Here is a 1,153,433-nt window from a genome sequence, read left to right on the forward strand (position 1 = left end):
CAACCATACCAACTCTGCACATGGTGGGCTCGTACCTGTGCTAGGAGCAGCTCAGCATCGCCTCTCGGGTTCCTTAATAAGTATATTTTCTTTTCACAGAGGGTAGAAAATATCATCAAGCTAAATTTTCCCTCCTCCAACAAGTTAGGGATAATGTGCACCACGTGGCTCAAGCTGATCACATAAATTAAGGACTTAAAGCACAGTATCTGAGCATCTCCCAACTGAACAGTATTTTTCTGTATAAATTAAAAATGTCTAAAAGGGGGTTTATTAGAAGGAGACTATCAAAGCTTTTTATGAACATGCTTTCTCTTTTGATCTATATAATTTTCAGAAAGTGTTAGACATATCATGATTTCTAGCACAACTGGAATTTTAAATCTAAGAATCAGAAGGAAAAAATGCAAATAGAAAAGACATGATTTTGAAGCCATGTCTATTTTGCCGCAATTAGTCATTAAGCAGAGGAAATGAATTTCAGTAAAAAGCCTATATTATCTAACACTTTATCAACGAGAAACCTTCAGAAAAAAGCATTTCTAATATCCCCCAATGCAAGTCTTCAATCTATTAACCACAGGACTACAAGAAGGTTGTTATTTGCTTTCTTACTGGTTTGGGAGGAGAGAGAAAATTACATCTTTGCATCAGTGAGCTTTTTCAAACAATAGCGATTTACATGTCAATCTCCTGATTATTAAATATTATCTATGTGATTTTCAACCACATCCAATAGAAAAAATATTTTAATCACAGATGATATTTTAGAAATACTAACTACTTTGAATTTATATAAAGCCTTGGAGATGATCAAAGTCCTTTCAAGGTATGCTTGTGGATCACTGAGCCAGAACAGATCTGAAGTGGTCATTTATTTCCAAGCACTCTCTTCAAGCATGTCAATATTAAAATATCAAATATTGGGAGACTTTTCCGGTTCTGTTCTTAAAAAACTCAATCCATGTGAGACAAAGTACATAGCGCCTCCTCGAACTTGGGAAATCACCAAAGAGTAAATATAATGTTCATTATGTGTCCAGTTTGGTGACCATAAAAAGTGTTGGAAGAATAATCCAAGCCCCTTTTCTTGTCTGAATGGCAAATAGGGAGAGGTAAGGTTCTTCTCTTTTGAAAGGTTAGTCCATCAAGTTACTGAACCACCTTTACTCAAAAGATGTAAAGGCAAGTATATTAGTTTGCTAGGACTGCCATAACAAATTACCACAGACTGGGTGGCTGAAACAACAGAAATTTATCTTCTCACAGTTCTGGAGGCTGGAAGTCCAAGATCAAGGTTCTGGCAGGGTTGGTTTCCTCTGATGGCCGTTAAGGGAATGATCTGCTCCAAGCTTTTCCCTTTGGCTTGCAGATGGCCACCTTCTTGCTGTGTCCTCATATGGCTGTTACTCTGCACATGCATACCCTGGTGTCTCTCTCTGTGTCCTAATCTCCTCTTATAAGGACACTAGTCAGATTGAAAAAGGCCCACCCTAACACTCTCATTTTAATTTAATTATGTCTTTAAAGGCCTTATCTCCAAATAAAGTCACATTCTGAGATACAGGGGGCTAGTACCTCAATATGTGAATTATGGGGGGACACAATTCAGCCCATAAGAGCAAGCAAAGTGGGAATCATCTACTGGGCTCAGTGATCATGACTCCCCCGTTCATAAAGTTTTTCACCTTCTTTCTGCTTGAAAGATGAACATAGGCATCGTCTTATTCAACTGTACAAGCTACAACTCTATGATCTGCCTGAATGGAGGAAAAATGAGCAAAACATGGGCTGCTAAGACAACATAACTCCCTTCAACACTTGAACGTGGCCAGCCTCTCCCTTCTGCTCTTGAAATAAGGAAGAAATGGCTATATAAATCAATGCAGTGTGGATCAGGAGAGTCAAAGCTTTAGAAACCTCAAACTAGAATATGGGATCCTGTAGATTTCAAAGCCTTGCCTAGCACTGTGTCTGGTACAATTAGGAGCTGTCTAAATACTGTATCTCTAAACAGGTTGGCAGCCATCATCCTCCTTCTTGTTTGTATCTCTCAGCAGACAGTGACCTCCTATAAAAGCAGAGATTTACCACATTCATTAGATTTCTCTAATTCCCAGTATGGTAGTAGATACATAGTAATTAGAACCTGTTGAACAAGCGAATGTACCTTCTCCTTTAGAAGCAGCTCTATAGCTAGTACAGTCAGAGGTGAGGCAAGTTGTACACTTCCAAAATCACTGCCTTGGGCTTTTCTGGTCATCTGATTCAGATTTTCTGCCCTTTCTAGCTAGGAGAAAGGCAGTTTGATCTTATCATAAATCATGAGTATTTCACTTTGTTTTCACATTGCTCTATAGAGTCTAGCTACAACGCTCTTATCTAGCTAAAGGAGACAACTCTAAACATGATTGACTTTCCATTGATTAAATTTGCTTCTGGCTGTATTAGTCTGAATCCCAATCAGGGAAGGGCCCTCACAAGAGACCAGCTGGCAGTGTGAGCACATGTGATTTTATATTTAACATAGTACAGGGTGATTTTTGTTTCTTCTAATTAAATATCTGACATTATCCATTTAATTAAATTTCTCAGTAAAGTGACCCAAACACAAAGTGTCCTCCTAATTGGTGGGTCAACATGTGCTCACTTAACATTGTGTGACTGAAAGGAGACTGTGTCTATGTGTATTTTTATGATGGTCTATGCAAAGAAAGGTCTGTAAACCTGCAGGGTCCTAGTTCTTAATGTAGGGACTCCTCTCCTCCCCTCATTTGCCAAGATTCCCAGGAAAGGAGAATGAACAAGTGTTAGAGACGTCTCCCAACTACAAGAGGAATCTCAGTACCAGCACTGCTTCCCCTCTGTCTCTCCTCTCCAGCTTCCTAGAAGCGAAGGTCATTCCTCTTTGCTAGAAGACTCAGGGCCCCTGACCTGTGCAGTAGCAGGGTAGAGAAGGCAGAATAAGCAGCACAATGAAAGACTGGATGCTGTTTCCAAAAGTTTCACCCTCATTCTCAGATTATAGATTATCTAAAGGGAAAATTTAACTCAACCAAGAAATTTGTCCAGCTCCACGAAGCTCCAGATGTTATAAACTGACTCTTTCCTAAAGAGCACCAAACCTTGAACTTTTCCTGCTCACAAGGAGCTGATCTTCATGGTTATCTGTGTATTATTAGACATTAAGAAGGAAGGTGAACTCTGTCCTCTCCCCATAAAACACATTTTTTGCCTTTCCTCTACTCTTCCACTGAACTCACTATGTTTACAAGAACAAGCTATGACTCTGGAGATGGAAAATCTGATACCGTCAGCACAAGTTGAACAAAATGAAAAGGGGAAAAAAACCTACACCCATCTGGACTTCCATATGCTCTGTAGCCAAGAGGCTAATATAATTCCTTGAATGTTGGTTATAAAGCAATGTGATATGGATAACTGCTATGCACCGAGCTTATTTAGACAAGTGTTCTTTCTACTCAATAAACCTTTGAAACTATTAAAGTACAATCACTTCCAATTATCTGCCCGTAAGTTCTTCCCTTCCTATCTGAGTTCTGACCATACCCTACAATTGGTCCCTGTTTTTACTCCAGTCTGATTCCCTGTCCACTGGACCAAGTGACACGAGTGTAACGAGAAGACATGACATTCAGGGCATGTTGAGAAGTTTAAGAGTGCTGGGTGCACGGCCAGGCAGGGAGCTGCTGAGGGATCTGCCTAAAGAGATAGGAGCCAGATTGTGAACGGCCTTACATGCTGTGGTGTGGATTTTATCCCTGAGCATTGGGAAGCCTTTGGAGTAATGAGATAATTTTTGTTCTAAAGAAATAATTCTGGTGATAGTCTGGACAGTGTGCATGAGAAGGGAAAAAAAGATGACGGTCAATTCGGTGAAATTGCCACGGTTCAAAAGAGAAATGATGAAGGTCAAACCAAGGCAACTCCAGGAGGGATGGAGAGGAAGAAGCAGGTTCGATATTGTGGTCAAATTTATACACTGGGAAAACTTACTCCCTTCTCTTCAAAGAAACAAAGCAAACGTAAATTCCCTAAGAAATCCTTCTCGGGATTTTTGCAGCCCCTAGTATAGAAGGAACAACATTAGGGAGACCTTTAGTGCGCTTGTTGAAGAATACTGTAAAAAAGTAAAAAACAGGGGGAGGGGATCTTAAAATTATACACCCTATTTCTTTATCTTATAGGAGTAACAGTCATTAATGTTCTAATTTCTTATCTTAATATGTAAATTGCTTGCTTATTATCTTTAAAAGCCAGTTTTCTGTATCTTAATTTAGTCTTTTACGCAAAATATAAGAACGCCCTTGATTTTTGTTCCCTTTCATTTTTTTCTAATGATGCTCAGATTTCCACCTCTGAAACCTCCAGTAACAGCCTTGACCACTGGCTCTTTAGTGCATTTTGTAACAAAATTAAAACTAAGTGGATTGCAACAATCTAGCTTAAATGTTTCCAAGTCCTCTTTTATAGACACCCTTTAAAGTTGGAGACCACACAATGGTCTTTCTGCCAATTACTAAAAGAAGGGGGGGAGGGAAGGGAGATTTTGCAAGATACTTTTTTCTCCTAAAAATTTAGCCCTTATCCTAAAATCTAGTCAAAACAACTGTTACATGAAAGAATTGAAAAGACCCGTGACTTAGCATGCAGCATTAGTAAATGAATACTACCATAACATAATTTACGAAGATTGCCTTATGCTAACAAAAACTCTTTGTTGTTCTACACTTGGAACAATTGTGTATTCCAAAGATTTTCACCTGTTAGAATGGCTTGGCCAGCTCAGCTGAACACTGTTTTGCAGGTCAGCAGGTTCAAGGTCACCCTTCAGAAGCAGCTTCAGAAAAGCCCCAGGGTGTGATGTGAATTAGATAACCTTACCGACAGCAGCAGAGCTTGCCACACTGATGCTGAGGGACCCCACAGCCTGGGATCCAGGAGGGTCCAAATCGTAGACATTAGAGGTAGGTGGGAAGAGTGGATTGTGAGACATGTTTTAAAAGAATTAACAATTCTGAAAGGGAGGAGGGAAATCACCTAATATCCGTAGTGAAGCTTTTGGGGAAGACTGGACATAAACTCACTTCATCATAGAAGCAGACATTCCTGATTTCTAGTTGCTTTTCTCTTTGTTATGAAACTGAGCACAGGTTAAAAGAGAACTGCGTTTGTTGAGCCACAATTTGCAGCACGCATCCCGCAGTCTGGGAGGGACGGCATCAGAAACCCTCACCTGTTTTCATGATGGGCTGCACAGAGAGACAAGTTCTCAGGAAGTAAACAAGCTTGTCAGTTCACTAAGAAAGCAGCAGACCAGCTGTCACTCTATTGCACAACACTTAGTATTTAATTTTATCCCGAAGACATGAAAACAGTTGAAAACAGTCGTCCGATACCACCTCTCATTTCTCTTAAGTAACACAATAGAGCTGAGATTCTCCAAGTCACAGAGAAAAATGTAATCAGAGTAACTGAAATAGAGAGAGAAAAAAAAAAGGGAGAAGTATGCAACAGACGCTCACTCAGGACCAGGTTTTCAATGGGCCTTTTTAATTGTGTCTGCAGTCTTTAACGGCAGTTTCCATTTTCACCAGCATAAGCCCACATTTCAAAAGCAAATTGGATACCTGCATGAACAAGCAGGCAGTTAGGCAGCTAATTACTGTTTGCAATTCAATTACCTAATTACTGTGGGCTAGTGTAGGTGCAAGCAAACAGTCCCACCCACAAATATCGCAGATTTGATTAAGAAGGCTTAGGTGCAAAGATCCATGTTTACTGTTAGTGCCTAATAGGCTCAATGATTTTCCCTCTGGGCCCAGGAAGGTCCTGGTTAAACACTTCTGGGAATGGAATGGAGAAAAGCCTGCCGGAGCAGACCTCACAAGACTCTCCCCAAGTCAAGCTAAGGCTAACCTGGAACATTGTCTTGCTACTCAAAGTGTGGTCCGTGGATCAGCAGCATCAGCATCTTCTGGGAGTTTGTTTGAAAGGCAGAATCTTGGGCCCCATCCCAGACCTACTGAATTAGAATTTGCATTATAACAAGATGCCCAAATGATTCATATGCACCTTTGTGTTTGAGCAGCACCTTCCTGGATGCCTGTTCAAGAAACAAGGCTGCCCTTGGCTCCCAGTTACGCAGATATGGGTCTGTGTGGAGGTTGTCCTTAAAGGCCTTCCTTTAAAATGAGAGCAAGGTGGTTGGAAGGAGATGACTAACAGTTATTCAGCCACAATGAGCAAGCTTGATGCTTCAAGAGAAACCTCAAATAGGAGATCTTTCAGGGACAAATTCTAAAAATGCTAATACTAAAAGTAAGCAGTATGTGCCCTAGGAGAGAGCAAAGATGAAGTAGGTGGCTACCTCCCTAAAGACTCCACAGATACACTTTCACACATCATTCCAGGAATATTCTCCATTCATCCAGGATCCATTTGACTGGTGATATTTGTCTTCATCTGGGACAACATGTTTAGCAGCAAAATCATTCTGTGAATGTCCTCAACCAGGACTTTGAGTCCTGTTAATCAGTACAATCCGCCTCCATAGAAACAATGTAAGAGGATTCTATTTTGTGGTCTCTGCCAATCTCTATAGAGACAGACACACTGATGCATTTACCCAAACATTACTGAAAGGATGACTGTGCAGCCTCCGGGAGAGGCATTTTCTACTCCCAAATAGACTGCTTCAACCACCTCATCAATCTCGCTCACTTTGCATGGTGCTGGAATCTGAGAGCAGTGCCATTTTAGGCAAAATTGTGTAGTTTGTCTTCATGATATAGAGGAAAAGCACTGCACAGGAATCAGGCACTTGACCCCACCACTAACCAGCTATGTGACCTTGGGCAAGGCACTTAAGGCTTAGTCTCCTCATCCATAAAATGAGGGGATTGAATTGGATGGTTTCCTAATTCCCTTCTGGTCCTACAGTAATTTGTCATCATCCTTACACACTTGGGCTCACAGCCTCTAAGTCCACCTCTAGCTGCCAAGATACCCCCACATAGTACATTAGGCCTTCTGATTCCAAGCAGTTCCCCAGCGTGGGATCTCTCCACTCTTCTACTTACACTTTCCTACTGTGAGTGTCATCCAATCCAGAGCTTCCTTCAGCTAACTATTCCATTGGCAACCTTCCCAAAAGCTGTACTCTACAGTATTAGCAGCTAATTTAAATGTATTAACTTTCCTATGGAGGATTTGGATTTGAGTAGGAAACTCTTAGCACAGAGGACTCAATTTCTAATGATGAAATTTTAGGGGGCTGGCCTAGTGGTATAGCAGTTAAATGAGCACGCTCCGCTTCCGCGGCCCGGGGTCAGCAGGTTCAGATCCCAGGTGTGGACCCACACACTGCTTGTCAAGCCATGCTGTGGCGGCGTCCCATATAAAGTAGAAGAAGATGGGCACGGATGTTAGCTCAGGGCCAATCTTCGTCAGCAAAAAAGAGGAGGATTGGCATCAGATGTTAGCTCAGGGTTAATCTTCCTCACAAAGAAAAAAAAATTTTAAGCTTTCCCTAATAAGGAAAATAGGACATCTCTCTAAATAGCCAAAGAACTGATCATGAGGCCATAAAATGCAATCTGTCTTTTTTATTTCAGCAACTGAGGCCCAGAGAGAGTAACTCGCTTGCCCAAGGAGATGCTGCAAGAATTAGAACTAACATTTTCTGAAACTCAACACTGTTAAGGAGGTTCATCTTTTTTATTGTTATTATTATAAAGGCAACTGCAATTTGAGGTAAGTGCTGACCAATCAGAATGATCATTAACTTTGTCTCCCAAAAGGTCAAGGGCAGACAGATTTCAGACAGGGAATGGATATCATTTCAGGACTTCTTCTGTAAAGGAAAAGAGAAAGTATCTTTCACATTAATGCTTTACAGGAGTTATCGACACTAAAGTTAGTGGCTGTTAAAATCAACTATTCAATAACCTAAAGGCAAAGTCAGTATTGCTGAGAGCATAGATTATTACAAGAGACAAAGGACCAAGAGAGGGAAGAGGATGCAAGGAAACCTCAGGAGCTCTCACTCTGTCACTCACTAAGGTCAATGACTTTACATCTTTGGCTGGGATTGGACTAGATGATCTCTAAGTTTCTCTCATATTCTGAAAGTTCTTTGAAAAAAGGTGATAAGTAGAAATAATAAATCAAACCTAAAATGAAGTTTAGTAGAAATAAACATAAGCTCCAACACGTGGATCCATATAAACAATTGTATAAGAACAGGATGGAGTAAAGACATTGTTTAGCAGCTATATGATTAAGAAAAAAGTCACTTATTCCAATCAAAATCTCATATGACTTTCAAAGGGTTGAGTTCAAGCAGCATTAATATATGTTCATTTTAATGTAGATTAAGGAAAATTATAGTCCTGTTCTGCTTGGTTAGGCCACACCGAGTGTGTTGCATTCCGTGTTGATACCGCACTTAAGAAGCATGTGGACAACCAGAAGAAAGTGGCCAGAATGGTGAAGAGACTCTGAAGTTTGTCATGTGAGGAATGATAGAAGAATGCAGAAGGTTTAGTCTGAGGGGGAAAGAAGGCCCCATGTGACCTGCTGGATCCTTGAAGGACTGTCATTTTCAGGAGGGGTTGGCACTATTCTGTGGAGTGCCAGCGAGCAGAGCCAGGGCCAGTGTGAAGGAGATGCAGAAAGGAAAGACTTCTGAACATCAGGGGCATCCAAGGGCCAAATGGGTCACCTCAGGAGGTCACTTGCTAGAGCAGTTGAAGCCCTTCTTCTGTTTATTCTTCTTCGGAAAAGATCCAGGCGTCAGATTGTTACAGGACACGAACACAGGTTCTTTACCTGCCACACAAGATGGGCCAAATAAAACTGGAATGTCAGGCTTATGGCAAGGAAAGTGTTTTTATTTCGGGTGACGTCAGCCAGGAGACGAGAGTGAGCCCTCAAATTCGTCCAATCTCCCCAAAAGATGGGAGGCAAGGAGTTTTAAAGGTTGCAAGGAACATAGGTGCTTGTAGGGAGGGGGAGCTGTGGCCTTGCTGGTTGGCACTTTCTCACCTGCCTGCGTTTGGCCTTGTGAGGCTGCTTGCAGGGAGGAGGATAGTGAGATAAGGGAATCCACAGGTGGGTGTCCTTGGTTGTCTGCCTCCGTGATGGGTGGTGGATCCTGGTGCCAGGAGCCCAAGGAGTTGGGGTCTGGGAAGCTTCAGTGTGTTGATATTCTCTGGTTATCAGTGTCCCTGTCATAAAACTTAAAAAGACCCATAAATAGCCAAAACTTCGGTGTAAGCCCAGTGTGAGGCCACCTGGGATTTTAACAGTTTGTAACTTCTATTTGCTTTGTGAAGTTCAGGGATACAAAGATATAAAAAAACCAATATTTACATATGAATGTAACTTACAGAAGCAGGGAAAGGGGATGAGTGCTTTTGGTTTTACCCTATATATGCTGGGTTTAATGTAGGGGAACTGATGTCAGGGCTGGCATCAAGATGAGTGGATGAACAAGGTGACCCTTACCATTCCTTCCCAACTAAGAGTCTATGAAATGGAGAGAGAAGTTGGACAGAAAGAGAAAGCAGAGACGAGCAAATGCCAGGTGTTTATTACTGCTTTAAATGAAACCATTCCTTTCTAGGGAATAGCGATAAATCATTCATTTTCATGGGGGGATATTTTTAGTCTATTTGCTAACATACATAGAAGTCACTTCTACAGAATTATGACAATTAAGCCATTCTCGATGTCACTGATATAACCAGGCTATCACCTATTAGTAAGTTTTATTTTTCGCTAATGAAATACAAATATCTTTTGTTTGTAACTAGAAAACTATTTTTTTTCTGTACCTAATATGTGAATTCTCTCCACGTGCCTTATTTAAGGTTGTCATATCTCATTAGCAAATTTTATTTTTACCTGACTGGCTGAAAATACATCATGTTAATGGCAACTCTATTACTAAACTTCATGAAGAAGCATGATACCTTCGCTTTGTATTCATTCTTGGTTTTTTCTGCTGCTGCCAGTGTAACTATAATTTATTAGGATGTGATTGTCTTCAGTAGCAAAACAAAATCTGCTCCTTTTATCTTACTTCCTCCACTGCACCCCCCATCCAAAGATCATCTTATTTTGACTTGTCCAAGAAGCATGAACTGTTTCCTGATTTTAAGAATCTCCATTGTGAGAATGTTTGAAGTTCACCTTTTCTCTATAGACGCAAGAGAAATCACCAAAACTCTGACAAAACACGTCATAATCAAATGTGCAGATGTCTAAAACTATTAATTAGCAAAGATATTGAAATTATCAGAGAAAAATATTCCTTTACAGTTTGCATCACTGTAGCCTGTTTTGAAATTTTACTCTATTACCCCCAATAAAAGCCTGGAGTCACAGAGAAGAAAGATACATCAATCCACAAAGGAGTGATCATTTTTCATAATTAGAACAGTAAGCTACTAATTACTTTCTATTGTTTGGGGAAAGGCAAAAAAGGAACAGTGCTATTTGGACAGCTAAGGGGCAAAAATGAGGCCCCTACAAGCTAGAAGGTAAGGGCAAGAGCCTGTAAGAATGCTGGGGAATATGCATCAGGGATATGTGAAGACACCATTTTTGCCTGCTGTTTAGTTTTGTCTGGATTATAGTGAACCCAAATGCCAAAGAAAATTGTTATGCCAACTCATACCTGATGAGGAGGGAGAAACAGCTCAACTAAGAGGAGCCCTGGGCCATCCTGGACCAATAAGAATCTCTTCCCTCCGAAAGGCCTCTGAAGGGCCACAATGTCCCTCAGTAACTCTCCAGAGCCTCCCAAGAATTGTTCATTGATTGAACGATTATTCTTAGGGAGTTCAGTCCATTAACTGACTTAGAATTTCAAACTCATGTCTTCCTCTTGATCGCCATTATTTTTACCAAGTGTCTGGTACGTGTTAGAAGCCTAGGAAAGGACAGGAAAGCCCACAACCAACAAAGCACACAACAAAGTTCATTCCCCCAAGTTTCAGAAGCCACTGGCCTCCACTGGGCCTCCTCCCCATCAAACGTGGGTGTCAGAGAAACAAAGCTTCAGTCCTAGTTAGCCTGTTCTAACAGCCTAGCATCAGAGAGTTACCAACCTCTGAAGATATAAGGACAGCATTAATGAAAATAAATAACATTGTTCTATGCTCTCTCGGGGCAGAGGGGTGTCATTTTTATATTTTTTATTTCATTTGATTCTCAAGACTCACCTGTGAGTTAGCAAGGGTGGATATCACATTCACCAATTAGCAAATGAAGAAATCAAGGCAAGAATAAATTCAGACTCTCCAAATTATCAGTGTAACTCAGTTCTGACCAGTCACTAAAAATTTTGTAAGGTCATATGGAGGTGAACAAAACTGGAGTTAGAATCCAGGTGCCCAAACCTGCAATTTAGTGCTCTTTGGCCAAATCAATTATTCTCTTCCCAATTCTATTCAATTTTCTTCAAAAACAAAAGCTATTAATTCCACGTTCATTCCAGAAACTGTTCTAGGTTCTGATGAAATCAGTCACATCCACAGAAACTAAAAATTAAAAAGTTAGAAAAGTCAATAATTACATTATTTGCACTGTGGATTATAATAAAAGTTCATAAAAGATGCTGTGGGAACACAATAGAAAGAACTCTTAATTTTGCCTGAGGATGTCAAAGGTAGTAATGTTTGAGCTAGTTCTTAAAATGTGAATAGGAGTGCCCAAAGCAGAAAAGAGGCCAGAAAAGTCCTTGCAGAAAGAAAAGAGTAAAGAAAGGCACAGATGGGCCGGCCCGGTGGTGCAGGCGGTTAAGTGTGCGCGCTCCGCTGCAGCGGCCCGGGGTTCACCGGTTCGGATCCCAGGCGCACACTGACGCACTGCTTGTCAAGTCATGCTGTGGTGGCGTCCCATATAAAGTGGAGGAAGATGGGCATGAATGTTAGCCCAGGGCCAATCTTCCTCTGCAAACAGAGGAGGATTGGCAGATGTTAGCTCAGGGCCGATCTTCCTCACACACACACACAAAAAAAGTAAAAAAGAAAGGCACAGAAATACACAAGCAAGTGGCATTCTAAAGGAATGGTCAATGGTTTAGAGACACTAAGTTGGGGCTGGGTTGGGAAGGGATCTATATGCTAGCTTAATGAAGTAGGGCTTAGCCCTGTGGGCCAAGGGGAACTATGGAAGAGTCTTTAAATACAGTGAGTAAAGGCTGTTATCAATAACCTATTAAAAGCAGAGTGCCAGGATGCAGCATCATTCTATTGGCATACTGGCTAAAATCCAGAACAGCAAGGTTCTTTTTGCTTGTTCTAACTTGTCCTCCCCCAAGCTGACATCACCATTTCACCTCCCCTTCTACTCTATCCAGGAGGCATCTAATGTAATTGAACGTCCATAGCAAGTTCTGTGTTTGCAGTGAATGGAGTCATTCATCCTGGCTACAGGATCTTCATTATAATTGCATGAAGCTTTCACTGTGGGTCATATTATGAGTATACTCAGTGCTGGCCCAAGGAAAACTGCCTGGGAGAGCCAGCTACAAATGTCATGTCCAGCTTTTACGCACAAAGCAAGTGGGAGCTTTAAAAAAAATGTAACACCCATTATCACTGTGATTCATCTTTTTCCTGTCAGCACCAGGATATCTCAGATTACATTGTCTGGCTTTCAGGGAAGAGATCTAGGACAAGGTTGAAGGGAAAGGGTTGTCACTGTGGAGTCAAGGGCTCTCCTCTGAGGCTCTAGCTGCAGACAGCCATGCTCCATGCTGACAGTCGAACCAAGGTCTTCCCGAATGATGGTTGAAAAAGCCTATAAAACAGAATATGAACCCTGGAGCCTACTGCTCCCAGCAGGAGGAGAAGCGGGGAACAGTAGGTGCTGACTGTAACGTTCTTTTTCTGTGGTGGCAGAGAAAGGAGAAGTGTCACAAACACGAGGGAGAGGATGATGGGAGATCTTTATGCTGAGCCACTAAATTCACTGAAGGCTGAAAACCACAAGAGGTAAGTTCATAGAATCATCGTTTGGCATTTCACCTGGTCTGTTCAAGAACCTCGGGTGCAAGGATTTTTAAAATACAGCAGTCTCATCTGTAGACAAGGAGAGATTATCTTGTCTGAAACCTTGGGACAAAACTGTGGGGCCCTGAGTAACTGAATCTGTGAGGGTCCAATGAGAAGCAATTTATTATAGAGATTTGACTTTATAAAATTGAGGGAGCTGGATAATAGTCTCTGCACTGCTGCTGTCTTGCATCTGATGTTGGAGCCTGATGTCTGCAGGGCAGGCAGCCCAGAAGGGAAGATGAACCTAAATGGAGAAAGAGAGGACAAACTAGAACCCATGCAGAGTCTCTCACCATCTCCTGCAAGAGAAGATGGATGCCTCACCACAGAGATAAACACACACTTGGCCCAGGAGTCAGAGAAGCTGAAGGAGGATCCAGGGGAAGGTGGAGGAATTGTAGGCCTGGCTGCTGCCTCGCACCAGTGAGGTGGGTGAGCAGATGAGCACCAACGTATATGAAGGCACCTGGTGACCCTGCCCTGACCTTCAAAGCGTAAAAACAATATGACTGCTGCTGTTACAGTTGTGCCCCCCAAAGCTTGCACAAAATGTTTCTTGTGGCACACCTTAATCAAAACGTACAGGGAAGGCAATTGTGGAAACGGAGCCCAGCCTAGTCAAGTCAACATGTTGCAAAGCCATCATGTGCCCTTATAATTAGCTTCCTGACTCCAACTGGAAAGTGGATGACTCCAAGTGGAATGTGGATGGCATATAAACGTTATGTTAGTTTCTTAGGGCTGCTGTAACAAAGTACCACAAATTGGGTACCTTAAAACAACAGAAACTTATTCTCTTACAGTACTAGAGGCTAGAAATCCAAAATCAAAGTGTCGGCCTGGCCATGCTTCCTCCAAAGACCCTTCAGAGCCCAGGGAAGAATCTGTCCTTGCCTTTTCTAGTTTCTAATGGTTGTCAGCAATCCTCAGTGTTCCTTGGCTTGTAGCAGGATAACTCCAATCTCTGCCTCTGTCTTTATATGGCTTTCTTCCTTGTGTCTCCACATGTCTTCTCTTGTTACAGGGACACCAGTCATACTGAATTGAGGGCCCACCCTAATTCAGTATGACTTCACAGTAATATAACTAATTATATCTGCAAAGAACTTGTTTCTAAATAAAGACACATTCTGAGGTTCTGCATGGACATGAAATTTGTGGGGAACACTATTCCCCCAATACAAGTGTCATATGGTAAAATCTAGACCAGAAAATGAATGGAAATCTTAGAACAGAGAATTCGACCAAAGAATGAGGCACTTATAAAAGGAGCAGCCTCATTCCAAAGAATTATGTCTTTAGGAATGTAGTTAGGATCCCAATTAGACCCTAAGCCTGTTGACATTGGAATAGAGGCGTATCTAGAAGACTGCAAGGCATGCATTTACTGTTTTCTCATTTATCTCATTTATTTCCTCATAGGACATACCATACTGTTATGCAAAAGAGAAAATCTAGGCTCAAAGAGATTAAATAATATGCCCAAGACTATACAATCAGGAAGCAGTGGGGCTGGGATTTGAACTTAGGCCTGTTAGCTTCCATAGGCCATCTTCTTTTATTACCCATATAACATAACAATAAATAATACTTGCCAAAATGAATATTAACAAACTTCTTCAGGCCATCTCTTACTCATCCTTCAATGCTTATATTAAATACTATGTCTTCTCTGAAGACTCCCCTAACTTTCCTGGACAAAGTGAGTTCCTCCTCTGACCTTCCACATTTTGATCACAATTCCACTATTGTACTCAATCCATTGTATTATACTTATCTATTTGCACATCTGTTTCCTGTCTTATGTGCAGGAACCATACCTTATCATTGCAGTATCCCCAGTACCCAGCCCAGTGCCTGACACTTAATAGAAACTCAAATCTTAACTGATGAAAGTTCTTCAGAGAAGAAGCATCACTTTCTAAAAATTTCTGGTGATGTTATGTCTATATCCTCTCCCAATATACTATTTTCAGACTTTAGAGACTCTGAACTTCTTTCTTATGCCAAATGAAATACTTCTACTTCAGTGCAGGATCTTATTTCTTTTCTCTTTTCTGAAGAGGTATAAAACAACTAGTCTTAAAATTTTCAGGAAAAGCAAATACTTTTGTGTGTCCATTTTTCTTTCCCTGGTTCAATAATCTCAATTTCACAACCTGATTTTATGATATTTTTTGAAACTCTGTTAACTATACTTAATGAACACACATAAATGTTTTTCATTTCATTTTTGTTTTTAGGTCATTTCATAACCTAAAAAAATCCACATTAATGCCAGCCATGCTTTCTGTTCTATTTCTTCCCATGCATCTTCTCCATTTTCTGCTACTTTGTACATATCTCTAGGAACAAGCATCTGCTTTCATCAGATTCACTCAATAGATTCCCAGGGAAACAGATCACCATGAAAACTGTACCAAAGAGGAAAAAAAAGACAAGGCAAGGTTTACTCGGGGCCACTACCTGATTTTAGGTTCACTGATCTTCCTGGGTCTTTTAGCAACTGAGTTTTGTTCTTATTTATCTAGTAGCCTTCCATTTGCTCAATCCTGTGTTATCCACAGTAGAGACTACAAAGTCAGAAAGGGCCAATTTATTTTAGCTCATGGCCAGCTCTCATTTCCTTAAATGCTTCAATCCATGCCCAGTGACGTCCTAGATCCTGGCTACTCAAAGTGTGGTCCACAGACCAGCAGCAGCAGCATCACCCAGGGGCTTGGGTAGAAATGTAGAAATGCAGGAGCCTATTAGAAATGCAGAATCTCTGGCCCCTCCTCAGACCTACTGTATCAGAATCTACATTTTGACAAGCTTTCAAGTTAATTCACGTATACATTAATTGTTGAGATACACATCCCTAGATAATTAGAGGCAACTGTGAGTTAGAGGAAATAACCATGGATTGGCTTAAAAAACCTAGGCTGGAATCCTGGCTCTGCTATATTTTTACCCATGTGACCTTTGGAAAATCACTTGGCATTTCTGACCCTCAATTTCCTCAATTGTGTATGAAAACTGAAAAAGTGATCGAAGAGCCTCTTGCATCAGATTCTTAAGTCCTACCCCATAACTACTGAATCGGAATTTCTCAGAGAATTACATTTTTAACAAGCTTCCCAGGTGATTCTTACACTTTTTAATTTAAGAGTCACTGTGGTCAATCAATATAGAGAACAATCTTTTCTATCTTGACATCAATGCTAGTGACATGAGGGTCAGTGCCAGCAAAGCAGAAAAGGGAAGTGGTGATTTGAATAATTCTCTTACCAAGTTGGCATCTGTACCGTATTTTGTCTTCCTTCCTTAGTCTCCATCATAGATGAAGAAGTGATAGGCTTCACTTAAACTAAATCATAGCAGGAGGGTTGCTTTATGAGAATAACTACCAAGACTAGCAATCATTCTAAAATATTCTGCCAACACAAAGCAGCATGGTGCCTAGTGAGTTATCATTATTATTGGTGGCTTTTCATTGCTCTTCTGATTTGTCTAATACCAAAAAAGTTTCCAGGGAGATGTGGCTTCCCACTTTCTACTTCACAAGATTGTTTCTACACCTGGCAGTTAAATACAATGCTGAAAGCCAAATGCTTCCTTCTCACTACTGTGCAAGCTTTCTAGATCAAAGAAATCTCTTCAGCAGTCCTGTCCAATTAAGTTAGGGAGCAAAATGATGGAAATCAACATTTGGTGAACCTCTCCTAGATGCCAGGCACTGTTCTAGCTGTTCTACAGCTGCTGATTCAGAAAATCCCACTGTAATCCTAGGAGCCAGGAGTCTATTTGCTGCATTTTACAGATGCTGATGAGAATGAGCCCTGGACACATTACTTACTGTTTTAATGAACAGGCTTTATTCTGAGCTTAGTTAGCTCATTAGCGTCTCAAACATACTCACACACACAAACCTAAGAACTAATACTCCAAGAGTACTTAATTTATAATTCATTGACCATCTAATCCCATTCACGATTCTCAATCTGACAGTATCACGCAACTTAATTCATGAAATATTGCTTAGTGCTTGCTCTGTCTCTGGGCCCCTGATATGCAGGGTGAGGGTGGGTTACACAAGTACTAAATGATGATAAGCCTGTGAAGACTGCCTCACATTCTGCTTTCGAATGGAGTTGGTACAAATAAATGTGTTGATACCACATGAGACGGAATAAAAAACATGCTGTCAGGAAAGAGCTCTGGGAATTTCCAAAGAAGGGAACACTGGGATCTGGCTAAGGAGGACAAACAAGGCCTGGGAAGGATCTTAATGTGCTGAGATGGAGGGTTGAGCATTGCAGGAGAAAGATCAGATAAGTAAAGATCAGAGGCAGGGAAGTTCAGGGTCTATTCAAGCAAATGGGAGTAGCCTCATTTGGTTGCAGCCCAGCAGATATGCTGGGGAGACCTAGGAAGGGGGGTGATATCATGGAAAGCCTTGAATGTCAAGCCAAAGATCATGTCATATATCCAGAAGGTTTTGGAACAGGGGAGCATTTGATTAGAGCTGTACTTTAAAAATCACTCTGGGAGCTGACCCTCTGGTGTAGTGGTTGGGTTCACACACTCCGCGTCAGCGGCCCAGAGTTCATGGGTTTGGATCCCGGGTGTGGACCTACACACTGCTCATTAAGCCATGCTGTGGCAGTGTCCCATATACAAAGTAGAGGAAGATTGGCATCGATCTTAGCTCAGGGACCATTGCCCTCAAGCAAAAAGTAAAAGAGGAAAATTGGCAAAAGATGTTAGCTTAGCCCAATCTTCCTCACCAAAAGAAATAAGTAAATTAAAAAAAATTTTTAAAAATCACTCTGGTTGGGCTGGCCCTGTGGCTTGGCGGTTAAGTGCGCGCGCTCTGCTGTTGACGGCCTGGGTTCGGATCCCAGGCGCTCACCGACGCACCGCTTCTCTGGCCATGCTGAGGCCACGTCCCACATACAGCAACTAGAAGGATGTGCAACTATGACATACAACTATCTACTGGGGCTTTGGGGGAAAAGAAAAAAAAAAAAATCACTCTGGCAGCACTGTGTAGGGTGCTTGGAGGAGAAAAAGAGACTGCGAGGCAGGGAAGGGGGCTGTAGCCAAATCAAAGCCCCTGGAGAAGTGAAAGTGGAAAGGGCAGCTAGTGTGAGAAACCTCCGTGGAGCAGAATGTATGCACCTCGCTGAGGACTGGATGTCAGGAGGAAGGAGGGTAGCACACATTAACAACAAGAGGCAGCACGAAGAGGAGGCCACCTGTGATCCCCAATGTCACCCAGAACCGCATTCATACTCCAGCTTGGTTTGGTTACCTAACCTCTCTGAGTCTGAAATCTTATTTGTAATGAGGGAAAAGTGACCTTACAGGGCTGTTGTGAGGAGTGACCGAGCAAATCTGTAAAATGTTTCATCCAGAATGTTCTTTATCCCATGGCTTCCTCCTCTCCCTAAGTTCTTGTTACTCAAAATGCAGTACATGGACCAGCAGCAGCAGCACGACCCAGAAACATGTTAGAAATGTAGACCCTCAGGCCCCACCCTGGACCTACTGAATCAGAATCAGCATTTTGACATGATCCCCAAAGATTTCTACACACATGAAAGTTTGAGAAGCACTACCCTATGTAATCCTCCTGGAATGCTCCCCATCCAGGTTGCCCTAGCTTCTCTCCGACTCCTTGGCCTCGACTCCCCAATTCTTTCCCCCACTTCCCATCCTTGAAGAAGAAATGGAGGAAAGAGAGAAAAAATGAAGGGGAAAAGTACAATAGAGCCTAGAAGAATATCCTATGACTATAACATAACACTAATTCTTTGCTTTTGTTAAAACTGTCACTAGAAGGCGTTTTAAAGATTTTATTTATTTATTTTTTCCCCCCAAAGCCCCAGTAGATAGTTGTGTGTCATAGCTGCACATCCTTCTAGTTGCTGTATGTGGGACGCGGCCTCAGCATGGCCAGAGAAGCAGCGCGTCGGTGCGAGCCCGGGATCTGAACCCGGGTCGCCAGCAGTGGACCGCGCTCACTTAACCACTAAGCCACGGGGCCGACCCTAGAAGGCATTTTAAAAACAGTTCTAGAAAGTGAGTTTCAAAAATATTTGAAGAAAAATGACTTCCAAAGATAAATTCAATTGGCAATTTTTCTGCTATGTTTGTGGGTAGTGGGGGTTGTCTCCTTATTTTATTGGCACATCTGTAGTCAAGCTTTTAGAATGGCTGATAAAAGGAAAAGGCAGTGCTCTAGTGACGGTAGTAATCCAGTTTTATAAGGCAACAGAAGGACCTGTGGCTGACAGAGAGGAACCTTTGATTTTGTGGATTAAGGATCAAACTCAGTCCTGCATGCCTGTGTGTTTGGCCACTATTCAAACCAAATCTTTTAGGCTCTTGACATCATGAAGAAACAACATGGTAAAGGATCAAAGGATGGAGAATTCTCCGCAAGTAGCATTAGTTCAAGCTCTGCCAACACAGGTATTCTCTGCATAACACTCTCAAGCACGAGGAAGCTGCTAAGTTGGTGAGCCAGTGGCATAAGGCAGCAAAAACAGATATTCTGATTCAAAGGAGAGTCGCTAGCACCATGATCTCCAAGGCTCATGCTTGCAAAGGTGCACTCATGAGGAGACAACAAGAGCCACAAAACAAACAGCCCTGGATCAACATCTCAAAAATGCATCCAACGTGGACCTAGGTCTCCCCACCAGAACAGTCCTCAGCATGATTTTCAAAATCTGCCTGGTAATACCTTCCTGAATCTCCTGACCTAGGTGAGAATTGGCAACTGACAGAACATCCTCTGCTTTTATTTCAGTATAAATAAGTGAGGTATACATGGATTTAAAAGTATAACACAGTTGACTGGATCATCTATCACGTTTAAGAATTTCACATTATCGGTGACAACACCATTGTGATAGAGAACAAAGAACTAGGATGGTGACATTCTTTGTCACTTCCCAGCTGAGTTCTTGAACAAGTTAAAAGCTACCTTTTGAGAGCCTATGATGCTGTCAATAATGATAATGATTAATTTCCATTTATTGAGCAATTACTCTCTGCCACAGACTGTTCTTACATAATGTTACTGTAAGGATGGTAAATAATTCCCATCTTACAGATGTTGAAACTGAGGCACAGAGAGGTTAATATCTTGTCCAAGGATACACAGCTGATAAAAGATGAACCAGACCATCATATTCATATCTTTCGGACTCCAAAATCCTATCCACTAATTCACATTGCCTGCACTAAGTCACTCCACCCCACTGCACCTCAGTTTCCTCATCTGTAAAATGAAAACCTTAGCTAGATGGTCTCCCATGTCCTTTCCTGCCCTCAAAATCTCTGTAACCTTAGGTTAGTCAACTTATATAATGTAGAGTATTGTGATAGTTAATTTTATGTGTCAGCTTAACTAGGCTATGGTGTCCAGTTTTTGGTCAAAACTATTCTAGATGATGTTATGAAGATATTTTTTAGATGTGATTAACATTTACCGTCAGATGACTTTAAGTAAAGATTATCCTTGATAATGCGGATGGGCCTTATTCAATCAGTTGAAGGTCTTAAAATCAAAACTGATGTTTCACAGAGAAAAAGATTGCAAAAGTTCCTATTACAATCTTGCCTCAAGTTTCCTGAGTTTCCAGTACACCAGGCTGCCCTAAAGATTTCAGACTTACCATATCCCACCAACCGTAAGACAGTTCCTTAAAAGAAAAAAAGGAAAAAAATATATATATAAATAAATATATTTTATATATTCTATTTATCTGGAAAACCCTGACGTAAGTATCATGGGAAATCATTTGAAGATTTTGAATAGTGTTTTGCAATAATTTGGCCTAGATGAGAGCACTAAACACCATCAAAAGTAGGTACTCAGAAGAGTGACATGAGAATCAGCAACACAGCAGAATAGATCTGCTGGCAGCTTGATCTTGGACTTTCCAGCCTTCAGAACTGTGAGAAATCAATTTTTATTGTTTATAAGCCACATAGTTCATAGTATTTTATTATAGCAGCTTGAATAGACTAAGATACGGAACAAAAGAACTACAAGACAGACAGAAAACAATTAACAAAATACCATTAGTAACCTATCAATGATTGCTTTAAATGGATTAAACTCCCCAATCAAAGGACATAGAGTGGCTGAATGGATTAAAAAACAAAAAGCAAAGTCTAACTATGTGCCTTCTACAAGAGACTCATTCTAGATTTAAGGACACGCATAGGCTGAAAGTGAAAGGATGGAAACATATATACCATGCAAATGGTGACCAAAAGAGAGCAAGGGTGGCCATACTTATATCAGACAAAATAGACTTTAAGTCAAAAACTGTCAAAAGACACAAAGATATGATATTATATAATGATAAAGTGGCTGATTCATAAGATGTAATAATTATAAATATATATATATAAATATATAACAAAAATAAATATAAATATCAGAGCACCTAAATATATCAAGCAAACATTGACAGAACTGAAAAGAGAAATAGACAGCAACACAATAATAGTAGGATATGTTAATACCTCACTTTCAATAATGGATAGAATATCCAAACAGAAGATCAATAAGGAAAGAGAAGACTTGAACAACAATAAAGACCAAATGGACCTAACAGAGGTATACAGAACATTCCACTCAACAGAAGCAGAATACACATTCTTCTCAAGTATACATGGAATATTTCCAAGATAGATCACATGTTAGGTCACAAAACAAGGCTTAAATAACTGAAGAAGATAGAAATCATACTGAGTATCTTTCCAGCAACAGTGGGATAAAACTAGAAATCAATAACAGAGGGAAAACTGGAAAACTCATAAATATGCAGGAATTAAACACTACACTTTTGCACAACCAACGGAACAAAGAAGAAATCAAAAGGGAAATTAGAAAATATCTTGAGACAGATGAAAACAAAAACACAACATACCAAAACTATGGGATGCAGCAAAGATAGTACTAAGAGGCAAGTCTATAGTGCTACAGGCCAACATTAAAAAAGAAGAAATATCTCAGGTAAACAACCTACCTTAACAACTCAAGGAACTAGAAAAAGAAGAACAAACTAAGCCCAAAGATAGCAGAAGGAAGAAAATAGTAAAGATTAAAGCAGAAATAGAGAATAGAAAAAAAATCAACAAAACTAAGAGTTAGTTTTTGGAAAAGATCAACAAAATTGACAAACCTTTAGTTAGCCTAGCTGAGAAAAAGATAGAGATACAAAGATACAAAATCAGAAATGAAAGAAAAGACATTGATAACTGATGCCACAGAAATAAAAAGGATTATGAGACAACTATAAACAATTATATAATAACAAATTGGATAACCTTGAAGAAATGGGTAAATTCCTAGAAACATAAAGCCTACCAAGACTAACTCATGAAGAAATAAAAAATCTAAACAGACCGATAACTAGTAAAGAGATTGAATCAGTAAATCAAAACACTCCCAACAAAGAAAAGCCCAGGACCAGATGGCTTCACTGGTAAATTCTACCAAACATTTCAAGAAGAATTAATGCCAATACTTCTCAAACTCTACTAAAATATTGAGGAGAAGGGAACACTTCCAGACTCATTATATGAGGGCAGCATTACCCTGATGACAAAGCCAGAAAAAGACACTGTAAGAAAAGAAAACTACAGGCCAATATCCCTAATGAATATAGATGAAAAAAGTCCTCAACAAAATACTGGTAAACCAAATTCAACACACATTAAAAGAATCATACACCATGGACAAGTGGGATTTATCCCTAGGATACAAGTATAGTTCAACATATGAAAACAATCAAAGTGATACAACACATTAACAGAACAAAGAATAAAAATAACATAATCATCTTAACAGATGCAGAAAAAGCATTTGATAAAATTCAACACCCTTTCATCATAAAAACACTCAACAAACTAGGCACTGAAGGAATGTACCTCAACATAATAAAGGCCCCATATGAAAAGCCCACAGCTAACATCACACTCAACGGTGGAAAACTGAAAGCGTTTCCTCTAAGTTCGGGAACAAGACAAGGATGCCCACTTTCACTTCTATTCAACACAGTACTACAAGTCCTAGCCAGAGAAATTAGAGAAGAAAAGACAAATAAAGGCATCCAAATCAGAAAGGAAGAAGTAAAATTATCTCTCTTCACAGATGACATGATCTTCTATGTAGAAAACCCTAAAGATTACACACACACACACACACACACACACACACACACACACACACGCAAGGTTAGAACTAATAACCGAATTCAGCAAAGCATAAGCTACAAAATCAACATATAAAAGTCAACTAAGGGGGCTGGCCCAGTGGTGTAGCGGTTAAGTGCTGGCTCTCCACTTTGGTGGCCCGGGGTTTGCAGGTTCGGATACCAGGTGCACACTGATGCGCTGCTTATCCAGCCATACTGTGGTGACGTCCCATATAAAATAGAGGAAGATGGGCATGGATGTTAGCTCAGGGCCAGTCTTCCTCAGAAAAAAGAGGAGGATTGGCATCAGATGTTAGCTCAGGCCTAATCTTCCTCACACACACAAAAAAAGTCCGTTAAGTTTCTATACGCTAACAATGAATAATCCAATTCCATTTATAATAGCATCAAAATGGATAAAACACTTAGGAATAAACTTAACCAAGGAGGTGAAAAGCTTGTATGCTGAAAACTACAAAATATTGCTGACAGAAATTAAAGAGGACACAAATAAATGGAAATATATCCCATGTTCATAGATTGGATGACTTAATACTGTTAAAATGTTCATACTACCCAAAGCAATCTACAGATTCTGTGCAATAATGGTAGTTTTTATAGAAATAGAAAAAAACAATCCTGAAATTCATGTGGAACTGCAAAGGTCTCCAAATAATCAAAACAATCTTGAAAGAGAACAAAACAGGAAAAATAAAAGAACAAAGCTGGAGGCTTCACACTTTTTAATTTCAAAACATATTACAAAGCGACAGTAATTAAAACAGTATGGTACCAGCATAAAGACAGACATATAGACCAATGGGACAGAATAGAGAGCCCAGAAGTAAACCCATGCATATACGGTCGACTGATCTTCATCAAGGGTGCCAAGAATACACAAGGGAGAATGTATAATCTCTTCATTGTGTAGTGTTGAGAAAATTGGATATCCACATGCAAAAGAATGAACCCTTATCTTACACCATACACAAAAATCAACTCAAAATGGATTAAAGACTGAAACGTAAGACCTGAAACTGTAAAACTCCTAGAAGAAAACATAGGAGAAAATCTTCATGACATTGCTCTTGGCAGTGATTTATTGGATTTGACACCAAAAGCACAGGCAACAAAAGCAAAAGTAAATAAGTGGGACTATATCAAACAAACAAGTTCTGCACCATGAAGGAAACAATCAACAGAGTGAAAAGGCAACCTATGGAATGGGAGAAACTATTTGCAAACTGTATATCTGATAAGAGATTAATATCCAAAATATTTGAAGAACTCTTACAACTCAGTAGCAAGAAACAACCTGATTTAAAAATGGGCAAAAGACCTGAACAGACATTTCTCCAAAGAAGACATACAAATGGGCAACAGGTACATGAAAAGATACTCGACATTACTAATCACTAGAGAAATGCAAATCAAAACCGCAATGAGATATCACCTCACACCTATTAGGATGGCCATTATAAAAATAAATAAATAAATAAAACAGAAAATAACAAGTGTTGGTAAGGATGTGGAGAAATTGGAAACTTAAGGCATTGTTAATGGGAATGTAAAATGGAGAACGGTATGGAGGCTCCTCAAAAAAGTAAAAATAGAACTATTATATGATCCAGCAATCCCACTTCTGGGTATTTATCCAAAAAAAAAAAAAAAAAGAAATCAGGATCTCCAAGAGATATCTGCACTCCCGTGTTCATTACAGCATTGTTTACAATAGCCAAGAGGTGGAAACAACCTAAGTGTCCATTGACTGATGAATGGATAAAGATAATATGTTATACACATACAATGGAATGTTACTCAACCTTAAAAAAGGAAGTAAATTCTGTCATATGCTACAACATGGATGAACCTTGAGGACTTTATACTAATTGAAATAAGCAAGTTCCAGAAGGGTAAATACTGCATGATTCCATTTATATGAGTTATCTCAAAGAGTCAAACTCATCACAGCAGAAAGTGGAATTGTGGTTGCCAAGGGCAGCGGGGAGGGGGAAATTGAGAGTTGCTGTTCAATGGGTATAAAGTTTCAGTCATGCAAGATGAAAAAGTTCTGGTGATCTGCTATACAACATTGTGCTTATAGTTACCAATACTGTAATGTACACTTAAGAATTTTTTAAGAAGTTAGGTCTCATGTGCTTTTTACTATAATTTTTTTAAAGTAGATATGTTAAAATTGAAAGTAAAACCAAATTAGAAAGAATTATAAGAAGTATAAATTTTGCTTCTCGACCTATGGCTAGCCATAGTCAAAACCACTCTGGATTTTGTTTTCCAAAATATATTCCACAGTTTTGCATGGTAACTCCCTCCATTCTCCCTCAGGAATTTTTCTTTAAAGTTGTGCTAACTCTATCATGAGATATGGCATTTGTTTCTTGTCCTACGTCTAAGCATTTTATTTGGTACTTGTCCATGCATCTTAGGATTCTCTGTGTTCCTTTTCTTCCCTGTACTAGAAAATTTTTTAAATGGCTCTGAGATTTTATCGTGCTATAAACTACTAGAATTCCTTGGTATTGAGCAGCAGATTGATGACCCTTAAATTTCATTATGAAATAACCACTTCAGTCAGCGAGGTAGTTATCTCATCAGATTTTATTCTCTTGGCTATACCTTTCACTTTGTTAGCTAGTTCTTGCCTTTCAAAATGCCTGAAATTAGGTTTAATTTACCTATGCTATCCACATGTGGCTACTTATATTTAAAATTAATTAAAATTATATAAAATTGAGAATTTAGTTTCCCACTCACACTAGCTATATTTCAAGTGCTCAGTAGCCACATGTGGCTAGTGGCTACTGTAATGAACTGTGCGGATATAGAACATTTTTATCATTGCAGAAAGTTCTATTGGACAGTGCTGTTCTAGATCCTTCCCTCACCGTCCAAAAGCCCCATCCCTAGTTGGCATATTAGCCGAACACTTAGCCTCTAAATAAGTTTCACTTGTCTCACCTGAAAAGTGAGAAGGACACTTTTCTGACTCAAGAAAGAGGACCGCTCCAGATTACCTTTGAGGTTCCTTACTAGTATGATACCTCATTTCTGTGAATCCACTAAGACTTGACCCATGGTTAGGAAGATAGCTCCATTATAATAATGTTTTTCTGGAAAAAATAAAATTTGAATTACATCATCTCAACTCATAGCCTCTTTGCCAAGAATATAACCTACTTAAATGTAGAAACTTCATTCCAACTTCACAAATTCCTTATTGAGTCCAATATGGCAGGTGGTACTTAAACCATATTTTCTCACACCCCAAGAAGCCTTGAAAACACTGTGATAAGAGAACCAGCCTCTCTAAGAAGGGTCATAGCGTCCCTATAAGAAGACATCTGGGAAGCAGAAAATTCATTTAAAAATGCAAACTACGTAGTCCTGTAAGTAATTAATTAGGGAACATAAGTTGTATTTGAACTAAAACGAAACCTTTGATTACACTTAATGTCTGGTGGATGATTAATGTGTAAAGTGTTTGCTGTTTACTAAACAAGGAATTTGTCTTTTCTTTACCATCTGAAAAATCTTGTTTAAAACACTTAGTTTCAGAGATGTGATCATTTCTTCGGCACTTACTGGACTGTTAAATTGAATTCATGCTGTCCTTCCACATTTCCCAGCCTACTTAGGAAGTATGAAAATGGGAACTGATGGGCAAGGCCTAGACATGTTTCCACATCCACTATGTTAATGTTTATTAACGCAAGTCAGCCCTGTACACAGATCTACCATCTGGACCAAGATAGATGGTGAACAGTATACTTTACTGCTCGGGCAAGTTCCTTTCCATGTCTAAAACTAAAGTTTCCTACCTTGGGATATTATTCACTTTCATTGCAGATTATTGAGATCATCTTTTTATATTAGAAACTCTGTAATGACATGTTTGAATGACAATAATTCTCAGCACAAGATATAATAGGACAGGTTATCAAACTACCCTCCCCTCCCCCTTCAAGTAGCCATCTTTGCTCAAAGTTTTCCCTGAGCAGGGAAAATGACTTGGGTAGGTTAAGCGGATTCTCTCCATCCTTTCACTAAACTTACTGGTCTTGTGTTGTGCTGACTCAACTTTGTTGTGTCATTCTTGTCTTGTTGCTTCTTGAAGAACCAGAAAGTTTATAAACAGATCCAGGATTGGGGGATTTGTATCCTGGGATTCATCAACCCCCAGGAGATAAAAGCAAAATTGAATGAATACATGCATTTTTCTCCTAGGAGAAAGTTAACAGCATTCATGAAATTTTGAAATGAGTCCATTATCTAGAGGAGATTAAAAGTCCCGGTTTTGGCGGACTTCGGATGCAATCAAGTTGCCAATGAACTTGTTGCTTCTGCCATTAGTAGGGGCCAGTGAGCACAATACAGTGGCCAGAGTTCTGCAAAAAGAAGCAGAACTTGGGGCCTGCCTGGTGGTGCAGTGGTTAAGTTTGGCATGCTCTGCTTCGGCATCCCAGGTTTGCAGGTTCAGATCCCAGACGTAGACCTACACCACTTGTCAGCCATGCTATGGCGGCATCCCACGTACAAAATAGAGGAAGATGGGCACAGATGTTAGATCAGGGCCACTCTTCTTCAAGCAAAAAGAGGAAGATTGGCAACACTTGTTAGGTCAGGGCCGGTCTTCCTCACCAAAAAAAAAAAAAAAAAAAGGCAGAACTTGAATGATTAAGTCAAGAGTCCTTCTCTCAGCCCCAGCTTTTAGTAGTTGAGATGTGATCAATAAACATGGATGATGGACTTGAAGTGCTGAAAGACTGACTGATGATATACCAGAATGCTGATTGTAATAACACCTACCACTATTTGTTACACCCCTGTGTGCCAAGCAATTGACGCACATTCTTCCCTTTAATCTCAATAATCCTTCAAGGTGAGTATGATTTACCCCATTATGAGACGGGAAAACTGAGGCTCAAATTGGCTAAATAATTTGTTCAAGATAAGAAAACTAACGCATTGCGGTACCAAAATTAGAGTCCAGGTCACTTTGATTCAAAAAGCTTATTCATTAATAATGCCCAGCTAGGAATGTCCTTCCAGAGTCTAGGCATGGACCATCAATTCTCCTATCATCCCAGCTAAAAGTATAAAGGTGGCACATCTCATGATTCTTCAGGCAGGGCAAAATAATGCTAATTTTAGAAGTCTAATGAGAAAGGATTAAGGTACTTCCTGTTAGACAGTCAACACAAGTGGCTCTCATTAGCAACAATGAAAAACCAGCTTGTATGGTCTGCGAAGGAAGCAGCCTCAGCTTTCTTTTGTGATTCTCAGCTGGGTTGCCCCTTTAAGAAGCTTACCCCACGTAGTCACATTCATAGATCCTCTAAATCAAAACCTTTTTTAAAAACACCCAGGAGTGATTCCTAACTACCAGGGAGTAAGACATATCTTCTCAGGAAGGAACGTTGAAGAGGTTTACCTGAATGCCAGTGAGTTTCAGCTATTCAAGAGAAAGCCATCTAGGGAAGTGATTTTATACAATTTGTGAATTTTATTCAATTCCAGCAAACTTTTACTGACACCTGCTCTACGCAGGAATTGTACAAAATGCTGCAGAAGAGGCAAAGATGTATAGAATGAGATTGCTGTCCTGGTGGTTCACAGTTCATTGGGAGAGACAGATACACACCCAATATGTATAGTCTGGCAGACAGTAGTAAGTTGCAAAATCGATTTCTAACCAAAGTGCAGGAGGAGAGCAGGATGGGGAAAGAGTGATTCTAATGAACGGGCGGGGTAGAGACTAGTCTGAGAAGGGCCTGTGGAGAATGTGCGCTCTCTGGATTAAGAAAGGCAAATAAACCATTGATGAGGACTAACATCCCCAAAGCATAGAAGCAGAAGAAGGTGTGTATGTAACTGGAAAATCAATAATGGCCTGGGAAGGCCAGAGAGTAGAGTGACTGTGGACAATCAAGAATACAATGGGAAATGAGCCTAGGAAAGTGGTTGGAAGCAAAGTGTCCATTGCCATCGTTGTCTAACTTGAAGATCCTCGCTACCCAAAGTATGGTCAAAGGAAGAGCAGCCTCAGAATCTTCTCAGACATGCAGAAGCCCAGGCCCCGCCCTAGACCGACTGCATCAGATTCTGCATTTTTACAAATCCCCAGGTGATTTCTACACACATTATGGTTTGAGAAAGACTGCTGAGGACAATGGGGCCCATTGAAGGTTTCTAGGGGAGAGGATTAGTCTGGTCTTGGCTGTGCTTGGGAAATACAACTTTGTGAAGCAGTATAGAGGGAACACAAAACAGCCATTCAATGAGCAGTTATTCAATGACCACATTCTTTATAAAAATATGACAAGCTCCCTTCTAGAATGATGATCATTAAATGATACTCCTGTAATCATAGATCCATCATATTTGATTTTGAGGTAACTCAGATATTAATTTTTTTAATGCAATTTATTCATTTGATGGGAGAGTGAAGAAGGGAAACCTGGTTGCGGTCAAAAATAGACTTATTTTTCACTTTCATTTGCTATCTGGAATCTATGTAACCATGCTGTTTGATTTTAGATGGTTCAAATTTTGTAATACTATCTGAAATCTGATAGCCAAGGGCCCTGTAATATGAGATAAGATTAATCAGGCAGGCTCAGTGCCCTAATTCCGGAATAGTCTATAGCAACTCTTACACCCTCCTCCATTCCCCAAACACTCATTTTGAGATAGCCAGGATAATTTTCTTCATTTCCTGCCCAGACAGCTGTGGAGTGTTATAATTCATTGTTAGACAGCTGCAGCATTCCTCCTCAGAAAAGGATACATCTTGTCAAGGATGCGGTTATTCTCAAATTTTTAGTTTATTTTTTAAGCAGTGATGTACTCACCAGATGTAGAAACAGCCCAGCCTTAGAAACCTCAAAGCGAGGCTGCATCTAACATGCACATCCCTGCTTGGAGGTCGGCACTACAAATACCCTCCCCAGGTTGCTCATAATCTCCGCTGCTTCAGCAAACAGTCCAACCCACTCCTGTTGGAAAATCCTCTGGACTCCTGAAAATAACTCCTTACTGGCTGAGTAAACCTTAACTCTCTTCTACAGGCAGATAAGAAAATGCCAGGCATCTAGAAGGTGAGGAGTCGCCAATTTTAATCCTCAATTATCTCCTCCCTCCACATCCACAAAACAGCCCTGCTATCTTCTGATCTTTACTATAAAACTGTGGAGAGGAAAGGAAGAGCTAAAAGAAGATAAAATCTCTCCACTGTGTGTGTGTGTGTGTGTGTGTGTGTGTGTGTGTGTGTGTGTAGTCATATGGGAGAGAGACAGACACAACCACACAAAAATGGAAAACTACCTCAGATGACAGTAAGGGAAACAGGACTTGGAAGACTCCAGGGAGCAGAGATGATTAGAGTGAGTAGGAGTGTCGGGTGAGGGCTAAGAGGTTAGAATACTTAGACTATCTGGGAAATGTTGAACCTTAGGTCGGGAGAGGTTTGTTACTTGGCTACGTCCTATAATTTAGATATCACAAATCTCAAACAAGACAAATATGAAGGAAGATTTTTTACTCTTAAATGACTTCTTGTACTTTCAAAATAACCTATTATTTGCCACTATTCTAATTTTTTAAGGCACCTTAGAGTTGGCAAAATGGGTCCAGAGGCAATTAAAGTCCCTCTAGTTTCTTCTGTGAAATTGGTGTTTAATAGCTATTTGGGGAGTTTCGCCAAATAAAAATCTCGTTTTTCCCCATTTCTATTTCAGAATCTCTAATAATCATTAAATTTTGTTTGACAAGTAATGCTGGAAGTAAAGCTACCTCCTAGCTGTAAAATCAGTCACAAACTCTATTCCCTGAGTTAGAAAGGAGACTGTCTTTGTTCATTGGCACAGCATGCAAGTCCACAGAAACCAGGCAGCAAAGCTCAACTGGCCCAGTGTAGTGAACAAACCTCTTTGAGTAGCCTTGAGTGCCTCCTACAAATCACGCACTTTGGCTAGGCAGAGGCTGCAAAAAGACAGATATGGCTAAACCCTGTCTCACAAAGTTCACATATTATGAGGGAGACTATCAAGGAAATGGCAATTATAACACAGGTTTATCAATATAACAGTGGCAGCCACCCACTGGGGGTCAGGAAAAGCTTCCTGACCAGTTGGAAAAAAATGCCCCCCAAGATTTAGTTGTTCTAAGTTGATTCTGATGAAGGTTTTTGGTAGACCCGGAGATGCTCCATCAGGGTTAACCAGCTCTGAGAGCTTGACTAAAAAATTTAAAGTACAACCATCATGGACATGCACCAATAAATTATCCCAGCCCCGCATTCCAAACTCAAAAAGGATTAAATCCTGTAGTCAGGATGTCCCCTGTGGCATCCTTAGGACATCCTTATGCACCAAGAATGTGGTAGGCAGTCTGTGGTTGGTTTAGCGGGAAGAGCCAGTTAGTCAGGAGTGCACCACCATTAAGCAGTTTAGAATGAGCAAGGATTCCAGAGCTAGCCTGCCTGTGTTTGAATCCTGTCCCTCCCATTTAGTAGATATTTGACCTTTGGCTCAACCATTCTGTGCCATGGTTTCCTCGTCTGGGAAATGGGGATAATAATAGCACCTACTTCACAAGGTTGTTATGAGGAGTGAGTGAGTTAGTATTTGTATAGTCTTTAGAATAGTGCTTGACCCTTAGTAAGTGCGTTGAAAGGGTTACGTTAAATGAAAGTCAGTATCGTGAGCCCCCCACCCACCCAATTCAATATCTAGCAAGAGAGGGTGACTGAACCATAATTTATTCCAGATATCTCTTTTTTCTATGGATGAGATGACCTTTCTGTGGAGGAAAGAGACCATCTGCCTGAAGCAGCCTCCCTCTCTACCAAAAAAGATCCACTAGGATTATATTCAAATAAAATAGCTCCAAGGTCCCCTTCCCCCCAGCTATGGCATAATGAATGGGATACATTTTCCCAAGAGACTCTTGCCATGGTGAGGTCATCATCTCCCCTCTCGTATAATATAGACATTCAATCAAAAGTAAGAAGCGGTCTCACATTAAGAAATAGAGATCCCAAGATCTATAACAAATTAGCATTAAACTCTAGTCATATTCTTTTATAGATCTCTTCTCTAATTTAACATTGGATTTAATTACATTGACTGGGTTTTTTTGTCTTATCTCAGGTTATAAAATTAATTTTTGTAAATCTTCTGCTTTCCCTATTGTTCTCCACAAAAGTTAGCAAACCACCCTCCTTCTCTAGGCCATTTATAAAAAAAAAAAAAAAAGAAGAAGAAGAAAGAAAAAAAAAACACTTAGGCATACACATTACCCCTAGACTGACAGACTTCTACACAACTAATTTCCTCATCCTCTTATCAGAGGTCTGTACTGAAGCAGCAGCCACATGGAAACTGTTTATAAGCTGCACAGGGCAAGTAAATGCCAGGAAGGAAAACTGGCTGCCTTTAAGATTTTACAGAGACATCCCAAAACCCAGAGCTATTTCTTTTCCAAAATTTTAATAATTAGTCATTTTCTTAAGCTGTGACCAAAAAAAAAAAAGGAAAGGGCAAAAGTTTCCTTAGGAAGACATTAGGATTGTATTACCCTACTTTGTCAGGCAGTTTAATAAGTGTCCCACTGAGAGGGTCAGGCGCTGCAGCCTCTCCCAGCATCACTGCAGATAAAAACTCCACTGATAGGCACAAGTCCCTGACCTGCAAGTTAACATTCCCTGTTCTTCTAGACGTCTGTTCTCCCAAGTGCAGACTGACAACCATGTCAAACAGGGCGAGGACCTGACCACCAGCCTTATTTTCAATTGTGAGTAAAACCAGGATTTGAAGCCAGGTCTCTGAAGATCAGGCGCTATGACATGAACTTGGCACCCTAATAAATCACGGCTGAAGCTAGCGTTCAGGAGAGCAAATGCTAGATGATGCTGCTGGAAAGATGAATTCCATTACAGTCTTACGTGTCCCCTCTTGCCTTGGTTTAAAACTTTCAAAGAAGTTTAATCAGTTTCCAAAACTCCACGTTTAGCCTTTGTTTAAAGCAAGTTTTTTTGTTCTTTTGGGAAATCATCTTACAGATGACCTCAGGGGAAAAATTATATATTTTATATTTATTCCGAGGGCTGTGGGCTCTTACAGGAGCGAAGTTTAGAGCAAAAATCATATGTGTATGTAGTAATTCTGAGTGAAGAAAGAACAAAAATTACATATCAAGCCTTTTGAAAGAACAAAAATTACATATCACGTCATTTTGAAGTATTTTTAACCATTTTATATTTTCCATCTAGAAATGCTGAAAATATATAATAATGCCTAAAATTACAATTTACCTTCTGAATTCAGCCTCAGTGGAGCAGGTGATACTTCAGAAAGCATCACCAGTAAATATCAAAACATCACAGAAATATTGATGTTTTACCTCTACATTCTTCTTAGCAATTTTTAAATAGGCCAAATGGTAAAAATTCAGCATTTAAACCTACAAAGTAGAAATATTTTTTTTTATTCTTAATGCAAAGATGTGTACTCACAAAGAAAAATCAATTTGTCAACCTTGCGTGTACATGACATTTTTCATTTCCCCACTTGCCGAGGAGAAACACAGACAATGCACTGTTGAATGAAGTGACATTTACAGAATTGTGATTTTTTTTTTCCATTTACCACCTTAGTCACATTTAAAATTCTTATTTTAAATATTACACAAATAAGCCTTCCCTCTATACTTGAAGTCAAACCAGTATAATTCCTTGCAAGGAAGCAAAATTTTCACCTATTCATATCTCCCTTTTATGCCTGTTGTCAAAATGATGCATATAATGGCATAAAAAGGCTGAACAAGTAGAAAACTCAGGCTTTTTGGGCAATATTTTACAAATTTATCCAAGTTTTCACTTGCCCTAAACTGACTTCTTTTAACACTAGACTCGTGCCTTCAGGACCTAGCCCATCCTAGTTTCATGACCACATTATTCTAACTGCTGAACTAGAACTAGTTAATTTACAGTTTCAACCTGATCATAAAAGAATCAGGTTCACCTCTTGAAAGAGACAGTTGGTCATTGATGGTTATGTCTTCTATATTTAGAGTATTCTCTTAGTCATATCCTACAATTTGAAAAGTGGGTTTTGTGGAAATAGACTGCCCTCCCTATTTTGCAAGCAGACCACTTTTTCCTAAGGAAGCCTCATTATGCTGAGTTAAGCCATTGCTCAGCTCCCCTGATGGGGGATGACAACAAATACCCCAACCCATTCTGGCTTCTCATGTTTTATACTCTGGGAAATGGGAGTCTTGTTCAACACCAGGCCTATTTATCATCCATACCAGACCCTGATCGTTATTTCATCTGTTTCTTGAAAAAAGCCCTGCAGGATTCGTCATGTTATCACTATTTTCTGGTTGAAGAAACTGAGACTCAGAGAGATTGAAGAGTTAAGTTCACTTAGCTTTCAGGAATTTGAATCTAAACTGTCTGCATCCAAAACCTGCTTTCCAGTAACTGAATCACCTTGCTTCTGTTTCTGGCCACCAGAAAAATATAAAGGTTGAGATCTGAGGGCTGGATTCAAATTCTGCCTCTGCTCCTTCCCAGCTGTGGCACTGTGGAGTGTTTAACCACTGAGTAAAATGAGGCTAGAGAAGGTTGGCCCAGTGGTCTAGGGGTTAAGTACGTTTGCTCTGCTTCGGTGGCCTGGAGTTTGCAGGTTCAGATCTCAGGTGTGGACCTACACATCGCTTATCAAGCCACACTGTGGCAGGCATCCCACATATAAAGTAGAGAAAAATGGGCACAGATGTTAGCTCAGGGATAATCTTCCTCACCAAAAAAAAAAAAAAAAAAATGAGGCTAGAGTTGGGCATGTCTCAAAAGATATTTGTGAAGATTAAAAAGCATGCGGAAAGCACTCTGCCCAGTGTTCCCATGTAGCAAAGTGTTCAATGAGTGAGGGGCTGTCAGAGCATGGCTGGTCCCGAACTGGTTTAAGATACTCCAAGTCACAGTGAGTGTCTTCAAGGCATTTGTTGAGTTAAAATGCAATAGCCTCAGCCAGTTTTTTAGTCATCCAGGGCTTAAATAATCTTTAATGAAAATATCTTTTATTAAAAGCTTACCCCCACTGCCAGGTGCTGTGGTGAAGACTCTATATACACCATCTCCATTGATTCCTACAACCACACAATGAGCTGGAAATTAAACCTGTTTTATAGTTGATGAGCCAAGGATTAGTAGTGGTTATATATTCAGCCAGCTAGTTCTGTAGAGGAGTGGAGATGTAAACACAGGCAGACACCAGAGCCTAAGCTTTTACTAGAGATCTGTGAACTACTGTTTGACTATCTCTGTGGCAGGATATGTAGTGACTTGTCTGAATTCAACTGTTTTGTTGTTCTTTTTCTTTGCTACATTAAAAGGATGGAATGTAAACATTTCTACTCACCTCCTAGAAATTTGAGGATTGAGACCTCCCTGCCCTCCAAGAAAGGGAAATTAGCTTATCAGTTGCTAACAATTTGGGTCCCAAGGGTACTGAACCCAACAGTGAGGCATCCACTCTGCAAAAATGAAAGGAAAACAGGGTTTTGGGAGAGTAGAGGTCCCTCTAAGAGAGAAGGAGGGATTCCCCCAGAATGAAAGTAAGTTAGAAGGAAGTGACTTGGAAGGAGGTGAATAAGGAAAGAGTCAAGGGGACAAAAGCCTCATCCCAAAAGGTCAGCTTCTCAAAGGACGACTCTGAAGGGCCTGGGTGAAAGGCAATAAGCAAAAGTGGTCAAGAGCAATGGCTTTATGGCAGCCTGCTGCGGGTCAAACCCCAGTTCTACTGCTTACTAGTTTTGTGACCTTTGACAAGTGAGTTAACCTTTGTGCTACTCAACTGCTACTTCAGATTTTTCTTCTGTAAAATAGGAATAATATTAGCATCTACCTTATAGGGTTCTGAAGGTTAAATGAGTTGATGCCTGTTAAGCCATTAGAACAGTGTCTGACCAAGAGTATGTGCTTAGTAAGTGTCAGTCCTTGTTATTATACGATATTTGAGAGCTCTGGAGTGGGCGGAGCTATGTCATCATAGGCTCAAAGCTAAAGCCTTTGCCATGTCTGGCACCCACACCTGTGCTTGCACCAGCACCAGCTCCTATTGGGGCTCAGAAACAATTCATTCTGGAAGGATCCAGCAGTGCACTTGTGGTCTCCCAGTGGGAGCAGCTCCTGACTGTGCTACAAAGCTCTGCTCTGCCTCTTCCAAATGCCACGTGGGGACCACTGTAATTCCCAGATCAGAAAGTGTATTCAAGTCAGAACTCAGATGATTAACAACCAAAATGTCAGTTCTTTTTCTTCTGCTCCCTGCTTCTGTTTTGCTCTTTCCCTCATCTAGGAAATAAAACTCCACCCACCTCACAGGATCATTATGAGTATTAAATGAGACAACAAATGAAAAGCAGCTAGCACTATGCCTGACACACAGTAGGTCATTAAAGAAATATTTATTTCCTTCCTTCTTTCCTTCAGCTAAAGAGAGCACTTACTAAACACTGTTAAGGGACTAATGATTTAAGATAAAAAGCCTGAGAAGCAGGGAATTGGTTCTATCATTAGACACTGCAGCCTGTACCATATCTACTGATTTATTCCTTCCCCAAATGCTTGTTTTTCACAATGCAGATGGCTCAGAAAGAATGACTTCAATATAGGAATCAAATGAGGATAATAATAGTAATGATTATTAGTAATATCTAACTTCAGATATATAAGAAAATTGGCTTTTGTTTCTTTAATAAAAACATCTATGATTTTCTCCTTCGGTCCCTAGAAAACTAAATCGTAATTTATTCCTGCGTGTTGGGAAGAGATCTGCTCTGCTGTTAGTCATTAAATTCATTCAAGCTCACACAACAGAAGGAGACGTTCTGGAAGTCCTTTTTCATTGTTAAATGAGCACCTATGTGAAGTTGCCAGAAGTGAAAGAGATAAAGACACTTTGAGGAATAAAAGAGAAAAAGTGCTAGCCTAAAAATTAATCAGATTAAGCATATTAGTAGATAGAGACTCGCTCTCTTTCCTACATACCCTGTGTGACAATATGACGAAGGTAGTGAGAGAAACTACTGGAAAGTGCCCATGGTTTAAAGAGCAATATACTAGAAACAAAGGCTCCCTTGAAGTACCATTTATGATGCTACACCTAACTCTCAGCAGGACAGCTCATTTCTCACACCAATCAGTCCTTTGCTAGAAATGCTGAGGAGGAAAAAAAATTCCTGCTGCATACTTTCTGTCTTTCGCCAGATTCTAAATCTTCACACAGAAATAATTTGCAAGCATGGGCATCTCTGGGATTCAATGAATTTTCCCTACCACCTCCCTTTTTTCCTTCAATCCTAGAGGGATGCTCCAAGCAGACAGGAAATGTGACCCAGAAGTGTGGCGGCATATTTGTGTCTTGTTTCAGAAAGATGAGAGTTTCTCAGTCTCCTCCAGTTGAACTCACATATTCCATCTTTGAAGAAAATTTTAAACAGTCCTGGCTTCTTCAGAGCCCTTGTTCTCAGGACGAGTTTAGGAAACAGTCCTTGGGGACACAAGGACAGTAAACTGCTTGGTGGTATGCACGGTGCTCTGAATATATATCTTCAGGGATCAGGATATACTAGTGATATTTTCCTATTATGAGTTTTTAGGCAGGATTCCTTGTTACTAACCAGTAATATCAGTCCTGATCTAGGTTACACTTCAAGAATCTGCCCTCAGCAGCATCTCAGTGATCACATCCTGGTTAATAGAGTGAATATAATATATGCACATAGCCTTCAAATTAGTTCTAATTTTCTCCTTGAGTATAAAATGTCATTGAAAATATTCTTAAAGAAATAAATGAGAAATACGTGGATATTCCATACAAATATCTATATGCGGCTGGACTTGACCTAAATGAACTCAGACAGAGAAAATGCATCTATATTAACCAATAATAACAATCATTCATTTACTTTCTTATTGAGATAGGATTTAAAGCTAGGGAAGTCAGGGATGATTAAAGTAGAGGGTCTTGGGTTCAAACAGACACCAAGAAGCACAAACATGCTCAGAGCTGTCACTAGCCAATATGCAAAATGTGGACACATCTCCACCCCAACTCTGAATAGACGCAGCCCTGTGCACCCTGAGTTTGTTGAGCAGAAGGGAGGTCTGAATTTCAGACCCCATCTGTCACCTCAGCTGGGTGCTGTGTGTTTCAGAAACAGCACGAGCACAGAAGGCTGCAGCCTTCGTGTGCCCAGGGCGTACTCCACAGCAGAGTGAAAGAGGGCATCAGTGATGGGTTCTTGCTTAATGATAGGGACCATCCTACAGGTGAATCTTTGAAAAGGTAGCCTCTGCCTCATCCTTATGGGTATTCAAGTGGAAGTGAAAGGTTTTCCCATCGTGGCATAAAATGAAACAAAAAATAATCACCGTATCTCTTGTCTCCTTGACTAGGAGAGATTTTGAATGCAGAGGGAGTGCTCACTTGGCTCCTTGCATCAGTAGCAAACCAGCCTCTACTTCACTGTTGGATTAATGCTTTAGCATACCTATTACTGACATGAAAAGCTCTAGCACACCAAATACCCTGATACATAAGCGGTTTGTATAGGAATGACTAGTTTATAATCAAATGTAACATAGGGACAGTTATATTCTTTATACTTTATAGAAATGGCTTTAGTTTATAATCAAATGTAATATATGAACGGTTGCATTCTTTAAATATATAGGATAAATTTTATCTTTTCAAATGAAAATTCCAACACATTACCCTTCATAAACGAAACAAACAAAAAAGTCATAATCAGGAAAGAAATTAGAACCCACCCAAATAATTTCTTCTGAATCATCTCTTTATCTGATTCATTTCTCTTTTCTCCCACCCTCCCACAGTCTGTTGTTGCCAGCAAGTAAACATGAATGCTGAAGCAGGAACAAAAGGAAAACAGAAACATATATTTACGTAAACTTGTATTGATTCAACTAGGAAGAAACGCACAGCTTTCAAGGTCTGAGTCACAAATCAGTATGATCAGAAATGCTAATGTGCTAGGAATACACCACTACTTTTGCGTGTTGTCATGGCTCAGGCCTGTTGCAGAGCTAGAGTTAAGCTGAAAAACATTAAATATAGTTTTAAGCCTCTATTTATCAGGCGATATTTTGGGAAAGGGAGGAGACAGTGGCCATGAGTCCAGGCTTGTGTATTCAGCTCCACGCGCAGTCACTGACAGATCCACATTTGGGAAAATCAGAGGGAGGTCGCATCACCTTTCCAAACATCAGAAAACTCTGTTCTTCCCAAGATGACCCGAAATGTTCTAATTATTGGTTATTCCCTCTGGTTGGTGATGCAGCCAACAAGCACGTAGAGTTCAGTGAACCCACAAGCACACAGCTGTTATCTTTGACTTGTGGCCAAAACAAAAATTGGAACAGAATTTACCCAGACAAGTGTAAAGGCTTCTGTTTAAAGCAGCTATTTTCTAAGCCAGACAAACAGCTTTGAAATGGAGAAGAAATGAATCCTTTTCTAGACTGTCTGAATCAAAGTGAGGTCAAAGTCTTGAAGACAAGATGTTAACATAGGTTACCCACACAGGCTGCACATGTCTCCCAAAGAGGCAGCCGCCACGCCTCCAGGCTGCCTGTAGTTCTACCTGTTTTGTCAACTTGTTTTTGTGTTTTGGAAACAACTTTATGCATTCGGGAAAGGTGGCCATGTTTATTTACTTAGCTTGTGATATAAAACATCAAAGGACAGCAAACTGCTGTGCTGGAAGCTTCCACTAGCCAGCAGTGGCTAGACCAGTGACCACTTGGGCCAGTGGCATCAGACTCTCTTATCTGGCAGTTTGAGGGCAGTAAGAAAGTAGCTTCACTTTGGGCTTGAGTCAGTGATTCTGCCCTTTGGAATTTCCACTAAGAAATGACATTAACAGGGGCCGGCCCCCGTGGCATAGCGGTTAAGTGTGTGAGCTCCGTTGCTGACGGCCTAGGTTCGGAACCCCGGGCGCGCACCCGACGCACCGCTTGTCAGGCCATGCTGTGGCCTGGGACGTGGCGTCCCACATAAAGTGGAGGAAGATCGGCACGGATGTTAGCCCAGCACCAGTCTTTCTCAGCAAAAAGAGGAGGATTGGCATGGATGTTAGCTCAGGGCTGATCTTCCTCACCGAAAAAAAAAAAAAAAATTCATTAAACAAATACCTCACTTTTTAAAGGAAGCAAAGGGACTGGTACAAAATAGCTGGTAGGAGAAGCAGGGAAAAATCCCCCTCCCTGTTCCTTACACAAACACCATGTGCCTGTGCTAATCTGGCAATCCGTCTTGCAATCACCAAACAGCACAGAGCAAGGAAGCAATTTGCACTGCAGTAGTGCTCCTCAGAGCTTTCCATAGCTTGATGCCTATTGCCGCTGCTTATATTGTACCAGCAGGTGGGTATAAAATAGCAGATTCCGAGCCTACAGAAGCCGTGTCCCAGGGTAGAAGAAGAGATGATTTTTTTTCCAGTAGAGTGAATATGCATATCAATGTACCTGAATGGAATGCTGGGTCCTGGTGAGCTGTCATCAGCAGCAAATCCACCTGTATTTCCACCTCAAGTGGTCTATTTCAGCGATAACAAGGCTTATGTAGCAAGAGTTTGAAAAGTCTGCTTCTCTTGATTCCAACGGGGTTACAGACCAAGTCTGCAGTGCAGACAGCCCTCAGCCTATGATCAGCTTTCATTCATTCCCAAACTCTCCCTGCACTCTTCACCTGCAGCAATAGTAAAATCGCACCAGTTTCGAAGGCCTTTAAGTGCCATGTATCCAGACGTGGTAAGAACTATAAGGCATTGTGGCCTGTTCTAAAATACTCGATCGTTAAGGCAGTCAGCTGCATAGTTGGTGTCAACTTCATACCCAATGGGCAAGGGTAGTTATCAGAAGCCTATTGAACAAATGGATGGGATGTTTCAAACCTATGAGCATCAAGCTTCTCCAAAAATAACAAGAAGTGACAGCAGAGGTCATGCTTAACAGAATTGGTTTTAAATTGTGAAATGGGTTTTAAAAGCAGCACTGCCTTCATATTGGGTGTGAATGATGCTTAGTATGAAATATCATAGGAGGAGAAATCCCTATCAAAGCTGAGACTTACTTTGTTCTCTGTGTATGACAATTGGATACCTCTAGATAATACTTGAAAGGACTACGATGCGTTGGCAGCAGATGGGTGGGTGGCCAAGCCTGTGTGAAACAGTGCTCTAAGCAAGAATTAGGGTGAACTTCATAAGCGGCACATTAGGACCAATCTTTGTAACAATTCCAGAGCTGTTGTTTATCTGGTAATTTATTTACCAGAAGTAAGCAAGAGAAATTGTGCCTGCCACTTTCCTTTCCACCCCTGGACCATATGTGTCCTGCTGGTTGTCTGGTTATTTTATCTTCCTCCACCCAATTCATGACTTTCTTACAATTCTCTAACACTGAGGTCAACAAGCTTTTTCTATAAAAGGTCAAGTAGTGAATAGGTTAAAAGTTTGCAAGCCATACAGTCTCTGTCACAACTACTTAACTCTGTCCTGGTGGCAGGAAGCCAGCCACAGACAATACACAAAGAAATAGGTGTGGCTGGGTTCCAATAAAACTTTATTTACAAAAATAGATTGGGGGCCAGATTTAGCCCACAGCCATAGTTTGTGGCCCCCCTCTCTAAGACACTGCATCTTGAACAAAGCCAACCCTGAGAAATACTGTGAATTTTCAGTTCCTTTCCCACATTTTGATAACCTTCTGTGGTAAATTGTTAGAGACATGGCTTCCCAACTTATTCATGACTTCCACTAACATGCCTTCGGGTAGTCTCCTCCCATATTGATTATTGTGTCCCTCCAAAATTCATGTGTTAAAATCCCAACACCCAGTACCTCAGAATGTAACTGTATTTGGAGATTACTTATTTTTTCCCCCCCAAAGCCCCAGTAGATAGTTGTATGTCATAGCTGCACATCCTTCTAGTTGCTGTATGTGGGACGCGGCCTCAGCATGGTCGGAGAAGCTGTGCGTCGGTGCACACCCGGGATCCAAACCCAGGTCGCCAGCAGCGGAGTGCGCGCACTTAACCGCTAAGCCACGGGGCCGGCCCTGGAGATTACTTATTTAAAGAGGTGATTGTGTTAAAATGAGGTCATTAGGGTGGAGCCCTAATCCAATATGACTGGTGTCCTCATAAGAAGAGACACCAGGGATGCACATACAGAGAAAAGACCATGTGAAGAGGCAGCAACAGGGAAGCCAACTGCAAGCCAAGGAGAGAGACCTCAGAAGAAATCAAACCTACCAACACCTTGATCTTGAACTTCCAGCCTCCAGAACTGTGAAAAAATAAAATTCTGTCATTTAAGCCACCCAGTCTGTGGTATTTTGTTGTGGCAGCCCTAGCCAACTAATTCACTGACTCTGGCCCAAATGTGTGGCTTGCTTTGGCCAACGAGGTAGTAGCAAATATGACACAAGCAGAGCTTGAAAAGTATCTTGTGCTGCCCTTGAGACCCCTGCCAGCAACCTTGTGAACAAGTCTGGGCTAATCTGCTGGGTGGTGAGAAACACGTGACCAGTCACCTCTTCACCCCAGCTAGCAAGTCAAACCCCAGGAGCAGCTGCCAAGCTGACCGGCAGCTGACCACAAATGCATGAGAGAGCCCAACCGAGCTCAGCAGAAGAACCGAAGAGTGGAGACCAGTCCAAATTGCTGGCCCACAGGAAATTGTTGTTGTTTAAAGCCACTAAGTTTTGGAGTAGTTTGTTACGTAGAATAGATAACTGCTATGTCTCCTAACCACTTTCCATGTCTTCTCCACACCAACACTCAGACAACCCTTTCTCTGCTGCTTACTTGGGCCACTTCAAAGCTGCCCTCCATTTTTCAAGCCTTCCCTACTCCCTCCACCCCATCCACTAGTTCAGTCCAGCACGTCATCCACTCAGGACGCAGCTTTCTACTAGGTGGGTATATTCATTTCTACTGTTGGGATAACAAATTACCACAAACTTAGCAGCTTACAAGAACACACATTTATTATCTCACAGTTCTGTAGGTTAGAAGTGCAACATGGGTCTCCAGGTTAACATCAAGGTGTTGGCAGAGCTGTGATCCTTTATTGGAGCCTCTAGGGGAAAACCTGTTTCCTTGCTCGTTCAGATTGTTGGCAGAATTCAGTTCCTTGCTGCTATAGAACTGACATCCTTGTTTCCTTGCTTGCTGTCAGCTAAGAGTCACTCCCAGCTTCCAGGGGCCACCCACATGTCTTAGCTTGCAGTTTCCTTCCTCCATCTTCAAAGTTAGCAAACGTGGGTTGAGTCCTTCTCACACTTAGAATCTCTCCTACATCTTCATCACATTTCTCTGACTCCAGTCAGGAAAAATTTCCTGCTTTTAAGTGTTCATGTGATTAAATTGGGCTCACCCTGATAATCCAGGATAACCTTCCCATATCAAGATCCATAACATTTATCATGTCTGCAAAGTCCCTTTTGCCATATAACATAGCATATTCACAGGTTCGGAGGATTAGGATGTGGACATCTTGGAAGAAGTAGGGTCCATTACTCTGCCTACCACGGTTGGCAACTTGTGGCAATGAAATCAGAGACTGTGGTCCTTAGCAGCTGTCAGTTACAATGAGAACTTTTTAAGGGCTAACTGCAAACCCTCAGTGTGGCCAACTCCTCACCACAACCACCATGACAGCCACTCCAGTGCTTCTACATCATCTAGAACCACCATTCTTACTTAGTATAGAGTAGTCTTCACCCACAACTATGTACCCTTCTACCTGCACAGCTCTTTTCCATACTTAGTTGTAAATTAGGTTATGTGGATCATGATTCCCTGAATACGAGGTTTTCAAGAATGGTGTTGGGAATCCCTTATCTCAATGTCTTGGGCAAATAAACTCTAACAGGCAGTTGTTTTTCTATCCTAACCTCCTCAAGCTTGAAGTTGCTAAGTTTACACCTAAGGTCGTGTACAGGAAAAATGCCAGTGTTATAACCAATGTCGTAAGTTCCTATCCTGTCTACTTAGAATTTTGCAAACTAGTTTATTGCAGTCTATTAAAGGTACTAGGACCTGTTCTATATCAGTTAGGATGCCTTCAGCTGCACGTAAAAGAAACCTTGATTTAAACTGCCATACACGATATGAAAAATTACTATTTCACATTACAAGAAGCACAGACACAGATCAGACTTCAAGGTTAGTTAATTCTGTGGCTCAGAGAAATAATCAAGGTCCAAATTTGGTTCTCTCTCTCTCCACCCGGCCACTCTTGGTGTGATCAAGCTGGTAGCAAAGTGTCTGCAGCTCTTCCTGGCATCACATCCAGTTATAACAACATCCAGAGGAAGAATAGAGATTATCTCTTCCTACATCTATCCTTGTTGTGAGGAAACACTTTCCTACAAGTTCCCCGATAGACTTCCCATCTGGTTTCATTGACAGAATTGACCTAATTTTTTTTTCTTCTTCTTTTTTTTTTTTTTTGGTGAGGAAGATTGGCCACGAGCTAACATCTGTGCCCATCTTCCTCCATTTCGTATATGGGATGCCACCACAGCATGGCTTGATAAGCAGTGCGTAGGTCCACGCCCAGGATCCAAACCTGCAAACCCTGGGCTGCCAAAGCGGAGCATGCGAACTTAACCATTATGCCACTGTGCTGGCCCCAGAATTGACCTAATTTTAAAGCAAGACAAGGGAAAGAGAACATGTCACTTCATCAAGCCCTTCCTTGACCACCCTTTTAAAGTAGCAATTGCTCCTCAACCCTGTCTCCCAGCATTCCCTTCTGGCCCTGCCGAGGCCTTGTTTTCCTCCTTACATTTTATCACTGTATGTTTTGCCTTGTTATTTGTACAGTTTATTTCCAAACACACTATAATGTCAGCTTCATTGTGTTAGGGATTTGGAACTTTTTTATTTACCTAAAACAATGCCTGGCACATGAGAGAGTTCTCTCAATATTTGTTAAATAGATGAACAAGTGATACCCCTTGAACCAATCAGGCCCTTGGAGCTGGAGATAAGATCCACTTCCTCATTTGGCTGCAGCAGGGATGGTGGGTTACTGAAAAAAACTGTTTGTGTTAAGAGTAGATGGGGGGAGTGAGTGCTAGATAGGCAACCAACAGCCTCACTCTTAACCCCATTCCCCCCACCACCACCATCACCAATATTAACCTGGGGTAACTTTGAGAAGACGGAGACGTGGTCATATTGAATCTTAGAGAGGTTTATTGGTCTCAGGTAATCTTCCAAGGAGTCTTGGTCCAAGGACCAGACTCGTAGAAACTTCTCTTCACGGATCCATTCATCCTGTCATCCTTTGGGTTAGAAGGAAGTTACTGATGCTGACAAATTCAGTGGCTTTATTTAATCCTTTGCTATTCCTATATTTGTAATGCTTTATATAATTTACCCTTATAATTCTGAGGAAGCAATTTACCTAAAGTTTACACGGCAATAAGAAGAGGGTTTGTCCTGGAAATAATCAGGATAATCTGAAGCAATTAGTTGAAGCAATAAAAGGAACTAAGGAAAGCCATTAAACTGATGTCTGGCTATTCAGACTACCCCACCTAGGGGAGCCTGAGCAGAACTTGGAGAAAAGCAGCAGGTGACCGTATACCTCCTAATTAACATCAGATTTCTGAAAGCATAGTTCATAATAGTCCTCATCATGTTCTGCTCTCAGAGTTCTTGAGAGTCCCATGGTAAGGGAGCGCCAGGTCTCTCAGGCCTCCTTCTGGACGCCCCTCCCTCAAAGAGGAGCCAATGTATTCACTGCAAAGAGGTACTGATCAGGCACCCCATTTATGCCAGTCCTGGAAACTCCTTCTCACTCTCCTTCCAAAAGACCTTTCTTTGTCCTTGGGAAGAAAACAATGAGACCTTGTTGGTCTGTTCATCCCAAATCATGAGAATGGGACAATCCTGCTACAGCCACTATGACCCAACCTAACCCAGGCTCGAGAGTCTTCTTCCCATTTGAACCTATTCTGCCTAATTGATGCTGGGCTCTCCTCAAAGCTCAAGAGTCTCTTATCCTACTTGCCGTTGCCATCACCGTCCCTCCCAGGTTCTGCTACTTCCCTCCCCACTTCCCAACAGAACCAAAGACAACTTCTGCCCAGTTTCCTGCTCTGGGTCCCCAAGCTCCTTCTTGGGATTCCTTATGGTCTCTAGGGCAAGCTCCTCTCAAAGAAGCCTGACCCTTTGTAGGTACTCTCTAAGGAAACCTCAATTACAACCCAATGTTTTCTTTCTTTACTTTCTTGCTCAAATTGTTCCAGCTTTGGCCATTAAGAGTTCGTTCAGGTTGACTCTGTGTCCTTACAGCAAGCACCCTCTCTTTTGAGTGCTTCCTTATACCACAAGATGATCCAGGTTACTTGTATTTCCCCTGACCCACCCCAGGAATCCATCACTTCTTTATGAAGCCCTGGTTCCTTTTATTGAAGAATGGTGTTCAGAAACCAAGATCTGGGCACCAAGTATATTCATTGCCATTGTAGTGTCATTGCTTCTAGGCTCTCTCAGCAGACAGAGCTAGGAAATACCTGTCTGTATACTAACCCATGCATACATACATATCTATGTTGTTGGATCTATCTATCCATATATATATCAAAGTCCATGAGTTTATACTGATACCTCTGATTCCAGGCCAACACCACAGTTTCATTTTAGCCTTCTCCTTTCCCTTATCTGTAATGTCTTTCTCCAATAGTGAGAAATCTGGCTGATTATCTACTTTACTATTTTTATTATATAAGTGAATATATGATCTCATTTGTTCAACTCTAGTATATATATAAAATGTTTCAGAATTTCTAACCCTTGCCCCCATAAGAAACACAGTTACTGGCATTTGTATACAGTTATTTTTGTCTTTAACATTGTAGTATTCAGCCAAAATACTGTTTTCCAAAGTTACTTAGGTTCATTCTTTTCTGGCAATATGTTCTTGATCTGAAGACTTCTTACAGCAACTTGTGTCCCTCCTCATAGTCATGGGACCAGTTTTTCCATATGCTAATGACAATAGAGCATTGGGTTTTAATATCATAATCTCTTCTGGCGGGCAGGCATATGTAAACACACTTTTAAGGTCCTGCTTTTAGATTCTTAACCTAAATGAGTGTCAAATATATAGTGTGCCAGATCTTTAAATGCCTTCTTTACAAGATTAAACCCCTTAATTAAAGAATGAGAATGGGCTTGACTCTTGTGTATATTGTATTTATGCTTTATTATTTTTCTATACAATACTTTGAATGCCTGAGATAATCATTATAAATTTCTTTTTATTATTCTAAATTTGTATTATCTCCTTAAGTGGTGTATTGGATTGCTATAGTTCACAACCTCCAGCCATAAAATACAAAGTAATAAAATCTTCTAATTAATGCACACATATGCAAAGTTTGTAATTAAATGCAAAGCTATAATTGGACCCAGTGCCCCATCTAACACAAAACAGTAATAGCAATGAACTAGGGGGAAAAAAGAGAGCTGGAATACTCAGCATTGAAGTTGAATGGTTATTTACAGTAACTTGAAGAAAAAACATTATTCCGGATTTTAGGGAGAAGAAATATCCATAAAACCAATGAGGAGAAAATCTGTCTCAATTTATCATTACACAGGAGGATAAAGTCTACTATACCCATGACACACTAAGGTGGGGGAAGACTGTAGAAAATTTATGGATGTGGTAGCTAAGGGAATAAGCTCATCTACTGAGTATAATCTTCCCACATATACTCCTCCATACAGCCAAAAAATACACACACACACACACACACACACACACACACACACGTACCCGCACACACACATCCCTCCATTATCGGTGGCCTTAAATTCCCACTTCTTTTAGGGTTTTTGTTCTACACATTTCTATATAAATATTATGTCTCTTGCTGCGAAAGCAGCTGTTCTGTCTTTGACTATAAGTATTTCCAACGATGTTGTCAAATGACCTACAAATATACTTTTCATGAATAGCTTGTTTCCAAATTTTAAAAAATTAATAATAATTTAAGAGTTCTGAATTTTACATGAAATGGGGAAACAATCCACATTATTGTATTATATTAATTTTAAGATCTAACCAAAGTTGCTTCTCCCCCAGTCTTCTGATGGAACACTGTTACCACCATCCACACAGTCACCCAAACCAGAGCCTAGAAATCATTCATCATTCCTCACTTTCTCTCTGCCCTGGGGTACGTTAATCTATTAGTAAGTCCTATTAGTTCTGTCTCCAAAATGTGCTATGAATTCATCTATGCATTTCAGTCTCTACTGCCACAACCTAATCCAGCCTACTATCATCAATTAGCTGGACCACTGCAGATCTCCCAATATCCATTTTTCCTACTGTGAATCCATCCTCCATACTGCAGCCAAAGTGAGTGATCTTTCACAAATATCAATCTAATCATAGTATTCCTTTGTTTAAAGAATGTTAAATGTTTTCCATTACCTTATGGATGAAAGACCATGCTGGAATGTTCCCTTTTGGGGACTCGTCTTGTCCCACACTTCACCTTTCTGAACTCAAGCCTGCAACCATCCTTCAGTTCCTGGAATGTCTCCTTCCTGCTTTGCTACAACTGGTTAATTCCTACTCTTCATTCATATATCAACTCAAATGTCACTTCCTGTAAGAAATCCCCCCTAACCCCACCTAATAAGGCAGGGTACCTTTCCTATATTCTCAAAACACAATAGTACTTTTTCTTTACAGCACTGATTATAGTTAAAATTCAACATTTATTTCAAAAATTATTTAATGACTGTCTTTCTACTCCCACTGGACCATAAAGAATTATGTCTATTTGGATTCTCTATAGTATCCTTAGCACCAAGGAGAGAAAGTGCCTGGCACTTAGTAGGCGATCAATAAATATTTATTGAATGAACACTGAATAGAAAAAGAATAGTCTGAATATGTGAAATTTTCTCTTTTGTCTTTTTTATCAAACATCAACAGCAAGTGGAATAAAAATCCTGTCAGTGCACGTGCATCTCCTGTTGCGATCCCTGAAGTTCTGCTGAGCTCAAGACAGATGGAAACCCTGCAGCAGCTTCACAGAATGGCTCTCAGATATGACCTGCATACAAAGCAGAGAGCAGAACACTCCAGGCAGAGAGCCAGGAGCCTGTTGACATCCGTAAAATACAAGGCCAGCTCTGGCTTTGACCCTCTCAGGTCCAGTAAAACATGGTAAAGATGTAGAGGAGGGATGGGCTAATTTCTTGGAGTTATTCCAGAAAATTTGAATATATGACCAATATTTGAATATGTGACCATTTATCAGCCACTCTGTATTACCTGATAATATGCTATCATCTTCTCAATCACAAAGAGCAGGAGACTAAATGCTTCGCCTTGATTTTTCTTCTTTCTGCCATTTCCAGGTGACATATTTAGTGAGATAAAAATAAGGATAATACTTTCTGACCCTCTCTTTTCTAGCTCCTACAGAAATATCACATCCCAACCATGTGGAACATGGGTGGCAGGAGAGTGACCCACCTGGAGAGGAGACATACCGCCTCCAGGAAGGAGCCAAGAGGCCAAACACTGGGCACAGAGTGTGCAGTAAACGCTTGCCTGCTCTGGAATGGAGTCAATATGCAGGGATCTAGTCCCAGGGGGCTGGCTGAGCACCACAAGGGATTTCCAGCTGGCAGAAGTTCTGGGCATCAGGTGGTGCCTGAGGCGTGGACTGTGAAAGATGCTGGAAGCAGGATCCAATGCTAAAAAAAGGGGTAGCAGGAACTATGCCGGTGGAATCAAGGTGCATGGCCAAGTAAATGGCTTGTGAATTGGGGGAGGAGGAGAATCGAGAAACAGAGAGGATAGAAAGTTGACCAGGCAGACTCTCCCCCTCCTTTATCACGCTCACTTGTCCTTGAATCTTACTGAGGTTCTGTAAGTCTGCGGGCTCTGAATGGGTCATTTTCCAATTTTTGTCCCTCTGATGAACCTGCTGGGAAAATCCCCAATCCTGAGTCATTTCAACCACCCACATTTCTATTCATATACCTGGTCTAGGGATCAGGTAACTCATGAGAAAATTCTCCTAACTGTGCAAAATGACATGATTGCTAATTAATGACCTCCCCTCATCTGAGATCCCAGTGTACCCAGCCACATTTCTCAAGATCCTGTTCAAAAATGTTAACATCATCTCGGCAGATGTCTCTGCTCTCATCAAGTCCCATTCCCACCTTGACTTTCAGCCAATTGCACCTTCTATTTTACGAAGAAAATAAAAGCCATAGAGCAAGAAATATCTCAACCTCCTGCCCCTACCATTTGATCTGAAAAGGTGTCTGGATCTTTGCTTTCTTCCCTTCTACCTCAGAGGAAGGGGTGGCTCTGCTTACAGCTAAGCCCGCCGCTGCGCTCAGGATCATATCCTGTCCAAGTCCTCAGAGAACTTGCTGCGTCACTGCAACCTCCCTTCCTTTCCTCTAGCTTCATCTTCTCCTTTGCTGCTTACTCTTAGCAAATAAGTCTCTCCCTATTCAAAAGAATTAAGTTATTCCTTTAATTCTTTCCTTCCCCACTTTCACAGGTAACTTAAAGGGCTCTTTTATACTTAAAGATTTCTACTTTGTCAACTCCTATTCACCTGGCACGACCGAAACAGCTCTCACCAAATCAACAACAACTCAACAGACACTCTTCTGTCTTTATTTCACTCACTGTGTTTAACATTGTTGGCCACTTTCTCTTCTCTGGGCTTCAGGGACAGCAATCCCTCCTCTCTCCATTCCTTCATAGTCTCTTTTGCTAACTTCTCTTCTGCTGCTGCTTTTCTCTTCTCGTAGTCACACATCACTTATAAAATCTCACCCACACTGACCATCACCAACCACTTATATTCAGAGGGCTTTCAAATAGCAACCCTGGTCTCCTTAGTTCCAGACTACTCTGTCCAAGAGTCTGCTAAAAGTTTCTGTTTGGACGTCCCAGAACTATCTCTAACTCATCACATCCCAAATTGAATGAATGTGCTTCCTCACAAAAATGCTTTCTTTGATACATCTTGTCGCCAGTAGCTTCTCAGTTCACTCCTAGTCATCTAAATCAGGAGCCTGAGAATCCATCTAGATTCTTGCTTATCCTTTGCCCTTCACACCCAATTGGTCACCAAATACTATTGATTCTCTCTCTTAAATACTTCTTAACAGCTCTACTCATGTGTATCTCCAGTTCCACTGCCATGGTTAGGTTCTCATCATTACTTTCCTGAAATGTAGCACTGGACTCCTAATTTATCTCATTGTCTCTACTCTGCTCTCCCTTAAGTATATCCTCCAGAGTTCTTCTCTGCTTTTGTTCTTTAAAAGACACACTATAGGGAAAATAACAAAACTTTCTAGTATGTCATACAAATGATTCACAATCTGAAGACTTAATTACTTCCCCTAATAGTAAGTATGTTATTTGGATATTAATAATACCTACTGCATAAGGTTTTTGTTAGGCATAAATGAGTTAATACTTATAAAATGTTTAGAAGAGTGTCTTATACCAAGAAAGTGTTCAGAAAAATTAGATAATATCCTAGTGAGAATTCAATAAATAAATAAATGATAACTGAGATATTTAGCAGAGGATTTGATGATTTGCATCCTAGTGTTATGCAGGTGAACAGAAAACTAAGTATGGGCACAGGAGGCTTCAGATTCCAGGCTACGGTGGAAGGAACTGCTAACATGACGCCAGTTAGGGCCCTCAATGGTTCAAAGGCCACACTCCTGTTTTTGCAACCCTGTATCTGGGTAGGCAGAGCATTTTGGGATAAAAAGCCCATTAACAAGGAGATGTCTTTCTTTGTTACTTATTGTTGTTTCTGTTGAGAATGATTCATTTGCATATTCTTCTTTGCTTTTTCACTTTTTTGAAATCTTTAGGCATAGACACTTATAGGATAAGGACTGTATTGCACACAGTGGAAACTCAAGTTCTAACTGACATTCTCTGGGTAATTGATGACGAGAAGATGGTCAAATGGTGACAATGCAGATGTCCCTTCTCCTACCATCTATATTGCCAAGGGAGGCTTCTAACCCTTATAACTTTAAGGAAGATTTTATATGAAAATACAGTTGTCTGGCAGAGTCACAGGTGGCAGATCTTGTCTGTCAGAGGCACTGAAATTTATGCTGCAAAAGGACATCTCTGTGCTCTTTCACATCATCCTCCAAAACATGCCTGAACTTCCATTAATGATCTGTCATTGTTATTTATCTAAACTAGGCCTAAAAGCTGCTTATGCCATTAGTCTCCTCCCCTATTTGTGGGCAATGAGCTTCTCAGGTTCCAGACTTATCTCTTTCGTATTGAAAGGGGTCACTTTGGTATACCTGGATCTGGGGAAAAACAATGAAGAGCTGAAGAGGAAACTTCGTTTGTACAACTCTAAGATATAACGGCAAAATACTTAATGTTCCCCAAAATCTTTCACTGGGGCAGGATATAGCCACAACTTTCAACATGAAGACCACAAACCACTGCGATAATGGAGAAACATATTTTACTTCAGTAATTATGGCCAGAAAACTACATGATTTTAAAAAGAGAAACTAGCTATTATATTTTAGATGTTTTTAGTCTTCTTACTCTTTACTTTCCTAGGATTCAGAAAGGATCACGTCATACAATTAAATTCTCTATAAAAACATATAAAGCAAATATAAGATGTTTAATATAGTGCCTGGCACCGAGTAAATACAATAAGTGATCATCATTGATGTTGTTATTATCACCATTTTGATTATCATGTCCCATAGTCCATTGAACGTATGACCAGAGAACAGAGCCAGCCATAGGTCTGTCTTCTATTTAGATGATATTGATATAGCTAGATATAGATGAAGGACTTTTGCATTTATCACAACATCACATTCACTTAGGAGCCCTGTGAGTTAGGAAAGGTAATATAATTTTTATGCTAATATTACATATACGGAAGCTGACACCAAAAGAAGCGGATCAACTCCCCCCACAACAGTCAATGGAAGATTTGAGCCTGCAAGCCTGCAGCTTCTTATTCTTTCTCTTTGAGGTTGAGGGAAGGGTGCAAAGGAGTCGGAGGACAGGAATGCAAGGGAGGTCAGGTGATGAGAGATAGTATTATAAGAAGCTGTTTTCCAGGTTGTCTGTATCCTTCAAACTATGCAAGGTGTAAAGCTGTCAAACAATTGATTTTGTTTGGGGGTGTGGCTTATTAAATTTGTCTCTTTACATTGTTATTATCCCCTTAAACTAATTGTAAATAGGCATTCACCTACATTCATGATTTAATGTTTATTGCACCAACATAAAAAGCCAAAACATAGCACCATGGCTCAAATTTTCCTTTGAGTTTATAATACTTGTTCTAAAGGAGAGGGGAGATTCTGACAAGCATACGTTGATTTTCCCTTATGTTCCTTAGCTTCTTGGCTCAATAAGCTAGACTTTCAACAGCGCCAAGCATACGTTGACCGCCCTGGATCACCTAAGGTATGCTGGAGGTCTTAGGAGACCATATGTTAGGCATCTGACATATGTTTAAAAAAAAAGCTAGTCATATTTCTGAAGTGGATTTCCATAATGTAGCTTTGGCGGTACAAGAATTAGCCCTGTAGCTCATCATGTTTAATTCATGCTTAATTACATTTGAATCTGCGAACTTTTCCATGAAGTCTTCACAATTGCACTTCCTTTGTAGTAGTTATACTTGCTGAATTTTTCTGTGCTTTAAACACAAATGTCAGTGCCTTGTGAAATTTCACAATTATGCTATTCACTGTCATTTTTCATCCAGCCATGAATCAACATAATTTGATGATAGCTGTACAATTATGAAAATACTGTCGAGTAGCTATCACCCATGTGAACCTAGTGCTAAGCATTATTGTAATGAAGTCAGGGAAAAGTCATGAAATTCCTAGCCAGCCTGAACTTAACAGAACATGAAGTCATTTAACTTAATTGAAAGCGTTAGCACTGTGTTTTTCTACTTCAGCAATGAAAGTTCCATACAAATTAGATGTGCTTAGGAAAGGACTGCCTCCATAGTTGCCTTTTACACAGAGTTGACAAAACTACCAGATTTACAATGGCATTTCATAGCCACTCAACCTTCCTTTGTAAGTACCATTTGATTATCTCCTACTGCCATGTTTCATTCAAGTCCTATGAAGCCCCGTATCAGCAAGTCATAGAATCAGAGCTGAAAGGAACTTTGCAGATTACCTAATCCCCCACATTCATTTTACAGGTGAGAAACTCAGACCCAGACTTTCCTGATATCACAGCTATATAGCAGTAGACTGGAACAGGAACTCAGGTTTCCTGGTGCCTCAGCCAGGAAATAGTTTTCAGCATGTACTAGAGCACATCTCAGTAATGGTAGCTGAGCATTACGAGTAAAACCTGAAGCTTTGCTCCTACCTCAGAAATTGAACACCAAAGGCTCAAGCTTTGTCTCCTTCCCCACCCAGATAGACCATCCCTGCTAGTCTGGCTTGATGCCTGAAAACCTCACCATTAGAAGTTCTTCTTTGTATTTAAACTGTTGGGTTCCTACAAGAATCTTGTTAAAGTGGAAATAATGTGTTATACAGCAGAGAATCTCCCCCAAAATGGCCCAAGGAATCTTTTGCAACGATTTCAAGTCAGCAATCAGGGCCTGAATGAATGAGACAGGAGACAGATAATATTTGATGGAGGTAACTGACGCAATGGGATGAGGGAGGAGATATCGGGCATGGTGGGGAAACATGGTGGGTACCTGGAATCTGAAGGTCTGGGTAATAAACAAGCTTCAGAGGGGCAGAATTGAGTGAAATGGAGGAGAAGAGACTCTGCTAAAGAGCATTGGAGTGAGTGACTGATGCCCATACACTAGAACCCATGAATTATTACCATTGACCTTGTATTATATCTTTTCAGGAGAAGAATTATATCTCCATGCAGCATTTTCCTTTTTCCTCCCTTTCTTACTCAGAAAAGAGAAGAAAATTTGTGCACCTATCTTAAGCACTCTTGCATAAGGTTTTCTCTGAGCGTGTATTACCTGCAAGGGGTCAATCCCTTAGCCAGAAAGTCCATGGTTTTAGAAAATCTTTGGAGTTCAGGCAGCAGATAGAAAGCTCCCAAACAAACTATCCTCCTTTCATCCTTTTGCCTCAAAGCTTCCTCAAGAAGGCCTTAGTCAGTTTTGAAGTCCATAAAATACAGGAAAAGAGCTGCAGCTATCTCCTGACAACACCTCTGCCTCCCTCCCTTTTTCTCCACCTTCATATATTATGAAGGGCTTATGCTGGGCTGGACAAGGTGATTATGGTGATGCTTAGGGCCTCTGGGCTCAGTGTCCTGACCTGCTTTTAACTGGGTGAAAAAATAGTGGGGTAGGCAATTCCCACTGAGACATAACCTCCCCTTGGGATAAGATGTTATATTTACAGATCACTTTCTGGTGTGTCTAAGTCAATCCACCAGTGAAGCACTTTGCTAGTCAATGAGAATAGAGGGAAAAACCCAGAAACACAGGTCCTATTCTCAAGAGCTTCCAACCCAACGGAGGAGAGAGGGCATCTGTGTAGAGAGACAGGCAACAATAATATCAGGATCAATCAACGAAAGGAAAAGGGAGAGGAAGGGAATGCAGGAGAGACGTGAGTAGAAAAGGAAGAAGTAAATGGATGAAAGAGAAGGGATAGGATATGCGTCTTTAAGTAGATGATGATAGTTAAGTGAGTACTGTATTCCCAGCATAGTGCTGTGATTTATATACATTGTCTTATTTGATGGTATTTGTGACTTTACATCTCCAGGAAGAAACTGTAATAATTAGTGGATTAGTACCTGTCTCCAAAGACTTACCTCTAGGAAAACAACTGACCAAACATGCATCACTTACGGATGACAAAGCAAAGCTTGTGCCTGAGGTTTGATAACAGTGAGTCAATGGCAGAAACTCCTTCCTCTGGGAAACATTATCTGCCATTTTATCAACTTGGCTTTGAGTGTCCCCTAGTATCTGGCACAGAACCCTGGACAGAGCTCATATCCACTATTTATTTGTTGGTTTACCTTGGATTATAGCTTCTTGCATCCTGAGCGTCCCCACTTTGTTGTCATTAGTGAGTGACCAAATCCTTACCCTTCAGTTTGTCAGTGATCAAGTTTCCAAAGTCCCTAACTGAACAAGACCAGCTGTGGACTTTTGGCTGATATGTCCTAAACATGTACAGCGTAAAAACTCTCCCTCCTTTCCTCCACACACCCACGAGTTCCTCCAAGTGTGAAGTCACCCTAAAGTGCAAAGGGCGCAAGTGGACTTCAGAGATTAGCATTGAAGAGGTAGTCGGAAAATGGTAGAGAATAAGGGTACAGCAGCACTTGTCATGCTGAAGACATGCCAAACCTTTGTCTGCCAGCTTTGAAAATGCTGGCCACAATGTGCCCTGGGTTTGCCAGGATAAAAGAGATTCTATTGTGGAACTCTCTCTAGGCTCAGGGAAGTAATTATTAACTGTGGCTTCCACAGGCTAGGATTATGCCAGGTGGAAAAAACCATGGGCTTTAATCTGCTTGATCTGAAATGTCAAATTGGGCCGAAACACTTCCTAGTGCTCTAAGTGCTGCTGGGAGAGCCAAGCTCTTGATGCCTTAGACCTTCTGTTCTCAACTCAGCCTTTTCTTTTACACTTCCACATTAATTAGAATTCTTTGCAAGGGAGAGAATAATTGTTCTGGCTATTATGTACTATCAACAGGCCATTTTCAAGCTTTTACCCAAAAATTCAGTGATTAGACCTCAGTCGGCGTGCCTTCTGGTTACTCTCTCTTAGCCCATCACCCTTGCTGAGTAGACAATAGTCAATCCTGTGGTTCTGAGATTGGAAAAATATGAGGCCTCCTTCCACCTTTAATCTGTGTGCCTACAGAGCTCTGAGGGAGGGAAGACCAAAGATGAGTCCTTCTCCTGGGACCAAAGCAGATATAATTCAGTTCCAGAAAAGAGACAAAGAAAGCCTTGCAGAGGCATATGGAAAACAGGCCTGAAGCAACACAGGCCATATTAGAAAGCTGGGCACAGCCAGGCTGGCAACACTCACTGTCAGGAACAAGGTGGGTTGGTTTGCACAAAGCAGTAAAATGAGACCAGAGCCACAGGAGCGAGAGGGCATCGCCCTGTCCAGATGGAGACCCTCAATGGTGCTGTATGCTGCTGTGCGTGCCGGCTTGACGGCGGCTTGTCACTGCCATTCATTTGCCATCAGGAGCACGGCCATCATGCATGGGAAGTTACTAAACCAACAAAATACACAGATTCATTACCTTAGTCTGTCACTTAGCTCTATCTACTTTTGTGAAATCGTAAGGATTATTTTCCGAGGGTAAAGAGGATCTGTGTAACTAGGCTCTCAAGGAATAGCAAACACTGTGTAATAAAGAGTCCAACTCCATATTTGACGTTTGACTGCCGACAGCTTTCAAGGCCACCACTTCGCCTTCCCCCTGCCCCAAGTCTGAGCAAGCTAATAAGAAAGCCCGGCACTCCCTCTTTTGGCCCCAGCAGCAAGTTTAAACCACATAAGCCACAGTCCAGGCGTGGGAAACCTTTCCTTGGCCACAGTCCCCTAACCAACATAAGATCTCCTTTCTCTGCTTTCTCAAGCCATTTTCAGACCAGCTTGGGAGCCCGCCTTATTCTCCCCAGAGAGCCTCATTATGTGAGCAATAAACATTTTCCACGCTCTTGATGCGTTTGTAATGTCATCATGACCAAATTTGAGGTGAGGATCCACTCCACTTCCATGGATCAAGCACAACACATTATTTAAAATGCATAAGAGCAAATATTGTTTAAAAAACTTGACCTGGGGAGAGTTCCAAGATCTATTCTTAACTGTGGAAAGCAATTTACAAAACAACATGGGTTGTATGATTCCATTTATATAAAAATAAGTGTTTGTATATAAATATGTATATATATTTGTGTATATATTATATATATTTGTGTACGTATTATATTTGTATAAATATTGTATATATATTTGTATATAGATAGTACATATTTGTGTATATATAGTCTATGTATTTGTATATATATGGTGTATATTGTATGTGTATATATATATATATATATATATACACATATACATAAATGTAAAGAAAATAAACTGAAACCCATTAAGCCTGGTCACTCCCATTAAGCCTAATCCTGGGCGAGGGAACGGAGAATAGAAAGAGGTTGAAAGGTTACCTTCTTGTTTTAATCTTTGTACTTATATAAGGCATGAATCATTTACCATAGATGTATTATTATATTGTTTGTCTAAGGCACTACCAAAAATTAAAATAAAACAAAATAAAATGTTGAGCCTAAAATAATTTTAAAAACTAATTTAAAAATAGTTTTACTCATCAGACAGGCAAAAACTTTTTCAGTGGGGGAACCCCCACTGGTGGGGATGTGAGGAAACGGGAACTCTTTGCACTGCCAGTGAGCTGTGAAGAAAACGGATATATATATTCATGTATATAAGTAGCCTCAAAAGTGATCAAAACCTTTAACCCAGTAATTCCACTTGTAATGATCAACCCTAAGGAAAAAATTAGAGCTACGCACAGAAATTTATATAAAAGAACCCCTATCACATTATTTTTAAGGTTAATTTTTATTTCTATCAATAGAAATAACTATCCCTGGTGGTCTGGTGACTAAGATTCAGCTCTGTTATCCCTGCAGCCTGGGTTCATTTCCTGGTCAGGGAACCACACCACCCGTCTATCGGTCGTCACACTGTGGCAGCTGCGTGTTGCTGTGATGCTCAAAGTCATGCCACTGGTATTTCAAATACCAGCAGGGCCACCCATGGTGGATAGACTAAGACAGACTAGGAAGAAGGACCTGGCCACCCACTTCCAAAAGAATTGGCCATGAAAACTCTCTGAATAGCAGCAGAGCATTGTCTGATTTAGTGCCAGAAGGTAAGAGGATGGTGCAAAAAGACCTGGCAGGGTTCCGCTTTGCTGTACACAGGGTCGCTAGGAGTCAGAATCAGCTTGATGGCACTAACAACAACGAAATCAATGGAATATGTGCACGTAGTTTAAACATGAAGTAGGTTACAAGACTTATGGTAGACACAGCAGCCCCTGCCCCAATATTTCCCAACCCCCTAAGCCCGTGGCTCACATTCCACCTCTTTTCACTCTTTGGTAGGTTTCTTCTAATGTGTAACTCCATATTTTTAAATAATATGCTTATCCTGCTACCTCTTGATTCATAAATTTTGGACATAATATATTGATCTTATTATGGTGGCTGAGACTTCAACTCTCCTGTATCATCATCCCCGCTCATCTTTACTTCTTGTCCCCTCTTCCTCCCAATATTGTTATATCACAATCTTTATTTTCTATTATTATAGCTATGTAAATACTGTATTGGGTCAAGAAGTGTGCTAAGATTACATTGCCTTTCTTGTACAATGTTTTTCCTAAGGTTAATAATTGCTTCTTCTTTTCTATGTAACTCTCTCTAATAGTTTCCCCATGTTTCCAAATGTTTAACTATATCAAATAGGCAGCCCCTCCTCCAACATCGTAGCACTTCCCTTTCTTCCTTCTCTCGTGTTCGATAGACCCCCATTTTTCTTGGTCTTCTTTATTTACTCCCTACTTTGCTTGAGCGCATCAGCAGCAGCCTCCCAAGGAGGGAAACAAGGAAGCTCTTTTTTTATTTTTTAAATATTCGCATGTCTGGAAAATCTTTCATTATTTCCCTTATAATTTCCTCATCTTTGTTTTTTATGTCGCTCTTATTAGTTTAACGTTAGATTTTCTGGGTTGATCGTCCAATTTCCTTTTCTTTCTTCCCTTTTCTGTCTCCTTTTGTTCTATTTTCTGAGAGTTCCTCAACTTCATCCTCCAATTCTTCTTCTTTTTTTTTTTTTTTTTTTGGTGAGGGAGACTAGCCCTGAGCTAACATCCATTGCCTATCCTCCTCTTTTTGCTGAGGAAGATTGGTCCTGGGCTAACATCCATGCCCATCTTCCTCTACTTTATATGGGGGATGCCTGCCACAGTAAGGCATGATAAGCGGTGCACAGGTCCACACCCAGTGTCTGAACCCGCAAACCCCGGGCCGTGGAAGCACAGCTGGCAAACTTAACCACTACACCACTGGGCCAGCCCCCTCTAATCCTTCTTTTGAATTGCACATTCCATTACCATATTTCTAATGTTAAGCGCTCTTTCTAATCCCTTGATTTTTGTTTTTATAGCCTCTTGTGTTTGTTTTATAGATGCAGTATCTTTTATTGCTCTGAAGATATTAAATATAGATTTCTGCATTGTCTCTGTTTTTTATGGGCCCTTTTTTATTTGTTTGTTTGTTTTTCTCTTTAATATTAGATGAGTTCCTCAAATATATAGTGATCCTTGGCTGGACATTCACGTTTAAGGTTGGCAATTCCAAAGTTGCTGATTAGAAGGTCAGTGTTTGTGACTGTAACTTGTCTACCAGTGGAAGTGTGGCACACGTGGGCGTGACTTGTCCACCTATGAGCTAAACTGGATACTATTTAGCTCTGAAGTAAACAGACTTTTGGTCAGAGATAAATGTTAGTAACTGGAGATTTCTTCTCTGGAAGAGTTATGTTTCTCTAAAAATTCTCTAATCCTCCACTGGGGTTGAGAGAATTTGGTGAAGAGGCATCATACAACTGGCTATTAGCATTCTAGAAAAGTAGGAAGGGGGATACCACTGAGGATTTCAAAGATAGTGCAATTTAATGGCCTGCTTTCAGCTCTGTGCTCCACCCACCCATCCCTCCTGCCTTCTGAGGTACCACTGCAAGGACTATGATTCCTAGTGTTACTGTGAGGGGGGAGACAGACAGATTGACAGAAGCGGCAGGTAAACTGTAGAGCCTGAGGGAACTGCTATGTTATTGGGATGGTGTGCTATACTCCTCATGCACGGGGCGGGAGCCTTCTGCAAGACCAGCGTAGTTTATTGACACGTAAGTTTCCCTAAAGATGAATCCTACTCTTAGGACTAACTCCTACCAACATAAGGAGATAAAATGTTGTAAGCTGGATAAAAAGTACCAGGCAGCAGCCTCCATAGAGTTATATTGCTAAAATAAATCTTCCTGCTAGCTGGTCTGAAGCTCGCTGTTTCTGTGTATTGAATCTTAGCCTATTTTTATAGTCATGCGTTCCTATAAAGACACTTATTACAGACTGCAAAGCCCTGATTATGAAGAGTAGCTACAGAAAATGAATTATGCAAAGGAAAGATCTTGCATTCTTAATAAATATACTTGTTAACAAATATGGAGCAAAGAAACAACAGGCTAAGAGCCACTACCCTAGAAATAAATGCTTATTATTCTAAGGAGAGTAACATTTAGAAATAAACCGTATCATTTAGCAGACTTATGTAAACAGCATCCTGCAACTCAAGCAGATGAAAAGCGTTTAGCCCATGAGGGCTTTACCTTGTGCCACCACTGTGAGGGAACAAAAAAGCTCTCTGCCCTCTTACTAAACTCTTGGTTCAAGTTAGTCTCATGTCAGGATCAAAAAGAAGCACTTCTACAGCTTCCTTGGTACCTTGCTCAAAGAGATAAGGAGAAGCATCCAGAAGGTAAGTTCAGAGATGGCTTTGGCATGATCCAGAGGACTTGGGTTCCCTGTTACTAGTCTTTCCCAACTTGAGAGCAGTGATTTCTTTCTATGGATAGCGGAAACACAGCTTCACTGAACTTCTCTGTATATGTGAGAAGTTTTATAATGTACAACCCCAGGGAGATAGGCTTAGTACAAACTCCAGTGGGCGCTATATAGCAATTCAAATATTTATTAGATATAATGCCCCATATCTACCCATGCCTAAATCTACCCATGTCTACCAATGCCTGTATATTATGGTTATCATAAGTGGTTAAATTATCCTATGAAATGTCCTCGAATCCTCAAGCTATGAATACATACCCCTACTGTATACTGACATGTACACTTATTCAATCTTTGCACTGCTATAATTGCCTACTTATACATCTGTCTCCCTTCCAAACTCATAGTTATGAAGGCATGGATGGGGCGTCATCCACCATTATATACTCTGCCCAATACCTAGCACAGAGCTGGATACATAACAGATGCTCCATAAATACTTGTTGCATGAAGGAGTGGCTTACAATGCCTTTATTAAAAACTCCTCATAAAGCTTGTGTCACTTCTCATTCCAGCTTCTAAATAATCTAGGGGGAAATATGGAGGTATAAAGGGAGAGAGAGTGTGAATAAGGATCAGATTGTCAAATGAATTTGACTCTTTTCACGTACCTAAACCTCTTTTTGGAACTTGAAAATTGAAAACCACAACTCCACTTATTTAAATGTTTTGGAAGAAATGTAAGTTGATACAATTACCTTAGCAAACAGTTTAGCACTATCTTTTAAAGTTAAATTAACATAGTCTACAAACTAGCAATTCCATTCCTATACTTTTGAGGACCTCTCGCATATGTTCCTCGAATGTTTATTGCAGCTTTGTTCATAACACCAGAGAAACGGACACACCTAAGTGTCAATTGACGAGAGAATGTGGAAATAATAGAATGGTGAGTGAGCTGAAATGAGCTAAAGCTACACACGAAAATAAGGATGAATCTTAAAAACATGTGATGATGAATTTTACACGTCAACTTGACTAAGCTATAGTGCTCAGTTGTTTGGTCAAACATTAGTCTAGATGCTGCTGTGGAGATACTTTTTAGATGTGATTAAAATTTATAATTAGTAGACTTTAGGTAGTGGTGACCTAGTGGTTAAAATTCAGTGCTCTCACTGCCACGGTCTGGGTTCATTTCCTGGTCAGGGAACCACACCACCTGTCTGTCAGTTGTCATACTGTTGTGACTGCATATTGCTGTCATGCCGAAAGCTGTGCCACTGCTATTTCAAATACCAGCAGGGTCGCCCATCATGGACAGGTTTCAGTGGAGCTTCCAGACTAGGAAGAAAGACCTGGCCACCCACTTCCAAAAATTGGCCATGAAAACTCCATGAATAGCAGTGGAGCATTGTCTGGTATACCACTGGAAGGTGAGAGGACGGTGCAAAAATCTGAGCAGGGTTCTGCTCTGCTGTCATAGGGTCACCAGGAGTTGAAATCAACTTGACAGTACTAACAACAGGACTTTAAGGAAAGCAGATTACCCTCCATAATGTGAGTGGGCCTTATCCAATCAGTTGAAGGTCTTAAGAGCAAAGATTGAGGTTTCTTTTTTTTTTAATTTTTATTTATTTATTTATTTATTTATTTATTCACTTATTTATTTATTTTTACCCCCAAAGCCCCAGTAGATAGTTGTATGTCATAGCTGCACATCCTTCTAGTTGCTGTACGTGGGACGCGGCCTCAGCACAGCCAGAGAAGCAGTGCATCAGTGCACACCCAAGATCCAAACCTGGGCCGCCAGCAGCGGAGCGCGTGCACTTAACCGCTAAGCCACAGGGCCGGCCCAGATTGAGGTTTCTTGAAGAAAGAATTCTGCCTCAAGACTGCAACGTAGAAACCCTGCCTAAGTTTCCTTTTTCAGCCTGCCAGCCTGGCCTACAAATTTCAGACTTGCCAGCACCCACTCTTATATGAATCAATTCCTTAAAATAAATGAATATATATGTCTGCTATTGGACCTGCCTCTGTGGAGAAACTTGACTAATACAAAACATAAACATCAGTGTCAAAAGCTTATAAAACTGCATACAGTGGTACTGTAGTACCATATTTATAAAGCTCAAAAGGAAAGAAAACTAACCTATATAGTGTTTAGGGATGTATACATATATAGAAAAAAATATTTTTAAAAAGGAAAAGATAAGCCCCACACACATGACTTCACATTATCTCTGTTCAGGGAGTCAGGAGAAGGAGCTAAGTCTTCCCTTTTATGGGGTGTTGGTAATGTTCCACTTCTTAGGTAGGGTGGTAGGTTTATGAGTATTCATTTTATTATTACGCCTTATATTTTACATGTATGTTAAATGTAGTTTTTTTATGAAGCAAATATTTTATGATTAAAACTTTTTTTAATAACAAATCTCATAGGCACCTATAAAAGAACACTGTGCTGAGCTCCTTTTGTTGGCTTAGCCACTGTTTTTAACATAAAATATTTCTTTCTGGAAGCCTCTCTCTGTTCCTATCTCTTTAGTAACGCTCTTTCCTCTTTCATCTTTGTCCCACTTGTACTTTCTACAGCTTCTAATCCATTAACCACTCTGACATATGGATTTAAACGCCCTTCTTATTACACTCTGTTGGATTCAAGTTCTCCAGGTCCGATTTTCCCAACTCTGTTCATAATCGGTAGCTTTGCATGTAACCTTTATTTTCAACCCCCTCATCTGGCTGTACTGCCGTCCCCCTTACACTCAGTTTGTCCAGACTCTGAACCACGACCTGGGAGAGTACAATATTCCCTGTTGACTCCTCGGGCCTTGATCACTTCTCCTCCTAACCTTGTTCTTTTGGTTAAGTCATTCTTCCCAGTCAAAAGTTCGCACCCGTTCCCCTAAGTTTCTTTCCTTCAATTCTCTCTTTGACCTTCTCTAATCTGGCTTTTACCCACTTCACTCCATTGAAACACAAAGCTACCAATTACCTCCTCCTCAGAGGCTAAGCCTCCCAGGCTCCGTGCCAGCCTCAGCCCCTTGACCTCACAGCTGCCTTTGATCTTGTAGAACACTCTCTCCTTGGGTCAATTGATAACTCCTACAAGGGCCAGGCAGAATGTGTTCCTTGTCTAGAATGTAGAGGAGTCAGCATGCAGCTGGCTGCCCTGAGTATTGCACATGCTGCAAAGCAGCTCGCAGCTAAAAGAGGGGAGCCTTTCAGCCTTGAAAGCTGAATAAATGAGTAATCGTGCAGGCTGAAGCAACTTGAGGGAACAAAAGAGCTGCCAATGATTAGAAAATAATTTTTCAGCAATTTAAGAAATAGTTGTATAAGGTGAAAATTTTAAGGGAATTTGAATTGAGTCCACAGTTCACTGTAATAACTTGTCTCCGTCTTTTGTTTGTTTTTTTAAAATTATCTGAGCAGCATATTTGGAGTTTAGTTTTATAACTAAATATATGAGTAGCGTAGCATATTTGGACTTTTTTATTGGATTAGTTTTTACGTAGATTTAGAAAGCACTAGAAATAATATTTTCTTCTCTGAAAGCATACTTTAAAAAAATCTTTCTTCATGATTCATATTGTAATTTATCATATATTAAGATAGGAGATGTTATTTATAATATAGTTGTTTGAATTTGACTGGATAATCTGCACTTGGACATAAGATAGGCTCTCACAATATATCACCAAACTACCATTCTTGATTTCTCTCTATAATTTCATACACTTTACCTAAACAGGACTCTTTTCTCCTTTATGCCTTTACTCTCCCTCCTCCATATCTCTGCTCCTGAAAAGTTTTTTGAGTTTTTTGGTTTGTTTGTTGGTTTCCTGACTTAAAGACCTCCTTGCCCTCTCATTTCCACTGGTCAAAATTCCTCCCATTATTTGACCAGCAGTGGTTCTCAGCTTGTACCCTCTCTGACCTTATTTTCTTTTATGTATTTGCTATATTATTTCTTTCACTTTTTATTTGGAAATAATTTCAAACTCACAGAAAAGTTGCAAAAATAATACAGAGCATAATAGCCGTTATACAGATACACAAATTTTAACATTTGCAATATCTGTTGTATCTTTTCCTTTCTCTGTATTCATGTATTATGTATAATAGTTCCCTCCAGAACTTCTTTAGAATAGGTGGCATTTATCATGCTGCTTTATCACTTCACATTTCAGTATGTATTTCCTAAGAATAAAGCTATGATTTTATGCATCCATGGTAGAGTTATCAAACTTCAGAAGATTTCACATTGGAAAGATACTTTTTATCTAAGCAGTCCATATTCCAATTTTGTCAATTGTTTTAATAAAGTTCTTTATAACTTTTTTTTTTCTCCAGTGCAGGATTCAGTCTAAGATTACATATTGCATTTAGATTGCATTTAATCTAAGTCATGTCATTAGTTTGAGTTTATCATTGCAACTAATAAGCAATCTGGAGGTAGTCATATTAAGAACGTATAAATATATATCCTGCTCTTCATCACACTGTTCCCCTTGATTTAGCACCCATTGATGATTCTTGCCCAAATCAATCTTTATTATGATAATTGAAAAATTATGGATTTCTAACTCCACTACTCCATCCACATTTATCTGTCTGAATTATCCTCTTAAGGAAGAGCCCTCCTTTTTCCCAATCTTTTTTTACCATCTAATCATTATCAGTATAGACTCATAGATTCCTGTTTTACGCAATGGGTTACTCTTCTTATTTATTTTGATGCTTAAAATTGTCCTAGATTTGGCCAGTGAAAGCCTTTTCAAGCTGGCTTCTCTAAGCTTTTGTTATGTCCATGCATTTTTTGATCACTTTCATAGTTTCTGGAATAACAAGATGGTCCAGGCTCATCATGTACCTTCTCTATCCCAGCTCTACAATCAACCATTAGTCATTCATATCACAAACACTGTTTTAGTACTTGCCATGTGCCAGGCACTCTTCTAGACTTCAAAGATATGGTGACAAGCAAAACTAGGCATCAACCTTTTCCTAATAGAACTTACAGCTAACTAGACGAGATGGACGTTAATCCTTTTCTTTCCTCGTTTCTCACATTCATTCATCCTATCCCTGTGTGGTGAAGTACATGAATTTCTCACAAATTGGCTTGCATGTTTACTGAATGAGTAAAGTTACTTTCTGGTTATCTCCAAATTTCTCTTATCTGAATCTGGGGCAAGATGACCCTGCAGGCCTGTAAGAGGTAATTCTGAGTCTAAGGTTGGCTTCAGCCAGCAGGGAATGTCGTTTCAGGGCACTCTGTCCTGGGATCAGATCACACCTCAGCGTGCCCTGCTCACCAGCTCTGGTGCAGACTTACTGGGCAGAAAGCTGGGTGGGAAGAGACATGTGGCATTGGCTGTTAGGAACCCAGGGCATTGGATCGACACTTTAAGGAGGAGTCAATAATGCCCAAGTCAGAGATCCGGGTTAGTTAAGAAGAGTATTGTTGAAAAGCCACAACTTCTCCAATCCCACATTGTATGAATCTCCATCTTGCTCCCTGAGTTTCAGCCACAGTGGCTTTCTTTTTATTCCTTGAAAAAGCCAAGCTCCATCCCTTCACAGGCTCTCTGTGCTCTTCTCCACACTACCCTCATCTTTCAGGTGAGAGAGGCCATCTCTGACCATCCCTCAAGACCCTCACTAACCCTGTTCATTCCTTTAACATTACCTTTACAGTCTGCAATACAGAACCTTGAAGAACATGGCAGGGAGCTTGGATTTTTATTCAAGGGCAATAGACTCTGAAAAAAAAAAAAGAAAAGAAAAACCATCATGACATTTAAGGTAATTGACTATAGATGTACCCTCTTACTTGAGCTAAGAAATGTAACAACCTATAATCTAGAAGACTTTCTTGCAATCTGAAAACCCAGAAGTGAACAAATCATTGCACACAGATTCAAAATAAATGAAATGTCCCATGGTGAGGCTTTAAGCAGAGCCTCCTGTCTCATTTAGGGATGCAACTTCCTGTTCTGGTCATGCTGTTTGAAAGTATTAGTGTGACTGTTAGGTACACCTCAGGGAGTTTTGAGAATGTAATTTACAACATTTAATACAGATGAAACGTGAATGTTTTTCATACCCAGTTGTGCAAAGCTGAATGCATAAGGGCGAGTGACTAAAAAGTGTATTTCTGCTAGTCATGCTTAATTTTAAAGACTTTCCTCTCTGTAACCCCACCACTTTCTCTTATTTATCTGGAAAGCGGTGGGAGGCAGCAAAATGTCTCTGAAGAAATGGTATCAACTTTTAAGCATCTAAATTTTGGGAATTTGAGGCCTTGAAAATATATGTAATCAATCAATCTGGTAATTGGACTGTAAAATAATCAAATTGTAATTGCTTTACTCACCAACAGATAAAAATATCTATAGTCAGGTTTGGAGAGATTTGCTCTCCAAAAAATTAGATATGAAGAAATATTGACATTTAATATAAATAATTTTTTAAATTATTTTCTATGATTATAAAAGTAACATTAAAAAAGCTGAATGGCTTGAAATAAATGAAATAAAGCAAATTTGCTGTAATCTCATCATCCAAATACTGACAACTATTATTATTTTGATATGTGAGTGAGAGAATTGAGGTCAGACTGTAAAGAGAATTGTATATTCTGACTTTTGCAGTCATTTTCCATTCTGAGCATTTCTCCTTGTCATTAAATAATCTTCAAAACCATGATTTTTAGTGCCTACCTGTTCTTTCGGCATATACATACACTTGATTTATTCAACAACTTCCTTATTTTTGGAAATGTAGGTTGTCTCCAATTTTTATATTTCCAATGTTATAGATTTCTGGTTTGAAAAATGGCAAATTGACAGCACACTCTTTAGCCCTCTGCTCCCCTAAACCCAGCTAAAATATCAGTAAAAGGGCGTTAATCTGCAAGGAGAAAGAGAATGCAAGAAGAGACCTCAGCAAATTCGAGATTTCAATACATTTTTGGAAGCTAGAAAGAAGGTAGAGGAGAGCAACCGGCTTAGTAAAGAAGACAAAGTGATGGCCCAAGGCTTGCAGAGGAGGTTCCAATGAAAAGCCAACCAATTGACCTAGCAAATGCTGAGAGACTCAGCCCTTGGAAATATCTTGCTATTTCTTCGCTATAGATAACCTTTCTTAAACATCTCTCTCTGCAATACCCAGTCAAGAATGACAACACGTTTTTAACCTTGGCCAATTTGAGAATCAATAAGCTCTCCAAGGGCCACCTGCAAAGAGGGCTGGGTCAAGTAGAACTCTCAGTTGGAGAGAGAATACACTGACTCCTTGCTGGATATTTGGGAAGGACCTTTATTTTTCACATGAAGTAGGAAATAGGGAGTAGGCATATCCTTATTGTGATCTTCCCCTCCTCCCTCAACTCCCACTCCCCATCCTGCTGTCCCGTTTCACCTGAGTTCTCATTATGATTTATAAAGCAACAACTTGCTTTTTCAGGGTATTTAAATACCTATTTTAGTCTACCACTCTCTGATATTTCATTTCACTAGACCTCACCTCTAAGCCCACTGCCCTTTTCTTCCGTGCAATGTAGATTATATATATATATATATATATATATATCTCATTTTATTCAGTACAGATGTTGAAAATCTTTAAACACACAATTTATTGAATCACTGCAGGAAATATATCTATTTATGTGACTTTGAAAGTAGCCCAGCTTGAACCAGGTAGCTTAATAAAGTCTTCTGATGATAGAATAAGTGGTTCTTATTATGTTCAAATCTGAGTGCTTGGTTTTTGACCCTTTTCTTTGCTGTAGGTAACACCACCCATGAAGGCTTTCCATGTCCATGTTATCAAAGCTCTTCTATTACTGCGTTTATCACTTCACATTGTAACTATTTGTTCACAGAACTCTCTCACACACTAGCCCATGAGCTCACTGAGGTCAGGAACCATATTTTCATTCCTTCAACACATATTTTTTGAGCACCTGCTACATGTCACACAGTGTGATAGGAACAGGAAATACAATGATGAACAAGTAAACATGGTTTATTTAGGTAGATACAGTGTGGTCTGAACCCCAGGCTGGTATATTAGTTAGCTGTTACCACAGTGATACTGTGTGACGAATCACCCCAAAACTCAGTGGCTTACAACAACAAGCGTGTATTCTCATGCCCATGGGTCTGCAGGTCTTCTGAAGTTTGCATGAGCTCCTGTGGGAGGTTCTGCTTCAGACGGAAGGTTGGCTGGGCCTGGCTCCTTGCTGTGAGTTAGGTTCAGGTCTAAGATGCTTGTGTTCATTCTGGGGCACAGGCTTCTCAGAGCATGTTCTCCTCATGGTATAGATCACTGGAACACAAAAGGTCAAATATACTAAAATCCTCTGCTCCGTGATATCCATTAAACTTTCCACTGGCCAAGCAAGTCACATGACCAAGCTCAACATCAATGCCTCAGGAAAGCGACCATTGCAGGAGGGCACTGCAAAGTTACATAGTAAGCGTGTAGATTTATATTTATAATAGGGTGGGTGTCAAGAATTACAAAATATGATTCAATCTACTACATCAGATTCCTTTTTTTATTACAGTGCACCATCATACCTTCACCGCTGCTGCTCTTCTTTAATCACTCATTGTACTTAGATAAATAACTTGTTCAGTATTTGTCTCCCTGCTCTTCTCTAAGCTCCATAAAAGTAGAGGTCCTGCCTGTTTTACTCACTGATTATTCACCACATTATCCTGTACACATAGCAGATGCTCAATAAATTGGTATTGAATTAAATTGAATCGGTACATGTCGTGATAAGGAAGTTCAGAGAGGTAATAGATCACATGGAACAGAGTTTTGTAACATTACCTGCTTATTAGTATCACCCGAGGAACTTTAAAAACTCTCGATGCCTGTGCCTCTCCCAAACCAATTAAGTAGAACCCTCTAGTTTTATTCTCTGACAGTGGAGACCAGGCCTTGGCATGTTTCAGTTGAGTACCAGGTGATTCTAATATGTAGCCAGGGATAAGAATCACTGATCTGGGGACACCTAACTTGAGTTCGAGCAGTCAGAGAAGAGTTCGTGAAGGAGGTGGCATTTAAGCAGAGGCTACCCTTGGACTGATAAGTAGGTTTGGGCCTAGTGTGGGGTTGGGGTGAGGGGGTAAGAGTGAGGGTGGGGGTGAGGGGGTGGAGGGGTGAAGTGGGGGATTGAAGGGGGTGAAGGGGGTGGGGGTGGAGGTGGGAGTGGAGGTGAGAGTAGGGGTGGGGGTGGCAGGAAGTGGAAGTTTTTATCACGGGGAGCTGTATACGCCGAGGCACTGAGATAAAAGAGAGCTATTTTGCCTGGTGTCTGGATCAGGGTGAGGTGAGTGATGTGGAGCCTAACAAATGTAGCTCTGGGCAGAATTCTTAGACAAAATGTCCAGAAAAGCTTAGGATTTGGGGGGAAAGCCTTCCCACCAGGAAGCAGAGGTTTCTCAGGAAGCCTTCTGCCCATTCTGAGTAACTTCCCTTGGCTGCTTGCCAGGGTGAGGCTTTTGTTTAGGGCAGCTTTTGCCTGCTTCGATTTCTGTTGCTGCTGTTGTTATGCTGAACTCTTTCCAGCTCTTCTTTGTTTATGTAACTCTCTGGGCAGCCATCTAATTTCTAGGATATGACAATCTTTCCACGCAACATTTTTGTTCATGATGACTGCTGAGTTACATTTTAATAGTAGGCAAGCAGATTTTTTTTCAAGTACCAACATAAAAAATAATCATATCAAGAACATTTCTGCTTTTTTTAAACAAAATCCTCTGTAAGATAGACTTCATGTAGCTCAATATTCTCCATATACAGAGCCATATGATGAATCCATTTCAGATTTTTTTTGTCAGTAAAAGCTTGTTGCTCTTGTCAAAATGATTTAGTTTCTTGCATGCAATGATGAGAAATATTTATCCATCATGTTTTATTTCTTGTCTTAGGAAGCTTTGAGCTAAAATTGCAGAATTCAATATTATCCTGGTATGGATTATAATACTCTTCCCGCCTATCAAATTTTAATTCTTTACTTTTATCTTTAGCAATTCTACTCTACATGTGTCTTCAGTGATAATCTACCTTAAATACTTTTTTGAAGCAAGCAGATTACAGATTTCCAGGTAAAGTACTCACAATTCTTACTAGATGTTGTGGCAAGTATAAAGGCATATAAGACTCATTCACTGTCCAGGAATATTCAATCTACTAAATATTCGGAGATGAATTTCTCTGCAAATATGTATGTTAATGAAAGGCTTATTATTTATTAGGCTTCAAATTATCTCAACAATAGGTCTAAAATTAAAAATGTATTTCCTTGCATTCTATCTTAAAATCAAAGTTATAATCATTTTTTAATTAAAATTCTTCCAACTGTATACAGAATATTCTTTTCTGGAAGGACATATATATATGCATATACACACATATGCAAAGGTAGCAGTAGTTAATATTACCAAGTGTAGCGTTGTGAAGGTTGGCAAATATGAAATGTTTTTCTGTAGCACTTCCAGTTGGAAGGTATACGGGTACTAACAATGAAATAGTAAAAGCATAAATAATTGCTGCCTACTGCCTTTTTTGCAGCTTTCCAGAGAAAATAATATCAATTGAAATCAAGTAATTTTGAGCCCTGTCATTTTGCAACAGAGAGGAAAATCTAAGAAAACTGAGCATCCTGCTCCAAGGAAATTATGAATACAGAATTCAATAAACCAACAAGTGGAAACTTTCCAAAGAAAATTAGGCCATTCCCGATCCCAACACTAGGGCTGTCCTCCAATCTACCTCCTTTGAATAAAAAGAGTAATATTTTTAAAACCCTCTAAAAAATATTCCTTGCCACAGTTCTACCCTCTGAATCCAATTAGCAATTTTACTACCTCATTTTATTAACATCCATTAATCTTGAAAAACGTATTACTGGCATTCTATTGATCTCTTTCTAGTCTGTATTTATAAGCAAGAAAGCTTCTTATTTCTATTTACTAACATGAAAGAAAAAGAGATTTAAGGCAAGACACTTAGCATAGAAAACTCATAAACTTCTACCTAAATAAGCAGTTACAGGAGAGCAGATGCGTCTAGATTGCATTTATAAATGGTGCTGTGTTATAGACCAATCAATACAGTTAATGCTAATTGTAATGTACTTTTGTGAAAATTGTACTTTATCTTAAACTTAATTTCTGATTCATGTCATTTTCCATAAAGTAATTCTGAAAACCTAAAGCTTATTGCATTCAGTTCCTGCTAATGAGAGACTGACATGATTTGAATTCATTCTACCCCGAGTATTCGAATTTCAGGTTCAATATTCCTGTTGGTTCAGAATGGACTGATGTTTACGAAGTCATCCCCCACCCACCCCAGACTTCCGGTAACATAGCTCACGGCACCAGTGAATCAAGATTGACAGGTCTTGACCTGAGCCGTATTTATAGAAAACATCACAAGCATTTGTCTCCAGGGGCAATATCCTGTACAACTGCCTATAGAAATATTTATAATACATTGTGGAGTGCCTTGATCATTTTGTTCAATAAGTGGTTCGTCTCCAAAATGGGAAAAGAATGAAAATTCCATTTTTTTTATTTGATTACAAGTCTCCAGTGAACTGTTTTGTGGTTGTTCCTTACACACCAGTTCCTATCCTCGGGACAAATACAGAAACTGCAGGAGCCGTATCCATCACATGTTTTTCTAAAGAAGCCGGAAAGCTTCAGAGCTTCCTGCTTCTACGGATGTAGAAAGATTCTGCCTGATCCATCTACTAGGCAGTATCATGTCAGACAATTGCATAACACAGACTTGTGCTGAGCACTGCTTTTTCTTTCTCGGGTCAATCTCCTTCTTGCTTTCTCTTTCTCTCTCTTCTCCCTCCCCCACTTGCTTCCTTTCTTACACTATTCATAACTATCTCATTCACATTTAGCTTTATAGAAATTTTTAGCTAGATCATTCACACCCTTTGGGGGGAAAAGAAACTTAGCAAAATGCCAGGTTCTATACTAAGACATTTACAGAGGACAATCCAAAGATTTCCTGTAGTTATTCTTCCCAGCACGGTATGGAAATGCATTCAGTAGTTTAATTTTCTTCTCCTTCTCATTGGCAGAATTATTTATTACTAAAAATTGAGGAGTTGTATTATAGTTATTATTTCTTTTGATTTAAAAATTCAGTTTGATAGGAATCTTAGAGAAAAAAAAAATCCCACAAAGTTTAAATGTGGTTTGGAAAGGCAGCAGAGGGATTTAAAGAGAACAGATGTGATGAAAAAGAAAAATGTGCTAGCATTTTCAACCGAGCAGAGTAGAATCAGTGAAAAACTGGAAGTCTCAGAAGAAGATTGCAACAAAGTAAAAAGAATTTATAAAAGAATACATAGCCATTTTGAGAGTTGTGTTGGAAAGGATAAGGCGATATTTTTTTATCTGAGACTGTAATGAAAAGACCAGAATTACAGATTTGATGCCTCTACGGGAATCAAACTTTTCCATGACAACAAACTAGACTTTCATCCCTCGCTAAACATCTTGAAAAGATGTGGAAATATGGACCTGATCATATAGAGTTGATTTCATCACAATTTGTGGAAAAACAATGCATAATAAAGGGTCAGTGTGATCATGTTTATCGAGAACAGTCCCCACAAACTAATCTGAATGATTATGAGAGCTGAAGGTTCCTAGGCTATGACTATCTATAGATATGAAAGGAACAGATCTATTCATTGTCACTGTCTGTGGAGATTGTTCTGCAATCAGTTCTGCAGCCATGATTATTGTCAACAGCCAAAGTGAATGAGAGTAAACAGTCTGGTGCACTGGGGGGAAAACACATAGAGAATAGAAGTGAGCCTTTATCCTCTTTACTCTTCCACTAACCAGCCATCTGATGTCCTACATAGGGGAGCCCTATAAACTTCTGATCTCTTAGTTTCTTCACATTTTCAAATAGGAACAATCATACTCACTTCTCTACTACCTTGCTGGGTTGTTATGAATATCAAATGATATGAAAGGAGTAAAAGAACTTTAGGAAAGATTTCAAGTTCCAAACATGAGGCACTGATAGTATTTGTTGATCAACGGTGGCAGAGATCATTCTTGCACCTGCTCAAGGCTCAGCTTTCATAGCAATTTATGGCATTGGTATTAGTTTTATTGTTTTCCAAACCTCATCTTAACACACTCCTACTTAAAAAATAGTGGATGAGATGGTTTTTGTGAAGGGGGCTTGTCTTTTGTTCTCGTTTTGCTGTAAGTGGAAAAGTCCTATTACAGAGAGTGTCATTTTTAGTGTTTGGAAGACTTTGGAAAGAAGTTCAAATTCAGAGGCAAGTTTTAAATCCCCTTCACAAGTATTTTGATGGTGATGTTAACAACAATATTAATATTATCTGTATTGATAAAGGCCTTGATTTCCCCTTGTGGTTATGTCAAAAGTTTGAAAAAGACAGAGCAATACTTCTTGGGAATAGCCAGCTGGCCTCCGATGGGTTCCCACCACAGAGAGAGAGAACCTTGGTGTGGTCACCAAGGGTCTAGGTCATGGATAAGAGGTTGGAAATTCCGTGGTCAGTACGTCCAGAGGTAACTGAGCTCAAGGACGCAACTCACACCAACCCAACTCTCAAGTCTGATGTTAAGAATCCAAAATGCCAATTTATTCACTTACAATCAAAACTATGACAAACAGATAGATACAGAGAACAGATCGGTTCTCTGTATTTTCCCCCTCTTTACCAGGGAGGAAGTGGGGTGGGGGAAGGGCAAAATGGATAAAGGGGATCATTTGTATGGTGACAGATGGAAACTAGACTTTTGGTGGTAAACACAATATAGTGTATACACAAGTCGAATTAAAATGACAGACACTTGAAATCTATATAATGTTATAAACCAATGTTACTTCAATAAAAATAAATAACAAACCAATATCAACACATTATTATAAAAAAAAAAAAAGAAACTATAATTCTCCGTGGTTAGATCTGTGCAGGACAGGCTCATCAGAAGATTGCTTGCTGGATATGAAATCAGAAGCTTACTGCCTAACCTGAATGGCTGCTGTGGTCAAGTCACCAGAATTCTGTGGGCTATCTGTGCTGCACAGGCCAGGTCCTTGGGCTCACAGTTCAGGAAACCCAATCTTCTGGATAGGGCTAGAGATGGAAAGTCCATCTTTGCCCCCTTTGCCCTGCCCTATTGTTGACCAATCAGCTTTCAAATTAAGACATTTTTTCCTTTTGCCATTTGAATACTTTCCCTTCACGTTTAGCTTGGGGGGCATTCTGCCTCTTTGAGGTAATCATCTATCTTTGCTCTGATATATTAAACGTCTCATAGAAACACTTACAGGGTAATTTTTCCAGGTTCTTGGGCTACACCTCACTGTTGCCCCAAGTAACATATCACCAACAATTCTTCCTCACATTTGCCCAAACTTGCTCTATATTCTTAAACTTCCAGGCCTTTGAGCACGGTTTGGTCTGGAATGCTCACCATACCCAATAAACTCTTATGAAACTCAGTACCACTTTAAAATTCCATTCCTCTGTGCCAAACGGGTAGGCATGGGCTAGTGTTCACTTACAGAGCTACATCACCAAGCTTAGTTGTACTGTAGGGCTTAATTCACTTTGCTGGCATAGTCCTTCCCTCCAAAGGAGAAAAGTAGAGAAAGAGCATCCTCCTCGTTTTATAAGAGTGACAATGTTGAAATCAATCATCAAGGAACCATTCTAGTTCCACGGCTCCACGATAGCTATGGGGCCTCCTCCTGGCTAGGAGGATTTTATTTCATCAAATAAAAAAATCATATTTTATCAAATAAAAGAGTCATGTTACTAATCACTGTAATACCTTGAGATTCAAGAAATAGCCGCACCCCAATGGGCTATATCTGTAATCACAGCAAACATTTTTTTTTTTTTTTTTTTTTGTGAGGAGATCAGCCCTGAGCTAACATCCGCCAATCCTCCTCTTTTTTTTGCTGAGGAAGACGGCCCTGGGCTAACATCGGTGCCCATCTTCCTCCACTTTATATGGGACGCCGCCACAGCATGGCTTACCAAGCAGTGCGTCGGTGCGCGCCCGGGATCCGAACCAGCGAACCCCGGGCCGCCGCAGCGGAGCGCGCGCACTTAACCGCTTGCGCCACCGGGCTGGCCCCTCACAGCAAACATTTTTTGAGTGCTTAGTATGTGCTAGGCAGAGTATTAAGCATTTTGCATGGATTATTTTATTTAATCCTCACAACGACCCTATGACACAGGTGGTTTAGTTATCCCCATTCTACAGATGGGGAAACTGACAATAAGAACAAACAGATGGTCAAAGGTAGAGCCAGGACATAAACCTGCTGGTGAAGTCCGAAATAGTGTAGTGACAAAGGAGTGTTCCATTACTAAAAGCCTTTGTTTTTCCCATGATACTTGTCCCTGTGGTATGCCTGATCCCTACTGCAAAGATGGATCTAGGCGTTCCGCAATTGCTAAGCATCTTGGCAAGATCTAGGCAAATAAAAAGTTGGGAAGTGAAGAAATTTAGATTTTGTTGATACAGGAATTGTGCCAGGTACTCCCCAGATCAGCTGTGGTTCCCAACAGACAACTTTCTCAGCTGCCAGAGAGCCATAAACACAGCTCTGGGATCTACTGATCAACACCCTGAGCTGTCCAGGAGAATGTCACATGACTGGGAAATAGTAAGATTTGAACTAAAAAAAAGGTGTTTTTGCCTTATGAAGACATAATTTTTTAAAAATTACCAAATATTTTTAGAAGGACTCATAGTTTTCTCATAATTTAGTTTTCTCACAGCTTTCTCATAGTATTAGATATCTGCTGGTTGTATATATGCATGTTTTTCTACTTCCACGCCTATGTGGTGTTACAATTGTACCCCTGAGAGGTCCACAAAGAGCAACTTCTGCCTCACCCAATACTCATAGGGTTAGAGACAACAATTTTTTTTTCCTTCTAGAAAACTAATAAAGGGCTTCCATCATGAATGGACCACAGTCCCTGGATGTATTACGGTATCTTCAACCACACTGTTTGCTCATCCAGAGGAAGCTATTGTGTAGCTCATTGCCAGCTCCCAAGGGGACTCAGCCGGCTGTCGTATTTAAACACAACCATTGCTCTCAGAGCCCTTCTGTTCATTCAAAAACATGTATTTAGTACCTACCACGTGCTGGCCACTTTGCTATCAACCCTCAGGGTTTTAAGTTTTATAAATGTACCCAAGCACTGAAAATCATTTGGTCAGTGTAAAAATAGGTCCATGCTTAATATGTAGTATAGGAAATGTCACCTTAGTCAAATGAATACTCCGTTGTATAATTTGGACAGGGCAAGAATGCCTTTCAGAATCAGAGGGCACTCAACCTTTGAAACTGGTTGTTACCTCTCCCTTCCTCATCTGTCTTTCCCCCAAATCCATCTCCGAGTCACCTTCTCTCATCCCCTACATGCAAACACACAGTTAATCAAAACAAATCTGTAGAGCAGCTACTCGCATGGCTACTCCATCATTAAGATCTATCACTTCACAGCACCTCATGGTTATAATAGGATTTCCTCCCCCTTTGATTAATACTTGTTCAACATTTCTCACTCACACTTGCCTACCCAAGAAACTCTTTCCTGGGGGAGGAAACAAAATTACACCTTCCTTTACAATGATCCAGCAGAGAAAATGAGATTGCCCAACACATTACAGCTTCTATTCAGCGGAGCCACATGCTCCCTCTTGAGAAAGGATGGAAAATGAACTGCCAGCTAAAAACTCCTAACAAGTGTCACAATTACAACTTTTCATTGGTGCTCCTAGTGACAGCGCTTCTGACCTAAGACAACTGAGACACACAGATGTACTCCTGAGTCTGCTCATTAGCCTAATGAGGATGGAGTCAGGCAAAGAGTTAATTTGACTAATTTAATCAGCATGCCCTTCGATGTGTCTACCGGGAGAACACCAAAGTGACGGAGACAAACACAGAAACACACAGGAGAGGAATTTACTGAGCTGTGCTTGTGATTAGGCAGAGCCACGGTTTGAAAATATAATAGAATCAAAGCTGGAAAGAAACTTAACGATTGCTTAACCCAGTCACGTTATTTTATAAGGTCTAATGAGGTTAAGATATCATTATAAAAATAAAATTTATTGTAAAATGAGTAATACATGGGAAAACATTTTATAAACTATAAACTGCTATGTGTGTGCATTTTTTAAATATTATTAAATTGTTTTCTCAAAACAACATAGAGGGAGAAACAGTGGATACATTGTTATATATGTTCATAGAACAAATACTGTAAATAAATTTCTTCCTCCCCCACTATCCCCACAAAAACCCTGATTCTTTAGCTGTGTGGACACACTTCAGACTCGGTTATCTGGTAAGGATATAGTTTGAAATTACTACAAAACTTTTCCTCCAAACTTTTTCTGCTCTTGAAGACTCTACAAAACAAAGCATTAATGAGTGTTATTTGATGATGAATATAAATTTTAGTTTTACCAGATTAGGGATTTTCAGTTAATACTTGGTGTGGATGATTTATGTTTTTGATTAATGGTTTTTGATTTCTTTAAAGTTCCACCTTAAAATGAGCACCATAAAATGTCTATTTAATGTTGGCAGTACTTCTGACAGCATGCCTTGATCTTACAATTAGAGATTAAGCCACAATTACTCATCAGATTCAGTAATTCTAAGAGAGTTGATTGAGGGTTTTTTCTGGACAATGGAATGTCATTTGCACTGATTATTTCATTATATTAATTTTCTCATCACTTTTCTTTTTTCTTTTTTTTTCATTTGAACACTGTTAAGGAAGTTTTTTCAACAGGCTCAAGCCTAAGGGGATGAAAAAGAAAATGAATGGATTTCTTCAGTTAAAAAAAGGAAAGGAAGAAAAAAAAGGGCTTGTGGGATACTAAGCCTCATAGCCTATAAATTGGTCCTGTTCTCTTTTTCTTTTGATAATAGTCTGTGGAATTAAAACAGGATGGGGAAATTTATATTTGGAGGGTGAGTCTTTTACAAAATTGATCCTTTGTAATGTCTCTTCCATTTGAATGACATTGTTACTATTCCAGCAGTCATACCAGGTAATACATAATGTTCTCTTTCTGTAAGTTTTCTTAAAAATAGGTTTTCTCTATTTATTCAGTTATTGATGGAGATCCCTTTATGTATACTAAGTATAAAGTTTATACTCTTGTAAGAGAGATATACGTTAAATAAATAAATATAAACTATAATACAATAAAGGAAAAGAATTATGTTCTATGAGAAAAAAAGGAGATAACATAATTTATATACAAGTGTGGTCAGGGACGGCATCTCTGAGACATGTAAAGAAGAAGTGCAAGTTTATACTTGTAGAGGAGGGGGAAGAGGGACCAGGCAAAAGTAACAGCATATGCAAAAGATCCTGAAGCAGGAAAGACCTTGGTAGGTTCAAGGACTGTCACCCAGATCCGTGTAACTGGAATAAGGGAGAAAATATTACAAGATGAGCCTGGAGAGGAGGCCAGGGTCCAGACTGGAGCTGGTTGAGGAGTGATTGGAGCTGGATGAGGAGTTGAGATAGACTGGTGATGGACTGAATGCATGACTGAATTCCTCTGCTTCCTCCCAAAAACCCATTATAAAATGACATACAAAATTTTTTATAAACCCCCAAGAACAAAAAGAGATGCAGAGGAGACAATGGCATCAAAATTTTAGAATCTGAAAAGCATGTGAGCAAGTGGTTATTGATTTATCAAATCTGGCAAAGTCTACAGTGGGGAAAGCTGAGAAGTTGCCCAGTTTACTAAGTTACCTCTAGAAGTGGGGCAAAGGTGAGGCTAAAAACAGAAGGATTGGTTGAAAGTCCATTCAAGAATCACATAGACTCTGTAGCAGTCAAGAAGGGATTCAATACAGAGAACTGGCTGCTCATAAAATGTTGGAAGAACTAGAGAAGTGCAGGTCAGAGAAAGCCACGGCTACTTCTCAGATTTGCTGTCAATTTTCAGAGAATCAAGAAGTTGCAGAAACTTCAGGAAACTGCCAAAGATGATCACAGCTATCTGAAGCATCATAGCAGGTGATTTGCAAAGAAATTCTCTGAGGCTGCTTTAAAATCACATATTTACTGAAGTCCACAGAATTGCCTACAGCTGCTGGAGGGTAATAACATGGTTTCTACCTTTCTTCTACCTTCCAATCTTGTAAATGTGTCTCCCATTGGCTTGAATCCAGAACTTGGCCTGCAAGTAATTCCTAGGAATGTAGTTCCTGGGCTTCTAGCTCCCTCAATGCAAGTAAGAGCTTAGAAGAATCATGACGGCAGGAGGAGCGGAAGGAGTATTAGAGCTGAGTCACCATCCATCGGTTCAGCATAGAGCCCCTCTCAGATTCCATTCCCCATTGGTGCAACTGGGCAATCGCCCTTCCCACACACAAGCAGAAGATGAGGTGTAGGACAGATGTTCTCTAGATTGGAACACTAGACTCAGCTGATGGCAGGGAGGCAGTTCTTAAAACAGAGGGATTAACAGAAAGTGAACATACTAAATGTTGAGACCACGAGACCTCTTCTCTCATTTAACTCTGGGTTTAAACCTCCTAGGCCACAGACTGGAAGAGCCTTACCTAGAAAACCTGACCAGCCCAAAAGAAAAGACCGCGGAGATACTGATATCAGCAGTGTCTCCAGAAAATGTCCCTGTCAGATCACCTTATAGAGAAGCCCATAGTGGCAAGACCACTCCTGGGCATAAAGCTTTAAACAACTATTTAACGTCCCCTATTATATATGAGCCAAGGATCACCAGCATTTGAGGAAGGCAACAAATATGAAAATCAAAGCCCAAAATAAACAAAAAGGAAAAATAACATGGAAGACAGAGGCTATAAAGGAAAGAAGGAAAATGTCAAAAAAGAAAACTATGTGTTACTTCAAAACATAAAAATAAAAAATAAAATACAATACGATTAACTACCCTCAGAAAGAAAGAAGAATATGTTGAAGCTGTTTTGGGGTGTGGGTGAATTAAAATATGATAGCAGAACCAAAAACTTTAATAGAAACTTTATAAAACAGTTACAAAAATATCCCAGAAATTAGACTAAAAAGACAAAGATTTTGAAAAGATAGAGGACGTTCAAATAATAGAAACTCCAAAAATAAAGAACTGAAAAAATTATAAAAGGTGGAGAAGAAATTATAGTGGGAATAATTCAAGAGAATATACTGGAAATGAAGGACACTGTGCTCAACACGATTACTGAACATGGACCAAGATATGGTAAAACACTAGGGACAAAATCTTACACACTTTTAAAGAGGAAGCAAACCCAGGACTTATATCAGGTGTTGGCAAACTTTTTCTATAAAGAGCCAGATCATTATTGTTTTAGATTTTGCAGGCCATACAATCTCTGTCAAAACTACCCATCTCTGCTGTTGTAGTGTGAAAGCAACCATAGACAATATGCAACTAAATGAGCATGGATGTGTTCCAATAAAACTTTATTAACCAAAACAAACAGTGTGCTAGATTTGTCCCACAGCCATAGTTTGCTAACTCCTGGCATATATAAATATCAAAAATCAAAATGGCATCAGACTTGCAATAAATAGACTGAAGACTAGATGACAATTGCTCAGTGTTGGTAAAATTCTGAAGAAAAATTATTTTTAACCTAATATTCTATTCCCAGTCAAATTATCAAGTAATTGAGAGGGATGAATAAGGTCTCAAAAATTTTACCTCCCACAGACCTTTTTTCAGGAAGCTGACAGTGGGCTTCATCAAAATAAGAAAGAAAATCAAGAAAGAAAAAGACATGGAATTCTGAAACCAGAAATTGGCTTTCATTTTTTGGATCCTAAGATTATAGATCTCTAGACTGGAGTAGATCACAAGGTTGGGGTAGAAACTGCTTCAAGAAGATAAAACTGAGAGAATATCAACTGTGTTTGTATGGGTTCGCAGGATATTTACACAACTCGGAGGGGTGCGGGGTGTGCATTAATTATAAGCACACAGAAAACTATCCAAATAAACAAAATGATTATTATTAACTCCAAAGGAAACAAAAAGATGTACAGGAAAAAAAATTAATCATTGATCACTGTATGACTGAACTCTGATAGTGGTCTCAGAGTCATAATAAACACTATACATTGATCTAATCAAAATTATGATAGAAGGAATGACAGTACGTGGTAGAGGTGAGTGTTTGTGGGAAAGAGAGCTAAAACTTTGTCTCCCATAGTGGGAAATAAAAAAATAATAAATAAAGCCTGAATTGTAAAAATAACTAGTGCTACACTTACTTAATTTAGAGTTTTAGAGGCAAATAGCAAACAAATCCGCTACAAAAGTTGAATATGGTTCTCTCTGGGTATTCTGGACTAGGGGCGGCAAGAGTCGTTTAACAAGCCTTATAAAGCTATTTGAGTCTTTTAAACTATATATATAAAATTTGATTTAAAAAAACAATTTTTAAGAATAATGGATAGTTTTCTGTCAACAGGAAAATAACCAAATGGTATATTTAACCAATGGATTTTGTCTGGCTCTTAAAGTAATCAATGGAGCTTTTATGTTTTAAAATGTATAAAGCTCAGTAACAATGTTGAGCAAAAAAACAAAACAAAGCAAATTGCAGAAAGAGACATATAGTATAGTAGACTTATAAAAAGCTTAAAAAACATGAAAATCCACAGTATATTTTATTTATGCATACATACATATGTACTAAAGAATAAAAACTCACGTGGGAAAAATAGACAACCAGTTCAAAATGTGTTGCCTCTTGGAGGGAAGACAATGAGATCAGCAAGCAGTCTAGGAAGTTCTTCCACTCTGGAATGTTTTATTTGTCTAAACATTTCCCCTAAGCAAATGAGGTGAAGTAATACAGTTAGAGCAGGAGGAAGTTAAAGATTCAAGAAAGAGAAAGATAAACATGATGAGCAATAATAACTTTAAGATCAGAAATATATTCCTCTTTTGGACAACTCTTGATCCCTCCATATAGGCTCTTTCTTCCACTTTTTTTCTCTGTTTTGTTTTTGTTGTTTTGTGTGTTGTGTTTGTTCTGTTTTTCCATCAGCATTCCAATATGCTCTTGTGGTGCCTATATCCCCCTCCAGTTAATGGTGCTGCTCTGTCAAGCTTCCTGAGAGGGTTTGTTACACATGGAGTCTCCATTTTCTAATCTCCCATCCACTTTTTCTTTTAAAGTTTGTGGTTTTTTGTTTTGTTTTGTTTTTTAAGTAACAAAGCCTCAGTAGGAGTAATCTGAGTAAAATATGGCATTATCAATTAAAATTGTTTCCTACCTCAGCCCACGATGCAGTCATGTCTTTGGAGGAGAGGAGCTATAACTAAAAGCACGGTGAGATTTGAAGCACAATTTTTTATCGTTAAACGTAATGAGAAATCAGGAAGTAGCTATTTCTGGGATTGGTTCAATCATGCAACGACATTAGCAGGAGCCAGGGTCTTTCTACACTGGCATCTTCAGAGAATTGACTCAGTCCTCAGATTTGCCCCTGAGCAGTCCCATTGGGATTGCCATAGTCTCAATATCTGCTTGAAAAAAAAAAGAGTTGTTTCCTCCCATACATTCCTGTTTTATTACAGAGAAAACCCTTCTTAGCAACAAAAGCAGACATTCCTTCAGGTTGCATTCACCAGGGTTGGGCCACATGCTCGTGTCGTTAAGTGCAAAGTCGATGGAAAAACAAGAATCTGAGATTTTCAGTGTCTAGACGCGGAGGCAGGGTCTGCTAGCAAACAAGTGGAGATATGGCATGGCTTTGCATAGGCAATCAACAGTGCTTACCAATCACGTTGGGTGTCTCAGAACACCCACTACCATACCCAGCAGAGGGCACCAGAGTGCCCAGTGGACAGAGCCATATCCAGCATAAGTGGCGGCAATGCCTACCAGAGGCAGGACTACCCAGAAGGAAAAGCAGTACCAAATGGAAGCCTCAGTGGCGCCGGTGGACACACTGGTGCTCAACAGATAGAGCCGAGTCCAGCAGAGGGAGGGACTACAGTTGAACTGCTTAATGGTAGCCGTTATCCACATGTGGCTCGTTAAACTAAAATTAAATAAAACATAAAATTCAATTTCTCAGTCACATTAGCCACATTTCAAGCATGCGATAGCCAGCAGTTGCTACAGCTAGTTGCTACCATATTGGACATCGCAGATCAAGACCACTTCCATCTTCACAGAAAGTTTATTAGACAATGTTGGGTTAGAGCAAGGGAAGAACTTCTTAAATGACAAATCCACATATGTAGGAATGAGATTAAATTATAGCTCGTCTTCAGGCATCTCCAGGGATGCCTGGAGCCGAGGTACAGACCCTTGGCCAAGATAGGAATGGAATGTCCTAACTAATGATTTATAATGTGCTGTTTCAAGCCCGAAATTCCCCTGGAGGCACGTGGTGCCAGCTTGTCTGCATTGCTTAGTGAAAATGTGTAGATTGATGGTCCCCACCTGGTTTACCTGGTCACTTAGCCTGCTTCCGCCTGTGTGATCAGTGAGGTATAAAAGACCTCCAAGCAAACTTGTGCCTCACCTTCCCTCAGACACATACCTCATTCTTGTGTTGGTGGATCATGATCCCGAGAGGGAGCATATTCTGTGCAACTGAGAGAGGAAGCTGTGCCCAGGTGCTCCGGGCCTCTGTAATGTTGCTTTGTGCTTTCTCGCTCTTGGTGCTGTGTATCCTTTGCTTGTAATAAATCTTTCATGAGCATACCTTGTTAGAGTCCTGTGAGTCCTTTCAATTATCTGACCCCGAGTAATTGCTGCACCCCATGGTGGCCAATCAGATTTGGTCATTAGCACATATAAAACACCGTCTGGACACTGCTAGAAATAACTAGGTTGAACTTTACAAGGCTCTGGAGGTCCCACACTAGCAGGTGTGAGCAAAAAATACCATGATATTGTAAGATTTTGTTGTTGTCTTCACTCTTACACGTCAAAAAAGAGTCATAATTAAAGTGATATGGTTTGACATGAATATGTCGGAGAGATTGTTTGTGTTCAAATCCTTGGAAAGATAATTATATTCTCTAAACCTCAATTTTCCCTTCTGTAAAATGGAAAATATTACAGAATTCACATCATAGGACTGTTTGAGGGTTGATTTATATAATACATGTAATAAGTCAGCACAACACTGAGCGTAGAGTAAGAACTCCGTAAACAGCTCTTATCATCACTCTCCTCAAATAAAAATATCCGTTAAATATGAACATTTATAACAAACTAGGTAATGCATTACCTTAAAGATCTCATTATCTTAGATTTTTTTTAATCCAATAACGTTGTCTCAATTACCTTCCAATTTTACATCTATTTTGTTTTCCTTTAAATGATATTTTATATAAACAAACACTGTATCTGAATAGAGTGCTACATCCTCCAACCCCAAATAGAGTAATATTTTCGTATGTTCTATTGATGTGCTTAGCTTTCATTAAAAATTCTGTATTTTTATTCTACGCATGGCACTTGCTCAGTGGGAAAATTATGAACGTAATTGTTAGGCCACTAACTCAAATTTCTTCCCCTGGTGGTTAATCACGGTTTCTAATCCCAATGGTGAAAACGGCTTTCTAGCAGTCTACTGGTATAATCCTCTCACTTTATAGTGAGATCTCACAGCTAGTAAATGATAGAATTGGGACTCAAATCCAATCAGACCCATATAAATGTTGAAGTTGTAAGAATATATAGATGATATGGTACATTTTTGGAGAGGATATCATTTATAATAGAAATAAGAGATTGTGAAGAGACAAAAAAATTTTAAGAAATTAAACCAATTTATAGGGCAATTCTGCAGGAGAGGCAACGAAGTATACAATATTCTTCCTTCCAGTAAAGAACTTGGACCCCTAGTTTGACTTGTCCTATTCAAGGTTCTTTAAATCACATGAAACAGAAACCCATTGAAGATAACTCAAATAAAATAGTGATTTATTGTAAGGCTATCTCAAAAAAGAAAAGGAAATATGGCTGAGCCTCACATAAACTAGAATTGGAAATCAGAAGGGTGTTAGGAATTGAGGCAGACACTTAATCTCTCGCTCTCATGATGACAAATTCCCTAATCTCTGCCTTTCTTGAATTCTTTGCTCTGAATTTCTTTCTGTCTTGCCTGGTTTTCTCTGCTTGCATATCTGAACATGGCCCGGCACAGCCTGACTCTTAACTCGAGGGTCCATTACTTTGTGATGACCAGCACTGTGTCTCTCATTTCTGTTGGACAGCATTCTCTTCACCATTACAGTCACTCTGCATTGTTTGCCTTTAGCTCAGAAGTTCATCTGTCGTTAATTGGTTTGGCTGGAGATTTGTGAGCATTTGTAGTCTAGCTGTATGGGGCTGTGGGAAGGTAAACATATCCTTTACACATATACATACATGAGTAAAAGTTCAAGAATCATGCAAGTGTAGTCATGTAGGGCTATTTTAGAGGTGTCGTGTGAGGTGTATGCCATACGTGTAGTAAAAACAGAAGTGCTCCAACAGTTCCATGGTAACAAATACCCACGTGGACTGATGCTCCAGGAGGTCTGTGTAGAGGAGGTGAATGTTAAGTGCTATTTTGAAAAATGGTTAGGGTACGACTATGTGGAAAGAAGATAAAAGGGTGTTCCATTTAGGCAAAAGGGCACGAAGGTAGGAAATGTTAAGTTCATTTAAGGAGTCAAGTATTTGAACTGGAGCCAAGTGTCATATACAGGTGTAATAAAATACAAGCTTGTAAAAGTAAAATTGTGAGCTAATGACAAGGGTCCTATCATCCATGTTATAGAGGATGGATTTGATTCTAGAGGCAAATTTGGTAAAACTTAGTTTTAAAAGGTTTTCTTTTTTAGGCACATAGGGGGAAGTTTTGGTATTGGGGCTGTCTGAAGATGGGTTTTGGGTGGTCCAAATTTGGAAAAAAGAGTAAAAGTGATGTAGCATATTCTACTTCTAAGACATCATCCTTAGGAAATTATAAAAGATAGAGACCAAGATTTATGTGCCAAAATATTCATGGCAGTGCTACAAATAACACAAAAACCTGGAAATGATTTAAATACCTAGAACATGAGACTCATTAATAAATTATGTATATCCAGATGTTATATCATTAAAAAGAATGTTTCCAAAGAATATTTAGTGATATGGCGAGAGAGGATGTGAAGCTGCTCATTATGTATTAAATGTAAAATTTAAAGACGAAGCTAATGTTTGTGCATATGGTATTGCCTGACACCTAAACATCAAATCTTTCTTTCAAAATTTTTGTAATTCGCTCTCTACTTCTTAAACAGAGGATATTAACATTGTTGTTTACATTTTTGACAAAGATTTATTATAGCAAACAAATATTGGTAGCTGCTATATATGTTAAGGTAAATGCTAAATTGCTGCAACAAAAAGACACCAAAAATATAATGGCTTCAATAAGACAGAGGTTTATTTCTCTCTCGTGTAATTGTCTTGGCTGGTGTAGGCTTGTCCGATTGGCAAGGTCATTCAGGGAACCAGGTTTCTTTTATCCTGGTTCTCCACTTTCCTCTGCGTTATTTTTCTTTCCTGCATGATCAAAGCCAGGTTGGTGCCATGTCCCCGTTCCAGCCTACAGGGAGCAGGAAAGAGAGCATCAAGTTCAAGCAACTTTATTTTTGAGAATGTGGAGCAAAAGTTGCTCATATCACTTCTGTTCATATCCCATTAGCCAAAATTTAGTCACATGGTCACACCTAGCTGCAAGGGAGGCTAGGAAATATAGTGGGAGGGGATGTGCTCTATAACCTAAAGGAAAAAGGAGAGAAGGGATACTTGGGGACAATAATCTCTTCCACATCTGATAGAACATAATGGGTACTCAGGGATCCTTTATTAACTGGTACAAAAAAAAAAAACTAAGGATTTTTTTGTCCTTATGCCAGTAGTGGAAATGCTCTGTGACTGTGAGTAAACTGGTTACCCACTTTAGTTTACTGTTAATTGAGCAACTGGATAATCAGATATAGAGAGGATAAATCTCAGACCACAAACTGAGTGGGAAAAAGTAAACGTATTCCCTTATTATCTTTAAATCTATTTAATCTAACCCTAAGCCCCCTGCCATCTGGCTGGCAAGAAATTCACTCTTGGACATGACTAAACTCTTCTTCCAGGGTTGTGGCAAAGTCTTCTGCAGAACCCCTGTGGTCATCAGCTGTCCACGCACATTAGGTGCATGTTTCCCCCAAGTCCCAACTCTGCACAGAGCACAGGAGTATTTCTGAGACCACCACAGGCACATGACACAAGCCTTACCTCCGGGATCTTTCTGCCATCACTTCCCACCCCCACCCTAGCACTGCCAAGGAACAGGTCCCAGAACCCCTACAGGCAGGGCCTCCTGATCTATTTTGACCTTCCCAGTATTATGTAAGCCTTTCTTCTCTCCCTCAGTAATGTTCAGGGAGATATTGTGAAGCCTGATGTCCAGGCTAACATTAGAGATGACAGAAAATGCTTTACCCCTTAAGCAGGTTCTACTTTCTACCCTGAAAATTTCTACCTGCTAAAAATGGGAGAGAAGTGGAAAATACAGCAAACAAACTACAAATAATCACCTGCAAAAATTATCCTGCCACCAATTTGCTGGAATTGCATGTAAAATCAGAACAAATGTGCTTCAGGACGTGGAATATCTATTTTGAATGCACAGAGATTTTTCTTTGCTGCTTGGTTCTTAGTTATCGGTCAGATTTTGGAGAGTTGAAAAGGTCAGATAATCTGCACCTAAGAGATATATCTGTGTCTGAGTTTCTCAGGGATAAAAAAGGTGAGCAACAAGAAGAAAACATAAAGAGAAAAACATTACTTATTTAACTGCTGTACCTACAAAGTTTGCCCATGGTTTAAAATAAAGAATCTGGAGGTTGCCATCAAGCTTGGAGAGCATTTATTTATTACCCAAACCTAGGCCACCAGATGGATATAGAATAATGTAGGAAGCCCTGAGCAGAACAGATATGAAGAGAAAAAGAGAGAAAAATATAAATTTCACCCAAATCACAACCAGGGCAGGTAAATGAGTTCCTTCCTTTTTTCAGGCAGCTTTCTACCCACACCCACCTCCTGAGAGAATAAAATTCTCTCTCTCTCAAAATCAGTTTTTTGAGAAGCAAATCTCTTATTCCTCAGTTCTTTGCCTATCTGACTTCCAAACATCAACATTTCAAATTTTTAGAAATATTTGACATTTTTCCTGTCAATTTAACACAACCCAGAATATATATATATATTTTTTATTTAAGAACACTCATTTTAACATAGTGAAAACATGACAAGAAGCAGCATGCAGCCAAGTTTCTGCTAAAGGTGAGGGCTGCCTCCCAGCAGACACTTGGGAGGGCCTCGCAAGTCAAGCAAACAAGGAAAGTATCTCAATATTTTAAGTCAGGGAAAACTTTCTCTACATCTCCACTTTTTCCTGAAGATGAAGAAGTGTTGTAGCAACTTTCCAAGACGCTATGGTTGACATCTTTATTAATGATCTTGCAGAGACAGCAAATGGTACTTAAATGAAGTTTGCAGATGACACTAAATTAAGAGCTGTTGCTAATACCAGTAAAGACAACATAGTAATAAATAAATCCATGATGGTTAAAAATACAGGGAAGAGAAAAGGAGAAAAGATAGAAAACATCTAAAAGTGATTCAGAATATGCGTGCTTTATGATGTTATATGAAAGCTACCATGCCTTCCAAAAAGGAGACCTGTTGTAGGGTAAATATGAAGACATTGCCTTATGGAGAGAAGAAATTCCATGTTCCTTCTTCTTAACTCTATGGAAATGAACTTAGAACAGCAAGTCTAGTTTGGAGCCCTGTATTCAACCTGAAAAAGTCTGAGAATAGAGAACAAAGCTGAAGGGAGAATCACAAAGTGAGATGCAAATAAAAAGGTTAATAGAGATACATATTTATAATTTCAGGACTAAATAAAAGTCTGCAATTATTTGAAAGGTACAAACACTGCAAAGACGAGCAATTATTTAGCCTGGGGAAAGGCTTGTAACTAGAAATAATGAAGCTAAGTATGGCATTATTTCAGAAATATCAGGAAACTTTTTTCCCCAGAGACAAAAGGTATTAGATCTAAGCAATAGGTGCAAAGAACATTCTTCCCAGAACCTTCCATTCTATGGGGAAGAGGAGAAGTAATGGGAAGGATTGTAAGGTAGTTTAAGAGAAAGCATTAGCCCAACAGTGAGCAAAGAGCAGGGAAAGCAGAGACCTGGGGCTTGTTAGCACCAGCAAAGTCCTCTGGGGGCCTTGAGTGGAGGAGCTCTAGGCCCCGGCTTACACAGCTAGAGGAATGTATTACAAGCAGGAAGGAAGACTCATGATTTCCAGAACTCCTCCCTCCAGTCTTGGAAAGGATTAGCAGAAAAGACTCCATTCGTACGTTACAGGAACTGCTTAGAAGAGATCTCTGACCCATGTTCCTAGTGTCCTCTAAGAATTAATTCTCCTGTGATGGCAAGTAGTTTGTTCATCATAGCAGCAAGTGTACTGAGAACAGACAAATCTTTTCAGTGAATATTGATACATTCTGATGACAATGAACTTACAATGCAGTTGTGACATACTTAGATTTGACAATTTCTCCTCCCACCTCTTCTGGATCTAAGAGAATTACACCATAGAGCAACACGGCATTATTGGGAAGCCTCAGCTCTGCTACACAGTAGTATGATCCCTTGATTAAGTGACCTGACCTTTGTGAGCCTCAGTTTCCCTTAGTATAAAAATGGGCATCATACTAATATTTGGAAGCGGCCATTTTCCTACAATTCCTAAGATCCAGGAATCTTCTTGATCACATAAATAAATTAGTTTCATCTATTAGCTTCATAAATAAATCAGTTTTCATAAGGTAGGAGGTGGGCAACGGATGGCACATCAGGCAGAGTTCTTGATTACGTGTAACAAAAGCCAGCTCTGGTGATGAAACAAGGAGTTTCTAAAAGGGCTATTTAAAAGGGACAGACATGGTGCTGGGAAAAATGGATATTCACATGCAAAAGAATGAAACTAGATGCCTGTCTTACACCACTCACAAAAATTAACTTGAAATGGAAAACCTGAAACCATAAAAATCCTGGAAGAAAATGTAGAGAAAAGCTCCTTAACACTGGTCTTGGCAATGATTTTTTGGATATGACACAAATCACAAGCAACAAAAACAAACAAACGGGACGACATCAAACTAACATCTTTCACAATTCTATCTGGACAGTCTTTAAGCTATGTGCTATTTGACAAACTTTATTCTCTCTAAACAAAATACAGAAGAGAACAGGAGAGGAGTAAAAGTTAGTGAAAATGTACAAATATATGTGTGAAATAGTGAGGAAGAAAATATAAGTACAACAGCCCTTATTTCTGAACTGGTCACAAGGTTATAGCGGTATTTTTTATTCCTTTCTCTTCTATTCATCCCATGTTCCCATTGTTATCAGCTAGTATTTCAGCTGTTCAGGATCCTTTGCTTAGTGGAATAACCCAAATTTTATTCCTAAAATAGGTAAGCCCTTGGTAATCTTGCCTGCAGAGTGTTGTTGCAGTTTTCTTATCTTTACACTGGATAAGGAAAAACTAGGAGACATCACAGAGAATTCCCTGAGTTCCCTGTAGTGTCCTGCCTGTCCCCATCATACAATAGCAACCCTATTTCCCATTGATCATAAGGATCAACCATCTCAGTTAACATGGAACCCTTATTTTTACCTGTTTTCCAGAAGCAAGAAGAATGCTAGACGGCCAAGTAACAATCTCAGCTTCCAAAGTTGTTGCATCTCTTGCAACATATCTTGCAATGGAAACGTTGCTCTGTTGGTTACTAATACCCTTAAACCACTGTTGCTCTTTGGTTACTAATACCCTTAAACCACGAGATGCTAAAGATACAAAGAGAGGAATCAAAGGCTGTTGAAGCGATTTGGTATAACAGTGACATGTGCCATGCCCGCTTCCACTTCCCCTCCTTGCTTTCAGGACCCCTGTGTTCTGGCTTTGGAGGAAATAGCACCAGATTTTAGTCACTGGTTCAGGTCAAACTCACGTCTTGTAGAATAGCACATGAGCTAGACAAGGAGCTGTTATTCAGAGTGATAACCCAGTCTTCAAGCGACCATTCCACTGAGCTATCAGGCCAGCTGCTTCTGGATGGTGGGGTCCAGAGCAGGACCAGTGAATCCTGTAGGCATGAACACATTGGCTCATGTCTTTTGCTCTGAAATAAATTCTCTGGTCTATAAATTCTGGCCCCAGTTCAGACCTTAGAAGAAGATAATCATCTTACATTTCTCAAATGGGTAGCCATTGGGATCTTGCCTCCACATAGTTCTTTCTTTATGTTTTCCAGACAGTTTAGGGGGTCAGAGAACATGATTCTCAAGATTCCTTCAGAATCACACAGCAATCACAAGTAAGGTATTCCAGCCCACCAACAGGGTTCTGAAAGGCCAAGTTTACAGCAGTCTCCAATCTCCTTTCTCCCTGTTCCCCCTCCCTCTCTCTCTCATGCCCCTCCTTTCTCCCCCTCCCTCTCGCTCTCCCTCTCTCTTTTTCCTTTTTGCCCCTTTTTTCCTGTTCTTTCTTTTTTCTTTTTTTTTTTTTTGTGAGGAAGATCAGCCCTGAGCTAACATCCATGCCAATCCTCCTCTTTTTGCTGAGGAAGACCGGCTCTGAGCTAACGTCTATTGCCAATCCTCCTCCTTTTTCTCCCCAAAGCCCCAGTAGATAGGTGTATGTCATAGTTGCACATCCTTCTAGTTGCTGTATGTGGGACACCGCATCAGCATGGCTGGCTGAGCAGTGCGGCTGTGCGCGCCCGGGATCCCAACCGGGCCACCAGTAGCAGGGAGCGCTCACTCAACCGCTAAGCTGTGGGGCCGGCCCTTTCCTGTTCTTTCTTAACTCTCACTCTCACTTTTCCTCTTCCTCCCCCTTGTCCTAATTCTTCTCCTTCTTCATTTTGCACTCTCTACCTCATTTTTGTAGTTTCATCCATCTATTGACTATTCAAACTGAGAGAAGCCCAATCCCTATTTAAATTTCCCAGAGCTATCTTTATCCCACTTGACACCCAGGTGTTAATATGTCATAGAAAACTTAGCACATACAGAAGACAAAAAAAAGACCTTGAGACTATTATAGTAAATTATCCTTCCTAGCCTAAAAACATCAATCTTTCTCAATTGTCTTTATTTTTAAAGTTCAAGCTTTTTTTCTTTCGCTGCAAAAATTTATGCATTTACATATCAGGGGAAGTGTTTGCAAATTCCTTCATACAATCTTTACAAATTTTCTCCAGTTTCAACTTCTATCGAAGATAACTTTTCTTTCAAAATAAAAATTCTCTTTCACATCCATAGTCTTATTAGATAATTGTGTTTTAACTGAGTGTTTGATAGGCTTTTAACCTGTCTGCCTACCTCTATGTTTGTTTTCTCATGTCAGATTTAAGTACAAATTTTCAAGAACTTTTAACCCTTTTGGATATTTTCTCATATCTGTGTTGCTGTTGTTATTGTCATTTTACCCTTTTCTAGCTTGTGTTGACAAATTTTATTTTGTGACTTTGATCTTTAGTAATAGATCTATGATAAAAGCAATCATTATTTCCGTAATCTGACATCTTTCAAAAACTTTGAAGCCCAGGCTTAAATGTTATTTATTGACTGTCAAACATCTTTTTTTTACCAATAATATGGTTTTACAGAAAAGGTAAAATTTCAGTGAGGATTTTTTCAGTTGAGTCATAAATGGGAATGTACAAAAGAAAAAGCAATTTATTGCAAATAGCATGTGAGTAGAAATGGTCTAAAATGGAAGGAAATTTTCTGAGGATGAAAAAAGGAGTAGTTGTAACATATAGACACACACACACACACACACACACAAACACATAATTTTCTCTAGGATTGTGGTTCTTCATCTTTTCAGATCTTAGATCCCTTTGAGAATCTAAATAAAGCTATAGATATTCTCCTCAGAAAGAAACACACTGACATACAAGGTCCATGGACTCCAAGTTAAGAACCCATCTCTACAGAATAATATTAGACAATTAATCCAAGTCAAAATACCCTTTTGTTTCCCTTTGGCCCCAAAGCCCTGCTTGTTGAAACTTAGTATTCATCCTGAAGTGGAAGTAGAAGTAAGGTCAGTACCCCCTGTGGTTTAACCTTCTATCCATTACAACAGAGCAGAGAAAGAAAGAATGAATGAGTACATGAGTGTATGAATGCAAGCACAATTCCTCATTGGTGTGACTACATAAAAATACTGTGGGCCTACCCGAATAGCTAAAGAAATCCTAAAGAAAAAGAACAAAGCAGGAGGCATCACAATTCCTGACTTCAAAACATACTACAAAGCAATAGTAATCAAAACAGCATGGTACTGGTACAAAAACAGACACACAGATCAATGGAACAGAATTGAAAGCCCAGAAATAAAACCACACATATACGGACAGCTAATTTTCGACAAAGGTGCTAAGAACATGCAATGGAGAAAGGAAAGTCTCTTCAATAAATGGTGTTGGGAAAACTGGACAGCCACATGCAAAAGAATGAAAGTGGACCATGTGCTATCGCCATTCACAAAAATTAACTCAAAATGGATCAAAGACCTGAAGGTGAGACCTGAAACTATAAAACTCATAGAAGAAAATATAGGCAACACACTATTTGACATTGGTTTTAAAGGAATCTTTTCGGATGACATGCCTACCCAGACTAGGGAAACTAAAGAAAAAATAAACAAGTGGGACTTTATCAGACTAAAGAGCTTTTATAAGACAAATGAAACCAGAATCAAGATGAACAAACAACCAACCAGCTGGGAGAGAATATTTGCAAAACATACATCTGACAAGGGGTTGATCTCCATAATATATAAAGAACTCACACAATTGAACAACAAAAAAACAAACAACCCAATCAAAAAATGGGCAGAGGAAATGAACAGACACTTCTCCAAGGAAGATATACAGATGGCCAATAGGCACATGAAAAGATGCTCAACATCACTAATCATCAGGGAAATGCAAATCAAAACAACACTAAGATACCACCTCACGCCCGTTAGAATGGCTATAATCACCAAGACAAAAAACAACAAATGTTGGAGAGGATGTGGAGAAACAGGAACCCTCATACACAGCTGGTGGGAATGCAAATTGGTGCAGCCTCTATGGAAAACGGTATGGAGATTCCTCAAAGAATTAAAAATAGAGATGCCCTATGATCCAGCCATCCCACTACTGGGAATCTATCCAACGCACCTGAAATCAACAATCCAAAGAGGCTTATGCACCCCTATGTTCATTGCAGCATTATTCACCATAGCCAAGAAGTGGAAGCAACCTAAGTGTCCCTCGACTGACGATTGGATTAAGAAAATGTGGTATATATATACAATGGAATACTACTCAGCCATAAAAAAAGACAAAATCGTCCCATTTGCAACAACATGGATGGGCCTGGAGCGTATTATGTTAAGTGAAATAAGCCAGAAAGAGAAAGACAAACACTGTATGATCTCACTCATATGTGGAATATAAACCAACACATGGACAGAGAAAACTGGACTGTGGTTACCCGGGAAGTGGGGGTGGGGGGTGGGCACAAGGGGTGAAGGGAGTCATATATGGGGTGATGGACAAACAAAAATGTACAACCCAAAATTTCACAATGTTAGAAACCATTAAAACATCAATAAAAAAAAAAAAAAAAATACTGTGGGCCTAGACTTGGAAAAAGTCATTCTGGGCCTGAGCAAAGGGAGGAAGTGTGAAGCCCTGTGCTGTATGTGGCAAATTACCAGTGTGAAGGGGCAGTGCAAGAAATGAGATCATTCCATGGGGAGTGGGGAGGGGACCACTGTATATAATGATTGACACTTAGACTTTACCCTATGGAGAAAGGGTTTTGAACAGTAGAGCGACTGGTCAGCTTGGAATGCTAGAGAGATCACCCTGGCCAAAACGTGGAGAGTGCATTTGAGGAGGGCAAGACCAGAATGCTGGAGGCAGAGACACCACTGGGAGGTGATTGCAAAAGTCCAAGACAAAGGTGATGAGAGACTGAACCAAGGCAGTGATAGTAAACATAGCAAGGAGAGAAAAAACTTGAAAAACGTATATGGAATTAAGAATAGGTGGACTTGGTAATGGAGTGGAGATTGGAGATAATGGAAATGAAAAAGGCAATGTGCCATCCTTCCTAGGGGTACTTATGTTTTACAGAGGATTTAAATTGTAGAATGAACAGCTTTAACATCCTGGGACCACCCCTCTGGTCTTATGCTGAAGACACAGTACCATCATGTGACATTTTCCTTCTACTAAGTGACATCCAAGACTGAAGTTAGGAAGCAGAAAAATTAGAGGGACGGAATAAAGAAAAGAGACTCACAAAGAAGTTAATATGCCTATAAACATCCTTGTGGTCTCTAAGTCACACACCCATACACACTGAGCCCTAGAAACAGAGAGTGACTTTCACTACCATGCACATACAGTCTGTTTGGCCAGGATTCGTGAGCTACATAGAATGCACACACACTCTGTGCACATGCACACTCTGCCATTGAGTGCTTAAAGTATGTTTTCTTTGATTTATAAAATACATTATTGCATATTGAAAAATTGCTCCTGTAAGTGCTTACACTAGTAAAATCACAGCTTGTGATTCGTATGCCTGATTCTGCTTCATTGAAATTTGACTCTATTTATAGCTGATATATTTGGGGGCTATTTTCTACTTCCTGGTGAATTTCCTCTTTCTCTCTTCTTCAGGTCACTGGCAAATGAAAGACAAAAAGAACCAAAAAGGAAAAGAGTATGTGTATGAAAGTAAAATGAACCAGTGTTGACTATTGCTGATTATATCAAGGCACTTCACTCACCTGCCTTCTCTCCATCAAGCCCAGAACAGGTGGTGGTGTCAAGGGGTGGCTACTGAGAAGATTCCTCCCCCAGTAATCCCCATTAGTGCTTCCCCTAAGCAATCCAGATAAATATACAAGAAAAAAATATAGCATATATACTTTTTTGCAATCCCAATTACATGTCTCCCAAGTCCCCACCTCCAACCAACTTGCTGTTTCTAAGCCCCTTCTATTAACCAACACTTTTTATGTGTCAAGAATGGTTGAATGTCAGCAATTTCACGTTTCAACTTAATATGTAGAAATTCTGAAGCCTCTAATGATCAGAATGTGTCCCTTTCTGAGATCATAGGGAAGAAAAATATTCTAAGCCATGCTTTCTGCCAGTGTCACCTGTTGCACACCTCTGTGAATCCCATTCCTCTTACTGCACTTGAGGATTCTCCTTCCTATAAAGTTTATGTTGGGTTGGAGGATAAATGGCAAGGAATTCTGAAAAACTTAGGGATTTTCTTGGAAAAGACCAAAGAAAAGCCATCTGCAGTCTAGCTTGTGTCAGAATCAGCACCGTGGTATGGAATCCCTCTCTAGCTTCCCAGGACCACCCCACCAAGGGCCATGGCAGTCTTGTGCCAAGGATGCAGTGCTAGAACATGGCAGTATGAGGGGAGAACACATTTACCTCTCGCTAGACCTTGAGCTGACATCCAAAGCACTGTCACGGCCTCCTAAGAAAGATCCTTCCCTCCTGCGTACAGCTGGGAAATATGTGGATTTTACAAAATGTGGCCAACAAGAAAAAACTAGAGTTCAAACTTTAAAGACACTGCTGGAAAAATTCATATCTGACTTTAATAATCAATAGCTATGCTGGCATGCCAGCTATCATCACACACACTGTACCCTGCAGACTGTGATACAATCAAGCTTTCATTTATATTTATGTGACCAGGAGGACTTTGTATTTGATGATTTTAAAAGATGCATGGACTCAGCTCTGTTTAATTCTGATATATTGGTCTATTATCTATAAGAGGCCATTGGCTAAATTGTGCTATTCACATGAGTGTCCATGATGAAAATTTATCAGAATGATAGAGAAATATTCAGATTTTAGTTCTCTTCAACAGTAAAATTTGAGAGGATAAGCATATTGTTCTTCCAAACGGCCATGAGAACTAGATTTAAGAGGACCTCATTGGACAACAAATGCATTATTAAAATACTTTGTTATGCTGCGTTAAAAGAGAAGCAGCTTGACAACTGATGGAGCAGGAGAGATTGGATCCACAGAATTGCAGCAGACAAAACTGCAGTCTTGAATCAAATTCAGCAAACCCCCTACCAGTGATAGAAACACATTTCTTAAATAAGCAGAGTTAGTTAAGTTTTTATTTTGTTTTAATAAAACATTACTTATTTAACTTCCTCACTGCTAATTCAATCCAGACAAGTCATTTCAGTTCTCTAGGTCCTTGCATTCAGCATCTTTGGATTGAGTGTCTCCATGTGATAGTTACTGTAATAGACGTGGATTTTCAAAGAGAATACTCATGGTCACTGCCCTAAGGAACCTGAGAGTCTAGAGGGAAAACAGACAATATACTGATTGACAGAACACACTAGTTTGGTGTTCCCCTTGAAGGAGGTAAGGAGAGGCAGGAAATTCCTGGTTTGCAGTGGGAATTTCAACAGTATCAAAGAAAGGTGTTGCGTGGACTATGAGTCTCAGTTAGCATGTTCCCCTCTTAACATCGTCATTGTTTATAATGCCTTTTAAGGGGCAGGGTATCTGTCTGCTATTGTTTAAAGCAATAGTGATGGGTTTGCAGTAAATCATTCGTGTGTGTGATCAGTGACATGCACATTCAGGGTGCTAGTCTTGGTGAGCCAAGGTAATCAGCTTATTGAATGCAACATGGAGGATTAAAAATGCATTAAACTTAGGGTCAGAAGGCCTGGCACTGAGTTCCAGCTCTGCCATTCCTTGTCTATGGGATCCTAGAAAAATCACTCCAGGATCTCAGACTTCCTCAGCTGTGCAGTGTCATTGGAATACTGAAAGTCACTAGAGGCCTAAGTTTCCATGGCTTAATGTGGAACTGAGATTTTGCCCACCAGCCATAACTAGAGATCTTTAAATGAAGGCAGCTACGGAGCATTTCAACTTTGTCTCAGAGCCAGGTGTAGAATCTTGCCTGTACAAGGTCACATGATGATGCTGATGAAATAGATTCTGTTGTCTTTGTACATTGAATAATGGGAACTAAAGACTAGATATCCATCTGTTCAATGGATGTATATCGAGTATGTACCATAGGTCCCAGAAAACAATGGGATTAAGAGAGAGTCTTTGCCCTCCCTGCAGCAATCAGCAAGAAAATCTCCTGGGATTTAGGTCAAGGAGGTCAAATATCTTCCAGTAGGATGCATAGCTTGCAGCTAGTATCCTAGAACCCTACATCTGAACTGATCTTAGAGCTCATATGGGATCATATGGGATCATATCCTTATTTTTCATTAGGAGAAACTGAGACCTGGACACATTTCCAAGTCACTCAGGGAACTAGTAACATTCTTCACTTATTCAGCAAATATTTGAGCTCCAGACATTTTGCTAGATACTGAGAAAACAGCAGTGAAAAAGGACTCACAAATTTTATAGTCTAATGGGAGACAGATAAGCAAACGTGATTTGATAAGCATTATGATCTGGAAATCCATTTTAAGAGGGGTGTCAGAAAAGGTTTTCTTGAGGGAATCAAGTCTAGGATGAGCTTTAAAGGATGGGTAGGAGACATAGACCTAGAACTGTGAATCTTAATTTAGAGTTTAACCCTTTTCTACAGGCCAGGACTATGGGAAACAACTGGGACTCACTGCTTAGTGGGGAGTGGGCAATGCTCCTGGAGGAGATTTGCCTACTCTCTCTGACATAAAACGCCAGCTAGCCCCTGGGAACCTTTGTCTGGGTTCATTCTGCCCCTTGCTTTGATGGTGGATGGAATAATACAGTAGAAAAACACGTCCAGCTGAGTTGAGCAGACCTGGGTTCAATCCTAACTCTGACAGTTACCACAGCTATGACCCATGGACAAACCAGCTCTGAACCTCACACTTCCCAGCAGCAAAATGAGGACAATATCCCCTTAATAAAGCTCTTGAGTCTTTAATCAAATAATGAATATAAAACAGCCAGAGCCTCCAGCAGCCAGGCCAGATAAAGAGCCCATGGAGAGTAGCTTTGAAGGGTCATGCAACTGCAAATACCTGAAATTGCAGGCTTCTTGTCAGGAGTGACTAATAGACTTTGCAAAAGAAACAATAAATTCAAGGTCTCTAAACGTTAAGAAACTATCCTCTGTTCTGCTACTCTGCTTCCTCATCAATTAAAATTATTATAAACTTTCTTGGTGCTTTACATCAAGTCCTTTAAAAGATATTTCTATGAACCCTCCAACCCAAGCTCATCACTACTGTGGGCTTACTGAGAAAAGCAGAGAACTAAAATTCAAATGTACAGATTTACTGATTAGAATCAATTCACTCAGCCATAACATGTGAAAAGAAGCACAATTTCTATTGTCTTGTTCTTCCGGCATAAATTAATTATAGTTTATTCAACGGAATTTTTAACGAAGGACATAACAAAATTGTAAAGGTAGGCCTAGACATGTTTTAAACAAAAGCATTAAGTACTCTATCCTACTTCCTGCTTCAGAGGAGTTCATCCAAGATGGATAGAAATACTGTTCCCTAAAAGTGATTCTCCTTGATTGGATACAGAACAAAGAGGGTGAATAGATGACATTCAGACATGCAGATCATGCACCCCAATGCATAATTTCTCTTCAGGAAGCTGAGAGTTCCGTCTCTGTTAACAGTTGCCATCTTTAGTGATGGCCACCATTGCTCTTGGCTTCCTGGTTTTTACTCCATATAACTTCTTTCTTATATGTCCTTCAAATGTTTTGATAAGCTTCTCATAAAACTTGGCAAAGAAGAGAAAAGACAAGTTGCAAATGAACCACACCGGGCCTGGTCCAAGCTAATGAGTGGGGATTTGGAGGATGGGAAGGGCAATAAAATACCTGTGGTTTCTGACATATAAAATTTCTGCTCTGGCTTCTCAGAAACAATAATGACATCAATTCATTCTTTCCTACTCAAGGATGTTATACACCATCAGCTTCCAGTCTCTGAATGTTACAATTTTAATGAGCCCTAGCCAATATATCCTAATTCCAGCTGCAAAAATCCTAAGGATTTCTCTAATTGCTGGACAAGCAACCTGCAATTTCTTTTGTCTCCTTTCTTCACAAATGCCAATGTTATCAATAAAAGTCAAACTCGTTACATGAGAAAGAGAGCCTAGTGCAGTATTTTTAGCCCTGAGAGAGCTTCATCATTTGATTTAATTAATCCAATTAGTGACCCTTGTACCCTTCCAGCTAACTTTAAAACCTCTATCAATGGGTGTTTACTCCGTATAACTTTAATGAAGAGAGTCAAAATTTCAGAAATAAGCAAGAGTGTACAAAAAGGGAATATATGGTTGTTCTAACCAACATGAAAAAAGGCAAGTCTAAAAGTTTTCAAACTCAGCATGTATTCTGGTGTCTCTCACAACTTCTGTGTTAGTGTTATCACCAAACACACTGATAATCTAACAGTTATTGAAAGAGGCACTCTTCCTAGGTTCTTAATATCATCTCAGTTCTCTTGTTCCCTCTCACATCGCAAGGTCCATACACCAGAGCAGTGATCTGTGCAGGAATGGTAAAAACTGGGGTACTCACAGCCCTGAGAATATACAAAGGCTTTCCAAGGGGTATAGGAATCCCTACAGTTTTGTGGGGTTTTTTTAGCATTTTTTTCATTGAGGTATAATTGACATGACATTAGTTTCAGGTGTACAAGGTAATGATTTGATATTTGTATATATTGCAAAATGATCACCACAAGTCCATTAATACCTATCATCACACATAGTTACAAATTTTCTTTTCTTGTGATGAGAACTTTCAAGTCCACTTTCCTAGCTACTTTCAAAGATGCAATACAGTATTATTAACTGTAGCCACTGTGCCAGGGTGTGGTTTATGGCTGAATTGTGTCCCAGCCTCTCCTACCCACTTCGATGTGGACCTTCTCTTGTTTGTTCAATGCGTAGGAGGTGGTCAGCCAGTTTTTAGGTTTTTTTCAGAAGTGGTTGTTCCATATGTAACTGGAGATTTGGTGTGTTCACGGGAGGAGGTGAGTTCAGGATCCTCTTATGTCAACATCTTGAACCGGAACCTCCCTATAGTTTTAAGAAAATCAATTTCCAGTTTCTCAAACTCCACTTATACCCTTTCCTAAAAATGATTTGCCCAAGCATGCACCTGTGTTCACCAATAGCCCCTTTTTCTCACTTTACCAAAAATGAGCCATGGCCTCATTCCCCAGCCCAGTGTAAACATTGTCAGGGTGCCAAAAAAGGTGAGAATACTTCCTTTCATGACTACTGAAGACACTGTAAGTTCTTAGGGCTTCCAGTCGTTCCTTCTCTTTTATGTACTCCTGATAAGACTGAAGGTGGACATTCAAAATGAAAAATGTGGGTCACTGTTTGGATGTTCTAAATGCGTATATACAATAAAGTGGGGCTAATGATAAAAATAAAAGTGAAACAAAGTGGGAGTAACGATAATTTTTATTTAATGACTTTACTTCTTCTATCTCCTGACTATTATCAAAGAATTCATTATTCATGGGGGAGAATCTGTTGAGAGCAAGGCAAAAAGAGCATCTGTGGGAAATATTGAACGCTAAAAATGGTCCCTGTTTTTATGCATTTAAATGTAAGCACTTCTTTTCAGCTATTCTCAATGCTCATCTCTAAGACATGTTATTAGCTGGGAAAAAAACAGCTTTCATCAGCCAAAAAAAAAAGCACCTTCCATCAGCCAAAACAGTATGGGTTAGCGATGCAGATCTTTTAAATGTAAATGGAATGTTTTCTGGGATTCCAAATTTTTCAAGATAGATCAGATAAAACCCATAGATAAACTTCTGTATGATTTCTTTCAGGATTTGGTGTGTGTTATTAAACAAGGTAGTTAAAACTATTTCATCTAGTCAAACCTTGAAATATTTATTCTGATCTTCATCTTATGAAAAGTTTAATATTTCTACCTCTATTAATAAAATATAAAATTATGCTAGCTGCCAGACTGATTCATTTTTAGCAGTTTATATACCTTTCTCTTGTTTCAGACACAGGAACTTTGATCATAGTGTCAAACTAAAATAATGGTGTTATTTCTTGTGTTCATACCTAAATATTATTTAATTATACCTAACAGCCAAACACCAAAATGTGATACACACACACACACACACACATACCCCACGTATGCACATGCACATGCACACACATTTACCTAAGGAATGCCATGACTTCTATTATAATCTCTACTTTTTTCGTAAGTTATAATTTTACCTACACATTATACTACATTGTTATAAATTAAGTAATGAGAAACTACATATTGAATTATTTTGTTTTTATACCTTATACAAAAGGGATAAATTAGTTATAATATTAGATCTGAAACATTTAAATATTGATTTAACTGTTTTAGTAATCACTTTTGTAAGATGCGTTCCATAATTTCTTTCTTCAGAGTTTCTATTGTATACCTCAAAATGCACTTATTGACACATTTATTTAATTTAAAAATGAAGTCAGAGAGTTCTCCAATTCTAGGAGAAGGTGGAATAGACACACTTCTCTATATTCCTTCTACTAGGTACAACTAAAAACTCTGGACATTATACTAAAAACAAACAAAAAGATTCTGAAAGGTGGCGAGAAGAAGGCAGACCAGTGAGGGACCTTAGGACCCATGGAACAACATATGACGAGTTCCATGGTTTTTCTGTTTGCCTGGTATACCCCGGACTGGGCACTAGAGAAGCCAGAAATCTAGAAACACCAACGGATGCAGGAAATAGTCCCCCCTAAAAGCTTGCTTTCTCTTGCCAAAGGACCAGGAAAGGGCTGCCCAGCAAGATAAAGCTTTTAGACAGTAACTGCCCTACTCCAGACACACATCATAGAAAAAACTGAGGCCACACCCCAACTCCCTCACCAGCAAAGGCTAAATGGGGAGCTTAGACTTCCATCTTATCAGCCCATAACAAGGTGTGCCTCCCTATTGCCAGGGGGATGTCAGAGAAGGCCAAGTAGGGAGCCAGGATTTTCACCACCATCCAGTGGTAAGGAGAGCTCCCTTTCTCATGGTGTCAGTGGAGGCCACATGGGGGCCTAAACATCCACCCTTGCCTAGTAGTAATGAGACAGTCTCTCCCAGAGTGTTAATGGAACCTGGATATCTACCCCCACTGACAGCAACTGAGTGGTGTCTACCTTGGCCCACCAGCATAATGTCAGAGGAGTTCTGCTAAAACAAAAGGTTTAAACAAAATCCAAGAGTCTCATAACATAATACTCAAAATGTCCAGGATATAATAAAAAATCACTCCTCATGCCAAGAACCAGGAAAATCTTAATCCAAATGAGTTAAGATAATCAACATACCCCAACACTGAGATGACACAAATGGTAGCATTATCTGACAAGGATTCTAAAGCAGTCATGATAAAAGTGTTTCAATGAGTGATTATAAACATGATTTAAACAAATGAAAACAATAGGAAGTCTCAGCAAAGAAACAGAAAGTCTCAGCAACAGATTGGTTGTTGCCAGAGGTAGGCAGTGGGTGAAATGGGCAAAGGTGTTCAAAAGGTACAGACTTTCAGTTATGAAATAAATAAGTCCTGGGAATGTAATGTATAGCATGGTGACTGTAGTTAATAACACTGTATTATATATTTTAAAGTTGCTAAGAGAGTAGGTCTAGAAGTTCTCATCACAAGGAAAAAAACTTTCAACTATTGGATGTTAACTAGACTTATTGTGGTGAGCATTTCACAATATATATAGATATCAAGTAATTATGTTTTACACCTGAAACTAATATAATGTTATATGCCAATTATACCTCAATTTAAAAAAAGTCTCAGCAAAGAAATAGAAATATAAAAAAAGAACCAAATGGAAATTTTAGAACTTAAAAATATGATAGATGAAATAACTCAGAGGATGAGCTCAATAGCAGAATGGAGATGACAGAGGAAAGAATCAATGAACTGGAAGAAAGAACAATAGAAATTACCCCTCTGAACAACAGACAGAAAAACAACTGAAAAAAATTAAGATCCTTAGGGATTTATGACTAAAACAAAAAAATCTAATATTCATATCATCAGAACCCCAGAAGGAGAGAAGAAAGAGAATAGTCTTGAAAAAGCAGTCAAAGAAATAATGGCTGAAAATTTCCCCAATCTGGCAACAGTTATAAATCTAAACATCCAAAAAGCTGAGCAAACCCCAAACAGAATAAACCCACAGACATTCATCCCAGGACACATCAAAACCAAACTTCTGAAAACTAAAGACAAATAAATAATTTTGGAAGCAGCAAAAAACAAACACTTTACCTGTAAGGGAGGAAAAATCCTAATGATAGCAAATTTCTTATCAGAAAACATGGAGGCCAGAAATAAATGGTGAAATATTTTTCAAGGGCTGAGAGGAAAGAACTGACAACCCAGAATCTTATATCCAGCAAAAGTATCCTTCAGGAATGAAAGAGAAATTAAGACATTTTCTGAAGAAGGAAAACTAAGAGAATTTGTTACCAGGAGAACTACCCTAGAAGAATAGTTAAAGGAATTTATTGAAACAGAAAGGAAATGATTGAAGAAGAAATCTTGGAACATTATTAAAAAAGAAAGAACAATGGAAAGAATAGAAATATGAGTAAACACAATAGACTTCCCTTGTCCTCTGAGTTTTCTAAATTTTGGTTGAAGCCAAAATTATAATATTCTCTAATGTAGTTCTCAATGTATGTACAGGAAATATTTAAGACAATTATACTACAACTGGGAAGGGTAAAGGGACTTAAAGAGAAGTAAGTTTTCTAACTCAAACTGATAAAATGTTGATACCAGTAGACCGTGATAAGTTATGTATGTATAATGTAATACCTAGAGTAACCACTAAAAAAAATCTACACAAAGATATACACTCAAAAGCACTATAGATAAATCAAAATGAAATTCTAAAATATGTTTAAGTAACCTACAACAAGGCAGGAGAAAAACAAGGAAAGGAAACAAAAAACAGAGGGATCAAACAGAAAACAACAAAATAAAATGACAGATGTTAAGGATGGTGGTAGGATGTTAAGCCAGAGTTGTTAAAGATGGTGGTAGGAAGAAGGGTGGGTGTGACCACAAAAGGATAGCATGAGGAAGGTCTTTGTGGTGATAGAACTGTTTTGTATCTTGATTGTGGTGGTGGGTATATGAACATATACATCTGATAAATGGCAGGGAACTATATACACACATTGCACCAATGTCAGTTTCCTGGTTTTGATATGTAAGATGTAACCCTGGGGGAAACTGGTGAAGCATACATGAGATCTCTCTCTCTACTGGTTTTGAAATTTTCTGTGAATCTATAATGATCTCACAATAAGTTTTAAATTTTTTTCAAAAAATAATGAAGTCAGACATCTTCTGAGATGAAATAAGTCTGACTTTGTTGATCAATTTGACAATGTGTCCTTGCTTTCTAAGTAGGCTCTATGTTGATCATTAAGGAGCCAAATTTTCTGCTCTAAGCTTTAGATGAAAAACTAAGCCACATGATAAAATTAGTAGCATTTTATCAAACACACAAAAGTGTAATAAAATTAACAATATTTTTAGTTTCCTGTCCTTTCTGAGTGTATGTTGGGTTTGCGTAAACAGAGTGCCTCTAAATTAAAAAATAATAGGTATAATTAATTGTCATTTGATAAGTCTGATAGAGTCTTTTTGGCATACTGTACTTTCCTGGAATTGAAAACTTAAGTTCAAGGAGATAAAGGAAAGTTGTAAAAGTTTCCAAGTTTAAAGAAGAGCTTAATCATATATGTTTAAACTGGATGATAGTGGATATTAAATCATTATGGTATTTAGATCCCGTTGGATACACTTAAAAGAGTGATGTAGCAGTTTCATATTTAAATGTCAGTACTACAAAATACCAGAAATTACATCTTTTGCAATTATTTAAATTTATGATGAAAAATCTTTGAGGTCAATTTAAAACGTTTGGGAGGGCAAATAAGCAAAAAATGTTTAAAGATCATGTACATAAGCCCAACATCTCTCAGAACTGCCCTTCTTCCCCACTGATCCCAGACCACTCTGGGTGCTGACCGTCTACGACCACCACGCAGCTACATAGCCGCTCACACTGGATGCCTAGGATTCAACTCCTCTTCTATTTGCACTCTGTCATGGTCACTGTTAGACCCTTCCTAGAGCCAGTCTTAGAGTAAGGTGTTCTGGGCGTGGGGACAATAGATTCTCAATGCCAATCTGAACAGAGTGAATGGGAGGGGTTAGCCAAGGAGGTTTTGTGCCTGGAACACATTTGACCTAGGACTGCTTCTGACCCATTTTATCTTTTTAATGCTGACTTTGTCAGCTCTTGATCTCCTTTACAAATTTCATTTAGTTTATTTTTTAAAAAATCTTCTGTATACCAGACACTGTGCTTAGTGCTGGGAGATTTTGTATAAATAAATATATATATAACATCACTTGGCTTTTATGAAACCTACAACTGATAGATTTCAAACAAATCAATGAAATACTGAAGGAAAGGTGCAATAATAGAATATAAAGAAATACTTTATTTTCTCAAATCTCACATTTGATAGATTATGAAATCTACCACTAAGGAAAACTATTGCCACTTAAATTATGACACAGTGCTTTATTATTACTTAGAATCATTATTTTATTCTTATTGAAAGAACCTTTTAAACTTATTTAGATGCAGATTTTTGTCATATCGTACATACATTAAAAGGAAAATGTAAGTGAAACAAATTAAGGTGTTCTTGAAATTTCTTCAAATTCAAAGTTTGTCTTTTTAATCTCCCTTTTTCCGTCCGAGTTTTTCATGTCTATGTCTTTCACCACAGTAAAGGATTCTCTTTCAAGTTGTTGATATTCCTTCTGCAAGTATCTGCAAGTTTTCACGATGACCTTCATTTTGATGATGACCCTTGACCTTATGGAAAAATTGTCAACAAAAGATTTTCAAACAATTAAGATTCATGATCTTTCTTTGAAAGTCTTCTTTAAATAGTCTGTTGACAAAAAAGGTTTGCAGTTGTTCAGTCAAGCTTCCATAAATAATAACCAACTTTTAGTATGTGCATGAAACAACCACCATGTTATGACTGCTGCCTGGCCGCCAGTGATTGTAAAATACTACCAAAGATAAAGGCATACTGATTTCAGAAATGATAACATGTAGGGGGAAAATAGTGTGTTTTAGATCTGACTTAATATGGTATTATGAAGGAAAGAATTGTTAATTTTCTCTGGGATGGTCTGGGATAATTCTCAGAGAAGATCATACCTAAACTGTTTTTTGTTTCTTGTTTTTTTTTATTGCTGGATAGGTCTTCATCAGGCAGATAAGGGAAGGAGGGGAGAAAACATGGAGATAGGAAGCAACAGGGAGCTCTGGATATAAATTAGTTGGTGAGAGCTTAAGATGAGCCTGGAAATCTACACAAATACAAGTCACAAGAAGACTGGGTCTCAAAATAAGAAGCTTAAACTACATTGGGCAGGCTACCACGAGCTGCTGAAATTTTAAAGCAGTGTTAAGATTTGACTCAAGAAAAACCATTCTAGTTGCCCAATAAAGGAGAAATTTAAGGGACGTATTGCCAGAGAGTAAAGAAAACAGGAAAGAAAGCTACTGGCAGCAATAGACCAGAGATGATGTGAGTGGGTGCTAAGACAACTGTGAGCCTCCCAGCAGTCCTATACAGAACTAAAGCAGCATCTATAGCATCTACATCCATGATGCCATGAAGCCCAGGCTCCAGTGCAATTCTGAGTGGACAGAAGTGGTGGAGAGAATCTGGTGCTGGAGTGAATCTCCAGTGGTGGTCCTTTGTCTTTGACCTTTCAGATCTCAACTAAGTCTATCAGGCAAGAGAAAAATATCGCTGAAGCAGAGTCCCCCAATTCAACCCAAGCATGTATTGAGAATTTATAGCCAAGCAAAGAGCTTTCTAGGTACTTTCCAGTGGGAGGCTAGCAATAGGAACTAAATAAAGTTCTTTTTCTTAAGAAAATATAGTAGGAACACAAATATTTGTTGACAGGAAGAAAGGGAGGAAGAAGAAGGATGAGGAGGAGGAGGACTGGGAGAAAGGGAGGGAAGGAAGGAAGGAACTTAAAAAAGAATCAACACTTCAAATAGAAGATGCTATTTAGAAGGGTTTTAATAGACGATGCAGGAAGGCGTCTAAAAGAACTTCTTCCCACAGTGTGTAGTTCTGATAAATTTCTCCATGCCTCCTTCTATTCTTTACCCTGTCTTTATTCACTTACATGAGGATTAGAATTAGGATTTATTCCGTTTTCTCCTCTGCTTCTGAGACTCCAATTTTACATATGTTAGACCTTTTTACATCATTTCATAGGTCCCTGATGATCCATTCAATTTTTTCAATCTTTTTTCCTCTCTGTTATTCAGATTGGATAATTTTTATTGATTATATTCAAGTTTACTGATTTTCCTTTGTCATCTACATTCTGCTGTTAAGCCCATTCAGTGACTTTTTAAATTTCAGATGTTGTATTTTTAGTTCTAGAATGTCCAAATGCGTCTTCTTTATAGTTTTGCTTTGCTGAGATTTCCTATATTTTCATTTATCGCACATATTTTTCTTTATGTTCTTAAGTATAGTTAAATAGTTGCTTTAAAATATTTGTCTGCTAATTCTAACTTCTTAATCACCTCTAGGTTTGTCTTTTCTCTTGAGAATGAGTCATATTTTCCTGGTTCTTTGAATGTTAAATTATTTGGGACTGTATCCTCAACATTGTGAATACTGTATTTTAGACTTTGAATTCTCTTATATTGCTCTGAAGAGTATAGATTTTCTGCTTTAGCAAGGAGTTATTTGGTTAGACTAAAACTGAAAACACTGCCTCTTGGGCAACACCTTAAAGCTAAGTTCAGTTCTTTGATCTTTAGCTGGAGTCTGTCCCATGCTTGTATTGTTTGGCAGTTAGCCAGAAATTTAGGCAGAATTTGTAACAGAACTTGGAGCTCTCCCTAGTGAGCTCTCTGGGATTTCCCCTTTGCTTGCCAATAGCTGTGGTTGCCCCCAACTCTGTCCACTAGTTCCTCAGGCCAGAAAAACTGAGAATTTTCTTCAAGAGTTTTAGTGACATCTTGACGCTGACTTTGGCCTGCCTTCAGACTAAATACTGTTAAAAAATAGGTAACTCATCCATACAGTTCCCTTTTGCAAATTGTCAACTCCTCTCCAGAATCTGCCTGCATTTGTTCACTCTCCAGTGCCTTCAGGTCATTGGTTTTTCAGTTTTGCCTGGAATTTATAGTTGTTGTCAGCAGGAGGGTGAGGTTTAGTAGGAGTTACTCAGCCATACTGGAAGAAGTCTGATTGTGACTCATCCTAATTATGATTTGTAATTACTTACAGAGCCTTTGCTCTATACAAGAACTGGTTTTTGTTTGTTGTTTGTTGTTTTTTTTTTGTTAGATTGTTTTCTTTAATGCCAGGGGAAGGAACTTATCGTTTACATTTTAGAGCAACACGGAAGTTGAGAAAGGCTGGAGGTCACACTCCAGTAACAGATTCAAACCCAAGTGTTTTGGAGTCCAAAGTCCATACTCTTAACCTACTGCTTTAAGAAAGAAAATTAGCTCTCACTACCAAAAAGTGCCCTGAGGCACCAAAGACTGCCCTAGGCAGGTTTCTCAATCAGAAGCCAACTTGAAACTAGTTGATCGCAGGTGCTTAGAAATGTATTTCCTTATTCGTTTAAAGCAGTGTTTCCCCAACTTGGCTTATCATAAGGATCACCTGAGGGGAATCTCTGCTACAGATCACAGTCTTGGTGAATCAGTCTCCATGGGCAGGGGCGGAAAATCCAAATATTTAACAGGCACTCCAGATAATTCAATGTTCTTCCCAGTTTGAAAACACTTACTTAGAGAAATGAGCACCTGGTGCCCAAACACTTTATTCACAACTCTGTGTTTCCTGGTATAAATAATGATGGTAATAAGAAATGCTAATTATCACCTAGAGCCTACCTCAGGCCTGGCAGGCTCTCTTCTAAGTATTTTACATGTATTGTCTCCTTTAATCTTCCCAACAAATCTATAAATCATCACTGTTTTTATGAGGAAACTGAGGCACCAGCTTGCCCAAAATCATACCAGTAAGTGGAGGACCCCAGTTTACCTAGACTGTTTGATACAGTCTAGGGGGAAGAGGGAGAATCTCCCTCTGCCCTTTCCCTTAAGGTTCTTCTGGCTGGCCAAATAATCAACAAGACAGGTTAGCAGGAGAAAATAATACCAAGTTTAATAACATGTATACATGGGAGAAACTCAGAAATGAGCAACTCGTCCCTCTGTCTAAGCTGCTTGCTTAAGTATTGCAGCTAAAGGCGAGGAGCGTGTTGGGGGTGGGTAGTGGCCTGGGACTTCAGAGGGCAGGAGGACAATTCTTTTCGGGGTCATCTATAGATAATGCGGTCAGGGAGAGACAGAGTTTTTGATAAAAGGGGCTTGGTGCCTTTCCTATTATAACCTCTATCCTACATTATCTTTACAGCCATCATGATAGAAGATCTGTTCCAGGAAGGAGCCACCATGTCAAATTCTTTAGGCAGTTAGTGGGGGAGGTCAAATGTCCCTCAGAGAAAACAATCAAGGTAAAGAGATATATTTTAAGATGGCCAAATCTTGATCTCCCACAATACTATGACCACTCTTTTTTTTTTTTGGTGAGGAAGGGTAGCTCCGAGCTAACGTCTGTTGCCAATCTTCCTCTTTTTTTGCTTGAGGTGAGGAAGATTAGCCCTGAGCTAACATCTGTGCCAATCTTCCTCTATCTTGTATGTGAGTCGCTGCCACAGCATAGCTTGATGAGTGGTGTAGGTCTGCGCCTGGGATCCAAACCCACATACCTAGGCCGCTGAAGTGGAGCGTACTGGACTTAAGCACTACGCCACAGGGCCGGCCCCCATGACCACTCTTTTTATCACTGCACTATTTCATTTCCACTTGTCCAGTCTGCCTCAACCACTCCTGAAAAGAAGCTTGGGTAAACATGTGGCTTTGATGCACTCTTTCCCAAGGGCCTGAGAATAAAATTCTTAACTTGGCGTGGAAAGAGCCCCTCTTCTGTGTCAGAACCCATTGAAGCTTTGGGTTGTGCTCTGGGAAGCTCCAAAAGGTCCTGCTACTTTGATTACTTTCAGCAGGAAGATTGGAGAAGAGGAGGAAGGAGCACTGGAGAGCTCAGCTGACTGATTCATAACGTGCACCTCATTATTTCCACACATTTATCATAGCAGTCTCTGTGCCAGGTGCCAGTGTATGAACCAGCTGAGGAGTTTACAGTCTAAGAAAGGAGGAAGACAATAAACAAAAATACCAACTATTGCAAACTGACCTGTTAAACATATGCACAACTCTTAAGGTTTTTTATAGATTATGGTAGCCTCCAAAGAAGTTTGAAGTGGAGAAAGTCAGCTATTTCCTTACAACAGCTTAGGTTAAAAACAAGTCTCAGACCAACAGGTGTTTATTAACTAAAGTTTTATTAACAAAGTGAGTGTTAAAGAAACAATTCATACAACTTCTGTAGACTGGAGAAGGCCTCGGCTCTCTTTCCTTTCAGATGTTTGCATGTGAAACTTTGCATGAAAGGCTCTTTCTAGGACAATGCCAAGTTTCCAAAGGCAGGATTCTGTCATTCTGATGGCCTGACAGAATCTAGAGTTCATGACTACAAACCAGACCTTTTAAGTGCAATCCCTAAGGGTACAGTCACAGGTCTTTCTGGATTCTTATACCTTGTTCATGCTATTTATTAAACATTCAATGTATGTTAATACCTTAATTTCACAACTGACAGCTCATTTCTAATATTCCCCACATTAATCAACAGGATACATTTTACACAAATAGAAATCTATTTGTGACATCAAATATGCTATTTAGAAAGACTTTGTTGTTGATGGAGATGTGGATAAGAGGAGGGCCTGTGATAGGACCACACTCCAGAGGTAGCTATCAGATAGAATGTTATCTGACCCCTTAGCTGCACTTAATTAGATTAATCCCTGGGTATTGGCTTAACCTAAGTTTTACAGCCTACCATATCATATTGTAATGCTAAAGAACTTTAAAGATAACTGAAGACACATAACAACAACAAATAAGAAACTAGACCCCGTGGTAAGTGCTAGAAAGACTGGAGGAGGAGGAGAGACTCAGGAGTCAAGAATCAACCTTCCTACTTTTCCTTCTCCCAGTCTTACTGCCTTAGCTGTCCAGAAGTACAAGCAGGGCAGAGCAGAGACTGTTCAGGGAGATGTAGAAAATAGAAATCATTAAAGTTAGTCAGAAAAAACAGATAACTTTAGTGCCAAGAATCAACAGGAAAGCTTCCTGGCATCACCCTAACTTAGACCTTCCCCAATCACCAGCGGAGCTACTATGGTAGTCTCTGTGGTCCTTAGACACATAGATTCCTTCTTCTCAGGGTGCATATAATTCTAGATTCTCAAAGCCCATTTCCTCCCACTCAACTGGAGTTGTTTACACTGTGTTGTATCTACTGCCTCCACCATTTCTCCTTAACAATGCCTTCCTTTGCGTTCAGCCAGATCTAATACTTTCCTAGAAAAGCAATATCTGGTCATCCATACTTTCCAATGCAGCTTTTCCTCTGCTTCCTACTCCCTAAATGATGACAACTAGTGGATTTTGTTCATTTTTCTACTTACAATGATGGGACATTTTTTTAAATTAAAAAAAAATGTCATATGTTTTGTTTTGCATGCTCATTATAAAAAGAAATCAAACAATATGTAAAAGAATAAGGAATAAAGCAAAAATCACCTTAAATCCTACAACCCAAAGAGACCAACTGTTAGCAAACTAACTTTGAAATATTTTATTACCAATAAATACACATAAGTTTGTATAATTTTACATAAATAGGACCTTACTATACATGTTAGTTTTTTTTTTTTTTCTCATCCCTCATTGTAATGGGATTTCTTCTAATAATATGGGAGTAGGAGGGGGTATCGGGCATTATCACCAAATATGGATATTGCCATTACTCTTAGAAGCATCTTTGTATTCTCTATTACTTGGACATCACCTGTCTTTTTTTTGTGTGTGTGAGGAAGATTAGCCGTGAGCTAACATCCATGCCAATCCATCTCTTTTTGCTGAGGAAGACTGGCCCTGAGCTAACATCCATGCAGATCTTCCTCCACTTTATGTGGGACGCTGCCACAGCATGGCCTGAAGGATTGTGGTTGTAGCCTTCTAAATCTTTCTAGCAGAGTGTGAGAAGACTTATTTTACAGCACCCTCCCTAGTATGGAGTATTCTTATACTCATTTCTTCATTAACTCTGCTTCATAAGAGCATCTCTAATCATAATCATCATTATGTGTATCCCCATCTCTGGCTAGATCCTGAAAATTTTGACATTGGCTGATGATTTACTTTTTTTTTAAGGTGGCACTCTTTGTGGAGTATCTTCAATAACTTTTGGAGCAAAAGGAGTTTCCTTTTACTTTGGGGCAGTTTTGGCTTCTGATAATTACAAACTATATACCCCAATACAGCCACTAACTTTATCTTCCAAGGTAGACAGATTTTATCCCTTAAGGTTTATAAGCACTAATGGATATAAACTACATTGACGGGGGTGTCTTCTGGACAAAAGACAGACAATATGAAGCTGGAAGATGCTTAACATCTTTACTTCAAGACGCTGCTTCACGAGAATCTGGAAACTAAACTTTCACAAGGATTTATCTTCCTCAATGATTCTCAAATCTAACGTCCATCGGAATCACCAAAATGGCTTGTTAAAAGACCTACTGCTGCGAGTCAACCCCAGAATTTCTGATTTGGTAGGTCTGGGTCAGTGTTCAAGAATTTAAATTTCTAACAAGTTTTCAGGTAATGCTGCTGATGCTAATCCGTTAGCAACACTTGAGAACCACTGGTCTATCCTGTCGTCCACCTGTTTTGGGAATAGAGCCTAGTATTTAATAGACCTCACCATAAAGTTCTATTACTTCTCGATAAAGTGTCCCTCTTTTTATTAGTTCTGTCCTCTGTGGCAGTAAAGAACAGCTGGTCAGCATTTTCCTCATTATAACCTTTCATATCCTTGAAGAAAAATATTAAGTTTTCCTCATTCTCCTTTTCACCTATCTAAAGTCCTGATTCCTCAGCCTTTCCTCATAACCATATATCCAACCTGCTCATCATTTTTATTGCTCTTCCCTGAAGCCTATTTTGAATTTCCCCCACCCCCTCCCCCACGCCACTTCTGTCCCCATCTCGGTTAATAAGAAGATATGAGGGGAAGGGAATGTGCTAACATAAACCTTGAATGCATAACTCTTTGGGCTACTCCTACCAAGGTCTCTGACCATGATATTTTATTTGTAGCTTAGTAGACATCGGTGATTTTTTTCCTCAGTTCTTTATTTCAAAGATTATAGCATTACCCAAATGGGTAAAAAATATTGGTCAATTCCTCATACTTATTCAAACATAATCAGCTACATCTTTTGGTACAAGAAATATCTGTTTGTTTATTTGGTCTACAAATATTTATTGAACATCTAGAATGTGCCAGGCACGGTGAATACCATATCGAGTGGATGTGGCATTAACTTTTGGTCAGGTCAACTTGCTTAGCAGATCATCATAGCCTGAGAATATCAGAAATGTTTCCACAACCTCACTCACAGTATGGCTGAAAAGATAAAGTTTAGCAACTGAAACTTTGTTTTAGCCCCTTCCAAATCCACTGTGTTCATATAGAAATGGACCTAGATTATAGTTAACTTTACATTATCTACAGGGAATTAATAATATTTTCTATAATTCAGGTTGGCATATTATTAAAAATAATCACCTCTGTTTGTCTTTGTGGCGTGTTCTGAAACATGCATATTCAGGTTAATGCCGTCTCAAGTAGCAATGATTAGTCACGAAACTGTGTCTACAACTATCTTAGTCCTCAAACAGTGGAAGGAGAGAGGGAGCTCTGTGGGGTCTCTACAAGAGCACTCATCCTTTCATGAGGGCTCCACCCTCGTGACTCAAGCACTTGACAAAGGACCCCCATCGTAATACCATTACATTGGGCATTAGGATTTCAACATATGGGGGAGGTGCGCAGGGCACCAACATTCAGCCTATAGCAGAAACATTTTTTAAAAAAAGGTTACTAGATGATTTTCCCCACGCTCTGAACACTATTCTGTAATCTAAGGCAGCAAAACTTTGCACGGTAGACTGCAGTCTGCATTCTTGGTACTATGCATTCTTGGCACTATGCTTGTGCTATTAGGACACAGGATGGTTAACAGTCAGCCAGGTAGCACTCTTCTCAGGTTACCCTGTGTGCTTGTGCTCTGCATATGAATTGTTTAATCTTCTTTCTACCAGTTATTCTGACTTCTCATGAATGGATTTTGACTTCTAATGCCCTACAAAGTGTATGCAAATAATAGCTATCTCAAGTAAATAACAACAATAAAACCGTCCCGTGAAATGGGAAAATGCAAGATAGCTCGAGTCTCCTTCAAGGAAATGACCATGGAAAAGAGAAGAAAAATCTGCAGGCAATTAAGGATTGGTGGAATTGCTTTGACCTAAAATAGGCATCAGACATCACTGTAGCTGATGCCAGTTTGTGGCTTCCGAGAATTTGAAGAAAGTGAGGATTGATTTCCAATGTGCAATACCAGGGCCCTATTTCCTTAGGGGCTGTGCTAACACTATCCTTTCTGGTATCAGTTCCATTCCTTCCAGGAACACATGGGCCACACCTGGTGGGGAGTGAGGCAGGAAGTGAGCTCAGTGGCAAGCATTTGAAGTTCACATCCTCCAAACAAATTTTGAAATTTGTATGTGAAAATTCCAAATAAACTACTAGTGAATTGAATTCAACAGTACATTAACATAACAATCCACCACCACCGGGCATAATTTGCTACAGGAAATTTGTTAATGTACCACTTAAAAAATCAAAATAAGTAGGAAATATTATAGGATAATCTCAGTACATTCTGAAGAGGCATTTGATAAAAATTTATTCCCATTCTTAGTTTTAAGGTCTGTAAAAATTAGGACTAGAAGACTATTTTCCCATAATGATGAATACCTATCTCAAACCAAAAGGTAATTTCATACTCGAGGGTAAAATACTGTAAGCACTTCTATTAAAATCTGAATGAAGCAAGAATATCTACTACAATAATTATTATGCAAAATCCATTTCTTCATTCCAAAATATATATTAAGCCCATACATTTTTTCAGTCACTGGGGGTATAAAAATGAATAAAATAAAGTCTATTGTCTTGAAAGTTCTCACCAAACAAAAGATATGAGGATAGAGCTGTTGGAAAAGAGAAAGAAAATTATTGTTACTTACAAATCAGGTAAGTTTATGTAGACAGTAGTTTATGTAGAAAATATCAGATAACAAATTGAAAATGTACTAGAATTAATAAGTGAGATTAAAAGCATAAATGTCTCCAAATTAATAGTGGGAGGAGATGTTACTCATAAAGTAACAAAAACATAAAATAGCTAGCCACCTTACCCATGCAACACCAGTATGACTGTGAAGGGTACTAGACTATGACACTCCAAAATATGCCTCTGCGGAATATGGATTATTTTGAGTTTAGGACAATTGAGAACCAGCAAAGGCAGGAAAACCTATTTACCTGTCCCTAACTCCCTAAAAATAGAGTATAAATGTCCCCTTTTGTAAAGGAAATTTCCATTTGTAAAGGCATCTCCACACCTGGATGAAAACTACTCCTGAGATAACTCTGATCACCTGAGAGGCTCTTATCTGCATAAGACATCCCTTACGTGCCATCCATTTTCTCCCCTCCCCTTCATATAACTTGCCTCCTCCACTCTGTAGCCCCAAATCCCTTTTCCTCTGTTTAGCGTAAGATGGTATATAAGCCTCAATCATCTGGCCACCTCCTTGAGTCTCATTTCTTTATCAAACTCCAGTCACCAGTCACCGTAAGTAACTAAAATTGTGTTTTCTCTTGTTAATCTGTCTTTTATCAGTGTAATTCTTGGGCCCCAGCCACTGAATTGAGGAAGGGTAGAGGAAAAGTTTTTTTTTCCGCCCCTAAAAATGAAACTATAAAGTTTATAGAAAGATCCCCCCCAAAATGTGACTAAATGGAGAGGAATACTAACTAAACAGCATACAATGTCAGTTTCTTCCAAAATAACATATATATAGCTTGAATACGATGTCAATTAAAACAGCAATGAAATTTTTTTTTACCTTGACAGAAGTGATTCTAAATTTAATCTGAAAAAAAAAGAGGCAAGACTAGCCAAGAAAATTTTGAAAAAGATGAATGATAATGGAGATCTTTCTTTACCAGATATTTCAAATCTTCAGAGCTACACTTGTTTTTTTAAGTGTCTGATTCTAGAAGAAGATTCAGGCAAAACAATAGAACCACAGATTTATAGGATAAGGAATAAATTAGTCAATAAATGCTTTTGATGAAATTGACAACTTGGAATCCATTTAGAACCTAACTTTACAGATGAATTAAAAAAAATTTAAACATAAAACTATAAAGAAGATCCTCAAAGTTAAAATGGAATTATCCTAAGACCAAGAAACTACACTCCTGGGTATAAACCCAAAATAATTAAAAGCAGATATTCAAACAAATACTTGTACTCAAATGTTCATGACAGCACTATTCACAATAGCCAAAAGGTGTAAACAACCCAAATATCCATCAATGGATGAATAAACAAAATGTGGTATATCATAGAATGAAATATAATTCATATAAAGGATTGAAGTAGTACATGCTCCAAGGTGGGTGAACATTATACTACGTGAAAGAAGTCAGACAGAAAAGGTCACATATTGTGTGGTTCCATTTGTATGAAATATCCGGAATAAGTAAATCCATAGAGACAAAAAGCAAATTAGTGACTGCCAGGGGCTAGGGGGAGTAGGAAATGGGGAGTGATTGCTTAATGGGTTTAAAGTCTCCTTTGGGGGTGATGAAATGTTTTGGAACTAGATAAAAGTGATGGTGGTACAACATTGTGAATATACTAAATGTCACTTTCACATTGTTAATTTAGTTATGTGAATTTCACCTCAATCAAAATGTAAATAAATTACAGAAGAAAATATGGGTGTACAGTCTCTAAAATCTGGATTTGAAGAGCTTTCTAAACATAAAATCATGAAAGAAATCAGAGGAAAAGATGAATACACTTGATGGGTGAAAATACTTAAAATTTGGTGAGTCAAACTAAACAATAAAACAGTGCTATATAGACATGATTCTCGAGAAATACAAGAGTCATTATGTCCCCAAGCGTGCCCTGCTCCATTCATAACTCTTCCCTGCTTCTCTAACCACTGCTTCAAAAAATCAGCACCTCTTATTAATCTGATCTAGAGCAACAGCTGAAAGAATATTATTCATATACATAAAATTGGTTTCACACCTTGCCAACAGCATAAAATGAGCCTTAGTATAGGGTTTATGAAGACACGATTTATGCCCACAAAGTGTTGAATTTAAAAAGAGGCAGATGATAGCAAGATTTGTCATAAGTCTCAGTTTGGTTAATCTACAAACAGATTTTATTAGATATTTGTTTAGATGCTCTGTACAGATTGCTTTGTTTAATTTTGAAATTATATTTCCAGGTTGGCAGTGGAGTTTTAAATACTTGAATTCTAGAAAGGCAGCAGCTTTTAACCTTTGTACTTCTCTTTTAAAAGCTAATTAGGAAATTAAATCCAAAAGGACTGAATCCATAAAATGTTAGCTTTGTAATGTTGATGGAACAATGCAAGTCACCTGCCATTTTGGTGTCATCTCCTGATTAGTCACTGGAATGGGATATTCAAAGAAATTAAAAAAGATTTTAAAAAATAATTTAGGAGTTCCAACACCTTTGTTCATATCAGAAACTTTATTGCTTGGAAAATTAAATCTGAACAGAGAAGTATTTTAGATTCTCTTATCACTCCTGGCTAAAGGTTTTCTTAATTTATTATGCACTTGATCAGTCGGTAAACTTTGGGGATAATTCCTAGTGTGGTGTCAGCTGGGGCTCCAGAGCCTGCCCATTATCTCTGTAGGTGCCCTGGCGTCTTGTGGGCACTCACCACGAGCAGCTGGAGTCCACTGAGAAAAAAAAAGAAAAGCACTAAAGCTTTTTCTACCTCCAAAGGCGTTTCCAGCTTACCAGCACTTGAAATGCTCAGCGACATTCAAAATTCCCCTTTCCTTCAGCAGAAGGTTCCATTTACAGCTGTGACCCTCAACCTCTTCACATGAGTTTAAAATGCCTCCTGACACTGAGGTAATTTTTTTCTTTTTTGCCTTCAGTATGCCCAGGATCCTATGAAATCCCACCAATACGTAGGGAGACCCAGGTGTGTCAGGTATGAGCTTCCTAGGACGCACCGTCAGCATCTCCATTTGAACCTCCTTCTCTCAAATACCAATTGCGTGAAGCATATTTCTGGTTAATTTAACCCTCAAAGACAGATTTTTTTTTCATTCAACAAATGTTTTTAAGGGCATACCTTGTATGTGGCACTTTCTTAGGCATAGATAAAAAATATAGACTCAGGTCCTGACATGTTTAGGAGAGGCAGAAGTGTAAACAAATAATGGAAATAATATGACGTAGATGTCGTAGAGAAGTCCACAAGAAGAAGAGTACGGTGGGCTTACTTCTGCCTTGAGATGTGGAGTCAGGGATGAAGTCAGTCTTGAAAGGTAAATGGTGTGTTGCTTGTCGGAGTGGAGTGGAAGAGAAGAAAGCATTCTTGACTCCGGTAACTAGTTTCCCAAGACATCACCATCAATTTCTTCCCTCCTTGTACATGCATGATGCTCCTCTCATCAACAGTTGGAGTCTAATTCCCCTACCCTTGAAGATGGGCTGATCTTAGGACTAAACTTAGTGACTCCTTCTAACTAGTAGAATGTGGCAGAAGTACCCTGTGTGACTTCCAGAGCTAGATTAGAAAAGGCCATGCCGCTTCTACCTAGTCTGTTTGGGATGCTTGCTCTTGAAACCCAGGCAGCATATTGTAAGGAAGCCCAGGCCACACAGAGGCCCACGCCGAGAGGAACCAAGGGCCCCCAGCTCTCGGTTCTGACTGAGCTCCCAGCCCACAGCCACTATGTATTGCCACACAGGTGAAATCTTTTAGGTAATTCCAGCCCAGCCACCATCTGACTGTAACCTCATAAGGGAACACAAGCAAGAATCGCCTAGCTAAGCCCAGTCAATCTCTACCACTGTGAAAGATCATAATAGTAAATAATTGTTTTTGTTTTAAGCCACAACCTTTTGGGGGTGGTTTCTTACATAGCAATTGATAACTACAATACAGACAAAGGAGGAATCCTAACTGATGGCATAGACACACTAAACAACAGCCTGACTTTGGGCATCACAGGTTGACTGAGATTGAGGGAAGGGGATAGAAGGAAAGCATGGCATAAAGCTGCAGGTTCAAGGCGGAATACGGACGATTGCTGATGCCACATCAAGGGGTGAGGATTCCATCCTACAGGTGATGGGGAAGCCACTGAAGACGTATTAGAGGGAGAGGGGAGGTTAATATGATCACAACTGAGAAAACCCTTCTGCCAGCAGTGTGCAGAGGGGTTGGGAATGTAGAGAATACCACATTCACCCAAGCAGGAGAGGGTGAGGGCCCTGAACTAAGGCAAGAGCAGAGGAGATGGAGGGGAGAGGGCAAATTTAAACATGCCAAGAAAGATAATCTATAGGATTTGGAGATTGCCTGGATTTGAGGTTGAGGGGGAGAAGAAATTCAAGAAAACTCATTCATTCATTTAATTCTGATTGAGAGCCTACATAGTACCAAGCGCATGTCTGGGCCCTGAGGATAAAGCAGTGAATTAGACATTCTGGGCCACCGTGAGTTCAGATTCTAGTGAGAAAGAGAAACAAACGGGTTTAAGTCAGTTTAAGACTGAAATTCCAGATAATACTCTTCCTGTTAATCCGTCTTCTCATTTACCATGTAGTGTATAGGAGAAATGCACAATTTTCCAGAAAGTAAAATGAACTCTTGAATATTCTGAAGATCATCCACAAGGGAGATTATTTGGGTGCTGGAGAGAGTTCAGGATACTGTTCTTTGATACTGTTAGACTGTGCATGGAAATCCAGATACATGGGGTCAGAGGAATCCCTTGAGCTGTCTATTGTGGTCTTTGGTCCCAGTGCCACATAGCGAAAAGGAAACATGAAGGATATGCTTCAGCCAGGTAGAAGTGATTCTCATTTATTTTTCTACAATCATTTTTCTACAATCTACACGTTTGCTAATTCAACAACTATCCACCATTCTGGCTGCTGAGCATATCATGGTGAAAACGAGAAAGAACACCTCTCAATTTATGGGGTTTATGCTGTATTAGGGAAGACAGATAATAAATAGGTAAAGAAACAACATGTCAGTGTATTAGCTTCCTATTGCTGCTGTAACAAGATACCAAAAACTTAGTGGCTTAAAACACCGTAGATTTATTGTCTTATAGTTCTGGAGGTTAGAAGTCTGAAAATGCATCTTCTGGGTTACAATCAAGGTGTCAACAAGACTGTGTTCCTTCTGAGAATCCATTTTCTTGCCTTTTCCAGCTTCTTGAAGCCACTTGCATTCCTCAGCTCATGGTCTCCTTCACTCAGTGGCATCACTCTGACTTCTGCTTCCACTGTCACATCTCCTTCTCTGACTCTGATCTTCCTGCCTCCCTCTTAGAGGGACTCTTGTCCTGCCCACATAATCCAGGATGATCTCCTCAACTCAGTATCCTTAACTTAATCACATCTGCAAAGTCCTTTTTGCCCTGTAAGGTAACAAACATATTGGCAGGTTCTGGGGATTAAGACGTGGACATCTTTGGGGACCATTACTTGGCCAACCACAGTCGAATACTGATTGATTGCTATGAAGAAAAATAAAACAGGGTAAGCAGATAGAAAGTGTGACTGGGGAGAAAATTAGGTCAAATAGGCAGTCTGATTATGTAAGGTCTAGAAACAATGGTAAGACTCAGGATTTTATTTTCAGTGAGTTGAGAAAACTCTGGAGGATTGACTAGTTGGGTGTGGCACGATTTGACTTACAGTCTTGAAGTTTCACTTTTGATGCTGTGTGGAGAACATTTTTAAGGAATTTTATTTCAAAGAGGAATCAAAAAAAGGGACTAAAGGGCAATGTCTGGTCAAGGGAGGTGTTTTTGAATGTGTTTATTGTTTTGATTCATTTTTTCACATTGGAGATATTTCAGCAAGCTTGGGTGCTGATGAGAATAGTAAAGAGGGGAAATGGATGAAACAGGAAAAGAACAGGTTAATAGCAGAGGCAAAGTCCTTGACTGGGCAAGAAGGCAATAGGATCCAGGCACAAGTGGAGAGGTTGATCTTTGATAGGAACAGAGATCACTCTTCCTTTGCTAAAAAGGGGGAAGGTGGAACATGAGAGAAGGGAAAGATGCAAGGAGACCAGTACATTGCACCTATTTCTCTGGTGGAACAAAAAAACAAGGCCATTGCCTGTGTGTGTGTGTGTTGGGGGGATGTTTATAAGAGAGAGGAGTAAGTGTGAAATATTTGTTTAAGAGAGTGGGAGAATGCACTGACAAGGGAAATGTAGATTTCCTGGGCAATGTTGAGGTCCCCTTGAGGACTGTAGTTACTCATTTAAGGCCAGCAGGGTTGTGTGCATGTTTTTTCTCAGCCATGATCAGCTGCTTGGGAGCAGTAATGGAGAATGTGAAAAGTTGGACTTAATCAGGCTTGGAGCTTTGAATGTGAACACACTGGAGAGAGAAGGGGAGAAGGGATTTGAGGGTGATGCAAGGAAGCAATTATAAATATAGGCCATGGCATCTAAGTTGAGTAAACGAGGGAAGTAAAGACATGGGGCAGTGATGGACAGTAGAAAGAGGGAGGGTCAATGGATAGAGCGTTCCAGTTGTTAGTGCTATTGAGTCGATTCTGACTCCTAGTGACCCTGTGTACAGCAGAGCTGAACTCCACCCAACCTTTTTGCACCATCCTCTCACCTTCTGGCACCATATCAGACAATGCTTTGTTGCTGTTCATAGGGTTTTCATGTCCAATTTTTTCAGAAGTAGGTGGCCGGGTCCTTCTTCCTAGTATGTCTTAGTCTGGAAGCTCTGCTGAAACCTGTCCACCATGGGTGGCCCTGCTGGTATTTGAAATACCAGTGGCATAGCTTTCAGCATCATAGCAACATGCAGCCTCCATTGTATGACAACCAACAGATAGGTGGTGTGGTTCCCTGAGAAGGATATGAACCCAGGCCACACTGGTGAGAGTGCTGAATCTTAACAACTGGATAGCCTGGGCTAGTTAGTTAGAAGGTCCCAGTGGGATAAAAAAAATCATTGGTATAGGGAGGGGTATTAGAGTAAGTGAGCTGGAAACATAGGTAGTGATCAGAATGGGATGCCTCAAATTGAGATATATGTATGGAGCAAAGGATAGCATGGTTTTGGATAACTGAGGTGCAATGGAAGATAAAATCATTGAAGGCAATTATCTTGGTCTTGGACAAATTATCCACATAAATATTAAAAACACAAATGACGATAACAGTGGTGGTAGAGGAACTTCTGGTAATCAAGGGCCTAAATACTTCAACTAGTCAAGGCAAAAGATTGGAAGGATGGTAAGTGATTACTAAAAGGAAAGGTATCAAATAGTATAGTCCAAGATATTTCAGGGGGTGGGGCAGGGAGAATAATGGTCTGGAAGTGGTAATGAAGAGCATTACTCCTCTAAGCACAGTGGTACATGGAATGGCAGGAAAGAAAACAGCCATCATTTCAAAGAGCCACAGGGAAAGCACTGGGCTCAAGGGACAGCCAGATTTCTGTAAGAGCAAGAAGATGAAAGGAACTTTGAGGCTGAAGATTTAGGCAATTTTGCCTATGACACACCGTGAGTTCTAGAGAACACAGAGGCAAAGTTTACAGGCTCAGAGTAGTAGGAGCTTGGGTCAGGAGAGAGCTGCACAGAGCCATGATGGGCAGAAGGCCCTGGGAGGCTCGGGCTTTTCGTGGGGTCTGAGGTCACAAGGGTGTAGGAATCATGGGATTCATCTGATGTTCTCTTAGGGAAGGGGTCAGCAAACATTTTCTGTAAAGAGCCAAAGAGCAAACACTTTCAGCTTTGAGAAACATAAGCTCGATGTCATGACCACTCAGCTCTACTGTAGAGCAATAAAATATTGTTCTTGTATTGCTATTGTAGAGCAAAAGTGGCCGTAGACAATGCATAAATGAATCGGGGTAGCTAAGTCCCAATAAAACTTCATTGGAAAAAACAAGTAGTTAGTGGACCCCTGCCTTAGGTGGAGCTGGTTGAGTTCTGGAGAATGTCATTTAGGTAGTTGCAGGGAAAAAGCAGGTAGAGGTTGGAGGAGGGTGATGGGAATAGCACTCTCACTGGAAATTCATGTTAGTCTAAGGCCCTCCATCCTGCCAGCAGAGTGAGAGCCAGGTAGTCTCCTCTGTGGCATTTGGATCTCTAGGAGCCCTCTCCGATACTGCTGTGGCCTCCCAGGTTTCAGCTAGAATAACAAGTGAATGGTGTGGTCATCCTCCAAGACTCAAGTGATGAAGAAGAGCCATCTTTGAGAGAAAGATGATGAATTTCATTTATGATGTTGACTTTGAAGAGTCCCTGAGACATCCAAGTAGAGATGACCAGGAGCCAGTTGGACTGGGATCTGGAGCTCAGGAGATATCTGGATGGGACATAGAGATGAAGGCATCATCCTTGTGGAGGGGATAAATTGAAGTCTTACCAAGGCTCCAGTTGGAGGCCATCTCCCTGGGAACATTTAAGGGCAGACAGAGATATTCAGATACAGAAATCCCCTCCTAGTCTTGAGGGTTCCAGTTTTGTATATTGATAAAAATCAAGCCCATATTTTCCAAATCCCACCCTCATTTTGTGTTGGGTGGGCACCGAGATTCTGAAAAGTATGAAATGGAAAGTTTCTACCACACACAGATTAGATAAATGCACTACTTGCTTGAGGTTGTATAACCAACAAATGAGTGCATGAAAAAAGTCTTGAATCTTCTGCAGTTTTTCAGTAAAGCAGGACTGATTCATGAGTTGGGGGTTGAAATTCTCTCTCCCTTTCGATGGCTCATTTTTCCTTCCATCATCACCTCTAGAAGAGGACAAAGAAATGAAATAAGGAGGTCATATGTAAATCATTTGACATTATAACCAATTAACAGCCTCTGTGGACGGAAGTAGTGGAAACTGTTGCATAAATGGATGTTTTCAGGTTATCTCTTTCTGTGCCCTGAGAACCCAGAAAGTCGGTATGATGTAGTGGAAGGGTGGTTCACACTGGGAATCTGAAGACCTGAATTTGAGGTGGTTTTGGCACAAACAGGACAGTTGACCTTGGGCTCCTCACTTAACCTCTCTGCACCCCAGTGTTCTCACTTGTAAAGTGCCAACTATGTGCCAAGCATATGCCAGACGTATTATACGCTTTTTGTTTCGTTTAATAATTCCTGCCTAAAACAGGGTTGCTGTGAGAGCCACATAGAAAATGGATATAAAAGCACTTTGTAAACCATAAAGCAATCTACCAACATAAGGCACTGGATAACATGAATCATTTGTTTTCAGTGGCTCTAATTGCCATAAAAATAACAATAGGTTTACCCTTGCCCGAAAGCCTCATTTTTTGGTTCGGTTTTCTTTTTGTGTTGCTGTTTTTGTTATTGTTTTTAAGTTAAGGGACCAAATCACTCATTTAGAGTTTACATTTTACACTAAAATTGCCAAACAGAAAAGGGAAGGTGAAGTTACAAAATTCTTAGGTGACCTGGGTCCCAATCCTCTTACTAAATTGGCTGTGACTTATAAACCCACGGTCTGCAGCCCTTTCTAAAGCTCCCCTAAGCAAAGTGAAGAGTTTGGAAAGGGACTCCATGGGGGTGCTCTTTCCTGAACTGAGGAGGCACTGTCATTAGAATATGATGGCATTCTTGCATTATAATTTACACCTGCATTTCATGCATTTTATTCACTGCCAATAATTATTGAATAATTACTGTGTTCTCCCACTGCGGCCTCTCTTTGTACTCCCACTTCTTCCTAGGGTTTCAGCTAGATTGTTGCCTTTTGAAAGTTTCTTTCCTTCTGAAAAGGAGGCAGGTGGTTTGTAATTCTTATTTTTGAGCCAAGTATTTAAATAGGCGAAGTTTTTACCCAGTAGCCTGTCCTGTCTCCCTGGTTTCCGTGTGCCCTGTTTACTGGGAAGATAACAGGAAGTAGTTTGTTCTAAGAAGTCACTTTTGCTTAAAGACCTTAAAATTCATGTGTTTGTGACTCCCATGTTACCTATTTTCACGGAGCAGCTTCCAAATTTGCTAAGCTGATTTGAATTGAGATAAATTAGGTCATTTGCAGCCCAACTTGCCTGCCAAGTTCAAATTGGCACTTGAAGCACTTTATCTGTGTTTGGGGGTTTGTTGGAAGACAAAATCAAGACTTTGCTACACTGAAGGAGTTTGTTTTGTTTTCCTGTATGGGAAAACAAGTTAACTCCAGTTTTTTTTGTTGTTTTTTTCCTACTTTTGCTGTAAAAAATAATTCCCCAATCACCCAGTTAGTCTGTCTTGGTATCCATTCTCTAACTCAGAGGAGAGTCTTGTCTTCTTTCCAGGATGCAAATAAAAACTTCAGAAATGATAGATAAATCTAAAGCACTAGATATAATCTGATTGCTTTACCTACATGATCTTTTAGTCATTCTAGTGTCACTGCTCCCAGGGAAAATTTTATTAAAGACTGGAATATTTACTCATCATTCCTTTCTGTTAAAAACCTATAATTACTCTCGGAAGGGACTTAAACTTCTGTCACTCCCAGAAGAGTGTTTATTCTACATCCTAAAGTGTGTATTGGGTTTTTGTCACATATTTTATAACCACAACAGACCTCAGCATATGATGGTTTAATAACCAAGTCTTTCTTGAGCCTGATTGTTGAAATGGAGACAAGCTGTTCCGGAGTCCAGGCCTTGCCCACAGTATGAGGCTGCTCTGTGTATTTACTCAACCTCAGAACTTGCAACCAAAATGACTCGAGCCCTGGCATTACAGAATAATTGCATGCTTATTATTAGAAGGCAACCTTCATTGGATAAATATGGATGGTGCTCAAATTGGCAGTATTATGTAACACTCACACTTGCTAAGGCAAAGGTGTTTACACTCATTTCTCAGTTAATCCTCACATCAAGGTCTCATGAAGTAGGTGGGAGAAAGGGAGGAAATAACGATCCTTTGCTTTATAGCAGAGGAATTGAGCTGCTTGTAGTTGGTTCGGAAATCTAAGCTTGGGACATTCAGAACATCATTTTGTTCCCCGGGGTCCTCCTCAGGATGAGAAGTTTCCAAGTGATTTTTCCCATAAAAAAAGAGATAATGATAAATAGAGTCATAGGAATGTTGGAAGCTTCATTTTGTTTTGTTGCAAATAATACATTCCTTTAAATAATATCCCTTTATAAACATATATGTCACCTCACCTAGCCATCTCTCTTGTGAAAAACCAAATTTGAGAGATGAGAGATTATTGGCATCCTCAGTGCCCCAATTGTTATGAAATTTTTGATAAAGCTGAAGTCTGCCTCCATGTATTTTGTAGGCATTGGTCAATTTATTCATTTAATAAATTATTACTGAACATCTGCTACATGCTAGATACGGCATTAGGTGCTGATGATAGAACAAATAAAGCATAGCCCCTGCCTCCATAGTACCCTCAGCGGCTGCTACAAGTAAAGTTAGAATCAGAATCTAGGAGATGAGGTTAGTTAGACAAAAAAAATGACCTCAAGAAATAATCTGTACATGGCCAAGATGTTAAAACACATAACCAATAAACAATCACACTTGTGTTGAGTCAGAGCTGGTATGTAACCCAGATACAGGGAATAGAAGTTGAATAATTAACTGAATGCATTTATTGACATATCAGATATTTATTGTTTGCATACTTTTCCCTGACCTCACAGAAATTATAGCACTTTTTTACCAGCTTCTCCCTCAGTTTTTCTCAGCTGTGAAAATATCACTACATCCATTCGGTTGCCTATATCAAATTGTAGGAGTCATCCTCAATTCTTCTCTTTCCTTCAACCTCAAAGATCCCTCGACCTCTCACCCCCAACATGTTCCAGAAACAAACTTTGCCAACTCCAAACACACCGTGAATCTCTACCTTTTCTCACAGTCTCCACAAGCACTGTCCTCCTCCAGCCCCATCACATCTCACCTGGCCCACTACAGTGGAGTCCTCACTGGTATCCCTTCTTTTCTACCCTTCCCTTCCAACCCAACACATACACCATCCATGCCCAACTCAGCAGCCAGAGTGAACTGTTTAAAATGGAAACTAGTTATATGTCAATTATCTCAATTAAAAAAAAAAGAAACCAGATTGTGCCACTTACCAGTGTGAAGTGGCTTCCCCTTGTATAGAGTAAAATCCAATCTCTTCTTTTGGGCTATAAAGGCACCTATAACATAGCTCCTGTCTTTCTCTCCAAGTTCAACTCTCCTATTATGGCCTGCTCCCAGCCATACTGGCCTTTCTGTGCCTCAAATTTACCAACTTTCTTCCAAACTTTGAGCGTTTGAATGGGATCTTCCTTCTAATCTTTACACAGCTGGTTTCCTCATCATTCGGATAACAGCATAGAGTCACACCCTCAGAAGTCTTCACCATCACATCACCACCACTTTAATTCTCTACATACCACTTATCATAATCTGGAGAGTTCCCTCTCTATTGGCTTATTTGATTCTTTGTTGTCTACCACCGCTAAAATGGACGCTCATGTCTATCTTGTCTGTTCTGTAACTATAATGCCTAGAATGGTGCCTGATAATTTATTGGATGCTCAATAAATATTTGTGGAATGAATGGATGAATGACGTCAGCTAGGAAAGTAGGGGAGGGAGAGAAGATGAGGAGACAAAAGGAGAGATTGAAAGATAGAAAGATATGGAGAGACGTTGACGGAGCAGGAGGAAGAGTAAGAGCCAGAGAGATAGTGAGAGAAATTACCTGAGTTTGAGACTGAGATTTCAAGGATGGAAAAAAGTTAAATATGGCAGGAGTATAAAGTGGTGTGGGGAAGAGGGTGGAGAGGTGAGGATGAGGAGGTGAGCCGCAGACAGACCATCAAGGAGTCTGAAATCAAAGGTGTTTGTGCTTTATCCTATGGAACCCAATTAAAGGTTTTAAGCAAGGGAGTGACAGGATCAGATTTGTGTTTTCGAAAGATCACTATGGCTGCAGTGTAAAGAATGAATTAGAAGAGAGAAGACAGAAGAAAAATTATGTTAACAGAAAAGAATGGTCAATGTGACAGCTTAAACAAAGGGGAGTCAGAAAGTAAGGATTTGGCAGTGTTTTTCCAACACCATCAGGGAAGAGGCAGTAAATCTGAGCATCTGAGCATTCCAGTGAGTGCAGAGGAAGTATATAATGGTGGTTAAGAGTCTGGGCTTGGAGTCAGAGAGACCTGGGTTTAACCTCAAATCTATCACTCAGTAGTGTATGTGATCTAGCACAAGCTATCAATTCTAAGCCACGATTTCCTCTTCTGTAAAGTAGGAATAATAATCGTGAGCATGTAAAAGGCTCACAATAAAATATTAGTTTTATTATATTATTAGGTAAACTGTTATGAGCTTGGATAATTCTAAGTCACCCCACAACCTGGATGAACTACACTTCAATATCCTCCACCTCTTTTGATAGGATTTTCTGCAAATCAAGAAACCCTCTGATTATTAACTTGACTTCCTACATAGCTGCTTTATGAGTATCCTGGCTGCCAATAAAAGCATATTTCCCAACGAATGTTAATAAGATAACCCTGTGTTTACGTTTAGTGTCTTTTGAGTTTGGTTAGCTTGAGTCAGTCCCCTGAACTTATTCATCTCTGGGAAAAGCCAAATGCTGATGCGGGGCCTCCGAGGCTGAAGTTCAGGCCCTGGCCCAGTGACTGCCTCAAGGAGGCTCGCCCCTGGGAGAGTGACCCATGGGCTACCCCAGACAGCAGTTCTCAGTTGTGCCGTGTGGAATCGTATGCTTTGAATCTAATCACTCTTCTACATGGTAACTCTTCCCATACTTAATTTCCTATTTTTTTTGACCTCCTTCCCCCAAAATCTTCCCTTGAAGATGGATATCCACATAGAATAAGAAATAGCTAGGGCTGTTTTACAGTTCTGAGCTTCAAACGGATCAGGGGTGATGCCTGCCTATGCATTTGATGTGGTTTTTCTTTTAATCTGTCTTTGGAGGAAAGAGCTATATCTATTAGAGAATAAATATTTTTTGAAATTTAATAGGCTCATTTAGAGGTAAATATTTTAAACGGGCCACCCATGCATTGCATTAACTGGACCTTACTGTGACATTATCACAAAGACTTCAAACCTTAGGGACTGAGAAACCTTTTAACACTCTGTTTAGTAAATGGGAAACCCTTGGTGGATGATCTGAGTTCACTTTCCCTTAGTGTAGATCAGGCTGCTGAGATGGGTGATATTTCAGTCATTTGAATGTCAGTCTAAAAGCATGAACATCTCTGCTGCACATCATTGGAGCCCCGGGTCATTTACACTTGTGGTTGTTTTACTTCACAGCCCAGAGCCTTCCCCGAGCTGCTGTCATTCTGACCCTCAGGCCGCCCTTCACAGCCTCCTGACTCCACTCCCAACATCCTCTTTCAAGCTGACACAGAGCAGAGGCTGACCTTGTCCCATCAACCACTTATCTACACAGACCCAATTAATCTTTGGTTGCCAGTCAGTATAACTCACTTCCCTCCTAGAATACTATAGGATCTCACAGAGGGGTGCTTTTGGCTTCATTTGCTTCCATATGGGATGAGCTGCGCCTGAAACAGACAGCTGCCCTATGGAATGGTTTAAGGACCCCTGACGACCAAAGGTGCTTCCTGTCAGAGTGTCAGAGTGTGGGGACTCTCCCCTACTCCTTTTCATTGCTCCTTAGGGCTTCTTTCCAAGGATAAGGCAATCCTAGAATAGTTAACCAATTGCTTCCAACCAAGGAGCCTGACCTAAGACAGATTCCATATAAGGATAAGGGGAAAAGGATGAGAAAGTTCACTGAAGAAGGGATTCTGAGTGTCCTGAGATGTATGAGGGCAGTGGGTGCCTGCAAGTAGTGGACGCCTAAGTGAGGGCACAACGTGATTCTAGAGTCAAAGTAATCTGGGTTTGTTCTAGGTGATGAAACTGTGTGACCTGGATAAGATATTTCACCTCTCTGAGGATATATACATCTGAAAGATTAAATGGTATCTTGTATGAAAAGAACTTACTGTAGTCCCTACTTGCTACGTAGATGTGTCGTAATACAGGCAAATACCACTCATTGTTGAGTTTAACCTTGGCCAGACTTGACTTCAGTAAGGAACACAAAAACACAAATCAGTTGATATTTCAACAAGTGTAGGGCAGAGGTCTAGAATGAGGACTCAGCTTCAGCAATCAGTGTTCAGAACATTTGAAATGCATTCAGATCACCTGTAGGGAGATACTGTCTACATGAGATGCTCATGTCAGCACTGACCTGAGTTTGATGAGCTTTTCACCCATAAATAGAGTGAAGGTGGAATTTGAGGTGCAAGGCCTGATAAGAAAGAAGGCATTGCCTGTGGAATGAGAAACTTGAGAGGTGGGGAAGGTCAGTGGTCCAGTACACCTTCCAACACCAAGAACAACATCCCATTGCACCAACCCTGGAGTTTGTGGGACCCCTGCTGTCCACTGTAGCAAGAGTTGGGGAATATATTTGAGTCCTGTGGTAGGCAGAACAATAGCCCCTGCCCCCAAAGATGTCCACGTCCTAATCCCCAGAAACTGTGAACATGTTAAATGACACGGTAAAGGAGAATTAGGGTTGCAGATGGAATTAAAGTCACAATCAGCTTACCTAGAGATGGTCAAGATTATCCTGAATTATCTAGGTAGGCCAAATGTAATCACAAAGGTCTTTAAAAGTAGAAGAGGGAAGCAGAAGAGGAGTTCAGAGTGATGACATAAGAAGGACTTGATCTGCTATTGCTGCCTTTGAAGATGGAGGAAGGGGGCTGTGAGGCAAGAAATACAGACAGCCAGGAAACTCAAGGATGGATTCTCCCCTAGAGCCTACAGAAGGAACACAAGCCTGCTGATATCTTGATTTAGCCCAGTCTCAGACCCATGTTGGATTTATAATCTACAGAGCTGTAAGATAATGAATCTGTTTTGTTTTAAGCCATTAAGTTTGTGATAATTTGTTATAGCAGCCATAGAAAGCTAATACAGGTCTCTGCCGAGGTGGAGATCCAGATGCCCTCCCACCAAGGATAATTTGTCCAAAGCAGTGAATCATTTTTCAGTCCCTGAAGAGACCACCTTCTCATCTTTAACCAAAAGCTAAAACCTTCCCAATTCTACTTCCTTTTATGGCATGTACAGTTTAAACCAGCTCCTCTGTGACCACAGGTGTTCAGAAGTTCCAGGTGGGCTGCGGCATGCTAAGGGAAGAGCAGCCATTATTGGAAGTCAACATGAAACTTACCTCGGAACTTTTTAGGCCACTACACTTCAAAAGAAGAGATAGACATGAAGAGCGTTGTCAGGGATCTGACTAGGCAGCTTTAGGAAAAAAATTTCGGAGACAAAATGTGTCCTTTATCAAGTTTACCTTTACTGTTCCAAAGAATAATGGGGATCTTAGAAGACTGTCATCTTAAAGTGTGATGTGTCGAGTTAAAGATGGAGTGGCAGTATCAATGGAATTGCCTTGCTTTAGTAGGTTTAAGGCAAATCCTTAACATTATTTTCCTGCCGTTTTCTAAATTAAATTTATAAGAAATATTATGTATCCTGCTGTGCAGAGTGAAAGCTGTATTCTTGTAAAGGGCTTATAATCATATTAAAAAGCTGGAGGGTGAAGTTTGTTCAAGCCATCAAAGTCACAAAGTAAAAAATAGTCGTACATTGTGCATTTTCATAATGGTAATACCTTTTGGGGTATATAATGCCACAAAGTGCTTCACTGATATTGTTTCGTTAATCCTCAGAACATCCCCAGTGGGGAGGTATATTTTTATCTCCACTTTGCATATGGGAAAACTGAGGCACAGCAAGTAGCAGCAATTTGCCTTGGCCTGCCAGTGGGTTGGCAGCACAGCTTGCACCAAAACTCCAGGATCTTAGCCCAAAGACAAGTCATACCGTTCATCAGACAACAGTCATCCTTCTAATCTACCTTTCTGCAGGTACAGAAATAGCTCCAGGAGGACTTCTGCCTTGCTCAAATTTTATCTTCAAGTTCCTCAAGAAAAAGTCCTATAAATAGATTTTATGTTAATTCCACTATATCTGCTTAAAATACTATGAACAGTTGGTGAGTCGGAGGGTTCAAAGTGGGGGCATTTTTGCAAAGTTAGTGGGAAATGTGGATGATCTGGGGAAAGCCAATAGGGATACAGTTTGGGGAGCTGGAACAAGATTATCTGGTAAGCTGGAAGCTCCCCACAGGAGCCTGCCTATCAAAAAGCACACATTTTCCCTCAAATCAGGGAATTCCAGGCCTTTCAAGAAGTTATGTTCATGGGTTTACTCCCCTTTTTCTGCAGACTCTGATTTTTTGTCCTGGCCCTTGGCCTCTGCTTGACATGCTTTACACCAACTGGTACGCTCCAGGTTTGAGCATCTTGATAGAAACCTACAGTCACTTCAAATCTTTATCCCTGCCCTGTGCCTTTGGAGGAGTCATAGGTTCAAAATCTCATTCTCTCTGCTATTCCCTTGGTTGTGTGTCCCTGAGTGACCAAAGAAACCAAAGGCTTAAGCATCTTACAAACAACATAGGTGAATAAAATGATATTTTGAGCACTCGCTAAGTGTAGGCACTAGTCTCAGTGTGTCACTCTTGTGGCCTCATTGGAATTAGGCTGCCCCTGTGTTACACAAGAGGAAAAATCACTTGCTTAAGGCCACACAACTAGCAAGTGGTGGGGCTGGGATTCAGTCCCAGGTCTAATAGGACTTAACTACCCACTTTTAACCACAAGACTATGCTCCCTCTGATATTCTGGGCTGTATGAGCTCTCGACGTGTCCTGTGACACATGGACTCAGCCAGAAACTGCCCTCCTGGCACAGTGATACGCTCAGAGTTGTTTGCTGTTTATGTCTTTCCCAAAGATACCACACTTATGAGTATGCCCCTATCTCTTAATTTAAGGGCTTCTTATCCTTAACATCCTTCAATAAAAATATTAGGGACATCATTTCTGGTTCTTCATCCTGGGAACTTGGATCAGCCAACTTTCCATAAAGATTTGAATAGTAAATGTTTTAAGCTTTGTGGGCCATATGGTCTCTGCAGCAACTGTTTAACTCTGCCTTTATACTGTGAAAGCTGACACAGACAGCATGTGAACAAGTGGGTGTGGTTGTGTTCTAACAAAACTTTATTTACAGAAACAGGTGATGGCCCAAATTTGGCTCATGGGTTGCAGTTTGCTGGCCCCTATTCCAGGGAATAATGAGAGAGCTAGAATTAACCGGAGGCTGTTGCAGCTCCCTTCATGCTAAGCTGCGGAGTCAATAACTTACCAGATAGGTAATAGGGAGCCACAGCAAGTTTTTGGAACAAGAAGGTATGTGGTTTTTTAGTATGATTAACCTAGCAGCATCCTCTGATGAACTGAATCAGAAGAGATTAGAGGCATGGAGAGGAGCAGTTAGGAATCTATTGCAATAATATAGATAAGAGATGATAAGAATCTCACATGAAGAGATCGAATGTGGAGAAATGAGGGAAATTGCAAAATTAACTCTGATGTTTTCATCCTAGTATTAGAAAATAGTATAGGATTAGTAGAGAAGAAACAGGGATGTTGGGAGAAGGAACAGCTTTGCTGTTGAGGAGAAATGGCCAACTGAGTTCCCACATGTGCTGTTGAAGGTATCAGAAGGACATACAGTGGGGTGTCCAACAGATAAGAGAAAATTTAGGGCTCAAGGGAGGGATTTCTGCTGTGGATGCAGACTTGGGTGAAAGGCTGAGAGAGTAGAGAGAGGGAAGGCGTGGTACCCAAGGGCAGACCTTGGAGATGACCTTCATTTAGACACCGAGAGGAGGAAGAAGGTATTCGTAAGTGACCCAGGATAGCAGAGGGCCACAGGAGGCAAACAGGGGCGGAGCTCGAGGGGGTGGCATGAGTAGTTTCAAGAAGGAAAGGTGAAATCCATCTCCAGAAAACAAACAAAAAACAAATTTCTTTATGGAGTTATTAAAACATATATCCACACCAGGGTGCATTAACCAGAAGTGATGTACTAAAATTAGCCAGAGAGAGCCTGGCCTTAGAGTTGGCACCTCCCTGTTCTATTCAAAAGCCCTCATTACAAAGACCGTGACACAGAAAAGAGACAGACCTATTTGCTTTCTTTATGCTAGGCAGGCTAGCATACTTCAAATGACCTGAAAAAATTCAATAATCTGTTCATTTGCTAGAGTTTCTCTCTGAGACTCCATTGATGGGTGATTTATCAGAGCAGCCAGGGCCAGCGCAGGGGCATTCTCTGCGTTTGCTTTGATGACCTGATGCCAAGGCACATTATCAGTACTGAAGGCCGTTATTTCCATGGAAAACAATGGCTCGTGCTTAATACTACCCTGTAGGCACATAATAAGAGAGATGACTGGTGATAACGTGAGGGCTGAGAGTTCACTGCAACTCATGTCTGTCCTTCAGCTAAAGCTGATCTGCTCTGTGTCCTCACGCTGCTCTGGACTTCCCAGGAAGAGCGGGATGTGTCTGTTATTTAGAACAAAGGCTTGGAATCCTCCTTGTCCCTAGGTAGAATCTGGAGGGAAAGTGTCCATGTTGCAGAGGACTGACAGAGGCTGATTCCACTGGGTTTTTTACTTCCTACTCTGAGTCAGAGGCATTTGACCGCAGATTCACGTGGTTAGGTCAACAGAGAAATTAGCGGAAGGAGGAGAGTGGTGATCCCAAATAACCTTTCCTGGAAAGGGCCCAATTTGTTCTCACCTGCTGATTTCTGTACTCTTTCCAGGTGCTGTTGAATTTAAACTACTGCTTTTTAGTTTCTGTGGATTCTCTTTGTGGAAAGATTTACCGTTCTGCATTTCTTGGAAGAAAAAAATAAAAACTTCTGAGGTATCTTTGGGGATTTTACAATCAGGAAGTAGAAAATTGTGTTTCAAAGTTGAAGCTAATGAGAGATCACCCTATAATAGATGGGATATGAGGCTCTGTGTCTGTGGAGGGAAGGGATGGAGGAAACAGGCAATCTGCCCGCTGCTGTTCTCTGTCACCAGAAAAATGTCAACTTTACCATCTGACAAGGAAGGTTTGCAGCCTAGAACATCATAGCTCAAGTGAAAAACAACTGTTACCAATTCAAGTAACAATGCATCTGATTTTCACAAAGTCATAATGAGTCCGTTATTTCTCCAGAATGACTTTCAATACAGTTTCTCTGTGAATACATTTCGAATTTTAACAACACTGCAGTGTTGCAAGTGTAAAAGCCACCAGGCTGTAAATTGAGCTGTGCTCGGCATTCGTCCCTCCAGGTGCTGCAGGAGGCTGACCTTTATAAACCATTTCACTGAAGCTCCTTATTCTCTGGTCTCCAATTGAGTTTGTCCAATAGAAGGCACCAGCAGGAAATCAGAGGACAGGATGTATGAGGTCAGGGTACCTATTCCCCTGTCCCCTTTCTACCCGCTCCGTTCGTTGCCGAGGTCCTGGCAGTGGCTGTGCTCAGTCACAGGGTCTCTCCCTTTGCCCCTGCAGGCTCAGGGGTGCTAATGACTTCCCACTGCTCATCTCTGGCTGCTTCCCCATCCCACTGCTTCCCTCATACCTGCCCACACCTCTGGAAGTAGTCCTTTTATTAACCTGTCTTCAATAAAACCTTTTAAGGGTGCCATCTGTTTCCTGACTGCTCCCTGAAGGAAGCAACAGCCATATTTTAATGATACCATTTGTAAAATAATATAAAGGGGGATATGAAAATAACCATGTATGTCCTGGTCAAAAATTTAACAGGCATATTGGGAAACTTAACAGAATAATTCTAAATTTCATCTGGAAGAAAAAATATTCAAGAATATAGTTAGGAAAGCTCTGGAAAAAAAGATAAGCAAAAGCCATAGAAGAGTTCTCAATTTATCAGATGTTACAATTGATTATAAAACTTTCCTAATTGAAACAAACTAACACTAGTTAGTTTCAAGAATTGTTGCAAGAATATAAGACAGATCAATTAAAGAGAACAGGAAGGTAGAAATCCACAAGAAGATCCGGGGACACTTTTCAGGAATATAGTTTATGAAAATGGTAGTATTTCTAATCGTTAGGGGAAAATATTGATTATTTAATTAAAGGTGTTACGGTAACTGGCCAGCTATTTGTAAGAAATAAAAAGCTGGATTCTCAACCTCGTTACTCACATCACAACAAATTACAGAGGAATCAAAGATTTTAATGGGAAAAAAAGTTAAACACTAAAAATACTAGAAGGACACATATTTGAATATTTTTATAATCTTGCAGCAAGTGTGTATGGGTGTTTCGAAGTATGTCAAGAAAATATGAAATAATACAGGACGCATTGATACTTGTTATGTAAAATACAAAATTCTGTGTGCTTTTTAAAAAGAAGTCATATATGAGGAAAAAATACTGGCAAACCTTTAGTTACTGGCAGTATTGTGGAATAGAGAGCCTGAAATTTTTTTCTGCTGAAAACAAGCTGGATAAAAAATTTTAAGCTCTTTAAATATATTGCTGAGCTGGGGGAAAATTAAGGAGTTTGCAGAGGTCAAAAGTGAAATTAAAGTGAGACCCCATGAGATGTGAGGATTGAAAGAGTTTTCATTCTAAGGGTGTCTGCCAACCCTGATGACACACATTTTGTCTTTTGATGGTTGTACGAGGAGAGGGAGACAAGATATAGCAAGGGCCTGCACTGGGACTCCAAAGGCTATGCCTTCATTGTAAGGCTGAATGAGCACTAACCCTGTTGTATGGAAGGGAAGAGCAAGGAAACTTGCCTGTGACCCCCACCTTGGCACTGAATGGACAGGTCCATTTCCACTGAATGGACAAATCCTCCCCTGATGATTTTCCAGCCTTGTGGGGCTCTGCAGCCAGAGTTCACATCATCAAATGTAGTTATTCTAAGAAGTTCAAGCTGGCAGTGGCCCCAGGCAACTGGCAGAAGCAAGGGCAGATTTTCTCTGAGGGTGTACAAATTCAACCCAGGCCTCAAAGAGCTCTCAGAGATAATGTTCCAAAGAAAATGAGCTTGCAGTCACAACTAAAGGAAACAAGGCACCAGAAGCAAAAGGCAGCAGACGTACACTGGCAAAGTGTTTAGATATCAGAATTATCAGACACAGACTATAAAATAACATTTTTAATATGTGTAGGTAAATACAAGAAAAGCTTAGAAATATGAGAAAGGAACAAGAGGCTATTAGAAGCAACCAAGCAGACTTGGAAAGAAGCAAAGGAATTTCTAAAATGAACCATATAATACTTAATATTAAAAACTCAGTGGGTGGGTTTAAGTGGAAGATTAGACACAGCTGGAGAGAAATTAGTGTCCTGGAAGATAGATTGGAAAAAATTATCCAGAGCACCACATAGAGTGTCAAATAGAACATTTAAAGGCACGGTGAAGAGACATAGAAGATAGACAAACTCTTGTTCATATCTAATAGGAGTTCCAAAAGATTATAGAGCAGAAAAGAAGCAACACTCAATGAGAAAATGGCCAAAATTTTTCAGAAATATGGAGAAACACCAAAGCTCAAATTCAGGAAAATCAATGAACCTTCGGGAGAATAAATCAAAACAACGCCATACTTCGGTCATAGTGAAACTGCAGAACCCCAAAGATAAAGAAATTTAAAAGCAGTCAGCGAAAAAAGCCAGATTACCTCTAAAGAACAGCAGTTAGACTGCCAACCAATGTCTCAACAGCAGCAATGCAACTTGTGGAATAATATCATCATTGTGCTAAAAGAAAACATGCAAACATAAAATCTATATTTCAAGAATGAGAGTGAAATAAAGAGAACTTCTCAATTAAACAAAAACTGAACGAGTTTACCACCAATAGACTCTTACTAAAGGAAATTCTGAAGGTAGAGTTGCAAAATGATTCCAGAAAAGTTTGAGATAAAGAAGAAATGATAAGCAAAGATACTGGTAAATATAGGATAAATGAAGAAAAAAAATTGTGTAAAACAGTGATAACAATGTCTAATTTATGGAGTTATAAAAAGATTACAGTAAAATATTGGACAACCTAAGTATGTAGTTTTAAAGGGTCTAGTTGATGTTAAAGTATTTAAGGAGCTTGTATTATATGGAAGAAGAGTATGAAATAATAGAAAATATATATGTTGGTCTCTACCCCCAGTTCCTGACACAGTGCTCCTAAAACCCTTGCAATTTCCTAAGTGATAAGAGCACTAGAAGCATCTCTTGTTCTAATATTTGGTATTTGACCCCATCCCTGACACAGGGCTCCTGAAACTCTTGTACATTTCTGAGTGATAAGAGCACTAGAAGCATCTTTTGTTCTAATGAGGTGACTCTGAGTGGCCTTCTCGATGGCTCCTGCATGGGGGCTGGTCACTAAAAAGACTAAGCCATGATTAGAAGCTTGGAATTTTCAGCCTCACTTCCCATCCTCCAGAGGTGGGAGAGGGGCTAGAAACGGAGTTAATAATCGATCATGCCTACATGAGGAAGCCTCCATAAAGTCCCAGTAGTAGGGGGTTTGGAGAGCCTTCCAGGTTAGCGAATACATCCACACTGGGAGGGTGACACACCCAATTCCACAGGGACAAGGTTCTGTGCTCAGAACCCTCCCAGACCTCGCCCTATGTATCTCTTCATTTGGCTGTTCATCTATATCCTTTATCAAATTCTTTAATAAACTGGTAAACATAAGTGTTTCCCTGAGTTCTGTGACCCATGTTAGCAAATTAACTGAACCAGAAGAGGGAGTTGTTGGAACCTCCAATCTATTGTGAGTTGGTCAGAAGCACAGATGATAACCTGGGCTTATAACTGGCATCTAAAGTGTATGGGTGTGTAGGGGGGCAGTTTTGGGGGACTGAGCTCTTAATCTGTGGGATCTGATGCCGTCTCTGGGTAAATAGTGTCAGAATTGAGTTAAATTGTAGGACACCCAGCTGGCGTCTGAGACTTGCTTGTTTTTATGGGAAAAACTGCCCATTTGGTGACCAGAAGTGTCAGAAGTGACGTGTTTGGTGTGAGTAGTATGGGAGACTCACATGCAGAAACACGGAAGGGGAGAACTGGGTTTTTCCCTAGATAGAAAGGAAAAAAACTGAGTATTTCAATTATAAAACGTAACAAAAGTAGTTAATTAACTTTAGACTTTTAAAGTTAAACTATCAAAATAGCTAGGGAAACTACTAAAAGAATAGAGTGTAACTTCCAGACTTAGAGAGGAAAGAAATGAATAGAGAAAAGTTGGGGGTGGAGTGGGACCAAAATGCATTGTTTAGGAACATGTATATATATACACACACACACACTCATATACATAAGTGTGTATATATACACACTTATGTATATATACACATGCATATATATGTATACACATGCATATATACATTTGTATACACAGATATATGTGTATATGTACACACACATACATTTTTATACATACACACACATATACATACGCATACACATATGTATATATACACAGACACGTATATATACACAGACATATATATGTATATATATACACATACACATACGTATATAAGTATATATACACAACACACATATATGTATATATACACAGACATATATATGTGTATATATATATATACGTATATATATGGAAAAACCACAAGGAAAAGTGAGGGGACAGTGAACACAAAATTCAGAAAGCCTGTGGAGGCTGGACACAAAGTGTGGCCACTCTGCGTGGTCTCAGCTAGTCTGGGGTCAGTGTAGTTGCCAGCAGGATGGAGTCAGATGGGCACCTCTGACTGTTGAGAGCAGAGTGCTCAGAAAGTCAGAGGATACTCGAGGCCCAGTTCTCGGCAGCATATTCGGGAGCTGAAGGATCAGAGGTGAAGATGGATTAAGAGCTCAGAGCCTCTCCCTGGCTTCTCTGGCACCATTTTAGCCTGGGAATCTTGCATCTCATGGAGGAGTGAGAAGAGGTCCCCAGATGTGACTGTTATGGAAGTTCCACTGGCCAGAGAGGTGATGACTTAGATCACAACGTCTGACACACAGGAATAAAGGAACAGTATATTTCTCTGTCTGAAAACAGACAGAGAAAACCCACTTGATTCCCAAAATGTTAGTAGTGATGGTCTTGAGTGAAATTCCAAGTATTTTTCAGTTTCTTTATATTTGTATTCATAATATTTACATTAAAAAACAAGATATGTATAAAACTAAATTTGTCTGACTGCAGGACGTAACAAAGTGAGTTTTCTGTGATTTGAAAAGGCCAATGTTTGTAATTCCCTAGAAGTTGCCCTGAAAATTTTTTGGGGGTAGTTTCTAGTGTTCTAACTGAATTTCCAAAAGTAGGCTGTGCTTTATAAACTATAAAGCCCCATCTACACTATCTTATCGTTATCTTTCCTACATGTAAGTTAGTATTTAGCAATCATTATTCCCTCAAGAGATCATTTTAGTAAAAACACATCTGTAATACATGTTGTCATGTAATACTGTGTCACCTTATAACAGAGGACACCTGCATTGTGGGCCTTCTGTAATTATTAATACATGTAAATAATATATTCTTTTTATCATTTTACCTGTTCTAACTACTATCCTATATTATTTTCCCCTCATTGCCAAAACTCCTCTACCCTCCATCCTTCTCATCCCTCCTTCCCAGTGCGCACACACACATATATACACTTCCTAGTTTTTTCATTTTCCTCAATGGCACCATCATTTTTCCAATTACTTGGATTGGGAGCCATAATTTTTTCCCCTTCCTTTATGCATATAACTAGCTGTTCAATATTTTAAAAAAATTTCTCCGGTAAATAATATTCCTAAAGGCAGAAAATAGGATCAGAGAAGTGGCTGTGGTGGAGATCAGCAGTTTTTCCATTGTTCTCCCCTCCTTTGGGCACACAGCTAGACTACAGTCCTCAGCTTGGCAAGGTGACTAAGTTCTCATCAATGGAACATGGGCAGAAATGGTGCCTGCTACTCCCAGCCCTGGCCAGGAAAACCTTCCTTATCCCCTCCTCCACATTCTTTTTTCCTTAAGGCTTCCCGCCTCCCACTCTCCCCACCTCCCCATCCACAGCAACCGCAAAGCCACGTGCTGAAACGGCAAAACTACCATCAGCCTGGGCTCTGAATGACTGTGTGCAGCATTCTACCCCCATGCCAACCTCAAACCTCTCTAGTTTGTTGGTGAGCGAGAAGTTAACTGCTATCATCTTGAGCGAGCCTTGAGTCTTTGGGTCTATTTGTTTCCACTGTCTGGCCTACCCTAACTAAAATAGTGGCAAATCCTCAAGAGTTGCTCATAATGGTCCGAGAATGAGATGTTTTTCTCTAATGACTTTTCGTAAAGTCCTTTTCAGATGAATCCTTAAACACTGTGGTATTTCACCCACGAATGTCAGATTTACCTCATTGGTTAATGTGATCTCCTGGGTGCGAAACTGTTCGTCTTCTCACTCAGTACGATACAGAGGCACACTCTGTGGGGTACATCTCAGATGCCAAAAGTTAAGCAGAGCAGTATTTTCCACCAGAACCATTTGGTTTGTTACAATTACGGATGGTAATGTGATTTGGAAGCTGAATACAGTTTTGAAAGAGCAAAAATAGCAGCAAAAAGTCTTATATTTAGAGGAAACAAAAGGTTTAAAATGACAGTTATAGCAACTAAATAACATGTGCTGTTCTGGAATACGCTGCAGAAACTTCGGAAGAGTTGTCTCCTTCTAGAACAAGCTTTCTATTTTGATTGCTCTCCTTGAGCCTGTCTCAGATGTTACCCGAGTATAGCTGGGCCATTTATACATGTTCCACAAATCTGACTCCAGAAGCTTTAAGAAATAATATGGATATTTCCTAAAGGTTTTCTGGAAGGAATTCTGCAGGGCTTCATACACAGTACATATAGAAAAACGTCTTCAGGTTTCTCTTCACCCATCCATCTCCACCAAATCCTTACAGTGGTTGTAAAAACACTTCTCTCCATGGTAATTACTTTACATTTTCCTCCTCTTCCTCTCCCTCCTTTTGCTAGTCTCTCTCTGTTCTTTTCATTGTAAATCCTGCTACCGTAGTCTGTGGTTTCCCCAGCTATTCCACTCCTCACTTAATACCCCGACCTCCATGGAGAGATCCAGGGAATAAGATGTGGGTTAGAAAGAAAGAGGTGGTGAATTCTTCTGTATTAATTTTTTTTTGTCCCTGTCGTAATGATATGCAAGCTTTATGAGATTGTATTGATCATGTGATTCTTTTCTGTGCTCTTTCCACTTTTTAGGAAGAAGGTCTTAGTTCTCCAGCAGCTCCACAGCTTTTAACTAAATGAAGTGTGAAGGCTTTAGGGAAGGGCAAGGCCTAGAAATTGGGGGCGAGACTTTGGGCTCTACCGATAGCCACTGTAATTCTTAGTTACTGGTTTTGGGTGGCTAATGCCCTAATCTGTTGACATAAATGGTTGAGAATTTTTCAGTGTCTTCCATCTTACCAAGGACTCTAATTCTGTGGAGTACATGAAAAAGCGGTTCTGTAAGGCTTGCATGTCTTTCTTTACATGATCTTTAAGGACAGGTACTTCTTCAGGCTGTTTGCCTGGAGCTTTCCCTGAAGCAAATCAATGGGAGCACCTGCCCCAGCCTTACAATGGCTGAGGTTCTGTCCACATCCTTGCTCTACAGTATGGCGTGCTGGTGATTACCTAGCGCTGCTACTTCTATGTCTCAGTAGACCCAGAGACTTGTGTCAGGGCGACATCCATGAGCCAGTGAGAGTAGGAGAATATGAGATATCTGACTTTTCTGTTTGGTCCCAGCCTAACGATAGCGATGTTCTCAGCTAAGAATGCCCAGAGCACTTGCCTGGCCCATATTACTTGTGATGAACCCCCACAGACCTTCCCCTCTGTCTGCCACCAGGGCCAGTATTGTAGCTGGGCTGGCCCTTGTGGTTCTTATGATTACAGAAAGTAATTCAGTAAAAAGAACCATCAGGGAACTTTGAGGAACAAGATTTATTGCTCACCTTTATTAGGGTCTGAGGATGGGTTAACTAAGGTTTCACCAATTCGCTTTGTATTGGGGAGTTTAATGCATAGGGGCAGGAATTAGGGTGTGGGAAGGGAGAAACAGGGTCACCCAAGTGGTCAGTTATCTAGGTTACCCAGGACTTTCTAAAAGGGGAACTTCATGGGTGGGGCAGCCCAGCTCTTTACGTGGTAGTGTAGTGGGCCATGTGTTTATTTGAGATGGATGTCTCTGCCGTCACAAGCATAATGTCAGGCGCTAGACTACACTGACCATAGTGAAGACCTAAAGGCCTCTGAGCTGGGAGCTGAGAATCTGAGTGCCAGATAATCTGCTTCATTTCACTTATGGGGTAAGAGGGCCCTAGAATTTGGGGTTCTAGGGGCTCATGCTTCTGTTGCCCTTTTCATTTGGCCTGAATCGTCGGATGGCTAGCAGCTCACTCCTGGAGCCTCTGCCACACATTTCTGAGTCCTGAGTCTCTGGCCTCCTGACAACTTCACGTTACCTACCATCATTTCCTTTGTGACCTTTACAGTTGTCAAATGAGCTTATCATCTTTTTCCCTCTAGTACTTTACCCCTGAAGTGAAATAAGCCTACACGTTAATCACCTTGGGTTCTCAGACACTTTGCTTTGAACGTCTTTTGTAGTTCTTTGCTGTCTAAGAGAACATGCATTTAGCGGCTTGGGTGCCCTGCTCTTTCAGAGTACATTGTGTTCTCAAAGGCTGCGTGACATAAGCTTGTACAGATGAAAGGGCCACACTGGTTTTGGTAGCTTCTGTTTGGCTTATTTGACTTTGGTGATGTCATATTAAAGTTGCATGCTTTCTGGTGTGTAGAATTGATGTAGCATAAATTAGTTGGCTGATCTATGCATTTTTGCTCTATTGTTTGAAAATTACTGTCTCCAGGAAGCTCCCTAGTGGGTACAACTTTGCCTCCATGGATCCTAGACAAAACACCACTATTAGTATTTGTCAGAAAAATATGTATCTATAAGGGGAAAAAAAAATTCTCTGGAAAAAATCAGACAAATGGTTATTTTTACACATTCTTATTTTTCTCTGTATCATTTCGAAAGAATGCACATCCCACAGTGATGTGGATGATCTAATGGCATTTTGTACCAGTAGTGTTAAAAATTAGAGTGACAGACAGAATCTCAAACTCTATGGTTATTTTCTGAAATAAACACATGAGAGCATATACTGAAAATGTATCAAGTAGGAAAGTGATGTGCTTGCCTTAAATACCAAGATAATTTAGTGCAGACTAATTTTTGCAATAATTAATATAATAACAGATGTTCACCTTGGAATACCATAAATATAGAAATCTTGATGCATGTAAGATTAATAAAAATTTGAAGCCTCCTAATTTAATTATATTTTATTTTTATGAAGATGAAACAAAACTTAAGGATGTTTGATACCATGAGTAATTGTTAGCTATTTTCCTTTTGTAGTTGGCTCAGCAAAATTTAGACAACCCTTTATCAAATTTTTAAAAAATTGCCAATGTTTTGAGAAAAATATATGAGTCTGTGTGTTACAGAGGAAGCAGGATGCTGGCTTGATGAGCTTTCCTGCATCTCAGACCTATTTTGTGCCCCCCAAATGAAAATTTCATGCTGTTTCCGTCTTCAAAGCCTCTGTAAATGTTGTTCCCTCTACCTGACACTCTCTCTGCCTGCCTAGTTTTGCCCATCCTTTTCACTTCAACTTAAGTCACTACCCAGCAGAGCTTCCCTGATCCCCCCATCAGCTCAGCTAGTCTTCCATTATATTCTCCTCCTAAAGCCTGTACTTCCTATACCAAGCACACTTACGTGTTTATCTTCTCTGGTGGATTATATACCCCTCTAGGGCAGGGCCTATATTTGTTGAGCTTTCTATCCTGGGTATTTAGCACAGTCTTTGGCATTATTGAATGAAAGAGTTTATGGTAAGGATTGGCACCTGAACAGCTTATGACGGGCTCTTGCATCTAATTGCTATTTTACGTACACGGACTTTAGCAAAAGGGTAAGAGTTGTCCGAAATTAAACCAAGATCATTCTCTAATGGATCCCTTGGACTTCTTTCATTAGACAGATTGTTCATTAATTATTTTCAACACAGTTGAAATAAATTTTATTGAGCTTTGTGCCAGGTATCATACAAGACACTGAAGATATGGTGATTAACAAAACATAGCCCTTGTTTTCCCTAAACAAATCAGATAATGGATACATATGCCCTAGATCTGTGTGTGAAGATAATGATGTTAGCAACTTTTAACTTTAGAAGGATTGAACTGTGGGAACAAAAAGGATGGACAGATAGAAACCTGTACTGGACTGCTTTAGCAGTAACAGGCAAATTTGCTTTTTATTTAAGTCATTTTAAAAAATTCGGGTTATTTTTTTGTCAGTATTGCTAGTTATGGAGCAGAAAAAGCATACCTATGGGAGGCCAATACCAAGTTCAGTTCACCCACGATAAATCTCTTACCTTCAATATGATTGGAACATAAATTATCTCTTATCCAAATGATGACACTCAGAAATCTCTCAAAATATGTTATTCCAAAATGCACAGCTTACTACTAATCAAAGGTGTGAGAAATACCTTGATGAGTGGACTAGTCTCCTAAAAACTTCACACATTCTGAATTTAAGAAAAAATCTCAAAACTCGAGTGCATTGAAATTTCTAGATATTGTTAAAAGGCCTATTTAAAACGAAGTGATTTTTTTGGCAAAAAATAAGCCTTGTTGAAGTTATGACTTAGTTACGTATTGTGCTTCTATTTCCCTTTAAATTCAGAAAGAAAGGAGGGAAAGAAAAAAGAAGCCAAGGGAAAAACAAAAATGATGAACGTTGTTATTTTGCAGGGAGGCTAACAGTTTGGGAAGAACTCGTCTCTTGTACATACCATACTTACAGAAATCTCATGAGTCTTCAAAACACAGAGGGCTTGACAAGCTGTTCATCTGTGCAGGGAAAGCATTCCTAGTGGGAGCAGTGTATGGAAAGTTGGCCAATCTCAGAGGACCCGAAATTCCTGTCAACTGTTGGTCATTTTGAACAACTCCGGCAGCAAACATTCATGTTTAAATTTATTCACCTTAAATTTATATGTGTGATTATTTGACAATCCCATACTCAAAGAGAAGCAGTGATGACAGGAGTTCAAATGAGGAGATATTTTGTAAAATTTATCCATTTTCATCTTTGGTGCGTAGGTAGTAGATTCTGGGACATCATGGCACTTGGGAATGAAATAATGAAGCTGAGTGGTGGGTTATCTATAAAGGCAACTACAAAACTGCCTGCAAGGTTTGCAAGGGAGGCAAAGTGTGTAATTCTTATCCCAAAGGATAAGAAAGGATAAAGATAGGGGCCAGCCTGGTTGCGTAGCAGTTAAGTTCACACGCTCTGCTTCGGTGGCCCGGGGTGGGGTTCGCAGGTTCGGATCTCGCTTGTCAAGCCATGCTGTGGCGGCGTCCCATATAAGGTAGAGGAAGATGGGAACCGATGTTAGCCCAGGGACAATCTTTGTCAGCAAAAAGAGGAGGATTGGCATCGGATGTTAGCTCAGGACTAATCTTCCTCGCAAAAAAAAAAAAAAAAAAAGGAAAGAAAAGATAAGGATAAACTGCCTCCTGGAAAATGTGTTTTTCCAGGAAGCAGTTTAGAATCATGCAGGAAGACAGTATAGCTTAAGACTGTGGGGTCTGGAGTTTGGGAATGCCTAGATTTTGATCTTGAGTTCACTCCTTACTAGCTATGTGACCATGGATAAGTTACTTAACTTCTCTACTCAGTTTCTTCACTGGTAAAATAGGCTCCAATAGCCATTTCTCTTCATGAGGTTGTTATACACATAAAGTGAGCTAAGACACATAACATGCTTACAACGGTGCCTGGCATATAAGTGCATAACCCACGTTAATTAATGTTTTCATTACTCACTATGTTTCCACATGCTGGGAGTGAGCTGCTTTATCACTCAGACTGAGGCAGCACACTAGCCCAGAGCCTCATCAGGTGCTCTTTCCCACCAGGCTTTTTGCCTTGCCAGACCATTTCTTTCTAGGGTAGGGTTGATTTATTTTACTTGCAAGACCTGGTACAGGCGCATGAATAAACCAAGACAGTTATTATGTCTCTCAAAGAGATAAGCCAGCAGAATATGTGATGGCATGAAGGTGATAATTGCCAAGGCTAGGGTGCCCACTTATGACTCCATAAAATCACAGAACAGATTCTAAGAGTGATAAAGTCCTTCTGTGCTCATATATGCCAACCTTCTACCTGAGTAATAGATTCCTTTATTATCTCCTAATCAAACAGACACTGGCCTCTGCTTGCTGAAGTAACTTGGTGAGAGAGGCTGTGCGATGAGGGAGGCAAGGAGACGTGAGAGCCAGTGGTGGGCAAGTCACTTCACCCTTCAGATGGAGAATAAGGGGTTCAAATTAGATGACCTTCAATGTCCCTCTTAAGTCTTGTATTCTAAGACTCAATGACTTCATAACCTTGAAGGACAGCCTGTCATCATTGAGCATCTCTACAGTTAAAATGCTTTTCCATATAAACTTTTGGCCCTAGCTCTATTCTCTGGAGGCACACGAATAACTTCATTATCTTTTCCATATGAATCTTTTAAGGATTTGAAGACAGCTATTCAGTCCTCTGAGTCTTCTCTCCTTCTGAACATAGACACACTTGTGCATCTGTATTGCTTCCAGCCCTCACCGGGAAGGAATTCCTTTTTGCACCACTCAGCAAACCTCTTCTCATCTCATGCTTCTTATTCTGCCCTTCTCCTAACCTCTTGTATGTGTGCATAGTCTGTCCCCACCCACACCCTCCAGTCTGTGTGCTGTTGGCCCAACGGTGAGTGTGGTTTCTTGTGAAGGCGGTTGCTGTTTAGCATCATGCGGCTCATAGCAAAGGAACCACATGCCCAAATCAACAAAGACATCAAACCCAGGGTCCAAGTGACTCTTGTATGATGTTGGCTGACAACACTTTACAGTTCAGGCAAAGCCTGGTGTTTAGTTTCTGAGGTTTAGGAAAGGCCAACATGCCCAGACAATCCGCATGGATATGTGGGATATAATTCTGGGATTGAATCAATGGTTGCCATTCTGTAGGGTACCTGAAACTGTAAGAGGACTGAGTTGTTCCTCAAGAACTCACTATTAGATCTCTTCATCATCTGCTCGCCTACAGAACACTGTACTCACCAACTTCTCAAAATGGGAGAGGCGTGTTCGCTGTGGAGGATAAGAACCATGGTTTATTAGCTTGGATGTCTTTGTATTTCTTGCTGCTTCCATCAATCTCTCTACTTTTCTACTCAGAGCTTTGTACAGTCTTCTGAAAGTCCCATCTTGTCTCAACTCCACAAAGGAGAATGGAGGAAAGGGACTTTTGTCCATTCTTTGACCTCAACATTAAAAGGGAAGCAGCCCCCCTTGAAGATAGGGTGGTGGTAACAAGGGTATTTAGACTGAAAGAATTCCAATCAGAAGGTGCGATTGATTCAGGGTTGTTTGGTAAGTGAGCGTAGATTTCCTCAGTTTGTTGCTTCTCAATTCTCCATTAGTAGACTTTCAACTCTTATAGGTCAGATGTAAGTTAAAATGTAAATATTCTCACGGAAGGGTAACTCTTTGCTGTTACCATCTACCTAAAGAATTCAAAGGTGGCTGAGGTATAGAGGAAGAGAAGCCATAAGGATAGCAAAAGCCCAGCTTCTCAGGAAGACTGGGGCTTATCAAAGTCAAACTTTGCTTTCCTCATGCTGTACTTGGGACATGCTCAAAGAACGGTCCTCCCAAATGAGGTTACCCTATGTGAACAGGGCATCTGGTCCCCACAGGCGTGCCTGCCATTCCATGTGCCACTAATTCTACCACGCTTCACAGTGTCGTTGAAGTGTTCCTGTTCTTATGTAAGTGTGCTCTCCTTTGGCTCATCAGACAGAAGCTGTTAAGCTTCCCTGGAGAGTAGGAGAAAAGCTATTACAACATATCAAAAAACTCCCTTTCTAGGCAGATTCATGAGGAAGTGCCTGAGAGGCAACTCTTCCCAAAGACCACCAGGATAAAGGAACTAATCACTGAAAAAATGGGTGGTAAATTGGTGAACTTGGTGACTACAAAATGTTTCCTGTAACATCCTGGGACTCCAGAAGTTATTAAGGAATGAAGCTGGACTCTTCTTGATGAGGTCCTTTAAGAGACTTGCAGTATTCATTTCATAAAGTGAGACATAACATTTCATCTAATGGAGGCAGTAAATGTTCTGCAGAAAACATATGGAGTGACTTCCAGGACATTTTAACTGACTTTCTCATAGAGATTGAAAAAAAAAAGAGTCAGATTTGTTTTCTTCAGGTCAGCAATCCTTTATTTTGGGGGGAGGCTGTGGAAGGAGGCGAGGGTAAGGGATACAAGCTATAATTCAGGAGGGTGATACAAGGAAGGTCAGGCAGGACAGGATGATGTGTGAGATCACGTTAGAAATATCACCAGATTCCTTGGGGAGTTATAAAGCTGCCTTAATTCTTGTCCTTGCCAAACATCCTGTAATAGTATGACAAGATTTTATTTATTATCACAGTCAAATTGGACTCTTACGCTCTGGGTAGGCCACAGGTGCCGGATGTCAGTCATGGCTCTTACAATCATCAGAATGGCTCTTGTTAGGTCATTAAGGAAAGGAAAGGAGTCAAGAGGAGACCCTCCAAAGAAAATGTCATTTTTTTCTGGCTGGAGAGGCACTTGTTTGCTTTTATTAGGCAACTAGTTGGTTTTACACTGAAAGGGCTAAGTATTTGTGCCTGATACAAGGGAAGGAAAGAAATATCTAATTTAAAATCAAGCTTCCCTCAGAGGTTGGGTACTGTAATTATGAGGTCTAAACCTTTATTGCCTAATTCTGATGTATTTTAATAGAGAATGCTTTATGCATACTGAGCCTTAATTATTACAAAGGATGTAAACAGACATTTCCATATTACTAATATGTATCCGTACCTAACTATATTTGCCTTTATACATGTTAAGTGTATTAAATATACATGTTATTAAATATTTATGGTTAATCTACTGTTTTTTGATGCAAAGATAGACTTGTTGCAGCAGAACCAGCCATGTCTGTGAAAACAGACACTTTGGGGAGAAATTAACTGGAATATATCTATCTGAGGGCTTGGTCCTGCTCTCACGAAATAATTCACCAGAACACTTGTTTCAATCTGTTTAATTATTTTATTATACTTTCCTATCATACACCTCATGTTTGACCATCATTCATGTCTAGTCAGATTATACACAAGATATTAAGATTAGAATGATTCTCCTTGGAGATTCATCTTCAAAATAAATTTTTAGTAACCCATAGTTAGAAATCAAGAAGAAAAGAGAAATTTTTAGAAATAGGTTTATAATCCAAATAACATGGATATAAAATAACATGGAATAAAAATGCCAAGAGAAATATGGAAAGTCTCAAACTTTAGATGCAATTAAAAAAAAAGTGAGGTTGCATAATAGAGACGTACTGAACTACTTTAAAAGGCTGTTGTTAAAAAAAAAAAAAAAAAAAAAGAATGCCCTGAAGAGACAGTCCAGAAATCTGGCTTCCAATTACATCATCAGAATGCCTTTAAAAAATTTAGATTTCAAATACAAAATGACTAATAACGTAGATCTGCAGGCACATGGAGAATGTTTGTGATACTTGTTGTAAGGAGACAATATCTGGAACATTTAAAACATTTTTTGTCCAATGGTTGGAGTTTCAAAATGGACAGTAGAGGGAAAAAAAAAAATCTATCACTTTTGTTTTCCGGAAGACACCAAGATTCCTTTTAAGTTCTTGTCTCTTGGAGATGCGTGAAGGGAGAATATTGTTGAAGTCAAATATGACACTCAAATCTAATTAGGTGAATAGGATACAAAGAGGCCTCTATAGTCAAACCCTAATTAGAGGGCACAGCTAACCTTCCTTCTACCTCAAACCCCATCCCCCAACCTAGTTGTAACCTTCTCTTTATACCCATTTTAAAAGGCAAAGGTCTGTTTCGAAATAATAAACTTTTATGGTTTAAGGTTCCATTATTTTCATTTTATGGGGAGATTTGGATTCAATTCTGAAAAGCCATCCAGTCTCTGTGGTTCTTTGGCAACTCCAGGTGTTTTGCTAAACAGTAGCTCTTAGAGCAAAATGGTTTAACAATTTGGCCCTTGGATGTGTTTTAAGAACACTCACGCCTGGCAAGGGCATCTAACAGCTAAGTTTTAACAGTTCACCAGACAAAATTATAGCTGGGTCACTGCCAGCTACAATTCCTGGATCTCAAAATTTTTAATAATTAATATGAAGAAAAAGAATATGAATGCCACCTTTTTTGATTTGCAAATTAACAGTTTATATATTAGGACCTATTACTTTCCAAAAGTTACACAGTTTGTACAAAAGGTTGCCACAAAACAAATCACTAAAGGTGCTCCCAGTTCACCTGTACTTCCCTATAAAAGAGTTCAATAAAATATAGCACAGATATATATTATAGCCTAAAGGATTTAGTTTCTGACTAGTAAACTCAGGTCTACATTGGACTGTGATACTTTAAGAATGAATCAACCCAGAAATAATCGTTTGTGGGTAAACTAACACTTTAAATTATTAATAACTCCTGTTTTGAATAAATAGTATGGTAACAACTAAAGAGTTTTGGAGCAATTGGTATAAATGTGTTTTCTAGGTTTACTAGAAAATTTTGATGTGAATTATTGAAATGTCCACTTCCTCACGTAAACACTAGGTGTTTTTGATGTATTTTGTTTAAATACGTGAATATTAAAAAAAAGGACCTACATGCATATATGGTTGGATTGCTTCCCTTATTTTTAAATTAAATATTTTATTGGGAGAACTTGTTAGCAGCAAGCCTCGGCTTTTGGACAACTCAATGATCACTTAGTTTCTGTGGGTTCTTGCCAAACTCTCTACCTTGATTTGAGAGAAAGGGGAGGAGAGTCTATTTGGGGTTTGTCACTGGCCTGGATGGAACATCCTCATCAAGGGCACTGAGCTGTGTCAGATGGTTTCGAGTTGGCCTTTTATCTGCTAATTCAAATGAACATTTGCTCAGAAACATGAAATTGTATCTCACTGTCTGTCCTCAAATTAAAGGTTATCGCTATAGTTTTCATCTATAGTTGGCTAAAGGAATATTATGAATTTTAAAACCTAATTATATCCTCTTGCCCACTGTTGAAGGGGCATTTACCAAGGAAATATCCGCAACAGAAAATGATCTTCTTGTTGGCCCTTACCTCCGTCAACTCTTTGTTTTGTGGTCCCCTCTCCACAGCTATAGTCCTACTATTCAGGTCTGCTCAGAACAGGCTCCTGTCAGTGAGGAGGAGGGAGGGAGTGAGCGAGCAGGAGGGAGGGAGGGAGGGAGGGCAGGCCACTGACCTGCAGGAGGCCAGCCCTCCTGGTGCTCTGCTAGCCTGTGGCTCCTGGCTCTCCTGCTAGAAGGTTGTCCATCAGCTCCTACAGACAGATGCTCTGGGGGCTGACTGCTCGGTTCCAGGACTTGCCTGCCTTCCTCCGCCCCTGGGAGTCATCTTCACTTCCCTTTACTTGCCAGGCTGCTTCTCCCCTGTGGCTGCTCTCTGGCCCCAAGTTTCCAGAGTGTTCACCTGCTACCTGGTGTGTCCAAACTATCTGGTTGAATTTCAGTTTTGTTTCTGAAAAGCCTAAGTCTTTGCAAAATCACGTTAAGAGCCGATAGTCAGATTCTTTCGTTTAACTTCTTTCCTTGCTGCTAGGGCTCCTGTCTGCTTAAATGTGTAAATACCCTTCACCTTTCTTGATTTTTAAGATTTGTTTTCAGGAAAATAGAAATTGCAACTGGAGGACAAAATGCACATTTCAGCAATACATACAAGAACAATTTATTCCCATATTGGCCGTGGATCACACTCTGTTCCCCAATGTCTATAAACAGGGCCTGGTTCATAGTTCTAATTAATTAACTTTATTAACTTGGAGCTGAAAGGAGGTGGCAACTTAAACAAGGAAATAAAAAGCAGTGGGCCTTGCCAGACTAGTTCCATATAACTGCTTTTTAACTGGAGGTAAAAGAGCAGTCACTTACTTATTGCACGTAATAAAGCAAAATAGACGCTTAGATAGACTGCAGAGCACAGTCTATTTCCCACTTATCCACAGAATATGCCAACTACAAAAGAAAAGAAGCGATTTTTTTCATTTAGTGCAAGTAGCAAGTTTATTTTCTTTGATATAGAATTAACAGTTAATTTGCCCCAAATGAGGTAAAATTCCAACATTTGCACAGGAAAACTTTCCTTGAAACACTTCAGTTCTTTGTTAAAGTTATTGATTGTCAGATCAAAGACACTGCAATTTCAAGTTTGTTCACAGAAATAAAAAAAATTCGTTACTTGGGAAGTTTCAAAATGGCAGTTTTATCCCAGAGTCATAATCACCAGGGGAAAAGGTGGCTAAGAATTTCCGCAACACTGTAACATTGTATACATCCACTTTGTACAAAAGCATGTACATTTTGCAGAGTGTATACATTCCTATCACATGATTTTTGGAAATGTGCTCAATTGCCTTATAGTCTCCTACCGGGTCTGATTAATATGAATTCAACAGTGATGATAATGAGCTTACCACTCATTTCCTCACAGCTCTGTTATACTCAGTTTTATGTTTCTGATGCTACATTGATAGCATGTGGATCCCAATTAAGGAGAAACCTGGGACTAAATAAATAACATGCATGGAATAGACATGGATATGTAGCAAGACCTGAGGTTGATGATTTGACATTCATTAATGTTGAAAACAGAAAAGTAAAAATTACAGTGACTTAGAAAGATGGTATTTTCTTAAGGACACATTGCTGAACACATGGCCACCGACCCGCTCTCTGAAGCATTATGTAGAATTTAACCACCTAATATAGAACACATGAACACCAGGAGACAAAACAAAAAAAGCATTAAACCTATTACAACCTTGAATAAGCCAAAACCTCAAGTACAGAGAAAAAGCATTGCAATCATGCATTTAGCTTTATTTTTCTAATATATATCATAATTTAAAACTATATAAAGTCATTTATATAAAAAGCAATTTTTTCAAGTGTTAGAGCATGGCTTTATATTTGGCTTAATCATTTTTTACCGGTTTAATTTATAAAGCTCGTAACCTTGCCAGCAGGGCTTCAACTTCGGGAATGGATTCGTTTTTAGAAACAGAGCCAAGAAGTTCCATTTCCTTTTTCCTGTTGCTTTCTACATTGCAGGCTTCCTTCTTCTCGACTGCCTTGATCCTCCCTGTAGACGTATGTGTGTCTAGATTATAATTAAGCTCCTTGGCGACTGGAGTCCTTGTTGAGTTGCAATTGCTATTGTAGTGTGAACGTGACCCTTCTGTCAACTGTGCTTGCTGGTTTTCTACGGTAAGGAAGAAAGAAACATAAAACTTATCACTGTGATTAGGAAGCACTACGCACATTATGAAACATAAATTTAAAATAATTATTCTCAATAAACAAGTCCTCTTAGGTAGACTAAATGAAAAAATATTCAACAGAGTAAACTAGATTTAAAATAAACACACAGAGGTTAAGAATAAACTAAAACATAAATAGACAATCATTTCATTAGTCCTAATGCTTATTTCCTTCTTCCTTTATGCCTGAAATGCCCATCACTCAGTTATTAGCAAGGTTTGGGTCCTGTATTTCATTCAGGTCTCTGCTCAAACGCTTTCTAAACAGAGAGAGGCCTTCTCTGACCAACCATCTAAAATAGCCCTCACTCTTTTCATCACCATCTCTTTACCCCTCATTTTTTCCTTCACAGAACTAATAACCACTGGACACATCATATACTTGTTTACTAGTCCTTTGTCTTTTTACCAGGATGTAAGCTCCAAGAGAGCAGGGACATTGTTTTAAATACTCCTGTAACATTGGTGCCTAGAATGGCCATGGAGTAATGTAGGTGCTCAATAAATATGCATGGGGGTCACAAACTGACACCACAGAAATACAAAGGATCATAAGAGACTATTATGAGCAATTATACGCCAAACAAATTGGAAAACCTAGAAGAAATGGGTAAGTTCTTAGATACACACAACCTGCCCAGACTGAATTACGAAGACATAGAAAATCTGACTAGACTGATGACAAGTAATGAAATTGAATCAGTAATTAAATTCCCAAAAAACAAAAGTCTGGGACCAGATGGCTTCACAGGTGAATTCTACCGAACATTTAAAGAAAAGTTAAAACCCCTATCCTTCTCAATTTATTCCAAAAAATTGAAGAGGAAGGAACACTTCCTTCCAGCATTTTCTGATACCAAAATCAAAGACACCACACACACACACACAATTACAGGCCAATATCCCTGCTGAACATAGATGCAAAAATCCTCAACAAAATATTAGCAAATTGAATTCAACAATACATTAAAAGGATCATACACCACAATCAAGGGAGATTTATTCCAGGGATGCAGGGATGGTTCAACATCTGCAAATCAATAAATGTGATATACCACATTAACAAAATGAAGGATAAAAATCATATGATCATCTCACTAGATGCAGAAAAAGCATCTGACAAAATTCAACATTTATAATAAAAACGTAACAAAGTGGATATAGAAGGAATGTACCTCAACATAATAAAGGCCATATATAACAAACCCACAGCTAACATCATACTCTACTGTGAAACAGTAGTTTCCTCTAATTTCCTCTAAGATCAGGAACAAGACAAGGATGCCCACTCTCACTACTCTTATTCAACATAATATTGGAAGTCCTAGTCATAGCAATTATATAATCAAAAAAAATAAAAGGCATCCAAATAGGAAAAGAAGTAAAACTGTCACTATTTACAGATGACATGAAAACCCTAAAGACTGAAAACCCTAAAGACTCTACCAAAAAAATATTAGAATTAATAAATTAATTCACTAAAGTTGCAGGGTACAAAATTAATATTCAGAAATTGGTTGCATTTTTTTTTTTTTTTGGTGAGGAAGATTATCCCTGAGCTAACGCCTGTGCCAATCTTCCTCTATTATGTACGTGGGATGCCTCTACAGCATGGCTTGATGAGTGGTGTGTAGGTCCACACCTGGGATCCGAACCCTCAAACCCCGGGCTGTCAAAGCAGAGCACACGAATTTGACCAGTATGCCACCGGGCTGGCCCCTCAGTTGCATTTCTATACGCTAATAATGAGCTATGAGAAAGAAAAATTAAGATAACAATCCCATTTATAATTGGATCAAAAAGAATAAAATACCTAGAAATAAATTAAACCAAGGAGGTGAAAGACCTGTACTGTGAAAACTATGACAATGTTGAAAGAAATTGCAGATGACACAAATAAATGGAAAGATATACTGTGCACCTGAATTGGAAGAATTAATACTGTTAAAATGTCCATATTACCCAAAGCAATCTACAGATTCAATGCAATTACCAAAGTACCAATGGCATTTTTCACTGAACTGGAACAAAAAAATCCCAAAATTTGTATGGAACCACAAAAAAACTCTGAAGAGCAAATATAATTTTTTTTTTTTCCCTTTTTTCTCCCCAAGGCCCCAGTAGATAGTTGTATGTCATAGTTGCATATCCTTTCTAGTTGCTGTATGTGGGATGCCGCTTCAGCATGGCGGGACAAGTGGTGTGTTGGTGCACGCCTGGGATCCGAACCTGGGCCGCCAGCAGCGGAGCGTGCGCACCTAACTGCTAAGCCACGGGGCCAGCCCCAGAGCAAATATAAGCTTAAGAAGAAAGCTGGAGGTATCATGCTCTCTGATTTCAAACTACATTACAAAGCTATAGTAGTGAAAACAGAATGCTACTGGCATGAAAACAGACACATAGATCAATGGAATAGAATAGACAGCCCAGAAGTCAACCCACGCATACATGGTCAATTAACCTATAACAAAAAAGTCAAGAATATACAATGGGGAAAGGACAGTCTCTTCAATAAATGGTGTTGGGAAAACTAGACAGCTACATGCAGAAGAATGAAATTGGACCACTATTTTACACCACATACAAAAATAAATTCAAAATGGATTAAAGACTTGAATGTAAGACTTAAAACCATAAAACTCCTAGAAGAAACCATAGGCAATTAGTTCTTTGACACTGATCCTAGCAATATTTTTTTGGACCAGTCTGAGGCAAGGGCAACAAAAGCAAAAATAAATAAATGGGATTACAACAAACTAAAAAGCTTTTGCACAGCAAAGGAAACCATCAACAAAACGAAAAGGCAACCTACTGAATGGGAGAATATATTTGCAAATCATACATCGATAAGGGGTTAATATCTAAAATATATAAAGAACTTACACAACTCAATATCAAAAACACAATCCAATTAAAAATTGGGCAGAGTAGTTGAATAGACATTTTTCCAAAGAAGACATACAGATGGCCAACAGGCACATGAAAAAATGCTCGACATCACTAATCATCAGAGAAATGAAAATCAAAACCACAATGAGCTACCACCTCACACCTGTATATTAGAATGGCTATTATCAAAAAGACCGGAAATAACGAGTGTTGGCGAAGATGTGGAGAAAGGGAACTAGCATACGCTGTTGGTGGGAATATAAGTTGGTGTAGCCACTATGGAAAACAGTATGGAGGTTCCTCAAAAAATTAATAAGAGAACTGCCATACGATCCAGCAATTCCACTTCTGGTTTTTTAGCCAAAGAAAACAAAAACACTAATTTGAAGAGATGTATGCCCCCTTATGTTCACTGCAGCATTGTTCACAATAGCCAGGATATGGGAGCAACTTAAGTGTCCATCAATAGACGAATGGGTAAAGAAGACATGGTGTGTGTGTGTGTGTGTACGTACGCACAGAATGTCACTCAGCCATAAAAAAGAATGAAATTTTGCCATTTGTGACAATGTGGATGGACCTAGAGACTATTATGCTAAGTGAAATAAGTCAGATAGAGAAAGACAATTAATTTCCATATGATTTCACTTATATGTAGAATCTAAAAACAAAGCAAATCAACAAAACCAAACTGAAACAGACTCATAGATACAGGAAACCAACTAGTGGATACTAGAGCAGGAAGGGGTTGGCGGGCGGGCAAAATAGATGAAGGGGATTAAGAGGTACAAACTTCTGGTTATAAAATAAATAAGTCATGGGGATGTAATGTACAGCATAGAGAATATGGTCAATAGTATTGTAATAACTTTGTATGGTGACAGATGGTTACCAGACTTACTGTGATGATCATTTCATAATGTATATAAATATTGAATCACGATGATGTCCATCCGAAATAGTATACTGTATGTCAATTATACTTCAATAAAAAAATAAAAAGAAATAAATATGCATTGGGTAAAGAAATTATTTCCATACTCTATGACTCAAGGTAAGCATTAGTTTGAATAATAATGAGATTAACTTCCTTTTTGAACAAAACCATGGAGGAAAGTTTCTAACAGGAATTTTAAAAGTTAATGATTTCCCTTAAAAGAAATATTGAATTTGGCAGGCTAATTGTTAAAACTTCCTAGCAAATCAAAAGTATGTCATAATTTGTCAAATATATACACATATATTCATACAGACGTGTACATATATGCACACACGTATTCTTTTATGGGTGACAGTGATCCTGACCCATCAAGGCTGTGAGGAGACAGTTGCACCAGCTAATGACTAAATGGCTCTGGCTGATTGACTTTCCCAAAGAACACTCGATTTTCTTTTAATTAACTGACTCACATTGCTCAACCTCATGAGTGATGTCTCTCATAGATCTCAAACTTTTAAAAAACAGACAACCCTCAAATATTCATGTAACCTTGAACGGGGCTTGAAAATGGCTTCAACAAACTTGACATGACATTTAAAGTTTTTTGGTTATTCGCTGAGAGATGTTCCATTATCCCAATAGTAATGACTTTGGAGCACAAGCAGTCACTCATGACAGTGTGTTTTATGTGAGTGCTGAAAATTCCAACCGAAAACAGCTTGTACGTTAAAAGGTGGCTGCTGAAGATATTTACTGCACTGTCATCTCCCGACTAGGGGCTCCCAGTGATGGATGAGTATTTTACACACTTTCTTGGACAATCTCAACAAATTTTAGAAGTCTGATCACCTTTTAGCTGTTGGAAGAAAATAAATACACTTTTCCTATCACCTTCTCTATCAGGTAGGCAATTGTTACTCAAAATTCAAAATCTAACAGAGCAGCGATTTTCTCTTAGAGCTGTTTATGCTCTACAGTTTATAATGTACATATTATGTTTGCAGTAAAGGGCACAGCAGACGTGGTATTCCTGCAGTTCCCATGACCGCACAATTTTTTTTTCTAGCATCCACCCTCCTGCCCCAAAGAGTGTTTGAAAACTGCATTCGTAGCTAAGTGCAAATTTTTCGTCGGCTTACTGCTCCTTCCCCTGGATGTTCCTATCTTTTCTCGCCATTTGATTTCTTTGAAACGATTCCAACATGATGACATTGGCAACAAACCAGTTTATTCTGCTACTGGGCAACTCTAGTTAAATTTTTGATGGCAGAGAAGAGATTAAATTGGCTAAAATATGAGTCTATAATAAACATAGAGTATTCCAGACCTTCACTGGCTATAATGTATAAAGCTCAATTCCATATATGGCAAAGTGAAAAGAGCATGGGATTTTAAGAAAAATCTGGGTTGAAATCCAGGCTCCCCCACTTGGCTTTAACAGGTTACTTTACCTCTTTGAGTCTCAGGTTCTAATAATCAACCTCAAAGAGTAGTTGTGAGAATTAAATAATGTGGGTGACACCTACTTCAAGACACTTGTCTTCCTCTTCCTCTTTCAAAGCTTTCTAAGGGAGGCATCTACCATCCAAGGCATATTCAGATGCTCAGACCTTTCTGACTTGCTGGTGACCGTACCAGTGAGGGCTGAAATACCATTTTATTAATAGCTTGTCTTTATATAGCACCTTTATTTATAAAGCATTTATTGCACTTTAAACATTACCTCCCTCATTTTATAGATTGAGAGGTAAAAGTAGGAGGAGGTCAAGTCATCTGCTTAGGCTTAGTTACTGAGCAAAGCAGTGGCAGAAGCCTAATGCTGTCTGTAGAGATACTAAGGCTGTCTTAAAGAAATTTGAAAAGCTTTTTGCCAAGGACAAGTGCTAAGTAATTCAAAGCTAAGTTTCATAGTAACGATATCCTGTACTCATACTTCGAAACGCTTTCTGATACATTTAATTCTCCCAAAAACTGTGTAAAGCAGATAGTATACCTGTGTAAACTACCTTAGCACAGTATGTCCAAGGTCACACGTGGACTCCTTTTCTTTCCAGGTCTAACTTAAATTCATGACCATGAACTTCAAGTATGACCTTAATCCCACTATAATTTCCTAGTCCATTCATTCTTCCATTCTCCTAGACAACTATTTCACACCTTTTCCTCTCTTATCAAATGTTCAATATGTTCTCCTTCACTCTCTCTCATTTAAGTCATTTGTAGAAGCAATTGGAAGAGAACTCCCACAAGTTTCCTCCCGCCCCCAACATCCATCTACTCATTGCATGATCTTATACTCTTGCCCTTCTTAGAATCTTCTGGGCTCCCCTCAGAGGACAACTACTCCAAGGGAGCACCACAAGCTACTCTAGCTTGTCTATTCAAGGACATCCCTGTGGCAACTGTGTCTTCTCCCCACTGAGTTGTAAAAGTTTCCTTCTTCACGTGATCATTCCCCTCAGCATACAAGTATGTTGTAATAACCCCAATCTTTAGAGAAAAAACATCTCTATTTGACTCCACATCCTGCTCCATTTACTACCTTAATTGTTGACTGCCTTTACAGCAAAATATCTCAGAGGACTTGCGCATTCCTACTGTCTCAATTCCTCTCTTCCCATTTTTCTCTGGAACACACTCCAATCATGCTTTTGACCCTTTACTCTTCTGAAACAGCACTTGTCAAGGTTACTAATAAACTGTGTGTTGCTAAAAACAAGGATTGTATACCTACTTGGATATTTTAGTCCTTCTTTAATTGACCTATACCAGATCCAAGGATGAAATGCCCAGAAGAGTCTGGGTTTTTCTTTTACTGTTTGCTCTTTGAACTTCTTTGGAGGCTTAGGTGGATAACAATGCACCAGCCAATGCAGACAAGAGCGTTTCTACCCTTTGAGAAAACTCCAAATAGCAGCGGGCGTGCTTTAGGGACAAAACGATACGAGAAAAACTAAGCTGGTATTTAACTCCTCTGTGGTTTCAAGTGGAGAATCTTTCATGAGAAGCAATGAACAAGACAACAGAAAAAGGAAACAGGCCATCCCTGAGACCACTGAAGAAATAAAACAGGAAGGAAACAGGCCATCCCTGAGACCACTGAAGAAATAAAACAGGAAGTGCACAAGGGCTTCTTTAAGAACGAGCTGATAGCTCTGTTAGAAATTCCTAGATAACTCCTCCTTCAGCCCTCACAGTCTCTCTCAGCATCCCAACAGCTCCCATTCAGGTCCTCAGCTTCTTTCTTTTTGCTTTGTCCGTAGCCACGAGAGACCCAAACTGTGGAACTGAGGGAGTCGCATCTTAAATTGCAAAGCAGATAAATGAAGTTGGGCTGGAGGAGTCTCCTGCCCCACTGCAACTAGAGAAAACATTTACAGGTAGAAGAAGCTCCCAAGTTGGAAGTTCACTTTTATATAGAAATTTTATTATAATGTTGGTTCAAAGCCAGGTGTCTTTTGCCATTACTATTATTTTAAAAGTCTGCTATTGGTGGTTTCATGTGGGCTGAACTGGAGCCCCAAATTCCATGTACTTACTGCACTTAAAACACGCACTTAGTTTCTAAATGGTTCACCTCAATCAGGCGGATGCCACAACCCTGTAAGTTGGAGAGAACTCTATATAGGTGCTCAGAGGCATGACCTAAATTGTAATACCAGACTAGTGGGCTCATCCTTTTCATATGAAATTAGACAGTTCCAAATATAAGATGACACACTCGGACACATGGACTCTTTCAATGAAAGACAAGGCTGGGGTATTTTTCTATTTCCCATCACTCAAATCCTTACTAATGCACATTTTTAAATGGAATCTAAAAACATTAAGACGAAGTAGAATGACTGCTTAGCTCTCCAAAGAGAGGATACTTGTGCTATTATTTTATGAATTGAATGCAAGGCTGCTACTTATTATTATTTTTTCCTTTAAAACACTACAATTGATGTCTGTGAAGAGAAGTGGACCTATCTAGGACTACTGCCAATATTCAGGGTCGTTGGTGATTGTAGCACAGACTGGCAAGGAACAGCTGCTGTGCTTAGTACCAGGTCAGTAAGAGAATCCAATCCACACATCTTGTATCTAGGTTTCTGTGGAAATAAACAGGGTGAAAATACATGCTATTTTCCTTTAAGATAGATTGAAATAAGTGCGTTTTCCTAATTCCTCATATGATTCTTACTATAAAAATTGATTCTGGAGTCCCACCACAGCTTTTTTTCTGAAAGTGAATGAAAAATTGAAAGTTGTTGAAAAGTTGAATGGCTCTTAAATATAGAGAACCCAATGGACTTAAAAATGAGGATAAAAGCCTTAAACTACGTCAGTGGATGTAGTTTGGATCCCACATGATCTTTGTCAGTCGACAGGTTTGGATGACAAAGAAAGCTGAAAAAAAATCCCACAAAAACCGCTATCTTGAGGTAACATTACCATTGTTTCTTGAGTAACACAAAGGACAGAGGAAACTGGGAAAGTTGCTGCCGAAAAAGGCAATATAAATATATGCAACTTGGCACCCAAATGGGGAAAGATTACAGCCAGCATAGTTATGGTTCTTGAGCTAAGAAGGCACGGCTAAGGCTCTGGCTGATGGCCCTTGGGGAAAACCCTCTGTGCTGCAGGAAATATGAGTTATGGTTCAGAAAGAGGCATTATTCCTTTTAAGTCAGTATTGATCCCCCATCACATTGTGGTTCTAATGGGCACTGGCTTCTTAGAAGTGCCAAATCTCAGATGAAGTATAAAATTGAGTTCCTGCCTTTTGTGGTCAATGATGAGCCTGTGGCAGCTATGACAGGAGAAAGAATATAGAACTCTGGTGTCCTAAATTGACTGCATCTATTCAGTCTTTCTAAAATTTGGTCTTCCCTTACAATTCTTTACTTTTTGCTCTTAACTATTACTTTGACCTTCTAAGTAGCTGTTTGTTTCACCCTAGCAATGGCTTTACTTTGGTGAGAGAAAAAAATGACCCATAAATATAATTTTTAAAGCACTACTGGGTCTACATGATAGTAAAGTGTGTGACAAATATATGTTTTTAATCTATGCAATAATCGAAGGTAGCGCTAGCCACCAGCAGCCCATATCCCTGTGGTTTTCCTTACTGTTGATTTACTGATGCTATAAATAATTGTCTTCCCTTGGTTTCACTTTGCTGTTTATTTTACGTTTTGTATTGAAAATGTATAAAAGTGATAAAAAGAGCAAAAGGTATTTTGTATATAGTTCAAATCTTTTAGGAGTGTTAAGAAACTCTTATTGAAACCAATTATGTAAAAACAACAGCAACAAAATAAAACAATTATTCCCCCAACTCAAACAAAACAGACAAAGCAGAGGATGATAAAAGATCTCTCTGAATAGAGGAGATAATTGACAATTAAACTAGAACTTTTTCTGCAGAAACTCATCATATTTACACTACTTCTCTTCAGTCTTGTTCTATATCACTGCCCTTTAAATAAAAATTCAAAGACAGCATTGCCATTGTGCAGTTTCCAATGCTGGGCCTTCCTAATTGATCACAGAGCTGGAAGGTATGAGAGATGATGCAGGCTCCTGAGCACAGGACTTCCAGGATAAGGCCAGCCTCTTTCCTCCAAAGAGAAGAGTAATGTAAACCCTCTGTTCAACTGCTGATCTTTCTCATTGATAATATATTACTTGAGTTGAATGCCCCTCTCTCTGTTTGCTTCCCTCTTTCTCACCTTTCTACACAATTCTTACCAAATATGGGTTTCATCCATACCTCTCTATAGAAACTGTTCCCTACGAGATCACCAGAAGCCTCAACATTCCTCAACTCAACAGAATTTTCTCACGAATTTCCTCTTACAATTGCAACACTTTGGAATTTGGGTAATAAAGAATTTGGTTAGCCTTTGTCCTGGTTCGGGGAGGGAGCCTCTACACCCTTGAAATTAACAAGGTGATAGGAGTCTCATTGTTATTCATGGTGAGTCCCTCAGGTCACACCTGATAATTTATGCTAATGAGGTGACTCATGGTGGGCGCCTAGATAGTTTATGGTCATGAGTGATTCAGGATGGGGGATGGCCACATCAGAAAGACCAATCACATGATTAGAGGGTTTGGGGAGGTGGATATTGAGTTCAATCCTGTCCATCATGCCTAAATAATGAAGCCTCAGTACAAATTCTGGACACTGAAGATCAGGTGAGTTTTCCTGGTTGGCAATATGTATTGTCACACATTGACGTGCTGGGGTTGGGGGGTAATGTATCCCTGAGGACAACTGAAGCTTCATGTTTGAGACCCTCCCAGACCTCACCATATGTGTGGTCTCTGTTTGGCTGGTTCTGACTTGTGTCCTTTTACTATAATAAAGCTGTAATAGTAAGGATAGTGCTTTCCTGAATTCCAGGAGTCATTCTAGTGAATTATTGAACCTGAGGGCATAGTAAAAACCCCTGAATTTGTAGCCAGCAGGTCAGAAGTGAGGGTGGACTGGGAACCCCTGAACTTGAAGCTGGTGTCTGAGGTGAGGGCAGTCTTTTAGAGGACTGTGACCTGTGAAGTTTGGCCTAACTCCAGGTAGCTAGTGTCATAAGCCATTACAGAATGTTATTCATTACTTTGAGTATTATTATATAATTAATATCAATGTCATCACATTACCTTTATATGTGGCTATTCCATAGTTTGCAAATACTGTCCCCATACATCCACTCATTTGATTCTTATAACACTTCTGTGAGAGAGGCAACATGGGTAGATTTACCTTGTTTTACATAAAGTTGAAGAAGCAGACATAACTTTCAGGCAGAGCCAGAGACAAAACTCAAGTCCTCAGACACCTGGTTAGCACGTTCTATTACAATAAGGCCCTTTACCAAGCTTACTGTTCTACTTTTTGATGATTCATTTTTAGTCTTCTTTAATAATTTATTCTACCTTCCCAACCCCTCCCAAACACAATGATATCTCTCTCCATTTGGCCATTTCTCATGGCTAGATCCTTGGCCCACTTTTCTGTCTTTTCTCCATTTTCTTCACCAAGATCTCACAGCTTCAACCATCTCCTCTAGGAAGGAAACTCCCACATCTGCATCTCCAGCCCTAATGGGAGAGGTTCAATATGGTGCCCCCCTGAGTCTCCCAAAGCATTTCTACCTAAATGCCCTACCATGACTTCAAACAACACATTTTCAAACTAAACTTTCATGTCTAAAGCAGCTTCCTCTTCATACTAACATGCTGAAACCAACCATAGCATCTGTTTACCAGTATTGCTATCTGTTACTGCCAGCTGTCTCAGGCTACTACTCACTTGTGGTCACCAGTGTGTGGCTTCCCAGCTATTAAGTTCACATTTCTAAAGTATGCAATTGCTGGTCAGCTAATATATACCAGATAGTAAATAACTTGATCAGATGATCTGGTGGTTTATAAGGAAGAGGGTGGGGAAATAAGACAGGGATATGGTTTGATATCATAGTTACTGAACACATACTATATATATCTCATAAACCCTTTACATGTTATTTTTAAAATTTTTCCAACAACCTTAAAAGATAGGGATTAACAACTCTGTTTTATAAATGAGGACATTGAGGTTTAGAGGGGTCCATGAACCGTTAAGGCCACACAGACTTTGCTATTTGCCTCTGGCAAACCCAATCCAATCTTACACTCCCGTGGCTCTGGGGGCACATGATTAATATATGGAAAATAGACATATTGTGAAATGTAAAGAGCACTTCACATTTGGGGATTTGAGGACAGGCCGATTCCCAGTGCTAATGACTAGGAAGCTCTATTGGAAAAGAATCAGCTAACTAAACACTATAAGATCTAAACATTTTCCTGAATCCATGTCTAAGTAGTATCTTATAGTGTGCTTTCAAGTATTTTCCTTTATTTTTTATATTTCCTAATTCAACATTTATTAGATATTTCTAAAAGACAGATGTTTCTTCTGAATGAGTAATTTATGCTATTTCAACTCCATTTCACTTCAATTCATAGAATCATGTAATCTCAGGATTGGAAAGACCCTTAGTTACTTGGTAGAACCATGTATCCAATGCTTGAATTCCATTTATTTAGCATCCTGTCAAGTGGTTTTCTAGCCTAAGTTTGAAGACCTCCAGTCATATCCTCACAATCTCACAAGGCAATATATTCCTCCTTTGGACAGCTCTAATAATTAAATGTTTTACCTTATATTTATTTAGTGTTTGTTCCCCTGAAATCTTAGTCACTGGCCCTACTGATTTTTCCCTTTAGGGCTGTATTAAGTGAGTCTAATTCCTCTTCCACTCATCAGCCCTTCAACTATTCAAAGACAGATATTACATTCCCCAAATCTTCTCTTTGCCAAGCCAAACAGCCACAATTTCTGCAGCTATTCCTCCAGAGAGCATGAATTGAAGTTATGGTTAAGTCAATTCATTAATTAATTCAATGACTATTTAGCCACCATGCTAGGTGCTGAGTCCTTGAAACATTTAGGATCCTGTCATTTCTATTATGAACATGCAAAATCATATTCACTTAGTAGTTCTAAATTCTGGGAAAAACCAAACTCAACTAGAGTATCTAGTACTACAAAACAATAGAATTTTATGCTCATAGAGTCCTTTTGAATATAACCCTTAAAAAACTTCCACATAGACTTAATACTTGAGGTTGATGTTCAGTATATGACTAATAAAAACCTGCTTAAAACAATCTATTCATTAGAGAATTCAATCCTGGGATACATTTGTGATGAAGACTATTTTAAATTCAAATAATTTTATGTATGACTGTATACATAGAAATGTTCCTTTACTTCTCCCCAGCCTGTCACTAAATATACATTTCATTAGGCATATCTAAAAGATAGTAATATGTTCAAGGAGTAAGAAAAACAAACTCATATCCGTCTAACTCGGATCTAACTTGCTAGGACGTAAACTCCACGAGGGCAGAGATCTTCACCTGTTTTATTCACTGGTTACCCCCAAGTACTTAGAATAGTGCCTGCCTTATAATGAGTGTTTAAATACATTATTTCTTGAGCGACTGAACCTAAGCATGGCATAATTTTACCACCTTGTTTTACTTCATGTTTTATATTAATCCTTTTCAAAGAAAACACTTCAGAATAACATTACCTGAATAACAATTGAAACTGATGACATATTTTTGTTTAATGTATATTTTTGTCCTTTCTGGTCTCTTGAGGACCTTGCACTGAGTCTAGAACAGCACTGTCCAATAGAAACATAATGAGTCACGAAAGTGGGCTACATATACAACTTAACATTTTCTAGAAGTCACATTAAATATTGGGAAAAAAAATCAGGTGAAATTAATTTTAAATTTTTTCCCCCCAAAGTGCCAGTAGATAGTTGTATGTCATAGTTGCACATCCTTCTAGTTGCTGTATGTGGGACACCGCCTCAGCATGGCTGGAGAAGCAGTGCATCAGTGCGTGGGCAGGATCGGAACGGGGCTGCCAGTAGTGGAGTGTGCGCACTTAACCGCTAAGCCGTGGGGCCGGCCCTGAAATTAATTTTAATAATGTATTTTACTTAACAAAATGTCAGCTATTATCATTTCAACATGTAAGCAAAATAAAAAATATATTAATGAAATCTTTAACATTCTTTTTTTGGTACCAAGTCTTTGAAATCAAATATGCATTTTACACTCACAGTACATCTCAATTCAGACTAGTCACATGTCAAGAGCTCAAGAGCCTCATATGGCTGTTGGCTACTGTGTCGGACAGCACAGGTCTAGAACCTGGAGTTTCTATTAGTGCTATAATGCATACATTTTTCAGTTAGATATCTTTATAGAAAATTTCAGTGAAGAGTAACTTCATCTCAATTTGGATTTGTACTATTAGAAAGCTAATAATTATTATTAAAAAGAATTTAGGAATTATGACAAAAATAATTTTTAAACTTTTGTTAAAAGTTAAAACTCAAATTGGAATAATGCATAGCCTAATAAAAATTAATATTGTTCATTTCTCCATATTTACTAAAATACTTCTATAATTTATTATAAGTCACCGTATAGGGATGTGTAGTTCACTTTGCTAGAGCAAAAGTCATAAAACCAAGATCACAAGCTCATTGTTGTATGGGTATGTATTTGGGATTTTTTCCCTCTGTATTAGGGATGTATTTATGTCTGCATTTATGTCTCCATGTAATTTGGACTAGTAAATGTGGCTTTGTTCCACGGTCACAGATTGTACACTAATCACGGTTAGTTATCAAATAACTATGTGATATTTCAATTACATAGGGAAATAAATTGCAGATATAAATATATCCCTAATATTGAGGAAAAAAATCCCAAAATACATACCTCATTGAGATTAGGTCAATAAACGAATGATAACCTATTAACAAAATCAGTTATTACAGAAGGAAAATGCTTTTCCAATATATTTTCCTTTTTAGCGCCTTGAAAAATAATCAAGTGAAAGAATACAATGTTCCAAAATTTAGCATTTCCTTGTGATTTTGTTTTATATAAAGAGGAAGGAACAGTTGTACGTTCCTAGGTAATTTGGACTTAGTAACATCTATGAATGGTGAAATAGACAATGGCTAAAGATTAAAATTACAATCATGAAACTTGAGGGCTAATAATGTCATGCCTTCTGTTGGTACTGTCAATCTTTTGACATATGTTTATCCTGCCACCTAAGCATAGAGACCAGGTTACCAGAGACTCTTCTACTTTTACTTCATAGTTCTGTACACATTTTAGTAAATCAATGAAAATTAGAAGGATCTAACTTATTAAATGTGACTTTCTTTCTTTCCAAAATGAGATTGACCTTTATTTCTTGCCATTCTCCTATTCTTACTGGAATAGGACCTATATGGGGTTGAGGTGCACAGAGTTGTCACTGCTAGGAGCTGAGAGACTTGCCTTTTTTGATTATTCTATTCATAGCCCAGCAGCATTATCTTGTATTGGATTGATGGTACCAAGTTTCATTATGAAATCTGAAACTACTTCTAAGATTTTGGTTTCACGCATTTCTAGAAAATGATTAAAAAAAAGAAATCTGGCATGAGTCATAGATAGTACTTGAAGGAGAGCAGCTGAGGCTAGTACACTACTGACTCCTACTGTCAGTCTGAGGAAAGTGAGCGCCTCAGAGGACCTTCCTCAACCTCATTCTGTTTACAGATTTACAGATCGCTGGCCTTCTTCCTCCAAAGTACAATTTTGAATACTATGCCCTTGAACCCATAACTGGGAAGATATGTTGATGTTTTCTGAATTTCTCTGAATTCTTTCCCTGCTTAGACTATTAGATCTGTGACAAAATTCCAGCAAACAGCCTGAGTATGGATTTTATCCACTCAAAAAAAAAAAAAAATAGGTTTAAAGATAATTCACAAAATAACATTTGTTCTTTTAAAATTCTATTTCGCATTATTTTGTTCTTAAGTTTTTCTTTTTTCTCTTCCTCCTTTCCCTACAAAGCCTTACACATATATATTTGTAAGGAGAAGGCAAGAAAAAAAAATCTATATTATTTAAAAATCTTTCAGCAGCTTTCTTCTAAAATAATAATTATTAACAAGTATGAGTTAAAATAATATAGTAGGAAATATAACAATTCATTAAATCAGAGAAATGTTTAAAAGCTTTAAGTTATGCATCTAAAATATGGAAGGAGTATATAATAATTTAGGGTAAATATAAACTACTCATTTCTAGAACTAGCATATTTGGATCAATGATTTGGGTGCTGGTTGTAGAGTTCCTTGTGCTCAAACTACAATTTGACTTCTCATGGTTTCGGCTGGGTCAAAGCATATCGATCTGCATTTTAAAGGTCAGATTTTTGATCGGCAAAATAAGTCAGGCAAAGAGGACCTTTCTGTGAAGCTGCTCCCTTTTAATGAGAAAACAGTAAAAGGAATAGGTCAATGTCACTCCAGTTATTGTCTTGCAAATAGAACACTCAATTTGATTCCTATGAAACTCCAGGCTGTGCTGAGATCTCTGAAAAATTGGTTTCTGTAAACAACTCATTTTGAACACAGCACTGGCTGGGCCTGTGCTTCCTAAGACCCTATGGACACTGTAGGATCTGACCACACAATTCCCTCTTTCCATTTACAACTATAGATTCCCGCCTCAGGCTTCTCCAGCCAGAAGGGACCATTTCCTCAAAGACCTGCTTCCACTGTCTTCCCAGGGCTTTGGACCACCTCCTGTCTCTATGGTAACATGAAACAAAAAGCACTAGAGATGTACCATACAGCAGGCAGAAAAGAAAGGAATTAGAGTGCAGTACTTCTGGTAAGCTAAAGAGGTGCTGACTGCAGGAAAACGGACAGGGGACAAGATGTAGCAATTGTTAGTTGCTCCATTTCTTGTATATTCTCTTAAAAGAGCTACAAGTGTTAGCACAGAAGAAGCCTTAAAGTATATGGAACTTTAGAATCCACGTGCTATTTGAAATGTAAAAAAATTACTGGAGATCCACATTAGCCATAAATGTCTAGCAATTTATGGTTTATTAAACTATTGAGATGAAAGTTCTCAGTTAACTGAGATATAAAGTATGAAAAGAAAAAATTAAATATTTCAGTGTGGTTTATGTTAAAGACAAAGGAAAATATGTTACTATCACATGGCAGAATGTTCTTTTTTTTTTAATTCAATCTTAAGACAATATAAATTTTCTTAGTCTTTTTCAATCTGGGGCATCATATTAAATGTAGTGTCTAAGTCTATTTAGTTCAGTGGTTCAGTATAATCAGAGGTTTATGTCCCCAAACTGTTGGTCAATTCCAATCTGTTTCCTGTTTCAAACAGCATCTTTAACTCATGATGGAGTATAAGAGGAAAAGTAATGCTGTTCAATTTGAATCTGAAAATATTGAATATAAACCCATAACATCTATACATTATCAAAGACATATTATTCATATAGACATTTAATACATAGCTATTCTGTCGATATTTTAAAAATATTTCATGCAAGCCTATAAAATAATGCTGAACATTGAATGCTGGAAGCTTGCTATGAACTTCAGAACGTCTACAAAAAATGCTGTTCAGAATGCTTGGCTCCTGGGCCTCAGGGCAAGATCTGTGACACATTTCAAGCACCGGAACTTACAGGTTAACAAAGTTGCTTCTGAACTCTGTTCTTTGAGGTAGTACCCCAACAATTAGACTAGCAGAAATTCAGGGAAGCTAATCATACTCACAACAATAGAACTCTATAGGATCTGAGAAGCTTTCTTTCCATAGTCAGTTTTTTTTAGCCTATCAACTGAGATGCAACTATAAGCTATACCACTAGAGGTCAGACAGTTACACCTGTCACCAATCACTCAATTTAAGTGGGCATTATAGTACCTTGAATAACTTTTAGTGACTTAAATAATATGGAACATAATACACTCTTTTACAACTACTACAGTATAATAATATGTTTGCTGATTAATTATTCTGTTTCTAAAGGTCTTAGATTTTGCACTGATACTACCTTTCTATACTGGCTCTCATTTAACTGGAGGAAGAAAGAAATCATTGTAATTAATGGAGTCTAGAAACCTTTGTAATTGATGAAATCCCACCACATGAAAAGGCCTCTTCTGGAGCAGAACAGAGAAGTTATGTGTTCTGCAGCTTTACCAAGTCCATTTGGTAACTCTAACATTCATGAACCTTCCAATATGAATCATTTTATTTGCATAATGTAATATCTTGTGTCTATTTTCTCCTGGAATATACAAAATCTTATTATCTTACATGTTCATAGCCCTACTTATCAGACTAAAGAATTAATTATCATGGGGGGGTGTCACTCCTCATCTGTCCAATGAGGTTTACTATGTGACAAACCAAAAATACTTTGTTAAAAAACAAAAATTTCAACTATAACACGATCTGCAAAGATGAACTCAGATATAGTTCTAAAAAAAATATGTCCAGTTTCTCACCATCTTATTATTACAATTAATAAAATAATTGTAAGGTTTTTTTCCCATTTCAGGTTTTTACAAAAGACTAATAATAAAAAGAGTACTAATGTGTTTGAGCACTTATTAAGTGCCTGTCTGCACGAGGTGTTTTACGCGAATCATCATACAGCCTAATGGAGTATGATTTTTATTTTCTGCATTTCACAGATGAGGGGTTAAGAAACTTGCCCCAAGTCAGACGGCAAGTTACGGTGGAGTTCGGATTCAAGCCCAAGTCCCCCGATTCAGCTCCGGACTCCCAACTGTAGCCCTGTTACCTAACTTTAAAAAAATAAACCACAAATGCTGAAGGAGAAGCAGACAGTATTCCTATATTAGCTCAAGGAACCAAAGGGAACTATGAGACACTTCATTTTTACCAATATCGTTTCTCACAAATACCTTAAAAATCTATTGGGCTCTTAGTTAAACAGAACCAGGAATATTTTTTTCCCCAGGGTTTTTGCTTGTATGGTATAAAGTACTGCCTATACTTAAAATTGCAATATAACTAGTTATTCATGGAAGAAGCAAAATCTAAGGCCCACATTCACTGATAAATTAGAAATTATGCAAAGCTAGTTATTTTGACATTATTACACATAAAAAGTTTATATTTTAATTAATACTACCCAATTTGTACCAAGTAGAGCCCAGAGTTATAAAATTTTCTAGTTTTTTTTTAAATAAAATGAACTAATCACAAATGCCTTAATCTATTTTAAATTTTAAAATTTTTGCATATAGTTTTCTCTCATTAGTAATTCATGCTTGAGGAAACTACCATTCTTTTAGGAAATGGACCAATTCCTTAAACTAGGACACGAGTTTTAACTTTTTTAGCTGTACTTAAGCAGCGAACTCTATAAGTAATACTATCCCCTTGCTATTCCTCTGTCCTAATTATTGTCTATGATAACCTATGATCCCTCAAATTTCATTGAATGTCACCTCCTGAGTTCTCAAAAGGTTGTGACATCACTTGCCGTTGAGCTTCCATTGTACTTCTCTCATATGTTGCATATCCTCGTCCACTTGGTGTTATAGTTTTTTGAGTCTCTGCTACACTCAAGAGCCAAGTAACAAGACCATAAACTATCTGGAGTGAAGTCTGTGTTCTTCTCATCCCTTGTGGTGTTAAAAGCAGTACTTTACATGCAGATATGACGTATTTCATCATAAGATTCTACATTCGAGAGGGCAGAGATTATGTTTCATAATTCTTTGGCATACTTTAGGATACAAGATGGACAACATGCTTTCACTCAATTAGTCAAAAAATGCTGTGTAGGGGCCGGCCCGGTGGCGCAAGCGGTTAAGTGCGCGCGCTCCGCTGCGGCGGCCCGGGGTTCGCTGGTTCGGATCCCGGGTGCGCACAGACGCACTGCTTGGCAAGCCATGCTGTGGCGGCATCCCATATAAAGTGGAGGAAGATGGGCACAGATGTTAGCCCAGGGCCGTCTTCCTCAGCAAAAAAAGAGGAGGATTGGCGGATGTTAGCACAGGGCTGATCTCCTCACAAAAAAAAAAAAAAAAAAATGCTGTGTATGTACAGTGGGCCATGCTGTGCTAAGTGTCAGGGATATAGCAGAAAATGAGTAGACATGGTTCCTGCCTTCAGGAAGCTTATAATCTAATCATATCTATATATCTATATCTACAGAGATATTTGCTTATTATCTTCCCTATATAATAAGGAGAAATGGCAAGAACCACACACAGTGTTTTGGGTAGTCAATTATGCCTCACTTCTTTTTAATGCGTTATTGGATCCGGTATCTGTTATGGCTTTTACCAAAATTAGGATCCATGCCTCTTAAATACTAAACACACGTTTAAGTCCTGTGGATGTGTTGGATTTCAAAAGAAAATACTTAGGGCTGGGGGTGGGGGATGTGGGGGGTGGTATCAAATGAATGGAAAGAATATGAGCAATGTTGAAGGAAACAGGGCCTAATTAGAGGAACTCTTCTAAGGAGAACTAATGAACGAGGCTATTTGGGGGACTGATTGAAAGGCAGGAGACAGGAAGAGAAAAAAGGAGGCTATGTAGAAATGCAGGTATGGAGTTGATAAAACCAGAAATAGTTCAAGAAGGATGAGTTGGGCAGGATTTGAAGAATAACATATGAAGAAAGATTTGTAATCAGAAGTCCTGGGGCCGGCCCCATGGCTTAGCGGTTAAGTGCGCGCACTCCGCTGCTGGCAGCCCAGGTTTGGATCTCGGGCGCGCACCAACGCACCGCTTCTCCGGCCATGCTGAGGCTGTGTCCCACATACAGCAACTAGAAGGCTGTGCAACTATGACATACAACTATCTACTGGTGCTTTGGGGGAAAATAAATAAATAAATAAAAATTTATAAAAAAAAGAAGTCCTGAGTGCGAGACACTTTGGCTCCAGAGGTAGCTGAGAATGGTGGCTGCCTCCACTGTTCTTTCATTGTGGTTAATGTCTTATTATTCACCTTGTCAATGCTGTACTGTTAAAGGGAGAAGAATGATCTGAATTCATCACTCTACCCGGGCCTCTCTTAAGAGACTGGTGTTCCAGTTTCTGATTTTATCCACGGTCAGTCTGAAACCAGGTCAAAAGTGCTTTGGCACAAGAAGTTACTTCAGGGAACCCTCCTTCACCCCCACCTCTAAACCTCCTGTTGTTCATTCTCATAGAACTCTGTTCTTTTCCTTCATCACACCATAAGCATAATGTGTTTGTGTAATTATATATTTAATATCTGTCTCCTCTACCACATTCTACAAAAGAAATCTTTCACCAAGTCTTATCCGAATGTTGAGGGTGATAATGCTACCATTTATTGTGCCTTTGTGTGTGCCAGACATGACAAGAAGCTTTAATAACATTTCCCCAATTAATCCGCACACACTCTATGAAGTTGTTGCTAATATCCTCATTATACAGGAAAAAAATCAAGACCAAGAGGTCAGCTCCTATCTGTCAGAACCTGACAATGCTCTTGGTTTTGTTGTAACTCTCTTCCAGGTCTCCTGGAGAGGGCTGTGATGATCTCCTCAGGCAAATTAAAGACCTTTTTGTGGGAGGCAAGTTTAGCTTGACTCCCTTCCCTGCTGTCTCTACAGATTTGGCTTTAACCGAGCTTCCTGCCACGGAACAACCTTCTCATTGATCAAGCTGTACGCACATTGATTTGTTTGGTCTTTGGATTTACGTGAAAGAGAACCAAAACCAATTTTCCCTAGCTCATCTGGTGATTTGCAAACTCTACATTTATGACTACTTAGATCAGAGGGCGCTCTATTATGGGGTTAGTTTATATCTAAAAGGAAAAATTGTAAGAGTTTCTTCTTAGCTCTCTCATTCACTTGTATCCTGGAATGATTCTCTTAATCTCTGCAGACTTCAGCACATTTCTTTGTTTACTGGGGATGATTAAATAAGTCAAACCTACAAAAGATTTTTACGACAGAAACAATATATATGAAAGCTCTTTAGTAAGAACAGATTATCATACAAATGTAAGGCATTGTAAGGTACCCTCTCATCACACATTTTCAATAGGCCTCTCTTCTGATGGTTACAGCAAATAGATTAGTAACAGACACTCCTGAAGTCATATAACTCTGGGGGAAAACAGAGCCATAGATGCTTTTGAATATTTGATCAAGATATATCTTTTAACGTAAAAAAGAAAAAAATTCATTTCTAATACTTTTAATGTAATGCATCTTATCAGCAAACTGGCTTACGCTTACATATAGTGTTATTACATTCAAGGTTAAACAGATAAATCTTGTGATGCATATTTAGGTGTTAATTTGCTGGGGATAAGGTGGGTGGAGATCCAAATTCCGAATATATCCGAGGAGAATGGCAGCTGTAATACTTATGAATTACAGCCCTTTGTCATTTAAAATAATCTGACAGCTTCCTTCTAAAGTGTAATAACAGCAATACATTTAAAATCAAATTTGAGGATTTCAGTGCAATAGAGTTGTTAAGAAAGAAATTATGAAAAGCTTTTCTTTTGGGGAGGGTGCGGTTGGGATAGGAAGCAGAATTTTTCTTTCTGAGAGCCAGAGAAACATTTCACATTTTCCTAAAATGCTAGTGCTTTTCTAAGTGACTTCCTTCCACTCTCACCTTCAAATATCTGGAAAGAGACACATCTGTGACTTTTCTTTTTTGAGTATGAACTAACGCATTATGCTCATGAATAAACGGGGAATGAGGAAACAGACTAGGAGCAAGCACTGAAATTTCTTGTGTAATAAGTATATGGCCTCTTGATCTTGTATTCTAGCCTTTTCCAAGTGTCTTCCTAGGTCTGGTTGGCTTCCTAGGTCTCAAAGAAGCAGGTGTGTTGACACATCAGCACACATAGCTAATCCTATGTGAGGTTAATCCTCCTGTGAGGTGGTCATCATTTATCTCCATTTACTGACAAGGAAATTGAGCCCAGAAGTTAAATGGATTATTCCAGTCAAAGAGCTGAGAAAAGGCAGATGCAGAATGAAAACTTAAGTCTTCCTGTTTTACGCGGCATACTGCCATTGTCTTCTGGGTTGCAGATTAGCTGTTTTGTCAAAGGGAGTGCTCTCTATCGTAGAAGTGGTTGGCTAATATAAAGAGATGATGAACAGAGATGGAAAGTGGTATTGCTAGTGGTTGTGTGGGGAAAAAAAGAATATACTGAGCTGCAGGAGATCTAAGCAGCTACAAGCCTAAAGCGTTTGTAGTAACAGAGTTTGAGTAAGAAAAAACAAAGTTTTGTTGATCATAACAAATAGATTCCACATAAAAGGGCTGACACATTTATTTTGCAATTTCCATGTTTCTCTTTTATTTGGTTTTAATCTGAGATAAATTAAAATCTATATTCAAATTTAACACTTCAGTAGTTAAGAGTTGGAAATCCCCAAACTAAATGTACCACTACCTGTGGCTTTACATTATTTAGGCTCAGCTTTGTCAGTCACAAGATGAACACTTTTCTGAGATCCTTTTCCATTCTAATGCTCTTTGATTCTATGAAGAAAATAAAATGATACTAAAAATAATGTGGTAAATATTTGCTACTAGAATCTCCTATAGGAGAAAAAAGTAGATAAGCCGCAGAAAATGAGAAGCTCAGCGATTTATCCTTTCTTTTGAAACAGAGGAAACAGGCAGAATCCTAATTTCAGATAATATGATTACAGAGCAGTTCTAAGCTATAAATTTGCGGGTTACTACTGACCTGATTTAGTACCTTAGAGATGTCATGTATACTTTTTATCTTATACTGTAAGAATAACATCACAAAGGATATCTATTCACATCAATGTTCTACTTGAAAAAGAAATAAAAAAGTCAACTCACAGTTGGTTACCAGGCAGGAGTTCTCATAGGTTCTAAAAGGATAAATAGGAAAACGATGAAGCATTTTGGGCTCTTCAGAAAAAAGGTACTGCTATTTAACAAATTCAAGGATCTTTTCCCATTGAAATAATGTAAAAAATACTTTCGCTGACAAAACAAGGCATTCATTTTTAGCATACTTATGTTTTATATACATTTACTTTGTTGTGGCAAACCAGTGTCTGATTTACTTTGGGCTAGAGGGACAGAAAGTTTTGCAGAAGAACAGGAAGCCTTTGCCTGGTCCACGCCATACATTTATCACAGTTTACACACCCAGGGTAAGCACATTCTAAAGCAGATCCTATCATCACACATCCTCAGGCAAAACCATGTGCACCAAAGCGTTGCAGAAACAGCCTTCAGAAGTAGAACAGAGCAGGGGCACAACAATGAAAAACATTGCAAAGACCAGAACCTTTCATGATCTTTGACAAGCGATGGTATATAAAAAGCAACAACTTCAAAGCCATGGAGGTGCTGGGGGTTCATGTAAAAGCACCACCCATTTCTCTTTGTCTGCTCTTAGTTGAGCTTCCCCGTAAAGAGTGAGTCTAGACCAAGAGGCAATATTAAAAACAAAAGGTTAGAGATCATCATGGGACATTAATTATGCAAGAGAAGGCAAACTGAATTTAATCAGAAGCAGCAGCCTCAGTGCAGGAAGAATCTTCTCTTTTTGACAGAAGCAGTTAGGAAAACATTTATGGTAATACCACAGCATCTGCTGATTACAGTCAAAGCTGCAGGACACCAATGTTAAATCACTGAGCCATCCTGACAGCTCCTGGGTACTCGAGTCACATCACACAGCAATTTACAGTCAAATTCACCCAGGTCTAAAAATTAGCCAAGATGCTTAAACCAGAGAGAAATAACTTAGTTTGGACTTTTAAAAAATAATCATAAAAGGGAATTATAGCAGACAAAACTTTTGATCTAATATAAGTATCTGTCCTCAACAAGTACATTTTTTAAAGAACATATGAATTTTCAGGTCTATTAATGTACTTTGTGATCAATAAGGTTTTGAAATTGATAGGAAGAAAGGCTTTTTATAAGGTCAAAAATATAGGAAGTAGAGTTTTAACTCTTTTTACAACAAGTCAGGACAAAATCTGACATCTCAGTGCTTTGAAAAGATATATCTAAAGGATTCAGAGCATAATTAATTAGAATATTAATTTCTAAACAAGTAACTTGGTTGCTAAGCAAATATGGGTAAAATAAAAAGCTCAGAGACATAATGAACTACAAAGTAGTGTAACATTAGGATGATTATTCTATGAACTGCCTGTAGGACAGACAGGACAACCAAATGCATTATTACCCATCTGGAAATTGCTAAAATGGTAATTCATTAAAAGAATGATGAAATTCTATAGATATTAACAACTAAAACTTTCACACTTAGGTGTTTGAGTGGGCTTTCTCGTGAACAAAAATACACCAGTGTTCAAATTTAAATCTTTGAATGACACAAGAGCCCAGAGAAAAAACTGTGTTCAAGTCTTCCGAGATTTAAAATTCACAAAAGTAAATGTCTCATATTTTATCCAAAATCAACACCAAAGATTTTCTTCCCCTAGTTGCTCTGGGAGTTCAACTAAATATTATTCATCACATGAGAGATTAAAGGGAAAGAAAACAAAAACTTTAAAATGACTATTTTTGAAGAAAGCCATTGAAACTCTAGACACAGGGGATGGCTCTATTGTTGTCTTTTTCTCAGCTAGATAAACTGTTTCAAAATATGTTTGCTACAGTTAATCACTAACACAATACTCATCTGCAATTTTAGAGTCTGAACTTCTTTATTCAATTTCTTTTCCCAAACACATTAAAAATGTCTCTAGACTTCTATTTATAGACATATAACCTATTGATGGTAAAAATGCAACTGGGTAATCGAAAACATTGACAAAAAAATAATAACAGAAAAGGTCAAAAAACAGATCAGTTGAAAACTTCAACTTATATAGGTCAATACGTAATTGAATAATGAATCAATGAAGGTTTATTGAGCACCTATATGTATAAGCTACAGAGCTAGATGCCACCAAGAAGTTTAAGGTACCGTTGCTGGCCTGAAAGGGACTGTGGACCAAAGAAGATCTTATGTTGGCTCATTTTTAATATTACTGAAGTGCCAAATGAGTTGTGCACACAATAAATGCAGTAGGATTTCAGAGGAGTGAGGTCTCCCCAGGGATAGGTTAAGTGGAGGCAGGCTTCAAAAGGGCAGGGTCTCAGTTGAGCTTTGCAGTAACAACAGGACTTATGCTACATCAGAAATGATTTGCAGGGAACCCTACCTAAGAGGAAATCTACTAAAAATGCTACAAAGGTCCCACCTAGTAGATATTATGATTCAGGACAAGTGACACTCCTGCAGATAAACATATGAAGACAATGAAGAAAAGACATAACATGGATCATCTAATACTAACATTTTTAGAATCAAATTGTGTTGGAAATTTCACACAGAAAATGTTTTTGTAATGGATTTTGACCCAATTACAATTGTTTACATAGAAGGGGTTACACGTTTATTATGTACTAGTCAACCATGAGGCACAGAAGACAAGCAATTATTGAGGGAGAGACAAGTGTGAATCTCTGGTTACAGAAAGTTCAAGATTCCAAAAATTTACTCACTTCTTTCTTTTGTTCCAGGAAAGCCTCCTCAAAGGCCACAAATTTTATGGGGACACTTAAATATGGGGCAGAAAATAAAGAGAGCTTGGACAGCCCGAGAAAGGAGGCATTCCAGTCAGTCAGAGAGAAGAGGCTGAGTTTGTTGTTTGGAGCATTTTGTTTGAAGGACAGCAAGACCCCTGCTGGCCACATGCTGTCTGCTCCCTCACCCACCCAGAAGAAAAGAAGGAAGGAATGAGCTGGGAAAGTGGGAAGTGCAGGTGGTATGGTCAAAACAGATGAAGGAATTAAAATGGATTGCACTAAAATAAAAAATAGAGTAGTCATCAACTAACAGATGGCTCCTAATAGAGAATGAAGTTTGATATGACAGTTAGCTGGAGCATATATCTACTGCAGCAGAATCAACTGAGAAACTCTTAAACAGATCATGAAGGGCAACTTCCCTCTTCATTGGGAGAAACCAGAATTCTGAGTTAAGGAACAAGATCGCTATTCTGCAAGTTTGGATGGAGATGCTATGGGACAGAAGTGAGTCTCTACATAGATTTTGATGGTAGAAGTTGGCGAACAAGCTGATTTCAAGGTGGGCATATTCAGCAGATGAAGGAAAAAATCTTATCAAGCAGTAGATATAATGAACGCAAGTGGTACTTGAAGCAAACTACTCATAGAAGAGAAAATTGAAGAAATTCAGACCATATTTATTACCCCTCTAGGACATTTTTGATTCCACCAAAGTTACCACTCTGTCCAAATAATGTTAAGTACAGACATTCAGATTAAAAGAACTGGAAGGTCATCTAATCCAAATGTCACTTTGCCCAAGAGGAAACTAAAGTCCAGCAAGAGTAACTCAGGTGTCTTAGAGCTAGTCATTGTGGAGGAAGGGTAACATGGTGGTCATCCAGCTCCCAGGTTTTGGGGTCAGGCCAAGTGAGGTTTAAACCCCAACTCTATTTTCGACTCCATTAAATGTTCATAATTCAGTTTAATTTGTCTTTGGGTACTTTAGACCATGATACACATTGCATTTGTATCGCACTCTACATGTTTCAATGGGCACTTGTATACACTACCTTGCTTTTCCTTCAGGGGGAGCAGGCAAGAAATACCAAGTTGTGGCAACAGATGTAGAAATTCAGGCATAGAAAAGTTAAATTATTTATAAGGCAAGTTAGTAAAAAAGCTTGGCCTATATTCAGCAATCCTGCTCTTGTTGCTAGGTCATGTTATGCCTGCCCATTGATATAATTTGCCCAGGACTGCAGTTTTTACACAGAAGAGGAATTGTATTTACTTAACGCAATGAAAACACTGCACATTTGTAACAGTGTTGCTTTCTGCTGTTTTTCATTACAACTGCATAGTGGGTTAGCTACATTACGGGCTAAATAGACTCTTGAGGGCTAGCCTAGGAACCTAACCACCATTTATAACATTGTTTCTGTGGGAAATTGCTTTGTGAGTTCCAAAACAACTGATTTGAAAATTAACTTTGGGAATACAACTGGTTTCAAAGTAGAAGACTGCCTGTCAGACATTTCATGTAATTGGTTACTTAATTCATGCATTGAAGCAATAATAATGGATTGCCTTCCATGGACTTACCAGTCATTGTGCTGGGGCTGGGAATGCAAAGATGAAGAAGGTGTTAGACCTGGAGGCACTCATATCTAGCAGGGAGGATAGTATTAAAATAAATAAATTATAAATAAGTGCTAAAACAGAGCTATGGAAAAAAAATGCTGCAGAAGCAAAGAGGACAGAGGAACTCAACTCCAAAGGATTGACTGTGGAAGTAACATTTGTGTTGAGTCTTGACAAGTGAGTAGAAGTCGATTATCAAATAAAGAAGGGGAGACGGGCATCTCAGGAGGAGGAGGAGCAGATACAAAATACTAGGGTGTGAAAGGGTCTGCTGGATATGGGGAAATGGTGACAGGAATACTGAGGGAGGGAGTTGAGCTGTGAACTGTCAGATGCTTTTTAGTCATAAAAAATTCAAGTTATTGCTGGAGAAAGGACTAACAAGGAAAGGATCAAAATTAGTGTATAAGCAAAGTCAGTCCACATTGGGGCATCTTAGACTATCTTATTTTCTTAGATTTTCCAAAGGAAAGAGGATGACTAGATCAAGAAAGTTATATAGACCTCTGCCCTCCACGAAAGACAGGAATTTCTGCTTACTCAATTCATTAATATTGTTTTTATCTCCACATGTCTCATTATCAACCTTCACCAATCTTTTGCTGAACCGTATCAAATCTCAGCTTATAAAAGCTTGCCTAGTGACATTTAGTGTTTTAGGAATTATGATAAAGGATCAGCATTTAAAATAAAAACAGGAACATTTCAATCGTTTCCTTACGCTTGCTTCTGTTAAACTAATGTGCTTTACATTAACAAAAATTGTAATCTTTTTGACTATAAGTAAGAAACCGTCTCACCGTTAACATAAGCTTCAGGAAAATTCAGAATTAAAGTTCCTCTGACCTATCAGTTTGTATACAGATCAATTTTAGTTAAAGCATGTAGAATTAGTCACCTAAGCAAAAGAAGGAAGCAAAGCTAGAGAAAGAGAAAGAAGGAAATAGGAAAGAATATTTCAGCTCAAGTACATTTTAAATTTATGTGGAGGAACTTTTTTATATTCAAGTATATAATCCATTTGCAGATGGCTGACTGAAGGTGTTTAGGACTAAGTAAACTGTATTTCTTTCATGTGTAACATAAACAAAAGGATACAGTCCACTGATCCTCTGTAAACATGAGTTAAAAATAATCCTGACCCTTCCTGTAAAGTTAATACAACATACACGTTAGGACTAAAATACTTCATTCAGCCTAAGACAAGTTAAAAAGGATTTTTAAAAGCCAAGTATAGAATTTAGAACGTAGAATACCCCAGCTGTAGTTGATAGTGTTCTCTGTTCTACACTTTTGATAACTAAAAATAGAATGAAATTTTATTTTTTTCCAATCTTACTTGGTCCAGCTTCCTCATAGCTTTGAGAAATTTGTGGTTGGTTCTTCTTTTTTTGACAAAAATATCAGCTTTCATACTTGAATTCTTAGCTATTTTTCTGAATCCTGAGAATTTATCTATGAAATTTGGTTAGAAAAAAGAAGGTTGAGGTTTAGGACTAAGGAGCTAAGAGGGGGTGTGAATGGTAAATAACTAATTGTGAATTTGGAGCCAAAGAAGTCACTTAAGTTAATCATTTCTAGTTGTACCCTCCTCCAGTCCTTCTATACCTGCCCCCCAGGCCCCACCCCAAGCTCTACATTCTTGGCTGTGTCTGGAATCCTTGGCATGGTTCACAATCATAACCTACCTTCTGGAGACCAAAGACACTGGAGCCCAAGGCTCACTCTATTCTGTTTGAGGCTGACAATATTATAGTCATGGAACTTCAGGTTTCCTTTTACTAACAAGGAAATTGAGGCCCAGAGAGGTCAAGAGACATGTCCAAAATGCACAGTCAGGGTACACTCTTTCCACGTAAAACCAATTCCCCCCCAATCACCACCCTCCAACTCCATGAGGCCTCTGAGTATCAGTCTGTGCCCCTCCTGTATCATACCACATAGGTTCTCCTTGATTTCATGGTTTTCAGGCTGTGTTGCTCCCTGGGAGTTATTTTGGTCTAATTTACCTGTCAAACGTGTGAAATATTGATTTTAATAAAGTCCTTCCTCTGACTCCAATTCTTTCTTTAATCATAGAGCTTACACTCTATTGGGAGAGGCAGGCATTAAACAAATAATCAAACAAATATGTAATTATAACTTGTAAGTGCAATGAAGGAAAAGTAAAGGATGCATTTATTAAGTGTAATGGGGGACCTGATTTAAGTTTTAGAGGCAAGGCAGTTATAAAAAACTTCTATGAGAAAATAATATTTGAGACCAGAAAGATAATTAAAGAGTTAGCAAGACAGGTCTAGCAGGAGAACAGCATTCCAGGCAGAAGGAACAGCATGAAGCCCTTGAGTGTAAGACTCTTGTGTTTGGAATGTAGTGACCAAAGGTAAGAGGGACTCGACTGAGACTGGAGAGGTCTGAAATTTTATTCCAAGAACCATGGAAAGCCACTAACATGTTAAGCAGGAGCATGTCCTGGCCAGATATGCATCTCTCTGATGGTCCTCATCATAGACCTCAGTTTTAAAAGTGTATGTCACTAGTCCAGGGGCCAGCCCAGTGGCGTAGCGGTTAAGTTCGCTGCACTCTGCTTCGGCGGCCTGGGGTTCGCAGGTTTGGAACCCGAGGGGCAGACTGATGCACTGCTTGTCGAGCCATGCTGTGGTGCCATCCCATATAAAGTAGAGCAAGATGGGCATGGATGTTAGCCCAGGGCCAATCTTCCTCAGCAAAAAGAGGAGGATTGGTATCAGATGTTAGCTCAGGGCTAATCTTCCTCTCCCACCCCCACCAAAAAAGTATATGTCATTAGTCCAAAGAATGAAGAGAATTATCAGTGCAAATCCTTCCCTCCTACTTGTAAACACAATTCAAAGCAAAATGCTCTTTTGACAGTCTTTGTGTAGTATCATGGTATCATTTAATATACAGTATCCTAGTATTGCAATGTAACATAAAAAAAAATTGCAGAACAAAAATCGCACACCACCCAAACTTAGAAAAAAGTAACAAAGTTTGTGCAAAATTCAGGAAGCATGTGATATGTTCAAAAAAGTGAAAACAATATAGTGTTTTTAATAAAAATACAAAATGGTCACAAAATTACATGATAAATTTGAGTTTCTTACTTGCAAAATGAACTTGGAGCCATAATATATATTGGGGATTATATTTTCTAATCTGAATTTTAAATGATCTTTATAATCCTCATTTTATATAATTTTATTTATTTATTTATTTTTTTCCCCAAAGCCCCAGTAGAAAGTTGTATGTCATAGCTGCACGTCCTTCTAGTTGCTGTATGTGGGACGTGGCCTCAGCATGGCCGGAGAAGCAGTGCGTCAGTGTGCGCCCAGGATCCGAACCTGGGCCGCCAGCAGCGGAGTGCACGCACTTAACTGCTAAGCCACGGGGCTGGCTCTATAATCCTCATTTTAAAACTTAGGCCAAAAGTGAATTTTCAAGGAAATAGTTTCTGAAATAAATTATGAAATGACATTCTATTTAGTATATAACATTCTAAATTCATCATGAAGAAAAATCCTTAGTAACATCCTGAACTGTGATTTTTCAAATAGGTGACTTTATTTTTGTGATCTTGAATTACTCTTGCAGTGCTATATATAAACCAAAGTCTCCAAATACTCCACCCTCAATTTGCCCCCCATTACACAGAAAGCACAGATGTGAGAGCCGATTCAATTTTTTGGCATTAAAATTAATAACCAATAATCAACCTCAATAATACTAAGAAAAGTAATTCTTGAAATGGATCTAATCAAGGTAAAATGAAAGAGGAGACTTGAAAAAACTCAGAGAATTGTATCTGACCCCCAACCTCCACAGGATACTCAAGATTTTATTTGCTATAGGAATCAAGAATCTCCTCTCAGGTCAGGGTTTATTCCAAGAATAAGTGTATGAGGTTGATACACTTTGATTTTGGTCTAGCTTACTAGAAAGGAAGATATGTCATTCTTCATTTGTAGCACAATTCTTAAAAGAAAAACTTAAAGCTGTATGTCAAAAGTTAGATAATACACTGTGGAAAGCATATTTTCATAGTTTCTAAAGGTAAATTTCTTAGTTGGGTACTTTAACAACCTAAGAAGAAAAGTAACTGAAAACACGATAAAACAGCTAATTTTTATACCTTCTAAAATAAATAATGCTCTTCAGATGCCGACATTTCTGCTTAATAAAGTAAATTAACCTTAACATAGCTTCTCAGTGAACACAAAAGTTTAGTAAATACTTGCTTTGTTCCTGATTCTTGGGCAAATGTTATTAAAAAAAACAGAGTAAAAAAATGTTACAGTTCTAGAATGAAACAAAGTTTTTTAGTCATTTGGAACATCTGGTACTGAATGTGGATTTCTTAATTATTGAGAGGGCCCCGAAATATAAATATTCACAGGTTCAAAAGAGTGCTGCCAAATAGGTTATCAAGCAAAAAATACCCAACCACCTGGAGAACAAAATCCATCTGTCTGACTGAATTTAGTTGAAAATAAGTTTTTAGACTTGTTAGTAAAACCTTCATGTAAAATTTATCTGATTGAATAATTTACTAAGAATATTTCCATAAGCATCATAAAGTGCTACAGTTGATAAAAATGAATATACTAATCATCTTTCTAACTTTGAACCACTGCCACAGCTTCTGGTGAACGTATTTTGTAGGTTACTAGTTAGGCTTCATCGTGCCTATGGTCTCAACTTAAAAAAAAAAGGATTCCCATAGATAAAATGTGGCTAGTTCCATTAAAAACCCCATTTATATGGAAAATGGGGTGAGAGTAAATATTCCTGGGTGTAGCTGATACACAGTTGAAGGCAAGCACAAATGTCTTTCCCTCAGAGATGTGCACTGTGGTACTTTCTTATCTTCCCTGATACCGGAACTCAGATGATGGCTAGAGTTAGGACAAGAAAAGCCAGGGGGAGTAATACTAATCCTATATTCTCTCTCTTGGAACTTGCTTTTGCAAATAAACTACGTATTTTGAAAGAACCCACTGTTTGCAATACATCCAGAAGATTCCCTCCTTCAAATATTTACATGCTAAACGGAGAATGTATTAAATGAGCTAATACAATGTGTGTAAAGCACAAAGCACAGTATGGATATTCCTCAATTTATGATGCGGTTACATCCTGATAAACTCATCATAAATTGAAAATATAGTAAATCGAAAATGCATTTAGTACACTTAACCTACCAAACATCTTAGCTTAGCCTAACCTACCTTAAACGTGATCAGGACACTTACGTTAGCCTACAGTTGGGCAAAGGCATCTAACACAAAGCCTATTTTATAATAAAGTGTTGATACCTCATGTAATTTATTGAATACTGTACTGACAATGCAAAAGTGAATGGTGGTATGGGGACAGAACGGTTGTTAAGTGTATGGGTTGTTTACCCTCATGATCGCGTGGCTGACAGGGAGCTGCGGCTCGCTGCCGCTGGCCAGCATCACGAGAAAGTATTGCATCGCATATTGGTAGCCTAGGAAAAGATCAAAATTCATATTTTGAAGTATGGTTTCTACTGAACGTGTATCTCTTTCGCACCATCGTAAAGTCGAAAAATTGCACGTCAAACCGTCTTAAATTGGGGACCGTATGTATGTCACGTGTACAAGTCTCTAAACAAATATTAGCTCCGTCAGGTCACCACTTGCCCCTGCGCCTAAGCATCAGAAAAGTATTAACAGCAAAGTTCCTAACAAAGAAGAGAGGTCGACAATCAGGTGAATCATTTGCTAATACGAGAACTGGCACGACTCAATTTGATTCATGGTTTTGATACTAAAATGTGCATTTACTCTTTCTCAAGACTCAAAGATGTACTTAAGAAGTTAGTACTAAACTTCTACCAGAATAAGAGTATTTCAATAAAAGGATATTAAGTAGAAGAATAAAATGACCCTTATCTAAAAAAGAATGACAATTCAAGCTGAATCAAGCAATTAAAAAGATATGCACTGGTACCCTTTCTTCTAATCTAATAGTATGAAAAAATGTCTTTTAAAAAAATTCTGTTTCACCACCAAAACCTCTCAATGTGGTTATCTTTAAAAAACAAAACCAAAATCAGAAAGATATACACTCTCATCTTCCAAACAGAAAAAAACAGCAGCTTACTAAGTCCTTACTGAAGAAGCTTAGAAGGTAAAGATACAGTTCTTGTCTTTCCTTCAAAATAATTTCCATCTTAACTGTACCCAATTCCATTCACTAGTTTCTATTCAGATGAGATGGTTACTTGATCTTATGTTTTTAGGCAGAAATCAATCAAGATAATCTACTAAAAATCAAAATGACATATTATTTAAATTAATAATCACTTTTTAGAAATAGCTCAACGGATTTCACATCATCTGGATTGATTTTTTCACATTAAACAACAGATGGTTATTAATGGTACAATATTAGAATATAAAATGTAGGGCAATCTGAAAACATGTCAGTTGATGCAATTACCATTTGAGAACATGTGGAGTTATTTCTTGGAGACAATGCCATGTTCCCTTATGTTACAAACCTGTTACCATGACAGGAAGGACATATAGTGCCATATAGTGCTATGCAGCCCATTACAATGGGTTCATTCATATTTATAATACAATTTGTGATGTCAACACAATCACTTTAGATCTCACTGTTATTTCAAACAAATCCATAACTGAGCAAAAGGCAGGATGTTGACAGGAGTTAATGTGGGTTTTATGCTGTTTACAATTGCTTTCTAATCTACTAAATGGCTGTGAAAATTGATGCACCGTTAAGAGTGCTTTTATATACAAGTACAGATAAAGAGCTGTTGTGTGGAAGTAATCTCTGTAATGCTAAATTGAATTTTCGACAGTGCTTTATGTTTTCTCTTTGTATATTATTAGGCTCCCGAATTTATGTAAACCATTAATAAAGAAACCAAAAACATCTTCTCATTAATTGACATGTATATGCTTTTACCTCAAGAAAGTCAAAGTAAACTTTTAATTCTGTCCTAGTCATAAAATAAACTTTTAATTGTACTTCAAAGGAATTAAGGAATCACGTTCCCAAGAGATTTGGATTATCTCATTCCAAACCTCAGAATCATTTAACTTGACTAGTAGCTTGACTAGCACGTGATATATTGAGGGCTGTATAATCCAATGATAGTTGTAAAATTTCAGACACATCAATATGAAATAATAATAATACCTCCTCAAAGTACCCTCTGTGCTGACAATAAGAAAGGTAAGAGGGCAGAAAGGTTTTTGAAAGAAGGAATTGAGGCTCATGTGGCAACATCTATAATTATTTCATATATATGTATCTAGTTTATTTAAATATCACTACAAACAGACCGTGTGTGAATCCCCATTAGTCATCACAGCTACCAGGAGACTGTATTGCCTCTTTGAAGGTGACAGACTTATGACTGTAAGTGTGTGACAGGTCTAAGAATCTTTCCTCGCTTTAGTGAATGTGACTCCTGCTCACCATTGGAACAACCTGGAATCTGAGGACTGGAAGCAGAGTTTTCACTTCTACACAGGCTATGAATAAAGACTACCCATTGATAAAAGCAAAGAACAAGCGTCCACAATGTTTAAAGACAACTTTAAATCATCCAACTAATTATCAACTACTTATTTATTGTGCTAGTGTTTTTATATTTCCGAGAAAGGGGTTAGAAATCGTGGATAATAATTATGCTTTCATTCTAAGATATTAATTGTGCTTATAAACAATGCTTGCTTCTACATAAAATTTTGTTTAGAAATAAATAATGCTCCTGGGCTTCTTTCTTTTTTACTAATATTTTAAATTCTGGTAGTCAAAGAAAGGAGAACTCTGTTATGTATTGGTAAGAATTAAACACTCAGGAAAGTCCAATAAAACACATATGCCTAGATGTGCATAAACCGAAGAATGCTTATTTTATGGCTTTTGAAATAGGGGCAGCATCCTTTCAAAGATCTATCTTCTTCCTTTTTATACTTATCAATACATTTCATGCTTTTATTATTTTTCTCCCTACAACAAGTTGTTGCATTGACATTTATAAAATGCATTGTTAAGGAAATTATATAGGTTATCTGATTACAATTCCATTTTGAGATTAATATGGGGTTTTAAAGTCTTTTCCTGTCTGCTGTCTCTCATTCCCTGTGGTAAATTGGTCTTCTCAAGGACTTAAAATAACTTAAAATGATGTCTTTCTAATGAAGGAACACAAGACTATTTTACTGCCTCAAAACAACTAATAAAAGGAGAAAAAAATAAAAAGTAACAACAAACCTTCTATGACAATCTGCTACATCTGGAAACTTTAGAACACAGCAGTTGCTGAGGCAACTTGAAAATGGAAATAATATTTAATGATACTAAAGATAACAAAGCACCAGCAAAGATCTCTTCATCTATTTTTTTAGAATCTCTACTGTACAAACATTATGGAGCAAATGTGCAAAGAAACAAGTGTAGCTAAATTAGTGCATGAAAAGGTATTGTCATTGTATATGTATCCTGACAAAAGGAACAGTGCGATGAGCCATGTTCTTGCTTTGTTAAAAAATAGGAAGTAAGCAATATTCTTATTTCCTTAAATCGGCTTGAAGGAATTTATTTCCTATGAACAACACAAATACAAAGATGGCAAAGATGAATGGATCTAAGAGAATTAGGATGGCATGGTGTAGTGGTCCCCAACAGCTGCCCTCAAGTGTTCACTGAAGAAAAAGGAGTAAAATAATGATTCCTGAAGATAAATTTATACAAATTTAAAATTAACATTATGTTTTTTTGGCATTAAAATATACTTATTAAAAATGAAATATAGGTGACTGCAAAGGATTATGTTTTTTTTCCATTCGTTCAACAATTAGTTACTGAACTCTTATTATGGGTCAAGCTCTGTTCTAGGTTGAGCAGAGAGCAAAACTGAAAAGGTCCCTGCCCCCATGGAGTTTGCCTTCTGGGGGTAAGGCAGAAGGCTCACAAGGGAGAAACAGGTGAATACATCGTCTGACAGAGGGTGGCCAGCGTGACGGAGAGGCAGGGTAAGTGTGCTGAGGGTAGGTTGGGGTTGCTACTTGACAAAGGATGGTCAGAATAGGCCTCTTTGACAAAGCGAAAATGAAGCAGAGATCTGCAGGAATAGATGGAGCGAGCATGCATAAATTTTGGAAGGAAAAATGTTCCAGGCAGAAGGAACAGCAAGGACAAAGACTAATATGTTCTAGGAACAGCAAGGAGGCTGGGACAAAGAAGTAAGCCAGGGCAGGCACAGCAGATATGAGGTCAGAGAGAAGAGGACAGATGTTTGGCCTTGTAAGTCTCTTATCTCACTGGAGGGTATTGAGAAGACCCTCACTGACCTACACTTGGACAAGCTCACCCTGGCTGCTGTGCTCAGAACAGACCAGAGGATGACAGGGTGGGAGCAAGGAGGCTGGTTAAGAGGCAATTCCAGCAATCCCCGTGAGAGAGGACGTGACTAGATTTGTTCTCCGACTTAAGAGATCCAGAGAAAACATGAGATGTTGATTCACCAGCAAGCATTTTTTTTTTCTTTTGAGGAAGATTACCCTGAGCTAACATCTGCTGCCAATCCTCCTCTTTTTTGCTGAGGAAGATTGGCCCTGGGCTAACATCCGTGCCCATCTTCCTCTACTTTATATGGGACGCCCCCACAACATGGCTTGATGAGCAGTGCGTAGGTCCTCAGCCAGGATCTGGACCTGTGAACCCCCGGCCGCAGCGGCAGAGCGTGTGAAATTAACCACTATGCCACCGGTCTGGCCCCAACAGCAAGCATTTTAATATTGACTTCCTAATTTACTTCCCAGTGTCCCACTCGTTTCAGAAACACTTTTAGGTAGACTGGTCTCGATTCTAGGTTTTTATTAGAAAGTGATTTCAGTCATTCACTCCATCTTAATTTGGAGCTGGACTTTCTCCAGGACTTCCTTACGGCTCAGGGGGCTTTGGTCAGATTGGCATTTGGAAGCAGAGCCCGATGGGAAAGGGCTGGCAGTTAGTGACCTTGCACGGCCGGTTGGAGCAGAATTAGAATGATGGCCTTACTCGCATTTTCTAATCTCTAAGTCAGGTGGAAAGAGCTATTCTTTTTCTTCCTTTCCCTTCCAAACTTCTTGGTCTTTTCTTGCTGCCCCTAAAGTCATACTGCTCATTCACTTCTTATACCTCTGTGATCGTCTTACTCCTCCAGTCTCACATTTTGTCAACTTAAAATGTAGGCACTCTCCCCTAGAGAGCTCACCTGTCTCCATGGCTTCAACCTTAGGCTTTTGGCTCCACGTTACACTTCTATGCTAAACACTTGTCTGAGTTGCAGATCTCAGTTTTTATCTGTGTATAGGATGTCACCTTCTCCTTCTTCAAATTGCTCATGTCTGAATGCAGACTTATTTTGCCCTAGGGAGAAGAACCTGCTCTGCTTCCTTATATTCTCTATTTTGTTCCATGGTACCACCATTTTCCCACTTAGCCCATTATTTCTATCCTGGGGAAAGATAAAGGGGAGGAAATAGCAATTCTAATAACAGTGTGTCTCTCTACAGTATAACAACAAATTATCTCCTTCCCTTTTATCTCGCAATCACTCAGCCAGAAATCTTTGTAATGGTAGCCAAATATTTGTCTGGTGGGAACTTGTTTTGGAGAACCCTGGAAAAGAGGGATGCATGTATGCATACAGGGCTGCATATACAGGTACACACGAATTCCTTTGTTAAGTAAGCCACAGTGATATTTTTGCTGATAAGTGTCCCCAAAGAATGTAATGTTGGAGGGTGTGGCAGACACAGTGTTCACCAAATATTCCACGTGCCTTCCTACATTTCCCAGACTGCTCTGCCATTAGGTTGGGATCATGTGACTAGTTCTGGTCTCTGAGTACGAGTTGAAGTGACGTGTGTCACATTTAGGATGAGGAAGTTAAGAGTCAAAATGTCTCCTCCATCTCCCACTTTCTCTTCAGCAGAGACTGTGGTCTTCCACAGGATGTAGCTACATGATGCAGGGAGGTTGCCTGACCTATACTGGACCTCATGTGGGAGAGAAACAAATCTTTATTGTGTTAAGTCAATGCGATTCCAGGGTTCATCTGCTATGACAGTAAGTCATCACTACTCTAATAAAGACTCTTGGTTATCCTTGTGAAATCAACCTTAAATGTTAAATAGATTATTTTAGTACTTCAGTCACTCTAAAATTTGTCAAAAATATTAATCTCCATTAATATTTCCTTCTAGTATTATCTTTAGGATGATGAGTCCAGAAATTTATTTTCTTAGTAAAGGACGTTACTCAGATCAAGTTTCAAGGACATATATCTTTTATTCTAGTATTGGGAGATTTGGTAAATAAGTCTCTGCTAACACAACATTGACTCCCTCTCTATAAAAAAAAAAAAAGAATATATCTATAATTTATATTTATGTGTATCTATGTATATATACATACATATATATACGTAGGTCTATTTTATCGTGCTCTCTCTCAGCCTCTGTCTTCTAATCCAAAAAATCATACATTTAAAAATTGCTCTTATAGAAGGAAAGTACCTCAACATAATAAAGACCATATATGAGAAACCCACAGGTAATATCATCCTCAATGGTGAAAAACTGAAAGCTATCCCTCTAAGAACAGGAACCAGACAAGGATGCCCACTGTCACCACTCCTATTTAACATAGGACTGGAAGTCCTAGCCAGAGCAATCAGGCAAGAGAAAGAAAGAAAAGGGATCCAAATTGGAAAGGAAGAAGTGAAACTGTCACTATTTGCAGATGACATGATTTTATATATAGAAAACCCTAAAGAATCCACCAGAAAACTTTTAGAAGTAATAAACGAATATGGTAAAGTTGCAGGATACAAAATCAATATACAAAAATCAGTTGCATTTCTGTACACTAACAACGAAGTAGCAGAAAGAGAAATTAAGAATACCATCCCATTTACAATTGCAACAAAAAGAATAAAATACCTAGGAATAAACTTAACCAAAGAGGTGAAAGATCTATACACCAAAAACTATAAAACATTTCTGAAAGAAATTGAAGAAGACACAAAGAAATGGAAAGATATTCCGTGCTCTTGGATTGGAAGAATTAACATAGTTAAGATGTCCATACTTCCTAAAGCCATCTATAGATTCAATGCAATCCCTATCAAAGTTCCAACAACATTTTTCACAGAACTAGAACAAAGAATCCTAAAATTTATACGGAACAACAAAAAACCCCGAATAGCTAAAGGAATCCTGAGAAAAAAGAACAAAGCTGGAGGTATCACACTCCCTGATTTCAAAATATACTACAAAGCTATAGTAAACAAAACAGCATGGTACTGGCACAAAAACAGACACACAGATCAATGGAATAGAATCGAAAGCCCAGAAATAAACCCACACATCTATGGACAGCTAATCTTTGACAAAGGAGCCAAGAACATACAATGGGGAAAAGAAAGTCTCTTCAACAAATGGTGTTGGGAAAACTGGATAGCCACATGCAAAAAAATGAAAGTAGACCCTTACCTTACACCATACACAAAAATTAACTCCAAATGGATTAAAGACTTGAATGTAAGACCTGAAACTATGAAACTTCTAGAAGAAAACATAGGCAGTACGCTCTTCGACATCGGTCTTAGCAACATCTTTTCAAACACCACATCCGACCGGGCAAGAGAAACAATAGAAAAAATAAACAAATGGGACTACATCAAACTAAAAAGCTTCTGCACAGCAAAGGAAACCATCAACAAAACGAAAAGACAACCTAACAATTGGGAGAAGATATTTGCAAACCATACATCTGATAAGGGTTTAATCTCCAAAATGTATAAAGAACTCATGCATCTCAACAACAACAAAACTAACAACCCAATTAAAAAATGGGCAAAAGACCTGAACAGACATTTCTCCAAAGAAGATATACAGATGGCCAACAGACACATGAAAAGATGTTCAAAATCACTAACTATCAGGGAAATGCAAATCAAAACTACAATGAGATATCACCTCACGCCCGTCAGAATGGCTATAATTAACAAGACAGGAAACAACATGTGTTGGAGAGGATGTGGAGAGAAGGGAACTCTCATACACTGCTGGTGGGAGTGCAAACTGGTGCAGCCACTATGGAAAACAGTATGGAGATTCCTCAAAAAAGCAAGGATAGAACTACCATATGATCCAGCTATTCCACTGTTGGGTATTTATCCAAAGAACTTGAAAACACCAATTTGCAAAGGTACATGCATCCCTGTGTTCATTGCAGCATTATTCACAATAGCCAAGACTTGGAAGCAACCTAAGTGCCCATCAAGGGATGAATGGATAAAGAAGCTGTGGTATATATACACAGTGGAATACTACTCAGCCATAAGAAACGATGAAATCCAGCCATTTGTGACAACGTGGATGGACATTGAGGGTATAATGCAAAGTGAAATAAGTCAGAGGGAGAAGGTCAAATACCGTATGATTTCCTTCATTAAGTAGTAGGTAATAACAACAATAAACAAACACATAGGGACAGAGATTGGATTGGTGGTTACCAGAGGGGAAGGGGGGAGGGAGGAGGGTGAAAGGGATAATTCGGTACATATGTATGGTTATGGGTTGTAATTAGTATTTTGGTGGTGAATATGATGTAATCTATGCAGGAATAGAAGTACAATGATGTACACCTGAAATTTTTACAATGTTATAAACCAATGTTACTGCAATAAACAAAAAATTTAAAAAAAAAAAATTGCTCTTGTCCTTCTGTTCATATTGGTTGCTTTATTCCATTGTACCCGTCTTAAAGTATATCAGATACACAGATACTAAATGTTCGCAATATAGACATAATACAGTTCTGTGTCTGGAATTTTTTTGATAAAATTTTGACTGAAGGTAACCATCGTAGGTCAGTCAGATGTCCCCTCACAGCCATCTCTGAAATCCCTGTTTCCCCCTGCAGTCTGAATTAGGTGGCCCTCCAGAGTCTTCAACAGCACTTTAGCATGGAGGTGAGAACAGTTATCACATTACAGCACAAATGCTTGATTATCTATCTCCTTCCCAAATTGTAACCTATGTGAGGTGAGGTCAGATGTCAAATTTGTCTTGGTTTCTACGTATTTCCAGTCCTTAATATAGGACTGAGTTTATTATTGAAGCTCAATAAATATTTGTTCACTCATTGAATGAATGGATTGAGAAAAATTATTTCTGAACTTTTTAGCTAATTCAACACCACCACCATGAAACATGACTTCTTATTGTGGGGATTATGAGCTTTTTCCTCAGGAAATGTTCTTAATTTTAATCAGATTTTCAAAGGAATCTGGATACCCTTCAAAAAGGGAAAAAGCCACTGCTTTAAAGTCATACACACACACACACATACACACACACACACTGGATTTTCATATATGCATATATGGTTGCATTTGCCCATTTCAACACTCAATTGCCCACCTGCACAGAGCTGCATGGTCTTCCCTGAGGATGCTCACCAATTTACTGACTCTTTCCTACCAGAAAGTTTTGCGTTGTCTAAAACCTTTGATATTTGACCAAGTACTGCCTTTCTCCAGATTATTTGTAAAAGTGTTAAGTAAGCCTAGAGCTAATATCAATCCCTGAAGAAATCCAGTCCTTAAACTTCTCAACCTTTGCTTCTTACCATTTGTTTTCCTTTTCTAAGACAGTTCCTTTAACATAATGAATCCTCTCTTCCACCCTCCAAAAATAAAGATTCATATTTATTTTTCCACCTTGGCTACAGGAATTACATTTTTATATACCTTTGAACAGGAAGATAAAATATATAAAACTCAGGCATCCTTAGTTTTAAAATCTTCATTTGTCAGATGAGGAAATGCCTTATCTTTCTAACTACAGTCAGGCATTGCTTAACGATGGAGATATATTCTGAGAAATGTGTTGTTAGGCAATTCTGTTGCTGTGCAAACATCATAAAGGGGACTTACACAAACCCAGAAGGTATAGCCTACTATACACACCTAGGCTATATGGTACCAATCTTATGGGACCATCATTGTATATGCAGTCTGTCATTGATGGAAATGTTGTTATATGGCACACGACTGCAGATATCTTCCTGTCTCCTAACATATAATATACTGAAGAATGAGCTATTTATAATTAAAAAAAATCCATGTTTAACTCACTAACTGAATGTGGTTATTTTCAATCTTTAAAAAGAAAACAAAATGTAAGAAATTTGAAAATGAATAACTGTATTGATTTTCTTGCTAGATATTATATTCACAATGTGGAAAAGTTATTTAAAAAATTTATGCTAACAGAGATTGATCATATCCTAGGGACTAAGGGAAAAGGACTTCTGAAAACCAACCTCAAAACACACACCTTCACCAACTCTTCACACTGCATGTTTAGTGGCACTTAGGAAGGCCTTAGCATTACTTTACCAGCCAGTCACTCTTAGGAGGTATTATTTTTTTGTTAATGACAGTGGAAAAGCCAACGCTAATTTTTTAAGCCTTGAGATTTTTCCCCCTAATATAAAGTGACTAAACAAAACATGGAAATACACAGATATATTCTTTATCTCTAGATAAACTTTAAGAAGTCTATCAAGTCTATAAGGACTCTGACCTAAACTTCTAGTCTCCCAGTTAATCCCTCCATCACACACCAACCTCCTTGATGTTTTTAAAAAATACCAGCATACTCCTGCCTCAGGGCCCTGTCTTCAACCTTCTTCCCTCATCCATCTTCAAGGCTCACTTACTCCGCCATCTCCTTCATGTTTATCCTCGGATATTGCCCTGTGGGGAGGCCTTCCTTCATTTCTTTCTTTAAAACTGTATACCTCCTCATGCCCCCCACTACCAATATTTACCATTCTCTATTCCCTTTCTTCTCTTCCTTCTTGGATTCTAATTACATCCAGGTACATCCGAGCTGTCCAGTATGGTAGCCATAGCCACATGTGACTATGGATGACTTGAAATGGAGAATCTAAATTGAGATATAGTGAAATATAAAACATACATCGATTTCAAAGACATTGCATGAATAAAAGAAAGTATCTGATTAATAATCTTTTCATATTGGGGCTGGCCCCGTGGCATAGTGGTTGAGTTTGGTATGCTCTGCTTCGGTGGCCCGGGTTCATGGGTTAGGATCCTGAGCACGGACCTACACCACTCGTCAGCCATGCTGTGGTGGCAACCCACATATAAAATAGAGGCAGATTGGGACAGATGTTAGCGCGAGGCGAATCTTCCTCAGCAAAATAAAAACTTTTTTCATATTAATACGTGTTGAAATAATACTTTGAACACGTTGGGTTAAATAAAATGTATTGAAATTAGTTTCAGCTATTTAAGTTACATATGTGTCCCATCATGTCTATTGGACAGCACTGTTAAACCTTTTCATGTGTCTCATGTCTGCTATACTTTTTTCCATGTTTCCTTTTTTCCCCTCTTTGTGCTTCTGATTGGATATTTTCTAATGACCTGCCTTCCAGTTCACCAATCCTGTTTTCTGTTTGTCTAAATTGACATTTTAATCAACTTAATCTCATATTCTGTATTTTTCAATTCTAAAATTTCCATTTGATTCTTTTTATAGATTCTAATTATCTAGTAAAACACTCAATCTTCTCATCTATTTCACTCTTCTGTGACTTTATTTTCTTGAATATTTTAATTTCAGTTCAAGTCCTTGTCTAATAACTAATGTCTGGACCATCTGCATATGTGTTTCTAGTGTGTGTGTGTGTGTTCATATGTCCTATCTTTTGACATTCCTAAACATGTCTTATTGACATCTGGACTTTCTGTATATACTGAACAAAACAAAATAAAACATAGGCTGCCCCCAGATGATATTGTCTTCTACCTGAGGGTTCATGCTTTCCTCTCCTAGAAGGAGTGTGTACCTTAATCCAATCAGAGACTGAGCTGGCCCTAGGCTAAGTTGCACTTTTCACTAAGACTCAGTCTACCCTGATTTGCCCCAGTCCCAGGGCATAGCTCTCTAGAGTTTTCAAATGATTGACTGGTAGGTTGTTATTTTTTCAACAAGATGTTTTCTGCGTGGACTTTTAGTCTTATGCAACTCCTCACAGCAGTCCACAGCTTCAGAATACAGTAAACACCGTAAAGGGGGAACTGACTCTGTGTTGAGGTCCTGCCAGTCTCCCTTTCTGCCAGTCCAGCCCCACACAACTGCTGAAACTTGGCTGGTTTCACTGCTTTGAAGTAGCCGCCATCTTTCTGGGGCCAACGCCAGATTCCCAGGCTCCAGCCTTAGCTGCTGCAGGTACCATCTGACAGGTGCAGGTACACCTTTCAGCGGCAGGTATCAGTGCCAGGTAGACTCTTCTCCAAAACGTTAGTTCCTTTGGTCCTCAGTGCTTCCATAGCTCTTGGAAGATTTGTGTTTTATCTGGCATTCTCGTTATTTCGGGCAGGGATAACTACCAGCTCCACCCCCACCCAGAAGCACTAGTTTGCTTTATTATTTTTTTCATAGCATACTTCACCATCTAACACACTATGTATTTTATTTACTTAGTTTATCATCTTCTTTTTTCAGTAGAATGTATCCTCCAGGAAGGCTGGGGGTTTTGTTAATTTTTTCACATCTGCATCCTCAGTTCTCAAAAAATATGTAAAAAATGAAAGAATTTTCTGAATTTATGACCATGGCATTGGTAAGATAAGAGAAACCCGAATAAAAATGATTCTTAAGATGAACTGATGTGCCCTCCCACAAAATAGATATTTTTTCTACCATCACTTACTGGGCTTTACTCTGTGCCAAATAGTATGTTAAGACTTAGGCATTCAAAAATATATGCACCCAACATAGGAGCACCAATGTACATAAAGCAACTATTAACAAACCTAAAAGGAGAAATCAACAACAACACAATAATAGTAGGGGATCTTAACACCCCACTTACAGCAATGGATAGATCATCCAGACAAAAAGTTAATAAAGAAATATTAGACTTAAATGAAAAACTGGATGAGATGGACCTAGTAGACATATACAGAGCACTCCATCCAAAAACAGCTGACTACACATTCTTCTCAAGCGCACATGGAACATTCTCTAGGATAGACCATATGTTGGGAAACAAAGCAAGCCTCAATAAATTTAAGAAGATTGAAATCATAACAAGCATCTTTTCAGACCATAAGGCTATGAAACTGGAAACGAACCATGAAAAAAAAACTGGGAAAGTGACAAAAATGTGGAGATTAAACAACATGCTACTGAACAACCAATGGATCATTGATGAAATTAAAGGAGACATCAAAAACTATCTGGAAACAAACGAAAATGATAACATGCCATATCAAACCATATGGGATGCAGCAAAAGCGGTCCTGAGAGGGAAACTCATAGCGATACAAGCCCACCTTAACAAACAAGAAAAAGCCCTAATAGGCAACCTTAAATTACACCTAACAGAACTAGAAAAAGAAGAACAAACAAAGCCCAAAGCCAGCAGAAGGAGAGAAATAATAAAAATCAGAGCAGAAATAAATGATATTGAGACCAAAAAAACAGTAGAAAGGATTAATGAAACAAAGAGTTGGTTCTTCGAGAAGATAAACAAAATAGACAAACCCTTAGCCAGGCTTACTAAGAAAAAAAGAGAAAAGGCTCAAGTAAATAAAATTAGAAATGAAAGAGGAGAAATTACAACGGATACCATGGAAATACAGAGGACTATAAGAGAATACTATGAGAAATTATATGCCAACAAATTGGACAATCTAGAAGAAATGGATAAATTCTTAGACTTATACAACCTCCCAAAATTGAACCAAGAAGAAATGGAGAATCTGAATAGACCAATAACAAGTAAAGAGATTGAAACAGTAATCAAAAACCTCCCAAAAAATAAAAGTCCAGGACCAGATGGCTTCTCCAGTGAATTTTACCAAACATTCAAAGAAGATTTAATACCCATCCTCCTCAAACTATTCCAAAAAATAGAGGAAGATGGAACACTTCCTAAATCATTCTATGAGGCCAACATCACCCTGATACCAAAACCAGAAAAAGACAATACAAAGAAAGAAAATTACAGGCCAATATCGCTGATGAACATTGATGCAAAAATCCTCAACAAAATATTGGCAAACTGAATACAACAATACATTAAAAAGATCATACACCATGATCAAGTGGGATTTATACCAGAGACGCAGGGATGGTTCAACATCCGCAAATCAATCAACGTGATACACCACATCAACAAAACAAAGAATAAAAACCACATGATCGTCTCAATAGACGCAGAGAAGGCAATTGACAAGATACAACATCCATTTATGATAAAAACTCTCAATAAAATGGGAATAGAAGGAAAGTACCTCAACATAATAAAGGCCATATATGACAAACGCACAGCTAACATCATACTCAACGGGGAAAGACTGAAAGCCATTCCTCTGAGAACAGGAACGAGGCAGGGCTGCCCACTCTCACCACTCCTGTTCAACATAGTACTGAAGGTTTTGGCCAGAGCAATTAGGCAAGAAAAAGGAATAAAAGGAATCCAAATAGGTAACAAAGAAGTGAAACTCTCACTATTTGCAGATGACATGATTGTATATATAGAAAACCCTAAAGAATCTGTTGGAAAACTATTAGAAACAATCAACAACTACAGCAAAGTTGCAGGGTACAAAATCAATCTACAAAAATCAGTTGCATTTCTATATGCTAATAATGAACTAACAGAAAGAGAGCTCAAAAAGATAATACCATTTACAATTGCATCAAGAAGAATAAAATACCTAGGAATAAATCTTACCAAGGAGGTGAAGGACCTATACAATGAGAACTACAAGACATTATTGAGGGAAATCCATGATGACATAAAGAAATGGAAAGATATCCCATGCACGTGGATTGGAAGAATAAACATAGTTAAAATGTCTATATTACCTAAAGCAATCTACAGATTCAATGCAATCCCAATCAGAATCCCAATGACATTCTTCACAGAAATAGAAAAAAGAATACTAAAATTTATATGGGGCAACAAAAGACCCCGAATAGCTAAAGAAATCCTAAAGAAAAAGAACAAAGCAGGAGGCATCACAATTCCTGACTTCAAAACATACTACAAAGCAATAGTAATCAAAACAGCATGGTACTGGTACAAAAACAGACACACAGATCAATGGAACAGAATTGAAAGCCCAGAAATAAAACCACATATATACGGACAACTAATTTTCAACAAAGGTGCTAAGAACATGCAATGGAGAAAGGAAAGTTTCTTCAATAAATGGCGTTGGGAAAACTGGACAGCCACATGCAAAAGAATGAAAGTGGACCATGTGCTATCGCCATTCACAAAAATTAAGTCAAAATGGATCAAAGACCTGAAGGTGAGACCTGAAACTATAAAACTCATAGAAGAAAATATAGGCAACACACTATTTGACATTGGTTTTAAAGGAATCTTTTCGGATGACATGCCTACCCAGACTAGGGAAACTAAAGAAAAAATAAACAAGTGGGACTTTATTAGATTAAAGAGCTTTTATAAGACAAATGAAACCAGAATCAAGATGAACAAACAACCAACCAGCTGGGAGAGAATATTTGCAAAACATACATCTGACAAGGGGTTGATCTCCATAATATATAAAGAACTCACACAATTGAACAACAAAAAAACAAACAACCCAATCAAAAAATGGGCAGAGGAAATGAACAGACACTTCTCCAAGGAAGATATACAGATGGCCAAAAGGCACATGAAAAGATGCTCAACATCACTAATCATCAGGGAAATGCAAATCAAAACAACACTAAGATACCACCTCACGCCTGTTAGAATGGCTATAATCACCAAGACAAAAAACAACAAATGTTGGAGAGGATGTGGAGAAACAGGAACCCTCATACACAGCTGGTGGGAATGCAAATTGGTGCAGCCTCTATGGAAAACGGTATGGAGATTCCTCAAAGAATTAAAAATAGAGATGCCCTATGATCCAGCCATCCCACTACTGGGAATCTATCCAACGCACCTGAAATCAACAATCCAAAGAGGCTTATGCACCCCTATGTTCATTGCAGCATTATTCACCATAGCCAAGAAGTGGAAGCAACCTAAGTGTCCCTCGACTGACGATTGGATTAAGAAAATGTGGTATATATATACAATGGAATACTACTCAGCCATAAAAAAAGACAAAATCGTCCCATTTGCAACAACATGGATGGGCCTGGAGTGTATTATGTTAAGTGAAATAAGCCAGAAAGAGAAAGACAAACACTGTATGATCTCACTCATATGTGGAATATAAACCAACACATGGACAGAGAAAACTGGACTGTGGTTACCAGGGCAGTGGGGGTGGGGGGTGGGCAAAAGGGGTGAAGGGAGTCATATATGTGATGATGGACAAACAAAAATGTACAACCCAAAATTTCACAATGTTAGAAACCATTAAAACATCAATAAAAAAAAAAAATGAATACAGCATATTCCCTACCCCAAAAGAAACAGACCAGTAAAAATAGAGATTAAACAACAACAAAAAACCCAAAATCTACTTTCTTTACTCATGACAGGAGAGAAACAATGGATTTTTACACATATGAGGGCCCTATTTAACAACAAACCCCTTCAAAAGTTTCTGTGGGAGGTTATACACTTATTCCCTTGATGTCCCTCAGATTCTGCTCAGAACAATCTGTCAATTTTTCTATAATTGCCTTCAGGGCCTGCAGCATCTTTGTGTTCAATGGTGGCAAAAAATTTTCCCCTTGAAAGTAGATTTGACTTTAGAAGAAACCAGAAGCCCTTTGGAGTGAGGTTTGATAAAAAAGGAAACTCCTAAAATCATTTCTGATCAATGAAGGAAGACTCTGAAGTAAATGGGACTTCTTTTCTTGTGTGGTTTGTAAACTGGCTCTGACGGCAATTTCAAGAAACCCGAAAATTCATAAGAGTGAAAATCTTGTTGAAATAAGTATTTCAGTGTTTTGTTTCATTATTTTAGTCTTATAGTTAAACATAATTTGGTTCTATAGTTAAACAATGTCCACTGAAAGGTAAGAATTAAAGAATCCACAGAAGAACAATTAGTATATTAAGAATACAGAGAAGTATCTTAGGAATTGTTATGATAAATGCAATTAGATTTCACAAAGCCTGTATTTCACAGCTTAGAATGCAACACTTTCCCATGTTAATATTACTAAGCACATCGGTAACAATTCTATTTTACATTTCATGATACTGAACCGTGTCCATTATGGGGGATCAAAATTGGCCACACCAAAATGTGTCTCTCTGCCTTGATTATTTTTAAGGACAAAAAGACTCTGAAAGAAACTTTGACCTTCCTCCTACAACTGCCTAAAAGAATTTAAGATAGAAGGCCTGTTCCAGGAAGGAGCTAATACAGTAAGATAACTGTTATGTAATGTGAAATGTGTCTCTCCAGTTGGCCCAGCAAACAGTTGTTTAACAAATATTTGCATTTCCAGCTTCATGTGAATTGCCTTCCTCCCCGCTTTGAAGCCCCAAACCACTACCCCAACATCCTCCTTTGTCTTTAGCTGAAAATGATATTTAGGGTGGCGGCTGTGGCCATTCTGGCAAGTTACTCAGCTTTCCTGCGTTTCTCCCATGTATATATGCTATTAAACTGCGTTTGATTTTTCTCCTGTATTCTGTCTCATGTCAATTCAATTCTTAGATCAGCCAGAAGGATCTAGAGGGTAGAGGAATTGTCTTCCTCCCCTACACCATAAAGCTTCATAGTTTTCCTCATATATTGTTGTCATTCACTTAAGATACATGCATGTGTATATTTTTTACATCTTGCAATTCTGAATCACCCTCAAACTTAATAATACACATAATAAGAAACCACGGTAAAGAAAAAAGCCACCTTTCCCCATTGTCAGTTGAGTAGTTACTAGGTTAAACAGGGAAGAAGAAAGAAAGGGGAAACATTAAGAACACAAGGGACCGGCCCAGTGGCGAAAGCGGTTAAGTGCGCGTGCTCCACTGTGGTGGCCTGGGGTTCACTGGTTTGGATCCCAGGCGCGTACCGACGCACTGCTTGGCGAGCCATGCTGTGGCGGCATCCCATATAAAGTAGACGAAGATGGGCACAGATGTTAGCTCAGGGCTAGGCTTCCTCAGAAAAAAGAGGAAGATTGGCATCAGATGTTAGCTCAGGGCTGATCTTCCTCACAAAAAAAAAAAAAAAAAGAACACGAATAAAATACAAATTACGAAACTGAAAGTTGGCTGCAAATAATGGTGAATAACTTACTTCAATATATTTTCTTAATATACTTTGTAAAATGTTCTGACATTTTTATTTACAAACTATTAGAGGACCCAAAATGAAGAGACACTCAAAAGTGTCCATAAGCCACCACTTTAAGAGGCTCTTTCTTTTGTGATCCAGATTCCTGAACAAAGTAAGCTTCAACTAGGAGATATGTTACTAGTAACAGGAAATAAAGTAGCCCCCGGGAGGTCTCCTTTTTCTCTCTCCTGTTAGTCATTCTCAGACAGTTATTGATAACTTAGTTATAATACCATTTTTGTACAATAAAGAGAGTTAAATTGATTTCTTCAAATTGAAACTACCAACGAAAATATGTTAATATTTTATATTAATAACACATATTTTCTATGGGAATATTTTGATTGAGTAGAATTGACACATATATATAAATGCAAGGAAGTAATTACGATTATATTATTAGCAGTTATTGTGGCAATAATTTCAGAAAGGTTATATCCATCTGTCTGAAAACACAGACTTTCACACAAAATGAAGTCATATTCATTATGTGAAAGAAGTGACTAGAACCTAGTAGTAAAGCCAGCTAAATGTGTTTCTACCAAGCTCCAAGTGTAAGTTTTAATGCATTTTTAAATGTTTCTGGTCTCAAAACATTGAACAGCTGACAATTTCCCCCAAGAGAACAATACCTTGAGGGGAAAAGCAATTAGAATATGGATTGACCAGCAATCAGTAATCATTACTTGGTACATTACATGTAGTACGCTGGCACCTGGTTAAGTAATTTAGAAACTGGTTAAATATCTGGAAAACAGGCCTTTCTCAAGTTAAATGTGAAAGCTCAGGGAAATAAAATGGACTTTCTCACAGTTACAAGATATCAGGAAGAAAACTGCAGAACAAGGTTTTAGAAAGTTAAAATTGGGTGAACATATTAAAGGCAAGTGGAATCAAAGGGATTGAAGTAGAAAATCTGGTATTTCTGGAAAGTTTAAATTCCTCAAAGTTTATAACTTAGGAGAGCTGATGACACATTTCATATCAAGGTTTACTATTTCTGTGAGGGTGGTTTAAATAAACTGTAAATTTGAAAAAAGCTTTTTATAAAATTCTTAAACTGGAAGAGAAGAAATGGAAATTACTAAAGTAGTGAGAGAAGAACTTCCACAAACTCCCTTCACTGGTGACATCTTTCACCTCACTGTGGCCACATACTCTCCCTTCCCTCCTGTTTCTACCAATGAACTGTCCAAGCTCCGACAGGGTCAAACTCACAACCCATACCTCATAACCTCTCATTCAAGGACAATGCTCCAGCAATCCACCCATCTTTTTCCAACATCATCAATTTCTCCCCACATCATTGGATTGCTCTCTTGAGCAAACAAATATGTTACTATTCCTCTCGTCTTAAACAAATGTCCTTTTCTTGACCCTAATTCCTCCTCAAACTACTGATCCATTTTTTCTCCTTCCTTTTATAGCCAACTTCCTTGAAAGAGTTATCTATAATCTCAGTTTCTAATTTCTCTTACTCCCTCTGGAACTCATTTCAATCAGGTATTTATTCTACCCATTGCACCAAACTCTCCTCCTTCTCAAGGTCACCAGTCATCTCCATGGTAATAAATCCAATGGTCATTTCTCAGTTCTTGCCTTACTTCACCTCTCAAGTAGTATTGGACACAGTTGTCACTCTCTCCTTCCTGAAATTTCCTTCCTTTGGCTTCCAGGACATCAGCTTTGCTTTGTTTTCCTTTTCAGTCTAACGATTTATCCTTATCATTCTGAGCCCTAAATGTTAGCAAGTCCCAGGGCTCAGTCCTTGAATATTCTCTCTTTTCTATCCACACTTATTTCCAAAGTAGTCTACACCAGTCTCATTGTTTCAACACCATTTGCCTACTGAGAATTCCTAAATGTATATCTCCACAGCCCTGATCTGTTTCTGGAATGCATTTTCTGAATATTTTAAATAATAATAATAATAAATAATTATTTTAAAATAATTTTTAATTATTGTTAAATAATAAAAAATACATGTTTTTATAATCCAGCCCCCCCAAAAAAAACCAAACCCCCAAAAACTGCCTTTCTTCTGGGTTAAAAAAAAGAATATATTCATTGTGCACAAACATTAATTTAAAAGTGCATTTATTGAAAAAATTTTTATTCACTTGTATGATTTTTCTTAATTGCTCAGTAGGAGGGATATGAAGATGAATATGAAAACTTAAAAATCACCTGCCCTCCCATAACCTAGAGATAACTGCATTCAGACACACATAAACATCAAAATCTATGAAAAAATGCAGAAGATCTATACCTATTTGAAATAAATTAGTACCTGATGAAAAGCTTTTAAATGGGCACACATCTTTGGAGTTCTTTCAGATATTTAATGAATAACTTTTATTTGAGTGAGCCTGTAGTTTTATAGAATCATTAGTTTAGTAAGATTTACTTTTATTAAGTTGGTCTTTTTGAAAAATAACATATTCATGACAGCTAAGGTGGAAAAGTTGTCTAAAAAAATCATGGTTAATCTGCAAACGTCTTATTACAGACTTCAAGTAAAGAAAAAAATGCTTTATTATTGTTATTTCAAATGTAGTCTCTACATTTAAAGTTAGTTTAAAAATGACACAACAAAAGATAATCAAAACTGCAATTTGAAAGAGGAATGTAATTTAAAATATGGGAGAAGATTAGCAATATGTTAATAAAATGGTGATTCAACTCTCAAAAAAGTATAGAATCCAACTTTCATTGAATTTGAACTCAACCCTTACTTATCCAATTGTTGCTAAACAATCAAGAAAGAAGGAATAATAACGGGCCGGCCCCATGGCTTAGTGGTTAAGTGTGCGCGCTCCTCTGCTGGCGGCCCGGGTTCGGATCCCAGGCGTGCACTGACGCACCGCGTCTCCGGCCATGCTGAGGCCGCGTCCCACTCACAGCAACTAGAAGGATGTGCAGCTATGACATACAACTATCTACTGGGGCTTTGGGGGAATGAATGAATGAATGAATAAATAAATAAATAAATAAATAAATAAATAAATAAGAAGGAATAATAATTAACTTGTTCAATTAACAATGTGGTTAAAAGCATGAGGCGTGCATTTTGTGTGGGGAAGTCTAAGTTTTAGTTTCTTTATCTGTAAAATGAAGATAATATTCGTGCCCATCTCACGATGGTTGTGATTACTGAGATAATATATGTAAATATCTTAGGAAGTGCCTGATCTATAAACTGAGAGCTTAACAAATGTTAGCTATTATTATCATTATATTTAATTTCTTAAACTTGTTTACTCCCTCATTTTTTCCAAAGAAGTTTTTTTCACCAAAGCTATTCAAGTGAACAAGTAACAAATATAATTAAAACAAAGAGAATATTCACACTGGGTTCTGAATTCTGCCTGAAAGTTTTTATACAACACAGTTTATCACAGAGAACAAAGCTATACTTTGAAATCAGTTTTTCTGTCAGAAAGACAAAAAAGCTCAGAGGATGTAACTGAATGACTATAATGCACCCTGGCCAAGAAGCAAGGCTTTCACTTGCTCTTTAAAATAGATGCAAGTGAGCATTGTCCCTTCCATTTTAACATAGACTTTCCACCCCTAAATTGACTTTCTGAAATAGTTAGATAATTGTACACTTTTAAGTCACTTTGTCAGTGCTCTTGAACTGTGAAAGTAATTCAGTGTTGAACTCATAAAATACACTCTCCAAGGTCCAAGTTTAAGTGAGCATAGTGATTTGTTTCGTAACAATAGAGCCCAACTAAATTTAAAAACTCCTTTGTACTGGACAGTCCTTGAAGCTTTGAGCTGCCTTTCTTATCCATATCCCTTCTGAGCAAAGCAGCCAAGGGTGGTTTTTTGTGTGTATAATCTGCGATCACCACCCTACAACTGTCACGATCAAAACTCTCTGCTATTACCGCCATTCCTACCACACTGCTGCCATTGGCTCAATGATTCCCTCTATTGCTATCACAACCACCATCACTCTTACTACTATCATCACCATCACCGGCCTCTTACCATCACCACTAATGATAGATACGAATAAACCAAGCCCTTTACTTGTATTACTCCATTTAACCCTCAGAGCAACTCTAGATGTATCTATTTTAGAGACGGGGAAATCAAGGCACAGAGAACTGAAGAATAATTTTCGGCCTACGTTCATATATTTGGTGAATGGGAAAGCCAGAATGTAGATCAAAGTTTTAATAACTACAAGGCATGTGTTCTTTCCATGGCCAAATGCACTGTTTGGCACACAGTCAACGCTAAAAAAAAATATTTGTAGCATGAATGGATAAATAAAGTTGTCATGCTTTGGGTCATGCAACAACGGCAACAGCTCATGGGACAACTGGCGGGAGATGCTGCCCTACAGGACATTCTATACTTGATATTATCTAATTCATTCTGTAAATTCCTCTTGTGAGACAATGAGGCACATGGAGAGGGACACAAACAGTACAGGAACACTAAAATCAAGGTCCAGAAAGAAGGCAGTGGGTTAGAGCCATAAAGTCAAGAAAACCAGCGTAAACATAAGCCAAGAAGGTAAAAGCATTATATCTGCTAGCAATGACAACAGAAACAGGTAGAGGCAGAGACAGACAGAGGATACATCATTAGGATGGCACAGCACCCTTGATGCAATGGCAATATCCTGAACAGCAGTCTAGTTCTCCAAGTGGTTGACTGCGTAGCTACTGACACGCTTTCAAACCTTTTCTAGCTCCTCTTTCTCTAACCAAGAAGTGATCCTTTCCTTAGGAAACAATAGCCTTATCCATCTGGTCAAGATAGTAACTCATGAGTTGGATGTTTATTCCCCACATACAACCCCTTACCATGTTTGGTATTTTCTCTCTATCTTCAACTGCTTCAATTCTGGTCAAAGCCACCACCATCTCTTGTCTGGGTCGCTGCAGTTTCCTCCCAACTAGTCTCCAGCCAATCTACTCTCGCCTCTCCCAATCCATTCTCCACATAGCTGGCTCCCACCTAGCACCTAGCTCAGACTTACCAGTTCTCACTTAAAACCACTTCTTTGGGGAAGCTCACCTTCAGAGCAGGGCTGGTCCTCCTATTATTATGTCTTTTGTCACCCTCTACTTTTCTTTCTTAACACTTAGCACACTCACAATTACTTGTAAGTCTTTTTTCCTAGACTATCGGCTCCTTGACGACAATACTGTGTTTGTTTTGTTTAATCCTATACACCAAGTACAGTGCCTGGAACATAAGAAGTGTACAATAAATATTTGCTTAATAAACACTGCTGACTATTTCTTCACATAATACACCATCTGCAGTAACTGGAAGATCTCTGTTTTCTAAACCTAAAAAACTCTCAATATGTGAGCTGAAATGTGTTTACAAATATTTCACAATTAATAGAACTAGAATCCAGCCCACCTCCATCGAGGACTGACATGATTTATGCACTGTGCAGAGTGATCTGGGATGGGGAAGAGGTGGGAGTAGAGAGTTCATTCAGTATGCAAAGGGAAGCCACCAACAATTGTGAAGCAGTGGAATGACCTGATCAGATGTGTGTCTTAGGTAGAAAAATTGGGTGGCAGTGGATAGATTAAAGAGTGCTAAGACTCGAGGAAGGAAGAGCAGTTGGGGACATGTTCAAATACTATAGGCGAGAGGCTTTTTGATGGCAGAGCTAGCCACCCACACGGTCCCCTGACCTAGTTCTGGCTACTAAGACTTAAAAAGTCTGTTAAAGAACTTCTGAGAAAGATTTTCCTTCCTGAAAACAGAAACTCAAGAGAAGAACGCCCTTCCCCAGACCCAGATGTCTTTGGACATGGCTGTGCGCGGGTGTGATGCCAGTTATCTTGTAAGCTTGAGTCTGTGAGCCCAAGAACAGTAGCCATGGAAAGCAAAGAGGAAGGCTAAAAAGAATCCAAATCTTTGATGACATCATTACGCCCTGAATGAAAACTAGAAATAAGTTTTACTAAAAGAAAATACATATCAAAACCTTAAACCTCTGTTTATAACTTTACCTTTTTTCTTGTTCCTCTTCCTCTAATAAGATGTGACATCCTCAACTTTACTTTCGTAGTGCTTCTTCCACTCATCCATCTATATCAGTTAGGATGCTCCAACTTCAAGTGACAGATTGCTTATTAAAATGCCTTAAAGAAGAGGTGTATTTATTATCTAACTTATCAGGAAATCTAAGCATTTTTGTCTTTTTGAGGTGGCTGACTGGGGCCCTCAAGGAGCTGGCTGGGATTATGGAGAGCATGCAGTATCATTTTCTAGTATGTAACATACAGCTCAATTTTATAAGAAAGCTGTTTCTGGTGAACAAAAATAAGTATTCTACCCATCCAAAATAAAAATATTCCCAGCCAACTTCTGCATCTCGCAAATATAAGGAAGTAGGGAAACGAATGATGAGGGGGTAGTGCTGTAATAATTGTTTTTCTTTTAACCAAAACTTCTTATGAATTGAGATACTTACTATTCGTTAGCACGCAGAATGGATCCTATTTTTCCCCTTTATCTATCTACATGTGGCATATGGTTGTCTTCCTTTCTTTAATTCATCCAACATTTGTTACAGTTTTTACACAACCATCTATTATCTAGATGTTAATGAGAGCACAGCATTTTCTCTGCCCTCAAAGAATTATTCAGAATTCACCTCAAGAAGAAGTCACAAATTATCTGCTCAGCAAAGTTCCCAGCACATGGTAGGCAATCAAATATTTGTTTAATGCATCTGTTCTATAGCATTATATTTTTGAGGGTTCTAAAGAAACCTTGTGATGGTAAAACCTTCCAGATATGGCAGCTAATTAGAGGAGGGGATGAGGAAACAAATTACTAGAAGGCATAATTTTGGCCTTTGGAAGGTTCTTACTAAACACAAATCTCAGTCATTCATGTAAACCTCAATTACTTCATAATATTCCTGCTAAGCAACAAATCCACCTGTGCTTGAATCTTACGACCAATAAGGAGGTCATTCTGTCATAAGGGAAGTCAGCCTATCATTGTACTGTCCCGACTGTTAGAGTGTTCTTTAGAGTGAGACAAAAATCTGTTTCCCAGGGGCCCGGCCCTGTGGTGCAGCGGTTAAGTGTGCGCGCTCTGCTGCTGGCGGCCCGGGTTCGGGTCCCGGGCACACACTGACGCACCGCTTGTCAGGTCATGCTGTGGCGGCATCCCATATAAAGCAGAGGAAGATGGGCACAGATGTTAGCGCAGGGCCAGTCTTCCTTGGCAAAAAGAGGAGGAATGGCATGGATGTTAGCTCAGGGCGATCTTCCTCACAAAAAAAAAAAAAAAAATTCTGTTTCCCAGTTAACAGAGGAGAGGAAATTCCCATAGTTTGTCCCAATGATAGCACTTTAAGAAAGTAGTGGTGGTTTAATGGCATTAATAGTGACCTGGTGACGCCAGACCAGGTGTATCTTTGAACAAGTCCTATAAGCTCTCTGAAACTCATCTTCTCTTTCTCTAAGATGAGGATGATAATCTTCACCTGCCACATTTACTGTGCGAAGTAAATGAGACATGTAAGTAAAAGCACACAGTGCTTGCTTGCACATAAACATTTTTAAAAGTGTGCAAGATAATGACACCACCGAACACTTCTAAAGATTACCCTTTGCAAAAGGATGAGAATAAGTTTTAAAAAACATTTTAAAGTGGACCAGCCATATTAATGTCAATTACATTTAAAACCTTAATGCACCAATATGTCATTTAACAGATATCTTCAGTTATATATTAGAAACAGTTGGTTATGGACATATTAATCTTTTGATGAAAATTTTTATATTAAAATGCATAAATATTCATGATTCTATCTTTCTTACATTCCCAGGAATAATACTGGGCTTGGGCATCTAGGAAATGTTCATTCAAAAGAGATGATAATGAAGATGATGTCGACAACAAAAATACAGGTACCTTTCCTGAAGATGTGCTGTATGCCAGGCAACATACTAAACTCTTTACATCTGAATAGCTTCGAGTGCTCACAAAAACCATTACCATCTCCACTTACAAATATGAAACTGAACCTAAGCTAGCTTAAGTAACTCAAGAAAGGTCACACTATAAGTGGCTGAGGCTGGATTTGAAACCTGTTTATGTTTATACTCCCTCTATTAGGTTCCTTAATACATGAAATGAGTGGGTCTGATAGCGTTATTATAAAATATATTCATTCATTAAATTCTGTTTTAAATAAGATTAGATATCTACCAAGAGGGGAATACTTGACTATTTCACAGAGCACAATATCACATCAGCTCACCTTTATGATTACTGTGACTTCAGTGACAGGTGTCCATTAAAAAAATAAAAAGTAATAATAATAAAAAAATTCTAAATTTAATTTTTTCTTTAAAATTTTGTACACTGTGGCAACTATCAAAAAATGCGGCAGAAGCACAGAATGGTATATATCAAGGACGTATATTCTACCTTCAAAACATTGACAAAATGTGCTGAAAAGATCTGCAATGTAACAGCCTAGCAGAGTTATTTTAAATAGGAATCAAAATGTGGGACTGACAATGGCTAGTATAATTTTAGAAAAAAATAGAAAACCCAGTAAGTCAGCAATTACCTTAGAACTACTCTGAGTTTATGAAACAATTAAAAGAAATCTTATCATCATTAAAATGTTAAGAATTTATAATATATTGGTACAATGTTTTAATTTTCAATTTTTAATCTATATGCACTGACTTAAGCTGTAAGTACTTTAAGCATTTTTAAGTACTTTCTCAGGGGCCTACTTAACAGTCTGCACAGAGGGTGGCGACTGCATGGTACAGTTGCCTTCAGTGCCATCCAACGATCCACGGTGGCAGGAACTTGTAGCCTCTATCACTTTGTCTAGTTCCAAGTCTTGCCTTAATTTGTTACCCAACAGTCCACTCTTCCTGGTCCAACCAAGGCCAAGTGTGCAGTCTGACCATTTACCCAGACCCTTTGGGAAAAATCTTACTTTCTGACCATATGCCTATTATTAGGTTACAAATGAATATTATACGATAAAAATATTGTATTTATAGAACCAAAAAATCCCATGATTAGATGTTTTCAGTTACCTTCGTGAGACAACCATTGGTGACTTTTCCATGTAACCATAAACCCACCTCAACATTGCCACCATTAATTTGGTAGCAACCAAGAAAACTGTAGGTATAGGAGGATAAATCTTCCAAAGTGCTAGCTTTGGAGTTCCAAATGTGAAAAAAAAAAAACACTTATTAAAATGGGAAATCCTGTATGTCACTAATCATACTGAACTTTTTCTCTCTAATCATCTCTAAAGAGATTACTTAACACACGACATGGAATTTTAACAACAGAAAGAAAATCAATAGTTACGGAACTGGTATGGCCCAGGCACTAGCCAGGTCCTTTTATATATTAATTCATTTTTAGACTCATAATAACATTTCCTGGTTGGAACTGTTACTCCAGTTTACAGTGAGGAAATGGGCTAAAAGGTCAAGGTCATGCTGTTGACCACCTTCCTGACACGACGCTGCCTGAGATGAGGAAAAACTTATACTGAAATTTCCTCCCTTTAAAAAGAATATCAGAGAACATAAGCAAGACTAATAAGGTCCTAAACCTTTAGAGAAGGTACTATGGGACGTCCTTGTAATTACAAAGCTAAATTCTTCTTGTTTTGAAATCTATTTGAATAGCTCAAAAAGACAATCAAATCTGTTCAGCACTTGACAATCCATTCAAATTTTCAGAAACAATGATAGTGTTTTATTCCAGCAAAGGCATTATAAGTTATAAATACCAAAGTGTTACTGGCCTAAATAAAACAGACTACCTAATCCTACTCATAGCTACTGAATGTGAACTGTTTAATGAATTAGCTTACCGTGATGTGCCTGCTAAGATGATCCTAGGCAGAAAGGGGATTGCCATAAGCAAGTTTCCAAAGTCAAATGATAATGTCTTCTAATAACATCTCAAAAACAAACACTTACAGGGGCTGGCCCCGTGGCATAGTGGTTAAGTGCACACGCTCTGCTGCTGGTGGTCCGGGTTCGGATCCCAGGCGTGCACCGACGTACCGCTCATCAGGCCATGCTGTGGCGGCATCCCATATAAAGTAGAGGAAGATGGGCACAGATGTTAGCTCAGGGCCAGTCTTCCTCACACACACAAAAAAACCAAACACTTACATTAATGCACATACTGTATAGTATGTGTAACTGAGACATTTTTGATAGTGAAATGCTGAGCAAGGCAGAAAAAAGTAATACTTTTTATTTTTTTAATTAATTAAATTTTTTTTGAGGAAGAATAGCCCTGAGCTAACATCCGATGCCAATCCTCCTCTTTTTGCTGAGGAAGATTGGCCCTGGGCTAACATCTGTGCCCATCTTCCTCTACTTTATATGGTATGCTGCCACAGCATGGCTTGACAAGCAGTGCATCGGTGTGCGCCCGGGATCCGAACCTGCAAACCCTGGGCCTCCGAAGCCGAGCACGCACACTTAACTGCTGCTCCACCAGGCCAGCCCCCCCAAAAGTAATACTTTTTTTAAAAAAGTAATTATTATTTGTTAAATCCTTTTGGTAGGCTGTATTCCAACACAGTAATATTTTGAGTTGGTTTTCAATTATCAAAAAGATTAGAGAAGAAATGAAACCGTTATAGTGAAGAGATATCTGCACTCCTATGTTTCACTACAGCATTATTCACAATAGCCAAGGTATGGAAACAATATAAGTGTCCATCAATAGACCAACGTATCAAGAAAATAATGTGATATACATATATATGTGTATATATGTAATGGAATATTATTCAGCCTTAAAAAAGAGGGAAATCCTGCCATTTGTGACAACATGGATGAACCTGGAGGACATCTGCTAAGTGAAATAAGCCAGACAGACAAAGACAAATACTGCATGTTAACACTTATATGTGGGATCTAAAAACAAAGAAAGAAAAGAAATCAAACTCATAAAAACAGAGAGTAGAAAAGTGATTGCCAGGGTCTGGGGGGTGAGGGAAATAAGGAGATGTTGGTGAAAGGTTACAAACTTTCAGCTATAAGATGAATAAGGTCTGAGGATCTAATGTATAACATGGTGACTATATAGTTGATAACATTGTATTGTATAATTGAAATTTGCTAAGAGACTAAATCTTAAATGTTCTTGGCAAAAAAAAAGGGTTAATATGTGAGGAGATGGATGTACTAATTAACTTAATAGGAGCAATTCTGTCACAATGTATACGTATATCAAATCATCATGCTGTACACTTTAAATATCTTACAATTTTGTCAATTAAACCTCAATAAAGCTGAAAAAAGATTAGAAAATAGTTTTTCATATATTTTATTAAGGTTTCTGTGAGAAGTAAAAGATACTTCACATTCATATATTTCAGTGACAGTGCCACCTAAAAAAAAAGCTTTTTTCCCCTCAACTCTACTGGTAATTCATAGAAAATATATTCAGAATCCAACCCTGAAATAAGTAGACTGTAATGACTACTGAGAGTCCATTTCTCTCCTTGAGATTTAGTTCAAAGTCTGCTTCTGATAAGGAAATGCATCTTTCTAAAAAGCCCTCACAATTTTCTTTAGCACAAAAAAACAGACTGCTCTTTTTCTGTGACACCTCATATAATGCCTGCCTTCCAGAATATTTCTTTCCCTTGAAATTAAGCCATAAAATAAAATGTCTTGCTTGAAAAACAGTGTATTAGTGAAGTGAGACATGTACTTGTATAATTTGAGCTGAATTGCAGCATGTATAAAGAACCACATTTTTACTCAGGGAAGATATCTATCAAATACGATATTTAATATCGGTTCTGTTTCATATTTCCAGGTAAAACTTTAGTTAACAAATAAGACATTATGATTTAACGAAGACTCAATTAACTTGCAAGCTATGATACATAAAGTTATGAAGAAAGGTTGGCCCTAGGCAAAAAGGTGAAATAAGTGAACTGCCTTTGGCTGCTGTTGGCCCTGGTGACATTCCATTCCAGGCAATACTTTCTCTCAAGCTGCTCATGGCCTATCTACTCCAGGCATTTCTTTCACATGAAGTTCCCTGTGATCTGTACTTTTCTCTAAATCTCCTCTTCTTGGTGTCGGAGAAAACTCTTTATAGAGCCATGCCTTTCAGCTCTTGTTGACTTCTTTCTCTCCTCAAAATATAGAAATGACAGATGGCACTCTAGTAGCCAAATTGGACCAAGAGGCAGCCGTAAGATTAGAAGCTAAAGAATAAAGATGGTAGCATAAAGACAGAAGGAGACAATCGCTCATCTTCATCTTTTCCAACCTGGGCCTGGCAGAATGGCTCCCACAAAGAAGGATGATGGGAAGAAGTCTGCCATCAATGAGGTGGTGACCAGAGAATACATCATCAACATTCACAAGCACATCCATGGAATGGGCTTCAAAAACCATGCCCCACAGGCACTCAAAGAGATTGGAAATTTGCCATGAAGAAGATGGGAACTCTAGAAGCAGGCATTGACACCAGGCTCAACAAGGATGTCTGGGCCAAAGGAATAAGGAATGCCCCATACCATATCCATATGTGGTTGTCCAGAAAATGTAATGAGGATGAAGATTCACCAAACAAGCTCTTTATGTTGGTTACCTACGTACCTGTCAACACCTTCAAAAAATCTACAGTCAGTGTGGATGAGAACTAACCACTGATTTTCAAATAAAGTTATAAACTGCAAACAAAAAAGACAGAAAGAGGCCAAGTCCCTGATGACACGGTGGAACTTCCATATGAGCATCAGACTGACATCTTCAAACGTCTCTGGTTAAGTGAAGTATTTAAGTCAATGAGACTTGACTTTTCTCCTTTATGCACTTGAAGTAATCCTAGCCAATATGCATTTTTCCTGGGGAAGAGAAACTGGCTGGTTGGAGCGATTTTTCACTGTATTTTCTTTTGAAATGCTCAATTTGAACCACGTGAATGTACTACTTAGTCAAAATTAAATTAAAATCTAAAAATTCTAAAAAATTAACAAAATACTATGTTTGAAATATTAGAAATTGCTATTGTTCAAAAAGAAATATTAGAAATTGCTATTTAAGCTTATTTTATGAAAAAAATTCCCAAAATATGGCCCTAAAATATTTATTTTAATAAATATAGGGAATGGGATAAAACGTCAATCGTTTGTTCCGCAGAACTTTGAAGTACATCAGGGCAAGAACCATTGTGTTCACTTTTGTAACAAGAGCAACTAGTCAGGGGTTCCGCAGGTGGTCCGTGCTTGAAAAAGTTGGCTGAATGAATAAAATGCCATAAAATACATCACCTTTGCAAGTGCTCTCCTCTGTATGTGCCTAACAGTTATCTACAAAATTGAATATATGAGGAAGACTTTAGGCAAACACAGAGGAAAAAGATTATCCTTTTTGAGTAGAAGCTTAGCAGAACACACTTATTGATAGTTATTTAAGCTAGGAAGCAAACATTATAAGCCCATTTATTTATCTGCCCCAATAACTCATTTTCCTCTGCACGTAATCACTGACTGTCTAGCATATGTAATAATCTGCAAGTGAAATGTAAAAAAGAATTTATGTGGGGTGGGGCATAGAATTGCTATTAAAAAAGTATTGCAGGAACTTAGCCCTAATTCTCATGATTTTTATTTTTCTAATATATTTATTTTATTAATGCAATCCAAAAGAACACAACCTGCTAAATGTACACTTGACTAAATTTTATACTGAAAAATTCCACAAATAACTCTCTAAACATTACATAAATCAAGAATTTTGATTTATATTTTACATTTCTAACACATCTTTTTTTGGTTCTATTAAAAAAAAAAAAAATCACCCATCTTCCCAAAAGGGATTGTTAACAATTATAACCAGCTTATGTGAAAATTTGAGTAGAGAAGCTCAAATGGAAATTGCAAGTAAGGCCTTTTTACTGAGCAAATCCATGAAATTTTCAAAAGATTGATAGGAATGTGTAACTTACTTTGTCAGTTTCATTTTTCATGTCTCAGTAATAAATGTTATTTTGATAAATAAAGATGATTTTTATTGAATTTATTGCACTGTGATTTTTATACAACTATGGTTCCTCAAGTAATATAAAAGGAGGAACCATACTTCAGTACTCAAGCTGTTAACTCATGTTTCTTTTAAATTTATTTGTCAATATTTCCACATCTGTATAAGAACTAGGTGAATTGATGATGTGGGTTTCTCCATGTCCTACAAAATGAAAATCCCAAGGAATGATTGGGTGTAATAGCCCTATAAATATTTCTGGACTATCACTAATTCTACCCTATTTGCCTCTCCCCATTGCCCTATGAACTTTTTCACTTTGCATCCATCTGACAAAACAATGGTAATGACAGTGGAAAAAAAGGCTGTGCCATAAACGAAACTTGAGTGGATTTGAGTACGCCCCACTTGGCATCAATCCAGACATAATAGTAGGTCAAAGAGGGAAGGAATTCCAGTCCCATCAGGTTTGCTTGTGTCTGGAGGAACCAAAGCAGAACCAACCAAGGTAGATTAGATCCGAGATCAGTTTTGAGCACCATCAAAGGAAGGGCCAGAATGATCCTGGCTGCTTGTGTCGTTTCCGGAGTCGGGCTTCATCTGACAGCAAAAGGTTCTGAATAAAGATACAGTCATAAAAAGAAGCTTTCACATTTGATATAAAACTATTGTCAAAACGTTGTCGATAAGACATCTAATTATCCCTGTCAGAGATTCTATGTTCAAAGCCCTAGGAATTCAAGGCCAGAAAAAAAGCTTTCCATTGTTCAAGAATTGGTATATTGACCTTATGGATGGAAATAATAATGATCTAACTTACAGAAGGTCCTCAGAAACATTTTCCAAAGGGGTCTGAGATCCTTATGACATGGCCTTTATTGATTTTTCCCTTTTGTTGGGGGCAGACAAATTAATAAGATGTGACTATTACTTGTAAACGAGGTTATGTGTCCTGGTTACAGTGGAGCGACAGTCAACACCCATTTTAACCACCTACTAGAATGCCTTGCTGTATTGTACTGGCTGGAAAGCTAAAAACCACATCAAAGATCCTCTTGCAGTTGGATGTGATTGGGTTTGGCCAGTCTCCAAATCGCTCAAGGTTAGAAAGTGGGAAGTAAGGTAGAGGCCATGCTGGTTTTGCTCACAAATGTGACCCTGCAAGTATTTGGCTTTCTCTTGTAGCATCAGCTGAGTTTCCAATGTCTGGTCACTAGCTTTGTGGATGTCGAAAGGCAGGAAGATGGGTATCTGTTGTGCTAGCGTAGCCTCTAACAGGCGCTGCACGGTTTTGTAGCTGGCAGGAATGGCGGTAGCTTCCTGATCATGGGGTCTTCCTGTCAGGGAGTGGCAGTGAGGTTCTGGGGCCAGCAGCTGAAGCAGCAGTTTCCCAATTCAGCAGGCAGTTTTTGTTTCATAGAGGAGGGAGCAATCGCCTTCGTGACCTGTGTCACAGCTTCTGATGTTCATCAAAGCTCAATCTAGATGGTTCCTTCAACCCTCTCAATGATACTGTAATCCATTTTAATGTGCCTTACAAATACTTCCTGCTTAAACTGGATTCTAGTCTTTGCAGCTGACCCCTAATCTATACATATGCCAGCACATACATACATACCTCCTCCAAGAAGAGGGTTTCCAATTCGTAGCGGAGAGGAAGATCAACACAGGGTTTAAAGGTCCACAGGGAACAGAGCACTCCAAAATACTGCTCAGGGACTAATGGTTGCTAACTCTGCTTTCCCTCACTCAGAATGAAGATTTGTTCTTGGTGACGCTGAGATGTGTTTACAGAGCAGGCGAGACCAATGTTTAAATTATTCCCTTGACTCTAAGTGTCCAGATTATAAGTACTTCCAAAATAATATCCAAGATTTAAAACTCTAAGTATAAAAGAACTGCAGTCTTAAGAACTAAGCTTCTCCAAGTCAATGAGACCCTACTTTCTGGGAACAGTGTCTTGGCAGCTGCAGGCCGCCAATAGTTCCTGGAGGCAATGGGGTTCTGAGATGCTACATCCACTCCTGCTGTGCAGCCATCTACCTTCCCATAAAATGCTATGTCTCTGGCAATTTCAACTGGAAACTTAATTGAACTATACTGTGCGTGTGTGTGTGTGTGTGTGTGTGTGTGTGTGTGTGTGTGTGGTCTTTTCTCACCAATCCATAGTTCACTTGAAATATCTTGATAAAAGTTTTTTTTGTTGTTGTTATTATGTGCTGTCTAAAGATTCTTTGGTTAAGTGTCTCTTTGCCAGAAAATAATGGTCTATCTATCCTCATCAATGTCTCAACAAAAGTTAGAAGAAAAAAAAGACGATGATTGTCACTGTGGGCCTTCAGTTTTTGTGATAAAAGGGCAGTCTCCTCTTAGGGTTCATGAGGCTTACCTGCAGGCTGTGGGTAGGGTTGCCAGATTTAGCACAACAAAATAAAAAATAAGGACACTTAGTTAAATTTGAATTTCAGATAAATAATGAATAATTTTTTAGTATAAGTATGTCCCATGCAATATTGAGGACATATTTAAATTTAAAAAGTATTTATGGGATATCCTGACATTAAAAAAGTATAGATTGTTTATCTGGAAATCAAATTGAACAAACCATCCTATGTTTCATGTGGCAGTCCTAGTTGTGGAAAGCCTCTTGTATGCACGACCACTGCAGAGTGATCCTACTCTACAGAAGCTTAGGGGTCCGACATTGTCTAAGGATTTAAGACACCTATCTTCAGACAGCAGGAAAGAGCTAACTGTGGGCAATTTACGGCATTTTAAATAATGGTGAATAAAGGGTAATAGAAACTCCTAATTGCCCTCAGACTCTTGGTATTTCCTGGGTTTTGTTTCCTTGAACCTAGATTCACGTATGTTCTTGCCCAGGAGAAGCAGCCCAAGTTTTGGCATTTTGTACCCTTGGCTGTCAGGAAGCTCAAAAATAAATCACAGTATTGACTTTTCAGTTTCTCTTCGTCCTTTAAATAGACAAGCCACCTCAAATTCTTTTAGAAAAGAGATGGGCAAACAAATATTTGTTGAATGAAATGAGCTGGCTTCCTCTATGGTAGTCATGAATAGTCAGGGAAAGAAACAGTTCTAGAAATTACACACAATAGAAGTCACCTTCCTAACTTTTCCACCTGTGAGGAATAAGATATTATTATTGTGTTTATTTTAACAGTTATATAAATTAGAAATTTGGCTATACAAGTTTAAAAACAGTGTAGTACCCTGCGCTATTGTTGCTGTGACGAATCTATGGCCCAGAGCAGAAAAGCTATTCTGGAGTTTCAACTTTTATTTACTAAGGCATGTCCTCTTTAACACAGAGGAGAGAGCAGTATCAAGCAATTTAGCATTTTTATTTGTTAAAAGTGTTTTATTGCTCAAGTATGAAGAGTGAAAATGTAGCTAAACTTTGAAATGTAATATATATCTGGAAAATAAAATAATTTGCAGCACAGTTAAGTTTTGCTCAAGTCTGGAGAGAGAACATGAAAAATTCTCAGACTAGCAATTTGCTGACTAGAAAATCACTATATTTTCAATCAGCCTAATACGGCAGTTGTTTTTCATATGCAAAGAAAGGCTAAGGAAGACTTAGAGTATGTAGATATTTGGCATAGCTTGGCAAAATTTAGCTGCTAGTTTCTTCTTATCTTTGTTATATGTGTTCCATATGGGACTTATTATTACCAACGAGAAGAAATAATAGAACAAACAGAAGCAAAAGGAAAAGTCCAGACTGGCATGCATTAACTGCTTGTCAACTGTGGTTTTCCTAATGAATTGCCCTGTTGCTCTGTATCTCACTGATTACAGTACAACAGCTTTCATTAGTCACTGCAAATAAGACTTAGTGCCACCTTATTTACATTCTATTGCAAATAATTAGCATTTCATATTAGAATCGTCCAAGGCACTTCTGAACTTACAGCAAGACTATTTGACATCATCCAATACTTGATTCCATCCTGAACAAGCTTGGAAACAGATTCTGTGCTTTTTAGTTACAACAGGGTCACCAATGAATTCTACTATGGCTTAAATTTCTGCCAATACTGAAGCTGGGGATATCAAAACGCTGCAGTAATTAGACCTTGCAAGCCTGACTTCCCTGGTGGTAGAAGTGTCACAGAAGGGGAGAAATTGATATTCAAAGTTTATAATAACTCAAACCTCTACAATTATTGCTAGAAGATGAACGCTACCATTTTAGACGGCAGAAAGCAACTTAAGAAAAAGACTTATTACGAAGGTAAAAGACGGGAAGAAAAATAGCATCATATGCCTTGATGACCAATGCCTTTTCTCTGCTAAAAATTTATAATTACTTATTAAAACTCAAACTTGATTATTAAATTGGTGAGAAAGTATTTCTTTTGAAAATGTAGCTGCCATATTTAACAGATTGTAAAGCCTATTCTATTACATAAAATAGAACTTCACTTTACAAGCATATTATTCTAGAACTAAAGATATAGATTTGCATATATTATTGCATATAACCAAATTTATAGAAAGCATTTTGTACAAAACCAGTTATTTCCATCCGTATATAAATAATATGTGTATGTATACCTACACATGTATAAACATATGCAATTCTTTTTTTTTATTGATGTTTTAATGGTTTCTAACATTGTGAAATTTTGGGTTGTACATTTTTGTTTGTCCATCACCCCATATATGACTCCCTTCACCCCTTGTGCCCACCCCCCACCCCCCCACCCCCACTGCCCGGGTAACCACAGTCCAGTTTTCTCTGTCCATGTGTTGGTTTATATTCCACATATGAGTGAGATCATACAGTGTTTGTCTTTCTCTTTCTGGCTTATTTCACTTAACATAATACGCTCCAGGCCCATCCATGTTGTTGCAAATGGGACGATTTTGTCTTTTTTTATGGCTGAGTAGTATTCCATTGTATATATATACCACATTTTCTTAATCCAATCGTCAGTCGAGGGACACTTAGGTTGCTTCCACTTCTTGGCTATGGTGAATAATGCTGCAATGAACATAGGGGTGCATAAGCCTCTTTGGATTGTTGATTTCAGGTGCGTTGGATAGATTCCCAGTAGTGGGATGGCTGGATCATAGGGCATCTCTATTTTTAATTCTTTGAGGAATCTCCATACCGTTTTCCATAGAGGCTGCACCAATTTAACATATGCAATTCTTTATATGTAACTGATGTTTTCTCCAGTATGCACACACAGTAAAACAGGAATCAATGAATCAAATAATTCTGAATTTGTGTGAATGTTATTCAGAGATAGAACTAGTTAATCTGAACACAACACCTCGTGATAGGGTAACCATCAGCCCCAAGCAACGGCTGGGTCCACATACCTGCTCTCATTTCTCTGACCTTTCCATCGCTGGCTCTGTGTGACGTGTATAGCTCCTGATACCTACTTCAGGGTCTCAGGAGATAACTGAGCTTCCTGGTCCAGTTAACCAACTCAGAAATACCCAACCCTTCACATATTTCTTCCCTTTCCATTAAGTCACAGGTCCAGCCTGAGAGGCTCCAGGTGGCTGATTTAGCGGCCCCTCACTCATAAGAGGGGTGATCTGCTGGACTCTTCCTGTCTCAGTATTTCAGTTTTCAACTAATGATCTAACTGTCCTCAGCAGACATTTGAGAAAACAGGCAAGTGAGTGTTAAAATGCAATATTATAAACCGGCAAATGGGTGTTAAAGTGCAATATAATAATAAAAAAATTATCCCTAGTTGCAAAGAAGTAAATATAAACACATTAAAAGTAACTCTCTAAGATTGTTGGCTAAAAGCTCCCAGTGAATGTAGGAGAGATTAGAGGTTAGAAGTCAATGATGAGGGCCGACCCCATGGCCTAGCGGTTAAGTGCGCGCGCTCTGCTGCTGGTGGCCCGGATTCGGATCCCACGCGCGCACCGACGCACCGCTTCTCCGGCCATGCTGAGGCTGCGTCCCATGCACAGCAACTGGAAGGATGTGCATCTATGACACACAACTATCTACTGGGGCTTTGGGGGGAAAAAATAAATAAATAAAATTAAAAAAAAAAATCAATGATGATAAAATATACTCAGTTGATAAAGGCCTCTCGCACAAACTACCTTTTCTATAAAAAGATTGAAGACTGTCAAAGAAATAGAGTCTCTTTTTTACATTAAATGTTTTATTTCTTACCATGTCTCTCAATGCGGGCAGTGAATTAGTTCTATCTGAAGAAACCTCTTCAAAAACAAAGCAAATCTCTGTGGATTTCTTGCAAGGTCACTGTGATCTGCAGTAACAGAGAGGAGTTTATTTTCCCCTGGCAACAGCTGGCGGTCAAATTCAGAATATAGTTCCCAAGGGATATAGATTATTGTTTAGGAAACTGGGATGATAATTAGGTCCTAGGTCCATGAGGTCACGTAAAGCATAGTAAACAATTATTTGATATCCAGGGAAGAAATCTGTTAGAACTTGTCTGTGCTGATACAGTCTGCCTCCTTCCCAAATGTCTGCCTAAAATGAATCAGGGAATTTGGAAACTCTCTCCCCCAGGAGTCCTTACCGTCATCCATTCATCTTTCTCAAGTAAAGAATACATGAGGACAAATGCATGAGTTTGAATCCCACCTCTGCCATTTACTAGCTATTTAACCTTGAGCAAATTATTGAAACTTTCTGTGCCTAAAGTTTCTCATCTATGTATATATAGGTAGGTATAAATGGCATTTAGGTTTTATATATAAAGGTTATATACATACCTATTAATTACGGGATTTTTGTGATGAAAGCATGAGTTAGTACAGAGAAGGGCAAAACACTGCCTAGCTATAGTAGGACCTACATTAATGATGGCTGTTATTTCTATTGTTAGGAAGATGTGATGTAGAGAAAATAAACCATTGTGAACTTGTGAATTTAAAAAAGGAATTTCTTGTCTAGTCTGTTATTCAAGAGGCCTTGTGTGGCCTTACCAGCCAGCCTTGCACCATACATATAATCTGACATGCAGCCCTAATGCCCGCATTGTGGTCTCCCATACTCTTCTCCATTAAAGAAAGCGAGTGTCTGTGGAGGGTAATTGATTCCAAGTTCTGCAGCAGGGGAAAAAATAGTCAAAATGAGCCTGGGACATCTTGTTACCAAACTGTAAGGACATATTAGAAAATATTTGAGGTGGTTTTTAAAGGACCCAGAAACCTGAAGAGAGTTCTTACTGGACAAGTCTGATAATCTGGCCATCAAAAATAGAAGAGAAATTAGTTCTCGTGAGTTGAAATATACTCTCCCACTTTCTTGTTTGTCACTTCATATTTTAATATCTGGTAACAGCTAGATCCTCACTGGTTTTTCTTATGTTTTATACTTTTCCTAATTTTTGCTTGTTTGTTACCCTATTTGAATTTTAGAATTTGCTTATCTATTTCTAAGAAAAATTCTGTAGGTAATTTTATTGTAAATGACAATGTTGACTGATAACTTTATGAATAAAGATTTCCTAGAAATAATTAAGAAAAAGACAAATAACACAATAAAAATGGGAAAAGGATATAAAGAGATATATATAAAAAAGAAGAACTTAGAATAAAATGTGAGCTCTGGAACCTGACTATTGGGATTTGAGGCCATTCCTCCTCATACTAGCTGTTGTCACATTGGCAAGTTACTTAATCTCTTTGAACCTTACTTTTGCCATTTATAAGTCATAGATATTACCACCTACTTCACAGGGATGTTATGATGATCAAATGAGATACACATATAAAACACTTTGCACAGTTCCCCATGCCTAGTAAGTGCTCAATAAAAATTAGATAGTGTTATTGCTGTCAGCATAAAATCTAAACTCCTTACCTTACCCACAAAGACCACTGTCTTCCATCCCACCCTACCTAACTTCTCCATTCACTCACCTTTGCCATTCATTCATCACTTTCTCATCAACATCACTCTTCTGTTGGTTCCTCTAACAAGCCCAGATCTTTACTGACCCTGTGCTTTCACTATTGCTTCTTCCTAGCTCTTTTATTAGCAAGGACCTCTTAGGGCCCCCCCTTCACTTTGTAGCTCAAATGTCACTGTCTAAGAAAGGCTTCCGACAATTATCACATCTTCTCCTTTATTTCCTTCACAGCATTTATAATAAGCTGTTATTTCATTTATTTATTTACTTGTGGTGCAAGAGAAGGTGGACCTTGTAAGGAATCGCTAGAGTCCCAGCATCTCCAATAGATGTTCCTGGGAGCTGCACAATGAACATCTATTGAGTGAATGTCTCAGCATTAAACTATAAAACACAGATGAAGAAACTGTAGGTTTTACGTCCAACAGCAAATCATATTTTGAGCTTAAATGTTTAACTCTGATAAATGTCTCACAAAGTTCAAAAGAAAATCAAATCATACAATTATAGCAAGAAAGAATATTTGGAATGCTGAGACAAGCAACAGTACAACAAAAAAAGTGAATGCCATTTTGATAAATATTAAGCAATCTAATTAGACAGCCACCATACCTACTTCTGGATAACATGTTTGACCTGCAAATTGTGCCTTCACACAGTAGAGGCAGCTCTGTAATTACACCAATCACCACTGTTAAAAAGCTTAGAAAGAGAATGAACCAGTAAATTAACGTAAAAGACATAATTGCCATATTCGAAGATCAGTCAAGGCTGCTTGTTATCAATAGGCCAATACAGTTACTAAAAAAAAAAAAAAAGGAAAACAGCAAGAAGAACCAAAAAGTCAGGTTATTTAGCTTCTCATAGCTAAAGTGAAAATGTTTGTACGTAAATTTAGACAGATTTCTAGCTTATTTTCCGCTGGTTTCACTTGAATTTGAAGATATTTAACATCTAGATGTTCTCTACTGATCATCTGTCACAATCCTGGTGTCTGTGTCACTGAAAATATTTAAAAGCCTGTTATTATGAGAACCAAGGCACTGTGCTAAACTATGTTGAACCTTTGTGGGAGATTAGTTTAATTCAGAACCATAACATCATAATGTTCTTTATACAGCCAAAGTGAGTTAACAAACTCCAACTTGGACCATCATTGTTCTGTAAAATTTGATTTGTCATGTTTTCTTATCTGTACAGAACGCTATTAAAACATCTTCTCCAAAAGGTCCTTTTCTGAAAATAGTTTACTTTTCTCCACTCCTTCAAAATACAGTTCAAATAATATTTTGTTCATAAAGTCTTTTTAGTCTATCCATATTCTTATTACTATAATCTAAGTATTTATTTACAATTCTATTTATTATCAGTTGGTATTAAGGGGGTTGGTTGTTAATGATGTAATATATTTAATTGTTTGTCCTCTTTACATTTCAGTCTGTAAACTCCTTGAAGGCCTTGAAGGAGCTTAATTTTTGTTACTTGTTAATAGGAGACTGTGGTGTTTGCAGTAACTTTTTCTTTCTTTTTTTTTTTTTTGACGAGTGTACCTCTCAGTTTTGGCTTTAGTTTCTTAATCAGTAAAATGAGAGAATTAGAGTAGCACAGCATTGTCTAAATTTCAGGTCTTGATCTCCATGAAGACTGGCATTATACACTCTTTTTGTAATGGAATATAGATTAGAACAGATTGAATTAGAAAAGAAAATAGACTACATCACATGAAGTAAAGGTAAAAATTGTGTATTGTTTGTTTTTAGGTTTTTAGGTAGTTATGTGTGCAGATATATGTAGTAGGTCTTAGTGTATTACGTTTTTCTAAACGTGGGTCGAAGTCAAAAATTTTGAAAGCCACTAGGGATAGATCCTTAGTTCCTTCAATATCTAGATTCTGTAATTTCTAAGACACTCAGATATTAACCTTCCTTCTTATATCATTGCTCATTAAGAACTATTTGAATTACCTGCAATTTTATCCAAAGGAGACTATTAAGAAAAATTCTAATAGATAAGCACTTTAATGAATAAGAAAATGTTCATTACTGAGTAAAACTTGTAAGAAATAGATTTATAGCAATTTATTTTTCTCAAAACAAACAACAAAGCCAGAATTTAATTTCCATAAAAATTTTCAATTTGAAACACCATAATCTAAGTATAACTACTACAAAGATAATAATAAAATATCCTATTGAAAAAGTAGTGTATAATTAGTGTGTCCCATCATCTTATTCTAAAGCTTGAAATAAAAATATCCCAGGGGCCAGCCTGGTGGCATAGTGGTTAAGTTCACACACTCCACTTTGGTGGCCTGGGGTTCGCAGGTTTGGATCCCGGGCATGGACCAAAGCACTGCTCATTAAGCCATGCTGTGGCAGTGCCCCACATACAAAATAGAGAAAAATGGGCACAAATGTTATCTTAGGGCTAACCTTCCTCAGCAAGAAGAAGAAGATGGGCAACAGATGTTAGCTTATGGTCAATCTTCCTCAGCCCCCCCAAAAAAAAAAATCCTAGAAGCTGTCTTTATAAAAGAAAAATATATAACCTTTGATGAATTCATTACAGATAAAATTTGAAGAATGATATCCAAGATATGAGAGTTTAATTATATTTAAGTCTCTGTATCTTCAATGTCATGCCCGTTAGGTTTCTGATATGTTTGCTTAGGAAAAGAAAACCCAAGCACATAATCACCCCAGTCTCTTTCCGCTATCAACCTCAACAGGTTAAAGTACTATTCAGAGGGCAAATGTGTGGTATGTAATACATCACTTCCCTATTCAGCACCCATCACAGACATCACTAAGTGAGCACAATGTTCTTTCCAACTGAACCTTTCTCAACCCAGTACTCCGGGAAGCGAATGCCAGTCAAAGTTATTGAGAAGAAACACTTTCCTTATTTGGCCCAGATCCGAATCCATTTATGTTTGAAAACTTTGGCATGGAAACCAAGTTGCCATTACACACACACAAACACATACACCTGTATATTTGCCCAACTGATTGATTCACATGTGCACTCAGAAATCTGGTTTGATTTAAATAGCAATGAGGCATGATATCGTGAGTAACTCTAAACTTTTATTGTGTTTATTTCCTGAAGTTGCTTGATTTAATGAAACTCAGCTTATTCATATTATTCAAACTCAGAAATCAAGATCATATATGAAGGTAGCTATCTGGTTCTTATGATCTCCCTTTCTTTGCCCCCCTCCCCCCCTGCCCCTGACTTAAAAGTCATATTCCCATCAAATGGCTTAGTAATGGAAATGACACATGATATGTGATGTTCTGCATTAAAACAAATATAAGTATTATTTATGGATAATAGAGTCTTGGGAGTGAAAAAGAAAACATGAAAGGCTAGTCTAATCCAACAAAAACCACCATTAAAGCCTGACTGTTAAAAACGAAAACCTAATTTTCTCTTTTTGCTCATCAACATCATCTCATATCAAAAGTTAAAGTTTATGAATTATTGAATTGGTAAGTAAATTTGCCTCTTTAAGTCATTTGACTGCCTCTGAGGAGTCATGTCACTTCCTCTTCATGTCAAAGTCTTGCATGGCTGAGTTGCCACAATCTGCTTTGGCCACTAAAGCTCAAGTCATTCGGAGCCATCTAATCAATTATACCAGCCGCTGCTGTCTTACACCGACAACCAGTGATTGATAACAAAACCTGTCTGCTTCCAGTTCTCATCTGACAGCAACAAACCAATCCCTGCCTGCTCTTACCGGCATTTGTCATAAATCAATAGCAATTCCACCACGCAGAAAGGTGCTGGTGACTCTCTTAGTCGATCTGGTCTCATTTTATTTTTAAATTTAAAAAATATAACTATTAAGCAAGATGAATGCCAAACGTTTATTTCTTGAAGTGTCTAATATTACCTGTAAGTAATCTCATAACTCGACACCACATAATGTTCCTATTCTTTAATTTGATTTCTGAAGTAAATGACTAAAAGACCACTAAAACTTTGGAAGAGAAAATTTTATACTCTGAAATTCTGTGATTTTATATTTAGAAGAGAAAAATGACATTTCCTTTCAGATTATTTTAGATCTGATGTCATGTTTTTAATTGACTGTATAAAAAAATATTTCAACAAAACTTCTCAAAAAAAGTTTGTTTTCTTTTTACTATTCAGCAGTGTCATTATAAAAATGAAGTAAAAACTTAATCCAATATTATAAGCAAATATTAGTCAACAAGCATTGAATATTAAGTGCATGTACAAGACTGTAGTTTGTAGATATCAAAATATGAAATTTTCTGAAAAAGTTATTACTTATTGACTGAGACCAGTGCATGTTAAATATTTTATGGAGTTGAATAACACCTAGTCATTTACAGGAAAAGAAAACAATACTGAACTAATTTGCACAATTTGGAGAACAATTTGAGAATTTGTAACACCTTACTATGCAATTTTCAACATCAGAAAATAATAAAAAATCTGGATACATTTGACAACGTATTAGGTAGCATGCTAATTCAAGCAAGAATGAATGATTCTTGCAGAGATCTTGCACAATAGCAGTAAAATAAAGATAATTCATAATAACATAAAACATTTATGTAGGGGGAGAGGAGAAGAAAAGAGAGGAAATATCTTTTTTTTGTGTGTGTGAGGAACATCAGCCCTGAGCTAACATCCGTGCTAATCCTCCTCTTTCTGCTGAGGAAGACTGGCTCTGAGCTAACATCTATTGCCAATCCTCCTCCTTTTTTTCTCCAAAGCCCCAGTAGATAGTATGTCATAGCTGCACATCCTTCTAGTTGCTGTATGTGGGACGCGGCCTCAGCATGGCCAGAGAAGTGGTGCGGCGGTGCGTGCCGGGATCCGAACTCGGGCCGCCAGTAGCGGAGCGCGCGCACTTAACCACTAAGCCACGGGGCCAGCTCAGAGAGGAAATATCTTAAGCACGTATACTTTACATCAGACACTGATAAGTCCTTTATATACATGACTTCATTGGCTCCTCAAACCTCTAAGGTAGGCATTTTTATTCCCAATTTACAAAAAAAGGACATAGGGTCATGTCAAAATGAATTTGAAGTCAGTTCTGCTTGATTTCAAACCCTATATTCTTTGTGTGTTCATTTATCATTTACTCACCATTTACTGAGAACTTACTATATGTTCTATGCTAAACTAAGCATCAGACATAGAAAAACAAATAAAACTCAGGCACTGGGACCACAGGCAAACAAAATAGACACAAAGCCAAGGAGGTAGTACCAGCCATGGAATATAAAGAAGAACATCACAGCATCTAAGGCACTAATGGTTCTACCAGCTCCAAACCCCAAAATGTCTGTGCTTATAAAGCTTCACTTAAACCTCAGCTCAGCTAACTAGTTGTAGCTCCTTGGGTAAGTTACTCTCTTACCCTCACCTTTTTTTCATCTGTAAAAATGGATTTACCTCAAAAAAGTTGATTTGAGTTCAAAATGAATTAACTTATACAAGAAAACACTGGGCTTATGGTAGCTGCTCATTAAATATTAGTTTCACTTTCCTTTTATACATAAATCCTCACCTTCCAACACCTTCCAAGTTTAGTTGCCACCATCAGAAATATACAAGACCTATCTTCTTCATTTAAATGTAAAATTACCTGATTTATAGAATTCCCCGACCAGAACTGGTACCCATGGTAACAATGGCCTGGGGTCATTTTAAAGATCCTAGTCTAGAAGGTGGCCTGCAACAGTGAGGGGACCACAGCAGCAAGAGGGTGTGGGTGAATGGGTTGGGAGGATCTGGAGTAGCCACTGAAGGAGGAGGAAGGGCTCAGCAGAGCAGCGTCCAGAAAGACTGAGCTCTCTGCCTTGGCCAGACCCAGAACATGCTGACTTGCCAAAGCAGTACCTAAGTTGCTTAAGAATTGTCATATTCTGGGGCCAGCCCAGTGGCGTAGTGGTTAAGTTTGCACACTTCGCTTTGGCAGCCTGGGTTCACAGTTTTGGATCCCGGGTGCAGACCTATGCACCACTCATCAAGCCACGCTGTGGCAGGCGTTCCACATATAAAGTAGAGGAAGATGGGCAGGGATGTTAGCCCAGGGCCAATCCTCCTCAGCAAAAAGAGGAGGGTTGGCAACAGATGTTAGCTCAGGGCTAAACTTCCTCACAAAAAAAAAAAAAAAGAATTGTCATATTCCCTTTAGCTCACTTCCTCCCTCCTTGTGATGGGGAGGGAAGGAGCTGTTACACTAGGCAGGCCCCAGCTGAGATAGATTTGACCTACTGTCAAATACTAAGACTACTAAGAAGAAAATATGCACAAGAGAATACACTCAGCATTATATGATTAACATCTATAATTTCAGTAATCCATGAAGATATTTTTAAGTGGCACCACTTTAAAAATCTACTCCTTCACATAATATCTTGCAGCACCCATAAGGGAATTCTGTAGATCAAGTCAGTTCTCCATCTGTTCCAAAAGCAGTTACAGATTGACGTGAAATGTATCTTCCTAAATTTTGGATAGTTTGACCACTGTACATATTATCTAGATGCCTCTTTGTATACTGAGATATTTTCACCAACACATCAATTGTCCACAAAAACTTGACTGTGTTTATAACCAATGGCTTTCCCACTGCTGGGATACAGCAGTAAAGCAATACAATTTCATGTATTAAGAACACTTCAGGGGTGAAGTTCAAACTCTCTCCTTACTGGCCTCCCATCTCTCCCGACCATGCTGTAAGGATGGATCTATCCCTCATGCTTAAGTCTAAAGTATTAAAATTAACAACTGTTAGTAGAGGGATTAGTAAAGGGATTTGAAGTTTTGAATTTGCATTTCGTTAAAAATGTGATCCTCTAGAAAAATGTGCCGTCTAAAATGAACCACGTTTCATCTACTGAATTGTAATTTGGATCTTGAATGTATTTAGCATTCTAATACTGAACTGTTGGAGGATTCATGGTATAGCAGAAAAACCTTATCAGATACAAGAATTAGAAATTCTTTACTCCGTATGTATCGATGTGAGTTGGTCAGTTAATTACACTCAAGTACCTATTTTCTCATTTGTTATTTGGGAATGCTAACATCAACATGTGTACCTCACAGTGCTCTTCTGGGGATCAATGACAACACCACCAGCACTAGTAGCATCAGAAGTATAATATAGTAGTGCCCCCTTATCCTCAGGGGGATACATTCTAAGACCCACGGTGGATGCCTGAAACCGTGGATAGTACCGAACTCTACATATACTATGTTTTGCCCTATACATACATACCTATGATAAAGTTTAATTTATAAATTAGGCACAGTAAGAGATTAACAACAATAACTAATAATAAAATAGAACAATTATAACAATATACTGTAATAAAAGTTACTGTAGATCTTAGCAACCTCAGTATATCATTTTTTTTTCTTTCCTTATTAAGTCAAGAACTTGCACCTTTTCATTTAAAGGAAGCACTTTAGGGCTTCTCTCTGGCCAGCATCACTACGTTTGAGCTTTGGGGCCATTACTAAGTAAAATAAGGGTTACTTCAACATGAGCGCTGTGATACTGCCACAGTCGATCTGAACGGAGATGGCTAAGTGACTAATGAGCTAATAGGCAGGTAGCATATACACGGAACAATGGGATGATTTACATCCCTGGCTGGATGGAGCTAGACTGTTCAAGATTTCATCATGCTACTTACAACAGCACACAATTTAAAACTCATGAGTTGTTTATTTCTGGAAATTTCCATTTAATATTTTCAGACTGGGTTTGACTGAGGGTAACTGAAACCATGGAAAGTGAAACTGTGGATAAAGGAGGACTACTCTAGCTTCTATGGTCTTTCATGTCTGTAAGCATTACTCTGGGCCAGGCATTCTGTGAAAAGCTGAACTTAGTACCTGCAGCAATCTACAAAGTACACCTATTTTATGGATTTTAAAGAAGAGGAAACAGGTATAGAGAGAATAAACATTAAGTAATACCAAAGCTGAGATGTGAACTTGGGTCTGCTTATCCCAATGTATATCCTCTTACCACAGTGCTATGCTGACTCCTGCTAAGCAATGTAAAAAGGCAATGGAGGACACAAGAGTATACTTACATGCCAATCATAAAAATTTAGCAGACATGCACCATTCACATTTTTGATACCATGTATACACCCACTTTACCTTCTTATTCAAGGGTAGGTTGCAGAACCATTTCAGAATATTCTTTCCTTGGAAAATATACTTTTGTCTAAGAACAATTAAGGAACGTGTTAAGCATAGAACTTAAGAGATATCTATTTTGGAGTCAGAAAAATCTGAGTTCCAATCCACCTCTACCATACTCTGTATATAAGACCATATACAAATGATTTTACCTCTCTTTACCTTGGAAATAGGAATAGTCTGACTTGGTTCACAGGACCATTGTAAGAGTTGAGATAAGTACACAGTGCCTGTCACATAGACAGGGCTCAGTAAATGGTATTTGCTAACATTAATTACAATGATAGCACTGATGACATTTAATTAGCTTGTGTGCTGGGATTTCCTATATGCTAAGTCTAACACTATATACTAAGGCCTTCTATAATCTGTAAAACTAGCAAACAATGGACATTTAAACAGTAAATAAAAATGCCATGGAAGAAAGTAAAAGCAAGTTAAATTCTAGCTTAAGTATCTTGAGAAAAACTTAAAGTTGTAGGTAAAGGGTCAAGAAACTTATAAAAAGATAGAATTAGATAATTTATCTACCTTTCTTTTACAAGTTAGAATCATTTCATCCATGTTACAGTAACAATATATTTACTCCCCTCCTCATATTTTTTACACTATAAGGGGACAAGGAGCAGGGGATGAGGGAACAAGAAGATGAATGGAGAAGGTGTAGCCCAAAAGCATGGACGGCATTTTCTCAGAGTTGGTGAACACTGGACTAGCTACAGGAATCCATACCCAAGGCTGGGAAGGGAAAAGAGACAATGGGGATGGTGACAATAGAGTTGAGGTTAGGTGATGACCTCAAATTGTAGGAAAGCAAGGTGACTAGTTATTTCCTGTGCCCTCTCTAGCCATTATAGGTCATTTTTACAGTTTAACCAGCTGGCATCCCTGACAAGACAAACATGATCAACTTAAAGGAAACTTTAAAATTAAACAGATGCAACTTAAAAGGGAGAGAATTGGGTTTAAGGGATGGGGTAGTTAGGAAAGAAGAAATACACAGGGAAGGTTTTTTTTTTTTAATTTCCTTTCATTATAGGAATATTTTGGGGAGTGTATGCATGGGACACAGATACACAAAGAGAAAACGTGAGTAAATATAAAGGGGAAAGAAAAAAACACTCTGATAGCATTTATGCTATTGTACTACTTATTTGAATTTCTCATATCTACATAATGAAAATATTACAGATTTAAGTATTTCAGAGGGAAGAATACTTATAGAAGGCAAAGCTATAAGTATTGCTACCAATAAGAGAAAAGGTTGCAAAATGCTACTTTTTAAGAGATATATTCTACTTTATAACGTTAAATTATTTAAATAATCTTAAATTAAAATGACTAGGCAGACTGATAATAAAGATTTCATGCAAAAATAAAATCGATAGCCCAATTCAAATATAGCTAATATATCTACAGTAAAAGTTTATGAAATAAAGTCTCTTAAACTCCAGATTTTTACTTATCTGAATATTATTCAACATAACATGATTTCAAAATAGAAAAAAAGAAGTCTGGAAATTCCTTGCATCCCAATCACATTCATAGTTTCTTATTTGATTTTTTATGAGTATTGCTTTAAATTGACATAAGAATATTTTTCTGCCTCCTCTATGTCATTTCAACATAATAGTGCAAAATTAAAATTATGTAAAGTGAATTAAAAATATACAAAACAGAGTAAAACATTTTCAAATATTTAAGCTATATTCTTTTTTGACAGTTTGTACTTTAAAGTTAGGAATTAGAGATTGTAAAAATTAGGAATTAAGGACTTAAAATAGGAATTAGGGATTGTAAAAATTAGGAATTAAGGACTTAAAATATGTTTTTGAATGCATATCTGGTATTGTTAACTTTGTTACAAGAAAAGTGGAAAGCATTAAAAGTATTATCTTTTAAAAATATATAAGTAAGATGGGGAGTTTAGTGTTAAATGAGTACAGAATTTCAGCTGGGGAAGATGAATAAGTTCTGGAGATGGATACTGGTGATGGTTGTACAACAATACAAATATAGGGGCCAGCTCCATGGCGTAGCGGTTAAGTGCACATGCTCCGCTGCTGGTGGCCCGGGTTCGGATGCCGGGCGTGCACTGATGCACTGTTTGTCCAGCCATGCTGTGGCGGCATCCCACATAAAGTGGAGGAAGATGGGCACAGATGTTAGCTCAGGGCCAGTCTTCCTCAGCAAAAAAGAGGAGGATTGGCATGGATGTTAGCTCAGGGCTGATCTTCCTCGCAAAAAAAAAAAAAAAAAAAAAAACCAACACAAATGTATTTAATACCATAAAACTGTACACTTAAAAATGGTTAAAATGATAAATTTTATGTTATGTATATTATACCACAATAAAAAATATGTAAGAAAAAGGGTGAAAAACACAGGATAAAGATGTAAATAAAAATAAAAAATAGAAGATTAAAAATTCCATATTCTAGATGGTAGCACTATACAAAAGCTTAAAAAAAAAAGCTTTTAGAAGAAAACAGAATATATTCATGACCTTGAGGTAGGCAAAGTTTTCTTAAATAGGACACTAAAAGTGTTAATACATAGGAAAAAGTTAATTAATTGGACTACATTAAAATCAAGGTCCTTGTTCATAAAAACACCTCTGAAAAAGTCAAAAGGCAAGCTATAGGATAGAAGAAGATATTTACATTACATATATTCACCAAAGAACTTGGATCCAGAATACATGAAGAACTCCTCATGTTAATAAGAAAATGACAACTCAATAGAAAGCTGGACAAAAGATTCGATTAGGCACTTCATAAAAGAGGTTACAGATTAATGGAAATACAAATTAAAGCCTCTGTGTACAGCCATGCATAGCACAACAACATGACATTTCAGTCAACAATGGACTGCATATACAATGGTGGTCCCATAAGATTAGTATATAGCCTAGGTGTGTAGTAGGCTATACCACCTAAGTCTAAATACTGTAGGGGAGGAAGAAATTTTCTACTCTTCTAGGTTCTTCTGGCTGTTCTAAGAATTAAATTGACATGAGAAAAACAAAAGTTTAATAGCATGTATACATGAGAGAAACCCATGAAAACCGAATAACTCACCCAAATGGCTGAAGCCCTCACCTTAAACATCTTCCTTAGCTAAAGACGAAACAAGATGTTGTAGCTGGGGAGAGTCAGGCACTTCAAAGGGAAGGAAATCAATTCACAGGTAGATGAAAAGGAGCAAACCATTTGGAAAACAAATTTGTTTGGCTACACAGAAACAGAAGAACATAGAAGAGAACCCAAAAAACAGGCTTTTCTGGGTTCTTCTCTACCACCAAGTTCATGGTATGCTAAGGTGATTGCTCACTTCCTGAAACAGGATTTTTTTATCTGATTTCTTTTAGGCAGTTAAAGGGGAGGTAACAAGAAAAACTTTCTGAGTCTCTTGTTTCTTAAAAATAATCAGCCTAGGGGCCGGCTCGGTGGTATAGTGGTTAAGTTTGCATGCTCTGCTTCAGCGGCCTGGGGTTTGTGGGTTCAAATCCCAGGCGTGGACCTAGGCACCACTAATCAAGCCATGCTGTGGCAGGTATCTCATATATAAAGTTGAGGAAGATGGGCATAGATGTTAGCCTAGGGCCAATCTTCCTCAGCAAAAAGAGGAGGATTGGCAATAGATGCTAGCTCAGGGCTAATCTTCCTCACAAACACAAAAAAAATTTAGCCTAAAATAATCCTCACGTTAAAGAGACACATTTTGGAGTAGCAAATTTGGTTTTCCTTCAGTACACTCTATGATGTTTGCACAACGGTGAGATCATTTAATGATGCATTTCTCAGAAGGTATCCCCCTCGCTAAGTGATGCATGACTATGATACCAATACACACCAGAAGAATGGTTAAAATAAAAAAGCATTTAAGAAGACTAGCAAAACCAAGTGTTGCTGAGAATATGAAGTAACTGTAATTTCACTCACTGCTGATGGACGTATAAATTGGTAAGATTTCTTTGACAAATCTTCTAGAAGTACAGTCATGCGTTGCTTAACAACAGGGATATGCTCTGAGAAAAGAGTCGTTAGGTGATTTTGTCACTGTTAAAACATCATAGAGTATACTTACACAAACCTAGATGATACAGCCTACCACACACCTAGGCTCTATGGTACTAAGCTAATGGGATCACCATCGTGTATGTGATCCGTCATTGACCGAAATGTTGTTGTGAGTCACATGACTGTATTCGTAAAAGCTAAACATAAGCATATGCTATGATCCAGCAATTCCACTCCTAAGTGTATACTCGATAGAAATGCACACACATGTGTACCAAAAGACATGTCTGAGAATGTTCACAGTAGCACTATTCAGAATAGCTCCAAAGTGGAAACAAACCAAATGCACTAAAACAGCAGATTGCACAAATTATATACTATTCAAATAATGGAATATTAGACAGCAATAAGAATAAGCAAACAATTGTTATGTGCAACATCATGATTGAATCTAACAGTTGTGTTGAGTGAAGGAAGGTAAATTACAAAGAGAACAGACTGTGATATTCCATTTATATGAAGTTCAAAAACAAGCAAAAGTAACTGATAGAAGGCACAGAATGGTTATCCTTGGGAGGTGGGGGACAGGGAAAAAGAGGACTCAGGGACTGGAAGGGGACAGAAAATGGGGCTTTGGGGCATAGTGGTGATGTTCTGTTCCTTGGTGTGGGTGGGGTTACATAGTCTGTTCATTTTGAGAAAATATATTGAGCTATATACTTTTACGATTTGTGCCTTTCCTACAAGTATCTAATACTTCATTAAAAAGTTCAAAAATGAAATACAATTGTTAAAATTGAAAACAGAAAAAAAAGATCAAATGAAAATGTAAAAAACCCCTCAATTTTCAATGAAAAATGGAAAGGATCCTAACTACTGAGAGCCATATCTGCCAAACACTGAAATGGAGGATGCTAACTGCTGAATATACCCCTGTGGATTTTCAACAAAATACAGATTGTCTAAAAATAAGTTCAGAGTCTGAAAGGTATTTGATTAGAGGGAATGGCTGGGGCAAGGAAGAGATGGACCCAGACACTGCACTATAGTACAGGATGTGGGGTTGAAGGCAATAATAGTGACATATTACCCTCGTAGCCAAGGGAGATAGCTAGAGGTAAAGTGAGACCACTAGGCTCCATCACAAAAAGCCTATGACTAAGAGGCACTACCAAGTGCCACAATTACTTGGACACTGAAAAGCAAGAGAAAATCCAGGGCAATGAAAAGAAAATATTTGGAGAAACCTGAATCTCCACTAGAGACTATACAAACTCACTCACACCACTCATCCATCTCAATCCCTCCCCATATTATTTTCAGAATCCACAAATGAGTAGTAATCTAAGAAGACCAGCATGTGATCTAAGCATAAATGTACTAAAAGGAAGAAAAAAAAAAGGGAAGGAATGTATAAAAAGAACAGATCAAGGTATGTCAACTCTACACATAAACTATGTTTTTACTTTATTCTATCATATTTTATGTTTATATATAAGCAGCTTTGATTACCCTTCATAAATGATAATAAGACTCAACAGAATTGAAGAAATGGTAGATTTTTGGGGTGGGCATTCTCAAAGAGCGCTTTCACATTTTTAACCTTAATGAAATGTTGGAATGTAAAATACAGAAGCAACATTCCTGGAAGATGAAAGAATTGTACAAGTTGAAAATTGTGGGTCACACTGGAAACTGTAAATGGCTCAAGGCTAGTGGTGAGACAAGGTGGAACCTGGTGATGAAGTGTAAAGAGATGAGCTTGGGGAGGTACATACAGGATCATGTGGGCAGTTTACATTTTATTTACTTATTTATTTATTTTTTGTGTGTGTGTGAGGAGATCAGCCCTGTGCTAACATCCGCCAATCCTCCTCTTTTTTTGCTGAGGAAGACGGCCCTGGACTAACATCTGTGCCCATCTTCCTCCACTTTATATGGGACGCCGCCACAGCATGGCTTGCCAAGCAGTGCGTCGGTGCGTGCCCGGGATCCGAACCAGCGAACCCCGGGCCGCCGCAGCGGAGCGCGCGCACTTAACCGCTTGCGCCACCGGGCCGGCCCCAGTTTACATTTTAAAGTACTAGAATTTACACAGAACTTGAAACTATTTGTATTTTTGGATGATCTCTTTAGTAGTAGTAGTACGAAGGAAGGAATTGGAGGGGAGGAAAACAGAAGGGAGAGTGAAAGGGATACTACTGCAATAAAACAGTCTAGAAATGACAATGGACAGAAAGAAGACAATGGCACTCCAAGAGAAGAAGGCTGGGTTTGAGTGACCTTATGCAGGAGACACGATACATTGTACTTGGTGACGAATGTGCTGTGTATGCGGTAGTGGTGGTGATGAGATGAGGCAGGAGGTTTCCGGTGTGGGGAAGGGAATACAGAGCGGGTTGGGCTGTAGTTAGGAGGTGGGATAAGAGGATCCAGATGCACCCTGTCAGGAGTGCCCCAGATGACCACGCAGGGAGCATATGCTCTCACCCTCGCCTCACCCCTCATGGGTCTGCATGACCGCCCACAGAGGACTGCCATGAAAAAGTATGAAGTTTCCTTTTCTGAACATTTTAAACAAAAAGTGGCCAATTATCTTTCTGTAGTGGCTATTCATGGATCTATTGAAGGGTCTCTTTTAGCCTTCTGATTCTATGACAACTGCCTTTTTCAGAGTCATATAGGGATGCTTGGCGAATTAATGGGATATTTGTAAAGCATTTTCATTTGATTTAAAGTTTTTATTTACAAGCCATTTACATACATTTAAATGCAGCTAGAAGAGCATATTTAAATTCAATTTCCTTTGAAATTGCCAGGGGACCGCAACAGGGAGAATAAAAAACCACTTTAATAGGGGAAAAAAGTCTACATGCCACAGGCATCACTGTCACTTCCCTGTCTCAAAACACACACACACACACACACACACACACATACAGTCAAGTAAAATGGTGGCAGACCATGCTATTCTTACATTGTTTATGTTAGGATCAATTCTTTATTTTCTCTAGTAAACGTCTATATTGCTAAAAAACCACATGGGTGCTGGTTACATGGTGAATTCATTTTGAGAAAAAACATCGAGCTATATATACTCTTACGATTTGTGCATTTTTTGAATGTATGTAATAAATCATTAAAAAAAATAAGAGCAACAACCAAAAATAAAGCCCCAACTTTTACAGATGATTACGCTGTAAGTCTGATACCAGATGAAGATATACTATCTAATATTTGGACTGATGATACCAGTCAACTATCTGAAAAAAACATGATCTTGAGCCAGATGCCACTACGGGTAGAAATAATCATCATCACTAAGCTCACTTAATACATACTATCTGCCAGGCACTCTGCTAGGCATCAGCGAATCCAAGATGAAGAAGGTGGTCCCTGCCCTCCAGGAGTTCATATTCCATTAAGAGAGACAACCACATCAAAACTAACCAAGTAATAATAGAGGCAGAACATACTATTGCAGCACAGAGCAGCAGGGATTATTCTTCTTTGACCAGGACTGGGGCGGGGGTGGGCCTGGAAGGTGACATCTAAAAGAAAGCTTTGAAACTACGAGTGCGCCTGGACAAGGGAAAAAAAGAATTTCAAATAGAGGGAATGACCCAAGATGTGGAGTGACTACAGCATTTTAGTTAGGAATGACTAGAGTGGAGTTTATGGGCAACTTGTAAGACTCAGAGCCTTTTTGTTCCAGAAAGGTTTCTTGCCATAGCTGCTTTCATAAGAGCTGACAACTTTAGCCTGCCAGGAAGGAAGTATTTTAAAACTTAGTTACTTTTTTGTCTTTCTTTCTCCTCTAGCTTTAACACACAGCCTGAGGTTTGTCAGCATGTTTAACAAGAGCAAAGCAAGAAAATGAAAGAGAAGGCGAAACAGAAGGGAGACAGGACCAAAAGCCAGCATGGCAGGGGCCAACACTATTTCAAGCATGAATATAGTTTAACCTAGGGGTTAACTATCTTTTAAAAACAGAATGCCAAAGGTTTAGCAATTTCTTCTGGTCTTTCTGGGGAACAATACTTTCAACAGTGGGGGAACAAAATCTCTTGGAAGAGGTATTGCGGGCAAGGGGGTCAAGGGTGTTGAGCTCTCTCATGATTTTAGTGGGTCGAGAGAAAAAACAGGTTCACTAAGGGCTGATGTGTGCAACAGAGATATTTCTTCCCCAACTGAGAATTAACTGCAAGCCACTGGTTACCAGTTCCCAAGTATATGTAACATACGAGGTAAAACAAGGTTGCACACATAAATATAGGTTAAATTAAGTTGTCATTCATTATACTCCAGTTAACCAGCAGCCCAGACTTTATTAAAACAATGAGCTGCTATTATTTAACGAACAGCAGACTGGACCTAGAGTTGTTCTCAGCTCTAGGTGAACTGTCAATAGCAAACTGATTACAAATGAATGCATACAATCAATGCATACTTTAGGGTTTTCTAAGAATTACTTTTCAAACAAAGAAATTTTCTAATTAAGTTTCAGCCAATTATATCTGCTTTGCTTATTTGGCAGTTTTTGCTAACGTCGAAATATTTTCAAGCTCTAAGTAAATAGTCTGGAAGGATATGGATTGAAATGAATCTTTCCAATTGCTGGTTCTTGCAGTCATAATTTATATTTTTTTGCGCTCTGAGGTCTCCTTTTTAACAACTTTTTATACATTAAAAACAGCAATTCTGTCCATGTTCTACATTACTTTGAATTTATTTTGTCAGTAACAATTACAGTACCTATTTAACATCATTTTTATTATATATATCTTTTATATTCAAATATTTGAAATATTTTCCTTTTAGAAAAAAACAAACATCAAAAAAAAAAAAGAGGGGCGGAGTCAAGATGGCGGCGTAGGCAGACTCTGAACTCACCTCCTCCCGTGGCCACAGCCAATTTACAACTACTCGTGGAAAAATTACCCCTGAGACAGAACTGAAAACTGGATAAGAGGAACTCCTGCAACAACGGACAATCCTAACTGAGGTAGAAGAGGCAGAGACTCCCTTCCGGAGATGAAAAACGCCGCCTTCACAAGCCGCCAGCTTCACGGCCGCCGGGAGCAGCTCACAGGTACGCACCGTCCCTGGAGGGGCGGGGCCCTGAGCCAGGGAGCGCCCCCGCTGTGGGCATTTTGTGGACCCAGCACAATCGACACCAGCGGCATAACATCTGACTGTGCCTGCTACTAAAGCAGTGGGGAGCACCCCCAGAAAACCCGGTTCACAAAGAAACTCAAACTGGCTCTTAAAGGGCCCGCACACAAACTCACCCGTTCCAGAAAGCATCCTAAAATCACCAGAAAGAAAGGTGCATAGTGCTTTGGTGACAAGAGACTCACCTAATAGGCCCTGAGTGCATCTCGGTGAGGGGTGAGACCTCTCCAGGGACTGGGACATTGGCGGTGGCCATTGTTGTGGCCTGGTGTGGGCGTGCTGACACAGACGCCATTGGAGTTCTCCCTGAGGCCTGCTAGCCCAGGGTCTGCCCCACCCGCTAGAGCACCGATTTAATCCAGCTCAGCCAGGGCAGGCAGCCCACCCTAGAGACTGGCCCCACCCAACAACAAGCCCTCAGGCAACGTGTGGGCCTGCATAGATTGGTGATTGGATTGTCTGCAGCCTGGCAACTGAGCCAACTTGAGCAGGGCAGGGTGTGCACAAGGAGCGGGTGGAGAGTGTGGGGCCGTGGCGGAGTGTGTGGGGCTCCCGCCGTGGAGAGACTGGGTCCGCTTGGGGAGGTCGGGGCACCCACACGGGGCAGGACTGTGTTGACTGTGTGTGTGGACCTGTGAGCAACAGGGCTTGTCAGCTGCAGAAGACTTGTGCTTCTCAAAGACCCACATAGGAGGTTTGCCCCACCTTCCAAAGCCTGAAACGATTGGGTGCTCCTGTGCCTGAGGCCAGCCCCACCCAGCTGCAATCCTCAGAGAGCTGACAAGAGACCTAATAGGCTAGAGGCTTACAGCAATTGTAAGGCCCTGAGCCTAACAACCTGCCACGCTGGGGGCCTACTCACTTAAAAGAAATACTGCAACATAAATGTGGTATTAGAGCTTACAGCCAACTGTGCTGGGGCTCCCCATACCTGATAAAGAGACTGAAGGGCCCACAACAACTACAAGCAGCTGAGCATTACAACAGCTGGCCAGGAGCCTAACTCAGCCTCCCTGGGCGCCTATAGGGAGAGCTAACAGGCCACAATAGAAGGACACACGTAGCCCACATAGGGGCCACCCCTGGAACATTGAGAACTGAGGGACGCACACTGGAAGCCTCCTAAGGCATCACTTACATAAGGTCACCTATCCAAGAGCAGGAGACGTAGCTGACCTACCTAATACGTAGACACAAGCACAGGGAAAGAGGCAAAATGAGGAGGCAAAAGAATACATTCCAAGTAAGGGAACAGGACAAAACCCCAGAAAAGGAACTAAGTGAAACAGAAATGAGCAACCTACCCAACAGAGAGTTCAAACTAAGAGTGTTAAGGATGCTCACTGATCTGGGAAGAAGAATAGATGAACTCAGTGAGAATGTCAACAAAGAAATGGAAGATATAAAAAAGAACCAATCAGAAATGACGAATACAATACTGGAAATGAAAAATTCATTAGAGGGACTCAAAAGCAGAGTAGAGGATACAGAAGAACGGATCTGTGAGCTGGAAGAAAGACTAGAAGAAATTACCCAAGGTGAACAGGTAAAAGAGAAAAGAATTAAAAAGAGTGAGGACAGTCTAAGGGACCTCTGGGACAACATCAAGTGCACTAACATCCGTGTTATAGGTGTCCCGGAAGGAGAAGAGCGAGACAAGGGGGCAGAGAATCTATTTCAAGAAATAATAGATGAAAACTTCCCTAACCTAAGGAAGAAACAGACATCCAGGTACAGGAAGCACAGAGAGCCCCAAACAAGATAAACCCAAAGAGGCCCACACCAAGACACATCATAATCAAAATGTCCAGAATTAAAGATAAAGAGAGAATCCTAAAAGCCACAAGAGAATGTCAAGTTACATACAAAGGAAACCCCATAAGGCTATCAGCTGACTTCTCAGCAGAAACCTTACAGGCTAGAAGAGAATGGCATGATATATCTAAAGTGCTAAAAGGAAAAAACTTACAGCCAAGAATACTCTACCCAGCAAGGTTATCATTCAAAATGGAAGGAGAGATCAAAATTTTCCCAGATAAGCAAAAATTAAAGGAGTTTGTCACCAAGAAACCAGTGCTACAAGAAATGTTAAAGAGACTGATTTAAGGGGAAAAGAGAAGACCACAAATAGGAAAAATTATCTATTTCCATGATGAGAGGGAAATGGATACAAATGCACAAAATAGAGGTTAGATATGATATCAAAAACATAAAAGGAGGGAGGAGGGGAGTTAAAGAGTACAGCTTTCAGACAGAGGTCAAACTAAAGTGACCATCAATTCTGTATAGAAGAAGTAAGGAACAGAGAAGGACTACTAAAACACTGAGGAAAAAAAAAAAATTAAAAAATGGCAGTAAGTACATACTTATCAATAGCTACTTTAAACGTCAATGGACTAAATGCTCCAATTAAAAGGCATAGGGTGGCTGACTGGATAAAAAAACAAGACCCATATATATGCTGCATACAAGAGACACACTTCAGACCTAAAGACACTCACAAACTGAAAGTGAAGGGATGGAAAAAGATACTCCAGACAAATGGCAATGAAAAGAAAGCTGGGGTAGCAGTATTCATATCAGACAAAATAGACTTTAAAACAAAAGCTGTAAAAAGACACAAAGAAGGGCATTGCATAATGATCAAGGGAACAATCCAACAAGAGGATATAACACTTGTAAATATCTACGCACCCAATGTAGGTGCACCTAAATATATAAAGCAATTATTAACAGACATAAAAACAGAAATAGACAGTAACACAATAATAGTAGGGGACTTTAACACTCCACTTACACCAACGGATAGATCATCCAAACAGAAGATCAATAAGGAAACATTGGCCTTAAACGACACACTAGAACAGATGGACCTAGTAGACATATACAGAGCATTCCATCCAAAAACCGAAGAATACACGTTCTTTTCAAATGCACATGGAACATTCTCCAGGATTGATCACATATTAGGCCACAAAACAAGTCTCCATAAATGTAAGAAGATTGAAATAATACCAAGCATCTTTTCTGACCACAATGGTATGAAACTAGAAATCAACTATAGGAAGAAAATCAGAAAAGCCACAAATACATGGAGATTAAACAAAATGCTACTGAACAACGACTGGGTTAACGAAGAAATCAAAGAAGAAATCAAAAAATACCTGGAGACAAATGAAAATGAAAATACGACACGCCAGAATTTATGGGATACAGCAAAAGCGGTTCTAAGAGGGAAGTTTATAGCAATACAGGCCTATCTCAACAAAAAAGAAAAATCTCAAACAATCTAACAATGCACCTAAAGGAAATAGAAAAAGAAGAACAAACAAAGCCCCAAATCAGTAGAAGAAGGGAAATAATAAAAATCAGAGCAGAAATAAATGAAATAGAGACCAAAAAAACAATAGAAAAAATTAATAAAACCAAGAGCTGGTTCTTTGAAAAGATCAACAAAATAGACAAACCTTTAGCTAGACTCACCAAGAAAAAAAGAGAGAAGGCACAAATAAGTAAAATCAGAAATGAAAGAGGAGAGGTTACAACAGACACCTCAGAAATACAAAAGATTATAAGAGAATACTATGAAAAGCTATATGCCAACCAATTTGACAATCTGGAAGAAATGGATAAATTCTTAGAATCATACAACCTTCCAAAACTGGATCAAGAAGAAGTAGAGAATTTGAATAGACCAATCACCAGTAAGGAGATCGAAACAGTAATCACAAACCTCCCCAAAAATAAAAGACCAGGACCAGACGGCTTCCCTGGTGAATTCTACCAAACATTCAAAGAAGACTTAATACCTATCCTTCTCAAACTCTTCCAAAAAATTGAGGAGGGGAGGAAGCTCCCTAACTCATTCTACCAAGCTGACATTACCCTGATACCAAAACCAGACAAGGACAACAAAAAAAAGAAAATTACAGGCCAATATCACTGATGAACATCGATGCGAAAATCCTCAACAAAATACTAGCAAATCCCATACAACAATACGTTAAAAAGATTATACACCATGGTCAAGTGGGATTTATTCCAGGTATGCAGGGATGGTTTAACATTCGCAAATCAATCAACGTAATACACCACATTAATAAAATGAAGAACAAAAATCACATGATCATCTCAATAGATGCAGAGAAAGCATTTGACAAGATACAGCATCCATTTATGATAAAAACTCTGAATAAAATGGGTATAGAAGGAAAGTACCTCAACATAATAAAGACCATATATGAGAAACCCACAGCTAATATCATCCTCAATGGTGAAAAACTGAAAGCTATCTCTCTAAGAACAGGAACCAGACAAGGATGCCCACTGTCACCACTCCTATTTAACATAGTATTGGAAGTCCTAGCCAGAGCAATCAGGCAAGAGAAAGAAATAAAAGGGATCCAAATTGGAAAGGAAGAAGTGAAACTGTCACTATTTGCAGATGACATGATTTTATATATAGAAAACCCTAAAGAATCCACCAGAAAACTTTTAGAAGTAATAAACGAATATGGTAAAGTTGCAGGATACAAAATCAACATACAAAAATCAGTTGCATTTCTGTACACTAACAACGAAGTAGCAGAAAGAGAAATTAAGAATACCATCCCATTTACAATTGCAACAAAAAGAATAAAATACCTAGGAATAAACTTAACCAAAGAGGTGAAAGATCTGTACACCAAAAACTATAAAACATTTCTGAAAGAAATTGAAGAAGACACAAAGAAATGGAAAGATATTCCGTGCTCTTGGATTGGAAGAATTAACATAGTTAAGATGTCCATACTTCCTAAAGCCATCTATAGATTCAATGCAATCCCTATCAAAGTTCCAACAACATTTTTCACAGAACTAGAACAAAGAATCCTAAAATTTATATGGAATAACAAAAGACCCCAAATAGCTAAAGGAATCCTGAGAAAAAAGAACAAAGCTGGAGGTATCACACTCCCTGATTTCAAAATATACTACAAAGCTATAGTAAACAAAACAGCATGGTACTGGCACAAAAACAGACACACAGATCAATGGAATAGAATCGAAAGCCCAGAAATAAACCCACACATCTATGGACAGCTAATCTTTGACAAAGGAGCCAAGAACATACAATGGGGAAAAGAAAGTCTCTTCAACAAATGGTGTTGGGAAAACTGGATAGCCACATGCAAAAAAATGAAAGTAGACCCTTACCTTACACCATACACAAAAATTAACTCCAAATGGATTAAAGACTTGAATGTAAGACCTGAAACTATGAAACTTCTAGAAGAAAACATAGGCAGTTCGCTCTTCGACATTGGTCTTAGCAACATCTTTTCAAACACCACATCTGACCGGGGAAGAGAAACAATAGAAAAAATAAACAAATGGGACTACATCAAACTAAAAAGCTTCTGCACAGCAAAGGAAACCATCAACAAAACAAAAAGACAACCTAACAATTGGGAGAAGATATTTGCAAACCATACATCTGATAAGGGCTTAATCTCCAAAATACATAAAGAACTCATGCATCTCAACAACAAAAAAACTACCAACCCAATTAAAAAATGGGCAAAAGACCTGAACAGACATTTCTCCAAAGAAGATATACAGATGGCCAACAGACACATGAAAAGATGTTCAAAATCACTAACTATCAGGGAAATGCAAATCAAAACTACAATGAGATATCACCTCACGCCCGTCAGAATGGCTATAATTAACAAGACAGGAAACAATATGTGTTGGAGAGGATGTGGAGAAAAGGGAACTCTCATACATTGCTGGTGGGAGTGCAAACTGGTGCAGCCACTATGGAAAACAGTATGGAGATTCCTCAAAAAAGCAAGGATAGAACTACCATATGATCCAGCTATTCCACTGTTGGGTATTTATCCAAAGAACTTGAAAACACCAATTTGCAAAGGTACATGCACCCCTGTGTTCATTGCAGCATTATTCACAATAGCCAAGACTTGGAAGCAACCTAAGTGCCCATCAAGGGACGAATGGATAAAGAAGCTGTGGTATATATACACAATGGAATACTACTCAGCCATAAGAAACGATGAAATCCAGCCATTTGTGAGAACATGGATGGACATTGAGGGTATAATGCAAAGTGAAATAAGTCAGAGGGAGAAGGTCAAATACTGTATGAGTTCCTTCATTAAGTAGTAGATAATAACAACAATAAACAGACACATAGGGACAGAGAGTGGATTGGTGGTTACTAGAGGGGAAGGGGGGAGGGAGGAGGGTGAAAGGGATAATTCGGCACATGTGTGTGGTGATGGGTTGTAATTAGTATTTTGGTGGTGAACATGATGTAGTCCATGCAGAAATAGAAGTACAATGATGTACACCTGAAATTTTTACAATGTTATAAACCAATGTTACTGCAATCAACAAAAAATTAAAAAAAAAAAAAAAAACAGAAAGAAAAATATAAGCCAGCTGCTTTGGAATATTCCTGGAACTGACATCAAGATTTAAAGCCTTGTTTTCACACTGAAACCTGATATTAAAAAGTGAGAAATATTACTCTAGATCATTGTTTCCAAAATGCTCCTTTTCCAACCAGGGACACCTCAGGTACACAATAATCTTTTAAGGAATTTGTCAAAAAAACAGTTCCTGAGCACCTACTCCCAGAAGTTCTGATTCTATAGCTCTGGAATGAGGCACATAAAACTACTTTTTAAAGAACCTGCCCAGCTGATTATGACACACAGTAAGGTTTGGAACCACTGATAAGAGTTTTTCTCATTACGTATAATTTATAATTTAAAGAGTGCTGGTTTCTGGCTTGACTAATCATTTTCATGTAACAAATGACAAAGAGAAAAATGAATCTCAGTTTTAAAAACTAAAAACTTGAACTATCATCACCCAAAAGTTATAAAATCATGCTGAGATGTAAAAAAATACGAATATATAATTAGTAGTTGGAAACATTCATTTTTGACCAGTTTTCTTAGGAGCAAATTGCTTAATGCTGGGCACAATTAAAAATAATTCAGATAACATTGCTAAACCGTGAATGAGACATGTTTGGCTGAAAATGATTGAGAATATAACCGTAAAAGCCAGCCAAACTGTAAAACACACAATTACCAAAAAATATCTAACAGGCTACCAAGGTGACCCATATTTATACTGTCAATGAAGCATACATACCTAGGGAGGGATTTCCAGATAATGTCCTGGGAAAGCTTGACTGTGGCAAAGATCAAGAGGGACTGAATCTCCTCATAAATATCCACATGAGGTAGAGATTTTGCAGCTAGATTTTTAAATCAGCCTGCTTTCATCCATGCACTGCTAGAACAGTGTATCAACCTTCCTGGGAGAATCATAGCGGGACATAACTCCTTCAAGCTTCCTTTATTCAAAAGGAGGGAAAGGAGTGAGCGGTTTGAGGAGGGGTTAAAACAGAATTTTAAAATTCAGGTCACTCCTTCTCTCATTTTCCCAACAGAGTGGTTCTTTTAAGCCATCTTGGCCACTGGGGCCTGCTACAGAAGAAATCTCAACTTGAAACGGATGGCCGTCTAACTTCATAAGCACTCAGATAACATCACCTGTTGGGTTTCTTGAGTTACACCCTACCGTGGTCACGCTCTCTCTTCAAGAGGGCAATGTCTCACATTTGAACGATATATGACTGTGTTCTTCTTATTTCAGGAAGTCATTATCCTGCCATCCACACCAGAGCAAGGGTAGGAGGACCAGTATGGCCCCTGGATTCCTTTTCCTCATATTCAACTCTTCCTTCCCGGGTCCTTGTATAAGCCCCACTCTAATCAAGTGACCTGATTCCAAAAGCCTGTGGACTGTCATTGTCCACTAGAAATTGTTTGGGTATGCTTTGGTTTGTCTTGGCCCAAATAAACTTAGCTAGCCAGATGTCAGGCATGTTGTATCACTAAAAACAAAGGCCTACAAACCATCCAATAGGACAAATTGGGCTTCAGGTTTTTACACTGGAAGGCTATGGAACACCATCAGCAATGGTGATGATTCTGCCCCTGGAAGAGAATTGGTGGGTGCTCTAGGTACCACAAAGAGCTGAATTTCCTGATGAGGTTGAGTATTAATATTAGGTGCTTTCAGAACACTCTTTGATATTAGAGCACGCCTCATCCCATATTCAGGGTTTAGGCCTTTCATCTCTCTGGCCATTAAGGAAAGGAACTTTGGCAGTGTCAAGATGGACTGTCTACTCTCATTTCTCCAGAGGGCTCCGGTGGTCAGATCATGATGGAAATCTGTCCTGCCAGATGGAAATCCAGTCCACTGCTAAGTTTTGTGTTAACACAAATTCTCCCTGCCAGGGAAAAATGGATGTGTAGCCTCATGGTAAGGACATTTTAGACTCTATTTCTTCTCAGAACTCTATGGGAGACCTAATCATTTGAGGGGGCTGGAAGCTGGCCAAACTGGACTGGTGGTAATTGACAGTAACTTGATCTCTGTTGATTGAGGAATTGAGTATTTCTTACCTTTTAGAGCTTTTTTCTCATTTATTATGCTGGGAATATAGCATTTTAGAAGTACAGTGAAATATTTTCAAGTTGATGATTTAATAAAAATAACCTTTATTTAATATTCCATAGGGCTCATTAAGGAATATCTGAGATATCTTGCATATAAAATTCACAAATAAGATGTACATATTTTAAAAATAGTATTTGTTATATTGTTTATAGGTAGTTTATCTTAATTAAAAATTACAAAAAGAAGAAAAGAGGTCTTAGAAAATTTCAACAAATTTCAAGTCTTTTCTCCTTGGAATTTATGGAATGAGTACCTATTTTATTTTATTTTATTTATTTATTTATTATTATTATTATTTTTTTTTTTTGTGGGGAAGATCAGCCTTGAGCTAACATCTGTGCTAATCCTCCTCTTTTTGCTGTGGGAGACCGGCTCTGAGCTAACATCTATTGCCAATCCTCCTCCTTTTTTTCCCCCAAAGCCCCAGTAGATAGTTGTATGTTGTAGTTGCACATCCTGCTAGTTGCTGTACGTGGGACGTGGCCTCGGCATGGCCGGAGAAGCGGTGCATCGGTACGCGCCCAGGATCCGAACCCGGGCCGCCAGCAGCGGAGCGTGCGCACTTAACCGCTAAGCCACGGGGCCAGCCCTGAGTACCTATTTTAATCAATGAGATGGGACTAATTTGTTTAGTGTTTGAAACACACAAATGACTTATTATGATCACTATCATCAGAAACTAATTTCTTTCAGGGCACTGAATGATACTCTGGTAGCTGTCTCCCTGAAAAGAGCAAGACAACTCATAAAAATATTAAATATACATGGAGTCCTTTCAAGGAAAAAAAAAATCACATTGAATTGAAAGGTCTTCTTTCCCTGCTCTCTAGTAAAAAGAGGTATCTGTAATTATGATTGGGCCATCTTTACACCAATTTTGACTATCTCAATACAAACAAATATAAAGTTATAGTGAGAAATAGCTTGATAGAACAAGCCTATGATATTAGTTCCTTTGAATTTTAAGAACATATCACCCAGGATGCACCTTTAGTCTATTCAATTAGGAGGCATATACATTAAATTTATACTTAAAAAACTACCTTGAAATTTATTACTATGTTTACATAGTAGCTGGTTTTAAAAACCTCATGAACTTGACGATTTTTATGGGTCAATACAGTTTTAAAGGGAAGATATAACAGTACCTCACATGTTTTCTCTTACCATTTTTATAATATTTTTTCTTCCCCAAGTACCTACAACAATTAGGTTTTACAGTGCATTACTACTTGTCAGGTTTAAGAACATTTTCTCAAATTAAACTAGTATGAAAGACCATGCAATTGGTAGATATTACTTTGTCATTCATTTTTCAAAAGGAGCCTGTTCTCATTTACGTTGAGTTGATTTTCAGTTTCAACTCAGTTCTGGCAGTTAAATCATAAGTCTCTAAAAATAAAGGTTTATATATATAAGTCTCTAAATAATAAGGGATTATAAAGAGAGGAGGGAGTTACCAATACAAACTGAATATAATACCTATGTGAATTAAAATTGGTTGGTTCCAACCAAATAAATATTTTTACCTTAGGCCACAGTGAAGCAGTTTCAGATGGAAATAAAAGGAAGCACCATTGGTCTGTCTCCTACAGCCTCTGGGCATTTCAGTATTGAGTTTAGCCTGGAGAAACAGTTGTTATGATATGCCTCGCACCTACCTCTGAGGGACTGGTGTCAAATTAATCTCCATGTCATCAGTACCTTCTCAACAGGTTTTAAACAGTCTTCTCTTTCCCTCTAAGTCCCAGATCAACAGTTGTCAGGGTCTGAGTCAAGCTGTGCTTCTGCCCACATAGTGGCACTGTCAGCACTGTCGGCTGCTCAAATGATTTTTTAAGCAGAGCAGCCGGTTGCCTTCAGCAGCAATGCTTGTGGGGGCACTCCGTGCTGTTCACTCAGAGTTTCTGGCTGCTCTACAACTGTGCTAGTTAAGGGATCGACAGAAGGAACAACAAATGGCTACAATTAGCATTCGCCCTGCTCCCGCAAAAGAATTTCATTGCTATGGTAACGGGAGTTGCCCAGACAACGTAGGGCTTTGGCTGAGAACAGCGTACTGCATTATACCAAGTACGGAACAAAATAGCCCGAGATCAGGCTCTCGCTTCACGGCACAAAGATCTCTGCCATCATATTTAAGTTTAATTAACAAGAACTGATTTCCTAATTTTGGAAGCCAAGTTTCTGGCTGTTAAGAGCCTGAAACAAAATATCATTATTGATCCATTCTTTTAAAATTCCAGTAAAATAACTGGAGTGATTAAATTAGATTCCTAACTTGATTTTCCTATTTCCTACCTTAAGAGGCAGCTCTTACTTTCATTGCTGCAACAGTATTATTTACCAACCCATTTTTTTCCTCAATCAGTTGCTATGATATAAAGGTATACAACCCGTGAAAAATTAGCATGGACTTCCTTCCTAGATAGTCAGTCAAGCTCTAGATGTTTATAATTGTATGAAGGAAGGAGCAACAATATCTAAGCAATTTATATCAAGAACTAGAATCTTGCAGGTCTTCTAAATCATTTAAAATCAAACAGGGGCATATCTATCACACTGTTTTTGAAGTAAACTTTTAAAGCAGAAAACTGAAAATATCTTGAAATTGGTTTAGTAGTACTACAAGGAAAATGGAAAAAATAATCCAAATGACATAAAAATAAGCTCTTGGCTACCATTAAATGGCTCTGCAGCCAAGCTACAGAATGGGATCAGTGCCACTCATAGTCATGTAAACCATTCCATGGTTCTGATCCAGGAGCACTTCTTAATGAGCCAAGAAGGGGGATATGTTCAGGCAACACAGGACAATGAGGCTAGTTGGTATAATTTGGCAGATGAAGATCTTCTTTTGTAAAATTTTCCAAATTTAAATATTTCCAGAATCCAGTCTCCTTCCCAGCCCACATCCTTGTCAGTGCAGGACCAAATATTACTATCAATAACAATAGTTCACGTTTATTGAGTGTATAGTGCTTTGCATAGCTTATTTAACTCAGTTTTCACAAATACCCCTATAAGGTGGGTAAAATTTCTGCTCATTGACAGATGAAGAAACCAAGGTGCAAAGAGATTCAGTAACTGCCAGCATATAAACAGCAAAGCTGGAATTCAAAACTAAGTCTATCCTAGAGTATTTTTTTTTACTTCAGCTATATTGTAAGTGTTACACCACAACTAGTAATAATGTAGTAATTTTAAAGCTTCAGTCTCCTTTCAGAGTAACAGTAAGTACAAATTCTATAATGGAAAAAGTCTAAATGAAAAATAGTAGTAGTATATATGACAAGCATAATGATGCTCAATTTGATCAAATTTCTTAAATAATTATCTGGGGATGTGGGGGAGTGGGGAGTGAAGAGAGAGAGAAAGAGAACTGAACTCTCACTGAGCATATTAGCTAGTACTAGTTTTGGCATAAAATGTCTGAAAACAAACATAAAAACAGTCTGACCAGAAATTGTATCCCTTAACTTATGTAGAAATTTATTTTCATGTTGTAAAAAATTATTTTAAAAAGTAAACACTTTATAAGTAGTAAGTAACCTTTAATGAAAGGTAAGAATATTTTTCTGTCTGGCAGAAATAATCTTGCTTTATAGCTTTTTAAATGCTATCTGCATAGTTTAGATCATACTGTATTACTTAGCTCCTAGGCTAATGCCAATCAAGCTACATCAAAGAACAAAAACAGAAATAATTTTAGAGTTAAAAAAACTGTTTTTAAAAAAAGACAAAGTTGACTAAATCTAATTTTAGTCCAATCTAACAGTAAAGGGAAAATATTAGAAGACATTCCAGGAAATCCAACATCTGAGGTTTCTACTTTCATGAATCACTAGATATTTATTTATCTAACTCTAATTTATGAAAACAAGAGTTTTTGTAAACCCTCAAACTTCAGACAAAATGCAGGACAAAGCTTTTTTATGACTCCAAATGCTACAGGAATGTAAGCCTGAAAAATATAGTTTTTTATCAAACTGATATTTTAGGACTCAAAACTGCATTACACGGGGAAAATTACTTCATTTCGAACATGTTTGAGCAGTGGCAGTATTGAGATTTTTGAGATAGAAAAAGAAGGTGTAAAATGAGAGGGAAGAAAAGCAAAGATCCTCCATAACACTGCCTGATGGCTAGTATTTTCCTAATAATACCTACATTTTAATTTTTGATCATAATTAAACTTGTCATTTGTAAGGAAATAAACATATTAAAAAGTTTTATGCAAAGAAACTCCAGCACAGTTGTGGCGTCTATCCAACTTGGTATAAATATGTTTCTTGTACTTATGGATATTTTAGGATAATAGAAGCAAAATTGTAAAAGTGTGCACCTGTTCATGAAGATCAAACAAAATAAAGTATGTGAAAGGACTCTGACAACTGTAAAGTGCCATAAAAATGTATGTTTCACCAAAAAAGTGTTAGCTTTTATGGGCTCAATGAGATCAGCCTCGATGTTTACTTATTTTAAGCAAATCAATGGAGAAGAGAAGATAAAGTGTATAAATTGCCTACTTTCTAACCCACCCTTTCCAATCTATCTCTATTTTTAAAACTCTCACCTAGACCATCTCCAGTCTCCTTCTCCTGGGACACCTTTATTTTTTAGCTATTTAACCATTTTAAATACACGCTAAACTCCAGAGAAAATCCCTCATTTGATTTTCCCCATTTACGCTGTCACAGAACAGCGAGGAAGTAAACACAACTTCCACCTCTACCTTATCTTTTTGCACTCTGATTCATATTTGTCAGTGCATCTTCTGTCCCAGAAAAAGTAATCTCCTGATTCCATTCAAAGATAGGCAATTTATTGAAGTGATTTAGAGAATGGAATTTGCTGTCACAGATCTGGGTGCAATTCCTGGCTCTGTCATTTATCAGCTTTATGATTTTGGGCAAGGGACTTAACCTTTCCAAGCCTCAGTTTGAGACAATGAAAATAATGCACTCAACAATGTCTAACAAATACTAACTGGTCAAATACTGGCTACTTTATTCCTTTTGGAATTTTATTTTTCTAAGAAAGAACTCCCTTCACTCCTTGTATCTAGGGCAGTCTATTCCCTCTGTTTTTACTATTTAGCAATTATCAACTTGTAGACAGAAGTCCTGAGTTTGAATCCTGGCTCTGCCACTTAATAGCTATAATTATCTGCAAAAGCACACTTTCCAATAATAAACATAGCACACTGAGAATGAAAATTTAAACTCTGTTTGCTTACAGAAAAAAATGCTTAAACTTGTAGAAACCAAAGGTTCCATTTTAGCCTCATTAGTCAGTGAAGAAGGAAGATGCCAGACCAATCATCCTTGCGTCACTTGGATTATTAATTATCGGTCCTGTCAAACCAAATCTAAAATACTTTCTATCAATTCCGCAACTGACTCTTAATTGTTACTATTTATTTGAACTTTTGCTATGCGTTAGGCTCTGTTGAGAATTTTCCGTGCATTATCTGATTTAAATCCTTACGACAAACCAAGGCAAAAATGATTAGGATCCCATTTTACGGATGACAAAACTGAGGCACAAGGAGCAATAACTTGCTCAAGGTTACACAGCTAGTAAGTAGAAGCTGGTACTCTTAACCTCTCCTCTACACAGCCATAGTTAGGATCATTACGTCCAACTGACCTATGAACTATATTTTCAATGTTCAATTTTTGTGTTTAAATGTTCTGTGTTGTTCATGCAGCTCATATTATATACATATTTTCCTTAGAGTTAATACTACATGGAGTCAGATTCAGCACTTATTTTCAACGATTTAGAAGTCACAGAATTTGATTCAATACCACACAACTTCTAAGCATGAAATAAATGTTCATTGATAATGAAGAAAATGTGCACAGCCAAGGCAAAGTCAAGGTAGCATCACCCACATGGTAGAAATAATTTGCAACAAAATTATAAAATATTAAAACTTAATGAGCACAGTCTCAATTAGGAAATTGAAAATCTGCTCATTAAACTCGCAGATGATACTTAGCTGGGCAGGGGTTAAACACTTTAGAAGAAAGAAATAGAATTTAAAATGACCTTGATAGATTAGAGAAATGGTTCATCAAAAACAGGATGAAGTTCAATTAAGAGAAGAACAAAATGGCATACTTAAGAACCAAAAACATACCACACGGATAAAAAATGGGAATGAGTGGCTAGACACATGATGGAAAAAAAAAACCAAGCCACAAATGAAACAACCTGATTATCCGTTGGCAATGTGGGCTATTTTTCTACCTATCCATGGCTTATAATTCTGGCTGCACATTGGAATCACAAGAGGCGTTTTAAAAAATATAGTGTCTAAGCCCCAAGCTGGACCAATTAAATTAGAATATGTGGAGATAGGCTCCATATTGGCATTATTTAAAAACTTTCTAGGTATTTCTAATGTGGCCAAGGTTCAGAACCACTGGACATATAACCAATCATATCCTTTATATCCATATGAAGAGCTTTATGAAAATAATAACATAGTTTTTATTATGTATGATCAGAGGGTGGGATATAGGGTTCACAAAAGAAACTAATAAAAATCTAGTATTAATCAATGATGATTCCAAATACTCAAAAAAGAAACAAGATGATCTAGATCTGTGATTCTCCAAGTATGGCGCCCGGATGAACAGCATCTGGGAATTTGTAACAAATGCAAATTCTCATGCCCACCACAAACCTACTGACTCAGTAGCTCTGGGTTGGGCCCAGCAACCTGTGTTTTGATAAGCTCCCCCGAGTGATTCTGATAGATGCTGACGTTGAGAACCAAGGCTCTAAGCTAAGGAACCAACTGTCTTTTGTTTTCTTATAGTGTCTATTTTCTCTTGTAATTACAGGATTATTATATGCCTTCTTTTGTAAGTCATCTCAAATTCTTCTGAGAGGTAAACAGGGTATAGTAATAATAAATTTAAAAAAAAATCCCGGGGCCGGCCCCATGGCTTAGCGGTTAAGTGCGCGCGCTCCGCTGCTGGAGGCCCCGGTTCGGATCCCGGGTGCACACCCACGCACCGCTTCTCCGGCCATGCTGAGGCCGCGTCCCACATACAACAACTAGAAGGATGTGCAGCTATGACATACAACTATCTACTGGGGCTTTGGGGGGGGGGGAAAAATTAAAAAAAATCCCATTTTAGCAAAGTGATCATAATATACAATTACCTTCATTGTTGAAATATCAAATGGATTCATGTGGTGAATTCAGTGAAAAAATCTGTTAAAATTGGTGTTAAAGTAGTCTGGAAGAAAACTTAGTTGGTTGGCTCGGTTTCTTTACCTTTCAACTGACTCTGATGGCATCAAGTGGACTAAGTTTAGTCACAAGCATCTTTACAGATTATTAAGCTGTTGCCTAATGACCCAAACCTCTGGAGAATGCGGTGAGAGTCAGTCTGAGATCCCAGCCATCCCTTAACCAGTTATGTGTCACCGGGATTTAGGTCTATCTCTCATTTCCATCCCCAATCTCTATCTCATTACTCCAATAAGTCAAGAGTTGATTGTATTATTACTATTAACAGTCAAAATGTATAAATAAAGCCTACACCTGGACTGGCAGCATTGAAAAATCAGCACAAATAAACAGTAATAATAATTGCTCCTAGTGGAGAAATAAGACAGAGAAGATAACAACATTAAAGTTTATGATTTTCCTTAATGCATGACATAGTTTGATAAGAAATACTGAGCAAGTATCTCTCCCCTCCTCTGTTTCTGGTCTTCCTGCCTCTCACATTTTGTCAGTTATAATAAAAGAAAAAAATACAATTTCACTGCTAATAGAAAAATGCAAAGCAACAATGAGACATCATTTTGTCTAAATGGTAAAAATTTTGAAACACATCTAGTGCTGTTGAGAATTTAAAAATGGACACTGCCATTGGCTGCTGGGTGGGAGTACAATTTAGTATAATCCCTTCACCCTATCCAGGGTAGTGTGGTAATATGTATAAAAAGCCTTAAATTGTTTATATCTGTTAACTTTTCCTGAAGAAATAGTGCTATTTATTATAACGGTAAAAATTTTAAAACCATTTAAAGGTCAAACCCTAGGGAAGCTGGTTAAGTAATGTATGGATATTTTTATTACAGGATACTATACAGCTATTAAAACAATGTTAAAAGAGGAATTCAAGTTATATGGAAAATACTCATAACATAACTTATTATGCACGGCATGTCTGAATTTAAAAATGTGTATACGTTAAGAATTAGAAAGATGAATATCAATAATGTTTATATATGAGTATCATTATGCGCTGCATACTAATGTTTCGGTAAATGACAGGCTGCACATACGACAGCGGTCTCATAAGATTAGTACCATATAGCCTAGGTGTGTAGTAGGCTATACCATCTAGATTTGTGTAAGTACACTCTATGATGTTTGCACAAAGGTGAAATCGCCTAACGATGCATTTCTCAGAATGTATTCCTCTCGTTAAGCAATGCGTAACCGTAGTTAGGTTATGGGTAAACTTTATTTTCTCCTTTATGCTTTTCTGTATTTTTAAAATATTCTACTCTTAATAGATGTTTCAATCAGAAAATTAAGATACGGTGATTTCTAAACAAACTCAACGTCTGCTTTACTTTTAAAAGGCAGCTCAATTGGTTCAAATGTAGCATCAAAATAGACTAGATACTGAACTGCCATATTTTAGATCTTGACTATAAATGTTAATCAAAATGGATATTCAGTCTAAAAAAAGAAAGAGAGATCTAAATTGTAAAAGAATAATAACTGTTTATTTTACAGGGGAAGAAACATGGTAAGGGATGGACTTAGAAACACATACTTAGGAAACCACATAACTTTTTCTGCTTGCATAGAATAGCATCAACATTTTAAAAATAAAAGTAGGTTCTTCTTCATATTAACTCTTTCTCAATTTAAAACTACCAGAATTAATATGTTTCAAATTTGACTGTGGAAGACATTATAGATTTTTTTTGAGGCAAATAAATGAAAGCAACCTTCTAGGAGAAACTTATACATTTATTCACTTAATCTGGATCTTATTCATCAACAGTAGAATTATGTGTTTGGGGGTAAATATGAAGGATTTTTTCCTCTGGTAATTAGTCTGTGTATTTTAAAGAAGCCACTCAAGTTTTATCATAAAATTTGATCTAAATGTGTTATAAGTTTGTTACCTTGAGAGTTCACCCAATTCATGTTTGTGAGCTACAAGTTGAGGACAAGATTTTATGACAATAGTTCACCACACTCAAGTAATATTTCCTGATTAATAGTAAATATTGGGGCATAATGGAATGTACATCAGACCTAGAGGGGAGGCCCAACTTAAAGACCCAGTTATGCAGTCATTTGTGTATTCTTTCCTCCATGTCTTCACATATTCACTCATTCATGCATTCATTCATTTAACAAGTGATTTTCTGAAGTCTTACCATGACATGGTCAGCTTTTCTAGAGTAACATTCTTGGAGTGTCTGCAGTTCAGTCAGAGAAGCTAGAGGGGCCCTGGATTGCTATCACATGACAAGGAGGAAAAGACAATGGGCAGGTGCACCAAAGGGAATTTAACAGAAGAGGGTAAGCAGGCAGCAGAATCTACAACATGCTTGCTCTAATAATGTATAATACTGACCAGACCTGTCATTCTAAGGTCTCTTACTAGATGATCTGAGCCATGTGGAGTATTATATTACTACAAAGTGATATAGTCTTTCCTTTAACGGGCAGTTTGACATAAGTGTTATGATGGAATTCTAAATTGTGTCAAAATCTACTTATAAAAAACACCTGTGAGCCAACAGACTATTGGGAAAAGATTTGAACAGGATTGACTTGAACTTCAAAAGACTTGAACTTCACATAACAGGATTCCAAAAAGCTAATAAGCATATTAAAAGGTACTCAACTTACTCATAGGGAAAGGCAAACCAAAACCACAATGAGATATTCTACCAGAATTGTTGAAATCAAACTCTCATACATTGCTGACGGAACTATAAACTGGTACAATCATTTTGGAAAACTATTTGGCTGTATCTATTAAAGCTGAACATACGCATACTCAAGGAAACAGCAATTACACTTCCAGGTATATACCTGACAGAACCAAAAGACATTTATAAGAATGTTCTTAGCAGCACTATTTGTAATAGCCAAAATCTGGAAACAAAATAAATATCCACCAACAAAAGAAACAAAGTTGTGATATATTCATAGTGTGAAATACTAAATAACAATAAAAAGGAACAAATCACAACTTCACACAACAACACTGATCACAACTGTATGATTCTATTTATAAAAAGGACAAAGTAAGACCAGTTTATGCTGTTGCAGTCAGGATAATGTGGGATGTGAGCTTATGAACGGGAGGAGCCTGGAGTGGCCTCTGCATTTCTACTAATATTGTTTCTTGATCTGGGTACTGGTTACATAGGTAAGTTCACTTTATAAGCATTCATCAAGCCACATACTTAGGAATTATGTACTTTTTTATATTTATGTTATTCTTCAATATAAAGTTTACATTTAAAATGAGGGAAGAAGCAAAAGAGTATAAGGAAAGTTCAAACAAAACAAAACCAAGCCACCCTGTGCAGTACAATACACAGTGCCAAGTAACTGAGTGAAACAGAGACGCTTTGATGAGGCAATAGTTTGTACACTTACAGGCTGTTATTCCTGATTCTGAAAGACAAATAATGTTTGGTATATGTTGAAAGAGGATAGTAACAGGGTTAAAGAAGATCTTAGTGAAAACCTACAAAGAGATTCTATCTAGATAAGACTGGAGATCTGTTTAGAAGAGGGACATGTGATGAACCATATGGGGCTACAACACGGAAAAAATAAATTACACTTTTTAAAACAGATAGAGAGATGGGCACAGGGACATGCAAACTACCACAAGGAGAGTATACCAGCAGGATATGGAAACTCATAACAAAATAATAACTTAAAAAATTACTCTAAAACCCTCCAGTTTCCCGGCTTTAAAACAAATATGTAGAAGACACAGAGTTAATTTCTAAGCAATGTTACAAGTTTCTACAGGATAGTGCCTAGAGTTACTGACTTTCCTTACTTTATTCCATCACAGAATATATTTATTTCACCCTGAGTGGATCATGTCCGGTGAGGAAAGGGAATGGGGATCAGTGAATGAGGAGAAAGGAAGTTAACAAAATGGCGAGTAACAGGCCACGTGCAGTTTCCTGCAAGTGAGGAGCACACAGAAAGAGCAGTGTTTAAGAAGGGATGAAGACTTGAGACTTATTAGAGAGGATGCTACTGCCCAAGGCTGCAAGTGGAGCACAGATCCCAGGAGCTCTCTCTGGCAGTGCTTCTCTCTGCCCGGTAGGGCTGTACAGGATATCTCTTCACGCATGATGCCCTTCACTTATATCTGTTGGCACATTCAGAAATAAAGCATCAGGCCGGCCCGGTAGCATAGTGGTTAAGTTCATGCACTTCGCTTCAGCGTCCCGGGGGGTTCAAGGGTTCAGATCTCAAGTGAGGACCTATACATGCCTCATTAAGCCATACTGTGGCGGCGTCCCACATACAAAAAAATGGAGGAAGATTGGCACAGATGTTAGCTCAGGGCCAATCTTCCTTATCAAAAAAAAAAAAAAATACACACACACAAAAAGCATCATCATCGTTATTTGAGAAGTTACCTGATGAGAACACAATGAATTTTAAAAGGTCATTTTCTCTGTCTTTTTTCTCCTCTTTTGGGACATGGGGAAGACTAAGAAAAAGGTATGAAAATATGCTTTTCATCCAGTGATAAAATAGCCTTTTGATTAAATAAAACCCTGTTCGTGGTTTATCAAACATCAGCTTAAGAACTCCTCAGGCTAACTATATTAAGAAGAAATAAGTAATAAAAGGACTGATAAAAGTTTCTTAGTTGTGTCTCATTTTTGTAGCTGTGAAGTTCTATAGATTTTGAGTTACTGGCTTGTCAGAACTAAAATACAAGATGTTATTAACATTTTTAATGCTAAATCTAAGCAGTATTTATTGGTTCATCTTTCAATATGGATATGTTGGTAAATGAGAAATTTGTTTTTATTTGCATATCATATTAGCACTTTCTGCTGCATAAGTGCTTTAATGGGAAAAGTATGCATATATAATTTAATAGGCTAAATCATCATATTTCAAAATTTAAAACATTGCCAGACTCTTTTAACTTTGAGGCTGCTATAATGGACTAGGTGAAGGTAAATAAAGTCGATATATGAGGTAAATGGTCAGGACTACCGTTTTCTTGAGCATATTTCAATATTCCTTTATTTCATGATTCCTCTAGAAATCAGGATTAGATGGCTCCTCTGATTAATTAAACAAAAGAGGTCTGACTAATAAAGGAGATTGCAAGCATGATTAGTTAAATGATAATGTACATAGCACTTAATGATCATTATCATTTATTCTAATATCAGCGCTAATAAATGGTGAAACTGTTTAAGCCACATGCTGTCACATCACAATAACGTACATGATGGCTAACACTAATAATTCCTAATTTACTTGGGAATCAATGGGACATGCAGCTTTCTGAATGCATGTCAATGCTTTCTTCAATAATTTTATGGACCTTTTTAAAATAAAAATTATGGACCTCTGTAGAAAAATATTTGTCGCCTTACCTAGACTACATAACAAGTAGTCATACCACATTTCCCTCCAAAGCACAAACAGTTCTAGCTATACTAGCTACATCCTGGGCTTTCGTGAGGCCAGTGTAATGTACTAAGACACTTACTCACAAAGAGCCAATGATTATCACTAATACTAATGTTTCAAAATGCTAATTTCATCCCATTCTCTTGCTTTCTAAGGATTCAGTGGATACAGATTAGCCATCAAGTTCTTATTCAGCATTGTAAGGCTACTTTTGCTCTAAAAGGCAAAAAAAGAAAAAAAAAGTGGAGTACTTGATTTTCTCTATTACTCATTTCCGTCATTATTTTCTCTCACATTAACAATTACAAAGGAAGAAAAGTATTCAGATCTGTGCTGCAAAATCACTGGCCAATGTTATCTACAGCACACACACACACACAGAAGGGTTGGAAGACTGTCCATTTTATATGAAAAAGCATATTTATTATCCTGAGCTAGAGGCACTACCATCATTGACTCTTATCATCCCCTATCACTCTTAGGAATGTACAATAAAAAGCACTTCAGTTTCTGGATGACATAAAAATGATAAGCTGAGAGTTAGAACAGAGAGAAGTCTCCTTTAGAGTCATATACGGTATTGGGAGAGAAAGGAAAAATGAAGCGCAATCAGTGTATCGTAGGAGAAAAGGAGATAATGAACGAATGAAAGAAGAGATCTTGGCTCTGGTTGTATTTTAATAGGGATAAACTAAGTTACTCTCAGAGATTCTTACTATCCCGATTGCCCGCCTGTTGCTCATTAAGACCTATAATATTTCTAAACTTTAATTTTCTTTAGAGTTAATGGTTATGTTACAAAGAAATCCAAAAGGCCTCCAATGAAATATAGCAGTCCCTTGCTCCTGACTCTCTGCCTTTTTATGTTTCTCCTGCTATCTCTTGATTAATCAATTTTAGACCTTATTTACTCATTTCCTATTCTGATAGACTGAAGCTTAATTTCCTCACAATTTGGGTCTCTCTAAAGGGCTGCTTACAACATGGTCTACCCCAGAACCAAGACAGAGGGACAGAGCAAGACAGAGCGGCCAAGATGAAAGCCACAATATCTTTTGTAACCTAATCTCAGATGTGACGTACCATCATTTCTGCTATATTCAACTGGTTACAGACTAACCTTGGAAAATGTTTAGGGAGTACATTACAGGATGTGGACACCAGGAGGCAGTGATCACTGGAGGCCAACCTGGAGTCTGACTACCACAGTATTTATGTTATCATGACTATAAAGTAGCATACGAGGCTATGTAAAATTACAAGTGTACTACGATTGCATATATTTCTTTTTGCTAGAGGTAATAATTGCCTATTTCCCTAGTACCTATCACTCTTTCCATACTTTTCCCCAAACCTTTATAATACAATCATACAATTGTACACAATTATACAAATATAATGGTATACAACTGTATGCACAGTAGAATATACTGGATTATCTGTAAGTCCCAATTATTTCCTCTGATCTTCCCCTAGAACTCTCTCTGTTTGTTTTTCCCTCTATTTTTTTTTGCTACCATATTTTTCATGTCCAAAAGATTTTTTAGTTCTTAATACATACATCTTTTATATCTACATATATCACCCTATTCTTTTCATCATTGAAATCTTTGATATCTTTGCAATTATTACGTTATTCTCCACATTTTCTGTTTACCAAGAAATGGTTTGTTTTTCCTTCATTTTTCATGTTGATGTTTTTCCTCAAATGTCAGCTGATAGATCCTTAGCCCAAATTAATATTTAAGAGTAAAAATTTCATGTGAGTAGTTTTTGTTAATAATGGGCTTCTCTGTGGGCTACTCTTGAAGTTAGCTAGCATTTTTTTGAGCGGCGGGGGCCCATGTCAGTATCTGAAGTCCTTTTCTCTAGACTGTTATCTCCAGAGGAACATTGTGTCATCCGCTTGGAGTATAAGCTTGGCTCCTATGTACCAGGGACTAAGTGACAGGAGGGGGCCAGAAAAGGTTTCTGCCATTCATTTTTCCTAAAGACCTTCCTCTGTATTCATGTAATCCCTATCTGCATTGGAACACCTCACCTCTGGCTCGTATTCCAGAGTCTCTAGGACAATTTTTCCAAACAGTATATGTCTCCTCTCCGGACGGAGGAGAGGGGAGGGAGGAGCGAAGTGCAGTATAATGGTTACGAGTCTGGACTTGGCAGCCACACTACCTGGAGGGAGGTGCTCCTCTACCATCCCCCCATTTCAGCTGTGTCCCTCCTTCTTCCTGCCAGTGGTTCCTGGCACCTGTGATTCCTGAGCCCTAATGTGGTGTCGTGAGAACTAAATCAGTCTGTTTCTCATTGGGGCCACCTGCTGTTGTGGGTTGAATTGTGTCACCCAAAATTTATATTGAAGTCCTAACACCTGGTACCTGTGAATGTGACCTTATTTGGAAATAAGGTCTTCGCAGATGTAATCAAGAGGAGGTATACTAGATTAGAGTGGGACCTAGCCAAATGATTAGTGTCCTTATAAGAGGGCCATGTGAAGACACACACACAGGGACAGTGCCATGTGAAAATGGAGTCAGAGATCAGGGTGATGCAGCTGCAAGTCAAGGAATACCGAGGACTGCTGGCAACCACAGAAGAGAGGAGAAAGGGAACAGATTCTCCCTCAAAGCCTCCAGAAAGAACTAACCTTGCCAACACCTTGATTTCAGAATTCTAGCCTCCAGAAATATAAAAGAATAATTTCTTGTTGTTTTAAGGCCCCCAGTTTGAGGTAATTTGTTATGGTGGCCTTGGAGGCTAATACACCTGGATTCCAGCTTTCTCTTTCCTGCATCGTCTTCTTCTCTAGTCTGTCTTTATATGTTGTTGTTCCAGCTTAAAGATGTCTTGATTTCACAGGAGTTGAAACTGTTTTTTGTTACTCCTTCTCCCGGTGGCTTTGTGGTGCCTCCCAAGAGGAAAACGGGATACAAACATCTTTACTTTAAAACCAAAAGTCTCTATAGTCTTCTAATTTTTCATCTTTTTTCCTTCTAAACTAATTCATACCAATTAATGCACTTTAAGTGCAATACAGGAACTACTCACAGTAAGAAAATTAATTTCAATCTAATTAGTACACTCGTTCTGCAAAGTACTGTCACTTTGCTCAAGAATTTATAACTTTCTATTGACAAATGCATCATGGAAGGCAGATGGAGAAGGGGAAAGAACGAGGGGGAATTAATATATATTGAATTTATTGAATATCTAACTCAATTCTAGGTACTGTAGTAGGGTACTTTCACATAATCTTCCAAATAGTCTGTGAAGCATGTAGTGTAACTTCTCTTTTTACGGCTGAGGAAAAGGAAATTCAAAGGTTAAATAACCTGCTACAGTCACCATGTTAGGAAGTCAAGAAGTCAAATCAAGACCTGTCTGCCTCTAAATCCCCAGCCTGACTCTGTGCTGCTTTTCAAGGTCAGACGGATTTGCTAGATCATTCAAGTCTTCTATAAACAGGATTCAAAAATCTGGCTAGTTTTATGCTTTCACAAATAGTGAATAAGGACAACTACTGCTATTTTTTAAGTACCTACTACGTGCCAGGTAGGCAGTTTGCAAAACATTTACTTTTAATACTGACAACAATCTTGAAAAGTGGTTTCTATATCTGTGGCTACTCCACATTGACCTTTAACGAGGGCAAATAAAATATAAACATAAATCTAATGGTACCTTAGAAATAGTGAATTTAGTAACAAGTGTCGTTTTTGTAGGAAAAGATCTGAGACACGTAATGTAGTTGGCACAGGCCTGTTGCACCGGGATCACCACCCTCCCTGCTAGAAGGCCTTCCTCATAGGTAACACACACCCAAACAATGTTGAGACTCACATCATGTAAGATGTTCCAACAGTTTCCATTATTTTCTCAAATAACTACTGCACTGTTTTAAAATATGAAATACGTTCTCCTCTAAAAAATGGAATGACTCCACTTGGCTGGTGCTCTAAAGTGCATTCAGCCTGCCCCCTGCCAAGCTGAGCACTATGGTTACATTCGGAGATTAACTTTAGAACCTTTAGGCTATTGGAGAACCAACTGCCTTTTGCCACAGGGCCTGGGAAGCACCTTGGCTACTTTTCCTCCCCTCAGACTTTACAGACTATTATTACACGAGTAATAGTCTCCCTTTCTGGCTGGGTCATTAGCTTTTGCATCTCCCTGAGCAGTTACCCCCCACAATCCCTATGGGAGATGGCCATCCTTCGTTGCCCTTGCTTCTCTTCCTCACCCAGAGACTGCCCCTTTCAGGAGGAGACCTTATATCCTAGTTCTCAGAGAAAACAGATATTAGCAGGTGAGATCTGCAAACTCTCCCTTACTCAATATTTGTGTCCACTTCTCTCCATACATCCTTCCCTTTTACTGTCTAGCTTCTCCACACCTGTGCTCTCTTCCATCCCATCCCCCAGGAACCTCATCCTAACTACTGCCCCACTAAACTCTCATCCCTCCCTTCCAGAGCTCCTTCCCTTCAGAATACAAAGACAGTAAAGCCAATGTCACACAACAGGCAAAGAAACATAACCCACTCATTAAACCACAACCCGTTCTAGTTCCAGCTATTTCCCTTCTGTTTCTTTCTTTCATATCCAGATTTTCAGAAAGAACAGCCTCCACTCCTCCTCCAACCCATGTTGTCTCGCTTCAGTTTCTACTAGTCTACCGCAACTGCTCTTCCTGACTAGAATAACGACAGCTATGTTCTTCAGTCCAATCTGTGCCCAGGTGCTCCCCCATCCTTTCCTACCTGGCCTTTCTGAAGCCCATGGCTTTGTGAATTGCTTCTTCTCACGCTCCTCCTTCCCTCGTAGCTCAGATAAGCCCTGCACACCTTCCTGCCCAGGAGATCCAATAAGACTAATGACCATCTCAGTACAGATGATGCCTTCACCTCCCTGTATTCTGAGTGAACCTTAACTTCACTGGATCTTAATGGTTTATCCTAAACAATTTGTCGTTAAAATCTTAGACCTGTCAACAATTTGACATGTTTTCCACATCTGTGATTATCTCAATGAAAGTTTGTCATTTGAGAACGAAACTTTCACTGAGATAATCACAGATGTGGAAAACGTCATGTATATACACGTAAAAATAGAGAAAATTTGTAACAAACTAGTAATCAAACAATAAAAATCAATAATTATTCTTTAATCTTTTCTTGTTTTGGAGAATTTGATAAAAATCAACAAATCCTTTCACCTGGAAAAAAAAATATGCCCGAACACAAAATCTAAAACCAAAGTACAGAGAGTTCAAGGAGCTTCTAAAGTCTATCCATTGACTCCTTAATAAACCTGGATTCTGAATCTATGCCCAAAGAAAAGGAGATATTTAGAGTGGGCTGAAAATTTTAAAAGACCATAATAATTATAGTCCACCATGGAACACAAACAGAACAAGAGACATATTAATCATAATAACTATTTCAGGAAAGTCAAGGACTTTACTTTCCTTATACAATAGCTCTTTATCTCCTTTTCACTCAATTCAGTACTAGCCTTCAGCATACATTTGCGAATGCTCATTAAATGAAAGGCACTTGCTATTTCTTGTGTAAATGTCCTTTTAAAACAACTTGAAGTCCTCACTACTTGAGAATTTTCTAACCTGTTCATGCTTAAGAGCGTGTTTGATAATGACTAAGCCAAAAGGTTGTCCTGCCCTGACTATAAATTAGAAAGGCCTTTCACGCCTACCCACAGGGCATCCTTACCTAGGCAGGAGCCCTGCTGAGTTCATTCTTCCTTTTGCTTGACTACATAGTAAATACAAGAGACTCATGTTTGAATAAAATATGAAATCACCCAAATTGTTCTACATTCCTGGCCTAGAAAAGTCTCCTTAAAAAATATTTAAGAGTTTTGACAGTTACAGGTAGCATTTGATTCTGCTTGAAAGCCCAAGAGTAAGGGTGTCATAAACAATTAGTATTTTAATAGCTCCCTTTCTTAGGTTATTTGGCAGGTACAGGTTCATCACAGCGAGAACAAAAAAATATTTCAAGAAAATAAGCCAATGACATTTAGTAAAATCATATATTTTTACTACATTATTCCTTATGCTCTTTCTACTTTAAAATAGGATACAGTTGAAAGAAACGGAAATGGTAGTTGTCAACATTTATGACTTTGATAGAGAAAGTTTTCTAGACAAGGACTGGTTTGGTGTTGTCCTCATTGTTTTCAAAGAAGCCTTAAGGCAGCTAGTGCTGAGTAGACACCACTGAAAACTTGAGCAATTTTGTAATTCTGCCTCAAGACAAATTCTTGCTGCTTGGGGAGAAGGTAGGTCAAGAAATAAGGGGACCCAAGACTGAGTGGATTAGGGAGGAGGGATGATTATGTGTGAAGTTTTGATACATCGACAACAAAGCCTGTCTTATATGCCTCCCTTAGAGTTATTTTGTGGAGAAATATGCTAATTCAAAGATATCTAACTAGCTTCACATTTAATTCTGACTTCAAATCTAAGAGTGGCAGAGCAGCTGTGCCTGGAGGCAATACAATCTTATTTCTATAAAAATCTCTCAAAGCCCCATATATAAGTGGAAGAGTAAAAATAGATAATCAAATCCAAATTAAGGCTATTAAGAATTGATTTAGTGTAAAGATAATATAGCAAGATTTTGTTTAGGTTATGGATGTTCACTAAAAATGTGTTTGCCTAAAATTTTGATTATGTTTTATCTTATTTTGTCACAGTTAAATAGTTTTATCATTAGAGATTTTAATTGCATATAGTTTATAGAATTCTTTCTGATTACTCTATATCCATTTAACTGCGAAAAAAAAAATCCCACTGTACTCCTTAATGAAAAGAGAACCATCTAATGAAGATGCAGTCAAATTGCAGGCAGATGCACCATAACGTGTGGCTAAACAGTTCTATTTGTAAAACCTTTGTTCCAAATGTTTTACACAGTCTGTATAGTGTACAGGGGAGGAGAAGTCCTTGAAGAGAGTAGAAATTAATGTACCCTGAAACACACTAGTCACTCAGTGGTATACCACTGAGTTGTATAAAGAAAGAAACAAACAAATAACAAAAGAAAAAGAAATGAGGAAACCAAGTTCTTGCAAGTCTTTTTTCAACTTTCATAATGTAGGTGCCACTATTATGCTATCTCCCCCTATTTTTTCATCTTGTTTCTGCTTCTCACTCACTTCATTTACTCACCTGTGTCCACTCCTAAGGTTCAGTGTTTGACTTGCCATTCCCTGGATTTAAAGATTTTTCTTTAGATAACTCATTTGCTTGCACAGCATTAAACAATTGTCTGTGAGGGTCTCTTAACACAGAGCTCTAGACCTGGCTTCTTTCCTCAAATCTTGATAAGCTCTGACTCTTTCTCCATCCCTTGCAGCCAATCCATGTTGGCATCAAGGTGGCTATGAAGTCCTTTCTACCTGTCTATTCTTTCCTCTCTCATATATTTTTCACTTCAGTTTTATACACACTGCTGAGACTTGTCATTTTCCTGCTCAAAAATCTCAATAGTTCAAATTCTCGGTTTGGCATCAGACTCTCAATGTAATTCCTTCCCTCTCTGGTCTTTTATTTTCAACCAGCTCAGTTGATTCACTAACACCCAAATATGGTTATGATCTTTACCAAAAATGCATTAATAAATATTTTGATGATCTTTTCTTAAAAGAGGAAGTTTTACTATTTTCTATAGACTATAGAAAATCTTTAGGTTTGGAGTGCACTGTGTGAAGAAATGAGATAAGGCCCTGTACTCATTAGCAGATGCTCTTTCTTCCGTTTTATTTACTCTTGTGAAATTTTGCTTGATTAAGCAAGCAAAAGAAATCTAATTAATAAGTAACACTCCACTTCTAAGGAGTGAATGATCCAATCAAGATTGAACCACACCCTCCACGTCTGATCCAACAACCTTTTGAAGCATTGAACAGTGATGATCAAATATCACCTTCTGATGACAGATGACCTGTTGAGGAGCAGATGAGAGGGGGTTAACTGTGTTCACAGATGGAGCTTTAGCACTTGGCATCTCAATTATTTGGGTGACATCCAGAGACCTGATTTTGCTCAATACATTAATTGTTCCATTCAAGCCTAAACATAAATATGCCCGTTCATTCAACAGATTCTCACCAAACATCCATGTGTCAGGCACCAACCAAGCAAAGCACTGGGGTTACACCAGTAAAAAGGACAGATCTCCTCCTTTATTGCCTTGTCCCCATCCTGATGGGACTCAGGAGTAGTGTGGCAGACATTGAAACAAGACACAATAAGGGAAATGAGCATTGCAAAATGGGAAAAACCAGAGTGCTAATAAGAGTATATTGGGGCTACTAAGAGCATTATATTAGCTAACAGTATATGCTAATAAGAACTATATGCTAATAAGAGCATATAGTTTTACAGTGTTCAGACTGCGGTTCAGAAAGGACCTCCTGAGAAAGTGGGCACATGCTGCTGCTACTTCTTAGCTCACCCTTGCTCTTGGGAAATTGTCAGTCTCTCTGAGTTTCCATTTATTCATCTATAAAATAAAATAATCTTTGAGGTCCAGGATAGCTCTATCCTCTACACTTGTTGCCATTATTTAGTATGTCACAATGACTCTAAATCATAACCCAAAGTTAGAGATTAATTATCCACAACGAATTTCTCTGACTTATTACAATTCTTTTTTCCTATTGTTAGAGTAGGAAAAGGCAACACAATAATAAAAACATACTTTGAAAAGAGTCAAAAGATCTATTTAAAATTTTGCTGCAGATTTTTACCTTTCCTCTCATTTATTAAGCATCTACTGTAAATACTTTATCTTGAGCAGTAAGGATCCACAGCTATTAAGAGATCATTACATCCATTTTACCTCATCATTTTTTTAGTCCATCCTAGAAATTTGACATAAGTTTCTCTAACTCAGTCACGCATTAATACTTCTAGAACTTGAAACTCAGCCGCACCCAAAACAACCTTTGAATGAAATCTGTCAAGTACTTTTCCATTTATAAATCTGGCAATCTTTGGTGACAATCTCACTCTGAAAAAATGGCAATCACAATGGATGAATTTGTTTTTGACTATGGAAGATTAAGCAGAAGCCCATAATACATAACAGTGAGGGGAAGGGAACCAAAGCAAATAAAACCCAATCAATAAGAACTGGCATCTTAAAGAGAGGAAGAGGGGTCCATGAAGGTGAGTGTGCAGGAGTTAGAGATTTTCGAAAGGCGTCAATCTCAGATATATATCAGAGACTATGTTAACTCACCTTTTTAGTGATTCTAGCACATCCTTCTACAATAATACCACATGAAGCTCATTTGTATTAATGATTTTGCTAAAATGCTGGTCACAGTATTTCAAACTGTACTGACAAATATGGTAGAGTCAACAAGGTAACAGATTCAATATTGCAAATTTTATCCTGACGTAAAGTAAATCCACCATTCAAAATAGTATTACGAAAGGACACTGCTTTCGAAAGGATGCACTGGACAACACTCCTCAGAAATGTGTGAGTTTAACTTCAAATAATAATGGTAAAAATAATTCAACTTGAGACCTGAAAGAACCCCAGACACGACCTCAAGGCAATAATGTAGGAATGGAAAATACGAGTAAAAAGCTCATAGCAAATATGTACATCCACACATTTTTACTATTTTCGTCATATTGAAACTTGAGAACTTCACAGCAACCTACTAAAATCACAGATCAACAGGATAAAAGTAGATAAGAAGAATGTGCAATTTATGAATACGATTTATTACCATGGTTACAAACTTTCAGAATAGGCCTCTGAGACATTGGACTGAGACTTTGCCGAATATCTGTTAAAAAAAAGAAAAAATTAACAGAAACTTAATATAGAGGTCTGTTCATCTCAAGAAGTATAACAGGACTTTTTTCCAAGGTTAAATATTTCTGGAAGCAAAGCAATGCTTCAATACCCTGAAATACTTGAAGCAATAATGTTATGACTTTTACTTCCCATTTAATTATGCTACTGTAAACTCCACTGGGATAAGGTACATATGGTTCTTTAGATGAGGCTTGTCACACTAATCAGGATTTTCTAGGTTCAGTGCATTGATTTGTTAATGCGCTACTGACATTGGCCAACTGGAATGCTTCTCTCTCTGACATTTGTCATTGCAAGGGAAGAATTATGCAAACTTATGAAACTTCTGAAGAACTGTTGCCCACAGCATTACATTCTTGACGCATGACTTTAAAAGAATTTTACAAAAAAAGGGATTGTTCTTTGTGATAATTCCCCAGAAAGTAACAAGAAACAAGTATAATGTTCACCTTTCGGCTTCGGTGTCCTTTTTCTTCGGTCGCGGAAGGCAGCCCCCGACTGCAAGGCCTCCAGCAGACTATCCATCACTCCTGTCTCATCACCCTCTGTGAAGAGAGATGCAGAGAATTCCATCAGCCCTCAGGGTTACCATAGCAATGTCAAAGCATACACAGAAACTGGTGATGGTGATGGTAGGGGGAAAAAAGATCAGATGCCAGGACTAAGCCAGCAATTTCAAAATAAGATAGGACTTTAACTCTCTCATAAATCAAATATCTTTTAGTGAAATCTGTGTCATCAGTGCCCATGTTACTGTGCACCAAAGAGAACTGAGTTCCATTGATTCACTTTAGAGCACTGCTTTTATAGTGTGGTGGCACAATAACTTTAAATGGAATGTGGTTCTAGTCATATCTGTGTCTCAGGTTATCATAAATCACATTTCCCTTGTAGAAATGGGTTATTTTCAAAGGATCAGCTTCTATTCTAAAATCGACCAGGTGTGGGAGAGTGTTCTTGTTGTTGTTACTGAGATTCTGCCGTCTAAACTTATTGTACAAAATTATATTTCCAGGCTAACTTTTGTGAACATGCTCCCAAAAACTGATGCTTCATATCAGAGGATAATCATCCCCCGACTTTAGGTGACACAGAACAATCACTACAAACTTTTACAGAATGTATCAAAAGTTTGTCTTCTATAATAAAAAATAAACCAAAAGAGGCTCTCAAAAATCTAAAGGACTGTATCACATTATGATTCGTTTAAATTGACATTCTGTATATAATTAATGGAGATGTGATTACAGAGCCAATTCTTTCAACAAATATTGCATTATCTTTCACATCTATTTATAGTTGTCAGTGCTAAATATTATTTTTAAAAAGTGGGGAAAAAAAGCTTCAAAGAAACTGCTGGCCCAACCTAAATTCAAGGAAAAGCCAAAGACTTTTTTGTCCCTTAGAGAAAGGTGATTTGCAGGCATTCTCTATGAAATTGTATAGCTGGTATACAGTTATGTCTAAAGTAACAGCAAACTATTTTCCTCTGGCTTTTTCATATTTTTTTTTTTTTGAGACAATCCCTTTATAGGGAACAGATGACAAATGAATGCAGTAAAGTACAAATAACACACTCATTTACAGTTTACAAACAGATATATAAATATAAATGTGTATCGACCCTTTTCCATCTGGTTCTATTTCATATTTTTAGAAAAGTATTAAACCTTGTAGGTGTAATCAAAAACAAGGTGGGTGAGAAATAGAGTATGTGGAGGTTGTTAATTTACATGTAAATTTAATTCTAAAGTGGCTCGATGGCTATTTTAATTAAAATACATTAAATATTTCAGACACTTTAATTAGTAACTACCCGGCTATCTTTAGAAATTTACACTCAAACCCAACTACAGTTTTCCTAAAAAGAACTGCAGGTAATGCCAAATATTTAAGGTTGTGAATATACTTGATTAGTAAAAGGAAACATTTAAAAAAATCTAAAGAAAAAAGAACTACAAAGAAAATTTGAACTTTCCTTAGTAAGTTTGCTGTTGGTGGTGGTATAGACATAGTGATTCTGAAACTATTATATGTGTATTATAAGACTGAGCACATGGGTAAATACAATGATGTTGCTGATGACAGGGATGCTCACTTTGGGAAAGGAAATGCAAATATGGAATGGGAGAAGGAAAGGAAGAACCATAAAGAGCTGGATTAAATTTACAGGTATCAATATAAGCTCAAGGTTTAAAAAAAAATACTTTTCCTAGCTTTGTGCCCCAAAGAGCCCAGAAGTAATGACACGGCTGTACCAATGAGCACACCCTGCCCTCAGATCTTGGTTTCTAAATATCATTACTCACTAACAGGAACCGGAGTACTTAGAGAAATGGCTGATTCTAGGTCTGAGACCAAGAAGATGTGAAATGATCCAGAACATATTGTTGTGTCAGAAAATCAGACTATGCTCAAAGACAGAGATGTATCAAAAGAGCAGAGGAGCCAGACTGGAGGGTAGCTTGGCCAAATTTAGGACAGCTTGAGCACTGATGGTAATGATGGGAATGGATTATTACACAATGGAAAAAAAGACAAGAATCGTGCATCCATACTGATAGTGAAAAATTAAAAATAAATATGGGGGAAGAGAAAGCTCTTCTTTACAGAAGAATGTTAACCAATAGATGTCAAAGATATAAGGGAAATAGAAAATTCACCATATTACAACTCACTAGTAAGAACTGATTCAGGCAGAAATCATCAATGGCTACAAAACCCATTGTATATAAGGCTGTGGGGGAACAGGATATGGAGAAATCTGGCAAATATCACCTTATCCAAGTAATCAAATTTGACATCACCAATAATGGGATACACTGACATCAATTGCCTCCTGAAGCGATGCACTGAGATGGATGCAACATAACCTGTGTAGTACTGTGCACAAAAATATTTAACCTGAATCTAAGGGTGAGGAAACAATCATAGAAATCCAAACGGAGGGGCTTTCTGCTAAACAACTGGCCGGGGTTCTTAAAAACCATAAATACCATCAAAGATCAAGAGACATAACAACTAAATGCAACACCCAATCTTTGATTAGCTCTTTGATTGTAAAAAAGTTATAAATGACATTATTGGGATAATTGGGGAAATTTTTAAATGAACTGGATATTAAATAATTAAATAACTATATTGCACCAACTTAAGTTACTTGAGTGTGATAATTACATTATGGTTGGGTAGGATATCCCATTGTTCTTAGGAGATAGATGCTGACACGTTTGACTCACTAAACGACTTACACCACAGCTCCAAGTTCTCCACTTCATGCCTTCGAAGATGCTGTTCTCTCTAAATAGAACATCTTTCCCACTTTCTTCACCAAGCCAACTCCTCCATCAAGATAAAGAACTGAGAATGCTTCCCTGACTCACGTGGGCTGAACTGGGTGCCCTTCTGTGTCCTAATGGCCCATGGTACCTATAGCAATAAATCCTTTACAATATTGTTTACTTGACAGTTTCTACCACTGGACTATGAGTTCATTGAAGGCAGTGGCTTTCATCTATCTTTAATACCTAGCAAAATGATAGTATTACACAGAAAGTGTTCATTAATATATGTTGACTAAATTAAAAAATGAGGCACTAATATGGTCAGCTGAAAGGAGGAATCATGCAGGAGAATAAAGGTCATGGATGGAGAGGGGGCCTGGGAAGTGGTGGGAGTGCATTCCCACCACCATTATAAACAACAAAGCTTTGTTTCTTCCTTTTTGTCTCATATACCCATTCAGTTGCCAGATCTTGTTCATGCATACTCCCCAATATTTTAAGAATTGATCCATTGTTTCTTCTTCTCACTAAACTTTATGCTGGTGGTCCAGAAGTGAATTATTTTTCACCTGAAATATCGCATGAGTGGCCTGGAGTCACGTTGCTTCTGGTTTCTCCCTAGTTCATCCCATGCAGTACTAAGTCCTAAAGCAGAATTATGATCTTCAATCCTCCAGTCGCAAATTTTCAGTATCTCTCACTTCCCACAATATAAAGTCCCAATTCATTCATTTGCCCCGACACCGATTCCAATCAATTTTCTAATCTTACCTCTTACTTCCAAAATCACAACCTATTCTTCAGCTAAAGGCAACTGCCTGTGATTCTCCACAAACATTCTCTCTCTCGTCCATCACTCTCCACCTGGAATCTCTATCCCTGCTATTGTTTCCCAGAGCTGATGGCTTTTCTTGGCCTTCCCTCCCACATGCATAATGGAAAGAATACAGTACCAAAGAAAGAAGACCTGCATTCTATCTGAGCTCTCAACTAACTTCCTGTGTGACACGGACTAGTTACATAATCATCTGTGACATGTGTAATAGAGATAATACCTGTCTAGGGTTAATGAGAGGATCAAGTGAGATAATACAAATGAAAGCACTTGGTAAATTGCTAAGTGAAATAAAAATGTAGGGAAATAAATTCATAAATGAACTCTATAGTGCAGTATGAGAAGTTCATGAAACACCTGCTTTTTATTCTGTTTCTAGCATTGTTTTAGATACACTACAAATTAAATAAACTCTTTTAGAGTGTATTTGATTATGTCCTTGAATAACACCATTTCTAAGGGAAGCTCTGATCAGAAGTACAAGTAGACTATTAAAATAATCCAATGTGTAAGATGGAGACATATAATGAAGAAGTTATTCCAAATGTTAAAAATGCATTTAGACTATTCATTCAGCACATGTTTACTGAGGGCCTACTATGCACCAGGACATTATTAGGCACCAAGGATACCTAGGCCCCAAGAGTTAACAAGAAATATTTTCTGTTCTCAAGAGGCAGAAAAGTGTGAGTTATGGGAGGGACCGATCTGAACTCCTGGAGATGTAGGGCTTCCTGGTGAATTAGGACCTGATGAATAAGCAAGAGCTGGCCACGGCAGGGACTTGGGGAGGGAATGACATACCTGGCAGAAGGAATAATAGGTACAAAGAAGGCAAAATATATGAATAAAAATAAAAGTGAGGTATCATAAAGTATTTAAATGACTCATATTTACATTATTCTAATACAAACCAGAGAAATAAAAATTAGCCATTTTTTACTGTAGACTAGAATTCAGTTTCTCTAACTACAAGTCAATTTATACTCAAAATATTTATAGCCTCTCTCCTGCTGTGAAAACTCTTCTAAATAAATAGACTAACAGCCACAGTCAAAGCTTTGCTCTGTCTGAATAACATTTCACTGTGTTTCATTTGTAAATGGTATTTTAAAAAATTGCACAGTGTCAAGGGAAATGGAAAAAGAAGAGTTAAGGGCCGGCCCCTGTGGCTTAGCGGTTAAGTGTGCACGCTCCGCTGCTGGCAGTCCGGGTTCGGATCCCGGGCGCGCACCGACACACCGCTTCTCCGGCCGTGCTGAGGCCGCGTCCCACATACGGCAACTAGAAGGATGTGCAACTATGACATACAACTATCTACTGGGGCTTTGGGGGGAAAATAAATGAATAAATAAAATCTTAAAAAATAAAAATAAAAAAGAGTTAAGGGTATTTCTGAAGCAGAATCAAGAGGACATGGGGACAAGCAGAGAGGGAGGAGCTGCTACGGAGTGAGTCAGACATGTCTGAGGTCTCTAGGGCCTATGACTGGAAGAATAGAAAATACGAAAAATTTTTAATAATATTGAGTTTAGTGAGGAATAAATGTTGAAGAAAATAATGTTTCCTTTGGGACATCTGAGTGCACAGTGCTAGCAGAGACTTTCAGATAACTTCTGGAAGTAAGCTGGAAATTCTGGCCTCAAATGCAGACAAAAATTTGGGTGATATTTTTGGAACTCATTTCCATATCACGAAAAATATTCATTCAGCACTATGGGCCAGACCCTGAGAAAGGCCCTGGAAATATCCGAGTACGACTTTAGTTTTTCCTCATAGGTGCTAGTGGCACTCTGAAAGCGCATATGACCTCATCGGGAGCGGCGCATCTGAAGAACCACCTCAATATAAAGAGCAGGAGAAAAAAGACAAGGCAGTGATACGGCAGGAATGTTCTTTCCTTTATTCCATTTTCCCCAAGCCAAAATACAACACTGAAATTGCAGATAACTAAGAAGATAAAGAAGATCCTAAAAGGTTCTAGAACATTAAAAACAAACCAAAATAGGTTACATACAAAGGGAAGGAATCAGAATGGAAATGGATTTCTCAATAGCAACACTGAATTCCAGAAGACAGGAAAGATATGGATTTCAAATTCTGAAGAGAAATTATTTCCAATGAAGACAGAGTTACATTGCCAACAAGATGAGGATTCAAAATGGACACTTTCAGAAATGCAAATCTCTATGCACTCTTCCTTAGAAAGCTACTGGACGGTGTGCCTTTGCAAAACAAGGGAGAAAAGCAAGAAAAAGAAAAACACGAGATCCAGGAAAAGGGAGGGGACAAAAGAGCAAAGTGGGAAAAAGAATTCCCAGGATGACACTTGCATCTCAGGCCCAGAACAGCCAGTTGAGATCATATGGGAGAAAACTGGGCCATAGGAGAGAACAGCGGCCAAGGAACTGAAAGCAAGTCTGCTGTGTTGGGCTGTTTGCAAAAATGACTGCTGCTTATTTCACAGACCTGTCAGAGAGTTTGGATAAAACAGTGACAGGTATGCATAAATACTAAGTAAATAAAAAAAAAACATTGTTAGTACAAGCCTAAAAATAACATTGTTGTCCAACAGGAAACAATTATGAAATACTAACTGGAGGGGAGAGGAACATTTACACAGTTGCAATATTATAAACTTTGGCTATTCTTGTGACAATCAATTGTGACAATTATAATGTGAAGACAGCAGGGGTAAAGGAGAGGGGTATATGAGGCAATTGTAAGTCAGGAGAGGGCATAAGGGAACTAAATCTTCAACCACTTGCAGTAACTCAGTAATGTCTAAAATGAATAAATTGACAAATAATAGTCTAAGCATATTATCTAGAAATAGGGAAGTGGTAAATACCAGGGAAAAACCCCTAAGAATGAAAAGTGATTGCCTCTGGTATGTGGGATGGAGTTGAGAGGAGAAAGGGAGAAGAAATTTTATTGTGTTATGAGCCTATTATATTTCATTTAATTTTGCAGGCATTATGTTGATCGATACAAAGGAAGTAAAAAAAAAATTCTTGACAGGAAGAGATGACTGAGAAGGAGAAGATGAAGAAAGAGTTTGATTCTTGGCCTAAATGTGCTTTCCTCTGATAAGGGGACTCAGAGGGGTAACAAATGGTACAACACAACATGAGGAGCTCGATGATGGAGTTCTCCAGCCCAGGAAGGATGCCTGGTGTGGGACGGAGGGAGAAGGGACAGCAGACACAGAAGGCCTCCTGGATACCTAAGACTTAAAGAAGAGATTTACATTTGCTAGAGCTTCCTGAAGGGGGAAGGCCCTGCAAGAGCTCACAGAACAGCTGTACAAGGCAGGGGTCTGGAGGGACGTGAACCACCTGGGAGAACTCAGATATTGCAGGAATGAAGAGCAGGGCACCTGTGGGGGCGTGCTGAGAGGTAATGCTGAGGAGGCAGTTATGGGCACTAACTATGTCAGGCTATGTATGGAGTTTGGGTTTTATTTTTAAGGGAGCCATTAACTCGTTTTAAGCTAGGAAGAAATAGTCAAATTTCTACTTCGGAAAGATCACTCTGAGAAGAGACAGGTTTAGTGATTTAAATCTAGGCAAAATGTGATTGCAAGGCCCAGGTAAGGAACAGAAGTGGTGAAAATGGAAAAGAGAAAGGAGGAAGAACAGAAAAATCTCGGTGTGCACGGAGTATTAAAGCATAAAGTTGAGGCTAATTTCCAGGTATCCACGTTGGCCAACTGGATATATGTAGATATTATTCACCAAGAACTGAATTATTTTGTTTGGTGGTAGAACGGGGCTGAGCATAGAGATGAATTCAGTTTTGGATAACACTGAGATGTTTATAAGATCCAACTGTAGGTGATTCAAGGTGTCTAGGAGGCTGATGGTTTCATAGGTTTAAAACTTGAGGAAGACGAATTGGTTATGGGTTTAACTTAGAAGCATACTGGTCATACTTGAAGTTATGGAAAAGAGTGTTACCATTGTGAAACGGTAGAGAACACAAGTCTTGAGTTCAAACAACTTGGATTTAAATACTGGCTTTCCAATTAGCAATCAGTGTGACTCTGGGCAAATTACTTAACCTTACTAACCTTCATTTTTTTTCCCCTTGACTTTAATGTGGGAATAAGAACAGCATCTACTTCACAAGGTATTGGGAGGATTAAAGGAGATAAATCATGTGCAATGCTCAGCAGAGTGCCTGGCACATGGTAAGCACTTGATAACAGTTCATCTTTGTTGTGGTAGTTATTGATATTATGGTAGAGCATGAGCTCTCTTAAGAAGAGTGTGTACAGTGATAAGAAAAGAGGGCTGAGGAAAAGCCACAGGCAAACTGATATGCAAAAGGGGATTTTAAGAAGAAACGGCTCTTCTCAACCTGTGACCACTTCCCATTGTGTTTACTTTGCATGGGCTTTTCAAGTTCCTTTTTTACTGCCATCGTCTACTGACATACATTTTACATGATTTCAGCAGTAATAATTTCAGCAGTAATAAGAGATCTAAGGAAACCACCTGGAATTTGGAGTGGGAATAGGGAAGGAAAGCTCAGTTTCCTCAAAAGAATTGTTTCGAGTGTGTAGCTGATGCACAAAATTCATAGGCTCCTAGTTTAACCCAACTCTTTCTAAAAGAAACACGAGACAGCTGCCCTAACAAAATTTCATGAATGATTATTGTTCTGTGCTGCTGGGTACACACCTTCTGGGAACCAGATCATATTTGCTTTACTTCATAAACTAGTTCAGTCTTTAACCTTCTAGAACAAAATTCAAATATTACTTAAACCAGACAGCAAAAAGACAGGAATAACTTAAAGTATTTGACCTTGTCTTAATCTAGATGTGAAACTGAAAATTTATTTGCATGAAGGGAGTTAGAAAGCCAATTTTCATTGGGATTTAACTGATAAAATGATGATTAGAACAGTTCTCTTTTACACTGTAATTAAATGACTGGCTTAACCATAAGAAGTGGAATTTCCCACAGAAAAAATGAATTGTTCAATATTTCTTTTTTTCTCCACTATGCTTCAGTATTTGTGCAACTTGGACTAAATATATTTCCTATTATAAATTAGAAGGAAAAAAATAGAATCTTTTACCAAGAAGAAGTTTTTTGTTTTCTTAAAATAGAACAATTAGGAGCAAAGTCAAGGAGTCAAAGTGCTGGGCTTGAATCTTGGCTCTTACTCTTACTAGCTGTGAGCCCCTCAAAGACCATCTGTGCCTCCCCATTTCACCATCTATAAGATGGAGATAATAATAGTATATACCTCAAAACGTTGCTGTGAGGACTAAGTGAGCTAATATATGTAAAGAGCTTAGAATAGTGCCTTAATAGATGTTACCTATTATTTTTAATATTATGATGATTATTCTTATTCACTAACATGGCACACACTTCTGACTGGCAATGCAACACATCCATTCCTTACCCACTCCTTCCCTTCCTGCTTCCACTACAGAGCCTGGAAAAGTTAATACCTCACTTTCCAAGGTTCCCTTGTAGCAAAGCTAGAGGTGGCCGTGTGATGCATTTCTGGCCAATAAAATATAAGTGAACATCTATCCGCTATGAGGTTTCTAGGAATAGAAGACGCATATGCTGATAACTTCTCTTCCTCTTCTTCCCATCTTGAATATCTACTGGAGCTGTGACAGCTGTGGCTGCCATCACATGCTGCTCCCCACTTCCTGCTATCTTGAATATGCTTGGATCTGTAGTAGTCATCTTGTAACTCTCAGCACAGACATGGGGCCATTCTTTTAGCTACTTTGGATAAAATACAGCTATATTTTCAAAGCTTGAGTGAAAAATATTTTACAGATACATTTGAATGTATAAACCATAATTATTATACAATTTATTACATTGTATCCAAATTGGAATCTAAACAAGTTCATGTCTTATAGTAAATAGCGTTATAGAGATATTTATAAAATAAAGGATTTTTCTGATATGAACTCTCCAGTATTAGAAAAATCCATTATGGGATGTCATATACAAAGCTTGGTTGTAGTTTAATTGTATAGATAACCAGAAAAAGTGGTAATACAAATACACTGTAACAAATCATATTGTATTGTTATTAATTTTTAATTTCCAAATTTCTTATGATTTAGATTGTGTTGTAAGAAAATGGTTTCGGCATCGTAGTCATTTAGTTTAACTCATGAAGATACCTAATTCACCTTCTGGAATCTTTTATTAAAAGTTCTTTCATTTCTAAAGCTAATGTAAACAATTGGCAAAATTCCAGAAAAATAAGTTACTTGTCTGCTCATTTAATTCTCCTCTCAAATAAAAAGGGCACAACCATTTTTGGAATGTAAACATACCTAAGGCACAAGATTTAAAAGTAACTAGAAATCAATGAATGAGTTTCTCATCACAAAACATTATAGCAAAAACTTAGTTGGGTTATATGAAATACACATCCCACACACACACACAAAAAAAACCCCCAAAACTTTAATAAGATAGACTTTCCCCAAATGTGTACCACAAAATGCTAGTCCCACAGGAAGGTGTGTGTGTGTGTGTGTGTGTGTGTGTGTGTGTGTGGTTCTGTGAATAAATAAGTTTGGAAAATAATGTATAGTATACACTGCTCTTGGCAATTCATATCTACTAGACATGAAAACTCAATTCATGATTCATGATAAATGTGGCATTTCAAACCAGTAAAGGATAAGAAAATACTCAATAACTACTGTGGTGATGGTAGTTTATTTGGATCTCACTTTGCTACTTACACAGAAGTAAATTCCAAGTGAATCAAACATTTCAACATAAAAATGTTAAATTGCAAAGTACAGCAGACAATATGGAAAAGTATATTTTTCATTAGTTCTGGAATGGAAAGATCTAAGAAAAATACTAATCTAAATACTCAAATCTAATCTAAATACTCAATGTCTAAATCTAAATACTCAAATGTCATACAGATTGTACTATACTAAATGTCTACAAATCAAAAAAATAGTAAGAACAAAGTCTACACATAAACAATGAAAGGAGAAACTAGAACAAAAATTTGAAACACAGATATTCCCTGACTGATTTTCTTGAAATAAAAGAATATTAGGACTCAATAAAAAAAAAAAAGGTCAATAATTTAATGAAACAACAACAATAACAAAAACAGGCAAATGATATGTTCAGGAAACTCATCATAAAAATAAATAAATGAGGCTTTTATACAGAGGATATAATCCTCAACCTCACTCATAATTAAGATATTCCAAATACATCAATGAGAGATCATTTTTCACCTAACAGCATGGCAATAAAAAATAATGAGGATAACTGGTAAAGGTTGGAAAAGAGGTCATGCCACACATTGTTGGCGGAAATATAAAACTAACCCAACTTCCTTGGAATAGAATAGAGCAATCTATGTCAGAAATAAAATTGCACACACCATTTGATGAGATAATTTTTTCTAAGAAAATTTTCCTATTTATAACTCACGTGTGCAAGGGCATAAGTACAAGGATGTTCATTACAATGTTGTTCATAAAAATAGGAGATTGGATGGGCTGGCCCCGTGGCTTAGCGGTTAAGCGTGCGCGCTCCGCTACTGGCAGCCCGGGTTCGGATTCCGAGCGTGCGCCGACGCACCACTTCTCGGGCCATGCTGAGGCCGCATCCCACATACAGCAACTAGGATGTGCATCTATGACATACAACTATCTACTGGGGCTTTGGGGAAAAAAAAAAAGGAGGAGGATTGGCAACAGATGTTAGCTCAGAGCCGGTCTTCCTCAGCAAAAAGAGGAGGATTAGTGTGGATGTTAGCTCAGGGTTGATCTTCCTCACAAAAAAAAAAAAAAAAAAAGGAGATTGGAAACAACCTAAATGCCCATCTGCAAGAGATAGACTAAATAAACTATGACATTCATCTACTGAAATATGTTAAGATGTGAAAAAATAATGAAGCATATTTAAAACTGTTGATATGGACCATCTCCAAAACACAGTATGTGAAAAAAGCCAATCACTTATCAATGAGGACATTGGATACAGACTTTTCTATGACCACTCACAGCTATTCGCTACAAAGCAGAGGATAAGTTTTCTGACTTCCTGGTTAGCTATTACTCCACCACAAGGCGCTGAAGAAAGGCAGTACTTAACCATCCTTCCTGCGATCAATGTTTGTTAAAATGTCTCCCATGTAAGTATTCAAGTGCCCAACTCTGATTAGCTTGTTCACAGTGACCTATTCTAACAATTACTAAAGAAAGCAAAATTTAAAAACCAGTGTTGACTCCCTGGCAAAAAGAATGTTGCCAAAGTTGTTCTTGTGTGTTACACAGGGTCTAGGGTGCTGAACAGAGGCCTTCAGTTGCAAAAACCACAGAATGTCAGGGGAAAAATGATGTATCTATTTAACTATACATGTAGATGTGAAATGATAATGACATTTAACAAGATGTGACTCTCACACACAGTGAACACCCATGACCCTTTAATCACAGAGTAACCCAGAGAGGAAAAGGTTAATTACATGGCATAACACCACCACTGCTGAGTAGAAGCCTCACTTGTCACCCACGAGAGCTTCATTTTACTCTGAGAAATATGCCTGACAGTGCTTAAGCTTGGCAATTGCTTACTTCTTGGTGAAAATATATCAGGATATGTTTTAGATTTGTTTTAATATTTTCTTCTATTAGTGAAGAATTTTGAAAAAGACTTTGATGGCTTTGCTCCTTATAAAGTCTTTGAACAAAGAATGAAATGATTTCAGACAAAGAAAACGAAAATGCTTAATTCAATACCAAGAGTCAAAAAAAAAAAAAAAGGAAGGTAAGCTAGGGAATAGCAGTGATTTCACAGGAATTTTCTTTCAGGTGAAGCTGCGATAAATGGACTTGAGGCCGTGAGGGGCCACTCTCAGCAAGTGGTACCTGGATCATTGAATGAGGCCCGGAGGGACCCCAACAGTGAAGCTCTGACAGCAGCATATGGTGCACAGTGGAAGGAGGGGACAAGAAGGTCAGGAGGGGAGGCTGACGGAGCTTGGCTTCAAGGCTGAAGAACTGCCACAGAATGTTTTTGAAAGGTGTGAAATAATCAAAATTGTACTTCACCATGATTAAAGCTGGCATAGTGTGAAGGTGTCAAGCCTGGGTGACTGGGGAAATGGTGGCATCATTAACCCAAAATGAGAACATGAAAATCACGTTTTATGTGGAAGATGAAAAGTTAGGTTTTAGATGAATTGATTTGGAGGCGCTGGCAGAAGAGTCAAACTGTTTTGTCCAAGAAGGAGTGGGAAATGTAAAACGATAAAGCCTGTAGTTCAATTCCATCCTACAAATATGCACTAAGGAATATGTGGCAGGCACGGAAATCGGCCCCAGTCCTTACTCTCATGGGACTTACAGTCTAAGGGCGATTTCAACACATAATTCATGACTCGTGCATAACGAATGTTTCAAAAAAGAAAGCCCATCCATTGCGGCGGGCCGGGGTTCGCTGGTTCGGATCCCGGGCGTGCACCGACGCACCGCTTGGCAAGCCATGCTGTGGCAGCGTCCCATATAAAGTAGAGGAAGATGGGCACGGATGTTAGTCCAGGGCCAGTGTTCCTCAGCAAAAAGAGGAGGATTGGCATTGGATGTTAGCACAGGGCTGGTCCTCTTCCCAAAAAAAAAAAACAAAAACAAAAAAAGAAAGAAAGTCCACTGCTATGAAATTGCTTAATACAGAGACAGTAGGTTAGAGATATAGCTATGGCTGCCCAGTGATGATCTCAGGGGTTATTCTTTGATACCTGTATTTGCACTTAAATTTCTGAAGACATGATTCATTTGCACTTTAAAACACAGAACCCTACACGTGACACAGTAAACAGTGGAAATTGGTGTATTAGCGTTTCGGGTGCCAAGAATCTTTTTAAACATCCCCTTGCTGCTGCCAACCTTACCCAAAGTAATTTTACTAGAGTCAAGTTCTAGGTTCATTTCTAATATGAATTTGTGGTTCAAAGTTTTATTAAGTATTATTTTTCCAGTTCATTTCAAAGGAGAGATACAGACTTATTCTGCACAAATATGGTATTCCCTCCCCATCCCTTCCCCAATCAGATGCAGAAACTGTGGCAATGTTAAAAAACTGAATAAATTTAAAAATCCTAATCAGAGTAACAGCAACATATTTGAAAGAAAGGACAATAAGCAAAGACAACAAGGCAAATCTGAATGAGCGGAAAGCGGGGGGAAAAGGAATTGACACATGCTTCGGGAGAAAGCAAATAACACAGAAAAGAAATGAAAATGGGAGACAACTGAACTTTCAATGAACTCGTTAACAATTGCAAAGAAACTGGAGGCAAAAATGTGCTAAACACTCTCAAGAGAACAATGGAAGATTTTCCCCTCAACTGCAAAAAGCTGACAAAACGAATACAGAAGCCCCCAAATGAAAACTGATATCAGATAAGTCTGAGAATAATTTTATTTAGAAAAGAAGGAATGCATGAGAAAAAGGACAAAAATCTAAATGGGAATTAAGATATGTGAGGAATCATCGCTTTGATTGAATGTTTGCTAGGGTCTGTGTGGAGCACTTTACTTAGATTTTCTAGTCTAATTCTCACTGTAATCCTGCAAAGTAGCTATTATCAGATCCGTTTTAAAGCCAGGGAACCTGGAGCTCAAGGAGGTAATGTGCCCAAAGCCCTACAATGGGTAGGTAGCAGAGGGGAGACCTGAATCAGTATCTTTCTGAGTCTAAAGCTCACATTCTATTATAGACTTGATATAGAGGTGTTACATGGTAAATGAGAAGTACTCAGATCCTTAGCTTTGTTGACTTGTAAAAGTATTTTAGGAAATGTCTCAAGGCACAAAAAGACAGTGGCTTTCTTAGCTGGGAGCTCAACCAACAAGCACAGATTTGGCTTCCCCAAATTCACCAGGAGCCAGATTCCTTTCCCCAGAACCTGGCAATAAATGAGATTCAAGTCAAAGATGACTCCTTCCTCACAGAGAAAGGCCAGAGACATCACCCCCCCTTCTTCTAGGACCAGGAGTATCTGGAAATACTAGAATCAGTCTAGTCTGCAGTGGTCTACTGGTCCCTCCCTATAACCCACCAACTGGGCAATTGCTATAGCTGTTTAAAACCTTGAAACCAGCCAAAGCACTATAACTATCATTCTGGGTCACTGCTGCCCAAGAGGTAAGTCTTTCCTGATCTTTAGTTCCTCCAGCATTTATTAGCATAAACAACTTCTCTACTACCTCAATGTCTTCAGTGAACATTCCTTTCATGTTTTTATCTTAATTGGAAATGGGTTCTACCTGGAAACTGGAGAGATGCTCTCCCCTGCCCCCTTCTAGTACATATTGCTCATCCTCTCACACATTATGTGCCTAAAGTCTGTGGGGTGTAGGTGGAGGAGAGGGGAGTGTCTGTTTTCTCCCTGATCTTTACTGTTACATCAGGCTATCACCTCCTCCCCCTCATGTAAAAAGCACTCTCCTTTGAGACACATGTCATTCAGTTATACCACTGCCATTCCTCTGGGTCCATGTCATCTGATCACGCACTAGTCTCCCCTCTCATTCAAAATAGACTTTGTCATCTGATTCAGTCTTCCTCTTCAAGCCAAGTCCAGCCATCATCCTGCACGAATTCAATTCCATGCGAACAACAATTCCAACAACAAATCCTCTGAGTTCTTTGACCTCCCTCATCTCCAGGGACCAATGCTTTCTCTCTACTTTCCATTACCCACTCTCATATCCATAATCTGAACTTTGCCACCACCCGCAGCTGTTTTATTTCACTTCTAACAACTTAAATTCACACAAGCCATTCTCTGACTCCTGTCCTTCTTGTTCCTCTCTCTCTCTCTCCCTCTCTCTCTCTCACTAGTCCTGTCATCTGTTCATGGAAATCTCCAATGCCCTGGCCCCATTGTCCTCATTTCCTTGCTTATATAGCTTATACTATGTGGTTCATCACTTTGAACATAGTTCACCAGCCAGTATCTTACTTCCCTCCTCCCTGGGTGTCCTTTCTCAGCCTTCTGGTAATACTTAAATGAACTCCAAATTCCATCTTCTTGTCCCTATGCACCAGTTGCTAAGTAATCATGGTAAAAAATAATAATGTAGGATGAGGACCAGTACATAATCACAGTTGCCAAACCCAACTTGATTCTTAATACTATCTAACACTCCTTCTATATTTCACCAGGAGGCTCTGGCTCCCACTCCCTGATAGGGGCTGTTTCAGGGCTTCCACACTTCCCTCAAGCCTCTCAACCAACCACTGCCCTTCCACAGCAGAGAACTTCCTCTATTTCGGCTAGAAAATAGAAACCACTTGATGAAAACAGCCTTAACTTCCTACCATCAAATCTGTAAATCAGCCTTTCCTCCTTCCATCCACAACAATAGCAGAGCGTGTCACTGTCCAGATAATTCCCTTCACTTGTGCTGGTGCCGCATCCTCTGCACGCTGTCCTGCCACCCTCAGGACCTTGCTCTGCCGAGTGGCATTCTCTCCCAACACCCTTTTTCTCATTCCCCCCAATCTACCTTTAAACAAATTCAAACACCTGCTTTGCCCTCCCTTGACCCCCAAATGCCCTCTAGTTACCAGCCTTTCTTACATCTATCTTACTTCCCAAATTCATTTATCAACCCTCTACCCTCTACTTTGAGCTGAAGTCCATGGGATAATTGTCAGTCTATTTATTCTATGATCTCTTGGCAGCATTTGACAATGTTGACTACTCCTTCTCCTTCCCTGGGCTTCATAATATCAGAATGTCTTGGTTTCCCTACGACCTCCATGGTGTTCCTTCTCAAGCTCTTGTCCTGGTTCCTCTTCCTCTGCTGATACTTAGACCATTCCTCACATTCTCCATTGGCAATTTACTAATTCTCAAAGCTTTGTGTACTGAGAACTTCCAACTTTTTATCACCAGCACAAGCTCTTCGCCTGAGCCCTGATTAGAGTGACTAAGAACCTCTATTTGGGGGGGCCGGCCCCGTGGCTTAGTGGTTAAGTGCGCGCGCTCCGCTGCTGGCGGCCCAGGTTCGGATCCCGGGCACGCACCGACACACCGCTTCTCCAGCCATGCTGAGGCCGCGTCCCACATACAGCAACTGGAAGGATGTGCAACTATGACATACAACTATCTACTGGGGCTTTGGGGGAAAAATAAATAAAAAAATAAATGAATAAAATAAAATTATAAAAAAAAAAAAAAAAGAATCTCTATTTGGGGACCGGCCTGGTGGCGTAGCAGTTAAGTTTGTGCCTTCCACTTCGGCGGCCCGGGTTCACCAGTTCAGATCCTGGGCGTGGACCTACTCACCACTCATCAAGCCATGCTGATGCGGCATCCCACATGGAGGAACCAGAAGGACCTACAACTAGGATATACAACTATGTACTGGGGCTTTGGGGAGAAAAAAGAAAAAGAGGAAGATCTCAGTTTAAAAAAAAAAACAAAAACAAAAAACAGAGCCTAGCCTGGTGGCATAGTGGTTAAGTTTGCGTGCTCCGCTTCTGGCAGCCCAGGGTTTGCAGGCTCGGATCCATGGGGCAGACTTATGCACCGCTTGTCAAGCCACACTGTGGCAGGTGTCCCACATAAAGTAGAGGAAGATGGGCACAGATGTTAGCCCAGGGCCAATCTTCCTCAGCAAAAAAGAGGAGAATTGGCAACAGGTGTTAGCTCAGGGCTACTCTTCCTCACACACACACACAAAAAAAGAATCCCTATTTGCCAAGGCCTAAAAGGCTTCCTGGAACACAAGACTTTCAGTGCTAAAACTGTGAAAATCTCAGGCAAAGTGGGATGAATTGATCACCCTAGCCTCTACCCAATCGCTCACTAGACATGGTACTCAGGAGTCCTACGGATACCTCAAACATAACATCTACAAAATTAAATTCATCACCATTCTCCCCAAACTTCCACCTCCTTCTATGTTCCTTATCTCAGCGAATGGCACCACCTGTTCAAGCCAGAAGGTGAGTGTTGAAGGCAAATATACATGAAGGATCTCCATATCTCAAAGCACTGTGTTCTCAGTCACTTTTCTTACTGGGAAAATATCCAACAGGATTATTATATATCCTGTTAGCACTTACAAATCCTCCTCAATGAAAAACAATAAAAAAAAATGCATCATTTATCTTAAAAGTTACAGATCTATTGGATAGCTGTAGTGGTACAAGATTTCTTTCTTCAGTGCCACATTCTTCTACTGTTGAAGTTCTTAACCCTAATTTTGACCACCATCTAAACCATTATAAATTTTCTTTAAACACCTTGGAATATTTCTAATATGTTATGGAATAATTAATTTTCCTCTCCAATAAGCTGAAAGAAAAATATGTTCCTAAATAAGGAATCTCTGGAAAACAACTTATATTAACTTGTGACTGCCTCAGCCTGAAGACATAGCACACATTCTGTAGGTCACTGGGAAACAAAATGGTTGCCCTTCACAGTTCATTCTGTAAATGGTGTGTGGACCTCAGTTATCGCCACATGGCTCCTAGCTCTGGGTGCTCTCTATCAAATACAACATTTAAACTTGCCTGGACAGGTGAAATACAGCCCAGGAGAATGAAAGAAAGTTTTAGATTAAGAACCTACAGGAGAAGAGCAAGACTCAAGACTCTTTAGGCCAAAGAAAATAAGGCAAAGAAGTAACTTCACGGCACTCGGGTTATTATATTTACATCTCTTCATCTGCATTCAGCAAGAGACAATAGAAAGGCTGACATTACAAAGAAAAATTGAGACTCGATTACAGAAATAATATCTGAAAAGGAATGATTGTTAACAGGACCTGACTGCCAAGGGAAATGGTGTCCTTTCCTTTAAGATGTTCTTTTCTGTTCCTGGGTGTTCAGATATAACATTGTTCAAGTGGGTGGCTTGCTGTGGTTTCACGACTTGAAACTTGTTACTAGACGCACAGCTACAAATGTTCATGAACAATTCTCCATTGCTCAATAGATTTATCTAAGCTGGTGCTTCCCATTTTCACCCTCTTGCCAGCCACCTCGTGACCGCATTTGTACATATTAGTGCTTTCACCAGTGGGTACGTGCATCAATAAGAGGAGAAGTTGAAATCAGTTAATTGGCTACTTCATTAACAGCTGTGGTAAAAAGTCCAACGAGAAAGGAGATTGAAACTAGCTAAAATGAGGGGTTTGTATTGTAAGTGAATCTAAATTATCTATGGCCCCTATTCCTGCGGATAACTGAGAGTCAGCTGTGCACACATCTGTGGGTGTTTATAAACATTTACCATCTGTGAGAAGCTTATGGGTTGTAAATGGTAGGCTAATTAGTGAAATGCTAGTCATTCCTAATGACAGTTGTTATGGATAAAGGTTTTATCCAGGTTAAATTGATCTCAGAACTTTGTTGATCACTGGAGGTCACTCTACCGTTTATTACAAGACTAAGGAGCTACACTACGTTGTATAAGTCACACATTAAAGATGCATTATAACTAGATCAGGCTGCTAGTTTATGCATGTTAATGAGCTCTGCTCTTAATAGACTGAAGTGCTGATTTAGCATTTGTCAGAGTAAGTGAAAAGTTGTCAATCTATAAAACGGTCAATCGATTCTGTAATATATGACATTTTCACTTCTGTTCTACATACATACTAAACGCCTTCCATTCAGAAAATTAAGAAAGCAACGATAGCAAACTAAGTAATTGACACGAGACAATTCATTAATGAAAAGATCTGTCCATCTACCCACATACATACCTGCACACATATGTATTTCCTTAAATTCCCCATATCAGGGGTTTTTCTAAACCCATGTATCTCTTCTACTGATCAAAAATATGGAAAAGACTTTCTAGACAGATTAACTTTAAAATAAACCCTATAACCAAATAGAAAGCAAAAAACCATACTGTACATGGAGAGAGACTCATATTTACCACCAAATGAAAGGAGTCTTATGATAGTTTGTATTTTAATAGAGAACCGTGTTATAGAATGAGTAAGTGGAGGCCTAAGCAAATTTTGCTTGCTTGGGCTGTAACACAGTATGTTTTTTATTTAAAAATTAATTTACAGAATATAGATGGAATTTTCAGAGTTAGAGGGAATCTTATTTTACAGATGAGGAGACATGCTCTGGGAAGCTAACTGGTCTGCTCACTGTCACTTAGCTACTGGTAGAGCTGGGGCTGGAACACTGAACACTCCACCCCTAGGCTGGAGCACTCATCACTACACAACACTGCTGGTATTCCAAGAGAGCAGCAACACTGGCCATAACATCAAGAATTGAGGCAAATGAAAAAAGCTACCCTATCTAAAATGTCACTCCTTCCCACGCTTCCTATCCCCCAACCCCTGCTTTATTTTATTCTCCTTAGAACTTACTGATTCTAACACTACATATTTATCTTAAATGTTGTCTCTCTTTTCTGCCACGATATAAGCCCACAAAAGCTGTGAATTTTGCTTGTTTTGTTTCCTGCTATATCCCAGGGCCTAGGATAGTTCCACAATATAACATGGGCTCAATAAATATTTGTTGAATGAAGGAAACATTTTGATAAGAAGGATTTTTTTTCACCATGACAGTAGTAATTCTATTAATGAAGAAGGTATTCCAATGTCAATTTGTATAATTTTTTTTGTCAGAAATTTAATAACCACAAGAGCAAATCATACAGGAGCTCTGTGCAAGTCTTTTGGAATGCTTGATAAAGTATGCTTAACGCTTTAAAAAACAAACACACACAAAATATTTACTAAAACAACATCACATATGCCAGGAAAATAATCATGAAAGCAAACTTCGATAATGAGAATCCCAGAGCCTTGAACCTGAATAGCTGAGCTGATTTCAGCTGAAGTGGAAGGAGTGGGTCTTCCTTCATGGGGATAGTGGGACACACTCTCTGTCTTATCTTACTGCATCCCAGACTCTCCAGGAGAGGGCCAGCCCAGCTTATCCTCATGAGCTAACGTGATCTGTTTTCAAACGTTCTTGGTTAGTAGTTTAAAAAAATGCCTAAACTGTCTTCATTAACAAAGAAGTTTGTTTTTTTCCTCTAAGAAAGAAGCTAACATTTATATGCAGTTTTTTGTTTCATACCCTATGCCAGGCCCTTTCAGGTAAAATTATTTCCCAATAAGAAGGCTTTAAATTGGAGGTGCAAAATCAACATGTCCCAAAGCTGGTATACATGTCATCCACCTAGTCATGAAAATTTCTCCCTATCTCCCACACCCAATCAGCTACAAAGCCCTATTGGTACTACCTCTAAACTGTCTTTCAAACCCATCCTGTCTTCTCTTTCTCCTAGTATATCCTAGTATATCCTAGTTCAGGCCTTCGGCATTTATCTCCTGCAAAATTCCAACAGTCTCGTAATTGGTCTCACTCTTTCTACTCCTCCCACATCCTCTAATCCATCTGCATCTTTGCCATCAGAGCCATCTCTCTACAAGAAGACCCTATCACTGCTCTGCTCAATGCCTGTGGAGTGTGCCTACAGGATGAAGCAAAAATCCAAAGCATAGGACACTCTCCCGACTTCCAATTTAGCCTCATCTCCTCCCACAGCTCTACCCCAAGATCATTTCAGGCCTGCTACATTATTTGTTGCTGTCCAAATAAGAATTTCATGCCTCTGTGTCTTAATTTACTCACCTCAATAGACTCCCAGGTTTGGAAACCCTGGCTCATTTCACTCTCTGTTCATTTGTTATATACCTAATTCAAGATTCTACATTTCGAAGGACCAGTAGAGGTCTGAACACTACTGCTCAGATGCCACTCTAATGTGGAAGCCAAAAGGACTATTCACAATACAGGAACTATCCACATAGCAGAGAATGCACACCACATTCTCGGGTTGTGAATGGAAAAGATGCCCCATCTGCTGGGAGAGACACTGGGAAGGGAGGAAATTCCACGCAGCGTAGGAGCCTTGCACACTGCTCTTCATTCCAGGAGGAAATAGGACTTACAGGATAGAATTTCCCATGGAGTTACAGGGGGTAGCATCCAAGAGTGGAAGCATCTTGTGTCCAACATGCAGAATTGGGAGAGTGGCAGATCCACAGATACATAGTGCAAATGCATCAGGTGCTTCTGAGAGGTGAACAGGGAACAAGTCTAAGCACCAGAAGGCTGCAGAAGCCCCCACAGCCGTTGAGTGCTTTGGGAGAAACACAGTAACGTCTTATAGGCATTGGCCGGGGAGAAAAAGAAGTTACCAGAGGGAATGCGCAAGTTCAAGCAAAGAACATGGAGACATTTCTGAGAATCACTAAAGACAGGGAGCAGAAGAGGTATCCAAGAGAAATCCAACAAATCTCCTGGGTTACCATTCAAGAGCAAAATGGATATTACCTTTACCAAAAGTAGACAGGAGAAATTACATCAAAACAGGGAGGCTGTTTCAGGCCCAGACAAAATTGAACCAAGAAGAATGCACACCGTTAGAAGTGTGCCCCAAGCTGACTTTCAAGCTTGGGGTCCATTTTAGGGAGAAAGAAAATAAAAGAGAGCATGGAAGGGAATTTCAAACATGACTAACAATTGTACACTGGAATTACTGAGCTAAAACACACACAGCAAGAGAGAAAGACAGAAACAGAGAGAGAATGACTAAGTTGTTTACCATTACACAGGCTGGTGGTTCAGAGTTAGAAGTTAAACTGCATTTATAGAAATAGTTACATATTTGCACACCTGATTTTGTTCTCATGACTATGACATACCTATTTGTTACCAATACTACATGAGCACATAAAATAAACTTGACAGATGTTATATCTTGCCCTAAGACTGGGCCAATTTACTTTTAAGGGAGTCTACTCAAATAGAATATGTACAATTGAGGAATTTTTGTCCCACAGACAAGAATTCTACCAATATTCTAAAAGAGCTTATTGGAACACCTGCAATGGAAAGATACTATATTAGAAACAGCAACTGACTTAAAAGGTTTATTTTTTTAAACATGGCTAATTTTGTATAAAAGAATTTTATTTTTGTAAGATTTATTGAGAAATACTAGCATGCTGGATTTTCATGTATAAAGAAGCAAATTTTTATAGCCAAATCAGAATATTAATTGAAGCATCATTTAAAATAACTATAGTAAATGTTTCATGTCATTTTCCTCTTTTTTTGTATTTTATAAAAGATAAATATCATCTAATTAATAAAATGAGATAAATTTTTACTTCAAAAAGGCCTCTGATAAGTTTCTAGGAGGAATACACCAAATTCTCAAAACTTTTGATTTCTGTTTTCAAACTTAACTGACCTCAAATTGGAACAGGCTAAAAGCATGCAGGCAACACACAAGCCTCCTTTAGCTAAGCTATAATACTCAGATGGACATTTTTATATCTCTAAGAGTCCCTCAGATTCTAACAATGATTAACACCATTGGAGATATTTCTCCCTTCTCTTCTTACCTTTCCCTTTTTAGAGTTGATGAACGGCGATTAAGTTACTATTCTATTTCTATTACATCAAAGTGCAACGCTTTAGGAATAAGATGGTGCCAAACATAAAATGGGAATTTTCTCAAGGGGGAGAGGAAAGATTTGAATAATAACATTCATTCCCAAGCTTTCCCCCACCACAGGAGTGCAGCGGTTCAAAACAAAACTTGATAGCATTTGGGCTCTTCTAATTTTCCAGGCAGAGAAGAAACAGGTCTTCATCTCCCCACTATGCCTCCAAATATAACATTAAGACGTTTTATGTTCAATCTCAACAGATACAATGATTTGAGAAACAGCACTTCCTCAGACTGCAATGCGGTGCACTTTAAAGTGTTGAAATGGAAAAGTCAATTAGAGCACAGAATAACCCAAACCCCATGTTTCCTTGGACTAAGTTCCTTTAGCATCCCATGGAAAAGCTCTCTAATGGCTACAATCTATGGGGAAAGCGGGAAGCATTGGGATGTTTTTGTAAGGATGAAAGGTGTTCCCAACCATCACAAATGATATTTTCACCTATCAAAGCCGAAATCCGAGTATAATCAACAGAGGCACAGCAAAATGGTAGGATAGTCTAGTAAAATAAATTTAACAGATTTATCGACTGATTTAATATTTATCTAATAAAAATACTCCATGCATTCAAGAAATAATGTGACTACTATCAAAAGGCACCACACTTTTTTGAGACAAGATCAACATTGTTCCATAAGAAACATTAAAATAAATAATAGATGGCAAAGTAAGAAAAAAAAAGTACTTCTATTAACATGTGAATCCAATGGAAAACGCAATCTAATTAGCAATGAGAATATCCATTGGAAACAAGAGATCATAACTGCAATTCAGCACCAATAGAATCAACACGTATAAAATACATCAGAAGTGCAATAGCAAGACTGCCTTTTGCTTAATTCTTGGCTTTTGAATTAAGAGAGTCCCTTTTACTCACCAATCTTCTTGACTTTACGACATTTGAAGGCTCCTCAGCAGTTAAGTGAAAAAGAGGAACTGTCTGTCACACATTTAGAATCTTAGAACTAACGGCAAGTCAGAATCAGAGTTGGAATGACTTTGGAGAGAAACTATCCAGTTTCTTAATGCAATGATTCTTTACACAACACTCTTGAAAATTAGTGATGGAGCTTCTGAATCAACACTAATTTGACAAAAAATGTTTCTACTTTGCAAGAGTTCCCACGTGAATAGCACTCACAGTTCAAAAATAAATATTCAAAGGATTATATTGAACTAAAATTACTGTCACTTTTATCCATTAATGTAATTATTGGTGGAAGTTCTATGGTGACAGTTCACTCTAGCCAGGAAATGGTCTCCCTAGAATCGCTTGTTCCAAAAACAGTCGGTCATCTACTTTCTGTTATTACACTAGTCTGTCAAATTCTTCCTGAGCCTTGGGGCACCCTAACCTGTGTTAAGGCTGCCCTTGATGTTAACGCCATTAATATTATGCTGCTTCTAATTTTCTTGAAGAACATTGAATATCTGAGGAAGGAAGCTATTCAGGAAACAATATTTTAAAATCCTATTACAAAATAATGTCTAATTTCATCTAAACACTAATATCTATTTATACTATTTTCATGTAACAGATAAATATTCGATTTCTCTGCTTAATTTTCCCAGTCTGCCCTAGGGTATATTTATTCATCATCAAAAGCCAAATACTACTACCGAGTTCCTTTTTTACTTGGCAAGATAATCACTTTACACTTTGAGCAACCTTGAAGTTCAGCACCATTGAATGGGTTTCCTTCCACTTTAAGGATTTAATGTCAAATGACCAAAAATAGGAAGAGAAAAGAGACAGCCTGTTAATAAAAAAATAAAAACCTGGCTCCCCCTATGACCTTTTGACACATTGATATTTTCATCTCAAAAGATACACAAACAATAGTACAGAAATACTGGGGACTATAAGCTGGGATAAAAGGATAAGAGCATAATGGTTGTGCTAGATTGGTTACTGGAACAATTGGAAGCCCAGGCGCTTGCTAGCATTTCAAAAGTTCAACTGCACAACTTTCCATTTCAAATTAATAGAATCTAAAAATCAGACAATTCTCTGCTGTTACAAATGTGCTGAAAGGTTAAGTTTTCCCTAACAATCACTATTATTTTTGTCAATATTTTTACTTAACTACTAGATCCTCGTTTTCCAACACATATTGGCCATTTTGCAAATGCATGCTTTGGCTACAGGAAGACAAGAAAAAAGTTAACAGAACAGTTTTTTTAAATTTTATGTCATAAAAATCAAAGAATAGTCTTTATAGATTATTGATCTACATCAGGAGTTGGCAAACTTTTCTCTAAAGGGGCAGATAGCTCTCTATAAAATATTAAAATATTTTAGGCTTAGTGGGACATACGGTCTGTGTCCCAATTACTCAACTCTGCACTTGTAGCACCAAGGCAACCGCAGACAATATATGTAAAGGTATGGGTGTGGCTTTATTTTCCAGTAAAACTTTATTTACAAAAACAGGTGCAGGCTGATTTGGCTTGAGGGCTGTAGTGTGATCTACATTTTTATTTTTCACATAAATAGCAATATGCTAAACTGAAAACAAAATGGAAGAGATGTCTTTTGACTAGTTAAATTTTTATCAATTGTTTAGCAAATCTTGAGTGACTTCTGCAGTATGTGCACTACGGGCACACAGTATGCTGGGTCCTATGAGATAAAGAATGCATAAGGCCACGTTCTTGAAAAACGTACAATCTATTAGAAGCATAAGACTGAAGGAAATAAAATGAGCATAACGAAATACCGCATGCATGAGTTATATGGCAAGACTATAATAGTTTATAAAAAAGGGATTGTCCATTATCAAGGACAAATATTCAGAGAAGACATTTTAGAGAATGCAAGAATTGAACTAAATCATACTTTGTTAGATTCAGTCAGTTAAGAATTAGAGGAAAGATATTTATGGCAAAGACAACACCAGAAATAAATGCCGAGAAGTAGGAATGACTGTGCTGAGGTAGAAAGTGGATGGTGTAACCAGTTCAATAGAGTCGGAGGGCAGTCACGGAGTAGTACAAGTTCATGGCCACTTATCTGCAACCATTGCAGTCAGACATTTCAGAATCGGAGTTTTTCAGACTGTAGGAAGGTCAAAAAGGTGGATATGCTATAAAATCATAACTTACCCGGAGCAACCTAGGGCAGCATCCTCTAATTAAACTTGTTATTATTTCTGCAGCATGAATATTCACGTTGGATGGGACCTCCTATCAGTTCAAGTCAGGTTTGGCATCAAAGGAGTTTGGGCACTAAAGTTACTTCAGAACTTTTGGTTTTCAGAGCATTTTGCATTTTTGAATTGCAAAAGGAACTGTAGACATATAGTGGATTTGGCTGCCCTGAAGCCCCAAGCAATCCCGTTTTTGTTGTAATTTTGCCTGATTGGTTGTTATTGTTTTTTGCCTGGCATCAATATATATTAGGCTTTAGGGATGGTATAAATTTCACCTCTTTTTCAAACGTAATATTTATTTTTTCGTTTTTGAAATTGTTGGCCTGGACTCTATAAAAGTACCAACCAGGTTCAAAAGTCTATCTTTTTATGGGTCTAAAATAATTGGAGGGCCGGCTCCGTGGCTTGGCGGTTGAGTGCGCGCGCTCTGATGCTGGCGGCCCGGGTTCGCATCCCGCGCACGCCCCGAGGCACCACTTCTCCGACCAACCCGAGGCCGAGTCCCACGTACAGCAACTAGAAGGATGTGAACCTATGACATACAACTATCTACTGGGGCTTTGGGGGGAAAAAAATGAATAAATAAAATCTTTAAAATAATTGGAGGTCTGTGGAGGCCTCTGTTTCTTATGGTAGAGGCTAACAACAGAGATTTGTGTAATGTTTAAAGAATATGCATTAGATAATAGAAATGAGATACATTTCTTAAAAGTTGGAGAGATTTATGGTTATATCTGAAAATAAGACAATACTCATTGTCTATCTCTGAAATAAAAAGAATAACTTCCCATCAAATACAAATAATAATTTCATTCAGAATTGCCAATCTGACATGGAAGAGGTCATCGTGACAATAATCCACTGGTTTGGGAAGTGTACAGCACATAAATAACTATTGACTGGGGGGACAATTACGTAAGGAGTATTCAATGTTACACACAAAGAAGATGCCCCTGTGATTGAGTTCTCAATTATAATACAATAAATGTAGCTGATGTTATTAAAGTTATAGCATTCTCCACATTGTAATAAAATAAAAATAATTGATTGGCATGATTTCTGCCCTAGAATGTGGACAAGGTGAATCTGTGCTTGGTAACAGAAAAGTTATGAATAAGCAATGTTAATATAAAGATGTCTTTGGTAAAATTCTTAGAAGTAATCCACGCTACACCATAAAGATTTAAATTATTTTTCTCTAAATAAAGTTTATGATTAGTGGGATTTAATCTTTCACTCCAAAACAAATTTAAAACAAAAATTGCAATCTATTTTCTACTCAGCATATAATTAATTTTATATAATACTCATAAGAAGGGCAATGAAAAACCATTTTGAAACCAACCATTTGGTGGTGAACACAATGTAGTCTATATGGAAGACCAAATGATGAAATTTATATAATGTTATAAACCAATATTACTTCAATAAAAAATAAATTTAAAAAAAGAATGGTTTTTAAATATTGGATGAGCAGCAAACCAATTAGTATGAAGATATACACCATAAAGACGTTTAATAAAGAGGGACACACACAACTCAACAAAGTTAAAAAAAAAGAAAAAATAATCACAGTTTCAAGATATGTTGTGCTGGAGAAGTCTGAGAACCTCCTCTCCTAATTTCTCAGAAATCTGGGACTTTTTGGAAGGAGACAGAGGATGGTGTGTAAGCCTTGTACAGCTACACAGAGAAGACATATATTAGTGCACACAAAGGTTGGACTCTGAATGAGTTTTCACAGTTCAAGCTGTGTTATTCCAGAGAAAGGGATTCCTGCACACAAATGAAAACCTGTATAACCATTAGCGAGACTCTTAGAAAAATTTTCCACCAGACACCCCTTGATACTACTCATGGAGTCTAAGTCTCTTAATACCATCAGGAAAAAAAATTGTTACATAGTAGTGTTAATGATAGGGGTAGGGGTGTCTCAGGGCACTTATTCTAGAGCAAAGCACAATAAGGGGTTTGTGCTCCTTCCAAAAACTACTATACTGCAAATTGCCTGGTTCCTTAAATTCTAATCTGGGTCAAACAATGAAAATACTAAAGATATTTCCGCCCTTTCGGATCTGTTGAGCTCTGTTAGGCCCAGAACTATTCAGACCACTGAAAAATTCCTCCTTCAAGAGGAGAAGGGTAGTGCCAATTTATCCTTCTAGCTCTGGGCACTGGGATAAACAAATCTTTAGATAAGCAGAAGAATCAAAGTGGAATCTAAACCAGAGTAGGGAAGCATTCCTAATTTGGCGATCCTCCCCAAACTTCCCAACACAAAGGAAGATGCTATCTAGTTTAGAACCATTGATTATGGTACCAAAGAAATAGTTGTTCCTCTCAAAGTTTTCCAGGGAAGATAATTCTCAACCTCCATACATAGCTATAATCTAGTGCCAATTACAAATTACTAAAATTCATTTTCGTCCCTTTTTCCTGCACTATGATTAAATCACCAGTAGTAAAGGAATAATAGCACAATGAAAATATGACCTCTGGTCAGAAAACTTGAGTATTGGCTTCACTGCTTGCTAAATCTGTGACCATGTCCAAAGAAACTAAACAACTCTTTGGTAAAAACAGTCTCATATGTTTGTTGTAAGCATTACATGCAATAATGAACACATACAGAGCCTGGTAAATAATATGTGATCAATAAATGGTAGTAGTAGTGGGTGCTGTGGGGCTATTATTATTATTATTATTACTGTTCCTTAAAAGATGAGGGTAAGAAAAGAGAAATATATCAAAGCCAATGTAATGTAATTTGTTGTATTCTTCTAAATAGAGAAATGATTAAAACTACTGGCCTACTTACATGCATCAATTGCCAATAATGCTAGAAAACTGGAAGCACTATTGCACAAAACTAGAATATATGCAATTATAGAAAATAAGCTAAGTTTTATGATATCTGTAGAGGACAGGGTAATCGTCAAAGCCTTTATGAAAGCAAGTACACACATTAATTGCATATCTGTTGAGATTGGCAGACATTCCCAAGTAGCATTTATGTAATATGCATTTCCTCTAAAATGGAGGCCTAACTGCCTAGTTATTCCAAATTGCAGAATGGAAAACAAAGGAGCAGTTTTGGCCATGTGGGTAAACAACAGATTTCTAAAAGCTAATTATCTCTTTATTTAATAGACTGAAGTTGCACCAAATGAGACATTTAAATCTAATAAATAATAAACAAATTGTAACCTAAAGACTAAAATATAGGAGCAGCTCATATAGCTTTTATTGCTCCATTAAATAAGCTTTTATTTACTTCCCCCACAAAACATAATTATACAACACTGGGTCCATTTCAAGGCCATTCTGACGTGCTATTTAAAAATTATGTGAACGAACTTAACATTCTCAGGAAGTCTTAAAGCATAATATTTGAATTCTATTATCAAATGCTCTATTCGTTTCCATTATTAAGAAACAGAAATGCAGTTTCAAAAACTTGTACATAATCACATAAAATCGCTATTACTATTTGTCTTACTAGAAATGATTACACATAAGGATAGCTATGCAATTTAAACAAATACTAGTGTCTATGCTTACTAGTTTCTACATCAGATGTTTAATACTTTGGGTATCTTCTAAATTAAAATAATTCAAATTTAAACATCAACCTCAGAAAATACATTCAAAATTCACATACTAATTAAATAAAGACATTGTGAAAATGTAGTTAATTTGCTTGTTTGCTTAATGTAATACCAAATCATTCAACAGAAATAACCAAAATTGCCTACGTGAATATTTAAGAGACCTCTAGGCTCATCATTTTTAAAGAAAACAAAGATGAGAAAAATAACCTTTTAAAGTTATAACATGATAATACAAGATGCTAGGTTTTTTGTTTTTTGTTTTTTTAATAATTTTATTTATTTATTTTTTCCCCCAAAGGCCCGGTAGATAGTTGTATGTCATAGTTGCACATCCTTCTAGTTGCTGTATGTGGGACGCGGCCCCAGCAGGGCGGGACAAGGGGTGCGTCGGTGCGTGCCCGGGCTCCGAACCCGGGCCGCCAGTAGCTGAGCGCGCGCACTTAACCGCTAAGCCACGGGGCCGGTCCCGATGCTATGTTTTCTTAATTTTGCTGCTCAAAAGAATTTTTAATGCTTCATTTTTCTTCTTAGGAAAATTTAGCCCACTACTCTTTATTTTCATTCTATTAACAAAAATCACATTCTGAAATGATAGTGATAATAAATAGTAGACTTAAAAATAGTTGCCTGCTCTCTTGCCAAGATCAAGTAATGATTTATGATGGATAAGAAAGAGCAGGGATTTAATTTAACGCTACTACTTCCGGTGCCGATACAAGAATTTGTACATCTGTGAAATAACATAGTTCTTATTTGCATGGTGAAAATACTCAAGTCATGAAAATATATGGAAGAAAGCTCCCTGTGGGTTTATGGTGGGATTATGTGAAGGTTTTTCTCTTCTTCTATCATTCAGGGATGTGTGTCTTACATACAAAAATAAGATAAAACAAAAAGTTCTTGGTCCAGAGAGGTGACAAAACACTAACGTAAATTCAACAATTCACCCTTCTACATTTTTTTAAGAACAGGAAAGCCAGGCTGACAACTTCTGCAAAGATTAGAGCAGTACTATGTTCTGCACTAAATATAACATCTACAAAGAAAAATAATACTGTTTTAGCTGATCCTCACAATAAGATATTAAAAAAATACACTATATTACCACATATGGTACAGCACATAAACATGAGCCTGGTTATCTTATCAATTTCTAAGGAGTTTTATAACCAATATTTTAAATTACTAAGTTTGATATACATTAATATTCTCCTCAGTTCTCTAAGACCAAATTTTGTCACTCCCGTCCATCTCCAGTCTCCATCTCCATTTTATTATCCTTTCTTACTTTATTTCATATAACTCTTCATAATCTGAAATTACCTTATATATGTGATTATCTGATTCACTCATTAGAATTTTAAATTTCATTACAGCAGGGATCTTATTTATCCTTATTATCACTGTAATCTCAGCATACAGAAAAGAACTATTTGTTGATGAATAAAAAAAAATCAAAGAGGCCTAGCTATTAAGTTTCTTTTCTATACCAATAAAATAATAATGGAAGATCATAGCACTTAAATTTTTCATAACACAATGTCTTTATTAAATATAGGATTTGTCAAATATCAAAAATGCATAAAATTCAGTATATCCATTAAAAGTGTCAAAAGCTGATATTTTGCATAAGAATATTTTCAGTAATTAAGTGCTAATTAGACATATCGCTTTAGTAACTTCTACTTCATAAAGCCTCTAAATGTTATGAAAAATCATGATTTGACAAAAAGTATATTCTATATCCAATATGGAAAGGAAAAAGTGAATGCATACTTGTACTATTTTTAAATATGAGAAAAATTATCAACAAATAAGAAATAATATATTGGATACTTATATGACTTACTTGGCTGTAGCAGCTACGTTAATATTAAAAGACTGAATACTTTCCTCTTCTATATTGATAGTCATGTTTACAGGAAAACTAAAGACTATCCAGAATAATCATTTATTGGGGTTTTAGAAGAGGTCTGTCACTTTGGTGAAAAAATTATATGTTTAGGTGCTATGAAATTGGGGATACGTCCTTTGATTCTTTAAAATTCCATAGTCTACAGGAAAAAAAAATCAAAGTTGATTTCCAAAATTTTCAAATGTTTTTAAAAGAGATAATGTTTCAAAAGTAGCTTTCTATGTTATAGCTCTCTGTTCTATCAAATGTTGTATCATCTTGTATCAAATGACGTCCTTACTAAATCTATTAAAATATTCACACAGGTATGTAGTATTTACTTTAAAGGTGTATTATTTTAAAGTATTTATTTAATATCATTTATATAAAACAATGTTACCCAGACTATCCTTTGAAGAACACTCTTGGAAAAATGTCCAAATGTATGGCACATATGGACCTCAGCATACTAAAGGCTTTGGAAACTCCTGTCAAGTGAGAGCCTTATATTTATTTGAGACTCTTCTATGATAATTTGCATACCATGTTTGGGAAGAGATAGTATAGAAAAAGTCTTATAAAATAATCAAATAATCAAATTGATTATCAATCAAATGAGCTCTATGATTAACAAAACATGCAATAGAAAACTTTCCTTAAATTTACTTTAAAAATCAAAAGTATTCAAATCTTGGGGCCAGCCCGGTGGCACAAGTGGTTAAGTGCGCATGCTCTGCTGCAGCGGCCTGGGGTTCACCAGTTCGGATGCCGGGCATGCACCGACGCACCGCTTGTCAAGCCATGCTGTGGCAGTGTCCCATATAAAGTGGAGGAAGATGGGCATGGATGTTAGCCCAGGGCCAGTCTACCTCAGCCAAAAGAGGAGGATTGGCAGATGTTAGCTCAGGGCCAATCTTCCTCAAAAAAAAAAAAAAAGCATTCAAATCTATTTTAATACTTAAGAATAGAAAATGTCTTCAACACAAAATTACCTATCTGAAACCAACATAAACCAATTATTAACCATAATTGATGGTTAAATATTAGAACAGTCTTGGTAAAATTCACAAACAGATCTTAGTATATTAAAATTTATATGTCAAATATATGAATGATTAAGAAAGAATTACAAATAATTGGAGCAGAACAGTATTATGAATACAGTAGTCTCCCTTATCTGTGGTTTTGCTTTCTGTGATTTCAGTTACCTGCAGTCAACCACAATCTGAAAATATTAAATGGAATATTCCAGAAATAAACAATTCAAAGTTTTAAATTGTGCATCATTCTGAGCAGCGTGATGAAATCTCGTGCTGTGCTGCTTCATCCTGCCCAGGGTGTGAATCATCCCTTTATCCAGCATATCCACGCTATATAAGCTACCTACCCATTAGGCACTTAGTAGCCATCTCAGTTATCACTGTCTCAGTATTACAGTTCTTGTGTTCAAGTAACCCTTATTTTACTTAATAATGGCCCCAAAGCACAAGAGTAGTGATCCTGGCAATTCAGATATGCCAAAGAGAAGCCATAATGTGCTTCCTTTAAGTAAAAAGGTGAAAGTTCTTGACTTAATAAGAAAAAAAGTCACATGCTAAAGTGCTAAGATCTACTTTTATTCAAGTAACTTTTTTATTAGAGTAACTTTTATTACAGTCTATTTTTATAATTGTTCTATTTTATTATTAGTTATTGCTGATAATCTCTCACTCTGCCTAATTAAACTTTATCATAAGTAACTAAGTATAGGGAAAAACAGTATATACAGGGCTCAGTACTATGTGTGGTTTCAGGCATCCACTGGGGGTCTTCGAACACATCCCATAAGGATAATGGGGGACTACTGTAACTGAAAACTAGAAAAAAATTGAAGTGGACATGAAATTGCTGAAAAGATGACTTTCTAAACTTAAAGATGGTAGAAAAAAATCACAAAAGCAAAGATTATAATAAAGCATTACATAATAAAATTGAAACTGTAGGGGAGGAAAACTTGTCTCTTCTTCCCTTCTAGGTTCTTTGACTGGTCTAATAATTAAATTGATGTAAGACACATTAACAAGAGAAAAACAAATTTAATTTTGTATGTATGGGAGCTCATAAAAATATGAGGCTCAAAGAAGTAACCAAAGCCAGCAGTTTTTATACCTTTTAGACAAAGAAACAATAAATTTGTGAAGAATTGACAAGACAAAAAAGTTTGGGCTTGGAGTAGCAAATTAGCGAGGAACTAACAAGGTTTGTTTATACAGCCTTCTTGGCCCTAAATTCCCTATCTCTGGTGATAAGGATGCCTCTCTTTCTCCTGGTGCAAGGAGGGTACTTTTCACACTGGACATTTGTTTCCGGCTTTCAGGAAGACAAAGGGTTAAATTGTCCTTGTTGGATCAGGCTATTTCTCAAGTAACTTTCATTCAAAATAATCAATATGCCAAAGTGGCATATTTTGAGGTGGCATATTCTGCTCCCCCTCAAAACACTTTTATATGTCAAGATGTAAAAATAAAAGCCAAATTGAAAAAATATATTTAAAAGGTAAATACTGAAACATAATGAGCTAACTTGTGTAAATCAACAAGAAAAAGACTAAGACAACACAATTCACAAAGGAGGAAATACAAATGGAGTATAAATACTTGAAAAAATGTCTAACCTCAGTAGTACTCAAAGAAATGCAAACTAAGATAATAGAACACAACTTCCTAATCTATTAGATTAACAAAAATCTTAAAAAATGAGAATGTTCAACCAAGGCACATTCATAAACTAATGTTAAAAGTTGGTGAAATTAGAACACTACTTTGGCAACAGGCATCAAAAGTCTTAAAAATATTTATCCTTTTCTATTCCACATCCTAAGTACAAAGATTCTTCAATTATTTATGCATAAATGTATTTATCACATTGAAAAGTAGCTCTTGTTCTATGGCTTCATTACTGACTACTGCAAGTTAAATTAGATATGGCATATCCAGTGGATGCAGGACATAGATATTTAAAATTACAAATTAAGAATTACAAGTTAAGAATAACATGAAACGTTCAGAAAGTTCAGCAAGATAAAGTGAGACACTAAACTGCATATTCTCTAGGATCATATAGCTATTATTAAAAGGTAGAAAATTTTAAAACTGAAAGAAAAATGCGCCAAAATATTAACAATGATTCTTTGGATAGGAGGATTATGTCCTCCTGATATTAGTGTTTTGATCTATCTACTACTTTTTTAGGTGTTTTCTATTGCACTAAAGTATTATTTTTAAATTGAAAAATAAAATAAACTTATTTATTCTTAAAAATGGAACTTTCTTTAAGGAGAAACATATATTTAAATGAAAACATTATTAAGATTAGACTGGATTTGAAGTTTCACTAAAATTTTTGCTTCCTATCAGGTTCTAACTTTCCAGATTGATAGAATAGAGAATTGCTGAGTGGCTCTGTGTGATAGACCTTCGGGGAAAACCCACAAAGAACACATCCCATCTGTCATCAGGTAACTCATCTAGATGATTCTTTAACCACCACTAAATGAGCTAATGCTCAAATACCAGAATGTTTGGTAAATTAGGCAGTAATAGATTATTTTAAAAATGATTTCCAGAAGCATATTTTTAAAGTCATTGCTAAACCTTCTGATCTCCATTTCCGTTACCATTTTAAGATATTTCTGAGAACACTTCTGAATTTCAAGTGTACTCTTATAAACAAGAAATTGTGCTTAGATGACTCTTTTCCCCTGCAAGAAACATGTGTGATACGTTAAGGTACTCAGTTTGCTTTATTAGAGATAAAATATGTCTGTAAAAATGAAAGCAAAGAGGGTATCTCGCGAAGTCTACCCCTGGGGAAACCTTAGGTGAATTTGCAGCCCTGAGCTGTAAACTATGGTAATTTAGCAGTGAAGTTGATGGATTTTAATTAAAGCCTTCTGCAATCCTTAGTGACTTGGAGTGAAAGAGCCAGAATTTTAAAGGGGTGAAAATATAACTACAATTTACTTAATTCTTTTGCTTCTAAGTTAGTGGTATCTTTTAGCTTTGGAAAATATACATATATATCTCTGTAAAACTACTTTTTCTATTTCTTAAAAAATTTCTTCCAAGAACGTTATATTAAAAAATTTTTTTTAAATACACAAAAGTAGAGAAAATGGTATAGTAAACGCATCTTTCCCTCCAAGTACCCATCACCCAACTTTAGCAATTATTATTTACAGCCAATTCTGTTTTATCTATACGCCCACCTACTTCTCAGTCACGCTAGACTATTTTGACTGAAATCCCAGACATCATATCTTTTCATCTATAACATTTCAGTATGAGTCTCTAAAAGATACTTTAAAACACCTTCACAACAACATTGTCATGTCTATAAGAAAAAAAGATATTCAAATTTTTCAGACTTTTTTGTGCATTTGTTTGGATTGGAATATACATAAGTTCCATTTATTGCAATTGATTGATATATCTCTTAAGTCTCTTTTAATAAATGTTTTCCCTCTATCACTTTTTCCCCTCCTTTAGCGTATCTTGTTGAAGAAATCAGTTTACTCGTCCTGTAGCATTTCCCACAGTTTCCTACAGTTGTTAAGCTATTAACTGACATAAATTATTACAGATTGGTTATCAAAGTAGTGGTCAAAGAAATATGAATATTCTGGAACTGCAAGAGTGTGCTAGAGGACTCAAATAACCTACACCCAACATCAGAATGAAAACAATATTTGTTAGTAAACTAAAGGGGAGAAAGCCCATAAAAAAAAAACACAATTGCTCTAGGGTTTCACTATACACATAAGTGATCATGTCTTCCTTTTATCACCAAAGTGTATTAAACTCTTAAAAAGTAACCAGTATAAATCTTCACTGTACACAGTATAAAGAGCAAATTTGATAGTACTCACCAGTCTTCATTTCTAATAAGCGCTTTTTCTTTTGTTGGCGTTCAAGTCTTTCTTTCTCTGCCAATTCTTTGGCTATTCTGGCACGTTTTTCTTTTTCCTCGGCTTCCCTTTTTTTGACATTCTCCTTTATTGCTTGCTATTACAAATAAATTTTGAAAAATGATCAATTTTAACCACAGTGATTCCACAAAGAAAATAGAAAATTATAAACTGTAGAACTGTGATTAAATATCTTTTAGATAACAGCTACTTCTTATATTAGTAACACAGTCTTCTAAAAGATTAGCACAGAACTCTTGTTAAATATGTTACATACCTATAAATATAACTGTTATATTTAAAGCACCTGCATCTTAGTGGAATCACCTAAAAGAAGGGAGACAGAAACTAAAAATAAAAAAGCATTTAATTTACAAATCAAAACTGTTTTCCTATACATATTTCCAAAAGAGTGTCTAGCAAATGTATCAGTCTCCCATAGCTCCTCTGCTAAGTAAATACTGAGTATAAGAAAGAGAGTTGAAGAAATGATAGATAAGAGCTGACATTTTGTAATGGCTACTTTGTACTACAAACGATCATTTAACAATTTCTCTCATACAGAGAGAACTGTCATAAGGATGACTAAAGAAATATTTGAGATTTCAAAGCCGGGCCCTCTGACTGTTCATCAAAACCAATAATAATAACATGTGAAACATAAGAAGATCTCAATAGATATGTGATTAGTTAATTTCTTATTTTCTAAGTTTTATACAAATCCACAAATGCCTCTCGTGGCATTAGTGGGAATTAGCAGGTAAACATGGATTTTTCTAAGTGCCAACAAACAGCATGGCATCGTACTACAATCTCCTACAGAGACTGTATTCTCAGTACCAGGGAATCCAAACAGGTTATCTAATTGCTAGTTTATCTCTAATAGGATTAAATAGAAAAGTGCATAATTAAACTTTAACAAGTAAGTGGCTTATATTATTTTGGAGGGGGCTTTAATTTCTTCTTTACTGTAATATTCTTATTTTTTTTAAACTCTAGAGACAGTACAAGTTCTTCATTTGGAAATCAAATAATAAAGTTTAATATTATTGACCAAAACAATGAAAGGAAAAGTACAAGGAAAAAAAGCATAGAGTAGAAGGAATATTAAGTCATCCATTCATTCAATACATACTTACTGAGAGACTAAGTAGTAAATGATACTTCTAAAGGCTTGAGACATAATATATACATGTAGCTCTAAAACAAGTTTACATTCTGTGTGATGGGGTGGGGCAAGAGGCAAAGACAGACAATAAACAATAAAAAAAAGTTTGATATAGTACTATGAAAAAAAAATAAAACAGAAGGATGTGATAGAATGCCAGGGGAGTTACTTTACATCAGGTGGTCAGATAAGGCCTTACTCGTTGATCTGATTCAAACTGAATCTTGAATGTCAAGGAGCTAGCTAGGTGATATCTGCAGGAAGAACGAAGGGCAAAGGCTGTAGGTGGGTTTGAGAGAGAGAAAGGTGGCCAATATGGTGGTATAAGATGGGGTCAGGAGATATGCTGAGGACTGATCATTTAGGGACTTCTAGACCAACATGGGGGGTTGGATTTTCTCGTAAGAGGACTGGAAAACAACTGGAGATTTCAAGCAAGAGAGTGCAATACTAAGCGCTCTAAGATACAAGTGCTAATCAAGCACCTTTGTTCCAAACTATCTTTTCAAAGATATTTGTATAACAGTCTTGGAAGATAGAGGTAGTGTCTCCTCTTAAGCAAATGGATTTGTTTACTGTCCAGTATGACAAACTGGGGCAAAGGTGGGGCAGCCTTACTACATCTTAAAAAAGATTGAGTTCCCTCAGTTCAGGATTCCCCTCCAGTAATACAAACCACTATGTATATAGGGATTAAACCTGGCCCTCTTCACATTGCCCTGTGGGAATTTGGCCTCAGGAATCTACAAAATTGTTTACCCTGGCTACTGCTATTGCTGTGAGTAATAAACTGTTCTTTGTCTCTGACCCCACATTCTTGTGTCTTCTGTCAACATCCATGAAACTACAGCAGGCTGACAAGGTAAATTCTCATACTCGTCATAGTTCAGGACATACATTAGCACTAATGATTATTGCTAAGCTATGAGATACTAGCTGCAATAATAGATGCTTTAATAGGCAATCTCTCCAAATCCTCCAAATAGATTCTGCATTCTTCATTCTGGCACAGAATGGTTAAGTACTCGTTCACTAGAATGAAAGTAGTAAGAGGTAGAGGCAAGAGTTGAAAGCTAGTTTTGTCTATGTTTTTTCCACCATGTTGCTTCATACTATGGTAGTATATGTTAAGCACTAGCTATAAGACAACAGATGCTATAAAAATCAACATGAGTTAGGAAGGTAGGAGAAGGCAACATAAAAGTAGAAAGTAAGCATGATTTCAAAGACAAGTGTGTATATTAGTATGGGTGTGTGCATGTGCACCAATGTATTTATGTGTAAGGGAGTTGGGGTAGGAAAAGTGGATTGTGGTGGAGAAAAAGATAAGTAAATATTCAGGAATCAAAACTGTATTTCTTGCTTGAGGGAAATGAGTAAGAGGAACCCACAATAGATAAAAAAAAAAGAAATATCATGTAGCTTATTTATGAAACTTATTAAAGTATAAAATTTTCTGATGTGAATTTTCAACTTTAATTATTGGATTTCAATGAGAACATGTAATAGACCACCTATTACAAGATAAAATTGCCACACCCTTTAAGTATTCCACTGGGCAATAAAAAGTTAAAATTACTTCCCAGGACCTATAAAAATAATGTTTACACTTAGCAATAAGGTCTGAAGTAGTTCTTAAAGCTATTTTGTTTTATGGAAAATGCACTATTGATTTTCATTTAAAAGCCTATTTCATTTAAAACATATCTTATTCTGACATTATAAGGAGAAGAATTTTGCTGGAAAAATACCAACAGACAGCATAGAAATAGGTATTTGGTCTGAAACTAATATCCCGGTTCAAACAGTCATTTGAGATTTTCTTTTATTCTAAATGCTGAAAAGTAAAAGTAGGCTAAAACAGAAAAGCTGAATAGAGAACCACATTATTCTAGATACAATTGCCTCTTAGTTACTTCAATTCTAAATTCAAAGCCAGAAAGGAAAGTTAGGGGTGAGCCATACATAAAGACAGTTAGCTATAAGACGTTGATTTTTTTTTAATCATTTTATTCTTGACCTAGTTTTTTATTTAGTCAATTGGCAAATAAATTGCACTGCCACCAACAACTTTCAGCTAAGCAATGCCAAAAGAAATTCTTTGAGTGCTTGCAGAACTTCCCAGATATAGCCCGGTGCACGTGCTTGTCTGAAAGATCGCTGGGCTCACAAGTCTACAGCAATGACAACAGATGGTTTTAAAATTTCTGTCACATGTTTGACTGTTCACTCAAAGACAAAATCAATAAGTCACCTGAGTTCCCAAGGCTCACGTGCTTTTTATGGCGAGTGCAGATTCTAAAATACTTATATAAAAATACATAGGTACATTAATAAATATATATATACAAAAATAGAGAGAGAGATGTTAAATATATGCATGTGTGTGTATTCTGGAAGAAAATAAAATACATGAGCTCACCATTATTTCCCACCTATAATTTATGTTTTCTACATAACTAACGCGATAACAAGAACTTTGCGAAAACTGGTTTAAATATACGTTATAGCATTATACAACATATTCTCTCTCAGAGGAACCAAAATGACCAAAAGCCAGTAAATTTAAATGAGAGTGTGTGTGTGTGTGAATGTAAAATTTAGATGAGTCTAGCAGAGGGTAATCCTCCATAAGTTGTGGCTATTATCATAAACATTATCTTTGAGTTTTTTGAAAACTGCATCATCTTTATTATAAACTTCTATGACTTGCTTTTTTCACTCAACATTAAGTTTTTAAGATTCATCCATATTCTTATGTATAAAATGCACTTCATTTTCATTGCTTATAACGTTAAATTGTGTTTTATTATTTACTCTCATAACGGCCTGATTTGTTTCTAATTTTTGGCTATGATGAACAATGCAGATACAAACATTTTGTACATGTCTCCCTGCGTATAAGAGTGTTTTAACAGTAGGTCCCATTGGTTGGTTTTTAAATCTGTTTAGAAACTGTTGATAGCCACTCTTAAGCAAAGAGAACAGAAGATTTTAGAACAACGTAACAGGCAGTAAGGTATTTGTTTGTTGACTCGTTTCTGTTCTAAAAATACATATACATAAGAGTGCTGGGTCCAGTTATAAAATATTATTTTACAATGTGGGTTATGGTCAAAACAGCTTGAAAGCTACTACTCTCTAGGATAGGAATGGAGTTGTTAAAGAAAAGGAGAGGTTCATCTTCAATCTTGCTAGACGATGTCAAAGTGTTTTCAGAGTGGTTTTGCCAATGCGTACCCCTACCCTCAGTGTATGATCATAGCCTACATACTCACCAAAACTGTTATCTTCAGTCCTCTACCCATTCGGCATATATATAACGGTATCACATCATGTTTTAAACTTGTATTTCTATAGTTATTAATTAATTCAAGTAGCTTCTCACACCTTTATAAACCATTTGTATTTCCTATTCTGTTCATATCTCTCACCAATTTTCCCATTAGATTATCATTTTCTTAATGATTTGTAGTTTTTAAATATTCTGGATACGAATCTTTTGTCAGCTTAATGTTTTATAAAAATATCCTGGTTTCTGTCATTGTACTTTATGCTGTCTTTCAGTAACCAGAAGTTATTCCATCTGTGTAGTCAAAGTCTCTTTCCTCTTACTGCTGGACCTTTTATATCTTATTTAAGAAATCCTTCCCTAATTCAAAGACAAAGAAATACTTCCACATTTTCTTCTTAAATTTTTAATGATGCTGTCCACATTTTAGTATCTACTTTATCTGGAATCAATGTTGTTGAATGGTATGAGGTGGGGATCGAATTTACTTTTTTCATATGGAAAGCGAGTTGATTCATAACCATTTCACAACTAGCCTATCCTTTCCCCATTGATCTGCAGAGCCACCTCTTCTGGACTTCAAGTGGCCATATATGTATTGACGTTGGGGGCTGTTTTAGTCCGCTTGGTCAATGTATCCATGTTTGCACTAGTAACCCTCTGTCTTAATTATTCTAGCCTATGTCTTATTTTTCTTCTCTAGAAAAGTCTTTACTATTCTTGGGCCTTCGCTCTGTCATGTATTTTTCAGAACAGATTGTTAAGGTTTTGGAAAAGCCTATTAGGCTTTTGAAAAGAATTGCTCTGATTCTGCAGATTGATTGAGAGAACTGGTGTCTGTACAATACTGAGTCTTTCTATTGACGAGTGTGATGTGTTCTCCGTTAACCTGGGTCTTTTGAAAAGTTTTCTGAAAAAAAGTTGTAATTTTCTCCACTCAGTTCTTAGACATCTTATGTTAGATTTATTCTCTATGTTTTCTATCGCTCTTGTAAATGGTGCCTTTAAAAAAAATTATGATTTCTAATATTTCTAATATTTTATAATGTTTTCATATATTCCATTGATAAAATTTCTCATTTCTGATAATTTTCCTATAGGTTTCTTTTTGTATTATTCATTGTCAACCAGAATGAATAGTTTCTTCCTTTTTAATTTTTATACTTTTCATCTTTCTTATCTTACACTGTACACCAGCTAGGAGCTAAATTCCCATTATTAGGTTAAGAGGGCTTCCTTTGTCCCTCGCTTCCTACTTAGGCATAGAGTGTTCAAATAGTTTATTGTTCTTGTTTAACATATGAACACGGGTTGATTTTTATCAAATGTTTTTCTCAATCTATTGATACTCAATATGTCAAATTATATTTATAGATATTTTAATATCAAACCACACTTTCATTTCTGGGGTAAACTCGACTTGGACACGAATTTATCATTTTGAACATTTGGTCATAACTTATTTTTTTACACTCAGTTTGGAATAATTATTTCATTAAAATTTGGTAAAACTCATCTGTAAAACTTTCTGGGCAAAGTATTTAATTTGTTGGAAGATTCAAAATAAGTCATTAAATTAAAAATCAGTTATCGACTTATCCAAGCTTTCTTAAGTCAGTTTCAATACATAATTTTTTTTCTGGGAACTTGTCTATTTCATCATCTTTTCCAATTCTGGCCTACAAATTTTTACAGATTGTGTTTTTCGTTTTACTATCGTTTGTATTTATAGTTATATTCCTTGTTGTATTCTCAATATTATTTCTTTTTTCTTGATTAATCTTTTCAGAAATTTATCTAATTAACTTGTCTTTTCAAAATAACCAAATTTTGGCTTTTAAAAATTCTCTCAAATCATATTTTCCTTCATTTATTCTTCTACTTCCCTCCTATTTACTCTAGGATTATACAATTCCTTTTTAATTTCTGAAGTTAGATGCTCACGTTGTTAATTTTCAGTCTTTCTAATTTTTTAATATAAGCTCTTACGGTATATATTTCTTGACACTAGTATTATCGTGTCCTGATGTGGAGTATTTTCAATATTGTTCAGGTCTGATTTTTTTCCTATGATTTCTTCCTTGACACATGAGAATGTGTTTTTAGAATTTTGAAAATAGAGGTTTTAAATATTTATCCTTTTTTAATTTCTAACTTCATCTTATTGTGGTCAATGAATGAAGCTGAAACTTAGAAATTTATCAATTTCTTGGATTTCTTTCATGGTCTCTAGTACATAATCTAATAAAAGTTTTACTTGTAATTGAGAAGAATATGTATTCTTTAATTATTGAGTTGGATTCTATATATATTAATCAAACCAAGTCTGTTAATCAAATTAAAGCTCCCATGTCTTTAATATTTTTTTGCTTGACTTATCAAAAAGTTAGAGAACTTTGTTGAAGTTTCCCAGTGTAATGCTAAATCTGTCAACTTATTTCCAAAGTTTATCAATTTTTACTTGTTTATTTTGGTGCTATGTTATTATGTACATGCCCTTTTTTGAATTGTATCTTTCTGGTGAGTCAAGCTTTTTATCATTGTGAAGTAATATTCCCTTACGTCTATTTTAACTGTTAGTAACATAGTTTCCCTCTTTTTTTTGATTAACATTTGTCTTGTAGTTAACTATCTGTTCTGTTATTTCAAACTTTTCCATACCATTGGGTTATAGCAAACAGCATGAGCCCAGATGTTTTTTATCCAATCTTACAGTCTTTTAAAATTTTTAAGATTTGTAAAATATTCGTTTCCAGTACCTCCCATTATTCCTTCTATTTGTCTTGCCTTTAGCTATGCTCATTTTTTAATTTGTATGTCTGTCTTGGCCCATTTTTCCCAGTACAGTTTGGAATTTATACTAAATACATCTATCCTTTTACATTATCTTTGTAATTTCATCACACAAATTAACAACTTAACAAGGCCTAACGTTCATTGATATCCTTACCTCTCTTCCTCCCCTTTGAACAGAAAATAAGACAACTGAAATCCAAACATCTCTTTCAATTTATATACAACATTGTCGTCCAATAGTTAAGCTCTATTTCCCCTTTTCTACAAAACTAACTATACACTGTCTTATTGTATACTTTATTTACATTTAGTTTCATGGTGGGTATGTCTGCTTGTCTCACAAACCTTCCTTTTTGAAAAAAATAACTGCTGCTTCATTAAATACATCCTTTAGAGCAGAGGTCAGCAAACTACAATTCTTGGACTGGACAGTCACTTATTTTTGTAAGCAGGTTTTTACTGGAACATAGCCACACCCATTCATTTACATACTGCCTATGGCTGCTTTTGCACTGCTACAAAGAGCTGAGTAGCTACAACAGAGACTGCATGCATTATTATCGGGCCAGTTAAAAAGTTAGCCAATCCCTCCTTTGGCAGATCCTTTAACAGAGGAATGTTCATGGAATATACCCTCATTATCTGTTTACTCACAAATAGTTTAGTTCTGTCCTTGTTCTATAAAGAGCTTTTGCTGAGTATCCCAAATTGGAAGAACAGCTTTTTTCTCAACACTTGAAGATATCTCACTTTCTCCTGGCTTACATTTTTGCTGATGAGAAGTCATCTTTATTTAAGTTTTGTTGCATTGGTGGTCCTACCTTTTCTCTTTGGCTGCTTTTAAGATTTTGCCTTTAGTGTTCTATAGTTTCACTATGACATTTTTTCAAGTGAATTTTGTTTCGTTTATCTGGCTTGGTATAGGTTATACCTCCTATTCTGTGGATTCTTGATCTGGAAAATTCTCAGCCATCATTGTGAATATTGTCTTGCTTTTGTTCTTTTGAGTCTATCCTTCTGAGACTTTCATTACACAAATGATAGGCCTTCTCATCCTGTCCTCTACGTTTCTTAACAAGTCTTTCATATTTCTAATCATATTGTCTCTAGATTGCATTCTGGACAACTTCTTTAGATCTACTGTTCAACTCACCATTTCTTTCTTTAGCTGAGTATAATCTGCTATTTAATTCATTGAATGTTTCATTTCAACCACCATGCTTCTACTTCCTTAAGTTCTATTTGGTTCTTTTTCAAATCTGCTTGGTCATCTTAGGTAGTCCCCTATTTCTTTCTCTCTCTTTAATCTCATCTGTTATTTCCTTAAACATTTGACATCTTGTTATTCCATATCTGGAGTTTCTGGGTTTCTGTCTATTGTTTTGTTTTTCTTCCTGATCATTTCACCACATAACCTCTTGTTTCTTTGTGTGTTTGTTGATTGGGGTTAGGTGCTCTTATTTCATTAAACTTAATTTGTAAGAATCTTAGGGACTTAAATTGTAATTGCCTCCTGCACAGAGCCTTGAATTTGCTTCTATAAATAATCAGGGATCATTTCTAATCTGGACAAGTTTAATTTCCGTTTGTCCTAGGCTTGTCTTTTTCAGTGTACTCACCCTGCACTAAGTCCTGGTCTTGGTCTTGGCATCCTAGGGCAAGGCTGGCTTTCCCCTATGTGTATCTATACTCAAGATGCAAGTTTCAGGTTTGCTCTTTTCTCTTTAACTCTTTTTGCCCTTGGAGACTTCCCTAACTTTCTCACAAGACAGCCATATTTTAAAATAGTTTGTTGTATTGTGGTGGGATGGATATCAGTCCTTATTACCATATTGTGATAAGCAAAGTCCTCAAAACTATGTTCTTGTTGAAGGCTGACCAACACTGAGATCTTTATTTCTTAAATAATTTGTACAATGTGGCAGTTGTTACACACTATATATTTTTCTGGGTACCTTATACATGTGTGTTTTAGGATCCAAAAGTCAACAATTTAACACTGGACAGCCATATAAAATCAGTCCTGGGTAGGCACTCAAAAAAACTTTGTTGAATTGACAATTAAGAATGTCTTCAAATTCCAATAAGTATGACATTTCGCTACTTTCAGAAATTACTTTTTAAAAAACCTATCTGATCTTATTATCCCATGTTAGAAAGACAGTATAGGAGGAGGAAATCTGAAGTCATATTATCTTTGAATTTCCATTTGGCACTAAATAGCTGTGTGACTTGTGTCTCAGTCTCCTCTTCTGCAAAATGGGCAAAATAATACCTACTTTATGGAGATGTTGTAAAAATTAAATGAATTTAATAATGTAAATGGCTTACAAAAGTGCCTGGCACATAGTGAGCCCTACATAAATGTTAGTAATTATTAATATTATTTTCATTATTATTACTAATTTATAATAGTATTATTTTCATTATCACTACAATATCATTAATCAAGTGCCTCAAACACACAATTATTTATCCAGCAATGAATCAAGGAAGAGTCACTTTCTAGTTTACATTAATTATATTTGCGTCTATTATATTGGAGGAGTACCAATTTTCACAGTTCCTATGAGAATATAAATATATCCTTCCCATTCAGAGATGTTGGAATATGATTGTACATTGAGTTGATAGGAAGTACCACCAAAGCATGCATCCAATACAGGTAGATTACTTGGCAGGGAAGGTATAGAGGTGAACTAGATATGGAAGGCAAGATGTACTCAACATTAAGTCTAGGTATTTACTTTTAAAGATTTAATTTACATGTATATATAGAAACATTGTTTTTAATACTTCTAAATCTAATATGCTTTTTAAGATTTTACTCTGCAAAAGAGAGTTAGTTTAGTTTCCTGTGTTTTTTCCCCCAAAGTATTGCTTGCACTTGAAATTAGACATCCCTGATAAATTAACTTAAAACATTGCCCAATGATACAATTAATTAATAGTTGTTTTGTTTTTTCCCCAAAAGTAAAATTTAAAAAATCAATGTGCATATTACTTCCCTTCCAAAAAAGCTTACGAAGTATATATTCCACATATGCCTACTTGACAAAGACATTAGTCTTATTTTATAATATTGTAATAAAATATAAAAATGAGAGTATAAAACACAAGTAGACTTCCACAGATCCTGACTTTTTGATTGTACTTCATCTCTTAGTCTTAGCCTATTTAAATAGTTTCATCTACTCAACTAAACATTTTTCAACATGTGATAATAGTGTGTATATTTTTGTAACTAAGAAAACTACTAGAGATTTTGTTAGATGGAAAAAATTGTTGAAAAGCTTATAAATGTCTTCTTTTCAGAGTTTTATTTCTTTCAACATTAATGAATATTTAATCTATGTAAGCCAGGGGTCTCTTTAGTACAGTTTTCACTAAACTCAAAAATCTTTTCTTCTTGACTAAAGTATTCAATTTTTGTCTCAAGTCCCTAAAATGAGATTACACAAACTGAATTTAAATCCGCTTCCCAGAGGGATGCGTGTTAGGGACTTTGAAAACACAGGCTAATTTTCTCAAAGTAAACCACCACAAAAGAGTTGAACACATTTCCACTAAACTCTTTGCTAGGAGTTCACCTAACCTTGAGAAGAGGCAACACTCAACCATATTGAGTGACTGCTTTCTAGAAATTCCTGATGACTACCTTTTCAGGAAGGAATGGAAAATATTTTAACTTAAAAAACCATAAAGGGGGCCACCCGGTGGCATAGTGGTGAAGTGTGCGTGCTCTGCTTCAGCGGCCCGGGGTCTGCAGGTTCGGATCCCGGGCGCCCACCGACGCACCGCTTGTCAAGCCATGCTGTGGTGGCGTCCCATATAAAGTGGAGGAAGATGGGCACAGATGTTAGCCCAGAGCCAGTCTTCCTCTGTAAAAAAAGAGGAGGATTGGCATGGATGTTAGCTCAGGGCTGATCTTCCTCACACACACACACAAAAAAAACATAAAAATGCACTCCTGTATATATTCCTATACAGAATCATGAAAGAAAACAATACTTTTGTGTGTGTGTGTGTGTGTGTGTGTGTGTGTGAGGAAGACTGGCCCGGAGCTAACATCTGTGCCCATCTTCCTCTATTTTATATGTGGGACGCCTGCCACAGCATGGCTTCATAAGCAGTGCATAGGTCCACGCCCGGGATCCAGGCCTGCAAACCCCAGGCTGCCAAAGTGGAGCATGTGAACTTAACCACTATGCCACCAGGCTGGCCCCTGAAACACGAAAGAAAACCATACTTTTATAATTAATACCAGTCAAAAAAGGCTTTAAGAATATAAAAAGTATGTGGTCTACTTGCCAGTTTTCCATCAAAATTATTTTCTTTTGTTACTAAACATAAAATTTCCCTCCACATGCAAAAAATAAACAACGGGTTATAACTACCTCATGGAAAATAAGTTTACTCTTAGAAACCCCTATCTGCAAGAATTACAAAGTAGATGCTTTAGAAAGGAATCTAGAATGACAGTAAAACTTGATCAAGTTAACTTCTCTGGTATTACCAAATCCAATGAAAAATGCTATCAATGAAAATAGGAGAGCATGATATACTATACACTGGCACAAACAATTCATCATCTTAACATTCTATACAAGGTGTTATTAGTTGAACTTTTTGTGACCGTGAAACTTATGAAAATGGGAAACAATCCTTTGAGAATGTCCCAAAGGATGTGCGGGGGCTGATGATTAAACTGTTTCAGCTTCAAGTTGCTCTTTACTGTAAAGTCGATCTCAGATGAAACAACAAATTACTTATTAGCCCACCAGGGACTTAACATGACTGACCCTTCATAACTATGCTATGAGTTTATTTGTAATTCCTTCAAACATTTTGTAAAATTCACAAATAAATGAGATATTTCAACTTAGTCAACAACTTACTCAGTAGATAAAGTACAAAATGTTCATTAAGGTTTTCCCCAAGTAGTACTTGATTTTCCTTTAAATATGTTCTCTTCTCTGGTGTTCTGAAGTGATACTCTATAAAAACATTCTTTTTATCTTCCAATTGTGAGGCTAAATAAAGGCACGGCTAGGTGCAGGATGGTAGCCGTGAAGAACAGTGCTTACAGGTAGGCTTGGCGATAGGGCTGTATTTTTTTTTTTTTTTTTTGAGCTACTGCTAATCGTCTCTTCAAGGAAAACATCCAAGCAAAGCCCCACAATATTTCATGTGAACCTGATAGTGTTTAAAACATAACATAAATAGTAGCCTTTAGCTAATGGTGTCATCTCTCTCTCTCACTTGCTCAGAATGTGGAAGACACCAGTATATTTAATGTACAGAGAATATGCCATTTACTTTTTTTGTGTGAGTAAGATCGGCCCTGAGCTAACATCTGCCAATTCTCCTCTTTTTGCTAAGGAAGACTGGCTCTGGGCTAACGTCCATGTCCATCTTCCTTCACTTTATATGGGATGCCGCCACAGCGTGGCTTGACAAGCGGTGCGTTGGTGTGCGCCCAGGATCCGAACCAGCGAACCCCGGGCTGCTGTAGCAGAGCACGTGCACTTAACCACTTGCGCCACTGGGCCAGCCCCGAGAATATGCCATTTTATTTATTTTTGTTTGTGGTATCCTAGTTTAGTGTTGTCTTTTCAATTGTATGGGTTCATATATTTATTATTACATATTAATTATTTAGTTGATTTCTTTTCCCTCCATTATCAATCGTTGTTCTCATTATTATATTAAAATAATTCAGTCTTTACCTTTTGCTATATTATTTCAGTGAACACAATGCTTAAAACATAAAAGGAAAATAAAAATTACTAGCCATTTAATCATACAGAATCTGTCAGTCAAATGCATTTACTATACCACTGAGCAATGCATAGTAAGAATAAATCTTATCGGTAAAGAGAAAAATTAAGCCAATTAGTCTAGGTGTGGTTTTTTTTTTCTTTCTTTCTTTTTTTTTTTTGTGAGGAAGATTAGCCCTGAGCTAACATCCAATGTCAATCCTCCTCTTTTTGCTGAGGAAGATTGGCCCTGGCCTAACATCCGTGCCCATCTTCCTATACTTTATATGGGACACCACCACAGCATGGCTTGACAAGTGGTGCATCGGTCCGCGCCTAGGATCCCAACCTGCGAACCCCGTGCCGCTGAAGCGGAACGTGAAAACTTAACCGCTACACCACCCAGCCTGCCCCAGTCTAGGTGTGTTTCTATTGTCAAAAGCCTAAAGAATTAAGATTAGAAGAATCGATCAGAATTAATTTTCAAGATTGCAAACCCAAAATATTCAGCACCTAGAACTGATCTAATTCTTTAAATACACAGATACTAAAGGATACGAGGAAAACAAGATCCTATAGGTAGAATATTTATTTTGCTCTAGGTTTGGAGCTTTATACCTCCAATTATAATCTCAGAATAACAATGGTGCCAATGAAGATAATTTCAAGTCATAAGCTCACCCAAATAAGCAAGGATAGAAGATATTTCCTATTATAATTACATAAGCTGGCTCAACATCCAGCTACAGGACTTTTACAGGATTTTCTTTTCTCTGAGAACATATGAGTCAATCTACTAGATATAAGGAACATACAGAAAATGCTTAGTGCCTTGGAATTTCGGTTAGTCACCTCGTTGGTCTATATAGTAGCCATCAGAAATGACATTTAGAGTTGACAAGCATCAAATTTGTATAATTTAAATGGTTTGGCAAAATGAGTTTTGTTCTGGCTGTCCTCTGTATCAAAAATACTTTACACTAAAAATACCCTCTCACTGGATGATTTCATTTTTGTTTGGCAGACTGCTACTTTAGTCTGACTATTCAGTAGAATTGATCAACACAAGCAGCAAGATTAAATGAATTATAATTGATTTTATATTTGTTCACTACACAGTGTATTTTAATTGCAGGAACCGAAATTCAACTTAAAGTCTGAAAATAGCATGAATGACAAATCTTTAACTGGATGAAACATAAGTCTAACAAAATTGTAGAAATAATCTAAAGACAGAGCTATCAATGAAAAATAGGTGCTATTTATTTAGTTCAAAGTATCCTATATGAAAGCATAAAATAAAAAAGGGATAAAATATTTAAAATATCAATCTTGTTATAATGAAACGAGAAAGGTGAAAATTACTATACTTCTTTTCCTTGTAGATAGCTAACTTGTTTTGAGGGTATATGTACATTATGTCATACAAATGTACATTTGAGCTTCAAAATGCAATGTCCCTAGGAAACACATGCTGTTATTAACAGGGCACTGAGGCTCCACAAGGTTAAGTGCCTCTCTGATGCCAGAACCTGCACTCTCAGCCATTGCTGTCTTCCCGATAGTGAGGCGGACAGCAAATCATCACTATTAAAAACAAACACACAGGGGACGGCCCGGTGGCGTAGTGGTTAAGTTCACGTGCTCTGCTTCAGTGGCCTGGGGTTTGCCAGTTCGGCTCCCAGGCACGGACCCATGCACCGCTTGTCAAGCCATGCTGTGGCGGTGTCCTATATAAAGTAGAGGAAGATGGGCATAGATGTTAGCCCAGGGCCAATCTTGCTCAGCAAAAATAAAAGAGGATTGGCAATGGATGTTAGCTCAGGGCTAATCTTCTTCACACACACACAAAGAAACCACACAAATAAAGAGGATGAGGCTTATTGTAGGCAGAATTTATAAATCACTTAAGATTTTAAGAAATCAGAGAGAATCCATTCTCTTTGACATCACACATAATTCAGCTTGGAGGTATATAGGTGGGAAACAAAGTTGAGGGAGGAAGAGACTGGACTTTATGGACCAGAAAATAACAACTTGGAAGTTCAGCACTTTTATGTATCTAAACCCAGTGTATAAAAAAGAAAAAAAAGACACAATACAAGGCTCCCCACTGTTTGTGTGTGCAATAGTAATCCCTTTTAAGGCAGAAATTGCTTTCTGCTGCCCTCAAAATCCTAACACTGAAGTGGGGTATCCAGATAAGCAGGGTCTTAGAAATTGTTCATAAAGAAAGATGTCTAGTGCTCATTTTCAGTATTTTAAAACGCCAACAGAAAATGCTCATGTGCTCTGGAAAAAAGGTATGTGAACCCAAAAATATGACTTCTTTAAGTGTAATCACATCAATTCTATATGGGAATGTATGAAATTGTAAACTCAGAGGGTCTACACAGCTGTTACATATGTCTAATTAAAATAGAAAAATGACATTTTTTTTTTTTGAGGAAGATTGGCCATGAGCTAACATCTGTTGCCAATCTTCATTTCTTTCTTTTTTCTCCCCAAAGCCCCAGTTCCTAGTTGTATATCCTAGTTGTGGGTCCTTCTAGCTCTTCTATGTGGGATGCTGCCTCAGCATGGCTTGATGAGCAGAGAGTAGGTCCGCACCCTGGATCTGAACCTGCGAACCTTGGGCCGCCGAAGTGGAATGTGCTAACTTAACTGCTACACCATCGGGCCGGCCCCCAAAATGAGGGATTCTTAATAAGTGCAATTTGGTAAAAAAAAATCATTTTCAAACATGGTATCTATAAGGGGACAAATAACAAAGGAGTCCTAAGAGGTGAAAGCATGCGAAAGTATTTCTTTAAGATAAGATGTTAAGAAAAATAAACAAGGTGTCAGATGCAAATTGCTTAAGGGGTTCAGAGTACTGTTGTACTGTGCTAACATTCTTGTTAAAGAAAGAGAATAGCAAAAGAACTTTCAATGATGAAAAAGGGAAGTGTCATCAGGAAAAGAGATTGTTAAAGGAGAAACCACGAAATTCAGGCTTATGTGAGTAAGACCGGTTTGAGCAAAATTCTCTAATATGAATATGAATGAGAAGTGGGACCAGGACATACATTATGTTTCTAGGCCACAGTGACTAATGAGAGACACGAAAATTAGGTTTAAATTCAAAAGACAAACATAGAATGCTACAGCTGTTGGATAAGATAAAGGGGGACAGGGAGGTCCTAGCAAGATTCAAGAAAAATTCCATAATGAGCTGAATTTATCCCGTGGAAGCATGATATCACCTATTAACAACAGGTACATTGGTAATAGCATGTAACAATGAATCTAAAACCAGTCACAAGTGCAAAACGATGATTATTGTTATACAACACTATACGACTAAAGGCATGAACTTCATTTGGCAAAGCTGGATGTCTGGTGGGCCACCAATTTACTCAGCCTATAGTGCGAGGTCATACATATCCACCCAGTACCTCCAATTTGACCTTTATGCTTCTCATGAGTCCTAGAGGAAATAAAAATCTATTATAGAGAGGTGCTGACTCTCTACCTCTCACCTAAACCCTCACTCCAGCCACAAGGCTTTACATGAACAGGCCTCTAATTTTAAACGAGAACCTTTTATGCTTTGAAATAGAACCAGACCTGCAAACATTCTTCTATCATGAACCCATCAATGTAAATAGAAAGTTATTGTATCAAGGAGGGAGGAAATAAAGTATATCTTGTGATTTCCTCTAGTAAGTTATCAAAAACATTCTCAAAAAATTATGTTTTGACTCTTCTTACAAACTCGCTGAGCTGCAGTGTACTTGAAAATGTTAAAAAAAAAAAAAAAAAAGTACAAGTTTTGGAGTCGGGCAGACCTCCATTCAAATCCTCGCTATCAATTCTGAAGCGCCTCTGCAAAGGCACTGAGTTTCTCGACCTTGCAGCTACCTCATGGGTACCATTCTGTACCTCACAAAAACTCTGTGAAGACTAAGTGGCGGACACAGCTAAAGCATCTAGCACAGGGTCTTGGCAACTCAATCAGTGGCTGTTGGTTGTGGTTTTGTCCTGTTGAAGCTGGTAAAAATAAAGCTAAATAAAATTACAATGTAAACTTACTTCCTATTTCTTGGAAGTTGATCATAGTTCTAAATAGAAACCATTCCCAACGAGCATACTATCTATAGTAGATTGTTAAAACAACAACACGTTAATTCCCAGTTGAGAATCCCCAACTAGAAAGGGAGTGAGTTGAATTGCTGTTACGATGAACAGCTGTTCCTCAGAGGATGCTACCAGATCATGAAACTTCTCCCCTTGGTCTACATGGCTTGAGGCAGCAGACTGAACAGATGTTCCTTCTTTAGCTATTGGAAAAAGGCTCTGAGAGAGCAACAACAAGAAAAAAGAAGCAGAACAGATAGACCTATGCAAATTAGTTGTAAGATCCTAGTAACACTGGTGAGAGACTGTACAAGTTAGTCAAAGGTATAGTAAAGGGCTTTGAATAAAAGTGAGCCACTCTTTAATTGCTTAAGTTTCAATTCTAGCGCCAGCCTAAAACACAAATATTTTTAGATAAATTATTCACAAACTAAATTACTATTAAAAATAAAAGTAGCTACATTTTTTTATTTTGGGGGAGTTAAGTTTCAAGTTAGTCCTGTTAGTCCTATGAAGTGTAATTCCTTCATTTAATAGGATTTACTACAGTTCAGCCATATATGGCACAGACTCTGGAGCCAGACTCCCTGGGTTAGCATCTCAGTTCAGTCACTTGTTAGCTGTGTAAGAACAAGCAAGTCACAATCTCTCTAAGCCTCAGTTTCCTCATCTGTAAAATGGGAATAATCATAGTACACATACCACATCTGGCTGTTGTTGTGAGAATTAAATGAATGAATACAGCGTCTGGCACTTGGTTGGCAGTACACGTGTTAGCTATTAGAGAATGTCACTCATTGTAGATAGGAACATTTGCTACTAGAAAAAGCGAAGTCTGAGCAGAGATCAGAAGGGTGAGTACAATAATTTAGTCAGGTAAATTTGGAGGGTGTCAGAACAGCAAGTAGAGTGGCCTGAACTTTCGAGAAAACATTCCATAGAAAACCGCCACAGTGGCGGGCAGGTGTAGGACGAGGACAGTGGTAACAGTTCCATACATGTGATACAACATGGACCTCCACTTTATGGTAAAACTTGCTGCTCATTCAAGATCAGGAATCACAAATGCCAGTGGATGAACTAACAATGTAAACATATTTTAACAGTATTTTCTTAAAAAGAAAATATATATTTTTGCCCACTGGATTAATGTGGTGTTCCAGAACAGACCTTCAACACATTAAAGTTCCACATCTATCACTAATATTTCCATACTGACTCATTGAAGTTAACCTGGTTTCCAAAGTTGAATATCATGGAATTAAACAGTAAACTAAGAGGTAAACTAAAAGTGTTCACCATAAATCAAGTTTTTAGCATAAACTATCCAGCTTGGCCCAAGGCCCCAGGTTTACAAAGACACCCTTATCAGGTAGGCTATTCCAAGGGCTTAGAGGTGCTCTCCCAAGACCCAGTCAAGGGCCAATATTTTGAAATTTGCAGGGTTTGAGTACCTCAAGCCCACTGAGTTAACTCTTTACTGCAACAATTTATCAAGCAACTACCATGTGCCAGGAGCTATGATAAATAGTTAATACATATTATCTCATTTAATATTTAAACACTCTTATGAGAAAGGAATTAACATCTCCTTTTACAAATATGGAAACTGAGGCTCAGGAAGGCTAAATAGTGTTTATTGTCACATAACTAGTGTGGAATCCATACCTAGCTCTCTCAGACAGCAAAGCCTTTGCTACTTCCACTAAGCCATGTTGCCTCATAAAACATTATAAAAATTAAAATAACGTATATCACACATTTAGGCACACAATAAATGTATTTAATAATCAAATTCATTTCTGGTAACGAAAAAATAATTTTAAGAATCACTTTGAATTTGTGGAGGAAATCAACTAGAGCCGTGAGCAAATGTGCATTTATTGTAGACTAGTTTCCCTTTAAAACATTGCATTTTTATTACAAGGTTATCTAATCATAACCAAGAGATTATAACCAAGTCCAAGAAATTCAGCAATAAAGTTTTCCTGAGATTAAAAAGAACCAGCTCTTTAAATTCAACCTTCTTTTTCTTTATACTTCAGAACTCTTTAATCCCCACAAACATTTGCTGAAATACAGAAATGACTTACCCATCTATTAAGAATAACATAATTTTTCGTTGTAGAAATGTATCACCAGTTTCCCTAGGGAGGCAACAATACTTTCTCACTTTAATATGTGTGTGGTTTTTTTTTTTCCCTCCATCTAATCAGCTAATACTTTTCAAAAGATCTTTTTAATGCCTAAATGAAAGGATTCCACATCAAAGACCTGACCTCCCTATTAAAGTATCTAAAGGAAACCCTAGGAATGTAAAATCCATTCAAAGGCAAATCACAGGTAGCTTATTGTACAATGCATTAAGAAAAGAAAAGGAAAAAAAAGCTTCATAAGAGCTGCACGGAATTTGGTAAAATTATACCACAAAAATACAAATTGATCTTAAGTATAAAGAAACAAATTCATAGCAAAAAACTTATTACAAAAGTGCTCTGTAATCAGCCAGGAGGGGAGCCTTTATGAAAAACTTCAGAATTTGTCACTTTTTCAATCAAAATTTCTGATTGTAGCTTAATGTTAGGAAGGCCAAAAAAGAGAACAAACCACACATTTTTCAATAGATTTGAAATCTGAAATTTTTAAAGCTAACTTTCAACATCAGAAAAGGTAGCTTTCACCACAGACAACAGGAGTGGAATGAAGTAATGAAATAAAAGTAATAAAAAATGAGATAGATACAAATACTTTTTTAAAAACAAATTAATTTTTTTAACATACCATGAATGTAGTTCTGAAATTATTCAAGTCAGTCAAAAAGTCCTCCACAGACACCTTCTTCACATCAATGGCATAGTATTCCATTATACTCTGGTATAACTTTTCCATGTTTTCATGTAACTTTGCAAGTTTCTCATATTGTTCTTTTGCACTGATAACAAAGCTGTATGTCATAGTTAAGGTATTCTGAAATTTACAAAGCAATGTCTTAGGGGAAAAATAAATCTTTAAGACCAATGTTTTCATTTACTTGTGCCACTATTACACATCTCCAAAATGCCAAAATTATCTCTAATAGTTAACCATTGTTAAAATTCAATCTATATTTTACAGCGATGAAATCTTAAATTCAGTTTCTAATTAATTCTGGTAAAATTATCAGAAAAGTTAAATATTTACATATTTAAGATTTTTCTTTTACAATTGAATTCAAGGAAATTTTTCTTCCTATTTACCTACCTATATTATTCAGATGATGCAATATGATTTAAAATTACAGTTCAGTAGCTGCAGTTGAGTAATCGCAATGATATTGAAATCAATAACACAGGCATTAAGCATAGCAGTTAAATTGGACAACCTAGGGTCAATTTCTAGCTCCTACACTTGGTGGTATCATGCCTGTGGGCAAATGTCTTCATCTCCCTGGCCACAATTTCCTCACCTGTAAAGTGGGAATAATAATAATATCACTATCTTACAGGGCTATTGTGAGGACTCAGTGAGTTAATACACACAAAGTTCTTAGAAAAATGAATGGCATTTAGCAGTACATATAAATACTTGGTATTATTATTGCCCACTTATTCATTTTAAGCTTTAAGGTTCTAAAAGCAATCAAAAATAAATTTAAGAGTTACATAAAAAACTTCTTATATGATGTAAGTAAATTCATGTCTTAACTTCTCCTGGGAAAATGGTACACAATTTCCTCTGTGCATTACATGATTTAAAATTATGATTACACACACGTACATGCACATACAGAAATGTTCTTCTCCCATTTATGACAACTTAGTTCAAAGCACACCGAGTTGAGAAGAATAACTTAATGTGAATGTGGTGGTGGCATTAGAACACATTTTCTGAACAAATTATAGAATTTCCTTTGTGGTGTGACAAAGGAAATCAACACACCACATTCTGAAATGTGATGCAGTCAGATATAAAATCAACACACCACATTCTCAAAAGATGACTCTGTTAGAGCATCAGTCATAATTGTCTATGGCTCCTCTAAATTGGGACATTTAAAGAAATGAAACAGATAGAATTAAACTTCCTGAAGCCATCTTATTGTCTCTAATGCAAAAGCATAAACAAACATTAGCAAAATTTTTTTTAAGTCAGTAACAAAATAACAACTAGATTCGGACCAAGAGAAAGAAACCAAAAATGGAATGTTTATATCTAAAAAGAAAAATTTTACACAATTTCAAAAAGATATGGTTCCTCTAGTCAGAGCATTCCCCAGAGGAGGATGAAATAAGGAAACTGATCCAGGCTCTTTTGAGAAAAAGAATGAACGATGAAAGAAGAGGCAGAACTGCTGCCAGATAGATGGTGAGTCCAGGGGCACAGAGGAATTCTACTAATTAACACCCAACCTGCCCACAAGGAAGCAAGGTATCGCAGTCAATCACAACTCACCTGTACCCTCGTCTATGGCCAGTTCAGATTACCTCCTGCCCTTCTATGCCTGTGTTTTTCTTCATACTACGTCCTTAGTTACCTATCTATCTATCTATCTATCTATCTATCTATCTATCTATCTATCTATAATACTTTAGAAGAAAGAATAGAGTAGAAAGTAAGGAGTCTGGATTCTAATGCAAGAGCTGTTATTTTTTTAATGAAGAAAATATATAGATCTTTGTGTGGCTCAGTTTATATTCATCTCAATAGCAAAATGCCTCCTTATACTTCCTAGAATCTAGATCCTAAAGTTTCAGTGGTTGATGCATTTATATGTGGTAGTATTTTTTAATTCTTGGATGAGCAACAAAAGATTTTGCATAATTAGTCAAATCACAAGAAATTATAGCAATACAGTCACATGCAACAGGTTTCCACACTTTGTCTTGTGAAATATCCATATTCATGAAATTTTGTAGGTAAAGTGAATTTATGTAAATAAAAATCACATTTGAAATGCATTCAGAAACGATCATTAGATGGAACATATGGTGATTCATTTGTAATGTGAAATAATCATCCCTTCATTTACCTAGTAAGTTCAGAAATCAACATTGGTTTACCTATACAATCTATCAACGCTTACCTGCAACTATCTCTGTCCCAGATAGAGACTATAGCCAGAGGGATTATTTATATATTCTTAACTCCTGTCTAAAATAGAAATTGTTTTCTGCCTTTACTTGTCCAAACCTATCATTCAAGTCTTTGTTCAACACTTCCTCTTCCACGAAGCCTTCTTCTCTAATGGCTACAGCTATGAGTGACCATTTGTTCCACTGAATACACAACATTTGTAGTCCAATGTACTCATGTGTAATGAAGTTGTGAGTTTTCCCTTCTAGCCCAATTCCCTAGTAGTGTTTTGTTCTTGCCTCTTTTCCTGGGGGTGGTCACCTCTGATTGTCAGTCCCTTCTCTAGATGCTGTGTTCCACTTTCTTAGCTGTATTAAATCTAATCATCTGCAACTACATTGGTGCCAATTACTTATTTCACCCTACAGTCATTCTTAAACTTTGCTGGGAAGGGCAACAGCCCCCCTCAAAGGTCTGATGAAAGTCATGGAACTTCTTTTCATAAAATTGCACATATTCACATTCACACACACACACACGATTTGGATGTAATGTTAAGAGCTAATAGAGGCTCTGAAAAGTAGTTATCCTGGATAACAGGACAAGGACACTACTTTGGTGGGTGTGTACGGTTCTATAGCTACTCCTTGTCTGCCCCTCCCACTGCTTGTGATGCTTTGAGTTTTAATAATAGGCACTTCACAAATACTAGTAATTTTATTCTAATACTTGGGAATATGTCCATTCTCCAGAATCAATTTGGTAAACAGGTTAAAATAAAGCTTTAAGTATTATTCAATAACATTTTAAATTTCCAGCTAATAATCAAAAGTTAATGAAACATCAGAAATATGCTTGGGCATACTTAACAAAAACAGTACAATGCCATTAAAAGATGTGATGGGAAAGAAGACCAAGAGTCAAAACCATGGAAATTACATGGTCTTGTTCTAACAGCTAGAGAACTTTATAAGTTAATTTTCTTATCATTGTTATCTGTAAAACAATTTGCTCCCAAAGGAAATGCAGTGGAGCTTTGAATAACTGGAATTACCCACAAGAATGGCAAAATTGTGATTGAACGGAAACAATTTTGGAAATAGCCAAATTAATTCTCAGAATTTTAAAATGATTGTCTGATAGGATGGAATAAATGGTTACATTAATGAGGAATTCTACATCATTACTGATGGGCTACTCTCTCATTAAGGGACAGTGAAACATTCAGATAAAATAAATCATCATCATCCAAAAGAAAAAACAAATGTAGGTGTTCTTGTGCCAATTGCTAAACTCCGGATAAAAGTAATGCTCATGTCAGCGGTAGTAGGCTTTATTTTTTTCCCAGCATCAAGTTCTTTATTTGTAAAGAGCTTTAGAGAAATGGGTGAGCTACTCAACAAAATAAACATTTGATAAAATTCATTACAAAAATATTGATATATATCCAATTACTTGATGTTTTTACGAAATGTATTTTCTTTTCCTTTACCAGGACAAACTAAGGGCAAATTCTCATGAATTTCTACCTGAACCACTGTAATCCTCCCATTTGAAAGGTATATGACAACCAGATCTGTGTTCACATGCACTGAACCACAAATATTTATTGTTGGCCAACTAAGTAGCCAGACTAAGATTTGGGATTCAACTTCTGGTCATTCCCAAACCACCCAGCACAAAAATATTCCACATTTATTCTTATGTCTTGCCCTCATTATTGCACTTCCTCCATCAAGGATGTCTCTTACTTGCAATAACACATCTTACAAAGACCAGCTTCAATCAGTCCTACATGTCTAATGCCTTTTATAGATCTTCTTAAGTCCCCAGGATCCAGTCAGCCAGGCAGCCGATCTATAAGTATTCACTGAACTCCACTGCACTCCCCTCTTCTACGCTCTAGGGAAAACAGCAGTTAACAGGAAAAGCAAAGTCCCTGCTTTCATGAAACATTCATTCTCGAGTGTGGTGACAGATAATGAAGTAAATGAATGAGATATTCAGAAAGAGATAAGCATGAAGCAGAAAGTAAAAGCTTGTGATGTTACAGAGTGAAAGAGGCTAACTTACAGTGGGTAGTCAGGGAAGTCCTGGCTAAGAAAGTGACAGTGACTGAAACAACTGGGGCATGACTGTAAAGCAGCAGTGAGCACTATGTTGTGTAGCACCCTCTGTGACTGTGATAAGACTTCAGAGAAGGAAAAGATCATTATACATTTGAGGATCCACAGAGGAAGAGGAGCAGGATAGTTTAACCTGAGTCTTAAAAGTTTGTTAAGAATGGGTTAAATGGAAGATAGATAAGAGAGAAAGAAGAAGAAAGGGAGGAGAGAGAAGAGTAACTCAAGACAAGAAAAATCTGCTCTTACAAATCACCCAACTACCCAACTTCCCAACCTTGCAAATGGGGCATGTACTACACAATTCACATGTCACCCATTCCAGTCTTGTATGTTACTTCCTAAGCACAGTTCAATTAAATAAAAATGTATTGAATTCCTTTACCTGAAAAATACTGTGCTTTACGTAGCGTAGAATATAGATATAAGGAAGATGTAAGTCTTTCTCTCATGGAATTTACTGGGATGGTTTTAGCATCTACATAGTAATTTCAGAAGTGCCTAAAATATCGCTATCTAGTGGAACAACAAACAGAAAGAGTAAAAATAAAGTGGGATTGCAATGAAGAAATTTAAAGACTATAACATGGGAAAGAGTCAAGTAAATTGTCATATAAGTTGTGATAAACACAAAAATACATAAATGTCTGCAAAATCATTTTTTCTAAGAGCCTTAGGAGAGGGGGTAGAAAAAGAAGAAAATAGAAAGGTAAATTCTTGTGTGAGGAGAACTTCAAGAGCAACGCTTTAGAATCTATTTGTTATTTTCCTTAAAATAAGAAATAGTCCAGAATTTAAAGATCAAAAGTAAGGAACAGGCACTGGATGACACAAATCCTGGCATTTTCCTAATTTTCTCACCAATAAGAATGTAATAAGCATGTATACCTCGCATATAATAGTTTGCATATGACAATATTAGTGACCCTACCTTGAATTCATGTTACACATTTTTCAAGCAAATATTTACAGTGGAACTATTCAACTCTAATTATATTTCTAACCAGACTTAGCAAATGGAAAGAAACATTATTACTAAAAAGTCAATGTGATATGTATGAAATAATTGTGCATGCCTTTTAAGTTCACATTTTTTTTATACTAAGAAGTATGTAAAGAAGAAACGTGCACTGGAAGAATAAAAATATACTATCATTGCATGTTAATAGTGAAATTTCATATTAAAACAAAATTGTATCATTATAATTTAAAACAATGCAATTAATAGGTTATTTAATAATTCACTACATCATGAATATTTAAACTAAATATCTACTTGTAAAAATGCATCCTTAACAACTTAGCTAATACACATATTCTTTCAGAATTGATGAAACAAACGTTTGATATATGCTTCAACTAATAAGCACTAAAACTTAAAAACATAAAGTTTGAGCATTAATAACCCAAACTTCAGTTAAATACATTTTTATTCATTGTGCATTTTAGTTTCCAAATTCTTCCATTTCCTAAGATCTGAGAAACTCACAATTTGCCATTTTAATAAGATCTGTATAAATGCATTTAATATTCAAAATCTGACTTCTTGTCAGTCCTAATTAAAGTAAACAAAGCTTCGCAATGAATGAATTTACTTCGAAACTAGTATGTCTAACTAAGACGAAAAGAGAGTGCAATCTAATCTCAGCAAAGAATATTTATGATTATAGGCTTTGTCAATAGCAAAGTGCACCAACTGTTCATATATCTGACTTCCAAGAGATACATGAATGCTAATCAGTTCATTAGAGGCTTCTAGGTTGTGATATTTAGCGACAGGATGTAGCTGCTTTCTTGTCCGTGGAGTATAATTGTACTCAGAAGGAAAAATTGTTTCCAACAAAGCATCATCCTTCCTGTTTCTGATTTCCTGCTGGTTGCTTTTTATGAGCTGCATACCTTTCAAGAAGCCGACATCATTCAGCTTCCTGTGTCATATGAATACAAGTATGGGTAGGTCCTGAGATCCTCTGCTGAGCAGGATTCTACAACATTTACTCTAAGCTCAGGAATTTATCTTCGGTTATATGTTCCAGAAACCTGAGCTTCATAATTAACACACTCATAATATATTACCACAAACTGTATGGAAGCAAAATCTTTTCTAAAATGCTTTCTTTCTGTAGGGAACAGTAATAAGTACTTCAATTAACAGGACTTAATGATTAAAATAAACTGTTACATACAAATATTTTAACATGATAAAATGATTGAGGGAAAAAACTAAGAATGATAAAACATGTAACTCTGCAATAACAAATTTAGTTTGGAAATGAGAAAGTGCTACAAAAATATATTTTTGATGGATAAATATAGACTTCATCTTTAGTTTTAAAAAAATAACCATCTCCAGTGTAGTGATGAAGTCTTCCTGCCTAATAAAAGAAGAAACTCCATGGGTAGGAAAGATATGAAAGGAAACAAACACATTAGCCTGAATTGATTGTTGCTGGAGTGCATTTTTATAATATTTCCCAAAAGAGACAGTGAAGAAAGCTAAAACTGAACTAATTCACAATTAAGCTGAAAGCATATGCAACAAAATCCATGACAAGCCAAATAATAATTTTGTGATTCACCAAATCTCAGAGGATAGGAGATAGAAAGAGGAAAAGTAGTTATTTTCTTTCAAGTATCCCAGTTTAAAATAAAATATTAGGACTACCTATAAGAGCTCATTTTAGAAGTGGGTTATCTTTTCATATAGAATCCTGAAGTCCATATGGGATTTTAATGATGCATAGTAGTAATACTTTATTATAACACAAAAGATATCAGTCTTTAATTTCACAGAATAGTTTGCAAAGTAACTCAACATTAGTTTCAGGAAATAAAATGAAGTTTATTATTTCAATTACTCATTAGAGATTAAGCCACGAAGTTAGTGAAACCAAAGACAACTGAATTCAAAAGAAACCTTAAATTAAGCAGGACACAAGCCTCATGATATTAATTTTATACACGCCCACACATATTTGTCACTTTTATTTTGGGTTTGGAGAATACCTACACAGGTAGTGATTGGGACAAACTCAGTTTTGCTTTTGGAACTATGTAGTATTTCTAAAGGAAATATTAAAGTTTTTGGACCATGAGTTAATTTTTAACATATACCAACCCTTGAAATTAAGCTGACTAGTCACACCAGTTCTTAAAGTCTTTATTTGCTTCCAGGAACATTTCAAAATATCTAAATCACATCATGATGTTAGATTCAAACTTCCTCAAACTGAGTTTTCATATCTTTTCAATGTACCATGAAAATCAGAAGAAAATAGGGCATATGGAAGGGAAAAGATGAGAGAAAATATTATCCAAGTTGATAAAAAGAAAAAAGAATTGAAATCAATAGAATACATTTCTGCATTATCCATAATAGGTAAACACTTTGATAAATTTCCCTGCAAGGAGCCGAAGGTTAAACCTTCTACCGTTTGGCACTATAGAATGACCTTGGTTATACAAGTATACTTATAACATTAAATAAATTGTAATTCTAGTTGACTAGTGACTTAAGTTACTTAGATATCAAAAGGATATGGACATCTTTGTCACAAACTTATCATGCAAGTCCTCAGGAGGGGGAAAGGTTTCCAAATCTTTCTCAAGCTGTTGAAGCTGCCTTCCCATCTGCTTCAGACTCTTTTCCAGCGTTTCTACAGAGACTTAAAAGAGTGTATATTAAATGACTTGAAAGGACAAAATTACAATATATAAAAGGTATAACACTCTAGAAACAAAACATTTATAAAAACCTTACAATAATAAAGAAAATCCACTATAATAAAGATAAACTTCACTAACATTTTTTTAAACTTTTCGATTTTTAAATCCAGGAATAAAGGAAATTGAATAAGAGTCTTTAAAACATAAGATGAATTCAGGAAATGGTCACATGAACAAACCACACTTAAGAAATAAGTTTTGTTTAAAATTAGAGCTCTTGACCTCTATAAATACTACAAAATAGTCAATCTATTCAGATAAAGAGAGGCAAAGAATATGTTTTTAAAATTAAACCTATTTCAGTATAATTTTAACATTTTTTAAAATCTTGATCTCTTGAGAGGGAATAGTGAATCATGGAAAACATGGAGAAAAGTGCACTCTGTTGTGCAAGCTGACCTACAATAGGAATGAAAAGGTATCAGAGGCTATTCAAATAACACGTGGAACAAATGTATGCCTACAACCTTCATTCAATACAATGGAATAGAAGAGAGGCATGAAAAATAACCTTGCTTCAGAACATGGAGATTATTTGCTCTTGGTTTTGTTTTTTTTTTTCCTTTGGTTAGGAAGATTAGCCCTGAGCTAACATCCGATGCCAATCCTCCTCTTTTTGCTGAGGAAGACTAGCCCTGGGCTAACATCCGTGCCCAGCTTCCTCTACTTTTTATATGGGACGCCACCACAGCATGGCTTGACAAGCAGTACGTTGGTCTGCACCCAGGATCCGAACCTGCGAACTCTAGGCTGCCAAAGCGGAATGTGCAAACTTAACCGCTGCGCCCTTTGCTTTTGTTTTTTAAACTAGCTGTACACAAAATAACATTTGCTATTCTCACATATTAATAGCTGTTAATAAAACCTTAAAATATTCTGTTGTAAACACAGTTAGCAAGCTAATTCTCAGATATAATGTTTAATGAATCCAATGATCAAACTCTTCAGAGAGCCATATATAATAGCTGTTTGTGCCCAAAGAGTGATGATACTTGAACCTTTGGCTCCCACTGCAGTGAAGGCGTTCTGAAGTTATACTGGTGCATATTTTCTCCATAGTTTTTGCTGCTCATGTTTCCCCTGTGATCCTTAAATTTGAGACAATAACTCAGACAATAGAGTGCATAAAATATTTCTATCATGATAGCCTTTAGTGTATTAATTAATTCAACCTATTTAACTCACGTGCCCAATATCCTGCTATACACCGCTCATGGTGGTAACACATATTTCCTATGTCATGCTTTTTCATTTTTATGTCTGCTTGTCAATTATTCACAACCAAGACATCTATTTGATTAGGCCTATGGTGTTTCATTTACTCTTCTCATTTCTAAATGGTGTTTTGCCTCTTTCAAAGTTCTCTATCTGCATTACAAGAAGAGATTCCTTTTTTTTTTTTTTTTTTGTGAGGAGATCAGCCCTGTGCTAACATCTGCCAATCCTCCTCTTTTTTTGCTGAGGAAGACAGCCCTGGGCTAACATCCGTGCCCATCTTCCTCCACTTTATATGGGATGCCGCCACAGCATGCCTTGCCAAGCAGTGCGTCGGTGCGCGCCCGGGATCCGAACCAGCGAACCCCGGGCCGCCGCAGCGCAGCGCGCGCACTTAACCGCTTGCGCCACCGGGCCGGCCCCAAGAAGAGATTCCTTTTGCTACTCTATTTGGTCTCTCCTCTAATGTCTCATTAGCATTTCCTCTAACACTTCTCAAAAAATCTTACACGTGGTTCAGTTACTTTTAAACTTTCTTAAACTTTGAAATTTCTCATTAAACAAAGGTTCAAAAACACAAAAAATAGTTTTATTAAGTAAATATGTGCTCAAAAGTTTATAAGCCATATAACCACTTTATGCTATGAATTGGGTTAAAAACAAAAGTTTTAGTAGTACAATAATAGTAGTAGTAACTGTCATAATGGTAATAGCAGTGATAATAATAGTAATAGTAATAATAGCAGCTAAAATTTACTGAGTGTTTATGCACGTAAGGTATTATCTTAAGTGTTTTCCATTAATAATTTTTTTTAACCCTCACAATATCATGAAATAAGTATTGTTATTATCCCCATTTTACAGATGATGAAACTGGAGTTTAGCGGGTGAAGTAAAAGTCAAACAACGAAAAAGTAGTGAAGCCAGAATTTGAACTCAGGCAGTTTAATCCGAGACTTTATCTTGAACCATTTTGCTGTACAGAAATTATTAACTACAGAAATTATTTCATTTTTTACAACCCTACCTACCTGGTCAGTAACATTTAAGTACACAGATGCAGTTTCCACATAATGACTGTGTTTTTGGTACATTCTTGACTAGTGCAATCACAAGTAATCCACATACGGCTAAACCCAGGGGAATATACTTAAACATTCTGGATGGATGATAGATAGATATGCTACCATATTTTTTTTTTTTTTGAGGAAGATCAGCCCTGAGCTAACATCCATGCCAATCTTCCTCTTTTTGCTGAGGAAGAGTGGCCCTGAGCTAACATCTGTGCCCATCTTTCTCCACTTTATGTGGGACGCCGCCACAGCATGGGTGCGTCCACGTGGTCTCGGGATCCGAACCCAGGCCCCAGCAGCAGAGCGTGTGCACTTAACGGCTACGCCACAGGACCGGCCTGCTACCATATTTTTTAATGAATATTTAAATTTAATGTGTTAACACACCATTGAACAAAACCACATACTTAGAATATTATGATTTAGTCTGCTGATCAAATTTTACTATACACACACATCAAATTTGGGAAATATCTAGAGAAAAGACAAATTAAAGTCTGAGGAACTCCCATGTAACAAAAAGCACAAGGCAAACACTGGAAGTGAACATAGTTGGATTTGTTTTTTTCTGACACCTAATACGTCATTCCAATACCTACCAATTCTTCTACACCAAGTGGGTGTCTTGCAACCCAATTCAATTCTGATACTAACTACCTGGAGTGAGCACAGACCCCACAGATTTAAGGACTCAGTCCCACGAGACTTCTCTCACTTCAGAGGACAGTCACAAGTCCCAGGGACCACTCATAGTTCTGGCCAATTGCCTATAAATTTAGGGGTTCCCACGCCCTACCTCCACCCCCTCTGCTTATTGTTCATAATTTGCTAGGATGACTCACAGAACTCAGGAAAATACTCTGCTTGCTATTATAGTTTTTATTCTAAAGGATACAACTCAGAATAGCCAAATGGAAGACACGCATAGGGCAATGAATGGGGGAGGCAGGAGGCGGCACAGAGCTTCCATGCCCTCTCCAAGTGCACTACCCTCCCAGCAGATAGATGTATTTACCAAACAGAAGCTCCCTTAACCCACTGTTTCAGAGTTCTTACTGAAGCTTCATTACATAGGCTTGATTGATTAAATCATTGGCCATTGATGAATGAACTCAATCTCCAGCCTTCTCCCTTCTCTGGAGGTCAGAAGGTGGGCTGACAGTTCTACTTCTAATCATATGGTTGATACCTCTGGCAACCAGCACCGCCATCCTGAAGCTATTTAGGGTCCCCCTCCCCTTCATCTGCCTCGAGTCATCTCATTAGCATACATAATGCACTCTTAACATTTAAGATACTCCAAAGGTTTTAGGAGCTCTATGCCAGGAACCAGGAAAAAGACCAAATACACATTTTTTACTATACCACAAGGATATAGAAGTGCATGTCTGGTCAGAGGGCAGAACTCCAGTACCTGTGAGGAGGTCTAAGAGAAGTATATTTTTGATTGATGAGTTGTCATTCTCAGAGCTGCCTAACAGCCTAGGCTGCCCTCAGAGGAAGCCAGCTGATTGTATTTGAACATAGAGCCATCCTAGTGAGTGAGCGCTTCTCAGTGGGATGAGAGAAGGGTTTAAGGTTCAGATGAAAGGCTTATTAGATGATCCTTTGAGTCTTTTCCAACTTACTGGTAGCCAGTGGGTCAGGAACTACATTCTATTATTAGATTCGAAACAACTTCTCACTGGCTCAATTTCCACATCAGCGAAATGGGAAGAACCCCACATCGTATTTTTATTTCACAGATATTTTATAAAAGATCAAATGCTATAATATAGGATGAAGAATTTTTTAAAAAGAGAGTGCATTATGTGATGTTACTCATATTCTAAGAACTCAAGAAGAAATGAAGTGCTTAAAGATTGAAATAAGTAATATTAACATTAAAGGAAAGTAAAAAAAAAAAAATCATCCTTACTATCATCGTCATCATCACCATCATGCCAGGAACAATGTTGAGGAAGTCAGGCTAAGAAGAAAATCTTGCTAATTTCAAGAGTAAAATATTAGGAATGTTTGGGGCATATTCAAACATTTACGGTTGACATCGTAAGGAGTAAGAAGGCTGCCTTAAAAAATGGTTCTGTGGCTACTCTACAGATGGAAATCCCACTAAGCCATTACTTATGCTTCATCAGCACTCTCTGATTAGACATTACTTGTACATTACAGTTAAGAGAATTTAAGTGTAATTGACCAACTTTTCACTGTTGGCTTTTAAATAAAGGCCAAAGCACACTTGGAAGAGAGAAAGGCACATGCAAATTCCAGGCTGATAAAACACAGTCCGCCCTCCGTACCCTGGGTTCCGCATCCACAGATACAAAGGGCTGAGTAAGGGACTTTAGTATCTGCGGGGGTTCTGGAACCTATCCCCTCCCCACCACCCCTCATGGATACTGAGGGATGACAGTATAATGTAATGCCTGAGGCTGTCTGATAGATAAAACTAAAGAGCATTTAAGAATTTCCTTTGTGTTTTTCTTTTTCAGCAACGGTATTTACAAAGGTAGTTCCTTTATACATTTAAAAACAATTTTAGCCATACTTTCATACAGGTCAAGCTCTTTAAGGTCAGTGACTATATTTTTTTTTGTATTAGAAATCTCAACTAGAGCAAAGAGTTTTAAAATTGTACACCCTCAAAGAAGTGTTAATTTACTAGTGTCTCTGTATGCGACCTGTGTATGACTTTTATCTTTCAACTTTGTCACATTCCTTGGAGAAGAAATTAATCTTATTTTTTTATTCCCTTTCATTATTTAGAAGTAACAAAACATAGCTATCATCAAAAAGATTTGACTAGATTACTGTAAGGCAATTTCAACTTTTGCATTTTAGTCAAGTTAATATTTGGTCTGATGAGATGTCTCCCAGTCACCTTAGACAGCATGTGTCTCCACCTGCAATCAACTACCCGTCTGTAATCTCCACATCTCAGGGGGCGGCAGAACTATGAATTCTATTTCCTGTGCAAGAAACCACTAGTCTTAACCCTTCCCTCTCATACAACCCTCAGATCCAAACAATTATGACATCCCTCACATTTATCAACAAATAGTATGGAATTCCTTGCTCGCCTGAACACTATTCAAGCCATCTGGAACCCTTATCTCTTCTCTGATCTCATCTCCTATTGTTTTTCTCCAATGCCTTCTCCACACTGCATATAGGGGTTTCCAGACAAACACTAATTTAAAGATGTTCCTTCCCTGCTTAAAACCGGCATACATGACAACATCTCAGTTCCACCCACAACCTGGCTTGGCTCTACTTCATGTTCAACCATACTTTACTCCCCAAACAACACCCTGCTTGTGGTTGCCCTCTCCCAACCCCTCTTCATCCATTCTGCACCGGATGCTAGAAATAATGTGTCTCTTTGCCTTGTCCACCCCACTCCTATCCATACTTTATAACAGGAGTGAAAAAACTCCAGGAAGGCCGCAGGTGAGGTGCCCTCCCTACCCATCATACCTAGCAATTATCTCTAACTTTGCAATTACTACACTCTTTATCTTTTATTACTACACTTTTATCTTTTTATGTGCCTTCCTTTCCCAACTGGAAATTCCTTTAAGAAGACTACATATTTTATTCATCTTTGTATCTTCAGGTACATAACATTGAGTGCAGAACTCAAATGTTTGTTGAAGGAATAGATCTTGGGTTTAACTTTAACCTCTCGAGATAAAAGCATTACAAATGGAATGGGAAAATACAACAGATTAAATATCTAAAACCTTAAAATCTAAAACACAGACTTGTCTCCAATGCCTTGTCATTATGATAATTATACACTAGAGGTGTTAAAGAAGCTTTGAATAAAAGTTAAAATCATGACTATAAATATTTAAGTTTAAAGTGATCATGAATATAGGCTTTCTGCAATACGATGGCCTCTATGATTTAGTAAGATTTCAAATAAGAAAAGAGAGTGGAAATTACATACATTTAAGTAATCTTTGTAATTAAATAATAATCCTCTGTGAATATCTCCTGGAGATGTTGGTCATTATTTCATAACAAGCTTCCAAAGAAATGTCACATTCATTCTTATGTCTCATGATACATTTTAGGGAAATTGATTTCTTTAAAGAATGCTTAAACAACAACTTATTACCATAAAACAATGTAAACATTCAAACTCAATTAACCCTCCTACACTCCTAGACACAACTGTTTTGTGAGGGGAAACTAGAGATTATATCATTTCAGGCTCCCAACAAAATAATTTTTCCTCAATGATTGCAATAACAAAGATATTTGATAAAGCTATAAGAATATTTTATAAATGCACTTTAGAAATAATAAATTGGATGAACAAGATGGGCAAAATCCTCAGTAGCATTCAAAAGAATCCTTCAACATTAAATAGGCCTATAACAAAATCTAAGTTCTAGAATATCATTATAAAACCATTATTTTGAAAAGGTACAAAGTGAAACATTATGGTAGAAAAGGACAATCTCAAAATAAATTGCAGCTTGGTTCGTAACAGGCAAAAGCAAATTCAAAGAAGCAGTGCTAAGCGAGTGGCCAGTTACCCTCACCAAGTGGCTTGCCTTCCCCTGCTCAGCTTTTCTTTCTCCCATTGTTCTGATTCTTGATGGGAGCCCATACAACAATACATTACAATTTGCATTCCCTGATTAATTTACTATATTAAATACAATGAGAATTTTGTTGTACTGTTTTTTTTTTTTTTTTTAACATCACACTGCAAGAGAACTGCCTATGTTTGCTCTGGAAGCTGGAAAGAGGAAAAGTAGAAGGCAAGCAGAGGAAATAATGAGCACAGCCAAGCAAAGGGTGCCAGTCAGTTCTGTTGACCCATTTCATCCTCTCTAGGGAGAAAGAAGCAGCCTTGTCCTCTACGACTATGAAGAGGATGTTAAAAGCAAAACAGCTTTTTATAAGAGAAAGCAGTATTAGCGGGAGAAGCCTCTCTAAAAGATCATGTTCACACATAAGAATTTGAAAATTCCTTTCTACAAATAAGATGTTCAAGAACATGGTATATATTAAAAAAGAAGTCCATAATAGAGATGTTTGTAACAATATTCAGAATGTTTCCTCAAGATAATGGTATTGTGTGCACGTGTGTGGGAGGGAGTGTTATTGCTTTTAATGTTATTGCTTTTAATTGCTTTTAGTGTCCCGTGGTAAATATTAAGGATAGATTGACTGACTTGCAAATTCTGAGAGGAGTTTTCACGTATGGCTATTGGGGACCACGCAGCCTAACAAGTTCTGGACTGCATATCTCTGGACTTCAAAAATTCCAAACTTTTCCTCCTGCCTAGATCTTTTCTTTGAACTCCAACTGCTTATTGGACATCTCTCCTTGATCTTTAACCGGCATCTTAAACCCACATTTTCAAATTGGAACCTCTTATTTTACTCCTTGACTCTGTTTCTACATCTCAGTAAACAATTGGTGTCACGACTCCTCTTTCTTTCGTACCCCACACACCCAATCATAGAGAAAATCCTGTTGGTTCTACCTTCAAAAGTAGATTCATTGTCTAAATATTTCTTACCACCCTCGCTATCTCTTTCTGGTCCAAGTCAACATTATCTCTCCCCTGGATAATTATTACAGCATCTGAGTGGTTTCACTGCTTCAGCCATTGTTCCTCTAACATTTTTTTTCCCAACCTAGCAGCCAAAGACATCCTTTGAAAATGAATATCAAAAGTCAGATGTCACTCTTCCGCTCAAAACTCTTCCAGTGGCTTCCCATCTCAGAGTACAGTCATGCGTCACTTAATGACAGGGATACATTCTGAGAAATGCGTCATTAGGCAATTTCCTAGTTGTTCTTGTGAGAACATCATAGCATGTTCTCACACTAACCTAGATGGTGTAGCCTACAACACACTTAGGCTATATGCTACTAATCTTATGGAACCACCATTGTATACGCAGCCTGACGTTGACCGAAACGTGTTTATGCAGCTCATGACTGTCAAGTCAAAATCCTTACAATGGCCAATAATGTTCTATACCATCTGTTATCTTTCTGATGTTTTCTTCTATTATTCCACCCCCCCCATCTGTTCCAGTCTCACTTCTATATCTTGAGGCCTGTACACTTGTTCTTCCCTCTGCCTAGAGTGCTTTCTCAAACACCCAAATGCCTTGCCTCCTCACACCTCCTTCAGCTTTTTGCTCAAAGGCTGCCTTCATTGTGAGGTCTCAACCTAAATTGCAAAAGAAACCAGACCTCGGAATTCCAGAGCTAAGCAGCTGACATATACATTGACTTCTTTCTTAGCTTTATGTTCTGTACCCACTAGTTAAAATGTAAACTTGAAGAGAGCAGAGACTTTTCTTTTGTGTTCACGGCTCTAGCCTGTATCCAAAATGCTGCCTGGGACAGAAGAGGCACTCAGTAAACAACTTGTGAAATAACGAATGAATCTTATTTAAGCCCTGTTGTGTTTTTTTCCCCTGTCACTCAAAGTCAAGTCTAATCCTTACTAATACAAGTGTCTAGCACAGTGCATGTTATGTGCGAGTTTCAATAAACTTTTTGCGAAGAGTTCTTTCCTCATAGGGGCAAAACATATCACAAACTATTAATGAGAACTAGTTCTCTTTTCCATAAAATACGTAGTTTGACAGCTTTTGTGTGAGACAAAGTAAGAAAGTGCCATCACAGTGATAGACATATTTACATGACAAAAGTGTCTCCCTGCTGATCAATTTCAAATCTATACTTAAAGATGACCTCTTCTGAGGGGAGAGGGGAAGATTATCTAAGAACATATTTTCTTTAAGTTTTCCTATGAAGGTGAGTAAACATCTTTTTAGATGTTTCTACCACTTATATCATTTATTATAAGTGTTAGTTCATATTTCCATATGGCATTCCTTAATAATTCTGGGCTGGTAAATTTGTTTCTTAAATAACATGCAAACACCTCCAGAAAAAAATAACCTCCAAGCTGTTGAAGACTTGCTGGACTTTAGCTGTTTTTAAAGGTTTTTAGTAGCAGAAACTCTCTTTCAAAGGAAATTTTATGTCAAAGTTCAAAATATGAAATAAAAACAGTGACCCAGTCTGACGCAGAGGAAGGAAAATAGAACTCATTTCCCAAATTCCATTCCCTATGCTAGTATGTCCAACTGGTGAAAATGAATTGAGCTGTGTATTTATGATTTGTGTAATTTCCTACATGTATATTCTTTAATTTTTAGAAAAGTGTAAAAATTTATCAATATCATAAATCTACAAAATTCTTGGCTTTGTATTCTAAAGCTTGCATAAGTTTCAGGTAAGACACAGTTGGAATCTCTTCAAATAACTTTTGAGAATATATATCAAAATTATATAGTAATATATTATTCACAGACTCATGTTTATCTGCATCATTAATGACAGTATAGGCAGATATGTATTAACAAAAAATAATCAATGCATAAAAATTCCTTAAATTCAGAGGCATATTATAAATTTTAGTTTTAACTGCTTTAGTAGTCGCATATGATGATAGAAGAAAAGGGTATTTCACAAGCTCATCAACAATAACCTTTAAACACCAAAACATTTCATAACATAATGATAAATGCTTTCCATATATACTTATCGGTGTAATTGCCCTTCACAGTTTCATAATACTCAAAGATGACGGTGCTACCTCCATGCAGTTATGGGAGTGACAAAAAGGACAACTGTAGTGGGTTGAATAGTGTCCTCCCAGCACCTCAGAACATGACTTATTTGGAAACAGGATCTTTGCAGAGGAAATTAAGTTAAGGATTTCAAGATGAAATCATCTTGGATTTAGGGTGGGCTCTAAATCAAATGACTGGTGTCCTCATAAGCAGAGGTGTGGATACAGAGACACAGAGAAGAAGGCAGTATGAAAATGGAGGCAGAGAGGAACACCAAGGACTACTGGCAGCCACTATGAGAGAAGCATTGGATGGTTTCTCCCTGAGACCTTCCAGAAGGAACCAGTTCTACGAACACCTTGATTTTAAACTTGTGTACTCCTGAAGAGTTAGAGAATAAATTTCTTTTGTTTAAAGCGACCTAGTGTGTGGTGATGGGTTATGGCAGCCCTAGGAAAATAATGCTACTACCAGTTCAAGATTTTGCAGGCTGCATAAGCACGATCTGGTTTCTGGGTAGCGGTTGGCAATTCCACCTGCAGCGTCTCATCAACTCCATGCCTCTTCCCTCTACCAGCTACATGTCAACCTTGTGAGCAATGAGATTCAGCAGATTGCCATAAATGTGTTTGTTCCATCCACTGCTTAGGTTTCTTTATACTATAGAGACTTGCTATGTTAAGCTGTCCTTCAGAATGCTCTCTTTCTGAAATTTTCTTTCATCTGCCTTGTTTGTAATTTCCCACCTCACGTTGCAAAACTGAGGTGCAGTAAATACTGCTTCACAGCCAGCAGTCTAAGAGCGCTCCAAGACCTTGGTCGTCACTGTTGATCGTGTCCTGTTACTTGATGTCAGCTATGGCTCATAGGTGACACTGATAGAACTGTTCGAGTAGCTATTTCAAATCTGTAGCCGGCCAAAAATCTGCAAACACTGTAAACTGTTAGTTTCTCGAAAAGATTAATGCTGTATTGATGCCACTTTCAGTCTGCTAACCTCCAAAAAGATAGAGAGGTCTTCCTGATGTGGTTTTCTTCATCATCATCATCTATCAACCCAAGCAGCAGCCAATTCAGGAAATGTTCCCAGCTCAGTATCTCAAAAAGCAATCTTTAGTTGCAAGTATAGTTCCTCCATGCCCAGTGTTCTTCAATGTCAGTCTACAGAATCCTTAATCCTTCTGGGGATTTTGGCCATGTTCTTTCTATATTCCATTCTGCTGCTTTTCAAAATAGTTTATATTTTCGCTATAAAATAATGCAACACAACCTCACATGCAAGTCTCCAATTCAAATTTTTGATGCCATCTCTATACAGATAATCCCCAAAATAAACCAGCAGGATTTAAATAAAATGCTGTTCATCAGACAGCTTGGACCTGTGGGCCCTTACCAGCACACCGTGCTCACAGTGCACTATAAATGTTTTTCATAAATCCTGTAATTACCTGGTGAATGGCCCAGTTATATTTCATTGTACTTTTTTATGTTAAAAGTGCTAATTTGTCTAATGTAAAATTTTATATATACTGCCCTTTTAGTAAGCATAGGTAAACCTATATGTGAATTACGTTTTAAACATAAATTTACCTTTTATTTGGCTTGTAGTAATATTAAAATTATTTTACAACTTATATTTATTAGATGGCTCCAGATCATCAAATCAGATAATTGAAACCCAACTACATAGGAGTCATAGACTAGCTTCCCAGACATAGCTTGTCACTCTACCATCTATCTGTAGAGCCAGTGCTACATGGCCAGGAGACACCAAGTGTTTTCACTCTTTCTATAGGATAATGGAGAAAAGAAGGTAAAACCATCTATCCATACCTCCCTCTTGCAAAAGTGTCAACAGATAATTTAGAGTGTTATTAGCCTTTCAGCTATTTGCTTATAAGAAAATTAAAGCTAGTACAGTAGCAAAACAGAGATAAGTGGTAAAGAAATATACATAGAGATACAGTGAGTAAAAGAAAAGACAAAAACTTATGGTACACTCCAGTGTAAATGAATGCATTCTAAAACAAAATCTATAGATAAATAAATAATCTATAGAGAGAATTCCATACATCTAACCCTGAAATTAAATGTGAATCTTTGTAAATATATTTATATAGAATGCCTCAATATGGAAATACATATACTAATACATGTACTAATTTATGTGTCATATCTATTCAAAAAAGGAATTGAGGCATACTTGTAATTATTTAAAATCATGTGATAATTCATGGTTTGTACAAGAACCTTTGATATTCCTAAAATGATTACTAGTGAACATCCAACACAGCAGGTCTATGACTGTTCATCTGATCTGATCAAGAAAAACATCATTCAGTCTAGGCTACTCTACTCTACAGCCAAAAAAAAAACCCTAAGCAAGAAAAATGTCTGAAGTTAGTATACTAGTTTGCTAGGGCCGCCATCATAAAATACCACAGAGTGGCTTAGACAACAAAAATCTATTTTTTCACAGTTCTAGAGTCCAAGATCAAGACGTCAATAGGTCTGATTTCTTCCGAAGCCTCTCTTCTTGGCTTGCAGATGGCCACCTTCTCGCTGTGTCCTCATATGGTCTCCCTCTGTGTCCAAATTTCTTCTTCTTATAAGGACATCAGTCAGATTGGATTATGGCTTATCCTTTGGGCCTCATTTTAACTTAATCACCTCTCTAAAGGTCCTATCTCCACATACAGTCACATTCTGAGGTACCACAGGTTAGGGCTTCAACATATGGGGACAGAATTCATCCCATAACAGAATATATTTTTGTGCTTTTTATGGACAATTCAATTAAAGCACTATCCTACATAGTTGTCTTCTCTAACTAAATTATTTTAATTTAAATGCCCCCCCCACATATCCTGTCGAATTATTTCATTGCATTGGCAGAAATGTACACTAATGGGTACTTTCATAAAACTCTAATATCCTACAATTGATTTGAAACACCAAATGAATTATTTATCTCATAAAATTATGAGGCTCCAACCTATAATCTCCATGCCATAATAGCTCCAACTAACACAATGTTAGTTAATTCTGTTGCACAATAAATGTTTTTATGGATTTACAACATACACTTAAAATATAAAATGCAATTGAATTAATAACTAACATGGAATATTCAAAATATATATCAAACTCGCTACTAAATTTTAATTGGCATTTTTGGAAGGCTATAGCATAAGGAGGTTAATGGGAGCCTTTGAAAAGCCTTTCTGCTTGTTAAAGCAAATGAATTTGAAATTTTCAAACACTATGCCGTTTCCAGGTGGCAGCCACCTGGAAATTAAGTGTTCTAAGTGCTCACAGTAGGTGAATAATAGATAAACATTTGGGATTTAGTAAGGCATTTATCATAAAATGTTGGAAAGTCACAAGGAATTGGAAACCAAGAGATGTATTTGAGTAGATAAATATTTGGGTCCGACAAAGGAATTACTAGCTAAAAGCAACCAAATCACCTTAAAAACAAAGAGGTCTGTGAAACGGAGAAAACAAGAATCAAATTTAAGATATCAAGGAATGTTCCTGAAAGCTAACAATGTGGAAGTGAAAAAAAGTGAAAAAAATTATAAACGAGCACTCATTAAACCCACTCTGATAATAACCTGAATATTGCCCTTTCTCTAGAAACTAATTTCATTCCCAGCAGTTCCAGGAATAGTCTCTAGTCTGAAGTAAGTAGTTCTTAAATAGCGGTTTAAGATTTTCTGGAAAACTTATGAATTTATTCTTAAGGAAAGAATGGAATACACAGCAACTTAGGTGAGGCTCCCCATAAGCACCAGGAAAAAGCCCCAAAGGGAAGGTGACATTTGCTTTATGTTACTTAATGAAGGAGAGAACCAGACAGCTTTCTAGGCCACAGTTGCCACTTCCCATAGATTTAACTTAGAATCTACCACACAGCTCTCAGTTGAGGTGCAGAGGCTATAAAGAGGCCGGGAAAATGAGAAAGAGGAAATCAGAAGAAAGTGGGCCAAAAAGGATTTTCTCAAGTAAGTAAAATTTGGGGAGGAGAGGTTAAGGGTATAGGAATCAAGAGCCACATGTCATGACATATTGTTATCTACGCATTGCAATGTAGCTGGAGATGGCAAGTAAGCTGTTGGATATACAAGAGTTGAGTCAGACGGGAAGTCTAGGGTATAAATTTGTAAGCCATTAATGTAATGATGGAACTTAAGCCCTTGGGAACTGAAGAGGTCACTTAAAGAGAAGCTATAGGGAGGAAAAAGGAAAAGGGCTCAATTCTAGGCTAATAACAGCAACACCCAGAGGTTGCATAGGAGAGGAGAAAGTAAAAGATACTGAGAGTAACAGGGAGGAGCCAGTTGGGACAGAAGCCAGATGAGAGTGAGGTAGCCTGGCCTCCACTAGGACACAGAAATTATATCCTGGGCCAGCAGCAAGACAAGAACACAGTTTCTGACACAGAGTAACCTCACAACACATACTTGTTAAATGAATGAGCGAATAAGTGAGTTACAGACAACTAAGCATGGCATTTCCAGAACTCAGAGTTGACTATCTAGGGAAGAATGGAAATATATGGTAGAGCTACGATAACTCTGAATGATACAGGGCTGAACAGTGTGATGCTATAAACTGAATTTGGTTTTATTTTAATATACCCCCAAAACTCCCACAGTTGGTCATTTTTTCTACTCATCAATAAAATACCATTCCAATTTAATAATGAAACAGGCTACTGTGAAATAATCAATAAAACCTTCATAGATTAAAGTTCATTCATTTCAACTGTTTAGACAAGGGAAAAATGTATTCAACCTTCAGAAGTCCATAAAAGAAAGAAATATTACAATGGTATACAGAAATACAATAATGACCCAAAATATTTTCACTGAAATACAACAGAAAAGCTGTAAGCCATTATTTCTTAGAATAGCAGCAGCCCTAATGAAGTAGATTTTTGAAAATTGTCATACAGTTAAGCTCATTAGTTGCAATGAAAGTTCCCCCTGCTGATCCAGGAGTACCTAATGACCAGGATTTGTTATGTCTCAAAAACAAAGGTACTTTTTAATTCATGTGATAGCTCACTGAGGAGATTTCAAATCTGGAAACTTTTAAATGATGATATATAATAAGAGCACCGAAATTCTCCAAAGCAAACACAGACTTATTTCATCCAAAACATTACAATTATTCCTCTAAAATCTCATTTATTAATAGGGTAATATAATCATAAAAAGAAATTATGCTCAACAATCACCTATACTATAAAAAAATAGTGACGGCTTTTCCATTTCAAATATGGAGTAGTCTGCTCCCTTTGAAACACATTAACTGTATCTGCTGACCCAAACACGTCTGCGTGCCTCCGCTGTAACAGATGGAAACTAAAAACCCCTAAGGCCCGGGAATGTCCCATGGAAACACCAAAAAAGAAAACAGAAGAATCTAATTACCAAGTTACATCTCTGTAAGCCGTTATGGAAACTAAATATTTTTCAAAAGCAAAATATTGTAATATTCATACAGAATTTTAAGTACAATCAAATGAGTCAAAATAGATAAACGATATTGTTAAAAATCCATAGCAAAAACTGCTAGAAAATAAATTCTATAATAAAAAATACATCTGAGGGGCCGGCCCCGTGGCTTAGCGGTTAAGCGAGTGCGCTCTGCTACTGGCGGCCCGGGTTCGGATCCCGGGCGCACACCGACACACCGCTTCTCCGGCCATGCTGAGGCCGCGTCCCACATACAGCAACTAGAAGGATGTGCAACTATGACATACAACTATCTACTGGGGATTTGGGGAAAAAAAAGGAGGAGGACTGGCAATAGATGTTAGCTCAGAGCCGGTCTTCCTCAGCAAAAAAAAAAAGAGGAGGATTAGCGTGGATGTTAGCTCAGGGCTGATCTTCCTCACAAAAAAAAAAAAAAATACATCTGAAAGAGAAGTATGTTCCAGTTTACTGTTAAGCTTTAGAACTAGAAGAAATGATGGTAAGGGGATCATAAATGCAAACTGCTTTTATCAGAAAATACTTGCACTGATTTTTTTTTTTTTTAAAGATTTTTTATTTATTTATTTTTCCCCCAAAGCCCCAGCAGATAGTTGTCTGTCATAGCTGCACATCCTTCTAGTTGCCGTATGTGGGACGCAGCCCCAGCATGGCCAGAGGAGCGGTGCGTCGGTGCGCACCCGGGATCCGAACCCGGGCCGCCGGCAGCACACTGCGCGCACCTAACCCCCAAGCCACGGGGCCGGCCCCTTGCACTGATTGAATTCTTGCTCAAGACCTAGTGCTGATATAAGCTATTAACGACTCAACTCTCTTTTCCCCAGAAAAAGAACTTCCTCTGTATTTCAAGGGACTTTGCATCACTTTTTCATCTACTGCTCTATTACTTATCAAGCCTGGGGTTCATCAAGAACACCTACTTTCAATTCTTTTTCATGCCATTTACTCAAATTTTACTCCAAAATTTCAGAAATCTCATTTTAGGAAAGTCATCATCCTTGAGTTAATGAACCAATCACTAAAAAGCTATTTTGTGTATCACTGAGTTATTTTTAATGCTTTTTTTCTTTGTGCCCTTTTGCCCTATCTCACATCATTTAATATGAGAAAATAATTACAATTATTTTCCCTTCTTACATTCCATTAAAACACTTGCACCTATATATGGACATTATCTTCTTATACCAAGGACATTTTAAGGTAGCATAAGGGCAAAGTAAGTAATTCCAATATCATTAGAACATTGGGATGCAGGAGTGAAAAGTAAAGAAAAAAGTTTATTTTTGGTCTTAAAAATCCAGATTAATTATTCCCAACTTTTTTTTTCCCAACAGGCTATATGAGATATATGCTTCAAAGAAACATACATCTCAGGAGAAAGGGTCAAAGAACATCTCTCTTGATCTCTGCCTCTCTGCAGAAAAAGTGCTACAACCCCCATTTTATAGAAGAAGAAACAATTTAAAGGAGGTAAGGAATGATAAAAGTGATTTAGCTTTTTAATTGAAGAAGGAATATTCACTATAATAGAGAAAAAAGGAACCCTTCTTTAAGTTGACAAATTCTAATTTTAATAAGGAAATAAACAGATTATAAAAATAGCTTGACACGGGCCCTGCCCGGTGGCGCAAGCCCTTAGGTGCGCGCGCTCTGCTGCAGCAGCCCGGGGTTCCCCGGTTCGGATCCCAGGCGCGCACCGACGCACTGCTTGGCAAGCCATGCTGTGGCGGCGTCTCATATAAAGTGGAGGAAGATGGGCATGGATGTTAGCCCAGGGCCAGTCTTCCTTAGTAAAAAAAACAGAGGAGGATTGGCAGATGCTAGCTCAGGGCCAATCCTCCTCATCAAAAAAAAAAAAAAAATAGCTTGACATTGTTAATGATCAGTGGTTAACATAAAAAGAATACAGGTACACCATTTCACAGGACTTGTCTTCCAAACTGTATAGCCATACAAGTATATATTCATTCAAACATATATAGTTTTTGTATGTACATACAAACATTGTGTATATACATACAAGTAAAATTTTTTCCATAGAATCCATGTGATATATAAATGAAAACGGGACTCTTCAGGCGGTCAAAAAATTGCATTTAAATCATATTATAACCAACTATTAATAATAGGTCCTATCCTTTCTATAAGCCTTCATAACCTGATTTAAGCCCACAGCAGGGGCTAGAAGCAGGCTATAAAGTTGGGCATTAGGAAGGAATGAATGGAACCTCTGGCAGTTTGGTCTCTACTAGGACAAAGAAAGCAGGCTCCATCTATAAGGTGGGCAGAGATAGATTTAGAACTCAGGCGAAAGGGGGTCACTGATTACAGGTGCTTGGCTTAGAGATGGAATAGTCCCCAAGTGCTTGTGACACAAAATCAAGGGAGTATCGCACTGGCTGCAGTGGGGGAGGCTTAGCGGCAGAGGGTGGGGCTGGCAGGTATTCACAAGGTTTAAAGCGCAACACGACGCATTTTTGAATCCAGGGCTTCATTTAATCAAACAAATCAAACTCATAGCTCCAATAATGACAACTCATAAATGTCCTACAGGCTTCTAATTTTAAAATGACCTTCAGTACGAAAACTTTGTGACCAAGTGGCAACTATGTTAAAATAAAAGACATTATTTTCTTCCTTTAAGTACTAACTGAAGACTCAGAGCAATGAAATATATTCTATAAAAATACAAACCTTTACTAGCTTTGTCCAAATGCTCCAAATCAGCCACAAAATTCAGGATATCAGGGTACTTTTCTTCACATACTTCCACCAGAAAATGAAGCAGTGTTGTTTTCTGATCTGCTGATTTCGTATCCTTTAGCTAAATAGGATGAGAGAGAGAAAAAATGCAGAGTCAAAAATATTTTGATAATCTGCCTACTTACATAACATTAACACCGTATTTTGTAGATAAGAAATAAATGAGTGTAAACTTAGTTAATTATATTTTTGAAAAGCAAATATTTAAACACTTTAAAAGCTACTCTTTATGTATTGCTGTTTGGTCAAAGTCATTAATATCTACTGTAAAGAAGGAGTAAGTTTAATCCAATTGAGTATGCCATTTTTTAAGGGAAAAAAATATATGGCGAAATGCCTAGGAAAACAGAATAATCTTAAAGTCTATACAACAGTGGTAATTAAAAGAACCCTGGGCACCCACTCACTTTTTCATTTGGCACATATTTATAGAATGTCTACTAGATACTGTAGGAATTGGAGAGACAATAACAAATAAGACACAGAGTCATTCATCAAAAAGCTATTAGGTAAAAAAAAAACAGAAAAGAAAATATGTACATATGTACCCTGGTGTGACAAACAGTATGGTAAAAATAATCATAAAGTACACCTAGGAGGACGTGACATCTGAACTGAAGGTTGGAAGACAGGAAGTTGTATGGGGTTAGGGAAGGGAAGGAGAGAATTCAAAGGTGCAGTATCACAGGCAGATGGAGCAGCATTTGAAAAAGGCCATGGATGAGGAAGAAAATAGCACACTTGAGGAATCTGAGTGACTCCAAAATGAAAGTGCGTGTTGGGGAGGGCAAGTAGGGAGGGTAGAAAGACAGAAATCTGGGGAGACAGGAAAAGCCCAGAAACTAAAAGGAAAGGTATGCCATGAAATGGAAATAGGATTTTGATCCCTAAGAATTGGGAATTTTTAAACCAGATGAGAGACGATCAGGTGTACATTTTAGAAAGCTCCCTCTAGCAGAGTGTGGATAAAAGATTAGAGCAAGTGTAAGAACAGAAGCAGGAAGAATAATTTAAAAAACTGCAGCAATAGTCCAGGCAGGGAGAGAAGATAGCCTGAGCTAAGTAATGCCTTGGGAACAGAGATAATGAGACAGAGGGGGCATGGAAACCCAGGGGATGCCATTGAGACTGGACAGAAAGGATGAGAAACAGATTTGAGTGGAGTGGGCAAAGACGATGATTGTTTCAGTTTTGGATAAGTTGAGTTTGAAGCTTTTAAGTAACATCCAAGTGGAAATGTCTGGGAGGGAAGGTAGATTTACATAGGTGTAGAACAGTGTTTCTCAACCTTCTTTTGCCAGCTAAGGAGCTTTTTCAGGCATCTTTTTCCTAATCGCTTAGTTCTATGAAATTTTAAAACCATAGGTATACTGTGTATCTGTTTATGTACTGTATGTATATCTGTGCTTTACATAGAAAAACAGTAAGATGAGATATTTTTGCTCCCCAAGAACCAACCTTCCATTCTTTGGGGGTGATAAACGGTTGAGAATCCTTCTTGGGTTAGAACTTAAGAGGAATAAAATGGTCTAGGAACTGGTTTGTGAGCTTTTAGCCCCCAAAGCTAAAACGTTAATCAAATAAACCCAAACAAGTATTTAGAATGAAAGGAAGGACAGGACTTGAAAAGAAGACCAGCATGGACCAATCCTAATCTGCAACAGCCAAGAAATGCAATCAGAAGGGAGAGGTGGTGAAGCTAAAACCTAAAAATGCATAGGGGGCTTTTGTGTAGTGATTAGGGGTTGGGGGTGTTGGGTGGAAACACAAGGAAAAGACTTAATCTGATAGTGTTTCCCACAGGTGAGTAATCACTCCGAGCAGATACACATATAAGGGAAGAAAAAAATCACTCTTTTCATACCAGGATTTAATTTAGAGCTCAAAATTCTTGGCATACCTAACTGTCACAGCCCTATTGATTTGCTTCCTTTCCAACAATTTCCCACTTTAAAATAGGTGTATGTGTGTATGTATATAAATATATATCTCCATATGTAATATTTTTTCAAATTCTACACCACTAAATATTACATCACTATCGGAAAAATACCAAGTAACAGATAATATACAATAGCAGAAGAATGGGAGCGACTCCATGCCATCATAAATATCAACAGACACTACTTATTAACAGAAAAACTATTAACTCTCTGGAAACATACAGCTATCCTCCCAGACAGCCTGACTTTCACATGATTACTCATGTAGCAAGCTGAAATGCTAAGCTGACCTATTCAACACGCAAAGCAAAAGCATGGTTCCAGGCACTTGAAATACTGACTGATGACAACACTTAATCTGTTATTTGATGCCTTTTTAAAGGAACATAGATCACGACATCCAGCTGAGCGTTTTGAAAGCGTGTACTTTAAAAAATGACTCTATTACTAGCTAGATTAAGTGCCACTAACATGCATGGATGACCTAGTCATGCTAAAACATGCCCTTAATTAGTTATATAGCCTTGGGCAAGTTACTGGACCTTGGTTTTCATACAGGCAAAATAAAAATATGGACTAGACAGAAAGGGAATTCTAAATTCATTTTCTACTCCAAAAATATTAAGCATACATTATAATGGACTTAGTGTTACTAGACATAGCAAATTCTAATTTAAAAAAATACTAGAATAAAAATGAAGACATCTAGTTATAATCTCAGTTCAGAAGTTATTTTTGTGTGCTTGGGTCAGTTAGAGTCTTTCTATGAGGTTCAGTTTTTACATACACCGAGAATGTTAATCCAATTTATAAAAGTTACCTTTCAACTACATAATTGCATTCATGAGATCATCTTAAATGGCTAAGGCCAGATAAAAGTAGCAAATTTTTCAAATATAATCATTTTCTCTCATACAATCAAGAATTAGCATAAAAGCTGCCTTCTGGGTTTTTTTTCCTAAGCATCCTAGCAGTGAAGCTCCTTTATATTCCCTCCTCTTCTCAGCAATGACTACCTGGGGAATACTGTCCTTGCTGTGGACTCTCAGGTCTTCACTGTCACTAGTTCACACCCATCCTTACCATGCTCCTTTCATGCGACACTAGATACACAGCTTGCGTGGAATGCTGATTAGGACAGGCACCATCTACCTCCATAATTTGTAAAGCCGGGAAAGAGCTTTCCAGTAGTATTTGTGATATAGCTCAACAGCCACCAACTACTAGGATTAATATATCAAGAAATCTCTATGACCCAACAACAACCAACTGGATCAATCTTGATCTTTATTCATGAGCAATAAGAATTCAGAATTAGAATTCTGGAAATACTATAGTTTATCGCATCTACCAGTTTAATAAATGTTAAGTATGCAGATTCAAGTATTCAGAGACAATCATAAAACTAAACACTAATTTATGGAGGAGGGTGCTATCCTGGCTGTATTACTGAAAACATTAACTGATTAGCAAGCAGTATATTGGTAACAGTCTAATGTTAAAAAGTACACTCACTGAATAGTAAATGGAAGAATTCTCCTATCCTTCAAAATCTGTATTTAACAATTGTGGCACTAAAAAAAAATCAAATTTCAAAAAAATCAGTTTGAAATTAAACCTAATAAATAAGAAGTTCAGATAAGAAACACAGATAGCAACCATTTGTTGATAATGTATGGCGTCTCATTTACAAACTACTATGCAGCTCTAAATTCCAGGGTGGACAGTCTTCATTCAGGTCCTAACATTCTCAGGAAAAACTGCACAATGCTGCCCAAGTATTCTTCCTGCCTCCATTACTCTATTCCCACATTTCTTCCCCCAAATCACTTAAAGAAAAAAAAAAAAAGCCTTCCAAAATCATGAAAGCACAACAAAATATATTTATCAAATTCTTTATCTACTTGTTCAATATGTTTTTCACTTTTTTGATAAACATTAACAACTAAAAAGGGCATATTCTACTAATTTCTCATATCAGACATAATCAGTGATTGAGCTAGAACAAGTAAAACTTGGAAGATAGTGCTGATTTTGTTGAAGAGAAAGAACAACTTGAGCATCCTTCATAATGCTAACTCTTGGAAAGAAAATGAAGGTAAAATATTTGCTTTAAAAATTCATTTAGGTTTAAAAAATATTCTTTGTTTAAATGGTAACAGACATTGTTTGACAGGATTCCTTTTGGATTATTGTCAAGAGATTTATCTTACTGATGAGTAATCATCACTGTTAAGTAGAATTTCTTATGTATTGTGTCTTTAAGGTACATTTAATGCGGCATAGATGTCAAATAAACAAAAAGATGGATGGAGTTTCTTCAACTGCTCTGTTCATTCTAGACAAAATAATGTTAAAAGCTGATCCTGTAATAAATCATGGCCAAGTTGTCATCTGGAGAAGAACTCCTTTGTAGCTACAATGCAAGGTTTCAGGATATTTTTAAGACATTCAGCACAAATTTGAATGACATTTAAAGAATATTCCATTGTTTTAGTTACAATGATGAAAATTCCTAAAATGTAACTTAGTATCTTCTTGGTTATCTTCAGAATTCAGAGACTGGGACCCTTTACTCTTTGAATAATGAAATATATCTTAAGAATATTGCCAAAATAGGACCTCTGCCCCCCATTGTTATGTTCTTATAATCTAAATACGTATCAAAACAGCACTGACTTTTTAGATATTCTAGACATTGCTGAACACCAGAAAAAAGACAAAATTAACAGAATCTGTAATGGCCCCATGAACATTCTAGAAGATCCTAATTTGTGAATAATACTAATCCTGAGGATGATAGTAGCAGCTCTTACTCTGTGGCACTTACTATAAGACAAGGACTAACCAAAAAATAGGTTTAGTGCTTAAAGCACACAACATCCCTATGAGGCACAACTAATGGCGGAGAAAAGAGAAATTTGCGAGATCACATAGCATACCCCAGAACACACAGTGAGTATCTGGTAGAGCCAAGATGTGAATCCTCGTCTGTGTAAATCCAAAACTCTTAACCACTAAAATGTTCCTCTACAAAAACTTTATCTAGTGTAGTTTATTATTATGGTCAAGAGAAACAAAATTCTCAAACATAATGGATAAAAAATGGTAGTAAGATAAGAGCACTAATGCAATTTAAAATACTGAAGCCCTATAACTTGATAATTCTAGCCTAGAAATCTTCTAAAAACAGATACCCTCAACCCTGAGGTCATTTCTAGTTCTGAGAGCATGACATTCTTTCTATTGTTTTATCTAGAAAATTAATAAAATACCACCCGAATCCTATCACTCAAACAGCAACTCTTTCCATATTGTTAAAATATTAGTGATCACAAAATATTATATGAATATGGTTGAAGAGATATCTGTAAAATTTAACCTTTAACAGACTTAAGTATATTTATTAACATCATATTCCATCTTAAATCCTTTGCAGAATAAAGCAATTTGTATATCTATGAAATATGTCTCTAAATATAAGCTAAAGGTATCTATATGAAAGTGGATGTGTGAATACAAACTGCCAAAGAATACATCATATTTGCTGACATTTGAAGCTCAAAAAGTCAACGTGCAGTGCAGATTCACTAGTAAAACCAACCACAATTATAGAATGGATAATGTTTTCTGATATGTATTTACATTTAAAAAAGTAATCACTGTACTGATTAAATTTTAGACTGTATCCCTCCAAAATGAGTGGAAATAAAAATCTTAATATAAATAAAACAAGATACTTAGCATCATTTGTTACTGCCATAACAATTAATATCTATAACAAAACTTTTATAATAATTTTAAGGATAGCTAGAGATCAACTGATATTAGGTAAAATAGATAAACTTCTGGCATTTGTAAATAAAAATTTATATTTATTGCTAAATTTTCATTTTAAAATGATAATGAGTTGAAACATTAAATAAGAAAACACTTTAAATAATGTGGGTTTCTATAATTAAAATAAGCTAATTTCTACTATATCCCCGCAGACACTTTTTCTCTGAATTATATTTTTAACGTATTTCTCTTAGATTTTAGTAAGCAAAGAAACTTCAATATGAAAAGCATTTTTGCATTTTAGTAAAATTTTAGCTTATTAGGTTATCTGTAGTATTTTTCACTGTTCTGTTTATTTATACTGCCCCTTATTTCACAAGAGATTTAAAACAGCTCAGTGTCCTTTAGTTAGCATAAATGGATGAAATACATTAATTTTTAATTAAATGGGTTTTTTTACCTTTTAATTTTTTTAAGTAACAGACTTTTGTTTGTTTGTTTGTTTGTTAAGGAAGATTGGCCCTGAGCTAACATCTGTTGCCAATCTTCCTCTTTTTGCCTGAGGAAGATTGTCCCTTAGTTAACATTTGTGCCAATCTTCTATTTCGTATGTGGGACGCCACCATAGCATGGCTTAATGAGGAGTGTGTAGGTCTGTGCCCAGGATCCAAACCAGTGAACCCCGGGCCGCCAAAGCAAAGCACACAAACTCAACCACTATGCCACCAGGCTAGACCCCTAGACTTTATTTTTTAGAGCAATTTCAGCTTTATAGAAAAAAACCAGCAGAAAATAGGGTTCTCATATACTCTCCCCTCCACACACACACCAATTCCCTTATTAGTAACATTTTGCTTTAGTGTGGTAGATTTGTTACAGATGATATACCCATATTGATACAATATTATTAACTAAGATTCCCAGTTTATTACTTTAGGGTTTGCTGTTTGTGTTCTATAGTTGTATGGGTTTTAACAAATGTGTAATGCCATGTATCTACCATTACGGTATCATACATAATAGTTTCACCACTGTAAGAAATTCCAGATGTTCTACCTAATTCATCTCTTCCTTCTTCCCACCCTCTACAACCCCTGGCAACCACTGATCTTTTTACCGTCTCTAAAATTTTGTCTTTTCCAGAATGTCATACAGTTGGAATCAGAGAATACAGCCTTTTCAGGTTGGCTTCTTTAACTTAGTAATATGCGTTTAAGGTTCTTCCATATCTTTTCTTGGCTTGAGAGATCACCTCTTTTTATTGCTGAATAATCTATCATACGGATGTATCAGTTTGTTTGTACATTTACCTACTGAAGGATACGTCAGTTGCTTCCAAATTTTGGCAAATATGAATCAAGTTGCTATAAACATTTGTATGCAGGTTTTCAACTCCTTTGGGTATACAGGAGTGTGATTACTGAATACCATGTTAAATCTATGTTTAGTTTTGTAACTGCCAGTCTTCCAAAGTGGCTGTACCATTTTGCATTCCCTTCAGCAATGAATGCCAGTTCCTGTTGCACCACCTCCTCACTAGCATTTGGTGTTGTCAGTGTTTTGGATTTTAGCCATTCGAAATAGGTATGTAGTGGTGTCTTTTTGTTTTACTTTGCAGTTCCCTAATGACATATGATGTTGAGTATCTTTTCATACATTCATTTGCTATTTGTGAATCTTCTTTGGTGAGGTGTCTACTCAGATCTTTTGACCATTTTTTAATTGGATTGTTTGCTTATTGTTAAGAGTTCTTTGTATATTTTGGATACAAGTCTCTTATCAGATATGTGTTGTGCAAAGCTTTTCTCTGTAGCTTGTCTTTTCACTCTCTTAACGTATCTTTCGCAGAGCAGAAGTTTTTAATTTATGAAGTCCATCTTACCAATTTTTTTCTTTCATGGACCATGCTTTTGGCATTGTACCTTAAAAAAAAAAGTCATTGCTAAACCCAAGATCACCTAGATTTTCTCTTATGTTATCTTCTATCAGTGGTTCAGTCTTGTGTTTTATATTTAGGTCGGTGATGTATTTTGAGCTCATTTTTGTGAACAGTATGAGGTCTGCGTCTAGATACATTTTTTTTTTGCATTGCATGCGGATGTCTAGTTGCTCCAGCATCATTTCTTTAAAGGATTATTCTTTCTCCATTGAATTATCTTTGCTCCTTTGTCCAAGATCAGTTGACTATATCTGTGTGGGTCTATTTTTGGGCTCTAAATTTTGTTGCAATAATATGTCTATTTTTTTTCACAATGTTTTGATTACTGTAGCTTTATAGGAAGTCTTGAAGTGGGTTAACGTTAGCCCTCTGATTTTGCACGTCTTTATTTATTTATTTTTTTTTGTGAGGATATCAGCCCTGTGCTAACATCTGCCAATCCTCCTCTCTTTGCTGAGGAAGACTGGCCCTGGGCTAACATCCGTGCCTGTCTTCTTCCACTTTATATGGGATGCTGCCACAGCATGGCCTGCCAAGCAGTGCGTCGGTGCACAACCGGGATCCGAACCGGCAAACCCCGGGCAACCGCAGCGGAGCCCAGGCCCCTAACCGCTTGCGCCACCGGCCAGCCCCTGACTTTGCACTTCTTCAGTATTGTGTTGGCTACTCTGGGTCTTTTACATATTCATATAAACTTTAGATCAGTTTGTCAATATCCACAAAATAACCTGCTGGGATTTTGATTGGGATTGCCTTTGACCTATAGATCAAGCGGGGAACAACTGACATCTTAACAATATTGAATATTCCTTTCCAAGAACGTGGAATACTTATTAGATTTTTTTTTTCACTTCTTTCATCAAAGTTTTGTAGTTTTCTTTATATAGATCTTGTTCATATTTTGCTAGACTAATACCTAAGTATTTTTGGGGGGGAGGTAATGTAAATGATATTATCTTTAATTTCAAATCCCAATTGTTCATTGCTGGCATTAGGAAAATGATTGACTTTTATGTTAACCTCATATCCTGGAAAATTGCTATACACTTATTGGTTCTAAGAAGTTTTTTTTTTGTCAATTTTTTTGGATTTTCTACATAGGCTACCATTTCACTTACGAACAAAGACAGAATTATGTATTCCTTCCCAATCTATATACCTTTTACTTTCTTTTTCTGTCTTATTGCATTAGCTAGGACTTCCAGCACAATGTTGAGCCAGGAATGGTGAGAGGGAACATCCATGCATTGTTCTCAATCTTAGGCGAAAAATATTGATTTTTACCATAAAGTATGATGCTATCTGTGGCTCTTGTAGATGTTCTTTATCGACTTGAAAAAGTTTCCCTGTTTCTAGTTTGTTGAGTTTTTTTTTTAAATCATGAATGAGTGTTAGATTTTATCAAATGCCTTTTTTGCGTATATGGATATGATCAAATGACTTTTCTTCTTTAGTCTGTTGATGTGACGGATTACATTAGTTAATTTTCAAATGTTAAACCAACCAGCCTTCCATATTTGAAATAAATCCCACTTAGTCATGGTATATAATTCATTTTATATATTGTTAGTTTTAATTTATAATATTTTATTGAGGATTTTTATATCTATGTTTTTGAGAGATATTGGTCTATAATTTTCCTCTCTTGCAATGTCTTTGTTTGGTTTAGGTGTACACCCACTTTATCATCATACTCTCTCCCCCCCACCTAAGAATAAATATTCATTACACCATTGGCTAAGTATTACTGTATAAATAATAATGCAGGTTTTGCCTCTGATTTCAAAAATGTAAAAACAATGCAGTCCCTTGATAAAGGAGAGGTAAACAGTAAGCTTCATAGAATATCAGAACTGAGCTGTCTTAATTTTTCATTTTTCATTTATAAAATATAAAACAAAAAAACAGGAGACTGGAATAAATCAGAGATGGTTCGTAAGATTCATCTTGGGTGCTACCTCTGATGGGTAGTAGCTATCTCTAAGTATGCGGTTGAGGAGGATTCTGAGGCTGCTGTTTGGGGTAAAGGGAGTTTGAGAGATTAGCAATGTTTGCTATGAAAGCAGTGAGATGACAGCACACAAGCAGTATTTTGCTGTTCTTAAGAAAAGCCACTCTGTCTCTTATAATTCTATTAAAAGAATAATTCCAGGGGCTGGCCGTGGCACAGCCGTTAAGTGTGCGCGCTCTGCTGCTGGAGGCCCGGGTTCGGATCCCAGGCACTCACCGAGCACCGCTTGTCAGGCTATGCTGTGGTGGCATCCCACGTAACGTGGAAGAAGATCAGCACGGATGTTAGCTCAGGGCCAGTCTTCCTCAGCAAAAAGAGGATGATTGGCATGGATGTTAGCTCAGGCCTGATCTTCCTCACAAAAAAAAAAAGAGTAATTCTAATTCACAACGTTTAATTGCAATTGAAAAAACAAATGAAGGTAATGTGAATAAAATTGATCAAAAAAACTACTCGGTAAATCCAACTAAGTATTTCTTGGAAAATGCTATAGATTAAATGTTTTAATGAATGAGTCAAAGAGGGTTAAGAATTCTAAATAGTTTCAACATTGCCTTTGGAAGTCAATATTTCAGAGATTTAATTGGCTGGAGGTAAAATAAGAATGGCATTTGTTATTTGCAAGTCTTTGGCCAAAAACTGCTTTACTTTCAAAGAGCGCCAAAATCTACTGCTATGATTTTGCCAATCCGATAAAGAATAAAAATCCCTGTAAAACACAGAATGCAGATAGAACAATGGATTCGTTTGGCAGAGGTCTTTCTTAAAAATAACTTCATAGAATAAAAGTAAAGTTGATATGAGAATCAAAATTTCACAAAAAGATTCACAGTATTTCTTGTATGACTGTGACAGGCAGAGGTATTTGTCTCCTGCTTTTTATCATCACTGCCACTCTACCTGTACAAGGTAGAGCATGCAAAATCACTGAGGACACTGGCCATCTACTTATTCCAGGTCCACCGTGTGCCTGCATTCACACTCTTTTCACTCCTTTTCTTCATTTTCAGAATAGTGCTCAGGTTGGCACTAAAGAAAAGCAGCAGTTTTTGGAGCTATTTTCACCACTCACCCTTAAGTAAAGAAGTAGCGTTGTTTCTTTTTTGTTTTTGTTTTTCTGTTTGTTAGGTTTTGCTTTTGTATGTTTGGTTGGTTGCAGACCACCAATCGGGGATTTTCCATTCTGGGATAAGTAAGTAGGGCAGAGGACAAAGTGATTCTCAGTTCACCTTGTGCCTTAAAATTGCCCGGAGGAGCTTGATAAAAAATGCCACTAATCGGGATCCACATCCATACATGCAGAAGTAACCTGCTGTGCGGCTGACACACCAGTGTTTCTTAAAGGGTACTCCGGGTTAAGAATCAATTTCCTACAAGAAAAGCTGTTCACAGTTTCAAGAAGTCACTCACTAGAGTTGGTGGAAGCATCAAAGAAAAGATAAACTTTTTTTTTTTTCCCTACAAATCTTCCCCTCATCACAGCTTTGGTGAAGTTATTATACTTTTGGTTAGCCTATAACTTGTAAAAAGAACATACAGGAGATCAGATACAAATTTCATGGACTAGAAAAGAGAACTTGAACAGAAATCAATCTTACCTGTTACCTCCCACCCTTTGAACACCTAACTCCCAACCCCACAGCCCCATTACTATGTATCTTTGATGACTTCATCTTTGAGAAGAACTCACTGTATGTTCTTCTGCCACAGAGAAGAGAAAGTTTTCTACAAAGTTATAATATGGATAAATTTATAGCAGAATCAATAGTTACTTGTTTCTGCAATTTCCCCAAAAAATAACAGCATAAATACTCATAAAAATTACCATTGGAAAACTCTTCTGAAATATATATCTACTATCCCAATATAGGTAGTTAGTTTATTTAATTACCTAGACCAAAGAGCTACATTTTACAACTACATCATCCAGTTGTATTGATTGGGATGATTTGTTATTCAGAAATCACACATCTCACTAGACATTAGGAAACATTATTAAACTCATGTCATAGCTATCGCACATGGATTGACAACATCTGCTTTCATATATAAGTTAAAATCATCTTATGTATTTTAATATGGTGTTTGACTTTGATGGGGGTTGGGTCAACTCATTCTTTTGCTAGAACGCAGATCTAGGTGGACAAAAAAAGATCTTGGCCCTACCAAGAGGCTCTCTAAGAGAACTAACTTCAGCACTAACCACATACAAATTTTTCTAGGTAGGCAGTTTGGTCAGGCAAGCACCTACCATTTGCTGATTGGATCTCTAAGGATATGGATTTGCATGTTAAAAACAAAAGTTCTGAAAAAAGAATATAATCTCAGACTGCCTGTTATCCAATTTTTATCTAAAGTTTAGTAATATCTTGGGATGACTTTTATAAGTGACAAGTAGTCCATCTATTCTTCTATATCATAATTCTAATGTTCATCCTTTTAAAAAGTCAAGCCATCAGAAAGCAAGGTACTTACACTATTTTACTTAAACTAGGAGTAGCATTACTATAACTAAAAAGAACATGTATATATTACTATGAGGGCTCTCTTGGAGCATCCGATCCTAAGAGGCCCCGAATACATATTTGTAGAGAAAGGGGAGGAGGAGTGAGGAGAGGGAGAGATGGTTCTCACGAAACTGAATTTTTCATTTGCTATTTAGAAGAACACTGCTCAACCCACATTTTTCCTTTTAACAACACACATGCAAAATTTCTTGTGAAGTTCAGCTTTGGCTAATCAGAGAAACTGCTCTTTTTAGCTGATGAAAACTTCTGTGAGCATGTTTGCATTACACTTTCACCACCAGAAAGCCTCAAACATATACATCTACTTTAATGTTAATTTACATCTTAATAGATTCTAGTTTGTTTTCCTTATCTTGTATTTTGTATTTATCATAAGCCGTATCAAATCTTTAGAATAAAAGAAAGTAGACAAACTTTTTCTCTCCGAACTCAGTTATTATAATTAGCCATGTCAATTACAAATGTATACAAAGATATAATACAGCCCCTAAAATTAAACTATAATGTATATGGAATTCACAGTTCATGTAATTATCTCTAAACAATGCAACATTAACAATTTAATATGAATTTGCATGCACTTCTCATACTTGAGCTAAATTTATAAAGGGCATTTAAAAGTAAAGATTTTGGGTATAGAACATTAAATGTCATATAATTACCCAGCATGTTTTAACAGATTAAAATAGTACCCTGTCTTTCTACTGTCAAATAAATATGGAATTCCTTGTGTGGGGGCTTATCATCAAACCAAATACTTTATACTGTGTGAAAATTCCATCACAATTGTCAAAGATCAAGCTGCTCCTTCTGATAACAAACGTGAGATATCATCTTGTTCAATATATGCTTTCAACTTGACATGTAGGCTAATAAAAAATATAAAGTTGTAGTATTTATTTTGTTTCTTGCACAATAGAAGGTTCCTAAAAGGGATGATCAAAATATTCAGTATCATTGCCTGAAAATACAGTCGATTCTATTATCCGGAGACAGATTAACTGGTTCGCAGATTAACCATAGTAAAATAATAACACCATGCACTGCATTTGTAAAAGATTTTAAAATTACTATGCTATCTCTGACTGTATATCAATATGAGAGGATATCTATTTTCAACTACATAATAACTGAGAGACACAACATTGTGTCTATTGCATTTTGTCTATTGCATTGTCATTCACTCAATAGTTACTTATTGAGTATTTACTATGTACAAGCGCTGTATTAGGCTATTCCATCTCATTAATCAGACGTAATCTTGTCAACAGCTCTCGTTCAAGGAAGGCACGAGGGAGAGCATGAGGTCAACTTTTTGAGAGTCGACTGAGACGCAAAATCTGAAGAGGAACAGACACTTGCACTATGAAACAAACTCCAGTAGACTTGTAAGTGTGGACTTACCTTCTCCCCCATCTTGCTCCTCATCCTGTTTCTTCCTTTGTTTCTCTTCTCAGGGAACGCCTGAACCTGGCAGTCTTGCTTGCCTCCTTGTCCTTCATCCTCCAAGTTCATAGTCACCACACCCTGACAATTCCCTAGATGTTCCTGAATTGTGTACACTTCCCTCCATCCCCTCTCCCATTCTACCTTAACCCCCTTTGCCACTACTTTCGCTCAGACCTCCATCATCTCAAAGCACAGCGAATGTTTCATAGTGGACACTCCAATATTTGCTAAATAATTGAATAAGGCAGCTTCAGTCAGATGCCCTTTAAAGACACTGAGGTAAACAAAGGGAAGGAAACACCAACAACAGTCTGAATTCATTCTCTTTTGAGCAACCCCTTCAAATATGTCGGTAGCAAGGAGTTACTTCTGACCCCTCTCTTTTTTCCTTCATCTCCCACACTGTCTTCTCCATCTTCTCAGCTCGATTTCCTCTATCTCTCCCTAGGTTACATGCTACATGTCAACCATATAGTGGGGAGAGTATCTCTCCCCACTATAACCCTCCAACCCAGTGCTGTCCAACAGAACTTTTTGCAATGATGGAAATGTGCTGTATTTATGCTACCAGCATGTATGGACACTAATTCACTTGAAACATGGCAAGTGTGACTTAGGAATTAAATTTTTTATTTTATTTAAATTTTAATTAATTTAGATTTAAATAGCTACATGTGGCTAATAGCAACAGTACTGGACAGTGCAGCTTAACTTTCTTCCATACTGCTGTTAGAATTATCTTCCTACAGGACATCTTTTAACATCACTTGCCTTATAGAACTAACATATCTCCATAAAACCTTCACCATAAGGCATGCCATTCAAGGCTCTTCACGATCTAGACCAATTTACTATCTCATTCCCATTTTCTCCACTCCTCTCTCATATAGGTGCCAACTGTATTGGATCACCTGGTGTACCCACACATAATATATCCCTTTATGCAAACTGTTGATTCTTGCTTAGAAAGCCTTTTCCTCTTAGGGAACATCCACTCATTCTTCCAGATCCAGCACAAATTCCTGTTCCTCTCTGAACGCTTAACTGCCCTTCCTTAGCAGAGCTAGCCCCTCTCTCTCAACGTTGCTGCCATAACTTTTTGTATATAGCTCCATTAAAACATTTAATCAAAGGGGCCAGCCCAGTGGCATAGTGGTTAAGTTCTCCTGCTCCACTTCAGCAGCCCAGGGTTCGCAGGTTCAGATGCCGGGTGCGGACCTACACACCACTCATTAAGCCATGCTGTGGCGGCATTACTCAGGGACAATCTTCCTCAGCAAAAAAAACCCAAAAATGAACAAAAAAAATTTAATCATAATTAATGATTTACATGTGAAAATATGTGTTCCATGTATGCCAGGTAAATGTTAATCACATATATTAAATGAGATGATCAGGTCAAGCATTCGCCACAGAAGTAAGTAAACACTCTATCAATGTGCAATTCATGTATTATGAATTGTATCACCCTTGCTAGGGATCTTAACTGAACACAGTAGCTAAGAAAACAAAGAGAGACAAATAAAAAGATGGAGATGGGAGAGGGGAAAAGCTCACAAGGCACTGACACCAAGTGGAGGTTTAGGTCAAGGAAATCATGTAAGAAAAGTCATGGAAGCAGAGAGATGGACGAATCAGTAAATCCATAGCTAAATATCAACTTGTTTCTCACCTTCTCTATCTAACTGGCAATAGCAATAATCAAATTCCGCAATCAGGGAGTGTAGATGTTACCTACCAGGTCAAGAACAAGAGGAAGCTTTTCTTGTGATGTGTAACTGAGAAGAATTTGTTGTAAGCAGATCAATAAAGCACTATTACCATGGCCCACTTCTTAAGAAAGAGCTCTGTTATACAGAACATTGAATATATTTGCTGTAAGCAAATTTAATCTGCGCAATTACCTGGGAGAAAAAAAATCTCTCAACTTCCTCAATTTTCATATCCTCTAAAATTATATTTAGATAGAAACATTTCAAAATCATCAATGGCATCTGAGGTATGTTTATTCCTAATATAATGATATACCCTTTACATAAAGCAGTCTCACTTTTCTCTCCTTTTAGTCAGCTTGTAAAAAAAAATGCAAAGAAATATTTAAATAGTTAAATGTAAAAATTTTAGTGGCAATTTTTAGCAATTCTCAATATATATACCTTCATAGGTAAGTAACTGAACAGAAAGAATATTAGGTTTAAATAATATTTTGATGTGCCATTTCATTAGTTTGAGAAAGCATAGGTTTATGACATAATTTTGTTATTAAACAAAATTCTTCAGTTGGATTTTCAGATCAGAGAAAATTAATATTTGGATCTAGTTCAGAGGTTGAGTAAATTAGCTCGGTTCACTCTGGGTTTGGGTTCATGGTTCAGTTCAAGTTCTTGATAATGATCCCATCAAAATAGAAATATTTAAATAATGTAATCAGGACTGATATTTAAGAATAAATGTTCAGGCAAATATGTGTTTTAAAAAAACAAACTCACTTTACAGAGGGAGCTAAGGTTAAAGCCAAAAGTTTGAGCGTTCCGGGAGCCAGCATTCATGTAGTTTCCCATTAGCAATACAAGTTCCAGCAACTTGCTAAAGCTTCTGCTCTTCTTTATCTCTTCGCAGGCAGTACTGACAGCCATGATGTCAGGTTTGATGTTGTTCACCTGCTCTTCAAACTGAAGCTTAAAGAGAATAGCACTGAGCCGTGGCCGTAGTCTCTTCACATTGCTCATCTGATGGAAAAGAAAATAGCAGATTTCCTTTAAAATGCATGGTATACTTTAGTACTGTATGACAGCAAATAATATGGGATGATTTATTGGTATGACAGTACCGAAAAAGCAATATGTCCCCTAAAACTGAGAGCAGGGAGAGAAAAAAGCCCTGCTTGTTTCTGTGAGGAATCCAGAGTCATCCCTCAAAGAAAAGATTAATAATTTAGATGCTCAATGAAAAGGAAGCTTTCATTAAGTTACAAAGTTTAAGTAATAAAGTATAATTTTTTTCATATAATATAAAAAATTAAATTTTAAAAAGGTAACAGGATACAGAAGCAACAAATTATACAGCATTCTTATTAATTTTTGTTCAATACGGAAATATGTTGGGTCATGTTTGAAACATGTTCAGAAAGGTCTAAAGAGGGTTTGTTTTCTTCAAATAGCTATTGCTGTCCTCAGAAGCCCTGCTGAGTAACAGTATGTGTTGGACAGAGGGAGAGTAAATAGGTCCCAATTTGTACTAAATTGACTTTCTTCAGAAACACAGGAAAGGAATGACTCCTGACACATACTAAATTAACAGAGTCCGAGTTAGGAGACGCGGGCGGAGCAGGAGACAGAGGTGTTACAAAGCCACAGGTCTACCACATGCCCAATTAACCCTGTTGGGAATGTGGGGGGTTGCAGGTGTCAAAAAACGCCAGAAGGGTCAGCAAGTTCTTGCCTTAAATTTACATCTCCATGTTTCATAAACACATGTGAGGGGAACAGCCACTGACCTGAAGGCTGCAGACATACTACGCTTAAGCTATATATGATTTCTTCAACCATTAGGGATTCAATCATTAAGGATTTGAGACTTAAAACACATTGATGGTGCAGTAATTGTAAAACTGTTGAACTTCAACTACTATTGTAAATATCAAAAGCAGTTGGAGGCAAGGTCAGGAAAAAAAACAGTGACAGAACACGATAGCGTTAAAATAGGGATTGGTTCTGTAAATCACAGACCCTAAAGGAAAGGGTAAAAAACAATGTCATAGGAAGCTTATAGAATTTCTGTTCAGAAGACAGAAAGCTGTCTGCTCATAATATAATGACTGTTATTTAAAATAAAATATATCATACAAAAGCCTGAACTTATTAGATCTCATAGGATAATACAGATACTGCCTTAATAATGTAACAATATAACCCAGCATACTCATCTAACAAGAACTGAGCAATAAAGTTAGCTCCCAGCACACACCTCTGAGACAATATCTTCAGATGGACTAAATCCTTAGTGACTGAAAAGTTTCTTAGCAAATAATATCTAATTTACATCTAGTACTCTCCCCAGCCATTTGACAGGTTAAATGTTTACGTGTATACAACCAAGATTCTAAGAGTTCAACTAATGTAATTAATAAGAAGTACCCTCTACAAAGAACTTCAAGAAATGTCTTCAAATTCTTCTGTCTAGAGGAAATTTTTTTTCTCTCCTAGGAGAGAGTAAAAAGCTATAAGCTCAAAAAAGATATTAAAAAAAAAAAGTTACTAATAACAGTTTCATACAGTAAATTTAAGTAATACAAAATTTTAGAAAGACAAAGTGAGGCCCTATTAGAATATCAGCTCTTAGTGGGATGAATCTTTCTGTTTGGACATTGTCTAGCACACAAAGTAGACTTAAGCACTGATTACTACTCATCAAGTCATTTCATATGTCTTAACAATGCTCCTAAATGGACTCACTTCCCTGGAATTTTTATCCTCAAACATCACAAATGGTAGACATTCATATTATATTGGCCCAATTCTGTACAATGCTCTATTACATTTAATATATCCTTTAGAATAATGAGATGTCACATGAGTACATATAGTTACGGCCATTCAAAAGGTATATAATGTGCCCACAGCATCTCTCTTTTCAGCCTGTGCCATTATTCATGATCATGAAGTCAGGTATTTGGCCCTTTGCAATAAACATGAGAAGGAATTCTCCAGAATTCCATGCAAAACCTTAGTATTACAAAATGTATTAATTTTAACATATATTACTATACTACTTCATGCACAAAAAGCAAAAAAAAAGACTCTTTAAATGCCTGTATGATACCACCCCAAAATATGTTACAGGTTTCCTGCTGACAAGCTAACCATATGTAGCCAGCATAAAGTAATTAATTTTCCTAGAAAAATATAACCTAGATTTGTATGAGTAATGAGCCTACCTGGCACTAGGGACAGGTACCTTGAAAAGATAGAGTAAGTCTATGATGTAATGCAGAACACGATGCTATGCGGTAGTGAAAATCTCTGACAAAGCAAAGTCAGGAAAGGTAACCTAAAAACAGGTCTTTGAACAACATGTTTTTAAATTAGATGTCCTTTTCATATTGTTCTTTCTTCCACATTTAGAAAAGTTAGTCTTTTGACTGATAGGAAGTTTTAGTGAACAAAATTACTGAGCTGGAAAGGAACTTGAGAGATCGCCTGGAGCCAGTTCCTGTCTTTAGTCTATTAAGTAGCCCACCCTAGGTCAAATGGTTGCCCCTTTTTAAAAAAAAACCTCGATGAAAGCTAATGTTCTGAGACCTAAATCTTGGGATCCACGATAATTACAGCAGGGTTTTTTTCCTTAGTCAAATCAAAGTTTGTTCAGATGGGATCAAAGAAAAAAGGTTAAAAAAATGGGAAAATACTTTTTAAAAACCTTGAAGAATGTTTCCTCATCAGTTCATATATTCTATCAACACTGGGGATTTGCATTCCATTTGCTAAGGAACCTAGAACCCTGACTTGTCTGCCAAAGATTAGGCTGAATGCAGAAATGGAGAGCTATGGCGCTCAAATAATACTCTCAATAGTAACAGAGTCATTAAAAAAAAGGAGGGGACTGGCCCAGGGGCGTAGCAGTTAAGTTCACGCTTCCACTTCGGCAGCCCGGGATTTGCAGATTTGGATCCTGAGTGCAGACCTACTGACCACTCATCAAGCCATGCTGAGGCGGTGTAACACTTAGAAGAACTAGGAGGACCTACAAGTGGATATACAGCTATGTACTGGGGCTTTGGGGAGAAAACGAAAATTAAAAAAAAAAAAAGAAGAAAGGAAGGGTTACAGTAAAAATAACTTTAAGATACTTAGTAATTAGAATGTTAGAGGAAACTAGAATTTCATTTTCACAGAGGTATCCTTTAAATTTATTGTTACAGAAGCTTAGCAATGTTAACACACGACACCAAAATTGGACAATGATGAGTTATAATCTGAAGATCAATCTAAAGGCATAAAAAGAAAAGTAAAAATACTTTGATTTCACTACTATTTTTTGAAGGCAGGGTGTACTCTTGCAATCTTCCCCACCCTACCACCATAGACGTCACATGCCAGAATGAAAAGAACCTTAAAAATAGTGACTGGTGAAAATCAAACAAGCAGCAACATACAGAACCCTAAGGGTAATTTTTATTTCAAAATTTTGTTGGTTGGCAACATATGTGTTGTTGCAGCAGGAACAAAATAAGATGAAGAAACCTTTAGAAAATCAGTGAACCAACAAGTATTGACTGGGTGCCCACTCAGTGTGATGAAAGGCGCAGAAGTCTTGATTGCTGCCCTTATAGCAAAGATCATCTAATTCTTCCCATCTGTCTTAAAGGGTAAAAAGTAGAAAAAGTCCCCAGGGCGATGTAATCTCCCATAATCTCATTATGGTTATGTTTTTCACATGTGATTTTAATTTTATCCATTATTCTATGGGGGAAAAAACCGGAATCGCTTTGACATTTTTTATACCAACTCTGTTTAACACCATATCTGGTTCTCTTTATGCAGTTTCTCTTATAAACAAGGGATTTTCAGGAGCCAACTTACTCAAGCTTTGTTGGGTCCCTCCTCTCTTCTTGCCTGCAGACTTATGTAGGCTCACCTCAAAAGAAATTTTAGTACAAGCTCCATATCTCTATTATTCTACCCTAAAGTCGTTATAAATCTAGTTAACCACTCATTTAACTTTCTAACACTACAAGTAACCTACTGATTGAAAAGCTACTAGCTTCAGTTTTACTTGACTGACTATTCTAATCTTTTACTTCATACACTTTGTAAATACATAATTATAAGGAATAATGAACAGCATTTCAGGAAGGTTAAATGACTCCTTCAAGGTCACGTGGCCAGTAGGACATGGACCTAGAGCAAACTTGCTGCCAATCAAGTATGTGCCACTAAGAGCCATACAATGTGGAAATTAATAACCACGACTTAAAAACCATCTGATACACAAACTACTTCTACTGTTTTCCTATGAGTAGCAATGGATTTTAATTTCTCCACAGCAGTTATTCGATAAAACACTATGGAGATGACCCTGCTGTGAGCTCTGCCTGCTTCTGCTTCACATTTCTTTCCTTTCTCCTTATATCCAGCTACTCCCTGTTGTGCTGAATTTTTAATATTTTCTCCAGATGCACTTTTGTCGTCCCCTCCACGCTGCATTCTCCACTCATATTTCCATATTAGCTAATTCTTCTGCTCTGTGGGAGAGGTGTGATAAGCAAGGAGAATGTGAAAAAACAAATGCATCTTTGTGAAAAACAAGACTAGAGAAAATGACAGAAGGTTGAGGGAAGAAAGTGGCATCTGAGAAAGGAATGTGATCTAATAACAGAATTAAGACACTTAGGAAAAAATTTTAAACTTGATTTTTCTAATTAAACAATATGAAAAGTACCTATCCTTTACTGTTAGCTGACATTTTCATGATCTCAAGAATTCTCAAAAAAAAAGAAAAGTTCATTTCACTTTAAGAAAGGCATCAAAAACACAGCTATTCAAGCGTCGTATGCCTGGGTAGTGCTCAGAATATCAAAAATGTTTTTAAAATAAGTGTGCCCTTATGATATTAAAACTCCTAAGCTAAAATTATTGTTTAAAACTACACAACAGCAAAGTACATATGGTACATTTTTTACATATTTTCATAGGAGCAAGGTAAAGCCAAAAACTATACAAAAAATATTATAAGGATAAAATATATATTCCTCCAGTTAGTCAAGAAATAGACAATTGGCTATAGACGTCAGATATTGCTCTATCTTTGTTTACAAACGCTTATCAATTCTGGACCACTAAGGATTTCACCAGAGGTCCAAATGAGTTCTGTAGATACTCAGGATCTGCAACCGGTAAAGTTAGAGAGCGAGAGACTTCTTACTTATTTTGGCAGTCTTAGCATACTCTTAACACATAAGTTTCATATCTGATGAATTAAAAAGCTGGCATAAAACCCAGAACAATTCTGCGGTCTTAAATTCATTCATGTCTGCTTCCAGACAATCCTCACCCTACCACAAGAAACCAATGTTTTGATTTCCATCACTATAACTTAGTTTTGCCTGTTCTTGAAATTTATATTAATGAAACTTTCAGTAAATACTTTCTGTGTCTGGCTTCTTTCACTCAACAAAATGACTTGAGATTCATACACACGTATGTGTTGTAATTCAGGACTTAGTTCCTTTTTATTAACTTGCAATATTTCCTTGCAAGAATATATCAGAATTTGTTTAGCCACTTGCCTGTTGATGAACTTTTGGGTTCTTTCCCCCAGTTTGGGGCTATGTAGTGGGTTGGATTGAATAGGGACTTGAAAAACGATGTATCTAAGTCCTAACCCCAGGTACTTGTGAATGTGACCATATTTAGAAATACAGTCTTGGCAGATGTAAATAAGTTAAAGATTTCCAGATGTGATCATATAAATATCACAATATTTAAGTGGGCCCTAAATCCAATGCTATGTCATTTTAATACAAAAGGGAGAGAAAGACACACACAGGAGAAGGTGAAGTGAAGAGGGAAGCAGAGATTGAAGTAATGCAATAAGTAAAGAAATGCCAAGGATTACAAGCAGCCTCCAGAAGCTAGGAGAGAGGCATGGAACAGATTCCTCCTCAGAGTCTCCAGAAGGAACCAACCCTGCCAACATCTTGATTTAGGACTTTTGGCCTCCAGAAATGTGAAAGAATAAATTACTGTTGTTTTAAGCCACTAAGTTTGCAGACATTTGTTAAGGCAGCCCACAGAAACTAATACAGGATATTATGAATATTCTTGTACGTGTCTTTTCATTTCTATGACATAACCAAAAGATATAGGGTAAATCTATACTTAACTTTATAAGAAATTGTTAAACTGTTTTACAAAGTGGCTTATACCACTTCACATCCCCTTTACCAATATCATGTTTTATTATGGAAGCTTTACATTTTATCTTTGCATGTTTCGGTCTATTCTCCATCCCTCATTAATTGTTCTGTGTGGTGTGAGATCCAGGAGCTGAGATTCATTTTAGTCCATTGGATATCCAAGTTTTGCAGCATCATTTGATACAAAGAAGTTCCTTTCTCTGCTCATGAGCCTTAAAGTCTTTGTTGAAAATCAATTGATGACATCTTTGTGACTCTATTTCTAAACTTTCTAGAAAAAAGTATATTTGTATATCCTTAAGCCAAAACCTTACTGTCTTGGTATCAAATCAGTGGTCTAAGTCCTCCAAGTTTGTCCTTCTGCAAAATTAATTTTGTCTATTCTAGGTCCTTTGCATGCCATATGAATTTTTGTAATTTGTTGTTAATTATTATAATAAAACCTGCTGGGATTAATTGGGCATGTGAATATGTGTATCAGGAATCTATAGATCATCTGAGGGAAAAAATGAAATGAAATCTTAACAATATTGAGTCTTCCACACTATGAGCATGGTAAATATCTCATTTACAATTTAAATTCTCTCAGCAATATCTTGTAGTTTTCAGTGTAGAAAATTTGCACGTTTAGTGAAATGTATCCTTAAGTACTTTATGTTCTTTAATGCTATTGTAAATAGTACTATTTTTGTTTGTTTTCCAATATATCATTGCTTGTAGAGAAAAACACAACTGATTTTGGTATACTGACTATTCTGCGGCCTTACTAAATTCACTGGTTACTCCTAACAAGTTTATTATAGATTCCTTATAAAGTCACATAAACCACCAGGACACTTAAAAATAAAGATGGTTCACTTCCTCATTTCCAACGTATAGGTCTTTTATCTCTTTTCTTTTTCTTATTACACAGGTTGGAACATGCATTATAAAGCTGAAAAGTGGTAAGATAGATATCCTTGCCTGGTTTCCAATCATAAAAGACAAAGCATTTTAATCTTTCACAATTAAGTATGAGGATAGCTCCATGTTTTCCATAGATGTCTTTATCAGGTTGAAGAAATTTCTTTCTATTTCTAGTTGGTAGAATTCTGTCAAATCTTTTTTTATTTTGCATCTAGATAATTATATGATTTTTCTCCCTATTTTCTGGTAACATGGTCAACTACATTAATTATTTTTTGAATGTTAAACCAACCTTGGTCACAGTATACTTCCTTTTCATGCATTGTAATATTTGATACAAAAATATTTTACTGATAATTTTTGCATATGCATTAATATATGATATGAGTCTTTAACGTTCTGTAGTGAATTCCTTTCTTTGATTCCTGATATCTGTAATTTGAGATTTTGGTTTTCTTTTTCAGTGTTTTCCCATTCATTAGGTTCAAAATAATTTCTTCTTTGACCCACAAGTAATCAAAAGCCATGTTATGCAATTTTCAAACAGTGAGAGATGTTCTATTATTATTATTGTCCAATTTAACTTTGTTTTAGAGAGAAAACATACAAGGCTTCAATCTTTTGAAAATTACTGAGACTTATGTTCCCATATGGTCTACCTTGGTGAATGTCTGGCGGGGGTGGGGGGGGGCGGGAGGGGGTCTACTTTTTCTCGTATTTACTGAAAGAGAAGCATTAAAGTCACATTATAATTGAAGTGTTATCTATTTCTCCATTTAATTCTGCCAGTTCTTGCTTCATGAATTTTAATGCTCTTTTATTAGGTGCATACACATTTAAGACGATTATTTCTAGTAAATTACTCCTTGTAGCATTGTGTAATGGCACAATTTCCTGTAATATGCTTTGCCTTGGAATATACATTCTCTGAAATATACGTAGCTATGCTCCTCTTCCTATAGTTTACTATCTATTTTCCATTTGTTCTTTCTGATCTTTATCTCTCTTTTACCCCTCTCCTGCTTTTGTGTTAACTAAGTGATTTTTAGTATTCCATTTTATTTCTTCTACTGGCTTCTTAACTATGTCCCTTTTTACGTTTTTCCTAGTTGTTCTAGGACTAACAACATGCATCTTTATTTATTTTAGTCTATTTAGAGTTATTGCTAAGTTAATATTGTACCTGTTCCTATTTTTCATTTCCTACCTCACCCTTCCAACATTTCACTCTCATTTCACATCTTCTGATTCATTCCATGTATGTAATGTTACAACAGCACAATTCCATTTGTCCTACCCCATCATTTGTGGATTACTATCATATCTTTTACCTCTATGTACATATAAATTCCATTCTGAGTGTTATTTTTTTTAATTATTAGTTTTCTTTTAAGTAAATTATGAGAAGAAAGAAAAAATAGTTTATTTACTATTTCAGGAGCTCTTCACTCCTTTTTGTGGATCTGAGTTTTCATCTGATATCATTTCCCTTTGGTCTGAAGGACAATCTTTAGCATTTCTTGTAGAGCAGGTCTGATGGCCACAAACTGTTTTCACATCACCAAAAATGTCTTTTTTTACCCTACTTTTGGAAGGGTATCTACTAAATAGAAAATTCTGAGTTTTCAGGGTTTTTTTATTTCAACACTTTAAATACACTCTTCTGTTGACTTCGCTTTCCATTTTTTCTGTTAAATCAGCAAAATCTCTCATCCTAGTTTTCCTATATGTAATGTATCTTTTTTTCCCCCTCAAGTTACTTTCATGATTTTCTCTTTATCTTTGGCTTTCAGTAGTTTGACTAGAATGTGCCAAAGCGTTTTTCTTTATATTTGTCCTGGTTGTGGTTTGCTGAGCTTCTTGAATCATAAGTTTGTTTTTCACGCAATTTGGCATTTCTTGGCCATTATTTCTTCAAATATTTGTCAGTCCCAATCTTACTCTCCTCTCCTTTTTGGACTCCAATTACAAGTGTTTTACACTGTCTGACTACCTCCCATATACTACTAAACCCATACACTAAATATTTCAATGAAGTTGTTGAATTTTGAGAATTTCCATACGGTAAATTTTAATAGTTTTCATTTCCGTGCAAAGATTTCTTAATTAAGACCGTGTTGTCTTTGATTTCTTGAATATAATTTCCTTCAGTTCTTTGAACATATTTATAATATCCAGATTAAAGTCTTTGCATGTGAAATCCAAAATCTGGGCCATCGTGCCTCTTTGGCTGTTTTTTCTTTGACAATACAGACCATTTTATTATTCTTTACTTTTTAATTAAATATTGAAATGTTGTAACAACTCTTGAGTTGTAATATTCCTTTTAAAAAGGAATGTTTGCTCTTGTTTTAGCAGACAAATCAATCATGAGGTGATGACCTGAAATTGTACAGGCTCGAGTTTACACTGTTAGGGCAGCTCTGTGGAAAGTAAGAGGTGCCTCCCCAGCCCTCTGTCTTGGTGGGACTCAATCTCCAAACTGTCTTCCCAGAGGAGTCTGTAAGACTTGATTATAGGTTCTGTTAGGGTAGGTGAAGAGTAGGTACTCCTTTAGGGTGTCGTCCTCATTCCTAAAGTGCAATCTTTCCAGTTGTTCGAGTGAATGCAAACTAAGTTAATGAGGTGTTAAGTAGATTTCTCTACCCTGGCAGGACCAGAACTCCAATGCTTCCCAGTAATGCTGGACCTCTAGCATCTCTGTTCCACTCTCCCCTTGCAGCAGTTCCTGTCTGGCAATCTTGTTCAGCGTAGGAACAGTCCAGTCTCCAGGCAGAGACTCAAAGGAGATCCCCACCTGAACTACTGGAGTCCCTTTTTGTACAATTCCTTCCCCTAAAATGCCCTGCCCTGCAGATTCCAGCTGTTTCAGCTGCTATGAATTCTGATCTCTGCCTCCTCAGCTCAGAGAAAACCACACCTTCTGCTCCAACTCTAACTCTCTGTTTTATATTTGGAAAACTTTCACCAGGCCAAAAGCTGGACATTCATGAAATTCATCAGTTTCTGCTCTCTCAAGGTTTGCAGTTTCTCTTTACTGGTTGTCTACTGTCTTAAAACAGATGACTTGTATAGTTTGTCCAGTTTTATCATTTTTAGTAGTTTATACAGCTTTTGTTAAATTTATTCCTAAGTATATTATGGTTTTTTATGTTATTGTAAATGGAATTTTAACAACTTTTTCCTATAATTTCAGTTTTAAGCATACAAAAAACACTCTTTACCCAGATTAACCAATCATTTCCATTTTACCCCATTTGCTTTATCATAGTCTCTCTATCTTCCTCTCCATACATGTGTATCAATTTTAAAGGAAAAAAGTATATAAATATTATACATACATATTTGGTTAAGGTGATGTCCACCAGTTTTTCCAATGTAAGGTTACTATATTTTTCTTTTATAATTAATAAGTAATTTACAGGGAGATGCTTTGGGATATGTAAATAGTATGTATATAATCTATTTTCATCAAATTTTCACCTGTGGCAACAGCTGCTAGGTAAAATATCCATTATAGTATTTGCTCAAGTTTATTAAAAATGCACTTTACAAATCTTCCAGATGGCTTCAAGAATGAGACATAAAATAAATCAGCCTATATCTACAACAATTACACTTTAAGTCACAAGTGTGATAAAACTGCCTAACTCCATAGTAACTTACAGTTCCATAAGTCCAGCCTCTCCTTTCCCATTTTTTTTTTTTAATTTTTTTCCCCCAAAGCCCCAACAGATAGTTGTATGTCACAGCTGTGCACATCCTTCTAGTTGCTGTATGTGGGATGCGGCCTCAGCATGGCCGGACAAGCGGTGCGTTGGTGCGCGCGCAGGATCCGAACCCAGGCCGCCACAGCGGAACGCGCGCACTTAACCACTAAGCCACGGGGCCGGCCCTCTCCTTTTCCATTATATTTCCAAAATAGTCTTAGAAGAGAATATGTAGATCTATATAATGAGATTTGTAGAATACAGAAAATGCTTCCCAGGCACTAGATGATACGCGGATCTAAAAAGCAATCTTAAAACAATGTTGTTTGCAAAGTGATGAATCATAAGAGACCTTTTTGCTTATAACTACAAAATGCTTTAGGCTTTATTTCAAATGAATGATGCATGGCTAGTAATTAGTATGTGACTGTAATGATGTTGTTTTGTTTTCACAAATGAAACAAATTAAGCAGATTGTGCCATAAAATTTCAACACTACATAGACAGTCTGACTAGAAAGCATCATATTTCCATATCAAATAACAACAACAACAAAAAACTCCCCCAATTCCTATTACGGACTTAAACGTCCCACTTTTTAGTTATCTATATAGAAGATTTAAAATCCAATGAAAATAAAGGGAAACTAAGAAAATTTCCAAAAACGTAATTTCAAGTTCAACAATTCAAGTTCTTACATAAACATTCCAAGTAATTTATATCTAATATTAACTCAAAGTTAATCTTTATTAAAAATAAATTGTTCCAGTAATGAAACATACAGAAAGCACTGCTAAAAGCAACTTCAAGTAACGTGGGCACCTATAGTAAACAGAAATACAAGAGTGACTGCCACCATTAGAAATGGAGTATGTCCTTCAGTGTCATAAAACCATGATTCACAGCTGAGCTGTAATACTTACTGGTTGAGTGAAAAAGTTGCCTCATCTATGGAATGGTAATGCCCATTTCTTTTTTTTTTAATTATTTTCCTTTTTTCCCCCAAAGCACCAGTAGATAGTTGTATGTCATAGCTGCATATCCTTCTAGTTGCTGTATGTGGGACGCGGCCTCAGCATGGCCAGAGAAGTGGTGCATCGGTGTGCACCCCAGATCCGAACCCGGGCCGCCAGCAGTGGAGCGTGCGCACTTAACCGCTAAGCCACAGGGCCGGCCCTAATGCCCATTTCTGAGTTATATTTTTGGAGTTATATATATCTGAGGATCAGATATAATTTTTCATTTATGTATCAAATATTTACTGAAACTTATTACATGCTAAACACTGTTTTAGGCCTTAAAGATTCATATTGAAAATAAGACAATAAGGACCTGGTCCAAATGGAGTGTACTATAAGCAAGCAGAAAAAGAAAGGGAGAGCGAGAGATAGAGAAACAATAATAACAGACAAGATCCATATGATAATGATAAGTGCTATGAATAAGTGGAAAATAGGGTAAAGTAGATAGAGAATGATGGGGCTATATCATTATGAGTGCTTCTGTGAGGGAGCGGCATTTGAGCTGAAGCAGACGGAACAGCAAGAGTAAAGGGAAATCTGAGGTGGGAACAGAAAATGAACATCCCTAAACAGAGCGGACAAGGAGGAGAGTGGTAAAATAGGAGGTTGAAGAAATAGAGACTAGATCATCTTACAAATTACAATGAAATTAAAAATCACCAGAAGATCCAAAGGGAAATTCCCCTTCTGGTCAAAGATGGAATAACAGGGACTGGCCTTACCCCCTCTGTCTGAAACAACAGTTTTCACACATTGGACACCTGGCAGTGTGGCACAGTGGTGCCTGAGAAAGGGGAAACAAACAAGGTGAGCCCTATGACTGCCCCAGCTTACTGTTTGGAAAGAGTTTCCAAACAGCGGCACTTGGAGAAGGAACCCAGGTGGAGCCAGGAGGTCTCCATGAGTTGAGAAGAGCGAGGTGAGAGTCTGAGAACGCCAGGGCAGCTAGAGTTCTCAGAACAGAGTACCAGAAAGGACTACCACAGACAGAAAGTTCTGGAGATCTCAAGAAGATCCCCCCAAGTCTTTAGCTGTGGTACTCAACAGAACATGCGTGTGGGAAAACTACTAGAGGCTGCAGAAAAAATCAGCAAAAAAGACTCAAAGTAACAGTGCCTGATTCTCACAGAGGGTTGGGAATAGTACCTGTTCTCATCAGCCAGAGGGGAAAAAATCTCATAATTCATGGGACAGTGAGCAGAGTACTCAGAAGGGTACTTCCTCAACAGTGGGAAAAATAAGTTCTAGAGTCAAGGCTACTCTGATTCCAAGTAACAAAGCTTTAAATCAAGCCATAATAGAATAAAACTCTTTCTGAGTAATTTGCTTCCTAAAACAAAGCTCAAGAATATTTAAAAGAATACAAAAGCATTTAGAGTACAGCAAGGTAAAATTTTTGTTTGGCCCCTCACCAAAATTTACTAGGCATGCAAAGAATCATGAAAATACAGCCAACGAGGAGAAAATTTAATAAATACAGATCAAGAAATGCATAGATGACAGAATTACTAGATAGGGAAGTTAAAACAGTTATTACAACTATGTTTCATATGTTTGAGAAGGTTGAGGAAAGATTGAGGATTTTAAGTAGAGCCATGAAAGATTTAAAAAAATCCCAACTGAACTTCTAGAGAAGAAAAACATGATACCTGAGATGACCAAAAAGGAAAAACAGCAGATTAGACACAATAAAAGAAAATATTAGTGAATTGGAATACATAGCAATGGAAATAATCCAAAATGAAAAAGAAAACAAAAAGAGCATCAGTGAGCTATGAAACAACTTCAAGAGGCCTAATATATGCATAACAAAAAAATATGTGTAATTGAAGTCCCTGAAATAGAGAGAAGGGAGGTATAGAAAAAAATTTTTGAAAAAATGGCTAAAAATTTCCAAATTTGACAAGAATTAAAAACCCACAGATTAAAGAAATTCAATGAACCCCAAAGATAAAAAAAACAAGAAGAAAACCCAAAGTACATCATAACCAAATTGTATAAAACTAGCAATAATGATAAAATCTTCAAAACAACTAAAGACAGAAAGATACTCACACAGAGGAATAAAGTTATAATGATAGCAGATTCCTGTCTGAAATAATGAGAAGACAGTAGAGTAACATGTTTAAAGTACTCAAAGAAAAAACTGTCAACCTGGAATTCCTCACCCAGGAAAACACTCTTCAAAATGAAAGTGAAAAAGGACTTCCTCAGACATACAAAAACTGAGAGAATTCATTAGCATTGGAAGAAATGTTACGGGTAATTCTTCTGGCAGAAGGAAGACAATTCCAGAGAAAAGTCAAGATTTAACAAATGAGTGAAGAACCCTGGAAATGGTATATATGTGTGTAGATATAAAAGACAACTGATTGTTGAAAGTAAAAATAATAACAATGCGTAAAGAGTTTTAAACACACACCTAGGCAAAACCTATAATAACAGCACAAAGACCAAGAGGAAGAAAATAGGAGTATCTTGTTGTAAGGATTTACACCACACATAAAGTGGTATAATATCACTTGAAGGTAGTTAAAAATAGATATTATAAATTCTAAGGCAACCACTAATAAAACAAAGAGTAATAACTAATAAACCAAAAAAAAAAAGATAGTCATTAAAATACTCAACCCAAGAGAAAAAGAGTACCAAAGAATAGATAAGATAAATAAAAAATATATAGTAAGATGGTAGATTCAAACCCCACCACATTAATAATCACATTAAAAGAAAATGGCCAAACATTCCAGTTAAAAGGCAGGTCACCAGACTTGATTTAAAAAAAGAAAAAAGCAATACTCAACTAATACGCTGCCTATAACAATAGTAGGTTAAAAGAAAAAGGACTAAAAAGATATACCACGTTATCACTAATCAAAATAAAGCTGGAACAGCTATATTAACATAACACAAAGTAAATTTCAAAACCATTAGAATATTTTAAGTTTGGAAGTGAAATAATCTCATTTAGTTTTATAGTAAGAGGTCACTAGGTGCTATGTGGAAAATGACACATGCATTCAAAACACGAGGCATAGGGCCTGAAACACAGTAGGTAATCAACAAACAGCAAACACAAATATATATGCAGTTATGATGGACTGGCCCAGCATCACCATCCTGGATATTCTATCTTTTCTCAACAATGTTATTCTAAAATTAATACCCACACTTTATTCTACTTTAAATTTGGCTTCCCACTGCCATTCATTAACACATGTGAAACAAATCACTACAGGCATGGCAATCCCTGCCTGTTTTTCAGAATTTCATTTAAAAGAGGGATTATGAGAAATCATTAAAATACCATAAACATGATATTTTCGTTCAAGAGTTACTCTGGCTAAATCCTCTAAATTTGCAAGTGGTTAATTAGTTACATGTTCCAGATTGATCAGTGGACCAGGTAAAGGTTAGCTAGTCATAGAGTGAAAGGGAAAGTTGGAGCTGGATGTAGAGGTAGTGGAGGTAAGAGAGAGTGACACAGAAAAACTCTCTATGTTGTAGATTAGTTTATTTAAAAGTAATAAAGAATAAGAGGGCCTTTACCCATTAACACTTGCTAACTAGCTCATATTTTAAAACAACTCTCCCCCAAATACTCTTACATGACCAATTCCTTGACTTGACTTTAATTTCTCCTATGCCATTTTTGCAAATTCTTGCTCTTTCTCCGATACCAGAATATTAATGGCAAAAGTGTTTCTGTATTCATTCCAAACATAAACCCATTAAGAATGACACCTTGCTGTGTTTCTTAGTATTGATTGTTCACAGTTTTTGTTCTCTGTTTCTACATTAGGACAAATAAAATTCATTCAGGGACTTCTAAAAATAAATCAATGGCCTTTCAGAAATTCATTCGGTGTTTGGGTTCATGTTTCAGTTCAAGCCAATGATTTGGTGGGTGCGTTTTGGGAGCATTCAAATCAAATCACTGTGATACATTTTCAGGCAACTCCTCTGCCCTTCAGTAATAAAGCGTGTCTATTGCTCTGTCCGAAGATGTCAGAGGGGCCAGGTCTGTGGTCTGCATTTCAAACAGAATGGAGAACTATGGGGATACTGACTACGGTGTGGTAAGACAAAGGAAAGTCTGAAGGTAGGATTCAGACAAGGAACCTAACTAGGTAGAAACCTGTATTTTGGGGAGGATGAAGTTGGGCAAAAGGTAGTCTTTAACTGGCAAGAGATAAAATTACTAAAGCCAACAGTCAGTATCATGAATAGTTCCAAAGGAAGTTATAAGAATCCAATAAGAAATAAGGGGCTAAGATGACAGCAGACATAGCCTCTCCTAATCAAAAAACTGAGAAGAGCAAACAAGGAAAAAAACAAAAGGTGTCAGTAATAGAATGAGAGGAGAACAGCAGACAGACAATTAAGCAATAAAGCAAAGGATTGTCATGAAGCTAACTGAACTAGTTTTCTCTTAATTACATACAAAATATAGAATGCTTTAAAAAATTCTGGGTCAAAACTTAAGAAAAGCATAAATAAAGATAGTGTCAAAGAGACCTATAATACAAAAGCTGCTGACCCTTAAATCCTTTCAGAACATACTGGCATTCAATTGATCAGAATGATTTAGGTGCTTTACTGTGGCTAGTGGTTCCAAAGGGAGTTACTTACAAAGGAAACATTGATAAAATAGGATAGAAAGACTCTACTTGCCCATAGCATAAAATTTCAGTAATGCCACATAGTTACTATAGGAAGAAACACATAATGCAACATCAACGAACAGGACATCGCCGGTATAAATACCAGTCCAATCACAGTTTCAGCATAAAGCCACAAACTATGAAAACTCTTAAACATATTAAAATTTATACTAAATCGTAACTATTTAATGTATAAACGTAAGTCAATGCACTATATGTGGTACAGTACATATACATATACACATATATAAAAAGAATTAGATTTTCCTAGCAGATAGGTATTTGAAAAAATATTATAATAAGTCAAATGAATTGGTGGGGGTGATGCTGGTGATACATAAATTAACAATAGCTTTTCACTAAAGGAGGAAAAAAAAATCACATTAACTGTTTCCTCACCCATCTGTTAAACAAATATAATATGTGGACTTGGATAAAAAATTGGCATCCTCGGTAAAGAAAGAAAAATAACAATAATAATGGATAATAGCTGAGTTGCAGGACAGGAAACTTGACCCAATGTTAGAGGGAAGAAAACAAACAAATTTATCCTTTCAAAAGAGCCAAGTCTGGTATGTAAGATAAGGATGTTTAATGAAATAAACAATTCAACACAAAATAAATATATAAGCTAAGAGGGAAAAGGAAAAAAAAAAAAAAAAAAAAAAAAAAAAACTCAGACAAGTACTATAATAAACCAAATAAATATAGGACCAAAACACGGCCACCCTCTGTCCCAGGAGGCACAATACAAATTAAGTTAAATAAAACTTGATACAATTGATTATGGGTATCTCAGAAGTTTTCAAGGGCTCTTACTCTTAGCACCAGAGTGCCAGTTCCCTGTCAACCAGGGGACAAAAAATGAGGGAAAGTCTTCTCAAGTGAAGTCAGTGGTCAGGCACAAAGAGAAATGAGCCAGACTAGGCAGTCCACTTTCCAGAAACATCTACACTCACCAGGCTTTTCAAGGAAAGACAGAGGATGTCCCTCCCATGGGGCCCTGAGTGTCTGAAGATAAAAAATGGTTAGTATTCAGCTTTGGTAAAAAAAAAAAAAAAAACAACGCAGAGACAGGCCTGGTCCTCAGCAAAAACACAAGGTAGGCCAAAGTCTATCTTTAAAAACCTCTCTCTTTGCATTCATTTGCCTTTTTCCCACCTCCTGTATCCATCCACTTCTTTGCCAATAGATCAAGCCCTGTGCCTAGAAACCAGACAATATGGTGGAAACAAAATACAACACAGAAATGTGGAGTCAGAAATCCTGCGTTTGAATCCTTCTCTTCTGTTTATGAGGTGTGGGGCTTCTTGGTTAAGTCACCTATTCTATACGAGTTTCAGTTCTTGTAACCCTAAGGGGCAGTGGTAAGGGATGTATCAGATAAATGTATATAAACATACTTTGTGAACATCACTTTTGTTACATCACTGCATAAAACGTGGAATCATGTAATTGTCATGTAATTACTTGGCTATTCTAGGTTGCTCAACTGGTGCAATACCTATGTCATTGACCTGAAACTCCAAAATTAACCTCCCTCCCTGCTCCTGTTATCCAAACCCTCATTTTCTAAGTGTAACAAGTCTCAGATACCATATTAAGAAAATAATCAGACTAAACTAACATAGAGTAAGATTTTAATCTCCTCTAGCTTTCTCATTGCATGAGATGATTTACAAGCAGAAGGCTAACCTGCCGTTTTATAATATCTCATATAGTTAACATGAATTTGTAGTATTTTTTTTTTTTTGTCCTTGAGCACACTTTCTATAAAAACCATCAAGTTGTTATTGAATGCAACTGGATGATTTCAATTTCAGGGGATTCCTAAAGTTTAGGTCCTCAGTTGGATATACCTAGTCAGAGAACTAGAAGTAGAAAGCTTTTAGCTCATATTTCTGGCTCCAAAACATGCTCTCATACCAGAAGGGAAGCTTATCCTAATCAGTTTTTCAGTAATTTGAATTCTACCCTTGAAGGCTGTTCTGATGAAACGAAAAGAAATACTCCAGAACCGTGTCTCAACATGAAATCTGGGAGTCATGATATTTCAGTCAGCATAACTGAAATGTTCATCACTCAGTACTTACCTTTATGTCACACTCTTTACTTATCCACTTTGCTGCTTTGTGAGACATTAAATTGTGTATATGTAAAAGCCAAAGTACCAAAAGTCTGGAAGAACTAAAAATTGTTCAAAAGGAGTTATTAATAAGTAACTTAGGGGTGGATAAAATCATTGAGAAAGAGGAAGATATGAAAATAAAAGAGAACACAGGACAGAAAGTGAGTTAGACACTGATTTAAGTTAGAAGCAATGGGAAAAGAGCCAGGGAAAGAGTCATACAAGAAGCACAGGAGAGCCAGAAGAAAGAACAACAAGAAAGTAGATAAAACTAACAGGTTGAAATGCTGCCCACAGGTAGAAAGCATACAAGATGAGAGATGAAAGGACATGTGTTGGATCTGGAATTATGAGGCTATTCATAACACTAAGAGAGTAACTCTTAAGACAGTGATGGGAGCAAAAACACATACATAAAATATGCTAGAGGCTCCCAGAACAATGAGAAAGAAAATTCTAACTGTAAAGTAGGAAACGGCTCTAAAGAAAGAAAGTGGGTCCTGAATTTGATCACAACAGATGAGAAGAAAAACATTCAAAATAAAAATATGATGATAATAATAGTAGTTAACATAATTGGGCACTTCTGATTGACTACACACATGCATGCTCGCCTTTAAATCTCACCACAACCTAATGAGATAGGTTCTAAATTCACACACATTTTATAAAGAAAGAAAATTAAATTGAGGAGTGTTGAGAAACTTGTTCAAAGTTTCATAGCTAGTATGTGGTAAATTAAGAATTCAAACCCAGATCTGTCTAATTAGACTAGAAGTGCAACAAAGGATATTTGAAGCAATTTGGAATACCAAGATGAAGTTGTTTTAACCCAGATTCATGTTTCAATACTAGGAACATGTTGCATGGCAAGCCTCAGTTCACCAAGAGCTAAATGGTTCTAGTTTTTCAGTGTTTAAAATAAATCATAAAGTACCTCAGGGAAAGTTATTTATTCATCACATATTTATTGAGCACTTATTAAACGCCAGATATTATTCAAGACATTAGGAATTCACCAACAGCTACCTGAGAGAATGATTCCTGCTCTCATGGACATTGTTATGATAGACTAACAGGTAGGTTACGGACAGAATATAATACAGTAAACGAGAAGATGAGTACTTGGGAGAAAAATAAAGCAGGGAAGAGAGGAAGACATGCTATGGGCAACTAGGCATGCAGTTTTAAATAAAGTTCTCGGAGAGGACCTCCAGGAGTTGACATAGGAAGAAAAGCCAAAAGGACATGAAGGATATTGAGCCATTTGGTTATCTGGAGGAAGCAAGGTCCAAGGAGAGTAAATAGCAAATATAAAACCCCCAACGGCAAGTGTAAAACTCCCAAGAATGTGATTGGCACATTTGAAGGACAGCATAGAGGCCATGTGGTTACAGCTGAGTTAGCCAGGAGACAGTGGTAGAAGAAAAGGCAAGAAACACCAAGGCAGTGGCAGATTCTGAAGAGCCTTGTTGACCATGGCAAGGATTTAGGATTCTCCTGAGGTAGGAAGCCATTATACAGTTACAGGTAGAGACAGAATATTACCTGACTTATGTCACTAGCTGTTATGTTAAGAACAGACTGTGCTAAAGATAAACTGAGGAAGGTATTATTTCTTAATATTATCAAATTCTTTCACACATTTTACATTTATCTGATATAAAACACAAGCAAAATTTTGTACCTTTTACCTCAAAGTGAAAAACATGGGGAAGATCAAAATAAATCACAGTTGAAAATTGAAACTTTCTGAGAAACTCACTAGAGTTAGCAACTCAATGAAATAGCATATTATTCTGATCATGCTGTGTTTTTATTAGTTCTAATAAATTAAGGGATTGCAGAGTTATTTAATATAGCTGACATTCTACTAATTTCAAGGGAACAAGGGCAACAAAAGCCCATAAGAGAATTCATTCCGAGTTCAATTCCACTCATCCTCCCACACCACTGAGAACACAATTGGTACTATGTGAGTGATTTTTCCCCTTAATGGCAGGATTTGATATTACTATTTTGATGTAGATTTGAACTAAATGAACTCAATCTCTTGATTAAACGAGAGTTATTTTATCAAGAAATATGCTTGCACACTTTTGGCATTTTAACTTTATCTTAGTTCATAATATAGGCATTATGCATTTATTATTATGATGTATTAGGGATAACTCCATTTTCTTTCCTATGATAGCAAAAGTAGTTTTTTCTTTCATTGCACAGACACATATTCTCATGGCAACTAGCTTCTTTCCAAAGATCCCTGATGAATTATATCCTACAAATGCCAAATAGCCCTCTCACCCTGGTTCATGCTTAGTTTTTGAAACAAACTGCAATAGTGTCATATTATAAAATCACCTTGTACAATTCCCTAGACCAGGGATTGCAATTTTCCTCAGAGAGGTGGTAAGCATCAAAAAACAAAACCGTGCTGCTGATGAGTCCCTCTCTAGGGAGAAGATAGAGAAAAACAGTAAGGTTTGCATATTTTGCCTTGCCCTTCACTGCCTCCTGTGTTACATTTCTACTTCGCTCCCTAGGGTGATCTCATCCAGTTCTATAGCTTTAAATGCCACCTGTTGTGACAGACTCCCAAATTTATTCCTCCAGCCCTGAACTCCCAGCTCACATCCCAATTGCATACTTCATTAGTGCACTTGGATGTCTACAGACATTTTAAGTGATCTTCCTTCCCACAAGCTGATTCTCTTTCAAGTCTTTTCCTCGTCTCTGTAAACGGAAACTCCTATCTCGCTAATTGCACAGGCCAACTTCGGAATCATCCTTGACTCCTCTGGTACCCTAAATCCAATCTATCAGAAACACTGTCTTTCCTACTTTCAAAATATATCCAGAATCTGACCACTTCTCACCAGTGACACTGCCATCAAGCCTGTCAAGCCACCACAATTTCTCACCTTAATAATTAGATCACTGTAATAGCATGTTAACCGGCCATTGGCTTCAATTTATGCCCCCACCCCACAACCTGTTCCTCACACAGCCGCCAGAATAATAAATCTGATCTAAATCTATAGCATCAATCTGATTATTTCACTTCTTTGTTTAAAATTCTCGATAGCTTTCCTGGAGTAGAGTCCACAGTCCTGATGCCATGGCTGCATGTTCCTGGTGGCCTCTCTAATGTCACCTCTACTCTCAATCCCCCTCGTTCACTCTGCCACAGCCACTGGCCTCAACTGTGCCAAACTCACTTGTGCCTCAAAGCCTTGGTGCTTGTGGTCTCCTCTGTCAAGAACATGTTTCCCCAAGATAGCCACACAGCTGACTAAAGTCACTCAGGCTTCTGCTCCAAAGTACCTCTTCAGAGAGGCCCTCCCTAGCCATATTAATGACACACACATATACCACCCTCACCCCACCTCTTGCTGGGGAGCATTTATTATTACTTAATATTACATTATGTTTTTTTTTATGTGTATATTGTTACTAAACTCAACTCAAAGGTAAAACCAAGGAGTAAGAGACATGTTCACTGCAATAACTCAGAGCCTAGAGCAATGCCCAGCACACAGTAGGTATTCAATAAATATTTGTTGAATAAATGAATGAATGAGTGAATCATTGCCGAACCAAGGCAACAAGGTATTCAAATAAAACGTATCAGACAGTGGTGTACTTACCAATATAATCTCAAGGTCTCAATTCATCCATAAAATATCTGGGAATCCAAGCCCCTATAATACCAAAAGACTGAGGCCTACACTAATCGAACAGTTGCTACCTGGAGCCATTTCCCTCAGAATCATCTAATGAGAGTCAAGTCAATATTAGAAAGGTTCTTAAATATACTCAATCTATCAGCAGTGAAGCCATGTTAAGTTCAACCATAAAAAAGCCTCTAATCTTCTGTGAATTTCAGTATATTTAGTTAAATCGATAAATCTGTTACACATTATTTTATACTACTTGTTAAACATGTAAAGGAAAGATGTAAACGGCCTCTTAAGAGTTTTGTCAACACAACGGCCTCCATTGTGTCATGTGCAGGAAGAATTAAGAAGAAATCCGTGAGAAAAAAGATCTTCAGAGAAAATAATAGGATAGGCCAGGTAAAGATAGCTTTCAGCTGACAAGTGATTTTAACTACTTAAACCAATAAAATTTCTATAAGTTTAATTAAAAATTCAAATGGCATTGTGACTATTTTGACTTAGGCTGCTGAAGGAGATAGAAGACAGAAATCACATCATAAGAAAAATTATAGAAGTATTAAATGTCTGAAGAATTTTAGGCTACAAATGAAGGATAATTGAAAGCAGGCTATATTAATAAGCCCCGAACTAGGTGAAAGAAAAACCATCTGTGCTAGTGAGCCTATATTAAGTCCTCGATCCTGGTAAAAGCATGTCAAGAAGGTTGCAAAGCAAAGTGACAAGAATAACTGAACAACAACTGAATGTTTATGATCTTAAGAGGAGCAGAACCTCTAAGAATTAAATAACTCTGAATATAGTTATAATAGTTTATTATTCTAAACAAATGTCTTCCCTGGGTAGTGAAAGATTTGCAGATAAGTTAGCCAAAGTGCTGTCTCAAGTATCATGAAATTTGAGAGACCTAGGACAACCAGACAGGTACCAAAAAGCAACAGAAGACAAATAGGACTTCTATTTTCCAGGAGGAGAGACTGGCAAGATTTCTCTCATTGACAGACAAGAGCAAAGATGAATTATTAATGAGATTAGGAAGTAGTAATTACTAGAAGCCAAAATGGGTCCTGGGAGAACAAATTATATCATACTAACTCAATGTCTTTTGTTAAGTTTTCAAGTGATAACTCTGTGAAACATGATTGATTTTGTATCTGGACATGTGCAAAGCATTTGAAATAATCAACACCTAAGGAATAAAAGAGACTTGGAGACATTTAGTCTGGGAAAGTGATGGCTCAGTGGAGATATTCTTTCAGGTTCCTCAACTATCTTCTTCAGTCTTTTCTGAAGGTGTTTCAATGAGCCATGATTCTTACACCAAATCACAATTTCTTCAACATCTTTTAGAAAATGAAACCACTGAGTACCAAAAGTAGTATTGGATAGGGAACTTTGAGTATTCACAGACATAAACAACATGGCCTTCTGAGTTAAAGAAGGATCAAGGAAAAAGTCCAATGTGGGCGTAGTATCAGGAGAGCAGTCGAATATTGTGACAGGTGTACAGATTAAGTTGTAGAATCACATAGGATGGTTACATTCTATTTTTTTTTTTAAAGCGAGATTTCAGACTTTAATGCTCAGAAGTGTTGGTTACTTGTTCTACTTTTGAATTAACTCATCCTCACCTATAGAGAAGTCATTATCTAGAGATTCATTTTAACAAAAATTAAAATAATTATCTCAGAAATACTCAACATTTTTATTTTAAAAAGTGATTTTAAAAAAACATTTGTTTTATGGCAATGCAAATATTCTGTATGATGCCATAATGATGGATACATGTCATTATTCATTTGTCCAAATCCATAGAATGTACAATATCAAGAGTGAACCCTAATGTAAACTATAGATTTGGGGTAATTATGACACTTCAGTGTAGGATCATCAATGGTAATAAATGTACCACTCTGGTGAGGAATATTGATAATGGGGAGGCTATGCATGTATGGGAAATCTCTGTACCATCCCCCCAATTTTGCTATGAACCTTAAACTGCTCTAAAAAAATCTTAAAATTTTTCAAACTTTGTTTTTATTGTTCTTGCTATATATTTTCCCTCCTTTCTGTTCATCTCTTCCTCATTTCATATATTCATTTAGCCAGTATCACGTGGCCACCATGTGCTGGAAGCTGTGCTTTGTGTTGGGAATATAAAGATGAGCATGACATATTCCAGCCCGTCAAAACGTTCTGAGCATAAATGAAGACTGACGTGTAAAATAACACTATATTTCGAGGTAATAAGAGCCATTTAGAGATATGTGCAGGGCATTATGGGAACAAAGAGGAAGGATACTGAATTTTGTAGGGAATAACAGGAGTGTTAGGGAAAGCATTCCAGAGAAGTCTTTCTCAAAGCAAAAGAAAGGGGAAAGGAAGCATATTGACAGGCCTGAGGTTGGCGCCTTCAGAGCACAGCAAGTTGTTGAGGAAAGATGAAGAACAGGGGAAAAAGTAAGAGTAGAGGTCAGGGGGGATGGCAGGAATTGCTTTATTAAAGACATAATGCTGGGTGAGTGAGGGGGTAGGAGGGACGGGATTATGGAGAGGCCTGAGGAAAAGGAAATATTTGGAGGTGATGGGTACGTTCATTATCTTGATTATAGTGATGGTTTCACGGGTGTAGTCATACGTCAAAATTAATCAAACTCTACATTTTAAATATGTGCATTTTATTGTATGTCAATTATACCTCAATGAAGTTAGGCCTAATGCTAGTCTAAGAATTTGGACATCCATGTAAAAGTTATGGGGAGCAACTGAACGATTTTAGGGAGTCAATGAAGGATATTCAGTGGCATTTCACTCTTCATTTTACATCTTTACAAGATGTTCCTTGTAACTAAGGATTTAATCAATCAATCTTGATTTACCATGCGCCTATTATGTACCAAGGACTAAGCTTGTCCCTATAAACAGAACACATTCCAATCTGTGAGGAACATGGGTTTTCTGTATCTCAATTCACTTTTAAACCCAAACTTGAAAAGCATAAGGTATAGCAGACATCATAAATAAAAGCTGAAAGACAAATGAGAGGCAAACGAGAAAAATTGCAAATATTTACAAAGGAGTAACATATAGATTATATAAGAAGCTCCTACAAACTACAAGGAAAAATATATATTAGGAAAATGAAAGATATTAATAGGCAATACTAAGAAATATAAACAACCAATAAATATATAATAACTAATTCAATCTCATTTAATAATCAGGAAATATAAAGTAAAAAAAAAAAATCACCAACTGAAAAAAGAAAGGTAATATTAAGTATTGGTGATAGTGCAAGAAAAAGAATCCTCATGCATATTGTTCATAAAAGTGTAAATTGACATGCCTCCTGGAAAGACAACTTGGTAGTAACTATCAAGAATAAAAATACCTTCTGATACAGCAATTCAAATTCTGGGACTCTTTCCTAAAGAAACAATAATATTAAAAACAAAAGATAACCTTTATAGAGAGTTTATGATTATAAGATGATTTACACATATTCATTATATCAATTTATTTAATACTCAGAACAATGCAACGGAGGTAGGCACTGTTATTGTCCCTGTGGTTGGCAGAATAATGATTCTCAAACATGGCCACAAACTAATCCCTGAAACTTCTGAATATGTTATCTTACATGGCAAAAGGGACTTTGCAGATGTGATTAAACTAAGGATCTTGAGATGGGGAGATTATCCAGGTAAGCCCAATATAATCACAGGGTCCTTAGAAGAAAAGAGAAGAGGGTTAGAGAAGGAGATGTGATGACAAAAGCGAAGTCAAAGGCTGGACAATGAACCAAGGAATATGGGCAGCCCCTAGAAACTAGAAAAAGGAAATAAATTCCCCCTTATAGCCTTCAGATGGAATACAGCACTGATGACCCATTTTGGACTTCTGACCTCCAGAATTATAAGATAATAAACTTCTGTTGTTTTAAGCCACTAAGTTTGTGGTAATTTGTTACAGCAGCAACAGGAAACTAATACAGTCCCATTTCATAAATAAGGAAATTGATGTACATAAAAATGAATAACTACCCCAAACCACACAGCTAGCAAGGCTGATCTAGGATTCAAACTCAAAGTGCATGCTCATAACCTCTATATACATTGCCTTCAAATACATATAGAAAGATGAGTGCAGAATTATTTTTTTAAAACCCTGGGCAAAACAAGAACTAACCATCCTTAAGGGCATGGTTAAAAGAAAAAGTCATAGTACAGACCATGAAACAGCACATAAGAGTTTAAAAACAGTTCATCATGAAAAAAAATTTCCAAAATACATTTTATGGTGAAAAGTTTCAGAATAATGTATTTTTTAAATGTGCATATGAAACATGCATACATTTGTAAATACTAAGATATAGATTTGGGAGTTCAAGATAATGTTAAAAATGATCGTTTGTATAGAATGCAGTGAGGTAGTGGGGTAGAAGGAACTTCCACATTGTAGTCAATATTTTTATATGTTATTTGAATGTTTTATAACAAGAATATTAGGGTGTATTTTAAAATGAGGCATTTTTAATGCATGGAAATATACATGAAATTCCTATATTTTTTGTTTAAAAAAAAAATGGAGTCCTCTACTGCACAAAGTTTAAAAGGCCTGCCCTACAGTGACACCAAATGGTGGCAGATCAAAATACAGTACACAAGAAGGACATTTGTTCAGTTCAATCTTCCTATAAACGTTTTGATTCCTTTGAAGAATAGGCAGCTTAACAGAATTAAATAATAGGGAGACAAATACTCAAAAACCTAGAATTTTTAATCAAAGAAAGTTTAGTGCACCAAGTTTCAAATGCAAATTTTCCGGCCTCTTTTCAAACTTGAGCTAATCTTCTGATCCCATTGAGTATTTACATATCTTATTTCTCACACAGTTAAACCATGCCAGTGATTTTAGCACAGTTAAACCAGCACAGTGATTTTACCTAATGGCTTATTGATCAAGGAAACACTGCAAATGTAAGAGATGCAGTCATACCATTAAAATCAGCTTCTACTCAATAGGAACCAACCTTCGGGAAACAGGCAACAGTTTGAGGGGATGAAAGAGGTGGTGCTGGGGCTGAAGAGGGAAGGAAGGTATCTGAGAAAAGAGATAGGCAATGACTGAGAGTTTCTAGGACGTATATTTTCATTTTTTAATCTTATTTACAGAAAATTAAGTTGAATAAAGCATGAAGCTAGGCATGCCAAATATATATCAATTTCTCAACAAAAAAGTTTTATTCTGGACTGTGCAGGGAAAAGAATATTTCAAATTAAGCATGTCGGTCAGTACTCAGTGTCCTCCGCCCAGAACCTAAACCAACAAATAAAATCAGCATGTAAAGTAGCTCATCCATTTCAAGTCACACAAAATGATACAGAAATGGACCACCTCCCAGAGCACTCCTCTAAAATACCATTTGACCAGAATCCTTAGTCTCTCAGCATTAAATGACAGCTTGTTCAGATTTATTGATGGGTTATTTTTCATATGCCAAAATTTCCCAAAAAACAGAGGACACATCAGCTATAAAAACAAGTCAATAATATCATTAAACTATTAGGCCTTGAATTCATAACACTGGATATCAATTCTAAAAGGTACAGCCCACCCACCACCACCAAGTCACCATCACAACTAGATTACAATGCACAGACAGGGCCAGCTCTACAACACTTTGAGAACTCTCCTGCTCAAATCAGCTAATGTCCAAATCATAAGGACTACAAAGAGAATTACTTCAGGAAGGTACCTTAAGATTCTGAATTACCAGAAATGAAAGATCACTGACTAAACCCTTAGTACCATAAAGTACCCATATCCAGTACTCATGCATTTAAGACTATTTTTTTAGGAACAGAGATAGTATCAGCACTAAAGAATTCTGCTTCCAATTTCAAGGGAGAAATGAATAAACGTGGATATGAAATTCTATTCCAGCAAACCTGGAGAAAATATAGACATATCAAATGGTTTAGTGGTTGAAAGAAAGCTTTAAGGACATAAGATTTCATGGATATTGACATAATATTTCTGAATATTATATTTGTATGCCACACTCTACAGGACATAGAGCTCTGGAAAGTTGTATGTAAACAATATATGATAAAGCATTTTTAATTTACATGTTATATCTTATATATTCTAATTGCTCTATAATTGACATTGGTTACTAAAATTTTGGATGTATTACTTTTGCACATTGACATTCTATCAAAGAGATAATAACATAAACTAACACCAATGTCCTGGTAGAGCTGCTTTTTATTTATTGTTTAACATAATTCTTGTGTAGAATTAAGTTGATATATAATGCAAACAACTGTGGTGAATTTAGCCATTGTATCAAATTTGGGTGTTTGTTTAAATAGAACACACCTTTCTGAGAAATCTGTAATTCACATGAACCAAATTAATGAATTTACATAATTGGATAAAAGAAAATTAAACTGATTGGCAAGTAACATAACTGTCGAGTTTTAACTGATTGTTGTTAAAATAAAAACAATGCCAGAAATCACAATATCAGTCTACAGAGCCTGAAGATGAAACAGAGCTAAGAGCAAGTCTATCTATGGTGAAAATCAAATGAAAAGGGCAACTTTGGCCCTACTTCAGGATTGGGGAGGAGCGAAGGCTATCCCAACCCCAACTATTCCTGTGTGGACTCTGATGATTTTTCAGGTAGAAATGATTAGTACTTTAAAGGTAGGATTAGTCAAAAAGTAAATGATTTTCTGTGAGATAAAAGTCTTGAAGGAATCTGCAGTTTAGTTTACCTCAAGTTAATGGCCCATCTTTGATACAAACATAACTTCATTAAAAACTTAGCATTATGGAAATCTTATAGAAATATGTGCAGCAATTACAATCAATTTCCTAAAACCACCAAATTATTTATTATTTATACCGTGTTGATAAATTGAAAACATATCACTCTTTAATGAATTAGCAAACTTAAAATTGAGCTTTTACTCCAGAAAGGAGAACAAAAAATTTCAGGCATTCCAAACTGTTCCACCTTCTTTGTTCAACCTTTTTTCTGGTAATTCTCAAGTATTGTTTGGAACTTTAAGCAGATTTCCCCTCTTTTTCAGAGGGAGGGAGTGAGACGTAGGGGGAGCCAGACTGAGAATGGTGAAAAGTTGAAATGAAAAAGGTAAAGCTGAACAACATTACTATTTGACAAACAAAAGAATATAAAAAGTTCTCATTTTCCCCTCAAATTTCTTTCTCTTTTCTTCACCAATGCAATTATATTTTAAAATGTTAGTACCACACAAACCAGAACTTAAAATAATGTGTGCAAGAATAATCATAATCAACAGAGGGTAAAGCACTGTTCATATTGTCCATAGCAGATGTTTTTCAACAGCATTACTCTTTCCACATTATATTCCATTTGCAGTCAAGTATGACCTGGCATCGAATGTGTGGATTCAAGGTCAAGTCTGAGTTGACATGTCCTGAAACGGAAGTGTTCTATCTCTATCTTAAAATGAAAACTATAACCTCTAGCACTGGTATCTGAAAATACAGTTGTTTTAACTTTCTGACCCCTACAAGTACACTGTTTATAAATGACAGCTCTTTGATGTAAACTCTAGATTTTCAATGGAGGGCATAACCTGGCTATTTTAAATAAACCTGAAATATCTGCAAGTTGAAGCTCATTCTTCTGTGACAATCACTAGAACATGGGAATAGTTTTAAATCTTTTCTGTGATGATACACAACATAAAAAGTTACTTGTTAAATAGACATTTTCGTATAAGCTTGTGTTTCAGATTTAATGTGCATGGGAAACATTTCAAAATTATAATTTTACATTTTATGACTTTCATTCAAGACTCAAAAAAGATGAGCAAAAACCAAAACTCTAAGTAGTCTGTGGTTAAAAACTATGCAAATTATCCCTTATTCACTTACTCTCATATGGAAGACATTGCAAATAGAGCATAAAATGGGGATCAAGAGAAAGACAAAGTGATCAGGTAACAGAAAATAAAGGAAGCAAGGAAATACAGAGAAAAGCGGGGAAAAAAACAAGAAGAGAAAAGAGTGTCCTGGAGAATTGGGTAAAAAAAATGTAAAACATTTTTGTAAAGGCAGTAATTTAAAAAGTTTTATAATAAAAATTATAAGACTGTGAATAGGAAACACTGCTTTTTTATCTTCTGTGTTCTATTCAGAGTTTTGTGAACTTGGGGGCAGGGAGAGGGGAAGGCACTGCAGGGAGGGCTGAGTAGAATGGGTTAACAAAGAGACAGGAAGGAGGTTAAGAGCAAATGCCTACAACATGCAAAATACGGTGTGCAGACATAGTCCTTCAGTTAGCCAACCGAAATTTTCAAAATTATACCCAATACAATTCCATCACCCTCCTGGAGGTTGGTAATTATATAACTGAAGATGAAAGGAAAATATAATAATCTTATATAAAAAAAAATGAAACACTACTTTAAAGTATAGTCATGATGACTGAGTATAACCAACCTCAAAATGATAATTTAATGATAGGAGAAAAGAGCAGGAGAAAGAAAGCTTGATAAAAATCTTAATTTTAAGTTGCAACACAGCTAACATATAACATTGGCAAGTCTTTTCACCTCTTCAGACCCCAACTTCAATAAACCAGGAGGTTGGAACAAGATGATTATCAAGGTGTCTTGAAGATTTTTTAAAACGTATTCATTTTTCTCCCTCATTGCCAAGAAAGAAACTATATTTCTAATTTCAGCGTCTAAAATATGAGACGAACTGAAGTGAGTGATTAGAATGAGAAACTGAAGCTATTCTTGCAGTGTTGGAATACAGAGCTCTAGAATAAATCATAAATATATTCTCTAGTCACAAGGAGTACAGTTTTCATTTTACATTTTGACATTAAACAGAGAACATAAAAAATCATGTTTATACTTTGTAAAAGCCCCTTGGACTTCATTTAAGACTAGAGTTTCAATATATATTTTAAATCAAGATAATTTCCCATAAATACCCTTAGGTTTAAAAAAAAGCAAGATGGACATTAAAGGTTTGTAACAGTGATGTGAAAAGGCTTGACGTTTTCCTTCCCCTACTTTGCAGAATACAAAAATCCCCTCAAGAGAGAGTTTATCCTGAGAGGCAGTACTTACCACAACAGCAAACTGTTCAGGTTCACATAAGTTGTTATAGTCACTCTTGAACTGAGACAATGAATTTAACTGTTCTTGATCAGGAAGATGCTTTATTAAGTTCTAAAAATTAAAACCAAAAGAAAAAATCTTCACTAAATGTGTTTCTTGAGTTCTAGGAAAATTTATTAATAGACTATGGGAAGGAAACCAGTGAAGAAGTTAATGTTGAGTTCTATTTCTAGGTGTAAGGTCCCTTATACTAAGCCATAAGCTAGCTACATTCCCTGCATCTTCAAAGCAATTTTCCTCTTCTCTATCCAGAGTTATTATATATTCAAATCAAGCACTACTGAATGTTTATTTGATTAGCTGTATAATTGAGAAAGAAGAACTCAACCTATACCAAAGGAACAGCTTTCTCACCTGGATAAATGTGATCAATTAGATTTCAGCTTGAGGGAATTAAATGTCAGAAATTTCAGGCAAAGCCAAACATATTTTAACACTTCACTCAGGGGGATAAAAGAAATCATCATATTGCTACTGAAAAGGCAAGGGAAAGAATAGAAAAGAAATCAAGGGAATTTTAATGACAATGCTGGCAAGACTTGATCATGGTTTTAATAACGAAAATGAAGATCTCTCTAAAACAAAGACAAAGTAACTTTTATGATTTGAAAGAAAATTTGAAAAGGCATTGAAGACACCGAGTGATATACTTTGCAGATAAAAGCATATAAAGAGATCCTTTGGGAACTCAAGTACCCACGCTGTAACGGCCCTGTGCTTGTATCACCTGCAGTCCGGAAACCACAGGTTCATTTGGTTGTTCTGGCTCCTTTGTCCATGCATAGCCTTTCCCAAGCCACACATTTAGGCAGGAAAAATACTCCCAATGGAGAAAGACCAAGCGAATACACAGAATTATGCTTTTCTGTGAAACAAATGATTAAACCACCCCTTGCATAAAGTCTCTATAGATCCTCTGTATCAAAATATAATTGACTATAATAGTGTTATAACAAGTTAGTGTACTGATATTAAAATTAAGAAAAAAAGAGTGTTTGGTGCTCACAATCCCAAATTATAGCATCTGTATATTCTCTACAAGCCCAAAGGCAAATACAAATTATAATTAACCCTACATCATGCTATATAAATTTATAGGGAAAAAAAATCCCCCACAGGTGCAAATTAGTTAAAAATACTGTTAGAGAATGTTATATATCAAAGTAGTTAGATCAAAGAACAAGTTTTTGACTCACTGTGTACCTTTGGACAAAAACTTGGGTGACTGGCCAAAAACAAACAAACAAAAAAAGTGGCAATTTAAGATCATCCCTAAAAAAAGTATTCACTATTAATACTACTAACTGAATAAAAACAATACAGCTATATGACTTTCCCATATAAACAGAAGTTTCTCTTAGAATTGTCTGAGACTAAAAGACCTGATTGTTTATATTTTCTTTTAACCATTCTAGTTGACAGCTGGATTATTTGAGTTATTTATGGCAGTGGGCTTCCAAATTTCTCCAGCATCCCTTTAGATGACCAACAAATCCCCTTGAACATTTTTAGTTAATATATAATTTTAATCTCTCAAGAGAAATCTATTAATTTTTCACTTTATTATTTTTGCTTCCTAAAGTACTAAAACTATTGTGATTTGTAAGAGTACAGGCCCAACTTTCCTCTGTCTCTTCCTTTACACAAATGCTAAGGTCCTATCAAACTAAACTCGTCACAGTTGCCCACACACACCCAGCTTTTCCCTCACAGCTCAGGGTTTTATTACTGCCAGAATAACTGCCCCTCACTATTACCCACACTGCCCTTTTTTACATCCACAGTGTATTCAGTCTTTACGTACCTCTCCTTCCACATCTACACACATCTACCACATTATCTAGTTCTAAAACAACCTTAATACAGCCATATTTGTCTTATATTATAATTCTATAGGTAAATGTCATCTCCTGTGCCAAACTATAAATTCCAACAAGGTAAAGTCTATGTCCAATTGAGCCTAATACAATGCCCTGCACATGGTGGGCACAAGAAAATATTTGCTAAATGAATGAATTAATAGAAGACTGATGTGACAAAGCTAAATGAGAAAAGAGTGAGTTGGGAAAATGACATCAAAAATGACATACTACTGGGGCCGGCCTGGTGGCGCAAGCGGTTAAGTGCGCACGCTCCGCTGCAGCGGCCCGGGGTTCGCTGGTTCGGATCCCAGGCGCGCACCGACACACCACTTGTCAAGCCACGCTGTGGCGGCATCCCATATAAAGTAGAGGAAGATGGCATGGATGTTAGCCCAGGGCCAGACTTCCTCAGCAAAAAGAGGAGGATTGGCAGATGTTAGCTCAGGGCCGATATTCCTCACAAAAAAAAAAAAAAAAAAAAAATGAGATACTACTGACATCTTGTTATATATGAAGAAATAACTAGATAGGCCAAAATAAAACCATGACCGTGAACAAAGACAAATCACCAAAATGATGATTATTACAAAGTAAAACTTTTTCTACGCACTATTCAAAAATAGGCAGTTCTTCACTTTATAATTAGGAACATATTTTTAAAATTAAAAATAAGACTTCAAATAGCATGAAATTCTTATTTTTTAGTGAATATATGAAGACTTTGCAGATATCCAAACTAAAGTTTTAGATTTTATATTCATAAAACTGATTTACTATTTATTAACTGTTGTAGGCAGAATAATCACGCAACCTCTCTCAAGATATCCACATCTAATCCCCAGAACCTGTGAAAATATTAGGGTAGGTGGCAAAGAGAATTAAGGTTACAGACCAGATTAAAGTTTGTATCAGCTGACCTTAAAATAGGGAGATTATCCTGGAGCATCTGGATGTACCCAATGTAATCACAAAGGTCCTTAAAAATGGAAGAGGAAGACAGAGCAATAGAGTGAGGGAGAGAGACGACTATGAAAGAAAGGAACAGAGAGATCCAACATGGATGGCTTGGAAGATGAAGGAAGGCGCCCACAAGCCAACGAATGTGGGCAACCATGAGGAGCTGAAAAAGAGAAAGAAACAAACTCTTCTCTAAAGCCTATGGAAAGGAAGGCAAGGCTGCCAACACCCTCACTTCAGCACAGTAAGGCCCCTGCCAGACTTCCATTGCACAGAAATGTGAGATAATAAATTTGTGTTATTTTAAGGCAATAAATTTGCAGTAAATTGTTATAGCAGTAATAGAAAACTAATATATTAATAAATTACATAGAACTGAATGCTCTTTGGACAGAAACTTTAAAATGCAAATACTTTTTTTTCCATCTCTGTACAACAAAAGCCACAGGATCCAAAACATTCATGTATTAATTAAAGTCACTCTGTAAATATTTAACAAATGTACTATAAAAAATACAAATGTGAATTAAATAGAAAAGTTTTCTGTAAGGAATTTGGAATCTACTCACAACAACAAGGCACATATACAATCAACAATAATAAAGACAAAAATCTAGTAAAAAGAAACTGCTAAAGAAAAAAATGCTTAAGAGTTGTTGAATTACGTGGTTTATGAGTCTCAGAGACTCACAGCACAAATCACTAATGGGATTATATCACCACCATATCTAGAAGAAAAGATAGGAGAGGCAAAACCAAGAACTTCTAAGGATACCATTTATTAATGGGTTAAAATGTCTAGAATAATTTAATTGCTTGTTGACACTAACAATCTTTGGTTTCTTTTTATTGCTAAAAAATCATTTTTCTAAGTACATCTACTATAAGAATAAAAGATAGTAAACTGAAGAAATATTATTCTCTCACTATATAATTTGTGGTTTGATTCTCCAACTTTAAATTTTATCAAAATATGCATTATTGACACCTTATGTAGAATACAGCAAGTAACTTTTTGGCACCAAACTAGCATTCCTTAAATAATACTGTGAGTAGAAACCATTTAAGAAGTCTACCAGCCTTCCGAATGAATTCAGAATACTATGCAAACAATTTTTAGTATTTATAGGAACACAACCGACTCAAATAAAGGTTGTTAATAAAGGTAATTCTAAATGAAGAGAAAACTCCCTCAATTTTCTATACCAAATAATAATACAACTTTATATGACATAAGCCTAAGAAAAACATTTCTAAGATTATACAAATAAATTTAACTTAACATATTACTAGTCTTAACTGTAACAAAAACTAAAACATACATGTAAAATTAAACAATTTGTCAGAAACAGTCATTTAAAATAATTGAAATGTAATCATTTTGATAGCATTATATTTAGTTTGTAGTTAAGAGAAGATGCCGAGTCTCATCTCCTGGCAATGCAGAATTTATGCTAAAACTAATTATGCAGCAGTGATTTTCCAGTTGAATGATTTGGTTTAAGAATTTTGCTTCACTTACAGATTTCTATTTAATGAGAAGCTTGCAATGAAATATTGGAATTTAAGCTCTCTGCCTGTTTGTTTACCTGAATCATAGACTCTGCCAACTGTGTTTCATCCACTTCCAATATCATCATTTTGATTTCCTCATATGGCACCCGAAAAGAGCCCAGGAAAATTGCTACGAGGGGGGAAAAAGGGGTTCATGATCAAAAAAGTAAGAAAAGAATTTGAGATATAGTGCTATAAGTAAAATCAAAAATAATTCATAAAATGAGAGATTTTAAACATATAATTACTGTGTGGTAAATTTTCAGTAGCACATTTTATACTCTTCTCCAGTTTTAGAACTAGTGTTTAAACAGCAGACTTATATTATTACGCTGGTTCCAAGGTTGATTTTTAATGTTTAGCTATTAGCCTATCATAGGAATGGTGCCAATTTTCATGTGATTAAAAAAAAGAAGTATGTTTGGTATACCATAAAAATATCACATTGTAATGAAAAGAATCATAAAGCCCCAATATATGTATGTAATATTTGTCTAAACGTGTGTTGTTAGCTTGTAGAATATCTCCCAGCCCTACTAAACAGTTCAGAAAAAAAATCTTAAGAAAACTGCTAAGCAGTACATTAATACGATCACAAGTTACAATAGCACTTCACTGTTCAGAAATATCGTAGACAATATGCCAGAGAAATAGCATTTGCATGTAACTCAAATTTAAATATCAAATATGAGAATACAAATTTTCATGGAAAACTATCCAAATGGATTAGATGGGATAATATACTATTACTGAGAATTCCAACATTATTTACATTTTCTTTTTGGTACTTCACATACCTAATGTTAAAACATAATTATCTTCTCAAAAATTACTGAGGTATATAAGGGTATTTTCATAGCGTTAGATCTAATGCTTTTGCTGTTTCCCCCAAATTCTGCTATTATTACGTTTCTTCTCTCCAGTGACAGATATCACTTCTCAAACATACTCAGAACTTGCTACCAATCGCTGACTAACCTATTTTATATACTGAACTTATGTCATTTTGTCTGTAGAAATTTTCATATAAAGACATTATGTTTCATAAGACTCAGAAAACACGATCTGCTTTTTTCTTGGAGTACGGCTGTCTTCCCGATTCCTGAGGATACCACATCTCATCTACAGATGAATAACAAGGGCACCGTCTGTGTTCTTATCACCAGCTTCATTCACACATTTCTGAACTCAAATGGTCACAAACGTGGGATAACAGTTCTAGAAATTATAGATGTGTATAATCTTTAATATCCTAAGAACCAGAAGAAATTAAGGATCTAAATGAGATTGTAATAGAGAGAGATTAATGGAACTATAAAAGGATAACCTTGTAGTAAACACTAGAAAGCATAAAAATATAATAACTCTATGATCAAGATAATCAATGAGTAACTGATGGGGAGGGAATAAAATCAAAATCTGTATATCATGTACAAAACAAGTTGCATGTGATTGTAGAATTAAATGTAAACATTAACAAAAATGAACACTAAAAGAAATGTAACATGGCAAATTAGCTCATTGATGAGTAGAGAAGAACTTCTTAATCATAAAAATCATTGGAAAACGCAAAAATATTGATATCTGACAACATAAAAGGAAAACCACTCAAGTCAAAGCACTTAAAACAATTAAAAAGCAGGAAGCTTGGAGGATAAACTTGTCTCAAAATTCAGAGCATTTTTTTCCCTTCATTTATATATTACCATGAGGTCCAAATAGGAAAATGAGCAAAATGTATGTAAATTCAATAAAAAGAATAAGGAAACAAAAAGACAAAAAATAATGTAATATGTTCAACCTCAGGAGTAAGCAAATTGAGAAGGCAAATTGCTAAGATGTATCTGGATTACAAACTTAGTAAGATTAGTAAGATTAATCAGAATCCTTGAAATTTTGATTCCCTTTGAGAAATAACAAATCGCACTCAAGAAACTGAGTCTATGGATACAACAACAAAATACAGAAAATAGAAAGGTCAAAAAGAATCACTCTGAGGCATAATATAGTAATTAGGAAAGAAATGACAGCTTTATATTTCAGGCAGTATGGAAAAGTGGAGAGATATTCTTGAAATATATATATATATATATATATATTTTTTTTTTTTTTTGTGAGGAGATCAGCCCTGAGCTAACATCCGCCAATCCTCCTCTTTTTTTTTTGCTGAGGAAGACGGCCCTGGGCTAACATCGGTGCCCATCTTCCTCCACTTTACATGGGACGCCGCCACAGCATGACCTACCAAGCAGTGCGTCGGCGCGCGCCCGGGATCCGAACCAGCGAACCCCGGGCCGCCGCAGCGGAGCGCGCGCACCCAACCGCTTGCGCCACCGGGCCGGCCCCTTGAAATATATTTTTAAAAAAAGATATTTATAATCTTAAATGCATTCCGGAGCTGTCCTGAAAGAGAAGAAAGCAGAAATCCTGGGAGAAAATAAAATAATTATTTTAAAAAATGAAAGAAAAGTTTGAAATATTGGGCAGGGGAAAAAAGACATTATTAAAAAGAAACAAGATTTGAAGGAGAAAAAAGATCTTTTAGAAAAATATATATATATTAAACTACTGAAACTGAAAATTCAGCATACGGATTAGACATTAAATAAAGAGAAAATTGATGATGTGAAAGACATAGGCAAAGAAGGTATCCAAAACACAAACACAAGGAGATGGAAAAATAATAGGTTAAGAGACACAGAAGATGAGTAAGGATACCTAAAAAATGTCTACTTGAAGTTCCAAAAGGCAATCATAATAAGAACAGGAAAGAAGCATATTTAAAGAGTAAATGTCAGGGGCCGGCCCCGTGGCTTAGCGGTTAAGTGCGCGCGCTCCGCTACTGGCAGCCCGGGTGCGGATCCCAGGCGCGCACCGACGCACCGCTTCTCCGGCCATGCTGAGGCTGCGTCCCACGTACAGCAACTAGAAGGATGTGCAACTATGACATACAACTATCTACTGGGGCTTTGGGGGGAAAAAAAGGAGGAGGATTGGCAATAGATGTTAGCTCAGAGCCAGTCTTCCTCAGCAAAAAAAAAAAAAAAAAAAGAGGAGGATTAGCATGGATGTTAGCTCGGGGCTGATCTTCCTCGCAAAAAAAAAAAGACAAGGAAGGAAATATTTAACCCAAGATTCAGGACAAGGTTAATTCTCACAAGAAAGGGGATAAGATTGCAGAAGGTCATATATAAGTCTCTAAAGTATAAGTAATGTTCCATTTCTTTGCCTATGGGTGTTTGATTAATACTATTAAACTGTATCATGCATTTTATATATTCTCTCATAGGTGTAATATATATCATAACAACATAATTAAAATAATTTTAGACGAATAATATGAAAACAATATGCATGGGGAAAAATAGGTGGCATGCTCTGTGGTAAAGGATTAAGTTTACCCAAGTGACGTCTGGCTCCTATGAGGTACTCTCTAAGCCCTTGGAATGTCCTGCCTGACAAGAGCATCTTTGTTTACTGGGGGCACTGGGCCACCCGAAGCAGTCTGTGCTAATGATGTGATTTATATGGTGGGGGCGTTGGGTCACACAGTATTAGCTCGACCTGTGGAGGGGTTGGAAACTGAGGTCAGGCAAGCAGGGATTCAATCATAACCAAGACCCCGTAAAAACTCTGGACACCAAGGCTTCGATAAGTTTCTCTGATTGGCAATAATCTGTGAGTATGGTCACACATCATTGCTGAGAGGAGCTAGTGCTGGTCCTGGCTCCGTCGGGAGGGGACACCTGCCGACTTCATGCTTGGAACTCTCCTGGACTCTGCCTCATGTGCCTCTTCCCGTGCCTGAGTTTAATCTGTATCATTTTGCTTTAATAAACCATAACGAGGAGTAAAATAGCTTTCAGTCATTTCTGTGAGTCCTAACAAATTAGCAAACTTAAGAGTGGTCCTGAGTGTCAGAAGTAAAGGGGGTATGGGGAACCCCTAACTCAGCAGATAAAAAAAAAACTATTCATCTCGATACAATTATGCAAATAAATATTATGAATACACAGAAATAACATGTATAATTAATATAGTAACAAATAACATGAAAAAGAAAAGATAAAATGTTAATGGAAGAATTTACTTTGCAGATGGACACAATTTATCCCTTTTCTTTCTTCTATTTGTAATTTATCCAGTACTTTCAGGTATTATTCCGTAATTAAAATAACATACACATTAAACACATATTTATAAAAATTGAACTACGATTTTTTATAGTTTAAGTTTTTTAGAAAACATTTGACATAACTAGGGGCAAAAAATTTACAAAATAGTTGAAAATGGCCTAATGTACAACACACAATTCAGAACACAAGCAAAGATCCTTTAAAAAAAAAAAAAAATTCAAAAGTTACTGAGAATAATATGAAATACTCCTTCAAAGCCTCCAAAAGACCCATTAAAGTGAATCCTTTTACTAACATGCATCTTATACCTTCAAAATGTGATTATACAGATCCCAGTGGGAAGCTTGGAGTTCAGTGAAGGAGTGCAGATTTTGGAACCACTCACACATGTTTTCTGCAAGGGAACTTATAAATATTTAAACCTTTCCATTAATTCATAGATTCCAGAGTTCCTCCCTTTACAGCTCTAATATCCACTCCAAAAACTCTGGTAAATCATATGAGCCTTGTAAAACTCCCGAGCCATCTCTTGATCCTAGAATGGCTGGAATTCTGTCTTTTATGCTGACTCCAGAGTCTTTGCCAGAAGCTCTATGTATTCAAAATATAGGCAACCTAACCCACCTTTAAATAGGTAAATAAGTGAATCTTAGATCCTTTCCTCAAAATTCTATAGACCATTTCAGTTAAGAGAAAGTAAGATTTCTAAGTGACGAGATAGTCAGTATATGAGATGTATTCAGTATATCTCAAAAGACTCTGAATTTCACAGACAAAAACCAGCCATGAATCAGACTATAATTACAGTAAAGATTATAGGCTGCTAAAGCTTCTTAAAGCTTAAATTATAACACTTCTACAATCAGAGAGGGCAAGAATAATTCTAGAATGGATTACATCATAATATGGCAGGGTATAAATTCTGGACCTTTTGATCTTATACTTTAAAACGTGTTTAGCAATTAAATGAACGGATATATATCCTCTAGCTAAAACAAACAAGACAAACAGCATTGTTCTCAATGATAATATGACTTTGTTATCTCTAAACAGGAGTAGATATATCCTATAGCTATTGGCCATTTTCAAAATGAGCAACGTTATTCAAGTCCCTGAATTGCTACACCCACCAGATTCCCTACCTATGTCAGTGCTACAACCTACGTGGTGCAGTATAGAAAAGACTAAAGAGCCAAATACAGAACTAGCACAAAAAGGTAATCAGTAATTATCAACTATTACAATTAAATTTGAAATCCTATTTAGTACATATTCTGTAATATATAAATAAAACTAAAGAACCCAGTCCAACATGCCAATTCTTCAACTTTGAGATGGATATTTAGACAGTAACTTACCATGGCTGACCCATCTGAAAAGAATTCTATACAAATGACATTTCTTCAGGACTCCTAATGAGGCTGTTTAGATTCAAGACTAGCAACTTGTAATGCAGGTCATGTACATTGTAATTCATGCACTACTTTCAGGTATTTTTTCAAGAAAAAAATCAAATCATCTCTTCAGATCACAGAGTATAGAACTTTTTGACATTATCTAAACTAATACTGCTTTGAACTGAAACAATGTTCCTTTAGGGGGGAAAATTCCCTGAAATATCTGTATCATGTAACAATCCTCCAAATTCCAGAGGACTGAGCAAAAAAATAATAATAAAAATTTATTTCCAATTCAGACTACATACCCATCACACAGGGAAAAAATCATCTCTTTCAGATCACAGAGTATAGAACTTTTTGATATTATCTAAGTTGATAATGCTTTGAACTGAGACAATGTTCCTTTAGGGGGGAAAATTCCCTGAAATATCTGTATTATGTAACAATCCTCCAAATTTCAATGGTTTGAGCACAAAAAAAATTAAAAATTATTTCCAATTCAGACTACATGTCCATCACACATCAGAAAGACAGGGCTCAGTTACTTATGATCCCCACATCAGGATGACGGACACAGTCCAACTGCCATTCTGGGTGCAGGGGAATGAGCACTGGAGCTTCTCACACCAGCAATTAAACGCTTCCACACAAAAGTTATCTCATTTCCACTTACATTGTCATTGGCCCTGGCAAGTCACCTGGTGACACCTAGCTAAAAAAGAGGCAGGAAGGTGCAACCAACTTTTGCTCAGAAATAAAGAATTGTATGATGGTCATAGCATTAACATCTGCACATTATCCATGGAGATCTCAGCAGGCCTACACTGCAGAAAAGGGATGGCCCTCTTGTCATAGTGAGTATGAAAGGAAGGAGCTTCCAAAACTTACACGAAAGGAACGACAACTCTGCCTTTTGCACACATTGCCTCTAACTTCCTCTTTCATCAATAGCCTGGATCTTTATCCTCTCGCTAAAGAACTGTTTTGTTGCAATACTTGCTAAAAGCTCACTCGAAGCATATAATAATTGAAGGGCAGACTGAAAGCCATGTTAACTCTTCAAGCCTCTAGATTCTCCACACTATATCCCTCTTGCTCCATCAGAAAGTAATATATACAGATCATATTATCTCAGTTCCAAGCAGAACTATCTTTGACGCATTTAAGACGCAGTTAGAAATGAGTTAGAAGTAAAACTATTTGCCCTCTTCTCCCACAGTAATTCAGTCAGGAAGATAATTCAACGCTAAGTATTTAGCTCCTGTAACAGTAATTAAATCTAAAATATTTCCAGTCAGTACTTTTGAGGAAAGGCTTTGAACTGCTCAGATGGGATAATGGAATTCATTTTATTCATCATCCTTATTTCCATTAATATTCCAACCTCCTTTCTGTGTGATCAAGTATTACAAGTAACAGAGACTCAGAGGTATAAAAGAAATAATCCATTATCATTTTTTTCAAAATATGATGTCATCATCTAAATTCTTAATTCTTTATTTTTATACTTAAAAGAGAGACTAGAAAGGGCAGCTTTCTTTTCAGCTATGGGAGATATATTTTCATTCTAAGTCCTTTTCTTAGCTTTATTTTCCAGTATGCATTAATCTTTTGACGAATTTAACCCACAATTTGCCTAAAGTAAAGGAAAATTATCTTTGAATTTATTATGCAAATACTAATAATAAAATAACATAAAATGAAAAACAAGTCATAAAGAAAATGAAATAATTAAAAGGAACCACCTCCAGTGTGTTTTGCTAATTTAATAGTACTGAAATCTGATACTTACAAAGGTTCTGGGCAATCTTAGAATCTAGAAATTTAAGTTCTTTAATTTTTTTCTTAATAGCTCTCTTCTCTTCAAAATCATCTTCTTCTCTTTTCTCTGTAAAAAGAAAGATCCATGTTAGAGGCAGTGCAGCATTCAACTGCAAAAGGACAGGAGGTGAACTTTCTGTCATCAAAGAATCTAAGGGGCTGGCCCCATGGCGTAGCGGTTAAGTGTGTGCGCTCTGCTGCTGGCAGCCCGGGTTCGGATCCCGGGCGTGCACCGATGCACTGCTTCTCAAGCCGTGCTGTGGCAGCGTCCCATACAAAATAGAGGAAGATGGGCACGAATGTTAGCCCAGGGCCAGTCTTACTCAACAACAACAACAACAAAAGAGGAGGATTGGCGTGGATGTTAGCTCAGAGCTGATCTTCCTCACGAAAAAAAAAAAAAAAGAATCTAAAAAAGATAGAAATCTTTTAAATCACATAGCTACAAAAGTAATAGATATCCCAGGACCCAAACTATTTCAGATGGCCACTGGTGGCTCTTATGCTACAAAAACTACTAAGAGTAAATATTTGAAGGTCTAACAGGAAAAAACAAAAACCTGATGTGCACTATGGAAGCCAACACCGTCAGATGCAAGAGTAAGGTACAGTTAGCCCAATGGAACAGAATACAGGACACAATGATAAAAATAAATACACTAACGCTTAGAAAAGTTTAAGAAGTTAGCTCTAAGAGCGCCAAACAAAAAGACACACCCAGTTGTTTTATGTTTGATACACCTCATATACCAAGCTTATTTAAAAATATAGCTCATATGAACCTACAAGAGTAGATTATCTACAATTTGTTTTCCAAATCTTTGAAATATAGTCAAATTTTGATACACAGCTTATTTTATCTGAGTGTTTTAAAATCAACAAATGCATTTAACCTCTCTATCCTTGGTAAAAAAAAAAAAAAAAAAAAAAATGAGAGAATAAATACTTCACGCTAAACAACAGTATGTGGCCTGTAGTTACAGCATAGTATATGACAGTCAAGGTTAACAGCCATAACCAATAAAGTGATCCTTTCCTTTTTCCTCTCCTTTATGTCCACGGACAGCATTTCTGATTAAAGTCAGTCATCTTTTCAAAATTAGGATCGTGATAACAAAGAACAATGGAGCAAAGTGTTTAGTTCAAGATGTACAAATAAATCACTAATGCGGGGAAAAAATAACTCCAAAAAGCATCTTCATATGTAGGATAGCACATTATAATTACATTTCTTTTATATCAAAAAAGTATATTACAATTACATGTTTTGGTACACAGTGTGAGCCAGAGTTCAAACTTTAAATTTTTTAAAAAATTAAGTATCTCTTTACCATTTTATGAATAATCAACCATCTTTCTCAACTGATTTTACATTACAGGTTTATCCTATACATGTTTTCTGGGCTTCTAATTCTGTTCCATTGTTCTGTGTCCTACTCTTGAACTATCATCACTCTGTCTTAAGCACTGCAGATTTATGATATATTTTATTAATTGGTTTTTCAAATTATTTCTTTTCCTTTTCTAAATTTTCTTCACTTTTCTAACTCATTTTTCCACATGAACTTTAGAGTAATTCAAAAGTTCCAAAAATAAAATCCATTAGAATTTTATTTGAATTGCAATGTATTTGTAAATAGATCGAGAGATTTGATATCTTGACAATTTTCAAACTTTCAAATCACGAAATGACATGTGTCTATAATTACTCAACATAACAGTATTCTTCATAGACAACCTATATATTTATTGTTAGTGTTAGGCATCCTAAGTACGTCTAAATTATACTAAGTATTGCAGGTGGTGGGGAGATTGGTTAATTCTACCTTTCCCCACTATACTTCATAACTAGTTACTCCTGGAATATAGAAACTTTGCTAAATTTTGCATATATGTTTTATCATTAACCACTTTACTCATTTATTCTTTCATTCAAATAAGAAATATTGATTAAGCACCAACTAAAAGGGGCTGTGCTAGGCAATACAGATACAACACTAAACAAAATAGAGACATCCTGGCCTCACAGAATTTAAGGACCAATAGCAGCGACTGCAAAGCGAATGGCTATTACAATGCATAGATATATCTGTGATGTTTTGGGAAGAACCACAGGAGACCAAAGAAGAGCTCCCTAACCCATACTTGTCAGGGACAGTCTTCATGGAATGAATGATATCTAAGCAAAAGCTAGAAAGAGAAAATAAGTTAGGCAGGTGAGAAGGTTTTGGGCAGGTGGGAGAAAGGGCACAGGTAATGGAAGGACAGAGTTTGAAGGTCTAAAGGTACAAGAACTTGAAGGGTACAGACAGAAGTGAGAATAATAGGAGCACAGATTGAGTGAAAATAAATGAGCGCAGAAATGAACCAGGCACCAGATCATGCAAGATCTTTTAAGCCGGATTAAGAAGTCTGGATTTTATCCTCTGAGCAATGAGGAGCCACTGAAGGTTTAAGTACACGAGAGAAATCAAAAGAATTGCATCTTAGGAAAAACTCCAGCTATTAAAGGTGAATTTTTGAAAGAGTGGCAAAAGGAATGGTAGAAGGGTGAGACAGAACAGAGTGAGAGTGATTCAAACGAGTACATGGTGCCCTCACCCGCGGCGGCGGCAACTGGAACAGAGAGACGGGATGAATCCCAAAAGTAGGATCCAGCCCAGATCTGTCTCCTGAGTTCTAGACTTGAATATCCAACTCCCTACTCTCAGCACCTCTAACTGGAGGTCTAACGGGCCCCTTCACCCTAACATGTCCAAAACCAAAAACACAGACAGCTCCACACCTGCTCTCCCAGCCGTTTTCTCATCTCAGAAAATGGGAACGATCTAGCCGCAACTGTTCAAGTCAAAAAGCTCGAAGTCATCCTTCTTTCCACTACTTCCCTCACAACCATATCCAATCCGTCAGTGAATCTGGTCGACTTTAACTCCAAAATGTTCACTAAAATAAGCACTCCTCACCATCTCCCTAAGACTACCACTACTCGCCTGCTTGTGGCTACCACCCTTTCTCACCTGGACCACAGTCGCTTTCTAACTAAGCCTCCCCACCTCCAGGCTTGACCAACTGCAGGCTCTTCACTACAATGCAGCAGAAGAATCCTGTTAAACCTTAACGAAAAAGCTTTCCCTTACTGCCTTATATAGAATAGCAACCTCCTGCCCAGTATTCCCTGTCACCATCACTCTCTGCCCTTCTTTCTCCTCCAAACCACCTACTCTGACAGATCATAAATTGGATATTGTCTCTCTTCCCCTATTAGAAAGCAAGTCCCTTAGAGGTAGAAACTGTGCTCACCGTTGTATCCTTAGCACCAAGAATAAGGCCTGGAATATGGCAGGTGCTCAATATACGCCTGTTGTATGTATGTATGTATGTGTGTGTATGCGTGTGTGTGCGTGTTTATGTGGATTGTGTATGTATGGACGGCTGTTTGTGCGCATGTGTTATGAACCTGCACACTACAGGAGAAAGAAGAGGGCACTCAGGTTTAAGCAACCAGGCAGATGATGTGCTCTTTATTGAGTTCAGCAACAAATGAGAAACAGGTTTGAATTCAGTTTTAAATACGTTCAGTTTGAGGAGCTCTTGTACATCCACATGGTCACGTACAAGAGGCCACTGGATGTACACAAGTGGAAAAGAAAAATCTGGAATGGAAATACAGGTATCAGTCCTATTAGATATTCCATGGACTGTCACAGGTTTTCCAGGTACCAGCAAATAATGACACATTTGTCTCCTTATTCCCAGTATTTAAACCTTTTCCTTGTCTTGTTATATTGCTTAAAATTTTCAGATCAAGCCTAATAAAAATTATGTTAGTGGATCTCCTTTCCTTAATCTGACCAAATGGCAATCTTCTACTTTTTAGAAAATGTATATATTTTATTTTCTTATCTTCATCCTCCAGAAAAGGGCAGATTCTAATTTTTTAAATATTTGTCAACATCAGCATCCTTTCCATATTCTGAAACATTTTCCAGTCTACCTAAATAAAAAAGCCAAAGAAACTAGTAATGTTAAATTTTAAATAACATTTACCAAACATCTACTAGGCACCGCACTGAACACTTTTTGTTGCACTTTCTTCTATAATTCTCATAATAGCCATACTACTACTGTCATCATCATTATAATCACGATGAGAAAAGTAATGTATAGGGTAAGTAACTTTAAGCAAGAGATCTGATAAAAGAATGATCACCAGACTTTGACTCCAATATTTCTACTAGTTGTGAAATATGTTAGGTGTCACACACACACACAAAAAAAAAACAAGTTTAACCAGGCAATCTTGACCACTTCGACCTCCAAATCAAAGATGGAAGCAATTTTAACCAATTCTGCCTTTTAATAAAAATTACAAATTAGGCTTTGAGTTTAACGTATCGTTGTATACATACAATGCCATGAAATGATGGTTTTCTCCTCTCATCTCTGCTACCAAATAGTCAAAGGAGGGTTGAAAAAAGATGGAACTGAAATAGTGAGAATATGGACAAAGTGACAGGAGGAAGCAAAGTTTTTTAAAAAGAAAACAAGATTCAAAAAAACCGAAGGTAGGAATATGCTTTTATTGATATGAAACCACATAATCAGTTTTCTATTTCCAAACAGACAGATTTGTTTTCCATTATCCAAACAGACAGATTTGGATAAAATCTTTCATACTGAGAAATCGTGAAAAGTGACATTGAAAAAAAAATGCAACCAGATAATAGACTGCCTCAAATCAGTGTAAAACCAGTGAAAATGTTTATGCAAAGGTCACTGACAAAGCAGGATCTAAACATTGGCAAAAATAAGAAGGATGCATTCAAGAGGAATAGGAATAAAGGAGGATGTTTAACAGGAATAAGTTTTTACACAAAATTCTGTTTCAGTCACCCATGCTGGCAGTGTGTCTATGAAACAGTAGCCGAGAGAGAGTGCAGGGCCCTGCAGGAAACTCAGGCTTGGAATCTCAACACTGGGTCCTGCATCCTGGCCCCACCACGTACCAGCCACTGAACTTCACTGTGGCTTACATCCCTCATCTATGACCTGGGGACACTGGCCCTGCAAGAGGAGTTGTGAGAATGAAATGAGATAATTACCTTCCTGTAACCCTCCCCCCCCCCCCAATGACAGGGAAATAAGGGACTAGAATCAGAGTCTAACCACAATTCAGGAGCAGACAGAAGAGCACATTTTAGACTCATCCCATCATTGATAGAGCTCTTCTTCTAAAACTAGTACAAAATACACTTTCACTAAAAGACTAGATTTTCTCTAGTGAAACTCTGAATCATAAAGTCAGATTATTAGTGCCATCTATACCTGTGATCTACCTCCTTTTTTGCCATTAGAGGTCTGTGTTTAAAGCTACTTCCTAGAGATGTTGTGCTGGCAGCACTTCTTCTGAGAGAAGATTAATACTATTCAAAAATTGTTCTGATCACTAACACAGCATATGCCACATTTTGTAAGAGTTTTATGTCAGAATGAAGGCAAAGACTGCAAAACTTTCTATATCGCCGAGAGCTATAGACCGAAAAAGTCTTTTTTAATTACATTTTCTCTTTGTTCTTTTCTATTTTCAAAGTTCCAAAAATAGCAGCAAAATTATATAAAGAATCTCCTTTCAAAATCTTTTCTTTTATACTAAATTTTCCATTAAAAATCATAATTCCATGGTACATGGCTATACATCTTATTCCAGTTCATTTTCCATTATGTTCTAATCAGACTGATTAAAAATATGACCTTTTTTCCGGAATAAGATTCCACATAGGGCCGGCCCTGTGGCTTAGCAGTTAAGTGCGCACACTCCGCTACTGGCGGCCCGGGGTTCGCATCCCCGGGCGTGCACCAACGCACCGCTTCTCCGGCCACGCTGAGGCCGCGTCCCACATACAGCAACTAGAAGGATGTGCAACTATGACATACAACTATCTACTGGGGCTTTGGGGTGGGGCGGGAAGGAGGAGGACTAGCAATAGATGTTAGCTCAGAGCCGGTCTTCCTCAGCAAAAAGAGGAGGGTTAGCACAGATGTTAGTTCAGGGCTGATCTTCCTCACAAAAAAACAAAAAAAAAAAAGATTCCACATAAATCTCATCATACATTATTTTATTTTGCAAAAATTTCTAGAATATGCAGTTCTAAATGTATAAGTAGCTAGTAGAGGCAAAAAGGTAGTAAATACCACACTTTTCTCTGTCCATAATTGAGAATTTTAAATAAGTAAATGCTACTAATAATTGTTTACTATATTTTTGTTGATACTTCCTGGTTAAATGTACCTTACAACAATATGTTTTTAAAATAGGAAGCATTTTAATTTTTTTCTGGTATGCATTTAGCACAAACGCTATTAAATTTTACATGCTAACAATAAAATACCTTTTGTTCATTAGATTGTTATTACACTAGTCTTGAGAGGATAAAAGGAAGTATACCTGATTAAATAAGCATTCTCTATCACACAGAGAAGCCAATAAAATCAGCTCAACTGCAGAAATAAAGCAAACATGAATCAATTATTTAGGAAGTGAAAACTGAGGCCCCAGCACAATGTTGAAGTGGATGAAAGGTGGGAGCAGGGAGACGTCGAAAAACTAGAGATTCGCATAATAGTGGTTTTTCTTCTTTTTTTTTTTTTTTTTTTGTGAGGAGATCAGCCCTGAGCTAACATCCGCCAATCCTCCTCTTTTTTTTGCTGAGGAAGACGGGCCTGGGCTAACATCTGTGCCTATCTTCCTCCACTTTATATGGGACGCCGCCACAGCATGGCTTACCAAGCAGTGCGTCGGTGCGCGCCCGGGATCCGAACCAGCGAACCCCGGGCCGCCGCAGCGGAGCGCGCGCACTTAACCGCTTGCGCCACCGGGCCGGCCCCCAGTGGTTTTTCTTCTTGCTTTCTAACTACTGAGTTTCTAAGAGGCTAATGAAGAGTCTCAAAAACTTATAGGATCCAAATTTTAGAAGCAGAACAGTCCTTAAATATGAAGTTGAACCTCTTCATTCTATTGATGAGGAACCCTAAGCGCAGAGAACGTGAGTTAATGCCCACAGGTTGGCTGTGAACAGATCCCAGACAAGGGCTCTGACCACCGCACCACAGGCCCAGGGCAGCCTCCGGGGCAGGGAATTTGCATGAGGAAAACAGTCCACAACCAAACATATAAGAGAAAGATAATTCCTCAAGCTTCGCATTTATACTTGATCAAATTTTCCATGGTTGTACATGCTCACTAGAAGACTGGGAGGGTGAATGGACCACGGAGAGAGAAGAGAAACATTTGGTCTCCTGAATACAATGAGCAGGGTTTAAAGCTATGGGGAAAAAAACTACAGTTCCAAAGGGAAAAGCAAGAGTTCACCCATCGCTACCTCTCAAGTGGTGGTAATTTTGGATGAGGTTCGGTTACTCAGCTATACAGGGTGAATGGAATATACCTGGAAATCTCAAGGGTTAGAATTTAAGAAGAGTCAAATGGCTGAGAAAGGAAAATAGATTTCTGGGGGTTACTACTATTGGTGGTTGTGATAGGACAATACGGTTTCAAAGTTTCAGGCAGCTTGAAGGCAGAAGACATGGAATACAAAGAAAAAAGCAAAAACTTGGAATGAATTATTTTTTAAATTGGCAATACCCCTTTTGCAAAATATCAAAGTAAATGCTGTGGTACTGAAAACCTAAATTGTATAAATAGCTTTAGTCACATCTGATCTGTCAAACCCAGTTTTAATATTTCTAGGCACATAAATAAATAACTACGTACCTAACTACAAAGAAAACAAACAGGGTGAGAAACAGGCTATTTTTCTATTCAGCTATTAATATATGACTGCCATAACTAATCAGAGTATTTTATATTAGCAAAAAGATGTCTGTGTGGCAATTTCAGGCTAAAAAGTATGTAATACATAAGAAGAGTGGCTGAAGCACTAAATAAAATTATGTGGAATAGATTATTTCAACTAGAGCAATCATCGGAAGTATAGCAAATAAATGCATATTTCTCTTTATGTGACATTCTATGTTAGTCGAGAATGTCACAAAACAAATAGTCTTGAAGGACTTTTCTCTACAACTCAAGGCCTATGTGGATAGAGAAAAAAATTCACTGTTTAACAAACTCTTAATTAGGGTTGTACCTAATTTTTTTTTTTTTTTTTTTACCATTATCACATGTACAAAAGGAGTATTAAGGCATTGGGAATATATTCTATAAAAAACTTAAGACATATACTTCAAAATGATAATGACTTCTACATAGTTGACCTAAAAAGCATTTGTTTCTCCTGTCTCTTTCTTGCTGTATGAAATAACAAACTGATCAAGATATTTTATAAAAACTGCTTGATTTCCAAGGACCTTTGTAATCACAGAAATTAGGAATTTTGGTCATCTCAAAAGTATTACCACTACAAACTAAAAGAAACCTCACTTTCTTGAGGTCCCCTGTGTGTAAACATCCCTTCATAATCAAAGATTTAGATAGCAGAAAAACAAATAAAATATCAAAACCTTTCAAATTCATACATTCAACAACTTTTTTAACTTAAGTTGTGTGTTGAGGAGAAAAATAACCCTGAGACAGTTAAGCCTATTTATCATGTATATCTTAGTCTTAATTGTTTTAATTAAATTAGTTACCAATTGAGATGAGCTTTGATTGAATGAACCAAAGATCTGGGGTAGGAAAGTAAAAGGAAGCAGGAAAGAGTTAAAAACTCAGCTAAAAGAAAAATGAGGCCTATTCTCACATGATCTTTCTTGGCTCATCACAAATTCTCATAAAAACACCCCTAAATTTTTTACTATGTAGCCTCAAAATCTCCCCATTAGAAGTAATCTTTCTAATACCCACCCTCTATGCATTCTTCCTGAATGTTGCTGTTTCCCAGTCATGGAACAATACATGTATTCATAAAAAATATTTTTTCTACTATTGTTTTTGCAAGTGCAACCTCTTCCCATATATCCTCTGATAATATTAGAAAGCAGAAATCTATCTCTGTTACAAAATTACAAAGCAGAGACTCAAAGTAAATGCATGATGTGCTAATGCATACACAAGAGAATGTACTGAAGGGGAAAAAAAAACCTATTATAAAAAGAATGAGAACTCAGTGTACATTCCTAATTTAAAAGGAGGATTAAATCCAAATGAGGACACAGGTAATTCAGAATATCTAGCATGCTGTAGAATGGAAAGACTTAATAAGCCAACTTATTAGTATTTGTACACACAGTGCTAAGCAACTTGGGAACAGAAAAAGTAACAATAAATTATATTAACTAACAGATAAAAAGCAATGCCATATTAAATAGTGAGCAGACCATCCCTGGTGTATCAGAGTGTGGGGAAAACATAATACAGAGTTTCATCAAAATGGCCAGAGCAATTATCCAAAACTTGATATAAAAAAATGTGATCAGACATAAAAATCACCGTTATTCTAAAATACTGAGAAATTTCAGGTTTAAGAAGCAGAATTTTACAATGATCTGAATTCTATTCAATGACAGCATGCTTGTATTCTTCAGGGTCTCAGATTTTTGCAAAAAAACTAATCAGAGCTGGAGTGTCAAGGCAAATTTCACATTAACATTTGTTTTAGTATTAGAAAAATGAAATTCTGGTACCCCGACCCTACCATAAGAACCATGGATTTGTCTCCACCTACGGGTTTAGCATTGCCCTAGGAAAGAGGTATATACCTCATTTCTGACCAAAAAATGCTTTATTCTGTCTGTGTGTGTGTGCGCACACACATCAGTGTGGCAAAGAGGAGAAGATGGAGACAAAACCTAGGTATTTGTTCAATTCAACTTTTATTATACAGCCTTTCTGATAGATAATCAGTTATCCTGCCCCTCTGATTTTATGTTCTTATCTCTGATAGCTCAGTTGAGATTTCTGGTTTTTTCCTCATATTTATTTCTGTATTTTAGGATGCTGCCAGCTCGTAGTGTTCTGGATCATTCTGGTCTCCAACTGGCCTACTCAATTGGAGCTCTATTATTCGCTTGGTCTATTTTCTAGAATCAACTATTCTGTGATAATTTCTGTCCCACAATCACCAGAACTTGGAACTGTTTTGTTTTTTTTTTTAATCTGGACTTTCAATACTTGTATATCTATGTTATCTTCCCTTCAAGCTAGATCTCGTATTGTGTAGATCCTACACAGCCATATAAAACTCCTAACTCACGTACAGACCTCTCTTCCAGGACACCACCTTCCCTATATGCAACCCAAATGTCGCTATATGCCTTCCAACTACAGGGAAGCAGTTAAAGGAGGATTAGCAGGGTTCATGTTATACTGTGATTGGGGAAATGTTTTAAAAAATAATCTTTATATGGGAAAGACAGGAAAAGGGAGTTAGTGTTTAATGGGTATGGACTGTCAGTAGGAGAAGATGAAAAAATTCTGGAGAGGGATGGTGGTGATGGTTTTGTAACAATGTCAATGTACTTAATGCCATATAACTGTACACTTAAAAATCATTTAAATGGTCAAATTTTATTGTTATGTAAAATCACCACAATGAAAAATAGAAAAAAAATGATATTTATATGGTTGGATTTCAAATCACTCTGTCCTTTTGTTTTTGTGTGTGTGTGTGTGAGGAAGATCAGCCCTGAGCTAACATCCCTGCTAATCGTCCTCTTTTTGCTGAGGAAGACTGGCTCTGAGCTAACATCTATTGCCAATCCTCCTCCTTTTTTTTCTCCCTTTTTCTCCCCAAAGACCCAGTAGATAGTTGTACGTCATAGTTGCACATCCTTCTAGTTGCTGTATGTGAGACGCGGCCTCAGCATGGCCGGAGAAGCAGTGCGTCGGTGTGCGCCCGGGATCCGAACCTGGGCCGCCAGTAGCTGAGCGCGCGCACTTAACCGCTAAGCCATGGGGTCGGCCCCACTCTGTCCTTTTTAACAAGGTTAATTTGACCTCTTCTTGATTTGAAAGTGATGCAGGAGTGAGGACGGTCAAATTTTTTTTTTAATGAAAAGACAGACATCTAAGTGACCTCAAAATTCTCAAAAAAGATGAAACTGGGATCATTTAAAATACATATGGTCCTTCCCAAGAGCTGGTCAAAGACAGAGATGGTGCTCATTCAATGCACGATACACCTCACACATACACATACATTGGTCTGACTGCTTATCTGATGGCATAGATAATGCTGCTTCAAAAGAATCCTTCCTCTCTTACCCCTCACCCTGGATTACCTCTCCAGACTGTACAAGGAATTTAATTCTTGGGCAACTTAATGTTCCAAGAACCTAATCAGGCTTCCATTTTCCTGACTGTCACAGCCTAGTTCTCAGATTTTCTTTTTTAATTGAAATATAATTTGACATACAATATTATACTAGTTTCAGGTGTACATCACAGTGATTCAATATTTATATACATTACAAAATGATCACCACGATGACAAGTCTAGTTACCATCTGTCACAACACAAAGTTATTATAGTGTTATTGACTATATTCCCTACGCTGTACATTATATCCCCATGACTTTTATTTTATAACTAGAAGTTGGTACCTCTTATCTCCTTCACCTGTGTTGCCTATTCCCCAACCCCCCTCACCTCTGGCAATCACCAGTTTGTTTTCTGTATCTATGAATCTATTTCTGTTTTGTTCTATTTGTTCGTTTGTTGTTTTTTTTAGATTCCACATACAAGTGAAGTCACGTGATAACTGTCTTTCTCTGTCTGACTTATTTCACTAGAGGGTATTATGCTAAGTGAAATAAGCCAGCTCTCAGATTTCTAAAAATATGGTAGCCCATGTCAATTAATCTGTCATTTGAGATGCATAGTGAGAAAGCAAGGGTGGGCTGTTATATGAAAGGAAGCTCTTACCTCCTCTTTCCACCCCTTCTTCCCCTTCCACTTTAAAAGGTAAGGCACAGAAGCAAAAGAGCCTGACATTTTCCAGCACTGAAACTGACCCTCTCATCTCCTTGGTCATTGCCCCATATAAGCAGCTGGCACATGGATAAAGTACAAGCAGGATTGGGTTCTAGAGAAGGAGCCAGCCTTAGGCCTCTGTCTCAAACTACTAACCCAAGACCAGAGAGTTCTATTTGGCATATTCAGACAAAAGCCACAATAACAATAAAATGGTGCTTTCTCTTCTTTTTGCTGTGGATCCCTGTGTGCATATCTTACCAAGGAAAAAGGAGAGCTGATCTAAGACAGGACTCGGACATCCTTGGTGCTTTAAAATCCCAAAGCTCCAAAAAAAATTCCTAAGAATTCAAGATAAGCAACATTTCCACCTCCTTCCCAACATCCATATTTAAAGTTACAGGGTTTTTATAAAATCATAATTTCCCAGTGTCTTCCATCCTGCCTCCCAAAGAAATCTTACCTTTAGCATATTAACCAAATGCGCTATTAAAAAGAAAAAAAGAAAGTACTTAACAGAATTATTCTGTGACAGAGGAAGGAAAGAAACCTTTCATTAATGGGAATGTAGTGGCTTAAATCTTATTAGAGAATCTCACTTTAAACTCAATTACTTCACAGTTATGTTGGACCACCTGACACTTGAGCAGGGAAGCGTTAACATCTTAGTGGAGAAGAATCTTTACAGGAACTGAAATATCCCTTACTGTAAACTATCCAATCTTACTAATTAAAAACTATCTCTAGTTTAAATGCTGCACGAAAATGTCAGACAGTAAAAGTTAATGTTCAGAAGACACATACCAACAAGCCAATGCAGAACAGGAAATGAAATACTAAACAGAACAACACTTTTGACATCCAGGAATATCTATTAACTGTAACTCTCTGGTGCATGTCACAATTCCTAATCTTTAAAATGTTTTAATAAATCATATTCCTATCCTTAAAACTATTTTACTTCATGTTAGAAACATCAACGTCACCATATATCAAACTACTTGAATTTCTGAAAACTTCAAATCCTTTTTTCCCCAGTTAAAATGGAGAGTAGGAAATCATCTAATACAAACTCATTTTATAATAAGAAAACTGAAGCAGAGAGAGGCTGAGTCTGGCGAGTGGACATCAGGATTCTGGACTCCTGATCTTGTGCTTATTCCGCTCTGGATATTTTACCAAGCTGGCCAGTCAGAGCCTATCTGGCCCATCAGTAGAAACTGCAAATGAGATGACATGAGAATTGGATGGAATTAAAGGTGGAATGACTAAGACTCATCTACCCTACAGAGAAAGTAGAGCCAGATAATAATTGGAGATGATAACTGAAGATTACTTTATTTTTCTTTCCTGAGATCTTTCTTCCCATAGCCTTGCCATTTCAGGATCAATGGCATTTATTTCCTCTGGGGGAAAGATAACACTTACAATAAGAGGTCATTCCTCAACACTGAACATAAAATTAGATTTCTGTTAATATCTACAGTGAGACAAGTCTTGACAGCTATGTGGTTCAATTGCAAGAGCTGGGTACTTAAAGCAAGAAAAGTTTTTAATGCATTCACAAAACTTTCCTGTAACTACATAAAACTGAGAATAGGATCCCACTATCAGCAGGAGAAAAGAAAGATGCAGAAATAAGATAAGGACAGAGTCTCAGACACAGTGAAGACAAAAAAAGCCCTCCTTGGGCCAAGGGAGAATTTATAGGGGATCAGAGAATATAAGACCAGATTTTAGACCCAACAATACAGGGTGTGCTCCCTTCCTTCGCCCACAGATAGAAATGGGCTGGGGGAGAAGGGCCTGAGGGAATGAAAGGAGACAAAAGAGGGTTTGGAAACCTCAGAGCAGAGGGTATTTGTGCCCAGCCTCCTGTCTGAGTGTCCACAGAAAGACTGTCTCACAGTGGCCTTTGACCAACACGGGAAAACAAGACCGACAGCTCTGGAGAACAAGAATGGTGCACGGCATGTTGAGACAGTGAGTGCACCTACAAGAGCATCTTGCTTTGTAAGTGGTAAATGGGGGATGTGCAAGTGCTAAAAGAGCCAGGGGACATATTATTTTCAGAAATATGTGCTATATTACATTAGAATTTTCAAATAATGATTGAGAAATTCACATTGGATATAAATTCTCCTGCAATTCTTATAGGAAAAAAGATCTATACCAGCAGCAATTATTATATTCCAAATTTTAAAGACTAAGTTGGCAAGGACTGCAAAAAAAATATTTCTTCCCAATATGTACATACAAATGCCCAAAGGGAATGTAACATATAAAACAGTATTTCTATTGGCTTATGTAATATTTGTCCTCAAATTATCAAATTTAAAATCCTATCCCCACACTTTGCCCCCTTTAGTTACTTGAATCCTCACGATGCTTTCTCAGCTTTTCACAAGCTGCTCCTTCTAAGCCTGAGGAAGATATATGCGACTTTTCATTTCATCAATTACGTCTATCCTCACACTTGAGCAAACATTCTTCAGGATAGCCATTACACAGATTCCCTTCATTACAAATGAGTGTCCCTTTTGATCAGCAGCACCATTTGGAATAATTAACTATCAAATATATTGCTTTCTGAATGCAGTTTACTGAATTAATGGAAACTTGTGTATGTAATATACTCTACAAAAATCTCTTTCACTTTGGAAAGCTAAGGCCATTTCTAAGCCATGAGTGTTTAAAAATAAAACAAATGGCTCACATATCTTGTTACGATTTTGGGGATTCATTTACATTGACTAAGGCAAAGTCATCTTTCCAGTTAAACAATACACACATAAAATATATAAGGATTTTTTTAAAAGACTAAACGTACTATTTCAGCTAATTGCCCTATTATTCTGGAATTGTTCCCTAGGGAAAAGAAATTTTAAAAATTCATTGTAAAACAATTCAAACAATACAGAAGTACATAACAAAGTGAAGGTTCCTTTACCTTGCTACATGTTACTACAAATATTCCCCAAAGAAAACCACTGGTAACAAAAGCCACTGCTGGTATCTTCTAAAAGGCTACACATAAAATATAAATATGTGTATCAGTGTGGATTTAAACACTAACAGATGTATACACATGTATACAAATATATAGTTCAGGGATTTTTTTTTTTCCATTTTAACCAAATGAACTTTTACCACATATACATTGCTTTACACTTTACTTGTTTCGCAAAGCAATAAGTCCTGGATATTTTTCCATGTTCGTATGTATGGATCAACCACATACTTTTAACAGCTCCACAGTACAGCCATGTGTCGCTTAATGATGCAGATACATTCTGAGAAACGTGTCGTTAGGCAATTTTGTCATTGTGCGCACATCATAGACTGTACATAAACAAACCTAGATAGTATAGCCTATAACACATCTAGGCTATATGGTTCTAATTGTATGGGATCACCATCGTATATGCGGTCCATCCTTCACTGAAATGTTGTTACGCAGCGCATGACTGTGTATCACCTCAGTACCATAATTTAACGATATCTTATTTTCTTTATTGATGAGTACTTAAGTTGTTTCTAAACTTTCGCTATCAAAAATATTACTAAAGTGAACATTCTTATACATGTATTTTTTCTTACGTATATAAGCTTGGTTGTGTCTCCTTTTTACTATGCCTAAGTGATCATCTCATTCTCTTATGAGAAAAGAAATACAATCAATTTACCACCATTAGCACAGTTCCTCTCTTACTGAGCCTAGATACAATGGGTTTTTTGATGTTTTTTAAAGTTTATTTTGGTAACTTATGGGATGTAAAACTAAAGCAAACTCTTATTTTATAGATATGTAACTGAAGCCCAGAGAACTAACCCCTCCAAGGCCATAACACTACCTAGAGGTAGGTTTAAGACTGGAAATCAGCTTCTGGATTCTAGGCCTTCTCACTGTACCATACTCTATTTTCTGGAGGAAGACAACCAGGGCAAACAGATTTATTAGAGAAGTGATAATAACTGGACCTGTAATAGTAGTCAGTATGGAGTTCCCCTCCAACGGCTCCTTTGTCACTATAGAGACAATCTTAAATTGTTTCATTCATTCATTCACTCACGCTCTCAGACGGCATTGAGGCTATCCATGGAAGAACACAGAAAAGTAAAACATAGTTCTTGTCCTTAAAGAATTTCAATTGAAATTAGAGCCATAAGATGTGCAGACATAAAATTATACACTAATACAATCACTTATATAAAGTCAAAAGTTTTAGAGAAGTCAGGCATCTTTTGATATATATCCAATCAGAAACCCAGTAACAGAGTTACTGAAAAATTAGTAAATTTTTGAATGACTAAAACAAGTGAGGTCAATCAAGGAAAAAAATGCATAAAGGTTCAGAGAAGCAAAAAAAAAAAAATCTGGCTAAACTGATCAGGAAAGTCTTCTTGGAGTCAGGGGTATTAGATGTGGGCCTTGACAGATGAATAAGGGACAGGATTGGACTGCATTCATTTCCTCTCAGCCCCAAAGAGAGTCACTTTCTGTATATAAATATACGAATTTATATACGTATCCACAAAGTAGTAAAATACAGTTCTGAGCAACTTTTCTAGAGCATGCAGAAGAAAAGTTGAGCAAAAAACAAATCCAAGAGGCAAGAGTTTCAGACATCTGCAATCTTATTCTGCACAAGGCAGCTGAAGAATAGGATGGTTTCTTTCAAGAGTTATCATCACACACGAACTCCTAGTGCATCTCTGAGACACAGACAAAGCAATCCTCACAGGGAAACAGAACTATAATGATGGAATTTGGAGAGAGGAAAGATTTGACTTTGCCATCCATGCTTTTAAGCGATGGAACTCGATAATTTAAATATATCCATTTATTTATTAATGCACAGTTGAGTCAAAAACTACAGTGTTTAACACTAATTTGTTTCAAACAAACTTTTCTGTGTGTTAGAAAGGAAAGAGGCTAGAGTCCTTTACACCTCCTTTTAGAGAAGAGAGGGACAAAGAATCTACAAAGACCTTGCCATCAGCATCAATCTTTCTAGGCTCGTAGCAGGCCACCTCCTAGCCTTGTAACACCACTTGGCATCCCGTCCGGCAGGCCAGCAGTGCCACCATCATCATCTATACTCCTACGGCCTAGGCTAACAGGCATTTCAATAGTGTGCCAACTCTTCCTCTGCCTCAATCATTCCTTCTGCAGGATTAGCCTTCTCCTTCCTTCCTGCTTTCACAAAGCACATGTATCCTTCAAAACAGCTCAGATATTTACATGAAGCTTTTCCAAATAGTCCAGGCCTCAAACCTCATCTCCTCATTCTCTCCCTCACATAATATGCTCCACCTACACTGAACTTCTGATGGATCCTAGATCAGATTCCTTCCAATCTGAGGAACTTCGAACATGCTATTTCCTGCACCTGGAGATCTTGTTCCTCGATTCCTTGCCTGGCACATTCCTACTTCTCCTTTGAGTCTCCATTTAAATGTCCTGACCTCAGAGGCCTTCCATGACCACCCTCTTCCAATTTAGCGTCTATCATCATAGCATCATTCATAGCACATTCAAAAACTATGGTTATTTTTCTTTGTCTACCAATTTATTTTCTATCTTCTCCATTTGGAAATATACTACTTGAAGGCAGGAACTATATCTGTCTTGCTCAGCCTGTATCCCAGGAGCTAGGACAGTATCTTTGATAGGAGAGGCATCCAATATGATTTGTTGCTTGGCTAACTGGCTGGTCAGCTGGGCTGCAGGATTTGCCATGACTGATTCAATAACCAAAACCAGAGTCTTCGCTTGCTAATAGCAGATAACTGCAATCCTAGACATAGTATTAAGAAGTAGCTAGCCTTGAGGGAGTATGATTTGTATATCCAATTCCACTCGCTGACAGAAAAAAAGCCACAGGAGCACTAAGACTTAAGCACTTAATACAATAGGGATTACAGCGCTCCGAGGAGAAATAGTCCTTAAGCACAAAGCTGCTGGGCCCGGAGATAAGAAGGCCCTCTTCTGCAGAGGAATATCGATTTACAGAATAGATGTGGGAACCAGTGCAAAGAGGTACAGGAGGGTATTCCTGTTCTGTTTCCCTCAGAACTCAGGGTTAATGTATGGGTATTTTCTATAATTAGGAATTAATTTTATCAGAAAAAATTAAAAACCTATAAATTAAATGTTAAAAAAGCTTTACACATTAAAAATATGCTCATATTAAAAATGGTGAATAACACTCTGAATTATTATTTAAAAATCTTACATCAAGTAGGCAGTGAATTATAGGGAGCTGCCTCCATATGGTACATAAAAAAGTAAGAAAATATTTATCAATGATCAACAAATAACCCAAATATGTCAAACGATAGTTCTACTGGGAAAGATTTAAGTCTACTATATTTAAGCCTTCAAATTTTTCATCTATTAAATGATAAGATGATCACTATAGATCCTACTTTGCAATTCTATGTTTAATAAATATTCTCACTTCTATTTTTGTTACAAGATGCAAAGTATTGTGATCCTCACCTGTTGTCCTTTCAGCTAAACTAGGTTAGCTAAAAACAAACATTTGTGTAACATCTTACACTTTACAAAAAGCACAGCTTCTAGTTGGAACACCAAGTTCTGGATTATTAATAAAGAAAAAAAGATGAAAAACAGCCTCATCACTACTTAACACTGTTCCTCACGTTGTCATTTCTTCAAAAAAATAGTATTCGAAGTTCATGCTCAATCTACAGCGTGTGAAATGCAATGTCTGCAAAAATCAATTCAAAAAATTCCTGAAGAAAATATATATGGCTAATTTTAATTAGTGTACAAACAACAAATGCTGGAAAAGCACTTGGGTCATCATTTAAAAATACATACAGACACAAAGAGAAAGAACATATTGCTGACGAGTACTGGCCCATGCTTATCAACTCAAACAGCTACTGTACACAATATTTTAATTGGATCATACTGAACATTGCAATGTTATTATTCTAAAAACATAAGTACATAAGGGACATGTTAATTTTTTTTAACTATACCACCACCACCAGGCACAACTTTAAAATAACGTGTAATACAAAATGAGAGAATTTGAGAAGCTGGTACCACAGAGAAACATGAAAATTATAAACTAAAACTGATGCTGAAGTGTGGAACTGCACCAGGGCTCAACAACACTGTTTCTATTATTCAGCTGAAACACAGAATTTGCCTGTAGATACCATTTTAATGTTAAATCAAGAACTGTCAATCAGCACTATTTGCTTGTAATCCCACATCAGAACCGATTGCTTCAGTCTGCACATTCATGGGAAAGAATGCAGACAGCGTATCTGCAGCCACTTAACCTTCATCAACCAACATTCAGGCATGCTCATTAACATTTTTTCATCCTACTTTTGAGCATGACACAAGCTCATACCAGAATAATAACTTGCTGATAATTGTTCAAGACAACAGCTGGACAGGCAGAGTGCAGAGGTGAACACTCTCATAGATTATGGGGTACAGTAAAGCATCACAATTAGTATAAAGAATCATATGCTCATGTTCAATAGTTTTCAAAAAAAGTTAAGGAAATGTCATTGGCAAAAACAGCAATCTCCTCTAACTAACTCTGCACAGCCCACTGCCTGATTCTGTTAACACTTTACTATTTTGAAATAAACAATTGACAACCATTGACCTTGGTTACTGTACCACTTCACGAATGGAAGCAATAATTTTGATGTAGTACAGCCAGACATAATCTGAATTTATTATCTAATTCTTTACTACCAAAAAGGAAGGGAGAGTTTCACATCTTTTTAATCACAATTGTTTTGTATTAAATTTCATAAGATCATTATTGTTCAAAAAAGTGGCACTAGGGGACGGCCAGGTGGCATAGTGGTTAAGTTTGCATGCTCTGCATCGGCAGCCCGGGTTTGCAGGTTCGGATCCTGGGCACGGACCTACGCACCACTTATCAAGCCATGCTGTGGCAGGAGTCCCACGTATAAAATAGAGGAAGATGGGCAAATGTTAGCGCAGGGCCAATCTTCCTCAGCAAGAAGAGGAGGATTGGCAACAGATGTGAGCCCAGGGCTAATCTTCCTCACGGGGGGGGGGGGGGGGGGGGGGGGCACTAAACACTATCCTTTAAATGTGCAAATTCAGAAAAATTAATATCACTGAAGAAATCTGGAATGATATCAATAGAAAAGGAGTCCTGGGCCCCGGCCCCATGGCTTAGCGGTTAAGGGTGTGCGCTCCGCTACTGGCGGCCTGGGTTCAGATCCCAGGCGTGCACTGACACACCGCTTCTCTGGCCACGCTGAGGCCGCGTCCCACATACAGCAACTAGAAGGATGTGCAACTGTGACATACAACTATCTACTGGGGCTTTAGGGAAAAAAAAGGAGGAGGATTGGTAAATGTTAGCTCAGAGCCGGTCTTCCTCAGCAAAAAGAGGAGGATTAGCATGGATGATAGCTCAAGGCTGATCTTCCTCAACAAAACAAAACAAAAAAAAAAAAAAGGAGTCCTAAATATGGAAGGGAACTTACAGAATATCCAGTCCAACAGCCCATTCATAAAAGCTTCAACAGCTACTCTGCTTCTTTGCCATAATGCAATACAAATAAAATGAAGTTAATATAATAACGATAATAGTTTCCCTTTATAAAGTAATATGAATCAGGTATCATGCTAGGCATTCAATAGACATTGTCTCTTAATAATCCTGTAAGTAGCTATTAACTCTCTTCTTCAGATGAGAAAATTGAAGTTAATCTGAAAAAGATTGAAAATTCATCGAAAGTCAAAAAATTATAGACAGAATTCCAACCAGGCAGTCTGACTCCAAAGCTGAAACTTTTCATTGTTAATTTCTACATTAGACTCTTACTTCTACTTCCATTATTTCATTCCAACATTCTGGCTGCACAATTATTTGACTCTCTAGAATTAGACCTATTCTTGTAAGGTCTATATTCCAAGATATAGCACTTAAAATTCCACATTTTTCCACTCTTCTCATGTCCAAGAAGCCTGCTCTTAACATTACTAAATCTCTAGTCCCTGTACTTCTACCTAGTTTCTCTTTGACATCCCCTTAACTTTATTTGTCCTACCACCCAGCTTAAGTTTCCTAATCAAACTTCTTTGGGTAGCTCCTACTATACCCTTTCTCCATCTTGCTTATTTGACATTTAGTCACAAAGGTCCGGGAGGTGGATCACCAAACCTAATACAATGGCTCCTTTCTCCAGTCCTACTTTCAATTAGTGATCATTGTTGAAGGAAATCCCATAAGCCACATTGGGATCCACTACAGTTTAACAATATAATCTAAAATAAAACCTCAATAATATAACCCAGGGGTCAGCAAACTATGGCCCCATGGGCCCAGTCTGATCTACCATCTGTTTTTTAATAAACAAAGTATTACTGGAACACAGCCATGACCATTAGTTTACATAGAGACTGGGGCTACTTTTGCACTTTAAAAGCACAGCTGAGTAGCTGTGACAGAGGCCACATGGCCAACAAAGACTAAAATATTTACTATTTGACCTTTTACAGAAAAGCTTTGCCAGCCCACGGTGTAACCTATAGTGGAGATTCATAACAGTATCTCAAGTCAAATGGATAAAAATAAAACCCATTTATCTTCAGCCTAAAATTTACAGACACCAGCCTAATTTACACTATAATCCTAAATCATCCTGTGGCTCGGCAATTCTTTCCAAAGTCCACCAGCTAATGATCATCTAAACCTGGTTGATCATACTTCCACAAATCTCTCTCACATCTATTGCACTCCCATGGAAGTAACCTAGATGCAGGACTTCATCACCAATCCTCTGGGTAATTAAAGTAGTCTCTTAACTGATATTCCAGCCTCTGGACTTCCTACTACAACACAGAACTGCCTAATACTCAATTTTCATGCTAAAGCATAGATTATATTATGTCCCTATTCCAAACATTTCAACATTTGTGACAGAATATACAGATCTTCCTTGACTTACGATGGGTTAAATCCCAATAAACCCATCATAAGTTGAAAATACTGTAAGTCTATAATGCATTTAATACACCTAACCTACCAAACATCAGAGCTTAGCCTATCTTAAACGTGCTCAGAACACTTACATTAGCCTACACTTGGGCAAAATCATCTACACAAAGCCTATTTTATAATAAAGAGTTGAATATCTCATGCAATTTATTGAATGTTGTACTGAAAGTGAAAAATAGAATGGTCTATGGGTACAGAATGGTTCTAAGTGTATCGGTTGTTTACCCTCGTGTTCGTGTGGCTGACAGGGAGCAGTGGCTTCCTGCCACTGCCCAGCACCACGAGGAAGTATTGCACCACATATCACTAGCCAGGGAAAAGATCAAAATTCAAAGTACAGTTTCTACTGAAAGTGTATTGCTTTCATACCATTGTAAAGCTGAAAAATCAGTAAGTCGAACCATCGTAAGTCAGGGACCATCTGTCATTTAATATATTTAACATTTTAAATTATTAATATATATAAATGTAAGTGACAGAACAAAATTTAAATCCTAAATTTTGTATATGAAGATTTCTATAATAGGAACACAACTCTTTCCAGTTTCATCTTCCAGTGACATTGCCCCATTGATCTCCTTATCCCCATAGAAAGTGAAGTACTCTCCTTCATCACTCTGTAGCTCCCGAAACCTACCTATTTCCCCAAACCCCCTACATACATGTTCACACTCTTGGCTCCCTCTCCTTATGTGTTCATTCACTCATCCATCCAATAGGCTTACTGAGCAGCAATTAGCATCAGACGCTGGCCTGAGTGAAGTGGAGAGATGATATAGTTTTGCCCATAGAAAGACCACAATCTATACGAAAAGAGAACATTAAATAAACACACAAATAAGAATTTTAGTAGAATCTCAAACCAGTGCTATGAATGAAAAATAAAGAGCAATGTGGGATTGAATTACAAAGGGATCTATCCTAATCTGGGAAGTCACAGAAGGCATTTCTCTAAGAAAATGACACTTAAGCCAAGAAATGAAGTATGTATGGGATCAGCAAGGGGAAGCTACCTCCTTCATGAGGTCTTTTCTTTTTTCTTTTTATTAATTTTATTTTATTGCAGTAACATTGGTTTATAGCATTATATAAATTTAAGGTGTACATCATTATATTTCAATTTCTGTGTAGACTACATCATGTTCATCGTCCAAAGACTAATTACAGTCCATCACCATACACATGTGCCTAATCACCCCTTTCACCTTCCTCTCTCCCCACTCCCCTCTGGTAACCATCAATCCAATCTCTGTCTCTGTGTATTTGTTTGTTGTTGTTTTTATCTTCTATTTATGAGTGAGATCATACGGTATTTGACTTTCTCCCTCTGACTTATTTTGCTTAGCATAATACCCTCAAGGTCCATCCATGTTGTCATAAATGGCCAGATTTCATTGTTTTTTATGGCTGAGTAGTATTCCATTGTGTACATACACCACATCTTCTTTATCCATTCGTCCCTTGATGGGCACCTAGTTTGCTTCCAAGTCTTGGCTATTGTGACTAATGCTGAGGTCTTTTCCAATTACCCCAGTTTAACCAACAGATTTTTAAATATGCCTAGTAGTTCTTATATAATGACTATATGTAATACTATATAGTCAGTCAAGATATTATAAGAGCTACTCAACAGCATAGAATGCATAAGAAATTATACTGCATACATAAATTTTGAAAGGATAAAAAGAAATACAGCCACACCCTACAATGAATTTAAGTAGAGTAGTAGAGTTTAGGGTGGTATTTTTCTCTCATCCATTTCTAAAGTTTCTGTAACAATTATTTTATGATGAATAAGTTTTAGCAGTTTAAATAGCTGAGTGGACTATCTTTACATAATTTTAACAAAAAGCTAATATTTTATATCTACTTCACTAATACACATATAATACTTTATAGTTATAATACAGAATAACCTATAACACATTTTTCATGTAAAATTGCAAGATTCTCAATCATAATACCCTTGACTACCATCATTCACTCAATAAATTTGTCATAATTAAATATTATTTGTATCCTGAAGTTTCTCTATCTGATTAAAGCCTTTATTAGCTCTATAAGAAGAGAAGTTAACAAACTTGATTTTCTCTGTTATGTCCAAAGCTTTATAAAAGAATTGTTTTAAGTAAACTTTGAATTTTTTTTAAAGCTTAAAATCAATACCTGTCAAATAAAAGTGTTGGCAAGGATATGGAGAAACTGAAACACTTGTACATTGCTGATGGGAACGTAAAATAATTCAGCTGCTATGGAAAACAGTTTGGCAGTTTCGAGAAAAGCTAAATATAGAATTGCCATATGATATGGCAATTCTACTCCTAAGTCTACACCCCAAAGAATTAAAAACAGGTACTCAAATACATGTACTCACACATTCAGAATAGTATTATTCCCCATAGTGAAAAGAAGGAGACAGCCCAAATGTCCATCAAAGAAAGAATGATAAACAAATCATGGTATAATATATACTCTGGAATATTATTCAGCCATTAAAAGGAATATAGTACCAATACATGTTACAATGTGGATGATCCTCGAACATATTACGCTAAGTGAAAGAAGCCAGATACGAAAGGTCACATATTGCATGATCCCATTTATATGAAACATCAAGAATAAATTCATAGAGACAGAAAACAGACTGGTGGTTGCCAGGGCTGGGGGGAAGGGACAATGGGGAGAGACTGAGTAATGGGTACAGGGTTTTACTTTGGACTGATGGCAATGTTTTGGAACTAGATAGAGGTGGTGGTTCCACAACACTGTGAATGTTCTAAATGCCAATGAATTTTTCCTTTAAAACAGTTAATTTTATGTGATGGGAATTTCACCTCAATTAACAACAAAATCAACACCCAAGAAAGGAGTAAATTTTCAAGGAAAAAATTATAAAATGTGTTACAATCTGTTTGCTAACTGTTATTGCTGGTTTGCAGACATCAAATTAAGGTCCATCCAACAGTAACACAGAATTTACCTAAACCTTTTGCTCCTTCTTACACAGATTCTTAATGCTGAAACAGGCAAGAAAGGTGCATCATTTTAGCATCTAGATCCTGAACCTATCCCACTCTCAACCACCTTCATTATTCTCTGAACTTTTTTTTACCTAATTTACAAAAGAGACTGTTATTCACTCAGAGCTAAAGTCATCACAGGCAGAGTTAATTGGAATCTAGATCATTTAAATAATTCTATTCTCCTTCCAAAATTCCTATTTGCTTAAAATGAAAAAAGACAGTTTGCTTAAGGAGGTTGAAATTATTATATTCCTGCTTTAAAGGAATAAAAAAATCATTCATTTCAGCAAACATCAATTTGGTGCCCACTATGTGCCAGGCATTCTTCTAGGTACTTGGGACATCAGTAAAAGAAACAAAGATCCCTCTCCTAAAGAAGCTTAAATTCCAATGGGGGCAGAGAGAGATAAAAGACAAACATACATCTAGTAAATAAGTAATGCACAATATGTTAGAAGGTATAAATGATATTAAAAAAGAACAAGGTAGAAAGAAGTGGGATGGGGAGGTGGGGGGAGAGTGTATGGAAAAACGTGACAGTACTAAATTGAGAGGTAAGTGCAGGGGCCTCATGGAGAAGGTGACATTTGAGTGAAGTCTTGGAGGTGGTAAGGGGCTTAATCAAGCATGTATCTGGAATACCAATATTCCAGGCAGGAAAGAACCCAAGGCAGGAGTGTATCTGGCATATTTGAGGTGAATCATGGAGGCTCTCCAGGGTGGCTGAAGTGTAAGAACGGAAGGGAAGGCAGTACGAGATGAAGTTAGAAAGCTGAGAAGCAGGAGGCAAGAGTTTCCAAAGGCTGTGGCATTCTCCCAGTACAAAGAGAAAGGGCTTGGCCATGTGAAGGCAGAGAGTCAATCGCAAGGAATGTGGAGGCCAGGGGCAAAGTCCAGGCGAGCTCTGCAAGACATACTGTCAATATGGCAGCAGCTCCCATGGGGAATTTTCCTAGGAGCTAAAGAATGGGTAGGAACTGCAAATTAAAACATTCATAGAAAGTGATGAAGACACAGGGAGAGGCAGTGAAATACATGGCTAAATTTAGTGCAGAGTAGACCAAAGTTACTGGAGTATGGTGTGTAGAGCAGAAAGATAGCAAGAAGAAAAAGGCTAGAAATACAAGTTGCACCTAACTGCAGAAGGCTATGAATGCCAGAGAAGTCCTTTTTCTTTTTAAACCTTTAGAATATGTGCACACATGGGATATGATAAATGTGATATTTGTAGGGACGATAAATCTGAGAACAGCTTGCATTACTGTCTTAAAAAAAGAAAATGAGAAAACAAAATGGAAGCTATTTAAGAAAAAAAAGAAAAAAGGTTTGAAGAAAGTATGTAATGAATGAAATGGCTATCACAGCTCCTCAAGTTTAAAGGATCAAAATAGAAGATGTCATTCTGCTACACTGGTAGTCAGGGTAGCTGAGAACAAGGTCATTTCCACACCCATGCATATGGCCTTCCACTGACCCTCCCTCCAATATGCTCTCATGTCTTTCCCGCCCTCCATGTCTGAACAGGAGAGAGAGAAAAGAACACAAGATATGAAGTCATGAAGCGGTGAATTTTTGGCTTTCTAATGATGCAAGCTTGAGGGCCAGATTTTTAACTACTCTGAGCCTCAGCCTCTTTATATTAAAATGAGAGAAAGGCTGAGGTTGGCAGGGTGATGCAGTGGTTAAGTTCACACGCTCTGCTTTGGCAGCCTGGGGTTTGCAGGTTCAGATCACGGGCGCAGACCTACACACCACTTATCAAGCCATGCTGTTGGCAGGCATCCCACAAATAAAGTAGAAGAAGATGGGCAAAGATGTTAGCCCAGGGCCAATCTTCCTCAGCAAAAAGAGAAGGATTGGCAACAGATGTTAGCTCAGGGCTAATCTTCCTCACCAAAAAAAAAAGGGGGGGGGGGAGACAAAGGCCTAAATCTTATGATGTAAGGACTGGGCACAATTACTGGGGCTGAGCAGGTACTCATTTTCCCCTTTATTGTGTAAGTCAGTTCCTTTCTCTTATTTCTATTTCTCCCCCCCACAACAGCTGCTCTGGCCTTCTTACAACCCTAACAAAAACAATAATAATGAGAAATTCTGATTTATTGAGGTTGTAGGTTATGCTTATTCATCACGAACAAATTCACGAAAATAGCTTTTTTGACAAAGTACACTTCAGAGATACAAAAGTGGGAATGGGATGACAATGTCAATTGTCTACTCTGCACTCCACAATCTTGCTGGGTAAAAAAAAAATGGTAAAAAAAAAAAAAAAAAAAAAAAATCAAACAGCAGTCCAGTGATTAGTCAATTTCAGATTATCTGGTTTATGGAACAATATTCTTTCACATACACATATGTGTGTGTGTATATACTTCTATGTACACACATATACATACATGTAAAAATCCTACTATAAAAGTCTTGTCACACCACAATGAAGCTGACACAAACTGCTGCTTTCCTCGCTGTTGGTATTGAAAACACTGCTCAATCTGCTAAAGCAGGTAATGGAAATACAAATGATCGGTCAATTTAAAAAGCTCATATTCACTTTTATACAGAGAGATAAGATTTTAAATGAAGCAAAATAAAACTTGGGGGAAAAAACATTATTCAAAAAAAGGATAATTTTAAAATAGAAACATATAAAAGCTCCAAAGACTAATGTCCCTTGTTTAAAAAACAAACAAGGGGCCGGTCCGGTGGCGCAAGCAGTTAAGTGCGCGCGCTCCGCTGCGGCGGCCCGGGGTTCGCTGGTTCGGATCCCGGGCGTGCACCGACGCACTGCTTGGTAAGCCATGCTGTGGCGGCGTCCCATATAAAGTGGAGGAAGATGGGCACCGATGTTAGCCCAGGACCGTCTTCCTCAGCAAAAAAAAAAAAAGAGGAGGATTGGCGGATGTTAGCTCAGGGCTGATCTCCTCACAAAAAAAAAAAAAAAAAAAAAAAAAAAAAAAAATTATCCCACTGGCTGTTTCAACTCTTCTGGGTTGAATCTTACGCTATGGGAGCAGAGAGCCAGACTGTCCCACTGTGACCTGTGAAACGCTGAAAAATACTTGAGTCTCTAATTGAAAAAGAAAAGAAGATTAAAGGAGGAAGAAGAGGCTTGCTTTAGGAAGAACGAGTCTAAGGCATTATGATGATAGAAGAGTAGACTAGCAAATGACTAAGAGCCAACAATTAAATTAAAATAAATTGCTTATTTTGTGTGAAGTGTGGTAGCACTAGATCTTTTGATAAATGTGATTTCCCTCAGTGATGAGATTTTTCCAATTAAAATAAACTTTTTATATATTGTGTTTTAAATTATCCAGTGAAATATGCAATTACAATAACATATGTTTTCCAGGTTGTAATGAAATTATATATTCATATCCATTTGTAGATGCTTATTGGCTCTGAGTAATATTTGGACCAGGAAAATGTCCCTCTTCCCAAAGTCCCTATCACATAAAAATAATTATTATTCACATAAAAATATGTTGTGAAACATCATAAAACAAGAGTAACAATCCGTACTTTTAAATATAATAAACTGTAAGGTGAGGAAATTATTAAGTTTTTCAACAGGCAACGTACAAACAGTTCTCTTCCAAAAGTTAATAATGTATAAAATATATTTCTTTTTCTACGTTAAAACCAGTTTCTCTCTTTCTTCCTTAGAATACACAGTAGCAAGTGAGAGTCAAGAACCAATTTGTTTTTAAATGCCAAAGGTTCTTTATTGTATATTTTCAGAGGGTACTTCTGGTTTAAAAAAAACGAATATGAAGTAAAAATATATATACACAATTTAATAATTTCCCAGAAAAAAAAAATTAATAGTATAACACTACAAACTGGAAAATATACAGTAGACTGTGATATCTGTTGCACATTAATTAAATGTAGTAGATTTGAATAAAGAAGGGGCAAAATCTTTCCTGGCACTTAGAAAGGCATATTATAGGGATTTTTCCTAAAACTCCAGAAAGGCACTTAGCTGTGGTAACAAAAACATATGATAACGTGATTAGTAAAGATCCAAAACTCAATAAATATTTAGTGAACAGAACAAATGATTTAAAAAGTTAAGTCAAAATGCCCCAGGACTCTAAAATGGCATTCCCGCAAAGGGAGACTGACTTAATTTTAATGAGTGGAATTAACAGGGTCAAGTACCTCATGAGATGTTACGATTTTATGGCATCCCACTGTCCTACCCTCCCAGCCTCCTCTGCCAAAGATGTCCATGTCCTAATCCCTGGAACCTGCGAGTATGTTACCTTACAAGGAAAAAGGAACTTTGCAGATGTGACTGAGGTTAAAGACCCTAAAATTGGCAGAGTAGCCTGGATTATCCAGGTGGGCCCAATTTAATCACATGCATTTTTAAAAGAATCTTTCCTGCTTAGGTCAGAGTCTGAGAAAGAGGTAATCAAGGAAGCCAGGTGAAGGAGATGGACCCTAAGGACTCACCTCGCTGCTGCTGACTTGGAAGATCAGAGGACGGGGGCCACAAGCTGAGAAATGTGGGTGGGCCTCTAGAAGCTAGAAAAGGCAAGAAACAGACTCTCCCCTTGAGCTTCCAGAACAGAGCCTCCCCTGAGCTGTCCAGTAGCCCTGGTGACACTTTGATTTTAGCCCAGTGAGACTCACGCTGGACTTCTAACGTACAGAACTCTAAGACAATAAATTTGTGTTGTTTAAGCTGCTAAATTTGCAGAAACTTGTTATAGCAGCAATGGAAAACTAATACAAAGCCCCGTTTGAGAGTATAATGATTCCTCCCACCTTTGCTTGCTAAGCTATGCCAAAACTGGAGGGAAAGCTAAGGAAATGGACGAGAAGCTAACCTAGAGTCTTGACATCATTGGGATGTTGAATTTACCAACTCCGGGACCACCAGACTTCAGCCATCAGACTTCTTGTTTAAATCACTTTTAACTGGATACTGTTTCCTGCAGGCAAACGTCCTCACAGATTCACCAGAAAACATTGATTTATATGTACTAATGCAGCAGGTAAAATTCCAAGGTCTTCCAATCTTAGATCTGGGGGCTATAAATCACTCTGAAATAAATATTTTCCACTTCAAGAGTTTTGCCCCCTTATCTATTACATGACAAGCTATTATAGAAGTAGAAATATTAATACTCATTTTCAATTAAGCTATAAACTAAAGACATCTCTTTATGTATTTCCTTAATTTGTCACCAGTCTAGGAAACAAGAATTAAGCTAAACCATATGAAGTTCTTAGTATATCAAAACCGTAGAAGTTCAACAGTGGCATATGATTCACCTAAATAATTTCTTTAGCTTACACCACAAAGCTGAAGGAGAAAAAAAGGAGTAACCTATTCTTGAAAAATTGCCTCTCCTCTGAGCCTTCTGCTAGCACTCTAATAAACTAAGAAAATTAACAGTTATCATCCTTCCTGCAAACCCTAGGGAGAATTTAGGTCATAAGCTCTACTTGGCACTCTTATTTGCCTATCAACTGAAAATTCCCTATGCCTTAATGCATCCCAGTTTCCATAATTATATTAAGCTATCCATACCATCCTCACTAATCTTTGAAACTGTAAATAACTGTCAAAAATAATAATGAATTATTAACAAGAACCAGTAAGGTTTTATAGAGAACTAAATGAGCTTTTCAAGATCACTCTCAAGTCATCAGCTCAACACTCTAAAACTGAATCACACCAAGAAAAGCAAAGATGTTCAGTTTTTAAATTTCATAAGATTACAAAAATTGTTGGGCCCCAGCTACAGCAATGACTTATAAATTGAAAGAAACAGTCATGGAAAAACTCAGAAAAAATTAAATAAATGAGGGGGAAAAAAACTCAATAGGTCTTTATATTTTTTCCTGATTTAACAAATTCGTCTCTCTAGGAACTTAATAAAGCATTCGACAGTTAAGACATAAACAAATATGAAAGAAAAAAGATGTACAGAATAACCTTTTATTATTATTTCCTAAAGTTAATGGTACAGAGCAGTGTTACAGAAGTCTTCATAAACAACTATTAACAGGCCAATGAACAGAGCAGTTTTGTGGTTTAGAAGGCTTCATTTGGAAGTGGGGCCAAAGCTGGAGGGAGGTCATTTAACCTGCTGCTATTGTGGAAGATGCAAAGATGATACACAAAACTTTACAAATGGGAATGAGTCTGCATTCTCAAAATTTAAGTTCAGCTAATATTTCCTGAGAAACTACAATGAACTGGGCACTGCAAAAGATACTTTAAAATATTCATTATATAATCCTCACAATAACCTTGTGAGATGGGTATTATCTCCCCCATTTTAGAGAAGAAAAAACTACAGCAGTAAAAGCCGGGGTCACACACTTGTAGGGTGGACTCTACAGTCCCTCACTTCTCCTGCACATCCCACAGCATGGTGTTAGTATTTACAATTCAAATACTTACAGAAGTGAATAGAGGTACCAAATGATGAAAGATGGTCTTAATAAAAAGCGGCAAGTTTTTAAATCCTTTAATATAAATTGTGGGATGAGCGTGAACTGCTGTGGGGCAGTGGTAAGGTGGCAGGAGATGAGAGGAAAATTATTTTAAATCAAAGAAGAGCACTTTAAATAAAACATAATAGGATTTCTTTTAATCAGAGAAGCAGCATGGCACAGCAGAAGGAGCAATGGCTTTAGACTCAGATCTGTATTCCTTTTAGAGTGACGGCTCCTTTTAGCTGAACTTTACTTGAAGAGTAACTTTTTCTTACATATAAAATGTATATAATATTTGCCTTGGTTCTTTCACAGGATTGTTTTGGAGAGCAACAAAACAATATAAATGAAGTAAACATAACTGCCAAAAACACATACATTATTAATACTGTTGTTTTATTATTGTCTAATTAAGGAGTGAGTTTTGTATTTTTCCAGATTCGACATATGCTTTTATTAGCAAATGCATTACAATAGTCTGTTAAAGTGGATTCAAAAATGGATGGCCTGCTGTTGAAACCAACATAAAATATTATTCTAAGTTGGATGAAATATCTCATTACAAATAATGTATTGGCCCCCTGAATTAAAATAAAAAACACATTTGTGAAAAGGCAGCAGTCGAGGCTAGGCAGAGGCCCTGACCTCCGACCCACTCTCACCACTGCACAGATCACAAAGACTGCAGCAGCGTTCGTAACCTTTTTTGCCATGGACCCCACTGACTATTAGAGAACTGAACCTCTTCTCAGAATAATTTTTAAATGCATAAAATAAAATACACATGATTTCAAAGGAAGCAAATTATACTCAAATGCAGCTATCAAAATGCATTAAACATCAATTTATGAAATAGTAACTAACACACATGCATGGCAGCCATGGAGATGGACTGCTCAGATCTCCCTTTAGGAAAGCCCTTTCCACTCAGTTGCAAGAAGTGCACTTAGCTGACAGGCTCCAAGCTGTTAGCACCCTCAGGATCCTCCTTAGCTTTTGAGCCTAGGCCAGGCTATTCCTGGGCAGCCAAAGACTGGCCGTGACAGGAGTACTAAGGCCTGGGCATTAGGGCCCATCCTGGGGCTCCTCTAACAGGCATTCTCTGCTCCAGAGCCCCCTCCCAGCTGGGGTGGCTGAAAATTTCGCAGATTAGCATCATGGCCTCAGGTTCTTCCTGCCCAGTCCTGCTTTCCCCACCTTCTACCTTTCACATGCATTACCCACCCCATACCCCCTAAAAAAACCTCTTGCACTCCAACATCTCAGCATCTGCTTCCTGGACAGCCCAACTGACAAAATATGCTTCTTTATTAATGTATTAAATAACAAGATTGAGCTGCAGGTCTAATAACTACCCTAATTTTGAAATAGTGATGAGTTTCAACAATATTTTGACGTATCTGAAATAATTCTAATGTGATATGAAAGTAGATAGGAACTTTACAAGTATAAATGGCATAGGGACTGCTGTGTTTGTTGCCTATATTTATAACTGAAGAAAAAGCTCAATTTCAATTGGAGATTAGTGAAAACCATGTGAAGATGTTATTTTTCCTTATCCAAGTTCACAGATCCCAAGTTAAGAACTCCTAGATTAGAGTGTCTGATTTTGAAATATTTATTCTTTTAAGACACAGACATGCACTTAGACAAGTTAGAGCTGTGAAAACCAAGAGTCTCTAACCTGGTGTACTCCTGAGATGCGATGAAATACGTGAAAGCTTGTGTTAAATGCACAGAATATGTTACAAGGTATAAGACCATATGGCCAAATGATTTAACCCTGAAGGACAAAAAACACCCAGCTTACCTAAACATATGAGGATATAATTACCTCAAAATCTAACTTGTGAAATTCAAGGCTATAAAATATACTCAAGTTATTATCATAAAGTTTTTTTCTGTTACAAAAGACTTTATGATACAATTTAATATCCAATTCCTATAGCACATAATCCACCTAGAAGCCCCTGACTCTCTTTAAGACTCGCCTACCATGACCTCACTCTCTCCCTGGGCTCCAAGGATGAGATAAAGTTACGATGCTAACTCCACAGGATTCTCTTCCAAGCCTGGCAAATGGTGTGTATGGAGGTGGGCAGTGAGGGCAGGGAAGAGTGGAGAAGAGGGGCAGTGAAGAGCCAGATTTACAAGGTGCTATTTTAAGATAAAGATAGTGCATTCAGAAGGAGGAGTCTCCTTTATATTTTCAGGTGAGTAATACTGTGCACTAATTATGAGTGGGAGTCCTGAGTGACAGAACATAATGCAGACAAGGTAAAGATTAACTGCCTGAATTAGGGACGTGCACTTTGAGAAATCAGAGGGCAACAAGAGATGCCCTGACTAAATGGGGAATGAGGCAGAAGACACAGAAAATGGAAGAGAAATCCTGAGAGAAAAAGGGACGTGGTAACAATGGAACGTAATGGCTTTACAATTTTGTTAAGGGATGGTAGCTACAAGGGCACCACTGAAAACTGCTACCAGAATTAAAATACCAACCAAGGTGGACTTGTAATACAAAAGGGAGACAGCATCCCCCAGTCTACCACTTGATGAGGGCCTCCAGTTGAAGTCAGTGCCCTAATATCATTCTTTTCTCCAATGGAAGAAGGAAAAGAGAAGAGAGAAAAAAGAAAAAAAAGCTATGTTTATGGGCACATATCCCCCATTAGCCACAAGTCCAAGCCTCGTCCCTTTCTGTTTATAGCATCTGTACAATATACAAGACACACGCCTATTCACAGGGACCTTTAAAATTGCTATCACACCATGCCAAAGATATGCTGTATAAATAAGCATGTAAGTGAAGCATTTTGTGGATTTGAAAGTCGCCTATGGCTGAAGGCTAAATAAACCCACTTTCTTTAGCCTTTCTCTTTAGGTTCTATTTCTCTAAAGCTTTCAGAATAAATGTCTGTTTCTTTAGCAACCCAACAGAGAATACGATATAAATGGTAACAATGAGATCCTTTCTAATGGTGAAACAAGACATTCCTGACCTATCTCATAATTTCCTTATGTCTTCAGTTCATTTAAGATTCAGCCATGGACAAAAATCGAATGATAAATCCCTAGAGAAATATTTAATTCTCCACTGACTTCCTCCCCTATCTTTCCAGATTAGTGTCTGTCAAATGTCTTTTCAGAAACTTTTCAGATGTTTAAGAGATGTTGCATTCATTTTGGCATCATCTCTTTATTAATATGCATTCCCAAGAAATATATTTCTCTGTTATAAATTCATCATTCATCTTAATGTAGGCTTGCAAGGTAGTTTAGAATTTTTTATACACTATTGTTCATACAAAGGAATAAACTGTGTTTCAAATACAAAGCGACATCCTCAACACAGCCAAGTCCCTGGAATAATCCATGGCTTATCACTCCCTACCCCAATACTTTGTCCACTGAACTATGATGTCAGAAATCTAAGCTTGATTTGTTTTTAAGTGCATAATCCATTAACTGTTTCCATATGCCATAACTGTTCAGCCGAGAAATTATTTATAAACCAGTTTATTGGCCCTATCTGGCAAATATGACGCACCTGTTATAAAATGTGATTACTTCAGAAAGCTAACAATTGTGGAATCACATTTTCATAATAAATCAGTCTAAGTGAATTAGACTATGCATATACTTTCAGAAAGCACTTTAATCCCTATTAAGTTAACAGTTTGTGAATAATGAAAGTAATTAATATTAATTTTAGTTGATAAATCCAACACCAATAACCTGTTAGTAGACTTTAATCCATTTTCCAACAGCCTGTAAAAATTAACCAACAGATGCTTCCAATCTGGTAAAAAATACGCAGGTCATTAGCATTATTTTGATGATACCAAATGTTCAATATATGAATATTGTGATTAAATTTCAAAGACATATATAAACAATGTTCTTTTATAACCTTCGTAAGTCTTAACAGAAGCCTAAGACAGTAAAATCTGGCAGTCTTTTCTAAAATCAAAACCAGCATTTGTTGTTCCACTCCCCATTCTTCTGCTTCAACCAAGAACTTGCCTGAGTTTCACTGAGACTGTGAAAGCAACATGAGAACAGGACACATGTCTGCCTCTCTCACTACAGTGTCCCCAGTGCCAAACCCCAGGCTAACACACAACATGTACCCAATAAATGATTGTTGACTTGAATAGTGGTATCCAAATAAAGAAGAGAGAAAAAATGCGAGCAATGAATGAGAGGAAGGAAGAGAAAAAGAAAAGAAAAAGATGATCGGGAAAAATGCCTACATGTTCTTTTCAGAAGAATTTAAAATATGGAAAGCTAAGATGTATCTCAAAAATTCAGAAGTGAGACAAGCAAGGAAACCAAAAAGTGAGATATTTAATAGCAAAATAAGGTATAAAAGAGAATGTGATACAACTGAATCATGAAAAAATGTTGATTTCCCAGGAAAAGGCTTCGAGAGGGGTTCCTGTACTCCTTAAGATACATCAGGCACTTTCCCACTGAAGCAATGTTATAAATGTCACAGGGAGGAGAATAACTTAAAAAACAAAATGAGTAAAATTTAATTTTAAAAAGTGTATACATGATAAAGGGCAACATGAGTTAAGAGGAAATGTCCAAGGTGTTAACTAAGAGTATCTTGCTATATCTACGAGTAGGTGCAGCAGGATGGTATTCTGGGGAGTAACAAGTGTTATGCAGGAGAAAAACCTCAGCAGAGATGCGGTCAAGATTAAGCAAGGGAACATGAAGACCACCCAGCTCAAAGACTGGTACACCACAGGGTCCTCTAGGTATTATTAGATCTTCTTCCCTTTCTAACTCTCAGGGTACAAGACTTCTAAAACCCAATAATGTTAACCTAAAAGTTCCAGAAATCTAAAGTAGTGTCTTCTGTAAGAAAAAAAGCCATACTTAGTAACAAAAAATAAACAACACGTGAGAGAAAATTTCAAGGCTCTCTTTAAACGATTGGATTCAGTTCCTTTCTTCTTTCTACTTATTTCAAATGCTTAGGAAGCACAAAGGATTGGCATCTACCATTTTAAATGCCTGGGAGGGAACATCCACCTTTGTAATCAGAGAAATAGACCTTGTTCTAAGTCCAAAGAGTTACTGCAGTAAAAAACAGATACACCCTTTCTCTAAAAACTCATTATTCTTCAGTAATCTGAATCCTTTGTCCTTCTCTGCCAAGTTGTGATGTAAACCAACGATGAAAAGCAACCAGTAGCTAATGCCTCTACCTCCCTCTGCTTGCTAGGGAGTAGAGAGCAACTGTATTTCCACCTAGGACTGAACAATAAGTGACTAGGTTTCATTTTGAATTCTGCAGAAATTACAAAATTGATTCAAACACAATAACCTTGGAGTCATGGGGGACAGGAAAATGTTAACAGCCAGCAGCCAGGCCACGAACAAAGAGACAACAAGGAGTAACCTGCCAACTCTACCAGCCCTCAGTCTTGTCTAAGTTTTGCAGTCATCTTTCTCTTGTCTTCCTTTCTGATCTTTCCTATAAAATATCTATTTTTTGAAAGCAGCAATGAATGGCCCGTTCCCATAAAATACTTAACCACTAGTAAAGTCAAAAGCACACTTAAGACTCCTCATAATACTTTCTGGGATTTATTCTTTAAAATCCAGACCAAAAAATAGTCACCTTCACAGCTCGTCTTCTGTTGGCATTGCCTAGGCCTATAACCCCAGGCTTCCCCATCTTTTCTAAGCACCATGGAAATATTCACCGTCACATAAAAAAGAAATAGCATTTGAGCTGAGACAAAAGAAGTCACAGGCCTGTACCAGCCCCTAAGTCAAACAAAAGAGAGACTCCAGGCAGAGAGGTCGGCATGTACAAAGACAGAGAGGGATGGTAGTACGGAATATTCAGAAAATGATCATCATTTCCTCACCTTAACCTTTATCACTACTAGTAGATTGAGCAAATACATTGGTTTTTTTCAACCTTGAATCTCAAGGCTAAAGTTAGATGACAAGAATTTTTTAAATGTCCAATTATTTCATTTAGGGCTAACACTACAGCTAAATTAAAGACATGCTAACAAGTTTCCCTTTTGAGCCTCATTAATTAAGAAAGTAATCAGAGTAAAGAGGGAAAAAAGAGAGAGTGTAGCTGGATGGCAGTATTACTTAAATAGCTTTTAGGTACCACCATTTTCACCTATTAGGAAAGCAAAGGGAAAACTAATCAATTCCAGATTATGAAATTTGAAATTCTGAAGTGTTTTACATGTAAATACACATTTTAACTGCCACATATTTTCCTTGATTGCCTGAGGAGTGCGCTAATCTTATTCAAAGAAAACTTTGATTCTCCATAATCAAAAGGTAAAATTAAGATCTGCTTACTTCACAAGTTTTCCTAGGGTAAGCTTGCTGAGAAAATTCCCTCTGTTTTCAAAGATGAAAATATATCATTTTTACTATTTTGGTCAAGACCAGTGGTGCTCAAAAGTATCTGCTAAAGGCTTTGGATTTACCACAAATTCTAGAAAGCTGTGTTAATTCATAATTACCTTTTAGAGTTTCTAACTGACAATTACTTTTTAGAAAGACTTTCTAATTTACAGTTATGTTTTAGAAAGCATTTCAAAGGAACGTAGATGATTTTTTGGTATCTGCCACCATTCCTTGGTTACTGTGATGATCAAGTTAAATCAGACATAGAAAGCACCTCTAGCATGATGCCTAGCACACAGTAGGCATTTTAAGAAGTCAATTCTTCCCTCTCTACACCAAGCCTTCCCACCTCCACCCAGTACAACCTCTTCCCCTCCAGATCTCTCTGTGCTTAAGGAGCCCAAGACATAAGTGGCATAGGTCTATGGTGAAAAGGGTTCCTTTTTGAAAATTAAAAGGTAATCACTGATCTAAGCGCCTTGTACTACAAGACTTAAAATGTAAGCATTTCATACTACTTCAAATTTAACTGAACAGTATATATCAGTTAAAGTGGATATCAGCCCTGAAACATAAGTGGTATAGGCACACGAGATTGGGTGAAATAAATTCAATTTTCAGACAAGAGTAATATCTGAATGTAATTATTTAAAAAAAAAAAAATCACACTGAACAGGTAAAGGCTATCACAAAACAATTTGAAAAATGAATTCCATTGCTTTTAATGAAAAGATCACATAACCTACTCATATACTTGTATTTCAAACTAACTTTCAAGATACTTTATAAATTTGATACTCTATCTCATGTGACTCATACTAATTAAATTATGTAATAGTCACTGTAATAGTAAAGAGTGGTAAAATTCCGACTAGAGAAAGGCTCACATTTTGTTTTTGTTTTTCTATTTCTCATTGACTAAAAGGAATTCTCATGCCAAAATTCTATCTGAAAATATCCTCCTTTATGAAAGTCTAATTTAGAACATCTTCAAAAGAAGTATTATATGGAAAACAAAATTTTGTATTAATATTTGTACTTTAAAAATTGCTTATCTAATACTATAAATAACAAAATTCGCTTTTAAACATTTCATTAGATCATTTATTTATCCATTAATAAAGTAAAAATATCACATATATGACTCTTAAAATAATGCTTTCTAGAAGATAATATATAAAAAGTGGTAGCATTAAATACTAAAATTAACAAATAACCAAAACATTAAACTTACCTTTTTGCTGGCAACAAAATGTATTCTCCAGTTTACAAAGCAAATCCACATTTTCATACTTATTTTCATTTGCTTTTATCCAGAAACAGTTTTCAGTCATTTCATGAGGTCTGATCTGCAATCAGAGAGATGACTGATTCATAAATAGTTGGCTATTTCTTCTCTCCCAGCCCAACCACTACATTCAGACCCAAGGTCGCATGGCTGCCAGATCTTTATGAGTAATCCCCGTAAGATTTTTCTAAAGTGTATTCATCGAAATACAAGTTCCCCAAAGTGTGTTCAATGAAATACAAGTTCAATGAAATAGGAAGTTAAGATTTTACTAGGAAAAAAAAAGATTCCACTATTAAATACTTGGGGATTTGAAGCCGAATGAAATGAAGTTGATTTCTTCTCAATTATTCTTCTCAGAGTCTTTAATAATGCTCCTGTGCACTATGACTTTTCAAGTGGACACATTACACAGCATTTCCCAAGGTTATGTGACCATGAAACCATCTTCCTGCAGGATTCAGAATTCCTGTGTCCTGACTAAATATCAACTTCTGACAACTAGTAATCATTTTCCAATGGCTACCAACATAGAAAGGCTCCTAAGAACACTAACTTTTTTGTACTTTTGCAAAACATAAATATAGGCTTCAATCATGATAATAGTGAATTATCAATTTAATTACAAATCAAATCCCATTGTAACAACCAACACTGACTCCCACCAAATTTATAAACCAGAAAGCCTTGGTTGAGATCAAAGGGCTCTGTCTCAACACTTTAATTTAAAAAAACAGTACCTGTTTATTTAATGTCACTTTGATTAGGGTTCTCAATGGAAATTATATATAAATAATACAAAATTAAATTTTAAACTAGGTAACAGTATGTTTTCCTCCATTTATTTCTGTTTTACCTTTAACCAATTCAATCTTCTCATGTTGGTTTCAGGTTTAAATTCCTTCTTTGGTTTTAACCCAAATGGCAGGGTTGGTGGAGGAGGAGAGTTTCGTCCACTGAGAAATCCCAGGGGGGGTGGTGGAGGCACAGGACCACCAAATGGCATCGGCATTCCTGGAAGTGGAGGAGGGGGTGGAGGGGGTGGAGGTGGCACTCCTCCAAAAGAGGGCAGTGGCGGGGGAGGAAGAAGTGCTGAGTGGCCAGTTCCATTTTCTTTCGACAGGGGCAAAGAGGTTTTTGTATCAGCTGGCAAAGCACCAAACTAGAGGGACAAAAAATAAGGAAGGTAACTAAGAACACTCTACAAAACAAGTAAAAGTACACTTTTCTCAAAATAAGTTGTTTTAAACCAAAAATAATTGAATATCAGTAATTTCATGTTTTTTAACCTAAAAGCAAAATTCCAATGTCTTTTCCCAATTTAAGAATTATAGCTTTTGTTTTCATAAAAGTATAATTGCCAGAAATATCACTTCTCATTTTGAGATAGTTATGGCCAACCAGGTGGAGATGTCCAGGAGGGAAATGGGTTTATGGGTCTAGAAGATTTGAAAGTCAGCAGTTTCTAGGTGACAGATGAAGCCATGGGAGTAGATAAGTTCACCCAGAGTAAGTAGTATAAGGAAAGGTCTATGCACAGAATTCTATGGAACGCTAGCATTTAAATGAGAAGTAAAAAAATAATAATAATAACACGTAGAAAAAAGAGACTTAAATAGTATTGCCATCATGACTGCCCTTGAGAAAAAAAATCTACAATTCTTAATAGGACCTACAAGGGCCCATCATAATCTGGTCCCTGTGAACTGATCTTTCAAGTGACTTTCGTACACAATTCCATATATTGCCAACCTCATACTGATATCAGGGTTCTTGTACATGATATTCTCTCTGCCTGGAACATTGTCTTCACCTGGCCATCTCCTACTGGTCCTTTGAGGCTTAGCTAGCATGTCCTGTCCTCAGGAAAGTCTTATATGACCCAGTCATTTTACACTAATAGCATCCTATACTTCTCCTTGATGGCTCTTGTCAAAAACACTAAATAATTATTTAAGAAATAATTTGCATTTATCTATTTGACAGATTATAAGCTTTATGAGGGAAGTGACTATGTCTGTATAATTCACTACTCTTTTCCAAGCACCCAAAAGTTGTGACTGGCAAATGACAGCCATTGATGAAATGTGTAGGATAAATGAATTAAAGAAGAGAAAAGGCAAGCACAGGGCCATGAATCACAAGTGAAGAGAGTGTCCCAAAAAAAGTCTATTCTACAATGTGAATGTCACAGAGAAGTAAAATCAGGTGAGAAAAACAGCCAGATGTGTCCAATGGGCACTTTTGTCCTTACATTTCCGTGGCATGATAAGAATTTAACAGATGCATTTTGATCATCATAAAGAAGATCTAGGTTGATCAATAATTTTTTGTGGTATGATTATCTTCCCAAAATTACTAACTTCATTTCTGAGCCATGTATATATATATGGACAAACATAACCCACCTTGCAAATGGGAGATATTTAATAAATGTTAATAAATCATTTTAAAAGTTTTATGGCACAATTATGGAAAATAGATCGTGTATAAAAAGCCTGAAATCGACATCTGAGATCAGCACAAAGAAAAAGTGTTCTAAAAGAAGTTGAAATCATAAATCAAAGAACATGCCTTATCAAAAACATTAACTATAAAGAATAATCAGTTTAGTGTTACACTGGGTTGCTGTGATCATGCATAATACTGCCCTTTGAATGTTAAGGATGTACGTATATTGTACTCACAATCTATATATTTTCTAGTTAACTATTAATGTCTCAAAACAAACATATGGTGGAATTTCTGCTCTAGACCAGTTCATTTGATAAACTACAGTTGACGTGAATATAGCGTTCACGAGGCCAGACACTGTGACTATCTTGCTCACCATTATATCTCCAGCACCTAAAAATGCTTGGTTGTTAAGTGCCTAAAGGATGAACTCACAAATAGAACATCTTATTCATAACCTGCATAATCAGCACAGCTTTGATCAAAGAGAAGTATCTTAAGACAATGCATAGATCTCATGAAAAACACACTAACTCAAAGAAAGAATTTGCCTCTTGTCCTTCAAAAATGAATATGGTGGGGGCCGGTCCATGGCTTAGCGGTTAAGTGCGCACGCTCCACTACTGGCAGCCCGGGTTCAGATCCCGGGCGCGCACTGATGCACCGCTTCTCCGGCCATGCTGAGGCCGTGTCCCACATACAGCAACTAGAAGGATGTGCAACTATGACATACAACTATCTACTGGGGCTTTTGGGGGAAAAAAAAAAAAAGAAAAAAATGAGGAGGATGGGCAATAGATGTTAGCTCAGAGCCGGTCTTCCTCAGCAAAAAGAGGAGGATTAGCATGGATGTTAGCTCAGGGCTGATCTTCCTCACAAAAAAAATAAATAAAAACTTTAAAAAAAAAAAAAAATGAATATGGTGGCCAACATTGTTTCTAATTCCAGGCTTTCTTCTGATAGCCAGAAACACAGGTCATCATTATTGGCAACTTAAAACAACAGGAGATTCCTTGATTTAACCTCAGTTTCAAAACATAAATTTATTACCATTTTATATAAAAGCATATGTAGCAATAACATATCCAAAGACGGTGAATATGTTTCTTTATAAACTAGAATTTTCTCGAGTAAATTTACAAATAATCCTTCAACAAAAAGAAAAGAAAGTCTTTAGATTTATACTAGTGCAGACCATGAAAAACTTGTCGTAAATATTTCAGCTGCTGTCTATAACTCAACCTAAAATATACAACACAATCAAATGATTCTTTTAATGTGAAAGACAGGGAGCCTCATGGGAAAGGTGCAAAATTTCAATAAATTGTTGTATTCCCTTCTTGCACACTAAAGAAAGAAGATCACTGAGAATAATTTCCTTGTAGATAGGAGCTTTTAATTTTTTTTTTTATCTAAAATTGAACACTAACAGATAGCTAGGCATCTCTTAGGGCATCTTCAGACAGCCTCCGTAAGAAGACTATCCACTAAGCATTTTAAAGAAAAAAAAAATCGCCAGTAATACAGAAAATAGTATACTTATATAAGAAATAGTACACCTGAGACTATTTCAACATAAACATAAACTAGGATGAAAGGAAAATAGCAAAACTATCCTTGTTGCTCATCATCCTATACGTAAAGGTACATAAAGAAATTTAGCTATGCATAGTCTACCTTCTTACTTTCATCCCTTTAAAACATGCAGATGAAGTATTTCTTGCTATCTAAATGTTTTACGTGTAGAGGGTGTATGTGAGCTAACTGCTTCATAATCCAGATTTGCTCTCTTTTTTGTCATGTTTTAAATCTGTTTACTTTTGGAAATTGAAAAATTATCAGAAAATGTTCTCATTCAGCTAGAGGTTATCTTTCGCTGCAAGGTACCCATAGGCTGAAGGTTTTGAAAAATAAATAGCTTGGGCAATAATTTCCTGTAGTGGGATAAAGATCAGGGATGAATGACAAATCTAAGAGGAAAAGACTTTCTTACCCTTTATGCTTAATTACTTAGAAAACATGTGACATTAGGAATAAAACCCAAATGAAACATATGGAAGCAGATTAATCAGTAAAAGTCTAGACATTCTTAAAAATGCAAATTAAAAAAGTGGCAAAATAATTTTTAAAAAAATAAACACAGCAGAATAGAAACACATATAAGCAATACTATGAAAATATACAAGTGAAATTAACGTTTAAAAATTTTGATGTTATGAAGATATGACATGACCTTTGCTCCCGATGAGCTTTCAACACCGAAATTCACTCTGGATAGATAGTAATTTACCTGTGATTTAAAAGCTTGTAACTCCGCTTGAAGCTCATTAATCTCTGCCTCTTTTTTCTGCAATTGAGCCTGAGTTTCTTGGTGGTCGGTAAACTCTTTTTCGAACTGAAAAGAAACAAAAAAGAAAACAAGAGTGAGAAAGAAAGACGGAAATGAAAAGCAGCTTTCTTCATAGAGTAATATGACTCTAATGACCTGTCAGTAGAACATGAACTTTTTATGAAAGGAGCGGTAGACATTTGCGAAATCACACACAGCCTTTCTCTAGGTCCCTCCAGGTCCCACCAAAATCATTCACTTGCAAGTGAGCAGACAAAGCCAGAGATGGAGTCTGTGACCTTCTCCTCTCGGCAGAGCAAACTAGCCCATAGTTATCTGCAACCCTGGCATTTTTCTTAAAAGTCTCTAAATATCATTGTGACTGTGTAAAATAATAGAGAGCAAAGCATTGTACCGAATTCTCTGGCTCCTACCTACAAAAACTTATACCTGAAACTTACCTGAAGTTCATCAACATGTCTCAAAAGAATTCCATTTTAATATTTTTTGTGTATTAACAAATAACACATTTTTTAAATGCATCACTTTTTTCCTACAACATCATGAGACTTAAGGACTCTAATGTAGGCTCTAATCTTCAACAACAATTTAAGAGAATAAAGTCTGTCTTATCATTAATCTTTCAAAGATTAATCTTTCCAAGTCCCTTGTGTAATACCTTGTGGGAGGAGGCAAACAGTAAAATCTGGTGAATCCAATGAGTTTTCTAATTTATATAGTCACTTATCACAAGTTCCCATCTTGTGTATTCAAATAGCTTCGCCGTGCCACCATCGTGACTGAAAACCTCTCCCAAGCGTGGTGAATTTAAATAGGGTATTGTCTCATAATCAAGAACAAGTGTTTGACTCTCTTGAAAAATGGAAAAAAAATCATTAAAAATAAATGCAACTGCTTCAGGAATGTAGCCTTGAGACTTTAAAATAGAATCAAACCTCAATTAGGAAAATAACGATATAGAACACAGTAGTTTACAAAGGGCTTTTATATATGAATCTTATTTTCGTTACTAGTCCATCATCATACAGCTACTAAGTAAAAGATGTGACTTGGTTTTGAAAATGTTAAGCTTAAGACATCTATAGGAAATTCAAAATACATTTATATAATATGCCTCCTCCTTGCATATCTCACCTTGTTGCCTCTACAGATCTATCAGGGCTCACAATAGCTATCACTTCCTTGGGTAAGTCTTCTCCGGCAACTCAAGACTAGATGAGGAATCCTTCCTATAGGCTTACTGAATACATAGGGTTTTCCTACCATAGCAATTATCACACCGTAATATGAAAATTTCAAAATGGAGTATCACACACCTCAGGAACACTCACCACCCTGGAAGCTCATTAATAGCGAGAACCTTTTCTATTTTATCCATCCCCTTTCCAAAGCTTTACATTTGTAATTAAACTCAATAAATATTTGTTGACTGAAGTGATGAGCCAACTCCTGTCAAATCTTCCTTTATATATTGAATAACTGTCAATATCATATATTAAATTTCCCCCATCTCCCGGCATCTAAAATCCCTGAGAAGTCACTTTCTCTATTCTCCTTTTTATGACTGCTCAGTCAATGTTTACTGCTGCTTAGTAAGAAATAAAAAATTAAATTCTTAAGAGAGTAAGAATGAAGAAGACTTTTTCACAACATCAATATGTACACTATCCTATCTCATAGGCCTTAGAATAAGATTCAGAAGTAAAAAGGATTATTTAGGGGAACAAAGTTGAAACTATCAAAACAACCAAAGCCATTATTAGTACACTCTAAGAGAATCTATTAAATTTACTTGGCCATACTGAAAGTACCTGTATTACTTACCAAAGACATAAATTTCTACATCCTCCCTTATAAAAGGATCAGATGAAACATAAACTTTGCTTTAGCATTTTTATAATATCTACAGTCAGATCACAGTAGCCTTGGGGATAAAATGAATCTCCATTAAAAATGTACTTTATAAAAACTGATATGATAGGCTTCTTCTCCAAAAAGAGTTACTAGAGCAATATTACGCTTACAAAATTACACGCAAAAATGTCAAGAAACACAGTTAAGGTTGAAGCCCTGCTTAATTTCATTCCCTAGGGTAAATATATTAGTGCATCTTTACAAGGAGGTTGATAACTCAATATTCTCTATGTACTTTGTGACATTTCTGGTCTTCATTTTTCAAATTTATGCACCAAAATAAAGAATGTGTCTAGCAACTATGGTAGCTTCCTGCCTAAAGCAAAGTATTTACATGTGTCCTTATAAAACTATCAGAAAGAAATTCTTGCTGATATATACAAAATGGCACGGCAATAGAAATCTTTTATGAAGCAAACAATATTTTCTGAACATATCCAAGATATATAACTTCTGACTAAAAGGAGACAACTAACCTTGAACAAGTTCTTTCTTCTACTTACATTTAAAGCTTACCATTTTAAAACAATGTGTTGAGAGAGTTATCACATTTAACACAACTCATATAAACTATATACCTGAAAATGATGATAAAAGCAAATTTATACTATCTGGGATACATCCAAATCAAGTACTTGAAAGTTTGCTACTACTTTTCTCATGAAAAGTAGAAGTGCTTATTAAGCTTAGAATACAAAGTTGGCCGGGTGAGGGGTCACCCTACAACACAAATATCTATGAGCTGTAATACTTATGACAATTTAAATGATCCATTAATTTGTTTCCCCACTAAACTAAGTACTTCAGGGCAACACCAATATCTTACTCACACCTGCAATCCTAGCCTGCAGCCAAAGGCCTGGGATATAATAACCTCTCCCTAAATGTCTGGTGAACCTTAGGACTTCTTAGACAGGACATTTACAAAGTTTTTCATAAGTTACTTATTACTAAGTAGTAATAATTATTATTCCTTCAATGTGAGAAACCAGCCCTAAGAATTCAAATCAGAGCGACTCCCTAAAATGAAGAATCCAACAACAACAACAACAAGAAAAAAACAGAAAAAGTCTAATGGGTACCTGCTGAGCAGAGATAAAAACACAAAACACTACCTTAAAGAAAACTGGAGAATGGCTAGATGGGCAGCAATACTACTAGGCTGAAACAAATGAAACTGGTGATATTTGATACTTTTGACCTATGAAAATGACCTTTTCATACGGCTCAACTTGATCTCATGAAGCAACTTGAACCAAAACAAAAAGCAAGTTAACTTTTCTCTTAAAATTTTTAGATATAACTTTAATCTTAAGGGCCTAAATTATATGATTTCTTGAGAAATACTCCAATCTTAAAATTTTGACTCTATACATTTTGTTCAATCATTTATTCACTCACTCATTCAAAAAATGTTTTTTTAGTTCTTAGGCCAGGAATTGTTCTAGGTGCAGGGATAGTGAATAAAGCAAACAAAAATCCCTCATTAAGTTTACAGGGAGAAAGAGACAATACAATCATATATACACACATAAATACATAAACCGTGTGGCATGCCAGATGATGACAAATACAGGAGAAGAAGAACAAGGAAAGAAGCATTGGGAGGGTCAGGGTTGGGAGTGAGTGGGGAGTTAAAATTTTTAAATACAATGGTCTAGAAAGTCTTCTTTGGAGGGTGGCATTTGTGCAAATACCTGAAGGAGGTAAAGAAGCAAGTTGGACAACAAGCTAAGTCCCCAAGGCAGAAGCACACCTGCAGTGGTTCCTCACATAAGTCTGGCAAAGTCAGTCAAAATTACTTACTTTCTTGTAAAGATCTGATGCTTTCTCTTCGAACTCTTCCAGCTTCGCTTGATCTATGCAAATATCTAAAATTGCAATGACAGGATATTGTTTTTATTCCAGTACTTCTTAAAATTACTATGACTTTAAAAGTTTAGAAAGAAAATCACAGAATTAGAAATAGTGTCAGTCAGAAAATAAGCAAAATGGAGAAACATGGTATTATAATATTGGAATGGAGAAGGATTTTCTAAGCATGATACCAAGGCCATAAAATATAAAGGGAAAGACAAACCCAACTATAATTTTGAACCTCTATTAGGCAAGAGGAGGAAAGAGTTCGATTGTAATGTAGAATACTCAAAGGTTTCTATAGATATTTTGGAGGAAGAAGAGAAGATGATCTCCAACAAAAGCTAGGAAAATGGGCAATAGTAATAAAGAGGAAATCGAAATAACAAAACTAAACATTGCTAAAACATATGAATGGGTATTTGATTTTCTCTAATACTGTGAAAATATAAAATTTTTTAAGTAGACATAGCAAAGATTAAATGATCCATAATGCCAAGCATTGAAGGTGGCCCGGAGAAACTGACTTGCCTACACAATAGTGGAAGTATAATCAAGAAACTTTGCTGATGAGAAACTAGGCAACACGTACTAAAATTTAAAATACGCATATTCTTTCACCCAGCAATTCTACTTCTAGGACTTTGCCTTTAAGCAAGAATATTCATTAAAATATTGTTTATGTTAGCAGAAAAGTGGAAATAAATGCTCATCAATAATAGATTGATTTAATAAGCTACGATATATATCCACATGATGGGATACTATGCATAAGTAATTCATATGGATTTCTCATGATGTATTATATCCATTCTTTTTTTAATGAAAGTAATACATGAACATGGTGCAAAAACACATACTACAGAAGGGCTTATAGCAAAAAGTAACAGTCAACAACATCATTGCTTTAAAAACTCCATCCCACTTCCTAAATGCGACCTCTCGCAGCTCTTTCTGATTAGATTATTCTGGCAGTTGGCTTCTTGATTTTAAATAAAATATGTATACCATTATTTCTTGACTTATCTATTTAAGACATTATCAATAACTTCCTACTTTATAAAAGATGAAAACCCTGTTCCCTGTCTAATCCCAATTTTTTGAAAATTTTACTTTCTAAATTGGCTGGTTCTGTAGCACTAAACAACACTTAAACCTCTGATTCCTATTACATAGACAGTATCTCAATTGTCGCTATAATACATGAAGTTATCTGTGCCCTATGCTTTCCAACATCTGTCCCCTCTACTGCCCAACCTCACGTCTTCTCTCACCTATTCATGTAAATAAGGTGGCAACCTCTTCTGTATTTAAGTTTTCTGCACTGTGTCTATAAGTTTATTCTAAACATTTAAAATCAATAAATACAATGAATTTATTCTAAGTATGTAAATATGTTTCACTTATATAGCCAAGCCATATTCAAAACTTATACTTCCTTCTCAAGAGTTCAATGCCAAAACCTCTCATCTACTCAAGAAAAACCATTCCTAATGTGCAGATGGAATAAATTTTCTTCTCAAATACTATTCAAAATCATTCCAAATTTTAGTGTGCTAGAGATTTAAAGTATGCTTTTCTTATTTTCTATGTCCCTCCCACCCCTGGGAATTTCTATTTGCTTCTCTCCTGTAGAGAGAAACAAGCATTTTCTTTATCATTGTCACTAATATTATCCAGTTCCTTACTCATTTCATGCATTCCATACTTCTTCATGGACTCAAATAGCATATGAAGAAAAAACAATCTCATGCAAATAATGGATATTCTTTTTTGATGTTACACCAGAATTTGACATATGGTAGCTTCTTAAACATCAGTCACAATGTGGAATCATGTATCATATAAATGAATATTTCGTACTCTGTTACTTTAAAATCCATAAATCTTTTACCCATGCAGGATTTGTAACATCAGGCACTGGTCATTTGGAAAAGAGTGGCTTGCAGAGACATGCAGATCCTCCAAATGCTGACACATCTCATTACACAATATCAAAATAATCATATAGGTTAATATCACTACCGATCTCATCAGAAAAAATTTTGAGTACTTGGAAACTCTCAAGCTGGCAGAAGTGGATACAAGTTTTCCAAAACTCAAATTTTTACTTGAAAGCTCAAATTTTATCATTGGTAACAAATTCTATCAGTCGTTTCCATTGATTATAACACACTTCATTTTTAAGAAAGTGTGTGCCAAACACTCAAGTCTGAGTAGCCACAGTTTGCATGACAATCATTCTTTTGAAGTAAAAAAATCGGCCAGTTCAGCTCACAACTCAATTCTCATTGTACTTCAGAATGCAGGAGAAATGCTTCATGCACACATCTCATTTTGTCTGAGAGAATATTAAAACTACGTTTACTCAAGGGTAGATTTTTAATAAAATTAATATTTTTTAGTTCTTTATCAAGGATATTCTTACGTAAAAAATGGCAGTTTTTGTGGTTTTGTTTTACTGAGAGTAGAAAACACAATGGCTACTAAGCGAATTTGATAACACAGCCTTGATTCATAAAGTCCTGGCAGTTTTTTACCCATCCCTGTTTTGCACCATCAGTGCAACTATCAACACAATAAAAAAGGCAAATAATGTCTTGGTATTATTATAGAGATAGTTTTGACTATTAGAATCCTCTGAAAGAGTATCAAGGACCCTCAGAATTCTACAGGCCACACTCTAAGAACCAATACTGTAGAGCCAACCCATGGAATAAAAGACAGTAAGATATTTCCATTTAAATAATAGAGAAATACTCACCAACAAATTGACTTAAATCTAAATCTAGTCTTTTTCGATATGTGAAGTCTGGATCCATCCCATCTCTATGCAATACAATCTGAGATACACACTCATCAATTAATTTGAAGTATTGTTGTCTAAAACCAAGGAAAAGAGTAAAGTGTAACTTTCCCTCAAGATAAAATACTTTTTTGGTCAACTTGATTTCAAGTTCAATAATTTACTATTATGTAGTTTCAACAGTCAATATAACAGATTTAACATGGGAGTAATAAAATACAATCCATCACTTTTCTTCTAATGATTTTAAGACAATTCTTTTTATAACTTTTAGCAAATGTAGTGTGCTTTAGAGATGATTTTCTTATAAAAGTCAGAACCGTGACAATTAGTAGGCAGTAAAAGAGAGATTAAGATGAAGTGATAAGTGATTAAAAGCAGCCCTCAGTAGAAATCATCAGCCTACCACTGTATTATACTGAAATAGGTACCATTGATTCATTTTATTAACACGAACCAAATCCAATCTTTTCTAAAAAATTCTTTGGTGGGCCGGCCCAGTGGCACAGCAGTTAAGTGCATGTGGTCTGCTTCGGCAGCGGCCTGGGGTTCGCAGGTTCGGATCCTGGGCATGCACCGACGCACCACTTGTCAAGCCATGCTGTGGTGGCGTCCCACACAAAGTGAAGGAAGATGAGCACAGATGTTAGCCCAGGGCCAATCTTCCTCAGCAAAAAAAGAGGAGGATTGGCCACAGATGTTGGCTCAGGGTTAATCTTCCTCATAAAAAAAAAAAAATTCTTTGGAAGGTTCTTAAAACCATACAGTATCGTATTTTCAGTATGTTTGTGGAATCAAATTAAAAATTGATACTGTAAACTATATACAGTATCAAATGAATATTTCTTACTCAAAAACACTGGAAAAATTTAGTATAATAACAATGTTTGTCCAAAAATTAAAGTTTAACTAAAATCTCCAAACAAGGTTCATGTTGTCACCATAGTTGAGTTCAATCTACCTATGTCTGTAATAAACTAAAGAACATCCTTTAAAACTCAAGCCAACAAATGTGAAAAATATCCGGAAGATTTTATACACAAAATCAAACTAAAGTGATAGACAGGGTGGGTACTACTCTAATGAGGTACAGTCCTCCATTCCCAACACCCTTCTGAGACTTATTTCTTCCTTCAGCGACTTTTTGTACACTTTTCCTCTCCAAACCCTCCTCACCATGTATGTGATGGTGCCTCTAGCCACTTGGGCTTTCCTTCCCTATAAACTATGGCCTACTGCCCTTGACCTACCTACCTTACACCTAATAAACCACCCATTATGCTGAATAAAATTCACTATAGCTTAACATTAGCAAAGAAGACTAATGCTCACTGTTATAAAGACACTGCTTTTGGGTACAAAGCAAAAGCAAGAAGGTATTATCAACGCTTTCCTCAATTTTCTCAACTTCCTTCAAAGAAATAATCTCCATTCCCTAATAGTTGAGCCATAATAACCACATTTACACTTAAGGTACACAAATTGCGAACAAATTTACATCTATCACATTTGAAAATTGCGATGATACACTCTATTCCTTTTTTACTCTTATTCAATGTTATCCTAATGTTGTTTTAAGACGTTTTTTCTTGTTTTTTTTTTTTGTGAGGAAGAGCAGCCCTAATCTAACATCTGATGCCAATCTTCCTTTTTTTTTTTTTCTGAGGAAGATTGGCCCTGAGCTAACATCATGCCCATCTTCCTCTACTTTATATGGGATGCCACCACAGCATGGCTTGACAAGCGGTGTGTCAGTGTGCGCACGGGGTCTGAACTTGCGAATCCCGGGCCGCCGCAGCGGAGCAAGCGCACTTAACCACTGCACCACCAGGGCGGCCCCTAAGACTTGTTTTAAACTAACAACACGAGCTATTTTGTGTCTCTTTTTTTGTCATTATTTCATTAAATATTTTCTCAAGTCCAGGATTCCCAATTATGAGCTCATATATAATGTAGCTAAAATTTCATGCAAAAACTCTTTCGGCAAGGCAATACTAGCAAAGAACAATGTACTTCTGGATTCTAGAAATGTAAATGGAGAAAATAATCTCCCTAAGTGATGTTGGTAAGTTAGTGAATATGTCAGAGGATTATGTGAATAACCTAATTAAGAGGTGAATATAAATTATCATTACTTCACTGATAAAATGTCATTTTTGTTGGAGGATATCTGAAATCATCTTTACTTTCTCTGTAGTATTTTTACCAAATACCAGAAATTACCTCCCATGCACACTCAGCTAGCATGAAATTTTGCACGTGGTAAGCCATTAATTAATTGTTACAGAAGTGAATTTGATCTTCTACTCCACCTCCGATTATCTTGCTGCATTTGATTTTTCTTAGTTGGCAGGGCTGCCTTTGACATATATTCTCCAATCACATTCCACTTCAGTAAAATTTCCTTTTGTTCCAAATGTGAAAGTGAGCAAAGATTCTAATTTTCCTATCGACTAATTCTTTTAAATGAGAATATTTTGCATTCTGTAATAAAACAATCTATTTATAAAAAACTGAATTATGTTTTTTAATATCAACATTAGTTTAAAATGTTCATTCAACAAAAAATGCTCAGATAATTGACTATTTCTGAAAAGGTAAAATCCAGATCCATCTACATAGTGAAACCAAAAAATGAACATAAAACCAAAAGAAAAAGATTCATAGAACTGTACACCAAAAAGAGTGACTTTTACTGTATGTATATAAAAAGCTAAATAAGTAAAAAATTGTTAAAATGAATGTATTTCAAAAATGTTCTGTAAGGGACCATAATTCTGACTCAATCTTGTAATAAAAGTATAATCTCTTTATAAGAATAAATAACAATAATAATAAACAACTATGAGGATTTTGGAACATGGGGAAAAACAGAATTTTATTAGTGAAAGAAGACATTAGAAAATAGCTTTCTCTTACCTTATAAAATAATCATTTCGAATCAGCAAAAGATGCTGAAGTATAGAAATAAAATATCCCTCCGCTTTGGTTTCCTTAACTGTGCTCCACACCATGTTGTAAACATCATATGCTTCAGTAAATTGATTAAGGAATATGTGGATTTATTTATCCTTTACACCGAACAATTGCAATAACATGACATAGAATCGGCTCAGAAGGCTTTAGAAGATTATTGTGTGTCATCCCTAAAATAGGCATCACGGATACTCAACATACAATAAAACACAAGTAGTGAGGATTGAGAGTAGGAGAAAAATTGTGTGTAAATGATGACTTGACCTAACACCTTCCAGCTTCTCCTCTACAATCGATTCCAACCAATCTGCCTCTCTTGAGCCCAGACGCTGCTGACTGCAAAGTAGTGGGCAGCTGGTTGTGAATACTGGGTTCTGGGGGTGTCCTGATGAAGAAAGCTGCCGCCAAGCATCACCTACCACGGAGAAGCCCTGGCGGATAGGAAGCTGGCAGATCTCTGGAAAACCATAGACATCTGCAGATGCACAGAGTTAACAAAGGCTCATATGAGTATGCACCCAAGGTGCAGGACAGGAGCTAACCAGCGGGCTGAGGCTACCCTATTCCTAACGCTGAAAAGCACTGGGGGTAGGGGAGGTGCCAAACATACAAGGAAAAAAGAATGGATTGTACACATACACATAAGCGTCTAACAGAATCCATTTGTAGGTTGTAACATCTATGTACATTATGTGTGTTTTTATGAAACACACTAAACTAATAAAATAAGAAAGGTTTAAAGGGATAATTAGGCACATGTGTGTGGTGATGGATTGTAATTAGTATTTGGGTGGTGAACATGAGAACATGACGTAATCCATGCAGAAGTAGAAATATAATGATGTACACCTGAAATTTATACGATGTTATAAACCAATGTTACCACAATAAAAAAAAATTATTAATTAAAAAGAAGGTTTATGCAAACATCCTTCTGATTCATCACTGTTTGATTTTATATTGTTTATATAGGAATGGCTTCAGAAGTTAAATATTTTAGGGAGTGTTAGTTGGTTGGTTGGGGTTTAGCAGTAATTTTACATATTGACTAAACTTCAGAACTAGAGGATATTCAAGTTCAGCTCTAATATCTTCGAGGCGATGGGAGAATTCAATCAAATCTTCTTCCTTATGCTCATCAAAGACTTTAAGTTGGATATCCAGGCCATCATTTTTAATACGTTTTAAATTCTAGAGATGTTAAACAGAAATTATGAACAGTTTTGTTTTTAATAATGCAAAAAAATAATGAAAAACATATAAATAAACCAACCATTCAACTTGATTTACAGCATTCAAACATTTAAAGTGTTAAATAATACTCAATATATTTAAAAAATAGATTTGTATACTCAAGCCTTTTTTCCCCACAGATAAATTATTCTTGAAGGTAATTTATCTAAATTTCCCTCTACTCAAGTACTCCTCTAATTTAAATATTAATAAGGAGACTGAAGGGCACTTACCGGCAATATGTCTTTCAATCCACAACGCATAAATTCATTTCTGATGTGAAGCCTGAAGTCCAAATCATCAGGAGATGTAACAAGGGCATTGATGAGCTGCATACACGCTACCTACAAGACATTACACCGCGAGACTTAGAGGCGATTCCCAACATTAAAAAGAAGAGTACTAAAACTGAAATAGCAAGTCTTTGTTCCAAGTATTATCAAATATCTTCCATTACAGGAAAATCTATTAAAGCAGTAATTTGTGTGTAAAATATTTTGGTCAATTATAAATTATACAAGAAATATACTTTCAGTGGAGTTTTTAATTTTTTATTTATTTGGGAGTTCTCCAAGGAGAAGAGAGATGGAGAAATATTAGGCAATAACATTCCATAAGAAAATTCACTCTAACCAAAAGTTAAGTTCTTGTCCAAAAATATCATTCCATACACACACAACATAAACCAAAAACATCCTAGTTGAACTATAAATCTCTATTGGATGAACAACACTTACCTAAAATAGGATAATAAAATAATTTTCCATTCATCAAGAGAAACCCAAAGTCCCAAAGACTTCAAAGTCAACAAGTGTCCTGAATCTAGGTAATGGGGTTTTTATAACCAAAAATTATATTATGAACACTATACAATTTCTAGGAGTTAATTTACCAGGCAACGGTTCTTACTTCAGCAAAAATTAAAAATTACTGTATGTGATGTTTATTAAGAAGGGTATAAAGAAATAATATAGCTAACTAAACCCTTTAGTAAATACCTTAAATGATAAAAGTCAAAAATCTCTGTATTTTTCAGTTCATGTTTTACACTCCAACTTTCAACCTCTCCATTTTTTTCATCCCTGGCCGAAATTTATCTTTCATCACCTAAAATCCATATAATGGAAGCAAAAGAGATTGCCTCTAGAGAAGCAAAGTATTCTCTGTTGTTGATGATAATGTTATTTTTTGACGGCTATATTCTACCAAAGTCTAGCAAGAACGACCAGCGTACTGATCAATATGTTTAACGTCATGCTGTTTCCTAAATTGTCCTTTCTCCATTCCTTAAGGCAAGGTTTATACGAATTTAAAATGCCGTTTTTGGATTAAGACAACAATAGGGGTCTCAGTTGCCGCTGGTTGAAATATATTGTAATTGTTGTATTTGATATGCAAACACTAAAATCTGACCAGCATGCCTCTACTGTCAAAATTTAAGACTGTTTAAAGTAGGGGTGGAAAATGTGCCAGAAGAGAGAGAGGGATAAGGAAAACATATCTAAAAGAAAAAATAAGAAAGAAAAAACTTAGTCTCTCTTTCCAGTACATGTTCACTGAGCTATAACAAGTTCATGTCAAAAAGTCAAGTTTAAAATGCTTTCTTTCCACTTCCTTGCCAGTCATTACTCAGCATCCTCAAATGTTTTTTTCTACAATACTATGTAATTTTAAAAGATCTCAAAGAGCATACAAATAATGTTTCTGTACGTTGAGAGAAATTAAATCAGTCTTAGTCACCAGATTTCTGGAAAAGATAGAAATTATAGACAACTCAAAGAAAGCAGCAAAAATAATATGAAAATTAGCAGCAAATATCACCTAGATGGAAAGTAGATATGGTTATAACAATAGAAGCGTGAAATTGAAGAGAAAGAAGGGAAAAGGATAACCCAAATTATTTCCAGGAAACATTCTAAAAGTCAATTCTCCATAAAAGGAAAAACAGAAAATTGATTTAAGTTGAAATAATGAATTTAGTTCTATAAAATTCCCTTCCCAGTTCAAAGGGTAATTTGCCATTATCATGACCTATAACTATTCTGATTAATTTATATCATATAAACATGTATATCTATGAACATATACTAATATACAGCAAAATGCATTGACTGTTTCCTCACAATAAAAAATTCTACAAGCAAGGTAAAGACCAAAGAGTTCCCTAGAGGTTTTTAACACACACGTTGAGAAATATAGACCTGCTTTATCACATGATTTCACACTAATATAGCATACCAGAAGAAGTGGGTGCCAATCTGGCATCTATGCTATATAATTCCCAAAGACAGTGAAAAATGCTCAGAAACTATAAACAGGATATGTTGCCGACCTAAATGAAGATAAATATGTACAATGATAAAAAATATTTGTTGTTAGTGCCATCAAGTTGACTCCTACTCCTAGCAACCCTGTGTACTGCAGAGCAGAACCCTGCCTGGTCCTGACCTTCTCACCTATCGTGCTATATCAGACAACGCTTCACTGCTACTCACAGGCTTTTCATGGCTGTTTTTTTTGGTGGCCAGGTCCTTCTTCCTAGTCTGTCTTAGTCTGGAAGCTCCGCTGAAACCTGTCCACCATGGGTGACCCTGCTGGTATTTGAAATACCATTGGCTTGGCCTTCAGCATCACAACAACATGCAGTCACCACAGTATGACAACCAACAGACGGGTGGTGTGGTTCCTGACAAGGAAAAGAACCTGGGCTGCAGTGGTGAGAGTGCCAAATCTTAACCACTAGACCACCAAGGCTGGCTGATAAAAACCATACTAGGTACTATAAGAGAGATGGTATATAATGGAAATATGGAGACACTAAATAAAAACAAGGACAGCTGAGTAACAGTATTGACTCTTAAGAATAAGGAGGTAACCTGAGGAAAAGGAGGACCAGGATGTTCTAAGCAGAGGAACTAACATGTTCAAAGACATGGGCCCTTTTGTTGAATTATAAGGAATTCAGATCTCCCGAGTAGTTTGTGAGGGTGGGAAGAAGAGAGCAGGGGAAGGAGTCAATAGAGATGAGGCACAGCTTTGTGTGCCAAGTCAGAAAATTCAGATTCAACTAGAAACAACGGAAATCATAAAGGATTTTATGCAAGGAGAGGCCATAATAGAGGCAAAAGATACAAGTTAAGAAGCTACTGTAGAAGTAACTTTGGTGGGCAATGAGGAGGACTTGAACAACATTTGAAACATAAAGAAAAACTGATAGAATTTGATGGCTGGATGGACATGGGGTTGGGGTTGAGGTAGAAGAAAAGAATTTACAGGAGTCTTCCTACCTTTGCTGTTCAACTAGATAGGAGGTAGTACCATTAACAGAGATATAAAATGCGAGGAGAGAAACAAGTATTAAAGGAGAATTGGACAAATCCTGCCTTTAGAATTCTGAGATTAAAATGTACATTAGGAATTATTCATTCATTTAAAAAAATTAGTTATTGAGTACCTACCCTGTGTCAGCTGGGGATATTAACAGAAACTCAAGGAAATAACAAGAGTGAGATGTTCATCATAAAGAATTAATGACCATGCTCAGCTTGATGTTCCCAAAATGTAGCATATGATCTCTATTCATTTGCATTATGTCATACTAATTGTTTCAATAGCATGACAAGAGCTACCTCTTTCTGGAACTGAAGAGGGTAAGAAAACAAAGAGCTTCTGCCCTCCTGGGAGCATCCTAAGTTAACCCTAAGGTTCTAACTTTGGGCATCAGACTGCAGTTCACTCACTCTGTTTACCAGTTCATGCGTTCCATTCCTCAAAGCCTATTTATTGGTGCCCACCAAGCACCAAGACACTGTTCTTATTGCTAGGGAGACAGCTATGGAAAAAGATAGAAATCACTATTAGAGAAAGGGGAGTCAAGATTGACTCCAAGGTTTTTGGCCTGGGCAATTCAAAGGATGAAACTACCATCTATTAGGATGGGAAAGACCATGAGAGAAACAGACTTGGGAAGAAAGATCAGGACTTCGCTTTTGGAGACGTTAAGTTGGAAACATGTATTGGTGATCCTCATCAAATAAAGTGGAGAAGGAAACTGGACGTAGGAGACTCCAGTTCAAGAAAGAGATTACCATGGCAATAGTATGTAAATACCAAGATCTTAGATGGAATCAGCTCAGGAGTAGTAGAGAGAAAAGTGGAGGTACAAGAACTGATCAGGGTATTTCCATTGTAGGTTTCGATTTGTAGGTTGGGGAAATAAAAGCCGTTAGTGAGGTAGAAGAAAAACAAGGAGATTGTGATATCCTAGAAATATAGGAAGAAAGTATCTCAACAGAAAGAGCGATCAACTGTGTCAAATGCTCCAATAGGTCAAATAAGATGACTAATCAGTTACCAGTGCATTTGGCAAATTGGTGACTTAACAAGAACAGTTTCTACAAAGGGACACAGTTGCTGTTCCACAGGGAAAAACACTTAACTTCTCACATGTACCATATGCAACCAGTAAACAAAAGTGTACAATTAAAATTGGCTCTAAAATATTTTCCTCCTTGCTTCAAATGCATCTTTATACTTTAGAAATACTGCTGATTAACCTTTGGTTTAAACAAAGTTTATATGTAAGATACTTATCTTGAGGTGTTAGATAATGGACTCAATTCTAAAGATTTGAAAAGCAAATACTGTAAGTTCATTTTGTTACCCTTGTCCCAATTATCAAAAAGGAGCTGTACGTGATAAAAGGTATTTTTAACATAACGTCTAGCTGGAAGGGTGAGTGTGTGGGTGGGTGTGTGTGGGTGTGGGGGTGTGTGTGCGCGCGCGCGCACGTGCGTGCTCGCATGCCTGTCCATCTAGGATTTAGGATAGTTGAGGATTTCCTCAAGAGCAACAACAGACTGAAGATGCACTACAAGGACTGAGACTAGCAAAGCCCACACAGTCAAAGATTAGGAAAATGAGCAGCCAAAACAGTAATTACACTAGTGGGACAAATGTCAGCCACGTCATAAACTAGAAGGTAAAGACACATAGCAGGGAACAAAGGAGATAAACTGTAAATAGAAATCTCAAAGATATTCAATATGAGGGATAAAGCTGGTCAAAGACAATCTTAAGAACGAGACAAATGATCAAAGGAAAATCATTAGAAGTAGAAAGAAGTTAAACAACAAGACAAAGGAGCATGCCAGAATCTATATCACTTAATCAGCAAAGTTAGCTTTCTGTCCTTGAAAATAAGGTAGACTCTTTCTTCATATGTGAATAGATGTCACCTAAATTCCCTCAAGTACACTATTTATTGCTATCTCTATCCTCAACACAAATATGAGAAAAAACAAACACTGTATGCATTTTTAACCTTGGTTTCTGACCCTTTTTGGACAAACAAGTTTAAGCAAAACATTCAGGGTACACTAACAGGTGTGATGCCTGAGGCCCAGCCACAAGGTCTGCCCGATTTTTTCAAAGGCCACTAGAGCAGATGCTTCCTGCGTGACTGTGCTGAAGAAATTGAGTAGGTATCTAACAATCAGCAAAAGCAAGTATTCTTTAGAAAGTTCACTCTGGTCACTATGTTCACCCTGAATATAAGTAGATGCTTTTACAAATAAAATGATGGCTACACTGCACTGAAAACATATCAGCTTCATAAGCTAACTTCAGATTGGAAACAAGTACCCGTAAAGTACTTAAAAATTCTATCAGAATCTACAAATACTTATTATCTGGGCCTGGAAGATGGAGTTTAGACTGCTATTCATCTTCCCTACCTCATAGCAGAAATCATCTGTCTCTCTCTGCACACACAGATTTCACATTTATCAAGTTAAAATGAGTAAATGATGCTTACAGAGAAATATTTTGCCTCCAGTGCAAAGAAACACCAAAGAATTTTAAAAGCACATGCATTCAGAATGAAAACTAAATAGAGTACATTACGTAGACACAGAAATCGTAAAGTATATCAGCAGACGTAAAGTCTAAAATTTTATTTATACTTTCAATTAAATGTTCTGTAAATGACAGATACAGTAAGAGAACAAGGCAGAGCTTGAGGTAACTACATATATTCCATACAGATTCAGAGAAATAAATTGCAGGATTCAAGAAGCTGTAATGCATATGAACAGGAATACTGGAAACCACACTTAGATTTTTAAATATTTATTCAGACATTCCCCTTGAGACATCATTAATTTCTTCTGTGTCCTCCGATGCATTTTGTTGAAACTCTTAGTATTGCTATTTTCACAGGAAATATTAGCTAGCTTTAAACTCCTGAGTATAAGCTTCTTAAGGGCAGGAGTGTATTTCATTCATCTTTATAGTTCTAATATCTAGAGTAACCCAGTGCACAGCAGTCAATGAATAATTAACTAATTGACTGGTTAATTATGAAACTTTGCAGGTACCTTTAAGGCATGAGTTCAGTTTATCTTTCTGGAGGTCTACTGTAACATAAGTGAAGAAATGCATTACGTAGACTCAGAAAATTCGCAGTATATTCTAGACAAATATGTGAACTAGTTTCTACTTAGGTGTGCTCCATATAACAATGAGTTCACATTAGGATGTTATTTTACTGTTTCTGTTTCTTTAATCTCTATTAGCTTAATGGCATATTATTTACCATTCCATTTTACTATGTTTAACATTTTGATTTGTACTGATATAGTAATCCTACTGATGCAAACCTTAGTAAAATTAGCAGCGAAAACAGAGAGGAACTAAAACAGACTGATCTCTGCATCCTTCTGGAATGCCCCAACACAACTGTCCTAAAAATAAACTTCGGCTATACTCTGTATTCTTCATTTGGTCCTTCACTAAATATGAGAACAACTTATTTGAAATTGAAAACAACTTTATTAACAATGAATTTTTGGTGAGGGAGGAGATACTTGAAACAAAAAAAAATAGTAAATCAAGATGACTATTCATTACAGGAAGACCTTTATTTAGTTTGGGGCAAAATTAAACTTGGGTACATTTTGAGAATTTAAGGGGTAAGGCAAACAAAAACAATCATAAGCAAATAAACTTGGCTAAATCCAGAAATGCATTTTAACCTATGATTTCTTTCAATGTCATATTTGTCAATTATTGCCCAACAACAAATTTCCAAGTACAATGATAATAACTCAATTAAGAGTGATTTTTCCTACTCTGTTTTTAATATTTTAATGACTTTAAACTACTTATGTAATGGGAAAAAATTCTCAATTTTTTTAATTAAAAAAACACCATTTTGGGGGCCGGCCTGGTGGCGTAGTGGTTAAGTTCACGAGCTCCGCTGCGGCAGCCCAGCGTTCACAGGTTCAGATCCTGGGCGCAGACCTATGCACTGCTTATCAAACCATGCTGTGGCAGGCATCCCACATATAAAATAGAGGGAGATGGGCACAGCTGTTTCCTCAGGCCTAATCTTCCTCACTAAAAAATAAATGAATAATAAAAACCCACCATTTTTTTCCTACTTTCTGAGACATGGGAAAGTGTGCGCCAATCAAATTTTCAAAGATCTATTCTGCCATTGAACTCAGTGAAATCCAGAGATTGAAGAAAGGCTTTCAGGCAGCCATGTGAATGCAACTCTTCATCTTTGACTGCAGGGAGTATAAATGAGCAACAGCCCCAGTCACTGCCCTCTGAAATCCATCACAATATTTGAGCTGAAGCCAGACTTCCTATGGGCTATTCTCAGCCAACGTCTGAACACAGCAAACATACTAAAACGGGCCTGATCCTGGTACACACGGGACTCGCTCAAGGATTCCCCAACCATCTTGCCAAAGTTCTGGAACTGCATGGCAGCCTAAGAGACTTCCATCCAACATTCCTTCCTTCCCTCTCTATCTCACCTGAGGTCAGATTCGCATTAAGTTTGACATCTCCCAGCCTCCCCCAACTCCCTCTCCAGGTTCCCTCTTAGGCATTTCCCTTCATCCCTTGCACATCAAATCTCTTGCTCTCAGAGAACCCAGTTCACACAGCCTTGTTCCACAAGCAAGTTTCAGCAAGAGCATCATTTTCAAACTGTCTGATTCATAAGTATTATAAATGAAACTTCATATCAAACATTTTTACTTTGTCTTATTGTTCTCTAATTGTGACCACTCTCTGCACTTTAATATGTAACCATGAGATACTTGTTAAGACCATGCGCATGCCAGATACCTGAATGTGTTTGGAACACAATTTTCCTCTAGTAACAGTTTCAGGGACCAAAGGCTTGGATTATATTCCTGGCTTTTGCTTCTTTGGAAAATATATTCCAGGGTAAGAAAATATCCACCATAGGAACCTTAGAAGGACACACCAACCACCTCTGTCCACGGATTCTAGAAGGATATGTCTACCACCCCTGTCCACTGTTTCATCAACATTATCACTAGATCTTAAGAAGCCTAAAGATATGATGGCCGCACAGCAATGAGAATATACTCCATGCCACTGAACTGTATACTTAAAAATAACTGAACAATAGACGTAAAAACGGTGAAAATGGTAAATTTTATGTTATGTATATTTTACCAGGAAAAAAAAAAAAAACTAAAGAGAACAATGGCTATGTATTTCAATTAGTGAGTAGAGAAATTATAAGATTTTTTACTAGGTAATAGTAAAAGTAAGTGGTTCACAGAAGCACAGCATAAACCTAACTATCAGGATCTAAAAAATATACTAAATCAAATTTTGAGAAACCTGGAGGCAATTAAATAAAAAGATTTAACTATATTTTAAGTGATGAATCTCAGAAAATAAGGTTACTATACGTTCACATCAAAGCATCAAAGACAAGAGCACAGTCATCTTGCCCCTCTGAAAACAAGCTTCCCTCTCTCTTCCTTATTCATGTTGGCTCTCTGAAGGAACCAGGTCTCCTTCTTTCTAACTAAGAGACTTTGGAAAAATGTTTTCCCTTTAGTCAGTAACTAATGCAGAAAAAACACTCTATGGTATCACATTAACCAAAATTAATGAAGGTTTGATCCATCCAAGCTACATCAAGGTGCAATGAATTACAGGAACAACACTAGGAGCATCAGACTGAAGGAAAAGTCAAGAAGGTGATAAGAGGAGGTTTAGTGGTTTGCTCCCTGTTGCAAGACAATTCTCCCTGGGTCGCTTACATTTCTGTATTGCAGATAGAGATATTGATAGCCTTTCTGCATGATCTTTACAAGGATGTTTGGATAGCAAACAACCTTGGAAGATAGAGACAGCGTCTCCCCTCCAGAGCAAAGGGCAAGCAGACTTACAGCCCATTATAAAGATTCAGCTTCTCTAAGCTCCAAGTGCCTCTCCTATAGCACAACCTGCCATCTCTGCTATGTCTTCAGACAGTCCCTCAAAAAACAAGGACTGGGCTCAATGAACTGAGAATCCTAAAGTTTATCAGTCAGCTGGAAGGCCACATTAAAAGCACTGTCACCTGGTAGCCCCCAACTGATAAAGGTATCAATTGGGGGACCCCAATAACTATAAACAACACTTTCCTTCCAAGAGCACCACACGCACCTTCAAGATTACATATCTTGTGCAGAAGCCGGGCATTAACTTGTCTCTCTCTCAAAACACACCACAACTTGCACCTTAGAGGTGGTCATAAGAGATGTTCAAATGTTTAAGGAAATACTACCGGTACACCATGCAGCCCTCAGACAACCATGGAGATCTCTCCAAACTCAGGCTATCCTCGGTTACTCTATGGAGCTTCCTGGAGGGAAACTGACTCATTATGCATATGCACCCTACCGGCAGTAATCCCTAGGACAGGAGTCACCCAATTAGAAAAGGTGGTAAGAAACGTGTCCCTGATTTTAGCTGAAGCGATCAATGACACCACATCAGCCCTGGAGGCACTCAGGTCACCTTCAACTCACTGGCCAGGGTTGCCATGGATGAGAGAATTGCCCTAGACTTCCTCCTTGTTGAAGAAGGGGAGGTTTGAACAATCATTAACACATCATTCTGTACCTGAATTAATACCTCATTAATAAATGGAAAGATCAATACAAAAACCTAAGACGACAGCCTCTTGGCATTCTAAGGTAGACTCTGATGGTCTATGGGCTTTGTTCAGCTGACTGGATCTGGGACCTGGCAGGCATGACTAAGATCCATACTGCAGGTTGCCTTCAACCTGCTGCCTGGAGTCCTGCTGACCAGTAGACTTAATTAAATCCTCTATGAGACAAATTGAGATTTCATCATAGCCTGTATCCATCAGAGTACTTGCTGCTCATGAGATAAGAGTTGTATTCCCTTAGCTCAGTTTCTCTCCTGAAACACAACCCACTGCAACTGGAAATTGGGGCTCATACAAAGCTGATCCTCAAGCTACTGCCACTGCTGTGCGTAAATAAAGTCGTTGTTTTTGACCTAGGAGTTCACGTCTTCTGACAGCACTCATAAAATGTGGCAGACTACCATGTTAGTTTGCAAGTGGTGTAAAATCACGGACCCTTCATGTTCTTGACACTTCCCAGCCACGAGTCCAAGAGGACAGGATCAGGAAGACACTACAGGAAAGGGAAGGTGCAGCACGCTGTCACCGCATGCCTGAGGACATATACACAGAGGACATACACGCAGAAGCAAAGGTAAACATCCACTGAAAAAACTCTAGGATTCCCACACTTTGATTCCTTTCCTGACAAAAATTTACCACAATTCCATCAGCCCTATGACCAAGAGCAAAGGTTTCAACAAACTCTTTAGAACCTAGATAATGCTTCTGATACGCTAGCGAAGTATGGCTTTAACGAGAGAAGAAAGAAGACACACATTGAAAGGAAAAAAAAAAACAAAAGAAAGAGGAGAGAAATGAAGGTAATACATAAAATCTAAGTGTGGCAGAAACTAGAGATTCGTTCACCCACACTTATCCCAACCCTCTTCTACTAAGGAAGACCCGGCCAACATGCGAGGATGATCACACACATGAAGCCTGGACCCTGTGATGGGGGGTTCAATGCTGTGGCAGAAGCTCAGTTGTCCGACCTAAGTGGCTCGGCTGCTGGCCAGAGATGTTGGGAGTGGTGTTTCCATTAGAACATTCCTGGGTGTGGTCTGGCATTTCTTCCTCTGCATTACTTCTGGCTATACACTATCCCCATGTGGTTTCCTGGGCCTGCCAGAAATTCTGTAAGCTACCATTTCCTGCTTAAATTACCCAGAGTGGATAATGTTGCTTGAAGATAACAACCTCTGTCTGATACACTTGAGAAAAGAAAGGAATGTACATTTATTTTAAGTCCCATAGTTACATTTGTACTTTCTTTCCTGATAGTAAGACTCTCTGAGACCTGAGAATAATTTAATTTTATTTCTAGTACTCAGTTTTTCACTTTCTTACGATACTATATGTGGGAGGGCGAAGAAAGTACGCTCAATTCTACCACAATCACAGACAGTCAAATTTTCTTCATTATTATTATCAGACTCAAGAAAATCAAACAATCCTTCTTTAAAAAGTACTTTGTTATAAATATGCTCTGCAGTAACAGAGCAATGAGGAGGGGCCAGCCTGGTGGTGCAGCGGTTAAGTGTGCATGCTCCGCTGCACCGGCCCAGGGTTCGCCGGTTCAGATCCCGGGAGCGCACCGACGCACTGCTTGTCAAGCCATGCTGTGGCGGCGTCCCATATAAAGTGGAGGAAGATGGTCACGGATGTTAGCCCAGGGCCAGTCTTCCTCAGCAAAAAGAGGAGGATTGGCAGATGTTAGCTCAGGGCCGATTTTCCTCACAAAAAAAAAAAAAAGAGCAATGAGGATATTTTTTAAATTTTACTATCTCCCATTTTCTCCAATTTAAAACCAAACAATTGGTTTCTATTTTATTCAGTGACAAACAAGTTTTATTTTTAATCTGATGATTTGCTAATATCACTCAGACTAGTACCTTTTAATAAATGCAAATTATATAGCTACTGGAGTAAAATAGGCACTTAGTGCAATAGCTTTATAGGAAATTGACAACCAGCTAGCTCTAAAAGATACTTTATTTGAGAAAATTCAGAAACACCCAGAGAGGAAAGCATTTTTAGATATTCCTACGTGTTGCTTGATCATTTTAAAGGAAATAGAGCACAATCAGCAATCTCAGAAAAGAGAAATCTACTTGTTTTTTTCCTCCTAAGTTAGTTATCTGGAAAACAGCACCTTTATTCTTAACTTAAGCTTACCACCTGCTAGCTATTTCACACATTAGGCTTAATAATTATGAGAAACCTTCATTAAAGAGTAAAAATCCACAACAAAATGATTGAGTAGGGAAAAATAAAGTTTAACAATTCTTCCCATCTCCATTCTTAATGAAGAGCACACAAATTTAACCTGAACTTATCAGAAAAATGAGAAAGAAATGAATTTAAATGATGCTAAAATGATCTTTAACTTCTCAATGAAATTAAACTTTAAAAACTATGTCAAGAAATTTTAGTGTTTTTAAGACATCAAAAAATAACAACACTACTAACCATAACAGAAAATATAATTACTTACAACTAAGGCAATTAGTTTCATAAAGGCAAATATAATCAGCCACCTATACCTTGGTAAAAATTTCTCAAGAATTGAATCAAATACATGACCTCCACAACTATCAAAGGAAGTTGCTGCCAGCCCTCCTCTCCATCCCTATTCCTTAACATAAATATAGCAGATAAGTAGTTGTTAGAAAGGATCTCCACAAATATTCATAACAGCATTATTCATAATGGCCAAAAAGCATAAACAACTCACATGTCCACCAACTGATGACTGATAAACAAAATGTGGTATATCCATACAATAGAATAATATTTGACTACAAAAAAAAAATGAAGTTCTGATACACACAACATGGATGAACCTTGAAAGTATTATGTTAAGGGAACACAGCCAGTCAGAAAAGATCACATATTGCATTTTATGATTTCATTTATATCAAATGTCCAAAATATGAAAGTTTATAGAAATAAAGCAGATTAATGGTTGCCTACAGCTAGAGGGAATGAGGGTTATTCCAGGGTGACAGCTAAGGGTGAGGAGTTTCTTTTAGAGGTGAGGAAAATATTCTAAAATTGATTGTGGTGAAGGTCACACAACTCTGAATATACACAAAAAACACTGAATTGCACACTTTAAATGGGCAGATTTTCTATGTGAATTTTATCTCATTAAAACTATTAAAAAGTCATTTCAAAATTATATCAAATCTTTAAATAGATATTTTTTAATTTCTTCAAGTTTTAACATCTCCTATAGAATAGTAATCTTAATTCCCAATTTTTAATTAATAGTTCTCTTTCGGAGAATTCTACAGACTTTTACCAGCAAAATACAAATTTTTTGGAACTATAAAAATATTTTTTCCATAACATAGCACCTTCAGTTAAAACAGAGTAACTACCCATAACAGAAATGACTAAATCTACCAAAGAATTTTTTTGATATGTGTTGTTTGCCTTCAAGTTCATATGGTAATCAATTAAAGTTTTAAAAGATCAGATAGATTTACCTTCATGTCTAGTAGCCAAAACAAATTTAATATGCCAAATAACCAAGAATTGTAAGGTAATAGTCAAACTTTCCAATTAATGAGTCAATCATGTCATTTACCTAGGCAAAACTTGCCTTTGTTCTTAACTAGCCATTCTTTACCCCTTCCCTTACGACTTTAAAACATCAAGTGATTTAACACTGCTGTAAACAAAATTTGGACCCCAGTTTTACCAAGGTTTTTTAAACTTTTTATTTTGAAATAATTATCTATTCATAGGAAGTTGCCAAAAAAAAAAAAAAAAAAGTGCAGGTAGGTCCTGAGTACTCTTCACACAATTCCTCTCAGTGTTAACATCTTGCATAATTATAGTAAAACACCAAAACCAGGAAATTGAAATTGGTACAATCCACAGAGTTTACTCAGATTTTACCAGTTTTACACTCATTTGTGTGTGCATGTACAGTTCTATGCTATTTCATCACACATATAGATTTGTAACCACGATCACAATCAAGACACAGAACTGTTTCGTCACACAAGACTCCCTCCTGCTATTTATTTACGGCCAAACCCAACACTTTCCCAGACCCCATCCTAAACCTTTGGCAACTAGTAAACTGTTCTACATCTTTGTAACATGGTTCTTTCAAGAATGTTATACAAATGGAATCATACAGTTTGTAACCTTTCAAGATTGACATTTTTCAATCAAGACAATTTTCTCTGGAAAAGTCATGCAAGTTGTTGCATGTTCTCAATAGTAGTTCATTCCTTTTTGTTGCTGAGTAGTATTCCGTGGTAAGGGTGTACCACCGTTTAACTATTCACCCATTGAAGAACATCTGGGCTGTTTCCAGTTTGGGGCTATGATGACAAATAAAACTGCTATAAAAACTTGTGTATGGGTTTTTGTGTGAACATCAACTTTTCATTAATCTGGGATAAGTGTTCAAGAGTGTAATTGCTAGGTTGTATAGTTAAATAACAATTTTAATAGCAACACTGATAATGTTTCTGAAAAAAATGAAGATCACCTTCAATCTCCACTCTCCACTGACTTTGTTTTTTTAATTTAACAAAATTACTTTTTAAAGCTAGCATTTACTCAACACTTATGCTAATGAACCAAGCACTGTACTATGCATTTTAAATACATTATCTTGTGTAATCCCTGCATCAACAATGAGCTAGGCACTGCTATTATTGCCATCTTACAATGGAGAAAACTGAAGTATAGAGATTTGGGAACTGATCCAGAGTCACAAAGCTAGGATGTGAAGAGCTGGGACTTAAATTCAATGCTGCCTGACTCAGAAGTCTATTCAGCACAAGACATTACCTCCCACTCCTGTAACACATGTGTGACTAAATACAAAAAGTATATATTAGTAAAAAAAACTATTTAGGGGATAAGGTTTATATGTGACTATTATATTTCATAAAAGAGATTTTAAAAATTAGACATGATCTCTAATATACTGCACAAATAACCAAAATTAATCTAATAACCTACTGGAATTTGCACAAATACTATATAAGGAAAAGGTAACATGAGTACTAGAGGAAAATTCAGATAAAGTGATTGTTCAGCTTTTCTCTACAAAGTTTCTTTTAGGTTTACTCTTCATTAGTCCTGTGGCAAAAAGGAAATCTGGGGCTGGACGAGAAAGGAGGAGAAGGGAAATGAGGGTAATGGTTGATGAATTAAAAGACCCCCAGCATGGGGCCGGCCTGGTGGCACAAGCGGTTAAGTGCGCGTGCTCTGCTGCGGCGGCCCGGGGTTCCCCGGTTCAGATCCTGGGCGCGCACCGACGCACTGCTGGGCAAGCAATGCTGTGGCGGCGTCCCATATAAAGTGGAGGAAGATGGGCATGGAGCCCAGGGCCAGTCTTCCTCAGCAAAAAGAGGAGGATCAGCAGATGTTAGCTCAGGGCCGATTCTCCTCACCAAAAAAAAAAAAAAGACCCCAGCACAACAAGCAAGCGAATGAGCCAAGTCAGTGTCAGAGGTGAACATCCCAGATGAGTAAGGAGGGGCTCTTCTCCAGAAGCTCCAGTAACCAGACCCATGCAATAGGGACCATATACTCAGATCTCCAAGCCTGCCTACTGCCCAGAGAAAAAAACCACAAGAGAGTTCCTCACTAGCCATTCACAAACACTGTCATCAGAAACATCATACTCACAAACACTGTCCACAGAAATGTCATAATAAATCTATTAACTTGATAGTCCCTAACATTTTCTGATTTTGTCAAATACCATCTGTTTATTTTTTTTTAATTTAACACTAAGATTTGGCTTTTCTATTCCTACCACAATGAGAAACAATAAAATGGCCAAGCTACACAGAGCTTTAAAATAAACACTAAAACTATGACTTTTTACTATTAAGTGTGAAACAGATTTACTTCATAGCTATTAGCACGTTGGTTTCCAAATTTTGCTGCACATTAGAAATATCTGAGGACCTTCTAAAAATCTCAATAGCCAGGTCACAACCACATCAATTAAATAAAAGAAAAATTTGGAGGTGAAAGTCAGTTATCAATATTAATAGCAATAAAAACTCTCATCTCTTTAAAAAAGGAGACATTAAATGAATATTAGTTATGCAGCTTGGATACTATAATGTGTAAGTCTAAATGTGATTTTGGAGAAGCATTTAAATATCTTTGAAAGTCTCTATAAGTGCATCTTGGTCTCATTATTACTCATGTAAACTCTCAACTTTTCAGATATAAAAACTAATACAATGAGAAGACATAATTCACTTAATTACCAAAACTTTTTAACAATTACAATAATCGACTAATAAGACTAACATAGAACAAGCAATTCATGGACTATGATTATATATGTTACAGAGAAATCTAGTTAAGTCAACTTCTAGGAAAGTAACCTATGGAAAAATCATCGGTGAACACCAAGTTGAATCTATAAGATACATTACGATACAGTATAAATTAAAATTCTATACATTTATTTAAAATGCTATAAAATATTAAATGGCATGCAGGGTTTCATGCTATAGTGTTAAATACAAGCCAGTCAGAAAACAGTTACAAAACAACTACAATGACATTCATGATATTCATGAAACCTACTTGCAATTGAACTGAATTGTGCCGAAGACCTTCCACAATAGAAAAAAATCTGTCAATTTTTCTTTCTTCTCCAGCTGTCGTTAAAGCTTCTAAAACTTCTTCCAAGCTATTGAAAATTTTGAAATTATTAATTAAATTGCAAACAGCAAAAAACCCAAATGCCATAACCCAATTGCTTGATCTATTAAAAACTCCAGAATCACTACTCCTAGGCAACCAACATTTTAAAAGTAGCTTACTGAGTACACATAGCATGTATCAAGCATTAACTATACGTTTTAATTCCTTTATTCCTCATAATAACCCTACGATGACATTTATTTATCAAGCATTTATATGGTGCTTACTATACATAACGCACTATTCGAATCAGTTTACAAATATGAACTCTTTTTAATGTATATAATTCTATGCAGTAGGTATTATTATCCCATATTATGGATTAGAAAATTGAGGCAGAAAAAAGTTAAGCAACTTATCTAAGATCTCACATCTACTAAATGGTAGAGCAAAGATCTGAAATCAGACAGTCTGTGTAGTGAGTACTATGTAAATGCCCTGACCCACTACACTCTACTTTTTGAGTGTAAGTAAGTGAAGTTCTGGTAGCCAAAAATATATAGTAGTAAGGAATTGTAGTCAAAAGTGAAAAATAATAGTTATGCAAGAACTAGCTACATCTTTAAAGTATAGTTGTGTTAATAGTACCTAGCATACTGTAGAAGCTCACACAGTATGTGGACCTAGACATGTAGTCCCAAATGTTATTTATATCATTTCAATAACCTATTCTGAAGTCAAGAAATAAAAATAATACGGAAGTGGAGGAAGAAGAAGGAGAAGAAAGAGGAGGAAAAAGAGGATAAAGAAAAAGAAGGGAAAGGAGATGGAGAAGAAGAGGAGAAAGAAAGAGGAAAGGGAAGGAGAAGGGGAAAGCAAGAGGAGAGAGAAGAAACAGGAAGTAGGAGAGGAAGGAGGGAAGCAGAGAAAGGAGGAGTAGGAAAGGAAGAAAGGGGTAGGGGCAGCACAGGAAGTATTTTGTATGTCAACACTAAATTCACTGTTAGCTTTCTATGTCAAAATTAATATGGCCTTTTTAAAGTGGGAAAGGGAAAGTGCTAAAGCTATATGCCTGGCTTTGCATGCTGGGATTGCAGCAGGTACCGCCTCGTCCACAGAGAACACCCTAGAGAGCTGAGTGGTGCCTGCTGACTGGTTGGAGAACCAGTCTAAATTGAGCAGCTCAACAGTCCCCAGCCACAGCTGGATCACCTCAAGGACAATTTTCAAATGTGTGCAAGAGGTTCCACTTACAGGGCTCTGCCTACCCTCATATGAGAAGGCCATTTCTGTTTGTTCTTTTGGTTGTCCAGTCTTTATATCCTTATCCTTTTTAAAAGGCATTTTAAATAATTTTTAAAGGCTTCCTTGTAATAAGAACTCCAATTTTCTTTAAAAATAAAAAACGTTCATCTTATAAAATAAAGGTTTTATCTTACAAAGGTTTTTTATAAACCTCATAAAAAAGGTTTATCATACAAAACTATCTTTTAATAGATATGTAATGGTCTTTTAGTTACAACCCTAACAAATGGGGATAATGTCTTTAAAATTTACAGGTTTAGTATACACTTTACGGTCAAGGACTACGTCCCTCAACCAATAAAGTACTATTACATACTTTCTAAATCACTTTCTAAATCTGCCTTACATATAGATTTTTACATAGTAGGTTGTTTGCTTTTACAAGAGAATATACATGACCTACAGTTTGAATTAATTCTTTCTGGAAAAAAAAAAAATCACATAAGAAACAGAACCCGTTTGTATATTTTTCAAAGTCTTCATTTAGAACATGTTGATGAAATCAGTTTTTCATAGAAACATGTTAGCCCATAAATACTACATCAATTAAGAGAAATAATTATTACTCAAACATTTCTGTTCAGCCAATACGAATCTAAATCAGCAGCTTAAGTATACTTCACTTAAGTAAATTCTAGTCTAAAATAGAATAGATAAGGAAAACATTAATCAAACTGTATTCAATTATTAAACAATTAGAGAAATAGGCTGAGAAGACTTACATGCTTTCCTCCCCTACAATGCACACTGCAGAGAGGAGTTTAACCACATCTGTCATCATGTTGGGGTGCTCGGGATCGATCGCTTTGGCTAATAAAGAAAGACTCCTCTCTTCACTCATAATTCTTTCCAAGCCATACTGTAACATTTTGGAAATAAGAGGTTAAATGTTAGTTGGTTGGCAAAATAGTGCCCTGAAGAAAAGGTAGTTATTAAAAAACGTTTATAGGATAATATATTTTTATACTTAGTAAAACTTAAAAATATAAAGAATGTATACCATCCTAAAAAAATTCATAAAGTATTCACTTTACATTAAGAACTACAACACTCAACTAAATACAGATAACCCCTCAAAAGTGATTTTACAACAATACGATTGATAATTATTAAGATAGATGAGAGGCCAATTGGAAAAAGGGAGAAACAGTGAGGAAGGCTGAGATTTCCCAACAGGAATATACAAAATGAACAGTCAGATATTGAACCAGACACTGAGGGCATGAAGAACTTTCCTGGGAAGGAAGGTTGGTGAGAGATTTAGCACCAGCAGTAAATACACAGATCAGCATCACCCCAGAGAAATATAATGCGAACCACATGTGCAATGTTAAGTTTTCAAGCAAAAAGTCAAACTAATTTTAATGAAATTAATCCAATATATCTAAAACATTATCGTTTCAACACATAATATAAAACATTTATTGATGAGATTATTTTACATTGTTTTTCTTCCTAAGTATTCAAAATCCAGTGTGTATTTTATACTTTCAGCATATCCCCATTCAGACTAGCCACATTTCAAGTGCTCAGTAGCCGCCATGTGGCAACCACATTATACAGTGCAGGCCTAGACCGTAACACTTAGCTCATAAATGGGCAAAAACTGAAGCATGATTTAGGCAGATACTGTGTGGAAACCGCCATAAGGAGCATACGTATTCTGATCAGAACAATATTTTACCACCAGAAAGACAAGGCAGTTGTAAACACATAATTTTATAAATGCGATGATTTTGGATAAGGACAAAGTTGATTTGCTACTGCCAGGATATCACATCCAATTAGAAGATGAGGAGTTATGTTAGTGACTCAGTGTTTTGCTATAAGGATGTATACATCTCTTAGGGCCCACTTATAATCTATGGAGATATGCATCAAATAACAGAGGATGAATAGATGCAGTAAAACAATTATTATTTATCTACCATGCAACCCAGAGAATCCTCCTCAAGAGTGAGAAGTTGGTTGATGAGAATTACTACTAAGAACTAAAAAAGGACTTTAATCTCAATTGCAGACTTAAGAACTATGGCTTAAACTCAAAATTAGCAGTAGATACAACTATCAAAGTTGAATCAGTAACGAGCTTACACCCAAACGCTTTGAGTGTTATGAAATCCTATTCATAAGATTCCTATGTGGTACATGGTACTTATGTAAAGAAGCCTTCACACTGTGCTGAAATATTGCATTTGCTTTAAACCACTAAGGAACACAGGTACAGAGGAGGAAGCACAAACAGATGGGCCAAGGGCCGCTGGATATGATTTTGGGAGAGACTTCTCTGTCTTGTTGGTGATAGGGAAAAGTTTACAAAGTGACAGCTAAACCAGCCCGGAAATGTCCACTTTTGTGATGCCCCGGGCTGTTTCATAACTGGAAACAAAGAACAAAAAAGCAGGCATGGGGCCAGAGACTACAATATGCCTCAACAATCATTCCATGGAATTGCCAGAGGCTTATAAAGTACCACTTAGATCCAATTCAAAAAGTGAATCATTCAATGCTTACCAAGTACCAAAGGGGTGCCTCTGTCCTAAGAAACCTGAGCATCGAGTAAATCTTGTCTCCACATTTCCTCTTCATTTCCCACCCACCTGACTATCTGTAGCCAGTGCCTGCCCCTCTAGAATCAGAATCCTGTGGCTCCTCCAGCCACTTCAAGGCACTTCATACTTATTTCCTCCAAGCTGTACTACCTACCTTCTCTGTCAAGCCCTCCGGCCCTAAACCATCATGTGTGAAGGGCGGAATAGAAGCATTCTCTGATTTCAAGGTTCTGACCATCATCCTGTGACCTCCTCAATGCTCCATCATAGGCAATATTCTCTGATTGTGCTAACATAAAAATGTGTAGTGTTCTTTTTAAGACTGGAATGAGGCCAGATTACCACTACTCAGTGTCTAGAACTAAAAACAGAATTGCTGTCTACTTGTATAAAATTACTCTCAATTGTTTAAAAAACAAAACAAAAACTGTTGAGTCTGTGAGAGAAATAGTCAACTTACCAGTGTTGGCATCTAAAGTGCATTTAATGAAAGCAATTATAAGATTAGAGAGGTGGTGACAAATTTTGGAAGGTCTAAGAGTGTCTCTCTACTGTCAAAGATCCACTCTGGATTATATGAAAACTCATGTGTTCTAAACTGAGGACCAATGCCAGATTCCATCTGCATTCTACGTGAGGCCCATTATTACCTAATAGATGGAATTTCAGGCCACTGAAGATGTGTTAGGTAGGGGAAGGTTAATACCCTACATCCCTGTGTAGGATGCCTAACACTACATTAACGACCACCCTTGATGGGTTAATCCCAGTAGCAGAGATAACGTGAGTAAAGGGGCTGAGCTTCAGGAACAAAGCACCCTTGCTGGGGATGCACATCTCAAGGCAACACAGAAGAAGTTAACTGACCAACATGGAGTCCCTGTTCTAATTACTTTTTAATTTAAAGAGATTAACTTTTCATATTGACTTTTATTTTCTTTCTAAAAAATATTCAGAATCTTCTTCCTTTTAAAAAATAGTCCAATTTAGTGTTATAAGAAATTTACTTTCATACGATGTTATCAAGTTTGTACATTATATTAATTATATAATTACTAATACCAAATAACGTACACATTTTTTTCTCAAAGTCTATATTTTTCATCATTCAATGAACTCTCGTCAAGACTGCACAGTGAGGTATAGGAAAAGCCATCAACCAGTCTTGGGGAAAAAAAAACTTTACTAAAAATTTCAGACATTATCATACTAATTCCAAGAATCAATAACTTTTTAGTGTTACTTGTACAGGTGATAGAAATGCAAATAGCAGTATATTCCAGCTCCACATATACAAATTACAAGGAACATAATATGTTATTACGAGAATAAATTATGCTATATTAATTAGAATACAAAAACAAAGTTTACTCCCTCTCCAATTCAGTCTCAAAGCTAGCAGGAATATTATCTTCTATATACTGTCTCACTTGAACCATGATATTCTTCTCAAATACTAATTATGATCCACATGCCTCTTTGGTTTGGAAAAACATTCCTGGGTTTCCTCTACTCTCAGCCTTTCTATCACTAGTGAAATTTCCAATTCCTATAGTCTCACTTTAGAAGGGGCCTCCTAAAGCAAGATTATGGACTCAATGTGGAAAGCTCTCTCCCCCTCAGCAATTTCTGATTCCTTCATTAATTTATTCTTAAGACATTCTACAAAAGGCTCCTTAATATATCTAAAATCTAATTCTCACAGAACAAGTTCAATATAGAAAGGACTTGTGATTTCTACATCAGATATTTTCCTTGAAAAATATATCTGACTGGAGGGGACAGGGAGGTGAAAAATATTTCCTTGGTTAAAAATAGAAAACTTAGCTCCAGAAAATGCTCAAAAATACATAACTCAATAAGACATAAATAGTTATAAAATGTAAGTATTTGCTACATTTAGTAAAAAGAAATATAAACGTTAATAATTTAAATACCAGTTCTTAAGTGTGTAGTTTTCTAAAGGTTTACTTTAAAAGTGAGAATAAGGCGAAATACTAAGAATTAAAATTATTCAGAAATATACAGATGGTTTTGGAATAAAACACAAATCATCACACCACCATAAGTAACATTTCCTTTCCTGCTGTCTAACAGCAACTAAAACACCTATCATTACTGCACACATCATGAGGTAATGTGTTTAGATGTTGGAGTTAAAGATGGCACAGGATAGAGCTAATTTCTGCAATTAACCATATTAAAAAAAAATAGAAAAGAAACACTGCAGATAAATCTAACTTCAGTAAAAGCTTAAAGTATTTCCTTCTTGTAATGTATCATCTTTAAACGTGCAAATGCTACAGATATGCCATATTATATTTCATCTCGATATTACTTGTATTAAGCATCATTGCTCCATTTCAGGGACCTGTTCATATCTGTTTACATTAATTTCATTATAGATTTAAATTCCTAGACTATAAAAACAACCTCTTTCCAATTTCATTCTTTGGTAACAAGTATTACTGGAGACCACATTGAATAATAACATATGATTTCAAAGCTGATTCATTCTAAACTTTTGAAAATTAAAAAAGAGAGGGAGAGAGGAAGAGGGGAAATAAAAAAAAAAAGGAGAGAAAGGAAGGGAGAGAGGCAGGGAGGGAGAGAGAATTAATCTACACCTGAGGAGTTAAGCATCTGAAGAGGGTCCATTCATCCCCAACTTTCTCCTGTTGGGAGATAGTTGATTTGATACAAAACTAGAAATCAATACAATATTTTTTTCTAATATGTACTGAAGGACATATCAAAGTAATACATCACTTTACTGCAAATTCTTTATTACACAGTTCTAATTCATAAGCCCTCTATAAGAACTAGTGAAGAATAAATATAATATGATTACCTATGAACATACCTGCGTATTCATCAAGGCCTTTAGACACTGTATGACTTTGTGTTGATTCTTCTTTACAATTTTTTCTTGCCTGCATTGGCATAAGACATCAGAATTGAAATTATCATTGGACATGCAACTGTAGCTTAACTGAAAATAATTGTCAATACTTACATTTTGCAACTAATCAATTTTTCCAAAATGTCCAGTAATATTCCAAGCCCCTCATGTCCGAAGCTTTCTACCCAACTGAAAAACAGAAAAAAAAAGAAACGCAGTTGTACATTAAGTCAGTATTCTAGTTTGGAATATCACAATAATGCTACTATAAACATTTTACACGTTATATTCTAATGTAAATACAATGTAAGAATAACATCACGTACAAATCATTCATGATTCATAACTGCAGTCGTGAAAGAGCAAAAATAGAATAAGCCAGTGGTGTGCTGACCCCAGCTTGCACTGGCCTTGTGACAGCTAATCGTGCCCATTTCTTCCATGCTCCATGTCCAGTAACATCATCTTAATAGCTAAAAATGTGCCATGTTGTACATCAGTATGTACATCAAGAAATCAGCAAATGCCGCCAATCAGAGCACCTCCCCCCACCCAAGATTTGGTTGTTAAACATTTACCAGCCCACCACCGGATAAGGCTCCCCTTGTACTGTTCCAAAGAGCAGAAATTGAGCAAGTGAGTAAGATTTAAAGAAGGAAGACTCAGAGCTACACAAAGAATAAAGGTTATTGAAAAAATTAACCAAAATACTAAAAAGGGATGTTTCAGGAGAATTTCCCAAACCACTAAAATGCATCCTTACAAATGTTAATAACTTTCTAAGTTTCAAAGTTCAATTGTTTTTAAAAAAAAAAAGAGCTTTGTCGTTTTTCAAACAAATGTTTTCATCTTCACCAAACTACCTCTATTCCGTAAACCCAATGATACAATCACAGTACTGTATGTAAATTAGGACATCATTGCCAACAGACAACAGCTCACCTCAATTAAAGGAAAACTACCTTAATAAAAATTAATACATTTTAACCAGTGGTGTTTGGAAAGCCTAGGACAATAAATAAATAAAATAATGGTAACAATTTGCCTTCAAAAAAGTGGGAGAAAGGAAAAGATAAAAATGTCTGTATTTCTCTGTATATATCTGTTTGTATATATATTTGTATGTATGTATGATTTTACACGTGTAGCCTTCGAAAATGGAATGTTAAAAACAAAATTTCGTGCAATAATCAAAAGCAGGACATTATAAAGAATAAAATCAAAAAGTTTAAGTCGCGTACCAGATACTACATAACATTTCCCATGAAAATAAGAAGAGTAAAAACAAAATGTAACACATTAAAATTAAAATATTGTTTTAAAAAATTCATCTTCATTTGTACACTTCTGTGAACACAGCTTCATCACCTATAAATATTCAGAATTTGATTTTACCCCCATCACCACCAAACAAAGCAATTTGCCATTTAAATTGGCAGACTCTTGTCACACTATTTTACTCATCTCTTCTCTGTGAAAACCACTAATTCAAGACTACACTTAAACAGGAAAGATACTCCCCTATAAAAGCAAAGATCGCTATTACGGTTAAGGTGAGAAAAAAACTTAAAAAGAAGTTGACGTTTCCAAACCAAGATGCTACTTCAAAAGTGAAGAGTTTACTCTCTACTATCAGCAAAAGACAGATTACCCGTAGGCATTTCAAATCTTGCTTTCATGTTTCATGAAAACACCTACAGCATCCCGCTTAACTGTTTGCCTTGTTGACATCCTATTCTGTATTTATTCTTATTTCATATGCAGCAGGGAAGCTTGAAATCAAACACATAAAGAGTAATTTGAGAGTTTTACTTGGGCTGGCACTGAGACAGACTTGGATCATGAGGCCCTCCTGTGTTAGCACCTCACAGTGGGACTTCAATATTTTGTTTGAAGTGAATTTTCAACCATTTCTATATTCCAAAGTATATCCATACAGATATTCTAAAGCTAATATAAATAGTTTAGGATTATTCATACTGCTACTACCTTCAATCATTGCAGAAAATAAAGTTATTATTCCTAAACTGACTTATGCTAAAATCTAAACTGCCTTATGCTAAAATTATGTCAATATAATAAAAAGACTTTGTTGCACTTAATATGCTTATGTTGGAACCCACTATAAAATTTAGGAAGCATATCAATCCAAGTGAACCAAGTTAAGTCTCCTGGTCTGAGTAATTATTAATAGAACATATAGCTATTTTCAAAACTTACCATCCCTAAGATAACAACTATCACTAGAAGAGTGGGACTCACAGAAGTTCTCAAATCAACTATTTCTGGACCTACTACATAACTCTCTTCTACATTATAAAATATGAATTATTAAAGTAAAACTTATGTCCACTCATGTAATACATGTAAACTAATTCTCTATAAAACGAACATTAAAGTTGAATGTAAAGAAGCATTATATTCAATTACTTTATACTACAGTCTTAACTCACGGTGGGAATTAATTTCTCAACAATAAAATCAGAGAGTTTGGCAACAGCCTTCAGAAAGCCCGATTACACTTTACTTTTCATAAAATGTATCAAAAACAAGAAAAGTGAGACAGGTTGAGAGGAGAGGAAGCAAAGATGCTCAATAACAAAAGAAACACTATAATATTTAAACGTAAAAAGAAAGCTGATGAGAGTACTTTATTTGAAAAGGTAATATTAAAACACAAATTAAATACACCTAAAACGTCTCCCTGTTTTCTTAAAATTTTGCAGGGCCAACATATTGTTGTACTAACAGGTTGTCATTCACAAACCTATTCTCTCAAAACCTCCACCCCATCCCCACCCCTACTATTTTCAGCAATATTATTTTTAAGGATGGGGCAAATATCACTTCCTATCTCTTCTGGAAAAGATGTTCAAGACAAAAAGTGACATTGAGTAAGTAGGTCTGCCGTCCTGACAGGGGTTTATTGAAATCCATAGCTTTCTACAAAAGTGAAAAATTTCTCATCATCAGTGTAAGAAGCAACTTGCAAAAAAAATTATCAACTGATCTATAAATGATCAATCTTCAGGAAACCAAATCTGTACAATGTATTCTGTGCCTGTCAGCATAGTACCATCAGGCATTATGTGGTTTAACTATAAACTGCATTCATGGATGAATAAGCACTGTGCAAATGTTTCTTCCTCATGAATAGAAATGACATACAGATTAGTATGACATTTGTATTGGGAAAAATTGCTTTAAAATAGCAAAAAGTAATGTGCTAAGTACTAATTTAACACAAAATCTACCTCTTAAAATTCTGTAACAGAAAATATCAAACTTATCTCTTTTAATTGCTTCAAGAAAAACTTCTAAGTATATTACCATTTAGCACTTCCTAGTAGGGGTCTCAAAGCAGGAGAAGAGGTGAAGAGGTAATAGAAGAAGGAGGGGAAAAAAAAAAAAAAAAAGAGGGAGATGGAGAGCAGTTCTCCAGGATTAAATGAATGTTCAAACCGCCTCTAAATGTTCAAAGCAGCTTAGGCTTTGAAATTCAGTTATTGCTTCCAGAGACACAGGATGAAGTCAAAAGCGTGCAAAGTGGTTTCAATGTATTGTTGGCTTTATGAGGCAAATACGGTCACCTTGTTGAGCAGAAGACGCAATAGTCAGGTCTCAGATTTACTTACTGGCCAAAGGAACAAAGGAACAAAGCACTATCCATGTATGTTTCCCACAGACTAAAGTTAAAATTGCCTCTCTTCCCAAATGGGCTCTAAGGAAGGGAAAGACAAATGCCTCATGGATTGTCACAGCTGGAATAAACCTACCAGAGTCATAAGGGTGACCTCACCTGTCGCTTACACCTGGAAGATAGGGACCATTTCTTATTTATTTTTGAATCCCCAACACCTAGAACACACTAAGCTCTCAATAAATGGTTTGAGAATGAAACTGAATCTCCTTCCATTTTTATATACAAGGAAAAGAACATGCAAAGAGAGGTTAGGATCGCTGAGAAACACCATCTAGGTCTGCCTGCTGCCCAGGCTCACACCCTTACTTTACAGGCATAGAAAAAGGCACAAAGAGATGACACATTCTATGCAGCATCACTGAGCCTGTCTCAACCTTCACTCCAGAAACATCAATTCTGATTTCAGGACTGGTACTTATCCATACTGAGCCAAGGATGATGAATCTGGAGTCCCCGTCCTACATCACACTTTAGGACTTGATTGCTACTCGAAGGGTGATGTTCATCACCACTAAAACTCAAAAGTTCATTAACAAGGTCAGCGAGCCTTTAGTAAGGGCTCACTGTGCGCTTGGCACTGCACTAGGCATGAGAAACACAAAACTGAATAAAACATGTTCTCTGCCCTTGAAAGGAGAACAGACTAGTGGTTGAAACAAACGTTGAGCAAAACTATTCCCATAATGTAATAAGTGCTACAATCACGGTACTAAGGGAACACAAGGTGCAGTATCTACCTCTCCTTGGAACACAGCAGCTGACGTCTGACCTGAGTCTTGAAGGATAAGTCGTAGAAAGGAAGAGAGGTTTCTAAGCCAGAGGGAATACGTGAAAAGACATTAAATATGAAACACATGGCCTGTGCTGAGTACCACACGTGGCTGTATCAGACATGAAGCCAAACAGGTAGGAAGGAGCTTGTGAAAAATCTATATACAATGCCATCGGCAATGGGAAGCTACCATATGTGGTAGGCAGGGTCATCTCACCCTTGCCCCCCAAAAGATGGCCACATCCTAAAACCAGAACCTATGATTATATTACCTCACATAGCAAAGAGGGATTAAAAAGAGAATCAACGTTTCTAATCAGATGATTTTAAAATAGGAGATTACCCTAGATTATCTGGGTAGATTCAATTTAATTACATGTTTCTTAAAAGCTCAGACCCTTTCCCAGCTGGATTAGAGAGATGAAATGGAAGAAAGAAGAGAGATTCAAAGCATGAGAGGAACTCAACTTGCCTTTACCGGCTTTAAAGATAGAGGAAAGGGAACATGAGCCAAGCAATGTAGGTGGACTCTAAAAGCTGAGACAATCCTAAATTGACAGCTAGCAAGGAAATAAGGCTGTCTGTCCGACAGCCGCAAGAAACTGAATTCCGCCAACAACCCAGATGATCAAGAAAAGAGTTAAGTCTTCTCATTCATGAACACAGGATCTCTCACCACTTATTTAGACCTTCTTTGATTTCTTTCATCATGATTTTGTAGTTTTCAGCATGAAAATCCTGTACATAATTTGTTAGATTTACAAAAGAGTTCTGTTTTGTTTTTTGGAGCAATTGGTGGTGTTTTCCAAAAGTTCATTGCTAATATATAAAAATAGAATTGATTGTTTTTCTCAAGTAAAAAACATAAACTTACCCTCTTAAGAGTACAGTACAATATTGTCAACTATTTGCACGTTGTTGTACAACAAACCTCTAAAACTTTTTCATCTTGCAAAATACAATTGACTTCTGTTTATCTTGAATCCTGCAATCTTGCTGTACTGATTAATTCTAGGAGTTTTTGTAGATTCTTTGAACTTTCCTACGTAAACCATCATATCAACTGCAAATAGGGACAGTTCTATTTCTTCCTGATTCATATGCATTTCATTTTTTTCCCTCATTGCTCTGGCTAGAACTTCTGGAGCTGTGTTAGGAGCGGTGAGAGCAAACATCCTCACCTTGTTCCCAGTCTGAGGAGAAAAGCTTTCAGTCTTTCACCATTAAATATAATATTAGCTGTAGGATTTTTGTAGATTCGTGTTATCAAGTTGAGAAAGCACCCCTCTGTATTAGTTTCCTAGAGCTGCTATAACCAAGTACCACAAAGTGGGTGATTAAAACAACAGAAATGTATTCTCATAGTTCTGGAGGCCAGAAGCCCCAAACCAAATTGTCAGCAGGGCCAGGATCCCTCTGAAACTATGAGTAGAATCCTTCCTTGTCTCTTGCTCACTTTTGGTGGTAGCTGTTAATCCAGGATTCCTGACCTTCATCATCACATGGCGCTCTCTGTGTCTCTTCTTTTATTCTGATAAGGACCAAGTTATATTAGATTAAGAGCCCTCTATTCCCTTATAACCTCATCTTAATTCATTACACCTGCAATGACCCTATTTCCAAATAAGGTCACATTCTAAGGTGCCAGTTAGGACTTAAACATATCTTTCTGGGGGACACAATTCAAGCTATAACATCTATTCCTATTTTTCTGAGTTATCATGAATAGGTGTTGAGTTTTACCAAATGCTTTGTCTGCATCAATTGATAGAATCATGCAATTTTTCTTCTTTAGTCTCATTGACACAGTGCATTACAGTAAGGACTTTTGTGTCTATATTCATGACGGACATTGGGTTGTAAATTTGGGCTTTTGGAGTTTGTTTTTGTTTTGTTATTGTCTTTGGTTTTGCTATCAGTACCAGCTTCAAAAATTTTGAATTGTTCCCTACTCTTGTATTTTCTGGGACAGTGTAAAATTGGTATTAATTTTTCTTTAAATGTCGGGTAAAATTCTCCAGTGAATTCATCTGTACTTGAAGATATTTTTGGGAGTTTTAAAATAGTAATTCCATTTCCTTACTAGTCAGAGGACTATTCAAATTTTTTATTTCATATTGGGTGTGTTATAATACTTTGTGTCTTTTGAAGAATGTCTTTTCATCTAAGTTATCAAATTTGTGTGTTTAAAGTTGTTTGTAGTGTTCTCTTATTACTCTGTTGATGTAAGGTCTGTAGTGAGATTCCTGTTTCATTTCTGATACTGGTAATTCGTGTCTTCTCTTTTTTCTTCATCAATATTAATAGAAGTTTGTCAATTTTATTAATCTTTCCAAAAGACCAACTCCTTGTTTCATTGATTTCCTCTGTTGTTTGGCTGCTTTCAATATAACTGATTTCTGATCTTTATGATTTCCTTCCTTTGCTGCTTTGGGTTTATTTTGCTCTTCTTCTTCCTAGAGGCTTGAGGTGATAACTAAAATTGATTTGAGCTTTTTCTTCTTTTCTAATGTATGTGTTAAGTGCTATAAATTTTCCTCTCGGTACTGCTTTAGGTGTGTCAGACAATTTTTGAAATGTTGTATTTTCATTTAGTTTCGTGTATTTATTTCCCTTGAGACTTCCTCTCTGATCCATGGATTACATAGAAGTATGTTGTTTACTTTCTAAATGTTTAGAAGTCTTCCTGTTATTGACTTCTAGTTTGAGTGCAGTGTGGTAAGAGAACACATTCAGTATCATCTCTATTTTTTTAATTTGATGAGGTTTGCTTTATGGCCCAAGATGTGGTTCTTCCTGGTGTATGTTCTGTGGACATAAGAATAGGTATTCTGTTATTGTTATAGAGTGTCATATATAACACATATAACATTATGTGTTATGTGGTGTTCTATAAATATATGTTATATCCTTTTGCTTGATGGTGGTGTTGAGTTCTTCTATATCTTTAGTGATTTTCTGTCTAGTTGTTCTATCAACTGTTGACAGAGAGTGTTGTGAAGTCTCCAATTCTAATTGTGGATTTATCTATTTCTCCTTTCAGTTCTATTATTTTTTGCTTCATATATTTTGCACATCTGTGGTTTTACAGATGCACATTTAGAATTGGTCTTTTCGTGGAACTGATCCTTTTATCATCATATAAAAACCACTCTAGGATCTGGCCCAGTGGTGTAGTGGTTAAGTTCACACGCTCTGCTTCAGCAGCCCAGGGTTCACAGGTTCGAATCCTAGGCACAGACCTACACACCACTCATCAAGCCATGCTGTGGCAGTGTCCCACATAAAGCAACTAGAAGGATGTACAACTATGACATACAACTACCTACTGGGGCTTTGGGGAGGAAAAAAAGGAAAAAAGGAGAAAGATTGGCAACAGATGATAGCTCAGGGCCAATCTTCCTCAAAAAAAAAAAAGGAATTGTGATTTTTAAAGGAAAAAAAGGCCACAACTCCTTGTTCTTTCTTTTTTTTTGGCTGAGGAAGATTGGCCCTGAGCTAACATCTGTTGCCAATCTTCCTCTTTTTTTGTTTGAGAAGACTGTCCCTGAGCTAACATCTGTGCAATCTTCCTCCACTTTATATGTGGGTTGCCACCACAGTGTGGCTGAGGAGTGGTGTAGGTCCGTGCCCAGGAATTTAACCACTACACCACAGGGCCAGCCCCCACAACTTCTTTTGATTAATGTTTGTATGATATACCTTTTATTATCTTTTTACTTTCACTGTGCCTATATCGATATATTTGAAGTAAATTTCTGACAGAAAGCATATAATTAGGTGACGTTTTTTAATCCATTCTGTCAGTCTCCTGTAATTGGCATATTTAAACCATTTACACTTAATGTAATTATTAATATGTTAAGGCTTCAGTCTACTATTTATTTTGGGGGTTTTGTTGGCTCTGTTTCGTGTTTATCTTCTTTTCCCTGCCTTCTTGTGGTTTACTTGAACATGTTTTAGAATTTCATTTTGATTTGTGTTTTTTATGTAAATCTCTTTGTATAATTTTTTTATTGGTTGTTCCAGGTATTACATCATAATGTATTACAAGTCTATTGGTGTCATCATTTTACAAGTTTGAGTTAATTGCAGAAATATTCTCTCCTATTATGGATTGAACACAGTCTCTCAAAATTCAGAACTGAAACCCAAATCCACAATGTGACTATATTTGGAGACAAGGCCTTTAAAGAAGAAATTAAGGTTAATAAAATAAAAAATTAAGGTCATAAGCGTAGGACCCTAATCCAGTATGACTAGTGTCCTCATAAGACAAGGAAGAGACACCACTGATACAAGGCCACAGAGAAAAGGCCATGTGAGGACACAGCAAGACATGGGCCATTTGCAGGCCAAGGAAAGAGGCCTCAGAAGAAACCAACCCTGCTGGCACCTTGATCTTAAGACTTCCAGCCACCAGAACTGTGACAAAACAAATTTCTCTTGTTGAAGCCACGCAGTCTATAGCATTTTGCTGGGCAGCCCTAGCAAACAAATATACCTCCCTTTACCCACCTCATTTATAGTATAATTATTTTAAGTATTTCCTCTACATACATTTAAAACCACAGTGTTATAACTTTTGCTTCTACCATCAAACATAATTTAGAAAATTCAAGAGAAGGAAACTCTATTGTATTTACCCATATTTTTTACTTACACTGTACTCTCTTCCTAACATTTCCAGGTGCCTTCTTTAATGATTTCTTTCCTGCATAGAAAATGTCCTTTAGCCATTCTTTTAGGCTAAGTTTGCTGGCCACAAATTCTCTGGATTTTCCTTCATCTGGGTATGCCTTGATTTCTCCTTCTTTCTTGAAGGAAAGTTTCACAGCACATAAGATTCTGAGCTGACCAAGTTCTTTGCTTTCTTCTTTTGAACGCTGTTTTACCACATAGCTTTTGGCCTCCATAATTTCTGAGGAGAAATCCAATATCATCTGAATTGTTTTTCCCTATAACTAATGTGCCATCTCTTGCTGCTTGCAAGATTTTTGCTCTGTCTTTAGTTTTCAGAAATTTGACTACAATATGTCTTAGTGTGAATTTCTTTGGGTTTATCCTGTTTTTAACAGGCTTCCTCTGACACTGCTCCACTGGAGGAAGGAGAGGCACCAAGTTGATATTGCCAGGTGGGAACAGAAGTCCAAGTTCCCCACTTGGCCTTCACTGACACCTGAGGGGAGAGGTTCCTTGTTACCGAGGACAGGAGCCTGGGCTCCCCACCTGGCCTCCATGTACCTTCCTGGCAGGGAGAAGTAGGAATACCTCATTATGCTCACCATGTAACCTTCATTGGCACCAATGGGGAGGTGGAGAGGGTTACCACTAGGTTGTGGTAAAAGTTCTGACTTTCTATTAAGTCTCCTCTGACACCATCCCAGTGAGAAGAGGGAAGAGCACCTCACTGCTGCCATCTGGAGGTCTAAGTCCAGGCTCCCCACTTGGTTTTGATGGGGTGGGCAAGGGTGGGCCACCCACCCACCAGTTTTCTTCTCTGGTATCTTGTAGGCATAGACTGGTTATTGTCAAAGTTTTCTGTCTTGTTGGTTGCCCCTTCGGCTTAGGAGAGCGGGCTTTTGTTGAAACTTTTGTCTGTGTCTATTGGCAAAAAAACCTGTAGAACTCACCAACACGTCGTTTCTTGGGTCCCAAGGTTACTAGTCTATGCACTATCTTGTAGCTGTTTCATATGTAATGTCTAGGTTTTTTAGGTAAGACTTAGAGGAGGAATAGGCAAAAGTACATTTACTCCACCATCGCAGAAACACAAGTCTGAAACATCCACTGGTCAAGTGTGAGACTAGGCAGAAGCTCCCACCAAGGCACCTAAGAAAAGGCAGTGACTGTAGTAAGAGGAAAACCAAGTAAAGATGAGATGACAAATCCTAAGGAAAGAGAAAGTTTTGAAAAGAGAAGAATCTAGAGTCAACTGCTGAAGTGAGGTCAAATTAAAGAACTGAATTCAAGAGAAGTTTATAAATAACTCTGTAGGAGTGCAATTCTGATTACAGAAGAGTTAAAGAAGAAAACGAGTGGTAAGAATAGAGATAATAAATATAATAAGGGATAAAGAATTGATGGGAGAAATCTAAAGGAGGAGTAAGAAAAGGTAAATAAAACAAATAATTAATATAGTGTGTAATAAACACTATGACAAGGGTAAGCAAAGGATGCTAAAGGAGCTGGTAAGGTGGCTACCTACTAATCTAGCCAGGGGCTAGAAAAAATCCCGAATCAAAGAAAACTATGCCTACAATCTTGACGTGGAAAGATGCCAACATATCTTAAGTTTTAAAAGCAGAAAGGGTAATATATTTTCTATTTTTGTTCAAAAATATATTTTTGTTCACATACAGGAAATGTGTACATGTACATGTAGCTACACAAACACATTCTTAGTCATTTTCTACCTAATCAGCTCATTCAATACTCACTGGTTTCCATTCCATGTGTGAAACATTGACTAACACCCATGGCATAACGAACATTCAAGGCTAATGTCCTACTCTCTCCTACATTCACATGCTTCTGCTCCCACCAAGAATTAGTTTGCTTCATTTTCAAATCCATTTTTGCCAGTTGTATTTATTATTGTAACTATATAATTTAAGTAAATTACATAAACAGACAACATATCACTGGGAAAAGAGTTGCTGTTTCTATAAAAACTAACCCTCGTGCTTTGTAAATATTTTTCAAAAGATGACATTTTTAAAAGTGCTACAGGGAGCTGGCACGGTGGCACAGTGATCAAGTTCGCATGCTCCACTTTGGCAGCCCAGAGCTCACAGTTCGGATCCCAGATGTGGACCTACACACTGCTAGTCAAGCCATGCTGTAGCGGCATCCCACATACAAAATGGAGGAAGATTGGCACAGCTGTTAGCTCAGGGACACAGGAACAATCTTCCTCAAGCGGAAAGAGGAAGATTGGCAACAGATGTCAGCTCAGGTCCAATCTTCCTCACACACACGCACACACAAAGTTTTTAAAAATGTGCTACAGAAAGAGATGTGGGGCCGGCCTCATGGCTTAGCGGTTAAGTGCACGCGCTCCGCTACTGGCGGCCCGGGTTCGGATCCTGGGCGCGCACTGACACACCGCTTCTCCAGCCATGCTGAGGCCACATCCCACATTACAGCAACTAGAACGATGTGCAGCTATGACATACAACTATCTACTGGGGCTTTGGGGGAAGAATAAATAAATAAAAAATTATTAAAAAAAGAAAGAGATGTGGACACAAGTGTAAACTATTGAGAGACATCATCAAAAAGACTTTTTTAAAAGAGAAAATATTCTATACCCAGGTTACTGTGTAAGAGCCTCTACATTCCTGTTCCACTTTAAAATACCAATACGAGGACAATGATGCATTATGGGTGCAGTTTATGCAATCAGCCTACTCCCAGAAAAGGTCTCGGCTCCACGTCAAATGTCTAGAGAAAAAAATGGATGCTTATATTTTGAACCAAAAAAAAAAAATGTCTATGGTATAATTGAATCACTTATTTTATGATTCCCTGCTTTAACAAACTTTTTCAAATAAACAACCAATAGCATTAAACAAGAGGACTTCCTCAGTAAAAAACACACACACACACACACACTTCCATTCAGGCAGTTATAGCGCCTTTCTAAGTAGGTGATACTATACATTTTCCCTCATTTTGCTTTTGTGTATTATCTTATTTATCTTTCTGTAATGAACTTACTTTTTTGTAATAAGAAAAATATTTTTTTAATTACCCAAATAATAATCTTACATAAACGCCTAGGGAAACACAAAGTTATTTTGCTAAAAATCAATATAAGAAGCTTCTTGAAAGGGGGAAAAAATACATCACTGGTCACATGTGACAAAGTAACAAATTTCATACCTTAAACTTAGAAGGTCAGCTTTAATACTGTATAATATGCAGATCCAATTTACATTCCTCTGTCAGAGTAATATATCTCCAATGCTGAATATAATTATAGTTTATTTTAAGCTTTCATTTTCACCTGCTCTTAGCAAGGTGACTAAACACTTAAAATGAACAGTTCTGTTAAACAATTAACATGCCCTGTAGGGCAAAACAAACATACACCCACATCCCATTCAATGGTCTATCCACAAAAATTATGCTCAATTACACAGCCAGACAGGGAATGCAGAAACTAAACAATGTTCTGATTGTAAAATCTACTATACTTCAAAATACAACAATTAATATGTATATTTTCTAGGAATTGACTTTTAAAGAAATTAATGTATTTGAAACAAGTCATTTATTCCCACTTCTAATATTAGATGAGATGGTGGAGTAACAAACTGAGTAATTTATTCTCTTAGTTACTTTTTAGCTGTAACATATTCAAAGGCATAAAACGTCTAGAGAAAGTATTCCAAATAAAATGAAAAAACCAATTAACTTCAATGATGAAAAACAAAGCACTATGCAAGAAACATGAGTTCTTGATCTTTAGATGAAAAGATAGTAAGAGAACTATGGATTTAAAATAACATATACCAGTATGTGCTCTAAAGAAAACTTAAGTCCACTATTAAAAGAAATATATTGTAGAAAAGGAAATAGTTTCAAACATATTAAATATTAATAAGTAGGCTTCCTAGCATCAAATCAAATGCATCATTACTTCGGGAAAGCATTAACTGAATTATTCATTTTAGCCATGAGCCACATAACATTTCAGTCAACAACAGACCATATATATGACAGTGGTCTCATAAGCTTAGTACTGTATAGCCCAGGTGTGTAGTAGGCTATACCATGTAGGTTTGTGTACGTACACTCTATGACGTTCGCACAACAACAAAAGCACCTAACGACACTTTTCTCAGAATGTATTCTCGTCATTAAGTACATGGCTGTAAATATAGACTAATTTGACAACCAGTATTCAGGAAAAGAGAAATCATCATCACACTTCAGGCCTTCTATCATCTGTTCCCACCCTAAATACTTGCTACTACTGCCCAATACTAGTCCAATAGATCAGATCAGTCCATAAACTTAATATAAGTCCATAATCTGCCCTTGATTACATCAAGTGCATTTCTAGCTTCACTCATAATGCTTCCCTCTACAGCACTGCCTCTTCTGTAACAAATGAAACGATTTCATCTTTCAAGGGCCAATTCAAGTTTCCTCCTTCTTTAAACTCTCACTAATTCAAATTTCTCCATTTGCTCACTGGGTTTCACTTGTGTGACCCCAGATATTCCTCCAGTTACTGCCCATTTCTCTCCTCTCTTTTTTAGCAGAAGGTCTCAAATGATTTCATCACAAGCATAGTCAGTACTACTTAACCATCCATTCACTCCACCTCCCTTAAATTTGGCTTCTGCCACCAGACTCCACAAAATTGCTTTTCTCAAAAGTCCTTTTGCCAATTCTGACAGCAGTATCTTCTTCCAACTCTCAGTGGCATTCTGTGTGGTTTGTCACTCTCTGTTTGTAACACTCTTCCTCTTTCAGGTTCAGGAAACCAGACTTTCTGGGTTCTCCTCCTTCCCACTAGCCACGGCTCAGTCTTTTTTCCTGGCTGTTCCTCCCTTTCTGGACCGTGTATACAGTAACTCCTGAGTTTCTCAGGACTTTTTCTGGGAACTCTTCTATATCTTTGCACGTGCGTGCACACACACACATCCCAACCCTGGATCTCAGCCATTCTTGGGGGTTTACTTACAATCCACATATAAACAACAGATAAATATCTCCACCCTACATTTCTCCACTGAGCTCGACTCACATATCCAGCTGCCTGCTTGATGTCTCAAACTGTGAAACTCGTAGATACATCAAACTTAACATGTTTAAAAGATATATTTTGCTTTTTTTCCCTCAAAAATGGATGGAACCAATAACAACCACCATCTTCCTTCATCACAGTTAACAGCCCCACTGTGGACCTATTTGCTCAAGGCAAAAATCTAGTCCTCCTTTTCATTCACAGGACACATCCAATCCATCAACATGTCCTACAGTTTCTACCTATTATCTACAAAATCCACCCAATTCCTCACCCCCCCACGACTACAATCCTTATCCAAGCCACCCTCATCATCCCTGTGACTACTGCCATCGCCTCCCTTCTGGTCTCCTCGTCCACTCTCCTATCTTCAATCTCTTCTCCCCACAGCAGCAGGAGTGATCCTTTTATTTTTATTTTTTATTTTTTTTGTGAGGAAGATCAGCCCTGAGCTAACATCCATGTTAATCCTCCTCTTTTTGCTGAGGAATACCGGCTCTGAGCTAACATCTATTGCCAATCCTCCTCCTTTTTTTCCCCCCCTGAAGCCCCAGTAGATAGTTGTACGTCATAGTTGCACATCCTTCTAGTTGCTGTATGTGGGACGCGGCCTCAGCACGGCTGGAGAAGCGGTGTGTCGGTGCACACCCGGGATCCGAGCCCGGGCCGCCAGTAGCGGAACACGTGCACTTAAGCGCTAAGCCACGGGGCCGGCCCAGGAGTGATCCTTTTAAACAGGTAAGTTTGAATATATCATTTCCTGCTTAACACTCTTTAATATCCTCCCACTAATATAGAATAGAAATCCAATTTCCCTACCAGGACCTTTAAGGCCCTCATGACCTGGCCACCGCCCACCTCTGTGATGGCTCCACCTCCCCCCACTCCCCACCACACTGTTTCTCCACCTCCGGGTCTCTGCTGCCCAAGAGGTGCTCCAGGCCCAGCACCACTGCCTCAGCTTCTCTTAACTAGTTCCTTGTCCTTAAGGTCTCTTAAACTTTACCACTTCAGAAATACTTTCTCTGAGTAGCTCACATCTAAAAGCTCTCTATCCATTATTCTTAGTCCCTTATTTTTTCTTAACTGACCTGATGATAGCTTTTGTTTTACTTACTTACTTGTTTTCTAGGTCGCTATTCATATGCCTCTTGTTACGGCGGTACCTAGCACAGCGCCTGAGAATACTTACTGTATGGGGAGATTAACAAATACATCCTCTGCTGTACTCCAGTGGCACGTTATCCATACCACATATGTAAGGACTTAATTGGATAAGAGTCAGTGGTATCATTTATTCTTTGATGTATGTTAGACATTTCTGTCCAAATGGAATCTCAGCAATGAGGACAGAGAGAAGCCCTTGCACCTCTTCCAGTTCTTCAACATGGAGGTGCTCAAAATACCTGATCTCCCATCCTGAAAAATGAGCAGTAGAGATTCATGCATTGCACCTTATTTCAAGCTTTAACGTCCCTATTCTTTCATGACTATTCACATTCACTTAACATGCACTCTGATCTTCTCTTCTGAGCCCCTTTTTCTACAACAAAATTTTGTCCCCTCCTTCAGAAATTCATAGCATGATGGAGAGAGCAGCCAAACCTAGAGGGACTCAAGTGTGCAAAGGCTCAAAACAAGTGCACAAGGAAAATTACATGAATTTCTGATCTCTAAAACTGTATTGTCCAAAAGGGTGGCCACTACTTACATGTAAATATTTACATTTAAATTAATTAAAATTCATTTCCTCAGTCACACTAGCACTTTTCAAGTGCTCGATAGCCACATGTGGTGAGTACTCAACAGCACAGACGTAGAATGTTCCTATCACTGTACAGTTATTGGATGTCTATTCAGATGAGCCTAATTTCTCTTTGGCCCTGCAAGGGCACTCCAGGTGACTTTAGTGCTTCGAACTCTAAAGGTGGGTGATTCTTCTCTGTTATCTTTTATGAACTTTAACATAAAAAACATTTAACATATGGAAAACTACATCTATTTCTTTCTGATGTATATTGTCCCACAATAAAGAACTAGAAATTCACAGGCAATATGGACGATAAAATTGAGTTTTACTCTACAAGGGTTTTTGAATCATAAAAATTAAAACTTTCTTCTATTGCCTTCATATTATGCCTCCCTTTGTGTTAAGGCCTTTATGTATAGTTATCTATTTCTTTGTGTATAGTTATGTATTACTTTATGCATAGATATGTTAGGGGATACCAAGACAAAGATCATCATATTCTTTTTTTTTTTTTTTTAAAGATTTTATTTATTTATTTTTCCCCCAACGCCCCAGTAGATAGTTGTCTGTCATAGCTGCACATCCTTCTAGTTGCTGTATGTGGGACGCGGCCTCAGCGTGGCCGGAGAAGCGGCGCATCGGTGCGATCCTGGGATCCGAACCCGGGCCGCCAGCAGCGGAGCACACGCACTTAACCGCTAAGCCACGGGGCCGGCCCAGATCATCATATTCTAAATTCTTTATTTAACTCACCTAGCAAGACTCTAACACAAAGTAACAAGGCCAAAAAATTAGTGTAAGGACAAAACTATACAGATTCTTTGTATGTAAGATACTAAATAACTAGGAGCTTTAGTGCCTACAGTTCAAAAATTTTTCCACTAAAAATATTTATCTTTGCCAAAGAAACCAAAATATTCAGTACATAACATACTGATAGCTGTTATAGATTTGGACACATAAGGTTTACATTCTCTAAAAACATAGACAATTATCATTGAAAAGAAGGGAAGTTTCTGATATCTCACCTCTACATCTATGAGAAATTTTATATTTAATAGCAGTATTTTTCCCAAATTGTTACAGCACAACACTCTATCTTTTGTTGTCTTTTAAACAATAATCTAAGCTTTTCAAATAATTAGTTCTCAGTCACATATTCTTCCTTTTATGTCTGATTATCAAACTATTCTATTTTAAAAATGAAGATTTGAGATCCTATGTTACATTGTGACTGACTTTACATTCAAATAGATGTTTTTTAAATTAATACTGGCCATTCAAATGGCAATTTATATTTTATTTTAAATAGACTGGGAAGTTATATTTTAAAATAGAGTAGGAGCACTTTACAATTCTAGGACCTTTCAGACCAAGTATAAATTGAGCTACACAGCTCCTATTCACGATGTACAGAAAATATGTATTTCTCTATTAAAAGCAATTACTCTATTTTCAATGTACTCACTTTTATTGTTAACCTTACATTCAAAGTCAAAGCTTTTAAGATACAGGTAAAGTTAACTTTGAAACCAAATAATTATAACACATTTTAATACATCCGTAAGCCAAAACCAAGTTATCATATGAATAACAGTACACAAAAGAGAAAGCCTCCTACAAGTAGGGAACATTCGATCTTCTGGAGAGTTTCTCAGAAAAATGACATTGCTTTGGAAGGACTGTGAAAGCATTCGAAAGTAATGGCTTGCCCTTTAAAAATATCGTTAGTACTCATTTAAAAACATTAATAGTTATTTTCTTTCAGGGCATTTTTCATTAATATTTCATTCATTTAAAGTACTTTGGAAAGGACAGCAAAATGGCCTAAAATTAGAGGGCATTTTCAAAAAATATTTCTTTAATAAGCAATACTGTCATACAAGTTATGGATCTTCAATGATAATCTAGACATAAATAATACAAGGCATACCCTAAGATATACGGCAGCGTCTAAATAAAAGGAAGAATATTAACATCCTATCTTATACTTTAACTTATTTGAAAACAACCTGGAAAAAATCCTTTTAAGAGAGAAAGTAAGCACATTTCTCTGAGGAAAATTATGTTAAAAAAATATGCACCCCAGTAATATTTTTAACCTACGATACGGAATGTTTCTGTGACTTCTCTCTCTGACACGCCGTATTGCTGATTCCTTCATCCTGGCTACAGGCAGCCACACTGAAGGCCGCCACGGACCATAGCTATAGCACTGCATGTCAGACGTGCCTCTCCTCTCCCTTTCTATTTCTTAATGGCTGGTATGAAGCCCACTCTTTTAGCCTTATCTGCCATGATAGCAGTCCCTGCTGAAGGCAGCCTCCCTTAGACCACTCCTGTCTTCTCTCAAGACTCTCTTGATATGAATGTCCACTCATCCTTGGAGGTTTTAAAAAAGAATTTTTAATCTTTCAGACTTTAATTCCTTTATATATTCTCATAATCCTTTGATACAGGACTATAAGACTATATCCTTTGATATAAGACTATAAGAATATAATAATCATACAGTATTTATTCAAAGAAGTAAGAGGCTACAAAGAAGAACTTAAGATGTTTAAGCAGCACTGTCTAATAGAATTTTTTATGGACAGAAATGGTCTATATGTGCTGCCCAATATGGTAGCCACTAGCCACATGTGCCTCTTGAGCACTTCAAATGCTGAATTTTTTTTATTTGATTTTAATTAAATTTAAATAGCTACAAGTGCCTAGTGGCTACCATATTGAACAGCACAGGAAAGAAAATGTGGAGCCACCTGCATTATTTGCCTCCCTGGCACCATAATTAGAGAGAAAGGAAAAGGAAAGACAAAAGAAATACAAGCACGTATATCACCTAGGAAAACCTTTATTCCTCTTGCCCCTTTCAAGAATTATCACTATTGGGCCGGCCCCGTGGCGTAGCGGTTAAGTGCACGCACTCTGCTGCTGGCGGCCCAGGTTCGGATCCCGGGCGCGCACTGACACACCGCTTGTCAGGTCATACTGTGGCGGTGTCCCACATAAAGTAGAGGAAGATGGGCATGGATGTTAGCTCAGTGCCAGTCCTCCTCAGCAAAAAAGAGGAGGATTGGCATGGATGTTAGCTCAGGGCTGATCTTCCTCACAGAAAAAAAAAGAATTATCACTATTAATATCACCATAAATCTGTACATACTGTTAATTTCTAAGGCTAATTCAAAAAAATTTATATCTCATGTCTTAATTTAAAATTCCAAAACATGTCATAGGAATAAAAGTAAATTGGAGCATGTTATTAATAAGACCCTAATACTCTCCTCTCATGTCTACAGAGGGAGAGGCCTTCTACTATATTCCCCAGAAAGGAACATTGGGGATTACTTCTAGTCACTCCCTCCCCCTCATTATTTGAATATCCCCCAAGGAGGAGGATTGATTAATGAAACTGGGGAAAGTGGATAAGGACACTGAGCATGCGGGACCTCGGCCTGCATTATCTGTTCTCTATTCCTAGAGGTGGGCAGAGTAAGACGTGTACTTCACCATCAAGGCCCACTTGTGCTCTTTGATATAGCTTTTCCAGCAGCAAAGCTGATATTTTGTTCCTTCTCTCACTTCCATATCTACTTTTTTAATGTATTCAGAACTCACAGGCAGAAAGGGGGTGTAATTCGCACCACCACAAAACCTAGTATTTTGTATGTGTCAAACAGGACAGCAATTGTACCAGAGGAAATGGAATAAATGGTAAAAGGTCTTTTTTTGTGGGATTTAGAGATGAGTCATAACCAGACAAGATCTTTGCGAGGCCAAGCAAAAGAGAAAGATAGTGAGAAAGTATGGAAGTAAATGTAGGAACTGACAGAGTGACCATTTATTTATCTTGACCAAGTTGACTATCCTCAAATCAAGGTAGTTTCAAGAAATCAAGAGCAGGATGGCCTTTTGTATTCTTAGCGAGTTTTTGATCTGATTCAAGGTCCTGGAGCTTATTATAAAAGCACTGTTCTTTACATCTCCTAGTAATAAGAACCTAAACGGCTAATGAAACTAAAAACTGGAAGAAATGGGAAATTAACATTTATTGACCTATTATGAGTCCTACAAAATAATGCACCAGTGCATGGCCCATTTACTCTCAGTCCCCTCCTTCACTGCTCTACAATTCTGTTCTTGTCTCAAAGGGGCTGACCCTGCAGGCTGCAGTTCCCAAGCTTTGTAATCAACGGCTCCCAACTAAGGCTGGCCCGAGGGAAGGTGGGAAGAAGGCATTAACCAGGGTATTTCTCTCCCTCTCTCTCTGCCGTGGCAGTTTCTCTGGCAACAGCTGCATCTTCCCCATGGATCCAGTTTCTGCGATTCAACACCAGCCCACGAGCTTCCAGAACACTGCCTTCTCCTCTTTCTCTAGCATAGGAGTGGACCAGCTTCCTGCTATTGCTCATCTTTGGAGTGCCCCATTGTCCCTATGTGATCTCTCAGTCTATCACCTATTTAACCAATTCCTGGTATCAACTAATTTTTTAAAAAACTGTAGAATGCTCTCTGGTTTCTCTCCTGTTAGGACCCTGACAATATATACAATACACACATAAACATGTATGCGTATGTATAGTTTGATTCTGATTCTATCTTCAGTTACTTCCTAGGAAAGCATCTTTGTTAAGACCGAGGAAAGCACTAGAGACTCTTTAGGTATTATTTAGGTATCATGTAGTATTATTAAGCTTTAAGAGGTCCATCTTGGTAAGAGAAATGTTTGACTTCTGGATGTTTCAGTTTGAGTGCTCTGAATTACCTGCACCACCCCTCACCCCACCACAACATCACTGATAGAATCCATTGACTAAGAGGAGGGACTCTGCAAGTGAGGTAGAAGGACGAAGTCCTGGGGGGATTGGCCATGAAGATGGACAAGGGACAGAAAGACTTCCTCACTCAGGGAACACCCATTCTCTTCATCAAATTCATTGTCCCTTCCCCCAACCCTGTGAGGGAGAGAGGATGTAGGAAGCCCACACTTTTACCAGGTTCACCACTTCTATGAATTTCTAGGATGTTTCTAAGGAATATTAAACACATTCCAGAAATCTCTAATGTCAAAGCATGATTTTCAAAAAATATAAAAACATTGCTTGTCCAAATAAAGTCAGTAGTGTCAAGTATTTACTTACCTCATTAATGAGGGAAGCAGCAAGATGGTGAGTCTGGTTCAAAAAGAATTAGAAAAATCAAAGTATTTTTAGAGGCTTAAAGAAAGGATAGAAGAAGAACGCTAATTGAAGTACAAAACTAGTTAATATCCTGCAGGGCAATAAAATTGCAACTTCTGGGGTTCATCTTAAAAAAAAAAAAACCAAAATGAAAAAAAAAATCAACAGACTAAGATAAAAACAATTTAAAATAAATACTAACATATTAACATATGCATTAAAAATTTGGGGCAAAGACACACACAAAACTATTAACAGGAGTTCACCATTGAGCAGCGGGTCTGATGATCAAATGACAAAATTTTCTGTTTGTATCCTTCTGAGAAATTTGGATGTTTGGCATAAGAATGTAACGCTTTTATAATTTAAAAGGCTTATTGAATTTTTCCTCCTGGTATTAAACTAGATATCCACAGCCACGCTCCAAACAAGCATCACTGAAACATCATTTTAAATTTGTATCTGAGATGACAAGAAAGTGAAGTGTCCTTAAAAGCAAGATTGAAATAGAGGAATTCAGAGAGGTAAGCCAGACTCAAGCCCCATTGGCTCTATGGGACACACGCCAAGCCCTGAAAATCCAACACTTCCTTTGTGATAGCCATGCAGAGTGAAAGGGACAAGAGCTAAAGCAGAGAGGCCACCATCAGCCTAGGACACACCAGCAAAAAGTGAGGATCTCAAAGGGTCACACTTTCAGTAGGAAGGTGACCTAGAAATTATCCTGCCGAATAAAGAAGGACAACAAGGAAAATTTGTTCTAGTAACACATAACCCAAGCCAGACACAGGTAAGGTACCTGTGTGGTCCAAAAAAAGCTCAAGGTAGTAATTTTAGTTTCAGGTAGTCCTAGGTCATTAGTATCCTTGTGCTCCCAGCAGTAGAAAAACATTAATTCATTCTAACAGAATGTATCTTCAAAATAAATCTCCAAGTTCCAAGGAACAGGAGGTCCCACTTTAAAATTACAAAACACACAAAGAAACAAGATATGAGTAAAGGTGAAAACAAGCAACCAAGAAAAGGAGTAGGCCTGGGAAACCTTTATTTACTAGAATTGTATATGTAGATTATAAAATAATATTTAATATGTTTAAAGAAAGAAGATTAAAAAAATAAGTGAGGAGCACAGAACTATGAAAAATGAAAGAGTTTTAAAAGAGCCAAAGAGAAATTATAGGGATGAAATTATAATAACGGAAATTTAAAATACAATGTGTAAGTTAAACAGATTAGACATTGGTGAAGAAACAATTAGGAAACTAGAAGATCTAAAAAAAAATATATATCCAGACTATAGTAGAGAGAGACAAATAGATGGAAACTATAAAGAGGTTAGTAAATAATGGTATACAGAGATGGAAGGTCTAATATATATAAAGTTATAGAGAAAAAGTCAATATTCAAAGAGATGATGGCTGAAATTCACAGTTTATGAAAGACATCAATCATATTCAGGAAGACCAAAAACATTTAACAGGATAAATAAGAAAGAAATTCTACTTAGACACATAAAACTATAGAATACCAAAAAGACAAACAGTATAAAACCAGACAGAGAGAAAAGGCAGATTACCTGGAAAAGAATGAGTTTTAGATAAGGAGCCAAACTCTTAAAAACAGAAATTAAAGGCAGAAGAGAAAATAATATTTTCAATGTACTAAGAAATCTAAAATCTCTCAATTTCATGACCTAAGAAAACTATCCTTCAAAAGTAAAGGCAAATAAAGTCATTTTCAGACAAAGTGTTTTACCATCAACAGACTCTCACCAAGGGAACTTAATGATATACTTGAAGCAAACGTAAAATAATCAGAGGAAAAAATGTACATGAAACAAAAAAGTATGATGAGTATATAAGTGTGCATAAACATAGATACATGTACATGTATTTGTAGTATAACTCCATAGTAATAATAGCTAATTTATAATACGAAAAAGAAAAAACAATAAAACCACACAAAACTAGAACACAAATCAAGAGGGTGATTGGTGTTAAAGTATTCTTAGGTTCAAAAGAAAAGAGATTGCTTATTTTTGTCCCCTTTAAGTGCATGCATGTTAAATTTCCTTTTTAAGTGTGTGCATGTTAAATTTCTCTTTCAGGATCAGCAGAAGTGAATGTGTCTTTCAAAGTAGTAAATGAGGAAAAATGAAATGAGAAATTAAAAATCTAGCCAAAAGAATTTAAGGATGAGGAAGAGGAAGGAGAAGGAAGATCACAGACAAGAAAGAAGGGGAAAAAGAACATGGAAAAAGTAGCATACACTGAAAATTCAAAATGAAATGTCAGATATAAATTCTAATTTATTTTCACAAACGATACAAAAAGATAAAACTACCAGGTAAAGACAAAAGATTGTCAGATGGGATTTTTTTTAAAAAGCATGCATATGCTATTTACAATAAATTCTCCTAAAATATAAGAAAAAATAAAGGTATAAAAATGATTAATTGTGATGAAATGTGAGTAACTGCACACATCAGCATAATAAATCTATGAAACATAATATTGAGGGGAAAACACGAGTCTCAGGTGAACATATGGAAGATGATGCCACTTAAAGTTCAAAAAGATATAAAAGCAAATAATATATTAATTAAGAATACATGTATGTTAAAACTATAATGAACAGAAAAAAATGATAAATCCCAAATTCAGGAAAATGGTTACCACAGGACAGCGGGAGAAAGGGATGTAGAATTAAGGACGGATGCATGGAAGCTTCAACCTTGTAGGCAACACTCTGTATCTTAACCTCATTAATAGGCAGGTGGGTGCCTGTTTTACTGTTAGGATAGTCTTTTTGATATATTTAACCTTTTATAAAAATAATTTTTAAAATAAGTCAAGGTATTATACCCCCAAATTTTTTATCTTGACTTTTTTCCTTCAGATCATCTTGATACTGAGTCCATTGATCTTGCTGCTTACCGCAAGCTTTTCTATTTCTCTCTTCACACATGTGGTACATGGCACAAAAAGTTCATCAACTCCAAAGTTAAACTCTTCCACCGGATTTGTGTTTTCAAGCCCAGAAACGCAGAAAAACTAGATTCCAAACCTGACTCTGATTAAACGGAACAATGACACACAAAGGCTGCCCACTTGCTTTGTGGTAAACATATTTTACTGCAAAATTTTCCAAAGTGACATTCATGAAGCTATAGTTATATAGTTAATCAAACGTAGTTCCAAACCTCCTTAGAAATCTAACAGAAAGCTAACTTTAGTGTGAAAATATTTCTTGTAAACCACAAAATGCATGTTAACCACCAGTAAAGGAAAATTATGCCTAAAATGGCAAAACACAAAGACCTGATAAGACTGGATTTTCTGAGACAGAAATCTCGTCCTTGACAGCTGCACCAAATTGAGAAAATGAAGACGCATTCTAGAACTCATTTGCTGTATCCACAGATGGGTATGGACTAAAATGCTTGATATCAATCATAACGATGTCAGTATCTACCTTTTTACGTTTCCAAACCCACATATTCGATAGCTCAAACATAATTGTTGACTATGTCAAGATCCACTAAAAGTTGTATTTGGAAATTTGAAGAAGATGGTCATCGTCCCAGTGTTGCGAAAATAAAGCAACTGTGCTTTTAGCTCAAAACTTGCACCAAAAAAATTGAATAATCAATAAAACTTCAAACAGATCAACTCTTCATAAAGCAAGGCCAAGAATCTGGTATTTAATACACTGCTTTTCACATAATTCACTATCCAGTAAAAGGCTGACATGGCTCATAATTGCTATGCAGAGTTTCAGAAGTTGATGAATGGCTCTAAAAATATTGCATATCTGCAGGGGAAGGGAAACCAATGTAAGGGGGACCTCCTACTTTTTCCTTGACTCTTGATTTAAATAAATCCTGATCCCAAACCAGCACTGGAGAACCATTATTAATCAGTTCACTTGTTTCTTTTTCAACTCTATTCACAGACACTGAAAGAATTTTAACTCTAATTTTCTCAGTAATACCACAGGTCTAACAATGATCTCAAAAGCTTACAAAATTAGATTTCCTTCTTTCTTGGAATTTAGTTACATACAGTACACAAAAAAGAAGCTATGAAAAACTGACTTTATCAACAGACACATCATAACTAACAGCCAAGTCCAAAGATTTGATCATAGGTATAACTTCAAGTTTTCTCTAATTGGAGCACTAGACACAGAAAGACTCGATTATCTCTTCAATTTTCTGTCTACATAAAGTGCCATGATTTCAGAAAAATCTCTCCAATGATAAGATTTTCTATTTTTTTCTTTTTTTAAAGATTTTATTTATCCCACCCCCCCCCCAAAGCCCCAATAGATAGTTGTATGTCATAGCTGCACATGCCTCCAGTTGCTGCATGTGGGACGTGGCCTCAGCATGGCCGGAGAAGCGGCGCGTCGGTGCACACCTGGGATCTGAACCCGGGCCGCCAGCAGCGGAGCACGTGCACCCGACCGCTAAGCCATGGGGCCGGCCCTATTTTTTTCAATTAAAAAGACTACTTCATAGAAAATATCCACAGCACTTGTGGATTTCTTATAATATATTCTAGATCTGGCCATTTTGGGGGAAATAATTCCATAAGTTTTGGGGGTTTTTTTTAAATAAGTTTCAAATGAAAGAGATATATAGCATTATTCCCCAGTACTTTTAGGTGAAATTACAATAAATAATTGTATCCATTGTAAATGCTTGAATTCATAAAACCTTTCAGTTTTTCTTTTGCTATCATATTCATCTACTCAAAATATGAGGACAAAGAGAAAAAGATAAAGGAAAAGTCTATTTTTCCTTTTCTTTTCTTTTTTTTTTTTTTTTTTTGCTGAGGAAGATTCGCCCTGAGCTAACATCTGTGCCAGTCTTCCTCTATTTTGTATGTGGGTCGCTGCCACAACATGGCTGCCGACAAGTGGTGTAGGTCTGTGCCCAGGATCTGAACCTGGGCCGCCGAAGTGTAACGCACCGAACTTAACCACTAGGCGACAGGGCCACCCCAGAAAGGTCTAGTTTTAATTATACTGAAAAGCCATGAATATCCCCAATGCCCAGTAGCTGCCAGATAAACTGAGAAATGAGTGTATTCCCCACCAACCCCAAAATACTCTGTCTTCCTACATTTGAACTCCATAAGAACAGGGCCTGGATCTGCTTTGCTATTTACTCAAGCCCCACGTCTAAGATACTACTTGAAAAATGACAGGTACTCAATAATAACTTTTTTAAATGAATACATTTAACAAAGGTTGAGACTAAACTGAAGACCAGACCTCTTCGTGTATGACTATACCTGTCAAATAAATTCCTCATTCAACTTAGTTTCTAACAATAGCCAAGGTAAGACTGAAGGAGGTGAAAATTAAACCTCATTGTTTCAATCAACAAATCTGTACCAAGCACCTTCTATGTGCTAAGCACTGTGCCTGGTAAAGAGAGGTAAATAAGACACAGGAAGTCCTTGGTCTCAGGCCACCATTAGTTTACAGTATGGAGAACAGGTTGGAAGCAGCAAAATATGGAAAAATAAAGATAAAATTGAAATATACTAAAAAGACTCTTTGTTCACTCTTCATACTCCTTAGTTAAAACTCACTCACTTGCATGTCTCAGCAGGTTGGGTCTTTTTTTTTTTTAATTTTTTTTTATTTATTATTTTTTTGTGTGTGTGAGGAGATCAGCCCTGTGCTAACATCTGCCAATCCTCCTCTTTTATTTGCTGAGGAAGACTGGCCCTGGGCTAACATCCATGCCCATCTTTCTCCACTTTATATGGGACGCTGCCACAGCATGGTTTGCCAAGCGGTGCGTTGGTGCGCGCCCGGGATCCGAACCGGCGAACCCCGGGCCACCACAGTGGAGCGTGCGCACTTAACCACTTGCACCACCAGGCCGGCCCCAGGTCTTTTTGTTTTAAATACTTGTACTGTCAAGGATTTTTTTCTTACTAGAGCCTAACTACAGAAAAGTCCAAAAAAGTACTAATCAGAGAGAATAATAGATTCTTTTACAGACCATTAACATCCAGTCACAGTTTGTCGTTCTAGCCCTCCAAATATACACACACACACATATACAGACATACAGATGTATTCTTATGCAGAAATAAGCATTCATTTATTACACAATAAGAAGTCAACACTGATCCACCATAGATCCTTGCAGCTCTGAAATTCTGATTCTATAACTGCTCAGATATCTTATAACAACTTCTGCTTAAAATTTTTCAAAAATATGCTGGGCTAAAAAGTCTAAAAATTGATTGAGAGAGACACCTATAGTAATGATGCCAGATACAGGACATCAGTTAAATCTGGATTTCATAAAAACAACTAATAATTTTTCAGGGTAAGCATGTATAAAATTCAGATTTTACTGGCCATCCTGTATGTTTATTTGCTAAATCTGACAACACTAACCTATGGGATCCTATAAAGATGCCATTTCCAATAAAGAAAAAAATAAATTTTATTTCTCGCTATGTCAAACAGGAATCTGCCAGGATATATACAAATTAAACTGATAGCAATCATGACTAGAAACTCTCTTTTTAAAACACCTTAAGTTTTTAAAAATTCTAAGAAAAAAATGAGTTTTTTTTAAAGTCCATAGGCTATTTATCACTCAGTAATAAACACAAAAATACTATTGAGACTGTATTTCTCCTTTTTGTTTTTTTTTTTTTTGTGAGGAAGATCAGCCCTGAGCTAACATCCGTGCTAATCCTCCTCTTTTTGCTGAGGAAGACCCGCTCTGAGCTAACATCTATTGCCAATCCTCCTCCTTTTTTTTTTCCCCCCAAAGCCCCAGTAGCTAGTTGTATGCCATAGGTGCACATCCTTCTAGTTGCTGTATGTGGGACGCGGCCTCAGCATGGCCGGAGAAGCGGTGCGTCAGTGCGCCCCTGGGATCCGAACCCGGGCCGCCAGTAGCGGAGTGCGCGCACTTAACCGCTAAGCCATGGGGCTGGCCCTGAGACTGTATTTCTTCATGTATATAAATATTATACATTCAATTTTTACCTTGAGAAGCTGAGGTATAACAGCCATGTATTTACAGGTGCCATGAAGAAAGTATTAAGCAAAAATGACACATTCATGACATATGTCTAATTTAGTAACATGCCTTGATGATATTGAGATTTATAAATTACCTCACAGGATTACTAGTCAAAGACACACGGAGGGACTCCAAGCACGTGACAAGTCTCTCATCCGCAGACCACATTTTCAGTTCATAGATGAATTCCTGAGGTGAGATGTGCCGACTTCTCTTAAGACTTCCCTGTAAAATAAGTCAAAAAAAATTGAATTCATGCTGTGTGAAGATTATCCATTAAAAAAGACTATCCATTAAAATAACAATTACATTAATCCCACCTTTCATATTAACAGCTGCACGCAACTACTTTGAGCAGTATTATTTTGAGGGAATGATTTCCTTACTTCTACCCATAAATCTATAAATTCATAAACCATAGTATCCACAAAAGATAGTAACATACTATCAAAACATTTGCAAATTAAAATAATGGCTTTTTCAAATCTAAAATATCATGGAAACAACGAAGTATATATCATAGAAAATATCTTAAAATATGATAATATATTTTAGGCACATGCAAAATAAAAATCAGAACTCAATACAAGAATGACCCTATTAAAAGTAATATTCCAAGTAACACAAAAAGCTGTTAAGTCACTGATTCATTCAACTATCATGAAGCACCTAGATCTAGGCACTGTAGACACAGAGATTATCAAAACCTAAGCATGGAATGAGAAACACAAGCAAGGAAGTAGTACTTTTCAGTGAAGTCTAATTCCTATAACACGGTACCCAGGGACCCAGAGGAGGAACACCTGAGTTGGCAGAGCACATGTGGGAAGCCTGAGTATCAGGGAGAAGGTATGAGTTAGGGAGGCAAAGAATTAAACAGGAATACCTTCCAGACTAAAACATAACACACATGCATGTCCAAGAATAAAAACAAAAGCACACACAACTGAAGATACAGCAGAAGATGGAGTGATGGAGCTACTATACGATTAGCTTTTCCAGGGGAGTTTTGGAAGGATCATTCTGGCAGCAGTATTGAAATATGGATTACAAGAGTTCAAGTTCACTCATTAATTCTCTTTTAAGTGCCAGACACAGTTTTAAGTGCTGAAAATAAGAGCACTGAACGAGAGACAAAAATCCCTGCCTGCATTGAGCTTCAATAATTCTCCACAGGGAAGAATAAAGAGAAACACATAATAAATGAAAGAAACAATGAAAATATATTGCATCGTAGATAGTGGTAAGTGCTACAGGGAAAAATAACAGCAGGGAAGAGGAATAAGGAGCATAGGAGGTGGGATGCTATTTCAAATAGGGTGATCAAAGAAAGCCTCACAGAGAAGAATCTGAAGGCCTCGAACTTGAGTGTTAGAATAAAAGTCTGAAGGAGGTGAGAAACTAATCATGCAGATATCTGGGAAACAGTTGTGACAGAGGGGACTGGAGGGCTTATAGGCCACTGAAAGAACTTTAACTTTTACTCTGAGATGAGAAGCATCAAAGCAGAAAGTCCTTTTGAGAAGGTAGATATGTGGTCCGGATAAGAAATGAGGATGTCAAACAATTAAGTCCAGAATTATTTCTATCTAAATTGAAGATTACACATCCAAGGGAAAGGAAAGGAACTGTAGATGTTCGAAAGCAAATGAGTTGGGATGGCAGGAAATTACATACATTTTTCATTTCTTTTCATTTCTACTAATTTGCTATAATGTTATACAAGAAAACATTCCCAATAATGCAAAACAAATTAGCTCTGGGAAGACAGGCCATTTTCAAAGTGGTAATTTACCAAAGAAAAATTCAGTGGCAAAATCTCAAGAGAATGAAATGATAAAGCTGAAAGGAGAAATGAAACAGTGAGTGCGCTGAAAATGAATATCCAATTTTTTTTATCACTAACTACATTATATCTCACTAAAAAGAGAATATATTCAAACTTGTACCAACATAGCTTTTATCAATGTCTTTTTTTGCTTTAAATTACCAAAGTATTGCTTGTTTGACACAGAAAATTGAGAAAACAGAAAAACAGGGAAAAAAAGTACCACAAAATGACCATTAATTTGATATTTCTATTTTTAAAGTATTTTTTTCAAAGATATGTACATAATATTCCATACATATTCATATATAACACATATCTTACAAAAACATTATATGATACGTATTGTTCTGTAGGCTACTTTTATCATTGACTAATATTTCATAAACATATCCCAATATCAATAGGTAAGTCTTAAAGAAAATGATTTTTTTTCCTGCCTACAGACTGTTAACATACCATTACTTACCTGATTTAGACCACCATTATTGGACATGTAGGTTGCTTATAATTTCTTTGTATCATTTTTCAAGTTTCCTACGTATGCTGTCAGGCCAATATTTTTATCCAAATATATATATCAATGGAGGTTAAACCAGATCTTTTGTAGTTCTTTCTGAATTTATCATTGAAACAATTATGATTTTGGTAGAATCAAAATAAATCGAAACTGAATACATGAATTGTTTTCTTAGACAATTCATATATTGTTTGGGCAATATAGTAAATACTTTGGGCAAGCCCCATATAGCAAATACTTTTAAAACATAAGAATAAGCAATAAGTGCATTTGGATTAAAAATGTGATATTAAAAGATTAAAAAATAAATAAAAAGCCACCTGCCCACCTCTTAGCCCTATCTTACAAAGGCAATCACTTTTAATTCCCTTAATGTTAATTCCTTTTCTTCTGATAGCTACTTAATATGTCTCAATTATATGCTTATTCTGATCTTTTTAGACTTGTAAGTTTTTAATATTGCCTTGAACTTCTGTTATGAAAGATAAGGATTTAATTATCTTAAAACATTGGAATCTCTACTCTCTCATCCTCTGACTATAGTTATAGGTAAAATCAGTTGAACCAAAAGATGTCATTCCATGAAATGGGAGCTAACTGAACCCACATTCTATGAAGTCCTTCTAGCAAAATTCCTACAGAGATGAGTTCAAGCATCCAAAAATGTTAATAATGCTTTGTTTGCTTTAATGACACGGAATAGGATATTTTATGTACCCATTCATAAAGTCTCCCATCTGCTATAGTTTCCATGTTGGTCAAACCAAGATGTTCCTCCTTCTAAATCTGGGAACAAGAGAAGCATGTCAGCTCTTACCATTCTTATTCAGTATTATACTGGAGGTCCTAGCTACTGCAACAAGGTAATAATAACAACAGACCTACAGGTTACAAAGGAAGAAGTAAAACTGTCTCTATTAGCAAATGAAATGATTATCTACACGAATTTAGCGAGGTTACAGAATTAAAGCTCAGCATATAAAAATAATTTGTATTTCTAAATACTATCAGCAATTGGAAAATGATATTTTAAAATATATCATTTTTAATAGCATCAAAAAAACACAAATTAGGAACATTTTTAACAAAAGACGGGAAACATCCATACGCTGAAAACTACAAAATATTGTGAAGAGAAATTAAAGATGATCTAAATAAATGAAGATGTTATACCATGTTCATGGGTTAGAAGACTCAATATTAAGAAATCTATTTTCTGGAAAATAATCTAAGATTCAATATAATCACCACCAAAATCACAGCAAGCTTTTTTGCAGAAATTGAGAAGCAGGTTCTAAAATTTATACGGAAGTGCAGGGAACCTAAAATAGAACAATTCTGAAAATGAATAAAGATGGAGACTTATTCTATCTGATTTCAAGATTTCCTATAAAGCAACAGTAATCAAATTAGAATGGTATAAGCATCAACAGAACAGAATAGAGAGTCCAGAAATATACGTGAACGTATGTGGCCAACAATTTACAACAAAGGTGTCAATGTTACTCAATGGGGTAAGTAGAAACCTTTTCAACAAATGGTGTTGGAATAACTGAACATTCATATGAAAGAAAGTGAAACTAAATTCTAGACCAAAATGTAAAGCTAAAGCTGTAAAATGTCTAGAAAAAAACATAAGTGAAAATCTTCACTACCTTGGGGAAGGCAAAGATTTCTTAGGGATACAAAAGGTACTAATTGTACAATTGGATTTCATCAAAATTTAAACCTTCCACTTTTCAAAAGCCTCTTTTATTAAGATAGTTTCATTAAGAAAATGAAAGGTGGGCCGGCCCCGTGGCTTAGCGGTTAAGCGCCTGCACTCTGCTACTGGCGGCCCGGGTTCAGATCCCGGGCGCACACCAACGCACTGCTTCTCCGGCCACGCTGAGGCCGCATCCCACATACAGCAACTATAAGGATGTGCAACTATGACATACAACTATTTACTGGGGCTTTGGGGGGGAGGGGGGAAGGAGGAGGATTGGCAATAGATGTTAGCTCAGAGCCGGGCTTTCTCGGCAAAAAGAGGAGGATTAGCATGGATGTTAGCTCAGGGTTGATCTTCCTCACAAAAAACAAAAAAAAAAGAAAATGAAAGGTAAGACACAGACTAAGAGAAAATATTTGCAATACATGCCAAGAACTGTGCAGAGTCTGAGATTTTAGCCTGTGTACAAGCTAAGCTAGACTGTTACTGTTTGATGGATGCTGACAGAAAACACAAGACTCCTGAGTTAGAGACAAAGGACTTTATTATCATATGTTCATTTCCCAACCCACCAAGTCCCACAGGGACAATGCAGAGCCCTCTGATGGATGCCTGCACATGCAGTGGATTGCATTACAAGGGAAGAACACCAAGTTTGGGGGATTCACCATTTTTATGGTAAACAGTAATAAACCTGCTCATTGTCCACAGAGAGACATAACATCACCTCTAAGGCTGCTCACTGCAAAAGCAACCCTGAGAAATGGCTCAATAAAGAGAAATCAAGCCTTGCATTCTTGGCATAACCAGAAAGAACATCCAGGGATACTCAGGGCCCATAGGAGATTGCCTCTCCCAATGATAAACATATCTCATAAAGGATTTGTGTTCAGAACATTTAACGAACTCCTACAACTCAATAGTAGTAAGACAAATAGTCCAATTAAAAGGACAGATAAAAGACTTCACAAAAGAATATATACGAATGGCCAATAATCACATGAAATAATGTTCAAGATCATTTGCCACCAGGGAACTACACACCCCCTAGAATGGTGGAGATATGAAGCACCTGGAACACTCGTACATGACTGGTGGAGATGTAAAATGGTATTGTCACTTTGGAAAAGAGTTTGGCAGTTTCTTTTAAAGCTAAATCTACACTGATGATAGGACTCAAATTCCCCAAATAGGTGTTAAGCAGGAGGGTATTCATAATAGCCATAGACTGGGAACAACCCAAGTATTCGTTAACAAGTTGTAGTATATCTATACAATGGAATACTACACAATAACAAACAAAATTTCACTACTGCTAATGCAACAAGATAGATGTATCCAAAAAACTATGCTGACTTAAAGGAGTCAAACAAAAAAAAGAGTATATAAGTGTATGGTTCCATTTATACGAAAGACCAAGACCAACCTGTCAATCTTGTCTCTGAGGCCATTCTAGTTCAAGGCATAGAAGCAGCACTGTTAACAATTTTGGGTGTGTTTGGTTGGAGGATGGGGGTGAAGGTGGACGACATTTTAAATGAGGCAGGAAGTAGATTTTTACCAATAAACACTGGGAAAAACAGACGGAACTCTTTGGCTACAAATAATTCTTCATTTCAGCCATATTACGTTTTCTCAGTTTGAACAATTTATTGCCGAAAGGCCTCTGTATTTTCAGAGGCCTCTGAACTGCCTCTAACACCCTCCCCTCTTACCCAAACCCTCACCATCACTACTACATCCTTGCACAGGCCTACTCTTAGATGTGAGTTAGATTTCGGCTGAGACTAACTTCCCGGAACAGGACTTTTATGAGCCACATAAACTGAGTCCCCCATCTATGGATTCCTTTTTCATAACACTCACCACTCTGTATTAAGATAACTTTAATTCTAGTTTATTATTTAAAGGATATATTGAGCACTTACTGTGTGCCAGACACTGTTATATGATGTGGATACAGAGGTGAAATAAAAGTCAAAGATGACTCCTAGGTTTTAGGCCTAAGCCAATATGTGGTGCTAGCTACTCAAATGGGCAAGAGGGAAGAAAGAGAATGAGAAACAGGGGCGGTAGCTATTTAAGAGTTGCAAGTCTGAGCAAATGACCTTTTTGGCTCTGAGAAAATAACATTTGAGCAGAGACCAGAACGAAGAGAAGGAGGGGGTATGGGAATTCCGGGAGAAGGGCAGTTCGATCAAACGCAAAGCCCCAAGGCAGGAATGAACTTGGCATATTCACAGGACAGCAAGAAGACTCATCTAAATCCCAGGGAGCATGACAAAGAGTTCTAGATGACAAGGACAGACAAAACAGGCAGGTGCCTGATCCTGGAGGCAGGAAACTGACAAACTACAGATTGAGCGCCAAATGTTTTTGTATGACTCTTGAGCTAAGAATGGTTTTTACATTTTTAAAAGCTTATAAAAATGAAGAAGAGAAGGAGGAGAAGAGGGAGGAAGAGAAAGCAGCAGAAGCAACTGAGACCATATGTGACATACAAGCCTAAAATATTTATTATCTGGCCACTTAAGAAAAAGCTTACTGGCCCCTGATAGGGTGTTATAAATCATAGTAAGGACTTTAGGTTTTATATTCTGAGTGGATGGAAAACCATTGGAGGATACTGAGCATAGAAATGCTAAGATCTAATAAACATTTTTTAAAGATTATGCTAACTACTGTGTAGCAACAGACTACACGCGGCAAAATACAAAATAAGGAGACCAATTAGAAGGCTACTGCATTGCCTAGTCAAGTGTTGACAGCAGCCTGGTATAACATGCCAGTGATGGAAGGCATGAGATCTGCTCAATATGAAGGAAGGTCAGACAAGACTTACTGATAGTTTGGATTGAGGTGTGAAAGAAGTAAAATTCAAAGATGATGCTGAAGTTTTTGGTCTCAACAACTGAGTGAGACCATCTACCAGTAATAGTGACCTTGACAAGAGCAGCTTGAGCGGTGGATTGGGGAGATAGCAAGAAGAATGGACAACTCTTTTGAGATTTTCTGTAAATGGGAGCAAAGAACCAGGGCAGTAGCTAAAGGGGAACTTCTGGTGTGATTTTGAGGGTGTAGGGAAAACCACACCATGTTTACACGCTGATGGGAATGACCAAGTACAGGGGAGGAAACTGATGATGGAGAGGGTAGGTATAGATGCAGGAAAACAAACAAACAAGGGAACATAAAAACCTTTGAGTAGGTAACAGAAGATGTGACCTACTAAACAAGCGGAACGATTGACCCTACACAGTTGCAGGGAAAGCGTATCGCTGGAAGAAGAGCACAAGCAGAATCAAAGAGAACAGATTCAGGTAGATTGTTAGACCTGTGATCAGGAGCTATGGCAGTTCTATTCTGATTATATCAATGATCTCAGTGATAGAAGCATCAATAAAATCAGCTAGAAGCGAGGATGCAGAGCTGGAAGCACGAGAAGAAAAAGTATGAAATCATTTTCAGAAAGGAAATAAGTGCACTGACAAGCACCATGTGGCAGGATATCTGTTAAGGGCTCGCTTGTGGTCATTCAGGAAACACTAGTCAGTGTGGTTGTATGTTTCCTCCCAGATGCATGGTGCGTAGAACTGCAAACTCACAGGAGGTGGGAAGTTTAGTTTAACCAAGGGCCGAATTTATATGGACAGTGAGGCAAATGAACTGATGGTTTATGCAAGAGAACAGAGGACTGTGCATCTAAGGTCAACAAGGAGAGCAGGGCACGGTGGGGGTAGGGAGGTAACGGACATGAAAAAAATGGTGGAGTCAATGGATTAGCAGTTCTAAAAGGGTTATAGATTTCTTAAAGTGGGAGTATTAAGTGGAAAAGATAGATAATACTCAGGAAAGAAAGTCTATAAACAATATTTAGAGGTGGTATTTTACTATCCAAGATAATGAATGGTTGAGATTGGGGAGAAAAACAAAGATGATTGGGACTGATAAAGTCAAGGAAATAATAGTGTGGAATGTCAGATGGATCATCTATGTGAATGATGAACTCACTAAGGATGACGACAGTGGTAGTAACAGGAAGGAAAGCAATGAGCTAAGTAGCCAAGTCTTCTAGGAATAAGAAATCCGTCAGTACATGCCAGCACCTCTTTGTGTGAGGCCCTCTTCTCCACTAGAAGGCATCTACTAGGGCAGTGTATGCTTCTCCCTAATTCATCACTGTTGTCACCAGTCCCTTGTAAAAGGCCTGGCATTCAATGAATGAATGAGGTCATAATAACACGGAAGGTATACACAGACTAAGGATTACAACAAGAAAGGAGAGGAAGATAAGTCACACAAAAAAATTGTGAAAAAATGGTTACTCAGAAAGGAGTATTTCAAATTAAAGTCATAGGAAATAGGCCAGATAATTGGGAAATTAGTTTTAACACAATTTCCCCCCTTTTATTATATTACTATCAAAACACAGGTATAAAAGAAAGGAAATTGAGGGGAGAAAATCTTGCATGAATAATCAGAAATATTCTTTAAAAGGACAGCTCCTCTTGTGTTTCTTTGATTTTACATAACTTCAAAGGAAGTGGAAGAGGAGGAGAGAGGGAAAGGATACTCACGTCTGCATATCTCTAAGTCCATTAGCCACAAAGACGAAAATACTTAAAAAGCTTTATCCCCTGTGGTATCAAAACACATTATCGAGATAAGGATGTCTGCCTGACATCACAAAAATTAGAAGGATATTTATCCAACATAATTTTTAAATCTTTTTTAATCCCTTAGTAAATTTTATTCTAAAACACCAAATGCAGGAGAGAAAGAAAAGTACATATATTACTCTTGTCAGATTCCTTACTAAATGTATTCTAAGGTATAAAAATATACCCTTTCACAACTTGTTTCCCTTACAATTTCTATTTCTCTAAAACCAAACATTCTTTCTTTCATGATGTAACTATTAAAGGAAGTAATAACCATTTCCTTTGACCTGTCTTAGAACAGATTCTTTTGTACCTGCCTCAAGGCTTGCACTGCATCTCAGTTCAGGCGTAAGAATTATTTAGTGTATTTCTTCACTGTTCTATCTCATTTATTTGTATGGAGAGTAATTTGGAATACCATTTCTATGACAAATTAAAAACATATCATATTGGGGCCGGCCCCATGGCGTAGTGGTCAAGTGCACGAGCTCCGCTGCTGGTGGCCTGGGTTCGAATCCCGGGCGCGCACCGATGCACCGCTTGTCAGGCCATGCTGTGGCGGCATCCCATATAAAGTGGAGGAAGATAGGCACAGATGTTAGCCCAGGGCCAGTCTTCCTCAGCAAAAAAGAGGAGGATTGGCATGGATGGTAGCTCAAGGCTAATCTTCCTCACAAAAAAAAAAACTCATATTTCCCGTTACTAGTGGGAAGTATTAAGGAACTTTCAGTTTTCAAATAATTGAATGATTTCTATACAACCATGGAGAATCCACCATTAAATGATGAGCTTATTTTTAAAATAATAAAAGTAAAAAGTTAAATCTAGAAAGTTTGCATGCCCTGCAGAAAGATGACACTGCATAATGCCAATGGGGGTCAGGACAATGACCTTTTAGTACCTAGTAGAGTGTCTAACACATAGTAGTTGCTTTAAGCAAAAATTTCCCTAGATTATCTGAAACATCACAGAAGACAGAAATTATATTCTTCATGACTACTCTCACTGCTGTAAACTATTATTCAGCTCATTTAAATCATACTTTATTCCTCTGGGAAGGTAGCCTATACCAAAATTCACCATGAAACATACTAAACCACAGGTGAATGGCTTAGTCTTTTAATAACACTTTAAAAATGCTGATTTTAGGGGCCGGCTCCGTGGCATAGTGGTTAAGTGCGTGCGCTCTGCTGCTGGCGGCCCGGGTTCAGATCCTGGGCACACACCAACGCACTGCTTGTCAGGCCATGCTGTGGCGGCGTCCCATATAAAGTAGAGGAAGATGGGCACAGATGTTAGCCCAGGGCCAGTCTTCCTCAGCAAAAAGAGGATTGGCATGGATGTTAGCTCAGGGCTGATCTTCCTCACAAAAAAAAAAAAAAAAAAAATGCTGATTTTAGGAGCCTGCCCAGTGGCATAGAGTTTAGTGCACACTCCGCTTTGGTGGCCTGGGGTTCACAGGTTCGGATCCCAGGCATGGGCCCATGCACTACTCATCAAGCCATGCTGTGGCAGTGTCCCATATAAAAAGAAGAGGAGGATGGGCACAGATGTTAGCTCAGGGCCAATCTCCCTCGGCAAAAAGAGGAGGACTGGCAAATAGATGTTAGATCAGGGCCAATATTCCTCACCAAAAAAAAAAAAATGCTGATTTTCTTTGAGTTTAACATGAAGACACAAAATATATAGTTTCTAGAGATTAAAAACTTTACATATTAGGGGAATGTAAGAATAGGTGGAAACTTCAAGTGATTTTTGCATGAAGTTAGTTACTAGACCCAAGATCCTTCTCCATGATATTCGTGATATTCACAATTTTTAGCAGGTAAACTGCAGAAGACAGAAAACTTCCATCAACATAAAGCCAAAATAACCAAAAAGCCTAAATTCTCACAGTGGTGACAGAGCGAGTCTGAGTACTCTCACGTGGATGTGTGTATCTATCTCTATGTCTGCAGGTTTTTATTTATGTCAGTAACTATAAATTAACTGCCGCCATTTCTCTTTAGTATCGTAACTCCTGAATTCCTGGTACCTATTCAGGTGATGAGACTTGTGAAGACGAATGAGATGATACACAATGTGGAGACTATTTAAAGAAATAGTTTGCATTGATAATGACAATATTTTAAGAAAACAGCAGAGTCAGCACTGTACAAAACAACGGTAACCACAGATACTGCCCAGGGGGTAATTATAATCTAAATTACTATCATGTATGTTGCTATTAAAACGCATTGCAACAATTTCTTTGCATTTTTCAAATGATTTCTAGCACCTCTAATGTCACTGATCAACAGAAATGCTAAGCTGTCATTGCAGTATGAATTACTTGTTCTCAGAACATTTAGAATCCCAACAGATCTCCATTGCCAATAAAATCTGTTACTCAGAGATGATATTATGCAAACTCACAGTAGACACTATAAGAATGACAAGTACCACAGAAAGGTGCATTCAACAACAAAATAAAATTTAGCAAAGAATTCCCTTAAAACGATACATAATTTTTTTTCTATAAACATTTAATGAGCACCATTATGTACCAAAAACTCCGCCTATAATTTGAGGCTGCTTATAGGGTAAATTAAAAATAGCATACGCTAAAAAAAAAAAATTAAGAAAGCATTTGATGATCACATTCAACCCAAGATATAAATGGCCAATAATAGTTTAATATGTTGTTCTTTTGTGGCATATGCATTAAAAGATGTAGAAGTCTTTTTAAATAAAAATTAAGATAAATGGAAAAACAAACAAAAAAATAGCATACGTTAAAGTTTAGATTACCAAGTACATTTTTACAAAGAAATATGATAAAATATAAAAAATCTGCTGCTGTCCCCTGTCAGCTTCTAAAATATCTCTAAAGAAAAAAAAAAAATACTGATCCAACGCCAGTTTAAGGCACTTAGAAATTAACTTGAAATAATAATAGAAGAAATTCAACACACTACATTTCTTTTATTATTCATCAATATCTAACTAGCATCGACTTTCCTTCTATTCACAGGAAAGCTCTCCTGCACTGGCCCATTGCCTTCAATAAGACATTTGAACATTTAGGCTATTTTACGTATTTAAGAAGTGTTGCTTCAACTGCTGAATGCAATATCCTGGTGTTGTAACACTTCTTACCTGCTTACCATGACCAGAATTGAGGTGTTCTTTTAGCTTTTAAGCATCAAAAAGAATATACCATAGCGAATATACCATACAGAATATCTATGTTACCTTGTGTTTATGAAAGAGAAAGAAGAACATATATCTCTTTATCTGTACAACATGACACAGGAAGGAATAATCAGGAACTAACGCAACTGTATACCTTCAGAGGGTGGATGAGAGCAAGGTAGAAAGATGGAGTAGTAGATACCTCAGAGAGAGGAGGGTAAGTGACAATTCTCGGAATGTACCTTTCTGCACAGTTATGACTTTTGGAACTATGTTGGGGTTTCACATACTCAAAAAGAAAAAAATAAAATCAAGATGGATGGGAAGAAAATCCTAAAATGAAATAAATCCAAATCAAATGAACCTAGTTGTATTTCAAATGAATAACAATGTCAGAAAAATAAGCTAGAATATGAAAACTAAAAGTATCAGTATAAACTTGTGGTTTTGGTAGAGAAAGGTGGGGAGGTATTTAGACAGATAGATAATATAGATGGCTAAAGATAGGAAAAAATAGATATAAGATGGGTATGTGTACACACGTGTTTTCTATACATAGATAGACACGTTATATATGCACACATGCATATACACGTGTCATATATATATTATATATATAATATATAATATATATATATATCCTAGCTCTATCTGAAAGGGCCTAGAAGTAAAGACTTCTCATCAGAAGACCTAGCACCCAGATACTGGTTTCTAAATAGCATTCTCTTCTCAAAGGAACCATTCCTTGGAGAAAGCACTGATTCCACAGCTGAGGCTAGGACAATACAGGATGATCCTGGAAGGTCTTATACAAGATAGTTACGAAGTGCTCAAAGAATGATGGTTATATGCCAAAGGACAAAGGAACCGGCTTGAAGGGGTTTCTATGGGCCAAATCTACTGGGAGGAGGCGGGGAGAAGATGTGGAGTGACTGCTCAAAGTGCACAGCATTTCCTTTGAGGTTGATAAAAATGTTCTGAACTAGATGGTGTTGATGGTTGCACAACACTGTGAAGATAAATGTCAATGAATTGTATACTTTAAGATGGTTAATATGATGGATTTTATATATGTGAATTTTACCACAATAAAAAAAAGTTCTAAAGAACACATAAAACAAAAAAATTAATTTGTAGTGTTAGAAGTCAGGACAGGAGTTACTTGGGGAGGAGGAAGTGTAGTGACTGGGACATTTGAGCTTGATGGCATTGTCCTATTTCTCTAGCTGGGTACTGGTTACGTGACTGTAACCAGTGTATGATAGTTTATCCAGTGGTAGTAAATGAAAAAACTTATACTGTGTCAAATAAGGCCACCTGTTTTTATTCAGCATCTTCAGTATACTTTTTAGAACTAGAAAATGTTTAGTTCCATCTGAACAACAAATTGCACTTTAAAACTGGGGGGAAAAAAAAAAAACAGCCCAAAGTTGGGGGTGGAAGGAGCTGATTAAATCCACATGGATGTTCTAATTTGCCAGCCTCTATTTGATGGTTCAATGAAGGATAAAGATCTATTCGGCACATCTGAACAGATAGAAAAAAATGTGCTGATGCTCTTAGTCATTGGTTCATTATCTTCTTTATTGTGTTGATTATGTTTATGTAAAAAGAAAAACCACAACAAAACTTCATTGGGCATTCACCATGGGGAGGAGTGGGGGGTAAAAAAACACCAGCTGTTCCAGTCTTTAAAATTAGGCAATTTGTTTTTCAGTCCCTCCAGGTAATTATGCAATTATTTGCCTCCACAATTGTGAGTAGTACTTTCAAGTGTCACTTTTGCATTTATAGTGCAAGCCTGTCTTCCTTTTTTTCTTCTTTCTTTTTCTTGATTTATGGAAGAAAACCACCTTGGCTCTTCATATATAATGCTAGCTTACAAATCTAAGCTGTTTATGTTAGTAAAAAGCTCAAAATATATAAGAGTACAAAATCTAATTTCTTTTCAGATTATTATTCATATAAATAACATTAAAAGCTAAATATGGGACAAAAAAATCAATAAGAGAGAGGAAGAAACAAGATCTTTGGATCAGAATCACATCCCACTATGACCAGCCATGGGACTTTGGCTTCTGGTTTCCTCAGTGTGAAATGCTCAGTGCTCGTGGGGTGGAGGAAGATGTGAAACTGAATCTGATATTGTCACAATCAGCATATATTCCCCTTTTTTAAATTAGTAGTTTTTAAAGCTGTGCAGTTTATAGATCAAAGCAAAGGAAGGGAAAGAAGGACCTATAGTCCACAGGATGGGTGAGGGAGGGAGCAACATCAATTAATAAGTGATCAAAATGAGAAGCAACTGAAGTCCAACATAAAGGGTTTAGTTGTTCATTTGTGTATGATCATCCTCCTTGTAACTATACAGATACGAAAAGGCTGAAACTGTCTCGTATTTCTTTTCTTTTTCCCAGAATAACTGCCATTATTATGTTCTAAGCAGATACTGCTTCTTAAATGAGAGTAAAGAAGGTAATGGACCTAAATTTACTGAACAACCACTATGTTCCTGCTAAGAGCCTCCACAGATGTTAACTTTAAAAACTTTGATAGTCACCTAGTAACAAATTTTATAAGTACATAATTTCTAAGATGTTCTATAAGACCTAACCATCATCTAACACATTCATTCAATAAACACGTATGTAAGTATGTATTATGTACCAGCCATCATGATGAATATTGGAGCTCAAAAATGAGGAAGAGAAAACTGCCTATGAGGTGCTCATCATCTGGTAAGAAAGAGCATCTAAACAGTTACAAGATGGGGAGCCTGGATAGGAATCCGTTCTCAGTGAGCAGAAGGGAGGGTGTCCCAACTGTCACTTGGGAAATCAGGGGAGGCTTCCCAGTGGAGATAATTCAAGAACCAGGTCTGAAAGGATGGGAAGTGGGAAGTAGAACACCACAGACAACACAGGCCAAGGCACAGTTAGGTGAAACAGCTAGTGCATTTTAGGAACTAACTACACGGCTACATTGCAAGGGGTGTAGGGAGTAGACAGAATAGAAGCAAAAAATACACAGGAACCAGAACATGGAAGGCACCTACCTCGTACCAAGGAAAGTAGACGATAACCACAGAGAACAGGAAGTCACTGCAGAATTGGAAATAAAGTACAAAAAGCTGTACGTTAGAAAGATATTTGGGCAACAGTAAGGAACACAGAAACATGAGAAGGCTTATCAAGTTAGAGAGACAAGGGCAGTTCTGGTGAACTTGGGAGAAAGAATTCATCTTCTCAGGTCTATTATAACCTTAAAAAAAAAAAAAAAAAAAGACCCCAAGAAAGAAACAGCTGGAAAGAGTTACTAGAGTTGATCACAAAAGTGTGTTCACCTCACATAAGGAAACCTAACATGTTCCAACTCCAAGGCACTTAAAAGACAAAATACAGGGAGAATCATTGAATCATTTCTCTTGTTAATAGACACAAAGGAGTTTCTCTCTAACCATCCCACTCTTCTCAAAAATATCCAGTGCTCTACTAGGAAAAAAAAAATTTCCAAACCTACCCCTTCAACCTCATATCTCACTGTTCTCTTCCATAGGAACTTCACTACAGACAAAACGAACTTCCCAATCCACATACGCACATCATGGTTTTCCCCACATACATACATTGTTGCCAGTGTGATTCCTACAGCCTTCTCTACCTCCACATCCCTATGCCCGCAAGTGTTTATATCCTACCTGTCCTTCATTCCTACTCAATACCACCTTCCCAGGGAAACACTTTCTAATCACCTCATCAGGAGGTAATCCTGACCTCCAAATTCCCACTTCAGGTTTATTTCTCCTATTGTACTTTAATTACTTCTAGCTGGTTTCATTAACATATTTATATATTTTATGACTCCTACCAGATTAAAACCTCCTTGGGCGGCCGGCGTAGTAGTTAAGTTTGCAGGCTCCCCTTCGGCAGCCCCGGATTTGCAGGTTCCGATCCCAGGCGTGGACCTACGCACTGCTTATCAAGCCATGCTGTGGCAGGCGTCCCACATATAACGTGGAGAAAAATGGGCACAGATGTTAGCCCAGGGCCAATCTTCTTCAGCAAAAATAGGAGGATTGGCAGCAGATGTTAGCTCAGGGCTAATCTTCCTCACAAAAAAAAAAAAAAACCTCCTTGGGAATAAGATAAATGTTGGGTTCACCTTCATATGTATTCCAGAAAATAGAAACTCAAACCATTTAAGAAATTTTTAAAATCCTACCTTGATCAAAACCATGTTAGAGCAGTTAATTAAAACAATATAGTTATAGTTACACTCATTCATTCATTCATTCCATATCTGCCAAGCATCTATTATATGCAGGCAGTGTTCTACATGGTAAAAATAGTGAAATGAACTACACCAGCAAAAATCCCCATTGAGTTTTGGAAATACACTCTTGGGATTTTTATCAATTTGGAAGGTAATTCTTTCCTTTCCAAAGTAGTTTCAGTATCATTTCTACTTAGACAGTAATTCAGTATATTTCCTTTCAATAACCTCCTAAACTCTTCCTTCAGATATCTACCAAGCACTGCCCCTCATGAACCAAATGGATAAATAAGGATATCTGTCCTGGTAGAAAGGATGAACATGTCAGATCCTCAAGCGCTACAGCACTATGGAAGAATTTGAACAAAAGTATTTACAGTAAAAAATAACTAATACAAATTCCTTATGTTCCTAGACCTGACCTTATATTACATATTTATTGACTGTCTGTCTCCTCTACTAAAATGTAGAGAGCAGGGACATGGTCATCTTTGTTCCTCACAATATCTCTACTGCCTAGAACACTGCACAGCACACACCAATATTTCTTTAAAGAAAAACATGAATGAATGAATGAGAGATTAAACATTTCTACTAATCTAAGTGCTATTACAATGACACTGCTATTATAATGACTCAAAGTAAAGATCATGACTTGGAGACTTGCCCTGTGTCAATCCATCAACATATTTTTCATCTCTGCATTTGATCTTAAACAACAATTTTCATAAATTCCCACAGTAGTTTATAAATAGGCTATCTTCCCAGCCTCTGTCATTAACTACTACTGTCATCACTGCTAACTCAAGAGGAAGGAAAAGTCCACTCATCACAGCTCTGAGCAACAAAAAGTGGTGCTCCATAAAGAACTGCACAAATTCGGGTATAGGAAGTGGGGGAAAGGGTAATTAAGTATTTGATTTGTCAACAGAAAACCAAGGAGAAAACACAGTGGTCCTGAAAAGGCATTATTTAATCACTGTTTTGAATGACGTGTTTCAGAATGATTAATAAATCTAATGATGATCTGCAGAAATTTACACATTCCCTACAAATTGTTAAGTAGCAAAATAATATACAACACAATAAAACATATTTCTTTATAAATAAGCTAAAACAATTCAAGTAGATAGTATAAATTTACAGAAATACAACTTTAAGTGCCATTTCCATACATTGATATATATCATAAGCAATAAACCATTATTGAGCATAAAAGTAAACTGGGTTATCCTTGAAGCACTAACACCCCCAAATCTAATAATGGAAATGGAGTAATTCACACTTGAATTTTTTTTAATAAGAACGCATAAAACAAAGACTATAAAATTTTAAATGTAAGAAAAGCAAACATTCTTATATGTTATAAATATGTTACACTTGACCAATTCTTGATTAACTCATTAAATCACAATTAAATTCTGGAATGTATAATCCATTTTCCCATTTTTACAGTCACCATATCGCAAGTCATGATTCATAATTAAATACAGTGGTGTTGCTGGTAAGTGTTTAACAACCGTCTCTCAGGAAAAGAAAAACAACTTATTGGTAGTGCTTGCCAATCTACTCCCAGATGGCCGATTACCAGCAACCAATGCAATGTCAATGAACAGAGAAACTGGCTCTAGAACACCACTGAAAAATATATTGTGCTAGACTAATTTGTGTTTGACATACTGTAGTTATAAATCATCGATTTATTCATCAGTAAGTTATTGTGCATATGCTACATTCCAGGTTGAGATGGAGGCATGATAAAAATTACACAACCCCTGCTTTCAGTGAAATTAGAGTTTTTGTGAAAACCAGAATGGCACAACGCCATATGAATTTCAAGTTGCTTAAAAATCTAAGACAAACTGATACTTCTTTCATCTTCAGTTGGCAACAGCTTATATTCATTTGAGATTGATCAATCACCCATCTCATTTCATAACTATCTCAATATAAGTAACAAGTTAACCTAAATGTATCAAAGTGACAATAAAGATCTTTCCTAAGTTATATGCTTATTACATGTATGTAATCAGTATTCTAAATTACATTTAAAAAACTATTTTCTTGCTGTAAGTCTGATTCTCTTTCAATTTACATCTTCCAATACATTTATTCAAGCAATATTTATCAAGTGCAATACATATATATATAATATATATACATATATATATATAAGGCCTGATATGTGTGTGTGTATATATATTAGATAAATAGGCATATACATCTCTTTATTCAACCAACATTTATTAAAGGCCAGATACAGATAGATAGCTGACCCCTTGATAGGATGAGGAGATACAAGAGTAATTAAGATGTGTCATTACCTCAAGTTTATTTCCTTCATGGTAATTCTATTTGCCATCTTCAATTTATATCCAAGGGTAGGGTCTTCAATGTTTCTCAATTTCTTTAGTTAGAGCCACGGAATCTAAAATATGATGTTCTATAATCCTTTAGTAATAATTTCTGAGTGTAACCAAACCTGACTGCCCTTCTGATATAGTTGTCTTAATTTTCAAACTCGTAATTTCTTTATTCATTTGTGTGTGTCTATATGTCTATATATATTTATGAATTTTCATAAACCCATAGAAGTGAAATTTTTTTACCTAGCTGCTCTATCCTCCTTCCCATCGTAAGGTAATCCACATAAACCCTGGTATATACCCTTCCATATTTTAACCTGTGTTCACATAATCCTATGTTTGTATATATACACACACACACACACACAATCCTACAGGTAGAAAGTTTGTTGGTATCATGGTATCATCTTATACAGTTTTCTGCATCTTGTTTTTCTCTGATTTACACCTCAGGGAAGTTTCTCAAATTATCTAGTGTAACTCTAAGTCACTTTTCTTAATATTGGCATAATACTCCATGGTATGAATAACCATAATTTATCCAGCCATTGCCTTTTCTTTTCAGGGTTTCAACATAGTAAATAATAATGAAGGAAACACATCTTTGAGCATATGTCTTCATCTATTGGTGCTTTCATTTCTCTGGCATAGAGTCCCAGGAGTAGAAGTCCTAAGTCAAAGAGAATGTATATTTTCCTTGTTCACAGACATTTTAGATAGCTTTCCAAAAATGCTACATCATTTTACATCTCCACCAGCAAGATATGAAGGTACTTTTTTCTTTCATCTCCACTAGAAGATTAAAAATATCTAGTGGGTATAAACTTACTTTAATTTGAATATCCATAACTACAAATCTTGACATATGTATTTATCTTTTTGAATTTGTTCTTCTTGGATTGTCTTTTCAGATCTTTAGCCCATTTTTCTATTGGATTTCTTCTTTTTTAGTCAATTCATGAAAGTTCATTGTAGCATATAGGTATTAGCCCTTTGTCAAAATCATTAGAAATATTTTTACCACATCTATTGTCTTTTGCCTATGCTTAGTTTGCTATACAAACCGTTTTAGCTTCTTTTTTTTAACAGTTGATTATGCCTATGTTTTCTTTTACAGTTTCAAGATTTCCATTTCTGGGAGAAAGTTGTCCTGTAGTCAGAGAAGACAATACCAATGTTCAGAGGCCAAGGGAAGAGAAGGGAGAAAGTCCTGGCATTAGCCCTCCATTCTAGTCATCCCTTCTATTCCTGGTAGAAGAGTCAATAAACTGCCTTTTGTGCTCAAGTTAGTTCAAGCTGGGCTTCTATCACCGACAACTAAAAGAGATTTGACTAATACTGCAAAGTACTTACCTAACTGACTTGCTAATCTTATGGTTTTTATGCCAGTAAAGTACTTAAAAATAAATTATTTCCCATTCTCACTACCCATGTCAGTGTTCCTAAGTCTCCACATGTTTATACAAAGAAAATATTACTACATGTTTTAAGGAAAATGAAATCTAATTATTCCTTAATATACAATAGCTAAAGCTTTTGAAATTTAAGTATAATTGACATTATTATTTAAATTACTCCTAAGAACTACGGTAATAATACACTTAGAGTTTCCATTTGACAAATGCATTGTTTTCTTAACACACAATTTCACACAATTTTTATCCTTTGAATTTCTATCTTTTTGTACTATAAGTGAGGTAAGCTTCACTTCCAGATACTGGGGTAGAAAGTTATGGATATGATTGCTAATACTTAATTTTAGAAAGTACTTACAATTTTATATTTGTTCTCATTTTAAAACCCAGATCTGTAGAGGCTTTATTTCTATATAATTCCACCATTTTTCCTCTTAAAATTTAGAAGAAGAGAAAAAAAAGACTGATTTACACTATAACCTTTCAACCAGACCCATCCTCTCACCCAAAACTTCTTCAATTCTGCTTCCTCTCAGACTAATAATTCATTTCTTTCCTTTCTATCACTACCAGAAAACTGACAAGTGTAGTGTATATTCACTATCCCCCTCCTTCACTATACATTCACTTCTTAAGCCTTCATCGATTTGGTTACCTTCCCCACCAGCCCACTTCCAGAGTTCCTCTTACAAATGACCATCAAGGAATTCCTAATCCTCATGTCTCATCTCACTGCCCATTCGCCAATCTCCCTGAAGCAAAACACTGTTGTATGTTTCCAGTTGAACCCTCCTATCCCTAAACTATGCCATCTAATTCTTCTCTGCCTCTCTATATCACATCTATAGATGTAGATACAGCTGTAGCAACTTCTCAGAATCCTTTCCTGGGTTTCTCCTCTTCTATTCACTTAACAGAGGCTTTACTATGGCTCCACTGTTCCTCTCTTCTTGCCAAGTTAACTTCATTGATAAGTTTCAACCACATCTTTGTACCAATGAACATGAAAACTAATCTCTGTCATGCCATGACGAATTTCTGGCACCCATGACCAATGTCATAAATTTCAGGAGAAAATGTATACTCCTTGCAGTTCTCTACAAGTATTCTATCAGAATTAACTTTTATATATACAAACATTAAAATTTTTTCTGAAATGGAGAATTGGATAATATAAAAAAAAATCTAGATGACAAATGTATCCTTTACAAAGAGTACCTTATACTACTTACTGTAAGTTATAGTTACTAAGGGTCTCTAACAAGCCTCAGAATAAAAGGAGTTGGAACACAATCAGTACGCTATTGAAATAAAAAAGAAAAACAATAGAAATAAGGCTGACACTTTAAAAATAACTAAAGAAGGCACCTTTCATTAATACTGCTAGATGCTTTACCTAACATATATGCCAGACACCACACAGGCAGTAATAACATGTAGTATTTCATTTACTCTCTACAACCACTTTTGGAGGTTGGTATTCTCAACCTCATTTTCCAGAACTGATAAAAAGTAACCAAAAACGTTAACAAATGTTGCTTCTCTAGTGAAGAAATTATAGATGGTTTTCATTTTCTTCTTTTTGTTCTATATGTATTTTCTACAATGACTATAAATTACTTTTGAAAACATATATTAAAATGAAAACATCAAGTTTTCAATTAAATGGCTTTGAAACCAGGGATTATAATTGAGTGATATTTCTTGGTAAAGGCAGGAATCAAAGAATTTTCAGAAATGGAAAGTAACTTAGATGTTATCAAATCTAGTCCCCTAATTTTTCAGATTGAAAAATCAGTTTAAGTAATACTAAATAAATTCAAAGACAGACAGAAAAATCACATGAAATACTTCAAATAGAATACTTTTCATATACTTTAATGTAGTATGAGCCAAGGCCCCACGTTTCCAATATTTTTCATTTATTTTGGTATTTATAGCATCCAGCATTGCCACACATAGATATATGCTTAATAAACACTATTTGGCAACGATCACATACTGAACATTTAAATTATTCATAGATTTATCCAGATGTTTCCAAAACCTAAATTCTGTAAATAAAAGTGATTATTAAATGAGTGCCAATTTACTACAAGAATGTAAAATGAATCTGTGTGCTATTCCAAGTTACATTTAAAAGCTTTGCACACAACATACCATTAGCTCTGCTGATTTGTTTTTATTTTTCTAATTGAAATGTGGTCCATGTTATCAGGCCATCTGCACCGTGGCAAAATGACTTGGTAAACAAGACAAAAATGGTATTCTCTGTTAGGAACAACATCAGATTTTGTTTCTGCTAAGAAAACATTATTCTAAAAAGACATTTTCTGGTACCAGTGCTGAAAACTTGGATAAAGTAGGAGTAGCCTGTTGCACTGTTTAAGTTCCCAGTAAGACACTGATGGGAGTCCAGGGTCTCACCCATTAACTCCCTAAAACAGAGTATGACGCATTCTCAACACTGTGCTGCTGGCAATAATCCAGCCCTTTACCATATACTTAGGGCCCACATAGCCCATTGTATTCTCACCTGCTTATATACTTTGTCCCTACTAAACCGTGACCTCCTTGAAGTACTACAAACCTTGTTCACATTAGCCTCCTCAAGTTTCTTGCACATAGAAGAATGGATTACTGTAGCCTGAGATCAAGGAGCAGGCATTGATGCTCACTGTTCACATCTTGCCACATCCAGAAGTCTGACAGAATCCGGTAGATGGTTGCCCTACCTCGTCCCCTAGCTCTTCACCCTACAATGTCCTCTTTGTTTTTTGTCAAAAAAAAAAATTGTTTATCCTGAGAAATACACAAAAGCACCAAAAACTAGAAGTCACCCATAATTCCACTACTCCTTTTTAAGTACACAAGGAAATGGAAGTTTTTGCCTCAGTTCTCCAATACTAGCCAGAGATGACCACTGGGAATGTTTGTACATGTATAGGGAGAATCCACCAAGAGTTTTCCTTTAAATGGGTAGATAACACACAGACACCTACTCATTCAGATATACATGTATGTATGCACACACCAACTTTCTTTAAACAAATTGGTTTGTACCATCCATATGCTTCTATATCTTTTTTTAATATCAGCTAATTTTCCAAGTCATGTCTAACCCACTAATTTTAATGGCTTTATTATCCACCACCACATAAATGTGCTATAAATTAATCATGTTTCTCTATTGATGGATATTTTAGTTGTTTTAAATTTCTTGACATTTTACAGTGCTGCAAGTAATAACTTTATATGTACATCTTTATACTTTCAAGCTATTATTATAAAAATAGATTCAAAATAGTGGAATTGTTAGATCAATAGGGTATACAAGTTTTTTATTTTGATAGATGTTGCCAAATTATACTCCAAAAGGGTTACATTGCTACACCCTCACCAAACACTGTCAGTAGTCTTTTTTAGCTTTTCTGTTCTGACAGATAAAAAATGCTCTCCATACCTTCTTGTGAAAATTGCCTATTCATATTAAGTGAAATTTTTCCTATTGGATTATTCATCTTTTTCCTAATGATGTGTAGGTGTTCTTTACACATTCAGAGTCTTTTCTTCCAGTTTTTTACTTCTTCTAACTTTATGTTTACTCCCTCCCTTTCCCTATCCCAGCCCATATAGAAGTTTTTAGTTGTTATATTAACAAATTTACCCATCTTTTCCTCTACAATTTCTGGAATTAAATTTGCTTAAAAACATCACTCTCTCACTTCAAGATTATTTTTAGTAATGTCACCTCAGAATGACATTCTACATTTCATATCACTTATCCAGACTGGTAAGGAAGAGTGAGTTTTTCTTGCTGAAAAGACAGGTCTAACACTAAACTTCACTCTTAAAGTTCCTCCCTTTCCTTAGAGTAGCCCTCACTCAGACTAGGAAATCTATAGTGTTGAGCAGAGCTGTGTATCTTCACTATTTTCTCACCTAGTTCTTCAACTCCATCATCCCTACTCATCAGGTTTCCTCCAGCACCTTTAGGGCTGAAGAGAATGGGGAAGAAATAAAGGTAACATACTGAAAACTGCCATAATCAGGCATGACTGTTGTATTCTGGGGCCACCGTTCTCTGGATGTGCAGATGCTGCCTTCTTCTTCTGTGGGATGCTTATACAGGTTACTCAGACAAAACTTTCCTGCGACTTAGCAGTCTACCCCACATAGACTCTGTTGGGGTCATTACACGTGCAGGTGGTTCCCTTAGACAACACTCCTTCCACGACAAATCAAAGTCAACTCCCTTCTGAGAGGTCCACATCCAGTCAATGTTTTGATGCAGGTCCAGCTTGTTCCAACAGTAAGTCTAATACTGTCTGCTTGCTCTGCCACCAAAGCAGCTCAAATAGCCTCTTGCCTTTAGAGCCTACCATTTGCATATTAAGTCAGTTTCCAAACCCCATTTCCCCAAATTGGAAGAGATCCAGTCAACCTCTGAGTGGTTCTCTCCAATGTCCACTCCTTCGCCTCTATGCCCTCAAAAGGGGTCAAAGAGAATGCCATAGCACTCTGACATCTCTCCAAAGAAAGCCTCTCTATTGATCTTTCATTTTTTAAATATTTGTAAACCTTTTCTTATATAGCCTGGAAGTGAATGAGAAGCTAACGGTAGCACAATCAGTTTCACAATCTCTTTTCACGGTCGCATTGTTCTGGCACCTGCTATCCTTAGCCTTTGGACTTCTGCCAAAACTCTGACACAATGGGAAAAGTCACATTTAATATTTCTGCTGCAGAAACAGTTTTACTGTTATAATAATTTCTTTTTAGGCTTTTTAAAAAGCAAAATAGCCTTAATATTTTAGCTGAATGCCTCATCTTGGGTTGGTAGGATTTTTTTATTTCCTTCTTTATGTCTTATACTTTCTAAAGTTTCTATAACTGCATTATTTTTGAAATAATAAAAAAAGATTATTAAATTTGCTATATTTTAAATACTTTTATTGAGTGCACCTCCCATTAGTCACATTCTTAACTTGTATTTGGTTATTGATTTTAAATAAGCATTATATAAAAGTAAATAATTACTTAAAGCTATTCTATTCATTTTTATTTTGCATTAAGATGATATTTGAATTCTGATCATCTCACAAGAAAAGCATTCCTCCTACAGAACTTTTAATGTGAAAAGTATTTAGACATCATATACCTTTTTCACTGAAGAACAGACAAAGCAATAAGATAGTAAGAAATTATTCCATATTGGTTGTAGACCACCTCATTAAGTGATACTCTATCTTTTTAAGTTGTATCTTTGATTTTAATAATTTTAAATTTGAGCATCTGAATAAATGAATGACACTTGGAATGTTACTTGATTACTAAACAAGTTGATCTTAGAATTTCTAATCATTTTGATTATTTAAACAGCGTTTGTGTCCTAAGAAAACTCTCAAAAATGACAAGAGGAAATGTATCAAGATCATGAGCTATAAAATCAAAATACTTAGTGAGAAAATGAGACCACCATTCCTGTCACATTCTCCTCTAAAAGGTAACCAGGCAAGAAGTGAACCTCAGGGGAGATACATTTTGTCAACTGTAAAATACCCCCCAATCTTAAATTACAATTAACTTGGGAAAAAAGCAAAATATAACTGAGCTTCCTATAAAAATGGTCCAAGAGATGACACATGTGCACCACAATCAAATGTACCCTCAAGAAAAAATGAATTTAATTCCATAGAAAGTACGACCTCCGCAATTTCAGGATACTCTAACAGTAGTGAGCATGTGTTCTAAGAGGAAGTAGCCTGCATGGCTACCTGCAGACATGCCCAGAGACTCAAAGTTCTGCAGAGGCCCATTGAGACTCCCCAGGAAAGGGGGTGCCAGACATATTAACATAAGTGTCTAGTTCATGCTGCATTAGATATTCCCTATCTTCCTGGAGCTTCCAGTCTATCACATTAATTCAATGGATAACTACATGAAGTATGAGGACAGTAAAGATAGGAAAAGCATATGATGCTATGGGCACACATCCCATTATCTTCATAGTGGATCGTCCAACAAACCAAGTAAGCAACTCTCTATCATTTGGCTGCCTATATAGACTAGCCTACAAAGAGAGAAGAGAAAACAAGAATTTTTTCCTTAATAATATTTCTGATGGTGAATTATTAAAGCAAATTTGGAATTTTATACGTTAGTCCCTATTAGCTTAGATTGTATACCTGCTCATGAAACGCACACTGATTCTTAGCATGTTGACCAATCCAGGTTATGAGCCTTCAAGATCCCTATCACAAGTGGATAATCATGAATCACAAAGACAATATTGTCTCAAGGGGATCTATCTTATCCAGATGACACATGATCTCCATGCATGTCTTTATGCCCTTTTCCTCCAAGTGCAACACATAAAAGGCAGAGCTAGCACACACCATATCTTATTCAGGGCCCTTGAGCACTAACCCAACAGGCAAAGAGGGTGGCAATGCTGAGGTCAAAACAGCAAATTCAAACTAAATGTGGTTAAATGGAGGATGAGAGCTGGTTAGTGGTACAAGACTAGAAGAACAAGCACAGGCAAGAACAAGAAAGGGTTGAAGTAGGCAAGACGGAAGTCAACATGAACTTTGGGGAACTGCAATGGTTACTGCAAATTTGTGTGTGCTCCCAGAACACCCCTGAATGAGTATGATAGATTCAGTTATAAGACATAGAATAGAATGGGTAATTTAAAATATGAAGGACATTTAAAATTGGGAGGCAGGAGTATAATTTTTAGAAGAAAACTAAAAAAAGAAATTTTAAGTTAAAAATTTATTTTAAAAAAGACACCAAACCCAGAAAGTTTTATAGTTCTTGAAAATAACAAGTCAGCATGTAATTTGTTCATTGTGTAAAAATATTTGAGTAGAAAAATGAAGGCACGTTTATCAATTTTATGTCATGAATCTAGCATAGCTAAAATGTGATAAAATCAAAACAAAAATGAGAAACCAAACCAACTTCATTTGTGAATATGAGGCAAAATTTTCAAGTGAAATATTAATACTTTAATTTGTACCTTATTGATATTGCTGATTCATATATTAGAAATAAAATATTAATACATTAATCTGTTAGACATTAAGTGAATATAACAAATATGAGGTACTAGCACCATGGACATGCTTATGATAAACATTTATTGGCTTAGTGGCATACATGATTGCCTTTTTTAAATTGAAGGGGTGAGTAATCTAAAATTTTTGGATAATACTGACCTAAAATATAGGAAATAAGCCAGAAGCTTCTGGTAACCATCTAGATATACTAGGAAAGAACCTGCATGAATGAAGCCAAGACACAGTTAAGCAGTGCTAAGAGATATATGAAGACTGGGTCCTTAACTCATCTGAGAACCTAGATCTAGGGCTGCCTGAAGTCAATACACCCAGGGCTACTCAGATGCACGAGCCAATGTGTTCCTGTTTTTCTTTGAGTCAGTTTGAGTTGAGTTAGTCATTTCTAACAGAGAGTAGTTACAATTAAGCAAGGGAAAAAATACAACAAGTTACAGAAAATTGTATTTTTGTGGCCCCATTGCAGAGAGAAAAGGAAGAAAATAATAAAGTTCACCAAAGTGAGACTTCTTTCAGGTGCTGGAAATAGACATCCAAGATCAGGCTTTCCATTATTCTGTAACATATACCGTCATGTGCCACATAAAAATGTTTCAGTCAACAATGAACCGCATAAACAATGGTGGTCCCATAAGAGTAAAATTACTATCGTAAAGCCTAGGTGTGTAGTAGGCTACACCATCTAGGTTTGTGTAAGTACACTCTATGATATTCGCACAATGACAAAATCACCTAACGATGCACTTCTCAGAACGTATCCCTGTCGTTAAGCAACACATGGCTGTAGTGAAGCCCAAAGCATGTTGTAGGCTACACATAGTTACTCCTATGAATTGAATTCTGTGAATACCAAGAGTTGATTCTTTGCACCCCAAACTGTTTATGAACTGTGATAATATCTGTTATTGTTAATACAATCACATGAGAATGAAAAAACAGAGTTGTTTCTCTGATAAATTAATGCTTAGAAAAGATTAAGGTGAGTTGCTTAAAAAAATTTTTTCAAATTAAGTATGGGCAAGATAAATGAAAAGATTACACCGTTAAAATCATACAAATCTTTTATAAATCTGAACTGAGACTGCTTTACAAGTGTAAATTCTTGGTGAAATTAAAATATATGAATGGCAGTCACAGATAATGCTTCATGGATATGTCCTACGCAGGAAAAACCAAAGTGGGAGCCACTCTGACTCCAAGAAAAGGGCTTTGGTTCTATATCCTAAGATTGGTGTGTGAATATGTATTTTTATGTTTTAAGTAGAAAAAAATACTATATATATATTTTATGATGTCCAGCTTTAGGAATTTTTTACTCAACTTTTTATTCCAGTATGAATCAGATTTAAGAATTCCTCAGCTGTACCATTCATTCACCCAGTCCCATTTTATACTGTTCTTTAAACTTTAATAAGAAGACTTGAACTGAAAAGACTTAAGATATCAAGATAACTTACGAGACTTGAATCATTGCCCTACTTCCCATCCCAGACATTCCCATACAAAACTCCTAAATTTTATTATTTATTAAACTAAGTCTGAGAGAGAGAGAATGATTTTCTGAAATTACAAAGCTAGAAGTAACAAAGCTGGATTCTCAACGTCGAAAAACAAAGCATAGTCTGCCATGATGAGTAAAATAAGCTTTCATAAAATATTGTAGAACAGAGTGTTAATTCACACCATCTATAAAAAATAAGGTATTCTTTGTTCTTATTTCAAATCATTAATGTTACTATACTTCAAGTAACATTTCAGTAATTTTCTTAGTATTTAAAAACAGTATCTAAATACAATTACTCACCAATTTTGCATTTTACCACTATATATATATAAGAAAGTCTTAATGTCCATAACATTTTACAATGTGTTACAGAAATTGATGAGTTTAATTACTTAATGTGCACGGATCAATGTGAAATAAATTGAAAATGAACACACCGTACACTCTACTTAATCTTGTTATAGTCTTGTTTCAGAATTCGCTTTCTAATTTGCAACCCAGTAGGTTATATTTTAAAATAATAAATAGAAAAACATTCTTTCATATTTCAGCAGTTTAAAGCCAAAACAAGTACAGGTAGGTAGAGTTCTATGAGTCAAAAGGTCTGACCTCAGGGAAAGAAAGGTCCTTTGCTTTTATTATCTAAGCCAACTCATTCGACTTGTTCTACTTATTTTTTTCTTCTTAAAAAATGGGGATGAAACAACATTATACTTCCTCTCTGTCTCTAGAATAATTTTTAAGTGAATTATAGGCACAAAAGATAGACAAATTGGTAGACAAATGAAACAATGAAGGAAATAATCATTCAAAGTCAATTCCAGTTGGTTAAGGATGGCACAAACTACATATTTAAGATGACTAATACATTTTCATTCAAAGTAATACAGGTATCTGCATAAGGGGGTCACACATCACTTTTCACGTTGCTAAATCATTTTAAAACACAAGGTGACAGAAACTCTCAGATGCCTATGAACTCCATTTACATGGAGTACATCACTATAATTTTTTAAAATGCATTCATATTCAAATCTGAGAAACATGATTCTGAACTCATCAGGCCTGTTTAATTGCACCAACATCTGCAATCAATTTAAATTCTTTAAGATAGTCTTTCACAGAGCTTGAAGTGATTTCATGCTGCGATAGATTTAACACACTCACTAATTTATAGACACACACAAGCAGATGAGACCTATTTTTCCAGGGGTGGGGTAAAATACTGAAGGACAGTCTGAATTTTCCAACTATCAATGGGATATAAAAAAGGATACATTCTGCATAACTTATTGAAATTATATGAGAAGATGATACACTGCACAAACGATATAGAAATTAAGACTAAAACTAGTGTTTTATTTAAATCTATTTGTAGGTCATGGACCATTAAGAGGTTTGATGAAAGTTTACGGGTGAAATAAATAGCAAAACTTAAAGCTATCAGTTAAAGCTACATAGAAAAATGTCATTACTTAATATATCATTTTCTCCCCTGAAAGTCAAGGAGGGGGTTGGAGGCAAGCGACAGGAAGAATGCTAATAATCCAGAATTGCTTTTTAACCAAAGACGTAAATTGGCATAAAATAAAAATATGAAATGCAAAATCAGAAGTAGATCTGGGCAGTTGGCAGCAGCAGTACAGTTTTTGAAACTCCCTGGATCCTCACAGAAAAACAAACAAATAGCAAAACCAAAAACCCAACAATATTGAGCAACAAGGTGTCTCCATGATCCTCAAAATACAAGGAGTTGGAGACAAACCACTAACAGCCACAAGATCTGCATACAGTATCAACGCCTGTACTTATTTTGGCTTTAGACTATTGAAATATGAAGAGAAAGCAACAAGGTGTCTAATGAACGTGAAAACAGGAGAAACCCCAAATAGCCCAAACGTATTCGTTAGAGATCACAGTAGGTCAATTTGAGAACAGCAGCTGAAACTAGGTGGCCCACTGCAATTGTGAGCGAGTGCAAGAGGCAGGAAAGATCTGGAGATACTGGAGCAGACTATGTCCTATGAACCCCAACACTGAGCTGCCAGGGCTCCCTCCCAGGACATGGACACACCCTGAGGAGGATGCGCTGAGAGTGAAATCAAGATTGAGCAAACCATTCCTACAGAGGATGAAAAGACACCACAAAAACAAACCCATAACACAGGTCAAACTGTCACTTACAATTTCAAAAAGAGCTAAGAGACATTAAGAGAATATACGTCATGACAAAAAAATACCTAAAGCAGAATTGGAAAAATTCAAATGAGGTGAGAGAACTCAGGAGGAAAAAAAGGAAATTAAATAAAAAAATCATTTCAGATTTAGAACAGTTTCTAGAACACTAACCTAGGAGGAATATAACAAAAAACATAATAACAGACTCAGAGATGAAATAAAATAAAATTTTAAAAATCAAAAAGAAATGAAGAATAAGATAAAAAGGATTTGGGCAAAAGTGGCATATTGAAGATATACAAAAATCCAACATACAGATAATAGGATCCCTGAAGAAGAAAACCAAAGCAAGTACATAATGAACGAGTGTAGTGAATATTTTATAATCCCAACTCAGACATCTAGATAAAAAGAGCCAGTAACCTATAAGGAATAAAAATTAGCTATCAGCAGACCTTTTGACAGCAATGCTGTCATGCTTTATGCTAGGAAAAAAAAATGACATATTTAAGATCCTAAGGGAAAAAAGCATGTGAACCAAAGAGTTTATATCCAGTAAAACTGACTGAACAATAAACGGCATATACTGTTATCAACATGCAAAATTCAGGGACTATTGTTCCCATGAGCCCTTCAGAGGAATCTACTTAAGAACAACCCAGACAAAATGACTAGAGAAATATCGACACAAGGACAGATAGCGAGCATTAAAATACAGTTAGAAAAATAGAAGTAAGATTAAATGGGGGCTAAACAGTTATCCATAGACATAAAGGCTAAATGAGGCACAGATAGAAGTATATGCTCAATGTAGATATAGTACAACAACAAAAACAACAGTGAGCGACGAGCACAGCACATGCAAAAGAAATGTTTTAAATATACACACACACTTTTTTTCTTTTGCTCTTGCCTCCACTGAAAAGGGCTACAAACAGTGATTAACCCAATAGCAATAAGCATTCTTGACCCCTGGCACGGTTCTTGAAATACCATTTCCCACTAAAGGAAATGACCTATTGCAGGTCTAGTGCAGGAGAAAAGAGCAGCCTGGGTCATGTTATCTTACCAGGTAGGCATGAAACAATCCAAAACTACTAGGGTCATGCCAAAATGACTAGGAGCCAACTGGACTAGGTCCCACTGGTCAAAGATGGGACAATTTGAGCTTCACTAAGAGTAATTACTGTGATGCATAAATTTCTAATGATATTAAAAATAATTGGACACCTTCAGAGGTTGATAGGGAACCAGGTCACTACCTTGAACCCTGGCAAATAAGGAATCAAGCATTTATCCTCAATTTCCTATATCACAAGGCAATCAGTATTTGAGAGGAAATGTCTCTCTATAAATGTATTCCAACTAGTTAATGAAAATGAAATTATAGAACTTTAATTAGAAACCAGACATGAAGTACCTCCTAATAACACAACATAATACTTACTATGGTCTTGCCAAAGGAATCAAACGTGAGTCTGATCAAGCCTCTGGATCTAGATGCCACTTGGCAGGAAATACAAAGGAAAGAGAAACATGATAACTTGACCATGAGTGTGCTATCAACAATATCGAGACTGGCCCAGGTAAAATAAAGGGATGGATGAGGAATCCGAAGATTAATAAACGTTTAAAGATATTCCAATTTTTTAAATATAAGCAAGAATCAACTATCGTGTCTGGTGATGTATTTTGGGTGATAAAACTATAAAGAAACTCAAGGAAGTGATTCCTATAAAAGTCAAGGTAGTGGTTACTTTTAGGGAAAAAAGGGAGGTCTGAGACTGAGACAGTGTAGATGGAGGCTTTCTAGGGTGGCTGGCAAGCCTCTGTATTGATCTGGGCGGTGTTCTCCTTATGATAATTCATTAAGCTACATATTTGATTTCTGGTGTTTTCTACAACTGTTTTATTATAATAAAAAGGTTTTTAAAAAATCAGAAACCCTGTTTTCTAGGTCTAGCTCCAGGACTAACCGGGAGATGTCTTATCCTCTCCCCGGCCTTTCCTCAGTTACAAAATGTAGAGATGCTCTAAGATATATTCCAGATTTAATGTAAATAAAAAACAACTCAATAACTACAAAAATGTCTTACTAAATGAGAGTATAAGAAAGTCATCCTTCACAAAAATAATGCCAGAAAATGATTTTTAACTCACCAAAACAGTGCAATATAGCTTTCCCAAGAAAAAAAAAAAAAAAAAAAATCAAAAAAAATCTAGTCTAACAGTAAAAATATTCAAGGAGCAATCAAAACATAAGATTGTCTGAATATACTTTTGAACTATTTTGTTTTCATACCTCAATGAATCCCAAGGACAGACTTCCCAGTTTACTAAATCAACCCTGGAAATCTACCCTTTCTGATACCGAAAGGATTTTAAATAATTCTGTTTTACATTGAGGGTAAGGAGCTATACCACCCACACTTATTTTCTTGGGGGTGGGGAGAAAGCATTATATCGTACCAGTTAGGAAACGTAGTAAATCAGGGAAGCATGAAATTAGGAATGAACGCCTTTTGCACATCAAGATGATTAACCCATTAAGAATGTTTTTCAAGTATGTATAGAATTTATTCTATTTAGGAATAAGTAAGAACTGAAAGGATGTCCTCTTAATTCCAAACTAAATCAAGAGGGGTTTAAGTTTACTGCCACCAACTAGGAAGGTGAATCAAGTCCAACAAAGCTTTAAAACCAGGCATACTCTTCTCTTGGCTAATACATGTTCTATTGGCATCTTTTTCCAGAACAGACCAGGTTCTTCTGTTACAGTAGATAACCTTTCCCTTTGATAATTTCTACAAGTGGCCAAGTATCACAGAGAATTTCTTCATAGCTAGAGTATGCCACTTGAACACTCATTTTGACCTCATGCACATGCAAACCAGCTTTGAACCCACAGTGGCTTAATAACAGTTTTATGAGTAAATGTTCACCATGCTTAGCCTTTAAATTCTATCAACTCCTAGTCTTTTGTTGAATTAATGTTATACTAAAAGACATCGAGTGATGAGGTTCACCTTGTACAGCCCAGTAGTTCTCATCCTTGACTGTACACTGAAATCACAAAGAGAGTTTTACTAAACACTGATGCCTGATGCCCCACCTGCAGGAATGCCGACTTAATTGTTAAATGGTAGGGCTCAGACATTGAGATTTTTAAAGTTCCCCAGATGATTCTAACAGATATCAAGGATGAGAGCCATTGTTCCTGGCTACTTTTTTTGCCTCATTTCAGCAATTCCTTTCACCCTTCATTCACTGAAAGACACTTTTACATACAAAGAGACACTTTGTATGAGACACTTTTCTCAATTTTCACTTATTCCTTCAGAACTGTTCCTTCTTTCCAAATTTTCTTACCTCCATCATAATCACATCCCTTTTCTTTCTGGCACTTTCAAAGTTTTCACTACTTTTACAGTTATCAGACATAAGTTTAATTATGCTCATAAAAAATCTAATAAGTAAGCATGAGCAGAGCAAAATATCTTAGACCAAGAAACAACTCAATAACCAAGATGAAAACAACCTCAGATGACCTCTCAAGCCACAACTGGTATAAGCATCACTGACCGTGTCAGGCTCTCAAATTCTAGTAAATTTAACTAGTAAATAACAATGTTTCTATATTTGACAAGTCTTTTTAAAAAGTGCTATAATAAAAAGTATCTTAACTATAAGATTTTTAAAACACCAAAATTATACAATTCTAATTTGAACCTAATATAAATTCTTCCTATAAAAAGAAAAGAAAAGATGACTATTTTCTTCATTATCATCTTCCTGACTAAACAAAAACACAATGCAGTAATAGCAGAGAACATTAAACACCACTGGTGCTGCCCAGAAACAACTCATAACGAAGCTGGATGAATCTGAGCTGTTGGAAGATAATTTTAATTGTATATAAATAAAACCTGTCTTATATAGGCACAAATAGAAATTAAAGTGCCAGATAGATTATTAGGAAATACTGTTAACAAGAAATTGGTTCACTGCCCTGAAGCTCTGAAATTTTCTCCTAGTCAGCAAGCGAGACCTGGAGGCAAACAAGCAAAGTATCATAAGCAAGGGCATTTTTGATAAATAAGTTAAGTGTCTAATACCAAGCACTAGCTACATATTTTCACCAAGGTTTTGTGTTGCAGGGGTGCTTTGATCAAATCCCTAGCCTGAAATATAAGCCCCAAAATAATTCAGGTTAACTATCAAAAATGTGTAAAACTATGTCTTGTTCATCTAAGTTTCTAGTGGTTAAAATATAAGCCTTTTAAATAACAACAACAACAAAAAGAGAGAAAATAAAACAAAAAGAACAACTTGATTTACCTGAATCTGACTATGTTTTCCAAAATTAACATATGAAACTGAACTCTAAGAAAAACAGACACTGGAAGGTATGAAAAAGCCCTCACTGATATTACAATATTAACAAATCAATGCTAAAATAAATCAAACCTAGATTTTTCTACCTAGAGAAAATATACAGAAATATGAGCATATGACTAATATTTTCTTAAAACAGTTCTTTTCTGATCAAGATCTGCCTAGAAGGAGGATACTGCAGAAAACCATTCCCCCATTCTTGAGAACATCATGGCCTACCGAGCTAGAACAAGTGTTACCGTGGTAACACCTTTCAAAATGCTTTCAAACACTATATATACATACACATACACACATTCATGAGAATCTATAATCCTACACTCAGGAATTCAACGTACACTCAGTCATTTCATCCTGCTATTTAAAAAGCTTTTTGTTCGAGTCTTTCTATGTGCCTTTAAAACCATGTTCTATAATACACCTGTTATTTAACTTTCTTACTAAAGAAGACCAAGCAGGAACTACAGAAATACTTAGAGAAGGGTTCAAGTCGTCAAGTTAAACGCTACCCAAACTTTTCTAATAAATGCACTACTTGACTGCAGTCCAGATTGACTATGAAAGAAAAAAAACTAAAGTCAAAGGAAGCTAGTCAACATCCAGGAGCACTAATGAAAGAGGAATTCTGCTTCATTCCCTGGAAAAAGAAATCAAAAAGGAAAAAACTAGGGCCGGCCCCGTGGCTTAGCGGTTAAGTGCGCGCGCTCCCCTGCTGGCGGCCGGGGTTCGGATCCCGGGTGCGCACCGACACACCGCTTCTCCGGACATGCTGAGGCTGCTTCCCACATACAGCAACTAGAAGGATGTGCAGCTATGACATACAACTATCTACTGGGGCTTTGGGGGGAAAAATAAATAAATAAAATCTTTAAAAAAAAAAAAGGAAAAAACTAAACATATATAGGAACTAAAATGCGAGTGCTACTTGCACCTGTGTTACAGATTCCGATAACACATTGCCGGGGGACAGCACGCAGGGAGCCCACGAGAACTTTTTGATTCCAAGCTAGTGAATTCATAAGAATCTGGTAGTATAAATTTTGAAGAGAAATTTTTAAAGCATTTTATCCACACCTAATGATACAGCCAAAAAGACTATGCATTGAGAGGTAGCAGCCTGGTTGTAATCTGTATAGAGGTAAACTGCCTGGACAGTCTCACCATCTCAATACATAAAAAATAATTGGGAGAAAAAGAAAAAGATGACTTCAAAAGCACTGATGAGCCAATGCTTATCTCCATGTCTCTTGGAGACATACAAAGGCATTACATTATATTACATAGCATAAAGAGAAATTTTCCTCAAAACTGTTTCAATTTCTCTCTCTCACTCTCTCCCTGAAACTCTACCTCCCCACAAAGGCCTGGACATCTTTCAGGTCCTTTCCTATCTCTCAAATTTGGCCTTGCTGATTCTCCTCTTCACTCCCTCTGACTCTCTCTCAGCCTCTTCCTTCTTCAGGGGTTTTCTTTCACTTTCTAGGATATAGGATTTGGCCTCTCAAGTATCTGCATTCTCTAGTTGTGTTATCACAGATTACCCTAAAAAAGCCTAAAAGTGCAACAGCAAATAGAAGGTCCTTTCTTCTCAACAGAAGGGTAAGATAGAGTGAATATTTTATTTTCACTAATCCTTTGCAACAGAGGAGGGAAAAATGTATCTTATTGATCTAAATCCTACTCTCTACAGGTATCCTTTTTAACATTCTTTTACTGTGTATAAATTAATCCATGGTTGGCTTTCTGTTAACCCTGTCATGGGAGACTTTCATATTACCCAGACACCATACACCCAGACACGGCTCACCCTGAATACAACTCAAGCATCCATAAGAAATAAACATCAACCTAAACACTGGTATCACAGAAAAATGGGTAGGATACACTCAACCAAAAAGAAAGAGGAAAAGGAAAACTTGGTGAAGGCAGCAACTCTATTAGGATATCTCCTAAGCCTGGTCTGTCCACTCAAAACACAAGAATCTTAACTACAAAAATCATCATTTAATGATATCTGCAGGGGTGCTTTAAGAATTTTAAGGGAAGCAAAGAATTAAAAATAATTAAATCACAATAAAGAACGAGAACTACACTCACAGTTAGGTTAGGCATAATTAAGTACATTTATATAGTAGATTTGTATATTAAATTCTAGTTCCCTTCCCTTTAGAAAATGAGGAAAATTCTTAAGCAATGATAGCTTAAAAGATCCTCTGTTCTGTTCCAGAATTTTCTTCTTCTTACATTGTTCAAGCGCTGTGGGTTTTCTTTCATTTGGACTATGATGTCCATAAGGACCTTCCAGGGTCCTTAGCACTAACTGCAGAATAGTCATACCCTCTAGCTAGTAATCAAACAAAAGTAAAGTCTGTATCATTCTTTTCGTAAGAAGTTTTCTCCAATAAACTTGCTGCTCAACATCTGAGGCAAGTCATTTACCAAGGAATGGCCAACAAGCCTTGTAGTACCTCTCTCAACTACGCTCTGAGTATACTGGGTGAGGGGAGGGTCTCTTAAGATGCTTCTTTGGATGGAAAGAGTAATTTCCAGAGTGAATTAGAGATAAAGCGATTCCCACATAGGCAAAGTGTATCTGGATGGTATATTAGGATGCTTACAGCAGCAAAGCAAAAGCCCACCTTAAAGCAGCTTAAATAAGAAAATGCATGACCTCACATAACAGAAGAGTCTGGAGGTAGGACTGCGTCGGGCCAGACCAGCAGCTCCATGATGATAGCGCCAAGCATCCCATGCCCTTTCACAACCAGGTCGAATGGCAGAGAAAAGTGGCTTCCTGCTCTGGATCCTTTTATGAGGGAGGGAAGCCTTTCCCAGAATCCCCCAGCAGACCTGCCCATCAGATTCTACTGTCTAAACCTGGATCACATATCCATGCCCTAGGAAGTTAGAAAAAGGTGTCTGGCATTTTTACCCTCTAAATACATTTGCTTAATAAAATTTTAATAATCTTTCCTAACTGAAGAAATTCAGTTTTACTATTTGGCTACCTAAAATGAAATTTACTAAGGTCTTGGAAATAACCTAGTTTGATTGATGGTCTCGTTTTTTCCTATTCTAAAACCAAGCTTATCTACTTCAAGGCTAGTTTGAAGGTTAACATTTCTAAAGTATTTTCAAGTCATCAACCGTAGGCATCAGTACTACTTTCCAAAAAATAATATTAATGCTTAACCACAAAAGAGAATCTCAAAGCAAATTCTAAGGCTAAAATGATAAAAGTATATCTGACACAAACTCCCCACATTCTCTCTAGAATAACCTACCCATGAATTTTGATTGTTTTTCTCAGAGAAACTATTTCAGTACTCATTATCCTAAATATACTGGCATGACAAAGTCTGAAATTCTAGAGTTAAAATGTGTTTCTACTTTCAGAGCAACAATAGACAAGTGGTCAGCTTGAACTTTCTACAATGTTAACCATCTGCCAAATTATTCACAAGCCTCCTAGGAAAAGTCATGATCCTCCACACGCTAATTAAATGAGTCAAAGCTTTAATCATACTTTAGATGACTAATCTATTTCAATCCTGGTAATCTAATTATCTAATTCTGGTAAATAAATTCCAACCATAGTCCAAAATGATTAGAGGATTAACATTTAAAATCAGTGAATGCAAACTGAAATAGATCCACTATAATGAAGTGCAAAACGGTTTGTTCTTCTATTAAAAAGTCTCTTTATTATCTCAAAATCAAGAATTAAAATACACTATTATGCCAAGGTTTTCTAAACCAGTTCTAACTAATGTAGTATCTCGTGTAATTATAGTAAGTGAATTCACGATTATTGGATTTAAAATTTACTAACAGGGTAGTCTCTTCTGATGACTCATAAAACAGTTATGCCATCTCCACTCCCCCTGGTTTGTTCTCCACTTCACATTTCACCTCCCACTACACGGTTTGTTTCTGTTACATGTGTGCTATGTTGTTCCATGGGACAGTGACAGACTCTCCTGGGGCTCCATCTCCAGGGCTTAACATAGTGCCTGACATACAGATACTTCATAAAGGGGTACCAAGTGAACGAATGAATGTCTGAGAAATGTAGACTCACTAATAGTAAATTTACATTTTTACTGAAATACATTTATCATTATGGTATAATGATTTCAACAGTAAGAATAATAAAAAATCACAAAGAAAAATAAAAAACAATTGAAAGAGAGCATAAGTGAGGCCATCTTGTTACCCTAAATGGCCCCAGCCCCTCCTCCGTGTCACTACTCGCTGCTCTGCACGTACTCCAAAAAAAGTCACATGCTCTCCTGATTTATGGCCTCAACTTACATATGTACTTCCCAGTAGCTTGATAAATTAAAAACTTTGTTCTGCGTTTCTCTCCAGGAACAGGCTGACCACAGACGAGAAACACACCTACAAGGTATCCATCACAGCCGACAGAAGAATGGAACAATGGGATGGCTGGAGCCCGTCATACCTGGAGACCAACATCCCTGGACCCCCTCCTTACTGCCCATTTTCCCCATATAAGTGCCTCAAGATTCTGTAATCTTTGAAGATGGGTCTTTGAGACATTAGTCACTTGTCTTCCGATTTGCCGGCTAATCTAATTAAACTTCGTTTCTCCATCTCTAACTTGTGATTAACTTGCTTAGATCGCGGCAAGCAGAGCAAGCCCTTTGCTCGGTATCACGACTACTACCACCACCACTGCTACTAATAGAGGCAGCCACCAGTTTCAAAACATCTGTTATGTTCTAATCATGGAATAAACAATTTAATTCTAAAAGCAAACCTATGACGTTGGTATTAGTCCCATCTTAGGGATGAGAAAATTGAGGATCAGAGAGGTAAAATAAGACACTTAAGACCAAATAGAGGATAAATAAGACGATCCAAAACACAAGAGCTCTGACTCCTAGACCCCTAATGCTAATTTGTGATATCTGAGTATCATTAAGGGACAAAAGCAATTTGTATCACAATAGCAGGTACAGAGCCCATTTATATAAAGAGCTAAAAACAGCACAGTACTCAGTGATTTCTACAGCTGAACATCAGGCTGCCAAAACATGAGATATGTTTAAAAATTAAACATCACTTGAATCTTTCTTCCAAAAGAAATACCTCAGAGTCACTGACTGGTCTAGTAGATAAATGGAGTTAAAAGTATAAATAACTTATATTCTTATAACCTGGCCTTAGGTTAAAGTATCCAGTGAAAACTATGGTGTGTTAAGTTATTTTCTTCTAGTCCAACTCTATTTTAAATTGAGCTAACATCATTTTCTACTGTCTTTCTGCCAATCGCTTGTTCATTAGCTTCCGTTTTACATTTTTCAACCCATCCATTTATTCACAATTTTTATATGACTGGTCAAGCTCATTTGTTGTTCCATGAAATAAATGTAATTGATTCTGTGTGCCAGTCATGGTTTCCTAGACATTTAGTCATTACTTCCACCTACACATTTCATGTTTCCCTGGAAAACTGGCAGCCATGTGGAGGCTTAATGCTCCTTTCATATATCTACATTTATAATTTGTTACAAGATAATTTTATCCATAGGGAAACTCACATTAAAGATATGCCTCTAAGCCACTATTATGTATTCTGATGTAGGTAGTTAGAGTAAAATCAGTCTCATTTTTCTATAATACAAACATTATCCCAATTTATAAGAGACATTGGAAATCAATATCTGTCTTAATTCACTAACAAGGAAAGATGTCTGAGAGTGAATAGATCAACCAATCACGGTGTTTCTTAGCAATCTGAGTAGCTAAAAAACAAAAGCAGTTTAAAAGTTTTAAGATGAGAAATATTTTTAAATTAAACAAAATCATACTTGTGCCTTTAATTACACACTCAAAAGCCCTCTGATTACGATTACCCGCAAACTTAAGCACTTCATTAGATAAATGCATTGTTTTCCATCCTACAACAAGTTTCAGCTGTTATTTTTCAACTTGACAGTTTTACTTACTGTCTTGGAAGCAGTATTAATGTACTGCATCACCATTTCTTTTTTGATCCTGAAGTCCTTTTCCCGCAATGGTGCCTTTTTATCTTCATTTAAATTCATATCTTCCTGGAAAACACAATTAAAAAGCCTCATTTTAGAATCTAAGTAAAGCAGCAATTCTACATACACTATGAATGGAAAAATCAATAATTTGTGAGTAAAGCAGCATTAATTGTTTTGGAATGATTTACGTGTAGTTCTGCCTGGAGGAAAGAGAGAGAAAAGAGCTGGAGACACAGAGAAGAAAATATTCTAGATCATTTTAACAAGTAAAAAGCACTTACCAGAAAAACTTTTTAAATTCACAGCAGGCTAGTAAAATTACATTCACGTCACTATAGATAATTAGACAGTTGACAATTTCTGCCTTTCATAAGGTCATTAGGATTCACAATTTCAATTTATATTTATATATGTACACACACACATTTTGTTCCCCAACAGCTGTACCTGAAGCTGTCTTGCCCCATTTTTTTGTGTGTGTGAGGAGGACCAGCCCTGAGCTAACATCCGATGCCAACCCTCCTCTCTTTTCCTGAGGAAGACTGGCCCTGGGCTAACATCTGTGCCCATCTTCCTCTACTTTATATGGGACGCCGCCACAGCACGGCTTAACAAGCAGTGTGTCGGTGCACAGCCAGGATCAGAACCAGTGAACCCCGGGCCGCTGTAGCAGAGTGCACCCACTAAACCACTTGCGCCACCGGGCCAGCCCCTGACTTGCCCCATTTTGAAAGAGCTGCTCCATGTATCATAAAAATGAAAAGGTAAATAAGCCAACCACTCTCCAGAATCTGATAGCTACAAGCATATATCAAATACCTAGTACCAATCCTGGCAAAAGGCAACACATTCTATAGTTTTGTCTCTACTCCTGTCAAAAATATTCATTAACTAGTTAATTTATTCTTTGTTCTAAATCATATAAAAGTTACACTCATAAAAAGAGGTACCATCCAAAAATCCAACATTTCTCAACAGCATCAATCAAAATAAGGGTTTAAGTAATCTGGATCCTGCTACAGGCCTAATTCTGACTAAAAACACAAGTCAAGGCTATCCACATAAATATGTGAATTGTCTACCTGCTAAGGTAGACAAATGGCTGAAGGAGAAGGAAGGTATGTATAAACTCTATATCCACTCAGAATCAGGTCCATAAAAATCAGGACTTTAGATCACCTATGGAGCCCAGCAGGTTAAATTTCTTCCAAGTTTTATAAGGGTGCTACAATTCATCAGTCACTGTAGTTTATGCCTTTAGCTGACTCAGTTTTTGGCTACCAATCCCTTCAAGCACTTAAAAGTCAAAATTCCCTTCATTTCACCTTGATATAAATATTTAAGATCTGAGAAGTTGTTCCATCTGACATTCCAATAAAAGGTAGTAATTAGTAATGTCACTCTCGGCTGTTCTGGTTAATAAATATCCTATTTTGTGAATAATGGTTCGTTTTGTTTCATTTTTCTCTCTAAACCAGTGATTCCCAATAGGCTTTAACACCAGTTAGGAAGGATTTTGGAAATGTCTTGGGGCATTTTGGTTGTCAATGGTCACGGAGGCAATGCTACCAGTATTTACAGAGGAAAGATGTGCTAAAACTTCTAACACAAGGGCTAGTCCTATGCAAGAGGAAACTGTCCTGTGTCCCACAGAGAGATGCACATATCTTACAGAGATATGTGTACAGAGAATGATAATTATCTAAGCCTAGCCTCTAATTCAATGGAATTAGACGTAAAATTAAATGAATATGTAAATTGTTACATATTAAATACTTTGTATTGCATGGTTTTAATATACATTGAATCTTCAAGAATCTAATCACTCTGTAAATTATAATTACGCTGTGTTTTCTTTTCTTTTTTTATGCTTTACCATCAGTCGTGCTCCATTTCTGAAATGTAGGTATCCAGGACAACCACTTGTAGTATTTGAATCACCAGAACAGTATACCTATATCAACCTACACTGTTAGCTGTTGTACTCACGGTGGCATGAGGCCAAGATTCAAGAACGTGACTTTATTGTATTTCTTGAGTAGACATGGCCAATTGTTTATTTTGAAACACATTGTTTTATTATATAGTACAGTAAGGCATTTTGTTGGCTTTTTTAATTATGAGTGTAGATAGCTTATCTATAAAGAATTTCACTGCAAGAAAGTAATGGGGAAGTCAGGGAATAATTGTTATAAAAGACGGGGAGACCTAAGAGCACGTAGAACCTCTGTTTTAAATTATTCACTATGTTTTTATTTTCTAATGGCCAGATATGACCCAACCTCTTTAACCAGCAAATTAAAATACTTAACAGATACAGAATACTAAAAAACAGAAAGCCCATTAGTTGTGGCTCAAATCAAAATAAAATTTCAAGGTGAACAGTTCAAAGAAAAAAAAAGACTACTGCTTTCTTTTTGGAAATGCATCTTCAAGATGACATGAGCCCATACACAAAAGTGGTATATTTGGAATTAAGGGAGAGACCCAGAGTTCTCCCAACCTCCTTCCTCTGGCTTGTCTAAACATTGCACTCATCTTCATGACAAAAGCATGAAGGCAGTCCCTGTTTAAAAATGAAAAGGAAACAGAGAAGAAATGACACTACCAAGAAGTTTGGAGTCAACTACATAATACCACAAACCTTTCAGGAGCACTGAGTAGGCATGTAACTTATCTAACATGTGGTCATTCTCTGTATGTCCAGGAGGAAATGGCACTGGAAAGAGTAAGAAAAACTCTGCCTTTTATAAAAGGAAAAGGAGAAATATGGGAGCAATGGAAAGAAAAAATACATACATATGTATGTGTGTATAAAGGTTGTAGTATTTTTAGAATAGATTTTGAATCTCTAATATAAAGGGCTAAAAGAAGAAAATCCTATGAGACATTGGTACTAACTTCTAGGGGTCACAAAATCCTTGGGAAATGTATTGGAAACTTCTTCCTAGAAAATGCACATCCATGTTTCAATTCAAAAGGAGCTAAGCTAAGCATCTTCCAAGGCTATCTAAGAAACTGGAGTTGGGGGCCTCGGGGAAGCCAAGTAACTTCATTTAATAACCCCTTGCGTTAAGAGAAAAATCTTCAACATGAGAGTCTGAATGTCACCAAGTCTAAGCTCCATAAATGAAATGACTTTTCAGAGCTAGTTGGTTATTAGAAACTCGAGAACTGGAGTCTAGACCCCTAGTCTAGTGCAATTTCCAGGAAATTATAACAGGTCCCTTGTGAGCAAGTTATCAATTTTCACGTTACTTGGTTTACATCTGCTCAAAATGATCATATCGTATCTCCATTGTCTTAGGTCAGGTTTCCTAGAGGCAGAGCCTGAGACAGGGATTCAGGTGCAGATAGTTAGTGGAGAGGATGCTCTCAGGATAAGAGGAGTGCGAGAAGTAAGACAGGGCAGAGGGAAGAGACAATTAAAAAGGTGGCCTCAGCTGGATTCTCACTTCAGCCTGAATTGCACTGCTATCAGTAGCACCTGGAGAGAGAGGCCAGACTCGACCCCCTCAAATCAATCAGCCCTTAGCTGCAGGACCCTAGTTCCCTCAGGCCAAACCTGTGGATAAGGGGGACAGCAGTGAGCCACTAGGAGCTAACACTCATCACCTGGGGTATGTGTGTAGCAGCCTAGTGAAGGGGGCCTTGGAGGGGCACCAACAGCATCCACTACAACATTTGAAAATAACTTATTTTATATCATAATAAGGCTTCTTTCTAAACTGAACTGAATAATACAGAAACCCGCATATTTGGCCTAAACAAGCAACATAAACCACCGTATATTAACCAATTCTTCTATTCAAACATAGGTCAAGACGTCTACCACACTGCATAGGCACAAAATGATACTGCAGCTACCAATTGTAAAATAGCCCTGAAATGCAATTTACTTCAATATATCAATATATATGTATGCAATTCATGAAATATCTATTATAAATAAAATACTGAACAGAAAATACATAGAACACCATTAAATAAGGCCTGATGAGTAATTTGAATGAAGCTAATATTTCAGTGGATATGAGATAAATAGTCTTAAAATGGAAAAACCTTATCATTTGGCTATTTAGCTGAATACCTCATTCAAAAATATTATATGAGTAGTCATCAAATCAAAACTTTAGTTTCTGCCTGTCTGAAGAGTAATTATTGTTTTGATTGTAAAAGTTGTATTAATACTTTAGCAACATACATTATACATTAATTCATGTATAGCCCTACCTTCATATACATGTTTAGACACAATTTTGCCTGGGGAAATTGGGAGTTGCAACACCAAAAAGTAATTTTCCTTTAGTTAATTACTTTCTAATTAAAAAATGTACCTAAATTGAATCACTGCGCTGTTTTGCTGTGTGAGTCTGCTGGCACTAGGGACAGATTTTAGAAATAGAGAGAATTAATACTGCAAAAAGAAACCCAATTGAGGGGCACCCTACAAAATAACTAAACAGTATTCTTCAGAAGTGTCAAGGTCATGAAAAATAAGTGTCAGTCATTACAGGAGACTAAGGAGACCCGGCAAACTAAATGCAAGATATGATCCTGCATTGGATCCTAGAACAGAAAAAGCAGATGAGTGAAAAAACTAGAAAAATCTGAATAAAGTCTGTAGTTAGTATTATACCAATGTTAATTTCTTACATTTAATAATTGCACTTAAGTTATATAAGACGTTGACATTAGAGGCAGTTGAGTGAAGAGTATACAAGAACTCTGTATTATTTTTGCAACTCTGCTTAAGTCTAAGATTATTTCAAAATAAAGTTTAAGACTAAATTGAAACATTCATAAATATTCTGCTATAAAAAATAATTTGAGGGGCCGGCCCCGTGGCACAGTGGTTAAGTGCACGAGCTCCGTTGCTGGTGTCCCGGGTTTGGATCCCGGGCGCGCACCGACACACCACTTGTCAGGCCATGCTGTGGCGGCGTCCCATACAAAGTGGAGGAAGATGGGCATGGATGTTAGCCCAGGGTCAGTCTTCCTCAGCAAAAAAAAAGAGGAAGATTGGCATGGACGTTAGCTCAGAGCTGATCTTCCTCACACAAAAAAAATAATTTGAAAAGAACTAGAAAAATGGAACATCCCTCACTCTTAAAAAAGTAACTTTTTTAAAGTCCAGTAAATAAGAAGAATAAATTTGTAGTGTATTTGGCTACAATAAATACACATGGACTTGATGGAGGGGAGGGAAGTAAAGAAACCACTATCAAGACATATCCGAGGTTACAGAGAGGAAGAGTTAAGACAGAGGTAACAGAATTGCACTCAAAATCTAAAGGTCAGGCACCTTTAGAATTTTCCAAAACACAAACTTCAAGTTACTCACATTTCCTCCCCATTTTTATTCCAAATCTGCTCTGATTCTCCCAGTAACCCTTTCTACATCTTTTTCATAAAGACTTAGTATTCCTGTAATTTTCAGTAAGGGTTAAATTCTTGAGCCAGGCACTGTTGTAAACACTTATAAACACTTTTAATTAATCCTCATTAATAACCCTGTGGAGGTGTGTACTGTCCTCTCTCCATTGATAAGAGAACTGGGGCTTACAGAAATTCTTTAAGTTGACCATAGTCCTGTAGCTTAGATTTGAACTCTGGTCTATCTTCTCTCTCCATTCTTATTTCCATATTATTTATCTCCATTATCATCTAAATCCCATTTCCTTTGGTGCTAACACTATGAGACTTTTCTCTTACGTTGTCAATACCTTGTGTCGACTCCTCTGCCATCCCACGCCTTGCCACCCAGTCTTCGGCTTCCCCATCACCAGCAATCTTCACTTCCACTTTCCTCAGCCGCAGTCTTCATGACCACGCTGAGACCTTTTAATTATCTAGAAACTGTTCCACCTCTGGTATCATCATCATCTCCATGATCCTTTTCTCCAACCTCAATTTTCTATCTTCACTTCTCCTATTCCCAAGCCACCTATTCCTTGACCTCAATAAAACCTCCAGTTTCTTGACCCTCTTCATTTTCTCCCAATGTAGACTAAGTCTACGATCCATCACTTCCTACAGCATTTATGGGAAATCCTACTAGTCTCTCCTCCTCACATTCTCTCAGGTACTTATTTTAAACCTGCCATTATCCAGGAGCTATGAAACTACCACTTCTACCTGTCATTTTCAGTAAGCAAATTTCAGTTTCCTCTGTGAAAAGAATGCTATCATTCAATTTCCTGTTTCTTATATCACCAATTTATTTGCACACTCATCTTTCTGTACCAATTCCTGCATCTATCCAAAGATAATCCCATTCATTTCTGCTCTGGATCCTCTTTCCTCTCACCTCCTAAAAGGGCATGGCCCATCAATTACCCTTTTTCAATCCTGTTCCACTAAATTCTTCTTAGTTGTTTGGGTCTCAATATATAAACATGTTAGCCCTTAATGGATTAAAATTAAAGGAAAAAAAAAAAAAGCCTTCCCTCAACCCTAGCTCTCCTTTATATGACTTTTTTCTGCTTCACAGACAACTTTTAAAAGATTTTTTTCTACATTTGCTGTCTCTTTCACAGTGCATAGACCACAGTGGTTACTTTTTAGATAATTGTTAAGTAAATGAGATGTAACCAAAGTTCCCAAATAGAATTTCATAATCCTATTTTGGGACAAACATCTGAAATATAGGTAATTTTCTGGGAGCCGGAGCTGGAGCTAAAGATAACACTCACAGCCCCAGCCTAAAACACTAATGGAAACAAGGTCCACACCCAGAGGTAGAACCTTCAGGCAGTGGTACTGACGCAGGTAAAATTGGCCAAGCTGAAATCCATCAAGTTCTCAGGGATCACTAGCAGAACCACACAACCTCAGTGCCCTGGAACAGGATCAGTGTACGGTTGATCTCTCCCCAGTGGCACCTGCTTGAGGGGTCAGTGGGGCTGAGATCCTACTCAGACTTCACTCACCAAACTGTGTGACTTTGTGTGGTGCTCTGTCCACTCAGAGGGATGAAGGGATATACCTTTTTCTAACTTGCACAAGATCACCAAATGGGTCAGTGGCGGCCCTGACCTAGAAACCAGGTCAATGGCATGTAGTCAAGCCAGCAGCTTTTAAAATACTCCAAAGCATCCTTCCTGTGTGTTGGATGGGCCAGTAAGTTCCCACAAACCAGGAACTTACAAGTTTGCTACTATTTCTAGACACTTTGACTCCATCCTAGACTGATAAAATACTGGCACTAAATAAATATTTTCCACGTTTTCTTTGGCAAACTGAGAGGAAAAAAGATATAATCTTAATTCTCATGCACATACATGTAACTTGCTAGAGCACTAGGAGAAATCAAGTAGAGAATGGCAAACAGAGTGGACATTTTTTCAACTGAGTTACAAACTAGACTATTTTCATTCATGGATGTGGATTTTACAAGACAGCGTGCTCATTAGATTTACATATATCAAGTTGAGTGGGATAGTTAACACCATGGAGAGTCAGATTAAATTTAAAATGATTGACTATTTGGAGAATTAAGCAAATATATATAAGCAGCAAGTTGAAGATGGTCAGGTGCAAGCTAATTCACCCCGAGAAGAAAAAACACTACAGACAGGCCAAGGCATGAATAGAGTTATAAAATGGATACAGAAAAGAGTCTACTAATGGATCAATAAGCATAATATTGGAAGGTAAAAATTGAAAGCACAGCAATACCAAAACCAAACATTAATTCTTATTAGGTCAACAGCAATCATCTCATTTTAGTAGCGTATTCTGTTTTGTTTCATGGGTTAAAGCCAATAATTATTTTTGGTAGCAGTCTGTTTTGCTAACGTTTTATCACTATAGCCACAAACTGATTAAGCATCTGAAGAGGTCCACAATGATCCCCTAACTACTTCTGAGACTTCAGGGCTCACATCCTATAAGCAGTTTCACCCATATTTCTTCTAAAGGTGTAATTCTGTCCTTCACCACACTGGAATTCATCTTCCATATCACACAATGTCAAAAAGTCATGCTCATATTTATCCCCCTACTGAGGTAGGTTCTAACTACCATGAATGGTTTAGTGACAAATAAAAAACGGAAGATTTCATGATCTCATTCCAGGTAATTATATACTCTCAAATAGTGCACATTAACTGAATCTTATCTAGTTCTGCAATTTAACAAATTTTATTCTTAAATTAGGTTTAAGTAAAATTAGAAAAGCTTTAAAAGATGAATACAACCAAGAACCTGGAACTGGGAATTACATTTATTACTGCTTTATATTCAAGATGTCCATAAATATGCTAAAATTATAAAATGGCTTATCTTTCTTTTGTTCATCATTTTTACTATGTTCTTATAGAAACCTTTATAATAATCCTTTTTTTTACAAAAATGTGATTATAAAGAGGTTTTTTTTTGGTTTTACCACAAGTGGGTTGGATTTTCACTGTTCTATCCACAATGTCTTTACTCAATATCCATTAAAATTAACAAGGAGTCAGATGGCTAGCTCATTAATATGACAGCAGCCAGAAAATGGCATTTACCCAGAGATTGACAATGAACTTGTAAACACTATTATTTGACCAAATATTCTAACTGGAGCTAATGGAAATAGTGTGAACTATCTCCATTTGAAACCAAATTTCAATTTATTCTAATGCCAGTACCAAGGAACAAACAAAACAAGGAAGTATCACTTTTTTTTTTCCATATACTATACATTTTAACAGAATAGACAACAAATGAGATGAACATGCAGGGAACTGCACAACTCTAATTTATTTTGGAATACAATCTTGCTGAAACTATTCAAGCTTATGCACCTACAATCAAAGACAACTGTTATGTAATCTAGCAGATAAGAACACCGCTACTGATAAAAAGGGTTTCATTCATTTATTTGCTTTTCTAAACAAATGGTCATTTCTTCATAAATTACATAAATAAAATGGTCATTTGACTTCAGATACAAAGACTGACTTTTCTAGAGAAGAGTATTTCAAGACTGAGAAAAAGCCTTCACAGTTAGAAAAGGCTGTACCTGCACACTTCCTAATTAGTGAACGAGTATGCTTCAACATTACCATAACATTTATCCTTTTAAAATTCACCCCTCTAATCATTTGACTGGTTCAACAAAGTCCCACTAGGCAAAAACCCAATGCTCCTAAATCATTTGTTTTCTCATTTGTCTGGATCTAGAGGAAACCACTAGGCATTGACGTTATCCCCCCATGACAAACACAACCCATGAATCAACTTGACAATTGCCTTACACTTCTATACTCTCTTCCTCCTCCTCATATTTGGATAATTATTTGGATTGCTTTTAAACCAGCTTTCCCCAAATTTTTCAATTTTTACCTAAAGGAGAAGAAAAGGGTGACAACTAATAGATCAAAACAAAGCATTCCAATAGAACCTCTCTCATTTTATCTGGTCAAACTTAAACACTTTTTAAGTTTATAAGAAATAAAAAATGCTCATGATACAGAAAAGTAGATTTGTAAAGAATGCTAATACTTGAAATAAACTAACTGCTGGTAGGAATCTATAGCAGTCAATAAACCCTTAGAGAATTAACACAAAGGAGTCTTTGTGGGTTTCTCTTTTCATTCAGACTCCTGGTGACCCTTAAGATATCACTTACACATTCAACACAATAGGCATGCATTTATCTGACTAAAGAAATACTTATGCATAAATCCTTAACACCAAAGATTAAAGAGTAAACAAAGATAGAAAAAGAAAAAAGAAAAATTGTCCTTAGCATATACCCAAAGAGTGGCAACACAGAATAAAGTTAGTCAGATGAACCCTCCTCCCAACAACTGTGCCAAAAAGTATCAAACTCAATTTTATCAGTTCACTTGAGTTCTTTCTTCCTCTGAACCTTACATTTCAAAGATGTCTGAATTGACTACAAAGCTAAGAAGAACACAAAGACACCTCAATATTTAACTCTGTGTGTACTAATTTACATCATATGATTGCTTAAACATGGTCTTTACCAAAGCGGAATAAACAGATCAACTCACTTGACAATACATGCAATATGCACTATGAAGGCACTAAGGAGCCAGAGATGAATCAAATTAAAGGTTCACTGTCCAATAAAATACAGTTCTTATAAAAAGATGAGAAAACTGATCTAATGAATCAACAAATTAAAGAAAACAATGTATCATACATAGACACTCATTTAATCAGTAACGGAGGATATACTCCAGTTGAAAGGATAAAAATTAGCTGAGCCAAGCATCTACCCTATTGAAAGGCCTAGACCTAGTGAGGGGCTACCCAACTTAATTCAAGTGACTGAAATGAAAAATGAAAAAAGGCCTTTACTAAATACTTTAGGAACAGAGAAAAAACATAGTCATTCTCTTTTCTAGGGTTATCAGAAAAGGCATCATGGAACTGATCACATTTGATCTTCATTGTGAAGACAGAAGATGACTTTTTTGAAAGGTGGGGCAGATATTCGGTGGGTACACAGAAATCTTCAGGAAAGACCAGCTTCTCAGTTCCCCTAATTCAGAGTTTATTATGTTTGGAGTAAAATCTCAGATCCAAAAAACATTAACAGTCAAGACAGTTTTAGCCTCTTTCATTATAGAATTCTAGTCAGTGCAATGGAAAGAAATGAGAATAAAAAAAGAAACCAAAGTTATTCACAGATATTCTGATTATATGCATAGAAAAATGAGAGAATCCACAAATAAAAACTAGTGAGAATCTTAAGGTTACTGGATACCAAAACCAATACACAAAAATTAATATTATTAGTAGAAAATTTAATATTTTAAAGATACTAGTTACATATTAGAAATAAACCAAGGTACAAATCTAATAAAAGGTGTGCAAGAACTCTAGGATGATAATTACAAAGTTTTACTGTTCAGAAACAGATAACATCTAAATAAATTTTAACTAGAGATATAATATATACAATGTTCACAGATGCAAAAACAATATCACAAAGGTATCCATTTTGCCTAAATCAATAAATTCATTGCAATTCCAGTCAAGATCCCAACAGAGTTTATAATGAAATTTAACTAATTGATCGTAAAATTAAGATAAACAATGCAAAAAGTTCAAGAATTGACAAGATGACTTTGAAGAGAGAAGGGGGTCTTAGATATTGAGGCAGAGCTAGACAAATAGACCAATGGAGAAAAGTCAAACCTCAGAAGCAAACCCACATATATACAGAAACAACGTATAGCATTACAAATGACGGACAAGAATGGCTATTGAATCAATGCTGCTGGAACAACTAGTTATTCATGTAAAAAAACAATTGGATCCACGTTTCACAGGCATAAAGATATATAATTCTAACAATTTTAGAAATACAGAGGAACAAATTTACGACGTCAGGATAGAGAAGAGTTTCTTAAATAATATACAAAAAGCACGAACCGTAAAAAGATTCATAAACCTGGTCACACTGAATTTTACATTTCTGTACTTGAATCCCTCCCCCGCAAAAGAAAGTAAGACGACAAGACTCAGAGTGGGACAAGATACTTAGAACTCATATAAACTGCCACGAGCATTATTCAGGATGTGACAAATTCTATAAATCAATATGAAAAACACAAAAACCCCAATAACAAAACAGGCAAAAGATATGAACAAGAAATTCAAAGAGAGTATACAAAGGGCCAATAAATGTGTGAAGAGATGCTGATCCTCACTTATGACCATAAAACAATAAACTGTTTAAAGTTGGAGGTCACTTGTTTATATCCAACAGATTTGCAAAACTTAAAAAGCCTTATAATACCAATGTAAGGACTTTCTGCAAACTAACCAGGCAGAATCTTCAAAGCATCAAGTTCATAAAATACAGGGAAAGACTAAGGATGGATTTCAGGCTGAAGGAGGTTAAAAAAACATGACAACTGAATGCAGCGTATGATTCTGAACTAGATTGTTTTGTGATAAAGAACATTTTTGGCACTACTGGTAAAACTTGAACAGGATCTGAGGATTAGTTGATACAAATTGATCACTGTTAATCTTCTGATTTTAGTGGCTGTATTGTGGTTATGTAGGAGGATATCCGTATTTGTAAGGACTAATATTAAAGTGTTAGGGGATTATGGGGCATTGAGTCAGCAACTTATCAAACGGCTCAAAAGAAAAAAAGTTTTTTCTTTGCATTTGTCATTATTACACAGCAAAGAAGTTTTTGTAACACAAGAACAAAACCATGGAATTCAGGGTATTGTTCACCCTCAGGAATTAAGGAAGAGGAAAGAACAGGATCGGAAGGGGTACACAGGTACTTCAATTAAATCTGTGGCAGTGTCTGTTATATTATGTTCTATTCTTTTTTGTATACCTGAAATAGTCTTATTTAAAAAAAAAACACTGCTAAACAAAAGTAGATTCACTTTTATATTACACACTGAAAATTGTTTCAAAAATCAAATTGTGAATGCCTTTAGTATTATCTATGTTTCCCCACACTAAAAGCCAATACCTCTATTAAATAGCAGGTCATCTAAGCTCTTAATGCCAGTAGACACTTCAAACACATGCTTAAGAGATAATGATGATGGCATTTTATAAATGCGCTTTCGCCTACATTACGATAAAACGTGATAAACATCTACCCAAGAAAAGATTAGCGCATCACTATTCATACTTAAGTACTTTGTGCAATTTTATTATACCATTTCTTACATGTTTAATGTAATGACAGGAAGTCCAAAATTTAAATAATTTTTGTCAGAATAATTTTATCACCATTGGCACTCATTTAACACCTGTTAATGATCACATCCTGATAGATGACCTTTCTTGTATAGATTTCATTCTCTCAACAGCAGAAGTGAGAAAACAAGAAAAAGTATGAATGCATGAAACCTCTCTTCCTGTTTATTATTTTAATATTTTTGTGTTATTGGGCAAACTAGCAATTAAAGCTAATTTTCCTCTAAACATAGAATTTAAGGCAAAGAGAAATGTAGTATCTCAGAAATCTTAAAAGTTAGGAAGTTGCGCTTAATTAGACAGGCAGTTGTTTGGGATGATAAACCAGTTGGGTGATGCTCCACGGATTAAACTGGTGGGGAGATCGATATCAAAATAATAAATAAAAGGATAAATTCCATAGGGGACTTACACACAAGCAGCTCTGAGAAGCAGGCTTAAGGAGTGCCTAGGTCTGGGAGACCATGGGAAGACGTCAAAGAAGAGTAATGTTTGGGCTAAGATTTAAAATGTGAATAATCCAAGTTCTCTAGCAGAGGCATGGAAGGGCAGACAGAAGAGCCACTGCACTAGCCCAAGTAATAGAGCAGGAAAACTTGAACAGGGGAGAAATAAAACCAGGACCTAATAAGGACAGAGAAGTGAATGGATGTGACCAATGCCTGAATGAGATCGAGTTTCAGCATGGGCTTCTGAAAGAGGGTATTAAGGGAAGAGCAGGAGGTGTTTTTTTTTTTTTTTTTTTTTTCCGGTTTTGGTTTTTAAAGGAATATGCTGGAGAGGTGACATTAACAAGATGGTGACATAGGTCACCATCTCAAAAAGACCAACTAGCAACTATCCATATGCAAGACACCATCATAAAAATCCCAGAAAGTGGGAATGACGTTCAAGCACACCCCTGGACCACAGAAACCAACAAAGACAGCATTAAAAGGGTAGGAGGAGCATTTCATTTTCACTACATCACCCTTCCCCCAAGGCCAGCACTGCACTACACCCAACCAAGAGGATGCCCCGGGCCTTATGGTTTCTCCAGTGGGAAAAGAGAGTCCAAGGTGGACATTCAGCTTCCCTGGCATTGCAAGACGCTTCCCGGGAGGACCATTCCAAGCCTCCCCTCATGGAAACCACTGGGAATCAGTAGAGACCAACAAGCGGGGTAGACTAAACAGCAACCAGTGCTCAGATCTTGGCGGACCATGTTCCTCCTTACAGCAGCGCGCAAGTAGAGATCCCAGCCAGCAGCTCCACCCATCTGGAAGAGCCAAAACAGTGGCCCTGTCTGGCCAGGGAGCTCAGATGGTAGGATGGTCGTTCTGCATAATGTAGGTCCCCAGCCAACGAGCTGTACCAGTCTTGGAGCCCACCTAGAAAGAGAAGCGAATTCAAAGCCCCACCAAACTGCTGAGCATAACCTCCAGTCTCGCCCCAGTGGTTATTGTGGCCACAGATGCCCAGTAGCCCTGGAGCACATCCTACAGCCCATCTAGACAGGGAAACAAATTCACAGCCCACCCAACTACTGAGCATAGTCTCTAGTCATGCCCAACCAGGAAGCCTGGCCAGAGAACCCAGGCAGCCACAGAGCCCATCCTACAGTCCCGCCCAGCAGTAGAGCACAGCCTACAGCCCTGCCCAATTGCTGACCACAGGCTGTGGCCTTACACAGGCAGGAAACCAAGCCATGATGCTGCCAAATCACAGAGCAAAGCCAACAATCCAACCAACCAGGAAGCCAGGAGGATCCTGCCTGGCCCCCAGAGCACAGATATCAGCCCCACATAGCTGCCAGATACAGCTGGAGGCCCTGCCCTACCCGTCAGCCTGGCCAGCAACCTTGCCCAATAAAGGGGCATAGCCAGCTACCTACCAAATCACAAAGCCTAGGCTACAGCCCTGCTCAACATCAGGACACAGCCTGCAGCCCCAGACTCCACCCAACCAGGAGTGATTGCAGAACCCAGCCCGCAGCCCTGCCCAATCGTGGAGTCCAACCAGCGGCACTCCCCTGCCAGGAAACAGTCTGAGACCCTGCCAAACCAGAGGTGACTGCAGAGCCCCACTAGTGATCTCAAATGACTACGGAGCACAGCTAATAGCCTTACCCTACCAGGGAGCCCAACTAGTGACCACACTTGAACATGGAGACCAGTCAGGAGGCTCACCCAACAGCGGGGCACAGCCAGCAGCACCACCACCAGCACCTCCATCCTGACCTCAGAGCCTGGGCAGTGGCTTCCCTCAACTAGAGACCATGACAGCAAGCCCCACCAGCCAGTCGACACTACCAGTTGGCCCATCCAGTACCCCAAGCTGAGCTGACATGAAGCTTTTGACAACCAAGACAATCTTTGAAAGACATCCATCTTGAATAAACATATTGCCAGCTGTGTGACACAACTACTAGCAAAACAACTAGATTAAAAACCAGACTGGCCCCACCCATGAAGTTCCCCTTTTAAGAAAGCTCTGAGCAACCTAAATAACTGACCACCTGGCTGACCTCACTTTTCCCTTCCCATGTCTTAATTCCCACTCTTATGCTTTAAGTTTGCCAATAAAGAGTGAACCCACAAAACCCTAGACACCCTACCTTCAACTCTAATAAAGGTAAGGTCTCTGGGCTTGTGCTTCCTCCCTTTCTCTCTACCCATGACCTTGCTGTGTGGCCCTCTGATGTGCCGTGTACCCTCCAGGACCTGTGAGTAATAAATCTTATTCTTCAAAGTTCCCTGATGGTTTCTTGCTGAAGTGCATCCTATGATCATAAGAACCACAAAAGCCTGCCTAGCCACAACACTGGTCCCAGTGGTGATGGGGCAACGTCTGTGGGGCTCACTATGAGTAAATATGGGCCCAGGTGAGTCCTCTGACACATTCCTAGCCAAGAACATCAGGTTCAATCAGATGGGATAGATTCAATCAGAACATTGGTGAAGGTTTTTCTCTGCCAAAGCGAACCTGAGAAGTCTGGGAGAGGAGACTGCTCACAGATACCAATGCAAGGATACAACTACCATGAAGAATCAGGTAAACATGACACCACCAAAGGAAACCAATCAAGTTCCAATAACTGACCCTAAGGAAATGGAGACCTATGAACTGTCTGACAAAGAATTCAGAATAATCCTCTTTAAAAAGTTCTACAACAAGGGCTGCCCTGGTGGCGTAGTGGTTAAGTTTGCGTGCTCCACCTCGGCAGCCCAGGATTCACAGGTTCAGATCCCAGGCACGGACCTACGCACCACTTATCAAGCCATGCTGTGGCGGCATCCTATACAAAGTAGAGGAAGATTGGCACGGATGTTAGCTCAGGGCCAATCTTCCTCAGAAAAAAAGAGGAGGATTGGTATCAGATGTTAGCTGATCATCCTCACAAAAAAAAAAAATCTTGAGACAAAACCACAATATACCAATACCTATGGGATGCAGCAAAAGCAATACTAACAGAGAAGTTTGTAGAAATAAATGCCTACATTAAAAAAGAAGAAATCTCTCAAATAAACAACCTTACTTTATACCTCAACTAGAAAAAAAAACAAACTAAGCCCAAAGTTAGCAGGAGGATGAGGAGGATGGGAATAATAAAGATTGGAGCAGAAATAAGTGAAATGGAGAATTTTAAAAAATGAAACTAAGAGGTGGTTTTTTGAAAAGATAAAAAATTGACCAACTTTTAGCTAGACTAATAAAAAAAGAGAGACGACTCAAAATCAGAAATGAAAGGACATACCAGAACTGACACCACTGAAATACAAAAGATTATAAGAGACTACTATGAACAATTACATATACACCAACAAACTGGACAACCTAGAAGAAATGGATAAATTCCTAGAAACATACAACCTACCAAGACAATCATGAAGAAATAAAAAATCTGAACAGACCAATAATGAGCAAGGAGATGGAATATGTAATCAAAAATCTCCAACAAAGGAAAGCCCATGACAAGAGGGTTTCCCTGGCAAACCAAACACTTAAAGAAGAATTAACACCATACTTCTCCAACTCTCCCCCCAAAATTGAAGAAGTGGAAGTACTCCCAAACTCATTTTACCAGGCCACCATTACTCTGATAACAAAGCCAGACAAAGATGCTACAAGAAAACTATAGGCCAATATCCCTGATGAATATAGATGCAAAAATTCTCAACAAAATATTAGCAAAATGAATTCAACAGCACATTAAAAGGATCATAAACCATGATCAAGTGGGATTCATTAGACAAAATTCAACCTCCATTCATGATAAAAACCTCAATACATTAGGTATAGAAGGAACATATCTCAATAAAGGCCACATATGACAAGCCTACAACTAATATTGTACTCAGGGGTTAAATGTTGAAACCTTTTCCTCTAAGATCAAGAACAAGACAAGTGTGCCCCCTCTTACCACTCCTATTCAACATAGTACTAGAAGTCCTAAGTCAGAGCAATCAAGCAAGAGAAAGAAATAAAAGGAATCTAGATCAGAAAGGAAGAAGAGTGTCTGTGTGCAGATGATCTTATGTATAGAAAACTCCCAAGACTCCACCAAAAAACTGTTAGAACTAATAAACGAATTCAGCAAAGTGGCAGGAAATAAAATTAACATACAAAAATCAGCTGCATTTCTATACACTAACAATGAGCTATCTGAAAAAGAAATAGAATAATACCATTTACAGTAGAATCAAAAACAACAAAACATTTAGGAATAAATTTAACGAAAGAGGTGAAAGAACTCGACCCTAAAAACTGTAAGGCATTGAAAAAAACAGAAGACAAATAATTGGAAAACTATCCTGCCTTCATAGATAAGAATTAGTATTGTTAAAATGTCCATCGTACCCAAAGCCATATATAGATTCAATGCAATCCCTATCAAGATTCCAATAGCACTTTTATAGAAAAAGAAAAACAATCCTACAATTTGTATGGAACCACAAAAAACATGAATAATCAAAGCAATCTTGAAAAAGAAGAACAAAGCTGGTGGCATCACACTTCCTGATTTAAAACTATATTACAAAGCTATAGTAAACAAAACAATATGGTACTGGCATAAAAACAGATACACAGATCAATGGAACAGAATGAAGAGCCCAGGAATAAACCCATGCGTTTATGGTCAACTAATATTTGACGAGCGAACCAAGAATACTCAATGGGGAAAGATAATCTCTTCAATAAATGGTGTTGGGAAAAATGGATAATCACATGCAAAAAAAAAAAATGAAACTGGACCACTACCTTACACCACTCACAAAAATCAACTCAAAATGGATTAAAGATAAATTTAAGACCTGAATTGTAAAACTCCTTGAAAAAAACATAGGGGAAAAGCTCCTTGACATTGGTTTTGACAATGATGTTTTGGATATGACAACAAAAGCACAAGAAACAAAAGGAAAAACAAACAAGTAGGATTTCATCAAATTGAACAGCTTCTGCAAAGCAAAAGAAACCATTAACAAAATGAAAAGTCAACCTACAGAATGGGAGAAAATATTTGCAAACCACATATCTGATAAGAGGTCAATATCCAAAATATATAAAGAACCCATACAACTCAACAGCAAAGAAACTAACCTGATTTAAAAACGGGCAGAAGAACTAAATAAACATCTTCCCAAGGAGGATCAACAATTGGCCAAAAGGGACAGGAAGAGGTGCTCAACATCACTAATCGTCAGGGAAAGGAAAATCAAAACTACATTGAAATATCACCTCCCACCACTTAAAATGGCCATTATCAAAAAGACCCTCAAGGGCTGGTGAAGATATAAAGAAAAAAAAGAACCCTTGTGCATTGTTGGTGGGAATGTAAATTGGTACAGCCACTATGGAAAACAGTACAGGGGTTCCTCAAAAAATTAAAAATAGAACTACCATATGATCCAGCAATCCCACTTCTGAGTATATATCCAAAGGAAATGAAAACAGTATCTCAAAGAGATATCTGTACCCCCATGTTACTGCATCATTATTTACAATAGCCAAGACATGGAAACAACCTAAGTGTCTGTTGAGGCATAAATGGATAAAGAAATTTTATATATATATATATATATATATATATATATATATATATATATACACACACACACACACACACAGATATATATATAAACTATATATACATATAGAGAGAGAAAGAAACTATATAAACAAACACACACACATATATACACATACACATAATTGAATATTATTCAGCCATGAGAAAGAAGGAAATCCTGCCATTTGTGACAACATGGATGGATCCTAAGGACATTATGCTAAGTGAGATAAGTGAGACAGAGAAAACCAAATACTGCATGGTATCACTTATATGTGTCATCTAAAAACACCAAACTCACCTAAACAATAGATTGGTGGTTGCCAGGGGCTGGGGGGGTGGGGGAAATGGATGAAGGGGGTCAAAGGGTACAAAGTTGCAGTTATAAAATGAATAAGTTCTAGAGAGCTAACGTACTGCATGGTGACTCTAATTAAGAATATTGTATTGTAGGGCCGGCACCCGTGGCTTAGCGGTTAAGTGCGCGCGCTCCGCTGCTGGCGGCCGGGGTTCCGCTCCCGGGCGTGCACTGACGCGCCGCTTCTACGGCCATGCTGAGGCTGCGTCCCACATACAGCGACTGGAAGGATGTGCAGCTATGGCATACAACTATCTACTGGGGCTTTGGGGGAAAAAATAAATACATAAAATTAAAAAAAAAAAGAATATTGTATTGTATACTTCAAAGTTGCTAAGAGAATAAATCTTAAAAGTTCTCACTACAGGGAAAAAAAAATGTGAGGTGATGAATTTGTTAACTAACCTTATTGTGGTAATCATTTCGAAATATATATATCTATCAAATCATCACATTGTATACCTTAGGCTTACACAATGTTATGTGTCAAGTGTATCACAATAAAACTGGAAAAAAATGGAAAATGATGAGTTCGGTTTCTGGTTTGTTGAAGTTTAGCATCTTTTAGAGAGCTCGCTTATAGCTGTTCTTCTGTAGAAGACGTAACAAGGTATCAGATTACAGGAGATATTATACAACATGAAAGTGCTCCGATCCCCCAGGAGGGAGTGTATGAAACCAAAGAGGATTAAGACAGGACAGGAAAGCCAGAGGCAACACTCAAAGGAAATAAAGGGACAAATAGAAGAGGAAACCTGGAAACCAGCTTACTAACTGGTAAGCATTGCCCAGAGAGGAGGAAAATCAGGCAAAAGAAAGAAGTGTCATGGTACCCAAGGAAAGAGAGAAATGCAAACAAGAGGGAATGGTTACATGCTGCGAATAGAATGTGATGATTAGAAAGCCACTTACAGCAAGATGGGTAAAGATCTGGGAAAAAAAGAAATAGAAAAAATTAAAAGCTATTGGTAGATAGAGCCAGAGTAAACTATTATTTGTAGAGGACAAGCTCTGAAGAAAAGATAAAGGACAAAGCTAGGGGAAAAGGGTACATTAGCTTCCCATGAACAGGATGTAGATCTCCAGGAAGAAGCAGGCCTGGGCCATCCAAAAGGTACTGCATCCAACAGGTGACCCCAGCAGAGGAATGGGCTCATGGAAGACAGGGGCAGAAGGCCAGACAAAGGAGACATCACTAGTGACAAGGGAATTATAGGTGAGATTGGGAGGAGGGAGGCCACAAAAATACCACAAGAGCAAGGAATCAGCATTTGTAATCTCCTACATCTCTGGCAGGCAAAACGGTCCCCCATAGATGCCCACGCCCTAATCCTTGGATCCTGTAAACAAGTTATATTACATGACAAAAGGGACTTTGCAGATGTAATGAAGGTTATGAACTTTAAAATAGGGAAATTATTTTGGATTATCTGGGTGCCACCAGTCTAATAAAAGCCCTTAAATGCAGAGAACTGTCTCCAGACAGAGGCAAAAGATGCCACAGAAGGGGAATTCAGAGAGATTCTATGCATGAGATGGAAGTGATGTATCTGAGATGTAGCAGTCCACATGAAGGACGTGAAAGAAGCCTCTGGAGGCTAAGGTACCCCCAGATATCAATCAGCAAGAAAGCTCGGACCTCAGTCCTACAACAGTAAGGAATTGGATTCTGCCAACACACGACTGAACTTGGAAGAAGATTCTTCCCAAAGCCTCAGGTAAGAGCCCAGCCAGCCAACACTGATTTCAGCCTTGTGAAACCTGGAGAAACCAGTTGAGTCAATCTGGACTTCTGGCCCACAGAACTATGAGACAGCCTGTTGGTGTTGTTTTAAGCCACTAAATCTGTAATATTTGTTACAGCAGCAATAGAAAACTAATACAGGGTCGGCCGCATGGCTAGCAGTTAAGTGCGTGTGCTCCGCTACTGGTAGCCAAGGTTCGGATCCCAGGCACCCACCGATGCACCACTTCTCCAGCCATGCTGAGGCGGTGTCCCACATACAGCAACCAGAAAGATGTGCAACTATGACATACAACTATCTACCGGGGCTTTGGGGAAAAAAAGGAGGATTGGCAATAGATGTTAGCTCAGAGCAGGTCTTCCTCAGCAAAAAGAGGAGGATTAGCATGGATGTTAGCTCAGGTCTGATCTTCCTTGCAAAAAAAAAGAAAAAGAAAAAAAACGAATACAACACCCCACGGCACCAATGCCAGATTATAAATAATCTAAGCCAGAAAGCATATTATTGTTCCTCCTCCCCTCACTTCCAATCTAATCCTGGAGGAGAAGATTCAGTCTAGAGTAGGAAAGAAAAGGAAAGCAAGGTGGGGAAAAGAGGTCAACCACACCCCTAACAGTAGCCCCTAGTGGAGACTCTAAGTGGAGCAGGCTTTGAAGGAGAAAAGGAGAAGCTTTGTTTGGATGAAGATTAAGTTATTTATATTAAACTAGGGTTTTTATTATCTGAAAGCAAATGGAACGCTCTGGAACCTGCATTGAATTTTATCCAGAGGCAGGAAAGAATAAGCCAAGAGGGCTGGTTTAAAGAGGCAACGGTTGGAATAAACAAGTCACTTTCAGCTTGTACCTACCATGTTCACTTCCTTCAAAAAACCAGTTACATATATCCACAGCGAGTTCAAGAGCAACCACTGAAATTTGACTTCCAGAAATCAAAGTTGTATATACAAGATGGTCACACAACTACTTCACACATCTAAGATCCATAGAGAAACCAGGATGGGCTTTCAGGTAAAAATTCTGCTTTAACCAGAAGACAGACAAGAGGAAAAGCCCTTAAAAAGAAGTATATCTCAAAATTCATCAGTACTTTTAAAAAAACATATTGAAACTATTACCCAGAGACCAAGTAAATCAATTTCCTAAATAAAATGAAATGAGTACAAATGCTGAAGTATCACACTGTACTTCGCATTCATTAAGTAATCAAGTCAGCACACTGTCTTTCAAAGGACTGTCTTGAGGAGGGAAAAGAGATGTTCTTCAAAACAAAGTTTTCACTTTATGTAAAAATTATTTAAATACCTTTGATAATGTTAAGAATTATTTTTATATTGCACAATGTCAAAACAAAGACTCTAGATGCAACTTTTAAATGGTATGAAACCTCTGTAGGTGCAAATGCCAAAAGGTTAAAATGGCAGAAGACTGTTGCTTCCTCAAAAGAATTTTTTTTTTTGGTGAGGAAGATTCTCTCTGAGCTATCATCTGTTGCCAATCTTCCTCTTTTTTTTGCTTGAGGAAGATTAGCCCTGAGCTAACAGCTGTGCCAGTCTTTCCTCTATTTTGTACATGGGACACCACCACAGCATGGCTTGATGAGTGGTGTAGGTCTGCGCCCGGGATCGGAACGTGCGAACCCAGGCCTCCAAAGTAGAGCGCACCGGACTTAACCACTACACCATGGGGCCGGCCCTCTCAAAATAATTTTTATTACAGATAGGTAATAAAAATATTACAGATAGGTAATAAAAATATTACAGATAGGTGCAAGCCAAAAATCAAACCCAATCTAAATCTAGCATCCTCTGCAGACATAGAAACAGCTTTCAATTTGTCAAAACTGTGGTACCCTGAAAAGCCTGAGAAATATCACTAACCTACATTTAAAGAAGGAAAAGACCCTTCTCAGCTTCAGAATCAGCAAGTTTTCCTTCCAATGTACTCTGATATGGTCAAGGAATCAGAAAGGGAAGTTAAAAACCTACTCATTTTTTTAAATAGACCTTAGTTGTGATAAACTCATTCATTAGCAAACTGGGCAGCCCTGAGAAAGCAACAATTTCATTTTACTTCTGCTGAGTAAAGTGAGTTTGATTGAAAAAGATCTTCCGCCAACAGGGAGACCTGTTTTAGATTTAACAAGTGATTTGGCCCAGTTATTAAATATGTATTCTGTAAACACTTCTAAAGTGTCAATATCCATCTGCCCTGTACATACTATTAAAATTGATACTCTTACCCAAGGAAAGGTAAGACTAACAGAAAAACACCTCTGAAGTAATCATGTTTGGAACAGAATACCATAAACTGTATTCAGTACTTTTGTAGGTAGTTGTACTTTTAATGGCTTGTGGTAATAAAACGTGGCCTTTGTAAATGTTTAACATCACTAGCCTGCTCTCTCTACTTACTCAGATGGCACCAGCAATTATGACGCAAAAGAAAAATTGTGTTTTCTGAACGTATCACAAGTAAACCAAAAAACTGCTATTCCAGAATCTCACAGATAATTTAGGTGAGTGATTCCACATATAGTGCATGAACGAGGGGCAGGAAAGGGCACTTTTCTATCTTGAGTCTTCCAAGGTAGCACTGAAGAGAGCTACCCTTATATAAGCCTCATTAACAGTGGCAAAAGCTAGCAAAAAAGGTTAGGTTTTCTTTGTTCTAGGCTGAAATTACATCAGCTCCTGGTGACTAAAGAGTTATACATCTGTGGCTATTAAAACCAAAATTAGCACTTCATCAAGAGCTGATATAATAATAGGTAAGAATTTCCCAAGGCTAGGGTCCACGGAAAACAATAGTAATAAAATGTATGCTCAGTGACGAAAAGTTAGTGATTCCTAACACCAATTAAAAATCCTGTGAAGGCACAAACTAGGCATTCTTTGTTTCTGGGGTCTTCTGAAGCTCCACGTGCAACGCTAGACAAACACTTGACGAAGAGAAAATAAGGCAGTATAATGGCGAACACACTGATTCCAGCTGAATAATGAAGATAGCAGCCACTAACTTCTCAAATTCCAAGCACATCTTACAACTCTAAAGTAAATCGGTGAATGCAATAACTTCTCTACAAACTAAACAAGGCTGTCAAAACCAATAGGTGCAAGATTAGACATATACAAAATAAATCATGATGCTGAGATAATATACAACTCCTAAGAATGGCATACGCAGTCCTTTCATAAACTGCCCCAAATTATCATCCAGTGTAATTTTTCCAGCCTTTCACTGGTCCCCCCGGAGCCATTTGTACCCTAGCTCTGTCTTTGTTCACTGCTGTTAACCCATCTCGAGAGAAGGCCCTTTCCCTCTGCTTATCCAAATCCTCTCCTAAGTTAAGACCTGCCTCTAATTCCCCCCTCTACTAAATTTCCCTAAACTACTATAATATCCTTTCCATTTTGGGTTTCCCGTGAAGCCAATGAGGTATCTCAAAAATTAAAGTAATTTCTTCCTACTCTGAACTTATAAAGAACTTAATCATTAAATACTACCTTCTGGCATTTCTTACTCATTTAATTTTTCAAAATGTTTGTTTTGAATCCTAGGAATAAGCAACTTGAGAGGAACTATATACGAAAATAATCTATTTACATGAAATTAGCATTCATTTTGTGGTAAATGGTTTGAATATACTTAACATATGGGGGTTACTGGTCAAATAAATTAGTTCAGCCAGCTTCAAGCCAGGAGCTGAGTCTGTCGGAGAATCATCATTATTTGGAACTGACGGAAGAAGGCCTCAAATGACACCAGGTGTCTCCACCAGAAAAGGCACACCCCAAAAACAGTGAGTTAAACTCTCTACAGATATAACTGTTGCAGGACTATACAAACCTGGTTATCCTGAGAACTAAAAGGAATCAAACAAGGTCCAAAAACCAGTACACTTAACACCCACAGCAGAGCACTGTCACCATCAGTCTAAATGGAACCGAACCCAGACAAACCACTGAGATAATCCATTCAAGACAAAAATTTATCATTTGATACTTGAGAGTTTTATGTATTCTGTATAAAACAATTGGTGTGACATTTTTCTTTGGATTCTTATTTTTATAATCCTAAAGCTCTCTATGCCTAAAGAACTATCTTAAATGACATCAGAAATCACCCTATGGAACATGAGTTCCAGATATGTTTAGTGTTCCATTAACACGAGCCAACGCTAAAGCTTTTACATCAAACAATATTTTATAGGGAATCAAAATTCTTACCATCATCTTTTCAAAAAGTTCTAAGAGCTCGTTCTCTGACACTGGCTTTGGAATGTTTTCCATCATCTCTGAAGAGCAATCATTGCTTGCAAACGCAGCCTTCAGGTTGGAAAGTGGAGGTCTCTCTTTCTTGCTCCCTGGAATTCTTATGCTGGCAAATTTGTCCAGCTACAAAGAAAGACAAAATAGCACATATGAATTTTCCTTCTCCAACAACATTAATCTAATTTCCAAAATGAAGAAACAGGGTCAATCGCATTATCACTATGATTTCGTCAGGAGACATTCAGCACTGGCATCTTTAAAATTAACAGAAATAATATAGGGGCTGCCCAGTGGCATAGCGATTAATTGCACACGCTCTGTTTCGGCGGCCCGGGGTTCGCAGGTTCGGATCCCAGGCATGCACCGACGCACCACTTGTCAAGCCATGCTGTGGCAGTAGCCCATATAAAGTAGAGGAAGATGGGCACGGATGTCAGCCCAGGGAGCCAATCTTCCTCAGCAAAAAGAGGAGGATGGGCATTGGATGTTAGCTCAGGGCTAGTCTTCCTCACAAAAAAAATAATAATAATATAACAGTAAGTGACATGTTTTCAGTAACCATCCTGTCTAAAGGCAGAAGAGATATCAGTCAACCTCAGAAGATTACTTCTAATCTTAAAACTATAGAATTAAGATTCTAATAACAGGTAACCTTTGCTTTACAGATTAGCAAGCTAAGCAGTTTTACAAAGGTAACTTAGCTAATTTAGCAGGTGGCAATCAAACTAGTACTCAGTGTCCTGGCCCCCAGCCCCCTTGTCCAGTACCCTTTCCATAGTGCATACTATACTTCTCAGGGCGGGGGAGGGGGACGGATGGAAATTTAGGCATTTTAAGAACTGAATTCTACTTCTCTCTCCATAGGTTGTTGGCCTGATAAACACCACATTGCTCTTTATTCAGGCTGGTCTGTATCTGAACAGCTTCATGAACAACTACAGAGTAGGGTAGCTAAAACTTCAGGAAATAAAGCTCGATATTTTTTTTTTTTTGTAAACAGTTTTTTTTTTTTAATATTTTTATTTATTTATTTTTTCCCCCCAAAGCCCCAGTAGATAGTTGTATGTCATAGTTGCACATCCCTCTAGTTGCTGTATGTGGGACGTGGCCTCAGCAAGGCCAGAGAAGCGGTGCGTTGGTGCGCCCCAGGATCCGAACCCGGGCCACCAGCAGCAGAGCGCGCGCACTTAACCGCTAAGCTACGGGGCCAGCCTGATCGATTTTTGTTGTAATGAGATTTCTTCTACAACTATTTCATCAAACAGTTTGCTGATATTTGAAAATGTGTATATATTAGTTTACAAATCTAACTGTTCATTCATTGAAAATTCTATTCCTGAGAACCCAGACACATACAATGTCTCAAGCTGCAACAATTAAAAAGGTCAAAAGTCTTAAAGCAGGTACTAAGAATGAAAGTGCACTTAAAAAGCAGTGATTCTGTGAATTGTTCAGCATAACTGTGCACATTAAGCTACTGTTTTTGCCATAATATGTGTAGTGCGTAGGCCTGTGCTATTCACTATAGTAACCACTAGCTACTTGTGGTTGTTTAAATGTAAATTGAATTTAAAAGTTCAGTTCCTTAGTTCCACTAGCCACATATCAAGTGCTCAAGAACCACATGAAGTTAGTGGCTCCCATATTCAAAGCACATACAGAACATTTCTATCTCCACAGAAAGTTCAATTGGATAGACCTACTAGAGCCCAAAGAAATATGACACTTAAAATTCTCAATTTAAAAGGACAATAAGTCATAGTATTGAAAAAATCCTAATTATTTATTTAATCAAGTGAATCATCAAATAATAAAATGCAAAGATAACGCTTATCTTTCAAAATAGGTCTTTAAATTCACTATGAGGATAATGCCTAGGAAAAATACTATGTACTGTAGTAACACCCACTCTAACTAACATAACTAAGCATTAAAGTATTAAGAATATGACAGCTTCCGGCAGGATTACAAAGTAGTCACAAAACACCACTCTTCTCATCCTAACAACCAAAAGAAGCCGGAAAACCTACAAAACTGTACTTGCTATTGTTTTCCACCCATCGGGGAGCTGAGGACACAACAAAACCTGTAAGAACTAAACACTGGGAAGTGATAAGCTGCTCTTATTCTTGACAAACAGCTGGAGAAGAAGAATAAGTTAAACAACGGTAAAGAAAAAAACAGCCCAATTTTTAAATAAACTAAAACTATTGACAGCCACATGGGTGCTGGCATGAGACATTAGAATTCTGAGGACCCCAGTCACAAAGCCCCAGCCATGGAGCAAGTCTGCACCCACCTACCAACTCTTTCCCTCAAGTCCTGACCAACTGCATGGAGGAGTATACCAAAGGCTGGGGGGCATATGGCAGGAAAGCTGAGTGAGATGTTCCCTGAGGCATGAGAGGTCTCTCCCAATGCAAACCAGCTGCCCTCCCAAGGCTCTAGACTAGGCAAAAGACCTGAGAGACATTCCAGTGACTCCTTCCAGGCCTTCAGAGAGTACGTGACAGCAGTCATTTGAAGGCTGGAGGCAGGATACCAGGTCAGAGAGAGATTTCCTGAAGCAAAAGAGAGTCAGAAGTAAAACTGAAAACAAAAAGAGAACTCTTCAGTAACCCTAAAAATGGGCATCAGGACTTTAAAGCAGAAAGAGATACCCCAGTTTTGAAAGCTAGTAGTTCAGTTGTGAAGTCAAAAAATGGATTGCCTGAACCTCCTTAGTGCTCAGATCCCAAGCCCTCAAAACACTGAAGACCACAGAGGAGCTCAGTAAAACTAAAGCAGCCAGCAAGCTCAAACCCAGCTCCACTCGAGATCACTTTGACTCAGCCCCCCATTTCAGCAGCACAAAAGAAGGGCAAACCCTTTCTTGGAAGCAAATATTATTTAATTTCTACTACAGTTAAATAAAATGCCCACCATACAATTAAATATTGCTACACACAAAGAAGCAAGAAAATGTGGCCCACAGTCAAAAGAAGCAGACCTAGAGACGGCCCAGATGGTGAAATTACTAGACAATTTAAAATAAGATTTATAAAAATGCTAAAGGATATAATGAAAAGAGTGGACACCATGCATGAGATATGGGGAATTTCAGCAAAGTCATGAAAACTATTTTTTTTTTTTTGAGGAAGATTGGCCGCAAGCTAACAACTGTTGCCAATCTTCTTCTTTTCTCTCTTTTCTCCCCAAAGCCCCAGTACCTAGTTGTATATCCTAGGTGTAGATACTTCTAGTTCTTCTATGTGGGACGCCACCTCAGCATGGCTTAATGAGCAGTGAGTCAGTCTGCACCTAGGATCCAAACTGGCAAACCTGGCACCGCCAATGCGGGACGCGAGAACTTAACCACTGCAACGCTGGGCCAGCCCCTGAGAACTATTATAAAAAAAAAGATTAGGATGAAAAATGTATCAGAAATGAAGAATTCATTGGATTGGGCTTAACAGAACCTGAACATTGCTGAGGAAACAACTGGTGAACCGAAACATAAAAACAATAGAAAGTATCCAACTGAAACAAAGAGAAAAAAGAAAGAACAGAGCAACCAAGATCTGTGATACAATACAAAATGTTGTAACACAAGTGTAATTGGGGTCCAGAAGCAGGAGAGAGAGTGAGAATGGTACAAAAGACATATTTCAGAAGATAATGACTGTGCTAATTGGGCCGGCCCCGTGGCTTAGTGGTTAAGTGCGCTCGCTCCGCTGCTGGCGGCCGGGGTTTGGATCCCGGGTGCGCACCGAGGCACCGCTTCTCCGGCCACGATGAGGCCGCGTCCCACATACAGCAACTAGAAGGATGTGCAACTATGACATACAACTATCTACTGGGGCTTTGGGGGAAAAAAAAATAAAATAAATGACTGTGCTAATTGATAAAATATATATGTATAGATATATATCAATTCACAGATCCAAGAAACTCAGCAAAGTCTAGGAAGAATAAATAGCAAAGAAAGGAAAAAAAAAACAAAGAAAGAAGAAAAAAACACCACGCCTATGCACCTCATAGTCAAACTGTTGAAAATTAAAAATAAAGGGCAAATCATAGAAGTGCAGCTAGAGAAACGAAGACATTATATACAGGAGAAAAAATGATAAAAATGATAACTAATTTCTCACCAGAAACAAATGGTGGCAAAAGACAATGGAATGGTGTCTTTAAAGTACTAAAAGAAAAATACTGTCCCTCCTGGGATTCTATATCCAGTGAAAATACTTTTCATAAATAGAAGCAAAATAAAGACATTTTCAGACAGACAGAAGCTGAGAGAATCTATCTTCAGCAGACCTGTACTACAACAAGTGTCAAAAGAAGTTTTTCAGGCTGAAGAGAAATGATACCAGATGGAATCCCAGATTCACAAAAAGAACCAAAGAGCAATGGAGAAGTTACTGTATTCGATGTTGGTGGTACAAAGATAAACGAGCTTTTTAGGACTTAAATAACAATCAAGTGGAGGAGACAAGCACATAAACAGGTAATTATATAGCTATATAGAAAGTGTAGCAAGAGTTACATACAATGTAATACAGTGGGGCGAAGAAGAGGGGCATCTCACTCACCAACATGAACAATCACTACTTTGGAATAACCCAGAAACATAAAATTGTCTCCACATGTCTATATGTCCAGATGCTACTATCCCCAGTACATTAGTACCCTAATTCTTGATATTTGTTTAAAAAACTAAGAGACACCAAAAAAATTGTTTTAAGAAATGGGACTGGTTACTCTGTCTCCTGAATCACTACTTCATTGCTATCACTTCTATACAGGTAATATCAACTCCTGAGTGTAGAAACTATGCTGACTCCTCTTCACACACTACAAAAAAAAAAAAAAAAGAGGTAACTTAATTAATAAGCTAAACTTATAATGAAGTGAAATTAAGCAAAACATCATTAATGCAACATCAATATTATAAATGTAAACATGTCAATGAATGAGAATAGTAAGCCTAAGCAATTCATAAGCTAATTTGTGAATACATTACCTAATGGTTCCATCAGTGGTAGAAGGAACAAAAAAAATTTCAGTTTTCATCAAAAACCAAAACTTTTTAAAATAAAAATCTCTAGAAGTCAAAAATAACAATGGTTAATATTATTTGAGCCCTTTCTATGGGTTACACACTGTGCTAAGAGCTTGAAATGTAGCATCAGGTTGAATGCATTTGTTTAGTCCTTACAGTGAGGAAACTACATGTCTAAATAATCAAGGACAAACTCCAAAACACTTTTATACGTAAAAATTTCACAGTATTTAGCTTATAAAATAGCGAAAAGGAAAAAAAATCAACTCATTATGCTTTTAGAAGTAGAACTGCATTTGTATCAATTAACAATATCAGAATTTGTACAGCAATAATAAAGTGGAATTAGCACACCTCCCCCATAGGCTTAGCACCTAAAGTCAGGGTAAGTTTGGATTTTATCCAAGTGGAAAAACAAATTTGCACATTACCACTAGCATAGCTAGCTAAAGGCAAGATAAGAAAAATTAGCATATTCCTCTTGTAGTTTCCAAATCTTCAAAGGTCCAAATTGTAACACGAGATACAAAAGATCAGTGTTTCACAATTTTAATACAATGCTTTTATTTATTTTCCCTGATTAGAAAGGATGAAAGACAAAATAAGGAAGGAGACACAGGAGAAAAATAAATACAATCCTCCCTCCTACACTAGAACAGTAAACTAATTTGTTGAATACCTCGGGGTTAGAGTAAAAGCAATCGCAGGTATGGGATTGAGCACCACAGGTAGATTCCACATAATGTGGACACTATTACAAAGCTAGGTGCGAAGTGAACTTTATCAAATCATTTTAAATGTTCTAAAGAATTTCTTTTTAAAGACATGATACTATGACTCCAGTCATAAATGGAAAACAGCAAATCACTCCTAATGTATCTTTCATGGGATTGCACATACAATTTGCTTAAAGCAAGGCACAATAGAACATAAAAGCAAACTTTTAAAATACTTCTGCTCATAAAAACACAACAGAAATCCCCATCATACTGACTCTTAAGTTGGTTGTTATTTTGTATTTGGCTGGGAGTATGTGTCTTTTACAATTTGTGCACTGTGTAGCTACTTTTAGTTTTACATGAAATTCTTCTTTAAAGTTGAGCTAGAAACACAAATCAAGTAGGTGAAATACACAAATAATTTGCCTTTGTTGAAGAACTGGTTAAACACACAGAAGACTGAGGGGATCCTATTATAATGCTATTCGGAGGTGGTACACCACAATTAATTAATATGGCTTCAGCTGTGTCTGGGGTGCACTGAGTTTTATAAATTAATATCAGTTATCTTCAGGGGAAGTTAAGTGAGCACCCTACTGAGTATTATCTCACACTGATAGTCAGTAATGACAGTTTCAATAAAAATTAATTAAACCAAAAAACAGGCTCGAAAAACTTCTGTCTGGATTTTTAGCTATAGTGTAACACTAACAGTGAAAACGCAGTTTTCACTCTTAAAACATTTTAAATACTAACTGAGCACTGATTTTTTTTTTTAATTTACAAGAAAAGAAAGATATCATAATTATTACTCATCTTATAATTTGAAAAGTCTGAAAAACTATGTATGATCATGAAACCGAGGACGAAGGAGTTCAAGTTTCCCTGGATTAGGATGAAACTGTGCCTGTACGCACAAGGTTCACGTGGGAAACAAAGTAACCAAAGTTTCTGAGCTTGCCTTGCAGAACAGCAGGAGGGCAGCTGAAAAGAGAGTAACTTGCTGACAGCCCTCCACCTGACTAAGCATCATGCAGGAGCATTGAGAAGCTAAAATGAGCGATTGTAAGCTTCACACATCATAAGAAATATGAAAGTCACTCCTGCGCAAAAGACTCTTAGAACTTCAGTCCCCAAGGCCACGTGCTCCCCTCCCTGTCTTATTCTCACCAAGTGCTTTGGAAAGACGCTTAGAACTGCACGTAGGCAAACTAATCTGTGACCAGTAGAAAGAATAACCTGTTAGCAGAAAATTTACGTCCTCTGCCCAAACTGTTCCTTCTGTCCCGGATAAGGAAGGAACTGAGGTTCTCTTAGATTCCTCAGGAATGTCGCATCCAGCAGATCTGCTATGGAGAAGTGCCCAATGTTCTGCCGACATCCATCACCCGACATTTCTGAGCCCCCTCCCCAACCCCATTTCACTTACGTAAGTCATTTCCAAATCAGGTCCCTTTAAGATGGGTTTCTTAGGACAATAGTCCACCATCTTCTGATTTGCTAGCTTATCACTTACTGAAGTTCTTTCTCTACCACCGCCCGCTTGGCCTTTTATCTTGTGGCAAGCAGATCGAGCCCTTGTTTGGTATCAATCATAAATAAACTTCCTTAGAACACCTAAGGAAGTAGGTGTTTTCATGCAATCCAGGAAAATTAACCAAATAAAAGTTCACTGTAATTACAGAATCAATTGTATATGAATGCATATCTGAAATCCAGAAAAAAAATATATCGCTTAAAATTACCAATTTTCACGCAATCGTGTACTATATTTAGGAGGAGGAAAAAGCCTAACAGCTAAAATAGCTTTGCTTTTTAATCAGCTTTGTTACTAAGCAAGCAACTTGCTGATTGAAAGCATGGCTCCAGAGTCTAACTTCTGAATGCTGCCCAGCCAGTTGCTTGCTGTGTTACCCTAACCAAACTACTTAAACCTTTCATGATAGCACCTATCACAGTGAGTTGTTAATAGGAAATAAAACCACTACTCACCTTTCAGCTTCAGGTTAAAAGACCTGAAATGCCTTAGCTGACCACTCTATCTAAAGTAGCACATGTGCCCAACCACACACTCTTCATTCTCTATCACAGCACATGTTTTATTCCTTTTATATGTCCTTTCATATGAGTTATGAAAACCTGTAATTATTTATTTTGTAATTGTTGACTCTCTTTCCCACTAAAATATGTGTCATGCTAGACAAACCATCAACTGTCTTAGTCACTGTGGTAGCCAGTCTCTAAGATGGCCCCCAATGATCCTCTGACTTGTGTAACCTATAGGATATTGTGGAAATTATGCAGTGTGATTTCCAAGAGTAGATCATAAAATACATTACAGCTTTTGTCTTGCTCCCTCTTGGTTCAATCACTCTGAGGTACACCAGCTTCCAGATCAGAAAGACACTCAACATCACCTAAGGGGAGGCCCACATGGCAAAGAACTGAGCTAAAGAAGCATGGAGGCCTCTTGGCAACAGCCATGTGAGTGTGCCATCTTGGAAGCCCCTGTTGAGCCTTCAGATGACTTATATTATATAGTAACAGATGACTAATGCAGAGCTCCTCACAGAACAGTACTTTTAAATAGCTCTAGCCTACATCTTCACTGCAACTTCATAAGACCTCAAGCCAGAACCTCCTAGCTAAGCAACTACCAAGTTCCTGACCCTCAGAAACAGTAGGAGATAATAACTGTTTGCTGTTTTAAGTCACTTAGCTTTAGAGTAATTTGTTATGCAGCAACAGATAACTATTACATTCACTGTTGTATGTTGAGTCTATATAGCACAGGAGCAGGCAGATAGCCAGCAGTCAATTAACACCTGAAGATATGAATGAAAGAACAATTACCGGACGATAAAATCCATAAAATATAGTGCTGACTCTGTGGATGTTTACCACTAGAGGGTAAACGTGATAAAGACTAATCATAAATTAAGGCAAAATATTGTAAATGCCCTCAAGAAAATCCTAATCCAGGTGAATTAGCAACTGATAGGAACCAGTGATTAATTCTGGAGTGGAGAAGGAATCTCAAGAGAGCCTTTGGAAAGATGATACATCTGGAAACCCTGTGGGGCTGACGTGAGAATTACAGGAGAATTACAGGTACATGTTAACAGCTCAACAGTATGCCTGGCTGGTCCATGGTCTTTACTAAAATGCTAGTGACATCACTATTGCAAAGAAACATCATTGTGTGGGTAAAGTTGGCCATTCATTGTTTCAGATGTGATAAGCTAACCATCCCAGTCATAGACCACAATCTTATCACCCAGTAATAATTCCCACCAACCCAACCACTACTGCATTCTAACTTCAAAATTCCTAAATGTTATAAATGGGCTTTTCCGGCTTTAAATTTGTATTTTAGTGAAATTATAAAAAGTTCTTTAGCCAGAGGCTTCTTTGAAATGAAGAAAATTTACCACTATCTCCCCAAAAATGCTACCTACTTACAATCTTTTGTTCACATTTAGATTTCATATAGTATTTTAATATTATGAAATGGGAAACATACTTAAGAATCACGCTCTTAAAATTCCTTTAAATTGCTTGACGATAAGTTACAACATGAAATGTATCCTACAGCCAACTGCTGCAGAGCAGCCAGTGGAGATGCTGGCATAGGGAAGAACCGAGGCCTCCCAGTGACAATCAGCACCAACCTGCCAGTCAAAAGGGAGCCAGCCTGGAAACCTTGGAAATTTTAATATAGTAATATATATTCATCTTCATGAATGCATTGCATAACATGAGGTAATGGAAAGTCTAATTTCAACAGGGTGTTGAATATAAACCATATTTTGAAAAATCTTCAATAATTAAAGTGCTTTGATAATATCTTTGATTTCTGTGGTAATAAAGTCGCAGATCAAACGCTACTCTGTGTGTTTGGTGTTTTTATTTTGCCTATTTCATAATTTTTAAAAATACTAAATTTTACTTAAAGTTTAATGAAAATAAAGATTTAATCTTTTCCCACTAAGTTGAAGGACATCATGAATTCTACCACAGACCTCTTGGTGGTCCATGGACCACAGGTTAAGAACCTGGTACCTAGATATGGAATAATAACAGAAATAGCAGCGGAAAAGTAAGTAACTCAAGTTCTAACGTGTTCAATGAATCAGTGGGAGGGACTAGAAGACCTACAGCTGAGACCAACAAGGAAAAATGCAACAGAAATGCTCAAAAAGAGCTGGCAGCTTTGAAGAAAGAAGCCACCAGGAGAGTAAAGCCTTCAAAGAAAATCTAGGTTTCCGTTAGAGCAAGAAAGAAGGCAAATATTCAAAGACAGGCTTTGAGCTCCAAAGGGCAAAGCAGGAGGGTCTGGGAAGTCCAGAGGAGTTAGTTAATATCAGATTAGAAGAATAAATGGAGCTGAGTAGGGAGAGAAGCATCTAGGTGCTTACTGATGATATGGATTGATTATGACTTCTAATGTGACTTAGGTCACAGAAAAGTGATTCAAATTGTAATAACTAATGAAAATTAATCAGGAAACGAATCAACCCATGTGGACTGTATCCTCAATTCATCTTCTGTCTCTACTGCCTCTACCCTAGTTCATGCCACTTGGACAACTGCTCCAGCCTCCTAACTTGCCTCTACATCTTCACTGCTCCTCTACCCCTACCACTCCCCAGGTATGCTCTACACTGACATCACTTTGATCTTAATGAAAGGCAAATCCAATCATGTCCCTCACTCTTATGCTTAAAACCTTTCAACCTTTGTATCCCCATTACTCAGAGGATATTCAAATATCCTACCATGACTCAAAGGTCCATCTTGATCTGTACCTTACATCCTCTCCAGACAGTCTCTTCACCACTCTACCACCCTTACACTTTATGACCTAAATGTAATGAATAACCTAGAGTCTCTTAAATGTACACATGTTGTCTCTTGTGCCTAGACCCTATCCACACCCACAACTCATATCCCATCCCCTTAATCTGGCTAATTTCAACTCAATCTTCAGCAATCAGTTTGAACTACATGTTATGTAGGAGCCTTCATGACTCCTCAAGACTGGCTTTGAGGCCCACAGGCCTAGTGCTTACCATTACATAGTATGTATACTACTGTGAAACCACTTCTTATGCATGTTGACTCAACTAAGGTAAAAGTCCTTGAGAACAGTAATTGTTATTTTATTCACTAAACTACTCCTGGAAATTAGCATGGTTCTAAGCATGTAATGGCTATTCTATTAATATATGTTAAGTGAATGAATTGACAAATAGCTTTCTATCCTCCATGTCTGGGACACAAGCCATTGCTTCTTCCCTTGTTAATTCCTTCTCAACAATATCAGAAAGAATGTTAGGTGTTATGCCTTTTATATATTCAATAAGAAAGCCCAGACTCTTCTCAACACTGATCAAAGAGCAGTCCCCTCCACTAAAAACAAGCATGAATTCTGTAATGCAATACCATGGAGTGGGCGAGGAAAATATCCACTCAAAGGAAAGGAATGCAAAATTACTGAAAAACAATTTAATATTCAAAAAACTCCAAAGTTATACCTACCCACATTTACTCAAAGTACAATTCTAATTGGAAATATTCAAATATTATAATACTATATACTTGAAAGGAAATATAAATTAGCTCTGTAAATAAATATTACACTTTATTTTTAAAAGACTTGGACCAATATTACCCATACACAAAAATCATCTGAAGATATTAACAATTGCTTTCTACTTGCCAGCCTGACACTTCCACTAGGAATCCATTCAGTTGATATACAGGAAGTTAACCTGTTAACAGAGGCAGAAAATTACTACAATTGCTGCCAGCCTGGACTCTGACTTGTTCTTCAACACTCAGCTGAACTCACCTTCCCCAAGATCAAAGTTGACCTTACCATCTCCACTGAACCTTCCGTACTGTTCCATCCCCTATCACGCTGCACTACAACTGTACACTGAATCTGTACACTGTATGTTTCCCCACTGTTCCCAGAGGGCAGAGACAGTCTTATTCATCTCTGTATTCCTATAACAGTACTAGACACTCAATAAATGCTTAATGAATGAATGGATAAAAGGATGAATAAATGTCTGCATACCCTACTACATCTTGTACATATTCAACTCTGAGAGCTCTTGATCTTATTCCCAAGTTTCTACTGATTTGAGGAGGAGCTCTCTAAAATACCCCATAAATATTTAAAGATTCTAAGATAGTACTGAAGTGTTACTACTGAAAATCTAAGTACAGGAAGCTCTAATTAACTCATATTAATGGGCTCAGAAAGGCCCACCTGACTTAGTGAATAGTTTAAATTTTATAGAACTTGTTTTGATGTATTTTACCACATATATTCAGTTGCCCCAGTCCATGCTGGTATTTCTACTTTACACAAAAGAATATATTTTGAATACATAGTTTTACAGAAAAACTGTGGAAAGCACTATGCTTTTTGCTTTATCACTCATTGTTTTTAACGTACCAAGGAAAATATAATAAGTTTATAAAGATGCAAAATGAACTTGAACTGTAGTACAGAAAGCTTTATACCCTACTAGGCCAATACGATAAAATTATTTTAAATAATTCCTTTAAGTTGAGCTCTTTTTTAAAGCTAATGATTTATGTTCTATCAACTGACTCGTAAGTTAGCCACACATTCAGATAAATTAATTTGGTTATTTTCTTTCATTACTATGATGTCTGATTTAGCATAGATCCTACAAGACATCACATCCAAGTAGGTACAAGAGTAGTCTGCAGGTAGACAAAACCCAGTCCTGTTAGGAATGCTCATCTGGGGAACTCATCTTTGAGTAAACCAGTCTCACAGAAAACACCAGGAATGTACTGGAGTGGTCTTGTAGCAGTGAGTCATATGGAGTGAGTCAGGAGGCCCGTAGAGAACAGGGAAAGCTTCTCAAAGCACTCATTAGAACCACACCCAGACCAGATGATATCCTCAGTGGCTCTAAGACCCCCTTCCTGGTGGGAAACTTTGAGGGGAACCAGGAAAGCCTGAACCTATATCTGGGAACAGGTTGCAGGTGCTCGATCGGTGAAGTGGTTTCCATACAGAGCTTTTCTTTGTCCTTTGCAATTTAAAAAAAATCTCATATCCTTTACCAGTTGACATCTCTCAGTCACACACACCACTGTTCCTTTGGGATAAACCTTTCTCAGTTTTGTTTAATAGAAATATGCAAAATCATTTCTTATCATAGAAAACATCCTAGATACAATGTCTTTACAATTATAATTTTCTCAGGATTAAGATCAATGGCTGATACAATTTTTCTTGTCAAGTTAAAGGTCAGAAGTCTCATATAGATGGCTTCAAGGGAAAAGAAGAAAATAAGGAAATATACTTTTAGATTTTACACTGGCACTCTCCATGGAGAAACAGATAGCACTTAAGCGGCAGTGTAACTCTCCTGGTAAAGATTATGTTCTCTAGAGCCACATTGCCCGAGTTTTCCTGGCTGCCCCATATGACTTTGAACAAGTTGCTTAATCTTTCTCTTGCCTCTGTTTCTCCATCTTTAAAAATGGGAGTAATGCCTACTTAGAGGCTTGTTGTGAAAATTAAGTGTGTTTATAAAACTAACATTGAGAATACTACTTAACACATAGCCAACAATTACAAGGTCCTTACTATCACTAAACACACCTTCTTCCAATCAGTAAGCCCAATTCCCTAGTTATGTTTCTACATTCCCCAAGCAAATTCTCCAGCAACTGATTGCACATCTTTCTCTTCCCTGGAAGTTTCCTGTATGTTGACTGAGATATGCATATCAAGTTAGAGAGGCAGGGTCCTACCATGAGGGCCCTATATGCCATGTTAAAGAGCTTAGGCTTGACCTGTAGATAACAGATGCAACTAAGCAGTTTCAAATAGAGTAAAATATGGTCAGACATGATAGGTCGCTCTGGTTGCTGTGCAGAGAGCTGGATTTTCAGGGAGCAACAGAAAGTTACTGTGAGGGTCCTAACAAGAGATGGTAAGGGGCTTAGTGCTTTGAGAGAAGGAACTGAGAAAAGAAAACAGATTCTAGAATAACTAGAAATAAAAATTAAAAGGGTAAAGCTACCTTCCATGAGAATATTAGAAACAAGTTTAAGAGGAAAATGAAAGGTTTAATTTGGGGCACACAGGATTTCCAGTACAGATGAGACATCCATATGAAGGTATTCAGTAGGCCAGTGTATTAATATGTCTCAACTTGAAGAACAGGACATAGAGGGAGACATAGACAAAGGTGATCACCCAAGTCAAGCACTATATACAGAGGAGAGCAGGGGTTTCAGTAAAGAAATCTGAGAAATAACAATAATTTAGACAAGTAAAAGAAAAATATACATAATAGAGATAGAAAAGGTCAGAGGGATACGAAACCGATCAACTTTGGTGTCACAGAAGCCAAGAAATATTTGTTCATCAAAGAGGAAGGAGACAACTGTAACAAGTAGAGCAGATAAATCCAGTAAATTTCCAAATACTGAAAACTAATGAATATTACTGAGGATAAAAAGGGTCACTTCATAATGACAAAGCATTTACAACAATTCTCAATGTACATGCCCTTAATTGCCGAGCTTTAAAATATATGGAGCAAAACTGTTAGAAGTAAAAGGAGAAATAAAAAATCCAAAATTATACTTGGAGACTTCAACAATTCTCTCTCAATAATTGTTAGAACAAGCAGAAAGAAAATCGGGAATACAAGACGTAAACAATACTATCAACCAACTTGACTTTTTTATTATTCATAGACCAATTCTAACACAAGCAGAAAGCACATGGAACATTCACATAGAGCACATTCTGGGACAGAAAGCAAGACTCAAAAAATTGAAAAGTATTGAAATTACACAAACTATGGTCTCTGGTCACGAGGAAATTAAATTACAAATGAGTAATAAAGATATCAGGAAAATCCTCAAATATTTAAAAGTTAAACATCATAAACCTAAATAACCAGTGGGCTAAAGAAGAAAACAGGAAATTAGAAAACATGTTGAACACTCAGAAAATGATGTAGCTAAAGCAGCTCTCAGAGGCAAATTTATAGCATGAAATTCTTATATTAGAAAACAAATTTCTCAAATCAATTATGTAAGCTTCCACCTTAAGAAACCAGAAAAAAGAATAAAGCATAGGAAGGAAATAAAGATAAAACAAAAAGAATGGTAAAGAAAATCAGTGAAACCAAAAGCTGGTTCTTTGAAAAGACCAATAAAATTGACAGACCTCTAACCAGACTAATGGGGGCAAAAAAAAATAAAAGACAAATTATCAATATCAGGATTGGAAAACGGGGAAATCAATACAGATCCTACATTAAAATAAGGAAATATCACAACAATTCATAATTCAACATAGATATGAAAAAATTCCTTGAGAGACAAACTACCAAAGCTCACTCAAGAAGAAAGATAACTCAAACAGTCCTATATCTAGTAATAGACATTTCAAACATGATAGGAATAGCAAATAAGCAACAAAAAAGATGCTCAACTTCATTAGTCATTAGGGGAAACAACATGTCAGTTTCTTATAAAGTTAAACATACACTTACCATGACTGCCCCTCCAAGATGAAAACATATATCCACAAAAACAACCATACTCCATGGTTCATAGCTTTACTCCTAATAGCCAAAAACTGGATATAACCCTTACTGTTGAATATATAAACCAATAGTATCACGAAGCAACGAAATACTATTCAGTAATGAAAAGAACAAATTTCTGATACACCTAAGCCCTAGATGAGTCTCAAAAGCATTATGCTAAGTAAAAGAAGTCAGACACAAACGCAATGTACTATGTGATTCCGTTTATATGAAATGCTAAAAACTGAACTATAGTTCAGAAAGCTGATCAGTGTTTTCCAAGAGCCAGAATGGGGGAAGAGAATTGACTGCAAAGGGCACACCTTTTGGGGTGATGGAAATCATGACAGTAGTATATACATGATTATATACATTTGTCAAAATTCACCAAATTGCACCCTTAAAATTGGTGCATTACATTGTATGTAAATCATACCTCAATTAAAAAAGTACATGTTACTAATCACACCACTAATATTGTGAATCCATGGTTTACCAAACATTTTGGCATAAATTACTTAATTTATCCCTTAAAATTCCGTATAAACGGAATGCTGCAGCTCCAAAGCTAAGTGACTTCTGCAAAGTCACACAGCCGCTAACCCAGCTCTCCTACATTCAACTACATGTCATAAAGTGAGAGAAGATCTCAGAACTTCCTCGAGTTGCTGTACAGGCCAGTGTGTTTTCTAGCCATAGCTGTGAACCATTTGTAGATCATGAAATCAATGCTTTTCTTTAAACGGAATGAAAAGGAGTAAAAGAGGAATGGAAAGAAAAAGAGCAGACTTCATTGTGCTTAGAAACATTAAATACTGGTTCTGGAAACTTTTCTTTCAACTGCGAGAGAATCTGTATACATGTGCTGGGCTACAAAATAATAATTTCTCACTGTGGGTCCTAGTCCAAAAAGTTTGAAAACCGTCGCTGCAAACCAAACAAGGGATTACAATGGTAATGCTGGTTGCAGCGGGATTAAAGAGATGAAAACGATCAGGAAGAGAACAGTACTGCAGACAAACGGTTGTGAGGAACAAGGGAGAAAAATGCAAGTCAAAAACAACTCGTAGACTGCAAAAAACTTCAGAGGACACTGACGGATAACTCAGCATTGCGAGGTCCACATTCAATTTCCTCCAGCTTCCTTTTCAAACTTATCTCCCCTCACTGTCCTCTCCCCAACCTTTCTGCCTCTACAAGGAAAGCTGTCTTCTCAGCCCAGGTATCAACAAGGCAGGGCTGTAAGCTAAATGATTTTTTTCACCTTTCTATTACCCTAGCACCTTGGACTGCACTTTATACATAGTGAACGCTCAGACATTTGTAGAACGAACACTGTTCAAAGTATATTAACTCTGCCCAGGGACCTCAACGCTCAAGTAATACCTCATTCCTTTAACGGAACAGTGTCCTATGAAATTAAACTCTGATAGTAACTCAAGAAATAACCTTGAAATGTGAAGTACTTTTGCAGGCCTTTAACAAAGCAACTTAAAGAGATGGGTTTTTACCATTAAAGCGTCCCAGGCTGTTTCTATTTCATGTCTCCGAAATATTGTTATTTAGACATACGACTACAGTAGACGCCATTCTTAATATGCCTTCTCTCAAGCTCTGCCCTAAGAAAAGGCTATTCACACTAAGAAGTTCTAAATTAAAAGCACACATGCAACATATATGTTGTGGGGGCGGCAACCTTTAATTAGAAAACATACTGTTAGCACACGAAGCATCAGTGGCAAATGCTTCCCTGAGCTCTAACTCACCAGAAATAGTTAAGAGCCATCCAAGTATCCAGCTATCCTTTCCCTCCTCACAGCTCTGCATTGATCTCTAACACACACACACCCTGTAAGGTTCAGCTGCAAACGCATCACACCACCCCTCTGTCCACATATCAGGAAATATTTTTAAAGGGGGTTAAAAAGGGACAGAACTGAACGCAGCAGTTCAACACACTGCAGCTTAAATGAAACTCACCAAACCCTATGAGGAAGGCAGACCAGGTATAATTAGTCCTGCTTTACAAATAAATGGACAATCAAATAATTGATCTGCCAAGGTCACAGAGCTAAGAAGTGGTAAAGTTCTGTCTTTCAGCAAGTCTTCCAATTCCAAATCCAATGCTCTTTCCACACTGCATCAATCAACAAGGAGCAAGAAAATTTACTTTTGGTGTGTCCTGCTCAAGATCGCCATGCTTATTCTCTAACCTCCGCGACAATGGAGCCAGCTGCCTAAACTAGACTGCCTGCTGGATCCTTCCCTGGACTCAAGCCCTGGCCTAATCAAGAGCCAGGCTAAAGCACGAGATCAGAAGAGAACAGTGAGAGCTGAGGAGACAGCAGCGCAGCCAGCCAGTCAAGGTGAAGGGGGTCAGTGAGGAATCCAGGAGAGATGGTCATATGTCCATCTAAGATGAAGGCAGGGGCAAGGCAACAATCAGTGATCCAGGCAGGTGGTCAGAAAGACTGACAGCAGGTCCTTGTTAAAGCTTCTGTATCCTATCAAAGGCAAGATTCCATCTCCGGGAAGCCTGACCAGGGCCAACCCCAGCCCAGATCCATGGAAACCACAACACCAGGCAGGTTATCAAAACTGTGACTCATTCTTTCATTTGTTCAACAAATTTATGAAAATGCTTGACGTGAGCCAGACAATATACCTGGAAGTCTTAATAACAACACATTGTCTCTGCCTTCAAAAGGTTTAAACCAGTGAGAAAGATAATAAATGATGTACTGCTTTGATAAAAATAAGGCACTATGATAAAACCCATAAGTTCTGACCAGTTGCAAGGATGAGAGGAGAGTCAAGAAATGGAGGAAGATGGAGAAGGAAGATTAAGGAAGTCTTCACTGAGGAGGAACCCATCTATTAATGTAAGATCAGAGCAATATGGCTTCTAGAGTGGCTTGTTGAAGCCACTCCACAACATGACTTTCTAGAACTTAGGACAGAGTCATATAATGAAGATTAAAGGCAGAGTCTGGATGAAAAGAGGGGAAAAAATGTAGAATGCCCATAAAATATGAACAAACCTAAAAATATCATCCTATAGAATACTATTCAGCAATAGAAAGGAATGAAGCAGTGATATATACAACATGGATGAACCTTGAAAACATTATGCTAAAGGAAAGAATTCAGTCACAAAAGATCACATATCATGTGACTCCATTTATATGAAATGTCCAAAGGAGGCAACTCTATAGACAGGAAGTAGACTGGCAATTACCTAGGTTGGGGGAGTTGAGAATAACTGGGAGTCACTGCTTAGGGTACAAGGTTTCTTTGTGGGTGATGAAAATGTTCTAAAACTGACTGTGGTCGTGGTTGTACAACTCTGTGACTATACTAAAAAACCATTGAATTGTATATTTTTATTTTTTTTTTTCCCCCAAATTCCCAGTAGATAGTTGTATGTCACAGCTGCACATCCTTCTAGTTGCTGTATGTGGGACGCGGCCTCAGCTGGCCGGAGAAGCAGTGTGTCAGTGCGCGCCCGGGATCCGAACCCGGGCCGCCAGCAGCGGAGCGCGCGCACCCAACCGCTAAGCCACGGGGCCGGCCCTGAATTGTATATTTTAAATGGGTGAACCGTACACTATATTATATCTCAATAAGGCTGTCACAAACATACCAATGTATGTTCTCATAAAAGTTCAAACAGAAAAATTGCAGATGGTTTTATTATCGGCCTGAAGAAGCTATTTGAAGGCTGAGTCAGTAGAGTGAAGTGTACGGGTTTGGAGGCATGCAGAACAAGAGTCAACCACTTGCCAGTTGTGCACACTTGGATGAGCTACCTACTTAACCTGTCTGACCCTCAGCGCACTCTGGTAAAATGAAGACAGCATCTACCTTGCAGGGTGAGAAATTATATACATAATATGCATAAGTGCTCCACATTGTTACAGTTTTCTAAATACTATGATATGAAAAATAAATATCCTCTTCTTAGATACTATCCAGGGGAATAAAGCATAAACATTCTAATTCAATTTTTTTAAATCCTTCATGTCAAGATCTATGTCTCCATCTTCGCACGTCCACCTTACCCAGGTGCCTAAGATGGTACTTTGGATATCACAGGTGCGAAACATTTTTTGAGTGCTTACTATGTTCTAGGCTCTCTAGTTCATATTTAATATAAGGTGCATTTAAATTCAAAGCCTGGTCAATAGAATGCCATGCTTTGTCCTCTATATCATGTTTATACATTTTTGGTGTTTTTGTTTATTAGGGTCTTGTTGTTGTTCTTGTTACTACCTTACTATTAACCAGAGTCACATTCAAAAATATATTTCTCAGAAAAAAATGTACGTGAATATGCAAAAATCTGCAATGGTGCTACAAAGTGTTAACTACTTATAAGAAAGTCTATTACTTTCAAACACAGAACAATAGTAAGGCATGCTCGATTCTCTCATTTTTAAGCAAAATTTTTTAAAATACATGCATGATATTTTAGTCTGGTTTACTTTAATTAGCAACTACATAATCTTGAAAAGCTGACATGTCTTTAGCTATTTTTTCTGCCTCTTTTTGAAGGGAGCAATTTATCCCCCAAAAATGAGAGCTGATTTGAACGCTTCAAAGTTGACTAACAATTTGTGATTAAACTAATTTAACATATCAACTAGTCCCTTTTACTACTTAAAAGCAACAATTTAATGTATTTTACCAGTTCTGCCTCTTATTTTAGCACTATAAAAACAGTACATGTCCAAAACATGCGGTTTTTAGCAATTTCAAAGATGTTAGTGCAGCACGCCATCAGCATTACATGGTTAGTTCAGATTAACAAAGGAAATGTGGAAGATAACCTTACCATATCATCCGTCAGTGTCCTAATATTTAAGTGCTGCAAATGAAAGAAACCAAACATATCAGTAATTTAAACAGCTTTTTTTATTTTAGTTAATAGAGTACATTTAAAATTCTACAATGCTAAGTAGAATGTAATTAAATTCCTGACAGTCTAATAAAAATGCATTATATATTATCTTAATCACTTTCTCAAGAAGATGAACAAAAGTTACCCTGAATGTGGTCGTTTCAAACATTTCCTAAAATTTCTTAGATTTGTAAACCTCACAAACTAGGAACCTAACTGTGGTACGATCAATATATTCTCCCAATTAAAAATATTAATTACTGTTAAGTATATGGACTTAGAACACAATGGATAGAGATTTACATACGATTTTCAGAAGTTCTTCATATTATGAAACAGTGAAACTTCAAATCTACTATTAGCATGCAGCATAGCAGATAATGAAGTACTTTGCTGGCTTAATTAACTTAAACAATTCTAGTAACAAAGAAGAGAGCACTGGAATGACTAATTGCATCTTTAACATCAGTTTGATTTATCACCAGTGGTGACAGTAGACACTTTTCAATTTCATTGCTAGCTTCTTTGAGAACCCTTTTGCTGATTTCCCTGCTAGACAAACATAAGGCCACTTTAGAAAGTGAATAAATTAGTTTCCTGCAAGGTGGAGTTCAAAAGAAAAAGTATTTAGAGGGAAAACAAAAACAAATCTAAGTTTTATAAACTTGGAGTTGGGCAAGATTTTGAATTCAAGTAGCTGGAATCAATTTCCAATTCTCCCTCCTCTTATTCATTGTAGCACTAGATCTTAGAGCAGAGAAACAATCAAGTGCATTTCTTAAATAGGAAATCAGATCTCCTACTTTATACGTACCAGCCCTGGTGGTCTGGTTAAGATTCAGCTCTCCCCCCACTGTGGCCCCGGGCTCATTTCCCATTCAGGGAACCACACCACCCATCTCTGTTGTCATACTGTGGTGGCTGCATGTTGCTGTGATGCTGAAAGCTATGCCACCAGTATTTCAAATACCAGTAGGTTCACCCATGGTGGACAGGTTTCAGCAGAGCTTCCAGACTAAGACAGACTAGGAAGAAGGACCTGGCCACCCACTTCCAAAAAAAATGGCCATGAAAACCCCTGTGAATAAGCAGCACCGAACTCGACAGCACTAACAACTTTATAAGTATACAAGAACATGTGTTAGCATTCATCATCCAGCAGAATAAGTGGCACATAGTTAAATTAAATATTTATTGACAGAATAAAATTTATCATTCATGTTTATATACTGAACTATGCCTTTATGATCATGAATCTACCTAGTGATGATCCAGATTAAAAATCTGTACCGTGTAAATCACTATCCCAGATTGTCTTCTCTCTTACTGTCACCAAGATTTTGCTTCTTCTAGCGCAGAGAAAACATTAACTGGAGGGACCCAGAATGAGTTTTGTATCTACCAAAGAGAATACAACTGAATAAATGACCACACCACTAGCCACTGCCACACCACTAGCTTCCAGACTGAATTGCCTGTTAAACTAGGAACAAAGAAGTAATAATACTCAATTACAAAGGGTTAGTATTTAATTCTGGACTGCAGAACTTGCTTATAATCAATACTACTTTCAGCCCTTGAAATCAACAAGTATGCACAGAGGTCCCTAAGAGTAGGTGTGATCCTTAGCAGGACTATAAAATTTCTGAGGCACTTAGAGCCACAGTCTCATCCCAGTGACCGTTACTAGAATTAAACCCAAATCTGCGTGGCTCTCAAGTTTGCAGAGAAAGGAGCCATGGAAAGGCTGTGTGGGGCTCCCTTCCTCAAACTTCCTGCTGTCTGTGGGCTTTCTCGTCAATAGAGCTTTCTAGCCCCTTGCATTTGGTTAACCACGTCTCTCTCATTCTCCAACCAGAGTTATCACCCCAATCACAACCCACATCACACCTGAAAAGGGCCCTTTCAAGTTCCTCTGACAAGAAGAAAGGAATATAGCCAACTTCCGACACAATAGCATTCTAGGTGGCCTAACGCTTAGAAAGTAAGGCCAAAAAAAAGCATAAAGCTGAAATTCTACTTAGAATAGGATGTCACAATAAAGAGAAAACATCTACTTGCACAAATGAAATATTCCCAAATACCAGTTTGAGTTGCCTAAGGAAAACACCATAAAAGTGATTTTAAAAAAAGACAGGACACTGAAAATAGACAATTTTCAAGAGAAATGAGAGTAGAGCCCATGCAAGATTTATGAACTAAAGACTACATAGAAGATACAGAAAGTAAAAGACTAGATAGGAAAAGTAGGAGATGCGGGTTACATGATGCAAAATCCAGAAGATGTAAATATCCAAGAGGAACACTTTTATCTACCTTCAAAGGCCTAAAATTGCACAGCCTTTTAGAGTTGGACACATAACTTGCAAAAAAAGTGCAGTCATTCTCATGTAGAAACAAGACACATAAGGATCCATTTCTGTCACAGTTTTTTTTTTTAATATATATCCTTAAATCATCTCATTGAGGGTCTGGCTTTTAAAAAATTCAATTAATTTATTAAATGCTTGACTTGTTTTTTAACTGTATAAGCTTGCATGAGTTCAGTTACAAACCATATTATTATCCACAATCTTTCACAAAAAAAGAACATGTGATAAATTCCAACAGAATTATAATGCAGGGGTAGCTTACACTGAAGAGTAAGAAAACTCAAAGGAATGTAAGTGTGGGAAGTTTAACAGTCTGACAGAAAAGCAAGAAGCTAAGGTCAAGTTCATTATTCCTTCTCTTCTGGAAAACACTTACCTATCGATTCGCACCACCAGCAAGAGAAGCCCATAGGGCAGGAAATGACAGCAAATTCAAGGGCCCATGACAGGACTGGAGATATTGACTACCAGAGTCAACAGCTGGAAAACTGACCTAAAAATTTTGGTTTCTATGTCAAAACAGTAAAGCCAGAATAAGTTTCACTTCAAGATTTAGCTTTCAGAAAATAGAGATTACATAGCTATTTGTTTACACATCTGCAATCTGAAAGAAACCACTACAGACATGCTAGCATTAAAAAATTTGAATAGATCTAAGCATGAGTAATTTACCCCCAAACCTGAAATACCCAATCACCGTCCACTTCAAACATGACCGAAAGAAAAAGAAATAAACACAAAATACTTAGTGAAAAAATGTAAAGGCTGTAACAAGTGGCACTCTTTTGTAGGATGTTTGAATGTCAATATTAATTCAAGTTTATTATAAAGTTTACATTATCTCAAGGTTTTACCTATTTATAGATTTATAAAAAGTGGAGGGAGGGGGAGGAAAGGAAGGAATGACTGACATAAAATCCTCAGATAATTTTGTGAGGTTTTGGCCTTGCTTTTGTAGAAACAAAACTACAAGGGTGACATCCTTAATTAAAAAAAAGAAAAAAAGGGGCCGGCCCGGTGGCGCAAGCGGTTGGGTGCGCGCGCTCCGCTGCGGCGGCCTGGGGTTCGCTGGTTCGGATCCCAGGCGCGCAACGACCTACTGCATCCCATATAAAGTGGAGGAAGATGGGCACAGATGTTAGCCCAGGGCCGTCTTCCTCAGCAAAAAAAAAGAGGAGGATTGGCCGATGTTAGCACAGGGCTGATCTCCTCACAAAAAAAAAAAAAAAGAAAAGAAAAGAAAAAAAAATCTTTATTATAAAAAAATTACTGCTTTTGAATCTTTTCGGATGACATGCCTACTCAGACTAGGGAAACTAAAGAAAAAATAAACAAGTGGGACTTTATCAGGTTAAAGAGCTTTTATAAGACAAATGAAACCAGAATCAAGATGAACAAACAACCAACCAGCTGGGAGAGAATATTTCCAAAACATACATCTGACAAGGGGTTGATCTCCATAATATATAAAGAACTCACACAATTGAACAACAAAAAAACAAACAACCCGATCAAAAAAATGGGCAGAGGAAATGAACAGACACTTCTCCAAGGAAGATATACAGATGGCCAATAGGCACATGAAAAGATGCTCAACATCACTAATCATCAGGGAAGTGCAAATCAAAACAACACTAAGATACCACCTCACGCCCGTTAGAATGGCTATAATCACCAAGACAAAAAACAACAAATGTTGGAGAGGATGTGGAGAAACAGGAACCCTCATACACAGCTAGTGGGAATGCAAATTGGTGCAGCCTCTATGGAAAACGGTATGGAGATTCCTCAAAGAATTAAAAATAGAGATGCCCTATGATCCAGCCATCCCACTACTGGGAATCTATCCAACGCACCTGAAATCAACAATCCAAAGAGGCTTATGCACCCCTATGTTCATTGCAGCATTATTCACCATAGCCAAGAAGTGGAAGCAACCTAAGTGTCCCTCGACTGACGATTGGATTAAGAAAATGTGGTATATATATACAATGGAATACTACTCAGCCATAAAAAAAGACAAAATCGTCCCATTTGCAACAACATGGATGGGCCTGGAGCGTATTATGTTAAGTGAAATAAGCCAGAAAGAGAAAGACAAACACTGTATGATCTCACTCATATGTACCAGGGCAGTGGGGGTGGGGGGTGGGGGGTGGGCACAAGGGGTGAAGGGAGTCATATATGTGGTGACAGACAAACAAAAATGTACAACCCAAAATTTCACAATGTTAGAAACCATTAAAACATCAATAAAAAAAAAAAAAAAATTACTGCTTTTGTACCGGCACTTGAGGTACTGTTTAAATGCCTGGTTAACCAAGACACTTAAAAAATGAACAACTATTTCTGTTTTATAGCTACCAGCAATGCTCTTTACCGTATTTTCCGGTTGGGGAAAAGAGGAACCTCAAACATCAATCCAGTCCATGAGTAGCATTTGCTGATATCCACACCAAGAAGGAAATAGAAACACAAAATCAACTATTAATTGGAAGCAAATAGGAACACTTTTTAAAAATAACTTAATAGCAACTCTAGTGTCACATTTGTAAAAAAAGTTAAAAGCATACAGTTTTAGACGTAGTAAAACATTCACAGCTAAATGTGACTCTGTGATCTTTAGTTATATTACCTGGCCTATGATTCTATAAGTGTTATTAATGCTTTATAGCAATGCGAAAGAATAAAACTGGTAATAATATCAAAATATAAATACTTCTGAACACAGGACCACTGGTAATTGGTTAAGGTGTGGAATTAAAGCACATTTGGGTTCTTTTCCTAAGCCAAAACCTCACCCTTCTTCCTGTGTTCCCACGTTCCTCAACTTGCTAATTCTATTTTCTCCCTAAAAAGTGAGGAGCACCGCATATAGATAGGTAACAACGTTTTCTGCTAATGGCTGTTCCTAAGATGAATGGTCAAGAGGATCACCCTGGAATTGAAAGAGAGAAAACGTCTTTATAGATTTTTTTTCAAAAGAACATAGGATCCGAAAAAAAAGGGAGAAACAGAACATAGGTCTCTATATTCCCATTTAAGCAAGGCATCAAAACCTTCACTGAAGATAGTACATGCTGTCAAAAAATAGATCTAGAGCTTTCAGACCACTGTATGAAATGCTGTAAATATCCAGAGGTATGAAGAAACAGTCCTGCCCCCACCAACTTAATTTACAGGTAAGTAACAAAGACCAGATAAATTATATAATACAAAGCAATATATAAACTTCTGAGGTCCACGTGCAATGAACAAAAAAGATTCCAAGCTGTAGCCCAAGACTTTTAGCAAATCTTACTTTTTCTTTCATTGGTTAGCACATTTGAACTAGCAGAGAGTAAAGGACCTGTCCATTGATGTCAGGCTCATGACGGCCACCACCAGGTGTCAAGCTACTAAGATTGGATCACTGTCATCAGAGCCAAATACATGGTAATATTTTAAAATATTTTTTAGATATTGCAATTTAATTACATTAAATTTACATCATTTAACTGGGTCATTAAGAGGAATTACCAACTAGAGGGAAACCTGTAAGATTAATGCCTCAAACACACTTGACTCGGACCCAATTTTCATAAACTAGACCCTCTAGACCAGCTGATTGTTAGCGTGCACAAGAAACACACCAAGATTATCTTTGTAAAAATAGACTCCAGGGCCTCAGCTTCCCAAGATTCTGATTCAGTGTCTAAGGCGGGGCTTAGCAACCTGCATGCTTAAGAGGCCCCGTGGGCAACGCTGCTGCAGCAAGCCCAGGGCCATGTGAGAATCCCTGCCCCCCACTCCATCACTCTAGCTGTTAAACATTTCCTCAGCCTGCACACATACGTATCTCTTGTCATGTGGCTCACTTTAAAATCGGTGTCCCTGGGCCGGCCCCGTGGCTTAGCGGTTAAGTGCGAGCGCTCCGCTGCTGGCGGCCCAGGTTGGGATCCCGTGGGATCCGGGGCGCGCACCAACGCACCGCTTCTCCAGCCATGCTGAGGCAGCGTCCCACATACAGCAACTAGAAGGATGTGAAGCTATGACATACAACTATCTACTGGGGCTTTGGGGGGAAAAAAATAAATAAATAAAATTTTAAAAAAAGAAGTACAAGAGGATTTCAAAGAAGTGAGAGATAGTGAGCTGGTACAAGTGGGACAGGCTTTACCGCCATGAAGCGACAGGCACCAATTAGCACTGTTTTAAGAGAATTCAACAATCTTTGGTGTGCAGGATGAATCACCAATTGCAGCATTTACTCCAATGCTTAGTCTATCTCTAAGGTACCACTCAATCTCATAAGCCTAGTACTAAAGTATCAAAGATTGTTCATTATATCAAACCATGACATGACACTATTTGCTGGTCAAAATGAATCAGTAACAGGTTACTGACTGACACAACAAAGTTATACCTTAAGGGAGAAAAGCAAGGATCAGTCCTCTCAATCATAATCTGTGGGTGATGATGGTATGTTCAAGTGTTGCTCCCTTTTGTTTTAAAGTCCAGATTATTTCTTTCCACCAATACACTTAGGAATATGTATTTTAACCTAACAACGTTTCTGGTCCACAACCTGTGTTTATTTTAATCTCAATGCCAATTATAAACATTGTAGAAATGTCAAGTTTTATTACTACTGATCATAACACTGAACACACCTACAAAGTCTATCTAAGAGTCATCTCCCGGGCAACCACACAACACACCTAGATACGAAAACATTCTTCAAGGGCTCCAGATTTAACATTTCAGAAGGATCCGTAAATAATACTGAAGCTTCCATAGCATCGAGGACAAGAATAGAGCTGGCTCTTTGATACTGTAAAGAAAAGCTTTTAAGTTGACTGGCTCTTCATGTGGTCGTATTTTTAGTCTGAGGTGGACAAAACTGAGAAAGGAGATGTTAGGAACAGGTGAGAATTAGGAAAAGCTCTCCAACTTCTTTGAATCTGTTCATTTATTCAAACTCGTAATCCTGCCTACCTCAGAAAGATAGATACCTGTCCATGATCCATTACCAAGGCTTCTCTCCTCTCACCCACCCAAGAATCCAAACCTCCCTTTTCCCTAACTCCTTCTTTGGGAAGGAAGAGTCATCAAGAATGATCAGCTTTCAGGAGGAGGCATCATTCAAGCATCCACAGAAGCGAAAAGAAAAGATCCATTTCTAAGAGGACACAAGGTTTTCAAAAAGATCAAGAGGCTGCAACATCACTACTAGAAAACAACCACCTCTCAAGAAAAACCAATTATCAAATTGTTACTAGGACCTCTCACCTACGTTACACATCACTGGGACTGGATACCTAACAAGTCATTTTTTATTCTAATGGAACTCCAGTGTTCTTTTTCCTTCAATAATCTCATTGAACACTGAGGTAAAATTAAAGGAAAAACATAATGGCAAATTCTAGTAACATAGCTTTAATAGCTATTGTAAGATGTTCTCTTCAGCTGTTCCAGTTCTTCTCGCCTATACTACACCAGGTCAAAACTTTTCTGCAGTGGGTCCAGGAAAAAGCAATTCAAATCTTTGAACCTCTTTACAAGTAGGTTCAGTTCTAGCTCACAAGAATCCAAGGCCTTTTTCATCATCTGGAGAAGGCTGAAAAGTATTTCAAGTATTAGCTGGAAGATTTAAAATAGATCCAAAGCTTCCGGAATCACCTTGAAGCCTATCCAAACTACTAAGTTACTTCTCAGAGTACCTCAGCCTCCTAGACGTTTTGTCCAAGACAAATTTAGACTGAATATTCCTGAAGCCAATATAGCCCCACACATCATTTTATATATATTTAAGAAGGATTTCATTTGTTTACATTCTAGCATCACCATAAGGAAAGTAAATTTGGTTAAACCTTTTTAGAGAACAATTTGGCCAAACAAATCCTATGTTCACATTCTTTAACCTAGTAATTCTACTTCTAGAATCTATACTTAGGAAACAAGAAATAAAACCAAAGGTTTATACACAAAATGTATCACTACAGTTATTTTAAGTAGCTAGAATTGTAATCAACCTAAAGCTTCCCAGAATATTGGAAAGATAATGACATAGCAAAATGCTTACAATACATGGTTACGTGAAAAAAAGTTGTATTTAAAACTGCATACGCAATATAATTCCAACTTCACTAATACATACAATTATGGAAAAAATAAGACAGAAACCATTGTTAATTTTATATATCTCGATCATGGGATTTGGAGCAATTTTTTTCATATTTTCCTGTATTTTCCCAGTTGTCTAGAATGAGCATATTTATTTTTATAATGAGAAAAGCTTTTTACGTTACTATGGATAATACTTTTCACACCAAGCAGAGAATACAGATTAGTTCCTTTTCAAATAAAAATGCATGTATTAGCACAAGAAGTAAAAATGAAAATCTAAAAGATCTAATGAATACTGTGAACACAGACTTTTTCATAGGCTGGGGGTTTTTAATGCATTTTTTCAAATATATCAGAATACATTAAGCACATTATTCATTTGTTTTCTAATTCACATATATAAATTAACCAATCTCAAAGAGCTCCTTGGCTTTGTGAATTATTGATGTTGTCACCTGCTAGAGACTTAATTCCAAGAAAAATATACGAATCACTACATCACAAACACAAATCCTTTTGACACAAATTCAATTTCTGTGGCAACAATAATATATTGACTTAGCTTTATTTTTCTATTTTATGACACTTATTAATAGCAGAGATAAAAGAAATCTATCATTTTTCTTTATTGTAAATGTAAGCGATCTCATGGTATCTTGAGAAAGTTAAGGTAAATACCACCTAATGGATAACTCCTCAATGCAAATGAGGACATGATACCAAAATACAAGACATAAAATATAAGACTCATGAGTTTTCAAGCAAGACCTAGTCTCATAATCTTAATTTTTTTCCTACTACACAATATAATTAGGCTGCCAATATGTGCAAGACACTACATTAAATATAAAGAGGACCCAGTCCCTGCCCTTAGAAGCTTAAAACCAAAAGAGCAGCAAGACAAGTTAATAACCAAAATACAAGACAGTGCGATAAGCACCATAACAGAGGTATTCAGTGGTGACTGGCAGAAAAAGCATTGCTAATTATACATGATCAAACACACGCTAATTAACACGCAAACATAGCAATGATCTAAGGCTAAAGTCAAATTAATTTTTAGCCATGATTTAGGTAAAAGTTGTAATACAGAATTTGTTCTTACAGAATGAGGGATTCCTAAAGCACTCATTCATCCAACAAATATTTATTAAGCATTGCTGTTCTCCACAAGGGATATATCAGCAAACAGAATCAAGATTCCTGTCCCAAAGGAACTTACCTTCTATTGGGGAAGCAGACAATAAACATAATAAATAAGTTACAGAGGATGTTAGAAGGCAATAAGCGCTCTGCTAAAAATGAGTAGTTCAGGGAAAGGGGTGCCCGAAAGCAGGGCAGGAGGGTTTGCAGGTTGCGATTGTAAATGTGGGGACCGGGGTCGGCGTAGGCCTGACTGAGAAATGGTGTTTGAGTCAAGTTGCAAGTGGACTAAGGAGGTAGCTATGTGGATATGGGGGAAGTGTTTCAGACAGAAAGAGCAGCCACAACGAAGGCCATCAGAAGGAGCACGTCTGGTGCGTTCAAGGAACAAGAACGCCAGCGCAGCAACAGCAACACGCAACCAAGTCGGAGAAAAGGGAGGAGGCAGGTCAGGCCCAGGCCACTCTAAGGACACCGGCTTTTATTCCTCTAGTGGAATCGTCACACATGCTCGAGTTTAAAACTAGTTATAAATAATCAACTTAAACAATAAATAGTTCAATCCACACATTATACAAGATAGCGGGAAAGGAAACAGGTCTGTTCTCAAATAACCATTTCCTTCAGGGCCCTTTAAGTGGCTGGTTTGGTTTTGCCGCAAGGAGTCATTGACGAGAAAGTATTAGAGATATTCCCAAAACACTGCAAAGCCTATAAAGGCAATTTTCAGACAAACTCAGTTAATTCTATTGCATTAACAAAAACAATTTTTTAACTATAGAATTAGTCGGGGGCAGGGGGGAGGGAATAACTCAGCAGGTTTGAAGAAGGTGAGAAAAAATTTTAATTACAACAGTTTAATTACAACATAATCCCTCAGACCCCTCAGAAGTCTGACTGTCAGCCCTGGAGGCCTCCCTCAGGATCTGACACAAATGGAATAGTGCCCCACAGCTATCTGAGCACAGCCACAGGGACCCTCTCGGACAGCATCTCCTTTCTGCCCTTTTCCTTCCAATACTTGTGTAAGTAGTCCCCATGTTCAATCAACCTACCAAGGTTTCTATTTCCTGTCTGGGCTCTGACAGAGACACTGCCCCTGTCCCTCCCCTCTCTGTACCTGCCGTCAGGCTGTTCCTGTTACCCTGCATGTCCACCTACTCACCTTTCAAATGCCACCAGCTTCAGGAAGATTCTCTAGCTTCCCTCGCATCAAGTGTGCCTCTCCCGTGAGGGACTTACATACTGCCTCGTGTTTACCGGGCAGAGGCAGCCTGGGTTCCAGGATCAAACTCACCTGGATTCGAATCCAGCTCTGATATTGATCAGTTGTGTGACCTTGGGAACTTAAACTCTCCAAGCCTCAGTTTCCTTATCTGCACCAGGAGAATAGAAAGCATCTGCCCTCATAGGCTTGTTAGGAGCCTTAATTAGCAGTCAAGTAAAGCACACAATGTAGTACAGCTGGTGGTGAGGAGGCTTTACTAAACGTTGGTCCCCTTCCTTCTACTAACATCCCCACAGGCATCACCTTCGTTCAGGTCATCATCATTCTCCTCAAGGACACCCTTGATAGTCTCCTCCTCCCTGTGCCCTGTAATCATTCTCCAATCCCCTTAAATCCATTTGTAATTGATGTAAATGTGTGCAGGTCTCCCACACTGGGCTTGGACTCCTTGACGGCAGGGATTTTTGTCATGGTCACTTTGCCAGCAGCTCTATTTTGCTGGGTGCCAATTATATTAGACCATCTTCTTTTCAGCTGCTGCGGCCTCGCACATGTTATCGTTTTTCTTTGGGGCTCAGATCCTGGGGCTGAGAATTCCAAGCAATGGCAGTTTCCCAATGCCATCCCTAGAGCCAGCATGTTGTCTGGGCCTCAGGAGACCGACAGTTAGATGGACGAATGAGATATGAGGTATGCAAACAGACTAAGCAGGTATTGCACATATTAATTTATAGTAAGGGTGGGTCAACCTTCATTACTATCCAGAAATGATGATCCCACCTCTGTCTGCTCATCGCTCTTTGTATACAATTCCCTTGGGTCACTGATCACTGTCTTGCAGTTGTGTTTATGTCTTTTTTTTTTTCCTTAAATGTGGCAGGGACCTTGTTTCCCTTATCTTTGAACCCTTAGACATACCACGGTGCAGGGAACATTTTAGGCCAGTGCTTTTGAACCTGACTACACATGGGAATCACCTGAAGAGTTTTTGTTTTCTTTTCCTAATACAGGTGCCTGAGTAATTTGAGTAACCCCAAAGCAACTGTATCATAATACCCAAAGGTAGGGCCTGCCGTAGTGCTTTTAAAGCTCTCCTGGGTGACTCTAATGTGCAACCAGGGTTAGAAACCACTAAATTGGGCAAACTATTTCGAACTAGTCTTCTTAGTTAGTCTTAGCCTTCTAATACCAAGACTAGCATCAAGGAATCTCCAAAGCCCCATACAAGTAGACATGGTAGACACGAGTAGATATGGTGGACACGTGTTGTTTATCTGCTTCATGCACAGAATCTCTTCTCTATGACATAGGGGTGGGCCCAGCAGTCTTCATTGTTCTTTGTGAGCCAGCCCTGGCCCCAGCTGACATGAGCAGAGCTCAACACCTAAACACAAGCAGCACCAATCAAATCCTCACTCTCCCAGAAATCTGGATTTGGGATTCAGAGATGAGAATTGGGATCTGCTCTTGCATGGACCAAGAGCAGGCACGTATATCTGGAACTGTGAGGCTCTGGGCTAGGCTGCAGAGTAGCGCAGTAGAAGCCGCACTACACAGAGATACAACAGTGGAGCAAATGCCTAGAGCGAAGCAAAGCAAGACTGTAAGACCCTTGAGAAGAGAGAATCAGAGAAGCTGCCAGCTTTCAGTTCCCTTTTGTGAGGCCTAGCTACACTTACTGTGCTTGATCTCAGGAAATACCCCTGTGTGTCTTTACAATTGGCTTTTCCAAGCTTAAACTAGATAGTGTATGGCTGGGGGAGGGGGAGGGGGTCTGTTCCTTTAAGCCAAAAAAGGCCTTGACTGAGACAGAATCCAAGATTGCAAAATGAGTCCCTAGGTACCCATATGACATAGCCTCCCTCATCATCATTACTAAGACCACTTACTGAGCACTTCCCATAATTACTAATACACCCAACAATCCTATAAATTAGCCATTATCCCCATCTCAGAGATCAGGAAAATGAGTGTCACAGAAGGTATGTGCCAGAGCTGACTGAGTGGCCAGGCTGGGAATGGAACCTTGCTCACTGTGACTCCAAAACCCAGGCGTATGCCCCCCTTCCCTCAGTGCCCCCTACTCCATGGGACAGCTGCTGTTACCAAACCTAGGAGGAAGACTGACAGTGGAAATGAAGCCATTTCTGAGCTATTTATGGGACAATACATTTGAAAATGAAACCTTAACAAGAAAGATGAGCATAATTCCAATTGGATGATTATTAGGTATCACAACACTGACTACAAAGTCCTATCTTAAAAGGTCAGGTGAGTGAGTATAAGAAGGTGGGGATGGGAGGAATTGTAATTTCTGTAAACTGATTAATACTAACAAGAATATGTTTTGCTAGAGAGTTTCCTCCTTTATTTTTTTAAAGTTGCTCTCCCTGGTGTATAATAGAAATGTAACTAATAGTTTATTTCTTATTTGAAGAATTTAAGCTTTAGTACACACCACAAGTCTTATAAACCATGGCCTCCCAATTCAGACTAAAACATAAGCCACAAAAATATCCACATTCCAACATATCATTCAAAAAAGAAAAAAAACAATCAAGTCAGAAATTAATTACAGGGCAATAGCTAATTAAAGAAAATTTCATTTTTAAATCATTGATAAAGTTTGAACTCTTTTTTAAATACCTAAATCACCACTAAGTTTTCTTGCATAATTTGATTACTCCTTTTTATTACTACCTTCTAAATTGGTTTGTCACCAAAAACGAGTCAAAAGCTTTACTGCTTATTTACAAAGCTACCATCTAAAAAAGGGAGAAAAAGAGCACAATTTCAGCTCTTACATGAGTCCCAGTACTACATATAAAATGTGGATTACATTTTACATCTCTTTTAGAAATATTAACCAAGCAGGATATAGTTATTGAGCATCTAAGCTAACAAGACATCATGCCAGGCCTGGCACATAACGGCCCATAAAACACCGCATCTGCCGTGAAGGTGTTCACAATCCAGTAGGTTCCAGAGGAAAAAATAAATAACCTGGGTCACTTATTTTCCCTCTTTGGTGATTCAAAAAATAATATGAGTTACTGTCCTGCCAGGGCTACACAAACTGAAATACACGGATTCCTCACCGTAATGCTTTTCATTGCACTTGCCATCCAAAGGAATTTGGAGAGAGAAATCCTTGAATGGGATTAGATACAGAGCAGCCCAATACTGAACCAAACCTGTACTGTGTCATATGACGACATAGTGAAATTCCAACACATAACACTTTATGTCACAAGCTAGGTTTTGAACACACCAAGTTCTGTAGTGAAGCTGCAAGGTCAAGCGACCGCAGCCGAAATTGCCCCTGGCAATATTCCAACAGTGCCAAAGGAGACTTCAACAATGACTCTGTAGCAATAACCCAAGTATATTTGTAAAGGACGTCTAAAAAAACGTAGTTTCATGTTGATTATTGCACCATTCAAACACACTAATAAAACAAGTCAACAAAGGTTATGGGGAAGTCAGCAGCTGACAGCCACAGGCAGTGGAAGGCACTCAATGATCCTAATAACCTAATGCAAATTACTGAGGACTGCAGATCTTGCAAGAATATGAAGATAATTCTCCCATATCTGTTTCTTTATTATTATTGAGATATAATTTACATATAACATTGTGTAAGTTTAAGGTGTACATGTTGATTTGATACATTTATTTATTGCAGTACGACTGCCACTGTAGCTTTAGCTAACATCTCTATCACATCACATAATGACCATTTCTTTTTTGTGGTGAGAACATTTAAGATCTAGTCTCGTAGCAACTTTGAAGTATATAATACAGTGTTGTTGACTATAATCACTATGCTGTGCTTTAGACCTCCAGAACTTATTTATTATCTAGCTGTAAGTTTGTACCCTTTAACAACATCTCCCCAATTCCCCAACCCTCCAGCCCCTGGTAACCACCTTTCTACTCTGTTTCCACGAGTTCAGCTTTTTTAGATTCCACATATAAGTAATGTCATACAGTATTTGTCTTTCTCTGTCTGGCTTATCTCACTTAGCATCATGCCCTCAAGGTCCATCCATGTTGTCACAAATAGCAAGATGTTCCTCTTCCTCATGGCTAAATAATATTCCATTGTACACATGTACCATATCTTCTTCATCTATTCATCTGTTGACAGACACTTAGGTTATTTCCACGTCTTGGCTATTGTGAATAATGCTACAATAAACACAGGAGTGCAGATATCTTTTTGAGATCCAGTTTTCATTTCCTTTGGATATATACTCAGAAGTGGGATTGTTGGATCATATGGTAGTTCTATTTTTAATTTTTTGAGGAACCTCCATACTGTTTTCCATAGTGGCTGAACCAATTTACATTCCCACCAACAGTGCACAAGGGTTCCCTTTCTTCCACATCCTCCCCAACACTTTTTCTCTCTTCTTGATGACAGCCATTGTAACAGGTGTGATCCCATGCCTGTTTCTGTCATCACTGATGTTGTTTTGCTCATAAACCTATCATTGAGGGCAGCTTCAGAGGCTATGAAACTGTATCATCTTTGCCAGAATAAGATGTGCGTGTTATCCAGCAGGAGTAAATCATCACATCATTGGAAGGCAGTCTGACGTACAGGTGAAGACTCTGAGGGCCACATGCAGTCCCCTGAAACATGAATGTGGGCCAAAGTCTGTCATTAGCCACTAACTACATATGGCAATTTAAGTTAATTGGAGTTAAATCAAATTAAAAATTCAGCCCTTTGGTAACATTAGCTACATGTGGTCAGTGACTATCAAATTGGACACAGCAGAACAGAACATTTTCATCTTCACAGAGAGCTTTATAGAACAGCACTGATCTAGGTGGTGGTAAAAACTAAAGGAATGGATGAGCTCATGCTGGAAGGAGGTAAAAAGTAAAAAGAGTAAGAGATCAAAGAGACAGTCCTTGGGAACACCAATTTAAGAGGGTAGGAAGAGGGATGACCAAAGATTAGAAGATAAGAACCTGCTATAGCAAAGGTTTCAAGAAGTGAGGGGTCAGTGCTAATACTTGCAAGAAGTCAAGTAAGATGAAGCTTGAAAATCAGCCACAAAGTTGGCAGTTGTTGAACTGCCAAAGCAATTTCAGTGGAATGACAGAAACAAACAAAAGGTGGAGGAACCAACGGGAGGTGACCAAATCCCTCCTTTATGAGCGCACTCTACCTTTTCACGATGCCATTATATAGTAGCAGGAACCAGCTAGGAGCTGTTTCCTATTTATGTGTTAATCCCCATTGTAACACATTGAATCATCATATCTAACCTATAATATTACGTACTATTGTTCCCATTTTGTACATGAGGAAACAAAACAAAAAACAAACTAATGTTCCAAGGTCACACAGGTATCAAATACAGATCCAGGTCAACTCCAGAGCCTGAGTTCTTAAAGATTACACAACGTGGACTCCCCGGGAGCACTTCACACTTGTTGGTTCACACCTCCCTTCTCCAGACCAAACTGAATGTGAGCCTCTTGATGTCAAGGACCAAACTATACCCCCTGTGCTATGGTAGAAAGGGCATTCAAATATTTCCTGAATAAATGAAAACAACTAATTCACAGAATCTGGCTATAAGGGAAGGAAGCAGAGCATGGTATTCAGAGGGGGCAATGGGTCAAGGGAAAGTTGGAGAGGGAGGTTGTTGGTTTTATTTCTGCTTTTTCTTTTATAATGGAAGATATCTGAGCACTCTTATAGGATGGAGCCTGTAAAGAGTAAGACAGTCCTAATGGAATGGGGCTGGGTCAAGAACAGGGGTCAAGGGACTAACCTTAAATGGGAAAACAGATATTTCTTCTGTGGATACTGGAGGAGAAAGGAAGAAGAATAGTTACAGGTACAGAAGATTACAGCTGCAATAGCAGGAAATTGAGCAAGTTCAAGCAATATGGCCTTTTTTTTTTAATTTTTCCCCCAAAGCCCCAGTAGATAGCTGTATGTCATAGCTGCAGGTTCTTCTAGTTGCTGTATGTGGGACGCGGCCTCAGCATGGCCGGAGAAGCAGTGTGTCGGTGTGAACCCGGGATCCGAACCCGGGCGGCCAGTAGCAGAGCACGCGCACTTAACCACTAAGCCACAGGGCCGGCCCCACAATACGGCCTTTATTTTCTCTCTGAAGAAGGTGTCAAGGTGAGTGTCAGGGTAACCATGTCTAAGATCTTTTAAGTGAAGGCCATGGTGTGTTCCCGTATGGATACAGAGTGAGTGCTTTACACATACACACAGAATATCATTAAAGGATACAAAAGAAAATCATAAAAGTCATCATTGCATCTGTACAGGAAAAACCTGAACTGGTGGTCTGGGATGTAACAGAGTCATAGCAAATTTCACTCTGTACTCTTACACTGTTGGGCTTTTTAAGAGACGCATACATTACTTTTTCAATTTAAAAAACTACTTACCACAAAAAGGAATCAGGCCCAGAGAGAAGGTAAAGAGAGAGATAATAGTTTAGCACAAACGCTGAGAGAAATGGAAAAGGAGGTAACCAAAGAATTAATTCAAAGCCAGGGATCTGGAGCCAGACTGGCTGTGTTCATACCCATCATTCCCTATTCCCAGCTGCGGCACCTCAGGAAAGTTCCCAAGCCTCTCTCCCTGTCTCAGTTCCATCACGTACAACACAAGGGTGGTGAGAGTACCTACTACAAAGCCTGTGTGGGGATTAGGTGATTAAAACAGTGCCCAGCCCACTGTGAGAGCTGAATAAATGTAGCTATTGTGATGATGATTATCATGTAGCAGCTTTGAGGACCCACTAATCTGCGGGCCCATAGACACTCGATGTCTAAGGGCATCAGTTCACGTAGTTGGGAGATGTTTCCACCGGGAAGCAGCAGCCCAGTTCAGCCACAGAGAAGCCCATCAGGTTGCTCCAGGCTTGCCAATCTGAGGCAACTGAACAAGGAGGCCAGAGGTTCTATTACTTATTTATATTCTACCTTATCTCAGGTTTGAGGAGGCGAGGAATGTGAAGACATCCTAGTTCAAAAGGAGATCCAGGTTGCTTTTATGGAGTGTGGGTTTCATGTGGAGCCAATGTTGTCAGCAGGAGGCTGACAGAGAAAGAGAGGCAAGGTCAAGGGGCTGGAGGTCTGGATGAAACAAAAGGTAGGGAATACATCCAGGGACCAGACCTCTTGGTGTGTTCCCCACTCTAATTAAAGTCAGGTCCCTGGACACAATGCAGGGGTCCAGCAGGAACTGGGGAATGAGGAGGGAGGGAGGTGGGAAGCAGGAGAAAGGTCAAAATGTCGTCAATAACCGAGATCCCATCGTATCCCGTTCAAGATGACCAGGCCTAGAGAACTCAACACTGCGGAGATGGGATCTCCCCTACTTTGGAGTCCACGAAAGAATCAAAAGAATAAAACTAATAACAGCTGTCATGTATTAACTGCTAGGCACTGTGCCCAAGCTACCGTAACATGCGTTACCTCAACTAATCCTCACCACGATCTACAGGCATACATACTGGGATTATCTATTCCATTTTACAGACAGGAAAACTGAGGCACAGAAGTTAATTAATTTGTCCAAAGATATACAGCTGTATGTGAATCCTGCCCAAGCCTTTTTTATCACAGTGGTTAGGGGTGGGGCTCTAAAGCCACACTGGCAGGCCCTGGAGGAGATTGCACTGGCAGGTACAGTTCTCCAGTAACCCAGACATGATTCTGATAGTCTTTATATGCCCTTGCCCATCACCACTGAAATATTTTACAAAAAGAAAAAGACATTTAGGGTATATTAATAACATTTAAATTTAAATTAATCATGAATAGATTAATGAACCAGGCGGTGTAAGGTTACAAGAGTAATTTTGCATAGATTTTCAATTAGCCAAGCATTCACATTTCTGCTGTAAGCTCAAGCCTATACCAGGCACCACCAAGAGAGAAAGTGACTTTCAAAAGCTTTACAAACACGTGCATAAAGCAACTGAAAGCAGGTTCAAGATAACATATCAATAAGAGCAAAATAATACCCTCAGAAGAGAGGCTGAATGAAGTTAGAACATGGATTTAATTGGAGACCGTCACCTTTTATAAAGAAATGAAACTGTCACATTGAATTTCTGAATGCAGATTATGTGCATTCTATTTTTCATGTTCATTTCTCAGGCTGTCAAATTTTTCATTAGAAATGAATTGTAATTGTCATTATGAATTGCATTCTATCCAAGGGTTTGATAAACAAAAACAGTTTAATACTATACTACAGTCCATAATTAATGTCATCAATTTGCAAATCCTAGTTAAAAACTGAATGTTACAAAGTTTCATTTTATGATGCCCAAATAAACAGGAAAATGCAGCAATTACAGGATAAACTCTCCAAATCTTGGGAAGATACTTCATAAGAAAATTAGCCAAATAAATACAATATCACGGATCTTACAATTAGACTAACCCATGTATCTTACTAAGAGTTTCAAGAAATTCTACATCATAACTCCAAAAGAAGCATGCACTTTTGTTTTTGTTTTTGTTTTTTCACCTTTCAGAATGACCTAGAATTAGCAATAATTTCCTTGGAGACAACTGAACAGGTATTTAGCCATCTTTAACCCATGAAGGTCTGACTTGGACCATAGTTACTTGAGTATAACCCAAGTCCCTCAGCACACAGAATGCCCTTAGTACATATTTGCTACACTAAATCCTAGTCCCCCCTTCCTTTCTGGTATTTAAGATGGACTATGATGCTCAAAGATGGAGAGATTAGAAAGTTATTGGGTATTAATTCCATTCACAGATCTATTTTTAGGGAAAAGATATATAAATAGGAATCCCCTCCAAGAATAAAAACACTAATCAAAATAGAAATTTTTTTTAAAAGCCATGTAAGCCCTTACCTCAAAAAATGAAGAACAAAGATTAAAAGGAGATATAGATATGAAGGGAGGAAATGGACATTTCAACGTAACTGATGATGTTTCCTTTCTGAAGGTTATTGGTGAGTAGTACATAGTGTTCTATACCTCTTTGGTATGATAAAATATATTTTTTAAAGATTGCAAGGGAAATGCTTACCCTTAGAAAACTATTTAGAAATGAACTGTTTTGAAGCACGTTGTATGTAACCTTCACTACTGATAAATTCTTACTAATCATTTTTAGCTCATCACTAGACAAAAGACTAAAAGTACAAAACCTTCACCTGGTTCAAGTGCTCCTCTAATTTTTTGACATAAGTCATCTCCACGTTCCTCAAACTGAGATCTGCAGGGCCCTTCCACAGTCTCTCCACTTCTATAAGACTTACTAAATTTTGTATTTTTCCAAGATTGTCTTAAACATTAGAAGTAAAGTAAGTATTCTCTGGACTCTGAATGACCACTCTATAACCATGTTTCATCAGGCACTTTTGGTGACCACACTTGCATTTGTGTGTCCTATCAATATGGCGTCAGAAGAAGGCCAAAAAACATCAACATCATGCCATGTAGGTTTTCACAAGCTCCTCCACTTAGGAAGAATTCAGTTCCAAAAGCCTGCACATAATTCCAAGATGATGCTATTCAAGGAACCATGTACCCACAACCACAGAAAGTTAAATTTCAAGAGAAAAAGGAATATAGATGCTGGCAGTATAGGCTCCAATTCTTTCTGCTCTTTTCCAACAGTTTCATACATTTACTAAAAAATGTTTACCTATGGCTATTTTCTTTTTATCATAAACATAAGAGTTGACTACTTCACCCAGACCCTAAAGTCAAGACCTGTGAGAAAGACAGAGATGTTCAATGACAGGCCTCTCCCAACACTGTGGGGCTCAGTCTTTGTGTTCATCAGTTTACAGTGAGCTTGCTCAGCCTCTGAGATTCCGTCTCTATCTCAGAGTCAAGTTGACATAAAGGAAAACAGCAAACCATACACATATCTTTCCACTATTAAATCCAACAATAATGACTTAATGTCAGCAAAACATCATCAATCACATTAAATTAATGTTGTTGTTAATTTGAATTTTATTGGGTTTATAGTTTTGTTTCAAATTCTATATGTAAATCTGTTTGGGTTTTATAGTTGTAAATGAGCCCTAAGCATTAAGAGTTATACTTAGTTTTACATCTATACATATATAAGTAACATTATTTTTATTATCATTCAAGTCCACACGTGAGTATCACAAGAAATTTTTTTCTAAGTTAGAGGTTGTTTCCTTTCTAGGTTTCTTTCTGCGAGTTTCATTTGTACACAAGTTTCATAGTTGCGTAATCCTCATCTTACAAATAAAGAACCAACTCCTCAGAAAGCTTCAGAAACTTGCTCTGACCATTCAGTCATCAGAATCAGAACCCTGCATCAATCTGAATGTCACCTGGCATGCCAGGACAAGAACTGAGAACACAATGACTCTGCCTCTGCCACAGAAGGAAAAAGCCTGGACCAATTAAGATTTTCTAGTATAAGAAAGCTATTTAAACATCCAATGTAATATCCCCAATGCCCTAAAATATAGACAAAAATTGTACTACAACTATTACTACTAATGATAACAACAAAAACAACAATCTTTATAAATGGTTAATATTTACATAGAGGTTACAATGAGCCAGGTACTGTTCTGAGCCCATCACATTAACTTTTAATCTTCTTAACAACCCCATGTTACACATGAGGAAATGGAGGCACAGAGAGAAGTTTAGTAACTTGCCCAAGTTCATACAGCTAAGTGACATAGCTGGGATTCAAGACCTAAAAGTGATACAAGTCACTCTTCATAAATGGGTTATTCATGCTTCTTCTACAAAAAACTGTAAGAAAGGATGGCTGTGGGTCTTTTTAAGAATAAAATCTATGGCAAGCATTTCCAAATAGTTTTCATTAATTAGCTAGTAACTTGAATATCCCAGCAGCAAACTTAACATACTGAAACTCTTAAATTCTCCCCTAATTTAATAATGATTATTTGAGTTGCTTTTTGAGAAAATTACCCCAATGGTAAGGTATTTCGATGCCACCCTGCTGCTGCTGAGAGAAAAGTTACCTTTGTAGATCCTTTTCAAAGAAAGCTCATGCTTTGATCTTTAATATCCCATGAAGTAAAAGGTTATGCTTAATCTATATTTTATAGATCTAAAAGTCAAATTAGTTTCTGGGATAAACAAGCAGAGTGTGATAGTAAGCATATTCTGTAGTATTCATCTCATTCCTAGTTTGGAGGATACTATGTGCTGAGTTAAAGACAATTACATTAGTGTAATACGTAGCAGTTTTTTCTTGTATTATTCTGCAGGCATAAACAAGTTATACACATGTTAATTTATATTCTATATAAAAAGCCAATTTTAAATCCAATTTATAAGGCAATAAATATATAAAGATTCTAGGACACAGCAATAAAGTTATGCCATAAAGTAGAGTTAATTCAAGACAACAATAATAAAAGCATGACAAATTTTAGCATTCAACCAACTGCACAAAGGTGTTTCAGGTAACATCTGTTCAGAAGCAATTGCTACAAGACAGACTAGATGAGATGCAAGGTGTAATAAATGTATGTCAGTTTGCTTGCTTCATAATTAAAGACACGAGTCTTTGAAAAAAAGCAATTAAGCTTTGCTCTAAATCTGAAACAATCATCCTTACTCCCACCTCTTTTTACCCACACAGAAAAGATCCAGAGCAATCCACAAATACTAAATACCATATATCATCTATTTTCAGCACTAAATGTATCCCCAAAAGCCACTTGATATATGTTGTTTCTTTTGATAAATCATACATTAACCAACAAAAAAAATTTTTATTTTCTCTGTTAGGAAGGATAGAAAGGAAAGAAAGTCTGGGACGATTCACAGCAATTTACTTAGAAGACTGGCCTGAATAAAATGATTTTACCTTAGGAAAGTTTCTCTTGATGTCTGATGGATTAGGTGGAATTTTGACATGAATAAAACTCAGGTGCATAAAGACTTCAACTTAGAACATCATCTCCAATTCGTCACAGTTTACCTCTAGGACAACTAAAACCATCACTTCAGCTACAGACTTAATGAAGAAATAAATTCAAAAAAGAGCATACAAAAATCACCTCCATCTTTCCTCAGCTTTCTAGCAACTATGAAAATGACACAGCCAACCAAGATGAAGGAAGGTTCTAGTTGTTATTGCAGAGGACCAAACTGTGGTTATCTTATATCCCCCCAAATCACAAACCTTCCAAAATAAAATGATACTACAAGGAAGAGATTTAAATGAATCTGATGGTTATCCCAAAACATACATTTATAAACTGTTCAACCTTTCAACGTGGCCATTCTCACAGCTACACTTGCTGTGTTCACTTCATAGGGCTGCCATAACAAATTACTACAAACTTGAGGGCTTAAGACAGCAGAAATTTATTCTCTCAGTTTTGGAGGCCAGAATTCCGGAATCACTTTCACTGGGCTGAAATGAAAGTGTCAGCAGGGCCACTCTCTCTCTCTGGAGGCTCTAGCGGAAAACAGTTCCTTGCCTCTTCCAGCTTCTGATGGCTGCCAGCATTGTTTAGCTTGTGGCTGCATCACCAATCTCTGCCTTGGAGTCACATCGCCTTCTCTTTTGTAGTCAAACCTCCCTCTGCCTCCCTCTTATAATACAGGTGTTTGCATTTAGGGCCCACACTGATAATCCAGCATAACCTCCTCATCGTAAAAGCCTTAACTTAATCATACCTGCAATATCATTTTTTGCCATATAAAGTAACATTCACAGGTTCTGGGGATGAAGACGTGAATATTTTGGGGGGGTTCATTATTCAGACTACCACACCTGCCTCCAAATAAACCCAAAGCAATTAGGCAAGCATGCTCTAATCTCATCAAGTCTACTGATTTCAACTCTACTCAAGTACAATCAACAAAAGTTCTCCAATTTAATACCTCTTCCCACCCCACAACCTGCCTATAACCAGGAAATCAGGAATTCTATATTCATTAAAGTCATTACTAACTATTGTTAATGGTGCCTGAATGAGAAAAGAAACAGTAAAGATTAAAACTCCCAACAGCATGGGAGAGTAATACAGGACAGTGACTAAGAATGTGTACTCTGGAACCAGCTTGCCTAGGTTCAAATCCCAGCCTCGCCAACTGACAGGTATGTGACCCCAAAGCAATTTAACCTCTGTACCTCGTTTTCTCATCTGGGAAATAAGGCTAATAATACTACCTACCTAATAGGGTTGTTGACGTTTATAAAGCACCTAGAACAGTGCTTGGCTCACACATAAAGTTTAACTGTTTTTACTAGCGATGCCCAAACATGGTAGACATACAGATATTAATGGACAGGGTGAAAAATCTCACTATCAAAACTGAGGGTACTGTAATGAAATAATTAGACAATAACTAACTATTCAGTGGAAACTATAAGATTAGACACAAGATTTACACTAAAGTCTATGAGAACTTTTAAAGGTTATTCTTAACTAAAAAGAAGAGCTACTCTGTCAACTTGGATCACCGAATTTACAGGCCTCCTGCCAAAAGACTGACCCACATCCTAGAGATGGAGACTTCTCCAGAAGCCATATGTCCTGCTCTCACTCTGGATCTGGTGGCCACCACTGTAGGGACTGTGTGTTTCTAAGAGTAGTGGGAGGTAGGAATGAAGTGCCCAGTATCACTGAAAGGCTGTTCACGATAAGTAGGGCAACTCTTTTGTTCTAGAAGGGAAATAGGACTGAGGGCCGGGTATTGATGGTGTGACCTAGGATAGGTACCAAGTTTAATGATCCTACTGAATTCTATCTACTTTCACAATGTCTTCACCTAGGTACCTGTCTTGTCCTCCCAGCCTCCTCTGGTTGCATCTCGACCCCTAGTAATTAGCCCCACTATCTCAATACTCACCGCTTACCATATTCTCTACTGAAGCCAAGTTGGTTAGTTCACAAATAGCCCAAAAGCAGTCAATTCATTGTGCAGCCAAACTATCAGACATTTACAATAGACTAATTTCTACTAGTTACACATATCTATAGACAGAGGTTCTATGCTACAAACTTTTACACACAATTCAAAAGTAACTTGAGGCCCACAACTATTCATTCAGTAGAAAACAAGGATTTGTTTGTCTGCTTTATCAAGGCCCCAAGTAAAAGAGGATTTCAGTGGGTGCACAGCTCCTCCCTTCCTAAACTAAGACAGGAGCAAGCGACCAGTTTACCACTCAGTTCTACTACCAGTTTGTGGCTTTGTAGAATATGCAAACACCAGACACCTAAAATATCCCTACTCCTGTCACATCACCAACCTACATTACTTGTTCCCACCAAAAGCAGCTGCCCCAGGCAACTAGGTGACCTAATGGCTAGGTAACCTGAAGAGATTCAGGCTAACATCACTTCATACTAAATCAACGGAACGCCAAGAACCGACTTGACATCCAGCAGTACAGCAGTTTGAACTATAGAACAATTACTTTTTGAGGCACTGCTGAGATCTCATGAGATCTCCAAAGATCACCTTCCATCCCAAAAACAAGAGTTACTACAGTGGAACTAAGAGCAGTGAGAAGTAGGCCAACTGGGAACAGATGCTCAAAAGGCAGCCTTGAGACTGAGATGCTGAGCCTCAGGACAGGAACAGAGTTAGAGCTAAGCCTGGAACTCCAGACCCCCTAAGAGTCCCAGTTCTTTAGGGAGGTGGCCCCAAATCAGCAGCACCCCCTGGCTCCTGGTGGAAACAGACTCAAATCATCTCCAGAGAAAAGCATCCCTAGGTTAGGCCTCCTAGAAAATAGGTTAAGATAAAGCAATGAGCTTACAAAGATCAACAAGCACAGGGGGAGAGAGAGAGAAAAGCGACCACGAGTGCGAGTCAATGTAGAGTGTCCAAAGATTGCACATACCAGAACTGTCATATAAAGAATAAGAAGAGTCAAGTAGAAAATGTCTAAAGAAATAAAAAAATAAGAAACAAGGTCAAGAATGACCAGGCAGATTTGAAAAAGAAGCACATGGAAGTTACATAAATAAAAAATAATTGCTAAACTCAAATATTCAGAACAAGTTAAATAGTAGATTAGACATAGCTGGTGACACAATTAGTGAAATAGAAAATACATCTAAAGAAATTACCATGTAAGCAAGAATCAAAATTAGTTTCAGAGATTATGAAAGGTCCAAATTACTCTGAAATTAATTATGAAGTCACGATTCAAATCAGACCCCTATCTAAAAACACAGTATTTTAGATATGTTTATTAGTTTTAGAACTTAAAAGTACTGTTTTAGACATCTTTTCACCTTTATGATAACCTTTTTAACATACAAAATGCAATAACATTATTAACCCATAGAGTAGCCTATAATAGCAATACAAGTCATTGCCCAGGGATTCTTCTCAGATTGGGTAGAATCTCTCACTGCCAATTTGACCCTATCTTATTTATTCCTGAGCTCTGTCGAGATAACAGTCAACAACATATTTGATCCTCCAGCAAAATTTCACCATTCCTATGGCCATCTTGATACTTAATTTAGCAAAATTAATCCATGTTGTCTCTCATTTTCAGTATTCTGATACATCTCACAGCTCTGCTCCCAGTTTCATTCAACTATCATTTTTAACTGTTATACTTAGCAACTCACACTCCTCATCCACAAGTCTTTATTACCTTAATTTGTGTATCCTGACTTAAATTTCTAACAATTTTTATTTGTTCACAGAAGGCACAAGCTGTATTGTAAAATTTCACCTATGACTAAAAAAAATGTTTTCCGTACTTCTAAATAAAATGAAGAGGTCAGTACTAAATTTTCAATTCTGTTGGACTCACCCCAATCTATCAGCCCTCTGTGTGATTTATTTACACACACACACAACAAAACAATCATCACTCCCTATACTTTCACTAGCTGATACCAACAAAAAGATTCACAAAGCACTAATCATGACACTTCCCTTGAGTATTAAAGTGAATAAGTAACGAGAATAGCGAGTTTCAAATACTTAGACTTCTTTCCAGTCTAAACAAAACATTCTTTAGCAGTGACCACATGGCCCGCCAAGTTTTAAAACGAGCTGTTTCGACTTGGAAAATTATATCTACCTTAAAAAGTTCTTGGATTAAAATAAAAGCAGAAAAAGAAATAGTATCACCTAAAAGTTCACTTTGATATGTCTCATACCCTCAGACGCTCGAGGGGGAAGGGGGAGTCCGACTTAAAAAATGCAACGTCCACCTAGGTGACGATATATTTGAACTGCCTTTCACGTTAGCCTTAAGAAATTTGGGCAACACAATGATCAGTATTTGTCAAAGGATACAAATAGAATTGGACCCTGTCGTTGTAAATCTAAGAAGAGATTGGCAGCTTTGGAAATCTAGAACAAAATTTGGCCTCCCAGGCACGTGGACCCACCCCCTGTAATCAGCCAAGTAAGTCAGTTTAATATATTTGAACTATCCCAGGACTGAGCAGCAGCCGTAAGCGAGGCGGGAGCTCCCCACCCCAGCTCCAGGCGAAACTTACAAACTTGGGGCGTTTCTCTCCAGGCTCCTCCGGGCCGCCGGGCGCCGGAGGGTGCTGGGGGCCCTTCCTGCGCGGCATCTTGCTTTCCCGGCTGCTGCGGGGCACGGCGGAGGAGAGGTAGGGGGCGCCGGCAGCGGAGCCCTGCGCTGGGTGGTGCAGCCGTGACCGGTGCCGATCCATCCCTGCCCCAGCTCCAGAGGACGGCAAGAAGGCGGCCGCTCTGCAAGACACAAGCTGGGAGCTCAGGGATCAGTGGCGAACTCGCCTCCCGGGTTCCGCCGCCCACGCCACGGGCCGGGCTCAGCCCAACCGCTGCAGCCGGGGTCGCGGCCAACACATCCGAAAACTCCCGCCACCGCGGACCGCCCGGGACCCGCCAATCCCGCGCCGTTCTGTCAATGACACTCTCGGGAGCCGCCCCTTCCGGGCATAACGAGACGTGATTGGCTGCGCCGTCAGTTCATTTCGCCGCTCCACCCTCCTGGCGGTCCAGGCAGCTCACCTTAAGGGCACAGGGTGGGAAGCGCGCAGAACCTACTAGGAAGTCGCTTGTCTGGGTTTTTTTTGGAATTTGGAGAACGGGTTCCTGCTAATCTGGAATGCAGGAGAAACCCGCTCTGCGCCACCATCTGAGCAGCGCCAGAATGTGAAGTCATCTCCTAACCCTCTCTTTGGACCGCTCAGGAGGCTCTGGTGCGATGGTCACTGGGAAAAGTAGTTCTAGGATCTGTGCTTGATGGAGTGCTAGGCGGGAAAGGACGACACCGCCCACGCAGCTCCAAAAGGATGCCTTTTCGACCTATTTACTGAGTGTCTGCTGAGTGCCCGCTCTGGGGTAGCAGCGGGGTCCGCCAAAATTCAGAAAGCGCTGGGCCACGCCCTTATGGAGCTCGGTCTAACGTGGTTCGCAAACCCATACATGAAAAAAGTAATGTAAACGTTACAGCAGTTATTTTAAAGTTCACTGAGAACAAAGAGGGGAGATAAATCTGAAGGAGCGGATCTGGAAAGGCGAAATGAAGAATGCGTAGATTCTCACTAGGCGGAAAAGAGTTGTGACACCTTCGGATAAAAGGCATTCCAGGCAGGAGCAAGGCCAAGACGGGTCAAGAGCGTAGAACTGATGTACACCTGAAATTTATACAGTGTTATAAACCAATGTTACCACAATAAAATTTAAAAAAAAGAGCATAGAATTGAAAAACTTTCAAGGGCATATAAGGAGGGGCTGTTCTTTTCTTTCTTATGTCCTTGACATGTAGAAGGTACCAAATATAAATAAACAAGCGCTATTATAATTAATTTTCAACCTTTACATAGAGTGCTCTGACACTTTTCTCACAGAAATTCTTTGCGACTGCAAGGTACCTGTGAAAATCATACCTTTGTCTGTTTTACATTTTTTAAAGTACATTTGTGTGTTTACTATTTAAGCCTCACAAGAGCATGCCCTGCCCCTCATTCTGACCCCCCACAACAAGAGATGCTGTACCCCACTAAGTCAATACTTTTGGAAATTCTGCCGTGTGCCAGGCTGGGTACACAGGGCTGGGACAAAGTTGAATGAGACAAAATGCAGGCCTGGAGAAGCTTAGAATCAGGAAAGTGTTTCTTTCCTTTATCATTTCTGTTCAGTCTCAACATCTAGACAATTACTAATGCAATCCTTGTGAGGGTTCACTCTTAATGACTACAGTCATACTCGCTTAAGGGCAGGGATACGTTCTGAGAAATGTGTCTTCAGGCAGTTTTGTCATTGTGCGAACATCACAGAGTGTACTTACACGAACTACATGGTATAGCCTACTACACACTTGCACTCTATGGTACTAATCTTATAGCACCATCATCATATATGTGGTCCATCATTGACCGAAACTTCCTCATGCAGCACATGACTGTATATGAGAGAGAAAGCTGTGGAAAGTTGAGAGAAGAGATTGATCACCTCCAATCAATTTTTTAAAAATGACAAGCAATTTTGTGAGATACCATTTTATCCTCATCAGATTGCCAAATATTACAAAGTCCCATGTCACAAAGTTTTAGCCAAGATGTAGGGATATGGCAATTCTTACACAGATGATGGGAATGCAAAAGTGGTCCAACTACTTTGTACGACAACTTAGTAATGCCTAGAAAAGGTAAAGGTACATGTACCTGTGACCCAACAACTCCATGTCAAGATGTCTCCCTAGAGAAGCCCAAAGATACACATACAAAGATATTCCTTGAACACTTGTAATAGCAAAAAAGGGTTCCATTGTGTAGGGTTTTTTCCCCACACCACTGAGCAATTCTCGGACATCAGCTGGGTGTCCTATACTTCAACTCAATTCTGACTCTATCTACCCAGAGATAGCGTGAGATCCCACAGGTTAAGTCCTATAAGACTGTCCACCCACCTCACCCCACCCCCCCACATGCACACTTTGGACGTGGATTGCAAGTCTATGCTTCTAACCAACTGGCTATAGATGAAGGTTCCAACAACCACGTCCTTAACTTTGATTAATTTGCTAGAGTGACTCACAGAAATCAGAGAAACATTTTACTTACTGGATTACTGGTTTATTATAAAAGGATATAACTCAGGAACTGCCAAAAGGAAGAGATGCATAGGGCAAGGTATGGGGAAAAGGCTTGGAGCTTCCATGCCCTCTCCAAGCTCATCACTATCTCCAAATCTCCACGTGTTCACCAGCCCTGTCCTTTTGAGTTTTTATAGAGGTTTCATTACATAGGCATGATTGATTAAATCATTAGCCATTGGCGATTGATTCAACCTCCAACCCCCCTCTCCTCCCCAGAGGTCGGGGGGTGGGACTGAAAGTTCCAGTCCTCTAATCACATAATTGGTTCTCCTGGCAACCAGCCCCAACCTTAGATGCAAAGTCTCCTCATTAACCAAAAGACACCTTTACAGCTCTCATCACTTAGGAAATTCCAAGCGTTTTAGGAGGTCTATGCCAGACAGACAAAGCTTAATTTAGCTTATTTTGCAAGACTAATTTGGTCTGTGTCATGCTTATGCCTCTGGAAATCACAAGCAAAACTTAAACTGTTTTCCAAGGTTGATATGAAGTAACTACTAACCAATTCCCTATCATTTAAGAAAATTCTAATATTATAACCGATCACTATGAAGAATAAACAGTCACTGCCTTCTCACTATATAAGCTGCTTTATAACAACATTCCCGTAAGTCTCATTCCATGTTTTGATTAGAGTGCTCCCGGTTTGCAAATTGTCTTTTTGGTATGTTCATAATAAACTTGTACTAATTACTACTTCTGATGATTCATTGGTTTTACTTCAGCTATTTCTGAACCTTTGACATATATATAAACGTAATGTGCATGTGTATAACAACACTGCAAAAACACTAGGGAAATATATACAACAACTTCACCTACTTCCAGAGAGGAAAGAAAGAAGGTGCAAGGAATTAAATCTGAATCTTGATAAGCTGAAGTGTCTGTAAATGTTTTATTTATTAAAAGGGAAAGATCTGAAGTAAATCTGGCAAAATGTTAACACGTATTTCATCTCAGTGGTGGGTATATTTGTGTTTCTTTTATTATTTTCTGTAAATTTATGTTTATTGGAAATGTTTCATATCAAGATTTAACAAAATACACAAAGTAACAGAAATATAGGAACCTTAGAGAGCTCCCTTAACTCTCCTTTTTCCTCCAGAAAAATCTTATTTTATTGGCATTGAGACCACAATGAGCTATTAAGTCCATGTAAGGAAAGAAGTAATAATTAATTTCCTTTTAGGATGAGGTTAAGTTTAATTTTTTATAATTTTGTGTGTGTGTGTGTGTGAGGAAGATCAGCCCTGAGCTAACATCCATGCCAATCCTCCTCTTTTTTGCTGAGGAAAACTGGCCCTGGGCTAACATCCATGCCCATCTTCCTCCACTTTACATGGGACACTGCCACAGCATGGCCTGACAAGCGATGCATCGGTGCGTGCCCGGGATCCAAACCTGGGCCGCCAGCAGCGAAGCGCATGCACTTAACTGCTATACCACTAGGCCAGCCCCAATTTTTTATAATTTTGACTAATAAAATCTCTTCTCTCTCCTCCAGCTTGTCTTTCCACTTTCTTTTGTTCTCTCTCTTTTCATATGCATTTCCCTTCTCTCCCTTAAACTAGTTGAGAGGCAGAGAGCTAGGGAACAAGGAAAAACTCTACATTTCCCTCCTTCAGTTTTGGGTTAAACTAGAAATTCACTTCTTTGCCATGCATGCTTTCTGGGTGGTCAGTGGATTAAAACAAGAACCACTTAATTACAAGCCTAATTGATTTAACTTTACCAGTTTCACTGTACACAAATTCTACAGCACTTTGTACTTAATGACAGGGTATTAGAATAATTATCTGGCCATCTGCACTGACTTTGCACCTTCATTTCAAATTCTCAATGGCAAGATATAATAGTGTTGCTTGCCCTACCCAATCTAGGGCATGACTCCTTCCATACTATCCACACACTTGTTTGTCTTAGTTAAAATTGCTGCCATTTTACAACATAATGTTAGATGGGAAAAAAAGCAAATTATATGCACAGGATGATCACTGATATAGTCATATAATGTATAGGTCTACACTAGGGTTTCTCAACCTCAGCACTATTGACATTTGGAACTGGATAATTCTTATTATGGGGTTGTCTTGTGCATTGTAGGATGTTTAGCAGCATTTCTTTTTTTGTGTGTGAGGAAAATCAGCCCTGAGCTAACATCCACGCTAATCCTCCTCTTTTTGCTGAGGAAGACTGGCTCTGAGCTAACATCTATTGCCAATCCTCCTCCTTTTTTTTCCCCAAAACCCCAGTAGATAGTTGTATGTCATAGTTGCACATCCTTCTGGTTGCTGTATGTGGGACGCAGCCTCAGCATGGCTGGAGAAGCGGTGCATCCATGCACTCCGGGGATCCGAACCCGGGCCGCTAGTAGTGGAGCACGCACACTTAACTGCTAAGCCACGGGGCCGGCCCCTTAGCAGCATTTCTAACCCACTAGATGTTACCCACTAGATGTCACCAAAAATTTCCCCTAGACATTGCCAAATATCCCTGAAGGGCTGAATAATATTCTGTTGTATGGATATACCACATTTGTTTATCCATTCATCAGTTGATGGACAATTGAGTTTGGCTATTATAGACAATGCTGCTATAAATATTTATGTACAAGTTTTTGTGTGGACATAAGTATTTGTTTCCCTTGTATATATGCACAGGAGAGGAATTGCTGGGTCGTGTGGTAACTATGTTTGAGGACCTGCCAGACTTTTCCAAAGTGGCTGTACCATTTTACATTCCCACTATCAGGGCATAAGGGTTACAATTTCGCCACATCCTTGCCAACAATTTTTTTACCTGACTTTTTGAATGTAGCCAGGCTAGTGGGTGTGAAGTGGTATCCCATTGTGGTTTTGAGCTGCCGTCTATTTGTTGTAAAGAAAATGTCATTGGAATACAGCTACGCCCATTCTCCTGCAATGTCTATAGCTGCTTTTGCTCTACGACTGTGGAGCAGAGTAGTTGCAACAAAGCCTGGCTGCAAAGCCTAAAATGTTTGCTATCTGACCCTTTACAGGAAAATGTTTTCTGACCCCTGCTAAATGTTTCTTTTTCCCTTGGCATATTACGATTACTTTTGTTTGGTTATTTCTTTTTCTTCAATGAGAGTAGTATTCTAGTAAGAAGCAAATATTAATTTTGGACAAATGTTTGTGATAGAGCTAAATACTTTTCTTTGCCATATTACACACTGACAGAGGCTTTAACACATTTTTTTTTTTTAATCTGTTTAACAAGGTCAAGAAGATCTTGCTACCATAATGAATCACTTTGGAGAACCGAGCTGATTTAAGATAGGTATGAAAAGCTAAATTATTACATGGATATGCGATTCTTCTTAAAACACACTTCAGCAATTTGTGCCCTGATAAGTTTTCTCCAGGGTCTTATGCTGTAAGTTCAGATAGAAATACTTCATAGGGAATGTAATTAGTATAACACAGTTTAATGTCACGCTTAATAGTTTCCCAGAATGTTTTGATTAGAAAATTAATCTGCCCAAGTTTATAGATGATAGAGCTGTTTAAAGGAGAACAGGAATATTCCTATTAGCGTGAGACACTTAACTAATGTTCAGTTGAAAGTGTTAGATGTCACCACCAGGATCGTACTCCCAATATTTGAAATAAATAGCAAAAAGGAATTAAGTAACTATTAAGACTGTTGTAAGATTACGGTTTAATTCCTTCATATTAAAGCACAGTTACTAAAGCCCAAATATAATTTGTTGAGTCACTTGGATAATAATTTGTATGATCATAGCAAATCGTAATGATGTCACTCAAAGCTAAAAACACATGTAAAATAAGCTAGAAGAATTCTACGGTGCCCAATAGAGATTTTCAAATTTTCTTTTTCTTTCATCTATGTCTCTGTGTCATCACCATATATATCTATTTATTTATGCTCAAATGAATTGCTGTATTCTGGATATACTATAAAATCAGATGTACAGAGCCAGCCCTGGTGGTCTAGTGATTAAAATTCAGTGCTCTCACCACCACGGCCCGGGTTCGTTTCCAGGTCATGGAACCACACCACCCGTCTGTCAGGTGTCACACTGTGGTGGGCGTGGCTCACATAGAGAATTAACCTAACAACTAGGATACACAACCATGCACGAAGCTTTAAAAAAAAAAAATCAAATGTACAGAAAACCTGTCTTTAGTGAAGTCTCTCCTGAAGGCATCCACTTGTGTGCATTAGCTGCTTTGTGTTCTAATTCTTTAGCTGAACCCATCTGAATACAATAGACTAAAAATTGTTTTGTCAATTTGCTGTGATTTACATATCGATGTTTCTATTCGGTCAAGAAGGGTAATGTAGAATTAGTTGCAAAAGTTACCAAAGTTAGCAGGCTTACCTATTTGCTGATGATTTGAATCTGAAATACTCACAATTTCCTGTGAGATCAAGGTTGGCCTGCACACTGTCCTGAAACTGCTGTCACATGTCACCAGAGGAGGTTATACTGTCAGATCTTCCTTCTCAATCCTTAATAACCTCTCCATTTTCTGCTGTTGATTACAGTAGCTTTCTTTTTTAATTAATTTATTTTTTATTGAGATATAAATGACATATAATATTATATTTGTTTCAGGTGTACAACATAATGATTTGATATTTGTGTATACTGTGAAATGATGACCACAGTAAGTCTAGTTAATATCTGTCACTTCACATAGTTATAATAAAGGTTTTTCTCCTTGTGATTTTTTTTTTCTTCTTCTTGAACATCTCTTCTCACTTATTTCTCTTGTCATCTCTCTAAACATTCTTTCCCTGATCTCTGTTCGGGCTTTTCCTTCCCTTCCCATCTCCTGGTGTGATAGATAGTGTGTCTCACCTGTAGTTTGCCTCAAGATACAAAGCCTGATTTAGTTCCACATTGTGTGTGACCTCCAAATAATAAAATGACCAGAGGAGTTAATGCTTACACATTACAAGCTTGCCTCAGTTTACTCATCTGCAAAATGAAGAGGTTCAATTGTGTCCCTCAGATAGTCAAACTAAGATGCTCAATGCTCTAAGCTTTCATATCAGTACTTCAGGGCCACCGCGGAAGGTGAGGGAAAAGGCATCAGAAATGGTATGATTCTGGGCCCTCTCCCCATTTAAACCAACACTGCTCTTACCTGTTGTATGTATCATTGTTCAAAATGAGCTTTCATGTGAAACACAAAAAGGATTCTGCAAAAAAGGAGAGAAAAGAGTAGAAACTTTATTAAATGAAATGAGATCTAAATCTGTGTTTCTCAACCTTTAAATTATTATCGTCCACTTAAGGAGTTTTTGTAGACATTTTTCCTTATCACTCCCCATGAAGTTTTAATACCTGAGATATACTGTATATTTGTTTATGTACTGTATGTATTTCAGAGCTTTATACATAAAAAGAGACCATTTTTTTGCCCCCTAAGCACCAATTTTCACACCTTCGGTATGGAGTACCAAGGGTGATCTTGGCCTCTCTCCATTTAGAGCTCAAAATGCTTTAAATAACAGAGTGACTTTGAGCTACTTACTTATCCTCTGAGAATCTCTATTTCCATTTACAAAATAGGAGAAATAATTTACAGGCATGTTATCAAGATTGATTGAGGTAACGGATATGAAAGGGTTTGAGCAAAGTGCTTGGTACGTATTATATGATCAATAAAGGTTAATTTTTCCTTCTCCTTGAAAGTCCCATCCAGTCTGACATTCTATGAAATCACAATTCTACTAGGATATTCCTAATTTAAACATATAACAAAACTGAACCTCCCATAATCCCAATTCCAATTGCCAGCATCACCACTATTCTTCAGGATTCCAGACAGAAATCTTGAAAGTTCTCTTTGACTTTTCCTTCTCTTTGACAATTTACATTCAAGTCAAGGAGGTACAACATGAACAGTGAGCGCCACCCCAAAATCTGGAAAGGAGGAATGAAATAAGTTGCCCTCTGAGAATTAAACTAATTAAGTTAACACACAATGGGAAGTTGGGTTTCTTTTGGGTGGGGGCGGTTAAAGGACTGAGACCTTTAAGAGTATATCAATTTAAAAAAAAAGATTATGCTAACTCATGTAAAGAAAAATATTTATCAAAAGTTTGGCAGTCAGCATTGGAAAGGAGAAAACTTGAGACTATCCCACAGACACCTAAAATCCAACACATACAAAAGTGAATTCAGCATCTTTCTCTCTACATCTGCCTCTCACCCAGTAGGCTCACCTCGATGAATAGCAACACAGCCTACCCAGATACTGAAACCTGCCCCATTTCACATCAAGTCTCTAAATCCTGTCAATTCCTCACCCTTAATCCCTCTCAGATCCATTCTCTCTGCACCATTGCCCCTGCCTCAGACCAGACCAGACCCTCACGGCTGAACCAGCCTCTAACTGCTTTCTCAGACTCCGCTCTGATCCCTCCAACGCATTTTACAGGCCACTGCCACAGAACTCTCTCTGAAAAGGTTATCTAATTGTCTAGCTACTCCTCGGGTTTAAAATGCAGCTACACCACCTTCACACCCCTCTGATGCCTCAAAAGAATGAGAGGAGGGGAGACCTCTCAAGTAGAAGCTGCCACAAACCAATGGGGCAATATTGCCTTGACTGGAGAATAGGTAGCAGAAAAACCTTTCGACTAGCTGTTTGATGTCATGAAACTTCCACCTTCTGTTGACCTGAAAAGAAACAAACTCACAGCCCTAACCTAGAGAATGGAGTGATCCCTGAGTTTAGCAAGTTTTTCTTTTTTTTTTTTTGGTGAGGAAGATCAGCCCTGAGCTAACATCCATGCTAATCCTCCTCTTTTTGCTGAGGAAGACTGGCTCTGAGCTAACATCTATTGCCAATCCTCCTCCTTTTTTTTCCCCAAAGCCCCAGTAGATAGTTGCATGTCATAGTTACACATCCTTCTAGTTGCTGTATGTGGCACGCGGCCTCAGCATGGCCAGAGAAGCGGTGCGTTGGTGCGCGACCAGGATCCGAACCCCGGGCCACCAGTAGCGGAGCGCCCGCACTTAACCGCTAAGCCACGGGGCCGGCCCAAGCAAGCTTTTAATACACTTAGCTAGCCACCCACACTCGGCAGAGACTTTTCTCTGCACTTTCAGAAGGTGTTGACTTTTTCTTCCTGGACATGAAGAGGAGATCTGCATTTTAATAAGTATAGAATTCACTCAGTTTATTTTCAGTGTCAAAATGTTTTTGATGAGTTTTTACAAATAATTTCTTTGGGAACTCTGTTCAATTTCTCAGTACTCTTCTACTATTCTTCTAATTAGGAGGCCTGATTCATAGTTCTGTATTGTTTAAATTACTATATATTCCCTTTATTTTCCTAGTCTTAATTTTACTGTAAAATCTATTCAAAATTCCACAATTTAGACCTATGTGCCGTCTCTCTTTCTTCTCTTTTCTAATAAATCTTTTCCTTTACCTTAGGTTATGTCTTCATAAATAAGTTTCCAAGATTTTTCTTTTCTTAAAGGCGAATGCTGGAGCCTAATTATCATCTCACCATATGGTTTCTCTTCTCTCCTTTATTCCTCAAAACTATCACGCAGTTTCTTTTGCAATTGCAATTGGAATTCATCTGACCTCTTCCCATCATATTTGTGCATCTCTAAACTCACCATCTGTCGTTGTCCTTCAGATGGTTACTAAATCCTGAATTCGTTTTAAGGTCTTGCCATTTCTATAACTCTATCTCTCACCTCTCTCAGTTATATGATTCCCTAAACCTAATTTCCACTTCTTACTAACAGGAAGAAGTAAGCTGTTGTAAACAAAATAAAACATCCTGTCTTCATTTACACCGTGACAAGGAAAAGTTGCACCTTACCCATTTCCTGAATAGTGGTCTTGAGCAAGGACAAACTAAGCCGGCAAAGGCAGAAATGAGGAGAGCCGTGAGGATGCTGAAAAGACGATTCTGGTACATCACGGTCCTGCTGAAGTCCTCAGGGAAGATGGACACCCAGGGTGTTCTAGCCCAGCATTGTTTCTTCCTTTCTTCACTTTTTTGACAGATAAAACCACAAGACTGGGAAACGTGTTAGCCCTCCATCAAAACTATGTTCAACCTTAATGTTCAGGAATAATCTATTTACTTTTAGTAACCACATTTTCCTCTGTCCTTAATAAATTTGCCCAAATGCTTTTTGAAATTAAGTAGTACTTCTAGTTTAACCTAACTTTCTAAGCTGAGGTTTCAGAAGACAGGACTTCATTCTAACATTTCAGAATGTGAAGTACATGTTCTTTTTTGTCTAATTAATACCTATGATTTCATGCATTTTGACCCTTTCCTCCCGTAGTCTTCGCTCTTCCGGGTGAGAGCAGTCCTGTCTTTGATTCTGTCTTGATACAGCAGCACTTGATCCCTTCAGTTGTTTTGTTTGATCATAGATGGATTTTTTTCCTCTTCTCTATATACTAACATATGATGACCAATACCACAAACTAAATTTCAGATGTAGATAAACCATGCTTTTATATGGCAGTGGGATACTATTTTCATTTGTCTTCAAAATATTCAAATGTGAAAATGTACCCATTACCTGATGGATGGTTTACCTATCAATGGCCCGGTAGTTCTATTCAAAATAGAGAACTTCTTATAGTAATATATTGTACGTAAAAATATTTTATAAACTGGAAATCACTCTAAAAACATAAATTATTAATTTTCCCTGACATGTGTTTGCTACATGCTGTATAGGTATCAAATATATATATATTTTTCGATTTTAAAAACATATTATATTTGGGCCGGCCCCGTGGCTTAGCGGTTAAGTGCATGCACTCCGCTGCTGGCCGCCCGGGTTTGGATCCTGGGCGCGCACTGACGCACTGCTTCTGCGGCCATGCTGAGGCCGTGTCCCACATACAGCAACTAGAAGGATGTGCAACTGTGACATACAGCTATCTACTGGGGCTTTGGGGGAAAAATAAATAAATTATTAAAAAAAAAATAAATAAAATAAAAAATAAAAACATATTATATTTTAAATATTTATAATATATATTAAAATATTATATATAATGAAATATATATATATATCTTAAGAGTTGTTAACATTAGTTTTCATTCCATGGACTATCTAAATGATGTTGTGAAGTTAGCTGAAAGCATGACAGATGGCAGGAAAACAACATTTAGTGTTAAAACTGTGTCATAAATCATTCATAAGTGAATAATTTTTTCCTTCACAGATAACCAGGAATCGAAGAGATCACAACCTGAGGACTAACAGAAAGTGCAGGTTTGGAGATATGTTTGTCAGAACTGTTTCCATTGCAAGTCACAATTTCTCAACTCAAACTAGCTTAAGTACAGAAGGGCATTTTATTTTCCCATAAAGCAGAGAAAAATACTAGGGAAGTTCACATAATAGAAGGAAATAGATTGCAGAAACTGGTCCTGGAGATCAGGACTGGCTACATAATTTGCAAAATGAAAAAGCAAGATGCTTTGTTTAAAAATGATTAAGAATTTCAAGATGGCTACAATAGGGCATTAAACCTTATATACCTGTCCCTTCCAAGTTCGGAATCCTGTGTAACTGGACAAGTTGCATGCCCGTAAAGCTGGTCCTGCTAGAGATTCAAGTCAACCTACCTTTCTCTCTTTCTCCCTAACGTCTCTCACATCCACTTTTCTCTGTTTCTTTTTCTGTTTTCCTCATTCTCCCCTACTGCAGAGTGGCTTGGCCAGTCTTCTTTGTGAATTCAAGCAAATAAAGTTCAGAGAGGGCTCTGATGGGTCAGCCCTGAGTGAAATACCTAGGATTGTGGAGGGGACCCCGAAGGGGAGAGGTGAAGTTACACAAGTGGAATAATAGGAGGGACAGATACGTCCAATCCACAAGGAGTTGGCAGGGAGTTCCTCAGAGGAAATTGGGATGCTCTTACCAATAAAGATGAGATAATACGGCATCCCGAGCTGGCAAAACTGATATTCCCACCTAAAACCCACTGGGATTGACTTGTCACCCTAATGGTTGTAGTTTTTAAATCTTTTTGATCCACAGTTGTGAAGATTAATGAGATGATTAATACTACATCATGAACATTCAATAAATGTTTGTTTCTTTTACGTTTCCTAACGTTAGCATGGACCCCAAGGTATAAGAAATTTTATCATTAATTTGGGATAGTGGTACAGTTTTCAAATTTTATATAAAGATAAACTGCACAGTGATTCTGACCGGCTCTAAACCTATTCTGCAAAACCCACATACAGAATGGTTGAGAGAAAGCTGGAGGACAAATGGCAGTGCAGGTGACAAGAAACTTGTGTTTACGATGTGAAGACTATGACTCTTTTTTTCCAGAGCAGGTTTTCACAAGTAGAGACAATGCACATTATTTGTTAAGATTTGATCTGTCCCTTAATTCCCCTCATTGCAGATGGACAGTCTGTAATGATAAGCGAAGCTCTTCTGAAGATTTGAAGATAGAGAGAATTTTAAAAATTTACCAAACATAATGTTCCTAAGAATCCTAGGGCAAGCCCTTTTATAGACATTCCCTGTGGGCCATCACCTTCCGGTATCCAGCCTGTTTTATTTCTGTGCCTTTCTCATTTAACTTTCTGAACTGTACTCCAGAGCTTCCTCTCTTTTACACGTGGGTACGCTGGTTGCACCTTGCCCGTGTGATGTTGAGAGTTTATCGAAGACTAGAGAGTGGCTCTCCACACCCCCAGAGAGGAAGGAATTAAGTTTAATTTCCAGGAAAAGCTGAATAGGGGGTTTATTATAGACAAGAGAATTGGTAAAAGAAAAACATAAAGGTAGAATTAACATTTTACTTTCATTACACCGTCAGAGTAACATGGAGAATTGCCCAATTACGAATATAAACAGCCGGTCTTAAAAGCTAAACATTTTGAACATTATCTAACTACCTTGATTCTTGTCCCCACTTTACTTTTGTTAATATGGGCTATACTTTCAGAACCAAACTGAGGAGTAAAAAAAATTTTTATTATGGTAGTTGATTAGTAGGTTTTTGTGTGTGTGTGGTTGCAAAATATAATATGTAATTGAAAATATAAAAAGTTTTTTACGTGTACTGATTCATGGAACCTCCTCTGTATATGTTTAATCCTTTTTGTTTTTCCATGAAGAAAGCATGTTTAATGTTAAATATATGATTGACCTCTCTCTCTCTCTCTCTCTCTCTCTTACCTCTGATGTGTCAAAGCCTGTATAACAGTTCTGGAAAAGCAACAGTCATAGCTGCAAGACAGATTTTCACATGCATTCAGACAGTGAGGCCCAAACAAATAGTCTATTTGCCTCAATTACCATGTATAAGATTGGACAACAGATGTTCTCTTACATGTGGTTTGCTAATTTATTTCATTCTGTCTATTTACACGAGCCATTCTGAAAATTAGTATTGAGCAAGTATAATCAAATCTTCTGCTCCTCTTGGTAAAGAAAGTCTAATTTCTCACATTACTATGTCATCTTTCAATACCAGAACTTAGAGACAAGAATGCCTATTACCAACCACAACTTACATCACGCACAAATAAAAAATCCACTTCATTCTTTAGCTCCATGCAAAAATACCAAAATGCATTCTTCCAAGTAAAGCAGCAGGAAAACAAACACATAGCAGCTAGCTACCACACTTCATGCTCTCCAAAGGTATTTAATATCTATAAAACGTTGTTTGATATTTACTCATATATTCTGGCAAATTCAATCACTCTTCTCCTCCCATATTCATGTATATTCACACATTCTCTGGAAGTCTGGAAATTTGCCCACAATTATATTTAAAGCCATGATTTAAATGTGACTACTTTTGAAAAAAATGAATGACTTCTACTAAAATTACTCAACATCAAGCATGCCCTAGAAAACCTTTGGGTCGGGATCCATTTTTCTATTATATCTGCCTAATACTAGTAATGCTAAAGTGCCTTGATCCACTTAAAGAGGAAACTGACATGGTTTTCCATTAAATAGTATAGCTGACCATAGAATATTTAAATTGGTTTCAAATTTTAGGTTAATGTTCTTACTGCTGTCCTACTATATACCTAATTCATCTTAGTATTTTATGATGTTAGACATTACTGTCTACATAACGATCACAGAAGTTTTAAATGTAGTGTCTCCTTTCTCCTCGTTAATGCTGCTACTAAACTTCACTTCTTAAGGAAAAATGATCACATTATATACATATTTCAAAACAGGTAATTATACTGTTGAATGATACTGCCTTGTGTGGGTACTTTAATTCTCATGTGGTGTATAACTTGATTGTAAGCACCCAGAGAATATATACTAGGTTTACTATTTTTTTAAATTATAAAAATAAAATAAATATGGTAATTAAAAAACCCAAAATTATAGAAGATTGTAAAGCACCAAGTAAAAATCTCTCATTCTTTACCCTTATTTCTAGTTAGCAGAGAGAACCCTATTTAGCTATGTTCATTTCAAGTTCTTCTGGTCATTACTGCCTCCATTATACTGAATATTATACTTATGCCTTGTTTCCTCAATTTATTGGTACTCAACAGTATCAACTGACTCTGTTATGAAAGATGAGAAAATTAGCTTACTTCTCTTTCTTCTGCTATCTCTTCCTCCCAATTTTTGCTAATTTAATTTTATTTCTGTTCAATTAGTTACCTTTATTTTTAGTCACATATATATGCACAAGTATTTTTACATTTACCTTAAGTACACAAATGTGATAATATAGCATATGTTTTATCTTTTTTTTTTTTAAAGATTTTATTTATTTATTTTTTCCCCCCAAAGCCCCAGTAGATAGTTGTATGTCATAGCTGCACACCTTTCTAGTTGCTGTATGTGGGACATGGCCTCAGCATGGCCAGAGAAGCAGCGCGTCGGTGCGCGCCGGGGATCCGAACCCAGGCCGCCAGCAGCGGAGCGCGCACACTTAACCACTAAGCCATGGGCCGGCCCAATAATATGGCATATGTTTTATCTTAACACAGTTTTTTCTTCTGTTTTTTTTTTTTGCCTAATTCTCCCTCCCTTAATTCAGAAGCACAATCCCTCTCCATTAACAAATGTTTACAACCTGTTAAGAATCCTTTAATATTTCTTCATGATTATATAACCGTGTAAAACATTTATGTTGCTTTAATGGATATAGAGTTTCAATTTTGCAAGATGAAAAAGTTCTGGAGATCTGTTGTATAACAATGTGAATATACTTAATGCTATTGAACTGCACACTTAAAATTGGTTAAAATGGTAAATTTTACGTTGTGTTTTTATTGCAATTAAAAATTTTTTAAAATACACAATTACATAATCATGCACCTATGTTTATATGCAGGATGTCTTCATTTGCACAGTTCCGACATAAATGAATTTCATTTATCACAGTTCAGTTAAAGAACACCGGTCCTGGAACAACCTGGTTCAAATTTTGGTTGCCATGGTATATTAACTGTGAACGATAGCGTAAAGTACAAACTTCCTGATAGCTTGTCAGCCAACAGATCACAGTGTAAATAAAAAATGTACATCATGATAAGTGAACAATCATGTCACTTTTTTCAAAATCTGTTGGTGAGGGCCAGTCCCATGGCCTAGCCATTAAGTGCTCGCACTCCGCTGCTGGCAGCCCGGGTTCGGATCCCAGGCGTGCACCGATGCACCACTCGTCAGGCCATGTTGTGGCGGCATCCCATATAGAGTGGAGTAAGATAGGCACAGATGTTAACCCAGGGACAGTCTTGCTCAGCAAAAAGAGGAGGATTGGCATAGATGTTAGCTCAAGGCTGATCTTCCTCACAAAAAAATAAAAATAAAATAAAATAAAATAAAATGATACTTTAAAAAAAAATCTGTTGGTGATTGGTCACTGCACATTTTTATTCAGTTCATGCACAGACAGCAAAGCATGTGGTTGTGTTGCCTCCTTATCTTCCAGTGATAAAATCATGTGACATTTTACAAAAGTAAATAATCAAAAGACAGAAATGGACAACAAAGATGAAAGTGCAGCAAAAAAATGAAAAGTCATAATGCTGGAAATGAAATTTGAATCAAATATAAACGGAGTTATGAAAGAAATAACTGGCCATGGGAGTGTTGACACTGCTGGCATTCAGGAGACTCTAGCTCTGCAGCCAGATAAACTTAGCAAAGGTGAACTTGTCAACACAAATGAGGAATGTGATTGTGATGAGAAGAATGATGTCCCAGAGGAAGTGATACCAACAAAAAACTTCACATTAAAGGCATTTCTGGGGCCGGCCCCATGGTTTAGCAGTTAAGCGCATGTGCTCCGCTACTGGCGGCCCGGGTTCGGATCCCGGGCGGGCACCAACGCACCGCTTCTCCGGCCATGCTGAGGCCGCGTCCCACATACAGCAACTAGAAGGATGTGCAACTATGACATACAACTATCTACTGGGGCTTTGGGGGAAAAAAAGGAGAAGAATCGGCAATAGATGTTAGCTCAGGGCCAGTCTTCCTCAGCAAAAAGAGGAGGATTAGCATGGATGTTAGCTCAGGGCTGATCTTCCTCACACACACACAAAAAAAGTAGTTTAAAGGCATTTCTGGAGATATTTCACATCATTGAAAGTGCAAAGGATAAACATCAGAGGCTGAATCAAACTTAGAAAGAAGAATGACAATTCACCAAGGCATAGAAAAGATACTTGCTTCCTATTATAAGTTATCCAATGAGAAGAAGGCAGTACTCTTCCAAGTATTCTTGATAAGTTTGTTTTAATAAATTTTTTTCAAAGAAATAAAATGATTTAATTCTTAACACTCCTAATGTTTTAATTTACAGGTTACCAAATATTAGTTTTACAATGTGTTAATTTCTCTGAACATTTATAATTAACTGGCAGTAAGAGAGACTTTAATGTTCTTTGTTTTGTTGGGTTTTTTTTGAGGGAGACTGGCCCTGAGCTAACATCTGTTGCCAATCTTCCTCTTTTTTTTCTTTTTCATCCCCAAAGCCCCAGTACATAGTTGTATATGCTAGGTGTAGGTCCTTCTAATTCTTCTATGTGGGATGCCACCTCAGCATGGCTTGATGAGCTGTTAGTAGGTCCACGCCCAGGATCCAAACTGACAAACCCCGGGCTGCCAAAGTGGAATGCACGAACTTAACCACTGAGCCACCAGGCTGGCCCTGAGACTTTAATGTTTTAACTAAAAATTTTAAAGGTCTCAGAAAAACCAGTTTTCTCCATTTATTATTAAGATCAATTTGCATAGTTTCAGCTTGCATGGTCATTTTTATGGTCGTATGCTACATGCAAAGAGATCATGCCTATATAGGCTTTTTTTTTTTTTAATAATTTTTATTTATTTATTTATTTTTCCCTCAAAGCTCCAGGAGATAGTTGTATGTCATAGTTGCACATCCTTCTAGTTGCTGTATGTGGGACGCAGCCTCAGCATGGCCGGAGAAGCAGTGCGTCGGTATGCGCCCAGGATCCGAACCCGGGCCGCCAGCAGCGGAGCGCACGCACTTAACCGCTAAGCCAGGGGGCCAGCCCAGTATATAGGCTTTTTTGATCAGTGTTTTTTAATAAAATTGAGATCACGTTACTTGCACTTTTCTGCATTTTCCTCTTCTCACTCAACAATTCTTTGTGGAAATCTCTCAAAAAGTAGTATAATTTTTTTTTTTAATTTTTATTTAGTTATTTATTTTTGCCCCAAAGCCCCAGTAGATAGCTGTATGTCATAGCTGCACATCCTTCTAGTTGCTGCATGTGGGATGCGGCCTAAGCATGGCCGGAGAAGCAGTGCGTTGGTGCATGCCCGGGATCCGAACCTGGGCCGCCAGCAGCGGAGCATGCACACGTAACCGCCAAGCCATGGGGCCAGCCCAAAAAGTAGTATAATTTTAGTGGATTCTTTTTAAATAGTTGCAAATTTCATGATGTACATGTATTATCATGCTTCAAATCTTGCCTGCCTTTTCGCAAATCATTGCATCTCTCACTGAGTCTTCAGTCTTCCCTTCTGCCGTTTTTTTTTTGCTGAGGAAGATTCACCCTGAGCCAGCATTTTTGCCAATGTTCCTCTATTTTGTATGTGGGTTGCTGCCACAGCATGGCTGACAAGTGGTGTAGGTCTGCACCTGGGATCCGAACCTGTGAACATGGGCTGCCGAAGTGGAGCACACCAAACTTAACCAATGCACCATGGAGCTGGCCCCTTCCCTTCTGCTTTTAAGGGTCCACCTCCATAGTGAAGTATAATCCGCCTATTTTAAGGTCAGCTGATTAGCAACTTTATTCCATCTGCACCCTTAATTTTCTTTTGCCATGTAAGGTAACATATTTATAGATTTCAGGGATTAGAAGATGAACATCTCTACGGGGCCATTATCCTGCCTTCCACAGTGGTCAGTATTCATTGCCACTTACTGGGAAAGGCAGTTGTACAATTCTACTTATTTGGAAAAGGTTAAGGGTGATAGGACTTCAGGAAGACTATGAAGAAGGTAAGGAAGAGTACTTGACTGAGAAGAGAAAGGTATTATGTAAGTGGCAGTGAGAAAGAAAACATGGAAGATTAATTCTTAATTATAGAGGCAGAAAAGTAACTGGGGCCAGAATGTCCCATGTCCTATATTCTACTTATAAGTAACTAAAATATACCTATAGCAGAACGGTTATTTACAAATTAAGGCAAATAGTTAACTCAAAGAAATGTAGATTACTGGAACTAAAAATAAGTGTGGAAAAAATTAATTTGGTATGATTTGCAAAGATGTTTCCGGTTAAACTGAAGATATTTGCAGTAGAACTATAATGAACCCTGAGATTTCAAAATATGTTCCCTTAGAGAGTCAGTATACGTGTGAAGATAGTGAAACTAATAGTTTACTGGAGTATATCAAAAATGATAATTTTGTTATAAAAATTTTAACTATCCCCTAAAATCAGAAAACAAAACCATTCATAAAATCCTTGTTTCCACATTTGCAGTATGATAAAGCCAAAGTCATGCTCTGTAAAGTAGTGAATATTGTTTTCTCCATCACAAAAGAAAAAAGATGTTTTTTCACAGAATAATATCTCCATTAATAAAGTTTGAGAATTTCATTGCTAGAGCATACAGCCCAGAATGGAAGGAAACTCTGCGAATGAAAAAAGTTGATTTTTCACAATGGTCCATAGATGACTTTTTCTATTTTACGTGGCAGAGGGAAAAATACACTTTTAAAATGTCCATTTATTGTTGTTATACTGTCATTTGCATGATTAAATATGTCAGTAAAAAAGTTTGCAGTTATATTACATATTTCTAGCACTGTATAAACTGTATCACTAATTGATATTTGCTTCTAATATCAGATAAAGTAAAGCTAAGGGATAGGTTTAGACTTTCTTTTAAAGTTTGACGATCTGCCAATGTTGCTGTACTATATAGACAAAAATAAATATGTTCTGTATTTTACTGATGAACATATAGGTGAACACAATTCATCTGCAGTGCTAAGTTGACTATATATTGTGCCTATTGAGGTGTCATATTGCTAAGAAAGGTACTTTTAACGTGTTTAAATATGCACATAAACATTGAAAGCTGTTCTGAATATAAATTTGCTAGTATTTCCTACAAATTGCAGAACTCAACATGTGATTGAAATGGAAAGCAAATAGAACTCACCAGGTTTAAATATGTACTTAATGCTCATATGTACAGTTCACAATAGCAAAAGTTACCCACAGTAGATTTCAAACATCTTTAGGAATGCTAATTTTATTTAATAAAATTCGTCTATCTAATTTCTTTGTTCAGAATGGAATTTCTAAGTAATATTATTTTTAATGACTACAATATCATCCTGACATCAAACGATGGTTGTAGGGTTATGAGCATTTTTATAATGTCAGAATTTTAATATTTTAATTGTGAATTCTTAATAACATGAATTCATTTTTTTGTGCTAACTCTGACATCTTTTCTTTCATAAGGGAATATGTAGTTTTATTTTAAGCAGAACAGAGTCAGTATTTATTCTCTTAAAATTACCATTTGTTTCATTTTTGTGCCTTTATAAAGGGTGTTAGATACATTGAGAAAACTCGGTTTGTTCTAGGACTTTATCAGGAAGAGAATAATGACTAAGTCTGTCTCCTTTTTTCTTTCTAATTGTGCATTTTTTTGAAGACTTCTCTTATGTGCCATTTAAAAAATAAAAATAAATAAAAAATAAAACTAAAATCCTGTGAGAAATCTCATTCTTTTATGTTTCATAGCCTTAGATTTTCAACTATGATGGACCCTCATCACACCTTTGCAAATTCCTCAATTTCTAAATACCACCATAATGCGTAACTCTTGCCATAAAACGACCATATGAATCACTAAACACAAAGGTTTTGTGTTTATGAGTTGCTCTGTGTATGGCTAATCATAAAGTCACTGAATGCAAAGCTGATTTGAAAGTGGATGTGGGATAGTAAGCTAGTCTTACTAGCTAAGGGACAGCTATCTTGTAACACAAAGAACTAAAACTAGCCTCCCCAGGGGGCTGGCCCCCTGGCGTAGTGGTTAAGTCTGGCGTGCTCTGTTTTGGCGGCCCAGGTTTGCAGGTTCAGATTCCGGGTGCTGACCTGCACCACTCCTCAAGCCATGCTGTGGCGGTCACCCATATACAAAATAGAGGCACATTGGCACAGATGTTAGCTCGGGGCTAATCTTCCTCAAGCAAAAAGGAAAAAAAAAAAATGAGGAAGATTGGCAACAGATGTTAGCTCAGAGCAAATCTTCCTCACACACACAAAAAACCGAAACAAACTAGCACCCCCAGCAAAATGACAAATTACTATATGGCATGAAAATTTGGCGTCATTCATAATTAGTCAAAAGTAGAAAAGTCATGAGAATAATTTATTAGGTATGATTTCCCAATGTAAAAGTTTATAACTACTGAAACTATTTGTGAAATCTAAAGGGAAGGCAACTGAAATGGAAAAGAATTAAGTAGAAGCCTTCAGGAAAGAATTGGGAAATTTGGGCCAGCAAGAGAAACGTAGTGGTCTAATGTGAGGTACCAGGAAAGCCCTGGGGTCTATTAGAGATTTAGATACCAGTTCTAATTCTTCCACATCCCTTCTTCTCCTGAGCCTCATTTATCCTTCTAGTAAATGAAATGTGGTACTCAATCCTTTTGGACCACATCCATGGCAGAACCTTAATGAACTAAGAACCCATTAAGACACCAGCAGGAGTGTGTCAATCCTAACATGAGGTTTGAGGACTCTTGCATTTAAGATTTGGGGAGAAGAGCTAGGTCTTGAGTTGGCCTAGCCATTTGCTGTTTGTTCGCTTTTAGTGTTAAGCTCTCTCTTTATTACTCTGATTTTCTGTCTGCTCTGTCTCCTCTAGAGCATCAGCTCCTTTGACTTTTGACTTTGCTGTTCTCAAAACTACTGCATAGAAAATGTATTTCATGGCTATTGCCTTATTGTCTGTGTTAATATCTCCTGTTCACCCATTCACATCCATTCTTCACCCTTCTACATCCGTCTCTGTGTCCTGGGAGGTTGACCTGCATAGACTATATCTGTGAATTCCTTTGCCTCCTGGCTTTCAGTTGTTTTCAGCTAAGGGGAGTTTTATTATGAGATTGGATGGGAGGATGATGATGAACTTGAAGTACTAATTCTCCCATCTGTCCTCCAGGGCACAAATTCTCCACAGAGGCAATAATAATCCTGTAGAGGGTTAAAATTGGTATTTAGGGCCAAAAAAATTCTAGCTAGTTATAATGGTTTGTGGGTCTCCAATGGGCCACAGTACAGAAACAGATATACACTGAATCTGTGGTATTAAACTTTCACTGGGGAGAGGCGATTAGGTATAAAATGTCTATAAAGGCTCCTTGGGGCAGTGATAATGACACACTGTCCTACAGATTCGGCATGACCTGGCTGCATCCTCCAGCTCAAGGTCACAGCTGTTCTGAGATGATGGGGTAGGTAGAAAAGTAGAAAAGAGAGATGGTGGGAGAGATTAGAGGGGCTCTCTTAATTAACTTTAACAACTCAGGAGTGAAAAAAAGAGAATTGAGCCTTCCAAGAGAAGAATAGGAAGGCCTCTCTTTTCCTCCTTTCTCCAACCTCAATTCCTACACCTAATCTTATTTTAATGTATACGCTTTCCCCCAGATCAAACCTTTGCCTGTAAATTAATTAACATCACATTTTCTGATCCCCTACGTCAACAAAGAGGGAGTTTTCATAAAAGTTAATATATGTAGAATGTGTTACAATTTACATAGCTCTTTCAAGGATATGCACTTAATTTATTCTCAAAATTACTTCTTGTATTACCACTTAAAGATGAGGACACTAGACACAGATCACTAATATAACCCCTCCAAGATCACAGCTAGTAAATGGCAGTTCTAAGACTCAAACACTTTTTTAAAAATAGAGTTTGTGCTTTTTCCATTTCAACAAATTGCCTCAAGTTATTTGCTAATAAGTAGAAGGTCATCTTGCACAGAGAGAAAATTCCAAAATCCAAAAAGTCCTCAGAATGAATCATTATGTTCTTAAATTAGTTCTTCTTAAATGTTAGATTCTTAGCCGTCACAAAAGAGACAGAGGACAATGTCTGCCTTTTTAGGAGTTTTTAAAAGACATTTTGTTGATAACATGTAAATAAGTGTTTTATAGAATATTATAGATATAAAAGCAGATATGGGCACAGAAAATTATTGACTCCAGTACAATAGTAGAGACTTGACTATACAGTAATTCATGAAAAACAATCCCAAATACTCCAAGTGCTCAAGAAAAAAAATATTAAAATCAAGACGTGTGGAGGAAGTACACAGTCTAAGAGATTTTAGTGAAAAGCCAGCATACTTTAACTCCTTTAGGAATGAGAACTCTATAGAACAAGCGGCTTGAGCACATACTGCTAAAAGATTTTGACAAATAAAATCTGTGTGGGAAATGAGAAGATGACAAGGAAGCAAAGCAAACACATCAGATAAGGTGACGAGACTTTAGTTGAAAAGACATGTGTTTGCAAGTAAGCAAAATATTCTAATAATATAAAGGATTAACACTAATCAGTAGGGTGTTAACAAATATATGTAGGGAAGGAGATACAAAAAAAGAAAGTAAGCTTGCTAATAAATGAGAACAAGCATGAAATTAATTATGTCCCTTAAATGCCTGTGACACTGAAATTCTTTTGAAAAAAATCTTTCACAAGAAAAATGAAAAGGAATTTGTGCAATTTAGAAATAATAAAGATCTTGCCAAAGTAACAATTGATAACAAGCACGATAAAGAATTTAGGTATTCTGGACACATAACTCAGCAGCTGAAAATGACAAGCTGGTCGGAGATGAAAAGCAATTAGAGAGAGGGCTTATTGGGTTCCTCACAAATCTCATTGTTAAAAGCTAGGGGATGTCTTTAGAAAGAATTTGTTGAAAAGAATTTTGCACTGCTGAAGAGAAAGGTCAAGGTACCAAAGCAGAGCAAATGGCCATCTGGGAGATATATTGTTAACTATTAGCACAATAGTGGTTTTACCACCACAGGAGAAAAATTGTATATATCAGGAAAAAAATGGTTCCAAGAAAAAGGAATAACAAGACATTATCAAGATAAAAAAATCCTATTCAGAATTATCTTTTCTATAGAATTATCTGGAAAAGGTCTAGTATTTCAACATTAATAATATTTCCATGTAGTCTTTCTGAACTTTTTGTTGGACAAAAATGAATTTGATTTAGATATAATGTGGTCAAGAGGAATCAAAGCTTTCTGAATTGTCTGTAGTAAAGATTATAAGATGAAAATATATCAGATATTTTTCAGACAAGCTACTTGAATTTATCAGGGGAAGAAACATAGTACCTATGCACTCAATTTTAGACCAAGCTGTTTTAGCAAAATTAAATTAAAGATTTCTAGCATTCTAGCTATCTGACATTTAGAAATATTCAATATAATATTTTTTGAGCCAGAAATTATTTTTTAAAAAATAAATGCACTGGTTTTGCTTCCATTCGTTGCTTAACAATTCTTGAATATGTTAAATTGTTAGATGAAGTAACTTTCACTTGGTAGAAGTACATTAGGAAAAAAAATCAACAAATAAGAGTTTTAAATTTATGTTCATTCTTTTTAATGGCTGTATAATATTCTATGGTATCTTTTACTTAGTTATTTTAAGTAGGGACATTTAAGTTATTTGGAACATAATTATAATAGTGTTTATTTAGAGAATTGTTTATTAATATGAGTTCATCAAGAATGTCTTTGAAGAAGTTACTGATATTTGAAAATAAATCCCATGTTAAAATACTTTTACCTCCAAAACAATTTACATGATAGATTTCTCTTTTACCACCTGCCTCTCCCCAACACACACACACACACACACACACACACACTCTAGAGTACCAAGGACAACAATGTGTGGAAATAAAATATCAAGGCCATGACAATAAGTTCAATTTTAAAGAATCCAAAACAGAGTTTGTGTTCACAAAATACCAAATCACTGGTTGATTTCCCTAATTCACATAAAAAACAGCTTGCTTAACTGACAGTTAACTAGCCTAATTGAATTGACCATCCATTTTAGTCAAAATATTTGATCGGATAGTCTAGTGTAAACAGTGTCCCAAGGTTCCTCCCTGGTTATTTTAGAGGATACATTTCCCTCAAAGACTCAAGATATGCACGTACCGAACAAAGCAGACCATCCTCTCAGCGGACACAGAGGTAATTCTGGAACGCTCAACAGTGATTCAACTCCTGTCACATAAGTCTGAATAGCAGGAGGCAACAATAAAAGAAACTGTCTAGGGACTAAGTGTTCCTAATTCTCTAAAAAATTCAAACAATTTTGCAAAGAACAGGCATGGCAGAAAGAGAAGTCTCAGGTGAATGGGTTCTAGAGAGTCTATTACTTTATAGAAGAAAAAGACGCCAAAAGTGAAACATAATTCATTAGCTGAACCACAAACATTAAACGACTGTGCTTTCTTGGGGACAAGCTGTTATAAACACTACTGTATAACTTCAGAAAGTCATTCAATTATTCCTGACAACTTTTAAAGACTCTGAATCTTCAGTTAAAGTACATTTATTTATTTATTATGAAATAAAGCCTGTTGACGTGTCAATGAAAAGTTTTTATATTTAAACATTCCTACTTACTCCAAACATTCAGATATCACATTCCGCAAATCACAAAAAGCATGAAAATTAAAAGCTGGAGTACTAGTTAAATCAGAACATTTAAAGGAATGATTGATATACTTGACAATCTCATGGGGCAGAGAAACCATAAAAGTAAAATAAAAAGTAAAAATAAATAAAAAGTAAAAAGATAAATGACAAGCATGGGAAAAAAGTTGCAATGGCATATTAAGGCTAATGGGAAGAAGACAAACAAAGAAAAATGGGCTGAGACTACGACTGTGAGAAGGAATGAAAATGGCCAGTAAACATAAAAAAAGATTATCAACCTAACCAATAATCAAAGATATACAAAATGAAATATCAATTGGATATTATTTTAGGTCCATTGAAGATAAGGAAAAAAGAATAACACCTGTAATTGAACAGAGTGTGGATAATCAAGGCCTCTCACACACTGGAGTAGAAATGAAAGCAAAAATTGGTACAACCAAAGGGATGGTTCCTCTTTTACTTCAACAGTAAAAGAATAGCAATTTGGCAATAAGTTTCCAAATGTAAAATATCCATACACTTTGACCTAGGAAATCTGTTCCTAGGGCTTTTCCTTAAAGAATGATTTCTTTAAGGAAGAAGAGCAAAATATATGTACAATAATATTCATATCTGCATTTTTTATACTAGTAAAAATTTGGCAACAATAAAAATGTCCATCAAAAGGAGATTAGGTAAATAAATTCTGGAGTAACTATATAATGGAACATTCTGCAGTCATTAAAAATGTTGATGGAGGTCTATATGAGCATTTATATATATATAATTATATATTGATTATAATGTATATAGTAATATCAGCAGAATATTATAACAGGTGATATTAACCTAGGATCTCTCCCCACTTATCATTGAATCAGTATATTCATTGGCTCAGGAAAAGGACAAATATAACAGAACACATATGTTTGTGAATGAAATTTTAAACTTAAATCAAGAAGCTTTAGGTCTGCAAAAGCTGGATTCAGTGAAATAAAGATGAGTAGTTTGAAAAGTTTGGATTTGCATATCAGAAGCCAAAGCTGTGAAGAGTTCAGAATGATGATAGATTTGAAAGAATGATTGGCCAGTTTTTTTCGCCTTTTTGAGCAGGGAAACAGGTTTATTTTTCACAGAAAGAGAGTAGAGTAATAGACTTGGCTGCTGCAGGTGGTCTCTGAGAAGGAATATAGCTCTCTGTATCCCCGTTGGCCAAGCTTTGAAGGTGGGATGAGCAGGGACAACAGAAATCCAGTTTCCACTGGGGGACACCAATGGAGAGGGTACCTATATTTTACTTCTCTAGGTATAGCCCAGGGACACTGCAGCCCTTTTAAAGAAATTCTGTTTGATATGTGTATTAGTTTCCTATTGCTGCTATAACAAATTACCACAAACTTAGTGACTTAAAAAATACAAATTTATTAGCTTATAATTCTAGAGGTCAGAAGTTCAAAATTAGTCCAAAATTAGTCTCAGTGGGCTAAAATAAGGTGGTTGGGAGGGCTGCCTTCCTTCCGAAGGCTTTAAGGGAGAATCTCTTCCTTGCCTGTTCTAGCTTCTAGAGGCTATCTGCATTCTTCGGGTCATGAAGCCTTCCCCCATCTCTAAAGCTAGCAGTGTAGCGTCTTCCAGTCTCTCTCTCTGCTTCCATCATCAGATCTTTTCTGCTTATGACCCTCCTGCTTCCCTCTTAAAAGGGCCTTGTGATTACATTGGGCCTTCCAAGATAATCCAATATAATGTCTCCTTATTAAGATCCTTAACTTATCATATCTGCAAAGTCCCTTTTACCATGTAAAGTAAAATATTCACAAGTTCTGAGGATGAGAATGTGAATATCTTTGGGGGCCATTATTCAGGCTACCACAACATGGTACCCTAGCAGTAGACTAGCAATGCCCGTGTTAGATGTGTCAGCAGGTGGTCCCCAGGAGAACCTCAGTTTGGCATTGGCACAGCAGCTGAGAGGGCACAGACGGTGTTGTGAACTGAATGTTTGTGTCCCTCTAAAACTCACATCTGAAATCCTAACCCTGAAAGGTGATGGTATTAGGAGGTGGGGCCTTTGGGAGGTGATTAGGTTATGAGAGTGGAGCCCTCACGAATGGGATTAGTGCCCTAGGCCCCAAAAAGCTGTCTTGCCCCTTCTGCCATGTGAGGACACAGTGAGGAGACAGTTGTCTATAAACCAGGAAGTGGGCTCTCACCAGACACTGAATCTGTTGTTGCCTTGATCTTGGACTTCCCCACCTCCAGAACTATGAGAAATAAATGTCTGTTGTTTAAGCCACCCAGTCTATGTATTATGGTTACAGCAGACTGAACATACTAAGACAGATGGTATGGTGGGCAGACTTGAAGAGACCTTGTATTTGAAATAAGGTGGATGGAGAATGTACAGTCTGACAGCCAGATATCAAGGAATGATTCCAACCCTCTTAGGAGATGTAGCAAGAATAAAAACTGCTGGCCAAAGGGCAGATAAAAGGCAGCATAGGAAAGAAGAACATCATCAAAGACCCAACCCTGTCCTCTTTGCCGCCCAGATGATTCATAGCTGTTGCCTATTAACTGAAAAATCACCCTGAATGAAAGGAAGGAGACAAAAAAGAAAAAAAGTCCTGAAGTGATATGACTGTAAAACTCTGAGTAACCAAGAAAACACCTGAGTGACTAAAGCCAACCATAAATTGGCCAGATTGACTTTTCTACTAGGTGTGGATCTTAAGAGTAAGTTAAGTAGTATTCTAGAAAGGTACAGTTTTGTACATCTTATTATATATTTTAAAATTCATAACAAAACATATATTTATTGATATGGAAAGGTGTCCATAATAGATTATTACAGTAGTCCCCCCTTATCTGCAGGAGATACATTCCCAGACCCACAGTAGATGCCTGAAACCATGGATAGTACTGAACCCTATGTATACTATGTTTTTCCCTATACAAACATACCTATGATAACGTTTAATGTATAAATTAGGCACAGTAAGAGATTAACAACAATAACTAATAATAAAATAGAACAATTACAACAATATACTGTAATAAAAGTTACCAGAGATCTTAGCAACCTCAGCATATGGTTTTTTTTCTTTATTTATTTTTCTTTATTTATTAAGTCAAGAACTTGCACCTTTTCACTGAAAGGAAGCACTTTCCGGCTTCTCTTTGGCATAACCAAATTGCCAGCATCACTACTCTTGTGCTTTGGGGCCATTATTAAGTAAAATAAGGGTTACTTGAACACAAGCACTGCCATATTGCAACAGTCAATCTGATAATGAGATGGCTACTAAGTGACTAATGGGTGGGTAGTGTATATATGTATAGTGGATATGCTGGGCAAAAGGATGATTCACGTCCCAGGCGGGATGGAGCAGGGGAGTGCAAGATTTCATTGCACTACTCAGAACAGTTTAAATTTAAAACTTCTGAGTTGTTTATTTCTGGAATTTTCCACTTAATATTGTCAGACCATGGTTGACTGCAGATAAGTGAAACTACAGAAAGTGAAACCATAGATAAGAGGGGACTACTGTATATGAAAAAAACACTCTATAAAACATGATATACATTATTATCCTGTTTTTTGTTATGTTATACTTACATGTGTTTAGGCATAGAAAAAAGTCTTAAAGGTTATACTCCTAATTAAACATGGTTCTCTCTGGGTGATTAGATGATCGATTTTTTTGTACTTTTTTTCTTTTCTTTATATCTATCCAATTTTAGATCTGTACAATTATTTATATAATAAGTATTATTTGAATAATCAGCAAAAATAACAAAGCAATTTCCATTTTTCAGAAAGCTATGGTAAAATATACCAGCATTATTTTAGGTAGTGAGATGGTATGGAAAGAACACTGAACATGTAGCCAGCAAAATGAGATCAAGTGTCAGTTTTCCGGTTTACTAGTCATGTGGCCTTGGGCAAGCCATCTATAGTTTCTGGCCCTCATCTGAAAATAGTGGTACCATGTGGAATGCATTGGGCTTGATATTTAATGTATTATCTAATCCTCAAAACAACCCTTGATGTGGCTATTATTATCCCCATTATGAAAAATCAAATATAGAGAACATATATTGTAGCCCTTTGAAAAACATAAACCTAAGCTATTCCTGCAATGTAATGAAGAAGAAATGATTGCAGTGCTCAGTGTAAAGACAGACGTCACATACAAGCTCTTTCAACAATATATAGATAAATCAGCTTCCAGTATGAATATCAGTCTCCTTTAAAATATTTAGCAATTTGAAGAGAGATCTGTGAGCTCTCTGCCTGAAGAAATCCTCTTTAAAACCAGACATTTCAATGGTGCTCCTTCCTACCTGCTGCCAGGGCTCTTAATTAAAGCTTTGCCTCTGAGAAGTAGATCGTTAAATGAAGGTATCAATTATAAACCCATGTTTACTAAATTCAAGGAGTTTGCCATAGCAGTTCTGTGTGTATTTGTATACACATAAACATACATATGTTTTCTATATATGTATACACACATATTATCATTTTAAGTGCTTAGCAATCATTAATTACCTAGTACTGTGGTTAAGATATGTTATAATTTATGGATACAGAAAATTAGGATCAGGACTATGGGCCAAGTATAATGCCATATAAAGTAAAAGTGTCTAGAAAAATTCTACATAAAAATATAGTACAAATTCACACTTTCTTATCTTAAACATTTGAGGCTACAAGTATTTTAGAATTCAGAAATTTTTGAGTTTCAGGAAAATAATTTAATGCATATAACTTATGTAATGTGCTAATATATATAATATGACATCGCCAATAGGTCTGTGCCCTGTAATCAAGCACATTGTTATTTCGGCAGGGAAATGAATGAATAAATAGTCATTAAACAGTCATATCCGTTCAGGTTTTGCTGCCAAATGAGTTTGCACCAAACTTAGGGAAAACTTTTTGGTTCAATTAAACTCTGTAATGAGAAATGGGGTGTTCCTGTTTTCTTCGGGTTGTTTTCATTTGCTCTTCACTTTTCTGCTCTTGCTGATGTGCTGAGAAAGGCTCAGTTGTAGAAAAAGATAATGTGAAGGCACAGCGTTGACTCTTATCGGAAGCTTCATCACTAATGGCGATAGGAAAGTTGTCTACGAGGAGGGGAGTGCTTCCTTCAGAGCATCAGTGTGTACTGCCTGGATGAATAAAACATATCCATTCACTGGATGTAAAGAGTTGACAAACAGTTTCCCATGTTAAAGCTGTTGGAAGCTTTGAGTTTGTATGAAAACCTGACTAACTCTTGACCTCTGCTCTCTGGGCGCTTGCTAATAGTCATGCTTATTATCTATTTCAGGTTCTGATGATCTAGTTGCAATTATTTGTAACGTTGATACACTTAGTCAGAACTGTAGATACTTTCATAATTTGATGATTAAGTGAGTAAGGTGAGTAAAGGGTACATTTTTCCTGGACTTTGGGTGGAATATTTCCCTCAGCAATAGGTAAAACATAAATGGTGACTTAAGGTTGGAAAAAGTTTTCAAGCAGTGCTTCACAAATTTTCCTGCTTCAAAAGGAAGCAGATGTTTAAGTGTTGATGGCAACACTTAGGTTATAATAATGGATAGGATATCCATGAAGGATATAGTAATAAGGAGAAAGGGTAAAGAAACAGTCTTTAAACTTTCCTCCCCAAAGCTTCCAATTATTCTGTCAACCTAGATCCATGATTGAAGAGAATAGGCTTGTTATATTTATCAGACTATAAGGAAGGAGCCTCACATCTGCAAGTTAATGGAAAAAAGTCAATCCGACCAATTCATGGTGGACTCTGTTTCTCCTGCGTGTTCTTGGTTACTCATGGTTTTACATAGTCATATCATTTCAGGATTTTTTCCTCTCACTTCTTCCCTTCCCCCAGGGTGATTTTTAAGTTAATGGGCAAGGGCTATGAACCATCTGGGCAGCAGAGAGGAGAGGGTTGGATCCTTGATAATCTTTCTCTGTCCCATGCTGCCTTTTATCTGCCCTTTGGCCAACAGCTTCTATTCTTGCTACATGTGCTAAGAGGGCTAGAGCAAAAGTTTGGTAGACCATCTCAACAATCTTCTGAAAAGGAAAGGAAAAATTATCTGAAAGGAAAGAATTATCATCCTATTAATAATGGGGAAATTGAGACCGAGAGAAGTTAGGTGCCTTGTACAAGGATCATGTAGACATAACTGATAGAGCCTGCAGCCGTATCTAGTTCAAAAAATGGAATGAGAATGATAACTTAGGGAAAAAAAGGGTAATTTTATTTAATATATTGTCTAGCAAGCTTCTAGCAGTAGCTATACTTTATTAAATTGAACATATAGATAGGTATTCTGCAGGGATGCTTCTTAAAGGAATAAAATTTATAGAAATAGTGACAATTTATGATCAGGAAAAATGGACCAAAGATGAAAGAAAAACACAAGAATGATTAAAACAAAGTAAACTTTTTTCCCATCTTCCATATAGTCAGCATGTACATCATTTCTGTAGGTCTGGAATGAGAAGACATTGTATAGCTGTGTGCATACCCATCTAATGTGACAAGAGGATAGGAGAGAAAAATCTCCCAGCACAAACAGCAGTTTTGTTTCTGGTGACAGCGCAATGAGCCAAGCAAAATCTCCACTAACCAGTTTAAATTACTTTCTTGAGGCAGACTTTAAGAGTGATTTAGTTTCTAATCTGTGCTAGTAAAAATTCACCTTTGTGTCTCCGTGTGTTTTATTCACTTTTCCTGCATTTAAACACACACACACATAAACCACGCAAAATATACATAGAATAAGACTTTTCCAGATCTAGTCACAAATAATACATTTCTAATGTGGGATGTTCAGGCACTGTGATAGGCCTGTGGGGAATGACATTTTAGCTTAAAACCCTCTAAGCAGACCTTATGCCAACTGATCTTGTTAATCAAGTGTTTGACAGTATAGAGGACTCATCAATTCCTCTTCATTAGCTGTTCGTTAGCATAGTGAACAGAATTAATTTTTGAATGTACATATTGGTTAAATTGTTTGATTCTCATTTTGATGTTTTCCTGGGGTAAAAAACAGTAAGGGAAAGTTGAATTAAATGTTGAACTGAGCGTGTACACGTGGTACTCAATAAGTCAAACTCACTAAATGGAACCATCAGCAAGAACTCAGAGGAAAGATAAAACTTTATGGATCTGATATGTCTGATATATATGCCTAGCTTGGCATAGTAAAAACAAATAAACATTCAAGAAAATAAATTTTTTTAAAATTGGTCTGGGCATTAAGGAACAGAAATTTGTTTTTAATTAGATTTGTGACCTCCTGTTTCCCCCCTCATATACGGAATAATTTTATATGCCAATAGGATAAAATTGTGAGAAAATTATAAACAGAAGTGTTTTTAAAACCTGACTTTTCCTCCCTATGCCTAAAATACATTAATACTTCTGGACAATGAAAAATTACTAGATTAAAATGTAATGGTCTGAGGGTTACTATTTTAAAAAGCTCATTAAAATCAATAAGGAAAACCACTGAGACCCCAATATGAAAACGAACAAAGGACATGAACAAACAATACACACCAACAGAGATAATTAGCAAGCAAACATATGGGAAAATGTTTAACCTTGCTAATTACCAAAGACATACAAGCTAAAATAACATTGTGTTAATATCATACCATTTCAATTTATAAAAGAAATTATATTCTGGTGAATTCTACCAAACGTTTAAAGGAGAATTAACATCAATCCTGCACAACTCTTCCAAAAAATAGAAGAAGGGGGAACACTTCCCAGCTCATTCTATAAGCCCAATATTACCCTGATATCAAAACCAGACAAAAACGTCACCAGAAAACTACAGATGAGTAGCTCTTATGAATACAGATGCAAAAATCTTTAACAAAATACTAGCAAACCAAATCCAGCAATGTATAAAAAACATTATACACCATGACCAAGTAGGTTTTATCCCAGGAATGCATGGGTAGTTCAACATACAAAAATCAATCAAGGCAATATACCACATTAATAGAATAAGTGGAAAAACCACCTGATCATCTCAACACACCCAGAAAAAGCATTTGACCAAAACCAACACCCTTTCATGAGAAAAACGCTCAATGAACTAAAAATAGAAGGGAACACCCTCAACTCAATAAAGGCCCTCTATAAAACCCTATAGCTAACATCATACGTAATGGTGAAAGACTAGATGCTTTCCTCTAAGATCAGGAACAAGACGAGAATGTCTGTTCTCACCACTTCTATTTGATATTGTACTATAGGTACTAGTTTGAGCAAGTAGCCAAGAAAATGAAAAAAGAAATAAGGCGTCCAGATAGGAAAAGAAGAAGTAAAATTATCTATTTGCACATGACATAACCTTATATATATAAAATCTAATGGAATTCACAAAAAACTATCAGAACTAATAAATGAGTGCAGCAAGGTTGTAGGATATAAGATCAATATATAAAAAATAAATTATATTTCTATAGATTATCAATGAACGATCTGTAAATGAAATTAACAAAACAATTGCATTTGTGACAGCATCAAATAGAATAAAATGCTTAGGAATAAATTTAACAAAAGATGTGCAAGACTTGTATATTGAAAACCAGAAAATATTGTTGAAAAAAATTAAAGATGTCCTAAATAAATGGAAAGATATTTTATGTTCACGGATCGGAAGAGATAACATTGTTAATTTAGCAACACACTCCAAATTAATCTGCAGATTCAACACAATACCTATCAAAATCCCAGCTGCTTTTTCTGAGTAGAAATTGAAAGATTATTCTAAAATTCATATAGAAATCCAAGGGACCTGGAATAGCCAAAACAATCTTGATAAATAAAAAGTCAGAGCACATACAATTCTTGATTTCAAAACTTACTACAAAAATATAGTAATCAAGACAGTGTGTCACTGGCATAAGGAGAGAAAAATAGATCAATGGAATTGAATTGAGAATCCAGAAATGAACCCTTACAATTAGCGTCTATTGATTTTCAATAAGAATGCCAAGACAATTCAATGGGGGAAGAATAGTCTTTCAACAAATGTTGCTGGCACAACTGGATATCCACATGCAAAAGAATGAAGTTGGAAACTACTTCACACAAAAATTAGCTCAAAATGGTTCATAAACCTGAATGTAAGAGCTAGGACTATAAAACTCTTAGAAGAAAACATAGGCATAAATCTTCCTGACCTAGGATTACAGAATGGTTTCTTAGATATAACAGCAAAAGCATAAGTGACAAGAAGAAAAAATAAATAAATTAGACTCCAAAAAATTAAAAACATGTGTGCCTCAAAGGATACCATCAATAAAGTGAAAAGACAACCCAAGAAAGGGAAGAAAATATTTGCAAATCATATATCAAGTGTATTCACAATATATAAAGACCTCTTACAACTCAACAACAAAAAAAGACAACACAATAAAAATGATGAGGATTTAAACAGACATTTCACCAAAGAAAACCCTTAAATGGCCAACAAACACATGAAAAGATGCTCAACATCATTAGCCATTAGGAAAATGTAAATTAAACCACAATAAGATACCAATTCACACATACTAGGCTACGATAAAAAAGATAGACAATAGCAAGCATTGACAAGGATGTGGAGAAATTGGAATCCTCATACATTGCTCGTGGAATTTAAAATGGTGCAGCCTCTTCTGAAAACAGTTTACCAATTCCCCACAAAGTTAAACATAGAGTTACTATAACCCAGCAATTCCACTCCTAGTTATGTATCCAAGAGAATTTGAAACATCTTCACACAAAAACTTGTACACAAATTCTCATAGTAGCATTATTTATAATCTCCAAAAAGTGGAAACAACTCAAATGTCCATCAACTGATGAATTGATTAAAAAATGTGTTATATACACACTTTGGAATGTTATTCAGCCATAAAAAGGAGTGAAATACTGATTCATGCTACAACATGGATGAACCTAAAAACATTAGGCTCAGTGAAAGAAGCCAGACATAAAAGATCACATATTGTATGATTCCACTTACACAAAATGTCCAGAATAGGCAAATCTATAGAGACAGAAAGCAGATTAGTGGTTTCCAAGGGCTGAAAGGAGGGGAAAACAGAGGAGTGATTGCTAATGGGTGTGGGTGGTATGATATCTTAATAAAGCTGTTATTAAAAAAAAGAAATTATTTAATATCGACAAGACTATTGTGAAACTAGTATGATTATACATTGCTAGCATCTTAGAAACTGGTAGAATCCTTTCCTAAAGCAAATTTGCCTATATGTTCTAGGAGTCATACAGGTCTTCCCATTCTGTAATCCTGTCCCTGGAGATTTAAACAACACTCAGTATTGAAACGATGAAAAAAGTCACATGCTTGAAGATATTCATTCTTCATAATCTCAAAAAACTGAAGACATGAGGCTGGCCCCATGGTGTAGTGGTTAGGTTTGGCACGCTTTGCTTCAGCGGCCCAGGTTTGGGGGTTCAGATCCCAGGGGCGGACCTATGCCACTCATCAGCCATGCTGTGGCAGTGACCCACATATCAAGTGGAGGAAGATTGGCATGGGTGTTAGCTCAGGGCTAATATTCCTCAACAACAAGAACAAAAAAACCTGAAGACACATCAAATGTTTTACAAAATGAGAATAGGCAGTTAAATAATAGTATATCAATTTAATGAAATATTTATATTTATTTTTATTTTTTTTGTGAGGAAGATCAGCCCTGAGCTAACATCCATGCTAATCCTCCTCTTTTTGCTGAGGAAGACCGGCTCTGAGCTAACGTCTATTGTCAATCCTCCTCCTTTTTTTCCCCCAAAGCCCCAGGAGATAGCTGTATGTCATAGTTGCACATCCTTCTAGTTGCTGTCTGTGGGACGCGGCCTCAGCGTGGCCCGAGAAATGGTGTCTTGGTGCGCGCCCGGGATCAGAACCCGGGCCACCAGTAGCAGAGCGCACACACTTAACTGCTAAGCCACGGGGCCGGCCCATAATGAAATATTTTTCAAGATTCCATGATGAATTGTTAAGTAAAAATGTTATATATAGGAATGATTATGTCTTTTAAATTATTTATACATAGAGACAAGGAGGGACAAAGAAAATAGACATAGAAAAACATGTTAGCATGCTATAGTCATTGGGATCCCATTCCTGTGTTTCTTGTGTTAGTTTTGTGAGGATTATGAATCTACCAGAATATTCTTTGCTATTATGATGCTGTTATATTTAAAATAAGTTTTAAATATTTGAAGGAGAAGTTCTAAGTGCTCTTTTAGTTATGTCTGGCATATCCAGAAAGAGGTGTGGGTATGCAGGATGTCTAGAAGATGATTCTAACCAGGAAAGAAAACCAGGCGATCAAAGCAACACTGGAAGACCAGGCCAAGCGCAGTGAGGAAATGGAGAACCTACCCTATCCACAGAACAGCCTGACCAGGATTGCCCCCTGAGGGAGCAACCAGGTTGAGTAGAGCCATGGGTCTCCCTGCTGACAAAGGCTAGGACTATAGAATAAAAAAAAATTTTTTTAAATAGAAGTATAACATACTTTTATAATTTTAAAAATTAAAGTATACTTTATATACATTTTTATATAGTAAAGTACACTAATCTTAAGTCTACAACTGAGTGAATATTTATATAAGTATAAATTAATTTTGCCCCCACCCAGATCAAGACAGAACTTTCCTGGCTGCACCAGCAGGCTCTTGGTGCCCACTCACAGTTGATACTCCTGCCAACAGCAACCACTATCCGACCTGTAGCACCACAGATTAAGTTTGCTGCTTTTGAACTTGATAAATTTGGAATTATTCGGCATGTACTCTTTTGTGTCTCCCTTCTCTTGCTTACCCTTACATCTGGGAGATTCAAGCATGACATGCGTGTAGCTAGAATTCATTCTTTTTCATTGTTGTGTAGTATTGTCACTGGATTTATAATTTCTGTAATCTGCCTTCTGCAGAACATATAAAGGTTAGTGAATTTCCTTTTATTTAAATTTCACTCTAATGTTAAACAAACGCACGATTAAATAAACTATCTTAAGAGGAGAAAGTTTGAAACAATAATAAAAATTCCCCTAACAGCATTTGGTCTCCGTAGGAGGTCAGACATAGTCGGCTGGAGAGCTGTCACTTCTGAATAAATAAACGGGCAGATGTTTGGGAAAATCTGTAGCACTGTATGGTAATCCTGCAGAGAGGGTAGGCAGAGCCAGAGAGGAGAGGGACTGACCAGCTGCCCAAAATGGTAAACAAGAGAAATGAACAAGCCGTGGAGGGTTTGCAGGGAACACACAGGGATCACACAGCCCTTTGGACTCTTAGGTTTGAGGCACATGCAGTGTGAGTCCAGGGTCTGTTCTGTCCTCCTCTAGAGCCATCTCGCCTGTTTCAGGCAGAAGATCAGGTTAGGTTCCAGCGGGAGTGATAAGGAAAGCTTTCATTCCCGTCTTAGCTGTCAACAAGCCGCTGTTTGCAAAACACAGGCTTCCAGACAACAGCAAACAGGCTTTGGTCAGAAAAGGAGACTAGATTCCTAAGAGCAATAAACCATGTTTCAGAGCTTGCTTGAGGACATCAGAGGTTAGATTACATCAAATAATATTAGTAATAGTAGTAACGATGTTAGTGGCATGTCTGTTCTTATCTAATGGGGACATTGGGGCAGAGATTGTAGATGTAGATGTTTTCTGCATCTACAACTGGTGACCTTCTCAATTGTTTCTCTCCCCCTCTGCATTGCCTTCTCCCTCTTCAGGCTTGGTGTACTGAATCTTTATTTCCTGGAAAGGTAAGGCAGTTCCTAACTTGTGAATCTATAGAAGCTGGCAGGTAAGCTTGCTGGCTGCTCGCCAATCTAGCTTTCTATGGACAGAAAAAATAATTTCTTTGTCATAACTAAACATATTAAAATGTACAGAACAGGGCCGGCCCCGTGGCTTAGCGGTTGGGTGCGCGTGCTCCGCTGCTGGCAGCCCGGGTTTGGATCCTGGGTGCGCACCCGCGCACCGCTTCTCCAGCCGTGCTGAGGCCGCATCCCACATACAGCAACTAGAAGGATGTGCAACTATGACATACAACTATCTACTGGGGCTTTGGGGGAAAAATAAATAAATAAAATTATTTAAAAAAATAATGAAATAAAATAAAATGTACAGAACATATTTTGAACAGTTAAATAGTTTCACTTTCTCCATAATTAAGGTAAAACAAAATTATGTTCCAGTGTAAGTGAGCACTCTGTCACTAAGATCTGTGTGACCTTGGGGAAACTATTTCTTGGAGTCTGAGTTTCCTCAACTGTAAAACTACGAGTTAAAATTAAGAGATTTCTAAAGTGCATTTTTAAATGTTAATATAATTTATTTCTAATTCAAGTCATGTAGAGAATCTAAAAAGAAAAACTTCCCTTTTCACATCAGGCTTAGCTTTACTTTAGTATTGACTCCAGGAGCCAAGCATTGATTTAGAATGACTTAGAATTATATTCTGCTGGAATTTGGGTGCTACAGTTGGAGAAACAATGTACCCTACAGAAGCAGCAGGTAAGCACCAGGAGGCAAAATAACAATTACTTCTTGAAAAAGAGTGATGAGACCCTGACTAAAGAGTGGTCTTTTTGGTTTAGATAGAGAAAGTGCCAACTGTCAGATAACATTAGATTAATTTGAGGTCCAGAGAACATTTAGGTCAAGCTAACAAATTTATCTTCATTTGAGCTCTTAGTAACCTGTGTGCCAGGTGTTTATTACTCTTGGACAAGTGCCTTCTGTTTATCTGGGAAGAGTTCATTGAGACATGAGTCTCCATTATACAGGTGTGACATTAAGTGATAGGAAGTTGGCATGCCAAGCCCATGTTGTAAGGGACCATGTTTTATAGGAGAAAATATTAATGATTACGAATTTCTTAGACAAAATGTAGGTTAGACTCGTGTTTAAAGATTTTATTTATTTATTTTTTTTCCCCCAAAGCCCCAGTAGATAGTTGTATGTCATAGCTGCACATCCTTCTAGTTGCTGTATGTGGGACACGGCCTCAGCATGGCCGGAGAAGCGGTGTGTCGGTGCGCGCCCAGGATCCGAACCCAGGCCGCCAGCAGCGGAGCGCACGCACTTAACCGCTAAGCCACGGGGCTGGCCCAAGACTCGTGTTTAAATTATTCCCGATTATAAGATGATCACCAGGGAAAATGTGTGGTCATCCGCCGTGGAATTGTGCTTATTTCATGCAAAATTACTCCTGACACCATCCCTCCTTTTTGGTACCCAATATACAATAACTCTAGCTGTCAAGTGCTGATGCAAGGCATGGAAATTCCATTTTTCTTTTCTTCTACGGAAAACAGAAAGATCCTCCCATGCAATCTTCTGGGCTATTGTCATACAGCATGATTTATGTATTTCTTGTATGTTTCTTTTTAAATCTGGAAGTATATTCTTTTGTTTTATTGGGCTATTTATTCTCTTGACACCCTTGGATGTGAGTTAATGGAACCATGATAAAAGGATAGAGAAGTAGAACAAACAAGCCTGATGGTATAGATTCAGGACTGCCTGACAGATTAGGGATGGCAAGGATAGGAACAGAAGATAAAATCACCTGATTCATGTGTACTGGGATGGTCCAAATAAACCAGGGTTTGAAGGTTTCGCTATGCTGACTTTGAAAAATAAATGTAAGAAAAATTGGGTTATGATTATAGGGATTAAGAAAAGATGTTTGTTTTCCTTTAAAAAAAATTAATTTTGATACATAAAATGTAAATGCTTAGTCTAAAAGCCTGACACAATGCTTTGCACTAAATGAGCATTTAATAGATATTTGTTAAAAAAAAGTCAGGGAAAAGAGTTGATAGATGTGAGGATGAGGGGATTGAGTAGGCAAACTTTTATTTACTTGGCCCGGAGAACCCTACATCCTTCCTGGCCATGCCCCCATTCATGTGGCTAAGATTGGAAACTACCACCATCCTACAGATCCTGCTGGGTCGTGATTGCTGTAGGGAGGGAAACCCAAAATAAAGTAATTCCATGCCTTCCCTCCACAGTGACTGGCCCTGAGAAGTACATTTTATACCAGCTGAACCAGTTGGAGGGCTTCCTCAGGATTTTTCAAATTGGAGCCATGGAAAATCATGGTAAAGCTGGAATAATGTAAACATGAAAACTGCTGGTGGTTACTATTCCATACTTAGGAGGAGATGTCTGACATGGTGAAGTCAACCTATAGAGACAGGAGAGGGACAAGAGTCCTGACCACATTTGTCCCTGATTCCAGCTGTCCCCAAGGCCCAGTTTCATCCTTGCCCCTTGTGAGATTTGGTCGCTGGAACCAAATCACTGCCCCCTTCCCCAAAGCTGAAAGAGTCCTAGCTAATACAAGGGACACTCAAAGTAGAAGTAAAACTGGACTGATTTGGGAGTAATCTAGACTCCAAGCAATGTGAGGTCAAGGATTATGTCTTTCGTCTTTATTATCACAGTGCGTAAAATAGTGCTTGGTACACAATTGGCAGCCAGTAACTGTATAGTCATTCAAAACATATTTATTGAGTGTCCGAGAAACATGCTAAGTACTGACAATAAACAGTGAGCAAGACAAATGCAGCCCTTGCCCTTAACAAGCTTTCAATCAAGTGGAGGGCACAGGCAAGATAACTGGCAATAGTAATCAAAAGTGATGCTCTTTTGATAGGGGAATACATTAATTAGGGTTATTGGGTGACAAGTAGTAGCCTAGCCAATCTAAGTTAAAAAGGGAATTCATTAGGTAATGGGCTATTTCACAGAACACAAGGGGAGGAATGCAGCCTGACCTTAGGGAAGACAGGGCCAGGAATTAGAGAGCCCTAGTCTACCCGAGAAGTTTTCTCTTTCTGACTCCCCTCTCTGCTTCTCTTTTTCTTTTTCCAAAGACTGACTTCTTTGCTCGCCAGTCTGAGTGCTGTTCTAAAGCTAGTCACAGCTTCCAAGCACAAACTTGTCTGAAGAAGATAATTATATTGACCAGAATTCCCCTGAGGAGGGATATCTAGTTTGAAAGTAATACTTTGATAAGCTGATTGGCTTAGTGGATGAGCCCTCAGGGCACGCTCAAGTTGCAAAAGATGATTACTCTAAACTGCTATGCATAAAAAAAGGAGAAGAATGAATGTGACCCGGGAGGGAGACAGAGTTAGGAAGGAGAGGGAGGAGGGAGACTGAATGACTTCTCTCCCCTTCACCTCATTTACAGTAGACTACAAAAATTATAAAACACTCAAAACGACCAGGTATTTTAATGAAAACTAGTGAGAGAGCTGAATTTTGTCTGGGTTGGAGCAAAACAAGATAGTACGTGAATAGACAAGGAGCAAGGACAGCCAAGTTACAGGACTTAAAGGCCCAGCCACCTGGAGAGACTGACTCATTCTCTCTGTTACTATTTCAAATGGCCATAGAAGAAACTAGGATTGGATGATCTGGGGACTGGTCTGGCTGATGGAGAAGAGGGATCATGTTGTACAAAATGACTATTGGGTCCACATTTATCAGTGAAAAGGACAGTTAAGGGGATTCTTGTGAAGTGGTCAGATGTTCTAAAAAGTATTCAATACAGGGAAGAATGAGTGTCAAGGGGACATATAAGAGAGGTGTCTAATCTAAGCTAAATATTCTGTGAATGAAAGAATGAATAAACTAGACTTTCTTGGATGAGTTGGCAAAAGCTGTGATATATACTGAAAGAAGGCAAAGCCATCATGCAGTTGAAGTCAAGAGTAAGAAAAAGCCATGAGAGGGCCGGCCCTGTGGCTTAGCGGTTAAGTGCGGCGCTCCGCTGCTGGTGGCCCAGGTTCGCATTCCGGGCGCGCACCGACGCACCGCTTCTCCAGCCATGCTGAGGCCGCGTCCCACATACAGCAACTAGGAGGGCGTGCAGCTATGACGTACAACTATCTACTGGGGCTTTGGGTGAAAAAATAAATAAATAAATAAAATTTAAAAAAAAAAAAGAAAAAGCCATGAGATAGAGAGTAAGAAGAATCAAGATGGTGGGAAGAGAAGTAGAAGCCGAGACAGAGAGACACTGGAGGCCTGTTGACGAGGGGAGGGCAAATAATGAGATACTATCATACTGGTAGCTGAATGCTGTTCCATTTGTGACTTTGTGAACAAAGGTCTGTTATCCCCAAGGCCTGGTGGTTTAGCTGCTGGACTTCTTTGTTTCTCCTGACTTCCTTACCTTCTTCAATAGCCTTACAAATAACTCTGTAGTTGAGATGTCTTGAGCACATTTATGATCCTGAGAATCTGAAAGAGCTTAATAACAAAACCAGGAAAGAAGGAAGGAAAGTAGGAAGGAAGAAAGGGAGAAAAGAGGGAAGGAAAGGAAAAAGTATGCATTTGAAAGAGAAGATGACTATCCTCTACCTACTCTGGGTCTTTTCTGGCTGGGCTACAAATTGAATTGACATGAGACCGAATAGCAGGAGAAAATCAAACAAAGCTTTATAACATGTATACACAGGAGACACCCACTGGGTAAGTATATATCTCAACAAAATGGCTAAGGTTCTCATCTTAAATAGATTTAGGTAAAGACAAAAGAGGATATTGGGGGTGGAGGGAGTCAGTTATGGGAGATTACCATAAAAGCACAGTAAGGTTATTGTGTAGCCTCACCTTCCACATTGATAAATTTCTAGAGATGAGGTTATCCCCTCTTCTTCCCAGTACAGAGAGGGAGATATCTTTACAAATGGAGATTTCCCTTACAAATGTAAATGTTTGGGAAACAGAACTTTGATAAGAATGGGCTTAGCAAGGACCCTCCCAGCCTATCCATATCCAGAGTTATCTATGGTGATGGCCTGTCCTGGGGACAGGCCTTCTATCTTAAATCTTTTTAGGCAGTTAGTGGGGGAGAAGGTCAAAATTTCTTTCTGAGTCTTCTGAGCCTTTATTGTCTTCAGCTCGAAATAATCTGCACACCAGAGTGGCACATCTTGGGGCAGCCTGCCCTGAACCCCATCACATTCTTATAATTGAAAAGAGTTAACTTCTCCTCTCCAATTGCTGTTCCTTTCTGATAATTTCTGTTTTCCTCTCCATTCCCACTTCTTTATTCCCTATAATCCTTTCTCCTTAGCCTCCAAACAAAAAAAAACCCCATCCTATCCATCTTTCTCCTTTCGCTTTCTATTTAGTTACAGCATAATGATGTACAGATGCTCACTGGGTTACTTGACACTTGTCTTATGCAAATTTGACCTTATACAAATTATTACATAAGGCACATAATAAAATTTTACAGACATAGAAAATTTTGCTTTATGTATGGAATACATAGAAGTCTAGTGCATAGATGAATGCTAAGAAGCAAGGCCCAAAATAGCCCCTACCGGGAAAAGAGCAGTTACTCTTCATCTTTTGTTGTCTCTCAATCTCTGCATTGATGGGGTGGTGCACTTACCCTTCCCCCACCATTTCTTTTGACTCTACTGTTGTACAGTGTGCAGTTAAGTGCTCAGACCCTGGGATCCCACTGCCTGGATCTGTATCCTTTTTCTACCATTTACTAGCTGAGTGATCTTGTGTAAATTGTGTAATCTCTCTAAGCTCCAATATCTTCATCTACAAAATAGAGATAATAAGATAATAATCCTTCCTCAGATTTGTTGTAAGAAATAAATCAGTTGTTATAAGAAATAATAAATAATGCCCAGCTTGTAGAGAACACCCTTGCCAATAAATTGAAAGCCTGATATTGCTCACCCCAATGAAAAGCTTCTTTCTTTCCTGACCTACCTGGTAAGTCCTTTTCAACTTTTGAGTCACGAAAAAACAGAAGAGAACAACTGCACAAACTAGGGACTGTCAAAAGTAGAAAGTGTGGTGCTGTGGGGCTTCAGATCTAAAACTATTTTTTTCCCTAAGTGAGTTGGACTGATCAGAATTAACAATAGTGATGAAGTGAGCTTGATGTTCCTCTGAAATGCTTTTCCAGATGTTTGGCAGAGCTCTCAATTCCTTCTTTCCCAATCCCTGTTTTTCATTCTAGATTCTCCTGGATTATTAAATGTGGGGAAAAAAGCACTTAAATCTGGTTTGGAGAAAGAGGAGAGAGGAGAGTAATATTCAAGGACTGTAACCTAAATATTCTTTCTATAACAACTTCCTGCAGAAACTCAGGCCAGATGTCCGTAAGCTACAGGACAGTGGAATAAAAACATCCTCCAGCTCTCATTGAATGGGGAATTTATCAGGCTGCATTTTAAAAAATCTTCTTTTGTGGAACTAGTGAGAGTCTCTGGAACCATGTTCATATCCATAATAATGAAGCTAGATAAGGGTGCAGGACTCAGATTCTGCCCATCAAAACAACCCAGCCAGGCACCATGTGAAAAGCTTTGATAAGGCCCTGTGAAGATCCTTTATGTAGTCCATTTGTCATTGAATACTGTTTCATCCTGAGCACAACATTTTTAAACAGCTTGATTTTTTTAAAAAAAAATCACTAGTCCTTGAGTAAGAATGATATCAGGACAACAATCTTCAATTTAATATCGAGGGCTTTTTTCACATCTCTTTTAGCTTTAAACAAACTGGCTTGTATCATAGTCTAAATTCCAACAGTGACTTTCCAATGCTTCCAGATTAATTCTTTCTTGCTTTTGTCATGTAACACAGATACAACTATCTTTCTGTCTTACTGGTGGTTTTCAAACCTAATTTTTGAACTGAGGAAACTCTTATCAAATAAAATCTTACTCAGAACTTAACAGCAGAGTGGAACTACTCAGGAAGTGTCTCCTATCGGGAAGATCATCGGGAAACCACTGCCCTACAGCAAAAATGCTTTGTTTGACTTGCAGATTTCACAGCCAGAATAGAGAAGCAATCAAAATGTAATTTGCTCAAAGAATGGAAATTCATTAAGTAGCACATAAGTAGAAAATAATAATGCATAGTGACTACATTCATGAAAAAGTTGCATTGCAGTATTATGCTTTGTCACTAGAAATAGAAATGGCTCCAGGTTCAAGACTGCCTTTTCAAGTCTGCATTCCCTACTTTCCCCCAGGTGTGATGATCTGGAGCTCTGGGACAACACATAAGCAGTTGGCTCTCTTGCCTCTCTCCCGAATGAATGTCCTCCCAATAATTAAAATTTGCATATGTCCTAGGTCCAGGCCTTTCAATCCTGGGGACTGATCACTGGGAATATGGGTCTAGAAGATGGCCCATCTGGAAGGAATCTATAGCAGAAACAGTGCAAAGACTTTCTCCTAAGTCGCTCTGGCTTTAACAGAAGACTGAGGAGAATGGAATTTTTCTTCCAACCCAAGCATGCTCAATCTTATTTTGCTAAAAGGAGCTTTTATCCTAGAGATATTACTCTACAATAACAATGCCCGGTATTGTTTTGGAGAAGACTAGCCATCTTGATGATGATCTCCCATTTTCCAACTCTACAGTGGGTTTCTTGGTTTTTATAAACCTAGAAAGGAAAAACACTTCAAGTTCCTAAACAAAGTTACCCAGCAGAGTAGTGGAGTGGGGCAGATCCAGTAGTACAGTCCTACTTGTATAGCACAAAACTAAATGTGTCAAAGCATCATGAATTTCTCAGAGGATAAGACAGTCATGATAATATATTTTGATCTTGTACCCTTGCAATGGAAAGCTTCTTTTCCTGAGTCTCCCAGTTTCTCTGTCATTGTTTCTTTAATGCAGGCAGCCCCTATCCCACAGAGCTGATGCTAGTCCTATAAATAAGGAGTTTTATGTTTCAGACCTGTCTCCTCATAAGTCACTCCTGTTCACTAAGGTTAGTAAGGAGCAGTGTTGTGCTGGAGTTGTGTCACACAAACTCATTAGAGCTGAGTGTAAACTTGCAGGAATTTTGCAAGCCGCTACTAAAAATTAAATTCTGTAAAGGTAGAACTAGGTAAATAATTATTTTTTTAAAAAGTAACAAATTCTCAAAATTCATCACTTCCTAGTTATTTTAGAACTATTTATACTTTTATACATTCATTGTGTCTGTGTGATAGAAATATCATATAACAGTATGCTACTGTGCAACTCTTTCCATTCTACATTTAGTGGTAGGTTGGCAGCTTGAAATCAATCATGGTAAGAGCATTCATGCCATGGAAATTGATAAATACAAAAAATAATTAGGGCTTTTTTATTTTCTAGTTGAGAAACTAGAAGAGCTCATTGTTAAATGTTTATTATCACACTATTGCTAAGGAGAGTATGAATAGATGCCTATTCTGATACCAGACAAAACAATTACTTAAGTTTGCAGACTGGCTAGTGGGACATTTTGCCATCAACTAGCTATTTTTATAATGTTGTGAACTCTGATACTCACAAGCGGATTCTTCATTCTCTCTTTATCACCAGCAAAAATTGTAAATCAGTAGCAATAAAGAATTAAGTTTCAACAAGAATAAAAACTATGCCAGTCAACAGTGTGGGTTGCACTTCATACTGTTTGAAAAGCAGAAAAGATATGAAACTCATAAATCTATTGCATGAATATATCAGACAGAGGTGGAGAAAAAGCTATCATAAGAGGAAGGACATAAATTATGCTATGCGAAATGAACGGAATGTACTAAAATAAAGAAATGTATTGCACGGGTTCATGATTTGGTAATAATGTGAGCTCATTAGCAAGAGTCTGGGAAATTTTTGCTGGGCAGTAAACAGTTCATCACTAGGAGAAAGAAACCTTTACTGAAGATATAGGTGTTGGATCATAGAAGAATGACTTAGTGAACATCTAATGGCTCTTATCATATGTGCTCATAGTCAAAGCCAGGCCCGTCTGTAGGGGGTCTCTTGTGGGTGCCTTTCTGTATGATGTCCTTCAAGGGAAGTCATTGACCATTGCTGCTTACCTGGAATCCAGGCCCATCACACCCCTGAGCCCCAGAGAGTTTCCATTTCTACCTAAGTCCTACATCCCTAGTCCTCAATGCTTGTTCTGGAATGAACCTCTTTCCTGGATGATTAATCTTAACAACATTTTTATTGGTGGATAAGTTATGTGTCTGTCATACAGGGCTGGGACTAGGATGAGGCAAGTGGGGCATTTGCTTCTGGTGCAAAATTTAAGGGACACCAAAAGACTTCATAATCAAGATTCATAATATTTAAAAAAATCAAAAATAATGCAAAAAATCCACAATTTATGAACTATCAAAATTTTAAATAATGATAAGATCTTAGTTTAGTAAAAAGAGTGGGTGTTCTCGCTTATAAACCAGTCTTCCGAGTGGAATGCTTTTTTCCCATTCTCTCTTGTCTCCTATCAGAGTTTGCTCCGTTAGCTATTTCCTCTCTCTCCCAGATTTCCAGCTTCCTCCTAAGGAAGGCTTGTTCCACAAAGCCCACAAAATGCTCAAGTTTCTGCCACCTTTCTTGAGAAATCTCTTCTTTGATTTCTCTGTTGCCACATTTCTATTATTTCTCTTTCTACTTCCCAACATTCCCTCTCAGTCTTGTTTGCAGGCTCATCTGTTTCTGCCCTTTCTTAAAGTGTTGGTAATCCTCAGGTGCTCACTGCATTCCTCTTCTCTTACCCCTTCCTCGGTGACCCCATCCACTCCCAGGATATAACTATTACAAATAAGCACACGACTCTCTTTCCCAGCTCCAAAGTCTCCTCTGAGCTACAGATTCCTATATCAACCATCTACTAAATATCTCCTCTTGGCCGTCCCCTAACCCAGACTCAACATATCCAAATTGAAATCATTCACCACCTCCCCAGTCTGTCTTCCTATACTGTGTATCTCGCTGAATGGCGCTAGGAATCCAACAAAGAAGCCTGGAGTCACTTTGTTTTTTTTTTTAATTGAGACATAATTGACGTATAACATTGTATTAGTTTTAGGTGTAAAACATAATGATTTGATATACGTATATATTGTGAAATGATTACCACAGTAAGTTTAGTTAACATCCATCACCACACGGTTACAAATAATTTTTTTCTTGTGATGAGAACTTTTAAGATCTACTCTCTTAGCAACTTTCAAATATACAATATAGTATTGTTAACTAAAGTCACCACGCTGTACATTACATTCTCAGGACTTATTTAACCTATAACTGGAAATTTGTAAGTTTTGAACACCTTCACCCATTTCATCCATCCCCCACCCACCACCTCTGGCAACTACCAATCTGTTCTCTGTACCTATGAGCTCGGTTTTTTTCAGATTTCACACATAAGTGAGATCATACAGTATTTGCCTTTCTCTGTCTGACTTATTTTACCTAGCCTAATGCCCCTAAGGCCCATCCATGTTGTTGCAAATGGCAGGATTTCCTTGTTTATAGCTGAGTAATATTCCATATTCCACCACCCTCATCATCAATGGAGCTACCAGTGGAGGCCCCTAGAACTCCCTTTCAATATCTGCACACAGGACCTATAGGACATCTGTGTTCCTGGAAACATATCCCACCACAATCTGTCTGAGATCATCCCATCATATTCTTCCTCTCTGCCCTCGTCTGCTGCCTCTCTCCCCCTCACTCCCTCTGTGCCAGAAATACTAGCCTTCTTATTTCCACCTGAGCCTTCCTTCCCTCAGATACTTGCATGGCTCCCTACCTTCCTTCATTCAACTCTTTGCTGATATAAAAGTCTATCAGAGAGCCTTCCCTGACCACATGACATAAAACAGCAACCCACACCCCTACTATCCTCTAGCACTCCTATCCTCCCTCATTTTTCTTCACAGAATTTATACGCACTTGACTTACACTTATTTGTCTATTTGTTTATTCTCTCTTCCCCATTAGAAATAAATTTCCTGAGAGCAGAGTCTGTTTTATTAACTTTACATTCTCATCACCTAGAACAGTATTTGACATTTAGTAGATGCACAGTAAATATTTGCTTGGTGAATGAATGATTAATTTGTGTCACATCTACTTTAACATTTAGTATCTCTATTAGTTCCCTCTTTCACATTTTCAGTAAATATTCACTCAGCCCCTCCCATGAGCCCCGCACAGTGCTGGGTGCTACCCATTCTACTGCTTTAGATCTCGTTGTCTCCAGCCTGGACTCCTGCAACTGACCCCTAACTGATCTCCTTGCTTGCAGTCAAGTCTCTCATTTATCTGTTCTTCACACAGTTGGTAGATTATCTTTCCAATTTACCTCAAATTGATAGTTTCTCCAGGAAGCCTTTCTCAATAATTTCAGTAGAATTACTTGTCTTTCCTCATGCCTAATTGTACCTTGCGCAGATGGTTATCATGGCACATAAACCATGGCACTTTGCTGTACATACTTACACATCTGTCACACTCTATTTGACTGCAAACACATTGAGGGCAGATGCTATCATTTATTTACCCCTAAATCTTTTCATCCTCACTATTTACCACAGTTCCAGGGCTATCATGAATGCTTGGTAAATATTTGTTGAGTAAGTGAAATAATAGTGTATTCAATGAATTATCTGTTTTTATGTCAAAGAGTCCAAAGCACTTATACACAAATCATAGTATGTTTCCCTAACATTTCAGAAATGATGTGACCACACATCTCTATATAATAGGGAAAAAATTAGGTAGTATTATCTCTATCTGGCAAAAGGAGGATTGGATTTATATCTGTTTCCTAAGATTAGTTTGCACCCATCAAGTGTCTAGATTATTAAATTAGATGTTAAGGGATTAACAAAGAGAAGTAGAAACATTGTCTGCCTTCAAGGACCATACTAACTGTTGGAAGGAGAAGACAATATGCATAGAAAATACTGGTTCATCAAACTCTTTTTAATAACCCTAAAAATGGCCCACCCAAATATGAAGACAGAAAAAAGAAAAATGCTGAAAGGGCCAAGCAGGAATTTCTTCCATGGGAGATCAGCATATTTATTCATATGACAGCTGCCCTGCCTAGATGGCTGTACACCAAGGAGGAGACAGGTCGCCTCTTCCAAGCCTGCCGTGTTCCCTAACAGCCAGCTGTCCAGAGCATGCACAGAATCACAGCATTCTGACAGTTCAAGTCTGAGCATCACTTCCACGATTTACCTGGAAGGAAGAAGAAGCTAGGAGCAGAATGCATAGGGAAATGATAATGAATTCTTATTGACAATTCTAGGTTAACTATCACTGACAAGTCGATAGGTAGAGGGTTCCATTTTGAAGGAGGCTACTAAAAAAAGACTAAGACCACTTTTCTAAAACTAAATCAAAACTCCACCAGTTACTCAACTTCAAAATTGTGATATCCTGGTTTTCTAGGTAATGATTATGTACAAAGAAAATGAGACAGGAAGATAAATGAACATTTATAGACACCTTCTGTGTGTTTTGAACTGTTCTTTCAAAGCCTCTCCCTCAACTAATCCTCACAACAATCTTGCAAGATAAATATTACTAGCCCTATCTTAATAGATGAAGATATTGTGGAAAAGAAAGGCCCACATACAAATATTACTTATCTATATCTATCAGTATCGACTAATGGAACTTTATTTTATTCTATAGGTTATAATCTATGAGTTTCATTATTTATTTTGTGGCTTTTCCCAGCTTTGGCCATGAGAGCTTCCTCAAGTGAAATCTTGTGTCCTTTTTCACATGCCCCCATCAGTTTTTGAGCATTGCCTTACTTTCTGGCACCACAAGATGTTTCAGGCTCCTTCTGTATTTTTCTTGCCCCAGCTCTGGAATCAGCCAAGGAGCCTTGGCTCCTTTTATTGAAGAATGGTTTTAAAATGAAACCAAGATCTGAGTGCCAGGTGGGCTCACTGCTGAGGAGTTACTGTTTCTAGGCTCTCATAGAGGAAAGAGATAAGAAATATATGCATGTATACACACACATACATTCAACACATACTCATTTACATATTTTCCTCTATCTATCTCTAAATATGTTACAGACTGTGAGTTCCTACTCAAACCTCTAATTCCAGACCACCATCCCATGGTTCATTCCAGCCTGTCTCATTTCCTTTCCCAACAGTGAGAAACTAGACTCTCATTATCCACAATATATTTATTTGCTTAATTCTAGAATACACATATAGTAGTTACTGAATTGCTAACCCATATCCCAGTAAAAAACAAATTTAGTAACTAACAATATTTGTGTATAGTTATTTTTTTGTCTTTAGCCTTACAATATATAGTCTAAACACAGCTTTCCAAATTTGTTGCTGTGTATTCCATTTTGGGGTTCCTCTACTTCCTGATTCATTTTAACTATTTATTGAGTATGACTACCATTACTCATGTGATTACCATGATTCCAAAAGTTAGAACTGTAAAAACAACCAAAAATGGTATACTCAGAAAAGTGTCACTCTCCTCACCCCTGTCACCCTGTTCCTATGCCCCTATTCTTTCTATCCAGTTCCTACCCATTTCCTTTAGGTAACTAACCTCACTAGTTCTGGTTTATCCTTCCTGTGTTTCTGTTTGCACAACTGGGAAGATATATGCATATTTTATCATGCTCTTATGATACTTTTTTGTACTTGGCTTTTTCAAGTATACAAGTATATCCTGGAAATTACTCCATATTAACTATTAATCCATAGTTAATAAAGATCTTCCTGATTTTTTTTTTTTTTGTGAGGAAGATTAGCCCTGAGCTAACATCCGTTGCTAATCCTCCTCTTTTTGCTGAGGAAGATTGGCCCTGGGCTAAGATCCATGCCCATCTTCCTCTACTTTATATGGGATGCCGCCACAGTATGGCTTGACATGCGGTTCGTCAGTCTGTGCCCAGGACCCGAACCTGCAAACCCTGGGCTGCCAAAGCAGAGCCCGCCAACTGAACCACTATGCCACCAGGCTGGTCCCCGATTGTTTTTTTTTTTTTTTATAGCCGCATAGTACTTCACTGTGTGGCTGTACCATACCTATTCAACCACTCTTTGATGTACGGGCATTTAGGTTGTTTTAAATATTATACAGTTATAAATAATGCTGACGTGAATAACTGTGTGTGCATGTACATTTTCATATTATTGGGGATTTATCATCGGGATAAATTTCTAGAAGTGGGATTATAGAGTCAAAACGTAAATACACATATAATTTTGTTAGACATTGCCAAATCCCCCCCAAAACGGTTGTACTAGTTTACATTCTCCTCAGCAATGTACGAGCGTGCCTCTTTTCCTACAACTGGGCAATAAAATATATTGTCATATTTTTTTATATCACCAGTTACATACGTAAGAACTTATATCTCAGTATTGTTTAATTTGAATTTATTTTATTTTGAGTGAGAAATATATTATTGAACATATTTATGTATACCACGGACCATTTTTATGTCTTTTTGGTGAATTGCTATTTGTGTGTTTCCCCTATTTTTCTTTTAAGTTCTTGGTTCGTTGTCCCTCAATTTTCAAAGGTGCTATGTAGACATCTTTTTATAGATGTGTCATTTGTAATTCTATACATATTCTGCTGCACATGTGATAAATTTCCATTTATTTCATATGGTTTCATTTAACTTACATATCCTATGATTTTTTTAGAAGGAATTTAGAGTACTTCACATATTTTATCTCTAGTTGTACTGTTTGCATTTTACATTTTAATCACAATGTGACTAAATCAGAACCAAAGAAACAAATTCATGGAGGAAATCCTTCCTCAAACTCCTTTGTGCAATATTTACTTAGTGAAAGCAAACAAAAAAATATTTTTAAATAAGAAGTTATATCAACTTGGCCATTCTATGACTTTGACATTCATTTTTATAAAAAGCAGGAGATAGCCTCAGAAGTAACTGCGCTCAAGGTAATAAGTAAAATAAGTGGAAAGAATCAAGCGATGGAGAAAAGTACCAAAATGGAGAAGTAACTCAAGATTAAACAGCTTTACTAAGGTCACTCACTTAGTCAAAGACTGATTTGTGCAACTTCTGGTTACTATTTAAAAGGTTTCATTTAGTATTCTTGTTAGTTCCATGAAAGAACAAATAAAGAATTTATTAAACTTTGCACATGCACTAAACGAGGTGTTTTCAACAGAAGAAAGAATAGAAACACAGTACATATGGAACTAACAAGGTTAGAAATGTGTGGGTAGACAACTATGACATGCCATAAATCTTGGGAAAACACCTACTAATGTTCATTGGCGGAAAAACATTAGCATTGCAAGTCAAAAGAAATCTAAGGGGATAAAATTCCAAAGGACATGGGAGGGATAAATAGACCTATTAGTAACTAATACAATAAAATATCAGGTATTTAATTTGAAGAAGCTTGAGAAATAAGTGAATAATTAATACACAACTGCATTAAGGAGCATTCATCATCCATACAAGAGCTCATAAGTTAGTTGTGTCTGGTCAAATTTCAGTCAGCCAACATGTTTTGCTGGGTCCACGACATTTTTTTAAATTTGTATTTGAATTCATTTAGGTGCTACCACTCATTCCTGATTTTTTATATTTGGCAAATTTTACCCATTTATTTATCTCCTTGTTCTCTTGGAGGCATATGTGTTTGTTAAGTCTTTTGTATACTATAATATCACTCCCCTCGTTTTAATGCCATTGATTTGTTGAAGAAACTGGGGTAGAATATGCCACATTCTGGATTTGGCTGATTGCATGATTGTTGTATCATTTAACTTGATGTTATATCCACTGTATTTCCTGAAAATTGTAAGATAGATCTAGAACAAACGTTGGCAAACTTTCCCTGGAAGGGGTGACAGTAAATACTTTAGGCTTTATGGGCTATAAACTCTGTCACAATTATAGTAGTCCCCCTTTATCCGTGGGGGATACATTCCAAGACCCCCAGTGGATGCCTGAAACTGCAGACGGTACCAAACCCTATATATACTATGTTTTTTCCTATACATACATACCTATGATGAAATTTAATGTGTAAATTAGGCACAGTAAGAGGTTAATAACTAATGATAAGATAGAACAATTATAACAATATACTGTAATAAAAGTTATGCGAAGATGGTCTCTCTCTCTCTCAAAATACCTTATTGTACTGTACTCACCCTTCTTGTGATGATGTGAGATGATACAATGCCTATGTGATGAGATGAAGTGTGTGGCATATCTGAATTGCCAGCATCACTACTCTTGCACTTAAGGCAAAATAAGGTTTACTTGAACACGAGCACTGCCATACTGCCACAGTCCATCTGATAACCTAGAAGGCTACTAAGCGACTAACAGGCAGGTAACATATACAGTGTGGATACACTGGACAAACGGGTGATTCATGTCCCAGGCAGGATGGAACTGGATGGCGCGAGATTTCATCACACATTCTGAGTATAGAATAGTGCACAATTTAAAACTTATGAATTGGGTCGGCCCCGTGGCTTGGCAGTTCGGTGCGTGTGCTCCACTGCTGGCGGCCTGGGTTTGGATCCCGGGCGCATACCAACACACCGCTTCTCTGGCCATGCTGAGGCTGCGTCCCACATACAGCAACTAGAAGGATGTGCAGCTATGACATACAACTATCTACTGGGGCTTTGGGGGAAAAAAATAAATAAATAAAATTATTAAAACTTATGAATTGTTTATTTCTAGAATTTTCCATTTAATATTTTTCAGACCACCGGTAACTGAAATTATGGAAAGTGAAACTGTGGATAAGGAGGAACTACTGTGCTGAACTCTGCCATTGTAGCAAAAAAGCAGCTGTAGACAATAATGAATGTAAATGAATGGGCTTGGCTGTGTTTTAATGAAACTTAATTTACAAAAACTGGTGATACATTGTCAGTTGAGGCAGAAGGAATAGCATGTGTGAAGACCTGGAAACAAGTGAGAACATGTTATGTTCAAGGGACAGAAAGAAATTCACTGTGGTGGAGGGTAGAGTGGAGAGAAGGCTGAGTGAAGGCCACCTGCCTTCAGTAACATCACCAGAGGACTTCAGTTCCTCCCATGAGGCTTTCACTCAGCAAATTCCACCCTCCTGTTTATCTCCTAACTGTAAGTCATTTACAACATACTCATGGGTCACATACCTAACAGCCATTTTATACTTATGACCACATATATAATTATGACTCAATCTTTTCATTCATTCATCAAATACTTATTGAGTACCTACTATGTGCCAGGCTCTGTGCTGAGGGCATGATGAGGAGCAAAGAGACAGAATTTTCTCTCGTGGAAATAATCATAAAAATGAAACTGAGTCATCTAAACTGAGCTAAGTGCTATGATGTAAAAGTTGTGTTTCTTGAAGACAATATAACAAAGAAATGTAACCCATTATGGGAATAAGAGAAGGCTTCCTTGAGAAATCTCTCTTCTGTTCAAATTTCAATCTGCCCCTAATCTTTTTGGAGACCCCCCGACTGGATTGGAAATTCTCTTTCCTTAGTCACTACTCCCCTCATCAGAATTAATTCTGGCTTAGTGACCCAAGTCATTCAGGTAACAGGCCTCTGCTTTTCTCCCCAATTTTACTACTGTCAGGGGCTCAATTTTCCCAAAGAGTTGGTCTCCTGAGGATCCCAAGTTCTATGGACACAATGTTTGTGTCTCTTCTATTTTTGTTCTTCTGAAGGGAGCTCTAGCCGTGTCTCTCTCCTGGAATTTAGCCAACACTGTCTCTAGGGCATGACAAGGCCCAGAAACATCTTCAAACCAAGTCACCCAAGGGATTCAGTGCTGTTTAAGAGACCAGGTTGATGACCAGGGTAATGTATGAAAATGAACAAGAATCCGCCATACAGACATATGGACATAGAAACAGCATGTAAAAAGAAGGACACTGGTCTGGAACTGGCTTTCTCTTCTCTTACACTCCTCCTTCCCTGCCCTGTTGCCTGCTGCCTCTCTGTCCCATCTCTACCTCTTCTTTCCCCTTTCACAGCAGCTCTAATGTTGATTTCATCTGCTTTCTTCTGCAAGCCACTGTTAGAAGTGGGGAGTTCTTTTCTCCAGGTTTTCCCCTATAAGATGAAGTCACAAGACAACAAATTTTCCAAAGTAGTTGTTTCCTATACACCTTTTCAAACACTCAACCAGTCTTGGCTTTTGCAGTTTTCTCTCTCTGGAATGACTTTCTGTGCCTTCTCTACCTGGAGAACTCCAGCTCAGCTAATAATTACATCACTTCCTCTGTCCCATAGCCTGAGGCTCCTTTTTTTCTGGAAGCCCAGCAGAATGAGTTCATCCTCCTCTCTGCTCCTACAGCTCCCTGCGTAGGCCCTATTATAGCAGTTACCACATTATGTCATTATATTGTGATTAGCTGTTTGCAGATCTGTCTCCCCGACTAGACCTTGACTGCTTGAGGCCTGGCATAATTACATCTTATTCCTCTTTGTGTCTCCAGAGTCTTGCAGTATCTGCCTCATAGTGGGTGCTGAGTAATGTTTAAATGATTTCATTAACTACTTTGTCTCAAATGCACATTTAGCACAGATACCGAAAAGAAAAGGTACAACTCTAAAGAGATTTCACACATTCTGCTAATGCAAAGGGGGAATGAAAGCCCAATGGTTAAGTGAGAAGTTTCTGTTTTCAGCTGTAGAGTGTGAAGTTTTACCTCCCTAAAACTGAGAGGACGCTGAATAAAATGGTCAGATTTTCCACAAGGTGAACCCGGGCCAACTGGGGAAATTTCACTCTTTATCACTCTACTTCTGGCCTGGACCCTAGGTTTTAGAATTACAACGAGGAGTTGGCTTATGCGATGTCTCTTCCTCTTCCAGGAGGCAAATGTCAGTAATAATTTAGGTCTCACTGGATTGCTTCTCAACCATGTAACTGGTCTACAAATTTGACCTTTCAATTACCAACAACCTGCTGACCTGGGATTCCTTAGGATCCTCACATCAAGGACATAGCATTCCCCAGAAGAGAGAATAAAAGTAAAATAAAATAAAAGGAAGTCCAATACCCGACCATGTTTGTATCTTTCTAAAGTACTAACACCATAATAAAGGCTTTCTGCTTCTGTTTCATTATGTGACAGCCAGAGACTGTAAACACTGTCTGTGGCAGAGAAAACAGTGTCTAGAAACAAATAAGAAAAACTAAAGTTGAAACTGGGAATCTGTGCACAGCTTATGCTTTGGTATTCTGTGGTCATGACAGCTTTTGCTCTTGTGAAAGTACTGTGTGTGGTGGTGTTTTTCTCTGTAATGATTTCTGAAACCGTGTGACTCGTGGAATTTGCCTTTAAAAAAATGCAGTGAGTGTTTAATCGTTCAGGGTGTGAGTAACCACATTCTGTTCGAGGATGCTTCCAGCCCTCACTTTCCTCCTTATCAGCGACAGTACTCCAAACACTTGTCTCAATTTTCAGATCAAAGCTGATGAAAAACAGTCCTCTAAAGGGTTGAATTGCCTTCTGCATTTTTGTGCATCAGAAGAAAATACCTACACCGCTTGAACGAGCAGAATGTTTTTTGGTGCCTCATCTTTAGATTGTGAATTCTGCTTTGCCTTTCTGCTTTGCTTATTTCTTACTCTGTCAATGTCATCTGCTTCATGAAATGTATCTTTTAATTAGTTATTCTTGTCTCAAATTGTCTGCTGTGGCTCACTGTCAGGGCAAGAATCATATTAGTAAAATAAGGTCTATCACAAAAGGGAAATATCTTGGCTTATTTCAATGTGGAATTAACCTCATTTAACCAATAATCAACTTAATTGAGTTTCCAGATAAATCTTTTTGTTGTTTACATTTTCTTTGAAGTTGCATACAGCATGGCTTTTCTACAAAGAGCAGAAATTCAGAAGCATGAAAACACTAAATTATGGAAGAGCTGAGAAGCTTGATTGAGAAGACATTTGGAGAGAATTCTAGAGCTAGAAGCCAAATCAACAACACAACAACAACAATAACAACTCCATTCACATTCTGTTCTATGGAAGATCTCGAAAAAACATCTCCCAAACACACATTATAAAATATGGGTAGCTTTGTATAGATTCCACATGGTCTGCCTGGGTTTCTATAAAAACAATGGAAACAACTGTAAGTAATACAGAAAAGACTTAAAAGGAAGAGAAGGAAAAGTTATAACAAATAGGAAGAAGATGAGTGATAAAATAAGGAGATATGACTTTTCCAGAGACAACCTTAAAAACAATGGTAGAGGGGGCCGGCCCCGTGGCTTAGCTGTTAAGCGCGCGAGCTCTGTTACTGGCGGTCTGGGTTTGGATCCTGGGTGTGCACAGACTCACCGCTTGTCCGGCCATGTTGAGGTGGCGTCCCACATACAGCAACTAGAGGGATGTGCAACTATGACATACAACTATCTACTGGGGCTTTGGGGAGAAAAGGGGGAAAAAAAGGAGGAGGATTGGCAATAAATGTTAGCTCAGGGCTGGTCTTCCTCAGCAAAAAGAGAAGGATTGGCATGGATGTTAGCTCAGGGCTGATCTTCCTCACCAAAAAAAAAAAAAAAGGTAGATTTTCAAAGTTGACGACATTTACCAAAGTGAATAGAACCAAACTTTCCTATGTTTTGGAGAACCAAAATTTAGTCCTTTGGGGAAGAAATTGAGGTCTGAGGACTTACATATTTTCTCTTCAATACTATCCTTCAAGAGTGAGTTTGTACTCCTGTTTTAAGAATGGGGAATGAAGGTCACCCTTCTCCTTTTAGTCCAGATACTAGGAACACAATGATAATGTGATGTTTAGTCATTAGGACCAACTGCATGGTGTAGAAAGATCACTAGACTAGAAACGAAGAACTCTAGGTTCTTGTCCCAGAGATACAATTGACTGGTTTTATGACCTTGGGAAAATCAGTGAATTTGACAAACATTCCTTAAGCCCCTAAGTACTAGCCAAGATGTTGGAGATACATTGACAATAGGAAAGTTTCCTTAACTTCCAAGTTCTTTCTCCTTCGTAAAGAGAGACTGAGTGAAAAATAATCACGATAAAGAACTACAGGTACAACAATAAGAAATAGATGGGATGGGGATGAGATGGGGACAGGAGGAGGCATTTCAGGAACTTCAAGCCCTTTGGCCCTGCTGGCTTGGAGGGGGCTTGACAAGGTGAGGCAAAAGATAAAGCTGGAGTCGTAGGCAGGAAACAAATTGTGGAGTGGTTTTTACATTAAACTGAGTTGGGACTTTATCAGTTATCCAGTGATTCTCAAATTTTTATATGCAACAGAATTATTTGGGGAGCTTGTTAAAACACACATGTCTGCCCTTAGTGATGGCATCAGGATCTCCAGTGGCAGGACCAGGATATTAATGTTTTTGACAAGCCCCTCAGGTACTTCTAATGTACACAGAAGTTTGAGAACAACTAGCATAGTCAGTGGGGAGCCACTGGAGGCCCTGACTTAGGGAATAACACTAGATTTGTATTTTAGAAAGATCACTCTACCAACAGTGTAGAGAATGGACCAGAGGAGTATGTGCCTGGACATAGGGAGACTGATTAAAAGACTATTTTCTCTGTGACCCATGACTCAGCATCTCCTCTTGGGTGTATGTCTGAGAACAACTCTAATATATGTACCTCAGGAGACAAGCACAAGAATATTTAAAGCTGTGATGTGTATAGTAGCAAAAAACAGGAACACCTCAAATATCCACTAACAGGAGAATGAATAAATCGTGGTATTTTCCACAACAGAATATTCCACAACAGTGAAAATGCATGAGTCAAGTCTATATGCAACTGAATAGGTGAATCTTACAAACAGAGTTTTGAGAGTAAAAAAGTAAGTAGTGGAAGACTACATACTATATGATACCATTCAAATAGAGTTTTTATTTATTTATTTATTTTTTATTATTTTTTTTCCCCCAAAGCCCCAGTAGATAGTTGTATGTCATAGTTGCATATCCTTCTAGTTGCTGTATGTGGGACACGGCCTCAGCGTGGCCGGAGAAGCCGTGCGTCGGTGCGCACCCGGGATCCGAACCCAGGCCACCAGCAGCATAGCGCACGCACCTAACCGCTAAGCCACGGGGCCAGCCCTCAAATAGAGCTTTTAAATGAGCAAAATTAAACAGTCTGTACACACACACTGTTTTTTGACAAAGTGAGGGTACAAAAACACACTGTTCAGAATAGCATTCACAACTTGTAGAGGGCAAGGGGATGGGTCAGGAGGAAACACACAAACAGCTTCAATGGTGTTGGTAATGTTTTACTTCTTCAGCTGAGTGGTGGATTGATGGCTGTTGGTGTTTTGATCATACATCATAACTTAGATTTGGTAACCAGTCTACACAGATGGCCCTCCAATGCACCATGCTTCCCAATAGTCAAGGTCTTGTGTAGTCCCCTCCCACATTGAACCCAGGGCTGTAATCAAGAGGATGCAGCAGAAGTGATGCTGTATGACTTCCAAACCTAAGCCATAAGAAGCCTTGTATCTGCCTCCTTGGCCTCTTAGAACACACACTCTGGGGAAGTAAGCCACCATATAGGAAGTCCAACCACCTGAGACCCCCGTACCATGAGGAAGCCTAAGTTAGCCACATGGAGAGGCTGCATGGAGACAAGGAGATGTCTGACCAGCTATCCCAGCTGAGGCACTGGTTATATGAGTGAAGAAGCCATCATGGGTGTCCAGCAAGGTTGAGCCTGCAGATGACTCCAGCTTCAGCCACCGTCTGACTGTAACTGCATGAGAAACCCCAAACAGAAACTGCTCTGCTGAGCTGAATCAATCCTCAGAACTGTGAGAGATAGTAATAAATCACTGGTTTAAGCTACAAACAAATTTGAAGTGATTTATTGTCCAATAGACAACCAGAACATTATATATATGTTACACATATTCTTTTGTACACATCAAATAGTACAATTATTTTTCAAAAGTGAGATTACTAAAATAATTTGTCAGAATCAGACGGTTCTGGCTTCAAATCCTGGCTTTGCCACTCTTAGGCTCTGCGGCTCTGGGTAAGTCACTTAACCTCTCTAAGAATCAGTTTTCTCATCTGAGAAATGGGGAAAATAATAGCTCCTAACTCATATGGAGGTTGAAAAGCTTAAGAAATATAGTCTATATATCCTTATACAGGCAGAAGGTAAGGATGTAATAAAGTATAGAGACCAGGCCTGCCTCCTCTGGATCTAAGGTGGAAAGAAAAAAGCTTTTGTAAAAGAAGAGTGTGCCCAGAGCTCAAGAACTTCTGTAAATATCCACAGTGAACAGGATTCAGCCAGAACAAGTGACTATAAAGTCTTTTCCCACTCTCTGGTTTTATGAAGATTCATTGATTTCCTGTGGTTTATTTCAGGTATAAAACATTTGAATTCAGATTTCCCAGGGACAAATATCCTTGGTTATTTTTCTATTTTTAGCGTTATCGCTGTCTTTGGCTTCCCTCTCCTGTGGCGCTCTCCATGTTGGGCCCTCATCTCATATCAGGTGACAGCAAAAATGAAGGAGCAGTTCAGTCACTCCACCTGAAGGCTGCTTAATACATCTTATGGGAGGATGGGGAAGGAAGGAGGAGCATGAGACTGAATATATGTTCTTTCTGCAGGGTAGATGAAGTCTGGGAAGAGAAGCTTTCTTGTTTCTTTTTAAGAGGCAATCTTTTTTGAAAGATGATTATACTCTGGGAAGGGGTGAAATATGACCATTGTGTGTCCCATAGATATCCTCTGAGTATAATGAAAGGCAGCTTCAACCCTTTCTCATTTAGCTTGGTCCACAAGTGACACAGTTCAGGAGGATTAACACCACCAGCTGGGAGGTAAGCATTGCTGTTCTGAAGAACTTGTTGCCCATGGAGCTTGTGAACCACGAAACATCAACCTTGACATGGGCTGGAGGAGATCCGCAGGGAATCGGGCATGGCATGGCTGCAGCCTGCTCAGAGCTGCACAGGGGGCAAGCTCTCTATCTGTAGACCCTGGAGCTCACAAGATCAGAGGACGACTTCCATCTGTTCTCTATACCCACCAGGGCAGAACAAAAGGGATGGGGGTTATAATCCAGCAGGAGGTATTTGGGTTAGATGAGCTCCAGAGGTCTCTTTAAGGTCTAATTCAGTGAACAGTATGTTTTTCTTATCTCTGAGAAGAGGTAGCATTCTAAAAAAACTTAGTGTAGTTCTGAAAAAATTGTACTTGTGAAATATTTGTTGAAACTTCATAAATTCCTGAATTTAAAAAAATTTTTTTAAATGCAGTTAAATGTTCAGATTTGCTAGAGAGCTGCTGCAGAACTTGTGGGCTTTATTTACATGTCTTTCTCTTTACAGATTCCTTCCTTCTTCCACTGAATTTTGAGAAGGAAATAAAAGTCATTTCTTTTACAAGAAGTCCCTCTATTCCCAGTCATCCTAAATGTCAGAAGGCAAGGAAAGACCAGCTGTTGGAACCTCAATGTAGGATTTTTGATACTTAACTAGTAAATTCTCATAATGTTTAGCCATATCTAGGATCTAGAGGGTTGTTATTCTTGCTTTCCTTGGGGGAATACATGTAGATTCACATCTCTACCTCATTGCGCTTTCCTAATAAATTCCAGTGCATTGCAATCTTTTTGAAACAACTTAAAACTTACAGGAAAATTACAAATATAATACAAAGATTTTTTTTTCCTGAACCATTGGAGAGTAAATTGCTGATATGATTTTTCTTCTCATCATCCTCAAATACTTTGGTTCTAAGGTATATTCCTAGATAATAAGACAAGTCCCCAAATCAGGAGATCAAAATTGATATTTTACTACAATGTAATCCTCAGACTCCCTTCAAGTTTTGCCAACAGTCCCTGTGATGTCCTTTATAGAATAAGAATCTGGTTTGGAATCAAATGTTGCATGTAGTTATGCAACTTTAGTTTCCTTCAGTTTAGAACAGTTCCTCAGTCTTTCCTTGACTTTCACGATCTTGACACTATGAAGATTATAGGCCAGTTTTTGGTTGTGGTTTTTACCAGAAGGCCCTTCTATTTGTTTCCTCATGATTAGATTCATGTCATGCATCTTTGGCATGAATATCACAAAAGAGAAGCTGTGTTCTCATTGCATCCTACCAGATGGGATATGATTTTGATTTATCTCATTACTGATGATATTAACTTAGATCACCTGATTAAAGTGGTGTCTGCCAGTCTTGTCTGTAAAGTTACACGTATCCCTTTTTAATTAATAAGTATTTTGTGGGGAGATACTTTAAGACTATGTAAATATCCTGTTCCTCACCCAGCTTTCAATCTATTTATTTATTTATATCAGTACGGACTCATGGATTCCTATTTTATTAAATGGATTATAATAAGTTACTATATGTATTTTGATACTCAAATTGTCCCAGATTTAGCCAGTGGGATCCTGTTGAAGCTGATTCCTGTGTCCCTTTGATGTGTCATCATCATTCTTTTAGCATCTCCTTACCTTCTGGGACAACAATGTTCCAGGCTTATCTTGTCCTTTTGCTACTCTAGCACTGGAATCAGCCATTTCTCTAAGGAGCCTAGTTCCTTTTCATGGAGGGTGGTACTTAGAAACCAAGGTTTGATTGCTAGGTGTGCTCATTTTTGAGGGGTATCACTGCTCCTGGCCTGCTCAGCCCTTTCAAGCCCCTTATATTTTGAGAAATTATCCATTTGTCAACATGTGGCAAATAGCTTTTCTCAGTTTGAGGTTTTTCTTTTGACTTTATTTATGGTGATTTTGCCTATGCAAAAGTAATTGATCATATTGTAGCCCAATTTATCAAATTTTTTTTTGTTTTGGCTTCTGGGATTTATGTCTAACTTAGACATTTCACACTTCAGAGTTACAAACATTTCTCCCCATGTTTTCTTTTAGTACTTTCACAGAAAGAGCTTTTTAAAAATCTTGAAGTGCACCTACTTCATGTTGGTGGGAAATTTGTGTTTCATTTGGAGAGCCACAGACTGACACGCTATCTGAGGAAAACCAAGACCAGACCCAAGTTTTTAGATATATAGGTATTGTGCGACCTCCTTAACCAAACTATTAGTTTTCTACCCTAGTTCACCATTATAATTACCTTGGGAGCTTGGATAAACACACTGTTATCCAGCATCCATCACACAAAGTGACTGAATCAGATTTCTGGGGATTGCTGGGTAAGGATTTTTTTTTAAAGCTCTATAGGTAATTGTAATGTGCTGCCAAGACTGAGAACCGCTGATCTAATTATATATCCTCACAGGTGCCTAAAATTCTACCCCTAGTACCTGCTTCCTTTGGATTAAGCAATTCCTATTTGGTTATCTTCTTTTAAAACATAAATATTTTTAAAAGATTTAACACTCAAGTTTCTAACAATTTAGGACTAATGAGTTTTGTAGACTTTTAAATCAAGACACAAGCATTAAAATTATACATGTGAGGAAACTATACATGGAGCACACCCATTTCCATGTGCTGGTTGTGCACAGGAGGCAGCAGCTACCTACGTAAAGGTGATAAGGTGTGAAAACAGGAAGAAGCTTTGCCATCAGAATGATCTCAAGAGGAACCTTAAAGATACACTGGGACTTCTTGAAAACAATAGCAACCTGGGAGGCATGTAATATTAAAAATATGGTTCATTATTTGTGTGATTATGGGCAAGTTATTTAACTTCTCAGAACCTCAGTTTCCTTACTCGCAAAAAGTAAAGCTAATACTAATACCCGTTTCATGGGATTATTGTGAGAATTAAATTAGATCATAAAGCTAAAGTTCTTTACAGGTTCCTCACACATTGCAAATACTTAGTCAATGGTTGATTTTAAATAAAGAAGAGCTACTCTTATTCCTTCTAACCAATACCACTTCTAATAGATAACTATTTCTGCATGAACCAAGTTGTGAACTGGTTTAAATTTGCCTTTTGAGTAGACTATATAAAATATTCAGTACTATCACTATGTTAACACTAATCTTAGAATAAGAGTTTTGAGCTGAGACAAGTTTTTCAGTAATGAGCATGCATTTCTTGATTTCTAAGGAAAAGCCAATAAAAGAAAAACTACACTTAAAAGAAATTAATTTTTAAATAGTTAAATTACTCAATCTAATTGTTGGAATTGTATTGAGGTCATGCACTAATCCAAAGGGGTAAATATACTATCATTGCCTATTGCACTAAAGCTCCAACGCTGTAACTTTTGCAGCAACATGTGTAAGGATCATCTATTCTGAAAAAAAAAATGATATTAGAACATGAAGTGGTCATGGATGATACTGAATATAGGAATTTATTATGGTATTTAAATCAGTATGTATATACATATTTCTTATTTTACCTGATGCACGTTAAGAGTCAACCGACCTTGTGACAGTTTGAAATAATAGACAAAGTATCTCAGAAATAAGTTCAGAATTATGTAGGCTGAGGCATGCACAATTTCCTGTCGTGTCAGGTAAAATGAATATGAAGTGCATCCTTAATAAGCAGAAACAAAAACTGATAGCCCTTACCAAGGGGGAATTCTCTTAGGCTTTTAAAAAAAATATATCTATGTGAAAAATCTATCAACACAGTTCTTTTATTTAAAGGAAATTGATGGTTTAAGTAAACTGTATTTATATAGCCATCAATTCTCTTTATAAAGATCTTCAACAGGGAAATTTTTGCACCTGTTAATTAGTTCCAAGACATGGTCGATTGAGGGAGTTGGTATTGATGCCTAAACCAGGCCACAGGTTGGATGGGTGGGAAGAAATCAAGTCTATTTGCTCCCAGATAGTAAATTTTTATTAAGCATCCAAGATGAGCTAGCTCTGTGTTAGGGACTGAGGTAACTCAGGGTTTGTATAATTGAATAGTTATATATGAAATATTACAGAGAAAAATGAAATTTTTTTTACTAAGCTGAAAGGAGATATTTATATAGCTAGAAATAGTCAAAGAAAGCTTTGTGAGAGAGCATTTGACCTAGGTCTTAAAAGTGGACAGATGAAGGTGTCCAAACAGATGTTTGGACAGATCAAGGAAAGAGAAGGAGGCATTCTAGGAAGAACAATGTGTAGACATAAACACAGGTGGGAATAAGCATGGAATGTGTGTGGGCTACATTTGTTAGTTACTGCTGTGTAACAAGTCACCTCCCAACTTAAAACAAAGGACATTTGCTATTGCCTATTATTCTACGGTTGGCTGGGTGGTTCTGCTGATCTGGACCAGGCTTGGTAGATCTCAATTGGGCTTGCTGTTGCCTGGGGGCTGGCTGGTCTAGAATAACTCACTTACATGTTAGGCTTGCTGGCTGGTTGTTGGCTGGATGTTGGCTGGCGTGCCTCAGTTTATCTCCACATAGTCTCTCATGCTCCAGCTGGCTGGTCTGTGCTTGCTCTCCTCACAGGGCAGAGGTACAAGAGAGCAAGAACAGAAGCATGCCAAGGCCTCTTGAGGACTAGATTCGAACCTGGCACGCTATCATTTTTGCCACCTTCTATTGGTCAACGCATATCACAAAGCCAGCCCAGATTCAAGTGGTAGATACATTCACCTCTCAATGGGAGGAACTGCAAAGTCACATTGCAAAGGGCATGGACCACAGGGAGCAGCCATTTTTACAAACCATATTCCACACGGGCCAACCTCACTGAAGTGTAGAAGTTGTGGAAAGATAAGGAAATAGTGAGAGTATCTTTTTAGGAAGATTAGCATGGCTAGAGTTCACATTCAAATTTGAGAAGTCATGGAGGAGACTGAAGGAGCTATGGGCTGCATCAGTAATCCTGGTAAGAGGTATAAGGGTCATGTCTGAGTCCATTCAGGCTACTATAACAAAATATCTCAGACTGGGTAGCTTATAAACAAGACAAATGTATTTCTTACAGTGCTGGAGCCTGGGAAGCCCAAGATGAAGGCACCAGCATGGTTGCACTCAGATGAAGGCCCTCTTCCCGGTTCATAGCCAGTGCCTTCTTGCTGTGTCCTCACCTGATGGAAGGGGTTAGGGAGCTCTGTGACATCTCTTTTATAAGAGCATTAATCTCATCCACAAGGGGTCCACTTACACGACCTAAGCACCTCCCAAAGGCCCCACCTCCTAATAACATCATGTTAGGAGTTTAGGATTTCAACATACAAGTTTTGGAGAAGGGACATAAACATTTAGACCATAGCAGGTCACATCAAGGATAGAGGTAGTACTGTAAGGATTTTTGTTTGTTTTGTTAAAAGTAACTACCAAATAAATGGTTCCATCTCTCTGAAAATATTTTGGGGCATTTTTTAATTGGTCTTAGCTCATAGCTGTGTGTTTCTGAACTGTGTCTTTTGTTGTCCCTATCTTTGGGCTGTGGCCTGTCCTGGGACTCTGGCGGGTCATGAGTACACAGTGTTGTGCTGACTCCCCCAAATAGTACCATATCCAGCAAATCTGTTGGTGTGAGCGCTTCAGGTCCACATTCATCAGCATTCAGCTGTTCGACAACCGAAAGATTTTTTTATGGTGTTTGCACTCTCTTGAGCTGAAAGAGTTTCCCAGAAGATTTGAAACAAATTCTGGTCTTTGTTTTTCAGATCCTGTTTGCAATCAAGTATACTTACTTTAAAACTGGACTTGTTAAGCACCTTGCTTCATTCCTTTGTTGATGGGACTGTGCCAACATAATGTCATCAACTATGACCTGTCAAACATCATCATGCATTAACCTTAAGTCGAACTTAGAGCAATAAATGATGATAGTATTGTTTCTAGCAACTCTAGACCTTGCATCAGGTTAAAAACAAGTGTGTTTATAAATATATTAAGACATATGACAGCTAACTTCCATAAGAATTATACAAAATAAAACAAATACCATACTGATTTTTAAAAGTTCTTTATTTCTTTAGGAAGTTTGAGGAAAAAAATAATAATTGACTTAGGTCTTGAAGAAACCTTAAGAGGTCAGTCTGAGAATGCTTGTCTTAGGAGAGAAAAATCATTTAATACCAAGTAAAGATTTCAGATACTCATCATACTTCCCAAATTGATTAAAAAATTTACTGCTTTAATAACTCAAAGTTCAATTGTTATTACCTACCCTGATACTCTTTTCAAATGGTCACATTATTTTTTTCCAATGATTTTGCTTTTCCAAAGACTTGTAAATCTTATATGCAAAGATTTAATTGCTTCCTATGAAGGAAGGAGGAGAGGATGAAAATGCCTGGTGTGGAGCTCCAGAAAAACAAAGCATTTATCTCTATTTCTGTCTGTTGAGATGTTTTAAGGTTAATAATTGGGAATTGCTCATTTTAAAGCCACATTGCATTAAAAAAAGACACATGCTTCCTGCTGATAGGATTTTCAGACTGCCTAGAATTTATTATAGTTTTATGAGAGAAAAATCTTAATAGCTCAGCAATCAAATACATTATAAAATAATTTTAGAAAACCTAAGTATTTATAATTTTTCTAATTGTTCCTTGTAACTTTCACTTTCCCCTCTTGTACAGTTATGTTATCAGGATTTGGAATTTTAAATTGCAACTTTCATTCATTTTACAACAGTATGATGAACGTTTTATCTTCCCTGGGAGTTATTATTTCCAGAGGTAATAAGAACAGTCATTTGTTATATGGTCTGTATTTTGTGAGTTGTTTTCTGTGCTTTTTGTTGTTAGCCTAGCAAAATTAATGAGATTAATTCCCTCAATTCTAGAGAATATTATTAGACATCAATTAAGCATTCATAAATGGTTATTTTATATACTAGTTTACAGACTAATTATTTAAAAAAGTAAACCCATCTAGATTCATAGATTTTAATGCTTAATCTTCATAATATACCTAATATCTATCAATGTTGTCATTATTTTTACAGGAATCTAGTAAAAAGTCATTTATATGTATTTTGAATAAAATACTAGCTGACTTTAATCATTATTTTCATGTTTGTTTCTTTAGCTACATTTTAATAGGCCTGAGTACTAGTATATCCTCAAAAAACAAAACGAAACAAAAAAAACTTTAAAAAAGAAAATCACGTACACAAAACAGATTGGTTGCCTGTTCTAAATGCCTGACTGGATGCTCATTTATTTTATACTTTTATTATTTTTAAAAATTTATCTTTTTTGAAATAATTTTCAAAAACTTAACATGCACACAGTTTAACAATGAAGTATAATGATATGCAATAGGTCCCTGGTCTACTCCTTCTAAGCCTCCAGTCTGACTCAACTCAGAGATACTGAGTTCAAACTCAGCTCTTTTTAAAATTTTTGGTAGACATTTCCCAGTCTTTCTTTCAGTTAGTTGCAGTCAAGTTTTGAGTTCAGGCCAATGGAATATGAGCAAAAGTGATGTAAGCCACTTCCAGGCCTTTTAAAAATCTCCTGTGTACTATTCTCAACTTCTAGCTGAATGGAGATGACTCTGGGACCTAGAAGAGGGGAGTCTTCGAATCACTATTTGGTATTTGATGTGGTTAGTTGCCATATTGCTTTTCATGCAGTCTTTCAGCCATTTTTTACTCTGCCAGAAAACCAAGTCATTCTTCAGTATGTGACTTTTTGCCTCTGCTAGTCTGTAAGAAAATATAAAAGTAGTTTCTAAAAATGTATCATCAAATTCAATAAAACTGTGTCCTAGGTGGAGCATTGCTTATCTTTTTTTTTTGTGAGGAGATCAGCCCTGTACTAACATCTGCCAATCCTCCTGTTTTTTTTGATGAGGAAGACTGGCCCTGGGCTAACATCCGTGCCCATCTTTCTCCACTTTATATGGGACGCCGCCACAGCATGGCCTGCCAAGCAGCGCGTCGGTGTGCGCCCGGGATCCGAACCGGTGAACCCCAGGCCGCCGCAGCGGAGCGCACACACTTAACTGCTTGTGCCACCGGGCGGGCCCTGAGTATTGCTTATCTTTAAACATAGCTGAAAAGTAGTACAGGTTTGTTCCATGCAGATGCTTTGTTTTAAAAAGTCTTGCCAATCATGACAGCTTCACTAGTATCTGAAAGAAAAATACACACTTATGGCAGGGTTAGTTGCTAATATTAGTAGATTAAATCCATACTTCAAATAGTCGTATTCATAGTTTTGATTTATTTTGAACCAACTTGGAGTCAGATCTTGGAATCATTGTTCTGACATCACTGCGTGGCTACCAAGAGCTCATTCCAGGAGCAGCAGAAGTATTATCACTGCCACCTGATTGTTCGCTTGTATTTATATTCCTAGTATTACTTTTTTTTTTTTTTTTTAACTTTTTTTTTTTTTTTTTTTTGTGAGGAGATCAGCCCTGTGCTAACATCCGCCAATCCTCCTCTCTTTTTGCTGAGGAAGACGGCCCTGGGCTAACATCTGTGCCCATCTTCCTCCACTTTATATGGGACGCCGCCACAGCATGGCTTGCCAAGCAGTGCGTCGGTGCGCGCCCGGGATCCGAACCAGCGAACCCCGGGCCGCCGCAGCGGAGCGCGCGCACTTAACCGCTTGCGCCACCGGGCCGGCCCCTTCCTAGTATTACTTTTGATCAGTGGTTTGTGTATAGGGATCTTTTCAAGCTACTTGTCTATTTTATGAAGATCAGTTAACATTAGATGATATAATCCAGATATCCACTGAACAATCTATTCTAACTGCAGTATGTGGCTATAAGTTGAAACTTGACGTGGGAGAAAAGGTGCCACTGTCAATGCCTCCAAGTTACAGAATGCCCGCCCCTCCCTCAGGATACCTTACATATGATATGTGTCAAGAGCAGAGAGAGTGAGTGAAGGTGCCAGAGTTGATCTATTTATTACTGTAGCAAAGTTTAATTTCTTACTTTTTGATAAAGAATATAAGTTCTAACATTTTCTTCTCTCACTCCAATGGAATGTTTCCATGTCCACTCTGGAGTCTAGTGCACTCTAAACCCTTACTGTTCGTAGTGTAGTGCATAGACCATCAGAATCAGCATCCTCTGGGGCCCTGTTAGACATGCAGCATCTCAGGCCTCTCCCCAAACCTACCACATCAGAATCTGCGTTTTAGCAAGATCCCCAGGAGAATGACGTGTACATTAAAGTTTGAGAACCAGTGGTCAAGAGTAATCTTCTGCCTCAGCCGTGGAGCCTGGAAGCTGGCATTCTGAGCATGGGGTAGGGCTTGAGGACCACCTCTCTTGGTGCAGTCCTCCATTTGATGCCCTTGCTTTCAGTTCTGTGCCTCTCCCTCGTCAATAGCTCTGTCTAGTGTCTCCCAACCCCCCAACTTTACTTGGTCAATATCTTCAGAAATGTAATTTCCCTAGAGGCATCATGGTTTTTCTAGCCTCAGTACCTTGACACAGACTCTTTCTCCTTTCCTCTGCCTAAAATTTCTTTCCCAATCCTTCTCACCTTCACTTTTGTCCTTTCAAGACCAGTTCAAGTGGCATGATCTCAGGAATATTTTCTCTGGCCTGCCTCCCTCTCCATCCCTCTACCACCACAAACCCTCAGAACCACAGAAATGCCTCTTTGGAGGTACCCATCTCACCCCATCCTTACCTCCATCTTCTCACAGGCCTGATCATTGCTACCTCATCCCTCTCCTCAACTGAATCATTTAATGGCTTCTGTTTCCCCAGTACTTGGCACAAAGCCCAGCACATACAGGAGGTTGTTAGCCAATATCTGCCGAATAAATGTCTCTGAACTGTCCTGCAACCTTTAGCAGCTCTCTCTCACTGATAGTGAAAGCACAGGTACCCTACAAAAGTGTCTTTAGTTATGCCCCAACAGTGTGGAGAATTTCTTCAGGCTTTTTCTGCTCTGGGTGGAATTTCTGCTTCCCCCTGGTTTCTGACCTGCTGCCTCACATTTGGACTTGGCCTCTCATCTTGGACACCTTGGACTGAAAAGCCAGTAGACTGCCTACCTAACTTTCTATTTCCTATTGACCCTGAGTGCTGATTCTTGACATAAGTTCAGCACTAGACAGTATATTGTGGATTCATCCTGTCTTCGTCCATGTCCAGCCAGACTCCTCCTTGTGCAAGAGAAGAGCCGTCAGAATGAGTGGCGGAATTACATTTAGGGAGTGTGATACCGCAGAAGTGGGTGTTTGTTTTTGTTTTATTTTGTATTGTTTTCATGTGTATAGTTTGTTTTTTCTTTGTATTTTCCAGAATTAACAGTATTTATATAATCTTGTGTTTCTTTAGAACGGCATTTTGTGGAGCATGGAAAATTATCATTCACTCTCCCTTAGCGCGGCACCAGGCCACATTCGTGTGATAGAAATTTTTTTCTATAGGCTGTTTGCAGGATTATATGAAATGAACATAAGATTTTTGCATTATTCCAAACAGCATTTCAAAAGTTGACCCCATACTTTTTATTCTCAACCTGAGACGAATATGCAAGGAGAATTTACCATTCTGAATATGGTCTATTAATTTTCAACTGAGTGACCTATTTCTACTTCAGTCATAAATGCTAAAAATTTGTTAGCTTAAATTAGCCTTTGTGTCTTACGTTTATACTTTTATATATTTACAATAGCTCAACTAAAATAATAACTGGTGAAAGTCTCTCAGAATTGAGAAGTGATACAAGAAACTACCCTGGCTGATACCTTCTTTTTCTAAGTTAGACTTTTTATTTTGTTACAATTGTAAATTCACATGCAGTTGCAAGAAAAAATGCAGAGAGATCCTGTGTACTCTTTATCCAGTTTCCCCCAATGGTAACATCTCACAAAACCATAATGCAATATCACAACCAGGATATTGACACTGATACAGTCAAGACGCTGAATGCTTCCATCACCACAAGTATTCTTCATGTTGTCCTTTTATAGCCACCACCATCACCCTCTCCTTAACTGCTGGCAACCACTAATCTGTTCTCCATTTCTATAATTTCACCCTTTCAGTAGTGTTATAGAGGGCCGGCCCCATGGCTTAGCGGTTAAGTGCGCGTGCTCCACTACTGGCAGCCCAGGTTCAGATCCTGGGCGCGCACCGACGCACTGCTTCTCCCGCCATGCTGAGGCGGCACCCCACATACAGCAACTAGAAGCCTGTGCAACTATGACATACAACTATCTACTGGGGCTTTGGGGAAAAAAAGGAAAAAAAAAAAAGGAGGAAGATTGGCAACAGATGTTAGCTCAGAGCCGGTCTTTCTCAGCGAAAAGAGGAGGATTAGCATGGATGTTAGCTCAGGGCTGACCTTCCTCACAAAAAAAATAAATAAATAAATAGTGTTATAGAAATGTAACCTTTTGGGATTGACTTTTTTCCACTCAGCATAATTCCCTGGAGATTCATCCAGTTGTTACATGTATCAATAGCTTATTCCTTTTTACTGCTGAGCAGTATTCTTTGGTATGAATGGCCTACAGTTGTTTATTCCTTCACCCACTGAAGAATGTCTGGATTGTCTTGTCTTGATTAACGTAGCTATCTAAGTCTTAAAATGGGGTAGACTGATTCCTCCCACTTTATTCTTCTTTTTCAAAATTGCTTTAGCTATTCTAGTTCCTTTGCCTTTCCATTTAAAACTTAGAATAATCTTATAAATATTTATAAAAAACCTTATTGGAATTTTGATAGGAATTGTGTCAAATGTATATCAATTTGGGGAGAATTGATATCTTTACTATGTTGACTCTTCTAATCTATGAACACGTTATTTCTACCCATTTGTTTAGATCTGTGACGTCTTATAGATCTGGGTTGTCTTATTATCAGCACTGTGTAGTTTTAGCATATAAATCTTGTAACATATTTTGTTAGATTTACACCTAAAGTATTTCTTTTCCTTTTTTGCTATTGAACAGGTTTTCTTTTTTAATTTCAGTTTCCATATGTTCATTGTTAATATATAGATATAAAATGGATTATTGTATGTATATTATATCTTGCCACATTGTTGAATTCACTTATTAGTTCTAGGAGATTTTTTGGTAGAATTTGAAATTTTCCATATAGGTAATCATGTTTTCTGTAATAGGGACAGTTCTATTTCTTCTTTCCTGATCTGTATGCGTTTTATTTCCTTTTCTTGCTTTATTGCACTGGATAGAAACTCCAGCACTATGTCAAATAACAGTGGTGAAAGCAGACATCCTTGCAATATACCATTAAGTATACTGTTAGTTGTAGATTTTTTTGTATATGTTCTTTATCAAGTTGTGTGAATTTCCGTCTATTCCTATTTTTCATGGATGGGTGTTGAATTTTGTCAAATGATTATTCCAATGATTGATTGATTGGATTATGCTTTTTCTTCTTTGTTTAATATAATGGATTAGGGCCGGCCCCGTGGCTTAGTGGTTAAGTGCATGCGCTCCACTGCTGGCAGCCCTGGTTCGGATCCTGGGCGTGCACTAACGCACCTCTTCTCTGGCCATGCTGAGGCCGTGTCCCACATACAGCAACTAGAAGGATGTGCAGCTATGACATACAACTATCTACTGGGGCTTTGAGGAATAAAGATAAGTAAATAAATAAAAATTAAAAAAATAATAATATAATGGATTACATGGAATTGATTACATTGAATGATTTTCAAATATTGAACCTGTCTTACATCCCCAGAATAAAGCTCACTTGCTCATGGAATATAATTCTTTTTTATATATTGCTGAATTCCATTTGCTAACATTTTGTTAAAGATTTTGCATCTATATTCATCAAGTATTTTGGTGTAAAATTTTCTTGTTTTGTACTGTCTTTGTTTGGTTTGGGTATCAGAGTAATACTGGCTTCATAAAGTGAATTGGGAACTGTTTTTTGCTCTTCTATTTTTTGGAAGATTGTGTGTAGAACTGGCGTTAATTCTTTCACAAACATTTGGTAGAATTCTCCAGTAGAACCATCTAGGATTAGAGAGTTACTTTTGGTAGTTTTTAAAATTATGAATTCAATTTCCTTAATAGTTATAGGGCTATTCAAATTATCTATTTCATACTGGGTGAATTGGTGGCATTTTTTTTTTTGCAAAATTGGTCCATTTCTTCTAAGTTGTCAAATTTACGTGTATAGAGCTGTTTTTAGGATTCTCCTATTATCTTTGGATAAAAATCTGCAGGATTTTTAATGATAGCCTCTGTTTCATTCCTGAGATTAGTAGTTTGTCTTCTCTGTTTCTTTGTTGGTCATTCTAGAGGTTTGTCCATGTTATTGATCTTTTCAAAGAACCAACTCCTTGTTCCATTGATTTTCTCTATTGTTTTTCTGTTTTGAAGTTCATTGACCTCTGCTCTTTATTATTTCCTTCTTCATGCTTGCTTTGGGTTTATTTTGTACTTCTTTTTCCATGTTCTTGAGGTGGTATGTTATATTATTGATGTGAGCATATTCCTTTTCATTAACATATGCTATTAGTGTTATAAATTTCCCTCTCAGCACTGCTTTAGCTGTGTCACACAAATTTTTGTATGTTGTATTTCCATTTTCATTCAGTTCAATGTATTTTTTGATGTTCACTTTCTTTTGACCGTCATGATTTCTGATGAGCAATCCATTGTCATGTGAATTATTTTTTCCCCCATTGGCAATGTGTCATTTTTGTCTGGCTGCTTTGAAGATTTTGTCTTTGTCTTTAGTTTCAGAAGTTTAATGATGATGTGTCTTGTCATGGATTTCATTGGTTTTTTCCTGTTTGGGCTTCACTCAGCTTCTTGAATCTGTAGGTTTATGTCTCTTGCCAAAATAGGCAGTTTCCAGTCATTATTTCTCTGACTACTTTTTCAACTCGTCTTTTTCTCCTCTCCTCTGGAACTTGGATGACTGAAATGTTAGATCTTTCATTATAGTTCCCGAGGTCTCTAAGCCTCTGTTCATTTTATTTTCTAGTGTATTTTCTCTGTTGTTCAGATTGGATAATTTCTATTATTCTATCTTCCAGTTCACTGATTCTTTCCTCTCTCCCCTCCATTTTGCTAAGTCCATTTTACTTCAGTGATTGTATTTTACAGTTCTACATTTTCATTTGGTTCTTTTTACATCTCCTATTTCTTTACTGAGGCATTCTATTTTTTATTCATTTCTAGAGTGTTTGTAATTGTTCACTGAAGTGTTTTCATGATGGCTGCTTTAAAATCTTTTTCAGATAATTCTAACAACTCTGCCATCTCAGGGTTGGCATCTATCAATAATCTTTTTAAATTCTGTTTAAGATCTTCCTTGTTATTTGTATGATGACTGATTTTTGATGGAATTTTGGACATTTTTGTATTTTGTTATGAGACTCTGGATCTTATTTAAGCCTTTTATATTAACTCTCTTTCTCTGACACTGCTCTTTCAGGGAAAGGGGAGAGTACTTCCTTATTACTGCCAGATGGAGGTGGCCTCTGTAGCCTTTCAGCCTCTGTTGACACCTAGCGGGGAAGCGGGGAGGATCTTTATTACTGCTGGAGGTATGGGACTTTCAGCTTCCCTTTGTGGCTCTTCGCTGACACCATAGTGGAGATGGCCATGTTACTGCTGGTTGATGATGAAAGTCTTGAGTCTCCTTTAGACTTCCTCTGACACTACTCCAGAAGAGAGTTGGAGGGGGGCCTCATTACTGCTGAAAGGGGGTGGAAACAGACTCCCATGTGGTCTCCAGTGACACTATGGGGGGATACCAGCTGGCATGGATGAATGTCTTGCTTCCTACTTGGCCTTCTCAGACATCACCCTGCTGGGGTGTTGGGACACCTTGTTACATCCATGTGTGAGTGGAAACCTCAACTCCTTACTCCACTCAGCCTTTGCCAGCATGGGTGGAGGTGAGGCCATAGTCTTTTTTGTGGTGCTTGGCTTTTATTGCCTAAAAGTTTTCTGTCTTGCTGGGCTGCCTTTTTTTGGTCCTTGGGCTAGAGAGATCAGGTCTTCGTTGTGGCTTTTTTTCCTTGCCCCCACTGGCATTCCCATATTGTTGACTTCTTCAACTCCAGGTCTGGGATATATGAGGCTAAAAGAAAACTTAGGGAACTCACCACTATGTCTTTTCTCATGTCCCAAAGTCTCTTGTTGGTCTACCTTCTTCTCACTACCTTTCAGTGTCTTCTTATGTTTGTCTTATATATAATGTCCAGGGTTTTTAAGTTGTATTTAACAGGACAAATAGGGAAATGATGTCTACTCTATCTTCCCAGAAGCAGAAATCCAATACATTCACTTTTAGGATGAGGAAACTGAAGCCTTGGGTAAGGCTCCACAGCTAATAGTGGCATGATGGAATTCGATCCCTGCTTCTCAACCGTTTGTTCAGGGCTCTTACGTCGTAACAGTGAAATTCAGGCACTGGCCTTGAAGTGTGATGGTGTAGAGACAGTATCATGAGAACCCTGTACAGAATCCCACTGCCTCCCAGCCACTTGTCTTACTTTATATTCCTTCAGAACCTTTGTATAGTTTTAGCTACTTCACCATATTGCTGTCTCCAATGGTGGATCCAGAATTCCCATACATGAGCACCCTAGAGGCAGCAATGTGAATTTAAGGGAAGGCAGGAGACTTTATTGCTACAGCCTAGCAAATGCTTTGTTTTTACTTAATTTATGTATTAAGGGAGGTAGAGTGGGAGACGGCAGACAGAAATAGGAGGTGCTAAATCGCTTCAAGCCATCCTAACATCACCTGCCTTGTATTAAGCTACAATGTTAACGATACGTTGATACGGTAGCCTCTGTTGGTTTTAATTAACTTAGGACAAAGGTGGGATATTTTATTTAATATAAATCTGAGGTTCTCTTTGGCGTTGGTAGATTAAAGAAGACCTTAATAAATAAATTTGCTTATTTTCCCCTTACTGTTGGCATTAGGTACGTTCATATCCACATAAAAGCAGAATCTGTCATTTCTGAGTTCCACTTACCCTTGCATAAGTTTCAAGTATCAAAATTGATTTTTGAAAATGTTCATTTGAAAAACAGCAGAGATAAGATTCAAGGATGCTTGCTCTTAGAGAAGGATTATTTATTAAGGGGAAGACTTGTCCTTTGAAAATTATTATCATAATTATCACTAAGAACCCAATTCTGTATTTCTTATTAAGGCAAAATCCCTATTGAGGCAAACACAAGAAGGATGTTGATTGCAGTGGGATATCTGTCTGAATAAGGCTAATAATCAGCTTTGAAATGTCACTCAAAGGAATCAGCGGGGCAGAGGCTATTCCCCGGCAGATCATAATGCATTTTGTTGGAGTTGCCAAGGGTTTTACATCATCCTTGCATAGGTAATTATTCTGGATAACTCCAGAAGCAATATTTAGAACTCAAGGAAATATTATATTGGAATAGAGAAAATGGCATAGAAGTCCAAGGAGCCATATCAACTCATTGAATATATTAAGAGTCATTGACTCATATACTCTCAGAGTTAGTCATTTGGTCTCAACCCACACTGGTGAGTAATTCTACTCCAGAGTCACCTTGCCATGATGTTTTTCTGTCTCATGCCAGAAATATTGGAGACCTGAACAGACAGCCCACTTCAGTCTCTGTGTGCTGACTTCCCTGTCTTCATTTGTAGGGCTTGACCCTATTCCTTGGGGCCATACAAGTGTTTTGTGAGTAAATAATGAGAATGCAATTTACCTTAACTCATTTGAAAACATTAAAACCCTCAATACAATAGGCACTTAACATTTTGAAAGGCTACCTTCCAAACTTTTAATATTCTCCAGACATGAAAATGTTGCCATAGATCATAATTTCTTCCCTAAAGTGTATCAAGTCCTCAAGTAGCCAACTACAGCCACCCACCACTGAGTTTTCACATACTAAGCAGTTGACTAGTGTCACTCCCTCGCCAAGAATTTTGTAGAAAACTTTACCTTTGTAACTGCCCTCAGCTCATTCATTTATTCACTCATTCTGCAAATATTTATTGAAGGCCTAGTATGTGACAGGCACTGTACTAAGCTCTTTAGATAATAAAACAAGTATAATCCCTGTGCTTAGGGTATCAGCAGTGTAGTAGAAGGAGCGGTCAATAGACAAGTAAACAAAAAAACATAAAATACAAATTATGATCAGTGCCTTGAAGGAAACAAACAGGGTAGAGTGATGCATGGTACACTGTCGAGAACAGCTCACTCAGAACTGGTAGGCAGGGAAGATCTCTCTGAGGGAGGGGCATTTAAGTTGAGAACTGAAAGATTCACTTACATAAAAAGCAGGGGAAAGTGTATTCCCAGTAAAGGAACAGCATGTGTAAAATCTGAGATGGGAAAAAAGCATGGGATATTTGAGGAGTTGAAAGAAGGCCAGAGTGGCTGGAGGGAAGTGAGAAAGGTGGAGGGGACAGGGGCGGGGTATACTTTGTCAGATGGACAAGGGTCAGACCATGAGGGGTCTTTGTAGACCACTTGTCTTAGTCCATTCAGGCTGCTATAACAGAATACCATAGACTGGGTGCTTAAACAACAAACATTTATTTCGTACAGTTCTGGAGGCTGGGAAGTCCAAGCTCGAGGTGCTGGAAGATTCAATGTCTAGTGAGGGTCAGCTTCCTGGTTCATAGATGGTCATTTTCGTGCTGCCTTCACATAGCAGAAGGAGGACAGGAAGATCTCTGAGATTTCTTTTATAAGGACATTAATCCCATTCATGAGGGCTCCACTCTCATGACCTAATTATCTCCCAAAGGCCCCAACTCCTAATACCATCACATCAGGGGTTAGAATTTTAACGTATGAATTTTGGGGGGACAAGCATTCAGTCTATAACACCATAGTAAGGAGTTTAGATTTTATTCTTACGCAACAGGAAGCCACTGAAAGGGTTTAATAAAAAAAGTGACATGTTCATAGATCAGGTCAAACTTGTGGCAACCCAGATTAGCCATTTTGCAGTAGGGTATAGAATCTGCTTGTTAATGCTAAGGAAAGGCAGCTGGTAACAATTTATGACATACAAAGATGACTTCTTTGTTGTTCTTGTGGTAAAAACTGTTTGGAGGAGACATGAGTGCAGTAGCTGGCAAGGAAGCCAACAAAATAGTTCATGTGAGATAGTAGCTTAGACTAGGATGACAGTGGCGGAAATGTAGAACAGTGGATTTGACATGCTTTTCAGTGTAGAAGTGGTAGAGATATTGTGTTGATACCGAGTAGCTAGAACGGGTGGAGCGGTGCTAGTTGCTGAAGTGGAGAAGTTGGGGCGATATGGGTAGTGTGCCACACCCAGAGGGTAGTTTTGGACTGACTTGTTGCATTTGAGATGCTGGCAGACATCTGAGAGGAGATGGCTGGCAGGTGTCTGCAAAGCGGAACTCAGAGGACAGATTTGGGGGTATGAATTTAGTATTTGGGGCGTAGAGATGGAAATTAAGCCAGGGAAACTGAAGAGATCACCTGGAGAGAAGGTGATAAGAGAAAAAGAAAAGAGGGCTCAGGACTGAAATAGAGGTCAACCATTAGAGATTAAAGAGAGAGAGAGGGGTCAGCCACAGGGTCGGAAGAGAAATTGGCAAAGAGACAGCAGGAAAACCAAGAGAGTAGAGTCTTTTAAGCAAAGATTTGAGAGGAGGAGGAGAAAGAGAAGGATGAAATGTCTATGTATTGAGCGCTGATAAGACACTGATTCCTGACTTCAAAAACCATAAACATCAAATCAAAATTAGATGTATTTATCATCTTAGTTATTTCACGTGTTTTACTACTGGCATGCTTTTCCTGCTCACCCGCAGAAATGACAACTGCGATGTGAGCCATGAACACTGTCAAATCACATATTTTAAAGGAAAGTCTTTCATCTTTCTTTACTAATTTTGATTCTGCCTGAATTCTGTGGATAACTTCGACAATTCTCTCCATTTTGCTATTACCTGCAGAATCCATAATCTTCAAAAGTCTCCACTTTCCAAATGTAAAACTATTCTAGACACAGTTTATTATCTCTTGAAAATTATCCATGTTCATTTAAAAACATATTAGCTCTTCACCTTCAATGTATTTGAAGTGTCATGTTGTAGGAGCCTTGGAATATTAAGCTTATCGGAAAGTTAGGACAAGTTTTCCCTAGAGGGTGGAGAGTAGTTTTAAATTCAAAGTGGAAAAAAAATTCCATCTCTTAAAATAGAAGCAAATTTTTTCTCTGTTTCACATTCTCTCAAGATATCTGCAACCCTTTTTAAACTCTCTATTTATTATTAAATACAAGCAATTTAGCTCCTTTGTAAGGTTATGCAAATAACTCATCCAGAATTAGCATTTAACGTGCAGTTCTTATATCCACACAAATGTTTTCTATAAAGTTGTTTTAAAAGATTCAAATCTTTATAATTAGGAAGGGAAAATATATTAATAGGAATAAAGGGATACTCTGCTAATCTCCCATATGTAAATTAGCTTATAATTTCCATCATTTACTTTAGAAGCAACAGAACAATGGACCTTTTATTCTTCAATATTGCTGTCTTTCTCCTTCTCTTGCTAGAAAGTATGTGCTTATACATGTATATCTAAAGGAAAATGACAAGGAATGTTAAATACTTTTGTGGGAAAGAGAAGGTTGGTAACTTGTGAGCGGGATTGAAGTTGATACTCTCTGCGTTGGCAGCCTAATGGATGGACTGCAATGCAGACCCTCTTGGGTTCTCATTTCAACTCGTCATTTCTTCTTGTCCTCTTTGCTAGTGGGGCTGGATCCACCCTTGCCCACTGGAACCTTCCTCTATAATCTCCCCATCCGCTCCCTAATCTTTACATAGAGGACATTATTGTAGGATGTATGGGGAAATTGTTCACTTCCCTGAAGGACTTTCTTTCTGCTTTAGTCTCTAGCTTGGCCTTTGGAGAAAGGGATCATGCAGGCTGCAGGTGGACACTGGTCAACGCTATAGTGCTGGATAGACTCTTCAGTCTCACTTACCTTCTGGAGCTTGGCTTTTCTCTTTGAAGATTCCAGAAGAGCAAGGCAGAGTCCTCGGAGTTTAGCATAATTAGGGGAACTAGGATGGTGAATGATTCAAAACCAAGTCAGACACAGAACCGTGGAAAGGGTTAGGTTGTTGAACCTGGAAGTAGAAAGGGGAGCTCTGAAGAGATTCTAAATACAAAGTGAGTTTAAATATGTGCCAGGTGGTAGAACTAGAAAAATGGATGAAATGTATAAGGGATACATATTTCTCCTTCAACAAATGTCTATGAAACTACCATGTACCAGACACAGAGCTGGTGGACTGGACACAAGATGAAAATAAGCATTTATTCCCTTCAGGGAAGTTACTGTCCAATGGAGAAATAGACACACAAGCAAACAGTTATAATAGGTCACGATAAATGCAACTATAGAGTTATGTATAGTATTCAAGGAGAATAGAGGAAGGTTGCCTGTATCTGCTTGGGGTGCCAAGGAAAGCTTGAGTAACAGCCTACTTTTCTCCATTCCCACTGCTACCACCTCATCCAAAACTCCATTATCTCTCATCTAAATTTCTGCAACTGTCTCAGGGCTAGTCTTCCAGCCTCCAGTTTGCTGCTTCCACTCTTTCATCCACATTGCAGCCAGAGTAATTTTCTAGAATGGAAACCTGATCATGTCATTTCCCTCCTTAAAAGCCTTCAATAACTTTCCATTACCACATACTAAAATCTAAACCCTCACTCTGGCTTATTAGCATCACTGGCCTTTGCTTCCATCTCTAATCTTTTCTCTCATTGCTCTCCACCTTAAGCTCCAGTCACAATGACCTACTTGCCATTTTCCTACGTCACCATTTCTTTCTGAAGCCCTAGGCCTTTGCACATGTGCACTCTCTGCCTGAAATGAACTGCCCTGCCCTCAAAATTCAAACATACAGACATACAAAAAGAGAGGTGCATGCACACACACACACACCTGCCCTTCTCACTATTAATTCATATTCTTCCTCTGGTCCACAACACCCCAAGACTCAGCGCTCTCCCTCTTGTGGGTACACTTCTGTGTAGCACCCTCTATATGCGTCTAATCAATGAGCTCATCACACTGTATTGTGCTTGGCTGTTCACTTTTCCATCTTTTTTACTAGAGGGAAACTCAAGTGTAGGGGGCATATCTTTTTCATTATTGTATTCCCAGAAGCTAACATAGTTCTGAGTACATTGTCGAGGGCAACTATGTAGTTTTTCGTAGAGGAGTAAAGAAAAAAACTTCTGAACAATGCTATCCAAAAATGTGAGGAGGTAAGGTCCTTGTCCCTATCAGCATACAAATATATGTTACACATCTCAATGGAGTGACTGTTTCAAAAACTTTGAAAGTTTCTAAAAGACTATGATGCTATGACGATATTTGCCTTAGATCCTTTTCAGAAAGAGGCAACATATAAGTAAATAATCTATGAACCATTTCTAACCTGTGAGCAGCAATGATCAGACTCCTTGATTTTTTCTCTGAATTGGGCAAAATTCTAATTTCAGGGTGAAACACTGAGGGTGCAGTTGCAGAGCAAAATATTCCTCCATCGTAAGAATAACCGAGTCTAGCAAGCTTCATAAAGCTGGCTGGGCAGATGGCTGGAACACAGGGCCGCTTAGCTGAGGTCAAGGAGAACTGGTCTTTTGTTTCGGCCTTTCATATCCTGTAAAAGTACAGAAGTTGCAACATCTTCGTAACAGACTCCGTCTTCCCCCAGTCCTATCTCCTCGCCCTCACTGCTTCGGTGACTTCCAGCTGTGAGCACTGCATTCCTTTGCCTCCAGCTTTCTCTTGCTGCCAGAGCCCACTTTGTACTCTATCAGGCAGGCTGGAAGGGCCCCGGAAGTGACTCTCCCCTTGAACCCTCAGGCAAAGGCTGACCAAGCTGGTATATAACTGTCCTCGGTGGGTTAACTTTAAGGCACGTGTCCTGCCCTGGGTCTCAGAGGTTCCCTTGTGAGATTTGGCTCCAGCTGCCCGCAGTGCGAGCTGGCTTCACAACGCCTTTCCTGTCTTCCTGCCTTACTCTCCTTCATGGTTTCCTGCGATCACATCCAAATAAACTCAAAATCTTGTCTCAGGGTTTGCTTCTAGGGGAACCCCAAACTAAGACAACTGCTGGCAAGCACGTGTTCTCTCATCTTGGAGTTTGAACCTGTCAGAGAAGCCTAAGGCAGGTGGGAATTACCATGAAGGGCTTTCCTCCTCCTCAAGATGGGTTAGATTGGGCAGGCAGGAAATTGCAGAAGGGTGCTGGCTCCGAGGGCCAGGCTTACAGAAGTGGTTTAACTGCAGGCAGATGGAGCCAAATCCCACCAGGGAAACTCTGAGAGCCAGGGCAGGACACGTGCCTTGAAGTTATCCCACCTGAGGGGCAGTTACATGCCAGCTCTGGTCAGTCTTTGCCTGGAGGGAGGAAGATTTATCCTCTACCCACTCTGGGTCCTTTTTGGCTGGGCTACAAATCAAATTGACATGAGACTGAATAAGCGGAGAAAATTAAACAAAGCTTTATAACATGTATACATGGGAGAGACCCAGGCAAAGCTGGGTAACTTGACAAATGGCGGAGGTTCTCATCTTAAATAGCATCGTCAGGTAGACAAAGGAGGATATTGGGGGTGGGGGGAATCAGTTATGGGAGGTTACCAGAAAAGCACAGTAAACAAGAATAAGGTTATTATGCAGATTTAAGTCCTTGCTTTCCGCATTGATAAGAGTTTCTAGAGATAAGGTCATCTCTCCTTCTTTCTGGTGCAGAGAGGGAGATACCTTTACAAATGGAGATTTTCCTTATAAATGTAAATATCTCTTACAAAGAGTAAGTTCTACTTTTACTTGGTTTTCAGAGCTTTGATAAGAATGAGCTTAGCAAGGACTCTCCCAGTCTATCCATACCCAGAGTTAAATTCTTTTAGGCGGTTAGCTGGGGGGTGGGCTGGGATGGGGGACAAAGTTTTTTTCAGAGAAAATAATCAAAGTAAAAAGATGTATTTTGCGGTGGTCAATTCTGATCCCCCACAGGGTTGGAAAGGGGAGTCAATTCCCTGGCCTTTCCAGCCTGCCCCATAGGCTGCTGTTTACATGGCTTACTAAAGAGAATTATACCCTTTCTCATACATGTGCATCTTATACATTTGATTAGGCCAAAATATTATAGAATCTGAGCAGGCTATGACTCAATATTTACATACGTATCCACAACCTTGGAATTTACTGTATGGTGATTAAAGCCAACAATTACAAACCTCTTGTCAGAAAAATATTCCTTTCCATCCCTGAGTTTGTGCCAGGGAGAGCAGAGCTCAAACCTGTGGAGGTGTCAGGGTCAAATGAGGGACCCTCAGCTTTTAGAATTGGGTTCTTAATGTTTATCTAATCCCACCACCCAATTTTACCCATGAAGAAACTGAGGCCCTGAGAAGTGAAATGAGGTGCTCTCAGGTACAAGTAGGTTCCCAATTCTTACCCCAGGTTCTTTCTACCACATCCTACCACTTCACAAACAAGGCTGGATGAGTTCACTGGAATTTCACTCCTACCCTCTTGACTCTAATTATTTTAGACCAGATTTTCCCTTAGAAAATGAGTTCCTAATGGGAAGCCAACACTGGTTGCAGCAAAGCTGTAGTGTCAAGGCCTCCAAGAGACTGTTGCTTCTTGGAGTCTTTCTTCCACGCTCAGATAACCAGGGTAGAGGCCTCGAGATGCACTTTTGTCTAGAAAACCAGGCCTCACAGCGTCAACTAGGGTAAGTCTAGGACTGGCATTCTTCCCCCAGGTCCTCGGGGTAGCAGTTACTCTGCATCTCTCTGGATTGCTGTTGCTGCTGTGCAAGTCATACCCACACCTCCAGCTGCTCCCAGCCCCACCAAAAAAGAGGTGCTATTTAGACAGAACTTTCCCAAGGAATGCAATGACTATTGTTAAGTCTGCATGATTCAACCTCTTGTCTCAAGAGTGATCTCAAGAGTCCTGCATCAGAAGATAAGGGTTCATTAGTTAATTTCCAAGCCTTAGCTGGAAGCTCCCTAAGCTACCAGCATGCCCCCTTCTGTTGCTCCTGTGCAAAGAACTCAGGTTATCTCAATTAACAAGAAATTTACTGTGAAAAAACAGGGAATGAAGAAAGCAAGTATTTCAGGGAATTAGGAAAAGGCTTACAGCTAGGCCTCATAGAGATGGTTTGTATTCTGGTATTTTGTAATTAACACGACTTAACTTCTTTCTCCTCATGTTTATGAGGGATTTCTCTCTAATGCCCATTTTCTTCTTTATGACTCTGGCATTTTTAGAGCTTCTGCTCATTTATAACCTTTATTACCTCATGGTCTCTGCAAACAGCCTTCTCTGTGTATCCTTTCACCTTCAACCCCTCTGCTAATTGCTCAACTCTGTTTTCTGTTTTTTGGGTTTTTTTCACTTTGAAATTTCTGAGAGAAAAATCTCATTGTCCTGCCTAAATAACATCATCCCTTTCTGGACAAAGCTGTGGTGTCAAGCCATCTAATAAACCTCTGGATAGCCTATATGTTTGCTGGCCTTTCATCACTTGCCATAGGAGATGGGGTATTATAGCAAATGTTATACAAAATGCTAAAGGGACCATGTCCACCTGCCTTCCTTGACCAGGAAGTGGTGGGGGCTTCCTAGGAGAGTCAGTAAACTTTGGCCTGTCTAGTCCATATCCCAGCGAGAGGTATGAATATGTGATGATGCCTCCTTTCTCCTTGGGAGACTTCACTCTCACATCTCACATTCATGCATAGAATGAAGTGGTCTCGTGGCTTCCAGGCAAATAATAAACTGTGCTGCTCCCTCTCACCACTCCCCCGCAAAATTCCAGATACCTGTTGAAAGAAATTTTAGCAGTCCTGGGCTGGCCCGGTGGCTTAGCAGTTAAGTGTGCGCGCTCCACTACTGGAGGCCTGGGTTCGGATCCCGGGCGTGCACCAACGCACCGCTTCTCCGGCCATGCTGAGGCCACGTCCCACACACAGCAACTAGAAGGATGTGCAGCTATGATGTACAACTATCTACTGGGGCTTTGGGGGAAAATAAAAAGAAAGAAATTTTAGCAGTCTAAAAAAGGAGACCATAGTTAGATTCCTGTATGCCCAACTTTATTCCATACAGTAACTTAGGCAACAAATTAAAATGGACCCTGGGCCTCTTTGAACCAAACCTTAAACGCATTTTGGTATGTGATTTAGTTTCAGAAAACGTGATTATTGGCTAAAAACCCTATCTCGTGATAATTTGGATATCGAAAATGATGTGATTGTGTTTTGGCTATCTTTATGGACGAAGGTGCTCCCAAGTTATGGATGATTCATTCCTCACTATACAAAGCGTTTGGCATTACTAAATGAAGTTTAAATTGGAGAGACACTACACATTACACATGGAAAAAATTTGCATTTTAACATCTCCAGAATGCTATTAAATATCTCAGAAAGATCCATAAAAGAAAGTGTGTCCTAGAGCTTGAAACAGAAAATGATTGGAAAAAGTAGAAATAGAGTTCCTATTTTTCAGAAAGGAGCCATATCATCCCATAAATCTTTGAAAAGAAATTTTCTTGGGCTCTGCTCTAAGCATTCAAATGCTTCCCGGGAGCACCTTGACCTTAAATTAACATTTATAGAGTTTAGCTGACATCAAGTTTTGCAGTTTAATGGAAGGTTTAAAGTAGAAGAAGGTAAGTAGTCTAAATTGGTATTGTATATTAAGTTCTGAATAAGGATGCATTTCTACAACTACCACCGTTTTCATTTATTTCCCCCTCTAGAACAATAATAACAATTGGCAAAATATATGAAATGCATTTTCTTTCATGAATAATACATTTTTATATGTTAACCTCATGGAAACAGGAATAGCTCAACAGTAACAGCAGTATTAATGCTGTCTTCTTAAGAAAGGGTATATGTGACAATATCTCCATTGTCTGACCTTAATAATGTGGTTTTCTGTAGAATCAGTGATATAAATACAGGGTGTAAGAAATATTAACCAAGTCTTAAAATAATAAAGAGGCATCTTCAAAAATAAAGAAAAGAAGAAAATACACAGTGTTACCTACAGATTCTATTATGGATCAACTGAAAATCAGATGCATTCCACTCTGTTCAAACCAGGAGTACATTCTAAGTGGAATATGAATGTCTGGAGAGTAATATATAAAGCATGAAGATGGTGTTTTAATGCTGCTAATGAGTTGCCCCTTGGTTGTACTGCAGATAAAAACAGGTTTCCAATATATATACATATTTCTGCACTTTATAAAGCCCAATTTATAAATGCTTGGCGTTAGCACACAAAGAAAAAGTTCATTTCTCCAAGAGTTTAGTCTGCCAGAATAACAGTGATTTGGTCGCTAGAAAAGATGCTTTTGGAAAAGCAGGTGACTAGGAGAACTAATACTGTCCTTAGACCCGGGAAAAAGCTCTGGGATCTGGGCCAAGGGGCCCTCAGTTCCTCCCTCCTTCTTTCCCCTTGGGTTTTGGAGCACCTTCCTCAAAATTGTCTAAGTCCTCCTCTGGTGGCTGGGACCAGCCAGAGTGGCAGTGCATCCAGCCAGACGCCGTGAGCCAGACCACTGCTATGTGGGCCTGGGCTCCCCTGCTCCTCTTTGAGGTGCTCTCCAATCCTCTCCCTCCATCCCTCAAGTGTGGGGTCAGCCAGATGCCCTGAGGAGCTCCCGGACTCACGCTGGTGGGCTTGTCCTGGAGTCCTGTAGCCAGCTGCCAGTTCCTGGAGGGCAGCCTGGTGAGCAAAATCATTCTTGCCCTAGTTCAGTATTTCTTTTAAAGGATTGTATGGGCCATCAGAATGGTGCTAACAGTCTGATTTTAGGTAACTCAAATTGTTCATATAGACAGTAGCTCTTTGAAAAAAATATTTGCCCCCCACCCAAGGTAGGAGTGGCCCTGTGGGTAGTTATGGTAAACAATAAGGATTAAAATCCTAGCCAGACTAAAAAAAGACAAGAAAGATTCCCTTTCTTCAAAGTCGAGGACATATCACTTACATAAAATTAGTTCTTAGTAGTGAAATGTCTGGGAAAATGAGATGGTTTACAAAGATAAGAAAATATAAACCAGAACCTATTGACAGGTACTTCCTTAAGAAAGCATTGATTATAGCATAGAGGGCCAAATCTCTTTTGTAGAAGACTTTCTTGCTTAACCCTGTTGGAGACTTGTGGTTCTATCAGACTCCACTTGGGCACTGCCCTGTGTCCTCTCGGTCTTGCTCCCTGCCGTAGCCGTGGCTACTGTGAACAGGTCTGCACAAGCTCTGACCCATTTTATGCTGAAAGCACCACTTCCCTCATCTGCCCTGGGCTCCTTGTGCTGTGGTATGGGACATCCTCGGCCTTGGCAGTTGGAGGGAGTTAACTCTCAAGGGGCAACTCCTAACCAAAGAGATTCAAGGGAGAGCCTAGATCCAATAGATCAATGCTTCTCCCTATATCCTTTGGGTGGACTATTCTATGCAGCCACTCAGAAGGTACCCACAGGGTAGGGCTCCCGTTGTCCACAGAAAGGGATTTGCCCTTTCTTCCTTCCTGGTTTCACTCTCCCTGGTCCTTCATTCCTGGTCCCTGGCATCACTTTCCAAAATAAACTACCTGCACAAAAGCCTAGGTCTCAGGCTTTGTTCTCCTGGGAGGAATTTAGGCTAAGACAACAGACTCATATCACAGTTCACTGTGATTATTCCCCTAACTTCCACACGGCCACCATGAACTATCTATCATGCCAGTATGTCTGAGTGCAGCACAAAGAGCCCTCCACATGTGCATGTATTTACAAAGTTCATCACACTGATATAAATACACATTATTATCCCATCTCTTCCTGCTAGAGACTATTGATTAATAGAGCAGGGCCCATATCTTATGTTCCCTTGATACTCCTATTAGCATCCAAGATGTTGTTCTGTATTCACAGGATAGTTCACAGTGTTGGACCACTGGTACCTGCAGAAATTGGCAGTGTAAACAGTTCTTTTAACTGCAGACCTCACTCAATGCAGTCACATGAATGAAGACAAGAAAACATTTCCTTCTAACACGAATACTATGGACAATAAGGTATTATATTTTATAAGATGTCTAACTGGCTTTATAAAGATACAGACATTTATCTATCTTCTACCTACATACCGAGGGTCATTGAAATTGATATAAAATCACTAATTGCTGTGTTTGTATGGAATAAAATGATTGTCAGAATATTCATAAAATTTCAACATTCCTAGGATTCTGTGTTTTAGGGAAAACACAGTTATGGCATAGCATAATTTAGAAAACTGAAGCCAGGCTGCCAAAATATTCAAGTTTCTTTAAGACATCCAGGATGTATAGAAAAACAGAGAAGTTGTTAAAAATAAATAGGCAAGTCAGAAATAGAATAACATAAGTTATACACAGTCACATATACATACTCACACATGATCAATTAGGCCTGCAGCATTTGCAAGTGGCAATTTTCCATAGTCCCAAAGGGAAAGTGGGATGATTAAAGTGTTTCTCTTAGACAGGCATCATTGCTCCTTAAAGAGAAGAAAACTCTGGTTAACATCTGGTTGAGACACATTATTGAAATACATTCCAGACATTGCTTCTTTTGGTCAAACAGCTGGAATTTGTTTTTTTTGTTTAAATAATTTTGATCTGCCTAATCTTCAACTTCTTCTGGTGGGTAAAAAACAAAGTATAAATGGCAAAGAAATATACCCCTTTTATGAGCCTATTCTGTTCCAATCATGCAATGTAATAGTACATATGTTATTTCTAGTAGGGTCACTGAGAAATGCACAACTGATAAGCTGTATATAAAAAGGTGGAATCAGCACTCTTGCATGCATTTTGTTTTTATATCTTATATATTCTATATTTTTATTGTTATAATATCATATTTCTATGTTCTTGTCAAAAAAATAGAAGCCAGAATAGGTATTTCAAGCAGAAAGCATTTCATACAGGGAATTATTTACACAGGAGTTTGAAATCTCAAAAAGCATTAGGAAATGCTGAAGTAGCCCTAACAGTCAGCCCTCCGTATCCGTGGGATCCGCGTTCGCGGATTCCGTCAACCGCGCATCGTGTACTACTATGTTTACGATCCGCGGTTGGCGGAATCCGCGGATGCAGAACCAAGGCCGATTAAGGGACTTGAGCATCCGCAAATATTGGTATCTGCAGGGGGTCCTGGAACCAATCCCCCGCGGATACCGAGGGACGACTGTATTAGTAACTGATGGGAGCAACTGTCATATCTAGGCCTGGGGGAACAAAAGAGAAGAGGTCATCAGAACCTAGGAGTTCAGGAGAGGTCCCTAGCTCACCCCACAGCTGGTGTCGGTCCCCTGAAGGGGGACAACATGTTTTGTGCTAGGAGTGCCAAAGGAACCCGGAGGCTGGAACAGTGGCGTCCAGAAGCTGGAGAACAAGACGGAAATACCTTCTCCCTTCCTTCCACCTTTCAATTTCCTGTACTTGCGTTAGAGAACCTAACAGACCTTAGACGTCAAGGGAGCCTGGGAAATGTAGTTCGTAGAACCCCAGCCCTGACATCACAGAGCAGATCATAGAAGGGTGCCTTTGGAGCTCAAAGACAACATGCAAATCGTGAGTCCATAGCTCTGCAATAATTATTAACTAATATAGTACATTTATATTTAAATATTTGTACAGAGCAGCCAAAATTTGCTTTAAGATCTTTCAAACCATTTATAGTTATTTTACACCCTGGAGCTTTGTGATCACAAGGCGTACAGAGTAAGGTTGGATCCCGTCATTTGTAATACTCCTAAAACATTATTATGAAATGAAAATGTTATGTTGATGTTTCATTAATTCATATACTCACACATTTATTTATTTATTTATGTTGTGAGGAAAATCAGCCCTGAGCTCACATCCATGCTAATCATCCATGCTAATCCTCCTCGTTTTGCTGAGGAAGACCGGCTCTGAGCTAACGTTTATTGCCAATCCTCCCCCCTTTTTTCCCCCCCTTTTTCTCCCCAAAGCCCCAGTAGATAGTTGTATGTCATAGTTGCACATCCTTCTAGTTGCTGTATGTGGGATGCGGCCTCAGCATGGCCGGAGAGGCAGTGCTCGCTGCGCCTGGGATCCAAACCCAGGCTGCCAGTAGCAGAGCCTATGCACTTAACCGCTAAGCGGCGGGACGGCCCCATATACTCACACATTTAAATGACACTTCCAAGCAATTTTTTTGCATCTGATATTATGAATATGAACTGATAGAAATAAAAATTTTTTAGAGAGCTAGAGGAGTTTCTACAGGCTTTAAATTTAAGGTGCTGCAAAATTTCAGGGTAAGTTAAGCTTTCCAAATTTCACACCAAAGATTGGGGTGTGAGATTTACTTTCATTAAACACAGTTGAAGTCAACTTTCTGCAGAACCACAATGGGCTTGCATCCTTAATTGGCTCTAAATTAGTAACATGTATCGACTCTTCCTAACATTTTCTATTTGTCACCCAATGGGCTGTTCCTCTAAGAACATTGATTTTCTTATATTGTACCTTTATACAGAAAGAGGTATTATTTATTTACTGTGACTAAGTCAATGCCCAGAGTTAGAAGTAGGAACGCTTTCTTTCTGGTGAAGAAAGATGATGAATAGAAAAAAATTTAAAAGTCAGAAAAACTTGAGTTCAAACTCAGTTATGACATCTCTCATCTGTAGTATAATCTATATGTGGCACCCTATTTTTATAGCAGGATTTCTCAACCTTGGCACTGTTGATATTTTAGGCCAGATAATTCTTTGTTATGGGGAGATGTCCTGTGCATTGTATGATGCTTGGTAGCATGACTGGCATCTCCCCATCAGATGTCAGTACACCCCTCAGATCTTGTGACAACCCAAAACATTTCCAGGCATTGCTAGGTCCGCCCAGGGGCACAAAATTGTTCCTCCCGCAGTTGAGAACCACTGCTCTAGAGTATGTTTCCTCAGCTAATTATAATTACTTCACATGGCTGTGTAAGGATGAGATGAGATGTTGTACATATGTCAGTGGTCCTAGTACACCTGGATTAGCAGATTGGTGCATAATTGGTAAAACGGAGGGTGTTACCTCTCAGAGGACATTAAAATGTTTTTGACTGTGGGGACTTACTGCTGAAAATGTGGTCTGATCGACATCGCTTGGGATCTCTAATCCTGCATTTAAAATTTGACTATTTTGTTCATCATGGATTTTTGGGTATTAATTTGTATTTTTCAAAATATTGCACTATTTTAAATATTGTATTAATGAAATATTTATATAAATATTTATTATAGTAACATGTAATAGTTAATAAATATCAATATAATTTTAATGTAATACTAAAATAATTTAACTGTAATAAAATATTTCAAAATATTGCATTAAATATTATTAATGTTGCATTAAAATATTATTTATTTTGATTATTGAGTTTTTTGTCACCCCCTTAAATTTTGTGCCTAGTGTTAGCCCCGATAAATGAAAAAAACAGGCCCAGGGCAGTCTTACTAAATCAGAATTTGCATTTTAAGATCCCCAGGTAATTTCCATGCGTCCAAGTTTGAGAGACACTACTATAACTGCCCCAAGAGGAGGTGGTGGGGAGCGGGCTGGGGGGCGGGCGTGGGAGAGGCAAGGACTGGGAGGACTGCACGGGACACATTTCAGATATGAGGTCCTCAGCTCTTGCTCCTGAGCTCCGTGGAACAGTGGCTGCGGGAGAAGCTGAGGGAGCTGTTTTCATGCGGGGTTAGGTGAGACGTCTGCTCTTTGGACGCCTCGCTGATACAGAGCGACGCAAAGTGGTAAAGAGAGGCATTCCCTCCTCTCCTGTGACAAACACGGCGAAGCGTCGATCAGAGGTCGTCAGGCAATGCGACAGTCCTCGGCCATGACCAGCTTGCCGCCTGGAAGCCCTGGGAGAGCGCGGCTTCTCGTGGAGGGCGCTGGCGCCCTCAAGTGGATCTGTGGGCGCCACTGGAGTGACACCGGGAAAGGACTCGCACGTGAGAGCCGCGTGGTGAAGACGCAGAAATACCGAGTGGGTGGGTTTTCCAGCGCCCAAAGGCGTGCAAGATGATGGTGAGGGCACAAGCCAGTGATGATATCAGTTTTTCGGGTAACTCCACCAGTAGCTGTAAACTGGAGAGAGGGAGAGAAACTTAGGTTATATTCATTCATTTATTTGTATTTGAAATTTTGAGGTCTATTCTGCTCTGAGCAATGGGTGGGTAAACAGTGGTGAAATGCATGTGGTTAGTCTTCAACAGTTATTAATTACAAAAATGCGTGAATCCTGAATTTGAACACTTGACTTGGGCCACATTAACACTCTTCTCTCCATGAGCACATTACAGACCCAGAACTACTTGCTGCGTATTATAGCCCTAGACCAGCAGTTCTTAAATCTGTGGCACTCAGTGATTTTGAAGACAGGCAAGTTTTTATGCAGGCCAAAATTGCATTGACAATTGATATGTCTCACACGTGTGTGTACTATCCTGTTAAAGACTATGTGGAGTTGCTATTACGATTAATAAAATACAAATTCATTGAAAATTTTATTGTTAGCTTTACGCCACTCTGCATTTTCTCCTTTAAGATATACCGAATGAATAATTAATTCCACATTGGAGTCTGTGTGTGTGTGTGTGTGTGTGTGTGTGTGTGTGTGTGTGAAATGATTTTTCTTTAGGTCACTTTTCATAGTTAAAATAGTTTGTATTCTCATACTTTGCTTTTTGTCTGCGGAGTTAGAGTGGCAGAGAGGATTGAGCCCAAGGACAAGAGAGTCTGGAGAACAAAATTCTGATACCTGCTTTTAACAGTGTATATTTTTTAATCATCTGAGCAAAACTCTAATTTCTTATACATATATTAAGAATATATTAAATGTATGTATATTATATGTATTTATTTTTAAAGGGGATCTTAAGCTTAAAAAGTTGAAAACTCTAAATTGTGGACTATACTTTTATAATCATATTTAGCAGATGAGGACACTAAGAAATTAGAATTTTGTCCAGGTGATTAAAAAAAATAGTGTTAAAAGTAGATACCAGCATGTCTGCTCCAGACTTGCTTGTCCTCGGGCTCAATCCTCTCTGCCACTCTCACTTGGCAGACAAAAAGTAAACTGTAAGAAAGCAAACTATTTTAACTATGAAAGGTGACCTAAAGAAAAATCATTTCAAGACCAAGTTGGTTGCAGCAAAATTCATTAGCCTCCTCCAGGACGAAAGCTGGTGTCTGGGTGACAGTCCAAGGTTACTAATGCTTGTCAGTCCAACAACTTGCAGACTATACATGATGGGGAATCTTTGGGGTTTGGCATCAAAGGAGAAAGGATGTAAAAATGGCCCTGATGGATGTTCTGAGGTTGTTTGATCTAAATCCAGAGAAAATAGCAGCTATCACAGCTGATGGAGTACCCTCTATGACTGGGAAGATGAATAGTATGGAGGGAAAAAAATTAAAGCCAGAAAAGCTTGTGCCAGACATTTTATCATATCTTTTTATATTATTTTTTACAAACCAAGCTTGACAACTTGGAAATCCCTTTGTGCAGTTTATAAAATAATGAATTCTAAATGAAGGCCTGGATTCACCAACAGACCAAGCAATTATGTAAACAATTTCTGTTCCCCAATATGGCTCCCTGTCGTTGCATTTTCAAGTCAAATCACTTCCATGAGGTGGAACGGTAATACGTATGATGCATATCTCCGAAGCGTTAGCTATCAGACATGGTAGGATGCCAGTTACTCGACGTCCCGATGACAAGAAAGGTATCCTGTGCTATATTTCTGCTTCTCTGATTTACACTCAGAGAAGAGTCAACTGAAAGACAAAAGTGCTACAGGATAATTTGTATTCTTGTTTCATTTCTCCTGTGTTCAGCGGCGTTTACTCTCTGATTTCATTACCATGGCTGTTTCTTACTTTCAAGCTCCTTTTAAACACACACACACACACTCTCTCTCACTCTCACACTCACACACAACTCTTTAAAGTTGCAATTACTTGTGGGCTTTAAAAGTGTTTCCTTGTGTTAATGCTTGATATTCTACTACCCCTTCACAATAAATCTGTTTTTAATTGGAGTGTGACAAGCTTCTTACAAAATGGAAGCTTTTTCCCCAAGAACAATGTTAGCATGAACATCTTGGTTCAAGTAGCCACTAAAAAAATAATAATACCTCCTGTCTGGCCTACCCACTCCAGCGACTCCTGAATTCAAGGCAGGTATTAATGGACAGCTCAGTGTTAGTTTTCTTCTGCTATACAATGTGTCAGAGACACTGTCTATATTTGGGGCGTCTGTTGTTCTCTCACAGAACTTAAATAGCAGTTTGTTCTCCTTTTGAAATAGAAGCCTAAACCACAATTACTTTTTTAACCTTACCTTAGGAGAAGTCTTGGTAGTTCAGCAATATTCAGAAATATGGACTTTTCGGGAGACATGAAAGTGTACCCTCCATCCACCTGAGCATTGTTTGATCTCACAGAGGCGAGGTAATGTGCCTTTATTACTGTTTGCTTTCTCTATTACAGCTGTTATGGATTGTACAGTTGTGGCAGATGCTTGTTACAGGGAGATTGCTCTCCTGTCACATCCTCCCATTTGTGTCAGCCTCCTGGAACAGGTGCAGGTGAGAAAACCTCAGTCCAAAGTGGCATCTGTTCTTCACAGTCTGCCTCCACGCTCACAGCAATTATGGCATAAAGCAACGTTCTCTTAGTACTGTTTCCGTATCCTGTTTCTTTTCTTCTAACACTCAGAGTTGAAAGCCTCTTGGAGCAAAAGAATATTCAGACAAGGAGTAGGCCATAAATAAAAGTCATGAAGATTAGCATAAGATGCTGGTGTTTATGGTCATTTCTCACTTACCTGCTGACAGGTGCCTGCCTCATTGCTACTGCTGACACCCAAAGCCATGTAACCACTGGAGTTCCCTAACCTATTTCAGGCCCTAGCGATTCCACCAGAAAAAAAACACCAATTGAGTGTCTTAGTTTGGGTTTCCCCAGAAGAAGACCCTGAGACAAGGATTCTAATGCAAATTGTTTATTTAGGAGGTGATCCCAGGAAACCAGACAAGATGGTGCTTTCTATAGTTATGGAGGAAGAGTGGGGGCCAGGTCTCCAGTGGGGTGACTCCATTTTCTGCGTGGTGCTGGGTCTATCTCCCTGTGCTTGGAAGCAGAGCAACTTGTGGGAAGACACGGTACAAAAAAAGGCGGTGGGGGCAAGAGGAGCCTGTGGCCCCGGCCTGCTACTCAGGTATCTGTCCCAGGTGGAGGAGGTGCCTGGGGAGGAACATCCTTGCCTGGGCCCAGATTCACAGGAACAACAGCCCAGGGTGTGGATTCTTCGGTGGAGCCAGGGACACAGCCAAAAGGGGTTATGTGAGAGTCTTAAAATTCCCCTTCTGACTTTTGAAGCAGAGAGAAGATGAACTGAGGCCAGAACAACTGTTGGACTCTTAATTTGCTCCCTAAACATGTCCCTAGACTGTTCTAGGCTCAGGGAGACAATAATAAGAGGTAGCTATAGAGCCTATACCAGACCCTGACCTGTGAGGCAGCCACATTTTACAGAGGAAAGCTGAAGCACAGAGAGATTAAGTAACCTGCCCAAGGCCACACAGCTGGAAGACAGCAGAGCTGGGATTTCGCCTCCAGCAGCCTGACATCAGAGTCTATTCTTATGACCCTGCACACACTGTCACAGGGAAATGATATTTCTTTACATCTGTGCTCATCTTCACTTCTTGTCATTTTCCCAATGTAAAGGAACAAATGGTGGTGCAGTGTCTTGGGAACTGCATGGCTTCCTTTGTGGAGATTCTTGGGTTTAGGCATGGCTGGGGCCATGAGGGGACACTTCCTTACCTGCTCTTTATTATTGGTTTCGATAGTAAAACATTGCTTACCGAAGGAAGCAGGCCCAGAATAGTATTCTTAGCATATGGCAAAGGACCTCCTGCTTGGGATTATAAACTCTTCATTGATTCATCTCTTACCTCTTCTGTAAGTTGACATTCCTATTCCCATGTTAATGTACCTATTCTTCCCATCCAAATTATCCGAGTAGAAAAATTGAAACCATTCCTCTTTCCAAGACGGTGACTACAATACTTAAGGGAAATCCAGCCATCATAACTCTTTGATATTTCCGTTGGGAAAATATACTGGGCGTGATAATTATTCAGGTAATTTTTTCCTCCCAGGAGGACAGGCAGGTATTTTGACAGCTTATTTCACTGTTACAGATAAAGTTTACATTGTCAATTAATAGAACTACACCAGGTAATAGTCATGAGCTCTCAGGGGATAATCTCAAAGCCATTTCCAAATGTCCTTTATGGAAGCATATGGTCATATCCTCCACTTCATCACCAGGTCAATCAGCAGTTGCTCTTTAATATGGTATGTTCTTCATGCTCCAGTGCCATTTCCGAGCTCCATCACATTTGTTTTTTCCCCATGGTGCTTGAAAGTTGCTTAAGCTGCTGATTATTGCCTTACCATGAGCTCTGATCGCTCTTCTGGATAGTAGGCATTCAGATGTCATCTTTAATTTGCGATATTAATATTGAACTCCATCACCGTTCAGTGGTTTTAGTGAAGTATTTACATATAGACTAGCAAAGTGTTTGAGCAGTGCATTGAAAACTGTCCGTTCCTAATTGGAACCGTAAAGTTTACCACAGCATCTGCATGACATGGATATGATTTCTGGTTATAAACTGGCCTTGGGGGTTTGCTTTCAAAAACAAATGGGATGTGTTTTTGCAGCTCTGTATTTCCTGACCCATTCAGACCGTTAATGATTAGTGGTGACAGTGCTCTGAGAACTGTTTTTTACAAGCTCACACACTTTTAAGAAAGATTAACTATCTCAAAGAGTTTTCACTGGGAATCACATTTAAAATTAATGAACTAATTAGTTAAGAAATGTATTACTTTATTATGGAAAGAGAAACCTTGTGCCATAATGATGGTATGAAATGTCCTTTTATTTTACGACTTTAGAAGAAGGTGGACTTGTTAAGGAACATTTGGACTGCTACTATTAATTATCCGATTTGAAGATCACCTCACCCTGTGAAAAAGACGGATATCAATCAGTATTTGAGAGAGTCGAAAGGATGAAAGAGAGAAAAAGAGAGAAGAAAAGGGAACATCTTCCTAGTGGTGTTATTAGATGACCTTGTGCCCTGGTATGTTTAAATTGCTTACATCCTATAACTCTATAAACTTCTGTGTTTTCATTTGCCGGATTAGATTGAAGTGTCAACTATACGTGATGAATGGCATTGGTAATATATGTTCATGTTCGTCTTTGCTCTTTCTGTTTTTATTTATATAGAGTCAGTATAATTTATTTCTCCTGAAAAAGCTTTCAGCAAAAAAGATTTTTTAAAGTACAAATACTTTTTAACAGGGCTCTGGGGTTCGTGATGATCAAATCACTCATCTTTCCTTCTTCTTTCTAGCTTTTCTTTTTGCTTGCTTGCTTACTTTTCTTTTAAATCTAGCAAGTAAAAAAGAATGCAGGAAAGCTAAGTGGTTGCACCTAAGCAGAATAAAAAGTTAGCATTGTAGACAAGCCGTTAGCTTGGTCTATGCGTATATTAGCATAATGATATAAAGAATTGTGCGATTATCTGGATAATTTAATTTAAAAATACCAGTCGCAGCCTTCTCTATTCAAACACTTTATTCTCTCATATAGCAGGCCAAGCATAAGACTGTGGATTTATTACAGTTCTCGCTGACTGGGAGGAATCTGTTCTTTCCTTAGGAGGTGATGAGAAGGAATCCCTGGTAATCTTGAGGTTAAAATGGAGTATGCCGTTAATTGTACAAGCAGCTACTCACTCTGGATTTTCACTTAGATCAAAATATTATGTTTAGGTTAATGGGCATGCCTATCTGTTTAAAGCTCTCTGAGGCTTAATAGAAAAAAAAGTGAGTGCGAGGAAATAGAGGGACAGAAGTCACAAAGTCAGCCTAGTCAGAATCTGAAGACTACCTAGCACAATAGTGGCTAGGAAATGAGAAGCAGCCAAAAACTGGGGAAAATATAATAAATCAAAGCTGGATTTGGGGGAGTCCCTGGTTTATTCTTTCCTTTTCTCCCTCCCCCCTTCGCGCCCTTCCTTTCTTCCATCCCTCACTCTTTCCTTCCATCCTTCCTTCTATCCTTTCTTCCTTTCTTTTCTTAAGTACTCTATCTTTATCCTGAATTGCATCTTTCCTTCATTTCTTTTTTCATTCTTTTTGCCATCCAAGAATTTCTCCTGCTAATTGAAATCCAAGGTCCTTTTATTGTTTACCTAAAGGCTATTGGAATAGGGCCGGCCCCGTGGCTTGGCGGTTGGGTGTGCGCGCTCTGCTGCTGGCGGCCGGGGTTCGGATCCTGGGCGAGCACTGACGCACCGCTTCTCCGGCCGTGCTGAGGCCGGGTCCCACATGCAGCAACTAGAAGGATGTGCAACAATGACGTACAGCTATCTACTGGGGCTTTGGGGGGAAAAATAAATAAATAAAGTTAAAAAAAAAAAAGGCTATTGGGACAAATGATAGATGGGATAAATGCCCAAGTTGAACTGGTTCAATCACAGAAATAATGAGATACATATAACTGTATTTCTGCTTCACATATCCGTTTGTCTCTCATCCACAGTCATGATGATTACCATGACCCACTGGCCTGGGGTCAGTACAACTTGTGTTCTGAGTGCCCCAGGCTCAGATCCTGACTTCTCTGGGACTCTGTGAAATGAAAAGGGATGACGTGCACACCTTTGGAAGACTCTGGACACATTTGTTCTGACACCAGAGAGTCAAATAAGCTGAACCTTAAAAAATGAAGAGAACATAAGTGTAGCAAATTACAGTCCTGCATGACTGAACACCAGATGTAAGCTCATGAATTTAAAAAAATTAGAAATAAGCCAGATTTTATTTCTCATGTTCATGTGAATAAAGTGAAATTGATAGTTTTTAATTTTCATAGTATTCATAACACAAATGACTTTGGAAGTGAAATCAACATTAGCCAGAATGGAAGAATGTGTTTACGTTTTTTTTTGTGAAAATTTCCCAAATTATTTGATTAATATGCAAAATATGTTGGATCAAATTCTACCTTTGCTTATTCTCGTATGACACTCTTTGCAGACAGTTTTTATAATTCCAGTGCATTTGGAAAAAGAATATGTTAACATATGGGCTAACATAAAAATAAAGTTAATTTTAAACAACTGGATATTTATATAACCACATAAGCAATCATTTGAGGGGGCTTAAAAATTATAAATATATGAAAATGTTTATGCCTTTGGCTCTGGAATGAATATCATCATATTATGGCTCTTAGGTGTCTAACAGACAGCTCAAATTTAACATCATCTAAACTGAATTCTCCAGAGTTTATTCCCCACACGCTGCCCTAACTGCTTCTTCCGCAGTTTCTCCCATGTTACTCTTTCAGGTTTTCATTCTTGCAGTTGTTCAGACCAACAACTTCAGTCTTCCTTGACTCTCTATTTCTCTCACATCCCATGTCCAGACTTTCAGCAAACCCTATTCATTCTACCCTCAAAATATGCCTGAAATCTGACCACTTGTCACCATCTCCATCACTATCACCTGCTCTCTCTCCTGAATTACCATAACAGTTTCTAACTCCTTTCCCTGCTTCCATCCTTGCTCCTACAGAGTCTCTTCTCAAGAGAACAGCCAGAGTGGTTCTTTAAAAATGTAAGTCAGAGCACAGTTTTCTGCTCAAAACCCTCTGACGGCTTCTTTGTCGCTCAGAGTAAAAGACGAAAGCTTTACAATGCCCTATACGATATGGCTCCCACTACTTCTTTGATTCACTTCCTATTACTCGCCCCTTTGCTCATGGCATTTGCGTTACCTTGATGCTTTTGGTGTTTCCTTTTCCTGGAAGTTCTTCCAGATAGCCTCATGGTTTACTTCATTACTTCCTTTAGTCTTTGCTCAAAGGTCAACTTATCAATGAAGCCTTTCTTAATGACCTTGTTTACAATTGTATAGCTCCTGTCACTCTCTATCTTCCTTTTCTATTTATTTTTCTTCACAGTACATTTTACATATCTGTTTGTACATACATATATATATACACACATACATACGTGTATATATGTATACATATATAAGCATACATTATATATACATTAAAATATACATTATATATACATGCATATATAAAATGTTAGATTTATGTTAGATAATACTATGATAGAAAGTAATAGTATATGTACATATATTACTCACATACTATATATATATTCAAAACTTTCGTGTGTCTGTGTATATGTATTTATGTGTATGTGTGTGTGTGTGTGTGTACGCATATATATAATTTGTCTATTGTCTGTCTTTCTCTACCAGAATGTCGACTCTGTGAGGGCACAGATCTTGGGATGTCCTCCTTACTGCTGAATGCCAGCACCTGGCATGTAGTAGAAGCTCAATAAATCATTGTTAAATGAATGACTAAATGAATGAATAAACTAATCAATGACATGACATAGCTTATTTATTTCTTGAAATATATCATAAATGAGACCATACCAAGCCTCTTTTTATTAGGCTAACCACTATGAAATTGTTGATATTCCATTTTTGACCTACACAAATGGTTATTTCATATGGTTCAACGTAATATTATGTCTACATTTCCCTTCTGTTTCTTATCTTTTGCCTCCTTCTGTCTTCTCACATCTCATATTACCTCTGGTTTGTATTCCTTATACTCACCCAACACTTCTCAATACTCCTGTCACAGTGAAGAACTGGCTTGACCACAATCTTTCATGATACCCTCTTCCAATGCTTTACTCATAGCCCATCTGAGATCTTTCCCACATCAGCCACACATGATAACTAAGCAGTAGAAATATTGTGGGTGTCAGATGCATATGGAGATGAGGACCCTTACCTCTCATATTAATCTCTCTTACATATTTCTGGAGACTCAGGACCAGTGTCTAAATAAGCTAAACATAGCCAGCCAACAAGCACAGTGTTATTGCTTTCTTCTACATACCTCTGATGAACTGGTGACCCAAGCAGGTGTGGTACAGTCATGTCAAATGGAATAATCACAAACAGGAGAGGTCAACTTAAAAAGATAAAAGGTACCTTTAGACCCTATCTGATAACAGAGCCTTGCTTTGGCCTGGTGGGAAATTGGAGAAGGGCTTGGCCATGGCATAGGGGTGGGCCTGGAGTAGTGAGCAGTGAAGATTACACCAGAGCATGATTGGTCTGCATTACCCAGTTCAGAGGACACTTTCTAGTCAGCCTCTGGGTGGATGGGTGAGCCAATAAGGGCTAGGCTGCTTTGTCTAGCTGGTAGGGGGGTGGGCCTGGAGTAGTGAGCAGTGAAGATTACACCAGAGCATGATTGGTCTGCATTACCCAGTTCAGAGGACACTTTCTAGTCAGCCTCTGGGTGGATGGGTGAGCCAATAAGGGCTAGGCTGCTTTGTCTAGCTGGTAGGGGGGAGGCTGGCAGGACAGGGAGGACAGGAACATAAATAGAGGAGGTAGAGGGCCTGACAGGTTGACTTTCCTTCTCTCCTTGACCCTGAAGAGGGATGCCAGTCCCTGCGTCGATCAAGGGCCCACTTCAGGTATAGGACATAAATTGTGTGCTCAGGGCTTCTCAGCCTGGGCCCAGCTGCACCACACCCTCGTAAACCATGGGCTTTGTGAACTTTGTTTCCCCAAAGGTGACAGCTACCCAAAAGCCCTAATACATTTCTGCCCCAATGCTGCACCTGCGTAGACTCGGCCTACTCCTCACGCCTCCTTTATTGCCTCCTTGAAGCAGTGAGTAAGGTAGAAATCTCCTCGAGCAGGGATAGAAAGGAAACTACTTCCTCTGCAGGTAATGTAGATAACCTTTTTTCTGACTAATAGGTCACCGGAGACAGGTTGAGACAAATTTGTTTGCAGAAGAATCTTTTTGTTTTGTTTTGGTTGATTTTTAAAAACTTTTTATACAAGACCTCACAAGAAGTTGCAAAAGGGTTCCTGTGTATCCTCCACCCAGCTTTCCCCAACAATAGCCTCTTTCAGAACCATAATATATTATTAAAATTAAAAAATCGACACTGACACACTACTCTTAACAGAGGATCTTGTTTTATAACAGCAAAGGAAGAACTGCCATCTTAGATTACGTTTGCTTTTGCCTGGGGTAAAACAAAGTGACTCTGAGCAGCAGCCTCCTTTCTGCATTTTCCTCTCTTATTGAAGAAGTGCAATTATTAATAGTTGGATGGTTGGAAGGTGAGTTAGCAAATGTGCTTAAATGCAATCATGCCATCCTGTTTTGCCTCTCCTTGGGTGTTCACGTTTGGTTGGGTCCTGGGTCTTTGCTGATCTCTGAGATGCGTGACTTGCAAGTCAGTGCACACTATCAATCCGCAGATTCCCAGTGCTCAGACGTGTGGAGGACCAGCCCTGGCAACAGCCTCTCATGGGCTGATTTAGTAAAGGGACAGGATGTGCTTCAGCTAGTCAAGCTTCCATCTCTTTGAATCAGTCTCGGCTATTTCTAGGACATCGTGTAGCTTCATCATCTCCTTTCTCTCAGCCATCCATCGAAGGCTTTATTACTGCAGTCTATACAACCCACAACTTTGATTTTCCATGTGAATCGGCTATAGATGGAGGTGGGTGATGAAACTCTGCTTTCAGCATGAGTCAGGCTCAGGCAGGATATATGCTCCTATCTTCTTCACCTATGAATGGTATTTAAGTTTAATAGTTTCACATATTCCAACCCCAGGAGTCCAAAATCCTTCTCGCACCAGCTGTTTTGAACAACTCTTCCAGGACTTCATGAAGATTAATTAAAGACTCAAGGGGGCTCCCTTATTTATAGAAATGGCAGCAGACTTGTCTCCTGGAGTTTCCAACACCTCGTTTGCCTTGAATGTAGCCATAAACTGATACAACTATCTTGGATCCACCTAAAAGATTTGTCCAAAAGTAAGAATTATTTCACTAGGTGCCACAAACTATGGGTCCCACTTAATTGTGGTTTGATAAGTTTATGTTATGTGGACTGAGGCTTCAGTTACCCTTCTAAGTCCACGTCTAACTACTGATGTTAAAGAAACAAATCCATGACACTTACTTAAAGAATAGTAAGGCAGACTTTATTCAGGGGAACTATCATGCTAGGTGTAGGGACCACTGCAATGGAGTCTTGCAATTGGGGAGAGAGGTTGGCTTAACTCCAAATGCAACAAGGAAAAGTGGGAATTTAGAGTCAAGGAGCAGAGTAGGGGTCGGTGGATGGAAAATTGCTGAGAGTAAACATCAGGGGTAAAGGAGAATTTTGGCAAAACTGACCTAACAGGATTTTTGCTGAAGGCAGGCCAGGGTGATCAGACATCATCTGGGGGTTGGTGGAGGATGAGGTTAGATATCAAGGGTGATCAGATATGGAGGATGAGGGATTCTGGCTAAACTGACTTAGCAGGGTTCTTGCTAAAATTGGACAATGCAGAGATGAACACAGAAATTCAAAAGTTGAGGCGTAGTTGAAAAAGAGCTCAGAGGAGCTGATTAGAGTTTGGTCAAGGAGAGAATCTTTGTCAATGTTTGAGGTGTGAAAGATGCTTATTATTGCTAATCAGGTAAGTTTTGTTAGCAAGATACTCAAAACTTTTCTTTATCTGACAATTTTTTTGGTAAAAATGGAAGGGACAAGAACCTTAAGTTGTTTCCTGGGAAACTGAAAGAGGAGGGCAAATTGACTTCACCCTCAAACAAACCTTCCTTTGGAACAGTGTAGTAATTAGAGTAGAAATTGTAGGCATTTTCCCTAGAATATTATCTGCAGAGACTAAGATATTCAGTAGGAACCAAGGTTTCATAATGATGTTATCACTAAGAGACAACATCCTGCATATATGGGGTCCTGGAAATGACCTCTCTTATCAATCTGAGGAGAACCAATTTTTGCAAGCATGGATAACCTGGGAGAATTGGAGATTAATGCATTGGTTTTCCAACCAGAGCAAAACAAAAACTATGTGTATCTCTGACAGTTTAGTGAAGAATATGAGAGAAAGTGTGGAAGCTACATAGACAAGGATAATCCGATGGCCAGGGAAAATATTTAGGATTCTAGATTGTGATCTTTTACCTCTTTAGGAAAAGATATAAAAAGGAAAAAACAAAAGTTTAACATTCTTAGGGTTAATCCCAGTCCTGGATCTGTGACAATGACTAATGCTTCATTTGGTTTTGCTCTTAATTTTAGCCTGCCTGCTCCACTCTCAGAAGACAATCTTGCCTCCCAATTAATCAAGAAAATTGAGGCCATTGAGCATGACCTTTCTTAAATCCTGACCCCCATCTATAAACTATTTGCGTTCACACCTGCACTCAGTTCCTCTCTCCCCATCTCAGAGGCTCGGATGTTAGCCCTTCTCCTTTTTAAGGCCAAACACTCTACCTGTTTCTTCAGTCAGTGACTTTCTGCCTCTTTCAGAACCTTGTTCCATCTTCACATGCCCTTTCTAGGATTCAAAATCTATGCAGAAATTTCTATGCTAAACTTAAGATTCTGGAAGAAATTTTTTTCCTTCCATTTTAGTTAGCATTTCCCCATCTATTATTCTATACTAGATTGATATTTAAATTCCCTTTCTTAGGGCCAAAGATACATTGAGAGTGGCTGAGATGCATACAAATGTTCAAATCACATTGATAACGTCTTTTTGAAACATTTTTATAAAATGCACAAATTTGGTACCTATGGAAAAAGCAATTAGAAACAATCTTTTCTGTATTTGAAAAGCACAACTCAACTCAAATCCCTTATTGATTCAGGAGTCAGTTTTATCTTATTTAAACACCTGGTTTTTATAATAGGGCACATACACTCTTATATGTTGGTATTTTGATAATTCACACTAATTACACTGGACTAATTTCTGTTTGAAGCATTTTTTAATGTGTACCTTTCCTCTTTTATGACAAAAATATGGTTGTTAATAAAATATAGCATTTAATTAAAAAAATTCTGTAGGAAAAAAGTGAACTTATTTTTTCTAGCATCATGATAAGTAAATAAACTTTATATTGTTTTCGACCCTAACCTCTTTTTTCTCTTTCCATGTTATTTGACTGAGGCGTACTGGCAATATGATCATTAATGACAAATAATAATACTAATGACAACAAAATTAATATTAATGTAGTGTTTCACAAATTGCAGAGTGCCTTACAACATTATCTCATACCATCCTTTTGATGACAACAGCGAGTGGCATATACTACAAGTGTCTTCAGCTCCTTTCCACAGATAAGAAAACTGAAACTTAGGAATACTAAATAACACAGCTGGAAAGAGACCAAGTTGGATGTAAAACCATATGATTTTACATTTAAAACAGTAATTAAAGACAAGACATTTGGCTTGACACCAATTTTTTTTTTTTTGTGAGGAAGATCAGCCCTGAGCTAACATCCATGCTAATCCTCCCCTTTTTCTGAGGAAGACCGGCCCTGAGCTAACATCTATTGCCAATCCTCCTCCTTTTTTTTCCCCAAAGCCCCAGTAGATAGTTATATGTCATAGCTGCACATCCTTCTAGTTGCTGTATGTGGGACGCAGCCTCAGCATGGCCAGACAAGCGGTGCGTCGGTGCGCGCCCGGGATCCGAACTCGGGCCGCCAGTAGCAGAGCACGCACGCTTAACCGCTAAGCCACCAGGCCGGCCCGATGCCAATATTTATACATAAATATAAATAAATATTTTTGAAGAGGTTGTGAGGTAGTAGAACTGTTTCTGGTATAATTCAAGTAGTTAAATGTGCTCCTCAATCTTCACATTTGTTTATAAATGTAATATATAATAATAAGTGATTTCTCACATCATTTATATTACTTGTTTTCTTCCCAATATTTGCTTTGTGCTATTTGTTTGGTATTTCCCCAAATACACAGTATTTGGGAAAGGCTCCTGGTTTTTCTGTTTTAGTTTCTGTTGACGTCATCTCCTGGAAACTTCTAGAAGGGAAACTCTGGCCCCAGTATATGCCTGATTGCCAGTGACTAATTATCTATTTTTCAGTTAAAATGAGACTGTGGTTTTCCAAAACTGTTTCTTCTGAGAATTATATTCTGAACCACAGCCCCTATTCACCTCTCCTATCTACACATTTGAACATGAACGCTAAAAATTCGTTTATGCTTTTAATAATGTTCCTGCTTTTTCACATCATTCCTGGGTTTTCGCCACACGCCCTTACTGCCTCCTTCAGTGAGCTTGTATTCCATCAACTTACATTTTCATAATATTTGTGAGCAGACCCTCTATTCAATTCTCAGCTTTAGCTTTCTTTCTCATTGTGCAATGTCTTTCAAGTTCAGGCTGTAAACTTTGTCACCCTCTCTCTCTATTCTGTGTCTTGTGCCTCTGATACTCGTTATTCCTATCTCTGATTACTTCCCTCAGGTCCTATTCACTCACAGAGGCCTCTTTCCACTCCTGGGGCACCTACTGTTAGATCATTCACAGAACCCTGGGAGAGCCAGTAATTGCTTCCTGAACACTTTCCATTTCTTTTTCCTATTTGCTCTCTTATCCTTCTGTATTGTACTCCACATGGTCTCCATTTTTTCAGATTGCTTTCCTCCATTTTTCAGATTAACTTACCCTAATCATTAAAATTATTTGAAATAACTGTATCATACCATCTCTATAACTCAGACCCTACATGTGGACTTTTATAGTCCTCTTTTTATATTTAAGAATCGCTCCACTTCCCTTATTCTGATGTAGTTCTTTGTTTTGTGTGCTAAAAAATATTTAAACCTAATGTACTCAGAATTTTTCTGACAACAGATCCAAGATAGACTGAAATTTTCCTTTGCATTAATTTCTGAAAGTGGGGCATATGAAGCAAAACTCTACTGTAAATAAGATTGAGGGAGCATAATTAAACTCCTTGAATTATAACATACATTTGATAATAATTATTTAATTTAATAAACTATAAGTGAGTTACCTATTATCAACCAAAAAAATTAAATTAGGACCTTTACTAGGTAATTCGTTCAATAACATAAATTTAGAAAACATTTCTGTTATTTACATTTCATTCTAAAAAACTTTCCCAAGTTTGCTTTAGAGAAGGTTTGCTTTTGTTGGGTATGTCTTTCTACGGACTTTTTTTGTTCATAATATACTTGCTATTGGGTTCACTTTTCTTCTGTTTCCTGATCTTATCACATGTTCATTTACATCAAATTCTGACTGTAGTCAGAATAGTGCCTCCCATCCATATTTTTCTGGGCTATAACTTAAGTTTCTATGGCTTTGAGTTTTCATTCCTTTTTTTTTCTGGAAAGTTTTCTTTCTTTCTTTTTTTTTTTTTTGGTGAGGAAAATTGGCCCTGAGCTAACATCTGTACCAATCTTCTCTATTTTGTATGTGGGATGCTGCCACAACATGGCTTGATGAACAGTGTGTAGGTCTGCACCCAGGATCGGAACCAGCCTACCCCAGGCTGCAGAAGCGGAGCAGACAAACTTAACTACTCTACCACCGGGACGGCCCCTCTTTTTTTCTTTTTTTTTGAGGTGAAATTCACACAACATAACATTAACCTTTTTAAAGTGAACATTTCAGTGGCATTTAGTACATTCACAATATTGTGAAACCACCACCTCTGTCTAGTTCCAAAACATTTTCATCACCTTGTACCTATCAAGCAGTTTCTCCCCATTCCCAGCCCCTGGCAACTACCAGTCTGCATCTGGATTTACCTCTTCTGGACGTTTCATATAAATGGAATCATACAATATGTGACCTTTGTTTCTGGCTTCTTTTACTTAGCATAATGTTTTCAAGGTTTGTCCATGTTGTAGCCTGTATCAGTACTTCATTCCCTTTTATGGCTAACATTCCATAATATTTATATACCACAATTTATTTATGCATTCATCTGTTGATGGACATTTGGGCTGTTTCTACCTTTTGGCTCCTAGGAATAGTGCTGATATGAACGTACACGTACATGTATTTGTTGGTGTACTTGTTTTCAATTCTTTTGGGTATACAACTAGGAGTAGAATTCCTGTGTGATACGGTAATTCTATGTTTAACTTCTTGAGAAATTGCCAAACTGTTTCCTCCTTAACTTTTTAAGGTTCTCATCAACATAAAAACTAAAGTTTTAGACACTATATCCCTAAAAGTCAGTATTCCTTGTATTGCATTCAGGTATTTTGAATCAAACTCATTAATTATTTGATTAATTGTATCTGTTCCTTTCAATGATGTGATCTTCAAGAAAGGCATCCTTACTTGAAATACAGTTATGTAATAGAAACTAGAATTTTCTCTGGTATGTTGGACTTCGGTGGAGGGGAATTAACTAATGACTCTGATCATTGAAAAAGAATGCCTGAGGGCCGGCCCTATGGCTTAGCGGTTGCGTGCACGTGCTCCACTGCTGGCGGCCCAGGTTTGGATCCCAGGGCACACCGACGCACCGCTTCTCCGGCTATGCTGAGGCCGCGTCCCACATACAGGAACTAGAAGAATGTGCAGCTATGACATACACCTATCTACTGGGGCTTTGGCGGAAAAAATAAATAAATAAAATAAAAGTATTCAAAAAAAAAAAAAAGAAAAAGAGTGCCTGACATTTGCCTGTGGCACCTTAACACTCACTGAGCTGCATTGGCAGTGACACAGAAAGATTCTACACCCGTTAGTTTCAAGTAACATTTCTATTTCATTTACCTCCATATGTATGTATTCTTTAATATTACAAACTTAAACCCTACTTTGAAAAGAGGAAGGAAGGAATGCAAGAAGGCAAACAGAAGAAAAAAAAGGAGAGAGAGAAAAAGCTGAGGTCAAAACCTAATGTCACATTAAGGAAAACATTTTTTAAAAACAGCTTTGGCAGTCATTTGATTCAGGGCTGCAGTTAATCCCATGGATTATTCATATTGAGAATCATTTTTAATAAAATACCCCTATGTCTGTTCTTTTTATTCTTCACGATTAATATTTATGTCTTTCCTGTGGGAGTTACCTTCTTTGTAGGAAATTTAAATATCCAAATAAAAGACCTTTGAATAATTTTAAAAGAGAAAAGATTTCGCTGCCCCTTCTCCTAAATATGTGTCAATCTGGGTATTTAAAATTATTATACAGATAAATCAAAGATGGACATTCATATTTGAGTATTATACTATTGTTTCTCAATGGCAGGGAAAATGCTGATGAAATTAATATCACTCCAGGTGAGAATATTTACTTTCATCTAACCTCTTGCAGTTTTCTGTAACGTTTTAAGGAAAATTAAATAACCCATGAGAATCGAAATGCAGGGATGAAATTACACATTAATGTGGCCATGCTATGTCGTATTTTCTTTTATTAAAAATGAATACATCAGTTTAGATTTATTTGACAATGGTTTATGCCTTCAGAGTCCGAGCTTTAAAGGTTCATTCTGTACAGTAATGCTTCAGCAAGATACATCTCCTTCGTCTGCAGGATCTCATTTATAAGCTAGGCTCACCTTCTGCTTCCTGCAATAATAAACGTTCTTGCCTGCAAGATTTTAGATGAGATATTGTGTTCCCCCTCTTAACCCCTTTTCAACCTATTGCCCTGTAGGAATGGTGTTTCTTTTTTGTGGCTTTTAAAGGGAAAAAACTCACTTGACTCATTTTTCCAAAGCAGCTCTTTTAATGTATTTGGAATTGCTTTCTGAATACTGTCTCTCATGTTACTGTTGAGGTATTTTTGTTACACGTGAGATAGAAAATAGAAAAAACCACTTAGATGACTGCTTCCTTGATTAAAAAAATATAGCTTAAATTCAGTAAAAAAATCTGTTTTCTTGGGTCTCTACGTCTTTGAGGCTTTTGATGTTTAAACAACTTATGTAACAACTGGTGAAAAAATGTATTTAAATATGCGCAGAAAGCAATGTAAAAATTTACCACCCAACCACTTTAAAACCCACTTTCACAGGAGTGATTTTTAAAATAGAAGATGATATATGCTCTCAGAGTGTGCTTACTTGTGTGTGCAGGGCAGGAAGTCCTTCTATTGTCCTTCCACAGACTCTCCTTGCCAGCAGATTAACAGACTCATTTCCCGGCTGTTGTTGGCTTAGAAGGCAAAGGAAGCCCTGTGAGGACACTGAATAGGGTTGGTCCACTCTGGGTAGATCCTGTCTGGTCCACTTCCCTGCCATGTTTCTAGCCAGGCCATCTCTTCTCTAGCTTTCTGTGCAGCTCTCCTCCCTAAGGAAGAAGCTTTCTGAGGCAGTGCAGATTTCAGAGGGTTGTGGAACATTTGCACCGTACACAGAGGATAGCCAAGCAAATGTGCACTCACCTCAGTGGTATGGCCTGGAGGAGATGGGCATAGTATCTAAGAACATGAGCAATGGACCGAGGAAGAGCTGTCACCTGAAAAATGTGCCCGGCAACAGGGCAATTAATATTTGAGTCTCTGTTTCCTCACTTATGAAATGGGACAATAATATCTGCATTGGAGCTGGTTATGAGGTTAAAAGAGTTACTGGATGATTAATAAATGGTAGTTATTATTATTACTTTATTTAAATATCTTTTTAAAATAAAGAAACTACTATTTAAAACCAAATTCTATTTGGCAGAATACATAGAATTAAAAAGTCTTGTTGGAGTTAAAATTCCCAAATTCCTCATCTTCCAACATTATCAAACCAAACAATAGACGTGACAAAAGCCTACTGGAGGAGAACATTTAGAAATCTCAATTTGAAGGGTGGAGCATGAAGCTAGGAGAAACATATTTTCATTTCCGCCTCAATTAATCTGTCTGTGCCCTATTCCCACTCTTCTAGCTCCATGCAGCTATATGGTATCTGGAGGCCCTTAAAAGACTTTTATTTTATTTTTCCCGAGACGATACATATTTTGGCACGAGTGGTTCTCGAATGGTAAAAGACTGGAAATGGAGGGATAAAGTCAGGTCTTCCAAGTTGTAACTGGAGGAAATATTCTTAGCTCCATTTCCCCTAGTTATGTTTGGTTTAACTGTACAATTTAATTACATTGCAATAAAAAAGCACATTATGAAAGTAACCATGCCAAGGACCACATACAAAGAGAGCACACTAATGTTTTATTTATTTTGTGGTATAAGGGAAATAATTTATAATGATTTTCTACAATATAGAAGATAAAATATGTATAAATTGATACTAAAAGCCATAGTGCGCCTACTATGTGCTGGGCACTGTATTAGATGTTTTGTTATAGATGTTCCATAGACAAAGTAGAGTCCCTGCCTTCTCAGAGCTGATCATCATGGGAGAAAAATAAGACATTTTCGCAAATACCAAACTATAAATTATGTGGGAAGTGCAAGAAAGGTAACAATAAAAAAAGGCATTTGTGGGAACAAAAAGTAATGGATGTAAATACTTCCTGCTGAGACCTTTAGGAAGGCTTTGAGGAGTTGGTAGCATTTAATTGGATAGCATTTCAACAGAAGGGACAGGTGAGGTTGGGATGATCCAGGAGAAGAAAAACTGTGAACTCAGGCATGAGAATTGGGAGTGGTCTGGTGTGGCTGAATATATAGGAGCAGTGAGGGAGAAGGCAGGTACTGGTCACATCGTGGTCACACTGGGGAGGGTGCACATATTTTAGGAATATCGACAGGGCATGAAAGATCAGGGAGAAAGAGTAAAGAAGGAAAGATCTCAGAGGATGTAAAGACTTATTTGAGGAGGAAACATTCTAGTGAAACCAGAAGGAGAAAGTGTTTATTGCTGGGGTTTGGGGAGGGCAATGGAAAAGAGGGATAAAGAGAACAATTGATGACACATGCCATTACTTTCCTCTGGATGTGGGGATGTTTCTAAGTTGATGTGGAAAGAAAAGAGGAGGTGTAAGAAGGACCAACCAGGAAAGCAACATCCTTCAGCGCACGCAGCTCAAATATGACTTGGTCAAGGAAGTCTTCTTTGTCCTCACCTCCTCTGTGTAAATTAGATCAGATTCCCCAGCTATGTGCTCTAACTCAGTCAGGATCCCAACAGGAAATAGACGGCACACTCAAACTGGAAAACCGCTGAGTTCAGCAAGGAGATGATTCACAAAGGTGTATGCAGTGTTAAGGAAAACCAACAGGGGTGGGCCGGCCCAGTGGCATAGCGGTTAAGTGCACGCGCTCCGCTGCTGGCAGCCCTGGTTTGGATCCCGGGCGTGCACCGACGCACCGCTTGTCAGGCCATGCTGTGGAGGCGTCCCATATGAAGCGGAGGAAGATGGGCATGGATGTTAGCCCAGGGCCAGTCTTCCTCAGCAAAAAGAGGAGGATTGGCATGGATGTTGGCTCAGAGCTGATCTTCCTCACACACACAAAAAAGGAAAACCAACAGGCATGGTGAGTTGGGCACGTGGGAGCTGTGACCACCCCTAGGCCTGAATGACAAGGGAAGGAAGGAGTTCCCAGGACCTGAAGAGAGCAATGCAACTGCTGCCACACCATGGTGGGCCAGGAGGGAGCGGGGAGGTACTTACCCTGACACTGATTCCCTTCTGCCCTCCCCTCTCCTGTTGAACCCAAAGGGAAGCCAGAGAAAAAGGAAATTCAGGGCTGCAGCCCAAAGAGGTCAGCCTTCCAGGCCACAGAGCAGAGCAGAGATGGGAGAGGACACATATGGACGGGCAAATGGAGATTATCCACCCCAGGTGCTCTGATAGTTTCTTGGTTTCTTATTTATAGCGCTTGTCACAATTATAACTAAAAAATTGATTACTTAATTTGTTTAGCATCTACCTTTCTGTTTGAATGTAAACTCCATGAGAACTCTTTGGGTCTTTTTCTCTGCTGTATTTCTGGTACCTGGCCCAATGCCTTACACATAAAAGGTCTCAATAAATATTTATTGAATGAATGAGTGAATGAATGAATGAATTAAAACAGAATAAACTTTATCTTCTCTAATATATATTGTAGGTGTTTTGACAAAAATAAAGTTCAGAAGAACTCAAATGAGATATACTTTACATTGAGCTTTGGATTAATTTTCAGCTATACCTAGAAGAAAAACGGTTAAGCTGAAAGTTTTTACTCCTAGTTGTTCCTACAATTTTATTTTTTTCACTGATTGTCTTTCCTAGATGTAGGCCCTTGGGATAGATCTTTGTGTGATTAGCAACGTCAGACTGAAGGTCTCGAATATCTGTCACCATTCCACATCCAATTATGGCGGCTGGCACTATAGGAGAAAATTCCCTCACAGAGCCCTCTTATGTCTCCGAGACTTTTTTTTTTTTTTGTGAGGAAGATCAGCCCTAAGCTAACATCCATGCCAATCCTCCTCTTTTTGCTGAGGAAGACCGGCCCTGAGCTAACATCTATTGCCAATCCTCCTCCTTTTTTTTCCCCCAAAGCCCCAGTAGATAGTTGTATGTCATAGTTGCACATCCTTCTAGTTGCTGTATGTGGGACGTGGCCTCAGCATGGCCAGAGAAGCGGTGCATCGGTGCGCACCTGGGATCCGAACCTGGGCCGCCAGCAGCAGAGCGTGTACACTTAACCGCTAAGCCACGGGGCTGGCCCTGGACAAGTCAATTTTTAGATGCACACTAGACATTGAAGTAGAATGGTGGAGGCAGAAGCCAGACTGAAATTATTTGAAGAGAGAATGGGATGAAGAAGTGGAAACAGTAAGTATAGAACCCATTTAGAGATATTTTGCAGTGAAAAGCAAAAGAGAAATAAGGAGGAATCTGGAAGGAAATGTTGGGGAAGGGAAGGTTGTTGTTTTAAATAGGACGCATCAAAGCACGTCTGTTGTGCTGATGGGAATGATCCAGCAGAAATGGGGTGGGAGGCTGATAATGCTGGAGTGAGAGGAAAAATCAAAGGGATGAAGTCTTTGAGAAGGAGAGAGGTAGCCAAGACACAAGAAGAAGTAGTAAGAGAAAGAGGTGGTACAGGAAGGCAGAGAACATGAGAAGGAGGCAGATTTTTCTATTTGGTAGTAGGAAGAAGAGAGAGTTCTTAATTCCAGTTTGTTGACGAAGCATAAGGAAAAGTCATCAGCTGGAGTGAGGGAGTGAGAGCTTGAGAAGAGGAGACGATGTGGAAGAGTGGTTTCAGGTAGCAGGAAAGCAAACTCACTAGGCAAATGTACTAGGATTGTTGGGTATTGTGGGATGCTCATTTGGGGTTTGTAGTCATGATTTAAATGCAACCAGTCACCGCATAAGTTCTGTGTGTCTTTTTCCTAGCAATGATTAGCAACCTTGGTGCAGATATTTGTTCGAGGAGATTGGGGTTTTACCAGGTGAATGCGATGGAAGAAGAGAGGGGAAAGTTTGTTGAAGGCGGTTGCATGGAAGTGATAGATCATGAAATCTAAACCGGAAAGGAGGGACAGGAAAACAGAAGAGGAACGATGAACAGTAGGAAGTGGTCACTTAAATATGCCAAGGGGGTCAATGAATGATTACAGTGTGTGTAGAGGAACAAGTGAGCTGGAAAGATAGGAGGTGGTGTTTAAGAAGTAGCATAGTTAAAGTGTGATTTCAGAGGGGTGCCATTACTGGTGATGACAGGACTAGGACATGACCATGGGTGTTGGTGTCTGAGGTGGGTGGAGGCAAAGCTTACTGGAGTTGGGGGCCAAGGCCAGAGAGGCCAGGATGTGTCCTCCTTGTGAATGTCAAATATCACTGAGAATGGTGACAACTGTAGAGGTAGAGAAGCAGACCATGAGCAAAAATCTTCAAAGAAAGGAGTCTAGGAAGGGGGTCAGTAGATGGCCAAAAAAGGGAGGAGAATGTGGCAAATAAGAATGCAGGAGAATCAAAGGATCTGGGGCTTTGAAGGAAGAGAAATGGCTTGGGTGTGGAAATGAAGAGCATGTTATGCTTTACTTCTAGCCCTGAGATAAAAAGGACTGTGTGAAGGTTGCCCGGGAAAGGTATCCTCAGGGAACAGCCACGTACATTCAAGAAGTTGGAGACATAAGGGATTTTGCTGATCGTGGATCTAGAATTCTACATGGCACAGCAAAGGCTAAGAGAAGACAGGGAAGAGCGAGGGATTGGGTAAAATTAGGCACTGTATGAGGGAGAGAGTCTGGAAAAGGGACCAGGAACAAGACCAGGGGGTGAGGGATAAAAATTGAAGGGAGATAGTCTTGTGATTACAGACAGAAATTGAGCCTCTGGGAACTGTGAATACTGGGCTGAGGGGAAAGGACTATTTCTTCTGAGGTCTCCAAAATACATTTCCCCTCCCCTCTATTGCTCTGAAATTGATATTGGCTCTCTTCTCAAGGATGAAGGGGTACCAGAAAAGGTAAAAGAGAAGAGATACTTAAGGAAAGAGAAAAAAGATTTCTTTAGTTCATTTGCAAAACAATTATTTTTTCTGATCAAAATATTAACTGTCTTTCCTGACAATATGCAAAGGATGGAAATTTTAGGAAGCAAGTAGCAATCCCTTATAATTTCCCCTCTAGAGAATACCACTGCTAGTATCTTGCAAAATTCTTCCCTGCCTCCCACAACACACACATTTTAATTTTCATTGAGATGATCCAGATATTGAGAATCACAGTGGAGAGGAGGAAGGCTGAGGAAGTTGGCCTTCTATAGCCCTGATTGTCTCAAAGAGAGGTGATATGAGCCGCAGAGAGTGAAAGGATAGAGGGGTTTGGGAGTGTTAAGGACAGTGGGAAACGTCCACAATGGCTGCTATGGTGATATCAACAGGAAATCAACATGGGATGGATAAATTGTTACCCAGCAACACTGAACACTTAGATAACTGAATTCTGCAGATTACCCCCCGGACTCTAAAAGTGGGCATCCTGCCGAGTCTCACTACTCTCCTACATTCAAATTAGGAAAAAGTCATTGGAGAGCCTTATTTATTCTATAAAATTCATAAGCAATTTTTAAAAATCACATCAGCCACACTGAGTTTCAAATTCTCCTCTGTAATTGTTACAGATGTCGTTGGTAGATACTATGGGATGATTCTCCATCTCGGTTGATTTAAGAAATGAAACAAAGAAAAGAAAAAATTAAAAGAAATAAATAGCCTTTAATTCAGATCTTGACATATGATAAACGAGGAAAGGATGTAAAAGAATATGGTGGTCAACTTACTTTGTCAGATACCACATGGTGAGGTAAGGGGAGGCCCAACTCCCCATGAAAAGCAAGGTCACCCTGTGTTCACCCTGAATTAGATGACATAACTGGGACTTATGTAAAAGTTTTTATTTTTCTAAGTCTTTGAAATACACTCGAAAAGCATTCAAAAATAATTCCTTAGAATTTTTTTCCTAAACAAAATTTCCAGATTTTAGGAAACTTATGTGCTGTTAAAAAAAAAAGAGTTTTTCTTGTGTATTTGTTGTCTCCCTTTCTGGTGTGTAATACACCTCACAATAATTCTGTTACTGTTAAGAGTCTGAGTCTCCAAGGTCACGATTCTTGCTCTTACTTTCTCTTGTCAGCACTGAGGCACGACGTCGCAGCAGGTGCACGAAACTGCTGACCCGGAGAAGAGAGAGGTGGACAGCGCCAGACTAGGAGGGCTGCAGGGCCTGGGCAGGCAGGCCAGTGGTTCAGGCAGAAGACCAGCAAGTCAGAAAGATCCTCACGAGGGCTGGGACACCTAGGGGTCTGAGGTCCCTGACCAGAGGCAGGGTTTGGGGAGCACGAGTGGGCAGGGACAGGGCAGGACAGCTGCAGATGGAGAACAGTGGCACTCACTGTGTCAACGATGGTTTTTCCTTAGAAGAAACTTTCTGCCTGACCTTGCTTCTGGGTCTTTCTCAAGCCATGGTGGCTATGGGGTAAATAAGCAACACAGACACACAGCTGAGGTGAGGGGCTTTTCCCTTAGATGCACCGGGAAAAGAAATGTAAATCAAATCTGCATGAATCTTTTCCCCTAAGGTTTTGAATTTGAGATAAAAATTCTCGGGGCCGGCCTGGTGGTGCAAGCGGTTAATTGCATGCGCTCCGCTGCGGCGGCCCAGGGTTCACTGGTTCAGATCCCCGGTGCGCACCAACGCACCACTTGTCAGGCCACGCTGTGGCGGCATCCCATATAAAGTGGAGGAAGATGGGCATGATGTTAGCTCAGGGCCAGTCTTCCTCAGCAAAAAGAGGAGGATTGGCAGATGTTAGCTCAGGGCTAATCTTCCTCACAAAAACAAAAACAAACACAAACAAACAAAAAATTCTCCTGGGTTTGTCCTTACTGAATGGATAAGGATTCCCAGTGAATAGATTTTTTTTTTTTGTATTAACCAGGCAATTGTGTTCTTATCCATCATAAAGAGGACCCTCAAAGGACATCTTCTGCCCATGGAGTCTACATCCTTCAAAAACCAAAGATGTCCTCTTTTCTGTCCCTCAATGTATAAAGAGACAGGGACAAAGGAGGAAAACATAGTCAAACCAGCACCATGACAATTTCCTTTTCCCTCATTCTGCTTCTTCGATACCTTTCCTCTTTCAGCCCAACTCTTCAGTTTCCGCAAATTTCTCCTCTTATTCAGTGTTTCTGTGTATTTATAGCTGATAGGTAAATCTCAGAAGAATAATAGTTACCTTTAGAACAGTGCCCCACACAGAGTAAGTACTCAATAGATAATCAATTGAATTAATTTATAAATGATTGTCGTTATTAGCTGAAGAAGCACTTATTACATGCCAGACTCTGCATTTAACATTCATTATTTCATTGTATCTTCACAATATTTTGAGATTGATATTTTTGTCCCCACTTCACAGAAAAGGAAACTGAGTCACAGAAAGGTCATGCTGCCTCTTTCAGCATGTACCCATAACGCATACTAAGTGCATTATGAAGTTATGACTAAGTGCTTTATACTATAATGCACCACTAAGCAGTGGAGCCAGGGTTCCAACTGTAGCAGTCTGGACTAGACCATACTCTCAATCACTAGGGTTTCAAGTGTAGCGTGGTCAGTATTGTACCCTAAGGTGGGGTTGGGAGAAGGAAATCAGGCATACAGAATCTAGGAGGTTTTAATGATATTTTGTACGGATTCTTTTTAACTTTTTATTATTAAAAATTTCAAACAAAAATAAGCAGAATGGTTTAATGACCATCCATGTGTCATCACCCAGCTTCGAAAATTATCTATCTTGTTTTATCTAAACCTGCAGGCTTCACCAGTGCCCTAAATTGTTTGAAGCAATTCCCAGACAATATGTCATTTCATCTGTAAGTGTTGTGTATATCTCTAAAAGATACTGATTCTACCAAAAAGCCACAATATTATCATTTCAGCTAAAAAATAAAATAAAAAATAATGAGACTATTCTAAGTCTTTAAATACTTAATTTAAAAAAATCATACATACAATGGACTAGTACTCAGCCATAAAAAAGACAAAATTGTGCCATTTGTGACAACATGGCTAGACCTTGAGAGTACCAGGCTAAGCAAAATAAGTCAGACAGAGAAAGATAAATACCATATGATTTCACTCATATGTGGAAGATAAAAAAAACGAACACATAGGGGCTGGCCCTGTGGCGTAGTGGTTAAGTTTGGTGTGCTCTGCTTCAGCAGCCCAGGTTTGTGGGTTTGGATCCTGGGCACAGACCTACACCATTCGTAGCCATGCTGTGGCAGCGACCCACATACAAAGTAGAGGAAGATTGGCACAGATGTTAGCTCAGGGCTAATGTTCCTCAGGAAAAAAAAAAAAAAAAAAACCCAAAAACCCCACATAGATAAGGAGGACAGAGATTAGTGGTTACCAGAGAAGCGAGTGGGAGGAGGCAAAAGGGGTAAAGAGGCACATATGTATGGTGACAGATAAAAACTGGACTGTTGGTGGTGAACACGACGTAGGCTATACAGAAACTGAAATATAATAATGTATACCTGAAATTTACATAATTATAAGCCAATATGACCTCAATAAAATAAAAAAAAATATCAAACACTATCCCTTAAAGTGGAATAAAACAGGGAGAAAGCTGTTCTCTGCTGCATATAGGTATTCCTGAAATGTAGAAAGTCTCCGTGCCTCTTTTAACAGGGGATAGAGTGTTGAAGGTAGGATGAGGTATTAAAGCAAGGAGAGAAGTTTTGTATTAGGGTTTATGCTGCTGCTCAAGTATTGCAATTTTGTTCTTTTGTCCTTAAATATGATACCAGAGAAAATGGGAGTCATTGTACATCTTATCTCCATTACCAGATTTGTGGCCTGCCGCCTTTCAGTGCTACTGGTTTTCAAGGACGCCACTTTCTCCACGAATCGCTACCTATTGAAGTGACATTCATTTTTGCTGTACAGATCCAGAGAGCCTTTTGTCCCACCTCTCTGGTATTTTTTATTGACTGTTTATTTTCTGCCACATAAGCAATCTGAAAATGGTAGGCTATTCTGAACTACACACATTTTAAATTTATATATTTGTATCAAATGGAGAGCTTCATTTTTAGAGGGTTGCTAATAGAAATTGGGGAGCAACTTTTGAGTGTCTTCAGTTTCCTGGAAAAACACTGGATTCTCCGTTAGACTAGCCACCAATATTGCTCACATCATCTCTTTGACATTGTGTGCTTCATTTGTGTACTTAAGTGTTTCTCAAAATACATAGAACTGATGTTAAAAAAAAAAACGCCACCTACGATGAGCCAGGTATTATGTTACACTTGAATATGAAATGGTGAACTAAACAGACACAGTCTCAGCCCTCTCACAAGACAGACGTTAAGCATATAATCCCCCAAAATATAAATGAAGGAAAAGAGGAAGATACTATAAGAAATAATAATGAGAAAGCCCCATTTGAATTGGAAGAGGAAAATGACAGAAGCCCATAGTGAGGAAGTGATATGTGCTATGACTTGAAGGATGACTGAAGTCAGCTGGATGAAGTGTTTGAGGAAGAAGTTTTCAGACAGATAAAACAGCATGTGCAAAGGCCCTGGGGCATGCAAGAACTTGACAAGTTCAAGGACTCAAAGGAAAGCTGGTGTGGCTGAGTATAAAGGGCAAGGTAAAGTGGGAGAAGATGAGGTTGAAAAACTAGGAAAGGCCTTGTAGATCATATTACAATACTTGAATTTCATGTAAAATGAGCCATTAAAAAGTATTAAAGTTAGAGAGTGATTTGGTCTTTTAAAATATTTTAAAGATCACCTTGGTTGCTGTATGGAAGCTTCAGTGGAGAACCTTAAGGAGAGGAATCGAGGAGACCAGTTAGGAGGATAGAGCTGTCATCAGGCAAGAGAATATATCCAAGAAGAAAGAAAGAAACCTATAGATTGAAGGTATATTTTGCAGGTAGAATCCACAGGACCAATGATGGACTGTTGATCTGACTGCCAACATAACTTATATTGAGATCATCAACATCAACCCAGGTTTTGGGTTTTTCACTTACAAATCCTTTCTAAATATTGATCGCCCTGTCACTTGTATGGTCTCATATTATACCAATAATAATTGATAATATTAGTTGAGTACTTATTAGTTGCCAAGTACTGTGCTAAGTACTCTACTTTGATGTCTCATTTAATCCTCCCTCTGATACTGTAAAGAGATTGTTAGAGATTAGGAAATGGAAACTTAAAGAGGTTAAGCAACTTGTCCAGTCACATGGCTAATAAATAACAGAGCTGGGACTCAATCTCTTATCTCCAATGTCAAAGCTCATGCTCTTAAGTACAATATGACATTGCTTCAGCATACTGAAAGCATTAATGATGTGGTAGGCTGCTTCTAAAATAGCCCCAACCATCCCTGCCTCCTGGTGTTCACTCTGTTATGGAATCCCCTCCCCTGTGTGTAGGATGGACCTAGTGACTTGCTTCTAACAAATAGGATTTGGTAAAAGTGGTGAGATGCCACTGTGACATTAGATTACAAAAGATTGTGACTTCAGTCTTCATAGGACTCTTTCTTGCTCCTTTGCTCTCTTGCTCTGATGAAGCTAGCTGCCATCTTGTGAGCTGCCCTATGGAGAGGCCCCTAGTGCAAGGAACTGAGGGTGGCCTCCAGCCAACAGCCCATGTGGAACTGAATCCTGCCAACAACCACGTGAGTGAGCATGGAAGTGGATCCTTCTCTACTTGAACCTTGAGATTGCTGCAAACCAGCTGACAGCTTGATTGCAGCCTGTGAGCAACTCTGAGCAGAGGACCTAGTTAAGCCAAGCCCAGATTCCTGACCTACAGAAACTGTGAGATAATGATACTGGCCTGAAGCAAGGTTGAAATGAAGGAAGCCATGTTGTAACGTAGAATAACCTTTGACTAACTCATCCAAGCTGTATATGTTTTATCTTGCACATAGCCTAGGAGATAAGTAGCTACCCTCTGGGAAATAATCCTGGCTGACACATGTACCTCCCAAGAGTGATAGATGATAACTTTGTTCTTTTGAATTTCTTAGGAACATGGTGACCTCCTCCGAGGAGAACATCTATGCTGGCATCCATCATCAATGACGACTGAAAGACCTGGTGTGGCATCTCCAGTCACCCCATGCCAGATAGTCAAAGTTCCTGAGCCCCTCCTTCATAGCCCACTAGTCCCTATATAACTGCCTCAAGATTGTGTGCTTATTTAAGATGGTCTTTGGGACATGAGTCTGCCATCTTCCGATTTTGCTGGCTAATTGAATAAATCCCTTTGTTGACCACGGACTTCTTTGCAATTGATTGGCTTCAGGGTTGAGGCAAGCAGAACGAGCGCTTGCTTGGTTACAATAATAAATATTGTTGCTTTAAGCTACCAAGTTTTGGGAGCAATTTTTTACACAGCAGTTGATAACTTATACAAATGATAATGTCAATGTTAATAATATTAATAACTATCATAATATCTTGCATCTGTGTAATGTTTCAAACTTCTCCAAAAAGCAATCAAGTTTCGAAATAGTAAAATTAGAAAAATATATTACTATTATCTTCCCCTAAAATATAGCAGCTGCACTTGAAGGTACCACCTGCATTTTCAACAAGAAAAATTTGTTTATTCACCTGGTTTTCATTACCTTAATTCCCATCTCTAAAACCATTTGAAACACACTACCTAGCAAGGGAGTTATTTTCCTCTTTGTACCGTTATTAGTAAAGAAGCACGTTTAAACCATCTGGCACAGGTGTTCTGTTGGACTTCAAATTTGTAGCAGACAGTGGATTTCTTACCCTGTGCTGGGGTTTCCTAATCCCTGTATCAATTCCCACTCCAAGAGAGGGATGTGGATTTTAAGCTGTCAATCAGTATTTTTGCCAATTGAGATGAAATATAAGGGGCAAAATAAAAATAAATTAATGTAAGACCAGTGCTCAAATTGGGCAAGACCACAAAGAATTTTTCAAAAAAGTTTTCCCAGAAGGAGCTAATTACTGTGGGAGAAAGTAATCTTCATGTTTGGCTTGAATAGCCACAGAAACAACAAAATGCAAATATTTAAAAAATCATGGGAAAATTGAAGGAAGAAAAACTTTTGATTGCACTCTTATGGGAGTTTACTTTTTTTTTTAAGCAGTGAGTATATGTGTAAATGTATATACCCACACATACACATTAACAGAAAGAGAAATATAGGGAATATACTAAAAATTCATTCATTTCACAAATAGTTATTGAGCATCTAATATGTCAGGCAAGATCTGAATGTAAGTGATACACTGCAGAATAAGACACAGTCTCTATACCCTGAAAAAGCTTAAATTCTAGTGGGAGAGACAGATAAGTAAAAGCTAAAGCAATAAATCAATAAATAATTACAGGTTGTGATAGTAATTGAAAGTAAAAAGGAGGAATTGTTTACATTGCATGTTCAGAAAAGGCTTGTCTGAGAACTAAAGGAAGAGTGTGGTCAACTATGTCAGTAGCTGGGGGAGAGCTTTCCAGACAAAGGAAGTAGCAAACACAAAAGCCCAGAAATAAGAATGAGCCTGGAATGTTCTAGAAGCTGTCAAAGGTCAGTGAGCCTGGTAGAGAGTGGGGTGAGATGAGGTGGAGCAGTAGCCATGAGCCAGGTCATTTAGAGGTTTGTAAGCGTTGGAAAGGAGAGGAATTTTACTCTAAGTTCAAAGGGAATCTGTTGAAGGCTTTTAGGATCCAAATGGCATGATCTGATTTACGTTTCCAAAAGATCACTCATGACTGTGTGAAGAATAGACTGTAAGAAAGCAAGAATGGATGTTGAGGGGAGGGCGGGCGGCCCCATGGCGTAGTGGTTGAGTTCAGTGCATTCCACTTTTGTGGCCTGGGTTCGCGGGTTCAGATCCTGGGGGAGGACCTACACCACTCGTCAGCCATGCTGCGACAGTGACCCACATACAAGATGGAGGAGGACTGGTGTGGATGTTAGCTCAAGGCTAATCTTCCTCAAGCAAAAAAAAAGAGGAAGATTGGCAACAGATGTTAGCTCAGGGTGAACCTTCCTCACCAAAAAAAAAAAAAAAAAAAAAAAAGATGTCAGAAGCTGAGTGGAGCCTATTGCAATATTCCAGGCTAGAGATGATAGGGGCTTGGAGCAGAGAGTAGCAGTAGATATGAAAAATAATGGACAGATTTTGGAGGAAGGATGAGAAGGACTTGAATGACTTGGATGTGGGGGCTGAAGGAAAGGATGAATCAAAGAAACCTGTTGGGATTGGTGTTTCAATTAAATGAACATGGTGCCATGTATCATGCTGAGAAATCCCTAAAGAGATCTGTGTTGAGAGTCTCAGGAGAGTGGCTTTGAACATGCAAGTTTGAGATGCCTATGAGATATTCAAGTAAAGATGTAATTTAGGAAATAGGATACATGAGTTTGAGTTAGATACAATAAGTGTAAAGCCAATCGTATTCTGATTAGCCTAAACATATACAACAAGAAGGATCATGCTTGGTAATTTAATTCTTTGATTTTTTGGAGAACTGAAATAAATCTCAGACCCCTTTCAGCTATTTTCCACTTTTCACTGTAGTCCAAACACAAGACAATACCATTAAAAATATTTTTTATGTTTCCTGCTTGCTAATTTTTTAACATTCTAATTTTTCATTATGAAAAAACTTTTTTATTTAGTTCCAGAAAGGGAGAGAGGTCCATAATTTATAGAGCAATTACTATAAAACAGGCAGGGACAACATCACATTATTTTACTCAAATTTGTTAAAAACCCTTTAATATTATCTCCTTTTTGCAGGTGAGGAAACTGAGGTTCAGAGCATTTAAGTAACTTGTCCAATGACATATAGTCAGGATTCAAAGCCAAGTCTTCTTTTGGCACAAAAAGCCGTGCCCTATCTTTACAGAGGCTGTAAAGCACAGAGCTTCTCCTTCTGTTTCTCCTTTAGTTTCTATATTTCTTAGCGCTGTTCTTACAACTCTTTTATTGTGCAACTCAATTGAATTCAAGAAACAGAGCATCCCTGACATTTGTATTTCTGCTGACTGCATTTCCGCTGAGTTTTGGACATGCTCTGTTCCTCACATCCACCGTTTGACAGTATCCTGCCATTGTCTCAGTTGCTTAATAAAAAGCAATTCCCAATATCCCTTCTTCTCAGAATGTCATAAATAGCTGCTATTGCCTCGCAATTTTCTGGACCTCTGCATCCAGGGAGGATTGGCTGTTACCTAAACTGTTCATTTTCTTCTGGCCACAATCCACAGGAAACTAGATTCATTAACTCTGAGGCTCACTTAATGAAACAAACAACTTGATTTTCTTCCTCTTTTCTCTTTGTTCTTCCATAATATGTTTTCTTACTATATTTCCCATTCTGTCGTTTCACTTTTAATTTCATTATTTTCTTTTTACATTGTTTTTTAAATAATCAAATGCCCTTTTCCAGTCTTTTTTTTCCTGCATTTCTATTTTTTGGAATAGTACTATTTGAACCTTTAAGTACTTATTTATTCATTTATTTAAACAAGCTAATAGTCCCGGCACAGGACTTGATTGTTCTATTTCAGAAAAAGTTGGTATTTGTCATTGGGAAATATACCTATCTTAATTAGATACACTAGTCAAAGAAACTCACATTATTTTTTTAAAACAAACTCCTCTGTAGCAATTTCTATTTGCCAGTCACTGTTATAAACTGTGCACTATCACTTAATCCTCCTAGCCACTCCGTGAGATAGATACTATTATTATCTGCATGTTACAGGTGAAGAAACCACTAGGAAAGTAGAACAGGTGCTCAAATAGAAACTCTATATCCACTTGCACACATGGAAAGGGAATCTAACCTTAATCACCTGACTGAAGTATATATTTGGGGTATTGTATGATGCAAAGCGGGAAAGAACCAGGAAATGGGGTCTCTTACTTATGCAAAGATGTTGCATATTCCCAGGAGTGGAGTTTCAGATGGAGAGAACTGAAGAAGGGGCCATGATTTATCCTATAAGCAGGAGAGGCAGGCTGTGAAGGAAGACTGACTTCCTTGTGAAGGTAGAAGTCTCTGGTGCCTTTCCTTTTGATGCCAAAATTAAAATTTTTAGGTTAGCTGAAATGTATCCTTTCCCTGCTAGCACTCTAGTAGAGAAATTTGCAGATACCTGCACAGTGTGATGTACTTGTCTCAAGAGACCAAAAAAACTTTATGGCCTCAGGGAAGATGGTATCAGCCTATTGAGAGGACTATGGGTCAGAGTTCCAAGTGGTGATTAGCAGTACTGTTAGGCAGTCCCAGTGGGAGCAATCTTACAGAGGCATTCTAGAAATATGTAGGACCCATATAGAGTGGAGTATGCTTTTATGAATGGAGAAAAGAGGAAACCAGGAAACATTTGTATTTCATAACACACATGAATTGCTTACTCTTCAGGAAAAGAATACAAGCATGATTTCATATGTAAGCTTATGTAATCATATGCCATTTTATGACACCTTAGGGTCACTTAGCATTTGTAAGTTAAAAAAAATCACAAATTCAGTAGTAGCCCATCACCAATGAAGTGGCCTTATACAAACAAGTTTTGGTGAGAGTTACTGCTTTATCAGTAGCAGCATGGTTGAGTTCTATTTGAATCACAATGTATACATGAACTAAAGTCTGGCATTTGGGAAATTATAGATCAAGTGAAAATAAGCCTATACTGTAAGTTTAACCAGAGAATGTAAAAGAAACTAATTTGATAATGATGAAGCTAACAGTCCTGTATAATTAAAGAGTAAGAATAGTGGTGAATAAGAACTGTGACCACCCCAACATAACACTGTTGATATACTGATAATAAAGGATACTTTCAAAAAGCAGGAGGAATTTCCAGCATCTGCAACACATAAGTAGTAAACACTGCAAAGTTGTTTAGCATCCAGTAGGACACCGATTTAGAGTCCTCGGTAAATTCTAGAATAAGTTTAGTTTATGAATACCACGTTTTAGTAATTCTTAATAACTCACCCTCCATAACAAGAGGAATGCTTTGGGCTGCATGTTACAGAAAACTCCAGCTGACAGTGGCTTAAGCCATAAGAATATTGTTTATGTAACAAAAGCCTGGATGCATATGTTTTGGGGATTAGATCAGTAGCTCCAAAGTTTAGGGCATTTGGTTGATGTTTCTGTGATTCTCTGGGTCTTCCCTGCAGCACAGGCATCATGTCCTCAGGTCTCAGAATTAAAAGGCAAGAAGCAAGGGTGTGGCTAGGGTGGTGAGAGAGCTTCTCTCACATGCCTGTCTGCTCTTATCAGGGAGGAAAAATTGTTCCTAGAAGCCGCCCATGAGATCTCCTCTTACGTCACATTGACCAGAACTGGGTCCTATGGCCACGTGAGCTGCAAGGGAGACCAGAAAAATGAATATACAGTTTTTTGCAGTTTCTACAGAGAGAGAGATGGACAAGGAAGAAGGAAGTTGGGAATGGCTGCTGGGTAGTTCATTAATAAGTGTTGGCCGTATTTTACATGTTTGAAATCCTTTACTCTCTCTGGATTTCTTACAACATGAAGTCAAGACTCCTTATCTTGGCGCAGGTCTTTCATAAACAGGCCTCTGCCCACCTCTCTAGCCTCATCCCCTACATCCCACAGGCAACCTGGGTTCTGACTATCAGGGACCAATTGCAGTTCCTACACCTCAGCGTCCTGTCCTATACCTCTATGTCTTAGCTTTTTAATTCACCCTTTAAGACACAGTCTGTGAAGTATTCTCCAGCCTTCTCTATGACCCCAGGAAAGTCATTCTCTCTTCTAAGTTCCCACAGCATCCTGTATTCTGCTATAGCACTTGATCACATTGTTTCGTGTCTGCCTGTTATTTGTCAGTTTTCCTTAGCAAACCCTGAAGGACAGAGATTTTATGATGCTCATCTTTGTGCAGCACCTTGCACAGTGCCAGGCGTGTAATAATAGTTCCATAAAAACTTGTTGAATGAATGAAGATGGATGCAAGAATGAATCATTGGATGTTACTCAATCCTTGATGTCCCCGGTATAAATGTTGTGGATGTAGGCACAATTTTCTCTCCTCTTTCTTTTTTCTGCAGCAGTTTTGCTGTACCATACATTTTTTCTTGGATACTCGTCTTACTTGTGTAGCACAGAACTGAGGGGCTGCTGCTTCTCCGGGCAGCTGCTTTGTCCATTGTCACTCCCTTTTGGCTTCTTCCTAAGCCTGAGGCTCAGGCTGACACCTGGCTGCATTTCCTTTCCTGCATTTACTTAGATGGTCTCTGTGTTGTGTGCCTCTAATACCAAGGCTGCACAATCTCAAAGGGCCTCGAAAAGACCCTGTCTGCTAAAGTAAGCCAACCTCTCGCCTCATCACTTTGTTACTGACTCATTTTGCCAACTGCATGTTTTCTCACTCTTTTCTCTAATGGGAGAGAAGGTTTATCTCTATGAGGAAATATTTTGTCATAAAAGAATAGACTGGTTTCCTATTTGAAGATCTTTACCATATCCTTACTTACCTGGCTCAGTTATGCCTGGGACTGGGCAGGGAGGGGAGAGGTCAGCAGGAAACATTTTACTCCTTGCTGCCTGTTATTTATTTATGGTTTTGAAAATGCTCTGTCTCCAGGAGGGAAGTAATACTACTCTTCCCAAATTTTCTCACTGACTTTCAAATAGGCTTAAATACTGATTTTTCCAGACTTTTGACCTTATATACTCTGTATAATGCTAATCTGAGGTTGAATTTCTAGGTGCACACAGGATGTGTGGGTAAGAGGTTGATGGGCTTTGTAGTCAGGGCTCAGAAAGAAGAACAATCTGGACGATTTGTCAACGGCTAGGGGAACAGTAACAGTGCAGAGGTGACAAGGGTGTGAGCCTCTCTGCGACAATGTGAGTTGTCATAACTTGAATTGACTTTAATATGATTGATTAATTAGGGGACATTATATTTTATAGATTTCATTGGCTCTAATTGGACTGAGACTGGGAATTAGCATCAATCAGAACAACACCGCTGCTCTGATGGCAGCCAGCTTTGTTTAAATGCCTAGGTGATAAGACAATGGATGATGAAGGTGATAAGATCATTTCTTTAGATACGCCCTGTGCTGACAGAAGCTCTGGTAGTGATTCAAAAAAAAAGCAATTAGTCCTGCAGTGAAGTGGAACTGTGCCTCCAAAAATATGGGGAAATTTTAGTTGTCAAAATAATTGGCGTGGGTGAGAGACTCACTGGCAATTAGTGGGTGGAGACCAGAGATGGTGAACTCCCTGCGATGCACAGGACAGACCCACACAAGGAAGACTTGGCTTGCCCCAAATTTAGGAAAACCTTTATTGTTGACATTTTGAAATCTGAAATTCTATGGCTCCCTAACCCTCTTTCTACCGAAATGAAAGTGTTTTTTTAATCTATTTTTTCATTCATGTAACAGGAGGTTTCTTAGGGAGGCAACTAACAATCTCTTTTAGCAGGACGGACAGTAACAGAGCAAATACTTCCCAGATTTGATCCCAGTATTTACACATTCCCTTAACCAGAAGTGGGCTTTACCATACTTGTCAGTTCTCATCTCCACTTTGGGCAAATTTTTCATTCAAAAGAAAACCATGTTTGTGCAAGAGGAAAATGTTGGCCAACTTATACTTCTTTTAGGTGTTATAAGTAAATCTGGAAGTATCTTTAATTTGCCGTCACTTTAGGATAAAGTTTAGCTTAGTACAGTCATTGTCTCTTGGCACTTTTTTTTCTGACATATCTTCTTATGCTCATGAAAAATCAATGCTTATGTTGATTGTCCATTTTGGAAGTTAATTTGTCTTTTCTCTGTTTACTTCTAAGATTTTCACATGATTCTTAAGTTTGATTACTTTATCTTGCAATTTTACTATGTGTTTAAGAATGAATTTGTTTTTATTTATCTTGCTCAGAATAATGTGCGCTTCTTTAGTCTAAGGTCTCATGTCTTTATTCACTTCTGAAAATCTTTTAGCCATTTTCTCTTCATACCCATCTTCTCTTAACTCTTCTTTTCATATTTTCCTTTTTTGTGTGTGTGAGGAAGACCGGCCCTGAGCTAACATCTGATGCCAATCCTCCTCTTTTTGCTGAGGAAGATTGGCCCTGGGCTAGCATCTGTGCCCATCTTCCTCTACTTTATATGGGATGCCACCACAGCATGGCTTGACAAGCAGTGCATTGGTGCACGCCTGGGATCCGAACCTGCAAACCCCAGGCTGCCAAAGCTGAGCACATGCACTTAACCACTGCACCACTAGGCCGGCTCCCATATTTTCCATTTTTTTATTTCTCTGTGCTGTCTTCTGGGTTATGCTCATAGATTTATCTTTCAGTTAACTAATTTTCTCTTCTGCTATATCTAAATCACTATTTAACATGTCTATTGAGTTTTGTTTTTAATGACTGTTTTCTTTCTATGATTTTTTAATGGTCCAACTTCTGTCAGTTTTAATGATCTGCTCATTTAAAAGATATGTATTCTATCTCTTTGAACATTTTAAATATGTTTATGTTCAAGTCCCCTTCAGATTGCCTTATATCATAGCTGTGAAATCTCCACCTTGTTGGAGCTTATGAGTTCATCTAAGGCTAACATCCGTGCCCATCTTCCTCCACATTATGTGGGACGCCACCATAGCATGGCCTGACATGTGGTGCATCGGTGTGCGCCTGGGATCCGAACCTGGGCTGCCAGCAGTGGAGCGCTCGCACTTAACCACTATGCCAGGGGCCGGCCCCCTGTGCCTTGAGTCTTATCTCCACAGAATATTTAGGCCCATATTATGGTATCCTGGTGCCTCATGGGCAGTGTAAATTTAATTCCTTTTTACGCTGAGCCTTTAAATTCCTTCTTTTATGTAATATGTAGATTTTTTCCAAGTGTTGTGCTTGGCTACACACTATTAAAATAATTTAAAATGTTTTATTGAGATTTCTATATATTTTTTTTTATTGAAGTAAATAAAGAGGTTTTTCCCTTCTGCTCAGCCTACCATTTTAATGGGAATTCATTCTAGGCCTATTTTTACCCCAAAAGTGTTTTTTACTCTGGTACAGATCAGGTGTTCAAGAAATTGTTGTTGAATTGTTATATAATTAAAGTATACATCATATTCCGACCAAGTTGAACCTGTGTAAAGGAGCTTTAAATAAACGTTATGGAAAAAACAGAGAGCAAAAAACTAATGCTGATTTTGCTGGTGTGTCAGTTTGCTTACTCATTTTATAGTAAAATTTTTTTTCTCTTTTTCACTACTTAATTGCCTGTTAGGCTTATCTGAGAAATTGATTCTTTATAGTTCTGTAATTAAGTGAAGGAGTCTTGGGCTCAGGTCTCAGTAGATTCTGGGTTTAATTCCAAATGTGCCACATTCAGATGTTCAAGTCGCATAGTAGGCACTCAATAATCACTTGTTGAGAGAAGAAAACTGAGTATCACTTCCTCTCAAGGAAAATATGGGTAATAATAGCAAACCCCTCATAGGGCTTTGAGAATTAAGTGAAGAATCCAGCATAGATTTAGCATACTCCACAGAGTTGTATGAGATGCATATCTCAGGGCCTGGACATAAAAGAATTTAAATAGTCATGCATTCTTTACTTTTTCTTTATTTCCCCTATCACTTCCATTATCTATGTCCTCTTTTGAAAAAATGTCTACTCTTTATAGGGTGGCACTCATAGATGGTAATAAGATTCCAATATGAATTCATATTTCTATGATTTCCCCCAAGCCTAAATTTCTGAAAAAAAAAATTCTGACATTTTTAGATGTTAATGACGATGGAACGGTTGATCTCCAGGTAAGTATTTATGACATTATTGGAAAAATTGAATCAAGAAAGTATAAACTAAATAGAAGTCTAGCGTCTCTGCACCAGTGGAAATACCACATCATGTCATTCTAAAAGATAAAAAGGCTTTCCTGATTTCATTGATATTAAAAACAGAGAAATTAAAACACAAATTTCCTTGAGTTCAATCTGATTTTCACTGATTACTTTTTCAAAGGGAGTTAAAATATCTTAAAGAAAATTAGATCATCATATAGTTTTGTGCTATTATATTCCCTTTAATATTCAACTACAATTTACGTAATTTAAGCTATAAATTTTAGAATTCTATAGTACTTCCCTGCGTGATAATAAATACAGAAAGTTATAGTGCCATCTTGTGAAAAAGATGCAGAACTGCATTGTATTAACTTATTTGAATAAATTGAAATAGGTGATGGAGAAAGGGATATAGAGCTAAAGAGTTGTGCATAATAAAGATTAATCAGCGTAATTCTGTTAACCTAGCTGGATTTGACGTTAAAAAAATATAGAATCTAGGTGGGTTTGCCACCCTCCCAGATTTTTCTGTAGCATGGATAATAGTCAGAAAGGAAAGGTTGTCATGCTGAATTGAAACCATGCAAGAGGAATTACCAAATTTCAGACCATTTTGATTCCAAAGGGAGAAAGGAGAAGAAAAACAAGTTATGCCTGATGCTCTGAATTGCAAATCTGTGTACGTTATTGAACCAAAGATGTTGCTAAACACAAATGAAAGGTAAGGGAATTGTTCCCAACACTGGATAAACACTTGCACTGTGTACTCATCAGAGCCTGTAAAAGGCAGGGACACCCTCTAGTTGTCGTAGAAAAAGAATCTGGGGAGCTGACAGAGGTTATTGTATCTTACAGAAAAGAGTTATCCTGTATCAATGAAAGTAACTCCAGAATGTTTACTCAGCTGTGTTTTAGGAAGAGCCAGGGAACATTTGTTTTTAGGCTCAATATGAAGCACCTTATAGCTAAGTTTAAGGCCCTTTGAAAGATCTGGTGCAATAGACAAGAGCTGTACTTGCCCCCTGATTCAGGAGCACTGTCTTTGGCTGCTACATTAGAACACCCCACGTGTATACCTGTTGAAACAGTTGGACGTGGTCATCCGGATAGTACAGAGATCTGGTGAAGGCACTAACATAGGAATGGATTTGTATTTGAGGTTGAATAGGGGGTCAAATGGAAAGAACAAAGAAAGATTTTTCTTATTGGGATGGGCCAACAGGGAAAAAGAAAATGAAGATGAGGAGACAGAATCTGGGAAGCAGTGATGGTTAGGGGTAGGAGGTAATTAGGTCAGATGAAAGGGTAGTAATAACACTTGAAATGGAATCTCATTTTTTGTGGCATCATTTTGACGGCTAAAAGATAGCTTCTGGGAAATATGCTGAAGAGAATACCAAGGACAAAGAAAAGATAAGAATAGTAATAATGAAAGTTTTCATTTGGAAAAAAAAAAATTCCCTTCTGATCCTGTTCCTATTACCAATATTTTGAACTCATTCACTGATCTAAAGGTCCATGGGAGCTGTCAGCTAAGTAATTTCACTGCCTCTCCTCCCTCCTACATGTTTAAGGAAGTGGTCATGCACATGCACTGAGGCATGAAACTGAAGGAATTTTATTCCTAAAACCTTGCTTTGAATTTTCTTGCCTTCATGGATTTGACTTAGATCCTTTAATGCTATAATAATTTGGTTTCATATTGAATGTCCTTTGGGCTTTCATTGTCATTTATTTTTTTAAAGAAGTTTTCCATGAGTTCAAAATAATCTTTTTGGTGAAAAGGCAATTCAATTATAGTGATAGCATAAAAGGAACCCAACATGATACAATTCTCTAGTGAGATCAGATTTCCTGCTAAACCCAGATGATTTTATAAAACCAAAATTTGTATTTGCATTTCGAGACACTTGACTGAAAGGCTTGATCAGAACCTAAAGCATCAAATAAAAGTGAATCGCTCATCTACCTAAGGCAGAGCTGAATTAAGAGTGTAAGTGACTTATCTGGGGCCATAAGTTGCCATGGCACAGCCATTTAACCAGGTTTGCAAGCACATTTGTTAGATACTAGGTCTCTCCCAATACTCTTCCACTCATAGGCAGAGGAGAAAATGTCCAACTCCTTCCATATCATGCAGATTTCCAATGCCACATTCCCAAACTTACCATAATGGTGAGTAGACTTAACTGTAATTAGTTTTATTTTAAATGGCATCATTTAAAGACCTAACTGCTGATATGATATTCAAATTATGGCTCCACCAGTTAATGGCAATGTGACCTCAATCTCTCTGTTTCAGCTATTTTCAATCCACAAAATGGGGTAATATTAGTACCTATCTCAGTCTTTTATGCAATATCACAGTGCTTGGCATATTTTAAACTCTCCATAGTGTTAGCTATTGTTACAATTATAAGCAAAGAATCAACATGTGAATGTAAATGTATAACATGTGTATGTTTATACACTACTAATATTCATAAGGATGAGATCATAGAATTCGGCATTGTATGAGATCGTAGAATTCAGCATGGTATGCCTGGAAAATTGAATTTCCTGAGGGGTAATTTATGACCATGGATGAGAAATTAGAAGCCAGAATGAGGGATTCTGTAAAGGTTTAAGTGGAACAAAGAAGGAGTATTAGGGAAATATTGGCACAGAACGACACTTTTGTAGACATGGAGAGAAGATTCGTTACGAGTAGGTGTTTAGCAAATGTTTAGAGTAGGAGTTGATGGCAGAAGTTTAGAGTAGAACCAGAAAGACTGAAATGAATCAGGAGCAGTCTAGGGGAGGTTACTGAGGAAACAGTGCAGACCAGAGAAATTTGGGAAACCCCCTTCCATTCTCAGTTTCTCACATATTTATCATAGCATCATAAATCTTTGTTGCTTGTTTATATTCTCATATTCCTCTATTGCTATTCAAAATGGATTTCACCTGGGAGACTTTTAGAACTGCAGAATCTCAAGCCCCATTCCAGACCTGCTGCATTCACATCTCCATTTTTAACAAGGTGCCCAGGTGTTTTCTATGCAGTTACTTGAGAAGCACCACTTTCGTACCTTAAGCTTCTAGCATGATGCCTGGCACTTAGTCAATGCTTAATGGAAGTTTATTGAATGCATTAAGTTGAATTCCTGGAGGCCACCAAATAGAGATCTCCTCAGGTAGAGATGAAAAAAGTAATTTTAACCCAAAACCAAAGCCTTGACCTAGAGCTAAACTCCCACAGTGCCTACAGAAACTGAGAAAAATCATCTACCTTGTCCAAGGGGTAGAAGTAAGGTTCTGTAAGAGGAAGGACAGAGTGATGAAGGATTGGAGCTAGTATGCAGATGGGTCCTGGGAAGGATGCCCAGGAAATAGCCTGCAGAGACCCTGTGAATATAGTTCATATCATGAGACTCCTTCCATACCAGTACAATATGTTTTGTGCTTAAAACAAATGATTCCTTGTGTCTTACACCTGAGGGAGACTATGTGCGGCAGTGGCAGAGGCCTGAGTGTGGGACAGGCAATCCCACCCCACTTCTAGGGGAGGTGGGTTATCAGGGAGCTTTGTTTAGGGATTGCCTCAAGGATCTTAAATTGCAAAAGAATTAAGCAGAAGAGGCCCATACCCATTCCTCCTGGACCACATTTTTAGATGCACGTAGAAATTACCACTTAAATAATAGTTCATCTTAATATCTTCTTTTGGAGTTGACCCTAATTCATTAGATATGCTGACAATGATTTTGAAGTGTTCACTCAGAATATAAATTTGAAATATGCATTTTTGAGTGAAAATATTCACTTTTTAAACAATGGTGTCCCTGTGTTTTAACTTAGCTTTGAAAAATCAGAATCACCTTTCATGCTTTCCCCTTATGTATAATCTACCCCTAATTCTTGTCTAACCTTGTCTTCACAATCTGTCTTGCATGATTTCTCCCTTTACATTTCTGAAGACGCTCCTCTGATTCAGACGTCTGGAACAGTCTTCTCCCTGGGAATTTGGCATTGAGGTTGGAACTCTGGAGTCAGGTGGAAGTGGGCTTGACTTTCTGCTTCATCCCTTGCTACACGTGTGACCTTAAATTGCTTAACCTCTCTGTTTTAGTTTCCTCTTTTGTAAAATGGCAGTAACAGTGGCATTTTTTCATAGAATTGTTATATAGAAGTAAGATAGTGCTTGCGTGCAGATGAAATGTATACTAGTGGTTAGGAGCATGGACTCTGGAGCTAGACTGCTTGGGTAAACGTTCTGCTGCCAACCAGCTCTGTGTCCTTGGACAAATTGCATCACCTGTCTACGACTCAGTTTCCTCATTTGAAAAACGGGAGGGGCCGGCCCGGTGGCGCAAGCGGTTAAGTGTGCGCGCTCTGCTGCGGCGGCCCAGGGTTCACCGGTTCGGACCCTGGGCGCGCACCAACGCACCGCTTGTCAAGCCATGCTGTGGCGGCATCCCATATAAAGTGGAGGAAGATGGGTATGGATGTCAGCCCAGGGCCAGTCTTCCTCAGCAAAAAGAGGAGGATTGGCAGATGTTAGCTCAGGGCTGATCTTCCTCACACACAAAAAATAAATACATTAAAAAAAAAAAAAAGAAAAATGGTAATAACAATAGTACTTATCGCGTAGAGGTTTTATGAGAATTAAATGAGCACAGTGCTTCATAGTGTCTGGTACATTGTAAGTGCTATACACGTGTTTCTTAACAAAAATTGCACACAAGTTGTGCTCAATAGTTGTTTTTCTATTACTTGCCTTCATTTTCGTCACTGCATCAATCCATCCCCATGGGGGATAATTCTTCCTAAAATCTTATGAATCTTCCTAAAACGTCCCACTCAACAATAGTTAGAATGGTGTGGCCACAAATAACAGGAAGCCTGACAAATAGTGGCTTAAATGGTAACATGTCTATAGCTTACTTAACTGGTCATCTGGGAGGAGGCGAGCCCAGAATTAATTCAACAGTTCAATAACATCATCAAAGACCCAGGCTTCTTGAATCTTCCCACTTAGCCAACCTCAGTGTGTGAGAGAGATCTTTCCTCATGGACCGAAGATTGCTGCTGAAGCTCTAAGCACCACATCCCAGCACAACAGAATTCACAGCACGAGTTCAGCAGGGGGAAGCAGATGCAGAAAGCGATAGCAAAATGATTTTCTCCTCGTATACCTTTCTCTTTATAAAGAAATTTTATTTTCCAGAAGCACCCTGTAGCTTTTCCTTATAGATCATTGCTCAGACTTGTGTTACATTGTCAGAGCTGGTGGCCATCATGCATTCAAGCCAGACAAACCAAAGGAAAGAATGGCTATGGGGCTACAAGTAACAGTGTCTGCCACACTTTCATCATGTCACTTTCTTGCCCGGCTTCAAAACCCTTTCATGGCACCTTATTGCCTGCCAAAAAGGCTCTAGCCTTCTTAGATAGGTATTGAGACCCTGCATGATACAGCCCTTCCATGGGCTCATCTCCATGGGCCTCCTCCCTAAGTCTATATTGGTGCCATGCTATCCTATGAGCCATTACCCAAACTGCCTTGTATTTTCCTGCCCTCCTTTCCCCATGTTTCATGCCTGTAATATGTTTATCAGTTCTTTCCTTTCCAGCCACCACAACACACACGCTTCCCTGCACATCTCTGCCTGTTAAAATGCAACCTTTCCTTAAAGGTCCAGAGCCAATGTCTCTTCTTCTAGTGAAATGTCGTCTGATCCTCCAAGGCAGAAAGACCTTTCCTTCCTTCACATTCCTCACGTTGTCTTGTATTACTTAAATCTTCTCGGATACTTTAGTTATGGAAAGGGGCTATGCATTTCTCACCTTTATGTTTCATTTCTTTCAACTATGCTTAATAATAATAATAACAACTATAAAACTATTTATTGAGCGTTTACTATTTGCTATACATCGAGCACTTTTCATGTATTATTTCATCACATTAACCTTTAAAAGTGCGAATATTTCCTTTTTAAAGAGGAGTAAACTAAAGTTAAGTGAGATTTAGTGATTTGCCTTAAGGTTACCAGATTTTAAGTGGCTTTATTTAAGTGTTTAAGTGCCCTGTATTTTCAAACAGTATACTAAGTGACTCAACGTACTACTTTTTTTTTTTTTATAGATTTTATTTATTTATTTTTTCCCCCCAAAGCCCCAGTAGATAGTTGTGTGTCATAGCTGCACATCCTTCTAGTTGCTGCATGTGGGACGCGGCCTCAGCATGGCCAGAGAAGCAGCGCGTCAGTGCGAGCCCGGGATCCGAACCCGGGTCGCCAGCAGTGGAGCGCGCTCACTTAACCACCAAGCCATGGGGCCGGCCCTTAACGTACTACTTTTCAAAGTAGTAAGTCCTTATTAAATTTTAATTTAAGTGAATGAAAGATTATTTGTATAATTTGGCTTAAAAACATAGCCAGTCTGTGTAATATGTGCCTGGCACCCACTTCTTTCTCTCTAAATTTAAACCCAAGAAACAAAATTGTGTCTTTCATGTAGGTTAAAATATCTGGATATCTTAAACTAACACACTGACAGAGAGAACAGTTTGGTGGTTACCAGGGGGAAGGAGGTTGGGGGGTGGGCACAAGGGGTGAAGGGGTGCATTTATATGGTGACTGACAAATAATAATGTACAACTGGAATCTCACAATGTTATAAACTATTATAACATCAATAAAAAAAATCTGGATATCTGCTTCAACCTTTCCCATTTTACCTTGGCTACGTAGTCTTTTAATCATGCGACAACAACATATACCTGCATTAATTGTATGTGTCAAGCAGTAGCTAAGTCATAAGACTTTAGGCTCCATCTGACTACTTCAACAGAAAATGGCTTAAATATATAGTGGTTTTTATTATCTCCCTTAATAATTGGTAGGTGGTTGCTAGGTGGGTATAGCAGCTTAATGACGTCAGGTCTCAGGATTGGTATCTCTGCAATTCTCTTGACCTTTCCCTTACGGTTGCAATATGGCTGTTTCAACTCCAGACATTATGTCCTCAGACTACTCGTAGAAGATTTTCCAGGGCCGGCCCTGTGGCTTAGTGGTGAAGTGCGCGCGCTCTGCTGCTGGTGACCCAGGTTCGGATCCCGGGCGCGCACCGACGCACTGCCTCTCCGACCACGCTGAGGCCGCATCCCACATACAGCAACTAGAAGGATGTGCAGCTATGACATACAACTATCTACTGGGGCTTTGGGGGAAAAAATAAATAAATAAAATTATAAGATTTTTCAGATTTCTCATTGTAGCTCAATGACTAGAATTGGATTACATGCCTGTTACTAGACCAGTAGTTCCATCTTCCCTGAGATCAAGAATCTCCCAATACCTGAATGAAACTGGGAATCTGCTAGTAAGAAAGAAGGGAAGGGAAATGGTTTTGAGACACCAACAAAAATTTTCTCCCCAGGTGAGTAACAGAGAGATGAATAAAAGGAGCACAGTTCTTGTCCTAATGAAGCTGACTCCTAGCAAGGGAGACAGATACTAAATTAAAAAATAAAATAGAATTATACATTGTGATGAATAATAAGAAAGAAAGAAACAAGGATCTGTGCAGTAGACTATTGCGTGCTTAAAGCAAGGTGTTTCTGGAAAGACCCCTCTATGGAGGTGACATTTAAACTGAGACCAAAGACGGAGAATGAATCAGCCATATGCAGAGCAAAGAGAGGTGTGTGTACATTAATCGTGTATTTTTATTTTCTGCATCTTATGATGTTTTGACATATTGGAAGCCTTACAGACACAGGGAAAGACTATCCCTCCCAGGGCTAGCCAATTCTTAGAGATAGCAAAGGGCCTGGCTGGAAGCACTCCTTTCATATGCCAGCCAACCAACTTGAATCTATACTCCCAAATACCCACTTTATCTACTTCTCACACACCCAGCCAATATTTCCCTTGCTCTAAATCATCCTAAGGACAGGTACCAGGCGACTAGAGACCACCCTTATAGACTAAAGCCTGCTGGAATGATTCAAACTAGGCAGTCCTCAACTATTTACTCTGCCCTTCCTTGCCTTTCCTGTGGAAACCTCAATAAAGTCTTTGGCCTAGGCTTTCCCCTCACTGTTGTCTTCTGCCACCTGACCAAAACCTGGTTCTTCTCCTTCGGCCCTGCATGGTGTGCTATATGTGCCCCTTTCTCTGGGGAAATGTAAGCAATAAAAATCTTCTTTCAATGGCATTAGCTTCTCCATGTTGTCACTCAAGACAACATTAAGACCTGGACATAGAACAGTGTGGAAGCAAGTGTGAAGACCCTTGGTGAGCACTGGAGAAAATAAAAGAAAGCAAGTGTGGCTACTTGTTACCTGGCATTATAAGATTGGAGAGGGGTGAAGATTTCTAGCTGTCCACCAAAACCCACTCTCTTCTTTTATGGCACTAGAATGTAGCCGGGTAAATGACTGCCCAACCATGTTATATTTCCCAAGTTCCCTTCACTTAGGTGGAGCCAATAGAATGTCAGAGGGAGGGATGTATAAAACTTTAGGGCCAATGCCCCAGACAATGGACTACCTTCCTTATCCTCTCTTTTCCTCCCTTTTCACTGGCTTTACCCTCTTTGTGGCAGTGATGCAGCTTTGGACATTCATATGAGGACAAAACTCTAGGACACTTTTCTCAAAATGTGGTCCCAGATCAGTAGCATCAGCACTGCCCAGAAACTTTGTAAAATGCAGACTCTCTAGTGCGAACCCATACCTACCGACTTGAAACTTTGAGGATGGGGCCGAGTAACTTGTGTTTTAACAAGCCCTTCAAATGATTCTGATGCATGTTCAAGTTTGAGACCCACTGTTGTGAGAGAGAGGAGACACAAAATGGAAGAAACATGAGTCTCTGAATGTCCACATAGAATAAAGCTGGATATATGAATGGGGCTCAGGAGAAAGTTTTGGGTGGCAGATTATCAATTCAGGGTGATATTCAAAGCCACAGGAATGGGTAAGATAACTCAGAAGAGATTTAGAGAAAAAAAAAAGACGACGACCGAGGCATAGATAACTCCAACATTCAGAAGGAAGGAAGAGGAAGAGGAGTCAGAGAAGTGGGGACTCAAGAGCTAGAAGGCAGGGGCCGGCCCGGTGGCGCAAGCGGTTAAGTGTGTGTGCTCTGCTGCGGCAGCCCTGGGTTCGCTGGTTCGGATCCCGGGCGCGCACTGATGCACCGCTTGTCAAGCCATGCTGTGGCGGCGTCCCCTATAAAGTGGAGGAAGATGGGCAGGGATGCTAGCCCAGGGCCAGTCTTCCTCAGCAAAAAGAGGAGGATTGGCAGATGTTAGCTCAGGGCCGATCTTCCTCACAAAAACAAAAACAAAACAAAACAAAAAAAAAGAGCTAGAAGGCAAACTAAGAGTGTGATGTTGTGGAAGTCAAGAGAGTTGTTTCAGAGGAAGTTGGGGCCTCCTCTGCTCCATGCAGAATTTCTCCCCTCCTCACTGAGTGGCAGCAATTCATTGGTGGAGAACTGATGCTCACTCAAGGGTAAGTCTGACTGAGTTAAAAGTAATCCCACCTCCCTTGCCAATGTTTGGTACAAGAATAAATGTGAGGACCAATTCTGGCCAATAAGATCCAAGGGGAAGTGTACTACAGACTTCTGTGAAATTCTTCCTATCTTTTAATAGAGAGCAACAGGAAGCTAGTATCTGTCTCTACCATTGGTTGTAAATAATATAGCCCTAATTGTTATTGGCAGGCATCTTATGACCACGAAGGGACCATGAGGACATCATTTTAAGGCCATATGTGTCTTCTTTTGTAAAATGGGGATAATGCTAGTACCTACCTCATAGAGAATGAAGCTGGCACTTTGGACACTCATGCAAAGAGATTAAAAGAACCAAAGTCCTTGATGACATGGTTGAGCTGCTGAAACCAAAGCAAACTTTCTGTTTTGTGAGCTGATACATTTCCTTGGTGTTTAGTCCATTTAATTTAGGATTTCTGTTACTTGTAGCTGGAAGCAGCTTATCTGAGACAGTGATATATGAAGGTTATTTCTATTTTTAATTGTCAGAAAGTCACTGATTTATTACAAATTCTCAAGAAAGATTATTTGTTTGAAGTATTGTTCAACCAGTGTTGTAAAGCACCTTTCTAATAAAATGGAATCAGCAACCTAATCTTATAAGACAACAAAAAAAATCAGCTTAGGAATAATGGATTAAGCATTTTACCTATCTTAGAATGAATATATATTTCCTGTTAATGTATTCTTCTACAATTCAAGTCATATTTTAGTATTAAAACCTCACCTCAACTAATTTTTTGAACTCTCATTTGGCATAAAAGATGCAAATATTGAAAGTCTATGTCTTATCCTTCCCTCAACCTTGAGTAATTGTAGGGATTGAAAATTAGGTCTATGAAAAGAATATCTTGAATATTAAATATGCAAAATACTATAAACATGAAAATATATCCACACAAAGTCAACGGTTTGACTGGTTGAAATACTGATATCTTAATTTCATTTAGAAAATTGATCTATTAAAATACAATGAAGCTTAATACTTCAAATTAATTTTATTTACTACTGGAACACTGAGGTTGTGGAAAGAATGTTAATCTAGAAATCAGGAGCTTTTTGTATTAGTTCCACCCCTCCCACCAGTTGTGCAGTCTCAGGTACATAATTAACCTCTTGTCATCTTATCTAGGAAAGTGAGGAGAGGTTGATGTTGGTAACCTGTAAAGTTCTTTCAGTTCTATAATTCTATAATTTAAATTATGTCTTAAGTTTCTAAAGTAAAAATAACTAAAGGCACATTTTTATAAACATATTCTATATAATTTACTCTATTTCTAATTCTCCATTAGTAATTGCTTCAATTCATAACTTAGTCTCTTTTCAAACATTTCTATTTGGAATTATTTACTAGGAGTGGGTAGCAAGCTCCCATATGAATGAGTTTTAATTAAAATACCTGTGTATCATGCACTGAAAAGACACATTTTAAAGAGAGGTGCAAATAGACTGTCACAATGAGAAAAGAAAATTTCCTCTTTGTGGTGGTTAGAAACAGGATTAAAATTAAGCATGATTCTTAAGTCAGCAGTGTATTTCATAAATCATGAGATTATCATTAACAATATTCTTATTAAAAATGCCACTGTCGACATTCACACTTACAGTGTAAGTGCTGCCTCAGCAGGATTAGTCTTGCGGTGTGAAGTTTTTAGTGTTGGGTTTGTACCACAGTGTCTTCTATGACAAACATGTTTCATTCATCCCATGACCAAAGTCAGCATGTGCGAATGTGAGCAGCAATGACAATTTTCTATGTATTTTCCCCTCATTAGTAGACAAACGTTATACTTATTTCCTTTGCTTTACTGTTTCTTCCTCTTACTTCTCTCTTCACTTCCTCCCCAACAAAAGATGTGTATATTACACATGACTATTAATTTGGGGCATTTTCTTAGTTCACTGTATTCTCTAATTTTAAAAGGCAGTAGTACTTAACCTTTGGCTTGATAAATACGATTCAATTGAGTTAAACTGCTGTTCTTCTGGAACTTAAAAAGTAAAATGCCAATATAAATATGTGGTAATTATCACCAGAACTGTTCATTTTTAACTATTAAATTTAAACAGAGAGCAATTGCTGTTTGTTCATGCAAAACAAACAGTGCCTGCTTAAGATCTTTTTGATTAATCTGCTTCCCTGTGTGCAGATCCAGGAGAAAACACTGCCTCGGGCTCAGCACACACATCTATGAAATGGAGAAAGCTTTGCTCTCCCAGTCAATAGTGAGGGTTTTCCCAAGGCAGAGGTTTAATGGTAAACAATGCAGGATCAGCTGGGGGAAGGGAGACCAAATCTCGGGGGGACAGGCCAACACATGCAAGGCGTGGCAGATGCAGTCCAACACCAGAATAGGCATCAAAAACAAAAGGGATGTTTTGCTGTTGGGGGAGGGTGGATGAATAGGTGGGAAGTGGAGGGCTTTACAGAGAAAGAATTGTTATCAGACACAGCGCCAAATCATACTAGAAATTGCATCCAAAACAAGTATAATGAGAAGGAGGAAACTTTTTAACCCAAAACTCCTGGCAGAGGCATTGCTGTGTGAGGGCCAGGCACATTTCCCTGGGGCTGTGCTCAGCAGGTTAGGTCACTGGGAGGACACTAAGGGGTGAAAGAGGCAGGTAGAGTCAGATAGTAGAAGGCTGTGGTAGAGACTCCCATTCTCCCAGAGCCTCCCAATTTGAACAAAAATCCACAGAAAATTACAAAATATTTTATTTGGTTGGATTTCTTGTAGAAACTGGTGTAAGGGTAGAAATGAATGTTCAGGACATAATGAAACAAAAGTGAAAGCCTTCCCAGAGGAGTTGAGGGAAGTGAGCTGTGGGAAATTGCAGGGAGGGTCCAGATAGGCACTGGCCTGTGTATGGGAATTTCTATCAGATATGGGGTGGGGGGGAACCCCAAGTCACGACTAGGTTACACAAGAGAAGTAAAGTGATAAATGCCTACTATATTTTAGGCACTGGCTAGGTCTTTTATGTCACTAGTGTCACCAAATCAAGGGAAGACAGGCTGGGCCCAACCCCCTGGGAGTAGGGCTGGCAGGAACAAAATGATGGGCAGATCCTAGCTGCTGGCAGGAGATATTGCCTAAGCTCCCATGGGAGTCATGGCTCTGACCAGCATGGTTAAGGTTGTGTGTGTGTGTGAATGGGCGTCTATGTGTGGGAGGTGTTGGCTAGGACAGAAGAATCGTAGAGACCCAGGCAGCAGAAGCCAGTTAGGCAGCCTAGCTACCAGTGGAGTTATTTATAGGGTTCTCCCTGAGAGAATCGTGGGCTCACTTAGCAACTCTGTCTCAGGCTTGAATATTTCACATCCCATTGGTTCCTTAGATGAGAAAGTTGGTATGCAGATTCAATATCTTCTCATTTAATTTTGAGGCAGGGCAGAGTAGACTGCAGATGCAAGGGGTGGTCAAGACCATCTGGAAAGGGGCTAAGACAGGGACAGGAATTGACACCAATCTCAACAGAGTTTAATTTCTGAATGGGGCAATGAAACTTGTAAATACTAGCTTATTACAGAACAAATCAAGATAGTATATGATCAATTGCTATCATGTGACAAAGACTGGATAAGAACTAAGGCATTGTAGAGCACTGAATCGTATATTAAATACATGTTGAGAAAATACCATGGGACAAGAACCAGACTAGGTACTGAGGACACAAAGATGAATGACATGATCACTTCTCTCAAGAAGAAGTGTCTGTTGGAGCAACACATGAGTTAAAGAATAATCAAAGCCTAATGTGCTATATCAGATGTAAATACAAAGTCTTATGGGAGCCCAGAGGAGGATACCCAACTCAGCCTGCGAGCCATGGAATCTCTCAGAGGAAGAAAGTCACATCAAATGGGATGTCGACATACATTTATATAGAGAGAGACAGATAGCTGGGACAGGGAGTCCTGGGTTACCCAATCATTTTTTAACCAGTAGTCCCTCCTTTCACAGTCCTACAGAGAAATGTATGCACAGAAAGTAATGATCAGGTTTGGTCCTAAATCAGTTAAAATGAGTGAGTTATGACAGACTATGGGGATTATGCTAGCCAAGCTGCCTAGAACAAAAGTGGCCCCAAAGTCCTTCTTTGCTTCCTTCTGTCTTGTCCTTCACCCCAGCTCCCACCTACCTCAGGCCCCCTCAGGTTGAGGCTGCAGAGCAGTCTCTGAGCTCATTGCATCTCTTCAGCAACACATCAGGAAACCTCAAGGACTGCCCTACACAGATTCACCATTTTTTTTTTTTTTTGGAGGAAGATCAGCCCTGAGCTAACATCCATGCCAATCTTCCTCTTTTTGCTGAGGAAGACTGGCCCTGGGCTAATGTCTGTGCCCATCTTCCTCCACTTTATATGGGACCCCGCCACAGCATGGCTTGACAAGCAGTGGGTTGGTGTGCGCCGGGGATCCGTACCTGGGCTGCCAGCAGCGGAGCGTGCGCACTTAACCACTACGCCACGGGCCGGCCCCTGGAGTCACCTTTTGATCCCTTTGCTCAGCCCAGGGAAAAGCACCTTTCCTCTCACAGTGATCAGTAAAATGCCTTTAAAATGACCAATCTTAACAGTATTTCTCTACCTTGGGGGAAAGTTTGCGGGGAGGAGGGAGAGGGTGGAGAGGTGCCCTGACCTCCCCAGAGAGTCTGAAAGTGCTGTGTGAGCTAAGTTTTGAAGCATGAGGAAACCTAGAAATTAGTATTCTTGGCAGAGGGAATCATATCCCAAAGACTCCAGGCATGAGAGATCCTAGCAAGTCTAGGGAATGCCAAGGAATGCAGCATGGCTGGACCCCAGGATATGAGGAACGATGGTGGGGGATAATATGAAAGGGGGAATGCTAAGCAACTGGGGCATCATTCTGTAGAGATTGATGGGCCACCAGAGGATTGAAAGTAGCAGTGACATGATCAGATGCTTATTGTAGAACCATCACTTGCTCATCTAAAAAGCCTACTTAAGCCTATTCTATACTTTACTACTATTCTGATTCTCATCCAGTCCCAGAACTTATTATAATGAGGTTCCCAGCATGATTACATGCTCACTGCAAATTGCAGCATTTTGGAGATTGTTGGGGAGGAATGGGCTCTAGAGGTGTGAAAGCAGCATTCTACCCTTGGGAAAGGAAACTACTGGGTGCCTTGGGCTGAAGGTCTGGAGTTAAGACCACCAAGCAATGGAGGAGGCATGAATCCCATTTTAACCTCCCCAGGCAGCACGTGGGTGAGGAAGCAGCTCACTGAAAGGAAGAGAAGCAGGGTAAATCTGCTTGGTTCAGTGACTTGAATAAGGAGTCAGTAAGGAGGGATAATTTTTGAGAGCAGTTCTGAACAAAGTTATACATAATGACTCTCAATCCTGACCTGAAGAGAGTTTGTGTCAAGATTTTAAGGAAGGGGACTGTATTAGTTATCTATTGCTGCATAACAAATTTCCCCAAAACTTAGTGACTTTAAAACATTTATTATCTCACAGTTTGTGTGTGTCAGAAATTTGAGCATGGCTTAGTTCGGGCCTCTGTTTCAAGGTCTTTCACAGGCTGCAATCAAGGTATTAGGTGGGCTGCAGAAATCTCAAGGCTCAATTGGGGAAATATCCACTTCCAGATTCACTCAAGTGGTGTTGACAGGATTTAGTTTCTTGTGGATTGTTGGCTGGAGGCCACCCTCAGTGGCTTGCAATGTGAGTCTCTCCATGGGGCAGCTCACAACATGGTGTTTGGCATCTATCAGAGTGAGTGAGTGAGAGAGTAAGAGAGGGCAAGCAAATCAGAAATCAGAGTCTTTTTGTGCTCTAATCTTGGAAATGATGCCCCATCACTTTTGCTGTATTCTATTTGACAGCAGCTAGTCACTAGGTCCAGCCCACTCTCAAGGGGAGGGGATTACATATACATGTGAATAGTTGGGGATCATTAGGAGTCATTTTAGAAGCTGGTTAGCACAGGCAGCAAAACACAGAAAGAATAAGCCCCATTCTTATTTTCAAAGTGAAGATCTTTCACTCTGGGGCAATATTGAAGATGGATCCTGTGGTTGTAGGCAAGGGGGAGAATGAGAGACAGGGTAGGAGGAGAATCTTGCCTTTAGGCATTGGAAACAGTGTGGAGAAGAGAGCAGATTCCAGAAGGTGGCAAAGAAGAAACACTGTCAGGATTTCTTAGGAAATATGTAAGATACCTGCTGGGCAAAGTATTATAAGACTAGAATTCCTTTTTGCTATTAATGATTCATTAATCAGAATTCTTCTGAATCTTTAAAATCTAGGAGTTGAAAAGTTGCAGCTGAATGCAGGCTCTCTCCACAAGGCTGATATCTTATATATGGCTTCTGATAGTCCCAGACTCCCATCCTCTTGTTTAGTAATCCCAAGATTTTTCTGTCTGTAAATACATCCATAGAATAAAAAGACTGGTTGGCTCTGCTTATGTTACATGCCCACTACTGGACCAATCATTGTATCCAGAAGGGTGTAGTATCACAACTGGCCTAGCCTGAGACTCATGCCTACCTGTGTGACTAAAGACTGAGGACACCTTTTGTAGTTATTAATACTGTTCACCAAATATTTCCACTTTCCATCCAGGCAGATGGTACGATTGCACTTCGCTGTCTCATTGGAGTAACTTATGGCCATGTGGCTTTCTTTGACCAATGAAAGTGAGCAGAAGTGATGGATGTCACTTGAAAAAAAAATAGCTTTATTGAGATATAATTCACATACCATAAAATCCACCCTTTTAAATTATACAATTCGTGGTTTTTTAGTGTATTCAGAGTTGTGCAACTATCACCACTATCTAATTCCAGAACATTTTCATCTTTCCAAAAAGAAACCCCATATCCATTGGCAGTCACGGCCCATTTCCCCCTCCCCCCGTCCCCTGTCTATTGCTAATCTATTTTCTGTCTCTATGGATTTGCCTATCTTGGATGTTTCATATAATACGGGACCTTTTGTGACTGGTTTCTTTCACTTAGCATAATGTTTTCAAGGTTCATCCAAGTTGTAGCATGAATCAGTACTTCATTCCTTTTTATGGCTAAATAATATTTTGTCATATAGATTTACCACATTTTGTTTGTCCATTCATCTATGGATGGGCATTTTGGTTGTCTCCACATTTTGGCTATTATGAATAATGCTGCTATGATGTTTTTTGTGTGGACATATATTTTCATTTCTTTTGTGTAGAAACCTAGGAATGGGAGTGCTGGGTCATATGGTAACTCTTATGTTTAACTTTTTCAGGAACAGCTGTGTTTTCCAAAGCAGCTGCACCATATTACATTCCTACCATAAATATATAATGGTTTCAATTTCTCCACCAACTCTTCTTATTTTCTGTCTTTTAAATTTAACTATCCTTGTTAACTATCCTCATATTGATTTTGGTGTGCATTTCTCTAATGACTAATGATATTGAGCATCTTTTTACGTGCTTATTGGTCCTTTGTACTTCTTCTTTGGAGAAACGTCTATTCAAATCCTTCGCCCATTTTTCAACTGGGTTACCTTTTTATTGTTGAGTTGTAAGAGTTCTTTATATATTCTAGATACAGGTCCCCTTTCAGATATGTGATTTACAAATATGGTCTCCTATTCTTCGGGTTGTCTTTTCACTTTCTTCATAACATTCTTTGAAGCTCAAAGTTTTTCATTTTAATGAAGTCCAATTTATCTATTTTTGTTGTTGTTTTGTGTCATATATAAGAAACCATTTGTTGTTTGTGTCATATGTAAGAAATCTGAGGTCATGAATATTTAGTTCTATGTTAAGAGTTTTATAATTTTAGCTTTCACATTTAGCTTTACATTTTACACTTATATCTTACATTTAGATCTATGATCCATTTTGAATTAATTTTTCTGTATGGCGTGAGGTAGTAGATATCTAATTGTCCCAACACCATTTGTTGGAAAGACTATTCTTTTCCCATTGAATTTTCTCAGCATTCTTGTCAAAAATTAATTGACCATAAATGTAAAGATTTAATTCTGCGCTCTCAATTATATTTCATTGATCTATATGTTTAGCCTTCTGCCAGTTCGTGTGTATCACTTCTATGTGAAAGTTTTAAGAGCCAGTGCATGATTTGCTACACTTTATTCCTCTGCTTCTTCATTGGCAATGTTCCAGATAGGGCTGGAATCTTAGCCTGGATTCCAGAGTAAGGATAATGTGGAAAAGAGCTCTGAACCAAAGTACACTGACATAGTGTGAGTGAGAAATCAACTTTTGCTTGAACTTATTAATATCCTGATGTTGGTTACTAGCCTGTTCTGAACAAATGCAGTACAAAAATAGACAACTTCACACAGAGTGTGGGTGGAGTTCCCGAAAAAAGCCAGAAGGGAAATGAGAAAACATGCTGGGTAAGCAAAACTTTAGCTATAATTTTAAACCCCAAGGGCTATGGGCTAACCCTAATTATGTTGTATATTTCTTGATGTAGCCTGGAGAAATCTTGATTACCTTACCAACATCAACACATATTGCTGATTAGTATGTCCTGGATACTGGGTTGCTAGGAATTCAGTGTGTAAAATGGAATCTCTACCTCAGGATCTTACATCCTAATTGGGGAGATAGAATGTATACACGGGAAACAAAAAACAATACAAGCTACCATGTAAAAGTGGTGCTAGAGAGGCTTAAAGGAGAAGAAATAAGGCTGATCTAGGATAGTTAAGGAGGATTTCACTATGTTGTGATTTAAGTTGTGCCTTCAGGGAAAAGAAGGATTTAGACAATCAAAGAGGAGAAGGAAGGTACAGGTGAACAGAGGGGTAGGCAAAGTAGTACCAACTTGCTTGGGAGACAATGAATAAATAGATCAGTTTACCTGGAACATGAAGATCTGTTGAGAAGTAGTTGTAAAAACAATTGGGGGCAAAATTGAAGAAGTCTGCGAATGATGAGTCTAAGTTTTATTCTGTAGGTAGTGGGAAAACATTGAAAACTTGTTTGGAGGAGAAATGATGTTTTTGTGAAATTAATTTTATGGCAGTGACATTAGAAGCAGTAAAGGTAGTTCTACTTCATCACCTCTGAAATGACTGTGAAAGGTGGCTCTGTAATGTGTCTGATTTACTATAGTTCATCAGTACAGTCTTGTAGAGCTTTGGAAGTGCCAATCAATTCACTTTCATTCTCTAAACTAGAAGCAGTTTAGGCTACTATAAGAGAATATCATGGACTGGATGGCTTATAAACAACAGAAATTTATCTATCATAGTTCTAGAGGCTGGGAAGTCTAAGATCAAGGTCCTGGAAGATTCAGTGTCTGGTGAGGGCCTAGATCCTGGTTCATAGATGACAACTTCTCACTGTCTCACTGTGTCCTCACATGGTGGAAGGGGACAGGATGTTCTCTGGAGTTTGATTTATAAGGACATGAATCCCATTCATGAGGGCTCCATCCTCATGCCCTAATCACCTCCCAAAAGCCCCACCCCAAATGCCATCACTTTGGAGATTAGGATTCAACACATGAATTTTGGGGGGACACAAACTTTCACTCTATAGCAATTACCATCTAGTGTTGGAGTTTTCTGTACTGGGTAGCACAGTGCCAGTACCTGAATGATAACGTATATCAAATGGTCAAAAAACATACTGAATGTGGGCTTTAAATTTTTGGATTTATCAGGGCCTTACAAAAAGACTCCAGAAACAAGTAGACTTGAATAGTGAAGGAAATTGCAGACTCAACTGTCTGAGTGTGGCAATCGTGAGCCGTTTTGAGTGTGAGTTGGCAAATATTTTCCCAACTTCCAGTCCTAAGAAACATGCAAACAGAGTCTGTGTGAGTGAATGCAGCAGTAAACCTGTGTCTCTGTTAAACCACAGAGAAATGAAATAAGCTGATTTTAAATTTCTAAAGGGAACTTAAACCACCTGCTAAGCTGTAGAATTTAATTTGCAAGATGAATACTTGGCAATGTGACACTTCTCTCATAGCTTCATTTGCTGTTTTAATAAAAATGTTCACAAAGCCTTGGTTCCATCTGTTAGAGCGAAAACAACTAACTGCTATTCAAACAACAAAAAATACAGCTTTCTAGAAAACTATATCTAGTGCCACCAAAATGTAAAGAGGTATTTATAAATTTTAAACTCCTGCCTCACTTCTAAAAAAATGTTGTAATTGCATTGCATCTTGGACTCAACACATAAATAATTTATGCAAAAATTTAAAATTTAAATTATTCCCCCACACTCCAAATACAAACAAATGCTTTCAAAGTTATCGTGACTATGAATCTTACTGCAGCAGGCTACAGATTTTCATTATAACAATTTGTAAGCAAATATTTGGTTATTTTTATAAGCCACAAATCTGGCCGAAGGAGAAAATGATACGTAATAAATAAAAATTGTGCACACCACACAGTATGTTTGTTGTTATATTTCCATATTGAAGATAACAATAAGCTGTAATACAACAGCCTCCCTACTTTATTGATTGAATTTCCACAGCTTTTTTCCTCAGAATAGATCAAAGTTTTATAACTTTCAATAAGAGTTATTTCTCAAGCACTAACTCCATTACTTAACACCATGTTGGCATGTGGTAGGCACAAACCACGTGTTTGTTGAGTCAAAAAGAGTAGTCAATGTTACATCAAAGAAAGGCAATGAGGGGAGAGATATAGAGATGTGAAAAAAATGTAGAAAAAAGAACAGAAAAAGAGGTTTTCCAACTCTCTGTCCCATAGGATTACCTTGGACTCTAGTTTCAGTTTGTCTTACCTTGACATATTGGGTAAAACTGAATTGTTGTGCGAGGAGGAGAACTAAGGCTGACAATGACACATTAGGGGGTCCAAGGAATGTCCTGTTGTCTTTCTCATGTTGTCTCCTCCCATCAGGAAACTGTGTATTTACTCTTCCAGCAGAAAACTAAGGTTATGAGAGTCTCATCTTGTGATTCAGTCTTGTGTTTGATTCAAGATGTCATGGTCTTGTCTCAGTTCAATGGCTATTGAGAATTTGTCTCTTTAAATACTAGTTTTAGATATTTGAGTTTAGGCCTAGGTGCTTTAAAGGTAAGGAAACTGAGACCTATAAAGTTAAATAACCAGTTAATTACCCATTGAACAGGAAATAGATACAATATTTTCCTTAAGATCATCCTGAATTCTACCTAATTTAAAGTTCAAATAAGAAGGAAATGAACAATAAATAAATTTACTCTTTTATCTAGTCTTTTCATAACAACTACAGTAATGGAACTTATGTCCCATTGCCAACTTTAAGACCGCCTAGAAGCACCGAAAGGAAAGTTATCTATGCCAAGCAAAAACAGAGGTAATAGTTTCCATATATTTGTTAGTGAAGCCTCAACTTGGAGACCAGATTTTTTTTTTTTTTTTTTGTGAGGGGGATCAGCCCTGAGCTAACATCCATGCCAATCCTCCTCTTTTTGCTGAGGAAGACTGGCTTTGGGCTAACATCTCTGCCTAGCCTATCTTCCTCCACTTTTTATATGGGATGCCGCCACAGCATGGCCTGACAAGTGGTGCATCGGTGCACGCCCAGGATCCAAACCCAGGTCACCAGCAGTGGAGCACATGAACTTAACCGCTACACCATGGGGCCGGCCCCAGAGACCAGATTCTAATCACTTACTGCTCAGAAAAGTTTTGTAATCTGTTTGATCCCAAATCTTCTCATCTGAAAAATGGGAATAATAATTACCCTATCTAGTTCACAGGGTACTGATACAATGAAAATTAAAATGAGAGCATGTGTCCAAAGTGCTTTGTTAATTGTACAATATTAAATTAAAAGTAAGATAACCTTGGCAGTGTAGTTGTAGTAGTTTTAATATCAATGCTCTGAACCCTTCCGTAGGAAACAACTGCAAATAGCCAGTACAGGAAAATCTGACTCATTAAAAACCACTGATCGAAAAAAGAAACACACAGAATTGATAAAAAGATACCATAGAAAAAAGATAAAAGTGAGTAGCAATATCAGTCAAGAACTGAATACTCTCCAAAAAATGATGCCATGGAATAGTTGATATTTGGTACTAAGTACTTCATAATAAATACTTTTAAAATGGTAAATGAAACAACTATTTCTGTGAAAAGAAACAACAAAGAAGGATTATATGTAAGAGTATTGTGAAATAACAGAAAGAAATGAAATATGAAGTGGCAGAACTCAAAGTAAAAGAAAAAGGTAAAGCCATTATAAAAATAAACAAAACATGTAAGAGAACAAAGGATAATAGACACCATGGAAAATTCATGGAGATATAAGAGATTAAAGGAATAGAAATTGGAAAAGTTAAAAAAAAATTTTTTTAAGGAGTTAAAAAGAGTTAGACAGGAAGCAATAGAGAAGTCAGGCAAAGAAGATCTAAGGTATACATAATTGGAGTCCTTAGAAAAGACCAGATCAGCGGAAAATAATACAAAAAAATTTTCAGGTTAAAAAAACATTTTTCAAATCAGCCTATTGAAAGGGCAAACACTGGTTCAAGGAAAATTGACCTAAAACAGTCAATACCAAGATATATGCTAGTAAAGTTACTAAGCTAACAATTTTATATCCACCCAAATTGTCCTTCCAAGCATTGGGAAACATTTTGAGCATATAAGAACTCAAGGAATAGAATGTTCATGAGCCCTTATTGAGGAAATTATTGGAGTATAAACTTCATCAACCAAGAATGACTAGGAAAACAGTAGCAAAAGAACTTACAGTATGAATTAAATATATCTAACTATAGAACTAAGACTAAAACGAATAAGGAAACTAGAGTGACAGAAAGTAAACCTTGTATGTCCTCACAATTTAGAAATTAAGTAGCTAACAAAATTGGGAGAGTGAGAAGGAGAAAGAGGGGGATTGTCTCATCTATAATATCTAGAAATCAAAGGATATTATTTCAAGTTGATAGTCAAATACTGGAAGTAAAAGAAAATTTAATAAACACTAAGAAATATAATCTTATTGACTCATAATGGAGGACAAAAGAAAACAAGGAGAAGAGAAAATATTCTAATATTATAATTGATCCTCATAGGGAACTAATAGTGTCCAAAGAAATAAAGGTAAATAGAGGAATAAAAATATAGGCTTTCTTAAACATCGAAAAAAACTGCATTCACACAAAAGTAAACAAATTACACTGGAAAGACTTTTAAAAACAACTATTGTCAGATAACATAACATAGAACAATATGACAGAACTAAGGCCAAACATATCTATCATATCAATAAGTGTAAATGAGTTTAACTCACCTATTAAAAAAAATATTTTCAGATTAGAGACTTAACTTTGTTCTATATGCAGAAGGCACATCTAAAACTTTCAGAAGAGTTGAAATTAAAGTGTGTCTTGAGAGGTCAATATCAGATAAAGTGGAATTCAGGATAAAAGGCATTACATAGCAAATGTCCTTCGTAATGCCAAAAGGGACTATTGACAATGAAAATATAAAAATTATGAAAATCTATGCACCAATCAAAACAGCGGTAACATTCATAAAGCACAAATTATAGAATTACAAGGAGAAATGGACAAAAATACACTAATGTAGAAGACTAAGGTCTTAAAAGACCTGAAAAGCGTTATTAAAAGAAATCCAATTCATGCATGTTGAACTCTGTTACTGGAAATATAAAATACACCTTGTTTTCAAATACCCATGGAGCAGTTATGAAAATTGATTATAATTGGACCATAGAGTAATTCTCAATCAATGTTTGATTACAATAAAATAAAACTAGAAAAAAATCAGAAATAAAACTTCTTTTCATTTGATAATTTAAGAATTCTTAAACAACCTAGGTCATGGGTCAAAGAGCTATAAACTGAAATTGTGGAATTTTAAAAATATAATGATAATAGTAAAGAAAACACTGTATAACAGTGCTCAAAAAAAGGTCATATCCCTAAATATTTATATTACTTAAAAAAGAAAGGATAAAAATAAATGAATTAAGCTATCAACTTCAAAGACTTGAAAAGGAAAAACTAAACTAAAGAGAAATAGAAAGAAGTATTAATAAATATAAAGCAGAATTAATGAATTTAAAAAATAGAAAATTAGAACTGATAAGTAAATCCAAAATCTGATCTTTGCAGAAGAAAATAGAGTACATAAATTAGTTAACTTAATCATGGAAAAACATAGAGAAAGTGTAACTACAAAGATTATACATACAGAGACATTAGGAAAGTAACGCCAGAAAGGAGAACATTCAAAGAATTCTGAGATTACTCTGCTTAACTCTATGCAAATAAATTGAAAAACCTAGATGAGATGAATAAATTACCATAAAAAAGATAGAATATGTAAACAGACCAATTTCCAAGAAGAAATAGCAGTTGTCAAAGTGTGATCTTCTAAAAACATTACTAGGCCCAGGCAATTTTACAGGAATTTCATAAAACCTTTAAAAAAGATAACTCCAATGCTATTGGAACCATTCCAAGAATGAAAAAAATTAAAATTCTAAACCTACTTTTTCATAAGTTTGCAAGGTCTATATGAAGAAAACATTCAAACACAAAAGAAGGACACATATAGAATACTTGAATTAATGGAAAGACATACTATATGCTTGATTAGTTTCCACTAAGTTAATTTTCTAATTTAATGTGGTTCTGATAAAAATACAACAGATTTATTTTTACCTAGACAAGTTGTTTCTAAAATTAGAAAGCAAGAATAAAACATGAAAATTCTTTTTTTTTTAATAATTTTATTTATTTATTTTTTTCCCCCCAAAGCCCCAGTAGATAGTTGTATGTCATAGCTGCACATCCTTTTAGTTGCTGTATGTGGGATGCGGCCTCAGCATGGCCAGATAAGTGGTGCGTCGGTGCGTGCCCGGGATCTGAACCCGGGCCGCCAGCGGCGGAGCGCACGCACTTAACTGCTAAGCCACGGGACTGGCCCTGAAAATTCTTAAAAAAAAAAAAAGAATAGTGAAGTAGAACTAGCCCTACCAGATTTTAAAATAAAATGATATTAAAATAAAAGACCTCCAGACAAACCAATAGATCAGAATCAAAATTCCAGAATAGAGCCAAATACACGCTGAGATGCACATTGTAAATTAGCATTTGATAAATGTGGCATCTGAGACTTGTTGAGAAAAGGACTATTCAATGAATTGTGTTGAAAAAATTAGGGTGCTTTCCGGAAAAAAAAAATCAGCGAGATACTTCAGACCTTGTGGTAGGCAGAATTTTAAGATGACCCCTGAGATTCCTGCCCCTCAGTGTACACTCCCTGTATAATCCCCTGCACTTGCCTATAGACAGAACCTGTGGATATGATGGGTGTCACTGCTGTGATAGAGTAGATTAGATTAAGGTCTCTGATGAGGTAGCTTTCAATTAATCAAAAGCTGAATGGGCCTGACCTAATCAAGCAAGCCCTTTAATAGAGGGTTTAGATGTCAGTAAGTCTTCTGCTGGCTTTAAAGAAGCAAACCTTCCAGTTGTGAGAGGGCCTGGAAGCGGCCACATAGCGAGGTACTGCAGGGACCTCTAGAGTTGAGAGTAACGCTCAGCTAATAGCAAGAAAGAAGGTCCTCGGTCCTACAATTATAAGAAAGTGAATTCTACCAACAACCATGTAACCTTGGAAGAGAACCTCAAACTCTAGAAGGGATCAGAGTCTGACTGACACCTAATTTCAGCCTTGTGAGACCCTGAGCAGAGGAGCCAGTTAAACCATACTTGGCCTCTTGGACCCATGGAAACTATGAGACAATAAATGTATGTTGTATCAAGCCACAGAGTTGATAGAGTTGTAGTATTTGTTACACAGCAAGAGATAACAAATATACCCCTAAAAATCTAAATTCCAGAAGGATGAGAGAATTAATTGTAAAAACTTAAACTATTAAGTAGAATAAGACAGGAATATATGTGGATGCCAATAATTTAATCAATAACATTTTGAGGAAGTTGTTGGCTTTGAGTTGTTTTCAATGGAAATGTTGAATTTTCTAGCCTAAAATTACCAGAAATGAAAGTCCCTGACAATTTAGAAAATAACAATGAGAACAGCCAAAGGGAAAAAATCTACAGGATATAAACAAAGCTATATTTTAAATGCATAATATACACAGCTAAACAGTTGGGGGAAAAACTCCCAAAAACATAAGCAAAAAGAAAGCAGGAAGAATTAATTAATAAATCCATAAGGAAAAAGAAATTAAATTAAAAACAGGAACAATAAAATGGACAAAGCAAGAATAGAATTGATACACAAAATCTTTAAAAGGCCACTAAGATAGGCAAACATTGTAAAAGTCTGACGACTGAAAAAAGAGAGCAAAGAAAAATATATACCATTAATAAAGAAAGGCTATGACCACATAGTCAGAGAAAAATCTTTAAATAATGATAGAATTCTAAGTATAGCTAACCAAGTAGACAACATAACGAGAAAAGAGATCTCATTTGAAATAGTAATAAAAATATATATATAAATTATTTAGGAATAAGCTTAATAAGAATGGAAGAAAGGAAAACACAGTTCTTTAAAAGAGACTTGAAAAAACGCTGCGCTCCTAAATGGGAAGATTGCATATTATAAATGTGGCAATTCTATAATTTAATCTATACATTCAATACAGTTTCGACCAAAATTCCATTTAAAGTTGAAAGGCTAGATTAAGAAATAAAAACGTTTAGAAAAAAATGGGGAGTTACCCTACCAGATATTAAATAGAAATATATAAGGACAGTAATACTAACAATAATAACAGCAATGAAGCCTACCACGTGCCAGGAATCATGTTGAGTATTTCACAATGATCTCTTCTTATTCTTGCCGCCACTCTTTGAGGTAGATAGTACTATTATCCTATTTTTGTGGAGGAAGAGGTTGAGCTTTAGAAACGTTAGACAACACGTAAATAAGAGGATGAGCCTGGTTTTAACTCAGGCTGTCTGAACTCAAGGCCATCCTTTTAACCACCACACATACTGCCTCAAGTTCACATCGCTGGCAAAACCAGGTACTTATGAATAACTGGCATTGGGACAATTGGTTTATCATTTGGAAGAGAATAAATTTGAATCCTTACCTCCCATCTGATAGCAAAGCAAATTTCAGAGGAAATAAATGAAACAATCTGCAAAAAAATATACTGGAGAACAATAGATCAATATTTATATAATTTTAGGGAGGGAAAAGTATTTCTAAGCATAACACTAAAGACAGTAACATAAAATTTTAAACTTCTAAGCAATAATAAATAAATAGAAAACATTAAAGCTCATTAAGAAATGTAAAGTACCAACAACAAAATAAGAAAAAAAATTGCAATTTGATAGACAAAAGGTAATATCTTAACGTATAAAGAGCCTTTCAAATCAATAAGTAAAAGATAAAGCCTCAGTTTTGTAAACTTAGGTGCTTCTTAGAAACAGCTCAATAAGTTTATGATGGGGGGCAAGGTTGATGGCTTGGTGTGTAAGTATAGAGAGCTGTTGTGAAATATGTGGAGGTTTATGGATTGGCAGTGTATTTAAAGGGATTTAAAACTATTCAGAGAAGCTCCTGGAAGCACAATTACTCCTTTGATTAGTCATTAAATAGATGTTTAGCAAGTCTGTACTATCTACTAGGTGCTAGGGGCAGAGAGGTGAACAAGACACGGAGCATAGTTTCCAACTGTGGGAAACTGTAAATTAAAGAGAAAGAGAGAGAGACAGAGAGACAGAGAGGGAGAGAGAAAAGCTATGTCCCAAATTAAAACAGGATGGTGTGACTATCTGGTCATGACTTGTCATGAAAAATTCCTCTAAGGAAGTGAAATTTAAACTGAATCTGAATGACAAGAAGCCAGATGATGCTGTGACAAGAAGTGATTGCACATAGAGAGCAGAAGTGGAAGGTACTGCAGTGGTCCAGGTGAGAGATGATGGTGTCTTAGACTAGGGTGGTAATAATGGAGATAGAGAGAAGCAAGTGGACTTGGAGCATGTTTTGGAGGTAGATTGACATGTCTTGTCAATTTGGAAGCTGAGGTAATGAGAGGAATTAAGGATAATGCCTATATTTTTGATGCTACCAACTAGGTATGGGTTGATGGTGGTATTATTATTTAGTCAGGTGGAAAAAACTGAGAGGGAAGCAGATAGTTTAGTTTGAGGGGTGGGTAGAACGTGAGAATCACAAATTACGCCCCATCATGGTAGGTTTGAGATTCCAAAGACATCTAAGAGAGACGTCAAATAGGCAAAAGTAGAGGATGGACTTGGAGACACAGAGTTTCGGATTCCCTCATCATACAGATGGTATTTAACCCTAGGGTCTAGACGAAAACCTCTAGAGCAAGAGCGTAGATAGAAGAGAGAAAGGTGCCCGGGAAGGAACCTTAACATACTCAACGTGTAGAGCAGCTGAGAAGGAAGAGCCAGCTAAGAAACCTTAGAAGAAATGGCCAGTGAAGTAGGGGAAAATCAAGAAAGTGTGATGTCATAGAAGCCAAGAGAAAAGTTCCAAGGAGGATAAAGTTGTCAACTGGTAGACAAAGTGGTAAACTGCTTTGAATTTTGCTGAGAGGTCAAGTAAGAGAAGAAGAGAAAAGTGACAATTAGCTTTGGCAACCTGAAGTTATTGGTGCGCTTGACAAGGGTAGTTTCAGGGCAGTGGAGGGAGCAGAAGCCTAGCCCAAAGTTCACTTCCTCTGTTTCATCATCATGAAAGAAGGAACTCTTAGTTCCTGGGGAAGGTTTCAATGGGCTCCTCTTGAGTCACTTGCTCATCTCCTGGAATCACTGTAGCAGGGAGGTGAGGTGGCATAAATAGCCCACCTTAGGATGAGTGCTCATGTCCGGATCCATCACTGGGTCCAGGGAAGTCAATTCATGGAGCAGGAGGGGTCCGTAGCAAGGTACCTTCCTGCGCCCCAACACACAAAGTTGCACAAATCTTTCTCTATTTCTAAAGCAAGTCAGGAGAAGCAAAAGTTTGGGTAATATGTAACCACAGCCAAGGTCAAGAGTCAATCTCAGCCTTACCTGTAGGGTACAAATACTCTGTAAATGACAACACAGTAAGTGTTAAGTACTTAACATTCTTGATTCATCATCTCCTTGCAAGTGCAAGAATAGTTTTTCTCCCATTATCTTTAGTCTAGAGTCAACTTAATTTGATTTACTGATCATATCATAAGCTTATCTAACTCTTATTTTTGGGTATCATCCTTTAATATACTGTGAACCATGTGTTTAACTAAGTGTAGAGAATTGTGAAACGAAGATAATGGGGTGATTAATTTGAGCACAGTAAGTACAAGTTAAGTTTTAACAGTCCTGTGGTATACACAAGTATTTCTCTGAATTCTCTCTTAAAGTGTAGTTAGACTTATCCCATTTAATCATAACATATTTACCTGCTTTTAAATGAGTTCAGACCAGAAATTTTTTCAATTTTGTTTTAAAAATTAGGTAAATATGTTTGAGAAGTCAAGACAGTGAAATAGAATGATTACATTAGTCAGACTGTATGAAATTTAACTCTTCATGTTTGCATCTTACAAAAGTTACATCTGTTTTACCAATGAATTGTTGCTCTACTTAACAACACTCTTTTCTTTCTATTTTTAATTTCTAAGAGAAGACATATTTAAGTAATTACTAGTAAATTGCTCTAAACCAAAACAATGTTTGAAACATTTATTGCTTATATTCACAAAATCACATGGTACAGAAAGTTAAAACGAAGATATGTCAAATAGGTTCTTATAAATGTTTCACAATCCATTATTGGGCTCAAGAAACAAATGACAGCAGGGAGAAGGAGGGAACGAAAGGACATAGAAAGTTAAATAAACTATCAGGATTATTTTATTCTTTTATAAAACCAGGTGATGGAACAAGAGTTCTGAGTCCCCATGTACTGTTTATTGTACTGACATTATGGTCATTGTGGGGATCAATTATTCTCATACTGTAGGTCTGAACGGGAAGTCTACTTGCCTTCGGTAGATGATTGAGTTGCAGCTAAAGGATGAAATCACAAATTGGGCAAACCACTATGGCCATCTTAGTTGTTTGGGAAAATCCTAACAACTCTGTCTTCACCTACAGGTGCAGGTGCAGGCTTTCTCCTTGCCCATAGGTTCCCTCCACTGTGCACTCTTTTGCATCGTGGCCACTCTGCATGCTGTCCCTCCAGAATCACTCCCTCATCCTTCATGGCCTCATGGCTGACCTATTAATTTACATTCTGCTCTTCCTTTCTACTCAGCTCTATAGATCTGGATCAACTCACCTGGGCCTCAGACCTTGATTGACACCCAGCTTAGGTCAATAAATATTTCTTTAATCAAACTTAATTTTAATGAGTTCTCACTTCTAAGATAATTATTTAGTGTTTACGAATTTGTTGTTGGTATAATTTTGTTTACTGTTTCCTCCTGTTACAATAACCTTTAATTTTGTGGATAAACCTCTTGTTTATAGTAAAATCTTTATTTATTGTGTTGTATTATCTTTAGATTTTACTATTATCCATACATCTGTTCTCATATTTACAATATTCAAAGAACTGGAAACACAGGATTTGTATTAGTTTCCTATCGCTGCTGCAAGTCACTGCAAACTTAGTGGCTTAAAACAACACAAATTTATTATCTTACAGTTCTGATGGTCAGAAGTCTGAAATGAGTCTCCCAGGGCTAAAATCAAGGTGTTAGCAAGATTGCATTTCTTCTGGACGCTCTAGGGGAGAATCTGCCCCTTGTCTTTTCCAGCTTCTCGAGACTGACTGTATTTCTTAGCTTGTGGCTGCCTCACTCTTTCCTCTGCTTTTGTCCTCACATCTCCTTCTCTGGCTATCCTGCCTTCCTCGTGTAAGGACCCTTGTGATTACATTGGGTCCACCTTGATAATCCAGAACAACTTTCATCTCGAGATCCTTAACTTAATCATATCTGCAAAGTTCCCTTTGCCATGTAAGGTAACATATTCACAGGTTCCAGGGATTAGGACATGGACATCTTTGGGGAGGACTTTATTCAGCCTACCACAAAATTCATTACTGTTATACCAGGCAAGCAAAGAAATATATAAAATTAAGACCAGATTCTAAAATGTTAATTAAACTTTAATACCAAAAGACTGAGGTTGCTTAGAAGTAAAAATTATTAAGGTATTTGGTAAAGAGATTATGTGAAGTCTAGAGTTAATATAATAATTAACAAAATTCAGGTTTAAGAAAAACCATAAACGCCATTGGTTTGAAGCCAAGGTCTATCTAATCCAGTAAACTACACAGGAATAATTTTTGTGAGACTTTGGCTATCTATAGTATAAAACTGGATACCCAAACATACTCTTCAAGCCCTGGTCATTTTAACCTTTTAGTCATTTATTTTTGTAAATATGTACATGTGAAAAAAATTAGGAAAGTCTAAAGGGTATATAGCGAAGAGTAAGTCTCTAACCCTCTCTGTCTTCCAGTCACTCAGCTTCTTTCAGAGGCAATCAAGTCACTAATTTTCTATTTATTCTTCCAGACATTACTTGATCATTTTAGTTGCTTCTCTCTAGAATCATCGAGGCATTAGGAGGTTATTTCATGCACACTTTTTATTTATAAAACTATCCCAAATTAGTTAGATAACCATTAGAAATAATTTCTATTAATACTTGAGACCACCTTTTCACAATTTTTGGTGTTTACTATCTAATAAAGTATGTACTGCCTGATAATCTATAGTATGTCCTTTGGTATTTAGGTCCTTGATCACACTTTAATTTTCTTTATCTGCCAAAAGGAGCAACTGTCATGTGGATGTCAAAGCATGGGGCTCTCGGGGCAGCCCCTCAGCTTAAAGTTGGGCGTTTCCAGTTACAAGATGTTTGACTTTCTTAGTTAGTTGACTAACTAGTTGACCTCTTTTGTTTTGCTTTCTTGATGTTTAAACTGGGTATAGTAATAGTATCTATCTCTTGGGATTATTGTTAAAGTTGAGTTAAATACTTCATAAGGCATCTGCCATTTACTAAATATTTAATGAACAATTGTATTTATGAAGAAATCCAGCAGATGTGCAAGGATTATCTTCTTGCATTTGCTATTTACCTTAGTTGCTAGTGATTACTGTTATTCTACTTTTAACTAATTTATTCAATATGGAAAAAAGATTACTGGCCTATAATTCTCAAAGTTAGTACTGGGATCTTTCTTATGGACAGTAACAACTAACGTTCATTGAGCATTTATTGTGTTCTAGGCTCTCTGCTAATGTGCTCCTGTTGCATTAACTTTTTTGAGCTTCCCCAAAACCTGTGAAGTAGTAGTGTTATTGTCATCATCCTCATTTCAAGGGTGGGTCTCTAAAGAGTAGAGAGTTTGAATAACTTGCCCAGCCAGTTAGGAACACAGCAGGATTTGAACCCAGGCAGTCTTAGTCCAGTGCCCATTCACTTAATTACCAAGTTATCCTGCCTCCTGAGGACAGGTCTTACCCTGGCATTTCATTAATCCTCAGGCCTTCACTCCCTCATTCTTTGTTTCTTTTGTTTTTTTAATAGAAACGTAAGCATTTATTGAATGCCTATTATGTGCCAGGTACTCTCATAGGCAGTAGGTGTACAAAGACAATAAGGCAGTGTGCCTACCCTCAGGCTCACAGTGTCTGAGAGCAACAAGTTACAGATTCTGAACTACCATAACTTAACTACTGCTAACTTGAGGCTAGTACATGTAGTTGCCAACATTTCATATAGCACTAGCTACCTTTCTCTTTCAAAGGACAATATGGAAATGCGAAGTTCCCTCACGTCTTTCTCCGACTGAAGCAAACAACTCATTTATTCACTCTCTATTCTCCTCTGTATCTGTTTTACACTGTGGTTATTAAGTATCTGTCTTGCAAGCTTCCTACCTTTTAATATTTTAAAAACTTATTGATATTTTACATTTTTATTACTGTTTTAAAATTAAAAATTTTATTTTGAGATAGTGTAGATTCACATACAGTTGTAAGAAGTAATATACAGAGATCCTGTGTACTCTTTACCCAGTTTCCCCCATGGTAACATCCTGCAAAACAAAAGTACAATATCACAACAAGGATATTAACATAGTAGCATTGACCTATCCACAGACTTATTCAGATTTTCCATTTTACTGGTACTCGTGTGTGTGTGTGTTTCTATACATCATTGAGATATTAATTCAAGGTTAGCCCTGGATATTTTTTCCTCACATAATTTTATTTTCACCTTATCTTCCCCTTGAGCAATCTTTATATTTTTAAGGAAATGCTCTATCCCTTTCTGTGATAGTGTCTTTGATATTGCATTATTTTAGACATTGCAATCAACCACGAAGAATTTTTTTCTTCCAGAAACCTAGTCTTTTTAATTCATGCCACACATTTTTTTGAACTTCCAGTGGGTTATTTTTAAATTATCTGCAGAGAGCCTGTGGCTTATTTCCTTTAAATTAATCCATGACATTTTTCTTAATAAATGTACTTTTATTATATTTGTAAAATGAAGTAAATGTGGTATAGTTTTTTGGGTTTTCCCCTGAGTTGAATCATATTGTGATAACTCATATAATAGTGGTACACTTTCAGATTTTCTATAGATAGAACTTCCTATTCTTACTTCCAAATCTAATATAATTTATTTTTTTCTAGGTGCTAACATTACATATTCTAAAAATCAGAGAATTGGGTAATTTATCCTATGTAAAAGCTTATCCTCAAAATCTCATCCACATTAGGTATTATCAACCTAAGTGTTTTACAGCACTACAATCTTTCTGAGTTCTCTATAGTTTGTAGGTTGGCCTATAGCCTATTGGTTTTTTTCTTTCTACCCAGCTTTTGAGATGACAATGAAAGAAAAATTATCACCTTCAATTCCTATTCAATGCAATATAATAATTATGTTACTTTGAATTCTAGTCTCCCACTTTGTTTTTAGAATCTATTATTTATTATGTACCTGGTGTTAGTTCCACCATCTGATATAAAGTGATAGGAACTCCAGATCTCTTTTTTTTAAATTGAGATCATATTGGTTTATAATATTGTGTAAATTTCAGGTGTACATTATCATATTTCAGTTTCTGTATAGACTGCATTATGTTCACCACCAATAGTCTGTTGTTGTTGTTGTTTTTTAAATTTTATTTATTTATTTATTTTTGGTGAGGAAGATTAGCCCTGAGCTAACATCTGTTGCTAATCCTCCTCTTTGCGCTGAGGAAGATTGGCCCTGGGCTAACATCCATGCCCTTCTTCCTCTACTTTATATGTGGGACGTCTGCGACAGCATGGCTTGATAAGTGCTGCGTAGGTCCATGCCCTGGATCCGAATCCGTGAACTGTGGGCTGCTGAAGCAGAGCACGTGAACTTAACCACTACACCACTGGGCCAGCCCCACCAATAGTCTGATTTTTATCTGTCACCGTACATATGTGCCCATTTACCCCTTTTGCCCTCCCTGCACCCCTTTCCCCTCTGGTAACCACTAATCTGTTCTCCTTGTCCATGTGTTTATCTTTCACATATGAGTGAAATTATATGGCATTTGTCTTTCTCTGTCTGGCTTATTTTGCTTAGCATAATACCCTCAAGTTCTATCCATGTTGTCATACATGGCACGATTTTGTTGTTTTTTATGGCTGATTAGTATTCCATTCCATATATATACCACATCTTCCTTATTCGTTCATCTGTTGATGGGCACTTGGGTTGCTTCCACGTCTTGGCATTGTGAATAATGCTGCAATGAACATAGGGGTGCATAAATCTCTTTGAATTGTTGATTTCAGGTTCTTTGGATAAATACCCAGTAGTGGGATAGCTGGATCTTATGGTAGTTCTATTTCTAATTTTTTGAGAAATCTCCATGCTGTTTTCAATAGTGGCTGCACCAGTTTGCACTCCCACCAGCAGTGTATGAGAGGAACCCCAGATCTCTGGATTCCTCAAACAAAAACTTACTGCTACACAGAATCACAGGGACATTAAGATCACATCACATGGTACACACCTGGCAGAGGCTACAAACTGGTGGCCCATAAACCATATCCAGTTTGCAGATATTTTTTTGCTTGGCGTGAGTGGTATCAGCCAACATGTTGTTTTTTAAGTTTCAATTAATTGACAAAACTTTAAAAATCAGGAAATTTCACATCAAAGTTTCCAATTTCCTTTGAAAAATTAGGATGCCTGGCAGTAATCAGCTGGAGTAGAGGGGCAGCTGCCCACTTTGGACAGGGCAAGCACTCCAGTTTGCCACAGCTCCTGTCCCCCGACTCTGAAGGTGAACAGCGCCGATCATGTATCACAACACTCATGCCATTATTTTCCTTAGGCCTGGCCTGCCTGGCTCAGTCATGTTACCTGCCTGATGCCCATAGGCATCATAATACACAAGTCTGATGCTTGGACTTTGGTCAAAACCCCTATCTGGCCATCTGCTTGGGGTAGTAGTTGGATATGAGATCCATGGGAATTCCTTCAGATTAACACCAGAGGTAAGTTGGAAGCCTGCTCCTTGGTCTACTTTGGTTGGCTTAAACCACTGACCCTGATTCCCTGAAACTCCACCTATGAAGCTTGGCAGAAAAAAAAAGAGCTCTCACTTTAAAGGATGAGAGGAGCTTGCATGTTTTCTTTCCCTGCCCCCACCCTACTGTCCAGTAGACCTTCCACAGTTAAGGCATCCCCAATAAGGATTCTGCTGGTAAGTAGCCCTCTGTTTGTTCTCAGATATCTCAGTATCTCAAAGGACTACACGGTTTAAATTGGGGGGGTGGTGGTGTTCCCATACAGGAAATACCCACAGGCTCTACCTTGACATACTAGTCACAGTAAGGGGAAGAGAGTGAGGAAGCTAGTCCACTGGCATAGGAAGGGAGAATGATGGTCTCATTTGAATTCTATTCTCTACATCTTTGCAATATCCACTAAAATGTCCTCTCCTGATATCAAGACCTAAATTGTGTGTACTTGGGACTCCATTTTGCCCTTGAGTCTTTTCACTAGTTGGAGTGAATGGGGTTAGGGAAGAGCTTTTGTTCCTCATAGATGTTAGTAAGATTTTGGGCCATTAAAATTTCGGAGTGTCAATTACTGTTTTCCACTTCATATTGCTTGTGTATGTGTGGCTTTCAAACCTTAGGCTTTTGGCCCATTAAATACTACAAACTTTGATTTTTGAACTGTCCTCAGGGTTTTGAGAACAGTTTGTTAGTCTTACTATTTTGATACCCACCAGGGAAAATATCCAACCTGCTATGGAACAGGATCATTAACTGAAGCATCCACTATGAGAGGGAAAGTGCATAATGTTATAAATGAAGTCACTCCATGAAATAATACAGATGTATTCTTTTCAGTGAGTTCTGTGCAAACACCTTGTCAAGCTGAGACTTCCCTGATTATGTACAGGGAATGTATTTCAGAAAATCACCAACTGGGTTTTTCAGTGGTTTAAAAGCTGCTGTGCTGTAGCATTCCAGAATAAAATAAGTAAATACCACCTACCAACAAGTCAAGTTTTTTGATGCAGCCTCCCTTTACTTCAAAGCTTATAATGGAATTGATTTTCAGCGCTTTTTTATTTCAACTCGCAAGCCCCATGAATAACTACTCTAAAATAATTTCAACTTAGGAATGTTCAGGAACTGGTGAGAAACTGATAGCAACTGTTTTATGCTTAGCCAAAAGATACTGAATAAAAATATAAAGGAAGAACTTGCTGTGTTTAGATGAGAAGAACCATATTATAAGGAGGCAAAGAGCCAGAACAAGATTTTCCATGATAATCAGAGTAATTTAAAACTTTCTTTAATTTTTAGTGGGATTGATCCCTCAAACAAATGAGATTTCATTGCCTGGGGAATTGGCAGAGGCTATAAATTTGATTCTAATGTGTTTATTCCTGGAATGTCATTCATTGATCATGACTATTTGATGAGATAGTCATTTTGATGAGAGATTTTTAAAAATTCAGCAAACCATCTAGATATTTGGAAACTCCTGGATAACAGACAGAATTTTTTCCTTTGCATTCAAATAGAATTGTACTGATATTTATTTTGAGGGCATGTGTGGATCCAGGTTTTGTGTGTCCTGAACCTTATACAATTTGCGTGGGGGGGGTTTCTTTAAGAAAAAGAATATAAAATTGTAAATATAAAATTTGGTAAGAAAGTGAGTATTAGAAAGAAAGTAGATATCACAACAAATTACAAGTATCAAAAGCCTGAAATACCACAAGATCACAAAATCCAGAAAATAAACAAAATTCTTTTATTTTTTATTTTTTAATTTTATTTATTTATTTTTTCCCCCAAAGCCCCAGTAGATAGTTGTATGTCATAGTTGCACATCCTTCTAGTTGCTGTATGTGGGACTTGGCCTCAGCATGGCCGGAGAAGTGGTGCGTCGGTGCGGGCCCGGAATCCGAACCCTGGGCCGCCAGCAGCAGAGCGTGCGCACCTAACCGCTAAGCCATGAGGCTGGCCCTAGAAAATTCTTTTAATTGATGAACTTCCTGATACCCCGCTATCATACTTTTTTCCTTACATTTTTTAGCTGCATACTCATTACTTGTCTCTTTATATGACAATAATTTCAGAATATAATTTTTCATCCAGAGAATAGAAAGATCACTCAGCCTTTCCTCTAGCATAAACGTATTTATTCTTATTGAAAGTTTAGAAAAGTTTCAGCTTCACCATTCCCTATTAAAAAGTCCGTGTACAATTTTAAGATTGTTGCTAAATTTGGGAAAACTTCTATCAAGTTTGTTTCATACATAAGCTATTGGATTTCAGGACATTTCAAGGTCTCTTAGGCAGTGACTGATGTGATAGCACTCATTAACCAATATGTCACTAATGTCCTTGTATCATGATGCTGGGTAGTCTGCACAGCAGGGTGAAGGGAGATTCCTGAAAGTTGTTCCTACACTGGGACAGCTAGCACTAACAACTATCTAGGGAAGCGTCTACAAACTACACAAATATATGTCACCAAACCCAAACTAAATGTACCCCCAGCTCAGTTCCCCTTAGGCAAATCCCCCAAACGCCTGCAGAGTAGAATTCCAGTGCAGAGTAGAAAGAGACAGTGGTTTTAACCGATTGTGATTAAAATATCCTTCTGCAAATTTTACAAAATGGGCAAAATAAATCCACTTCTATCTCAAGGAGAAGGAATTTGAAGCCAGAGGACTAGATGTAGCATTTTAGCTACTTAATTTTATCTATTTTCTGAGAAGCGCCCTCTGAACTCTGAATGAGTATGGTCTAGCCCCAGCATAGCAGATTAAGAACAAATGTTCCCCAGATTTCTGTATCCTATTCAGTGTTTACATATTTTTCTTAAGATATAAATTTGGTGCCTAATTTCCTCTGTTAAAACTATAGCCTTTCTGAGACCAACAAGTGAGTTCTGATAGTTCAAGAAACAACCTGGGGGGGATGGCCCCGTGGCTTAGCGATTAAGTGCCTGCACTCTGCTACTGGCGGCCCGGGTTCGGATCCTGGGCGTGCACTGATGCACCACTTTTCCAGCCATGCTGAGGCAGCGTCTCACATACAGCAACTAGAAGGATGTGCAACTATGACATGCAACTATCTACTGGGGCTTTGGGGAAAAAAAAGGAGGAGGATTGGCAATAGATGTTAGCTCAGAGCCGGTCTTCCTCAGCAAAAAGAGGAGGATTGGCATGGATGTTAGCTTAGGGCTGATCTTCCTCACAAAAAAAAAAAAAAAAAGAAACAACCTAGGAATTTATCTGACCCTCATGTAGTAGTGGGAACAAAGCATTTCTTATGAATATAAGAATGGGAAGATGGAAATGTCAAAGAAACACATTGTTTAGGAAAGAGAAAAAGAGAATGTAATATCTTTGTTCAATAAAAGATCAAATATATTATTTTATGTTATAGATCATTGACTGTGAGATACACATATATTAATTTTATGTATGGGTTACAATTTACCTGTATCAGATGATACTTAATTATCTTATATAAGTAAAGGTTTGTCATAATTAAAATCCCATGCTCTTTCAAGACATATTTAGATTAACTTATGCCTTAAAAAGAAGTCACTAGAATTGCTGCAATAATTTGGCAAAGTGGGACTTTCCAGTACAATTTTGATTTGAAGGTCACCAAAAGCTCAGCTTGTTCCAAAATATTTCTGTATGCCATGGCCAAAAGGGATATTTTATTAGAGCATGCCCTTCTCCTATTATGATAACATAAATTATTTAATTATATGAGCTATTTATCATCTTGATTTCTGTAGAGACAAGAAATCTGACAGGTCTGAGGGTCAATAAAATTGAATGGAACATGGCAGAGACAAGATCTTGATGGCAGAAGAATTTTTGATCATAGATGACAGAGCTGGGGCAATGTCACAGAAACCAGCTACTGTGGAAATCTCGATTTTTCAATTTAATTTAGTGAACATAAAGTATGCAAGTGTTTGTTTTATGCATTAATTTTCTGGAGTTTTTGAAAAGGTAGCAGATAGGGAATAAAGTAATCAGAATTCTATCTTTCCTAAACGTGATTTGATTTTTTTTGAAATGGTAGCATTCCATTTAATTAAAGAAGTAGATTGTGGCTAAGGGAATCTGAGGAAGCCTAAGTATTAAAAAGTAAAACTTCTATAATTTAATGTAAATTTTTTCTCTTTAATTTGAAATAAGCTCAGGGAAGTACTTGACGTGGTTTTAAGAGGTAGAAAATCCAATCTGAACTGGCTAAAGACCTTATTGGCTCATGTAACCTTATTTCTTCAGGTGTCATTTGATCCAGAAGCTAAAATAAATCAGTTTACCTCTTTCAATCATGCTGTCCATTGTGGGGCATCATTGCAAGGACCTAAATGGTGGCTTTTGGATCTCCAGGCTTATATCTTCTAAGATTCAGGTCCAGGAGAAAAGAAAATAACGCTTGCTAGTAACTCCAGCAAATGTCTTAGATTTCATTCCTACTGGATCAACTGGGGTCACATGCCCATCATAGATCAAATTACTCCCTAGCGGAAAGTAGTTATCCAATTGGCCAGGTCTAAGTGATATACTTTTCCCTGAAACAAAAGATGAGATTGTACCTCACCGTGTGGATGAGAGTGGAAGAGAAATGGGGACCCAAAAGAAATCCAAATCTCCCTCTGTTAGCAAAAGAGGGAGAATGACTGTTAGAGAAAATCAAGTGGAGTCTACCCTTTGGCAATTCAACACCAATACACGTCTTTCTTTATATGTATAAATTTCCAAACATGCCTTAGCTTGGCACCACATGACACACTTTCATGAGCACTCCTGCCCTTTCCAAAGAGAGACAACTCAACTGTTTGGTCTAATTACTGCATCTAACTCTAAATTTAAGATATCTGGATGATGTTTCAAATAGGTCTGGATGTAATTCTCATGATCTGAGAACCTATGGATAAATGCAAAACCTAATCACTTCCAATATACTCAAAATGCAATTATAGATTGAAATAGGCTAATTTCAATTTAGAACTCATACGGTGAAAAGGATAGACTAGGAAACAACTGAGAGTGGTCACTGAGTTATAGTACACATCATATCCTGCAGATAAGGAAAAATATGGACTTTTTGCTTGGGAAGTAAGGAGAAATCCTTGGTCAGACAATCTGGCTGCCTCCAGTCCTCTCTCTGAAAGAATCTCCCTAGTCTAGTATCCTCCACAGATAATGAGCGTTAGGGAGGAGTCCCCTGCTGGTGGATGTATGTCATTAGCCGCCGGCTTCCTGTTGGTGCAAAGAAGGCAGGGGTGTGAGAGCCAATTGTGTGTATCTCTTCCCAAGTCCTGATTCAGTGACATACATTGGCAGCTCGAAATGGCAGTGGTGAGAGTATTTATACCACAGAAATCAGCAAATGCTATGAATCAAGGTCCCCCTCCCTATAGCCAGTTTTACCACTTATCAGGACATCACTGAGAGGTCTACTGAGAAGTCTAGTGTTACTCAGAACTTAGGGGTTGAGAAATCACTAACTTTTGTTTAGTAAGTTTGATATTTCTCTAGCAACGCAATTTAAGAATTTAGTTGACTCTGAGTCTGCAATTCCATGGGTTAATCACCAAATCTGTTTATCTTGTTAAATTAGAGTCTTTCAACTTAGAAACTGGGCAGGGCATTTGTACTTCTTAGCAACCACCTTCAGTTTCTTCTTTATTTCCCCAGACCTCAGTGTCAAGGCCTTTATCTTGTCCTTTGTCTCACAGCAGAGTGAACATATGGTCTGCAAGTGAAGAGGCAATAACTAAACAGCTTTTAGCCCTCAAGCTGCAAGCCCACTGAATATTTGCAATTAGAATAATTATCCCCTTTTGCAAGAAAAGAATTCATAACAAGAGATGCTGGGTAGGAGCCTGAGCATCAGACTTTTTAAAGTGCCAATTTCATCTCATGCTAGGTTTCCCTCCTCCTGCTTTGTTTGCATTTCTCTAGTTAGCAGAGAATTTTGTTTTCATAATATTGAAAACCTTCAGATCACTGGACCCTCAGGCATTTTGGGTTATAGGGTATTGGCAGAGAGTGCCTCTCTGAGCATAGATACATTTTTTAAAGTCTTTCAAATGGGTCGATTTTTATGAAGTTTTTTGTCTTTCTTGTAGGAGAAAATCAAGAGTATAGTATCCTGCAAGCCAAGGAAAAATGTGTGTCAGGGAGGAAGGAGTGCTCAACTGTGCTCAGTGTCAAGGCTGATAAATCAGTGTGCTAAATGTCAATGCTGATAGGTCCAAAATAGTGAGAGGAAAGATTGAGCACTGGATTTGGCAATATGGAGGTCTGTGATGACCTTGACAAGAGCAGTTTCAGTGGAGTAATGGGGGCAAAATGGAGTGAGTTTAAGTGAGGATGGGATGAGAAGAATTGGTGAAAATAAGTCTTTGGTGGAGTTGTGCTGAAAAAGAAGAGCTTTAAAGATTATTTCTACCCCTGTGAAGTTTTTGACTACATATCCCTGAATATATTTCCTTCAGGAAGAAAGGGATTTCTCTACTGGGTTGGTCACATTCCCATAACTACTTCAGTGAGCACTAACTTATTACCACCTGACGGCACCCATGGATATTATAAGGATGAGTTAAAAAACAAAGAAAAAAAGGGGGCAGCCCTGTGGTGTAGTGGTTGAGTTCAGTGCACTCTGCTTTGTTGGCCTGGGTTTGTGGGTTCGGATCCTGGGTGTGGACCTATATCACTAGTCAGCCATGCTGTGGCAGTGACCCACATGCAAAATGGAGGAGGATTGGCACAGATGTTAGCTCAGGGCTAATCTACCTCAAGCAAAAAAAGAGGAAGATTGGCAACAGATGTTAGCTCAGGGTGAATCTTCCTCAGCAAAAAAAAAAAAAAACCTTCTACTTTTTTCAGTTAGTCAATAGTACAAAAAGGGTCTTAGCTAGGGCTGATACAGACTTTGTGACAAATTGAGAATTTGTAATACATTTATTGGCCTAAATTGCTCAGGATCCCTGAGTTCTCCAGGGATTCATTCACCATCAAAATTACCAAGGGAGTTAGTTAACTTCATATATATATGTAGTTTATTCATTACTAAAACGAAGATTAAAAGAATACCTATATAGTGCTGCAACAAGAACAAAAGAGTAGACTTAATAAATAGTTTGAGGTCTAATAAAAAAAAGGATCTAAATTCAAGGCATTATTAATCTATTTACATTTTTATCTATTACATTTAATTCCACTTATTATTACTTACTGGGAAATCTCATTTTTACTTTGTTAAAGTCAGAATAATCAATTTTTAAGCTATCATCTGCTGGAAGGTCTAAATTTGAGAATGAATGAATTTACTTAGGATTTTCTAAGAGCCTTGAATTTTAAAAGCCTTACAGTTTATATATAATAAGGATCAAAACTCCCCACTATTTGCAGATGGAGTGTGCATTTAGAGGTAATACCATAGTGGCTATTTGCTTGACATTTCTGAAAAGAGCTTAAGTACAAAAAGAAATGAAGAGCAGTGATAATGGAGGAAAATGTTGAATAGTTTATTATTCAGCTCAGTTCTTACCTCCTACCTCCTGCACATTTTTTTTTCTTTTTTTTTTGAGGAAGATCAGCCCTGAGCTAACATCCATGCCAATCCTCCTCTTTTTGCTGAAGAAGACCGGCCCTGAGCTAACATCTATTGCTAATCTTCCTCTTTTTTTTCCCCTTTTTCTCCCCAAAGCCCCAGTAGATAGTTGTATGTTGTAGTTGCACATCCTACTAGTTGCTGTATGTGGGACGCCACCTCAGCATGGCCCGACAAGCAGTGCGTCGGTGCGCGCCCAGGATCCGAACCCAGGCCGCCAGTAGTGGCGCGCATGCACTTAACTGCTAAGCCACGGGGCCGGCCCCCTCCTGCACATTGTTTTTAAGGAGCAGGAGCTGTCCTTGGTGTTACTTGGCATTTTCACGTGGAAAGGAGGAAAGTATCTTCAGTCCTTACACGACCAAGACGTTGGCATGAACGGGAAAGACAGGTTCATTTTCGTTCTATTTCAGAAACCCTCTCCAGTTCCCGTGAGAAGGACTTCTGACTTCTCTGCCCTACGCAGACATTTCCACTTCATTCAGCCACTGTCCTGTATTCAGGACTATAGCTTCAAGCAGCTGGCAGCTCATTATTATTACTGTCCAGGGCCATGAATAAGATTAACTTATATCCAGTCAATTATCCAGATGAAATTCATCCTCTGGGTGAGTTTGATACTGAAAAAGGCAAAATGTTTCAAGCTCCTGCTCTGTAGTAGGAGCATGATCAGATTGCACACCGAGTTCACTTGCCCTCCTGCATGCTGAACAGGTCACATCCTTGATTGTGGCCCTTGCTGTGTGATTATGTTTCATGTGAGCCTGTAGATGCATATTTTGGAATACTGACTTTCACATTATTTAGTATAGAGCTAAGCCTAATGCCAGTGCTATTTTATGAGAAAACACAATAGAAACTATTCCACCATGGTTCCTACTTCTTTACCATTAGTCATCACTTCTAAAGATATTAAATAGTTGATATATTTTGAATCTTTCATACATAATAAAATAAGATTATTTTCTATAATGGTAATAATATATCCATTTTCATATTTAAATTTTACAAATTAATTTAAATGCACTCATAATAATAAAGATTGTGGGGAGTGAATTTGGTATAACTACTATAATGATGGTGATCATATTGTAGTTTTGAGGATGTCCTGGAATAGATGAAGGTTTTGACTCAATTTCTCTATGGATTCTTTATATTATTGCCCATGATGCACTGGAGATTTGTTGGATAACATTCATAAGTGCATGAAATTCTTTTAATCCACAAAAGATGAATGGTATCACAGAATTTCAGTCTGTTAGTTTGATCTAACCTAGAGTAAACATTTCAAGTTAATCAGATGACAGCAAACATTTATTACATTCAGTAACCAATGTTTACTGAGTACTTGCTGTGTAACAGCTACTGTATGTGTATTTTATCTCATTTAATCTTCCAAGCAATGCTGTTAGGGTGGTTCCTTAGGAGATAATGAAGGTCAGAAGCTAAGTAGCTCTTCCAGTATCACACTGCTAATAAAAGGTGGGGCCAGGATTCAAACCTGCGTGTCTAACTTCTAGGTCCTCGCTGTTGACCACCAAGCTCTGTGACCATGGTGGGTAGTAAAAGGATGAAATAACAGTTCCTGCCTTTAAACATATCACAGTGTGAAAGAAGAAATGGATGGATAAATACATAAATGATATCAGTGTGATACAGAGAGAACTGTAGAAAATAGATATACAAAATGGTATGTGAGCATAGAGGCGGGAGGCAGCAACTGTGTCTGGGTAAATCATGTGAGGGTGCACAGAAGTGAAATCTGCGGCAGAAAGGAAAAGAGTATTCAAGGCTTAGAGCACAGTAAGTAAAGAGCCACCAAAGAGGAAAAGACATTAGCACATTATGGAAATCATGCAAAGTTTGGTATCTAAATAGAGGTGCTTATGGCAGGAGCATTGGAATTAAATATGGCAATGCTCTGAATTTACTCTACTGAATAACTGAATATTAAAATAGTCTTCAAGGATCAGGGAGCATAAGTTAGAGGTTAAGTGACTAAGACAGGACTTATGACTTGCTAAGTTTTAAGCTAGGTCTATTTCTATAGTTATTTTAATTACTTTGTCAGCATCCTTCAGAACACATCCTTTCTGTAGATTTTTTGTTTCAGGTCAACAACTCTGTGTGTATTTCAGCTAATGCCTTATTATTATGCTAACTGTATTTTCTTTGTTGAAACTCTATATTACAGCGTGTTACTATATATGGCAGGATGTGATTTGACCTTGCCGAACTTTGGGCCATTACCAGTGGCTTCAGATTGAACAGGGTTATTTTGAGGTCATGCACTGATGCTACAAAGGATTGAATTATTTATGACTGTAATATTCACCAGTGTTTTCTAGCTCAAGATCCAATATAACACTGAATATTATCTGTCAACAAAACACTGCATCTGTTCCAACTGTTGATGACTGATAAAACAAAGCAGTTTGAATTGCTGCTTTGAACTCAATGTGGGTTTGAATTTCTGCCCCAAGTATTCAACAAAATTGTGATAATATCTGTAATAAATATTTATAATAAATAGTACTAATATTTGTGTCTGATACTAATTAGCACCAATCATAATGAATGCATAAAATTAAACATATATATCAATATCTATGTGCACATATATAATTTCATCATATTACTATATTTACTGTTTTTATTTTTGCATAATAGAGACTGACTGGGAGAAACAGGTATCTTCCTCAAACACTAGCCATAAGCCCCAGCTGCATCTCTATAAAAAATCAGGGTCTGGTATAAAACATATATTTTTTTTAAATTATGAGAAAACACCTCTATCTCGTTTGACCACTTTTTTCCTTATACTGCTTACCTTCAGCAAAGCTTAAGAAAAATGGATATTAGTTATTATGAGAAAAGAGGCAGAAGAAATATTTTATAATAGTAACTAAAATTCCTCTTTTTAAAAGGCATCTGAAAAATAACTAGGTTGATAATTTTGCAGAATTAAGCCCTAGAGATGAAAGGCAGTTTAGAGTTCAATTTTAATCATTTTAAAAGTATTTTTTTTTTCAAAACTGCCAACATTAAAACATTTCTCTCTGAGCATCAACCCTGAAATGGGTTTCCATTACCTCACAGTAGTTTTTCCTTTGTATGAATCAGACAGCACAGGGCATTTCTGGGAACAGCACTAGGAAATGGAACATCTTCAAGTATTAATTATTTTTCCCAAGAGACAATGTTATAGCTGGGAGTTGCATTACTGACCAAAAAATTGGCATAAAATAAATCATAAATATGTCCAATAATATAGCATAAAAGCAAATATTGAGTCATAGTGCAGAGTATGCCAATACTCTGTGCAGATACTCAATACATAGTGCAGAGAAATGACGCCAATAAGGGGCCCAGCACAGTGCTTGGCACACAGTAGGCAATCTGTACAAGTTAGTTTCTCATATCCCAGGTTCTGGTCACTTTGGTGGCCTAAAAAATTGCCCCAACACTTGATGGTTTAAAACAATAATACTTTATTGTCTCTCATGGTTCCTGTGGGTCAGGAAATCAGACAGGGCACCACAAGCTCAGCTGTTCTCTGCTCCACAATGTCTGAGGCCTCGGCTGGAAGAGCCAAAGGCTGAAGCCTGAATCATCTGAAGGCTCATTCACTCACATGTCTGGCAGTTGCCAGTGATTATCAGTTGGGGGCCTTACTAAGGCTATTGGCTGGAACACCTACCCGTAGTCTCTCTCTGTGTCCTGAGCTTCCTCATAATATGGTGGTTGAGGTCTAAAGGCAAATATATATATATATATACACACACACACACACACACACATACGCACACACACAGAGCGAGCGAGAGAGACAACACACTGAAGCTGTTTTGTCTTGCGTGATCTAGCTTCAAAAATCAAGCAGCCTTACTTCTGCCACATTGGAATGGTCAAGAAGTTACAAAGATCCAAAAGGAGGAATTATCAACTCCACCTGTCAGTGGAGGCATGTGAATATCACACTGTAAGAAGAGCATGTGGGATGGGGTGTATATTGGTGCAGCCATCTTTGAAAATACAATTTGCCAACCTCCCAATAATTTGAAATAATAAAATTACACTTGAAATCATAGAAATTAGGAGAGTCTAGAGGACTTTATAACCCAATTATTCAAAAATCCAACCCTCTGAAGAAAAAACAGAGTCACAGAGATATAAATGATCTGAGTGGGACCATTCAACTGGTCAGGAGTTAAACCCAGGTTTTCTGAATCTCAATTTTATAGTAATTTACCATACAAATATCTGATAAAAATGTGTCTGAGTTTGTTCATTGATTACAAAAAGAGCTTAATGCATTTAAAACTGTGTAAAAAAATACCATCTTGTATACGAGAAATCTTAATTATTAAAATGAATATTGGGGGAGGATGTTCCCCAGCTGGAGTTAAAAAGGTGTAAGTGTGTATGATAAACAGGCTGGCTTGTGATCTCCCTGACATCTACTTGCATGAGCTAGATGTAGAGGGTGGTTTTCAGCAAGACTGAAGAGTGATGAGGATAGTGCAATTTGTTGTTTGAGCTTTAGGGAATCCAAGAACTGAAGCAAAAACTGTTTCAAAAGGAATTTGTGAGACCCACAGAGTGAACAGAGCTGCTAAGGGTCTCAGGTGACCCAAGTGCAACGAGGATTCGGAGAGGGTAAGTCCCCATTTTATGCGTGGGACACAATAGAGGGAACACATTGCTGTTGTGACATATCGAGGTTTTGCAGGTTTGGGGGCAGTAATAAACAATCTCCTAGACAGAGAAAGCATTTTCAAAGAGGTCATGGGGCGATTATAATATCCAGGAACTTTCCTCCAGTGGGTTGCGAGCCAGTGGACAGAAACAAGCGGCCAGAACAGAAGACAGTGTAGTACTGTTGCTGCCCACGTGTTACAAAGCTCCTGAGGAATCCTTGCAAAACTAGGATTAGTTATTTTGGGGGCCAGGGTAGGGGGGGTTGCAGGGGGGAGTGGTTAAGTAATGCTTAAGTCCTGCAGTTATGTTGTGAAGAGTGCCAGTAAAATTGGTGTATAAATGCTAATGTGGCCTCATTTGAACCCACAGACAGATAAGGTCTGTGGAAATTTGGATCACACTAATAAACTCTCTATAATTCACATTTAATTAGCAATGATTTTATTTGACTTAGAATTTTGAAGGGTATTTGGAAGAATGATTTGGGTAACTTATGTCTAAAAAAACTTAACTGTTACCTTCTCTTCCTTTCATTCTGAGTCAAGCAGAAGCATTATAAAATTACTTCATTTATGATCCTTTTCAAAAACATTTACTGAAGTATCTGTTTGAAAACACCGTTATAGGTTTTTTTGTTGTTGAAATTTGGAGATTCACACCCTCTTCAATCTGGCTGTCTTGTTTATTGTTTCATTCTTTGCAGTTCCTAGAATCCTAATCTCTCTTTTCTCACTTTCAAGTCTTCTCAAATCCAGTAGCTTTGGGAGTTTACAAAAATCACAAAAGTGCAGTTGGAATGGTGTGTGCTAGTGGAGTGGGGCTGAGTAGGTAGTGGAGGATGGATAACTTGTTATCATAAATTTAGGCTCAAATCCCAGCTCTGCCATTGACCAACTAGGCAAATTTTGGCCTTAGTTTCTTCATCTGCAAAATGGGGATTTTACACATGAGCGCGCGCACACACACACACACACACACACACACACCCCATCCTTAATAGCTTTGTTATTAAGATTAAATGAGCTAATACATAGAAAGATGTGTAGCACATTGTAAGAACTCCCATTACCTAGTCAAAGGATAGTTATAAGTTTTTTTTTTTTTTTTTTAAGCACCAACTAGATAGAGCCCATTTGCCAAACGCCTCCCTAATCCCTGCTCACGTGATCCTCTTCTGCATGAGCTGACCTGTGTCTAAAGGTCTCTCTGGAGAGGTGGAACACAGATGTTAATTGGATAGTTTTGAATGAGCAGGGGGGTAAAAAAACAAAGCTTTGAAAAGTAATAACCAATCTTTTATTTATTATTGAGACATTTTCGGCATAAAAGTAAATGTGAACTGACTTTATTTCCCTAGGCTTAGAAAATTCCACTTCTCAGTCCTTTATAGCAAAAATTATCGGAGGTGACTCCTGGCTGATAATTCAGAGCTCTCACTATTTTTAGCCCCGGAAAGCCAGCAAAGAGATTTGGACCATGAAAGCAGAGTCTCAAAGCCTGGCTTAACTTTTCTGGCCTACTAATATTTCATCACAGCACAATATGCCAGCTAGCGCTCCTACAGCTGGTAAGCAGGGATCAAAAATAAACAAAGAAAAAATCTACCATATAAACAGGATAATCACTTGGAAATCACATGGAAGGCATTGCTTGGATCAGTGCTACAGGAAGAGTGACAGGAATGGAGGGAGGAAAATAAATAACTGATCCCTGGCACCAAGGTTTTGAGTAAAGATTTCACAGACAGGGTTTTAACATAATGCAGTTTTCCCTAATTTTAGTCATTCACAAGCCACCTTCACAATTTTGCCGTATCCATATACTTCCTGTGTTATTGTTTGCTTAATATATGTTTTTGAACAAGAGCCACTTTTTAAAATCTTATGTGTATTTAGACAGGAAACTTTATTCACTACTGAAAATGGAAAACCAGAAAAACTTGCCATAAATAGAAAGTAACTGTAAAAAATAAATACAATGAAAACAAAGCAATGTTATTAATTATAGTTAGATGTTGTTGTCTACAGAAGATTTTGACATGAGGCCTGCTATCTTCTTTGTTTTGTTTCATTACTTAACTGACAACTCTAAGGGAAGAGTTAACACCAGTTGAAAAAAGAAGGCAAAGAATAATGCATATTTATATTTTCTTTCATGTAGTTTCTTGTGAGATGTTAGTTCTAAAATTAATACAAATTAGTTTAGATAAGTCTTATCAGGGTGCTGGAAAGTGGCTAAGTACCCAAGAACAGGGTAAATGACTGTAAAAGAGCTCTGGGAAGGCCTAAAGACGGGGCTGCAGGTCAGGTTGGGTGTAAGTGGCAAGCTTTGAAGAGAATAAATGATGTGTAAAATATTTAGACTATGATAATTTTGAGGAAGGTTAAAAAATACATGAATTAATCTTAGCAAATTTCATTAAGTATGAACATTGTACTAAAAGTCTACAAAGATTTCTGGGGGGCCATTTTCCACTTCTCTTTAAAAATAGATCATCCCGTGCACCGTATCAGATCATGCTGTGGATACAAAATACATATGGTCTCTGTCCTAAATAGGTTACAAATTAAGTTCAATGGCTCTAAGGAATACGTCAAAATTTACTGCTTGAAGTGCAGTAAATGAAATCACTAAAATATATTCAGCCTACTTTTGTGATGTGAAAGCAAAACAGGCCAATTCCTCTTGTACCCACTTATGAGATTTGTACATGTTGCAAAGTTATTTGGAAAGTTACTGTCAGTGATTTTTATTTAAATAAAAGTGATTAGGGGAAAACTGGAATGTATCCAGAAGATACATTAAATTGTGAGGATTCATTTTACAAGTGGGTGCAACTAGCATTCTTTTAAATTATAGTTTCTTTGGGTAATTTAAAATATAATACATAATAAAATTTTTATTTATGTACATTTAGAAGGAATACAGCTATGGTAGATACCTTTTGTAAATACTCCCTTGATTTCCTGCTTCTCTCACGTGGCAGGCTCTGTGCAAAATGTGACCCCATCCTCTGACCATGTTGATTGAACCCCATGCTGGGTTCCTTACCCATGCCATGCCTGAGTGCCTTCCCTGAAATTTCTCTTTGGGGTCAAGAGTGAGAGTTAGTCTCTCTGGGGGCTGGAACTGTAATATGTAATTCAGGAGCTAAGGACATATACTGTCATGCAAATTAAAGAGAAAAAAGAAAGAAGAGAAAAAAGAAAGAAGATGTGCAGGGACCAGCAGAGATGTAGAGACAGAATTTTGCCTGGGAGTCCAGCAGCTCTCAGTTATTACCTCCAGTCCTTCTTAAGGTCCACTACTTTCCCACTTTTGGGTTCTATAGGATCCCCTCCATCTTTATATATCCTTTTTTTTCCCCAACTCAAGTTAGTCGCTATTGAAACCAGAGTCCTAAGACAACATCTATTTCATCTACTGGAATTTCAGTGATATATCAAAACTACTTAATACAGATTTGGAAATGTTCAGTGAAATATAAAAGATATTTGAAGTACTCAGCAACTTATAAGAAATGATTAAGTGAAAAGGGTATGTAGAATACCTAGGTCAAATGAAGTACTAAACTAGAGAAATAGTATTTAAAATATATAATTCATAACATCATAACAAATAACAAAGAATAACATAAACAGAAACATAAAATATATATCATGAGAAATGTTGCAGTATATTAGATGATAAAATCCTTAACAAGAGCAGAAGAATTTTCAAATTGATACAGCTACCAACGATATTGCACATATACGTGAAACTCCAAGATTTCACGGAATAAAAGATGCCACATAAATCCACTCTGCCATATTCTTACTGGTTCTGTATATATTTTTATAAGAGTAATACATGCTAATTTTGGCAAATACACATACATTTAAGAAGGACATAAAATCATCTTCCTATGACCACCCAGAGAGCTACACAAGTAACATTTTTGTGTCTGTCCTCTCAATCTTCCTCTTCACTTATAACTCATTTTGCCACATTTATGTCCAATTATGCTCACATTCTGTTATATTTTGTAGTAATTGACAAAAACTACAGTGGTCACCTCTACTATTTACTAAATAAAATACATGGTTTCTTCCCTAAACAATCAGAATGAAACCTTTATGAGGGCAGGGACCCCCTTGGTCTTATTCAATCCTATCTCCCCACGCCTAGTCCCTAAGTAAATACATTTTTGTTAAAATGATATTTGAGGGCCGGCCCACTGGTTTAGCGGTTAAGTGTACGTGCTCCACTACTGGCGGCCCGGGTTCGGATCCCGGGCGTGCACTGACGCACCGCTTCTCCCACCATGCTGAGGCCGTGTCCCACATACAGCAACTAGAAGGACGTGCAACTATGATGTACAACTATCTACTGGGGCTTTGGGGGAAAAAAAAAGGAGGAGGATTGGCAATAGATGTTAGCTCAGAGCCGGTCTTCCTCAGCAAAAAGAGGAGGATTAGCACGGATGTTAGCTCAGGGCTGATCTTCCTCAGGAAAAAAAAAAAAGATATTTGAATAAATAGACAACAGTCTCATTCAAGGACACACATAAAATACATAGCACGAAATCAAGTTAGTTAAAAATTAGTCATTTTAACAGTGAAAATATGGATTCATAGTATCACATATAAAATCTCAGGTTTCTATTGCCTATCTTCATAGCACTTACTACAATTGTAACAAATTAACTAACCAGGTATAAGTAATTTAATGTTTTTATCCTCAGATAGACTATAAACTTCAAAAGCAGAGCTCATGACTGCTGATCTCACCTTCAGTGCATTGCACAAAGATTGGCTCATGCTGTGGGCTCAGTGAATCCCTGTGGAATGAATGACTGGTTTATTCATCTAGTATCATGGTTCTTGTTATTTGTTGAATCCTTTATTCAAATTAAATCTTGCATCAAAATGCACTGTATAAAGCAGATAAAAGAAGTGCTATTCTGCTTTGAGTGGGCTTGGGGCTGGCTGACCCTTCTCCTTGCTGCCTACTGTGGTTCTTGAGGCACCAAGTGGAGCCACCAGGGCTCCTTAGAAAATCCTTTGAGAACAACTGAACTAGTCTAACCACTTGGATTCCATTCTATAATATTCCCACCAATTGATCATCTAATGGAGGCTTGAATACTTCCACCATTGGAGAACTCACTCTGTTCCGAGGCTGCCTGTTTCCTTGTTGGATTGCCTCTAGATTAAGATTCTTTATTATATTAAGCTGAAATCTTCTCCTCTTTAGTCCTTAGGACTATCCTCTGGGACTGACAAGAACAAGTCTAAATTTCCTTCTACATGAGAGTCTTTCAAATTTCTGAAGGTCACTGTAATAGTCCTTTCTTTGCCCTCTTTTCTCCTTTTATTTCTTCCTTGTTTTTTTATATTGATTATATTTTGATTATATTAACAATATAACAAAACAATATACTGTAGAAAGTAAAAGTATACTATTATAAAATATCATATAACAGTGTTACAACTTGCTTTTTTGAGATATTTAAAATGTAATGAAAGTATAAATAATATAAAATCATCCATATTCTTACTACCCAAGGAACACTAATTAATACATTGTCATAGTTGCTTCTATTCTTTTTTTAAAGAAATAAACTTTACTGATAAAAGCAAAAAATCCTCTTTGGCAACTACCGCAGGCCCATTCCCTTTTCCGCACTTCAACCAGTATTCTGAGTTTGTTATGCTTCCCTCAAATCTATTTTTTTTACCTCTACATACATACGTATGCATCTATACATCCAGACATAAATTATATCTCTGCTGTCTAGTATGTAGCCACTAGCCAATGTGGTTATTTAAATTAAAATTTTAAAAATCATTTCTGCCTTTGCACTAGCCATATTTCAAGTGCTCAGTAGCCACACGTGGGCTAGTGACTACTATATTGGACAGTAAAGATATGTAACACTTCCATCATTGCAGAGAGCTCTGTTAGAATATATATATACATTTTAGTATGTGCTTTTAAAATTTCACATAATGTAATAATAATCTGTGTATGATTATCAAGCTGCTTTCTTTTTCCCTTTAGCTTGGCCTTGTTGAGATCCACCCAATCTAATCTATTGAGAGGTCTACCGTATTCCTTTAAACTGACATGGAGCACTCTGTTTTATGAATATACCACCTTTTTTTTTAAAACCCATTTCTCTCCAGTTGGATATTGGAGTTGTTTTCAGTTTTCTATTTTAAACAGTGCATCAAAGAACATCTTTTTCTAGAATAAGTATTAAAACTGAAAATGCTCGATCATAAGGTATGTACCTTTTCAGTATTGCTAGATATGCTAAAATAGTCTCCAAAGTGATGACTTCACTCCTGTGAGCAGTGTATTAAAGAATCAATGTCCCCATATCCTTGCTGACATTTGATATTGTCTACTAGTTTTTGCCATTGGTTTAGGTAAAAACGAAATTTTATTGCTATCTCATTGTTTTAACTTTTATTTTTGTAATTATTGATGTGGTTAAACATTTTCACATATTTATTGACTACTTATATTTTTGTATATTGCCTACTCACATACTTCGCCCATTTTTCTATTGGGATTTTTTCCTTTTTCTTAATTATTTGTAGTAATTTATCATATTAAAACTTGCTTGTATCCTCTTATTACACATACATATCTGACTAATATATCCTAGTCAGTACATAGTGATCTACTTCATTTTTTTGGTAATGTGTACATAGTACCTATTATAACTTACTAAAATATTCCCCCATTGATGGACATTTTGGTTATCTTCAGGGCTTTGTTATTACAAATAATACTGGCACATCATTGGCTACCATAGCCATTAATTTTGCTCATTGAATATTTCTGGCTCTTCACTTTCTGGCACCTGATGATTAATGTCCTCTGTTGTCATATATCCAGTTGTGGCAGAGCATTTAATTTCCAGTGTGAGATCCTCCAGAGCCTTCTTTTCCTCTACTGCTTTGATCAGCAATGTTCCAGATGGTTGGAACATTGGATCCAGAGATCCTTCAGTGCTTTATCAGGGTCCTGGAGTGAGGATGACCACTACGATTCCTCCCTACTGTCCAGATATCCACGCTGCACTAAAACATGAAAGAAATATAAACATTTTTGATTAAATGCCACTAATATTTTGTGGTTGTTTATTGTCATGGTATAACCTACTCTATCCTGATGGCCACACCCTATTTCTTGTACTTACTAGTTAAGAAACTTTTTTTTTTTTTTTTTTATTTCCCCCAAAGCCCCAGGAGATAGTTGTATGTCCTAGTTGCACATCCTTCTAGTTGCTGTACGTGGGATGCGGCCTCAGCATGGCCGGAGAAGCGGTGCGTCGGTGTGCGCCGGGGATCCGAACCCTGGCCGCCAGCATTGCAGCGCGCACACTTAACCGCTAAGCCACGGGGCCCGCCCAAGAAACTTTTTTTTAAAAGGGAAATGAGGTTCACCTGACATGATTTAGAATCATAGAATTCTAGGAGTCAAACAATCTTTAGAGGTCAGCTATTTCAATTCCTCTTCCTACTAAAAATTCAACTCCTAAATCCTAAGTTCTAGAATCATGACTAATGGGTTAACAGCAAATTCCCTGGTCTTTAGTTTGTGGAACTCCATTCCTTTTATTTATCTATTCATTAGTTGATGGACATTTAGATTGTTTCCACTTTTTGACTATTATGAATAATGCTGCTGCTACGAACATCCACACGCAAATGTTTGTGTGGACATATTTCCATTTCTCTTGGGTATATATCTAGGAGTAGAATTGCTGAGTCATAGGTAACTCTGTGTTTAACTTTTTGAGGAACTGCCAAACTGTTTTCCAAAGTGGTTCCACGACTTTACACTCCCACCGACAATGTACGAAGGTTCCAATTTCTCCACATCCTCTCCAACACTTGTTTTTGTCCATCTTTTTTTTTTTTTTTTTTTTTTGTGAGGAGATCAGCCCTGAGCTAACATCCGCCAATCCTCCTCTTTTTTTGCTGAGGAAGACGGCCCTGGGCTAACATCGGTGCCTATCGGTGCCTATCTTCCTCCACTTTATATGGGATGCCGCCACAGCATGGCTTACCAAGCAGTACTTCGGTGCGCGCCCGGGATCCGAACCAGCGAACCCCGGGCCGCCGCAGCGGAGCGCGCGCACTTAACCGCTTGCGCCACCGGGCCGGCCCCTTTGTCCATCTTTTTGACTATAGCCATTCTAGTGGATGTGAAGTATCTCTTTGTGCTTTTGATTTGCATTTCCCTAATGACTAATGATGTTGAGCATCTTTTCACTACTCGTTGGCCATCTGTATATCTTCTTTGGAGAAATGTCCATTCAAATGCTTTGCCCATATTTTAACTGAGTTGTCTTTTTATTATTGAGTTGTAGATCTTAATATATTCTTGATACAAACCTCTATTTTTTCCCATTCTGTAGATTGTCTTTCACTGTCTTGATGGTGTCCTTTGAAGCACAAAAGTTTTAAATTTTGATGAAGTCCAATTTATCTAATTTTTCTTTTTTCACTTGTGCTTTGGATGTCATACCTATTGTCTAACCCAAGCTCATGAAGATTTACTTCTACATTTTCTTCTAGGAGTATTATATTTTTAGCTCTTACATTTAAATATTTTATTTTGAGTTAATTTTTGTATATGATGTGAGGAACGGGTCCAACTGTATTCTTTTGCATGTGGATATCTAGTTGTCCCAGCATCATTTGTTGAAAAGACTCTTTTCTCTTTTTTAAAACCGAAAATATTTTGCCTATTTCCAGGCTTCTAGCACATTTCCTGATGAGCTCAGCAGTTCTTTGGGTCTTCTTGGCATTGGCTCATCCAAGTCATTCACTGATTATTTTAGTATTCTCTGGGATGTAAATGGCTTAAGGTCAAAAGATTTAATGTGTTTCAGAGGGGCTTGGTACTCTTATAATCTCACTTTTTACTGTGATTTCTATTCCTACTTATTCATGGTGTTCTATCCTTTTTCAGTCCGAGAACAGTTTCCTTCACTGAAATGATAGGGGCAAAATAGAAGTGAATGGATTCTCAGTCTTCTGTTAATTTATACCATTGAGTCCAATAAAGAAATAAAATAAATCTAACTGTTCCTTTTTTTCCTCTTATACCTAACAAAGCTCTTGTTATTCTTGGGATTTCCCCCAAATTTCAGCTCACTGTAGACTTTACATTTACTGTAAATCAATGATTTATCTTATTAAAGTGGAAATCCATTTTTTCATCTAGTCAGCTGCTACCATTTTCAATGGCACTAACTGATCTATACAGGACAAAATTCCAATTAAAAATTCTGATGTGAAAGAAATTAGTATCATCCATATTTTTTTCCTTAAATTTTTATTTTGAAAGTTTCAAGCTTACAGAAAATTTAAAAAATATATATAATGAGCACCTGGACCCTCCAATTAGATTCACTCATGTTTAACATTTTGCCACATTTACTTTCTTTCCCTCTTTCTTACATATACATATATACATTTGTATATATATTTGTTGGATATATTTTGCATATATAATATATATATTTTCTGAATCATTTGAAAATAAGTTGTAGATATCACAACTCTTCAGCCATAAATGCTGTGGCATAAAATTTCCAAGATTAGGGACAATACCACAAAAATCTCTCTCTCTTTTTTTTTTTAAAGATCCAGGATTGCATTTTATTGTCATCTCTCTCAAATCTGTTTAATCTGGAAGAATTTTCCTTTTTTAAAAAAAGTTACATTGGCTCATTTGAACAGTCCAGGCCAGGTTTCTTATAGAACATGCCACGTTTTGGATTTATCTGCAGTTTCTTCGCTTTTACCTTGTTCCAATATCCCCTATATATCCTTTATATTTGTGCTTATATCTAGACCACAGCTTCTCAACCTTTGCACTATTGACATTTTGTGCCAGATAATTCTCACTTCGGGGATGCTGTCCTGCGCCTTGCAGAATGTTTAACAGCATCCCTGGCCTCTACCCATTAGATGCAGTAACAACCCTCCCACGCACCCCCCGCCAGGTTATGACAAACAAAAATGTCTCCAAACAATGTTAAATGTGCCCAGGAGGGCAGGAGGTGGGGAGTGGGGTGGGGATCTACCACCTGGTTGGGAACCACTGTCTAGAAGCTTGATTAAATTCAGGTTAAACAATTTTGGCAAGAATACTTCTTAGATGATATTGTATATTTCTAATTGTATTACATCAGTAAGCACATAATGTCAGATTATCCCATTATTAGTGATTCTAGTTTTGGTCACTTGTTCAAGGCAGTGATTTTTTTTTAAGGTAAAGGTATGTTTTCTCTTTTGTAATAAGTAGGTTATGGCTTGATATTTTGAGACCACATGAAGATCCTGTACTCCTACAGTTATTCACCCAGTGACTTTTAGCATCCTCTGATGAACTTTGCCTGAATCAACTGACTGATTTGGAAAATGGTGATTTTTCTAATTTTATTGTTGTACACTTATTCTCTAGTATTCCTCTGAAAGAAAAGTTTTCATCCTCCCTCCTTTTGTTTGTTTACTTTTAGTGGCACTCCGAACTCATGCATTTTCTTTATCCAAGTTTTTATTCAATTATTGTAATTATTCTTTTTGATGCTCATATTGTCCCAAATTTCTCCAGTGGGAGTCCTCAACCCACTCTTTAAAGTAAGGGAATTTAGTGTTTTGTGGAGCGTTTTATTAAGGTTATTGTAAGCACCATACAATGGTAATTTCTTATTGTATTACACTGCATATGAGAACAAATACGTAAAGCCTTCACATTTAACCAGTGAAGAATTCTGATTGATACTACATATTTTCATTGTTAACAAGCTACACTAATTGCACAATGTAAATAATTGGTAACAGAAGTTTCTATTTAACAACCAATAAAAGTTATTAGCAATTTAATTTTGAGTCACCTATTTACTTTCAGAATGGTAAATCTTTTCCTGACTCCTGGATATGATGACTGGTGCCTATAAATTGCAATATACTTGTAGCATATATATGGCTTAAACATTGTATATTACTACAAATTGTAGGGAATAGGATGGAGTTATTTCTGATTGCATAAGTGCTTGAAAACATATTTCAGGAGCTAAGCAAAGCAATGACATTTTAGAACTATGACTTTCGGGAAGCCCAAACGGGATGCCCCAGTTAAAATGAGAAAAATCTGTACTAAGCAATTTTAGCTCCACCCAGGGCAATTATCCCCTTCCTTCTGTTAAGTGTCAATTTACTCCCCAGTCTCAGGAGAGCTCTGCCCAGTTCCGCAGTCTCTGCTCTAAGTCTGCGTTTGTGATGACTGCATCAGATGAAGCAACACCAGTGATGGGGTTTAACTTAACAATCTCCCCCCGGGACTTGGCAGCTGGGACCAGAGCCACTTGAAAACGTCTTTTTCCCGGGCATCGCAAAGGTGAAAGACCTTGGAGGGTGGGGCAACCTTTTAGAGTCTCCCCGGCGCGCGGCCCTTCCTAATGCTCCTCGCTGATTGGCTACTGTGGGGCTCAGCTGCCCAATCGCGCTAGAGCGTTCCCCCGCGCCGCTCGGCGACGCCGCCGCGCATGCCCACTCGGGGACCCGCCCCTAAGCTTCAGCCCTCCTGAGAGCGAAAGAAGGGCACGGGCATGGGGGCGATGGGGGCTAGGTCTGGTAGTGACCGTACCAACGTCACAGGGCTGCGCTGGGGCAGGGAGGGCCCAGTGGGACACCGACAAGAATAACAAGCACTGACACAACTTTCCGATTTTCCCACGTCCCTTAGGTGCGGGTTTTCTTGGGTTGCCCATTCACTTTCTTTGTGGCGTTCGACCTGGACAATCCGATTTGCCTGTGGAGACTCCAAAAAATATGACTGCATTCTTTTCTTTGCGTCAGCGCGCATCGAAAAGCGGGGTGAATGGAGCGAGTCCTTACAAGAAAGTACACTTTCCTACTATGCAGAGTAAGCTGGGGACACCTTACCTTTGAGTTTCACTGCCGGAAACGTGGCCTTTTTAGCGCCATACTGGAAGCGCTTGCCCACAACCGCCCCGACCGCCTCAACTCGACGTTATCCTGCCCTCTCTGAGGTGACCGCCTGTCGGCGCTGACAACGCGGACGTTACTGTCTGCTCTGCAAAGAACCTCCCCACTCGTTTCCAAGGTGTGCAACTCAGAAAAGTGACCCAAACAGAAAACAGCCAGCCTTCGCTGGGCAGGCCAAGGCTCGTGGTCCTTGCTAACACACTGAACTCCGACCTCCAGGGCCCAGCGCCCTTCCGCGGCCACCCCCTCGCGCGCCGCAGCCTCCCAGCCCCACGCCAGGCCTGCCCCTGCGGCCGCTCGGAAAACGCGGCGAGCGGAACCCGCACGCGGAAGCGCCGGCCGCACTGAGCATGCCCAGTTGCAGAGCCGACCAGAGGAGTTTTTTTTTTTTCTTTTCTTTTCTTTCTTTTTTTTTTTTTTTTTGGTCTCAAGTAGGAGGCCTCCCCCCCACCCCCACCCCAGCCCCCCACCACCCCCGGCCTAAGCAGCGACCATGGCCGAGGTCCCTGGCGCGGCGTTGTCCCAAGCGGGTTGGTAAGTGGCTAGTCCCGCCGGCCGCCCGGCCGCGGGCGCGGGCCGGGGCCCCAAGGAGGGTTGGGGCTGGGGGCGGTGGGGTGCGTGTCGGGGTAGGCGGAGGCCGCCGCCCGCCCCCGGCCTCTCTCTCTCCCCAGGCCCTCCGGGCCGGCTCCGCCCCCGGCGCCACGCGGGGCCGAGCGAGTCCCCCCGCTCCGCTCAGGGCGGCGGCGGCGGCGCGGCCTGGGCCCCGGGCGGCGGGCCCGGGAGAGGCCGGGCACCGCGGGCAGGGCAGGCAGGGCGGCCCAGGCCCGAGCCGAGCCGCCCGGGAGGACCTGCAGCGCCGTCCGCGCCGCTCCGGGGTGATGCTCCGGCGGGACGAGGGAGGCGAGGGCTGGAGAGCGACGTCCGGCGCAGAGGGACGAGCGCGGCCGGAGCCCGCGGGCCCTCGGGAAGTTGAGGGCAGGCCGGAGCCGGGCCGTGCTGCCGCCCGGGCCGCCGCCTCTGTCTCTTCGTTGCGGAGTCCGGTCCGGACCGGGGGGAGCTGCCCTCCGTGGCACGTACACGACTTCTGAAGCCCAGAGTGACCGCATTGTGAGCTCGTGTGGGTGCTCCGTAGAACTTTTCTTGAAAGGATGGCAGTGCTCTGGTGTTTGAAGACGTTTCATGTCAAGATTTCAGGATCTGAAAGCAATAAAAAAATTAGGCGAAATGAAGCAGTTTCTGGAACTGCGGCCATGACGGTTCTAAACAGCCGGTTTAGTTCAGTAAGCTTTTCCAGGCCTGTGTAGGCACAGTCTGAGATGAGAGGTGGGAAGAGAGGTGAAAAAGATTTGCCTCTGCTCCCTGAAAGTTCACTATCTTAGTGAAAAGAGAGGAGAGGGAGGCATTAAGAGAGCAAACACAAAAACAGGGAAAATGGTAAACTGGACAGAGGAGCAGGCAAATGTTCTATGGAATTGGAGGGGAAGGAGAGTCAATTTCCTAGGGGAGTGGGCTTTGAAAGATGGTGAGTTAAAGGCCTGCTAGACACAGCCGCTGGAGATGAGGCACAGAAGTAGGAAAATCCTTACTGGTTTTCAGAACTGACAGTAGATCCTTATGGTTCGTGTAAGTAGGAGGGTGTCCAATGAGGATTAAGGCCAGAAATGTTGGGGACTGATTGTGGAAGCTACAAGTACCTAAAAGATGTGGATTTGATTTTGTATATAAAGTTTTTGAGTAGAGTGATATAATAACACCTGTGTTTTGAAGAAGCTGCTCCTGGTTCTGTAGGCACCCCATTTTACAGTTGAGGAGACTGAGGCAGAAAACTTTTTAGTAACTTTCCCAAAATGACATAGCTAGAAAGTGCTGGAGTTGAATGGTGAATGCAGGGGGTCTGGTTCAAATCTGGTGCTTTTAACTGTTATGCATTATTGTTCCAACAGTTTTCACATAGAACACCATTAGTGTAACAAACTGTAGAGGTAGGAACTCGCCTATTCAGTTTTATTTTTGTTCTTTTAACTGGAATCTCTAGCTTCAGTTTCCTTACCTCATGAGGTTGTCTTGAATAATCTTGGATCACTCTTCTATTTGAGCTTTTCCCGATTCTTCATTAGATTGAGCCTTAGTTCTTCAAACTAGTAATAAGATTTCATTCACAAACTTAGTCTTTTAGTGCTTTCCAGCATGGCTCTGCCTCCTTTAGAAAGGCTAGTCTCGTTATTTTGATTCCAAACACAAACTAAATTGTTCTTTGGACTCTAAGCTCCTTAAGGGGTGGGGAGCTGTGTCTTATTTTTCTGTATATCTGTGGTGCCAGGGAGCAGCACTACATTGTAAATTCTCAGGAAAGTTTGACATAGTTGACCTTGGAATGCCCCTGCCAATCAGAATTCCCTAGCCAGGGCCTCTACCTAAGCTTAGATAGAGTTCCTCCCTGCTTTTTTTGTTATAAATCCCCAGCAATGTTGTACTGTAACATTTGTGACTTTGTGTTGTAAGTTATCTGTTTATATGTTTCTTCTTTTTTTTTTGTGAGGAAGAACGGCCCTGAGCTAACATCTGCCAATCCTCCTCTTTTCGCTGAGGCAGACTGGCCCTGGGCTACCATCCGTGCCCATCTTCCTCCACTTTCTATGGGACGCCGCCACAGCATGGCTTGCCAAGCGGTGCGTCGGTGAGCGCCCGGGATCCGAACCGGCGAACCCCGGGCCGTCGCAGTGGAGCGTTAGCACTTAACCCCTTGCACCACCCCGCCGGCCCCCTATATGTTTCTTTATTCCACCAGACTGTGCTGTTTTTGTATGGCAGAGACTCGTCAAGGCAGGAGTAATCTGTGGGGCTGATAAGACTGTCTTTCTAGGAGTTTGGGAGTTTCATGTAATTCCTGATGGGTCTTAAAAAGACTAGACTTGTGCCAAAGAAGACAAGAGGATGTCCTAGGCTTTCAGGTGACCTGTATTAGATCTTTTATTTAAGTAGAGACTCGCTATGTTAAAATACAGAATCTCAAAGAATTTTTGACCATAGAGCAGCTTTGACCAACTCAATTCAGTTCTGACATTCTGAGTTTCCTCTAACTCTTGGAATTCTCTGTTATTGTCACTAACAAAACCATTTTTCTTAGTATTCAGTCTATTCACTTAATTACTTGTAGGACCTAAAAAGAAATAGATGCTACAACTCCTGAACTATTATTAAATCTGTTCTATCAGCTTTACCTAAAATAGTAGGTTAGGGAAATAGTTAGGACTGAAAAGCTTATGTTTCTGAAAATCTCATCCTCAGGGGGTACAGATTATCTGTATAGACTGATCTGTTATTCCAATTTATTTTATTGTTTTGAGTGCATTTTTTTCTCTTAAGTCTGTGATCTTCATTAGAACCTCTCCTCCTCCCCCTAGTCAATATTTTAAAATACCACTTCAACAGTAGCCACCCTGGCAGACTTTACAATAATTTTTTTTACCCCGTGGACAGTAGCACAGAAAACATTAGGTTTTGCTGATTTGAACTTAAAAGTTTCAGGGATTTCTACAGTATAGTGGTTATGTTTAAGTAATGCACTAAATGTTTTGTTGGTTCTTTGTAATAATTATATGCGTGAAATCACTGAGAGAAGAAATTTGACTCTAGATTTGTCTAGATCACAGATTTACTTCACTGTCTGCCTTTTTTGTTTTTTGTCTTTGGACATTTCCCCTAAGGGCGAGTTGTGTATTTCTACTAACTTTTGAAGCTTTTGAATTTTTTTTAACAGAAATATCAACCTTTTGAAACTTTTTTTTTAATAGAAACATGTTAGAGGAACATAATCAGCTGTGTTTGTGTTTTTGAAAAGATATTTTCCAGAGAATTAGTGATTTTATAGTTTAACTCCCTCAGTTTGCAGATGAGGACACTGAAGCACAGAGAGTATCAACAATTTGCTCTGAATTATAAGTGGCAGAACCAAGAATAGAGCCCAAATGTCCAGACTAAAGGTTCAGTACTCATTTCCACCATGGTGGAAGCCATGGTGACCACTTCCAATTTAAATTGTTGATCAAAAATAACACATCTTAAAATTGAAAATTGGATTAAAGCATTTTGTGATATGTAAATTTACTTTCTTCTTTGGGAAAGATGAGGTGCTTATTCTAGGAGTGATGGTATTGGAATCAAAGAACCTTTACGTTTCAGTGGCTCACCTAATTGTTGATTAAGGTTATCAGAAAAACTGATTAATTCTCTATTTTTTGAAGTCTAAGATTATTTGAAAAGGTAAGGCACTATACTATATATTTTTATATATGTATATATAGTATACATATATACTATATATGCCTTACCCAGCAGTTTTGAGTTGAAGTTACGATAAGGTAGCATCAGAAATAGCGGGTTTCCATTTCTTTCTGAAAAAATGTGTTTTCTTAGAAACCCCAGGTTTCTGACATTCAAAGTTTAACCAGGTGGTGCTCTGGGGTTTTTGCTTTTGTTTTTTTGAGGGGAGGGCAGGTTTGGAGGGAAAAAAGAGGATGAACACAAATGTCCCCTTCTTACCTTTCCCCTTTGAATTTCACCATCCCTTTTGGGGTTATCTTTCTTTGATTACTGGTGCTACCACCATGCTGACATCCACTGACCCAAGTGTATACCAAACTCCATTCCCTTTGTTTCACCTTTGAACAACTAAGAAAGACTACAGCTTATAAAAGGCTTTATCAAAATTTAATACTAGAAGAGAACAACCATAGGATAAATAGAGAAAATAAGCACCACAATGGCAGTCTGGATTATAAAGTGATTATTGTTCTCTTGTCTTGAGGGGCCTGCCCTATTCCACATGTTGCCTTGAGATAGCTACTCCAAAGAGGTGCAATATCTTCAGGACATTTTGCTGGAATTTATAATTCCTGGCTTTTGGCCTGTTTACAGATGGAGAGCTTCTTTTCACATCCCATCACGTAGAAGCTTCCTCTCAAATGCATTGATGATCAAGACCGAGAAAGTCAGATTCCTGTTCTGCAGCTCATCCCTGCACCTTTCCTGTTTGTTTGGTTTCAGTTTTGTGAGAGACACAGCTATTCCCCAGGAGACTGCTGGTGAATGATCTTAATCTTCAAGTAAGAAACAATCTTTGCAGCATCATCAGTATAACTATCCCTTCAGATAATACACTACTGGTAATAGTCATACAATAAGAGTTTATGCAAAGGGTATCAGAATTTTTGTCCCCTCATATTATTCCAGCATAACTCTTAGGCATAGGTATATTTGTAAAAAATATTGTTAGTTCTTTATAAGGTTGTATATTAAATGCAGGATTTTTTTATTGTTTGGAATTATAAAATACTTTATCATTACCACTTTGGTATAAGTATACTCTTGGTACACTCCTGTGGAAAGGGTCAGAACCGTTAAAATACTTTTTAGATGAAACAGAATAATAGATCATGCTGAAGAACACTGGAAGGAACCAATTGCTTTATATTTGACTTTCAGGGGAGCTTATTGGAGACATCCTTCTATTTTGAAATATTTCCTGTTTTTTTAATGAGCATTTGTAACTATGTCTTTGATTTATTTTGTTTGTGAAATTATAATGTTCAAAGGTAATAAGCCTCCTTGATTTTCTCTCTCAAAATATGTTATGTATTGCCTGGCTGCTTCTATTGATATTGTAAACTGCTAAAAATGACTGGATATTCTGATAAACTGTGCAAGTTTTCAGGTTGCAAGGTGCTGTTTGCAGTGCTTTTTTGGTGAATAACCTATAAATCTAGTTTCAACTGCCTGTAGACTTGACTGCCTCAAGCATAAAGGGGGTATAAAAGGAAACTTGCTACCTCAGCAAGGTGAAAATAATTTTCTCCTTTCACACATTTGTTAAATCAAGTAAAAATTGCATAGTAACATTTTAAGAACCATAAAAATATAACTATATCAACATTTTTGGCTTATGCTTTCTCTTTTTGACAAAAGAATAATATTGGCATTTTGACCTATCATGTTACACATAAGTCCCATCTATCTAGAAATTCTGATTTTTTGAAAGGTGTAGGGTCTGGAGTAGCTGAAGGACACTTTACCTCCAGATGATTTTTAGAAGCAGACTGCACTCCCAGCAATGCAAAAATTTTCATGTAAAAATTGAGAAACATTTGTGAGGTCATAGAATGACAAAGAAAAGCAGAGAAGAGGGAGCCAGAAATGTGTGGTGATAATGTAAAGTATTAACAAGGGTGTCAAATCAAATATACTGATAGCCGAGTAGAAGCACATTGGTAATGTAGAGAACAAGGAAAGAACCACGTCATGCTACAGGGGTGGACAGAGCTTACATGTATCTTAGTACTGTAACCCCTATACGTTTCATACCCCTACTCGATGGGCGTGAGTCTGTGTGCATATGTGAGTGCTTCTCACACACATTACAGTTTTACAGCCTTTACAGTAGAGACATATAGCTGCCCTCATCCCTCATCCTGTTGGGAACCTCATAGCTATTCAACAAGTTATTTTATGGTGACAGGCACTTTCTGTAGTATAGTGCTACTGAAAGTGAAGGAATGATGTCTTTACAACAATAAGTCAGTTATAATGCAGAGAAATATATAAGCCTATACAGTAATGTGGGCTCTGAAATACACGTATTAAATATTTATGCCTCTTGTACGCAGGTACTGTGTTTGTTTTTGGGATGATGTACAAGACAGGCAGAATGTAAACATGTTTATTATACATTGGTATTTTACTTGCAGGATATTGTCGAGAGTAGTTAACCTAGACTGGGGAAGTCTGGCAGACTTTCTAGAACTATTCATGTATAGGCATGTGTGTGCCATCTCGTAATATGGTGTCTGGTCTTTGTCTAGGGAAAAAACAAGGCAGATTCATTGATGCACTCATTCAACAAATAATCATTGAACATCTTGTGGCAGGCACTTTCTTTAGTACAATCAGATGTATTCCTATGGGGAGAAAGCTGTTAATTACATATTTAAACATACTGCATCTGTAAAATATACTAAAGAAGAGAAGGGACATGTTTCCTTAAGAGCTTGTAAAAGGGAAATCTGGTGTCTTCCTGGTGGTCAGAGAATGCTTCCCTGGTATCTGGAGGATGAGTGGGAATTAAATAGACTAAGTAAAGGGGAAGCAGCATATGCGAAAGGCATATGGCAGTAGGAAGCATGGTGGGTACAAAGATCTGAAGGACAGGATGGGTGGAAGACAAGACAGAAAGGCAGTGTAGTGAAATGGGGCTGGGAGATGCTCAAGGGCTAGATCATGCAGCTCAGGCGTCTAGGCCATGGTAAGTTTTGTTTTTATTCTGGGGGAAATAAAAGTCTTATCAGGGGATGGGAGGGTTGAAGTAGGGATAACATCGCAGTTAAGTTTTGAGATATCCTTGCATTGACGAAAATGCATCAGAGCTGGGCTGGAGTAGATGAATGGAGTGGTGATGGTTGAGATGAAGAGCAATAGATTGAGTTGAGAGATATTTAGGAGGTGAACTGGACAGAACTTTTTTTTTTTTTATTGATGTTTTAATGGTTTCTAACATTGTGAAATTTTGGGTTGTACATTTTTGTTTGTCCATCACCACATATATGACTCCCTTCACCCCTTGTGCCCACCCCCCACCCCCACTGCCCTGGTAACCACAGTCCAGTTTTCTCTGGACAGAACTTTTTGATGGATTCATATGAGAGTGAGAGAGAAGGAGGTGTTATGGGGCTGATTTCTAGGTTTTTGGCTGTATACCCAAATTGATTACAACAATATAGATAGGGACTATTAGAAGAGGACCACATTTTTGAGGGGTGGATCATGAATCGAAGTTGGACATTATTTGAGTGTCAAGTACCTTTGAGGCATCTAAAATAAGATGTCAGGCATTAGAAAACACTAATCTTGCACTCAGAAGAGAAGTCTGGTTTAGAGATATAAGTTTGAAGTCGGTTGGATATAGCTGATGATTGAAGCTGTGCATGGAGGAGGTCAGCTAAGGTTGCACTGTCCAGTTTGGTAGACATTAGCCCCATGTGGCTGCTGAACACTTGAAATGTGTCTAGTCCAAATTCAGATGTGCCATAAATGTAAAATAGACACTGAGTTTGGAAGACTTAGTACAAAAAGGACTGTAAATCTCTCGTTAATTTTTATATTGTTTACATATCGAACTAATATTTTCAATATATTGTGCTAAAATGTATTATTAGATGAATTTCACCTGTTTCTCTTTACTTTTTAAAATGCAGCTACTAGAAAATTTAAAATTACATATGTAGCTTGCATTATATTTCTGTTAGACAGCACTGATCTATGATTTAAAGACCAGGATTTGAGTAAGAAGAGGCTAGGTGCAATCACTGAGGAATTTCAGCATTTTAAAAGGAGAATTAGCCTCTAAGGAGCTGCCAGAGCGGGGAAAAAGCATTGGAATGCATTATGAAATCATTGACTTTATTAAAAAGAGAAGATGGATCTATCTTTAAGAGTTCTCTGACAAGATTATTTGATTAGGTCATATTAATTTATTGACTTTCTGATGTTAGAGACTCAGAGCAATTTTTAAAACATTCTTTATAAATTTAGATATCTGAAGGTCCCTTTTTTTATTCCCCCCAAACTCCTCTAAATATAGAATACAAATAAAATTTAATTTCAGCTTTTCAGAAGACAATCTGTCATGGATGTTAAATGAAGATGTAAAGAAAAAAATTTTCATTTTACTAAATTCTTAAGCAGAACCTTCACAAGTTTGGAAATTAATAAAGGTGGATTTTGTAAAATACCTAATATGAAGCATTAAGCATAAGTATAATTAATTAGTTTAAATAGTTTGATTGATGCCTTATTATTTTGTAAGCTCCTGTAAGGCAATGATTGAATCTTTTCATATTTCTGTAGTATTCCTAGCGTTTAGCAGAATGTGAGGTACACAGTAGACATTTAAATGCTTGTGGAATAAATGTTAGTTTCATCTTGATTAGTCTTAGTATCTTTCATCGTATTGTTTTTGTGTTCTTAAGGAACATGAAATTTATTTGACCTTTTTGTAGAGTTGAAAATTATTTCTGAAATAAATGTGAAATTTAAAAAAAGTTTTATGAAAAAATGTAATCTCTACAGAAATGTAAGAAATAACCTGTTACACAAAGCTTTCTTTATTAATTGATATTAACTTCTAACTGAATACAAACACGTACACAATACAAACTGAATATGTTTGTATTCAGTTAGATGTAGATTTTGAAATATGTTGGTAAAATTTCTTTGCTTGGGACAACAGACTATTTCCATAGGGGCTTTGAAATGTTCTCCCTCAAAGCAATGTTAATAGAAATTATTTTCAGAAGTTTGTTAAGTTAGTATAAGTTTGTCCTAGGTCCTGATTATTTCTTTACATATTTGATATTTTATGAGATATGCTACAAATTTTTAGTTTTCTTTTTGATATTTCAGAATTGCCTGTTAGCTTGGGGTTTTTGGCTAGAAAGGTGTTAGGATGACGAGATTGTAATTCATTCTAGCGCCTTTAATGAGGCAAACTAGTAGACATTTAGGCACTTTGCAGTCTGGTAAGCTGGCATAGGGTTCCAGTCCATAGGGTTTTACCTGAGGACACTGCTAAGCACACGTTGCTCTTCTGTTAACCTTCAGTTATGAACACCAGAAAAGACCATGTATATGTTACTACTTATGATACACAGCATGTGAAATAGGCTGCTTCTCAATGTCCTTCCTCAGTTCAGCATATTCAGAATGGCAGATACTAGTAACCCTTTCTGCCTGAGCTGAGAGCCAGAGTTGTGTGCAGGGCCTTGTACTCCTAGGGATTTGCCATGATCTTTGGTCTAGGCTGCCTGCTTATTCCCTCAGTCTGTGTCACTCTAAATTGTAATGGTGAGATTTCTCCAGGATTGTGTTAATTTGACTTCTCTCAGTTGTGCTTCTTGAGGAGGGGTGGAGTAGAGTTAGTACCCGCGCCTGATCAGAATCTTCTTTGATTGCTACGTTTTGAAGTTTTACCGGATTAGGATGTACTTTTTCTTTATTTTGGTTGCTGCCGATAAATTTTTTGACTGCTTTTTCTGATTGTGGTTATTTGCTTTGTTTTCACTATTTTTTTCTTGTTCATTCAATTAGTTACATATCCATGAGAAGTCTTTATTAAGCATATATTAATTAGATATTTCTTTGATAATTAAAAATTGATAAATAATGAAAGTATTTTATATACTTATATAAAAAACATGATTGCTATACAAGTACCATGAAATTTCAATTCTCATTTTTGTGTCTGTGTTTACATCATTGTTGGTGCAAAGTGACCACCCAAAATAACATTTGACGTTATTGGTAAACATATCTAGCTGCTCTTTGCTACATAAGACACCTGCCATTGTACTCATTAAATTTTCTACCAGTTATAAAGACAAGATTTCTTTTGCAGTGATAGTTCACAATTGAAGGACATCTTCATGTAATTAGATGTAGTTTCTTAACAAATTGGAGTTTAACAAATTGAGATTATGATTTGACATCATGAAAAAGACAGTCCAGGGTAGTGGTGTAGACTTGAATGGGTACAGGGTAATGAGAAAAGACTTAATATTTAAATGATACCTGACGGAAATCATGGTGTGCCTACTGAAGTCTGATTATCTTAAAAGGGCAATAGGGCCTTGAAGTTTTTACCAGTTTATACTTATGTGAAAAAGCATTTACCTTGATATTGATTTAACTAAAATGCAAAACTGGCCTGAGATATATCTTTCTAATATTTACAGAATTACTCTGTATAAGTTAGGTTGAAGGCTAGGCTGATGTAACAGAAACTCCACATTACAGAGGTCTAAAAAACACAGCCTTTTTTTCCTCTGCCATAAACCAACCCAGAGAGGTGGGAAATTCTGCTTTGTGCTGTCATTTAGGGACCCAGGTTCCTTCCATCTTGCTGCTTTGTTGTCCCTAAAACCCTGCTACTCCAGGTGTGGTCCTCAGACCAGCAGCATTGGCATTACCTGGTAGCTTGTTAGTAATGTAGAATCTCACTGTCTACCACAGACCTACTAAATCGGCATCTGCATTCTCCCAGTAATTCTTTTGCACATTAAAGTTCGAGAAGCACTACTCTAGGGCGTTGTCATTGTCTTCATCATCATAGCAGAGTAGCTCTCACGTCTGATTTTCAGCCAACAAGAAAAGGAAGGACAGTAGAAAGCTGTAGAGTCAGTTCCCTGATGGGGAAGGTGGCACACAGTATGTCTTTGATTTCCAAGAACTTAATCTCACCTACCTAAAAGGGATTCTGAGAAATGATTCTCAAACTGTCTGCTGGTTTTTAAAATTTCCAATTTTTCACAGATCATTACTTTTGTAAACGCTAAAATCTTGCAGCCATGTCAGATTGGTCTAAAAGTTACTAAATGTTTACCTCAGTTTTTATACTTATCCCATCATGGAGCAGTAACAAGGAGTTTGAAGACTGGCACTGATCCATGGACCACACTTGAAGTAGTTCTGTTCTACCTGGACACATTTTGAATTTTTCACTCAGTGATAGTGTTCAAATTATGGTAAAGTTGCATGAATTGCTATGAATCAATGAGGTGCTATTTTTTTTGGATTTTTTACTTTTTGATTTAGTTTACTTGTTAATATTCTACTTTAAAAAGTTATATTATTTTCACTGGGAATCTTATGTTTGTAAAGGACTTTTCAGCTTGTAAAGCCCTCTTTCCCTAGTTATATGTCATTCCATAATAATAAGTAGTGTGTATGGTATGTATTTTGCTTATAAAAGACTTTTGCTAGTCTTCTTGGTTTCATCATGTTGCTGATACATAGTATGGCACATTAAAGAATGGTCATATTTGTTATAATACCTTTTTAATGTATTATATAACTTTCTTATACTTTTAGTTATGAACTAATATGAACTAACATTAGTTTACAGTTGGTTTTATGAGATTTATCTGTGCTGTTGTCATATTGGTTAACATTGCTTGACATGGTTTGAATTATTCCTGCCTCAGCATACTTTCATGGAAAATAAAATTGAATTGGACTGTTGGTGGTCTTTTAAAATGTTTTACCTTATCACAATAACTTTCATGTGTAAATTGAATTGTTTATAGTTATTGATAATGCTTTAAGCAAAAGTATATTTAAAAAATTTATGATTATAGATTTCTGTGTGTCTAAGACACGTACTTTCAATGTGGAAAAATAGGCTGTTTGACTGATTGTTTTTGTTATATTCAACTTGGCTTGTTGCTGTTATGGCCTGCCTAGTCTCGCTCTGCAGCAACCTTTTTTTGTCTTTTTTACCTATGTACCCAGTATACATGAACTAGTAGGTCAGTAGGAAGCCAGCATTGTGCAGTTGCTGCTGAGGAATAGGCTTGCAAGCTTTAATCAATTTGTGTTTGAAACTGATATTAGTAAATTACATGATTTTGAATAGTTAAAAATTTATATTAGAATTATTACTTGATTAGAATTAATTAACTAGAATTACATCACAAAACTGGATTATCATGAGGGATTACTGAGGAAAAGAAAACAGTTACAAAAACACCACTATATACCCTCGATCTTCAGTTAGATTTATACCTACTTCTTGGGAAGCAATATGGTTGGCGGTTAAGAGCATGGGCTCTGAAGTCCAATTCTCTTGAGCCAGGGTCAGTCCTGGGCCAGTGATTAGCTATAACCTTGAGCACATTAATTAACTGTTCACCGCCTTAGTTTGCTCATCTGTTAAATGGTGCCAGTTGTAGCACCTAACCCATAGTATAATTATGAGGATTAACAATGTGCTTAGAACACTGCTTGTCATATGCTGAGTAAATACTTGCAGTTCTTTCTACTGTATGTTTCACCTGGACTCTCATAATTTGTTATTGCCAGTAAGTAAATTCATGTGGTTTGCTCATATGTGGATTTCTGATGTTGTGTCACTTTTGGAAAAAGTTGATGTCTGTTACTCCATTTTAGGATACCTTATATAGTCTTTTAAAGGGTTACTTTGATAAAGACAAGATCTTTATATCTTATGGATTTTGAATCTTATAATAAAGTATATTTCACCATTTGGTAATCTTATGAGTATTGGTGTCTCAAGTTAAAGATAAAATGGTACAGATAGATAGAATATTTCCTATAATATTATTTCACTTAGACAGGAAGAATAAAAAGACATTTGAGAGAGAAAACTGTCAATATTCAGTCTCTTATGGATGTGAACTTAGTAAGTTGCAGAAGCTGACGGAACGTAATTTCACGTTCTTGTTGAGATGTTGCATTGTTGTTATGTATTTGCCTTTTATTTTTGTAAATAAGGATTTCAGGGCCGGCCCCGTGGCTTAGCGGTTGGGTGCGCGCGCTCCGCTGCTGGCGGCCCGGGTTCGGGTCCCGGGCGTGCACCGATGTACCGCTTGTCTGGCCGTGCTGGGGCCGCGTCCCACATGCAGCAGCTAGAGGGATGTGCAGCTGTGACATACAGCTATCTACTGGGGCTTTGGGGGAAAAAATAAATAAATAAATAAAATTATAAAAAAAAAAAAGGATTTCACTTAAGGAGTAGTGAGATGTCCTCCTCAAAAATTAAATGTTTGGAGCCAGTTATGTAATATGTAAATTTATGGGACAATATAAATTTTTTTAAGATTAAGTACATTTTTGAGAGAGGTATTTTGAGTCTATCTTTTTGAAGAAAGAAAGATTGTATAGCTTTACATTAAGTGAGAGGTTAGCAATCTATTGCCCATGGGCCGAATCTGGCCTGCTGCTTGTTTTTGTAAATAGTTTTATTGGAACACAGCCAGACCATGCTTGTGTACTACAGGAAGGGTTGAGTAGAGAGATCCTATGGCCTGCAAAACCTACAATTTTTATTATCTGGCCCTTTACAGAAAAAGTTTCCTGATCTCTGCCCTAAGTAATTAGTGAAATAGATGTATTAGTCCATTGTTAACCTAGAAGAGGTTGGAACAAGTGGTACCTGCTACTTGCCCAGTATTTGTCGGAAATAACTTTCCAAAACAACCACACTTCTTGTTCTCATCCTTATTCATACTGACTGGTATGAATGGAGCTGCCTCACAGATTAGTGAATCCTAACTATTTAGTAGGAATGTGCCAGTACTTGCAGTGGAGCTTTCTATCAAATACAGAATTGTCAGGTGTTTTTGAAATGGTCTCCTGATTTTAATAAAACTTTTCCCATTATGTCCTAAGGCAGATAGAAACCCTTCATTGGTTTTAATTGAGAATTTCTATCACACCTGGACAACTTTTGGATTTTACAGAAAACCTAGACCACAGATCGTTTCTATCAAATCAGTACTGCTTAAGGGGAGGAAACAGACTGGATGTGAGGTTGAAAAACCTGTTAAAACATATGAATCCTGAGTAAAATATAAAAGTTTGTCTTTACATAACAAAATACATTTGATAGCCAATCATATTTAAATTTACCCAATTTATCTGTAACAAGTTGATTATTTTAGATTAAAAGTTGAATTTATGAAAAAAATAACTTCATGCCTCGATTTGACAATGCTTGATGAAGTTTTTTAACAGTGATCAGGGGACTAGGCATGAAAGATCTAATAAAATGCAGTTTTTTAATATCCACTGCCATATTCATTCATATTTTTCCTTTTTGGATATGTGTCCTGAAACTTGTAGAATTACCAGTTCCACCATGTAGACATTCATATTCACTGGGATCCAGTGCACAATTTCTATTTTTGACATTATGCTGATTATGGAAATTACGTTATTGTTTCATCAGAACTTTTCCACTTCATCTAACCACTTTGGTGTACTGGGGTATAATTAACTTAGTGATAATAAGCAAACATGCCATTTAACGAATATAACCAATGATAGGCAAATGGTATTACTGAGAAAACCAGGACCTGAATTTCAGCTAAATTAAACAGACCTTTGCAGTGTTTATAGCTCATTCACACGCTTAAATAATATTATAATTTTGGAGACTACATTAGTTTTCCTGTAAAAATCGTGATTGATTTTACATATGAAATTGTGAAATGTATGCACATAAAATTGCTTTCTTTTCCCAAATGGCAGAACTTTGTATGGATGCCTTGATGGATCCCCTGAGAACCGTCCTGGCTCAAAGATACATAGAGAGCTTTAAATCAGGGCCATGAAAAGATCCAATTTGCTGAGTTTACAAAGATCCCTTTGGCTTTTATTTCAAGGATGGGTTAAGAGATCAATATTCAGGCAGGGACAATTTAAAGAAAAACTTTCTTTAGAGATAAAATTCATCAATGAATTTTTTCTTAAGGGAAATGGAAGAAATGAAGGACTCTGGTTCTTTCTCAATGTCCTTGAGTTGTCTCCTTCCTCCCCACTAATTTAAAAATAAAATCAATTAATACTGTTTACTCTATTAGTGCTGGTGGCTTCTTGGTGTCCGTTCCTTAAGAGTTCATAAGTTTGTTGGATGCCTCAAAAATTGTGCTTTGTAAATTGATATAGTAAATAGTGATTTAAGATTTAACATGGTGTGATATCAAATCATAGCAAAAATGACCTAATTTATTTCACTGTCTTCAATAAGCTATCTCTAAGTGTAAAGACTGTTAAAGGAAGATGAGGAAATCCTCATAGTTCTTAGATCTAGATTTCTGAAGAGTAGCAGACACTTTTTTTTTTTTTAACCAATGAAATTTTAAGAACATATGATGAAAAAGCAGTGGTTACTGTCAGATGAGAATACTTGCTCTTACCTTTCCCATGATTGAGCTAATATGATCAACTACTAATTCCATTCTTATTTTAGTGCTATTTTCAAGCCAGTATGTGAATGAAGCTATATTTAAAGCATTCATTTAATAAATAGATATTTATTAAGCTAGACATTTTCCTCTAAGATCTGAGTTTCCTTTTTAAGAAAATATTTTGTGAATGCCTTTTGTGGTATTTTTCTTTGGTTTTAAAGTTGCTGCTTTAATGTTGAGCACATGTATTTGTGTTCATATTCTTTGTACCGGTCCTTATATTACTTTCCACCTCCTCACCTATATAGCATTGATCCCTCTGCTGTCTGCTGCAGTCTGGCTTGTGATTCTTCCACACTACTGAAATACTTTGCTGGTTACCAGTGACCTCTCAGTGAGGAACATTTCAGGCCTTTCCTCACTGACCTCTTTGCTACATCAGATGGTATTGGTCAACCTACTTCTTGAAATTTACTGTTCCTTGTCTCCCCTAACACTGCAGAATTCTTGTCTTCTTCATCCTTTTCTGATTATTCATTTGCTATCTTTTTATGGTATTCTTATCCCATCCTTCCCTGCCTTTTCTTACCTTCCCTGTTGGTACTACCAATATCTGTTTTTCTTTTACTTTCTCATTCTTCTTTAACTGATCAATCTCATTTGATTTCATATTTAAACTAATTTTTGTATGCTGATGATCCCTAAACCTGCCTAGGCCTGTATTTCAAAATGCAACCTTTTATATGAAATAGTTGCTGCACAATTTGAACTAGGTATCACAGAGACACCTCAAACTCCCCATGCTTCTAACTGTGCTTCTCTTCCCCAATCTCCCAAATTCTTCTCTTGATACTCTGTCTTAGTTGGTGGGACTTTGATGTCACCAGTCACATAAGAGTCACTTTTGACTCTTACCATTCTCTTGTATTTAAATTAAGAACCGGTCCTGCCAGTTTTACCTTCTAAATATTTCTCCGCTTCAGGCCTTAGTTCTTGGGAGCACATTAGTAGCCTCCTGATTGGTCTTCTTGCTTCCTCTCTCAAAACCATCTTTTCTATGGCTGTTAGAGTGAGTTATCTAAAATGGTTATCTAACCTTTAGACCTCTTGTTACCTACAGGATGAAGTCTGTCTTCCTTATAAAGGTTTGTATGGCCTCCTTTCTTGCTCCTCCCTTCTCGTAGTTTATGCTATAACAACATCAACCTGCTTGTGAGTCTCTTATGTACGTGATATATTGTGTCCTGCCCTGTCCCATTTCTTATCTTGCTCTTTCTGTCTGTAATGCTTTTCTCCATTTAAATTAGTTAATTCTTGCCTATCATTTTAAAACATAGCCATCATCTGTTATAGGAAGACTTCTCTGATGGCAAGTAGGTGTCCTTCCTCTGAGCTCCTGTAACATTCTATCTTTAACCCGTTGTGGTATAATTATTTGTATTCTTTCTCTTCAAGTCAACGAAGCTTCATTGGAACTGAACTTATTTTAGGTCAATGATCATGTTCTTTTCATCCTTAAATTTCCAGAACTAGCACAATGTCTATCCCAGGGTAGGCACTCAACAAATGTTTATTGAGTAAATAAAGTGATTATACTTTTCTTTTTAAATTGTGGCATAATTAACATATGTTAAAATGTGCAACTCTTAAGTATCTATTGTGATAGGTTTTGATAGTTGTATGCATTTACGTAACCACCATCCCAGACAAGATACAAACGTTTCTGTCACTCAAGAAAGTTTTGTCATGCTCTTTCCCTTCCACTGACCTGTTGCCCCCAGGTCATCTTTTTCTGACATCTATCATCATAAATTAATTTTTCCTGTAATTGCATATCATAAAAATGGAATTGTTTTTGTCTGACTTCTTAGAAGCTTAACATGTTTTTGAGATTCACTCATGTTTTCACCTGTATTAGTAGTTCATTCTTTTTTATTGTTAAGTAGTATTACATGTTTGAATATGCTATAATTTGTTTAGTTATTTTCCTGTTGATAAACATCTTAGTTTATCAATTGTTTCTAGTTTTTTGGTTATTAGGAATAAGACCACGAACATTCTTAAAATATTTTTGTAGGCATGTGTTTTCATTTCTCTTGGATAAATATCTAGGAGTGGAATTGATGGGCCATAGGGCAGATTTATGTTTAATTTTATAATAAATAGCTAAACTTTTATTTGCAAAGTGGCTGTGACATTTTACACTCCAACCATCAATATGTGAGAAATCTGGTTGTCCTACTTCCTTATCAATATTCAGTGTTTCAGTCCTTTTAATTTTAACCATTCATGCTAGTATGAAATGGTATCTCATTGTGGTTTTAATGTGCATTTTCTTGATGGCTAAAGATGTTGAGCACCCTTTCATGTGCTTATTGGCCATTTGTGTATATTTTATGAAGTATCTATTTGAATCTTTTGCCCATTTAAAAAAATGAATTGTTGGGCTTTTAAATGTTGATTGGTAGGAGTTTTTCCTATGAGTCTTTTGACATATATGTATGCTGTGAATATTTTTTTCCATCTGTGGTTTTTCAATTTATTTTATTGATGGTATCTTTTGATATTAGCAATGTTTAATTTTGGTGAAGATCAATTTTATCCGTTTTTTCTTTTATGATTAGTGCATTTTATGTGCTGTCCAAGAATTGTTGCCTACCTCATTTGTGAAAATACTCTTTTATGATTGTGTCCAGAAGTTTTAGGGTGACATTTAGGTGTATGACCAAATTAATTTTGGTGTGTGGAGTGGGAAAGAGGCTGAGTTTTATTTATTTTTTATCCAGATATTCAGTTGTTTCAGTAACATTTGTTAAAAAGATTTTTCTTTCTCTATTGGATTGACTTGTCATTTTGGTTGAAGATCTGTTGACCATATTCTGTGTATCTATATTTAGGCACTATTCTGTTTCATTATTCTATGTGACTATCCTCATGCCAATATCACATTGTCTTGATTAATGAAGCTTTATAGTAGTACTGATATCAATTAGTATAAGCCCTCATCTTTTCTTTCAGGGTAATTTGCCTATTCTTGCTCCTTTGCATTTCCACATAAATTTTAGAATCAGCTTATCTAATTATTGAACAAAGCCTGCTGGCACTTCTGATAGCTAGATAATGGTGGTAGTGTAGTAAACAGCCTCCCAAAATCTCCTCCTCAAACTATACGGGTAACTTCACACTTATGAAAATTCTATGTAAAAACCACACTCTCAATATTATGTAAAGACAGAGAATGCTGAAACTATCAGATAGCTGAGGGTAAAAGGAAAAAGTTATCAAACACCAGCACTATGGTTCCACACACTCCTACTCTAACCTTGTCCCACTGTAGGGCTTTGGTGATTTGAGGCAAGATTTGAAAAACTATAGGAAAAGCATGAGAGACAGATGCAAATGAAGTGGCTTGAGGGTGAATAGGAATGACCACCAGAGAGATGAAATCTACCCTAAATCTGAAAATACTAAAGTAACTTGGCATATCAGGAAAGTATTTCAAAGTATGCATATCTTAAAGGTACAGGTCCCAAATAAAGGAAAAGGTGGGAGATTTAAAGAGATAGATGCTGTACAATGGGCTAGTCAAGCAACTTAAAGAGATAGATGCCATATAATGGAACAGGTATGTGATTTAAAGGGACAAACTCTATTTAAAAGATTAAGATGATTTCAAAAAATAGGCATTATTTAAAGGGATGATCTTCCAAACATATTGCTTCTGGGAGAGAAAAAAGACAAAAAGGAAGGGAGAAGTTTCCTTTGGAAATTGGGTAGTGAAGAGGAGAAGAAGGAAAAGGGAAAAGTTAGGATCTTACAAGACAATAGAACTATAAAATTGAAGGATTTACACCCTCCACCACCACCCCACCTAAAGAAACCACCCAACCAACCACTCCATTAAAGTACCTGGAATTTATGGGAAAGAGTGACATTGGACTAGAAATATTGTAAAACAGCTCCATAGCTCAAAAATGAAAAAAGGACAAGTTTCTAAATCAGGAAACAAATTTGTACACAAATAAACTGAGGAAAATTCCCCCCCAAAAAAACCTCAAGTATCAGAAAACTGTATATTTGCACTCCAAACAAAATTAAATTTACTCCAACAAGCATTTGAGATTATGAAACAGAAATGGACAATAAACAGAGAGAAATGGAAAAAAAAAAGAAAGAGTTGATGCAGTTCAGAAAAGAAATGAAAGAAAATGTCAAAATTACCTCAGAAATGAAGAATATATTACAAGGTACCCAAGGGAAAATAGACTGAAATGAAAATTTAATAAAGAGCATTGAAGAAACACAGGAAAATAACCATGAGAATTAAAATGATTGAAGTAAGAAACATCAGAGAAAAAGTAATAGAAATGGAAGACTTAGTAAAGGAAGGAATAATATTTGTTTCATTGAAATTTCTGAAGGAAAAACACAATTAAAAAGAGCTTATATCTGAAACTATATTTCAGGAAAGCTTTCCAGATAGAAAAAGACATGAATCAACACATTGGAAGTATACCAAGTACCTGGAAAAATTAATCCACAATAATCTACTCCAAAACATATACTGGTAAAATTGTTAGATTGCATAGATAATGATAAAATCCTTAATACCTCCATGCAGAAAAATCAAATAGAAAGGTAAAAGAATTATACTATCATTAGTCTTTTCGAAATCAACATGCAAAGCAGGGCAAAAGTAGAGAAGAATTTTTTTAAACGTCAGTGAAAGCATAGATTCAGGATTTTATTTCCAGTGAAGTTGTCTTTTAAATATTAAAGCTATATAAAAATAGTTTTCAACATACCAGAACTTGGGGAACTCTGTACTCAGTCCTTTTTGAGAAATCTAGAAGATGAGCTTCAACCAACCAAATGATGATTGAGAAAACTTTAATAGAGGGACTGATGGTTAGCATTTAAAAAATATATAAATATACATGTAGGGCTAAAACAAAGATGTCGATGAGGATGTAAATGTAATGTAAAAATGTATATTGTGACAACATTAGAAATAACGCAACTAGAAAATAGGAGGAGAAGGGAAAGGGAAAGAGGAAAATAGGTAGTAGGTATTAAAGAATATCAAATGCATCTGATAAGCCATGTATTAAAAAGTTAAATGAGAAAATGGGACTCAAGGGAGTTAAAACGGATAAAAGTACAGAGGCACCACTAAAACAAAAATACAGACCTTTGTAAAGACCAAAAATTTTTTTTAACAAAATAGTGAAGAATCCACATCTTGTGGACAAAGAAATATGCTAAAAATGACAAAATACACAATTTATAAAATATTATGATAAAATTGAGATCAAACATATCAGTCATAACAATCAATGTGAATGGGCTTTGGTTACTTAAATTTTTTTTAAAGAAAATTGACTCATATAACAAAACCCAACTATATATTGTTTACAGGAGACATACTTAAGGTAAGGTGATCCAGAATAGCTAAAAGTAAAAGGATGGACAAAAGTATACCAGGCAAATTGACACAATATGAAAGCAAGGATAGTGATATTGATATCAGATATATCAGTAGAATTGAAGTCCAAGAACATTAAAGGTCACAAAAAAGATTAATGCTAAAACCCATGCTCCACAATTAAGATGTTACACTTATGAATATTTTTGCATCAAATAACATAACAACCGCCTTTTTGAAACAAAACCCACAGAAGATGCAGGGACACATAAATAGAAACATATCAATAATAGGAGACATTTAATACACCACCATCATTACTAGATAGATCAAGTGGACAAAAAATAAGGAAATAGAAGATCTAAACAATATAGTCAATAAGGTTGATCTTATGGGTGCATATTGAATGCTACACCTTGATAATAGAGAATACATGTTTCTATTGAGTGCCTATGACACATTGACAAGTGGTTATTAGGTCAGAAAGAAACATTAGTAACTTCCATAAAGCAGAAATATTAAAAACAACACTCTGATTAAAAACAGTATACTGGAATTTACTAACTTAAGCAAAAACAGCCTCTTCTGCTTGGAAATTAAAAAAAAATGATTAAACAATTCCTTAGTGAAAGGGGAAATACAATTAAAATCATGGAGTTAAACAAAATGACAGTGAGAACACTGCATATCATAATCTATGTGATGCATTTAAAGCAGTGATTAGAGAAAAATTCATTGTACTAACCATTGTCAATAAAAATGAAAAAATAAAAATAAATGAAATTTACAGTTTAAAAAAAAACTAGAAAAGAACAACAAAGTAAACCAAAAGAAAGCATAAAGAAGGAAAATAATGAAGGTAAAGGCAAAAATTGATGAGGGAGAGACTAGAAAAATAGCAAATCTAATAAATAAACCAAAATCCTTGTGTGTGTTTCTTCCTGGCCATTCAGTGTCTTTTTAAAAACTAATAGCTTTATTGAGTTATAATTTACATACCATAAAATTCACCCCTTTAAATTATGCAATTCAGTAACTTTTAGCATATGCAGAGTTGTGCAGTTATAACCACTATCTAATTCCATAGTATTTTCATTACCCCAAACAGAAGCCTTGTACCCATTAACCACCTCCCCCCTCTTCCCTCTGGCAGCCCCATAGCAACCTCTAATCTGCTTTCTATCTCTATGGATTTGCCTCTTCTGGATATTACATATGAATGGAATCATACAATATGTGGCCTTATATGTTTGGCTTCTTTCATTTAGCATGATGTTTTTATGATTCATTCATGTTGTGGCATGTATCAGTACTTCACTCCTTTTTATGGCTGAATAATATTTCATTGCTTGGAAATACCACATTTTGTTTATATTCATTCATCACCTGATGAACAATTTTGGTGTTTTTGAAAAAGTTAACAAAATAGACAAACCATTACCTAACTTATTCAAGGAAAAAAGAAAACACAAATATATAAAATAAGAAAAAACAAGGGGAAATACAACTGAAACAGAATAAATTAAAAATATCATGAGACTACTTTGCAAATACTTTTGTAAACCTATATGAAATAGATAATTTCCTAAGGAAATACGGATTACTAAAGTTGACCCTATTAGAGTTAGAAAGCTTAAGCAGACCAATGTTTATAGATATAGAGTAAGTTATCAAGGCGTTACCTTCCCAAAGCACTCAGGCTCAGGTGGTTTCACAGGGAAATTCTACCAGACTTTCACATAATTTGTTATTTCAGAAAAGAGGCAGGAAAACTTCCTCCTTTTATGAAGCGAGTATAACATTGAAACCTAACCTCTATGGACAATGCAAAGAAGGAAAACTATAGACAAATACCACTCATTAATATTGACACCAATTTTTTTTTCTTTTTAATTTTTTTTCCTTTTTTTAATTGAGGTAACATTGGTTTATAACATTATATAAATTTCAGGTGTACATCATTATGTTTTGATTTCTCTGTTCACCACCCAAAGACTAATTACCATCCATCACCATACACATGTGCCTAGTCACCCCTTTCACCCTCCTCCCTCCCCGCTTCCTCTGTGGTAACCACCAATCTAATCTCTATATCTATGTATTTGTTTGTTGTTGTTTTTATCTTCTGTTTGTGAGTGAGATCGTATGTATTTGATTTTTTCTCTCTGACTTATTTCACTTGGCATAATACCCTCAAGTTCCATCCATGTTGTTGCAAATGGCAAGATTTTTTTTTTAGCTTTTTTTATAGCTAAGTAGTATTCTAATGCTACTGGCCGCTGTGCAATACAGGAATCTGTTGTACAAGCACACTGGAACCAGGAAGCAAAACTCTTTCATCCTGCAGTCCCCAGTGCCCTCTACTGACAAAGCTTAACATGGTGCCACCTGGCAAAGAGAATATATTTAAAGGGCTCAGATTCATTTTCACAGTTCAGGAAACAAAAGCTAACTTTGGAGTTGAAAGACGGTAAACTGATAACTGGCACAGGCAACATCTCAAAGCATGACAATGAAGATGTACTTTTAAAAGCAGTGCTATTGGGACAACTTGGTAGCCATTTGAAGAACGGTAAAATTACATCCGTGTCTCACTTCATACACAGAATAAACTCTAGACGGTCTACTTGAAACCATACATGTAGTAGAAGAAAACATGGGTGAATTCCTCGTCAACCTTACCATAGGGAAGGAATTTCTAACTTGGAATCAGATCTAGAGGCAATAAAAGATTGATAAATTTGCCTACATAAAAATAAAAAAAAGTTTGCACAACAAAAAACACCGTCAACAAATAAAAAGACAACTGATAAACTGGGAGACACAAACTGTAAAACAGACATAGAGCTAGAATTCCTAGTATATAAAAGAATTCTTCGAAATTAAGGGGCAGGAGACCAAACCCTGATAGAAAAATGGGGACATGGCATTCAAGGCAATGCACACACAAAAAAGATAAAAATGGCCCTCAAACACATAAAAAATTGCTCACACTCATAATTAGAGAAGTGCAAATTATCCTTTCTCACCTATAAGGGTGGCCAAAAATTGAAAAATATATGGCAACATTCTGTTGGCTGATGAATCAGATACTCTCGTAAGTTACTGATGTGAATGCAAGTTGGTATAACTATTCTAGAGGGAAATCTGTCCCTGCTGCCTCTCCTCAACCTGCTTTGCATGCCTGGAATGCCTTGGAATGCTTTCTCCTTGTTCTCCTGAGAGCTGTAAGCCTTGGTAGCTGAATGACTTGAGCATCTCAGGGGACTTCTCTCAATTCTCTTGCCCCACTCTCTGCTTTTAGTAGTTGAAAGCCTTGAGTGTTTAATTCATTATTTAATATGATTATTAATATGGCTGATTGTAGTCTTTCATTTAATATAGTTATTAATATGGCTGGTTTTAGTCTCTCATTTCAACATTGTTTTCTGTTTATCCTGGTTTTTTGTGCCTCCTTTTTGACCTTCTTTTTGGTGTAGCACATATTTTTTAGTGTACTGTTTTGTCTCTCGTATTGACTTTCACTTGTACCTCTTAGTGTCATTTTTTTAAATGGCTGCTCTTCTAGAGAGTGTAACATGAATCTTTAAGTTATTAAAGTCTACCTTCAAAGAGTAATACTCCATGAACAATGCAACAATTTTACAACAGTGTAATTTTATTTATCTCTGCCTGCTCATTGTCCTGCTGTTCTTTTTCTTTCGTATATATATATCCTTTGCAATATTTTTATTATTTTGCTTTAAACAATCTATAGTCTTGAAAAATTTGCATGCATATGTAAATGTAGTTTCAAAAGATTTTCTATATTTACCTACATATTTACCCTTGCAGGTACTTTTAATTCTTTCCTGTGGCTTCATCTGATATCATCCTCCCTTAAGACTGAATAACTTCGGGCCGGCCCCGTGGCTTGGCGGTTAAGTGCGCGCACTCCGCTGCTGGTGGCCTCGGTTCGGGTCACGGGCGCTCACTGACGCACCGCCTCTCCGGCCATGCTGAGGCCGCGTCCCACATACAGCGACTAGAAGGATGTGCAGCTATGACATACAACTGTCTACTGTGGCTTAGGGGGAAATAAATAAATAAATAAAATTATAAAAAAAAAAAAAGACTGAATAACTTCTTTTAGCAATTTTTGTATTGTGTGTCTGCTGGTGATGTATTCTCTCGGCTTTTATGTAGGAATCTCTTTATTTCATTTTCTTTTAAAGGATATTTTCTCTGGATATAGATTTATAGGTTGACTGTTTTTCTCCTTAGTGCTTGAAAGATGTGGTTTCATTTTCTTTTGGAATGAATTGTTTCTGATGAGAAGTTAATGGAAATACTTATATTTTTCCTCAGTATGTAATGTGTCTTTATTTTCTTACTGCTATTACGACTTGTTGTTTATTATTTTTTCTCTAGCAGTTTGACTATGATGTGCCTTGCTGTGGTTTTCATTGTATTTATTCACTCTGAGGGTTGTTGAGCTTTTGCATCTTTGGTTTGGTATTTTTCATCATTTTTGGAAATTATGCAGATGTTATCTTTTCATATATTTCTTCTGCCTCATTTCTTCTTATATTTCTTTCTAGGACTCTAGTGACACTACAGTTAGTTAGACTCTGTTATCTTGGATTTTCCGTGCTGTTAATTTTCTATTTTTTTTAAATTAACTACTTCCTTTTTACTTATGTTCAAATTCACTAATCCTTTCTTCTTTTGTATCTTGTCTGCTATAAAGCCTATCTGTTGCTTTTTGTGTTGTGTTTTTCATTTTTAGCATTTCTATTTTTTATAGTTTACATATCTTTTGAAATTCCTCATCTCTTCTTGCTTACTGTCCAATTCTTCCATTAGATCTTTTTAGCTAGTTCCAAGTGCCTGCCAGTTTCAACATTTGACTCGTCTCTAGTCTGTTTCTACTGACTGTTTCATCTCTTGATTGCTGTGTGTGTGTGTGTGTGTATGTGCGTGTGTACAATTTTTGCTTTATGATGTGCCATATGATTTTTGATTGCATGCTAGACTTTTTATATAAGAGAACTTTAGAGAATGAAATAAATAATATTTATTTCCATGCCCTTCTTCTAGATCTGAGGGGGTGGGAAGTGGGATGGAGAGGGCTAAGTTAATCTGATGTGTGATTATTTTGGCTTTTTTCAGTTTTAGTTTGATTTAGGTCAACACTGGTTTCAGGTGCTTTGAGGATGCGGTCACAACTTTCTCTTCAACAGGACCAGGGATCTGAGCACTGGCAGATTCCAGAGATCTGCTCTTGCTTCACAGCCAAGCTGCCAGCTTTGAAACTGGGAGATCTATTTCTCTCTGTTTTACTGTCCAACTGCCAGATTTCATTTTCATGTTCTACTTTGTATGCCTCTTTCAGCCCTGTTGCCTGTTTCCTCTCTTAAAGCCTGGAGTGCCTTGGAGTGTTTCTCTCAGCTCTCCTACCTCACTCTCTGTTTTTGGTAGTTGAAAGCTTGGCCTCCCCGGAGATAGAGGAGTAGGGAAGGTGGAAGGAGATAAGTTCTTTCTTCTCTCTTGCCCTGCCCACAGTCATTTATAGCTGAAAGCCTGAAATGCTCAGAGGGTAACCTCTCAGGTCCCCTGCTCTGGACTCAGCCTTCTGTAGCCAAAACTAAAAGCCCAGAGTGCCTCTGATGGATTTCTCTGTTGTTGTTGTTTTTTTTCTGATCCCAGCTTTTGGCACACAACACTTGAGCACTTGATGAAGACATATGTGAGAGTTGGCAAGTAGTTGCAGATGTGCCTATGGCTGGAAATCTTTGGGATTCTAATCTGTGAAGCCAGACTATATGTGGCTGTAAAAAAATTGTTAAAAGTCTGGCTGATTTCTTCTTACTCAAAGTGGTAAATTCTTTTTCCTTCAGCAAGGGTGGAACAACTGTGGGTTCTTCTCTTCTATGAAAGACTTGTCACTTTCTAGAGTCTAGTTCATATAAATTTCTTTGTGGCCTCAGCTTTCCTATGTGTTTAAAAACCCATGATTTTGTAGTTTACCCAGTTTGTTTTGGTTGTTGGGTTGAGAGTGATGGTCTTCTGCTGTTTTGTGGAACTCTATGTTTCTCTTCTTGATATTTCTAATTTTATAGAACTTTCTCTCTTAATAGTGAGGAAAACATGAATTAATAACCAATGAATGATTCTCTTGATTTTTTAAATTGTTCTTACAATTTCCTTAAATACTACAATTTTTGTGTACTTCAAGTAGAATATTGACTATGTCTACTCTTAATTTGAAATAACAAAAGCCAGCTCATTCCTCTAGAATATCACTGACCAAAGAAAGGTACTTTTTTTTTTTTTTTAAGATTTTATTTATTTATTTCTTCCCCCCAAAGCCCCAGTAGATAGCTGTACGTCATAGTTGCACATCCTTCTAGTTGCTGTATGTGGGACGCGGCCTCAGCGTGGCCGGAGAAGCAGTGTGTTGATGCGCGCCGGAATCCGAACCCGGCCGCCAGCAGCGGAGTGCGCGCACTTAACCTCTAAGCCATGGTGCCGGCCCAGAAAGGTACTTTTGAATGTATCTCTTGATAATCATGACACGGAGCTTCTAAATGAGAAACCACGTGGTCATGTAGTCCAACCCCTTTATTTTACCCATGAGAAAATATCATTATGTTGTAGCTGACCATAATGAGGTTGAGTGTGCTTTCCGGTTATCTATAGCCGTTGTACTTTCATTTGTCTTTTAGCACAATGTTTTTTATGCTTTAGATTTCTACTTTGTAATCTTTAGTCTTTGGTGGTGATCTTATTTTTTCAGACTTTAATTTGAATTTTAAAATGTTTAGAAAGACAGATTATTTCTCTGGGGTGCTAATTATTTGTATTTGTTTCTCCTGTAACATAAAAGGGATTATACATAAAAATGGACTTCATGTGTTACATTGACATTAACTAAAACTGTTGATAATGTTGTGAATATAGTGGGTTATTAAAGTGCAGATTAGTAGTCATGAATAATGTTTCTTTGTGAATTGTTTTATGCAACAGAATATATTTTTTCATAAAAATTAGACTTTGATATTAATTTTTGAGGTATGAGATTCCAATGCAAATAATTTTAATTTCTTTTAGTTGTAAAAATAAGAAGCTAACCTTCATTTCAGATATGTAACAAGTAGTTAGGAATGAATGGCCCAGTGTTTACTCAGAGAAAGATAAAAATGTAAAGTACAATCTTCCAGGAGTAGGTGCCAGCGCAAGTTTTGTTTAATATTTTTATATATGATTGGAAAGTGGAAGAGTGCAGAAAAATTTTTAGGTTGCCAGAAGGTACCAAGCTTTTCTAACTGGTAAAATGCTAAATTCATGGGGTTAAAGTAGAGGAGGATGTTTCAATGAGCACATATTTGCAATTAAAAGTTAAATTTTATTATGTATAGTATAAAATAACATTTATTTATTTTTAACAAAATACAGGCTCAGTAAATCTTTTTCCTTCACTCTTTTCTAAGAGATGTTGATCTAGTTATAAGTGGCCTTAGATAACTAGTGTCCTGTACCTTTTACAAAGAACATTGCAGTACTGCATGATTTTTTTCTTGTATCTGCCTTAAATATAGTTATGAAATTTTAAGTTTTCTTCGAATTTTCTTCTGCCTTCAGTTAACTCTCTGCTTTATTTTCTTCTGCCTCAAATTGTTCATGGTATGAAGAAGGGTATGATTTGATTACTGGGTCAGTACATTGAGAGTTATATTGTTCCTAAGGCGGGTTAATAGTTTACTGTTCCGCACTTCCCCTAGCCACTCTTTTACCAGGTTTGCCGTTTCTCTCAGATATCATTTCACTGTTTATTAATTGTATAACGTTGGGCAGATTAATTAATCTGAATTTTCTTATATATAAAATGAGGATAAAATAATACTTTCTTCACAGGGTTATTATGAGGATTAAATGAAATAATATATATCAAATGATTAGAGTAATCTGGCTTTTATAGGCACAATCTAGCATTTATGGGCACAATAAATGTTTACTCTTAACACTGTCATCATAATTGTTATCATCGTCGTCATCATCATCCCCACCCCATCGTCATTCCCTCCTCTCTGTTCTGACAGTTACCATCATATTATGCACACACCTTCTTATTACTTTGCATTAAACCTTGTGCAATAGCCTCCTAAATGATTCTTCTACCTCCAATTTCTGTTCCATCCTTCTGGTTTATTTACACTTTTCAGACAAATCTACCTAAAATAGAACTTTTAATCAGGACACTGCCCAGTTCAAGAATATCTCTCCTCTCTTACTCATAGGGTTAAACTTTGCTTTGATATTTAAATAGCTCATTTTACCTATTCAAAATTTGTAGTAGGTTTTTATTAAATATTTGTCAAATGAATTGAATCAATGGCTCTATTATAGCACTTACAAAATTAGATTATAGCAAAATTTCAGTATATTAATAAATTGATGATACTGTTCTTTTTAAATTTATGTCAGTAGGGATTTCTTCTTGTTGAAGATATTCATTGATTTTTTTTAAAATTCACTTAAAATTTCTGTGAAAGTATTATATGTTTATAGTTAAAAAAATCAAATTGATACTGAAGGACTTATCAAAAACAATAGTCCCTTCTCTATCCCTCTTTCTCCCTCCCCGCATCCTGCTTTAACTTGAATGTTCCTGATGGTTATCTTTCTCTTTCAAAATAATATGCTTTTAAAAATCTGTCTTGACTTGTAAGTTTTAATTTTATTCTTTACCTGTCAGTTCATGTGGTAGATGAATATTTAGCCTTGTGCTATTACTTATCTGCCCTCCTTAATAAATTATATTATTTTTAATATTATATTTATTTATTTTCATGTAACTATAATAAAATCTCCCATATCTTTAGTACTGGTTAACACTATAGCCACAATTAAACTTATGCTGTTTCTGTTATTGTGACTAAATATTCTTTATAGAAAATCATGTAAACAAGCTCTGATTTCATTTTCTTTCTTATGCATCTTTTTGTATTTCCTGGAATTTCTAATTGACGTTATTTTTTTTTCTTCCATTGCTTACTTTTATCATATTCTTCAGTTCTTTTAAGATAGTGGTTCTCAAATGGTGCCAGTTTTCCCAAATCCACCCTCCCTCCCAGGACGTTTCCTGCCCTCTATCCATGCTGGTATATGCAGACCTATTTGTAAGCTCCCTGAGGGCAGGGACTTCGTTTTGCTCATTGTGGAATCCCCAGCACCCCGAACAGTGTCTGACATATAGTAGGCACTTGATGTATATTTCTTAAGTGAATACAGTTTATTTTTAACTTCCATGTCGTAGTCAACTGTATGAATATACCACATACCACATTTTATTTATTCACTTTCCCACAGATCAACAATTTCAGTTGTTTCTAATTTCCATGCTTCTTATTACAGCATTGTGGAACATCCTTACATGTATCTCCTTGGACCTGTGTTTGAGATTTTTGTCAAGAGTGCTTACCTAGAGTTAGAATTGCTGGGGTTTAGGAAGTAAACTTTAAAATTTATCTAAATGCGACCAAATTGTTCTATAAAGCCTGGTTTTAAAACAAGTTCTTTCCATATTTTTTTTCTTCCTCTGAGTGCTCTGCATCCTGGAGCAATAAGAAAGAATCTTATTCTTTCTTTCAGATTATCAGATTTTCAAAATTATAATCTATGGCCCCAGAATCCATTCATGCCTGACACTTGAGAGTTAACGTTGGATTTTTAAGTTATATTAGCCAATTAGTCCCCCCTTGAAAAAATACTTTATTGAGGTAAAATTTACATAACATAAAATTAGCCATTTTTAAGTGAACAATTCAGTGGTTCTCTTATTTTTTTCTCTCATCTTCTTCTGTTTTTTTGTTTTACTTCCTGAGATCTTTCTTTGATTTTTTCCAAATTTACTGTTGGGTTTTTAATTTTGGTTACTATTTTTAATTTCTAGGCACCCTCTTTCTTCCTTAATATTTTTCATAATACTCTGCTCTTCTTTTATGGATGCTTTAATATTTTTGATGGTCCTCTGTTTTTCTTTGATCTCTTGACTTTCTCTAAGGGAAGTAATCAGAGAACCTTTCCCCTTCTGAATTATTTGTTTCCTTTAGTGCCATTTTTGTTTGTTTGTTATTCTTGGTCTCTGTTTCATGTTATAGACTTTTTCCAATTATTCATGGCATTTGTTTATTAGTTCACATTTTAGAATGAGGTAGGAGAAAAACTCTCTATCCCTGGGAGGCGATGCTTTTAGACTGAAAGGCTTTGCTCTGGCGTGACCAAGTGGTTTACTTAATAACTCACTTTAGGACCCCTAAAAATGCTAGACTGAAGTGGGCTTATTTGTTCTGTGGTATCCAGTACCCACACTTGCTGTCTTGGTTCTTCCTGGAGAAACCATTCAGTTTCTTTAAAGAAAAACTCTGTGTGTATGTGTTTCTTTCTTTCTTTTTTTTTGCTTTTTCTTTTATGTGGGCAGACACCTGCCAGAGTTTGTGTGTATGCCATTGAGCAGTGGAGGATGAGAGAATGTTGACCATTTTTCTCCTCCACCTTTTTTTCCCTCCTCTTATTCCTCTTCTTTCCTCCCTCCTATTTTGTTTCATATGTAATCCCACCCTCTATTTATACTCTACTCTACTAAAAACAGACATTTAAAAAATTTCAAAAAGTTCCACCCTAATGATGGCTAAAGCCCCAAACTGAAATGTGGTAAGACAGGGAGACTGTCAAATGAATGAAACACAACAAAGTGTCAAGAACATCTGGGTTTCACTCTGAATAAAGAATTTAATTATGAGCTACCTCAAAGCTATCTGTACCAGGGTAGACCTTAGCATTTTAGAATTTACCTGGGAAAAGAGGAAAACTGAAGGAAAGATACTTAGGGCCTCTATAATTTGGTCCCAAACTTTCTTGCAGGCCTAATTTTATTTATTTATTTTTTCAGGGCTCGTTTATTAAATTCTTCTGTGTGCCAGGCACTGGAGTGAGCACTTTTCATATGTTATGACGTTTATTCTTCAACCATTAACCCATTGAGGAAGGTACTATTATCTTCATTTTACGGATAAAAACAGTGGCTCAGAGAAGTCAACTAGTTCATTTTTTGTGTGTGTGTGTGTGGAAGATCAGCCCTGAGCTAACATCCATGCTAATCCTCCTCTTTTCTCAGAGGAAGACTGGCTCTGAGCTAACATCTATTGCCAATCCTCCTCCTTTTTTTTTTCCCCAAAGCCCCAGTAGATAGTTGTACGTCATAGTTGCACATCCTTCTAGTTGCTGTATGTGGGACGCGGCCTCAGCATGGCCGGAGAAGCCGTGCGTCGGTGCGCGCCCGGGATCTGAACCGGGGCCGCCAGTAGCAGAGCGCGCGCACTTAACCGCTAAGCCACGGGGCCGGCCCAACTAGTTCATTTTTTAAATTATTTCTTATATGTTCTTTCACAGAATGTGTTCAATTCATCAGGTATTTATTAACTACTTCTAGCGAGGCAGGCACAGTGCTAAGGATGCCTTACCTTGAGGAACACTGAAGTGGAGAGGACTGGTCTTCTATATAAGTAACAAAATATAGTGATATATTGTGCTAGAGTAGTGATTGAGAAAAATATTCAGTTGAAGACTGCTCCTGATTGACGAAAGCCAACAGAGGAGGAGGCTTTTGAGCTCAGTCTTGAGGAACGACTAGGAATTCGTTGAGGACAAGATGAGGAAAGTGTTTCAGGTAGAGGGAACGGGAGAAAGAAAAGAAAGTTAGTGGTGAATGGCGTGGTTTTGGTTTTGGAGTAGTTAGTTGGTAGCTTGGTGTAATCTAAGGTAACTTATTTGTGAGGGCACGGTGGTGACATGTCTGATGAGGCTGGAATGGATGAGTGGGGCCAGATTGTGCCCGGTCACTTTCCTCTGTGCCTGGGAGGCGCCTTTGTTGGCTCTTCTTCCTTTGCTTGTCTTTTTTCGTTCACTCATCGGATATTTATTGAGGACTTAGTGCATGCTTGAAGTTGCACTTCTAGAGGCTCCTCTCTTCTCACTTTATATACTTGTTCTGGGTCGCATAATCTCTCATTGCCTCAATTGCTGTTTCCATGCTGATGACTCTCAGTTGTTTATCTTTGGCTCAGACAACTCTCCTGAACTCAGCTACCTGCAGGACATTTCCACTTGGCTATCTTGGAGACATATCAAATCAAACATGTCCCAAACTGAACTTATTATCTTTCCCCCAAAACTGTTCCTCATTAATAACTCTCACCATCCATCCTCACTCTCCGTCATTTCCCATAAGTCTCCAGGTCCTGTAGATTTTTATCTCTAAATGCCTCTTTCCTCTTATCTGTACCCTCCTTGTCACTGCTCTAATCCAGGCCATCACCATCTCTAATTTGGATTGATGCAGTAGCTTCCTAATTGGAGTCTTAGCCTCCAGTATTGCTTCCCTCCAGTCTGGCTTGCTGTTGTATGCAGCCAAAAGCATTCCTAGTTGATCCACGTGGTAGTTAAAGAAAAGAAAGAGGTCTGAGGAAAGGATTATTTTTGCAAAAGCAAAACTTCTCTCAATATTATCATGATTATTAAAATTCGAGTTTTACAGTGGTGTGCTGAGGTACTTTCAAAGAAATGATTGAAGAAACAGAGGAAAAAGATCAGCAAGCCGGGAAAGGTGGACCTAAAGTTGTTGGAAGCTGCATAATATTATGACTTCAGAAGTCTTTAATGACTCAGACCAGCTGGGACATTAAAGATCATCTCTTCTAGCTTTTATTTTCTATTTGACTAACCTGAAGCACAGCAGTGTGAGTTCCTTATCTCAGGTCACACTGTGAGTTAGTGCAGAATCCACATCTTCAGACTCTGAGCATTTTTTTGCTTGGGTTTAAGTGTGGTTACTAAGAGTATAGACTGGAGTCAGACTCATGGGGTTAGCGTGCCGGCTCTGTCATTTGCAAGCTGTGTGTCCACAAGCAACTTAATTAAGCTCTGTGTGCCTGAAGTTCCTCATCTCTAAAATGAGTAATAATAGTACCTACCTCACAGAGTTGTTTGAGGATTAAATAAGTTAATAAACACAAAGCACTTAGAACAGTGTCTAGCACATAGTAAACAGTGTTAGCTGCTGCTATTGTATTACTGTAAGGCATCCTAAGTTTAGTTATATATATGGCCTAATTTATACATCGTGTTACTTAATACTTTCATTTTACAATGCAGGGAAATAGTCATGGTGCTTAAAATATATTCTTAATCTGTTACAGGAGTTTTGGTAGACCTTGATATTGGTGAAGGATATGGCCTGAATCCTTTGTGAATACCACTGTAGAGTACTGAAGCTTTGCTGAGATGTGAATATCTGGTGGTTGACTAAGCTCTTCTGTGACTCACTCCCACAAAGCAGCCATTCAACAGACATGCTTGAAGTTTGTGTCTTAGCAAAATTACACATTACTGTGTTGAAACTTTTAGAGTTACTTACAAATAGCGTTAAATCATCAAATACTGATATGCTAACAGAAAATACGTTCTATGGATGTTAAATAAGAAAGTAGATTCTGTTGTCTAATTAACTCTGTATTAAAAGAAAAATCACACCTAAAGCACAATCAACAAAATAAAAAATAAACAAGTCAGACTACATCAAACTAAAAAGCTTCTTCACAGCAAAAGAAACCATTAACAAAATGAAAAGAGAACCTATAGCATGGGAAAAAATATTTGCAAACTATATATATGATAAGGGGTTAATATCGAAAATGTATAAAGAACTCATACAACTCAATAGCAAAAAATAAATAAATAATCCAATTAAAAAAATGGACAAGGGACCTGAATAGACACTTTTCCAAAGAAGATATGTGAATGGCCAACATGAAAAGATACTAAACGTCACTAGTCGTTAGGGAAATGCAAACTAAAACCACAATGAGATATCACCTCATGCCTGTTAGAATAGCCATCATCAAAAAGACAAGAGAGAACAAATTCTGGAGTGGGTATGGAGAAATGGAAACCCTTGTGCACTGTTGGTGAGATTGTAAATTGGTACAGCCACTATGGAGAACAGTATGGAGGTTCCTCAAAAAATAAAAAATAGAAATACCATATGATCCAGCAGTGCCACTTTTGGGAATATATCTAAAGGAAATGAAAACACTAACTTGAAAAGATATCTGCACCCCCATGTTCATAGCAGCATTATTTACAATAGTCAAGACATGGAAACAACCTAAGTATCCATTGGTAGAAGAATGGATAAAGAAGATGTGGTGTATATGTAGAATGGAATATTATTCAGCTATAAAAAAAAAAGGATAACAGAGATGTTGTTTATTGCAAGACTTCTCAGAGCATTTAATATGTTATGTTAGCTTGTCTTTTGACTTTCTTAAAGGACAATATGATATGTTGCCAAACTTATTTGTTACTGAGACTAGTTGCTTTGGCAAACGGAGATCTACTGGATTTTGTAGAATAATAACTACTTTAGAATTGTATTAATATGCTTCAATTATAAGTGAGATCTTCCTTGACTAAGGCAGGTAATGTAAGAAATTCCGTGTTTGTCAAATAAGGAAACTGCTAGTTGGGAAAGATATAAAATTACTTATTGCAGTCTTTATGATGCAATATACCAGTTTAACATTGCAGTTATAAAATATATTACTGATGCTACAATTTGGACATAGAATATACTTTTTTTTTTTTCTTGAGGAAGATTAGCCCTGAGCTAGCATCTGCTGCCAATCCTCCTGTTTTTGCTGCGGAAGATTGGCCCTCGGCTCACATCTGTGCCCCTCTTCCTCTGCTTTACATGTGGGATGTCTGTCACAGCATAGCTTGATAAGCAGTATGTGGGTCAACGCCTGGGATCCGAACCTGCAAACCCCAGGCTGCCGAAGCAGAGCGCGCGAACCTAGCCACTTCGCCACTGGGCCAGCCCCTGGACATAGAATATACTTTTATTTTATTAGTTTACCTTTTTGTGAGGAAGATTATTTATTTTTTTGTGAGGAAGATCGGCCCTGAGCTAACATCTGCCAATGCTCCTCCTTTTTGCTGAGGAAGACTGGTCCTGGGCTAACATCTGTGCCCATCTTCCTCTACTCTATATGGGACGCTGCCACAGCGTGGCTTGACAAGCAGTGTGTCGGTGTGCGTCCAGGATTCGAACCAGTGAACCCTGGGCCGCCACAGCGGAGCGCACACACTTAACTGCTTGTGCCACCGGGCCGGCCCCCATAGAAAATACTTTTGACTACTGAAATTTGCAAGTCTATTTCACATCTCTGAGCTTTTTTCAGTCGTGCAAGGTTTATCATTCTCAGAAATAACTGATAGCTTTGTTGCCACTGAGAAGAAAATCTAAGGATTACTTGTTTGTGTCCTAGTTACAGGGTTGTATTCTTTCTAATCTCAGCCCATTTCTAATCTCAGTTACGCTTCCTACCGTGATCTTTCCATGCAGATTTAACTGTCCCGTTCATCTTATTCATACAGGATACATTAGAACACTTTTGTTTCTTTTCATCATGGCTTCTTGTTTTCATGTCTACCAGTTCACTGGACCATAGACTTCTTGAAGATGGATCTGAACTTTTAACTTTGTGTTACTTGTGGTGATAAATAAGTCCCAAATAAAAATTTTGCTGAGGGAAGGAGAAAAGAATTCTTGAATTAGCTTTAAGGAGACTTAAAAAAAAAAAAAAAATTCCTAGTTAATGTATTTTTGGCCCTGTAAAAGGCCAAATTGTTGTAATCTATTTGTTGTAACATAATTGACATCTATGAGTGCCATTATATACACTAGAAATATATTTGTATCTATGTCTGTTGGCAACGAAGTATCAGATTTTTTTGACAGATAAAATAACAAGATCTGAGTCTTTATTTAAATATTACATACATCATGAGTGCGCTGCCAAAATGTGGGTTTCATGTTTTTCTAAATTATAGAAGTTAAGAAAAAGATTCACGAAATACAGTTTTGTCAACATACAGCTTTTGTATAGGCTTGCATTTAAAATAATACATCCTTATACAACCTGACCTCTGGCCAGCCTGGCTTTTATTCATTTTAGGATTGTTACTACCATAAATGTTTATTAGAAATGCACATATTTAGTATGTGTGAGAATTATTTGATTAAATATCATCTTTGTTCATATGCACATCTTTAAAGTGGGAAAAATGTTATTGAAAATGGTGATGACTTTGTGCTTATAATGTTGAAATTTTATTAATCTGTAACAGTTCCTAATTTTTATATGCCAGATATTATAAAACAGTGCTTTATTGCCCTTTTAAAATTGAGTTATATCAGGACTTCTTTTATGATTAGATTAATGAAGATGTAACTATTACATGAGGCATGTGCTGTTTCTGGACAATCCACACACATAAGAATGAATAAATTGATATATAAATATAAAATCATGAGTTTATCCTGAAAGTTCTATTTCTAGTTTAACACCAGAGGTTTATTTCTAGCCTTCTCCCATCTATATTTGTTTCTCCCTTCTCAAACAGTGATAACCTTCGCTCCCAACGTCATCAGTGTATTTGCTCATTTACTCAAAGTAATTTCACAGTTGCCTACTTCCATACCACGGGGGAAAAAGAAACCTACTAAATAGAGTACAGGATTTGTTTGTTTTTTTTTTTTTTGTCTTTTCATTGAAGGTTTTTAAGTACCATGTTTAATGTTACTTGGGTTAGTTTTTTATTTCAGTGAGGTTATTAATTTAAAATATAAAATATAATTAATTTCTGATTGTATTTAATTTTAGGCTCCTCACATCTTGTTGATTAAATTTTATATTTTGAATATATATATTTTATCACCATTTTTAATAACAGAAAAGCTATGAGGCAGTACTGGTATAATGTAAAGAAGTCTGGACCAGGGACTCAATCAAGGCTTTTTGTTTTGTCCAGTGTTGCCACTTACTGTGTATCATTAGTAAATTAGCAAACTTCTCTGAAATTCGAATTCCTTTCTTCTCTTTTATGTTTATTAAGGTATTGTTTACATACAATTAAATTAATCAATTTTAAGAGTTCAGTTTGATGAATTTGATAATTGTATCCACTTGTGGAAATGGGTTTTTCACCTTCTAGTCCCTTTGCATTTCATCCCCTCCCTCACCCCTGGCCCCCGGCAACCTCTGATCTGCTTTCTGTCATTATAGTTTTGCTTTTTCTAAAATTTTATCTAAATGGAATCACATTGTATGTAGTCTTTTGTGTGTTGCCTTCTTTCACTTAGGATCATGTTTTTGAGATTCATCCATGCCGTTGTGTGTATTGCTATTTCATTCCTTTTTGTTATGGTATAAATATATCACAATTAAAAACAAATCCATTCAGTTGATGGACTTTTGGGTTGCTTACATTTTTTTTGCTATTATAAAGAATGATGCTTTGAACATTCCTGCACACATTTTTGTATAGACATATACTATCATTTCTCTTTTGCGTTATTTTTGTAGTGGTTTTCCTAGGGATTACAGTACATAATATCTTTAACTTTTCACAGTTCATTTATTGTTAATAATGTGCTACCTCATGTGAAATACAGAAATGTTGCAACATCTGTCTTATAATTCACTCACTCTTTCCACTGTGTTCATTCTGCTGCTAATTCCACTTCATTTCAGAAATAGTTTTTCATTCTAGAATTACCACTGATGTTTTGTTTGTATCTCTCTGATGAGACTTCTCATTTCTCTGCTCAGATTTAATGTATTGACAACTTTTTTTCTTAATTGAGAATAGTTATATCTACTTTAAAATTGTTGTCTGTTAATTTCAACATCTGGTTCATCTTGGGATCAGATTTGATTGATTTTCTTTTTTCTGGAGACTGTATTCCATTTTTGGTTTCTTGTATGTTGGGCAATTTTGGATTGTATTCTGGGTATTATGGGTTGTTAAGGTGTGGAGATTTTGGTTCTGTTGCTTTTCGAGGCTGATTCTTGTTTCCTAGGTTATAGATGGTACTTTTTTTTGGCTGGGCATGAACTGCAGACTCTTATGTTGTGCAATAGCTGTGTTCTCTGTTCAAATCTTTTGTCTTGAGCTGGGCTGCTTTGAGTCTGTTCTGCACATGGGTCATTCAGAGATCAGTCAGAGATGTGGATAGACAGAGTTGGGGAATCCCCTCTCTGGGTCTTTCCCTTGCAGGATTCCCCCCCCACTCTTCAGTGCTCCTGGTTTCCCCACTTCCCTTTTCTGTTCCCCAGACCAGAAAGATTGTGAGTATGTCCTTGTGCACACCTGCTGCTATGTCCACCATTTCGTCTGCACTTTGTCCTAGGCTAAAAGCCCCAGAGACCAGAAGTTACTTGCAGCTCCTTTTATTCCTTAACCAAGTGAGCGTGATTCTCCACCAGTGTTTTCTGCTTATTCTCCAGTAGCTTTTGTTGCTTTTTGTATTTTTTAGTTCTTTTCTCTGTCTGTGTGGGGTCATCATATGTAAAGGAGGGTCCTACTTCATCATACCCAGAACTGGTACTTTAGAGATCATGTATTGATTCCTCTCTTTTTAAATGGGGATGATAACACACACATCTAATAGGTATGAGAATCACAGGAGTCAAATATGTAAACTTTAACACACTTGATTCTAAGAGAGGGTGGGGAAGGATCATATCATTTATCTGAATTTTTACTCAATCATTGAAAATGCGTTGTTATTTGTAAAGCTCTTCAGGGATATTTGATGTACAAGTAAGATTTCTTAAAATAAGAAAGTATTTTAAAAGAATCATTTTGTTAAAATATTTAAATATTTCTAAAAACACAGAATAATTCATAATTTTAGAGTTTAAAGTTCTTTTTCCCCAGTCTAATACATGTAATATGACCCCACAGAACCACTTTTAGGAATATATCTTATAAAAATATTACTATTCATGGTCTAATGTGTGTCTACAAATATACTCAAGGAAGTATTGTTAATATAAAATCAGAAACAACCCGGATAGTTAAAATAAATTATAGTATAGCCCCTGTATGGAAGGGAATACTGTGCATCTATTGAAAAGGATGAGGGGGCTGGCCCAGTAGCATAGGGGTTAAGTTCGCACGATCCACTTTGGCAGCCCAGGGTTCGCTGGTTTGGAACCTGGGTGCGGGCCTACTTACCGCTCATCAAGCCGTGCTGAGGCAGCATCCCACATAGAAGAGCTACAACTGTACAACTATGATATACAACTATATACGGGGGTTTGGGGAGAAAAAAAGAAAAAGAAGAAAATTGGCGACAGATGTTAGCACAGGGCCAATCTTCCTCAAAAAAAAAAAAAAGATTAGAATTTCCTGGTGCTTCTTAAAAAAAAAAGAAAAATATGAGATTGGGAAATCTATACGTTTGACAGGGAAATTGGCCATGATATATTCTTAAATGAAAAGATCTATTGCAGAAGCTTTTGTATGAAATGAGCCTATTTTTATAAATAAACAAATATTTCCTCTGAATTCCACTCCAGTTTATGTGTATGTATGTTACAAGGATATACCTAAGATTGTTAATAATGTTTATTTTTTTGGAAGAAGAATTGGGGAAGGGCCATTTTCACTTTTTATTATAACTCTGTACAGTTTGTATTTTATTATTTATAGACTTAAACAAATTAGTCAAGTTCATGAAAGAATTCATCAGGAAGAGTTAGTGAATCAAGCCATTTAAATTGAATAGAAAATGTTCTTCTTTATAGATTCTAATCTAAAGGATGACCTTTCAAAATATTGTTTTTTGTGTTTAATTGAATCAATACTTCTCAGATAATGACTTAAGTTCATACTAGGTGTGTTAGTTTTCTGTGGCTGCTGTAACAAATTACCACAAACTAGGTGGCTTAAAACAATAGAAATGTACTCTAACAGTTCTAGAGGCCAGAAGTCTGAAATCAAGGTGTGTCATACTCTCTCCAGAGGGTCTAGGGGTGAATCAGTAACTTGCCTCTTCCAGCTTTGGTGGTTGTTGGCATTTCTTGGCGTGGGACCTTATCATTCCATCTGCCTCCATCTTCTGCCTCCATCTTCACATGGCCTTCTCTTCTGTGTGTCTCTCTCCTCTGTGTGTCTGTCTCAGAACTCTCTCTGCCTCTCTCTTTTAAGAGACACTTGTCATTGGATTTAGGGCCCACCTGGATAATAATCTAAGGTCTTAACTTAATTACATCTGTTAAGATAATTTTTCCAAATCAAGTAACATTCACAGGTTCCAGAGATTAGGACGCAGACATATCTTTTTCGGCAACACTATTTAGCCCACTACTGAAGAGATATGGGATATATTTAAATTATGTGTTCTAAGGTACAAAATTAAAACTTTTAATTTATTTACAGCATTTCGATTTCAAAAATTTAAGCAACACCAAGCATGTTGTGTTTAAGATGCATTTTAAAGAAATTAAAATTAAAATTATTCATATTTATTGGCTAAGATATAGATATGTGAGATTCTTTCACTCTTGTTTAACATGTACTTATTTAATTTAGTAGCATGTTTAGGTGACTGCCCTTTTTTATTTTAGTCCTCTTTCATTTTCATTTTATTTTAATTTATGGAGAATTATGCTATTAGATGTTAAAATATATGATTGCATATACTAGAAACAAATAGGTATTTGCCATAATTGCCTATGATAAGTGAAATAGTAGATTTTCATTTTTAAAGTTTTGAATGAATGACATTAGTTTAAATAAATTATAAGTAAATTGTAAAATGTCTAATTTTAAAATTAGATATTACAATTGTAATTCTCTGTGATATAGCATTTTAAACTTGTTACTTACTAGCTGTTTCTTGATGTCATTATTTTAAATTTTGAAATAAATGGTAGATTGGGTAAAAACGATGGCAATGTATTTTGCCTTGGAAATTCTGTTCGGGGCAGAAATGATTGCAGTCTCATGGAATAACTTATTATTAAAAACTATGTATATTCATCCATATATGTAAAATTGGAAGATTTCAACAAATTAAATAATATACTTTTTTGCATCTTGCTAACACTTTCCTTCATTTCTCAGTGAACTCTGTGTGAGTAGCACGTTAAAAATATGTAGTTCAGCCTTTCTAATAAGGAAGCATACGACATTTTTGATTATTGGTTGTAACCTTTGAGGAAATTCCCTGTATTGTTAGGCCAATTTCATTCTTTTCCTTTCTTCTAAGAACTCAGAAGGCATTTTTGAGTATCATTATGTTTTGAAAATATTTTCCAGAATAAACACTAAGGGTAGTGTTTCAGAAGGAAGAAAACTAATATTTATTTAGCATCTACTTTATACCAAGCATATACTAGGTATTTCATGCTGTCTCATTTATTCTTAGAACAACTCCATAGTATTTTCAGTATTGCCTCCATTTTTTTTTGTAAGGGAGGAAACTGAGGCACAGAAAGATTAAGTAAGGATCCCATATGTATTAGAGGGTGAGGCTGAGATTTGCATCTAGTTCTGTCTCACAAAAAAGTACAGATCAGATAACAGTTTCTCCAAGCTATCTGTAAAATGCCTTCTAATTTTTGTTATGAAATCTTACATTTTTAAATAGCATTTCTTATGGAAACTGAGTATACAGTCTCCTGGGGGTAAGCCTGGGAGGCCCTTGGGTTGGACTCTGCAGGCACCGATCCTGTATTGTGGTAGTCAGTATACGAGGCATCAGGCTTGAAGTGAGCCTTTCCACCTGATGTATGGTTTTATAGCTCTTACCTTTGTGCTGAGGAAACGATGACAGAAATATCTAATACTCCTACATTTAAAAATATAAGTTATTAAAGAATAACCTCAGCTCTACATCTGAATTAAAGTATGAAAATGTTGAATTAGAGTAAGGACATAAATTATAACCTCCAATGAAAGTAAAAATATCCAGGCCTTCATTTTATATTTTTAAATTTACGTGGAGGCTTGGGTTGCAAAAATGAGTAATAACATAGTTAGGTTCCCATTGCCACTATTCTTTGTAATATATCAATTATGGAATTTCAAAGGAATTACAAGTTTTTACTTGCTCAGTTGTGATAATTTTTTTGTACTAAATAAGCATCCCAGGGTCACTGTCTTCCTAGGTTGGTTAATGTATGGGGAAAATATTTTAATATCTGAAAATGGGTCATAAAAAATAGAAGTTTGTGATTTATTGTCACCTGTCTTCTGATAGTTATTATCTTAAAGTTGTCATGCTTATTTATTTTGGTGTCAGAGAAAAGCAACTGAAATAATGTTGAAAATACTTCTTGTAACTATTTCACAGCAAAAAACGTTAGTCTAATAATTTATGTATACTTTTTATAAGTCTCTATTTCCAAAGGATGAACGTAGGAGAGAATAGGAAAGAAAATTGTCTTTTGATATGCTTCATTTTTTTTTTCTTATGAGGTGATATCTCTTGAATGCCTACTAAATGAGTTTTTTTAAAACACTGAATGATCTTTATAGCAAACACAAATTCTGAAATTGTAATAGTCTATTTTATATTCTTGATATCTCTACTCCCCAACAAAAAAACAATAAATGTCAGAAACCTTTATTTTAAAGTTAATTTAGTACATTTTTGGAGTCTTAGCTTCTAATAGTATGATAATATTTTTACTTGTGAAGCAAGGTTGTCATCTAGTGGTGTTTTCAAGTACTACATCCTTCATAATTATCTGTCTAATAAATATTCAGCATTTTAAGGAAGTGCTTAACAAAAACAAGTCTAGGTTTCAATTTTTCAAAATTTAAACACTTTTAAATGTTTTAAATTAGATATAACTATACAAAAGTTTTTCCCTAGTATTTTTCTAATTTCTACCTTTCAATCTTTAATGATGGGCCAAAAAAAATTTTGTTTGGCCAATGAAATGTTGGAGTTTGAGTAGTATGAGTGTTAATCATGATGTATATCAAGGCATTTCATATTGCTTCAGGATCTACTCTAGAAGTTTTTTATTTAGATAGAGAGATAACTTCTATAGTACTGAGTAAATTTTTCTTTATTTTTTGCATATTCATCCTTTCAGTTTTTGTGCAGGTTAATTTTATAAAACATTTGCATTTAAAATGTTAAAGTTTCAGGGGGGCCAGCCCCATGGCTTAGTGGTTAAGTGTGTGCACTCTGCTGCTGGTGGCCCGGGTTTGGATCCCGGGCACACACCGATGCACCGCTTATCTGACCATGCTGAGGCGGCGTCCCACATACAGCAACTAGAGGGGTGTGCAGCTATGACATACAACTATTTACTGGAGCTTTGGGGAGGAAAAGGGAAAAAAAGGAGGAGGATTGGCAATAGATGTTAGCTCAGGGCCGGTCTTCCTCAGCAAAAAGAGGAGGATTGGCAGGGATGTTAGCTCAGGGCTGATCTTCCTCAAAAAAAAAAAAATGTTAAAGTTTCATGGTGATTTTTTTGCTTTTGGTGTTTATACTTTTGTAATATAACAGTCTGAAAAATTAGTGTAGAAGAAATTAGAATGGATTTCCTGGTGTGTCTGTGTGTGTGTAAGTATGTATGTGTGGAAACAATTTAATACCATAGTTTAGCTAAATGGTGGAAATAATATAATTTGTGCATGCAAAGAAATCATAAAAACTAAAAACTGAAAATATAAAGCATTTTTAAAAGTAGTTTATTTTTGAATAAATCTTGTATTGAAAATAGTTTATTATATTGATTAAGATCAACACTAAGTTCTTGCACTGAGAGATATTTTAAATAATACGAAACTTTATTCATCTGATTCATTCATAGACAAAATTAAATTTTAGGCTGGAGTTGATTCAGGTCCTTATTGTAATTCTTAGCATAAATATTGTGGTATTCATTTTGGCCTTGTAGGTGGCCACTTTATCTAAAGAGGGAAAGAAAATGATAGTGATAGAAGTAGTACTTTGGTTGCTAAGGGAAACGAAATAAAAGACCTCTTTTTTCATTTTTCACCATTTGTGTGTCCTAGTACTCCCTCTTCTGAATTACCTTTAGTAGAATTCTGATCCTCCTATTTGCTGTGCTTAATAGAGATTTAGGCATGGAATCCCATGGATTCATTCATCTTACTGCCAGTATACCAATTTATATGTTTGTTGGTGATATTTTTCCCCCCTAATGTATTTATAAACTGTATTGAATATATTGATTTCATGTGTACCAGGTCATCTGAAGCAAATTTTGTGTTCAAATTCTTATCAGCCTTGTTACCTTACTAATCTTATTACTCAGTATGGTTAAATACTGTATTTTCCCAAATAATATTCATAAATAGGAATTTATAAGCCATTTTCTTCTGCCCAAGAGGAGGGAATTAGCAAGTTATTATTTCAGTGTCTCTGGCTGGGTATAGTAAGAGCCTATAAGAATAACAGCAAACCCCAAATATTTTGGCAGGCACATCACAATCCTTTTACACTGGGGGGTTGAAAACAGGATAGGCAGAGTGAATAGAGAGATCTTTATTTGGGTGATTTTTAAAAATTATTTTTTAATGTCTTGGGAATTTGCAGTAGGTTGGCAACTTCCATGTTTGCTAAAGTCAAAGATACCTTTTAATATAAGTGATTTTTAAATTATCTGTTATGTTTTATTCTCAGGTGTCTCTGTATTTGCACTTGGGTAATTGACAGTTATCTTTATCTTCTTTGTGGCTAAGCAGGAATTCATTTATTAAATTCCCATTTTGGTATCTGGATAACACATGTGGGCCAGTAATCTCAATGTGGTAGTAAACAGTCACATATAGATCATAGACCCCAAAAACCACATAAGGACATTTGATTTGGGTTTTATTCAGAGACAATTAAGATTACCATGTGACAGTCATCATCCAGATTTCTCCTTTATTGTTTGATTGAGTCCCTACCCATTTGGGAAGAATCTTTTCATTCTTGGTTTTCTCAGTGGCATTTTAAAGAATTTCCGTGTGTCATCAGCCTATTATATATGTGTAATAATAGATTCTGTCTTTGATTATTTTGGGAATTCAGGTCTCAGTTCAGACTTGAATGGACATTCTTTGCTTGGATGGGTGGAAGTGGGTAGAGGGGAAGAAAACTTGATGTTTGCTTTTTAGTGTTTCTGGCCAGTTAGAACATTCCTCCTCCCTAAAAAGTATATGTAGTCTGGAAATCGGAGGTAAAGGTGAGTTCTGTATATGTCTAGTTTGTAAAATATTTAGGCCAAACTACGTGATTTGACACTTTTCAGTCTGATGTAGACAACTCTGGTAAGAACATTTATTACAGTGCATAATTATGTTCATTGCTCTCCAAGAATCATACAAAGTGGCCTAAAAGACAAAATTCTTTTTCTCTTTTGCCTGAAAAGGATGTCAGCCATGAATATTATGTTATTTGATAGACACATGGTACAACCTTGCATGTCAAAGACAACTTGGAAGCGTATAGGAGCAAACAAGCAGATAACTTAAATAAACTAATATGATTAGTAAGTACAAATTGTGTGTGCCATGTGCAAGCTGAAACATGTTTTGTTTGACTTGCACATTGCTTTACAAAAAAACTAAAAGCTAAAAATGAGAAGATCTGACAATGACTGTTTTACCTATCCTCAGACAGACAGACAGTCAACCGGAGCTGAGTTATGGCCGCCCCCTTTAGATGGGGCATGTACTCTTCAGTTTGTCTCATTTCTCCTCATTATCCATTCATCATAGCCAGTGATTAAGTTAGACTCAAGGATTTTACCTGCTTTCCGAGGAATAAAGTGAAGGAAAATTGGCTCTCTTTTCCCTTACTGATAGTGAGAGATGGTAATGATGAACCACTATCTGGATCGAATAAATGAGATTAAAATGATAGTATTTGTTTTATCTCAGTTTGCTGTCAGTAGAGATTCTTGAACTGTAGTTTGGGCATGTCTGTTTTATATGCCCAAGTGTCATCTGAACATGGGATGAAGATGGTTCTGGTAGTGGCGCTTAGGCTGTGTGACCCTTCTTATTGAATATGTATTCATTAGTTGCAATAGGAAATCCCCTTTCCCCCAAATTGGTGGATAAAAATTAACTTGAAAGCTTTTACTTCTGAAGTAAAAAGAATTGCTCAGGATGACACATTAAATGACGAAGACTGTATTTTAACGTCTTCTATTTATGAAAAAGGAAGCACTTGCTAAAATCTTTTTAAAAAAATTTGAGCACTTATTACGCTATGATTTAAAATGGCATTATTTGAAGGTAAAATTAGTAGGAAATGTTAGTCTATTCTGTGAGTATCATGCAGAAGTTTAGCCTTTTAGTGCCCTGCTTGTCAATAAAATGTATTCAGATGTATTTTTAGTTTAGAATAGTAATGAGTGTTTTTATAATGTTACTGTTCCAAAATCTCCACTGGAGAGGAAAAAAAAAAAAATGTATGCTTTCACAGGCTGTTTTAGTAAACAAGAGCTCTCTGAGGTTCGTTTCTTCTTTAGGGTTCATGCCCTTGGGTTTTACGTGCTCAAAGATGGCACATGGGAACTGATTATAATTCTCTTCCCTGGAAGTCCATCGTGTAGATGTGCACAGGGATCAGATCTGGGACGCATGCTCCAAATTTCAGTTCCTTTCTTTCCCAATGACCACATTAAGGCTGGTGAATTTTACGTTGTATTGTTTTTTCAGTTACTGTGTTACTGTGATGCACCTTGAAGCCAATTTGGGCATTTGACTTACTTTTATCACTTGTTTTATTCATTGATAATATTGGAGTTTTAATGAAATATTGGAATTTTAAAAGAAAAAGATTAATTTGTAAATCCCATGTTATGGTTAATTTAGATTCAGTTCTTCTGTGAGAACAGTCCAGTATTTACAAAAGGATCACCAAGATGTTACTGGGGAGAGCTGTGAAGGGGTCTCCTGTTCCTTGATAATTAGAGTAAAGCTGTAAGATCAAGTCCTTTGATTTTTCCAAATATGAAGGGTAAGTAAGGGAGACTTGTAAAACTTGGAAATCGAGACGGAGCCACATTTTTGAATTTGTCATATTCAAGAGCCCTTTTACAGGCATTATTTTAAAGAAATCACATGATATTTGACTTATACATGGATAAAGTCAAATTTCCACTCCCTTGTGGTTTCTGTCTTTAGAATTTTTGTTAGGTAGACTTTCCCTCTTTATATTTTGTAGGGAGAGGTGTTTTTTATTATTATAACAATTTTTGAATCTCTGATTATTAGTATTAGTTGAAACTAAACCTGTTCTTTTTTGATATATTTTAGAGCTCAGTGATTAAATTTGCCTACTTGTGCTTTTTTTGTGTGTGTTGATAAAGTGTGTCTACTTGAGTAGGAAACTGATTTGTATAGCTGTTAGCTTTTGTTTGTGAAAAGATGATCGTATTCCTAATATTAGCATTAGTTGTTGATAAATAAAAATGGTGTGTTGTGATGAAAAGACTGCTGACCTGGGAGTTAGGAGGTAGTCTTGTTTTAACTTTGCATTGCATTTGTATTTTAGGGCAAGTTTAGTTAACATCTTTGGGCCCTCTTTTCTTCATCTGTAAAATTGAAGACGTGAACTTTATTTTTAACTGGAACTATTCCCGTTCATCTGACATCCTATAATCTTTTAATTCTAAAGAGTTGCCGTTCTAGAAAACGAAGTGTTTTATTAGTCATTGCATACTATTTCCCCACTGTGTAGGAATTTTGAAAGTTGTGTTTTTGTAATTACTCAATCAGCATTTAATATGTCACCCATATCCCTTCAAGCACTGTTATTTTCTAAAATTGGTTTCAACCTTTACTTATCTCTCATTTCTTCCCCATTTTCTAGCCAGAATGTTCCAGGTTATTACCTCTAGAATGTGCTTCACACTTTTTTACTTCTATGTTTTTGCTCATACTACCCCTTTCTATGCACTCTTTCTGTCCCCCAGCCACTTTGAACCCCTATAACATTTCCTTTATAATTATTTTGGCCTTGTATGGTAGCTGTTTATGTATTGTGTTATGCTGTATGAGATTGTAAACTCCTTGAAGGCAGGTGTTTAATTTTCATCATTTTACTAATCTTATTACTAATTCACATAATACTTTTCACATAAATAGGGGATTAATTAATATTTGTAGAACTGAATTTGTAAGATGATTAATGATAGATACAGTCAATTGCTATGAACAGTGAAAAATTAACAGGATAGTAAGGAAATCAACTTAGCCATTTTGAATTAAAGCAGTGTTTTAACCATCTATGCTGACTGCAAGCATTTGTATTCCATAGTTACTTCTGTACTATTATTCCTGCTTCTCATCCGTTTGTTCTTACTGACTCATCTACATATTTAACACTTCTGTTTTTTGTCTGTAACCCACTAAATTACTTGCCTTCATTCATGATTGTAGTTTAGCACTACCATGGTCTTAAACTTTTAATAGTATCTAATTTTGTTAACACATTCTTGCTTTGATTTATGTGTGTGTGTGTGTGTGTCTGCTTTCCTGACTTTTATCTCCTTGACCTTGTTCATAGGCTTATCAACTTTAATCACCTATTTTCTTTTGCACTCTACAATTTACATTTCTTTTCACTTGCTCTTTTACCTTTGAGAAATCATTCATTCCATATTTCTTAAAGGCACATCCTCTTTGGTTGCTGTGTCCAGGTAGAGTTTATATTGACAAATGTCTTAGAATTAATTCTATCTGATGTTGGGGGTTGATGGTGGAATTACTGTCTATCAGGAATGAGCTTCAGTTAGCTCTGTCAGGCTAGTACTCCTGTATCTTCTTAGTGGGAGAATGCCTGCAGTGGCAAAGCTAGCACCAGCCCTTTGGTTAAATGTGTCGATACAGTAACAATGTCAGATGTTAATGGGCATTTTTACAGGTAGACTTTTTGAGAGATGATACCCAAATTGTAGAATTTATCAAAGAATTTCAAAATGGCCATGTTGGGTATGGATGAATGGGTAGAGATGATTTTTCTCCTCCTTGGATTTAATAATCTTTTTACTCTTGAATTAATTATTGTCTGCGACAGGTGAATAGTTGGTTTTGACTGGATAAAAGAACAAAGGTCCATAAGACAATGAGTAAAAAAACTGAAAAGAAACAGGAAAAGTAAAAGAAGGTAAAAAGTTGCCTATCTTTGTGCCACTTGGAGTCAATAGCATTTATTGAAGGATTCTTTGGAACATTATTTTAAAGAAAGGCGACTTGAGAAGGTAATGTGAGAAAGAAGCACAGATGAAATTTCTGTTGGACTAAGTTTAAAACTGTATTGTTTTTAGTTCTATTTTTATGGCACATCTCAATCTCCAACAACTTACTGTATTACCAAATATTTAAGTCAGATATTATATTTATATAATAGTAAAGTAGCTCATACATTCCTTAAGAAGTATATTGATGTTTAAATAGCTTTTCTCAGAAACCATATGAAGATTTTTATTAATGCAATATCCCTTTAAGGGTACAAAAGAGGAAAAATATGCATTGTCCATTCTGTTCTATCAGAGATAGTATGTAAACAGGGAGTATCCAGGATTCTTTCTCTTAGTGTTTGTAGTAGAAGCATTTTATAGTAGAGAACAAAATTGCATGTTGACTTAAGAAAATAATTTTGGTTATTTAATTTTAGAAAATATTAAGCCGTTTATTTTATTTTAACAGGTATCTGTCAGATGAAGGCATTGAAGCTTGCACAAGTTCTCCTGACAAAGTCAATATAAATGACATCATCCTGATTGCTCTCAATGTAGGTTTTGTTTATTAATTTATAAACATTTTAATCTGGAAGCTATATTCATTAAAAACAGCTCATAAAATGAACTGGATTTGATGATAAGTAATATGGAGAACATCTTTCAATTTTATTGTTCATTTAAAGTTGCAGTAATGTTTGTTGAATTTGATAATCTCATATCAGTCAATTATTACTCATATCAGCCAATTATTAGAAATATATGTTTCTTTTAACATCTGTTATATAGAATCCAATGAAAAAGGAAAAAATGCAATTAAAACTCCTTTTGTTTCACCCAGTGATCAGTTACAGAATCTCATAACATTTATAGTAGCTGTATAATAGCAGTAAAAACTGATCCTATTCATTAAAACAAATTGCCATTTAATTAACGTAGAAACTCTAGCTACGTTATAGCTTTTTGACAGTTGTATTTATTATTTCAAAATAACTTTTCCTGTTGATAAAAGTAGTATATATTGTAGAATACTTCAGAAAACACAGAAAAGTAAAATGAGAAAATTAAAGCTACTTATAATTACTGTCAATGTTTTGGTGTATATTTCTTTCCCTCCATCCATCTGTATAGCTATATCTTTTCCATAATTGGGATTGACTTTTGGATTTTTTTGAAAAGTTATAAAAATTGTTTGAAATAGATGAAGTAACAAATATTCTTTTTTCAACCTTGCCGTTACCCCAGTGGGAGTTTTTTTCAGGTTGCCTTTACAATAACAATCTGTTAACAATCAAATTTATATATTATGATACATAATTAATGAAATTCATAAGAGAATTACTGTCTGACAGACTCATCATATCACTACAAAATAGGTATAACATAAAGCAGAAATGGGGGCAACTGAAAAGAACATTTAAAATATAAATAAATATATAACTGTGTATAACTTTTTCTTTTCATATCACTTAAATTTATATTTATATAATTAAACTTGGGTTTAAACTTAAAGATAAAATTTATGTTTTGTAATCTGTCACTTTTTTCAGCTTCTTTGAATTTTATTCAATAAGACAAACAAGAATTTTTGTTTCTGAGCTTAAGTATTTAGGTTTTTAATAAATAAAAGACTATAAAATTTTTGAAGTAGCATTAGTTAGAAATTATGCATAATATCTCCAACTACAAATGGAAATATTCTGTACACATTTTAACTTTCTTTGACTTGCACCCAAATTAGTGAATTCTACTTTCAAAAAATGTTGTAAAGAACTCTTACTTTGTTTCTTTGTTTATAAAAAGAAAAAATCCTGAAGATGATAGGAAAGAGATTTTGTAACAAGCTTCTGCTCTTCTTTATTTTTCTTATTTATATACTTAGATAAATAGCAATGAATGATCTGTAATTGGGTGTGAAACTTTAAAATACGTGAAGATGAAGTATTTGTCTTATACACATAAGAGTTACATGATAAGTTATCTTAAGGAATTAACTTATCTTTATAATTTTCCTTGAAATATAGAGTTGAATACTCCAGTCGAAGCTATCAGGCCACATAATAAGAGAAAAAAAAACTTTTATCCTGAGTGAAGTCTACATCAGACAAATAATTTACTTTTCAAGTTTATCACCTTTAAATAAAATCAAGCATTTATAGTATTTCTGTTGAAATTTTTTTCAACTTTTGAGTGATTGTGGGATATCAATCACTAGTTGAGAAAAACTTTAGTATTACTGATTGTTATTGTCTATTGCTTATTACATATTGGGAGTATAATCCATGCACAAGCTTTCTTACATTCTCTTTCTTCCTCCCGTGGGGGACACACTGAGCTTGTTCCTTTATCAAGCAGTGAACAGTGCAGTAATAGATGTATAGTGTTTCTGTCCAGAGAAGTCCATTAGAGACTAGCACCCAAAGCTTTTATTAGACTGCTCATGAAGGTGCTCTCTGCATAACATGAAATAAAATTCTAGACTCTTCCCAAAAAAAGCAGTTCACCATAAATCACGTTGTTTATGCAAGTAGTCTAGGTAGTGAACCACGTTTTCAGTTAGGAAATGGTTCAAGTGCAAAGTTCCCTGATGCCAGCCTAGGGCCAACCTTGTAAAAGCAGACCTTTCTAAAGGTAGCAGCCTCAGAGCTGCTATGTAACTCTTTTCTGTGCAGATTTTTATATTGAAAAGGAGTGTTCTTAATTTTTTACTGTGTAGACTGGGGAGTAAGAGTATTAAGCAATGACATTGAAATCCAGCATGTAGTTTTGGGTTCAAATACTTGAATTATTCAGAAAAAAATTAACTGATAGACTAGCCTTAAATTACTGAATACTCTGTATCAGTAAAAATTTAAAAACAGATTATTTTTTAGTTTCTTTTAAGATTCTGTATAATATAAAATGATTTTCCAAATAGATATTCTGTTGAACTTATGAATAAATAGGAATCTTGTGTGTGTGTGCACATGTGCATGTGTATTTATAGGCTAAATATTTCTCCTGCATAATTTTTTGTTTTTAAGTTTGTTTATACAAAAAAAAATGTATTTTTGGACCCAGTTGTCCTAGTGATTCTGATATAATGGTGTCTGAGTCATAAAATTGCCTTTTCAATACTTATAAATTGACTTTGAATTTGGAATGTTTAAAGATTTGGTAGGTCATTTTCATCTTGCTAAAAGGACAATGAAGTAACATTCCTTGTATGTGTGTACAGCACTTTAAAAGTTATGTAAACTTTGAATATATTTTCTCCTTTTAGCCTGACAACAACTTTGTGAGAGAGTTGGTGATATTCTTTCCATTTTTTAGAGGAATAAATTAACTGGATTTAGAGAATTTGTGACAGTGTCCAAGGTCATATTAGTTAATTACAGTTTGCAATGAATCAAAGTTTAGGATTTTAGTCTAGTGCTCATTTCTACTTTATACTGATGCCTCATTTTAGTTTGAGTTAAATTTCATAATTATTTATAAAAACCAGAAATGAGGGACCATGATGTATCATAAAATTTGTATGTATTCTGTTTTCATACGTATTTAAATATTTCACCCTTTGAGTGACTTCACAATAATGCCTGTGTTTTTATGAACTGTTGGTTGTATTATTGACTTAATGATTATACATGTTCAGATGATAACAAAATGTACATGTTTTATATTCACTAAAATAAACATGATAGCTAACATTCATTAAATGCTTATTCTTTGCAAGTCATTGTGCTAAGTGCTTCACGTATATTAACATTTAATCTTCGAACCAATCCTAATAGAGAGAAAGCTGGCATAAGAGAGTATTTTTTTCCTATACGTCACTCAGTATTTTCAAAGTGAAAAGACATACAACATGAGGTATGGTTTATAATTCTTTCACTCTGTTATTGGATGGAGGCTGCAAAAAGAATAAACCTAAAGCATTGTTACACAGGTGTTTGGATTTGGGGCTTAGTTTGCCTGGCAGTTCCATTTGGTGAGTTTTAGTTTAGGAGTGATCCTTTCATTACATTGAGACATAAGTTATGAATCATGGTAGTGAAAGACTGGAGAGGATCTGTGGGGGTTGTATAACTTACATACTTGTTTCTTAAGCTGACCACATACGAATATTTCAAATAAGAGGATATTCTATTATTGTAGATGTTCAAGGAAGACTATCCTACTTCTCTATACGTATTCATCTCATATTACAGTAATTTTGATCATCTAGTGTTTTCTCCTTAAGTCTAGCATAAATTTCTCTCTTAACATTTATGTGATTAAATGTACTCTATTTTCCTTTAGTTTGCTCTTAAGGCAATGAAGAGCTATTGTTTAATGTATTTTAGAGAATAACAAAACAATTTAAATTTAGTTATTAATCTAACCTCACTCTCACAATCATCAAGATAATTTCTTAGCTTAAATAATTAGGCCCTTTTCATGAGTATTGATAGTTTTCCTCTGAACAAATTTCTACGATTCCTTAAAAGAAATTTTTAAAAGTTCTACTTTTTATGTAGACTGTCTAGTCGAAGTTTTGTTTTTATGTCAGAAATGCTGTGACTTTGTTTATATTAGTCGTTGTGTTTTCCTTTGGTTTGCTCAATACTGTGTACTTCTGTATTTTTATATAGTCAGTCATTTGTTCACCAGCTTTGATTTCTGTAATTTATTTAAGCAAATGAAATAAATTTTTACTATAGTCAAGTCTTACTGTAACTTCTTGCTGTTGCAGTGGTATTGTTCCCTGGGTTACTTGTTATGTTGTGTAGCTTTTGTATGTTATGGATATCACAGACTATAGAGTAATGTGTTTTCATGTCTCTGCATATCAAGGTTTTTCAGGATTCAGTTATCAAAAATATACTCTGTTTATGCATTGAGAAGTAGTCATTTGGTTTTGGATTGTGGCATTAATTTTTTAGTAAGACTAGAGTTTACAAAAAATCAAGTTTTGTATTTTAATAGAGAAGATTTATTAAGTTAAAAGGTTACCTAAGTTAAGTTTACCTAAATCAATTATCAGAATTAAGGCCTTATTTATTACTGTTCAACTTACTGGCACACTTTAAACAACATATATGTATGGGACTGTGTCATTTGAAAAGATCGATTATATGTATAGATCTCATAATCAGTTTAAAAGACATTTATTTAAATTTTGTTCCACAAACCTTAAGTAGTTTCACCTTTTGTTTGTGAATGAGATTTGATTTAGATTTCCTTTTATCTATAATTATATTTTAATAATAATATTTTTATTTTAGACAGACTTGAGAACAATTGGCAAGAAATTCCTCCCCAGTGACATCAATGGTGGAAAGGTAGAAAAGGTAAAGAAAAATGTTAACTTCCTAAATTATGCTAACTTCAATAAATATGAACATCTACTAAATTATTGGAATTATTTTTTGTCAATAAAGACTGTGACTACAAAATATTTTGGAGGTGAACAGTCACAGAGTTGTCATTATAGTGACTTCCTATACACATGGAAAATTATTAAGACTTAAACTTTTAAACTTCTGGTGACTTTTCAACATTTAAACTTTTGTTTCAGGAATTATAACTATGGCACACTGTATGTGAAACTTACCAGATATTATCAGAGCTCAGGGCAAGGACCTTTTTATTTTAGTTATCTGTTACCATGTTTATTTAATGAACTTAATACATAAGATTGTGAGAGAATATTAGGAACAATTTGGCAAAGCCATGGATCTGCTAATTGCTATCATTTTGCATTACATATATATATATTCATGTTACAGATTTTTTCAGTGATTAAAATACAAGGATATGATTTTTTGATACCAACTAGTCAGTCTTTTATTTTTTATTCATTTATATTCAATTTCTTCTTTTTATTTGAAAATACATTATATTGTGTCAGCCAAGAATTTCATATGTGCTATTGGTCACTTTTTGAACTATTAAGAAACATCATTATTGAGCCAGCCCTGATGGCCTAGTGATTCAAGGTCTCCGCTTCAGTGGCCCGGGTTTGGTTCTTGGTCACAGAACCACATCACTTGTCTGTCAGTAGCCATGCTGTGGCAGCAGCTCACATAGAAGAACTAGAAGGATCTATAACTAGAATGTACAGCTGTGTGCTGAGGCTTTGGGGAGGGGAAAAAAAAAAAGAGGAAGATTGGCAACAGATGTTAGCTCAGGGGGACTCTTTCCCAGCTGAAAAAAAAGAAACATTATCTGTAATTTAAATAAATACTTTCAATGTGTATGTTTTGCATCTGAATAAATCATATCATTTTAACATTTGGATATTTAAAATAGTTATTGCATCTCAGATATTTTAAATGTTAGATAATTTTGAAAGGTCTATAATGTAGCAACATATTTTTTACATTTTCTAAATATTAGTCCATTTATGCAATGGATGGTAATCATTTAGCTGGAAGGAACCACAAGAGAGCGTTTCTAATCTACTCTAGTTTTTGAGACACATACTTAGAGAAGAGGGTTCTATAAACTCCTCAGCAATTCATTTTCATGTATAACAACTCTCTGTGTCAGCAAACTTTAATTATATTTTAACCTAAATTTCTTGTGCAGCAACTTAAAGTTCATAATGTCTTCTTTATCTTCCCTCAAGGGAAATGGAGAACATCTGGTTACCTTCCTTTATGAATAATTCTTCACATACTTGAAGACTTGTATATATCACTGCCACATGTTTCTTTTTGCTAAAGCCATCTATCTTTGTTCCTTTGTTTATTCTCAGTCTCAAGCTTTTTGTTCATCTTCATTGTTCTTCTCAGAGTCCTCTCCAATTTCTTTACATTGCTTTTTTGGTTGTGGTAGTAGTTGTCAGACTTTAGTGTGCACCAGAATCACCCTGATGCCTGGCTAAAACACAGATTGCCAACCACTGCCCCCTGACCTCACGTTTCTGATTCCATTGAACTAGGGTAGAGCCCAAGAATTTGTATTTTGAACAAGTTTCCATGGGATGTTGATTCTTCTGGTCTGGAAAGCATACTTAGAAGACTGCCTGGGTACAGAACCCCAGATTAGGCAGCAATCTTGGACAGGTCTGATGAGTGCAAAAATTCTTTACAGGAAAAGAAACTAGCATCAAAGCAATAACTACGCATCCTTATACTAGTTTATTTAAGAAAATTTCAAAGCTTTCTGTATTATTGGTTTTCTATTTTCTCTCTCTGTGTCCTTAGGGATTCTGAGAACCCACCTCTGCTGTAAGCTCATGGGGTTGGTGCTGATGAGACTTTTCTCTGCTCCTTAGGGATTCTGAGAACCCACCTCTGCTGTAAGCTCATGGGGATGGTGCTGATGAGACTTTCTCTGCTCCCTCCACCTTCTCAGAGCCATTTTTGCTTCAAAAAGTTTTGTGCAGTGGATTCTTTAGGATTTCCTTTGAATGTAGCTAACAACAATAAAAAAAACTTAAAATCTTTGAATCTAGAATTTTCTGTGCCAAATTTTATCCTTTAAAATACTCTTAATGCTAATGTGACTTTATAAATAAAGTAAGCCCTTTTCACATGAAACAGAAATTCAGTTGGATACCCCATGTCTGCTCTTCCTCTTTGATTATATTTTTCCTTTCATTACATACTTCTAACACCAAATGTAATTCTCTTCGTGGTATTAGTGAAGATGCTTTGACAAATAATTTTAATAGAAATTTTAGAAGCTGACCCAAAGGAATTACTCATTTTATTTGCCTTTAGTTAGAACTCCATACATTATATAAAAATATAACTATTTTTAGGCCACAGGAAATGTTTAAGGAATATATTTTTGATATTAATTGTCTGACTTGTACTTTTTCCCTGTTTTTTTTAATCACTTGTGCTTCTTTGTAAAGAAAGACTAATGCAGTAAAAGCTTTATTGTGCCTTTATTGGAATCCTTTCTTAACCAGCACTTGACCATATTAATGGTAACTGAATCATTATGAAGACATGGCTCCAGTCACTAAATTATATATGTTATTGTTCTTGTTTAAAATAAATTTTAAATGAAAAATTTTAAATAAATTTTGTTTTAATCCGTGCATAAGACATAGGGCAACATTTAGTAAGCAGAGTATTTGAATAAGTAATTTGCCTATTCCTTGAACATATGAGACTTTGGTATAAAATGATATTATTTTCTAGTTTTCTTTTTATACTAAAAATGAATGAATGAATGAAAGAAAGAGCTGGGTTACCTAGCGATCTTCCAAATAGAACATACTGGAAACTAACTTTCCAAAAACTAATATAGACAGAAAACTTAAAATATGAGATAGACTAGCTGTCTCAGGAAGCAGAGGCGTGGTTGTGATATGTTTCAGATAGGGTGTGGAGAGGAGCATAAAATGATAGGGACTGGTAACATACTGGAAAGGTACAGATTTTAGAGTCGTTGGGCTGGATTTAAATCCTCATTCTACTGCTTATTAGTTTTGTGATTTCTGGAAAGTAATCTTGCTAGATTTTAATTTCCTTATTATTCAAATACTATCTCCTTTATGACATTGAAGAATTAAATGAGATAATGTACATGAAGGTACTAAACGTAGTGCAATGCATATGGCAAGTATTGAAGATTATGAGCAATATAGGATAGTATTTTTGTCCTGGAGATCTAAGAATGCATGAATCCTTATTACCTCATTTGAGTATCTGTTACTGAGAGCTCTCAAGGAAATTCAGTGAATGAAGTAAGGTAAATGGATACTTCATTATTGACTGGGTTTTGGCCTCCAACCCTAATGCAGAACTCTATTACTTGAGCAAAGCTGGTCTGAGTGTGAACGAATCAAAGCAGGCCGAAAGCCCTGCTGTGACTATTTCTACTAAGTTCCTAGCCTGCCTGTGATATTACCATTCCTAAGAGAGAGAAAGCCAAAGGAAAATGTGAGTATTGAAGAGGATTTGCCCCAATATTTAAGAAGCAAATACTTAAGAAGCAAGAGGGGCGAAGAGGCTGTCTTCTTAGGAGCTGCCTCCATTAGTCTTGTGTGGTCCCTTTGAAAGGGCCTCAGCCATGTGTCTTCTAACCCCCTTGGAAACTCATTCGCCAGGCTTGAGGCTCAATACAATATACTGGAGATTCCCCAAGACAGAGCATAGTCCTCTTTGGAGGTAGAGTAAAGGAGTGTAGAGAGGAGTCTTCAAACTTCCCCCCTGAGAGGCCAAAAGTAAATGCTCACATGGTATATATTGTTATTATTATAATTAATAAGACTTAGACCATTTTCAACATTTGGGAATTTGAAAGTGGAAAGGAAGAATGGAGAGCTGTTAGATCTGTGATCAGGTAAGAAAGATTGTAGGTTTGTATTTAGGAGAAGACAGTTAATCCTGTACACACTGAATTTACATCTCTTTTGTTCTTAGACAAATCTGGGGACTTCAGAAGGGCATTGTCATCTGGAGTTTGAAACTGAAGTTTTAATAATTGCTATTATCACTGATTAATTTGGGAGAAAGTAGAATGTCAAAAAGTACAAGTAACTTTATTATTAATTAGTATAGTTTTGCTTAGGTTCTTTTCTCTTTCCTCCCATTCTCTTCTTAACATTATTTTGCAGTTCCTGTATTTTGTCCACAAGGTTGCCCATAACCTTGATGCAAAGGTTTCAGACAAATTAAAAAGTGGTACAAGTGGGAAGAGGACAGTTTTCTCCAGGCTTCGAAGCCTAAGCTAGATTTTCCCATAGGCAGTTCGTGTTTGATTTTTAGGCCGTAAAGATTGTGAGAGTGGAAGGATGTGTAGTGGGGAAGCCATATTTTGCAAGTTATTTTCTGAGTTTTTCAGGTCAGGCTTTGCATTTCTCAAATGGTACAAGGTCCTGGAACGTGGTGGCTTGTAAGCTAAAAATCATGGAAAAACGTCATGACAAAAAAGAAATAAAACTATACTTCCTATAAAACTGTTTAATATTTTTCATATTCTTCTTAAAATTTAATATTTTGCTGTTGTAATTTTCATAGCTTTAGCCTCTGAACCAAGGTGTAGAAGTTAATTATACAATATAGGTTAGTGTAAAAATACTTTACCAGTCCAGCTTTGTGAGGACCTTATGCATTACTGTGAAGCCCTAACAGGAAAGGCTTTCAGTTCTGTGTTTAATTTTTCCATCCAAGTTCTAGGACTGACAGGTTGGGTAAGCCTTTTTGAATGTGAAACTGTGATTAAAGACCTAATTTTTCCTAATGGAAGTGACTTCCTCAAAGCAATACCAACATCAACCACAAGATGGCTTCACTGCCTCAAAATTCAAAGTGAATACCCTCTCACCCTCTTTCTAGAAATTGGATATTTTTAAAAAGAAAAATAATTGAAAAAACTTCTGTTTTAATTTAAATAAAATTGTATTATGTTTCATAGATGCTAATTAATTCTGTACTAAATAATATAGTTTGCCAGTGTTCCTTTTAGTGAGTTATTAAAATTAAACATGCAATTTTATTTTTCAGACAAATGGATTACTGAAACTCTGATTTAAGTATGCTTTATTTACAAGTGCTTATTGATAATTATTTAAAGGACTTCTGTGGAGTTTACAAACGATTGCACAAAACAATATATATTAGACAGATACTCTTCTGATAATGGAAAAATAAACTGTTCACCTTTTTTTTTTTTTTTTTTTTAATTTTCCTTAAGGAGATGTGGAAATAGACAGATGACACACTGGGGGAAGTATTACTTTTAACTGGGAGTCCCGCAATATTTTCCTGTATTGCATTTGTTGTAATTTCTCTGAATGATTGAATAAGAAAAATTATGTGCTGTGCTGTTACTTTGATGTATAAATTGATACTTTTTACAGGGAATTTCAAGTTTGGGAAAACTTATTCAAGATTATATTGTCTATTTCTCAATTACCAAGCATTTATAATACCATTTAAAAATTTTCTTAGGAGTAAAAACTTTTAGATCTTCTTCTAGTGAATGTACCACCGTATTTATGATTCAGGAAGTTTTTCTTTTATTATTGTTTATTTATGTTTTTCCATTTCAACTCTCTTCCTGTGTATGAATATCACTCAAAAAATTTGAGATCAGGATTAGAGACTACCTTCCCAAAGCTATTTCTTTCAGTATTCCTGATGCTTTTGACCTGCTTTCCTCTTGCTCTTTTTTGGTACAAGGCCCTAAATTATTTAGGAGAACCCTGGTTTTCAGTAAACTCTTTTTCTCCTCCTCTTCCTTCTCATCCCCATCCTCCTCTCCATCCTCCCTCTACTCCTATTTATTGAGAACCTACTGTGTGCCAGGTCCTGTGTTAAGTAACTTATATGTATTATCTAAGTAATCTTCAGCATAGCACTGAAAATAGAAATTATTACCACTCTCCATTTTACTTTAGAGTTGAGAGAACTGCATGTTCTCTAAAATCACAGTCTTTCGTTGCTACAGCAGCTTAATAATTGCCATGTGAGTGGCATGTCCTTCCCTCAGCTGACAGGCAAACTGCTCTTTATTCTTCAAATCCCAATTCGAATACCACTTATTCTCTTCTAATTTTCTTGACCTCTTTTGAGCAGAATTAATTTTCAAGAATTAATATTCCCATTGCCCTTTATACCTACATCTGTTTTTCGTATGTAACAAATTTTGTCATAGTTTTAAAATATGTAATAGAAAGAAGATAGACTTTGGTATGAGACAGATCTGAATTTGAATTCTAATTCTGCCTCTTACTGGCTGAGTGACCTCTGGCAATGTACTTTTTAGCCTCTGCTCTCAAATGTTCCTATTTAAGATACATGATTATCCTAACATACTTTTTAGTCCTGGAGGTAAATTAAATAACTTATGTAAAGATCCTGCCACATTTTCAGGTATATCTAATAAGTGCTGAATAAATTATGGTAAAAACACAAGGAAATTATTTATTAAGCAGGATTTGATTGTATATTTGTGCTAAGTGCAAGGAATGCAGAGATCAATAGGACAACCCACTGCCTTCTTGGAGCACATAGCCTAATGAGATATTGAGAAACCAACAACGTTAATATAGTAAAACAAATGCTATGTCAGAAGTACATACAGTGAAGGGGTAGCTCTCTCAGCCTAGTGAGGTCTGGATGTTGCTATTCTTGCTAGACTGTTAGTTTTTAGAGATGTGATTCTCAATGAGGAAATAGTGGGCAGATCCCCATTTGAGGGCATAGTTAAAATCTTAGGGTAGGTAGGTATTTGTATGTTTATATATAAGGTATATATGTTTATCCATGTATACACACATACCATATTCAGTATTGTTTCTATTTGGAAAATTTTAAAAAAATATTTTATTGTACAAACTACAGAAAATAGAATAATTGAAAATCTGCTTGACTGATAATAATATGTGGGAGATAAGTATAGTAGACATTTATGATTCCTAGAACCTGAATTCTCCTGTGTTTGGGGGAGTGTCCCATCTTCAAAGTCTTGGTGGTGGAGAAGAAGAAAATGCCAGATACTTTTCCCCCAGCTTCCTTTGCAGTTTTGCCATGCATGTGTACCTCAGCTTTGCTAGTCAGGTGAAGCTGCTCTGGACTTGGGCTAGTCACATGAAAAAGCAGGAACTGTGGTGAATCCTCTCTGGTAGTAGTAGAAGCTGCAGCAAGATTGAGTTTCTAGGGTAACAGTTGCAGCAGTGCTGGGGTATAAGTGTCCAGGGCCAGTGAGATCCATGGTACAAGGTGTAGAGCTAGAGGCTTGCAGTGTGCTGGATCCAGCTTGTTCCAGCTCATGAATGTTGATTGCCAGCGTCGCTTCTCAATTCGGAGTTCAGTAACATCTAGTTAATAATTGAAATCAGCCACGGAAATTGGCAAATGCTACAAATTAGGTCTTCTCTCCCCTCCTCATCTGAGAACTCTTTTGCCAACACACCATCAAACCATCAAACCAGCTCTGTGATTTGATTTTGAGTGATTTTCTTGCTATGTAGGCTGCAGATCTAGTTCTCTAATTCTCCTGACATTTCAGTCAGCTACTCAATGTCTTAATTCAAAATATTATGTAAATTATTTAAACTATTTTAATATAATATTTGATATATACCAACATATATGTTTCAAAGCTTAATAATGAAGCGAGTACCTGTGAAACTTGAGCCTGATGTAAGAACTAACACATTACAAAACCGTTCTGCCTATTTACATGTCCTAGCTCTTCCTCCATCAACACCAAGAAATGATTGTTGTGAATTTTGAGTTTAGCTTTCCTTGACTTTTAAAAATATTTTAGTCATATATGTATTTATTCCTAAACAATATGCTGTTTTGTTTTTAAGCTTTATAAAATGAGAGCATATTTCTTGCTGTAACTTGCTTTTATCATTCATTGTTATAGCTCTAACATATGTCCATGTTGCATATACCTATTATTCACTGATGTTCTCTTTTGTATAATATTAAACTGTGTAAATATACCACCATTTGCTTATTCATTCTCCTGTTGATGGATATTGAGGTGCTTTTCTTTCTTCTTTTTTTTTTTTTAATAATAGATGCACTATAGTTGGCCCTTGGTGTCTGCAGATGCCAAACCCACAGAAACGGAGGGCCAACTGGGGACTTGAGCATCTGTAGATTTTGGTACCTGTGGGGGGTCCTGGAACCAGTCCCCCATGGATACGGAGGAACAACTGTACTTCTAGGAACAAACTTGTAAATTTTTCCTGATGCACATGTTTAAGAGTTTCTCTAGGGAATATAACCAGGAATTGAATTATTGTATGCTAGAGTTAAGCCAGTGTTCGACTTTACAAGATAATGCAAAATTATTTTTCAAAGAGGTTGTACCAATTTATGTTACCTTTAGTAGTGTACATGAGATCCCATTGATCCATATCTTTTGTGGCACTTGAAATTATCAAATTTTTCTAATCTTATGCTTGTAAAATATGTTATTCTTCATCAGGCTATTCTGTCCCCCTCTCCCCCACATGAATTTTAGGATCAAATGATGAAGTTTCTTAAAATATGTTGGAGTTTTGATGGAAATTGCCTTGAACGTGCAGATCAGCTTAGACAGTTGACATCCTTATGATATCAATCTACCAGTGAAATGCTGGTAAGCTGCCTCTGTGAAGAGAAAAAAAAAAGCCCTGATATGTAGCATTTACCTCTTTTTGTATAAATATTCCTACCATGGCTGATTACTGTATAAGCTCTACTGTGAAATCATGGAAGCCGGAATTGGGAAGAAAAGTGCATAATAGGCTCTTGTGAACTGGTATGCAGTGGCTCCAGCACACCACTGGATATGTCTCTTCATTTACTTAGTTTTTCCATAAAGTTTTATACTTTATTGAAAGTATATAGGTTGTATATCTTTTTGTAAGCTTTAGTCCTGGAACTGTCTATTAAAATGGAACACCATTTTAAAATGGTGTTTTAAAAAATTATTAATTTTTCTCTCTATTATGGTGCATAGAAATGCAACTGATAATTATATATTGATCTTAAATTCTACCACCTTGTACTTATTATTCTTAATATGTCTGTATATTCTTTTATGTTTGCTCTATAAATTTGCTTTTTGTGGACATTTCACATGAGCAGAAAATTTATACTCTGTTGTATCTGGCTTCTTTCACTTAGTGTAATGTTTTTGAGGTTAGTCCATGATGTAGCATGTGTCAGTGGTTTGTTCCTATTTATTGCGGAATAGTATTCTATTGTATGGGTATACCACTTTTTCTTTCCATTTGGCAGTTGATGGATATTTAGATTGTTATGCATAGTTCTCTTATTGTTTTTTCATTGCTGCTAAAAGTAGGTTTGTGTTTTTATTATATTATTATTCCTTAAATTTTGATTTGCATCTTTACTCTTTGCTTCTTCATCAATTCTTGTTCACTATTCAGTTTCATTAGTCTTTACGAAGAACCAATGCTAGACTTTTGTTAACCCTCTTTATTGTAGTTTTAGTTTGCTGTTTCATTAATTTACCTTTATTATCTTCTATCTTATTTGAGCTCATTCTGTTGTTCTTTTCTCAACTTGTTAGTTCAACTCATTAATTTTCCTTTCTTTTCTAATATGAGCATCTTGAGGCTATTAATTTTTCTCCTACCACTGCTTTAACTATATCCCAAAGGTTTTATACATGATATTTTCATTATCATTCAGTTCTAAATATTTTTCAGTTTATATATTTCTTTTTTGCCTGTTTTAATTATAGAATATTATTTTTTTCTTTTTGTTGTAGATTTCTAATTTAGTTATATTGTGATCAGAGAATTTAGACTGAATGATAGCTGAATTTGAAATTTTGTGGAGGCTTACATTATGACTTGATATGTGTTTGTAAATGTTGCATGTTTGCTTGAGAAGAATATTTATTCCCTAGTTATTAGGTTCACAGTTCCATATAATGTCTCTAGATTAGACTTATTAGTTTATAGTTTGTGCTTGCTAATTTCAAATTCTCAACTCGTTAGAGGCTTAAAATATTGTTTTAATAATTTTTTTATGACTCTTATGCTTTGTGACCTGTTTCCTTGTGAGTCTCATGATATTTTCTTGTGATTTTATGTTTCTTGATCTTTTTGCATGGGAATCCTGGACACCTGAATAAGGAATGTTTTTTTCTAGGAGGGATGTGTGGAGCTAGTAGGGGTGCTACTAACTTACAGTGAGTTAAGGTTCTGGCTAAGGTTAACTTTGGTACTTTTCCATTAGCCCAAAGCTGAGGCTCTCAGTTGTGATATAATTACTACCAGAAGCAAACAGATCTTCTCTGGATGAAAATATCCTCCACATTGAGGCTTACCAGAGATGCCTGCATGGATGACAGGGGGAATGTTCTGAAATTTCTATTGTTGTGTAAACATTTCTCTTTTATTCCAGTTTTCTTGAGTCTGATACTGGTATAGGGTGTGACAAATCATATTTTTTTTTCCTGATCTCTTCCTGCCCCACCCCATGTTTATTAATATCAACTTTTGTTAAAATGATATTGAGTTGTTTTGACAGAGCAAAGTAGGTAAGAAAGAGGGCATCATAAAAGCTTGTCTTTCAGGCCTTTAATGCAGCTGTAGACAGAACCACCGTTTCTTCTTCCAAGGCAGCTTTCTTGGATTGTTGCCCAGCTGCTTGGATCCTCATGTAGAGATGTGAATAGTCCAGCAAAAAACTTCTCTTGATATAAATAAATGGATAAAAAAATGAGCTCTAGGAAATCTCTACTGAAACCACTGGAAATGCCTTTGGAAGTAGTGATAGAGTAAAGAAAGAAATGAATTGTGATTTTAAGTACTTAAAAGGACTGTGGAGGATAAAACTTTTTTATTCTCTTAATTTTAACCCGCTTTGCAATAATGATGGAAGCTTGATCAGAACCTAATCAGACTCATAGATTCCTTCTGAGTATATGGTCCTGTTTCCAGGCTGATGGAGAATGTGATGCTTATGTTGTTAGGTCTACATTGAGAAATTTATTTCTCAAGGAAATTGATAAGATTATAAAATGGCTGGCAGATATTTCATCTGCCATGAAATCACAGAATGTCTAAATTTAGATGGTTTGTAGAGTCCTAAAGAAAACTCATTTTAACTGTTTATCTAGGTGTGATCACTATAGATAACTAGTTGCATGTCATCCAAACTTTAGAGAGTCTGATTGTAAACAAGCGTGTTAATTTAATATGATCAGTAAATTAATAAAATAATACAGCCATTGAAATCTGATATTCCATATCAGTTAATATGACTAGTTAGGATTTCAGATGACAGAGGTGTCCATCTACCTAAGGAGAGGAAGGAATGAAGCCTGGACGAATTTTTTTGGTCTCAGAGAATATTTCTGGCAAATACTTCATATTATTTAATAGAATTAGAGATTTTTACCTGGAGAATCCATGATAAATTCTTCTTACCTAATTAATTAAATTTTTTACAATAATTTCTTTTACTCGTTCCTTATGACTCATGTGAAAGAGAAAATCAGACATTAAAGAAATCCTGGATGGTCAAAGATTAATCTTTGTTTTTTATTATTTTCATTTAAATTGATACTTTTTTTACTTTGAGGTTGCCCTTGACAAGAGTTGAACAAATACTTTGAAATAATTCTCATCCAGTTTTGGGGATGAGTTTGGATTCAGGGATGAAGTTAGGATTTAGGATCTTAGAATCATAGCATTTTATTCTACTATTTGTGTTTTATTTAGGCCTAATACTTCCCTATTTTTTGACTACAGAGTATAATAAACTGAACATTGTAAACATAATGAAAAAATTCATTATATCTGCTGGTTTACTTGTAGAATATTTCTGAATTGTAGAATCACCAATCTTAAGGCTTGATGATTCAAATTGAGAAGGGACTATCAAAAAACTATGTATAATTTGGGAATTTCTAAGGAGAGTCTACTAAATAGTACCTCCTTTTCTACTTTGGTTTTAAAGCAGTTGAGAAGTAAAGGAGTGGCACATATGGGCCAAAATATTGACCTTACTATTGATAAAAATTAATTTGGAAAATGTGGTTTAGTGGGAGAGCCAAATGGATCCATTAACTGAACAACAAACCAGGCAGACTTGTACACTCACTTATGGCAGTGCCAGTCTAGTGGGGAAGTTGGGTAGATACCACCTCCCTCAGGGTCTCTACCTGGATCCAAAGAAAAGGAAGGGTAAAGATGAGCCCAGTATGTACAGTATATTCTTCCTGATCAGATAAGTCATTCCATAAGTGCATGTGTTAGTTTCCTGAGGCTACTATAACAAATTATCATGAACGTGGTGGCATAAAACAACAGAAATTTATTCCTTTACAGTTCTGTAGGCCAGAAGTCTAAAATCAAGGTATTAGCAGGGTTGCTTCCTTTGGAGGCTCTGAAGGAGAATCTGTTTCATGACTCTCTCCTGGCTTCTGGTAGCTGTGAGCAGTCTTTGTTGTTCCTTGGCTTGTAGATGTGTAACTCCAATTTCTGCCTCCATCTTCACGTGGGCTTTATACCCTGTCTCTTTGTGTTTATTTCCCCTTCTCTTTTATAAGGACACTCGTCATCGGATTTCAGACCTATCCTAATCCAGGATGATCTCCTCTCTAGATCTTGACCTTAATTATGTATGCAAAGTCACTTTTCCCATATAAGGTTACATTTATAGGTTCCAGGTAGATCTATCTTTTTTGGGGGAGGGGGGGCACTGTTTAATCCACTAAAAGGGATGGAGAGGCCAGGAGTTGGAGTAATTAAATAAGTAAACTTGCTGCTTGCAAGGAAACATCAGAAGTTGGGGGCAGGTGTTCCTCCCACGAATTCTCGTTTTTTGTTCTCATGGTCAACCAGATGTAGGAGATCAGCAAAACTGGTCCTATTCTTACGCTGTGTTTGTATCGTTGGTATTATCTTCAATTTGTGTTTCTTTGGCAGAATCTTCTAAACCTACTTGTCCATTTGTGAGTATTAATGATTAAAACTAGATAATATAATCTATATGTCCATTTAACTGCACACAAGTAAAAGGCAGTTTGTCACAGCACATTGAAAGCAAAGAAACCAATGAGGGTGCCATGTCGATACCCTTTGGATGTAGAACTCCCCAAATTCCGTAAAGATGCCTTGTGACCTGTATATCATATGGACTGGGTGAGGGTGCCCTTGTTGCTCTGGATATGAAATATTAGGAAAGTTTAATTTCTTTCTCACTAAGAATTGAATAGAAACTAGTGTTTCCCTCCTACACTTCAATGGATGTGCACTCGTTAGGATGCGTGAGTCTCACTTCGGAACGTGTAGGTCTAGAGCATCACTGATTATCTAGTAGAACTTTTTGCAGTGATGTAGGCAGTCTGTATCTGTGTTGTTTAGATATAGAACACTTGAAATGTGGCTAGTTTGACTAAAGAATTGAATTTTAAATTTCATTCAATTTTAATTAATTTAAATGTAAATAGTCACATGTGGTTGGGGGACTGTACTACGCAACACAGGCTAGATATTTGTGAACGTCTAGGTTAAAAATATTAGGAGTAGTAAAATAAAGAGAATGATGAACACTGTAGTAACAATAATGTGCCTATGGTTTAATTTAAATGTCTATTTTAATGACATTAACAAAAGCATTGGAAAAAGTTCACCTTGAATTAGCAGCTTATATTAAGGGTTTTAGACTTGTTTGAACTTGGAATTTTTTTCATAACTAAAAATTAGATGAAATTTTAATCTCTTTTCTCTAATTATATTTTCTGGGCCTAAATTTACAACAGTTACTCCTTTTGCAGGCAAAATACTGGTAAATATGGAGTAAAAATTTGTCAACTTGGAAACATGCTTACTTAAGAAATTACGTGTAAATGTCAATCATTTCACATTTCTCTTTACTGAAAATGTATACTTAAAAGGCTATATATAATAAAAGAGTAACCTTTTTTTTCCTTTGTAGGTACAGTACTACTTAAAAGTATATTTTATGATACAGAAAGTATCACTTTATGTTAAATTTATTTTTCAGACATGTAAGCAGATTTTGCTGTCGTTTCTGTTATGCGATAAACATTTTATTACATAAAACTTTTAACTTAATAGCTACTTAGTTCTCAACTTTATTTTTGTCTTTGATTGAAATGTGGCTAGAGACAACATTTATTCTCCTTACTGCTGTTGCATATAATACAACACTAGATTTAAACTCATTTAAAAGGGAAATGTGAAAATAAGTCAAGTATGGCTCACATTTTTGGAACTTTATAGTTTAATTTTGGAGTATTGTATTCTTCATTTATGCCAGAAGAGGGTGTACTTTAAACTTTATGTTTTTGAACAGAAAGTATTCCTTTCAACTGCTGCTGTAAAGTTGATGTTCTTTAAAAAATTACCAAGTACTTTTAATTCCAGAATGTCCCTTAATGTACATGGGAGAACAGGGATGTATATGATCTATTTTGAGCATGTAAGACTAAAAACATCTATTTATATACCTTTAATCCAGAAATATAACTTTGTTTTCCTAGAGTTTTCTTTTGTTGTTACTTTCTGAAAATGAATTCAGCCTTATAAAAAAAAATGTTCTTCAGGAGACCCTTTTGAAGTTTTATCTTTAAATACAAAAAAACCCCTGATGTATGTAATATAATTTCAGTTTTGACCTTATTTAATTGAAGTTATCATTATATATCATAAAGTGTAATCATTGAGGAAAAGAGAAACACTAAATGAAAAAGCCATGGCTAGAAAGTGATATTTATTCCTTTGTATTTTGACAGCTTGAAGGTCCGTGTGTTTTGCAAATTCAAAAAATTCGCAATGTTGCTGCACCAAAGGATAACGAAGAATCTCAGGCTGCACCAAGAATGCTGCGTTTGCAGATGACTGATGGGCACATAAGTTGCACAGCAGTAGAATATAGTTATATGTCAAAGATAAGGTGATTGGCACTTTATTTTGTATATTTGTTACAGAGTGTTTGAAGGTGCTATTCAAAATGGATTTTGTTTTAAGGACTTGGAGAAGAAGGAATGAACTCTTAAGTGCATGTTACAATTTTTCAGAAGAAATTGAAGAGTTCGTATTTATACATTATAGAAAAATAGTTAAGAATGAAGTTAGTTACTGCTTGCTTCAATGTTACTTATAAAAACAGAAATTTAAGGTGTTCTTGCATGAAAAGTAATCTTTTCAATTTTGTCAGTAAATTTTAGGTCATTCAAAAATTGACCGGGACAAACTGAATTTCTTTGAGTATGTTACGGTTTGTTCTTTGACAGTCGGCTGTTTCCATTGAAAAGTTTATAGGCGAATGAATTTTCTTAGGAAATGATTGAAGCTAGAGAGTTTCATGTGCCACCCCACTTTCTAAGAGGAGGAGGAACTCCAGAAGAATTTTCCACATCCTTTTGGCTGTGTTTATGAGAGGCTTTTAGAGTCGTGCCTATTTGAATGGAGAAAAGCAACAAGAAGGAAGAGAAAGTGTCTCCTTTATCCTCAGTGTCCTTGATAGGTTAGTTTGAGCTCTGTTTTCTGAGGTGGGAATTTTCATTGGGCATCTGCAAACTCTCTTTTTTTTCTCTTCTTAGTCATATTATAGGCTCACGTTTGCTGCTCTGGGTCCTTTGAGTTTTTTCTTTCAACATAAACTCCTATAACATACTTCTCTCCTGAGCAAGCATTTAACAAGCATTTAGTGTCCACTGTGTTCCAGCCCCTTTATCCAGTGCTGGAGATACAAAGGTAAAAGGGTTTAGATTTTGCCCCCAAGTAGCTCGTATGATAATAAGGTAGGCACATAAGCGTAGAAATTATTATAGTAAATTCATCAACTGAAAGGATTAGGAGTTCAGAAAATTACCTGTACCTGCGGGAGCCAGGAATGGGACTTAAAATATGAGTAGGTGTTTTGAGAGAGATTAGTGGGGGAATAGCACATGCAAAGACACAGTGTCCTGACAACAGATGAGTGAGAAGTTCCATTTGTACGAGCTTAGGTGATTTGGGATGGTGATATGTGGGAGAAAATGTGATAGGTTGAGGCCTTGTATGCCATGCTTGATAATTTCCCTTCTTTTTTTTTTTTCTTCAACCAGTGTCTGCCTCTGGTGAGGGAGGCTCCCTTAGAAGATACATGTTTGTCTAAAATGTTGATTTTTGTACACAAAGGGGGTTTATTGACTTGTGATTTTGTTGTCTTCTTTTTGAAGAGTAGAAGGATTCCTAGTTTTGTGGAGAAACACAGCCTTTTCCCCTTTGACAAATTCAGTCAGACCCCCTACGAGGGAGTTCACAGGTGACGCAGACGGAAGACTTGCCATATAATGGCTCATTCTCTGATTTTACTGCTGTTTATTTCTCTGAGGTAAATGAAAACACAGGATCAGCCCAGAGAGGAGGGTCCCTTATGCTGTCCACTGTCTTCTTTTGTTGAATTTATTGCAGTTTGACAATTGAAAAAAATTATTGCCACTTGCTCGTTCACTCATCATTGAAGTGCACGTCTACTTTGGGTGCTATAACAACAGCTTATAGAACTGTTCTTACACGTGACCAATTTGGGAGACTATTTTCAAAATAAGTTTGGTTAGTGGTTATCTTAGGTGGAAGGTAGAAGAACTCACTAGACAGGATAAACCAGGAGCTGGTGGAGAACGTGTTGCCTGCAGCGGTCATTGCATTTCTCTGGGGTGCTTCTTTCCACGCTACTATCCTACCTCCTGCCCCACTTCTCAGTAGTTTTGTTTTGTTTTTTCAAAATTGCAATGAAGAGAGAGTAAAGATACTTTGGGGGTGCCAATAAAAATAGTAATTAAACCAAAATATGCTCTCTGAATAAGAGTTAGGTATGGTCCTAAAGGTGATGTAGTAAAATTATATTAAAATTTTAGTACCTATTTATTCTTCTGTGAGAATGAGGTTTGGCGAGGCTGTTCATGACCATTTGTTCTGTAAGTTATGGGTGATGACTAAGAATGATGAAGCTTGGGGTCCTCAATAATTTTTAATAGATAATGTCTTACTCTGTATGGGATCTTTGAAGCTTTAAAAACAGGCATATTCTATTTCTTCTTGTTAATAACTGTTGTATCAACCATCTTTCTTCAGAATAGACCAGTGATATAAACGCTTTCACTGATTTGCTGTTCCGTGTATCAGCACATGGTGAATTTCATGAACTTTTAAGATGTGAACAATGTGAAGCCATTTCAGTATGATTTTCTAATTTATCCTAAGTGTTTTAGGATAGTCTTGATTCCTTTTTGGAGTACTTTACCTCTTGCTGTATGTGTGAAGAAATGGGGTGGGGCTTAGTATATGTGCTTTTACTTTAGTATAAACCTGTATGATAAAATGGATTTCTTTGGTTGTTTCCTTTACCAACAGGTTGACAGGAGGATAAGCATCTTGTCTCTGGTTATTGTAAAAGGGGTCATGGTGTAATGTGTGCCCCAAATCTGATCATATTAATCCATTATAGAAAAATCCTTTTACAGTTAGTGTGCTTTAGAGAAGTAACTCTCATTTGATCTTTAACTAGATGGTTAACAAAAAAGAGCATTATTTTGTGTGAATTACGGTAACTCATATAGATGTTAAACATCTAGGATTATTACTGGTCTGATGTCTTTTCTGTATTGAAATTTAATTTTGTAGCATGGTGTATCTTTGCAATGCACAGTCAAAGCTCAGAGGGAAAAAAAGGCAAATCTTACGTTTATACAGCATGGCATAGTTGAGAAAGTACTTTTATATCTTTTATTCTATATTTATCTTTACCACAAATTTGTGAGGTGTGATTTTTATTATCCACATTTTTTTTTTACCTGTGGAAACTGAAGTTAATTTCTTTGTCATTAAAGTAGAAAATGACAGTCTTGTACCTGGTGTTCTGACTTCCTCCCTGGTGATCTATTCACACTATATAGCCAGTCTCCTGAAAAATAGTTTTCATGTTAGTGCATTTTAAAGAATTTCATGAGGTCATAGTATGACACTGAATTCCAGTTTTGGAGAGGAACTTCAACTTGTCTTACTCTTTTTTTCTTTGCTTTAGCCTGAACACACCACCTGGAACTAAAGTTAAGCTCTCAGGCATTGTGGACATAAAAAATGGATTCCTGCTCTTAAATGACTCTAATACCACAGTTCTTGGCGGTGAAGTGGAACACCTTATTGAGAAATGGGAGTTACAGAGAGTAAGTGTAAACTAACAAGAATAGCTTGAACTTTTAAAACACTACACTATTTTTATTGCATTCTGTATTTTAAGATCTTCCCATAATGAATAGTAAAATTAGTCCTTTGTGTCAGAACTGAATAGAATGGAACACAGTGATCTTTACAGACACTATGTACCTTTATTTAAGCATATTGTTCCTCCAAAGGAGGTGTCATTCTTCAGTATTTGATACATTTTATTTCATGTTTTAAAAAGTTATTCTTTACTGACAAGTTATCGAAACTGCCAAGATACCAGTTATAAACTATGTGTAATCTATCTGTGTTTAATTCTTTCTGCAAAGAACAAGTGTTTGTGCATATATATGAATTATAATGTTTGTACATTTGTCTCATCTACATACACACATACATACAAGTGAAAGCAAATTGGAATTTCACTATAATGAAGGGGTTCTTGTTGCATTTGTCTTCCTAGTCACCTTAGTTGATGTTTTCCCCCCTTTTATGTTAACATCTTCATCCTGCTACTCATCTGGGTTATCTAGCAATCTTTCCTCTACTTTGCTTCCAGCAACCAATTCTATTGATCCACTGTAGTCAAATCTCATATCAGTCCCTGCTCTCCAGTTCCCTTCTTGTTACTATCATTTAAGTCTTGAGTATCTCTTGCCTGGACTACTTGCAGTAGCATTTTAACAAGTTTCTCCACATATCCTTTCTCTGTCTTCTCATTTATTTTATGTAGTTCCGTCAGATTATTTTCCTTCAGCATAACTCAGAACACGTCATATGCTGCTTTTATTTCAAATGCCTTAATTTGGGATACAGGGCCGTTTAGAATCTAGTCTTAGTTCCAGTTTCAACTTTTTTTTTTTCACTTTTTCAACTTTCTTAATTTTTTCACAAAGATTTTATTTTAGCCAAATGGAACTACTGACTCTTTCTTTGATTTTCTATGCTTTCCTCAGTTATACTTTAGGGGAAAAAAAAGGTTTTTCCACTTTTGTGCCATTTATCTTGTTTTCTCTTGCCTAATACCTGAATGGCCAAATTGTCCCCATGCTTTTAGACTCAGATCAAATGCTTGCTTCTTCACAAAGTGAAATAATTGTTGCTTTATTGAATTCTTAGAACATTTTATCTGTATTAAGCATATTACTTTTTTTCTAGCACTGAAAGTCTATTTATTTCTTATCTCTTTTAATAGATTGTAAGCTTCTTGAGGTCAGAACTCTTGTTCGTGTCATCTTTGTTCAGTTCTATGAATATTTGTTGAACAGTGTATAGGTATTATGCTTAGCTCTTACGTCTGTATATCATGTAATCCTCCTAGCAGACTTGTAAGGGAGTATTATGCCCATATAGATCAGAAAATGGATTTTAAGAACTGTTAAATAACTTATTTTATGATTAGACAGCTAATAGGTGATGGATCTGAGCCTTCCTGTATCTCCAGATTACATGAGTCTTACCTGTAATAAACATCGTAACAATTAATTGTGAAACCAATGAAGTACAAAGCACATAAAGCTAATTACTCTTTGAGCTAAAACTGATGTTTTTGTGCCACCCTCAAATCTTGTCTGTTGTCTAAAGTGAGCCAAATGGCCTAGCAATATTTCAAGGTTTTGGTATTTTATGATACATTACTCTTTCTATTTTCTGAGTTTGAAATTGCCTGTGTTTGGGAGGTAAATACATAAGGAGATTTTGGCTCATTTTTTATTCCTTAGTACTGTCATTTATTTCTTATGATACTAATGTGCTACACTTTGGGCTGCTGTCCTATGCAATATAAGATAATGTTCCATAACTGCCTTGTTTAGTTGAAAATCTTACAAAAGCAAGTAATTCACAAGTGGTTTGATAGTTTTATGTAAATGTAAATAGCCAAGTTTATGAACTTTGAATTTCCCAGAGAAATTCCATCTATTTCATGTGATCCTTTCCTTTCACAAGTTGATATATTATATTTTTATTATTATTAGAGATTTTTTTATTCTTTTTTTTTGTGTGTGTGACGAAGATCAGCCCTGAGCTAACATCCTTGCTAATCCTCCTCTTTTTGCTGAGGAAGACTGGCTCTGAGCTAACACCCATTGCCAATCCTCCTCCTTTTTTTTTCCCCCCCAGAGCCCCCCAGTAGATAGTTGTATGTCATAGTTGCACATCCTTCTAGTTGCTGTATGTGGGACACGGCCTCAGTATGGCTGGAGAAGCGGTGCGTCAGTGCGTGCCCGGGATCCAAACCTGGGCCGCCAGTAGCAGAGCGCGTGCACTTAACCGCCAAGCCACGGGGCTGGCCCTATTAGAGATTTTTTTAAAGTGTAGTAAGATGTCCTCAAGTCAGACCAACACCTTATGTAATTTTCCCAACCCAGCCAGAACTGCGTTACTAAGGGTAAAGTCAGTCATGCATTCCCAGGAACCTCCTCACCTGCAACGTACACACACGTTAGTAAGTAGTAGAGATTAGTAGTAGTTTGATAGTTGTTCTTGTAATGTTTTATTATATATCTTTGCACTGTGTTTCCGAAAGCCATGTTAGTATTTCTTGTTAGAGGGCAATAAAAATTTACATTAAAAAGAGTTTCAAAACATCTTAAGATGATTATAGTTCTCTTTGGTTTTACAGTTTTTTGATTTGGTAACCATAGCAATGTAGAAACCAAGGAGAGTTCAATTTCTTGAGCATCTGGCAGGTGGTGAACGTAGAAATCAAATACGTACATAGAAATCATAAACTATAGAGTTAATTTTGGAAGAAAGGTAGCCCTAAACATTTTTGTAAAATAAATAGGGGATGAGAACATTGGGCAATTTTTAAACCGTGTGCAGGTGTTGAAGCTATAGCAAGTTGGTTACAGACAGGTAAAGAAAAGAAGTAATTTGTAAAGTAATGTAGTTCTGTAACATTTTAGTGCCCCCCCATGACAGATCTTTTTTTTCTTTAATTTCTTTTTTTTTTTTATTGTGGTAAAGTATACATAACATAAAAATTAACATTTTAACCATTTTTAAGTGTAAAATCCGATGACATTCAGTACATTCATATTGTTGCACAACCATCCATCTCCAGAATTTTTTATCTTCCCAACTGAAACTCTGTACCCATTAAACAATAACTTCCCACTCCTCACTTTCTCCCAATCTCTGGCAACCACGATTCTATTTCCTATCTCTATGAATTTGGTGGCGACTCATGTAATATTTGTCCTTTTGTGTCTGGCTTATTTCACTTAGCATAATGTCTTCAAGGTTCATCCATATTGTAGCATGTGTTAGAATTTCCTAACTTTTTAAGGATGAATAATATTCTATTGTGTGTATATATATGTCACATTTTGTTCATTCCTTCACTGATGGATGTTAGAGTTGTTTCTGCCTTTTGGCTATTGTACACAGTACTATTATGAACATGAATGTCCAAATATCTGTTCAAGTTCTTGCTTTCAATTATTTTGGGTATATACCCGGAAGTAGAAGTGCTGGATTATAGGGTAATTCTGTTTAACTTTTTGAGTAACTGCTGTATTGTTTTCCACAGTGGCTGTACCATTTTACATTCCCATCAGCAATGCACAGGGGATCCAGTTTCTCCACATTCCCACCTGCCCTTAGTTATTTTATGTTTTTTTGATAATAATCGTCCTAGTAGGTGTGAAGTGGAATCTCATTGTGATTTTGATTTGCATTTCCCTGATACTTTGTGATGTTTATCATCTTTTCATATGCTTATTGGCCATTTGTATATCTTATTTGGTGAAATGTCTAAGTCCTTTGCCCATTTTGTAATCAGTTTGTTTTTTGTTATATGAGTTCTTGATATATTCTGGATATCAATTTCGTATCAGATATATGATTTGCAAATATTTTTTCACATTCCATGGGTTGATAGTGTCCTTTGATGCACAGAAATTTTTAATTTTGATGAAGTTCCATTTTATCTGTTTTTTTCTTTTGTTGCCTGTGCTTTTGGTGTCATATCCAACAAATCATTGCCAAATCCGATGTCATGTAGCTTTTTCTCTATGTTTTCCTCTAGAAGTTTTATGGGTTGAGCTCTTAAATTTAGGTCTTTGATCTATTTTGAGTGAATTTTTGTATATAGTGTAAGTTAAGGGTCCAACTTCATTCTTTTGCATGTAGATATCCAGTTTTCCCAGCATCATTTGTTGAAAAGATTCTTCTTTCCCTAATGAATGGTCTGGTCACCCTCATCAAAAATCATATGACCACATATGCGAGGGTTTATTTCTGAGTTTTCTCTTTTATTCTGTTGGTCTATGTCTGTCTTTATGCCAGTACCACACTGTTTTAATTAGTGTAACTTTGTAGTAAGTTTTGTAATCCAGAAGCATGCGGCTTTTTTCAGGATTGTCTTTGTTATTCATGTGGAATCTTAAGGGATTCCACATGAATTTTAGGATGGATTTTTCTATTTCTGCAAAAAACATTCTTGGGATTTTGATAGAGATTGTTTTGAATCTCTAGACCACTTTGAGTAGTATTGACATCTTAAAAATATTAAATCTTCCAACCTATGACTATAAGATGTCTTTTCATTTATTGGTGTCTTCTTTAATTTCTTCTAGCAATCTTTTGTAATTTTTAGTGAACAGATATTCTGCTTCTTTGCTTAAGTTTATCCCTAAGTATTTTATACTTTTTGATGCTATTAGAAATGGAAGCTTACAACTTGTAGTTGTTTTTTGCTCAGCCTAGTTCTCAGCAATGACTTAAGGGAATTCCTATGCAGGTTTCTAGATTTTCTAGATCTTTTTTTCTGTATAGGTCCCTCTTTTCTGAAACTCTGCCCCACAACTTCCAGTTGGATCAGCCTGCTTGAACTATGAGATTGATTTTCTCATCTCAGTCTCTGTGCTCTCTGTCTGCATCATGCCTCCAAGCAAAAAGGCAGAGCTCACCTGGTTTTTCTCTCTTTCCCTCGGGAATTATAGTCTTGTACTACTTATTGTCCTAAGTCTTAAAACAATTGTTTCTTACATCTTGTCCATATTCCCAGTTGTTTGTAGAGGGAGATTGTCTGACTCTTGTACATTCATTGGCATGGAAAGTAGAAATTCTGTAATATGTTTTTAATTATATATTGTGTATCGAGAGATGGTATTAATGGCAGCTTATGTGAACTTTTTCAGGAAGTTATACTATAAATTGAAATGATTTATTGTTGTTTAAATAATCTTTTTTCTATATCTAAATTAAAACTGAGGAAAGCCCCCCTAGATAATTTTATGCATTTGCTGTTTTTAAAAAAAAAAATAGGTTAACATCTTAAATACAGCTTGTAAAGAAATGCAGCCATCATATACAGTTTAAATTATTCTTTGCTTAGTAAACTGAATATTATTGTTGTCTTTAGTCTTAATGTTCTTAATATAACTTACATAAAATACATAGTATTCTTTACATAATGCAGAAACTCTTAAGTATGTTTGAAAGTGCACATGGTGATTTTTTTTAAACTTATTTTTCACTCACTATTTTACATCATATTTTAAACATAACATTTTCTGAAATAATAATTATTAAAAATACACAAAAAAGTTTAAAGTTGAGAAGATAGATTAAATGACAGCTAGTGCTTAACATATATGTTAACATGTCAAAAACAAAACAAATAGGAATAGATGACTGAAAGGAGTTGTTCTGAAGATTCCTTATGGCATTTTCCCAGGACTTTGTAATGTGAGAAATTACTTTTGCTAGGAGGATTTTTTTTTCCATTTCCATAATGCGTAGTTATCTCTCTAATCCTAAATATGAGAGTTAGGGAAAAAGAAAACTAAAATTAGTGGGGTTTGGAAGCTAATTTTTATTAAAGAGCAATCAGTTGGTTGATTACTTCTTCCAAGTGTAAATTGATTTGCAAAACAAGACTTTTATGAAGGAAATTTTACTGTAATTGAAAGTAACCTCCATATTATAAATTCTAACAATCTAATCTCTTAAAATAATTAGTAATCACCTTTATCAGTATTCCTATGAACTGTTTCTAGTCACAACGCTTCTGACACCAAATGTGTGGGTTTTCCACACCAAGCAATTCTCCAGTTCTCTGTGGACACCAACTAGGTGTCCTAAAGTTTAATTCAATTCTGACACTAACTACCTGGAGTTATCACAGACCCCACAGGTTAAGGACTCCGTCTCACAAGATTGCCCGCACTTCAGATGCCAGTCGCAAGTAGCAGGCTTCCAGTTTACCCACACTTCTGTCCAACTTGGCTACAAATTAGGGGTTCCCATGACCCCCTGCTCAGATTCGATAATTTGTTATAATGGCTCACAGAACTCAGGGAAACACTTTAACTTACTATTACTGGTTTATTATAAAGGATATTATAAAAGTGAAAAGGATATAATACAAGTGAATAGCTCAATGAAGAGGTATGTAGGGCAAGATCTGGAAGAGTCAGGAGCACAGGAGCTTTTGTCCCTGTGGAGTTTTGGTGTGCATCACCCTCTTGGAACATAGAGGTGTTCACCAACCTGGAAGCTCTTTGAACCCATTGTTTAGGGTTTTTATGGAGGTTCATTAATAGACATGATTGATTAAAACTTTGGCAATTGGTGATTAGCTCAATCTCCAGCCCTCTGATCACATGGTTAGTTCCTCTGGCAACCAGCCCCCATCCTGGAGCTCTCTAGGGCTCCGTTAATAGTCGCCTCATTAGCATAAACTCAGGTGTGGTCAAAGGAGCTTATTATGAATAACAAAAGATGCTCCTCTCACTCCTATCACTCAGGAAATTCCAAGAGTTTTAGGAGCTCTGTTCCTGGAACTGGGGACAAAGAGCAAATATATATTTCTTATTATATTGCAATATCACAAGTGTGTTTGCTAATAGATTTTGTGTCTAAAAAATCATTTTGAAGATAATTTCCAGGTAATATTTGTCAGATTATAGTTTTAATATATTTTAAAGTAAAATTCTTGTTACCAAAGTTTGTTATCTTTTAATTTACTACTTGTTGAGGAGGTTTTTTACTATGTTTTCTTCTTATGGGAGCAGCTTGGTAAATACTTCTGAAAATTGTATGTGAATGTGTGTTTTGTTATGGGGAGATGAGGGGAGAACGTTTGCCTAATTATTGCAGTTAGGAATAAAATATTTTATATAGTTCAAGATAATTTATAGAAGACTTTTTTTCCTGTTTCTTACAAGAATCTACTAAAAAAGTAGATTCCTGATGCATCGTAAATATATTTTTAATGTATAATTTCTGTTTTATGACTCACTTTTCTCACAGAGCTTGTCAAAACACAATAGAAGCAATATTGGAACGGAAGGTGGACCACCTCCTTTTGTGCCTTTTGGACAGGTAATGACTTTCACATTGGCAGATGAATTTTTATCAGCAAAAAGTTTTTCAGTTGTATTCAAGCTATGTTTAGTTTTGTGCTGAACTATTCAGTCAGAGGTCATGGGAGTTATATGGAAATATATTAGCTGTAGGAATTTATTTATTTATTTATTTTTTTTGTGAGGAAGATCAGCCCTGAGCTAACATCCATGCTAATCCTCCTCTTTTTGCTGAGGAAGACCAGCTCTGAGCTAACATCTATTGCCAATCCTCCTCCTTTTTTTCCCTCAAAGCCCCAGTAGGTAGTTCTATGTCATAGTTGCACATCCTTCTAGTTGCTGTATGTGGGACGCGGCCTCAGCATGGCCGGAGAAGCGGTGCGTTGGTGCACGCCTGGGATCCGCACCCTGGCCGCTAGTAGCAGAGAGCGCGCACTTAACTGCTACTAAGCCACAGGGCTGGCCCTGTAGGAATTTATTAATTGTGAGTTTTTCTTTACTGTAATTAAATTGTTGGTGTAGATTCTTTACTCAAGAGCTGTTAAGCCAAAAATTGAAGCAATTAAGAGGCATACCTGAAGAGCAGCTTATAACTAATTATGGTAAGGTGTTGGAGGGGGCCTTTTTTTTTTGAGAGAGAGAGAAATTCAAAAGTAAAATGACAAAAATATGCTATAATTTCTCACTTTGTTCAGTAAAAACAAAAGAGGGAGAGAGAAAATAAAAGTGTCAACAGAAAGATGAGTAAAAAAAGTGAGAACACAAGAGGCAGGGAAGGGCATCATTGCAGTTTTGGAGGCCCTGCTGTCCCTGCTGTTCCTTCCAAGATTCTGTTCTTCTGCCTTTATCCAAATATCCGTCTCAGACAGGGGCTTTATTTTATTTCTGGCTGGTACTTTCCTTTTCAACCACAACAGTCCTGATCCCTCTCTCACATAAACTAAAGGTTTCCTGTCTACTTCCTATTTTTCAACCCCCTTGCTGCAAAATGTTACCTAGAGGTAGCTCCTCAGCTGGCCATACGTCTTCCTGATTGTGCCCAGCCTGTTCTGAAACTGCATTCGGAACAATCTCCTCCAGCCTTTCCCTGCTTTATCCCTGAAGAGTCTGAGAATAAACCCTGTGGCAACTTGCTCTTTGCCACATGATGCCACCAAAATTTAGCTATTGGTAACCTGCCTTGCATTTGCTCTTTGTATTTCTTCGAGAATGCTGGCTCAGAGTGAAGATGAGTTGGGGGCACAACAGGTAGGAAACAGAGACCTACCTCTCAATAACGATTTTTAAAAAAAATTTTGGTATGAAAAACAGATATCTAGTTGATCAGAAGATAAATGGGTAGGATCAGCTGACTGACATCCTCTTCAAAAACCTTTTTGTAGGGTCTATTCAAAATTAAATAAAAATCATTCTTGCATTATGGCTATTTTGAAAGTATTTAAAAAATATGTAGATTTTTATTGTGCTTTGCAACAAGGGACGGTCAAGATAAAAGAAGGCATAATGCCCGATTTGATCTGCGTTGATGATATTCTCACTTCTACCAGTATAATAAAAACCCCCAGAATGAAAACAGACTGTAAACATTTTTTATAGTTGAAAATAATAAGTGATATGTTTGTAAGAATTTGCTTTCCCCTTAAACATTTTGGTGATAATATGCCTTTCATAAATTGCTCAGACTTATGATTTAATTATTTTCAAGAATTTGAAGTGTGTTTTATAGCTTTTTTTATATTAGGAAGTGTAATAAAAGTTTCAATAATATTATTTGTTTAGGAAGTCCATCTGAAAAATTCTTATGCAGCATATCTTAGCCTTGTACAGTCGCACGCCACATAATGAGATTTTGGTTAACGATGGACGGAATATACCACGGTGGTCCCATAAGATTAGTGCCATCTAGTCTAGGTGTGTAGTAGGCTATACCATCTAGTTTTGTGTAAGTACACTCTATTGTGTTCACACAGTGACGAAATTGCCTAACGATGCATTTCTCAGAATGTGTCCCTGTCGTTATGTGACGCATGACTGTACTTGGGTTAAAAACAGATAATGCTGGCTGTGTATTGGTATCACCAGGATATATTTATATTGCTGAAAATCTGCATTTATATTATACATTTGTTTGAGAGCATGTTTTTCTTCTCTTTTTTTTATTATTGAGTCGCAAAAAGGTTCATTTTGTAGGATTTTTACTGCTAGGATTGAAAGGGAGAACAAAATTGAGGGCTTGTTTTCAGGCAATGATGGCTTTCTTAACTTATTTTATGAGACTAAAAATCAAAAACTTTGTAGCCTAATCGAGGGAGATGGTATGTTTTTAGCTTTTGATTTATAAGTTCAGAAACATCTTTCTATATGTTAAAGTAACTGTAATACTTAACTTCATATGGATATTGTGGCATAATGTGGAAATCGTGCTCTTAATAAAAAACTGAATTTACCTCTTCTTGTGCAATAGTCTAGATTGTTTGAAATTTAAGATTATTTTAAGTCATTATCCTAAAATGAAACTTGGATCTCTTGGTTCGATGTATGGTTTTTTTTTTTTTTTTTTTTTTTTTAATAATTTTTATTTATTTATTTTTTTCCCCCAAAGCCCCAGTAGATAGTTGTATGTCATAGTTGCACATCCTTCTAGTTGCTGTATGTGGGATGCGGCCTCAGCATGGCCGGAGAAGCGGTGCATCGGTGCGCGCCCGGGATCCCAACCCGGGCTGCCAGCAACAGAGCGCGCGCACTTAACCACTAAGCCACCGGGCCGGCCCTGATATATGTTTTAAATATGTGCTCTGTTTTAGATGCTCACATTTTTGTGTTGCTTTTCATTTTATTTACCAGTTGCCTTTATTTAAAGGTTACTTTAATCAGTTTTCTACCTTTATTTTTAAGTCTGTGGGAAAGAATTGTATTTTTATGAGCTCTCAGGTGTTGTAAGTAATATAAACATTTCTTTTGAAGAAGTATTACCTTTTTTATGAAAAACTTAAAACTCTTTTTGGAACTACTGAAGTGATTTATTTTTATTATTACCAGAAGTGTGTATCTCATGTCCAAGTGGATAGCAGAGATCTTGATCGAAGAAAGACACTGCAAGTTACAGTGCCTGTCAAACCTACAAATGATAATGATGAATTTGAAAAGCAGAGGACTGCTGCTATTGCAGAAGTTGCAAAGAGCAAAGAAGTAAGAAATGAAATCGTTATAAATTTCTCTTATTTCTTGTCATTATGTTCTGTTCCGATTACTCATAATCATTACTGTCTTTTCACATAAGGTAACTAATTGAATAAACTTTTGACATTCTTCTTGCGTGTTCTGTCAGTAGAAAATCCCCTGGTGCCTTATGGAGTCTTAAGCTTACACATTTTGCTCATATGTTCTTTTTCCAAATCTCTTTGACAGTTCCATTAAGTTACTCTTGCTAGCAAAGCACCTTTCTTTTCTGCCTGTTCCTTTTCTTCTTAACTGTGTAACAACTGAACACAACACTTTTTGTTATGGCAGAGGATTTCCTGTTATTAGTTTGGCTAGATGACATTTTTGAGGATAATTTTTCCCCATAATAGCAACTTCTGAGGAATACAGGTAAAAATCAGAGGCTCAGGATTAACATTTCTGTCAGTTTTCATTCTTAAATTTATTTAATGTATGGTAAGAAATAATTTTTATCTTTGGATTATGTATATATTTATATATACACACACACACCCCATCATTTACTATTAATAGCCAAATGATTTCCTTTTATTTATTTTTAATTTCTTGCTTATTTGAAATAGGTGTTTTCTCTAGTTATTTATTGATTATTTTAGACTTTGATAAGAAATTCTAGTTAATGAGTTAGTTGCTTAGACAGACTTTTCTTAATCGGTGATATTGAAGGAGTTTCCTTTATTCAAAACCAGTAATGAATCTTAGCTAACAACTGCTGTCCTATTTAAATGGAAAGTTTAAGTAGGAAACTGCTTGAATTTTGGTGATTCTTCCTACAGTGTGTCTTTCTATCAACAGTCTAATTTAGGGGCCAAGAGCACAAACTCTGGAATCAGGCAGCCTGGAAGCATAGCCTGCTGACAACCTTGGATAAGTTACTTAAATTTTGTACCCTATTTTTCTTTATCTATGAAAAGAGGATAATAATAGTACCTACTTCATATGGTTACAGTGAGAATTAAAATTGATACTCTTTAAAACATTTAGAACACTACATGGTACAGATAATGATGTTCCTTGGCTAAAAGCTCTCAATAAACATGCCTCTTGCTATTCTTCAGTATTTCCTCTATTCTAAGACTCATTTAAAAAAATCATTTTTTTTTTTTTTTTTTTTTTGTGAGGAGATCAGCCCTGAGCTAACATCCGCCAATCCTCCTCTTTTTTTGCTGAGGAAGAGGGCCCTGGGCTAACATCGGTGCCTATCTTCCTCCACTTTATATGGGACGCCGCCACAGCACGGCTTACCAAGCAGTGCGTCGGTGCGCGCCCGGGATCCGAACCAACGAACCCCGGGCCGCCGCAGCGGAGCGCGCGCACTTAACTGCTTGCGCCACCGGGCCAGCCCCTTAAAAAAATCATTTTTAATATTTCTGAAATAAATACATTTTACACAGTTAACATGAAATGTATTTTTTCTTTCTCAAAAAGAAAACTGTGGAGTTTCAGAAGAGGATATTGGTTGTATATCAATTTCTCTTTCTTTTTTTGGTGAGAGAGACTGGCCCTGTGCTAACATCTGTTGCCCATCTTCCTCTTTTTGCTTGAGGAAAATTGTTGCTGAGCTGACATCTGTGCCAGTCTTCCTCTAGCTTGTATATGGGACGCTGCCACACCATGGCTTGACGAGTTGTGTGTAGGTCCATGCCTAGGACCCAAACCCATGAACCCTGGGCTGCCAAAGCACAGTGTGAACCCAACCACTACGCCACCAGGCTGGCCTCTCAATTTCTTAATGATTATAGGAAACCTGTTCTTTTGGTTTACATTTTTTTCAAACAAACTTTGCTCCCCAAATCTTGTTTGATGTATCTGCTATCTATTTACTGGAATATAGTTAACATATTGTAATATGCGTCATTTCTGAAAGTCATAATTGATTATATTATATTTTTCCATGAATATTTGATAAATAAAGAATCATAGTTTTCTGAAGCCGACTTAAAACTTCTCAGTATATATATGAGAGAGCTGATGGAAGCTAAAAACTAAAGGAACTTGCCCAAGGTTACCTGGCGACAATTCTAGGACTAAACCTATGTGTATTATAGTAGAAGATTTTATCTATATTTATATATCTCTCTATATAGATAAGTATACACACACATATTTATATTTAATCTGAATGTCTGAACAGCAAAACCGCATAACAGTATAATTGTTCTGAAAAGATGTTTTATGATCATCCATTTAAACACTTCTGTGAATTTTGTGGAATCTACTGAAAATGACCAAGTGATGATGTTCGTTACTTTTTTTCTTCATTCTTCGTTTAGCAAATATTTTTTGAGAACCTACTATATGTCAGAAAGTGTTTTAAATGCTTATGTTAAATCAATGAACAAAATAGATAAAAGATCCTTCCCCTTATCAAGCTTATATTTTAGTAAGAGTGACAGACTATTAGTATAATAAATATGTAAATTATTTGGTAGGTTAGAAGTTGGTAAGTGCTATGGGAAAAAAGAAAAGTTAGAGTAGGCTGGGGACTTGGGAGTGCTAGTTGAGGGGGGGTTGCAATTTAAAATACGATGGTCAGAAATTGAGAGTTTTTTGAAATTCTTGTGTAGTTTATATTCTAGTAAGGACAATAAATAATATAAACATACTAAATAAGTATGTTGCAGTTTTCAGTGTTAAATATAGTAGGTTGATTAAGCCTCAAGATGGTGAGATTTTAGCCAAGACTTGAAGGAGGTAAGAGACTTAGCTATGTGGTTATCTGAGAGGAGTGTTCCAAGGAGAAGGAAAAACTGTTGCAAATGTTCTAAAGCAGAAGTATATGTTCAGGGAATAGCAAGGTGACCAGTGGAAGCAGAGAGAGCAAAGGAACAAGTAGTAGAATATAAAGTAAAGAGCGATAAATGGAGGTCGGCTTATTTCGGGCCCTGGAAGCATCTTAAAGACATTGGCCTTTATTTGGGAAGAAATGAAGAGCCTTTGGAGGGTTTTCAGCATAGCAGTAACATCAGCTGACCTACATTTTAAAAGTCTAATTCTGGCTGCTGTGTTCAGAATAGATTGTAGAGAAGGAAAGTTAGGACAAGTTAGGAAATTATTGAAGTAATCCAGCGGGAGAAAAATAATGGTAGCTTGAATGAAGATGGCAGCTGTTGAGGTGGTGCAAAGTGGTCAGATTCTGGAATTTTGAAAGTAGAGCCGTCAGGGTTTCTGAGAGATTGAATTTGGTACATGAGAGAAGAGGTGTCATGAATGACTCCAAGGGTTTTGCCCTGAGGTTGGAGTTGCTTACCTTAATTAGAGAAGACTAGGGTGGAACAGGTTTGAGAAGAAGAAGATCTGGTGTTGTGTTTTGAACATATTAATATTGATGTGCCTATCAGACATCCATGTGGTAATGTTTAATAGGCAGTGAGACAGAAGAGAATAGTTGAAGTGTGAGCCTTGGAATGGATGTATGCATCTGAGAGTTGTAGGCATATAGATGATATTTAAAATCATGAGGTCAAATGAGATCACCAAAGGGATGAGTGCTGAAGGGAAGAGAACAGGGTAAAAAATGAACCCTGTGGCATTTCAGCCTTATAGGTTGAATGAAAGAAGTTGAATCAGCCAAGGTGTGACCAGTAAGATAGAATCAAAACCAGAGAATGCAGAAATTGTATCATGGAGGAAGGAGTGTTGGACTTATCAAAGGCTGTTGAAAAGTCATGTAAGATGTGGCCTGAGAATTAATGTAGAGTTGGGAAAGTCATTCATTCCCTCCACATTCCTCTTAACATTTATATAGATGGTGGTAAGATAAAATATGTGGTGCTAAGATAAAGTATGTGTGCAGATATCAGTGAGTGGGTTGATGTGAAAATCTGTGCAAGTTCTTTAACGATTATTTCAGTTTTTTCAGTGAGGGAATAATAAGCAAGGTCAACATTGGTAATGGAGGAGAGAATGTTGGAGGTTTGAGGAGTGAGGAGAACATGTAAAGTAGTGGTCTGAAAGACTGGGAGGTAAATGGCCTAGAGAAATACAGTAAGATTTCTAGGCAGCGTTAAGGGCCCACTTGAGTTTCATGGTCATGATGATCTCACAGATGCCTAATTTACATAATATGGACAAGATGGTATGGCTCATAAAGGACAACATCAGTTTTCTTGCGAATTTTAAGTTATGATGTTTCTAGATATTTACATGTTTAGTGAGTAACAACTGTTTTAAAGTCGTGAAAAGCAATTCTGAAAATGCTATTTATCCTATTCCTTAATCCATAAAATGGAAAGAAAATAATAAGGAAATGCATCCAGAAGATGGGACTATTTCACTGGCACCAAAAGAAAAAGCACTTTTGGAGTCACGGAATTTAAATTCCGGAAATATATTTAATTTGGAACAGGTCAGGTTCCAGACCTTTCAGGTAACTATGTTCTAATATATTAAGCAATACAGTACTATTGCCATCTGTTATGAATGTCTACCATGTGCCAGTTACTGAATTCATCACTTCATGTTGATGATGTCATTTAATCCTTACAACATCCCGGTGAGGTAGATTTTCTCCTCCCTGTTTTAAGGGTGAGAAACCTGAGGCTCATGGAAGGTGGAAGTTAACTGACTTGCCTAAGGGCAGGAGCTAGGAAGTGGCTGAGTCAAGATTTAGTCCCAGCCTTGTCTAGCTCCAAAGCCTATGTTCTTAACTATACTACACTGTCTCCCAGTCTAATAAACTTTGTATCACATTAATATAGACTCAAATTTTTCTTTATGGTTATACAAGTAATGACCATCAAGACGCTCCAAATCTGTTTTTTGCTGGGATTACATAAACCAAAACTTGAATGAATCCAGTAATGAATCTTTGGTCTTTGAAGATGTGTTTTTAATTTTGATTTGAATTAAATTTAAATATTGTGGTGTATCAACTACCTAATAGAGATATTTAATATGTTGCCCATTAATGCTTGTCTCACAAGATTTTTCTGTTTTTCAGTTTCTATTTCTTTATAGTTTCAGCTGATTCAAAATAATTTCCCAGTGTTATATAAATTTATATCTAGGATGTTTTCTTAGTGTGATCATTTTAAAACACATTTAAAAATATTGATCATTATCTCTAGTAAAAATCAAGTTTTGACTTCTTCCTCTTTTATTAGATCTATTAGAACTATAAAGATATTTTATAATCAGATGTTTAATTTGCTATTGTACAAGTAACAAGTGTGGGATGCTTTTCAATTATGAATTTGTATCTTTCCAAACCAATGTTCTTTATGTATCCAGTCTTTTCACAATAGTTTTAATAAAACAAAAATGAGATCGAATCAGATTTTCAAATTTGGTTACATATATAATTATTGAAATAAGTCAGGCAAAAGAAGAAATATGGATATATTCAAAGCTTTTATTCTAGTTGGTAAGACATAGCATATTATGTAATTAATGTAAATAAATTAGTAATGAAAGTTTTAATCCAGTGTTAAAATTTATATTATTTGTTTACTTTCTAAGATTATAAAATCATTACTGGGCCATGGACATAATGTAACTGATTCCTAGATAGATTTAGTGCTGTGCTTCAGATAGCCTTGCCATGGAGCTAGATTTGTAATCGGGGTCTCATGATATCAGTCAAGCATTTTACCCTGGAATCATTTTTGACACCTGATCTCCATAATGCTTCTATTATTTTAATTTCTCCTATATTGTTGTCTACTTAAGTTTATTCTGATGATTTGCCTTGGAGACTTAAAGATTATAGTCATGTAATTTTTTAATTGCCTTGCCTGAACTTGTGGGAAGAAGAGATTATGGCTTATAGATACTTGTTTAAAAAGAATTAGTTAACATTTCATTTTTTTCCTGTAAAGCATAATTAGAAACTTTTAAATACTTCGGTTTTGCTAGATGTTTTTAGTCATAGCTTAGTTTTTAGAACTATTTTAAAATGCTATTTATTTATGTCTCTTTTATCTTTCTCTTGTCTAAAGACCAAGACATTTGGAGGAGGTGGTGGTGGTGCTAGAAGTAATCTCAACATGAGTACTGCTGGTAACCGAAATAGGGAGATTTTACAGAAAGAAAAGTCCACCAAATCAGAGGGGAAACATGAAGGTGTCTATAGAGAACTGGTAAGGCTAAAGAACTAACCACAAAGTTACTGTGTACTTCCTTTAATAGCCTTGATGATTTTTTATTCTTTCTCACAACCAGCACTGGCTGTGTTCAGTGTATTATGAATAGATGTTACAACTCTAGGAAGGTTTTCATTAAGGATTACAATTAACTCATGGAAAATTTGGATTGTTTGAAAAATAATTTACCTGAAACTTCCATTTTACTTAAATTTTTAATGTCTGAATAATGTCTTTTAGAATGGATTGATAAAAAGCCATCAAACTAAATAGAAGGCACTCAATGGAAATTACATTCTGAAAGATGTTGCATCAAAAACATACAGTTGTCTGCCCTTCCCTACCCTTCACAACATCTTTTCTCAAATTTTGTCTAAATTGATTTTGTTTTGTTTTGTTTTGCTCTTTTGGAAAAATATATTGAAACAAGTGCTTGTATATTATGTACTCAATCTCAAAATATGCATGGATTTTCAAGACAAATGGGAGGGGTTAAAGATATTTCTAGTATGCTGCAGTGTCCTCAGATATAAGAGAATTGACAGGAATTCATTTTCCTGTCTCTTTAGAGGTCGAATGACTTGGAGTGATTTTGTCTGCAGGGTATAGAATACTAAGACTAGCTTAAATAATGGAGGTTTATTATCTTGTATAACAAGAAATTCAGAGGTAGATGGTTATAAAGGTTGATAAATTCAGCAGTATAACAGTGTTAGAGCTCTGGTGGGCATCTCTGTGATTTCTTGACTTTCTTCTCTGAGTTACAGGGTTCTCCATGTGTTAAATCTTCATGCAAAAAGTTCAAAGACAGGAAAGAAAGGGAGTATTTCTCTGGGTGTGGGTCTGTTTTATCAGATAAGAAAGTATTTTCTGAAATCTCCAGCAAATTCCATATATGTCTCATTGACTAGAACTAGGTCACATGCCCACTCCTAAATCAGTCACTGGCCAGGGAGAATGGGTTTATAACTATGGACAAGGCTATCTCTTCCTTGAATTTATGATCATCTTATTCTTAAAAAAAAAAAATTCAGTTTTCAGGTTAGAGTGGATACAGAGAGCTGCAAAAGTCATGGTCCCTAACTCAAGATGCTCTTAAACTTGAGTAAATTGAGAATACTTCTCTGGGGATGTCTTGCCATAGAACACCAGAGACCAGCAGTTTGGGATTGTTGCAAGGATTAAAAACATATGAAGGAAGTGATATCATAAAGATGGCAGAATAGAAAGTTCCAGGAATTGGCCCCTCCACTGAAATGTCTATTAAGCTGACAAACACTGTCTGAAGCAACTATTTTAGAACTCTGGAGCCTAGTGAAACTCTTGCAGCATATAGAGTAGTGATTGATGAAGAAAGAGGCTAGTCACCAGCTGACCACAGAGATAATGGAACAGAGACTTCAGTGATCACATACTATAGGGGTTATAATCCTTGCAAAGAAAGTCTGGAAAGGTCACTAAAGAAGCTTACAGCTGCAGTCTTTATCAAGTCACAACAGCATTCCTGAGGAAAAAGGAGAATCTGATTTCCAAAATTACCACCATTACAGTATTCAGAATTTCCATTTCTCAATAGAAAATTACAAAGCATACCAAAAAATAGGAAAATATGACCCATTCATAGGAAAAAAAGAAATTGACAGAGAGCATCCTGGAAGAAGCCCAGGCCTTGGACTTACTAAACAAAGACTTTAAATTAACTGTCTTAAATATGCTCAAAGGTCTAAAGGGAAGCATTGACAAAGAACTAAAAGAAATCGGGAGAACGATATATGAACAAGTAGGGAATATCAATAAAGAGATAGAAATTGCAAAAATGAAACCAAATAGAATTTCCAGAGTTGAAAAGTATAGTAGCTGAAATAAAAAATTTCATTAGTCTATGAAAAATTTCATAGTTCAACATCAGATTAGAGGAGGCAAATAAAGAATCAGTGAACTTTAATATAGGGCAATGGGAATTACCTGGTCTAAGAAGCAGACAGAGAAAAGAATGAAGAAAAATAGAGCCTAAGGAACCTATGGGGTACCATCAAATGTACCAGCATACACATTATGGGAGTCCCAATAGGAGAAGAGAGAAAGGGACAGAAAAAATATTTGAAGAAGTAATTGCCCCAAATTCCCAAATTTGATGAAATGAATCTACAAATCCAGGAAACTCTGAACTCCAAAAGGATAAATTCAAAGCAAGACACACCAAGACACATTATAATCAAGTTGTTGAGAGCTAAAGACAGAGAAATCTTGAAAGTGGTGAGAGAAAAGCAACTCATGAAGTATAAGGGATCCTCAATAAGATAAACAGCCAATTTCTTATCAGAAACTATGGCGGCAAGAAAGCAGTGGGATGATATATTCAAAGTACTGAAAGAAAAAAAACTGTTAACCAAGAATTCTATATCCAGCAAAACTATTATTCAAAAATGAAGGGGAAGTGCTGGCCTGGTGGCATAGTGGTTAAAGTTCTGCATGCTCCGCTTTGGCGGCCCAGGTTTGCGGGTTCGGATCTTAGACGCAGACCTACACCACTCATCAAGCCATGCTGTGGCGGCGACCCACATACAAAAAATGGAGGAAGATTGGCATAGGTGTTAGCTCAGGGCCAACCTTCCTCAAGCAAGAAAAAGGAAAATTGGCTACAGATGTTAGCTTAGGGCCAACCTTTCTCAGCAAAATAAAAATAAAAATAAATGAAAGAACCATCAAAAGGACAAATGAAATACTGATGTAAGTTTGAAAGTACATGAATTATTCTAATGACTAGGTACCAAATTCTTTTGCATGTTGGATGGTTTTCTTTATTTTCAACAGTTGAAGGAAGACTTGATTGGGATGTCAGCCGATAGATCCTTAAAATAATTTTTGATAATAGATGGTATTATAGGTTGAATTGTGTGTCCCCTCTCAAGACATGTTGAAGTTCTAAGCACCAGTGCTTTAAAATGTGACTTTACTTGGAAATAGGGTCTCTACAGAGGTATCAAGTTTAAAAGAGGTCATTAGGGTAGGCCCTAATCCAATATGATCCTAATCTAATCTCCTTATAAAAAGGGGAAATTTAGACACAGAGACAGACACATAAAGAGAGACGATGACTTGAAGATACACAGCAAGAAGATGGCCATGTGTCTGGAGTGAGGCATCTACAAGCTGAGGAATGCCAAGGATTGCCAACAAACAACAGAAGCTAGAAGAAACAAGGAAGGTTCTCCCCTAGAACTATCAGACAGAGTGTGGCCCTGCTAACACCTTGATTGAGAGGTTTGGTTAACTGCAGATCAGGTCAACAAGAAAAGTAGAATAAGTTATGCAAAGTTTGAGTATTAATTGATTAGTAAAAGTGTTTTTGGTCAAGTTCTATATATGGAACAATATTCTTAATTAGATATTTATTTGGGAGATAACTGGGAAAGGGAAAGGTTTTGGAAGGTTTGTTATTTTTTACATTCAGATAAGTTTTTGGATAAGAAGGATGAATTATAGCTTTGATGTCAAGTCTTTTTTTACATTTACTTTAGCATATCTACAGCAGGGATGTGAAGTTTCTCTTATGTGTCAATTCTGATCTGTTGATAGTAGCTACTGTGTTTAGGAAGGATTCTGTGTTTGGGAGGATACAGTCAGGGTTTAGAAAAAAGTGCTGTACTTTTATCAGTGTCTACACAGGTATCAGAGTGGCTGTCTGCAACATGCATGCCATGTATAATCAAGCCTATCCATCTTAACTCTTAGAGGTACAAAAGTTAGTTATGTATTCCTCAGCTGCCTGTGGTTCAAGAAATTTCTTCATGGGATATGTTTATGTTACTTAAACAGTTCTTGAATTCTACTCAGGTCTAGATTTTTCAAGGAGATTTTGTGTTCTGGCATTTGTAAAGTAGATTTTCCTATTCAGGGTACAGATTGTCAAAGCATCCTAGATAGTATTGCTTAAGAATATAGAGCAGAATACTGAAATAATAGAAAGTAAAAAAAAAAACAAAGCTACTGAGATGGTACCGTTTTGTTAGCTTCATTTTATACTTTGCATTTTTGGAGAGGTGCTATATAAATTACATTTCTTTTCTAGGAAGTATTTAAGTATCGACCATGAAAAGTTTTTGTTAAGTAGTTTTCAATGTCTATATTATTTTCAAAAGCCTTATTCTGACGTATCATAAAATTTCCTTTGTTTTGCATTTGGTACTTGTAAAGTCAGAGAGTACTCAAGGCACAACCTCATGTATCATACGAATTCTTCCTTGGCTACTGGTATGAAAAAATAGCAAGTGAATGTTGTGTTAATGTGACATTTTTTCCATAAGCATGAGATGTAATTTGTAGTTAAAAAACAGTATATAGTTAAAAACTTATACCTCGTTTTATTTATTGGCCATCAGCATAGATTTTTTATTCATTCCTTACAGGTTGATGAGAAGGCTCTGAAGCACATAACAGAAATGGGCTTTAGTAAGGAAGCATCAAGGCAAGCTCTTATGGATAATGGCAACAACTTAGAAGCAGCACTCAATGTACTTCTTAACAGCAATAAACAGAAACCTGTTATGGGTCCACCTCTGAGAGGTATAATTCATTAAGCATTGTGCCAGATAGTATTGAATATTTGTTGACAGAGGCTGGGTTTTGTTGCTGTGAGGACTGTGACTACATTTACCATTGTGGTAAGTGGAAGGAGCACCAGTTTGGAACCAGAGAGACTTGTGCAGGTTACTCTGGGTCTCATTGTCTTCATCTCTATATAAGCTGTGTCTCATAATGGCTTATATAACAGGATTGTTGTGAGTAATACAGAAAATATAAAATAAAGTCACTAGCTCTATTAATTATTTCTAGAACTATGCCACTTGTATAAATGACTAAATAGTCTGCAAAGTTTTATAAATTAACAAGAACATGAGTTTTATTTAGTGTTATTCTTTAATCATTGCCTTGTCAAATGTGGTATGTGATTTTTAAAGTCCTAATCCTATATTCTTTTAAAAAATAAGTGTTTAGGGTTGGCCCTGTGGCATAGTGGTTAAGTTTGGCATGTTCCACTTCGGCGACCTGGGTTTGCAGGTTTGGATCCCAGATGCGGACGTATACCACTCGTCAGCCATGCTGTGCTAGCGACCCACATAGAAAATAGAGCACAGATATTAGCTCAGGGCGAATCTTCCTCAAGCAAAAAAAAACAAGAGGAAGATTGGCAACATATGTTAGCTCAGGGTGAATCTTCCTCAGCAAAAACAAAAAAAAAGTGGTTAAAGAAAAATTGTATAAAAATGATTTTTTTCCTTAAAAGATAATTTACATGAACAAATTCAAATTTCTGGATAGATTATTTAGAGGATTAAAGGTGCTAGTTAATATAATCGTTTAAAAACTTTATTATAAAAGATGTAGAATATACAGAAAAATATGAAAAGAAATATATACCAAGTCCTACTTAAGATGTCTGCTGATTATATTTTAGTGTCTTTGCTCCTTTTGTTTTTGCATGTATAATATGTATGTCTTGCTTTACTTCTTAAGGTAAAGGAAAAGGCAGGGGGCGAATAAGATCTGAAGATGAAGAAGAACTGGGAAATGCAAGGCCATCAGCACCAAGCACATTATTTGATTTCTTGGAGTCTAAAATGGGGACTTTGAGTGTGGAAGGTAGGATAACTTAAAGTAGATTTCTTTTTAAAAGACCAAATTTTATTTGGAATTGTACAAAAAAGATTCACTAAAGCAACTGACAATATGAACATCTATTCTGGGCTTTCAAAAATTTATTTAATTACAAATTTACTGTTTGACAAAAGCACAGAAGAAAATTTTAATTGTTATATTCTGAAAATACTAAAGGGCAGCTTATTTTGCCCTGTAACTGTATGGTGGGTAATATCACCAAACTCTTTCCCTGCGAGTTTACTAGCTGACAGATTTGGCTATGAAAACAGATTGTTATGTTGGAGAACTTATTATTATATAATCTTATAACAACTTATTTTGATTGTGAAATTGGTCTATACTATTTTTCTCCGTATGTTACGTATTATATGAAAATATTCAGACGATGAGTGAACATGCTCCCACAATGTGATGTATTTCTTAATATGATATATTTTAGTGATTGATATAAATATTGAAAAGAGAAATAAGTATGTTAAATGTGTATCTTCTTTTTCTAAGCATGGACTATGGTAAATATTTTCTAAAATAGTCAGTTTTTAAAATATGATTCCAAAAAGTTAGAGAAATATACTTTTACATTTTGTTTTCTCTTTCAGATATTTTTTGAATCAAACCAAAGTTCAGAGATAAAGTGCTTTTATAACAAATTTGAAGTGTGTAGATTTCATGAAAATGGAAGCTTATTTGCTAGATTGTATAGAAAAGGCAATGTATTATTTGAAAAAACAAATTTTTGATGTAGATGAGATTTGTAAGCAGACACATGTAAGAGCAGTATTTTCTTGGTTATAAAGCATGATACATTGGTTTTCTATTGCTGTTTAATGAATTACCACAAAGTCGGTGGCTTAAAACAATGCAAATATATTATCTCATAGTTTCTGTGGTACAGGAGTCCAGGCACAGCTTAGTTGGGATCTCTGATCAAGTTTTCACATACTGAAATCAAGATTTCACGTGGCGCTTGTGATCTTACCTGAGGCTTGAGGTCTTCCTACAAGCTCACTGGTTTTTTAGCAAAATGCAGTTCCTTGTGGATGTAGGACTGAAGTTCCCCTTTTCTTGCTTGATGTTGCCTGGGGGATGTTTTCAGCTCCTAGAGGCCCTCAGGTCCTTGCCACATGACCCCCTCCATAGGCACTTCACAACATGTTTGTTTGCTTTTGCAAGGCTGGCAGGAGAATCTCTATTGCTTCTTCAAATGTCTCTGACTTCTTGATATTTTTGTCTCAGCCTCCCTTTTTATTATCCCAATCAGAGCTCCTTTGATTTCCTGTTATTCTTCTGTCTCCCTACATTTGATTTTGACTTCAAGTGTCTCCTACATCATAATGAAATTGACACTGAGAGCCAGCCCTGATGGCCTGGTGGTTCAAGTTTGGCGCACTGTGCTTTGGCAGCCTGGGTTCGTTTCCTGAGCGTGGAACCACACCACTTGTCTGTCGGTAACCATGCTGTGGCGGCAGCTCACGTAGAACAACTAGAAGGACTTACAACTAGAATATACAACTATGTACTGGGGCTTTGAGGAGGGAAAAAAGAAAAAAAGAGGAAGATTGGCAACAAATGTTAGCTCAGGGCCAATCTTTCCCAGCAAAAATATAAAGGAAAAAAAAATAGAAATTGAGACTGAGGATGGTAATTCTGCTGTGAACTGTGTGTCTATAATGTTTCAATTCTCACAGAATACATTCTGTATGAAGAAAACGAAGTAATATTAGCATCCCACTTGGAAAAATGTATCAAAGTTAATTAAGATATGTGACATGAATAATACACTCAAAACCAAGCATCAGTGTTAGAGATATTTACTTCTAAGGGGACAGAAATTTATGAATACATCTGTTAATATTGGATATTATTTTAGTAGAATGTGTTGTATTTACATTACTGTTATTAATATGCCACGGAGTCAGCTAGAATGTGAGAAAAATATGGACATTATAATAGTATTCCAGACCCTTGATTTTCACAAGGAATATAATCTGTGACATTTATAAATTCCCAAATTCAAGAAATTAGATATTTCTAATATTTATACGGCCTCTTAAATTTTATCCAAATTCACATGTTCTTGTGGTCATCCTGACACCAGAAATCATCCCCTCCAAATTACAGTAGCATTTTATGCCTAGTTGATGACTATTATTCTCAGAGAAGCAAATTTTTTTCCTTTCCTAAAAGTACTGTGGGAAGGCCAGCTAACCAAAATGGGAGATGGGCAGAAGGCTACTTAGAGGAGGTGGCATTCAGACAAGTCCAAGGAGGAGCGTTTGGGGAAGAGCAGTCCAAGTGGAGGGATCTTTGGGTATCCAGGCTTGGAGGCATCAGAGCACCAGTTCCCTGTGCCTGGGAGAGTATGGGAGAGGTAGAGATAGAAGGCCAGGGATAGAAGTGGGAGGCTGGAGCCAGATTGAGAGGAATTTGTCCTAAGAACTTTTTATTTCATCCAAAAGGCAGTGCAAAGCCATGAAAGGGTTTTTGGCATGAGAGCAACAAAGTTTGTTTGATGCTTTCAGAAAAAAAATTTCTGGCTGCAAGGTGGAAAATGAGACTGAGACTGAAGTGAGACTACAATTATATGTGTCATGAGGAATTATTCATTCTATAAATGCATTATTCATGTAGTATTTATTTGTACCAGGTCTATGGTAAGTGGTGGGGATACAAAATATAATAAAATACCTCATTCAAAAAATTCAAGGAAATAAATGGATTTTGTAGCTCTTGCCCCAAAGAAGCTTACTGTTTAGTTTGTGAGACAGAAGAAATCACAATCTAAAAGGGTATAAGAATACATATTAAAAATAATGTTATCATTTACTTAGTGTAAACCTTTTATAATTTACTTTTTTATCATTTACTTAGTGTAAACAACACTGAACAAAATATAAAGGCTTAGCAAAAGCAATTTTGAATACAGTAATCAGACATTATATGGCATATTTGTAAGATATAATAATATTTAATCCTTTATTTCAAAGTTTTATTGCCAAAATAATGCCAATTAGTTGTTTCAAGTGGCTAGGAAATACTTTAATCAGGAAGCTTGAAAATACTGCTCGGTTATTTCATTGTTTTAAATATTTGACCAGAAACTGATTCTGTCAGTAGCAGCCCTTCTGACCCTCAACTCTTTCTTTGATGGTGTTGACATCACTCAGAGGAGATTGGTGATAACACACATAAGCACAAACAGTTGGACAATAAATTGACACATATATGGATTGAAGATTATTGCCCTTGTAGATATTTCTCATATTCCCTTGGCTCTGTCTTCACGTAATTCTGTTACAATGAAAGGGACAGGATTGATGGGAATGCTTGGTGTGTGGACACGCTCAGATATCTTGCAGAGATCATTCTGTTACTCTTTCTCTTGTTAACCTACTCATACTACTGTGGTATTCTTAGGTAAGTTGGGGTTCATAGTAAAATAAACAGTTGAAGCAAGCTACTGAATTGTTTTGCTGCTCATTTTATGATTTCATGTTTCTTTTTAATTGGAAATAAAGCCCAGAATAACCTTTTACTTTTGTGAAATTGAATCTCCACTTTGCTCTTCCTTCAGAAATTTGGTCCTTGTTCCATAAATCTTATGTTCTAAAATTAGCTCTTCATTGATGGGAGAAAATGTTGGCCATTTTTATAAGGAAAATATAGAAGGCTTTTCAGGATAGGGTCTCCATAATGTTTAGTGGTTCAATGCCTTATGGATAGCTAGTGAAGAGAGTTATGATCTTATAATTTTATTTATGTTCGTATCGTTGGTGTCATCAGTTGGGCCTGTTACAGTCCTAAATTGGTCATAAAGAAGTAATCGTAAGTCAGTGATGTTGTATGTTTGGGGTTTTTAAATGTTTGTTTGTAATTTAGTTGAATAATCAAACCTTTCTCGCTTCCATGTTTTATATCATATAAGCTGTCTGAAGATTTTGTTTAGTTTGGGTACCCCTGGAAGTCATGTTTTAGCTGAGTAAGCCGAGGTCTAGAGGGACTCGTTGTGTCGTATCAGACTGTGTCCGGCTTGTTGAAAAAAAAAATACATCCCTTGAGAATGTGCTTCTGACAGATTTAACGCAAATTAGTAACACATTTATTTTCACATTATATTATATAATTTTCTCTAAAAGAACAGAGGGTGCTATCATTTCTTTATTCTGATTTTTAAAAACTTCCATCAGAGGTAATTGATCATCATATGTACTTTTCTTAGAGATTTTCTCTTAGCATTGACTTTGTTGTTGTTGTATCTTTAAATTGGAATCAAACATAGTTCTAGTTGACATTTTTATCAATATACTGAAAAAAATGAGGTAAGATTACATTTTTTTCAGAGGGTAATCACTAATTAAAGTATTCTGTGTGATACATAATGACTTAATGTCAACTTGGGAATATTCAGTTGATCAGTTTGTGATAGGGTTGTGTGCCAAAAGGCTCCTATATAGAGAGTTTTTTGAATCTGGCTTTATAGACTAGATGTTATAATTGGTGGCTAGATTATCAGGCCAATTCTCAAAAGTCATTTTTTATGTCATCATATACCTTAAGTTAATCAATATATCACTGCAGTAGTACATAACTACCATTTAAAACAATGCCCACTGGGAATATGTATTTTAAGTTTCAACTTGGGACAGAAGGAGTAGGTTTGATTCTTTCTATGATCATGGAAGATATCTGGGTTGGCCAGAGATATAGGGGAAAGAGATGCCTTGAGATAGTAACTTTATTGTTTTAACTTGCTATGTCTAAATAAGGCCAGGATAACCTTAATTTGTTCTCAATGGGGAACAAGGAGCATTGTGAGAAAAGTGGACAGAGTAACTCTCTTAAGTTCTCCTACTCCTTTACTGTCCCCTCATTTGTGGAGCTTATTTTGTAAATTAAATGTGTATTATGTTTTATTTATGTTTCTAAATATTTTGTGTCAGAATTTTATAAAGTAGAATAGAGAATATGACCCAATTATATCAAGTGTAAACACTAAGAAAAATATGAACAAAATTCAAATAGAGATATTTTTATGAAAAAGATAAGATTTAAATTGAACAAATATAGGAACTAAAATCATCCAACATTCGTAAATATTGGACCTGGTCGTAGGTGACCAAGCTTCCCCTTTCTAGGACCCAGTCTCATCTTGCACTTTCCCTCTTTTATTCCTTGGTTCATAGAATTATGTAATCCCTGAAGAAGCGTGATATTCTGATTCTTAGTCTTTTTGTCTTGTTGGTATAATTGAGAAGAGCACCTCTTAGCTAGTTGCATCTGTGTCCTTTCTACTTTCAAACTTGCCAGCTTGTCTCTTTCTTGTAAGACTTAGTGAAGGCAGTGAGAAATAACCAACACTTTTTATCCTCCTGATATTTTCATACTAAGTTCTGTAAAGCATCAGCCTCATTAGTTAGGTGGTCTCAGTTCCAGGACAACAGGTGGCAGTTTAACTGCACAGTGAGGGGTGCCAACTTCCTGGTTAGGGGATGAGGAGACTTTCACTACCCTGTACCCTTCCTTTACTAAACAACTTTTACATTTTAGGTTTTGTCACTTGTATCACCCTATTTTCTGACACTGTTTTGTGAATTAGTTTGCTCTAAGATGTAAGCCACAGAAATCCAAATTAGCAAAAAAGGAATTTATTGGCTCATATAACTGGAAAGTCTTTCTCTGTCTCTGAATTCTCCTTTTTTTGTGTGTTAACAGACTGTCTTTGCGTGGTAGCAAAGATTGGCCCGGGTAGCTCCAAGTATAGGATAAGGCCAACATATAAGGTGGCATAATGACGTATAAAGATATGCAGATAAAAAGAGTCATCTGAACTTTGCAAGCAAATTTTTCTGGGAAAAGATAAATACTGTTCATCATATAATTATTGATTTCCCAAGCTCTACTGAGTCCCACTGGGAATGTTGGCATTAGTGTGTGTGGATTGGCTGGAAGAGAGACCCAAAGAGACTTAGAGAAAAGAGCACTATAGCTGTTGGTGTCAAATCTCCATTCGTAATATGGGGTAATAAAAAAAATATTTCTCACAAACAAGCAAACAGCCCTTATACCTAGGAGATCAGACAGAAAAAGACCTTCCATCTCCTTATGTCTACATCTGCCCACTTAAGTCAGGAAAGCACAGGACATCTTAATTGATTCCATTGGGATTATATGTAAAGGGGGAAGGAGTAGTTTTCACCACTACCTCCCCTCTCAAAGCAAGGTTCTGTTACCAAAAGAAGGGGAGAATTGTGCAGGGTGCTGGGGTGGATAAATACAGGTGATTCTACCACTGACTTAACTCACAGCTCTTCTATTTACTAGTTGTATGTCTTTGGGCAAGTTACATAATCTCTTAAGCCTTAATATCTTCATTGGGAAATGGAGAAATAGTAACAGCACCTAAGTTATAGGGTTATTGAGAAGACCAAATTAGATACTGCATATAGAGTACTAAATAAAGTGCGTACCTTCATGTAATGATAGTTCTGCCACCACCACCACCACTATCATCATCATCATCATTGTAATTAGCAATTAGCAGCAACAGCAGCATTCTCCACTTATCATCTCTTCATCTCCACCCCCACTACCCTACTTCAGGCCCTTATCAACCCTCCACTGACTTTTTGTAGAACTTTATCATCCCATCTTCATATTGCAGTCAGTTATCTTTCAAAACACACATTTGATCCACTACCCCCTTGCTTAAACTGCTCCATTGACTCTTCTCATTGGCAGGATAAAATTCAAATTCTACTACATATACTGTTTTTATGGAGTTCCCATTACTCTATTTCCTGTGGATTTGGTGAAAAGTAGCATTTATTTTGGTTAGCCATACTGCATAATTCAAATTCTGCACAATATTCAGCTGTAAATAATCTATTCAGATGTTAGCAGATATAGTATTAATGGTTGATGGATAATTCACATGAAGTTGCAGGCTTTAAATAGTTGATAGTTTTGTTTTCTTTTAATTAAATTTCAATTTGGTTTAAATAGTTTGGCTATAGATTTATGGCTCAAATTTTGAAGACTGAAGAATAGAGACTACAGGAAGGAAATGTGATATAGTGGTAATAGCTTCCTGGGTTAGGAAGAGAGAGAGAATATGTAAGTGTTAGACTAGATGTTCTTGTAAAGAGTTTCCTCAAGAAAAGATCGCCCATGTATTGACTATTGTGTATATTTACGTCTAATTGCATCAAACAACATTATTCCTCATTTCGCTTTGCAGTGATTGATCGAAATTGATGGTGGAATGCCTTTTTGGATGCCAGGGACGAATGGTTGCTCTATGAGTAGTCATAAGCACAACAGAGAGAATGTCTAGTTATCTACCCACTACCTTGTCACTTTTTCTCTATTCCTATGCATCCCTATGGCCTTCCCAGTTCTTGAGTTGTTGTGATAGCACTGATTCCTTTCTACCACTCCATTCTTTTTTAAGTATAAATTTGCCCCAAATTTCTAGATAGTGCTTTAAGGTTAACTTGAATTGTTTTCAATTGTTTTGTGGACTTGTTACCTTAACAGTACTACTTAGTGCCTGATCACGAATAAGTACACTGAATAAATACACTGAAATTGAGAGTAAGTATTCAGAAACTCCTTTAGCAATTTGACAGTGCCTCAGCATTTGTACAAAAGTACAAAAGTAAGAGTCAACAGCTGATTAGAAATTAAAACCAGAACTAACAACTACAACAAATACCCTGGTTCTTTGCTGGAGTTGGAAATGCTCTGGTCTGTGTTGACACTGGGGTCTCTAGATTTGTAAGTGTTCTGACAGCGTAGCACCTGACATCTTCCTTTTGTCAGGGCAAGGAAACCAAGTAGTTTAAGATGTTAGACAAAATACCAGGTGGAAAGTGAAAATAGGCCACAGTGCTGCACATGTAATGTCCTAATTATAAATGTGAATTTAATAGTTATTTGAATTTGATAATTAATTATATATAGAAAATTGTATATGGATTTAGGGATAACTTTAGTGAAAAATTTTAAAGGTAATATATAGAAAGTTGGTTCAAATTAGCTTACCATAAATTTGAAATACACTTTTTAAAGCATGTCTTAGAGCAAAAGGGTGTTTTAAGAATAGAAACTGTGAATTGGGGTTAATTAATTTCTTGATCAAGTGCCATACAAGTGTATTGTTTCCTGTTGCATAGGTGTTACTTGATAAATTTAGAAAAAATAAAAAATATAGTTAACAAAAGAAAAAGAAAACAGTCTATAATCCCATCATCATATTCTGTTTTTGTTCCTATTAGGAAATCTTACTTATATAGGGTGCTTTTTTATCCTAACAATGTAGTATAACCATATTTCCATGTAATTATATATTCCTGTCAGCATAATTTTTAATGGCTGCATACTAATCAATTGTAATTCCATTAATGTTAGTAATTTGAAAGTTGTTTCTAAATTTAACTAAAAGACTATTATTGAAGATTATGTACATATTGATGATTATTTAAGTAAATGTGTGGAAGTTAAATTACTTGGTGTACATATTTTTAAGATTTGTTAACCATGCTATCAATTATGATATATAATTAATTTTCTTTAGTGCTTAGATCTGTAGAAGATGGATACAGCTCTTCTCAGAATATTAGAACACATGTGCCTCTTTTTCATTTTGCCATTCTTTTATATTCCTCCTCCTCAATTAATGGTCCATTCATTTAAGCATTTATTGACCATAAAATAAAATGATAGATGCATTTATTGAACATGTACTATATGCTAGGTGCTTTGCATATTATTAATTCATTTAATTGTCTGCAAATTCAAGATATATGTTGTTATTTCCACTTGACAGAAGAGTGAATAGGCTTGAAGAGATAAAACATATTGCCCGTAAGACTAAAGAACTGGGATTTGGACCCTTGTCTGTCTGATTCCCAACTCAGATCTCTTTCTACCATGCTGCATTTCTAAGCACCTATTAGTTTTTGGTAGGAAAGAGCAATCAAGAGTTTAATTTTAAGACATGTTAAGTTTTAAAAATCAAGGGGAGATATCAAGCAGGCAGTTGGATTTAGAGAGCAGGTAGAGATGGAGGAGCCAGCAAAGGAAACTGAGAAAGCAGCTGCCAAAGAAGTAGGAGGACTGTGAGAGAAACTGAAAGATGATGAATGGAAATGTCTATTAGGTTTATAGCGTCAGTAGGGTGCTGATGAATGTTTAACAACTGGCTCTGGGAAGAAGAGGTGGAGGCGGGGGAGGGATGCCCTGATTTTTTGCTTTTCATGATTTCTGTGGTGTAAATATTTCCACTATGGCTGGTTTCAAGCTATCAGCAGTTTGACAACCAGCTTGTGGATTTTCTGAAAATTTAATAATCAGTTCTTATAGAATGTTCAGCCTGGCTCCAGCACACCACTGTTTGGAAACTTTGACAAAAATACTGTCAGTGAAGTGATGAGGTTAAAAGACAAGCTGAAGGATATCCGGTAGAAAAATGTTATATGGACATTAAAATGATTATTTTGAAGAGAGTGGTAAGAAAGAACATATTTAATATAGCATGAGAAAGTTATGCTATAGGCTTGGGGTGATAGGCATTTTCTCTTCTTGCCTATCCTGTAATATTTTTAAAAGATTTTGTTTTATTTTTATAACATATGGAAAACATAATCATCTATAACCACTTGTGTTTATATGTACTTACATAGTCTCTGGTCTTATGCCTTGTAACGTTAAGTCGGAATTCATACAGAATAAATTTATAGAGGAAATAATTTTTTATAGAGGAAACACAGTATATAAATTTTGAGCTGATAGCTAAATTTTCATAGCCAAAGAGTTTTGTGATCGTTACAGAATATACACAATATCTAAAGATATTTTACACTAAAAGCCGTGATTTGAATAATTGAGAAAATTAGTTGAGAATTTTGAGGTGAAAAAAATTATGCATAAACTGGCTTAAATATAGACATAGGAATACTGGAAAGTGTTATACTTCTCTTGTAATGTGAATTCTTGTACTAATCAGTTAATACCATCTTTTTGTAACAAAAATCTTTAATGATTTGTTTTTGTTTTGCTTTACTTGTTGAGGGATTACTCAGCAGTAATTCAGCTATTCTAATTGATTCAGTTTATACATCAGTAGGTAATCTGTTGTACTGTGGTACTATGACTTTTTAAAAATAGTATTCTAGCCCATAAATGGACATTCCCTTGGTTTTTTTTTTTTAAATCCTCTTTATTTTCATTTTTCTGCCCCTGAAAATAAAGTGACTTTAAATTTCACTAGCATGTTTTGGCTTCAGATGGTAAAAGTTCTCATTTTTGTTTAGCTATAGTTTTGTGTGAAATTTGCAAGAACGTGTTGTAAAGATATTATTGAGTGTAAAATTATCATACTCATGATCCTGGAAGATAGTGATCAGCTTGGAAGAAAAGATCACACAAGTTTAGTTTTTCACACTTGACTGATGCTTCCTGTATGACAGTGTCAGTCGTTCTGACACATCATCCTTTCAGTTTTATAAGTTTGATGATAAATTATGGTTCTGTATGTTCAGTTGATATTTTCAGTATATTTTGTTCAATAAATGTTAATATTTCAGGTCAAGCAAAAATAATATAAAATTATCATTTCTAAATGCTTTTCAACCCACAAGTTTAGCGCCTCACATATAAATGCCTAGTTTATCAACAAGGGAGCACTTGACTTACTAGTTGAGTGACGTTAGTCAAGCTTCTTCAGCTTCCTTATCTGTAAGATGGGAATGTTGTTATAGTTGTACCCTGAGATAAGCACGTTTGGTCTTTTAACTATATGAGGAATTTTGTGTACTCCCTGAACCAAACTTTTTTTTTTCTTTTGGCATTTGTAAGGACTGACTTGGACTTTGCATGCCTTTTGCATGACTGGAAAAAGGGCATCTTTGCAGTTGTATTGTTGATGTGTGTTGCATTTTCTCTGTTATGATTTGTTCATTTATAGCAGCAATGATCTTATGCTTTATGCCCTCCAGCTTTTTTTCATTGACTTTTCTCTCTCTGTTTTTTAAGGGGATTTGGGACACTAAAAGATTAATTCTTTAAACATTGACTATCATAAATATGTTTATTTGTGAGCTTAAAGTTCAATGTGTGTCATTGTTATGAAAGAATTTAATGAGAACAAAACAACTATATATCTTTGAGTAACTAATGAGAGAAAAATGCTGTGTCACATTATGTTATAACTAATGTTAATTCTTGTGTCCATTTTTTTCTGGGATTTGGTGTTTTTATTTAGCAAAATGGACGTCAGTTTTGAGGTACTGGTATATACAATCTTTTTCTCTTTAAAATTAAGTTGGTGGTGATTATGTTTTTACTTTAATTCTTCAGGAATGTATTGCCTTCGTGAAGCAAGTTTTTATCCCAGGACTTTTGTATGTGCTGTTCCTTCTTCTTGGACTACTCTTCATTGCTTTCATTGCCTTTCTTGTCATTCTTTAGGACTCAACTGAAGCACCACTTCTTCAGAGAACTTTTCCCCTAAATAGGTGTACCCCCCACCACTTCCAGTTTTATGATAACAGTCCTTACATTTCCTTCTTAGGCTTTATCACAGTTTTAAGCTGTGTTATTTGTTTGTTTACTTATTTGTTGTCTGCCTTTTCCCATTATACCTAAAGCACCACAGAATAGAGAGGTTGTGGGTCATACTTACTGCTTCGCATATGGTGACTAGAACAGTATTGATGCCTGTCCGTAGTCCGTGCTCAGTAACTATAGTATAGAGTTACTGAATGAAGGAAAGAGGTGAGTGGAATTATTCCAGTTTTACAAGGTCTGACAGCTGCTCAGTGGTAGGACTGGGATTTAATTTCAATGGTCAGTCTAATTCCAAAGAACCTTTATGGTTCCAGGAGAAAAGCAATTTTACAAATATTTTCAAATTGAATCTTCACCATAATCCTGTGATAAGTATCATTATTCACACTTTACAGATGAAGAAACTGGGGCTGTTTGTGACTCTGTCGAAGACGCATCACTAGGAAGTGGGAGAATGAATTTATTTGGTCTTGAGCTCAATATTTGTGTGTTGTGCAGTCTTTTTCTGTAATTATTTGAACTTAATCTAAATCTATCCCAATGTGCTTTCTGGCACACCTTTCTTACAGAAAGCAAAATAGAAGAGTACATTTTCTATTTCAGTGTTGCACTCTTAGCTGAGCCTAGGTAACAGTGTTAAACAAGTAGTCATTTTGAACTTGCAGGATCGTTCCATTCCCATTGTTTTTAGTAGTTGTATCTTCCTTTCAGCAAATATGCGCCAAATGCCCTCTATTTGCCTGATTCTATTGTAGCTAGGCACTGGAGAAAAAAATGCTAAGACTCTCAATTTGGGTAATATCTAATAATATTTACAGTACCCCCCTTTAAAACAAAAAGTACAATATTGAAATGAATGAGATAGCTCTATGTACTTGGAAAGATGCCCATGATATACAGTTGATTTAAAAAGTATATTGCAGCCTATGAGATGTGCATGTCTGTTTTTTGTAAAAAAATAAAATAAAATGTGTAGATATGTCTCTATGAGTTATGTAAAAAGGAAGAATAACCTCTGAAAATGTTAGTAGTGGCTATCTCTAGAGGTGGGATTGGGTAGGCAGAAGATAGCACTTTCATTCTATACATTTTTCTTATGATAGGATTATGAGTGATTTTTACTTTTTAAAACGTTTCTTGCCATGTTTTAATATAGTAAAATTTTAAAGCGTGTATAGAAGAAATTTTATCTGGAGAATGTTTATAGTATATTTTAAGTGAAAAGCAGCAGTGTGCGAGTATGATTTTGACTTTCTGATGTATCTAAATTTTCTTTATAAAATGACTTTTATAATTGGATACTGAAGAAGTTTTTACTAAACCATTCTTTCTGGACTGTTTTCAACAAGAAAAAAACAAAAACAAACAAAAACTAAAGCAAGGTAAGGATCCTAGCTAAAGATGAGGCTTGGTGGGGTGGGGTGTAACTAGGGAATTGCCTTTATCATCCAAGTATTGGTTTTTCCTAATGTAATCAACTAAGTTTATTTGCATAATTACAATACGAATAATAATTATTATAATAATAACAATGACAGCTAACATTTACTGAGTGTTTATTAAAGCCAGATACTGTTCTGAGTACTTTACTCAGAGTTAATCCTCTGAGATATGTGCTATTTTCATCCCTTCCTTAAAGATGAGGCTTCGAAAAGTTAAATATCTTGCCTAAGGTTACAGAACTGCAAAGTGGCAGAGCTGTGATATAACCTATGCAGTCCCTCTCCAGAGGTTGTATCCTACACACTATGTTAGCTCCAAGTTCCAGTTTGTGAGCTTCTAAATACCAGTCCAACTGTTAATAAGAGTTTTAGTTTTTTCTGCATTAACGGAAAGAGATTATTAATTTTAGGTCAGGATTCTGGCAGTCCTAGTATCCAAATTTATTTTTTCAGCCCATAAGGGATTGTGAAAGAGCCTGTGTGATTTCTGCATCTCACCAGAAATGAACAGATGTAGGTAATAAAATTGTAGCGAACATGCTGTGGGTTACATTCTGTTTTGTTTCTCTGGGCAGGCAGCTTGGCCTAGTGGAAAAATCCTGGGCTTTGGCTTCAGTTAGATTTGAGTTTAAATTCTGGCTTCAGTGTTTTTCTAGCTGCTAACCTTGCTTTGTTTCTTCACTTATAAAATAAGGGTAATAATATTGCCCTTCAGGGTGGTTGTGAGAATTTCGTGAAATAATATAGGCATTTTAAAGTAGAGTCAGGCACATAGTAAAATCTTAATAAATATTAAGTCACTTCTTCTTCAGGTAGGTCTGAATAAAATGAAGAATGATATTGGGAAACAAAATATACCTGTTTTCCTACTATAAAATGCAGGTACAACCGTGACTGGAGAATGAATATTCTGCAAAGAAGTATTAATATTTTAAGATACCTGATTAATTCAGCACATTCTTATATATAAACCCAAATAATTTGTGACAATTAATAAATACATTCTTAGTGATCCTTGCATTTCAAATTATGGGGATGTAAAACATTGTAATCGATCTTGTAAACATACATTTTGAAACTCATCATCTAGTATAATAGGGACATTTTCTCACAAGTCAAGCTAAACTCATGCAGAATTCTTTGATTAGTTTTTTCATATGAGCTTTTTATCACTTTGATCTTTTAGATGTTTTCACAGTTTTATCAGTTTTGTGATGAATTTTTCTATCATTTTTGCTAATCTTGCTTTTCCTTTTTTCTCCTACTTAATATTAAATGTTACCAATTTCTATTTATGCTTTTATTTCATCTTTCCCCTTCAGGACATTAAAAAAAAATAGTGATGCAATTTATTCTGCTGGCTCTACAGAAAAATTTCTCGATATACTTATTATTAGAGTGGTTCTAGACCTGGCCTATGGTGCCAATTAGTATTTTGGGTGGTTTAGAATCATCATGCCTTCTCAAGAAGGGTGACAGAGAGCAACCAGATTCTGACCATAGAACTGAGGAGCTTTCTATTTGATTTGGGGGCTATTTCTTTATTTAAGATCACCTTTTCACAATTTAGTAATTGAGCATATTCTGTTATTTACTTAATAGATTAGCTCAGTTTCAAAATATTTACTTTATATTTGACTTTATTACTTAACCTAAGACAAAAGATGTTGGGTTTAAGGAAAATTGAGAATGGTGAAACGTTTAAGGACCTTCCTTTCTTGGCTTACTGTTATTTTATTTTGGAATGAAATGGATGTATGTGAAAAGTATGTTCTTTTAAAAGCACAATTTTGACTTCTGCCTCATTTAGTTTATTTTTAAGAGAAATTCTTATTTTAAAAAATTATTTCCTTTATAGATTCTTTTCTCACTATATTATCTCAGCATCATAACAGAAATTAAGTATATTCATTATAGTAAAATTACATGTTTATTCTACAATCATGTATATTGTCAATTAAATAGATTAGGAAATCTTTACTTTTTTTTCTTTTAGAAGAACTGAAATCAAATTCTCCCACACCTACCAAGCCTAGTTGAAGCCTTCATTCTGTGTACGTGGTTATCCAGACACTCTCTATAGTCTAGGATACTTAGTTGCTCTCATAATGACCTAATTTATTTGTGCTTCCTGACCATCATAGGTATTGGTGGCCCTAATTGGAATAATTTAAGAAAAATCGAACCCTAAACACTTCTTCAATATCTATTCAAACCTAATTGACAGCAAATAAAATACCTTCATATTTGACTTATTTTGGAAGTTGAAAAATTTCTCCAACTCACTATACAAGGGAGTTTACCTCTCTCTGTTAAATAAACCTCATAACACCTGTATCTTAATACTACTGTGGGGACTATTGATAATGTGCGTCAAGTGCTAGTGTGGGGTACCTAATACATAGCAGATAGTCAGCAAGAGGCAACTGTTGTTTTTATTCTCTAATAATGACTGGAACAAATGCCAGTACATGCTTTCTACTGAAAATGCTGATTTGTGTCCTGCTTATGTTCACTACTATTCTGAATCCTTACTCTTGGATAATCAAAAATGCCAGCAGAAACTAAAGGTGACCATTTTGCATCTTTCTAAAGAAAAATTTAATATTGACTACAGTTGTTAAGAATAAGATGTTTGTGTTATATTTACAAAGCAGATCTTGGGGAAAAGTGATTTTTAAAAAGTCTCTGTAAACGGTCTTGGCTATTGTTTGAGATCTTACATGTTTGAAAAGTCTTTGTTCTTTGTCATAATTAATGGGTGGTTTGGCTAGATATAGAACTGTACTTAGAAAATAATTTTCCTTTTATTTCAAAGACATTTGAAGCCTATTAGATAGGCTTCTAGCTTCCAGTTGTTCTGTTGAGAAATTTCTTGCCATTTTGAGTCTTGATCTTTAGTCTGTGACTTGTTTTGTCACTTAGGAACTTTAAAAGTCTTCTGTTTATCCCTGTTGATCTAAACAGTTTATCAGCTCTCTTTTCGCCTCCAGTGGGTGTTTGGAAATGTATGGGGACAGTTTTAGTAGTCACAGTGACTAGGAATGCTGAGGGAGGGTGCTTTGGCATTTGGTGCCCGGAGGTCAAAGCAGTTCATTTTCTTGCAATGGAGGAAACGGTCTCATCCAAAATGTCAGTAGTGCCCCTGCTGGGAAGTATTGTAACCCTGGGGAAATATAAGAATAATCCTGATCTGCATATTGATTATGGTGTATGACAAGAGAAACAAGACCTGTGCGCCAAAGATCAGTCAGTATGTTTGGTAATAATGTTATAGACATGCTGTATGAAACAAAGGATGAAGAAAGTGTAAATGACATGGTACGAAATTGAAATAGAATGAAGATCGCTATGTGAAATACAGCCAGTAAATTATCTATGAATATATATTTACCATCTTACTGCTTTTGGTTTCTAGTTGCACATTTTCTGCACTATTATGCTTAATTATATTTTTAACACTTTTTTTTTTGTATTTCTAAGTAGTAGCTGTTCTTAATTCTTTGGTAGGTCAAGAAAATTATTGACTCTTTTTTCTAGTAGGATATCTATTTGTAGTCCAAACACTTAGCAATTCCAGATCCAGAAAGATTTGAGAAATAACATTTTTGCAAAGGCTAGAGCCTGACAGTAATAGCTATACATTTTTAAGTTGGAGTGGGATACAGAAAGGCGATGAGCAAGGATTTGTACATGTCCAGTTTCATAGCAGCCTCTGAGTTAGCCTTTTGCAGTTCTATTTCATTAATGTTGAGAAATGAATTACTAGAATACCATACGTAGATAGCTATAAGAATGCAAACATTCAATGACAAAGACAAATTGCTTTTGAATTATCCACCATTTTTTCATGGTTCATATCACTTCTTTACTAATGTGGCCAACCAGGAGAACTGTACATTAGAAATACAGGATGCTAAGAAAGCAGAGAGAGATTAAGATAATTAGGTGAGAAGATAGTGGAAGGTGTTAAAATAGTAGTTTGATAATTTTGTACTAGTATAATTTTAGACATTTTAAAATAACTAAGTATTAATGAAGAGTCTTCATTTTAATATGAATATATATACTTTTACTTTTCAGAACCTAAATCACAGCCACAGCAGCTTCATCAGGGACAACACAGATTGTCAAATGCTGAGCAAAATGGAGTAAAAGATAATAATCAACCAAGATATCTTCCTCGAAATGATACCAGGCAGTCAAGAAATGAAAAACCTCCTCGTTTTCAAAGAGACACCCAAAATTCAAAGTCATTTTTAGAAGGCAGTGGATTACTTAGAAACAGAGGTTCTGAAAGACCGAGTATTTCTTCAGGATCTGAAGTGTGGGCTGAAGAGAGAATCAAGTGTGATAGACCGTATTCTAGATATGATAGAACTAAAGATACTTTGTACCCTTTAAGTTCTCAGCACAATGATGGTGCTTTTAAAAGAAGGGATAACTCTATGCAAAGCAGATCAGGAAAAGGTCTATCCTATGCAGACACAAAAGAAAATCCACTTCCCCAAGAATCCATAGATTATAATAATCAAAAACGTGGGAAAAGAGAAAACCAAACGGCAAATCCTGATAATTTTTATGACAGGAAACCAAGAACAATAAATAATGAAGCTTTCAGTGGTGTAAAAATTGAAAAACATTTTAATGTAAATACTGATTACCAGAATCCTGTCCGAACTGATAGTTTCATTGGTGTTCCAAATGGAGAGACAGAAATGCCACTGAAGGGAAGGCGAGTAGGACCTATTAAGCCAGCAGGACCCATCACAGCTACACCCTATGATGATAAAATTTTTTACAATAGTGGACCCAAAAGAAGATCTGGGCCAATTAAACCAGAAAAAGTACTAGAATCATCTATTCCTATGGAGTATGCAAAACTGTGGAAACCTGGAGATGAATGTTTTGCACTTTATTGGGAAGACAACAAGGTATGCATGCTGTAAAGATATTATATACTAATATTACTGAATGTAACATTCTGGTGAGACTATAGAAAGCCGTTGCACAGGGACTGTGAGTTTGATTCTACGGTTGTACCTGTTTAAAGTCTTTGAACAGATTTATAGATGTGTAATTTATAAAAGGGGAAAATATTTAATATTTTTTATGGATGCTTAGGGACAATCAGTCCCATAAGATTTGATTAGGTTAGGCTTGATTTACCTTACATTTCAGAAAAGTATTGTAAAAGTGATTAAGTGAAGTTGATAAGTTATTTCACTTATCAACTAAACTATTAATGTTTGCTTTTGTTTCTAGTAAAAGTATACTGATTCACAAGGAAGAAAATCAGTTGAGTGGCACAGAGTTAAGTTCTGCAGATTTTGTTTAAATTAAAGAAAATATACACAATCAGCCTACTTTTTTAACAAAATTAAGAGCAGAAAGGTTAATTATTTAGCTAATAATAAATAATTTAATAATTATTAAACCAGTAATTTAAATATTCCCTAGTTCTACATTGTATGCTGGCTAAAAGGGAAAGAGAGAAATTGTGGAGAAACGGAAAGGGAAGGACAGAAGATGAGGTCTAGAAAGAATACAGTGGATTAGGTGAAAGAGCCTGGCTGAGAGGGAGAAGACCCACACAGTGAGAACAGAAAGGGAAGAGGACAGAGGGACCCTCGGAGAGAAGGGCTTTGTTTTCCCTTCTGCCCAACATGCTCTTCTGCCAACTACTCTTATCCTTCAGGGCTTGGCTCAAACATCACTTCTTAGAAGAAGCCTTCTTTGACTTGCCCTCTCCTCCCTCCTACATTGTTGTCTTTCTCAATCAGTGCCTTGTTTACTTTGTAAAACTTATCACAATTTGTAAATATTTTTGGTTTTGCATCCTGGATTGATAGCTCTTTCCCCTACCATAATTTTAAGTTCCTTGAAAGCAGGACTATGTCTGTCTAGTTTTCCTCTGCTGCTCTGCTCCTCCCACAGTGTAGTAGCTTCATAATTATTTGTTGACTCTGTTAATTAGTTAATTCTGAAGGAGGCACTTAGAAAAAAAGCAGAGTAGTTAGAGGACTGGAGATATCAGCAAGGTAATAAAAACAAAGATAAAGGAGTTATAGTGTGAGGGACCTGGATGGATATAAGGATCAAGTCAAAGAAAAAAATATTTGAAATAAGTATTTCATAGGTAGAGTACTTTCAGTTGATAAGGCAGGGATGTGCCATGAGAGTGTGTGTGTGTAGCTAAAAGGAGTGGTGGGGGTAAAGTTAACTGAATATTTCAAGGAGCTAAAGTTGAGGCTAGGGAATGTGCATAGATCTTTTAAAACGATATTATAGGGCTTGGGATCAGGAACCAGGCCCCATTGTGTTCAGTGAATGCTGAGGCATAAGCAGGGTGTGAGGTGTTACCTGATGATAGCAGCAAGGAGGGGTACAGGGTGGTATAACTAGATGACGTAGTTTTTTAAGGTTTTTGTATAAATGTGAGATAATATTTGTCTAAAAGCAGCATCTCTACTGTCAAGATTTTATTCAGGGCTAGAAAAAGGGGAGGAGAGAGCACTCGCTGTGTTTTTTCTTTTTTTCTGGAAAAGCAAAAGCCTTCCCAGAAATACCAACAGACAATCTCGTTGGTTCGATCTATTGCACATGGCTACTCCCTGGCTAGTAGGGAGGCTTGGAAAGCAAGTACAGGTGTTCTTCACTATCCAGACTCTCACTCTTGCAACTCAGACCACTCACTTTCCAAAATACAGGAACTATTTGATTTAGGTAGTGGGGGGTTACTTAGGTTTAGCTGTTTCTCCCTCATGGGAGAGGCAAGAAAAGGTAAAGTAGTTGGAAATCAGTCTTGGTTTATAGAGCTAACAGTGTCTGCCTTAGAGGAAATGGCCACTTGTGTCAGATGCTTCTGTGAAAGGTTGTTTAAGATGAGGATGCAAAAATACTTTTCTGTGTTGGAGAATTTGGGGTTGTGGGTGACCTTGACGAGCAGAGGAAGTAAGTGATTGGAGTTCAAGTCCAATAATGTTTGAAAGACTTGGTAAACAACTCAGGCTTTCCATTGAAATCCGACAAGGATCATGCCCTAGTATTAAGTGCAATACTAAGTGCAATACCATTACAAAGCATAAAACCAACTCTTTACAGGATCAAGGATATCTGGTTGTACTCTGCCTGCCTGCCAAAAGAAAACATAATCCTCTTTTTGGGAAAAATAATATTTTCAGGAACCTCTTCAATATTTCATCTGCAATGTCTGGCATCCTATAAAAAATTATGAGGCATGGTTAAAAATACAGAAAAAGAGAATATGAATGACCAGAAACAAATAAAGCAACAGAGAATAATAGCAGACCTACAGATATTCAGATATTAGACTTAGCAGACAAATTCTTCCACAAATATTGAGTATTCAGCAAACCATAGTTGAATAGCTGCTAAGTGTCAAGTGCTTGTGATGTGTCAGGTACTTCTGGCTGTGCTATTACCCAATTGCCTTCAAATACCTGCTGAGATTGTTAATAAAGCTTTACTTTTAATTATAATTGTTTCAAAAAATCAATAATACTGAATTCATTAATTGCCTCTGCTGAATATATTCAAAATAAAGTCATTCTGGAAGACACTACGTAACAATTCCCAAAATGTTTTGAGCTTTTAGAGTGTTCTTAGAATCATTGGATGATCTTCTAAGGTGACTACTTTGATTTTAATTGGATGTATACTTTCAGTTTAGAGTGAGGGATTGTAGGCTCTATATAGCTTACACCATTAAGCAAATAAGGTAAATAATATTCATGCTTTGGAAGAGATGGGGTTAGTTATCTTCTGAAACCACCTGACTTAAGAGATAGCTCTTAAATGTCTTGTCAAGAATAGGCAACTTTCCAACTTTCTAGCCAGGGACCAGGGTAAAGACATTGGCTATAGCTGTCATTAAGAAACCATAATCTTAATTGCGTTAAAATGATGTTTTGGAGATAGTTAATCAATCAATATAATGTATCATTTAAAAAAAGCTCATAATATCTTGCCTTCTCTCGAGCTTTGTTTCCATTGAAGGATTTGAGGATTGGGACAATTCTCCTCCTTCTCTATAGATTGCCATAACTACCATAACTTTCTGCCCCCTCACCTGGAATACTGTAACAACCTCCAAATTGGTCTCCTTGCCTCAAACCTTATTCCTCTTAAATTTGTCATGTTAACTGCCACCACCATGATCCTGGTCTGAGACCATGACATTCTTCCTAGTTAAAATCTTTCACCTGTAGAATAAATACAGACTCTGGCATGCACATAGAGCCTCTATGAGCTGGCCCTTCCCTTCTTGTCCTGTCTAATTCCCTATTTGTTGACCCTTCTTCTCAAATTATGCCATAATTAATTTTAACCTATTTGTAGTTTCCTGCACTCATCTTTATGTTTTATGTCCCTTAACTTTCCCTGAGCACCCTCCTCAGTTCTTTACTTGGCTAAACCCTCTTCATCCTTGAAGACCGTATCCCTTGTCGTCTGTCTCAGGAAGCTCTTCCCGAACTCCTCAGCCTTATTAAGTGTGGTATCACTACACCTTTATTACAGTATTTTCCACATTATATATAAGTCATTTTTCACACGAGTTGTCTTTATTAAACTGTAAGTTCCTAAAAGGATATCAACTTATTTGATTCCCTAAAATATATTATGACTCATTGTTGAACTTACCTAAATTGACGTAATTATCTGAGAAGCTTACAATTGAAGCATAGGTCGAGAAATACAACAATTCATAGAACACAGAAGTGTGAGGCTAAGAAATAAAGAAGGAAGAGAGAGAGGTGATTGTGTATCAAGAACTCTGAAATAAAATTCCAGCGTGGTGTATCTAAACTTGGTAGTATCCAGACCCGGGAAGGAAACACCATGGATTAACTTAATGACCTTTGTAGTATGAAGTATACTAGTCGATCAGTAAAAACAGATTCTTTCCTAGTACATCCAGGTTAACTCATATTTTAGAAGGATGTGGAGAATAAGAATTTTTGTTGCCTTTAGCATTTTCTGATTCTGGTGAGCCTGTTAAGAGATACTGTTAGAGTAGATAGTGTTATAGTAGAACATCCAACTACCCTAGGTTGAAGAAAATATTCCTTATAAGTAAATAGTTTTTTATTTCCATTTCATGTTCACTAAGCAACATTCAGACCTATAATTCGGGTCCTAAATGGCTTGACCTATAGTGGAGGAGTACTCCAACCAGTTGACCTACTCCCAATTACCTTAACAGATAAATTTTAAAATTGTAGTTGTTATATAAATCAGTTCCTTGTGAGTTTGTTAAGATGCCTTAATTTGCAGAGCCAAATTACACTAAGTAAACTGATAAAATAAAAGTGTCTGGTCTTGCAGTGTCTCAAATCTTGTAAATCCTGAATATAAGTAGTGTGCTTACTCCTTACCTGACATCCCTACTTCACCCCAGCTGCCTGTGATGACTGCAGCAATGAGCCTTCTTCGACATTTATTTTTGGCATATATTCCTATGTTTTAAATAAATTACTCCATTGTTATATATTCTGATTAGTACATAAGAATTGTCTTACTAACATTAATTAGTCAAAGGGCTTCAGTGGCTAACAACAAAACATAACACTGGATCTTTTCACAGCCATTTAGCAAGCGAATATGCTTCTCTACTGACCCTCTTAGTTCTGTCCTGAAGTGTTACTACTGCTCAATATATGTCAGAACTCATATAGATGAGAGAATTGTTCTCTTTTTTTAGCCAATTTGTGGTTATCCAAAGGTAAGTTTTCTTTCTTAACAATATTATCCTCTTAAAAATTATTTTCTTAAAAATATTGTATATTTGAAAGTTGCTAAAAGAGTAGATCTTAAAAGTTCTCATTACAGGAAAAAAAATTTTGGTAACTATGTGTGGTGATGGACGTTAACTAAACTTATTGTGGTAATCATTTCATAATATATACATATATCAAATCATTATGTTGTACACCTAAAACTAATACAATGTTATATGTCAATTATATCTCAATAAAATAATTAATTAAAAAAATGAGCTTTCAAAAATAATATTACACACTGTAACACTTTGAGTCTTTACATTTCCCTTAAATATTGTCCTTTGTGGACATTATTGATTGTCATATTTAAAACTCCTTTTTGTCTCCTCAGTTTTACCGAGCAGAAGTTGAAGCTCTTCATTCTTCAGGTATGACAGCAGTTGTTAAATTCATTGATTATGGAAACTATGAAGAGGTGCTACTAAGCAACATCAGGCCCATTCAAACAGAGGCATGGGTACGTGATCCAAATTCTATACAAAGGCATAAGCTATTTTGAAGCAAACACATGGTTCTAAAAGATTAGTCATAGTCTTACAAAACTTGCAAGTGGAAAAGTATTTTGAATTTGCTTAAAAATGCTACCCCTAAAGTAAGATTTTGATTTAATAATTACTGAACTACAATAAAAATGAATACATTGGAATTACTTTTCTTGTATAATGCTTTGTTATATTATGCTTTGGAAATAGGTGCCCGTATTTACGTTTGCCAAAAATTTGTATGTTTAAGATGGGTTTTTATGCATATTTTGTTTCTTCCCAGTTTTTTACTTTAAATTTGACTAAATAATGTCCAGCAGTTGTCAAATTTAAATCTCTGTTGAATACGTGTATATTCCTTATTATTTTAGTTACATGTAAAATTAACAAAAACACTTTATATATGAATTCACACTGCATTTACTACACATATATTTATATATATGTACAAATTAATTATAAATAGCTCTGTTTAATAATTATTTGATTAACTTTATTGCCAAATGTTATGTCAAAGCCGTGTGATAATTTTGATGATGTAATTTAGAACATATTGGCCTCATGGAGTCCATTTTACATAGGACTTATGTGACTTTATATAGATAGATTCTCAACTACATTTAGGCAAAAACAGGAGGACAAAGTATAATTGAATTAGTTTTATAAATTTTTTTTAATTTCTTTCTTTTCTCCAATTTGTGAGTAGCTGTTAATAAACTTATCATTAGAAGCCTAAGTTATTGCTGTTTCCCTAAAATATCAAAATATACTAGAAAATTTTATCATCAAGACATCATTGAAGCATACACTGTTTTTTCATGAGCTGTTTTTAGTTTAGTTTAGTTTTGGTCTTTTTACATTTTTCTGTCACGTCCTCAGTGTTATCCACCCCCCCCCCCCAAAATGATAAATAAATTAACAACAAAAAACCTGGTGCTAGTAATCGTGTTTTGGGCCATGGATCTTTGTTCTTTGCCTTTTTGTTCTAGGAAAACTTTCATTTTCTAGACAATTTATCTTTTCATATTTTACAGTATAACATTACTAATGATTCATATGTTTAGTTGAGATCCTTTCCCTCACTCTCATTCTCTGAAGTTTAGTTGCTTTTTCCCTAAAAGACTGAAATACCATCAATATCTAATTTATGTCTTTCTTTTCTTGGAGAAACTTAATGTAGCCATATTTTTGCCCTTCTGATTCTCATATGATGACTATTTTCATTCTCTTTTTTCCATTAATACTCACATTTTAATCTAGTTTTAATGGTAAAAGTAATTATTTATTGAGTCTGTATTTCTAGAAATTGAGTCCTGGTTTGCTATTTATCATGTGCTCCCAAATGTTTTTAGCTGTTCCAGCCAAGATTCAAAATAGAATTTTTACGTTATTTAGTTTTTTTTTTAATTTTTTACAAGATTTAATAAGAGATTAATTTTATTCTTTTCTCTCTAAAAAAAAAATTAGTTTTCTCACTTTGTTTCTTCTCTACTTCCTTTTTCTATTCCAGAGTGTCCATAACTGATGAGCGTATTTGTCATTCCTCACTGTAGCTCTTGCATTTAGAGATGTTTGGTACTGAAGTGATAATTTTCTTTCTACAGTCAGTGACTTTTCCTTTTTCCCACTTAATAGTCCTCATTGCTTTATAACTGGTTTTAGGTTTATGTAAACTTAGCTGGACTATAAATTTATTGGATGTCACAGCCCATGTAGTGATTCTGTTCTGAACCACAGCAATACTTTCATATTCTTTCTACCCATTTATGAATACTCATCTATGCTTTATTATGCTATTTTTTACTTATTTACATTTTCTGAAATCAACTTAAAAATCTTTTATAAGATGCTTGAAATATTTTGCAGGAAGAAGCAGGATAGAATCACTAAATCTTTTGGACATTCTGGTATTTTTTTTCTCCTACTTACAAATAATCAAGTGATTGTTGATGTTTTATTATTTTACGTAAATTAGTATAACAAATACTTTTGGATCGTGAACATCATTATTGAGGATAAGATTGTCCTTTCATCTTTATCTGCATGAATAATTGACTTAGTTGTGGAAGCATCTCCTTCTTGATATATAAAAGCCACCAGCTTAACATATCTTCACCCATCTCCGTTTTTTACAAATACATATGTGCATATATACATAAAAAGCCCCTGAAGAAAAACAGTCTATGTAGCAGTCAGTATATTTAATGTAGAGTTAGAGTTCTCTTAGCCTCTGAGAATATTAATGTTGGGGTCTATGAGCACTTTTTTTTTTTGTAACTGGGGAATCGTAACAAGTTTTAAGTTAAAACAAAACATTCAGTATACCAATAAAAAGGTAACTCTAATTGACAAGTCAAAATAGAAAAAGGGCAGCGAAGTTGTCAGAAGCCTTAGCATAATTATTCACTCACACTTTTGATTGTGTATTTTTTAATTTTTTTATTCTTGCACTACGTACATGCATTACTATGTTTAATTGTGCAATGATATTGTATCTTTTACTAAGGTTTATGTTTGTTATTGGCTCGAGATTTTGGAAAACCTCTTGTTTTCTTAAATGTAGCAATGATCATTCATTGAAGATATTTTTAATAGTTTGCAGGAAGAACAACCCAAAAAGCCTACATATAAACCAAAAGCCTTTATAGAAATCAATTGCCTATATTGTCTCTTAAAGCTATAAGGATAAATCATTAAATGAAAAGCATGAAATATTAAGAAACTCAATGACCAAGTTAATAGTGTCTTGTATGGAAAATTAAAATAAAAATCAAGTTAATAGTTTAAATCTAAGTGTTAATATTTTTCTCATGAATTTTAGGAATTATTTGCTTTAAATCTGTCTGTAGACCAAACATCTATTTTCCCTTTTTATCTGGATACACGTTTTTACTTCCAGAACATGCTTACTCAGTGATGATGTTTTAGATGTCGAAAATATGTGTTCCAAAATGATTTACTAAACTTTTTGGTAAGTCATCCTTGATTTTTTTGTCTAGCTAGATTTCACCTGGTTCTTTGAGTATCATAAAATATTCTGTTTTAATTTTAGTGTCTTCATTATAGTGAACTCTGATTATCACAAATAATGTTAGGTTCACAGCTCATTCTTAACTGGATAAATTCTCTAGGTTTTTTTTTTCAGTGTTCTTTGAACGTTTGTAGGATTTTCCTTATTTTAGCAAAGTAAATGAAACATTACAGAGTCTTCATGGTGTAAAATTATATATAGAGAAAACCATAATATTATTTTATATTTCTGACCACTGTATGAGAAAACATTAGGGTCAAAGAAAACCTGCTATTTGTGTTCCCTTTCCAAATTGGTTCCTTTTAACTCTAAAACTAGTACGAGGAAATCTGTAAAAAGATGCCACAGGCAATTTGGAATTACTGTAAAACACCCTGGCACTGCTGCTCAGACAAATCTTTTCTGTTTTTAGGGTGTTTCGAACATGCTGGTTTCTAAACGTTCTTAAAAGTTCATAGGATTTACTTCTTTGTATCAGGAAATGATCATTGTTCAGCTATTGTTCCCACTAGAAAAATTATGATTGTGTAGATAATGGTTAGTTCTAAGACCTTAACATACACATCATCTTGGGCAGTAATTCTGGAAAGTGATAGATTGTTATTGTCTTTTAGATGATCATTCTATCTTAAGTGATTTTCTGTAGAGTATTCATTTATTCAACAAATATTCGTTGCATATCTGTTAGGTCCAGGTACTGTTCTAGGTGAGGGGTATATGCTAGTGCATAAAACACAAAAATCCCTGCCCACTGCACAAAGTTAGAAGAAAGTTATAGTTCCAGTTATATGAAACAAATATCTCATGAGGATCTTTATTCTTACCTCTTGAAGCTGTAAACAAAATACAAGTGGAGAAAATCTTGTTTACTGAAGTTTTAATTTAAATAATGTTAAGTATTTTATTCCTCCTTAGTTTGAAGATAAAATTAATGTGAAATAAGAAAGTATGACAATGAATTTTATCTATTTAAAAAGTTTTTATCTATTTAATTTTATCTATTTAAAAAGTAAAATTTGTTTTTAGGAGGGTTTGGGTTCTTTTTTTATAATTATAGTATATATATTTTTCATTTTAAGCATACTTTAAAAAAAGAACTATCAATCTCAAAGTTTTACTTTTGAAATAAGTTTGCACAAAATTTATTTTATAATGACATGGGAAGCACATTTGAAAGTTACCTTTTCAAATTCAAATAACGTTAATAAAAAGCCATAAATTATTCTTCCATTAATAAAAATATTAAAAAGAAACATAGCAAAAAAAGAAAAAACCCTAACCTATTTAATGAGGAAGGAGATTGAGAGTTGTGATATATAAATTAATGAGTTAAAATGAATTCTAAGTATATTAGAACAAGGTCATGTTAGTAATTTTAATGACATAGTGATAAAGTTAGGCTGTATCTAGTTTGTATTTGATATCAAAAGATCATAATAGATATTGAAAAGAGGACAATTATTATAGAAACCATTAACTTCAAAAGAAAATTAGAATTATGTAACAGTGAGATTCTGCCAATTAGTATCCAGTAACAAGTGCGAGCATCTGTTTGATCACAGTCCGGGAGGTTTTTCATTCTTGCTGATAAATTCTTAAGTAAATTAATGGGCATAATTTGCCATACTTAAATTTCTGCGCTAAAAGCATAATTTGATTAAGGTCACTGAAATACATTTTCTTCCACTGTACATATTTTGGAAAACTTTCCTTTCAAAGGTTGTGCTGTGGGCAGTGCTTAATTTCTTTTGTTGTATAAACACAGAGTAAATCAGATGAAAGTGTACAGCTAATTTAACCTCATTTAAGAACATAATTTCAAATCATGGTGGTGGAATTTGGGGGAGTCCATGCAATATCTTTTTTTTTTTTTCCCATGCAATATCTTTAAGCTTTATTTTAATAAAGTTTGGTCGTATTTGATATGCTTTATTTATTTCTTCATCTGTTACGTAGCCTTTCACAATTCCCACAGGAGGTTGTGGATTATACAAAAGGACTTTATTGGAGATATGAAAGCTGTTGATATAGAGGGAGAGATGATTCGTTCATAAATGCATGTCGTATGCATAGATATGTCAACTTAAATAATGTTGATATCTACCCCCTAAAGCCCAAATTCAGTTTGTGACAGCTAAACCTAATAGATTATTATGAAAATCTTGAGATCTAGTTTTGACCCGACTATGTTATTCAATAGACATTTAATTTCGCCATTTAAATTAGTACTAAGAGAATAATATGCTATTTTAAGAACTTGTTCAAAAGTATTCCTTGAATTTCGATATCTGATTATTTAATATATTGTAATCTATTCAAAAGACTGTATATAAATATCTTTAAAAGGTTTTTGGGTAATCTCAGTTTTCCTAAGCAATGAAAGTACAGATTACATTATTCTCTCATGTTCCTTTTTTCTGAAGGTGAAATAATTCCTAAAGTGAAATAACATGGCAGGGTATTATGTAAGATGCACTATCTTTTTAAAGTTACTTCAGTGATAGTACTCAGATTTGTTTCTAACTTTAATTACAGTTCATAAAACAATTTAAGCCCTAAATTATTTAAATATTAACATTAAATATCAAGGTAGTTTAAGTGTTTGAAAAATCCACAGCACTCTTTTTTTGTGTACGTGAATAATATCAGCAGATATTAAGATTTTTTTTTTTTTTTTTTTTTTTTTTGGTGCGAAAGATCAGCCCTGAGCTAACATCCATGCTGATCCTCCTCTTTTTGCTGAGGAAGACCGGCTCTGAGCTAACATCTATTGCCAGTCCTCCTCCTCTTTTTTTTTTTACCCCCCAAAGCCCCAGTAGATAGTTGTATGTTGATAGTTGATAGTTGCACATCCTTCTAGTTGCCATATGTGGGACGCCACCTCAGCATGGCGGGAGCAGCGGTGCGTCGGTGTGCACCTGGGATCCGAACCCAGGCCGCCAGTAGCGGAGTGCGCGCACTTAACCCCTAAGCCACGGGGCTGGCCCCAAGAATCTTTTATCTTCTAATTCTCCCCTTTATTAACAGCAACCTTAAGTATGGGCTCCTGAATTATGATGTTGGTTAATTAAGAAGTAAATTTGTGATGCTTTAGATTTATGCTGAATATTATATAATTTTGGTTTTTCCTTCAAAATAGTCTTAAGGAGGCATCATGGGTGAGATCTACAGCTGAGGGGAGCTGGGATTGTCGGGTGCACTTATTTTTCCTTGACATTTTTGATTCAGTAGACTCAGGATTTGTTCTAAGTGTAAATTTTATTTTTTCATTTACTTTATTTATCGGGACTTTTAAAACTGTAATTTCAAACTGCACTGAATTTTACCATTCCTTTGCATATATAGGCAAAAGACTTCCTGATATACTCATTGCACAGGAAATAAAGTAGTAAAATAAATGAATCTGAGAAATATTTTTGTTTTGTTTTTTTCTTTGTTCCCAAAGATGTTAATCTTATGTTGGGTATCTGCCTTGACTAGACAATCATTCAGTATATTTTAAAGATTTTTATGAATGTGAAAGGCATCCTTTTTGAATTAAAAAATATATATACACGATTCTGTTTTAGTTGCTAGTGAATTTCTGAACCTCTTCCATCTGCACCTAAAAAAGCAGAGAAATAATGTTGCTCAGTGTACCGTAGACTTTATTCCCTTTCATATAGAGCTCCCATAATGCATCCTTCCTCTTCTAAAGTCAGTGATTGTGAACCTTGATGGTGATGGGCTAAAAGGGGACTTATGACACATATCTGATTGCATACCATAGTGAGTCATCAGTTGTGCGTTCTCTTTTTAATCCTACATGGTCATCTCTGTGTCTCTACTTAATTCTGTTTTTCTGTATTCTTCCTTTTGTTATTTTATTAGTCATCTCTCTCTGTTTTCACTCTATTTCTTAAACACCATTGTATCCTTTTGGCTTTTTTTTTTTTTTAACTTTTTTTTCTTTTTACCTATCGTGAGTAGGTATCTCTTGGTGTATATCGACTACCCTTCCTACTGATTCTAATTTCCTGAGCTTTACTGGACCTATGCTATTTATTCTAAAATCATGTGCAATAGACTTCACTATCACACCTCTAGGAAAAGAGTGGAGTTGATCTCTCTCCTTATGAGAAATACTCTAGTGTTATAGAGCTTCCAGTTCCATTAAACTTTGGGAACTACTGGCAAGAGTTTTACACCTTGGCTTGAAGTAACTCCCTTAGCAGCCTGTCATTGACTGAGAGCTCCATTCAGAAGGGAAAGGAAATACTGCAACAGTGAGTACATTTTATTTGCCTTAAAAAAAAAACACCATATAGTTTGAGTAAACATAATGAAGAGGCTCTAGTTAAGCAGCTTAGATTATCATAAGAATACAAAAGTCATTATTTTTTGTACATACTTTTTCATGCCTAGTCCATCTAGCTCAGGGTTTTCTGAAGTGTGTTATGATAACATTAGTTCTGCTTCATGGTAAAATAAATTTGGAAAATGCTAGGTTAAAAAAATTAAGAACACTTTTTGATTAAAGGACTTCTTTGAGCCAGTAACAGGTTAATACGTATTTTAAATCTCCGAGAGAGATATGTAGTGCATATTGCTTTACAAACTTATTTGCTCATGGAATGCTTTTTTTTTTTTCTGTGTAAAACCTGTTATAGAAAGTCTACAGGAGGTACTTTGGAAAATGTCTTAGTTATCGTCTTTCTAGTTTTCAAATTTCCCATCTTTAAAATAGGGTGAAGATTTATGTTTAGAATATATTGTTTTGAATGTTCCAGACTTCTTATTAATAATAGAATATTGTATTTTTATGTTACAAATAAAGACTAAAGGCTGTTTCTCCTCAAACGTGTTCCAAGATTCTTTACCTTTCTGTGAGTAGAGGAAAAAATATATTCCTGAAATGTTATGTCCCTTTTAAGTACGTATGCCATTAGTAATAGTGTTTTATGACATAAAAATAAAATTCAGATCTTATTTTACATGTAATTATACACAACTCACTGGTCTTTTAGTTTTATTTTAACTTGACTCTAATTTTGGGAACTTTTATGTGTTAACTTTTAGAAATTGTCATTTGTGAAGACTCCCATTATAGCTTCTATAATATTGCTATCCTTTTCTGTAATTCTCACCTAATAACCCACGTGATATTTATATGTTCCAGCAGCAAGGGCATTTTCATCATTTGTGGTTTTGTATTCGTTATTCTTGAATAATCTAGTGTAAGGCAAAATCTGAAGTCCCTTTTTTTGTTAATCTGGCATTGGCCACTAAATCGAAAGAAACTGTCAAAGCAAGTTAATTACACAGGGTATGTGGGCATTCTTAAATGAAGAAGAGGACTCCTACAAGACCAAAAATTGTTTTGTTTCAACATTGGTATTGCTCTTTTACTAATAGGCTAGTGTGTTCTGAAGCCTTTGAATAGTACTCTTTTAATCAGTTAAAAGCCTCCTAAAAAACTAACAAACTCTTATACTTAATTGCTCTTGATCTCCTATTCTTATTTTCCTGGTAACAGTTGTTAAATCAGATGAATTGATAATCTTGGATCTAATTCCAGAGCTTACTTGAGAGATTTGGAGGGGGGAAAAATTCTCATTTTAAAAAAACGTGTCCTTTCCAGGCACTTATAAACAAGGGGAGAATTTATGGTTGGATAATAGCTAGTGAAAGTGCAAAGGAACTCTATAAATAAGCAGTAGATATATACTATAAGTACTATTTCTTTTAGAGCTTTAGGGGATCAGAATTTTAAGTGAGCACATGAGCCAGCTTGGTAACTCAAACAGTGGAAGGAGGTCAGTAATTATTTGTTGAATGATTGATGTAGTCCTGGTGGTCACCTTCATTACTGAAGAGTCCTTCTTCAGGCATCAAGCCCAAGTATGATAGTTTAATATGATATTTTTTCAACAAATATTCTTTGAGTGCTTTTTGTAACAAAGCTCCTTTGAAAAACAGATCGACCTAAATACTTAAGGGATTAAAAGGATATAAGAGAAGTAGAAGATATATTTCCTTCCTTTCAGAAGCTACCTAATAGATATTGATAAGACCTTCATCAAATTGAGGTGGTTGTAATCTGGGAACTATTGTTGGCATGGGTCTTGATTATAATTTTGTTATGGATGTTAAATGAATGAGATAGTGTAAAGGAAATAAGTAAGTGGGGAAGGCCAACATTGACTTTTCTAAACTAGTGTTAAATTTAACAAACTTTATTAGCGTTTTTATCTTGCTAGAAGTATTTCATTTTTTCCCACATCATGTGATTAGGAAATTAGGGTCAGTGCTCTTGGTCATGCTTAACGAAGAGCGTATTTTGCAAAGTAAGATATTAGAAGTCAGTTTAATTCTATTTCTCTATGGTTCAAATTCTAAAATTTATGGACTTGTGGTTTTTTTTAATGTTGGTAACCATTTTTTGGTACTATTTATTGAATGATTTAGGAGAATATAACGAGCATTTTATCTTGAAAAGACTTAAGTTAAAATAATGTGGAGGAAAGTATACTAATGTATTTTTTCCTCATAAGATAATCAGATAATATAAATCTTATTATTATTAGGAATTCCTGAATTTGACCATCAGTACCCAAAAGAATGTTAGACTTAATTAGATTTTTTAAATATGGAATTGAAATCTTAAAGCAAAGGGAAAAGGGAGACGTATCAAAAGCTTGAGAGTATTAGTACTTACTCGAAATTTTTTATCTAGTCTAGGTAAATCTTTTTTTTCTCTTCTTCCTTTTTGTTCTCCTTCTTTTCCTTTCCTCTTCCTCCTTATCCTGTGCTTTTCCTCTTTGTCCTCCTCCTCTTTTATTTTGTTTTCTATTATGTCTGAGTGTTTGCCTTTTTATTCATCTTAAAGGTTTCAAGTCGCTTTTAACTATTAGGTTGATATGTTCCACCCCAGGCAGGACTGATGCTCAAATGAAATCTGGTTAAATAGAGCATGTTTTAAAGTTCAGGAAGCCTCTAAAAGCTTTGGGCACGAGTAAATTGATATTCCTAGTTGATCTGATGCCCCGGTTAGTGTTAAGGTTTACTTAACACTTGGCATTACTGATAGTAGTTCTCATAAATGGAAAGACTGTTAGAGACTGAGATGTATTGGAGCTGATTACAAAAAGATCTAGAAATGATAAAAAGTTGGTCATATGCCCAGTCCATTTAAATTGTTTCCTCATATTCATAGGAAATGAGCAAAGAAATGAAAACTTTCTCATTGAATGTGTTTAAAACTTATTAGAAATGTAAATAGTCAAGATGAGAAATTAAAATATGTAACTCCCTAAGAGAAATTAAGGCACTATGCAAGAAACTAGAGACTGGAAACTCTAAATTTTGTTATAGAAAATTAGTTATAAAAGCCTACATTAAAAGCATTTTAGATATAATTTGGAAATGAATATAAGATTTATATCTCAAGAAGATGATGCACACATTTTCCTATTAATTTGTTGAAAGTACTTAAAATTGGCTATGGAAAGACTGAGTATTCTATCCATTCTAGTGATTATAATTGCTTTAATAAAAAAGATACTGAAGGAAGATGATTAAGATAGAAAAAAAAAAATGGCCACAGAGTGGGTTAAAGGTAGATTTGGTATCTTGGTTCTAAGGCATTTTTCAAAAAAGTTCTGTAATGGTATAATTGAAAAGATTTGACTGAAACTGCTAAACAAAATTTTTTAAACAAACTGCTTTAAATAATTTCAATTATAAAAACAAGTTTTACTTTCTGAAATGAGAATTACTATGCTTTGAGGTTCCAATAAATTTCACATAAACGGCAAAGTACAGCCAAAAATACTTCTGACGTTGTTTACTGCTTATTGCCATTCTTGGACCCAAGGCTGAGAAACATTTTCAGATTTTGTGTGCTTTATCCTGAAAGAATTTGATGAAAACGAGTCACTGAGAGAGTTAAATGTCTGCTCTGCTTGGCCTTTGAAAGAAGGGGAGAGGGCAAGGCTGGTCTTGGGCAAATTACTTCCACCTCCCTTTTTGCCCCTGCTTCAGCTCCAGGGGAGCTGGAAATGCACAGGAGGAATCAGAAGACCTGGGTCGAATCCGGGCTCTGCCACTTACTACCTATGTGACTTTGGGTAAGTTACTTAATGTCTCTTGGTATCAGTTTCAGTACAGGATTGTGGTGAGGATTAAGTAATACGATCAATGGAAATGTGCTTTGTAAACTCCCAAGGTCTATAGAAACATAAATTTTTATTATCATAAGTTTGACCACCTTCTTTCCTATTCTTTTGTAGTCTAGTCTCCACAGCTGTGCATTTTTAAAGCCATTCAAAATGACTTAACTCCTTTTTCTTCTCCCTGTGTCCTCTCCATATTGGAAGTCTTATTCCTATCCTTTGCATGCTTCAGAGTTAAGTATTCTAAGAATATAAAACCAGGCTGGTTATAAATTAATCTTCACTACAGAGTGTGGATTACTGTTACCCTTTCTTACCCTTCACGCTCAACTTTCTTCTTTAATTTCCAGAATTACATACTTAGAAACATCAAAGAATCTCTAATATATGGAAATTTGGACAGTGTTGGGGAGAAAGATTTTTGGAAGAAGGAAGTCCCTTAAATCTTGTTACTCAGATCACTCCTCTATTAGTTAGTAAAGTTGACCAGGAAAATGGGAATATGATTGTGTCTCTAATCCTTTCTTTTTCGCTATGGGAAAGCGGATAGAAATAGTTCAAAGTTCTTTAGAAGTCTCACTGAAAACTTAGATCTTTAAACTTGAGGAGTAATCATAGAGAGAAAAGATAAGGGATTTGGTGGCCATTTCTTTGGTCAGCTCTTTGAGTTATATCTGACTTTGCCTCATCTTTGCTTCTCAACAAAGTAAGTTCTAGCCCACCCTTAGCCAAATTAAATTTATAATGCCTTTTATCTTTGCTGGGTGCTCAGTTTATAGAGGCTGCATGGAGCTAAGGAAGAAAGAGAACTTGCCTTCTGGATCACATCTGGTTTCGGATCAAGGGATCTTTATGAGGGCATAAGAAGAGCTTATAGCTCTTCTTGGTCCAACCCTACCCCATAATCTAAGAATGCTTGATCTGGCTATGTGTAAATAATAGAAATAGTAGCCACTTACATGAACTGCTTGCCATTAATGCCTAATTACCATGGAGCACAATAACAGTTACTCATGCCATGATTAGATTAACTTTCTTAAAGGTTTTCTTTTTTTATTTATTTTTATAGCCTCGAATCATGACTTACACTCAATATGGTTTCTTGCTGAAGTAGCAGTGTCATCTTTCATAACTAAATTAGAGAGAAATATTGAGCTCTGGTAGTAATCAAATGCAAATTTAAACAATTAAGTACAGTGTTAAATTTATGAATTAATAGGAAAAAGTTAAATGATAATATTCATGCTGGCAAGGTTGCAGTGATACATTGCTGATGACGGTGTAAATTGGTGTGATCCTTCTGATTTTTCAAAGCCTTGAAAGTGTTCATACACTTTAAATTAATAATCCCACAGTTGTTAATCTCTCCTAGGGAAAGAGCAAAGGAAATAAGCTAATTGCTGAGAGATTGCAGCATTATGATAATCGTAAAAAACCAGAAGTTAGATGCCCAACAAAAAGAGAATGGTAAAATAAATTATCCATCTGCTGGATGAAGTATTATATATCTGTGATAAAAGATCATTATGAAGGCTGTAATATGGGAAATATTTATGATAAGTGAATAAAAGCAATTTATAGATTTGAATAAGAATACAGGGAAGGTAGTGGTTGTTTTAGTGTAGTAGAATTATGTATAGTCCTTCTAACATGTGTATATGTACATATATTTTTTCAATTTTATAAACCTTCTGTAATTTTGTATTACATTTTTTATTTGAAAAAGTAAAAGCAAGCAAAATAAAATTAGCAGGAAGAAACTGGATCATGATTAGGGAATTTTAGTCTTAAAATAATTCCTAAAAATTGCAAAAAGCATCTGAAAATATGGGAGTTAAAAAAAGTAAGATAAACAAAAACATCACTTAATTTCCTATTTTGCCCTTTTGCCTTCAGTGAGGTTAACAGCAACATGATTATGGTTTTTCATGATAAAATACCATGATCTTTAAACTTCTTTCTGTCTCTAATTAATAAATGAAATACTCCTACAACTAAACCAATAGACTTACTTATACAAAGTCTTACCACCTATTTTGACTCTATCTGTACAACCTACTTGTCAATTCCTTGCAAAATTCTCTCTTAATTACACACACACCTTCAGAATTCAGTCTCTCCCAAGTGCTTTCAAATGCAGAGCAAAATGCATTTCTCCTATGAAACGTTTATTCAATCTGTACTTATCTGCTATTCATAATTTCAGGAATATGTTAGTATGTAGTTACGATAATTTGTTTGACACTTTGTCCCTGTTTCAGTATTTGATACATTATTAAAATATTAAATGTAAAGGGAAATTTTTATATTGAGGTTTTCCTATTATAATTTCAAATATGTATTAATCTGTTTCAAAAAGCCTTTTTTGAGCACGGATTATGTGGCTTTCTCTCTCCACCCAGAAGAGCGCTTGGCACAACACATTTCCTTAGAACGATTATGTGCTAGACAGTGGGAATGCATAGATGTGCAGTCTCTACCCTCAAAGAGTCACAGACTAGCAGAGGAGCCCAGCAAGCAAACGAACATGTGTTCATCATGAACAGAGCACAGATGGAGAGTACCTAACTCAGTCAGGAACCGATTCACAAAAGAGGCAAGGCCTTCCTTGACTATCCCGTTATAAAACAGCAATGTTTTATCACATAAGCTCTCTATCCCCTTTGCCCTGGTTTATTTGTGCATATCCTGCTCCTCCCTTCATTCCCTAAGTAAAATCAGTATGAGAACAGGGATGTTGTTTCAGCTAATACTTCAGCATTCAGAACAGTACCTGAAACATAAGGGAGCTCTCAGTAAATATTTGTTAAATATGAATGAAGTTTAATGTGAGTCTTGAAAGTTTTGAAGGGCAGTTAGGACTTAGCTTGGGAAAAAAGGGAGGAAAGAGAGAATAGAGAAGGCAGAAAAAGTCTAGGAGGGCATGGTAGGTTGAAGTATGTTGGCACCGGTATTGGTTGAGTGTAGCAAATGTCAGTAGAAGAGGCTGCAGAGACAAGTGGGGTCAGAGGATGAAGAATCAGGTGGGTTATGGTAAGGAGTTTGAATTTTATCCCTCAGAATAGGGACCAATGAAGGATTTTAAGCAGGGAGGTGTCATGATGTGATCTTTGCTTCAAGATATTATTGCCTGGAGTATAGAAAATGGGTTTCAGTGAAAGCAAAGAATATGGAGCCCAGTTACTGCAGTAATTAAGGCAAGAGATGAGGACTTTGGAGTCATCAGAGTCTAGGCGAAAGTAAAGAGTATGGGTGAGATTGCCTAGAGAAAGTGTATAAAAAGGGAAGAGACAAGGACTGGGGTCAGACTTGTGGAGAACTTCACAGTTGAGGGGTGAGACGGGGCCTTGAGAAGGTATAGCCAGGGAGGACAAGGGGTTGGGCAGCAGGGAAGGGGTGTTGTACCCACAATATAAAATGCTGGAAAGGTCAGGGAAGATAAAAATTGAAAAGTGCCTGGTTGGATTTGGCAATCAACAGGTGACTAATAACTGTAGAATGCACTTTCAATAGAATGTTGGATGTGCAAAGCAACTTGTGGTTTCTTGAGAGTGAGTGGGAAATAAGGAAATAAAGAGGATAGTAGATAAGAATAAAGAGTGAAGGAGCTCAGGGTAAAAACCCAAGCATGTTTACATCAAAGGCACAGTGAAGCAAAGAGAGAAGGAGAGGTTGTAAAAATAGGAGCAAGGATTAAAAAAATAAAAACAGGCCATGGTGAGAAAGTGGGGTGTAATTACATGTGACTTTGGGTACTTTGAGGACCACTAGAAAGAGGAGAGGAAAGAAATAAATATAGATGTGGATGAGAGTAGGTTGTTGGGTTTCAGGAAGGGAAGCTGAATAATTCTTTAGTAATGAACTCTCTTCTCTGTGAAGTAAAAGTAGGTCATCTGTTGAAAATAGTGAGGTCAAGAATAGGAGAGGAATTTTGAAGAGAGAACTGCCCAGAAGAATGGGAGAGGGAGCTGACCAAGAATGTATTTATTTTCCCAGCAGAAGTTTTCAACACTTAGTAGAAATCATGCACAAAGGATTTTGTGACAGTTCATTCTCAGTTTCTAGTCTTTTAGTAGCTGCAAGAAAAGTTTGTTAAGTGGATATACAAATAAGAAGAACTTTTCATGTTTTTAAGCAGAAGCTGACAGTTAACCACTCAGCCAGTTTCTCGTTAGGAATCTGCTATTTGAAAGTCTACATAGTCATAATGACTATATTATTACCCTAGGACCTCAGCGAAGTACCATATTGGAAAATGCCCTGTGAAGATGGTTTTAGGCTTTTACTAGTAACAATATAATCCTAGAAATATTAACAAAGTTTCAGGCCTTCTTGAGCTCATCTTCATGCCAGGTAGTGATACGTTAAATAGATAAAAATGTTAATTATATACTTGAGCATTCTAAGCCACATTGTGTATATGGGTATGTGTGTGTGCAAGCATGTGAGAGATATCAGTGTTTAAAAAGTTTTGGTAGTTACTAAATTGTTCATTTAGAGTGGTTTATCTCAGTAAGGAGAGAAGAAAGTAAGGTAGAAAATTTAAAAACTACTGTTTAATCTTATGAGACTTAACCTATCTATTGACTTAACCATCTATTACTGACCCAGTTATAGAGATTTTCCTAACATGGACACAGTTTTAAATGAGGAAAATTTTTTTAAATGCTCATCATAATTTTTCGTGACAATTATAAAGAGTTGTCCACCACTAGCTATGGAATTATAAAACAAAATCCAAATAAGAAACCAGGTAATCCTGTTAACATATGCCCTTCACAATCATAGAAGTTAATTTGTAAACTGCCATGGAATATTCTTGTTCTGACATTGAAGAGGGCACTTGATCCTTTTCTAATTGCTACCATACCAAAATAATGATAAATTCTAAAAAGAGCCTAAACAACTTATAGTCTCTAACTAAGACCCGAGAGAGCTTAGAAAAATAGTCTGTCTCAAAGTTTATGCCACTGAATGTGATAACACTCATTAAACAGAGAAACCAAATACTATGAGATTTATCAAATTATGAAATTGATGCACATCCCTTATTTAAAATGTATTATAGTTATAAATTAAGTAAATTTAGGACCTTGCCAATTGAATATACAAAACACAATTATTAGTATTCATCTAAGCCTCTGAGGATAAATGTCTTGGAATATGTAATAGTTAATGTGAAGAATCTAGTGTGAAAATATTTGTATTGGTGAATTTTACTGCTTTATTATACTTTCCTCCTCAGTAGTCATATTCTCAGGGGAGTTAATGCTCCATGTCTGTAGATACCAAGGGGGGAACATTAACTTGGAGGAATTTTATCAAGATGATTCCTGTATTTGGTAAACTGGTAAGATTTGTCTCAGTAAAGATTACCACCTCTGGATTCCTTTCTTCAATGGAAGAAAAATGAACATGTTGCTAATTGACCAGATTCTCAGCTTCTCTTTTGTATTACATTGGTTATTACACCAATAATTGTAAAATCACTTTGTAAATGTAAAGTGCCACGTAAAGGCTCATTTAGCATTGTGTGTTAAGTTCTCAACCTCTATAACTCACTGGGGTAATATAAGCAAAGTGCTTGACTCAAACCAATAAAAGAAAAACTGTTTATGTTGTATGTGGCATTATAAAGAGTGTAGAACTGTACATTTGTGAAGTATAATAATAGCTCACTTTATTGAACACTTTGTACGAGACATTATTCTAAGCTCTTTACTAAACATTAATTCACTTAAAGTATAGTAGCTACTTATTGATATTGTGGCCATTTCAGGGTAGTTCATTCTCTCAATTGACTCATTCAGAATAGATAGCATGGTGGATAATTTGTGTTTTACAGTAAAAACTATAGGACCTAAATGATATCATATCTACTTTGTTGTATTAATTTCATGATTATTTAAAATGTAAATGAGATGGAAAGCACTTGATTTTGATCTATTTATATAAGCCTTGTAAGAGTTTAACATGATCAGTCTAATTCTCCTCCAGCCTCTGCATCCACTGGGATGAGTGGAAAAAGCGTGGACTTGGGAGTTCAACATAACCTGGGCAAGATATGTAATCTTTTTTAACCTCAGTTTTTGTTTCTCCTCTAAAAAATAGCAATAAAAATATGCAATCTCATAGGGTTGTTGTAAGGAACATAGTAACTGCTCAATAAACAATTTGTTCAGTTATTGAATGATTGAAGTGCGTGGCACACAAGTTCTTAGTTACTGCTGGTTCCATTTCTTTCGTTTTCCTTCAAGGCTTTGGAAGGCACAGCCTCCAGCATTGTTCCCTTCCTCAAAGTGATGTTTGTTGACCCTGGATTGCAGCAGCAGCTAATGATTGGAAGGAAACCCAAACTGCTTCTTTGTACTGTCTTTTTCTTCAAATTAATTTCTTTTTCTTTTATATTTCCCATTAAAATTTTCTTTTCCATTTGAATGTTACTAGTATAATGAACTTCTACATTAGGATTCTTCAAATGTAGGCCTAATGTAAAAATCCACAAATCTTTTTAAAGTAGTTTTTCTCACAAAATGGAAGAACTGTGTCCCTTTAAGCTAATAGTATTGCCTGCAAGGTTACAAAAATTTCCATCATTTTCTCTATGAAAAACCATTTTCCTTCATACTTTTGAAATCCTCTGGTTTGTAACAGCTTTCATAAATTGGTGACTCCTGTCCCAGCTCTGACACAAAGCTTCTCAGCCAGTCCTGCTGTCAGTGTACGTGGCTGCTTGACGTTGACAAGATTCTTGTCAAAACTGGGGTTTTGCGTAAATTCGTGTTTAACCCTGGACAGGCTTTTCCTGCTCATTTCAGTTCAGCTTTTAAAAGACTGTCATGCCCTTATCCAAGGATAATGAAAGTGAAATTTGGCTATGTATTATACATTTTACACTCTGAAGGAATTGATAAACTTTTGAGAGTCCATAAACTTTCCTAGTTTTACTGATTTCTCATTAAGCTTTAATTAGTAATTCTCAGTTTCACGAATCCCTGTACAGTATAAATGTTATCAGAGATAGCTCACTATCCCTTCCTTCTGGTCCAGGGGTCTATGTGCCTTACTTGTTATTTTAATAAGCAGCTTACGTTGTGTGTAGCGGGTGGGGAAGAGGAGCAGGAGAGGAAGGGGAAGGAATTTTAAGTTACATAAAGGAGTGCACATTAAATAATCTTATGGATGGATTTAGAATTTTAAAAAGTTGATTATTTTACCTTAATACTTTTCAAAAAGATGCATATTAAGTATCTGAAAAACTCAAGAAAATCTTTTGACTCTGATATAGAGACCTCATGCCTTCCTAACTTATTCTTGCTGACGTTGTTCCAGCCATGGCTGAATGGAGGAGAAATAGCTTCATTCTTGAACAACCAGAAGAACATAACACATATTTAATAGGAATAAACGCTTATTATGTTCTTCCTTTGTGTAAGATGATGAGCAAATTACTCTCCGAAGAATATATTATCAGTTCTCCCAGCCTCTAGCGAACATCTCAGATGTTTCAAGTGTGGGATTACAAGTGACTAAAACATGGTTCCTGAATTTCAGTAAACCTACAAATAGTATTATTATAGCAAAATATAATATGTTCAATAGCCTTAATTAAATCAGGTGATGTATACTGTCAAATTTTCCGTTACCTAACTTGATGGAAATAAGTTTATCTGTCTTATTATTCTTGAAGAAAATCTTTGTGATGCCTTTTCTTTCTTCAACCATCTAACCGTCAAAAATGATTGGGAAGGTCTCATAAGCTTGGCAAGAGAATGATTTTTTAAAAAAGCTAACTCCTCTTATACTGAACATTTTGAAATCTCAACATGAGGGGAAAAAAATCCATAAATTTAAGCATACTAAGAGTAATTTATATTTAGATAACAGCAAGATGATATGTTATTTCTCTACTAACTTGCTGAGGTAAATAAAGTAGGATAAATGGTTGAGATGTGAAGATTGGAGTTGCTTCTGTTTAAAACCTAGTTATAATTGGAACACATACATCAGGTGCCATATATAACTTGATTTAATATCTACAGGAACCCTATGAAATATTAGTATTCCTATTTTACACACAAGGAAAACTACAAATATAGGTTCAGAGCCATTACGTAACTTGCGTAAAATCATTGAGCTAGTAAGTTGCAGAGCTGATATTCAGGTTTTGGACTCACTGATGCCAAAGCACGTGATCCTGCACTTTACCTGTAAATGGAGATAAATGACACCAACCTACCTGAGGATTCTTGCTGGAGGTTAATGAAATAATGTATATAAAAATGTTCAGCATAGCAGTAAGTTTGTACTCAATATGTGATATACTGTTTTGATAAAGTGTCTTTCAGCCATTTAATTCATTCTTAGTTCCGATGAATTTAGAGAATTTTAAATAGAGAAGTGAAGATTTTGTGGGTAGAGGTGTCAGCTAATATTTCTCAAGGGGCTAGAAGGTGTTTTACAGAGGGTAGAAAAAACCAACCTGTTTCTTTAACCTACTATTCTATTGCTAAGAGTTTAATCTTACACTGAGATTCCCTTTTCATCTTCTAAATTTCACTGGAATCTAGTTTTAAAATTAAACTACATTTTAGTCACCCATCCAGGTGTTACCCTTTTAGATGGTAGTCCTCTAATTACCACTTTGCAAAGAAAAAAAAAAAAAAAGACTAACAAATCACCAAAATAACTTGTCAGAAAAACTAACTTGATATTGTGTAGTTATTTAGAATATACCAATGATAATACTGTGCCAAAATAATATCTTCCATTAGTGCATGGACTTCAACTGTGGTTAAATTTAAAACTTTAGGTTGGGAAAATAATTCTTTTCAAATATAGAATGAAATAGTTCTGGGAGTAGGTCATAGTGATTTTCCTTGATGACAAACACAATATGAGCAAGCAGTGATTGAGCAGCTGCTAAAAACATTAAAGCAAGGTTAGATTGCACTAACAGATTTATATAGAGCTTGTTCGTCGTGGGAAATAACAGTGTTATGTTCCCAGCATGCCATACTTGGAATATTATTCTGAATACTAGGTTATATTGAATAGTAAATATTAAAATGTACAAAGGAAGAGATGATCAAGATGATGGGAGATTCTGGAAATAATGCATTTGACAAATGATTCCAGGAACTGAGTCTTTTTATTCTAGAAAATAGAAGACTAAGGAAAGGTATAATACTTGTTTTAAAATAATTTAAAATATTTCATATGACAGAGGAAACAGGCTCAACTAGAAAATGTAGGTAGAAGTTCCAGAAATGCAGATTTGCACTTTCTAGTGAAGGATGCAGAGCAGTGGAGTTGGCTGCCCAAGGAAGCCTGAGCTCCTTCACCAGTTAGTTGAAGGAGGCGGGACCACCATCTGTGTGATGTGGTGGATGAATTTTGTATTGCAGGGAAGATCAGATCATTGACTTGTGGGGTGCCTCACATTTCTAAAACTATGGCTTTATTAACTGGCCTGATAATTGATAACAGTTTTAAAATTTTTGTTATCTTTATGTTTCACTAAAGAGAAATAATTTTTTTGTTCGTTATGCATACATTGTTAGTATGGGTTGTTGGGCATGAATGGGAGTTAAATGTGAAAATGATGTTTGTTACATTTGGCTTTTATTTGCTTTAAGATTTAAATTTTTAATTCTTTTCCTGTCAATCTTATGTTCCTTAACTTTGAGTAAGGGGGTGAAAACATCAGCAAATTATTTTATTTCTGTATTACTAGGTATTGTAATTTTTTCTTATAGTTACATAAAGCATGTCAAGTCATGTCTCTCCTCCCCACTCTAACCCTTAATACTTTTTAATGGCAAAGATCTGGCCTGTATTTTGTCAATCTGTCATGGAGGTTTTGTTCTAATTCTGTTTCATATATCTATATTACAGACCGCTGTAGCATACCATAACTGTCTGTCTCAGGTAGTCAGTTACATAAAATGCACTGGGCTGACCGTTTTAGAGTCAAAAGCAGACTGGCATTGTGATGTAGTAATTATTACTTTCAGAGAAAGAATTAGTTAACCCATCTTATATTGTGCTTGTTAGCCTATCAATTTCAGATGTAAAAATGATATAAATTATGAGAGGCAGTGAGATGATTAACCATTTGTGATTAGTGCTTATATGTCTTAACCATAAAATATTGTAAAACGTATTTGCTCAATAAGCATATTTGGGAAAGCAGTTGCTTTTGCAAAGATAATTTATTGCAAAGATAATTTGCATTGACTTGAAACGTATCAATAGGCATAGATAAGCATTTTCCATCATTAATCATCATTGCTATGCTTTCACTTTTTAAATATTGTTTCCAATTGTTTTCTTTTTATGGCATTTACTAAAATTTTAAGGGTGTGGTCTAAGGGCAAGATGTTCAGAGGTTAATTCTCTAATATATTCAGATTTTATGCAAATAATGTCTATAAATTTTGATTGATCATTTTCAGTAATGCTCCTTTGCTGATTTCCTCCTTCTTTCTATATTCTATTTGCCCTGTTTCTTTATAATTAAAAGAAAAGAAGAAAGACTCCCTTCCAAAAGAAACAAAAACAGTGGTAACAATAGAATGATTTATAATGTAAAATTATTAATTTTTGTGTGTAGATAGCTGTTGAATTTCTGAAGAAATAAAAGGAAAGCAGGTGGTAAGAATCTTTCTCCATGTATTGGCTCTTTCATTTTCTTCAGTTGCTTTTTCACTTTCCTTATCTTCCCAAAGCAATTTGAGGAATACTTTTACTTTTACAACAAAGTTCCTGATTTTTATCAAAACCTGTGAGTCTAGATAATTTAATTGAAATGGGCATGTATATTTTATTGTCAAAGGATTACTTAATAAGAATAATAGACAACATAGATGGCTTATTTCCTAAGCTCTTTATAGGTATTATCTCCTATAATTCTCCTAGTAAACCTGAGTTCATTACTGTTTACTATGTGAGAAAACTGAGATGTAGGGAAGTAGAGTAACATGCCTAGCAAGTGGTGGAATCGAAACTCAGACTCAGATCTGACTTAAGAAACTGAGGTCTTAAATACCAATGCCATGATAAAGTACCTCTCAAGGAAATCTGTGAGTAGATTGGCATCTTTTGGAGTAGTAATATGGTCTCTAGCTTGACTTCTGGACAAGGTTTTGGAATTTAACCTTTAGCTAAAACAGGCAATAAGTTTTAGAGAGGTACACATTTTTACAAATCATATATTCGTTCTTTGGACTTCACTGTAGTATTTCAACAAAGATGATGACCATTAAATGACGTTTATACTCGTATCAGGGCTGAAGCCATCCATATTGAGAATTGGCCATAAGCTAGCTATTAGAAAAAATTAAGCAAAACTGTCTGAAGCAAGAAATGTAAATGTACACCATGTGATGCAATGGAAAGAACTTAGGAGCCCACAGCCAAGAAGTCTTACTGAAGGATGGCCACTTATATAACTTGGGGTGAGTTACTCTGAGCCTTAAATTACTTCATCAGTAGAATGGTGAGATTAAGTAATTCAAAGCATTGTTGCAACAATTAAATGAGATAAAATGCAAAATGCCAGGCACACAGTAGAATAAACATTAATTCCTTTTTTTCTAGTCTAAGTTGTAAATAAACTCAGGTGTGTTTTTGTATAGACACCGAGTATCCATACTTTTATCATTTGGAATTTGATAAGGGTGACATGTTTAATAGTCTCTTTTTTGTACTATATTCTCCTAGTTAAAATATGGATGCAGCCTTTTGATGTTTAGTTGAATTTTCCTGAGTTCCTAAGCTGCCAAAAATAGCTTGTTTACTTTGCATTAAAGCATAGAAAATCTTAATGAAACAGGAAGAACAGTGATAACCAGTACTGCATTTGCTTTTACTGTTATTTAAACATCCAGTTTTCTCCTATGTTAAAGTTTAGTTGTCTTGTTTTCATTGTGCTTTAGTTGGCAGAGCATAGAATAAAACCCTTGAGCTGGGTATTCAGATGATTTCATATATCTTATAGAATCATCAACAATTTTAATTTTTGTATAACTTTAGAAAACATACTCTGGGGCTGGCTTGGTGGCATAGTGGTTAAGTGCGCGTGCTCCACTGCAGTGGCCTGGGGTTCGGATCCCGGGCGTGCACTGACGCACCACTTGTCAAGCCATGCTGTGGCAGCATCCCATATAAAGTAGAGGAAGATGGGCATGGATGTTAGCCCAGGGCCAGTCTTCCTCAGCAAAAAGAGGAGGATTGGCAACAGATGTTAGCTCAGGGCTAATCTTCGTCACCAAAAAAAAAAAAAAGAAAATATATTCTTTTCTAAAAAGGGAAGATCAGAACCACAGTGAAATGTCTTACAGTTCTTCTGAAATTCTGCATAATACAAGAATGAAAACGTTATGTTATGTCAGCCATGCATTTTGGAACAGTTGTTTAGTAATTAGATTTGGAATCAGATTTTTTTTTTTGTCTTGAATCGGTTTTTTTTTTTTTTGCCGTAAAATATTTGGTTTAAATAAAATGTTACTGGACATGGTACATATTAAAGAGATTATTTTAGAGCTTCTCTGAGGGGAGGGAAACTATAATTCCCCATTATATTTTATTCTAACATGGAATCTTATTTTACTCAAAGTTTCAAAAATAGATAAATTAGTCTATTATAAAATTTACTTATTTCAGTTATATATATATATAATAACTTTCTCATATGTTAATGATGCCTGAGATATTTTTTTTTCCCATTTACATATAGAAGGTAAGTCTTTGTTATCGAATGAGACATTTAATTTATAGAGGTCAAAAGTAGGGTTTAGATTTTCTCTGTGATAGAGGGCAAAGGTGAAAAGGCGCTGAGCTCAGAGTCAGAGGCCTGTATTCCAGCTCCTGTTCTTCCACTAGCTCACTTTCTTATATTAATCTAGTCACTCGACCCAGCTGGTTCCCACTGTACAGCAGAGGTTGAACTAGGTTGGATTTTTAATTTTTGTGCCTTAAGGATTGCAGAGCTTGGAGGGACTGAGGAAGAGAAAGCCAAGGCGTTACTGCTCACATACACGTGTAAAAACACCCACTTTAACCTGAGCTCATCTGTTTTATATTGAAATTCTATGTAAGATTTCATTTGCAAGAAGACTGCCACATTTACCCAAAATATAGATAATAATAATTTTTTTAAATTTGAATCTGCTCAATTAGATTATCTTCAGTTTCTCTGACAATTTATTATATCTGCGTTCCTTGCCCTCATTACTCAGAAATGTAGTGAAGAGTAGACAGGACTGAATCAGAATACCTGTGTTCTAGCTCAGGTTATGGTACTAATTACTTGAGCAAATAATAGCTTCTTTGTTGGACTGACTATCTTCACAGAAACTTCCTGTTTTATAATCTGTGGTTTCAGGCTACCACTGGCCCTGTTTGTTTTGTGGAGCTGTAAACATTGAATTGCAACATATTTCTTAAACAAGGATAATTGGTAAAGTAGGGTTCGGTGTTGATCATAATGCATGACTCCTGTGGACACAAATGTTATCCGTAATCTTTACAGAAAATAAGAGCTGATCCAGCTTTTAGTCTCAATTTTCAGTGACTCTAATATAATAGAATATTAGTATAATTGACTTAAAAATATTTTAAGTTCTACTTTTGGAGTCCATTACACAATTTTTTGTTTTTGAATGAGGCAGAGATACTTTTTCATTATTTGGATTGGAAAGTAAAATCAAAGGTCAGAGTTGTCTAATGGGGACCAAGAGGAAATGTTAGAAATATCCAAGGTAGAATCAGTTCAACCTAGAGCCAGTTCAGAAAGCTCAGTAATCTTCACAGTGGTTTTCATACATTAATAATCCTTGTGGCATTCCCAAGGATGAAATAAATTTAATTCTCATATTCTAGTTACTGATAACCACAGGAAGAATCTGAGTGGATCGAGATGTGCCATAAAGGCAGGTCAACAAATACTTCATGAAATATTAAAGATCTACCATATCATCAGCACTATATGAGGCACAAAGTATCCCACTGACATGGCCTATTTTACAGCTCATTTTTTAAAATAAACTTTATTTTGTTAATAGACTTTATTTTTTAGAGCGGTTTTAGATTCACAGTAAAACTGAATGAAAGGTACAGAAATTTCCCAAAAATCCCCACCCCCACGCATGCATAGCATCCCTCATTGTCAACATCCCCCACCAGAGTAGTACATTTGTTACAATTGATAAACCTACAATGACACATTATTATCGCCCATAGTTTACATTAGGATTCACTCTTGGTGTACGTTCTTTGGGTTTGGACAAATGTATAATGACATATATCCATCATAATAGTATCATACAGAATAGTTTCACTGCCCTAAAAATCCTGTGTGCTCTGCCTATTCATCCCTCCATCCTCCCTAACCCTTGGCAACCACTGATCTTTTTTACTGTCTCCGTAGTTTTGCCTTTATTACATGATCTTTTGGGAAGGCAGATTTGTCTTTAAAATGGTTATTTGACTAGGTTTTATATTAACATTAGTTTATATTTCTATAAACTGACTACACAAGCTGACCAGGCAGGCAAAGGTGGTCTGGAAATTCAGAGAGTAAGTGGTTTATATGTGTTTCACTGAAGGAGATATGTACTCATTAGTATTTCATTGTTCAAAGTAGCCTAAATATCAGGGATTATTGTTGAGGGTACATGGTATACATTTCATATGCTGGCTTATGTTTTTGTGACTGCTATACAAATTCTATTAGAAGGAACAGACTAGAATAAATTTTATTAAATTACACATAAAAGAAGCTATTAAAGGACAGGTGACAGTATCAATAAGTTTTTCTGTTTTCTATGAAGGAAATTGCCATCTTCACTCCCCACCCTTGCCAATCAAATGATCTCTCATTGTCTCCTCACAAAATTACAGCTGTGGGAAAATGCTGAAGAAATGATAATTTAAGATAAAGGGATTCAGTAAGTTAAGCAAATATGAATATGTAGCTGGAGCAGAGGAAAACATAATATTGTCAGCAAATAGAGCCCCCCACGAAAGTTCCCTAGAGAGCTGGGTCAGCATTTAGGCCTTAGAGGCAGAGGCAGAAGAAATATCCAAAAAGAAAAAGAGGAATGGTGCCAAACCCAAACTTCCTGAATTTCAGAATTATTTTCCAGGCTGCCCTGGCACTTAGGAGTGGGAGGTTTTCTCCTCCTTCATTTGTGTAGCCCAGAGTTTCTCAACCTCGGCACTGTTGGCATTAGGACTGGATAATTACTTTGCCCTGTGGGCTGTCCTGTGCATTGTAGGATGTTTAGCAGCATCCTTGGCCTCTACTCATTAAATGTAGCAACAGCTCCTCCCCGCCGCACCCCTACAGTTTGTAACAACCAAAATTGTCTCCAGACACTGCCTAATGCCCCCTGGGGGGTGTAATCACTCCCAGTTGAGAACCACTGATCTAGCACCTTCCTTAGAGTACTGGTTTGTACACTTAGCTGGACTTCACCTTACTATTTGTGGAACAGAGAACATGATCTACTTAAGTGTGTTTCACACCTCCTACTGAAGTATGTTCCAGGTTCCGAGTGACTGATTTACAGTGAGCTTTTGCAACACAGCTCATTTATAAATGAGGGCATATGTATTTGTCTGTGTGCTCACTCCAGATACGGTGTGCACTAATGAGAGACTGAAGATGATATGCAGGAAAGATGTAGTTGTGACCTGTCAAATGTGTTTTACAGGTAAAGTTGTGCATCTCCTTTTTGCATTGGTGCTTTTTTTCCCCAAAAATATCACTTTATTCATGCTTGATGTCACAATGATTATTGTGTTTTGTATCTTTCCATTAAAAGAAGCAATAAAATAGTAAATATTGGCATGAGAAGAGGGCACATTTCGAATATTAGTTATTTAGTATTTTAAAACCAGGTTTTATCTGATAGCATGGCTGAAGTGAGCAAAAATCTGAGTCCCGACACAATGGTTCTAAATCTCAAAAACTTAGGTGAAGATGACGTTAGACAGTTCCTTTTTATGAAAGTTATCACAATTCTTTCAAAGAACCTTGTCTGAGTGTCAGAAACCAAATGGCCCTTGTCTAGACTCTTCCTCTAATGAGCTCTGTGACTCGGGAAAATCTCTTCACCTCTCTGGGTTTAGAGTCCTCATCTGTCAAATCCAGGGGGACAGACTAGATGGCCTTCCAGGACTGGCCAGCTCAAATGTAGTATCTATTTTTAAAAATATGTTCATGAATTATGAAATTAGACATTTGTTTGAGTTTTAAATCTGTTACAGAGTAGTGAAACCTAAAGGTTTGGAGATAGGCTAAGAAGAAGAACAAGGTATAAATTTTATTCAAAGATAATTCCAAATAGACTGATGTATTCAGTTGAGCTATGTGTTGTATAAAATGAAGGAGGTACTCATTCAGTGCTAAAAATTGCTAGCTATAGACTACAGGAAGTGGTTTTTCTGAGTAACCAGGTTTGCCCTCACTACTCTACAGAAGGAATATTTAAAAGTTAAAAAAGCAAGATTGTGCCTTTGACAATAACTGCAAACCAAGCTGTCAGAATCGTTTTTACTTTTTGCTTCTACTTTGTATAAAAAGATTGTGAAGACATCAAATAATGTGAAAGAAATCTCAGTCAGTCATCTGTAAAACCATTTAATTGGCTCTGGCTTGTGTAGTCAGTGAATCTTTTAAACACAGTAGACACAGCTTTTCAAATAGCAATGTTATATTTATTGTATAAATCCAGCTCACTCACTCAGCAAATGTAGTGTCCTACCTTTAACAGTGTATTTTATTGATAAAGTATAGATTTTTAGATGTCTTCTAGCCAGTTCTGCAGCTGGGTGTGGAGAAAAATAACATTCCATTGTAGCTCCTGAAATAATTACTTCATCTCCTACAGTACCAAATATATTTTCATCCTTCTCAATTAATATGGAAAGCTTCAAATGTTGTCATGTCATAAAATTAAATAGTTCCTTTTCAAATTTAGCTATAATATTTGACAATCATCATTCAGAACAGTGACCAAATAATTCTCTCCTTTCTTGAACACTTTTTAATTTTTCTTCCTGCATTTTAATGGCTTTGCTAAATTATAGACATAATATCTGATGCTTCTAACCATTTTGAGATTGATTGTTAATAAAAGAGGCATAGAGAAGGGAGGGCTAATCTGGAAGTTTGTCTCTAAAATGTAGTTATTGAGTTATGCCAGATATATTGTCAGACTTCTTGAATCTCTTATTTAGGTAATGATGACTCCTTAAGGATGATACCTAATTTTTGGTTATTGGTTTATTTCTTTTATATGCAGACTAAGACTTAAAGATTTAAGCAGCAGTGTTTGAATCAAAACCCAGGTTTGCCTTGAAAGTATTAGGGCAAAGTCACAAAGCTTTCCTGGGCTTCAGTGTCCTTTAAATAAAATAATGGTTCTTTCTTAAGAATACCATGGAGGATACCTAATGATGAGAACTATGTTCATGCCAACTATTAAATATCATTTCTAAATAATAGGATTTGATCAAATTATCTTAGCATCTTTTGCTTCCATCAGGTAAAATTGCAAAAGTGGGATCTGTAAAATTTAAAGAATAGAACTCAGTCTTTCATATAATTTCCTATGTTATTAGTAGGGTCAAAGGAAAGCAATCTTTTGGGAAAGAAGATTCAAAGATAAAAGGAGGAGGAAGAAATATGATAAATTTCCAAAATCATACAAATTATTGTGCTCTGATAATTCAGTTGGAATTTAAACTCTACTTTTGAAATAGATGCTGTCTCTTTCAAAAAACTGAGAACCAATTTTTTTCTGTCTCTAAAAGGGAAAATATGTCATAGCTGCATTAATTTAAAAACACTAAAATAACAGGGTGGCAGCACTCAGTAAGAAACCAGTGTGGCTTTTGGCTACATTTCTGTTGCTTCTAAGTCCTTTTCAAGTATTTTAATTAACTGTACTCTTTTTGCTGTTTAATCTGCTTATCCTTTTTCCTATGCTATTCCTTGACCTGGTAGATCTACCCCGTCAGTAAGAAAGAACATGAGAAGAAAATAGTTTGTGTCTTGCTGTGGTGATCGCTATGTCTTGCATGAAGCTTTCTTTATATGTAAAGTGTTTTTCCCTCCTCATTCCAATCCATTATTTTTTCCTGTCTCTAGATGTAAGGTTCTTAACGATGTTGGAGATTTCATCAGATGAGGACAGACAGCTGGTGAACATTCTCTGGCTCTTCAACCCCTTTTCCATATCTTACTGAAACCCCTTTCCATGATAAATACCTAGAAATATTGAGAAGACCAAATAGTCAAGAAAATTTTTACTATAATGCTCGCTTTTCTGTGTTTTCACCACAGTGTCAAGTCGTTTGATGAGATAATTATGCTATTATGTGGAAATAGTTTCATTTTCTAGAATTAAATTTGATTCTAATATTACCACTATGAATTTTATTCTTCTCTTACCAAAGACCAAAAGTTTTAACAATGTCCCTGCCCTATTTTTTTCCTTCCCCTGCCTCCCTCTGTTATAAAAGTTGACAGATGTGAATCCCAGGGCAACTTAAGAGGGTAAATCAAAATGGGGACCATAAAGTGTATTTGACTTAGGAAACTTGGAGCTATTTTGAACATGTTAAATCACTACTCTTTGCAAATAGGAGGAAGAAGGCACCTACGACCAAACTATTGAGTTCCGTAGAGGAGGTGACGGCCAGCCACGGCGATCCACTCGGCCAACCCAGCAGTTTTATCAACCTCCCCGGGCTCGGAACTAATATGAAAAGGTAAAGTCGACATTGTGAGATGGTTTCCAAATAAAAAAAGATGCTATTCATGTTAAATATGTAGGTCCAATTATTAATATTTCATAATAATATAACAAAGATATTTTAAAACTTTCATTTATAAAGTATTTAAGATTATACTGTAGTTACAACTACTTTTCCACTAAATTTTTCCCTACAAATGCTATCCCTAATCGCTTTTTTTCTCTTTACCTCCTCTCTTCTTTTGGAGGTGATGACAATCAGTGAAATGACTAGATGTTTGAAAGCAGCAAGATGAAAGAAAACTAAGTACTGGATAATCACCAACCTGGATAACTGAGTTTATTTTTTATTGTTTAATTAATTTTAATTAATTTTAAGAAAGAGGAAATGTTTCATAGTATATCTTCAGGAATTGGTGAGGACAGCATGATTGCTTATTGAGATGTAATTTTGGGGCCCTGTGCTATAGATCCAGAAACTTTCATCTCCAATAGTAAGGAAAAGAAGTATAACAAAAAAGTCAGGAAATAATGGGACCAATCTAAGACATCTCATTTTGATGAACAAAGACCATATTTCTTACTGTGTTTTTGAAAGGAAATATTTTTGCCATCTTGGGTAACATTTCTGTTTTTTCCTTATGCCAGGGCTTTTGAATATTTTTTTTAGTAATCATAGTTTTCCCATTATAGCTTTTGTTATATATCACTCTAAAGACTATTTTAGACTTAACCGTATTTTTTTTTCTCAGTAGCAAGACCACTGAGAATTTTTAAGAAATTTTTCTCAGTTCCTCATTTCAGCTATTCATTCTGCTAAAGCTGTTATCCACATTGTATTTTTCCCCTGCTAGGTGACTCTCAATTTTTCAAACCTGCTATGGCTGTTTAGTGCTTGAAATGCAGCTAGCCTGAATTGAAATGTGCTGTACATGAAAAATGCATACTAGATTTCAAAGACAGTTAAAAAAAATCTCAATTTTTATTGGTTAAATATTGAAATGATAATATTTTAGATACATTGGGTTAAATAAAATGTTATTAAAATTAATTTCACCTATTTATTTTTACTTTTTTTAATGTGGCTACTGGAAAATTAATTAATATAATGTGTCTCACATTATACTTCTGTGGGACAGCACTGTCGCAGAGTCTTATATTTCCTTCAGCTTCCCCAAGTCTCCTTCACTGGTTAAAAATTAGTTTTGTCATCCTAAGTGAAGAAATGTTTTCTTCTGTTTTCTAGCTCTTAGCTCCATAGGTAGTAGGAAGCTTGATGCTACTTGACTTGTGATTTACCGGAGCAAGCCACTGTAGAATCTTTTTGCTCTTATCCTTGGTTTTTCTTTGTGCTTAATACAAGGCCATCAAGTAAACAGACGTGACCTACTGTCCATAGTATCACAGAAGAGCTCCTTCTGGACTTGGGGCATTTTTCTGTAGCGTGCAAGAACTGACCAAAGCAGAATCGAAGTATATGTAAGGACTTCAGCAACTTTATGTTGTGCAAGGTTGAGCATCCACTTTTAAAATAAGCTCAGTGTACTTATAATTAAATCTCTTTTAAGGTGAATGAAAACTGAGAATTCCCTCTTAGCTTTCTAAAGTCTGTCAGATTTTTTTACAACAAGGTTTTAAAATAAGGCCAAAGGTTCTCAACTCCCTGAAGGCTCTAGGGCAGGGGTTGCCTGACAGTGGGTGCTGGACCCTAGGACTCTGTAGGGGTGCCTGGGGGCTAGGACCTCGCAGGGCCAGAAGTAGAGAGATCGCAAGAGTGAGGAAGGGGGAGCCTTCAGTCCTCTCAGCCCTTCTTGAGTTTCCTTCATATATTTTATATACTAGGGTTTCATGGAAAATTTCCTTTGAAAAAGAGTATACTGCTTAAAAGTAAATTACAAACTGCAATCCTGGGGTAATTGTAGCTTATTCATATCAAATAGTACAATGCACACTGTTCCTAATCAATTTAAACATCACAATCTTAGTGGTTTTCTCTGCTTTCTGAGTTAAAACTTTCATCTTTCCCAGACACTTGCTTTGGATTGTACTGTTGACATGGGAAATGTGTGACAGAAAGTTTGAGTTCCTAACATCAAAAAGAAAATTAGTTTTGGTGTGTGTGTGTGTGGGGGGGATAGTCTCATGATGATATCCCTAAAAAACCTCTCACTACAAAATTTACCCTAAAAAATAAATTAAAAAGCAAGGCACGTGATCTTTGTTGAAAAAAATTATTTTTTATTCATTTTTGCATTTTAATTCAAAGATGAAAAATTTGAAGCAGAATTAAATATCTTTTTGATATACTGTGTTTGAATGGGCAATTCAGCAATAATAAGAATTTCTTTTTTTGCTTTTGTCATACAACTGAATATATTATTTTCTTCTTGAGAGAAAAGATATTTTCTTTTTATTTCCTTATTCCTGGTTTCCATTAAGTTAAACATTTAAAAAGATATACATTGTAGCCAGCCATTTGACTTCTAGCAAGTATAAGCATGAATTCTAATATATGCTGAAATTTTGCTAAGGTTTTGTTATCTAAACTTATTCAAGATTGTAAGACACACTTAGGGTGCTTTCTATTATCACTTTAAAAAAATATAATTTTGTAGTCATCATCTTTCTTTTTATGTTTTGCATAATTTTCTAAGTGATGAATGACATATAGTAGCTGTTCAGTAAGTGTTTATTAAATGTGTTTATTAAGTGTTTATTAAAAAAAGTGTAAATTTGGGGCTGGCCCAGTGGCGTAGCAGTTAAGTGTGCATGCTCCACTGCGGCGGCCTGAGGTTTGGATCCCAGGCATGCACGGACACACCGCTTGTTAAGCCATGCTGTGGCGGTGTCCCATATAAAGTGGAGGAAGATGGGCACGGATGTTAGCCCAGGGCCAGTCTTCCTCAGCAAAAAGAGGGGGATTGGCGACGGACATTAGCAGAGCTGATCTTCCTCACCAAGAAAAAAAAAAAAGTGTAAATTAAATATGTGTATATATTGATAAAATTTTTGTTGTGTAATTTATGCATTCCTTGATTGTCCTAAAAAGATTTTTTACAAGCCCCCTACACCACCACCTCACATACACATATACTTTCCCACAGGTGGAGAGGGAATTGGATTCTACTTAAACCTGGTACTAAGGGCAACATCAGAGACTAGTGAAAGCAGGAGACAGCTGGGAGTCAGGGCTAGGTGAGAGAAGGAGGCCTCGGGAGCAATGTGCAGAAATAGGCCCAAGTCTGAGAAAAGTGGCGGCAAGTCAGATCCGAACTTTGAGGGGAGATGGGGCCCAAAACTCCAAACTTCTAGTTCCTGGATTCGTCATAATTGTTACAGACAACTTAGAAATATGAGCATATGGATAGAGAAACTACGCATAGTTCTTTAATCCGTGAAACCAACCAAAACTATGTCATTTGAAAAGATTTCTGAAATGATTGGAATCCTAGGAACTAGATACTAATTATTAGTAGGAGCAGGCCTTAGAAATGAATTTTTTTTTTTTTTTGTGAGGAAGATCAGCCCTGAGCTAACATCCATGCCAATCCTCCTCTTTTTGCTGAGGAAGACTGGCCCTGAGCTAACATCCGTGCCCATCTTCCTCTACTTTATGTGGGACACCACCACAGCATGGCCTGACAAGTGGTGCACTGGTGCGCGCCCGGGATCCGAACGCGGGCCATCAGCAGCGGAGTGTGCACACTTAACCGCTACGCCACGAGGCCGGCCCCTAGAAATGAATTTTAAGCTTCATTTTCATGGTAGGGTAGAGACCTCTGAAGACATTCTAAAGGCCGAGGAAGGCTTAAAGAAGGGAAGAAGCAGAGTCCACAGGAAGCAGCTTTCAGTGGCTACAATTTAGTATGTGAACCAAAACAATGGGTGTTAAAAACATTTGTTGGTGGTGACTAAAGAGTATGGCTTTAGACACATTGAGAGTTTGACTTTGATGTGTTTGGTGCTATGATGAACTCTGAATAAGAGTGATATAATGAAAATTAGGCTTAAGAAAGATTGCTGTTGGCAGTAGGAAGGATTACAGTACCAGGAGGGAAAGAATCTCAGAAGTGATTGCAATGGTCCAGTCTAAGAGTGGTTAGAGTTTTATGTCCTGCTGTGAAGAGAGAGATATGGCAGCCTGTGTGGGAAAAGTGTTAAGACACATCAGTGTGAAGCTCCCTAGTGCTGTGGAGGTTTAGGCTCAGCATGCGAAGTGGTTTAATAAATGTTAACTCACTTTGAACTTCATTTCTAGTTTGTTATTTGTTTGATGAAAGAATGGTCTTCACAGTTTCATGTATTACCAGAAACCTTGAGACCAATAGCTAAGCATAGACTGCTACATAAATACCATGACTTGGTTTATTTTCTAAGGTTCAGGTTTTTTTGTTTGTTTGTTTGTTTTGTTTTTGTTTTTGTGAGGAAGATCAGCCCTGAGCTAACACCTGTGCTAATCCTCCTCCCTTTTTTGTTTTTTTTTTGCTGAGGAAGACTGGCTCTGAGCTAACATCTATTACCAATCCTCCTCCTTTTTTTTCTCTCCCCAAAGCCCCAGTAAATAGTTGTATGTCATAGTTGCACATCCTTCTAGTTGCTGCATGTGGGACACGGCCTCAAAATGGCCGGAGAAGCAGTGCATCGGTGCGTGCCCAGGATCCGAACCCAGGCCACCAGTAGCAGCGCGCGCGCACTTAACCGCTAAGCCACGGGGCTGGCCCTAAGGTCCAGGTTTTAACACCGTTTTTAGCTGGTAAAAAAATGGTTTATTTATTTATTTATTTATTTATTTATTTATTTATTTATTTTTTTGTGAGGAAGATCAGCCCTGAGCTAACATCCATGCTAATCCTCCTCTTTTTGCTAAGGAAGACCGGCTCTGAGCTAACATCTGTTGCCAATCCTCCTCCTTTTTTTTTGTTCCCCAAAGCCCCAGTAGATAGTTGTATGTCATAGTTGCACATCCTTCTAGTTGCTGTATGTGGGACACAGCCTCAGCATGGCCGGAGAAGCGGTGCGTCAGTGCGCACCTGGGATCCGAACCTGGGCTGCCAGTAGCGGAGCGCACCCTCTTAACCGCTAAGCCACAGGGCCGGCCCACCAAAAATGTATTTTTTAAATACCAGTTTTTTTTGACAATCTCATCCAGCATCCTTTTGCAGAATTTTTCAAATCAAGGTCAGGAAAATGATCACTAGAAAGATAGCTGTTAGAGAACCCCATGAAGCCGGCGGAAGGCATCATGTGAGGATAATAGTACCCAAAGCTCTTTATTTTCTAAGCAGCAGGCTATTTACTTTGGAAGACTTATGAGCTGTTCGTGTGCAGCTGTGGCAACTCTCCCCATCCTTGCCCAAGCATTCTTTCTGGTGAAGCTGAAATAGGACTGGAGCAAACAGGGCTTCTCTCAGCTCTTTCTGTTGTCACCACCCAAAATATTTCAACTAAAGTGGTACTTAACAAAGGTGCAGAGCAGGCAGGAGGAGGTGACAGACTAAAATAAATTACCTGTGTGGACTAAACCAATTCTGGGTACTCAAAGGGGAAATGGAGGTGGGTAGGAGGGAAGTAGAAGTTCATTGGCAGACTGCATCTTTTTTAGGTCATCCTCTGTTAAAAAACTATTCAGTTAATCCAAATTCCTGGACTCAACATGCTAGCAATAAAGGGGCTAAAAGTGACAGAGATGTACTTTAAGAATTTCTGGAAGAAACTTTAACAGATTTTGCTTTTTTGTTTACATATTTGTTTGTAGATATTATATTTATAAATTAGACAACAGTGTCCAATTTATTCTACTTGAGATCTATTGATATTTATGCAAGCACTGCACATTTACGGATAAGTTTCAGCAGAAGTGTATCTTGAGTATGGAAAAATTACTTTGAGGGTCCAATTTCACTTTCTTCCTCTCTTTTTAAATAGAGTCTTTGTGAAGAAAGGAGCTGTTGACTGAAACATTCTGGTCAAAACCTGTTGATAGACCTCCTGCTCTCCCTTCAGAATGAGATGCAGCCGTGGTGGACATTATTATTTGGAGAATAAAAAAGCAGATTTTAGAGGAAAAAAAAAAATTCAACCCACACAAAGAGTGGGAAAAAATACTAAGTTAAATAAAGCAAATACCTTTTACAAGTGAAAGAATTTTTTCTTCCGCCATCAATAAAACCAATGTGCTATTATATACATTGTTTTACTGTATATTTTATTTGCCGAATGTTATCTCTCTTGTTCATCTGGTATTAATAACCCCATATTATAGACTAGAATAGCTGTTACAACATACTGAAGCCTCCCGCTATAATCACAGAACTGACTGACTGACACAGCTTACCACATTTCTTGCAAAAACAACCTGAAGCCAAATAGCAGTTCTTAGTATGGTAATAGCTGTTAAATATGACAGCAAAAGGTATTTAAAACTTGAATATGTTGTTTTTAGCACTCTACTAGCTTTTTCAGATATAATTTGATTGAAAAAACAGGCATTCCCTTCCTTATAAAATGTGCAGTGTATCTTTCAGGATGCATCTGGTTGCAAATAACAGAAAACCCAACTCGAACTGGCTTACACACTAAAGGGAGTTTACTGGCTCACTTCACTTCCAGAAGTGCAGTAGGTTTCAGTTGGTTTAATTTAGTAACTCAGAGTTATCGTGAAAGACCCTGACTCTTTGCATCTCTCATTTCTGCTTTTTCTGGCATCAGCTTCATTCTACAGCAGGCTGCCCCATCTGTTCACAAGATGGCTACAACCCCTGAGCTATTAAGTGCAAGGATGGGGTTGGAGTCACTTCCAGAAGTGCACTTAGAAGAGAAAAGAAGCATTTCTCCTTAGGCCACATTTACTTGTATGGTGCTACTTTTCTACCTGTGAACTAGTAACTTCAGCAAGGATCTGTGGATTAGTTTAGGCCTGATTCAGGTTCCCCAACCTTACAAGTAGGAGTGGTCTGCTTCCCTGGAAGCATATTTGATTCAAGGCAGAGGATGTACATCTGAAGGTCAGGATACTTGCCACAAGGAGAGGGAGGTGTTGGAGAAGCAACAAGAATGTCCATTACAGAGAACGAATATGTCTGAACTACAAACTCTTCATTTAATAGGACAAAGATAGTCTTTCCATAGTCTCAGTCCTGCGAAGCCAGAAGTGAACAGTTAAAAAGAAAGAATGAGAAGGAGGGAGGAAGGAAAAAGAAAACAGAATAACAGAATCCTCTGGCTGAAATAATTGACAAAATTTAGTACTTTGCTTTGAAGAAGACGGCCTTAGGCATACTCTCAGGGCTATTAACTTTAAATTTTCTTTATTTATTAGCCCACGGTTGATTGTTTCTACAATATCTTAATAAGTGGAAGGGTGAGAAAGACATGGCTAGCAGTGTTGGGTTTTTTGTTTTGTTTTCAGCATTGCTGTGCATCATAAATCAACTAGGAGTGGTGTGGCCTGGGCATTTTTTAAAAGATCTGCAAGTAATTCTAATGTGTATCCTGGGGTTGAGAGCCAGAAGAAGGCCCATGGTGGTTTTGATGAGTTTGACAGCTGATAAGTCAATAAGGGAGGAGGCAGAAGAACTTAAATGGAGGTCTGAGGGTAGCTTAAAGTACTCGTTCTCTGCACTTTCTTGTTTGATAGATGGGGACAATAATACCTGGTACAGTGTTAAGCCTAGAATAGACTCTCAATAGATGGCACTAGTGTTGGCTAGTGTTTATTATCATAACTCAACAATCCCTAAGAACAGCTCTATATGGTAATGTGTGGTATATATGATTTGACCTGAAGATATCAAGAAAAGTTTAAATTGGACAGCTAGTGAGGCCAGCCTATCTGCCTCCTAATTGTTGGTGGCTGCTGGGGCATTGAAGGGTAGGTCCTGTCCATTTCTGACAGAGCATGATATACTTGTCTAAATACGTCAAAAGCTAAGCTCCACTGTGACTTGCTGTTATTAAGGGCATCTGCAGGCCTGGATGTGCGGATGGGGTGTGTAATGATAAAATAATCGTCACTCTTTGCTGAGGTTTCCCCTGGGCGCCAGCACTGTGCTTAGCACTTTTCGTTCATTATCTTTTGTCATGTCCACAACAACTCTATGAGGTATGCATTACTACCGCCATTCCACAGCAAAAGTAGCTAATGCTCCTTCAGAAAGGTTCAGTCCCTTACCCCAGGAAGCAAAGTGGAAATGTTGGAGCCAGGATTCAAAGCAGATCATCTACAAGTACCCCAAGGAAGACAATTAGCAGCCCGCATTACAGAAGCGGCTACAGGCCTTTTCTTTTCCCTGTTTTTCATTCATTGTTTATTTCAGTTTTGTTTTGGTTTTCATTATGGCTATATTCTATCATGTTAATTAGTCCCATAGGTTTGTCTTACAATTTGTCATTGCCAAGAAGCATGATGTTTATTTATTTATTTTTTTTTGTGAGGAAGATCAGCCCTGAGCTAACATCCATGCTAATTCTCCTCTTTTTGCTGAGGAAGACTGGCTCTGAACTAAAATCTATTGCCAATCATCCTCCTTTTTTTTTTCCCCACAGCCCCAGTAGATAGTTGTATGTCATAGTTGCACATCCTTCTAGTTGCTGTATGTGGGACGCTGCCTCAGTATGGCTGGAGAAGCAGTGCGTTGGTGCGCGCCTGGGATCCAAACCTGGGCCGCCAGTAGCAGAGTGCGCGCACTTAACCACTAAGCGACGGGGCTGGCCCCAAGAAGCATGTTTATCTTTGGGTTTTCCTCCTAGTCTATGGCACATCCGTGTCTTCCCCCTCACCCCTTCCTCTTCTCTCCCTCTTGTTTCCAGCCCTATTTTTCCTTTAACTTTCCATATTTATGTTTGTGAAAGCTCAAGTTTTTAATCCTTTCTCCTTTCAAAGAAAAAAGTGGTTTTAATTACAGTTCAAAAATTAATGTTAATGTATTTATTCAGTAAATATTTCCTGAGTACTAATTGTTCTCTGCACCATGCTGTAAATAAGACCGACATGGTCTCGGATCTCACAGGGCTCACAATATAGCTCCTTTTATTTGTTTTAGTTCCTGTATATTATCCTTTTCACGTGCCTTCTATTTCTATATTATAAACTTCATTTCTTAAATGTATTTCATTGACTTATTTTTGCTAAACTACTAAAAATTAGCAATTTTTAGTTTTAATATTTTACCTTCTCTTCTCTATTTTTTTAATTTTAAAATATTTTTCATCCTGGGCCATGGGTGCTAGTTTTCTGAAGAAAATCTTCACGGTTTGGGGAGGAACCTGAGGTTGTCTCCAAATGTTTGCCACATCTCCTGAGTGGACCCGGGTTGAAGGACAGTTAGCACTGCTGACAGTTTCCTTCCCACCCACACCCCTTCCACTTACTAAGGTATTCTAGAAACAACTGTGAGCTAGTAAATGAAAAAAACTAAGAGTTAATAGGCCCTGAGAGAATGCCTATAGCCTGCTCCTTCAAAGCAAAGTACTCTATTTTGTCAATTTTTTTGGTCAGGGGATTCCCTTGCCACCTCCCCCTCCTTTTCCCTCCCTCCCTCCTTCTCTCTCTCTCTCCTTTCCTTCCTTCCTTCCTTTCTTTCTTTTTAATTGTTCATTTCTGACTTTATAGGACTAAGACTATGGAGGGACTGTCTCATCCTGTTAAATAGTTTGTAGTTTACTGGACCTTTCAGGCTTAGGCCATAATGACAACGGCCCCAGCCTCATGCAATTCTCTCCTATTTCTATGCAGTTACATCTCTCATGGCCCTTTCTTTCTTAATACACATCGTAGCTAACCCCACTGCCTGCAAGGAGTAAAACACGGAAGGAACAAAGAGAAACACATGATTGACAGTGGTAAGAGTTGTGCTCCCACTGGACCTAGACCAGAGTGGCCGTCAGTCTTGCCAGCACTGACCCCTGAGTGGAACGTGCTGGAATACAAGATCTCGTCCTGTGTGTGAGTGAGTTAGAGTGTGAGTGAGTACATCACTTGGAGAACTTTTACTAGGCCCTGTCTCTTGTCCCCTTTTGGAGTGGATAGATAATTTGTGCTGTTTTTCAAAAGTAAAAAGTGTGCCAGGATAGTATCATTCTTCTCTATATCCCGTTCCAATAACACTTCTTGAGGTGAAATGCTGTAGATAAAAATATTCATTAAGACAACATAATATGTTTGCATAAAGAAAAATATAAGGCCACAGACATCAAAAATGGTTTTGTAGAAATAGAAAAGAGAACAGGGCTAGCTCAAATTTTTTAACTATAGGAAAATCTTGAGTTTGGTGTCAAATAGTTTACATACAATAGGAAAGAGAAAGTTCAGTCAAGAGAAGTAGATCTTCAGCCAGGGAATAGATTCCATAAACGGCTGGGACAGATCTTCCTCAGGTTGCGGTAGACTCAGGACCTTGTGTCACTCAGTGCCAGTGTACACCTGGCAGACAGGTGGGTGGCAGCACAGGCCCGGCTCCGAGAAAGATGACAGACAGGCAGAAGGCCCCATGGCACCTGCGGATCCAACACTAGGAGAAATGCAGGGCTCAGGATGCAGGCTTGGTGGTCACACACAAGAGCTCAGTGCTCTTGCTTCCCCTTTCTTTGCCAGGTTTGTCAACCAGTGTGGGGGCAAGGCCTGGCATGTTACTTAAAATGGGCTCACAATCAACTCCTTAGGTAGAAAGGGCCTTGGAAAGAAATATTTGGACCCCCATTCTAGAAGCAAAACTAACTAATGCATGAGTGTTTCCAAATCTGATGAATGACAAGGTAGATTAAGAGATATTTGGCAAACAATTATTTTCCTCTCATTTATTTTCACTCCTTTGAGAACACAGGCAAGAAACACACCCATAGCACAGTGCCTGCTATGAAAGACATGGGATCCTCCTGGACTAGAGAAATACCGAGAAAAGCTGGGTAGTTATTGAGAATATGGGGCTCAAGAGGTGCTTGTTATAAATATTAGAGATTCTGCTCACAAGAGGGTGAAACTACCTCCCTTGACAAAGTCAGTGGGTGTCAGGAACACAGCAGTCAAAGGGGAAATGGAAAGTGAAAATAAGGATATCAAATAAAGGAAAGAGTCCTTAGGGAAACACCTGACAATGAAGAGAGGGCTCTTTCAGCTCCATTCTCCAGGAAAGGAGGCCATCTCACGATGGAGGACTCCCACCCCACCCAGGAGGCAGAAATCCTAGTATTAGGACCTCTTATGTTAAGAGATTTCTCCTGAGTGATCTGAGGGTGGGCTCTGGGCAGTAGCATGGATTTTTCTGGCACCTTGGTAACGCCTTTCTCTTTTCTTTGCTAATTTTTCCATCTGCCTTCTTTCCAGGTAACACAAAGTCAACTTTATGTCTGTGGTTATACTGACAACGTAGGTTAAAATCGCAAGACGTTGCTTGTTGGTATCGTCAGGTGCACATTATATAATCCAGGATAGTGAGCATTATAACTTGAGAGAATTATGGTGGCATCATATTTAGTTTCACATTGGGATGGCCTTAATGAAGTAATATAATGATTCAATTCAGATAACTGCTGGGCCACCCTCATGAGTCTTTTATAAAAGGCTTTGAGAAACTAGCTGCCCATCTCGCAGGGTCTAGGTAGTTTTTTAAAAATAATAAATTTAGAACAGCTAGAGTAAGGAAAAACACCCTTATGAAAGGGCAGGCAGAACATTCTTTTTGATACTTGTTTTAGTGTCGGCTAGTTTGAGGGTTACAGAAATATCTGATTATCCACAGGCTGTTAAATGCTTTGGGCTTTATAGGAAAAGAAAGTTTAGAGAAATGTGGTGACGTATTCTAACTGCACTTTCGTCACTAAAGAAAGGCAGTTTTGTTCAAGTTCAAGAGTTCACAGGACTTCTGATTGTGGTCAAGATAGAGCAACAGGGGATAGATTTACCTTCCTGCCTGAAACATTTAAAGAACTGGACAAAATGTATGAGACACTGGAACTTAAGACATTGGACAGGAGACAACAAGGTACAGTGACTCTTGAGGGTTGGGAAGCTAGTAGGAGGGTCCTACAATTGCTCCAGATTACTGTCTGGAGGAAGTGTGAAGGCCATGTTGTAGGGAGGGGGAACCCAGGCAGTACCTGTTGGTCTCTATGAGTTAAGAGATGGATGGGGAAGTTTAGGGAAGACTAGGTAGGTAGATTTTGCAGGGCAGAATACCAGAGAAATGGCTTGTAGATATAAAACTATAAAACATTTGGGAGAAAATTTGGTAAATATTTATGAACTTGGGTTTAGACAGAGTTCTTTGCTGTAACAGCAAAAACGTGATTTGTTCTTTTATAAGAACAAATTAATAAGTAATACTTAAATTAAGAACTTCTGCTTCTCAAAGACATTGTTAAGAGAATGAAAAGACAAGTGACAGACTTGAAAAAAAATTTTGCAAATCACATATCTGATAGAAGACTTGTATACAGAATATATAAAGAATTCTCAAAACTCAATAAGAAAACAAACAACCCAATAAAAAAATGGGCAAAAGATTTGAATAGTTAGCAAAGAGTATATACAGAAGGCAAATAAGCACATGGAAAGATGCTCAACAGCATTAGTCATTAAGGAAATGCAAATGGAAACCATAATGAAGTAACCACTATGCACCTATTAATATGACCAAAATTAAAAAGTCCCACCAAGATGTGGAGGAACTGGAAATCTGCTGATGAGAATGTAAAATCATAGAAACTGTTTGGAAAACAACAGTTTGGCAGATTGTTAAAAAGTTAAACATATACCTATTGTATGACCGAGTCATTTCACTCCTGGTTATTCATGATAAATGAAGGCATATGTTCCTATTTAGACTTGTACCTGAATGTTCATATTATCTTTTTTTGTAATAGCCCAAAACTGGGAACAACTCAAATGTCCATTAACATGTGAATGCATAAACAAATTGTAGCATATCCATAAATGAAATACTACTCAGCAATAAAAAGGAATGAACAATTGATACCTGCAACAACATGGGTGAATCTCAAAATAACTTTGCTGAGTGAAAGAGGCTAGACCCTCTTCCTGAGAGAAAGTGAGAGAGAACGTGAAGGAGCAAACATACTGTATGAGTACATTTGTAGAAAACCATATAAAACGCAAAGTAATCCACAGTGACAGAAACCACACCAAGGAGTGGTTCTCTGCAGATGGTGAGTGCTGGGGAGTGGTGGGAGGGAGAAATTTACCAAAGGGCATGAGGAAACTTTCTGAGACAATGAATATGTTCATTATCTTGATTGTGGTGATGGTTACACAAGTATATATCTGCCAAAATTTATCAAATTGTACATTTAAATATATGCACTTCCCCGTACGCCAATTATACCTTGATAAAGCTGCTTTTTTAAAAAACAGTTGTGTCCTCCTAGGACACTCGCTCTTAGATACCAGCCACCATGCTCTGAAGAAGCCCAGGCCACATGAAGAGGCCACCTGTAAGTGTTTCAGGGACAGCCACAGTGGGGATTCCAGCTAACAGCCATGGGATGGAGCCATCCTGGAAGTGGATCCTCCAGTCTCCAGTCGAACTGCCCAGTTTATGTTGCGTGGAGCAGGAGTGAGTAGTGTAGATTTGTGAGCTAAATAAATTATCACAGTTGTTTTAAGCCAAAAAACAATATAAAAACCAACAATTGTGAACTCAGTGTGGATGTTTTCTTGCTCTTTACTTAATGTGTTGAAATGATATTGGACGTTACCGCTGCATTCAATGAAAAAGTCGTGATATAACTTTTCACCCTTCTCTAGGTTGTGATAATAATATGCTGACAGTTATAACTGTCTTTGTTAGAGATATGGAGTCTTGTTGCTCTTGTGTGTAAAGCTCTTGATTCTCAGAGGGCAGATAGGATGTTATAGTTATTGTTATTTTTACTGTGTTACAGCTATGACTTTTAGACTAACTCTCCTTGTGGCCTGGGGTTTTATGTATATATAGGTGTATATGCATAAATTTTCTATTGTTAAAATTTCATCTTTCAGAAGCTCCAGGCGTTTCTTTAAAAGGAGTAAAGTTTTTGATAGGAAACATTTGTCCATCTGAGCACTTTCTATTTGTTTCTTTGTATTTACTGTATAGTTTTTAAGTGCTGACAGAAGTAACTCTAGTACATGAGGCCTAATTTGCTACTTAATAGGTACTGGTTTTAATTTCATAAATCCTTTAGATCTCTTGGGAAAATACAGCTCATAGATGAAGAGCTTTGGCATTTTTACAGTACTCTGAATTCTTCTAAATTATACATGGCAGATTTTCAAACATGAAGTAATTTCTCCCCTACCTATTTCGCATTAGGTCTGTGTGACATATACATGCTAAAATAAATACACTCACACAGAAGTATTTACATGCTATTGTAACTCTTCTGTTCTTTGTACTCAGGTTTATGTGCACTGAATAAATGTCTCATACATTTTGTCTTAACCTGTTGCTTTGGATTTGTAACATACTAAAACTCATAAACTCAATAGAGGAATCCAGATACATGTGATAATCACAAAGTTGCAGACTTTCATAACCATTTTATATGAAACACTCCATTGTGAGATGAAACATAGTAACTTTTCCGGGTCTTCAGGGTATTTGCAAAACAATATCCTTTATATACAACTGCTTCCATCTCAATTCTTCTTTGTATCCCTTAAAAAAGCTTTGGGAAGGCGTTTCTTTGTCCTGCTGAGTAAGAAGGGAACTCAGGCCATTTGCTCTTTTCTTGTTCCTGGACAACACGGGTAGAAACAGATTGTGGGCTGGCCAGATTACAGTTTAATCATCTCCTAAAATAATGTCTTCCATGAATTAACTTGATCAATTTAGTCCGAGAAAATTGTGCCATATGCTGTAAATAAGCTGCTTATATGAAACCAGCTTATTCCACCAGGAATTGTTCCTTCCGAGTGTCATTTATACCACTTCTTGGAACTTAATTCTTGGATTCCTCATGGTGAATAGTTCCTATTTAGGTGTCAAGGTCATGTCCAGCTGCTCAGTTGGGATTTCCTGGGTTCAGATGTTTCCACTTTAACCCCTGAATCTGATTCTTTACTTATATTTTAGACACCAATCGAAGAAAGCTACTAATATTATCAGAGTAACACTACAAACAAAGCACCGATGGAATTAGTTACTAATTCACTTAAACACATTCGTAGGAGAGTGGATATCTTTTGGGTTATTTACGTAGCCCCCCTTCTCTCAGCATTGCTTTTCTCCGTATTTTAAGTATATAGTTTCAGAGAGAACCACTATGTTTGCATAGTATTTACACAGGGTGGAAGTAGAATCATGAAGTACCTGGGAACAAAGACTACTGCTTCTTGGCATTGTGATCTTAGTCAAGTAGCTTAACGTTTCTAGGTCTCTGTTTCCCTATTTGGAAACTGGGAATAATAGTAATACTTACGTTTTAGGATTATTGTGAGACAGAGAGAAGCAGCCTCTGACATCCAGAAGCTAGCCTGCTACTCAACTCAACACTCCTGTTGCCCATAAACAATTTCACAGAACACCAACATGAGACAAGGTCACTGTGACCATGATGAAGAAAAAAAAAAAACAAAAGAAAAACACAAAAGCACTCTATAATTATGTCTGAACACCAAAAAACAAAAACAGAAATAAGAAAAAAACAAAAACAAGAATATTGTCCAAACCACAAGTGACCAAACATCTTCATTTTCTGGCTAATATGAACAACTGCTGCTGCTTTACCAATTTTAGCTTTAGCTCTGCTTCATTCTTTCCGCCATCTAGATAAAAATTATGAAGATATCCAGTCTTAGAATAGTCCTGCTTCTTGACAACATCCAATGCTGAGCAAAGCCTGCTTTTCTTATACCCATTCCCAAAGTCTCCTAACACAAGACCAAATCTTACTGTATTAACCACATTTTCTAGTTTTTGTATTTGATGTTTTGACATCTGGGGCATTGCTGCCTTGAGCCCACCTTTCATATGCAAACTAACTAACCCAAAGCCCAAGCAAATTTATGAGAGACTGAGCCCGTGTCCTAATCTCCCCGGAACCAAGCATCAGACAACTAGGGGAAGCCTCTACACCCCAGAGCCTGCTGAAATTATTCAAACTATCCTAAACCTGGGCAGCCCATTCCTTCCTAGGAAGACCACAATAAAGGCTTTTCCCCAGTTCCTCTCACTCTGCCTGCCACTAACCTCAGGGTTCTCTCCTGTGACATGCCCCACTCCTCTTGGGGACTGTGAATAATAAACTATCTTCTCAGTGGCAATTGTTGTCCTCACCAAATTTGAGTAAAACCAAAATCCCAGGTACATTTTTAATTATCTATAATAAGTCCTCTCTTGGGGCTGGCCCAGTGGCGCAAGCGGTTAAGTGCGCACGCTCCGCTGCGGCTGCCAGGGGTTTGCCAGTTTGGATCCCGGGTGCACACCCACGCACCGCTTGGCAAGCCATGCTGTGGCTGCATCCATCCCATATGAAAAGGAGGAAGACGGGCACGGATGTTAGCCCAGGGCCAGTCTTCCTCAGCAAAAAAAGAGGAGGCTTGGCAGATGTTAGCACAGGGCTGATCTTCCTCACACACACACAAAAAAGGTTATAATAAGTCCTTTCTAGCATCATCTTACTAAGACACCCCACAGTTCTCCATGGCATGCGGTCTTTTTCATTGCGGTGAGTCAATAAATCCACTTTGTTCAATGTCTGATATGTTTCTGGTGGTCTTTGACTGGAGGTCATTAATATGAGGTTAAATGAGGCAATGAATGTAAAACTCCGTGACTGAAAACATTGAACACTTCACTGATATTGTTTAAAATGTGATCTAGTTCCCTTGCCCACAGTTCATTGGCCCAGGAGAGGACCTTGGTCAGACAAATAGACCTGTAACAAGTGAAATTCGGAAGTTACTGGAACCATTTTGCCATTTTCTCTATTTGGGAAATAGAGAGAGCCCATCTATGGTGATAGAGAAGAAAGAATTTAATGCTCACTGAGAAACAGAGGGGAGAGGCAAAGAGAACGTCCTGGGTTCCTCACCAATACCTAGTTTATGTCTGTTTCTCAAGTCTAGGGTATCTCTTTCTTTGGATCCTGTGAGATACTTCAGGATCCTAATAAATCCCAATACAGTTTGCTTAAGGGAGCCTATGGTTATTACTTGCAGCCCAAAGAAATCCTAATTGATGTATATAAGTAATAAATAATATTAAGTAGGTAAGTTCTTCAACATATTCCATATTAGTAGGAAATTGGTGATATTTCCTAGCTTTGGGGAAAATTTTCTTTGACAATTTTTTCTGGTTTCTGTACTGATCCACTTTGCTCCTTTCTGAGTTTCTACTCAGTATCATGGGCTTTCTATCATTAATTTTCTCAGGGGTTTAATAGGACCCTTTAAGAGCTTGTTACACTCACCACAAATATGGAGCTGTTGGTGTGTGGGAGCAGTTGCTGTGCTCCCTTCTTGTGGTCTCTGCTCATACTGGGCTGTATTACCCTATATGGGCCTAAGTTTGTCCAGGGTCTCATGCCTCCCAGTCTTTTCAGGCTATGCTTTTTAAACATTTGTGTCCATGTACTTCCTAAATATTAAAATAAAACAAAATCAAAAAACTATACACCTTCTAGCACACATTTAAATTGACATAAAAAAATTTCATCAGAATTTTATAAGTTGCAAAAGTTATAATTCCTACCATGTGGTATATGGGCTTTTAATACATTTATATATTTTCTTCAAAGCCTTGGAGCTGCAATATAACTCCTTCAATTTTTGGACAATGTTATCCACTTTCCACAGGTTAACTGTAGGGGGGCAAAATTTGCCACCTCAAAATGTGCCTCTTTGGCTTGAGGATTATTTTAGGCTGATTATTCTAAGAAACAAAAAACTCAGGAAGAAACTTCCATCTCCCCCACTAACTGCCTGAAAGGAATTTAGAGGATCTGTTCCAGGAAAGAGATATCACTACAGGTAACTAGAGTATAATATGAAGTAGATGTGGCAGACAGGGAGGAAGCTAGCAAGGCCTGTTTGATCAAAGTCCTCTCTGTGTCCCATTGTCTTCACACAGCCCAACAAACATTTGTTTACCAAACATTAACTCTTTTTATCTTCCTGTAAATTGCCTCCTTTCCCTTTGAAGTCCCAGACCTGTACCCCCTTTTCCTTAGTCCAGAATGACATATATATCTAATTTTGCCTGTTTTTGGAATTTTTTTCATGCTTATGTGCACATATATTAAACTTTTTTTTTTTTTAATTTATTTTTCCCCCAAAGCCCCAGTAGATAGTTGTATGTCATAGCTGCACATCCTTCTAGTTGCTGTACGTGGGACGCGGCCTCAGCATGGCCAGAGAAGTGGTGCGTCGGTGCGCGCCCGGGATCCGAACCCGGGCCGCCAGCAGCGGAGCGCGCGCACTTAACCGCTAAGCCACGGGGCCAGCCCTACACATATATTAAATTTTATTTTCTCCTGTTAACCTGCCTTATGTTATTTTAATTGCTTGACCAGCCATAAGACCCAAGAAAGGAAGGGGGAAATTCTCCCCTCCCCCCACATAGCCAAAGCCGATCCTCGTGTCAGACCAGTCAGCCAAATAAAAGCATGGAGGTTTTGGGGGTCAGAAAACATCTAACTTTATTTCTTCCCGCAAATCAAGCAAACATAGTAATACCTTTCTTTTAAATATTTATCTCACTCCTGAATTCTAAGATACATGGAGCCTTGCCATATATTTGTTGTCATGATGAAAGAGGATGCCTTCAATACTCCTTGGCCAAATTCTCTTTGCTTAGCTGCTCCAGGATTCTCCCTCACGAGTTATTTCTTCTTGAGTTGTCTCCACTGCAGCCCCTTCTCCCTACCCAGTGAAGAAGAAGGCATCATTTTAAGATTCATGGTAGTTAAGAGGTTTGCCTTTCTTCTCCTCCTCCACCTCTTCCCCCTCCTTTTCTTCTTCTTTTTCTTTTTCTCCTCCTCCTTCCTTTTCTTCTTCTTCTTCTATTGGTACATATTTTTATTAAAAGAGTATTGGATTAGGGTGGGGATGTTGGACAACCACAAATATACAGCCTTCCTTTTTTATGCTTTTCCTGTGTTTAAAGAGGGAGAAAGATGACCATGAGCAGATGGGAGGAAGAGAAAGATGTGGCAGAGAAGACCACAGGCATTACCCTTAGATCAGTTTTTGGAATAATAAAAATTAAAATTTGAGGATCTAGAAAATGATTACTTCAAAGTACTCAAGTCTTCGGGGCCTATGGATAATCATCAGGTCTCCCCAGGTATACAGGTATCCCTTTGTGAAAATCGATGCTGTATTCTGAGGTAGTGATTCTGTTACTGTTCAAATAGGGGTTCATCCGCCCACCACAGGTCATGTCAATAGTCAAGAGGCAAGGTGGTAGGAAAGAAAGGACTTTTTATTACAGCTTGCTAGCAAGATGGAAGATGGCCAACTAATGTCCGAAAGAAACCATCTTACAGAACAAAGACTACAGGCCAATAATATAGAGGACTGGTCTCCGAGTGGGGGAGGCATTTGGTCCCAGGGTGGGGGCATCCATCTGGTCTTAGTTCCTGGCAGTCTTTTGTTTTACTTGATATGCATCAGAGACTGGAGCAACGCCCTATACCCTGATCTTTCAATTGTATTAATGATGGCTGTCAGCATAGACTCTCTGCTCGGGGGGTCATCACATTCCTAAGGAACTCAAAAGAGCAAAGTTATCAACTTATAGCAGCTGGGAGGGGCGATAAAGTCCAGAGTTAGTTGGAGGTCATTCCAAGTCACAATATGGTTTCCTCTCTACAATATGGCTTCCCTTATGCCAACTCTGTATTGAGCCAGTATCAAGTCCCTGTCTTTAGAGAGCGTCAGAATCCTCTGGAGGGCTTGTTTAAATGCAATTGCCAGCTTCAACCCCAAGATTAAAATTCTGTGGTTCTCTGCTCAAGTCTTGGGATTATGTATTTTAATCAGTCTCCTCAGATGATTGTGATGCCTGAGGCTGGCTACAACTCTCAAAGACACTGTTCTGAACTGTCTAGCAGAATCTCCCGTAGAGCTTTAAAAACGCACATCAAAGCCTCAGAATCAGAAGATCTGCAGAATCAGAATACATGGGGGTGGGATGTGTAAGGACAAATGAAAATTAAAAATAAGAGGATTAATTCTCCCTGCTGAAATAAGGGAAAAGATTCCTCTCCCTCTTTTTTCCTCAGAGATTTTTCTCAGTTTTCTTTAGAAAACTTGCAATCATAAGTAGTTTCTTCTGTCTTTGAACTGTGTATAAATCCTTTTGAAAACTAGATAGGCCATTTGTCATCTTGATGACCCATTAATGCTTTTCTCAAGGACCTGGGAGCCATCTCTTTGAAATGTAAACATCAAAGAAAATAGCACCTCTATCTCCCAGTTTCCATGGGAGGGTTAGGCGCCTTGCTGTAAGTTGCAAAACTACCCCCTGTCATAAAGATATGAGAAGTTTTTAATCCATTTTGAGTTAATTTTTGAGTATGGTGTAAGATAATGGTCTACTTTCATTCTTTTGCCTGTGGTTGTCCAGTTTTCCCAGGACCATTTATTGAGAGACTTTCCTTTCTCCATTGTATGTTCTTGGCTCCTTTGTCAAACATTAGCTGTCCATAAATGTGTGAGTTTATTCCTGGGCTCTCAATTCTGTTCCATTGACCTGTGTCTGTTTTTGTGCCACTACCATGCTGTTTTGATTTCGATAGCTTTGTAGTATATTTTGAAATCAGGGAGTGTGATACCTCCAGCTTTGTTTTTTTTCCTCAGGATTCCTTTGACTATTCAAGGTCTTTTGTTGTTCCATATAAATTTTAGGATTCTTTATTCTATTTCTGTGAATAATGTTATTGGGATTTTTATAGGGATTGTGTTGAATCTGTAGATTGCTTTAGGTAGTATGGACATTTTAACTATGTTAATTCTTCCAATTCATGAGCACAGAATATCTTTCCATTTATTTGTGTGTTCTTCAATTTCTTTCAGCCATGTCTTATAGTTTTCAGTGTACAAGTCTTTTACCTCCTTGGTTAAATTTAATCTTAGGTATTTTATTCTTTTTATTGCAATTGTAAGTGAGATTGTATTCTTGATTTCTCTTTCTGCTAGTTCATTGTTAGTCTATAGAAATGTGACTGATTTTTGTATGTTGATTTTGTACCTGCACCTTTATTGTATTCATTATTTCTAATAGTTTTTTAGTGGATTTTTTAGGGTTTTCTATATAAGAAATGATGTTACCCACAAATAGTGACAATTTTACCTCTTCCTTTCCAATTTGGATATGTTTTATTTCTTTTTCTTGCCTAATTGCCTGGGCTAGGTCTTCCAATACTATGTTGAATAACAGTGGTGAAAGTGGGCATCTTTGTCGGGTTCCTGTTCTTAGAAGGATAGCTTTCAGTTTTTCACCATTTAGTATGATGTTAGCTGTGGGTTAATCAGATATGGCCTTTATTATGTTGAGGTACTTTCTTTCTATACTCATTTTATTGAGAGTTTTCATCATAAAAGATATTAAATCTTGTCAAATGCTTTCTCTGCATTTGACATTTTGTTAATGTCAAATTAATGTTAATGTCTGCATCACCACATTTTGTTAATGTGGTGTATCACATTGAATGATTTGCAAAAGTTGAACCATCCTTGCATCTCTGGAATAAATCCCACTTGATCATGGTGTATGATCCTTTTAATGTATGTAAAACCTGAAACCATAAAACTCCTGGAAGAAAACATAGACAGTACGCTCTTTGACATCGATCTTAGCAGTATATTTTTGAATATGTCTCCTCAGTCAAGGAAAACAAAAGAAAAAATAAACAAATGAGACTACATCAAACTAAAAAGCTTCTGCACAGCAAAGAAGACCATCAACCAAACAAAAGGACAATGCACCAATTGGAAGAAGATATTTGCAAATCATATATCCAATAAGGAGTTCATATCCAAAATATATAAAGAACTCATACAACTCAACTACAAAAAAATAAGCAACCCAATTAAAAAATGGGCAAAAGATATGAACAGACATTTTTCAAAGAACATATACAGATGGCCAACAGGCACATGAAAAGATGTTCAACATCACTAATTATTAGGGAAATGCAAATCAAAACCATGGGGACTGGCCTGGTGGCGTAGTGGGTAAGTTTGTGCACTCTTCTTTGGCGGCCCAGGATTCCCAGGTTCAGATCCCAGGCGTGGACCTATGCACTGCTTATCAAGCCATGCTATGGTGGCATCCCATATAAAGTAGAGGAAGATGGGCATCGATGTTAGCCCAGGGCCTATTTTCCTCAGCAAAAAAGAGGAGGATTGGCAACAGATGTTAGCTCAGGGCTAATCTTCCTCAAAAAAAAAAAAAAAAACCAAAAATCTACAATGAGATATCACCTTACGTCTTTCAGAATGGCTATTATTAAAAAGACAAGCAATAGCATTTATTGCAGAGGATGTGGAGAAAAGAGAACCTTTTATACTACTAGTGGGAATGTAAATTAGCACAGACACTATGGAAAACAGTATGGAGATTCCTCAAAAAATTAAAAATAGAACTACCATATGATACAACTATTCCACTTCTGGGTATTTATCTAGATAACACGAAAGCACTAATTTGAAAAGATATTTGCACCGCTATGTTCATCACAGCATTATTCACAACAGTGAGGACTTGGAAGCAACCCAAGTGCCCACTGGTGAATGAATGGATAAAGAAGACGTGGTATATATACACAATAGAGTACTATACAGCCATGAGCAAAAGATGAAACCTTGCCATTTGCAACAACATGGATGGACTTTGAGGGTATTATGCTAGGTGAAATAAGTCAGATGGAGAAAGACAAATATCCTATGATTTCACTCATATGTGGAAGATAAACAAGCAAACACATAGATACAGAGAACAGATGGTGGTTGCCAGAGGCAAAGGGGGTTGCGGGGAGGGCAAAAGGGGTCAAGAGACACATATGTATGGTGATGGATGGAAACTAGACTTTTGGTGGTGAACACAATGTAGTCTATACAGAAGTTGAAATATAATGATGTATACCTGAAATTTATATAATGTTATAAATCAATATTACGTCAATAAAAAATTAAAAAAAAATTTTTTAAAAAGATATGAGAAGTTTGTTTCTCCACTAGATAAAGCTAATAAGCTAACACAGATAGTCACCCCATTTACCACGTGAGTCAAGGATGAACTATATGTGACAAATGGTGCTGTCAAGTGCTCTTACTTGAGGACTAGTTATTGTTTATGTTGAGAACATGTATGTAATAAGTTCTATCTGCTTGGCTATAAGGGGGTGAGATTTCTTCCTGTCTTTGCAATCTGTCTGTGGACTGCCTGTGATATGTATCACATTCTGGTTTAAAGTTTAGGGCCGGCCCTGTGGCTTAGCGGTTAAGTGCGTGAGCTCTGCTGGCGCACCGCCACACTGCTTCTCCGGCCATGCTGAGGCCGCGTCCCACATACAGCAACTAGAAGGCTGTGTAGCTATGACATACAACTATCTACTGGGGCTTTGGGGGAACAAAATAAATAAAAATTTTTAAAAAAATAAATAAATAAAAAATAAAGTTTATTCACTAATAAAACCGTTTTCTGTCTCTACTACCTTTGTGGAGAAGTTTTCTGGGTTGAGAGACTTTGTTTTTAATGCTATTTTCCCAGTAGGTGCAAATGGTTCTTATCACAGGTTCCCCAGGGTAAGTAGTGCTCCAGACCCTAGGGTAGAACCCACAGGTCTGGGAAAGCTTTTTTCCACTGCCTGCAGGGCCACGAGGTCAGCTTGTGAGGGTTACTCTTGGACCACAAGGTCACATCCTCTGACTAGCCCGTTCTGACCTTGGCTGCACTGTCCAGGCACGAGGTCACCACTTAGCAAACACGTGGCCGGCACTGGCCTCGCACAGACTGCTTTTCCTTCCAGCTCCCTCCCGGAGTCTGCTCTGACCAGCGCTCCTCCTCACCTCCCTGTTCTGTGGCTCAGCGGGTGGCTTCCTCATCGCTGCGGGAGCTGCTTTGTGGGGCTCTGCGATTTGGGCTGCAAAGGAATGGCTTCGCAGAAGAATGTTGCTAGGGTGACCATCCCTTGGGAAGGACAATTCTTTTCTCTGTGATATTTTTCTCTACTTTTTCCCCTCTTTAGACCTTGCCTTTGCCTTGTTTAGCTGACATGTTGTAAAATCTTCTCTCAGTGGGTATTAAAAGCTAGAAAAAGCCTCACCACATTTTAAACTCCCTTTTCCTCTTCTGCATCCCTGTCCCCTGCCTTCTCCTCATCCCTGGACTCTCCTTCCATCCTAGGCCCAGTGCTTCCCTGGTAAGGAGGAGGGAGCCTGGAGTTGGCCGGTGAGGGGCACCATACAGTATGATTTGAGGATGCTGAAAGAACCCTCCCCACCTCGAAAGCCCTAAATTTAGGATTCTGGAGCAATAGCACATTAAGCCATTTAGCACCAAGAGGACCATTACATGAATTAGCAATTTAGTGGCTGTGTGAGAAAGGGGGAAAAGTAGGGTTCAGATCTAGGCTATGCTATTTGCCAGCTGTGGCAATTTTGGGTTTTTTTTTATGCTATTTTTTTCATCTCTAAAATGGAAAGAAGTTACCCATCTTGCTTCTTCTTGTAAGCCCTTAATTGGTGCTTTTAGAGTAGCTAGGATATTGCAAAGGCTCAGACCAGACCACATGCATTTGCTTTTCCACAAAAAGCAGGACCCTGAGGGTGTATGAAAATGGGGGCTGGGGCACTGTGTGAGAATTAAGTCACCACTGAGCCGGGAAGCCCTGGGTCAGCATAAAGGGGAAATCTGTCTCAAAATGGAGAAGTATAGAGAAAGAGTTAAGGAAGAACCATGCCTCCAGCTTCATAACTTTACCAGTCTTAAGTCACAAATATTGCTTCAGAAGATCTAACTGGCTTATTGTCTGTAGGTTATCATATGTGTTGAATTACGAACAAACAAATGAATGAAAGAATGAATGAATGTTTACTTACTCAAAGATGCAGTTTGAGATGTGGACATTTTTTGACGCAGTCCAACATTTAATGATGTATATGAGGGCCGGCCCCATGGCTTAGCGGTTAAGTGCGTGCACTCCGCTACTGGTGGCCCGTGTTCGGATCCTGGGCGTGCACCGACGTACCGCTTCTCCAGCCATGCTGAGGCCACGTCCCACATACAGCAACTAGAAGGATGTGCAACTATGACATACAACTATCTACCGGGGCTTTGGGGGAAAAAAAAAAAAGGAGGAGGATTGGCAATAGATGTTAGCTCAGAGCTGGTCTTCCTCAGCAAAAAGAGGAGGATTAGCATGGATGTTAGCTCAGGGCTGATCTTCATCACAAAAAAAAAAAAAAATGATGTATATGAAATAGAGTTTTTCCAAAAAATACCAGTCTAAAACCCCTTATCTACAATTCTGAAATAAAAAAATCTCTGAAAAGTTTGTTAAATTTGTGACAAACTCGTTGAGCAGCAAAGCCTCACCTGAAATGACATGAAGCTTTATATGGAACCCATTTATCCCACTTAGTGTTAATATTTATATTTCAAGGCAGAAATATTAATATTTGATTACAGGTGCTGCTTTGTATACTACTTGAGGATATCATGTAATATAGCACTGTATTACTTCACTAAAATTCAAAAAATTCTGAATTCGAAACACATCTGGCCCATAATGTTTCAGATAAAGTATTGTGGACATACATTACTTCACAGCTACTGTTGAATGAAGAAAAAATTTAGTATAATTTATAAGACAAATAGCATTTGTGTGTGTGTGTGTCATTTTACAAATTAATGTAAATATTTTTTCCTACAATTTTGCAAAACATTAGGAGCCATTTCTTTCACATGCTCTGTTTTCATATGAGATAGATGTATTATCCACCAAATGTTTCAGGTTTCCTAATTTTTCTACCATAATTGCTGTAATCAAGTATTAAAGAAAGAGCATTAAAAAAGTAGAATAAATATGCATTGTGTATTCTTGGGGAGGTCTTTATCCAGGATTTTTTGCTTTACCTCCATGCCTATCCCAGTAAACTACCTTGACAACTGAGAAGGAAACCTAGTGTACTTGTAAGTCTCAGTAGTAGAGTGGAACTTTGTAGAAGACACTTCATGATAAAGCAGAACTGCATAGTGGAACTTTGTAGAATACACCTTAGTGGTAAAAGGCAGCTCTGCAGATGACAGTTGGTGGTTTGAATCTCATGTCCACCACTCTCTGGTGAGACATTGGTCATTTTAACCTCAGTTCACAGAGCATAATAACAATCGTACCCACCTGAGAGGGTGGTTGTGAGGCTTAGATGAGAGAGAGACATATCAGATGGTAGCTGCTCTTGCAAGAGCCCAGGCTAATCATCCAGTGCCTGGCATTCTTTCTTTTTTTTTTTTAATTGAGGTATAACTGACATATAACCTTGTATTAGTTTCAGGTGTACAACATATGATTCAATATTTGTGTATATTGCAAAATAATCACTGCAATAACTCTCGTTAACATCCATCACTATACTTAGTTAAAATTTTTTATGATGAGAATTTTTAAGATCTACTCTCTTAACAACTTTCCATTATTCAGTACAGTATTATTAACTGTAGTCACCATGCTGTACATCACATCCCCAAGACTTATTCATTTTATAACTGGAAGTTTGTACATTTTGACCACCTTCACCAACCCCCGGCAACCACCAAGCTGTTCTTTGTGTCTATGAGCTTGGTTTTTGTTGTTGTTTTGTGTTTTTTTTAGATTCCACATATTAGTGAGATCATATGGTCAGTGTCTGGCAATCTTGGCTCTAAACTGGGCCCTCTCACATGTCTCTTATCAATGGTGACAGTATGTCCAATATTGTCCAATATGTGTCCAATATCATATGTGACAACTATCCCATACTCAAGGACCACAGAGTTCACTATCCCCCTTAAACTCATTCTCTGTCATACTTTATGCCCCAAGGAATCACATGTTGCCACTTACCCAGAGTCCTTTGCTGTCTGAATGATCTACTTGTTTTCTTTTTTTTTTTTTTAATTTTTATTTATTTTCCCCCAAAGCCCCAGTAGGTAGTTGTACATCATAGTTTCACATCCTTCTAGTTGCTGTATGTGGGACGCGGCCTCAGCATGGCCGGAGAAGCGGTGCATCGGTGCGCGCCTGGGATCCGAACCCGGGCCGCCAGCAGCGGAGTGCACGCACTTAACCGCTAAGCCACGGGGCCGGCCCCTGCTTGTTTTCTATTGTCAATGACAATTCCCTACTCTGTGTCTTCACCACTGAGTGGTCTTTATCTTCTCCCAAGTGAGGGTCGGATGAAGAACTAATAAAATTTACTGAACAAATTTCAGGAGAAAAGTCTTAATACTGTTCTACAGGCCAAAATTAAAATTCTCAAAGTGTTTTGTATATTCTAAAGTACAATTTAATGAATAGCAGGGCAGAAGTTGCCAGGTTTTTTGAGTAGTACATAGCAAAGTACTGTCTTTTGCGAATTCATTTAACGTGGCACTTTCTAACACAATATATGAAAAATTTGGTTTTTATTATTAAACTCAGTTGCAATTTCATTTGAAATTATGACATTTTAAATGTACTGTTTTAAAATGGATAAATGTGCAATTTAAATTTCTTATAAACTCTATGTTTTAAGAAGGATAGAGGCAAAAATAAATTTTAACTTCCATTATTACTTTAAAATCAATTACACAAATTCAAAAATACTAATGAAAATGTTGCAGATACTACACTTGTGCAAATAGAGACCAAAATTCTGCTCTACAGCTGAATGTTTAGTCCTTAGTTTTCCCACTAACATTGCATTAGTAAGGATAAGAGAGGTGGTAATGAATCCATCCATCCGTCCATCCATCCATCCATCCATCCATCCATCCATCCATCCATCCATCCATCCATCTATTCATAATTTTATTCATTCATTCAGTCAGTCAGTCAGTCACTAATTGAAATTTAACATCATCTACTTTTGAGACTCTGCTAGATTCTAAAAGGATTAACATTATGAGACTGTCCTTATGAAGTTTAAGGGAGAAGATGATGGGTATGATGCAACTGAGGAAGAATAGATTTCTTTTAACTTGGAGGTAGCATTTGGAAACTTAGCGATCATCTTTAAAGGAGATAGAAGGACGAACAGGAAAAAGCATGGGCTTTGAAACCAGAAGACCTGGGTTAATTTCTGGTCTGGTGCTGCTCTTTACCACCTGTGTGACCCAGAGCAAGCTGCTTAAACCCTCTAGGCTTTAATTACCCTGCCTATAAATGGGAAATGTTATAGTAGTACCTCATAAGTTTGTTCCGAAGATTAATTGAGTTAAGCAAATCGTAGTATTTTGCATATAGTAGGTAGTCAATAAATGCCAGTTCCGCCCCATTCATCTGATTTCTTTTAGTTCTGATCTATTTTTTTTTTTTTTTTGTATCTAAGTCTCTGGATTAATTCCTTTAGTCAGTCATTTAAACATTTCATTGAACACGTACAATATGCCTGGCACTGTGATAGATGCTGGAGATCCAAAGATGAATAATTCAAAATCCCTGCTGGGTATTATCATTTACTAGAGCAGAAAGACCAATAAATCGATACAGTAGAGGATAATAGAAGAGAGAATGCTGCGAGGGGTCCAGAAGGGAACACACTGCCTTTGCCTAGAGGTGGGGGTGGGGGGTGAAGATTTGTGGCTGCCTTGGCAATTGGTACCCCATAGGTGTGTCCAGTGGAGACTGTTTTCAACCAAGCAGTCCTTGTAGTTCTCCAGAAAATCCTCCCATTTATTAGACACCAGTGAAGAGTGGTAAGAAGTCGGAATGGTTGACAACAGGGAGAGGCAGAATTGCAAAGTCAGAGTGCCTGGGTCCGTATCTGTGTTCTGTCCTTTATTAACTGTGCCCTGAGGTAGGTTATTTAGCCTCTCTGAACATCCTTTTCCTCAGCTGGGGATGATAATTGCACCTACCTCATTGGATTCTTCTCACTATTAAATGCAAAATTTATGTAAAACACTGAACTCTGTGGTTGGCTCAGGTGAAATATTTAATATTAGCTGTTATTATTACTAATCTAAGAATTCTTGCAAACGTTAAAATAGGTGTTTTTCTTTTTCAAAGACCATGCTCCATTTATAATGGCAAAAATAAAAAGGTCCCTTCAACCTATTATCCATGAGTTCTCCAGTTACTCCTTCTCCCTCTAGTATAAGGCATGGCTACTGTAGGAGGGTGAATCAGTTGTAGCAGCAAGAGGAACCAGCGAGGAGGCTCTCCTAGTCCCTCTCATCACAACTTCACACAGGCAGAAAGTCACCCCTCTATAAAGCGGGGAAAGTGTCATACTCAGGGATGTCCTAAGAGCAGAAGCCACGAGCTCTATGAAAGTGCCTCTTTAAAGGAAATAATTGCATTTTCATTCAAAGTTTAATCACGACTATTCTGAGCATGATTTCCCAAGATTCCCTGCAATATAAGCTTTTTGGAGCTTAAATTTATTTACTTTTTATCCTCCCCTACCACCTGGCACCATGCCTGATACATAAAAGATGGCCCCAAATGATGGTTAAATTTAAAATTATATATACTAAATGCAGGCTGCACTGAAGCCATGTTCAGGAATAATTGACTTGAAAAATTTTTTTTAAATCACTTTTTAAGTTGAAGTGGTGAAACGCCAACATTTCCGTCTTTGGTGCCAGCCGGTACTTGGTTTCATGGCTTTGTTTTCACATCCCCAGTAACTCAGCCATGGACACAGACACACACATACTTGTTTTTTTTGTTATTCTAACAGCACCTGGTGCTCGTGGTTGAGGTTTGGCTTTGGATTTTGATGTCACAAAGTCACCTTTGGGATCACAGTCTGACTCTCTGAGCTCAGAGGCAAAAGGAACAGATGCCAATGTCTTAACTCCCGCATAATTGTCGGCTTCCTTGTCTCAGGAGCAAACACAATTCATGGATTCAGAGAGGCCTGCCACACCTTTCGGCTGTATTAGGCTGTAATTCATCTTTGGAGCAAAGGGATTCCAAATTTAAAGGTCAAACCATCCAGAAGCTGCCTTGGCATCTAACGGAATGATTCTGGGTCCCAGAGCATCTACCAGCTCCCCAGGTGAGGCTGAGAAACCCCAATATAATTTAGCCTCCGCTTCCCCAAATTATAGTGAGTAGTATTACACATTCTTACAGGCCATCAAATGCATATTGGGCTTGACTCCACTTTCAAAGGGGAGAGAGGGGCCGGCCCCGTGGCTTAGTGGTTAAGTGCGCGCGCTCCACTGCTGGCAGCCCGGGTTCGGATCCCGGGCGCGCACCGATGTACTGCTTCTCCGGCCATGCTGAGGCCACGTCCCACATACAGCAACTAGAAGGATGTGCAACTATGACATACAACTATCTACTGGGGCTTTGGGGGAAAAATAAATAAATAAATAAAATTATAAAAAAAAAGGGGGAGAGAGGACTTGGACTCAGTGTAATTATTGAATCTTACTAACCCCCCACCCAAGCCCTCTAGGCGCAGGACCCAGGTCCCTGACTGCACAGGTTTTTCTTGGCACCGGCAGCAAAGGCTTTGGGGAGCTTTCCATTTGTCACTTGCCAAAAGGCTGGAGCCAGTGTGCAGTCCAAGTGCCTGGCTTGAAAGCGTTCCAGCTCAGTGTCCTGCGGGTTTGAGGTTTGCCCTCACTCGGTACTCACCGTGTGTGGGAAGTTCCCCCGGGAAATGAGGTGGCGGCTTGGCACGCCAGGCTCATCAAAGATCTGCTGCTGTGTGTTTGAGGCCAGCCCCCCAGCAACTGGAAAGCCGCCAGGCTCTTTGAGGAGTCTTACAACTTACCAATTATTTTCAAATGCACTTTGGTGTCTTACTTTCTTCCTATTCTCAAGTCTGAATGTGGCAAGTTGTTTTCCTTTTTTCTTTTCTATTTTTTAGGCCACAGAATTGTAAGCCCCAATTTTGTATTTCATGATTATATTCCCTTTGTAAAATTTGCAACATAACCTTTCAGATCTGGCAGCATAACCCGTTAGGAATCTCCTGACAAGTAAATACTTGTTAACCGACTCCATTCCCCACTCCCTCCCTGTTCAAGGTTTTATTTCTACTTAGCATCTAGTCTGTAATGTCTTTTATTAAGATCAGAAATTTAATTAGGTACATATTTGAAACCTGAACCCATTAAGTCTATAGATCCCTTGAAAATGCTGTTTGCCACATGTGTAGTCACAGCGACTGAGCAAAAATGTTGCCCAATTAGTTTTTAAAGCTTAACATAAAACAGGCTGAGGGACTAGCTTTTTAAATGGAGAAAAATGGCTCCCTAGACATTAGGAGAAATAAGAAAAACACATGAAATGAGGGAGAAATGAAATTAAGAGACTTATACCCAAAGGAAAGAACTTGAGGGAGAGAGACATTAACAGGAAAGAAGGAAATGAAACCTTTACAATGTAAACAGTAGCAGGTTCCTCCAAGGAAGGCAGGGGCTGTTCAGCTCTTCCTCTGCTCTCTGTCTTCCTGATCCTCTCTGTCCGGAGTCAGTCACCCCCTCCTTGTGTGGCTGTTTCCCTTTATGTTATAATTTGATGCTTCACATTATCATGATTTGTTAACATCTCTCCCACCAGACTCCTCAAGGGCAGGAGTCATGACAAGGTTCTAGGACAGTAAAGGTTAGTCGTTGGAAGGGTAATGGGGTCTGATGGACATGGCCACCCAAGGGAGGATGTGCTACTCCGGCTGCTGGGAGTGCTGGCAGTCAGCAGCCTTCAGCTGTCAGCCCTCTCAGGGGTGGCCTCAGCTGTGGAGAGCCCCAGATCACACCCTTCTGGGGATGGCCCATCTCTAGTGACAGGGGCCAGCCGTGTCAGCCTGGCTTGGGACAACTCTGGAGGGCCACTCTAGCTCCAGAACTTCTCCACGGGCTTGGCCAAGCTCTGAGGGGTCTGCATTGCTGCTCGACTATTCTCTCTGTCCACTCTTGTTTTTGTCCCTGGCTTCCACCGGTGTTTGTCCCAAGGGCACTTGCCAATGAACGTTCTGTGCCCTAACTCCCTACTGGGTCTGCTTCTGGCAGAACCCTACCTGTAACATGGTTTACCTGAGGATAAAAAATAATTAGGGAGTGGAAGTAGAGAAATTAGGAGGAAGTATTTTAATATATTAAATACTGTGGAGTTCTAGAGGAGAATAAACAAATATAAAAACCAAGAAAACAGTGTAGTCTGGTGGAAAGAATAATCACCTGGGAGTCCCCAGACCTGGTGCACATGGGGCCCTGCTAAGAGCTGCATGCATGACCTTGGGACAGTCACAGCACCCCATCAGCCTCCCTCGTCTTCTACAAAAGGAAGAGAGTTGGAACAGAATATTCCCAAAGTCCCTCCCCACTCTGCCCTTCTATCAGGCTGGATGAGCAGCTCTAAGAACATTTAGCGCCAACTTGACTGTGAGTAGAAGGTTTTCAAAGATGACCTCAAAACTGCAAATCTGGAAGATAAACCCGAAGGAAAAGGAAATGTACCATTCAGAGTTGGAGGCAGTGGTCCAACATCCCTCTGAGACTGTCATTCTGACAACTCACAGATTCGTGAGGAAGAGATTCCTTTGATGGCTGCTTGTCTAGAGAAAGCTGACGCCTTTCAAGGGGGATGAGGTGGGAGGACGAGGAGGGCACGGGCTTAGCAGACAGTAGGAATTAGGACAGAAACACCATGAGAGTGTAAATCAGATAGAAAAAAACATAATCAGTGACATTTAAGATGAAGAGATTGACAAAGGAACATTCTGTAGCCACAAAAGTAAGACTTACTGCAAATCAAGAAGTTTGGCCCAAAATGAAAAGTTAGAATCTTACTTAGCTTATTATTTTGCTGTGGTTTCAGGATCTTCTAGTTTATAGTTTACCTTTAGTTAAAACAATAGTCATTCATCAAATAATTAAATGCTTACTTTTATCAGTTAGTCTTCTTGGATTCAGTCAAAAAAAGGAACAAAATAATAAAAAAGAATTTATGGTCAGGGTAGGAGGTGGGTAACAGAATTGAAGGAAAAGTTGAACAAAGCAGGCTCCCAAGACAGGAACCAGGGGAGTTCCAGGGCTCTAAGAGCAGGAGCAAGAGAGAGGATTCCCGGCATCCATGCTTCCAACATTTTCATCGTGTGAAGATTTAACTTTCCAGGAGAGAAGGTAAAGTGACTAACTTAAGTCACTTCCCACACCTTGATGGAAGGATGGGACCCCTTGACTGACAGTCCTACCACGATTGAGGAAGGACCATTCCCCAGAGTGAAATCAAGGTTCTGTAGCCAAAAGAAGGGACAAAGGATGGATGCTGGGCCAGCAAAAATTTCAAAAGTCTGCCTGTCTCCCACTCCCCCATCCCCAGGAATTGCTGTAGCGATCGCATATGTTGGTGAGAGGCACAGACGTAAGCCCTGCTCACAGGGAACATGTAGCCTAGTAAGAAAATATAACAGGGTATGACAGACTGTTAGTTGGCTACTTACAGCCATTCCCAGCCTAGTTTTTTCTTGCCCACTTCCACTACACAGTTTGGCAAACTGAAGTACTCACTTTCCTAGATTCCCTTGCAGCCAGGAATGGCCAAGTAACATAGTTTTGGCCAGTATGTATAAGCAGAAGTCTGCAGGAGGGTTCAGGGAAAAAATTTTGCTTTCTCTGATAAAAGGGACAGATGCATCTGGCACTGTTCTTTTCCCTTTCTTCCTGCTTGAAACATGATGTCTGGGGCTAGAGCAGCCATATTGTGTCCATGAGGATAAACCATCAATTAAAATAGTGGAGGAGAAGGAAAAAACAAGCCTAGGGCCTTAATAGCCTCATTAAGGGGCTTCCTTGTTATTTGTAAACCACTATTTTTTTTGCTATTTGCAGCTTCGTGCATTTCTAACCAATATACAGGGAATCTTATTTAAACTACGGAGTCTGGGTTGGGCTCTCTGAGGAAGTGAATGCGATATAAGCAGGTGTTATCTAAATTGCAGGTGGGGATTGGAGGGAAAGATAAGCATTCCAGGTGGTCCAGGAGTAAGAACATCTATGCCCACTTCCTACATGATACACATGACCTGGGCCAGGTTAACTTTTCTGAGCCCAGTTTCATCCCACAGAATCTACCTTCACCTCCTTTCCTCTAAACTTAGAGAAAAAGTGGCCTTTTTTTTCAAGGAAGAGCCTTCCCCTGTGGTCTGATGCTATTCTCTCCCAGCTATTCCAGGAATTTATTTATTTATTTATTTTTTTAAAGATTTTATTTATTTATTTTATTTCCCCCCAAAGCCCCAGTACATAGTTGTATGTCATAGCTGCACATTCTTCTAGTTGCTGTATGTGGGACGCGGCCTCAGCATGGCTGGAGAAGCGGTGCATCGGTGCACGCCTGGGATCCGAACCCGGGCCGCCAGCAGCGGAGCGCGCGCGCTTAACCGCTAAGCCACGGGGCCGGCCCTCCAGGAATTTATTGATTATTCTTTCTGTCTTACAATCTCTCTCTGTCTCTACTGGCTCCATACCCATAGCCTATGCACGTTCTCAAGTCTCTTTCATGTTAAAAAAAGTCCTCCTTCAGTAACTGCATTGTTTTTCCCCTTGAAAATTTTACTCTGTCTTTTTGTATTTGCTGCCTCACCTCCTTGTGACTCTGTCCCTTACTACTGTTTGATGGTTATGCTCTGTCACTGCCTGGAACTGTTCTGACAAAGGACACTATGTTACTAGAAGGTAATTTCTCTGAGGGCAGAGATTTTGTCTATTTTGTGCATCACTGTGTGCCCACTCCCTGGAGTAGTGGCAGGTGCATAAGACTTGCTCAAGATCTGAATAAATGTCTTCCTCATCATCAAAGCAAATGAACTCTGCCTTTCTTATTTTATATGACTTTTCCGTAGCTTTGTCATTTTTGACCACTTCCTTCTTGAAACTCACTCATCTCTTGGTCTTTGTAACCTAATTATTTCTCTTTCTCTTTTCAATTCTTATTATGGAAAATTTTAATAAATGTATATAAGAATAAGAAAAATAAAATAATGAAGGGCTAGTTACCTGTCACCTGGCTCCAATACATGGCCAATCTTGTTTCATATAAACCTTCTCTCACTCTCCTCTCATACTAATTTGAAGCAATCCCAGACATCATTTCATTTCACCCATAAATATTTCAGTTTGTATTGACAAAAGAAATCTTTTAAAATGCATAATCACAATACCATCGTTAGACATAAAAATTAACAAAATTACTTCATATCATCAACTTCATTCTTTCATGATTTTATTTTTAACCCTTCGATTGTTTTTTGGAGGGTAGGATATCTTTCCGTCTCTGTTTCTTCTATCTGAACCTTATCTTACTGGCAAATTGGGGAGTAGGCGCTAGGCCTGGTCAAGCTCTTCTGAGCTGTTTTCAGAGGCAGTGAGGCTGCAGGAGCCCCACACCTCTGTCTTTGCCATAGGGAAGCTCTCAGGGTCATAGTCTGCCTGCAGTTTGTTCACCTCTGCCATGCCCAGGTAGGTAAGTTAAATTCAAGGTGAACTCTTAGCAAGCCCATCTGAACTCTTAGGAAGCCCATCTGCTTTTGTCAATAATCAAGCTGATACCTTGATATTCAGGCATCTGACTCCCATGCCTGCCTCTCAACAGTTCTGAACTCAGGAGGAAGAATGATGTGAGGCTCCATCAACAGAATATGAATATTATTTAGAAACATTGAGGTAAAGACCAGAAGAAGGGGCTAAAGGTTGAAAGTGGTTGCTTCTTGCGAGGGGAGAAGGCATACAAGGGGGATGGGGGGCAATGGACTTGTTTTTGATTTAAGCCTCTTGACAATATATAACTCATTATGATGTATATATGTATTATATTGATAAATGTAAAAATAAAAAAAAATCATATCAAAACACATAAAACAACTCAAAATCCCCTCCTCCTACCTGGCCCTCTCTCTCAGAGACACTACCATCCACCAGAACCCTGAGAGTCCTCCTTCCCCCTTCTTGCTCTTTCTTCGCAGATCTGGGTGATGACCAGCTCTTCCACAATGTGTCCTGTGCCCATCACCACCTCTGTGTCCCCACTGCTCCTGCCCTGGCTCACGTCCTTCACTATCTCTCAGGTGGTCCATTGCAGCACCCCCTACCTAATCCATCTGTTATGGGCTGAATGGTGCCCCCTGAAGTTCCTGTGTCGAAGTTCTAACCCCCAGGACCTCAGAATGTGACTGCATTTGGAGATAGGGCCTTTAAAGAGGTAATTAAGGTAAAATGAAGCCATATGGATGAGCTGTAACCCAATATGACTGACTCGTATAAAAAGAGGAGATTAGGACACAGACAGACACAAGGGGAAGATCATGTGAAGAAAAAGAGGAAAAGGCCGCCATCTACAAGCCTCAGAGAGAGGCCTCGAAAGAAACAACCCTGCTGACACCTTGATCTCGGACTTTTAGCCTCCAGAACTGTGAGAAAATAAATTTCTGTTGTTTAAGCCACCCAGTCTGTGGTACTTTGTGACGGCAGCCATAAGAAACATACACCATCTCCCTGCCTTCCTTGACTGTGATCTGATTCATCTCCAAAACAGTGTCAGAGGAAGCTTTCAATAATACACATCTAATCAAGTTATTCCACTGCTTAAAATCCTTAAATGACTTCTCATCACTGCTGGATAAAACCTACCTCCTTAGCATGGATGGCAAGTTCTTCTTTATCTCCTTTTGCTTGACTCGTCTTACCCCCAAGCCCCAGCCTTAGTGGAGTATTAGCACCCCCAAAGGTGCCACCCTAGTTCATGCTTTACGATCTCTTCAGGTGAATCTTCCTTGCCCAGAATTCCTTCACCCTTCTCACTGTTTTCAAGTCTCAGGTCAAGCCCCATTTCCTCTGGAAAACCTTCCTTACCTCCTCCTTCCAGATAGAATTGACTTCTTCTTTCCTTTATGTCCACTTTGGACCCTATATCAAATTTTACCCTAGATTTGCAGCATTTTTACTGCCATTATTTTATCTGAGTCATCTAATCCTTAAAGCCGACACTATGTTGTTTGCATACTCAGGACCTAACGTAATACCTGGCACATAGTAGTTACTCAAAAAATGTGGACTAACCAACTGATCAAATGAATGAATCTGTGAAATTGGAATAATTATGTTAGTTTAGCATACCTCAAAAAGCTACTGTGCTATAATATAGGGAGAGATTTTAAACAATACATATATATAAATAATTTTTGAGCTCTTAAAGGTGAATTGAAATTGCAATTTGTTACTCGACCTTGAGTTTGAATGTACACTGAGTCATTTCCAACTCTTAAAATTGTGTTGCTTCTTATTAAAACATGGAATCATGAAAATGTATTGCTGGAAAAGGCATTAGAGGTGATCTGATTCAACCATTTTATTTTATCAACAAGGAAATTCAGAAGCAACAACTGTGCCCACCATCACACAGCCCACTGTTACCGCAGCCAGGACTCTTCATTCCCTGTCTGACCCACTTACACTGCCTCTGATAGAAACAGAAACATTGCAGTTAGATTGTTTTGAGGAAAAGGGAATTTAAATGTAATTCAACAAAGAAAATAACCCCACCAAATTTACATTTATAAAAGTAATAGAAAGACTCTGACTCTTAAATTGTTTCTAAATAAAATATTGTGAATGAACTTCATCCAATATTGATATATCCTTTGGCACTGGGGTATTTTAGAGTATTTATTTGTTATTGTGAAAAATTGCATTTGAATAATGTATAACAAGATGTATATTCAAATTGCCTTTGAATAATGTATAACAAGAAAGGTTTTCTTTATTCATTTAGTGCCTTTCTTTCAAGGAACTACAAGTACCTTGTCCACTTTGGGTTCAGTGTGGCTTGTTGGGGACATGCTTTTTCACTTAACCTTAACATTTTGGATACCACAGTAATGATTTGAGCCTACAGTAGTAGCACTCAATAACTGAGAGAGACATCTTGACTAAGTAAAAAATTTACATTGTCCACCCCATCAATCAGCACAGCATGGAAGCTCTATCTTGGAAATGAAGAATGGTGAACTTGAAGTTGCATCTGTTGGTGGAATTCAGACATTTTTGAACTTTTGGGAGAGTCTATAGGGCCAGTAGCCCACAGGCTTCTATTTGCAGGTCTGTTGTTGCCCCAGTGACAATGAGAAAGATGAGTACTCTCTCCACTCCTTCCCAAATATAATGTTCAGCTCAGCGAGAGCTGCAGGGAACACAGCACAGCTTTGATGCTTTAGAGCTTCAGGAGGCTTCATTCTTGGAACAGGCAGGGGCTGGGTATAGAGGTTGTGGGGCTGGCAGCAGAGGTGGGTGAGAGGGTCTCTCAAAAAATCATCATGAATAGCAGCCATCAGCAGGGCAAAGATCTGAGAGGGCTACTCATGAACTCATGGGAGACACTCCTGGAGACTCCCGCAATTTGTTGGGCTAGACTTTGAAGGAGTGCAGAAGGTTCTAAATTAGTACAGTAGACCAAACTCCTTCAATCGTTAACAAACCTGTACTGGGCACTCTTTTTGGGGATAGAGATGCAGCAGTGAGCAAAACAAAGATTCCTGTTCTTGTGAAGTTTACATAAAGTTGGGGGGTGGGGTGGAGATGATAAATGCTGTGGACTGAATTGTTTCCCCCTAAAATTTATATGCTGAAGCCCTAACCCCCAATGTGATGGTATTTGGAGATGGGGCCTTTGGGGGCTAATTAGATTTAAATGAGGTCGTGGGGTGGGGTGCCCTCATGATGAGATTAGTGCCTTTTAAGAAGAGATGTGAGAAAGCTTGTTTCCTCTCTCTTCCTGCCTTGTGAGGGCAATGAGAAGGTGGCTTTCTACAAGAAAGGAAGAGGGCCCTCACCAGGGAATCACATTGGCTGGCACGTTGATCTTGGAATTGCCAGCCACCAGAACGGTGAGAAATAAATTCCTGTTGTTTCAGTCACCCAGTCTATGATATATTTCGTTATGGCAGCCTGAGCTGACTAATACAATAAATAATTCATATAATGCACAAGTAAATTACCTAGTATGTCAGGGTGTGATACATGCTATAACTTTTTTTAAAAAAAAAATCAGAATAAGTGAGATTAGGAGTGTAGATGTGGCGAAAGAAGGTGTAGGAATCATTGAGAAGGTGATATCTAAACAAAGAATTGAAGGAGGCAAAGGCATTAGCCAAGCAGGTACTGAGGGAAATGTGTTCCGGGAAGCAGGTATAGGTAGAGCAAAGGCCCTAAGGCGGGAATGTGGTTGGCATATTCTAGCAACTCCAAAGAGGCGATGTCACTGGAGGCGAATAGGCAAGGGGGAGAGTAGCAGGACACGAGATCAAGAAATGTTCGGGGGCCAGATAACAAGAGCCTTGTAGACCTTCGTAAGGACTTACTTCTGAACGAAATGGGGAGATACTGTGGGGTTTTGAGTAGGGAATGACATGATCACATTTAAGTTTCAAAGCGTCTCTTGGGAGGCTGTGTTGAGGACAGTGTAGAATCTGGGAGGCTAGCTAAGACAATATTGCAGTAATGTAGACACAAGCTTGGACCAGATGGCAGCAGTGGAAGTGGTTAGATTCTGAATAAATTTTGCAAGTAATGTCAATAAAATTTGTTGTGTTAGAGAGAGGGAGGCATCAAGGATGGATGCCAGCAACCGAAAGGATAGAATTCTTATCAAATGAGTTAAGAAGGTGGGGTGGTGCAGATTTGGGGAGTTCAGGAGTTTGGTTTGCCCATATTGAGTTTGGGAGGTCGATTGGTCATCCAAGTGGAAATGTCAAGGCTTGAATTATTAAAGTTCGTGTGAACTCGTGAGTACTTCAAGTGATGAATCCTGGGGAAATCTGGGGTACGTTCACAACATGCCCTTAAGGTAGCAAGTTTTGAAGGGATATTCACAGAAGTAGCCATTGTGACTTGTTAGAAGCTAGATGGATCCATGACAGAGTTTGATAAGTGGATGGATTTTCAGCACTGGGCAATGACATCTCTCTCTGCTATCTAAAAGTTGGTAAAAAGATCTGAATGCTTCCAGGAAAAACTATTTTGGGCCCACCCATTTCTTTTAATAAAGTTAACTCTCTCTTTATATGCTTGCCTTGCCACTTGATTATGAGCACTGTGAAGACAGGGACTGTGTTCTTTTTATTCCTGTATTCCAAGCAATTGGCAACCTAGTGTCTAGAGGCAACCAACAAATGCTTATTGAATGAGTAAGTAAATGAATTTTTGTCTACATAAAAGTCAACTAATCATTTTGCTTAAGTAAACTATTTTTAAATACTTAAAGTCATTTATTTCCCACTAATGTCCTTAATTAGTTTCAACAAAACAGGGCATAGGGTAAAAAAAAAAAAAATTAATCAAAATGCTGTTACAATAATACAAATGTATTGTGGGTAAACACAGCGTATTTTTTGTCTCCTAATGAAGTCTGTCCCACGAGTCTCTAATCTGTGTGTTATGTGGCTAATACAATGGAATCCCTGCCTTGCTGCTCAAAGTGCGTCCTCAGACCAGCAGCAATGGCATCACCTGAAAGCTTGCAGACTCCTAGGCTGCACTGCACACCTGCTGAATTGGAATCTGCTTTTCCCCTAAATCCCCAGGTGATTTATATGCTCATTAAAGTCTGAGAAGCACTGTTCTAGAGCAGGGGTTGGCAAACTACTACCTGTTTTTGTAAATAGAAACAAAAGAAGCCACGTCCATTTGTTTATGTGTTGCCTATGCCATTGTGCTACAACAGCAGAGCCGAGGAGTTGCCACAGGGACTCTATGGCCTGCAAAGTCTAAAATATGTACTATCTGGCTCTTTAAAAATCAGTTTGCAGACTCTCCTCTTGGGTTCTGCTGTAATTATGGGATATCTCCCTGAGAGACCACATGCCAAGTGTGAGTGTTGTGGCCTAGATACAAATGTAAAGTTTTTTTTTTATTCTTTTTTTTTTTTTTTTTTTTTTGTGAGGAGATCAGCCCTGAGCTAACATCCGCCAAGCCTCCTCTTTTTTTGCTGAGGAAGACGGCCCTGGGCTAACATCGGTGCCCATCTTTCTCCACTTTATATGGGATGCCGCCACAGCATGGCTTACCAAGCAGTACTTCGGTGCGCGCCCGGGATCCGAACCAGCGAACCCCGGGCCGCCGCAGCGGAGCGCGCGCACTTAACCGCTTGCGCCACCGGGCCGGCCCCTTTTTTTATTCTTTTTTATTTTGAAAAATTGTTTAATGATTTTGAGAGTGAATAGGAATTCTTTTAAGGTAGTACTGTAAAACTGGATAATGTGAATAACTTTCATGTTCCAAAACATTTTTTTAAAAAGAAATTTATCTTTTTCTGATTACAAAAATAATACATGCTTATTATTGGAACTTTGAAAAGCACAGACAGGATGAACAAGAAAAAGAAATACTACCTAGATTTTAATACATATTTTTTACATAATTAGAACAACACAATTATTGCATATTATATTCTGATTTTTTACTTATCTTATTGCAAGTCTTTCCTCAACATACGAAAAATTATTTTTAAGCATCATCCTTAGCAGTGCCTAATCTTCCATCATGTGGCAATTGTTTAGTTTTCTTGATGACTCTCCTATGGTTGGCTATTTAGATCAATAACTATTTAAGAGTGAAAATTAGTGCTCAGTATAAAAGTCACTAGCAAATGATGTGCTCTGGCCGTTTTACTAAAGAGGATAGGGAGGCAACACAGGATGAAAGTCCAAATTAATTAGCCCTTTAGTATTAAGGTGCCTTTGTATATACAGAAGAAGGTCATAATTTCAGAGACTTACAACTGATTGAACATGATGGAAAATAAAGATACGAGTTGTAATCCCCTAATGAAAAAGTATATGATCTGTGAAAAATGGAGAAAGCACAACAAACATAATGCAGTGAGGACAGTTTTGACACAACACAAATGAAAAGACATTAAGCCCTGAATTGTGAGATTAGAAATCAAGGCTAGACTACCAACGAGCAATTAAAATATCATCTTCCCAAATAACCTGGCATTTACAGGCAAAATATGCTATGTCCTGCTATTGACAACATAGCATCTTTTAAGTTAGTGAATCTCCAGGCCGTAGTTCAGGTACTTGACTCAGATGGATAGGCTCATCTCACTTCGACTGGTGTGACTTTTCTCTTAGGTAGCAGTGAGGGAAGGCACCAGGTGCCAGAAGACCACCTGTGAACGTGCTCCCTCAGCCTCCCCAGAGCTGCCTGGCCTTTCCAAGACAGACCTTCACTCAGCCAAGACCTACTAGATCCATCCCTGCAGAGGGCAGCTGATCTCTGTTCTAGAACAAATTGTCATCATCCATTGTGCTCCTTTTGTGGGTTTACTTATTTGTTCTGAGCCAGAGACTACACTCCCATCTTTGCTTTCAGGAATGATCTTTTGGCTCATGCCCTTCAGTTTGGATTTTAACCCCAGCTGGTTTACCTGGAATTTGCTCCCTCCTAGCTGCTCAGAACTCTCAACTCCAATCTTAGCTTGCCCTAGTGATTTGTAGGGCTCATATGCCCCTCTTTGGAGAGCCCAATTTTCTAATGGGACTGTGGCTTGTGTAGCACTTAATCCAGCAAGTCCACAGTCCTGTGCCCACATGAACTAACTGGTGATGAATTGTTCATGACTTGCTGACTGGCACTATCAGGATCAGAACGATTTTGGCAGTCTGCTGTGTCACCGTTAAAAATGTAATGAAAGAAGGAAGTCTTCACTCAAAGAGACAAATGCCGAATTTGAGTAAGGAGTTTAGTAGTGTCATCTCCCAGCTCTGTTGTTCAGAAAGGCTCCAAATTGGAAGTAAGAGGGTCTGGTCCTACAGGGATTAGAAAGTATATTAGTTTCCTAAGGGCTGCTGTAACAAAGTACCACAGTCTGAGTGGCTTTTAACTACAGGAATTTTTTCCCTCACAGTTCTAGGTGCCAAAAGTCCAAAATCTACATGATGCCAGGGCCACACTCTCTCTGAAACCTCAAGGGGGGAATTCTTTGCCCCTTCCAGCTTCTGGTAGCCCCAGGCATTCATTGGTTTGTGTTACATAAACCCAATCTCTGCCTCCATGGTCACATGGCATTCTTCCCAGCTTCTCTTTTTCCTCTTCTTTTAAGGACAGAAATCATATTGGATTAAGGGCTCACCCTACTCCAGGATGATCTCATCTTAATTAATTATGTCTGCAAGGACTGTATCTCCAAATAAGGTTGATATCAGCTCAACACAAGGTTGACATAAGGGAAACCATATTGTAGAAAAGAAGCACTATTATAACTTTGAATGACCTCTGACAAACTAACCCAGCTGGCTATGCACCCTCCAGGAGACCTAACTGCTCTGTAGATGTTATGACCCCTGCTTGTGCATGGACCTCCCAGCTGCAGTAAGATGATAACTTTGTTCTTTTGAGTTCCTTAGGAATGTGATGATCCCTGAACGGAGAGTCTCTGCTGATAGCCATCATCAATGAAAACTGAAAGATCTGGTGTGGCACTCCCAGTCTGTAACATCAGAAGGTCAACATTCCTAACCACCTCCCCTATAACCAACCAGCCTATATAACTGCTGTAAGATTTTGTGCCCCTTAAGATGTGTTTTTTTTTTCCGGACATTAGTTGGCCATCTTCCTTCTTGCTAGCAAGCTGTAATAAAAAGTCCTTTCTTTCCTACTTGCCTCTTGACTATTGACATGTCTTGTGGCCAGCAGACAAACCCCCTTTTGGGTGGTAATAAGGTCACATTCTGAGGTATTAGGGGTTAAGACTTAACACATATATATTGGGAGGACACAATTTAAACTGTAGGGGAAGAAGACAATTCCTCTGCCCTCTAGGTCCTTCTGGCTGGTCTAAGAATTAAATTGACGTGAGGTAGAGTAACAGGAGAAAATCAAACAAAGCTTTATAACATGTACACGTGGGAGAAACCCAGGACAGCTGAGTAAATCGCAGAATGGCCAAAGCCACCACCTTAAGTATCATTTTCAGCTAAATACAAAGGAGGATGTTGGGGCTAGTGGTTTGGGGCTTCAAAGGGGAGGAAGGCAATTTATATGGAGATGTAAATGTTTGTTAAACCAGTGTTTGCTGGGCCGTCTTGAGCCGTCTTTAGATAATGTGAAATGTGACCTGAGAGACACATTTTACATTACAATACAATTATCTTGTGGTATTAGTTCCTTCCTGGAACATGCCTTCTATCTTAAATTCTTTTAGGCAGTTAGGGGAAAGGTCATAGTCTCCTTCAGAGTCTTTTGTTCTTAAAAATAATCAAGCCAAAGAGACACATTTTGGGGTGGCCAATTCTGATTCGCCACAAAACCATATCAGGAAGGTAAAGCAAATAAGTATACAAGAAAGTATGCTTTGTTTGCAAACTAAATTCATAGGTGTATTTTTCACTTCTATTATGAAATATGATTTATTCTATTTTTCTTGAAACACTAAATTCTCTTGATCTACTTTTCTTTTTCCTCCATGGGTATAAAGAAATATTTCATTATATTTTTATTGCTACTATTAAAAATACTATACTACTGTGGGAGATCAAAATTGGCCACCCTGAAATATGTCTCTTTACCTTGATTATTTTCTCTGACGGACATTTGACCTCCCCCACTAACTGCCTACAGGAATTTAACTCTGGGTATGGACAGACTGGCAAGGTCCTTGCTAAGCCCCTTCTTTTCAAAGTTCTGTTTACCAAATATTTACTTTTGTAAAGATATCTCCCTCTGTGTACCGGGAAGAGGGGGGATGGCCTTATCTGTAGAAACTCTTATCAGTACGGAAGGAGGGGACTTAAATCTACATACTCTTCATTACTGTGATTTCTGTCTCTCCGGCCACATTCTCTATAGGTGGCCCTGTAAAGAATTGTCTGACAAACACTTACATTTCCCTTTCCATGTAAATTGTCTTCTTCCCCTCTGAAATCCCAAACCACTACCCCCAACATCCTCCTTTGCCTTTAGCTGAAGATAGCATTTAAGGTGAAAACCTTTGCTATTTGTTGAGAAACTCATTTTCCCTGGTTTCTCCCATGTATACATGCTATTAAACTTGGTGTTATTTTCTCCTGCTAATCTGTCTTTTAATTATTTGGCCAGCCATAAGAACCTTAAGGGAAAGGGTGGTGGGGAATTCTTCCTCTTCCCCAACACTACAAAAAATTCCAAGTGCAATAATGAGTGGCAAATAATACCAGTCTCTGTGTCAGGGGAACATTAGGGTGTAGTGAAGATTTTAGCAAATTTGAGTGTGCATATGTATTTAAGGGAATAATTGCTACTCAGCTCCTGCAGATTCTGCTAAAAATAAACATGGGCCCAGTGATATTCCCTTCTGTAAATGGATTAAATAATCCTATTCTGATGAACTCAGGCGTGTGATATATGTTACTTCCAGGCAGAAGCTTTAAGAAACAGTGCATGGTTCTGTATGTTCTCTTTCTCCTTCCTTTCAAATCACGGGAACATGTTTTGGGATAGAGCCTCTGTCAGTTTCATCTCCTTGAGTGATACTAAAGCATTTCCACATGTTGGCATGGGGAGTGTTTCCCACACCACCAAGCAATTATTTGACACCAGCTGGATGTCCTACAATTCAACTCAATTCTGACACTAACTACTCGGAGATAGCACCAGATTTCACAGGTTAAGGGCTCAGTGCCACAAGACTACCCTCCACTTCAGACACCAATTGAAAGTCCAGGTTGTTATCTGTGCTTCTGACATACTGGCTATAAATCAGAGGTTCCCATGTCCCCCTTCCTTGTGTTTGATTAATTTGCTAGAGTGGCTGGCAGAACTCAGGAAACCCATTTACTCATTAGATTGCCAATTTATTACTAAGGACGTTAAAGGATTCGAATCAACAACCAGATAAAGCGATATATAGGGCCATGTATGGAGACATGGCCCAGAGCTTCCATGCCCTCCCCAAGCATGCCAATCTCCCCAAATCTCCCTGTGCTCACCAACCCAGTAGCTCTGAGAACATCGTCCTTTTGGGTTTTTGTGGAAGCTTCATTACATAGGCATGATTGCTTAAATCATGGCCATTGGCGACTGATTCAACCTCCAGCCCCTCTCCCCTCCCCTGAGATCAGGAGGTAGGATGGAAGGTTCCAACCTACTAGTCACTTAGTTGTTTCCCCTGGCAACCAGCCCCCATCCTTAGGTGCTTTCTGAAAGTCACGTCATTAATATAAACCCACTTATGGTGGAAAGGGACTTGTTATGAATCACAAAACACCCATTTCACCTTTACGGCTTTGAAGCAATTTCAGGAACTGAGGATAAGACGCCAAATATTATGACAAAAGATGCTCCCATTACTCTTATAGCTCAAGAAATCCCAAGGATTTGGAGAGCTGTGAGGCAGAAACTGTAGACAAAGATCAAATATGTATTTCTTATAAATCACAATATCACAGATATGATAAACAGAGTCCTTTCAGCTCATTAAGGACATATAGCATAGTAAGAAATAAATTTTTTTTAAAATGTTGAGTTTTGGGTCCTTTGTGTCTTAAACTAGCCCATCTTCAGTGATACAAACCACAAGTCTTAGTTTTTATGTGAAATCTCCTAATTTTTACATATCATAACCAATGAAAAGTTTCTGAAAGTGATATTTGTTTTTTAACAAAAGTAACACATATACTGGTTTAAAAAAATCACAAGATATAGAAAATTTATAATAAAATAGAGAAATATCTTGCCCGACCCCCTCGCATTCCTGAATCCCACCCCCTGGAGTGGATCAACTTCAACAGGTCTGCTGTACGTTGTGCTCCTAGAGTTGCCAGTGGCACTGTCCTGACTTAGAGCCCCTCTATCCTGGATGCTGGTCCTCCTCTGTCTAGTTTCCTCATTTGCTGTGCTGAAGTGAAGCTGCCAATAGCTTCCATAGAAAGAGTGTGTGAGAGGTACATTTTTTGTCTTTGTATGTCTGGAGATTTCTACTTTCACATTTGATACATAAATGAAAAGCAATAGAATATATTGGAGTATATGAGGAAACCATTTGGTTTAAAACTAACTCAGCCTGACCTTGTTTTTCCAAAAGGGCCTGATGTGGCCTGTTGAGCATGCATTGTACACCTGCTTTAAATATTTACTGTGTCCCAAAGACAAGAATGATGCCCCTAAAGATAGAGATGTAACTTCCCCCATATCGGCATTTCCTTTAGGATAAGCATCTCTCTCTAAACTAGGAATCAATTACTGACCTGCTTGTGACCTTGTGACCACTCACTGTGTCACCACCGACCTGCTGTGTTCACCAATCTGCTGTGCCAGCAAAGCAATCTCGTGACTATCGTAAAAGGGACAGTCCTATTATATGTGGTGTATGTTCTTTGTTCCAAGATGGTATGTAACCACTCTGATCACCCTACTTCTTGGGCCCAAGGAAGGAAGGCCTCGGGCTAGTCCCAGATCTGGCTCGTAATAAACTCATCCCAGTTTTGATTTATAGATTGATTATGGATTATTTGCAACAACACATTTATTTAATAGTTTGGTTGGGTAAAGAACTTGAGTGTGAAAAATATTTTTCACTCAGAATTTTAAGGGCATTTCTCCACTGGATTTTAGCATCTAATAATGTTATCAAGAATTCCAAAGCGATTCTCATTTTTGATTCCTGCTCCTTTGAGTGGTTTCAGTTTCTCTTCTCTAGAAGCTCTTTATTCTGGGTGTTCTGAAAGTTCATGATGGTATATCTGGGCCTTTCAGATTTTTTTATTCATTGTGCTGGGCACTTGGTAGGCCCTTCATCTGAAGACTCTTGAATGGAAAATTTTCCTGTATTAATTCCTTCATAGTAATTTCCCCTCTGCTTTTTTTTTTTCCTGGAATGTCTATTGATTGAATATGGAATCCCCTGGACTGATTCTCTGATTTTCTTATCATTTCTTTCCCTTTGCCTATCTCTGTATCTTTTTGTTCTGATCTCATGGAGATTTCCTGGTTTTATTTTCCATCTCTTCTACAGATTTTTGAAAAAATTTCAGCTGTCATATTTAAAAATTTCTGGTCTCTTGATCGATCTCTGACTTTGCATTTTTACAGCCATATATCTCATCTTTCTCTATTTCTTTAAAGTTTTCTTCTGCTTTTTCCATTGAATTTGTTTTTTATGGTTCCTTATTTCTTTTATATTTTTGTTTGTTTTGTCTCTTGAATGTTGGAGGATTTTCTTAAATGCATGGTGCTCCTTGGTTGTCTATTGATACTCAGAGGGAAGCATTAAGAAGCTGCTTGTAAGCTCTAGATGCAAGGGCAGAGCTGACTGGCTGCTGGGTTAGACATGGGTTATTGGGCAACATCTGAGTTTTTCTTTGGAGCTCCCAAATATCAATATCATTAGTGTTACTGAGCAAGGACTCGCCACCTGACATGCACAGAAACCAATACCGTCTTTGAGAGAAGCAGCAGTTTATTGCGCGTTCGACTGGCAAGGAGATAGAAGGACAGGCTTTCAACTCTGTCTCCCAGCCCAAGGTGAGGGGTAAGGTTTAAAGGATCAGGGAGGGCAAGCTGATATGTGGAAGCATTGGCAGGATAAGCTTTTTTTTTTTTTTTTTAATTGATGTCATGGTAGTTTATAACATTGTGAAATTCCAGTTGTACATTATTATTTGTCAGTCACCATATAAATGTGCCCCTTCACCCCTTGTGCCCACCCCTCAACTCTGGCAGGATAAGTTTTGATTGGCGGATCAAAATTTTCTTTTCTGCATGTGCTCCCGGCTTGCCACCCCTGAAAAACAGCTTTAACATCCTGTCGTTAAGACGAGGTCAGTTATGGGAGGTTACCAGGAAAAGCACAATAAACAAGGGTAAAGTTGTTGTGCAGATTTAAGTCACTGGCTTCTCTACTGATAAGAGTTTCTAGAGATTTAGAGTCATCCTTCTCTTCCTGGCACAGAGGTGGAGGCGTCCTTACAAACAGAGATTTCTCTTATAAACGTACATTTCCCTTAGAAATGGGTAACTTCTGCTTGGTTTTCAGAGGTTTTCCTATGTCTGCTGTGTTTTTTTAATAATCATCAACTCAAAATAGCCCTTATGCCCAAGACGCATATTTTGTGGGGGCAAATTCTGTTCCTGGTCCTGTGGTTACATTAGGGCTTTTCTTCGGGGTGGTTCAGGTTTTCAGAGAGGACTTCCTAGCTGTTTGAGTCTGGCTGCTGGTGCTGTAGAGCTAGGGAAGAGAAGAGAAGGGAGCTTGGGGCTTCTCAGTAGTTCTGTATGTACATTTTCAATTAAGCCCCCTGCCTCAGCTCTCCACTGTATGAGATGTCCTTAAGTCTAAGGTGGCTCAGACTCAATCCCTCTAAAGAGTAAACATTTGATCTCCTTGGGGGTGAGCATAAGGGGAGTTGCCAAACCACGTGGACTAGGAAAGGGGTCTTGAGGGTCCAACTGCTCCTCAAAGAGACTTTCCACCCACCTCGGTCTTTAGCCTTCAAGTGCCCTCTAAATTCTGTTACTTCTGAGTTCTAAGACTTTCTAGGGTTCCAAAGGGCAGATTGCATAGCTTCTTGTTACTATTGCCTTCTGAAGGCACTTAAGTTTCTGCTTTTCCTTTGCTAAATTAGTTACCACTCCTTAATTCACCTTCTGCTTTCCGAAATTTTATTTGCATCTCTTGTGCTCTATCACGTCTCTTCTTGTCCTCTTCAACATCAGGGGTTCATACTATTTTTATTACTTTACTATCACTTTAGTGACATTTCATGAGGGAATGGAGATAAACACACTTCTTCAGTCTGCCATGTTCAACCTTAATTGAAATTAAAAATAAACAAACAAACCAGAACCATATACTGTCTGGGCCCCCTTATCTTGTGGGCTGCCTGTTTGTGATATCAGGTCTAAATTAATTTCTTGTTTTGACTGAACTATATCTCTAAAATACATGACTCTAGGCAAGTAACACAAATTGGAATCCAGAGGTTTCAATATTCTTGAAACATTTATTTATATGATTTGCTTGCCTGTTTTCTCCACTGGTTTTATTTTAATGTCTTATACAAATACGCCTATCAGGTAAAGAATCTTCAATCCTGACATTAACATCTTTGGCATTCAGAAACAAATCAACAATGTATCAGCATCACTTGAGTGTCTGGTATAATTAGCAGCAATTGGACCCTACAGCAATGGATGCTTTCATGTTGAAAATCTCCATACACCCGAATGATTAACAAGGCTTAGCAAACGCCCATCTTGTTTCTATGTCAGTGGAAGTTCACGGTAATGGAATTTGACTGGTTTAATGTTAATGAATTGCACTCCGTGGCTAGGTGGCTGCCTTTGGCCTTAAACACTAAAGTCAGACTTACAGCTATGTTTATCAGTGAGCAGATGCTTTCCCTCACCACTTGTCTTTCAGTTGCAGAAAATATCTGTTTCATTGCAAAATTAAATTGGTATGGTTGTCTAATTAACTGTGAGTATCTGGACAAATTCTTTCCCTCTCTTCTCCTTTTATTCCATAATCCTACTCAAAACCAGATCCCAGAAAGAGAAACAGCATGTCTTCACCAGCCCAGCAAGCCTTTTATGAGGCAATGTTTCTTCCATTGAAGGCTTCACTGCATTAACAAAGAGGTAAGAATGTGAATGGTGATTCTTCTTTGGCTGAAGGAGTTCCTTTGCTCTCACGTCTCAACATGGAAGGCCCCAGGGATCCCCCCTCGTCAGGATTTCTGTCTGAGGAGAAGTCTTTGAACACACTGTGTTGTGTAGTATGACCAACCAACCCAGTTTGACTGGGACTAAGCGTTTTGTCGGGATGCAGGACTCTGAGTGCCAAAACCAGGCAAATGGGAGGTTAGTTAGCCAAGCTGTCTCAGGCCAGACATCATGCGAAACCCCATAGGCTGAAGACTTATTTGAGCTGTTCACACTGGATGGAGAAGTGCTGGTCAACAACTAAAGAGACTGGCACAGAGAAGCCAAGGACCAAGCTGGCGACTGCCCAGCTCTCTATCTGATCTGGGCTCTGGGCAGCCCTGAGTTATTGAACAACTCCAGCATTCCCCCCACAGTCTCCTACGCTGAGGGAGTCCGCACCTCAGCAGCTTTGCTCACTTTAGTTTCCCACCGCTGGCTCCCTGTGCATTTACAGGATGTGTTGAATGGGCTGCAGTTACGTTTCTCAGAAAGAACTGTAGCACCTACATTCTGAGTAAGAGCAAAGAATTTAAGACAGCTTTTTATGAATTCTCATCCACGTGTTTTGGTAGATTGAGCACTCTGAAAACCATGCACTTACTGGGTAGAGTCAGCAAAAAAGAAAGAAAAAAATGGCCTGGATCTCCTGCCCTTGACTTCCTCTTCCTCACCAATTCCAATTCCCTCCTCTACACCTGGTCCCAAGGCAGGAAATTCTATCAGTCTGTCAGGAAATTCTTTCCTCAGGATGGAAATGGTTCACTACCAACATCACGTAACTGACCAGGGGTTCCCATTTTCAGGATCTTGTTCTGGTCCGGGGGACGTCTTAGTGATCAATAGGGGCTCAAAGCATCCTCTAAGTACACACTCCTGCCTGGGGCCAAGCCTGCACATCATGTACCCTCTGCTTCTATCCATCAGAGCAGGTGTCACTTCTGATGTGGTGGTTTTGCTCTCATTAAATTAGCTTCTACAAAGACCCAGAAACAGGGACTTAATTATTATTGGCTTGATTACACTATCTCTTTTTTTTTTAATTTTATTTATTTATTTTTCCCCAAAGCCCCAGTAGATAGTTGTACGTCATAGCTGCACATCCTTCTAGTTTCTATATGTGGGACCGGCGGCCTCAGCATGGCCGGACAAGTGGTGCGTCGGTGCACACCCGGGATCCAAGCCCGGGCTGCCAGTAGCAGAGCGCGTGCACTTAACCGCTAAGCCACGGGGCCGGCCCGTGATTACATTATCTTACCTAGGAATTAAAACACTCTTATGACTAGGTCATGTTAACCAGTCCAAAATGCTCTCTAATTCGTTGCAATAATACAAAAAAAAAAAAAAATAACCAAAATATAATAAACATGAATCTCCTTCTTTCTTACCTGAGTGTGACAATCACAAACAGAACTTTAATAAATCACCTACCTAGAGATAAGCCCTAGACTCTCCCCTGTGTTACTGTCATGGATGCATTTTTATTATTTGGTCTGTTCTGTGGGTTAAAGGGAAAAATAGAACATATATTGAGCACCTATTACATGCCAAGCACTCTTGTTTAAACAATATAACTGTCCAGTAAAGTTGGAATTCATATCCCCACCTTATATGAGTAGCTGAGTGATTCACCTAAGACCATGCACTTAGTAATGGAAGAGCTGTGCTTCCCCCTCTCATGGGCCTGACTGCACAGCTCATGGTCTTTCACCTGCAGCACACTGAGTGGTGCTAGCGCTCCTCATTTTCATCTTTTTGTGTGTGTGTGAGGAAGACTGGCTCTGAGCTAACATCCATTGCCAATCCTCGTCTTTCTGTGAGGAAGATTAGCTCTGAGCCAACATCTGTGCCCATCTTCCTCTATTTTGTATGTGGGATGCCACCACAGCACGGCTTGATGAGTGGCATGTAGGTCCGTGCCTGGGATCTGAACCCGTGAACGCAGGGCTGCTCTCGCAGAATGCGGGAACTTAATCGCTATGCCACTGGGCTGGCCTCATCCTTTTCATCTTTTTGCATGGCCCTAACACCAGGTATGTGAAGAGGGCAGGGTCCTTCCCAAACAGAAGTATGAGAGAAAGGGGGAAGGGAGTGGAAGGAAGATGGCAGTTGGGATGGTTAATTTTATGTGTCAACTTGACTGGGTTAAGGGATCCCCAGGTAATAGGTAAAACATTATTTCTGAGTGTGTCTACGAGGGGGTCTTCAGAAGAGAGGAGCAATTGAATCAGTAGAATCAGGTTGGCATCATCTAATCCATTGAGGGCCTGGTTAGAACAAAAAGGCAGAGAAAGGGCAAGGTCCCTCTCTCTGAGCTGACATCCATTTCCTCCTGCTCTTGGACATCAGTGCTCCTGGTTCTTGGGCTTTCAGACTCGGACTGGGACTTACACCATTAGCCCCCAGTTCTCAGGCCTTTGTACACCACCTGGTACTCCAACTTGCAGATGGCAGATTGTGGGACTTCTTAGCCTCTATAACTGCAGGAGCCAATTCCTATAATAAAAATCTGTCTCTCTCTCTAGAGAACGAGAGAGAAAAAGAGAGAGAGAGAGCAAGAGAGCAAGAAAGAGATTTAAGGAGTCAGAAAGAGCAGAAAGAATGATTGCTGTATTAGTCAGGGTTCTCCAGAGAAACAGAATAGGAGATTCTCTCCCTTTCTTTCTCTTTTTCTGACATCTGAGTCTTTTTCTGTATTATTCAAAGTCAAACTTTCCAGCTTGATGTGAATCCTGACTAGACCACGAATATTCATCTCCTTTAATTGCTTCATATTTATTTAATCCTTTCTCTTGCTCATCTTGTGTTTCGTGGGTTTGCCCACTTTCCTCTGTGTTGAGCTGCCAGATGGTACAGGGAGTTTTGGCTTTCACTAGAATCCTTGAGAAACTCTGGTCCCTTCCTTATTGATTTTTTTTATTTGTATAGAAATCAACTAGTATTTTAATTTTGTTACCTCGCTAAACTGTAAATTCTTCCCAGACTCACATCCAAGAGCACGCTCTTCCCACTGGGACCCTACTAAACACATCCTGTTTGGATCACAGGGCCCTTTTCAACAGTTTTTTTTCTGGGTACCTGAAATTTAAAGTAGCCCAGTGGTTACCCTTTCATATTTAAAATTTGTATCTAATTTGGTCTTTGTTACTGTACAGTTCTCATTTTACTATTTCTTCTTTTCCACTAGGATATGTTAATTCATGTGCTTGTGATTTGGATGTTATTTTATTATTTGGATCCATATAACTGCCATTCATAATTTTTCTTCTGTCTGTCTGAGGTCTGCATATTCTCCCAGTTTATTATCATCTAAAAGTTTCATCAGATGTATGATATGCTCCTTTTCCATTATTAGTGTTCAGTGTTTATGGCTCTTTGAGAGGCTCAAGTCCAGGGAAATCCCAGGGGAAGATGTAATGCACATGTTTAGTTGGACTTGTTGAAAATGATTGCAGATTAGTAAAATAGTTTTAAAAAGAGTTACCACTTCCTGTTTTGATATCACTCCCTTAACCCTGTTGTCAAGGAAATATATCAAGACATTTTCTTTTATAATCTTTGGTCAGTTCTTAGCACATATGTAACAGGTGTCAAAGTCTCCAACTTCAAGGGACAGCTTCCTCAATATATTTGGAAAAGGAGGTATTTATCATGTATTTGGCTGTGAGTTGTCTAGTTGGCAGCTGAATTGCAACTTCCTCTGCAATAAACACCACTCTCCCTGATGTTGGTCACTGCCTTGATTTCTGGGACTATGTCCTGCTCAGTGCAGTGCTCCCACCACCTTGCTCTTTTATCCAATAGACTGTAAGCTCCGAAGGGCAGGACTGAGTTCTTATTTTCTGATCATCAAATTCTAGGCACTCAGCACAGTGTCTGTCTATGGCAGGTTTATAAGAGATATATTTTGGGTGAGTGAATTTGTTAATTGTCTGCTGTTTGTCAAATACAATGATGCTGGGCACTGGGGACCTGATGGTTATCAAGATGTCCCTGCTTCTCATAGGCTGTAGTTACACAGGGAAGACAAAATATTAAATAAACAACTCGAATAACATATGATAAGTGATATATCAGGTTGGTGAGGCTGAAGGAAAATGGGGTAAGAGAAGATACTGGTAAGGAATGAAGTTAGGATCTAAGGTTTGTAGCTGGATAGGGAAAGACATGAAGATAGAGCATGGTGATAGAGAGTAGAGGAGTCTATGACCCGAAGGAAGTATTAAGTGAAAGAATTAGGAAAATTGATATTATGCTCAGAGATGGGGAGTATTTGGCTCATTATATCAAAGGTACAGAAGATCCAGGCAAAATCTAAGCTCATGGTGTGCTACAGGAAAAGATGATCTAGAGGAGAAAATCACTGTAGGTCAAAGAACTGACAGGTCAAGGCTGGAATGGCTCATCCATATGGTACTGATGTTACTGAGAATAATCAGAGTGTCTACATTAAAAATTCAACCAAATATCACGAACTCTTCTCTCTTTAGGACACGGATTACCTTTTGGAATTAGTTGCTGTTCTAGGAGCACCCCGTGCAGCTCCATCATGCCTCAGCACTATCACACTGAGAGATCATTGCCTTTTAACATCTCATTGAGATCAAGGACTGCATTGTATCTCTGGCTCTACCAGACAGCAAGGTACATAGAAGAGTTTGATAGCTATTTTTCGATGAATGTATTAATGAATGAATTCAGCTATTGCAAGTAGGCTTGATTTCAGGTTTATCTTTTTTTTTTTTATAATTTTATTTATTTATTTTTTCCCCCAAAGCCCCAGTAGATAGTTGTATGTCATAGCTGCACATCCTTCTAGTTGCTGTATGTGGGACGCGGCCTCAGCATGGCTGGAGAAGCGGTGTGTCGGTGCGCGCCCGGGATCCGAACCCGGGCCGCCAGCAGTGGAGCATGTGCACCTAACCGCTAAGCCACGGGGCCGGCCCTTTCAGGTTTATCTTGATGAAAGAACTCAACATCACTAGAACCTATTTCTCTCCATTTCTGGACTCTACTTCCTTTGTTTTGGCCCTGTTCTTAGACAACTCTCTTTTTGTGCTAGAGAAATGAAACATGTATTCAGTCCATTGTTTCCACAGATGGTGTGTGCACCGCACAGTATGCAAAATGTTGTCCAAAGCATATGGGCTGGAGCAAAGAAGACGTGGTTACCCCAAGGGAAATCAAAGTGTAGTTATCAAAAGAAGAGTGAATGGATTCTAGGTGGCAATAACAACAGATCACTACAGCAAAAGACAACAACAGCTATTTCTCTTATGAGACCACGAAGTACCAACAACAACTTCAAGAAGTGCAGGTGTTGGATCTTGTTTGCTCTTCAGGGCTCAGAGTCATAATTTAGAAGGTCATCTGCCTTTGTTCCTGATGAGATGCTCACTTTGACTTCCTGGAATCTCACAGTGGCTGAAATGCAGAATTTGGAGGTTGCTGGTGGTGGGTCACACACCTCACCCTTCTGGGAGCCCCTTTGAGCTGTGGAGGTAGGAGCACTGTGACTTCCATAGGCAGCCTCCTTTTGGGGAATTGAGATACACTGATGGAGACTTGACAGTGACTTCTAATTGAAGTTAGACCTGCAAGGCTTCTAGTAAATAGCCTCACTGCTGAAAACAACTTCTGTCTTGGAGGAGAAAGAAGGATAAAGGCATAGGGAGTTGGGGAGTGGTGTGTGTGTAGAAGTGAAACTGAGAATCATTGAAAGCTGTAGGGGAAGATGAAGGTCCACAACAGACTTCAAGATGGCAGGAAAAAGAGAAGATTTCACTGGTCAGTGTTACATCTTGGAAGCTAGGGGCTAAATCTGCTTGTGACATTTGGCCACGCACAGTGATCTAATAGTTGGGATCCTTTACAAAATATGAAAAGCCTCAGTAGCAGGAAAAGTAACAAAATCCATTTTAGAAGAACTTAAGGAAATCTTGGGAAAAGGAAAAAATAAAGTGATAGGCAAGTTATTATATGGAACAGACAAGAGCACATTATCTTAATCTCCTAGCCAGTATTCTCCCAGGCTTTGAGCCATTTTAATTCTCTTCCAACTTACAAATTACTTTAACATTTCTAAGGGACACAGATGTGCCTTAAATTGATAAGTGGCGTGTCAAGCGTCACTTCCAGTAACAGGAAAAGAATCCACAGTCTTTAATTTTTATATCTAATTGACTTCAGTTGAGGTGTAGTCAAATGTATATTATTTCTTAATTTGACACCTTCCATTTAAGAGGTCTTATTTTATATGTTCCAGAGTCACAGGTGTGAAATTAGTCACTGGGAAGGCTAACTGTTTCATATTCTTTTGACCTTATGGCTGGAAGGAATTTAATTGTAACCTCATAAAAAGAAAGGAATTCTGGCCACTAGGGAAGATGATTACATGGTCACTGACAATGTGAACTTGAATGGCTACATTAGCTCTTTAATTATAATGAATCAAGAAGAACTGTTCAAGGTTGGAAAGGAGGCAGTTGATAAGGGATAATGACAGGTACTTATGCAAATGGTATCAACACTGACAGAAGGAAGAAGCTGGAGCTTCTTTGGACCAGCTTGAGATTTCAGCCAGGAGGGAGAAGTGCAAGAACAGAGATTCAGCACCTCTCATTAAAACTACCGCGTCAAGTGGCACATTTCTATTCACTAAATCTCAAGGTGGAGTTTTTCTTTATAGGATGGTGGTTCTATTGTTTTTTCCCTCTTGAGTTTTTCATGCTGATTTACTGTGAATTCCCCTAAATGTGAACGGAGGGAGAAGGAAAAAAAATACCTGAGACCAATATGTCAAAAGCTCCTGGTAACTAAGTTTTCTTTATATAGGTTCTCATTAGTTAAAAAAAAAAAACCTGTTTTTGTTTGTTTTTTTATTCCCAGCTCTGGCTTCAACATCTATCATCTCAAAGCACCCAGGGCAGTTCTTAATGCATAGAACATACTCATTAAGACTAGATGGATAAATTAATGATTGAACAAATGGATGATTATCGGGACACGAGTGTGATAAAGGAGAAATGAAAGAAACTGAAAATGGAATTAAGAGAAACAGCTTCAATGTTAGATCTCAATTACACACCTTTTACAACACTGAAAATAGATGTATTTCTTGGAATTCTTTAAGGAAAGTCTGTTGAGAAACTTATGAGATAATCATGTTTAGTCAGAGATTACTTAATTAAGGTAAGGATGTATAAACAGCTTTTACTACCCAGAGGCAAAGTATTATTGTCTGTCCGGATAATGAAACAGGTTTCTGTTTATAAAAAATGAGGCAGTCCTCATTGGAGATCTTTCTTCTCAACAATGAAAAAAAAATCCCTACAAAAAAATAGAGATTTTTCCTAGGACACAGAATCATCACCTTGGAGGGTATGTTTATGGAGAGAGAACAGTTATTCCTCAGTTTTAATGCTTCCTTCCACGTGGATAGAACTTCTGTTACAATCATCTCCCTCTCCTTCCCTTTTTACTTCCTTCCCTTTTTACTTCTCTCTAGGGAAAGAGACTTTGTTTGATATGTCAGTTTCTGAGAAGAAGCTGAACCTCACCCTCTTGTGAGGGTGAGCCTCCCTGCTCACAAGAAGCCACATTATTTGTTCAGCTAGGTCAGTGGTTCTCAAAGTGTGTTCTTGCACCTGAGGCATCAGGATCCTCTGGAGACTTGTGAGAATTTGTTATCCAAATGAGCCTCTGTATATGGGCCCTATGTTGTTTATGAGGGGGATCAGGATTGGCCACCTCAAAATATGTCTCTTTGGCTTGCCTTTTTTTTTTTTTTTGCTGAGGAAGATTGGCCCTGAGCTAACTTCTGTGCCCATCTTCCTCATCTTTATATGGGACACTGTCACAGCATGGCCCGACAAGAGGTGCATCAGTGTGCACGCGGGATCCGAACCTGTGAACCCCGGGCTGCCGCAACAGAGCACGTGCACTTAACCACTTGCACCACCAGGCCAGCCCCAGCTTGATTGATTTTAAGAACAAAAGACTCTTAAAGAAACTTTGACCTTTCCCCTAACTGCCTAAAAGAATTTAAGAGAGAAGACCTGTTCCAGGAGGGAGCCAATACCGTAAGATAACATTGTAGCTAGCCGGCTTAGCAAACAGTTGTTTAACAAACATTTGCATTTTCATCTCCATGTAAATTGCCTTCCTCCCCTTTGAAGGCCCAAACCACTACCCCCAACATCCTCCTTTGTCTTTAGCTGAAAATGGTATTTAAGGTGGTGGCTTTGGCCATTCTGGGGAGTTACTCAGTTTTTCTGGGTTTCTCCCATGTATACACGTTATAAAACTTTGTTTGACTTTCTCCTGTTATTCTATCTCTTGTCAGTTTTTTTCTTAGACCAGCCAGAAGGACCTAGAGGGTAGAGAAATTGTCTTCCTCTCCTATGTTTACTTCTTTTCAGCAGTCTGGGTCCAGTTAGCTCAAAGTCCATGGCACCAAAGTCAACTTTTACGCATCTGATTGTTTTAAACACAGCCCTAATAAGCAGATTTTTAGCTGTATAGATTCTGCCTGCTCTGCATACCCCATGAAATTCCACCCAATGTCTGCTAACCATAGGTTAGATAAGAGAAGATAAACCCTGTAGCTATAAGTAAGAATCCAAGCTGTTGCTGCCTTTCAGAGCTCTGTGACCCACAGACTCCTCGCCAGGCAGCTGAACAACATCTTCTAGACATGTGATCCCCTTACTGGGTGGTGGCCTCTGGATTGTCTACTGCTGGAAGAGACTTTCCCCACATGCAAACCTGTCAAAGTGTAACCCAAATAAAGCTTGCTGTGTCTTACTGCCATCTTGTGGTCACATCTTTTTCCTTGATCAACTCCCAAATCTCTGGAACTCACGGTAGAATTGCAAATTTTCAGGTCCTCCCTCAGACCTACTGAATCAGAAACTCTTGGGTGGGGCCTAGTATCCTGTATTTTAATAAGCCCTTCAGGTTATTGTATTGTATGCTGAAGTTTGAGAACCACTGCATTAGTTTTACAGAGGCAGGACCCCCTTGATGAGGCCTACAGTTCTCCAGCATATGTGCTATGATCTGGTAAGTAAGTTTCTGTGTTATCAATCTGTTGCTGTGTAACAAATGACCCTCAAAATTTAGTGGCTTAAAACAATAAACATTTGTTATCTTATGGTTTCTGTGGGTCAAGAATTCAGAAGCAGCTTAGCTGGGTGGTTCTGGCTTAGAGTTTCTCATGTGGTTACAGCCAAGATGTTGGTTGGGGCATCAGTCTTCTAGGGGCTTGACTAGGAAGGTCTGCTTCCAGGATGGCTCACTCCATGGCTGTTGGCAAGAGGCCTCATTTCCTCACCATGTGAGTCTCTTGGTGGGGCTGCTTGAGTAACCTCATGACATGGCAGCTGGCTTCCTCTAGAGTGAGAGATCCAAAAGAGAGCAAGATAGCAGTTGCAGTGTCTTTTATAACCTAGCCTCACAAGTCACATTTACCATTTTCCCAATATCTTATTGTTCGTGCAAGTCAGCCCTATTCAACGTGGGAAAGGGCTACACAAGGACATGAATACCAGGTGGCAAGGATCATTAAGGGCCATCTTGGAGGCTGACTACCATATTCTCTCTAAATCAGGAATGAAATATTGGCAATGTAAGTTTCCCAAAATGTCAACCTAAATAAAGAGGTAAACTGAGGCAAGCTCAAATTACCAGAAAATGAGTTTATTCAGGAATAGCAGAGGAACTGCAATTTGGGAAATGTGTGCTGTAGCAAGCTACAGGTGAATCTGTTGAGGGTTTGGGGTGGGCCGTATTTATGAGCAAGGCATGCAAAGAGGGGAATGTCCAGCCAGAGTCTAAGCAGTAAGTTCATTGGAATGAGGATGGGGAGAGATTCCCAGAGGATGTTCATTGGTCAAGACATAAGTTTCTGTCTTCTGACAATCAGTCTCTTGTTTCTTAAGTTCCATTCTTCTGAGGGCGCATGCGTGAGATTCTGCACTTCATATCCTCTTGTTCCCTTTTAGATTAAATCCTTTCATACAAACGTGGTATCTACAATCAAAGGTGATATTTTGCTTCTGTCTGTTCATGCCTATGTTTCATTTGATAACCAGCTTGGATGGGGAAGAGCAATGTTATTGACCCCCTCAAAACCCAACATATAAAAATTGCAAATCATGATTATCTCTTTCTTGTGTTTTCTAATTATCTGCCTCCGATCTATCTGTGCCAGGATGCCCCACAGCACCTCAAGCTCAGAATTAAACTCCTGATCTACTCTGCTAAGACTGTTTTTCTTTCCTTTCCTTCTTAGAGTCAATAGCGCCACCATCCATCCAGCTGCCCAAGTCAGGAACCTGGGAGTCTCTTTTAACTCCTGCCTCCTTCATCACCTGAGTCCTAGTACTCATCAAATCCTGCTTTATTTCCTGAATAGCTCTCCAACTGCCCCACCTCCCTTCTTCACCACCACAATCCTTTTCTCCCAACAGGAGCCATGCTACAACCACTAGCTGGTCTCCCTACTGTCCCTGTGAAAAACAGTTTAGAGGTGGGACAGCGTGGAGGCGGGCAGACCAGCGGGAGGTAGTAGTGTCAATTCCATTGAGAGAAAAAAGTGGTGGGGGTGAAGAGGAGAAGTGGACTAATCTGGGAGCAATTCAGAAGATTAAGTAAACAGGACTTCTGGATTTTCCTAAAGTATTATCTTCCTTAAATGCCCTCAATACCTCCTCTTTGTCCTTAAAGTCCCAATTACAAGTATCCATGCAAAGCCTTCATGACCTGGCTTGGCTTATATCTCGTTTTCTCGTTCAGACTAGTGAGTACTAGTCTGAACTTCCTTCAGACCCGTGATTGCCTGTTTCTACTCACCACCAAACTGTTTTATACACCTTGCCCTCCACCTGAAATGCCCTTTGCCTCATGCTATTCACTTGCAGAGCTTCTGTTTGTTCTTCAGGCCTTGGTTTAGATGTTAACTTTTCTGACAGGGCTTTTCTGACTTCCAAGTTTGGGGTAGAAGCTTTTCTATGGTCTCCCTCAGCACCCTGTGGTTAACTAATCATAGCATTTATCATTACCGAGATGATGATTTACTTGAGTCTCTCCTCCACTAACCTGCACAGGGCCTGAGGCAGCGACCACGTCTTACCAACTGTTGTATACCCAGCCCCTGCCACAGGGTCATCACTTGATACAATTTGCTGAACAAATGAGTACTAATAATATGTATTATAATAATACTAATAATGAATGAATATTTATCATTTAATTTATCTTTTGTTTATACTCTTAGTGGAGGGTTGTCTCCTTTGACTGATGGCTTATTATTTCCCTTTATATTCTCTGTCCTCTTTACCTCCCTACTGCTCCTGTATCTCCTCTCCTTTTTCTCACTTCCTTTCTTTTCATCCTTTCCCAAATATTTATTGAGCTACTACTGTATTCCAGTAAGTGCTATTGAACTTCTTTCTACCATTTCTTCACACCTTCTTCACTAGATTTCTCCAGTTGCTATTTTTCTATTTTTACCAAGAACGTGGATAATTTTCAAGATCATTCTAGCATATGTCTAACCATGTGATAAGTAGAGTAGACAAAAGGCTTTGTGTAGAATCAGAGATGTGATACATTTGACCCATGGTGTCTTGCTTCCTTTCTTAAATGTATAAACATACCTGGATGAACATGTCTGCTGGGTTCCTTCTAGAGGACTATACTTGTGAGGAAAAGAACACTAAGGTTATCTGTAGAACTTCACAGTGTGTGAGTAGATGTTAATGTGGCTGTCTCCAACATCACAAATCATGGAAACTTGTGTGACAGTTGTGTGCTGGTAAACCGACTCTCTAAAAAAAACAATCACTGATTTACAGAATTTGCCAATTTTCATGCTGTAAATACTTCTACCATGGTTGATTTCAAGCTACTGATATGACATCATTGACAAGGAGTTGGGAAGTGTTGGTTAGAACCAGCTCTTACTGACTGATACAAGCTGGCCCAGCACATCACTGCTCTTGGTGGCACAGGCCTCCAGGAAGCGGGTGCTGGATGGCTATTCTTAGTTTGCCCAGCACCTTGCCCTCTTTTCTGAAACTTGCCCTATCTACTGCAGAGTTGTCAGTTGGATTATTCTGATGGGCTCAGGGACACTTGACTCAAGCCGGGCCAAGCAAAGTTTTTTCTAGAAAACTTGGATTTGGCTGGCTGGTTTCATGAACAGGGATGTAAATCAGGAGTTAGTTACAGCGGCTATTTCCTTCACATGGACCTGGAGTAGAAGAAACCATGTGCAGCAAGAGAGAAGCAGCAACAGGATATGGAAAGAGATGATGACTGGGTTTCTATAGCTCTCTAGAATCTGAGCATGACCAGTGTCCCTGTCTCTGGATCTATAAAGCTCCCTTACCAACTTTACCGTTGCTTAAGCTAGGCTCATGTTATTTGAAAATAAAGATGCTAATAGCACAAAGGACCTGGGTGAAAAACACCAGTCTATCATGCCGTTCTTTCCTGCATTCAGCCTCCCAACTATTTACCCAGAAATTAACTTCTGAAATTGTAAATTCTTGATTATAGGTTTAAGAGAAGGATTGGTTCTCATATCAGAGAAGATCTCTTTCACTATAATAACTTCCAATAGGCTAGTGGTTTTCAGAGCATCTTTCCTGAAACCTTGGGGTCCCTCCAAGCTGCCTCAGGGATGGGAAGGACAAGTACAGAGGTCCAGGCTCTGATGGTAACATCAACCAGAGCAGCTCTGGGCTTATCTATTTTAAGTGCTTTTTGTTCTACTTATGGTTTTATTTACACAAACATTTCCCCTGCTGAAGCTTTAGGTAAAATTGTGGAGAGATCAGCTTGATGATCAGCCTTGGTACCCCTTCCGTCTCCTGCTCTCCTCCCAGGCATCTGTGTCCTTGGATTCTCCTCATTCATCTTCCCACCACTGCAGCCGTTGGTAAAGGGACAGATAACTTAGAACACAGGAGAACGTGAAGCCCGAAGCATCACCTTTCTAAGAGTGCTGGCATCCAGGTGGAGGACAATAACTGGAAACCAAGAGAAGAAGCTCTAATAATAGTCATAATTCCAACCATCATCCAAGAAGTGGAGAAAGTACATTTTTGGTAGATGTGGGTATGTGATGTGTTTGGGGTGGGGGTGATTTTCTGGAACCTTTGGAATTTACCATGTAGGTGACTAACTCTTCTGGGGAGTCATGAGATCTGTTCTGAAGTCAAAGGCATGCTTCCCTGTCCTTATTCCAGAACTGATTTGAGATGAACTGATATCTCTAGTTTTTACTCTGGTTTCACTCAGACAAAGTGCTGGCATTACCAATACTAACATTTGCTTTTTATTTTGGTGAGGAAGATCAGCCCTGAGCTAACATCCAATGCCAATCCTCCTCTTTTCGCTGAGGAAGATTGGCCCTGGGCTAACATCCGTGCCCACCTTTCTCTATTTTATATGGGACGCCACCACAGCATGGCTTGACAAGTGGTGCATCCGTCTGTGCCCAGGATCTGAACCTGCAAACCCTGGGCTGCCAAAACAGAGTGTGGGAACTTAACTGCTGTGCCACTGGGCCAGTCCCAACATTTGCTTTTTTAAAAGTTTCACTTTTGAATAGAAACTGTGAATGGATGTGCTGAGCTGTGGTATGTCTCTGATTGCCTTTTTGAAAAAAGAATCTTCAATGACGTTTAGTATGTCTCTTGGCTCAAGGTTTGAGAATGTTTTCTAATAGACCTCGCAGGTCTCTAGGTGGTGGTGGCTTGTTAAAGTTACAACATTGGTACGATAATCAACAGGAGGGTGGGTAAGTGAATTTGGAAAAAAGCCAGAACAAACAGAGGACGTTCCTGAGAATAATCATTTATATAAGTTTGTAAGGCTCCGGGCTCAGTGTGGAGGGGAGGCAAAGGTGTAGAGTACACATTGGCAGACAGGTTCTAACCTGCCTCAGGCTTCAGATGGAATAGAATACATTCCTCAGCAACCTCCAGGGGAGGAGAGAGTGTGACATTTTCCACACATGTAGAAAACCTGGAAATCACCTTGATTCCCATGGGCTTTTTTTCTGGCCTTAAAAATGTCATCACCTGTAATAGGATTTCGGACTGAGCACATCCCCTTTGAATGTGTTCACTGCAGCCTCTAGATTTTGTTATGCACAACCTAACTAATGGAATATTGAATAGATTTTCAGCTAGTACATTAAGTTGAATACTCACAAGTTTTAGGGAAAAATAGAAGAGGGAATTTCATCGCTAGATAAATATGCAACATAAAATATCTTATGCTCTTTCTTTTCTTGTTTTGTCTCGTCTTTGTTTTTGGTTTGCCATAGAATCATTTAGCGCTGAATTCTTGCTATAGGTTTTGTTTGTCACTACTCCTACTCAATTGGACAATTTGTATATGATAATATACAATATCATACATATATATATTTAATTTTAATAAAGATTTCTCTCTGATAAAGATATCTTGTTTGCCTATCTTAAATTTATAGGTCAAATTCTGTTCAATGAGTAATCATGGTTTCCTTTTTCTCACTTTTTCCTTGAGTAAGGTTTTCTTCAGATTTTCTTCTATAGTTATTTTAATGTCTCTGATTTACTAGAGTGCCTGTTATCTGCTGGTTCAATTTGATCTTTTCTTATGAAGTTTTTTTGCAGTGATGGGACTTTCTGTCATCGCTTTGTTTTTATCGTTCCCTCTTTCCCTGCCGCTGAGTGCAATTTGGTTGTACACGGACAACTATATTTTTTAGAATTTGACACCACCTTTCATAAGATTTCAGAAGGCTACATGAGCTAAGATTGCCTAACCTACAAAATGTTTGCCATAGTCAGAGCTTCCTTTTTTATAAGTTCAACACACAAAGACCTCGACTAAGCATTTGCTCCCCTCGTCCCCATGCCTCTGGGATGGAAATAGCTACCCAGATAAGCCAGAATGGAACATTTACTGAAGGTCTACTAAATGGTGACTGCTGGGATAAGAAACATATATGCCATTTCCTTTACTCTTTGTAACAAACCTTTGTGAAGTAGTAATATCCTCAATTCACCCACAAGACGGCTTAAATATATATCAAGTGGATCACACAGATTTCGTGGTGCTAGGCATTTCTTGCATGTTTCTGTAGACATTTTTACAACTGTCATAGGGAGACGTGAGCTTTAGGCAGTATCAAACAGCATTTCTGACATTCTGACATCCTTGCCGCTGCACTGTTTCTGAAATCCCATCTACATATTGGTGCTACCTTTGATTTGTTCTTTTCTCTTTGTGAAAAGGGGCTGGAGTAATTCCAATTAAAAGAAATGTTTTATAGATAGCTGCTACTTAATATTTCCACACCTAATTTTTCTAATAGTAGAGATTTCTAGGATTCAATATTGAGGATCCACTAGCGTTGACTTGTTTACAGGAGGACCAGCCATTTATTCATCTAATAAATATTTAGAGAGAACTGACTGTGTGTGTGAAGTTATTTGTTATTTCTAACTCTCTGCTGTCATCTAAAGAGATTGGATCCCAACCAGAAAAGCCAAGAGACAGGCAAATTTCTTTGAAAAGAAAAGAGACATAGAAAGATGGGGGTGTGGATGGGGCAGGTGAGATGGAGGCTGGAGGGGTGTATGGGGTTAGAATGGTCTAGAGAGTAGACTTGCTGGCTGGGGTTGCCAAGGATTTTTTAAGGGAGATTTGTGTTTAACCTTCATGGAAACCCATAAGGTAGGTATTATTAGTCCCCTTTTATAGCTGAGGAAACTGAGGTTGCCTGACGGCCAGAGTTATATCTGTGTAAAGCACTGTACCATCATAGCAGGATGTGTGTTTCGGGGTGGGGAGGCACAAAGGTGAACGTTGGAAAAAGATATCCTCTTCCAAACCACAGCAAGATAACGTTCAAAGAGGATTTATAATGTTTTATCATATCAAGTACAACGTAAACCCTCTTTTGTATTTGACCACAAAATCAATAGTGAAATATCTCATTATTTTGAATGAGAAAAGCACTTCTATGGATGTATGAATATATTTCTTGTTAATGAATTGGAGTTTGAACTATTTTTGAATTGATTGAAGTTATGAGTCTTGCTTTAGGGACAAGAAATGAGGCTTTGAGAAGTAAGATGTTAGCAAGGGCTTGAACTCAGGTCTGCTGACCCTAAGGATGACGTTCTTAATGACTGTGTTTGACCCAGAGCACATTAATAGAGTCACCCACAGGTTTCCCATCAGAAGCATCCCAATTACTCTGGCATCTCTAAGGATGTCATGACCCCGCATGAGGGGGTCCCAGTGCTAAAGGAGTAATGATAAGAGGGATGTACTGCCATCCTTATTTTTTTTTTAAAGCATTGATTAACCAGTTAATGTTTGTGTTATTCACAAGAAATTAAACTGTATTTTCTAGGTGTTTTCTTTTCGTGTTGAGACGAAATCAACAAATCATCAACAAATCAACAAATCAACCTACAAAGATTCATTGAGCGGGAAAGAAGTGACGGTAGATGGTCTTGTTAGGATAATGAGACATTTCTTTTTTTCTAGAATTTTATTCTAGAATTTTCTAGAATATGTGGTGAAATATAATTTACCAAACCATAGCCACAGTCGCTTGTTCCCAAAGTGTAGTTTAAAAAACCCATTTGTTTGGAATAATTAGTTCCTTGCTTCTCAGTGTGTGATCCTTCCACTAGCAGCATTGGCATCCCTAGCATCTTGATAGAAGTACAAGGTCTCAGGCCCACCCAGACCTTCGGAGTTACAATCTGCTTTTTAATAAAGTCCATAGGTGATTCATAAGTATATACATTACAGTTTGAGAAGCACTGCTCTAAGGCAATTTTAGGCCCTCAGGTGGATTAAAAATACTAAGAACTGTCTTTGCCCTGCCCGAGCTTGCTTGAAATTGGCAATGAGCTGAAAGCACCTGAACTGACAATTAACAAAAGGTGGTAAGAGAAGTGCTAAGCCAGTGGTACCAACAGAAAAGGCTCTAAGTGTTCGGTGGAAAGAGCAATCACGGCCAATTAGGTCCACCAGGGAAGATTTCAAGCTCGCTGCCTTCTGGCATTTCAAGTTCTTTTTAACTTTCAGTACCTGCCAGTAACTCCTGCCACCCTAGGGGGCAGTGTGGTACAGGAAAAAAAATCAGATTGGATCACCTCCCTAGTGTTCCTCTCAATAGTCCCTTGGACTTGAGAAATCACTTAATAATCCCCTCAATAGTTTCCTCATTGGAGGACTAAAATAAAATAATACCTTCCTTGTAGGGTTGTTGTAAGGATTAAAAGCAAAATAAATAAAACATCTAACACATATTAGGTACTCAATTTCTCCACTTGGTGCCTTCTCCTTGTCTAATTCAGTTACCTAATTCGTACTTACAATGAAGAAAACTATACCTTTTATTGATGCTCAAAGAGTGTTAACATGCTGTATTGAAGCAAATAAGTCTGAAAGAAGTTGTCAGCAGTGGCTAGCTTGACAGACAGCTAAGTTTCCCGGAAGGCCTTGCTGTAAGCAGTTTTTCCAACTGCGAGCTCAGGAAGGGGAGGGAGAGGTCTGAACGACAGTGCTCGTAGTGGCTATAGGCATTCAGAAGATGGTTTCAGCTTCTTGTTGATTTGCTTGCCTTCTGAGGCAGTGATAAGCCCAAGAGCATGGCTCTGTTGCTGCCATGAGAACTCCCACAGGCTTAGGTCTAAAGCAGTGGTTCTCAAGCTTTGGTTGCACGTTAGAATCTCCTAGAGATTTGTAAAAACTACTGGTTCCCATGGCCCTCCCAGAAAACAGCTAAAAAGAACCTCTGGGAGTAGAAAGGTATTTTAAGAAAGCACTCCAGGTGATTTTAATATGTAGCCAAGGTTGAGAACCACTATAAAGTGTGCATTACAGACTTAGTACCACTATAAACCAATCATTACTGGCTTAGTACTTAAGTGCAGGTAAGTGAGAGACTGACGCCCCCAAGGCTGTGGCACCTCTGGCTGTCGACACACTCACATGGGTCTCATAGAGAAAGATTTCAGTTTAATCCGGTTTAGAGTGTGACAGTTGAGAAAAAACAAAACAAAACAAAACTGAAATAAAAGCTAAGTTTTATATATCCAGATGTTATATTCTTTATTTCCCCCAGTTTTAGGTGGGATCTTTGGATCCTGGCGGGTTTCATTCCATATACTCTGCAACATTTGGAATACTTGGTAATAAAGAGTTTATTTGCTTAGAAATTTGTTTGCATTTCCAATTCCTCTTTATCTTCTCGTGAGAGAGAAATCACTTATTCTCAATCTTTGTTGGGGGAAAGGTTGATTCATTTCTCCAGTGTTTGTATGTTTCCTAAAATTTCTGTGAATCTTGATTGGCTATTTTCACCAAAATTAATCAGCAAAAACACTTAAGATCCATCAAGTATAAGTTGGGCAGGTTAAGACACACTGTTTGGTGTCAGTGTGTGTCTCCAAGCTCCTTCTAAAAACTCAAGTTTGGGAAACAAACGTGTTTGAATTCACGTACAGTGAATGGGGATAATAAGAGTAACTTCCTTCCAGGGCTGAAGTGAAGATTAAACTTGTTAATATTTACAAGTGTTACGGACAGCACCTGGTGCCTAGTAATCGCTCAATAAACATCAGCTTATTTTATTATTTTAGGTAGTGGGGTCAGAGGGTAACCAATATGTTTGGAAATGGGGGCACTGGTTAGTTGGCTGTGGTAGTGAAAGGCTTTAATTCTCTATCTTCATGAACATTTGAGACGTAGAGAATAAATAAAAGAACATCTTTCATGATTTACATAGATGATTGAAAGTGTTTGTGACATTCTGACATGTTTCTGATAGTTCTGATAGGAAGAAAATATGTGTTTTTTTAGTGGCAGGGGCAGGGCTGTCAATGCTATAAATAATCAGGAGGTTTTCATTTTTGTCTTTTTTAACTTCTGTAGGACTCTGTGAAGACAACCAAGAAATCAGTTGAAATAACTGAAGCTTCCTTAGAGAATGAAAACTAGGTACATTTTTGACATGTTACTGTTTATATAATTTTCTTCACATCTAATTTATCAACACATCTTATTAATTCTATCTTCAAAATATACCTCTGTTCACTTTATTTCTGCTAACACTGCTCCAATTCTAGTTCTACCCTCCTTTTCTTCCAATCTACTACTACTACTGTAATTGTCTCCCTGTTTCTACTATTCACCAAATAGCAAAGTAATCTTTTTTTTTTTTCTTTTTTGAGGAAGATTAGTCCTGAGGTAACATCTGTTGCCAATCCTCCTCTTTTTGCTGAGGAAGATTGGCCCTTGGCTAACATCCATATCCATCTTCCTCTACTTTATATGTGAGATGCCTGCCACAGCATGGCTTGATAAGCAATGTGTAGGTCCTCACTGGGGTCTGAACCTGGGAACCCCAGGCCACTGAAGCGGAGCCTGGGAACTTAACCACTATGCCACCAGGCTGGCCCCTCAAAGTAATCTTTTAAAGCACAGATTGAATCATGTGGCGTCTACACTTAAATCCTTTACATTTCTTCCTATTGACCTTCAAAAAAAAGAAATTAGACTTCCTTAGCATGGCCTTCAAGACCCTGCATGATCTGGTTCCAGCCTACTTTTCCAATCCCACTTTCAACATTCTCAACATTCCACCATTCAGCTCCCTTCAGTTCTTAGAGGCAGAGATCTCTTCTCCAGGCCTTGGTAGGTGCACTTCCCTCGGCCTGGAATTCGCCCTCCTCTTGCCGCCAACTCCCTCCCTGTCCCGCTCTTCAAATGGTGCTCTTTTGCTTCCTTCAGATCTGAGTTTGCATGCCACCTCTTCTGAGAGGCTCTTCTTGGTCAGTCTGTGGAAGGATTCCATCCTATGCCACATACTTATCCATTGTTATTTCCTATTACTGCTTCCTGTTCATTTTCGTAACAACACTCTTTACAATTCATTTCTTAGTTTCCTTGTTTACTATCTGTTTCACTCTATAGACTAAAAGCTCAGAAGGGCAGAGCTTTTAGTCTGTCACAAGGAGATTACAATACCATTCATGATCTGTCAATTATCATGGTATCTTTTCCATACTTGAGAGCGCTAGTTGTCTGCCACCTGCTATGTGGAGGGTGTCTGTGGTAAAAGAACTCATCTTCCTCCTATTACCCTAGTGGCAAACAGTGCCCAGTGCAAACTACTGGACAAAGTACTAAAATAATCAGTAATTCTTTAAATGTATTGGGTGTTTACAGAGGGTAAATTTTTTCCAGGTAATTTTACTTTTTATTTTTATTTTTTATATTGAAATCTGATCTGGTTTTATTAAGTACCACAGGTGATACTCATGGAAAGGACTGTTAAAGTACAGAGTACACGTTTTCAGATGGTCTCTGTGTTTGTTTTATTTTAGAGAAATAAATCATATGCACAGGGTACTACTTAACATATTTGTGCAGCTTAAAAAATGACAAAATGAACAATAAGATACATTAATAAATGGAATAAAACAATAATTTTGAATATCGTTGTATGTCTCTCCATAACCTCATCCCCTTCCTCTCCCCTCCAAAAGGGAACTACAATTCAGAATTTTGTTTCATTGTTGGCTTGCTTTTAAAAATGCTTTTACCACGTAGATATGTATCCCGAAGTAACATATTGTTTAGTTTTGCTTTTGACCTTTATATAAATGGAATCATATTGTATATACCCTTATGTGTCTAGCTTTCTTCCCTCAACATAACTCTTGAGATTCATCGCTACCAATGAGTATAGGTATAGTTCATCCATTTTTACTGCTGTACAGTATTCCATTGTATGACTATAACACACGATTTATTTTTCCATTCTACTCTACTTGGACAATTGGTTCATTTTCAGTTTTTTGATATTACAAATAATACTCCCATGAACATTTTTAGATATATCTCTTGGTGGATATATATGGATTTCCCTAAGATATATACTCATGTAGAATCACAGGGTCATGAGGAATGCGTATGTTCAACTTTACAAGATAATGCCTAATTATTTTCCAAATTGCACAAATTTAAACTCACTAGGAATGTCTCAGAATCTCTTTTGTTTTACATCTTAATCAATACTTTTAGATTTTTTTCCATCTCATGAGAATAAAATGGTATATTATTGTACTTTTACTTTGCTTTCTCTTGATTAATAGTGAGTTTGAATATCTTTTCATATATTTAACGGCCATTTATGTTTCCTTTTCTATGAAATGCCTGTTGATGTATTTTGACCATTTTTATAAAGGATTATTTGTCTTTTTTTTACTGTTTTATAGGAGTTCCTTGTATATTCTAGGTACTAATCTTTTAGCAGTTATAGACGTTGCAAATATCTTCTCACAGAATGTGGCTTGTCTTTAACTACCTTTATTGTGTGTGTGTGTCTATGTGTGAGTTTTCCTGAATAAAAGACCTTACTTTACGTGTCATTGAATTCATTTATCTTTTTTTTTATAGTTCGCACTTTTTGAGTTGTTTAAAAGAAATTCTTCCTTACGGTGAAGCCATAAAGTTATTCCCTAATATTTTTTTCCTAAAGGTTACACCTTTTTTTCTTTTTTGTGAGGAGATCTGCCCTGTGCTAACATCTGCCAATCCTCCTCTTTTTTTGCTGAGGAAGACGGCCCTGGGCTAACATCCGTGCCCATCTGCCTCCACTTTATATGGGACACTGCCACAGCATGGCTTGCCAAGCGGTGCATCTGTGTGCGCCCGGGATCCGAACCGGCGAACCCTGGGCCGCTGCAGCGGAGCGTGTGCACTTCACGGCTTGCGCCACCGGGCCAGCCCCAACATGCTTCTTGTTTAAGTCCTTGATCCACCTAGAATTGATTTTTGTGAATGGTGAAGTGGGTACGTGAGCCCATTTTTCTCCATATGAGTAACAATTGTTCCAGCTTTACTTTTCAGTCATTTTTTGCCTACTTAGCTGTAGCAAGAGCTCTGTCTTGTATTGGGTTTTTATATATGCATGGTCTGTTTATAGGCTCTGTGTTCTGTTTCACCGGTTTATTTGTTTATCCCTGTTTCAGTAACTTGGTGCTTAAATTACTCTAGCTTTATAATTAAGTCAATATCCAGAAGAATAAATACCTCCAATCTATTTTTTTTCTTCGGGGGTGTTTTAGTTATTCTTAGACCATTGATCTTCTATATAAATTTCAGAATCAAGTTGACAATTTCTACAAAACATACTGTTAGGATTTTTATTGCAGTTGCATTGAATCTATAGAACACTTTGGAAAGGTTGGTATCTTTACAATATTGTTTATTTCTGTCTATGAATGTGGTATATCGCTCTATTTAGGTCTCGAATATTTTAAACATGTTCTTATGATCTTCTAAATAAAAATCTTGCACAACTTTTGTTAGATTTATTACTAGACAGCTTACTTTTTGTTGCTGTATTAAATGACATTGTTTTAAAAGTAGATTTTTCTAACTTCTGATTCACTGAAATACAATAGGATTTTATATATTGATTTTATATCCATCAATCTTGCTAAACTCTCTTAATATTTCTAGTATGTTATCTGTGGATTCATTGGGGTTTACTATGTAGACAATCATCATCTGAGACTGACAGTTTTGTTTCTTCCTTGTTTTAAAATTTCATTTTGTTTCTATTTTGCTTGCTAGGAGATTACAGTGTAGTCAAGAGCACAGATTCTGGAGTTAGACTGTCTGAGTCAACCCGCCTCTGCTACTAACTTCCTATGTGACCTTGGAGAAGCTATATAACCTGAGTTTTCTCATGTGCAAAAATGGATAAACGTATACTTACCTCATAAGATGTTGTGTGGATTAAATAAGTTAATTTATGTAAAGTGCTTAAAACAGTGACTGGTACATGGTAATCGTTAATGAATGTTAAATGTTACCATTAGACCCTCCAGGGTGATACTTAGACCTCCACCAGAGATTGGCATATGCCCTCAGAGCGTTGCCTGCTCCAGAGCTTGCTTACCTCTCAGGAAACACACTTTCTACTTTTTTGGGGCATCTGCAGATTTCTCTTAGTTTGCTATTTACTTATTCATGTAGTTAAAATGCCAGATAAAGATTTTAAAAAATATTTTCAGGTGGTCTGTACTAGAAGGACTTTCTGGACATCTAGTCTGCCATATTCATGGCATGTTCCTGGTCTGTATATTTTAACTACTACAGCATTTCACAGAAATATTATTTTAAAATAAAATAATAGTAGCTAATATTTATTTTACTTAAGTATCAAGACTCTGCTAAGTGCTTCACATGTGTTATCTAATTTAATTCTCATAACAACCCGTCCTGGTATGTACAATGGTTATCTTCATTTTAGAGGTGAGAAAACTGAGGTTTAGAAAGGTTAGTAATTTCTCCTACTTCATACTGCCAGACTGTTTTGGAGCCAGACCTCAACTGAGGGTGATCTGACTCCACTGAAGGTTGTTCTTCTTTCCTCCCACTTTTTATGGAAATATTCCAAACACACAGAAAAGTTGGAATAATAATATGATGAACTTATACCCTCAACAGTCAACTGCTGCAAATGTTTTGTCATATTTGTTTCCTTTCTCTGTCTGTGTACACACATATTTTTTGCTGTAACATCTGAATGTAGGTTTTGGCTATCATGACACTTCACCTCTCAATATTGAGACTTCATTTGGGAAGTGAGCTTTTAGCTATCTTCGAAGTGGTCCCTTTGGTGAAATCTTATTGCTTTCCTGGAAATGGGGAAAATTCTTTACTTGAGAGGAGGGATTCTTTTTTTCTTTGAAATTCAGAGTTTAGCAGAGAGCCTGGTCCTTAGCAGGTGAATCAATGAATGGTTTGTTCAAAGAGGACCTAGGTAAACAGGAGAAGTAAAAGTTATCTAAGGTAAGAAACTTGCTCCAATTTAAATGGCAAGAGAAAGAAACACATTGAAGGGGCTAGTTATCTTTCCCCGAGAATTGGACTATAGCATTTCACCCTGACAAGGAATGCAGAGAAAACATTCATGTCTATCTGTGTGTATAAGCAATCATCTTTCTGTCACGCACTATTTTGTCCCCCAGCCAGCCAGTGATCCCCTGAGTTATGGACTCTGTCTTCTCTCTGTGTATCTGGCCATTTGTATGCTTCCTGGTACAACTGAATGAATGAATCAATGAATTCATTCCAATGTACTATTTATAGTAAATGTAATTTCCTCCTTAATATTGCCACTGTTCCTGCTACTGAAGCCAATTCTACTGATACTATTACTGCTACTGAAACTATTACTATTTTTGGCATCAGTATTTCTCCGAGGAAGGCAGGGCCAAGCAGGGGATATTATTTCTATCTTTAGATAGAATATTATAGTTAAGGAAGATTTGAAGTGACTTAGTTTACACTGGAATTCTAGATATTCTATCTCCAAGTCCAGGGTTTCCTCTATGCTATTCCTTTGATTCAGTATTTGTTGAGCTCTCGTTATGTACCAGTAACTATGCTACAGGATAAGTAGCCACGAAACTAAGAGCAGAAACAGCATGTTTGCAGAACTGCTGACTTCACTAACACCTGACATTTGTGAAAGGACATGACTGGTATTAGCTGCTTTTTAAAACACAAGCTATTATAAATAATTATGCACACATTAATAGAATATTAAAATACACTTTTAGATGAACCTATATTTAGGTATTTTTAGGTGTCACTTATGCAATGTAGGTATTATTTATAAAATGTATTTTATATGGTAATATATGTATATATATACATATATGTGTGTATGTGTATGTATATAAAATTTGTGCATCTCTGTATATGCTGCAGTGACTTGTGCCTAATTCTGTCTGCACCCTTGGGTGGGAAAGCAAGGAGTAAGGAAGCTGATGGAGATCGGAGAAGGTTTAAGCTTCCTTGGGGCTGCAGGTGAGAGATGAGGGCTAAAGGCTAAGCAGGAGCTAGGAGACTGCCTCAAATACCAGCTGGAGTCAGGCTCTGAGTTTTGGGACCAGTAGGTGCCTGATATATGAGTTGATTGTCCCAGAATATAGACCTAGGGATTGTTTGTGCACTTTTTACCCCAACACACCAGCTATTAGGGTCCTGCTTATATTGAGGCATGTTGAACATTTACTGGACACGGCACATGAAGTGGCAGAGAGGAGCCAGTGAGCATTTGGGTTGATTGCCTTTAACAAACTGCTTTTGTTCTATTCCTGAATCTATTCCTACATTTATATTATCCCTACTTTCTAAGAGCCTCCTGTCAATGCACCAACTGCTACTAGATGGTTCCATTCTGACCTCTGAATTGATGTTCATGTTTTTATTTTATTTATTTATTTTTTATAATTTTATTTATTTATTTTTTCCTCCCAAAGCCCCAGTAGATAGTTGTATGTCATAGCTGCACATCCTTCTAGTTGCTGTATGTGGGAAGCGGCCTCAGCATGGCCGGTGAAGCGGTGCATCGGTGCGCGCCAGGGATCCGAACCTGGGACGCCAGCAGCGGAGCGCGTGCACTTAACTGCTAAGCCACGGGGCCGCCCGATGTTCAAGTTTTTAAAGAAAAGCAAACATTGCTAATTTCAGGGTGAATTTCTTGGGTGATAAATTGGTGCTTAATTGTGGTGATCTGATATGTTGGTTCAACATATTCTGCTGAAGACAGAGGATTTGTTCTGTTCTTAGATCTTTATACTCTCACTTGGACAAGAATCTGTTATCTCTCTGACATTCAGTAATGCTTTGTCTGATGTTTACCTCCCTTATCAGCATCATCATCCACATATCTGTTACACAGTAGCAAAGGAATACATATTTAGTATCAGGTATCAAGTACAGAAACACGATATAACTGCTGAAAATCAACCACGAATAGATGGTTTTATTTTATGCCACGCTCAACCTTTTGGCAATAACTATCTCTATATAATTTCCAGACTCTCTTCATTTAAGGTGCTTTCCTGGCAAAGATATTGTGAATAATATAAATGCAACCTTAAAAAAAACTTGGTAATGTTTATAATCTGTTGTATCATAGACTTCAAACTTTTTAGAGGAATATCAAATGTGGTTATAGCAAGAAATGCATTGTTAATGGCATCCTTACTTTATTTTTAAGCAAAATGGAAGGAAGCAAAAGTACTGGCTCAAGTTCAGACCTTCAACATATTAAAGCAGAAAACACAAGGCATTCTAGATACTGTGCAAACAAGCCAAATAGTAAAATGTCGTCATAAACAAGTGAGGAAACAAGAAGGATTGAGAATTTTTTGTTTAGACTTATTCATATAGGGACTATGGACTCCATGGAAGGTAGAGTAATTGCCTGCTCCTTGGGGGATGGATCAGGTGGCCATCTGGTGAAAAGCGGCTTCTTGGGACCCCAGGTTACCATTTAATAGAGCCAGACCAGAGAACATGCCCGTCTGCCTGCTGCTATATATTATAGTCGTCCGTCCTGGGAAAGGGAGTTAAGATGGAAGGTGGGCTCACACCAAGGCCTTGATTCTCACTGAATGCAGAGCAGAGAAGAGAGGATGATGGAGAGTGAGGAAGAGAAAGTATAAACAAATCACTGTCATTTAGTTTTTGAATGTTTAAAGTATAAGGTAGGAGCTGAGAGAGGCTAGGAATGTGGGGCTTAATAGAGGTGAACTGCACGTGACTCTGTTACCCCTTTCTTAAGGACTGGCAGACTATTTCACACCATAAAGTTGAAAGCAGAAAGCTCAATTTTGAATATTTGCTCTACCACTTAATAACTCTGTGATATTGAATGATATCATGAACCTCAGTTTTCTTATCTAAAATATAGGGTTATTGATACCTATCATAGAGTTGTTTTGAAGGTTAATATATGTGTAAAAGTCGACCATAGTGTCTAACACAGGCCAGGTGCATAATGCTGGTAACTATGTGCTAAATTCGCAAATCCTTAGTGTGTTTTGTCTCTGATATTATAAGTGTCCTCCTGTCAAAATCACACAGCTGGGAGAACAGGAAGTGTCTCACAGAAGCTTCAGGGCCCGCCTCCTGTGTCCTTCCCCTTTAGCAGCTTGGGTGCTGTCCTCTGGGCACAGCTGCCACTGGAGTCCCAGGGTGACCACAGCAGTGATGGCTGTGTCCAGGGTGCTACCTCTGGGTGCTCACAGTACTGCATGCCCTGGTCTACTCGCTGAATCACGGCCATGCTGGTTCCACACAGAAGGGGTCAAATACCCCCTCTCCCACTCTGAATCTCTCTCTTCACTTGGCACCCAGGCACTGCCACTCGTATTGCTAAGACGCTAAGTTTCTGGGCTCCTGCCTATAGCTCTCTCTCTTGGGGCTGCAGCAGCGAGTCCCTGGGCTCCAGCAGGAAAGACCTGTCTGTCTGTCTCCCACAGTCATTGTGTCCCCCAGGTACCTGGGGGAAAGCTCCTCCATAGCCCTCTTCCCAAAGGAAATCAACCCATGAGAAAAGATACTCTCAGGCCCTTGCCTGCCAACTGCTTGAATCTCAGAGTGGAAACAACCTACGAGCAAAGCTCCCTATGATCCTGGGGCCTCGTTATTGTTTTCTTCATCTTCTTTCCTCGATTCAAAAATGACCTGATTTGTTAGTTTGTTGCTTATTTTCTATCTCTGCACCTAGACTGTAAGCACCTTTAGGGCAAGGACCATGTCTTCAGTTTTTTAAAACAATCTCCCCACTATTGTATTCCTAATGCCAAGCATGGTCTCTGATAAGCAAAAGTTTGGATGAACAAAGGAGCAAATCTTTTCTATTAATTGTACCTCCTTTGGGTGGCTCACTTCAGTATTGTCATTTCTTTTTCAATCCAGAGGAGCTATGCTCCCTGCAGAGCTGGGGCCCATGTCACACTCACCACAGCCCTGCCCCAGCACTGATGGATCTCCTCTCACTCGTGCTCCCATTTTGACCCGTACATGTTGCATACCCTGAGCCGCTGTGCAAGACGGTGTGTGGGCACTGAGGCTGAGCGGGGCTGAGGTGAGCCAGCACAGCGCCTGCGACATGACACCCCAGTGTGGCCGGAGATGTTCCTCCCTTCCTGTGAACAGAGTAGCTAGTATTGCCTCCGTGGCTTCTCTCATCAAGGCAAGGGAATGGAATCAGCTATTTCCTGGATCAATTCTAGTTCCAATCTCCATGTTTGTATTAAAAGGTTAATTGCTTTACACGTGCACATCCCTAGCCTGGCTTCTCCAGGAAAGAAAAACACGGCAATGAGAGCCACATTTCTACTCTTATACCATTCGCTGTATCAAGTGCACAGAATCTCTTTATTTGAGGCCAAATGCACATTCCCATTTGAGAGACAGTTGCTGTTGGCAGCGAGTAGTAGCTGGCTGGATAACGGCTTGTTCTGAAACCCTTGAAGATATTGCTTGGTCTTTCTATTTCCTGTGAGCTGGTGGAGAAGGATTCCTTATTTTCTAAGGGCAGACTTTAATGAGCACCCAGTGGCTTTTTCATGTTGCCCTCCCACAGACTGTAGGTAAAGGCAGTGGTTGGAATCATACATTTTCATTTGTGGAAGTATTTTGTATTGAACCCTGTCAAAAATAACACTGCCTTTGGGACACAGAAAATCCAATTTAACAGCAATGTTTCTGCTTTTTTCTCCTGGACACATTATGTCAGTTAGGGTGTAGTCTTTGGACCTCAGCTATTTTTCACCTGGAAAGTAATTTGGGACGAGGCTCTGTGCTGTTGTTAGTGATGACTTGAAAAACTATATTTATAAGCAGTACTGTTCTAAAATGACCCAACTTAATACCTAGCAGTATAAAGGATGGGGAGAAGAAAGGAGGAAAGTACTTAGTCCATATGCTTTCCTGGGGAACCCTCCATGTGCATAAAGTACTCAGGAATTTCACGAAGACACTCCTCCCCAACTGCTCCCCACCCAAAACATCCTTCAAGAAAGAGAAAGAAGGATTTTGGGGTTGACCAGGGAGGTTCAGGGACCTGGAATTTGTACCCTGTAAACTGGAGACAAGTGTTGAGTAGGGGATTGTTTTCCCAGACAGAGCCCTCATTGTGAGTTTGCAAATAGTCATTCATATGATTTGTTCATTAATATAGTTAACGTGTACTTAAGTGTCTCCTGTGTATCAGGCAGGGCTAAAAAGATTAAGACCTGGGTCTTGTCCTCAAGGTCTTATATTCTAGTAGGGGATAGAGACATGTAAGTGAACAAAGGCAGTAAAGCATTGTAAGGACTGAAATTCAGTTATGTACAGACACAGAATCAACTCGGGACAATGTTTCTCAGCCTTTTTTTTTCATTATCACCCCCCTAAAAGAGCCCTTTTAAACATTTTTTTTTCTAATCACTCCTTCCCATATTAAATTTTAATACCACACATATATTGTATATGTGTTTATGTACTGTATGTATATCTATGCTTTAACAAAAAAGAACAAGATTTTTTTGCCTCCCAAAACCACTTGAGTGTGGTCACCCCCATTGAGAATGTATGGCCTAAGGAAGGGAGAATCATTTCTCATCCAGGAGAGTCCAGTAGGACTTTATAGAAAAGATGGTTACCTAAAGTATTAAAAGATGAGTAGGCATTCTCTTAGGTAGAAAAAAGAGGGACAGTAGTATAAGAATAGAGAGTGACATGTGCAAAAGTACAGAGCCATGAAGGGGACAGTATAGCATGTAGTATACACAGGCAGAAATAAACCTCTTTTAGGCTAAATTCTATTCAAGGTGCTGCTTACCCGACTTGCCTATCATGTGCACTAAGATATTGATTATAATAGGCAAGTTCTGCTTAGCTCAGGTAAGTATCTATAACAACATCTGAAAATATTCTTATTCATGTGACTTTTTTGGGACAATAAAAAATTTGCTAAGAATGTTTGTGCTCCAGATCTGGAGTAAAAGCTATGTTTATTACATAAAAATCCATAAAAGGTGGGAGGGAGAGATGAATAGGCAGAGCACAGAGGATTTTTAGGGCAGTGACACTACTCTTTTGATACTATAATGGTGGGTACATGTCATTATGCATTTGTCCAAACCCACAGGATGTTCAACATCAAGAGTGAACCCTAATGTAAACTATGGTGATAATGATGTGTCAACGTAGGGTCATTGATTGAAACAAATGTACTACTCTAGTGGAGGACGTTGATAATGGGGGAGGCTATGCATGGGTGGGGTCTGGGGGTATATGGGAAATCTCTGTACCTTCTGCTCAATTTTGTTGTGAACCTAAAACTGCTTTAAAAAAAGGTAAAGTATATTTAAAAAACTCCTAAAAAGGTAGCTGGAGTAAACTTACAATTTGTGTGGCTCAGGGTCTAATTATGAGAAGCACGAGTTTGGGGTCAAATAGAGTTAGGGTTCAAATTCTGAATCCATCAATTAATTGAATGACCTTGAGTAGACTGCATCCTTCATCTCTAAAATGGGGGAAAATCTCTATATCATAGATATACTATGAAGACATGCTCACCTACCCTTTAAAAATGCTGCTTGGGAGAAGGTGGTCCAGAAGGCATTCCATTTACCAAGGCATTGAGAATACATTAGTGAGGGGTGAACTAGCATCTTTTAAGAGTTCTGTAGTGGTTAGCGTCTGTAGATCAGGGAGAAGAGGGGGAAATTCTGCCATTGGAATAAGCTCCCTGAATTTAGTAGGGATAATAGGAATTCAGGGATCCATTTAGGAGTCAATGAGGATAGTGGGGATGAGAATGAGAACAATGAGAAGTTAATGGGGATATTGGGCAGGGGTCAAATTGTGGCCAGGTGGTCAGATGAGACAAAGTGGGCATGGTTACTGTGAAGAACAGCAGAGCTAAATAGTAACAGACTGGTGTGATCCATTGATACTTTTGGCATTGGCTAATTGGCCATGGTGTCCCTAGGACTGAAACAGATGAGCAGTCTACTAAAATTTTACTTGATTTGAATAAGTAGAAGAGCTCTAGGTCTTGCAAACAGTAGTCTGACTATAGTCACCACAAAAGAGTGTTGCAACCCTTCAATCGTTTCCTAGATTGAGCCAGTTCACAGATCTAAAGCCCCTTACATGAAGGGGAGACTGGGTCACTTTGAGGAAGAATCCTACTGCAATGCCAAAAATTATACTGTAAATCTTTCTCCTAGCCTTCCATAAAGGGACTGTGATTACTTACCTGGTGTCTGTGCACTAGGGAAGGAGAACAAACTAGACTTTATGGCTCTGAAATGACACTAATTCTTGGAGACTCAAAACAACTCCATGGTCCACCTACAAGATTAAGGGCTCAAGGAGTTTAGATAATTGATGGAAGTTTGGCTTGTGTCCATCTCAAAGTGGCCCCGTTGGTCCCCAAACTTATCCCATGGTTATTTCCTTAAGTCTGGAATTTACAGCTGGAGGAGACATACTTAGCCGCAGGGAACCCAAACTGGTTCCCTGACCCACAGGGAGAAGGCTGTTATGGTAAGAAAGTCTGTGTGGAACCCACTAGAATGGCCTCTACCTCCAAAAATAGCAGACTAAAAGCTATACTGTGTCCCTGGATGAATTGCAGAGATTCATGCCATGATCAAGGACTTGAAGGATACAGGAGTGGTGATTCCTACCACATCTTGATTCAACTCACCTATTTGGCCTTTACAGAGAACACATGGGTCTTAGAGAATGACAATGGGAATTTTGTAAACTTAATCAAGTGATGAGTCAAATTCCAACTGTTATTCCAGGTATGGCTCCTTTATTGGAGAAAATTAATACCCCTGGCACCTGGTATACAACTTGGGTATGCTGTGGCCCTATTATCGACCCAAACACTAATGTAGGTGTTGCTGTGAAGGTATTTTGTAGACACGATTCAAGTCCATAACCAGTTGATTTTAAGTAAGGGAGATTATTCTAGATAATCTGAGTAGGACTGATTCAATCAGTTGGAAGGCCCTAAGAGCACAACTGAGGTTTCCCTGAAGAAGAAAAAATTCCTCCTGTGGAAAGCAGCACCAGCCCATGCCTGAGAGTTCTAGTCTGCCCTTCCTTACAGCCTGCCCTATGGCTTTTAGACTTGCCTATTCAGCCCCTATAATTGTATAAACCAATTACTTGCCGTCAATCTCTTAATATGTATCTCCTACTCATTCTGTTTCTGTAGTGCAACCCTGACTGATACTGCAATTAATGTGGTGAATGGTTTTCCTTTGTACGTGTTAATAAATATTATGAGAAGCAGTTTGCTTTTAATAGGCAAAGCCAGCCATAGTCCTTCAGTGTACTACCTCAAGGTTAAAATTCTTCTCTAATTCTCTATTATAATCTTGTCCATAGGTATCTTGATTACCTCTTCATTCCATAAGACATCATGCTGCTCCACTAATTTGATGATATCATGCTAATTGGACCAGTGAGCAGAAAATAGTAGCTACTCTAGACATCTTAGTAAAACACAAGCAAAACAGAGGGTGGAAAATAACGCTCCCCCTCCCCCCCAATTTAGTGGGCTTGTGAGAGTTCTAGGCATCTCATGGTACACTGACATATCCTTTCCAAATTGAAGGATCAGTTGCTGCGTGTAGACCCTCCTACAATAAAGATAGTGGCACAGCACCTTATGAGTCTCTTTGGATTTTGGAGGCAATATATACCACATTTTGGCATGCCACTCAGTCCCATTGACGAAATAACCAAAAAACTGTCAGTTTTGAGGACCTCCAGACCAAGAGGAACTCTGCCGCTGGTTGAAAGTGCCAAACTGCTCTGCCTCTTAGGCTGTTTCACCCAACAGATCTATTTCATGATGCTTGAAGTGAACGTGGCAGGTAGGGATGCTCTGTGGAGCCTTTGGCAGGGCACTATAGGTGACTCACATCACAAGACTGTAGAATTTTGGATCAAAGCTACGTCACCGTGTGAAGATAACTATTCCCCTTTTGAGAAACAACTTCCGGCTTAGTACCCAGCCCTACACTTGACTATGGACCAACAAGATTACCATCATAAACTACTTGTTGTTTGACTCAACAAGATATAATGTTGGGTGTGTTTAGCAGCATTCCATCATCAAGTGTAGGTGATATATATGAGATCAGGTTTGAGCAGATCTTGAAGTTTCACATAAGCAGCATGGGTGAGTAGCCCAGTTGCCCATGGTCACTACTCTCCCCAGATTGACTCCTCCCTCTCAGTTTGCACTTAGGGCCTCATGGGAAGTTTCCCGTTACCTGAACCTGAGGAAGAAAAAATTAAGGCCTAGTTTATAGATGGTTCTGCACAGTATGCTGGTATCACTTGAAAGTGGACAATAACAGCACTAGAACCCCACTCTGGGATGTCCTTGAAGAATAGTGTTGAAGAGAAATCCTCCCAATAGGCAGAACTTTGAGCACTACCCCTGTTTTTTTATGGTCAGAGGTAGGTAGAAAAATACATTATTTCATGGGAAGTGGCTAACGGTTTGGCCTGGTGGTCAGGGACTTGGAAGGAACACGAATGGAAAGTTGGTAACTAGGAGGTCTGGGAAGAGGTATGTGATGGACCTCTCCAAAAGGGTACAGGAAGTGAAGATATTTGTGCCCCATGTGAATGCAAACCAAAGGAAAACCTGAGCAGAGAAGGATTTTAATTTTTAGGTGGAAAAAATGGCCCGTACTGTGGATGTTAGTCAGCCCTTTTCCCCACACACCCGTATTCTTTCCAATGAGCTCGTGAACAAATGGCAATGGTGGCAGGGATGGAGGTTATGCAGGGGCCCAGCAACACGGACTTCTACCCACCAAGGTTGATTTGTCCACAGCAAGTGCTGTGTCCAACATGCAACACAGCAACACTGAGCCCCTGATTGGCCACCACTTTCTAGGGAAACCAGGCAGACGCTTGGTGACAGGTTGATTATACTGGACCACATCCATCTTGGAAGAGACAGCACTTTGTTCTCATTGAAATAGACACTCTGCATGTGGATTTGCTTTCTCTGCTTACAATGCTTCTGACAAATCCACCATCCACGGATTTACAGAATGCCTTATTCACTGTCATGATATTCCACACAGCACTGCTTCTATCAAAGCAACTCATTTTACAGAAAATGGACTTGTGGTCATGGAATTTATTTATTTATTTGTTTATTATTATTTTTTAAGTGTGTTCAATTCCTTTGGCCAGGAGTTTATTGATCTTACCATCATCTTCCTCACCCTAGAAGAGCTGGTCTGATAGGATGGTAGAATGTCCTTTTGAAGGTTCAATTACAGCACCTTCGGGGTGGCAATGTTTGTGGTGCTGGGGTAACGTCCTCCATGAAGTGGAATATGCTGTGAATTGTCCACCAATATATGCTGCTGCGTCTCCCATTCAACATTAAGAGAGAGTTTGTTTGTTTATTCCCAGTCACCTGGCAACTTAGTGTTTCTCATGCTATTGGAACAGTAGGCAAAAGGAAAAAAGGACCAAGAAAGAAAAGGAAATTGTTACTGTATTGAAGTAATTTATCCTGACTATCGAGAAAATAGCTATTACACAACTGGGCCAGAAAAGAGTATACGTGGAATGCTGAAGATCCACGGCGGCACCTTTTAGTACTCCCGTGTTCTGTCATAGAAGTAACAGAAAACTAAGCCAAACTATCAGGATCTTCAGAAATGAAGGGTTGTGTCACTCTACAGGCAAGGAACCATGACCAGTTGAAGTATTTGGTGAGGGCAAAGTCAATACAGAATAGGTAGTAGAGGAAGAATACTATAAACACCAATGTGACTATGAGACCAGTTGTAGATTTGTAGAGTTTTGTGTTTTTCTTACTTGCTTTTATATGAATATATTTGTATATATAACATATACAAATAATATATCTTAACCAATTTAAAAATTTATGTTTCCTTCTTCCCTTCTCCTACTAATTTAAGATGAATAGTGGTTAATTTTATATTTTAGAATTTAAGTTACAAGATATCAAAGTGAGAGTGTGACTCAGTTAGAAGAGGAATGAATATCACCTAAAGATGGATTAAGTAGATGTATACTCTTTGGGGGAGAGGGTTGCAGATTTTGGTTGTGTGATAGTTGCATCACATTAAGTATAAGCGTCCTTTCACCACGATCTTTACTTGAAAGTTAAATATGTTACGAGAGGTGTATGTGGATGCTAAATTGAAAGGGGTGAAAAGTCCTGGATTGTGCTATTGTCCATTTAGGAACTACATTTTCTAGAATGCCTTGTATGGCTAGATTAGAAGTGGCCAAAAGAAGAAACTGCACAAGATTTAGGAGACAGAAGTGAAGCGATGGCCATTACTGTTGCAAGGTTGTAGTGCTCAGACACTGTGATGGTCGCATGGGGAGGGGTCTGGTGGGTCTCAGCTGGTCTTTGCTCTCCTCTGCTCTGTGTCCAGCTCGTCTTCCTACCTTCCAGCTCTGCTGACAATAGTGGCTCCACGCTGGCAACCAGATGCTTGGCTGTGAACCCACACAGGTGGTAGCTGCACAGAAACAACAACTTCTCGTAGATCTCTCCTTGGGCTCCTCCTTTGTGGTCCTAATTTGGCAGCTAGAAATGCTTGGCTCCTTGGATTTCCCTGCAAGCTCCAAATTACCCACCCATGCCAGCTACGCATGTTGGTTAGTGACTCTTACTCTTGCTCTGGCCCTGCAAATTTCCCTTGAAGACCTTCACTTCCCCAGCATCTCCCACATAAGCATAAATTATAATTTCCATAACAAATTCCTCATGCCCACATTAGTCGTCTTGTCTCTGCTTCACTGACTGAACCCTGAATAATTATCTTTCTCAAGGACATTGGCATTGCAATTGTCCCCTCTCTCTTCTGCATAATAAATATCTCCTCTTTACCAGCTCATTCCCACCAGGCAAACAAGGTATAATTTTCTTCCATTTAAACAAACACTCTCTTAATCCCACATCCCTTTTTAGTCACAACCATATTTATTTGTTTCCAGTTATAGGAAAACTCCTCATGATATGTGTTTATCATCAATATATCCAATTCCTAATCTTCCTTTTCTCTTTGGAAGCCATTGCAATCAGATTTCTCCCTAGCATCTTCCACTGAAATTGATCTTCTCAAGTTCCCCCAACGGCTCCCCCATTGTTAATTTCAACAGGCAATTCTAATTCCTCATATCACTTCAACCTTTTGTTGATCATTTATATCTTCTTGCAACCCTTTCTTCACTTGACCGAGGTCTCTCTGTCTGTCTCTGTCTCTTTCTGTCTAAAACACAGACTGTTTCTTCTCATTCTCTTTTTCTGTTTATTCTTTGCTTTCCAAACTATTGGTGGAGTGCCCCAGGGTTCAGTTGTTGAACTTTTTCTTCCACTTCGTAGGTAAGTCCATCTAGTCTTATGGCTTTATTTACTTTCTGTGTGCTGAAGAAGCCAAAATTTAATCCTCTGGCTCAAGTATCAGCCCTGGTCTCCAGAATCCTTTTTCTAGGAGCCCACTTGACATCTTCATTTGGATGTCTAACTAGAACTTAAACTTAACATGTCCAAAACCAAATTCCTAATCTTCTCCGCATCCCCAAACTTGTTCCTTCCATGGCCTTTCCCGCTTCAGTAAATGACCACTTCAGACTTTCAGATACTTAGACCAAAAACTTGGAGTCATCCTTGACTTCTCTCTCTCACATCCCATCTCAAAGGCATCAGCAAATTCTGCCGACTCCACCTTCAAAATACCATGCAGAACCCAACCTCTTCTCACCACTGCTGCCATGTTGGTCTAAACTGCCACCATATTTTGCCTGAATACTTGCCATTAACTCTTAATTATAATTATTCTTCTTGGTTCTGCCCTTCCTCCCCTCTTGATCTATTCTCAAGGTAGCAGCTAGAGAGAGCCTGTTAAAATGCAGGTCTGATCATGTCATTCTTCTGCTCTGGATTTTCCAGTGGCCTCTCATCTTATTCAGATTAAAGCCCCAAATCCTTACAAAGTCCTATAATCACTTGAAAAATCTGCTTTTGTCTATCTTTCTGTCTAAAACCCCTGGGGCTCATTCCACGCTAGCAGCACTGGCCTTAGTGCCATTGTTTGAACAAGCTAAGCATACTTTTGCCTCAGGGACTTCATACTTCTGTCATCATTTCTTCTTGGAATACTCTTTCCCAGATATCAGCATTGTTCACTGTCCCTCTCTCAGGTCCCTGAATGTCAGGCCTCTCGCATATGTCACTGAATCAGTGAGGCTTTCCATGACTACTTTATTTATGACTGTCTTATTTAAAGAGCAACCTCACCCCTCCCCACGGTTCCCTAACCCCTTTTCCTACTCTATTTTCCCTCTCTAGAATGTATATGTGTGTGTGTATAACATCCACTGTATATGTTGGACATAATACATTCAACTATGTTTTATAGCCATTATTTTTATCACAGAACATGGGCATACTAAAAGGTGCCCCTCTGAGGACCTCTGGTGTTCCACACATATTCTTCTCTGACCCAATCACGTAACAGCTATTCTTACGATAGTCAGGATCAGTCCCCTCAATACAGTCACAACTTCTCCTCCTCCTCCCCCTCCTCCCCTGCCTCCTTCCTCTTCCCTGCCCCCTTCTTCTCCTCTTCTTTGTCCTCCTCCTACTTCTTCCTCTTTTTCTTTTTTGCATTTTAGTTCATTGGCAATCAGACAATGATTTGTCTTTGTTTATAATTTGTCTTTGTCTTCTGGAGTGTAAGCTTCTCCTCCTATAGTGTGCAGTTTCCCTCTCCTCCTGGAGGGTATTTTTTTTTTTAATAGAATTTATTTTTTAGTGCAGTTTTAGGTTCACAGTAAAATTGAGAGGAGGGTCCAGAGGTTTCCCATATGCCCCCTGTCCCCGCACATGCATAGCCTCCCCATTATCAACATCACCCACCAGAGGGGTACATTTCTTATAACTGATGAACCTACATTGACACATCATTATCATCCAAAGTCCATAGTTTGCATTAGGGTTCACTCTTGGTGATGCACATTCTATGGGTTTTGACAAGTGTATGATGATATGTATCCACCATTATAGTATCAGAGAGTAGTATCACTGCCCTAAATATCCTCTGTGCTCTGCCTATTCACCCATCCCTGTCCCGCAATTACTGGCAATCACTGGTCTTTTTACTTTCTCCATAATTTTGCCTTTTCCAGAATGTCATATAATTTGAATTATACAGTATATAGCATTTCAGATTGGCTTCTTTCACTTAGTAATATGCATTTTAGTTTCCTCCATGTCTTTTAATGGCTTGATATCTCATTTCTTTTTAAAAAGCTGAATAATATTCAATTTGTCTGGATGTACCACAGTTTATTTCTCCATTCACCTACTGAAGGCACAGTTTTGTTCAATGTAGTAATACTAGTTCCTAAAATACCACCTGGCATATAGTGGGTGTTCAATATATGCTCCATATCCTCATGAAGCAATTATTCTCCCTGAGAACAGCATCACTCTCAAGTAAGTTGCCCAGTCCTATAGTAAACTGAAACCAGATTTCCAGGAATTTGAGATTCTTCCATCTGCCCTTTCACTCTCATCCTTTCCAATCTACCTTTTGAATTTGCCCTTTCCTCTTCATCCCCATTGTCAATGATATGACTCAGGCTTCATTAACTTCTCCCAAAACAACACATTAGCCTCCTGACCCATCTTTCTGACTCCTATGCATAATCTATGCTCCTAAAACACATACTTTATTATGTTGATCTCTCGCTTGAAACATCCAGCAAATTAAAGTTTAAACTCATTTACATGCATTCACAACTTCTCAAGACCTGATCCTTACAATATGCACAGCCTCTTGTTCAGCCTCTCTTTTCCTAAACTTCCACCTCCCACTCTGTGTGCTCTGAATCATCCTGAGTACTCAAAGCAAGGTGCGGCTGTTTGTCAAGTTCAAGAGCACTTACGTGAGTACTAAACTGCTTTCTGCCTTCTTGGCAGTTTCCCTCTGCCTTATTCTGGCTGCTTTTTAAATAATCAATTAATTCTATTATCAATTATGTTTTTATGAGATACATTTCACATGAATTATAGACAAAACGGTGAAGCTCTTGAAACCTGAGGTTGATGATATTGGCCTCTATATTTCTGCAGACAGTAGCTGAGTGGCCATTTCAATAGGTCACAGGCTAGAAGATAAAATTCCTGTAAACTCATGGAAGCTTTGTGACTGGTACCTCCAGAAAAACTGTGCAAGGAAGAGCTCTAGAGTCTGCCGTGGAATAGCAGTGAACACTTAGACACTGGCTGATCAGTCCTTCAAATGAATTTCTGCTTTAAAATGCTTGTATCACTCAACTTCCATTATTATAATACCCACTCTCTTGCTGTTAGATTTTTATTTTTGCTTAACTGAAACAGAAAGAAACTTTTTGAAAAAAATATATTTAAAAGGGACTAGAGATATGGAATTTCTGCTGTGAAAAGAAGAAAGAAAAAGTTTTTCAGATTCTATGAGCTCCCAACTTGCTTTGAACATTGCATACACACACACACACACACACACACACACACTCTCTCTCTCACACACATATCATTCAATTTAAGAAGGTTTGGAATAATGTTAAGAACCAAATGTATGAGGTAATGCAGAGTGAAGGGAAGAATGTCAGCCTATCTTCTCAACAGATAGGGTAATCTTTTTTTTGTAATAGTTGCATACCCTCGTAACTAAAGGATCTGATGTAATGAGATACAGCTGAGCTTGGGGAAATTTCATCAACCATTTAAATTCAAGTGATTTCATTCTGTCCTTAACTCACAGGATTGGACTTTGATATTGAAATAGGAATAGAACATTGAATCAGATATTTTTCCTTCTAGTACTTGACATTTCAAAGAACTTTACATTATTATTGTATCCCCAAGAAGCAGGTAGGATTAAAGTCCTTATAAAGTGCTTTGGTTTTCTTTTGTTAGAATATGAGAAATCCTAAAATGATAAATGACTTGGACATCAGCATAGAGCAAATCAGGGTCAGAATGGTGTTTAAAATTCGGATTTATTAGTTTCCAGGATTATAGTCACCCAACTGATCTATTTTCCTTTTCAGTTTCCTGGGGTATTACACTTTGGGTTCTGTATGGCTGAAGTTAAAGTCCAGGTAATTTTACCAAGAGTCAGGAGTTTTGAGTTCTAATCCCCATTACAACTCTTCCATTAAGACTAACATTTCTGGAATTTAGTTGTACCATCTGTAAAATGAAATGAATAAAATTATTTTGACTAAAGTTAGGAGATCGCTCCAGATGATTTCCTAACCGTAGGGTTTTTTAATCAGTGTTTCTCATTCAGGTGGAAAAGAACATGCTCCAGAGATGGCACCTCTCCGAATCATGAAATTGACAGAAAATTGGTACTCTTCTCAACAGCACCTTTTTACGTAAATAGGCAAAGTAGTGAATCCCTTTTACAAAGGAGACACAGGGCCACGGAACAGATTGCCTATTCCCATGTTCCTACCCCTCTGTTCAGTACCATAGCTACTCAATTCCATTCTTAATTTCCTCTTTCATCAAACTGCTGGGGAATTATTATTTTTTAGTTTAGTAATATTATTAAATAACTATTGTCTTTAAAGTCTTACAACTTCTGAAGCATTCAGCTTTGTTATTTTTATTGCCTTATTACCATATAAGTATATAATTTTAGGATGGAACTATAAATTCCAAATGAAAACATGTCTACAGAGTTCACAACAAAACAAGAATAATACTCATAATATTATAATATTACCATATATAATATAACAATAATATAATATTAACTAATTCATCAAATACTACAGTTGTAGATGGATTATATATATCAACTCATTTAATTCTCTTAACAGCTCTAAGAGGTAGGTTCCATTACAATCTCCTCTCCACAGTGAGGAAACAGAAGCACAGTGATTTTAGTAAGTTTCCCATGGTCACACAGCTGGGGCCAGAGCTGGGATTTGGAAAGCTGGTTCCAAAACCCAAGTTCTTGGCCACTATACTAAACTGACAGGTCATACGTCCTAAATACAATGGACATTTTAAATTATGTTGACACCGGCATATAACCTATAGAAAAGACTAAAAATACAGGATATGGGCATATGCTTTAGAAGCATATCATATAAATGTGCAGAGGGAGATTATATTTAGGGTAAACGCATACCAAGGGTGGCATTCACAGTGGTTTGGGTTTCACAATGAGAGTTGATTAGAATTTTACGTTCACTCCTGATTGCCTAAAGAAAACTGAAATTCCAAGAACTGGGAAGTCAGTTTTTTGTCCCCATTTTCTTCAAGAGCCAAGTACTTTATATACATCAAATTCCAACTGAATAGAAAAGCAACATCTAGATTTGATAGCTGCCCTCCTCTGTAAAAGGCAAAGAACTAGAATCAACATAACTATTTGTCTTTAGGAATCACTTCCTTGGGGAAACCTTCCAGCATTCTCCTAGTCTGAACTAGATGTCCCTCCCACAGCACCTCATGCTCACTAATGCTTGATTCTACACACAGTTTTGTAATCACCTGTGAGCTTGTCTGTCTCCTTTACTGGTCTGACAGACTTTAAAGAGAAGAAGTTTTGTCTTCTTCATCCTTGCAGCCACCTGCCTGGCAAATGCTTGGTCCATAATGGGCACAGAGTAAATGTTTATTGAAATAAAATAAGGGTTGAAACTAGTTTGGAAACTTCTGGAAAAAAATTTTTTCTTATTTTGCCTATGTCTGACTTTTACTATTTCCATTGAGTACCTACTTTATGCAGGCGTAGTATTTGCTATTTATCTACCTAGCATATTTGTATATAGTAGATATTTAACGTGTTAATTGAATTATACTGGAATAGGTTCTTCAGATGCATTAAAGAATTGGAAGTAGTTTAGTCAGTTTAGGCTAGGCTATGTTGTGGTAACAAACGAGAAACGTCAGAAACTTAACACATAAGAGTTTCTCAGTCATGAAAAATGTATCGCAGATCTGACGACGCTCCAAAGAGGCTCCTTTCCAAATGGTGACTCCAAGGTCCAAGCCTCTGGCACCTTGTAGCTCTGCCATCTAAAACAGGAGGCTTCCAGGTCCCCGTGGCAGGAAAATAGCGGTGCACTGGCTCTCAAACGCTTTGGTCTGGAAAAACACACTTTACTTCTGCTCACAGCCCTTTGGGCAGAACTCGTCACTTGGCCCTGCCTACTGCAAGGGGCAGGGAAAAGTGGGAGAGGACAGCAGGAAATGCCTCTGCTACAGAGGGGAGGGAGCAAGTAGGATCCAGTGATCAATATTTACATTTAGTTTCCAGTCTGATGTGTTTATTTTTTAAAATGTAAATTCGTTAATTTTTTTCAATAGGTAATACATTATTTCCAAAGAATTTGTGACCTAAAGATCAGGGAATATCCTTTTTTCTTTTTCTTTTTTTTTTTTTTTTACAGGAAGGCAAACGGCATATTTGGAGCCCACAGGGTGCGTTATGTAACCTGGGGTGTGTGGGGGGAGTAGGTGCGGGTCCCGGTGGAGGGGCAGAGAGAGGATAGGCCGGGACGCTCTGACCGTCAGCGGCAGCTCATAAAACAGCAGACTTAAGCCTGAGGTAACGCCACAGTGACCCCTCTTTCCACAGGCACCCTGATCTCGCGGGATCTCGGGAATTCTAGGCGGCCGGCAGGGGAGTCCTGGGATGAGAAACGCCTGCGTGTCCTAGGTGTCGGAGGCCCGTCTTCCCAGACTCGTCCCTAAAGAATATGGCTCATATCACCTATCATGCAAACCCCAATCTTTGTGAACGCCTCGCCCCATTCAGTCAGAGTCACAGCGCTGTGGTGCCTCGTCCCAGAGGCCTGGCCAGGAGCGTGGGCATCGGCTCTGGTCCAAAGGCTGGGCAGGGGAGGGACCGCCTGAGGCCAGAACAGGGGAGTGAACTGCGCATGTGTGGGCTGCAAACTTATAGCCTTCCAGGAGCCGGAAGGGCCGGGAGGCCTCTGTGGGTTTCCGGGGCAGAACCCTGCGGGCCGGGATCAGCCAAGGTCCAAGGCTGCAGCATCTCGGACGCGCGTTCCCTTGTACATCCTTGGGGCCAGTTGTTCCTCCTGGCAGCCAGGAGGTGTTTACTGTTCATCTCAGGAAACAGTTGCTCGCAACTTTCTCCTGAATAGCATGTCGCAGGGCGTTAGTCTATCCTTCCGACCCAGCCCATCTATCAGTACCCTGCGAGTGGGGAGATGGCTCCTTCCTCCGATCTTCTCCCTCAAATGATTGTACAATGAAATTGTCAGCAGGAAGGCAGTCTTCTGCAATATTAAAAAAAAGGTATGACATTCATTTTATAACTGGAAATTTGGAAAGTCGTGGGGATGTAATGTACAGCATGGTGACTACAGTTAATAATACCGTATTGCATATTTGCAAGTAAGTAGGAGAGTGAATCTTGAAAGTTCTTACAAGAAAAAAATTTTGTAACTATGTATGGTGACTGATGTTACCTGGATTTATTGTGGTGATCATTTTGCAATAGATGCAAATATCGAATCATTATGTTGTACACCTGAAACTAATATAATATGTCAATTGTACCTCATTAAAAAGGGTGTAATTTATTATAATTGACAGTATCTAATTAATTGTCCTTTAATTGTCAGTTAATTGTTAATTAATAGTCCTTTAATTAACAGTATCCAAATTAATAAATAGTTTTTTAAATGAGAGTGAGTGAAAGAGACAAATATCAATTATAAAGATTTTTCAGCCCAAAAGCTTTTCTTTAATGATAATATTAGGAAATCAATAGATATCACCCTTATTAGTTTTTAGCCTGCTGATGAGGTTTCTGTCCAAGCAGAGATTGTGACCTCTCTCCTATTATTTTTTTTTTTTGTGAGGAAGATCAGCCCTGAGCTAACATCCATGCCAATCCTCCTCTTTTTGCTGAGGAAGACTGGCCCTGGGCTAACATCCATGCCCATCTTCCTCTACTTTATATGGGACGCCACCACAGCATGGCCTGATGAGTGGTGCGTCAGTGCACGCCTGGATCCAAACCCCAGGCCGCCAGCAGCGGAGTGTGTGCACTTAACCACTAGGTCACGGGGCTGGCCCCGACCTCTCTCCTATTTTTGAAGTCCTAGGAGAGTTGGGCAAAAAGAGGCTTGTCCGTGGACAAGTATGGCCAATACAACTTGGCCACTGCATTTCTTTCTTGAGGTGACTTGCCTTCCTTTTTTGTACTGGAGAAAGTTGCCAGTGAAAACATCTAATCACAGTTTTAACTTGCTCATTTGGAGTGCTGAAAGGTGAGCTTCCTCAATGCTTGAGTAGAGATATTAAAATAGCACACAAAAAGCTCTTATGACAGAGTGGAAGATATAAAGACTAAAGAACTCCTAAGCTCTAATTCTTTTTGTTTGTTGTATCCTATATCAGTTATCTGATGGGCCTGAGATGGCCTAAGCCTTTCCATATCATGCTTTTCTAGAGACAGGTTTCTAAATCTGTATGTTCATAGTTAAAGCAAACATTGTAACATGGCAGATGGCCAAGAAATTACCCTTAGCGTGTTTCTTTTGCATTGTCAGAGTTCCCAAGACATCATGGGGAAGCACAAGTATTTATCAAGACATTTAATTTCTGAGGTCACACGGCTGAACTACATTTCCCAAGTCCCAGTATCTCAGTGGGGTCATGTGACTGAACTGTGAGTAATGATGGCAGTGAAGAGAGGATGTGCCTTTTCCATTCCTCCTTCTCCCATCGGTACTGCAGTGAATGAAGGAGTTGGTAATCTCAAGAATCCAGAGTCACTTTGTGGAGGAGTTGCGAGCAGTTAGAGTCTCCTGGTCCCTGTCAGACTCTGATATCAATGAGAAATAAACTTTTGATGTGTTAAGACTCTGAGATTTCAGAGCTAATTGATCACAGTATAGTACAGGCTCACCTGCTAATACAGACGTGATATATGCATATGGGACGTGCAGATGAACAAAATCCAAGAGGTATAAAAGTCCTCACAATCCCTTTTACTGGAGGCAAACACTTATTAATTTTTTCTGTCTTTCAGAGATATGTGCTAATAACGAAAACTGTAATAATTATGGTAATGGCAGCAAACACTTCGTAAGAGCTTGCTGTAACAATTGACCCTAAAAGTTATTATTCTTCAAACCTAAAAGAAAGTGATCTAAGTCAGCAATATGTGTGTTTGGTGAGGGGTGTCTCTCTTCCACAGTCTTTAAGGACCCTGACTGACAGAGGCCTTGCAATCTTTAATATGTGTCTTTGAGATTGACCTGGCCATCAATATCTAGCTGGCAAAAGGGCAAAGCACGTAGAGGAAGGCATGTAAGAGGCTTTCATGGGCCACATCTGCTGATCATTGACTAGAACTCAGTCACATCCCACATTTTACTGCAAAAGAGGCTGGCAAATTAGTCTAGTGTGTATGAAGAAGAGGAAATGTGTTTGGTGATCAGTTAACAGTTGTTGCCTTATTTATGTATTTATTCATTTAATCCTTACATCAGCTCTATGACTTAGGGACTGCTATTAGGCCCACTTTACAGATTGCTAAACTGAGGAACTGGAAGGTTAATTCATTTGCCAAAGATCAGCTAGTAAGTGGCAGAATGTGGAAGTGTCTGGCACCAGAGCTAGATTTAACCACTCTATTGTATCCTTTCTTTATACAATGTAGTATATTATACAAGCTGTTATTCACCTTGTTACTTTTTTTTTTCTCCTTAAGGATATTTAATTGAAGTTATTCAAAGCTAGTACATAAAGGCTGTTTTATTTCTTTTAACAGCTATGTACTACTTTATTATATAAATGAGTCGTAATTTATTTAACTCTTTCATTATGATGATTGTTTCCATTTTTTCCCCATTTCACACAGTGATGCAGTGAATACCCTCAAAAGATTGTATTTGTACACATGTGCAGTACATGGAGAAGAATAATTTCTAAGTAAAATTACTCAACCAAAATGGTATATGTATATTTGTTTTTCGTAGATGTTTCCAAATTTCCCTACAGTGAGAGTATTTCTTCTGCAAATGTATAAATTACATTCCCATTAACAAAGTGTGAAAGTATATATTTCTCCAGATTTATGCAACACAAAGGTTTTCAACTTTTGATATTTGCTAAATTGTAAGTAAAAATGGTACTTGATAGTTTTAATTTTTCTTTTTATTCATATAATAGATGTTAATGTAACTAGATAAACTTAAGTACCATTCTAATTTCTTTTTAGCAGTGGTTCATGTCCTTTACTTACTATTCTTTTGGAATGTTAGATATTTTCTTATCGATATATAGAAGATCTTTATATATTAAGGAAATAAATCTTACATAGAAGGGAAAGTGCATAAGGCTGTCAGCTAACTTCTCAGCAGAAACTTTACAGCCTAGAAGGGAGTGGCATGGTATATTTAAAGTGCTGAAAGGAAAAAACCTACAGCCAAGAATACTCTACTCGGCAAGGTTATCATTCAGAATGGAAGGAGAGAGAAATAGTTTTCCAGACAGGAAAAAGATAAAGGAGTTTGTCACCAATAAATCAGCCTTACAAGAAATGCTAACATGACTTAAGTGGAAAAAAAGAGACAACCAATAGGAATAAGAAAATTATGTATTAAAAAAAGCCAATAAACTCACTGGGAAAGGCAAATATGCAGTAAAGGTAGCAGATCAACCACCTATGAAGCTAATATGAAGGTCAAAAGACAAAAGCACTAAAATTATTTATTTCCATGAAAAGCAGGTAATGGATATACACGCACAAAAAAGAAGTGAAATATGAGATCAAAAACATAAAATGTGGGAGGAGGGGAGTAAAAGAGCAGAGCTTTTAGCAGGAGGTCAAACTTAAGAGACCATCAGGTTAATATAGATTGCTATATACATATGTTTTTATATATGAACCTCATGGTAATCACAAACCAGAAACCTACAATAAATACACAAAAAAGTTAACAGAAAGGAACTCAAACATAATACTAAAGAAAGCCATCAAACCACAAGGGAAGAGAGCAAGAAAAGAAGAAAGGAACAGAGAAGAACTACTAAAACATCTAGAAAAAAAGCAACAAAATGGCAATAAGTACATACTTATCAATGGCTACTTTAAGTGTCAGTGGACTAAATGCTCCAATCAAAAGACATAGCATGGCGATTGGATAAAAAACAAGACCCATATTTAGGCATACAAGAGACATACTTCAGACCTAAAGACACTCACAAACTGAAAGTGAAGGGATAGAAAAAGATACTCCATACAAATGGCAATAAAAAGAAAGCTGGGGTAGCAATACTTATCTTAGACAAAATAGACTTTAAAATAAAAACTGTAACAAGAGACAAAGAAGGGCGCTACATAATGATCAAGGGAACAATCCAACAAGAGGATATAACACTTGTAAATATCTATGAACCCAACACAGAAGCACCTAAATATATAAAGCAATTGTTAACAGACATAAAAAGAGAAATAGTAACACAATAATAGTAGGAGATTTTGACGCTCCTCTTACACCCGTGGATAGATCATCAACAAGAAAACATTGGCCTTAAATGACACAGGCCAGATGGACTTAGTAGATATAGACAGAACATTCCATCCCCAAACTGCAGAATACACATCTTTTTCTAATACACATGGAACATTCTCCAGGATAGATCACATATTAGACCACAAAACAAGTTTCAATAAAATTTAAGAAGATTGAAATAATACCAAGCATCTTTTCTGACCACAATGGTATAAAACTAGAAATCAACTTCAAGAAAAAAATTGGAAAAGCCACAAATATGTGGAGATTAAACAAAATGCTACTGAACAATGATAGAGTCAATGAAGAAATCAAAAAATACCTGGAGGCAAATGAAAATGAAAAGACAACATGCCAAAATTTGTGAACTATAGCAAAAGTGATTCTAAGAGGGAAGTTTCTAGTAATACAGGCCTACCTCAACAAACAAGGAAAATCTCAAATAAACAATCTAACAGTGCACCCAGAAGAACTGAAAAAAAGAAGAACAAACAAAGCCCCAAATCAGTAGAAGGAGGGAAATAATAAAAATCAGAGCAGAAATAAATGAAATAGAGACTAGCAAACAATAGAAAAAAATCAATGAAGCTAAGAGCTGGTCCTTTGAAAAGATAAACAAAATTGATAAACCTATAGCTAGAGTCACCAAGAAAAAAAGAGAGAAGGCTCAAATAAAATCAGAAGTGAAAGAGGAGAAATTACAATGGACACCTCAGAAATACAAAAGATTATAAGAGAATACTACAAAAGGCTATATGCCAACAGATTGGATAATCTAGAAGAAATGGATAAATTCTTAGAATCATAAAACCTTCCAAACCTGAATCAAGAAGAAATAGAGAATTTGAATGGAATACTACTCAGCCATAAGAAACGATGAAATCCAGCCATGTGTGACAACATGGATGGACATTTCGGGTATTATGCAAAGCGATATAAGTCAGAGGGAGAAGGTCAAATACCGTATGATTTCCCTCATTAAGTAGTAGGTAATAACAACAATAGACAAGCACATAGAGACAGAGATTGGATTGGTGGTTACCAGAGGGGAAGGGGGGAGGGGGGAGGGCAAAAGGGATAATTCGGCACAGGTGTGTGGTGATGGGTTGTAATTAGTATTTTGGTGGTGAACATGATGTAATCTATGCAGAAATACAAGTGTAATGATGTACACCTGAAATTTATACAACATTATAAACCAATGTTACTGCAATAAATAAAAAATTAGAAAAAAAAAAAAAAGTCTAGGACCAGATGGCTTCCCTGGTGAAATCTACCAAACATTCACAGAATACTTAATATCTATCTTTCTCAAACTCTTCCAAAAAATTGAAGAGGAGGGGAAGCTTCCTAACTCATTCTCTGAGGCTAACATTACCCTGATACCAAAACCAGACAAGGACAACACAAAAAAAGAAAATTACAGGCTAACATCACTGATGAACATTGATGCAAAAATCCTCAACAAAATACTAGCAAATTAAATACAACAATACAATAAAAAGATCATCCACCATGATCAAGTGGGATTTATTTCAGGGATGCAGGGATGGTTTAACGTCAGTTGATGTTGATGATTCAAATCAATCAACATGATACACCACAGTAACAAAACGAAGAATAAAAATCACATGATCATCTCAATAGATGCAGAGAAAGCATTTGACAAGGTACAGCATCCATTTATGATAAACACTCTGAATAAAATTGTGTAGAAGGAAAGTATCTCAACATAATAAAGGCCATATATGACAGATCCACATCCAATATCATACTCATTGGAGAAAAAATGAAAGCTTTCCCTCTAAGAACAGGACCCAGACAAGGATGCTGACTTTTGCCACTTTTATTTAACGTGGTATTGGAAGTCCTAGCTAGAGCAATCAGTCAAGAAAAAGAAATAAAAGGGATCCAAATTGGAAAAGAAGACATGAAACTGTCACTATTTGCAGATGACATGATTTTTTTTTTTTTTGATTTTTATTGATATTTTAATGGTTTCTAACATTGTGAAATTTTGGGTTGTACATTTTTGTTTGTCCATCACCCCATATATGACTCCCTTCACCCCTTGTGCCCACCCCCCACCCCCACTTCCCGGGTAACCACAGTCCAGTTTTCTCTGTCCATGTGTTGGTTTATGTTCCACATATGAGTGAGATCATACAGTGTTTGTCTTTCTCTTTCTGGCTTATTTCACTTAACATAATATGCTCCAGGCCCATCCATGTTGTTGCAAATGGGACGATTTTGTCTTTTTTTATGGCTGAGTAGTATTCCATTGTATATATATACCACATTTTCTTAATCCAATCGTCAGTCGAGGGACACTTAGGTTGCTTCCACTTCTTGGCTATGGTGAATAATGCTGCAATGAACATAGGGGTGCATAAGCCTCTTTGGATTGTTGATTTCAGGTGTGTTGGATAGATTCCCAGTAGTGGGATGGCTGGATCATAGGGCATCTCTATTTTTAATTCTTTGAGGAATCTCCATACCGTTTTCCATAGAGGCTGCACCAATTTGCATTCCCACCAGCTGTGTATGAGGGTTCCTGTTTCTCCACATCCTCTCCAACATTTGTTGTTTTTTGTCTTGGTGATTATAGCCATTCTAACGGGCGTAAGGTGGTATCTTAGTGTTGTTTTGATTTGCATTTCCCTGATGATTAGTGATGTTGAGCATCTTTTCATGTGCCTATTGGCCATCTGTATATCTTCCTTGGAGAAGTGTCTGTTCATTTCCTCTGCCCATTTTTTGATCGGGTTGTTTGTTTTTTTGTTGTTCAATTGTGTGAGTTCTTTATATATTATGGAGATCAACCCCTTGTCAGATGTATGTTTTGCAAATATTCTCTCCCAGCGGGTTGGTTGTGTGTTCATCTTGATTCTGGTTTCATTTGTCTTATAAAAGCTCTTTAGTCTGATAAAGTCCCACTTGTTTATTTTTTCTTTAGTTTCCCTAGTCTGGGTAGGCATGTCATCCGAAAAGATTCCTTTAAACCCAATGTCAAATAGTGTGTTGCCTATATTTTCTTCTATGAGTTTTATAGTTTCAGGTCTCACCTTCAGGTCTTTGATCCATTTTGAGTTAATTTTTGTGAATGGCGATAGCACATGGTCCACTTTCATTCTTTTGCATGTGGATGTCCAATTTTCCCAACACCATTTATTGAAGAGACTTTCCTTTCTCCATTGCATGTCCTTAGCACCTTTGTCGAAAATTAGCTGTCCGTATATGTGTGGTTTTATTTCTGGGCTTTCAATTCTGTTCCATTGATCTGTGTGTCTGTTTTTGTACCAGTACCATGCTGTTTTGATTACTATTGCTTTGTAGTATTTTTTGAAGTCAGGAATTGTGATGCCTCCTGCTTTGTTCTTTTTCTTTAGGATTTCTTTAGCTATTCGGGGTCTTTTGTTGCCCCATATAAATTTTAGTATTCTTTTTTCTATTTCTGTGAAGAATGTCATTGGGATTCTGATTGGGATTGCATTGAATCTGTAGATTGCTTTAGGTAATATAGACATTTTAACTATGTTTATTCTTCCAATCCACGTGCATGGGATATCTTTCCATTTCTTTATGTCATCGTAGATTTCCCTCAATAATGTCTTGTAGTTCTCATTGTATAGGTCCTTCACCTCCTTGGTAAGATTTATTCCTAGGTATTTTATTCTTTTTGATGCAATTGTAAATGGTATTATCTTTTTGAGCTCTCTTTCTGTTAGTTCATTATTAGCATATAGAAATGCAACTGATTTTTGTAGATTGATTTTGTACCCTGCAACTTTGCTGTAGTTGTTGATTGTTTCTAACAGTTTTCCAACAGATTCTTTCGGGTTTTCTATATATACAATCATGTCCAGATGACATGATTGTATATATAGAAAACCCGAAAGAATCCACCAAAAAATTTTTATAAATAATTAATCAATATGGTAAAGTTGCAGGATACAAAATCAGCATACAAAAATCAGTTGCATTTCAACATATTTTCAAGCACCATGTCTGACTGGGCAAGAGAAACAATAGAAAAAATAAACAAATGGGACTACATCAAACTAAAAAGCTTCTGCACAGCAAAGGAAACCATCAACAAAATGAAAAGACAACCTAACAATTGGGAGAAGATATTTGCAAACCATACATCTGATAAGGGGTTAATCTCCAAAATATACAAAGAACTCATGCATCTGAACAACAAAAAAACTAACAACCTAATTAAAAAATGGGCAAAAGACCTGAACAGACATTCCTCCAAAGAAGATAAACAGACGGCCAACAGGCACATGAAAAGATGTTCAACATCATTAACTATCAGGGAAATGCAAATCAAAACTACAATGAGATATCACCTCACACCCATCAGAATGCCTATAATTAACAAGACAGGAAGCAACAAGTGTTGGAGAGGATGTGGTGAGAAGGGAATACTCATACACTGCTGGTGGGAGTGCAAGCTGGTGTAACCACTATGGAAAACAGTATGGAGATTCCTCAAAAAATCAAGGATAGAACTACCATATGATCCAGCTATTCCACTGCTGGGTATTTATCCAAAGAACTTGAAAACACCAATGCGTAAAGATACATGCACCCCTGTGTTCATTGCAGTGTTATTCACAATAGCCAAGACTTGGAAGCAACGTAAGTGCCCATCAAGGGACGAATGGATAAAGAAGCTGTGGTATATATACACAATGGAATACTACTCAGCCATAAGAAACGATGAAATCCAGCCATTTGTGACAACATGGATGGACATTGAGGGTATTATGCAAAGTGAAATAAGTCAGAGGGAGAAGGTCAAATACCATATGATCACACTCATTAAGTAGTAGATAATAACAACAACAGACAAACACATAGAGACAGAGATTGGATTGGTGGTTACCAGAGGAGAAGGGGGGAGGGAGGAGGGTGAAAGGGATAACTCGGCCCATGTGAATGGTGATGGGTTGTAATTAGTATTTGGGTGGTGAACATGATGTAATCTATGCAGAAATAGAAGTGTAATGATGTACACCTGAAATTTATACAACGTTATAAACCAATGTTACTGCAATAAACAAAAAATAAAAATAAAAAAAAGCAAAAGAGCATGAGGCCTGTGTGATGTGGGCTGTACTAGATTAGGCCGGAAGAGCCAGGGTCAGAAGGACAGGGATTTCTAATGATTTCTCGCCCATCAGGAGCATGTATGCCTGACTTTACAAAATTGTTACCCCTATCTAAATTGATTATGTATCATGTATTTATTTTATACTTAAACTGATCAAAATCCGTTCTCTTGTGAAAAAAAAAATCAGTTGCATTTCTATACACTAACAATGAAGTAGTAGAAAGAGAAATTAATAGTATTATCCCATCTCCAATTGCAACAAAAATAATAAAATACCTAGGAATAAATTTAACCAAAGAGGTGCAAGACCTATGAACTGAAAACTATAAAACATTGTTGAAAGAAATAGAAGACACAAAGAAATGGAAAGGTAATTTGTGCTCTTGGATTGGAAGAATTAACCTAGTTAAAATTTTTATACCTCCTAAAGCAATCTACAGATTCAGTGCAATCGCTATCAAAGTTCCAATGACATTTTTCACAGAAATAGAACAAAGAATCCTAAAATTTATATGGAACAACAAAAGACCGCAAATAGCCAAAGCAATCCTGAGAAAAAAGAACACGTACCACACTTGAGGTATCACACTCCCTGATTTCAAAATATACTGCAAAGCTATAGTAACCAAAATGGCATGGTACTGGCAGAAAAACAAACACATGGATCAATGGAACAGAATTGAAAGCCCAGAAATAAACCCACGCATCTATGGACAGCTAATTTTCAACAAGGGAGTCAAGAATATACAATGGAGAAAGGCAAGTCTCTTCAATAAATGGTATTGGGAAAACTGGATAGCCATATGCAAAAGAATGAAAGTAGACCATTATCTTACACCATACACAGAAGTGAACTCAAAATGGATTAAAGACTTGAATGTAAGACTGGAAACCATGAAACTTCTAGAAGAAAATGTAGTTAGTATGCTCTTCGACATCTGTCTTAGTAGCATATTTTCAAGTACCATGTCTGACCAAGTAAGGGAAACAATAGAAAAAATAAACAATAGGACTACATCAAACTAAAAATCTCCTGCATAGCAAAGGAAACCATCAACAAAATGAAAAGACAACCTAACAATTGGGAGAAGATATTTGCAAACCATACATCTGATAAGGGCTTAATCTCCAAAATATATAAAGAACTCATGCATCTCAACAACAAAAAAACTAACAAGCCAATTAAGACATGGGCAAAAGATCTGAACAGACATTTTTCCAAGTAAGATATACAGATAGCCAACAGCACCTGAAAAGATGTTCAGCATCACTAATTATCAGAGAAATGCAAATCAAAACTACAATGAGATATCAACTCACATCCATCAGAATGGCTATAATTAACAAGACAAGAAATAACAAGTCTTGGGGAGGATGTGGAGAAAGGGGAACTCGCATACGCTGCTGGTGAAAATGCAAACTGGTGCAACCACTATGGAAAACAGTATGAAGATTCCTCAAAAAATTAAGAATAGAACTACCATACAATCCAGCTATTCCACTGCTGAGTATTTCTCCAAAGAACATGTAAACATGAATGTGTAAAGATATATTTTCATTGCACCCCTATGTTCATGGCAGCAATAGTTGCAATACCCAAGGTTTGGAAGCAACCTGGGTGCCCATCAAGGGATGAATGGATAAAGAAAATGTGGCATATATACACAATGGAATACTTAGCCGTAAAAAAGATGAAATCTTGCCATTTGCGACAACATGGATGGATCTTGAGGGTATGATGCTAAGCAAAATAAGTCAGAGAGAGAAAGTCAAATACGGTATGATCTCACTCATAAAGAGAAGATAACAACAACAAACACATAGAGACAGAGATTTGATTGGTGGTTACTGGAGGGGAAGGGGGGAAGGAGGAGGACGATGGATGATTAGGCACATGTGTATGGTGATGGATGGTGATTAGTCTTGGGTTGTGAACATTGTGTAATCTACACAGAAATCATAATGTAATGATGTACACTTCAAATTTATATAATGTTATAAACCAATGTTACTGCAATAAAAAAAAGAAAAAGAAAAAAAACAGCTCTAGACTGGGCAGCTCAAACCCAGGGGAAGCTAGCCTGCTGTGGATCTGGAAAGTTCCCCACAGGCAGATAGATGGCAGCTGCTTCTCTGGCCCAGGCTGAGGCTAAGCCACAAGCTGGCAGGACAATTCAAGCCCAGGCCTCCGACCCATGAAGTAAATTTCCCTGCATGGCCCGGCCATATCAGTGGAGCTGGAACTCTGAGTGACAGCTGAGCAGGGAGACTCTCTTCATCATTCCACTAAGTCACCAAGAGATTTTTGAAACAAGTGGCTCCAATTCCTTGAAAACCAGAATAATCCCCCATTTGAAGTGTGTGCAGATCTTGTTGTCACCACCTAGTATTAATGAGCAGGCACCGCGGAAGGAAAAAGGGGTTTTTGGCTGCATTTTTGCACACTTACTTGCCTGACAAGCTCAATAAAAGCTTAAACAAATATTAAAAAAAAACCCAAACAAACAAAAAAGAAAACAAATCATTTACCTATGATATCTGTTGCTATATTGTTTTGGCCAATTTTTCATTTCTCTTTTAAGTTATGTTGGAATTTTCCCTTATGCATTAATTTTTTAAAAAAATTATGTAGTTGAATTTCTCATACTTGTCTAATTCTTTGCTTATCTTTTTCTTTCCTTTTTTTTGTTTGATTCTTTTTTTTAAAATTTTTTGTTTATTGCAGTAACATTGGTTTATAATATTGTATAAATTTCAGGTGTACATCATTATACTTCTAGTTCTGCATAGATTACATCATGTTCACTGCCCAAATACTAACTACAACCCATCACAGCACACTTGTGCCAAATTATCCCTTTTGCCCTCCTCGCTCCCCTCCTGCCCTCTGGTAACCACCAATCCAATCTCTGTCTCTATGTGTTTGTTTGTTGTTGTTATTATCTACTGCTTAATGAGAGAAATCATACGGTATTTTACCTTCTCCCTCTGACTTATTTCACTTTGCATGATACCCTCAATGTCCATCCATGTTATCACAAATGGCTGGATTTCATCGTTTCTTATGATTGAGTAGTATTCCATCGTGTATATATACCACATCTTCTTTATCCATTCGTCCCTTGATGGGCACTTAGGTTGCTTCCAAGTCTTGGCTATTGTGAATAATGCTGCAATGAACACAGCAGTGCATGTATCTTTACGCATTGGTGTTTTCAAGTTCTTTAGATAAATACCCAGCAGTGGAATAGCTGGATCATATGGTAGTTCTATCCTTGATTTTTTGAGGAATCTCCATACTGTTTTCCATAGTGGCTGCACCAGTTTGCATTCCCACCAGCAGTGTATGAGAGTTCCCTTCTCTCCACATCCCCTCCAGCACTTGTTGTTTCCTGTCTTGTTAATTATAGGCATTCTGATGGGTGTGAGGTGATATCTCATTGTAGTTTTGATTTGCATTTCCCTGATAGTTAATGATTTTGAACATATTTTCATGTGTCTGTTGGCCATCTGTATATCTTCTTTGGAGAAATGTCTGTTCAGGTCTTTTGCCCATTTTTTAATTGGTTTGTTAGTTTTTTTATTGTTGAGACGCATGAGTTCTTTATATATTTTGGAGATTAACCCCTTATCCGATGTATGGTTTGCAAATATCTTCTCCCAATTGTTAGGTTGCCTTTTCGTTTTGTTGATGGTTTCCTTTGCTGTGCAGAAGTTTTTATTTTGATGTAGTCCCATATGTTTATTTTTTCTACTGTTTCTCTTGCCCAGTCAGACATGGTGCTTGAAAATATGTTGCTAAGACTGATGGCGAAGAGCATACTGCCTCTTTTTTTCTGGAAATTTCATAATTTCAGGTCTTACATTCAAGTCTTTAATCCATTTTGAGTTAATTTTTGTGTATGGTGTAAGGTAAGGGTCTCTTTCATTTGTTTGCATGTGGCTATCCAGTTTTCCCAATACCATTTATTGAAGAGACTTTCTTTTCTCCATTGTATGTTCTTGGCTCCTTTGTCAAAGATTAGCTGTCCATAGATATGTCGGTTTATTTCTGGGCTTTCAATTCTATTCCATTGATCTGTGTGTCTGTTTTTGTGCCAGTACCATGCCATTTTGGTTACTATAGCTTTGTAGTATATTTTGAAATCAGGGAGTGTGATACCTCCAGCTTTGTTCTTTTTTCTCAGGATTCCTTTAGCTATTCGGGGTCTTTTGTTGTTCCATATAAATTTTAGGATTCTTTGTTCTATTTCTGTGAAAAACGTTGTTGTAACTTTGATAGGGATTGCATTGAATCTACAGATTGCTTTAGGAAGTATGGACATCTTAACTAGGTTAATTCTTCCAATCGAAGAGCACGGAATATCTTTCCATTTCTTTATGTCTTCTTCAATTTCTTTCAGCAATATTTTATAGTTTTCGGTGTACAGATCTTTCACCTCTTTGGTTAAGTTTATTCTTAGGTATTTTATTCTTTTTGTTGCAATTGTAAATGGGATTGTATTCTTAATTTCTCTTTCTGCTACTTTGTTGTTAGTGTATAGAAATGCAACTGATTTTTGTATGTTGACTTTGTGTCCTGCAACTTTACCATATTCGTTTATTACTTCTAAAAGTTTTTGGTGGATTCTTTAGGGTTTTCTATATATCAAATCATGTCATCTGCAAATAGTGACAGTTTCACTTCTTCCTTTCCAGTTGGGATCCCTTTTATTTCTTTTTCTTGCCTGATTGCTCAGGCTAGGACTTCCAGTCCTATGTTAAATAGGAGTGGTGACAGTGGGCATCCTTGTCTGGTTCCTGTTCTTAGAGAGATAGCTTTCAGTCCTTCACCACTGAGAATGATATTAGCTGTGGGTTTGTCATATACTGCCTTTGTTATGTTGAGGTACTTTCCTTCTATACCCATTTTATTCAGAGTTTATATCATAAATGGATGCTGTATCTTGTCAAATGCTTTCTCTGCATCTATTGAGATGATCATATGATATTTATTCTTCATTTTATTAATGTGGTATATTACATTGATTGATTTGTGAATGTTGAACCATCCCTGCATACCTAGAATAAATCCCACTTGATCATGGTGTGTAATCTTTTCAACGTATTGTTGTATGCGATTTGCTAGTATTTTGTTGAGGATTTTTGCATTGATTTTCATCAGTGATATTGGCCTGTAATTTTCTTTTTTTTGTGTTGTCCTTGTCTGGTTTTGGTATGAGGGTAATGTCAGCTTCGTAGAATGAGTTAGGGAGCTTTCCCCCCCTCCTCAGTTTTTTGGAAGAGTTTGAGAAGGATAAGTATTAAGTCTTCTTTGAATGTTTGGTAGAATTCACCAGGGAAGCCATCTGGTCCTGGGCTTTTACTTTTGGGGAAGTTTCTGATTACTGTTCCAATCACCTTGCTGGTGATTGGTCTATTCAAATTGTCTATTTCTTCTTGATCCAGTTTTGGAAGGTTGTGTGATTCTAAGAATTTATCCATTTCTTCCAGATTGTCGAATTTGTTGGCATATAGCTTTTCATAGTATTCTCTTATAATCTTTTGTATTTCTGAGGTGTCTGTTGTAATTTCTCCTCTTTCATTTCTGATTTTACTTATTTATGCCTTCTCTCTTTTTTCTTGGTGAGTCTAGCTACAGGTTTGTCAATTTTGTTGATCTTTTCAAAGAACCAGCTCTTGGTTTTCTTAATTTTTTCTATTTTTTTTTAGTCTCTATTTCATTTATTTCTGCTCTGATTTTTATTATTTCCCTTCTACTGATTTTGGGCTTTGTTTGTTCTTTTCTTTCCAGTTCCTTTAGGTGCATTGTTAGATTGTTTATTTGAGATTTTTCTTGTTTGTTGAGATAGGCCTGTATTGCTCTAAACTTCCCTCTTAGAACTGCTTTTGCTGTATCCCATAAATTCTGGCATGTTATATTTTCATTTTCATTTGTCTCCAGGTATTTTTTGATTTCTCCTTTGATTTCTTCGTTGACCCAATCGTTGTTGCGTAGCATTTTGTTTAATCTCCACGTATTTGTGGCTTTTCTGATTTTCTTCCTATAGTTGATTTCTAGTTTCATACCATTGTGGTCAGAAAAGATGCTTGGTATTATTTCAATCTTCTTAAATTTATGGAGACTTGTTTTGTGGCCTAATATGTGATCAATCCTGGAGAATGTTCCATGTGCATTTGAAAAGAATGTGTATTCTTCAATTTTTGGATGGAGTGCTCTTTATATATCTAGTAGGTCCATCTGTTCTAGTGTGTCATTTAAGGCCAATGTTTCCTTATTTATCTTCTGTTTGGATGATCTATCCGTTGGTGTAAGTGGAGTGTTAAAGTCCCCTACTATTATTGTGTTACTGTCTATCTCTCTTTTTATGTCTGTTAATAAGTGCTTTATATATTTAGGTGCACCTACATTGGGTGCGTAGATATTTACAAGTGTTATATCCTCTTGTTGGATTGTTCCCTTGATCATTATGTAATGCTCTTCTTTGTCTCTTTTTACAGTTTTTGTTTTAAAGTCTATTTTGTCTGATATGAGTATTGCTACCCCAGCTTTCTTTTCGTTGCCATTTGTGTGGAGTATCTTTTTCCATCCCTTCACTTTCAGTTTGTGAGTGTCGTTAGGTCTGAAGTATGTCTCTTGTATGCAGCATATATATGGGTCTTGTTGTTTTATCCAATCAGCCACTCTCTGCCTTTTAATTGGAGCATTTAGTCCATTGACTAAATGTACTTACTGCCACTTTTTAACTTTTTTTCTCAGTGTTTTGGTAGTCCATCTCTGTTCCTTTCTTCTTCTATACAGAATTGATGGTCTCTTTAGTTTGACCTCTACTCTTTAAGTCCCCTCCTCCCTCATTTTATGTTTTTGACATCATATCTAATCTCTTTTTTGTGCATTTGTATCCATTGCCCTCTTATCATGGAAATAGATAGTTTTTCCTATTTGTGGTCTTTTTTTTTCCCCTTAAATCAGTCCCTTTAACATTTCTTGTAGCACTGGTTTCTTGGTGACAAATTACTTTAATTTTTGCTTGTCTGGGAAATTTTTGATCTCTCCTTCCATTTTGAATGATAACCTTGCTGGGTAGAGTATTCTTGACTGTAAGTTTTTTCCTTTTAGCACTTTAAATATATTGTGCCACTCTCTTCTAGCCTGTAAAGTTTCTGCTGAGAAGTCAGCTGATAGCCTTATGGAGTTTCCTTTGAATATAACTTGTCTTTCTCTTGCAGCTTTTAGGATTCTCTCTTTATCTTTAATTCTGGACATTTTGATTATGATGTGTCTTGATGTGAGCCTCTTTGGGTTTATCTTGTTTGGTGCTCTCTGTGCTTCCTGTACCTGGATGTCTGTTTCCTTCCTTAGGTTAGGGAAGTTTTCATCTATTATTTCTTGAAATAGATTCTCTGCCCCTTTGTCTCGCTCTTCTCCTTCCAGGACACCTATAACACAGATGTTAGTGTGCTTGATGTTGTCCCAGAGGTCCCTTAAACTGTCCTCACTCTTTTTAATTCTTTTTCTTTTACCTGTTCAGCTTGGGTAATTTCTTCTAGTCTTTCGTCCAGCTTGCAGATCCATTCTTCTGTATCCTCTAATCTGCTTTTGACTCCCTCTAGTGAATTTTTCATTTCCAGTATTGTATTCTTCATTTCTGATTGGTTCTTTTTTATATCTTCCATTTCTTTGTTGACATTCTCACTGAGTTCATCTATTCTTCTCCCCAGATCAGTGAGCATCCTTAACACTCTTTGTTTGAACTCTCTGTCGGGTAGGTTGCTCAATTCTGTTTCACTTAGTTCCTTTTCTGGGGTTTTGTCCTGTTCCCTTACTTGGAATGTATTCCTTTGCCTCCTCATTTTGCCTCTTTCCCTGTGCTTGTGACTACGTATTAGGTAGGTCAGCTACGTCTCCTGCTCTTGGATAGGTGACCTTATATAAGTGATGCCTTAGGAGGCCTGCAGTGTGCTTCCCTCAGTTCTCAATGTTCCAGGGGTGACCCCTATGTAGGCTACGTGTACCCTTCTGTTGTGGCCTCTTTGTTCTCCCTGTAGGCACCCAGGGAGGCCGAGTTATGCTCCTGGCCAGCTGTTGTAATGCTCAGTTGCTTGTCGTTGTTGTGGGCCCTTCAGTCTCTTTATGAGGTGTGGGGAGCCCCAGCACAGTTGGCTGCAAGTTCTAATACCAAATTTGTGTTGCAGTATTTCTTTTAAGTGAGTAGGCCCCCAGTGTGGCAAGTTGTTAGGCTCAGGGGCTTACAATTGCTAGGTCTTGTCAGCTTTAGGTCTCTTGTCAGCTCTCTGAGGATTGCAGCTGGGTGGGGCTGGCCTCAGGCACAGGAGCACCCAATTGTTTCAGGCTTTGGAAGGTGGGGCAAACCCCCTATGTGGGTCTTTGAGAAGCACAAGTCTTCTGTAGCTGACAAGCCCTGCTACCCAAAGGTCCACACACCCAGTCAACACAGTCCTGCCCCATGTGCACACTCTGACCTCCTGAAGTGGACCCAGTCTCTCCATGGCGGGAGCCCCACACACTCCACCACTGCCCCACACTCTCCACCCGCTCCTTGTGCACACCCTGCCCCACTGCAGTTGTTTCAGTTGCCAGGCTTCAGAGAATCCAGTCACCAACCTATGCAGGCCCACAAGTTGCCTGAGGGCTTGTTGTTGGGTAGGGCCAGTCTCTAGGGTGGGCTGCCTGCCCTGGCTGAGCTGTCTTAAATCTGTGCTCTAGTGGGTAGGGTAGACCTGGGCTAGCAGGCCCCAGGGAGAACTCCAATGGTGTCTGTGTCAGCATGCCCACACCAGACCACAACAATGGCTGCCACCAATGTCCCAGTCCCTGGAGAGGTCTCACCTCTCACTGCAATGCACTCAGAGCTTATCAGGTGAGTCTCTTTTCACCGAAGCACTGTGCACCTTTCTTTCTGGTGATTTTAGGTTGCTTTCTGAAACGGGTGAGTTTGCGCATGGGCCCTTTAAGAGACGGTTTTAATTTCTTTGTGAACCACCTTTTCTGGGGTGACTCCCCAATGTTTTAGTAGCAGGCAAAGTCAGATATTATGCCACTTGTCTCAATTGTGCTGGGTCTGCAAGGTGCCTACAGTGGGGGCACTCTCCGGCTCAGGGCCCTGTGCCTCCAGGGAGGGCTGCGTACCTGTGGGCTGCGCCCGGGCGGCCGTGAAGCTCGTGGCTTGTGAAGGTGGCGTCTTTTCTCTCCAGAAGGGAGCTTCTGCCTCTTCCACCTCAATTAGGATTGTCCTTTGTTGCAGGAGTTCCTCTTATCCAGCTTTCAGTTCTGTCTCAGGGGTAATTTGTCCATGAGTAGTTGCAAATTGGCTGTGTCCGCAGCAGGAGGTGAGTTCAGAGTCTGCTTACACTGCCATCTTGACTTCTCTCTTTGCTTTTCTTTTTCTTAGGTCAGCTGTAGAAAAAGTCCTTTCTGCATTCTGTGATTATAAAATGTTTCTTTTGTTTTCTTCTATTTTCTTTTTGATTTCCTTTTTATGGTTAAATCTTTGTGCCATATAGGATTTATTATGTTATAAGGGATAAGATAGGAATTCACTTGTGGTTTTCTTGATGCCTGTCCCGTTGGCCCACCATCATTTAGTGAACACTATATTTTTTACCCATTATCATAAAATGTCACTTTTTTCACATACTAAATTCCATTTGGGTTTATTTCTGGATAGTCCATAGATCTATTTATACTTTACTACCACACAGTTTTCCTTACTGCAGACTTAAATATGTTTCAAAATCTTATTGTAAACACCTCTATTATTCAGAATTTTCTTGGTGCCTTTCCCTGTTACTTTTCCATATGAGCTTTGAACATCTGCTAAAGTAGTTTTTTTTCTTTTTTTCTTTGTGAGGAAGATCAGCCCTGAGCTAACATCCATGCCAATCCTTCTCTTTTTGCTGAGGAAGACCGGCCCTAAGCTAACATCTATTGCTGATCCTCTTCTTCTTTTTCCCCCTTTTTTCCCCAAAGAACCAGTAGATAGTTGTATGTCATAGTTGCACATCTTCTAGTTGCTGTATGTGAGACGCCACCTCAGCATAGCTGGACAAGTGGTGCGTTGGTGAGTGCCTGGGATCCGAACCAGGGCTGCCAGTAGCGGAGCGCATGCACTTAACCACTAAACCACGGGGCTGGTCCCTGTAAAGTAGTTCTTAATCAAGAAGCCTAATGTTATTTTTCTAGAGATCATATACATTTATAAATTAACAGAGAGAGAATTGATATCTTTCTGTCCAAGAACAGATTATGTCTTTTAATTTATTGAGGAGTCTTCCCTTTAGTTTTTGCAGTTACATTTTAATGTTTTCTTTATCTAGATTTCTTTTTAAGCATCTTAGACATTTTTCTTCTTTCTTTGTGTTATTTCTTATTCTTCTGTTATATTTTTAAATTGGTTCGTATTTTTAGATACTAAGGCTACTTATTTTTGTATATAAATTTTGTCCCCAGTCGCATTATAATGATTATTGCTAAGAGGCTGAGTATAATAAGTAAGATCACGTGTGTCAGTGCCACACAACCTGGGTTTGAATCCCAGCTCTGCCACTTACTCGCTGTTATTGTAAGGATTAAAGATAATTCATGAAAAATATGTAGAATAGTGCTTAATCAGTTTAACCATCATTCTTAATCAGATATTGGTATAGAATTTTGCTTACTTCTTTTTTTTTTTATAGAATAACTTTTTTTTAAAAATAATTTTATTTATTTATTTCCCCCCCCGTCCAAAGCCCCAATAGGTAGTTGTATGTCATAGCTGCACATCCTTCTAGTTGCTGTATGTGGGACGCGGCCTCAGCATGGCCGGAGAAGCAGTGCGTCAGTGCGTGCCCAGGATCCGAACCCAGGCCGCCAGCAGCGGAGCGCGCACACCTAACCGCTAAGCCACAGGGCCGGCCCTTGCTTGCTTCTGAAAAAGAATTTTGATGCTTTCTTGTTTCTATACTTGGGAAAAGTTTAAGATGAATAGGATGCATCTTCTTCGCTAGTGGGAAACTTTTTTTTCATTTTCCAATTCATTTGATCCGGCAGACTGCTTTGATAGAAAAATCGTTATACTGATTTCATTAATGTAGAATCAACTACTCAGAGCAGTTAAAAAAGCGTATGAGCCAAAATTTGAATTCAGGCTTCCCTACTCTGAAGTCAAAGTCAAGATTTAAACATCAATATAGTAAAAGAAAATCATTACAGACTTATGTATTTGAAAATATATGCCTTTTTAACTGCAAAATTTTCTCTGACACTTCCACATTCATTGAGTCATGAAATGTTTTTCTGTAAAGCATTTGCACATGAAATGTAGTTTACACTTAAGTTCAATGTATGAGAAAGTCTTAACATGGTTCAAAGAAAGAAAAAAGAGTAAAAATTGTACTGCTGATTTTGACACTTTTGTATCTTTTCCTCTTTTGTATCTTTCCTCTCCTCTATCCCTATTACTCCTCTTACAATTCTAGCCCATATAATACCTAGCCTGGGTTACTACAACAGCCTGTGCAATGGTCTCTCCGACTCTAATCTGGTCTTCCTTAAAGCCATTCTCTGCACTGTCACCAGAACTATATATTGCCAATCTGATCACATTTCCCCTTCTACCTGAGTTAGAACTCATTAGGGCGGCCTCTTACCTCTCCAGCCTGGAATCTTACTAGAAGGCTCTAGCAAAACCAAATCTTCAAAGTTCTCCTGAGCGCACTAAATGCCTTTTCATCTTTGTGAATTTGCCCCCCTCACCACCCCACCACCTCTTCTTCCCCCAGTAACTAGCACTGTGACTTATATACAAGAGGTTCTCAATAGATGTGTGTCTCCTAAAAGAATAAACAAATGTTTTCCCCCTCTTTTTAAAAATCTTTTAGGAAAGCAGTTTGTATTGTAGAAAATCTTGAGAAGAATAGTTAAACATCAGGAGTCTTGGCTTTTAGCCCTAGTTCTGTCTTTGACTCGCCGTGGGGTCCTGGACATGTATCTGTGGGTTTGGGCACTAAGTCTCCAAGCAGATTTTGGGCCTGAGACAGCTCAGTATTGGGGTCAAGTTAGGAGAGCAACCTGAATCAGCAGGGAAGCTTTGCATATTATTTTATTCAATTCTTACAGCAACCTGTGTGGTAGGAATTAATATCCTTATAATACCAATAGAGAATGGTGACACGAAAAAGTAAATATTGTATCTAAAGGGAAGAAGGAAGAATCTTCTGATGCAGGGGCCTGGAGGAAAGAAGAGGAGACAAGCCAAAAGTCAGACTGAGTGTGTTCATTCCTGAATCTGTTCCCCCAGAATCAAATCTTTGGGAAGCATGCAAAGGGTAGAGAGATCCAGAGAGGTTTGGGGAATCCTGGAGCAAGGGAGCTTCCTCATTTCTCAGGGCATAGACTGGGGACACTGCAGCCCCTTTGGTGAAATCAAACATTCAGTATATTCATTATGCAGAGCAGTGGCTGTTGTTGATCTGAAATGCCTGATGAAGAGGTCTAGGCAAATGAGCCTATGCTGTCACCTCTGCTTCCTATGGCATGTGTGTGTCACCTAGGGAGTCCAGAAATTTCTCGTAGCACTAGTGGGGAATGCAAAAATGCTAAGAGGACCAGAAGAGGCATAGGGTCAGGACAGGGAGGCTGCAGAATATGGGGGCTGTGTAGCTGGACCCTATAGTAGGGCCTACCCATTTCAGCAGTGGGTTCAAGGTGGAAGCAGGCAGGACCAGCCTCACTTCAGCAGTATGCCCTACTATATTTTTAATAATTCTTTCTGTCATTCAGCAACTATTTATTGGCCATCTACTCTGTATTAGTTATTCTGCTTATAACTTTTGCTGATGTTTTCAAGGCCCTATTTGAAACAACTCTCCCTGTAACCATATACTCTCTCACAGACTCATGTAGACCTCAAAGCCCAGCTTCTGGAAACCAACCGTGCCTTTCCCTATGGCAGAGGATCCTTACCCTTCATAATGCCCCCCTTTAATATTGTTTTCCTGGGGATATTCATTATGATTTTTCAATCAATTGACTGAAACAGAAGGTGTGGCACGCCTATTTATGTGAATGTATATGACATTAATTTGAAACTTTTAAGTCATGTACACTTGGGTACCCACCTCCTCCCCTGGATGTTGTAGCTCAAAGCTGGAAAAAGAAAAGCTACTCCTTTAGCAAAATAAGGTTGAGGAGGTATGCCAGCAGGAAGTTATCTTTTTCGCTACAGGACTGCTTGGTTTTTTTTGGATATTCCACTTGAAGATCAGACCACCATGGAGAAACCAAAGCATCATTTCTGCCTAAGGAGTGAATGAACCTGAGGGAGAGGAAGCTGATTGAAATCCCTCTCCGGAGGCCAACTAGAGAATGAGGGGCCTAGGATTGGGGTGTTGGGGGTGAGGGGTTAAAAGGAGTGAATGGCAAGGGGGAGCGGGAGAGAGATCAGGGACGGGACTGGAGGAGAGTCTCTTCTAATCAAGGGAGAGCTCGCATGCTGTCTTCCAAGAGCCAGGGAATGTGGCCCCATGCCATAAGTAGGACTGTGACTCCTTCGTAGGAAACCTCTTGAATTTCTGCCCCCTTGTGGACTCTGTATTGCTTGAACCTGCAGTAAAGAACCAACTAAACATTTTTTAAAGATTCTATATAAGTGCTTCATGGCCTAAATAGGTAGTAGATGCCCTTTTCTTCCTCTCCCCAGCAGATGTCCAGATTCCCTCAGGGTGGAAGGCAAGATGATGAAAAGACCTCTATGGGACCTCGTCAGATCATAGTAGACAGACCATTTTGGTTGTGAACTGTACCACTGCTTCCTTCCACAATTAGGGGTCTAGTGCGCAGGTAACATTGTAGGGAGCAGCAGAAGAGTAACAACCACAGCATGGTTTTTGATTCAACTCGAGAAATTGGCTTCTTCCTCTCCTGTCTTCCTCTGTCTTATGTTAAGCATTTGCAGTTGCTTCAGGCTTCAAAATTGTTGTTTCATCAAATTATACTTTCATGTACTGTTATAGAATACATAACAGTATATTGCCATGCCAAAGCTATTTCATTGTTATAGAAGTTAGGACTAGAGAATGACAAAAACCCAATGAAATACAATAAACATTTCAATTCCCACTTGTTTTTTGCATGAGATTGTGGGTCATTGAGGCTAATTCTTTTCTTCATGTCAATATAAAGTATAATTTTTCTAGGGCAGTTTTTCTACTGCTTGATCATAGGACCCATAGTGAGTGCTGTAACCTAGTCCTACAAAAATACTATGACAAGAAGTCTGAACACATGGAGATTTGGGGGAAACGACATTTTCTACTAATGGGCTGCTGCTGGCCTCTGCTTCCATATCCTTCCAGGTGTCACTGGAGGTGGCAGGTGGGTGTTTGAGAGTCTTAATTCAGTCCCTTTCTGACTGAGTAGACAGAATGAACCTATGCACAGCTCCTACCATCTACCGACTGCCATGGGTCTGCTGTTGCTTTTCTTTTCTTTTCTTTCCTTTTTTCTTTTCTTTTTCCTTTTCTTAATATGATTTTAAGCTAGTGGATTATTTTAAAGCAAACGCCTTTGTAACTACCACCCAGGCCAACAGGTAGAACTTTGCCAGCCACTTAGAAACCCCTTGTTGAGGCCCATCCCAGTTACAAACACTCCCTACCATCAAAGTAACCATTATCCTGACTTTTATAGTAATAACGTCCTGGCATTCCTTTTTTTTTTTTTTTACAGTTTTACTACCCAAGAGTACATCCTTATATACTACATCTTAGTCTTTTTCATTAAAAAATTGATGTCTTTAGGTTCTCTTTTAATCTACAGGTCTTCTCCCCACCCCTACCTCATCCCTTTCTTTTCCTTACAATTTTCTTGTTGAAGGACCTAGACAGCCTGAACTGTCAAGTTTCTTATTGTCTGGGTTTTGCCAACTGTATATTCTTGGCTAAGTTAACATGTTCTCTTCTCTCTATTTCCTACCAATTTGTCCGCAGGATCCAGAGGATTGATCAGACACATGTTTGACATTTTGGTAAGACTATAGAAGACACATGTGTCTGATTGTCTCTGTTTTTGTTAGCAGACATTGGTACTCAATATATCAATACATTAATTCATCAAATGGGAGTGGTTGCAAATGGTGATATTCTATCCTTTAAAAAATTATTTTCTGGGGGCTGGCTCAGTGGCATAGTGGTTGGGTTTGTGTGCTCTGTGTTGGCGGCCTGGGGTTCACAGGTTTGGATCCCAAGCAGAGACTTACACATTGCTCATCAAGCCATGCTGTGGTGGTGTCCCACATATCAAATAGAGGAAGACTGGCACAGATTTTAGCTCAGCGACAGTCTTCCTCAAGCAAAAAGAGGAAGATTGGCAACAGATGTTAGCTCAGGGCCAATCTTCCTCAGCAAAAAAAAAAAATTATTTTTCTGGAATATTTTTACAAACAGACAGTTTCCCTTATCTATTATTTGGTTACCCAGTAGTACAGACATATAGGAAGGTCAGAATAAATACTTGATTCTTTCTATTTACTATCCTTTGAAGGTGGTCATTTAATTTTTAATAATTAAAGTATTATTAATGAATGGATTTATACATATTTGATGATTTCAATCCGTGGGAATTATTTTCCTTATTAAAGCTAAATTTTCCCATCTTTGGCCAGTGGAAACCTCATAAAGTCAGCTACTGAGTCCTTTTGACATGTTTTCTAGTAGTCTTTACTTCTTTTTTGACCAGATATTTCAGGCTTATCTTGTACATATCCTGCCCCCGACATGAAATGGCATGGAAAAGGCAACTCAAAACTATAGTCTTATTGCTAGTAATGCTTTTCTCACTTCACGGCGCTCCTTCTCTCACTGTTTTTGAGTAGTGTTCAAAAGCTGGTGGCTTACTCTCTGAGATTTCCTGCATCTGTTTTCTTTCTTCACTTTCATCTGGACATTCACTTTCCTTCATCTCTGTTTCCCTTATTCTGTCAAACTTTGATTCAATTCCCACCAGTTTTTTTTCAGCATGGGGGTCTATTTTAGAAGAAAACCTTGTCTGGTCCATTTTATAGGTTCTAGACTGCTCTAGCTCCTTCATTTCCTTTTTTTTTTTTTTTAATTTTTTGTTTATTGCAGTAACATTGGTTTATAACATTGTAAAAATTTCAGGTGTACATCATTGTACTTCTATTTCTGCATGGACTACATCATGTTCACCACCAAAATACTAATTACAACCCATCACCACACATATGTACCGAATTATCCCTTTCACCCTCCTCCCTCCCCCCTTCCCCTCTGGTAACCACCAATCCAATCTCTGTCCCTATGTGTTTGTTTATTGTTGTTATTATCTACTACTTAATGAAGGAAATCATACGGTATTTGACCTTCTCCCTCTGACTTATTTCACTTTGCATTATACCCTCAATGTCCATCCATGTTGTCACAAATGGCTGGATTTCATCATTTCTTATGGCTGAGTAGTATTCCATTGTGTATATATACCACATCTTCTTCATCCATTCGTCCCTTGATGGGCACTTAGGTTGCTTCCAAGTCTTGGCTATTGTGAATAACGCTGCAATGAACACAGGGGTGCATGTACCTTTGCAAATTGGTGTTTTCAAGTTCTTTGGATAAATACCCAACAGTGGAATTAGCTCCTCCATTTCTTAATGAATTTTCCTTGTACTCTCCCACTGTTAGTTCGATTGGGCAAAATCCCTACAGTTTCAGGTGCTGTTTTCAAGTTCGCTTGTCATGATTTCCAGTGAGCATTTGTTGGCTATTATTGGTGTTTCTTGTGCTCAAGACCATCAGGCATCCTATTGTTTCCCTTTGCTTTCTTCTGCACAAACACTGATACCTTGCAGATCTTGTGGTTGTTGATGACTTGTCGCCATTTGTTTTGCAATTTAGAGTTTGTGGGGATGCCTTGTCTTAGCTTGTTATAAATGCTATCCATGAATTTTTCTTTGCTATCTCGTTACTTTATGTGAAGATTTAGGCGATTCAACAACTATGTGTACACCATCTCCCCAGAATATTTCTTTTCTGATGGAATGAGAATAGGAAGAGAAATAATGCCATTAATTTTGCTTCTTTACTTATAGGCATTTTAGATCTTTTGCTTGAGTTCATTAGTTTATGACTAGTATAACTAGTGTTCAGTTGATGCATAATCATAGCATGAATGGTAATATTGTCACTTGAAAATAGATTTTTTAAAATCACAGGATCACTATCAGCCATATTACTGTTATATGTCACTTTTTACTTTTTTTTCATTTTTCTTTTCTATATTCCTTCTCTCTCTCTCTTTCTGGATAGTGCCCCACTAATTTCAGGCTGGCATGGGGGATCAGAATTGGCCACCCCAAAATGTGTCTCTTTGGCTTGATTATTTTTAAGGAAAGAAACCTTGACCTTTCCCCTAACTGCCTAAAAGAATTTAAGTTAGAAGGCCTGTCCCAGGACAGGCCATGACCATAGATAACTCTGGGTATGGTGGACTGGGAGGATCCTTGCTAAGTCCATTTTTATCAAAATTCTTTCTCTCCAGTCACATTGTCTATAGATGGCCCAGCAAACATCTGTTTACCAAACATTTACTTTTCTGTCTCCATGTGAATTGCTTTCCTCTCCTTTGAAGTCCCAAACCACTACCCCCAACATCCTCTTTTGTCTTTAGCTGAAAATGGTATTTAAGGTGGTGGCTTCCACCATTTTGACGAGTTACTCAGTTTTCCTGAGTTTCTCCCAGGTATACAGTTATTAAACTTTGTTTGATTTTTCTCCTGTTATTCTGTCTTATGTCAGTTTAATTCTTAGACCAGCCAGAAGGACTTAGAGGGTAGAGGAATAGTTCTTCCTCCCCTACCATGGTGTATATATCTTTTAATGCTTTATAGCTTTCTTGGAACCAGCTTATAAGGAACTGGTGATGTCTTTCTTGGGTAGCTCCCTAATTCAACCCAAACCTGTCTTTATATAGATAGGTAAGATGCCTCATAGTATAAAGTAGTGACTTTATTTGATTAGTTTTGTCAAAGATAATTAAACAAAATTTGTTTGGTCTATAAATATAGACATAAATTTGTTTTGCTTTCTCCCCCAGTTTAAATTTTAAGTTTAGTCATTAAATGTTTGGGACCAGGTTGGATAGGGCCCAAGGAAATATCTGAGGAAGGCTGTTTCTCTTGGCCCCTGTAAATAACCTGACAAAGAGACTTGTTGCTTAACCAATGCCTAATGTGTTCATTTGGAATGCTCTGATGCTCAATTTTGTTAGCCATTTACAAAACAAAGGCTTTTTGCTCCCTGCATTGTAATTAGTGTAAGTAGAGTTTATGTGTGAGGTATCATATATCTATTGTGGAGGTCTTTTAGGATAACAGGGATACTGAATAATCTCACGAAGATTGTTGTTTTAAATAATTAGTTTATGTAGTATATTTAATACTACTTCACAGTAGAAAATTAAAGTTCCTCCAATCAAAATAGCATTGAGCGATTTGGATCAAAAATATATTCTTGCTTATGCTCTTCTGGCTACTCAGGGATGACTGGGCATAATATTTACATATGAAATGAAAAACAGACCAGAACAAGATTATAAGATGTTTTTTTTTTTCTCTGAGGGGCTAACAAGAATAAGCAAAGTGTCATGCCATGCTAATCAAGGGAAGAAAATTGTAAAGATACAGAGGAGAAACAGGTTTCCGAGTTTGTATTGCTGCTATCTTATGGGGATCAGCTTCCATTGTTTCCACAATGTGTTATGTTGAAAAGGGCAGACAAGGTTGCTGAGCGGCTGGTTGGAGAGTCCCCAAGAGATTATCCAAGTAACTCAGTTGCAGCACATGTTGGAGTAGCCTCACAAGTGAAAATACACAGCATGTGGTTGTCTGCCTGAGTGTACTTGTCATTCACTGCATAGTTCATCTGAATGGAGTACCAGTGGATTTCTCTTTCAAATCACAGAATGAAAAATGGAAAATGTTGTATGTTGTGCAGACCGGCGCTGGGTCTCCAGTTTTCTAAACCTGATGTAAAAGTAGAGTCTACAGACAGTAGCCAGGTGCTGTATTGGCCTTTTGGAAAATCACATTTTTTGTGTGTGTGTGTGTGAGGAAGATTGGCCCTGAGCTAACATCTGCCAATCCTCCTCTTTTTGCTGAGGAAGACTGGCCCTGGGCTAACATCCGTGCCCATCTTCCTCCACTTTATATGGGACACCACCACAGCATGGCTTGACAAGTGGTGAGTATGTGCACGCCCAGGATCCAAACCGGCGAACCCAGGGCTGCTGCAGCAGAGTGCGTGCACTTAACCGCTTGCGCCACAAGACCAGCCCCTGGAAAATCACATTTTTTAAATATAGTTGAGGTTCATCTAAAGTGGCTCCTATTATTTCAGACAAATTTTTAATTGATGTGCTCAGTCTATTTTCTCTTGACTCCCAAGCACTACTATCGATCAAAAGTTAAATTGGACCAAGTTGCTGTGCACAGCATGTTGTCAGCTCTAACACACCTTTTTTCCCCCAATTATACTTAACCAAATCTGTGTTAAATTAAATTCACATAAAGTTAGAGTTCATATGTAGATTTCTTGGTGTTGTGAATTTCAGAGAGAGAAGTATTTTGCAAGGACATGCATATAATTCAGGTGAGTGGGTAGAAAATATTGCAGAGGCAGTTAGTGATATGTGTTGTATGGAGAAGTGAGAGGTTTCCTATATCCTTTCTTTCTGTCTGAAATGTGTGAGATGTTGCAAGACATATAAAGAAGGTTCAATGATTATAACTTTTAACCTGTTTCTAGAAAATTTTAAATCTTAGTTATTTTTACCATTTCCATGACAAATATTTTACCCCCAATTGCCACTCTTGGAAATTACTTTGTTCTTCAGTTTTGTTCAATAGCAGAGGCAGCTGCATGTTATCTGTATTTTATGTGGCAGATGATTTTCATTAAATGTAGACTAAATTAGTTATAACTTCCTTTTGGGAGATTATGACCTAGTACTCTACTCAGTCTTTTTGAAATAGCTGAGACAATAGTGATTTCTAACTAGTGCATTTCCTTTGGATTACTGACTACTTGAAAGAGTTCAAAATGTTTCAGGTCTATTCAGTCTTCTTGGAATTGCCAGTAAAAAGATGAGGGCCAGAGGCAGAGGTGATGTCATTAAAACCTTTTAAAAATACGTTTGTGAAACATTAAATTTGGCTCCTAGAACTACAAGTTTCTGCTGAGATTATGATCAGACTTTCTTGGGGAGAAAATGAATAGGATCATGTTTATGACACACAAGTCTTCTAGGTATGCGATCTATGACTGTATTAAAGACAGTTTAAAGACTCACTTCTTCACCAATTTAAACTGGAAGTGCTATGGAAATCACATATTCCACTCCAGGAGATAGAAATCTGATTTCTACTACGGCTTCCTAGTTTCCTATGCATCTGAACTAGTAGTCACACAGAACAGGAAAACCATATTGTCAGCTGAATTGTAACACTTGATGGCTTCTGAATAATGTCATAAATAACATTTATTTTGAAAACTACTTAGCAAATGAAAAAGAAATTAATAGTCTTTAGTCATCGTGAGTCTCTCGATGGTTTCTTGTTCAACATGTGTCTCGAAGGTAACTTCTAGGTAACCTGAGATTGACAGCATCAGGCAGCAGCCAGCCAGTTCTGGTGCCAAGCTGCCTTAGATCTCATGTCTCGGATAAGAAAATGTGTGACAGAGACATGGAACTGTCGAGCAAAATATTTTTGCCTCTTCCTTTGCCCTTCACCTTACGTGTTGTAGAGCTGTCGGTGAGAAGTGTCTGCTCAGCTGGGGACTACGCTTTCCAGGACCCCCTTGTAATTAGATGCAGCCATTGATTAGGTTTTAGCAAATGTAAAGTGATTGGAAGTGATGCATATCACTTTTAAGTCTGACTCACAAAAGCCTTCTGTCACCCTCTTCTCCAGGCTCTTCTTTCCCTCCAGCTAGTTGGAAAGGTGGTAACCCCCAGGATGAATTTATAAACTCTGTGGCGAAGATGGCAGAATTTATGTAATTCTGAGTTACAGTGGCTTCGTGGAAGGGCTGCTTCTCCTGTTCTCCTGCTCAGTATTATTAGGTGGGCAAGAAAGAAATTTTAATTATGTTGGGTCTCTGAAATTGCTGGTTTTGTTTGTTACAGTATCTAGGGTTTCTCTAACTAATAAAGCATGTAAATCCATCCATGCATATATAGGCCAAACCTAAAAATTGAATTAAAGGGAGGAGGGGAAGGTTGGCAGAGAGGGAGAGAGAGGTTATTTTGGATCCTAAATTGCTGGAGATACACTGTGGAAGGAAAGTGTGTTTAATCCATTTCAATTCCAATATAAGAGAAACTATTTTAAACTAGCTTGAGAGTTGGGGCAAGTGTAGGATTCAAACATACTTATTCATTCATTCATTCATTCATTCATTCATTCATTCAACAAATGCTTATTATGTGTAGACACTGTCCTAGGCAGCGGGGATAACTCAATAAAAGAGAGACCAAAAAATTGCAGGCTATTTAGGAACTCTACTGCTTCTCCTCATTAATTCTTGTTTTGTTTTTGGTTAATGAGGGAAATCATCATAACAGCTTCAGTTGCCGGTGTTATATAAGTCAGTAAAATCCCACTGTTGTTTGTTCTTATAATTTTAGTTCTATATGAATGTTAAGTGGTTTTAGTTAGGGTCCCTTCTGAAAGGGAAGGGAGTACTGTACCTGGATTTCTTTGGTCCTTTCTCCTGGCTCTTGCTTGGTTTGACAGCAGAATAAATAGGGATGTGTACGAGGCTGTGAAATAACTGCTGTTAAAATGTGCAGGGTTCAACATTTAAAAGGAATTGCATTTCAATACATGATAAAATTTCCAGATTATCTTGAGAGTTGGCACTGCTACTGTCAGTTATATTGAAAGGATTCCAGCATGCTAAATTACCTGACAAGTTGTGGTGTTTTATGTGCTGTATTGATATTGGAGTATTTGTTTTGCTTCAATGGGTACTTAATTATTTGTTTCTTCTTGACAGTGTACTAGAATTAATTCACAGCATTATGAAGCTGCATTAAACATCCCCTTGAAAGCAAAGGGTGGGTCTTGTAACCCTGGTGAATCATCTGAATGTTTAGGCCACAGTTTAAATATATCAAATTAGGGTTATGAATTACTTTTAAAAAGAGAGAAATTATAGCTTTTTCATCCTAAAGGAGATTTCAAGAATGCAAGATGAAAGGACACAAGTGTAGGAAATGGAGGCTATTATTAGAATCCAGTTTAAGATGGGCTCATGGGCACATGGGAATGAGCATGACACAACTTAAGGCACACTTCTTGCCCATAAGCAAATAAAAATTATTTTCTACACAAGTACAGCAAAAGTCTTGGCCAAAGGTCCTTTATTGAAAAACAAAAAAGACAGAGTGAGTCAATCCAAAGGTTTTCTAAATCCTTAGTATGTTAAATCTCCATTAGTAGTAGTCTGTGGCATAGGTGTGAATCAACACATTTATATGTCATATTAGTATATTAATAATTAAGTTTTTTAGCAAGTAAAAAAAAAAACCCAGAAAGTTAAATGTTAATGTCCTTTATTTAGTGCTGAAATGACAAAATTTTTTGTTTTTCTTTTATCTGGAAGGTAATTGGGAATATCAGGAAGGTAAAATAATTTCCTTTAGATGTTCATGCGAGTGTTTTTTTCTCTGAAGAAAATGAAGCTCTACAGATAGGGAAAATTTACTCCCACTTCCAGAGATGTGATCCTTTACTGAGTAAACAATATTTTCTAATCAAAACGACACAGATAGGTTAGATTTCATTGATAAGGCAGAAATTTGAAAGCCGAAGTGAAGGTCCATTCTTTCACAGAATTGTGTTAGCAATTTCAAAATGTAATGGTGGTCTTACTAATTTATTTTTTGATAAACTCCTAAAATGCATAAATGTGATTCTAATAATATGCTCTTCTTTTACTAGGGATCTCAGCAGAGGCTGGTTTTGTGGGAAAATACCTGTATGAATAAGTCATCCTGTGGTTTTCTGAAGTGGGTATTCAGGAGACACTTATGGAAAGGAAATAAAAGGTACTCCTACATTCATTTGGGGCATGAGTGTTTTTTCCCTATTACAAGAGCAGCAGAAACTAGTCGGTTATAGGTCAAGAAGAATAACAGAAAAAAAGTTACAAAATTGAAGCCAAAATTCAGCCTTTTCTCTGGATTCTCTGTGTTCCTTAGTGGCGCTAGCATTCTATGTATTTTATGATGATAACAATAGTCACGACAATAATTATACAAAGAACTGTGACCGAAGATTGCCCATGTGTGCTCTGTCTTTCCAGCTTGTTCGTTTTGTGAAGTGAGTTTGAACAAAATGTTGACAGTCTCTAAATCTAGCCCCTGCTGTGTTTGGAGAAAGTGGTTTTATGTTAGTTCTGTAGTTTTATGTAAAGTTGGAAAAAAACATCTTCTGAAAATGGAGAGCCCATTCAGAAGTCTGGCTTCTGTATACTTTTTTTTGCCAAGAAGGGCTAACTGATGCTGTTTTCCTCAGTTAGAAAAAGGGAGAAAAGTAAAAGGAAGCACATAGGCAGGATATTTGAATCGACACCTCAAATTCATGGTACTAAGTTAGATGTTCTTTTTCAAGTTCAAGAGTTCTTATTACGGGGAAATTAACAAGACACTTGTCAAGTAATATCGTATTAAAATACAAAAAAGTAGTACTAAAGTGAAACTGGTAAGCATTTTAGACAAAGCACTATTTTAGTGAGACAAGTTATATTTTGCTTAGAGTTAATATAATTTTTTAAATGTTCATATAAAAACTGGTGACTTTTATATATTTCTCAATGGTACATTTGAGATGAAAAACAGAAGTTTGCTCTAGTATTCTGTAGAAATTAGTGAATGAGATTTTATTAAATGGAATAAGTAGTTCTTTATGACAAACTTTGAGAAAAAATTTTCAGATATTCTTTCAGTTTCAGATATTGTAAGAAAAGAAATAAGTATGGTGTAAAAATAGCCATTTGAGTCGCTTCTTGTACTGTTCTACTTGACAGTCAAGATAGGACTATTCTCAGAAGAATTGTCAATATACTGGAATTAATTATAATATGCACAATTTACGTATACCAAGTCCTTTTGTGTTGAAGAGAAAATAAGAATGTGGTATGATTCTTCTCAACGTAGTAAGTTCTATAATATAATCTTTTATTTTAATAAGGAATAATCTATAATAAGCAATCTTTTACTATTTTGGCGATTAGATTATGGAAATTTCTTTTGGTTACAGACCTCTGTAAAAAATACTATTACGTTATAGCAAAGGAGCTTGGCTCATTTACAAGGTGGGATTGAGGTGGGCATATATTTCTTTTATTGCACTGATGTACTTTTTCTGTGGATTATTCTCTTAGGAGCTGTGTAAACAGCTAGACAGTGAAAAATCTGTGAGTAATAACAAGGCAAACATTTACTTAGGTAATTCTTATGTCAGAAATGTCTGATGGCAAAAAGAGAAAAGCTTTATTGTAAGAGAAAAGTGTGATTAAAAGAAAGTTAAAATCAGCAACAGGCAAGTTATTATAGTGTCTTAAAATCTCATAGCAGCTGTTAGCATCCACCAATGAATTTTCTCCAGTATTACATGGTCTGTGTTGGACAAACTTTTCGTGTTGAAGAGCTCATGATTCACCTTCTAGTGTGAGCTGTTCACCTACCATTTTCTGCAGGTCATTTGTCCCTTTGTCCTTTCCCGACCCTATTATTGAACATCAAGTCTGATTGGCAGCAAATACAGAGATAGAATAATCATTTCTTGTCTGAATTATCTTTCCAAAATGCATATTGGATCATGTCAGTCTTCAGTTTATAATTATTCAGAGGTTTCCTTGTTGTCCAAGGTTTGAATTCCCAAAGCTCTGCTCTAAATTTGCTGTGCTCTTGCTTATCAGTCTTCAAATGATCCTTGTTGCCTTTGGAATAGAATTTGAGTAGGAAATAAAGCTTGGAGCCAGGTTAAAGAGGACCTTGTTGCCAAACCAAAGATTTTATTTCATCCAACATGTCTTCACGTGAACTCCAGCCAAAATGAATTCATTGTCTTTTCCCCAGAGTTTCAGATTTTTTCTGCTTTCATGATTTTGTTCCTGGTAGTCTGTCCCAGTGGGTTACCTGGGTAAAAAAGATCTGTGCATTTTCAAATTCATTTGTTGTTGGTGCCATTGAGTCGATTCTTTTCTTTTTTTTTTTTTGGTTTAGTTTTTTCTTTGTTTATTGCAGTAACATTGGTTTATAACATTGTATAAATTTCAGGTGTACATCGTTACACTTCTATTTCTGCGTGGATTACATCATGTTCTCATGTTCACCACCCACATACTAATTAAAATCCATCACCACACACATGTGCCTAATTATCACTTTCACCCTCCTCCCCCCCACCCTTCCCCTCTGGTAACCACCAGTCCAATCTCTGTCTCCATGTGTTTGTTTATTATTGTTATTATCTACTACTTAATGAGTGAGATCATACAGTATTTGACCTTCTCTCTCTGACTTATTTCACTTTGCATAATACCCTCAATGTCCATCCATGTTGTCACAAATGGCTGGATTTCATCATTTTTTATGGCTGAGTAGTATTCCATTGTGTATATATACCATATCTTCTTTATCAGTTTGTACCTTGATGGGCACGTAGGTTGCTTCCACATCTTGGCTATTGTGAATAATGCTGCAATGAACACAGGGGTGCATGTATCTTTATGCATTGGTGTTTTCAAGTTCTTTGGGTAAATACCCAGCAGTGGAATAGCTGGATCATATGATAGTCCTATCCTTAATTTTTTGAGGAATCTCCATTCTGTTTTCCATAGTGGCTGCACCAGTTTGCACTCCCACCAGCAGTGTATGAGAGTTCCCTTCTCTCTACATCCTCTCTTTCCCTTCTTATTGTTTCCTGTCTTGTTAATTATAGCCATTCTGATGGGCATGAGGTGATATCTCATTGTAGTTTTGATTTGCATTTCCCTGATAGTTAATGATTTTGAACATCTTTTCATGTGCCTGTTGGCCATCTGTATACCTTCTTTGGAGAAATGTCTGTTCAGGTCTTTTGCCCATTTTTTAATTGGTTTGTTAGTTTTTTTGTTGTTGAGATGCATGAGTTCTTTATATATTTTGGAGATTAACCCCTTATCAGAGGTATGGTTTGCAAATATCTTCTCCCAATTGTTAAGCTCTCTTTTCATTTTGTTGATGGTTTCCTTTGCTGTGCAGAAGCTTTTTAGTTTGATGTAGTCCCATTTGTTTATTTTTTCTATTGTTTCTCTTGCCCAGTCAGACATGGTGCTTGAAAATATATTGCTAAGACTGATGTTGAAGAGTGTACTGCCTATGTTTTCTTCTAGAAGTTTCGTGGTTTCAGGTCTCACATTCAAGTCTTTAATCCATTTTGAGTTAATTTTTGTGTATGGTGTAAGGTAATGGTCATTGAGTAGATTCTGATTCCTAGTGACCCTGTGTACAGCAAAGCGGAACCCTGCCTGGTCTTTTTGTGCCATCCTCTCACCTTCCGGCGCTCTATCAGACAATGTTCTGTTGCTATTCATAGGATTTTCATGGCCAGTTTTTTCAGAAGGGGGTGGCGAGGTCCTTAGTCTGTCTTAGTTGGGAAGCTTTGCTGAAACCTGTCCATCATGAGTGACCCTGCTGGTATTAGAAATACTGGTGGCAAAGCTTTCACTATCACAACAACATGCAGCTGCCACAGTGTGATAACTGACAGTTGGACAGATGGGTGGCGTGGTTCCCTGACCAGAAAACAAACCCAGGCTGCAGTATTGAGACCACTGAATCCTAACCATTAGACCACCAGGGCTGGCTCTTAATATAGTTTATGATAACACTTGCTATATGGCAGAGTGACTTCCTTCTTCTTTTACTTCAAAATAGTCTTTTTGCTCTTAAATACAAATTTTAGAATCAGCTTGTCAAGATCCAAAACAAGACAATCCATTGGGATTGTGTTTGAAATTGTATTGAATTTATAGATATCTCTTTTCAAACTGTAGAAAAAATGGGCCTGATTGTACTTTATTTCCTACATACCCTCCCAGGAACAACTTTGCATCTTGCATCCAGAGAGCCCTACATCTACCCTATGAAGGCAAGCTGACTTCAGTGCATCAAAGGAGATTTGCTCCATTAGAATGACCAATGGGGACTTTCCAGTCCTAACTCCTCTCTAACTAGCTCACAGGAGAAAAACCAAGCAAGTTTATTCTCTGGTGACTGCACCCTATTAGGAGATCAAAAGAAGTCTGAGAAAAAGAACAAATCAGCACAAATCAGTACAGAGGTACACAAATTAGGACAGAGGTGTTGTTGAGATTTCATTTACATTCTTTGTAAGCCTCCTTGCTTCCTATCTTTGCCACCATATAACATCCTCTCCCATAGGAACAGGGAGGGAGAATTAAGAGAAACAGGACATAAGTTTAAGAAAGAAAGGAGTGAGGTAGGAAATTTACTTACAGAATATATTTAGTTGTAATTTTGTGCGTGTGTGTGAGGAAGATTGGCCCTGAGCTAACATCTATGCCAATATCCCTCTGTTTTTTGTATGTGGGACACCACCACAGTATGGCTTGGTGAGTGGTGTGTAGGTCCATGCCCAGGATCCAAACCCCAGAACCCTGGGTCTCTGAAGCGGAGTGCGCAAACTTAACCACTACGCCACTGGGCTGGCCCCAGTTTTAGTTGTAATTTAAAAAATTGTCTAATCTAATCCACTTATTTTATAGATGAGTAAACCCAGAGAGTTTAAGGAGCTTGTTTAAAGTGGCCTAACTAGTAAATGGAAGAGCCAGGATCGTCAGATTATCTGGTTCGTCCAATGTTCTTCAAATTGAAACATTTAAAAGGCTATAAAAAGTAATTAATTATTATAATTACTATTATTATTATATTTTAATTGGAATAATCTCTGCTCGTTACCTAAATTCACCATTTCTACTTGTTTCACCATTATTTCTAATGCTTCATGTTTTCTGAACTTTGAATCTCTCACGGTGCAAAACAGTGCCCTGATAGCTGGCTCATTCTCTATCTATCTATCTATCTATCTATCTATCTATCTATCTATCTATCTGTCTGTCTATCTATCTATCTGTCTGTCTATCTTCCATCTAGTCTGTTGTTGTATGAATAATACAAGAACAGCTATTACTTATTTCTTGTGTGTATTTTTCCATATTCCTTTTCCTGATTGGCCTTAAGTCTGCTGCTGTTAGTAAAGTATTCACGGGCATTTTTATTTATCACATACAAGTGATATAATGTGCTTTATCATAAGCGTTTTAGTAAAGGATCATTTCTACTTACTTTTTTGTTTCCTGGTGAAAAAAAATCTGAAAAATACCTTCTCTTTTTTATTATTGTTACTAGTTATTCAGACATGATTTTTAGCATGCAGAAAAATAATTTTGTGTCTCTATTTCAAACTGGTAGTATATTTTATTTAAATGTGCTTTAAAAATTGCTGTGTCAAGGTAAGATGGAATTATAATTGGAAATCATTTGGCCTACGCAGGTTGCATAAAATGGGAATTTGGGGCACATGCTAAGTAGGAGAAACAAAATAGCAAAGGAAGCTACACTTTTGTGGTGCAAAGTTGGACACACAAAGAGTTTGCTCTTTTAGGGTGGAATCCTGGGTAAGGTTCCTTTTAAACCAGTTTTTTGAGTATGTGGCAGATCCATAACTTCTCCAGTCAGTTTCGTGTGTCAATAAGTCCAGTCCCACTTGTCTAATTTAAAGTTTCTCCTTTTTCCAAGCTCAGAAACTTGCACTGGGGAGAGGGGCAGGTATCTTTGCCCCCCTGCCCTCCCCATTCATTCTGCTCTTTCTGGAACTTTCAGGTTCAGAGAAGGAGGAGCAGAAACTGGAGGAAAAGGACAAAACCTTATTCGATTGATGGTAGTGTGATCTGTCAAGGTGCCCTCTGTGAGCTGATGCCCCAAAGCTGGCTCTTTCTCTTCTGGGGTACTTCCTTGGGTTCTAGGGCGACACCTTAGGGGAACTGATAACACTGCGTTGTTCCCTGATTTAGCTTCCTCAAACCTTCTTGCGGTAGACCCTACCCAGTCTCTTGCTGTGGTGGACTCTGCACCTGGTAGGTAGATTTCTTTGTCAAGATCATTCAAGATGACTCATTCCTGGCCACCCTCTGCAGCACTCATTTAGCTCATGAGTAAATTTGACTCCCATCCTCCACTAAATTCTGGAAATGCAGACCATTTCCAATGCATCTCCCTCTCTTCACTCTGCTCTGGTTACCTGCTCACTTTGGACTTTTTCAGGCTCCAGTCCTGTGTCTTTCAAATACTGGGGTTATGTGTCAATCTCTAAATAGTTGTCTTGGGGGAGTCATTTGTCTGGAGGTAGCAGTGGGGGTGGGAGAAAGTGCCCAACATACAGCACTTCTACAACTCCCCATAAAGCATTCTTGACTCAACAGTCCTTGCTCATCGATCTCCTGGTGGCCTTTTCTTTATATAATCTGGAGTTGGGGAATGAGTTAAAGGTTACATACCCACCTTTGGGCCAGCTGTTAGCAAATCATGCATAGGTGTTTTGGTATAAGTGTTTTTGAATATCTCTTTAGAGTACTTTATAACTTTTATCCTTAGCTTTAGGGCTTCAGCTAAACCTCTGAGATATTAGGAAATGTTCCACTCTGTATACTGTTATATATGCCAAGATGCTTTCCTGGGTTATTTCAGTGTCCAGCATTGGAAGAAGTCAAGATTCATTTCTAGGACTAGAGTAGAGTCACCACTACATAGACAGCCTTTTGATGTTTAGGGTTTTTAGTCCTGGGGTATGTGTTTGTGTGTGTGTGTATGGGATGCATGTGTGATGTTAGGAGAAGGGTAATGTATTAGTCAGAGTTCTCCAGAGAAACAGAACCCTGTTCTGGAATTGGCTCCTTGTAATTGTGAGGGGAGAGGGAGGAATTGGTTCATGTAATTGTGGGAGCTGCAAGTCCAGAATCCTTAGGGCAAGTCAGTAGGCTGGAAACTCAGGTAAGACTTGATACTGCAGTCTTGAGTCTGAAATCCTCAGGGCTGGCCAGTAGGCTAGAAACTCAGGCAGGATTTCTGTGTGGCAGTTTGGAGGCAGAATTTCTTCTTCTTTGGGAAACCTCAGTCTTTACTCTTAAGACCTTCAACCGATTGGATGAGGCTCAACCTGTCTAGGATAATCTGCTTTACTTAAAATCAACTGACTGTAAATGTTACTCACATGTAAAAAATACCTTCACAGCAACATCTAGACCAGCATTTGACCAAACACTGGGCACTGTAGCCTAGCCAAATCGACACACAGAATTAATCATCACAGGTAGGTAGTAATATTGGTTTCTTTTTCCTTCTTTATTCTGCTTCTCCACAATGACTGAGGCCAAGGCATGCATTATATCCGAAGCACCTATTTTCCCTTTTTTCATAGACAAAGGGACGTCATAGTACAGCCTGGAACTACACATTTATTAATGTGGCTCTTTAACATCTGTCTTCCCTACTAGACTATGAGCTATGTAAGAGCAGATAATGGATCTGCTTGTACTTGCTGTTGTATCTCCAGTGACAAAAGTTATTATTTTTGAAGAATAAATAAGGAGTAGTTGCAGTTGTCCAGCCCATTTCACTGGGGTAGGAAAGCAGACAGGGGCAGAAACCTAGGAAAAGACAAAGAATAGGCATTTGGCATAGAGTCCCTCATGTTTCATTCTCCAACACCAAGCAAGGCAGCTGGCAGTTAGATGGGGCAAAGATTTGTAGGGTGAGAGGGCCCTGAACAAGCATGTTGCTCTAGGACATTTTTTTCTTTGCCTGGTCACTATATGTTAAAAGAAGCAGGGAGAAATTATGATGAACAAACAAGGGACTATATTATAATTTATAAGCTGAGGATTAAAGTTCACTTGTTAAAACCTGAAGTGGAAGAATGTTTCAAAGGGCTTTTGAAGCTAAACTGTTTTGAAACCTAGAAGTCAAGGAATCAGGAAACATGGAGAAAGCATTGTGTATATGCCCTGAAGGGGTTAGTGGACTGATCCTAAGACTATTATGTGCTTTGTGCTCATTGCATGAGAGGAAATCATGAGATTATGGGAAACAAATCAAAGACTTTCCTGCCCTTTCTGTTTCTATATATCAATTCCTTGAGTCCTGTTCCATTATTCTTCTTTTAAACACGCTATTGCTGTCACCCAATGCAGAAACAATAATAAGTAGTGCAAGATAGAAAATGAGTGACAAAATAGATTGGCTTGGGTTTTCTGGAATCAGTATTTTAGGGCCTCAGACTTAGCCCTAGGCCGCTCTTACCTCCTCCTTCCTCCAGTGGCTTTCCTAGGCAGGCTGTGTACATGGAGAGTGAGCACAGTGTGGTTCCTATAGAGACTGTAGTTGAGTTCAAAGAGAGGTGATAGGAGGGAAGATCACACTCATTGTCTGCTGGGGACAGACAATATAGTGGATTGCTCTATTGTGTAACGTCTCATTTAAATCCATGAAAACTAGCTACTATTATTATTTAATTGAGAAAACTGAGGTTCAGAAAGGTTTAGTGATTTGTCAAGATTCTCAGCTAGAAAGTGATGGGATTCAGCATTGAAACCTATTTGATCTGATTTCAAAGTCTAGGTGTTTCTTGCTTCTCCACACTGGCTCCTGTCCATGACACAAGACAATACAAATTCCTTCTTAAATAAGGAATGCTGTCTCTCATTCCAAAGGACAAAGTTCCAGGAATCACATAGCTGTATCATATCTCTGAGGAAAAGACAATCGATTCTGTGATATAACAAGAAAGAGTATCAATGTCCCAAATAACATCTTTAGCCTTTAATCTATTGCTAGAACATGAAATTACACTTACACATATATACACACGTACTGCACACACTTCCACCCCCACCATATAATTTATTGAATGTGTTAAGCACTGTACATACTTTGCAAGCATTCTCACCTGTAATCCTGCCAGCAATCCTGTAAGATAGGTAGTATCATAAATATCATAAATATTTATTGAGTGCCTTCTCTGTGCTTGCACTAGGCTAGCAAATGTGGATACAACAAAGAAAATTGCTTAGTTTCTACCCTAAAGGAGTTCAGTCAGGTGGAGGAAACAGATACATAAATAGGCAATGATAATGACATTTGGTAAGGCAATGATAAATATATATGTTCAGGGCCGTCATACGCAGATATATGTGAGACCTGTACATATCTCCATCATGGTAGCTCAGCAGAATGACATCCAATTTGGCCTTTTTTTTTTGAGGAGGAGTGGGTGTTGAGGATTATGTTAGGGAAAGAGGCTTCTGAGAGGAGGTGATACTTTATGTAAATCTTAATCAATGAGAAAGAATTTACCAGCTAGAGATAACTGAAAGGGAGAGAGCACTAAACATAGAAAGAATTGTGTGATCAAAAACACAGAAGAGAGACAAAGTATGATGTGTGGGGGAAAATGGAGCAGTTGATGGTTGACATTTTTCAAAGAGTAGTTTTCTGTGTGTCAGTTTTTTGGAGTTTCTTTAGCTCATCTCTAATTCTCCTCTCCCTGTTATGGAATATTAAGCCAATCTGAGTTATGAATTGATATCTGAGAGAAGAAGAATGAAGAAGACAGAAGGAAAGACACCACCATTTCTTTAGTGCCCACTGAGTACCAGAATTTTGCCAAATCTTGCCAAATTTTCTCTCACTGAATCTTCACAGTATATCTTCAAAGTAGAATTATCCTTATTTTATAGAAAAGGAAATTGAAGTAAAGCTGAAAGACCTTGTCCAATTTCATTCATCAAGTTAAAGGAAGAGCCAGGATGTGAACTCAGAATAATCTTTTGCTGAAGCCCTATTTCTTAGTCACTCAGTCTCTCTGGAATGAGAAGAATATGCAGTTATGCGCCACATAACAACATTTCGATCAACAATGGACTGCATGTACAATGGTGGTCCCATAAGATTAGTACCGCATAGCCTAGGTGTGTAGTAGGCTATAGCATCTAGGTTTGTGTAAGTACGGCTCTATGATCACACAATGAAATCGCCTAATGAAGCTTTTCTCAGAATGTATCCCTGTTGTTAAGCAACACATAACTGTAATTGTTTATATGATATTTTCCTCTACTTTTACTTACCCAACTAAGGTGCTTACCAGAGAAAACCTCAGAATCACTATCACTAAATGCTTGTGTAAGAAAACAGATTTGTACTTTGTCCTCTGCATTTGGAGTTTTATTTACTGTATGAGTTTTACGTAAGTTCATAAAAGTCAATAAACTCAGTATTCCAGAAATCACTTGCAATTTAACATCTAGATAATTAGGGTAACAAAAAGGAAGCTAATTCAATATGGGTTTATGACGGTGATTAACTTAGTTCCGTTTCTTTCCCTGAAGAGAGGAAGAATTCAGAAATAAAGTAATGCGAGTCTGCTGCATCCAGGGAGATAGATGCAAGAACAAAAGATTTGTTATGAAACCCTTAAAATCACAGTGCCCTTTTAGCTAATTATGGTAGCTTAATTAAAGTTATTTTAAGTAATAGTTAATTATGCTTAATTAAGGTAATTGTGGATTTAGCCAGGGGAATTTGAATGAACCATAACGCAGACATGTTTGGCCTCTGAAGATCAAGTATACTAGTTTGCATAGGTCCAAAAACATCTCTGTTTGTGCATATAGAAGAAAATATGAAATAAAGCCTAGATTATAGTTTTGATTACACAGAACTACTACTAACAACGAATAAAGTTATACACATGATGTTGCAGAGTATATTAGTATATTTTAAAAAAGTATAACGTGAGATTGTAATGGATTTGATTTCTTTTAATGTAGAATTATTTTGGGAGGGCAAATGAGGATTAAAGGTCTAACGGTCAATGCTGTTTATGTTTTGAAAGTCTAAAGGATCCTTCTCTGTACATGCATTATTCAAATTTACCAGATGCTTTAGAGACTCTGGCTGACTTCAGGAAAGGTCTAGCATTTTTTACTTGGCGATATAATTTAGACCGAAATATCTAGGTCTGGCATTGTTACCATCCTATTCTTGATTCAATAAAGATACAGCTTACATAGGCATATGTATTATCTTCCCTGTGCATTGGTAGTATTTGTTATAAACCTCCCTAGTGCCTCCTTGGCTTTGCCATGGCTGGAATATATTACTCTGTTTCTTGAGAGAATTCCCAGTGAATTATTATTATTAGGTCAATGGTTCTTAAAGTACAGTATCCTAGAATCTTCCAGGAGGTGTGTGTATAGGCTATTTTTAGTCTGTTTAGGTTAAGTAATTACTTTCCCCTAGATGAACCTCCCTGCTAGGTGATATAATCTCAAGAACATTTGTGCTGATCCAAGCTTCCATCTCGATTTTCAGGCTCCCCAAGTTGCTCATTAGGTTTTCTGCTGGGTAATTGTTACTCTTTCTCTTTAATAAGGAGTATTACGAAAAATCAGTGATCTCTGCCCATAACTGAATGTTAAGTGGACTGTGAAAGCTTAACTTTTTTTTTCTTTCTTGAGTGTAAATCACACTGGGATGGAGGAGAGGGACGAAGGCCTCAGAGAATCAAGCAGTGAAGACCTCATTGGGGTGCTCAGATCTCAGGCTCAGTTTTGATACAAGTGCTGTCATTCACCATCACCTCTCAGGGACTGCATTTGTCAGAGGTGGTCGCATTGGTAATTCCCAGTAGGAGAAGATCACAGCAATAGGGACTCCTCGTAAAGTCTTTTCCCTCCTTAGAGACCATCAAACTGTTCATGAGACTCTGTGAGACCCCCTAGATGAGAAGTGCGAATCATTTATGAGCTTTTATAATGAACATTTTTCTCATTTAAAATATAATATTTATTTTATTTAATTATCACTTAATAAAAATATATTTCAAGAGTAATGCATGTTTATTGTAAAAGATCAGGAAAACCCAAAGAAGCACAAATAAAAATCAGCTGACAGAGTATACTATTCCACTGGCTGTAGAGATTGGTTCAGCGGTGGTCCTGCAAAGGTAGCCAAATAGAATCATTTACTGAATTGATATATGGATACCCAGAAAATGGAAATGCCTTCATCCACAGGGGTGCTAGGTTGAAAGGGTGTGAATCTGGAGCTCTTGGTCAGTCATGTTCCATCACACGTGGAAAGAGACCGTGCAGAATGAAACGAGCGCAAAGAAAGATGCAGAGTTGAGAGAAGAGAGTGAAAGGGCCTTAATGGTATTATTTGAACCCAAAGATTTGACAATTCCTAAACAAATCCACTATTGACCTTCCCAGTTATGTGAGCCAAAAAGTTCCCTTTTTCACTTAAGCTGGTTTGGGCTGGGCTTCTATAACTTGCAGTTGAAAGAGTTTGGAGAATACTTGCATGCCTTTGCTCATTGTGAGGCACTTGAGCCATCCATGAACCCCCTCTGACCAAGGGAATGACTGTTGTGAAGTCCTGGTTGAGCCTAATGTAAAATGCACCTGGAAGTACAAGTGAAACAGAGGGAATTTCTTTTCTTTTTTTTTTTTTTGTGAGGAAGATCTGCCCTGAGCTAGCATCTGCCAATCCTCCTCTTTTTTTTTTGCTGAAGAAGACTGGCCCTGGGCTAACATCCGTGCCCACCTTTCTCCACTTTATATGGGACGCCGCCACAGCATGGCTTGACAAGTGGTGCGTTGGTGTGCGCCCGGGATCTGAACCGGTGAATCCCGGGCCGTCGCAGCAGAGCGCGCACACTTAACTGCTTGTACTACCAGGCCGGCCCCCAGAGGGAATTTCTAATAGGAGAAATAAAAAATAAGGGAGACCCAAACTAAATATGTATTAAATACAGAGGGGAAAATGGTAACTTCACAGTGGAGAAACCTGGATAACACCACTTTAACCAAGTGATCAAGGTTAACATCACAGTTAAGAATATCAACATGATGTACTCCTCAATATGAAGCACTGAGAAGGGCATGCCTTCTCTCTGGTGTCATTTCCAATAAAGCATAACTGCAATCTAATTATGAGAAAACATCAGACAAACCCAAATTTAGGGACATACTATAAAATAATTGACTAGTACTCTTTAAATATTAAGGTGATGAAAGACAAGGAAAGACGGAGGAACTGCTACAGATTAGAGGAGACTAAGGAGACATGACAACTAGAAGTAATATGAGCTGCAGTGGCAGTTATCTAATTTAATCATTTTAGTACACTATCAATTAGATCCTGAAGCAGAGAAAGGACATTAGTAGAAGAACTGGTGAATGAAGTCTGTAGTATAGTATTGTACCAATGCTAATTTCTTAGTTTTGATATTTGTGTTATGTAAGATATTAACTTAGGGGAAGCTGGTTGAAGAGTATATGGCAATTCTCTATACTATGTAACTCTTCTGTAGTTCTGAAATTATTTCAAGATAAAAAATTAAGAAAAACAGGGGCCGGCCCGGTGGCGCAAGCGGTTAAGTGCGCGCGCTCCGCTGTGGCGGCCCGGGGTTCGCTGGTTCGGATCCCGGGCGCGCACCGACGCACTGCTTGGTAAGCCATGCTGTGGCGGCGTCCCATATAAAGTGGAGGAAGATAGGCACCGATGTTAGCCCAGGGCCGTCTTCCTCAGCAAAAAAAAAAAAAGAGGAGGATTGGCGGATGTTAGCGCAGGGCTGATCTCCTCACAAAAAAAAAAAAAAAAAAAAAATTAAGAAAAACAGTGTACATAGCAAGAAAAAGAGTGAGGGAGATGATGAGGGTCATAGAAATGGCAGAGAAATGGCACTGGCCAACCTAGATGCCCCTGCATTGGGATAGAGTATTTCCCTACCTTTTGCAGAGAGGAAGAGCTCTCCAGTGGGGGTCATTGGATGGAACCTGTTCTTCTACCTCTCCTAGTCCTTTAAGGTCCTGCTTTATGCCTCATGACTTCATCATAGGTTTGGCTAATGTCTGGTAGATCACTGTTCAGTATTCTTAGTGTCTAGAACTATTGACTCTTCATTTCTCTTTGTCTATACATTAGTATTTAAATGGAAAATTGTGAGAAGGAAAGCCAGGCATTTATATTTTCTCATTTTCTTTATTTGGTAGGAATATCTTCAACATAATTCAAGCAGCCCTTTACATAGGTAATGATTTCATTGGGAGCAAGCAACTTGCATTAGTCTTTATAGTTCCCATGAATAGAATAGTACTCGGAACACAGTAGGTTCTCCATAAGTCCATAAACGCCACTAAAATATTTTTTTGATGTCAGCTACATGTTTGGAATCTTACTAAACATTTTTTACTAAATAAAAAGTGTAGTGAACTTTAGAAATTGTATCTTTTTATTAAGCATGTAATACGTGTGAGCCACTGTGCTACGTAGTTTATCCACCTTCTCTTATTTAATAGTCACAACACCAATGGGGCAGATGTTATTGTTATCATTTTAAAGATGAGGAAAATAGGGCCCAAAGAGGTTAAACGACTTGCCTCAGTTCACAAAGTTGCTAAGTTGCCAGCCTAGGATTCTAACCCTTCTGTGTCTGACTCCCATCTTCAGCTTCCTGACTGTGACACTCTACTGCCTCTCTGAAAATATGTGATGCCTTCTCAACCAGTTTCGAGATTTATGTATTAATAAACAATAATTATAGGGCTGGCCCCGTGGCTTAGCGGTTGGGTGCGCGTGCTCCATTGCTGGCGGCCCGGGTTCGGATCCCGGGCGCGCACCGATGCACCGCTTCTCTGGCCATGCTGAGGCCGTGTCCCACATACAGCAACTAGAAGGATGTGCAGCTATGACATACAACTATCTACTGGGGCTTTGGAGGGAAAATAAATAAATAAATAGAATCTTTAAAAAGAAATAATAATTATATAATTTTTGTTTAAAAATATAAGTGGGAGACTATCATACCCTGATTTTTAAATTAGAGCCACTATATCAGTTTAGCAGACAAATGCTTTGCTGCCTTTATATTAGCTTCAAGTGCATTGGAACAAGGTATACCCCTTGTAACATGTCCAACATCTTAAGAATAAAACGACAGAGATAAAGTGTATAACTCCTGTTCAGTCTTGGGTATGGTGCTAAGATTCTTAGCTCTACAACACACAAACGCACACACCACTAAATCGGGTATATTCAGGTTTTATGTAACATGCAATTATGTTTAAGTCAATTTTTGAATGCTCTTAAACACAGTTGGAAAACATAAAGTGTAGAGTCAAGGAAGGTTGCCACAAAACTCAAAAATAAGGTTAAAATGTCCTAGGGCTTTGTCTTGGTAGTTTGTTTTCTGTATGGCCTTTTTTATGTGTCATAAAATAAGCACTTAAGGAACCGAGTAGGGGTCCTTTTCCTGGCAATATGTTATTTCCTTCCTAATTGGTCAATGCAGGACAAACACATCATTAAACACACAGGAGCCTCACTATAGCATAAAATTTTGTGTAAGGCAGATCGATCTTGAGCAGTTTCTTCCTTTAAGTGCCAGAAGGACATTGCTGTAGCTTTGCTTCACCTATTACAGAGCCCCTCAGCAAGGGCAGCCTTATGGGACCTCTTCAGGATGCCAAATGATGAAAATGACGAGGAGAATTCCTTCAGCCTCTAGTAGTGTTACTCCTGAAGAATTGGATTTTCTGTGGCTCTAACAGGCTAGTATCCAATTAAAGAATTCTGTGGTCATTTTGAAATGAGAAATGAATTGTATTATTCAGCATCTCCCCGTTAAGAAGGCAGAATGCTTTGATGCCACTGGCATAAGAGCGGAAATAGCTAAAATGGAAAACAGCCAGCTCCTGGCTCAACATCATGAGGCTCAGAGTTATTTTGCAGAAAGTGAATTATTTCTTTTCCACGTGTGACTCTCTGTGAATGGAACATGGTGACAGGGAGGGAAAAGGAAATGCTCTATCGGGATTTGGCTGAGTGAGTTATGGGGCAGGTGTGTGTGCTTGGAAGACCTGAGATGGATGGATTGGGATAAAATATAACTACTGGTCCAAGCTGGTTCACAGCACTCCAAAGCCATCTTTTAGGGCTCAACCTAGCATGATTGTCAGTCTCCTGTAGGAGAAGACTTTGGATAGGAGTGCAGAGTTGTAGGTGCATAGAAGGAGTTCAGGAAAAATGCCCACTTTCAAAAAAAAGAAAATTAAATGAGCTAACCGCTGGTGTTTAACAAGTTAATATCAACACGGTCATCCACAAAGGGGCAGGTGAGCAATTTTTCACAACTAGACATTTTTCCAAAGAGGAAAATGACTTTGTTAGAATTATGTCTTCTATCATTTTCTATCATCTTATGGTGTGGACACTTGTTGAAATTAGGACCAAAGTTTCTCAGGTCAAATTGGATGCTCAGATTTACGTTAACACCAGATATTTTCTGCATGGGTTAGATCAGAGAGCTCAGGGCCCCTTGTGGCCCAGTCCAAGTGTCTGGAATGTGGACAGAGCACTCTCAAAGGCTAGTGTGTGTTTTGGGATGACATAGAAGATATAGTTTAAGCATTTTTGTTTGGTACTTAGAATTCTCAGTAAAGTAAGAGTATTCCAAATTGCCTCTTATGAGCTTTGTAAGTATAAAAATGTTACAGACCCTCTTTCCCTTTAAGCCACCTCATTAATTTTTTTATACTAACAGATTCCTTGGAAAAATTTTCTAACTATACACCTTACCACACCACTATAAACAGAGGACACAACTCTTTGTCCAGCATGAGTCTCAATGACACCCTAGATGTCAACTAGTTGTCAACAATGTCAACTAGGGACATTAGTTGAATGTGTGAAAGAAGAATATGAACCCTGTGGATCTAGTGAGAAAAGGACAGGCACACGAGTGAAACCTAGAACTCTTACACTGTGTTCCTCCTCCCCCTTCTACCATGTAATCCTTTGCAACATATTTTGTAATTCAGTTAATCCTCTAATTCTCATTTTTAAATTTTCTCAGGTACAGCCTCTTCAGAGGATAAATTACTTTTGTTAAGATTTAGGAGTCCTTCGCTGGTGTTCATAGACTCTACCATTAATGGTCCCTGGAGATGAGACTGAAAGTCTGAGAGAGCCAGAAGTGAGCTGGGAGCTTGGTGCAGATGAGTTGGACTGTTGCCATGTATAGAAATTGACAGGCTCACAGACATCTTGAAACTGATTATGGCCATGTTTGAGGCAGGGTGGAAGAGAGGAGCAAGTCAGAATGTCAAAGGAAGTCATGTCAAGAATGGGATGTGCTACAGAGTGCTTTCTATGGACTAACTTCAACAATTTGTAACTATTTCAGTTCTCCATATCTCACCTCATGGTTTAACTGTATTCAGCACTCTCAGGGCATAAAAAAACTCCACTTATATGATTCACGTATAAAAAAGGAAAAAGTAACAGCCTATGTCATCAGTTGTCCTTCTGCTTCCAGTTCTTTCACTAGAGAGGAATATTCTCATAGGTATAAATATACCCTGGGATAGATGAGGCTTATGGGAACTGTGGCTTCGATTGTACCTTCTGAACCATAGCTTAGCTGCACAAGTGTCTCACATCATAGGAGGGCTGGAGGAGTAGAATTAGGATTCAGGGCTAGGATAAGCAATTGTGTCATTTTCCAGGATGTGGGGTTTTAGTATTAAAATTGAGACAGTGCTGGGCAAATTGTCCTGGTTTGTCTTAGATTGATGAGTTTGGGGATCAGCTGACTAGACTGGCATTGTCCCTTGTGCCCAGGGATATGACTTTACATAGACATTGTGTAAAAACTCCCCACTTCTCTTTTGTCCATCAAAACAGATCAGCTTCTCTCTAAGCCATCTCCCCTGAGGCTGTTCTGTTGGACCATGTGGGGCTTATTCCATCCTAAGATCTTGGCAGAGGAAGCAGGATCCATATTACTGGCTTAACCACTTCATCTTATGCAGTGAAGTAACATTAATGCATTAGGACAAACATCTGGCTGGGTTTCGTTTGCCAGTATAAAATTACTTTTTGATTCATGATACGTTTTGATCTAAGACACTCTCTATCTAAATTTTGATCAGTGCTATGGCCTCACTGTGAGTCTCTCAACAAAGGGAGAAAATATACCTGTGGAGGAAAATTCCCACACATCTGCTTCCCCTTGCCCATCCCAAATGCAAGTTTAGATAATCGCCAGTAGAACTTTAAGAAATATTCTCTAAGGTTGTCATGCAAACAGGAGTGAATTCAGAATCAGAAACAAGAATGCCAAGGCAGGAGCAAAGGTGAGGGAAGATTGAAAGTGGCAGTCAGAGCAAACCTGAATTGCCCACAGATTTTGCTGTGCATTGCTGCCTGTGTGCCAGGGTTGCCAACGCATTTTATTCCACTTGCTCCATGAGTGGCTCTAATGCCCTTGAAGAGCCTCCTGTGTGCAGAGTGGCTTTCTAGAAGCACTGGATATTTTCTTGTAGAATGCCATTCTGGTTACCTTGGATTGCATCTTGAAATCCTTTCATGCACATTCTAAATTACTGTTTCAGTAAAGATTTTAAGTCATCACTAGCAGCAGAGAGAATAATCGGAATGTGGACATATCACAATTACAATTTGAGGCTATTACCTAATTTCTGCCTTTAGAATTTAATCGTGCTAATGACGAAGTCAGTCTTTCCCTCTGAAAACAGTTTGGGAAGTTTTTTCTTAGTTCATCAACTTTTTGAATTACCTTCAGAAGACCTTGTGGGGCAAAGACATTCTGTACTTAGATGTCACAATGTGGTTATGAGCTCCAGAGAGAATTTACCAGAGTTCTTTGTGTGCTAACTATGCAGTACTTTAGTACTTACTAGTCAAGGTGTGGTCTGAGGGAGGCAGCGCCAGCATCACCTGGGAGCTTATTAGAACTGCAACCTCAGGCCCAGCCTCAGCCCTATTCGAATCAGAATTTGCATGTTAACACGATCCCCAGGTAATTAGTAAGCACGTCAAAGTTTGAAAAGTAGTACTGTAGAGAATTTGGAGGAAAAATGAGGGGATGGCTCAAGTCATAATATATTGAGTCCAAGCAATCTGTCCTGCATAAGGCCCCTCCTCCTCGGAGTGTCTACCCAAGACTTGATGTATTCGCAGTAGAACACAAATCCTATTACGGAAGAGAATTTCTCCAAGCCTCAATGTCTCATGTTTTATGAATCTTGGTGCCACTTTTATTGTTCTTGCAAACACATTACTACATTTGGAAGTTGACTTTTGGTCTACTCGAGAAAAATGACAGCTGCAATCCATCTTCCAAGCCTTCACTGCTTTGAGTAAAGTGCTTGTTTTCTTATGTTTGGAAGAGACATGTCATAAAGGAGCAGAGTTTGGAAAGGGACTGGGCTGCAGTTTTCTCAGGGGAGGTTTCAATAAATCTCTGGGAAGGAAATAGCAACCATTAGGTAGGTAATTAGGACCGATATAAGCTCTCAGCAGCAAAAGATGCAACACCTTAGAAATATGCTGTTAGATACTGAATAAGGCAGCGGCAACTCTGCTGTAGTCTGAGATTATTGAGGAGAGAACTGTAAATGAGAGACCAGCTCCTTTTTTTCACGAAAGTTTTTTCTTTTAATTCATACGTAGGACATGCAGTAGTAAGTTTTTTTTTTTTTTTTTTGGTGAGGAAGCTTTGCTGTAAGCTAACATCTGTTGCCAATTTTCCTAGTTCCTTCTTTTTTTTTTTTGGGCTTGAGGAAAATTAGCCCTGAGCTAACATCTGTGCCAGTCTTCCTCCACTTGGTGTGTGGGTTGCTGTCACAGCATGGCTTGATGAGTAATGCAGGTCTGCACCCAGGATCCGCACCCGTGAACCTGGGCTGCCGAAGCAGAGTGCGCTGGACTTAACCACTACACCACAGGGCTGGCCCAGTGGTAAGTTTTTGAAGTTACAAAGACTGAAGACTTGGTGGCATCAGCAAATTTTTCTCTATTGACTTTGTGTGTCTAGGGCCTTTGTGTATCTTCCAGAGCCACTGTGTCACATAACTCCAGGGAGTCCCATCCACATTGTATGAAGTTTATGTAAGTAGGGCCCCCAGAGCTGTGCCATGCCACAATTCTGTTTACATTTCCCCAATATAGACAGTAGGTAAAAAGTGTATAAGCAGAGCTATTTCTTTCATTCAACACCTATTTAATATAATTATTTTCAACTCATGCTGCATATCAAAATCATCCCTAGAGCTATAAGAAATAGAGCTGCTCAGGTCATACTCCTACAGATATTAATTCAATGCGTCTGTGGCAGAACCTGGAAATTTATATTTTTATAAAACTCTAGGTAATTCTGATGTGCTGTCAACTTTGCATTTAGTGCTAAGGCAGATATTTAAAAAATTAAGACAGTATCTATGCCTTCAAGGCATCTGTAGTTCTGTGGGAAACATGTGGATGTAAATGACATGATACTATAATATTTTAGGACTGTGATAGGGGCAAGTACAAGGAGTCTTGGAATGGTTGTGGCAGAGAATGGAGCCAGCCTTTTACCTAGGCACTTCTTTGCGTGTTTCTGTGTATGTGCATTTCTAAGCAAAATTGAGACCTCTGTGATAGTCTATGTTAGTGTCCCTCTTCTATGCCCTGTACTAACTTGTTGAACTCTGACCTTGTTCTATCCCTAGAAATGTCCGGGATCCTCTGGTTTACCTCTTTAAACCCTGTTGTTAAGAAATTATCTACTTGTTCACATGGAGGTGTCTATAGTTGATGATCCTATCGTGTTACTTTTCATGGAAATTTTTCACTTCAGTAGCCTGACCAAGACCATAATGGGACTTGAGGAGTGGCAGCCTGAGTTGGGAGGGGCGTGTGTGTGTGTGTGTGTGTGTGAAAGTAGGGAGTGGGAGTCCCAAGGCTCCTTGTAATCCCACCAGGTGGCCATCTCTTATCACTGTATTAGAGGCTGACTGCAAGATTTAGGAATCAAGGTAGGAAATGAGGGGAGAGGGAGGAGTGTCAACTACTGTTAATAGCTTACAGTGGCCATTAGTTCGAAATGAAGTACTAATTCAGAGAAGTGCTGGGCAAGAGGAGAAAGGAGAATTAAGGGAAGTGAAACTCCAGTGAACAGTTGATCATGTCTTAATGAGCAGTGAAAATCAATGAGGTGAAAAATGTCAGCTCTCTCAAAAAGACGTTTTCTTGTTTTTTAAAAATAATCAGTAGGGTGCCAAATTCATCCTCCATTTTAAATGATTAACATATTTATATTTCCCTTTCGTTTCCTCACCATCACAATGGTTTTCAAATAATTGTTTCCTTGAATTCTCTATGAAAACGACATTGCCTTACCATTTTTACTTTGTATGAATGAACTGAGGAAATATTGTTGCTCCAAGGCAAACCAGATCCTTGATCATCAAATTCAGTTCATGGTTTTCTGGGTAGCAAAGCCAGAACTTCCACATCTTGGCCTCATAGCTATCCAAAAATGGGCAAGCTACAGTGCTGGGGAGGTTATTAATGTCATTCTCCAGCAAGCTTACCTCAAGTAAATGGAGGTACAACAGTGGAGAGGTCAGCTCTTTTGTGTGGATTGTAACAAGTTATAGAACCCAGAATCCTTTTATTTTTAGATTTATGTTCATTTTGATAGATTGTTCGTCTTGTGTCTTTCCTATAGCTTCAGAGAGTGAAGCCAAAGAAACCTGGAAGTTTTCCTCTGAGGCTTCTCTCCTACCTGCTCTCATTGATGGGATGCTGAGGATGTTCACATCTGACCTTTTGAATTGCCTTAGCCTCACCACCCCACAAACAGCCGTGGGTTTCCAGGCCTTCAGCTTTGCTGATGACACTGGACAAGAGCACACAGGTATTCCAAAATGCTTCAAAACGTATTCATCTCTGGTGTGAGACGAACATGGTCTTTGTCCTGAGATTTCATTTGCGGCGATTGTCATACTTTTCTTTCTTGGAGACACCACTGCGGGAGATGAAAAATACAATACACAGTTCACAAGCAATAATCACACGTGCCCTAAATCATCTGTTTGAATTCTTCTAGATTTGAAATCATGGAACCTGCACAAGGACATTGGTAGGTCATAACATGTGTTGTTTTAGCCATCAGGAAGGTCAACCACAGTTTAAATATGAACCTGACTGGTACTGCTGGGGAAAGCACTACACGAACTTCTGATTTGTTTGTCAAACTTGTCTGAGATGACGTGCCTCTCTCTCTACTTTTATATGAGAGAATACAGCACAGCTGGAATTCAAAACACTAAGAAAAGTACTCAGGTGAGATATTTGTCGATAGATTTTTTTTCCTTTTGGTACTTCGAAATGAACAAAGCCGTCACTTAACGGTACTGTCAAGCTTTGAAAGTCCACAAATAGTAAGATAGAGGTGGTAGTGGGGAATGCCTATGAATGATATATTTAGCAGCAGCTAATTCATCTGAAGACCACTTTATGGGAAATACAGCAGGCCCGGACCTCTTTCACTCTCTTGTTCTTTCTCTCTCTCAGAATAAGGGCATGTCTTCAAAGTAAAAACTGTAACTCCAAATCCATGGCAAGTTTTGGGATTATACACATCTAGGCTTCATGAAGATAAGACCAGAGTAGTCTTATCTTCATAGATATGAAATCATTGATTTCATGAAATCAATCATTCAACAGTATCAACAACATACAAGAGTTTTGCAATCTGTCAATGAAAACTAATTAAGTATAATCTCGAGATTAGAGCATTGAAAATCAATAGTGTGTGCAACGCAACTTGGTAAGAGTACTGGAAAACTACCTCCTCACCATTTTCCAACAACCTGTAAAATTAAGCAAATGACATGTTCTTTGATTGCTCGTGTGCTGGCCTGGAACACTAAATCTCATCGTTCATTAGTATGCATTGTTAGATGTTCCAGTTCCCAGACACGGTGGTGTCTGGGAGAAACAGCCTCATGAGTGGCAGGTAGATTATGAAACTATGGATTTTGGAGTGTTTTCTAGTTAAAAGTAGCAAAGAAGCTGTAATATGCCTTGATTTGCTTAAGCCCTTGTTAATAAAATTTCTAGAGTAACAGGAAGATACTTCAGTACACTCTATGGTAAAGACTTTTTAGCACTAATTGCAACCATATCATTGCCCTACAATCAGGGGCCACTTGTAATTCCCTGCTAAGGTTTGGTATATGGGGAGGAATAAAACCCCTTATTCTAGAACAGGGTGAAATTAGCAGTTAGTTGTCAATTTCTATTTCATAGGAAGATTGAACATGATAATTGTGGATGGGGTGTCTGTCTTAATCCTTTCTCTTGACCATCTCAGGATCTCTGAAAAGGGAATGAGAATTGGACAAAATTGAAATAGGTGTGGAAGGAAAGGACTTAAAGCTGCATTCTGCCTTGACTGTTCAATGAGACCATTTTAATTTTGGAAAAGTGTCCATCCATAATTTTTTTGTAGTCACAGGAAGCCTTGTTTCTATTAATTCTGTTTCAGTAACAATAGTAAATATAATTTGTATAGTATCTGCTGTGTATCAGACACATCTAAATGCTTCATTCACATTATTCTCTGATCTTGAAATCAAACTTATATTGTAATTCTTATTTTACTAAGGATAAAAGTGAATAGTTGACTGACTAGTTTGCCCAAGGTCATTGCCAATAAGTGGTAGAGCACTTTTAAACCCATATTAGCCTGACCCCAGAGCCCAGGCAATTCCAACTGCCATCCATTCCTCTCCACCCACCAATCTACCCAAGTTTAGGAACTAACAAAATGAGCAGGTATGTTCTTTCTGAGCCCATCTTAGTGCATAAAAGTTTGATTTTTTTGTGTGTGATAAAAAATGTCTTCCTATTTAAAATTCAATGTCATGCATTATTAGTTCTTAGAATAGATGACTCACTTATTTTAGTATTTTAAAACAGCCAGGCATACAAATGGCAGGACAAATGGTTTCTGCTCATGTAGTTATTCTTAATTTGTGCAAGGATATTTTACTACACTGGTTGTATTTATGGATACAAGAAAAAATACAAGACTAGATGTATTCAGTCTGAAATATGCTAATTATTTATTCTGTGAATATGCATCCAGACTATACATAGTAACGTTAAAGGAACTTTCACCACACAATCCATCAATATGTAGCTGTCAATCTGTCAGTTAATTGCAATTAATGCAGTTGGCGAGGTGGAGCTCCAATGAATATTAACAATAGTTTGCATTCTCCAGTCATGGCATCTGAGCCATCATAGAGTGTGTGATGAATGCACATTAAAAATAACAACTTTTCAGCTAAATAATTTTAACACAATGATGACATGTTTCTCCCTCTTTTTCTAAAGTGCTTATATCATTTCTCTCCTCCCTCATAGCCAAGTAAAGCAAAACAAAAAAGAAACAACTTTCAAAAGGACTAAGAAACTACTGACTTAATTTTCTTGTGCTGCATTGAATGGTGTTCTCAAAGCAGTCTGGGAAAAGTTTCTTGCCGATTGTATCAGGGCAAAGATTTTATTTTTGCCTGTAGTAGGCTGAAGCTCTTGTAAGGCAGGGAATTCTGGCAGAATTTTAAGACAGAAATAATGACAAAGATATGTTGTATATTGGCAAATGTTTGCCTCTGTAAGATTTTTTTTTTTTTCCTTTTGGTAATTGTATTCTCCTCAGCATGTAGAGATTTACTACATAACTATGTGCCATGGTGTTATCTGCAAACTGGTACAGACATAGACAAATGGGATTGTGAGACCCCATATTTGAGAAGTCTCAGAAACTTCCACAGTTGGTCTCAGAACCCTCCTTTACTTCAGTGACACAAAACCCTCCACAACATTCTTTTGGTCCTTTGTAAAACGGACTGAACCAAGTTCTGGAGCGTCTCAGGTGTTCTCAGCGCCTCAGAACTGAGCAGCTGTTCCTTCCTCAAGAAACCTTTGCTTGTGACTGCCTGACATCTCAGCTGCTTGAGTGCCTGCAGAGACCACGGCCAGGTGATATTCAAACCTCACGGCCCATTCTACCTTCTCCATTTTTTTTTTTGTTGTTTCTGATTTGGACTTCCAAGTGGTTGTTTCTTGGAAGGAAGTTAGGAGAGGAGCAGTCAGTCTAATTTAGTTAACACTCTGAAAACTACCTGTTTTGTGGGTACCTGACATCCTCATGTTCGTGTGCTTTCCTGCTCGTGCTCAGGGCAGTCAACAGCTGATTGTCAGTGAGCTGGATGTCATTACGTAGAAATGCTGCTGCTGTGTAATTGCTAGCTAAAGGTCCCCGGCAGCTTGGAGCCACTGGATCTTGTGCCACTGGAAGCCATTGTTGGGAAGTGTACTCCATGCCATTGAGCTGTCAATGTCTTAGTTACCTCCTCCAGAGCATGACAGGGCTCCCCTAAGCATCTTTCAACTGTTTTCTTGCATTCAAGGTAGAAAAGACCCTGACAGTAATATTCTCTCTGCAAAAGGCTCAGCTTGCCAAAGCTCTCAGTTCCTATTCTCATGCTCTTTTCTCTCCTCACTCTCTTCATTCATTAATACATTTTCAGTAATATGTTGAGCATAAAAAGATAGTATAAATGTAGGGCTAATGATTAAAGCACTTTAAAACCTCTACTCATGGAAAAAAGGAAATTGCATGTTTGATCTGTCTCTTAGTCCAATGATTAAATCTTTTTTGAATTATTATAACAATGTACTCATAAGAATTATTCTCTTTTTTCCTATGTTAAGAACACTTTACAATTAAACCCACTGCATTACACCAACATTTCCTATCAAGAGATTTAACTTATTTTTCTGTCCTAGTCATAGCATATTTCAATATTTTTTCTAAGAATAAATTAATTTTGTTTCCATGTTTTCGAATGTTTTTGAAAGGACGCATGTATGACAAAGTAGGTTATTGTGATTCCTAACTATTAATAGTGAAAATATAATGGAAGAAAATATCTTTTTGTATAGTGACTAAGTTTGTGGGAAAAACTTGGGTTTCTTAAGCAGAGAAAAATGCTATTAAATATCACTTATCTCCCTAAAAATGATATTGAGACTCTACTGAAACATCCTTCTAGGAAATTTTTATTTATAACACTTTGAACCATGATCCATGGAAATTATCCTTTTCGTTAATGATAATTTGTTGTTTGCTTGAATGTAAAGAACAATATTTTGGGACATAGATCCTGAAAAGAGACCTATGTGTATAATTCAAAGCATGTCAGATTTCCTTCAGTTGTGATTTATCTGTGCCTTGCAGTAGAACGATATGTGTTGCAATGCATAGCATGAATTATGGTGATGCTCTGGGCCAGGTTACAACCCAGAAAGAGCATAATTACTCACCACACAGGGGCATACATGTCCTTAATTTCTGCCTTAGTCATCTATTTTCACCTCTGATTTTTTTTTTAGTGAGAGTAAAATCAAAACTTGCACCTTCAGGACTTAATATTTTGATTTAGAACTATTTAGAAGTTTTCAAACTGTTAGATCACTATCCTTGGAGACCTCACGAATTTTCTCCATTTCAGTAGGAGTGGGAGTGAGAAAAGCAATTCAGTAATGGAAAATTTGGCATTTTTCAAACAGGCAAGAAAAGGAAAACTAGCTGCTTTGATGCTGAAGGTCTATGTCAAATCTGTGTTTTTCCCATCTGTTTTTTTCTATAATGATCATTTAGAATGAAAAAAATTATCTTGTAGTTTGGAGAATGCCTATTTTAAACTCAATATACACCTACTTGGACAAAAACAGGCACTATAACATAAGGCTAGGGAACCCTGACGTCATCATGCTTCCAGTGCCTTTGAGAGTTTGGAGAGTGCTCAGATTCATTGTGCCTTGAAACAAATCATTTTTCTTTAAGGCATTTAGCAAATGGTTCTTTGTTCATTTCACTAGAGTGTTTCACAAACCCTAAATCTGGCTGGGAGGTGAGAGAAACAGGGGGGTCCATAGTTACCATTTAAAAATCCTTCAAGAAGATTTCATCAGTTTGGAAGATGAATTTTGTGCTGATATTTTTCCTTTCATTTGAGTGAAATGCTTCTAGAAAGAAAGAAAGCAAAGCAAGCAAACAAGCTTTCTATAGAAGTTTTGTCTACATAGACTAGGAAGATAGAATAAAAGGATGGCCAATTTATTAACTTGGGGCATTTTATTGTTGGTAATGATAATCACTGAAGAATTCATTGCATAGCCCAGGGTGATTAACTATTAATTTCTCTGAAATGGGCAGATGGATTGCACTATGGATTCATCTTGCACAGGTAGATATGACCAAAATCCATTGGCTTCTTAGTATAATGCAAATGAAAATTAGGACTGGCATGAAAATCTGCATATATGACAAATCATTTCACTTTAGAGCTTTAATTGACATCACTGATCTGTGAGATGTTACTTTCTTTTAAACAACAATTATTTAATTTTTTGTTCCTCTTTCTTTGCTGACTGCTTACTATGGGAATCATGGTGACACTGCATTAACATTCTTTTTTTTTTTTTTTTTTGGTGAGGAGATCAGCCTTGTGCTAACATCTGCCAATCCTCCTCTTTTTTTGCTGAGGAAGACTGGCCCTGGGCTAATATCTGTGCCCGTCTTCCTCCACTTTATATGGGATGCCTCCACAGCATGACTTGTCAAGCAGTACATCTGTGCGCGCCCGGGATCCGAACCAGCGAACCCCGGGCTGCCGCAGCAGAGTGCGTGCACTTAACAGCTTGCGCCACCGGGCTGGCCCCTCTTTTTTATTTTTCTGATTCCTTCTTTATCATGATTTTTTTTTAAATAGTTTATTTTTTTGTTGCCATAACATTGGTTTAAAACCATATATAAATTTTGGATGTAGATGATTATATTTCAATTTCTGTGTAGATTATATCATGTTCACCACCCAAAGATTAATTACAATCCATCACCATACACATGTGCCTAATCATCCCTTTTACCCTCCTCCTCCCACCCTTTCTCTCTGGTAACCGCCAACCCAATCTCTGACTCTATGTGTTTGTTGTTGTTTTTATGTTCTATTTATGAGTGAGATCATATGGTATTTTGACTTTCTTTCTCTGACTTATTTTGCTTAGCATGATACCCTCAAGGTCTATCCATGTCATCACAAATGGTGGGATTTATCTTTTTTTATGGCTGAATACTATTCCATTGTGTATATATACCATATCTTCTTTATCCATTCATCCCATGATGGGCACCTAGTTTGCTTCCAAGTCTTGGTTATTGTGAATAATGCTGCAATGAACACAGGGGTGCATATGTCTGTATGTATCCATGTTTTCATATTCTTTGGATAAATACCCAGCAGTGGAATAGCTAGATCGTATGGTAGTCCTATTCTTAGTTTTTTGAGGAATATTCATACTGTTTTCCATAGAAGTTGCACTAGTTTGCACTCCCACCAGCAATGTATGAGAATTTCCTTTTCTCCACATCCTCTGCAACACACTTATTTCTTGTCTTGTTAATTACAGCCATTCTGATGGGTGTGAGGTGATAGCTCATTGTAGTTTTGATTTGCATTTCCCTGATAATTAGTGATGTTGAACATCTTTTCATATGCCTGTTGGCCATCTGTATATGTTATCTGGAAAAATGTCTGTTTAGGTCTTTTGCCCATTTTTTAATTGGGTTGTTAGCTTTTTCTGTTGTTGAGATGTATGAGTCCTTTATGTATTTTGGATATTAACTTCTTATCAGATATATGGTTTGCAAATATCTTCTCCCAATTGTTAGGTTGTCTTTTTGTTTTATTGATAGTTTCCTTTGCTGTGCAGAAGGTTTTCAGTTTGATGTAGTCCCATTTGTTTATTTTTTTCTATTGTTTCCCTTGCCGGGTCACACATGGTACTTGAAAATATGCTGCTAAACCATTGTTGAAGAGCATACTGCCTATGTTTTCTTCTAGAACTTTCATGGTTTCCAGTCTTATATTCAAGTCGTTAATCCATTTTGAGTTAATTTTTGTGTATGGTGTAAGATAATGGTCTATTTTCATTCTTTTGCATGTGGCTGTTCAGTTTTCCCAGCACCATTTATTGAAGAGACCTTCCTTTTTCCATTGTATGTTCTTGGCTCCATTGTCAAAAATTAGCTGTCCATAGATGTGTGGGTTTATTTCTGGACTCTCGATTCTGTTCCATTGATCTCTGTGTCTGTTTTTGTGCCAGTACCATGCTGTTTTGATTACTATAGCTTTGTAGTATATTTTGAAGTCAAGGAGTGTGATACCTCCAGCTTTGTTCTTTTTTCTCAGGATTCCTTTGGCTATTCGGGGTCTTTTGTTGTTCCATATAAATTTTAGGATATTTTGTTCTGTTTCTGTGAAAAATGTCCTTGGAACTTTTATAGAGATTGCATTGAATCTGTAGATTGCTATAGGAAGTATGGACATTTTAACTATGTTAATTCTTCCCATCCAAGAGGATGGAATATCTTTCTATTTCTTTGTGTCTTCTGTTTCTTTCAACAATGTTTTATTGTTTTCAGTGTACAGATCTTTCATCTCTTTGGTTAAGTTTGTTCCTAGGTATTTTATTCTTTTTGTTGCAATTGTAAATGGGATTGTATTCTTAATTTCTCTTTCTGCTACTTCATTGTTAGTGTGTAGAAATGCAGCTGATTTTTGTATGTTGATTTTTTATCCTGCAACTTTGTCATATTCATTTATTATTTCTAAAACTTTTTGGTGGATTCTTTAGGGTTTTCTATATATAAAACCATGTCATTTACAAATGGTGACAGTTTCACTTCTTCCTTTCCAATTTGGATCTCTTTTATTTCTTTTTCTTGCTTGATTGCTCTGGCTAGGACTTTCAATACTATGTTAAATGGGAGTGGTGACAGTGGGCATCCTTGTCTGGTTCCTGTTCTTAGAAGAACAGGTTTCAGTTTTTCTCCATTGAGAATAATATTAGCTGTGGGTTTGTCATATATGGCCTTTATTTTGTTGAGGTACTTTCCCTCTGTACCCATTTTATTCAGGGTTTTTATCATAAATGTGTGCTGTATCTTGTCAAATGCTTTCTCTGCATCTATGGAGATGATCCTGTGATTTTTATTCTTCATTTTGTTAATGTGGTGTGTCACGTTGATTGATTTGTAAGTGTTGAACCATCCCTGCATCCCTGGAATAAATCCCATTTGATCATGATGTATGATCTTTTTAATGTATTGTTGTATTTGATTTGCTGGCATTTTGTTGAGGATTTTTGCATTGATGTTCATCAGTGATATGGGCCTGTAATTTTCTTTTTTTGTGTTGTCCTTGTCTGGTTTTGGTATCAGGGTAATGTTGGCTTTGTGAATGCATTAGGAAGCTTCCCCACCTCTTCAATTTTTGGAAGAGTTTGAGAAGGCTATGTATTAAGTATTCTTTGAACATTTGGTAGAATTCACCAGGGAAGCTGTCAGGTCTTGGACTTTTATTTTTTGTGAGCTTTTTGATTACCATTTTGATCTCCTTACTGGTGATTGGTCTATTCAAACTCTCTATTTCTTCTTGACTCAGCTTTGGAAGGTAGTATGAGTCTAAGAATTTATCCATTTCTTCTAGATTATCCAGTTTGTTGGCATATAGCTTTTCATAGTATTCTCTTATAATCTTTCACATTTCTGAGCTGTCCGTTGTAATTTCTCCTCTTTCATTTCTGATTTTTTTTATCTGATCCTTCTCTCTTTTTTTCTTGGTGAGTCTAGCTAAAGGCTTGTCAATTTTGTTTATCTTTTCAAGGAACCAGCTCTTAATTACACTGATTTTTTCTATTGTTTTGTTAGTCTCTATTTCATTTATTTCTGCTCTGATTTTTATTATTTCCCTTCTTCTACTGATTTTGAATTTTGTTTGTTCTTCTTTTTCCAGTTCCTATAGGTGAACTGTTAGATTGTTTTTTGAGATTTTTCTTCTTTGTTGAAGTAGGCCTGTATTGCTATAAACTTCCCTCTTAGAACTGCTTTTGCTGCACCCCATAAATTCTGGCATGTCGTATTTTCATTTTCATTTGTCTCCAGGTATTTTTTGATTTCTCCTTTGATTTCTTCCTTGACTCGATCATTGTTCAGTAGCATTTTGCTTAATCGCCACATATTTGTGGCTTTTCCGTTTTTCTTCCTGTAGTTGATTTCTAGTTTCATACCATTCTGGTGAGAAAAGATGCTTGGTATTATTTCAGTCTTCTTAAATTTATGGAGACTTGTTTTGTGGCCTAATATGTCATCTATCCTGGAGAATGTTCCATGTGCATTCAAAAAGAATGTTTATTCTGTGGTTTTGGGATGGAATGTTCTGTATATATCTATCTGGTCTAAGTCTATCTGGTCTAACGTGTCATTGAAGGCCAGTGTTTCCTTATTGATCTTCTGTTTGGATGATCTATCCATTGGTGTATGTGGAGTGTTAAAGTCCCCTGCTATTATTGTGTTGCTGTCTATTTCTCCTTTTATGTCTGTTAATAATTGCTTTATATATTTAGGTGCTCCTATGTTGGGTGCATGGATATTTACAAATGTTATATCCTCTCATTGGATTGTTCCCTTAATCACGATGTAGTGACCTTCTTTGTCTCTTGTTACACTTTTTGTTTTAGAATATGCTTTGTCTGAGATAAGTATTGCTACTCCAGCTTTCTTTTCATTGCCATTTACATGGAATATCTTCTTCCATCCCTTCCTCTGTCTCCTCATTTTTCCTCTTTTTCTGTGCTTATATCTATGTATTAGGTAGGTCAGCTACATCTCCCAATCTTGGAGAGGCAGCCTTATGTAAGAGATGCCTTGTGAGGCCCAGCAGTGTGCTTCCCTCTCATCACCAGTTCCAAATGTTCCAGGAGTGTCCCTTGTGTGGGTTACATGTGTCCTTCTGTTGTGGCAGGGTTGCTCTTGCTGCAGGTGCCTGGGGAGACTAGGCTGTCCCCCTGGCCAGCTGGTTGTAATGTTCAGCTGCGTATTGCTACTATGGACCCTTCAGTCACTTTGTCAGACTTGGGAAGCCCCAGAACTGTTGGCTGCTGGGTCTAATAGCACATTACTCTTGCAGTTTTTCTGCTAAGTGAGTAGGCTCCCAGTGTGGCTGTTTGCTAGGCTTGGGCTTGCAATTGCTGCAGGCCTCTGGCCTGCAAGGCTGTTGTCAGCTCTCTCAGTATTGCAGCTCTGTGGGGCCAGCCCCAGGCATGGGAGCACCCAGTTGTTTCAGGCTTTGGAAGGTGGGGCCAACCCACTATGTGGCTGTTTGAGAAGCACAAGTCTTCTGCACCTGACAAGCCCCACCACTCGCAGGGCCACACACTCTGTCGACACAGTCATGCCTCATGCACGTGCCCTGACCAACTAAAATGTACCCAGTTTCCCCACTGCAGAGGTCTCACACACTCCGCTAATGTAGGCCTGCTCCTCACACATGCCCTGCCCTGCAGTTGTAGACCCACTCGCCTGGCTGCAGAGGTTCCAGGCACCCCGCCAACTTATGTGGGCACACCAGTTTGCCTGAGGGCTTGCTGTTGGGTGGGTCCAGTCCCCAGGGTGGGCTGGCTGCACTGGCTGAGCTGGATTAAATTGGTGCTCTAGTGGATGGGGTAGACCCCTGGGCTAACAGGCCAGGAGAAGAACTCCAATGGTGTCTGCCAGTGTCTGTGTCAGCGTGCCTGTACTAGGTCACAGTAATGGCTGCTGTCAATGTCTTAGTCCCTGGAGAGGTCTCACGTCTCACCAAGATGCACCTAGAGCCTTTCAAGAGAGTCTCTTTTCACCAAAGGACTGTGCACCTTTCTTTCTGGTGATTTTAGGTTGTTTTCCAAAACAGGTGATTTTGTTCTTGGGCCCTTTTGAGAAAGCTTTTCTTCCCCCTTATGTCTGACAGCTTTTCTGGGAGTATTGCCTGTTGTAGTTAATAGTCAACAAAGCCAGATATTATGATACTTGTCTCTGTTGTGCTGAGTCCAAAAGCTGCTTATTGTGGTAGGGCTCCCTCGCCCTGATCTGCCACTCCTCCAGGGAAGGCTTTGTACCTTAAGATTGCTCCTGGCTAGCTGTGAATTGCCATGGCTTGAAGGTGGCTTTTTCCTCTCCAGAAAGGAATTTCTGCCACTTCACCTCAGTCAGCAATGTCCCTTTTTGTGGGGGTTCTTTTTATCCAGTTTTCAGTTCTCTCTCATGGGTAATTGTTCCAAAAGTAGTTGTAAACTTGTTGTGTTCTTGGGAGGAGATGAGTTCAGAGTCTGCCTACACTGCCATCTTGACACCGTCCTCTTACATTAACTTTCAATATTTGCTTAGAACACTTGACCCTCAAACTTCCTGCAGATTAGCCCCAAGAAGCTTACCATCATTTTCATCACCATAGTCCACCAGAGGAGAATTAACATGACTTTGGTCCTTGGAAAAGTGACTATGAGTATAATTTTGTGTTATGATATTAGAAAACCACAGAAAGAAAGTCAGTGCAATTATCTTGAAGTCATACACAAGGAGAGGCAGCCACCAAGTGTGTGTAATGTCTGACCAAGCTATAAATCAGCAGAGCATGACAGGTCAATTCCTATTATCAAGAATCTCATGGAGCATTGCAGTTTCATTGTAGTGGAATTTTGTTATCTTCAGAACCTTGCTCAAAGTGTCTAGTTTTCAGGACTACAAATGACATCTGTGGCACTTGGTTTCTCTGGAGGTAACAAGGCAGTGGAAAAGACCTGCCTTCTTAGAAGTAATAAAAGAGTACAGCAAGGTTGTTTGGCACAAGATCAGTGTATCAAAATCAATTGCTTCCCTATATCCTGGCAGTAACACATTAGAAAATGAAATAGAAAAAGAATTCCATTCAAAATTGCAACAAAACCTATATAATATCTGAGAATAAACATAACAAAGAGTGCAAGTTCCTTAAGAAGAATTGTTCACTGAAAAAGCAAACTGTAAATTAATACATTCAACATGATACATTTATATTCAGAATCATCCACAAAATATACTATTATATTTCAGTGTATTTTTGTAAAAGTATAAAAATGGATTGGAAGGATATATACCAAACTCACAGAGTCTTAGAAATTAAGGTTGGCAGTGGTACTAGAGTGATGGTCAAGGGATACTTTAGTTTTATTTTTGGACTGAAAACAAGACTTTTAGTTTTATTTGTGATCGTCAAATTTTTTGCAGAGAATTTGTTCATATATTACTTGTATATTAAAAAAGTTTATATAGAGAGAAAATATTAGACTACTAGAAGCAAATAGATCAAAACACCAATTTTGTATGCTGAGAATATAGATGATTCTTACTTTCTTTTTGCTTTTTTTTTTCCTGTGTTTTGTCAATCTTATTTCCCATCATTTCAGGAAAAAGAAAAAAAGACCTGCTATAAATTTAGTCAGAGAATGCTAGGGGTTAAAAGCAGAATACCAAGCAGAGGAGAAAAGAGCCACGTGCACCATGATGTGGTAGAAAAAAAAAAACAAAATAGAATCTGGACCAATCAGGCCAGGGTTCAAATTCAGTGTCATCACTCTGGAAATTGAGGCAAAATTTTGGTTAGATTTCCCCAGCTGTCACCTGGAGATAATAATACCCACTATGCAGGTTTTTGAAAGGATTAAGGATAATGAATTTAAAGAGCCTTATATAGGGCCTGTTACATATGAGATTTTCAAAAGATAGAAATCTGAGGATGAGAATCTAAAAAGGTATGTGAGAAAACCAAGAATCGTAATCAAGTTAGCAACCTAAGGGGAAGCTGAATATCTGGGAATATCTTATAACCAAATTCAGGACTGTCCAGATGAAGAATTAACCAAAAATGGGTCATATCAAGATATATATTGTGGCATTAGGGTTACCGCAGGAAGAGAAGCAGGGCCAGCTGGAATTCCAGCCAGAGGCTGCTGGCCAATTAAGAAGGGCCCTCAGACTCTCTGCTTCTCTCCATTAGGGAGAGCCTATTATTTGGTTTTGGCAGGTGAATAAAACCAGCCTCGTGATGGTGGTGGTGGTGGGGAACAAGCAGTTTTGGGGTTGACCATATTCCAGGTTCTGGCCCACATTGAATACTGAAACAACCATATCAGGTAGTAGTATTAACTACCTTTTAAAAGTGAGGGAACAAAGGTTCAGAGAGGTTCATTTGTCTAATTTCACAGATTTTGTGGTAAAGCTAGAATTTGAACCCATGCTGCATGCTAAAACCTCTGCTCTTTCTGCCAGAACCTAGGAGTATGCATTGGAGTCTTTGAGGTGGGGCATTATTTTATATATATCTATATATATGTAAATTTGCATGTATATAAATTTATCTATAGGATGGGTCACATTTACTGTACACCTATTGTGCGTCTCAGGCACTGGTCTAAGAACTTTGTGTTCTTAGACCCTTACATTTATTCCTCACAATAATCTTATAAGATATTTACAGATGAGAAAACAAGCCCAGAGAGATATGATGACCTATCCAAGGTCACAGAGCTAGTGAATGCCATCTACCCCATTACTGAGGTGATTCTGAGCAGTTGTCTCTGCCTGCAGTGTGGTAACTGCTGTCAGATGGCTCACTCCTGGAGAGGATCTCTACTCCATTTTGTTTCCCCAGCACAGTTAGTGATGATTAGGATGCCTCCCTTTCTACTGTTGAACTTCTTCTGGCAACTGGCAGACCAAGAAGGTGTCCTCTCTGAAAGTCTTCCTTCCAGCCACTGAGCACATTACCTGGCATAAGTTTGTACATTTATCGTTGCTTTTCTAGGTTAAATAATAATGGGTAAAAACCTTAGTTCCATTGATTCATGAGTACCTAATACTTAGCTGGGCTGCTTTTTCAAGTAGAATTCCATTTCTTTGTACCTGATGGAAAGCAGCATTATTATCCAGAGAATACTGAGACCATGAAAGGCCCAGCATGGAGGAGGCAAAAGCAGAGGGAGGGAGATGGAAAGGAAACACTGTAATTCGCTTGAGAAATGGCAGCAGGAGAACATAACTGTGGCTGGGCAGCCTTGAAAAGTACAATACGTTAAAAGAAGTTAGCAGTAATACTTTTTTTATTGGACAGCTTTATGTAGGCACCGAAGCAATTGGAATCTGGAGAAGGCAGAGATGAAGCCGAAATGCCCAGGGTGCAAAGCCTTTTATCTGGTTAGTCAAAATATTAATGGAACTATTTATGGCTCTGCAGCAAAAGTGGGTTTCATTTCCCTGACGCACCGTGTCTCCTGGGTTTGTCTCATCACCTTCTTTAACTTCTGCTCAGCATCCCTCTCTCTGGTGCTCACCACGGGTAACTGAGTCTTCAGCTTTTCCTTTGCTCTGGCTTCTGTGCTCTGCACCCAGAGCCTTGGAAACTCATTTCGAACATTCTACAAGTTGTCGGTCCCAGCTAGTTTTAACTGTTTAACCTAGAGTGGAGGCCAAATGTGTTTAGAGAGAGATATCAGGGTGTTCAGCCATTTCACAATCAAAAGCGTTAGATATCACGTTGTAGATTACCTCAGTTAGAAAGAACGTATGGCTATGACAAGTAAGGGTAATAGTGATGCCTGCATCCCTCGTCTTTTCCTATCTGGGTGTGTTTTAAATATGAGATGGATAAATCCTTTCTATAAAGCACAGACATAAAAAAATCAATAACCAATATACTTTTACCTATGCTGCACAAATAATAAAGCAGAAGAATTTCAGTTTTCTTCATAAAAGTTTTTCTTTTGCCCCAGATATAAACTTTCGCTCCAAAGCTTTTCTTTCAGTGCTATAGCAAGAAGTAAACCCAAATAGATGCTAATATGTTGTTAATTCTCACTGATCTCATTTTAACAAGTCGGGCTGGTTTGAGGAGCATCGTTACAGCAGCTTGCCTGGAGCTAGGGACCAGGGCCAGAGTGGCCCCAGTGGATGGAAGCAGATTGTCAGTCGTGAGGGTGAGCATTCAGAACTGTGAATATAGAGGGCTTCTATTTATCACTATTTATGAACCCCATGTTTATGGATTTGGTGCTCGCGCTTCAGAGAAAATAAAGGCTATTTCACAAGAGAACATTGCTCTAAAAATTCCAGGTAGGATGTACTTTTCATAATAGTAGTGAGAAGTAGGAGTTGTCTGGAAAATAAAGTCAGAATATGCAGAAAAAAGGTTTAACTGAAAATTCAGCAATGAATAAAATAATAAGCATAAAATATTTAATGAATATTTCCAGAATTATCTGATGCTCATTTGGTCTTAGTCTCTCTGAGTTTGATAACTGGTTACCATTCCTGTGCTATGTTGAGTAGAATTTCATTTGCTCAGCATCACTGGATAATGGCATGCTTTGTATGTGTGCATTTCTTAGGTAATTGAAGACTAACCTTTTGAGGATTCAAACTTCTAAAAAAAGTTTAGATAAAAATCTTTTCAGTTTATAGTCTTTTAAAATCGAGTCCATTGAACACCATTTAGCATTTTCTTGATAACTAAGATTCATCTTGAGAATAGCATTTATTGCTGAAATGCAATGATTTTTCTCTGAATGTGTTGTTTAGAGAGGTTTGCATCCATATTAAATGATGCTGGATTATTCTGTTTGAGGTCTGCTGTTCCTTTTTTCCCTAGCTCTTCTCTTTTGTCAAATTGTAATGTTATATTTACTATTCTTAGTATGTTCTCCCTTCTGGTTTGTTCCTTATAATTTTGCATGGAATGAGAAACCAGATAACCAAACATAATTGAAAAAGAAAATAGCAGGTAAAGGTAAATGGGTTCCAAGGATCTCTCTAATGAGTAAAGTTCACGAACTTTCCTGGTATATATGTTGTGCAGTTTGTCTTCTGCCTTTTAGGACTAACCACGGTCCTAGAGGGATGACCTACATTTTCTACCTCTTACCAGTTTCTCATCCTCCTCAATCCACTGATTTTTCTCCCCTTCAGAAACTGAGACTACTCTTGCTTTGGTTATCAATAATGTTTTCCCTTTCAGTTGCCTATTTTCAGTTCCCTTTGGTGCCTCTTCTTTCTCTTTCCTCTTATATAACATTTTACGCTCAGTCCTCACCTGTCCACACTGTCTTGGCGAGCCACCAGAGTGTGATGACTCAAGGTCCTTTGGGCATAATATGGGGAAAGAGGGTGGCTAGGGGAAGCATTAATGGGCCTAAGAGGGAGCTAGAGCTCAAAAGACAGGCAGTGGATCAAACTGTGACCTTGGGGCAGAGAGTGGGTGGCATGGTCTGATAAATAACAGAATGGCAGAGGAAGGCTAATTCCAGCAGGTGTAGAAGCTAGAGCTGGTCTCAGTTCCCAGATTTAGGCACTGAATGTAATAGAGCAGGGAGAGGATGCTCAACAGCTGGCACAATGGGGATACTGGGCACACACCACTCCTGAATGGGTCTTCGGAAGCTGCCTACGAACTGAGGGTGGAGAGAATACAGCTAACCTATCCATGTTCAAGCTCACAGCAGTGACTAGTGCACACTCTGATAGCCCTCTGGGGGCTACCCTGTTTCACTCTCATTGATTTTTGAGATAGGATCAATATAGGATGTGTGTCTACATAGAAAACAGAGATTGAGGGAGGGAAAAGCAAGCATTAAGTATTTTCTTTATTGGGACAAGTGTTGTAAAATGAATGACTTTCACTGCTACCTAGACACTGATGACTTTCAAATCAGTTCCAGCCCAGAGAGCTCTATATAATACTTGTGAAAGTTTTGATGCCTAAATCACAGTATTCCAAACTGACCTCCTTCTCTTCCTCCACTCAGTTGGTGGCACCACGATCCACACAAACCAAAAAGCTGGGCATCATTCTAGAATCCTCCTTTTCTTTCTTTCCCTATTTCCAAGTGGTCATTCAACCCAGCAGCTCTGACTCATAAATACTTTTTATTTCCTTTCTTATTATCCAACTGCCACTACTCTGTATCAGATTTACGTAATTTCTCATCCGTACCATTACCTTAACTTTTTAACTCATCTCTCTCTTTTTTTTTTTTTTTTGTGAGGAGGACCAGCCCTGAGCTAACATCCAATGCCAATCCTCCTCTTTTTTGCTGAGGAAGACTGGCCCTGGGCTAACATCCATGCCCATCTTCCTCCACTTTATATGGGACGCCGCCACAGCATGGCTTAACAAGCGGTGCGTCGGTGTGCGCACCCGGGATCCGAACCGGCGAACCCCGGGCCACCGGAGCAGAACGTGCGCACTTAACCGCTTGCGCCACCGGGCTGGCCCCTCATCTCTCTTTTTTGATTTATATTTTTATTGAGGTAACATTGGTTTATAACATTATATAAATTTCAGGTGTACATCATTATATTTCAACTTCTGTATAAACTGCATTGTGTTCACCACCAAAAGTCTAGTTGCCATCTGTCACTATACAAATGTGCCCTTTTACCCCTTTAGCCGTCCCCACACCTGCTTTCCCTCTGGTAAACACCAGTCCATTCTCTGTATCTATGTGTATGTTTGTTGTTGTTTTTTTATCTTCCACATACGAGTGAAATCATATGGTATTTGGCTTTCTCCATTTGTCTTATTTTGCTTAGCATTGTACCCTCAAGGTCCATCCATCTCTTTCTTTCATGATGACTTTGAAATGTGCCTTCTCTCACAGTATCTGGTCATGCTGATGCATTGTTAAAATATTTTTCAATAAGCTTGGATTAATGAAGTTATTAAATTAAATGAAAACATACAATTAATCCTGAACTTATTAAAAGTGTGGATAATGCTCCTGTTAGTGGTCAAGTGTTAAGATTTACTATACGATAGACGTGTGTTTGGTGGGTCAATAAGTGTTATCACATAAATAAAGGCTAGCTAGTAGTAGTAAGTACATAAATTTGAATGAGAGCTACTGAAAATTCTAGAATTATGAGTATTGGAATAGTAAATGTAATTGAAACCATTGAAGGACTAATTGATATTAGGACTAAGGTAGTTTTTCCAATCAGGTAAATTAATAGATGACCTGCTGCTGAATATTTGTTGAGTGTTACAAATATCAGTCAGTCAGTTGTGCAGCAAAATCTATTGATTAAATAAAAGCCTGATAGTTTCAATAATTACTAGTATAGGGATAAATGGAGTTGGTGGTAAAAAGCATGCTAGTGAGACTATAGTTTTGTGGCAGAAGCCAGTAATTACTGTTCTTGCTTATAATGGAATGGCTATTCATAATTTTATTGCAAGTTCCTTTGCCTCAACCCATGGTCTAGGTTCCACATCGATGGATCGTCAGTAATTATATATGCCTGCTATGGGCCAGGCACTAGGTCGGGCATATTGTACATACAGTGATAGGCTAGCTGATAAGGTCTCTGTCCTCAAACTTAAGCCTTCTATAAAAAACGGCCTTTGAAAGAGTAACAACAACACAGTCCTGCCTAACACAATACGACTGTTCTTCATGTAAAATCCTTTTCCCAAGAGATAAGACCTAAAATCCCATTAGTCACTATACCATCTCTGAGTGATAATGTATTCCTCTTCTAGTCTAATCACAATCCTATCTTGATATATTTAACCTGAGGATTAAATTGTAATTTAACCATCAACAACAAATTTATATGAATTATTAGGGGAAAAAGAGAAAAAGAAGAGAGAAAGTGGCTAATAAATATAATACAAGTATTGTATATATTAAGAGCAAAGAAGAAAAATATATAGCTCTCATAGTCTTTCTCTCTGCAACTAGTTGTGAGGCTATAATTGGTATTTGTATCTTCTTTACTAGCTATTTCATGTTTCCTTTTTCCCAAAGCCAGTACCTAAGTTAGTTTTTATTATTATTATTTTTTAAACCTGGGTTAATCAGGATGATGCCAAACCTCAGTTATGAGGCACTGGGGACCTTGGTAGTCCTGCTTGTACTGGGTTGTCCTAGTCTTCCACGAACTTTTACCACTGGATATGACATTACCAGGAAGGAGATGCACTTCTCCACTTTTTTTGTGTAGCACAAAATATTACTCCTTGATAATCAAGAGCAATTACTTCAAACACCACAATAACTCGCTCTCTCTTTTTCTATTTGTTTCATGACTTAAACTGCTTTCCCATTTGGATACTTTTAATTTCTTTTTCTTGCCTAATTGCTATGGCTAGGACTTCCAATATTGTGTTGAATAAGAGTGGTGAAAGTGGGCATCCTT

At 37.6% G+C, this 1,153,433-nt stretch overlaps 2 protein-coding genes, 1 long non-coding RNA gene and 1 pseudogene across 11 annotated transcripts; 3 read left to right on the top strand and 1 right to left on the bottom strand.

Annotated features, from left to right (window-relative positions):
• Positions 1–157,073: 157,073 nt before the first annotated feature.
• DIAPH3 (diaphanous related formin 3) lies at positions 157,074–643,407 on the bottom strand. Of its 2 annotated transcripts, XM_058548276.1 has the most exons (28): positions 643,054–643,407; positions 615,636–615,668; positions 595,389–595,556; positions 570,271–570,375; positions 529,281–529,411; positions 501,067–501,141; positions 500,914–500,983; positions 496,221–496,357; positions 494,130–494,239; positions 477,806–477,912; positions 477,412–477,530; positions 476,283–476,399; positions 473,322–473,440; positions 470,507–470,571; positions 466,727–466,831; positions 462,839–463,144; positions 461,929–462,043; positions 422,812–422,907; positions 415,519–415,613; positions 411,060–411,161; positions 379,382–379,621; positions 363,174–363,303; positions 344,879–345,003; positions 336,945–337,109; positions 316,991–317,126; positions 280,197–280,292; positions 279,656–279,715; positions 157,074–158,372 (listed from the first exon to the last, which is right to left on the bottom strand). In XM_058548276.1, exons 1-28 carry the CDS (start codon positions 643,231–643,233, stop codon positions 158,110–158,112), a joined length of 3,570 nt encoding a protein of 1,189 aa, XP_058404259.1. In that variant the 5' UTR covers positions 643,234–643,407; the 3' UTR covers positions 157,074–158,109. The 2 variants fall into 2 exon arrangements, with proteins under 2 accessions (XP_058404259.1, XP_058404258.1); XM_058548275.1 differs by lacking the exons at positions 157,074–158,372; positions 279,656–279,715; positions 280,197–280,292; ... (1 more) ...; positions 336,945–337,109; positions 615,636–615,668 and having other exon boundaries at positions 344,483–345,003; positions 643,054–643,406.
• On the top strand, positions 217,173–222,287 carry LOC131410250 (large ribosomal subunit protein eL31-like; annotated as a pseudogene).
• Positions 643,408–836,795: 193,388 nt separating the features above from the next.
• On the top strand, positions 836,796–1,008,787 carry TDRD3 (tudor domain containing 3). Of its 7 annotated transcripts, none has more exons than XM_058548277.1 (15): positions 836,796–836,931; positions 887,164–887,248; positions 891,941–892,006; positions 906,867–907,027; positions 910,145–910,286; positions 917,548–917,619; positions 920,640–920,789; positions 926,762–926,902; positions 931,315–931,471; positions 932,423–932,548; positions 949,660–950,510; positions 955,711–955,836; positions 966,915–967,000; positions 985,703–985,828; positions 999,193–1,000,235. In XM_058548277.1, exons 1-15 carry the CDS (start codon positions 836,891–836,893, stop codon positions 999,245–999,247), a joined length of 2,385 nt encoding a protein of 794 aa, XP_058404260.1. In that variant the 5' UTR covers positions 836,796–836,890; the 3' UTR covers positions 999,248–1,000,235. The 7 variants fall into 7 exon arrangements, with proteins under 7 accessions (XP_058404260.1, XP_058404262.1, XP_058404261.1 ...); XM_058548279.1 differs by lacking the exon at positions 999,193–1,000,235 and adding an exon at positions 1,007,637–1,008,787 and having other exon boundaries at positions 836,797–836,931; XM_058548278.1 differs by lacking the exon at positions 999,193–1,000,235 and adding an exon at positions 991,738–991,996 and having other exon boundaries at positions 836,798–836,931.
• Positions 1,008,788–1,110,241: 101,454 nt separating this feature from the next.
• LOC131409953 (uncharacterized) lies at positions 1,110,242–1,134,587 on the top strand. 2 transcript variants are annotated; one of them, XR_009221089.1, is made up of 4 exons: positions 1,110,242–1,110,388; positions 1,112,271–1,112,377; positions 1,133,976–1,134,164; positions 1,134,416–1,134,587. It is a non-coding gene; the product is annotated as an uncharacterized LOC131409953 (long non-coding RNA). The 2 variants fall into 2 exon arrangements; XR_009221088.1 differs by having other exon boundaries at positions 1,133,976–1,134,587.
• The last annotated feature ends 18,846 nt before the right edge of the window (positions 1,134,588–1,153,433 follow it).

Source organism: Diceros bicornis, chromosome 9, assembly GCF_020826845.1.
Source record: "Diceros bicornis minor isolate mBicDic1 chromosome 9, mDicBic1.mat.cur, whole genome shotgun sequence".
NCBI lineage: Eukaryota > Metazoa > Chordata > Mammalia > Perissodactyla > Rhinocerotidae > Diceros > Diceros bicornis.

What these genes read in the sequence shown, in the direction of transcription:
- DIAPH3 (XM_058548276.1), bottom strand. Translation starts at nt 643,233, where the DNA reads ATGGATCGGCACCGGTCACGGCTGCACCACCCAGCGCAGGGCTCCGCT. An exon ending in ATTGTAGGGGAGGAAAGCAT is followed by an intron (nt 494,240 to 496,220) that starts GTAAGTCTTCTC and finishes AATTTTCAATAG; the next exon opens with CTTGGAAGAAGTTTTAGAAG. An exon ending in GAAGATTGAATTGGTTAAAG is followed by an intron (nt 462,044 to 462,838) that starts GTAAAACAGAAA and finishes CTCTGATTGCAG; the next exon opens with ATCAGACCTCATGAAATGAC.
- TDRD3 (XM_058548277.1), top strand. Translation starts at nt 836,891, where the DNA reads ATGGCCGAGGTCCCTGGCGCGGCGTTGTCCCAAGCGGGTTG. An exon ending in GCGTTGTCCCAAGCGGGTTG is followed by an intron (nt 836,932 to 887,163) that starts GTAAGTGGCTAG and finishes TTATTTTAACAG; the next exon opens with GTATCTGTCAGATGAAGGCA. An exon ending in TTTATTGGGAAGACAACAAG is followed by an intron (nt 950,511 to 955,710) that starts GTATGCATGCTG and finishes TTGTCTCCTCAG; the next exon opens with TTTTACCGAGCAGAAGTTGA.